General features: G+C 44.8%; 2 protein-coding genes and 2 long non-coding RNA genes across 5 annotated transcripts; 1 reads left to right on the top strand and 3 right to left on the bottom strand.

Moving 5' to 3' along the window:
• Nucleotides 1-143,138: 143,138 nt before the first annotated feature.
• GSE1 (Gse1 coiled-coil protein) lies at nt 143,139-947,884 on the top strand. Its single transcript, XM_020989231.2, is given in 19 exon segments — nt 143,139-145,489; nt 496,439-496,622; nt 843,389-843,484; nt 877,207-877,425; nt 905,643-905,842; nt 917,436-917,608; nt 918,336-918,533; nt 919,997-920,136; nt 920,139-920,187; nt 921,507-921,847; nt 922,459-922,783; nt 927,401-927,999; nt 930,559-930,671; nt 932,764-933,034; nt 934,896-935,009; nt 936,067-936,429; nt 939,688-939,969; nt 941,871-941,974; nt 943,422-947,884. Coding segments are annotated over 19 exon segments (6,006 nt in total). The 5' UTR covers nt 143,139-143,389; the 3' UTR covers nt 943,557-947,884.
• LOC110210343 (uncharacterized) lies at nt 148,218-156,022 on the bottom strand. Of its 2 annotated transcripts, none has more exons than XR_002325083.2 (4): nt 155,602-156,022; nt 155,077-155,227; nt 150,946-151,024; nt 148,218-149,013 (listed from the first exon to the last, which is right to left on the bottom strand). It is a non-coding gene; the product is annotated as an uncharacterized LOC110210343 (long non-coding RNA). The 2 variants fall into 2 exon arrangements; XR_013484303.1 differs by lacking the exon at nt 150,946-151,024 and adding an exon at nt 150,825-150,900.
• A 2,165-nt stretch (nt 947,885-950,049) lies between the features above and the next one.
• GINS2 (GINS complex subunit 2) lies at nt 950,050-956,282 on the bottom strand. Its single transcript, XM_020989233.2, has 5 exons — nt 956,089-956,282; nt 954,269-954,383; nt 952,102-952,201; nt 951,066-951,192; nt 950,050-950,665 (listed from the first exon to the last, which is right to left on the bottom strand). Exons 1-5 carry the CDS (start codon nt 956,176-956,178, stop codon nt 950,540-950,542), a joined length of 558 nt encoding a protein of 185 aa, XP_020844892.1. The 5' UTR covers nt 956,179-956,282; the 3' UTR covers nt 950,050-950,539.
• Nucleotides 956,283-1,010,973: 54,691 nt separating this feature from the next.
• Nucleotides 1,010,974-1,025,200, bottom strand: LOC144455776 (uncharacterized). The gene is made up of 3 exons (XR_013484521.1): nt 1,025,185-1,025,200; nt 1,020,073-1,020,144; nt 1,010,974-1,014,775 (listed from the first exon to the last, which is right to left on the bottom strand). It is a non-coding gene; the product is annotated as an uncharacterized LOC144455776 (long non-coding RNA).
• Between the last annotated feature and the right edge of the window lie 53,640 nt (nt 1,025,201-1,078,840).

The following is a 1,078,840-nucleotide window of genomic DNA, read 5'->3' as shown; positions in this document are numbered from 1 at the left end:
TGCAGGGTGCTGCAACCAAAGGCAACCGTTGTCTGCCCCAGGGGTGGGGGCCCTATACTGGCAAAGGGGGTTCCTTACCAAGGAAATCCCCACACTGATGAAATCACAGATCCAGACAGACACAATGCCTTTATTTACTGATCAGCAAACCGAAACAGCCTGGTGGAATGTGGGATTGTTGAGAGTGGACACTAATCTAACTTTCCTATCTGTATCCCCAACACTTCAAACTGTGCCAGGTACTAGCAGGCATTTAATAAACATTGATTGATTAAGCGATAGCCCCCTTTCTTTTCTTTTTTTCTTTTTTCTTTTTTTTTGGTGAGGCAATCAGGGTTAAGTGACCTGACCAGGGTCACACAACTAGTAAATGTCAAGTGTCTGAGGCCAGTTTTGAAGGTAGCCCCCTTTCTAAACGAGATGCTGGGCTCTACCCGTGGAAAACTTTCAGTTATGTGAACTTTCCAATTGCTTGGATTCTGAACGAATTTATTATGCAGCATGTCCCAAAAGTCTTAGTTCAATTTTAAGCTATTGAAAATTAAAACTTAAACCATTAAATAAACAAACTATCCTAATAAATTAAACTATATAAATAAATAAACCCTAAATATGAATTACTGTGTGTATGTGCATAAGCTAGAAATATAAGCAAACTATTTAGATAAATAAAACTTTAAATAAATAAACCATAAATGTAAATATACTCTTATACACAAATGACAAATGTAAATAAGCTATTTAAATAAATTAAAGAAGCCATTTAAATAAACCATAAATATACTATATATAAACTACAAATATAAACTATTGAAACAAAAAAACCATAAATATAAATACGCTGTAGATACATAAACTATAAATATAAACAAACTAAATAAAAATAAACAATTAAATAAATATAAAATAGCTTCAAATGAGCTTTTGAACCTTGAAACTGCACTAAGACTTTTGGGACACCCTGCGTATGAACATTTCCAACAATGAACTTCAGCCACTAAGTCCTTTCTATGAGCATCACAAGGTCCAGAACACTAGTTCAGGCCCTTATTATCATCCCTTGACTAGAGTATTTTAATAGCCTCTTTGGCTTCCATCTCTTCCTGTGCTGGCTCATCTTCATATGCCTGCCAAAACAATTTTTCCTAAGATGCAAGTCTGACCTTGTCATTCCCTTACTCAAAAAATCCATTTGTCCCTATTGCTTCTAGGGCAAAATAAAAATTCTTTAGTCTGGCCTTCAAGGCCCTCCCCTGTCTGGTTCCAACCTTTTTTTTTTTTTCTGGCTAATTTCCTATTCCTTCTGTTTACATACTCCGTGTTCCTGCCAGATTGGACCACAAGGAATCTCCAGTTTCATCACGTCTCTCCCCTTCTTCTCCCTTACCCAAACCCATTACCCAACCTGCACGGCATTGCCTTTTCATCTCTGCTCATTCAAAACACCCTCTTCAGTTCAGACATCTCTGTCATTCAGAGATGTCTTAAAGAGCTTGCCTTGAGGGGAGGGGGAGCAAGTCACTAAAGACCCTGAGATGGGCCAACTTTGCCCAGCCCTGGAAGAGGTGAAGCTTTCCCAGTCTCAGAGCCAGAAAGAAGAGTTTTTAGCTGCAGTGATGAGACACACAGAAAGTGGTCATTGCATTAACAACAGCAAATGAATAGAAGAGAGGACTGCCCCCAAACCTGGCAGCAGCCGGCCTCTTCTTCTTTCCTGGGTTCACCCCTTGTCTCATTAAGAGAATTCAGTTGGGAGGGACTGAACGATCATGGCCACCTTTCTATTTTCATTCCGGGGTTTTGCCTCTTGATTTATTGTCTAGTCAAACAGGCAACTTTGTTAACTATTAAGTGTCTCTCTGCTCATCTAAATTTGCTTCTTGATTGGATTTTAACGATGGTTTTCCTAGATAAAGATAATTTTCTGTGAGTCCTGGGGCAGGGTCTTTAAAGAATGTGGGAAAAGGAGAAAGTCAATGGATAGCAGACTGAATGGAATCTTATCAGTTAGAAGCCTCATTTCCACCCTGGCAACTGAAAATTGCCCCAGGGCTCAGAATTTTTACGACTTTTATTAATAATGCTATTAATAATTTGTAATTAATTATTATTAATAATTTTTCCTAGCCTTACAATTTTTGTTGTTATTGTTGTTGTTGTTTCAGACTCTTCGTGATCCCATTTGGGGTTTTCTTGGCAGAGATACTGGACTGGTTTCAGCTCATTTTACAGATGAGGAAACTGAGGCAAACAGGGATAAGTAACTTGCCCAGGGTCACATAGCTAGTAAGTGTCTGAGGCTGGATTTGACTTCAGGAAGATGAGCCTTCTTGGTTCCAAGCCCAGTGTGCCACCTAGCTGCCCCATCTCTGTCCTGAGCATGGGCGGGGGGAGAAGAAAGAAAGCTATGTGAAATTGGGACTCTTATGCTAGGTCAAAACCTCTCCATATAATCTCTGTCTCTTCAGCCTACAACTCAAGAGTAGGGAGGGAAAGCAGGGAAGGAAACCTCAAATTAAGGTCATGTCCTAAGTAGCCAATTTGGAGAACTGCATGGTTGGGGAGTATAATGATAGCCAATATTTATACAGCTCTTTAAGGTTTGCAATATGCTTTATTTATCTCATTTGTTAGCACATTTGATTCTCGCAGCAACTTTGTGTGGTAGGTATTATTATTACCTCTGATGCTAAGGGAGATTAACTGATTTTCTCAGAGTCACACAGAGCTAATAATATCTGAGGCAGGATTTTGTACTCAAATTTCCTGACTTCTAGGGGCAGCTAGGTGGTAAAGTGGATAGAGCAGTGGGCCTGAAGTTAGGAAGACCTGAGTTCAAATTTGGCCTCAGACATTGACTAGCTGTGTGACCCTGGGCAAGTCACGTAACCCTGTCTGCCTCAGTTTCCTCATCAGCAAAAATGAGCTGGAGAAGGGGATGGCAAACTGCTTCAGTAGCTTTGTCAAGAAAACCCCCAGACAAGGTCATGAAGAGGCCTAAAGAACAACAAATACCAAAAGGTACTGAATATATGGTGGTTCATCCATTGCTTGAGTGATTCTGACCCGGACATTTTAATGTCCCACCAAAAAGCAGTCATAATCCCTCTCCAAGAGTTTTCAGCTCAGTTCACTAAGGAATTTCTTTCTTCTACAGAGACAATTCATCGATTTTATGTGAATCAAAAAGCTAATAAGATTCGATTTAAAAAATTTCACTTAGTGCGCAGTTTTTTTTTTCTTCCCCTAGTTATATCTCTTTGGGAAAATAACACCCTCTCAGGACTTCAGTTTCCTCATCTGAAAAATGAAAGGATTGGACAAAAATGCCCTCTAATGTCTCTTCCAGATCTGGATCTGTGATCCTAAACCCTAAATCAAAAGAACCCCCCCTTTCCCCCTAATTTATGCATTGTAGAACTCCGCGCCTATATGGAAGGTCTTGCATTATCGCCAATGGCCACTAGAGGGAAGCAGAGACCAACACAACCACAAACTCTACCAGTCATCGGGGGAAAAATCATGTTTCCTCCCAATTCTCACCTGCCTGAATTGCATGAACACAGCCACTCTCCCCATGTTCCCTTCCTCTCGTATTCCAAGCCACCTGCCTGAATTTACCTCTGGCAGACAGCCTGGCTGGGCTCTGTCTTTTCAGAGTAAACCCGATAGACATTTATTTTTAGACACCTCTCCAAGGGCTTGCATGAAGTCTGCTGGAGAGCTGGAGGTCCCCCACCCAGATGGAACAACGATGAAGACCGTCTCTCCAGGACCTCCCTTCCTCTCCTTCTGCCGCCTCCCTGATCCAGGCCCTGCTCATGACCTTGGGCAAATCACTTCCTCACTTTAGGCTGTTCAATGAGGTGGTTGGGAATGTGCCTTCCACATCCTGTGTTCTTAAGCTCTGCTCACTTTAGCAACAACACATAGGATGGTAAAAAGTACCCTGGAATGAAAATAAGGGGACCTGGGTTCAAATCCTGACTTTGATGTTTGATAGCTATATGGCCACGGGTAAGTAATTTCTAAGAGCTACAGTTTTCTTAACTGTAGAATGGAGTGATAACACATCTTGCTTTGTGTTGAGTCATTTTAGACTCTTTGTCATCCCATTTGTGGTTTTCTTGGCAAAGATACTGGAGTGGTTTGCCATGTCCTTCTTCAGCTCATTTGACAGATGAGGAAACTGAGGCAATCAGGGTTAAGCAACATAGGCAGAGTTGCACAAGTTAGTATGTGTCTGAAGCTTGATTTGAACTCATGAAGATCAGTCTTCCTGATTCCAAGTCCAATGCTCTGTCCGTCACACCACCTAGCTGCCCCTAATACTTACATAACCTACATCAAAATAATATAATAATTACCTAAAAATAAAAAATAATTACCTAAATCAAAGTGCTGCTGTGAGAAAAGTACTTTGTCAGTCAATAAACATTTATTAAGTGACCACTGTATGACAAGGCAATGGGTTAAGTGCTGGGGATAGAAAGAAAAGTGAAAGGCAGACTCAGCTCTCAAAGAATTCCAATGGGGGAAACTATGAGCAGATATGTACAAACAGAGATGTAAAAGATAAACTGGAGATAATGAAGAGAGAGAAGGCACTAGAATTCAGAGGAGTCAGAAAGGTAGAAGGTGGGATTTTAGCTGGGACTTGAAGGAACCGGGGAAGTGAAGAGGAAATAAAGAGGGAATCATCACTGATATTATGTAAAGATAAAGCTATTTAAGGATAACCTTGAGATTTCTTCTTAACAAACTACTCTATTATCAAAGCTAGACTACTGCCTTCATACTCTGATCTCCATTCTCTTCCACCTCAGATCTCCCTCACTTTAATCTCTAAATATCCATTCAGGTTTCCACTTCCTTCCTCAAAAATTGTCAGGAGCTCCTCCTTTGCTATAGATAGCAGTGGTTACCATTTAGTTATTGACAGCCAGTGATCTATAGAATAAAGTCCAAACTCCTTAATGGAGTTGTTTCTCGCATGCAACATTCCATCTCCCACCTCTGTATCTTTGCACCAAGCTATGCCCCTTGCCTGGAATACATTCCTTCATCACTGCTCCCTTTTAGAATTCTCAGTTTCCATCAAAGCTCTGCCCAAGGACTACTTCCTACATGGGCCCTTTCCTGGTCCCTCAGAGGCAGGTGCCCTCCCAATAGACAAAATTATTTTGGTTTATTTTGCATTTTTTTGTGTGTGTACTTGGTGTTGGTAGAAGGTAAGGTCCAAAAGGGCAGACAGCCCTTCGTGTTTGTCTCTCATGTTTGTCAGTGCCTGCCCACGGAGCCTGGCACAGAACAGATGTTCAATAAACACTTCTCCATTCAAGGCCTTGCACAGCCTACCTCTTCAGTAGTCTCTGTACTATTATCTTAACTGTTCTGTGCTGGGATCATTTCTGCTCAAGATGTAACCACTGGAGAATAAGCCTATTAAATCTCAAATACTTGTCTAGGCTATTCTGGGTGATAATCACCTTCAGCCCCAGAAGAAATAGGAAACAAATTAGCTTTGCTTTGCAGTTAAGGGACTCACCAAAAGTCAATCAATTAGGAAGTACTTTTCAGACACCTACTCTATGTCAGGCCGTGCTACGGGTTGTGGGGAATTAGGCAGCAGCTGGGTGGCCCAGTGGATCGTGTTTGACTTACAGGGAGGAAGATCTGAGTTCAAACTGACACTTATTAGCTGTGTGACCCTGGGCAGGTCCTTTACTCCTTCTCAGACTTAGTTTCCTCACTTGTAAAATGGGGATAATAATAGCACCTACTTCACAGAGTTGTGGCAAGAATTAAATGAGACAGCATATTGAAATACTTTGCAAGCTTTGAAGCATTAAATAAATGTGCTGTTGTCATCATCATAATAATTACTATTAATTACTAAATTACTATTAATTAAATAATATTAATTACTTTTAATTATTATTGTCATTGTTATATCTTCCTGGGGTTTGCAGTATAGTTTGTGAGATGGAAGATACACCATTCAGAATATAAGCACCAAATGGTTGTAAGGATATGAGTTTGAATCCAGCCCCCTGTCACTTGCTAACTAGCTGTGTGACTTTTTTGACTAGGTTCCTTAACCTATCTGGCTTCGGTTTCCCCATCTGTAAAATGAAAGAAGGGGTGGTGGCTGAAGCAGATTCTTTCTAAGGATGCTTCTATTTCTAAATCTTAGGATTTGTAATCCTAAGTAGGTGATACAGACAAAAAGCATTACCAGGATTTAGAGGAAGGTAAGTTTTCCGGGAGCTGAGGCAGTCAAGAAGGGCTTTCCCAGGGGAGGTGAAACCTGAGCTCATTCAGAGGAGCAGAGCCTCAGAGGCCACTCAGATCTACTTTCCCATAATACAGATGAAGTAGCTGAGGTGTAGGGAGATAAAGTGATTAGTTCGAGGTCACACAGATATTAAGAGTCGGAGGTGGGAGGTAAAGCCAGGTCCTCTGTCTCCAGAAGCAGTGTCCTCTCCCCTCTACACACTGGTTCCAAGGACAGGTGTCATTTAGATGGGCAAAGAGAAGATGGGAGGGCATTCCATGAAGGATGAGACAGCGTATTGAAAAAAAAAGTTAATTAGGGTGTGGATCTGGCCCTTAGGGAGCAGGTCAGGCTGGCTTTAAGGAAACATCGATCCCTTCTTAGATCATTTGAACCTCACCATGATTAAAATTGGCCATATATTAAGACATAAAACTGATTGAAATGAACTAGTTTAAAGGGATTAGGAGCTCTGTTGCTGAACTAATTACAAAGAGACTCGATATGTGAAGAGAGCTGTGTATCTCCGAGCAAGGGGCCTTCTGTTGTCTTCTAAAATGGGCTGGCCATAGAATGATCCATGCCAAATCCCTCGTGAGAATATCAGGCAAGGGGAGGTCAAGACGTGGAGGGAGAACGGGGGAAGAATTTCAGGGGCCTGGAAAGTTCTGGCTCCAATCCCTTCTCCCAAGTCCTTCCTCCCAGGTTCTGTACCAGAATGCAGTGTCTTCATCTCAGGCTTTAATGTTTCCTAAGATATCAATTGAGGCACTACAAGCAGATTAGGCATTGTTGGAATAATAGCTAGCCTTTATTTATAGAGAAGGAAGGAAGTAGAAGATACTGGGCTGGAAATCAAAGCAATAAAGACAAATAGGCCTCAATTTCTAATTTGACTTTGTGGCTGTTCAGTTGTTTTTCAGTCATGTCAGACTCTTCGTGACCCCATTTGGGGTTTTCTTGGCAAAGATACTGGAGTGGTTTGCCATTTCCTTCTCCAGCTCATTTGACAGATGAAGAAACCAAGGCAAACAGGGTTAAATGGCTTACCTAGGGTCATACAGCTAGTCAGTATCTGAGGCCAGATTTGAACTCAAGATGAGTGTTCCTTACTACAGGCTTGGTGCTCTATCCACTGAGCCACCTGGCTATATGTATATAAATACAGATAAGGAATTATACAAATTTGAGTTACTGCTATTAGACTGAAATGGGTCATTGAGAGAAAGGACAGCCTTACCCATCTACTTTAAGTACCAGTTTTCTAAAGCTTGGGGAGGGACAAACTGTTCTATATGAGTAATTAACTCCAATCACTCTGAAGAGTTGACCTTCCAACCCTCAACTTCTTTGATTCTGCCGGTGGGTTAATCCTAGAAAATTGAGATTTAGCTAAAACGGTACTATATGTAAATGAAGTATTTTATGGCTTATATTTATGGTCTAAAAAGTCTCTGATTAGACTCTATAAATATCCCTAGTTGGTTAAGAGAACCTTTATGTAGAAGGAGCTGTCCAGAACTTTCAGAGTTATAAGTACAAATTTTTGTACCTGAGGAAAGAGGGAGAAAAGGCACCCTGCTCTGGGGAATGGGGAGACAGAGAGATCCTTCAGACACTAGCACTAGGGATGGAGAGAAGCTAGATCATCTGGTAGCTTCCAATCTAATCTAGCATGCATTTTTAATTAATTTATTTTGATTTATCAACAATCACTTCCATAAGCTTTTGAGTTTTAAATTTTTCTCCTCCTCCCTCCCCAAGATGGCGTGCAATCTGATATAGGCTATACGTATACATTCCTATTAAACATATTTTCACATTAGTGATGTTGTAAGGAAGAATTAGAACCAATAGGAGGAACCACCGGAAAGAGGAAACAAAACAAAACAGAAGAAAAAAAGGGCAAATAGTATGCTTCGATCTGCATTCAAACTCCATAGTTCTTTCTTTGTATCTGGATAGCATTTTCCATCATGAGATCTTTGGAGATGTCTTAGATTCTTGCATTTCTGAGAAGGGTTAAGTCTATCAATGTTAGTCATCACACAACATGGCTGTTACTGTGTACAATGTTCTCCTTTTCTGCTCACTTCACTCAGCATCACTTCATACAAGTCTTTCCAGGTTTTTCTGAAGTCTGCCTGCTCCTCATTTCTTATAGCACAATAGCATTCCATTACATTCATATATCACAACTCGTTCAGCCATTCCCCAATGGATGGGCATCCCCTCAATTTCCAGTTCTTTGCCACCTCAAAAAGAGCTGCTATGAATATTTTTGTACGTGTGGGTCCTTTCCCCATTTGTATGATCTCTTTTCTATCATGCATTTTTAAAGTTCCTAATAAGCGCAAGATGGTATTATGCTTAGCAAAGAAGATATGAAGATAAAAATGAATCTCGCCCTACTCTCAAAGAGCTTACTGGGAGGTACAACGTATAAAATAAAGTGCCTCTTTCCTCCTCTCACTTCAGGTTCCATTGAGCCAAGAGAGGATGGATGATGCTCATGGCGGTACTCCTAATGCCCCATTCTGTCCTGCCCTGATGAGGTTGGGCACTAGGGAACCACTCCTGGGGATCTTTTAGTCCAAGTGCCTCATTTGGAAGGCGGATGGGCAGTGCTAAAGGGGACCAGTATGACAAGGTCATCCATAGCTATTGCCCTCACTGGAGACCAGTGTTTGGGGGCAGGTCAACCCTATCCTTACCTTTTTGTGTTTAGGTATCCAGCTCTTCCTCAGCAAAGAGATTAGAAGATCGGGTGCTTCCTGCCGTCCTCATCCTCGTGCCCATCTCTCCCACAACCCTGGCTTAGGTTGGAGATGCTCAGGGTATCAGAATCAATGAAGTAAGAGGAAATGCCTTTCCTAGATCCTAGAGAAAGGGAGAAGCTCAGAGTACTGGTTTCTCCAGCACTCTCCAGAATATGGATGCTGAGCAATCCCCTCACACTTTCAAGGCCAATTTCATGCCCACTAAATTTGGTCACGCCTGGGACAAAGTCTCACTTTTCAAGTCCTACTCATACAGCTCTGGGAGGTCTGTTGGGGCTCCTTTCAATAGGTAGAATTAAATACTAGGAATGCAGTTAGGGAACACTTCAGAGTGCAAAAATTTAAACCTTTGAACAAATGAGAATAAATATATACCTCATGAGCCCATAATTTGTGCAAACCAGCTAGTTTTTTCTGAACAAAGGAATACTAGAAATGAATTCCCCTTACCAATATGAACCTCTATAAATCGGCTGATTCATTAAACATTTGTGTGTCCAGCCCCATGCCAGGTAGATCATAGGCTTGGCCCTTGTGCAGCTTACAATCTAGTTGAGAACACGAGATGAAAACATAGGGAACAACAGAGAACAACATAAAAAAGGTATATAACTAAGAGCTTAAGTGTGGGTTTTAAGAGAGGGGAATTAATTCTTATTGAAATACTGGGAAAACTGTTCTATTTTGCTTCTGCTTGTGATTAATCAGTCAGTCAATAAACATTTATTAAGCCCCTACTATGTTCCAGGCACTGTGCTAAGCACCAGGGATACAAAGAAAGACAAAAGACAGCCCCTGCCCTCAAGGAACTTACAGTCTAATGGGGGAGACAATATACAGACAACTATGTACAAATGAGGTATTTACAGGATAAACTGATGATTCTCAACAGAGGGAAGGCATCAGAATTAAGGGGGATCAGGAAAGACTTCCTACAGAAGGTGGGATTTTTCCTGGGCCTTGGAGGAAACTAGGGAAGCCAGAGAGGTAGGATGAGGAGGGAGGATGTTCCAGGCATCAGGGACAGCCAGAGAAAATGCTGGGAGCTGAGAGATGGAATGTCTTGTTCATTGAATGGCCAGGAGGCTGGTGTCACTGGATGGAAGAGTCCTTGGGAATAGGGGAGGTATAAGGTGTAAGAAGACTGGAAAGGTGAAGGGAGAAGCAGGTTATGCAAGGCTCTGATCTGCTTCCAGCATAGATGATAAATGGTTTTGAATTAATCAGGCATAGCTGGATCTCATACAAAGCTTTATGTAGAACTGTTTTCTTCTCCACTATGTTTGCTGTTTTGTAAAGTGATATTGTTCATAATCTTCTGGCATATTCTTCTGCTAAGCTGTAATTAGGAATTCTTACTCTTGGAACAAATTCAATTAAATGGGGATGAAGAAAGAGGAAATATGGAGAGGCTGTCTCTGTAGTATGGTCTCCTGCATCATGGCCAGTGGTTACCAACACCCTGGATGAGGCCCAGGGCCATGGAGGTGGTGGGGAGGATGGATCCTGGAAAGGAAGATCACAGACATAAGACCCTGGGGGTGGCAGTCCAGCACAACCCGAAGGGATGGGGAATTTGTACTGTGTGTCCTGGGCAGGCTGGTATTGTACCAAGAGGTATGGGGTAGAAGCATATCCTCCCCTGGATGACAGAGCTCCGGTTACAGTTCCGCTCATCTCTAATGTTTTTCAAATCATAGGGCAATTTGACTGGAACATAGAGTACAGGGTGGGGTGTTCTGTGAAATCAGCTTGGGGAGACAGGTTTAAATCACCTTGTGAAGGGCTTTACATGCTGAACCGTTGAGTCTATTTTATACTAGAAGTCTAGGGAGTCATGGAAGTTTCTTGACCAAGAGAGTAACATGGCCAGAACTGCATGTTGGGAATGTTACTTTTGCAATTGTATAGAGTAGGGGGTCAGCAGACTATGGCTGTATAAAAGCAGTCAGTGGGTCAGATTTGGCCCATGGCCTGTAGTTTGCTAGTTCCTGGTATACAGAAAATATGTGAGAGGGAAGAGAGTTGAGACAGGGAGTCCAATGGGAAGATTACTGCAATAGTTCGGGTCCACATGTAGTTGGACAGAAGTGGATAAGCATAAGAGATGTTAGGGAGGTACAATGGATCAGGCTGACAGCTGATAGGATAGGGAAGTAGTAGTGGCGTTGATGAGTTGAAGATGACTTGGAGATCGCAAACCTGAGTGACCAGAAGGGTGGTGGTGTCCCTGACATAAATAGGGAATTAGGATGAGTTTTGTTTGGACTTGGTGAGGCTGAGAAGCCAATGGGACATCTAAGTGGAAATATCTAGCAGGAAGTTGGTTATGAGAAGACTGTAATTCAGAAGACAGATGAAGCCTGGATCTGCAGATTTGTGAATCATCTGCCTTGTTGTTCAGTCCTGTCAGTCTTATTCTTCATGACCCCATTTGAGATTTTCTTTCATTTCAAAATGGTTCACCATTTCCTTCTCCAGCTCATTTTACAGATGAGGAAACTGAGGCAAAGAGGGTTAAGTGACTTGTCCAGGGTCACACAGCTAGTAAGTGTCAGAGGACAGATTTAAACTCAGAAAGATGAGTCTTCCTTGACTGTAGGCCTGCAGCTCTCTATCCACTTCTCCACCTAGTTGTCCCTCATCTGCTTAGAGAAGATAATTGAATCCATCAAAGTTAATGAGCTCACAAGAAAGCATAAAGACAGAAAAGAAAAGGGGAGGGATACAAAGGTGCTAGGGCATGGACAATGACTCCACCAAGGAGGCTGAGAAGGAATCATCACTTAGGAAGAAAACTCAGTGCCACCAAAACCAGGGAGAATCGAGTGTCCAAGACAAGAAAATGGTCAATAGTGTCCAACACACTAGTGCCTCCAGAAGGACATGGGCTGGGCAAAGGCCATGGTATGTACAGGTAGGATGCTGGTAACCTCAGAGGGAATCGCTTCTGTTGAGTGATGGCGGTTGAAGCCAGACTCCAAGGCTTCCAGAAGTGACTGGTCAGTGATGAAGCAGGAGTGTAGACGCTTATTTCTAGGCATTTGGCTGAGAGAAGGAGGAGAGATAAAGGACAATGATTTGAGGCAAATGCAGGGTCAAGGAAGGTTTTTAAGGATGGAGGAGATCTGGGCATGTTTGTAGGTAGTACTGAAGGAGTCAATGGATAGATTGATTTAAGGTAATAATGAGAGAGGGGAGGAGGAAAGGGATTAGAGGAGACAGGAGGGAGTGGAGCCAGGGATTGGTAAAAGGAAGTGGCCTTGGTGAGGTGAGGTTCTATCTCTTCCTCTGAGTCTGAAGCAAAGTGGATGAGAGAGAAATCTGAGGTGAGGAAGTAGAAAGAAGAGGCATACCCCCAATGTATGACCTCAGTTTTCTTGATAAATGGTGAATCACTTAACTTCTGAGTATGCCAAGCAATTCTCTAAGGTTCTAAGCTGCACATAAATTGGCAATCTGTATCAGTGGAGAAATGTTCCACACCAGGAGTTCCCTATAATAATGAAATGCAAGGCCTGGACCAGCAGCTGGTATCGTAATGGATAAAGTGCTAGGTCTGGAGTCAGGAAGTTGTTGTCATTCCATCATCTTCAAGATCCTGTTCGGGGTTTTCTTGGCAAAGATGCTGGAGTGGTTTGCCATTTCCGTCTCCAGCTCATTTAATCCTGCGTCAGACACTTAGTAACATGACCCCAAATGAGGTCATGAAGAGTCAGACAGGACTGAAATGACCAGTCAGCAACTCAGTTGCTATGGGATCCCATTTTGGGTTTTCTTGGCAGAGATACTGCAGTGGCTTGCCATTTCCTCTTCCAGCTCATTTTACAGATGAGGAAACTGAGGCAAACAGGGTGAAGTGACTTGCCCAGGGTCACACAGCTAGTCAGTGTCTGAGGCCAAATTTGCTCTCAGAAAGATGAGTCTTCCTGACTCCAAGCCCAGTGCTCCATCCACGATGCCACCCAGCTGTCATCTACTGATAGGTGTGCGTATTACTTCTCCTGAGATCCTGTAAGCATCTGGAGGGCAGTGATTGCTTTTTGGTTTTATCTTTGTCTCTCTAATATTTAGTCCACCACATAGTAAGTAGATTAAATTTAAAATCTCTTGTTTGGCATCAACCTTTCACAACCTGGCCTCTGCCTGCTTTCCCTACCTTCTTAAGACATATTCTCCTCCACCCATTCTACTTTGGTCCAATGACACTGGCCTTGCTGTTCCTCCCATATGACGTTCCACTTCTAAACAGGTTAAGGTTCATTCCCAGGGTCACTCAGATGGGCAACTGCAGAGCCAAGATTCCAAGGTCCCTTCCAGCCCTGACATTCTGTGTTTCAAGGCCCCTTCCAGTGCTGATGGTGTAAAGAATGACTAACCCTCCCAAATATCTCTAGGCCTCTCTTGCCTCCCGCCCAGAGCCTCTTTGCATTCCTGTTGGCTGTTGGACGCTGTCCTATGCCCGGAATTTGGAAAATCTGGTTTACTTCTTAGTCTGTTTCTTCTATCACCCTTTCCCTGATCTCAGGACCCCAAGTTAGCCCCTTGGTGTCCACATGTCCCACACCATCTGTTCTTCCCATTAGCCTTTCCAGCGATAACCTCGTACTAGCCATGAGACCAGTGCAGCAAGTTTGGAAGGTTTTCTGCAGGAGGCCTTTTCTTTTAGGAACAGAGAGCTAAGAAAGCCTTCAACGCTGCATCTGCACAGCAGGGAGTGACTCTCTAGAGGCAGACATTCTAGGTGATAAAAGCCCAGACCCACAGTTGAAGAATGCAGTGTGTAATTGAAACCATGGAGAGCTTTTCGAAATGGCCTTCAATGCAAAGAGTTATTGACATTATGGGGATATGAGCGAATCTCAATAAACCGCCCTTTGAGGTCCTTCCCACTCTGAGAGCATGTGATAATGAAAGGATTGCCCTAAGTCAGAGGACCTTGGGTTCAAATGTATGTGTGGCCTCCAGCAAATCACTTAATTTCTCTGTGCCTCAGTGTCTTCATCTGTAAAACTAGGAGGTTGGGGTAGATGATCTCTAAGGTCCTTTCTAATGTAAAATTCTGTGATCCTCTGATCCCACCTTTCAAAGCATATCCTCCTTACTATGATACTTTGATAGATCTGTGTCTGTCCCTTCCAATGGTACATTCTTACTTTCTCATACTGTTTAATTCATCAATTACTTCCCTATATCGTCACCATCATCAAAATAATGCATTCCTATAACACTTTAAGAATCCCTCCCAATGAAGTAGGTACTACAAGTATATTCATTTTATAGATGAGTAAATAGGTTCAGAGGAGGGGAAATGACTTAACCATAGTCATATAGCTAGCATCAATATGGAGTCAGGCGGTAGGGTCTTCTGACTCCGAGACTGTTCTTTGTAATCATTATATCATGCTTTCTCTTCTCTATGAATCCTATGCCCCACCCTTGCTCTGGCCAAATCCAGCCATTTGCTTTTCCCTGAATGTGCCTCAGAAATCCCCTCTCCACACCTTTGCTCATGCCAGTTTCCTTGCCTGAAACATCATCTCTCCCCGTCTTCCCTTACACAAATTCTGTCTATCCTTTAAGTCTCAGATCAAATGCCACCTTCTTCACGAAACCTTCCCTGTTGTCTGTTCCGACGGATGTACTCCCTCCCTGCTCTGACCTCTCTGGTACTCTAGGGCACCAATTTCATTCTACATCGAATTGCAGTGATTAGTGAATGTGCCTTATCTCCTGGGTTAGCAAGCTCTAGGAAGCCAGGGACTGTGTCCTATTCTGCATCCCTTGGAGTGCCTAGCAGGTAGACAATCAGTGTATTTTGAATAATAACTCACATTTCATGTCATGTTGAGATTTAAGAAACATTTCCCTCCCAAGAACCTCATATGGCAGATATCAATTACTCTATTCATTTACCAGAGGAGGAGACTGAGAACCAGAGTGAGGAAGTGATGTCAGTTATTCACACACATACAGTGTCAGAGCTAGGATTTTTATTTGGGTCTCTCATGACTTTACTCTTTCCATTTTACTATACTTCATCTTTGAATGAATGAATGAATGAATGAAGTCCATCCATTTCATCAAGGGGAATGGACTGTCTTCATTTACTGAATTGTGACAATTTTTTTTTCTTTTTGGTGAGGTAATCGAGGGTTAAGTGACTTGCCCAGGGTCACACAGCTAGTGAGACTGGATTTGAACTCAGGTCCTCCTGACTCCAAGGCCAGAGCTCTATCCACTGTGCCACCTCACTGCCCCTGAATTGGGATAATTTAAGAGACATAACACTGTATGACCCTGGGCAAGTCACTTAACCCTATTTGCCTCACTTTCCTCATTTGTAAAATGAGCTGGAGAAGGAAATGACAAACCACTCCAGTGTCTTTGCCGAGAAAATCCCAGATGGGGTCATAAAGAGTAAGACATGACTGAAACAATTGAATAACAACAACAAAAAGTCACTGACTAAAGTATAAATAGAACAGTCAGAGATCCATTACTAGATTCCTTCAAATAAAAGGGGCAGAAAGGGGGCAGATAGAAGGACAGGAACCAAAGTTTTTACACACACAAACATATGTATGTATGTGTATACTTTAACTTAAAGTCAACTTTGTGTGTGTGTGTGTGTGTGTGTGTGTGTGTGTATTCCTTCCGAAATTCTCAATAGTGATTTAAAAATTTTACTGCCAGAGTAAGTTGAAAGGCAATGGGATAGCTATAAATTTGAGGACTTGCTGGCAAAAAGGAAAAGTCACAAGAGATCCCCTGAGCCCTTATAGACTGAAAAATAAATGGACTTCATTGAATCACAAAGTGGGAAGGAACTTTAGAGAAACTTTAGTCCCATTGAACTAGATTGAACCTCTCCTTCAATCCCCTCATTTTGTATGGGAGGAGAATGAGGCCCAGAGGGGGGGAAATTATTTGCCTAAGGTCACATAACTAAATAGTGACAGTGGGAGGATTAGAACACAGGTCTCCTGTCTCTTACACCAGGTTTCTTTCCACTATACCATGCCAACCATTCTACAATCTGGGGGATCTTTGTAGAATATGTATGACCCTGGAGAGAAACAAAGGCAGCATCTGTTAGGGGCTATGCTCGTGGTTCTGTCTCACTCCCCATTGCCTTTTATTCATTCCCCATGGAGATCAGCCCCTTCAGAGTAAGTCATTCCCAATAACTAGCTTTCATTCATCTGATAAATATTCATTTGAGCACTTATTATGTGAAAGATTCTTTGCTGGGGAGGGGGGGAGAGGGAGATACAAAGCCATACAGTTGTGCTGCCCTCAAGGAGTTTATAGTCTAATTAGAGAAATGAGACATACATGCTGGAAACTTAAGTAGTAGTGTAAGTCAGCCTGTGGAGGAGGAAAATGGAGTGTAATGGAAAGGAGTCAGAAGGCTTGACTTCAGATCCCTGCAATGACACTAACTAGGTATAAGACCATGAGCAAATCACTTCTTTCTGGGCCTCAGTTTCTTCCTTTGTAAAATGCAGGAGTTGGACTTGGTTTTCTAAGAAATAGAACAGCAACAATAACTGACCTGGAAAATGGGTCAAGAAAAGGCAATCTAAGAATTATTGAAAACTCTGATCAGAAAAAGTCTAGATTTATAACTTCAGAAAATTATGAATGAAAAAATTTACATGAAATTATAAATGAAATTGTATGGAATGATGCATGAAAACTTCCCAGAACTTGTAGAACTGAGGGATAAAGTGAAAATAGAAAGAATTCACTAGTCATCTCTGGAAAGAAGCCTCAAATGGAAACTCCCAGGAACAGCATAGCTAAAACCCAGGGCTTCCAGGTCAAAGAAAAAATACTAAAAGCTGCAAAAAAGGATTATACAAGGCTTCAAAGCTGCCATTTTAGGAGAGGAAAGCCTGGAATATGATATTCCAAAAGGCAATAGGTAAAGGTTTACAACCAAGGATAACCAACCCATCACAGTTAAGTATAATCCTACAGGGGGAAAAAAATGCATCTTTAGTGGAATGTAAGATTTTCAGACATTCCTGATGAAAAGGCTAGAAATGAATAGACACTTGGAAGTGGAAATTCAGGCACCAGGAGAAACAGAAAAATATGCAAATTGTTTAATTGAAAGGAAATATGTGGGGATGAATAGTTTATATGTAAATAAGAAGAGAAGGAAAAACTGTCTTCTCAGAACTCAAATATATTTAAGGACCATAGAGAAAGGTTAAAATGATAAAGGTTCCATTGGTGTTTTTCTTCTGTTTTATGGTCTTAGAGAGACAAAAAGGGGAAGGACAAGGGACCATACTGAGAAAGAAAGGAGGAAGGGGAGGAAAATCACTATTGCATAGTAGAAGTGAGCATATGGTCATGAAGAAAGGGGTAAGAGGAACAGTAATCCATGAATCTCACTTTCACCTGAATTGGATGAAGGAAGATTGCACACAATTATATGCGCATACAGATTTCGGTACAGAAAGACATCAAACCCAAAAATGATATAGGAAGGAATATAGATAAAGAAGGAGTACAGAGGGGTCAAGAGAGAGAGTAGGATAGGTAAGAGAAAAGTCATTAGCATAGTAAACTTATGTTAAAGGGAAGAACATAGAATTAAAAGGAAAGGAAGAAAGAGTGAAAATCTGGGGTGGAGGTGGGGTAAGAAAAAAAGAGCTACAACACAGAGAAAAGCTAAAACAGGGAACAGAGAGGCATTTCACTTATAAAGTTAAAATGTTAGGCAAACTCTCTCATCTATTACCTGCCTCTTACTTATAAAGGAGACAGGAACAAAGAGAGGAAAAAGTACAAGAAGATAGGATGGAAGGAAATACACAATCAACAGTTATAACTATGAATGTCAAAGGTTTAAACTCACCCATAAAGTGGAAGAGAATATCAGAATGGGTTAAAAAGCAGAATCATACATGTGTTGATTAGAAGAAACACACTCTGAAACACAAAAATTGACGTAGGTTAAAATGAGAAACTGGAGTAAAATTTGTTATGTTTCATTTGAAAAAAAACAAGCAGAAGTAGCAATAATAATTTCAGTTAAAGTTACAATAAGTGTTGGTAAGCTAAAAGGAGATAAATAGGGACATTACATTATGTCTGAAAGGACCATAGACAACAGACAAACATTAATACTTCACACACACACACACACACACACACACACACACACACACACACACCCCTAAAAATATAGCATCTTTTTACCTAAAGGAAAAGTGAATCAAATTGGAAGGAAAAGTAGATAATTCAATGGTAATAGTGGCAGGCCTTAATGTACTCCTTTCAGACCTAGCCAAATATAACCAAACAATAAATAATAGCAAAGTTAAGGACCTCAATAGAACCTAACAATTATGCTCTTAGACCAGTAATATGCCAGCCTCATGTCTCCTTCTCCTGCTCCTCTCAAAGCAGGAATCTCAATCTTCCTCAGAGAGGTGCCAGTAAGATTACAGAGCTATCTATTCATGCCTTTCTAATAGTGACATGTTGATGGCCCGTATGAACATATTTACTTATGTGGGTAGCAAACACCTTACATGAGCATTTAATTAGTGCTTTTCTATTTCATTCCATTCCATTCTCTCCTCCATCTCTTAAAATATTACTTTATTTCAAGGGTCATTTCAAATGTCCCCTCCTATGAGAAGCCTTCCTTGGTTCTTCTTGTTGTTAGCACTCTTCCCCCACCCCAGAAATTACTTTGTATTTATTTTGCATGTATTTTGTACTTTGTTTCCTGTTGTCCCCCACCCCAGGAGAATGGAAGCTTTTTGAGGAGAGGGCTTTAATTTTTGTCTTTCTATCCCTGGGATGTAGCAGAGATCCAAGCATGTAAGAGGTGCTTAATAAAAACTTGTTGATCCTATAAAGGCCAAATTAGTGATAGATTATTAATGCTATCAGAATTCAGAGAAGGGAGAGATCATCATGGTTTGGGGTGATTGGAAAACCTTCTTGGAAGACATGAGACTTGAGGTGGGCTTTGATCTCTGGTTAGTTGTAATATCTAAAAGTTTAGGATTAGCTGAATTATTTTACAGACCAAATTTGAAGAAAATGTCAGGCCTTCTGGGCTGGAAGAGACCTTAGAACACAGAATGTCAGAATTTGAAAGAAACTTGGAACATGAGATGTTCAAGATGGAAGGGACCTTAATACCTAGAATGTCAGAGCTGATAGGAACCTTAGGATGATTTCCTCCAGTTCCATTCAGCAGCATGTGCAGAGGAGGCAAGATGGTGAGAGTGATCCGGACTTGGGGTTTGGCGAAGTGGGGTTGGCAATAGGACAAAGAAGCAGGGAATATGAGAATGGGCAATAGAAGTAAAATAATACAAACTCAGTGCTACAAAATCATAACCAAAATTGGGCCTAAAGAAGAGGCATGAGATAGAAGACACCCCTTCCAACTTCTTTGAAGTGGTGGGGAGCTATGAGTGTGGACTGCCAAATATAATGTCAGCCCTTGTGGATATCTTGGCTAATTTTGGCAAACTTCTCCCCCCCACCCACTTTTAAAAATTCTTTGTTGTGAATGACGGCTCTCAGCGAGGGGATGGGGGAAAGATACAGATAGAAACATGGATGGTGTAAAAAGCAGATGAATTATTTTAAGACCCATTGCTGAGCCTGGGGCTGGGGGCTCTGTGCCCATTTCCTTTTTTCACTACAGGGATCCTTCTGCTCTAGTCTCACCTGGGTTAAATTCTATAGCATTCTGGCTTCTAAGAAGAGGGGTTAATCTTTCTTTCCTCATACTAATTCCATGCAAGCATTCTGGAAAAATTATTTAAAGCTTAGATGTTGATTCATGTCCAGGTTTTTCCTAAAAGGCAAGAGTAAAAAGGTTCTCAGCATAAAAGACGAATCAAGTATGGGACAGCCAGTTATTTCTGACACACACAAGAAATACTAAAAGACACAAAACTCACTGTCACACGTTGACAGAATGACATTAAAGAAGACTCAGCAATTTAACTTGTTATAACTTCTGTTGCGGTCTCTCAGGAAGCTAATACTTAAACCTCATCAGAACACAAACCAGGAAGTCCACTGAATGGGTATAGCATCTTTTATCTTGGCTCTGCACTGTCCAACCAGTTCCCATTCCCTGTCTTTTACCAGAGGTCAAGATGCCCTTCACCATGAGTCAGTTTTACCTAATGGACCGATCTCTAGGCCTTTAAACTCATAAGGTTACTTTCAAACTTGGGCACATCCTTCTTAAGGCTGAAGTTTAGTCACCAACTCAATAAAGAAAACAAAAAGTGGAAAAGGTAGCCAGAGGCCCAGGTACAAATTCATCTGTTCCAGTTTTTTTCCTCCAGCTGCCTCTGATAGGAGCCATCAGAGCCCTGCTCAACCTCCCACCTACCTTACAGGAAGTCTAGTATAAACAAAAGGCTAATTGCCACTGCAGGAAGGTTGAAGAAAAAGCCTGGAGCTGTCTTTCTTTTGTACCTAATACTACCCCATGTCCTTCCCTGCTGCTATCACAGGTTAAGGGGAGAGCCAAGAGACCACCTATTGCTTGCCTCAGCATACCAAAGCTCCCTGTCTTTTCCAGGCTGAGTCAAAGACAGCTGCCAGGAAGGGGCCAAGAAGTTCCTTACCCTCAAAAGCGACCCAGTTAACACTGAGTCAGACACGTGTTGGTTGGCTGGAGTCAGGAAGGTCAATTTTGCCTATGCCTTATCCAACCCCTATTAATTACACTTAGAACATAGAATGCTAGAGTTGGGGTGGGGGAAGGGCTTTAGTTATCCTCTCCTCTAATTCCCATATTTTATAAAGAAACTGAAGCCCAGGCAAGGGAAGTGATTCCCCTGTGCAGAACCCTGATCTCCCGGCTTTCAGCCCAGGATGGATTTCTTGGGTTGTTTTTATTTTCAGTGTTTAGAGGATTCTGAAAAGACTGGCCTGGACAAAACAGAAGATGGGAGCATTCTTTAAAACATGAGTTCTTCACCATTTTTGTATCCTGAACCCCTTTGTCAGCCTGGTGGAGCCTATGGACCCCTTCTCAGAATCACATTCTCAAATGCATAAACTAAAATACATGCGATTGCAAAGGAAATGCATTCTATTAAATACAATTATAATTTTTTTCTCAAAAACCAAAATACATATGATTCTGAAGGAAATACATTATATTAAAAAAACAGTTATCAATTTTTTTTTCTTAAGAACCACACACGCAAGTTCATGGACCCCAGGTTAGGAATCCCTGGCTGCAATCTGGCCACAGTTTCATCCTCCCAATTTGTTCTGGAAGGTCCCAGATTAAAGTCCTGCATTGAAACTCACAGCTGCAGGAAACCCAGGCAAATAAAACTTCCCCTTTTTTCCACCCCCTTTTCGCTATCCGACTCCTGTTGGCATCAGCTTTTTCTGCTCAGCGTGAGAGTTTGGGTTTCCTCCTAAGCAGAGAGCAAGCTGGTTAATAGCGATTAGCAGCCTCACCTAAAGGGGTGGGGGTGGGGGTGGAGGAGCATGGCAGGTTCAATTGACTTGTAATGCCTTAATAATCATGTCTGGCTGACTAGCTTCTCCCTGGAGCCAAGTTCTGGAATCCTCTCTGCTGTTCTTACCATGACCAGCTGAGAGAACCTGTCCAGAGGGGGATTCATTTGGAGAAGGAAATGTTCCTTCCCCACCTAGCTCAGCAGATTGGGACAGGTCCATCAAGGTGCTTGGAGAGCATCTCCAGGGCCTAAAGCTGTGTCAGGGCATTCACTTGCCAGCATGAGGTCAAGATGGATGAGGTTGGGATGCTGTACCATATGGCCAGCCCCTGACATCACCATGCAGGAGACCTCTGTCATGATTCTCGGGGAAATAGATGCAGCCAGGGCCAGAGGAAGGATGAGGCCTTTGTGTGCCCTGGGCAAGGTTTGAAAATTGTACCTCCTGTGGGCTGTTCCGGGGCCCTGGAAGCTTGAAATTTTCTTTCATCCTAACACATGAGATTTCTACATATCCTGTAATAAATCCCTACATGTGATTGGAGAATGGAATTTCCTGACCTTGACAAGTGGGTATTTATAGGATCAGAGGAGCATGATTAGATCTGTAAGGGGCATCAGAGGCCACCTATTCTAACCTCCTTATATCAGAGAAGAGGAAACTGCAGATCAGAGAGAGAGAGGAATCTGCCCAGGGTCCCATGGATAGTCAGCCAGTCTTTGAATCCACATTCTCCGACTCCTGAGCTGATGCTCATTTATAAGAAGGGTATTGAAGAATCTCAGTGTGTGTGTGTGTGTGTGTGTGTGTCTCTCTCTCTCTCTCTCTCTCTCTCTCTCTCTCTCTCTTTCTCTTTCTCTCTCTCTCCTCCCTCTTTCTCTTTCCTTCTCTCTATCTCTGTCTCTCTGTGTCTGTGTGTGTCTCTGTCTCTGTCTCTCTCTCTATCTCTCTCTCCCTTCCTCCCTTCATCTTTCCCTCTGCCCCCCCCCCATTAGGCCACCAGCCCTCCTAGGAATTACACCTTAGTTCTGGACACAGTGTGTCCTCAGAGAGCTCACAGTCTAGCTGAGGTACATTGCAAAGAACTTTGAAAAAAACAGTCATCAGATCTAGATGAATGCTGACATTACCCAGATGTGTGACCTCAGTTTCTCCATCTATAAATGGATTAGACCTCCCCAAGTCTAACAGTTTATGTCCTAAGAAGAGCAGGAATTAGGAATTCTGGTGTGTGGGGCAAATTCTTAGAGCAGGGGATTCTGTTGGATGCTAAACACAATCTCACCCGGGCTGGTACAATTTCTCCAGCAATTCTAGGTGGCATAGTGGATACAACATCAGACTTGGAGTCAGGAAAATCCTAATTTGAGTCCTGACTCAAACACTTCATGGTGTTCTGCCCTGGGCAAGTTACCTAATTTCTCTGGGCCTCAGTTTCCTCATCTGTAAAATGAAAGGGGTGGATTCGATGGTGCCCAGGTCCCTTCTGGCTCTGTCTGTGATCCTATAAGTCCTGAAGAAGGAGAAGGTAATAAGAACTAGCATTTATATGGTACCAGCTATGTGCCAGGCACTGTGCTAAGCACCTTACAAATATTTTATTTGGGCCTCACAACAACCCTGGGAGGTAGGAATCCCATTTTACAGATGAGGAAATGGAGGTAGGGAGAGGTTAAGTGACTTACCCAAGGTCATATAGCTAGTCAGTGTCTGAAGCTGGATTTGAATTCCGGTCTTCCTGACTCCAGACCTAGCTCCAGACCCAGCTGCCTCTGTTGGATGTAATGGTTTTCGGTTTGGTTCTGAGTCTTATAAGTCGTGAAGATGGGGAAAGCATGCAAGGCAAGAACACAGGCCAGAAAGTTGCTGAGGGAATGAAGTGCCCTGGGCTAAAGTCCTGATCCAATAAGGGTTATTCCAGCATCCCCTCAAACTTCTCAAGATCCATTAAACCTTACTTTTCTACATGACTGTCACTTGGGGTCAACTCTCTGACCCTGCCTGCACCAGTAACCCGGAGGTCCAAAATCTGTTTGGAGGAAGGTGTACCATAGGTATTTAATAAATGCTTAAAGGGCAAGGGGGCAGGGGAATGCTAGAAACTGAGCCAAAGGATCATGGTACTTAGAATCATCCAGTTCAACCCTCCTCCTCTATTTTCTACCCCACATATTTTACAGAGAACACAGAGATTGGCTAGTAACAACCAAGATTTCAACCTCTTTCCTCTGACTCCAAACTCAGTGCTCTTCACTGCCAGATGCCTTGGTCCCTCAACTGAGACCTAAGTCCTATCTAAATCCCACTCATCTGTGATAGGACAAATATCTACCAGTGTTTCCCAACTTCATAGGTTAGGCCCACTCCACCCTCCTTCCCGCCTGAACAAAGTAGCCCAGATTGACCCATTTTCCTGATGCATCTTCTTTTCCCTCACCCAGTAGGCTCAGGCCCCTCCATCTTCCTCTAAGCCACAAGGATTAACCTTCCCTAAAAGCAGACAAAGTTCTCCCTGGGAACTGATTGGCCCTACCTTCCCTTCCCTGATGCAACTTCCTGGTCACCTAAAGACATAAAAAGTCCTGGAGTCTGACTTGGTAGATTTCTGATGACCACAAAGTCATCGTGGCTATCTGGAAATTGTATCTTGTTAAGATCCCCATACCCACCCCACCAGTTAAATATGGTAAGTATGTAAGTAGCCAGTGTAAGGTAATAATACATCGGAAATAGGAATTGAGTGTAGGGAAACACAGGAGTCACATACCTAAACTGACTCCTAAGTTAATTATGTGCTGAGGTAATTGTGGGAATTGAATGAACCACACTGACTCCATTGTGTGACTCAACTCTGGATCTAGCTCAATTCCCTTTCTATTCAATTATGGGACTAGTCCAATTTCTATCTTGTGAGAAAACTTTATTCAATTATGGGAATTGTAAGAAAACTTTATTGCATTGTTTGAGCCTAGCTCTGCATGGCTGGGAAGCTCTACTTGTTGCTTAGAGATCCTTAACTAAGGACCTAGGTTATGCTGACCACAAAGCCAGGTAGATCTGAAGATTGATGCAAGGGGTCTTCTCACAATTATACATCTTAAGCAACCCCCATCTGTCTTATTTGAACACTGTCCCAATACTGGTTAATCAATTATTGTTTCCATGTCCCTTTGATTGAATACAGACACTGGGGGTAGTGGGATGTCTCTTTTTCTGATTTCAGGAAATTGCACCTGTTCACTCTCCCCTTCCCAACTCTGAAAGCCTCTAATCTTTCCTCCTATTAGAAATCAGATTACCTAATGTTGTATCCTGATTGATATCCTATTAATTGTTTTCTTTTAATTAATTGATCTTATTTGATTGTTTTTAATGAAGAAAAATCTGTTTCCCCCTGTATTCAGAGTTCAGTGCCAAAGCTGAGGAGGCCCGGTCCTAATTCATTATGCAATTAGCATGTATTGTTTAATAAATCGATATGCTTGGAAGTTTGAACCTTTGTTTCCTCAGTCATTTCAGATCCCATTCATCACAGTGCTGAATTAAGAGAAACCAGCTAGGTCCCAATAAATGTCCCCCAGCCTACAGCTGCAGATAAGCACCAAACATGTGTAGTGAAACAAAAAATCATGCTAATAAGTTGACCCTAAGGTGTCTCTAAAACCCCTCAGATGTCACCAATACACTAATGAGGCAGCCCTAAGGGGGTATAGATAAAACTTGGGTTGTTTCCCTCACTAGAACCCTATAAAAATGGGGCCTCTAAACCTTGCATCTTGAGGACCCTTCCATACTGCCCAAATGTTCCCTACTCCAGTCTGCAGTTCCATAATTGATTCTATGTTCCTTCCCTGCCCATTTCCTGTACTGTGCACCTCCCTTTCCCATTCTATTTCCTGTGCTGTCTGCTTCTCTACTCCCTGTGCCCTATTAAAGTGTGATTAATGCATTATCCCTCACTTGCTGCCAGCGTGATCTTTCCCAGCAAAGAACTAGACTTGTTCACCCCTACCCAACTGAGATCCCCTAATGATATCCATCTCCCAGGCATAAACCAGATGCTTGAACTAGGTCATCAGTAGCCGCACTTATGGGGGGGTGGGGAGCAAGGCACCAAGAATCCACTAGTGGAAAGGGCTGATGACTCTGAAGCCTGTGCCTTTCCACGTAGGGACCACGCCTCATAGTTGGGCTTAGCGAACAATGGACTTCACCATATCTCGCCCTGGTTTCCACTGAGACTTGAGGAGGGATGTATCCACAGAAGCTAAAAGTCATAGTATCCTTGTTGCATGTTGTCGATATGTTAGGACAAAACAAATCTTCTTTTGTTAACTTTTCAAAGATTTTCAAGCGCCTCATTTAGTCCCAACATTGAACCTAAACTAAGCAGGCATTTAGATCTAGCTCCAATGTTTGGAGAAGTGGGCAGGACATGGTGAAGGATGCACTGATTCTGGTCTTTAGAAATCTACCAAGTGGGAGGGGCTCATCCTCCCCATGGCTTGGACTCTTTAAGTCCTCAGGTGATGAGGAAGCTGTGTCAGAGAAGCCAGGGGCAAAGTAAACCTCCTTTTGTTAATTGTTCAATGAATGCTGAGCACCTCTTTTCATCCTAACATCAAACTTGAACTAAGAAAGCAATGGTGTTAGTCCAGCCTCTAGCATCATGGCTCAAGGCCACCTCTGCCAGAACTTCTTCTCTGACTAGTCCACAGTGATTCTGTTCAACTCAATTAATTTCAATACAATTTAATTTAAGAAGCATTTATTAAGTACCTGCTCTTCAAGAGGTATAGTGCTAGATGCTATGACATGACAATGACAAACAAAAACAGTCTCTTTTTAAAAAATTATTATAGCTTAAGGATCTTTAATAATAATAATAATGATAATGATAGCACATTTATATGGTGGCTGTAGTATACCCATCCCCAAGTCACTCTACTCTTCCTCCTGTTTCAAGGAGTTCACACCTGGCTCACCATCTTCCTCTTCTCTCTAATTCCTGCCCTTTTTATTCTAGGGGTCTTTAATGTCCTTGTAGATGTACCCTCAAACTCTCTAACCTTCCAAATCCTCAGACTTCTTACGTCCCATGACCTACTCCTCCATTCCACCTTAGCTACACATAGGGATGGTCACACACTGGACCTCATCATGACCCATAAGTGACCACTTCCCCTAATGAAAAACTGTTGGCATGAACTCTTCCAACCATAGCCTCTTATCATTCCATTTCACTCTATGCCTTCTATAACTGTATTCCTTGCACTCATTAACACCTCCAATCTCTCAAGTACTTAGTACTTTCTTATATAATTACTCTAACATCATTTTTGCCCCTTCTCCATCCCTTGCCCTCTTGTCCTATTGAAACTCATTTCTTGCCAAACATCAGCCCTGGATTTCTTCCACCATCCACCTCCTCTACTCTTACTCACCAGCTGCTGAAGTCTGTTAAGGAAGATTCACGACTGAGCTGACTGGGTAGATTGCAAATTTGTATGATCCAACTTCAACTGCAGCAAGGCAGTCCTTTTAATTCTTCCGCCATTGATTCCATATATTACTATCCAAAGAATCTGTTCCAAAGCTCTTTGCTTCTCAAGCTCCCCACATCTCCCTCTCTTCTCTCCCCTCTTTCTCCACTGAGGGCTCTGCCTCTTTACTTTATTGAGTAAAACTGAGGCCATTCAAGGTAAGCTGCCTTGTTTTCTTCATCTCCAGACTCCTTGACACCATTTCCCATTGTCTCCTCCTTTCTCCCAGTCTATGACAAAAAGGTGGTCCTCTTCCTTGCTAAGGCCAACTTCTCCACATGTACACTTGATCCCCTCCCCTCCCATCTTTTCCAGCAGATTGCATCCTCAATCATCCCCCTCTCTCAGATCTTCAACCTCTCCTTGTTCATTGATTTCTTCTCTATTGCATTCGAACATATCCATTCTCTTTCCACATTTAAAAACATCAACCATCTCCTCAAGCTATTGTCATATATCTTCTTTTCTCAGCCAAACAACTTGAGAAAACTGTCTACACCTGCTGTCTCTGCTTCCTCTCCAGTCACTCACTGGGCACTCTCCTAAATACTTTGCAATCTGGTTTATGACCTCACCACTCAACTGAAACTCCCCTCTCCAAAGTTACCAGTGCTTTCTTCCTTTCTGAATCTAATCACCTTTTCTTAGTTGGCACCCTTCTTGACCTATATATCTGTTGACCTTCTCCTCTCAGGCTTTTTGTGATACTAGCCTCTTCTTGATCTCGTCCTACCTGTCTGGCCATTCCTTTTCTGTCTCCTTTGCTCACTCTGCCCTCTAACCTTGGGTATTCCCTAAGATTCTATTGTAAGTCCTCTTCTCCTACTGCATTCTCTCTCATCAGCTCCCGTGGATTTAACTATGATTTCTAAGCCAGTGACTCACTCAATATATTCAGCCTTATTTTCTCTCCTGAGCTTCAGCCTTGCATTGCTAGTTGCTGATTAGACATTTCAAACCAGATGCCCCAGAGACGCCTCGAACACAACATGTGCAAACCTGAACTTGTTATCTTTTCCTCCAAACGCTTTTCTTTTCCAGACTTCCCCAATTCTTCCTTTGAAGAATTCCAGTCTTCTAGGTCCATAGCCCCAGCATCATCTTCAGCTCCTCATTCTCCTTTCCATATATTCAATTCCTTGCTAGATATTGCAGCTTCTACCTTCACCATATCCCTAAGATATGAACTCTTCTCTCCCCTCACACAGCTGCTGCCATAGTTTAGGTCCTCATTACTTCTCTTCTAGACTATTACAATGGCTTTCCTAATAAATCTTCCTACCTCAAGTTGCTTCCCACTCCAGTCTATCCTATACGTGGCTGCTGAAGGAATTTTCCTTAACCCAGGAACTGCCCATGTAACTCCCCTACTCAGTCAACTCTGTTGCTTCTAAGATAAGTATTAATACCTTGTCGTAGCTTTCAAAGACTCACAAATTTGGCCCCACCCCATCTTTCCAGGCTTATTGGGCATCGTTCCCTATCTAGTCGAACTCATCTTCTATTCTATACATAGCATGACATCTCCTGTCTCTGTGCCTTTGCAATGGAGATGTGCCACGTGCCTGTCATGCATCTCCTCATCCCTGGCTTATAAGCTTGTAGCTTATAGAGCCCCTTTCTTCCTCTAGAACACAGCTCAAGGGCTGTCTTTCACATGAAGCCTTTCCTGCTTCTCCCAGCTGCTAGTGCCTCCTCTCCCAACCCTACTGTATGTACTCGTACTTAGTCACTTCATATTTACGTAGCACACGCTTATACACGTCCTTGTTGTCTCCCCCATCAGAGCGTGAGCAAGTAGGGAATCATTTCGTTCTTTGGACTTGTATCTCCAGTGTCTTTCACAGTACCTGGAATACAGTAGGCACTTGATAAATGTTTTATGATTGATCATTTGGTATACTGCTTTGATGTTTGCAGAGTACGCTCTCCCTCTTCTGGATGTCTACTATATCTGAAGTCGGAATAGAGAAATGTGGATAAGGGTGACACTTGACATACGCCACCTGGTTAGGTTAGAATTTTCCTGCGTATGTTTGGTTTTCTTCTACACTCTTTGAGGAGAGGGATTATTTCTAAAGCTTTTCCTGTCTCTCACATAGAGTCTGACACAGGGATATGAACACAGTTTCCCGTCCTTCAATACTTCAAGGATTTGTGGTTTTATCCGTGGGAAGGCGGTTACTTCTTCAGCCACAAAATACACTCTTCCAACACCCTGATAGAAGGTCTTTGAAAGTTATCGTGGCTGAAAGATACAACATTCTATGGCCAACCTAATGATGAGCTTCTCTGTCCCTAACTAGATTGGTCCTCAGAAATAAACACACAGACCATTTTATATAATGTACGTCTTGTATCCCCCTTGCCTTTTCTCTGATAGGTATTTAATGAAAACTTGAAATCAGTCGGGTTTGTTTTTAAAGTCTTTCAAAGGTTGCGCTCTGCTGGCATAACCTTCAAGAACCCAAAGTCACCTACATACACACCGTAATGAGGCTGTAGGGAGGCCACAATACATTTATTAAGTAGGCATTTAATAAATGTTTATTGAGTGATATATAATGTTTAATTGATTATCCTGGTGTTTTTTTCACATTGCCATCACTTCCCAAGGACTCCTCTCCCTGTTCCACCAAAGTCCACCTTTATAACAAGGAAGTACAATTTCACGAAACAAATCAACACATCAGTCACATCTGATAATGTATGCTTTATTTAGTACCTATAACCTAGGACTGCTTCTCTGCCAAAAGGCCTAAGACATGCTTGACAACCGGTCATTTGAAGTCACGATTGGTCACTGCATCAATCAGTATTTATAGAACGCTTACCTCTGTCTTTGGCCTCACTGGGTCAAAGAGTTTGTCCAGTTTAGTGCCTTTTCTAGCATGATTTCAAATTGTTCCCCAGAATGATTAAAACAATTCACAGGTCCACCAATGACACATTAGAGTGCCTGTTTTCTCACAGCCCATCCAGGGTATCCCATCTCCTTATTTTGACACCATTGCTATATTCATTTTAATTTCAATTTCTCTTATTACTGATTTGGAGTATTCTTTCACAGGGTTATTGATAATCTGTATTTCTTTTTAAAACCACTTGTTCACTCATTTATTGGGGAAAAGTATCAAAAGAGGACCCTAATGAAAGCACATAGTAGGCACCTTAAGATTTTTATCAACTACCTGACATGATGAATGAATGGATAGATGGATTGGTAGATAGGTGGACCAAGGGATGTATGGGTGGATGGATGGATATTGGCCAAGTAGTCCTTGCATTGCAGAGTCAGAGGTCTGTTTATTTTGTAATCCAATGAAAGTATTTGCAATCCATTGAAGGTAAGGGAAGCCTTTGTAGATTTTTCCCCCTGGAGACTCAAGCTTTCTAGCTATACCAGTGAAGAAGGAACATGTCTGGCTGAGGTGAGGATATATGTCGTCTATCTGTCTTCTTTCTATACATGTACATTCCCCCCATCTTTCTGTCTCTAGGAGACAGAGCACAAGTGTGGGACTGTGTATGTCTCACTTTTTGGGGGCCAGTGGGTATGTGTTTGTTTCTGTTTCTAAGAGCCTGTACAATATGGGTAAAGGGAGGGGAAGGTGGAGATTATAGACTATGGTTCTTTCTGTTCAGAAAGGGGGGGGGATGGGAATTCTCTACTCTCTGGAGTGGACCCTGACTGATTTACCAGCAGATTATGTGATTTGCACACTGGAGGGGTGAGGAGGGCCAGGGATGTGTTCCCATGTGCTTTTCTATTCTCAGTCAGGGTCAAACTACCCCCCTCGCAGCAGGGAGGGAACATTTTCAGGATACCAAGCCTCTGAGTGAGCAGGATTTCTGTCTGAATCTAGAGGCCTCAGGCAAGGGGGAAATAAGAAACCGAGGAGGCAACTAGAGGTCATCTCCTCCATCTACCACTGCCCCAGCTGGTTTTACAGATGAGGACACTAAGACCCAGAAAAGCTAAGGGATTTGACCAGAATCCTACAGGTAGGTAGTTCGCCAGCTAGAGGCAAGGCTCGGCCTCTGGGCTCCTGGTCCAGTGTCCACTACTGCCTATGGGGCGGGGTTTTATGCTATCTACAAAAGACCTAGTATGTGCATGGAATTTTGCTAGGTGTAGTGTGGGGAATAGAAAAAAGAATCAAAACATAGCTCTTGGCCTCAAGGAGCTTATGGTCCCATGGCGAAGATGTGATAGCCACACCTAGAAAGATTACTAATGATGTAAGGCACTAATTGAGAGGCAGCGTGGGAGAGGTTCAGTCGGATCCAGGGGGGTTCAGGGCAGGGAAGGATCACTGCAGCACAAGGGAGCCAGGGAAGGTTTCTGGGAGTCTGCTTCGACAAAACCAAAAACAAGGAATTCAAGCAAGGAATGACAGAGTCTGGTGGACAAAACAAAAACAGAAGCATGCTGCCTCTCAAGTGCAGGACCTGGGTTTGAATCCTACCTTTGTTACTTCCTATGTTACCCCAGGCGAGTTGCCTGACTACATGCTTCAGTTTCCCATCTATATACTTGGGGGACTCAATAACATGATGACCTCTAAGGTCCCCAAGATTTTCTACAACTGTATCGTGACTTTTTTTTTCTTTTTTTTCCTGCTAGGCAATGGGGCTAAGTGACTTGCCCAGGGTTCACACAGCTAGTGAGTGTTATGTGTCTAAGGCCGGATTTGAACTCAGGTCCTCCTGACTCCAGGGCTGGTGCTGTATCCACTGAGCCACCTAACTGCCCCAGTATCATGACTTCTGGGGAGGACAGAGTTTGGGGCTATCCATCTACAGACTCTGAGTGTTTTTATTGGCTGTCTTCCATGCCTGGAACTCTCCACCTCTTCCTTTCTGTGTCCTGGCTTCCTTCAAAGTTTCACCCTCTGAAAGAAACCCTCCTTGATCTCAGCACCTTCCCTCTGAGGCTACCCTCAATTTACCCTGTATATATTTTATTTGTGCATAGGGTTTGCAGGTTGTTTCCCCCATGAGACTGTGAGCTCCTTGAGGGCAAGACAAGTTTTGCCTTTCTTTGTCTTTCCAGTGCTTAGTAGAGCGTCTAGCACACAGAAGGTGCTTAATAAGCACTTGTTGGCTGACTGAGATTTCTACAGTATTTAAGAGTTACAAAACACTTCTTTTACCTGTGAGGTAGGCCACACAAACTTCTTTCCCCCCATTTTATGGATGAAGAAACTGAGGCTCAAGAAAGTTAAGAGACTCGCCCCAGGCCCTCATCTAGTCAAGGCTGATGGTTTCCTGACTCCATGTACAGTATTCTTTCCCTAGTACTTTCCAGTACTTTTCCTGAGGGTCCATCTATCCTGACTGAGTTCACCAGGTCTGACCACTACCTTGCCTTTGGAGGATACATACCATTCCTGGCCTTTGTTTCCCAGGGTTACCTCTCTTCTCTGTAGGACCTCACAGTCTTCACATCTCAGGCATCCCTGCCCTACTTCTGATTTCTTCCCTGAGGCTGTGGGGCCAAAGCCTAAGCGTAGTGTAAATACACCCCTCCACATCTTGCAGGGAGAAGTTTCACCACAGGCAGTGAGAGGAAACCCCTGGCTTTTGTGGCCGCTGGCCAGGGACAGGGCTGTTCCCCTCACAGCAGAACTCCCAGGGAACAGCTGGCCTAGGAGGACAGGGCCTTGCTTGTTAGAAGTGAGAAGGGAGGCTGGTGTAATGGAAACCGGGCTGCATTTGGTGCCAGGAGACCTGGGCTTGGAATTGGCTTGGCCACTGACTAGCTGTGTGACAACAGGCAGGTCACGTCCCCCTTCTTTGGGTCTCGATTTCCCTCACTGGAGAAATAGAGGTAATAGGATTTGCCCTTCTCCCTCCCACGGCTGTTGGAAGGAAGATACTTTGTAATCCTTACAATGCTTTAGAAACAATCTGGATTCTTTATGAAGAGCATTTCGTAGACAGGACCTGGAGCTTGAAGGTGAGCAGAGGCCCTCTCCCATGCCAGCATTAGTCTCAGACTCATGGAACACTGAAGCTCAAAGGGGCCTGCGAGGTCAGCTAGCCTAGCAGTTCCCAGACTTTTAGGTCTCAGGACCACTTTATACTCTTTTTTTTTTTCTTCAGGCAATTGGGGTTAAGTGACTTGCCCAGGGTCACACAGCTAGTAAGTGTCAAGTATTTAATCTGAGGCCAGATTTGCACTTTATACGCTTAAAAATTATTAAAGACACCCTGCCCAAGAGCTTTTGTTTACATGGGTTGTATCATTCCTGTTGTTCAGTCATTGCAGTTGTATCTGACACTTCATGACCCCATTTGGGGTTTTCTTGGCAAAGATACTGGAGTGGTTTGCCATTTTCTTCTCCAGCTCGTTTTACAGATGAGGAACCGAGGCAAACAGGCTTAAGTGACTTGCCCAGGGTCACACTGCTTGTAAGTGTCTGAGGCCACATTTGAACTCATGAAGATGACTCTGACTCCAGGCCAAGTGCTCTGTGCACTATGGCGCCACCTAGCCGCCCTAGATGGGTTATACTTTTCAATATTTACCATATTAGGAATTAAAACGTCATAGTATTATTATGTAAGTAATTTTGATGCCAAGGATCCCCTGAAAAGGGCTCAGGGACCTCCAGGACTCCCCCAACCACATTTTGAGAATTTCTGGTCTAGTCCGACCCCTCCATTTTATAAATGAGGAAAGTGAGACTCAGATGGTATACGTTGGCTTCCAGAAGGTCACACAGCTTCGAAGCATCATCAGAGTCAGGATTTGAACCCAGTTCTCCTGACCCTAGGTCTAGCTTTCTTTCAACAACACCATGCTGGCGCAGGTCCAACGTCAGGACACATTCCTGAGACAAAGAGCCAGTAGGAGAATGGTCTGTTATCTCCAGCCTCCCAGTGCACGCCCTGTTCCTCCCCAACCACCCCGGTCTAATCCTGCTTCATCTGCACATGCCATTTCACACATGGGAAGCCTCTCTCCGCCGTCATGGTACAAGAGTCATGGAATCACGGAAAGTTACCGAGCGTGTAGTCCAACCTTCTCATTTTACAGAGCAGGAAACTGAATCCAACAGCGAGAAGGTGACTGAGGTTGGTGGAAAAGCGGGGACTGGAAGCCTGGGTCCAAACAAGAGCTGCCTCATCTGTGAAGCCTTCCCTGAATGCCTACTCCGAGACTTTTTTCCTCCTCTGAATACCTGTGTCAGGCATCTGGCATTTCATCATCCTCGTCATCGTCATCACCATCATTCTCTAAGACTCAATTTCTTCATCTGTAAAATGGGCAAAATAATTGAAGTGGTTGTCTTCAAAATTGTCAAAAATGTTTTAAAAAATAACTATTAAAAGCATTTTTTTCTCACAATAATCCTGTAAGGCTGACGATGCACGCGTTATTTGGCGAGGCAAGGTAACAGGCATTTATTTGTTAAGCCCTTACTGTGTGCCAGGTACGGTGTTAAGTGCTGAGGATATAAATACAAACACAAAGATGGACAGCCCCTGCCCTCTAGGAGCTTAGAATCTAATGGGGAAGTTAGCTCACGGAAGACAGCTGGAAAGGGGTGGGGTGAAGGTACCAGGTGAGGGGGTGTGGTCCCACCAACCTGGGCTCCTCCCCAGAATGGAGACCCCAGGAGGAACTCACCAGTGAGAAAGGGGAGGGATTGCCAGGATGAGAAGGTCTCAGGAGCTGATGGGTGCTGCAGGGGAAGACTGCAATGAGCCATAATACTGAAGGCTGGAAAGTTCTGCCCGTTTAACAGATGAGAAAATGGACTCTTAGTGGCGCTTTGGAGTGGGGTCAGGATTAATACCCGCACCCTCTGACTCCAAAGCCAGCGGTCTGCCCACTAGACCGCCCTGTCAGCAGTGACTCACCCAGAGTTAGCCAGCGTCAAAGCTGAGTACTGAGCTCAGGTCTCCCAACGTCAGGACCGGAGCCTTTCTCCCTATAGCAGGCACCTCTTGTGCTGTGAATTATTTTTTCATGTAGATGTCTGGCCTCCCCTGCTGGACTGTGAGCTCCTTGAGAGAAGGGATGGGGTCTTTTAATAATGGTGAAAATAATAACAGCTGATGTTGATGGAATGCTTTTCAATTTACAAAGTGCCTCACACTCAATGCTTAGCACAGTGGCCGGCACACAGTAAACGCTTCATAAAATGCCTGTTGACTGACTGATGACTATCTTATTTGTTCCCTACAACAACCCTGTGAGGAGGTACTATTATTACCCCATTTTGCAGATGAGCAGACCGAGGCTGAGACAGATTAAGTGACTCCCGGGGAGATCATACAGCTAGTAACTGTCGGAGGCACCATTTGAACTCAAATCTTCCTGACTTCTAGGCTAGGTAGTTGATAGCACAGAGAATAGAGCACTGAACCTGGAGTGAAGAAGACCTGAGTTCAGATTTGGCCTTTAGATACTTATTAACTGTGTTGACTTCAGGCAAATTGCCTAACCTCTGTCTGCCTCAGTTTCCTCATTCAAAAGATGGAGATAAGGGGCAGCTAGGTGGTGCAGTAGATAGAGCATCAGCCCTGGAGTCAGGAGAACCTGAGTTCAAATCCAGCCTCAGACACATGATACTTACTAGCTGTGTGACCCTGGGCAAAGTCACTTAATCCCATTGCCTAGCCAAACCCCCCCCCCAAAAAAAAATTGGAGATAATAATAACATCTGTGTTCCAGGGTTATTGTGAAGATATAATGAGATAGTATGTGAAAAGCACTTTGCAAACCTTGAAGTGTTATAGAAATATTAGCAGCCACTACTATTACCACTACTTTATCCACTACAGCTGTAATTATTTGTTTGTGTATTGTAGCCCCCCTCACAAAATAGGGCTGTAAGTTCTCTGAGCCTCCATTTTCTCATCTGTAAAATGGGGGTGATCACAGCACCTCCCTCACAAGGTCGCTATGATTTTCTCATTTTGCCCCTCCAACTTCAGGGCCTTGGCCATAGTAGATGTCTGATAAATGCTTGTTGGGCTGGTTTGGATTCCCACTGCTTCTTTGTATCCCCTCCCTCCATGCCACTCAGTAAATGAGTATTAATTGATTAATCAGGGAGGAATTCTGTCCCTGACAAAGCAGGGATTTTGAGGACAGTTCCTGAGGTTCTCTGCTTCCCTTCTCCCACCCCCACCCCAAAGAGAGTGCACTCTACGAGACAGCCCACAGAGGACAGGGCAAATGCTTGGTTTTCCTCTGGGGTGGTCCTGCTCTGCTGTTGATGCAGTCCTGTGTGGACAGAACAAAGGCTCAGAGAAGGAGGGAAGGGGTGCAGCCCAGCCCTGGCCTGCGATGGAGGATAAAGCCAGAGGTTTAATTAGGTCTATTCCATCTCTAATTTCAGTAGTTCTCTGGAACCGATGACCTTTTCCCACCTGGCCACATCAATCATCCATGCTGGGGCCATTGGCCACTGTGGATGTGGGGAGGGGGGCTGGGGCACCCTGCTTGAGTTGGCCACGTCGCTCCTTTTGCAGAGAGAAAGGCACATTCTTCATCTGGTTTGGTCTTTCCAGGATTTTCTTTCCCAGATATCAAGTTACATTCCATTCACAAAAAAACATTCCAGATCATAAAATGTGTAAGTGCGTTACAAAGCAGAGAATGAGGTCGAACGCCATGGTCACAAAGCTTTCTGCAACTGGGGTACAGGAAGTCTCAGTCCCCCACCCCCCAAATCCCTTTTCCCATCCCAGATCAAGTAAAGGAGAGTTTCCATCATAAATACCCTTTATGCTGCTTATGCAGAGACAGCGCAGCCTTCAGGGTTCTGCAGGCAAAGGCGTCTGGCTGGCCTCATCACCGTTCTACAGATGAGAAGGCTGAAGCAGAAAGGGGACAGAGGAACTCAGAGGTGGTGACACCAATGAATATTTCCTAACCCCCAGCTCTCCTCCAAAATTCATAGAATCATTTTTGTAAGTTTTTTAAAAATGTTAAACTTAAATACAAAGTGAGAAAAGGAAAAATAAAACATTTCCATGTACACAGCAGACCATGAGAAAGGATTTGATATAAAACAATGGATTTCCATGTCAAGAAAACCTATATAATAAATAATACACATTGTTTTCAATGCAGCTCAGTTTTTCTTTGCTTTCCTGTTGGTTTTCATTTGTTCTCTGCTGTGCACTTTTTGCTTTTTTTTCCTTTCCCTCCCCCTGTCATCCTAAAGAAGGCTACAGTTAAGCATGGAGATATATAGATATAGATATAGATATAGATATAGATATAGATATAGATATAGATATAGATATAGATATAGATATAGATATAGATATAGATATAGATATAGATATAGATATAGACAGATAGATAGATAGATAGATAGATAGATAGATACACACACACACATACACACACATATATATATACACACACATATATATATGTGTGTATATATACATACATACACACAGATATCTATAAACATATATCCAGATATATTCTCATACACTCATACATATATGTGAAACAATGCTATGCTTACTTCCTCCTATCATCTGTTTCTCTGAAGGTGGAGAGCACCTTCCTTCACAAGTCTGAGTCTTTCCGTGTTTTTCTACATCAACCAGCTCATCATTTCACACACCACAGCAATGTTCCAACCCAACTACATTCTGAGAGACTGTCTATGAAAGGTTTTTTCCCCCCAATTTTCTCATTTCTTTTGTTCTCAGCTTCATAGATTTTATGTATACAAGAAAATTTTAGTTTATTACTATTATCCTTTTATCCTTATATTTATCCTTATTACAAATTATCCTTTTCATACTTCAGCAACGCTCTCACCTAATAATATAGCTTAAGGTCTGATACTACTGAATTAACTTCCTTTACATCATTTCCCCCTGGTTTGTTTGAAGTTCCTGACCTTTTGTTCTTCCAAATGAACTTTGTTATTATTTTTTCTAATTCAGTAAAATATTTTTTTTAGTAATTTAGTTGGGATGATATTGAATAAATAGATTGGTTAGGTAAAATTGTCAATTTAAAAAATTATATTGGCTACCCATGAACAATAAATATTACTTCAATTATTTAGATTTAAGTTTATTTGTATAAAAAGTATTTTATATTTATGTTCACATGGCTCCTGTGTCTGTTTTGGCAGGTATATGCTCAGGCATTTTATACTGTTTAAGTATTTAAACGGTCTAACACAATATTGAATAATATTTCTGACACATAGGGTAGTTTCTCAAAATTCATAAAATTTTATCACAAAATTCATAGAATTCATATTCAAAGAATATGAATAGATGTTCCTAGAATATCATAGAGATAGAAGGGACCTTGAAGATAATTTAGTCGAATCTCTCTATTTTACCAGGGGAAAAAAAATTGAACCTCGAAGAAGAAACTGCTTGTCCAAGAAGCAGAGCTGAGATCTGAACCCGTTTCCTCGAACTCCAAATCCAGGGCTCTTTCAGCAATATCTTACTTTTACAAATGGCAAACAGGTACAGAATGGTAGAGGAGATAAGAACCTTAGAGACCATTTACGGCAATCTCCTTATTTTACAGATAAGTAAAGTGAGGCCGATAGACACAGTGAGATAATAATAATAGTTCACATTTCTTTTTAAAATATGTTTTATTGATGTCTTTTGTTTTTTTACATTGCCACATTTTCCCCAATTATCCCTCCCTCTCTCAGGGAGCCATCCCATATAACAAATAATATTGTTTCAAGACAAAAAAAAAGAAAAAGAAAAGAAAAGATGAATATAACTAATCAATATATTTAAAAAGTCTGAAAAATGTGCAATACTTATGGACCTCCCATTTCTGCAAAGGGATGGAGTGTCCTCTCATATCTCTTTATTAGAGTCCTGATTGCTCTTCATAATTTTACAGCATTCAGTTGTGCTTGGTGGGGAAGGAAAGGGTTTATTATTTCCATTTACATTGTGGTAGCTATTTTGCAAGTCCCTTTTTTTGGAGGCAATTAGAGTTAAGTGACTTGCCCAGGGTCACACAGCTAGTAAGTATCTGAGGCCAGATTTAAACTCAGGTCTTCCTGTTTCCAGGTCCACTGAGCCACCTAGCTACCTTCAAAATAACTGCAACAGAGGCAGTCCCTGGAATCAGGAGGACCTGAAGTCAAATCCAGCCTCAGACACTTACTAGCTGTGTGACCCTGGGCAAGTCACTTAATCTGTGTTTGCTTCTCCACTAGAGAAGAGAACAGCAAACCACTCCAGTATCTTTGCCAAGAAAACCCCATGGAAAGCATTGGTGTGCTGTGGTCCATAGGGTCACAAAGAGTGAGTAAGACATAACGAAAGCACAAGTTACTTTGTATAGGGTTTTCTTGTCTCTGCTTCCTTCACTCTGCACCAGTTCACATAGATCTTTCCATGTTTCTCTGTGTTTGCCATATAAGTCATTTCTCACACCACAGTGATAGTCTATTACAATCATGTGCCACAATTTTAGCCATTCCACAGTCAAGGGCATCTACTCTGTGTCTGATTCTTTGCTACTGCACAGTGCTGCTGTAAATATTTTGGTGTATATAGGGACTTTTTTCCTATCAAGGGCCTTTTTCAGGTGTATGTAGTAGTAGTATACAGCATGCAGTAGTAGAATCTCTGGATCACATGTATGCACGTGTTAGTCACTTTATTTGCATAATTCTAAACCTTTTCCAAAATAGTTGTACACCTGATTCACAGATACACTAACAATGCACCAGTGTGCCTCTCATCCCACAATCCCTCTGACCCTGACTATTGTCATCTTTTGTCATCCTTGTCAACTCAATAGCTCACATTTCTAAAGTTCTTTAGGGTTACAGATCCTTTTCCTCATGACAAGCCTGTGAGGTATATAGCATAAATGCTAGTATCCTTATTTTACATACAGGGAAACTGAGGCCAAGAAAGGTTAAATGACTTGTTGGCTGGTCACAACCACTACACTTGGATTTTAAAATTCCAAGTCTGGCATTCTTTCTGCTATGTGATAGGTGATGACCTATGCCTCTAGCATTTCTAAGCATTAGAACCAGTGTGCTCAATTTAAATTTAAATTTTTTTTCTACTTTTAGGCAACTGGGAATAAGTGACTTGCCCAGAGTCACACAGCTAGCAGTGTGCTCAATTTAGAGTATGCTAAAAGCACCTCTTCTTTCCCAAGATGACCACATATCCAGGCTTGGCCTTGTTTTCCATCATGCCCACCACAGGACCCTCAGTGACTGCTGTGCTGGGTCTCCATTAAAGGGAGAGCCAACAGGAAGGAACTTACACACAGTTTCAGTCCCTCAGTGTGAGGGCTTGATGAGGTCCCAAGATATCAGGGCATAGTGATCTTGGCAGATTACTCATCACCATTCCAACACTCTTTCCAAGCCCTATCCACGTCTATGAGTACACAGGACCAAAGACCTTCCTGTCTCCCTCTCCACAGCAACTCCAGTCACGGGGTGACCAAGGTCTGGGACCCTCTGCCAAAGAAATATTAATAATGATGATGGTTATCATTTATTTGGTATCTTAGGGTTTATAAAGTGCTTTATTTATATTATCTGATTCAAGCCTTTTTGTTATTGTTGTTATTCAGTCATATTTGACTCTCCATAACCCTGTTTGGAGTTTTATTGGCAAAGATACTGGAGTGGTTCTCCATTTCCTTCTTCAGCTCATTTTACAGATGAGGAAACTGAGGCAAACAGGGTTAAGTGACTTACCCAGGTACCCAAGTGATTTACACAGCTAGTAAATGTCTGAGGTCAGATTTGAACTCAGTTCTTCCTGACTCCAGACTGTACTACCTAGCTGCCTTATCCCTGGGAGATAGGTTTTATTATTATCCCTATTTTATAGAGGAGAAAATTGATGTTGAAAGAAGCTAAGTGATTTGCCCAGGGTCACACAACAAGTTGGTAGCTGAGTCAGTATTTGAACTCAGGTCTTCCTTTTTCTAAGTCCCATACTCTAACCACCGTGCCACCTCACTGGCAAAGAAGTACAAATATAGTGGGATTGGGTGCCATGCTGGGCTGAGTGTATGCTTTTCTCTAATGACACTCATGTTACACACACACACACACACACACACACACACACACACACACACACACGATCCAGCAGTCATGAAAAGGAGATAGAATCGCCACATGCCCCTCAAAATCTTACCCCCAACTTGTCCATTGGAAGGGACAGTAGAATTGGAGGAGGGCTGGTGGCCTTAATCCCCTCCCTCTTCTTAAAAAGTGGGTTTGATGCAAATTTAGTTTCAGTTGACCTCACAGTAGCTGCTGTTACCTGACCTGATCGAAAGAGAGAGGGTGTGAAGTCCCTGCCCCCTCCCCCAACCCCCTTCGGGCACTGTGGTCAGGACTAAGGCAGCAGCAGCCCTGTGATTCTATATAAAGGTCACGCAGGCGGAGAAGTGGGTGGGGGTTCCCAAAATAACCCTGGCATCAGTGATTACCAAGGGCGCCAGAAATCCCTGTAACCTGACGCAGGCCTGGGGATTTCCAGACAGGTGTTGGCCTCCCTATCTTAAGAACCCATCTGGACCAGCCTCAGTGGACTGAGCCAAAGCCTCTACCACTGGAGGGGAGCCCTACTCCTGGGCAGACACCAAGACTGCTGGGGGACAAATGTACAGAGGCAGCTACGATTGTTTCCACCCGCTGGTGCCTCAGGTGCCCAGGACCCAGCCGCAAGGTCAGCTGGTTCCTCCTCTGAAGGCCTGGATCCTCTATGTCACTTTGAGTAGGTCACTTCTCTCTGGGCCTCAGTTTCCTTTTCTGTAAAATGAAGGGGTGTAATTAAGCAGCCTCTAAGATCTATTGTGGTTCTAAGTTACTGTGGGTCTATTTTTTTTAATTCTGTATTCTGAGGCACCGTTAAATGTGAACTGTGAATTGAGAATCCCATTTTGCTTTGGGGGAAACCTGAAGCTTCTGACCTAGCTGTACAGGAAAGAGAAAGGCCGAGCATTGTAAGCCTACCCTTTAAGTTCATGATCAGGTCTGTCCATATGAGGAGGTAAGTAGTTCTCTAGGAAGGCATCATGCCTAGATATGTGTACCACTTCACTGGGAAAGGGCTCCCGGTTTGGAGTCAGAGCCCTGGGATTTCAGATACCACCTCTAATGCTTGCCACCTGTATAACCTTGGTCATGTAACCTCCCAAGGCCTCAGTGTCTCATTTATAAAATGAGTTGAACCAGATGATATTTGAGATCTCATCTAGCTTAGATCTATCATCGTTCAACCTACAAAATGAAGATAACACCCTCAAAGGTGTAAGGAAACTCAAATACTCATCTCTTCTGTAACATTCCCAAGTGACCCAGGTGGTCCTCCCACTGCCTCTAGAAAAAGTTCCAGTGATCGGGAATCATTCCCCAACGTTGCTTAAAGTAACAAGAGACTCCATATCTTAGGTAGTATCAGTGGGATTACTGAATCTCTTGAATCAGTCAATCAAAGTCATATCTGTGTGACTACCTTGTCAAGCATCTCATTCCACGTAAGAGAAATTAATTATTTCATTGTTATATTAATAACCAATTATTAAATTGGGATCCAGGCTTTTCCCCTCAATTTCCTCATTAAGGCCCAGCTCTTGTTAAAAAGTCAGTCTCTGAAGGACAAGACTGATTGATAGGATTGTCCTTGCCCTTTAAGAAACATGCTCTTCAGTCTTGGGGGGGATCCCACCCAACTATTGTAAACAGAATCCAGTCTGAGTGAGTTCTTACTGGGGAAAAGAGCCCCTGCCCTTGGACCCCTTCATTAGAGTTCAGGTTGACCCAGCTCATGAAGGAGAAAACCAACCAGAATGGATTTCCCTATCTAGATCGCTGGAGGCAGCTGGGTCTCATGATCAAGCCACATCCTCATCAGTAGGCACTGAAGACTTCTAGCCCACCTCATCATTTAATGTCCACCCATCAGGGTTGATTTTCACTTGTCAGAGGCATTCCCTTTCAAAAAATATTTAGGGCTTTCAGCCTTTCCATGGGTCATCTTTGGGCACCAAGAGAAACTACTGGCCATCAATTTATTGATTGCCAGTCAATTAATAAATTGACTAATAATTACTCAGAAATTCTGTTTCTTGGGGTTTTTCATCCATCACACACTTTTTATGTGAGTCTAATTATTAGGAAGTTTCTCCTTATAATAATTTATAATAATAATTTATTATTTATAAATAATTTATAATTATAATAATAAAATTTGCCTCTTCCCAAATTCCTCTCATTCTCCAGTTCCTCTCATTTGGCTCTCTGGGACCCAGCTGAACAGGTGTAACCCCTGCTTGACATCACCATCACCAAAAGACGGTTATCAAGTTCCATATCCCTCCCTTCTCTTACAAGTCTCCTCTCCTCCAGGCATTTCAATTAATACTCATGTGGCATATCCTTCAGTCCCCTCATCATCTTCTAGACCTTTTCCAATTTGTCCACTATCCTAGGCAGCTAGTGGATGGAGCATTTGGCCTGGAGTCAGGAAGAATCTGAGTGTGGCTCCAGGATCAACTCCCACTAGCTATGCAAACTTGGGCAAGTCATTTCATGCCTCCATTTTCCCAGTGGTAAAATGGGGATAATAACAGCACCTACCTCCCAGAGTTGTATTTGTAATAAATAAATAATATTTGTAAAGCACTTAGCATAGTGCCCGGCACATAGCGGGCACTACATAAATGCTTGCTCCCAACCCCCTTTCTACAGTGTGGTGCCCACAAGTGGACACAGAACTCCACGTGTGGCCTGACCTGGGCAGAACTGATTCTGGATACTATGCCTCTCAATGAGGCCTAGGCCTCATATTGAGCTTATAGTCCAGTACATTAAATTTATACATATCTCCCCTGCCAGGGGCAGATAGGTAACACAGTGGATAGAACACCGGGCTTAGAATCAGGAAGACTCATGTTCATCAGTTCAAATCCGGTCTCAGACACTTCCTGGCTGTGTTACTCTGGGCAAGTCACTTAATCCTGTTTGCTTCAGTTTCCTCATCTGCAAAAATGAACTGGAGGAGGAAATGGCAAATCACTCCAGTATTTTTTTCAAGAAAACCCCAAATGGGATCACAAAGAATTGGACACAACTGAAATGATTTAACGATAACAACTCTCATGACAGAATGTAAGCTGGTTGTAAGTAGACTGTAAGACTTGTAAGTAAAAACTGCATCATTTTTTTTTATCCCTGTGAATTGTAGGCTCTGGACATACTCTTCAAGAATGTGGCATACCCAACTTATAGGTCTGGTAGGTCAGATCCCCAGTGCTTGGTTAACCATTTTTTTCCCCATTGTATTCTAAGGTTCACCCTGAGGGATCAGGGGTGGATTGTCATGTACATTGGTCATGAGCCCCCACCAGTGTGCTCCTCATTGATTATAAGTTGATATCAATTATCCTAAAATTTGAAGTCTTTACACTTGTCAAATACAAGTTCATCCTATTCACATTCAAAGTTACAGTTACTGTTTGTGAATTTCCCTCCATCTTGTTTTTGCTCACTATTTTTAACTTTTAGCAGCAAGTATTCACTAAGACAATATAGTTAAAACAATTGGTACAAAACACCTCCCCAAACCAAGGGGATTCTCTCCCACAAATACATGCAATGTCAAGGGGAAGTGGGCTCAAGAGTCAAAGATGGTAAAGGAGGTGATTCGTAGCTCTTAGCTGTTCAGCGTCCTTTTTGCAGGGTCCTCATGCAGTTCCCCTTAGGTATAATGTGGCTTTCTGGGTGGCTCCTTGTAAAGTCCTGAAGTCTCCATTCCTCAGTTTGTTTAACTTTTTTTCTCAGGCCACTGTTACTTTTGAGACATAGCTACCAATACAGCTGAGAAGTCCAGCTCTTCAGGCTTTTTGAAGTTCAGAGGGTCATCCCCTGCTAAATGGAAGGGGAATAAGGAGGAGAGAAGACAGAGGCTCTCTACTCCCCCCTCTCAGGAACTTGGCTGAAGTTATTCCACTACTACTAGGCTGGCCCCCCAATGGAATGCTCAGTTCCAAACTAAGCTTGCTGTTTTTAATCTAAAACCCACATGGTGTAACTAGCTCTTCAACCAATGCCAATACACTTTCAGTGTAACATTATCTCATTTCATCCAATGGCTGGGGGAATTTTGCTCCTTCCAAATGAATTAAGGGCTTTTCACACCTAATTTTATGACTTTGATTGACTGATTCAAGAGATCCAACGTTCCCACTGATACTACACAAGATATAAAGTATCTTGTTAGCTACTTTAAGCAAGGTTAGGAAATGATTCATTCATTCATTCATCCATTCAATCAAGAAGTCTGTACTTTCTGTGTTCAATTGGAGTGGAACACATTCCAATCCTTACACTTGTATTCCCAGCATCTCCCTATGTATAGTACGATTTAGAAGTAGAGCAGACTTTAGAGATCCTATCATTTATTTTTCATTGCTGTTTAATCATGTGCTGATTCTTCTTGACTCCATTTGGGATTTTCTTGGCAGATACTGGAGCATTTCCTTCTTCAGCTCATTTTACAGATGAAGAAACACTTAACAGGGTTAAGTGACTTGTCCAAGGTCACCCAGCTACTAAATGTTTGAGGTCAGATTTGAACTCAGGAAGATGAGTCTTTCTGACTCCAGGCTCAGCACCACCTAATTATCTTCAACTGTTCTACTCTACTCATTTAATAGAAAAGGAAACTGAGGCCTTGTGAAGGAAAGTGAATTATCCAAAGTAATACAGGAGGTAATCAAGAAGACTGGAATTTGAACCCAGATTCCCTGACTCAGAATCCAGTTCTCTTTCCACTGTACAAGGCTGACCCTAAAATTTGGGCAGATTCTGTGCAAGAATCGGGGAAAGGGGGAAGAGTCTGGGCTGAATGAAATGAGTCTTCTCCCCTCACTCTTGCTTTTCCACAAGGAATTTCTGAAGAATCCCCTAGCTGGATGAGAGTAATAGGGAATACACAGGGGATGTTGCCCTGAAGGCCCGGTTTGGGTCAGTGGTTGGGTGGAGTTTGCTAATAACACACTATAATGGGGAACCACCGAAAGGCTCATAGTGTTCATGGGTTGAATGGAGAATGTTTCATGTGAGCTGTCAGGAAGGTCTGTCCATCTTTAGGGTTGGCCACTGAAGAGAGAACCCAGGAGAGAGAAAGAGAGGAGAAAGAGAGACAGAGAGAGATAAAGACAAAGAAGAGAGAGAACGTAGGGAGACAGAGACAGAAAGAGACACAGAGAGACATAAGAGAGGGGAGAGATAGAGACACAGACACAGAAATGCAGAGACAGAGATTTTCTTTCATTGGACCCAGAGAAGACCTGCAATGCTTTGCAAAGACAGCCTCCACAAAATGTCGCAGCTAAGCCTGCTTTGGTGAGCTGTGCGAGCTTGCTGCACACTCATCCTCTTCTCTCTGCTTCCAAGACCACCACCCTAGTTCAAAGCCTCATCACTTCTCCCTTGGGTTTCTGCAATAGCCCAATTTGTTTCCCTAATTAGCCTCAAGGACCTCCTCTCCAATCCTTTCTCTACACATCTGCTAAACTGATTTTCCTAATGTGTAGGTCTGATCTTGTCATTCCCCTACTCAGTAGAGGCCACTGGCTCTCTACCATCTTTAATCAACATTAGGTCTTCTGTTTAGTTGTTAAAGCCCTTTACGAACTGGCCTCAACCTACCCTTCCAGTCTCATGCACTATTCACCTTCCCACCCCCTAGAATACAAAAAGGATGGCCTTCTTGGTATGCCTTTCATATAACACTTTGGCTCCCCATCTATACACTTTTAGCTGGCGTGTCCCTTATGCCTACAATGTCCAGCCTCCTCATCTCTACCTCTTTGAGTTACTTGTTTCTTTCAGTGACACCTTCTACATAAAGCCTTTCCTGATACCCCCATTATACTAATGCCCTTTACTCCAAAAAATTTTTTTCCCATTTGTTTTGTATATATTCTGAATCTACTTATTAATGTATCCATTGCAACCCAGGGATGGGTTTTTTTGTGTTTGTATACCCAGTGCCTAAAACCTAGTAGGAGTTTAATAAATGCTTGTTGATCTGAGGGAGAGTCTCCGTGATGTCACTAGAGAACGTTGTTTTTCCCAAAATCCTGAGATTTTCAGCAAGTTACCACTATAAATGAGGTGGGGGTAGATTGGATAACCTCTAAGATCTCTAGGGGCAGCTATGTGGTGCAGTGGATAGAGTGATGGGCCTGGAGTCAGGAAAACTCATCTTCTAGCTGTGTGACCCTGGGCAAGTCACTTAACCCTATTTGCCTCAGCTAGAGAAGGAAATGGCAAACTACTCTAGTATCTATGCCAAGAAAACCCCCAAAAGGGGTCATGAAGAGTTGCACAGGACTTAACTAAACAACAAGGTCCCTATTAGCTCTAGATTTATGCTCCTATGATCTATGTGGGGCAGCTATGTGGTGCAATGAATAGAGCAGTGGGCTACAGTCAGGAAGACTTGAGTTCAAATGCGGACTCAGACACTTACTAGCTATATGACCCTGGGCAGATCACTTAACCTCTATTTGTCTCAGTTTCCTCATCTGTGAAATGGAGGTAACAATAGTGCCTACCTCCCAGGATTGTTGTGAGGATCCAGTGCCTGGCACATAGTAAGTACTCTATAAATGCTAGCTATTGTTATTATTATCACTATTATTATTTACTTTCAAATACTCTAATGAGTCTGCCACCTCTTCGATGTAGGTATTTCATCTCCAATTATGCAGATTGCAAATCCACCCATGCCTGCCCATCCTGTACTCTCCTTGTCTGTGCCCTTCCAAGGATTCATCACAAGGGATCCACCCCATATATTCCCTTAACACTGTGAGGAGAGCAATGGGGCATTAAGGATGTCCATCAATTGTCTCTCACTCTTCCCACATGACCAACCCATATCTTTTTCACTTATGCATTTCTTAAATGGCATCCCTTATCATATTCGTCCTTTCTACGCTATTGCAATTTGTAATGAGCTACCATGTGCTCATGTCCACGATTACCTCTTAGGGATCATCAATTTCACTTCTTCCAAGATGGTAGCCTATGACTCAAAAACTTCCAAAACCACTGAAAAGTGTTGGTATTAGAGAGACGGACCTTTGTACGAGAGGAAAGCTTTTAGTGTCATGAAAGGAACTATACAATTTCTGAAAGCCTGTCCTTGAAGCCATCAAGGAGGGAGAGCTCACTACCTCTCTAGGAAACCCATTTTGATAGCTCAAATGAAATTTGAGGGCTAATTGGTCTCATTATGGTAATTGATTGGTATAGGCTAAACTTCCCATGTGAAATTTTTCTAAGAAGTGTCAATATCCTTTCCTCTCCATTGTCCACTTTTGGGTGTCAATAGCTTTTTAAATAAATCATGTAGGAGTTAATTTAGTTGCACTTCACATTTAATTTAATCCATCTTTTTCTTTTTATTCTTTCTTCCACCTTCGTACTAATTTTGATCTTTGCTCTAACAAGTCAGTGGTCTGACAGCTGCTTCAGAAATGATTCACATATCAGTAATGAATCATCTGTCTGTTAAAATATTATAAATTTCATTTTTTGTGATGTTATTTGAGGCTCACCATGTCCAGTACCTTCTGATTCTTTTGTTGAGGAAAGTGTTCATGTTGAATATGCTTGAGCCTTTCTGTAGTCTATAGATGTTTGGCCTCCCTCCTTCCTTATTCCTGAGCCATGTTATATAATATAGTCTTCAATGACTTTGCCAAGGCCCATCCTTAAATTAAAGTAACTGAGTACCCTAGTATGTTAATTTAATTTGGAGGATCTCATTGAATTCTTTGTTGGATTTCTTTACCTCTTCACATCCTGCAATAGATATTAACACACGTCACCATTATTTTCACATTTTTTGGTAAATTATTTATTATGAGCACTGCTACATGTAATAACCAAAAGTCATGAATTTGTATTTCTTTTTGACTCTGGATACATGATTAAAACCAACTCTACCAACTTCTTTCTTTAATTTCCTCTCCAAAAAGAACCTGAAAGCTGTCTTTCCATTTAGCTGAGACTTCTTTCTGTCTTCTGATTTCAAGATGGCTACAATTTGGTTTGGAGTCCCAACTGCTACATTCATGTTCATAGACAGCCTAAAAGCTATGTCATCCTTAGCGCCCTTTGCTCTTTAATTCACCACTTTGCTAATATCACCAAAGAAGTAGAAGAGGCCTACGTCAGGACTGAGGGCCATTTGATTGAGATGTGTGTGTGTATGGGTATATATATATATATATATATATATATATATATATATATATATATATAGAGAGAGAGAGAGAGAGAGAGAGAGAGAGAGAGAGAGAGAGAGAGAGAGAGAGAGAGAGAGAGAGATTTTTTTTGCTTGTTTGTTTTATGGGTTTCCATAGCCAAAGAATTCATCTCTAAGTGGCAGCCTGCCTTTACTTAAGGAAGCTGATTGGAGGAAAATAATTCTCCGCTGCCTAACAAAGCTAGTTGGAAAAGGAGATGCTTGTCTGTCTTACCCTTTACTACCCCAAAGGGCTTAAGAAGAGGGAAACTCCTAAGGGGTGTGTCTGTTTTTCCATTTACTCCCACCTATAGCTTGAGAAGGAGAAATCTTTCAGAGCTTAGCTAAGAGAGCTGACCTAAATAATTCTATAGATTCCAGGCCTAGGGAAACTGTTTTTGCTATTGTGAAACCATAATAATACCTTAAACCCCCACTGAAAGAGTGGTACTAGTAGAAGGGGTCTGTCCAGCAGGTCAGTTCTGGTATAGAGTATTCCTTAAGAAGACGAAGGTCATCAAGGCTGCAGCTCAGAATCATAAATTGCCCTGGGCATATGGTTTTCCCTACTCATACACTTCTTTCCTATAAACTAATCTAAGGTGGAGTAAGAGTTGGCGTGTGACTTTTTGTTCACAGATGATTGTGCACTCAATGCCGCCTCTGAGGCTGAGATGCGACAGAGTATATAGACCAGTCCTCTGCCATTTGTACTAATTTTGGCCTGACAGTTAACACCAAGAAAACAAAGGTTCTCCTCCAGCCAGCAGCACACCATCCATATGTGCAACCATCAGCTACAGCAAATGGAGAAATTTTGAATGCTGTGGAAAAGTTTAGTTTCCTTGGCAATATTCTTTCCAAGGATGTTTACATAGAAGATGAGTTTGACACACACTTTGCCAGAGCTAGTTCAGTGTTTGCGAGGCTTCAAAGGATAGTGTGGAAGAGAAGAGATATTAGACAGACTACCAAACTGAAAGTCTACAGAGGTGTTATGCTCTCCTCATTGCTGTATGCCTGTGAAACTTGGACAGTATGCCAGTGCCATGCCAGGAAACTGAATTGTCATAGGAAGATTCTGAAGATCACCTGGCAGATAAGGTACTGGACACTGAGATAATTTCTTGAACCGAACTGTCAAGCATTCAAACTGTACTGTAGAGGGCTTAGTTCTGATGGGTTGACCGCATTGTTCAAATGCCGAGTGTACATTTGCCTAAAAGATTATTTTTGAAGAACTCACCCAAGGTAAGTGCTCCCATGGAGGTCAGAAGAAGAGATACAAAGACACGTTCAGGATCTTTCTGAAGAACTTTGGAATCGATAGTGAGACATGGGAGAAACTGGCGCAGGACTGCCCAGCATGGCATGCCCATGTTACAGAAGGAGCTATGCTCCACGAGCAAAGCAGAATTGCAATAGCTCAAAAGAGACATGAAATGTGCAAATTTAGAGCCATTTCCACTCAAATGTTCATATGGACTATTTGTACCTAACCTGTGGTAGAGCCTCCTGGGATCATATTGGTTTGATCAGCCATAGTTGGACACACTGTACCTTGACCCTGACATAGTGATGTCATTTTCATTGTCTTTGAGCACAGACAACTTCTCTTTTAGATTGCTATAAGGTTGTGCCTTCTTTTACCCACAAACACTGTGTGCTTTTATAGGAGAGTATGACCCATATTTCTGGGTACACTGTCATGTTATAATCATTCTTGTTTGTTTCTGTTTAGTAAATGCGTCATGATTAAAAAGTTAATGGTGCCATCTTGGTCAATCTATTTAAATGGGAAGTATACTAGTGGGGGCTCAGGAGCTATAGTTGTACCTAGTACACACATAGCTCCCTAATACCAGAGTTACCCCTAAGGCCCTAAGGATAAGGTGTAGCCAAATGGTCACCCCTCTGGGAAAACCCAACTTTTCAGCATGAGTGCATGTTGAGTGAGTGAGCTAACCTAGAAACAAGAGAGACGAGTTTGGAGTCTCTACATGCCATGTTCCATGCATTGCCCATTCTAAACTCTAGTGGGCTTAGCAATCAATGAGTAAAATAAAGATGTTATTCTGCATTACCCCTGACATCCTTTCCAACAATAAATTTAAGATTCTGTGATCAGTTGTCTGTTAGGAGAGAACATGGTGAAGTCAAAGTGTTTGGATAAGAATCTGAGGTTCCACTCTTCTAGACACTGGGTGGTAGCATAAAGTCAATAAAAATTTGGCTTTGATATTGAAGGAGTAGGGTTCAAATCTTGGCTTTCCAAAATAACTACCTATGTGACTTTGGTCAAGTTATTATAGCTCTCAAAATCCTCTAAAACGATGGACTTAGAATAGGTAAGCTCTAAGATTCCTTCTGATTCCATCATCCTGTGATCAATCTACCTATTTTTCCAGTTTCTGAATGTGTTTTTGCATGATATATTCATTTCATCTCAAATCCAATGAGATAATATTTGTAAAACACTTAGCACAGTGCCTGACACATAGTAGGCACTATAGAAATGTTAGCCATTATTTATTATTATTATTATTTTGTGGTTTACAGAAATGTATTCTTTGGATTGACAGAGCACACGTCCTCTAGTTCTATTCGTTATAGGAAATTAATTCAGTATGACAAATTTATAAGGATAAAAAAGATATGTTTTGGCCCACTGGAATTGTGACAAGAGCATTTAATTTGGAGTCAGAAGATCTGGGTTCGAATCTAGATTTTTTCACTTCTTACCTTTGTGGCCTGTTACTTGCTTTTCTGAGCCTCAGATTCCTCTGTTAGAGCAGGAGTTTGGATTAGATTATCTCGAAGTATAATTCTAAATCCTAGGATTTTATAACAACAGCAAATTCTGGCTCAGGGCCACGGTAAGGCTGGATGCTCTCAGATCTTGCCATTCCCTGTGGAAGAAGCTTTGCATCTGATCCCGCTGCTTCCAAGCCACACACAGTGACATCCCTCTACACGGCGCCAAGTAATTCCAGCTCAGCCAGGCTTCCTCCGTGGGTTCTGCAAAGCAGTCATCACTCTGTGCCTGGGTCACTGCCCAACGCTTCCCTCGAATGCTACACTCCTAGTTCCCCCTGGGGCACGTAAACATGCCTCGTGCAGAGGTGTCTCTCTATGGGGCTGCCCGCAGTTGGGTCCAGCAGAGAGGGCTCCCCGTGCCCAGCCTGGCTGGCTGAGGTTGTGCCCAGGCAGCAGGACCCCTGCCAAGCAGTCCCCACTCCACCAAGGCTGCCTGAAAAGAAAGTGTGTCACTACTGAGGTTTCAAGATTTAGGTCAAACCCGGGGGGGACTATATAGTAAACAAGGAACTAGGGAAGGACTTCTTCACTCCAGGGTCCCCAAGATTTTAGGGTGTCTGTGAATTCAGATGGGAAAAGGCACATCTTTATTTGAATACAATTGTTTTTCTTTGTAATCCTACGTATTTTATGTAGTCACACACACAAACACAGCATATGCACACATGTGTATATACATGTATATGCATGTATACATACATATATTTCTATATATAAACATGTATACATATCTCTATATAGATACAGACCTCCATAAATATATCTATATATAGCTATAGATACATACATGTGGTATACATACACAAATACATCTAAATCTATAGATATCTCTAAAAATCTATAGAGATATCCACGTATAGATTTTTTATATGTATATATATGTGTATACATTTATACATACATATATACATATGTGCCATATGTATGTGTGTAGCTATATATCTATGGGCAGCTAGGTGGCATAGTGGATAGAGCACTGAGCCTGGAGTTAAAAAGACCCGAGTTCAAATCCACCCTCATATACTTTCTAGTTGTGTGACCCTAGGCAAATCACTTAACCCTGTTTGCCTCAGTTTCCTCATCTGTCAAATGAGCTGGAGAAGGAAATGGCAAACCATTCCTGACCCAAATGGGGAAACAAAGAGTCAGATGTGACTGAAAAATGACTGAGTAATAATAACTGGAACCAAGGGAGAAAGTGTCTTCTACCAAAGTAGAAGATGGGACTTAATCTGGGGGCAGAAATGAGAAGGGGGTGGAGGTGATAGGGAAGAGAGAAGGTATAATTTGATCTCACTGGACCTGGGATCAAATCCTGACTCGGGTACTTCTTTCCTCTCCAGATGGCCTTGTGCAAGCCTCCTCATTTCTCTGGCTTGAGTTTCCTCATCCACAAAACCAGGAGGCTTGATTTGATGGTCCCTAAAGTTCCTTTCTAGCTCAAAAATTATGATGCCATGATAAAGTTTGATTGTCAGGTTAATTAGCTTTCTGAAAGAGTTATGTGAGAAAATTAAACACAAGAAGATAACTTTGACAAAAGTAGAATATTCCTTTATTTGAACATTAGAGATCAATTTTTTTTTCTTGTGTATGTAGGAATGCTATTTTCTCTCTCTCTCTTTTTTTTAAGGGTGGGGAGAGTATTAGTTTTGAAGTCAGAGGATATAGGCTTGAATGCCAGCGCTATGATCACCTGTGTGACCTTGGGTAAATCACTTCCCAACTTGGGGCCTACGTATCCTCCCCTGTAAAATTAGTAGATTGGATTGGATCAAGTATTCCTAACCTGGGGTCCATAAGCCCCCCCTTTTTGGGATATTTTGATAACTCTATTTTGATAAACTTGGTTTTCTTTGTAATCCTATGTATTTTATGTTATGCATTTAAAAACATTCTTCTGAGACATGGAAAGGCTTCCTCAAACTGCCAAAGGGATGTGTGATATGTCGAAGGTTAAGATGGCCCATCTTGGTTAGATGGTCCATGAAACCTTTTCAGCTTTGACAGCCTGTGTCCTAAGGCCCCCTCCCACCTCTGCAATCCTTTGGTCAAAGGTCCCTCTGAGCTCTGACATTCTATGTTCCAAGATCCCTCCTAGTTATTCTATGTTCTAAGATTCTTTTCTGTCTTAATATTCTGTGATTAAATAGTTTTTTTTTCCTGACATTATACTGAAGTATACCTAGCAATGCTCAATGCAATTCAAAGTGTTCTACAAACCATAATCTTGTTTGATTCTCAAAATAGCCCTGGAGTAGGTATTCTTTTACTCAATATCCTTCTGTGGATCCCTATTGCCTACCAAAGTTTTCATTCCTTTGACTGGCATTTAAGGTCTTCTACATTCAGGAGTCACCTCACCTATTCAGCCCAAGTATTTTTCTTTAATCAAAGATCTGACTGTGTAATTCTTCTACTTGGATCAACTCTAACTTACTTCCTGTTGTCTCTAAAATAAGGTATCCACCCTTCTGCTTAGTATTTAAAGCCATTCACAACCCGATCCCCACCTATCTTTCCAGACTCATGGGACATTAATCCTTGACATGCTGCAACCTATTCAGTCATTCAGTAAGCATATATTAAGTGCCTACTGTATGCCAGGCAGTGTACTAAGTGCTGGGGATGCAGAGAAAGGCGAAAGATAGTCCCTGCCTTCAAAGAGCTCACAGTCTAATGGAGTAGACAACGTGCAAACAACCACGTACGAACCAAATATATCCATGATAAATTGGAGATAATCCACAGAGGGAAGGCACTAGCCTCAGAGGGTGATCAATAAAGGCTTCACGAAGAAGATGGGATTTTAGTTGAGACTTGGAGGAAGCCAAGGAGGCCAGAAGGCAGAGATGAGGAAGGAGAGTATTCCAGGCATAGGGAAAAGCAGTAAAGATGCCCAGAGTGGGGGCAGCTAGGTGGCGCAGTGGATAGAGCACTGGCCCTGAAATCAGGAGGACCTGAGTTCAAATCCAACCTCAGACCAAACTCTTGACACTAGCTGTGTGACCCTGGGCAAGTCATTTAACCCCAACTGCCTAAAAAAAAAATGGTGCCCAGAGTATGGACACAAAGTCTGAGGAACTGCAAGGCAGCCAGTGTTACTGGATCACAAGGTAAGTGGAAGAGAACAAGGCGTGAGGACACTGGCAAGGTGGGAAAGGGCTTCGAATGCCAAAGAAAGGATTTTCTATTAGATCCCACAGTTGATAGGGAATCGCTGAAATTTGCTGAATGGTGGGTGAGGTGAGATGACATGGCCAGATTGGGAAGATTTTGGGAAGATTAATTTGATCGATGAGTAGAGGATGGACCAGAGTGGGAAGATACTTGAGGCAGGGAGACCAACCAGCAGGTCACTGCCATAGTCCTTGGCCTTCTCTCTGTTCTTCATACAGGACACTCCATCTTCTTCATTCAACAGGCATTGCATAAATGCTCCCACTAAAAATGTACAGGGGAAAAAATGAAATATTTCTTGTCCTCGGGGAGTTTACACTCTAGAGGGGAGAAAGAATAAGGGTACAGAGACAGAAATACAAACTATGTGAAAAAAGTAAATGATGGGAGGTGGGGGTGGGGCAGCAAGGAAGACAACAGCTACTGGAGGATGAGGAAAAGACATGGCAGCGCTTGGACTGAACCCTGAAGGGAGTAAAGCATTCCCAGGGATGGAGATGAGGAGGAAAATGCATTCCAGGCATGGTGCACAGCCCATGCAGAGACACTAAGGAAATCATATGCCCTTGAAACATGGACTTATTATGTTATAATTATGCATATGTGTGTCTTATCTTCCTAAGAGACTGTAAACTCCTTGAGGCAAGGACCAGGTCTTATTTAAATAGTGCATCTCTCCAGGCACACAGTAGCTACTTAGTAAGCATCCAGTAGGGACCTTGAAGAGCACTTAAGCCAGGGGCTCTTAACTTGTTTGTGTGTCATGGGCCACTTAGGCAGTCTGGGAAGCCAATGGAGGCCTTCTCAGAATTAATGCTTCTAAACGTGCAAAATAAAATATATAGGGTTACAAAGGAAACCAATAATATTGAAATAAAGATCTAAGTTTTTTCCCCTCCAAGTTCACGGATCTGCTGAAATCCATCCATAGAATTATTGGGGCTCCGTGGACCCCAGATTAAGAACTCTGTATCTCGTCCAATCTTCTCATTTTCAGATGAGGGAACTGAGGCTCATAAGATGAAGTGATTTATCTGAGGCCAGACAGGAAGTCAAAGAGCTGGGCTTTGGACCCAGGTACCCTAACTCTCAATCCAGTGCTATTCATGGTATTGTATTATTAGATTACAAACTCCACATTGGGATGTAAGCCTCTCAAGGGCAAGGACTGTCTTTTGCCTCTTTTTGTATACCCAGCCCTTAGCACAGTACCTGGAACATAGTGGGCATTTAATAAATGTTGATTGATTGATTGTTTTATGATCCCCATTTTACTGAGGAAGAAACTGAAATTCAGAGAAGGTAGACAAGTCAGACCAAGGCACACGTTTTACAAATGGCAGAGCCAGGAGTGAGGAGTCTATCAGAAAAAGAAGGTTAAACCAGGGAAGGAACAAATTTGATGGAACTGGCCTCTCGGAAATTACTATCATCTGCTCCATAGTCATCTGACTACTTAAATAAAAAAAGGGTCTGGTTACTGAAAAAAAAAAGAAAAGAAAAAGGAAAAGAAAGAAAACAAATTACTTAATTCCCGTCCAAGTGGCTCTGTGAGAGTTATTTGTATATGGGTACATTTTCTTTCTGTATCTGTCAGTGTCATAAACGCTTGCAAGGGGCAGGAAAAAAAAAATCCTCCCAGACTTGACGTCAACAGAAACAGCCCTAATTGGCCTTGGAGCCTCATAATTCTAGGATTGTCTTGCCCGTGTGTATCTAGGAAGTTTGCAGAAGCGAGGGTAAAAGGTGTTTTCATTCATAATTTGAAGTGGAGGCTTTGTTTCCAACCCAGAGTTGGCTCAATTTCGTTGCCTTTGGGCATTTAAAAAAAAATGTGTGTGTGTAGAAATCTGACTTATCACTTTCTTAAGGAAAGGAGAAAACACATGAATATTTAATTATGCGGCTGCCAAGAAGGGAAGGTAGGCAGCAAAATGAATACAGAATTGCATTTTTCTTTTCTAAGGGCTGGACAGGGCCTGATTGAACCTTGGACTCACCACCCTTCAGCAGTTTAGTGTGTACAGCTATTGTATCGCTGTGACTGTCTCATCTTATTTTTAGAAATTGTTACATTTCTGGTGCCTAGCCTGTGGTCTTCAGCCTGGAGAGCAGCTAATTTCAGGTCAATACCCAGCAGCAGACAATGATATTGAATCCAAATCCTTTTGTTTCTCATGTGTTTTGTCAAGAATGTAGAAACTTGTTCTAGGCTCTGATCAAGCCTTCGCTGTAGCATGGAGGTGACCTTGTGTTAGTTAATGCTTGTGCCAACGGAGCACAAGTTTTGGCAGGTCCTGGGGAGCTGAAAAGACTTTGGACGTGGGCTTGGGGCCAGAATGTATGTATGACCTCCAAGGACCACCCTAGCTAAGTGCAGCGAGGTTCGTAACTAGAAGATGAGCCATGGGATCTAAGTTCGAACATTGCCTCTATTACTTACTAGCTGTGGGACCTTAAGCAAGTCACTTCCAATCTTAGTTAACATCTTGATCTCCACTTTAAATGAGAATTACTTCCTTTCAATTCTGGAGACTACACAAGGTGTTGGAATTTTTTTTTCTCTCTCTCTCAATAATCTCAACCAAGGCAAAGAGGAGTTGAGATCTGCATTAGTAGACAGTATGCATGCCAATGAAGTCCCAAGTCCCAAGAAGACAGTATGCACACCCACGAAGTCCCTCAAGTCCTTGAGGCATTGAAGAAGTTCATAGACTCTTAACATACCTTTCGCCATGATGTTTCCAGGGTAAGGAAGAGATGATCCTTAGTTTGTGAGGATAGGGCATGATGCAACATGGAAGTCAAGCAATCCTGAAAGCCATATTGGGTAGTTTCCAACCTGTAACATGAGAGGAAGAGGATATCCTTTGTGGGTTGATGCTGATGATTCTGGGGAAGACTATCATTAGTGACCTCCCCTTAGGCTGGGGCAGTGAGCAGGAAGAATAACTGGGGGGAGGAAATAAGGCCAAGACCAAGGTCAACACCAAATATGGAGAAACTCATGGCCCCAGCCACACGTGTCATAACAAAAATACAAGTAAATGCTCTAAAGTGAGGGTCTTCTTATCGGTACCAAGAGTTATTCATAATTATTGGATCTCATTCCAGTGATCACAGATTTAGATCTGGAAAGGACCTTAGAAATTATCCAGTCCAAACTCTATCATTTTACAGATGATGAAACAGAGGTCAGAGGTCCACAGAGAAGTGAATTGTCTCAAATCACATAGGCAATAATACAGTCAAGATTTGAACCCACGTCCTTTGATACCATGGTGCCCAAGTTTTGAATCATATGCAAGGATCTTACCTGAGAGTTGGTGTGGTAAATAAAACTGGACTTAGAGTCAGAAGTTGTGAGTTCAAGTACAGGGGCTGATACTTAAGGACTATGTAACCATAGGACAATCACATCTTTCTTTGCCTCAGTTTCTCCCTCTGGAAAATGATGGGGAAGATACTTTTCCTGCCCACTTCACAGAATGATTATGAAAGGAGTGTTTTCCAAACTATAAAGTGTAGTGAAAATGTGAACTCCTATTATTATTAATATGATTTGAAGCTGTACATTCATCACCTCTCATAGGGTGCTTAGGAAGGACAGTTGCTACTTTTCCCAAAGATAAATTAAGAAGTTACCTAGAAAGCAACTTATCTGCTGGAGCCATCTCCAACCTACTTGTCCAAGCTGATTGTTAAATCTGCACTGTTCGCATTCACAGCTCAGAAATCAGCAAACACTACAGATCAGGGCTTGGTTTATGGTTTATTGATTGTATAGACTTAGGAAAGTGATGGAGAAAACATTAATGACGTAAATTAAACTTAAAAATGTGTCCTTTATACATTCCTTATCTCACTCCCCAAAGCCAACTGTTAAACTCTTACCAGCAAGAAAGTCTCAAATCATATTGAAGTTAACTGCTAAAACTCTTCATGAGATCCAGATGGTCAATGCTCTGGAAGCTTGATTGGGTACTTTCAAGGTCCAGGATTTCTTCAACCTGACAGCTCACTCCACCAGTATAAATCAAGACCCCTCAGTAAGTGTGCTTTCCATCCTCGCTTCTATTTCTGGCATCCCTAGCTGTCTTCAGTGTCCAAATCAGGTATCAGCTCTTGACCCACCCACAGAAATGAATTTTATATTTACTTATTTATGTATATGCTGTTTCTCCCAATAAGATGTGAGCTCCTGGAGGGTCAGGACTGTTTAGTATCCCTGGTGCCTAGCACAGTGTCTGGTACATAGAGATATAAGGTAGCTTAGAGGCATCAAAATTCCAACTCCCTCATTTTACAGATGAGGAAACTAAGACACAGAGAGGTTCAGTGAGTTGCCCAGGGTCATTCAGCTAGTAATCTTCCAAGCTGTGATTTGAACCCAGGTGCAATTGAATGAGTAGGTAGTCTTCTCCAGCTGAAATTCATCACCCAGTGGACAGCTTTCTGGTGAGGGACCTCTCTGCATTTAGCTAGACAGGTTCTCAAACTCAGTCTATTGGAAGACCCAGACTTGAAGTCTTTCCAGACTGGTAGGACAACTAGTTCTCGAATTTCATTGGCATAATAACCTCAAGTATTAAATAATAACTTATGTAAAGATCCTATAAAGCACATATAGGGGCAACTGATTTATGTTGGCACCAAGAGTGAGTAATTACTTAGAGTAAAATATCTGTGTAAGCCAACTGGTGGCACTCCAAACTTGAGTTACTCCAGCTCATTCTTACTGCGCATGTGCCAATGGGACCTAGCATCCTGTCTCCATCTGGGCAAGTCACCAGACGGCACTTCATGCCCTGAGCTACCAGCTCCATTAACTGGGCAGGCATCATTGGATCTTCCTGGTCTTTATATTTCCCTAGCTTTTTCCCTTTCGGTCCCTTCCCAGATTGCTATATAATCTGTTTTCATTGTTGTTCGGTCGTTTTAGTCATGTCTGACTTGTCATGACCCCATTTGGGGTTTCCTTGGCAAAGATGCAGGTTACCATTTCCTTCTCCAGCTCATTTTCCAGATGACGAACCGAGGCAAACAGGGTTAAGTGACTTGCCCAACGGTCACACATCTAGTGAGGCCAGATTTGAAGTCAGGAAGATGAGTCTTCCTGATTCCAGGTCTGGCACTCTATCTACTGCACCACCAAACTGTCCATCCTATATAATCTAGGGATATTAATATTCCCAACAATGATTATAATAAATCAAACGACTCTAGCCTCCATTCCCACAGGTTTTTAATTTCTTTTCCAGCTGCAGGTGGTCCCCAAAGGATTACTCACTCACAAACTGATTAAATGGAATCTTTAGTACATTGAGAACAAAATAATTAACGTTGGCTTTAAACCTCTAATAAGGTTTGAAATCTCAACTTTCCCCACTTGGTCTTCTGAATCTGGTTTTCCACTGCTGTACCCAAAGATCTTTGTAAGGAAGTGCTTCAAGGATTCCTTCAAACTCCTGCCCAGATCAACATGGTAGAAAGAGAAATCATCACATCACCCTTGGCTCTCATAGTAATTGCTCTTAACTCCCAAGTTATGTGGTAGGCAAGTTTGTCACTAGATACCAGCCCTGGAGACCAGAGCTAACATCAGTCTCTGAATTTCTTTTTTTTTTCCTTAAGTTTTGTTGTGTTTTGTTTTTAAATCGTATACATTTATAGATTACCCCTAGTCCCTGAGAGGTCTCTTGCAACAAAATAAAACAGCCAAGCAAAATTAAAACGAAAATGATCTCATCTGAAAGCACATGTAACATTTCACATCTGCAGTACCTCCTACCCAACCGCTCTAGTTTTAATTGCTTTTTGAAATAATTAACAAAAATCTATTTTCCCTTACTCCTATCCCTTATCCCATTAGAAAAAAAAAAGAGAAAAGAAAAATAAATTGCTTGTAGCAAACACGCATAGTCAAGCAAAACAAATTCCCTAACTGGCCATATTCAAAAATATGTATGTCTCATTCGGCACTCTGAATCCATCATGTCTCTTTCAGAAGGTGGATAGTATATTTCATCATCAGCCCTCAGTTACATGCATAGTCATTGAATTGATCATAGTTCTTAGAGCTTTCAAAGTTGTTTGTCTTTACAATGTTATTGTTATTGTATAAATTATTCTTCTGATTCTTCTCATTTCACTCATCAGTTTCAAAATTGTTCATTTTCATAACATTGATATTACAGTAGAAAGTTGTGTTCCTAGTTTTGCTTATTTCCCTCTGCATCAGTTCGTATGTCTTCTCATGCCTCTGTGAAACCATCTCCTTCCTCATTCTTAGAGCACAATAGTCCTCCATCATATTCATATGCCTCAGCTTATTCAACCATTCCTCAATTATTGGACATCCTCTTGGTTTCCAGTTTTATTTTTCTACAATAAAAACAGCTGCTATAAATGTTTTTTATACATATAAAACATTTTCTTACTTCTTTGACCTTTATAGGGTATAGGCTTAGCAGTGGTATAGCTGGGTCAAAGGGCATGCATTGGTTAATAACTTCCCGTACGCAATTCCAAATTGCTTTCCAGAATGGTTGTACCCATTCATCAACAATGCATCAATGTGCCTATTTTCCCACAGCCCTTCCAACATGCATGACTTGCCTTTTTTGTTATCTTTGCCAGTCTGATGGGTGTGAGGTAGGATTTCAGAATTAATTTATTGCATTTCTCTAATTAGTAGTGATTTAGAGAATTTTTTTCATATAGCTGTAGATAACCTGAGTTTCTTCCCTTGAGAACTGCCTGTTAATATCCTTAGACCATTTATCCACTGGGAAATATCTCTTCTTCTTATAAATTTGAATCATTTCCTCATACATCTTGGAAACTTATCAAAGAAACTTTCTATGAAGATTTTTCCCCAATAAATTGTTTCTCTTTTCTCTTAGCTTTATTGCATTTGTTTGTGCAAAAGCCTTTAAATTTGATGCAATCGAAATGATCCATGTTGTCTTCTATGATCCCCTCTCTCCTTTGCTTGATTGTGAACTTTTCTCCTATCCTTAATCTTATAAGTTTTCCATGTTTCCTTAATTTGTTTATTATGTGACAACTAAGTGGCTCAGTTGGGCCTAAAGTCAGGAAGACTTGAATTCAAAGCCTGTCTCAGATGCTTATTAACTTCATGATGCTGGGCAAGTCATTTAAACTCTATATGCCTCAGTTTTCTCAACTGTAAAATGGGGACAATAATAGCACCTTCCTCCCCAGGTTGCCATGAGTATCAAATGAGATAATATTTGTAAAGTGCTTAGTACAATGTCTGGCACATAGTAAGCACTCATAAGTCCTTCTTTCCTTCCTCCTTTCCTCCCTCCCTCTCTCCTTCTTTCCTTCCTTCCTCCTTCCTCCCTTCCTTCCTTCCCTCCTTCTTTCCTCTTTTCCTCTCTTTCTTCTTCCCTCCCTTTCTCCTTCCTTCCTTCCTCCTTCTCTTCCTCCCTCTCTTAAATGATATGGTCACCTAGCCAGCAAGTGGCAGGCGGGATTGGGGAACAGTAGTAAGGTGTAGTAACCTTTCCTAGCAACCCTAGCTGCTGTCAACCTAAAAGTCAATCAGTCAACAAGAGTTTATTAAGTGCCTACTGTGCTCCAGGCACTGGGGAATACCAGTACAAAGGATGAAACAATCCTTAAATTACAATCTAATGGAGGAAATGACAAGTAAATATATAAATATATTTTCTTATTCAGTCATTCAATTGTGTCTAACTCTATGTGACCCCATTTGGGGTTTTCTTGGGAAAGACACTGGAGTGGTTTGCCATTTCCTTCTAGGGAGTGTCTGAGGTGAGATTTGAACTCAGGTCTTCCCAAATCCAGGCCCAGCACTCTATTCACTGAACTACTTAGCTGCTTCATAAATACATAAAATAGAAATATAAAAGTAAAATAAATAGACAAATAAATATAAAATATAAAGTGAATAGCTGCAAATATGTATTAAGAACATAGTTAAATGCAAGGTAGTTTGAGAGGGAAAGTCTTAGTATTTGGGGGGATCAGGAAAGGCTTCTTGCAGAAAGTGATAATCAAGCTGTATCTTAATGGGAAGGGGGGGGGGGCTCTGTGAGGTGGAGACGAGAGAGTATATTCCAGGCATGGAGGAGGGAGGAGTAGAGCAAAGCCTCAGAGATGGGAGATGAGGTGTCTTAGATGAGGAACAGAGACAAGGCTATTTTGGATAGAATGCAGAGTGTGGGAAAAGAAGAAATATTAAATGAGATTAGAATGCTAAGTTGGGGCCTGGTTATGAAAGCCTTTAATAACTAAACAGAGGAGTACATATTTTTATCTTAGAAGCAAAAGGAAGTCAGTAGAATTGATTGAAGGTTTACATGATCAGATCTTTGATCAAAGACTTTGGCAGAAGTATAAGAGATAGGCTGGTGAGGTTAGCATATTGAGGCGCGACACCAGTTAAGAGACTTTTGCAGTCATCTATTCAGGAGGCGATGAGGGCCTGAAGTGAGGGGGTAGCTGGGGCAGTGGAGAGAAGGGTTTGGACCTTAGAGATGCTGCGAACTTGGTAACCGATTGGATTTGTGGGGTGAGCATGAGTGAGGAATGAAGGATAATGCCAAGGTTAGGAACCTAGGAGTCTCGATGTAAGGTTATATAAATGTCAGCTGTTATTATTTTCACATTCAAAGGGTGCACAGTCCTTTCCCAAACACTGAAATCATGATGGCCCTTTCATGTTCTTATCCTCAATAGAATGTTACCTTTCACCCGGAGATGGCTTGGGCTCTTCATCTAGACTACTCCCTTGGGCAAACTCTTAACTGAACTCATGAGATCGGGAATCATAGACAATCAGAGATACAAAGAATCTTGAAGCTTGTATTTTTGCTGTTCAATTGTTTCCAACTCGTTGTGACCCCATTTGAGTTTTGTTTTGTTTTGTTTTTGGCGTGATTGGCCATTTCCTTCTCCAGCTCATTTTATAGATGAGGAACTGAGGTAAACAAGGTTAAGTGATTTGCCCGGCCAGTAAATGTCTGAGGCTGGATTTGGACTCAGGATGATGAGTCTTCCTGACTCCAGGCCCAGCACTCTATCCCCTGCACCGCCTAGTAGAACATAAATTCCTTGAAGGTTAGGAGTGTCTTCTCTGTGCGTCCCCCCTTACCTATCACTGTGCCTGGGACAAAGCAGGCACTTGAAAACGTGGAATTGAACCCCCTCTCCCTCCCTCTTGTGCCACCCCTCCCCCCATTTTACAGATGAAGATGCAGAAGAAAAGGGAACTTACTCAAGGTAAATTGGTGATGTAGCTGGGACTAGAGAACCAGGCCCTTTGATGCCTGATCGAGTCCTGTTTCTACTGCACCATGATCACCTCCACTGGCATGCTTTTAGGTGGACATGTTCGTGTATCACTTTTCTTTCCTTTAAATTTGTATTGTTGTTTTTTTTTTGCTTTGACATCACTGTTTTTCCAAAATCTCCTCCAGCGCTAGTGAGCTATCCTTTGCAATAAACAATAAAAAGAGAAAGGGGGAGGGAAACAGTTTAACAAAACTAACGAACACATCAACCAAATCTGACAGTATAGGGAACAAACTCTACACTAGGGGTGGGGGAACCTGCAGCCTCGAGGCCACATGTGGTCCTCTAGGTCCTCAAGTGTGGCTCTTTGACTGAATCCAAACTTCACAGAACAAATCCTTTTATGAAGGAGAAGGAGGAAGAGGAAGAGGAGGAGGAAGAGGAGGAGGAGGAGGAAGAGAAGGAAGAGAAGGAGAAAGAGGAAGAGAAGAAGGAGGAGGAGGAGAAGGACGAGGAGAAGGACGAGGAGGAGAAGGAGAAAGAGGAAGAGGAGAAGAAGAAGGAGGAGGAGGAGAAGGAGGAGGAAGAGGAGGAGGAGGAGGAGAAGGAGGAGGAGGAGAAAGAGGAGGAGAAGGAAGAAGAAAAGGAGGAGGAGGAGAAACAGGAGGAGAAGAAGGAAGAGGAGAAGGATGAGGAAGAGAAGGAGAAAGAGGAAGAGCAGAAGAAGAAGGAGGAGGAAAAGGAGAAGGAGGAGGAGGAGGAGAAGGAGGAGGAGGAGAAAGAGGAGGAGGAGGAGGAAGAGAAGGAGAAAGAGGAAGAGAAGAAGGACGAGGAGAAGGACGAGGAAGAGGAGAAAGAGGAAGAGTAGAAGAAGGAGGAGGAGGAGAAAGAGAAGGACAAGGAAGAGGAGAAGAAGGAGAAAGAGAAGGAGGAAGAGGAAGGGGAGGAGGAAGGGGAGGAGGAGAAGGAGGAGGAGGAGGCGGCGGAAAAAACAAAACTTTAGTAACAAACACGCCTAGGCAAAGAAAACAAATTCCACATGGCTATGTGCAGCGTGCCTCATTTTGCAGCTTGAGTCCATCACCCCTCTGTCAGAGATGGGCAACACGTTTCACCGCTGGTCCTCTGAAATCCTGGTTGATCACTGTGGTGATCAGAGTTCTTAAATGTCGCAGAGCTGAGCTGTTTGTCTTCTCAACGTGGGTGTGATTGCACAAACTGTTCTCCTGGACTGTGTTGCTAGCTTTATGACCCTGCCCATCTGTATTAGCCTAGGGAGTATCCCCACACAGACAAAATCACCTTCCTCCTTCCCCTCCTTAGAATCATGTTAATGCCTCACACTTTACAGCTTACAAAACACTTTGCATCCATTTTCTCTTTGAGTCCTAACAACCCTGTGAACTAACCCTTTTTTTGTTGGTGTAGAAATAGACACACAGAGGTTTTAGTCATGTAGCTAGTGAGGGTCAAAGACCAGGCCCAAGTCTTCTGACTCGAAGCCTAGGGCTCTTACTGAAAGGTCATGTGGAAGGTTTTTGGTTCACTCTTTCTTTCATAGATTTATTCTTTTATAAGGGAAGGGGTGGAGGCTTCAGCAAAGCTAAAAGTCTGGAAAGATTGAAAACAAGACTTCAAGCGGTAAAAGGGAAAGTCTTCAGATACAAAATAGATGTATCTACCCTAGAAAGAGTGGGAGGTTTGAACCTTTTAATTGTATGTGAAGAGGGTCAGAAGGGCTTTGAATGGGCCTCCTAAGAGCAAACTGAATTCACCTCTTTGTCACTAACCATTCATTTATATAAGATTCCCAAAGGGAGTATGGTAAGTAAAAAAAAATGACTGAATTGAAACAAATCACCCTAAGGTAACATGAAGTGGCTTGTGGAGGGAGGAGGCTTTTAAGTAAGGAAGAACTGATTGAAAGGAGAAGCATGCCTTCTTCCCTTTCCTGTCTGGAGTCAATGAGAGCCTGATTATAGATGAAGCTTCTGATGATCCTAAGCTAAGGGTTGTTGCCTTAGGTGAAAGAGCTTTGCGGCATGATATCTAAAAGAGCAATAATGCTTCAGCTGGAAGCAGCACTCCAGCCAGCAGCAGATCGATGTGTCCATCCAGTTGAGAATTGGAACCCTGGAAGAACCCAACCCAGCTGATGCAGAGATACCTGGGAAGAGCCAGCCTAGCTAAATATGGGAGTGACCCATAATAAACTTCAAAAGGACCCCTGGGATAAGGACTTCCAGGCTTGTGAATTGTTTTCACTTCAAGTATCTTCTATACATGTCTTGAACTTTCAATTCATTCTCACTCTTCTCCCCCTTCAGCACTCTGGGTGTCGTGGTGGGAGAGTGTAACTCTTGGTGTTAGGAAAAATGCTTTATAACTATTCTTGCTACGGAATTTCAATAAATGCCCTTGCAACAGAGCTGAGTCTAACTAACTGATTGTTAAGGGGAAGTGCACTAGTGGGGGCTCCTGAGTTGGTATTTAGCAGTGAATGGAATGTCCCAGTGAAGACTCCTCAGTGTAATTAAGGTTTGGGATAAGGCTGAGTGGGATGAGGGATCCTGTGAAGACTTCTCAGAAGAATAAATAGAAATTGTATTAGACTCAAGACAGGCATAGCAACCTGACAGGCCTAAGTTTGGGTTTATTAGAAATCACCTGAGTTACAGGAGTCCAGCCCCAAGTACCCCCGCCCCTCTTATGCCATTGTTATATCAGTAGTTAAAGTGTGCCGGCCTGAAACTCCTGAAGGCCCCCAGTATCTTCTTGTACCTGTTGCTATATTCTGGTCATGGTGACCTGACTATACAGTACAATGTATCTCAGTAGTTAAAGTTTGAAAACCCCTCTTTGTATCATGTCGTTACACCTGTTGCTATATTTCTTGCTACAACAGCACAGTGTCTAGCTTGACTGCACATTTTTTAATTGTTTCTTTGGCAACACTTCAGTAAACTAAAGGGCTAAATACAGATATGTATATAGTTTCTATGTTATGTTTTCTATTTCTATAGATTGTGAGCCAAACATTGGCCAGTTGGTGGGAGGGGGGCTTTACCCGTTAGGGCTATTTAATCTGGTTCTTAGCTCCTGTGCTCTGTCTCCCTTCATCAGAGCATCCTGGTGGAGGGACACCCTATTCTCAGGAATAGCAAATTAACTTTCTGTTTCTCCTTGAAAAACCTCTAAGCATGTTTTTAAATTTGAGTGGCATCCCACACAGCAGGATAGCCACCCCCAGGAGTACCCCTAGAATCCTAGGTGTAACATCCACCCTTCTGGGGACCCACCTGGCTAGCAGCAGTAGGAGTTGGGTGAATGAGTCCAGATGGGATGTTACATTTTATAATATTGATTGTCTTACTTTATTAAATTTTGAGTCCCATAATAACTGCATTGTTATATATGACTAGAGGTAACATGGTGTAGTATAGAGGTGTTAAACTCACTGGCCACACCAGGGAAAACTCCTGAGTGCAGTCCAAACCAGATCAAAATGTAATTGGGAAGGGGCATCTAGGTGGCGCAGTGGATAGAGCACCGGCCTTGGAGTTGGGAGGACCTGAGTTCAAATCTGGTCTCAGACCAAACACTTGATACTTATTAGCTGTGTGACCCTGGGCAAGTCACTTAACCCCAATTGCCTAAAAAAAAAAATGTAATTGGGAAACACTTAACAAAATAAATGAAAATACAATACAACATAGATACTGTTAATTTGTGATTTTTGAAGTCAATATGCAACCTCCTGGGATCCTCCATTTGAGTTTGACACCATTTGTGCAGTGGGAAGAAAGCTGAGTCTGTTATCAGAAAGACCTTGGTTTAAGTCTGTGTTGTGCGGCTCTGGGCAAGTCACACAACATTTTGGTGCTCTCAGGCAGAATGGTAATTTCCAGAGAAGTTGTCCATAGGTAGTAATAGGAAGAGTTTCTTGGTAATGAAATCACAGTTCTGGTGTATATATATATATATGTATATATGTATACTATATATGTGCATATGTGTATGTATACATGTATGTGTATATGTATACATGCATATATCTATGTATTGTGTGTGCTTATATTTATGTATACATGTATGTATACATGGGTAGGTATATGTGTATATATGTGTGTATACATGTGTGTATGTGTGTATATGTATATATTTATATATTTTTAAAAAATGCTTCTTCTATGAATTTCTTCTTTGAACAAACAAAAACACTGACTCATAAAATATGTATACTGTGGAATTTTTTGGTGAATCCTTCAGCCAAGAACAGCTTGCTATAGTGAATAGAGAAACAACCTCAGACTAAGGACAACCTGGTTTCCACTCCTTCCTCTGGCACACACTGGGCAGTGAGATTCTAGTTTTTGTTCAATCCTTTTCACTTATGTCTAATGCTTTGTGACCCCTTTTGGGGTTTTCTCAGCAAAGATACTGGAGTGGTGTGCCATGTCCTTCTCCAGTTCATTTTATAGATGAGGAAACTGAGGCAAACAGGGTTAAGTGACTTGCCCAGGGTCACACAGCTAGTAAGTGTTTGAGGGGGATTTGAATTTGGGTCTTCCTGACTGGGCCTAGAGTTCTATCCATGAACTAGCTGCCCGTGTGACTTTAGGCTATTCACTTAACTTCTCAATTGTCCCAACAACTCTCAAATAGAGAACAGCTGTTAATATGCCTTAGCAGAAGGAGTTCCCTGTCTAGGGAGCCGGTGCCCAGTTATATCACGAGAGGCAGCCTGGTGAGTTGCAGGGATTCTTAACCTCATTTGTGTCCTGGACCCCTCTGAAGACAGTCTGGGGAGCCTTAGGAGCCAGTCTAGGGACCCCTTCCCAGAATCAGGCTCTTCAATGTAAATAATAAAATACATAGGATAATAAAAGGAGCCAATTATATTGAAATACACGGATTAAAACATCTTAAAATACAAGTTCAGTTGCCCCAGCAGACAGTCCTAGTCTTGGAGCCGGGAGGACCTGAGACTTAGATGCTTTGTGGCTCTGTGAACACTGTTCTGAGCCTCAGGCACCTCCCTGAGGCTCGCCCATGAAAGCATGAGTTTTCACTTCTTCAGCGCAGAGGCACTTCTTGCAGTGATGAAGTCAAACATCCTTGATGTATTACAGTTAAAAAATTAATTCTGGTCAAATTAATAAAGTATACTGGCAGAACTAAATGATAAATGTTATTTTACAACAGGGACACTTATTTTGAATCATTTCTCCACTGAAAAATATTTTGCATTATGATTTTTTTTTCCTCAAAAGATGGCTGTCCTTTGCAGAGACTAGTTGGTGCAGTGGTAAGACCTTTGGATTTGGAGTCAGGAAGCCAAGAGTCTAGTCCCATTTCTGCCACTATGGAGCCGTGTGACTTGGGTGAGTTGATTCTCTTTTCTGGCTCTCAGTTTCCTCCTATTTAAAGGGAGAGAGTTTCACTAGACAGTCTATAAGGTTTCTTAATGCTCTGATCTGTGTCCTAAGGGCCCTTCAAGCTCTGACCTTCTGTGTTCTAAGAGCCCTCCCAACTCTGACATGTGTTCTAAGGGCCCTCCCAGATCTGACCTTCTGTGTTCTAAGAGCCCTCCCAGCTCTGATATTCTGTGCTTTAAAGTCAGTCCTAGTTTTTACATTTTATGTTCTAAAGTTCCCTTCAGTTCTGACATTCTATGTCCTGTGGTCCTCCCCTACTCTGGGTTTCTGTGGTCTAAGATCCCTTCCATCTCTGATATTCTATGTTCTCTAGCCCTTCCCAGCCCTTACCTTCCATGTTCTAAAGTCCATCCCAGCTCTGACATTCTGCACTCTAAGGTCCCTCCTAGTTCTTAAATTCTATGTTCTAAGGGTTTCCCTCAGCTCTGAATTTCTGTGTTCTAAGGCCCTTTCTAGCTCTGATAGTCTGTTCTATGATACTTCCCAGCTCTGACATTCAATGTTTCAATGTCCCTTCACACAGGACCTATGCTTTAACATCCCTTCAGGCTCTCACATTCTATGATCCTAGAAATAAATGCTGGATTAGGGGATTAACTAGTTAAACACAACTATTAGATTTTCTCACATTTTCCCTGACTCCTACAATGCCTCAGCTTTCTCCCCATGCTCATTCCTAAGCCCTCGACTCCCAGAACACACCCAGCTGAGCTTCTTGGATTCCTTCCATTGTGAGACATCTTCCACTGAAGGACCCTCTGGCAAACAGCCCTCATGCTGTCAGCCAGCAGAAGAACTGGGCTTGTTTTGGAGACAACAGTCTCCCCTAGACAACAGGCCTTACTGGGAGGCCAGGCCTGTTCGCTGTCCCCTTCTTCCTAAAGCTTGCCTGGGAGAGCTCCCTATTTTGCCTACGGATGCTTGGTGGCCAGAGATCTCTGGGATGTCCGGGGCAGGCTTCTCTGGACTTAAGAGAGAGGAGGGGCACGTAACTACAAACAAACTAGTAAGTTTGTGGGTCACTTTGTGTACAACAGTATCTAAGATGAGTGGTCACATGATGTTGTCCACAAAGTAACGCACAACACTTTGAAGTTTATTTAAATCCTGAAGTGGGGCCCATTTTCCAGTACCTTGTGAAGAATGGATGGAGAGCACATGCATATGTGAAGGCTTGGAGAGATAGGTTCCTGCCTTGTCAGGGGACTAAAGCCTGATGAGTGACTGGTTCCTATCATTTCCGTACTGGTCCCTTGACCTTACTCCTTGGCCCCTTTCCCTGCCTCAATATGTCTAGGCAAAAATGAAATCACTTTACTTTTTCACACTCCATGATTGCTCCCACAGTCTTCAACAGCTTTCATGAGGCTGAAATCTCTCCTTTAGCATTTCTCATAGATATCAACCTGCTTCCTAAAGCAAAAATCATACCCATCCTAGGATGGTCTCCAGTGGGTGAAGAGATGTGTCTTGACTTCTGGGAGCATCAGTTGGACTAAGAGAGTCTGGAGCTAGAAGTTTGGGGAGGTAGAAGGGCAGCTTAGCAGGCAGTTATCTCGTCCAAAATCCTCTTTTTTTAAATGGGGAAACAGACCTAGGGAGAGGAAGTGATTTGCCCAAAGTCCCACATCTGATTAAGAGTAAGAATTACGATTAGATCTCAGGTCTCCTAAATTCCTGTCCAGTGTGCTTTGGACAGGGCATTGCATATTGGGAAAGTCTGGCTGCCATAGGATCTGGGGGAGGAGGGAAAGCCTTGTGTAACCCACTCCCACCCCTATGGGCAATGGGGCACAGTAGCAAGAGCCCTGAAGAGTACTTGATCAGTAACAACAGTACTGTACAAGACAAAACAACTCTGAATGATCTGAGCACTGACCAATGAAATGACCCAACCAGGTTTCCAGGCAACCAATGATGATGCATGCATGCTACCCATTTCCTGGCAGAGATATGGCAGACTCAAGGTGCAGAATAAGACAAGACCAAGGGAGGAATTTGTTTTCTTTGACTATGCATGTTTGTTATAAAGGTGCTGTTTTAGCTTTTTTTTTTTAATGGAGAGGAAGGAGAGAGAGAAAATAAATGAAAATTTAATTGAAAAAATAAAAATAATTTTAAAAATAAGGGGGAAAAGGATGGAACCCTGCATTTATAAACAAAAGACTTGAGTTCTTATTCTGACTTACCTGTGAGACCATGGACAAGTCATTTCCATTTTCACCGTCTCTTCCTCCTCTCTCCCTCCCAGTTCTTCTTTTCTTCTCTTCTTCCCTCCACTCCATCTTTGTCTCTCTACCTATGCCTCTGTTTCCCCATCTTCGGACCATCTAGAGATTGCTTGGGTCCCTTTTAACTAAATCCTGTGAGCTTTTCTGTCTCTCTTTCCTAATGATGGCTTTGCCATCTGTACCCTACTGTTTAAAGGTGTCATTGTTCATAGGATAATAGCTTCTGCTATTTTTCCTGCTTTGGTAAGACCAGTCCTTAAATTTGGCCTTCCCAGGACCTGCAAGTAGGAGCTGAGAAGTGGGCATTCTTGGCCACAGATACTCCTATGGGTAAGAAATAAGGACAAAGCATGATTTCCTCTCTGTGTTTGGTCTTTTCTGTGAAGTCAACCCTCTGCCCAGCTGGGTCACTCCAGGTATTTTGGGCCTTGCCCACATACATGGACTCTCTGCCTTCTTTTCTTGAGGCCATTCTCCCCTCTGGGCTAGCTTTCCTGCTCTAAGCCACTGCTTTTGCTTGCTGGGACATCGTAAACATCTGCCACAGGCCTGCTGGTGGAGGCTGCCCTCCTGGAGGTTTCTGCTGCTGACAGGAACCAGTTATATTTTTTATTAACCACACGCCACATCTGGGAATACTCTTTAATCAGTTGGGTTGAGCCAGTTGGTTGGAGAGCCTGAGTCAGAGCCAGGCTAATGGAAGCAGGGAGAAGACAGTGGGGGGTGTGGGGGGAGAAGGGAGAGAGATGAGGGTGTGGTGGTGATGGACTGTTCCTTCCCCCTGCAAAGAGCTGTCCTCCCAAGGTGAGCCTTTCCTTGTGACCAAACCCAAGTTTCACTGCTGAATAGCACATCTGGATACTATCCACAGGGCAGATTGTGTAATTTGGCCTTGGACAAGAGGTGTGGGGGGAGAAGAAAAGGGAGGGCTAAGAACAGAGTGGAGGAGGCAGTGGGGCATCCCACAGAGGCCTGTATTAGGCCCCAGTGATTCCCCAGTGGGCTCTGCTTTGGCAAGCTTGGGGATTACCAGGGGGAGTTCACGGGATATTGGACCCGGGTAATGGTATCTTTAATTGGCTCTGGTGGGAAAGGCAGTGTTTTTATTTAAAGTAAGTTTTATGAGTGTTAGTGAATTCTTTCTTTCCTCCTCCCTCCCCATCACTATCAGTCTCTCTATTTCAGCCCCCTCTACGTCCTTCTTTCTCCCTCCCACTCTTTCCTCTTTTTCTTTCTTTCTCCCTCCACTCTATCTTTGACTCTCTTTTCTCTGCTCTCCTCTCCTTTCCTCCTCTCCCCTCCCATCCTCTCTCCTTTCTTCTCTCCTCTCCTCATCTTTTTTCCCCATCTCTTTCACCCCCTCCTCTTTCCCCCCTTTCTCCCTCTTCATTCTCATTCTTTTTCCCTTTCCCTTCCTCACTCACTGTATCTCCCCATCTCTCTCTCCCATACTCTTTCTATTTCTTTCCCTATTTCTCTCTCCGTGTTTTATTTTTCTCTTGTCCCACATTTGCTATCTCTTGCTTGAAAAGATGACCATGAGAAGTCTAGTGGGGTCTTTTCCCTATTCTGAGGCAGGACTATTCCTTTCTAGATTCCCCCACCCCCTATACTTTATTTTTTAAATTAAATTTTTTTCTTTTTACATTTACATTTAAAAGGAGACAGGCTATTGTCTTCTCACCTTCCATTTATATTGTATATATCTTGAATGTGCATAGCAATTTACATGTTATCTCCCCAATCAGAACATAAGCTTCTTCACGCTATCCACCTCCAAAGAAAGAACTGATATTGTTTGAATACAGACTGAAGAATGCTATTTTTCATTTTCTTTTTTTCTCTTATTCTTTTTTTATTTAAGTCTTCTTGTACAAAATGACTAATATGGAAATGTTTCACATGATTGCACATGTATGATCTATATCGGATTGCTTACTGTCTCAGGGAAGGGGGAGGGAGGGAGGGATAAAATTTGGAACTGAAAACTATTTTTAAAAAAGTTTGAAAATTGTTTTAACATGTAATTAGGGAAAAATAAAGTATTATATAGTAATTTTAAAGAGTGCCTGGGGGGGCGTCTAGGTGGCGCAGTGGATAGAGTACCAGCCCTGAAGTCAGGAGGACTTGAGTTCAAATGTGGCCTCAAACCAGACACTTGACACTTATTAGCTGTGTGGCCCTGGACAAGTCACTTAACCTCAACTGCCAAAAAAAAAAAAAAGAGTGCCTGGAACATAGTAGGCATGTAATAAATGTTTTCACTGGTAAAGGAAAAAAAAAGAATGTGAATTTCTTGAAGGCAAGGGCTATATTTTTGATGCTTAATATCTGGCATACAGTAAACACTTAATAAGTGCTTGTTTATAATGATGATGATGGCTTAGAAAAGAGAAGGAAATGGGGGGGGCAGGGAAATAGGCAAAAAGCATTTCAAGACAGTCTGATTCTTTCTTCTTTAAGAAGACAACATAAAAAGCAAGTTTGACATGAGATGTGGTCTCAATACCCCTGTCCCTTCCATCCTCCCCCACCTCATTCTGCTTCTCCCAACCCTTTTGCCTTTTAAAACTTTTTAAAAAAACCCACCAAACAAAAAAAAATCCCTCCTGACATTGACATATTGCAGATGTTTTCTTACGGGTTGGAGGCTGGAACAGAAAAGGCTTCATATACATCGGAAGTGTAATAAATCATGTCGATGTGTTTCTCAGAAGGCTTTCCAAGCTAAGTCATAAACACATCATCCTGGCCAGGCTGGGATCTCTACCCTCTCTTGCCTGTCTGTCTGTCTACCTGTCCATCTGTCTTATCCTCCATCTAGGATGATTTAGAGCACTGTGACCTTCTGAAGTCCACCAGATACTCATTACTTTATGACCTGTTTATTTTTTTCAAACATTGACTTTTCTGAAAATGAAAAACCTCAGAGCAGAAGCCTATAAATGGAGTAGAGAGCCAGGGGTGAAATGTTAGTTAATAGTTTCCCTCAGACCTCAGACTCTGTATGATCTCTGTAACCCAAATGTTCATTAGGCCCTAGTCTCTGACACCACCAGCTTGGGTACAGTTCTGATGCTGGTGGTGGTGAGGGCTTCACTCATAAAATCTCTCTGGCTCAGGCCCGTCACCCAGGAATCCCCTGGGAATAACAGAACTTGGTTCGTGTCTCTCCCTAAAGGGAAACCTCAGCTCCCTTACAAGTGTTCAGGCTAACAAGGCATCAGTTAAAGGTGAGCTTTTATTTAATCCAACCAAAAGAGATAAAACAGGCTTGTATCAGAGTCCCTTAACAGTCAGAAAAATACTCCCCTTTTTCCAGAAGGCATCAAGCCACTCTTCCCTCTGGACCTATAAAGTACTCCTGACAGTGAAGGGACAGATTCAGAGGTCCTCCTCAGTGTTTGTAGCTCCCCTTCAGGGCTGCATGGCTGGTACTACATGGCACTGATGGTCCAAATATACTGGGTCCCTGCTTCTCTTCTGCTTTTCTCTGGCCAAGGTTCGAATCTCTGCTTGAAGGCTGGGATTATTTCCTTTTTGTTTGTATCCTTAGCACCTGGCACATTTCCTGAAACACAGTAAGAACTTCATAAATCCTTGTCTAGTTGAATTGCACTGAATTGTCAAGTCCCCATCCTCTTTCCGTTGCCAGCCTTCACGTAAATGGTGGATGCATAGACTTCCCTCCACGTTCACGTGAAGCTCAGTGTCTCTGGGTCTGTATCCCTCTCTGATTCTGAAGGTATGGATTTTTCTACTGGTGGATCCCTGTTGCCTTTGAAAAGTCCAAGCCTAAAGGCCAGTGAAGATGTGTGAACTTGATCATTCCCAGGGTTCTACACAGTATATTCCTCACAATTGCTATAACTTTGAAACCGTGTGCTTGAGTTGCTGCTGTAACAAAGGCTTTTGTTGGTGAGGCACTGAGCTCAGGACAAGGTGGGTGGCAGGAGAAGGGAACTTTATAAATCATAAATTTTGTAATTTTAATAAATCGTGTTTCTAAATTATAAATCTTATGGTTTTAACAGATAATAAATTTTATAATTTTTGTAAACCATAATTTCAATAAACCATAATTTTAATAAATTACAAACCTTGTAATTCTTATAAGTTATAATTTCATAAATTATAAAATATGTGATTTTTGTAAATTATAACTTTTATAATTTTTATAAATGATACATTCTATGCTTTTTATAAATTATAACTTGTATGAGTAATTTTAAATATAGATTATAATTTTATAAATTATTTTTATAAAAGATAAATTCTATAATTTTATGAATAATAAAGCCTATACTTTTATAAATTATAAATTCTGTAGATTACACATTTTGTAAATTATTGTTTTTATCATTTTGTGAGTTACCGATTTTATCATTTTTATAAATTTAAACTTAGTTATGTAGCATCTACTATGGGCCAGGCACTGTGCTAAGTGCTTTTTACAAATATTATTTCATTTGATCCTCGCAACAATCCTGAAAGGTAGATGCTATTGTTTACTCCATTTTACACCTGAGGATTCTCAGGTAGAGGTTAAGTGATGTGCCCAGGGTCATACAATTAGAAAGCGTCTGAGGCTGGATTTGAATTCAGGTCTTCCTGACTCTAGGCCCTCCCGTTGCCTCTGAGGTTATAATTGTCTGCCAAGGACAAATCACACGCATCACCTCCAGTAGATAGTAGTAGTAGAGGTACTTAGCTCTTGGTGTGAGGAACCTGGTCTGGTTCCAAGAGAGTTTGTTTGCTGAATTCTCAAGAATATGTTGAGGTTTAGAGGGGAATTTGTTTTCCGTTAGTTTATAAAAGACAGAGCTTCTCCAGTACGTAATTCCAGCCATACCTTGTTAGTCATTCAATAGGTGCTGATCTTTTTTGCACTGATGTGTGTGTGTGTGTGTGTGTGTGTGTGTGTGTGTGTGTGTGTGTGTATCTTGGCCCCTTAAAAGTATCCCATCCATAATTCTGGGTGGCAATGACCCAATTCTGAATTGCTATTATAAACCCCTTCATTTCATCAAACAAATCTTCTCTGTTGACACATTTTTGGTGGAATCCATAGAGCTGTCACCCACAGAGGTCTTTTAATTCCATTCTTGGACCTTAGCCATTTCATAGGCTCCATTTGGAGGTGAACCCCTCCTGGCTCTGTTTGATAAGTTGAGTGCAGCATACCTCTTGTCTTCCTTTACTGTTGCTCAGGGAAGTGATGTCTGTCTCCTCCAAAAGTCTGTCTCTAAATTTTCAATCATTTCTCATGTGTTCTATCAATCTTCCTCCTTCTTCTTGATGAGGAAGTGTTAATCTTTCCACAACTGCCTCAGGGGGATAGGCCCTGAGTTTCACTAATATTGTAGGTACCTGCATCCAGTGGCATAGTAGCACTGTCCTTAAATCAGGAAGATTCTAGTTCAAATTCTGGCTCAGCACTTAACTCTCTGTATGACCCTGGGAAAGTCAATTAGTTTCTTTCTACCTCAATTTCCTCATCTGTGAAATGGGAGAATAGCAGCATCTACCTCCCAGGATTCTTGTGAGGATCAAATGAGATTATATTTTCAAAGTGCTTAGCAAGCCTTAAAGTGATATATAAGTGCTAGCTGTATTATTGTTATTATTATTATTATTATTATTATTTTATTAGTATTAATATAATACACATTTTTGTTAGGATATTTTCCTAATAATTCATTTTGTAGTTCCAAAACTATGTTTTGTTATGTATGTTAAGACAGGTATTATGTAGGTATTCATTACCTTAATGTGCTGAGGATGAGGATGATGATACCTCATGAATGAGAACAGGGTCAACTAGCCCAGGGAGCTTTTGCTGGTCTCTATGGGTAGATAATAGATATCTCAAACCCATGTCTCCTATTTCTAAATACAGGGCTCTTTCAATCATACCATTCTTTCTCCATGTAGGTTAAGACTCCTATGCTCTGTAAGTTCATAATTCTGACCTCTCTAGACTGGTTCTCATTTGTCCTTTTTATCTTACAAGTCAGTGAAGCCCCTTTAAAAATCCAAACTCCCATCTTAGGTTCCTTAAGTCGATCGAAGAGAGGCAGCTACAGCAATGACGGGCAGTGACCAGTGGCATTGCCAAGGACTATAAATGGCGCCAGTGGTGCTGCCTGGGAAACTGAGATTAGGGAAGATGGTAGGGAAGAGAAGCAAAGGCCCAGGTGGGACTGGATCTCTCTGGCTTTCTTTCCTTCCTGGCATGGCACCTCTTCACTCCTAGAAAAATGCTAGCTAGGCACTTTCCTTCTCCTGGAGGAGAAAAGTGCCTACTACCCAATGCCCACTCTCATATTCTCCATCAGGGCTTAACTAGGGAAAAATTACCCATCAATCGCAGAATCACATAAGCTGAGGGTTGGAAGAGTAGCCATCCAGTTCCACCCAAATGCCCAAGAAATTCCCATTATAAAATAGAGTGCTGGGCCTAGAGTCAGAAAGATTTGAATTCAAGTCTGGCCTCTGATACTTACTAGCTCTGTAACCCTGGGCACATACGTTAACCTCTGTTTGCCTCAGTTTCCTCATCTGTAAAATGGGAATAAATAACACCTACTTCCCAGGGTTGTCGTGAGGATAAAATGAGTCATTCTTTGTTAAAGGCTTTGCAAGTCAGGATATTCTCACATGAGTGAGAATATCTTAATATACAACACTAACACCTCCTTTTCCCTATCTATTTCTTTTGAATAAATATACCCATCCAGATAGAGGCAGCTAGATGGCTCAGTGGATGGAGCCCTGGACCTGGAGTCAGGAAGACCTGGGTTCCAATCTAGTCCAATCTGGCCAAACTCACTAGCTATTTGACCCTGGGCAAATCACTTAACCTCTGTTTGCCTTAATCCACTGCAGAAGGAAATGGCGAGCCACTCAAGTATCTTCACCCAGAAAACCCCACGTGGGGCCATGAAGAGTCAGACATGACATAACAACTGAAAAAAAAACCCATCTGGAACCATATTCCAATCTCTCTCCCTCTCTTTCTCCATCTTTGTCTCTCTCTCTGTCTCTGTCTCTCTCTTTCTACCTCTGTCTCTGCCTCCCTGTCTCTCTCCTCTCCTCTCCTCTCCTCTCCTCTCCTCTCCTCTCCTCTCCTCTCTCCCCTCCCCTCCCCTCCCCTCCCCTCCCCTCCCCTCCCCTCCCTCCCCTCCCCTCCCCTCCTCTCCCTCCCCCTCTCCCTCCTCCCTCCTCTCCTCTCCTCTCCCCTCCTCTCCTCCTCTCCCTCCCTCCCCTCCCCTCCCCTCCCCTCCTCCCCTCCTCTCCTCTCCTCTCCTCTCTCCTCCCCTCCTCCCCTCCCCTCCCCTCCCCTCCCCTCCCCTCCTCTCCTCTCCTCTCCTCTCCTCTCCTCTCCTCTCCTCTCCTTTCCTCTTCTCTCTCTCTGTCTCTTTCTCTCTCTGGAATTGGCAAACTATATCCTGAGGGTCAGATCTGGCCTGACTTAGTTTGTGGGCCCTACAAAAACAGGTGGTGGGCCAGATTTGGCCCTTGAGTCAGTTTGCCAAACTCTGGATTAGACTGAACTCACACATAGCACCAACTCCATGGCTTCATCCTTGCCTAGCAGAGTGACTGCCACAAATAGTCTTTCAATCAATACTTGTTGAATAGAGTCGAATAGAAGATGGTGGGGGCTGAGGCACTCAGGAGATATCAGACATGAAGGACATGTACTTGACTCAGTGGCAGGCCTGGTGTCTGAAGCCCTGGTCCTGTCATCACTACGCCTGGAATCTGAGTCTTTTTGGCCCTGGGCCTGGTGTCTGTGGCCCTAGGCCTTTCAGCACTAGGCATGATGGCTGAGCATCTATCTTTTCAACTCTTTGCTTTATATCTTAGTGGATGTTCTTTGAGACTTACCATAGCTGACAAATTCATCACCCTGGGGCCAAGTCATTGATGAGCCTTGCTAAATTGAACTAGACTGGTCCTCTGAGAGGATAACTCGAGTTCATCACTGGGCCTGTCCTCATGGCAACATGTGCCCGAGCAGGAATTCCATTGGCTTAGGCCCCAGGAACCCAGGGTCATCTCCAAGCCACGAGGAGGCCTCAGAGTAGGACTTTAGTAGAGGAAGATGAGTAATACCAAGACTAATAACACAAGCATATTTATTTCAAACCATTTCAAAAAGTGGCAACAGAAAGAGTCTCATAGCACACCAGCAGTCAGAAGAAAAGGCTTCTGCCCTCATGTCCTCATTAGCTAGCTGGACAACCCTGACTAAGTCCCATGTCTTCTCTGGGCCTCAGTTTCCTCCCCTGTAGAATTGTGTACATACTCATACATGTAGAATTGTGCTGCAGAATTATACGCACAATCACATATGTAGAATTATATTACAGGGCAATATATACTCATATACATAGAATTATATTATAGAATTATGTACACACACATGTAGAATTATTTTATAAGGTAACATATATACTCACACATATAGAATTATATTACAAGATTATGTATTCACTCATATATGTAGAAATATACAATTATGTATGCACATATGTAGAAGTATATTGTGAGGTAATGTATACATTCACATAGGTAGAATTATATCATAGAATTATATTAACACTCACATATGTAGAATTATAGATTATCTACACACTCAAATGTGTGCAATTTTTATTGTAGAATATACATATACTAACATATGTAGGACTTTATTGTAGACTTATATATACTCACATATATAGGATTTTATTATAGATTATGTACATGTGTAGAATTATGTGCTTACTCATATATGTAGAATTATATTGTAGGGTAATTTATACCCTCATATATGTAGAATTATAAGATTCTACGAAAACTCACATATGTAGAATTACAGATTATGTACACATTTACATGTGTAGGATTTTATTGTAGAATTACATATGCTCACAAATATAGAATTTTATTGTAGGACTATGTACACATATGTAGAATTATATTGTGGAATTACATATATAGTCTTGCATCTAGAATTACATGCACACTTATATATGTACATACATGCTGCCTCCTCTGATAGAACATAAGCTTTTGGAGGGCACAGGCTAAATGTTAAAGCTTTGTTTTTGTGTTCCCCACACCTTAGATCATGCCTGGCATGTGGTGCTTGATAGATACTTTCTGATTAATTGAGAGGATTGCCCTAGGTAGCAGAAAGGCAACATAGGTGGGGGGAAGGGTTGGGGGAAGCATTGAACCTGGATTCAGGACAGCTGGGTTTTAATCCTATGATTTTGACCCTGAGCAAATCACTCCCCCTCTCTAGGCCTCATTTTCTTCATGTGTCAACTGTGGATAATAATACCAACCTTAGAGTATTGCTGAGAGGAAAGTATTTTTTTCCCAATTAACAGGCATTTATTTTTTTTCTCTGTCTTACAGCTCTATGCCCTTCCCATCTCCATTAAGAAAAAAATTAAGAAAGAAAGAAAGAAAGAAAGAAAGAAAGAAAGAAAGAAAGAAAGAAAGAAAGAAAGAAAGAAAGAAAGAAAGGAGGGAGGGAAGCAGAGAGAGAGAGAGAGAAAGAAGGAAGGAAGGAAAGAAGGAAAGAAAGCAAGAAAGCAAGAAGGAAGGAAGGAAGGAAGGAAGGAAGGAAGGAAGGAAGGAAGGAAGGAAGGAAGGAAGGAAGGGAGGAAAACCAACCATTGCAACAAATCTACATAGTCAAGAAAAACCAGTTCCTGCGCTGACCATGTCCAAAAACGTGTGTCCCATTCTACATGTTGTTGCTTCTCCTTTCTTTCCAACAGGGGTAATATTCTTCATCATTGTTCCTTTGGAATCAGGATTGGTCCTTGCTTTGATCAGAGTTCTGAAGTCTTTCCAAGTTTCTTGTTTTTACAGTGCTGTTGCTATCCTAGAAATTGTTCTCCTGATTCTGTTCCCTTCACTCTGCATCAGTTCATAAAATCTGCGTACTAGGAAGCTCTACTCGTTCATAGGTTACTAGCCCTCTTACTGTCCTTGGAAATCTAGTCACACTGCCTCATTTTTAATAGATGAGGAAACTGGATCCCAGAGAGATAAACCCACATGCTCAAAGTCACTCACAGATAGGTGCTGAAAGATCAGAGACTGGAATCCTGATGCTAAGTCAGAGATAATAATAATAAGCATTTATATGGTGATTTAAGGTTTATCTAATTTAATTATCAAAACAATTCAGTGATGAAGGTGTTATTATTACTCCCATTTTATAGATAAGGAAACTGAGTCTGAAAGAAGTTAAATGGCTTTCCCAGAGTCACAGAGATAATAAGGGTCTGAGGCAGGATTCAGACTCAGGTCTTCCTGACTCTTAAGTCCTATCCACAGTCCATCACTATGCCATCTAGCTGTGATTTATTATTTTTATTATCTCAAAAGCTTATTTCCAGCTCAAACATGATGGTTCAAAATTTGAACCCCATCTATTGAATATGCAGCTGCCTTAGTCCCCCATTTCCTCCCCGTGAAAGACTCTTTCAAAGCCTTTTAATCTTTGACGTAGAACAACCTCTCTGGAGGTTCAAGGGAACCCCAAATGTCTTTTCAATTTTCTGTTTCTGAATGGAAGCTTAATGTCCTAGCACAGCTTTGGAATTGTGGGATTTGATCCACTGCAGACTTCAGTGGTCTTAGGGAATGAACCACTGACAGCCCCTGTCAGTGAAATGAGACCATTTCTTCCATCCGATTCAAGGCTTTGACTTTCCATTTCAGCTGTAGATATTTAACCCTCCAGAAAGAGGTAATACTTGAGTTAGGAATTATCACAGGATCTGAAGGTTTGGGACCGGATGGAACCATAGAATTCAGGATGGTTGGGGACTGAGAGATGTCTAATGTATGGTCTAATGGATTGTGTGTAGGATCTGGAATCAAGACGACCTGTCTTCAGATCCTGCTTCATCTCCCGACTCAGGGTATTTTGACTGGCTATCCATCCAAGCCTGGAATGCTCTCCCCCTTCATATCACCTCCTGGCTTCCCTGGCTTCCTTTGGGCCCCAGCTAAAATCCCACCTTCTGCAAGAAACACCTCCTGGTCCCCATTAATGTTAGTGCCTTCCCCCTGAGATGCTACCCCCAATTTATCCTGTATCTGTCTTGTTTGTATATATATGTTTATAATATATATAATTTATTTATCTGTTTATGTTTGTATATGTTAATATATATACATGTGTGTGATTGTATACACACACACACACACACACACACACACACACATATATATATAGTTTATCTATGTCTTCCCCATTATGCTGTGAGCTCCTTGCCAGGAGGGACTATTTTTACCTTTCTTTGTATCCTTATCTCTTAGCATAGTGCCTGGCATATAGTGAGTATTTAATAGGCTCTTGTTGTCTGACTGAAAAGGCTTAAATGCCAGGCTAAGCAGTTTAGACTTTATCGTCTGTGGCTCGGGGAGCCATTGATGGCTGTTGAGAAGGGGAACAGCATTATGTAATCAGGGAGAATGTCTGTTTGTAGGTCACTGTCACAAATATCCATACCGAAGGCTGTAAACTGTTCTGTGGTGAGCTCCCCATCTTTCTCATCCAGGGATCAGCCATCCTCCTATTTCCTGGCCACTGGAATTCCCTGCAGCTGGATCCCTGACTTGTATCAGTCCCTTCTGGGGAGTTTACCTGGACCATCTCCCCCTTTGGAAACCACCAGGACCAACCAGCATCTCTTTCCTGTGCTTGGGGGTCCCTTGCTGGCAGGAAATAATGCATTGTAATGCTGGTTTCCAGGATTTCCTGCAACAGCCCTCTGGGCCGGACAAGGCTCTGTAAGATTCCTCCCCAGAGACCCCTAGCAGGGGCTGTGGCCAGACGAAGGAAGGGCATCAGGAGAGGCTTGCTTACCCAAACCCTTTTGAGGCAGCATAGATGGAATCAGGGGAAGCAGAAGTTCCCTGCTTAACCCCAGTGAGCCAGGGCCCTAGGAAGGTGGGCGGGAGGGCAGGGGGCAAGGGGCAGTCACTGTGAACTTCCTCCCAACAAGGGCTCCGAGCTGGCGTTGTCAGTAACTCAGGCCCTACTCGCTGGAGTTCTGTGCTAGGGCCTGGCTGACCAGTTGAGAAGAACAGTTATCCCCATATAAGGGCTTTCCCTTCCCTGCTCAGTTGTGCTAGGAAAAAAGTCCATGGGCTTGGGCAGCCTGCATTTGTCCCTCCTGGAATGGAGTCAGACAAAGGGCAGAACAATTTAAATTTCCCATGAGGCAAACACACTGAAACCTTTGGAGGCAGGACCCCCTTAGTGTCTGTGTGATAGACTCTAGGGTGCCAGAGCTGGTACCAGAGGAGGCCAGATTTAGAGTTAGCAAGAACCTTGGAAATCATCAGATCCAATTCCCTCTTATTACAGAGTTGAAGAAACTGAAAATTAGATAGGTGAAAGGGTTTTCCCCTGGTCCTTGTGGTTGTTTGTCCTTCTTTCTCAGAGAGGACCATGACATCAGGGAGGTGATGCCATGACATGTAAGTGAATTGGATTTAAGTGACGCAGGGCTGTGCAAAGTCACCAGCCTCACTTTCTCCTCTGGAGCCATCTGGGTCCAGTGGCCAGACCACTGGAGATGGTCCTGGATGCAATGGAAGACCTTGGCCTTTTTAAGCTAAGATCTTTCAGAGTTCTCACTTTGAGGCAATGCCCATTCAATGATTAAAGGTAGTTAAGAAATGAGCCAAGGAAAGGCCCCATTTACCTAATTTAATTTTTTAAAAAATCATCAGTCTGGGAGGGTAAGATTCTCAGGGTTTCTGGACAAAATAGAAACAATTATTATTTACATTCTGAGTATTGGGGCCCAAAGTGGTGTTGGGCTGGGACCTATTGTTGGCCAATCAATGAGAGCCAGAGTGGGTTTAAGGCATGGTCTTTAAGAAAGAAATCTAGCCAGTAAACCCCATGATATCCAGATAGGTTTCAGCCATCAAAATTTACCTTCCTTTGGGCAGAGCACCCTTAGGTAAGGGTATGATGGGGACAGAGGGAGAGGAAGGAGGGAAGGGAAGAAGGAAGGGAAGAAGGAAGGGAAGGAAGGAAGGAAGGAAGGAAGGAAGGAAGGAAGGAAGGAAGGAAGGAAGGAAGGAAGGAAGGAAGGAAGGAAGAAAGGAAGGAAGGAAGGAAGAAAGGAAGGAAGGGAGGGAGGAAGGGAGTGGCATTGCCCAACTGGAACTGGCCAGTTGGGGCCCCAGGGGGGCAGCTCAGACTACTCACAGGTTGTTTTTTGTCCTTTGTTCTCAAAAGAGGATGTGACATCAGGAAGAAGATGCCATGACTTGTGAGTGAATTAGATGTAAATAAGAAAGGGCTGAGCAGGTCACCAGCCTTACTTTCTCCTCTGGAGCCATCTGAGTCCAGTGGCCAGATATAGATCAGGACAATTGGAGGTGGCTCCCTTTCCCCTGGTCATACAGCTAAGTAAATATCTGAACTGGATTTGAACTCTCTGCTCTGTGCTATGGGTAGTGAGGCAGTGCAGGGGATAGATCACTGGGTTAGAGTCTGAAAAGACTCATCTTCCTGTGTTCAAATCTGGCCTCCAGAATTTACTGGCTATGTAACCCTGGGCAACTCACTTAACGCTGTTTGCCTCAGTTTCCTCATCTGTAAAATGAGCTGGAGAAGGAAGTGGCAAACCACTTCAGTACCTCTGCCAAGAAAACTCCAAATGGGGTCACAAAGAGTCAGACATGACTGAAACAACTAAACAACAAATTTCAGTGCTCTAACCATTACCCCATCTTGTCTCCTAAAGCCTGTATGTGAGAAGCTAAATCAGAGGTTCTTACCCTTCTTTTGTATCCTAGACCACTTTGACAGCCTGGTGAAGCCTACAGACCCCTTCTCAGAATTATGTCTTTAAATGCATAAAACAAAATGTTTAGGATAAAAAGAAAACCAGTCATGGGTAAAGAAAGGTGTTAAAATATATTTTAAAAAATAATAAGGTCCTGGAGTTACAGCTGCCTGTCTCAGGCAGCTAGAGGTTCCCCATCTCCTCACCAGCTGCCTTGCCATCTCCCTGGGAATCTTTCCCCTTTCCCCACCTTGGGTGTTGATTAAATGTAAGCTCCTTAATGCCAGGGATGGCTTTTGTCTTTCTCGGTATCCCAATGCTCAGCACAGTGCCTAACACATAGTAGGTGCTTCATAAATGTTTTTTGACTTCTTGTTGACTCTGTCAATGTTTGAGTTGATATTCATGATCGTGATTATTATTACTATTATTAGGTGTCTGAAGGGGAAAGAGGGAGCATTAAGACAGGGAAAGTGGGTACAGGAAGAGGAGGCTGGAGCCCATGCAGATAAACTTAAACTCCTTCGTGATTTGTTCAAGATCAGGCCCTGCGGGGAGAGAAGGAGTAAAGAGGCTTGAGTATCACTGAGTGCCCAGCAGTAACCATACGTCTTACTTAAAAAAAAAAAAAAGAGTAACTGATTAATGACCTAGAAACCAACTGTAAAATTGCTCGGGTCCCTCCCAGGGTCTGCTGGGGGAGGTGGGGCGACAGTTAGACATTCAGATAAACAGCGACTTTGAAGGTCCCCTCCCACCTATCCCCCACACCGGCTGACTGAGGAGGCGCGCCTACGTGGGGCCCCTGCCCCGCCAGGGAGCCAGACACGCTGGATCCAATGAGCCAAATGTGAGGAATGAATTGGCGGCAGCTCCCCTCGGACTCGCCACAGCATTTATAGGGCACTTAGACCATGAATCATGAGGATACAGATGAATAACGGAGAGGCTGGCAGGTAATCGATCCGGCATGAGACGGATAAGCCTCCGCGTCCGTGGTTGGTGAGGGCTCGCGAAAGGGGTTTTTTTCTCTCAAAGCCTCTTCTCTCTCACAGCCACCTTGGTCGCACTCTGCGTGGCTCTGCAGCCCACCGGGGGGAATCACAGGCCAACATCAGAGCTGGAAAGTCTCCTAGAGATCAATTAGTCCAACCCTCTTATTTTAGCGGGGAGGAACCCAAGAAGCTCTCTATCTCTCAGACATGCTCTTTTCTAAATTCTTTGAGTCGAAGAATTTCCCTGTTTTTCTTTTTTCTTTCAGTCAACTTCTCCATATTGTGCCCCTGTTCTGTGTTGGGTGCCATGCTAGACATAATGAAGGTTGAAGATAAAGATAGCAAATAGGACCTGCTCCAGAGGGGCTTATAATCTTCCTAAAACACAAAAGAGAGGACAGTACAGGTGGAATCTAATTAAGTCCATGAAAGTGTGTGTGTGTGTGTGTGTGTGTGTGTGTGTGTGTGTGTGTGTGTTCGTGCATAGTACAGGCAACAAATGTTATGGGAAGTCACCAAGGAGCCAATAGCATTTATTAAGCACCTTCTGTGTGCCGGGCACTGTGCTAAGCTCTGAGAATACAAAGAGACAGTATCTACTCTCATGAAGCTTACTGTCAGATGGGAAAGAAAACAGGAGAACAACTATGTATAACATAAACAAGATTTGTTCTTGTTCAGTTGTATGCTACTTTTCATAACCCCGTTTGAGGTTTTCTTGGCAAAAAAACAAAAAACTGGAGTGGTTTGCCATTTTTCTCTCCAGCTCGTTTGACAGATGAGGAAACAGAGGCAAACAGTCTAAGTGACTTGCCCAGAGTCACACAGCTAGTAAGTGTCTGAGGCTGGATTTGAACCTAGGTCTTCCATACTCCAGGCCCAGTGGTCTGCCCACAGCATCACCTAGATACATAAGGATCAATTAGAGCTGATCAGCAGAAGGAAGGGAAAACAGATCATTTGGCCAGAATGATCACAGAAGGCTTTGTGAAAGAAGGGAGAGTAGAGTTAGTCTTTGAAGGATGGATAGGATTTGGATGAACATTGAAAAGATGGCAATGGTAATGATAAAGGATGAGGGAGAATGAATTTGGAATCAAAGAACCTGGGATTGAATCCTTGCTCTGCTAATTGCCTAGCACAGTACCTGGCACATAGTAAAAACTTAATAAATGCCTGTTGACTGATGACCTGGGTGACTTTGGGCAAGTCACATTTCCTCCCTCTGGGACTCAATTTTCTTGGCTTTAAAATTAATATTAGACCAGACAACCTATAACTAAGTTCCCTTTCAGTGCCACCACTATTAAAGTGCATTGTCTTGACTGGAGACTTTACATGGGACAAACCATTAATTCAGGGATACCTCTTGGTCTCCTTCATAGTATATTTCCATGATATACTCAGTATTGACCCCTCCACCATTAGATTGTTGCTATGAGCATCTTTCAACTAGGGCTTACCCCTTAGATTAAGTTATCCAGGGAACTACTGCTTAATGTAACATAGGTTTGATTTGCTCCCATGTATCAAGATGTGGAACTGTCTTCTCTCCCTAGAAGGGCTCTTTTCTATAGTACATATTAATTCCTTGCTCACAATGGTCTTATCTCTCCAGCGGAGGCACAAAGATCCAAAATCAGGGATGAGATTGGCTTCATCACTCTCTACTGAAAAAACAAAGAGTACATGTTGGTAGGTAAGTAGGTAGGCAGGCAGGTAGGCAGGCAGGTAGGCAGGTAAGTAGGTAGGTTGGTTGGTTGGTTACTGTCTTTTGTGCTCCAAGAGGACCAAAATGACATCACTATGTTGAGGTCAAGGTACAGTGTGTCTGACTGTGGCTGATCAGACCAATACGAGCTCCAGAAGCTCTACCCCAGGTTGGGCACAGATAGTCTACATGAACATTTGGAATAGAGATGGCTTTAAATGTGTGCATCTCATGTTTCTTTTGAGCTCCTGCAATTCTGCTTCACTCTTAGAGCACAGCACCTTCTTTGATGCAGGCATGCCATGCTGGGCAGTCTTTTGCCAGCATCTCCCATGCCATGCAACTGATTTCAAAGTTCTTCAAAGAGACCTTGAGAGTGTCCCTGTATTGCTTCTTCTGACCACTATGTGAGCATTTGCCTTGTGTGAGTTCTCCATAAAATAGTCTTTTAGGCAAATGTGCATTTGGCATTTGAACAATGTGGCCAGCCCATTGGAGTTGTGCTCTCTGAAGCGTTTCATTTGGGAAAGGACCTCAGTGTCTGGTACTTTATCCTGCCAGGTGATCTTCAGAATCTTCCTAAGACAGTTCAAATGAAAGCGATTCAGTTTCCTAGCATGGCGCTGGTACAATGTCCAGGTTTCACAGGCATACAACAATGAGGTCAGCACAACAACTCTGTGGATCTTCATTCTGGGAGGCAGTCTAATACCTCTTCTCTCCCCCACACCTTCCTTCACAGCCTCCCAAACACTGAGAGCTAGCTCTGGCAATACACGTGTAATGTGCCAACAAGGACAGAGAAGCTCTGCACTTACTCTTCAAGATAGAGACTGCATGTCTCCTTTGGTGTACAAAGGATACTCCCTCAAGGAGTTGGGGAGGTTTTTCTCCAATACTATTGGCTTAAGCTCACATTCCAGTGTGTTCTTCCCAATGTTGACCACCACTGATTAGTCCCCTAGTTTCTTTAAACCAATTAACATCAATTAGCTTTCTACAAAGGGATATTTATTGTAAGGATAAGTGCAAAACATTCCTCTCCTCCCAACACCTGAGGACATATAGTCCTCTCTACCCACTCAGTCCCTGGAAGGAGTGGGTTCAAACCTAAAGGACTTTCTACAAATCATGTACTGACCTAATTCACGTCAGAATGTGGCACGGCTGACAGATAAGTAGCCTTCTTTTCTGATACCAGGCTGGATTAATCAGGTATCTTGGCTACCTCCTCACCCATGGTCAGACTCTACTATGGATCTTAGCTCTTGGACTTCTGATGCATGTTACTGTGACCACTTGAAATTCAAAACATTGTACCCCTTCCCATAAAAACAACAAGAAGAGATATAGTGGAGACATGTCATCGAGACTTTCTGGAAGCCAGCTCCCCAGCCTCTTCCACATGGGCTGACAACAGGCAGACGCTGCTGAGCCTGCCCTGGGGATGGAATTCCATTGGCCAGGCTCCCATTAACATGAGAAATAGGAGATAACATTGTGAAGTTTAATGGAGGTCATAATGGGGCCATTTCCACATGCTATTCAATCCAATTTAATCCAACAACATTTGTATTTATTAAGTGCCTACTATGTAAGCTTATATTCTGCTGAAAAGTAATTTAGAGATAGGAGATACTTTGAAAATCAGATGGACCAAGGCCTCATTTCACAGATGAGGAAACAGTCCCAGCTATTTTGAATGCCAGGATATATTCAACGAATTTCAACCTGTAGGCAACGGGGAAGCCATTGTAGATTCTTACACCGAGGAGTGACATGATGAAAGTCATGTTTCAGGAGGATGAATGTTCCTGAAAGTCACTCTGTGGTGGCATTCAGGGTGGATTGAATCAGGTAGACACTTGAGACAGGAAAAATTATTCAGCATGAGGTAATAACGAAAGGGGATGATGTCAGTGGAACCACAGAGCAAGAGGGAAGAATGCAAGAGATATTTCAACTAAAGAATCAATAACACTTGATGACTGAAAGACGCCTTCCCCTTTTCCATTTTTCCCTTTTCCTCCAGGTCCAGGACCTTGACTTGTACTCACCAGTTCTGCCAGGGACAGGAGCCCTGCTCTGTATTCCATTTTCTAGGGTTGCATCCTCCATACTAGACCCCTCTGACAGGCCACAGATTTGATGCCATGTCACCATGTTCTGCCTACCTGCAGGGACCCTCCCACCCCTCCACCCCTTACATTCCCACTGGAAGACTTTCCTGCCTAGATCTCTGTATAATACTTGTTCCCCTGGCAAAATAAACATCTATTCAAATGGCAGCATGAGTGATGGAAAGACTCAGGACCTGAGTTCAAAGACTAGCTTTACTGCTTACTAACTTTATTACAATTCCTTCTTGTCTGCCTCAGTTTCCCCACCTGTATAGTGATAGTTTCACCTCACATCCTTTTGGATCTAAGTCTTATGATTCCATTGTCCTCTCAGTCACAGAATCACAATCTTGTTGGTGTCCAGTCGTTTCTGCTTCTTCATGACTCCATTTTTTCTTGGCAGAGATACTGGACTGGTTTGCCATTTCCGTCTCCAGCTCATCTGACAAATGAGAAAACCGAGGCAGAAGGGGTTAAGTGACTTGCCCAGGTCTAGCTGTACCAGATCTAAAACTGTATTATAAAGTGGCAATCATCAAAACTATCTGGTACTGGCTAAGAAATAGGGTTGTGGATCAGTGGAATAGGTTAGGTATACAAGACACAGTAGTCAGTGACTATAGTAATCTACTGTTTGATAAACCCAAAGACCCCAGCTTCTGGGATAAGAACTCACCGTTGGACAAAAACTGCTGGGAAAACTGGGGAATAGAATGGCAGGAACTAGGGATAGACCAACATCTTACACTGTATACCAAGATAAGGTCAAAATGGGTACATGATTTAGACATAAAGGGTGATACCATAAGCAAATTAGGAGAGCAAGGAATAGTTTACCTGTCAGATCTATGGAGAAGGGAAAAATTTGCAACCAAACAAGGCATAGAGAACATTAAAAAATGCAAAATGGATCATTTTGATTACATTAAATTAAAAATGTTTTACACAAACAAAGCCAATGCAACCAAGATTAGAAGGGAAGCAGAAAGCTAGGAAACAATTTTTACAACCAGTGTCTCTGATAAGGGCCTCATTTAGAAAATATATAGTGAACTGAGTAAAATTTATAAGAATACAAGTCATTCCCTAATTGATACATGGTCAAAAGATAGGAACAGGCAGTTTTCAGATGAAGAAATTAAAGCCATCTATAGTCATATGAAAAAATGCTCTAAATCACTCTTGATTAGAGAGATACAAATTAAAACAACTCTGAGATACCACCTCACACCTATCAGATGGGCTAATATGACAAAAAAAGGAAAGTGATAAATGTTGGAGAAGATATGGGAAAATAAGAATACTAATGCATTGTTGGTGGAGTTGTGAACTGATCCAACTATTCTGGAGAGCAATTTAGAACTATGCCCAAAGGGCTATAAAACTGTGCATACCCTTTGACCCCGAAATACCACTACTAGGTCTGTAGCCCAAAGAGATCACAAAAAAGGGAAAAGGACCCACATGTACAAAAATATTTATAGCAGCTTTTTTTGTGGTGGTAAAGAATTGGAAATTGAGAGGATGCCCATCAATTGGGGAATTGTGGTATGTGAATGTAATGGAATACTATTGTTCTATAAGAAATGAACAGGCTGACTTCAGAAAAACCTGGAAAGACATGTATGGTCTGATGCTGAGTGAAGTGAACAGAACCAAGAGAACATTGTACACAGTAATAGCCACGTTGTTCGATGACTAACTTTGATAGACTTAGCTCTTCTCAGCAATGCAAGGATCTAAGACGTCTCCAAAGGTCTCATGATGGAAGATGCTATCCACATCCAGAGAAAGAACTATGGAGTCTGAATGCAGATTGAAACATGCTATTTTTACTTGGTTTTTTGTTTTTTCTTTCTCATGATTTTTTTCCTTCTTTCACAACATGACTAAAGTGGAAATATGTTTAATATGATTGTACATGTTTAGCCTATATCAGATTGCATGTCATCTTGGGGAGGAAGAGGGGAAGGAGGGAGAAAAAAAATTTGGAACTCAAAATCTCCTAAAAGTGAATGTTGAAAACTACTTTTGCATGTAATTGGAAAAAATAAAATACTACTAAGTGGGGTAGGGGAATTTGCCCAGGATCATACAGCTAGTACGTATTTGAGGTCAAATTTGAATTCAGGTCTTTCTGACTCCAGGCCTGCCACTCTATCCACTGTGCCACCTAGCTGCCTCTAGTGGGAGGGCACTTCAGAGCCCATCTAATTCAAACTCTTTATTTTACAAACAAGGATAAAGTGAGATCCTAAAAATTAAGTCAACTGCCCAAGGTTACAGCTAATGGCAGGCCTGGGACTGACCTCACATCACAGGATCAAAGGTCAGATACAGTGCTTTCTAATTCTAAGCCCAGTGTTCTTTCTGTTATACCACACTGACCTTCTGAGACACACGAATTAACACCAAAGGGAGATAAACACACAGAGAGAAGCAAAATCTTTGCAGTCTCATAGAATACAAGGAAGAAAATGTCAAGGAGGGACCGGCCAACCACACCCTAATAATGTCTTAGAGATAGAGAAGGTTCAGCATTCCTGGCTTTGACCATTCAATTCCATTCAAGACATTTGCTAAGCACCTACTATGTGCTAGAGATACAAAGGCTCCCTCCTGAACTCCAGCCCTATATTACCAACTGCCTATTGGATATCTCCAATTGAAGCATCAGCTGAAGCCTCTGACCGAGGCACAGTGGAGAGACCACAATGGAGAATCAAGAAGACCTGAATTCAAATCCTGCCGTAGACACTTTGTGCTTTGTGACCCTGGGAAAGTCACTTAACCTCTACTGCCTCAGTTCCCTCATGTGTAAAATGGGGATAATAATAGCATCTGACTCCCAGAGATGTTTCAAGGATCAATTGAGATAATATAGGTAAACCTTAGATATTACATAGATATTACATTTATATATTAGATATTAAATTACATTAGATACCAAATGAGATAATATAGGTAAATCTTAGATATTATATAGCTATTAAATTTAGGCGTTACTATATATTAAATTATGTTACATACTAGATGAGACAATATAGGTAAACCTTAAATATTTGTAAACCTTAGAGTGTTATATAAATGCTAGCTATCCATATTTAATCTATTTGTTATCTGTATTTAGACATATTTATTAAGTGCGTCCTTACTATGTACCAGGCACTGTGCTTGGTGAAACACATAGAAAGACTCCCTCCTGAACTCCAGTCCCATGTCACCAGCTACCTATTGGATGTCAATTGGAGGAACAAAGGAATAAATAAATAAATGAATGAATGTTTAAAAAAATTATCAAGTACTATATGCCCAGTACTGTGTTGAGTTCTGGAAATGCAAATGTAAGCAAGAAAGTCAGCCCCTGCCCTCAAGTAGCTTATATTCTAACATGGAAAGACAACAAATAAAGGGGTGATGGGTGACATGACCTTTCCAGGAATGGTAGTGTTGATTTGATTAATTTTCTCAGAGTTAGAGTTGGAAAGATTAGGGGGGGCTGGACAGGGAGACACACACATGGACTAGTATGGCCGAGAGAGGACTGGGGTGTGGTGGGCCTGAGACCAGGCAAGATAGGATGAATGCTCACCAATCAGATGTCCTGTGGGCATCTCAAACCCCACCTGTCGAAAACAGAACTCATTATTTTTCTGTAAAACCTTCCCCTCTTTCTAACCTCTCTGTTTCCTCAGAGGGTACCATCATCCTTACACTCAGGCAGTTTTGCAACCTTGGCATCATCTTCACCGCTTCTCTCTCCCTAATCCCTCACATCCTATCATTTGCCAACTCTCTCTGATTCTCCTTCCACATTTTGTCTCCCCTCTTCCCGTTAACATAGCAACCCCTCCCCCACCCCTAGGTCCAGGCCCTTGTCACGATTGTCTGCATTATTGCATTAGACTCCTAATTAGTCTCCTTCCTCCAATCTGTCTGCCACATAGCTGCCAAATTGATATTCCTAAAGCACAGGTCTGACCATGTCTCTCTCCTGCTTAAGGAAATCTAACAGCTGCTTTTTACATATCAGATAATATATTTGCCTCTTAGATTTCATATGTATATGTATACATATACATGTATGTATGCGTGTGTATATATGTATGTGTGTGTATGTACGTATATGTAAACATATACATGCATGAATAATGTTCCCATGTTTGGCTTTAAGTCCATCCTACTAGAGTGGTCTTATTCTCTCAGAGACAGCCTGGTTATACCTCCCCCTAAGAGTCTTGGGGGCACCCTTGAGGCATTGGGGTATCTCTTCTCTAAGAATACTGGCTTAAGCCCCTGTTCCAGGTATATTCCCCTCCTGTTAGCCACCAGAGACTGGCACCCCAGTTCCATTGAATGAATTAATTCACTTTTATCATCTATCCACTTTTATCAAAGAGTATTTACTTAGAAGTTACAGCAAAAACAGAAGTGTAAATATTTCCCCCTAGCATTTCAGAGGCACACTCTCTACCATACAATCAGTCTCTGGGGAGAGTGGACTTGTATTTAATGCAGTTTCTACTTACCTCGGTGCCACTAAATTCACCTCTTTTTTTTTTTTTTGGCAAGGCAATTGGGGTTAAGTGACTTGCCCAGGGTCACACACAGCTAGTAAGTGTCAAGTGTTTGGTCTGAGGTCGGATTTGAACTGAGGTCCTCCTCACTTCAGGGCTGGTGCTTTACCCACTGCACCACCTAGCTGTCCCCTAAGTTCACTTCTAAAGGTGGTATTGCTGCCAGGTGAGTCCTTGTCTCAAAGACCATGGGCTATGGCCCAAGGGTTATTCCATGATCCCATCGATGGTGGGCTCAGTGTGGATTCAGCTCCTAGAAGATTGGACTCCTAGACCTTGAGTGGTTCATTCTCTTGATCTTTTGAAACTCACAAGATTATAGTCTCCAGCTTCCTTTGTGTAAAACAAAAGAACAAATGTTGAGGCGAAAAATCAAGGCCCATATGCATTGAGCCACATAGAGACCATCATCCAGGAAGAAGTCTCACAAAGAGAAAAGGTCAAATCAAGAGAGGTCAGTTAAAAAGAACTGTCAACACTATGGTTGGCAGCTTGGTGGCACAATGGATAGGCCTGGAGTCAGGAAGACCTGAGTTCAAATCTGGCCTCAGACACTTACTAGCTGTGTGACCCTGGGTGAGTCACTTAACCCTGTTGGCCTCACTTTCCTCATCTGTAAAATGAGCTTGAGAATGGCAAACTACTCCAGTATCTTTGCCAAGAAAACCCTAAATGAGGTCATGAAGAGTTGGACACACTGAACAACAACATGGTAGCTAGCCCCTTTTGAACTCGATCCCCCATGCTGGTCCCACAACTGCAGCCGATCTAAGACTCTGCTATTCAGTAGACGATTAGCAAACTGGAACCAGTCACAGAATGTCTATGCACGCTACAAATTTTTTTTCAAAGCCCTTCTCTTATGCACCTTTACAGCTCTCCCAGAAGCAGGCTCCCTGCTCTTTTTGCTTGGGGGGATTGCATCAGCAGAACTCAGCACACGTTCAGCCACCAATCCTCTGCTCTTTTTGAGTCTGGCTGTCCCGTTTCACCCCAACCTGGACGTACAGCACCACTCACAGGCCTGACCTCTCTGCCGATTGACACAGAAGCCTTGACCTTTCTAGCCTGGGCTAGTTTGCCCCTCCCTAGGGAGTCTCCTCCTCCTGGGGGTTCACCATATTGGTACAGGCCTCAGTGCAGACACCTCATTGGCTTTAGCTCTGCTGAAGCTCAGAACTGTGGAATTCAAGTGATCTACATTCCCTTCCCATTCCCCTTACATAATATTCTGTCTCTCATCTCTGCTTCTTTGGGCAGGCTACATATCCTGTCCCTGGCATGCACCCCTCTTCACCTCAGCCTCTTAGGAACCCTACCACCTTTCAAAGTTCAGCTCAGTACAGGATGCCTGTCTTGACCACCCAGTTGCCAGTGCCCCTATCCCAGAAATTATTTTGTGTATAATTTGCATTTAATTTTTGATTTACCTATTGTCTCCCTTTCTCTCTCTACCCCATGGAATAGGAGGAGGCTACCTTGGCCTCCTCAAGAGACCAGGGAGCTGCTTCACCTTTGCCACAGGCAAAAGCCACATAGCTCTTGCCCTCAAGGGGCTTACAGGCTACTAGGAGTACAAATGAGTGTAATACAGAGTATCGAGTAAAATCTGTCAAAACAGTCCAGGAATATTTTGTGAATGGAGACGCTGATAGCTGTGGGGTTTGGGAAGCTTGTCCTGAGAAGCTGAGCTGGGAGCGATTCCAGAGAAAGTTGCTGATGCAGCTGCTGGAGGCCGGGGGGTAAGGAGTTAAGGGGCCGCAGCTTTCTTCGCCCAGCTCCCTCCCTGTCAGTATTTTTCTTGCTTGCTGACTTCTTCCTTCTGGCCAAGCCAAACTCCCAGCCACTGGAAAATCCCTGCCCTGCTTCTCTCCCCTGGCCCTCCTAGCTGCTCAGCAGGTCACAGGTCAGCCCACATCCTGCTCCCACATTTCACAGTTCCTGTCCAGCCTCCCCTAGCTGGCTGCTGTGGCTCCCAAGTTCAGACTCACATTCTGGCAGCCTCCCACAAGGTCTCAATGGGCTTGCCTCTTACCCAAACGAAATCTATTTTAAATCCAGCCAAGGAGAGGGAGACAAGTCTCCTGTTGGAGAGGGCCAAGGGCAGTTTTCTTGGTTAATCTCTGCTCTCATGCAATGTGACATTCAGCCCTTTGCTTTGGGGTAGAAGACTGCTGTGTAGCCGAGGGGAGGGGCTTTTGGCTGTCAGGAGAGCATCAAGAAATGGTGCATTGCTGGCAAAAGCATCCCTGGGGGATTTGGAGGCCTGACCTGATCATTCTCATTCACGTTTCTACAGCATTTTGTTGTTTACAAAGCACTTGCCTTACCACAATCTGTTGAGATACTGCAAGAATGATCCCATTTTACAGATAAGAAACTGAGGCTCAAAGAGATTAATAATAATAATTAAGAGTAGCAGATAGAATTTATAGAGTGCAACGAGGTTTACAAAGCACTTTACACATAATACAATTTTACAATAATCCTGTGACGTACTATTGTTGTTGTTCAGTCGTTTTTTAAGTCACGTCTGACTGTCTCTGACCCCTTTTAGGGTTTTCTTGGTAGAGATACTGGAGTGATATATCTTTCCCTTCTCTAGCTCATTTGACAGATGAGGAAACCGAGGCAAACAGTCTAAGTGACTTGTCCAGGGTCATACAGCTAGTAAGTGCCTGAAGCCACATTCAAATTCATGAAGATGAGTCTTCCTGACTCCAGATCTAGCACTCTATCCACCCAGTTGTTCACGTGCTCTTCATATCTCCATTTCATAGATGAGGAAACTGAGGCTGAGTAAGATGAAAGGAGTTACCCAGGTTCACCTTGATAATCAGTATTTGAAGCAAGATTTGAATTCAGATCTTCCTGACTCCAACACTCTTTCCACTATACCACCTGGGGTGGCTGGGCAAGTGATAGAGTTAGTAAGAGTCAAGACCACTTAGAGAGTGATGGTGATGTTGGGCAATAACTTCACCCCTCTAGGACTCAGTTTCCTCATATATTAAGTGAGGGAGTGGGCCTGGGTGACCTCTAAGGTCTCTCCTAATTCTGTAGCCATATGACCAGTGAACACTGGAGGTTGGGGAGATGACTTTTGGGGTGGGGTTGGGAAGTGAAAAGAGAGAGATCAGAGGAGGCTTCCTGAAGAAGGTGGCCCCTGAGTGGGGCCCTGATGGAAGGGAGGGACTTCTCTGGTAGGAAATGGAGCTTTGGGGCAAAGTCTGTGCAGAGACTAAGGGGTGAAGTGGGCTGGAGTGCAGGGGGCAGAGAGCTTCAATCCTGGGTACTTGAAGGAGCAGCAAGGTAAGACTGGAAAGGTAGACTGGAGCTAGAAAGAGGAGGACCTCTCCCTCCCCCAGCCCCCATGGCCCTTTCGAGGCTCAAAGAGCTCAGTGCTTAATTACTCCTGACACGCTGAGTTGGTCTTCCCAGCTGGACTAAGCTTCCTGAGATCAGAAATGATTTCTTATTCTGTACTCCAAATAGAGCCTGGCAAAAGGCTAGGGGTATACAGAAGGTGCTCAGTAAGTGCTCATTAGGTGATACATATGTGTGCATACGTGTATGACATCCATGGCATTTTAGAGTCAGTGAGTAGATGATGGGTCTGTGAGTAGATACAAGTATTGGGTTGAGATTTTTTTAGAGATAGAACAGACCTTAGAAACTACCTAGTCCAACCCCAAAGAGGTAACGTGACTTGCTCAAGGTCACATAATAAGTTAGTGGTAGAATTAGAATGTAGGTTTTCTAAGGGCAGCTAAGTGGCATAGTGGAGTTAGGGGCACCTGAGTTCAAATCTGACCTCGGACACTTACTAGCTATGTGACCTTGGGCAAGTCACTTTCTATTACCTCAAAAAGAAAAAAAAAAGAATGTAGGTTTTTTAACTTCCGTTATTAAAGGATTTAAACCTTGGAGATCATCTAGGCCACTGGTGTCAACCTCTAATAGAAATCAGATGATGAAGCAGTCCATAAGGATCTCTGTGGGCTGCATATTGACTTAGAAAGACCACATATTAATGTTATCTGTATTCTATTATATTTTTATTTATTTTGTTAAATATTTCTCAATTAGATTTTAATCTGGTTTGGGCCTAGTCCAATGTTTTTTGTTTGTTTTTAAGCAGATAAGGAGAGAGTTAAAGTGTCTGGCCTACCATCCTCCAGGAAGTAAAGAGCAGAGCCAGGATTTGAACCCAGCTCTTTTGACTCCAAATCTCGTGCTTTTTCCTCTACACTCTATTTTTGTTACTAGTGTGGATAAATCAGGACAGCTAGGACAGTGGATAGAGTTCCCTGGACCTGAGTCAGGGAGACCTAACTTCCTGCGGTCAAGTCTAGCCTCAGATACTATGTGATCCTAGGCAAGTCACTTAACCTTGTATGCCTCAGTTTTTCATCTGTCAAATGAGAAAATGGCAAACCACTCTAGTATCTCTGCCAAGAAAACCTCAGATGGGGTCATGAAGAGTAGAACATGAAAACGACTGAACACACACACACACACACACATATGAATCAGTTCATGTAGCTCTATTTAGGTAGCTCTATCTAGGTAGCTCTATTTACATATATGTAAAAATATCAGTAGGCATCAGTGATAACATCAACTTACTAATGTTCATCTTGACACCATCCTGAGACTTTTAGATCAAACTGTAGTATGTTTATGTGGCTTTAAAAAAAAAAGTCAGAATCTGTTGTTCTGAGGCCAGATAGCCTTAGACAGAATCTCCCTTTGCAGGGAGTCAGTGGTGAATACACTAATTCTCTGTGCATTGCCTCAAGGACTAAGAGGATGGACTGGAGAAAGTCTGTTTCATTCATTCCCCCAAGAACTGGTGGATGCAATATGATTTATGCAGATGTTCCAGCCAATGAGCAGCGCGCTGGGGTGGGGAAGCGGGGTGGAAAGCAGTGGATAGAGAGGGGGCAAACTCTGAATCTCTTCTGTTTTCTTTTCTCCCCTGGTTAGCCTATTGGCAGCTTGTCTAGCTGGGGATGGGGATGGAGGTGGGGATGTGGGGGTGGGGGAAGGACTTCATTGGGCAGTGATTTTTTTTTTTTAACCATCAACATAGTTTCCCTCATTTTCTCCCCCTCCTTCTCCTGCTCCCCCCCCCAACCTCCTGACCTTGAAGGATGTTGGAAGGTGTCATGTCAAGAGTGTTTCCCGAGCCAGCTTTGGAGGGAGGTGGGAGGGGGGTGGGGAGAGCCTTCTCCTTCCTGAAGGCCGCCTGCCAAAAATAACAGCCGACTCCAGCAGGTCGGCACAGGAAGAGAAAAGACTGGAGCCTGATTTGTAGTCAGACACTCTGAGAGCCAGAATGCATTTTTATTGAAGAGGCCTCCAGAGAGGCATAAACCTTTCATGGAAAAAAAAAAATTGTGCTCAAGGCATCTTTTTTTTATTTTCAGATAAACTCCCTCTTAAGTTGCTCCCTCCCCTAGTCTCCACCCTTGACCTCTGTGGAGGGAAGCCCCCTTTCACGTTCAGTCTGTTGAGGCTTAGCTGTTACTGCTTTCTGTTTCATCAGGAGCCTGGGTGAGGGAAGCTGTTTTTTTAAAATGGGGAGTCCAGGAGGACAGGCCAAGGGAGAGGTTGGCAAGAGTATTGGGTCTCGAGCCAGGGGACCCAAGGTCAAATCCCAGTTCTTCTGTTTACTGCCTGTAGGATGTGGGACAAGTCACCTCCCCTCACAGTGCCTCACTGCCCTCATCTGTAAAACTACCTGACCTCCCAAGGAAGGTCCCTTTCTAGCTCTGAGACTTAGCATCCTGCTGCGATTTCCCAAAATGGCAGCAGTGACATCAGGTCTTGGGCACCCAGGCTTTCTCATTCCTCTTCCCTGCCCCCAACCTCCATGTCCTCGTACGCCCCCAGCCCTTCCCACCGCTGCAAGCTCCAGCCAAGAATAAGTCGCAATCCACATTTGCGGTGAGCAGCACCCTTCTGCTGAGCCACCTTGACGTTCTCAGGCTCTCTTGCCAACTCCCTTTTGAGGTGAGAAGCTTATGATCCCAGATGTGGGGGTAGGGAGGCGGTGGATCCTCAAGAAGTCACCAAGTCCAGTCCTCTGCCTCTACATCCCTCTGCCTGGGACTTTGCTCCAAGTATCCCGAGGCAGATGGAGCTCGGGGCTATTTTTAGAGATTTACAGCGAAGCAGATTCCACACGTTCCCCCAGGCACCTATCCTCACATCTACCATTAGCTCCTCTCTTATAGATAGGAGTACTTAGACACAATCCAAACAAGAAACTTGGCCAAGGGGAGTCCTTAGAATGAGGACAAGAGCCTCACATTCTGGCCCGGCCTCTCCGTCCTGTGTTGCGTCAGGCTGCAATTTCAGGACCTCTTTTTTCTCATCCTTTGCTTGGCTCCTGTCACCCTCATTCCCCCTCCCCTCCTCCACCTTCAATACATACCTTCCTTTACTTTACCTTCAATTATGTCTGCGGAGCCCCCTCCATCATAAAGAACAGATTAGGAGACTCAATTGGACTCTTTTTTCTTCTAAAATAAAAATGATACCAAAGTACATTGCTTTTTTTATACTTGCAACATCATGGAGACCCAGGACCATCATTATTATGTCCAGCACAGAATAGCAAAAGAGGTTCCCAGTTCAGAGGCAGAAGACCTGCATCTGAATCCCAAGTGGAGTCTGTTACTTATCATCTGGGTGACTTTGGACAAGCCAATCAACTTTTTCTGGGCCTCAGTTTTCTCATCTGTAAAATGGAGAGTTTACAGATCCTTTCCCACTCAAAATCCAATGATCTAATGATCCATTTGACAGTTGGGGAAACTGAGGTCCAGAGAGATCATATGATCCTCCCAATTTCATATGGCATTACTAATTTCTGGAACCCAGGCTTCCTGACTCTTAGCCCAAGGATCATTCATATTCATTCATTTTTGCACTCAGAACATTTAATAGAATATTAAGTATCTACTATGTGTTTGGCCTTATGCCAACCACTGCAAGATGATAGGAATAATAATTCCTATTTTTAATAGGAATCCAACATTAATCATAATAAACAAGAATTATTATTTTTATTTGTATCCTGCTCCCTTGCTCTCCCAGAATTCAATATCTTTTCACTACAATACAAATACAACCTAGGTGGTTCTTTCCAAGGACAAACTTCCTTAAGTCACTCATCAACCCTTCATGCTAGCATCCTAAAATTTCCAGTAGCTTTCCACAGAATGTTTATATTGAAATACTGCAAAAACATGTAATTTCCTTGAGGCGGGTCCTCCATCCACTGAAGCAGATCACAGTCCCTCCATGACTTAGTAGATGATCTTTATTTTTTTTTCTGGAGGCAGTCAAGGTTAAGTGACTTGCCCAGGGTCACAACAGCTAGTAAGTATCTGAGGCTAGATTTGAACTCCAGTCCTCTTGATTCCAGAGCTGGTGCTCTATCCACTGTACCACCTAGATGCCCCAGTAGATGGTCTTCAAAGAGTTGTAGTGAGTAAAAAATTCATCATCTAAAGGCTAACCCAGGAATAAGCCTCACAAAACTTAGTCTAAGCAATTCAATTATTTAAGTCCTGACTATGTGCAAGGGTTTGGACATATAGAGAAAAGAATGAAGATAGTCTCTGACTTCAAGGAGCTTTCATACTATGAGAAATGTCCCATGAGTACAGATGACTAAATGTAAGATAATGGCATTGGGGAGGGAGGGAGGATCTAGAAAGGCTTCCTGGAGAAGGTCACATCTAAGCTGATCTTTGAGGGAAGATAAGGATTCTAAAGAGGTGAGGAGGGTATGGGGACAGTTGTCATTGTTGTTATCATTGTTGTTGTTTGTCCTTCATGGACCATGACACCAGGGGATCGATGCCATGACTTGCAAGTGAATTGAATTTAAGTGAGAAACAGTCAAACAAAGACACAGAAGTGAAAGATGAAATCAATGAATCAATAAGATTTAGTAAGCACCTAGGGTGTGCCAGGCACTGTGCTAAGTTCTGGGATGGATGTCAATCCATCAAACAACAAACATGTCATTTAAAAATACTTCTATATCAGGCAACCTATACAAACACAAGTGTATATAAAATATATGGAGAAATGAATACGAGGTAATTTTGGTGGGGATGTACTAGCACCTAGGGGGAGGATAGATTGGGGAGGGGAGAGACTTTCAAATGACCACGGGTGGGGAACCTGAGGCCTCTAGGCCACTTGTGGCCCTCTAGGTCCTCAAGTACAGCCATTGGACTGAATCCAAACTTCACAGAACTCAGTCCAAGGGCCACACTTGAGGACCTAGAGGGCCACATGTGGCCTCAAGGCTGCAGGTCCCCCCCCCCCACTTTAGATAGGAAGACCAATTGGAAGGCCACTGTAACAGTTCAGGTGATGTGGGCCTGAACTAAGGTGGTGGGCAGGGAATAGGTATGAGAAATTTTGTAGAGATAGACTCAACAGGACATGGTAGCTGATCAGATATGCCAGCTACTCTCCCTCCCTAAATGATCTTCTCTGTATACATGGTGTATCTTCCAGTAGAATATGAGGAGTCAAGGATGGGTGTAAGGTTATTGAAATAATAGAGAGTATGGAGGAGAGACTGGGAAACTGTCAAAAGCTATAGAACAGTCCAAGAGAAGGAAGACTGAGAAAAAGGCCTTTGGTTTTAGCAATTAATAGACCACTAGTAACTTCTGAGAGAGATTTTCGCTGAAATGATGGAGTTGAAACCCAGATTTGCAAGAGCCTGGGGAGTGAATAGATGGTAAGGAAGCACAGACAATCCTTTCTAGGGAGGGGGTATAACAATGAAATAACAATGAAAGGGAGAGAAGATGTGGAACTATGGCTAGAAAGGAGTGGGGAGTGTGATGAAGGTGTTCTAAGGATAAGGTAATACTGAGCAAATTTGTAGGAAGTATGGAAGGAGCCAGTGATGAGGGAGAGACTGAAGATGAAAGAGAATTGGTTCTAGAAGCAACCCATTCAAAGGCACAAATAGAGAACTCATCTTTGGAAAGAAGGGCCCCTCTAAGAGTAGAGCAAAGGAGGAGAAAGGGGTAAAAGTGTAGACAGTATGGAGGTGTGTTGGAGGGGAGAAAAGGACTCTGGTGGCAAATGCTCTCTGCTTTCTCAGGGAGAAAGGTGGAATGGGATTGTCCAGGGGGTTTGAAGAGAAAGAAGTTTTAGAATAGCCACTTGTAGAGATTTTGGTAGAAAATCAATCAGAGGTGGGAAAAGAAAATAAGGACTCTGGGTAGGGAAGGGGAGAGAGAGGAGGGAAGAGGAGAGATAGAGAGAAAGAGAGAAAGGAGGCAGAGGGAGAGAAAGAAAGGAAGGGGAAAGAGAGGGGGAGAGAGAAGGGAAAAGAGAGAGAGAGACTCTTTGAGGGCAGGAACTATTTTTGGTTGGTATCTCTGATGCATATATAACACAGTGGCTGACACATAGTAGGCATTCAATAAATGCCGTTTGATAGACTGAACTAATTAACGTTAAGGTCCACATTGAGAAATTAATAAAGTGAGAGTAGAACAAGGGTTGAATTTGGAGAACAGGAAAATATGGAAGGGCTAGATGTCACAGTGAAGATAAAACATAGGTTTACAGCAGGCGATTCTTTATGTGGGATCCATGGATTTCCAAGATTTCAAGTGATCTGTGAAGTTGGATAGGAAAAAAATAGCCTTTTTATTTTCACTAACTGTAATTCTTTGAAAGCACAATTCAATTAGAGTCCCTAGACTTCACCAGACTGATAAAGAGGCCCCTGACACAAAACCAGTTAAGAACCCCTGTTTTAAGAGGAATGAGGTAAAGGGAGAGAAGGATAAGAGAGATTTGATTAGAGATGAGAAGGTGGAACAATTTTAATTGATGTTAAGGTCTAAAGTGTGACCACCTCTGTGGGTTGCTAAGGTAGCGTGCAAATGGGAGATGATAAGGTGGATGGACCACAAGGCCAGGATGGTCAAAGGGGTGTCTGAATGGATATCGATGTCACCAAGGGCAAGGGCAGGGATTGAGTGGGAAAAAAAGATTTTGAGCTTCAGAAAGGGTGGAGGCTTTATCAAGCAATTTATTGGCATATGGTCTTTCAATTTTAGAAGTGGCATATATTGAACATAACCTAGAAGATGACCTGGACATTCTAGCTCTCTTTAGGGGACTTTTCCTGTCCCAACATGGCACTCACAGACTCTTAGACAAGTAGTATGTTAGAGCTTGGACCTTGGAACAGAGAATGTCAGAGATGGGAAGAATCTTAGAAAATGGAATGTCAGAGCTGAGGGTATAGGGGTGTATTAGAACAGAGGCAGAGGAAGAAGGTCCCTCAGAACAAAGAATGTCAGAGCTGGAAGGGAATGTAGAACACAGCATGTTAGGGCTGCAAAGGACCTTAGAATATCAGAGCTGGACGGCGTTGGAGTGAAAGGGACTTCACAAAATATTATGGTAGAACCCAAGATGTTTGCGCTAGAAGACAGGTCACACAGCATTACCTAAAGAGGATTAGCTAAGTATTGACTAAGAAGGTCTTGGATCAAATCCCAGCTCTGGCACTTTAGGCATATCTCATCTAACTTTCTGTGAGCCTCTGTTTACCCATCTGTAAAATGAGGATAGAAACTCCGGAACTATTAACTTCCCAGAGGAAGTTTTCCTTTGAAAAACTGTAAAAACAAACACCCCCCCCCACACAAAAAAACCCCAAATCCCAACCCTTTGTAACTTGGAAATACGAGCAATTAGAACATAGAATATTGGAGCTGGAAGGGACCTTAGAGGAAATTCATCCCAATCCTTTTATTTTACAGATGTGGCAATTCAGACCCAGAGCAATTAAGTCGTGAGTCAATTAAGAGCAATTAAATGCCGAGTGAGTTAGGGACCAGAACCCAAGGGGGGAGAGGGGCAGAGAAGAACAATTGACTTGGCATCTGAGGAAAGGGGTTGGATTCCCTAACTCTGTAAAACTCTATTTATGGTTTAGAGATCAAATATTTCCACTCCCTCTCATTTTCAGATGAAGAAATTGAGGCGCAGAGAAGTTAAATAATTTGCCCTAAGCCTGAATAAATCATTTATAACGTCTCAAAATCTGTGATCCTCCTCACTGCATATCCAGAGTTTCTCCTGACCCAGCCTCTACAGGGCAGAGGTTCTGAGTTATTTTCCAATAGATGCAGCTGATGTCCATGCTCTCCCAGGGTCCCCTGGGGATGGAGGCCATGGGGTTGTTTGGGGTCAGGGATGCCATCTGTGGTTCTGACGAGCAGAAGCTTGCCAACCTACACAAGGATCACCTGTAACCTTTCTGTCCTTAGTGCCAGTTCTAATTCGCCAAACAATGATTCCCTCACCTTTTGCGGGGCTATTATTGTTATATATGGACACATCCTTTGAAGAGTAGAGCTCCTCAACACACCAGTCAACTCTTCTTTGCTCCCATTTAGACCTTCTAGCTTGTTCCTGCCCCCCAGCTTTGTTCATGCTGTCACCTCCTCCAACCAGGCTGTATACCAGGGACTCCCTTTGGCACTTAATCCTGTATTGACTTGGGACATTTCTTGAATTGTTTATTTCATCCTGCATATGCAGCTCGTGCTCCCAACAAAATCCCAAGTTCTGCTCCATCACAATTTGTGTCTCTGCTTCTCGGAGAGGCAGTTTGGTGTAATGGGAAAGATCCCAAATGTGGAGGTAAGAGACTTGACTTGAATTTTCTCTCTTCTACTTATGTGCCTTGTGACCTCAGCTAAGTTACTTCTTTCCTTCAAACCTCAGTCTTCTCATCGGTATAATGGGGATAATACACACTACCTGGTCTAGTGCCTGGCATACAGTAAGGGCTTAAGAAATGCTTGTTGATTGATCATCAGACTCGGTGGGTTGTTTAGAAAGTACTCTCCTGGTCCCGCATTGCCCCCTCATTGCTAATGCCTTCCCTCTGAGATTACCTTCTATCCCCTTGTATATATCTTGTACATGCATAGTTCATTTGAATGTTTTCTCCTCCATTAGAAGATGAGCTCTCTGAGAGCAGGGAGTTGTGTTTACCTTTCTGTGTATCCCCAGTGCTTAGCATAGTACCTGGCCCAAAGTAAGGGCTCAGTAAATGCTTGTTTACTGGCTTTATAGGAGATGACTTGGACAAGTCACTTACCCTTTCTAAGTTTCATTTTCCTTATTTGTGAGAAGCTTGGACTTGGTGCTTTCTGAGGTCCCTTAAGGTTTGAAATCCTATGAATGAATTATTTCTCGTTCAATCAAGAAAAATAGAAGTCTACAGCTGAGCTGGGGTTAGAATAATTCCCCAATACCAAGGTGCTTTTTAGCACTGAAACAGCCCTCATGAGACCCCTATCTGCACTGTCTCTCCAACCTCTGTTATTTCTTTGGGAGCCTCTGTTTCTCCTGGCTGCCGTCAAAGTTAAACATCTGAGCTGCACACGTGGCCAGGACAGAAGGAAAGAACAGATGGCAGGTTCACCTGTTGAATGAGTGGCTCTAGAGCAGAAAAACCAAGCTTCCCCCCACCCCCAGCCCCAGCCCCAGCCCCAGGCCACTCCTGAGTCTTCATTGCTCCGGTCTCTCCCTGCCCCCAGAATCCCAGCAGTGAACCAATTCCAGCTTCCTCCCGACCCAGTGACAGTGACAAAAGACCCACCAAATGTCTTTCTGTCCATTACTGGGCTTTTGGCCCCATGCAGCCCAGGAAGCGCCATTTCCAGTGAGTCTTTAGTGCCTGGGGCAGGTGTTAGCAAAGCTTTCTTCAGAAGCCTGCAGAGTTGGTGGGGGTGGGGGTGGGGGTGTCCATCCAAAGTTGAGAAAGAAAAGGTGGGGCACTTGGATGACCCGTTTTGAATTAGAGCGAGACAACCTGTCTTCCAGGATCACCCATCGATCAGGCTGGGCCTCCTCATTTGTGTCCTGCAGGGAGCCAGACAGCGGGTGGGCACTGACTCAGGCTGGAGAAAGCAACGTCTCATATTTACACACTTTGTGCTTTCCTCCTAGCAGTGCTAGGACATGAGTAGAACAAACATTATTATCCTTGTTTTTAGGAAACTGAGTCTCTTGCTCTTCATTTATTTATTTATTTATTTATTGAGGCAGTCGGGGTTAAGTGACTTACCCAGGGTCACACAACTACCCTGGGCTAGTAATACACAGCTAGTAAGTGTCTGAGTCTAGATTTGAACTCAGGTCCCACCGGTTCAAGGGCCGATTCTCTATCCACTGTGTCACCTCAATGCCCTGAAACTCAGTCTCAAAGACAAGTACTAACTCACTCAAGGTCACATTGGTAGTTCATGTGATAGATTGCTAGGACCCATGCTCTCTCTACTGATGTAGACTACTTGGTAAAATAACAACAACAGCTCAGGTGTATATGGCTTAAAGGTTTACATCCCTCACAAAGATCCTGTGAATTAAAATGCAAGCCCCTTGAGGACAAGGAATGCTTTACTTTTTGCCATTACACAGCTGGCACTTTTCATATAGGAAACACTTAACCACAGGCAGCTAGGTGATGCAGTAGACAGAGAGTGCTAGGCCTGGCCTCAGGAAGACCTGAGTTGTGTTGCAGCCTCAGACTCATACTAGCTGTGTGACCCTGGGCAAGTCACTTAACCTCTGTTTGTCTCAGTTTATTCATCTATAACATGGAGATAATAATACCTTCCAGGACTGATGTGAGGAATTAACAAGGTATTATTTGTTAAAGCATTTATCACAGTGTCTGTAAATGCTTATTTCTTTCCTTCTTAACTAGCTATGGGGCCCCAGTCAAGTGTTCCCCTGTTCTGGGCCTCAGTTTCTTCCTTTGTTCAATAAGGGAGGTGATTAGATAAGTCTCTAAAGGGTCTTTTGCACCTCTGATGATCTACATTCTACCATTCCTTCCTGCTTTAACATTCTAGGTTCTTAGTGGCTTGCAAGGTCCATGGTTTCCCTGAGGTGGAGCATGGCCTAATGAAAAAAAAAATGCTGGTCCTCATTTGGGGGAGCTAGGCTGTCACACAGTTAAGAGTTGGGAGAGAACTCAGATGTCATCAAGTCCAGTGCTGTCATTCACAGATAAGGAAATTAAGATCTAAATCTGGTAATTGACTTTATTTATTTATTTATTTTGCTAGGCAATGGGGTTAAGTGACTTGCCGAGGATCACACAGCTAGTAAGTGTCAAGTGTCTGAGGCCAGATTTGAACTCAGGTCCTCCTGACTCCAGGTCATTGACTTTTCCGTGGCCCCATAGGCAGCAGAGTCAGGATGCAGATAGTTGTGTTCCTATTCCCAAACCAATCACCTTCCCTCCCTGTCACCAGCGCTGCCCCTTCCCCATCCCTGCCTCAGCTCTGCCACTGACTCGTTTCATGACATTTGAAGGTCACTTTTCATAGAAGCATGGATTTTTAGAGGACATCATGTCCAATCCCCTCTTCTTCCAGTTGAGGAAACTGAGGCCTGGAGAGGTTCAATGACTCAGCCTTAATTCAGTTTAGTTTTAAACAAACTCTTACCGGTGTGCTATATGCTGAGCACCTTGACAGATGCTGGAAGAGATAGGAACTTACAAGGTCTCAACCTTCAGGGAGCTTACAGTCCGGTAAGACTTAGTAGTATTCAAACATTCAGCTGGGTGTCAGAGCTCATCCACATGGGTAGGCCCTCCATCGAGGCAGGGTGCAACCCTTCCTTTCCTACTCATCCTATTCTACTTTTGTCCAAGTCCTCCAGAAGTTTATCGCTGTGGCTCCATCCAACTTGTGGCAGAGAGAGGACTTTCTTTATTTCTCTTGAGATCACTGTGATAGCAGGGGAACACACAAAGCATACATCAGTTATCCTTTGCCCTTGCCTGTGACTCACATTAGCTCATACATCTATATGGTGACATCCTTTGCTATCCCTCTCCACCGCTCCCTGCCCACGGCTCTTTAGGGGATGCTCATTGTTAATTCTTTGGAGAAATGATAGGCTGCCATGACTCATAGTCATACAACACTACCGTGAGAATAATGATGTTAAAGAGATGGGCCTTTGTTTCAAGGAGGAGATGGGGTCATTAGAAGAACACCACCATTTCCCAAAGGCAATGTAGACTACACTCTTCTTTTTATTCTGCTCAGAACCTACCTAACTCATTGTGATTTGCAGGGAAGGTCAGTCCAACATATATGTGTGTGTGCATGTATATGGATACATGCATGTACATATATATGTGTATATATATGCATATAATATATGTGTATATAATAATTTGTGCGTGTGTATTTGCATGTGTATATGTATATCTTGTGTGTGTATATAATATCTGTATGTATGTATAATATCTTATGTATATAACACTTGTATTGTATGTACAATACCTTATGTATGTATATAATATTTGTATATGTGTGTATATTTTATGTGTGTATAATATTTGTGTGTGCATGTATAATATCTTATGTGTATATATAACATGTGTATTGTATACATAATATCTTATGTGTATATATTTATGTAGCTATAATATTTTATGTGTATAGAATAACTTATGCACTTATATATTTGCAAGTGTATATGTATATGTTGTGTGTATATAATATCTATATGTGTGTATGTATAATATCTTATTGTATATATAACATTTGTATTGTATGTACAATATTTTATTGTGTATATAATATTTGTATGTATGTATATCTTATGTGTGTATAATATTTGTATGTGTATGTATAATATCTTATTGTGTATATAACATTTGTATGTACAATATCTTATGTGTGTATATATTTGTATATCTGTGTATATCTGTGTGTGTATAATATGTGTATGTGTATATGTGCAATATCTTATGTGTGTATATAATATTTGTACATGTGTGTAATATCTTATGTGCATATGACATTTGTGCTATATGTATATCTCATGTGTATATATATGTGCATATATAATAGTTTGCATGTGTATATGATGTATGATGTGTATATATAATCTCTTGTTGTGTATATGTAATATTTGTGTGAACATTGCCTGGCACATGATAAGCCCTTGATAAATAACCTTTTTATTTCTATGTACATCTATTCACATAAATAAAATATCTTCACATATGTATATAATGTGTCATACATGTTTATGCTAAATATATGTGATTATCCACCCATATATATGAGAAGCAGTGTGATGTAATGGAAAGCATCAGCCTTGAAGCCAGGAAGGCTGGCATTCCGGTCCCTCCTCCAATACATCCTGGGAGGTAGGTGCTGTTATTATCCCCATTTTACAGATGAGGAAATGGAGGTAAACAGAGGTTAAGTGACTTGCCCAGGGCCATACAGGTAATAAGTGTCTGAGGCCAGATTTGAACACAGGTCTCCCTGATTTCAGGTTGGTTACTCTATTCTCTTGTGCCCACCTAGCTGACCCTATGACTAAAAGTGAAGAGAAAGTGCTAACCTACACTGATTGGTAGAGGCAGTTTCCTCATCTGGGAGGTTCCCTATACCAGTGAAATCACAGGTGTAGTCCCTTTGCTATCTATACCCTATACCTATGTCTATGTCCATGTCCGTGTCCATGTCTATGTCTTTGTCTATGTCTATGTCCGTGTCTAAGCTTATGTCTATGTCTATATCTGTAGGTGTATATGTTACTATATATGCATGTATGAATGGACAGTTACGAATGAATATTTTTTAAGCACTTGCTATTTGCCCAGCACTGTGCTAGTATATGCTTATATGTGTGTATGTATACATATATATTTTTATATATACGTAACTACTAAAAGAGTTATTTTGATCTAGCCATCCACACAGGAACAACCAAGTGCATGAAGAATATCTATTGTCCACAATGCTATGCAGTTCAATGGGCATCCCATATAGCTTGTCCACCAGTGTGTGTATCTGTGTGTGTGCATGCATCTATACATGTGTATATTTGATACAGAAAGAATAATGTAAATAGGTGCATCTGGAAGGCTTCATCCTCAATTCTTCAACTTCGATTCTATTCTGAGCCACCTCTATGGCACCGGTGAACACCTTTGGCAAACATGTCCCTTTAGGGTGGGGTTGTGCTGTACCAAATCACTTTTTTTAAAAAAAAAATAGATGACAATAAGTATGATGAGATTTTCTGTTTTCCTTCTTTCAGTCAGCCCTGGACTGGTAAAGATGGGGTCCACTGGCCATATCATTTGGGAAAGCCTACCTTGTTTCCTATTCTAATATTCTCCTTAAGAATGCCCTCCAGGCCTGGGTGGATTTCATTAAAAAATTTATAAAGATGGAAAAGTAAACAGTTGGTAGTTATTGATGTTAATTTGGTATTAATACCATACCTTCTGTATCTTTCCCTCCTTCAGACAACTTGAAGATCCCCCCTCCAATGCCCTCTCATTTGGGTCACCTCAACACCTTCTTAATGGTATCACCTCAGCACAGATCCCAACCCTGCATCCCCCCAGGTAGGCTTGGTCTACTTCAGTACTTTTCTCATTATTGCCCTCTGTTCTCATCAATGCCACTTCTGTCTTCTAAAAGTATATCTGGAGAACAGACAGGGATAATTATAATATACAATGATAATGCATTCATCTCTCTGCCACACCCCTACTCCAAGTACTAGATTAACTCTAAGGGCAGCTTTAAACATTAACCCAATAACCAAGCATCTCTGACATCTTCAAAGGGAGAAATTTCCCAAGAGACTATATAGACAAGGCGATGCGCTATGCAGTTCAACTGATATCACTCTGTCCAAAGCCACCCTCACTAATGACCAAAATCATTAATTTTGTCGGAAGCAAGGCAATGCAGCTCAGCACAAAACCTCTCTCTGAAGCCTCTGGAGCCACTCCCTCACTGCTGACCTCTCAGCTGATCTCTCTGACAAGGTAGAGAATTCCATGTGTAAACAGCCATTGCTCCTTCCCTCACCACTGGATTCCTGGCTTACCTTTTCCTGCATTCCCAAAGCCTAGTCTGGTGTCCTCTCAAAGCCTGACCCTTTCATCAGGAAACACCAACACCTGTCTGGAATTTGGAGCTCTATTCTGCAACGGCATGCATCTCAGCATTCTCTTTGCTCTCCTGTTTTGATCCCCTCTTCCCATCCCCCTTTCTCCTCCTTCCCTGCCACCATCTTCGTTCCCATTTTCCTCCTCTGACAGAATCATGGAATCCTTAGAGCTGCATGGATGACCAGTTTCTGCCTGAAGCACAAACCTCATCTCTGAGAGTGTTGATAAGCCTTTCCCCACCTCCTACCATCTCTCCCACCTCCTTACCCCCCAACTCCCCTTCTTCCCTTCATCTCACATTTGTCCTGCCAGTTATCAGTTCTGGGTCACCTGTCCTCCTCCTCCTCCTTTATCTCCTCCTCTTCTACCTCCCCTTCCTCCTCCTTCTTATACCTCCTCTTCTTCTCTACCTTGTCCTCCTCTTCCTCCTCCTCCTCCTCCTTTATCCCTACTGCTATGCTGCTAAACAGCACTGCTTATACAGCCCTGCCGAACAGGACTGCTCCACATTCGTGCTGACTAATCTCTGCTGGGCCCTGGGAGCTACACAGAAAACCTTTTCTTTGCCCTTCTAATTCCCTTTCTTTTTCCCTGGCAGACACTACCATATTTACCCACAGTGACTACTTCCAACGTCCTTTCTCCTCACTCCCCCAACAATCCCCTCCACCCCTCTTCCTTTCAATAGATGACCTTGTCTCCTTCCAAAAAAGCTCAAGGCCACCTTCCCAAGCTTCCTCCACATCTTCAGCCATCCCATCCTCTGCTTCAGTGTGTGAGCAAGAGTTAGACTTCCTCTTTGTTAAGGCCAAACCCACTACTTAGACCCTTGATCCCATCACCTCTTTTCCCTTCTAGGGGCTCACCGCATTCATCATTCATTGGAGGATTATAGATCTAGCGGTAGAAGAGATGTTAGATGTCACTTTATTTAACCTCCTCATTTTACAGATGAGAAAACGGACCCAGAGGGTTGACTGACTTGCTAGAGGCCACATGAGTAGTGAGTCACAGGTTCAGAATGCAAACTCAGGTGCTTCGACTCCGTATTAAGCCTCTTCTCACTGAACAGCACTGCCTCCTTCTCTCTTATCTTCACTCTCTTCCTTTATAATGGCTCCTTTACTGATTATAGGGAATCTAGGTGGTGCCATAGTGCACAGAGCACCAAGCCTGGCATCAGGAAAACCCATCTCCCTGTGATTAAATCTGGCCTCAGACACTTACTAGCTGTGTGACCCTGGGCAAGTTACTTAACCCTGTTTGTATCAGTTTCCTTATCTGCAAAATGGAGCTGGAGAAGGAAATGGCAAACCACTCCAGTATCTTTGCCAAGAACACCCCAAATGGGACCACGGAGAGTCAGACATGACTGAACAACAAAGTTACTGTCTATAAAAAAACCCTCATTCTTCCTATCCTTAAAAATAACACCCACTTCACCCTGCCATCCTCTCAAGTCTCCACCCTATTTTTTCCCTCTCACTTTTAAACACCTATAAAAAGTTATCTGTTCTCATCGCCTCCATTTATTTATCTCCCACTTGTCCATCGCTTGTAGTCTGAGTATCCAACCTGGCAGTCTGCTGAAATTGTTCTGTCAAAGGTAACAGTGAATTTTTAAAAAATCTTTTTTTAATTATTTACTTAGAAGTCATTAACAAATATACACAGTTCAAAATATGAAGAGCAAAAAAGAAGATTGTATATTGACCATTGAACTTGTATAATTTTTAAAAATATATTTTAAATTTAACTAGCTAGTGTTCAGTCCTGGAAGGTCTTTTTTTTTCTTTTGTTTAGTTTTTTAAATATTTCACTGATGTTCTTTTCTTTCTTTCTATTGCTTCTCTATCAATACTCACTAACTCAGCTCCCCCCATTCCCTTTCCTTGAAACAAATAAACATGTTCAAGCAAAATAAATCAACACATTTGATCAGTGATCTCTTAACTGCTAAGTTCCATGGTGTTTTGTCAGTCCTCAGAATATTTTGAACTCCCTTCCTCCTCAAAACTCACTCTTTCTTTGGGAAGAGGAGTTCCCGGACCATGTGGGATCTGGAGCTAAGTATTAGCTAAGAGGAGAGCTATAAAATGCTAGAAAAATCCAGATCCTGCCCTCCGCCAGTACTGTGAATTTTGTGGACTGTGAAGTTTCAGGTGAAGCTATATCAACTTTCTATTGACCTGAAAGCTTTTCACCGGATCTGTGTGTGTGTGTGTGTGTGTGTGTGTGTGTGTGTGTGTGTGTGTGTAGGTGTGGGCATATGAGGGGAGGGGTACCTAGGGCAGTACTGTAAGCCTGGAAGACCCAATGGACCCCTGAGGGAAGGTGAAGTTCACCAGGGGAACAACTCTAAGCTCTTTTGCCTTGCCAGGGGAGGCAAGGACTCAGCACTGAGCCATTATATGTAAAGAACAAGTGACCACTGTGGTCATCCAGTTGTGAAAATTAAAGCCTCATGAAGAGGGGAGTGCCTCTGACTGTGAAGAATGCACCATTAAAAGAACTTTGTGGATATTTATTAACTCCAGGGGAGTATAAATTGATGGGGAAGGTATTCAAGAGCAAGGACAATGCTGTTTCTGCATTGGGCAAGCTGTCTGATGATATGGAGCCTCTCCTAGGTCCCCACAGAAGTCCCCAGAAAGGGGCTATAGGCCAATGCTCCGAAAGGCACCCTGGGGGTGATTTGCAGGGACTTCTAACTTTTTAACTGGGGGAGAATGCAGAAGTTGTACCCATACATTGTCCCAAGTCTTCGTTGTCAATGAGTTGCCTCATTGACAGAGTCTTTTGCTCTGGCATTGATAATATGTTCCTAATAAAAGATGTAAAGTCACCATTGTCCTCACTAAAGACTTCATTTGGGCCTTGGTAATGTCTCCTTGTCAATGTATGAGTTCCTTCTCTCTTCCTGGGAAATTGTGGCCCCATAGATACCAAATTGGTAATGCCTGGTAGATACCTCATGGCTAGTTCATATACCTAGGACACAGCCTTGGCATTTGACTTTTAAAGAAAGGATGGAAAGGTGGAGACATACAAGGACAGAGACTCAGAATCAGTTTCCTAGAGAGAAACTTACACATCCATGAAACCCAGAAAGCCACATAGCCCCACAGATGGCAATAGATAGAAGCAGTAGTGGAAAGGTAGAGGAATTCTTGGGCTAAGTGGAAGAGTCTCTGGGACAAGCAGAAGAGATTCTGGACCCAGCAGAGGAGATCCTGGGCCAAGCTGGAGCTGGGGGCAAGGAGTAGCAAAGGAAGGAGCTACAGTGCAGAAGAGCAAACTCAACCTTATCCTTCAGTGTTACTGCTAATTATAGAGACTATTCGGGTTCAAGCTGGTGTGGCGGGGGGTATAGTGAAGGTGTCACTCCTTTATTGACCTTGTTGTTTTCCTTTAATAGACAGTTCCCATCTGGGGTAGTACTGTAAGTCTGGAAGACTATATAGGTCCCTGGGAAGAGGAAGCTTATCTGAAAGGTGGGTTGCTTGATTCTCTGGAAATACCAAGTACTTCCTCCATGTTGCAGGTGTTGGGGCAGTGTCTACCCATAGTTGTACTCTAAGTTGGATGGATTATAAAGGTCCTTGGGCAAACTGGGCTCACAAGAGAATGAAAGAGAATTTTCCTGACTGTTTATGGGCCCAGGTATAAGTTATTTGTGTAAGAGTAAAGAAGGCCTTTTCTATAAATAATGTTTTGTTAGCCTAAGTACTTGCACGGGAACTAAAGGCCCTTCTTTTGCTGTGAAGACCTAGACATGAGAAAATCATGGTGTTCCCAGGGGAGACCATGGTTAGGTGTACTAGCTAAAGGATATGGTTACTGAGAAGACGCCCCCAAATTGAACCAAGTTCATGTAAACTTGGAGCTTTGGTTCTGAATCATGAGTTAACATGGGTTCTCCTTCCACCTACCTGAGAGCTCCTTTCCAGAGTATTTTGCTGGTTCGCCCTCCATTTCTCATCCCACCCCTACCAAGTCTCCATCATAGGCCATATTTTCTTCTCTGCTTTATACATTTTCTTCTCTGCTTTATACATTTTCTTCCTGGCTGAACTTACAAATATGGGTTCAAGTAACACCTCTATGCAGCTGACTACCCAACCCATTTATCCAACTGGCTCCTAAATCTATACACCTAGCCAGAGACGTGCTGTAGCCAGCACATACTAGCACAGGAGAGCCAATTGTTAAAATTTCAGTGTGAGCTTTTACAATTTAGAAATCTGCAAATGCTATAGATTAGGAATTGATTTATTATATCGTTGCCTATCTAGGCTTAAGAAAGAAATGGAAAAATGTTAATACTGCAATAATAAATTTTAAAGGATGTGTGCATCTGTTTTTTTCCTCCTGGAGAGCTGATTGTTAAACATTTACCAGTACACCCCTGCATTCAACAGTGTGGGCAAATCTCAGCTGAGAAAACTTCCTGGATCAATTCAGATTGGCCCCTTCCTTGCAAGTATCTAGTTTCAGAGGGTTGCCTAGATCCTTCAGAAGTTAAATGATTTCTCTAAGGTCACACAGTCAGTATGGAATGACTGAAACCCAAGTCTTCCTAGCTCCAAGGTTTCAGCATTTGCACCAAAAAGCTCCTCCCTGTTGTACAAAGGTAGGTGTTTAATTAATTATTTGAATTGAAACAGTCAATCCAGGCTTCTAGGAAATAGGTGGTGGCATGGATCTCATTACTTTCTGAGGAATTCCCTTCTCCTTTGGCTAGCTCTAATTATGAGGAAGCTTTTCCTTGCATGGAACCCCAAATCTGCCTCTCTGTGACCTCTCCCCCATGCTCCTAGTTCTGCTCTTTGGTACTAAGCATATTGGCTTAATCCCTCCATTCCTGAACACAGATATCCTTTGTCCTATAAGTCTTCTCTTCTCCAGGCTAAACATGCCCCCATTCTTTCAACTCTTCTCCCATTGGTATGGCTTTCAGTCTTCTGTCCTTCTCAGAGGTCATAGGGCTGAAAGGGACTTCAGGGGCTGCCAAGTTCAATTCTTTTATTTTTACAGATAAGGAAAGTAAGGCACAGAGGGACTTGCCTAGGGTGTCTAAATGTCTGAGGTGGTCTATGTCTCCATGTCTTTCTGACTCCAGTCCAGTGTCCTAACCACTCTACCCAGTGGCCTCTCTCCTCCAGCTCTTCACGGTCATCCTTCTTCAGACGTACTCCAGGTTATCCCTGAATCATAATTTACAGTGGATAATTGGAAGAGCCCTCAGAGGTCAGTTGGTCTAGCCCATGGCCCAGTTTTCTCTAGAATAGACAAGTAGTCTCTGTGCCGCTTCTGCCCTTCTTATTCCCCAACCTCAGCAAACCCTTTAAAGCACTCAGCAAGGGATTGGAAGGCCTGGATTCCAGTGCAGACTAGCCATTGTGACCTCTGGTCTTAGTTCCATCACTTGTAATAATAATAATACTTGCAGTAATTATGTACAGGGTTGTTTGAGAGCAAAAACGGGATGAATTCTGCAAAGTGTTACCCACTGCCCCTCTCCTTCTTTTCTCCTTCTCTTTCCACTCCTGCTACGCCCTGCCCCCAGAGTCACCACCTGGGGCCCCAATCCTCTTTCTCTTTCTATTCTCCCCCAGCTCTCCCTGCTTCACCAATTCTTCCTTTCCCATCTCTTTCTCCACTTTCCTTCCTTCTTTCCAGCTCTTCCTCACCCCCTCCAACCTCTCTTCTCCACCATCCCCTCTTTCCTCTCCCAGAGTTTGCCCCCTGCCTTGTGTCCAGCTGTCTCCCTTTCCTGAATCCCTGTTTCTTGTTTCTGGTCCTTGGGGCAGCCAAGGCCTATGTCTGTCTCTCAGAATTTTCCTGCCACACAGCATGAGCACTGAAAGCTACAACATAACCAGCAGGCAGAAGAGAGCTCTAGCTAGGTGTCATGGCCACACTGGAAGTCAGAAAGCCTGGGTCCTTAGTCTCTGCTCTGTCTTTAGCTGAGTGCCCTGGGCAAGTCACTTTCCATTCTCAGGGCCTTAGTTTCCCTAAAATAAAGCAGTGGGATTGGGTCTTTCTAAAAATACCTTTCAGGTGGTACAGTGGATAGAGCACCAGCCCTGGATTCAGGAGGACCTGAGTTCCAATCCAGCCTCAGACCAAACATTTGACACTAGGCAAGTCACTTAACCCCAACTGCCTAAAAATTAAAAAAAAAAAGTTAAAAATCCCTTTCAGCTCCAACATTCTATGCTGTAAGATAATAATAATAGTTAATAATAATAATAATAACAGTAAATAGCACTTTAAGGTTTGCAAACTGCTTTACAAAATTATATCATTTGTTCCTCACAACAAGCCTGAGAGATAGAAGCTATTATTATTATTCCCATTTTACAGATCAAGAAACTGAGGCAGACCAAGGTTTAGAGACCTGCCCTGAGTCACCCAGTTAGTAAGTGTCTGAGGTTGAATTTAAACATAGGTTTTCCTCACTCTGGGTCCACGGTTCTGTCTTCTGAGCTGTGTTCTCAGATCTCTTCCAGCCCTAACATCCTGTGTTCTAGTCCTTCCAGTTCTGAGATTCCATCTTCTAGCATTAACTTTCTATGTTCTAAGATCCCCACCCCCATCTCAGTTTTGAGATTCTGTATTCTAAAGTCACTTCTATGATTCTCTAGGCTAATTAGGAAGTAATTTTCTAATAGGTGTCTCCACATCCCAACCCCCCAGCCTGAAGGGGCTGGGGCTAGGATGAAGGAATGTATTTTACTGACAATTTCAGCATCTTTCTTTTCTTTTTATCTGATTGGCAGCTCCTTCCCTCTCTTGCCTCCTCCCTCTAACCCAGCTCCTTTATCTTCCCCTCCCTCCTTTCAGCTGCTCTCCTGGCCTCTGGTGCCAGCAGGTAACAGGGCCTGTTTACTGCACTCCCTCCACCTCTCCAGCAGTTCAGCTTTCCATCCTAATCAATATTAATGGGTGACCTCAGGTTGCTGGTTTGCCCAAATGAAAGCTCTTCTTTCTCAAATGCCTGCTACTAGGGAGGAAGTCACTAGGTCTGAGTGGCCGAAATCGGACACCCTGCCTGCCCTTGGAATCAGCTTCCCGGGAATCAGCCCCTCTTTCTCTCCTTACTGAGTTCTCTATCCCTTCCTGTTTCCCAGCCCCCACTGCCACAGTGGGGCCAAGTCTTGGGGTGTCCCAGAAGGCCACCTGGGAAATCACAAGGATGGACTGGAAGGTCATCAGATGGTGATGCAGACACTTACCAGAGATATCTGCATGTTCGATATTCTCTTTATAAGTAAGAACAGCTGGCATTTATACAGTCATTTAACCATAATCATTTATATACCATTTATATGGCACTTTAAAGTTATAAATAATAATAATTGCTACCATTTATATAGCACCTACTACGTGCTAGGCACTGGTGCAAATATAATCTCATTTGCTCCTCACAACAACCCTGGGAGGCAGGTACTATTACCATCCCCATTTTATGGTTGAGTGAATGAGGCAAACAGAAGTTAAGTGAGTTGCCTAGGGTCACACAGCTAGTATGTATCAGTAGCTGTATTTAAACTCAGATCTTCCTGACTGCAGATCTGGCATTTTACCCACTGAATTGTTATATAACTTTTCTCACTGGATCCTTATAACAATGCTCTGAGATAAGTAATAGAGATATTATGTTTACCATTTTATAGATAGAGACTCAGAGAGAGTAAGTAATTTGCTCAGGATTACGAAATTAATTACTATCTGAGGCAGAATTCTAACCTAGGCCCCCTCCTGATTATGTCAGGTACTCTTTCCACCAGGGCAGCTAGGTGGCACAGTGAGCCAGGTCTGGGTCCTTGAGTTCAAATCTGGCCTCAGACACCTCCTAGCTGTGTGACCCTGGGCAAGTCACTTCACCTCTGTCTCCCTCAGTTTCCTCATTTGTAAAATGAGCTGGAAAAGGAGACGGCAAACCACTCCAGTATCTCTGCCAAGAAAATCCCAAATGGGGTCACAAAGACTCGGACAGGATTGAACAACGACCATCACTTCTAGGCAGCCAGGTGGTGGAGTGAACGGAGTGTCAGTGTTGGAGTCCTTGAGTTTGAATCCTGCCTCGGACACCAGCTGGATGACCCTGGGCAAGTCACTTCACATCTCTTGGACTCAGTTTCCTCATCTGTAAAATGAGAGGTAAGTGCTATGATTATAGCCCCTATCACACATGGTTGGTGTGAGTATTAAATGAGATAATATGTGTAAAATGCCTTGTAAATATTAAGGGACAACATAAATGTTACTTATTATCATTACCACCATCATCATTATTTTTATTAATTATTATCACTACACCATGCTTTCTCTGACTTTAGTTAACTCTCTGACCTTCGGCAAGTCACCCTTATAAATCCAGCAGATAATAAGAGGATAATAGTTATGAAGGGAAAAAACTCTCATATGGTTTGTAAAGGGCATGTCATCGGTTCAGCTGATTAACAATAACACATTTCGTTTCAGCCAAAGTGCTTCTATGGCCATTTTCCCATTTGACCCTGACAACAATCCTTGGAGGTCAATGCAAATATTATTAGGCTCATTTTATAGACAAGACAAGCGGAGCTCAGATTGGTGAACCAACTTACCCCAAGGTAAGGTAGAGAGCCAGGCCTTGAGCGGTAATCTTATAAATGGAAGTCCCAGGCTCTTGCCATTATAAAAAGCACTACTGACCATGTCACCATCGTCCAAATCCGTTTTCTTCTTCAGTTTTCCAAATGTTTCCAAAAAGTGGTTTTAATGGTAAGGACCCCCCCCCCATTGGAAGACTCTAATTTAGCTCCCCTTCTGCTTCAACCTTGTCCTGTGACCTTGGAAAAGTTCCTTCGTTTCTCTCATTAAAGTCACTTTCTTTGTCTACAACATGAAGGAGATTGGCTGCTCTCCAAGGTTTTCCCCAAATTTAAGAGTTAGTGTGGTGTAATGGATAGAGCACTGAGCCTGGAGTCAGGAAGACCTGGGTTTAAGCTCCCATTCAGATACTTACTAGCTAGGCAAGTCACGCCACTGCTGTTTGCCTCAGTTTTCTCATCTGTAGAATGGGGATAATAATAACATCTATCTCCCAGAGTTGTTGGGAGGATCAAATGAAATAATGTTTGTAAAAAGCACTTACCATTGGGCCTGGCATACAGTAGGCACCATATATATGTTAGCTATTAATATCAACATTATTATCATTTTTATTGTTGTTGCTACTTAATTGCTGCCTGCCTCAGTTTCCTCAATGGGAAAATGGGGATAACAATAGCACCTACTTCCCAGGGTTGTTCTGAGGATTGATAAGATAATAATTGTAAAGTGCTTAGCACAGAGTCTGGCACATAGCACTACATAAATGTTAGCTATTATTATTATATTACTTTCCCAAGTTCACACAGTGAGCAAGTTATCAAAATCAGGATTTAGGCTCAGGTTTTTTGAATCCTGGCCTCCAACTCTTTGAATTATACTGTAACATCTCAATGAGGAATGAAAGAATTGGGATATCTGCAATAAGCCAAATGACCTGATAACCCTTGGAAGGGAAGCCACATCTCCTAGTGGCCATTGAGAGCTTATTACAATTAGAATATTAAAGATCATTCTAAGATTCTAGGTATGATTTTTGGATTTCCTTTAGAGCCTGAGGAGCTCGCTTTTTGAAACCTCCTCCTTGAATCCTCTTGGAATGTTGATGGTATGCTCTCTGGTCACCACCTCACTGATGACAGAATGTCCCTTCTTTTTCTCTCCCCCATTCCACCACGCCCAGGACCAGGTCAGAAAGGCTATTTTTGTAATTTAAAACATCAGCTTAATAGAGCTAATTTGAAGAAAGCTGCCCAATTATAGGCCTAGTGCCTGAAAGGGATCAATTCTGATCAAGGCATTATTAACACTAAACTTTACAGGCAACATGGTGGAATAGAAGTAACATGAGGTCTAGAATTAGAAGAGTTGGGCTAAATGCCAGCTCTGCCACTCACTGGTTGTGTGACCTTAGCCCTCTGAAGAAGAAGAAGAAGAAGAAGAAGAAGAAGAAGAAGAAGAAGAAGAAGAAGAAGGAGGAGGAAGGAGGAGGAGGAGGAGGAGGAGGAGGAGGAGGAGGAGGAAGAGAGAAGAAGAAGAAGAAGAAGAAGAGAGGAGGAGGAGGAGGAGGAGGAGGAGGAGGAGGAGGAAGAGAAGAAGAAGAAGAAGAAGAAGAAGAAGAAGAAGAAGAAGAAGAAGAGAAGAAGAAGAAGAAAGATGAGAAGGAGCTCTAAGGTTATTTCAGTGCCAAATCCCAACACCACCACCCCATTACCTTATATCTGCTTTTGTATGTGTTTTGAGGGCAGGAGGGTGGATCAACAAACTCCTCCCCTCAAAGCCTTCTTTTATAGAGGGCTCAGAACTTTGCAAGTAACTCAAACTCACTTCCCTGAACCTACCCAGGTTCCTTTCGTGTTCTGTCTTTCCCCTTTAGAATGTAAGCTCCTTGAGGGCAGGGGCTGTCTTTTTCTTTTTGTATCCCCCCAATTTAGCACAGTACCTGGTTCATTAAACAAACTTAATAAATGTTTATTGAATTGAATGCCATGATGTCTCCTCCATTAGAATGTAAGCTCCTTGAGGACAGAAATTGTTTCATTTTTGCCTTTGTATCCTCAGCACCTACAGCTACTATCTGGCACATACAGTAGGTGCTTAATAAATATTTGTTAATTTACTGATTGATCTTGTGATATACTGAACTCTTCTGGAGGACTGAAAGGTGCATTCTCTTAAGTCCCATCTCAATTCTGACTTCAAGCTTCCATCATGAATGGTGGTTCTCAGTTTGGCTTTCAACAGATTTGTGAATAAGTAAGTACTTTCACAGAGGCTGGTTGACCTGAAGGTTGGCTGAGTAGCCAGAAACTTCAAGTGGTTTAGACTGATTGAACTACTGGTTAGATTGTGTTGGATTTTTAAAGCAAAACCAAACCAAACCCAACCCCCCAAACTCAGCTGGGACACATTTGTCTGCATACCAGAACCTGAGACCCAAGATAGATCCATAGGTCAGTAATTCTGGCTCATGAAGAGGGCTGGGGCTGAGACTATTCATGCAACATACAGCCAAGGAGAACATGGATATCAACCTTCTTTCACCCCAGAACCCTGTGATTTTAAGCACAGCTGTATATTAAATTTCAGTCTGATCTGATGAGTTCTGCAGGAAGACATCTGATCAAATTTGGCTTGTGCAGTGTGTCCAGGGGAGGGCCGTGAGGGAAGGGAGTCAGGGCACAATGGCAGCATTTAAAAATGATGAATGTTTGGGAGCCAAGGATGTTATCTCAAATGGCATCATGGGAAATAAATGATGCCTCCCCCACCTGGTCTGTTTCCTTACCTGAACTATGAGGCAGGTGGCAGGTATTTGAAAGGATAGAAGATTTTTTTAGTCTAGAGTCATGATTCCACTGGGATAGGGAACACCTGATGTGTGAATTCCCTCCGCCATTGCAGACTGGCCACTTATCTATACCTTAATAGTCCTAAACAGTCGCCTGGAGTGTTTAGAGGAGAAGTGATTTTCCCATGTTCATTTAGTTAGTGAGGTTTGTGATATATCATGTATGGCCACATGGTTTGCCTAAATTTGGCTCACATGGAGGTGTGAATAGATATCTCTGGAATTTTGCCCACCTATCACCAAGGGGGGCTTTAATTCCTGCCAGGAGAGGAGCAGGAGATTAGGGTAACAAGGTTGGTTCACACAGCTGTCTTCAGAGAGTGGACACTAAACTGACTAGAATTATATTGATCTGCTCCCTTAAATACTGCTAGCCTAGGGGAAATTATTTTTAAATTCAAGCAGTTTCCCTGCTCACTATCCCTTAAAGAGGAAAGGGCACAACATATATCTGGGGCTTGATTCCCTTCCTACCAAACACCAAATATATAAAGGATCATTATAAATAGGGGATAAAGCCATTTATCCAAGCAGATAGTATATAAAAATCAGAGAAGTTATACAGGTTAGAATATTCCAAACAATATAAAGAGAGAATGCACTCTCCCACCCAGAACAAGATTTCTCAGCTCAGCCTAAAGTCCCTAATCTCTCCCAAGGGGAAATTCCTCCAGATGCCTGGGAAGGCAAGCTGGAAATCAGGGACACATGGGGAGCTGTTTTCCCTTACAATATCTGCCCTTCCGAAGTCTTTCCTCTCTCTTTTTGGCCTGAAAAAAGCCTGGAATCATGGGCATCCCCTCTTAAAAGAAAGAAGAAAAAGGGTTCTTTCCTCCCAAACTCTCCTGCCAACTCTTCCCCCCATGAAAAGTATGTAGCATCAAGTAATCATTCTCTCCACCAATGAGGAAGGTCTCACATAAGCAGCAGATTCCCAAAACTATAGATATGTATATATGTGTGTGTGTGTGTGTGTGTGCGTGAGTGCGTGTATTTACAAAAGACATTACACAACACGTGTGTGCACATGTATGCGCACATGTGCATCTCTGTGTGCATGTGTATGTATACATGTATATGCATATATACAAATATATCTATACACATACGCACATATACACATGCACACATACACAGAGACATACATAAATATGTGCATGTATGTCTGTGTATACATGTGTTTATACTCGTGTACATGTATATGTGTACATGCATATATACACATATCAATCTATCTCAAATTACCGCCTAATGTTCATATGACCATCATATTACAAGCTCCTTGAGGCAAAGACTCTTTTGCCTTTTTTTGTGTTAGTGCTTAGCACAGTGCCTGGCACGTAATAGATGCTTAATAAATATTTATTAAATTGAATGAATTTAGAACTGAAATGGACTTTAGTGTTTTGCAGATAAAGAAACTGAGGCCCAGAAAAGGAAAGTGACTTGGCCAAGGTCAAACAATTAGTAAGCAGAGGAGTAAAAATTCAAACCCAGACCTTCTATTCTATGGTTATTACCTCTTTCCTTTGCTAGACAAGAAGATCCATGAGGGCAGGGAATGGATCTTCTTCATTTTCACATTTCCATCCCAACTCCCACCTATTACCTTAGGTCTTTGTCGATATAGGCTTTTAATAAATGGTTGTTGAAGGACTGACCTAGTTTCAAGACTCAGCTCTGTTGTAGGGCTACCTAACAGGCAGCATCATGTTGTGCAAAGAGCATTGGCTTTGAAGTGAGAGACCAGCTTTTAAATCCCAATTCTGCTATGCTGAGCGCGTGTGAGGCTGAGCAGGTCATTTCACCTTGGAGGCTCAGGTGTCTTTTCTCTCTCTCTCTCTGTCTCTGTCTCTCTGTGTCTCTCTTTCTCTCTCTCCTCCCTCCCTTTCTCCCTCCCTTCCTTTCTCACTATCTCTCTCTGTCTCTCCTCCCTCCCGCCCTCTCTCTCTTTCTCTCTTCCCCCGTCTCTCCTCCCTCCCTCTCTGTCTCTCTCCTCCCTCCTTCTCTCTCTCTCTCTCTCTCTCTCTCTCTCTCTCTCTCTCTCTCTCTCTCTCTCTCTCTCTCTCTCTCTCTCTCTCTCTCTCTCTCTCTCTCTCTCTCTCTGTCTCTCTGTAAAATGAAGGGATTGAATAAGGTCTCATCTAGCTCTAAATCTTATGATTTCCCTATGACCTTGGGGAAGTTCTTTAAAGTGTTTAACAAAACCTGGCACCAGGACCTACAGCCTTGACCTTGAAATATGTGACTGTAGGGAATCATGGGATTTAGAGATAAAAGGGGCCTTGTAGATCACCTGGTATAACACCGTTATTTTATAGAGATGGGAAATGGGGCTCTAGCAGCTGAGGTGACTTGCTCAAGGTCACATAGCTCCTTCTTGCTTTCTTAGTAGTGAATCTTGGTAAATCCAGACTTTTTGCTCAAGTCTGGACGTCATGGTTTAAGAAGAACATTGGGAAGCTGGATTACTTGCAGACGGTAACCAGGGTAGTACCCAGGCCATCCTGGCTACCTTCCTCCACAATGGATACAGCTCTTCTTTATACTCATTACACAAACATAATTACAGTGCAGTATGATTTAATAGAATCAGAAATAGTGTGGAGTAAGGAGACTTGGGGGCAGCCAAGTAGTGCAGTGGATAGAGTGCTGGGCCTGGAGTCAGGAAGATTCATCTTTCCACATTCAAATCTGGCCTCAGACTTACTAGCTGTGTGACCCTGGGCAAGTTACTTCACCCTATTTGCCTCAGTTTCCTCATTCATAAAATGAGCCAGAGAAAGAAATGGCAAACCAATCCAGTATCTTTGCCAAGGAAACCCCAAATGGGGTCACGAAGAGTCAAACATGATTGAAAAATGACCTCCATTTTGAGGAAGGGCCCAGACCAACCGTTCTTTTCTTTCTGGACTTTGCCACCATGCCTCTTCTTCCCTGTGGCCCCTTCCCACGGTGAGTTCTTTCAGGAACCTCTATTCTGAGGAAGGGTAACCATCCTTCATTCTCTGTTTCTATTTGTTTCCCCCGCCCCTTACTTAGTACAGTGCCTGGAATACAGCAAGTACTTAATAAAGGCTTGTTGATGGCACGTGGGAGCCTCAGTTCCTCATCTGTACAATGATGTTGATATTATCAATCCTCCTGGCCTCACATGGTTGTCATTAGTCTCTAATGAGAGAATGGAAATGAAAGTACTTTAAAATACATAAAAGCTGAAGAATATTAGATCTAGGAAAGTTCTAGCCTTAGAGATCACCTAGTTCAACTTCCCCCTTTCCCCATTTTACAGATGAGAAAACTGAGACCCAGAAAGAGCCTATTAGTGGGCAGAGCACAGACTAGAGTTTGGGTCTCTAGGCTCCCTTTCTAGCGCTTCTTGCTCTATAACAAACTGAATTTAGAATTCCACGTGGGAGCGTAAAGGGTTATTATCTTTATTATGTCTCTGAGAGTTAAGTTTTTGCCCCAGGCCCACCTTTATTCTTTCTGACTGCTAGCCAAGAAATGCTGTTTTCTTTGGGTGGAAACAACATCGGGCTCCCTTGATCCAAGCCACCAGGGGTCAGATACACACGCTGGACATGGGAGGCACTGGTACGGATGTCAGTTGCTTAAATAAAAGAAACCTCTTCAGAGGAGGAATGGAGGAGCCAAGCTACAAATAATTTTTCAATTCAAGTCAATTTGATAAGGGATTATTAAGCATCTACTATGTGCCAGGGCATTTCTCTAGGCAACAGGGATATGAAGGCAAAGATAGAACAGTCCCTGCCCTCAGGGAGCTTACATTCTGCTACAGTACAACATGTATGCTGATAAGTAAATACAAAATGTATAGAAAATAAGTAAAGGGCAGGAGAGAGGGAAAGGGAGGGAGAAAGCATTTGTTAAAGTACCTACTATGTGCCAGGCACTGTGCTAGGCAGTAGTGATAAATAGAAAGAATTTACATTCTACCAGGGTACATGTGCACTGATAAATAAATATAAAATGCACAAAATAAATAAAAGGGAGGGGAACAATCATTTATGAAGCACCTACTATGTGACAGGCACTGTACTATGTGCCTTGTGAATCTAAGGGTCAGGGGAATCAGGAGTGAGCATCTGTAGGAGATGGCTCTTGAGTTGAATTCTGAAGGGAACAGAGGATTTCAGAAGGTCACTAAGAAAAGCGAATCAGCTCCCATGCTTATGTCTACTTAAGTTTTCAGAAGCACATTTCCCATGACGTTTCACTTTGTGGCAGACAATGAGAGTATGATTGTGCCCATTTTACAGATGAGGAGGCCGGGGTAGTGGGGTGGTTGGCCAGGTAAGCAGTGGGAATCGATGCTCTCATGTTGCAGCCCCATGGACCACAACACCACACATCAAACCTGAAGTAAACTGAGGTAAATTCAGGTGATGAGTCAAAGGACGTATGGGAATGAAATTAGGCATTTCTGGACTTGAGACTATGTCCAAATGCTCTCAGCTTTACTGCACACATTCCTCATAGCAACTCTAAAAGTAGGCCGTGCTGGCATTACTATCCCTATTTTATAGTGATTGATTCTAAGAGAGCTAATGACCCACCTACAGTCACTGTAGTGACCGCGAGCATCCTCAGCCAGATTGGGACAGGTCTTCCTGAGTAGCCTTTGGATTGCTTCACTGCCTCAATAATGTGCCGATAAATCAAAGTGAATAGAGGCAATTGGAAAAGCGAGGGGGAGTGAGGCCAGGAATGATGTCCCAGAGAAGATGGTGGGTATCCAAGCTGAGCCTTGAAGGAAGCTAAGGATCCCAGGGAGAAAAGCTGGGAATGCAACATCTTCTAGGCATGGGAGGACGACCTGAGCAAAGGAACAAGGTCAGGAGGTGGAATCCTGTTCTCACTCTGCATTCAGAGAATCTAAGGCCTCTTTAGCTAGAATGAAGTAACTATAAGAAGGAATAATGTGAAATAAGTCAGGAAAGCTAGGCTGGAGCCAGAATTAGGTGGTTTTAAGTGCTGAAGGTAATAGGGCGCCACAGAACGTGTCTTGAATAGGGAGAATGACCTAGTCAAACCCGTGCCAACAGAAAATTATTTTTGTTAGATTTATGGAGGATGGAGGGAAAAGGGAGAGATTGCAATCAGGAATACCAAGTAGGAGCTGATTACAGTAGTCCAGGTGAGAGGTGATGAAGGCCTGAACTGAGGTAGAGGCCACATGAGTGGAGGGGATATCGCTGCTGTTCAGTAGTTTCAGTTGTGTCTGATTTTTTGTGCCCTCATTTGGGGTTTTCTTGGCAAAGATACTGGAGTGGTTTGCCATTTCCTTCCCCAGCTCATTTGACAGATGAGGAAACTGAGACCAACAGGGTCTACTGGAGAGGTCTGCCTTTCCCTTCTCCAGCTCATTTGACAGATAAGGAAACTGAAGCAAACAGGAGCAAGTGGCTTGCCCAGGGCCGCACAGCTAGTGTCTGAGGCTGAAGTTGAACTCAGGCCTTTCTGACTCCAGGCCTGGTGCTCAATCCATTGTACCACCTAGCTGCCCTAGAGGATATGGGTTTGATCCAAAGGACTTTACAGTAGTGGAATAAACAAGACCTGGCAACTTATTGGAGATGAGATGGGAGGGAAAGGAAAGAGTCCAGGTTGGACACTAAGGTTGTGATCCTGCACAGAAGGAAGATGCCGCCCTGGACAGAAATAGGGAATTTTGGAGGAGGTCAGGTTTGGAAAGCACGTGCTCTGCTTTGAGCTCGAGCTTGAGAAGACTCTGGAACCTCCAAGGGGAGATATCCTGCAGGTAATTAATGATACAGATTGGGATCTCCAGAGAGAAAGAAGGGGCATAGAGCTGGGGGACTCAGATGGATACATGGACTTGGACATCACCTGCATGGACATTATGGCTACAGAGTTGCAAGTAACCTCACAGGCCCACAAACCAACTTCCTCATTTTTCAGATGAGGAAATGAAGGCTCAAAGTTTAAATGACTTGCTCATAATCACACAGCTAGTAAGTATCAGAGGGAAGACTTGAACTCAGGTCTTCCTGACTCCAAATCCAGCATTCTACAACTGAATCCTCGGAAGCTGAGAGTCTGGGTGTCTTTCTCTTCTTCCATGAAAAAAAAAACAGAGGGTTCAAAATGGACTAAAGGAAAATGGCGGGCATCTGAACCACGGGCACTTTGTTGTCGGTGATAGAAGAATGGACTCCATTACTCACAATATGGGACCAGTGAGAGCAGACTCCCCATAAGCTCCTGGTAAAGGCCTTTTGGCTGAGGTCGCAGCAAATCAGGGATCTGCTTGGATGCACACCCAGCGGGATTCTTTGGGCTGTACTAAAGATTTATGTTGAATGTTTCTCCTACCGTCTCCAAATGTCAGGTCAGCCCTTGTGACTGTATATCACCGGGGTTTTTTAAAAGTCCCATAAGCTCATGGTAATATCCAAGGAATTAGAGACAGAGGAGACTGAGGGCATCTGGAGATGGAAGCTGGCGGGCTCTCCCCTAATCTCTCTGCTTTATAGTTAGAGGTTAACAGGGAGCAGAGAAGGATCTTAGGGCTGCTAAGGGACTGAGGCTAAGCCTGGGAATGGGATGGTTAAATGTGGAAGCTAGCTCAGGATGGGTTCCGGGTGGCCGCCTCCACATAGATTCTCAAGATTCATCCAGTCTCATTTCAATGGCCTCACACAAAGGGACTTCAACATTCCCCATTGAAAAGTATTATCAACACTGGAAGGGTACACATGTGTATTTGGAGGGGAGGGTAGCAGGCTATAAGCATTTACGTAGGACCTACTACGTGCCAGGCACTGTGCTAAGCATTTTTCTACGAATGTTATCTCATTTGATCTTTACAACAACCCTAGGGGGTAGGTGCTATTACTAACCTTCATTTTACACTTCAGGAAACTGAGGGAAACAGTGACTTGCCCAGGACCACACAGCTAGTAAGCATGTGAGGCTGGATTTGAACTTAGGTCTTCCTGATTCCAGGTCTAGTTGCCATCTGGGTTTTAGTCCTGCTTCTGGATATATCATCCCTGGGGTCTCAATGGGCCCCAGTACCCTCCTGTGACATGGAGGTAGTAACGCTTGCACTGCTTATAACCTAGGGTTGTTGGAAGGCTGGATCAAATAATGTATGTGAAGTGCATTGCAGACTGTTTGTGCTTTATAAATGCAAGCTTGGGGGGGGCAGCAGTGAGGGGAAGGGAAAAGGAGGGGGTGATTAGATCATAGACTTATAGGTTATAGAACATTTGGGCTGAAGGAGACTTTAGACATCATGTAATCCAGCTCCTTCATTTTATAGAGGCGAAAATTAAGGTACAGACAGAAGAAAGAGAGGGACTCATGATCCTGGGCTTGGAGATTTTATACTATGCTTCTAATCAATTTCAGAATAATGCGAATGAATTCTTCATGTCGTTTTTGCCCCTCTTATTAAGTGCTATGTAGTGGGAAGAATCCTAGACTATGAATCTCACATACTATGTTCCAAGGGCCCTCCCAGCTCTGACATTGTGTTCTGAGGCCCCTTTCAGCTCTAAATCTATGATGTCTAAAGTTTGTCTTAGCTTGTGATATCTAAAGTTCCTCCCAGCTCTCCTATTCTGTCACCTAAAGCCCCCCTGAGTGATATTCTCTGCTTGAAAGTCCCTTTGACTTTCCAAGTCCTCACTAGCTCTGACATTCTGTGTTCCAAGCGCCCTCCCAGCTCTGACATTCTGTGTTCTGAGGACCCTTCCAGCTCTGACATTCCATGTTCTAAGGTCAGAACCTTCTATCCCTTCTAGCTCTTACAATCTATGGTTTGTAGATATTGAAAAGCAACATCTCACCTGCTGTGCTTTCCCCTGGCATTAGAGTTCTGGAATATAACCTCCTATAACGACCTTCATCATCATCCCTGAGGAGGTCAAGAATATTTTTTTAGGAGGTAGAGCAGGGAGCAAAAGCATGAAAAGCCAGGATTTGTCAGCAGAGACTCTGGCTGGCCAATGAAATCATGTGACCACACAGTCCCACTGGAGAAAGCTCCCAGAAGTGAGCAGAGGAGCTGGTACCAGGATTTATCCCAAATAGCCTCTGCAACCCCCAGTGAGGATCCTTCTAAGAAGAACCCTCTCATTCTTCTCCTTTCCCCCAGCAGTTGAAATCAGAGACCCAGCAGAATACAAACCAGAGCCTCTTCAACAGTTACAAAGTGAGAAAAAACACCAAGTCCTAGAAAATGCCTTGTTAAAATGCTGCAAGTTATCGAGCTATTACTACCTGTAGCTGACTTTAAAACTACAGAAATAAAAGCAGATCCAGACCCTGCCTTATAGGCTGGAGGGGCAAAGTAGGAGGTAAAGATGAAGGCTATATCACAGAATTAAAATCAGAGAATTTTGGACCTAGAAAAATACTTTAGAAATCATCTAGTCTCTTTCAATTTACAGCTGAAAATGGAGAGATTCATAAAGGGGGAAAGAGTAAACCAAGATCTCAGGAGGGACAAGATCTCAGGTTTTTGAAATGATAATATTAGGGATGGAGCCTAGCAGATCTGTCACTTCGTTGTTGTAAGGCTCAGAAACTCTCTCCCAATGCAGGCTGGTATCTTCTTTACAATCTATAGTCTTAGTTGATTACAGCAATTAACCAAAATAGATTTTCCCTCTCTTCTAACCCCACACTACTATTGAGAAAAAAAAATAAATAAAAAGAAAACAATTATAAAAATAGGCACAGTCAAACAAAACAAAAACCGAAACAAACCACTAACATTAAAAAGCAAAAAACAAAATTACCACATTGGTCATGTCCAAAAATGTATCTCATTCTTCCACCCGAATCTATCACTTGTCTGTTAGGAAGTGAGTAGCTGGCTTCGCCCTCAGCCCTCTTCAGTCATGGTTGGTCATCGCATTGACCAAAGTTCTTAAGTCTTTCGAAGCTGTTTGTTTCTATAGTGTCTGTTGTATAAACTGTTGACCTTATAAAGTTCCCTTCATTTGGCATCAGCTCATCCAGGTCTCCTTAGGTTTCACTGAAACCATCTTTTTCGTCATCTCTTATGGCATATTAGCATCCATTACATTCATATACATAATTCTTTCAGTTATTCTCCAATTGATGGGTATCCCCTTAGTTTCCAGTTCTTTGCTACCACAAAAAGAGCTACTATAAATATCTGTGTACATATAGACCCTTCTCCTGTTTGATCTCATTGGGCTCTAGGCCCAGTAAGGGTATCTCTGGGTCAAAGGGTATGCATAGTTTGGCAACTCTGCTTTCTAGAATGGTTCTACCAATTTACACTTCTACAAACAGCACATTAATGTGCCCTGATTTCCCACAGTCCCTCCAGCACTCATAATTTTCCTTTTTTGGTTAACTTTGCCAATCTGATGGTCGAGATGCAGAACCTCAGGGTTACTTTAATTTGCATTTTTAAAAAATTATTCAGAACATTTTTTTCCCTATGGCTATTTAGAACTTGGATTTCTTTCTCTGAAAACTCTATTTTTTCCATTGACCATTTATCAATTGGGACATGATTTATTCTTATAAATTTGACTAAGTTATTAAAATCTTGGAAATGACACTCGTATCAGATGAACTTGTTTCAAAGATTTTTTTCGCCTGCAGTTACCAGTTTCCATTCTAATTTTAGGTACATTGGCTTTGTTTGGGCAGAAACTTTTTAATTTTATGTAACCAAAATTGTCTGTTTTAGCTTCTGTGATCTTCTCTATTACTTGTGTGGCTGAGAATACCGTCCAAATTAATCTACTTATTCAGAGCTATGATAATTAAACTACCAAAGGATTACTTTATAGAGCTAGCAAAAATAATAAAATCAATTGGGAAGGAAAAAAAAAGTTCCCATATGTGTAGACTTGAAAATTTCTTCTTTGAGCCTGTAATTTGCTCACCTTTTATATTTAGGTCATGTATCTATTTGGAGCTTATCTTGGTATTGTGTGACATGTTGGTTTGTATTAATTTTTGCCAGACTGCTTTTCAGTTTTTCTGGTAGGATTTGTGGAATATGACTTCTTACTCTAGTAGTTAGGGATGGCCAGGTAGTGCAGTGGCCTGAAGTCAAGAAGACTCATCTTAGTGAGTTCAAATCTGGCCTCAGACACTTACTAGCTATGTGACCCTGGGCAAGTCACTTAACCCTATTTACCTCACTTCCTCATCTGTAAAATGGACTGGAGGAGGAAATGGCAAACCACTCTAGTATCTTTACCAAGAAAATCCTAAATGAGGTCACAAAGAGTCAGACAAGACTGAAACAACTTAACCCAACTCTGTAAGCTAGAGTCTGAGTTTATAATTAGGTTCCTGTATTCATTGGCTTCTGTATTTTATGTACTTAAATCTCTTCCACTGACCAACTTCTTTATTTCTTAACCAACACAAAATCATTTTGATGAGTATGACTTCACAGTATAGCTTGAGATCTAGAACTATGAGGCCTCCTTATTTTTTTTTTAAATCATTTCCCTTAAAATTCTTAACCTTTTTCTTCTCCAGACTAATTTTATTATTTTAACTAGCTCCATAAAGTAATCCTTTGGTAGTTTGATAATTATAGCCTTGAATAAGTAATTTGGCTAGTACTGTCATTTGTATTATACTGAATTGGTCTACCTATAAACAATGAACATTTCTTTAATTATTTAGCTCTTTCTTCATTTTTGCAAAGAGATGTAGATGTATTCACATAGTATTCACACTTTTAGGTGTATTCACATAGTTCCTTTGTATATCTTGGTAGATAGACTTCCATATGTTTTATGCATTTGATATCCATCTTAAATGGATATTTTCCTATCTCTTATTGTTGGGTTTTGTTGGTAATATACAGAAATACTGATTTGTTTGAATTTATTTTATATTCTACAACTTTGCTTAAGTTATTGTTTCAATTAATTTTTAGTTGATTCTCTAGAGTTTTCTAAGTAGACCATCACATAATCTGCAAAAAGTGATCATTTTGTTTCTTATTCATTTATGCTTATTCCCTGAATTTCTTTCTTTTGGAGAGGAGGGGCTTGTTACTGTAGCCAGCATTTCTAGTTATAGCACAGTGTCTGATATAGTAGCTTTCAATAAATGTTTACTGACTGGATGATTATGCCAAATAATAGTGGTGATCATGGACATATATACGTGTGTTTGTGTGTGTGTGTATTCCTTACCATGTTAAGGGAAGGTCCATTCCACAAACAAGTTTTGAGCTTGTCCTCTGGCCTTAATAAAATCTTCTCAAACTAATACCATCCCCCTTAATCACATAACTTCAACACTTAAGTTTGCAGTCAGTTCAGTAGATCAAACAGATTTATATACGTCATCTGGCAATTATTGTGCATGCAATGCATAAGAGGGTGCCTTGTCTTGTTAAAATTAAAATGTTATTATTCCAAATTCATAAAACTAAATAAATGTCAAAGAAATTAAATGATAAACTTTCAAATGATTTTTTTTATGTTTGCAGCATTTATACTTCTGAAGTTATTAAAGCTTAAAACAGCACTAAGACTTTTGGTATGTTCCATAGTATCTTCTTTACATTCCTGTTTTTGGATGGATTTGTGCCAATTATATCAAGTCCTGCATTTAAAATAAACAAATGTATAAGATATAAACAAACAAATGTATAAGGTGTGGTCCTTGTCTTCATGCAGTTCACAGCCTTGCAAGAGAGTAAGATAAAAACACAAAAAAATTCCACTGTACATAAGAGAAGTTGAGGGGTGAAAAAACCCCAAAATTCTATGTGAGATCAGGGAGAAAAGCCGGTAACTGTCTACAAAGTAGACTGAAGTAGCCTGGGGATTCAGAAAAGAGAGAGGTTCTTTTGGGTGGGTGCTGGATCATGGTGGGCCTCAAATGATAGACTAAGGAGGGAAACTAAGGGACTGATTGTATGTTTACATTAACACTAATGAATCCAATCTCCTCTCCTGGTCAGTTTGCACATGAAATAGCTTGTTTTGATATGTATGTCCCCTCAAAGCATCTTTGTTTGGAGAAGGCAGCAGGATATGACGGAAAGCCTACTCGATTTGTAGGGAGTTGACGGCCTTGTTCCTTCCTTGTCATGAGCCCTGTTATTGCTTTTCATTGGACCCCAGTTTCTATGTAAAATGAAGGTTTGGGGTTATAGTGGGTTTTTAACCTGGGATTGACAGATCCCCTCAAAGACAATGCATAGATTTCAGGAGGTCATGAACTCGGATGGAGAAAAAAAATTCATCTTTATTTTCATTAAACTCAGACTAAAATTTAGCATTTCCTTCCTTCAATTATTTAAAACTGTTATTCTGAGAAGGGGGTCACAGACTTTCCCAGCTTGCCAAAGGGGTCCCTGATACAAAGAAGATTAAAGAATCCTTGCCCTAGAGGATCTTGAATGTCCCTTTGCAACTATATATCCTGTAATCCTAAACCACACCATCCTTTTATTCTTTCTGTAACCCTAGAGTGCCTGGTAATGTGCTGGATTCACAAGTAGATCCCAAATCACAAGAAGGGAAGAAAGGAAAGAAGGAAAGAAAAAAGGAAGGAAGGAAGAAACAGAGGAAGGGAGGGAAGGATGAGGGAGGGAAGAAAAGAAGGGAGAGAAGGAAGGAAGGAAAGGAGGAAGGGAATGGAAGAAAGGAAAGGGGAAGGAAGGAAGGAAGGAGGGAAGAAGGGAGGGAGAAGGGAAGGAAAGATGGATGTGAAAACATTTATTTATGCCCTTCAGTCAATAAGCATTTATTACATACCAGGCATTGTGCTAAGCACTGGAATACAGAAAAAGGCAAAAAGCATGATCACTGACCTCAAGGAGCTCACATTCTAATGGAGAGACAACACTGAAACAGCTATGTACAAACAAGATATATTCAGGGCAAACGTAATCTCCATCTGAAACATCCTCTATATTATTCTGGGCCAAACTGTGTGAGGACTCTGAATGGGGGACCCATGGATGACTTCAGGAGAGTTGGATTTCTTGACATTCTGGGATGTTGGCCACTTCTTGCATCTACTTAAGTGGCAAATTAAGATAAATAATACAATTCAACACCCATTTATTAAGCTCCTGGGCCTTGGGGGATTAAGGAGATACAAAGTTTAGATAAACTGTGGGCTGCGGCTTCATTACAATAATAGCTCACATTACTTTAAGGACTGAGAAGTGATTTGGCACAGTTACGAGAGAAATGAAGATTCAGGAGACCTGAATTCAAATTCTACTCTCTGACAATAACTAATCTGACCATGGGTTGATCGGTTAATTTTTAAGCTGCAGGTCCCTCATCTGAAAAATGGGTACAAGAACATTGCCCACCTACCAACGTAATATTGAGGTCGATGGGAAACAAGTACTTCGTAAATTTTACAAGCCGAGTGGAAATACGCTCTCCCTTTCCATAATAATCCTGTGAGGTAGGCTGCAACCTCTGGGGCTCACAGTTCCAAGAGGGGATGAGCTACAATTCTTAAGTAACTATAATACGCAATAATACATAGTAACTGAGGGTAGAGAACAAAGTGCTTTGTGAGTGCAGAGTGAAGACAGCTCCCCCACGAGAGGCGACTTGAACATTTCTTCCTATTTTCAGGCACTGAAAGAGCAAAGGAAGCCCCATCCCCCTTGCTGACATTCCATTGGGAGAAAATGTTGCTGATACACTGCATTTTTGTGTGTGCGCCTAGGGGCAGAAGGACTTTTCTTTTATCCTGGGTCTTGAAGTACTGCGGTAGAGGGTGAGGATTTGCAGTCCCAATAATCTGGTTCAAATCCCATCTCTGACACCTGGCTGTGTCTTAAAACTCCTCGGGTCTCATTTTTCTCATGTTTAAAAAAATAAAAGATTTTCCACCACATGGAGTGGTTGTGAGATCAGATGAAATCGTCTAGGTAAGCCGTAACGCGAAATAGATCAGAGAATTATAGATTTAGAGTTGGGAAAGTACCCTAATGGACATTTAGCCCCACCCTCTCATTTTATAGTTGCAACTGAGGCCCGAGTTGGCTATTATTACTGTTATCACTCCCCTCTAAAGTCCTCTGCCTATGCCTCAAGGCTTCGAGGTGGCTTTGGGGTCTTTAAAGTTATGCTAGTCAGGGAGAAGAAATCTAATTTACTATTATATATAGTCCTTTACATATTCTGTCCCTACAGATATTTATAGTGGGCATACACCAAGGGGAGAAAGGAGAAGTCCCTCCTCCCATATGTAGGGGACTTTCTTAGGTGTCCAAGAGTGGAACTGCTTATGACTGAAAGGAACCACACAGATCATAGAGAGAAGACATAGAGGAAATCAGAGAAAGAGGCTTTGAACAGTCCTACTAGCAGCAGGAGGACAGAAGGGAATTAATAAGAGATGTAAAGATACTGTTGACATCAGGAATCCCAATCTCTGGAGTAATAATATAAATTGGGAGGACTGTTGGGAAGTGGGGGCAGGGCAGGGGTGCTTGACTGTCTATGGACTCATGTGCAAGCCTTTCTCATATATTTGTTGAGTAAATAAAACCTAGTCCATTCTTAAAATTCTTGTTAGCCCGAATACTTTTGGAGGGCTAAATTTCCTTCTTGAAATATTTTCAGAATTATCCAGGTTCTGAAGCTCTCAGGGTTTCCCAGAGTAGGATTGTCCCCAGGTTCTCCTATCAAGATAAATTTTCCAACAATATTACTCCTGATTCTCTCTTTGACTTGTCTGGAGCTCTCAAGATGGGACTTTGTCCCCATCACACCATGATACAGCCCTTTCAATAGAATATAAGCTCTATGAAGTCGATGATGATGTCATTTTTCATCTTTGTACCCTCAGGACCTAGGCACACAGTTGTCGCTTAATAAATGTGTTAATTTCCAGTGTTAAGTCCTCTCACATCCTACCATGTTGGAAAGCTGAGTTTGGGCCAAATGATGGAGTATAAACCAAGGACCAATCCAGCTAATGTCAGTGAGAATCTTCTCTGGGTTGACAAGGGGTGACAATCATGGTTCTTTTGCTGTAGGGGGTTCCTGGTCCATGTTGGAGAAAGGACTATGCACACGTAGGTTCTCAAAATAAGAAGTATCACCCTCGTTGATGATTTCACAGGTAGTTGCTGGATTACAGTGAGTAACCTCTTGATCTAGAATTTCTTGGAACGAGCAGAGATGTCACATCACAGAACCTCAAATACAGAAGAAACTTAGGAAGCCCGTGGTCCAACCTCTTCATTTCACAGATGAGGACAATGGGAAATGGGAAATGATGTGCCTCAGTTTCTTCTTCTGTAAAATGGAGGTAATAATAGCACCTACCTCCCAGAAGCAAATGAGATAATATTTGTCAAGCACTTTGCAAACCTTAAAATGCTATAAATTAGGTAGCTACTATTACTATTATTACTAAAATTTATATGGTACTTTAAAATATCTTATTTGATCCTCACAACAACCCTGGGAGGTAAGTGTTATTATTATTATTATTATTATTATTATTATTAGGCAGACAGTGGTAAAGTGACTTGCCCATGGTCACCAGGCTAGTAAGTGTCTGAGGCCAGATTTGAACTCAGGTCTTCCTGGGTCTAGTACTCTAGCTTGTGCCACTTAGTTGCCTCTAAATGCTAGTGATAATGATGATGATTGTTGTGGTGGTGGATATGATGACGACAGTGTGTCCAAGTTCACACAGCAGACCAGGATTAGAACCCAAGACTCCATACTACCAGCTCAGCGTTCTTCCCACTACATTAGGCTGAATACAAGCCTATCAATACTATTTTAAAATCGCTGAATCTGAGAAGAGCTGGAAGGGAACTTCAGAGTCTGTAATTTAAACTTTTAAAGGTGAACATAACCATAAAGGATATTTTCCTTCATCAAGCTAAAGAAACTCAAGTAAACTCACTTTTTAAACCATCACATTTACACAATAAACAATCACATTTGCAAGGTACTTTACATGTTATCTCTTTTGATCCCGAAACAATCCTGGCAGGTAGAAGCTATTATTATCCTCATTTTACAGATGAGGAAACTGAGGCTACTCACTTAATCAGTGTCTGAAGCTGGATTTGAACACCTGTCTTCCTGACTCCAAGCTCAGCACTCTATCCACTGAGCCCTAGCTTAACTATACTTTAAAATACAAACTTTAAAAACACTACACAAATTACTAAGAAAAAAAAATTGGAGCTATTAAGGTGTGTCTGCATTGAGCATCCAGCCTTCTGACCCTATGCAACATTCTGCAGTGTGCTGGGAAGAGGACGAGATTTGGAGTCATTGGACCTGGGTCTAAATTGCTTTTGCAGCTCACTAACTGTACGACCTTGACCAAGCAAATCACTTCTCTCTGGAACTCAGTTTCCTCATCTGTAGACTAAAGGTTGGCCTAGTTGTTCTCCTAACCCTCCCCACCTGAATCCTTAGGGCCGGCCAGAGTTTTGGTGTTCTCAGCATCTTTCCAAGGCCTTGTTCTACAATGTTTAAACAGATGTACATTAAGGAAAAAAATCCCAAAAAACAAAAAACACAACCCACCAGAAATGCTGCATTTAAACAGCATGCAGTGATTTCATCCTTAATCTTGGCCACAGTTACTTGGCAAAGAGACAGTATTGCAGGCCCCTTTGAAAAGGCTGTCCAATGTTAGTCTTAAGGGACATCTTTACCTGGTTCCTCACTGTCCTCATTGACCTTTAGTGAAAGACTATCTCTGCCCAGCAATGGATTTTTGGCTGATCCCAGGGGAAGGCCCTTCAGACAGATTTCGCTGGGCTGGATAGAAGGAGCCCCTAATTGGGCCAATGAATCATTCTGGGAAGCTTCGGGGCTAGACACAAAATAGATAAAAAAAAAAATAAGGGGGGGGTGGTGGAGAAGAGAGCCAGGATCTTGTATCGTGCGTATGGCTCCCCTCGAGTTTCTGGCTGGAGGGATTCCTTCCCTTCTCCCCTCCCCCTCCCGCCTCCCCCCCAGCGCCAGCCAACCAACTAACTGAAATGACCAAACGATTTGGCAGGCTCCGGGGCGAGCACATGCTGCCGCTGCGGCTGCGGCTCGGGCAGCTTCAGTGCGCGCAGCGCGTCCCAGGGGCCTGCCAGATCTCCGGAGCGCTCTATCTGGGCTGGCCGCCGGGAGTCTCCCGCGCGGGGAGCAGGGCGGGCTCGGGCTGCCCGGCAGGGGCCCGGAGGGGAAGAGAGGGGCGGGCGCTGACCTCGTGGAGCCGCTGCAGCCACCCCACGGTCGCCCCTGGAGGAAGCGGAGTGGTGACCCGGCGAGGATGGCGATGGCGCTGCCGCTGCCGCTGAGCCCGCAGCCAAACTTTGCGAAAGGCACACATGGACAAAGTTAGCTGCCGCGCCGGAATAAAAGAGCGGGCGGGCTCTGGGAAGGGGGGCGAGGCAGACTCTCCGGCGGCGGGGAGCGCTCGAGCCGGCGGATTAAAACCCATTAAAGATATATTTATTGCCAAAGCGTCCCAGGATCTCCGGGGCCAGAGCAGGAGAGCAATCAGCTCCTTCCCCGCAGCGCCAATCACAGCCTAACGGAGAGGGAGGAGCGGGGGGAGGGGGGAGACGTCCCTAGCGAAAACACACTGCTCACACTCACTCGCACACTCACACTCACAAGCAAGGAGACACAAACTTTTGCGAGCGGATCGTCTCTCGCTCCGGGACCCCCCCCCCTCCCGCGCGCCGGCCGGGAAAGACGCTGCGCCCCGGACACTCGGTGCATGGAGGCGGCTCCACCGAGGACGCAGAGAGCCCAAAGCCCGGGAGCAGGCGCCGGCCTCAGTGCGGAAAGCCTGGACTGCTTCCCCCGCGGACGTCCGAGCGCCCCATGGACAAGAGGAGCGAGCTGGAGAAGGAGCCCCCGATCTCCCGTAAGCAGCGGCTCATGGCAGCCATCGCGTCCGGCGGCGAGAGCCTGGGGACGGCTGCCCCGGGGGTTGGAGGCGGCGGCGGCGGCGGCGGTGGCGGTGGCGCCGAGAAGCCCCCCAGCAGCGGCGGCGGGGGCTCGGCGGCTGCTCCGCTCTCGTGTTTCATTTGCGGCGGGGGGATCGGCCGCGGCAAGGAGCTGAAGCTGCAGGTAAAGCAGCCTGCTCCGGGGCGCGGAGAGGCGGCCGGAGCCGGGGCCGGAGCGGCCGGGCCCGGGGGCAGCCTGCAAGCCCAGCCCTTCTTCCCCTTCCTGCAGCAGCAGGAGCCGGCGCCCGGCGCCCGGGAAGTGTCCCCTGCGGATGGCTGCGTGCTGGTGTGCGCCGTGTGCCGCTGCTTCCTGGGCGAGCAGTGGGCAGCGTTCGAGCGCTCGAGGACCCCCGTGGAGAAGCGCATGTACTGGCTCAAGAGGCCCTACCAGTGCGAGGCGGGCGGGGGCGCTCCGGGCCGCCGCGCAGCGGCCCCCCAGGAGTGGAACCTCTCCTACGCCCTAGAGCCGGGCGAAGAGGACGAAGACGAGGACGACGACGAAGGGGAGGGGGCTGGAGGCGACGGCGGCGCCAGGAGGGGCGCCCGCCCCCCCCAGGAGGAGGCACACGACTCTGATCTATCTTCCCTCTCGGACACAGACCACCTCTCAGAGCCAGAGCCCGCCCCAGGCCCGGCCCCCAGGGACCAGGGCAGCCCAGGCTACGGCCCGCCCCCGCCTAAGGAAGCGGGCGGGTGTCCCCAGCTGCTCAAACCTCCTTCAGCCCCTCCCCAGGGCGTCCTCCGCGGACCCGGGACAGGGGTGCTCATGGGGCGATTCAGAGAGTGGCCTCCCTCAGCAGTACCCCCCACACATACTGGCTCAGATAATCCCATCCCTGGAGAAGGGGGTGTGGAGGGGCCAACTGTGCAACCCGATCCTGGGCGCAAAATGGGCACCAGGAGGAAGAAAAAAGGAACAGCAAGGCACTGGGTCCCCGAAGACAGCCCCAGTGTCCTGCGGGGCATTCAAGGCAACTGGCGGGGACCACCTTTCCATGGCCCCCCGGGAGATGGTCCGAAGAATAACATTAGCTTCTTGGCTGCCAGCCAGGGGCGGGCATCCCAAACCCCAGGTCCCAAGCAGCTTCCCGAAAGTCACGGGGGGTATTGTACCTCTGAGGAGGGTGAGATCAATATCACCAGCGATGAGGAAGACCAGAAGAAGCAGACCTTCCCCAACCCCTGTAGTCGCTGGGAGGTTGCCCCAAAAGGTGGTGGCCTGGCCGACAAGGAGAATGGGAGCAGCAGTAATACAGTGTCCCGAGACCCCTGGGCTCCTGGCCCAGAGAACACCTGCTGCTACATCTGTGGCAACCTTCTAACCCTGGCCTCTCAGCACCAGATTCATGTTCAGAAGCAGGAGAAGACTTCCCAGGCCCCTTTCTTTCCTTTCCTGTGGCTGCATACCCCACCCCCTGGGGCCTTGCCTATCACCCCTGGGGGCAGCACCCTGGTGTGCTCCTGCTGCTTCTCCTCCCTCATGCAACAGTGGCAAAGCTTTGAACTGGCCAATGTACCGGTCCTGCAGAGGCTTTATGTGGTGCCTCTGAACCCAGGGATGCCTTCCAAAGGGAGGAGGCCTTTGAAGGAAGAGGGAGCCCCTGCTGGCCCTCAGCAGGAGGCCTGCTACCTCTGTGGGGAGGACTGTGCCCGGGATTCCCGGACAGTGCCCACCAGAATCATCAACGGTAGTGCCAAGAACACTATGCATTTCCCTTTTGTGAATCTCCTGCCTTGTCCGCCCAATGCTAAAGGACTTAACAGGCACTGGGAAGTCCACAGCTGCCCGAAGTGCTATGGGGTGCTGGAAGACATTTGGTCCATGTATAGGGCTTGCCGGAATGAGGAGCTCATAAACTCAGTGCAGAGTTTCCTGGGGAGATACCATCAGGTGTTTTCAGCCACTGATTCAGGGGGGCTAGCAGTACATCCCTCAGTGAAAGGGGGCCCATTGTCGGTGTGCTATATCTGTGGGGCTGAGCTGGGGCCTGGGAAGGAGTTTCAGCTCAATGTGAACCCTCCAAGTCGCTTTGGGGAGAAGGAACCTTTCTTCCCATTCCTTACAGTCTATCCTCCAGCCCCCCGGGCCAGGCCGGCTGATTCCACTGGGCTGGTGGCCACCTGTGTGCTCTGCTACCATGACCTGCTAGGACAGTGGCTCCAGCATGAAGGGAGAAGCTCCCACCACCCCATCAGCGCCTGGTCCCGTCAGTACAAAGTGGAGACCTTCGTCTGCTTCTTCTGCCAGCAGGAGAAGAAGCGATGCCTTGGATTAAAAGCTGTGCGGGTGGCCCGGCTGCCCATGTTCCTCTACACCCTGAGAGCCGGGCACAGTCTGCTTGTAGATGATGGCAAGCATCTGATCATCGGGGCTTGCATGGAGTGTGGCACCGTGGTGTTTGCTGGCAAAGCTCTGACCCACCCGGGAGTGCTGGTCAGGGCCTCCCCGGCTGCTACACAGAAGGTAGGCAGTTATCTCACACGTCCTCCTCACTCTTTCTTCCTGACTCTGGAAAAATGATGAGGGAGAGGGAGGGAAAGGAGGAGAAGGGAAAGGTCGTGTTCTCTGCCTCTCAAGAGAGCAGGGAAGCTTTGCTTAAGATTGGTGGAACAGAGTGCTCTGGTTGTCTCTTGTGGGGAAAAGATGACAAAACAGTTGTCCTGGTGTCACTAGGTCAGAAAAGTTTTAGAACCATCGACTTGTTGAAGCCAGGAAATAGAGGGAATCAATTCCAGGGGCTCCAGAGCAAAAAGTGGTCCCGTTAAAGAGTTTAGGTCTGACCCCAGAACAGTTGGTATTGGAATCTGAAGTCAGGTATGTGGCCATTAGAACCTGTTAAAAGGAAAGAGCATCATGTCTCTTGTGAGCATTCTAGCAACATGGTAAGAGTTGTGCAGGTCACAGCGAGGTCTCAGCATTTGCTGTCTCTGAAACATAGCCATCAGATAGAACTCTGGGGCTGGGGTGGAGGTAGGACGCAAAGTAGGGGATACAGAACGTGTTCTTATCTCAAAAGAAAGCAGCCCAGGAGGGCCACTTACATTGCTCAGTTGGGTAAATGGTGCCTGCCGTCATTGAAATTAAATTATGATAGTGCGTAGTTTTAAACAAATGTTGTTAAGTCTCTAAAGCTTGTCTTAATTCTCTTTGGCCTTGCCATCATCCATCTCTAAAGGAAAGGCCTGATCTACACTTGGAGCATTGAGCTGCGGAGTTGGTTAAGTGGAAGTTGGGTTTTTGGTTTTTTGCCTTGAAATAATTTCCCCATCCATGTGAAAGGGTTCTATGCCAATAACATGCTTCCAACAGTCTTTGATGTGCATGTCTATCTAGGTGGGGTCCTTCCTTGAATGTTACACATGTGCTGTACATCTCTGAATGGGCATGCCATAGGATGTCCCATAATGCAAATATAGTTGTTTTTTTTAACTACCCCTTCTCAATTTTGATATTTGGTGCCTTTGTTCTTACCCTAAACCTGGTTTCTAGTTGTCTTTTGGAGACTTGTGTGGTTTGCTAAAAACCATCATGTTCCCTCCAAAGCCGTGTTTGGACATTGTGTTTTCAATGAGATAGACGTTGAACTCTCCCATTGGCTACTGTGAATCGCACAATTTGTAAATTCCTGGAAGCTTTGGAACTACCAAAGTGAACTCTTGCCCTTGGTTTTTTGGAATTCGGGCCAGAACAGACTCAGAAGGGCCACCAACAGGCCCTAACTGGTCCCTCAGGCAGGACTCGGAGGAAGCTGGGGTTTGTACTCAGTTCGAGGCTCCACCCACCTCCAGCTCTCCTCCGAATCCTGGGGTGACCCAACAGTTTGTAGGTCATTTAGGGATGTGGAGGATTTCTAAGGCTTGGCTGCAGCTCCTCCCTCCTTAATCATTATGCTCTTTTATGATTCATACACAAGCAAGATGCCATGACAAACATGAATTCCCTCTTGAAGTTTTTTTATCAGTCAACAAATACTGAGCACTTGCTATAGTCCCAGCATGGTACTTTAGGGGATGGTTTGGGGCTTTGAGGGAGATGCTCAAGTCAGGTATCGTGATGCAGGAAGAAGGGAAATGAACTTGACTCGTCCCAGCCCAGCCCTGTGTTGTCTCAGGCAAGTCAGTGAGGAGACCTCAGTTTCCTCATCTATAAAAGAGGTAGTTGAATTAGATGATATCAAAGGTCCCTTTCAGCTCTAGATTTATGATATCAGCCCTTCTCTGAGAATTTGTTTCCTCATCTGTAAAATGGAAAGGATGATGCCTAAGCGCCTTACTTCCCCGGCTGTGTTTCTAAGTTATGGTCCCTACCTTGAGGGGCTTATGTTAGGGAGTTAGGGAGATGACTTTCCAACAACTGGAGGACAATTCAGTGTTAAGGGAGTTTAGGGGAGAGGGTGATTGGTGCGGTCTGGGGTTATTATGAAGCTCTGGGGAGGGCTTCCTAGATAAGACTGAACCTAAATTGGACCGTGAGGGATGTCTAGCTTTGGATAAGAAGAACTAGCATTTCTATAGAACTTTCAGATTTGCAGAGAACTTTACATGTATTAACTCATCTTGTGCAGTTTAATTCAATAAACGTTTATTAAGTGCCTGCTCTGTGCTAGGCACTATGCTAAGCCCAGAGGTACAAAAAGAAGCAAAAAAAAAATCCTGGCCCTCGAGGAGCTTACAATCTAAAGTTAACATCCATATAGCACTTACTATGTTGCAGGAAGCATTTTATAATTACTATCTCATTTGACCTTCACAGCAACTCTGGGAGACAGAAGTTCTATTACTATCCTGATTTTACAGATGAGGAAACTGAAGCAGAGAGAGGTTAAGTGATTTGCTCAATGTTACAGCTAGTAAGGATGAGATTTGAACTCAAGTCTTCCTGAAGCCAGGCCCAGCACCCTGTCCACTGTGCCACTGAGATGCTTGAAAGAAAAGGGGAAGGGTGCTTGAGGATGTGGGGGACATATGCATAGAGGAAAGACTGAGCAGGGCATGTTTTAGAGATGATAATAATAACTATAATATATGATAAATATAAATATAAAATAGTATATATTTGTTGTGGATATAAATATATACTATTATATGATATATGACAATATATCCTGTAATAGTATCTTACCCATATATTATCTTAATATAAAGATTTAATACATTTATTTAACTATAATATATAAATAAGTAGATGTACTATAACTATGATAATATCTATGTAGTATTTTAAGGTTTGCAAAATCTTTATGTACACCAGTGGTATTGAACTCAAATAGAAACAGATTCTCTTCTGGCTTTTAGAAAACCACAAACTAACATTATTTATGTTTTGTTAGATTTTTATTTTGTTAAACATTTCCCCATTTCATTTTAATTTGGTTCAGGCTGGAGCAGGTTGTGTATAAACTGACCTGGCCAGAGCAGAAGAGATGTTGGGGGAGTTCTCAGAGAGAAGGTTGGAGTAAGTAGGACAGAGCAAAGTTATAAAAAGCCTTCAATTTCAGGTAGAGGGTTTGCCTTTTACATGGTAGGCAATAGGGAGCCAGAGCCAGAATCTGAGCAAGAGGTCTTGTAATGAAAGCAAGTTTTTCCAAAGACTAATCTGGCTGGCCTGTGCATATGTAGTGGATTGAAAGAAGACACAACCAGCAGAGACCAATAGTGAGGCTGTTGAGGTAATCCTGGTGTGACATGTTGAGGGCTTGTGGAGAGGAAAATTGAATCTACAAGGTTTTTTGAAGCAAGAAAGGCAGCTGTAATAGGGGGACAAAGAAGGGGAAAGAAGCAGACGTAACTCTGAGATTCCTAGCTTCAGGACTGCTTTGAGGACCCATGATTCCCTGGCCATATGTACTCCCTCACCCAGTGTAGCTAGTGGCCCTTCCATGTCCTGGTTGGTGATCATGACGAGTTATTGCATTGAGTGAAGCTGGTTCTGGAAATGGCAATGCTCATGTGGATGCTTCTGGAAGGTCCATTTCCAGTGTTCAGGAGCTGCAAATAAAACTGTTCTGTTACTCATCCTCTCTGAAATGAATTTACAAGTGATAAAATCCTTTTGGAGAAACTGAAACATTATAACAGTCATAATCAGTAGCATTTGTAAAGAACTTGAAGGTTTGCAAAGCACCTAACATCTCATCTGATCCTCAGACCAACACTGTAAGGTATGTGCTATTATTATCCCGATTTTATTGTTGTTGTTCAGTCCTATCCTGCTTTGTGCGACCCATTTGGGGTTTTCCTTGGCAAAGATACAGGTTACCATTTCCTTCTCCAGCTCATTTTACAGATGAGGAACTGAGTAGGCCCAGTGCTCTATCCACTGTACTGCCTTGCTGTCTCATTTTACAGACAGGAAAACTGAGGCTAAGAGAGATTAAGTGAGTTGCCCAGGGTCACATAGGTAGTAGCCATCTAAGTCCTGATTCAAACTTGGGTCTTCGTGATTCCGAGTCCAACGCTCTAGCATAGGAAGGGACTTTGGAAAGAGACTATCTAGCCCAGCCCTATCTTGTACAGATAAAGAAACTGAGTTTGTAGTTGTATATGAATAAGTTCAAATCTGGCCTCAGACACTGACTAGCTGTGTGACCCTGGACAAGTCATTTAACCCCATTTGCCTTGGTTTCCTCATCTGTCAAATGAGCTGGAGAAGGAAATGACAAACCATTCCAGTATCTTTGCCAAGGAAACCCCAAATGGGTTCACAGAGTCAGACATAACTGAATAGAGTCACAGAGAAGCTAAGTGACTTTCCTAGAGTCACACAGCTAATAAGTTTCTGAGGTGGGATCTGAATCTAGCCTTCCTTCTCTCCAAGTCCAGTCCACTATCCCACAAGCCTCACTGCTCCCATTTATAATCTCCTTCACAATTTAAAAATCACCTTCCTCCCAACAACCCTCTGAGGTAAGCAGCGTAAATGTTATAAGGCCCATTTTACAGATGAGAAAGCTAAGGCTGGGAGGCATGCAGCAGAGCTAGTGCTCTGAACTTGGGGCTCCCACCCCCAGGCCCAGAGCTCTGCCCACTTAACCACACCACCTCCCTGGAGCTGTTCACCTAGACAGGACTTCATTCATTCATTCATTCATTCATTTCTTTATTTTTTCCCATGGCTGACATCACCAGGCAAAGTGCTCAATGTATTATTGCCACAGGCACCGAGAACAGGTGCTGCTGCTGTTCCCCTCTTAAAAAAAAAAAAAAAGAAAGAAGGAAGGGAAAAAAAAACCCAACCCCCCTGACACATGAGCTGTTCCAGAGTTCTCCTGTCATCACTCCGCTGTCAGGGCAGATGCACACATCTGCTTCCTGTGCTTTGTGCAACATCGGCTATCTGCAGACACAAAGCTCCACGTTTCTTGGAGGCTTCCATATTCTCTCCTCTGCACTGTTCTTTTAGGTCACTGGGGCCTGACTGTTGGCACTGGTAGGAAATCGTGGAAGGAGCCGTGGACCCCTGGTAGTGGGCATGAGGGCGGAGGGGAGAGTTGCAAAATCACCGACCACCAGATTGCTTCTTCCTCTCCACCCCGCCCACCCCCAGCCCCAAACTGGGATCACCCCAGCTGAGCGGGAGCTCCAGACTTGTTTTGGCAAAGTGGCAAGCCATCTGCTGAGAGACCAGCAACTGAACAAACTTTCCAGATGAAGGCCTGTCCCAAATCTGGAGGTGATTTGGGAGGTTTGGGAGGGAAGAAACGAAAGAAGTCAAAAGCTCCCAAAATAAACAGCACCAAGAACAGCAGGAGGGCTTGTGAGGGCTGGACACTTTCCAGAGACCCTAATGTGTACACTACCTGGTCCTTGGCTTTTTCCCCATCTTACGTTCCTCCTTCCACTTCACACAAGTGTGCTCTCTTTGGCTTTTGGTATCTGTGGAAAAGTTGTAGATTCTGGATGAGTTTAACACTTTCTCACCTTTTTTTTCCCCTTGAATATAATGGATTCACTGCAGTTGAATTCAGCAAGTAGTTCTCAAGCACTTTCTTTGTACAGGCTAGGAAGACAAAGATTTAAAAATAATAATAATAACACACGGTTCCGGCCTTATGAGACTTCTGTTCTGAAAAGAGAAAGCAGTGATTTGGGCAATGCTGTATTGGCCAAGAATTGAATCCAATCCTCACCCCACTCCTCATCCCCAGAGGAGAATTCTGCTGTTAAACCACGGATATTTAAATGATCTGATCTTTCCTTATGATGCTTCAGAGATTTAAGACTACTAGATCGTAAACTCCATTAAGGCAGGTACAGTGCCTGTACTGAATATTGTATCTTTCCTGGTACGTAACACAGAGGCCTGTATACAGAAGGTGCTTAACACATCTTTATCATTACTTCTTGTTTGTAAGGATGGAGTTGCCAGTCTTTTCTTCCTTTGGTTATATTTGGAAATATTTCCCTGTAGGAGGAGATAGTAGTGAATAACATTTTACACCCTAAGTGAATACTTTTACACTCTAAGCGAAGTCCTTTGAAATTTTTTGACTCCATCTGGGGGGTAGAATCAAAATAGAGGCTGTATGGTGTGGTGGACAGAGTCCTCAAGTGGGCATCAGACCTCGGCCATGAACTCTTTGAGTGATGTTGAAGAACTTCTGTCTTCTCTTTGTTCCTTATCTGTGAAATGAGGCTAATATTACTTGGATCATAAGATTGTTGTGAGGATCAAATGAAAATAATGGATGTGAAAGGACACTGTGATCTTAAAGCACCATATAAATGTAAGATCTTATTAGCTGTAAATGAAGATGTTGAAACTGATGTTCTCCCAGGTTCTTCTGAGCTCTAATATTCTGTAGTATAAGGGCCTTTCTAGCTCTGACATTTTATGCTCTATGGTCCCTTATGGTTTTAATATTCTCTGTTCTAAGATCTCTCCCAGCTCTAACACTCTATGTCGTTAAGTCCCCCTGGGCTCTGACGTTCCGTGTTCTAAGGCCCCTTCTGGCTCTGACATTCAGTGTTCTAAGGTCTCTCCAGGCTTTGACGTCTAGGTGCTAAGGTCTCCTTCAGTTTCCCCAGCCTACTAAGCCCTATCAAATAATCACTCAATCAGCAACCCTTTATTAAGCACCTGCTATGTACCAGGTACATTATTAGGTACTCAGGCTATAAGGACAAAAAAGAAAGCAATCCCTTCCTGAAAGTATCTCCCATTAGAATGAGGAGACTTACATGCACACACATACATGTATTCAAATGTTTCTTTTGGACTAGATGTGTTATTTTCACTGTTATGGGGAATTCCAGATGAGGAAACTCCCTTCTCCATTGAAGATTAGCACCTTTCCTGCAACTTAGAGTAGAAGAGAATTGTCAAGAGCCCTTTGAAGATAAGTAATTTGGCCAAAGTCACATAGCCAGTATCTGTCAGAAGACTGGAACTCAGGTCCTCTTGACTCTGACCACTACATCAATACTTCTCATATAAAATGTATACAAAATATATACTATAAAGACATACACATATAATATATAAGGATAGTTTGAGGGAGCACTATTAACTAGGGACAGACGTTAGGAAAAGAATGCCCAAAGTGTCTTATATCCTTAAAAAAAAACCTGACTAGAACATACTATCCTTGCTAGCTATTGTTTGGTATAGCTGTCCTCCCTTTCTTAGTCAAACTTCTAGGAAAAGCCATCTACATTCAGTGCCCCCATGTCTTCTCTTCTAGGTGCTCTACAACTGATTTCCAACCTCATCACTTAAATAAAACTCTCTCAGAAGTTACCAGTGTAATTGTAATTGTCTTGTAATTGCCCAATCTGATGACCTTTTCTCAATCCTCATTCTTCTTGACCTCTCTATAGAATTTTCCTTTATGGACTGCTCCTCAATCTTGCTTTTGATGCTGCAGCTACCTCTTTGCACTCCTCTTTCTAGTTCTGTTGTTTCAGTCGTGTCTGACTCTTTGTGACCTCATTTGAGGTTTTGTTGGCAAAGATAATGGAGTGGCTTGCCACATCCTTTTCCAGATCATTTTGTAGATGAGGAACTGAGGTCAACAAGGTAAAATGACTTGCCCAGGGTCACATGGCTAGTAAGTGTCTGAGGCTGGGTTTGAACTTATGAAGATGAGTCGTCTGGACTCTAGGTCTGGCACTCTATCTACTATGATACTACCTAGCTGCTGCACAATGTATCCTACCAGGTATCATTTATCCCCTGCTTAAATACCCTTGAGGAGAGGGAACCCACCACTTTTCTAGACAGCCTACATCTTGTGACCAAATCTTACTTACTTCTGTCTCCACGTCTCTCACATACATCCCTTTCTCTCCACTCTGATAGTCATGATTTTATCACCTCTCACCGGGATTATTATAGTAATTATCTATAAGGCTTCCGTACCTCATGCCTCTTTCCACTCTAAACCATCTTCCACATAGCTGCCAAGGTGAATTTCCTAAACTCAAGAGCTGACCATGTCGCACACACACCACCACCACAACCCTCTACTGGATGGTAGTACCCCAGGATCAAATAGAATTTTTTTGAGCAGTTAGATCTCTTTGTAGCCTGTACTCTTCCTGCCCTTCTGGTCCTCCACAAACTCTGAGATACAATTATACTGGCCAGCTTGCTGTTCTGTACACATGATACTTCATGTCCCATCTCCTTCCCTTTCCACTGGCCATCCCCCATGCCAAAAATCCACTCCACTACTCCCCTCCCCCCTTCATCGATGAGAATCGCTGGTTTCCTTGAAGACACAAACAGGTGAGTCACTTCTTCCCTTTCTATAGGAAGTCTGTTCTGATCTTGCTCAGCTACACAGTCAAGCGGCATAATGGATAGAGCTCTGAGCCTAGAGTCAGGAAGACCTCAGTTCAGATATAGCTTCAGACACTTACCAGTTGCATGACTGTAGGCAAGTCCCTCTACTTCCATTTGCCTCAATTTCCTCAACTGTAAAATGAGGATAACAGCAACATCGACCTCACAAGGTTGTTGTGAGGATCAAATTAGATAATATTTATTAAAAAGAGCATAACATGGTGCCTGGTACATAGTAGGTGCTAAATAAATGCTTATTCCCTTCCTCCCAAGCTTCCTTGTTCTCATTTTGTATGTATCATGTGTATACCTGTGCATGTTCACGTAATCACCCATTAGAATGTAAGCTCTTTGAGGGTGAGAACTGTTTTTACTTCTGTCTTTGTATTCCCATCACTTAGCACAGTAACTAACACTCAGCAGACATTTCATCAATGCTCTTTGGTTGATTCTAAGGGGCAACTATGAAGAGAGAGTGCATTTCAGGTGAGGGAGGGGAAGCCTGTACAAAGGCACAGCCGTGGACGTGGCGTGTGAGGAATAGGAATAGGGCCAGTGGCTGGACTGCAGTGTGTGGGAAGGCTGCGAATGTAGGTTGTAGCCAGACTGTGGAGGGCTCTAAATGTTATGAGTTTGTATTTAATTCAAGAGGTACCAAGCAGTCACTACAGATGATTGAGCAGGTGAGTGACGTGGTCAGACCTATAGATTACACATGGAAAAGTGAGAGAGAGACAGACAGACAGACAGACAGACAGATAGACAGAGACAGAGTCAGAGACAGAGGGAGACAGAGAGACAGACAGACAGAGATAGAGATACAGAGAGAGAAGAGAGATGAAAGAGGGGAAGAGGGTGAGAGAATGAGAAGGGAGGGGAGGGGAGAGAGAAAGAAGGAGGGGGAAAGAGAGAGAGAAACAGAGAGAGACAGAGAGGACAGAGAGGAGGGAGGGAGGGAGAGAGAGAAGGGGTAGAGTGTGAGAAGAGAGGGGAGAGAGAGAGGAGGAGGAGTAGAATAGATATTTGCATAACACTTAAAGTCTTTTATAGATACATAGATAACCTGTTTGATCCTCATAATAACCTTGTGGATTGACCACTTTGACCCCTAGAAAACCGGAAGTTGGGTTTATGCTTTTCTTCTCTAGAAAGGAGCGGTGTCATGGTAGGATAGGTGGGATGACAGACAGCATGGTTTGGTTAAAAGAGGCTTGTATCTGAACTCCTATGATGATATAAGTTCCAATCCAGGCTCTGTTACTTACCCCCTTATATGGTCATTTTACAGCTGAGAAAACTGAGGTCTAGCGTGAGGTGCCCAAGGCCAGATGATCTCAAAGGACCCTTCCAGCTCTGATGTATAAAATAACTCTATGACGCTTTGCTTCAGGGAATTCATGACATCTCTTCTGTCTCCTGGAAGTGGGAAACAAGAAGGAGAGTGGGAAGGGGACTGGAGCCAAGCTGCAGGACTTGTCTTGGGAGGGAGGGAATAAGCATTTCTATGGCCCCTCCTCGGTGCCAGTGGGGGCAGGAGGAGTGGCCCTTCCTTCCTCACTAGCCACATTTCCACCTTTCGATTGATGGGGCCTAAACGGTCACCCTTAGAGTTTGTTTCCTTGGGTCTCTTTGGAGTTCATGAGTTTGCTATTAAAATGTCCCCTGAACCAGCATGTTAAACTGTTACCAGCTCACTTCCTAGCCTCGAGTTTAGGGCTTGAGGAGAAGCCACCGGGGAGTGGGGTGCATTGTGGGGGGAAGCCGAGCTGCTGCACAGCCGAGTCACCTACCTTCCAAATCCGCCCGGGGCCGGCCCTGTTCCCAGGGCTCAGAAGGAGCCAGAGTGTCTTTCAGGGAGGAGCCACACAGTCTTGTGAGCATGCCAGAGCATTGTGAGAGCGCCTGGAAGCGAGGAGGGGACCTCCTGGGTGAGGTGGGGGAAGGATGAAGCCGTTGCTGCCTTAACCTTGGGGTAAAGCACGACTTCAGTGCTTTCCCCCGGCAGCTTCGGAGGCAGCCCTCGGTGTCACCCACTCTGTGCCCTCTGCCACTCAAACCTGCTTTTTGGGGGAAACCTCACTGGAAATCTGTTCTTAGATTGGGTTTCATCAGAAAGATGCCAGCAACCTCATTTGAATGGAATGAACAGCACCATGAGTCAGTGTGTTGGCTGAGGCAGCCATCCCTCTCTGGAGCTCCGTTCAGCCTGCAGCTGCGGCCATGCCCGCTACTGGGGTGCAGGATGGTGACGCTGTCAGCTGTCACCGGTCACCAGCCAGCTTCAGTGGAGCTAGTGTGGAAGGGGAAGAGGGCTGCCTTACAATGGGAGGAGCAAGACATCTCAGAGTTCTATTCTCTCTGCTTACTAACAGATATCATTTACTTAGCAAAGACTGGCTGGGGATGAAACCTCCTGTAAATTCTCCAATTGTGGTGGGCATCTCTTATCTCTCCTATCTCCTTGCATGGTGCTTTACCCTTAACCTTTGAGTGTGTCATGGGCACTCTTGGCAGACATTCTGGTGAACCCTTCTCAGAATCATGTTTTTAAAAATCATAAAATAAAATACTTGGGATTCAAAGGAAACCAGTTATACTGAGGTGGCACCAAACCTGAATTCAGGGAGACCTGAGTTCCAATCTGCCCTTAGACACTTACTAGATATGTGACCCTGGGCAAGTCACTTAACCTCTGTTTGCCTCAGTTTCCTGTAAAATGGGTATGATAATGGCATCTACTTCCCAGAGTTGTTGTGAGGACCATTAATAATTGTAAAAAGCTTAGCACAATGCCTGGCAAGTAGAAAGCATTATAAAAATGTTAGATACTATTATTATTATTAAATAGTAACTATAGAAATATATTAAAAACAAGTTCATGGGCTCTAGGTTAAAAACCTTTACTTATGTGAAATTTAAAAAGAATCAATAACAGTTCACTAGTTGGAACATTCAAAATGACAACTTCTTAATAAAAAAAAAGTGTATCTTTTCAAATACTCCTTAACAGCTCTGATGAGATGTCCCAAGTTATTCTGGCCACTTTTTTCCATTTATATATCTTAGAATATGCATCTTACAATATTAGCTAATAGCTGAGGTTTATAGAAAAGCTTTCCTGAATTGAGCTGGTCAGTAAGCAAACACTGATTGAGCGCTGCATATGAGGCAGTGTCCTAGGGAATCTGGGGAGGTGGGGAAGAGAAGGGGCAATGTACAGAAATAGAAGATTTTTAAGGACCTTTCAGCCTAACTGCAGAGACGAAGCCTAGCTATATACACCCATGCATGAAAAGACAATTGGCCCGCCATAAGTTTGTTCATCCACTTGGGTCCATTAGCGTCCCATGGAATGGGAGGGCGGAGCCACTGAAAATCAGCCCCAGCTATCTTTTGCTTGTCTCTTCCATTTCTGTCAAGACAACTGATACCCTGCTGAGTTTTTGTCCTCCTGGTTGGCTGCCTGTGGGCCTTTGGAATCCAGGCTATCAGCCTGATGGTCCAGCTACACGAGGGAGTTTGTAATAAGGGCCAGATGAGAGGCACACATTATGTCCCTTTACCAGCTCTGTGTGTGGGCAGGGTCACTTCCTTCCAGCCTCAGTTTCTTCCTCTGTCAAGTGAGGGAGGTTGGACCAAATGGTCTCTGAGGGCCCTTCCCCACCTGGCATTCTCTAATTTGGTGAAGCAGAAGGCATGGGAGATCAGTGAATAATAAGTGTCTGTCAGTCACCTAATGTGAGCAAGGTCCTGTGCCAGGCACTTGGAGAGGTCCTGTCCTGCCCCCTGGACTGTCACCGAAGTGGGTACATGAGGCCTTTGTCATAGCTATGTTATAGGCTGTGAAAGCTAACTACCTCATTTTACAGATGTGGATACTGAGGCCCAGGGAAGTTAGAGGACTCCCCTCAAGGTCAGAAAGCTAACTGGTGTCAGGGCTCAGATGGGAGCCCAATTCTCCTGTCTCATTTAGCTTAACCAAGGTCTGTAAACCATGAATGGCCACTATAACAGCTTTTATCTTTTTCCTTTTGGTAATTTTTTGTGTTTCGTTATACTTTGGCATGGCTCCCATGTAAAATGTGCTTAGCATTAAGTCCTTGAAAACACCCCCAGGATCATAGTCGTCTGTAGCGTAGGGCAAAAAAGCTGGGAATTGAAAGGCTCTGTTGGCTCTTGGAGTAACCAGCAGCAGCATCCCATGTGGTCCTGCTTCCCCAGAAGTAAATACAGGTCAGGTCTGCTTAATGCCATTAGCTCTTTGGAAGAAGATGGCTTGGAGGGACTTTGAGGTGCCTGCTTTGCTTTAATGTCCTGGGATTAAAAGATGCTGCCTCGGCTGAAGATGAAGGACAGGCGATAACAATTGTGTGATGGACTGGCCCATGATCTCACCATGGTGGCTGTCTCCTACCTTATCATCCTCATTTACCTCCTTGATCAGAAATCCTCTGGAGAGAAAGGAGGACTAATGATTATTATCCTTTATATGTGTGTGTTTTATATATAATATGCATACATAATATGTATAGATAGTCTTTGTAAGATTCTTTCTCAGCCTTTCTTTTATTTTATCTTCATACCTCCCTCATGAGGTCAGCAAGGCAGAGAGTACTCTCTACTCATTTCACAGATGATAATTCACATCTCTGTATCCGTAAGGTTTATCTAGCACGGTCCTCACAGCCGTGCTGTGAGGTAGGCAGTACAAATACACTCATCCTCATTTTACTCACACATTGAGTTAGTGGCAGAGCTGAGGCAGAGACTTAGGTCTCCTGACTCACATCCCAGTGTCCTTTCTGGGGTTATTCATATAAAAAAGAGATGATAGATATTGTCCTAAAGTAGAACGTAATTCCTGGGGATAAAGCAGCGTTGGCTATGGATTCAATGGTTCTAGTTGGAAGAGAAAGTGACTTTAGGGGATCACCTCTTCTAGCCTCCCCCATTTGGCAGATGGGGTGACTGAGGCCCAGAGAAGCTGAGCGGCTTGCCCAAGGTACCACAGGTAGTCAGGAGCACATCTGGTCCCTTGACTCCAAATGTACTGCCTGCTTGACCCCAGCAAGTTGCTTCTTTGGAGGCCATTGCTGAGAAGAAATTTTGGTTTAGAAATGGAAGGCTAGAACAGGAGCCAGGGGCCAAAGAGATAATTACCTAAAAAACCTTGGGCACCCATGCACTCAGTGAAAACTAGGCTAGCTTAGTTACTTCCACACTGACAAGTGGCCAGCATAGTTCAGTTCAAGCCAGCTGCTGCCCAGAGGGCTCCCCTCTGCCTCAGCCAAGGCTGGGTTAATCAGTGCCAGACCCAAAGGGTGGGTCTTCTCCATTGTCTTGTCCCACGTGGGTGGGGAAGGGCTGACTCCCGGCTGGTTTCTGTTCAGCATTGACAGCGGTGCAGATAGATAAGCTGTGGTTCCTTTATCCAGACCGAGCATCTTGGCCAGCCTGTCCGCCAAGGGGCCCAGACAGAATAATCCCGTGTCAAGCCTCAGAGGAGATGGAGGGGCGGAGGAACGGTCCCCCTGTCTCAGGGAGGCAGAGGGAAACCCCCTTGATCACCAGTACACAACAAACCTGTACCCTGGGTCGCAAACTTATTCTTGGCAAATTGACAGGAAGATTTCTTTTTAACTCCCTGGTCCTTATACCCAGTGCTTTAGTCCTGGCCCCTGAATCCAAGAAGACCAAGTCCAGTCCTTTTTTCCAAAGTCCTTCAAATAGAAAACAGATGCTACTTCACCACTGTACCCCTAGCAAATCTCGTATCCAGGCCAAACAGCCCCAGTGGTGACCTTCACACGGCATGGTCTCAGAGACTGTGGTTTGTCTCCTCTGGATATTCTTCCACCTTGTCAGTGTTCTTCCCAAATCGTGTCTCTAACAACCAAACACAACCCCCCAAATGTGGTCCAATCAGGACAGACCTGTGTTTTTACATCTGATTGAAAAAAAACAGCTTCAGAAAACTTCAAGCCGGGCTATGACCGCTGACTCAGATGCTGTTCTATGACAACTTGCCTGTAGGCCTTAGAACCCAGGGGTGGGGGTAGGCAGGTGGGTCATCTCTAAGTCCTTTTCTCTGCTCCCATTCAGGCAGTCATCACGTCCTAGCAATCCTGGGGGCAAGTCTGGAGCTGGTACCTGTCTTCTCTGATTGCCTGTATTCTCCCATTCCGGTCTCCAAATGGATAAGGCAAACTCAACTAGGTACAGGGGCTGTTAATCTGTACCAAAGGATCCCTGTAGGCCACACAGTGACTTAGTTTTAAAATACGATGTCTTCTCTGTTTTATTGTGTTTTATTTAGTTAGCTTAAACATCTATGGTTCTGACGGTGTGCGTCATGGATAGCTCTGATTTAAACATTTTAGAATTGGAAGAGGTGATAGAGAACAACTAGTCGAATCTTTACATCTTACAGATGAGGAAATGGAGGCAGGCTCAGATACTTACCTGAAGTCACATTGATATTAAGTAGCAGAGGTGAAATTCAAACCCAACTCCTCTGACTTACAGACTCCTCTTTGTTTCACCATACTAGTTTCTGGCCTCCATTCCAGTGCTCACATCATTCCCCTTTCCTAAGACTGCCTGTCTTCCTATACCCCCCAATAGAATCGAAGCTTCTTGAGAACAGGGATTGTGCGTGGCTAATGTGGAAATGTGTTTTGCATGAATTTATACATACATATAAGGTGTATAGTATATCTTGCCTTCTCAGTGTGGGGGAGAGAGTGGCAGGAGGAAGAGAATTTGGAACTGAAAATAAAAATTTAAGAAGAAAATGAGCTAGAACAGAGATTGTGTCTTTTTTCCCCCTTTTTTGGTCTTTGAGTCCCCAACATCTGGCATGGTATATCCTATCCTATTCTATTATATTATATCATATTGCATTATATGATATGTGCTTATTAAATGTTAAATAGATCGATGTCACTCCCCCTTTCCTTCAGACCTCACTTTCCTTACCTTTCAAATGAGAATTATATGTACAATTTGGATTAGGAAGGTTCTGAGGTCTCTTCCAGTTTCAGTCTTTTGTATTTCTTTTTTGGTGAGGCAGTTGGGGTTAAGTGACTTGCTCAGGGTCACACAGCTAGTGAGTGTTATGTGTCTGAGGCCAGATTTGAACTCAGGTCCTCCTGACTCCATGGCCGATCCTCTCTCCACTGCACCACCTAGCTGCCCCCTAGTCTTTTGTATTTCTAAAAGCGTTCCTTGCTCTTTCATTCTGAGTTCCAAGGACTTTTCAAATTCTAAGGTTCTGTGTTCTAAGATCTCTCATAGTTCTAACAATCTTCGATAGGAAACGCTTCTTAATTCTAGGCCCTTTCCTCCTTTAATCATTTCCTGTTCATCCTGGATGTGACTTGTTTGTACATATTTGTTTTCCTGCTGTCTCCTCCATTCAGCTGTGAGCTTCTTGAGGGTATAGACTGTCTTTGCTTTTCTTTTGCATCCCTAGCACTTAGAATGGTATCTGACATACAGTAGGTGCTTAATAAATGTTTACTGACTGTCTGTATTCGGAGGTCCCTAAAAATTCGAATCTTCTATGAATTATTCTTTATATTATCTTTTATTTGTCTTTGTTTCTCTTCCACATCCTGATCTTCTTCCTCACCCTTCACTCCCAGTTACTGCCTTATATTGCCATGTGCTGTCTTAAAATGCTAGTTACCTTTTTATGCCCATGTCTTAATTAGACTGGAAACTGCCTGAAAGAAGGGACTATGCCTTGTACCGCCTTGTATCCCCACTCAGCACCTAGGACAGCACCTTATTTACACGGTGTTGTTCAGTCATTTTAGTTATATCCAACTCTTCCTGACTCCATTTGGAGTTTTCTTGGCAAAGATACTGCCATTTCCTTCTCCAGCTCATTTTACAGATGAGAAACAGAAACAAACAGAGTTAAGTGACTTGCCCAGGGTCACACAGCTAGTAAGTGACCAAGGCCAGATTTGAACTGGTCTTCCTTACTCCAGGCTCACCCTATTCACTGTATATCACCTACCTGCCTCCCAGTCAAATGACAGTCAAGCCTTTATCTCCTTAAGCTTGAAGTCCTGATTGGTTGTCATAGGATTCCCTAAAATAAGCTCCCTCCCAACCTAAGCATGGGCTGTGGAATGAAAGCTAGATATAGATTCAAAAGACTTGGGTTCCAATCCTGCTTGACCTTGAGGAAATTCCCTGGGAACATTGTGGTGTAATAGAAAAAACACTGGTTCTGGAGTGAGCTTTGCCAATTACCAGCTGTGTAACCTTGAGCAAATCTCTTAACTTCTCTGAGCCTCAGTTTCCTCAGCTGTAAAATGAGGATAATAACTTTGATAATATCTTTCTCAAGGAGGAGTTATTTGGAAGACACCTTGTGAACCTTAAAGCATGGTAGTACTTAGCACAGTGCCTGGCACAGCAGTAGATACCTAATAATCATTTATTGATTGACTGACTGTGGAAATGTAAGTTGTTAATATTATCGTGCCTTTTAGCTAAGACTTTTAAATTTTCCTTTAAATTTCTACTTCCCCTCCCACCCCTCATTGACTATTCCCTTAAATTCTGCCAAGAGGAAGGAGGTGTGTTTTATCATCACTTCTCTGAGAGAGATGTTGGTCATTGCATTGTCATATTTCAACTACTTTAAAATGTTATTTAACCGGTACTTAATGTCCTCTGTTCATCCATTGAACACTAGCAACACAGGTGCTTTGGGGACCTAGGAAGTTTATGATAATAATAATAATAATATCAGGAGCTCATATTTTGGAAAGTGCATTCTTCACAACAATGCTGTAAAGCAGAGAGTGGAAATATCCCTGCCCCCATTTTTCAGATGAAGAAACTGAGACTAAGAAAGGTGAGACCACTTATTCAAGGATGCACATCTCATGTATGAATTCAGAGCCCCAAATCCCATCCCTGTGTTCTCTCCTCTTCACCATGTTGTTCTAGGTACTAACAAAGGGAAAGATGAGAAAAGTAATGGCACCATTGAAGAGGAAACAGCATGAATGCAAATGCTGTGCAGTAGGGTGGAATGACCCCTGAGCTAGCAGATCAAGGTCGCTAAGTTATTACGTACCTCTGGTCTTGAGTTACCACATCTGTAAAATGGGGATAGTCAAAGCCTAACTCAAAGGGTTACTTCTACGATTCAGATGGATATAGAAAGAGCTTTTTTTTAAAGGGACAAAATATTAAGTCATATATTTTTGTACATCTAGGTACTTTTCCTTTTTCTTTGATCTCTTTAGCATATAGACCCAGTAGTGGTATCATTGGGTCAGAGGGTATGTACAGTTTAATAGCTTCTTGGGCATGGTTCCAAATTGCTTTCCAAAGTGGCTGAACCAGTTCACAGCTGGAGGCCTTTTCTGTTCGGTTTTGAGCAAAAGAAGAGTAGAATTTGCAAGAGAAACTTCTCATTTTCTTATTGAAATTTCCGTGGTGCCCTGTGATTAATCATTTCAATCAGCAACCGAACCAAGATACTTTTCAGAAAGGGCAGAAACCTTAGGAAAAGCTGGAAAATGAAGGCCAGGAATAGGTTCCTTTTTCATAAGAACACCCAGACATTGAAGCAAGGCAGGTGACATCTCCTAGGATTTCTTTGGGACACCCAACTTAAATCACATGTTAAACATCTTATGTCATATGTGATATCTATGCACGTGTATGATACATATGTACACGATGTGTATTTACATGTACCTGTAAATATTTGCATATATGCATATTGTTGTTGAGTGGTTTCAATTCTGTTGGACTCTTTGTAAGCCTATATGAGGTTTTCTTGGCAAAGATGCAGGAGTGGTTTACCATTTACCTTTCTAGCCCACTTTTTAGATGAGAAAGCAGAGGCAAACAGGATTAAGTGACTTGCCCAGGGTCAAACAGCCAGTAAATGCCTAAGGCCAGATTTGAACTCAGGAAGATGAGTCTTTCTGATTCTAGGTCCAACACTCTATCCACCATACTACCTAGCTGCCCTGTATACATGTGTGTGTATGTATGTGTGAGGAGAGGGAGAGAGAGTGAGAAGGGAGAGAGAGCGAGAGAGTGAGAGACACAGAGAGACAGAGACATAGAGAAGAAGAAAGAGAAAGAGAGAGGGAAGGAGAGGGGGTAGGGGGAGAGAGAGAAGGGAGAAAGGAGAGAAAGAGAGAAGAGAGGGACAGAGACAGAGGGAGGAAGGGAGAGAGAGAGGGAGAAAGAGAAGAAAGAAGGAGAGAAGAAGAAAGAGAAGAAGGAAGGAAAGAGAGAGAGAGACAGAGAGAGACAGAGAGAGAGACAGAGAGAGAGAGAGAGAGAAGTTGATTAGTTAGTTTTCTGGGCTTCCACTATGTTTTCTCTTCCAAGGGAAAGACATCAGTAGAGGTGGGAAGTCTGAAGGTCAAAAAAAAATTTGGAGAGACCAGAGGAAAGAAAAGCACCTGGAGAAATCTTGAAATAGATTTTCCCCCTTGCTCTCAGTGTATCCATCTTGTCCAGGGCTTTTGGGCCTTGCCACATACTTCAGTTGTGAAGAGAAACATCATTCTCTGGGCCAAAGCCTGAAGTCTATAGCTGCCTAATTGGCCATGTAAATACCAGGGCTAAATTGGCCTGATGAGGGAGGGTAATTTTGTTGTAGGTTTCTCTCATTATTAGGCAACTCAATACATGGAAGGGTGCTATGAGATGAGATAGGAAGCAGAGAATGATAAATCTTGTGTGTTTATGTTAATTTTAAAAATTAAAGAAAATTATTACAAATTTAGTAACCATTAAGAAAAATAAACGTTTAAGCACACACATAAAACATGATTCTATATGAACTGTAAACTACACTGTCTGTTTTAAAGTATGTATTTTAGCAAAAACATCTTGATTGACTCTGTGTTCCCTTCTAAACTCATTCTTCTGTGTATTTTTTCTTATTTTGTTTTTTTTCCACAGTCATAGTTTTGAATCTACTTTCTTTACAATGCATCATTTCATATGTCTTCCTGCATTTCCTTACATTCTTCATCTTGGTAATTTCTTATGGCATAATAATATTGTGTTACATTTATAAACCACAGTTTGTTCAAACATTTCCCAATCATTGGGAACATGGATTGTTTTCATTTTCCCCCTACTGTTTATAATGCTGCTCACACTCTTCCCCCCCATATCCCACTCCAAGATTTCCTTATACTCTAATCTGAGTAGTGGGATCGCTGGGTCAAGAATTTTGTAGCTCTTGTGATTTATTACACGTTCCTATATTGATTTCCAAAAATATAGCATCAAGTCATAGACCTTCCAGAATTATGAACTTATTTCCCCATAGTCATGCCAACATTGAATTTTTAGTATTTTTAACTGTCTTTATTAATTTAATGGCTAAAGGTAATATCTCAAAGTTATTTTAATCCTTTTCTCTGATGATTATGCTTGAACGGATTTCAGGTGGCTGTTGATAATTGGTGTTTCTACTTTTGAGAACTACCTGCATAGGTCTTAGCTTAAATTTCCAGATGTTGAGATTTTAGATCTTCTTTCTGTCCTCTTCTTAGTGTCTGTCCTAGAAACCTTGCTCTCTCTCTTTTTTTTTTAATGGATTTTGAGTCAGGAGACTTGGGTTTGAAACCTGCTTTTGGTATTTTACTATGTGATCATTGGCACTTAACTTAAGTCTCAGTTCCTTATTTGTAAAGGAATAATGATATTGGCATAATCTATTTGATAGGTTGGGGCAGTGATTATAGCTCTGCTGGTCCTGGAGTCAAGAAGATGAGTTCAAATGTGGCCTCAGACACTTATTAGCTGCGTGACCCTGGGCAGGTCATTCGCCTTAGTTTCCTCGTCTGTAAAATGAACTGGAGAAGGAAATGGCACACCACGGCAGTATCTTTGCCAATAAAACCACAAATGGGGTCACGAAGAGTTGGACACAACTGAACAACAATAAAAACATCTGACAGGGTTGGTGTGGGCAAAATGCTTTGTGGACTTTGTTAGCTTTTTAATGCATTGGCCTGAATTTCCACATTTCTTGATAGCTCCAGGATCCTATAGGAAACCAAATGCATCCTTTACAGTCAGTCAGAAAGGGTTAAACTGCTGCCTGCTAGGTGGTCCTTGGACAACATCCAGCTACCAGTCGGTCTCCCCCACTATGACTCTCTAAAAGCAGGATCTGGGAGGGGAAGAGAAGGGAAGAGGGGCAGAAGATTTACAGAACTATAGTCCCCTTTTATAAGCCTTTCCAGACCAATAAATATGGTTTCCCTGATTTACAGAAAAGAAAGAAAGCAAACGGGAATTAAGAGTACTACGTAAGATTTTTTTTCAACAGGGAGGTCTGTAGTCCTGAAAGGAGTGGGGAAAAGAAGGGAAGAAGGTAGTAATGCCCTTTGACTTCTGAAATTGGGAAGACGTTCCCCTCCCCATCCCCATTCTTATTGCTGTTGTGATTTTACTGTGTTGTGGGACTGAAGGTCTTAGATCTTAGATCTAGAGTTTGAAAGGACCTCAGAGGCCATCCAGTTCAACTACCTCATAATACAGATGAGGAAACTGAGGCAGAGAGAGATTAGGTGACTTGCCCAAGGTCACACAGCTGGACATGTCCAGGCTAGATTTGAACTCAAATATTCCTGACTCCAGGGATCTGTTGGCCATCTTCCTTTGAGCTACAACAGAAGTGACCATCCCTGTAGGATTTTCTTAGTAATCAGTTCAATTGTCCTGACAGGGGCAGAGTGGAGCTGATTTGGAATTATACAGGGATGAGATGGAAGTAGCATGGTTAGTAATAGCTTTTCAAGTGGAACAATTAGCTCACACCCATAGAGTACTTTATAATTTAGGAATAGCCCCCATTTCTATAAGAGTTCCTGGTTTGCAAAGCCTGATCACTATTTGATAACAGCGTGAGGTAGTGTTAGTATTATCCTTGCAGTTTACAGATGAGGAAACTGAGGCTCCCCAGAGAAGCCAAGTGACTTAACCTAACTAGGGTGATATGATTAGAACTCCAGTTTTCTGACTTCTAGCTGGTTCCCTTCCCACTACACTGTGTGCTCACTCTCTCTTTCTCTCTCCATATATGCATATGTGTGTGTGTGTGTGTATGTGTATGTCTTTTATGACATAGCTTTAATTTCTTACTGAAGCAGAGGGGAAAGAGGTTAAAAACAAACCTTAATATTGTTTGGAGCCAGAACTGATGCCCAGGTCACCCTCCTCCCAAGCCATAGGGTCATTGGACAGATGAATCATTCAGGTATTTGTTGAATCACTTACTAGGTGACTAGGATTTAGAAGGTTAGAGATGGAAGAGACCTTAGAACTTAGGATAGTACATTTGGAAGATACTTTGGAACACAGAGTGACAGAACTGGAAGGGACATTTTTAGAACATGGAATAGCAAAATGTTCTTTGGCATGGCTTGGTAGACCTACTTGACAACACCTGTGGGAGACTGAATTTAAAAGCTAGAATTGTTTTTTTTTTAAGGACATTACAGAATCTAAAATAAACGAATTTTTTAGGAGTAATACCTGTTCATACGCTCAGCCCTTCAGTCATTTTTCAGTCGTGTCCAGCTCTTCGTGACCCCATTTGGGTCAATTTTTGCCATTTCTTGGTGAAGATACTGGAGTGGATAAGGAAGTGCTCAATCCTTGAGTGGATGACAAAGATTAAGTGTTATTTATCCGCCCACAAATTTAAATCTAGCTTCAGTGACAGATCTTGGAGAAAAAGGATGGAGACAGGATTGGTATGATCAGCTCTTAATAAGACCAACTTGTACCTAGGGATCTAGTGATTATCTTGTCTTCTCCTCCTCCTGCCCTGCCATTTTGCAGATGGGGAAACTGAAGCCTACTCAAGTCAATAAGTATTTGTTGAGCACCAGCTGTGTGCCAAGGTGCCATGCTAAGCAGTGGGGATACAAAAAAAGGCAAAAACCAACCCCTGCCCTCAAGGAGCTTACAGTCGAATGGGGGAGACAACATTAAAAAAAACAAAACAAAACTGTGTACCAACAAGCTATATGCAAGAAAATTGGAGATTATTAACTGAGGGAAGACCTAGACGAGTTAAATGACTTTCTCAAGATCACACAGCTAATCAGTAGCCAAATTAGGACTAGAACCTATGTGGTCTGACTCCTACTCCGGTGCTCTTTCTACTACGCCATACTCAGGATTAAAGTGGGGCCTGAGAGATGAATGAAGAGACTACATCTGGCAGCTGAACCTCCTTGCTCCCTAGTCTCAGGTTGTAAATGGTTAAGCATAGATCTGGGATACACTTGAGCACACACATACATGCTGTCACCTGTGCATATATACACATGCATATCCTTGCAGAGAGAAGAAGATACAAACCGATGTAATTTCTCAGCCTTCCTTACATGCTGTCATTATCTCTGCCTTCCCAGCACGTGTATGACTCCCAAATAGATATGGAATAGAGAAACTTGAAATCCACCTGGACCTGTATTAGCTAACTCTGTGTGTAGCATGAATTAGGAATGGGGTTTAGGGGAGGAAGCAGGGAGGCAGAACAAATCTAATTAAAGGCCTGGCATAAGTGGAATGATAGCTTTTATGATGCAGTGGAAAGACCATTGGACGAGGAGGCAGGGGATCTAGATTCTAGCTCTCTGGATGGTGTGAATGCCGGGTAAGTGGCTTCCCTTTTCAGGACCTCTTTCAAATAAAGGGGTATAGCAATACAAGGATCTAAGACATCTCCAGAGGCCTCGTGATGGAAAATGCCATCTACATTCAAAGAAAGAACTATGGAGTTTGAATGCAGATCGAAGCATACTATTTGCTATTTTTTTTTCCTTCTGTTGAGTTTTGTTTCCTCTTTCTGGTGGTTCCTCCTATTGGTTCTAATTCTTCTTTACAACTTCCCAAATGTGAAAATATATTTAATAGGAATGTATATGTATAGCCTATATCAGATTGTACGCCGTCTTGGGGAGGGTGGGGGGGAGGAAGGGGAAGAAAAATTTTAAACTCAAAAGCATATGGAAGTGATTGTTGATAAATGAAAATAAATTAGTAAGAAAAACACAAAAGAAATAAAGGGGATAAACTAAATGATCTTCATGGCCTCTAAAGTTCTGTATTCTAAGGTCCCACCTTGCAACTCTGGCTTTCCATGTTCCATGTTGTAACATTTGGTGATTGTGTTTGAAGACCAGTCCATTCTTGGAATAGAGATGGGTTTTTAGATGGAGCTGTAGCTTGCAAAGCCAGATTTCTACCTTTTGAAAGTCTGTGACAGCCAGTTGAGTAAGTGGGCAGTAGGGTGTAGGGACATGGATTTTCCCTGCCCCACTTAGCATGGCTCTCAAATTCATTCTATGCCTTTGGCCCTTATTGTCTTTGGCCCCAGCTTATTGCAACGATGGCATCATGGCCAAGTCCTAATTCACACAGGGACGTGATAAGTGATGCTTTGCCTAGAATGGCAGAGCTGGAGGGACAGAAGAACCTAGAATGGCAGAGCTGGAGGGGGCCCCCAGTTGTCCTCTCCCAGCAAGTTGTAGCACGCTCAGCCCACCCCCACTTCCCAGTCCCTAGCTCCCTCCAGACAGCTCTGGAAACAGATTCCTACTTCTAGGCTAGAAGACAGTTTAGAATTTGCCTATTTCTGGAAGCCCATGGAAGAAGGTAGAACAACCCTGGGAAAGAATAATACTTGTATCTTCCCTGGAGTTTAAGAAGTAAGTTTGCCTAATGAGCAACATAGATTGTCTAGAATAAGGTCATGGAATCATAGATTGTTAGGTCTAGAGAGGATATTGGAAAATCAAATCAGAGCTGGAGGGACAGAAGAACCTAGAATGGCAGAGCTAGAAGGGGTGGAGGAACCTAGAATGGCAGAGCTGGAGGGACAGTAGAAGGGGTGGAGGAACCTAGAATGGCAGAGCTGGAGGGACAGAAGAACCTAGAATAGCAGAGCTGAAGGGGGTAGAGGAATCTAGAATGGCAGAGCTGGAGGGACAGAAGAACCTAGAATGGCAGAGCTGGAGGGGATGGAGGAACCTAGAACGTAGCTCAGATGTGGGACTTGGTTGAGGTGCTGGTTACTTATACTGAGCTACCTTTTTCCCCTCTCTTTTATTCTTTCTTGTAAGGCAGAGTTCTCTGGGAATGTGTGTAGAAGGTAGAGATATATTGGGAAATTAAAGTAATCTAAAACCCAAAGCCATCAGTAATTTTTTTAAGGGAACATAAAACATTAGAGTACAGGATGTTCAAACACTAAGAGAGAACATCAGAGCTGAATTTGGCTCCTCCTTTTGCAGGGTAGGAAACTCAGGCCCAATGTGCCTTACATATGTCAGCATATGCTGTGTATTTTATGTGCGCCACCTTCCTGGAGACTTTATGGGCTGAACAGGCTCCCTCCTGGCCATTCATTTTCCTTTTTGATCTGCCTTTTGACAATCTGGTCTCCTGGCTGTGCAAATCCCGGGTTGAGGTGGCGTGAAGGAGTCTGAGAAGAGGGTATCCCCCCTCCTCGGAGGCCACAGGGCCCGATGAACAGCACGTGGAGAGCTCAGCTGTGCGCACTTGGAAGCCCCCTTGGAAAACTTGTCCCAAAACATCCGTGCTCTCTGGAAACCCCATGCACATGTCACCCTGTTTTGCTCATGTAACACATTCACAAATGGCAGTCTGTGGCAAATCCTTTCTCGCCGCCTGCATATAAAAATAATTACCCGGGATGTCAAGGGAAATGTTTTCGTTCGCTGGTTTTCTCATTCCTTGTAGGCCTTTCTCAGCCCTTTGCCAAATCCACATCCTGGTGAATTCATCCTCTGGGCAAAGCTCTCTGCAGCAGGGAGTGTGGCATGGGTGCCAGGGAGGCTGGTCCATACTAACTGCTCCTCTTTCTCTTCTTAAGGCTGGAAAGCCAGCCCTGGGCCTCCCTTTTAGAGAATGAGGGGCTAGGAAGGCATGGGGGAGGGAGGAAGGGAGGTTTGCATAGAAATCTAATAGCAGAGCACAACAGAGAAAAAGGGCATTCTGGTGAAGAGTTTTAAATGTCAGGGGTTGGGGGCTGCTTTAGTTCCCCTTTGCTTCATTAACTTCTATTCTGGATGGAGCAAAAGCTGAAATCTCAGTGCACACAGGGCAAGTCTGGTGGTCTTAGGACCTGGTTTTGCCCTCCAGGCTTGGCTTAGATTCCAAGTCTATGGAAGTTTGAAAGCTGAAAAGAACCTCAGAGATTATCTAGTCTGGGCCCTTCAATTTACAGAAGAGGGAACTGAGGCCCAGAGGAAGGAGATGTTACTTTATATAGTTATTTTCATAGTGTGCCTACATATACATTTCAAATAGACCTTGTTTTAGAGGTGCAGTCTATATTTGTACCAATACATTATATGTTGAGTGAGGGGGTCTAAAAAAGCTTGTCACCTTTGGTGAGGATAGAGGGTGTTAATTCCCTACCATCCCTGTTTTTCCTTGGATAGAGAGATAATCCACAGCATTCTCAGTAGCTTGCCATGTCTTTGGAGCTTTTTCTTTGTCTTGGGATCATAGCATTTTAGAGCCAGAGGGCACTTTAGCTATCATCCCTTCCAATCCCCCTCATTTTAGAGGTGCCTTGAAAATTGCAGAGCTGAAAAGGAGAGGTTTTGTTTAGGGAGATCTGCCTTCTTCCTGGCATCATCCCAGATTTCTAGATTTTCTACATGGTGAAATGCCAGGTGATAGAGGTCACAGAATCTGAGAGAATCTCCGAGGTCCATCTTGTCTAACACAACAACCTGGAACAAGACTTCCCTTTACAACTTTGCTGAGCTTCTTGCTTGGGGACCTCCAGAGGGTGAGAGAAGACCCACAGGCTCCTGAAGCAGCTCATTGCTTACTTCAAGGCTAAATCTGCCTCTCTTAACCTTAACACCTCTTCCTGTTGCTACCAAAGCCTACCCTCCTTCCATGTGATAATTCTTCAAATGCCTGAAGACTGCTATCTTCTCTCTCCCCCAAAGTCCTCTCTTCTCCAGGCTAGCCATTTCCAGTTCCTCCAGCTGATCCTTACGTAGTGGGCTTCCCATTCCTCTCCTACATGCTCTCTTCTCTACTGAGCTAGCACCATCTTGTTTCCACCCATCTTAAAATGGAGCCAGCATGACTGAACATGGATTCCTTGTTTCTTGTGAAAGCTAGATGTTGTGGAGGGGATTTCTATACTAGGAGATGACCCCTGAGGTCTCTTCCAGTGCTCAGATTTGGTCATTTCTGCTTCCTTTTTCTTAAGTCCATTAATCTTTCCTCTGTTCTCCACTACCTCTCAGAAATATCATTTACTTGAGACCTGGGGCCAAAATGAAAAATAAATCTCTTTGATGTTGAGGTATGACTCTTTTTCCCCTCCATCAAACTCAGAGGTGGCATGCCTGACAACTATGACCGCATGTCTCAGGGCTCCTAGTTGGCAAATAAAGCTAGTGACACTAGGAAATTTGGCCCTTGTTTCTCCCGTTGGTGGGGTCACTTGGTGTGTGTTTGTGGGTACTGGGTGGTGTACACATTATGATTTTAAATGATCAAGTTCTCCTGGCCTTGCAAGACACCTTCCAGGAGACCTAGGGCATTGGCTAGAGACTGGTGTTTACCAGTATAGTCAATTTAGGGTTCACTGGGGAGAAGCCACTTCTACTGAACCCTTTGCCTTTCAAGATTCCTTGACCTAGAGGTTAGAAGTGTGATGCTTTGACCTGCTGGGGCATAAAAGAGATGACCAGCCAGTGATTCAGAGGCAATTAGAACTGCTAGGGATCTACTCTTCCCCATATGTCATCATAAACTCATAAGAACTGGAAGGAAGTTGAAAGGTTATTTAGTCCAACCTATTTGTTTTTCTTTTCTTCTTCTTCTTCTTCTTCTTCTTCTTCTTCTTCTTCTTCTTCTTCTTCTTCTTCTTCTTCTTCTTCTTCTTCTTCTTCTTCTTCTTCCAGTCTGGGTTAAGTGATTTGCTCAGGGTTGCACAGCTAGTAAGTGTCAAGTGTCTGAGGCCGGATTTGAACTCAGCAACCCATTTGTTTTTCAAAGGAGAGAGCTGAGACCCAGAAGTGGGAAGCATAGGACCACAGAATTAGAGTTGGAAGGAGGCTTAGAGGCCATCAAGTCATGAGCCCCAATTTCATAGATTAATAAACTGCAGCACACAGAAATTAGGTAACTTGCCCAGGATCACATAGCTAGTAAGAGTCGGAGGTGGGATTCCTTACTCTTGAGTTTGAGGCCTTCCCTGCTGTGGTGTGTTTCCTTTCAAGGAACCATCACTTCATAGCATTTTTTTAGAGGTTAGTCCAATTCCTCTAGCTGACCCATCCTTTTGTATTAGAAAATTGAGCCATCCATCCAGTTGGCTTCCTAATCATAGCCCCAGGTGACCTCCCCAGTCGTCTCTAGCCTGACTACTTCCTATGGGAGACGATGTAACACAGTAGGCCATCATAAGTCAGGAATGGACTGCAAATTCTAATCCCAACTCTACAACTGGAATGTGATTTCCCTTATGTAGTGATAAGAACTCAAATTTCTGTGCAGTTCTATGTTTTAGAAAATAATTTCCTCTCAACTACCTTCGAAGTAGGTGATTTGAATAATATTATCCACATTTTACAGATGGGGAAGAGGAAATCACATGTCTGGATGAAAAAAAAAGGCATGGCTGGTAAGAATCAGTAGAACTATTCTTATCAATTGTGATTTTTTTTTTGTTATAGGGTTGCCTCTGGGCATTCTGAAAGCTTTCAAGGATGCCAGTCCTAGCTCTCTCTTGTAGCTACTCTACTTTCCTTGGCAGAGGGATGACTATGAGAATCTCCATACTAGTTTCAATCTATTTATCAGTTTCGAGAATGAGAGTACTGGTAATTCCACTGTATTCTTCCCTGTCATTCCACACCTGGAACTCAGCTCTGGGTGATACGTTTTAAGATAGATATTGACAGACTGCAATATGTCCAAAAGAGGGACCAAGGTTGTGAAAGGTCTTGACGTTGTATGGGGATCAAACAATCAATCAGTCAACATTTAGTAAGCACCTACTATGTGCCAAGCCCTTGGGATACAAAAAGAGGCAAAAGGCAGTCCCTGCCCTCAAGGAGCTTGTGATCAAATGGAGGAGACTATAGGTAAACAAATATATGCAAAGCAAGCTATATACAGCATGAATAGGAGATAATTAAGAGATGGAAGGCAGCAGAATTAAGAGGGAATGAGGAAGGCTTCCTGTTAGAAGTTGGGATTTTAGTTGGGACTTAAAGGAAACCAAGGAGGTCAGTAGTTGGAGTGAAGGAGAGAGAAATGGAGCATGGAGGACAGCCAGAGAGAATGCCCGGAGCTGAGAAATGGAACATTTTGTTCGTGAGATACCTTGGAGACCCGCTATTACTGGATCAGTTGAAGAAAATGGAGCAGTGTCGTCTAGTGGTTCAGGAAAGACATGATAACTGTCTTCAGATAGTCAAAAGGATGTCCTGTGGAAGAGGGCTTAGCTTTATTCAGTTTGACTCCAAAGGGCCAAATTGGTAGAAATGGAAAAACTTCCTAGTAATTAAAACTTTCTCATCATGGAATGGGCTGCCTCAGGAGGTGGTAAGGCCTCTTGGAGGCCTTCAAGCAGAGGTGGACCGATCACTTGTTGAGAATGTTAGAGAGAGGATTCTTGGTCAGGTAGGATTTGTATTAGACTTCTAGGGGTCTTGTTCACATAGCTTGGTACAGGTTATGTGACCTCTGGGGTCTTGGGTAACTCTGAAATTCTGGGATTTATTATCTTTCTCCAATTAAATCTGCTTCCCCCCCCCCAGGCAAATAGCATTCGGGAGTATTCATGTTTTATCATTGTTCTCTTAAGTTACTATTTTTTGCCACAATATAATTTTCCACAATTTTTTCTAAAAATTGCAAATGGACAGTGTTTAACTACCTGATAAGTGTGATAAGATTTTGTGGGGCCGACAGAGAAATTAGCTACCCTTGATAACATTGTTCCATAGGAAAATGTGTTTTGAGTTAAAAGAAAAAAACTGACTTAGAAATGAACTTTGGGAATGCAACTCATTGGTAGGCTAGGGGCTGTTGCATTGAGAGACTTGGGTTAGATGTACAGGGAGACTTTCCCCCATAGGAAAAAACAGCTCTGGCCCCAGCCCCAGGCATTCATCAGGCTCCTCGATGATAGGTCTCCTCTCCAGCTTTTTCCATATGATTTTTGTTTGGATAGGCTGCCCTCTTCTTGAAAATCCAGAGAAGGGGGCAGGCAGGGGGAGGAAAAGAGAACAGATGGGGGGAAGGGGGGAGAGAGAGAGAGAGAGAGAGAGAGAGAGAGAGAGAGAGAGAGAGAGAGAGAGAGAGAGAGAGAGAGGAACAGTGAAAATAAAAGGGAAGGAAGGGAGTGAAGGTGAAAATTAAGGAGCTAGAGGGAGAATGAGGAAGAAGAGAAGCATCCCTCATTTCTCTCTCCTGAACTCCATGTTTACATAGCTGACTGCCCACTGGACATTCTCCACCTAGATGTCCCATAGACCTTCTCAAACTCACTGTGTCCAAAACTGGACTCAACATCTTTCCTCCTAAACATCTCCCTCCTCCATACTTCCCTATTTGTTTTGAGGGTGTCACCCTCCCACCCAGTGACCTAGGTTCACAGTCTTAGCATAATCCTTGACTCTTTCTTCTTCCTCAAACCCGGTAATCAGTCTATGGTCCAGTCTCTTGGATTCAGTCTCCAAGGCATTTCTGGCAGGCATCCCTTTCTCTCCACTCACACAGCCCCACCCCTCATTACCTCTCACTTGGACTCTCAGAATTAGCCACCTAATTGGTCTTATTGAGTTCAGTTTCTTTCCTCTCAAATCCCTCCTTCACACAGTGGCCAAAATACTCTTCCTAAAGCACAGGCCAGGCCATTTCACTCCTCTGCTGGAAAACTGTCAATGGCTCCCTTATTTCTGGGATAAAATTAAAACTCACGTTAGCATTTCAGGTCTTTCCCGATGTCGTTCCAGCCTACCTTTTGATACTTAATTCACAATATTTCCTGCCATACTTTCAGCTTCCAACCATACTGGCCCAATAATTTTCCTTGGACTCAGCCTGTCATCTTTGCCTAGTCCTCCATGTCTAGAAGGTACTCACTCCATCCTCGCCTCCTTCTCTCAGAATCTTTGGCTTCCTCTAAGGCTACACCCCATAGGAAGCCTTGGCTGGTTCCCCCAGCTTGGGAATGCTGTCTTCTTTCAAAAATTATGTTGTATAACACTTACTAGCTGTGTGACCCTGGGCAAGTCACTTAACCCCATTGCCTAGCCAAAAAAATCCCCCAAAAACCAAAAACCAAAACCAAAAATTATGTTGTATTTACTTACCTCTGAACATGTCTGCGCCCCCCCCCCCAAATGTAAGGTCTTCGAGGGGAAAAAAGTGCATCTTTACCTATCAGTGCTTTGCACTGATAAATCACTGATGATCATTGCTTGATAAATGTTTCAGTAAACATCAGTGTCTTCCATCAGTGTCTTCCTATGAGCTCCAGGATCAAATCTAAAATCCTCTGCCTTTTAAAGCCTTTTATAACGCAGGCTCTTCCCACCTTTTCAGTCTTCTTATTCCTCCTCCAAACTGCAGTGATACTGGCCTCCAGCTGTTTCTGGACTTCCCACCTCATACTGTTTTCCCAGGCTGCCTGAGCCCACACCTGCAACGCCCTCCCTTCTCCTCCTTCTCTCTATTACCTGGCTTCCTTCAGGGCCCAGCAAAGTCCCACCTTCTACTAGAGTGCCTTTTCCAGTCCTCCTTAACCTTAGTTCCTTCCCTGTGAGACTGCCCTCAGTTTATCCCTATAGAGCTTGTTTGTACCCAGTTGTTTGCAGGTTCTCTCTTCCATTAGACTGGAAGCCGTTCGGGAGTAGGGACTGTTTTTATTGTATTCCCAGGGCTTAGCACAGTGCCTGGCGCATAAATACTTAACAGATGCTAGTTAATTGATCGATTGACTAATTGAATTGAGAAAAACTGTCAGAGAGGGAGTGAAGGACAGAGGTAAAAAAGCATAAAATTGATGAGGGAGAAGAGATAATAAAGGAGAAAAGGAAGAAGGAAAGGATAAAGAGTAAAGAATGGAAAATAAAAGAATAAAGTAGGAATAAGGGAGAGGGGGAAAAGGGAAGGATAGAGAAAGTAAAAGGAATAAGGGAGAGGGAAGAAAGGAAGAAGAAAGTATAGGAGGAATAAGAGAGAGGGGGGAAAGGGAAGGATAGAGAGAGTAAAAGGAATAAGGGAGAGGGAAGAAAGAAAGAAGAAAGTATAGGAGGAATAAGAGAGAGGGGAAAAGGAAAGGATAAAGAAAATAAAGGAGGAATAAAGGAGGGAAGGAAGAAGGGAAGGATAAAGAGAGTGAAGGAGGAATAAGGGAGAGAGAAGAAAGGAAGGGCAGAATAAAAGAGGGAAGAAGGGAAGGAGAGAGAATAAAAGGAAGAAAGGAAGGAGAAATTAGAGGAGGAATAAGAGAAAGAAGGAGGGGCTGCGGGAGGAAAGAAGGGTGAGTGGGAGAGAGAAAGCTCTAGAGGGAGGGCAGGAATGAGGAGGGGAGCCCCAGAGGGAGGGAAGGGAAAGCAGACAGACAGACAGCGCCGGCTCAGGCTTTGGCTCCTGGACGAGAGCCCTCCGCTGCGTCCTGGAGGTCCGATGATCTTTGCCTCCACACTTAGTGCCTCACTGTTTTCCCTCTTTCTAAGAGATCCAAGAGCTTTGGCATCTGTGGGTCTGCTGGGCTGTCCTCGACCTTTGATATAACCCCGGGAGTTTTCAACAGTCATTATACAAACTGGGTCAGGGTGAGGGGTTGGGAGGTGGGGGGAGGAGCAGGGGAGGGAGCTCTCTTTCTTTCTGACAAACACGCAGCCCGAGAGGCCTCAGTGCGATTGTGTTAGTGGCTGGAGGGGATTTGCAGGCAGAAAGAAAAAAAGGTAGGAAGGCAGTTTGAGAGATTAGCGGTCTCCCATGAACCTGGGCAGGGTGGCAGCCAAGATGGGGGTGCGGATTGGAGGGAAAAGGTCAAAAAGGCTCTTTAGAGGTTGCAGCAGAGCCCCGAGGTGCAGGATGGTTAGGTAATGGTCCGCTTAGTGAAATATCTGTCCTTTGGGCTGTGTGGGGCCCGGACTCCGGGCTTTGGCTGCACAGCCTCTGTCATGGGACAGCAGGAGCTTAGAGTTAAGATTAGTGGTTTGGGCAGAGTAGACACGCAGCCTTCTGTTCATCATCCTCCAGCGAGATGTTGGAAGGACCGCGGAGCTCATGGCTTTGTGCTGCACAGACTTTCGTCCAACGTGAGCGTTAAGAAAACCCCTGTGGACCTGGAGGAGCCTGGACTTAGCGGGCCTGGGAATGGGTCCAAGGGAGTAATCTTTGTACTCCTTGTGAGTGTTCCTGCGCATTGTGAGAGAGAAAGAGGCAGCGGGGCGACCTGGGCGAGGCTCAGAGTCCGGCCCCAGAGAACCCGGGTCAGCTCCCGGCTCGTTCAGCTCCCGGCTAACCAGCTGCGGATGCTCGGGCCATTCACGCCCTCTCACCAGGGCAGTGTCCTCCTCTCAAAGGAGGACGGGAAGTGAGACTGGAGGATTTCTAAGGTCTCTTTCAGCCTGAAACCTACGATCATTTGATGGGCAGCTAAACATAAAAGGATTATAATAATCTCTTATGTTGGCCTAATATTTTCAATCGTACAAAATACTTTCAAACAAATTATTGGCTTTGATTCATACCGACTAGGAGGGGATCAATAGCTCCATTTTAGAGATGAGGAATTTAAGGTCCAGGGAGAGGGAATTACTTCCCTAACTTTATACAGCTAATAAGTGGCAGAGCCAGGTACTGAATTCGGGTCTTCCATCTCCCCGGTCAGTCCCTTCTAGGCTGAAAGGACCCTTTTCTTTTTTTTTTTGTCACGGCCCCCTGTGGCAGTGTGGGAAGCCTAGGGACCCCATCTCAGAATGTTCTTTTAAAATAATTGAAATAAATGCTAGTTTTCAGTTAGAGGCTAGTGAAAATAAAGATATCATCCCCCCCTCCCCACCAAGCCGAAATCTTCTCTCCCATGTTCCCCAGGTACAGAACCAGTATTCTAGATCATCCTGTCCTACTCTAGGGCTAAGATATAAAAGTAGGCATAAAACAACTTGGCCATCTAGTGGCACAGGCCTGGAGTCAGGAATTCTGGAGTTCAAATGTGGCCTCACATATTACTGGTTGTGTGACCCTGGGCAAGCCTTTTCTGCTAAGGCTGGTTTCCTCATCTGTAAAATGGAAGTAAGAATTTTTTTTTTTGGTAAGGCAATTGGGGTTAAGTGACTTGTTCAGAGTCACACAGCTAGGTTGTCTGAGGCTGGATTTGAACTCAGTTCTCTTGACTCCAGGGCAGGTGCTCTATCTACTGCACCACCTAGCTGCCCCAAGTAAGAAGACTTTCACTACCTTTTGGGGGAGGGGCAGGTTGTGGTTAAAGGTTTTGTACTGGTAAAAGTACTGTGAAAATGCCAGTTCTTTAGTATTCCTTCACTCATCAGCTTCTTCTACTCTCAGAGAAAAGAGCTTGGCAGAGGCCCTGGCTTCAGCCTGAGTCTAGTGACCCGAGGTGAAACGCTGACAGTATAAAGCCCAAAGGGGCAGATTGCAGAATACTGTAATTGGCTGTTTATGTAATGGATGTGAGGAGGGATGACACCCCATCTGTCATTTTAGCTGGCGCATTAGGAGATAAAAGAGAAAATTCCTTAAGTCTTTCTCCTACCTTTTCCCTCCCTCTTCCATCCTCCTCCCTCCCCCAACCTCCTCTCCTCCACACACCCTGTGAACGAAGGATGGTTTTAACTGGCCCATCCATAGGCACTGGAAAGGTTTCTCAAAATGGGCTTGGGCCTAATGGGACCCAGATCGTTGGAGTCAGCGGTGCCAGGGCTGGAAGGGAGTCTTGGGAAGAAGAGAGATGTTCCCATTAGCACAGCTCAGGCCTGGAGAGGATGGGAAGCTGCCCAGTTCAGGCCCATGCTAAACTAACCCTCTGTGTAAACAGAGCCGAGATAGGGGGGAACACGGAGGAAAGTGAACATCCCCGCCCTCTGAGCTCTGGCCTCAAGCTGGGGCTGTTATCATTGGCACAAGGGCTGCTGCTACATCCCGGCCAAGGTCATCACCCTCTAGGCCATGTGGAAAGTATTAATGGTGGCATCCGAGGTCAAACGGGTCAAAAGCACCATCCTCACCCTCTCCCCGGATGTGATAGGAGGAAAGAAATATAGCTGGGAGTGGGGTTGGGTGGGGTGGGGAAACAGGAGCATCTCTATTCTGTTTTTGACAATACCCCCTTTCAACTTCCCTGTTGATGAGGAGCCAGGAGACCTTAGCGTCTGCTGTTTGGAACGGGCCAGCATTTGACATTTGCTATAGGGTAGGCAGGAGTAATTCTGAGATGGGAGTCAGCCTGGCTCTTAGTGTGATAGAAACAAACACAGCAGTTCCCCTCCCACAGTAGAGGGGGCAAAGAGACCCAATTCCTAATAACAATAGTAATAATGATAATACTCCCATTTGAATGGTATTTTAAGGCTTGCAAAAGTTCTCCTTATTGTAATCCTGGGAAGCGGATAGTGCAAATGTCGTTATTACTACTTTACAGAGAAGAGAAACTGAGTGTCAGAGGATAATGACTCAGCCCAAGTCAAACAAGGATGACAACTAGTGCTTAAACTCAAGTTCTTGGGTGCCAGGATGAGAGCAAGCTCTGACCATTTCATCCAGTGCTGCCATAAAATGACCCTGTGACCCGAGGGCAGATTTTTTCTATCTGTAAAATAGGACTAATAATCCCATCCTACCTTTATAGGGGTGTTGTGAGGACCAAGTAAAATAGTTTGTAAAATTTATTTGTCAACTTCAAAGCACTTTTGTTTACCTAGAATGAGAGGTTCTTAATTTGGGGTCTCAGACCCCAAGGGGTCTGTAGATAGATTTTAGGGGGTCCGTGAACCTTGATGGAAAAAAATAACATCTTTATTTTCACTGACCTTTGGTTTCTTTTCCATATTTGCTTTCCATAGCAATATTATATTGCTATGTGTTTTATTTTATGCATTTATAAACATGATTCTGAGAAAGGGGTCCGTAGGTCTCACTGGACTATTGCCAAAAGGAGTCCAGGTCACAAACAAGGTATTAGCTCCAGGCCTGGATCTTTGCTTTTCACATGCTTTTAAATCTATTATTCCATTTAATTTTCACACCAGCTCTTGTGAGTTATGTAGTTATCCCCATTTTACAGATGAGGACACTGAGACTAAGTGAGGTTTAATAATAGCAAATTGATACCACACAGCTGTCCACATCAGCTATCTTGCTGTCTGTCCCATATCCAACTCCTTTCTGTCTCTTACTTAGGATATAGTAATTAATGATTCACCAAGTTATTATTAAGTGCCTACTCCATTCTAAGCAATTGTATCAGAGCTACCATTATTTCTGCATGGCGATTGATTGCATTTTAGGTCGACTCATCATCCCATGACTCCCCAGACTAAAACTCTCTTCTCTTACCCTCCCCCTCTCCCAGATATGATTTCTTCTCCTATATGAGCTCCTTAAGGGCCCTGATGGGCTCATTTTTGCATTGGAATCCCCATTGCTTAGCACAATGCCTGGCACATGGTAAGTGTTTCATAAATCTGGATTATGAGCAAGAAGGAAGAGAAAATGGTAACTCTGACGTTATAGACCAAGGTCATCCGGAGAATGGCCATGTTTTGTGCAGAGACAGGAAAGTTTGGGGCAGGGGCAAAGTTAAACAGTTTGCCTAAGATGGACCAAGAGAACTTAGAAATTCACTCCAGAGTGGACAATGTCAATTACAATGTGGGAAGCAGCCAAGAACACTGGACTGTGAGTCTTGGACTCTAGTCCTAGGTCTGCTTGCCCCTACCTTAGCAAGCTGGAATTGTTTCAGCCTTCATATTTGTGCCCCCAGCACTTAGGGTAGTACCTGGCATACAGCAGGCACTTAAGAAATGCTTGTTGATTGGTTGGACTTCTGGGAGCCTCAGTTTCCTGCCTGTATAGGGAAGGGGTTGGAGTCCTTATGTTCTGTATTCTAAGGCCCCTCTCAGGTCTGACATTCTATATTCTAAGGGCCCAGCCCTGACATTCTATGCTTTAAGGGCTCTTCCAGACCTGACATTTTATGTTCTTGACATTCTATGTTCTAAGGGCCATCCAACTCTGACATTCTGTGTTCTAAGGGCCCTCCCAGCTCTGACATTCTCTGTTCTAAGGTCCCTTCCAACTCTGACATTCCAGGTCCTCATTGTCTCTCTATGACCTGACAGTCAAACCTACAGACACCTTCCCAGATTTCTAACAATTACTTAAATTAGATGAATCATTGTTTCCCAATCTGGATGGGGGAAGAAGGTTAGAGTTACTTTTCAAGAGGTCCTCAAATCCATAGGTGTATCTAAGCATTGTCATTTTGTCATGTCTTAGTCAATAAATATAATAATACAAATGTTATGGAGGAAAGGGCCTGAGAAATTTTTAGTCATTAAAAATATATCCTCATACTTGAAAATGTTAGGACCCATGAAGGTACCTGATAAGGTTATCTCAATGCAGGAGGTGATGGTTCAGGTAGGGTAGGCCTGAATGTGCATTCTCTCATTCAAAATTCAAGTGAATCTTTTCTTAACAACAGCAAAATCCATTTTAAACTGAATTTAAAGGTCACTGCCTGCTGAAGCTTTTCCCTATGTGGCTGGGGCAGAGGCTCGTTAATTGTAGGTCTACAGCTGCAAGAAAGAAACCAGCAAAGAAATCAGTCAACAAACATTCATTTAGCTCCTACTGTTTGCCAAGCTCTGTGATATGCAGGGAGGATGTAGAGAAAGGCAAAATCACAGCCCCTGCTCTCAAGCAGCAAACAGTCTGAAGGGGGAGATAATATGCAAACAGTTATGAACAAACAAGCTGTAAATGGATAAGCTTTAGGAGATCCTCAAGAGAGGGAAGGCCCTGGCATTAAGGAGGACATCAGGAAAGGCTTCTTGTAGAAGGTGGGATTTTATCGGATACTTGAAGGAAATCGGGTGACAGCCAGAGAAAATGTCCAGAGTCTGGAGATGGAGGGTGTCGACACATTCCAGAGTCAGCCAGGAGGCCAGTGTCACTGGGTTACAGAGCTGGGGACGTGTAAAGGGTAAGAAGCCTGGAAAGGTGGATGTGGGGACCCTTGTTGAAGAGCTTTGAAGGCCAAACCAGATTATCAAACTACAATAAAAGTAGAAAAATGTAACCTGGGGCAGAGGAGTCCAGTATTCCTCACATGGGGCCCACAAATGCTCCCTCATGCTCCAGAACCAGATTACATTGACGTTCTCTGTTCTAAAGGGAACTGGGAAAATATTTAACAAAAGAAATAAAAATATTTAACAAAAGAAATCAACAAAAACAACAAAAGAAATAAAAATATTTAACAAAAGAAACAAACAGAAATAACAAAAGAAATAAAAATAAAGTATAGATAGTTTTAACATGTGGCTTTCTAAGGCAGTGCGTGGGCCAGGGATCCTTCTTTACCTTCTAGTAGCCCCATTTGAGTTTGACACCACGGAGCAAGGGCATTGGCTTCACTACCTCTTCCTGAAGAGAGTTAAAGCTACCTGTGAGATTAGATGGGCCAGGTATAGAGCCAGCAGAGTATTGGGTATCATCCTTGCCAAGGTCAAGGGCATGTAGCAGTCCAAGGTATATCCTCATTAGACTGAATGAATGAATGGAAAACATTTGTTAATGGGTCCATATGCTATATCCTATACTAAGTGCTGGGGATACAGATACTAAAAATGGGATAGGCCCTGCCCTCAAGAAGCTTACATTCTAATGGGGGAGGCAACACATATAGAGTAGTGTAGAAAGAATGGGGACAGTCAGGAGACCTGGATTCTATCTACTTGCAACTCTATTCCTATCTATGTGACTTTAGACATCACTTCCTTTCCCTGGACCTCAGTTTCCCCAACTGTAAAATGGTGGTACAGTGGTCCTGGAGTCAGGAAGACCTGAGTTCAAATTTGGCTTCAGATACTTCCTAGCTGTATGACCCTGGGCAAGTCACTTAACCCTGTTTGCCTCAGTTTCCTCATGTATAAAATGAGCTGGAGTGGGAAGTAACAAACTACTCCAGTATTTGCCAAGAAAACCCTAAATGGGGTCATGAAGAGCCAGACACAACTGAAATGACTCAACGACAACAAAATGAGATCAGCTTAGACATCTTCGAGGAATATTCTGCCTAGAAGACTGAGAAGGTAAAATTTCCTGGTAAATGGGGATTAACTGGTTGGGAAACTCTAAGCCAAGGGTGAGGAACCTTTAGCCTCTAGGCCACATGTGGTCCTCTAGGTCCTCAAGTGCCCTTTGACTGAATCTAAACTTCACAGAATGAATCCCCTTAATAAAAGAATGTGTTCTGTAAACCTTGGATTCAGTCAGAAGGCCAGACCCGAGGACCTAGAAGGCCACAGTGAGTTCCCCACCCCTGCTAAGCTAAAGGGTCTTTCAAGTTCCTTCCAATGATAAAATTAGTTGATTATTTGACTCAGTTCTGTCCGGCCCTAGAACCTGCCTCAAAGCCACCCATAGTGGCTCTGTGTGATAAATGCTTCCTCTTGCCAGCACGAAATCAGCTGGCTGAGGGCGTGGGCTCCAATGGGACTCTCCAGGAGAAATGTGTGAAAACACTAGGTTGTTTTTTTTTTTAAGTCTCTAGGGAAACTTATTTATTTTGAAATATAAACATGTTCTTTGAGTGTAAAAAATAAAGTGTCTCACTGTGTTTATTTTATAAAAAGCTATTTGGCTAAGCCAAGAACAAGGTAAGCTTGCTCACACAGTTCTAATTCTTCATTTCTCTCCTGATAATTTCCCCCCCCTTCTCTGTTCTGCTAAAAGATTTTTTGGTGTTGGAATAGAATGTCCCTCAAGTTAACCTTTCCTGTCCTTTAGCTTTTCTCAATTCAGGGTTCTGCGTTCTAGCTAGTTCTAGCTTAATTCCAAGGCAGGGTTCAATTTGTACATCCGGGATGCAAACCTGTTACCTTGTGAGATCTCAGGAGGGATATAGACATTGGAAGAGCAGCTGAAGAGAAGTAGAGGCCTGGCATCAGGAAAACCAGAGTCCATATCTGTCCTCAGTCACTTCCTAACTGTGTGACCCTGGGCGAGTCACTTAACCTCTTTGCCTTATCTGTAAAATGAGCTGGAGAAGGAAATGGCAAACCACTTCAGTATCTCTGCCAAGAAAGTCCCAAATGGGGTCACAAAGGATGTGACTGAACAGTAATGAAAGGTTAAGGAGATGAGAAAACATTCTGGATTTGCTCAGAGGGCCCTGGATTGGGATCCCGGCTCTGCCACTTACTGGCAGTGTGGCTTTGGGCTAGCAACTGCTTTCTATTCACCACAACTGCCCCTAGGACCTTCATTTTCTCCCTCTCCTTTCCTTTCCCCTTTGGACATATCTCTGCACCTCTCCTCTCCTCAGAATCTGCATTGCAAGTTTCAACGCCATTTGTTCTATTTATTTGGGTGTTTTAATTTTATTTTCCCATCTAGATCACAAGCCTCCTGAGGGCCAGAAGTATGTCTTACACAGTATTTCTTTCATATTCTTGCAGTACTTAGCATTAGGATGGGCACATGGTAGGTAGGTGCTCAGGTGATATAGTTTGGGCTCCGTTACTCGGTTGATGGATCCACTGTGGAGGGCTTTGAGTTTAGACCCATCCGAAGCTGTCTGCCACATCGTATTACAGTGCCTAGTAGATAATGCCTGGGAAGTTCATGAGCTCCGAGCTCGGTGTGTCCCTGGCCCCATTCACAGCGGCCTGCACATACAATGTTTGATAAATGTTCGTTGAATGAACGAATAAGTGAGTGAGTGAATGAATGAATGAATGAATGAATGATGGCTGAACCTGGGTCCTCAGAATGTGACCCAGCAAAGCTCTTCCAGGTGGAGTGTGTGTTTGGGGCTATGGGAGTGTGGAGGGGTCCATTGTAGAACCCTTCCCCCTCTGTTCTGACATCTTTCTGGCACAGGCAATCTGTTTCAATCTAGAATCTGCTTTCGGATACAGTATCTTGTTTAGAACTTCCCATGAATCAGGCTTTCTGACTCTCTGACAGTCCTCATAACACTTACCCCCACCAGGATGTCCACAAAGAAATTCTTTGGACTTTTTTTTCCTAGAGCATTTTTCCCAAAATGGGGGGGGGATGAGGTCACCCTTAGTGATGGGGCCAGCCTGGCACAGATTTCTCAGGGCTGAAGCAACAGATGCTTGTTCCTTTGTCTTCAAAGAGGACCAATGCCATTACAAGGGTAGTGTCTTGACTTGTGTATGCAGGGGCTGCTGACAACATCTCCCCTAATCCCTGACTGCTGTTTGGAGGGGGGTCCTTTTGGGTGGCGATGGAGTGGGACACCAGAACTTGGGAACAGTGGCCAAAGAATTACCTTGTGTCCACAGCTAAAGAGCATTTTGAGCTGGAAGGAGTCTTAGAGATCATCTGGTTCTAAAAGCCCATTTTCTGGAGGAGGAAACTGAGGGTCAAAGAGAAGAATGACTTGTCTAAGGTCACACAGAGATAGCCTATAGGGCTTCTTTCTCCCAAGACAGAGCTCCATGTTCCATTGTCTGAAAACAGCTGTGGGAAGTCCAAGGGCATGGGGGTAGGAAAGGAGGGAAAGGGGAAAAGCTGCTGAGTAAAGGGGTTGGAGGGAACAGTTGGTCCCTAGGAAAATTAATCTGTGTTCAAAAACTTTCTAGAGGCTTGCAGGGGGGGGAGGCAGAAGATGTTTGTTCATCTGCTGCTCTTGAGGGAGTAACTCCAGTCATTAACCTGACTAGAAATCACACACAATTTCCCTTTTAGTTCTCCTTTCTTTCATGCCTGCTCTTCCCCTCCCCCCTGCTAAAAATCTGCAGGATTAACACAGCCCCTGGCATGAAGACCAAGTTATCCCTCAGAGATGCCTGAGATCAGAGCTGAGGTTTGGGGTGTAAGGGGAGAAGAGGAGGGGCTGAGAAAGCAGGCCCTTCTTTATTCTATGGACACTCTGCAGGCCTCCTGGTCCCAGCCAACTCCTCTGAAAGGGGGATGGAGCCAGCCCCTTCCCCTCTCTCCCTCCTCCTATCTCCAAGCCAGAACATCTGTGCATTCACCAGGGAATCTGGGCTTTCTCTGGCCCCACAGCCAGCTTCATGTCAGTACAACAGAGAAAGATGTTCTGCTTGGGAAGCAGGATCAGAACTGAGTTTAGGGGCTGGGAGTCTCCTCAGGGGGTCTTTTCTTTTAGCCTTTCGACCTCAAGGGCAGGAGCTGGGATGTGCATCATCCCTCTTTGATTTCTGCCTTGACATTTCACAGGCTGTAAAAGCTGGCAGGGTCCTGAGTGATCATTTCATTGCTGAAAGGTCGCCAAGGTCCCTTCCATCTCTCCATCCTGTGACACTGCCACCGGGGAAGTGACCTACCCAGGGTCATCTAGGTAGCAAGGGGCCAAGCCAAGACTGGCACCTGAGTCTTATGACCCCAGTCTTCCTGATCCCTAGAAATCCTTCCTGATGATGATCAGCTGAAGGAAACAGAGGTGCGTAGCCTGGAGAACAGAAGAGTTACAGAGGACATGGTATCTATCCTTATGTCTTTGAAGGACTGCCATGTAGAAGTCTGAGACTTCCTCTACTCTGCCCCAGGGGACGTTACATTGGGAATGGGTGGAAATTGCAAAGACGCCAATTTAAGCTTGATGGAAGGGAAAGCTTCCTAGCAAGGTGAGTTCTCCAAAAATGGAATGGGCTGCCTGGGCAGGTAGTGATTCCCCCATCACCGGAGGTCTTCAAGGAAAGCCTTGAATGGGCACAGGATTTCAGTTCAGATACGTATTGGTTGGGGCAGCCTCTGAGGTCCCTTTCAACCCTGAACTCCTGTGATTTCTGTGCCTAGATTAAATTCCATTTCAACAAACACTTATTAAGCAATTACTGTGTGCCAAGTACTCTTTTCACTTTTAAATCCTCCTCTGGTGGTTAGTGAATGGCATCAGGATCCAAAGATGGGATCAGAAGTTTCAGAAAGCTTCTGGCAAGCTCCTGCCCATTATCCCCAAACATGAGTGGTTTGCTTGGTGCAAAGTATGCTGGACTTAGAGTCTTGGGTTCAAACCTTGTCTCTGATACCTCGTAACTATAACTCTGAGTAAGTCATTTCACTCTCTGAGCCTCAGGTTTTCTGTCTGTAAAATGGGGGGGGGGACAATACACCATCTCCCACATGTTTGTGAGGAAAATACTTGTTTTTTTTTAACCCTACAGGTCTTTAGAAATGCTTTGAGGATCTGTGATTACATGAAAGGACACTGACTGGGATTTCAGCCTTTTCATGGTATGGTAGATTGTCTTCAAGAATCAACATAGCCAAGGGGGAAAAAATCATGACCTTGTAACAAACCCAGTGATGAGTCTCCCTAACCCTAGTGAGACTGGTCTCCTGATAAGAGAAAGAGTCCGTGGGCTGCTGGGTCCCTCCCTCCTTTCCTTCCTACCTTCCTTTCCTCCCTTTCTTCCCTTTTTTCTTTCCTTCCTTCCTGGGTCCCCACTGCTTAGCACAGTGCCCGACATATCGCAGGCATGAATAAATGCCTAACACATAGCAGGCAGTTAATAAATGCTTGTTGGCCAACTGACTTTTCTGACATAACCTTTGAGAACTCTGGGTCATCTCGAAACTAGGAGTATTGGAGGAGGGTTTTAGCAGTGGTCTTTAGAAAGGTGAAGCATCTTAGCATAGCTACCCTTCAGGCCTGAGTTCAGGTTTCTCTTCTGGCACATCCTGGCTGTCTGTCCCTTAACAACTCAGTTAACTTCAAAGCTTTCTAGGTAATTCTCTTTGGCTTCAAGGTGCATAGAAGGCCCTGGCCTCCTCATTTGGGAGCCCCTGATGAAATCATAGGTCCAGTCCCTCTGCCATTAGAAATGGGAATAATTATTCTTAATGATATGGTCCAGGAAAGACTGGTAATCATTTTAAAAGGTACCTTATCTCCTTTCTGACAAGGCTGTGAGAACCTTAAGGAAAGCAAAGAGGCAGCTTTAAAAAAAAAAAGCAACCTTTTTCCTTCAGTTTTGTTTTTTGTTTTAACCAGAGGCAGCTTGTCTCTGCTGCTGGCCATGCTGAAAGTCTCCAGGGTCTGGCCACACAGTCACATTCATTCATAATCTCCCCCTGCCTGGTTTTAAAAGGAAAAAAATAAACCCACCAGGCACAGCCCCTAGGGCTGGGATGGAGACCCTGGGCTTCTGTCCTTTCTCTTCTCAAACCAGCCCCCACCTTCCTCCCCTCCTCTCCCTCCACCTCTTTACTCTTCCCCCCCCCACTCTCCCCAAGTCTCAGGCTGCCCTTTATTTATGGCAGACAAAGTGCTAATTCCCGGCCTGAGTGAGGTGGGCCCCGACCCTGTGGCCAAGAGAGGAGAGACTGTTTACAGGCCTCCGGCGGTTCTTGGCTCCTTGGCGGCTCCCCTCACTGTGACATGTTTATTCTCCAGCCCTGCTTCTAGCCGGGGGGGTTTGGCAGAGCTGGGCCCAGGCATCCTTCTGATGGGGACAGGCTGGACTCGAAGGGCTTGTTTTCTCTCACTGAATCTCTGACTTGCTTTCCATCCCTGCCTCTCTCTATTTCTCCTTCATCCTCTCTGGCCCTCTCATAGTTCTTATTTCTCCTTCCTTCCTTCCTTCCTCCCTTCCTTCCTTCCTTCCTTCCTTTCCTTCCTTCCTTCCTTCATTCATTCCTTCATTCCTTCCTCCCTTTTTCTTTCTTTCTTTCTTTCTTTCTTTCTTTCTTTCTTTCTTTCTTTCTTTCTTTCTTTCTTTCTTTCTTTCTTTTCTTTTTTTCTTCTTTCTTTCTTCTTTCTTCTTTCTTTCTTTCTTTCTTCTTTCTTTCTTTCTTTCTTTCTTTCTTTCTTTCTTTCTTTCTTTCTTTCTTTTCTTTCTCTGTCTCTCTATTTCTGCCTTCTCTGTCTCCACCAGTTTCCCCTCTTCTTTCTCTCTATCAGTCACTCTCTTCCTCTTTCCTTTCTCTCCCTCCCTCTCTTCCTTTACTTCTCCCTTCCTTCCTTCCTTCCTTCCTTCCTTCCTTCCTTCCTTCCTTCCTTCCTTCCTTCCTTCCTTCCTTCCTTCTTTCCCTCCTTCCTTCCTACCTTCCTTCCCTCCTTCCTTCCTTTCCTCTTTCCCTCCTTTTTTCCTTCCTTCCCTCCTTCTTTCCTTCCTCCCTTTCTCCCTTTTTCTTTCCTTCCTTCCCTCCTTCCCTCCTTCCCTCCTTCCTTCCTTCTTTCCTTCCTTCCTCCTTCCCTTTCTCCCTTTTTCCTTCCTTCCTTCCTTCCTTCCTTCCTTCCTTCCTTCCTTCCTTCCTTCCTTCCTTCCTTCCTTCCTTCCAACATTTTCACATGTTAAGGGGACGGTGGAGGAAGAACAGGAAGGGTAACAGTTCCTTGCCATGGTCCTGAAGGCAGTGCCTTCCCCACTGGGTCACGGGGCCAAAGGATTCTTCATTCATATGTAGACTGGGGGTCAGTTGAGAGGACTGGGCTGGTGGTGTAGGGGCCTGCAGTGCCACTGAAGTAGAGAGACAGGAGAACAGTTGGCTCCTCGTCCTTACCCTGACTGTGATGGGATCGTATCATAGGGTTTAGGGCAGGGGTGGGGAGCCTGCAGCCTGGAGGGCACATGTGGCCCTGTAGGTCCTCAGGTGAGGCCCTTTGACTGAATCCAGTGGACCTAGGCCACGTGTGGCCTCCAGGCTCCCCACTCCTGGTTTAGTGCTAAAAGGACCATAAAATCAACTAGACTGACCCCTTCGTCATTCAGATGAGGAAATGAGACCCAGAGAAGGAAATGAACTTGTCCAAAGTCACACAGCTAATTCATAGCAGACTAGGATTTGAATCCAACTCTTCTGGCTCCAGATTCACTGCCTTTTGGGCCAGGCCACAGAGAGGGAAGGAACTTCAGAGGTCATCTAGACTGAGTTGGGACTGACCCCAAATCCCCTCCATTGTATCCCCAACAAGTGGCCAGCCAGGCTTCCAGAATCTCCAAAGAGAAAAAAGCTGTCTTCCAAGTCAAGCCGCTCCATTTTTGGATGTCTCTTTTTGTTGTTGTTGTTGTTTTGGGGGGCTTCTTTCTATCCAGCCTAACTCTGCTTCTCTGTGTGTCTTCTACTCTTTGCTCTCTTGGGGTTCTGCCCTCTGGGGCCAAGGAAAACAAATTGAATACCAAATCCCTCCTACATGGGACAGCCCTTCACACATCTGAAGAGAGTGATCATTCCACCGCTCCCCCCCCTGCACCCCAAGTCTCCTCTTCTTAAGACAAAGCACCATCATCCCTCTTCACATGACCTGATCTTCAGTTCCCTGAAGGTCCTAGTGACCCTCTTGTGCATGCTCTCCAGCTCACCCATGCCTCTCCTGAAAGGAGGGTGCCAGAACTGAGCAGAGTAGTTCAAAGGAGTCCTGAGCAGGGCAGAAGAGGGCATTGGGAATATCACCTCCTCCACTCTGGACACGATGCTTCTTTTAATGTAGCCTCAGTTTGCAGAGGCTTTTTTGCCTCTGACATCTCACTGCCAATGCATACAGATATCATCCGCCCGCCTCAAGAACTTGCCACACAAATTTGTCTTTCCTGTCTTATACTGAGCAGTTGAGTTTGGGTTTTGTTTTTTGTTTGGTTTTTTTTTTTTTGAGCCCAAATATAGGACTTTCCTTTGTCTCTTAAATTTCATCTTATTAGACTTGGCCCCTTAGTCTAAGGAAGGCAGCTAGATGGCTCAGTGGATAGCATGCATGGCCTGGAATCAGGAAGACCTGAATTTGAATGCAGCCTCAGACACTAGCTGTGTGACCCTGGGCAAACCACTTAACCTCTGTTTGTCTTAATCCACACAGAGAAAGGAGAAATAGAGAGACAGAGAAAGAAGGAAATGGCAAAGCACGCTAGTGTCTTTGCCAGGAAAGCCCTTGGACAGTATGGTCCGAGGGATCACAAAGAGTTGGACACAACTGAACAGTTGAACAGCATCAGTCTAGCAGCCTTTCCGGGTCGTTTGTGTCAAAGAAAAGAATTGAGTGCAGCAAGCAGTGACTGAGCATCTCCTCCCTGTGATCTCTTAAGTCCTTTTGAGGTCCAGTTTTATGAAGCCATTATCCTTCAGACCTCTGGATGGGCTTCAAGATTCACATGACCTCCCCAGGGTGCTGCAGACAGAGAATGACCTGGGATACCACAAACCCACACCCTGTCAGCAGGCCAAGGTAGAGCCTTGGAATTTGGCCAGCCCCCAAGCTTGAGAAAAGAAGGAAGAATTCTTCCTGCCTGACCGGACTGTGTGTGTGCACACTGCCCCCCGCCACCCCAAGGCTTTTAGTAAAACATGTTGGGAGCAACTTCCCTGTGAGTCAGTGTGGCTACTTAGCTGAGCAAGATTTGATTGAAATGACCTGCTTGCTGCTGTCTCCTTGAAATAGTGGATCATTAAATGGAGTACCAGTCTTGTTGCCTGAAGACCAAGATTTAGGGTAGTGTTCCTAGCACTCACTGTGTGATCGAATCTCTCTGGCTTAGTTTGCTTATCTGTAAAATGGAGATAATAATATTTGTATTTCCTCCTAGCATTCCAAGAAAGCCCTTTTAAAACCTTAAAGTGAAATAGAAATGTGAATTGTTTTTATTAGGGTCCTAATCCCCTTGGGTGTTTTTAAAGGTTTCCTGTCTACCTCCTAGGTGGCGCAGTGGATAGAGCTCAGGGCTTGGAGTCAAGAGGTCCTGAGTTCAAATTTGATCTCAGATGCTTACTAGCTGTGTGACCCTGGGCAAGTCACTTAATCTTGTTTGCCTCAGTTTCCTCTTCTGTCAGGAAATGGCAAACCACTCCACTACCTGTGCCAAGAAGACCCCAAATGGGGTCACAAAGAGTCAGACATGACTGAAACAACTGAACAACAACAGTAAAGCCTACCTACTTGACTGAATATTTTATCAGGTTAGGTAGGACTTCCCTAAGAACTAAAATTTCTATTCCTATTAGTTTCTCTTCCCTCTGATAAGATGTTTTGGAGAGAATTATTATTGTTTTTTAAATGTAAAGAAAACTCCTTGTAGCTATTGTTGTGGACATCTAGATTCTGTTCTTTTCAGTTTTGCTGCTCTTCGAATACGCTGTCCTGGCTTCCTAATTTGGAAAAAAAAAACCCTTCAGGAGCATTAAATGTTTTTTTTGTTTGTTTATTTGTTTCGTTTGTTTTTTTTTAAATAAGCCTGGCTCCTCGGGCCAATGGGAAAGTCAAAGGATCAGGAGAAACCTCAGAGGTGATCAAGTCCAGAGGTCTGAACCCTCTTTCTGGACATGGACCGCTTTGCTTGATCTGGTGAAGCCGATAGAACCCCTTCTCTGTCATGTTTTTAAATGCAGAAAAAAAGATCGTGAAAGAACTTCTCAGATCTCAGGTTAAGAACGTTTGCCTGGTTTGGTCCAGCCACCTCATTTTATAGACACAGCGGAGGCCCAGACGGAGGAAAGGACTCGCCCAGAGTCATAGAAATAGGAAACACCCAAGCTGGGACTTAAACACAGGCCCTCGGCCTTCCAGATCCCATGCTTTTTTCTCGGCGCCAGGCTGCCTTTCTAAATCAAGGTAATGCGGGCTTTACTGTTTGGACAGGGTTCTCAGTCAATCGGCTATCAGAACCACATGGTGTCAAGTCAGGCTTGCGGAGCTGACGCCCCGTCAGAATGCGGCATGACTCGGATTAATGGCTAGGCCCGTACCTTAGATGTGGCCGGAGCCGTTAAGGAAGCCTTCAGTGATAGTTTGCAGCTGCCCCGATGAGGCGCCACGTAATGAGAAACTGACAGGCGTGGGTGACTTTAATAAGCATTGTTGGTGAGAACCGCAAGGCCTGATGGTGAGGTTGTTGCTGGTTGTAAGGATGGTATTGAGCATTCCACCAGCACGATATTTCCCTGAGAGTGCTTGTACCGCCAGCTTATAATCACTCACAGCAGGACAAATGCAAGACCCATCTGGGTGCCAGAAACTCCCGTACCTTTTGGAGAATTGGAAGGCTCAGTAGTTCTGTGTCCTTGGGCAAGTTGGGGATGGTTGGGGACCTCAGAGAAGACAGAGCCCTAGCCTGCATTGAACAGCAAATCCCCTCTGATAAGTGAGTTTAGAGACTTCCAGTGATGGAAAACTCATGACTTTATTTTCCTCTCTGTGCCTCAATTTCCTCTTCTGTATAAAATGGGAGATTACCAGATCTGCCTTGTCTTACCTCATAGAGGTGTTGTGATAAGCAAAGGAGATGGTGTAAATGAAAACCCTTTGAAAACTATAAAGCATCGACAGATGTAAAGAATCATTATTAGTAAGGATACAAACCACACTCTAGGCCCAAGCTGATGACTCATTGTGTCAGCACAAGAAGTTGGCCAATGATCAGGCTGCAGCAGAACATGTCCCAGTGGCACTCCCCAGGATGAAGGGCTCTGTCTCCTCTGGATTCGACCCCAAACTGCCAGGAGCATCAGGCTCCCAGTGTGGCTTGCAGACCTGGACTGTACTGCAGATCCCCCAATTCTCCATGAATACAGCTGCTGCTCACAGTTCACATTTTTAGGGAATGCTTTCCTGCTTGTGATCTTTCAGTTTATGAAGTGTTTCCCCCCTGAGAGGTAGGTAGGGCTGTTATTATCTCCACTTGGTGGAGAAAGAAACTAGAGCTCAGAGAGGTTCACTCCCTCCCCCATGGTTATGTAGCTAGTAAGGGTCAGAGGAGACAATTAAGCCTATGTCTCCCCTCGGTCAAGTCCAGAAGTTTGTCATCCTCATGGCTGGAGGGCAATGGGTGGAGATTTGGGAGATGTGTTTAATCCAACTCTCTGCTACCATCTTTATTCTAACAGAGTAAGGTGAACAGATACACTTCAATTCAGTTAACACTTATTTGGTACCTACTATATACAGAGCACTGAGCAGGGCATGGGAGATAGGGGAGGAGAGAATACAAAAGTGAGCTAAAACATGGCTCACGCCATCCTGGAGTTTAGAGATTCACGGGAGGTCTTCTAACTCCCTAGTTTCCCGAGGTCTGAAAAGGGAAAGGTCTTCATTGACTGGAGGGCTAGGAAAGGTTTCCTGGAGGAGATAGCATTGGAGCTGGGCTTTCAAAAGAGTCAATAGGTTAGGTGGGAAGTAAGGGCATTTCAGGTTGGGGAAATAGCATGATCAAAGGGACAGAGAGATAAGAAAACAGCCAAGCCATCGGGGGAATGACAAGTAATTCACTTTCCCTGGAGTGTAGAGCCCACAGAAGGCAGTCAGATTAGATAAGGACGGAAAGATAAGATGGCACTAGATCCTCAATGCCAGGCAGAAGAGTTTGAATGCTACTCAATAGGGTATAGGGAGGCACTGGAGGCTTTTGAGAAGGAGAGAAGCAGGCCCGGACCTCTGCATCAGGAGGCAATGTGAGGGTCGGATTAGTGACTGTGTGTCACCACCAGCACTATTGAGAGTACTTTGCACCATCAACAGGCTTTGATCTGGTGAAACCTCCCTACGAAAGTTCTAAATGTGGTGGCCAGCACACCCCTACTGTCAGTCCTTGTTGGCATCTGGAAAGAAGAATGCCTTCCTAAGGACGTCAGAGATGTGGTGGCTATACATCTGTACAAACATAAAAGGGGCTTTCTCATGCTGTGCCAGCTGTCCATCTGCTGCTTGGTTAGTCCAGCCTCTGCTACTAACCTGCTGTCTTAACTGGGGGAAAGTCATTTCCCTTCTATGGGCCTCAGTTTCCCCTTCTGTAAAATGAGATGTTTGGACAAAATGGTTTCCAAAGTCCTTTCCAGCTCTCAAGAGTCTACCTAGTATTCCAAGTATTCTTTGGTTGTCTGTGGAATTCTATGTCCTGTGCTCAGTGGTATGGTGTTGTATACCAAAAGGAGAATCAGACGTGGTCTCTGCAATCTATTTGGGGAGATAAGACATGTACTCGTGAGAAGATGAGTAACAGCACTGAGCCCTGTGTCCCAGGGGCCAGATGGGAGTACTGACAGGGCTGTTGGAGCTTAAAGAAGGGAAGGAGCTAGGGGAGGGAAGGGGGTGGTCAGGGCAGGCTTCCTGAGAAAGGTGGGGATCAAGCTACCCCCTGAAGGGTGGTGGGGCTTAGATTAGGTGGGTGACAGGAACAGTGCATTCATACTGGGGAGACTGATGGCTCCAGAAGCATTAAGAAGACACATTTGTTTGCTTGGTTGATGAAGCGAGCAGAGTGTTAAAAACTGAGATTTGTTTAGGGAAAATCACTTTTAGACATTGTGGGAAAAATATTGGCCCCCATTTGTCCTATATAGTGTCACAGAGCAGTGGGATTGGAAAGGACAGTAGAGGTCACCTAGGCAAAGTTATTTTTATTTATTAGAGATTAAACTGAGGCCCAGAGCAGAGAAGTACCCAAGTCATATGTATGACGAGATGGTAGTGGAGCCCAGGTCTCCCGATTACTTGTCTGGGCTCTACCTGTGAGTGATTCACCTGAAAGTCAACATCACTCTTGTGCCAAAACCTATCAGTAGAAACACATTTAGAGACTTAACAGGAGAATATTCTCTAGACACTTGGGCTCCCAGCAACAGAGAGAGCATAGTCAAGATGGGGGGGAAACAGCAGGTGGTATGCAGGGGTCCATGGTCACCTTTCAGTGTCACTAGGGGGGAGCTGGTAAATGTTTAACAGCTGGCTCTCCAAAGTTCGCAGGACCCCCACTTTTAAGTTTAATCTGCATTGTGAAGATTTTCTCTATCACTTTCTTCCTTCTAGACGATAAAATAAGTCAAGTTCTGAATTGTAGGGTTTGTTAGTTTCTGGAATATAAATACTGACACTGAAAATTTAACAATCAGGGGGCAGCTAGGATAGAGCGCCAGCCCTGAAGTCAGGAGGACCTGAGTTCAAATCCGGCCTCAGACCAAACACTTGACACTTACTAGCTGTGTGACCTAGCTGTGCGGGGCAAGTCACTTAACCTCAATTGCCTAAAAAAAAAAAATAACTATCAGCTCTTTTGAAAGTGGTTGGAGCTGCCTCCAGTATATTCCAGAGTATAACCCAGTGACTCTGTCCAGCACTGTCCTTGGAAGCCTCCAACTTTAAAATGTCAGCCCGATCAGTCTTCCTTTAAGGCTTTCTTTTTGGGGGTTATTTTCTGCCCTTAAGAATCCACTTTTAGGGGCAGCTAGGTGGCGCAGTGGATAGAGCGGCAGCCTTGAAGTCAAGAGGACCTGAGTTCAAACCAGTCTCAGACACTTAGTAGCTGTGCGACCTTGGGCAAGTCACTTAACCCTGATTGCCTTGTTAAAAAAAAAACAATCAAGAAGAATCCTTTTCTAAGATGCATACCTTAAAATAGATGTGTTTGGGAGGTAGGGAATACTATTTGCAAGTTACTCAGTTAATATGCTAACAGGGATTAGAAATTGATACCCTCTTCACCTTGCTGACACAGTGTAGGTTCCTTAAAGGGCAGAGTCTGTCTCACTTTTATCTTTGTATCACTGGAACAAGGATCTTGAACTTTTATTTTTTTAAATTTTTTAAAATTTTTTTAGGCAATTGGGGTTAAGCGACTTGCCCAGGGTCACACAGGGTCACACACAAGTAGTTGGTCTGAGGCTAGATTTGAATTCAGGTCTTCCTCCAGAGCTCTACCCACTGCACCACCTAGCTGCCCCAATCTTGAACTTTTAAAAAACATCTTGATAACTATATTTCAATGTAATTGGTTTCCTTTGTAATCTGTTTTATTTTAGGTATTTAAGAACATTGTTTTAAGAAGGGGCTCATAGGCTTCCCCAGACTGCCCCAAATGGTTAAGAAACCTTGCTCTAGTGAGGTCCGTGCCTTTAAAGGGAATTCAGGGGTCACAGCTGGAAGGGACCTTTGGGATCATTTAGTCTAAACCTCATTTTACAGTTGAGGAAACTGAATCCTAGAGAGGTGAAGTGATTTCAGATCACATGAGCTCAATAAAGGGCAGAGTCAGGATTGGAATACAGGTTCCCAGTATGGAAGCTTCCTCAGCGGATGTGGACAAGCAGCTAGTCTGTGATTCACAGTCTTAGAGAGACTTTTTAGATAACCTGGCAGTGGTCACACACATTGTGAGTCAGAGGCAGTACTTGAACCCAGATCTTATGGATTCCACTGCTGAGGCTCCATTCCAGTATGACATGCTACCCCCTCAATAGCTGACGTGCCGGACTTGAAAGGCAGATGAAGCCCAGTGAACACAGGCAGAATTGGATTTCTCTGCATTGCCTGCTCTAGTCCAAGGAGGAGAAAGAATAGGGCTATTGTGATTCTTTTTAGTTTGGGAGTCAGCTACCTTTTTACTAGCTAGAGTTCCATTTTTGCTTCTAGAATTAAATACAAAGTAGTTTACTTGGTGAGGAAATTGGTGGTACAGTGGATAGAGCACCAGGAAGACCTGAGTTCAAATCCAGCCTCAGACACTTCCTAGCTGTGTGACCCTGAGCAAGTCACTTAACCTCTGATTGCCTGACCAAACAAATCCACTGGATTCACTTGGAGAAGGAAATGGAAATTCACTCCTATATCTTTGCCCATAAAACTCCAAATGGGGTCATGAAGGGTACGGTGCAACTGAACAGCAGTTTGCTTGGAGTTTAAAGTTCTTCGCGTTCTGTCTCCCACCTACCTTTGCAACCTTATTGTGTATCCCTTCCCTTCATACACTGCCACAGCTGGGCAGCCCAGTGGATCGAGCACTGAGCCTGGAGGCAGGAAGTTGTTGTTTAATGGTTTTCAGTTGTGTCTGACTCTTCCTGACCCCGTTTGGGGTGTTCTTGGCAAAGATACTGGAACGTTTGCCACTTCCTTCTCCAGCTCGTTTTACAGATGAGGAAACTGAGGCAAACAGGGTCAAGTGATTTGCTTAAGGTCACACAGCTAGTAAGTGTCCCAAGGCCACATTTGAATTCAGGAAGATGAATCTTCTTGATTCCAGAGTCAGCTTTCTATCCACTGCCTCACCTTGGTGCCCACCTAGCTAGGAGTCAGGAAGACCTGAGTTCAAATGTGACTCAGACACTTACTAGCTGTGTATCCCTGGGCAAGTCACACAACCTCTAATTGCCTCAGTTTCTTCAACTTTAAGGTGAAGAATATAATAGCACCTACCTCCCAGGGCTGTTGTGGAGGTACTGAGAGACAATGTTTGTCAAGCACTTAAGACAGTGCCTGGCACATAGTATAAAACTCTATAGAAATGTCTCTTCCCTTCCTCCTTCCTTCTGTAGTCCATCCAAACTGGACTTCTTCTTGTTCCTCATTCCTGACAACTCATTTCCCATCTTAGTGCCTTTTCCCAGGCTGGTCCCTATTCCTGGAATGCACTTTCTCATTCCCCTGTGAGAATTCCTTGTTTCCTTCAAAGCTCAGCTTAAGGGCTACTTCTTACAGGAATCCTTTTCTGATCCCCAGCTGCTAATATTTCTCCTCCAACTTTCCCAACCCCCTCCTCCCATCTTGTATTTATTTGGCATATATTTGTGTACATACATACATTATGTTTGTGTGCATATATGCTTGTTTATATATATATGTGAAAATTTGTGTGTATGTGTATATATACTATATATATACACACACATGCCTATCTACATCCACATATACATATGTGTATTGTTCCTTCTGATAAGATGTTTGCAAACAGGGCCTGTTTTATTATTGTCTTTGTAGCTCTAGCGCCTAGCGTGACGTCTGGCACACAGTAGGGGCTTAATAAATGCTTGTTGATTGATTCTGTGCTTTCCTCTCAATGTCTCGCTTGAGCAGGGATCTAGTACCTGAGTTGATTTTAAATCTTTCCAATTAGCCTAATCCATGAAATATCTGATTTGGCACACTAGAGGGAGCTTAAAAAAGTCAGTTATAGACAAGAGGTTGTAGAATTCGAGTCACAGGATGTTAAAGCTGAAAAGGATCTTGGCAGATAGAATGTTGAAATTGGAAGGGATCTTGGAGGTCAGGTAGATGGACCAAGCTCCCCATTTTACAGTAGGGGAAGCTGAGGACTAAAGAGAGGGAAAGTGACTTGGCCATGTCAAACAGGGAAATTAGAGGCAGGATGGACTGTTTCTTAAGGCCATGTGTAACAAGAAAGGAAAGTGGGTCAATTCTGTGGAAAGCATGAGAAGTAATAGATGATTCCCATAGCTGCCCTCCACTAGTGTTCCACACTTGTACATCATCTCATCAGCCTTAGGATGGGTGCTTATCTGTCAGCACTGCCTCAGGGAGACCTTGGATAGATCACTTGCCTTAGCTTCCATTTATTGTTGTTGTTATCCAGTTGTGTCCAACTCTCTGTGACCTCATTTGGGGTGTTCTTGGCAAAGATACTGGAGTGTTTTGCCATTTCCTTCTCCAGCTCATTTTATAGATGAGAAAACTGAGGCAAATAGGGTTAAGTGACTTGCCCAGGGTCACACAGCTAGTCTGAGGCCAGATTTGAACTCAGGAAGATGAGTCTTCCTGACTCCAGACCCATTACTTTGTCCACTGTGCCACCTTCCCCATCTGTAAAACTTAGGAGGTGAGACTAGATTGTCTCTGATTCTTTCTGGCTCTGACATCCTCTGAAAATTTTGGTTTTGGTGCCTACATGTCTGCTATATGTGTATCTCAAGGTTTCTGTGTGGCTCAGTCAATCCACAAGCAGGTATTGAGTGCCTGCTGGGTGCCAGGAGCTGTTCTAAGCCCTGGGAAACTGCAAAGCAAATGGTAAGCTGAGAATTTTCAGAGAAGCTTTCATCAGCCAGATGTATGCATTAGCTAGCATACTGGGGACCAGCTTAATAACTCTCTGATAGGGAATTCCAGTGTGAACTTGTAGTCAGGAAAGTTGAAGTGACCCCAGCTCTTGACCCCTTAGTGCCTGTATGGCCATGGATGGGTAAGTCACTTACCTCTCTGGGGTCTCAGTTTCTTAATCTGTAAAATGGCAATGAAAATATTTGCCTTTCTTATCTCAAAGAGCTTTGGCAAACCCTTTGGCAAAAACCAGGCTGTCTCTCCCCTGGTTGAAACTGCATACCTTCCCAGGCAGTCATCATCTGTCTCTTTTCATAAATTATGAGATCATAGATTTAGAGATGGAAGTACCTTTCAGCACATGGAGTTACTCCCCCCTCTTTTAATAAATGAAGAAACAGAGGAGCGGGAGGTAGGGAAGCAATAAGCATTTATGTAGCACCTACTTTGTGCTAAGTGCTGTACGTGTGTGATCTCATTTGAGCTTCACAATAACCCTGGGAGATAGGTGCTGTTATTATCCCCATTTTATAGATGAGGAAACTGAGACAGAAGTGAAGTGATTTGCCCAGGGTCACACAGCTAATAAGTATCGGAGACATGATTTGAACTCAGGTCTTCCTGACTCCAGGTCCAGCACTTTTATCCACTTAGCTGACTGGACAGGAGACTCAGTCAATGGGTTGGAGGCCTCTGCTTGCTTCTTTATTATCTTGGTGTTCCCATAGTGCCCTGGAACTTTCTCTCTCTCTCTTGTGTCTCATTCTTCCTACAGGAATGGCCCATCTTCCCTTCTTGTTACACATGCCCTTAAACAGTCAGTCAGTGAATCCGATTGGGCGCAGTCAGTCATTTAGTAAGCATCTACTGTGTGCGAAGTGTTGGGAATACAAAGAAAGGCAAAAGACAATCTGTGCCCTGGAAGAGCTGCCAGGCTAGTGGGAGAAGTAACATGTTAGCAGCCATGTACAAAGAAGATTGAGATGGATAAGTGGGAGACAATAGAAGGAAGACATTAACATTACAGGGGATCAGGAAAGGCTTCTGGTACAAGGTGGACCTTTATCTGGGACCTGAAAGAAGCCAGGGACTTTCTGAACTTTGCTGTCATCACCTTGGGGCAGCTAATGGTGCAGCAGAGAGCAGTGGGCCTGCAGTCAAGAAAACCTGAGCTTAAAGTCTAACCTCAGACACTTAGCAGCTGCGAGACCCTGGACAAGTCACTTAACCTTTGTCTGCCTCAGTTTCTTTATCCGCAAAGTGGGGATAATAATAGCACCTACTTCCCCAGGTTGTTATGAGGATCAAATAAGTCATAGTTGTAAAGTGTTTTGCAAACCTTAAAGTGCTATGTGAATGCTAACAATTATTATATTATGTGGTGTCTGCCACGGTCTTTCCATTGGTTTTTTGGTTTATTTGGCTACTTATCATTTAGATTCTTCCAAGATCTTGTTCTTTTGTGATTTGAAGCCTTAGAGCATCTCTGGGACAATGTTGGGGTTAAAACAAACCCCAGACTTGAGCTTCTGGGGCATTAAATATCTGGGTTCATTGAAAGTACACACAGTTTCCCAAATATACTCCTGAAGGATTTGCTCCTCCTTCCTCCGTCATTCTGGGCAGTTCATCAAGTTAGTTTACACATCTACCTACCTAGTTATATACCTATCCAACTATCTAGCATCTATCTATCTAGCACCTATATTATCTATCATCAAATGGAATAATTGTAAAGCATTATATAAATGTTAATTATTATCGATATCACATATCTATCGATCTATTTTCTCTCTATTATCTATCTACCTACATCTACCATCTAGCTGTCATCTGTATACCATTTCTCTGCCATCTATTGATCTGCCTATCATCTATTTATCTACTATTTATCTCTATTTATCTTCAAATGTAATAATAATTATAAAGCGCTTAGTACAATGACTGGCACATAATATGCACCATATGAATATTAGCTATTATTATTATTATTATTTTCATCTATGTCATATATCTATTGATCAGACTATTATCTATCTCTATCAGCTATCTAACTGTAACTACTGTCTATCTATCTCTATATCATTTACCTATCTATCTATATCTACCATCTGTCTGATCATCTCTCTCTCTATCTCTCTATCTTTACTTTCTATCTACCCACGTCTACAGTCTATCACCTATCTATCTATCTATCTGTCCAATCTTTCTTTACTTTCTATCTACTCACATCTACTGTCTATCTATCTATCTACCTATGTATCTAATCTAATATATATATATATATATATATATATATATATGTGGTAGATACTACCAGTGGACAATGAGCTGGACCAATGTCTACATCATTCATTTATTTGTACATGGAATCTTTTCTTTGCCTCTGAAGTTGCCCAAGCATTGCCCAGGCAGCTTCTGGAGGTGGCTCATAGCAGGGCTTCTCGAGTCCATCACGGTTTCCAGTTAGTCACCTTTGCCTGCCTTATGGTGACCAGCAGAGGGATTGCTTTCTCCTCATTTTGCAGATGGTGAAAGCTGTCCACTGGCCAAATGGGATGGCATATATAAAGCTTTTTGCCAACCTTGACAAGCTATGTACACACTAGAAATTATACAACCTCCTCCCCATCAGAAGCACCTGGACTCTGCCCCGGGTCCTTGGGCTCTGATGAGCGTTTGCCTGGGCTTGACATGAACCAGGATTCCATATCACTTCCCAGCCACCTCCAAACTGCTCTCCCCTCAGCTCCCTTTGTTTGCTGTCTCCCCCCTTTAGAATATGAGCTTCTTGAGGGCAGGGCCTATCTTGCTTGCTTATACTTGTATCCCCAGCAGTTAATGCATAGTGAATACATAATAAATACTTTATCATTCATTCATTCATTCACTGAGGACCTGAGTGGCTTTTATTTCTCCCCCCACTCCCACCCCAGGTCAGGACTCTCCTAGCTATTAATCACCTAATCCTATCTTCATTTTCTTTGCTCAGAAGCTAGGCTCAGACTGCACATTTCAGTGCTAAAACCCCTCCTAGACAACCTTGTTCATGGAGGTGAGGGGGTTCCCTGATATCTTAGGCAGCTTCTGGTCCCCCTCCCCAAAAGAGACAAAAACAAAACAGTGGCTGCCCTCCTCTCCACAAGGAGCAGCTGTTTGTGTTTTGTGCCTTGCAAACTCATTTCATTATGTCAGAGCATAAACTCCATGGCCCAGTAGCCAGAACCACCCCCATCCCCTTTGAAAGATCCATTTGGCAGAGTATTGAAGTCAAAAGACTACAGCTAGGCCTGTAGTAAAAACCCTCCTGACCCCAGGCAAGTCACTTCCCTAGCTCTGAACCTCAGTTTTCTCATCTATAAAGTGGGCATGATACTACCCTCTCTGACATGGTGGCAAACCATAAGGCTCTATTTATGTATTGCTACTCCTCAAGTGGCAAGGGAAAAAAAAGTTTCCTCCTTGCCCCCTTTCCCCACCCACCCTCGCCCGTGAGTAGTGACTTAGAATAACCCCTTTGCCTCCAATTTTTTTTAGGAACTTTTTTTTTCCCCCTCCTTCATTTCCAGTGGGTGGCTGTAAAAATAGCACTTGGTTTGAGTTAGGAGTTTGGGGGGTTGGGGGCGGGGGGGAGTCCGGTTTCTCCTTTTCCTGGAGGAATGACTGGGACCACATGTTGCCAGAAGTCTTTGGCTGGTAGAGGCAGGCGAAGGCTCCAAGGAGGCTAGCAGGCGTCGGCACAGATGGAAATGTGATCACCCCCGGCTCAACAGACGGTTTGATTTATTTTAAAATCAAGCAGATGGCTGCAACAGGAGTTTGTTTAAGTTCAGCTCAGAGCCGGGCCCACAGCCAGGAGCCTCAGAGCAGCTGGGCCAAAAATTGTTCAATGACTTTGCTAGGCAAACCACCTCTTCCCCTCCCTTTTGAACTGTGGGCACACCACACACATGTATGCCTCTCTCCCCCTCTCGCCGGCTGTCTCTCTGTCTCTCTATGACTGTCTCTCTCTCTTGTATCTCTGTCTCTTGCTCCCTTCTTCTGTCTCTGTCTCTCTTTCTCTCTCATCCTTTCTCTCCTGCCTGTCTCTGTCTCTCTCTCTTTTATTCCCTCCTTCTGTCTCCCTTTCTGTGTTTTTCTCTGTGTCTCTGCCTCTGTCTGTCTCTTGTTCCTGTCTGTCTCTCCCTCCTTCTGTCTCTATCTCTCTTCTCTCTCTCCTTCATTCTCTGTTTCTCTTTCTCTCCCTCCTTCTGGCTCCCTTTCTGTGTTTCTCTGTCTCTGCCTCTCTCTTTCTCTGATTTTGTCTTCTCTTGTATCTGTCTCTCTCTCCTTATTTCTTTCTGTCTCTCTCTTGTATCTGTCTTTCAGCCTCCTTCCATCTCTGTCTTTCCCTTTCTCTCTCCTCCTGTCTGTCTCTCTTTCTCTCCCTCTCTCTCTAGCTCTCTTTCTCTCCTCCTGTTTCCCTTTCTGTGTTTCTGTGTCTCTTTCTCTCTCTTTGTCTCTGTGTCTCTCTCTTTGTCTCTCTGTGTCTCTGTCTCTTCCTCCCTTCTCCCTCTCTGTATGTCTCTGTTTCTGTGTTTCTCTTCTGTCCTTTTTTCTCAATCTCTCTGCATTTCTCTCTGTTTCTCTCCTTTTCTCCCTTTCTGTCTCCCTTTCTGTGTCTCTCTCTATCTCTGTCTCTTTCCTCTCTCTGTATCTATCTCTCCCCCATCTGTTTTTCTTTTTACTGTCTTTTTTTGTTCCTTCCTCCCCAGCCACCCTTCTTCCACCTCATCCCCTTTCTCAGAAAATCTTCGTGAACAGCTCTCTTCATATCCTACAAATCCAAAAGCCAGGATATAAGTCCTGGTAGCTCTGTTCCTTACTAGCCTGGTGACCTTAGACAAGTCATTACCCCAGCCAGAGCCTCACTTTCCTCGTCTATAAAATGAGAGACTTGAACTGCATGACTCTCATGGCCTTCACATCTCCAACAGTCTGTGTTCTAAGTCTAGGTCCCTTCCAGCTCTAACATTGTGTTATCCTTGCCCCTCAAGAGAGACAGAATGGTGAAGTGAGGAGACCACAGGACTAGTGGTCCAGGGATCTGGGTTCAAATCCTGATTCCATTACTCATTACTAGTGATGGTCCCTCATAGGGAGAGAATCAGCCTCTCTTCTTCTTGGCCCTGGAGGAAATGGAAAACGAAGGCCTGGTGTGAGTTGGTTTTCAAGGCCCGTTTTGAGCCATAAACCTCTTCATTCTACTCTGTGTGCCCCGATGCAATTATAGTTAGGTCCCTCCTGGATGCCCTCACAGCTCCCTGCCCCCTCCCTGTCTTTTCTGCCCCACCCCCTCCCCACTCTGCAGTGCCAGAGGGAACAAGAGCGTCTTTGTGCAGTCACTCCAGTGCTGAGACCACCCTGGCTTGTTCCTCTCCGAGTTATTCCAGCCTGGGAAATGAGGGACCTTGGGAATATGCCTTCTGGGTTGGAAGGGACCTCAGAGGTCATACACGATTCGAGACTTTGGAGTTGGAAAAGCATCTTAGAGAACAGTTAATCAGTCTGTGAGTTAGCATTTATTAAGCACTTACTGTATGCTGGGCACTGTGCTAAGCTGTGGAGATACAAAAGATTGAAACACAGTCCCTTGCCCTCAAGGAGTCCACATTCTAATGGGGAAGCATTATGCATATGTAACTCTGTGTGTGTGTGTGTGTGTGTGTGTGTGTGTGTGTGTGTATGATATAGATTGTGTAAATGGCAGATGATCTCACAGAGAAAGGAGAAGAGTCCTTGAAAGGTCCTGTGACTGAGGTTAAACAGTTACTATAGAAAGTACCATCACTCAGATTCAGACACATTCCAGGCCAGGCCAATGCTCTTCTGCTGCTAAGTCAGACCTGCCCAACCTGCTGCTCAATGCCGGCATCATACCTACAGCAGGGCAGAGAGAGAGAATGTCAGGGAAGAATTGACAGAGAGAGAGAAAGAGTGAGAGAGAGAGAGAGAGAGAGAGAGAGAGAGAGAGAGAGAGAGAGAGGGGAGAGGGAGGGAGGGGGGAGAGAGAGAGAGAGGTGGGAGAGAAAGAGAGAGAGAGAGAGAGAGTGAGAGAGAGAGAGAAAGAGAGAGAGAGAGAGAGAGAGAGAGAGAGAGAGAGAGAGAGAGAGAGAGAGAGAGAGAGAGAGAGAGAGAATGTCAAGGAAGATAGCCGTAGAAAGTAACAGTGGCCTGCCATCTTTTCTACAGCTCCTCTGTTCTTGGGATAAGACACAGAGGACAGGGGGCAGCTGCTTTGCCCACCTCCTGAGGGGTGAGCCTACAGTCGAATTTCACTGAGAGTTCAGACCTGGACTGCTGACACTGACTCATAGCTCTCCCAGGAGATACATGCTACTTGGTTAAGGGTTATGAGTCATATCCCCCATCCCCTAAAGGGGATTAGCTGGTCCTCTCTTCAAAGAGCAGCAGTTTGGGCCGTGGGCACTGCCTCTGCTTCCTGCCCCCTCTCCTTAAGGACTCACAGCCTGGCCCCAGGACCACCCTAGGAAGGCCTCGCTGGCATCGGCCATCATTTTCACACAGCCTTCTCCCCGCCTTTGGGCCAAGCCAGGCTGAGCTTTCCCCTACCCTGAGCTAGCTTGGGCTTCTGAACAAAACAAGGAATTCTTCAAGTTTCTAAAATAGTGAGCCAATTCTTTAAATAACCCCAAATCCTTGGGAGAAGAGGGAAGACCGAATGAGATGGGGCACTCCAGCAAGCTACAAGGGCCTTACTGCTCAGTGATGCTGAGACCAGGCTCTGGGTTCCAAACTTGAAACAGACTGGACAGTATTGCTGGCTCTGGATTGCAGGGCCTACAGAGGTGGGGCCCAGGATGTGTCCTGGGTGTCAGGAAGGGGAAAGGAAATCCTGGCACTCTGAGCAGACGCCCCTGGGGCCATAGTTGTACAATTTTATTTTTTAACCCCTGGATAGAGATTCTTTTTTCCTTTAGGGTCAGTCTGTGTGGGAGCTGAGTTATTGGCCCCTACTCCCTCCCATTCCCAGGGCCTTTTTTCCTCTGGTTTTACAGCTTCACCTATGACAGCTGGGGCTGGGCTTCTGAGAATCCAGTGAGGAAATGGAGCCAAGTGGCCTGTAGGGACGAGGAATGAGTGGATGGGTGAAATGTCAGAGGCAATTAGACTAAATGGTGTGGAGAGCTTCAGACTCCCAGCACAAGCTGAGAGAGAGAGAGAGAGAGAGAGAGAGAGAGAGAGAGAGAGAGAGAGAGAGAGAGAGAGAGGGAGGAGGGGGGGAGAGGGAGGAAGGGGGAGAGAGGGAGGGAGAGAGAGAGAGAAAGAGACAGAGACCGAGACAGAGACAGAGAGACAGAGAGACAGAGAGAGAAGCAGGAGCATCCATCCCCTCATGTCTCTCTTCCTTCTGGCCTCAGTGGAGGTTGGCTGCCCAAGTGTGTTGGCTCCTGCTTCCCCCCGGTTCCTCCAATGTAATTACCTCATGCTTCTAAGTACTTTCTTACCACAGGGTGGAGGCTGAATGGGCATCTTCCCTTTCTCAGACCTGTTGCCCTGGGCCTGGGCTCCTAGGATCCTGGGAGCATATTTGTCCTGAATTTTAATTGGGGTAGGAGGGGGTGGTGTCAGGGAAAGGAATAAATGACCCTTCTCTTCTCTGGGAAGGAGGAGAAGGATTATTTCTGGAGCTGCTGGTCAGACTTGGCCAGATATTGGAGTTTATACCCTTTGAACTGATTGAAATCATCATTTCAGGTTCAGTTTAGAAGATATTTATTTGTATGGGGGGGGAGAAACATGGTGAGATGGAAAGAGCTCTGTACTTGGGGTCAGAAGACCTGGGTTTCAGTTCAGGCTCTGACATTTGTTATCTGTGTATTTTTGAGTAAGTTACTTGGGGGTTGGACAAGGTCACAGCTTTGAAACTAGAAAGGGCCTTAGATACCATCTTGCCAGCCCTATCATTTTACAGATGAGGAAACTGAGGCCCAGTGAGATTAAGTAACTTGCCCAGGGTTACACAGCTAGTATCTGAAGCAAGATTTGAGATCGGGTGTTCTAATTCCAAATCCAAGGCTCTTTTCATTGTACTATGCTTCCTTCTCTAAAGCTGCTTCCGCTGTTGACATTCCACATGAGAAGGGGCCTTCCAGCTCTGACTTTCTAAATGGTTAGGGCCCTTCCAGATCTGACATTCCATGTGTTATTTTCTGACATTTTGTGCTCGTCTATGGGCAGCTAGGTGGTGCAGTGGGCTTGGAATCAGGAAGACTCATCTTCATGAGTTCAAATCCGGCCTCAGACACTTACTAGCTGTGTGACCCTGGGCAAGTCATTTAACCCTCTTTACCTCAGCTTCCTCATCTGTACAATTCGCTGGAGGAGGAAATGGCAGAACATTCCAGTGTTTTGCCAAGAAAACCCTAGATGGGGTCACAGACAGTCAGACATAACTGAAGCTACCCAATAGCAGCGGCATGCTTTCCTAAGGGCCCTTTGGGCTCTATATCCTGTGACTGGAAGAGATTTTTCAAAATTGCTACCTGCCAGTTTGGTGGGGGGGATTTTTGTGGGGGTTTTTGAGGTCGTAAAGCTGTGATTTTTTCTTTCTTTTCCTCAGATGGCACCGATTTTTGGGATGGTGCCTTGTGATATGCCTTTCCGACTTTGTGCTAGGATCCTCTCCCATGGTTCTCTGGCATACATTCCAGGTAGATCTGCCATTGGCTATATTATACATGCTGTTCATTCATATAGGATTTTTTTTTCTACTCATGTTACTTCTTCAAGCGGGTAAGAAAATCTAACTTAGAAAGAAGACTTCAGCTAGGACATATGTGCTAAAAGTAAGTTTCAGGAAACCTTAGCTCAGATCTTCCCGCACTTGTAAAAAACAATTAGGTGTGTTTATTTATATGAAGGCAAAAATCTTCCAGCATTCACGTGGATGCCACCCATTCGTTCTGCTAGGGATTGCCTCCATCCTCCCCAGGCTGTGCTGAAACATGGCATGAGGGAATCTTGCAGAAGATCCACTCAGGCCCTCTCAGATCAGCCAAGACTGGAGTTGGGTATCAAAGACAGTTCTTGATTTGATTATGAACCACTCTGGTGTTCCCTCTTCATTTCCATCACCCAGAGAGGGGAAGCCTCCCAGAGAGCCACAGAAACACAGCATCTAGTAGCTAGAAGGAGAGAGAGGTCATGCAGTTATACCTGGGTGAACAGGTCTCCCCCTACCACATGCCCATCTCTTCCATCCTCCATGCCAAGAGCTCTGGTGAGAGGAGAACCCACTGCCTCCAAAAGCTCAAAAGTGGTAGGAAGTTTGTACTTAGGTTGAGCCAAAATCTGCTTCCCTGTGCCTTCCACCCAGTACTTCCTTCTGAGACCATGGAGACGCTTTCATTGGCCTTCCTAAAATGTGGTCCTCAGAACTTAAAAGAGTGTTCCAGATAGAGTGATACAGCAGGGACCCTTCAGTCTGGATGCTTTGCCTCTGCTAGGTGGCGCAGTGAATAAAGAATCAAGCCTGGAGTCAGGAAGCATCCGAGTTCAAATCCAGCCTCAGACACTCACTAGCTGTGCAATTCCGGGCAAGTCATTTAACCTCTCTCTGCCTCAGTTTTCTCTTCTGTAAAAGTGGGATCATAATAGTACCTCCTTCCCAGGGTTGTTGTTAGGATCAAATGAGATAATAATTGTAAAGTGCTTCGCATAGTGCCTGGCACATAGTGAGCTCTATATAAATATTAGCTATTATTATTATTATTATTATTGATGTTGATATTAGAGCTTAAAATTAGGTTTGTTTTTTGGCAGCCATGCTACACTATTGATTGATATTGAGAGTACAGTTCACTAAACCCAACAGGTTTGTTTGTTTTTTAAAACACAAACTACATTTCTCCCATTTTCTACTTGTATAGCTGACTTTTAAAAAAATTATCTATTTTTAGTTTTCAACATTGACTTCCATAAGATTTTGAGTTCCAAATTTTCTCCCTCTCCTTCCCCTCCCTCTGTCCCAAGACGGCATGCAATCTGATATAGGCTTTACATATACATTCATATCAAACATATTTTCACATTAGTGATGTTGTAAAGAAGAGTTAGAACCAATGGGATGAACCATGAGAACGAAGAAACAAAAAGAAAAGAGAGCACATATTGTGTTTCCATCTGCATTCAGACTCCTCAGTTCTTTTTCTGGCTGTGGATAGCATTTTCCATCATGAGTCTTTTGGAGTTCTCCTAGATCCTTGCATTGCTAGGAAGAGGTAAGTCTATCAAAGTTAGTCATGGCACAATGTGCAACTGACTTTTCTAAACTATGGAGTTTATATTTAGCCCTTCAAGATTTTACCTTCAATTCGACTCATTTTTCTAGCTTTTCAGGACCTTTATATATCCTCACTCTGTTGTCCAGTGGGTTAGCTAACTGTTCTTTCTTGTAAGAAATTGATTAAAAAAATGTTGAATAGCACCGGATTGAGAACAAACCTTTGGGAAACAACACCAGAGAATTCTGTCCAGCTTGATGTTGATCTGTTAATCACTACTCTTTGGATTTTGGTCCATCAGTCAGTTGTAAGTACATGTCTATCCCTCCCCCCAACCCTCAATGTAGAATGAGAGACCTTATCAAATGCTTGCTGAAAGGCAAGCATGCTATGTCAATAGTATACCTTTGATTTACCAGGCTTATTAGAGAGATCCCGTCCAAAAAAAGGAAATGAGATAAGTCTTACACAGTCTGTACTTAATCAGACCTTCAACAAACAGGTGCCTAGCATTGTGCTGACTAACCTACTATAACACTTGATGAGCTCTGAATGATTACTGCTTCCATTTCTAAATGCTTACAAACCACCTCTTTAATTATAGGTCCTAGAAATTTTCAAGGAGTAGAATTCAGGACAGCAGCGGTCCTTTGACACCTGTTACATTCTTGGTTTTTCAAAGCTAGTCTGCATCAGTCCAGAAATCCTACCTGCTCATCTTTTTAGTATCCTGGCATGTAGGTCACCTTGACCTGGGGCCCTGAACTCCTGGAAGGCAGCTAAGTTCCTACTGCCAAGAACTAACTTCCCTATCTGAAGATCATTCTCCTTAGAGAAAGCAAAGGCAACATTCGAGTTGAGTAGGTCAGTCTTCTTTCCATCAGCATCTTTCACAAGCAGTGGTCCTATTCTGTCATCCTCTTGTCTCTTTTTGTGGTTTTAGTATTGCTTGCCAGTCTTAGCTCCTTCTGAGTTTTAGAGCTTCTGACCCTTTTCTTACAACACTGTGATAGCCTTTTGTATCCATCCTTGACTATCTGCCCTTTCTTCCATCTTGTGTACATCTCTTCCAAGTCTAAGTGGATGGATGAGTTCCATGAGCATTCACAATAGTCTCTTTGGACAGCTCCTCCTTTTTCTTTCTCATCAAAATCACCTGTGTTTATATCACCAGAATTTTGTTCTTGGGAGCTTTCCATACCTCATGAAACAGCTTGTCCTGTAGAATTTTAGGCCATGGGATCCTGCCTTTCCTTTCAATGATCATCTTTAGAATGTTCATCTTTTTCAATGATCCACCTTTAGAAAATGTATGATCTTGGTCAAACTGTGACTATGTTTTCCTTCTTTTGTTTATCACCAACTCTAAGATGCTGTGGTCACTAGATCCCAAGGTTGCTATCATTTCTATTTTAGTTTCTCAAAATTGGTAAGAATTGGGTCCATATTGTAACTTTTTTCATCTTTTGAAGAATAAAATTATCATTAAGGCAAGTTAAAATTTATCAGCTGCTGATTAACCAGTGTTCATTCACGCAGACTAACTATGTGACCTGGAACAAGTCATTTGTCCTTGGCTTCTTATCCAAAAAATCAGGGGTTTGAACTAGATCATGGAAATCTCAGCAGGAGCATAGATTCCCTTCTTTTAGCAGAAAGAGCCAGAAAGTGTCCCAATAATTGAAACTCCCATGACTGTATCATGCCTCAGTGCCAGATTTGTGATCTATTTTCCAAACTTATCATCTGCTTCCTTCTTTTGGTTAAGTGGTCTCCTGGGATACAGGGAGATGGTAATAATGCCCTGTGGTTCATATCTCATAGACAGAACCTGAAGGTTGGTGGCCAACTTTTAGAAGAGTCAAGAGTGGTATTGGATTTACCAATGTCATTGTAGATATGGGAGTTGTGCCAAGTCCTTGACCTCTTCTCAGCTTCCGTTCCTGAACAGAACACTAGTGATGCTCTAAGATGTCCTATCTTATCATACAGGGGCTGTTTTAATAATCACTAGTGTCAATAGACTATCACCTGTTACACACTTATTCAATATCACCTATCTTGAGGCTAACGTGGCAGGCTGTTGATTTTGCCTTGATGGCCAGTATAGAATCATAGATTGAAAGTTGAAAGGGATCTTAGAGATAATCTAATCCAAACCCCTCATTTTATAGTTGAAGGAAACTGAGGCACGGAGATGTGGGTGTACTGGAATCAGTTCATCTTGGCTTTGTGAGAGCCAATTGTTAAATCTTCAATATGAGCATTTTACATCCTGGAAATCTGCAAATGTTAAGAAATAGGGCTTGGTTTATTGTCTTGTTGGTCATATAGACTTACACTGATGAGGGAAATGTTAATAACGCATTTGTTTTCCCCGCCTGAGAGCCAGTTGCTAAACATTTCTCAGCACTCCAATACACAGACAGGTTAAGAGGTCAGACAAATAATAAATAGCAGAATTAGAACTTGTACCTTTTCTGAAACCAAATCAGGAAGTATTTACTCCTTCCTCCATATTGCCCTGTCTACATGCATGCAAAATTCTATCATTCTGATGAGACTTCAGAAAAAAGACAGAAAAAAAGTCAAATGCTTGACTGCAGCCTTTGGCATAACGTAAAGAGCCTGGGGCTTGGCTGTCAGATCTGGAGTCTTCTCTTGGTTATGCCAATGACCACGGACAAGTCCCTTCCCAGCTATGGACTACAGTTTTCAGCTCTGCAATGTAAAGAAATTGGAATGGAAAATTTCTCAGACCTCTTCAGATGCTAATACCACTTAGCATAATGCCTGGCACATAATAGGTGCTTAATAAATATTTATTGATTGGTTGTTGATTTATTGATTAGTATCCTATTGGCTCTATCTGCTATCATTGTGTATTCTTCTGGAATCACGTATGTTCCTTGTCCCAAGGCTCCTCAGCCTAGTGTGCAGGATAGAGCCAGCATTCTTGATGAAAAAAGCTAAGAGGCAAAGTGCTCCCTTTTTTATCCACCATCCTAAAGACCAGTAAAACTCTAGAACATATCAGTGGGGGCATGGTATCAGAATCAATTCCAAGTGGCAAATATCTCACCATGATAATAGAGAGGACCAGGGAGGGCATAGTCAAGATGGTGGGAGGTCTCATGAGAGTTTAGAGTTGTCTATTTTTAGATTTTGGAATTTAGAGTTCATGAGATTATAAGCTCCTTGAGGGCAGGGGCTGTCTTTTGTTTCTTTTTGAACCCCCAGAGCTTAGCACAGTGCCTGGCACATAGTAGGTGCTTAACAAATGTTTATTAACTGAGCCAGAAGCTCCCTTGGAGCTCTTTGTCTATGATTGTAGACACCATCTAGACTGTTTTACATAGAAGAAAACTGAGATCCAAAGCTGAGAAAGTGATTTTTCTCAAGGTCCCTTTAATGTAGTAGGAAGAGCATCAATGATCAGTTCTAAAGCTAGAAGGGACCTCAGTGGCGTCTGATCCAACTCCTTTTTTGTAAATATGTGGAAACTGAGATTTAGTGAGGTGAAGTGGCTTGCCGAGGTCCCGCAGGGAGTAAGGATTAGATGTGGGATTTGAACTCAGCTCCCCTGACTCCAGAGCTGGTCTTCTTTCTGCTGCTCCCACACATTCTCCACTTACCAGCCATGGGCCTTGAAGCAAGTCCTTAAATGTCTCTGGTCCTCAGGTTCCCATCAAGGCCTGACCCAAGGGCCCTGTCTACTAGGAAATTTCTTCTGATGTTCCCAGTTACCAACGCCCTCCCCTATAATTTCCTTTTATTTGCTTTCTGTAAGTTTTGTATTTATTTAGCTTAGTGTTTTGTATTTGCATTTATTTATTTAGCTGTTTTCCCCTGTGTAATCATGCCAGCTCCTTCAGACCGGTTATCTTTTCCTTTATGACTCTGTCTTCCTAGCACCTAGCAGGGGAGTCCTAGGAATACAAAAACATCTTACACATAGTAGGTACCTAATTAATATATATGGATTTGAAATGAGGATCAAGTGAGATCCTATATGTGAACACACTTTCTAAAACTGTAGAATACAGGTGTTAGGGGGTTAATTCTGCAACCATTTATTAAGCTCCTACTATGTGCAAGACTCTTTTGTTAGGCACTTGGTGATACAAAGAGCTTACAATCTAATATAGAGATTGATTATTTCAGGGTAACCAATAGGATAATAACCAATAATTATGTCATCATTGTTGAGTTTTACTAGTCTTTAGGGTGGTGGATGAAAAAAGGGAGCGCTTTGTTCCTTAGCTTTTTTCATCAAGAATGCTGGTTCTATGTTGCACGCTAGGCTGAGGAACCATGGTACAGGGAGTATATATGACTCCAGAAGAATGTACAACAATAGCAGATAGAATTAATAGGATATTGTTCGGTCAATCACCAATAATGAATTATTTCAATATTGCTGGGGAGCAAGCCAGATACAAGATGTAGAGGCATGAATGGGGAAATAGGAACAGTGAGGGTTGACTACCCTTTCCAGAAATTTCATCAGTAAAGGTGAGGCAGGGGATAGGAAGATAGCTTGAGGGGATGGCAAACCCAAGGGAAGGGTGGTGTTCGGATGACTTGAGGGGCGGGGCGTACCTGAGCATGTTTGTAGGTTGAGAAGAAGAAGCCAATAGATGGGACGTGGTCACAGAGAAGATAGGAGGAGGATGAGATTAAAAGCCCATTATTACGAGAGAAGGAAGGGCAGGAGAAGGAAGAAGGATTAGGGGACATCTTCCCAGGCAGTCAGAGGGAGAAGGAAAAGCACAGAAGAAAAAAGGCGTGAATGAAGCCCCTTCCCAGAGCTGGAGCAGGGGAGAGTGGGGTTGGTGTGATGAGCGATTCTGTCCACATGCAACCTTTAGGTACAGCTGTGGTTCTGCCAATCAAGCCTGTCCATTCTGATTTTTGACCCGCAGGCTGGTTGAGCTTAAGGCCTTTTGTGCCTTTCTTTGTATCCTCAGCCCTTAGCCAGTATCTGGCATACAGTAAGCACTTAATAAATGCTTGTTAACTGGGTGACTGTTGCTTCTTTGGTTCTCTGTTCCCTGACTGAGATGAAGGAAGAAGAGGAGCTAGTTTGCCCAGAAGACAGGATGCATGGAGTGATCTGGGAATGGTAACTGCTCTCCCCGTCATGGCTGGTGCTTTCAGAGAGACATCTGTTTCCAAATGCCTTCCATACGCAGAATGTTTCCATTTCTCCCTCCCCCTGCCCTGACCAGAAACACCGGAGCAAAGATGGACACGCGGACTCTCGAGATACCTTTCCAACCCTCTACTTCAACCCTCTACCTTGGCCCCTGGTCTGATGCTCTCTCTTGCCTTTCCTCTGGTCTGTCTTGATCGAAACACAGCAAAAAACCTTGTGTCTTGACCACCTCTGAGACAAAAGTGCCCCCTTGAATTTCCTGAGAAAGTTGGCCCTTGGACACTCCTACTCCCTGCCTACTCAGGGGGTCAGGGTAGGTGGAAGCACCATAGCCAACCTCCTGGAGCTGGTCTGTTAGGAAAGAACAAGGGAGAAGAGGCAGGATGAGAAACTCTAGGGAGATCCATCTGGCAGCAGGATTGATTAGAAGGGAAAGACACCAGCTTGAAAGCTGTGGCTGTGGTCCCGATACGTCCATGAGGGCCTGGCCCACGGTGGCGGCTGTGGACATGGAGAGGAAAGGAAAAAGAATGGGCTCAGAGATTCATCACAAAGGGAGAACCAAAAAGACATGGTAATTGGTTGCATTGCAGAGGGAGAGGAATAGAAGGTGGTGTCGGAGATGACAGGGAGATGGATGGATGGAGGCAAAGGTGACTCTAGAAAATATGGACCACATACCTCCCAGAGCAGGAGGCAGGTGCTGGAGGAGTCTGTGCAAACAGGTAAACGGGATGTCTGGCTCTGCTGGAGGGGATGCATGGTGCCAGGGGCCTCTCTAGAGAAGGTCACCGAAAGAGTTAATGTGAGGAGCCAAGCAAGCCTCCTCTGAGCCCTGCAGGGTCTGGGTGTCTGACAAGCCAAACAACTGTTTTTGACTCACTCTTGCTGGGTTGCCAAGTAGGATTGCTTCCACACTCTCATCCCTTTGGCATGAAGGATCTGATGTGTAGAGACATGGCTTTTTGGATTTAAAAGGAAAAAAAAAAGTGGGAGGTGGGCTAGACTATTGGGGAGGGGGTTATTTGGAGAGAGGATTGAGGAAAGAAAAAGGGGTGAGATCCAAGAGAGAGAGACAGAGACAGAGAGACAGAGACAGACAGAGAGACAGACAGAGAGAGAGGTGTTTTTTTTTCACCCTGACATGTTCAAGACAGCAAGACAGGAAAGGTGTTTTCTCCCACCCAGGAGGAAGCCAGGGGGCCTGAGAACAGTGAAGTAAAGAGTGCTGGGATCTAGTCGGAACACCTCAGTTCCTAATGCAGCTCTGCTGCTTGGTACCTGTGGGACCAGGACCAAGTCCTTTTGGCCTCTCTGGGCCTCAGTTTTCCTATTTGTAAAATGGGTGAGTTAGACTAGACTACTTAGAACATCCACCACTTAGTTGCCCAAGTGATTTTCCCAGAGTTCTGGTGAGACCTCGTTACCCCCATTCCCCCCCTGTTACTTCCAGGCTCAAATGTCAAATCCTCTGCTTGGCATTCAGAGCCTTCCACAAGCAGGCCTTTCCTATCTTTCCAGCCCTTACTCCTCTCTGCATGTTCTGTAAGGCAGCTCCTCCGGTCTACTTGCAGTTCCTAGCACAAAACACTCAGACCTCCAGACTCCAGGCCTTTTTCCTGTCTGGCTCTTCCTCCTCAGCTCTACCTCCTGGCTTCCCTGACCTTTTTCAAGACTCACCCAAGTCCTGCCATTCCTGAGACTACCTCCCATTTACCCTGGCTGTGGCTTATATGAACATAGTTGTTTCCCCTTTGTCTTCCCAGATAGACTGTAAGCTCCCTGAGGGCAGGAACTGTGGGGGGTTTTTTTGTTTGTTGTTTTTCTTTCTCTGAGACCTTAGCACTTAGCCCAGTGCCTGGCACATAGTAAGTGATTAACAGTACTTGTTGACTGACCAATTCTGTGAACTGGATACATCCTGAGACAACCCACCCAGGGCTGGAATCTCCTGGCCACAAGTGGGGTAACAGGGATGGGGAGGAAATGGAGGGCAGAGGCCGGAAGAGAGGATGAATGTTCCCCATTGGGGAGCGTAGAAAACCACCAGTCTGGTGTGTTACTAGGTCACCTCTTCCCTGAAGTCACAACAGCTGTTGCCGCTGAGGCTCGGCCCTCCCTAGCAGGGTGGGAGTGGGATGCCACCAGCAGCAGTGACCTGGGGATATCATAAACACAGCCCAGACCAGCATGGCCATCCCATCTCTGATGGCTCTGGTTCAACCCCCCGAGGGCCCGGCCCTTTGCCCAGCCAACCTTCACCCCCCTCTGCCCTCCCCAAGATGAGTAAGAAAGCATCTGTCAGGTAGAGCCACAAGGGACCTCTCTCTTCTCTCCCTCTCTTGGAAGTGAAACAAGGGAATGGAGTCCTTAGGGACAGCTCTGACTTTACAAGCTGTGACTTCTGGCTGTGGCATGGGTGGCTGAGTGACCTTTGTCCTTAGACCCTTTCTGGTCAGGCCTCCCTGGCAAGCCCAGGAGGAATGTCCTCAGAGAATTAGAACATAGAGCAGTGATGCTCTTACCCCTCCCTGCCAAGGGGGCGAGCCAGCTGTCAGTGGGAGTCATCTTTCCCATGGTGTAGTGGAAAGAGCCCTGAACTGGGAAACAGAAGACATGAGGGCAAAAATAATCTCTGACACTGTACAGAGCGGGGGAGCTAGGGGAAGCCACTGCACTCCTTCCTCTCTTTTACTTTCACTCTTCATGATCGTCCCTGCCAGGGTGGCTGCGGAGAACTTAATAAATACTTGTGCCCTTTCCCTTCCCACCTTGTGACTTCCCTGACCTTGGGCAGGTCACTTAACCACACTCAGCCTTAGTTTCTCCATTTGGAAAAATGAGGGGATTAGGCCGGAGGATTTCAAAGGTACCCTTCAGCCCCTAGTCCTGTGATTTCCTACTGACAGTGAAAGGTTGTTGTCATATTTATTTTTAATTTGCTTTGGGTCTTTTTTTGCCAGTGACATAAAAGAAAGCGACTGAGATTCTAGTAAGAGGATAGGCGAATATGACATCTGAGGATCCGCTGAAGGAAATGGAGGAGTTTAGCCTGGAGAAGAAAAGACTGAGTAGGGGGGGAACAGAAGAGCCATCTTGGGGTATATAAAGGTCTGGATTGCCTGGCCCCACAAGGCCCCTCAAAGTGGTGCCCTGATGTTAGTGCCTGACATTATCTCTCATTTTAGACTCACAAAAATTCTGGGGGGGGCGGGATTTAGGTGCTATTATTGTCTCCATTTTACAGATGAGGAAACTGAGGCAGGCAATGGGTAAGGGGTTTACCCAAGTTTACACAGTTGGTAAGGGTCCAAAGCTGGATTTGACCTCAGGCCTTCTGGCTTCCAGGCCACATCTAGTAGGTCAAGAACTCTTAACCTTTTTTGAGTTCTGGACCCTTTTGGCAGGCTGATGAAGCCTGTGGACCCCTTCTCAGACCATGTTTTTAAATGCATAAAATATAAAACACAGTTGTAAAGGGAACCTGAAATACAATTATCAAAAATTTTATTAAAAAAAAAACAAGCTAAGAACTTTTGCTCTAGGTAATTAAGTGCTCCACCCCAAGACAAAGGATTAATTGTTCCTTGAATTAGAGCAGCCATATAGTATTTTTAAAGTGTGTATTTCCAGCAAGACTTTTTTTGTTCCCTACAAAGCTCACACAGATCGAGTTGATGCCAGAGTAGGGACTGAAAATCACTCACACTTACAGCGTGTTAAGGTTTACAAAGCTCTTTCCTCACAACAGCTCTGGGAGGTAGGCATTATAAGCCTTCTCCTCTGCTTTTTTACAGCTAGTGTTATGTGTCTGCGACCAAATTTGAACTCGGGTTCTCCTGAATCCAGGGCCGGTGCTCTCTCCACTGCTCCACCTAGCTGCCCCGAGGGAACTGAGTTTCAAAGAGGGTAAATGACTTGACAGAAGCAAGCAGAGCCAGGATGAGTATTCAGGTCTCCTGACTCCAAGCGCAGAGTTCTTTCCGCTGGATCAAAATGTTCTTGGATTGTGGGGTAGAGGGCTAGAGAAAAATGAATGATATAGATTGGGACTTCCTCTTCCCTGCTGTTCCTCGTTCTCCACCCTCACCTGAGAGTAATTGGCTTTGAGCTCTCCCAGCAAAATGATTCCAGCATTCTCCATGTGTCTGACTCCTCTTCACCTCTGGCGTTGTGCTACTCTGCAGATCATTTATATGCTCAATAATTGTTATTGAGTTTCAGAGAGACAGACAGACAGACATAGCAAGATGGATGAGATTGAGTGCAGTGTAGTCTGGGCCTCTTGGATAGAGGGATCGCTTCAATGGGAGATATCAACACAGTATTGTTTACTTAATAATTTTCCATTGTCTTGCAGTGGAAATAGTACTTCCTTCTGAGGAAAATTAGAATCGGGACCTTGTGATATAATCTAGTCTAACCCCTTTTTGGAGTGAAGGAAAAAGCCCTTATTAGGTGCTTACTTATTCTGTGCCAGGCAGTGTCCTAACTCAGGGGATCCCAAAACTCACCAGCAAGATAACCCTGGCCTTCAAGGAGTTTATGTTCTGCCAGGGGAAGACAACAGAGAAAGGAAAGCTGGAGGTGAAAAGCAGGGTGGGGGTGATAATTAAAGGGCATAATTAAAAACAGATGGTTTGGAAATGGGGGTTGATTGAGTAGTGGGCCTGAAGGGACTGGGTGAGAGGGGTAGATGGCTTCCCTAGAGAGTCAGGCCAGGGCTCTTCAATGGGAGCCCAGTTGGGAGGGTGGGGAGTCAGAAGGCTAGGGCATAGCATTGTTTTGAGATGATGGTCTAGAAGCCCAGACTGGGCCAGGGACTGGGCTAAAGGGAAAGCTCACTAATCAGGGCCCCAGAGGCCAGTCCAGGAACCTTTGACAAGTCAGATCAAAAAGTATTAAGTGCCTACTACATGCTAAGCACTGGGGATACAGAGAATACCCAAACCCACCCCTTTAGCTTGGGAAGCAAATTAGGAGGGTTCAGTGTGGGTGGTGTGACCTGAGTTCAGATTTGGTCTCAGATACTAGCTGTAGGATCCTGGGCAAGTCACTTCATCTCTGTCTGCCTCAGTTTCCTCATCTGTAAAATGGGGATAATAATAGCATCTACCTCTTGAGGTGGTTGTGAGGATCTTATGAGATATTTGTAAAGTGCTTTGCAAACCTTGAAGTCTTATATATATGCTATTATTATTATTCATATTACAAGAGGGTAATATGAATCAAGGCATGGTTCAGGGTTTCCTAGTAGCTTTAGGCATCGATTCACATTCGTTCACTGCAAAGTCCAAGAAAAAAATCAGGAAGGTCATATATCTGACAGAAGCCCAGAGAGGAAAAGGATTTGTCCGAGGCCGTGTAGTTAGTTAGCAGACAGAGCTGTGTCTAGAACCCAGAACTGTTGGAATGGATAACACTCATTTGGGTGCATAAATCCTAGAGGTTTTTTTCCCCATGAAAAAGAGCCTCATTGCCACCTATTCACACCTCTTATCTGGCACTTCCCTCTGGGACCTGTTTCCTGCTCTCTGAAATGAGGGGGCTGGATTCCACAGTCTCTCAGGCCCCCTCTGGCTCTAAACAACCAGGATTTGGGTTCCTCTTGCCCTTCTCCCTCCACTGGCCCGGTGTGCCAGGCCTGGTGCAGAAGAGCTGGGCTGTTGTCTCTGGGATCAGCCCCCGTGGGCAGATCCAGTGAAGCCTGGTTTTCTAAAGAGATATCCAGTGTCTGGCAGCTCCCTTTGTCTTCCCCGGTCCCCAGGCTGAGTGACCTTTTCACCCTTTGCTTCTCTTTCAGCCTGATGCCTTTTAGGTCAGGCGCTCTGAAGAGGCCTGGCCCTGTCTGGGCAGCCTGAGAACCCTGCTTCGCCTAGGCCCACCTCCCCACAGCCGGGCCCCAAGCGACCACAGACTGAGGTTGTCAGATCCAAGAGGGGCACACTTGGTTTGTTTCCATGCCGGGGAGTCTGGGGGGGGTGGCTTTTGTTAACTGTTTCCCCATGAACTTTGGAACATAAAAGACTGTGAACAAGGGATGATGATGGCCCCAGCCCACCCCCTCCCCATTTCATGCCCCCCCCACTTGATGTGACTCACAGTGGGGCAAAGCAGACCTTTTAGCCATTGGGATAGAGATAAGGCTAAAATCTAGTCCTCATTAGGCTACATTGGCATATGAAAAAGAGTTCTGTATTTGGGGCCAGAGGAAGTGGGCTGGGATCTTGGCTTTGCTCTGTTAGCCATGTGACCCTGAAGAAGTTGCCCAATCCCCTTTTCTGGGCCTTGGTTTCTTATTCTGTAAAATGAGGGGCTTAGACTAGATCAGGGGTTCTTAATATTTTTTGAGACACAGATCCCTCTGGTGGTCTGGGAAAGCCAGTGGCCCCCTTCTCATAATCATGGTTTTAGAATCATAAGATAAAACACATAAGCTTACAAAGGAAACCTGTATTGAAGTATAGTTACCAAAATATTTTTAAAAACAAGTTCGAAGACCATAGGTCAGTCAGTAAGCATTTATTAAGTACCTTTTGTGTGCCAAGCCCTGTGCTGGGCGATAGGGGTGCAAAGAAGGAGCTCAAGGTCTCATGGACAGCCCTAGGTTAAGTAGCCCTGGGCTAGAAGGTCCCTGCCAATTCTAAATTCTCCCAATTAATTGGCCCTGTCATTATCATCATCTTTTCATCCTGGTCTGTTAATATGATTCACTGACTAGGGCTGGGAGTAATGCCATTTCATAGATGGGAACACTGAGGTACAGAAAAAGCAAAGAGCTATTTAAAGGGATTAAGACTAAAAGGAATAACTGTTTATATAGCACTTTAAGGTTTACAAAGTACTCTATTTTTGGTCTTTGTATATCCAGTTGGGGGGGGAAGTGTCTGATATACAGTTGTTGCTTCATAAATGCTGGTTACATTAAATTGGATTGAATTTCCTCACAGCATGTGAGGTAGGTAGTGCTAGGAGATGAATCCTGCATGAATGGAAGCCCCCAAGATCACTTTAGTTATAAACCAGTCCAGGCTTTCCTGGGAAATTCTCAGGACTTGGGATCTCAGATTCTAAATTCCTGGGCAGAATCTGCGACAAGGAACCTGGGGAGTCTCCAAGTGGGATGGGCAGAGGGATGGTCTGGACGGACTGTGCTCTTATTTGGGGGGACTCATGGAGTAAATGTGGCTCAGATGGCAACCTCCTGCAATGCTGCGTCTTCCATGCCCCCTCACTGGCATCCTAAAGCTCTGGCAAGCCCTTGTTTCAGTGGTAGGGTAGAAGGGTGGCATCGCCCATCTGCATCCCTGCCATTCACATGCTGGTATTGGAAGGAAGCCGGGCACAGGCAGGGTGCCAGGCAGGAGCACTCTATCAGAACAGACCATGCCTGGCTGTCAGCCTCTTCTCCTTTTAGTTCAGTTTTGTTCATGTCTGGCACTGCCAACTTCCAGGGTGGCATAGGGAGAGTTGAGCACTTACACTTGGCCCCCGATACCAGCCTCCATTGTGCCAACTGAAGAGGCCGGTCCAGCCAAGCTGGTCTCAGGTAGAGGGTTATAACTCTCACAGAAAGCAGGATGATTTGTGGGGCGTGGGAAGAAAGAAGACAAAAAGAGAATTCAGAAGCCTCCCTGGATTTTCAACATGGAAGGGACCTTTGAGGTCATCTCGAGGCCAGCCCCCTTAGTTGACAGCTCAGAAGAATCTGTCCTAGAGAAGAGGAATAATTTGTCAAGGGTCACATGAGTAATAAGCATCCACAAAGTGAGGATTTGAACTCAGGTCTTCAGATTTTAAACCTAGTGCTTTTTCCTTCCTGGCAGAGTTGAGAATGGGTAACAGGGAGGGGCGCATAACTCAATGTTACCCCTAGGGAAGAAAGCAGGGTGTCATGGTATTGGGGTGGAGGAGAGAGAACAATGGGCTTGGGCTCTGTTTCCAGCTCTCCCACTCCCTTGTCTCTTTATCTAATGAGAACAAAATGCCCTTCAGGGCCCCTTCCAGCTATTCTAATAATAATAATGATAATAATAACTCATGATCATTTAAGGCTTATGAAGAACTTTCCTCAAAACCTGTGAATTCTCTTGTACCAATATCAGTATAGCCATTTTAAAAGTGGAGAAACTGAGGCTTACAGGAGTGATCATAAAGTCTCACAGCTAATAAGTGTCAGGGCTGGTATCTCAGCCCTTTCTTCTTTCTACCAAACCAATAGTGATCCAACTGCTGCTGGGCATTAGGGAGGTCACAAGAAGTATGACATTTGGTTCCTGCCCTCAAGGAGCCTATAATTTAATTGACAAAGTCTTAAATGAAAATAATAATAATAGCTAACACATTTACATATGGCACTTGCTATGTGCCAGGCACTGTACTAAGCCCTTTACAATTATTATTTCATTTGATCCTCACAACAACCCTCGGAGGTCAGTGCTGTTATTATCCACATTTTACAGATGGGGAAACTGAGGCACATAGCATTGAAGTGACTTGCCTCAGTCACATAGCTAAGTCAGTGTCTGAGGCTGGACTCGAAGTCCGGGTCTTCATGACTGCAGGACCAGTGTTCTATCCACTGTGCCACCAAGCTGCCGAAAGTTAATTACTGACTTGTGTGATCAGTGCCAAATGAATACAATCAGTAAAAAGTGTGAGAGACAGCGTGAGGTTTCCCGGGAGTTGAGGTTAAAAGTCCTGCCTCTACCATTTGGTACTGTTGTGACTTAATCCCGATTTATCCTGGATATATCTCATTAGTACTTCATTTGTATGTATCCCCCCCCCCATTAGACTGTGAGTTTCTTGAGGACAGAGACTGAGTTTTGGGGGAATTTTTTTGCCTTTCTTTGTATCCCTAGAACTTAATGCTGTACCTAGCAGGTAGTAGGACCTTAACAAACGCTTGCAGATTGACTGATTGGCAGACCTTGACCAAGAATCAGACAACAATAACATATTACTCCTTTAAAATTTCCAAAACACTTTGCCAACATTGTCTCATTTTGAGCCCCATAGCAGCCTCATGAGATCAGGAATACAGTTATTCAAATTCTCATTTTACCAATGAGGAAACTGAGGCTTAGAGCAGAAGTCCCTTGTCCAGGGTCCCACAGCTAGTATCAGAGATAGAATTGGAGCCCCGTGGTTTTTTTTGCTAGCATTTTCCTTCTTAACTTCTGTGGGTTCCTCATCTGGAAAATGAGGGGGGCTCAGACTAGCTGAGGGTCCTTTCAGCTATAATACTCAATGATTCTATGATACTCTATTCTTTGGACCGGGCTGCACAACATTTTATGGGGCTGTGTGACCTTGGATCTTCCTTGATCCTCAGGTCTCTCCTGTAAAATGAGGGTCCTTTGAGGCACTGTGGCCCTCTAAGAGCAGGGAGGAAGGAGAGATCCTTGTAGTGAGACAGATCGGGAAAGATGCAGGAACGTTTCTTCAGGGAATGCAGGTCCATTTAAGCCACTTTGACTTTGCTCCTAGTAGTTCTCAGTGTGGACAGGCAGAGCTAAGGGTCCAGAAACCCAGACTACCTCCAGGCCAGGGCCATTCACTTGTGCCTGGCCCCTAAGCTGGACATAAGCAGCCAAAGACAGGTTATGATCCACTTTCTAGAGACAAGGACAGATGGGGAATCTCCACACACATATGAACTGGAGGCTGCAGCCAGCCTTGTTCCAAGGGAACGGCGGCGGCGGCGGCAGCAGCAGCAGCAGCAGCGGCAGCGGCAGGGGCCGGCCAGGGATGGCTCTGGCTGTAACGGGTTTGCAAATCCACCCCAGCTGGGGGGATTAAGCCAGCATCTGGCTTGTTTTACAATATTAAAACAAAGAAGGTTGCAGGCGCCATTATCAGAGGGAGGGAGGCCATGGGGGGAAAGGCAGAGGGCGGTCAGAAAGCCTAGTGGTCTTCTCTCGCCCTAGGTGTGTTGGCAAAATCCGTGCCACTGACAACTGCCTCCCTAATTACCACTTTCACAGCGATTAAAGAAATCGAATGTTGGAGACAACACATTTCATCCTGACAGGGGGTGACATTCTGAACGTGTCTTGATTGCGAATGAATCCCTCCCTTTGGGGTGGGGGGTGAGGTGGAGAGGTGTCAGCAATGCTTGGGGGGGGAGAGTGGGGTTGAGAAGTAGAGAGTGATGTTGGGGAAGTAGACAGCCCTGGAATTGAGAAACTGCTTCCTGGCCCGAGATTGCTTTTTCCAAGCTTTAGTGTTGGGTCACAGAGGCTGGCTGCAGGTGGGAGGTGGGGGGGGGGCGCGGGTGGTTGGTGGTTGGTGGTGTAACCCAGCATTCCCCCGGGGCCAGGCTCCAGGCTCCAGGCTCCAACCTCCAACCCAGAGGGGTCCTCCCTCCCCTCTCCCCCCTTCCTTTCTAATGAGGTACAGCCGTCAGCAGGGCTAGCCATGCAACTAAAATTAGCACCAGGTTCTCATTTCTCATTTGCTAAAGGGGAAACATCTAATAATAAAAAAAAAAAGAAAGAAAGAAAATCATAAAAAAGCTCAAAATTCCAAGGAGAAGACAGAAGGGATTTTGCCTCTTCCCCTTCCCTTTTCCTCCCTCCCCTTTCCCCTCCCTCCCTCTTTCTCTTCCCCTCCCTCCCCTTTCCCCTTCCTTCTCCTTTCCCTTCCCTTCCTCCCTCCTTTCCTCCCCCTTCCTTCTCCTTTAATCTTCCTCTCCCTCCCTTCCTTTCTTCCACCTCCGCCTCCCCTTCCCCCTTCCTCTCCTTCCCCCTCTCCCTTCCTCTCCCTCCCCTCCGCTCCCTTCTCCTCCCCTTCCATCCCCCACCTCCTATCCCCTCCTCTCCCCTGTCCTGTCCTCCCCTCTTCTCTCTTCCCCAACCCCTGTTGTGTCGCTCTGAGCCTGGGGAGGCTGCAGGAAGCCAGGGAGCAGAAGTGCCAAGTAGGAAACTGTCAGGCAGCCAAGACCCTACTTGTTTGTTCGTCTTGCTGGAGCCAGGGACTGACCTTATTAGCTCGGAGGGCAGCTGCCTTATTAATGCACATCTGGCAGAGGAGAGGCTCCCTAACCCTTAGATTGTCTTCCTGCCGACCACTAGCCTTGCATTACCTTCGCAGGAATGCGGACAGGGACTTCACGCATCTGCAGGGAATTTCTGCTGGGGCTCCCTCCCTGCAGCCCCAGCCTGCTGGGTAGTCCGCGGAATTGGGGGGAGGGGAGGGTAGGAGGGTGGGGAGGGGATGAGAGGAGAGGGGAGGGGTGGGTGGGGCTCTTCTCCCCTCCCTGATTTCTGTGGGCTTTCCTACTGGCAGCCCGTCCCCATATGGAGGAATGTACTGTGATGAGTGCCAGGGAGAAACTATTCCTCTGGGCCCCCAGCTCTGCTACGGCCGAGGAGAAGGGTAAAGAGTGACAATAAGCTATTAACAGAGGGTGTGGGGTGTGAAGAGAGGATGTCAAAGGTCTCAGTGTATCTAATATCAGAACTGGAAGGGACCTTACAATGGAAAATATTAAAGCAGGAAGGGCCCTTAGGACATGAACACAGACCTTTAGAACGTGGACGTCTAGCCTACCACCCGTGGTATTACATACAAATGAAGCAACTCAGGCTTCAGAGAAAGAAAGTGACTTGTCTCAGGTCACACAGCTGATCGGTGGCAGAAATGGGAGTAGAGCCGGGTTTCCAACTGCTCGGTCTGACATACTTTCCCATCCCAACATGCTGCTTCCCAATACAAACGGGGAGTAGAATCCAGTCAAGTCAGAGCATTTATTAAGCCCTGACTATGTATGAAGCACAGTTCTGAGTGCAGAAGATGCAAATATAAATTAAAATAAAGTCAGCGCCTGCCCCCAAAGGGCTTACATTCCAAGGAGGGAAGACAACATCTAAAAGGAAGCTGAAAAGTGGGGGTTGGGAGGATGGTGACCAGGTCTGGTGAGGCCAGGGTAAGATGCTGGCCTACTGTGTCTTAGAAGATCATAGAATCCTTAGGGATCATTGGAAGGTAATGTGGTACCGTGGTAAGATGAATGAATGAATGAGCATTTATGAAATACTATGTGCAAAACACTGGAGATACAAATTGAAAAATAAAACAATCTGCTCTCAGAGAGTTCACGTGCTAATAGGAGGCAGCTAGCTGGTGTAGTAAATAGAGCACTGCTCCTGGAGTCACAAGACCTGAGTTCAAATTCTGCCTTGGTTTAACCTCTATCTTCCTCAGTTTTCTCAAGTGTAAAATAGGGATAATAATAGCACCTACTTTCCAAGGTTGGTGTGAGGATAAAATGAAATAATTTTTGTATAGTACCTAGCACACAGTAGTTGCTTAACAAATGCTTGTCTCTCACCCTTCCCCCCAGTAGGGGAGATATTGCATGTAGGAGGTGTCCCACTGGAAAGACCCTTGGTCCTTGCAGTTAAGGACCTTAGGGCCCTTAGGCAACACAGAGAGTAATATTTTTTCAAGTTTTCTCCACTTTTAAAGCCATTCCCATTCCTGATGCTGAACCAGTTGATAGTACCGAGGACTTTAGTATGGAGAACTTTCTTTCCTAAGTCTTCTGTGGTTGAGGCTGCCAAGGAAGTAGGGTCTGTGGTAGCTGCTGACACCATCGACAAGTGGAATCTCCATAGGGATTGATTCCTTTGATGATACCTTCCAGGACTGGGCTGAAAAGAGGGCTGGTGATCTGGGTTCAAATTCTGCTCTGTCACTGATGACTTTGTGCTACTCTGCCTCACTTAAATCCAATTCACACATGAGTCATTGTGCAACTATTGGTCTTCTTCGAAAACAAAGGATGAATAACAATAAGGATGTTGTTTTATAATGGCAATAACCAAGATTTATATAGCGCTTACTGTGTGCCAAACACTTTACAATTATTATCTCATTTGATTCTCACAACAGCCCTGGGAGGTAGGTCCGTTATTATACCCATTTTATAGATAAGGACACTGAGGCAGACAGGGATTAAGTGACTTGCCCAGGATCATATAGCTAGTCATTGTCCAAATTTGGACGTAACTCCAGTTTTCTACATCAATCCACTGTACCACCTGACTGCCCCTCTCCAAGGCTCCATTTCTTCATCTGGGGTTGGACTCTCTGCCCTGTGAGGTCCCTGCCTTCCTGCTCTGATTCAGTCTCCATCTCCTTAGAACCTTTCTACTGTTTGCATTCCAACTGTACCCTGCATTATGTTAATCCATACACTGTAGTGGAATTTTAAATTTATAAATTTGTAAACAGGGACTAGACTTGGTTTACATTGTCTGGAAGTTCTGACTTTAAGAAATTGGAATCTTTAGACAATGAGTCCTTTCCCTGACAATAATGGAAAGAGGATGGGGGTGGGGAAATAGTTTGATCTTTTCCTTGGCCAGAGTGGAAGTTCTCTCTCTTTCTCTCTCTCTCTGTCTCCCCCCCTTCCCTTCCTTCCTTCCTTCCCTTCCCTCCTTCCCTTTCTACCTCTCTCTGTCTCTGTCTCACTGTCTCTTCCTCCCTGTCCCTGTCCTCTCTCTGTCTCGCTCTGTGTATCTCTCTCTCTCGCTGAGACAAGAGTTTTCCAGTGCTCTAGTGACTAATGACTTCTGGCTTCTCTCTCGGGGTGCCCCTGGGCTTCCCCACACCACAGGCCCCTGCTTGGGCAGCATGTTTACTTTGGCCCCAGACAATCCTGACATACTGGAGGCTGGAGCTCCTCTGGCCCTCGTGTGCCATATCCCCTTCTGGGAGTGTCAACGGTTCTGTTGGTAAGGCCACGGAGTCATAGAAAGGCAGAGCCAGTAGAGATTTTAGAGTACATTTGGACTCAGAGACTATTAGAGCTGAAAACATTATATCCTTTTAGTTTATGGTCATTTTCAGGTGCTACCTCTTTTTATTTTTATAATTTTTAAGTTCTGAACTCAAAAAAAAATCCCCATCTGTAAAAATGAGCCGGAGAAGGAAATGGCAAACTACTCCAGTATCTGCCAAGAAAACCCCAGATGGGGTCACAAAGAGTGGGGCATGACTGAATAACGGCAATTTTTAAAAAAATGCTTCAATGACCCTTTTTTTGGGCTACCTTAGCCCTAGTCCTCTTCCTCCTCCTCCTCTACCCCAAAATTTAAAAAAGAAAATGAAGGAATTGGAATACAGAGAAGAGAAGTGACTGGTCCATTGTGAGTAGCTGGGCTTGAGGATAGAAAGAGTTCTTCCCACTTCTATCCACTCTTTAATCACTGAGATGAGGCAGGAGGACCAAATATGGCTAGACAGAGTGGACCAAAAAATGTCTGCTTGCTCCCTACTTTCAGAGGAGGAAACTCAAGCCAAGAGGGAGGTGACTTGCCCAGAGTTTCATAGTAAGTTAATAGATTTTGGGGAGAAGCGGGGTGAATGTACCCGTTTCAAGAAAGTGGCATCTTTTCCAGCTGCAAGAATCACCAAGTTTGGAAAGAGAATTCCAATCAGTAACTCTCCCAGAGGTGCAACGGGCTGACCGGGCGTCATGGGTTTCTCCTCAATGGATTTTTTCTAAGACAGGCTGGAGGACCACTCCTCAGGGTCAGTAACGCTATCGTAGCAATTGCCCATCCAGATTGGGATTGGATTAAATAATTTCTGAGGCCCCTTATGACTCTTGAGATGCTGTGATTCTGAGATCCAAGGTTCTGTTTTCATTTTTTATTTGATATCTTATGAAAATAGTATGATGCTGTTATGTTGTTGTATGATGCTGTCCCTAGTTCCTTCATACTCCAATGGACAGAAATAACAGCAGCAGTCACAGCAATCAGCTGTTACTTCGATGAGCAACTTATTACTTAAACAGCCAGAATCAAGGATTTGAGATCTGGAAGGGGCCCAAGGAGATCGTTTGCTGCACTGTTCTGTTTTCATACAGACCCCCCTTCATTTTACAGCCTGGGAAACTGAGACTTGGGCTTGTCCAAAATCATTTCATAGGCTTTCATGGTAGGAGGTACTCCCTCCTTTTACAGAGGAGGAAACTGAGGTTCAGAGAAGGAAGGTAGCTTCACTCAGTGTCAAGTGGTATTCAAACCCAGGTCCCCTAATACCACATCTAGTCCTCTCATCATGAAGCCTTTCTTCCTGTAGAACCCAAGCCAGCTGCCTCCTGGTAGAACACTCTTGGTAACCCTTAAAGTACCACATTAATGTGAGTTAGCTGATGTTATTATGATGCTCATTTTTATTTTCAACAATTGCTATTATTCTGCTTCCTAGCCCTTTCAAAGCTGCTCAACCAAAAGAAAAGCTTTTTTCCTTTGAAAATCTTCATTGTTTTTCTTTCTGTGCTGATACTTCTAGGTTGTGACATAATATAGGGTGACTTTTACATGTAATTGGAAAAAAAATAAAATACCATTAAATATGAAAAAATATATAGGGTGATTGATTTTATGCTGGTAATAAATACTCTGAAATGCCACTAGAAGGAAGAGTTTACTGTCAGCCTCCTCTTACAATTCAATTCAGCATAACTACATTTATTAAGTGCCTGCTGTAAACAAGGTCCTAGGCTTGATGTTGCAGATACAAAGATAGATCCATGTAGACCTGCCCTCAAGGAATTTAGGGAGAATTTCTCAATTTGATAAATAAATGCCATACAAGGAAGTATTGAGGGTCAAGGGTCAAGGAAGAAATCCAGACAAAGTGCTATAAGAGAAGTGAGGAGGAAGAGCTCTTTTTTCCCCCATGGACCAGGCTCAGGAGAGGCTTCATGGAGAAGCTGCCATCTCATTTGTATTTTGAAGGAAGGCAGGGACTTCATTAGGCAGCATTGGGATTAAGAAGGAGTCCATTCTAGTCCAGATATGGTGATGGGTAATCAAAGCCCAGAGATAGGAACAGGCAGAACGAAATCAGAGGATGGTGACTGCAGCTCTGACTGGAACACAGTGTATCTTAAGGGAAGCGGTGTAAGGGAAGATGAACAGGTAGCTTCTAGTCACCTTGTGGAGAACCTTGAATGCCCAAGTTTGAGTTTATACCAATAGGAAACCACTAAAGTTTCTGAGGAGACTGGGAGAATTGGCTATTCATAGGGTACAGGGATGGGATGGACCTTGTGGATGTTAGCCTCCCTGTCCCCCTACTTTGTAGATGAAGGAAGTAAGGCCCAAATAAAGTAGCAATGCCTGTTCATAAGGCAAGAAAGTCTAGACCCCTAGCCAAGGATCATAGGTATAGGTAGGAAGTAGCAGTACATTCATTATACCATAGCAGCTGGGTTGAAGCGGTTTGGAGAAAGGGGATAGAATAGAATGCACGATTATCAGGCTGTTGCAGTAGTTCAGGCCCAGGGTGATGAGGGTTCTGTACAAGGGGTGAAGTCCTGGTCAGTACCAGTCCTTGGCAATGCTATAAAGTCACCGAGAGCTGTCTTTGGTATACTCAGGACCCCTATCACTTGGCCTCCTATCCTTTCCCCATCAGGTCCTTGGAGTTTCCTGGTGCTGCCCTTCCTGCCTAAGGAAAGGATTTGGCCTTAATCTTTGTTGTTTTTTGTCCTTTGCTTTCAAAGAGGACCAAGGAATCTCTTGACTTGCTGATGAATTGTATTTAAGTGATACAGAGCTAGGCAAAGTTCTCAGCCTTCCTTTATCCTCCAGAGTCACTGAAGTCCAGGGGCAGGACAAACGTCAAAGACCGTTCATTCTGTCACTGCTATTCTGGAATTATTTACTCAGTCATTTACCCCTGAGCATGGATGGGCCCGAGATCTGGGATCACTGTCCCAGGAGCGGTTGCAGCGAAGGCCTGAGCATTCTCTCTACCCTAACATGTTGACTTCACATTGATACCCCAGGTTCCCACTCTCCCCACTTGTATGAATCCCCCAGTTTGTTCTTCCTTAGTGAATGCATCCTGGGCTACCTTGGGAGGGAGGCTAGTAGAAGAACCAGGACCTAGAACCAGGGAATTGATACCACCCAGGGAATTGATACCACCCAGTCAATCAACAAATATTCATCGAGCCCATGGCTGAGGCTGCCAGAAAGATGTCTGTGTCTTTACATTGCCTGTCCTCAAAAGATTGCAACTTCAGTTGAGCAGACAAAACCAACATATGAAAAATTAATGAGCATTACAAAGTACTAAAGAAAGGCCAAATGAGCAGTACAGAAAATTTAGAGAAAGCTCTGTGGAGATTGGGAGGTAGGGAAGATGGGGTCAGGGAGCCATATGGCTTAATGGAAAGAACACTAGATTCACAGTAAGGTTATCTCCATTTCAAAAACCCACTCTACTGTTTCTTACCTATGTGACCTTGGGCAGATCACTTAATCTCTGTGGACCACGGCTTCCTGTAAAAACAGGGAGTAGGACTAAGTGACTTCTACTCATCCTTCCAGCTCTAGATTCAGTGGCTCTGTGAAGGTTCCATGGAGGAAGTAAGACCCCATCTTCACCTTGAAAGCTAGGATGAAGTCAGCTGAGTTAGACGTAGAGAAGAGGAGAGAAAGCATTCCAGGTGCAACAAAAAACAGCATGGATGTTTTTTATGTTCGGAATGTGCCAAAATGAGGGCGATATCTCTTTGTCTTGTGATGCTCAAGGTCTTTGGATGGTCAGCTGGTCCTGGTCAACAGTGGAAAGAATGCCAGGTTTAGAGTCAGAGGAAGATGATGATAATGATGATGATGATGATATGATGGGAAACTCCAGGGACCTGTGTTTTTAGCAGTGTAGGTGATCCTGTCAGGGACAGATCCCTTAGGAGGACCTCCTTGAGCTGCTGGTGCTGAAAGAATTTGGATCCTGATATCCAGCCCTCTGAAGATGAGCTCAGATTTCAAATCCCAATTCTGCCACTTCTTCCTTTTGTGGTCTTGGACAAATCACATAAGTACTCTGGCCTTGATTTCTTCATCTGTAAAATGGGGATGATAATAGCATCTACCTCAAAAGGTTGTTGTGAAGATCAAGTGGGTTTTTATACACACACATGCATACACACACACACATATATACATACACATATACGTATATGTGTATATGATTTTGTATACCTTAAAATGCTTTATGTAGGAGCTTTAAAAACTATTATTATTCCCATTTTATAGATGAGGAACCTGAATTCTGGAGAGGAAATCGAGATTCAAGTTCAGGTCTTCTGCTTTCCAATCTGCCATGCCACACGCCCTGAATGGCCTAAAGACTTTTTTGTAGTTATTCACTTGTGTTGACTCTCCATGACCCCATTGGGGATTTTCTTGGCAAAGATACTGGAATGGTTTGCCTTTTTTTTTTCTCCAGCTCATTTGACAGATGAAGAACTGAGGAAAATAGGATTAAATGCTGTCACATAGCTAATAAGTATCTGAGGCCAGATTTGAACTTAGGAAGAGAAGTCTTCCTGATGCCAGACTGCACACTCTCTCCACTGTGCCGCCTAGCTGCCCCCGACTCGTAATCCCTTTCCTACTCAATCCACTACAGTGAATGCTCGAAGCTTCCCTTTGGCAGCTTCTTTTAGACATTCTCTGTAGAATGGGGATAACAACAACACCTGCCTGGTGGAGTCATTGTGAAAACCAGATGAGACGCAAGCACTTAGCACACGCCTGGTGCATTTTAGGCAGTCTGTTAATGTTAGCTATGGCGATGATGGTGATGATAACTGGAACTGCTTTCCGGGTCAAGATGAATCTGATTGCCTCCACACCCGCTGCCTTGTTGTTACCTCGCAATAGTTTCTCCCAGAAGCCACATGGCCCACCAAAGTGCTTCTCTAGAAAGCACTGATTCTCTCTAGCATTTAGAACTGGAAGAGACCATTGCTGAAGCGCCATACTTTACAGGTGAAGTCCCAGATGTCTAAATGACTTCTTGTTGTTCAGTCATGTCTGACTCTATGTGACCTCCTAGACTTTGTCCGTGGGCTTTTCTTGGCAAAGATACTGGAATAGTTTGTTATTTTCTTCTCTAGAGTGTCCCCATTTTATAGATGAGGAACTGAGGCCAATAGGAGTTATATAGCTAGTAAGTGTCTGAGGTCATATTTGAACTCAGATCTTCCTGACCCCAGGCCCAGCGCTCTATCCACCGAGCCACCTAGCTGCCCCTTACGGGACTAGCCCAGGATCATATAGGTAGTAAATAGCAGAGCTTGGATTCCAGCCCAGGTCCTCCAATGCCCAGGCCAGGGTTCTTTCCACTGTACCGTATTGTTTTTCCTTGAGCTAGAATTGCAGAGAGGACCCAGAGCTGGAAGGGTCATCCAGTCCAACCCCTTCATTTTACGGATGAGGACATTGAGGCCCATAGGGAGGAAGAGACTTGTCCAAAGCAATCCAGAGTCAGTAGCAGAGATGAGATTCTAACCCAGTGCTACAGGTGCTTGACGGGTGCAGAGTTAGGCCGTTAGAGTCCTTGGAGCCCTACTTAGAAGGGCGCCCTTTGTCCCCATTGGCCCACCGTTGAATTCAGCAATATCTGGCTCTCCTCTCCTGTTTTTGAAATTCAAAACATTTACAAGACCAGCCCACTTTGCTCTTGCTCTGTGTTACAGAAAAGAGGGTTTGGAAGGCTTTTCTGCTTGTTTTGGCTGCCTCTCCTTCTTGTTCAGGCTTCCTTTCCTTGAGCTTGCTCCCCCTCTCTCACTCTTTCCAGCTCCTCCTCCTTGTGTAAAAGTTTAAACCGTGAGGAAGGGATTTGTGGCAGATCCACTAGGAGAGGAGATGCCAATTCTTGCCCCATGGGAATGTCACTTGCTGACTGAGAGTCTTAGGGACATCCCCAAGGCTCCACAGATACTCCACCCCCAGTACCTTTGCACAGAAGCAGGGCAACCAGGCCCTTCCAAAGAGTCAAGAAGGTCCTTTAATGTTAGAGGCTAATACCTTCCTGCCACCCATCTGCCATCAAGGCCAGGTCTCCTGATTCCAAGTTCAGTGTTCTTTGCTCTAAACTGTGCAGGCAAGAATAGACAGCCAGGCAGATGGACAGAGCTGGCTAGATAGATGGATAGAGATCGATAGATAGACATACATAGATAGATAGATAGATGATAGATAGATAGGCTGATAGAGGTAGATAGATGGACAGAAAAAGATAGATAGGTAGATAGATAGATAGATAGATAGATAGATGGATGGATGGATGGAGGGCACAGGGTGAGTTGAAGATGAAGGGGTGATATCTGGAGAATAAAATTAAGGGGTGAGAGAGGATTATACTGGGAGAAGGAGAAAGGGAGAGGTAGAATGGGGGTAAATTATCTCACATAAAACAGAAAAGAAAAGGCTTTTAGAATGGAGGGGAAGTGGGGGAAGGTGAGAAAGAATGAGTGAACCTTATTCTCATCGGATTTGGCTTAAGGAGGGAATAATATACACAATGGGGTATGGAAATCTATCTTACCTTACAGAAAATAGCAGGGCGGGAGGGGATAAGAGAACAGGGGGACGATAGAGGGGAGGGCAGATTGAAGGAGGGAGTAATCAGAAGCAAACATTTCTAAGGAGGGACAGGGTTAAAAGAGAGAATAGAATAAATGGGGAGCGGGATAGGACAAAGGGAAATACAGTTAGTTTTTCACAACATGACTACTATGGAAGTGTTTTGCACGACTACACATGTATAACCTATATCGAGTTGCTTGCCTTCTCAATGATAGTGGGTGGGGAGGGAGAAAGGAAGAAAATTTGGAACCCAGAATTTTAAAAACAAAAGTTAAAAAAAATTTGTTTTCACATGCAACTGGGAAATAAGATATACAGGCAATGGGGTATAGAAATCTATCCTGCCCTACAGGAAAATTGAAGGGGAAGGGGATAAGAGAAGGGGGGGATAGATAGAAGGGAAGGTAGATTAGGGGTATTCAAAATGCATGCCACTTTGGGGTGGGAGGAGGGACGAGATGAAGAGAAAATTTGGAACTCAAAATCTTGTGGAAGTGAATGTTGAAAACTAAAAATTAATTAATTAATTAAAAAAATTTTTTTTAAAGTCCTCTAAAAAAAGATAGATAGATGAATGGATAGATAGAGTAGACAGATGGACACAGAAAGATAGGTAGATGAGTAGAAGAGATAGACAGAGAAAGATAGATGGATGGATGGATAGAGATAGATAGATAGACAAATGGATGGAGAAAGATAGGCAAATGGAAAGATATTCTTAATAAATAGTACAACATTTGTAGTTCCTGACTTCTAGCATCTCAAATAATAGGCTTAAATAATGTAGCCTCAAAGCTACCAGCTGGGCCTCCCCTTTTGACTTAACAATAAGTTCACATGAAGATTTAATGACAGGCTAAAGTAGGGTTTAAATCCAGTTCACCAGTTGTGAAAAGCCCCCTTCCTTGGTTGAAATATTCCCAGTTCTCTTAATTTCTGGGAATCTCATTTAATTCTCAAAACAACCCTGGGAGGTAGATGTTATTATTATCCTCATTTTACAGATGAGGAGACTGAGACCTGGAGGGAGTGTGATGTGCAGTAAGGTCACAAAACTAATAAGCATCAATGGCAGTATTTGAACTGAGGTCCTCTGACTCCAAAGTCTTTTTTTTTTGTATAGTCAGTGGGATTAAATGACTTGCCCAGGGTCATACAGCTCCAAAGTCTTCTGACACTACGTCACATCATAGACATTGTTATTGTTATGTTGTGACCCATTTCTGAAGATGCGTCAAACCCAAACTCCTGTGCCCTGGGAGTGTCCATGAACCCAGGCAGTGAGTGGCATCTCTCTTTTGCCCAGCTGCAGAGGGATAGTTTGTCCTCGTTGTGGTTTTGGGGTTTGGGTTTGGTTTTTTTTTTTTTTTTTTTTTGCAGAAGGAGGTGCATTTAGCTCACGTTCTCCATCAGTGCCCTTTGCTAGAGCATTTGCTGTCTGGCCTGATGAAATCCTCGAATTACTTTGGGAAAAGCCCTTGGCTCAGGTTTCTGGTCTGGGCAGTGTACATCTGGACAGCCCAGCTGCTGGAGGCAGTCGGAGCTGGAGAAGGGAAGGGGGAGAAAGAAGACTCCAAAACACCCAACCGCAGAGACAGTCAGGGCAGCAACCCTGCAGACAGAGTGTCCCTCAGGAGAAAAAAAATCCTACTTTGGGAATTGGGAGAGGAAAGAAGTGGAAGGATTATGAACAAGGAGGAGCTGGGAGAGTCAGTGAAATATTTCTCTTCAAAACTTAGCAATTTCCAGAAAAGGGAAAAGTAGCAAAGAGGGGGAGACAGTTCATGTGGGGAAGCCAGGCTAAGAAGAGCCATAATGGGAAGATTCCCTACATCTCCAGTCTGACAAGCTGGGTTCAAACCTAATTCTGCTACTTCATCAGTGGATGATCTTAGAGAAGTCAGCTCCCTTTTCTGAGACTATATCATCTGTGTAATTAGGGGGTTAAACTTGATGATTTCTGAGGACCCTGCATCTCCAAATCCTCTTCTGATCCTGTGATCTGAAAATTCAAGTGTTTTGTTCTACTAGCCTTGTTTTTTTTTTTGAGGAAGTCACACGATCGCTCTGTGCCTCAGTTTCCTCAGTAAGCGAAAGGTGAACAGAATCCTTGCATGGGCAAAGGGGATGCTTTTTGAATATGTTCCAGCCTGCAGCCCATGGCATGCAGTTCAGAGAAAGGTCCTGAGTCAGCAGGAGCTGTGATTTCACATGCCAGGCCAAGGATCAGCTGAGAACAGAGCTGATTCTAGGGGTATTCAAGGGAGACATTTGGGTCAGGGCAAACATACAGGGAAGGGGGTGAAGGAGGGAGGGGGTGATAGAGATGGGATGTTTTGTAATATTCCTTTTGAAAAAATGCATATGTTTTTATTGCCAGAAAACTCCCCCTTCCATGGGGCCTGGAGATTTGTTTTGTAATGAGTTGTCACATATGTTTCGGTGAAGGCTCAAAACATTTGAGGGGGAAATAATAGAGAGTGGAAGAAATTTTGCAACCTTGCCCAGGGTGTGCTTTGTCCCAATTCTGGAAGGAAGGCTAAACACAGCACCCATGTACACCCTAATGAGGCCCCAAGGGGGGTGTGTCTCAATGGAGAAATTCTCTTTCCTCATATCCCAGCTCCAGTCTTACCAGTGATCATGGACAAGTCACTTTCCCAGTTTGGGCCTCAGTTTCCTTCTCTGTACAATGAGAGAGTTGGACCAGATAAGGAAACATCTTAACCTTTTTTTAAAAAAAAAATATGGACCCTTCTCAGAGTAATGATTTTTCAAGACAAAAATATAATGGGAAGAAATGCTAGATTTCAGCTAGAGGTGGGTCAAAATACATATGTAAAGTTCTTTTCCTTATTTGAGTAGCTGGACCCCTTGAAATCTATCCATATATCTTTCTGGGTAGACCCCAGGTCTACCCAAACCCCTAAGTCAAACCCCTTGACTAGATGAATCATGAGATACAGCGTTGCCATAGCTGTGTTGTACAAAAACAAAAACATTGGATTTGAAGAATGGAAGAATCTAGTTGGGAGCCTCAGTTTCTCCATCTGTAAAAATTACTTGCATTATTTACTCATGGAATTGTATCAAATGGAATAATGTAGCCAAAGCACATTTCCATATAATCATCAGCCCCTAGCATAATACCTTGAACATAGTAGATACTTAATGGTTGTTGAATTGAGCTATCATTATAATAATACTAAACTTCTGAGGAGAGAGGGATCCTGCTGCCAGAGACTTGTTCTGTGATCATTTGTTGTTTTTCAGTCATGTCAGATTCTTCATGAGCCCATTTGGGATTTTCTTGGCAAAGATATTGGAATGGTTTGCCATTTCCTTCTCCAGCTCATCTGACAGATGATGAAACTGAGGCAAACAGAATTAAGTGACTTGCCCAGGGTCACACAGCTAGTAAGTGTCTGAGGCCACATTTGAACTCAGCTTCTCTTGAATCCATGGCTGGTACTCTATCCACTATGCCACCCAGCTGTCCCTCTGCGATCATAGTAGGGATCATATCTTTGTACAATGAAAGCAAAGATGTATCACTTCTCCTACTGTCCATCCTGCTCAGAGCTCCAGATATTTCAGCATGCCCTTTCTTTTAAGTGACTCAACAAAACTTTATTCAATCTGTCAATCAGAAGTATTTATAAAGTGCCACCTATGTACCAGTCAATGTGTTTGGTGTTGGAGATGAGAGAGAGAGAGAGAGAGAGAGAGAGAGAGAGAGAGAGAGAGAGAGAGAGAGAGGGAGGAAGGAAAGAAGGAAGGAAGGAAGGAAGGAAGGAAGGAAGGAAGGAAGGAAGGAAGGAAGGAAGGAAGGAAGGAAGGAAGGAAGGAAGGAAGGAAGGGAGGGAGGGAGGAAGGGAGGGAAGGAGGGAGGAAGGGAGGGAGGAAGGAAGGAAGGAAAGAAGGAAGTGAGGGAGGAAGAGAGGGAGGAAGGAAAGAAGGAAAGGAGGGAAGGAGGAAAAAGAGAGAAAGAGAGAGAGAGAAAGAATGAAAGAAAGAAGGAGAGAAAGGAGCTTCTGCTGTCAGGGAGTTTATAGTTTAGTTAGAGTAGAAAATATACCCATTTGTAGGTAGAGGGAAAGGGACCAGCAGCTAGAAGCATGAAGAAAGGCCCTAGGTGAGGCAGCTAGAGTGCTAGACTTGGGGTCAGAAAAGCCTGAATTCCCCTCCAACCTCAGCCACTCAGCTGTATGACCCTGGACGAGTCTCACTTAACATCTCCTGTATCCCAGGGTTGTCAGGAGGACAAAATGAGATCTAGTATTTGTATTTTTTAAGGCCTTATGCAGAGCGTCGTCCTCGAGCTGAGCTTTGAAAGAAACTAGGGATTCTGAGAGACGCAGGGAAGAATGGAGCACATTCCAGGAATGGGAGACAACGTGTACAAAGACGCTCCTGTCCGTGTGTGAGGACCAGACAAGAAGGCCGATCTGCCAGACTGCAGTGTATGTGGAGAGGAATGATGTTCAGCGAGGCTGGAAAATTAGATATAGACTGACTTGTGAAGATCTTCCAAGGCCCCAAAGAGTTGATTATTGATAGTGGAGGTTAGGAGGAAGCCACGGAGGCTATTGAGCAGGGGAGTGACCTGGTCAGATTTGCCCTTTGGATGACTGTGTGAAGGGTGGATTGAATCGGGTTCGCACTTGTCGCTCCTTCTCTGGGTTAGCCCTTGCGCTAGATGCTTCCCGAGGTAATGAAGAAGTATCAGGCGCTGTTCCTTCCTTTGAGGCACTCATTGCCTAAACATAGTCTAGATTGACGCACAAGAAAAGTGAAGTAACAGTTACAGGGTACTATGTAACCTGCACCAAATGAGGGCACAATGGTGAGGTGGAAAGATTCGGGATCCCAGGACCTGAGTTCTAATCCCAGCCCTCACAGCTCACTACCTGTGTGACCGTGGGCCAGTCGCTTTCCGCTTTCTAGGCCTTATTGTTCTGCATGTGTAAAATGAGGGGTTGGGTAGGATTTCGGCTAGTTGAGCTCTGTGCTCTTTTTTTAGCTCCGAATCCTGTAAACATGAAGGGAAAGGGAAAAATGCATTGTGTCATCCTTACTGCCTGGAAAACAACTCTCCCTCCCACCCCCACGTCGCACCCCCCACCGCCCTCCACCTTCCCTTACCTTCACCCTGTTCTGGGCAGTGGGCCTGCCATTTGTTATGGCTGTTCTCTCTGGGAGAGAGCTGGGACCCAGTGGAATGCCGGTAATCTCTCCAAGGAGCTGACTGATCGCTGTCAGCACTCGCATTCACTCACATTCACTCACATTCCCTCTGGCTCCAATTTCAACCAAATTCCATTCTTCCCCATCAGCTTCCCTCCCAGCCCCTGTCCTGCCCTGTCCTGCCCTCTCCCTCCCTAGCCTCCACCCCTTACCCCTGCCCTGTCCTGCCCTGCTTTGAGCCCCCACCCTTTTCTGCCTCATTACCCCCCCCCAAAAAAAACACCCCAGCTCTCTCCTGCCGTCTGGGGACCAGCCATTCTTCTGAACTCCAATTGTAGAAAGTCCTGAAGTGATTTATCTGAAAGATTATTGGTGTCACAGGTCAGGCAAAGAATAACACACAAGGCGTCTCTCCCTCCCATCTTGCCACTTCTCCTTGTTGTCCAGAGTGCCTCCACTGGGGGGTTGGGGAGAGGCCAATGGAGTTGGCCTTTCCTTTACATGGCCACTGATGTGGATTTCTTTCTTTCTTTCTTTCTTTCTTTCTTTCTTTCTTTCTTTCTTTCTTTCTTTCTTTCTTTCTTTCTTTCTTTCTTCTTCCTTCCTCCTTCTTTTCTCTTTCTTCTTTCTTTTTTCTTTCTCTTTCTTTCTTTCTTTTTCTTCTTCTTTCTTTCTTTCTTTCTCTCTCTCTGTCTCTCTCTCTCTCTCTCTCTCTCTCTCTCTCTCTCTCTTCCCTTCCCTTCCTTCCTTCCTTCCTTCCTTCCTTCCTTCCTTCCTTCCTTCCTTCCTCCTTCCTTCCTTCCTTTCTTTCTTTCTGTTAGGCAATTGGGGTTAAGTGACTTGCCCAGGATCACACAGCTAGGAAGTGTTATGTGTCTGAGGCCACATTTGAACTCAGGTCCTCCTGAATGCAGGGCCAGTGCACCACCTAGCTGCCCCCCTACTGTGGATTTCTAATGTCCTTCCTTTTCATAAATCAAGAAACCAAGATGTCCCAAGAGATGGTCCCTTAATCCTCTCTCCTCCCAGTCACCATGTTATTTTCCTGAAGACATGAATTCAAATTTTGCTATTGCCGCTTACTGGTTAAGTAGAAGCATAGACTCGTACAGTATGAAAGCTGTGAAGGTTATTTGACAGAAATTGCTAGCACTAGAAGAAATCTAGAACAGAAATAGAGCTGGGGGATCTTTAAAATATGGAAGAGAATAATGGAATATAGGACAGAGATAGAGCTGGAAGGATCTGTAGAATATGGAATAGAATAACAGAATCTAGAATAGATAGCAGAGCTAGAAGGATCTTTAGAATATAGAGTAGAATAACATAATCTAGAACAGAGATAGAGCTGAAAGGATCTTTAGAATATAGAGTAGAATAATGGAATCTAGAACAGAGATAGCAGAGCTGGAAGGATCTTTAGAATATAGAGTAGAATAACATAATCTAGGACAGAGATCACAGAGCTGGAAGGATCTTTAGAATACAGAGTAGAATGACGGAATCTAGAACAGATGTAACAAAGCTGGGATGATCTTTAGAATATGAAATAGAATAATGGAATCCAGAACAGAGATACCAGAGCTGAAAGGATCTTTAGAATATGGAATAGAATAATGGAATCCAGAACAGAGATACCAGAGCTGAAAGGATCTTTAGAATATGCAATAGAATAATGGAATCCAGAACAGAGATACCACAGCTGAAAGGATCTTTAGAATATGCAATAGAATAATGGAATCCAGAACAAGAGATACCACAGTTGAAAGGATCTTTAGAATATGCAATAGAATAATGGAATCCAGAACAGAGATACCAGAGCTGAAAGGATCTTTAGAATATGGAATGTTAGAGCTGGAAGGGACTTTGGAGAACACCTAATCCAACCACTTAATCTTACTGATAAGGGAACTGTCTGGAAGAGGGGAAGTCCCTTGCTCCAGATCACACTCTCATGAATAACAGAGCTGGGATTACAAAACTCATATCTTACAGCCCCCCAATCCAAGTTCTTTTCCCATAATTTCAAGCAGCCCCTCATGCTGACATTGGGTAAGGTCACTTTTTCTCTGAGTCTCAGTTTTTTCCCCTGTAAAATGGGGGCTTGGATGTATTGGCCTATGAGGTCATATGTAGTCCTTTTAATTTATAAATCTATGAGTCTCTCCAGAGTTCTGCCAGAAATTAGGTTCATATCTTCCAGAGGTCAGAGCAAAGCTCTGTTATCTAAGTGTGCTTGAACCAGCAGATCTACAAACAGTAAGTGACAGTCTGTGTTTTCACAGACACTGGCAGAGTATGTCTTCTCAGGGTCAGGAATGGAACAGACTGTGCTGTCTCGGTGCAGTCTGACTGGTCACTTGTCCAGACATCTGTTCCCCAGGCTTATGGTACCTTTGTGGATGGAACAGCCTCATGTTGAACGTGCTGTTCAGCCTCGGAAGCACGTGAGATTGTTAAACTGGAGTGTGGAAGGGGACCGTGGTGACTATCAAGGCTCCATTTTACAAATAAGGAAAAACCATGGTCCTAAATGGCGAAATGAAGCAGCTGGTGATCAGTAAAACCAGGATGAGAACCCAGGTCTCCTATCTTACAGTCCAGAGGTCTTTCCACTATATCGCATTAAATGTTACACCAATCCATTGTGTCACTCTGGACATATCCCAGCTTTGCTATGTAATATAGAGTAATTTGCTGTGAAATGTAGAGTAAATAAGACTTAGCCACTTCAGAGTTGCTGAGAAAAGTCATTGATAAAGAATGGAGAGAGGAAGAAAAGATGAAGGAAAAATACATAGTTAGCAGTGATAACTGTGAATGGCATGACCTCACTTATAAAACAGAAGAGGGTAGCGGAGTGAATTAGAAAGCAATTATCATCTTCAAGAAATATACTTGAACATAGTTAAAATGGGAGGTTGGGGCAGAATTTATCGTGCACTAAATGAACTGAAAAAAAAACAAGGGTAGCAATCATGATCTCACACAAGGCAACAGTAAAAATAAGGGTGGTTCGAAGAGATAAACAGGGAAACTATGTTATGCTTACAGGCACCATTGTTCAATTTTTTCAGTAGTGTCCAGCTCTTTTTGATTCTTTTAGGAGTTTTCTTTGGCAAAAATACTGGAATGGTTTTCCATTTCCTTTTCCATCTCATTTTACAGATGAAGAAACTGAGGCAAACAGGGTTAAGTGACTTGCCTACAGTCACACAGCTAATAAGTTTCTAAGGCTGGATTTGAACTCAGATCTTCCCTACTCTAGGCCCAGTACTCTATCCACAGTGCCACCTAGCTGCCCATATAGGCACCATGGACAATGAAATAATACCAATACTTAATTGATATTATGTGATGTTGATATTATAATTGATATCATGTATTAAGATGTATGCACCAAAGAGCAGAGCATCTAAATATTTAGAGGGAGAAATAGACAACCAAACCATAATCATTTGGGACTTCAAAGTATCCATATGAGCTAGAGAAATCTAACAAAAAGATAAACAAAAAAGAAATCAAGGACTTGACTAGAACTTTAGAGAAGTTAGATAGGATAGATCTCTGGCAACTACTGAAGGGAAAAAGAAAAGAACATACATATTTTTCATCCATGCAATGCACCTTTACAAATATTGACCCTGAGATAGAGTATAAAAACCTCATAAACAAAAGCAGAAAAGCAGAGATATTAAATACATATTTTACTAATGACAATGCACCTAAAAACCAAAAACCAGAAAAGCAACAAATGAAAATCTCAATCAAATAAAAGATATAAATCCTGAAAATCAAAGAAAAAATTAACCAAGTTGAAAGCAAATAAAAATATAAAAATCACAAAACATTGAATTGACAAATAAAACTAGGAGCTGTTTTTCTGAAAGAAAAAAAACCTAATAAACTAGACAAACAATTACCTGATTAACAATTAATCTGATTAAAAGCGGGAGAAAAAAGTAACCCAAATTACCAATATTATAATTGAAAGAGAATTTATAAAAAATGAAGAGGAGATAAATTATTTTAAAATCTCTTGCCAAGTTATGTTCCCCAAATTGATTAAATTAAATTAAATCATTGAATATTTACAAGAATATAAATGCCTAGATTAAAGGAATAATAATAGGGAATTTAAATAACACAGTTTCAGAAAAAATGAATTGAATAAGCTATAAATAATTCCTCAAAGAAAAAATATCTCAGGATCAGATGGATTTACAGGTTAATTCTATTGAATGTTCAAAGAACAGTTAATTCCACTACTATATAAATTATTTGCAAAAATTGAAAAAAGATGATATCCTACCAACTTCCTTCTGTTATATAATATATATATATATATGTATATATATATATATGAGATATTTAAAACAGGAAGAAACAAAGTAGAAAAAGAAACCATAGGCCATATCTCTAAGGAATATTGACACAAAAATTTGAATAAAATATTAGCAAAGTGGCTATAGAAACATATAAAAAAGATTATTTGATAAAATAGGTTGGATTTATACCAAGAGTTCAGGGTTGGTTTGATGTTATGAAAATTATTACTGTTTTAATAGATTATAACAAAACAAAAATCACATGATTATATATATGTATATGTAAATAGATACAGAAAAAAACTTTTGACAAAATATAATATTCTCTTTTTTCTTTTCAAAAAAAGCATTAAATGTTCCAAATCACTAATAATGGGAGAATACAAATTAAAACAACTTTGAAGTTCCTATCCAGCAGATTGGCAAAGATGACCAAAAAAAGAAGAAAAAAAAACCTGACAGTTTTTACTCAGGATGTGAAGAGACAAGCACACTAATACACAGTTGGTAGGCTGAAAATTGAGCTAACCATTCCAGAAATCAATTTGGAAATATACCCCCAAATTCACTAAACTGGGCATGCACTTTGACCCAGTAATACCTCTGTTAGGCATGTACCCCTCAAAGACAGGAAAAAGAGATAGAACCCCTACATACAAAAGTATTTCAAGCAGCCCTTTTATCACAGCAAAGAACTGGAAACTAAGAGGGTGCCCATTAATTGGGAAATGACTGAAGAAATTATGGTACGTGAATTAATAGAATATCATTGCATCCTAAAAGATAATGGAAGGGATGGATTCAGCCAAACATGGAAAGACTTGTATGAAGAAAAACAGAGTGGGGTGAGTAGAACCAGGAGTATAATTTATACAGTGAGTACCACATTGTAAAGAAAAATAACCTCAGAATATCTAAGGACTCTCTCACAAATGCACTGAACAACCACAATGCCAGGAGATCAACAAGGAAGCATGCCTACCCTCTTAATGGAGGTACAGAATGAGTTATGTATTTTCAGACATGGCCCCAGAGGGCACCAAGATCAGCTCCTCCCTGAAGCATCCATGTCTAGTCTAACATGTGATCATCCAGTGTCCTGTTGAACACCTCTGGTCATAAGGAGCTCACTTTCTTAACCTTACCTAATGTGGTTTCGAGCCTCTGCCCCTTCTGGTGGTCATCCTGGTCAGTGGTCCGGTTCATCGGTGTTCTGACAACAAATACCATGACCAAGAGCTTATGTCTAGTATGAACAGAACACTGTGCTCGCTCCACAGTCAATAACATAAAGATTATCCCTGTGAGGAGCTGGAAGACCTGGGTTCTAATTGGGATTGAGCAATACCATGTATTCCTACAGGAGTATGCTAGTAACTATTTAACAACCATCCCCTCGAAACAAAACACAGCTATATGTGTGATACACCTTGAAGTTTAATTTTTCTCCATCACTTTCTTAAGCCTAGACAGTCAACAAAACAATAAACCAAGCCTTAATTTGTAATGTTTGCCAATATCTAAAGTATTAGTGCTCACACTGAAACCGGTCCTCCTGAGCCCCAGCACACCCCTGCTTACCATGGACATGACCACTTTGGCTCTCTGAGTCTATTTCTTCACATGTCCAATGGGAGTGGTTGAGCACTTGCTTTACCTGGATGCTAGCCTGACGCCCCCCCTGCTTCTGACAGATGAGGAAACTGAGGCCCAAAGAGGGGAAGGGGCATGCCCATAGTTAGACAACATGTCAGTGGCAGAAGCCAGATCAAGACTATAGCTCTTCAGTCTAATTACGGATCTTGTGGTTCAGTAATTTTTCAGTTGTGTCTGACTCTTTGTGACCTCACTTGAGGTGTTCTTGGCAAAAAGTGGTTTTCCATGTCCTCCAGCTCGTTTGACAGATGAGGAAACGGAGGTGAACAGGGTTAAATGACTTGTCCAGGGTCACGCAGCTAGTAAGTGTCTGAGGCCGAATTTGAACTCAGGAAGAGGAGTCTTCTAGACTCCAGCCCCAGTACTCTATCCATTGTACCACCTACATGCCCAGTTACTGCTGTTAACAACCTCCAAATACCATCTCCCTCATGTATCCATGATTCCTTGAGGCAATAACAATCTTCTCCCCTTGGAACTCACCTGATACTTTCTTTTTACTTCTCTAATATGTAGCATTTAATGCTGTAGGTTAGAATTATCAGGGTTCTGGTCTTATTCCCCTGCTAGTTTCTAAATCTCATGAGGGAAGGGACCCCATCTTATCTAGCCCCTAAGCAGGGTTATGTTCACTTCGTTGTTGTTGTTTCTGACTCTCTGTGACTCCTTTATAGGATTTTCTTGGTAAAGATACTGGAGTGGTTTGCCATGTCATTCTTCAGTTCATTTTGCAGATGAGGAAACTGAGGCAAATAGGATTAAGTGACTTGTCCAAGGTCACACAGCTAGGCAGTGTCTGGGGCTGGATTTGAACTCAGGTCTTCCTGACTCCAGGCCCCGTGCTATAGCCACTGCGTGTCACCTAGCTGCCCATTCTGCAAACAGTAGGTGTTTAATCAATGTTTGTTGTGTTCCTAGGATTTGGACTTGGAAGAGTCTTTGGCAATCTAGTCAAACAAAGCCCCTCATTTGACTAAGAAGACTAGGGTCCACCAAGGTACTCGAGGGAGCAGAATCGGGATTTGAACTCAGGTCATCCTACAACATCCTTAGTGCTCTTTCCAGCAGACTGCCTCCTTGAATTGGCCAACTATTGAGACCCATTCAGCCTCTCCTTGCTTTACTTTCTTTGGTCTTTCCTGCTTGAATTACATGCTTCCCCATCACACCTTCATCAGGGCCAGGCAGAGAACAGCTGTTCCTTACACTATGACAGATCCTTGTTCTCCAGTTGTTTCTGTCATGTCTTAAGGGGCAGTGTGAATGTTCCTTGGACAAGGAAATCTGGATGCCTGGATTGTGGCCGGAGCTAGGCTTTGGGTCCATCACCTTTCCTCTTAGAGGTTGATTTTCCTTATCTGTCAACTGGAGTAAATAAATGCCTTCCCTGCCCACTGAGCCCCCCGGCCATCACTGTGAGGAGCATGAAAGGAGATGGACTGAACATGCTTCTCAAGGCATAAAGCCAGATACAAACAGAAAGCCTTGGTACTTCTCATATTTCCTGGCTAGTCTTTCTTCAGCTGCAGTCAGAAGCCTGACTTAGCACCATTTGGCAACTTCTGGCTAATTGCCTGAGGGGCCATGAGGTGCTTTCTCTGAGAAGGTCAAGGTTTCTCTGAGAAACTTAGCCTCTGCCTGTGGGTGGCATCCAAGCAGGGCTTGCTTTTTAGCCCACGATGGGCACCTGCAGGCTAACTCTTCTCTGAACCTAATGTTCACTGGGAGCAGCTCCCAGAACCTGGTGAACCATCAGAAGATCTGTTTAAAGAACCCTGCTTCCCTTGGGGATGGGGTAGGGCTGCAGAGCACAGCAGCCAAAGAAACAAAAGGCTGGGTCCACCCAACAAACTTTTTTTTTACATCTCATGGGTGTACTGAGCACTGTGCAAGGGGAGAGGCAGTGTGGCTTAATGGCTAGTGTGTTAGACTTGTAGTCAGAAAGATCTGGGTTCAGATCTTGCCTGATACTCATTATCTGTGTGACCCTAGGCATGTCCCTGAAACCTTTCTAAAATTCAGTTCCCTTGTCTTTTAAATGATGTTGTTGGACTCTTGGACTCCTTCCTTTTCTAACCCTTTTCTAAATTTCGGAGATGAAAGGGACTCATATTCTACTTCTGATTGTATTTGCTCAATAACTGCTAGTATTTATAGTACAAATATTCTCTCATTTTATCCTGACAACAACCATGGGAGGTAGGTACTATTATTATGATACACATTTTACGATGAGGAAATTGAGGCAGACAGTTGTTAAATGACTTGCCCAGGATCTCATAGATAAGCGTCTGAGGTTAGATTTGAAGTCAAGTCTCTACTGTGCCACTTGCCTGCTTCTCAATCCCTGAATTACTTTAGACAAGTGGTTTAATTTCTCTGAGCCCCAGTCTCCTTCTCTTTAAAAGAAGTTGTTCATGACTAATGTGGAAATATGTTTAATATGATTGTACATGTATAGCGTATATCAGATTGCATGCCGTCTTGGGGAAGGGAGAGGGTAGGGAGGAGGAGAAATTTGAAACTCAAAATCTTATAAAAGTGAATGCTGAAAACTAAAAATAAAAAAAAGAAGTTGTTCTCTATGTTATCTAAAGTTGTGCTCAGCTCTAACAGTCAGTGAATACCTTACAAGGCAGATGCAAAGTTTAGATAACACATAGTCCCTTTACTCATGAAGCTTACAGTGTAGTCAGGGATAAGCTGGACACAGATAGCTATAATACATAATCTGACATGATAAGTATATCAAAAAAAGAGCATAATGAAGCCCTCTGAAAGGTTGAAGGGGAAGGTAGCTAATAAGAAGCTTAGAGTCTAGGTTAAGAGACATCAATCAATCACCATTTATTAAGCTCCTACTATGTGCTAGATACTGTACTAAGCTTTAGAGATACAAAAAGAGGCAAAAGACAACTCCTGCCCTCAAGAAGGTTATAGTCTAATAGTCTTCAAGCAGAATGTACGATTGAATGCAATGCAGACTTAGGACTGGAAGGAACCCTTGAGTTAATGTAGTCTAACTTTGCCATTTTACCGATGAGGAAACTGAGGCCCAGAGAGGGATAGTAGTTTGCCTGGCGCTTTACAGTTAGTAAGTGGCAGCGCCAGGATTTGAAAACAGGTCTTCTGACTTCATTTTCCCACTGTACCATTCTGAGTGCCAGGAGAATGTCAATTAAAGAGCTGAGCCAAATAAGATCATAGAATCAGAGACCTTTAGCACCAGAGAGCCCTTGAAGCCAAGCCCTCAAGGAAATGATAGACTCGGATTTGTGGAGACACAGTAAGAAGATGGATGGGGAGGTCAATCGCTTGAGATCTCACAGCTCAGGAAATATCCTTCATGAATTAAAAACAATGTTTTTTCTCTTATTTGACTTGGCATCCTTTTCATCTTTTAGTTGCCAGTATACTTGCCCTCCAGCCACATTCTTTTCTTTTCTTTTTTTTTCTGGTTAGCTGATATATTATTTCGCTTTGTGAGCTCCCCATCACTGGGGTTATTCAAACAGAGTCTGGATAAGCATCTGTCAGGAATAGCGTAGCTGGGGATCTCACGTGGAATGAGAAAAGAAACCACTTGATGTAGCGGGGAAAACCCTGGCTTGGGAATCAGGACACCTGGGGCCGAATTTCAGTTCACAGTTTACAGGTGGGATCTTGGGCCAATCCTGTAAGTTTTCTGGGCCTCAGTTTCCTTGCCTTAAAAATTTTAATAGTAATAATAACTGGCATTTACAGTTATTACTAACTTTAATGTTTGCAAATTCCTGCCTTTGAGATGCCTAACAACCCTGTGACATAAGTAGCAAAGCTATTACCCCCGTTTTAAACTCAAATGGATCTTCATTGTCATTGATTCAGGAGTTTCCCTCCTGGCAACCCACCCATGCCTGAACATCCTGTGTGACTGTTGTCTGTGTCCTACCCAAAATTCACTACAAGGGGTCCATCTAACTTGCTGGAAGCCTTCCTTGCTTTTTCCAGGGTCATTGATTAGAGGATAACAGTGGGGCTGTTTGGCTGTCTGTCATCTGTCACTCGTGCCCCGTGCCCACCATCTCCAGTTTACTAATGAGATAATTGAGGCCCAGAAACCTGCTTAATATCACACAGCTAAGTTAGTGTCAGCTGGAGTCTTCCTGACTCCCCAGTCCCCTCTAGCTCTCAAGAGTTAATGTTCTAGGGTCCCTTTCTGCCCTGAAGTCCTGCATTCAAGGGACCCTTAGAGCTGGGAAATTCTGTGTTCTAAGGACCTTTCCGGTTCTCTTGGTTGGTCTTAAGGCTCCTTTGCTTAGCTCTGGTCTCACTAATTGCCACAGAAGCCGCTGTCTCCCAGGGCGGATGGATATTCTCTTCCTCTGCCTCTAATGAAGTCTGTTGCCAAGGTGCAGTGTGAGGAAAAGAGGGTGAGCAGCCAGCCAGCCCCTGAGAGAGGAGAGAAAAACACATTGAATTCATTAGTGGATCAGTGACATGAGGCTGGGAGCTGGGGCTGCTGGCGGCATTGATTTCCACCCCCCTGCTCCCCACCAGAAGAGAACAGAGACAGAGTGCTGATTTTTATGGAGCAATAATGAAAGGCCAAAGCTTCTTTTTCCCCCTCTGGGGCAGACGCTGAGGGAATCTAGTCTCCAGAAAGAAGGGAGAGGGTGGGAAGCAGGAAGGGGGGAGGTAAGAGGTGAGACAGGAGAAAGATTAGCTTAGGTTACCGCTACCACCCCTGGTGTCAGGGCTGAGGATCCAGTTTCAATAATGTATGCAAACAAGTTGGGCAGCCTACAATTAATGGATTATTAGCCATTTAGGAGGGGGATTACCTTCCCATCATGCAGGTGTGCTCTGAAAGGGGAAAATCCAGGGCAGCAAACCCAAGCTGGGGTAGTTTTCAAAATGATCCCCCTTTTACAAAAAGATCCACACACATATGTGTATATACATATGCATCCACATAGAATGCATGTGTTTATATAATATATAGTACATGCATGTATATGATATACACAAACACACATGTGTATATATATATATATAAATGCATGTATGTATATACATATGCACCCATGTAGAATGTATATGTTTATAGAATATATAGTACATACATGTATATGATATACACAAACACATGTGTATATAAATGCATATATGTGTATACATATGCACCCACATAGAATGTATATGTTTATAGAATATACAGTGCATCCAACTATATGATATACACAAACACATATGTGTACATATAAATGCATATGTATGTATACATATGCACCCACATAGAATGCACATGTTTATAGACTATACAGTGCATCCATCTATATGATATACACAAACACATATGTGTATATATAAATGCACATGTATGCATACATATGCACCCACATAGAATGTATATGTTTATAGAATATACAGTGCATCCATCTATATGATATACACAAACACACATGTGTATATATAAATGCATATGTATGCATACATATGCACCCACATAGAATGCATATGTTTATATAATATATAGTACATACATGTATATGATATATACAAACACACATGTGTATATATGAATGCATATGCATGTATACATATGCACCCATATAGAATGCATGTTTACATAATATATAGTGCATACATCTATATGATATACACAAACACACACGTGTATATATAAATGCATATGTGTGTATACATATGCACCCACATAGAAGGTATACATTTATATAATATATGGTGTAGGCATGTATATGATATACGCAAACACATGTTATGTACATATACCTACACGTAGCATATATATGTATATGTAATATGGCATGTACAGGTATATGATATATAAATGCATATGTGGTATATATGATATAGTGCATACACGTATTGATATCCACAAACATATATACTTATATACAGCCATGTATAATGTATATGTAATATATAGTGTATATGTATATGACATATAGTGTGTATATATTATATGCACAACCATACCTGTGTGTATATACATATATACCCACATGTAGTGTGTATATATAATAGTGTATGTGTGTATATGATATATGCAAAGACACAGATAGCTATATATAACCACACATTGTGTGTGTATGTGTGTGTGTGTATATACATATATATATATAGTGTATATATGTATATGATAGATAAATACAAGTATGTGTATATATAGTATAGTATGTGTGTGTATGATATACACAAACACATATATGTATATATACACCCACATGTAGTATATATATAAAACATAGTATCTACATGTATAGATATATAGCATGTATATGTATTTGATATACACAAACACATATATGTATATATACACCCACATGTAGTATATATATAAAACATAGTATCTACATGTATAGATATATAGCATGTATATGTATTTGATATACACAAACATGTATATATACCCACATGTAGTATATACTGTATATGATATACACAAAGATACACATATGTATAATATACACACACAGTATACATGCATATAATATATAGTATATTATATACGAACACACATATACACACACGTGTGTGTATATATAATATGGTGTGTACATGTATATGACAGACACATACACATATATACATTTTTGCAAAAACCTTTGATGAGACACATAGAAATCCCATCTCGACAGAGCTGTCTGACCATTTTCTCCTGTACTAGTTCAGTGGTGTAGCTAGTGGAGGCACAGGGGAGAGGGTCAGGGCAGGAGAGGAAGGTAGGCAGTTTGATTTGAAGTCAGAGAACCAGAGTTTGAATCCCGGTTCTTCCATTTACTACTTGTGTGACTTTCCCCCTCTTAGCTTCCTTATCTGTAAAACCAGGAGCTTGGACTAGGTCAGTGGTGTTAAACTCAAAAAGAAACCGAGATTTAAAATATAATGTTACCTATGTTTTGTTGTATTTTTATTTATTTTGTTAATATCCCCAACGACATTTTAATGTGGTTCAGGTCACGCTTGGGAGTGTTGGGAGCCTAGGTGACCTGTACACCACATGTTTGATACCTCTTGTTTATGTGACTTCTGGAGTCTGTTCCAGTTTAAAATCTGTGGTGCTATGAAAATACAGCCTCAGACGCTTACTAGCCGTGTGACCCTGATCAAGTCACTTAACCCTGTTTGCCTCAGTTTTCTCATCTGTAAAATGAGCTGGAGAAGGAAATGGCAAACCACTCTGGTATCTTTGCCAAGAAGACCCCAAATGGGGTTACAGAGAGTTGGAAGCAACTGAAAAAGTGAACAACAACAAAGTTTGGAAACCCTGTTCTACTGACATTGTCCTTGCCATTATTCTATGTTGTGCCATCCAAAAAAAGGTACAAAGGAGCGGAGGAAAACATTTTGTTACAAAGAGCAGAAATCAATCTGTCAATCAATCAAAAAGCATTTATTAAGCGCTCACTGTGTGCCAGGCATCACGCTTAGAGCTGGGAGAGATGGACATTTCTCTGTTTGAAAACATTTGATGCCCCTGGGACCCATGATTAGGCTCCTTCTATTTAATGTTTGCATAAGTGGTCCAGAGGGGAGAGTGCCCAGGGACATCTCCAGATTTGCAGGTGCCCCAGTTTGCCCTACCTCTAAGGTGGTTTGTCCGGTACCGGTAGTGCATCAACTTGTTCTCCCGTTGACAGGAAGAGTGGTCCTTCATTCCCATCCCTGCTCCACAGGGGCCAGGTGAACTCCTAGCTTAGGTAACATGTTTGACTCAGTAGCATTTCTTAAACTCCTGGAATTCTGGATAACATAGTTTTTAACATACGCATAACTGTTCAAATTGTGTTTACTTTGGAAGTGAGGGAATGATTCCCTGAAGGAAATTCTCCAATAGCAGGTAGAATGCACATAACTTCCAGCATATGGACCCAACATGTTCCTGGCAAGTTGGCTTTAAAATAGAATTTGGGATCAGGAGCTCTTCCTGTTTGTAACTTTTCATTTTGCCACCTTGCTCATTGTCAGACCTTAGAGATCACCCAGTCTAACCCTCTTGCTTGTCAAGGAGGAAACAGAGGCCTTATGAGATGTAGTAACTTGCTAAGGTTATAAGAGGCAGAGGTGGGATTCAATCCTATATGCTCTGAATTGAAATTCAGTACTTTTTTCTGCTACACAGTGTTAAGTCCAGATATCAAGTCCCCTCCAGGAATCTCAGTTTATAAAAGGGGTATGGGAAGGCAGAAAGGATGTACTCAAGTGGGTTTACTAGTTTTAGATTAATGATTGGTAGGTAGTTAGAGGGATCATTATGGTGTAGGAGAACACTGATGAGTGAAGGTAGCCAGAGGGATTTGCCAAGGGTAAGTTGATTTGCCGGGTGGACATCAGGATACCTGATGTCAATTGCTGAGGAGAAGGAAAGCCACTGAACTCACAGGTATCTAGAAGACTTGGGCATGACTCAGACATGGCACATGGGGAATCTGCAGACTTACCAAGCCAACACCACCTTTGAGAGGCTGGAGGAGACCTTAGGGATCTGATCCGACCCTTCATTTTATAGACAAGGAAGTTGGAAAAGGGGACGTGATTTGTCCAAGGTTTTAGCTAAAAAGTCTCAGGGTTTTGATCCAGATCTATTTTCTGACTCCAAATCCAGGGTCTTCTGACTTTCTTCTTTGAGCTGCTCTTCATGCAAGACATGACTCTAAATCCTCCCCTCAAAGAAGAAATGAAATTGTTCTTTTCCTGCCATTTGGGTCTCTGGATCAGGGAGCCTTAATAGAAAAACGTTTCCTTAGTTGGAAAGGCAGTATGGTGTGATGGAAAGGGCCGCATATCATGGTCTGAATCTCAGATCTTTCACCTATAATGAGTGACTTAGCCAGTGCCTTCCATTCCTTCTGTGGAAGAGGGCTATTCGTACTTTGCCAAATCCCAGGTTATGAGAAAAGTGCTCTGTAAGTTGCCACGTGCTGTAGGAACATGAATTGTGATTGCATGAGCTCTGCACATGGTGCAGTGGGAAAAAAAGCATAAGATATGCTATCTGGAAACCAGGGCTTGAGTCTGACTTCAGTATGACCCTGGAGAAGTCACTTTCCTCTCTAAGGAAAGGGTTCTCAACCTGGAGGTCTTTATAGACCTCCAAGGGGTCCATGGATAGATTTTTTGGGGAAAGGGGAGCCATGACCTTGGATGGGGGCAAAAATCACGTTAACATTCCCTTCAATTAAGAACACAAGCAACAAGCATTCTGAAAAGAGCTCCACAGGCTTTACTATCCTGTCCAAGGGGTCCAGGACCCCTAAAAAGCTTACGAACCTCTGTCTTGAGGTCCCTCCCAGCTCTGGATCTTGTGACCGACCTCTTGTGATACAGTTTCCTGATAAAAAAGAATGCTCCCATTTACAGCGGGCACTGCAGTTCCAGAGCACAGCCTATAGGTGGCACCAAAAGCCCAATCCGTGACTCGCTGCAAAGCTTGCAGATTGATTGGCCATTTATTTAATCAGTGCAGACTTCTCTTCCTTTCTTGTCTCCCACCCCCCTCCTCCTTTTTTGCTTGATAGTAAAATAACCCAGGAATACCAAAATAGCCTCTCTTCCGAGTGCTGAGCCTTAATTTATGGCTCCCAGGGCTGAGGGGCTTCCCCCCTCCCACTCTCTATATGTACAAGGGCCGGGACCCGGGGCTGTTTTACAGCTCACGGGAGATGCTATTAGCAGATGTACAGTTCAGGTCTGCGGTGATTTATGCTGCCTTGTTGCCTAATTATTCTGGGGTCCTGGAGGAGCAGAAATAAAACAGCTTGTAGGGTGGAAGTCCAAGAAAATGTCTTCAGGCTCAGGGTTGGCGGGGTCCTGGCTCTGCTCCCCTCCCTCCAGCTGACTCCTCTCTCTCCCACGGAAGAGGAGAGGGCAGGGGGAAGATGCCATGGCCTGGCCTGGTCTCCCCAGTGGGACTGACTTAGACCACCCCCACCCCCACGGAAGGGGGCTAGAGCAGAGGGCCTCTGGCAGGCTCTGAAGCAGACCTCCCAGAATCCTCCAGGGCTCAGGCTCCCCTAAAAAGCCGCTGGTGTGGCAGTCCAGAGCCTGGGCCAGAGTTAGAGTCCAGATCTCTCTGTGTGGCCTTAGGCAAGTTACTGGACTCATCCAAACCTTAGTTTACCTATTGGTCAAAACGAAGAGGTTGGACCCAGCAAAAGGCTCTACAAATTTAAGATTCTATAATTCATGGAAAAAAGTCAAATCAAGTCAACAAGCATTTATTAAGTGTGCACTCTATGTACCAGGCACTATGCAAGTAGGAAGACAGTCCCTGCCCTCAGGGAGCTTACATTCTAGTGGGGAAGGACAATACACTTAAAAAAAAAAAAAAGGAAATACAGCAGAGTTTGAAAGCATGGGAGAAATCATTGTAAAGAAAGTCTGGGAGGAGAGTCAGGAAGGCAGCCTGGAGAGGAATTATCCAATGAAAAGAAGGTTTAGGCTGGATTGTTTTCTGGCAAAAAGATAATTAATCATGTAAAGCTCATAATGTGTAGGGAGCTATCAAATAAATAGTAGAAAATACTATTCTAGGTACTGTTTTGTAGGAGAGTCAGATTGGTGCTTACTGCAGTTCCCCCATTTCCTAGTCCCAGCTCATCTATACGCTGAGCTCAGTGTTCTTGACCCCAGGACCAACAAGCCTGCCTTGGTGCCCAGTACTCCAAAGTACAACTCTTCTAGCTCACCCCTTTCTTCTTTTACCTGTTTCAGGGTGGCTCTCATCAGCCCTCACTGCCCCCAGTAGAGCCATTCAGTCAGTATCTGTTTACATGCTTTTTGCTTACTCCTTGGCCAGAAGGGGAGAAAATGGAGAAAAAAGCATTGGCCTGGGGAACCAGGAGATCGAGGCTCAAATTTTATTCTTCAATTTTACTGGAATATTTTAATTAGTCATGCAGCAGGCTATTTCCTGTTTCTACTATCAGCTAACTCATTTATAAAAGGAGAGGGTCTCAGAGGGTCCTTCTAAGATCTGCCATTCTTATCTTCCCTTAGCAACAGAGCTAATGAAGTGCCCTTTGTGAATCACCCAATCTGGGAGCCACAGCAGCTGATTAAGATGCTCCGTTAAATCACTGGAGACACTGGTAGAGCTAAGAACCTTGGCACTTCAGGAGACCTGGGACACCACCTAGTCTAGTCCCTTTATAGATGATGAAAATGGGACCCAGAACCTAAAGGGATTTGGCCAAAGGCACACAGGGATTTGGGGTTAGAGCTGGGACTAGATCCCACATCTCCTGACTATCCAGGGTAGAAGAGATTTACGTTCTACAGAGGGCTTTCCTCACAACTCTGAGACAGGAGAGTACAAGTGTCCCCATTTTACGCATGGAGAAACTGAGGCTTGGAGAGGTTAAATGACTTGCTTGCAGTTTGACAGCACAAGTATATCCTTTCATTGTCTCCCAAGTATGATTCCCTTCAAATCTGTAGGATATAAACTGTTTGGAAAGCATATTCTCATTACAGGGCAGAGTTTGGAGAAAAGGAGTGGAGAAGAGAGGGGAGGGGAGAGGAGGGACTGAGAGAAGGAGGGGAAGGGAGGGAAGAGGAGAGGGAAGAAAGAGGAGGGGAGGGGAGGAGAGAGGAGAGGAGAAGAGAAGTAGGGAAGGGAGGGAAGGAGAGAAAAAGAAAGGAAAAGGGAGGGGAGAAGTAAGGAAGGGAGAGGAGGAAAAGAAAGGAAACAGGGGAGGGGAGGAGAGGGAAGGAGAGGGGAGAGTCTGAAGGGAGAGACGAGGAAAGGAATGCCTGAATAGAGAAGAGAGGAAAAGAATGTCCAAACTTGAATTTGAACTCGGGTCTTCCTGACTCCAGGTTCATCATTCTGTCCTCTACATGGATGATAATTCCATCATGGAATAGCTTGTCTCCTAGGTAGGTACCCGAGTTCCATATTACTGAAGGTCTTCAAGTACAGCCTGGATGCCCCTTTGGCCAATCAAGAAACCAATCAAATATTTATTGAGTACCTACTATGTACTAAGCATTGGAAGTATAAACACAATGGCTGAAACCATTTTTATTCACTAGGAGCTTACATTCTAAAGAGGGAGACAAGTATGTCCCTAAGTATATGAAGAAAACATATAAGGAAAATAAATGCAAAGTAGGTCAATCCAAGTGAGTTGGATCAAGAGGGCACTAGTAGCTGAGGTGATGATAATCACAGCTAGCATTTCTGTAAGGCTTTTTTCAGGTTTGCTAAGCCCTTTACATATGTTTTTTCATTTGATCCTCACAACAACCTTGTGAAATAGGTACTGTTATCATTCCCATTTTACAGATGAGGTTACTGAAACACAGACTTGCTCAGGGTCATACAGCTAGTCAATAGCTGAGACAGGATTTGAACTCAGGTCTTTCTGACTCCAAGAATCACTTTCATGTAGAAGGTGGCACTTGAGAAGTATCCTGAAGAAAGAGAGGGCTCCCTTAGGCCATCGAGGTAAAGAATATGCATTCTGGGGATGGTGGGCAGCCAGGGTAAAGGCACTCAGGTAGGACCACCACCAACAGTGTTATATGTGAGGAAGAGAGAGGTCAGTTTGGTTGGATTTCAGAGTCAAGGATAATGAGGCAAAAAAAGAGCAGGGTTGTGAGTTTCTGTTTCATTCTACAGTAATAGGGAAATGCTGGAGTTGAAAAAGCAGGGGAATGATATGGTGAGGTCTGCACCAAGGAAGATTGTTTCAGTTGGGGATGTTGAGGCATCTAGTAATTCCAACTCTTGAGATTCTGAGCATTCTCTTTGACCTTTGAGTTTTCCACTGGACACTCTCAAAATTGCTTAACCTGGGGTCCATGTGCTTTTTTATTTTAATTATTATTATTTTTGAATGAATTTGCGTTTTATTAATCACAACTGTGGCTGCTTACACTTGAAAAAGTAACATGTACATGTGAGATATTATTCAGCCTCATGCACTTGTAAAAAATATTTTGATAAATGTGCTTCAAAATCATTTGTTCCCTTTGTAATCTTATTATTTGATTTTGTGTGTTTTAAAGCACTCTTCTGAAAGGGGGCCATGGGCTTCACCAGACTGCCAAAGGGATCTGTGAGACAAAAAAAAAAAAAGGTTGAATGAGTTCAGGAGAGATCGAGCATAGCGCTGTCGACCTCAGAAGCAGCCCTTGAAAGTTCTTTGGGGGAGGGGGGTCTAACAGGAGGAGGAGAATGTTTTAATTATACCATCCATTCTACTCTGAGTTTGTAATTATTATTGTAAGAATTAATGGTGATGAATTGCAATGCACTTTGGTGAGGCAAGAGAGGGGAGGGAAGATGGCTGTGTTTTGACTCTCATATTAACAGGATCACAGCTCATTCCCCATCTGGAGTGTTTTCGGAGGATTTGGAAGAAACTCTCCTGCTAACCATATCTCCCTCTGTCTTCCTCCTCCTCCTTCTTTCTTCCCTTAATGCTTTTCTATTCCTATCCCCCCCTCCACCCTCCCCAAATAGGTTCTGGCCTAAGAGGATGTGGCCCACAGGTTTGAAGGCAAAGGAGGTAGGGAAGTCTGTTTTGTCTTTCTAGATGAGAGGGAGAGCTTTGGCACCGGGGAGGAAGTTAAGCCTGCAGACCATCTGTTCAGTCAACAGGATTTGCCCTTGAGGATTGGAGAGTTTTCAGGCCATGGGGAGGGAGAGGAGGAATGAAGTGAAGGATGGATCCAAGAGAGACCAGGAAGATAGATGGATTGGATTCATAGAATGGCAGAGCTGAGAGAGCCTTGGGGCCTTAGGACAATTGTAGAATGGCAGCGCTGGAGGAGAACTCCTTCATGTTTTACCAATGGAATGTTAAGGAACTTGCCCAGGGCCACCACTTCAAGGTGAGATTGACAAGTTCAAATAGGAAGTTCTTTCCACTTGGAACTTCCTTAGTACTTCCAACTACATCGATCCTAAAATGAAGTGTCTCTGGCCACACATCCATTTTACAGATGAGGAAACTGAGGTTCAGAGATGGACCTCAAACCCAGGTTTCCCCATTCTTGGTCCAAGGCTCATCCTGCTTCTCCAGTTATCTTCCCACTTTCTCAACTTATCTGCATTGATCTGTTCATTCCCCCCACCCCTAACACACAAGATGCTGCACACTAGTGAGGTCACACATAATACACACTTACAGCCCAGTTCTGAATGTGCAAAAGTGCCGATGCTTTTGGCCTGCTTGCTCCAGAAGAAGATGGAAACCCAGGTGAGGACTAGGTCAATAGGAGTACAGGAGGAGAGTAGATGAAGGGAGGTGAGCAAGATTTATTTTTCATATCAAGAGTTCTCGCTTTTCTTTTCTTCCTTCCCTTTTTTTTCCTTTTGAGCAGCTGTTACCTAATAGGCTGTTAATGATGATACAGTAAGTGGAAGACGGAGTCCTTCGGGAGAATCCATGATTTGTGTAATTGGTCTCAAAGGAGACAAAAGTATCTAATATTTACACACCAGTATTAGTCCTCTGGGAGCCTTATCTTGGCTGGAACAGAGCAGAGAGAGGCGGCTCTTTGGTGAGTCTGTCTCCTTCCGTCTGATGCACCAGAAGATCTTTAATTAATGGGAATTGCTTGAGTCAGCCTGAGAGGGAGAAAGGCAAAGGATTCATTGAGGGCAGGGGTTTTCTTTGGGCATGGAAAGATAGAGTAAAGGATTTGGGTATATTGACTGTCTCGTTTGTTTAAGAGGAGAGGGCTGAGTTAGATTCCAAGGGACCTTCGAAGATCTTCTGGTGCAACCTTCGCATTTACAGTTGACGGGACAGATGGCTGGAGAGAAAGTGCCCAGCTCAAGGTTACCTAGCTAGTAATTCGCTGGGGCAGGGCGGCTGAGGCGTCGCACGCAGCCCTTCCCCAAGCCCTTCCCCTGTTAAGTGGCGCCGTCCCTACCGGGACAGAGCTTGGGGATTAATGCACCTCAGCTCAGGTGACAGATTGACATTGTAGCACTCTCTCAGAGCGCTTTAGCTCACGCTGCTCCACTTTGTATGGGAGCTATTATCGGTACACTAATCTTGAGAGGCAGGACCACGGTTGGGCTCTTTTATCTTTTGACTTATCTTCCCTTGTGGAAACTCACAATCCCTGGCACTCCTGGGACCAATACGCCGTTCTCAGGCCATCCTTCCCCTCTAGATGTCATCTCTCCGTTAGAATGTAAGCTCCTTGAGTGCAAAGACAGACGCGTTTATGCATTTGCGCCTAAAACAATGCCTGGCACATTATAGGAACTTGATCATTTTTTTCCCCTGTTAATTCATCTGGGTGGCACAGTAGATAAAGCACTGGACCTAGAGTCCAGAAGACCTGAGTTCAAATCCAGCTTCAGATACTCCCTAGCTATGTGACCCTGGATAAGTCACTTCAATCAGTCATTCAACATTTATTGTCTACTATGTGCCAGGCACTATGCTAAACACTTAACCTTTGTTTGCCTCAGTTTCCTTATCTGTGAAATGGAAATAATAATAATAATAACACCTAAGTACCCCCTCCTTGTCACGAGGATCAAATGAGATAATATTTATAAATCAATTTGCAAACTTTAAAGCACTACATAAATACTAGCTATGTGTGTAGCTAGATTAATCCATTCATTAATCTCCCCAGCCCAACACAAAATACTTTTTGAATTGAACTGATTATAGCTCAGTTTACAGTGTTTCAACCCAATCTTCTGTATCTAGCAACTGATGAATGGATCATTCACTTATTCCTGCAACAGACATTTATTAAGTGCTTGCTGTGTACAGATTAAATCAATTAGATTAAAATGTAATGAGGACACATTTAATAAAATAAATAAAAATACAGTGCAATGGTAATGTTGGTATGAGGTTTTCTAAGCCAATATGTGGCTGCTACTTTTTTTTTTTGGTTTGGACATTGCTGTCTTCGAACCAAATGTTAAGTGAGATCCAATATTTTCCATTGAGAAAAACATTTTTGCCACAAAGGAGGTGTTTTTTTCTTCAGGTGCCCTCAAAGGAAGTCAAAGTAGTGTCTAGACAGAGGGCTCACTCTTGAGGGAATAGATTCAGAAGAAAATGTCCTGTGTCAGGACCCCGACCTTGCACTTCTTGCAGTCCTGACCCAGAGCCACAGAGAAGGCAGGCAGCCTGTGCTGCCTTTGGGTGGGGGCAGAGATGCTGTGCAGCAGATGGCCCAGCAGTGACAAGTGTGGGCTGGGCAGCCAGTCTCCTGCCCCTCCTGGCCAACAGCAGTGGGGAACCATTTGCCAAATCCCCTGCCTGGAGGGATGAACAGTGTGGAGAAGACAAGCTGGTCTGTGTTGTCTAGGCTGGCCTTAGATCCTCAGTCTCCTCACAGACAATTCCAAAGTCTGGAGATAAGAACTCCTCAACAGGATGGGGGAATCTGTTGGAGAAATGGGTTACTACTTAAGACAAAGCAAGGATTGATTTTTTTTTTGCTTTGATAAGATCTTATGATTTTTTCAAGTTGGAAAGGGACTTTTGGTGTTATGCAATCCAACACTCTGATTTTGTAGGTAACTTGCCCAACATCAGACAGGCAGAAAGTGACTGAGGAAGGATTTGAACCCAGGACCTTGTGCTCCAAATGCAGTGTTCTTTTCACTCCATGTGGCCCTTTTGATTTGAATCTAGGTTCTTAGAAATAGTGGGGATCTGAGCATTTGGGGCATAACTTAAGAAGGGGTTGGTAGTCTTTTGAAAGTGGCGAACGCAGGTTTTGACCCCCTATACTTCAGTCACAGGCAGGGGCTAAGGGTGGGGAGTGGTTGTATCCAGACTGGGGAAAAGATGATGTTACCTTGACAATTTCTTGTGGCTCCAGGGAGAGGGGGAAGTTGAGGTGGGACATTTAGTAGTAGAGAGGATTGCCCTGCCTCCACCTCTACGGTAGTCTAGGGTCTTTGAACAACTGGACATAACTAGAGTTGTACTAGCTAATAAATTAGCCCTTTACTTCCTCATCAAGGAATACAACTGGTGAGTGGCCATTGAACTTGGAATCAGAAGACTGGGATCCTGTCCCCGATCTGGTAATTAATACCTAGTTGATCATGGGTAGGTCACTTAGCCTCACTGAGACTCAGTTTCCTTCTCTGTAAAAATGTTATACCTCGGGGCAGCTAGGTGGCGCAGTGGATAGGGCACCAGCCCTGAAGTCAGGAGGACCTGAGTTCAAATCCGGCCTCAGACCAAACACTTGACATTTACTAGCTGTGTGACCCTGGGCAAGTCACTTAACCCCAATTGCCTTAAAAAAATGTGATACCTTCCTCACAAGGTTGTTCTGGGAAAAACACTATAGAAATGTGGATTATGTAAATTAACAATCTTAGATCTGATCTGATCAGATAAGGCCTAAAAACTGCTTCTTTGGGTGATCCCTCCTCACTCCCAAAGCTGTCATGCCCACAACTTCAGCCACACACTTATGACATAATTTTCTTCTTTTTTCCCCTTTTCCAGGCTCCCTCATTCTCTTTTTCTCTTTCTATATCTCTGTCTTTGTCTGTGTATCTCCCTAAGTCTCTCTCTCTTGTGTGGTCTGTTTCTGTTCTCACATTCTCTTAGAATAGAGGTTGGCAACCCCTCGTAAGTGGGGTGCCAAGCCTCAGACTCCCTCCCAAAGTCCTTTGTTCCAAAGAGTTTCCGAAAAAGTCCTCAGTGTGACCGAAATCAAACAGCACATTCTTACTGAGAACCTACTGTGTGCTGGGCCTTGTAGGGGATACAAAGAAATGTCAGTTTTTCAGACCGTTTGAGGGCCAGAGCTGCTCAAATATGTCTTTGAACATTTCCATCAGTCACTTGGATAAAGGCATAGGTGGTATGCCTGCTTATCATATTTTTTAAAAGACAGGAAGCCGGGTGGGAGAGCTAACACACTGAATGTCAGAATCCAAAATGATTTTGACAAGCTGGAACACTGGACTGCTTCCAATAAGATAGTTTCAAACACATAGATGTAAACTCCCATACTTGGGTTCAAAAATCAATTTCACAAGTACAAAATGAGGGAGGTGTGTCTAGAAGGTATTTCATCTTTTTTTTAAAAAAAAGACCTGAAGTTTCAAGTGAACCACAAGCTAAATACATATTAGCAGGATAATTTCACAGTCAAAAGAGTAAATGTAATCTTAAGCTACATTAAGAGGAGCAGGGTGTCCAGGTAAATCTAGGGGAGGTGATTTTCCCTATGTACCCTGCCCTGGTTAAACCACACCTGGAGTACTGGGCTCAGCTCTGAGGGCCACATTTTAATAAAGACCAATTGATAAGTTGTCCCAAGCAGCACCAGACAGGATCATGAAGGACCTCAAAATCATGGCTGGAGAAGGAAATGGCAAATCACTCCAGTATCTTTGCCAAGAAAACCCCAAATGGGGTCATAAAGAGTCAGACCCAACTGAAAAGACAGCAACAAATGAATGGTTTGAAGGAACTTGGAGTGTTCATTCTGCAGAAGAGAATGTGTTTCGAGTGTTTGGAGGGCTGTCAGATGGAAGAGGGGACCAGAGAGTAGAACTAGGAGCAGTGAATAACAGTCCCAAAGAGGAAAACGGAGGCTTTGTGTAAGCAGACCCACTGACAGTGGAATGGGCAGCCTTAGGGAGTAGGGAGCTTCTTCTCCCTGGAGGACTTCCAACAAAGACTGGGTGTTGGTTAGATTGTAGAAAAATATTTTGGTTCAGGTACTGGTTGAATTAGATGGCCCCTGAGGGCCCTTCCAACTCTTAAGATTTCATGAGTGTTTGAGTCAGAAGGAAACCAAGAACATAAAATATCAGAGCCAAGACAAACCTGAGAGGTCATTAGAATCCAGCTTCCTTTTGGAGGTGAAGAAAGACCCAGAAAAGGAAGGTGACTTATCCAAGTACTGAGATCAGTATTTTCAGTATAACATGATCCCTTCCCTCGAGGAGCTCTGGTTGGGAATATCTCTCTCTTTCTCTCTCTCTCTCTCTCTTTCTCTCTCTCTCTCTCTCTCTCTCTCTCTCTCTCTCTCTCTCTCTCTCTCTCTCTCTCTCTCACACACACACACACACACACACACACACACACACAAGAATAGCAAGCTGTAACTGGTCATGGATGCCAAATGAGTTATATAAACAGTCAAGGTTATAATGGAAATAGAAATGGATTTAGAGTCAGAACACATATGTTCAAATCCATATTCTGCTGATTATACCCGCGTGCCCTGGAGCAGTTCACTGGTTTTCTCTGAGCCTCAGTGTCCTTTTCTGTAAAATGAGAGGGTTAAACTTGACAGTCTTTCAGGCGCCGTCCATCTCTAAGTCCTAAGGTCCAATGACTGCGAAGCACCTCCCCCCTTCCAAGGGCCCTCCCTGTTTTTTGAGGTTCCCGTGGTCTTTGATGAGCCCCCCACTCCCACCCATCCCTAGACCCCTAGTTCCTCTCCCTACTCCTGGCATCAGCCTGGGCTTCATCTCTAAGTAAGGCAGCTCCCAGCTTGGGTGGGGGGAGGGCGAATTCTCATTTTCTGAAGAAAGCTGCTTCTGCTTCCTTGGGTGATTAACCCCTGAGTTCCCAGATGCGCAGAGGCGGAGCTCGTCCGGGCTTCTCCACACCTGCAGCATCTCCCAGGGGCTCCTTTCGAAGCTTGTGTCAGCAATGATATCTTATTAACCTCCTGCCGCTGCCTCCCTTCGCCTCGGAAAGGCTGAAGGCCGGGCTGCTAAAGCTCTTGCAGTCGGGGTCCCCAGTGGAAGGGAAGGCAGGCAGGCTCTTCTCCCCAAAGCAGCCCCAGTTAATTAACTCGGTTGGAGAAGGAGTGGATGCTTCTGTCACCCCTGCTGAGGGATGAGGTGCTCGCTGAAGAACTGCCTTTCTCGCTCTCGGGCTGCTGTCCCCTGATAATTAGGCTTCCCCAGATGCTGCTCCCTCTTCTCCAATCAGACGCTCCAGCTCTGCCTGGCTCCCGAGATGGCATTGTGATGCTAATGAGATGTCTGTGCAGGCCTGCGGGTCCAGGGCCCAGGGTGAGGGGTTGGCATGCGGGTCACACTCAGGTCACGCTTCAAAGGATGCCAGCGGGGATGGGGCCTGCAAGATGGAGGGTGGAGGTTGGAAAATGGCCCCTGGGAAGATATGATACAGATCAGGCCATCTGAGCCAGAGGGGGCTTTGCAGAAACAGGCGCAAGTGAATATTGAAAAGTGGAGAGATTGTCCGCATTTTACAAATGAGGAATTAGGGTTAGGGTAGCTGAAACCCAGGATGGGAAGTGATTTTCCCCAAGGCCACCCAGCTGCTCAATCAGCAACAGGACTGGGACGCCAATCCCAACTCCCAGCTCCCTCCAGGGCTTCTAACTAGATGAGGGAGTCCAAGGAAAACACTTCCCCTGAATGTGCCTCAGTTTCCTCATGTATAAAATGATATGCTTTGCTGTGTCTTTTCCAACTCTGACATTATATGACACTATTCCTAAAGCTGAGGAAAACCCAAAGCCAAATCCTGCCCTAGACACTTCCTAGTTCAAAATCAACCTTTCTCTGATTTGCCTTGTGACCCTGGGCAGGTCACCTGAGCCTCAGTTTCCTCATTTGTATAATGTGTGAGGATCAATGAGATAGCATATGTAAAGTGCATTGAACATGTATAACCTATATCAGATTGCTTGCTGTCTTAGGGAAGGAGGGAGGAAAATTTGGAACTCCCGATCTTTCAAAAACGAATGTTGAAAATTGTCTTAAATCTTGTGGAAGTGAATGCTGAAAACTAAAATTAAATAAATAAATTAATTTTAAAATAATAAAAACCAGAATATTGTGTTTACATGTAATTGGAAAAAATACAATACTATTAAAAAGTACATTGAAAAAAATTAAAAGTACATTGAAAACCTTTAAGTCATATAAATGCTCATCATTGTTATTATTATTATTATTCAAAACATAGGGAAGCCACTAGGAAGGGCAGTCCTCTGGCTGCTGAGGAGTCTAGGTTATAGCTTGTAGGTTACAGTGGGGAGGTTGGATTTATCTGTTACAATTGGTTTCTCCTTTTCTCCTCCTCCCATGTTCTTCTTGGACTACGATGACCTGGTCAATATAATCCTTTATCTCTAAAGCAACATTGTTCCCCACCAGTAAAGTCATACCAACTAGCTTTTAATTAGTGCCTGCTATGCACCAGGCACTGTGCTGCATACTAAGAAAGACAAAAATAGGCCTTGTACTTCAGGAGCTCACAGTCTGATGGGGGAACCCAAACAAAATATATGTGCCATATATAGTAGAGCTCATCTCAGAGGAAAGGCCCTAGCATTGAAAGGGATCTGGAAAGACTTCTTGCAGAAGGTGAGATTTTAGCTGAGACTCGAAGGAAGTCAGGAAAGCCAGGAGGCAGAGGTGGGCATGGGGACAGCCAGCGAAAATGCCCAAAGCTGGGAGATGGAGTGTCTTGTTTGAGGAACACCCAGGAACAACAGCGTCACTGGATGGTGGCGTGTGGAGGGGAGTTATGATGGAAGAATATAGGAAATGTAGGAAAGGGCCAGATCATGAAGGGCTCTAAAAGTCAAATAAAGGGTTTTATATTTGTTCTGGAGGTCATAGGGAGCCACTGGAGTTTAATGATTGAGGTGGTAGAGAGGGGTAATATGGTTAGGGGTGATGTGTGAGTGTCAAAGGAGAGAAGGGAGTGTATACAAGAGATGCTGGGAAGGTAGAATCTACGGGAGTTGGGAACTGATTGGATGTGGAGGGGAGGTCATGATGGGGACTGAAGAGTCCAGGGTGGCACCTAGGTTGAGAGCCTGAGTGAGTGGGAATATGGTAGTAATCCTGACAGTAATAGAAAGTTAGGAATAGTGGGGTAGTGTGGGAAAAGATAATTAATTTAGTTCTGGATGTGTTGTACTTAAGGTGAATATAGGACAGCCAATTCTAAATGTACAATAGGCAATTGGAGGTTTGAAAATGGAGATCAGGAGAAAGATTAGGGCGGAAAGATCAAAGAATCATGTGCATAGAGATGATCAGTGAATCCACAGGAGCTGATGAGGTCACCAAGAAAGTATAGAACAATCACTTTTTCTTTTTAGCTTTTGAGAATGAGCATAATGTAAAAGCGGAGAAGTAGCTTACAGAATACAGATTTCTTACCTAAACTTGAGCATGTCGAAGATATAATGTGCCAAGACCATAGCAAGGCATTTGATAATTGACAAGGCATCCTTGTCAAGAAGTAGGAGAGAGAATAATACCCTTATGGCTTTGTTTCGGGGACTACAGAGGCTTCACCAAAGAATAAAATGTGTCAGGCAAGGTTGGCTTTTTAAGGAAGACCCCAAAAGCCATGGGAAGCAGGACCAAGGGAAGGGCACTAGGGTGCCCCAATGAGGCCCTCACACTGGGACCTAACACCACCTAAGAGGCCCTGGGATGAGGCAGAGAATGGACTCCACCAGGGATGTCACTAGAGAGCCTTAGGGACAGTGGCCTTCAGGAAAATGGGAGCCCAAAATGACCCAGGATTCCTGACTGGACTTTAGGGCTATATCCAGAATCAGAGCACCTGGCTCAGCTCAGCAGTCCAAGATACCTTTGGGCTTACAGGATCTTAGGTATTTGATAGGGAGAAGGTAGGTTCTGCTAGGCAAGCCTGAGTGGTTCCTTCATCCCAAGGTCATTGGCAGGAAGACAACAATTGGTAGAGAAGTTGGAAGTCTGTTGAGAAGAGAGTATTCCAGATTGGGGGTGGGGGGCTTCTAATGAAAAGTAAAGGCTAAAAGGAGGATGGTACCAGGCAAGAGGAAGAGGCATTGTGAGGGGGGAAAGCATCCAGTTGGACAATAAAAGACTAGACCAATAAAAATAGATATTTTTCCATACCCCCCAAGATTTGGCATCTAAGGAGCCCTTGTTAATGGGGAGGAGGAAGACAGTCCTATAGTAGTGTGTCCCAGGGATCTGTTCTGAGTCCTGTTTTCTCCTCAGCATCTTTATCGACTTGGATGAATATATAGATGACATGTTTAACAAATTGGCAGAGGACACAAAGCTAGGAAGACGAGCTGGCTGGTGTCAGCGGGTCAGAATCACTATTCCAAAAGACCTTGGCAGGCTAGAGTGATGGACCAAACTAAGAAAATTAAATTCAGTAGGCAGAAATGTAAGGTCCTACATTTGGATTTTTAAAAATAAACTGCATAAATAATAATAGCAAACATTTGTATAACACTTTAAGGTTTGCAAAATACTTTACAAATATCTCTTTTGATCCTCACAACACCCCTCCTGAGGTAGGGGCTATTTTTATTACAATTTTAAAGATGAGATGCTATCATTATCCCCATTTTAGAGATGAGGAAATATTCTGAAAATGATAGAATTATGCTAGGACATAGTTTGAAAAAGATCTGGGAGGTTGTTTATTAAGCACCTACTGTGTGCCAGGCACTGTGCGAAGTGCTGGGGATATAAAAGGGAAAAAAGCTAGTCCCTGCTTTCAAGGGACTCACAGTCTAATGGGGGAGTTGACATACAAACAACCTTGTACACAGAAGATATATACAGGATAATTTGAGAGTAGTTCTAGCTTAAAGAGGACCATGAGAAGATTCTTTCAGAAGGTGAGGCCTGAATAAAGCCAGGTGGTGTTCGGTTTTATCTGACTACTTATGACCCCATTTGGGGTTTTCTTGGCAGAGATACTGGAGTGGTTTGCCATTTCCTTCTCTGGCTCATTTTACAGATGAGGAAAATGAGGCAAACATGATTAAGTGATTTGCCCAGAATCACACAGCTAGTAAGTGTCTGAGGCCAGATTCGAACTCAGGAAGATGAGTCTTCCTGACTCCAGGCTTGGTACTCTAGCCACTGCACCACCTTGTTACTCTAAAGCCAGGTAATAGGAGCCTAAGGGGAGGTAATAGGGAGATGGGGATGAGGAAATAGAGAATTCCAGGCTAACTTGATTGAAGCCTGAATTAATAGAAGCATTGTATTCATAAGGAGAGAGGTGATAGTTCCGATGTACTTAGACTGTTTTGAATTAACCCATTTGGAGTGTTGTGTGCAGGTCCTGAGGCTATGTTTTAGTGAGGTCATTGATAAATTGGAGGGCATCCCCAGGAAGCCAGCTAGAATGGTGAGGAGACTGGAGATCAGGCCATGTCAGAATCAAAAACTGTGGAAAGGAACCAGGGATGTTTAGCCCGTAGAGAGGAGGCCTTAGTGGGATGGGGATGGACACAAGGACATAACCTGTCTTCCAGGGCTATCAAGGACAAAAGACCTGTTCTGCCTGGCCCTAGAGGGCGAGGGCAGTTCCTGGAAGTTGTAGGTTGGCAGATTTAGGTTGAATTTAAAGAAATCTTCCCATAAGCCCTCTGTAGAGGTCCTCCCCAGTGCCCTGGAATCCTTTCCTTAGATCTGCTGGCATTCTGTGGGTATTCATTAGCACGCCTCTCAAAAAGTCCCAGTTCCTTTTTGCATTTCTCATTTCCTGAATGAGATTTTTTAATACTTCTTCCAGTGTTAAGATGGAGCAATATAGCACATTGGAAAGAGAGCCCTGGACTCTGAATCAGGAAGACCTGAGTTCAAATTCTGCCTCAGACACTTAGTAGCTGTGTGTGACCCCTTGAGCAAATCACTTTACTTCTGCCTGCCTCAGTTTCCTTAACTGTAAAATGGGGATGATAATAATAGCACAAGGATCAAATGAGATAATATTCATAAAGCACTTTGCAAACATTAAAGCACTGTATACTTATTATTATTTTTATTATTATGTATATGTCTACCATGTTTCTCCATTTCAGTATGGGTCAATTGAAATTTTGATTCTTCATGGGCTTCATAGACTCTGATCCATAGTTATATAGCATCACTGGAAGAATATTGGTGTTTAAAAAAAAAGACAGTCTTTTCTTTCTTTTTTTTTAAGGCAGTCAGGGTTAAGTGACTTGCCCAGGGTCACACAGCTAGTAAGTGTCAAGTGTTTGGTCTGAGACCAGATTTGAACTCAAGTACTCCTGACTTCAGGGCTGGTGATCTATCCGCTGTACTACCTAGCTGCCCCCCAGTCTTTTCTATAAAGGAGCAGTTTGGAATCGCTTTGAGCACTGTGGTTTCCTAGAAGTGATATAATAATGATGATGATGATGATGATGATGATGATGATGATAGCAACAGCTAGTATTCCTATAATACTTTAATGTGTGCAAAGTTCTTTATAGATATTAACTCATTTCATCTTTAAAACAGCTCTGGAAGGTAGGTGCTATCATTATCCACATTTTGTAGATAAAGACACTGAGGCAGACTTGCCCAGGATCACATAGTCACCTATTCTATTCTGTGCCTAGCTCACTGTCTGTTTGTACTGCTTGTCCAAAATATGAAACACACACTACCCTTCCTCACTGTAACCTACCCTTTTCAGCCCTTGGAATTTTTCATTTACCATTTTCCCTGGGGAGGGGTTAGGGCCAGAACGTTGATTGTATCACCTTGCCAGGTAGAACGATAGAAAATTCACTTAATAGGCTGCCTCTCACTGGCGAAAGACATCATTCTATTATCATAAGCAGGTAGGACAGAGTCTTTCTTTCTTGGCTCTTTGGGAGGATTCACCAAATAATTTTGACCTGTTATATGTTTGCTGCAGACTTACTCTTTACTGGGGGAGGAGGTGATTATTTTAGGGGGATAGTAAATAGGTCTGTTACTGTATAATTAATGATTTACATTCTGCAATTTACAAAGCAAGATTTAAAACCAAAACAAAACCAAAAAACCGAAATAAACCAAGCTTTGCTTTATCCCTTGCCTCTACTGAATGGTATTTATTAAGCTCCTACATGCATGGAAAAGAGATCAGAGTGGACCTGCTTAGCTGGAGGAGGCAGAACGAAACACAGAAGATGGAGAGGCAGATTTCAGCTCAATTTAAGGAAAAACTTCCTACTGGAGCTGTCCAAAAAGACTGCCGCTGGACACAGAGGGTTCACAATGACTGGAGGTCTGTGTGTGACCCCTCAGCAGAGGTGTTGTAGTAGACATTTCTGTTCAGGTATGGGTCAGACTAGGTGCCCTCTGAAGTTCCCGCTAGCTCTGAGATGCTTTTCTATAGGGCATCCTATGCAAATTAGTCCAGGCTGGTAGGCAGGATGCCAGGTTACTGCTGAGATTTCTTCTTGGTCCTTTTATTCTGTTGAATTTTGAGTCTGGTTTGTAGGCAGCGTGGCCTTTCGTGCTGACTAGAAAATGGTGGTCACCAAATAAATGGGATGGTATGGGGAACTGGCATTGGTCCCTTTGTACAAAGCAACACTGATTTCACAAACATTTGCACTATCAACATGCAAAAGGCATATTCTAAGGCACTTTTTACACCAATTTCACTTCTTTGGTAAGAATTATAACTTACATTACAGAACTTAAGTTAAAAAGAAGGTTATTTGCAGTGGAGAGGAGTTCAAGGGAGCTTGTATAGTGTCTCAAGCTGAGCATTAGATGTGGGTTCTAGCCCTTGGTTCAGCTAGTATGACCTTGGACAGGTCACTACCTTTCCTTGTGCCTCAGTTTCCCCATATGTAAAATAAAGGGATGGGGCCAGATGGTCTTCTAGACTTAAAATTTGATGGTCTTAGGCTCCTTCCAGGTCTCACATTCTTGTCTACATCCTAGCTCTCTGGCTGTGGGTAAGTTATTGGTCATCCTTGGACCACAGTCTAAAATGAAGAGGTTCTTTTAAAAAATGTTTTTATTTATTTTATTAAATATTTTCCAGTTACATGTAAAAAATTTTAACACTTTAAAAAAATTTTTGAGTTCTAAATTCTCTTTTTCCCTCTTGCTCCTCTCCTTTCTTTTTTTTAAAGCATTGTTTATTTAAAGTTTTGAGTTCCAAATTCTATCCCTCCCTCCCTCCTTTCTCCCCTCCCTGAGACGGTAAGCAATCAGACATAGGTTATACATGTGCAATAATGTAAAACATTAATAAAGGGGTTCTTAACTAGGGTCTGTGTACCTTTTTTTCCCTTAAATATCCGGATAACTGTATTTCAAAATGATTCCTTTGCAATCTTGTGTATTTTATTTTATGCATTTGAAATATTATTCTGAGAAGTCCCTAGATTTCATCAGACTGACTGCCTAAGTAGTCCATGCCCCCCCAAAAAGGTTAAGGGCCCCGGTTGAGGTTTATTTGAGTAAGAGGCAGCCAGGGCATAGTAGAAAGAATTCTGGATTTGGAGTCAGTGGCCCTGAGATTGATTTCTGTCTCTGCTCCTTATGACTTATGTGACCTTGAGTAAGTCACTTCTTTTTATTGGGATTCAGTGAGATGACCCCTGAAATCCCTCCAAGTTCACAATTCTATGACTCTCCAAGGTGTTCTTCTCTCCAAGTCTAATATATAGCATTTTGCTACGTGGCCGGTGCAGATCCTGATGGGTGCCAAAGAAAAAAACCTGGTGTCTCCCTCCCTGAGGGGCAGGGAGAGAGAGAAGAGCAGGAGATACAGCAGACAGCAAGGGATGAGCAGCAAAATCAGATGTGGGAGGCTTTTGAACAAAGCCAGCTACAGGCACAGCCCCTTCCCATAAGGAATTTTTTTAACGTCAAAACAGTTGTACCATACCCCCAACCAATTGCTAAATTCCAAACTCTATCTCCCTCCATAGGCAGATTGCAGACTCCATTGAGAATTCTGTGATAGGGGAGAGCATATGCCTGGCATATGCCAGGCAGAAAGAAGTCTGCCCACAAAAAAAGAAAAAGAAAAGAAAAGAATGAGGAATTTTCTGGATGCTTTCTTGCTGTGGCTGCCACCCATATGATGCTGCTTTGGTCACTGAGTCCTCGGGGTCCAGTGTTTCTGTTCTATGTGCTGGGCCACCTCCATTAGGGAAATGAGTGGTCAACAGCTCATGGGGAGGAAGGATGAGGAAGATGGGGTTTCTCCTTTTTAAATCCACTAGATGTCGCTGTCTCCTGCAGAATGTCCCCTTCAAATGCCTGGCCATCCAACCAGGCTGGGCTGCCCTTTGAAAAGAGGGGCATGGATTTAAAATCCCTTCCAAGTTTAATGAACTGTGCAAACAGAAGGATGTTAAAGGAGATTGGAGACCTGGGAGGTAGGCCTACCTCTGCTTCCTACACACTGTGTGACCCAAAACCCGTTGGTGAGCCTGTTTCCTGCTCTGTAAAATGTGGGGATTTTTAAAATTTTTTTTTTAGAGGCTTTCTAAGGTTTTAGATCTAACAGACTGTGCTCAGTTATGGAGGTACAAAGGGAAAACCAAAGCAAACCCCTTAGTTAGGTTACATTCTGCTTGGCAGATGGACAAGGAGATAATAGTAAACCTACCAATGAATGTGGTACAAAGGAAGTAGGTCAAGTAAGGGTAGTCTAAGGAGAAACAACCTGGCAGAGAAGGCCAGCCTTGGAGTCAGGAAGACCTGTGTTTGAGTCTTGCTTCTGACATCCTACCAGCTTACTGTGAGCAAGTCATTTAACCTCAGAGTGGCCCAGGCAGCTCTCTACAATTCCAAATTACAGCTGAGTGGATGACTCAGGAGTTTCCCTCTCTGATGAAATTAAAGGGTCTGAACCAAAAAAAGGAAAGAAAAAAAAACAGAAGTGGGAAAAGAGCCCTAACCACTAGGGGAGGGGATAGGGAGAAGGTGGTCAGGGAAGCCTTCATGGAGAAAGAGGTACCTGAACTAAGTTTTGAAGGAAGACAAGTATTCTCAGAGGCAGAACTGTAGAGAAAAGTGTGTCCCAGCCCCGGAGGACAGCTTGTCTAAATGCAAGGAGGTGACAGATGGAGTATTGAGTTCAGGCAACAGCTGGCCCACCAATTTGGCTGGAATATGGAGTTTGTGAAGGGGAATATAGCATGGAATCAGTCTTCAAAGTAGGTGGGACCCAATTGTTCATGGCCTTCGATGCCAAGCCAAGGAATGGGGAGCCACTGAAAATGTTAGAACAGGGGAATTGCCTCTACCTTAGGGAGGTTGTTTTTCAGAAGAGCAGTTGAAGAGGGGAAATATTGAAAGCAAGAGGCCATTTAGGAGGCTAATATAGTAGTCCGGAAGACCTGAAGGACGGTGTGGCAATGTGAGTTCAGTGGATGGATGGGAGACATATCAGGGACATAGAATGGACAAAACTTGTTAAATGGGCTGACTTGTTACACATCAACTAGCCTACATTTATTATGTGCCTGTCTGGTGCCAGGCACTGGGCGTAAGGAAGGCAAAAATGACGCTGCTGTACCCCTCAAGTAGCTTATATTTGGGGGGATGCAACAGCCCGGACTCATGGATTTGTTCATCGAGGTCTAATCAAGGAGCAGTCCATATCCGCTCAGACTTGGGAAAGAGGGAGATTACCCTCAGCAGCTACAAAGCCGTACAGTTAGCGCCTTGTGCCAAAACAGAATTTTTCTTGGCTCCTCTGCTTGGCATCAGCCGTGCCCACGCTACCAGCTGGAAACCCATTTGGAAGTCAAAATTAGGATCCTTCTCAACCTCCTTCCTTCCTTCCTCACCCCGGGATGAACAGAGGCTGTTGAACGAAGTATTCAGGACTAGAGGGGGTGGGGTGGGCTGGGGTGGGCTGGGGTGGGGGTGGGGGAGGAGCTGGCTGTCTCATAGAAGGGACTCAGGACTTGGAATCAGAAAACCTGGCTTTGAGTCTCAGCCTTGACACTTAATCATTGTGGGCAGTGGGCAAATCACTTTCCCTATCTGAGCCTCAGTTTCCTCATGGGTAAACTTTCATTATCAGCCATACAATGTTGTTGTATGGAATATTATGTATCTCCCTTCTGCCTATGCATTCTTTTCTCTTTGTAGCCCCTGTAATGAAGTTGCCTCTCGCTCCTTTTCATCTCCATTTGAGCTCTAACTCTGCCAATAATGGGCCATATGACCTTGAGGTAATCACTTTCCCACTAAAATCCAATATTCTCTATATCTAAAAAAAAAGAAAACCCTTATCTGTTATGTACAGAATGTCAGGGGTTAAGGTCAAAGGGAGCCCAACCTTAAGAAGGCAGTCATGGCAAAGAATCTAGGGGATCAGTTTCTCCCTTTGTAAAGGGAGTGTTGGCTAGACAAGTGTGGATTTAGGTTTAGACCTAGAAGGAAATTTTAGAACATAGAATGTTAGGATGTGAGTTGACAAGGTTGGAAGGTGTCTTAGAAATCATTTAGTCTGATCAAATAATTTCATTTGATCACCACTTTTACAGATGAGGAAACTAAGGCCCAGAGAGGGTAAGGGATTTGCCCAGGGTCACTCAGCGAGGAAGTAGCAAAACCAGAATTTATGCTGAGGTCTTCTCCTTCTGAATCTGCTGCGTTGGAGGCAACATGGCGCCGTTAGAAAAATGTGGAATTTGGAGTCATGGGACCTGGGTTCCAATGTTAGACCTGTGTTCTAACATTTTGTGCCAACTATAACATTCTATGTTCTAGGGCCCCCTTCTAGCTCTAAATCTTAGGATCCCACCCGTGCTTGGCTAGTCCAACCCCCTTCTTTTACAAAGGGGGAAACTGATCTTTGCCATGACTACTTCCAGGGTTGGGTCTGTTCGACCTTAATGCCTGACACTCTGCATAATAGACAAGGGTTTTCTCTACCTCATGCTGGCTGTGTGACCTGGGACATGTCGATTCACCTTTATGCCATAAACCTCATTTTCTTTCTCTGTAAAAACGAGGGGGTCGGACTCAGTGACCTCTAAGGTCCCTCCTGCTCTAAATCTCTGCTCCTGTGATCCTCATCTTCCTCCCAGCTCTGAAGAACCTCATTCTGTTGTGGTGAAGCTGCCACTTGTACTGAACAGATGGGAAGAAGAAACATTTGAGGAATGAGACAGAAAGAGAGAGAGAGAGAGAGAGAGAGAGAGAGAGAGAGAGAGAGAGAGAGAGAGAGAGAGAGAGAGAGAGAGAGATTTGGCCTTCTGTGCTGCTGGATTCCCAAGCTGGGAACCCTCCTGGAGAGCCAGGCCAGGAAACCTGATGAGCCCAGGGTCCAAGGAGTGGGGAGGGGCCAGAACAGGAAAACAAAATGAGAAACTTCTTGGAAAATTGGTCCCAAGCATGTTCCAGACCCTGAGTCTTGGCATAGTCCCATGGGAAATGGGTATGTGGGGAGCCTCGAAGAAACTTCCCTCTTGGGGCAGCTAGGTGGCGCAGCGGATAGAGTACCGGCCCTGGATTCAGGAGAACCTGAGTTCAAATCCAGCCTCAGACACATAACACTTACTAGCTGCATGACCCTGGGTAAGTCACTTAAACCCATTGCCTAGACAAAAACAAAAAAAAAACACACACACCCCCAAAAAAGAAAGAAACTTCCCTCTCCTCAGGCAGACTCTCTGCCAGTACCACTGCGTGTACCATTGCCAAGGCAGGCAGGTAGCAGGGGCAATTAGCAACCTCCTCTAAGGATGATCTAAAGCACTGAATGTGCAGCCAGAAGACCTGGGTTTGAATCCTGGCTTCACCCCATTTATGTCAACTAAATTATAGCTGAGATCCTTTCTGCTCTCACATCCTCTGATCATTTAATAATAAGAAAGTTCCATTAGAGATATAGTTTCCATGGAAGCTTGAGAGGGGTTGTACATTTTAATAAACTTTTTTATGTCACTTAGTACCTAATGCTGTGTTCTGTATACAGTAAGTGCGTAATAAATGGCACTGGTTGATGGATGATTATTCAATTGGCAAGTATTTATTGAGGGCCTGACCTGTACCCAGTACTGTATTAGTTTCCAAGGGGATTTTCAAAGAGACCCCATGGTATAACAAATAGCCCAGGACTCAGGAAACTGGGTCTAGATCATAATATGAGCCCTTTCACTAAGTCTGTGATCTTGAGCTGTATTACAGTCTGTAAAAATGAAAGGCTTAAAGTAGCTGCTCTTTATAGTCTCTCCTAACTCTGACATTATGTCCTGAGGTTCCTCCCAGCCTGACATTCCAGCTCTTATATTCTATGTTCTAAGGTTCCTCCCAGCTCTGACATTCTGTATTGTGTGGTCCCTTCCAGCTCTGGAATTCTAGGTTCTAAGGTTCCTTCTAGCCCTGACATTCTGTGTTCTAAGATCCTTTCCAGCTCTGCCATTCTAGGTTCTAAGTTCCCTTCCAGTTCTGAAATTCCTTGTTCTGAGATCCCTTCTAGCTCTGACATTCTAAGTTCTAAAATCCTTTCCAGCTTTTCTATCCTAGGTTCTAAGGACCCTTCCACTTTGAATAGTTTGATGAGTCTTATAAGAAGCTTAAAATCTAGTTAAAGAGATAACAAGGACACAGGTTTCAGAAAGCAGTGACAAAGGAGATGGGGGATGTGTTCATGGAACTCCGTTCTCACTGCTCCCCTTCACGATCAGGGTCATTTTTTTTGCACATGTAAACTCTGATGCCCACTTAGACAGTGCTCAGTTACGAGCTGCTGAGAGTAGGTATTTTAGGACTTCGGAAGAGAAGATCAATTAGGGCTAGTGTACTCAGGGAAGTTTTCGTAGAGTTGGTTTGTGGTTTACCGGAAAAAGCGTTGAACAGTCAGAAGTTCTGGATCCACATCATTATCTTTGAAGCTTTCCTGGGTCCCATTATCATCTCTATACCAATGATCCTTAGATCTCTATTTCCAGCCTTCACCTCTCTCCTCAGTTCCAGGCTTATCTGACCAACTGCCTCTTGGCTCTCTAGACGGGATGTTGCATAGATGTCTCAAACTCAGCTTGCCCAAAACAACGCATCATCTTTCCCCCCAAACCCCCCACTCTTCCCAACTTCCCTCTTCCTGTCCAAGCCACCAGCATCTTTCTGACCTCTCAGGGTCTCAGCCTCAGTATCATCCTCAGCTCTTCATTCTCGCACTCCTAAATTGAATCAATTTCAAAGTCCTCTCAGTTCTCCCTTTGCAGAATCTCTCCCCTGACACTGTCCCTACTCTGGTGCAGGGCTTCATCACCTCACCCCTGCACTATTGCAGTAGCCTGCAGGTGAGTCTGCCTTCCTCAAGTCTCTCCCCACTCCAGTCTTCCTCTGCTTAGCTGCCATGCCCCTCCACTATTCATTCAGCTCCTATAGCCCCCCATTTCCTCCAGAATTAAAATGTGAAATGCTCTGTTGTACTTTTCAGTCAGTTCACTGCCTAGCACCTTCTGACATTTCCAGCCTGCTTGGACTTTCCTCTTTTCCTCATGCTCTAGGACCCAGCACCACCTGCCTTCCTGGTCTTCCTGATGCAACATCTGGTCTCCTTACCCTCCCTTTGCACCAGCTCTGTCCCCTTCCTGGAAAGCTCTCCCTCTTGCCTCTACCTTCAAGTTAAGACATCATTGCATGATGTCATTGGTCCTCTTTGAAAACAAGGGACGAATAACACCCTTCAAGACTCAGCTCAAATCCCACTTTCTCAGGAGTCCTTTCCCAGCTGCATCCCATCCCCCACTACATCCTCCCTGTGCCTTTCCTTCTTCCTTTTACACTACATAGATCTTGTTTGTACATAATTATGGGCATGTTGTCTCCCCCATAAAAATATGAGCTCTTTGAGAATGGGAACTGGTTTTTTATTTCTTTTCATATCAGCACTAAACAGAGTGCTGGGCATGTCATAAGCACTTAATAAATGCTTGTGAACTTACTGACTGATAGTTACTATCTTCAAGACCTTGGACAAGTCACTGGTCCTCTAAGGACCTCAGGCTCCTTCTCTGTAGAAGTGAAGGCATTGGAAGTTAGTGACATCTAGGATCTCTTCTAGCTCTAAACCCTCCAATCTTGGGATGTGCAGCTGGACTTGGACAGGAGCTTGAAGGATGAGTAAGGTTGAAGCAGAATCCCAGAACCTCAAGGTTGGAGGTCACCTTGTCCAATCCCCTGCCTGATGCACAAATCCCTTCACTGTAGTCAATAAGCAGTCATTCAGCTTGCTTCAGGGACAGGGAGCTGACTCCCCACCCAGTCTATTTTTGGACAGCTGGGGAGCCAAAATCATCATGATTGTCGTCATCATCATCATTATGATATCCTGGGCATGTGTGTTGCTTTCTCAGATGTGATCTCATCTGAGGAGTGAAAGCCTCAGGATTCAGTTTCCTCAGGAAAGATGCCCGATTTTCTCTGAGCTAGTCCTTTTTTTTTCCCTTTTCATCATTTTTGGAGATACACACACACACATACATATACATATATAGATGTAGATAAGATAGATAGATATAGATAGATATGTGTGTGTATTATGTACACTTAAAATGTATACGTATTATATATTTAAAATGTGTGTATCCATTTAAAATCTAAGGCCCTGGGCATGTGAGCATATGCTGATTTACATAGGGGCTGCTATTCGCATTTGCCCAGCAACTACCATTCTCACACTCATCTGGAAGAGCCCGCAAACCCAAATGCGTGCACACACACACACACACACACACACACACACACACACATCTCTCATGCACCCTCACACGAAGGCCAGATTGTGCCCAGGCATATGTCAGCGGCCAGAGAGCTTCAGCAGAGCTCAGGCTCACACATTTGCACTCACACGCTCACTCACACGCACGCACGTCAAGCTTCAGGCTGATTAGCCAAGCTCCTTAGGAAAAGCAAAATAAGAATAAAGTTGTCAGGTCCTGAGCCAGAGAGTAGAACACCTCATAAATATTTCAGCCAGTTCCAGGCCCAGGCTTGAGCTGGGAGGCCGATCAAGGCTCCTGTGACTTCTCTCTGCCTGTTTCAGGGGGGCTCTCTGGAGCTGACTTCTCTTTCTATGGTGATGTGAGGGACAGTGTTACTATGATTCATTCATTCATTCAGCTATCGGATGGAGGAGAATTATCTAGTCAAACACCTTCTTTTTACAGACAACACCACTGACGCTCAAAGGGCGCCCTGCTAAATGCCTATCAATCAGGGGCTCTTACCTTTGTCAACCCCTTGAGCAGTGTGAGGAAACCTGGGGACCCCTTCCCAGAATCATGTCTTTAAATTCAATAAGATAAAATAGTAGGATCACAAAGGAAGCTGATTATATTGAAATATAGTTATTAAAATAATTTTATTTAAAGTTTACAGACCCCAGCTTTAGAATGCTTGCTGTAGAGAGTAGTAACTTCAGTGTAAGAAAGATAGCATTAGACCCATTTAGAAATGCACAGGAGACAAATTCCAAGAAAAGAGTTGATAGTAAAAACCCTTGGCCCCAGATGGCTGGACACAAATGAACAAAGCAGGAGTAACAAGCAAAGTAAATGACATCCTAATACAAGGAAGTTAATTTGACCTCAGAAATATCACTTAGTCTTGATGGGATGAGATTCATCATTGGTATATGTCCCCAGAAGGGTGTGTCTTATTGATAAGAAATTGCATAGCTAAAGTGTGTGTATGTGTGTGAAAGAAGAACCGAATAGCATTTTATATTAAGAAAATACATTCTTGTGAGGAGAACCACGAGCCACAATGGGAAAGCACAGCAGAGAACATTTGGGTGAAAAATCACTGAAGGCAAAAATAGTAATGGTTTTAGTCATTGGAATATGCTATAGACCACCTGGACAGAAAGAGGAAATAGATGAGGTGTTTAGTAAATGAATCACAAGCTTGACACAAAGAAATGATATGGCACTGGGGCTCTTTAGTTATCCATATTTCTATTAGAGCTCTCTCTACCAAAAGCAGAAAAGCTAATAACTTCCTGACCAGCCTTAGTGACAATATTATCCTTCAGAAGGAGGAGCAAGCAACAGAGAAAACCAACAGCGTTCTTCTCTGGAAGAGCAGGTTACTGCAGTGAGAATGATGGGAGCCCTGGGGTGAAGTGCCCAATTAGTCAACAGGCATTTTTGAGGACCGGTTATGTTCCAGGCACTGTACTAGGTGCTAAGAAGACAAATAAAGAAGTGAGATAGTCATCGACCTCAAGGAACTTTCATTCTATATCTTTGAATTTATGACAAAGGAGAGGAAATCTGGACAGAGTCCAGCATGCATTCTAGGATAATGGAGTGTCAATAGTGTGACATCTGGCAGCCCAAGAAAGCCAAACCCATCCTCAGCTGCATTTGGAAGGGGCCTAGGGAGGTGAGAGCTCTGCTATATTCTGCCCTGATCAGTCCAGAAGATTCTCTTTAGACGTGGGCACCATATTGTAGGAAGGACATTGATGAGAGAGTTAGAAAGGGTCCAGAGAAGGCAATCAGGAAAATGAAGAGATGTAGGGATGTTTAGCAGAAGAGAAAACAGAGGGATGGGAGGGAGTGGAGTGGCACATGATACGTCCTTGAACAACTGCTCAGTAGAAGAGAGATTAGATTTGCTCTGTTTGGCTCCACAGGGGAGAATTAGGGGCAAAAGAGGGAACTTTAGTGTTGATTTAAGGAGAAACCTTCTTGACAAGTAGAGGTGTCCCAAAGAGAGCCGGCTGCCTCTGGAGAGAGTGGATTTCCTCTCACCAAAGGTCTTTAAGCAAAGGTAGGAGGACCACTTAGATAACCTCAGAGCTTCCCTCCACCTCTGAGATGCTTCAATTATGATTGTCCCAAAGTAGCACAGATAGTGAGGAAGAAGGCTAGGATTCAAATCCAAGTGCTCAGCCTCCCAATTACATGCACATTCTGCTTCCCCATTCTGCCTTTTCCAATGGATTAATTTGTTTTCTCTCCTGGGTCGTGTATCTGTACTCATAGGAACTTTACAGTAATGGTTGTATTTTAAGCCATGGGGCATGATGGGGGAGCAGGCACATGTTTTAGAACAGGTTGGTCTATAGGCATCAGTCCACACTGTAGGTGATTGTTCCCCCTACCTTATGTAAGAATATGCCAGCCCAGGGGCATCTAGGTGGTACAGTGGATAGAGCACCAGCCCTGGAGTCAGTAGGACCCGAGTTCAAATACAACCTCAGACACTTAACACTTACTAGCTGTGTAACCCTGGGCAAGTCACTTAACCCCAATTGCATCATCAAAAAAAAAAAAAGAATATGCCAGCCCCATGTAGGCACTACCAAGTTATCACAGTACAAGATCAAAGGATCATGCAGTCATAACTGGAAGATACCTTAGAAAGCATCTTGTTCATTTTACAGATGAGGAAACTGAGGCCAAGGAGGGCAAGGTCACAGGTAGTATTAGATGGTAGAGACAGGATTTGAGTCCAAATCCTCTAACTCCAAATCCAGTGTATTTATTAAGCACCTCCTATATATAACACACTTTGGTAGGTGGCATTAGGAGTGCAAGGATGGTCTCTGCCCACAAAGAACTTACAGTACAGAAATAAACATTAGATGGATTTACTGAAAATTATAATTTAGATTAGAATATGATGAGTTTGAGGAATCAATAAAAATTTATTAAGCACCTACTATATACCAGGCACAGTGCTAAGCTCTGAGGACACAAAGAAAGGCAAAAGAGAGTCCCTCGTATCTAGGAGCTCAAAGTCCAATGAGGGTAATAACATACAAACGGCTGTGTACAAACACCACTAGCCTTCCTGGGAATCAGGGAAAGGCTTCCCACCTTTGTAAATACAGAAGGGCCAGTCAGTACTTGCCTGAGATAAGATAAAGGAGATGTTGCTTTCATGGAGGAGGGGACATTGGAGCCCTGCTTACAGAACAGGGAGGGAAGGGCCTCCCGAACCAAGCAGAGGTGTGTAGCTACAGTACCTCATGGGTTTGCCTCATCTGGCATGGGGACAGTTAGAGCGGAGCAATCACACCAGAGCTTCATCAAGAGAATAGCTCCCTGCTCGTTTCCAAGCGAGCCTGTGTGTTTATTTGTGAGGGATCAGACAGCCCCTCCAGGGGCTTGGCCACCATCTCCCCTTCACAGACTCCAGAGAGGCCAATTAACCCTGCATCCCCTTCTCAGGATACCTACTTTATCTCAATTCTGGGAAACCACGAACATCTTTTTTTTTTTAATGAGATTGCATCCAAGGATCGTTCCAGGCTCACTCCATCTTTCCATTTCAGCTTGTTCTCTCACTTTTCTCCTACAAAAACTGTCAGCTCGAGCTGGACCAATATCCTCAGCATCTGTTCACCATGTCGTAGGTGTTCCTGGAAGGGCTGTGTGCTATAGTGGATGGAAGACTGACTTTGAAGTCTGGAAGACTAGGTCCAAACTCTAGCTCTAGCTTTGGGCCTAGGGCTGGTCACTGGACTTTACAAAGTCTCAGTTGACTCATCCATACAATTTCCTCATCTATGTAGACAACTGTATGAGAAAGGAAGAAACTGTATTCAAACTTGGTCAGTCATTCCCTGGGTCAATCAAAGAGTTAACTTTCCCCCTGTGGAAGTTCATGGGAATAGAATTTAGAGCAGGAGGGGACTTTTTAGCTCATCTATACATCCATACATCCACAGTGGATGGAATGCAGGCCTGGACTTCAGGAAGACCTGAGTTCACATCTGACCTCAGACACTTACTAGCTGTGTGACCCTAGGTAAGTTACTTCATCCTGTTTGCCTCAGTTTCCTCATCTGTCAAATGATCTGGAGAAGCAGACGGCAAACCACTCCAGTATCTCTGCCAAGAAAGCCCCAAATGGGGTCACCAAGAGTCAGACACAATCGAAATGACTGAACAACAATAAAGATAATAGCTGCGGCACCTATCTCATCAGGTCATTGTGAAGATGAGATAGTACATTTGAGGTACATTGTAAATATCAGGATGGTATATAAGTATCAGTTATGAGGTCTTTGCTCACATTGGCCCTCCTTCCTCTCTGCTTAGCTAAATCCCAGTGATCTTTCAAGACCTCCTTTAAGAAGCTGAGCACATCTCTTCTCCATTTGGAGCCTTAGTGCAGAGTGAGAAGAGGTGGAGTAGACAGATCTCCATGATCCTTCCTAGCATTAATAATATTCTCCATCCTAAGGGCCCTTCCAGCAGTCACATTTTATGTTCTAAAACCCCCTCTCTGATGTTTAGTGGTCCAGAGCCCCTTCTGGCTCCAATGTTCTGTGATTCTTAGGAGTTCTATCTGTGTGTTGACCTAGAAAAGCCGTGTTCATATTTCCCAGGAGAATTAAGCTGTATGAGAAAGGAAGAAACTATATTCAAACCTGGTCAGTCATTCCCTGGGTCGATCAGAGAGTTAACTTTCCCCCTGTGGAAGTTCATAGGAATAGAATTTAGAGCCAAAGGGCACCTTTGAGCTCATCCAGACCCCGGCTTCTTAATCTAGCTTGTATCCTGGACTCCTTGGACAGCCTGGTGAGGCATATAGATGCCTTCTGAAGATAAAATGTTTAAAGGCATAAAATAAAAAATATATACATATGATTATGAAGGAAGCCAAGTATTTTGAAATTCAGTCATCAAAATATTGAAATAAAAACAGTATACAGACCCCAGGTTCAGAATATCTGTTCTAGTATAATAACATCCTTATTTTAAAGATGGGGAAACTTAGAACCAGAGAAAGAGAAGTGACTGACCCAAGATCACACATAGAGGTAAGAAGTCAGGATTCAAACATAATTGTCTCACTCCAGATATGTAAGGCATTATGCTAGGTATAGGGAATATAAATACAAAAAAATTTAAACAGGTCCTGTCCTCAAGGGGCTTACATCCTAATAGTGGGAAAACATACGAACAGATATGTAAATAGAATACAAAACATATACAAAGTAAATGGTAAGCCATTTCTGGGGCAGGGGGAGCCTGTGAGAATATTGGTATGTGCATTGGTGTCAAGCCCTTGATAGTGACTTAGTTTGGGCACAGAAATAGGCAGAGAAATGGAACAAAGGCTGGACACTGACTTAGCCCAGTGGTTTGGGTTTTTAAAAAATCCCCATGGCACCCTTGACATATTCATCTCAGCAGCTACACTCGGACTTTTCCTGAAAATCCTTCCAGATCGTAGATTTTAAAGCTAGAAAATACCTCAGAGATCATCAGGCCCACCCCCTTGTTTTACAGATGAGAAAACATAGAGTGGTTAAGTGACTTGCCCAGGGTCATATCTGTTAAGTATCCAAGGCAGGATATGAACCCAGGGCTTCCACACTACTCCAAGCCTCATGTTTCATCCACTATACTACCTAGCTGTCTTGAATCCTGAGCCAAGGGGTGCTGCTCCTTAGCCTGAGATCCAAAGGAGTAAAGGTGGAGAAAACAGAACTGTGAGTTAGAGTAATAGTGAATATTTATTTACATTTTATATATTTATAATAAATGTTTATATGGACTTGAAGGCGTACAAAGCAATTCACAAATATCATTTCATTTGATCCTCACAACATCCTCGTCAGGTAAGTGCTTGTTAGTGTATCTGTTTTACAGATGGGGAAACTGAGGTAGACAGTTGTTAAGTGACTTGTGCAGAGTAACCCAGCTAGTTATAATCTGAGGCCAGATTTGAACTCAGATCTCCCTGACTCTAAACTCAGTGTTCTAATCACTGCCTTAATTAGAATCACAGTCTCCTTGAATAAGAAATATATTTTATCATCTACCCTCTTCAGGTTATAGAGTAAGAAAGCAAGATCCACAAACAGGCAGTGAGATATCTACATTGGCCACCCCTCCATACTTTGAAAGTACTCTCTTCTCCCCTGTACCTTTTAGAATCCCCGGTTCCCTTGAAGGCTTTGCTAAGATGCTGCCTCCTGCATGAGGCCTAGCTTAATCCCTCCCCTCAGTTGCCTAGTACTCCCCCATGCCAGATATGACTTTTGATCTACTTGGTCTATATTTCGTATTTACACTTCCATAAATATGTTTTCCTATTAGAGTATAACTCCGTTGTGGGCAGGCGCAGTTATATTTTTGTCCATGTCCCCTGCCCCAAACCCCATGCCTTCCTTGCACATTGTAGGCAGTTGGGAAATGGTATTGATTGATTGCCCAGTGTCAAATTGGGTAGGCAGCTACAGTAGTTCTCGACCCAGCTTGGCCAGTAAATTTGTTACTGCTTGTCTCTTTTTTTTTTGCATTTATTTTTCTCCATCTGGTGGCTTTGAGCAATTCTCAAATGTGTTCCCCATTCAGGAAATCAGGAGAAAAAAGTGGGGATAGGGACCCTTTTGTCCCAAGGGTTCAAAAATCTAGCTAGTAGGGTTGTGGACCAGATGTTTGGTACCCTGAGGAGCTGAGGTGCTGCCCTCCCAGTGAGGGGGCAGTGCTGCCCTCAGGGAGGGGAGAGCTTTGGAGACCATTGACGTGGCTGGCACTGAAATATCACTCTGGGCTCATGCTGTTCAACAAGGAGCTGGCATCTCTGTGGGCAGGCCCAGTGAGCACGGCCCCAGGCCCCTCTGGAACTCTAGTGTCATTTAAAAACCAAACCAACCCAAAGCCACAAAAAACCCATCCCTCTCATAGTCCTTCCATTTGCTCACTAGTCAAGATTCTCAGAGACAAGGTGGGGGGGTGGGGCAGGGGTATGGGGGCGGGCATGGGGAGGGAGGCTCCCACCCCCATCCCCCAGTCGCTGACCCTTGCCCCTCCTGGCCAGTTGGGAGGGCAAGCCTGTTGTTTACCCAGATTACATTTCTGCCAGCTGCCCCTGACACACGGCTGTTACCATGGCAACCTTTCAGCATGTCAACACGGGCTTGTGTGAAAGGGCCGCTGCCTCTCAGTTCCCTTTATCTCTCCACTGAGAATTGAAATGGCTTCCTGGGAGGCTTGGGGCACAAGCCTGAGAATATTCCTAAGACAAGCTTCTCCCCTGCCCCTCCCCAAGACCCCTACCCTGCCAGGGGTGGCCCCCTGACTCCTACACTTGTAACGATGGCTGTGGGTTTTTCCCCTAGGGAAGAGGAAAGAATAAGGTTTCTTAAGGGGATGGTTAGTTAGGGAAGAGGATGCTGCAGAGGGAGGTTGAGGGTATGACTCCAAAACACAGGGAGGCCCAGCAGAAGTGTGGTAAAAATCACGCTGTCTCCTTTTCCAGACCCACTCATAGGACTCTACGTCCCACAAGGCACCCATCCCCCAAAGGCTCCGGGGAGAAAGGGGACAAGGCTTAGCCATTGGGTGGACTGGACAGCTCCTGTTTGCAAGTTACTCAAAGACCCTCTCCCAGGCTGCAATCCCCCGATGGAATCCTTCCCCTGATGCTCTGTTGTGTGCAGAATGAAATCCCTCGGGAATCATCAATCCCAACTCCCAAAGTTTACAGAAGAGGAAACTGATGGACACACCCAGGGCAAGATAGATAGTAATCAGCAGAGCTGGAATTCAAACTCAGGTCCTCTTGCTCCTCTTTCTATGACATTTTAGTGTCCAAGTTCTGCAGTCTGATATTGGAGAGACCCTGTCCCCACGATCTGATCCCAACCTACCCTTCCGACCTTATCTCCTAATATTTCCCTTACCCAGAGCTTATGTGATGTCATGGACCGTAGCTGGACTTGGAGTCAGGAAGACCTGGCTTTGAATCCCACCTCAGATACTTACCAAGTGTGTAACCCCAGGCAAGTAACCAACTTCTCCCAACCTCAGTTTCCTTGTCTGTACAATGGGAATAATGAGCCCTGTAGTACAAACCTTGCAAGACTGCTGCCAAGATCAGCTGGCATCATGTGTGGTAAACGCTTTGAAAACTTGAAAGTACTACATGAATGCCAGTTATTATTATTATTCATTATTAATTATGTTAGCATAGTATAAAATTAATATATTGTGCCTTAATGCAATGAAGATAAAATGTTGCTATGATTATTATTATTAATGCAATTATTCTCCTTAATATATTCTGTGCTCCAGTCAAGACTAGTCCAGACCTTTGTTTACTTCGTTTCCTCCACCCACAATGTCCTCCTTTTCCCGTCTCCTCGCATCAGAGTCTTATAGGAAGATGGCCAACAGGTGCAATTATTGCAAGTGAGTTAGTGGGAGAATCAGAGTCAGAACCCCTGACTGTTAGAGCAAGGAGGAGCTCTAGAAATCATTTGGTCTAGCCCTCTTATTTAAAAAGAATTTAAAATTGGTAGGCATTATTTTAAAAGCAGTTGATTAGCATAAACACTGGGGAAAAAACCCATAAATGCAGAACATTTATGAGAAAAAATAGGAAAGGATTTTTGCATTTTTATGATGCACATTGTTGGTGTATGGGGACAGGGAATTTTCCATAAGCCAGCCAACATTAACTTTTTCTAAGCTCTTCCCATCCTGGCCATTTTGATGGGCATAATGTGTACGGTGATAGATGTGGAACTAGAGGAGACCTCAGAAGTTCCCTAGGCCAACCCTTTCATTTTATACATGAGGGAATCTGGAACCTCAGAAGATTGAGGTAACTTGCTGAAGGCTGCCCAGGTAGTAAGTGTCAGAGATAGGATTCTGACCGATGTCCATTGACTCCAGAGTTAATGCGCCTTCCACAGTACTCTACTAATCGTCACGGTAGGAGATGCCCATTCTGGCTTCTTTCTACCCTGACTTGGATCACTAAGCCCAGTCCCAGGGAGGGGTTGTAGATTAGAGGGAAGGGAGTGGTTTCTGAGGGAAAAAAAATGCCAAGTCTAGAACCCCACCAGTCTTTTATTTGGAAGAGGTACTGAATTTGGAATGAGAAAGAACTGGGTTCAGATCCTGGCTCTGATCCTCACTACCTGTGTGACCTTGGATGAGTCCCTTCCTACTTCTCAGCCTCTGTTTCCTCTCCTTTAAAAAGAGGAGTGAATCGGATGATTTCTAAGGTCCATGATCCAATTACCACCTCCCCCAGCCTCATCCCAGAGCATTTCTCCAGGCCCTCCAATGAAGACCTGACACAGGCGTTGAGTTGGCACCACTAAGCCCCACATGCTGAACAGATGTCTGGAAATACCCTGGATGCAAACCCCACTCTTCAAGAGTATGTTATTTTTGAGACCCGATGATGACAAATTATTTTTTGAATGCTTTTAATTTTTTCTTCTCCTGGGAAAGTGTCAGAAGCAATCTGCTTTTCTCTGTCTCCCCAAGTCCTTCCCCCCTCTCCCCCCTTCTTGTTCGCCATTCTGCTTTGAACATATTTCCTTTTTATCATGGAGCGGCACTCCATGGCAAAGGGTGATTCTCAGATAGATTGTCAGGGAGGGGATCAGGGTACAGTGTGCATCACTCCTGACAGCTAATTAGTGTTGTCTTCCTGCACGGGGGCTCATTTCATATGGTATAGATCATCATTCGACTGAAAGCGCAGGGTAGTTCTTTAAAGAGAGGCGGGCGCAGTCTTGTCAGCCGTAGACTTCGAGTTGGTGACTTTGAGCCAGAGGGGTTTCCGCTTTGATTGCCTATCCGGGAGATGCCTCCCCCGCTCCCCCTTCCCCTCCGCCCTTCACCTCCAGCTCCTCGGATGCAGATCCTTCTCATCCTCCAAGAACAAGCTCAAAGACCCCTTCCCTAAAGGCTCCTGTGGTCCCCTCAGCTGGAAGCTATCTCCCTCTGCTCTGAAATAAACCAAGGCAGCTTAGAGAGGCAGTTTGAAGTCAGATTCAGAGTCAGGAGACCTGGGTTTGTCTCTCAGCATTGATGACTCATTTGTTGTGTGATCATGGGCAAGCCACTTAAAGGCTTATCCTCTGTTTCCTCACCTGTGGAATAGGCATGATAACATTCACACTCCCTACCACAGTGTTGTTGAATGGAAACCTTAAGGGGCTATAGAAACGTGATTCATTGCCCTGAATTGTTGTAGATCGAACCCTTCAACAACCTTGAGAGGCTGTTATTATCCCCATTTTACAGATGGTGAAACTGAGGCAGACAGTGCTTAAGTGACTTGCCTAGGGTTACACAGCTAGTATGTGTCAGAGGCAGATCTCCTGACTCTAGACCCCATGTTCTTTCCACTGTATCATCTATCTGGGTATATACATTGCTGTTATGATTCTGTCTGTCCTTTTGACTTTATCTGTTGGGATGTAGGTCTGAACCTTCAAGTGAATGGGTAGAAGGATCAAGATGAACCATAAGTCTTTGGAGGGAGGAGGAAGGGAAAAATGAAGAGAGAAATAACATACCAGGTACAAATAAAAGTAACAAGTGAGAACTGCCTCCATTTTGAAATCCAAACTTAGAGAGATTAATTGGATGTTTGTAAGCATCCGACTCGGAGGACCTCTTTTAAGTTTTTTGCTCTTTCTTAGATGATTGGCCCCTGCCTATTTTTTTTTTCAAAGTCCACTTTTCATTGCCTTGGAGAAACAGACATCTAGCCTTTGCATTGAGCTCCTTTGGAATGGGGACCATTTCAGGTTGCATGAAAAACCTTTGGCCATAATTGAGGAGAGAGCCTTGGGAAGTAGAGGAAGAAATTGAAAGGGATGACCCATTTCAGACTCTGGAACCTGGCCTCAGTCTACCTCTTGACTTTTACATACCTCCTGGGTATGTCATTTCCCCCTACTAGCTTGTGATCTTCATGTGGGCAGGACTTTGTCATATCTAAACTTCATATCTCCCCCAAATGTTGTATCTTTTCCTAACATTTAACACAGGATTCTCTTCATGGGAGGTGGTTACCAGTGGGGGTGGGGGTTGGGGCAGGGGAAAGAAATATTTATTTTTGTACAGACCTGTGATTTCATTGGTATTGGGAATTCCTAGTGATAAACTCCCTCAGCTAATGTAGATCACCAGCTGCTCTGCAACTTCTGGTCTTAGAGAGTTACCTAGGGGGCACTGAATGGTTAAGGGGCTTGCCCCCCAGTGTCATAAATCAAGTATATGTCAAGGGCAGGACTTGAACCCATGTCTTCCTGTCTCTGAGACCCATTCTCAGTCCAGTACCTGCCAGGTATTAGATAAACTGCCTGAAGGCCCATGACACTCTGCAGTGCAGCCCAAACCAGATTAAAATGTAATCAGAACCTTCGTGTTGTTGTGCTGTTGTTTTTAGTTTAGCTTTTTTTTTTTTTAGGTAATTGGGGTTAAGTGACTTGCTCAGGGTCACATGGCTAGTAAGTGTCAAGTGTTTGGTCTGAGGCCACATTTGGACTCAGGTCCTCCTGACTTCAGGGCTGGTGCTCTATCCACTGCGCCACCTAGCTGCCCCTGTTTTTCAGTTTTATCTGATTTTTCATGACCTCATTTGAGGTTTCATGGCATGACTGGACGGTTTGCCATTTCCTTCTCTAGCTTATTTTACAGATGAAGAAACTGAGGCAACAGTGGTTAAGTGACTTGCCCAAGATCACACAGCTAGTAAATATCTGAGACCACATTTGAACTTGGCTCCTCCTGACTCCCAGCCCACCTAGATGCCAAGTACTTAACAAAATAAATAAAAATACAATAGAGCATAGATAATGTTAATTTGTGGTTTTCTAAGTCAACATGAGACCAGCCAGGATCCTTTTGTACAGTTTAGTGTTCCCATTTCTAATAATAATAACTAACGTTTACATGGTGCTTATGATGTGCCTGGCACTGTGCTAAGTGATTTATAATTATTATCTCATTTGTTTCTCATAATAACCTTGGGAGGTAAGTGCTATTATTTCCCCCATTTTACAGATGAGGAAACTGAGACAAAAGGAAGTTAAGTGACTTGCCCAGAGTCACATAGCTAGTGTCTAAGGCTCAATTTGAACTCAGGTCTTCCTGACTCCAGGCCCAGAGCTCAATCCACTATGGCACCACCTGGCAGTTTCTGTTTGACTGTGATACCTCTACACCACACTCCACCACACTGTGAACTGAGCACACCCATCCTGTCCTCTATTCAGTTCAGTTTTGTCACCATTCCACAACTTTCTTCCTGCTACTTTTGAGTTACCCAGTCCCTTGTCCTACTACCCATAGCTACACAGGCAGACAGGTGCCCTCAAAGCTCCCAAGTCCAAGACATATTTTGAGTTAGCATCCACTCAAAACCATTGTTCATGGCCCCCCACAATTGTATTTCCTTTATCAAGCAATCATAGAACACATTAGTTCAAAGTAAAAGACATTTAATTTAACAGTGTGTGATGGGTGAAAGATAAAATGATAAAAACACCCTCCGGAAGTGTAGTAAAATTAATAACTAGAAAGTTTTCTCCTCTGCCCTACACACACACACACACACACACACACACACACAGAAATTTTCTCCCATAGATTGCCACTATATTAGATTGTAATCTCCATGGGGACAGGAATCTTGTCGTCTAAACTTCATGGCTAATGTGATAATATTTGTAAAATGCCTATCATGGTTCTTGGCACATAATAAGTACTTAATAAATGCTTATTCCCCTCCCTTTCACATCTCTCCCAAACTTCACTGGCAAGGCAGTAAAGGTGGCCAGAGAACTCAGAGGTCCTAGGAAATAGATAGCAGTGCTTCTGTGTGCTCTACTTTAGGACTGGAGGTGTTCTCTGGTTATGACATCAGGTGAGCTGTTTTCTCCAGTGAGCTGGCATGTCAGTGAGCAGCTGCTATGCTGGGCATCTCCATTGGTATTGCCCACCACCGCCATCTGCTGCTCACTTCAGCTGTTTTTCAGCCTCTAAGGTTCTGTCAGCAATTTTAGCTCGTAGCCAAAGGGGCTATTTCAGCTCTTTGTAATGGAGACTCCAGTCAGCTGTACCCAGTTGGATAGCCAGAGAAGCCATTAGCCTGTCTCTTGAATTGACTCTGCTTCTGTCTCACTTGCCACTCCCTAACCCCTGTCTGCTTTCCCTCTTGGAGTTAGAATATTCATTTCAATTACCTTCTACTACCATCTTGTACATAAAGAACTTTGCAAAGCCCTAAAGCTCTATATAAATGTCAGTTATTATTATTATGCAAATATCACCCTCACAGCAAGACTGAAAGAGTCTAGGTGGAGCTGATGATCTGTTATATTTCCCTGTCAGTAAGATGGTTGCAGCCTTCCCTACATTTTCTTTCTTTCTTTCATTCCCCAAACTTGTTTAAGCACTTACTCCGTTCCAAGCATCATACTAAGTAAAGGGGAAAAAAAGTTTTTAAAGTTAGATAAAAATGAATTCTTACTCACTGAACTCACCTTTTGGTAAGAGAATAAGGCACATAAACAGGTAATTTTAATATTCAGTATTATGTGAGAGTAGTGGTGAGGTCTAAAATGCCACATTAGGGCTAAGGAAGAAATGAAAAGAGGGGGATACTGGATCAGCGAAGGCTTCCCATAGGATGGAGGTGCCAAATGAATGGCCTTGCCCCATACCGCTGACAACATGCCGCCTGTGTGCACAGATTAAAATGTAATCAGGAAATATTTAACAAATAACTAAAAAGATAGTGAAACATAGATAACGTTACATTTTAAAACTAAGTATGTAGCCTGCATATTTCTGTCTGGATTACTGCACCCTTTCTAATTGAGTTTAGCACCACTCTTCAGGGAGATGGCATTTAAACTTAGCTTCAATGAATGAGTAGGGATTGAGCTGAGAAAGAAGGGGGGGATAGGGCATCCAGATATAGGGAGCAGTGTGAACAAAGGCAGAAGGTCACAGCGTGTGTTCCAAGAGGCAGAGGGTAGACTGGTTTGATTGAAGCATCTCATGAAAGGCAGCACTGTAAGGATACCATCCGTGATTGTGGGTATCTGTGGAGGGGGCAGTTGACTGGAGCCCTCTCTTCCTTACCCATTTTGTCTCTGGGGATCTAATGTAATACCCTGTTACAATAATTTGCTCATTTGTAGACTGAAGGAAAAAGTGTCCCTCTGATCTACATGGTCTCTCCTCAGATACTTTGTAGGGTTTATATTTAGCAGAAAGTTGGGAGCATAATCACAATAGCTCATAGCCCCCAGTTGGAAAAATTCCCAACATTCAGCAGAGGTTTGTCTCTGTATCTTAATTTAAATTTATGTTTAGCATTAGCTAACCTCTGGCCTCCAATGATTGAAGCAAAGGGGAAGAGAGGGAAAAAGATAAGCATTTATATAGTGCCTACTGTGTGCAAGGCACTGTGCTAAGTGCTTTTTTAGAAATGTTATCTAATCTGATCCTCACAACAACCCTTGGAGGTAGGTGCTGTTATTATCCCCATTTTCCAGTTAAGGAAACTGAGGCATGCAGTGATTTAAGAGGCTTGCCAAGGGCCACACAGCTAGTGAGTATCTGAAGCCAGATTTGTCCTCAGGTCTTCCTATCTCCAGGCTTGGCACTCTTATCCACTGTACCACCTAAATGCCTGGAAAATTCAACTTACTGAAAATGTTTAAGTAAATGAGTAAAAAGAATATGAGAAAATATCTATTACTCAATAGGCATAGGGAAAGGAGTTTGAAGGAAGAGCAGATCTTTTTTCAGAACTTCATACAGATCTCGAAGAGGTGACTATATCTGGTTGCTTGGGCCCAAAGCTTCCTCTCTGAGTAGGGGCTGTGCTGCTAATATCCTTTGTTTTAGCTGAAGCCCTGGCCAGGACTGGGGAGACTGTGAAACCCCTTGCTGCTGCTCAGCTCTTAAAGGTCCCCCCTTTCCTCTTTTAAAAGTTTGCCACTTTTAAAATTCCTAAATATGTCACATAAATAGCTCTCAGTGCTGAGAGAGAATTTTTGTCCCTCTGAACTACAAATCCCAGGATGCTAGTCAGTTCTCATACTCCTCTTTAGAAAGGAAAAGTCTGGGGGCAGCTAGGTGGCACAGTGGATAGATCACCGATCCTGGAATCAGGAGGACCTGAGTTCAAATCTGGATTCAGACACTTGACACTAGCTATGTGACCCTGGGCAAGTCACTTAACCCCATTGCCTAACCCTCACCCCCCAAAAAAGAAAGAAAATAAAGGAAAAGACTTCAAAGAGGGATGGCAGCTTATCAATGAGGGCCTTGAATGCCAGGCAGATGAGATTGCATTTGGCTGGCATGGTTTCCTCAGCCTGGACCACCCCTCCCTCTGCCCCACTGCACATCCAGGTCTAAATGAGGAAAACAGATGCGTGTGTCAGGACCCTTCTGTTTCATTCTCATTGAGTCTGTTACTTGTTTCTTCCTTGGGTGTGCCTGACTTGCGGCAGGGTTTGCCCTGAAATGTGTCCATTGACAGATGTGTCAGACCCTTGTGTGACTAATTAAAGCCCCTTTATGTTCCTGGCTGCCTTCCACACGTTTGGGCTCAACCCAAGCCGAGAGTGTGGGCCGCTGCTGGTGTTTGGTGACTTATGCTATTATATATCGCCACCTAAAATGTTCCATCATCAGCTCCTTAAATATCTCACTGCTGTAAACTGAACCTCCCTGCCCTGGTCGAGCTGGCATTTGGACACACAGAGGAATAATACGTTGGCAAGGGATCTTTTCTGACATGGTTCTTGTTGGCTGTGAGGCTCCCTGGCTGCTCGGAGAAGGGTTTAAAATATTACTTACACACACATACATGTAGAAACAGAGAGACATACATTCCAGTTTATGTGTGCATATTCATGCATACCTAGCCCCGACAGACAGAATTCTGTGCATACACAGGCTCGTCTAGCTTAAGATAGCATTCAAGACCCTCTGCAATCTGGTTATCAGCCTACCTTTCCAACTTCATCTCCTACAGTATTTGATGTAGCAACCCTGGACTGCAGTCAGTCAACAAGCCTTTATGAAGCTCCTACTATGTGCCAGACACTGTGCTAAGTGCTAGGGATACAAGGAAAGACAAAAGGACAGGTCCTGCCTCAAGGAGCTCACAGTCTGATGGGAGAAACAACAGGCAAACAAGCTATATACTGAATCAATCAGAGATAATCAACAGAGGAAAACCACCAGCATTAAGGGGGTTGGAGAAAGGCTTCGTGAAGCCAGCCTTTGCTCATACTACTCCTAGGCTGGGAATGTGCTGGCTTTCTTTAGCTGGGGATTTCTTCCCCTCCTCCAATTCCTTCTCCTCCAAGAAGTCCACCTCAGTGACGCCCGTCAGAAGAAGTCTTTTCTTCAAGCTCATGTGGCTCTTTCTTCTGTACCCCTTTAACGCCATTTATCTAGTAATATTGGGATTTGAAGTTCATAGGAACAAAGTTTTAATGACCTCAGTGATCATTGCATCCAACCCCCTCATTTTATTTAAATGGGGAAACTGAGGCCCTTACAGGTTAAAGGGTTTACTCTTGGCCCCACAGTTAGGCAGGCTTCGAACTCAGGTCTTGCTGACTCCAAGCCCAGTGCCCTATACATCGCCCATAAATAACCTGTGATAGTGTCTTGTTCTCCCCCTATCTGACCCCAGTCTATAAGTTCCATGAGAGACAGGGATTATGTCTTATCTAAATTGTATTCCTCTCTTAGTACCCATGGTATCTTAGGTCTTTAATAATTGTTTGTTGACTTGGAATTTGGAAATCATTTGTCAGCATTTATTAATGGATGGAGCACCTAGCCTGGGGTCAGAAAGATTCATCTTCCTGAGTTCAAATCTGGCCTCAGACACTTAACTAGGTGTGTGACCTTGGGCAAGTCACTTAACCCTGTTTATCCCAGTTTCCTCATCTGTAAAAATGAACCGGAGAAGGAAACAGCAAATCACTCCAATGTCTCTGCCAAGAATACCCCAAATGACATCATGAAGAGTCAGACATGACTGAAAAAAAACAAACAATAAAATGTGCTAGGCATGGTGCTAAGCATGGGGATTCAAAGAGAAGCAAAAACATTCTCTGCCCTCAGGGAGCTCACATTCTAATGGGAGAGACAATATGAAAATAGATAGATACATGCAAGATATATCCAGAGAAGATGGAGAGTAATCTGAGAAGGGCTCAAGAAACAGAGTGTTGAAGGAAGCTGGGAAAAGCAAGAGGCCGAGGTGAGAGTCATTTGTGGCACAAAGATCACTAGATGGCTTCTGAGGGTCTTTTCTGAGTCCAGTTGCTATAATTCAGAGTAGGTTCCTTCCAAGCAATAGTGTCCTGGCTTCTCACTTTAGCCCATTTCTCCTTGACCCCCCTTCCCTCAAAAACGAGAAGCAAATTAGGGATGAATGAGGTTTTGATGTTTCCTATCTCCCTCCTAGTGTTGCCTTTTATCCACTACCTTTATGACCTAGCTAGGCTTGCCTTTCTAGCCTCTACACGCTAATAGAACATCTTCAGACTAAAGATTCCACCCCTCTTTGGTGCCATGACTCATGCTACATTCTTGTCTCTTGCCTAATGCAGTAAGCATGGAGGCATGTTGGGGATCATCATTGGTGGCTTCATGCCAACACTGTGTTTAACTCGAGTTCTTTTCCAGAAAACAAAACCCTTGACTATGTGTGTATGTGTGTAACTGTGTAGGTGTAGGCATGTGTGTATATGTGAGTGTGTGTGTGTGTGTGTGTGTGTGTGTGTGTGTGTATTGAGGGAATTGTGGGAATTGAGTGAACCATACTGACTCCATCTTGTGACTCAATTCTGGAGCTAGCTCAGCTCCTTTTCTATTCAATTACAGGTCTAATCCAATTTCTGTCTTGCGAGAAAACTTTATTCAATTATGGACACTCTGAGAAAACTTTATTGCATTGTTTGAACCTAACCCTGCATGGCTGGGAAGCTAGATCCCCTCTACTTGTTGCTTAGAGACCCTCAACCTAGGTTATGGTGACCAGAAACCCAGTCAGAACCAAAGATTAATGCAATGAGTTTTCTCACAGTTACACATCTCAAGCAACCCACATGACGTATCTGAAAGTTGGCCCCATACTGGACAATCAGTTATTGTTTGACCAAATGTAGACACTGGGGTGAGTGGGACATCTCTTTTTTGGATTTCAGGAAATTGCACCTGTTCGCTCCCCTCTTCCAACTTGGGAAGTCCCTAATCTTTCTTCCAATTAGAAATCAGATTACCTAATCTTATATCCTGTTAATTGTTTTCTTTTAATTACTTGGTCTTATTTGATTGCTTTTAATATGTAAAAATCTGTCTCACTCTATATTCAGGTCTTTGGACCAAACGGAAAGTCCATTGATCCATTTATTATGTCTGTTTTGCTAATAAATAATATGGTTTAGGTTGTGTTTCCTTAGTTATTATTAATTATCCACCACAGTACATAGTATATAGTATTTATGTGTATATAGATATGTGTGTGCACATGTTTATATGTGTGTATGTGTGTATATGCATTTATGTGTACAGGCATTGTATATGTTGCCTTGTGTATGTATCATGTATGTGTTTATGTGTGTCTGGGTATAGGTATGTAGGTGTGTACTGTGGAGATATGTGTATGTAGATGTGTATATGTGAGTATGTGTATAGGTGTGCATATGTGTGAATATGTGTAGATGTAGGTATGTGTGTAGATATGGATATATATGGATGTGTATATATGTGTGTGGGGGGGTGATTTCTAGTGTGTGTGTATAGGGGTGGGGGTGATTTCCTGTGGGTTTTTCTTCCCCTTGTTTCCAGTAGCAGAACTAGGGTGGTGGGCCAGGCTAGCAGCAGGGCTGGACCCCAGGCTGGAGGAAGCTCAGAATGTCCATGTTGGCCCTGCTCATCATATATCGTGGGACCCTGGACAAGTCAGTCAGTAGTGGAGATTAATCATCCTTCACATAGCATTCTCCCTGATAGTGAGGAAATCATAGAAAGACAGAGGATAATGACTTCTGCTAGAGCAGAACCCAACCCCATCTCACCCTGCACCAAGTGCAGAATCCCTGAAATCCATCCTGCTGCTAAGCTGTCCTGATGAGTAATCCCTACAAAACAGGTGACCTGTTTTACATAAATATCTTCATTCTCTCTCCTGTGCCTTTGCTATGCCTGGGATGCCTTCCTGCATCCCTTTTCCCTTTTTGGTTACATACTTCTTTCAATGCCCAGTTCAAAATCTACTTCCCTGACTACCCCACCCTTCTAGAATCCCCCATCCTCCACATCCCAGAACCACTCAAGCTACCAAAAGGACACTTGGTAATATGGCTTATATTATTTTTAATGTCTCTATCGTGTCCCCTCCAGCTGCTTGTGATTAGGGGGTCAGTAAACATTTACAAAGCACCTACTATGTGCCAGGCAGTGTGCTTAGTGCTAGGGATACAAAGAAAGGCGAAGAACAGTCCCTACTCTTATGAGCTCACAATCTAATGGGGAGATAACATTAACTGGTTAAATGGGACATAATCCACAGGGGGAAGGCATTACCATTAAGGGGTGTATGGACTTGAAGGGAGCCAGAGAAGCCAGTAGATGAAGATGAGGAGGGAGAGCTGTCCAGGCATGGGGAGCAACCAGAGAAAATGCCCTGAGCTGAGAGATGGCGGTCTTGTTTGTGGGACGAGTGAGGGAGCCAACATCACTGGATCAGAGGGGTATGAAGACTGTGACGGTAGGAGGGGGCCAGGTTATGAAGGGCTTCCATTGCCACACCAAGCATCTTGTATTTGATCCTGGAGGGGAGAGGAAGCCACTGGGGTTTATTGAGTACATGCTTTAGGAAAATCAGCTTGGTGGCTGGAGAATGGACTGGTGTGTCTTAAACATGGAGTAGATGTTGAATTTATGATTTTACTGTGGTATGATGGGAAGACTGTTGCACTTGGAATTGCGACCCAGACTCAACTCCTAACTCTGCTGCTAACCTTGGAGAAGTCATTTAACCTCTGTGCCTCAGTTTCCTGAACTGGAAAATAAGGGAGTTATACTAGATGACTTTGAAGGCCTCTTCTCTCTTTAAATCTATGGTCCTGGGGATTTCTTTCTAAAGTCCCTTCCATTCCAAGCATTGGAAGTAGTGTGAGCTAAGGCATGGAAGCGGGAGATTGTGCTCATTAGGCAGAAATTAATCAGTAGTCTACATGGACTGGTGTATAGAGTTGTTGTTTTGTTTTGTCGATCAGTTGTGTCCGACTCTTTGTGACCCCATTTGGGGTTTTCTTGGGAAAGATACTGGAGTAGTTTGCCATTTCCTTCTCTAGCTCATTTTACAGATGAGGAAACTGAGGCAAGCAGGGTTAGGTGACTTGCCCAGAGGCGCAGAGCTAAGTGTATGAAGCTGGATCTGAACTCACATCTTCCTGACTCCAGGGCTATCCACGTCACCACCACATACACCCAGTGTATAGAGTAGAGGGGCATAATATGAGAAAGGCCAGAGAGGTGAAAGTAGCCTAGGTTTGTAGAGAGCCTTGAATGCCAGGGAACTGTTTGGACTTTATTGGAAACTGGGGAATGCCTAAAGGTGTTTTTGAGCAGAGAAGTGTCATCACCAGATCTATGACTAAGGAAGATGATTCTGACAATGTTGTAAAGAATAAATTGGAGCAGAGAATGTGGAAGTGCGCAGCCCTGTGAGGACGCTATTGTACTAGTTCAGGTGAAAGTAATGAGATCCTTCAATAGAGTGACTTCAGGGTAGCAGAGAGAAGGGGATAGATTAGCAGAGTGTTGTGGAGGTAGAATTGATGGGACTTGGTGATTGATTGGGTCTGAGAAGTGGGGAGAGAGAAAAGTATAAAATAACTCACAAGATTTTGAATGTAGGGGATTGGGGAAGAGATAGTGCCACTGGCAGAGAAGGTGAAGCCAGGAACAAGGGGGATTGGGGAGAGGGTGGTTTAGGGGATAGCTAAATGCAATTGGGGGTTAGTGGGACACCCAGTTGAGGATAGCTCCCAGGCAATTGGAGATGCAGGCCTGGAGCCCAGAAGATAGTGGACGTTTATTGTTGTTCAATTGTATTCGACTCTTGGTGACCCCATTTGGGTTTTTTTGGCAGAGATGCTGGAGTGGTCTGCCATTTCCTTCTCCAGCTCATTTTACAGATGAGGAAACTGAGGCATATGGGGTTAAGTGATTGCTCAGGGTCAAACAGCTAGTAAGTATCTGAGGCCAAATTTGAACTCAGGTCTTCCTGACTCCAGGCCTGGTGCTTTATCCTTTGCACCTACAATAGCTGCCCCTACAATAGATATTACTAGAGGGAAATACTAGTGAGCTTTAGGAAGAGGCACTGGGGGAAGTGAGATCCTGTTACCAATGAGAAATATTCTTTGGTGTGCTTCCTTGTCCTTATAATTTCTTTTTAAAAAGTTGTTCATTTCTTCTTGAAAATTTTCTGAAGATTATGGTAGACCCCCTAAAAACTTGGTGCTTAAGGAGTATAAGAAGCTAGCTGAGTAAGGTGCCCCTCCTGATTCACTGGAAGATAGAGGTGAGGAGTACTCGATTTCATATGGTTTGGCAAAGACCAAATGGATTTGAAAGGACTTATGAAATAAAGGCACTGTAATTACCAACAGGAAGACCTCCAGAGTAAGTTATTGCTTAGAGGATCAATTCCCAATTAATTACCTTAGACTCATTCAAGACTTTTTTCAGTTTGACTCTAACCTTCTCTACGACCTCTCCAACATGTAGACCCATGGATTCGCAGAATATTAGAACCAGCTGGTAGCCTGGAGATCATGCCACCCAAACCCACAAGCCATGTCCTTCAGCTAAACTGCTGTGTTCATTGTCCTCCAAACACGCCTGGCATTTCCCCACCATATTCCATCCGGTGCCCTCCCTATTAGCTCCCTGTCTAAAATCTAAACAATTGTCAAAGAAATATTACATTTTCTATATTTTGTTACATGGAACCCAGACCTCATGTCTTACATTAATTTGTTTCTCTATGTCACGAGGTTATTGTGAGGATCAAATAAGAGAATATTTGTGAAGTGCTTTGCACAGTGCTTGGCACATAGTAGGTGCTATAAAAATGTTTATTCCCTTCCTTCCTACAGTCTTGCGTGTTATGGATATCCAATAAATAATTTCTTGGTTTGTTTATTAATTCTTCTGTCTGGAGAATATATGTTTGTGGAGGGAGGGGATCTATAAATACACAAATACAGGAGAGGCAGCTAGACAGAGAAGTAGTCTTGGAACGAAGAAGACTCCAATTCCAGTCCAGCCCCCAACTCACTGTGGCTGTGCCACCCTATGCAAATCACTTACCTTTCTGTGCCCCAGGCAACTTTTGAAGACTTTAAATTATGGAAGAATTGCTGATGGGTGTCTGTAGAGGGGGTTTCCATAGCCAGAGTTCCCCACACTATTTATATCACATGTCTAGGCGTATATACACATAGATGTATGTGTATGTACACATACATACACATACATGTATGTGTACATACACGTATGCATATGCTTGTCTCTGTATGTATACACGTGTGTGCATATGTGTGTAGGTATGTTTATATGTGTGTATGTGCATATGTATGTGCATATATGTGTACATGCATATATGTTATATGTATTGCATGTATATATATATAAAACACAATAATATGATAGCTAGCATTTATATAGCATTTTAAGGTTTGCAAAGCACTTCACAGTTATTATCTCATTTGATCCTCATGATAACCTGGGGGAAGGTGTTATTATTATTATTATGTCCACTTTACAGATGAAGAAACCAAGGTTGAAAAAAGCTAAGTGATTTGCTCAGAGTTACACAGCTAGTAAATGTCTGAGGCAGGGTTTGAATTGATGCCACCTGAAACTCTGCCCACTGTGCCACCAATGTAATATGTAAATATTTCTGATGTACATTTTAGGGAGGGAGAGGGAAAGGAGAGAAAAAAGGAGAAGAGACGAGAAGGGAGGGGAGGGGAAAGGAGGAGAGGAAAGGAAAGAGGAGATGGGGGAGGAGGTGGGAGAGAAGAGGGGATAGGAGAGGAGGAGAGAGAAAATGGGAGATGAGAGGGGATGAAAGGAGACAGAAGAGGGGAGGAGAGAGGAGAGGAGAAAAGAAAAAAGATATGTGAATATCAGAGAATGTTAGAGCTGGCATGATCCTTAGAACATAGGGCAGAGCTAGAAAGAATATTAAAACCTAGGATGTTAAAAAGCATAGAATATAAATGATTGGAGCTGAAAGGGCCGTTCAAGATCATCCAGGGCTGTCCTCTTCCTTCCAAGTGCAGATCACGTTTATAAAAGATGTGCCCTCTGCATAGGTCTGAGTAGATGCTACCATGGTACCCTAGCACCAAATTACTTATCAGGAAAGGCTAAAGGAGGGAGTGCCTGCTCCCCCACCTTCCCCTGACCACTTGAGTATTTGAATTAACAATAGGATTTGTTTGGTGTGAATAGCAGCCTGCTATGGGCATGATGTCAAAAAGTGGGCTTTATGGAGGAGTCAAAGCATTTTTACTCTTCTGCCCTGACATAAAAGCTGTTGCATCATAAAATAAAAGCTTTGCCCGGGTACATCAACATAAAACCCTAATGGTAGGTGGCAAGTGAATGTGCTGCTTGCCCTCCCTATCCAGAGATGCTACTTCTAAGCCATTGTCCCTGGAGCACAAGTTTGTGAGATGCTTTCTTTACTCAGTAATCAGACCCTGCAGGCCCTCTCATCCAGGGCCTTCTTAACCAACATGCATCTGCAAGATGGTGTGCAGTCTGTGGCCACCAATAAAGTGTTTCTAACTGACTGACAATGAGTAGAAAAGCACTTGAATTGGAATCATAAGACCTGCTGTGAACCACTTTGTAACCTTAGGCATGCTACTTCCCATCTCTCTGGGCCTCAGTTTCCCACTCTGTAAAATAGGGCTTGGAATGAGATGAGCTCTCAGGTTTCTCCAACACTGGAGATGCCTCCTCCATTGATTGGTGAGTCCCTGACCTGGGCCATCATTTCATGCAGGGTTCAAGCCATGCCCACTTTCCCTCCTGGCTCTTTTCTCTCCCTCATCTTCTCCTAGATATCTTTGCTTAGATCTTACAATTTATGTAAATACCTTAAGGATCTGTGACTCCCTCCTCCACTCAGATAACAACCCATATATGACTGAGAGAAGTCTTGGGGGATGGGGGTGGTCCAAGGCTCATAAAAGTGAAATAACTTGCCCCCGGTGTCCCAGATAATCTCACGGGTTGTATTTAAATCCAGAGACTTAAATCTGACTTCAGGTAGTCTATTCACTGCCCCATCCTTTCTCCTGAAATGCTTATCATGCTCCAACTTGCATTATGTTTATCTGGACCCCTGTGTTGTCATCGCTATTAGATTGTAAGCTCCTCAAGGGCAGGGACTGTGTTTCTTTGTTACTGAATCCTCTGAATTACCTGGAATAGTACTTTGAACATAGTAGGTATTTAATAAGTGTTTGTTGAGTGAATGAACAAATGAATGAATGGATCTGTTATATTTGTTATTCATATGCATATATACATACACACACATGTGGTTTGTTGTATACCAGACTACTGAAGGGGTCCATAACACAAAAAAGGCTAAAATCCCTGTTGTTGTTGTTCACTCATTTTTTAGTCATATCTCTTTGGGGTTCTTTTGGCAAAGATACTAGAGTAGTTTGCCATTTTATTCTCCAGCGCATTTTTACAGATGAGGAAACTGAAGCAAAGTTAAATGACTTGCCTAGGGTCACACAGCTTGTAGGTGTCTGAGGCCAGATTTGAACTCAGGAAGGGGAGTCTTCCTGACTCCAGGCCCAGTACTCTGTGCACTATGGCACCACCTAGCTACACAAGAACCCCTGGACTTATAGTCAAAAGACCATAGTTCAGATCCCATCTCTTCCACTTACTACCTGCCCTGAACAAATTACCTTCTGAGCTTCAAACATCCTGGTTTGTCCAATAGGGAATGAGTAGACTCACATCATCTGCCTTGCAGGATTTTTGTAATCAGAGTACTTTAAAACTTAAAGTGATGAAGAAATGTGACTTTTTGCTGTTTTGTTCAATATTTTTCTTCTTGTTGTTATTATCCCTTCCAGCTTTTACATTCTATGATCTCATACTTTATAATAAAGAGAGGTTAGTGTCTTTTGTAGCCAAGGAGTTTGGACACATCTTCTCTCTATATTTAATATTTAGTCACTGTTCTGTTACCTGGTAGTTCCACAAAGATATGACCAGCATGCCTGGAGAAGTCAAAGAAGGCTTTCAGGGAGAAGTGAGACTTGAGTTGGGCCTTGAAGAGTATGGAAGCTTTGGTTAGGTCAGATAAAAAAGAAGTCATTTCAGACCCCACAGGGTCCAAAAACAACATACCCACATTGCCAGAGATGAAACCTGGTGCACTGAAATCTTGGCCTTCTTATCTTTTGGAGCCTTCCAAAAGTTACAGTTCTGACCCTCTTAGAACCAGGGCCCTGGCCCCAATGGCCCTGATGTTGAACCCAGGTTTTCCCCCAGCTCTCCCCAGAATAGCTGGTAGTATCTTCTGCTGGGCTTCTTTAGAAAAGACAAGGAACAGCATCTTTATCTCAGCCAGTCCACACTGAGCAGCCAGCCAGAGATGCCGAGAGACAAGAAAGGGTGATTTGAGGAGGCAGCCAGTCCTGAGCAGAGGGCATGAGATTGGCCTGCCTTTAAGTGAGCTGCTCCTTGCCTAGTGAAGAGAGAGACCCAGTATCAGGGCATTTACAACCATGGCACAAGAAAGCTGGGAAATCACCTAGTACAACCCCTCATTTTACAGATCATAGATTTTGGAGTTGGCAGAAACTCTACATTTAGTGTGTGTGTGCGCGCGCGTATGCGTAGATTACCTCCCCCATTTTACAGATGAGGAAACAGAGTCCTAAAGAGGCTAAGTAGATGATAAGACTGTAACCAAAATCCTCACTCCATCCACGTGTTCTTTCCACTGGCTTCTGCTTTCTCTCTGGGGCCCAGATTGAGGAAATAATTTGGCTAAGCTCATACAGCCAGGGAGTGGCAAGCATGGGATTTGAACCAGGTCTTTCAACTGCTATACTGTGTCTTTTCCGCTATTCTAAAAATTCACATTTCTATAACATTTTGTAGTGTAGAATGTGCTTTTCTCCTAACAACCCTGTGAGGTGGTACAAGTGGGAAGAGGGGTTAGACGTGGAGTCAGAGAATCTGAGCCTGCCTATGTGGCTTTCTATGATGCCTTGGTCAAGTTGCTTAAACTCTACCACCATGCTTTAGCTGCCTTTCTCCCTCAGCCTCACAGCCCACTTCTCCCACTGGAGAGTTCCTCCTGGATCTGCCATTTTGAGGAAGGGCCCACACCAGCCATTCTTCATTCTCCGCGTACCACCTTCCTTGTCTCTCCTCCTATTTTTCAGCTCCCTTTTGTGTCCTGTCTTTTTTATTAGAATGTAAAGCCCTTGGAGACAAGAACTGGCTTTTCTGCCTGTATTTTTCTCTCCAAAAGTATCTGGCAGTAGTAAGTGCTTTGACTTGACAACCTCTCTGAGCCTTAGTTTCCTCACCTGTAAAATGAGAGGATTAGATCAGATGGCTTCTGAGGTTCCTTCTAGCTCTAAATCTATAATTTAAGTCCTGACTTTATGGCTAAATGAGCTGTGTGACCTTGGATGGGTCACTTAAGCTTTGTAGACATATCTTAATTTGTAAAATCAAGCAGTCGAACTAATGATCTCTGAGGGTCCATCTAATGCCCAATCCTATGATTTCAAGGATGTGGTGTAAACTTTATTGCCCTCATTTTATGCATGAAGGAATTAAAGTACAGAGAGGTTCAGTGACCTATCCGTGGTCACACAGCTAGAAGGCGTTGTGGACTAAGACACCTCCCCTCTGTGCTCTGCCCCCTGCCTTGCCAGGCAACCTTGAGAAAGTTAGTTAAAACTCTGAGTTTTCCTCATTAGCGAAGCGGAGGAGGTCTGGCCCAATACTTGACAAGCAGAAGACCTTGGAAACCAAATGATGAATTCAAGACTGCAGCTGCTGTTTAAGATGAGGAAAGAGAATCGCTCATGCTGTCAATCGAAGGCCATTCCAAGGTTCTTGTCCCTCCCCTCTCTGGAGAGACAAAGCCTTCCTTCCACCAGCTCAGGGCACAGGTCTGCAGAAGAAAAAAAAAGTCAAGAAAGGTTCTAGTTTTCCACGGTAACATTCAGACTTCAGGCCTCCCAGAGGACAAGCTAATGAGTTGAATCTTAGTAATAGAGACAGTGTGAAAGGCACTTGGCTACCTTTAGGAGCTCTGCAGTAATTCCACCATAGCCCTGGATCTTAGCTGGCCTATTACTGAGAAAAGGGATGCCAAGAGTTTTCACCTTTTTCCTTTTTTTTTTTCTTTTTGAAAGAGAGTTCTTGAAACTAGGTAGCAGGGAAATGTCACTGTTATCTCTGCTGAAAGATGGAGGAGCACACAGGTGTGAATTTAAATAAGCAGGCTGGGATTGATTCACCTATCCCTAGTCTGTTTTCCCAAAAAAGTAGTCACCGTGGAGGGTTATTATAGTGATTGATCATAACATTTTAAGTGACGTGGTGTCTTAGGATCATGAAATGGGAATATTCTGCAGCAAGGGTCTTAACCTTGGGGTCCACACACTTGATTTTTAAAAGCATTTCAGTAACTGTATTTCAACCAAATCGGTTTCCTTTGTAATCCCATGTATTTTATTATGGGTATTTAAAATCATGATTCTGAATAGGGGTCCATGGGCATCACTAGGTTGCTAGCTAATTAATTCAGGGCACAAAGGCAAGTTAAGGATCTCTTCTTTAGTCGAATCCTCTCATTTATAAGACTAGAAAATTTATTTATTTATCCTTCATTTACAAATGAAAGGACTGAAGCCTAGAGATGTGGCAAAACCTGGCCAAGGTCACTCAGCTGGTAAGTTAGCTGAGCCAGGATTCAAGTCTGGGTCCTCCATCTCCAAAACCAGTATTCTTTCCAGGACACCTTGATGTTTGGAAATATCCAGAAGTCATCTGGAGCCACATCTGCTGTGTGTGGTGGTTGATCAAGTTGGGTGGTAGCATTTGTAATGAGCTGTGACAGTAAATAACGAGGCTGGTTTCCCTGCACAGCTCATAAACTGTCTCTGAAGGCCCTTCTCAAAGAGAAAGGAGTCCAGGGCTGTGCTGAGCCATGGAAGGCTGGCTGGGAATGATGGCAGCCTCCCAGGGTCTCCTCTTTGAAAGGGGGGAGGTTTCCTTGGGATATAGAAGCTCTGATGGGTTTAACAAATCAATCCCATTACTCTATCCTCATACACCTCCCTTTAATCCTATGAGGGATTCTAAGTTCCCTGGGGCAGCTAGGGGGTACAGTGGCTAGAGTGCTAGGCCTGGAGTAAGAAAGACAACTTCCTAAGTTCAAAACCAGCCTCAGACACCTACTAGCTGTATGACACTGGGCAAGTCACTTATCCTTGTTTGCCTCAGTTTCCTTATCTGTCAAATGAGCTGGAGAAGGAAATGGCAAATCACCCTAGTATCTTTGCCAAGAAAACCCCAACTGGGGTCACGAAGAGTCAAACATAACTGAACAACAAGCTTTTTGAGGTTGGAGACTGACTCTTAACTACCTTGGTGGTGACTGAGACATCTGCCCTTGTGCTCAGAACCAATGCACAGCCACAGCCACCCTTCAGACAGAGGCTAGATAGGTGACCGCCAGAGATGTTGAAAAGGAGATTCCAGTTCCTGTGTAACTTGGAGTAGATGATCTTTGAGGACCCTTCCAACTCAAAGAGGCTGATTTCTCTGAATGCTTTTGACATCCTTACTACATTCCTTGAGATAACTGGAGATGCTCTGGGATGTCATAAAACTTGGGCTAGAAATCACATCTTTATGGAATAGATGTTTTTATGAAAAGTTGGCTGTGATGGAAATTTCAATAGATCTAATATTTTTCCACTGACTTCCATTAGAAAACTGTAGATGAGTTCCCAAAGACATTTTGCCTGCAGATGTAATCATGCAGCAAAACTTTCAGAAGCATATATTTAACAGGGAAAAAAATAAATTTTTTAAAAATCACACAATTGCTGAGAAAGCTTCCTTAGGGGGAGTACTTGGAGATTGGCACGTTTTGGTTAATTGAATTTCTAGTTATAAAGGTTATAAACAAAACTTTTTTGAAAAAAAATTAGTAGGTTATAGAGAATGAATTTTTAAAAAATGGTCATTGTGCAAGAATGACCTGAAAATCAGAGACTTTTTCACTATTTCTGCTGCTTGGGGTCCCCCTCCCCATCCTTTCATATCCAATTCCTATATATCCTTCAAGTTCAAACTTAAATGCCACCCCTTTCATGAAGCTCTCACTGATCTCCACCCACCCTCCCATTGATAACTGAGAAGGTATCTGTCCCTCCATTCAGCTCCTATACGCCTTTGTTTTTCCCTTTTATGAAATCTAGGATAATCTGCCCTTTAGTTATTTGCATATCTGCCTTATTTCCCTTACTAGACTATAAACTTCTTGAGAACAGGAACTACTACATCTTATTCTCTGTATCTCCCTCCTCCCTCAAGTCCCAGTGGTTGAATTGAATTGCTATGGTGTTGTCTAGTACCCAAGGCTCATAGGCCTGGATATCTTTCCATTTTATGAGATGGTAGGAGTTCATTCATTGAGCAAATATTAATTATACCCTACTGTGCTGCTAGAACAGAAACATATATAGCTTGGGTAAACACAGTACTGTCTTCAAAGAGCCTTCAATCAAGCGGAGATATTAAGACACAGACTTAGGCCACTCTAATGTACATCACCATATTGTGTTGTACTATGTTATCTTGTATACGCTAGGAGTGATATGATAAGATAAAAGAAAAATACTTTTTTTAAAAAATAAGTCCCATGCAAACGGATGTGTTTTGGGGGGTGGAGGGGAAAAGCTAGAAAGGTAGAAATGGTTTGGGGCTTTGTACAATGCAAACACTTCAAAAAGAGGCTTGTTGATTGACCAGGTATTTGATTTTGGAAAACCTTCCTTGCACCTTTGCAATGTGCTTGTTTCTAAGGCTGGGGTTGAAGATTTCAGTGTTTAAATAGAAGGGGAATGCAATAGGATGTTTTATTTGTGCCCCCAGCAAATTCTTTATACAAATAAACACTATTGGGTTCTTTTTATAAAAAATAAAAGCAATGCTTTGTAAACCTTAAAAAAAAGTAAGTCCCTTTCTTTCTTCACATGGATGCCATCCTGGTTCAGGTCCTTATCACCTTATGCTTAGCCTGTTTGGGTCTTTTTGCATCAAATTTCCCTTCTCTCCACAACTGTCTAAGTGGATTTTCTAAATCACCGGTCTGAGCATGTCACTCCCCAATAAACTTGTTATCGTTATTTAGTCACTTCTGACTCTTCAGGACCCCTTTTGGGGGTTTTCTTGGCAAAGATAATAGAGGGGTTGGCCATTTCCTTCTGCAGCTCATTTTACAGATGAGGAAACTGAGGCAAACAGGGTGAAGTGACTTGCCCAGGGTCACACAGCTAGTAAGTGTCTGAGGTCAGATTTGAACTCAGGAAGATGAGTCTTCCTGCCTCTAGGCCTGGAGCTCTATCTACTATACTAGGAGATGAATGTCCCTGCCCTCTTCCCCAGAAGCAGAGGATATTTTCACCCAGGGCAAAAACAATTTTTGTTTTGTTGTGTTTTGTTTTGTGGAGGTGATGGCACAGAGGACATTCTGACCACAGGTGTGTTTGAGCTGTGAGAGAGGGCAGCCTGAATCTGTGCTTCATGGGGATGAGGGGAAAGGCTTTGCAGCCTTGGGGCTCTTGGCTTTCAAGGATGTCAGGAGGTCAGGAAAAGACCACAAATTAAACAACGGGGGCTGTTTGGTTGCCATGGGGGAAAAGCCCCTCTCCTTCCTCCACAGTTAGTGCATACCTTTAATGTACCCCTCTTCTGGCCTGGCGTCATGACTTTTGTGACCACGCCCCTGCTTTCAGCTTGTATGCTTAAGTTTCTTAAAGTTGAATACAGAGCAACCCTAACAAAAGAAAACATCCCAATTACCCAAGGGTTCCAGCTACTTGGTTAATTAATCATTTTTCCTGTTACAGTGATACCAGCACTACTCAGTATTTGTCATAAGATGCAAGTTACATACTAGGAATTTCATTCTCTGAGAGCTATATCCACCAAAGAGTTCTGCTCAAGAGAACTGAATGACCCTTTAAATATAGGGTGGTCCTTCCCATTAAATGCCTTTAAAAGCATGACCATGTAATTATTTCGGGTTTTTTTAAGCCAGAAGCTTATAAACTAAAATCTACCAGCCAAGGACTAAGCCCCTCCAATAACTGTGACCTACTGGTTCCCCAGGGGTTGGTTTGGGTTAATCCCCTTTTTCCTTTTTTTTTTCTTGAAAAAAAAAAGTCCATAAATGTGGCCAAAATTTCCTGACTATGAGCTCCTTCCTTTAGCTTCTAGCCAAGCAATTGGAGGAGGGGAAAGAGGAACAAAAGGGTGGGGGAGGGAGGGAGAGATACAGTTCTGAGAAACTAACTAGTACACCAGCTGAGCATGAAATGTCCCATACTTATAGCTCCCACACACCTTTCTGTGTATTTTCTTTCCAGTGGATTTTCTCATCTCTTGAGAGTCGGTCACTAGTATTAAATAGTGTTCAGTGCTGTCTACTATTTCCATTGCCACTGTTGTAGTATGTCTAGTTTTCCTGGTTCAGCTAGTTTGGCTCTGCGTCAATTCCTAGAAACCTTGTCATGCTCCTCTGCTTTCTTCATATTCAACATCTTATAGCACAGTAATATTGTATCATATTATATCATATCATATCATCCATGTACCACAATCCATTTAGATATCCTCCAACTGATGGGCAGTTACATCGTTTCTAGTTTTTCACTGCTCTAAATATTTTGGTGTATATAAAACTTTTATGAACTATTTCTTAAGACCCTACTTTGTACAAAGCTCTGCTTTAGATGCTGCCTCTGCATTGTCTGAGATGATGAGATAAGAAATTTTATATATGTATATATATATATATATGTATGTGTCTACTCACATACACATGTGTATATGTATGTGTGTATGTATGTATTTTTATGTATATAATATGCTGTATTGTGTGCTACATATTTATTTATATATTTGTATATTATATAAAGTAGATTTCTATATTTATATTTAGATATATTATAGATTTATTTGTGTATATTTATAAATATATTTAGATATATTTATATGTATTTATAAATATATTTAGATAATATTGTATATATTTTCTATAAACATATATGTATGTATGTATGTAATACATAATGGTATAAGATAGCACTGATAATAGACACAGTAAACGTATGCTATAGATGTTCAGAATGTAGAAAGGCTGGCGGTAGCTGTGGTATAAGGGAAAGGACACTGCCTCTGAAGTCAGAAAATCTGGGTTCAAATCCTGTCTCTTAATACCTACTAGCTGTGTGATATTAGGCAAGTCACACAACCTCTCTAGGCCTTAGCTTCTTCATATGTAAAATAGGAATGGGCCTGTGAAGTCCTTTCTAGCCCTGTGTCTGTGATCCTTTGATAACTTCATCTCTGGAACCCAAGAAAGCTCCTTGGAGGAGGATGGGATTTGAGCTGTCAGCCTTGGTGAATAATGGGTAGGATCCTCAACAGTAACTTGGGTTTTAGAGTTATATGGAAGCTCAGAAATCATCTAATTCAGTGTAACCTGTATGGTGTCATGGACCCCTTTGGCAATCTGGTGAAGCCTACAAACGTCTTCTCAGAATATGCTTTTTAAAATTCATAATTGAAGCAAATGCTACATTTTAGTTAGAAGTTAGTGAAAATAAAGGTGCCCTTTGCCCCCCCATCCAAGCTCTTGGACCCCATGAAGTCGCCAGATTAAGAACCCCTGATGGAATCCAACTCTGTCCTTTTACAGATTTGGAGAAGTGGTATGCATTTCAGGAAAAAGAGAGAGGAGGAGGAGGAGGAGGGAAGGGGCACGGGAGGCGGAGCCAGGGACACTGGTAATGGTATAAACAAAGACGTGGCATGTTTGAGCGACCCTGACCCCAACTAGTTTTCGGGCTTTGAGCCACCCTAAGTCCAGTCACAGAGCTCGCCAGAGGTCTGTGTGCCCCCACAAAATGGCCCTAGGCAGGAGCAGCTCACTGGGCAGCCTCTCGTCTTAGGGGCTCCCCTTCAGCCACAAGCCCCACTCTGCTCCAAATGGCACAAGACCTTCCTAACATGGTTACCGGAGTAAACAGAGGAAATGTCTTCAGCCCAGCTAATTGTGTGGAAAATTGGAAAAGAATTGCATGTAACGTTGTTGGGGAATGAAATCTGCCAACCGAAAGTTATCACGGAGAACAACACGGCCTGAGCCTGCCACGAAGAAGCCACCCCTGGGCTCAGGGGGCTCAGGGGGCTCAGCGGTGTGTCATCTCCCCCTCCCCTTCCTCCAGCTCTCGGAGGTGGAGGCCTGGCTGCCAGGAAGCAGGAGGCTTGGGGGGGAGGTTAATAACCCAGGCTAGTGGCCAGTCCATCTTCAACATCCAGATACTTCCTTCCCAAAATCCATAAAAATTAGGAAATGAAATCAATTAGTTCTTTTCTCCTCCTTCCCCCTCCCCTCTTTTTTAATCCTCCTCTTTCTGCTCTCCTTACTCAGCACTCCAGGGTGCAGGGAAAAGAACATTGAGCTTGCAGTTGGAAAAGCCTGGGTTCAAATTCCATCTGGGCTACTGAAATACCCACATCACCTCAGGCAAGTCACTGACTCTCTCTAGGCCTCAGTTTCATCATCTGTAAAATAAGGGGGTTGGATTAGATGGCCCCTAAGAGCCTTTCCAACTCTATCTTATGATCCAGCAGTGACTTCAAGAGGCATTTCAGCCCATGGGGTCATATAAAATAAAGATGCCATTTTCCCCCATCTAAATTCTTGGAACCCCTGAAACCCTCAGATAAAGAACCCCTGATCTAATCCAATTCTATCCTTTTGTAGATTTGGAGGAGTAGCTTTGAGGAAAGGACATTTAAGGAAAAGAGAGGTGAGGTTGGGTTTTTTTTTCCAGCAAAGGAAAAAGCTTTTTTTCCCTTTTCTTTCTTTATATCCCCAGGGCTTAGCACAGTGCCAGGCACATAGTAGGCATGTAACAAATGCTAGTTGACTGACTGAATGACCTTGAAGGAAACTTAGAGGTCATCTGGTCCAACCCCCATCTAGTCCAGTCATTGTACAGATGAAGAAACTGAGGCACAGAGACATGTAAAGTGACGTGCTCAGGTCATGCAGCTAGCAAGAGAGGGAAGATTTGAACTCAGATGGTCCAGATTCCAAGCTTAGCACTCTATCCTGTGTGGCACCTATGAGCTATCACTTCCTGGGAGGTGTCATGCATGTGACTGAAATAGTAACGGAGAAGTGTAGGAGTAGGAGACAAATGTTGGCAGTCATGCTATGGCAGAGTATATGCTCAGAGTAGCAGGGTAAAGGAAAAAAAACAACTGAGATGGTGCAGTGACTCATTTTGTGTGTGTGTGTGCGTGTGTGTGTGTGTAAGACCATGAAATACCTGGAAACTGATGTAGATGAAGGGTGCATCCTAGCCCTAGAACTGAAAGAGATATTAGAGGTCATTAAGTCCAACTCCTTCACGTTACAGAAAAGAAAACTGAAAAAGGAAGTGATTTACCCGAGGTCACACAGATAATAAGAAGCAGAGACAGAATTGGAGCCCAGTTCCTTCTAGTATGAATCCCATGCCCCTCTTCTGCTTTCCTGTGGAGAGCTGCCTCAACTAGGAAGAGTCCGGGAGGGTCACAGAGAGAGTCCCAAGGTCACAGCAATAGCCCAAGGGTTGAAACACCATCAGGAACATGGATAGGGCTGGTCAACATCACTTCCCGGTTTTTCCATGGGGAAGGACACATGCTAAAAATAGACTGGTAACAGAATTTCACAGTGTTCTAGAAAACAAGATTTAATTGGGAGGTGGAGAATGGGAGTTGCATCTCATGGGATCTTAGCATTCTTGTACACAAAGTCCTCAGTTTACAAATGGGAGTGGTCCAGAAGTCATTCGCCATGGGGAGAAAAAAATGTCATAAATAGTGGTTAGGTTCCCAGGCCAGTCCATAAATACCTATTTAGCCAGAAATACAAGTTAAATAAATAAGAGGGGAATCCTACTGAGCTGAGTTATTCCCCTTTGCCTTCCTGAGGCCTGAAGTCACTCCCTCCCTCACCAACCTCCTCCCTCCTCCTAGTCCCAAATATGATACTAGGGGCAGCTAGGTGGCACAGTGGATGGAGCTGAGTTCAAATACAACCTCAAATACTTGACACTTACTAGCTATGTGACCCTGGGCCAGTCACGTAACCCTGATTGCCTTGCCAAAAAAGCAAAAACAAAACAAAACCAAAACCAAATATGATACTAAACCTGGATCACCCTCTTGTGAATCCTGAGGAGGAAAGGGGAGAGGAGAGGAGAGGCGTGGGCTAGAGTGTTGGCCCATGTGAAATTTCTTCAGCTGTGCCAAAGAAGGTGAGGGAGAAGGAGAGGGAGAGAGAGACAGAGATAGAGAGACAGAAACAGAGGGACAGAGAGAGAGAGAGAAAGAGACAGAGAGAAGGAGGGAAAGACAGAGACAGACAGACAGATAAAGAGTTTCATGTGGTTGTTTTTCATTAAGTTTCTGTCCAAATGGAATTTTAAAAAATAAAACCTCCATCCATGGGCTGAAAACAATCTTGACTCCACAGGCACCTAAGCCTATGATGGAGGTGGAGCTACACCTTACATGTCCATAATACTTTAAGTAAATTCTAGGATCTTGCAGACAGAGCTTGTACCCCCGAGGGAGGTCAGTGTTATACCCCAGCCTCATAGGGTCATTGCCAAGAAAAGGTTTTATAAATGTAAATTAATTATGTCAGTGTGACCTACTTTCATCTGCATTTTCACAGATGAGTATAAACTGAGGCTGAGAGGTTAAAATGGCTTCTCCATGGTTCCCAAGCTTCTGAATGTCAGTGATGAGGATTCAAACTCTTATTTCCCAGTTTCAAGCCCAGCATTCTTTGCGCTGAAGCTCAGGTCCAGAATTCTGAGTTTCTTTTAAGCTCTTGTATAAGAACACTAATAACAGCACCTACCTACCAAGATTTTTATGAGGATAAAATGAGATAATATTTGTAAAGCGCCTTGCAAATCTTAAAATATGACATTAAGGCTAGCTATCCTCTTCCTTCTCACTATTATTATCTATTATTATTATATTATCTATTATCATCTACCCCCCCCGTCTTCTTTACTTATGTCAGAGGTACATTTGTTTTTCTAAAAGAGCATTTAGCATAGTGCATGGCACATAGTAGGTGCTCTCTAAATGCTTATTCCCTTCCATTCAAGAGGAGAGTTAAAATTTGATCTCGGCAGCTGTTTCTGCACCTGCCCCCTGTGGTCCCCTCCCTGCCCCGCCATCATCTGGATAGTCAGGTTCACTAGGACACACCTCTCTGTCCACACAACTAAAGCCAAAGGTGAAAGTTTTCCCTGAGATAAGCCCAGTCTCAGCCCAGGTTTCTCTTTCTATACTGGTTCTGTGCCTGTTGCCAGCTGAACTATCAAAGTGGCTATTTCATCTGGCGGGAGTCAGAAGGGATAATAATAAAATTAGCCTTTGAACTATCATATGGCTTTCCGAATATACAACTCCCTAGTGCATGGCTGTGTGAGTCCACTTTTGTCTGAGAACTTCCCACAAGCTTTTCTGCTTGTCCAGAGGTGTCGACATTGTCCTGCAATAACTATAACACTGGCTGCCAAAAAGCCAATGAGATGGAGGAAGGAGCACTAGCTTTGAAGTCACAGGACTTGGGTTCTAATCCTGCTTTTGACCTGTGTTACCTGAGTGACCTTGGGGAAGTCACTAGCCTCTCTGTGCTGCATGTTCCTTACCTCTTGAAGGAGGAGATTCCAACATAACGTGAGCTCTTGTGGGTTGGAACAGTGGTTTGTTGTTGCTGTTTCGTTTTATTTTTGCTTTACCTTTGAATCCCCAGCACCTAGGACAGTGCTTTGCACATAGTAGGGGCTTAACAGATCCTTGTTAGATTAGAGGGGGCTGGACAGGACTATCTCTAAAGTTACTTCCAGCTCTAAATCCTCTGATCCTAATTTTGGCCTAAAGTGAGGTTGTGAAATTGACTTTTAACATATGAGCCATGACAGCTTGTCATCTCTGCCAGACCCAGGGGGGTCTGTGTGCGTGTGTGTGAGCATGTGTGTGTGTGTGTGTGTGCATGCACATTTGTGTTCATAGGTCTATGTGTATAAAATTTTCTTGCCTTAGTATTTTATGGGAATAAAATGAAATGTTTTCTAATTATAGAGAAATTATAAAATGAAATGCACATTTCTAGCTGAAGGGCAGGGACAAAAATAGACATTTTTGTGTTCATGGGAGTGCCAACAGCCTTGTTCCCTGCCCCAAATCCTTGCTGTCTCTCCTGTCTTCACCTTCTTCCTTTCCCTCTCCAAATTTACCAAGCCAAAGCACAGGAGGAAAAGTGACTCTACTGGAAGAATAACACGGTACAGTGCCCGTCAAGTGCATTTATTAGACACTTACTGTGTACAGAACACTAGGCACCATGGAAGGATGCCAGAGAGGTACATGCCACTTTCCCAAGTGATGAGGAACATAAGGAGGGAGGGATGACATTATGGATGGAGACAAGGAGACAGCATTTTATTGAGGGGAGCAGCTGAGCAGAGAACATCTCTGTACACCTTCTGCTATTGCACCTGGTATCATTTCACCCCTGACACTCAGGCAGAATGAAGAAGACAAGAGAAAAATGACAGCTGTAAAGTGACTTCCCCGTGCTTGTCTTGGCTTTCTGAGCAGACCAATGGCCTGTGAGTCCTGCTGTCTTGTCATTAATAATGGCCCCTTTCAGAGATAAGGAAAGGATTACCTAGTGGAATTTGCATTTTCTATATATCTGTGACCTTATTCATGTGGGTGGGTACTGCCTTCCCCAGGGCAAATAGAAGCCTATCCTGAAAGACTGTTAGATTGCTTGGCCTAAATGACAATGGCCTCTAAGGTCCCTAAGCCGAAGTTGATCCTTGTATACATAGCATCCTGTAATTCCTTCATGGAGGGTTCTACCCAGTGTGCCTTTCTCTGGACCTTAGACTATTTTGCAGGTATCAGTGGAGAACGTGGGCTAGCCATCTATTATCCTTCCCTGTCACTTCATGACCTGCTCATCTCCTACATGTCCTCGATAATGGATTTTCATTAATGAGAACTTGTAGAAGCCTACATTCACTGTCTGTGCATTTTTCTGTTGCCCTTTGGTCATTCGCAATGGTGCTTAATAGAAGTTTGTTGGATGGGTGGATGGATGGGTGGATGGATGGATGGATGGATGGATGGATGGATGGGTGGATGTATGTATGGATGGGTGGATGGATGAATGGATGGATGCATGGATAGATGGATGGATGGATGGATGATTAGATGGATGACTTACTAGCCACACACCTGGCCAGATGTGCAAAGTGACACCTACTTCCTGACCTCTAGTTAGCTATCAGGACAAGGACTGATAACCCTGGTGATCAGGTGCTGTCTTCCCTCCCAGCATCATTTGGGATGGTCTTTCTGATTGATATAGCTATCCAAACCTCTTCGCTTTTTCTTCTTACTAAGCTATTTATCTCTGTGACATCCAAGGTTTTGTTTCCCCTCAGCACTGAGAACTCTCTAAGGACAAAACCCCCCTTCAATAAATTAGACACAATAAATAGCACAGACAATCCTAGAGGTGGATTTGAATATTTGCATATTCCTTTCAAATATTCCCGAATATGAAAATAATTAAAGCAGCACAGTGGGGGCCCCACGTTTTTTAAATCAAAGAAATGTGAGCTATTGTATTCAGTGGTTTGTTGTAGCTGGGGCTTTGTGTGGCTTTTTAATTTGCTGTTTATGAGTTGCCTGGAAGGAAACACAAGAAAAGGAGGGGGGAAATATTGCATAACCATTAGAAGCCCAAGCAGAGTCTCATCTTGGGGCTGTTTCCTCCCTGAGGAATCCCTAGGAATTCTTGCTACACATTCTGTACGGTGTCTTTCCAAATTCAACCCCCTCATTTCACAGAAGAGGAAACTGAGGCCCAGAGATGGGAAGGGATTTTCCAGAGGTCATGGAGGCATTGAAGTATAACTCATATGGAAGGAGGACCTCCCTCTATAACATCCAGGACAAGTGTTCATCTAGCTACTGCCTGAAGACCTCCCAAGGCCGCCCAGTGCACATTCCTAGATGTTAGTGACTCTTTCCTTACCTAGAGGTGAAATCCTTCTCTCTTCAACTTGCATCCACTGCTCCTAGGTACAATATAGCATAAGTCAATCGAATCTATTAGCCAACAAGCCTTTATTCAGCCTCTCTCTGCAGAGAGCCTCAGAGGTACAAAGTGAAAAATTAAGACACCATCCTGGCCCTTGAGGAACTTGCAACCCAGAAATGTGGCCAAGCAGAACAAATGACCTCGTCAACTTTCATGTTCTTCCAGTCAGTCAATCAAGTATTGATTATGCACCTACACTGTTCCAGGTGCTACACTGGTCACTGGGGAGACTTCCAAGGAACTTATGTCCTAATGCAGAAGATAGCAAGTATACACAGAAATATATTTAGCATTAATGTGAAGTTAATACATATAAATATGTGCAAAATTGCTCAATATAAGGCAGTCTGCAGGGGAGGACATCAGAGTTGGAGGGATCAGGGAAGGTTCCATGCAGAAAATAGTACCTGACCTGCATCTGAGGCAGACGTTAAGGAAGGGATTCATTTGCGGCATGGAGGGAAGCCGATGCCAAGGTGTGGAGATGGGAGATGGGACACAGAGTGTCATGGTTGGGGAACAGAGAGAAAACCAGGCTAGCAAGATAGGTTGGGGCCAAGGACCATTGAAAGCCTCTGGAGTTGGCTAAAGAATCACATGGTGAAACATGCTCCTATGGAGCATTACTGTAGCTGCAGTGTGTAGGATGGACTGGTGTGGGGAGAGACTTAGCAGGGAGACCAATTAGGAGGCTTTTGCAACAATAGAGGAGAGAGGTGGTAAAGGCTTGATATCCCCTTAAAGCTGAAAGGAAATGGGATTTGGAGAGGTGCAGACAAGATAGGAAGTAGGCTGGAATTTCCAGAAGTATGTGTTTTTGTCTTGAGGAGGAGCTCATTGGATTGGAACAACATGGGGCAACTGAAAATGGACCTGGAAAAATGAGCTACAATAATAATAGCTAGGGTTTGTATAGCACTTTAAGGCCAGCAAAGCGATTTACAAATATTTTCTCATATTATCCTCACAACAACCCAGAGAGGCAAATATTATATATTTATTATTATTATTATTATTATTATTATTATTATTATTATTATTCCCAAAGAGGCAGCAAGGTGGTGCAGTGGATAGGATGCTAGGCCTGGAGTCAGGAAGACCTGAGTTCAAATATGACCTTGCTAGCTGTGTGATCCTGGGAGAGTTACTTTAACCTTCTGTCTGCCTCAGTTTCCTTGAGTGCAAAATAATAATAATATTGTTACTAATATTATAATTTATAATCATAATAATAACACCTACCTCCTAGGGTTATTATGAAGATCAAATGAAATAATATTTGTAAAGTGCTTGGCACATAGTAGGTACTTCATAAATGCTTATTCCATCCATTTTGCAGATGAGAAAACTGAGGCAGGAAGTGGTTAAGTGATTTACTTAGGGAGCTAGTAAGAATCTGAGGCTGGATTTGGACTAAGGTCTTCCTCACTCCAGGTCTGGTACTTTATCCACAGCTATGCCCCAAGTCTCCTAAATCCCAGTCCGAGGTTCTTCTTGCTACATCCCTCAACAAGTACACACACACACATATACATACATGCACGTGCACACACACATATACACACATACATACATGCACATACATACACGTACACACACATACATACACATACACATACACATACACACACACACACACACACACACACACACTGCCTCTGGGAGTCCTCAGTGTTTGGGCATCCCCCAGTATTATCCAAGAATCTCTTTGCTTTGGTAGAGGCAGAAGGGGACCCATCCCCCAAGCCCCATAATCCATGACTTCCTTAGTTCTTCCCTGATCCCCTGATTCCCTTGGAGGAACACTCCTATTCTCCCAACATCCCCCACCCCTTCCTCATGGATTAGAAAGGAGGCCCAAAATATTTAAGGAATCCATCCTCCACACAGCTGCCAAAGTGATTTTCCTAAAGCATCAGCCTTGACCATCTCACTCCCCTACTCAGTGGTTTCCTCTTGCATCTAAAATCTATCAACAAGCATTTATTAAGTGCCTACTACACACCAGTCAATGTACTAAGTTCAGGGGGTGCAAAGTCAATAATAAAACAATCTGGTGGGGGGGTGATACATATCAAATACACATTTCTCTAAACGATGTTTAAAACCCTCTACAGCCTGGCTCCAATCTCCTTTCCCAGATTTATTAGATATTCCTCCTCCCCACACAAAACTATGGTCCAACCAAATGGACCTTCTTGGGCTTCTCATATATAATAGTTGGAGAAGCTATTTCCCAAACCTGGAATGCCCTTCCTTCTTAGAATAAAGTCCAGTTTAAATACCATCTCCTCTAGGAGACCTGTCCTGATCCCTTCCAAATAATTCTATCTTCAGCACGAAATTAGGTAGCTATTGCATAGGTTAAGGTCTTCAGCACTGAACTAAGCCCTGGAGATACCAGCACAAGTGTCCTTGCCTTCTAGGGGCTTCCATTCTAAGGAAGGATGGCAACACATACAAGAGAGCTAGAAGGGAGCTTGGTGTCTGCCATTTCTAGTGGGGAAAGACTACACATGGATGGAGGAAGGGTACGTCCACAGCAAGGTTTAGAGCCGGTGACCCAGAGCTGGCATGGAAGACTTTGTCGTTGTTGTTCAGTTATGTTCACCTCTTCGTCACTCCGTAGACCAACTGTCCGTGGGGTTTTCATGGCAAAGGTACTGGAGTGATTTCTAGTTTTATGTAAGCAGGGATTAAATGACTTGCCCAGGGTCACACAGCTAGTAAGTGTCTGAGGTTATAGTGGAACTCTGGACTTTCTGACTCCAAGCCTGTGCTCTATATGCTGCACCACCATGGGAGAGTAGGTCAAGGGCAAAATAAGGCAAAAGTAGATCTGTGAGAATTGAGTGAGTTCCTAGGGCAGAATCCAAGTTCCTGGTGGGAAGGAGGTGGGGATAAAGGCCAGAGTGGAAGAGGTATGGTGTGGAACTGGTGGCTAGGATGTGGTTTTACTTAACATATGTTATACATATACTTCTATGTGTACATGTTATATCCCTGATAAAGTGTGAGCTCACTTAAGGCAGGGACTTCCATTTTTTTGTCTTTGTAACTCAAACACTAGCACATGGTACAAAACTGCTTATTGATAAATTTATTTGAAGACTGGAACCCAGACTGGCTTCTCCCCATACCAGCAAAGGCCTTATCTGATCACCGTATTGAGAGCCAAGGTATCAGTAGGTAAATGGACCAAATTCCATATGTTGTAAAGAAGAAAATCAGCCCAGAGAAATGAAGCACCTTGCCTAAGATTGTGAGGTGGAGGAATTCAAATCTGAGTCCTCCAACTCCAGATCTACTGTGCCTTTTGCCCCCCCCCCCAATAATACATGCTGCCTGTCCCTCTGGGACACTGACCCAGGGCCACGTTTGGCCGAGGGCTGTCCTGGGCTGAACTGAGTTTGGAGGAAGCCGCCAACTCTCATGTAGTTCTCCTTTCCCGTCATGGCCCACTTCTGCCCTCCCTTGGGTGGATTTCTTCTGTGCCCAACCCACAGAGTAGCTGTGGGCTCTTGTCTTATTCTTACTGTTTGCTTATAGGAAAAGGATTGCTTTTTGCATTGGAGCCTCAAAGAGCAGCTTGCTTCCTTTCTCCCAGTGAAGGGATTTGACTGAGTATAAAAACCCCCTGGAATTGGAGTCACAGAACCTGTGTTCAAATGCTACCTCTGCTCCTTCCCACCTGAGTGACCTGGGACAAGTTTGTCGTCCCCTTCTCTGGCTCTCGGTTCCCTCATCTAGAAAATGAGAGGATAGGATTCTTAACCTTTTTTTTTGGCTCATGGACCCCTTGGGCAATTTGGTGAAACCCCTGGACCTCTTCTCAGAATAATGTTTTTAAATGTATAAAATATGATATATAAGATTACAAAGGAAACTATAGTATCAAATTTTTTTTAAAAAGTAGAGTCTAGGTTAGGAATGCCTGAACTAAATAGTCTTTTAGCGTTATTTCAATTGTTAATTGAAAATACAGTGCTTGTTAAGAAAAGATGGGAAGGGAAGGGGAAAGGAGGGGGAGGGAAAGGGAAGGAAGGAAGGAAGGAAGGAAGGAAGGAAGGAAGGAAGGAAGGAAGGAAGGAAGGAAGGAAGGAAGGAAGGAAGGAAGGAAGGAAGGAAGGAAGGAGGGAGGGAGGGAGGGAGGAAGGAAAGGGAGGGAGGAGGGAGGGAGGGAGGAAGGAAAGAAAGGAAGAAAGGAAGGAAGAGAGAGAGGGAGGGAGAAAATGAAGAAGAAAAGAACACGTATTAAGCTATTACTATGTGTTGCTAGGTGAGGATACAAATACCAAAGCGAAAACAGTTCCTGCCCTCAAGGAGCTTATTCTAATCATGAAGGCAACCCATAAAGACGTGTGATAGCCAAGGAGGGGCACTTTTGGACCAGAAAGTTGCTGAGAAGGTGAATGGAGCCATAGGGGAGTAGATTGACACATCCCATCCAGGAACAACTGCACAGTTGATTTGATGGCGAAATGATCATGAAATGAAATACAAGCCTCTTGATTCCAAATTTATTTGATCCTGCAATCATCTAGACAGTGCTGGAGCAAAGCCATCCAGCAGTAGAGAAGCAAACTAATGTCAGAAGTCAACCACTTCAAGGTATTTGTGTGGAGCTAGGAGAATTCCTTGGATAAAAATTGACCCAGGAATAGAGGAAGGAGGAAGGGGAAAACTTTGAAGTAATGTTTGATATGATAAAAGGTGAAATAAGAGACGTTCAGAGCTTGGCCTTTTACCTAGTTGACTGATGCTGGAAGAGGTGAAAGGTGATAAAGGAAGGGGGAGGCGCAAGTAGTTTAGACTAGATATGAGGCAAGTTAGGTGAGTGAGCAAGGGTGAATTGAAAAATATTGAGGAGGATAAAAGGAGGGGGAGGAGATCAGGATCACAGAGTATACGAGTCAGAAGGGCCCTTACAGACCATCTAGTCCTACATCCTTCTTATTGGACAGATGATAAGACTAGGGTCTGGTACACGCACTCATGGCTCCTGGTCATTGTGGCCTCTACAACAGGAGTCATCAAAAGACTGCCAGGGGCCCAGCCAGCCTCTCTCTGTCTCTCCTCTTTCTCTCTCTCTGTCTCTCTGTCTCCCCCTGCCTCCCTCCCTCTCCCTCTCTCCTTCCCTCTTTCTCTTTCCCTTCTTCTCTCTGCCTGCTTGTCTCTCATTTCTTTCTCTCTCTCTCTCCTCTCTCTGAGTCTGTTTCTCTGTATGTTTCTTACCAAAATCTCTCTCTCTATCAAAGTCTCTCTTCTCTGTCTCTGTCTCTGTCTCTCTCTCCTTCCCTCTTTCTCTCTCTCTGTCTCTCTCTCTCCCCCCTCCCTCCCTCCCTCTCTCTGCTCTGTCTCTCTGTCTTTCTTGGTTTTCTGTCTCTTTGTCTGCTGTCTCTCTCTTTCTGTCTCTGTCTCCTCCCTTCTCCCTCTTTCTGTCTCTGTGTGTCTCTCTCTCTTTCTGTCTTTCTCTCTCTCCATGGACCTTTCCCAATTTAAGAGAAGGCCCCCCAAAGTCCAGAGGCCTTGCCAAATTGCACTAATGTGGCTTTTGCTCTAACTTCTGAATAGACAAGGGAGTCTTGAGCCTGGATGGCACACTTGCGGTGGGCCTGGATGCCTGCTTGGAGTTGTGAGCAGGGAGAGAGGGAGGCATCGCCTAGACATCTGCGAAGGCAGATGGAACACTGAAGGATTGCCACTAGATTTCAAAGATGTCACAGGCGTCACCATCTTCAGGCAGGAAGGCAGGGATGTAGGCTGTGGCAGTGATCATGACATCTTTCAGCTGTCCTTTGCTGGCAAGAGCCCGATTGGACTTGGCCAGGATCTGCTGAGAAGGATGGAGCCACAGCAGGGCTTCACACTGAAACAGGTTATAAGAGATCTCATCCTGGCTGCAGGCCAGATGAAGGAGAAATATTGGGAACATCGTCAAACCTCGGCATTGTTTTCTTGACCTCCAGAAAGCATTTGATTCCATTAGCAGAGAGGGGCTACAGTCGCAAAGCCAGCTAGCCAGGATCCATCATGTGGTCAGTTTGGGCAGAGCTTTGGGTATCCAGAGCCTCACCTGTTTGAGGGATCAGAGGGTCTCAGAACTATAGTAATAGGGGCAGCTAGGTGGCACAATGGATAGAGCTCCGGCCTTGGAGTCAGGATGACCTGAGTTCAAATCCAGCCTCGGACACTTGACACTTACTAGCTATGTGACCATGGGCAAGTCACTTAACCCCGACTGCCTCACCAAAAAGCAATAAAAAAAAAAAAGAATTATAATAATAATAGCAATAATCCATAGAGAGATAGAATAGTTCTCAAACTTGTTGGTCCCAGGACCCCTTCCCACTCTTAAAACTGATTGAGGTCCCCACAAAGAGCTTCTGGATTATATCTATCAATATTTACTGTATTAGAAATCAAAATATCTTAGAATTATTACTAAAAGAATTTTGACCTTGAGAATCCCCCAGGGATCCCTGGACCATACTTTGAGAACTGCTGCCTGGGATAGAGCTGGCCTTGGAGCCTGGAAGATTCTGGTTCTGATCCCGCCTCTGTTACATATGGCTGTGTGACTGCCTCAGTCTCCCTCCTTCTAAAAAATGGGGATGATAATAGCACCTACCTCCCAGGGTTGTTGTGAGGATCAAATGAGATGATAATTGTAAAGTGCTTAGCACACAGTTGGCACTCTATAAATGTTAGCTATTATTATTATTGGTTGTTTGTTGTTGTTGTTGTTATTGCTACTTGTGTGACCCTGTGCAAATCATCTCAATTCTCTCAGCCTCTACTTCCTCATCTTTAAAATGGGGATAACAACAGCAGCCACCTCACAATATTGTTGGGAGCCTCAGATGAGATCAATGTCATTCATTATAGATCTTTATGTACAGTCACCCCATGAGGTGGGGAGTAAAAGTCTCATCACTCCTTTTTACAGATGGTGCTTTCCAAGAGCTGTGGCAACTTGCTAGGACTAGTCACTACTATGAAGTGTCAGAAGCGGTAATCCAGTTCCAAAGTGAGGTGCCTGGAATCAGGAAGAGCTGAATTCAAATCCAGCCTCAAACACTACTAACAGTGTGACATTAACCTTTTTAATTAATCTTCTGATTGCCTCAGTTTCCTCAGCTGTAAAATGGGGATCATAATAGCACTTACCTCCCAAGGTTGCCATGAGGATCAAATGATATATTTTTAAAAGCTCTTAGCACAATGCCTGGCACACAGTAGGTGCTACGTAAATGCTTATTCCTTTCTTTTCCAGTTGTGTTCTTTTAATTCCAAGTCCTATCCCTTTCTCTCTATATCACACTACCTCTTGTGGAAAGGAAGTTGGAAATAGTCCAAGCTTCAGTTCAACAGATCTATATTTTCTGACCTCTTCATTTCGAAAATGGTGGACTGGGAGAGAAAGTGACTTGCCCAAGGTCACACAGTTAAGAATTAGTAGAGGTCAGACTCAAAGCAGTCTTCTTCCAAAGGCAGTGGTCTTCCTACTATATCATACTTGCCTGAGGGGTTCTTCTCCAGAATCAATGAAATTAAACAGCCGTGTGTATCCCGTTTATTCAACAGCTGCATTTGGCAGTATTAGAACATCCTTCTGGTTCTCTGGGAATTTTTCTTGCCTATAGAAAAATACCTGACTCGTCAGTCCTAGAGAAAGTAACCGTAGAGCTGGTCTTTGCTAATTACCGGCTTCTGGGAACCTACGGGCAAGGCGAATCCCCTTCACTTCACCTGGTAGGCCTGTACTTCACCAGTGGCCATCTCTTTGTTCTGCACTCAGCAAAGGAAAAGGAGTCCATTCATGAACTTTTTGCTGAAATAAAATTGTCAAGATTATTATCAGCAATACAGAGTTAAAGCTGTCAGCCAAGTCTTCTCCTTAGGCAGCAGCATACTGTCCAGTGATGGGCTGATTGACAAGGGAATGCCAGACGGAAAGAAGGAGGGCCCACATGTTCTTTCCAAGGCCGGCAGACAAAGCATAGCTTTAGTCAACCAGTCAACAAATATTTATGGAGCCTCTTGGAGGAAGTGGGAGAAGCAGTGGGGTACAGACTGGAGGTGCTGGATTTGAGAGTCAGAGGACCCAGGTTTGGATCTGATTTCTTCCGTTTAGCCCCTCCATCACCTTGGGTGGGACCCTCATTTCCTTATTTGCAAAACCAGGGGCATTAGATTAGAATCGATAGACCTTTATTTAGGTTCCCTTCCAGTTAAAAATCTGTGACCCTATGCTAGGCTCTGTAAGAAATACAAGATTAGGTAGGAATAAGCCTTACTCTGCTATTATGTAGGTTATTGGCATTCACGGCTGGAAGATGTGTGACCCTGGCCTGCAAAGAGTGATAGTTTTGTTTCCTCATTTCCTAGTTTAATTCCTTCAATCTCTTTTTCTTCTCTTATTGCTACAGTAACATTTCTAGTATAACATTAAATAATAAAGGTGATAATGGGCATCCTTGTTTCACCCCTGATCTTATTGGGAAGGCTTCTAGCTTATCTCCATTACAGATAATGCTTGTTGATGGTTTTAGATAGCTATTACTGACCATTTTAAGGAAAGCCTCCTTTATTCCTATACTCTGTAGTGTTTTTAATAGGAAGGAGTGCTCTGCCAAAATATACTTTTAAAACAACAGCAGAGTAGTAGGTGTTCCGTGTCATATGAGAGGTACAGCAAGTGAATGAATGCCCTAGATTTTAGTGGTGGGAGAGGAAGATGCCGGTGGACCAAGGAAGTCAAGGAAGGCTCCCTGGAGGAGGACAACTTGAGCTGGGCTCTGAAAGATGAGTAGGACTCAGATAAGAGAAGGAAGCCTCTGGATCAAACTGAAGGTTTCTAAAACAGTAGTAATATCCAATCTTCTATCCAGTTATGAAATGTCACATCTGGCTTCCGGAGCAGTTTCATCATTGTGACCTCCAAGGTCTACTAAACACTGGATGGCAAGACAGGGGTAATGTCTAATCTCCCATCTGGTTATGAGATGTCACATCTGGCTTCCTGAGCAGTTTCATCATTGTCACCCAGGAGCCCTACTAAATATCCGATAGCAGGATAGAGTCACTCAGGGAGACCCTGGACCATGGAGAGCAGGATGTGTGTGAAGCTTGGTTGAAAATAAGATGCTTGAAAAAAAAGAAGAAGAAGAAAAGAAGATGCCTGACTCACTATTTAGAGAATGATGAAGACCCTTTTTTAGGATGTTACAAAACTTAGTCAAAGCTCTGATTTTACAGATAAAAATACTGAGGCTCACAGTGACAAAGTGTCTTAGCCACAGAGTCACACAGGTATTAAGCAGCAGAGCCAATATTTAAAGCCAAGTGCTCTGAGTCTCAATTCAGTGCTCTTCATGACATCTGGCTGCTTCCTTACCTTCTTTATACGGGGTTTTCAGGACACACACCCCATCACCGCTGCCATGCAGAGACACTGTTCTTAGAAGGACAAATACAATGTCCCCCATCCAAAAGAGGGGTGCTTCATTTTGAGAAAGGCTTCAGGCCGACCTGGGGGGACATAGGCAGAGCTTCCAGTGAAGATGGTCCTTGTTAATAGCAGACAGGACAGAAGATAAAAGGACTCTCTTTTCACAGTTCAATGGGGAGCTATGTTTCCAGCTGTCCCTACCCACCCATGTGGAAGGCAATCTCTGTTCTTGAACATGAAGGGCATCTTCAGAAATAATACAGTTCCCTGTCACGTTACAGGATGGGGGGAGGATGCAGAAGTCAAAACAAATTAGATGGCCAGAGGTCCCAGCTGAGGCAGGAAAAATGCCAGGATGGGCCCTCACTACCTCCCCATGATCCCCTGGCTTCAAACGCACATGTTCCCTGAGGTTTGGTCCCAGGCCTATTCTCTCCACTCATGGTGATCTCATCTACCTGACTAGCTTCAGCTTTCAGCTCTGTGATGCTGACTACCAAATCCCTATCTCCAGTACTATATAGCCTTTCTATTCCTCAGGGGCTCTTAACATGATTTAACAAACATAAGGCACTTTTCAGATAATAACAATAACAACAATAATAATAATAGCTAGCAATTATATGTCACCTACTGTGTTCCAGAGACTGTGCCCTTTACAAATATTGTCTCATGTCATCCTTACAACAACCCTAGGAGGTAGGTACTATTGACATCATCCCCATCTTACAGATGAGAAAATTGAGGCAAACAGGTTAAGTGACTTTCCCAGGGTCACAGTGCTATTAAGTGTCTGAGACAGATTTTGAACTCAGGTCTTCCAGACTCCACGCCCAATGCTCTATCAATTGTACCACCCAGTTGCCTATTAAAAAAAAAAAAGCACTGTATAAGTACTATTGTTATTGTTGTTGTTATTAATGTCGTGGGTACCCTTTGGCAGTCTGGGAGAGTCAGTGCCTCCCTTCTTAGAATCATGTTTTTATATTCATAAAATATTTTTAAATGAGTGTTTAAAATGTTCCTACATGTAATTTGGAAATTAATGGAGCAAATAAAAATAATTTTAAAAATTAAAAAATTGAATAAAATAAAATACAGTAGCTTGTAAAAGAAATCAAAGGTTAATAAAACTAAAAATGTAATTTTTTCCCATCCAAGTTCATTGACCCCCAATATCTATCCTTGAACTGTGGATAGATACCAGGTTCTCCTTAGCTTCTGTTTCCTGTTACCAACAACCTGTTGGAAATGCTTTCCTGCATGTCTCACCAGGCACCTTCACTTTGACATGTCTAAATGCAAACTGAAACTCCTCATCTATCAAATAAGCCCATTCTCCTGAGCTGGGTTCAGAGCTCAGCTCTGCCATGTGCTACTAGCTAGGACACATATAATAATAATGGAAAGGTATGGGAGTTATGACTGATCACCAGTTTAGCTCTTCAGTTTTCCGAGACGTAAAAAAGAGAGAGTTATATTAAATTCTATTGAAGGCCCTACCCAGCTCTGACATTTTCTGTTCTAAGGGCCCTCCCAGTTCTGACATCCTTTGTTTTAAGGCCCGTTACAGAAAACTTTCTGTGATAATTCTTCATGAGGCAAAGAGAATTCCCAGAATACCCTTTGCCCTGGGGAGGAGAGTGGAAGGCTTTGTAAGGCCCTGTGACAGCAGCATCTTTATTGGTTTCCTGGGAGAGATCTGGAGAGGGGAAGAAAGCTATGTATTTTGTATTTTATCTTTGCATGTGTCTTTGCATTTTAAAATTCTCACTGAGTCAACTGGGGCTTCATAGAGGACCCATACTCATGGCACCATAGGATTTAGAGCTAAAAAACACCTTGGGCATCATCCCAGTGTACCCCCTCCTATCACAGCTGAGGAAACCAGAGGCTGCCAAGGTCCTGGTGTGCCATAGGCAATTTCTGCCAGCAGATGGCGACCTTGGGCTGGAAAGTATACCACCACTGCCACCCCACCACCACCACCTTTATTCTCCATCCTCCAGGGAAAAGGGGGAAAAGCTTTGTCTGAAAAGAATAAACAAATCCCCAAAATGTTGTTATCGTTATTAACCAGTGAGAAGAACTTTCCCAATATTTGCAAGGCAGGTTTTCAGGGCTCTAAGGAAACTACCCACCATAGGATTCAGAGCTGGGGTCACCACCTGAGAAATAATATGATTCAATTCTCTCATTTCAAGTAATCAACATTGATTAAGCACCTACTATGTGCCAGGCATTGTGCTCAGCATGAGGCACAGAGAGGGCAAGTAATTTACCCAAAGTCACACAGCTAGTAAGTGGCAGAACCTGGATTCCAACTCAGATGTTATGATTTCAAATCCATCGCTTCTTCCACTTCACTAGTTCTCTCCTTCATAGAATTTCTCTCAGGTGGGGCTCACAGGATCCCTGTGCAGGAAAAAAGGGGCTTGCTGTTCCCAGATTACTTCCCAGATAACTGAGCTTTCGGTAGGTCTTCCCTTGTCCCCTCCTATCATCATCATCATCATCATCATCATGACATTAGATTGTAAGCTCCTGGAGGACCAGAACTGTCTCTTGCCTCTTTTTGTATCCTCAGCACAGTGCCTGGCACATAGTAGGCTCTTAATAAATGCTTATTGATTATTATTAATCATAACAATAAAACAATAACTCATATAGAGCACTTTTTCTAGGTTTAGGGCAAATATAACCATTTTACAGATGAGAAATCTGAGGCTCAGAGAGCCAGTGCCTGTCTAGCGATTCACATCTTGTAAGTGAAAGGGTTTCTAAGTTTGAAAAAGAAAGAATGTTGAAAGCTGCCTGGGTTGTCCTGCGACTCTGACCTTATGTTTATTAATAATAATAAACTAGCATTGATATAGTGTTTTAAGGTTTGCAAAGTGCTTTACAAATATACTTACTTAATCCACCACCCCTGGGAGTTAGGTGCTATTATTATCCCCATTTTACAGATAAGGCAACTTGAGGCCGACAATGACTTGCCCGGGGTCACACAGCCAGTAAGTGTCCAAGGCCAAATCAGAACTCAGGGCTTTGGGACTCTATACACTGCACCACCCAGCTACCTCACTCAAATTTCTGTCCTTAATAAATTTTGAATCGAAATTTTTTCTCCTGTACCACATTCCCTCTAAGCAAAATACTTTCCACATAAACTCTATTGTAACAAACTTAGATCAAAAAGATACTCTAGGAATTATCTATCCAATGAGATCCTATGAAGGGTGGTGACTTGTTGAAGCAGACAGTAGGTCTAGTGAGAGAAAGCACAGTGATTTTTCCATAGTAATACATTTAATGATCCTTATGACCTCAAATGCATATCTCTCCTACATGCTGCTTCTGGTTTATGGGACTGGCTCAGATAGTCATGTGGCCATGGGCAAGTCTCTTTCCCCTCTCTTTCCTCATCTGTAAAATGGGGTTCATAATCCTTTCTTCTGACAGTTGCTGTGAGGAAAGCCCTTTATAATCTGTAAAGTACTATAGAAATGTGGTTAAGTATCATAAGATCTAAGAGCGATGACACGTATTAGCAAAATGCTAATTTTGCTATTATTATTAGTCTCCCCCCCCCCCACTTTTTATAGATGGTTAAGTAAAGGGACTTGCCAGAAATCACGCAGGTAATGAACATCCCAGGCAGGATTTGAACCTGGGTAGCGAGTGTTTTTTTGACTGGGTCATCTTCTGCTCGGATGAGACAAGGCCAGGCTGGGGTGGACATTTGACTTCCCTTTTCCCTTCTCCCTTCTTTAGAGCTGCCTCCCCAACCAGCAGAGTGTCGCAAATGGTAGCCCAGTAAGGGGGAGGGTGTGTGTGTGTGTGTGTGTGTGTGTGTGTGTGTGTGTGCACTGCTGCTATAATCCCATTAAGTTTCCACGTTCTGCTGTTCTGCTGGGGCTGGGCCCCCCACAGCAGCTGGTCAGGCAGCTCTCCCAGAGTTTCCAATTCTGTCCTGCTAACAGGTGGTTTTTATCTTGCACACCCTCCTGGCTTCATCTGCTGACCCACCCCCCAACCCAGGAAGAGCTTCTGGTGGTGAAGAGGCTGATCCAGGGTTTGGGGAGAGCAGACCAGTCCCACCTAACCCTGCGCCACCTGGCCCTGCCCCCGCCCAACCCAGCCCAACCCTGCCCTACCTAGCCCAGCCCACCTGACCCCACTCTGACCAGCCCAGGTCCTCCCTGTTCAATTCCGCCCCGCCCCGCCCTTCAACCCCACCCTGCCCAGCCCCGCCCAGCCCTATCTACCTAACCCAATCCCGCCCTGCTCAAACTCCATCCCCCAGCTCGGCTCAACCCCAGCCCTGGCCAGCCTCTCCCTGACTCGCCCCGCCCCAGCCCGCCCTGGCCAGCCCGCGCCCCGCCCTACCTCGCCCCGCCCCCGCCCTGCCCAGCCCAGCCCCACCCCTCCCTGCCTCAGCCCGACCCCGCCCCGCCCAGCCCTGTCCAGCCCCGCCCCCGCCCCAGCGGTGCTGTTTCCTGGCTCCAAATGCAGAGCGCAGATCACCCCTCCGCAGTGGTAGGGCCCAGCTCGGGCTGGAACTGCTGCCTGCCTGGGAATACTCATTAATTATCTAATCTCCCCTTTATGTTTAATTTACAGGCTTTGGCGGCTCCAGCCATATGTTTCTTTTGTTACCATTGCCTCTTTGTTGTGGTAGGCCCAGCCTGAAGCCCCTGATTTGTCCCTGACTTAGAAACATCCCTGCCATCAACAGACCTCAGGAAATCCACTTTCAGATCCCTTTCAAGAATGTGTGTGGCTGTTGCTGCTGCTGCTGCTGCTGCTGCAGTCACAGTAACTGGTTTCCCCTCCTGAAATTACAGATTTCAGGGAGACCAGGGTGTTTTTGTTAGTTACACGCCCCATCACACACATGCCACAGATAAATAGACCTCTGCACCTCAGTTTTTGCTTCTGTAAAATGAGGGGACTGGCCATGGGCTGGGGTTCTTAACCTTTTGTTATAGGTCACGTGAGCCTTTGGCAGTCTAGGGAAGCCTATGGACTCCCCACAGTGATGTTTTAAAAACATTTAGAATACATAGAATTTCAAAGGAAACCGATTATATTGAAATACAGTTATCGGAATATAAAACAACAAATAACACCAAGTTCACAGAAGCCGGGTTTAGAACCCCTGGGTTGGGTAATCTCGAAGGTTCCTTCCAGCTCTGACATTGCTGTGTGCTAGGTTGGTTTGTTTCAAGTCTGACATCCCATATTCCCAAACCATTGTGCTTGCAGTCGGGCCAGCCCCACCAGAACCGATTGAGGAGCATGCGTCTTATCATTCCTAAATCCAAGACTCCAAGATCCCTTCCTGGTCGTTTGTAGACCCAGCTGCATCCCCCCAGTCAACCTTCCCGCTCCTCACCCTCCCCATATCACTTTTGTGGTTTTGTCTTTTAGAGATAATAGGGAGTCCCCGAAGTCTTTTGAACGGGTTATTGACCCGGGGAGACCTGGGTCTATTTAATATCCCAGAATGACCTCTCTAATCCCTCCTTCATCCTTTCTCCTCTCCTTAATTTGCAAACAACAGGGGCTTCTTTCCTTCTGGACCTGGTGGCCTTACTCTCTCTCCCTCCACCCCAGCGGTCTGTTTTGGTTTGGGGGAGGGAAGAGGGGAGTGGAGGGAGGAAACCTTCTCAGGGCTGAGCTAGGGAAAAGGGTCCAGACCCTGCTCTCCATTCCCAGTGGCCTCTCGGGATTGGTCTTGCCTGTCCAGACCAGGGCTGTGGAGGAAGGAGCAGACATAGAGGCGGAGACATGAAAGAGTCAGATGTCTGGCACTTCATGTCTGATGTAGCCCTGTGGGAGCTGAACTCTTTGTTCTGGGGTGAAGGGAAAAGGGAGCGCTCACTGACTCAGCTGCTGCTGCCTTTGATAATCCTCAGTGCTTTCTTTTTTCTGCCTCAGAACTCGTTGCTGAACAAGGGTCCACTATTTCAAGGTTTTCCTTCTTTTCTCTGACTTCTCACTGGTTTTTTAAAAAAAAAAAAAGCTCCCTAACCCCCATTGCAGGCAACTCTGGGGAGAAACACCATCATATTTAGAATCTCCCCTGAGTCGATGCACTAGGGATCAGAGATTCTGACTGGGAAGGGACTGGGGGTTCCTTTAGGCTACACCTCTTTATTTTACAGATGAGGAAACTGAGGCCCAGAAAGACTAAATTACTTGTCCAGAGTCCAGCGTAGGGACTAGACCTAAGATGTCAGTGGTCTAGAGAACTCTTTAGATGAGGAAATTACTTCTTCCAGTGTAGATCAGCATCTTCTCAGCACTTAAGGTCATAGTGAATTGCCTAGAGCACAGGGGATAAGTGACTTACCCAGGGTCACACATCCCTTATATGTCAGAGGGAGAACTCAGACATAGGTCTTCCTGGCTCCGAGGCCTGCTCTCTATTATGCCATGCTGATTAAAATTGCATTGTTCTTTCCACTACATAATATTCAGAGCCCTGCAGAAGTTTGCTGTTGGTGTGCTTGGGGAAAAAAAAAGAAAGAGAGGGGATCTGTTCCCACTCACATTGGGTTTTTTGTTTTGTTTTGTTTTGTTTTGTTTGGGGGAGGGGTCCCTTTGTGAGCAACATTTCTAGCCCTGAGGGAGATGACCTAGGAGCAACAAAATTATTTAGCATTGGATTCTCTCTTTCAATGATGATCATAGTAATAGCTAACATTTACATTACACTATAAGGTTTGCAAAAAGGTTTACATGTATTATCTCATTTTATCTTATCTATACAATTACATGTTTCAAGGGCCATTCTCTTGTTAACTGGGGTCACCAAAAGTTAGTGGTATCTTGCTTTCTGTCTCAAGCCCACCCCCATCCCCCTTTGATAATAATTTATGGCTTCTTGATGGGACTTTGGTGGGGACAGAAAGCCAAAATGAGCCGTGGGTTCTTGACTCTACCAGGCAATTTTCTGGCCACTTTTCAGAGAAGAACAGAATTTAATTTAGCCTCTGAAATGTGTCAGATAGCCTGCCTCACTCGTTTGGAAAGATGCCTTTGCCTCCTGCCAACGACATCTCTCAGAGTGGAAGTCCAAGGCCCTCACCAGTCAGGGTGGACCTTCATAGTAAAAGACAGCCGTGTCTAATAGTGATTAGTGGGGTCAGCAGAAGCCAGCATCTCTTAGGCCAGGACCCCACCCTTCATTCAGGAGTGGGACTCCCACAGATGTGAAAAGGAGAAGGCATGAGGCAGACTACAGACCAAGTTTAGCAAAAGTAGTTAAGCTTTCATCCGACTCATACAGAAAGAGAGAATGACCTCTGTTTGGTGATCTTCCAGACTTCTAGTGATTTAAAAATTTGTGGCACCTTTTTGAAACTCCTCCTATCAGGATAAAACCTGTTTTAATTCAGATTTCACTGATTTGGAGGGTTTTGATCATTAGAAGAGGCCTCCTACTGAAAGTTACCCTTCTACTTCCTATGCATGAAAAGGGATTTGCTGGGCAAAATTAATAGCATAAGCACAATTATAGGGGGATAGTTAATCTTTTCAAGGAATGGCATTTTTGAGGACTTTGGCACCAGGTATTATTTGTTTACATATTATTGCTGTGCTAATTACCATTCCTATCTGTTCATTAAAGCAGACCCCAAAAGACCTTAGAGAATATCTATATAGTTCAATAAATGTGGTAGATAAGTTATATATATTTAAAATTGAATTGAATACAGGTTTAACTTTCTGCAAGTTAGTATATAGTTTGGAAAGGAGAAAGACTGCATTTAATAGTGATGATAATAATAATAATAGTTAGCACTTATGTAGTACTGACTGTGTGCCAGGCACTTTACAAATATCATCTCATTTAATCCTCAGAACAACTCTGGGAGGTAGGTGTTGTTATTACTCCCATTTTACAGATGAGGAAACTGAGGTGAACACTAGTCAAGAGACTTGCCCAAAGTTATGCAGCTGCTAAGTGCCTGAGGCTGGCTTTGAACTCAGGTCTTCTTGACTCCAGGTCCAGTGCTCTATAATAATAATTATAATAATGTTGTTGAGTCATTTCAGTAGTGTCTGACTCTTCCTGACCCCACTTGGGGTTTTCTTGGCAAAGATGCTGGAGTGATTTGGCATTTTCCTCTCCAGCTTATCTGACAGATGAGGAAACGGAGGCTAACAGGGTTAAGTGACTTGCCCACAGTCAGATAGCTAGTAAGTATCTGAATTCAAATTTGAACTCAGGTCTTCCAGACCCTAGGCCTGACGCTATATTTATCCACTGTGTCACCTAGCTGCCCCAATTATAATAATAGCTATATTTATATAGCAGTATGTCCCAGGTACTATGCTAAGCACTTTATAATTATTATCTTATTTGATCCTCACAATAACCCTGGGAGGTAGGCAATGTTATTATCGACATTTTACAGATGAGAAAACTGAGGGTCACACAGGCACCAGTTATCTGAAGCTGAATTTGAACTCAGGTCTTTCTGACTTTAGGCCCTGTGCTCTAGCCACTGTATCCCCTAGCTACCTCATTTGAGAATTCAGTTTCTGATTACTCCACATTAATAAACTCTCTCCCATCCCCGCTAAGAATTAATCAGGTTTGCTCATTATATTCTTACCTGAAAACAAGATTGCAGATCGGAACCAGACCTGTGATTTCATTCCAAAGTGAGGTGGAGGGGGGAAGGGTCTCTGTCTCCCAAGACAGATCAGAAACTTCTCTGGCACTTACTACTGTGAGAGAATTACTATGTTACTAGATCTCTGTGTTATGTAGCTCAGAGAGTTACCATGTTGCTAGATCGCTTTTATGTAAGTCAGAGAGTTACTAGGTTGCTAGATCACTACCTTAAGTGACTTGCCCAGAGTCATACAACCAGTATTATATTGCAAAGGCAGAATTTGAACCCAGAGCTTCCTGACTTCAGGCTCAACTCTCTATCCTACCACACTGCCTCTCCAGGTGACATTTTAGAGAGGAAAAAAAAATAACCCCCAAACCACGATAGTGCTCCATGTGACATCTAGGTGTTTTCATGTTGGTTTTATTCAACTAACATTTCCTTTAGAGCTCTGTGGCTAAGGTTTTGTTTAGGGTAATACATTGGTAGGAAAAGACTGGGAAGCCTGAGCTGTGGCTGCCCCAAGGATTTTTATGTTGCTGCTAAGAGGATCAAGATCATAGAACATGAATAAAAGAGTTTTTGTCTAGAAAGCATGGCCATTAAAAACATTAGCCCCAAGGGATGTCCTGAGAAGCCCTGCCAATAGGAATAGGGACAGAACTGCTGGTACTGGAACCTCAATTTTGCTTTCCTTGGCTCACAATCTTGCCCTTCTCCAGGGTTCCCCAGCCCTCTGTCCAGGCAAGAGTCATCCATAGTATTCAGGAAAGCTCTTTTCCTGGTGGAAGGAGACCCAACTCAAAGAGGGCGGATGTATTTAATTGGGTACTATCACTAACCAATTGGCAACTAGGTGGCACCATAGTGCACAGAGCTCTGGGCCTCCAGTCAGGAAGATGCATCTTCGTGAGTTCAAATGGGCCCTCAGAGACTTACTAGCTGTGTGACCCTGGGCAAGTCACTTGATCCTGTTTGCCTCAGTTTCTTCATATGTAAAATGAGCTGGAATAAGAAAAGGCAAACCACTCTAGTATCTTTGCTAAGAAAACCCGAAAAGGGGTCTTGGAGAGTTGGACACGACTGAAAAAATGACTGAACATCATTAACCATGGAATAAGCAACTCATTATGTTGAAGTGTTTCCCTCTAGGGTTCCTCAGTGGTGCTCTTTTATTCTTTGCAGCCATAGAGTTTGGGCAAAATAAGGAGGCTTCAGTAAGTCACCAGAGATTTTTCCTTATAAACCAACGGCTGATAAAGGCACGTGTTTCCTTGGCAGCATTTGCAGAGCTCGAGGGCCTGGATTGTACTTATCAGTGGGGAGAAAAAATGGAGTTACTTTGACCTTCTTGTGCACAAAGGGTGTGTATCATGGAATCTCAAGTCTCTCATGCAGCGCAGGTGGGTGGTATCTTGGGAAGAATACCAGAGGCTGCGGGGACACAAGCATACTAATGCACCATTGGGGTGTGCTTTGAAGTGCTGCAGTTACCCTGGAAGACAATTTGTAACCAAATTAAAATTGTCACTAAATTGTGCGCACCTTTTGCTCAGCACTTGTCATATGCCACAAGAAAGTCAAAGATGAAGGGAATGGCCCACTGTGAACAAAAATGATCATAGCAATGTTTTTAGCTTTTTTTTTTTGTTGTGCAAAAAATTAGAAAGAAAGTGGGTGACCATTGCTCAGGGAATGGCTAAACAAATTGTTGCCTACGAATGTAATGAAATGCTATTGTGCCATAAAAGACGACAAGTATGAAGAATTCAGAGAAATTTGGGATGATCGGTGTAGCCCTCTTTACCTGTCTGGGTATCAGCTTGAGGGTGAAAATCTTTCCTTACTCCTCTGGTTCCCACTCCTGGTGGGCTAGAGCTTAGCACAGTGTCTGTACATTGTAGGTACGTAGTAAATGTTTATTGACTGAGTGACTAACTTTTCCCACCTACTCCCTTTTTTCCTTCCACTAAGTAAGCCCCACTCCTTGGTCATTATCTTCCATTCTACCCATTCAAAGAGCTTTCTCTGAGCATGGGCAGGCAGAAAGAGTAAATGAAGAAGCGTGACCCTCACCACCCAGCCTTGTGCCAGATACCAAAATGACGTTCTGTCGAATTTTAGCTCAAGAGAAGGGGAAAAAAAGTAAACCAACCCAGCATCAGTTTAGCTCTGCATTTGGAAAATTTATTTTAAAAAGTATCAATAATCAAACCCATAGGATTCTCATTTTTAGCTCAGAGCCCCCAGCTAGGATTCTTTAAAAAACAACAACAAAAACAAAACTTGGTATATTAGACAGAGGGGTCAGACCTCAATATCAATGCCAACACTTTTTCATTCCTTTACAATCCCCCTGTATGTAATTAAGGTAAGTCCCAGAGTAGTTAAAGCTCATCTTATTTTGATCTAGAGAAAGCCAGCTTTGGCTTTAATTAAAACAGAAGGTGCAAACATGCCCTTAAAGAACAGAGAAGCTTTGGAGTAAGTGTCTGTCTTAGGTAGCAAGAAAATGGGGAAACAGCCTCTTCTGGCAGGTACTAATTCTCTCAAAAGGAAAGTCAGCCACCATTGATGGCTCAGATACCCATTCTAGCCACTGAAAATGGAGACAGGTACAATGCTCAGGGGCTTAGGGGCCAGGCAGTGACCTACACAAGCATCTGTGGTGCCTCACTGCTTAGCTTCCCCAGTGGCTAGTCTCCTACTTCAGCTACCATTATATTTCCTCTCTCCCTTGAAATTCAGACCAGTGCTGTTCTTGCTAACGCTGATGGCCTTTTTTTTCCCTTTTTTTGTTTTTTCTTTTTTTCTTTTTTTTTGGCTATAGCTTCTGCTCCTGAAAGAGTTTCCCAGTCTTTTCCTGGGTAGGAAGAAGGCAACTTCTTTGAAAGTTGTTCCTTGAAAATTACATCTCCCAGAAACCCACAGTCAGGCTGCTCAGTCCCTCTCAGACACCCTATACGTATATAAACTGATACCAAACAAAATAAAGATAATTATTTACACAATGCTCACAATAACCTAAAGGAATAGCCTGGCAAATAAACAAAATAATTTAAAGGAAAACAACATTGAAAGACTGTGGAACTCATATCCAGGCAGAAACCAATCTTGACTTACAAGGCAGCATGATGTAGTAGATGGGACTTGAAGTCAGGAAGACCTGAGTTCTAATCATTTTTAGCTCAGAGCCTGTAGCTAGGCTTAAAAACAATAAGGGGGAAGGGGAAGAACCTAGTGTATTAGAGGGGCCAGACCAGTCTTAGACACTACTAGGTGTGTAATTGCAGGCAAGCCATTTGATATCTCTCTGGGCCTCAGTTTCTCAATCTTCAGAAGGAGGTATTTGGACTGGAAGACTTCCAAAGTCCTTTCTAGCTTTAAACTTATGAATCTGTGACTTTGGAATTGATGATAAAGCATATCTTCTGCCTAAAATGAGATGATATTTGTGAAGCAGTTAGCATAGTACCGGGCACGTAGTAAGCATTTAATAAATGCTTACTGCCTTCCCTTTTCTCCCTTCCCCCTTTCCCCTTCCCCTTTCTTGGAAGAAAAGTGAGAGACTATAGATGTGCAATAAGACATACATTTTAATACGTGACCGTCATGGGGCGCAGTGGTAGAAGAGTCATTAGGAATTGAAAGTAAAGTTTAAAAAAGAGAGCAGGAATAATTTTAAAAGAAAGAGCTCTTGACTGGGAATGAGGAGATCTAAGTTCTTATCTTAGTTTTTGGCATCAAATTCCTTATCTGAAAAATGAGAAGGTTATGCTAAATTATCTTCGATGACCCTTTGAGGACTAAAATTCAGAATCAGCTTTGAGTTATTCATTGAATTCTAAAGTCTGGAGTAGTCTTCTGTGTTAAACATTCATTTCAACTTTTTTTTTTTTGTTAGCGTCTAACATCTGGAGGGTGGCTCAGTGAATATAGTCAGGAAGACTCATCTTCCTGAGTTCAAATCCAGCCTCAGACACTTACTATATAACCCTGGGCAAGTCACTTAATTCTGTTTGCCTCAGGTTCTTCATCTGTAAAATGAGCCGGGGAAGGAAATGGCAAACCGTTCCAGTATCTTTGCCAATAAAACCTCAAATAGTGTCATCAAGAGTTGGACATGACTGAAAAAGTGACTGAACAACAAAAACCACGTGGAAGGTACCATGGGAAGAGTCAGCCATAAACAATATTTTAGGCTTCTGTTTCAAAGCCTTTTCCCACTTTTTTTTTCTTGTGTGCTGACTTTGGAATCAAAGGATCAGAGTTCAAATCCCAGCTCTGCCACTTTCTACCTGCATTATCTAGCCCAGTCGCTTTTATTTATTTGGGCCTCAGTTTTCTCATCTGCAAAATGTGGGAGTCAGAATAGGTGTCCTATGAAGTTCCTTCAAGGTCTAAATCAGTAATGCTACTTCCTTTAAAATAGTGTAATTATTAGCAGCAGCAATGCTGTCTTGCTAACCTGCATTTGGTCAGCTTTTTTAAAAAAGGTTTTTCAGAGCCCTTTTAATGGATTAGCTCATTTTAAAGCTAACTCAAATCCCTTGCCTAAGTCTGCCTTCTTAGAAAATGGACTTGGGAAGAAGTGTGGAAAAAAAGTATGTGGGAGGAACTGAAGGTATTGGCTCCCAGGGCTCAAAGGTGGCCTGAATCATTAGAGTGAGCTTGCGCACCCTGTAAGACAGGCAATTCATAAAGACATATGGTCACTGCGACCGTCCATGGGCATGAGGCTTGGCTGCTGGGATCCCAGTCAGAAAACCAACTTCCCCACTGACTCCGAGCCAGGACAAGCCTTCGTTGGCTCAGCCTCCTTTTAACAAAGGTCTCTCTTCAGATAGGCCCAGAAGCCTGAATAGGCTCCCTTTTATCCCAAGTAAGCATAGCTACTTGCCATAATATAGCCAGATCTTGGTCAGGGCAGACATTTTGTTTTAAGCAGGTGAGGTAGAGCTACAAAGGGGCAGCTAGGTGGCACCATAGTGCCAGGCCTGGAGTCAAGAAGATTGGTCTTCCTGAGTTCAAGTCTGGCCTCAGACATTTACTAGCTGTGTGACCCTGGGCAAATCACTTAACTTTGCCTTAGTTTCCTTATCTGTCAAATGAGCTGGAAAAGGAAATGGCAAACAACTCCAGTATCTTTGCCAAGAAAATCCCAAATGGGGTCACTGACAGCCAGATACAACTGAAAAAATGAGTCAATAGCAAAAGAACTACACAATCCTTCCCCAATTCAATTCAACAAGCATTTATTAAATGTCACCGTATCTGAAACATAGTAGGTGCTTAATAAACATTTATTGATTGAATTAAATAGCCACAGACAAAAAGAACAGCCCCTGACCTCAAGGGGTTTCCATCCCACTCGAGTTGCCAGCACACAATGCTAGAATCCAAGAATCCCAGAATCAGACGGCCCTTCCACAGCACCTAGCCCACCCCTCTGGCTTTGTGGGTGAGAAAACAAGTCCAAAGGAGAAAAGTTACTTGCAAATTGGTAGCAGTGCAGGGGCTAGAATCCATGGCTCTCAGTTCCCAAATCAGTAACTCTCCACTAAATCAACAGCTCCCACCCCTGACGACTGATAATCATAATACTTTGTACTTCCCAAACACCTACAACAGAGAAGCTTTAAACCCCTTAGAGCCAATTAACCCTCACAGGACCTCTCTGAAGTGGATAATTATTGTTCCTATCCAGTCTATGGGTGGTTAAACTGAGGCCCATCAGGTTCAGTGAGTGTATTTCATAAAGAAACAAAGAAGGGACTCCCCATTACACCGCTACCCAACCCCGCCTTTCAATTAGCTGGGGTGCTCTGAGTCATCAAACTTTTCAATTTTGTCTCAATTAAATCAAGAACTCACTAGGTTAGAATCTGGCTTAGTTTTGTTTTGTTTGGAGTTGGGGGGAGAAAAAGGGCAGGAGGGAGAGGAAATTTAGGCAACTTTATAGAAAAATAAAAACATTAAAAAACTGAATCTTAGAAATGACATCATTCCAAATTTCATTCCTGATTCTTGTTACTTAGCTATACATACATTTTTACACAGTAGTAGTGATCATTTGATTAATTAATTTTTTCAGTGAACTTTTAATGAGTACCTACTACGTACCAGGTGCTGTGCTAAGCTTTTTAAAGATCTGTTACTCTACTCTTTGGGGATTGTATAGCCTCAGCATCAAAAACAGGAATAAATGTCTGCAGAGAAATAACAGTTCTTGATTCAGAGGTCTGGAAATGACATTGAACAAACCCCAGTTCCTTAAAGACAAAGCTGCCACCTACAGAAGGACTGGTTCCCCAGAAATCCAAGTGGATTGGGTTTCTAGAATGATTAGGAGGATCATTTACTTAGGAATGAATCTCAGCGGTCATCCAAGACTTTCACATAGCTAGTGGGTCTCATGCTATAGTGAAAAGCCCATTAGGTTCCAGCCGTGTGAATTAGGCTTAAATAATAAAGATACATTATTGGGGATGGGCAGCTAGGGGGCACAATAGTAGATAGAGCTCTGGGACTGAAGTCAGGAAGACTCATTTTCCTGAGTTCAAATCCAGCCTCAGACACTTACTAGCTGTGTGACCTTGGGCAAGTTATTTCACCTTATTTGCCTCAGTTTCCTCATCTGTGAAATGAACTGGAGAAGGAAATGGCAAAACACTCCAGTATCTTTGCCAAGAAAACCCCAAATGGTGTCAGAAAGAGTTGGAAATGACTGAACAACAAAAATAGTAATAGATAGCATTTACGTAGTTCTTTAAGGTTTATTAAAGCGTGGTCTCATTTGAGCCTCACAACAATCCTGAAATTGTTAATTGTTAACAATGTGCTATTTATTATCCCCATTTTACAAATGAAAAAACTGTGACTTGCTTAAGGTCTCCCAGCTATTCAGTTTCTGAGGTGGGATTTGAATTCCAGTCTTTCCTACCTCCAAATCCAGCATTTTTACCCATCATTCCACCTAATTGCCTAAATTTTCTTCTTCTCCTTGTTAGATTTGTAAGCTTGGGCACTTCTAAGGTCTTAGCTTCCTTACCTGTAAAAGGAGGGGGTCAGACAAAGGTGATCTTCCAGGCCTCTTCAAATTCTTCACCGTGTGACCCTAAGGGTCAATGTAGCCAACCCCCAGTGCAGGTGAAAGGAGAAATCCAGGCACTGAGCTGATGATAATTCTATGCAGTTTTACATAGGATACTTGGGTCAGCTCAATAACTTCATGAGTTTTTTCTCATTGAATCAGTTTTCCAGGACTTTGTGTAAGCTTCCAACTAACCCACTTCCCACTGGGATCTGTTGGTTTTACAGCTTTTCTATGTTTAAACATCATGAATAAATGTAGGAAATGGTTAGGGTTTTTTTTTTCTCTCTCTCTTAGAACAGTATCAGTCCAGGCTAGAGCACTGGTACCTTCTGGGACGTGAGTATTTATAGAGCTGGGTGGGGGCCGAGAATGTCAGAGAATCCTTTTAGAATCTAAATTCCAGACCCCCTAGCCTGTTTATAATTTTTTAAAGTTCTGTATAATATTTTCTTGTAGTAGGATACACCCTCTTATACTGGCCACTCTGTTTATAGCTAGTTTCTATGGCAGTGTTTCTTGGTTAGGCAATAGAGTTTACTACCTTTCCAGTCTTCCTATGCATACCTTCCTTCCCCACCACATATTCTTCTATCCAAGGGCACTGACCTTCTGTTCCTCAAACAATACACTCTATCTCCTGTTCCAGGTGTTTTTGCTGACTATCCCTCTGTTTGAGGGAAGTTCTCCTTCCTCATTTCCACTCTTGGCTTCCCTGGTTCCTTCAAGTCTCAGCTAAAATTCCACCTTCTTTAGGAAATGTTTCCTGATCTTCTTTAATTCTAATGCCATCCCTCTATGGATTATCTCCATTTTATCCCTTCTTATAGCTTCTTTGTATGTAGTTGTTTGCATATTATCTCCCTGAGCCCCTGTAAATGAGAATGTTGTTAGTTATTCATTCATTCAATTGTGTCCAATTCATGACTCCATGAACTATATAGCACCCCAGGCCCTTCTGTCCTCTACTATCTCCTGAAGTCTGTCCAAGTTCATGTTTGTCATTTCCATGACACCATCTATCCTTCTCATCCCCTTCTCCTTTTGCCTTCAATCATCAAGGTCTTTGCCAATGAGTCCTGTCTTCTCATTATGTGGCCAGAGTATTTAAGCCTCACCTTCAGTATTTGTCCTTCCAATGATAAGGCTGAATTAAATTTCTTTAAGTATTGACTGATTTACTCTCCTTCCTGTCCAAAGGACTCTCAAAAGTGTTCCTCAGCACCACCATTCTGGAGCACTCTGCTTTAACTTGAGAATAGGGACTCTCATTTGCCTTTCTTTATACCCTCAGTGCTTAGCACAGTGGCTGACACATAGTAGGCATTTAATAAATGTTTATTGGTTGATTGGTTGTGCTGTAAACCTACCAGTGCAACACCAGAGCCGTCCATCTCTCATCCCTCCCTCTTTGATGTATGATCAGCCCATCTCTTTCTTTGGCCATATCTGGACCCCCAAATACCTTTATGGCACTTAGTATATAGGAGGCATCAGTGATATGCTGCAGCCTCCTTTCCCTCACCATTTATCTTTCCACTGACCTTTAAGTCGCCTGTAATTTTGCCTCCTCAGAGGTCTTGGTGCCCCATGTTTTGTAGGTGTGTAGCATTATTAAGAGAATCCTGGTGCTTAATAGATGGATTTTTGCCTTAGCAAGTTCATTGGGATACTCAACCTCATGGTGCCATTTCCCAAATGGCATCTAGGTGGCCTCTCTTCTTCCTGTTCCCATCTGGGTCCAGCTCATTGCCTGTCTGTATAGCACCTGCCCCAAGCTGATATCCTTGTAGACCAGCCCAGTGAGTAAGCTGCCTCTTTTCCCTGAAGGTAGGACAAGGGCCATTTTACTACTTGGTTTTCAAGTACAGTCGCAGTGCTGTTCAAGGCCTCTGCCTGGCTAGTTCCCACAAAGCTCATCATCACCAGAAGCTCAGCCACTAAGAGGTAAATTCCTTAGTTGTAAAAACCCAGGAAACACATTTTTTTAAAAAATCGTAGCAACCCAACCATTCACTAAATGAGGTGTACCAGTTCAAAGTTAACCTGGCCCCTCTGGGCCTGAGTTTTCCCAGCTATGAAATGACTGAATCAGGCTAAGTTTCTTTCTACCTCTGGCATTTTATGTTCAAAGTTCTCTTCCAGCTGTACCATTCTATGTGCTAAGGCCTTTGCCAGTTCTGACATTTTTTTGTTCTAAGGGACCCCTGCATCTCTCACATTTTATGTTCTAAGATCTCTTCCAACTCTATTGAGTAGGACACAAATCTTGTTTGGTGTCTTTTTTTTAAAGATTATCAATAAAACATTTTATGAAAAGGAATAAAAATATTAGATTGGGAGTCTTGGGCCTGCTGAATCTAACTGACTTTGGGCAAGGTGCTTTCCCTCTCTGGGCCTTGGTTGTCTCCCATACAAAAGTGAAGGGGATTAGAGGCCTTTTTTCCAGCTCAGACATGATGTGAAATGCCCACTTTCTTGACAACTGGCAGCACCAATGCTCTTTCCTGTTCGGCATCCTCAATCACTGATGACAGTTCTTTACAGCATTGTAAGGGTACACGGTGTTACGAGTAGCAGGCAATGGAAGAAAGCTTCCTGTCTCAGAAGACTCTGTACCTACTTTCAAAGTGATGAGCAGGAGCTCAGCTCTGCTGTGATTCACCCAGGTGATTTCACCTCTCTCACCTTTAATGTCCTTCTGTGCTGTAAAATCATCCAAAGCTTGGACTAGATGACATTCAGAAATGACACTGATAAAGCATTCGGGTTTACAGAGTGAACATTAGCTGGTTGAGTCTTTACAATCGAAAGGGTGGGTGAGGGGAAGCAGCATGGTCTTTTTATTATCTCTGTTGGATAAACAAGGAAACATTGACTCTGAGGGCTTAAATGACTGTGCTCCTAACACTCAGCTAGTAAGGGTCAGAGACAGGATTCAAATCTAGGTCTACTCCTGACTCCCAGTGACTCACTAATTACTACTTCTCACTGCCTCCCTCTCCAGCTAGTTCTGTGACTTAGAGCACATCTCTCTCTCTCTCTCTCTCTCTCTCTCTCTCTCTCTCTCTCTCTCTCTCTCTCCTCTCTCTCTCTCTCTCTCTCTCTCTTTCTCTCTCCCCCCACCCCCAGGGCAGGAGTTCACCTTTTTTTGTGTGTCTTACAGAGGCAGAAACATGGTATAGTGGATAGCCCAATAGGCCTGCCGTCAGGAAGCCCTGAGTTCAAATCCCACCTCAGATACTTACTAGCTGTGTGACCCTAAGCAAGTCACTTAACATCTGCCTCAATTCCCTCATCTCTAAAATGGGGATAATAATAGCATCTACTTCACAGGGTTGTTGTGAGGATCAAATGAGATATTTGCAAAGCACTTAGCATAATGCCCATACTAGTTAAGTGCTGTAGAAATGTTAGCTATTGTTATTAAAACACTTAGCACATTGCCTGGCATATAGTAGGTACTGTATAAATACCTGTTCTCTTCCCCTTCTCTATTTCTGAGCCCTCTTTAATGTTAATGCCTTCCCTATGAGGTTATCTCCAATTTATTCAGTATGTATCTTATATGTAGTTGTTCAGGGCAGGTAGGTGGTACAGTGGATAGAGTGCTAAGCCTGAAGTCAGAAAGACTCATCTTCCTGAGTACAAATCTGGCCTCTGACACTTATTAGATGTGTGACCCCGGATAAGTCACTTAATTCTGTTTGCCTTAGTTTCGTCATCTATAAAATGATCTGGAGAAGGCAGTGGCAAACCACTCCAGTATCTTTGCCAAGAAAACCCCAAATGGGATCACAAAGAGTTGGATGTGACTGAAATTACTGAACAGCAGCACATAGTTCTTTACATATTGTCTCTTCCAATACACTGTGAGCTCCTTGAGAGCAGAGACTGTTTTCGCCTTTCTTTGTATCCCTAGTACTTAGCACAGAGCCCTCTTACTAAATACTTGTGAACTTGACGGTCTACCTCTGATAGTCAATAAATCTCCCATTGTTTCAGCTTTCCTATATGGAAGGAAAGGTTAGGAATTAACCATCTTGCTAACCCTCAAGCCCCAACTCCAACCCAGCTACCTCACATACTTTGCTGTAAGGCAAAAATGTTTCTCTTTCAAAAAGTCTTCCAGAAAGCTGGAGAAAAACACAGCCTTCCTCAATAGTGGGAGTGTATGTCAAAAATAGTCATGCTTAGGAGAGCCTGACTCAGGTGTTCATAATGCCTCCTTCTTACCCCCCTAGAGCTGTTGTGAAAAAAACATTTTACAAACCTTAAACTACTATAAAAATGAGTTGCTATTATCTTTTTGGGGGGAGAAGTGAGGAGACAGAAGAAACTCCTAGTGTGGAAATTCCTTTCACTGATGCAGATTGCCATTTTTTCTGCATCCTATAGCCACAAAGTGTTTCCTGGGCTAGTAAATGACTTTATCATGATGACATAATTAGTATGCATCAGGTAGGATTTAAATCCAGGTCTTCAACTCCACTATACCATGGTGCCTCTTATTGTTATTAAAAGAACTTGTTAATTTCCCAGAGGCCCATACTCTTCTTTGTTCCCTGGGCAGCTAGGTGGCACAGCGGATAGAGTGCTGGACCTGGAGTCAAGAAGACCTGAGTTCAAGATCAGCCTTAGACACTTCCTAGCTGTGTGACCCTGGGCAAGTCATTTAACCTCTATTTGCTTCAGTTTCCTTAACTGTAAAATGAGAATAATAATAATAGCACCTATCTCCCAAGATTGTTATGAGGATAAAATGAGATAATATTTGTAACGTGCCTGGCTTATAGTAGGTTCTATATGAATGCTAGCTATTATTATTACTATTATCATTTGGAGGGTCAGCCTGATATATCAGGATCTATAGGTTGTCTGTCTAACTGCATACTAGGCAAAAGAGTGATATCCACTTAGTTTTTCCTTTGTAGATAGTTGGACCAGACACTTCTGAGTGATTACATATCTCCTTTAGGAGACTCTGCAAAGTTCTGGGACTTGATGAAATCGGTACAATGTTATCCACAAATAGAAACATCTGGAGGACCTACTATCTATGGAGACTGTCTTTTTGACTTGTACTCTCCACTGGATCCCCTCCATGACAGGAGTGAATACCTTTGGTGAGCTTCTGCCTCCCTGTTTTAATGCCAGTTGATAATCAGTGGATTATCAAATAAGTTATCTCTGTTTTTCAAGGAATCATATCAAGTTTTGTCCTATGCATGGATAATACCTTCTTGGAGAAGAGGCTTCAAGGTGATATTTTATTCTGCCAAATGAAATGTTTTTTAATAGTCAAACGAAGTGGCATCTTATATTCATTATACCTTTTGATCAACCGACAAGCATTTCTTTTATGCCAGTATTCTTTTGGTGATGTTGTAAGATCAGTTTGAGTCATGGAATGCTAAAGTTTCAGAAGATTGAGGACCACCCAAAGGGCAATAGAGAGACACGTGATGGGCATGAGCAGACTGCAACACATTATAAATAAGAATACATAGTAGGGGTGTGAACACTGCCATCAAATAAATGACTAAAAATAATTACTGATTACAAAAAAATTACTAAAAATAATAAATTACTGAAAAATAAGATTGGTCAGTAAAATCAAGAGCAAGGGAAAATAACCAAAAAACAGCCCATGTGTCCTCTTTTTATCCTTGCTGTGTCAAAGAAGGCTCCAATACACTGCACCATATTCCCACCTCACGGGCCATGGCAAACTTATGGGAGGAAATGATCAAGATAAACCAAGGCATCTGGTAAGCTCTTACTATGTTCAGGCACTATGTTAAATGCTGAGGATACAAATATGAGCAAAAAGACAGCCCCTGCCCTTGAGGAGCTTACATTCTAATGGAAGATGGGGCGAACAACACATAAAAGAGAACTAAAAAGCAAAGGTAGGAGGGAAGATACCCTCATGGGGACAAAATGGCAAGGTCTGGAGTCAAAGCCAGGAAAGCAACGCCTGGGACCCTTCCTTAAAATGGAGGTTCCAGGAGGAACTGACCAATAGGAGAAAGAGGGACACAATAAGGAGGCTGCGGGCCCTAAGGGAACCCACATCAAATAGATCATGGAGCTATTGGAATAGCAGCATTATTACTCGTTACTTTAGTATAGGTAGTAGAATGACCAGTGCCTTGAAATCACAGCTCTTAGTGCTGGGATGACTGGCACACAGTACCAGTGACTGAGAGCTTGTATGCAGGAGGGGAAAGAGAACAATGGTCTCTTAGAGACCTGGGATTTCTCTAACAGGCAGAAATCCACACAGGCATGCTGCTGAGACAAAGGCTTCATCTACACCACAGTCAAGTTCAGCTGGGGGAACCGTGTGATGATCGACAGAAGCAACCTTGACAGCCCACCCTCCCCCCACCTCCACCCCCGGAGATAACTTTAGAGCACAAAGCACTGTTTTAAAATGTACGCCTAATTAAAGGATTTAGTCGGCTGACATCCCAGCGCACTTTGTACGATTGGAGCTCAGGAGCCAGCAAGGGGTTGGAGACAACCTGCTAACTGGATGTCATGCCGGAGTTTCGAGGGAGTCACAGAATAGTTTGTTGTGACGATTCAGGAGAGAATGATTGTCAGGAAATAACTGTGAGTGTAATAATAAAGGAAAACTCCGCTGATGATAGGTACGGATGATGTTTGAGAACTACTGAGACAATAGAAACCTGTAATCAAAGAGCGTGCTGTTCTGGCTGCCGTGGGTTAGCTACCCTCAGTGGTGTGCCACTGAGATGGTAGACTAGTGGTTAGCTGTAAAGGGCATCTACCTACTCTATGTCAGTGATTACTGCAAAAGGTACTGGGCTACAGCCGTAATGACCAAGCAGCAGATCTTGACTAACACAGCAGACAATCTCACATTTGATATGCTTTTAATTGTTATTGTTACTGAGTCGTTTCGGTCATGTCTGACTCTTCCTGACCTCATTTGGGGTTTTCTTGGCAGAGATACTGGAGTGGTTTGCCATCTCCTTCTCAAGCTCATTTGACAGATGAAGAAACTGAGGTAAGCAGGGTTAAGTGACTTGCCCAGGGTCACATAGCTAATAAGTGTCTGAGGTTGAATTTGAACTTGGGTATTCCTGAGTCCAGGAGTGACCATTTAGGGGCAGGGGAGGATGTTTTCTTGCAGAGTTTTCTCACAAGGGTTGCTGGTTTGACTAGATAGTCTCTTAATATTCTTTTCAACCCTGAGATTCCATGATTCTACTCCAATTCATGGAAACATCCTGAAAAACTGTGTAGTAAGGGTGGTGGTGTTGTGATAGTGATGGAAACTGTGTGGATCTAGAAGAAGTGCCCCAAAACAATAAAGTAAAAAGTAGTTTCCTGCCCTGAAACGGATTTTCCTTAAGCACAGATTTGCTTCTCTCACTTCCCCACTCCATAAACTCCAGTGGCTTCCTGTTGCTTCCAAGATCATATATAAACTCCTTGGCTTTGCATTTAAAACCCTTCACGCCTGATCTCAGCCAATCTTGCCAGCCCCATTAGATTCTGCCTCTCACATTCTGCAAATCCAGCCAAACTGACCTTTCCCCTGTGCTTCATAAGCTCCATGAGGGCCCGGACTGTCTTTTATCTCTTCTGTATCCCCAGTGCTCAGCACGGTGCCTGGCACATAGTAGGCACTTAATAAATATTAACCAATTGGTATTGATTTAGTACACACGGTCCTCCGTCTCCCATCTCTATGTCTTCGCACCGGCTGAAATGTTCTCTCCTAGCTCTGCCTCATAAATCCCTTTTCTTTCTTTGAGATACTGTTCTATTACCACCTTCTACATGAAGTCTTTCCTGATCCCAGCAACTGATAGCACTCTACCTTTATTTGTATTTATTCATATACTTATATGTACTTATTGTCCTCCCCATTAGAAAGTTAGTTCCTTGAAAGGGAGAATTGTTTCATTTATTGTTTCTGCATTGCCAATTCCTGGCCCAGAACCCATGGCACAACAACTTGTATCATTAGATTTGGAATCAGGAAGACCTAAATTCAAAACCAGACACAGACACTTGCTAATTATGTGACCCTGGTCAAGTCACTTAACTTCTGTCTGCCTCCATTTCCTTGACTATAAAATGGGATAATAATAGCAGTTACCTTCCAGAGCTGTAAGGATCAAATGAGATAATATTTGTAAAACTGCTTTGCACACCTGAAAATACTATATAAATGCTAGCTATTATTATTATTAAAAATGTTTGTTGATGGATTGATTTCCTGTACAGTGACCGATACTTTTTATAGAATGGAGAGCTTGGCTAGCTTTGGCTGTTCTCCGATGTACCAGTTGTAGCACCAGGAGATTTCTGTCCCAGCAATTGATCATTGTAATGGAGTTGGCCAGAAGACCTATACGGTTATCATAAATTAAGACCAGACTCATTTGAGCTATCATAATGATGATGATTATGTATTTTGTCTGCCAAAATTATTTGGCTCCATGGCTAACACATCTATTAGTCCAATTGTTGAATAGCTTTGGATTATTATTTTTTTCTTCCTTGGAAAGATTAAAGATTTGGAGAATATTTTAACATCTGCCCTGATGTCACTCGGGAAGTTGAAAATAGGTCTCATTGGCTCTTGCTTTTACTCACAAGTTCCCATGGTTAGCCAGAGATGAATGTTCTATTTACACACATAACAGGGACTGGAATGGAGAGTGGAGATTCTTTGTCAATTTATCTCTGCCAGAGACTTCATCAAACTTTGTTTTGTTTGAAGTACAGGCAGGAAGTGGCTCGTCCGTGATTGGCTAAGAGATGATTTTGCAACATGGACATATGACCCTTGAAAAGGTGAAAAGTTGAGACGTTATAGAGATCACTTATTGGGACGAAGGTTCCCCCCTCTGAGGGCATGATCCACCCCAACTCTGGTTGGATACTGAGGTCTTTAGTTGCCCTTCCTGTTGGACTGTGGCGTCCAAGGGGGATGATGCCAAAGTTAGCAATATCAGATGAGTGTTATGGCTCATCTATAGGATGTCACTGAGGGCATTAGCTGCTGGGAGCGAGCAGCTAGAGTTAGGCATCAGTGTCTGTTCAAGACAAGATGACTTTTTCCATAAGATTTGAATTGTCGGAAATTGTGCTAGACAGGTGACATGGAACCAGGACATTTTGGTGGCCTGAACCCTGATGGCTGATGTGGCCTGCAGAAAATGGTTGGGTATGTCAGTGAGTGACAGTGAAGAAAATAGTAACAGCTGGAATTTGTAAGGGCCTTTGCAGAGGAATTTAAGGCTACAAATTATCCCAAGAATCAGAGGAAGGCCAAGGATGACTGGACTCCCATTTTAACTAGCTCACTGGCTTTAGAGCTATGGGGGAACTTGGACACCCTCCAGCCCCACCAGTTAATTTTTCAAGAGAGGAAACAGAGTCCGGAAGGGAGGAAATGGATCGTCCAAGGTCACAGAGGTGGAAAGTAAGTAGCAGATGTGGAACTTGAGCCAGGGTTCCCTTGTTCTAAATCCAGTCCTCCTGCCATGACTCTTCCTTGCCCCATGTGTGAGAAAGCTAGGAAACTACTCACTGAACATCCCCCAAATCACCAAATCTCAGGCTTCTGACATATAGTAGATTCTTAATAAATTCTCAAACAAATCAAGTAGGTTCTTACATAAATAGACGTTGATTGATTGGGGGCCTGAATGAGGGGGTGGACATGTGAATGGAGGGAAGGGAATGACTGTAGGAGGTGGTGTGGAGGTAGAGATGGAAAGATTTGGCAAATGATTAGAAAAGGGGGTGAGGGAGAGGGAGGAGGCAAGGATACCTCAGAGGCTGTGAACCTGGATGACTGGAAACATGGTGACGCCTTTGATAGAAATAGAGAAATTTGGAGAAGATATATGTTTACAGGGAAAAGTAATGAGTCCTGTTTTTTAACATGCCAAGTTTGAGATATAGGGCAGCCAGGTGGCAAAGTGGATAGAACGCTGGGCTTAGAGTCAGAAAGACTCATCTTCCTGTGTTCAAATCCAGCCTCAGACACTTACTAGCTGGGTGACCCTGGGCAGATCACCTAACCCTGTGTGCCTCAGTTTCCTCATATATAGAACGAACTGCAGAAGGAAATGACCTACCCCTCCAATATCTTTGCAAGAAAACCCTAAATCAGATCAGGAAGAGTCAGATAGAATTGAAATGACTGAACAACAGTTAACAGCAGAAAGTCTGAGATACTGATATAGGTCACCATGCAGCTGGTGATTCAGGACTAAAATTTAACACTGACAGCAAGGTGATACAGTGGATAGGGGCCTGGACCTAGAGTCAGGAAGAACTGAGTTCACATCTAGCCTCAGACGTTTAACAGTTTTGCAACCCTGGACAAGTCACTTAAACCATAAGTTGCTTCATCTGTAGCATGGGGATAATAATGACATCTACCTCCCAAGGTTGTTGTGAGAATGAAATAAGATAATATTTGTAAAATACTTCGCAAACCTTAAAACACTATATAAATGCTGCTGGTGGTAATGATTGATGGTGATGATGATGATGATGATGATGATGATGAAATTAGGGCCAGGTTATATATTTGGAAATATAATTGAACCCAAAAGAGCAGACAAGGTTATCAAGCAATGGTAAATAAAGAGAAGAGTGTAGCACCCAGGACAGAGCCTTGGAGGGGCACATTTAAGAACCAGAACATCAATGATCTAACAAAGAATATTGAGAAGTGAACCAACATGTGGGAGGAGAGAACAACGTCATTGGAACCAAGAAAAAAAAAAGAATATGTAGCCAACAGTGTCATAAAGTGCAGGGACATCTAGAAAATGATGAGAACTAAAAAAGACCGTTGGATTTAATTGTTGAAGGACTGTTGGTAGTCTTGGAGAAAACCATTTCTGTCAAGTAGTTGGGTTAGAAGGCAGATTTCAAGGGGTTGAGAAGTGTGTGGAAGGTGAGAAAGTGGAAGCAATGAGTGTAGACAACTTTTTTTAATGAGTTTAGCTAGGAAAAGAAAATGAGAAATAATCAGATCCTAGGTTGGAGGAGTGGCAGGGTCAAGTAAAGATTGTCCAAGCTTGGGGGACTGGGACATATTTCTAGGCATCTAGTGAGGAGCCAGTCTCTAAGGAGAGATTAAAGATGAGTGAAGTACTAAAGTCCCGGAAGAGATGGGACCAAGGGCATGAGTGGGGAGTTGGCTTGGTCAAGGAGAAGTCCTGTGTGCTCATTAGAGACTGGTTGGCAAAGGAGAGAATCGGTCACCGTGCAGAGAAGTATTGAGTAGGGGAAAAGGGGAAGCTCAGGGAGGGCAATCCTCCCTGCTCAGTCTGCTCAGTAAAATAGGATACAAAGACATCTATTGAGATAGAAGGGGAATCTGGAAGAGAAAAGAAAAAGGGACTATGGGGGTTGTACCCATCAAGATTTTTCTTTTAATGGCCAAATGTTCCCAGTTCTTTTAACCAGTCCCCTTATGGCTTGCTCTCAAGGTGCTTCACCATTTTGTCAACTTATTTATTCAACAGACATTTATTAAGCACTTAGTCAACAAGCATGTTAAGCACTCATGTGCCAGGCATTGTGCTAAGTGATAGGGCTACAAATTCTGTCAATACTTAAGTCATCTATGATCAGGAAGAAATCATCAATAATAATAATAATTAATAAACCCCCCAAAATAATGATAATTAATAAACATTTAAGCAAAAAGTCAAAAGCAAGAGCCAACAGAATTTCAGGGCTCCATGGTGGCCAGGTGGGGAGATAAGGCAGCTGAGCTGCTCCTTTCACCAACCTGGAAGCTCACGTTTCTTCCTCCTCACTTGGAAGCTACCAGGGAGACAAAAAATATTGCACGTGCCAACCCCCCAGGAAAGTCAAATTTGAGCATGCTCTAAGGACGTGTTCTAACAGACTCATTGGTCAGTTCCCCATTCCAATCACATTCTACTTTGTCTTATATTTATTTGTATACATGTTTTATTCCTCTATGAGTTTAGTGGTTCCTTGGAAATGCAGAGTGTCAGTTTCTTTAGGCTTCTGATATGAAAAGTAACAAATACTCTCACCTTTGAACCCCCCAAAGTATTCATTAGAAACCTGAAAAGGTAGGGGTGTGTATGTGTGTGTGTGTGTGTGTGTGTGTGTGTGTGTGTGTGTAGGCAGGGATGTGCTGGTAAATGTTTAACAACTGGTTCTGGGGGGCATTATACATGACATACATTTAAATTTAATCTGCATTTTAACATTTTTTCCATCGCTTTAAGTCTAGGAAGTTAACAAAACAATAAATCAAGTCCTTATTTATAGCCTTTGCTGATTTCCAAAGTGTAAATGAATACACTGAAAGTTTAATAATTGGTGAGCCAGTTAGACTTGGCTCTAGTGCCCTGCTGGGGGGAGAGGTCATAGTGTGATGGGTAGATGGCCCACATGGTATGGAGCACTTGTCAATATGGTGGACAAGATCTCTAGAACACGTACTAAATTTAGAGCCAGAAGATCCAGGTTCAGGTTTTGGCTATGTCACTGGAACCTTGGACAATCTGATTATCTCCCCTAGTTTCAGTTTCATCATCAGTAAAATGAGGGGCTCCCCAGTGGAAATGGTCAAAGAGGCCTTGAAATCCTGACTCTGATACAGCCTACGGGACCTTAGGCCTCATTGAGCTCATCTGTAAAGATGCCAGTGACCAATGGAGGAAGGGTTTCACCAGGCAGTTGTGGATCTGAGTTTTCTTTCAAATTTATCTTATGGACAACTTGTTTGTACTTAGCTATTTGTTATCTCCCTCAATAAGATCTGAGCTCCTTGACAGCTGGGACTATCCTTGCCTTTCCTTGTTTCTCTAATGCTTAGCATGGTGCCTGGCACAGAGGAGATTTATGTTTCATAAATGTTCATTAACTGACTGATTGACCCAGTTAGCTGGTTCTTTCAAACACTGTGGCTTACTCATTTATGGGCAAAATTCTATCTAGGATTTTTTTAAAAATATCTTTATTAGAGAAATACTGATTGGTCAGGACTTGGGCCAACCAGGGGGTAGAGGGTAGGCAACGGAAGCAAAGGTAATGCCTGAGTGGAATCCCTCCCCATGGATCAAATATGTTATAAGCGGTTGAATATACGTCCCACCCCCCTCCTCCTTTCCTCTAGCCCAGTGCCTTGAACTTTGTATACACCCAATGTGTGTTTGTAAAATGGAATTATGGCCTCACCTGCTGCCCCTGATGACTCTATTTAATGGCCTGGTGTCAAGGGCGTGCACTGTGGATAGCATCCAATTTAACAGGACTGTTAGAAAGGGAAAAACAAGGTTCCACAGATCCCATTCTCCTCCCTGGCAAAGATTCCAGAGCAAGCCCAAGGCGTCGGTCTTCTAGAAAGGAGAGACATGACAACAAGGGACTTCACAAGACTTCTAAGAGGAGAGGGAGTTAAAAGACCAGAGCTCCTTTCATATTCAGCTAGAGTTGGGTTGGTGAGGACATGGGGTAGCTGTTTGATGAATGCGGCACTGCAGGCTGTCTGATGCCTCTGTGAAGTGACCAGCCTTAGCTGTAGCCTACTTAGGAGAGAATTTCTCATTGGGGAGGAGTGACTACTCAGCAGACCCTTCCAGCTTCACGTCGGGCTGGGGGGTGGGGGTGAAATCCAATTAGCCGGAAGGCTGGAAGAATCTACCCTTGGCCTGAATGGAGCAGAGTCCTGGAGTGAATGGAAGAGAATTCCAAGGCAGACAGCTGAGTTCTAGACCTGGCCTTCCATTTGGGCCCTTGGCTTTAGAATGGCCTGAAGCCTTCTGCTTACTTTAATTTGCAATATTAGGCAGGACTGATGTAGCTATGGCTGCCTGTACCTTCTACTCCTTAATTCTAAAGGAGTAACAATGATAGCTATCACTTATAGAGGATTGCAAGGTTTTCAAAATGCCTCATAAGTATTATCTCAGTTTATCCTCACAACCCTAGAAGGTAGGTGCTATTATTATCTCCATTTTACAGATGAGGAAACTGAAGCAGGCAGAGGTTAAGTGACTTATCCACAGTCACACAGTCAGTGTCTGAGTCTGGATTTGAACTTGAGTCTTCCTGACTCCAGGCTTAGTGTGCCTAGGTGAATGAAAGAATCACCATTGCTATCTCACTTGTTAGAATGTTAGCTCTTTGAAGACAGCAGCATACCTTATTTCTCTTTGTGGATTTCTTCCAAAGCCTAAGGAAGTTCCTTGTACTTTAATGTTTGTTTAATGTAAGAGGAAAGAGGGAAGCAAGGAAAGAAGGAAGGAGGGAGGGAGGGAGGGAGGGAAGGAAGGAGGGAGGGAGGAGGGAAGGAGGGAAGGAGGGAGGAAGGAAGGAAGGAAGGAAGGAAGGAAGGAAGGAAGGAAGGAGGGAAGGAGGGAGGGAAGGAAGGAGGGAGGGAGGAGGAAGGAGGGAAGGAAGGAAGGAAGGAAGGAAGGAAGGAAGGAAGGAAGGAAGGAGGGAGGGAAGGAGGGAGGGAAGGAAGAAAGGAGGGAGGAAAGAAGGAATGGAGGGAGGAAGAAAGGAGAAAGGGAGGAGGAAGCAAGCAAGCAAGCAAGGAAGGAAGGGAGGGAAGAAAGAAAGAGAGGAGGAAGAAAGGAATTTCTGCAACTGAGTATGACAGAGTGCTCTTAAAACAGCCATATCCTATTACTGCCAGTAAAGCTGATCCCTTGGCCTAGAAGCCATTCCAGTTATGGTATATTTGTTCTTCATGACCTTTCCTCAGGATTACTGCACCCCATCCTTACCCTTGGATCTAATCATGATTAGTTCATCCAGGAGGACTTGAGCAGTAATTCACAATCTCATCTCCCAACTAAGACTGAACCTTGTCCTAATTATGTCTTTTGGAAATTTGGGTCTGGCCACTTTAGGTAGACAGAATTAGCATTTCCCCTGGGTATTGAACAGACAAGTAAGGATTGATTCTGACCAAGGCACCTCCCCTTATCTTGACAAAAAGAAGAATAGATGAAGTCTAAGGGCTTGTCTAAGGCTGACATTCTATGAGCTGTGGTCATAGGAATGTAAGCTCATAGATTTAGAGCTAGGGACCTCAGATATCAACCAGCCCATCTGCTTTATTTTATAGACAAGAAAACTGAGGCCCACTGAGGCTAAAGGAATCACCCAAGATTATCCGGGTAGTCAGTAGCATTGGCAGGCTCAACAATCATATGTGCCTACTCTTTGAGCGTCAATCAATCAATTAACGAGTATTTATTAAATGCCCTTCACTGTGCTAGGCACAGGGGAAACAAACAGAAATCGTGAAATAATCCCTGCCCATGAGGATCTCATGTTGTAATACAATAAGTATGCGCACGCACACACAAACAGAATACACATGCATACGTACAGAACAAATAGAAAGTGAATAAATACAAGATATAACGCAAGGCAGTTAGGAAGAGTAGGACGTTTACAGCTGGGGGGGGCGATTAGGAAAGGCTTCATGTCGAAGACGGTGCTTGAGCAGAATCCTGAAGGCGGTAAACGCCTGTGTGAGCTGGAGGTGAGTAGAAGGGCCATCCGGACGCGGAGGAGCAGGGAGCAACCTCCAGTGAGGTGAAGGGATTTACTCTGGGTCACACGGCAGGACAACAGCAGAGGCGGACACGACCCAGGAGGTTCTAGTCTCCTAACTCCCGGTTCGACGTTCTCTCTAGAACATCATGCTAAAAGAGACGGCGGGATCTTGTGACGAGGTGGTGTGGTTAGTAATTACTGCACTCCCAGTACTTTCCAGCTCTGTGATTCTACAGCGTCCTGATACAGCCACGTTGTCACTGTACTAGCCAGTCGACAAGTATTTATTAAACACTTACCGTGTGCCCGGCACTGTGCTGAGCACTAAGGATAAAAAGAGGATGATTCCTTTGAACTGAAGTCATTCCAGCAAAGGCAGACTTTTACCCCTCCAGAGTGCACCAGAGTAGGTAAAACCCAGTTGGTTCTTTACTAGACAGAGGAGGGCCAGCTGGGTAGTGCAGTGGATAGAGTGCCGGGCCTGGAGTCAGGAAGATTCATCTTCCTGAGTTCGAATGTGGCCTCGGATGCTAGCTATGTGACCCTGGCCAAGTCACCTAACCCTACTTGCCTTAATTTCCTTATCTGTAAAATGGGAAGGAAATGGCAAACCACTCCGCTTTGCCAAGAAAACCCCAAATGGGGTCAGGAAGAGTTGGAAATGACTGAACAGAGACTCAGGGTCGCAGAGTTAATAAGAGGCAGGATCTGAACCCATTTCTTTCCTACTCCAAGTGCAATACTCAAGATCACACAGGTTATAAGGAGCAGTTACAGGATTTGAATGTATATCCTTGGTCTCTAAATTAGATGTTCTTTCTGCTACATAGGATTTAGAACTAGAAAGGACCTGAAGCATCATCTGGTCCAATCTCTTCACCCTCCCTTTTCATGAAGAAGGGGCCAGAGGTCCAAAGAGGAGAATTGGTTAACCCAAAATCACTTAGCTAGCAAGAAAAGGAGATGGGATTGGAAGGAGAGACCGGCTAAGCAGGCCTACCAGCCATGAATATGGTTAGATGGTTTCACAGATCCAGAGCTGGCAGAGAGCTCAGAGGCCATGTAATCCAATCCCCTCATTTTACACATGAGGAAACAGAGGCCTGTGAAGATGAAATGATTTGGCTAAGATCTGCTAGATAGCAAGAGTCATAGACTGATTTGATCCAATTCCTCTGAGTTCAGGGTCATGGTTTGTCCTATAGTGCAGCCCTGCCTCACTCATACTGCCCTGAGCACAATTAGCTTTCCAACCTACCAAAATTCCTTTCTAGGCCCTCCCCTTTGGAAAGTGCCTTGGAACATGGTTTTCCAATGATGGGAGCCATGACTGATGGTGGATTACTTTAAGAGGTTGCTATTTGGGGGGCATTCCCCCACCCCTTGCCAGATCATGGGCTTTGCAGTTTTTTCAGTCAGCATTATCATCATCTAAATCCATTTAACAAAATTCTGTCACCTTGAACTCCTTTTTTGCCCCTTAAGTGGTTGCCCACATCAGAGTTGTGGTTGCTCCCAGCTGGCATTTGCTGCACACCAGCTGGGAAGTGGGATACAGAGACAGCTGAGAGAGCAAACCTCACTGAGAGACAGAGCCTATTGGAGAGGGCTTGGAGAGATGGGCCTCTGATTGGTGGAAGCAGAGCCGTCTGTATTGGGGAGAAGGCCTGGATACTCCCCAAGTCCAGAGCTTTGGGACGGATTCAACTCACAGCCCCAGCTGCTGGAATCATTATGTAGCTAAATTCTGAAACATCCAGCCGTGGAGTAGTGCTTATTATTATTTACGGTAAAATTCCATTTTGATAGGTACCATTGTACAGAGGGTTGGATTGGGCAAAGCACTGGCACAGTCCTTGGGTGAAAGAGGTTAGCAGTGCTTACCTGATCACTGAATCAAATCAGCTTTTATGGCTGACAGGACCTTTAAGACCCTTTAGTCCAAGGACTTGGATTTCTAAAAATTCTATTAAACAGCATAGCCTCTGGGACTATTGAGTTCATAGAGGCCTGTCCCATCAATTTAAGAAAAATATTGTTTTGTCCTTACTTAAACTTTCTCCTGTTTTGTATTGGTGACTGTACCTTCTGTGTCTCGGCAGAAGGGATCATGATCAGCAGATGGGAGGGGTTGGTTAAAATTAGGTGAGGAGAGAGGAGGTTAAAAAGATGGAGGTGAGAGGGCTAAGTCACAGGTGGCCGAACCTCCTATTTTTATCCCATTATAGGTCACCTCTTTCCACTCCCAATCCTTCCCCACAGCCCTAAGATCAGGCAGAAGCATCCTCTGGACTCCCCAGTCCCCATTGTTTACTAAATCAAAGCACACTGGAGCCTTTCACTTTCTTTAAACAAAGTGAATAGCTCCCTGCTCTACACCATAACAATAGGCTTTCATTCAAACAGAATTCGAGTTTAGTGAAGTTGATAGTGACACCAGTCACTTTGGTTCAGAGGGATTCTAAATGTATCTGGCTGGGAACAGAGCTTTGGTGGGGATGGGGGGAAAGAGAGGGAATGAAAGGTGAAGCAATTAAAGCCAAGACTGAAAAATCAAGGACTCTTTGGAGGAGCCAGGGAAATGGAGTCTGACAGACACAACTGTTAAAAAAAAAAAAATTTAAAAACCAGCCCTGTTTGCGGCAGGTAAGATTTATGTGATAATAATGATAGCCAGCATTTACCTAATGTTTTAAGATGTGCCAAGTACTTTCATTCTCATTTGATCCTCACAACAACCCTGGGAGGTAGGTGCTATTATTAACCCTATTTTAAGTATCAGTCGAATGAGGCAGATAAGGTTAGGGGCTCGCCCAGGGTCTCACAGATAGTATCTGAGCTAGATTTGAACTCAGATCTCCCAAAGAGGGAAGCTAGGTGGTACAGTGGATAGGCTCATCTTCCTGAGTTCCAATGTGGTCTCAGACACTTCCTAGCTGTGTGACCCTGGCCAAGTCACTTCACCCTGTTTGCCTCAGTTTCCTCATTTATAAAATGAGCTGGAGCACGAAACGGCAAAACACTCCGGTATCTCTGCCAAGGAAATCCCAAATGGGGTCACAAAGGGTTGGACAGGACTGAAAAATGGTTGAACAACAACTTTCTGATTCAAAGTCTAGTGCTCTATCCGATTCACCACATGATGAAGTGAGGAAGCAATAGAAGTTGTATTCAGTCAATGATTCTGTGATTTTGCTGTGTGAAACACAACTGAGAAGACATGCCTTTTTTCATGTTCTATCAGGTTCTGAGTTCTAGTCTCTTTTTCTTGAAAATCTCTTCTTGTCTCTCTCAATTTTAAAATTTTATTTTTACCTTGATCTTTCATTTTTTCATTACCTTCATTTCCAAATGTATCCCTCTGCTATTCAGGAAGCCATTTCTAATAGCAAAGAATATAGAAAGAAAGAAAGAAAGAAAGAAAGAAAGAAAGAAGAAAGAAAGAAAGAAAGAAAGAAAGAAAGAAAGAAAGAAAGAAAGAAAGAAAGAAAGAAAGAAAGAAAGAAAGAAAGAAAGAAAAGCAAACAACCCAGTTCAGCAAAACTGAAACCTCAGTCAAGTCTAGCCATAGCCCCAGCCCCTCCTGCATAGAAGACTGGAAGTCCTGGTCTCTTTATTTGATGCAGATGAACATTTGATGAGGAAGAGCTTCCAACAGAAGCTGAGGATTTCCCCGGGTTTGGTTTGGTTGGTTTTAATTGTCCCCTACTTGAACTATTTCCTAGGTCTTGGGTAGAATGCAAGGGAGTTGAGAAATCAAGAACTCTGCACAGGTCTCCAGCTGTCATTTCGCCTCTCTCGGCCACATTTTCCTCATATATAAAATGAAGGGTTAAGATAGATTAGATAGTTTTTAAAATCTTTTCTAGTTCTAACATTCCCTTGTTCTGTGATTTAAAAAAAACAACGATGATACAAAAATCCCTCGATAAGGACTCTGGCTATAATGTGCTCTACTTCTAGCTTAGGTCAGCCTGTACCCCTATAACAAATTAGTCTATTTGTAGAGCCTTCTTTGGGCTCACTGTCCTCTCTCCCACCAAGCCCTGCACTTGCAAGTTGTAAGTTGGGGTCCAGGGAGAGAGGTGATGGCTGTGCTCTATGAAGCTCCACTTATAAAACTGTAGCTCATGAGCCCCCATTGGTGTAATTACCTTTAATAGTTACCCATCAGACACTATTAGTTTAAAGCAAAGGCATTTTTTAAATTAAGATGGTATAGTTAGGATAATTACACAACATTCTTACCATAAGCCTCTCCCACAATTACATACACTAATCAGTAAGAAGAGTACAAGTATAAGCTTAGAGTATCCTGGTGGTAAGGAATACCTGTGTATATGTATATATATATATATATATATATATATATATATATATATATAATATATATTATATATATATATGTGGCCAAGACAGTACCAAAAGACACCAACATCCTTCCCCTGTCTAGTGGTGTCCATATATTATTTGTCCCATGGATGCAGTGTTTCTCTTGGATAGACCACTCAGCTAAGCTCCTTAAGTCTGCTCCTCTCTGCATCTTCACTTTGTGTTGCCAAGGCTAGTTCTCCCTTAAATCAGTATCCCTCTCTCTGTACTCACATTCCTTAAGCTGCTTCATGTACTGATTACCTCTTCTTTTCTATTCTCTGCTGGGTGTGACATCTCCCACTCCCACTGGATGGGGAGCTTGGACTCCATAAATAATGGCCAATTGGCAGAGAGGAGAGAGAAGTCCACTCACTGCCCTGGCTGCTCTCTGGCAGAGGCACAGAGGTCACACTCCACAAAGCTGCTTCCTGCCTAGTCTCTGTCTGCTATTTCCAGGACTGGAAAACTTAGCTTTTTAAAAGCCACCAGAAGTGTGACCAGTCTTTGACCTGTGTTCTAATTCTATCAGGAAAACTTCTTCATGCTTTATAAAGAGAGAACACTTGTATTTGCATTTCGAACAGCATATTCATAACACCTTATCTTTTTTATCTGCCCCTTACTCTCTGTGATGACATTAACAGGGGCTAAGAGTAGGGGCAACCACTCCCCCCCCCCGTTTCTGACCACATATTAGATTATATCGTCTATGATAGTCTTCCTTCAATGTCTTATTGTGGCCCCTGGTGATAGCTTGATCTCAGATATAGACCTTGGAGACAGAGTTATATGAGGTTCCAGCATCTATCCAAATTCATCTTATTGACTTGTAGGGGCATTGATTGTCAGGGCTGAAAGGTCAGTCCTCTGAGTCATAGAACTACATGCTTAATGACTTTGGACTAGGCTCTCTCAATGGGACCACAATAAGAGGATCATCACAGACTCATACATTTAGAGCTAGAAGACACCCCTGAGATCATGTGGTCCAACCTCATTTTACCCAAGGTCACACAGGTAAAAAGTAGCAGTCAGAATTCCCACTCAGCATCTCTGACTCCAAATACAATGTTCTTTCCTGTGTACCATGTTCCCATCAACAAATACATTGGGGTAAGTGATTGAGGGGAACCTGGAGCAAGGCCACCAACTCATGTTGAATAGTCATAACAGCCGCCCGACAGAAGTTTTCAAGCCCGTCACACATGTGGGAGCTTGCTTAGATGCACCATTTGGGATGGTGTAGACATGTTGTGTCAGTCTGATGCTTCCTAGGGCTGTTTCATTAGAGTCAGATTTGGGTAGGAGAAAGAGTGTCGGATTTGGAGCTGGGAGAAAGGTTTTAAATTATAGCTGTGTTACTTGTTATCCATAAGACCTTAGGTAGGTCCCTTCCCCTCCAATACTTCTTTTCTTCAGCAGCTACTCTTTCTCTGGCATCTTTAGCCAGCATTATTAGCAGCTGGCATAAGTAGTAATGACCAAGCCCATTGAATCTCTAAGGCTTACATGCTATTTTGGGTGCATACTAAGCAAGCCTTTGTTATCCAGACCCCAGGCTAAGGCTGGCTGATCCAAACTTTGGCCAACCAAAGAAGGCAAAGACAGTAGAGAAGGGACGGAGTTCTTTCCCTGGGCCCTTGAACCAAAGTCTTCTGGGCTCCAACTCTGCCCTATCCCTATGCAAGGCTGCTAGTAGCCAAGGTACTGAGGGTGGCTTTGAGGGACAGGTTGGAATTAAACAGGCAAAGAGATGGAGGGAAGAAATTCCAGGTGGGACCTCAGTTTTCTCCACCAGAAAGTGAAGGTACTGTAAAAACCATCTCTTCAGCTCAAAATCAATCACCCTGAGAACATGGTCACAAGCTAAGGTGCTGAGGACCTATCTCCTGACCTTCTCTGTACAGACATCCTTGGCTTTGGACTCATCATTCCGAACTGAGGCCCCTTTTTCCTGCCAAGCCCTCCAGAACCCAGCCTCTAGAAGAGTTTTTGGTTTTAACCTTTGGGCTTTGTAAAGATTTTGAGGTTGATGCTTAGAATCAGTCAGTTAGCAAGGGTTTATTAAGCTGTGCACATGCGGAAGCCAGTATTAAGTCTGATACTGTGTTAGGCCCTGGGGATACATGCAACAGTGAAAATTACAGTACCTGATCTCAAGGAACTTACATTCTACTGGGGGAAACAGAAGGTACATGTATAAGTATATACAATATAAATACAAAGTAATTATGACAGGGCAGGTACCAGTACCTGGGGGAATCAGGCAAGGTCTCATGTAGGGGTCAGAGGTAAGGAGAGAGTGTATTCCAGGCAGGGGAGATATCCTGTGTAAAAACTGAGAGAGAGAGGATGAAATTTGGGGTTTGAGAAACAGTGAGAGGCCCCATTTTGCTGAACCGAAGAGTACATGAAGGACAGTAATATATTTCAGTTATTTTTCAGTTATGTCCGACCTCTTGGTGACCCCCATTTGGGATTTTCTTGGCAGAGATACTGGAGTGGTTTCCCATTTCCTTCTCCAGCTCATTTGACAGATGAAGAAACTGAGGTAAACAGGGTTAAATGACTTGCCCAGGACCACACAGCTAGTAAGTATCTGAGGCCCAATTTGAACTCTGAAGCTGAGCTTTCCTGACTCCAAGCCCGGCTGTCTATCCACTACTCCACCTAGCTGCCCTAGAGTAATATATAATGAACCTATAATGGTAGGTTGGAGCCAGGTTGTAAAGGACTTAAAATGGCAAACAGAAAAGTCTGTAGTTGACTCTCAAGGTCACAAGGAGCCATTGCAGTTTATTACACAGGGGACTGAAACAGTCAGCCCTGTGCTTTAAAAATGTCACTCTGGCAGCTTTGTGAAGGATGTATTAGAGAGACCTGAGGCAGGGCATTATGCTTGGACCACTGCCCAGCTTGTCTGGGCATCTTAGAGGCATTATAGCCTCTCTGGACCTTCATTTCCTCCTCTGTAAGAATGAGGTGGTTGGTCTAGATCAGAAGTATCAATCTCTGGACTCCCCCGAAAGTAACCCACAAAACTTCTGAGTACAGGCTGTAACTGGGACATATTTAGCAAAATAAAGGAAAATCCAATAGAACATAGATAATAGTAATGTGTGGTTTTCCAAGTCAATGTGTGGCTTCCAGGGATCCTATATGGCATAGTGCCCCCCTCCCCCCTCCCTGCTTCTATTTCAGTTTGACGCCATTCTGCCTCTCGGGAGGTGGCATTCCACTTGACTTTAAAGCACAGGTTGGACTTAATAAGTAAAGAGAGAAAGAGGGAGGGACCTGAATGAGCAAAGACAGAGGCAGCAAAGTACAAGGCGTTTTCAGGAACTTTCAAGAGTGGGACAGTTTGGCAGAACCATGTTTTCAGAGAGGAGTCATGTGAAATAAAACTGAAAAGCTGAAAAGGAAGGGTGGTCCCATTGCCAACGACCCTGAATGCCAGGCAGAGGAGTTTGAATGAGACTCTGTGTGTGTGTGTGTGTGTGTGTGTGTGTGTGTGTGTGTGTGTGTGTGTGAGAGAGAGAGAGAGAGAGAGAGAGAGAGAGAGAGAGAGAGAGAGAGAGAGAGAGAGAGAGAGACAGGGAGGGAGGGAGGGAGGAGGAGAGGGAGAGAGTGTGCTTGTAACCGGCTTCGAAGGCTCCTCAAAGAGGAGTCCCAAGGAGAAAGCATTCATTTGAATGAATAACTGTCAGGATTGGGGTTTTTGTTTGTTTGTTTGGGGGTTTTTTGGTGGTTGTTTTGAAATCAGTTTTATTACAGTCACTCCATATAGAAGGTTCTCCCTCCTATCTCTACCGTTGTTCCAGACACATCTTCCATCCTGGACAGAAATTGATAGAAAACAAGAAGGAAACCTCAGACAGTGGTACCCACCAGCCCAAGATAGCCAGAAATCTCCAGAGACCCACTGTGATCAGCACAGTGATCAGCCTGAGATTCCAGAGGGCCAGTGATAAAGCGTGCTACCCACCTCTGCACGGAGGTGATGGACTCACTCAGGGAGCAAAGCGAGACAGTTGTTTTTGGACCTGTCCAATGCAGGAATCTGTTTTCCATTGATTGTGCATATGTGTTACAAGGGTTTTGTTTTTTCCTTTTTCTTTTCCAATGCGGGAGTGGGGTGGGGGGTGGGGAGGTGGAAGAAAGTATAGTTTTGTTAATTGAAATAAAAAAAAATCAAAGTGACCCACGGCCCTTGATTGGGAGATAGTTCCCTAGAATGTTTCAGCAGCTTGCTGAATGAATCCGTCTCCTCCAGCACCCCTCACAGGACCAAACGCAGACTGACACTTTAAAATACTTTTGATGTCGCTGGATGACTGTGACACACCACACACACAGTCTCTTGTTCCTCCCCTCATGCATCCGTCCGCCTGGGTCTTGGGGCTGGGGAGGGGGGAGGGGAGCGGTGGAAGCCTCCTTTCGCCAGTCCCCCTCCCTGCTCATCCTCACCCCCAAGCCCCCCCCCGCTCCCAGTCACTACGGAGTGCTTGAAGGGCTGAGCAAGGGAGGGGCCCACAGGCCAGCTCCCCTCCCCCCACTCCTCCCCCAGCGCCAGCCCAGCCTTCTGCTGTCCAGCTGGCCCGGCAGCTGAGGAGCGTCGGGGCTGCTTGTTCGAGCGGCTGCCACCACTTGGGATGTTGATTTGCATGTGTATGAACCGGAGCCGCTCAGGTGCAGTTGGCAGGTTCCTCCTGCCCACCCCAGCCGCCCCCCTCCCCCGCCCCACTCTCCCCTCCACCACACACATTAAGCTAGAGGCTGATGGTTCCTATTTCTCAAAGGGGCACTTTGCATGAAGGGACCCGAGGAGTCCTTTCCCTGCTTCATTTCCGTTCCAAATCCTTACAGAGAAATAACAACCCGGTCTCTGAATGCAACACAATAGAGCAAAGCTTCAGCCAGCGTCGGGTTTCTTTCATGCAAACCACATCCCCTGCAAACCCTTTCAGCGTTCAGTGGTAAATAAGAGAAGAAGATGAAGAGGTGCATGCAAGGGAAGAGAGTTGTCAGCTGAGATTTGGAAAAAGAAAACAATGAGGGATTTTAGGCAGCCTCTCCAGGTGGTGAGCCCTGCAGAAAGGATTCTCGAGGCCATAGTCACCAGGCTGGGGAGGGAAGAAGAGGAAAGACAATGGAGGCCAGGAGAAGTATTAGGCGTGGGGCAGGCAGAGAGAAAGAAGGGAGAAGGGGGAGAGAGGACGATGGCACATCGTCGCCATTGGTGGTATGTTCTCCCCAACCTGGCTCCATTTCATCCTGGCAGAGAGCCAGCGTTTGGGGCCCTCTGGAGCCTTGGCCCCGGGTCTGGATGCCCAAAGGCTCAGCATGGACCTCAAATGGCATTCGAGCCTCAGAGATTCAACAGACTTGGTCATTGCTGCTCGTGCCAGGCTGCTAACGATGCCCCTGGGCAATGCCAGAGAAAAAGGAGTCAAGGAAGAAAAGCAAGAACAAACTGATTGGGAAAATGGCAGAGGTGCCCAAGAAGGAGTGAGCTAGGACTGAGGCCAGCAGAGCTGATGTCAAGCCTTCTGGAGAGTCTCAAGGTGGGAGGCTGAAGAGGAAGCCTTGGAGGCCAAAAGAGCAGGTTCAGGCAGTCCAGGGCCTGGGAACAATCAATCAACCAAGAAGTAGGGATTAGAGTCCTGGGACCATAGGTTTAGAGCTGGGTACAATTTAGAGCCTGTCTTATGTTACCGAAAAGGACCCGAGGCCCAGAGAACTTAGGTAATTTCCCCAAAGTCACCCAGGTAAATAAATGGTAGGACTAGGATTTGAAGACAAGTGACCCTGGACAAGTTATTTAACCCATGTTTGCCACAGTTCCCTTATCTGTCAATGACCTGGAGAAGGAAATGGCAAACCACTCCAGTATCTTTGTTAAGAAAACCTCAAATGGGGTCATAAAGAGTTGGACACAACTGAAAATGACTGACACCCCCCCCCACCGCTCTAAATCCAGTATTTTCTCCCCAGAGCTATGTTAACTTCTAGAGACCTGATTTTGAATTCAGGCCTCAGACACTAGCTTTGTGACCATGGGCCAGTAGCTTAAACCTCTCTAAACCTTAGTTTTCTCATCTATAAAATGGAGATAAAAGTGCTTACTGAACCAGGAAATGTGTTTAGTTCAAACTGTAAAGAAAAATATAAATCATTATTTTCCAGTAAAATACAAGCATTATGCTAAGCACTGGGGATACAAAGAAAGGTAAAAAACTGTCCCTGCCCCCATCCTTCCTTTTTCTTCCCGATTTCTCCAATGACCAAGCTGCCTCAGAAGAATACCATGAAGGGAAGAGGCTAAGGAGGGCCTGGAGGGAATGAATACCTTGGGAGAGGGGAGGATTGCACACATTACCCACCTTACAGGGTTATTGTCAGGAAAGCACTTTGTAAAGCTTAAAGAGGGCTATAGATACATTATTATAATTACTATATTTTTTAAAGAGTCCTATTCCTGTGCCTTGGGAAAAGGTGATCAGTAGGCTGCAAGGTCTGGCGATTTCTCCCAAGCTGGGAAGGCTGGGCAAGAGACCAGGTCTATCATTCAAGGATCAGCCTAGCCAAGGGTCAAGATTGGAGCCCCTCTCAGTGGTGGATCGTACAGTCATGGCAGCCCATGAAACAGTCAAAAATGATTATTTCATCACTGAATGTCTCAAATGGGCCTCTGACACCCTCTCTTGACCTTAAGGATCTCCCAATCCAGTTGGGGGAACAAGATGGGCAAAGAGGACTGGCCAGGACAGACTAAGTAACTAAGTGCTCAATTCTGTGGTGCCTTGTGCTATGGGAGATGAAGCAAGGGCGATCAGAGATAAGGAGGTGTAGTCAAGGAAGGCATCTTGGAGGAGGTGGGAACTGGTACCAAAAAAAGTGACAATAAAACTTTCTGCCCCTCCTGTCTTACAGGAGTTTGACATATTTACCTTCCTTCAGGTGCTGTCCACCTGCGGCTTGTCAGAGTTCCCCAGGGCTCCCGGGACTTGCTGGTTCCTGCTCAGCGCTGGCTGGCACCCAGTTGTCTCTTCGAGTTATTCCTGTTCTCACCACAGAACCTCAGGAGGAGGCTTTTCTCTTCTCCCCCAACCCTCCTTAGTCTCACCTTTCCATCACCTTCTCTGGGTTAAATTTGTCGAAAGCAAAATCAAAAGGAAAGAGGAAGTGAGAACAGGATCCACCATCTTTGGATTCCCAAAGCTCAGCATTTTAATAGAGCACTTAGGTGTTTAATAAAGGCTTGTTTACTGATTCTACGTTTAAATGCCCTGATGGATGCTGGCAGGAACTCAAGGGGCACTTGTTGACCAGGGCTTGCCTCTTTTATCATCTCCCAAGCATCTTTTCTCTGTTTCATCTGCCAGTTCTCTCCGTCCTGGAGCAAAACTGGACAGATCACCTCATTCGCACCAAGATTTTAGGAGCTTAATGTCATGGAAGGGAATTCAGGGTGACTGTGAAGGTCCCCTCCAACCCTACCATTCCAGAACTGTTAAAAACCAGCAGAGACTTCCTGGGATCATTTAATTCAACCCTGCCATTTTTCCAAAAGAGGGCACTGAGGCTCAGTGACTTGTCCAGGATTAGTCACTGGTCCCAGGCACCACAGCTGGGATTCTGTCCTGGTCTTCTGACTGCAGACTCAATGCTCTTCCTCCCTCGCTTCAGGCACACCTCTTGCTGTCCCATCATCATTGGCCCCATGAGTAAGGTCCCTCAGTGAGGTTGTGACAGAGCCAGCAGTGGAAACCAAGCCGGCTCATCCGCAATCCTGGGCTTCTTCCTCTACACTTTGCTGCCTTTTCAGAATATTGCCATTTTTAAAGGGCAGCGAGAAAAGGGCAATGCAAGCCAATAGGAGTAGTTAATAACAGCAGCAGTAGTAGCAAGTAGTTAGTAGTATAGTTAATAGTAGTGGTAGTAGCAGTAATAGGGACAGTAGTAGTTAGTAATAGGTAAAGTAGGTAGTAATGAAGAGTAATCGTAGTCGCTGTTATTATTGAATCCTTTCAGTCATGTCCAACTTTTCTTGACCCCATTTGGGATTGCCTTGGTAGAGATATTGGAATGGTTTGCCATTTCCTTCCAGCTCATTTTACAGTTGAGAAAACTGAGGCAAGCATGGTTAAGTGACTTGCTGTTATTATTGAATCCTTTCAGTCATGTCCAACTTTTCTTGACCCCATTTGGGATTGCCTTGGTAGAGATATTGGAATGGTTTGCCATTTCCTTCCAGCTCATTTTACAGTTGAGAAAACTGAGGCAAGCATGGTTAAGTGACTTGCCCAGGGTCACAGTGTCTGAAGCTCTAGGGCTGGAGCTTTATCCAATGTACCACCTAGCTGCCCAATAGTAAGAGTAGTAGTTGTGAGTGTTAATAGTAAGTGGTAATAATGATATTAATAGTATTAGTAGTAGTTAGTAGTAATAGAAGTAGATAGTAGTAAGTAGCAGTAACAGTAGTACTAAACAGTACTAATAGTAATACCAAAAGGATGAACCCCTAAAGGCAGAGCTTCATTAAAAATAGATGAGGATGTTTTGGGGTTGAGTCAGTCAGTCAAAACGCATTTCTCAGTTGCTTACTCTGTGCCAAGCACCATGCTAAGCACCAGGGAGAACCCTGGAGACATCTCTAAGTCCTCTTCATAAACATGTTGACCAACAACCCTGACAGAGCTCTTCCCATCTTCATCCCTCCTTGCCTCACCTGGGGAAAAGTCACTATTTAGGTAACCATCTCAAACAAAAGCTACCCCCTTTTGCCATACCCTTGAGAAAATCTGATTTTAGTTGTTAATTCTACTCCTGCCCCATTAAGGAAGGATGAAGGAGCTGAGTTTAACCTCGAAGGTCTAGAGAGGAAAGAGCAAAGATCACCTAATCCCAGCGTCTTAGATTTGGAGGGCACTTCCTCTAATCCTTTGACCTCAAAGGGCACCTTCCAGGCTTATCCATCACTCCCTGGACGTTTCTAAGGACTCATATTCCTGAGAGGAGGCTGGGTCTGAAGGAGGTTTCTCCACAAGCAGAGAGCATGTATTGAGTGTCTTTTCAAATGATGCTATGCTCTGGAGACTCTTTTAGAACAGAGGTTGGCAGCCTTTCAGGAATGGCTTGCCAAGACTTCATTTATTCATTGAAGTGGGTGGGGGCACCTGGTCCTAAGAAAGCATTAGATAGTTAAGGGCAGCCCAGGTGTGAGGAGCAAGCTCTTTCCAAGGATGTCTCTCACGGGCCCAGTCCTACTTGGTTTGGGAATGGCTGCTACAGAGGTCTCTTTTCTCCCAATTTGGTCTCAATAAAGTCACAGGGGTGGACAGCCTTTGTGAAACTTGGATTCAGGCAAAGGGCTGCACTTGAGGACCTAGAGGGCCATATGTGGCCTCGGGGCCGCAGGTTTCCCACCCCTGTCCTGGAAGGTTTAATCGGTAAATAGATTTCGTGGTATTGGCCAATCCTCTGTCCTAGGGACTGGGGAGATTGGGGGCAGGGGGAAGCAAAGATTCTATTAAGAAACATGGTTGTCACAGTGGAGAGTCAGCAATCAGCAGTGCCACTGGGTCCTGAGACCTACATAGTGTTTAGGGGAAAGCACTTCTGATTTGGAATCAGAGGAAGGACCTGGGTTTGAATGCTGGCTTCTGTGTGTAACCTGTTGAGGGCTCAATTTCCTTATCTGTAGATGAGAGATAATCATCAAACTTACCTCTCTGGGCTGCTAGGAGGATCAGAGGAGCTCTATGTAACAATAGCTGTCTATGTTTAGCAATAAAGGGATGGAGAGGGTTTAAAAAGGGGAGAAGCATCTGTAGGGGAGAGGCAGAGTGAAACCTGTAAAGGTTCCTGACTCCGGGAAAGGAGGATGGGAGTTTAATTCTACCTCTGAGGCTTACAACCTTTATGACCTTGTTCTAGCTGTGTAACCACCCAGGGCCTCAGTTTCCTTTTCTGCAAAATGGGAGCATCTGAAAAAAAATTTTTTTAAATGGGAGAATCTGACTAGCTGCCATCCAAGGTCACTTCCAGTCCCACAGCTGCATTCCCATCATCCTGGTGTAAAGGAGTGTTAAGAAAAAAGAACTGCCTAGAGAAGTGAATGTTGAAAACTAAAAACAGATAAAGAAATAAAATTTAAAAGCAAACAAACAACTGACTTTTCCCATGGATACTCTCTGGCCTTGGAAGAATGCCTGAGGTCTCACTCGGGGGTCACTTGTGTGGGCACCCCTCTACTTCATGCCTCCACCCTCCTCTTCACCTGTATGAGTGCTGTCCTTCTTCAAGGCCCACTGGGAATCCCATCTTCTCCCCAAAGTCCTCCTCATCTTCCCAGCACCGACTGGGTACCAGCCATCTAACCCTTAGTCAAGGATAACTCAAGCTGCTATTTCGATGCATATGTCTTACCTTTAGACCCAGGTTGTAAGCTGCATGAGGGTTGGTAAAAAGTCTTTGCTACTAACTGCTGAATAACCCAGGTGTGCAATCAAGGGTGAGCCACCAGTTAGTTGATTGATTTCTGAGTGGTTGAGTGTGGTTCCAGTCTTGTACCTAGACAACATCTGACCTCATTTCCCAACCTCTCCCCATCCCATCATGGCCAGCTTGGCAGATCTGCTCAGCAGCAAAACATCTGGGGCACCCAGTGTAAAGGGGGCAGTGGCAGGACCTAGCCTGCCCTTCCCCCATGTTCCCATTCAAACCAGAACAGGGACCTGGAAGACGTTCCCCTTCAGAGCAGGTGCTGCCTACCCCTGGGGCACCTAGTAGATGCAGATGGGGCCTCTTCTTGTCCCTTTGGTATGAGATCTGGGCCAGGGACCAGGAGAGGAGGTGGGTGGCATGTGGAAACACCAGGTGAGGAAGCCAAGATCAGCTGGCAGCTTTCCCTGCCACAGAAACAAGCTCAAACCCAAGGTTCACCCTTGCACAATAGAGTGATTGTATCTATTTGATCTGTAGAAACCTTTGGGTGAAGGGGGTTCTTTTTTCTTTTCCAGAAGAACCAAGAGACATTTTCTGGACTTTCTCTTTCAAGAGGTCTGCCTCCTTCCCTCCTTAGAGTAAACCGTCTTCGTGGTCTTCTTCCTAATCTCCTCATCCCCAAATACCGCTTATTCTCCAGCCTGTCTGGACTCTGAATGGGCGGATTGTTTGTCTCTGAGTACTGTCTGGATCTGGCTTGGGGTTTGGAGTAAGTGGGGAGGGAGATGGTGGATTTGGCTCAAGAGTGGACAGGCCAGCAGGACAGAGAGGACAGTGGCTTTGCACTGTGTGTGGCCTCAATCCTGTGGCTGGCTTGGCCTCCCAGGATTCCTGGTCCTCTTCCCAGTCTTTCCCACCCCTGCTGGCTCCAGCAGCTGACCAAGCAGAGGGATGCACTAAAGCATGGTGCAGTTGAGGCCCCCTAGATGCTGGGGAGAGATCAGTCTGTGGAGATGCCTCCTGAGAGGGCCCAGCAGAGGAGGAGTAGGAGGAGAGAACAGGTGGTTGGGTGATAAATGAAGCAAAGGCCAAATAGAACCGAAAGGGGGCTTAACAAGGTTATGAATGAAATGAGGCTGCTGACCTCAGCCTAATGTAATTCAGCTCTGAGCAGTTCTCTCCTATCCATTTTTCAAAACCTCTACTCAAGGCTTCCTCCAGTGGCATCCTAACCCTAGGCTCTCTGGAGCCTGAGCTCTGCCAGGATTTACCAATTCAATTCATTTAGAAAGCACCTTCTATATGAAGAGCACTAGGTTAGGTGTTGGGGATACGGAGGCAAAGATGAAACCTTTCTTGCCCTCAAGGAGCTTATGAATAAGAGCCTAAGTTGTTGGAAGGAAGGAAGGAAGGAAGGAAGGAAGGAAGGAAGGAAGGAAGGAAGGAAGGAAGGAAGGAAGGAAGGAAGAAGGAAGGAAGGAAGGAAGGAAGGAAGGAAGGAAGGAAGAAATGAAGAGGGAAGGAAAGAAGGAGGGAAGGAAAGAGGGAAAGGAAAGAAAGACAGTGCTGGGGGACTTAGCACAGTGCCTAACATTAAATGTTTTTTACAGTCCATAGAAGCAGGGCAAAAGATAAGACCTGGTGGTCCTGACCTTACTAGATCTTTCAAGCTCAGTAATTGTTCAAGACCTGCTACTAAAGTGATGATGATGGTGGTGGGGGTGGGGTGGTAACGATGATGATAATGATAGCTAGCACTCATATAGTGCTTTTAAAATTTACAGATGGTATTTCATTTTATCCTCATAGCAATAATCCTGGGAAGTAGGTACTATTGTTAGCCACACTTTACAGATGAAGAAACTGAGGCAGAAAGAAAGTCTGACTTTCCCGGGGTTACCTAGATATTGTGTATGAGGCCAAGTCTTCCTGGCTCCCGGTCTGGCACCTGGACCACCTGGCTGCCATTAGTGGAGGGAGTGCCCTTATCAACAGAATCAAAGATTCTTTGGGTGTCCTCTGGCCATCCTGGTCCGTAGCTGCCTCTTCTTTAGACACCATTATCACTTCCCATATCCCTCAGCATCCTCTCATTTATATTATCCTCATCTCCCCATCTAGACTGTAAGCTGTTGGAGGGTAAGAAATGTCTCAATTATTGTGTCCCCCTCAGTAGCGAGTATCACTGCTGAGCGCTGAGGTCCACTGAAAAGAGAAGTGACCTTGGAATTAGGAGATAGCCTTACATCTGTTCTTGATGTTTAGTCATGTCCAACTCTGTGTGACCCCATTTGGAGTTTTCTTGGCAAAGACACTTAAGTGGTTTGCCATTTCCTTCTCCAGCCCATGTTACAGATGGGGAAACTGAGGCAAACAGGGTTAAATGACTTGCCAGGGTCACACAGGTAGTGAGTGTCTGAGGTTTGATTTTAACTTGGGTCTTCCTGACTCCCGGCTCAGTGCCCTATCCACAGCACTGCCAAGCTACCCCTAGCCTGGCATAGTGGAAAGAATACTCACTAAGTGGAATGAGAAGACTTGAGTTCAAATCCACACTCTGGCATTTGACCCTTAAGCAAACCTAGTTAAGTTACTTAACCTACTTCATTTTACAAAGGAGGAAACTGAGGCCCAGAGAGAGGAAATGATTTGCCCAAGGTCATACAGCTAATAAGTAAGAACTGGACTTGAAATCCTGGTTATTTATGTCAGATTTCCTCCCCATACATCTCAGAGGCCAGCCTCACTGGTAAGTTGAATGACCTCTAGTTAGCAAAGTCAGTGCATTCAAACTAGACAGTACAAACCGCATCCTCCCTCTGCAGGAAATCTAAGTCAGAATCCAGGGATCTATACTGCATGGTATATAGCTCAGGTGCCAGCCTCACTGGTAAGTGCTAATCTATAAAATGGGAATAATAATGCTTTCACTACCAATTTTAAGGGAGTCTGTGAGAGAAGCACTTTGTAAATAATAATAGACATTCATATAATATTTTAAGAGTATCAGAAATATGAGTTAGTGTAATAAATCAATATAATATTAAAGATTTGGGGGAGCTAAACGGCATAGTGGATAGAGCAATGGGCCTGGAGTCAGGAAGAGCTGAGTTCAAATTCAGCCTCAGACACTAGCTGTGTGAACCTGGGCAAGTCACTTAACCTTGTTTGCTTCAGTTTCCTCATCTGTAAAATGAGCTAAAGAAGGAAATGGCAAACCACTCCAGTACCTTTGCCAAGAAAACCCAAATAGGGTCACAAAGAGTCAAACATGACTGAACAACAATGCCACTGTGATACCTCACAGCAGTGTTGGTATTATTCTCCCATTTTTAGAGGGGCAGACTGAGGCTTAGAGAGGCAAATGAAGTGACCTGCCCAATCTCACACAGCTAGTAAGTATCAGAGGCATTATTTGAACCCAAATCTCTTGATTTCTGAGGCCAGAATTCCTTTCCCTCCACGACAAGTAAATGAAGAAGAGGGGAGGAATCGTAAAGCACTCTAAATCTTTGAGGTCATTAGAATAAATATTATCCCCATTTTAGATGAGGGGTTTGGAAACTGAGGCTCAGTTTCTAGGCTCCCTAAAGGGTGGCTCAAAGTGAAAACAGTCTTGCATCCGCGGAGTTTCCAGTGAGTGTTGATGTGACTGGCCTGTACCCAGTCTGTAGGAAAGGCTACCTGTATTTGCATCCCGAGCGGTAGGGAGGATGCTTTACGGAAAGGCCTTCTAATCCAGCTCTTTGAAACTGAAAAGACCCTATTTAGCGTGGTGCTTTAGTGGTGAGAGGGGGCTGCTGCTGCTAATCCTCCCCCCACCCTTGCATTGACAAAAGAGGCTCGTAAGCTTTTAAAGTAATTAACCAGGTGCAGCTCTGTTTATACAACACAGCCTTAGGGGAGGTGGGCGGCAGGGGAGGAGGGAAGCGTCTGCCTCCCCAGAGACACCATTTGCTGCTGGAGTGTCACAGACGGAGCTCTCTGAAATGGCAGGAGGCTGCAGCCTAGGGTTTGGGCAGGGGAGGAGCTCTGTGTGTTTATGGGCCTGTCCTGGGGCTTTTTCTCTGCATGGGGCTTGGACCCGATCTCGGAGTCTCAGAGAGTGGGAGACCTCCCAGAGTGTGAGAGACCTCCCAACCTGCAGCAGAAGAGAAATCGCTTCTGTCACATCCCTAACCTTTGGACACTGTATGAAAGCCTACTCACCAGGGACAGCTTGATGCTGACCTATCTAGAGTCCTGGACCTGGAGTCAGTAAAACCTGGGTTCAAATCTGACCTCTGAAGCTTACTAGCTGGGTGACCCTAGGCAAGTTACTGAACCTCTGTTTGCCTCAGTTTCTTCATCTGTAAAATAGGGATACTGATAGCGCCTGGGCAGCTAGGTAGTGCAGTGCATAGAGCACTGGGCTTGGGGTCAGGAAGACTCACCTTCCTGAGTTCAAATGTAGCTTCAAACACCCAGTAGCTGTGTGACCCTGGGCAAGTCACTTAACCCTGTTTGCCTCAGTTTCCTTATATGTAAAGTGAACTGAAGAAGGAGATGGCAAACTACTCTCGTATCTTTGCTGAGAAAACCCCAAATGGGGTCATGGAAAGTCAGACATGGCTGAAAGTGATTCAGCAACAGCAAATAGCACCTGCCTTCCAGGATCATAGTGAGCATTAGATGAGATAATACTTGTAAAGTGCTTTGGGAGCCTTAAAGTGCTATACCGTTGTTGAGCTGCCTTCGACTCTTTGCGACCTGGTTTGGGGTTTTCTTGGCAGAGATACTGTAGTGGTTTGCCATTTCCTTCTCCAGTGGATTAAGGCAAACAGAGGTTAAGTGACTTAGCCAAGGTCACAGAGCTAGTGAGTTTCTGAAGGTGGATTTGAACTCAGGTCTTCCTGAGTCCAGGCCCAGCACTCTATCTACTGAGCCATCTGGCTGCCTCAGAGTGCTGGCTATTGTAACCTTTGAAGGCAGCCTGGTCCCCTGTGGGACACCTTGGACACACAGCCTCAATCTGCCTCCCTACAGTTTCTGACAGCTGGAGCTGAGCCCATTGATTCTAATCCTTCTTTCATAATGACTTGTTTAAATCACTGAAGACAGCTCTCAAGTCATCCCACTCATTTTTCAAGTGAGGAAACTGAGGCTAGCAAAGCAAAAAAAGACTTGTCCTTAGTCCAACACGTAGTAAACCAAACAGGCAGGATTTGAATCTGTCCCCTCTGACTCCAAATCTGGGCTCTTTCCCATTAGACCCTATTACTTGCTTTTCTAGGCTTAACAATTCCATTTTGTTTAACCAGCCTTTCTAGGGCATGGTTTTCAGTCCTTTCACCATCCCTCTGGCCTTACTCTGGGCACCTTCCAGTTTGTCCATGGCCTTCCCTAAATGCGGCACCCAGAACGGAATGTGAACAGACTGCAAATCTGACGAGGGCAAAGGACTCTGGGAGCATCACCTCCCTCCTTCTGGACACGGCGCCTCTGTCAAATCAACCCAAACTCAGGTTAGCTGGGAAAATTGTTCACTTCTGGCCATGCTCCCAGAGTGGCAAGTCGGCCTGACTCTTGGTCTCTGCTTCTGTTACAGCTCCAAAGAGCTAGGAGAATGCCTTTCTTTGCAAGGGGTTGCCAAGCCCAGCCCATTAAAAAACCACAAAAGCTGAGGGATTTACTTTCTCTTCATTCCTCACATATGACCCTCCATCCCCCAACTTCATGCCTTGGCACTGACCATCCCTCTCCCTTTGAGATGTGGTTCAGGTGCCATCTTCTGAATGAAGCCTTTCCTGATTCCCCAGTTGCTAGTGTCCTCCCCCTCCCAAAGTACCTCATATTTAACTATTATGTGTATATTGACTTTGTGTTTGTGCTGTATACATTTACATATGTCCTAGTTGTCTCCCTCATTCAAACGTGAGCTTTGTGTGAGCAGGCATCAGTTCATGTTTGGTAACTTGTCCATCCCTTAGCCCCGCGCCTGGCGTGTGGTCAATGCTTAATAAATACTTTTTGGCTGGTTGATTGACCACCAAGGCCACACAGGCAGTCAGTAGCAGAGCCAGTATTTGACCTCACATCTTCTGACCCCAAGTCCCATGTTCTTCTCTCTACCTCTAAAATAACCCTCAAGTAATTTGCCAAATTGGCTAGTGGCTTAGAGGGTGAGATAAGGTGACAGAAGATTCCTGGTTCTTGGGTAGGTCTAGCAGTTCCTTCCCAACCCTCCATGGCTAATGCCTTCCTTCCAAATACATTCCTCTATCTATCTATCTTTCTCTCTCTCTCCATCTCCCTATCTTGATTTATCTATCTCTATCACTATCTCTCTATCTCTATGTATCTATCTCTGTCTCTATCTCTATCACTCTATCACTATTTATATATCTATCTCTGTCTCTATCACTGTCACTATCTCTCTATCACTATCTCTATGTATCTATCCCTGTCTCTATCTATCTCTATCACTATGTCTCTATCTCTATCACTATCTATCTCTATGTATCTATCTCTGTCTCTATCTCTATCACTCTATCACTATTTATGTATCTATCTCTGTCTCTATCACTATCACTATCTCTCTGTCACTATCTATATCTATGTATCTATCCCTGTCTCTATCTCTATCACTATCTCTCTGTCACTATCTATCTCTATGTATCTATCTCTGTCTCTATCTCTATCACTCTATCACTATTTATGTATCTATCTCTGTCTCTATCACTATCACTATCTCTCTATCACTATCTATCTCTATGTATCTATCCCTGTCTCTATCTATCACTATCTCTATGCATCTCTCTATTTTATATGCTTATAGGTGCTTGTGTGTCTCTGTCTCTTCCATTAAAATGTAAGCATCATGAGGACAGGAGCCATGTTTTTGCCCCCTCCACGTCCCCAGATCTTGGCATAATGCCTGGCCTCATAAACGCTTAGTGAATGCTTCTTGACTGCCTGGCTGGAGGGCAGAAGCCAGCCATGGTTCGTCAGAGGGATGGGATCCTGGGAGTGGCGAGTGACTTAGGGAAACGGACTTCTATACAAATCCTCCAGTGAGAGTGCGTTTCTTCCGTCCTTGGCAATAAAGTCAGGCTGCGGCTGGAACAGCTTGAGCTGTGCTTGATGGGATGTAGGAAGTTACCAGAGAAAAAGGAATGTGGCACTGTCATGTCTGGGTATTCTGCCCAAGGGGCTTCATTCCACAGGCAGGGATGTGGCATCCACACCCTGCTGCCACCACCTATGGAACACATGAAATAAAACATGTGGGAGCAAGCCTCTGCCCCAAACCAGGGATCAGACCCCTGTTATGTTCTCCCTGTGCAGCCTGGCCTGGGTGTTTTCTGATGCATTAACAGGGACACAAACCTGTCTTTAGATGGAGTGGGGGTGGGAACCAGTTATGGGGTGAAGAGCAGGGAAGTTTATGCCTAGGGCCTCAGGGTACTGAGGACAGGGAGTGACAGTGGCCCCTTGGAGTCCAGTGGGCTTGGGTTTCAGACTGTGCAGTGCAGCTCTGGGGTCTCAGTGTGTGTGCAAGACGCAAGGCTAGGTGGAAGCAGCTGCTGGCTGTTTAGTGACCTCCGCTGGCTCAGTGGGCACCCCCCTTTCTCCCCCTCCTCCCACCCAGACAGAGCCAGATGGAGATGCTTCTCGAAGAAGGTCTGAAGCCTAATTAGGAGATTGAGAGCAATGGTTTGGAATCTCTCGGTGACCAGAGAGAGAGGGGAGAAGGAGGGGGGGTGGAGAGAAAGAGGAGGCAGAGAGGGGAGAGAGAAGGGGAGGGGGAAGGAGAGAAGGGGGGAGGGAGGGAGGGAAGGAGGGAGAGGCATCGAGGGGGAGGGGGAGGAAGAGAGACACATAGGGAGAGAGAAGAGGGAGGGAAAGAGAGAGAACAAGGAGGGAGGGGGGGAGAGAGAAAGATAGAGAGAGAGAGAGAGAGAGAGAGAGAGAGAGAGAGAGAGAGAGAGAGAGAGAGAGAGAGAGAGAGAGAGATTCCAATCTCGCCCATTAAGTGGAGGAAGGAACTGAGGCCCTCAGAAGGGAGTGACTGGTCCTTAGTCACACATCAGCCAGTGGCAAAGCCAGGTCCCCCAAGTTTCCATCCAGGGAAGCAGCAGTAAGAGCCACCCTTCTCCTGTCAAACACCTCCCACCTCACTCAGCACTCCCATCAATAAGCAGCGCCTCGCTGCTTATTTGGATGGAACCTCAACTAGCATCTCATCTAACTCCTGTCATTTTAGAGAGAACATCTAAACCTACGTGAGGAAGCCTCCTCCTCAAAGGGCCGGCCCCTGGACCTCCCATCCACTTGACCATTCTGGTAACCTCCCTAGACACACTCCAGGGGGTCAATATTAAAAGATTGCATTTTTATCTCTAATGCCCTTCATTACCTTCTCTAGAAATGGCAATAGTACTGTGCAAGTTCACTGGAATGATAGAAGTTAAAGTGACGGACACATAAACATTGGCACTACCTACAGGACCTTAGATACCCTCTGGACCAGGATGTCTTAACCCTGTTTGTGTCATGGATCCCTCTGGCAGTGTGTCTGGTGGCACATAAAATAAGATTCATAGGATCACAGAAGAAGCCAATTATATTGAAATGCAGTTGCCAAAATATAAAAAAAAAGACAAGTTCCCAAACCCCAAGGTTAAGAACCCCTGATCTAGGCCAACCCACTCATTTTACAGAAGAGGAAACTGAGGCTTGAGGAGAAGCCTGGATTTAGAGTCAAAAGATCTGGGGTAACATCTCAACTCTTGTAGCATAGCCTTGGGGAAAGAGCTGGCTATGGGATCTGAGACCTGGGTTCAAATGTCACCCCCAGTGGAGTTTTACCCTGAGCAAGTAGGCAATTTGTCTCTTCCAGATTGCTCCTCCATAAAATGAGCAGGCTGAACTGGCCAGAATCTGGTCTTTTATAGCTCTAGTTCTTTCATCCTCTGATCCCTCTGGACTTCAGTTTCCTCATTTGTAATAATAATGAGCAACTAGTTTATATATGTGTGTGTGTATATGTGTGTGTATATGCCATACATATGTGTACATACACACATTGTGTCCCTAGGTGTTGCCATAGTGTGTAGCGTGCTTGGCTAGGAGTCAGGAAGACTCATCTTCCTGAATTCAAATCCAACCTCTGACACTTATTAGCTATGTGACCTTGAGCAAGTCACTTGACCCTGTTTGCCTCAGTTTCCTCATCTGTAAAATGAGCTGAAGAAGGAAATGGCAAACTACTCCAGTGTCTTTGCCAAGAAAACCCCAAATGGAGTCACAAAGAGTAGGATGTAACTGAAAATGACTGAACGATTAAATATGTGTGTAAAAATAATAATAATAGCTAACATTTATATAGCATTTACCATGTGTCAGAAACTATGATATAGATAGATATATCAAGGTAGATAGATATATAATAGATATAGGTATTTATATGTATATAATCTATATATAGATTATATGACTTTAAGATTTACAAAGTCCTTTATATACAGAGTACTCCAAAAAACCTTAGTGCATTTTTAAACTATTAAATCTTTAATGGCTTAAAACTGACCTAAGATCTTTGGAACATTCTATATGTTATCTCATTTAATCCTCACAACCTTGGGAGGTGGCTGCTCTTTTTACCCCTTCCCTCATTTTACAGATAAGGAAACTGAGGCTAATAGAGGTCGATCAACTTTGCCAGGGTCATATAGCTAACAAGTGTCTGAGGCAGAATTCAAACTCACATCTCCCTGACTCTCAGTAAAGGGCTTTAGACCTCATACCAGCTAACAGTAAAATGAAGTGTTTGGAATAAATGACTTGGAAAGTCTCCTCCATGAAGTGAGCCTCTGAAGCCTCCAACTCATCAAAAATAGTGGAGTATGCCAACGGTAAAGGCAAAACTAAGATCCAGACCTTCAGACCCCCAGCCCAGGTTCTTTCCCCAGTGCCACCCACTGGGATTCACCAGGGAAATGCAATACTTGGTTCGAGGTGAAGTTCATTCTCACAGGCACCATTCCTCATCTAGCCTGTGGGGTTCCCTGCATTTTTCCTTCCCCCCTTTTTCCTCCTAGAGGTAGATTTACAAACAGACATCTCCCTGTTGCCTCCTTTCCTCCCATAGTGCAGCTGATACATCCCCTAGGTTTGGGCTCTGCCTGCAGGGAGGGGAGGGGAGACCAAAAGTTTTGCTTTTTTTGGCCTTTAAGCCAAATCAAGAAGGACTAGATGTTTGACAGCGATTTTATTTTTAAACTGACCTCTTTCCTATTGTCAGCTCCTTCTCCAGCCTCCCTGGAGAGGTCGTGGAGGATACTGGTTGTTTTACAGATGCAGGAACGAGAAGTAGGCTCATCTCTGTCGTCCAGGGCGGCAGCAGGCTCTGCTTCCTCTGCAGAAGGACAATGAGCTTCTTCTGCACCACCAGCGGACAGAGGGAGGCAGGCACCATTTAGGTGTCCAGAGGGAGTTCTGAGTCTGGAAGCATTCTGCTCTCCCAAAGAAACTGGGGAATCCAGATCAGAAACAGTTTTCATCAACAGGAAATATGCGGCCTTCCCCAGCTGCTCCTACCCCCAGCGCTTCCTTTCCGTGCTAGGTTTGGCTGGTTTTCTCTCTCTGTGGTTCGCCCTTCTCATCAGATGAGCAGCTCTAGAGAGATGTCCCAGCTTGATACCAGCACCATCTTCTCACACCATCACTCCCAGGAGTCCTAGTTTAGGAAGGGGGTTAACACCTAGACAAGAGAGTTCCAAGGATGGAGACCAGGGAAGTAAGAATTTAGAAGGAAAAAGCTTTGGACTTGGAAATGAGGAGCTGCTGGGACTTCCTGAAGGTAGCTAAAGAAGCAGGTTTGGGGGGCAGGTAGGTGGCATAGTGGATAGAGCACCAGCCCTGGATTCAGGAGGACCTGAGTTCAAATCCGGCCTCAGACACATAACACTTACTAGCTGTGTGACCCTGGGCAAGTCACTTAACCCCATTGCCTAGCCAAAAAAAAAAAAAAAAAAAGAAGCAGGTTTGGAGTTCAGAGACTGGACAGCTACTGTCTTTTGCCTGTTTGTAGTACAGTGCCTGGCATGTAGTAGGTGCTTAATAAATGTTGACTGAATTGTAGAATCCATTTTGCAAATTGGTGCCTTGGGTTACCTGGGGTAGCAGGTAGGAGGGCAAGGCTGGTTCATTTATTCATTGATGCTGTTACCAGAAAATCAAGTGCGAGTACATACCTTCCTGCTAGAAACAGAGTGGCAGGTATGGATAGGGAACCAGATTTGGCGTCAGGAGGACCTGAGTTCAAATCTTGCTTTAGATGTCTGTTAGCCCTGTTGGATAAAATGGGTCTCAACAGCCTCGAAGGTCCCATCCACCTCTAATTCTGTGATCCTGTGCTTCTGTGATAGAGCTCAGCCTTTGTAAGCATGGGACAACAGATTTTTATTCAAGTTCCAGTCCTTTGTCTTCTACCATACTGACCCTCTCTCCAGGGACTTGGTACTTGTCAGCTCTAGGTGACTGGGTGGCACTGACCCCCAACCTGGAAACTCATTTCCAGCAGCCAGAGGGTCACTGGCCCCTGCTAGCCCTCTCTGATTCTGTCCTTTCCTTTCCAGAAAGGAAAGCTGCTGGCTACTCTGTGATAACAAGTCAGCTCATAGGGCTGAACACTGGCCAAGCTCCTTGAGCTGACAAATAACACTACTCATGTGTCCTAGGGTTCATCAGTCGCCTCCGGCCAGTGGTGACTGTGTGCCTACCAGGCAGAAACAGGCAATTTGGATTTAAGGGGGCAGGAGGGGATTATCCTACATAGTCCACAGAGTCAAAGATCTTAAACCAGAGAGCCTCCTGGGCATCCCCCTGCTGAGGTACAGAGATAATGGACTCTCTGCAACTGGAGTCTGCTGGGGGCTCCAGCTCAGCTGCTCCCCACGTGCCTCGATGGAGTGAATATCAGCTAAAGGGAGGAGCTATGTGATACAGAGAAAGGAGGGAGCACGTGTGAGAGAGAGAGAGAGAGAGAGAGAGAGAGAGAGAGAGAGAGAGAGAGAGAGAGAGAGGGAGGGGAGAGAGAGAGAGAGAGAGAGAGAGAGAGAGAGAGAGAGAGAGAGAGAGAGAGAGAGAGAGAGAGAGGGAGAGAGAGAGAGAGAGAGAGAGAGAGAGAGAGAGAGAGAGAGAGAGAGAGAGAGAGAGGGATGGGGGAGAGATGGGGGAGAGGGACGGGGGAGAGAGAGAGAGGGAGGGAGGAAGAGAGAGAGAGAGAGACAAAGAGACAAAGAGACAGAGAGAGAGAGGGAGAGAAAGACAGACAGAGAGACACAGAGACACAGAGAGAGACACAGAGAGACAAAGAGACAGAGAGAGACAGAGACAGAGAGACAGACAGAGAGACAGAGAACACTCAGGCAGCCTCTATAATCCTTACACAGTGCTTGGCGTTTTCAGCTTGCAGGAGACCCAATTAATCATTATTAATTTAATCCACTATGACTCGGAGTCAGCCTGACAAGAGATCAGCCACAATTTATCCCACCTACTAAAGGGTGACCTTATCAGAATTCAATGAATTCATCATTACATTAAGAAAGGCTCCTAATGAATCCCTTGTCTGTCCAATTTGCTGAATGACCATCATCAGTAACTGAGTCACTGGCTGAGCTCCCATGCCCTCCATCCCGCTGCAGACCCATTAGGGAGCAGTTGATTGGAAGGGAGGGTGGGCGGAGGAGGGAGGGAAGGAGGGAGGCTTCTTACTTAATGCCCAAAGTGAAGGACCTCACCTTTTTCACTAGAGGTCACTGTTGTTGCAGCCCATCAGTGGAGTTTGGGGTTGGGCTCAGGTTTGAGTCTTTGACAATCTAGAAGAAACCAGCTAGGCGGTGGGTGCGGTGGGTTTAGTGTTGGGCTTGGACTCAGAAAGATCCGAGTTCAAATCTTGTCTTAGATATTAACTAGCTGGGTGAATCTGGGCAAGTCACTTAACCTGAAGCACATATCTGACCGTGTTAACCCTTCTATTCCTAAATTCCACTGGCTCCCTATTATCACCAGAATTCAACAATCCAGTGAACATCTATTAGGTTCCTACAATGTACTAGACGCTATGCGAAACACTGGGAATGTAATTAATTAAAAGAAAGTCCCTGTCCTTCAGAAGCTTATATACATATACACACACACATATATAGATATAGATATAGATATAGATATAGATATAGATATAGATATAGATATAGATATAGATATAGGTATAGATATGGATATATGTGTGTGTATGTATTTGTATGTGCATATGTATGTGTTTATGTGTATATGTATATACACATATATATGTATATATGTATATTTATACATATACACACAAACACATATACTTACATATATACACATGTGTGTATATGTATATAATATTAGATCTGATTCTGATATATTATTATTATTTGATATATTCTGATATATAGCAGAATCAGATATAAACTGCTATATATCAGAATATACAACATAGATCACTATATAGCAGGATATATTAATCCATATCAGAATATATACCAGAAATATATATATATCTGATATATCAGAATCATAACATATAACATTTCCTTCTCTAGCTCATTTTGCAGATGAGGAAACTGAGGCAATCAGAGTTAAGTGACTGCCCAGGGTCACACAGCCAATAAGTGTCTGAGGTTGGATTTGAACTCAGGAAGACGAGCTCATCTTCCTGACTCCAGGCTTAGAGCTCTACTCCCTTTGTCCCCTAGCTGCCCAAAGTATAGTAAGTACTTGATAAATTTTTGACCTCCCTCAGCCTCAGTTTTCTTATCTATAAAATGGAGTTAATTATAGCACTTACTTTTCAGGGTTGTTGGAGGATCAAAGCAGATAATCTTTGAAAAGTGCTTTGTAAATCTTTCAAAATCTCTAGAAATCTCTATTGTTATTATTATATCCTAGGAAGCAAAGTTTATCTCTGAGGTCAGAGCCCCCCAGGTTCAGAATGTCTCTGCCAAGTGAATTTATCAATTTGTGGAAGGCCAGATCGAGAATCAATCGACCAATCAATCAACCAGCATTTAGCAGACGAGCCCTCAGAAGTCCGCTAGTCCAGCTCATCTGGTTTAGAGATGAGGCAATTGAGGAAGAAGCAAATTTGGATAACCCCAAGTGAGCGTTTGTTGAGGGAGGAGGCTTCTGAAAGCGTCCGTTTGTGATGGAGGTCTTTGGTGATGTCAGCACACAAGAGATCTTGCTATGTCTCCTCACTTCCTTTAGGATAAAATCCTGAACTTGGCATTCAAGGCCCTCTTCTTTGGAAGCAGGACCCTGGTTCAAATTCCAGCTGTGTTACTACCTATATGACTTTGAGTAGGCTCTCTGGAACCTCTCCAGGTCTTGGTGTTATAAAATGACAGAGGTGGGTTGTGACCTCGGACACCCTGCTAACTCAGAATCCTCTAGTGCTACCTTTCTAAGCCAGCCTTCAAGGATTCCCCTACACCGAGCCTCTCTGCCCTCCAGGTGAGCTCACTCACGACTCGCGATTGTGAAATGAGCCATGTGCGCTTCTGGCTGGGATGCCCTTCCTCTACCCTCTCCCTGTCTGAGTCTCAGCTCAAGCCTCCCTTCCTCCATGAAGCCTTGCCAAAGCATCCTGGCCTCAGACCCTCCTGGCTCTGAAGTCCTCTGGCCTCCCAGGATACTGGGAAAAGCACTGGCCTTGGGATCAAAAGACCTGATTGAGGTCCCTTCTGACTCTAAATCCTATGAGCCGGTGGGTTCAAATCTTGACTCTGAAGCTTAACTCACTCAGTGATAAGAAATGTGGGACTTGGAGGCAAGAAGACCTGAATTCAAATCTTGCCTCAAATACTAGCTGTGTAACCCCAGGCAAGTCATTTAACCTCTGTTTGCCTCAGTTTCCTCATCTGTAAAATGGGGATAATAATAATAGCACCTACTGCCTTTCTAGCTGTGTGACCCTGAATGAGTTACTTAACTTCTGTCTGCCTCAATTTCTTCATCTGTAAAATGGGGATAATAATAGCACCTACCTCTCAGGGCTTTTCCAACGAGGTAGCATATATAAAGCACTTTGTAGACTTTAAAGCACTATATACATGCTAGCTATTGATTATATTATTATTACTCCATGATAGTTAACTCAGCATGGTGGAATGCAGCAGTTCTTGAACTTTTTGGTCCGAAGGCCCCTTTACACTCTTAAAAAGTATAAAGGGCCTCTCCCTCCCCCCTCCACACACACCCCTAGAGATTTTGTTTATATGGGTTATACCTATCATTGTTTCTATATGAAAAATTAAAATGCCTAAGTATTGTTCAGTTGTTTCTTACTCTTGGTGACCCCATTTGGGGTTTTCTTGGCAAAGATCCTGAAGTGGTTTGCCATTTCCTTCTCCAGCTCATTTTAAAGATGAGGAAACTGAGGCAAGCCAGGTTAAGTGACTTGCCTAGGGTCACACAGCTAGTAAGTGTCTGAGGCCAGATTTGAACTCAGGTCTTTCTGACTTCAGGCCCAACACTCTGTGCACTATGGCACCATTCAGCTGTGGGGGAAGGGGAGAAAAGGAGTTACACGTAGGGGGAGGGGAAATGAGGAGAGGTTTCATATAGGAGGTCGTGCTGGAAGTGAGCTTGGAAAGGTGAGACAGGAGAACATTTCAGGCATGGGGCCAAGGCAAAGATGGAAGAAATGGAATCTTAGGTATGGGGAAAAGCAGTTAGGCCAGTGTGCAGAGAACAAAGAGTATGTGAAGGAGAGCAGTGGGTGACTAGGTAATGATACTCCCAGGTGGCTCAGTGGATAGACCTTCTGGGCCTTCCATCAGGAAGACCTGAGTTCAAATCCAACCTTAGATACTCCCTTGCTGTGTGACTCTGGTCAAGTCACTTAACCACTGTTTTCCTCAGTTTTCTCAACTGTAAAATGGGGATAATAATAGTACCTGTCCCCCAGGGTTGTTGTGAGGATAAAATGAGATAATATTTGTTTTAAAAAAGGCACATAGTAGGTGGTATACAAATGCTTATTCCATTCCCCTTCTCCCTAAGAAGGATTCATTTGTACAAAAATATATATAATGGACCTTTTTGTGGTGACCAATACCTGAAAACTAAGGGAGTGCCCAACCACTGGAGAATGGCTGAGCAAATTATGGTTTATGAATGGAATGGGAGGATGGTGCTGGAAGAATATTGAAAGGGACATGTTGAGAGAAACTTGAGAAGATTTGTACTAACTGATGCAGAGTGAAATGAGCAGAACCATGTGAGTAATAATGACACTGTAAAAACCAACAGCTTTGGAAGCCTTGAGAACTCTGATCTATGGGGGGGACCAACCATGGTTCTCAAGGACCTATGGAAGCATTCTACCTACCTCCTGACAGAGAGGTGATGGACTGAGGGTGCCCAATGAGACACAGATATTTCTCAACATAGTTGTTGTGGGAATTCGTTTTGCTTCACTATGTATATTTACCCCAAGTTTAGTTTTCTTATTTTTTTATGGTGGATAATAGGGAGGGGAAGTAGCTATTTATTAATCGAAAAATAAATAAAATTAAGGGGAAAAAAGGCTTTTACAGTCATCCATTTGGAAGGTGATAAGTGTCTGAACCAAGGTCATGGCCTTTTCATGGGAGAAAAGGGGACAGATAGAAGAGATTTTATGGGAAAACTTGATAAGATTTGGCAGCTGATAAGATATGGGGGCATGAGGGAGATTGAATGTTCAAAGATGACTGAGTTTATGAATCTGGGTCATTGGAAGGATGGTGGTGTCCTCACCTCTACACAAATTTTTAAATTTTTTAAAAAGAAATTTAAAAAGAGAAAGTAGGTTGGGAAGCAAGGAAGTAAAGAAAAGAAACCAACATTTACTAAGTACATCCTATATGCCAGGTCCTCTGCTAAGCCTGGAGCATAGGAAGGGGAAAAGTTGGGAGAAAAGGTGATGAGTCCTCAAGAATCGGAATTTGTTGTTATTGATGTCAATAAGAGTTTAGCAGTACATTTTCCTTTCCTAAGATACTAAGATTCTTGAAGGCAGGGACTCCTGTGTTTGTCATATGAACTCTTCCCAAAGGGCCAATGCAATGCTGGACATTTGCTCAAGTTTAGTATTTGTTCATTCATTGATGTCACTAAACTCCAGATTAGGGGAGATGGGGATCTCTGTAACCAATCTCTTATAAATCATAGGATTTTAGGGCTGCAAAGAACCTTAGAAGTTAACTAGTTTAATCCCTTCATTTGGCAGAAGGGGAAACTGAGACAGACTGAGGAAAAGTCATTTGACCAAGGTCACACAGTAAAGAGTAGAGCTAAGATTTGAACCCAGGTCTTCTGACTCCAAATTCAGTGTTCTGTCTACTACAACACATTGGCTTTCCTGTGTGTCCAAAGACGACTGGTAATATAAGGTGATGAGACAGTGGGTTTGGAAGTAGCAAAGGAAGGATTCCCAGAGAAAGCGGGAAATGAGAAGAGGAAGTCATTGGAAAGTCCAGAGATCCTGGCCCTCTGGGCATCCTATGACAGAGGGGCTTGGCTTCCCCAGAGTCAGCGTCTGGCAAATGACCTGTGTCTTCTCTGCCCCACTAAGGCATTTTGACATACAGTTGATTGGAAGTCTAGCCAAAGACAGTCCTTTGAAAGGATATTTGCCAAGTTCTTGCAGCATTATGCAGACTGCCCATGGAAATCCTAGGGGAAAGTTGTGCCCCTTGGTATCCGGGCCCCCAGTCACACCCCCCAAATGTCAGGGGAGGTTGTGGTGGGGATGGGAGACTTTCCCTGGTCCCTTGCCTAATCTGTGGGGCTTGAGTGACTGTCTGGCCCATTTAGGAAAATTGCAGCTAAGAGAAATACATTTTATAGTTCAGGAGTACAGTCCCTGTTTCCCCCCCCCCCAAAGAAGAGGCTTCTATGAGAGGAAAAGGAGAGAGGGGGTTTCTAAATTGAAAAGTCCCTTTGGCAGGAGCCAAGGTGGGAAGTCCCCCTAACCTTGAGCCTCCTTCCTGCTGATAAAGGAACAAACGGTGACCATGGAGTTGCTGTATCAAGCAGGTCACTCCTCCAACTAAGGGGCAACTGGGCAAAGTTTCCAAGATCTGCCTCTCTCTCTCTCTCTCTCTCTCTCTTCATCCCAGGAGGGGAAAACAGTAACAACACAAATAGGCCAAAATGATTGCTGTTTTCAGAATTACCAAGCATTGACCTTCATCGATGAACCCACGGGACATTGCGTCCATGGGCCTTGGTTTCCTTATTTGTAAAATAAAAGGTTTTCAACTCGATCTCTGAAGTCCCCTCCAGCCCTGACATTGCACCGTGTCATGACTTTGATTCTCACGGTACCTTAGACAGCAACAGTGGAATCATTTTTGTTGTAGTCAATTCTCAGATTTCCAGAGTAATGGAGAAAGAAGGGGAAGCTTGAGCCAATAATTGAGCTCTTTCAATATTGACAAACTGATGCAAAATTACCAAGAAGCATGGCTCTGAAGAAGAGCTGTGGGAAGATACCCCTCCCCCACCACACACTCCTCTGTGGAGGTGGGAAGTCTATAGCTGTGGAACATTACCGATTACTTTCTGACTTTTTTCATTATTGATTGGTTTAGCTGATTTTTTTTTTGCCTTTTCTTCCTTTTTTTTAAAAATAGTATTGGTTATTTGGGATGGGTCTCTGAGAGGGAAGAAGAGGAAGGATACTGAGAAATTCTGGTGGAGTAAAAAAACAAAAGATATCAATAAAAATTTATTTTTAGAAGTATTGTTGAATTCCAACCATCTGCAGAGGAGAGCAGGATGGTGGAGGTCTGAAGGCAGTGGACTAGCTGGATGAGGAGACTTGGGTTCAAGTCTGGGTCCTGATACATAATCGTATTTAGTTTTAAGCAAGTCACTGTCTTTCCTTGGTCCTCAGTTTCTCCTCTGTGAAATGAGGGACTAGGTAGTCTCCAGGTTTTTATCCTCCTGATCTATTACTTTAGTTTTTGAAGACTTTGAGGGATAGGGGCAGCTAGATGGCACAGTGGATAGAGTACTGGCCCTGGATTCAGGAGGACCTGAGTTCAAATCCGGCTTCAGACACACAACACATACTAGCTGTGTGACCCTGGGCAAGTCACTTAACCCCACTGCCTAGCCAAAAGAAAACAAAAAAACAAAACAAACCCAAAAAAAGACTTTGAGGGATAAAGACATAAATAAGAGTGATCATAACTAATGAATGAAGTTTCAGAAGGTCTAAGATGCACTCCACACAACTTGGAAGAATTAGCAAGATAAAATTATAAAAAGTCAGGATCTGAATGAGACCATAGAATGCAAAACCCCCAAGCTGGCAGGGCCCTCTGAACAGCTGGAGGTCATCTGGTCCATCCCCTTCATTGACAGAGGCTAAAATCCTGGGTAAGAGAAGGGTCTAGTTCTTTACACAGTGAAGAGCAATATTATTAAGATATGGCTTTCCCATTTGTTATAGGATGATGATGATGATGATGATGATGATGATGGTGATGATGATAAACATTTATATGGTGCTTATTATGTGCCAGGCACTGTAGTAGATACTTAAATGGATCCAGACAAGTTTTGGTTAAATGTAGGAATAAAAGACCTATGATGAACATCTTATTTTTTTAGTTTGATGTCTCATAGTGACAATATCAGAAAGAACACTGGAAACCCACTAGAGTAGCTCAATGGAAAAAATCAAATGGCTCTGCAGTCGAATGACCTGCGTTCAAATCCTGTCTTTGACACATGGTACTTGTAGGAAACCGGGCAAGTCACTAGCTTATTTCCCTGGGCTCCAGGGTTCTCATCTATAAAATAAGGAGGTTGGGGTAGATGACCCAGAGGGCCCTTCTAGAGCTGTGAACAGCAGATACCCTCTGGCGTTCAATATCCTCCTAAATGACCAAGCTCTCCATACCCTGGAGTGGTTGGAAATCAGGATGCCGCCCATTGCTGCCCAGAACCCTCATTTTCCCCCTGCGGTAGCTCCTAAGGAGCCAGATATCTGGGTCCATTGTGCTGTGGGCTGGGCAGAACCAATTTTGTAAGTACTACCTGAGGCTAAAAATTGGTCTATACATCTCCTTACATCTCCATGAACTGTAACCACCAATCCCCTCCTCCTGCCATCTGGCTATTAGACCCTCGTGGGTATAGCTACATGTGAAAAGGTAAGAGGCATAGGTCATCGGGGAGTTTCTGTAAATGATGATGTCTATGGAAGCTGGAATGAGGGTGACACCTTCCAGAGACAGGAGTCTTGACTAGGAAATTCTCTAACTGTGTGACCCTGAACCAGTCACTTACCTTCTCCAGGGTTCAGTTTCCTTGTCTATACAAATGGGGATAAAATACTTTCATCACTTGCTTAGAGAGTTGCTGTAAGGAAGGTGCTTGGCAAACCTTAAAATTCTAAGAAAACTTTATTATGATGAAATTGTTATTAGTAGTGCCTGAGCATATCTGTGATGTGTGGGGTCATCAGTGTGAGGGGAGGGCCAGAGGGAGCAATGGGGGCAGAGAGCTCCTCCCTGTTGGGCTTGGGAATGCCCTCAGTGGGTTTCTGGATGGCATCTTGGCCACCATGCGCTCCATCCTGTTAAAATACAAACAAACCGCAGAAACCCTAAGTGCTGACTTCAGGAAGCCGGCTGCCGTGGCGGTGGTGGATGGGCGATGTAAAAATAGCTCATCCCCAAAAGTCAAGGCCTAACCAACAATAATCAGCCACTGTCCAGAGAGCAGGGGGTGGATGGGGCGGCCGGCGGCTCTTCAGCCTGAAGATCCTGCTAGAAAGTTGCCGTAGCATGTCAGATCTAGAAAGGATCTCAGAGACCATTTGTGATGAGGCTCCTAATGTTACAGAGAAGGCCAATGCCCACGGTGAAGTATCAGAGCCTGCATTCCAGCCCAGGGCTTTGGGTTCCACAGTAAGAGGCTGGGACTGGAAAACCTCTCGAGTCCTTTCTGGCTGCAAAATCTCTGAACCCTGCATCTCACGGGGGAAACTGAGGCCCAGAGGAAGGAAGGGACTCGTCCAGAGTCAGCGAGCCACCTCAAGGGTTTTCCCATGGCATATGAGTAGTCCTGCCTTGAGATCATACATTGCTTCGAAACTAAGCGAGCAACCTCTCACTAATAGATGCTACAACTCAATGGCTGGCATGCCTAGAACCTCTCAAGGTTTGCACATCCTCTCAGCAACCCTGGGAGGGAGGGGCTGTCCTTATCTTCCCCATTTTAGAGATGAGGAAACTGAGGTGGAAAGAGGTGAAGTGACCTGCCCAGGGTCACACAGCAAGCGAGTATCTGAGACTGGATTTGAACTCAGGTCTTGGCTCCAGGTCCAGTGCTCTACATACACACTGCTTCACCTGGCTGCCTAATATGCTGGCAGTCAGCGTCTCTGCTACCACCAAAGCCGCTGGTCAGTGACTTACTGATGTACAGGATACACCTCTTCCTTTCCCTTTGCATGTACCTAAATCTCCATCTATCACTTTCTCCCCGCTTTTTTTCCTCATTTCTCTCTCTCTGTGCCCCTAGTTCCTTCTTTGGTGTGCTTCCCTCCCTCCCTCCCTTTCTGTTTCTCTTTGTCTCTCAGTCTGTCTCTGTCTCTTTCTGTCTCTCTCTCCCCCCTTCCTCCCTTTCTCTGTTTCTCTTTGTCTCTCTCTGTATTTCTGTCTCTCTCTCTCTCTCTCTGTCTCTGTCAAAGTCTATCTCCCTTCCCCTCTCTCTCTCTGCCCCTCACTCCATCCTCTTTTTCTCTCCCTCTCTGTTTCTCTGTGTCTTTGTGTTTCTCTCCTTCTCTGCCTGTCTGTCTCTGTTTCTCTCCCTCTCTGTTTCTGTGTCCCTGTCCTATGTCTCTCTCTGCCCCTCTATGCCTATCTCTTTCTTTCTCTCTTTGCCTCCCTGTTTCCTTCTGTCTCTCTTTCTCTGTGTCTCTCTCTGTCCTTCTCTCTCTCCTTTCCCTCTTTTCTTCTCCCTCTTCACCCTCCTCCTTTCTCTTTCTTCCCTTATCTTCCCTTTCTCTCCCCTCCCATCTTTCCATTTCCTTTCACTTTCTCCTCTCTCCCTTCCCTCTTCCCTCTCCCTTTTCTTTTTTTCTCCCTCCTCTCCTCTTTCCTTTTCTTTCACCTTTCTTCTCCTCTTCACTCTCTCCCATCCATTCCATCTCTCTTACTCTCTTGCCCTAAGTTTCTTCTCTCCCATTTTGTCTCCTCTTCATGAATGTAATAAATCAAATTCTACTCAACATCTCGGTAATATTCTAGCTGCTGACCCAGGCTTCAGAAGGAACTAAATGAGTTAATTGAAGGTTGGGGGAGCTGCCAACTCTCCATCCATCGTATATCTGGGAAGGGATCTACTGGCAGAATGCTCTGACATATTCTAAGTAGCACCAGCCCAGACCCCAGGAAACCCCTATGTATTGCCTTGCCTGTCTAAAGGTGAGAACTCCCTTGGGGCTTGGGAGTATTGGAGGGTGAGAGGTCTATGGTTGGGGTGGACATCTACAGCAGAATAGGTTATAAAACCCCATCATGACCAACTCCACAGGATTCGCTAATTACCTGCCATGGTGACCGTGCTGCTAGGAACCACCTTCCTGGTTGGCAGGAGCTGAGGCCATGTCCTTAATGGAGAAAATTAGCAAATAAGCCAAGGAAGGGCTCATACACAGGCCTCTTCCAAAGTCCGTTCCTTCTCCAATCACTGTATCCTTTAACTTTGTGTTGTGTGCTGCTTTGGTGGGTGTTTACAAAGTGTCCAAGAGTTTTCTTTAGGTAATTGAGTGGAGAAGAGTGAAGGGAAGTTGGAAGAAAAATTTCTGCTTACTCTGTGGGGAAAAAAAAAAGCCAGCTTAGCAATTCCTTTCCTGCCTGCATTGAACAAAATTGCACACCTTGGACAAGTCTCTTCTGCCCCTGGGCTCAGTTTCCTCCTCTGTAAAATTAGAGGGCTGGACCAGGTAGGGTCTTAGGGCCTTCTCCAAATCTACCTTTCAAAGTAGTGCTCTCTAAGAGTGGAATAACCTTCCTTAGGAAGTGGTGAGCTCCCCATCACCAGAGGTTTTCCAAGTGAAGGCTGGGTATCCATTGGTTCAGGATATTCTGGAGAGGATACCAAAACAAGAATCTCATGTCTCTCTATCATCTACCAACTTTTGAACTTTGAAACCAGGCTGTAAATCCCATATCTGTGCCTGGATACCTTCATGAGTCCTAATCTTACCCCAAAGAGGCAACTTGCCCTAGTTCACAAAGAAGGTACCGCTGAGCACACATGCCAGGGTCACATCCCTCCTATCTCCTCTCATCTTTTTGGGCAATTGAAAGCAGGCTTATCATGGTGTTTGTACTTGAAATATAGTTTAAAAACAATAACAATAACTTCCTTATGTCTTTTTTCCTCTTAGTCACCATGCTTTGGTCAACTACAGAGAGCAATTCCTAATTAATCTCTACTCTGATTCTTGGCTATAAGACTACCTTGAAATGTGTCCTCAGGCTCCTTGATAAGTGGGGTAATAATAATAATTATCTTAATGTCCTAAGGTTGAAGTAAATAATGCTTATGAGTATCTTATAGGAACAAAGTTACATCAATAGAAACCCTAACTATTCTTTTTTTATACTTTGCCCTATAGGGTCTCATGGTCAAAGGTCTGTCTTTGGCACTGCTACCTCAAAAATGAAGCTTTGCTTACAGTACCTTCTCCGTTTTCTTTAATATCTGGTCTTCTGGTGCTCTAGAACCCATAGATTCATAGAATGTCAAAGTTGGAATGGACCACAGAACATAGAAAGTCAGGAGCTAGAAGGGCCCTTTGAACATAGGTTGTCTGAGATGGAAAGGACCTTAGTAAACACAATGATAGAACTGGGAGGGGCTTTGCAATATGGCATGTCAGAGCTAGGAGACATCTTAGAACATAGACTGTCAGAGCTGGAAGAGATCTTAGAACAAAGAAGGTCAGAACTGAGAAGGGCCTTAGAACACAAAATATCAGAGCTGGGAAAGGGCTTAGAACATAGAAAGCCAGAGCTGGGAGGGATTTCAGAACAAAATGACTCTTTCCTGATAGTGGGTTTTAAAGCCCTCCACAATGTCAAAGGGAGGCTACCAGCATAACCTAGAAGGAAGGGGTACGGGCAAGGTTCTCCCTTCCTACTACAGTCCTTCAATATGGTGTCCCCATACCTCTCCCCACCTGTCTCTCTTGCCAGCCCCCTACCTCTTCCCTACCCTCACAGTCCCCTCTCGTCGTGCACATCTCCCATGCCCTACTTTCTATATCCCTATGCCCCAATTTTGCAGCCCATAAAAATCTGTTTGGGGTGACACAGAAAATACACCAATAATATAAGGATCTATATTTTCACCTTTTTGAGAAGTTAGTAATATACTTTCCATTAGATGGAGATCTTATATGTAACCCTGTGATAACAGTAATCCTTTCTCCAGTGTTTAGGAAATTGAATTGCATATTGTTGGAATTCATATTGTGCCATCCTATGCTGGAGAGTGGGTGCAGGTGATATTTAGTCTGTACATTCCCTCCTCCTTCTCCCTCCATCCCACATATATCCCAACTGAATTTTCCTCAGGCACAAGAATTACTAATTACAGCTCTGTGTGCTGTCCTGATGGAAAAGGGAGAAAAATGTAGGTTAGGGGACAGTACAATGAGGTTGATTCAAAATTGGTTGAATAGCTGGACCTTAAGAGTAGTAATTAATAATTCAGTGTCAACTTAGGAGGAGTTGTTCAGTGGAGACCACACAGAGTGCTGCATGTGGCGCTGTGATATTTAACATCTGATTTTCAGGGACTTGGATAAAGAAGTAGATGGCATATTTACCAAGTGTAGATGATGTAAAGTTGAGAGGAGAAGCTGAAACAGTGATAACAGTCAGGATCCAAAGAGATCTGAGAGACTGAAACATTTGGTTGGATCAAAGAAAATCATATTGAACAAAAGTAAAGTCCTACATGGGTCCAAAAAGTAAAGTCAGTAAGTACAAGATGGGAAATGGTATTTCATCTGTAAGAGGATCTGGATACTTGAGTGAACTTGAAAGCTCAGTAGTTATGAGCTGGTAGTTTTAAGTTAGACTTAGGAGTCTACTCTTTGGTCTGCTCAGGTCAAAGCACAACTTTAGTTCAGAGCACTAGAAGAATATTGGTGAGCCCGGTTCAGGCCATTATGAGGTTAGCTGAAGGAACTAGAGATGGTTACTCTAGTCTAGACAAGAGAAGATTGGTAGTGGAAAGGAAGGGTCATCTTCAAGTCCTTGAAGGTCCATCTTGTGGAAGAAAAATCAGACATTTTCTGCTTGGCCTCAGAAAGCTGAGCTAGGAGCAGTGGGTGGAAGTTGGGTAAGTGGGTAGAGGCAAATTTAGGCTGGAGATCAGAAAAAATGACAAGCAGAGCAATATAAAAAGACCACCTCGAGAGGCAGCCTTCTCACCCTGGAACATGTCTTTACCATGGCAGCCCCTTTTCTCCTATTGGTGAGTTCTTCCTGGAGCCTCCATTCTATGAATGGACTTATTGGCCTGCCTTCATTCCCCTCCTAGCCCAGTTTCTGACTTTCTCTGGGCTTTAAAATCCTATCCCTGTAATAGGTACCTTCATTCTGCCCCTTCCCCATTAGAATGTAAGCTCCTTGAGGGCAGGGACTGTCCTTCTTTTCATTTGCATTTGTGTCTCTAGCGTTTTGTGCAGTGCCTGGCACATTGTTGTTGTAACTGTTCAGACATTTCAGTCATAGTCGACTCTCGGTGACCCCATTTGGGGTTTTCTTGGCAGAGATACTGCAGTGGTTGGCCATTTCTTTCTCCAGATCATTTTACAGATGAGGAAACTGAGGCAAACAGGGTTAAGTGACTTACCCAGGGTTACATACACAGCTAATAAGTGTCTGAGGCCAGATATGAACTGGGGCCTTCCTGCCTCCAGTCCTGGCACTCTATCCATTGCCCTGGATAGCTGCCCCTGCGTGGCACATGTTAAATGCTTAATAAATGTTTGTTGTCTGCCGATAGAGGTCTTCCATCAAAGCCTGAACGAACACTTCTTTGTACTTTTGTGGAATGGATTCTTATTCAGGTACAAGCTTTATGGCCTCTGAAGTCCCTTCCACCTCACAGGTTCCACAAGTCTGTAAAATCAAAAGGTTGGGCAACATGATCTCTAAGGTCCTTCCCAGCCCAAAATCCTGTGATCTAAATCCAACCCCCTTACTTTGCAAAGAAGGATCGAGGCCCAAAAAGAAGTCATTTGCTCAAGGTCGCCTAGTGAATTAGTAGCAGACCCAGATCTTCTGATTCCCAACCTAGTGCCCTTTCCACACTACATCATTTCTAAGATAGGGTGAAGTTGACTGGCAAAGGACTTTAAAACCCATAACCAGGAGACTAATTTTTCTTCATTAGGCAATTAGCAGCTATTGGAGCCATTTGAAATAGTGGATGATACATCCCGACCTGCTCTTGCACTTAGGGAAGAAAAAAGTGTTGGGCAGCTATGCCTGGAATTGATTATATTGGCCAGAAGGCAGGGATGTAGCCATCAGCAAGATTGCAGCAATCAGGCGAGATAAGAATGTCTAGGAGGAGGCTATCACTATGGGGAGAGAGAGCGAGGCGTGGATTTGAGAAATATCAATCATGGTAATAGAAATGACAAAGTGGACAGAAGAGTGAGAGAGAGCTGCAAGCCCAGGAGCCTGGCAGGAGGATAGGACCAGGTGATGAGTAAGAGAGGCAGAGGGGAAAAGTTTGGGAGGAAGTCAAGTTTTTATCTTCCTCCTACAGTAGGTTGGATTTTTGAGCAACTTAGCCATCCAAGAGACAGAGCTTTGGTGGAAGATTTAGTCTGGAGGGCGAGGGTCCAAAAATGAAGAATTTTAGAGTGGGGAGGGACGTTACAGAGCATCTTGGCTAACCCTTCAATTGATCATTGAGGGGAGAGAGCCCTGGAGAGAAGGAACTTGGCCAAGGTCATTCCAGGGGTTAATGAAAGAATAAGGCTAGAAACCAGGTCTTTACCACTTCAAAAATATCTGAGGCTCAAATACATCAAATTCAGCCCATATTACTATCTCTTTCCTGCCATTCCCAAGACAGTGATGGCAGCACTGCCCCTGAACCTTCCCCATCTGCAGAGATATTTCTCCCACTGTCCTTTTGTTGTCTTTTTCTCTCTCTGGGTGTTTATTTTCATCATAAGAGCATAGAATCTTGTAGCTGAAAAGACCTTAGAGGTCAATTAGTCCTTCCCCTCTCCTTTCCTTCCTTCATTGCTTCTCTCTCTCTCTTTCTTTCTTTCTTCTCTCATTTCCTTTCCCTTTCCCTCTCCTTTCCACTTCCCTTCCTTTCCCTTTCCTTCCCCTTCCCTTCCCATAGTGGTGCCAGGTGGGCACCAGCTTAGTTTTAGCCCTATTGTAGCTCAGAACTCTTGAGCTCAAGCAATTGATCACACCCTGAGCCTCCCTAAGGCCAAAATTACAGGTATGCACCACCATGCTTAGGGCTCCATTTTACCAAAGGAAGAAGCTGAGGCCCAGAGAGAAGTGATCTGCCCAAGGTCCTATAGCTAAGAAGTGGCAGAAGATCCTGGTCTTCTGACCCCAAAGCCAATATACTTTCCTCCATATTATACTGCCTCTAATATATATAATTTGGCCTTTGTGGAGAAAGTGGGATTACAAACAACAAGGGTCCCATGTGATTTTCATAGAGTCCTGTTCCTCTAGGGAATGACCCGGGACTACAATATTTTTTGAGAGTCCAGAGGTACTCAGATGCTTAGGATGAGCAATTAGGAGGAACAGTTAAATCAAAGCCAGATGAGTAGCTGGAGAAACAGGGAAAAAAACTAGGAGAGGAGAGTGGCTTTCAAAAGGGAGGCCCAGGTGGATAAGAAGATGAGACTGGAGTTTGTGCTGCTCGATGTGACCAAAGATTGACGCTGGAGTGATTTTTGTCAGCAGTGCAGATGATGCAGGCCCCCCCCCAAATGAAGTAGAAACCTGTCCTGACATCTGCATCCCACTGTCCTCAGCAGGAATTTCCCAGCAAGCCCAGGCCATCCTCAAACACAGGGTTAATGTCAGTGGACAGGACAGGCTATGTTGATCAGAGCTGGAAGAGACCCTGGGGATCATTTATTCTATGGGTTGGCAAACCTTTTAATGGAGAAGAGCCATTTGGAGATGTCTTTGGAAATAGAACTTTTGAAGAGCTTTTTATATACATATACCTACATACATATATGAGGCAGCCTGACATAGAAAACTGAATGCCGAGCTTAGGGCAAGCCAATGAATCAGGCAGTCAACAAGGATGTCAATCACATGATGTGTGCTAGTCATTGTACTTTGTATCCCTGGAGATAGAAAAACAAAAATAAAAATAGTCCTTGCCTTCAAGGAGCTTACACTCTACTGTGGAAATACACCAGGTTCACAGATGACTGTATTTGGAATATGTCCAAAATAAATACAAAGTGATATGAGGAAGGCATTAACAACTGGGGACATTAGCAAGAGCCTTTTGAGATGAACCTTAAGAGAGTTCGGTAGGGGTTCCAAGAGAAAGAGTGAGGAGAAGAAGGATTCCAGGATTGTGGGAACAATTTGTATGAAAGCCTTGAGCTGGCAGATGGAATGTGTTTGGTTGAAGCCTAGAGGAAATGAAGGATGGGAATGTATAGTTAGTCTGGAAACAGTTTGGAGCCCAATTCTGAAAGGCTTTAAATACCAAATGGAAGAGCTTGTATTCTATCTTAAAGGCAAAGAGGAGCCATTGACATTTCTTAAGCAAAGGTGATAAATACCAATTTGGAAGTTGTATGGAGAATGGATTGGAGAAAAGAGAAACTGGAGGCAGAGAAACCAGCTAGAAGGGGAATGCAGTAGTCCATTTAAGAGGCATTGAAGGCCTGGAGAGGATAGATGCAGCATGACGGGAAAGTATGGGATAGATCCTTGACTTAGGAATCTTATAGTTGAAGCATGTAATGTACTACCAAAGACACAGCCCAAACATCAATGGTGGATGGTTTTCAGAAGACCTTTGTTATAATGTGTGAGAAATAAATGACTTGGGAACTGGGGGGAAAGCCCTAAGGAGCTTCTAGAGCCTTCTCCCATTAGCGCATGAGTATAAGGAGTTTTTCAAATTAGCTTTCATTTTGAAAGGCTGGAAAATATGATGGAAAAGAGTGGAGGAAGGAAGAAACAGAAAGCATGACAGCAGCATAGGCTAGGTGTGTATGGAGGGGGACATTTACCAAAAAATAAAAAGATATCCTATTGAAGTAAGAAAGAATAATACTGAATTTGGAATCAGAAGACCTGGGTTCAAATGCTACCTCTCCATTAGATTGTAAGTTGCTTGAGAGTAGCATCTGTCCTTTGCCTCTTTCTGTATCCCCACTGCTCAGCACAGTGTCTGGTTCTTAGCAGGCACTAGCTTAATAAATGTTTATTGAATTGAACTAAATATCTGTATAACGGTGCTCGAATGATTTCTCCGGCCTCAGTTTCCTCCTTTATAAAACTAGGGAGTGTGGATTGGATGACCTATATGATCCCTTCCAGCTCCAAATCTGTGATCCTAGGAGTTGGGCAGCTGCCCCAGAAGAACTCTGTGTTTTGGATGATCAGGGCAGGGATGCCTCACGGGATCTGAGTGAATAAGATAGGTCAAAACTCTGCTAGAAACCTGGTGATTCTGTTTCTTCTTCAAAGGGTTTTGAGTAGAGAGATGGAAAGTGCCCTGTTGTTATCTCCATCGCTGGGTGCGGGTCCCATCCAGCCCAGGACTTGCCCAATGTCCCCCAGCTGGTGAGCCAAGCTGACCTAGAGTTGGGCTTCCTGGTTCAGGGCTATTTCCGGGAGAGCAGGCTGCTTCTGTTGGAGCGTCCCTAAAGTGTCAAGAGCTGAAGCACTGGTAAGGAGGAAGCACTTCGTTGAGGCATATGATTTTAGGGACTCTAGACCAAGCCCTAGGCGGGGACGGGCTGTTGAGTCCAATCTCCAAGCTGGGCATGGTTTTCCAGAATCCTAACACAGGATTGACTTAGGAGGTAGAGAACCTAGGTCGAGGCCCCAACCGTGTGGGTTCTTTCACTTCCCTGGACCTCAATGTCCTCATCTTGTCAGTCAGTTAGCATAGTAGATAAAAATGCTGAACTAGGCATCAGGAAAATCTGAGTTTGAATCCTGCTTCAATTACGCCACCTATGTGACATGGATGTAACTGTAGTTAAGATGGATTGTGAAGGAAAAAAACCAAGAGGCTCCTAGAATTGATGGAAACTAATGGACAGTCTGACATGGCCTCTTACAGACTCAGTTTCCTATGAGTTGTAAAATTTGTATTTGTAAAATGGGGATAACAGTAACACCTACCTCAGGGCTATTTTGAGGATCAAAGGAGACCAACATGTGTTAGGATTTCTTAATCTGGGGTCCATGGACTTATAGGTTCATTGATAGATTTCAGGGAGTCTGTGAACTTGGATGGGAAAAGATTACAACTTTATTTTCTAATTTTAATCTGTAACTGAAATTTAGCATTCTCATCAATTTTTAAAACCATGATTCTGAGAAGGAGTTTCTAGGCTTCACCAGACTACCCAAGGAGTCATGACACAAAAAATGTTAGGAATCTCTGTCATATATAAAGTGTTTTGCAAACTTTGAATCTCTGTGTAAATGCTAGCTATTATTATTAGCCGTCAAAAGATAGAGTTGGATTAGATGATCTCAAAGGTCCTTTCTCCCTTTGCCATTTTGTGATTCTTTGGTTCTTTCCATCATTTCATTAACAAGCATTTATTAGGCTCCTAAGTGCCAGGCATTCTGCACCTTTGGGAAGTGAGTCAGAGTTGGAGGCACCATCCCCCAGCCCCCCACCCCAGGTTGGGTTTTCAGTCTTGCTCCATTGGTACCAAGTCAGGGACCTTCCTGGCGCCCACTCTGCAGGAGTCCTTCAGAACCAGTCATCCATTTAAGGAGTGAATAATAGCTGAAGTTCTCAAAGTTAGCCCCTAGGAGTATTTCAGGTGCAGTAATAGTGGGAGGAAGGTTTCCAGCTTTATCCTTTCTGAAGGTGGGAGAGAAGAGAGAGAGAGAGAGAGAGAGAGAGAGAGAGAGAGAGAGAGAGAAGAGAGAGAGTGTGTGTGTTTAGGGGTTGTGTATCATAATACTTCATCTACACAGAGAAATACTTATTGAGCCTGACCAGGCTGATTGAGTTATAGCAAACTAAGAGACAACTCATTCCAAGTTCAACCCCTCCCCTCTTCTCCTTGCCTCCTTTTCTCCCTCTCCTTTGCTTTTCTCTTCTTCCCTTCTCTTCACTCTTCTCTCCTTCCCCCTTCCCCTCCCTTCTCCCATCTTTCTCCCCTTTCCCCTCCCTTTTCCTCCCTTCCCCTTCTCCCCTCTTACTCCTTTCTCCCCCCTTCCCTCCCTCTTCTCCTCTCTCCCCCTTCTCCACTCCTCCCCAGCTTTCTCGGCTCAGGAACAAATGTCTATTCTTGCAAAAAAAAGAAGTGACAGGGGTCGGCTCAGTGCTTTCCACATGACCTGCCTGGGAACAGGGCCCGTCTTTGTTAATCCTGCAGCCTGTCAGTTCAGCCTCTTCACAAAAGGCATAAGCCACTTACTGCTGTGCACCCCCCTGACCCTGGCCCCCATTGTGTTGCACTAACGGAGGGACCCGAAGCTCCGGCCCCTACCCCCCTCCCATTTCAGCTGCTCAGAGCCCCAGCCCGCCTGCCCGGGAGAGGGGGAGGGGGGAAGCAGGCAGCCAGGGCAGGACACAACCAGCTGAGGAGAGGAAAGGACTCACAAAAGACCAGACCTGCGGCTATGGGGCGGGACCTGGACGGGACCAGGGGGCAGGGGCAGGACCAAGGACAGTGGCAGGGGCAGGGGCAGGACCAGAACCAGGGGCAAGTAGGCAGGCGCAGGAAAGGGGGGCGCAGTATTGAGCATGTTGCCTAAGGAGCGGGGATGGGCAGCAGCAGCAACCCTGCAGGACTGTCATCAACCCTGCTGCTGCCGTCTCCTCCTCTCTCTTCCTCCTCTTCTTCCTTCCCCCTCCTTCCCTCCCCCCTCCTTCCCTCGTCCTCGTCCTCCTTCCCCTCCTCTTTCTCTTTTTCCTACTCTCTTCTCTCCATCTTCCTTTTTCTTTCCTCTGGATTCCTCCTCTTTTCCCTCTCCCCATCTCCTTCCCTTTTCCTTTCTCATCCCCCTCTTTCCTCCTTGATTTCATCCCTCCTGACTCCCCCCTTTCCCTTCTATTTCTCCTTCCTCCTTTCCTTCCCTCCCCCATCCCTCCTTCCCGTCTATTCCTTCCTCTTCTCCCCTTTCCTCCCTTCACCCTTTCACTCTTCTCTCTTCTCTCCCCTTTCTTGTTTCCTCTTTATAGAACCCCAGACTCCCAGAGATGAAAGAGACTTCTGAGTCATCTAGTCCAATCTTAACCTGAAGCAGTAATCCCTTCTATGACATCCCTAACAACTGAAGTCCCTGCAGCCTCTGCTTAAACACATTCAATGAGAGAGCAACTCACTACCTAAGCTAGGCAACCCATTTCCTATTTTAGACAGAATGCAAGATTGACTCAGCACAACCCAGCCCACTTCCTGGAAGAATGGCTGCAAGTGTCTATCCTACTGATGCTCTTCAATCATTATCACAGTGATAACCTACAAGGGCATCTAACACAAACTTCTCTTCTTCCATTTTCTCCCCACTTCTCCCTCCCCTCCCCTTTCACTTCAATTAACTTCCCCTGTCCCTTTTCCCCTTTCCTTCCTTTCCCCCTCTCCTCCTTTTCTTCATCCCTCCTCCCTTCTCTCTTTGACCCATCTCTGTTCCCTCCTTCTTTTCCTCCTTCCCCCCCTTTCATATTTCCTTCCCTCTTCCCTCCCTCCTTCCCTTCTTCATTCTTCTCCTTTCCCTCCTCCCTCTTCTCTCTTCCCTCTATCTCCCCTCTCCTCTCTTCCCACCATCTCCTTTCTCCTTCCTTCCCCATTCTCCCTTCCCTTTTTCTCCTCTCCTCTCTAATCTCCTTCCTCCCTTTACTTCTCTCCTCCCTTCCCCTTCCTCTTCCTCCTCCTCTCCCCTTTTTTCTGACCTTTTGTCCTTTCCTTGTCTCCCCTCTTTTCTCTCCTCTCTTCCCATTCCCCTCTCTACCATCCCTCCCTCTTTCACTCTCCTTTTTCTTCCTTCTCTTCTCCCTTTCTTCTTTTCTACCTCCCTTCTCCTCTCTCTCCCATTTCCCTCCTCCCAGCCTAACATAAGCCAAAGCAGCTGACTCACCTAGCTTTCTGATCAGGTGATTTCAGTCTGAGGCATTCAGACCAAGTGGGTTTTATCTAAGTTTCTGAGCTTGGGAATCATAAAAGGATGGTGTAGGGAGTAGTAGCATCAGAGAATATTAAAGCTGAAAATGAGGTTGCCTGTAAGACCTGGGGGAAGTAACTAAACCTCTCTGAACCTCAGTTCCTCATCTCTAAAAAGAGGGGGTGGGACTAGATATGACTTCTAATGTCCCAATTCTAAATCTCTGATCCTAAGATCCTAGGAAAATCTTTCATTTTATAGTCCATGAACATCAAATTTTCTGTTCCTTTCTCTGAAAAGGTAGGGTCCCAGATATCAGGAAGCAAGATAGAGAATGGAGGGAGCCCCTAGTCATGATCCAGAAGTGAAAAGCTGCTTAATGCTGCCTGGGTCCTTATGGGATGTATACCGTGTGCGTTTAACAAAAGCATGGGATGGGGAGAGTGGAGAGAAAACCGGCCTTGGACCAGGGCTTATGTTCCTTCTGTGACATATACTAGCTGTGTGATTCTGGGCAAGTCACTAACCCTATCAGTGCCCTAGGCAGCTCTCCAAGATTATAAGTTGGAGAGAAGGTGGGGGGGAAGAGGGAGATGCACTGGTAGGGGGAGTTTTCTCATCAGAAAGTTCCTTATATATCAGTAAAATAACACATCCAGCCCCAATCCCTTCCCCTTTGACCAAAGCAGACCTTGAAGCTATATTTCAGAGGCAAGAACTACCCCTCCCCCAATTCCCATCCACATCCACCATTCCATCCTCATGCCTCTCAATCTTCTCCTCCAAGGCAGTATGGAATAGTGGCAAAGAGTACTGGCTACTGAGTCCTGAGAACCGGGGTTCAAACCCTGGCTCCTCGACTTAGTCCTTGTGTGACTTTGGGTCAATCATTTAGCCTTAGAGAGGCCTCAGTTTCCCCACCTGTAAAAACAGAAGGATAGGACAACATGACCTCTGATGTCCCTTCAGGTTTGAAATCTTCAATCCTTTGATTCTTGTTTGTGCTGTTAGGTGTTGAATTCCCCCCCCCCAGAACCTACGAGAGCCCCAGATCTAGTGATCACATATGTGTCTACCCTCTGTCCTTCAAAGAAACTTTCATTTCTCCCTGTTTTCTCAGAGGAGCAAATTTACAGGCCAAGTCCTAAAACTAGAGTGCCCCTTGAAGTCAGGGAAGGATAGAGGCAAATTTTAAGCCATTGTCTTGGGCTGAAGTGTTGAATCTGAAAGGTCAATATCAGCCACTCTTGAAGTTCCCCAAAACTTCTTATCTAACTAGCTCTCAAACTTTCCCTTCTCTCTCTCTCTCTCTCTCTCTCTCTCTCTCTCTCTCTCTCTCTCTCTCTCTCTCTCTCTCTCTGTTTCTCTCTCTCTCCTCTCTCCCTCCCCTTCTCCTTCTCTTTTTTCTTCTTTCTCCCTCTCCCTCTCTTTCTCTTCTCTCTTTTCCCCTCTTTATCCATCTCTTTCCCTATTCCATCTCTCTTTGTGTCTATATATCTGTCTTTCTCTGTGTCTTATACACACACACACACACACACACACACTCAGTAGGAACAATTAAAGGAAGTCACTTTGAGGCTATATATAACTCCGGTCTCAGCACAACCTCTCATTAGGCAGCTGTCACAAACGGCCGTGGGTCTGTCATGTCGGATTATGTCCTTGTTCAGTGTGTGGTAACCCCACGGTGACCTAGGGCAGCACCAACAAACAGAAGCTGTGAGGAGGGTCTGCTGTTTGATCTAAGAGTCAGTGTTCCTGAAGCCATCCAAATGCATCTGAAACCTGCTGACACAGGGAAGTTTGGTAGGGAGAAGAGCAGTGTGTCAGCAATGTGTTGGGCACACCTGCCTTGCAGATGTGGACTCAGGAAATTTCCAGACCTGTAAACATTTTCACCAGGCTATTTATTCCCAGAGATTACTTTCTTTTACTTCTAGCTCCTGCCCCATAAATACCACAGGACTGAAAAAGGCAAAGTAATCCACCTTACAGAGGTCATAGGATGATGGGTTTTCAAGATGGGAGGGATCTTAGGAGACCACCTAGTTCAATTACCTCATTTGATAGATGGAGGAAATGGAAGCCTGTGGAGGTCAAATGACTTATCCAAGGTCACACAGGTGATAAATCCCAGAGCCAGAGTTTGAACTGAGGTCATTTGACCACAAAGCTAGTGCTTCTTCTGCTATACTGCCTTGTAGTTTCTTAGGAGACCAATGAGAACATTAATGGGAAGAGGAGTTCCCCAGCTGGTGAGGGTTTGGGGAAATGGGGACCATCAAGCAGCCTGGAATACAACATTACATTCGCATTCTTTGTCTACCCCAGTTCTTCCTGGTACTAAAACTTTGCAGCCTAAATATCCAGACCTTGGCTCTCACCAGCCCCTTCTCCACTCTTGTATACCTTTGGTTCTGTTTCCACCCAAAGATCCAGCCAGATTGGCCTTCTTTTTGTTTCCTTATCTCCCACCTTCATGCCTTTGTACAGCCCATGTCCCTATTCGGGGAATGCACTCCTTTCCCACTTCCACCTCATAGAATCCCTGTTTTCCTTCAATATTCAGCTCAAGTATCATCTTCTCTGGGAAGCCTGTTCTGATCCCTTCAGCAGCTAGTGCCCTACCTCCATAACTACTTGGTTTTTAACCATTTTGGCCTTACTTGAATTTATTCTCTTTATATTTACTCCCTACATAATGATATCTAGCCTTTTCTTCTCCTTTGGTATACTGTGACTGTTTCATGTATGGTGAATCCCCCACTGCCTACCACAATGCCAGGAACATGGTAAGCACTCAATAAATGCTTGTCAATTGACTGACTGATTGATACCTCTTCTCTCCCATTCTTTCTAGCTAATTACAATACCTGGCTTCTTGTTCCTGATTACCCTTCCCTACTTCCCTTTTCTTGGGATTGTTGTCATTGAGTTGCTTTCAGCCTTATTTGACTTTTCCCAACCCCATTTAGTGTTTTCTTGGCAGAGATACTGGAGTAGTTTGCCATTTCCTTTTCCAGCTCATTTTACAGATGAAGAAACTGAGCCAAACAGGGTTAGTCACACAGCTAGTAAGTGTCTGAGTTCAGATTTGAACTCAGGAATAATAATCTTCTTGACTCTGTGCACTATGGCGCCACCTAGCTGCCCAAAACTTTCCTGGAATAGGAGACAACTCAGCCTCTTTCCCACCTAGCCACAGTCTTGCGTGGACACCTGGCTTGTACCTCTTTAACCCGGTTATTCCTGTATTACCAGGCTAAGATGAAGTTCACCTTGAGAGGCAACATTGAAAGGTGAAACTAGTTCCCATGAAAGGGAAAATTCATCATCAGTTTTAAGGTGAGCAGAACTTTGAAAGCTTTAGACATTCCAGCTTTGAACACTTTGCTTTAATGATTTGGAAAAGCATTTATCAAGTTCCTGGCACAGTTAAACAAAAACAAAACCGATCAGTGAGTTCTTGCCCAGAATCAGGGTTAGCTTCCAGTACAAGATAATGAGGAAGAAAAGAGAACTAACAATGACCACAGCTCTCCACCTGGGAGTCCACAAGTGCATTTCAGTGTAATTGGTTTCCTTTGTAATCCTCTGTATCTTATGTTATGCATTTAAACCAGTTACCCAAGAAGGGCCCATAGCTTTCCCATAAAGGGTGTCTGTGAAATGGACAGAAAAGGGTTAAGGAGCCCTGAAGAATGGTTTCTCAGAGGAGGTGATACCTGGAGATGCTCAGGATTCTAAGAGCAGAGGTTAAGATCGAGGAGAAGGTGAATTCCAGGAACTTTGGCAACCTGAGCAAAAACCTAGAGGTGGGAGACGGAGGGCCCAGGTGGAGAAACATCAAACAAGGCTGAGTACATGAAGGGAAGTAAGTGAAACCAGGATCCCTGGAAAGACAGGCTGGAGCCAGGCTGGAAAGGATGTTAGATGTCATGCTTTATCCTGGAGGAAATTGGGAGCTACCAAAGATTTCTCAGGAGGGTAGTGACACAGTCAGACCTGTATCTTAGGACTATGGCATAAGCAGCTATGAGGAATAGTCAGTCACTTGGAAATCAGGGAGGCAGCAAGCATTTCTTAAGCATTCACTGTGTTTATCAGGTCCAGTGCTGAACAATGATGATACAAAGAAAGACAAAAAAAAAATCCCTACCCTCAAGGAATGAACATTCTAGTGGGGGAGACAATATGTCAGTGACCAGGTGCATTCAAGATTTGTGGGAGGCCAGTTATGAGCTTACTGCAGTAATCTTGGTGAGAGGTGATTACGGCTGTACCTAGCCTGGTAGCTTTGTGAATAGCCAGATGGGGATGGATAATTATTTATTATCTTACATCCTGTGCCTTGTTCCAGACTGATATTCTAGGAAAACACTAAGGTGGACCCCAATAGGAAATTCAAGGTGCACAGTTGCTATTCACACATGATTGTGAAATTCAAGTCCCTTCTCTCTTAGGGACCAGCAGTAAGTGTAAGAGTGGAACAAAGGCGCCAAAGCATGCCTGCTCCTCTGTCCACACCCACATTTCCTTCTCCCTCCAGCTGCCAGTCGCTTTCTTCTGACTCCTTTCCTCCTTCAGAAATGTCCTTAAAGTTCATTTGATCCATATTTTACTGGATTAAAACCTTAGGGTTTAGCCTTGCCCAGCCCCAGTGTGTCCAGGGAGGGCTCTGGGGAGATGACCCTTCCGGGGGACCATGGCCACAATACCTTTCCCTTGCTCCCTTTCATGTCTGCTTGATGAGGTACCCAGAATAATCTTCTCCCTCTCCTCACTTCCGCTCGTCACAGTTCTGCACTGAAGTGCCAGGGTGCCCAGGATTTTTTGCCCTGGTAAATGAGAGGAGGGCTTGTCCCTGTCACTCCAGCCAAGGCAGCTAGCTCCAGGAGGGCAAGGGAGGCTGCGGCTTGGGCCTGGAATCTTTGTGGGTCCTTCTCGGGTTCGGAGGTTGCACTCTGCCCGGGAGGCCTGGTCAGTAATGACAGGCTGCCCTGCTGGGGGACTTTGCCCTTACTGTCTCCCTCAGAGCTGGTGGGGATGCCTTTGCCAGTCTCAGCCTTCCGCCAGCCAGGGCTGAGACAAGGCACAAGCTGTGTATTCATCCCTCTCCTCTGTGTATGTGTGGGGGGGGGAGCAGGACAGAGGGATTTCATGTGAAGTGGACCTGGCTGCCAGCTAGACCAGCCCTCTGTATGTGTCCATGTGTGGGAGAGATGTGGGCAGGCATGGAGAGCATTCCTCGAATCCTGGGAGCTGAGTATGGGCATTCACATCTATCTCCTTATAAATATGCTTTGGACCCCCATTCCTGAGCGAAGCTACCAAGGAGGCCAATCTGCCAGCTGGTGCTAACAAACAAACACGTGTACACTGGGAGGGTCGTATATGTATAAATGTATGTAGCTGCTAAGACAGCTGATGGATAGAGCCCAAGGAGTCAGGGAGACTTGAGTTCAAATGTGACTTCTGATACTCACAAACTGTGTGACCCTGGGCAAGTCACTTAAACTCCCTCTGCCTTGGTTGCCTCAGCTGTAAGAAGGGGATGATAATAGATAGCACCTCCCTTACAAGGGTGGACAGAATGAAATCATATTTGTAAGGCGCTCAGTACCGTGCCTGGCATATAGTAGGTACTTAATACATGTTTCCTTCCTTCCTGTCTCTCTCCCCTCTATCTCATCCTTCATTCATTCATTTCTTCCTCTTCCTTCTTTCCTTTTCTCCCTCCCTTCCCTCTTTCCTTCCCTTCCTCCCTCAATCCTTCCCTCCTCCCTCTCCCTCCTTCCCTCACTCCTCCTCTCTTCCTCTCTTTCTTTCTGCATTCCTTCCTTCTTCCCTTCCTCACTTCCTCCTTCCTACCTCCTCCCCTCCTTCCCTTCTTTCTCTCTTTCCTTCCCTCCCTCACTCCCTTCCTTCTTTCCTTCCTTCCTCTAGTCCTTCTTTCTTCCCTTCCTTTTTTCCTTCCCTCTCTCAACATCTAACAAAATGAGGTATAGAATCTAAAATATTCAGAATTAGATTCTTGATGTAATCAAGTCAACATGCATTTATTAAGTACCTGGTATGTGCCAGGCACTATGTTAAGCTCCAGGGATACAAAAAGAGGCAAAAATAGTCCCTACCCTCAAGGAGCTTACAATCTAATGGGACAGACAACATGCTATGTACAAGCAAGATATACCTGGGTTATGTTGGAGATGTCAGAGGGAAGAAGGCATAAATGAGTATGAAAGGGGATCAGGGATGGCTTTTTGCAGAAGGTAGGACTTTAGCTGAGATTTGAAGGAAGCCAGAAGGCAAGGATGAGGAGGCATGGAGAATAGCCAGTGAAAATGCTCAGAGTTGGGATATAGTGGAAGGAACCCACAACTTAAAGTCAGAGGACTTGGATTCAAATCCTTGTTTTGCTATTTACTACCTGTGTGACTTATTCTCTGGACCTCAGTTTTTTTCATCTGCAAAAGTGAGGAGATTACCTCTAAGGTCCTGTGGTCCAATCCACCCATTCATCCAGCATCACACTCTCTTCTTAGAACATCCTTAACAAGTGGGGTGAACACATTTCCAGTGGCAGAGAGCTACCACCTGAACAGCATCTCAACCCAATGCATTGTTAGACATCTCCAGCTGTTAGGAAGGCTTTCCCTATATTGAGCAAATTATGGTTCCCTGTGTATGGGAAGGTTCCCCTTACTACACACACTCCCCTAGTCACTCTTTTATAATTTCCTTTTCTTATGAAAGTACATTCATTATAACATGGTGTCACCTGGATGAAAATGTTGGGGAAGGATGTGGGACACACAGAAATATTGCATTCTGACTATACCCCCATAGGGTCAGCCCTAATAAATCAATCAATAAGCATTTATTAAACACCAGTTATGAATCATTTCCTGGGCAATGGAGATACAAAGAAAAAATAAAGACAATCCTTATTCTTAGGGAATTTACTTTCTCTTTGCGGCTGTTATAATACTGAAATCTCCCCTTCTATTACCTTCATCCCCTCTTCTTTCTCCAGGACTCCACTGCCAACCATCCCCACCAGGCTTTCCAAATACCTAAGTCCAAAAAGTAATTGTACTTTGTACCTGTTTGTTTTGGTTTTGCTCTGGATGCGGTGGGGTGGGATGGGGGCATTCCCTGGCAATCAGCCAGCAAAACCAAAATTTAGTCTTGGCAAGAGGACCCCTTTTCATGTCAGGAACCTAGGAGCCAAAGAACTTAATTTAATGAGGAAGTGAGTTCCTGATCCACTCAGATAACAAAAACTAGCTTAGGTGAAATTCAATCAAGAAGGGAATAAATGGGTGAAGTGAACTAATGAATGAATAAGTGACTTAGTGAATGAATGATTAAATGAATGGACAAAAGAACTTTATGTACTGAGTCTTGGGGATACAAAAGCAAAAAGCAAAACAATGAATAAATGAATTAATGAGTAAGTTATTGAAGTAATAAATGAACAAAAAAATGTATAAGTACTTGTTCTGTGCCAAGCACTGGGAATAAAAATACAAAAGTCAAGACAATGGATTAATTTTTTTTAAAGCATTTATTAAGCACTAAATGGTAATGTTAAGCGGAGCCATAGGGCAATTCATTGACACTACCTTTTCAGGAATGGTAAAGTTTATTTGATTACTCTCCCCAGAGGTGGAGGTGAAAGGTCAGAGGAGATGACTGTTGGCCTTGAGTGGGGCCAGGTATGCTGGACTCTGACCAGCCAAATCCACATCTCTGGTGAATGATCTCTTGCTTCAAGAAGTAATCAAAATGGGGAACGTTAGGAATTCGATTCCCAGGACGTTATTGACCCAGCAAACAAACCAATCAACCAGTATCTACCAAGAAACCATTATGTTCAAGGTACTGAGCTGGGCGTTGGGGGAAGGGCGGAGTGTGGGAAGGTGCTGGATAATATAAGGTTTGATCCACGCCCGTAGGGAGGTCAAGGTCTAGCTGGAGACAAAGGATACACATACATGAAAACTATACACATGAACTGATAATGTCAAACATGATAAGAAGGGCAGCGCGGTAATGGAAAGAGCATTGGGATCGATGTCAGAAGACGTGGGTTCAAATCCCAGCACTAACACTAGCTGGGCACCCTTTGGCAGGCCTGTTGACCACTCTGGGCCTTAGCTTCCTTATCTGTAAAAATGAGGGGAATTGGATCAGATCCTTCCCAAGGCTAACTCTGTGAATACGTGCTGTTCAGTGCAAGATGAGTGGTTCAGGTGCTAAGACCTTGAAGATTTCAGAAGTCGGCCCTTTAGACTCATTCTAGAGTTCTGTAGTTAGGGAAGGATTTGAAGAGAATGGGAGACTTGAGCCAGACCTTGCAAAATGGCTAGGATTGATGATGGGCAGGTAGGTGGCTCATCAGGTAGTCAAGAAGACTCCAAGCTCTAAATCCTGCCTAAGAGACTTTTTCAGCCTCAGTTTCCTCATCTGTAAGATGAAGATAATCATAGCACCTACCTTACTGGATTATTGTATCAAATGAAAGTATATGTAAAACATTTTGCACATTTTAAGCTGCTAGCTGCTGCTACTACTAGTACTACCACCACCACCACCACCACCACCACTACTACTACTACGGCAGCTAGGTGGCGCACTGGATAAAGCGCTGGGCTTAGAATCAAGAAGACTCATCTTGAGTTCAAATTAGCCTCAGACACTTAATAGCTGTGTGATCCTGGGCAAGTCACTTAATCCTGTTTGCCTCAGTTTCCTCATCTGTAAAATGAGTTGGAGAATGAATTGGCAAACTACTTCAGTATCTGCCAAGAAAACTCCAGATAGGGTCAGGAAGAGCTGGACGTGACTAAAAATGACTCAACATCAACAATGTTATTATTCTTATTTGAAAGGTGGACAGGAAAGGGGAAAGAGGGTCCGTTCCAAGCTGGAGAGTATTTCCCCAGGGACATACTTATGACAGTCTGAGAGGCAACATGAATCGGTGAAAGGAGCACAGGGTTGAGAGTCATAAACTCTTCATTGAAATCTCAGCTGTCACTCTACGTAAACATAGCCCAGTGTGGCCGCGGCTTGGTCACTGGCAACGTGAAGGTGTTGAACAAAAACAGTCTTCAAAGGCCCTTTCAGCTCTCAATCCTGTGCATCGTGGGAGAGGCAGGAATGCCAGTGCGCCTCCAGAAGATGGAGGGTAAATTAAAACAGGACTATGCCACCAATCAGGGCAGGTTCTAGGTGGACAAGACATGTCTGGGATCTGAGGGCAGCATAGGGATGGAAAGAGAAAAGTGTTGCTGGGAAAGTTACTCACCCATCCACCACTAACAGATAGCCCCTTGGAAGACACAACTGAGTCACGTGTTTTACCTTTTTTTTTAAAATTTAATTAATTAATTTATTTATTTTCTTTTTATTTTTTTCACATGTTTTACTTTTGAGTGATTGGGTACAAAAACTTAGTAAAGGTTACAGCTGCCCTCTCGGAGGCTGAGAAACCTCTCACTCCAAAGTTTGGGTGATTTACAAAGACTCGCAACTATTACTAGAGGGTGGGTCCACTTCCCCTGTAGGAAAATCTAACTATGAAATATGGCCAGGTCACTTGAGTGAGCAGTGGGCAAGTCACAAGAAAATGGCAGATGGGCTGTGAGTTCTAAGGCCAGCTCAGCCCTTGGCTTAATCTGTAATCTTAAACCAATCATTATATGGCCCTAGACCTCAGTTTTTCCATCTGCAAAATGGTTGTAGAGTGGATGTGTGGAATAATGGGCACAGGTAGACTTGGATTCAGAATGAGTGGGGTACTAGTCTCGTGTGACCCTGGGGACAGTCAATTAACCTCTCAATGCCCCAGGCAACACTCTAAGAATATAAATTGGAGAACAGTTGGTAATCATTGGCGGAGTTCTCTATCTAAAAGAAATCACAGGTTTGGAGAGAGAAAAAAATTTTGTTGAGGTTATTTTTCAGTGTGGATAGCAGCACTTAATAATTGACCCGACAACTTGGCCCAGTGTGAAAAAGGGCTCACAAATTGATGGTAAAGTTTTTGTAGGTAAAAAACCCGGGGCCTCAGTGTTAATGACAGTAACACTGCCGTTACCTTTGCACACTTGCCTCTTACCTTTGCACATTTGCACCAGGGGAAGTGAATGCTTTAGCAGGGAGCTGTTGCTAATTAAAATATCAACCAGGAACCGTTAGTGGTGGAGAACCCAGAAGAAAAATGTCAGAGAAGAGGGTGGATAACCCAAGGCTGTCTTAGGGTACCTGTGAGATGAATGCCAACATATTGTGTGGGAGATCTTTGCGGCAAGAGTAATTATTTAGGTATTCAAGAATGAGTAATAGTTATCACAGCTCTAGTGAAGAAGGGTCAGTGTCAACCAATATGTGTGTAGGCAATTGCACTTCTTTGCCTCTGTTCACCCCCAAGCAGCTGAGCTCCCATAATGACCTCCCAGCACGTCCAGAGTCCCCAGAGTTTCTGTGATCCATGCCCTGTGACAAAGTGCCTGTCCTTGAGGGAAGCCAGAGAGCCTTCTGCTGCAGGACAGACTCCTATCTGGGGAGATAGCCTAAGTGGGTCCCGAAAGGAAGAAATCTGTCCCACTCATATTGATGGAGTACCTTGGGTTAGACGGCTCTGGACCGAGCTAGGGAAGGGGCCAGAAGAGCAGCTGCTTGATGGAGCTGGCAGGAAGGAGCCAGGCACGGCTGTCACATCGGGTCATAGGCAGCAGATGGACAGGGGCTGGCGAGGCAGGTATGCTTAGGCAGGAGGAGCCTGGAAGGCAGGACAGGTCAGTGCAGGCAGGGTCTGGAGTCCAGGAGGTCAGAGAATTAATGAGCAAGGCCCTTGAGGCCACAGAAGTGAGGTCACGTGCTCCCCATTCTATTTTACACTGCTTACTTTTTGCTTTTGCTTTTTTGCAAATGGGTCTCCCTCACTTGCCCAGGCTAGAAGGCCCAATCCCAATCCTGATCGACATGGGAGTTTTAACCCACTCAGTTTTCTGGCCTGGGCCAGTTTGCCCCTCTTTAGGCAACCTGGCAGACCTCCTTTCTCAGGAGTTCACCATATTGGTACTCGATTTAGTTTAGATGCCCAATTGGCATTAGCCCTACTGGCACAGTAGACAGAGTCAGGAGGACCTGAGTTCAAATCCAGCCTTGGACACTTGCTAAGCTGTGTGACTGTGGGCAAGTCACTTCACCCTGTTTGCTTCAGTTTCTTCATCTGTAAAATGAGCTAGAGAAGGAAATGGCAAACCACTCCCCCAAATGGGGTCACAAAGAGCCAGACACAACTTATTGATTAAACAACAATAAAGCTTAAAACTCAGGAACTCCAGTGATACCCCAGCCTCAGCCTCCCCAGCAAAAGAGACTATAGGCCTTTGTCTCTGCACTCAGTGACATAGCCTCCTTTCTTGTGTAATCACTTCCATCACTGTAATTCAAACCTGAAGACCTATTTATAGCCATAAGGACACCAGAGATCATCTAATCTAGGGGTATCAATAGAACATAGATAATGTTAATTTGTGGTTTTCTAAGTCAATCTCTGACCCACAAGGGTCCATTTCTCTTTGAACCTGTAATACTGCTTTAGTACAAACTCCCCCCCCCATTTTGTAGAACAGAATGCTAAGGCCCAGGGAACATAAAGTAACTTGACCAAGGCCAAACATGCAGTTAAAATGCAGAACTGAGATTCAAACCTGGTCTCTTAGACTAAAAGAAGAAATCTGTATTCATGGCTGGGCACCAGCCCACAGGGATGAGTTTGCAGCCATTAGGAGAGACAGATTCTTAAGTCCTTTTTTTTTTTTTTAGAGAAAGGATCTCTTTTGGCTACTCATCTCATCTCACTCTAATAGAACACTGGCATAGAATTAGACATTATAGTTAATGATGAGACTGAGTCTCAAAGTGATTGAGGGAAAAATGGCAGAGAGAGAAGAAAATTTAAAACCCTGGAGGGGCATATCAATGTGAAATGTGTCATGGGTGGGAGAAGGGCCTAGCATTTTAGCAAAGCTATTGCATGTTGAGTTAGGCTGGGATGGTGGAGAGAGCATTGGGCCTGGAGTCAGAAAGAGTAGAGCCTCAGACACTTACTAGTTGTGTGACTCTGGGCAAGTCACTTACCCTCTGTCTGCTCCAGTTTCAACTGTAAAATGGGAATAATAATAGTACCTACCTCTCAGGGCTGTTGTGATAAAATGAGATGATTTTTGTAAAACACCTAGCATGGTGCCTGGCATATAATAGGAGCTTAATAAATGTTTGTCCCTTTCTTCTGATATTCTATGTTTCAAGGGCCCTTCCACTCCCAACATTCTTTGCTCTAAGGACTCTCTACCAACTCTTGACATTCTGTGTTCTTAGGTCCCTTTTAGCTCTGACACTATGTTCTTAGGTCCTTTCCAGCTCTGTTATTTCCTGTTCCAAGGGGCCCTTCCAACCCTAACATCTTAAGAATATATGAATTTGTATTTGTCCCCCTTTATTCCTAAAGTGTCTAGGATCTCATGGATTCATATCAAGAGCTATTCAACCTGGCTGGGGCCGAGAGCTCACAAACTTGTATTGGCAGAGAGCTCAGGAAGCCCATGTTGACCCTAAGCCTTCTGCAGTCCTTGAAGATCATGGCAATATTGGGTTGTCCCTAAGGCTCCGGGAAGGATATGTCACTATCTGGTGGAGCATCAGTACCCAAAATATAGCCCAGGACCCCAGTCCACCCATATCTCCTTGTGGATATCCTCAAAGGAAGGAGGGTCCTATTATTATTAGGAACACTGGGGCCCTAAGCTTTTTATCTGAAAAGAATTTGCTGTTAACTTTTCAAGCTCTTCCACACATGGCCTTATTGGGTGGGCTGCTGGAATTGTCATCCCTGTTTTGAAATGTCTGGCTTAGAAAGGGCTAGAGTGGGGACATGAGTGTGCATGAGTAGGGTTGGTCTTAGCAAGCTCTCCATTCCCCCTGCCCCAATCTCAATGCTCCTACCTCTTATCAATTCCAGGAGTTGAGAGATTGTAAGATGACTGTGAGGTGATGCACAGCCCTGCTTCCTCCTCTTACTACAGTCACAGAATCCCAGAACCCTGGAGGTGGAAGGGAACTTAGCATTTTGTTCCACTACCCCCAGATGAAGAAAGTGAGGCTGATAAAGAGGAAGTGACTTGACCAGGGTCACCCAAGTAGTAAGTGGCAGATCCAGAATTCCACCAGAGGGTCTTGCTGAGTCTTGTGAATAAAAGTCCAGTACTCATTCCAGACTACCATACTTCCAAACCCAACATGATGTAACATCATCAATTACTGGAGTCAGTCAACCACGGGACTGCCCAAGGGCACAGGCAACCAGAGCGTCTCCTGTTCTGCAGAGAGAAATTTAGGGCCTTCTGGGCAGCCTGTGTAAGTGGCCTGAGTGTACCTCAGCCTGCAGAGTGGCTTCATTTTCCCATACATAGGCACATCCTGGAGTATATTAGCTGGAGAAGAGACCATTGAGTGGGGAGGTGTTCAGCCATCTGAATCCTCCTTCAGAGTATGAGAGGAAGTGAGCCTACAGGGCCCTAAGCCATGGATTCCCAACCATTTGGTGACAGTGGGCTCTTTTTCATCCCCTTGAAGCCTTGACATCCCCAGAAGAGGGGTTCAGATTCTGAACAAAATGAGGAGAGAGAAAATTGTGGTCTAAGAGCTCAGTCCTCCAACTCCAGTGCAAGGTTTTGCCACCTACTCCTTTGGCAAGTTCATTACTACTACTACTGCTACTACTACTACTACTACTACTACTACTACTACTACTACTACTACTACTACTACACCACCACCACCACCACCACCACCACCACCACTACTACTACTACTACTACTACTACTACTACATCATCATCATCATCATTATAGTCATAATAATAGTTAGGATTTATAGCGTGCCTTAAGATTTGTACAGTGCCTCAACAATACAATCTCATTTGACCCTCACAACATCCTAGGGGGTAGGTGCTATTATTATCTCCATTTTACAGCTGAGGAAACTGAGGCAAAGAGCAGTTAAGTGACTTGCCTTAGGTCACATTCATGTTATCTTCCTGACTGCAACCCCTATGTTGTTTCCAAAGCACTACCTAGATGTGGTGCCTCAGTTTCCTTATCTGTAACATGAAAACAGGCCTTCTAAGGTCCCTTCCAGCTGTGAATTTAGGGTGCTCTGATCCAGCAGCAGCAGTAATCGTCTTGGAGAGCTACTGTTGGGGCCATTCCTCTGGGCTGAGTATTCAGAAGAACACATGACTGAGAGATGAAGGAAACCTTGGAGATGACCTAGTTGATCTCCATTTGCAAAAGAGGAGGTGATGATAGAGATAACTGTCATTTAGACACTTTCCGGTCTTCTTAGACCTCACTCCCCTCCCACCTCTTCCCCTCCTCCTTGTCCAGTGACGGTGGTCTCCTTGGCTGTACTGGAATACTCCATTTTCAGAGTCCGGGCATTTTCACTGGGTGCCCGCCCCTCCCTATGCCCTGTCCATGCCTGGAATGCTCTCCCTTTTCATCACCAGCTCCCAGCTTCCCTCTCATCTAAAGTCACATCTTCTGCAAGGCGAATTTCTCAATCCTCCTTAATCTTAGGGATCTCTTCCCTCTGAGATTATCCCCCATATATCCTGTTGTATAGAGTTGTTTGCATGTGATTTTCCCCATTAGACTGTGGGCTCTTTTGAAATCAGGATCTGTCTTTTGCCTTTTTTTTAATCTTTCAACAATTTTATCCTTAAACTCCTTGTTGGCTGGGAAATTGATGATGTTACATCACATTGGGTTTGGAAGTATGGTAGTACAGGAGCTTAGTAAATAGTAGGAGCTTAATAAATGCTTGTTGACTCGACATAATGTCTGGTATATAGTAGGAACTTAATGAATGCTTATTGACATGACATAACACTTTAGGTTTCACAAAGCACTTTGCCTACATTATCTCATTGGACAGCTATGCTGTAAGGTAGGTACAATTGGTATTATCATCTCCACTTCACAGATGAGAAAAATGAGGCTCAGAGAATTGAAATTATTTATCCTTGTCATACCACTAGTAAGTATTAGAGGCAGGATATGAACCCAGATTTTTTTTCCTCCCAAGTGCATCACTCTGTCCACTACAACAGGAAGCCACTTTTTCAAGGTTTCCAAAGGGTGTTGCTTGGATTATCTCATTGATTTATCAGAACAACCCTGGGAGGCAGATGCTATAGGTTGTGTGGTTTGTCCTTTGCTCTCAAAGAGGACCATGACATCAGGGAGATGATGACAGGACTTGCAATTGACTTTGATTTGAGTGAGAGAGGGCCATGCAGTCCTACCAGCCTCACTTTCTCCTCCAGAGCCATCTGGATCCAGTGGCCAGATATCGAATTAGGATGACTGGAGATGACCCAGGAGGCAGATACTATCCCATTTCATGGATGAAGTAACTGAGATACAGGAAGTGGCTTCTCCAAGCTCACATAGCTTGGCAGTACCAAGGCTGGAATCCAAATTGTTGTTTATCCTTTGTTTTCACACCTTGACTTGCTCATGAGTTGGATTTCAATGAGGCAGAGTCACACAAAGTCAGCAGCCTCACTCTCTCCTCCTGAGTCATTGGAGTCCAGTGGCAAGACAAAAGTCAGAACAACTGGCGATGGCCCGGAATGCTGTGGGTGACCTTGACGTCTTTGATGTCTAACCAAGCTCTAATCGCTCCACGGCACCTGCTTCAGGCACCTTTTCGGTGGTTGAAACAAATTGTTCTCCTCCACCCAGACTGCCAAGGAAAGGGTTCACATGCTTGGGGCAGACACCCCACTAACTCACTGACACGTTTGAGGCCTGTCAGCTACCCTCAACCTGGTTTAGCTCGTCTGCTGAGATAGTTTTACCAGGGTGTGGCCATTGTGCATGCTACAGCTTCTTGGAGTCACAGGTGAGAGTTGGGTGAAGGTGAGCACAAAAGGTGGATGAGCAGCCCTGAGAAGGACTCGGCAGCCTCACTCCAGAGTGACTCTAAATCTAATAAAAATGTGACTTGGGAAAAAGGGAAGGAAAATGTACCCTTCCCTATGGGGGAGTTCCCTTGCACAGGTTTCATTAAAGTAGTGGTTTCCATTTGGCTCCAACTGGGAAAGAGTTAATCTGACATTGCCCAAATAAAGTATTTCTCCATTTGGGTCATGTTCTTCTTCTTTTAAATTATAGGTTATCAACTGTATAATCACAGACTCCAACTCTGTGGAAAAAAAGAAAATATGTCTGGGAAACTTTAAAGATGGAAATGCAGAGAGCCAGCCTCTGCCAGAAATGTACTGGGCTGTGGCCTTTTTGATGCCATAGGCAGAGAGCTTGTGCCCAGACTGGAGGGATGCAGTTGAAGCACAACATTGGGCATCACCCCTCCCACCCTCTTCAGAGCCCTCAGTCCCACACTACCTAGGGTCACATTATCATGGGTTTAGGCACATTTCTACTGTGTAACTTATACAGGGTGTCCCCAAAGTGCATTTTTAAGCTATTCATTTTTAATTTGCAAGCTTAAAGTGAATGTCTTGTCCTCATTAGAATGGAAATTCAAAAAGGACTTCTACCCCAAATCCTAGCATCCCAGAAGAATGGAGTTGAGGGCTAGGAGACAACATTACCACAATTGATTTCCCATTGGCCTTTCTCCAAAGGTATCTTTTCCATGATGATATTGACATAGCAGAGTGTGATGATGATGATGATGATGATAATAATGATGATGGTGATGGTGATGATGATAATAGTGATGGCGGTGGTAATGATGACGATGATGACAATGATGATGATGGTGGTGGTGGTGGTGGTGGTAATGATGATGGTGGTGGTGGTAATGATGATGGTGATGATGATGAGGGTGATGATAATGATAGTAACAGCTGCCGTTTATGTAAGACTTTAAGGTTGACAGTGTTTTGAAGACATTGTCTCCTTTGAGCCTAGGAGGCAAAAACTGAAGGTATCATTATCCCCATTTTATAGATAAGGAAACTGAGGCCTCAAGAGGTCAACTGACTTGTCAAAAGTTCTATCAGTGATAATTACCACAGAAGCAAGATTCAAACTGAACTCTTTCTTGACACTGAACCCCCTGCTTTTTTCACTCATACCTAGGGACTTGCAATCATTGGTTATTTTGAGGGAGCTTTCATCACATATGCCAAATTGTATATCAATAATCCATAACACTTCAAAGTTGAAAAGGACACAGAATGTCAGAGCTGGGAGGACTCTTAGAGCACAGAATGTCAGAACTGGGAGGACTCTTAGAGCACAGAATGTCAGAGCTGGGAGGACCCTTAGAACACAGACTGTCAGAGCTGGGAGGACTCTTAGAACAGAGAATGTCAGGCCTAGATTTGCTCTCAGATAACATCTCATCACTTAAAATTGCTTCATTTTCTCAGTTTTTGTTATGTTAGAAAAGGAGGCACAGAGCTTTGCATAAAGGATATGATTTTTTAAGTGGCGGTTTAATGAATGAATCAATCAGTCAATCTAGTCCAACCTCCTCGTTTTTTAGATGAAAATTTTCAGTTAGTCCTTGGCAGAGCTGGGACTAGACTGTGAGTCTCCTGAAGTCTTGGCTTATGCTCTTTCTACCACATCATCATGCCTTGATGCCTCTACGGTCTAACCACTGGCATCAGCCTCAGGCAGAAATCCGTCGATCAACAAGCATTTATTTATTAACTGTCTGCTACATGCCAAGCACTGTGCTAAGTCTGAGAAGACAAAGAAAGGCAAAAACCCTGCCTTCATAGAGCTTGCATTTTAATAAGGAGGACAACATGTAAATAACTACATTATATATATATATATGATATAATTAGAAGAGATGGAATGAAATATGAGAGGCTGGGGTTGGGCAAGGGACTAGGAAAGGAATTCTGCAGGAAATGGGACTTGAATATGCAAGGAATATCCAAGGAAGTATGGGAAACAGAGGCAGGGGTGAGAAGGAAGAGTATTCCAGGCTTGGAGATAGAAGATAAAAGGCCAGGATTTTACATCTGGCAAATGCCATATCAGGAAGGAAGAGGCTGTGATGAGCCTAAGCACAGATCCCCAGTCCAGCTTCAGGCTTCCCCCTAATAGCAAGATCAGTTCAGCTTAAATAACATCTTCCATCCCTGGTGCTGATACAGCCACAAAGAGGTGGCTCCACATTGGTGAGATTGAGGCAATTGAAGAATGAGGAAAAGGGAGATTGGGAAAGGCAGAGGTGCCATCCAAAGTAATCAGAAGAAGGGCAAAATTTTAGGTAAACGTTATAACTGGCAGCATCGTCTTTACTTTTAAACCATCTATAAGAAAGATCTCCCAGTGATTTAAAAAAATCTTTTCCCAGTTGTAACTTTTCAACATTAAATTACCAAGATGCTCTTTTTCTTTGCTTGTTGAGACATGAAAACAGTGCTACTAGTTAGAGTTTGTTTGTTTTGGACTTGGCAAGTTGAGTGATTCCAACTGGAAAGAACCCTGCTAGGTACCTAGAGGGCCAATTTTCAGGCTTGCAACATATGCCCTGTTAACTCTGGACATTCAGAGGCTGAGGAGTCTATGGAAAGGCTCAGGGTAGAGGGGGCTTCTGGGGCGATTAGAACCATATGGGCATTGTCTGGAAAAGACTTCTAGAACAGGGTGAGTCTGGACTGGTATTTGGAAAGGGGAGAGCTAGGCTTTGGCAAAGGAGAGAGCATTCCAGGTGGGAAAAAGGACATGTGCCAAAGCAAAGTGTAGGTAGAGTGTGAGTCATGGGGCTGGGAAAGGCAAGTAAGTTCAGTTGACTGGCTGATGGCCATGTGAGGTTGGGTCCGCTGGGGGATCCCTGAGTAAGGCTTACCTGGATGCTGCAGAGCTATGTAGGTGGAGGCTGGACAGAGTTCACTGAGGCCTCTGCCCCATGACATTCATGTTGCTGTAATATGGGACTTCCAGAAGGGAGAAGGGAAAGGACTGGGAGGGAAGACATCCATGGAAGAAAGAGACTATATGAAGAAATGTTTCTGATTGGTTATAGAGTAAAAATGCTGGTCTCTGGCTAGAATGAACATCCTTCAGTTGAGGGAATGGGAAGGCCAGGAAGAACAATCCCCTTTCATCCAAACATTAGTGACGGTATAGTGCTCAAGGACTGGATAAATAAATGAAAAAGCATTTTTCTTCTTTTTTATTGCTTTATTTTGATGTATCAACAATCACTTCCATATGCTTTTGAGTTTAAATTTTTCTCCTCCTTCCTCCCCACCATCCTCCCCAAGATGGTGCACAATATGATATAAGCTATACATATACATTCCTATTAAATATATTTTCACATTAGTGATGTTGTAAGTAAGAATTAGAACCAATAGCAGGAACCACCAGAAAGAGGAAACAAAACTCAACAGAAGAAAAAAATATAGCAAATAATATGCATTCAAACTCCATAGTTCTTTCTTTGGATGAGGATAGCATTTTCTATCACGAGACCTTTGGAGATGTCTTAGATCCTTGTATTGCTGGAAAGGGTTAAGTTTATCAATATTAGCCATTGCACAGCGTGACTGTTATTGTGCACAACATTCTCTTGGTTCTGCTCACTTCACTCAGCATCAGACCATACAAGTCTTTCCAGGTTTTTCTGAAGTCTGCCTGCTCCTCATTTCTTATAGCACAATAGTATTCCATTCTTTCATATACCACAACTTGTTCAGCCATTCCCCAATTGATAGGCATCTCTTCCATTTCCAGTTCTTTGCCATCACAAAAAGAAATGCTATGAATATTTTTGTACATGTGGGTCCTTTTCCCATTTGTATGATCTCTTTGGGATATAGCCCTAGAAGTGCTATTGCTGGGTCAAAGGGTATATACATTTTTATAGCCCTTTGGGCATAGTTCCAAATTTTCCTCCAAAATGGTTTGATCATTTCACAACTCCACCAACAATGCATTAGTGTTCTAATTTTCCCACATCTTCTCCAACATTTACCATTTTCCTGTTTTGTCATCTTGGCCAATCTGATAGGTGTGATGTGGTACCTCAGAGTTGTTTTGATTTGCATTTCTTTAATCAATAGTGATTTAGAGCATTTTGGAAAAGCATTCATTAAGTACCTACTGTGGGCTAGGCACTGTGCTAGGTATTGGGGGTACAAATATAAAAGTGAGACATATACCTTGTAAACCCTTGAAAGAGCTTACGTTCTAATAAAGACAGCACATAGAGGAGAGGCATTGCCAGGGAACGGAATTTTACTCTTGGACATCATAGGGATGGTGAAGCTATAATGACTGGATGGGATCTTCCTCAGATACTAGATCTGTGACCTCGGTCAAGTCATTTAACTTCTCTGAGCCTCAGTTTCCTCATTGGTAAAATGAGGTGGTTGGACTTACCTCTACAATTCTTTCCAATTCTAAATTGATATCCTATTTCATGGGGCCTGGGAAATATACAGGGCTGAAGGATGGTTGGGATGAGGAAAGGAGATGAAAAAGGCCTTCAAGGATACTTGGTTTTATTTCTCATTTCATTGTTAATGTAGGGCGGGTCATGGGTTACCCAGTAGTGACCCCCTTCCCTGCCGGCCACTCAGGTTGGAGAGGTGCTTATGCATCAACTAATATGTAAAACACTTGCTTTGTGGCTCTGTGATTGGAGAGAAGATGATCAGCATGAGAGAGGTTGTGAAAGTATAATTAACAAGACTTAGCCATGGGTTAAATACGGGAGGTGAGTAAGAATGAAGAGTTAAGGATGGCCCCAAGGTTGTAATTTTGTGTGAGTGGAAAAATGATGGTTCCCCCAACACCAATAGAGAAATTTGGAAGAGGAATGGGGTGGAATATAATGAGTTTTACTGAGCTTGAGATACCCATGGGACATCCAGGTAGAGATTACAGATGCTCAGTAGGCAAGCGGTGATGAGAGAGTAGAGTTCAGGAGATTAGAATCAAGAAAATGATTTGATTTCAACCAAGGTCCCTTCTGACTCCAAATCTAATGGTTTTTCCAGTTTTCCACATTGTCTGAGTGAATGATTCTGATGACGGTTAAGTCTTATTACCCAGGTAATGTTCCAGAAAACAACCCTATCCTTCAATTCACCTCTCCTTCTCAAACCGAAATCATTCCTTGAAAGCTAGTCTTGTATACTAGAAAGTGCTGTGGATTCAAATTCCAAGACCTGTCTGGTCTCTGCCACGTTTCATTCCTCCCTTTGCTGTTCAGTCGTGTCTGACTCTACATGACCCAATTTGGGGTTTTCTTGGCAAAGATACTGGAGAGGTTTGCCATGTCCCTCTCCAGCGGATGGGGAAACTGAGGCAGACAGGGTTAAGTGACTTGCCCAGGGTCACAAAGCTAATAAATATCTGAGGCCAGATTTGAACTCAGGAAGATGAGTCCTGATTCCACTCCCAGTGCCACCTAGCTGCCTCTCTGGGATTAGGGAGAATTGAGTTCAAAGCCTATCTCATTCACCAGAGAACTGTGTGACCCTGGATAAGTCACTTAGGTTCCCTCTGCCTCAGTTTCCTCATCTGTAAAATGGAGATAATAATAGCACCTACCTCACAGAGTTGTTGTGAGAGTAACTTATGGAAAGTGCTTTGCAGATCTTAAATGCTACCTATTATTACCCTCTGTGCCTACCTAGCCCTGTGCCAAACACATAATAAGCCCTTAATTCATGAATTGAATGGAATATGATTGGTGGCTTCAGCCTGCAGAAAAGAACCCCTTCTTTGCTGGAATGGGAAGGAAGGCTTTGGGGAGGCCTCTCTGGGAGCACAGACAGCTCCTGCTCGTTATCCAAGGCTTTGGTGAATTCCATCCCAAATTCTCTCAGCCCTTTTCAAAAAGCCTAGCTCCAGAGGCCCCTGGGGGAGGGCCTGGAAATATCAGTGGCCTGGGGTGAGGCCCTCATTTGGGCCCATTATCCCCCGAGACTGGCCAACTTTCCCTCTGGTCTCTTTTGTAAGGCACTTCCGGGATGGATGGGAGCTGCTCTGGGCCTTGGGCTAATGAGTGACTCACGTCTCCCCACTGCCATTAATTGCAGATGGGAGAGTGACGGCTGAGCATGGATAAAGTCCCAGCAGGAACTGAAGGGTTAGGCAGTTTCTCCAACAAAAGAAAACGGGAGGAGGCCTTTTCACTGCAGCCTAAACACTCCAAAGGCCTTTCATTTTCTGTGCAGACTTGCAAGCCTATTCAAAGGAGAGAGGGAGAAAAACCACCTAGGTAATATGGAGGGGAACAAAGCCTCAGAAAATGAGTGGTAGGCGGCTCCTTGCCTTCCTGCAAGCGCCCTGGGCCTGGGTCCAGGTTTTGAAAAGGAAAAAAGAAAACCCAAAATATCCCTCTGTTCAATACAAGAAGCTGGCCAGCAGCTTGGGCCCTGCAGGGTCTGGACTGGAGGGCCAGGGGTTGGAGGGAAGGGGGAAACTTATACTGGACGCTGGTTCTCCTCAAGCAGACACATACTCCCATCCCAAGCTTAGGGCCTCCAGCAAGCTTTATTAACCCCTCAAAGAAACATGGTGGTGAGTTACATGCTGGCATCCTAGGCCTGTGAAGTCTGGATGGGTTTATGTCTTGGGGGTGGTATACTAGGGCTGGCATCAGAGGACATGAATATATGAATGAGCATTTGTCAAGTGCATACTACGCACAGAGCGCTATGCTAAGTGCTGAGGACATAGAAACATAAGCCAGTCCCTGTTCCCAAGGAGCTCACTAACGAGGGAGACAAAACATAGGGAAGATTGCAGCTGCAAGTCAGATGGAAAAGTCCTGGAGGTACATAGCCTCTTCCTTAACATCATTTTCACTGATAAAATCCCATCGGTTTCGATGTTGAACTATTTGCTGGTCCCAAGGACTTCTCTCTGGGTCTTTGGTGGCTGTGGCCCCTGTAGGTGGAGCTGCCAGGCTGCCCCACCCCAGACGCTTTCCCAGGAGGACGGCTGAGGGCTTAGTCCCAAGGCTCTTGGGTTCAGGGTCCCTGGCCACCTTCCTCAGGATCAGAGGGGAAGTGGTAGTCAAGGTGGGGCTGGGCTGACTTGTCTCTCCCATGCCGCCTCCCGGCTTTCCTGTTGGTTTGTCTGCCCTGTGTGTGACAGTTGGTTGGCAGCTGGTCAGGATGGCTTCCCCTTCTCTCCATAAGAGTTGCTTCCCTAGATAATGGCCGGGCTAGCTACCCTCCCAGGGTTCTTCTGCCTATTTGCCTATTATGGTCAGCAGTAGTGGCTGGTGGTGGTGATGAAGATGGGCCCCTTCTCCACAATGGCATGGATTTATGCCCTCCATCTATACCTACTCCCTCTTTGAACTTGGGAAAGGGATTTCCCTTCCCTGGGTCTCAGCCTCCTCTGCTTTAAAGTGAGGGTATTGGCCTCACCAGTCCAATAAGCATTTATAAAAATTAACATTTTATATAGGGTGTTCAGGTTGTAACCATTCCGTATTTGCTATCTCATTTTATCACAACATCCATGGGTAATGTTATTATCTCCATTTTACAGATGAGGAAACTGAGGCAGGCAGCAGTGAATTGACTTCCCCAGGTTCACACAGCTAGTAAGTAAGTGGCCGAGGAAGGATTTGAACTAAGGCCTTCCTGTCTCTAAGCCTAATTCTCTATCCACTAGACCACCTAGCTGCAATTATCATGACTATATGCAATTAATATATGAGTGTGTTTAAGTACTGGCAACACAAAGACAAAACTAGAAAATAATTCTGCCCTTAAGTAGCTTACTTTCTATTGGAATGACTAAGTTATCTCTCCAAGGCTTCTAGCATGTAGTTGTTCATCCTTCATTCTTTTTTTTGCCTTTTTTTCTTTTTGGTGAGGCAGTCGGGATCAAATGTCTTGCCCAGGGTCACACAGCTAGTGAGTGTCAAATGTCTGAAGCCAGATTTGAACTCAGGTCCTCCTGACTGCAAGGCTGGAGCTCTATCCACTTCGCCACATGGCTGCCCCCATCCTTCATTCTTGAAGAGGACCAGTGACATCATGAGGGTGATGTCTTGACGTTCGAGTGAATTGGGTTTAAGTAAAGCAGAGCTGTGCAAAGTCATTAGCCTCACTCTGTCCCCCCAGAGTTATCAGAGTCCATAATTAAGACAACTGAAAATAGCTATATTTTAATATCTAAAATATATATTTAAGCTATATATTTAATATCTAAAAATAGCTAACACATAAGCATTCTACCTATGTATCTATCTATAAATATATAGATACATTTGTATATCTCTAGGTAGATAATATCTACATATAATATATGGATATATATACATAGATATATAATATCTATCATCTTTCTATTTTTCTATCTATGTCTAGCTTTCCATTTATCTGTCATCTATCTTTCCACCTATCTATATGTGTATTTGTGTATACATACATATGCATGTGCATATATATACATGTATGTACAGACACACATTTTGTATGTGTGTATACACATGTATGTATGTATATGTGTGTACATATACATATATATACGTATGTGTGAGTGTGTAAGCTCATTTGGTCTTCACAACAGTTCTCTGGGGTAGTTGTGAAAAGCACTTTCCAAAATGAAATCGCTACATGAATGACAACTGATACTGTTACTTAAGAATACTACTGTAGGAGACAGGAGACCTGGGTTCTGATTCAAACCCTGTCAATGACAGTAATAACAGCCAGCATTTCTGAAGTGCTTCATACATGTTGTCTCATCTGACTCTCACAACAACCCTGAGAGGTAGGGGCTATCATTTATCCTCATTTTACAAATTAAGGAAACTGAGGCACAGTGAGGTTGACTTACTCGCTCAGGTTCACACAGCTAGGACATGTGTGATGGAAGTGACTGAGCCCAGGTTTTCCAATTCCGGGTTTGGTCAGGACCTGGGATTTCATCAGTATGGGGAGCTCCTCACAAAGAAACTCCCTTCACCAGTGCAGATGGACAGCTGTTCTTCAGGTAAGGGGTTGTGACTTCCCGAGATGCAAACAGCCACTTGGTGTCAGAAGTGGGGCTTGAACCCAGATGACACCGAGGACAGCTCTCTACCACACCTCATTACCAGTTCCTCCCTTATCTCTGTTTTATAAATGGGGAAACTGAAGCTCTGAGGTCACTTGTCCATGACCTCATCACTTGTACTTCAGTCCTTTTTCAGTCATGTCTGACTCTTTGTGACCCCATTTGGGGTTTTCTTGGCAGAGATCCTAGAATGGTGTGCTATTTCCTTCTCTAACTCATTTGACAGATGAGGAAACTGAGGCAAACAGGGTTAAGTGACTTGCCAAGGGTCACATAGCTAGTAAGTATTTAAGGTTGGATTTGAACTCAGAAAGATAAATCTTCCTGACTCCAGGCCCAGCCCTCTATCCACTGCACCTTACAGCTAATCAGTAATAGTTGTAGTTTCCAGGTCTTCCTAACTCCAACTCTGCCACTCACTACTTGAAAAATGGTGGAGGCTTTTCAATTGTGATTTCAGATTCTAGGATATTAAAAGAAAAAATTGAAGGCAGTGCCCTAGTAAGTAGTTGAGGCAAGATTTGAACTTAGACCTTCCAGCCTTCAAACCTAACATTCAATCTACTGTGCCACCTATGTTCAGTTATTATGACTATGTTTGAGTCATTGGAGGATCCTTCCCAGAGACCAGAGGTACCGTATAGATGCCTGTGGTACCTGAGGCCATTGGAGGGAGAAGAATCTGTCCTAGACAACTGGGAGTCTGAGCAATGACTCCTGTTCTTCTAGGGATGGGGAACCTTGCCTCCTGCCCTAGCCTCTATACTGTAGCATCCTTCCCCTGTCTTCTTTATCCCAGGCCCCTTTCATGACCAGATTGCCTAGATTAAAGACATCTAGGATGTTGGTGGAGAGAGTCCTACGCCCCCTGCTGGTAGTAGAAAACGAGGCATCAGATTTAGAACTGGGAAGGACCTTAAAGGTCTCCTATCTCAACCTCCTTTTTACATTAATGAATAGATGGAGGCCCAGAGAGAGGAAATTACTTGTCCCAAATTCCAAAACTACCAAGTAGAACAGCTGGGACTCCAACTCCAACATCTGCTTCTAAATCCATGGCTCTTTCCATTTCTACACCACCATGTTGCCTCAACTCAGTGGCCAAGTGGGAAAACTGTTGGGAGGAAGGGGACTAACAGGACAGGGAGGCCAGGGACAGTGGGTTACACTGGTGGTGGTGGTGGTGGTGGTAGTACTAGTTGTGGTGATGGTGATGGTGGTAGTAGCAGTAGCAATAGCAGTGGTAGTAGTAGTAGTAGCAGCAGCAGCAGCAGCAATAGTAGCAGTAGTGGTAGTAGTAATAGTAACAATACATTTCTGCAGAATATTATGGTTTACATAGCTTATGGCTCACAGACTTGTGAGATATGGAGTACAGTATTATTATTGCCCTTTTACAGATGAGTAAATTGTAAAAGGTTAAATAATTTGCCCAAGGTATACATAGTGGGGTGGGTGTGTGTGTGTGTGTGTGTGTGTGTGTGTGTGTGTGTGTGTGAGAAAGAGAGAACCAGAGAGACAGAGACAGAGAGAAACAGAGACAGAGAGACAGAGACAGAGACAGAGATAGAGAGAGACAGAGACATGGAGACAGAGAGAAATAGGGTAGAGGAAAGCCTGGCTTGCTAGAATAGCCTAGTGTCAATCAATCAATCAATCAGCAAGCATTTAATAATTACCTGCTATGTGCTAGATGATAAGGATGCATATACCAAAAAAATAAAAAAGGAAATAATTCCAGACCTCAAGGAGTTCACATTCTATTGTGGGAAGCAACATAAACATACACACACACACACACACAGAATTATTCATTATCTCTCTATCTATATATGCATATACAGATGGATAGATCGAGAGATAATGAATAACCCTGTCTGTATAAGTCTGTACAAGATTAGCACAAAATAAATACAAGTTAGTTTGAGAGAGGACACTAGCATCAGTGTAAAGATTTCAGGAAGCTCTGAGAGGATGTGCCATGAAAATAAGACACTCTACTTCTAATTATTTTGTGTGTGCTTATTGGTTCACATGTTGTCTACCTCTCTGGAATGTAAGCTCCCTGAGAGCAGGGATTGTTTGTGGGGTGGGGGAGATGAGTCCAGACTAGCACAGTTGTTGGCAGACAGGTGGTTAATGCTTATTTTTTTGATTACTAGAAAGAGACTTAGTTCAAAATTTCAGTGGCATAGCTCACTTCCTTGTTTTTGTTTTCTCTGCTTCATGATGGAGAGGGGAGTGATGCCCAGAGGATCCCTCTTCCTGCCCCTGTCCCCATCCCTTCCTCTTTGGGGATGACCTCTGCTTACACATTGGAGAGGTCTGAACAGAAAAGGCAGTGGGCTGTGTGGATTGGATCCAAAGTCCCACCTCCTCAGCCTTGAGTGGGCCTTTGAACACACTGCTTCCCTGGCTTCCTTCAAGCTAAACAAAATCCCATCGTCCGTAAGAAGCCTTTCCTGATCTCCCTTCATGCTAATGCTTTCTCTCTGTTGTTTCTCTCCAGATTATCTTGTATATGGCCTGTTCGTACCTACTTGTTTGCACGTTAAACTGTGAGCTTCTTAACTCTGCTTGGTATCCCCAGCATTAATCATAGCACTCAGCACCCAGTAGAAACTTAATAAATGTTTGTTGATTGATCAATCTGATCCCCACCTTATCTATAAAACAAGAAGATTGGGCTGGATGTCTTCTAAAAGTCCTTTCCACCTCTAAAGTCCCGACATGCTAAATTTCTTAGGAAAACCAAGAGCCCAAGGATTAAGTGAAGAAAGGAAGACACCTCCTCCCGAACCTTTCTCTTCCTCGGAAAGGATTCTGGGGAGCCTGAATGGAGTTACCCAATTGAGTTTGATGGTTGGCAAGAGAGCCCCCTTCTTTCACCCTCTAAGGAATTTCCTGAGAGCGCCAGGCGAGCCCTGGAATCACTAGCTCAGATGGGGAGCATTAGGGGCTCCACCAACTCTCCAAGCTGGAGAGGGGAGGGAGAAACCTAGGATCCGAGCCAAAGCTCATTAAGAATTCCCTTTCAGATGGGGATTAGGAGGGAGCCAGCTAGCTTGATTCCTTGGGTTCGGTTATTAAAGACACCAGGTAAGGTAAACACCAGCCTCTTCCTTTAAAAGCCACACCTGCTAATTAGAGGCCAAGTAACTCATTAAAAACAAAGGCACCAGGGAATGCCTGGGAGGGAGGAAAAGCCGTGGAGCGAGTAAGGAAAGGGGAGGGGGAGCATATGTATGTATGCCTGCCTGCCTGCCTGCTTGTATACTTGAAAAGGGATGATGAATGGGGCTGGTCTCTTTCAGCCACAGTGGTTTAGGGGATAATCAGCATTTTTCCAGTACAGAGCAGAAGCAGCCTACAATCCTAGCTTCTTAGGATTGGCTAATTTGTTCAACTTCAGAGTCATGGAAAAGAGGTCTGGCTTGGGAATCCGGAGGAGTCCTGGGTTCTGGTCCCAGCCCTGCCCTCTCAGGATCAATGGGATTTGAGGTCTTTTGTAACCGGATGGGAGATATTGAAGAATGAACATGACAGCCCTGGTAGATGAGTCAGTGTAAGAGTCACATGTCCTTTCCAGGTAATGCCTTCACTCAGCAGAGGCTGCTTCCTTCTGCCTCTCACTCTCATTTAACCATTATCTGACTCACATGGTTGTCTGCTACGGTGTGACTGGTACTGATTGTCTGGACTGGTTGTCTTCTCCTTGGGGACAAGCATTGGGTTTTATTCCCAATAAAAGGGAAAAGTATTCCCTTGGCACCCCCCGTGCACCACACCCTGTGCCAGGCTGGGCACGGATGAGAACACAAAAACCAGGACTGTCTCTGACCTCAAGGAGCTTGCTTCTGCTGTGATGGTCAGCATCAGGGCTTGCACAGAGCTGCACTTGGAGGCTGTAGTCCCCTGCCACCCCCAGCTCTGTGACTCCCTCCCTCTCCGGCCTCTACCATCACCTCCACCCCCAATCTCCAGGGTCTGGTGACCATTTACCTAGTGTACCCTCCTTCCTGGGCACTTTTGCCCTCTCCAAGGTCTCTTCCTTCTTGCCTCCTTCCAGGGCTTGAGGGGATATAGGCTGTGCTCTCCAGGGGATGAACCACTCCCTTTCCTGATTTTCTTCTTGGCTTGGGGACAAGCCTTCCAATTCCCTTTCCTGATTTTCTTCAAAGCCTGGGGACCCTTATCACATCTTTCATCTGAAGGTGGCATTGAGGCTACTGACATTCTCTCCAGCTTACTGAGAGGAAGCCTGGGTATCCCAGATCCTTGCCCCTCCTCAAATTTTGCATCCCCAGGCTTGTACCTGGGGCAGCTAGTATAGAGCACTGGCCCTGGAGTCAGGAGGATCTGAGTTCAAATGTGACCTCAGACACATAATACTCACTAGCTCTGTGACTCTGGGCAACTCACTTAACCCCAATTGCCTTACAAAAAAAGAAAAAAAGACGATCTCCAGGTCTATGCCCTATCTACCCTCCCCAACTAAATCGGCTCCAGGAGTCAATCCAGACTTATAGTTCTGCATACACAAATGCACTCACTTGTGCCTAGAGACTTTGTGGGCAACGTGTAATAGATGGTTACAACCTGAGTCTGGACTGCTTGTGGTCATCAATCACATAATAGATTCTAGTGCTACATTGGGCCTTAGAAATCATGTAGCCCCACTTTCTCATTTTCTGGAAACTGAAACCCAAAGAAAGGAAGGAAATGACTTGGACAAGGTCACACAAGCCCTCAGTAGCGGTGCTTGCTTGCCTCTTTTCCTCCCATAGCTGAGCTTTGACACAGCTCATCTCAGTGGGATTGGCTGTCTCTTCCCTAAAGACTGCTTGGTTTCTGTTTTATATGGAGCTGTCACTCTGTGTGTTTCAGGGTTGGGTAAAGGGTCACCTGTGCACATCATATCACCCAAGCCTTTTTATAAGCTTGTGAGGCCCTTTGGGGACTCCAGATGAAAGACGCTCTGGGTAGGTTACTCACTTTTTATGAAGATCATGATTATGCCTGTCATGTTTTCTGACCCCAGAATGGGAATGACTGGTTTATCATGGGAACACCAACCTTAGCTACAGGCCATCCATAAGAATGAGGAGTCACAGATTGAATTCAACAACTCATTAAGTAAACAAGTATTTATTAAGTACCTGGTACAGTATGTACCAGCAAGGGTGAGCTGGAGCCAGCTCCTGCCAGCCCTCTTGACCCTGAGCACTGAGGATACAGACAATAATAAAAACAATCCCAGCCCTCTAGGAACTGGTGGAAGGAGGGGGCAGGGAGGAAGGAGGCAATATTTGCATAAATAAGTAAATACAAAGTAAGCATGAAGTCATTCAGAGAGGAGAAGTGTAGAGTACTCACAACTGAGACAGTCAGGAAAGGCCTTGAGTAGGAGGTAGCCCTTGATCTGAGTCTTGAGTGATGTAAGAAACAGAAGGGAGGGAAGGAGGGAGGGATAACATTCCAGGTGGAGGGCACAGCCTGTGGAGACACCTGGAGATAGGAGATGGAATGTTGTCCATGAGGAAGAGTCGGAAGGCAAGGTTGGCTGCCATTTAGAGTGCATGAGGGGAAGTACCAGGAAGCCAGAGTTGAAACACAGGTTGGAGCCACACCGTGAAGGTCTTCACATGCCAAACACCGGAGATTGTATTTCGCCCAAGAGACAATTGGGGGAGCCACTGAAAAGTGGCTCATTCATGGGGGAGTCTGGAAAGTTCAGGGTCAGGGCCACCACCCTGAGTACCAGGCACACATATTTCAATATGTTATTGGGTCTCTGATCTCCTAGGCTTAGGTATTTCCTTTCCCAAGGCACTCATATCCTAAATCCCCCATATAGAATCCATCCAAAATAGTGGAAACCTTCCTCTAGCACTTTTAAAAAAAAATTTATTATCTTTTTTTTTAATTGATAAGCATTTATTTTCTCTTCCTCCCATTCCCCAGCTTAACAACAAAAAGAAAAAAGATAAACAAAGCCTTTGTAACAAATACACAGTCAAGCAAAAGAAATTTCTGTGCTGGCCATGGCCAAAAACATATGCCTCATTCTGCATTCTGAGTACATCGCCTCTCTGCCAGTCAATCAATCAATATTTATCAAGCCTACCATACGCCAGACATCAGGCTAAGTCCTAGAGATACAAACAAAGAACAAAGCCTCAAGGGGCTTCCAGTCTAACGTGAGGGAGAGAAACTAACGTGAGGGAGAGAAACATGCAGACAGCTACGGACACGGAAGATCTATACATGATAAATTAGAGATAATCTACAGAGGGAAGGCACTAGCATTAAGGCAGATTGGGGAAGGCTTTCTACAGAAGGTGGGGTGTTGGCTGGGACTTGAAGGAAGCCAGGAGGTGGAGATGAGGATGGGAAGTATACTAAATATGGGGGACAGCCATTGTTAAAGCTGTTAGGAAATGGAGTGTCCTATGTGAAGAATGGCCAGGAGGCCAGTGTCCCTGCTTTGCAGAGTACCTTGTGGAGAGGAAGGAGTAAGAAAGGTAGGAGGGAGAGGACTAGGTTGTGAAGGGCTTTGAAGGCCAAGCAGAGCATTTTGTATTTGTTCCTGGAGGCAATAGGAAACCACCAGAATTTATTGAGTAGGGAGACAAAGGGGAATATTTGGGAATATTCTGTTACTAGGATAATATGGTTCATTTTGAGTCCTTTGGAATTATGGTTGGTCATTACATTGCTTGGAGTTCCCAAGTCTTTCAATGTTGTTTCTCTTTATGATGTTGTTATCGTATAAATCGTTCTCCTGATTCTGCTCCTCTCACCCTATCACCTTGGCTCGATTCCTGCAGGTCTTCCCAGTTTTCTCTGAGTCCCCCCTCCATTTCATCGTTTCTCATGGTACCACACTACTCCCCTCAGATACTTTTAATCTTTCATGGATACCAGGATGACTCATGGATGATCCCTTGGGTTTACCTCTCACTACAGAACAGAGCCAACTCCTTTTCTGGTTACTCACCTCCTGGACAATGTCCTTTATGCTACTTCTCTTGCTCAAGACATTCTTGTTAACCGGGCAATAAATCATGATGCGCACCAGACATCCTCTTTCCATCGTCCATTGTAGAGCCCTAACTGGACAGAGATCATTATATTGCAGGATTCACAGCCATAGAGCATCAGCAAGAATACAGTAGTATGAAAAAAAAGATGGGCATTTCTGGCAATGAACAGCATGGAATTCTTGAGAGCCCTCAACAGTTTAACAAACGTGATCAAATGTGATTACCTCTCCCTACTTAGTTCTGGTCACAGCAAGCCTTGAACGTAGTAGGTCTTCAGTAAGGGTTTGAGTTAAATTGAATTGGCTGGTCACCAACCTGAAGATTTGGAGGTCTTCTGCTTTAGCTACAAACCAAAGTCCAAGTGTTGTCATTCTTGCACTCACCTGGGGAAGGGATTGGTCAAATATGGTGCACTACTAAGTGTGTTTTATACCTTCAGTTGGAAAAATGCAGCATCCTTTTGAAAGTCTTTAGGAATGATATCCTTTTCTTTTGTTTGTTTTGTTTTAGGCAATTGGGGTTAAGTGACTTGCCCAGGGTCATGAAGCTAGTAAGTATCAAGTATTTGATTTGAGGACAGATTTGAACTCAGGTCCTCCTGACTTCAGGGTCGGTGCTCTATCCACTGAGCCACCTAGCCGCCCCATAGGGATGATATCCTAAAACACACACATGCACATGTGGGCCCATGATGGAGGGCTTTTTAAATTCTATCCTAAGACGATAGTAACTTCTAGGCCAAGGCTTCTTAAACTTTTTGTGCTATGGACCCCTTGGGCAATCTGGTGACACCTATGAATCCTTTCTCAGAATCTTGTTTTTAAAAAATTCCTAATGAAAGGAAATATTAAATTTCAGTTAGAGGTTAGTAAAAAAAATGTAGTTTGTGCCCATCCAAGTTCACAGACTCCCTGAAATCTATCCATGGACTCCTTGGGGGTTTGCGAACCCCAAGGTAACTTACCCCAAGCCAGCCCAACCCTCTCATTGTACTGCTAAGGACCAGAGTTGTCAAGTGAATTACTCAGTCACGAATTGCAGCCATATTTTGGCCTTTAAGTTATGATTTCTCCCTTTTCCTCATGTTTTACCACCCATATGCCCTAACTGGACCATGATACTAAGTGCTTCTTAGCACAACGATGTAAATATTTAATAGATGATTTTCATTCATCCATAAAGATCTTAAATTTCTCTTAGAATTAGATTGATTAGTTTTGTGGTCTCTGTTCATCTTTTGAAAAGTAGAGATAATTTTATATATTTCCCTTAAAACAAAACAATAAGTTATTTATAAATGTGTGTGTGTATGTATATATATGCATACTCCTCAGATCTCATCCTATGGTCCTTTCAACATTCACAGAAAAAAAAGCCTCTCTGCCCTCTCTTTGGGGCAGCTAGGTGGCGCAGTGGATAGAGCTCTGGGCCGGGTGTCAGGAGGACTCTTTCAAGAACTCTTTTATTCAGCCACAGATACTAGCTGTGTGACCCTGGGTGAGTCACTTAACCCTCTTTGCCTCAGTTTCCTCATCTATAAAATGAGCTGGAGAAGGAAATAGCAAGCCACTCCAGTATCTTTTCCAAGAAAACCCTCTCCTTAAGGGGGTATTTGGATGATCATAAGAATTCGAGGGAAGAGGTCAGTGCCTTCATTTTATAAATTTTAAAGAAGAAGAAGAAGAAGAAGAAGAAGAAGAAGAAGAAGAAGAAGAAGAAGAAGAAGAAGAAGAAGAAGAAGAAGACTGAAGCCTAGAGAGGGGAAGTGACTTCCTTAGGGTCATATTGATACTAAGTAATAGGATCAGGATTAAAATACAGACTTTTTGACTTGAAATCCATTCCTTCTTCCATGAGTTTATATTGATGTTGTAGATTTGATAATTCTAAAAACTGGCATCAAAATGACTAGAAGTTTTTTTTTAATCTTCTCAAGGTGCCATTTTCATCATTTACTCTACTTAGAAACTGTCAATGCTTCCCTATTCTACAGGTTCAAAGTCAGACACCCCAGCCTGACATCCAAAGGCTACTGTGACCTTCCTAACCCTGCGACCTTGGGCAAAACCCCTTCCTCTCTCCGAGTCACTGTTTCTTCCAGGTAAAACGGATGAGGGATTAGGACTAGATCTCTAAATTCCCTCCCAACTCTCAATTCTACTTATGATCAGATCCCAACCTACCTTTCCAGCCCTCTCTTTTCTCACCCATTTCCCCTTCCCCCACCCCCCAGTACTATCTGCTCCAGATGAATCAATTGGCCATTTTGTTATCTGCTCCAAACCCTTGGGCCTTTCCTGCCTCTGACCCTTTCTTCCAGTGCTTTGCTTCCTCCCTCCCCACCCCCAACACCTTCACCCATACCCGCACACAGCTGGAATTCCCTCCACATTCCTCCCAGATTATCTACTAATCTTTCAGGTCTTGAGGGTGGATTTGAACTCAAGTCTTCCTGGCTCCAGGGCCACTCAGCTGCCCTGGGAAAGGGAGGAATGCTAAAGGGTGCCCAAGAGAGAAAAGCCCTGTGCATGCCTCTTTCTTCCGTGTCTGATGCAGTTTGCATATATCCATATTCTGTCTTTCACATAGTGATTTTAACCCTCTGTATGTCAAAAAAGCAAGAAAGCAAAAAGAAAGAAAGAAAGAAAGAAAGAAAGAAAGAAAGAAAGAAAGAAAGAAAGAAAGAAAGAAAGAAAGAAGGAAAGAAACATTTTTAAAAATCCCTGAAAAACATCCAAAATGAACCCCACAGAGGCTACTTCCCACTCCAGATCTTGGAGGTCCTGGAACATTGTGAATGTTAAAAGTCACGTAGGTGGCGAAGTGGATAGAGCACCGGCCCTGAGTTCAAATCTGGCCTCAGACACATAACACTTACTAGCTGTGTTACCCTGGGCAAGTCACTTAACCCCACTGCCTAGCCAAAAAAACAAAAAACAAAAGTCACCTATAAACACTGAAATAAAGACTTTGAGAAATAGTTATTCCAGTCAGTGGAACTAGAAGGCATTCTAATTATTATTGGTGGGTAAGGAAGATGTCCCCCTTTTCAACTCAGCCTCCTATCATTCTCCCCTCCCCCTCCCCCTCCCCCTCCCCCTCCCACCTACCACCAAACTGTGTCTAAAAGATCTAAGGATCAGGTCCAAGAACCCAAGGCGGCACATCCTGGTAAGCATTTGCCCCGAGCTATGACCTCAGCTGTTCTCAAGCCAGCCTAGCTCTCAGAAGCCTGGGGTGGCATCTGACAGGATTTTAAGGAGCAGAAGGAAGACTGAAGAAATAAGAGCCTGAGGAAAACTCCAGAAAGCAGGCCAGATTTCCCTACCATTTTTTTTAGTCGAATGGGTAATTTTATTTTTTTATAAATGAGGCCTTTGATCTAAGGAGTGAGTAATTAACAAGCAGCAGCAAGTTGGCAGAGGCCATTGGGAGGGGTAAGTACTCTTAGGGGAGGCATTGGGACAGAGCACTTTGAGTTGCTCTGAGAATAAATTCTGCCTCAGAAAGCAAGTTGCCCTGTAAGTCTGTTCTTAATAATTCTAAGGTGGTGGGAAGAAGCCCCGGCCTGCAAGTCAGAAGACCTCGATGTGTGACAACCAATGAGTTACTTCTCTCTCACCCACAGGTTCTGTCCCCTGGGAAATGAGGGGCTTGGGCTAGATTTGGCATCAGAGACCATGGTCACAAAACCAGCTCTGATTTGTTGTGTTTGCCCTCTGGACCTCAGTTTCCTCATCTGGAAAATGAGAGATTTACAACAGGTGATCCCTAATGTCTCTGTAAAATACTGAAAATTCCCTGATTCCCTCATTTTAAAAATTATCCCCATTTGAGGAAAGTGAAGCAAACAGAAGTTAAGTGACTTATCCAGGGTCGCACATCTATTAGGTGTTTGAGGCCAAATTTGAACTCAAGTCTTCCTGACTCAAAGCCCAGTGCTCTATCTGTGGTGCCACCCAGCTGCCCTGGAAAAGGGAAGATAGTTGTCTTAAAGAGATTTTTTTTTTGCCCAAAGTCATATAGCTCCCAAGTAATAGAGCTGAGATTTGAACCCAGATCTCCAATTCCAGGTCTTTCTACTTCAAATCTGGAGTTCTTTCCACTATACTATGGTTAGCTGGGTGGTGCAGTGAATAAAGCATTGGACTTACAATCAGCAAGACCTTAGGTCAAAATCACATAGCATCTGTGTGACCCTGATCATGTCATTTGAATTCTCTGTGCCTCAGTTACCTCATCTGTAAAACAAGAATAACAAATAATAGCAACTGCCTTACAAAGTTGTTGTGAGGGGTAAAATAAGATATTTGTAAAGCGCTTTATAAACCTTAAAGTGCTATATAAATATGGCTATTGTCATTGTTATTATGTAGTACCGAATAGTGGTGCTAGCACTGGACTTGGAATCAGGGGAGACCTGATCTCTAATTTAGGCTCTGACACATTGTATTAGTGACTGTGGGCAAGTCATCTTACCTACCTGAACCTCAGTTTTCTCATCTGTAAAATGGAGATAATATTACTTTCCCTATCCACCTTGAAGGGTTGTTGTGAGAAAGTTGCTTGTAAAATAATTTAAAATGGTAGATCACACTTCTGGATCTAAATCTTAGGACACTAGGTGATCTCTGAGATCCCTTCCAGCTGTGAATTTCTATGATGCTACAATTTGTGTGTGTGTGTGTGTGTGTGTGTGTGTGTGTGTGTGTGGTCAATAATGCATCAATCCTATGTGTTCCACCCCCCCTCCCCCAGGTTTCTGGTTATTCTTTCTTTACAAAACCAGAAATACAACTTGGTATTTTCTTGTGCAGGTAGGTGTTTCAGACATATTAATTTGCTTTCTAGGTGCCCCTTGCCACAGAAACCTACACCCATCCCCGGGGTGGTTCTGGTAGCACCATTTTTTCCCTTTTTAAGTAACTCAGAGTGTTTTACAAGCATCTTCACATGTGTGTGCGTGACAGCCTACCACGTGCAGACAAGCAGGTGGTATTAAGAGTTCACAAAACTCCATGTTTGAGTTGGGAAAATGAAGGCCCAGAGAAATCAAATGAGTACTCCATAGTCTCAAAGGAAGTCAGTGCTAGAGCTGAGAACAGAGCCTGGATTTCCTCTAGACCCTGCATCCATAAATATTTATTTGGCTCTCCTCTGTTCGCTGCAGGTGTCCTTAAGGGAAAGCGGAAGCAGCCCTCCCAGAAAGACTAGGTCAGCCGGCCAGGGGATAAGCTTAAAACGGGCTGAGGGAGGTGGGGGATGGGCTCCTTAGGAATTAGAATCTTTACTACCTGGGAGGCAGACAGTCGCCCAGGGAATCCTTTAGAGAAGCTCTGCCCCTTCCAGCCCTTCCCTCATTCATGCTCATATACTAACTCCCCAGGCTGAGACAAAACTGGGGCCGGTGGATGGATGAGAGTGGGGTTGTCCCCAAAACCTGGCACATTTGATACTCGTGTCTGGTACTGGCAGAAGACTAATCTCCCAACACTACTAGAAGAATCAGCCTTTCTAACACCACTCATCCAGGTGATTTATGGCAGAGGGATTATCTTTTTTTATAGGATTTGATGATTGTAGAGTTAGGAAGGACTTTTAAAATTACTTAGCCTGACTCCCTCATTTTACGGATGAGGACACTGGGGCCCGGTAAAGGGAATTATTTTACCCAAGGTCACACAGGAAGTGAGTGACAAAGCTAGGATCTGAATCCAAACCCAGGATTCTTTCCGCTATACCAGTTTTGTGCAGCCGCTGGCCTTTGGAAGCAATAATCTGGGCCTGGAAACACAGGAAATGGATCTGGATGGACCAAGCAGAAATACTCTCATGAGTTTTCCCTAACTCTTCTTCTGCTGTGCCTGTACACTATCAATCCTAGAGGCTGGTTAACACACTTCTTCCAGAGTACAGGAGACACAGGGTGGTAGAAACAAGTAGAAGTCGGGAGGTTTCCATTCTGACCCAACTCTCTTACTCTCTTCACCTCAGTTTCTTCATATGTGTATAAAATGAAGAAGCTACCAGAGCTGACTTCTAAGATTTCTTCCAGTTCTGATGTTCTGTGTTCTAAGATTTATTCTTCCTTGAACTGTCAGTGTTTTAAGGCTCCTTCTGGTAATCAAAGAGCTCTTCCACCTATGATTCCCTGTTTTAAGTCCCTTTCCATCGATCAAAAGCCCCTCCCAACTATGGCTTCCTGTGTTCTAAGGACGCTTCCAGTTCTCACATACTATGAAAACCCATTCAAGTTCCAAAGTGTGACGAGTGTGCCGCCCCCCCCCCATGCTTTATATGCTTCAGGGGATAAAATGAGATCACTCATTTGGTCTCTAGACTAAATGAAGCCAGTTCATTTAAATTCTCTTCATAGGATCTACTTTGCATCCAATTAAATCATCTTTGTTGCTTTTCTCTCCAGCCTTCTTATTTTCTTTTAACAGTGATCTAACTGGACACAATCCTTAAAAGATCTAATTAATGCATCTAATATCTGAAGGATATTATCATTGCTTCCTAGCCTTTAGATGCCACATGTGTATGTGTGCATGTATATGTGTATACACACACGTGTGTGTTTTTGCACTCGAGATCGCACACGTAACACACACACACCTACTAGTATCATATTGGCTTTTTCTTTTCTTTCCTACCAGATAACCTGCAACCTGCAAACACAGTCTGCTTGTGGTCAGTTATGATTGTCAGGTCTTTTTCTTCTATGTTTGTGCCTAGTTAGTCCTTCCATACACTAATTATCTTGTTAGATTTTTATCCCTCCATGATCTGTCTTGCCCTTGTCTTAATTGAATTTTATTTTCTCAATTCAAGTAATTTTAATTTTTTTCTCATCTTCCCTAACATTAAAAGATATATTGTTTAGTGTGTCCTGTAATCTGAAGAGCATATTTTATGTTCTTTCACCTGAGCTGTCAATAAAGTTGTCAATAAAGATATTGATCAGCATAACCCTAAGGACTGACCTTTCCTAGCTATCACCATGCTCATGCCTTCAGGGGGATGCTGAGCCCCCCATGACAATCCCTTGCACAGGGCATACAAGTCACCACTCATATTCTACTAGCTTACTGGTCAGATTTAATAGAGCTGTAAGAGACTCAGAGAAAAATGGTTGAAATGACAAGATAGGATGGTGTCATTGAGAGAATGATGGATTTGAGAGTTGGGGGACCTGGTTTTGAAATATTGTTCTTTCACTTAATATCTGTGTGATCTTGGCAACAGATATGCTGGTAACTGTTGAACAACTGGACCTCTGGGGGGGGGGGAAAGGGCACACTTGCAATTTAATCTGTTATTGTTAACATTTATCTATCTAAAAAAAAAAATTTATCTATCTCTTTCTTAAGTCTAGACCAGGGGTGGGAAACCTGCAGCCATGAGGCCACATGTGGCCCTCCAAGTCCTCAAGTGCAACTCTTTGACTGAATCCAAAGTTTGGTCTAGACGATGAACAGAAAATGAATCTTGCCCTGATTTCTAGCATTTGCTGATTTCTGAGATCCAAACACTTATTCTGAAATTCTAACTGAGCTGGATCTTGGGCAAGCCTCTGCACTTTGGTTTCCTTATCTGTAAATTGAAAGGACTAGCCCCACTGGGACTCTTAAGGTTGCTTCCAACTCTAAATCCATGATCCCGTAACGACAGACTTTCTTAGGAGAACAGATTGAATAAATGAGAAGGCCAGAAAGGGACAGGCTCAAAATTTGTATAAACCTGAAGGATATGAGGTAGGATAAAGACGGATCCATCTACCAAATCACAAATTATTAGAGTATAAAAGAAGATAAATAGAAATACTCCTTTATCCTACTGAGAATAACAAATGGATCTCATTATGAGAGGCAGGAGAGTATAGGAGAAATTTCACTAGACCACATTAAGAGACTTGGTTCAGATTTGACCTTCAGCACTTATTAGCTGTATGACCTTAAGCAAAACACTTAACCTCTCTTAGTATGAGTTTCCTTATCTGTAAAAAATGAGGTGTACTGATACTTATATTGCCTTCCTTGCCAGGTGGTTTTATAGAATGATGATGATGATGATGATGATGATGATGATGATAATGATAATGATATGCAGGTGTTTCAGTTATGTCTGACTCTTAGTGATCCCATTTGGGGTTTTCTTCGCAAAGATCCTGAAGTGGCTTGCCATTTCCTTCTCCATCCCATTTTACAGAGGTGGAAACTGAGGCAGACAGAGTTAAGTGACTTGCCCAGGTTCACGAAGCTGATACGTATCTGAGTCTGGATTTGAACTCAGGTCTCCTAACTCCAGGCCCTGTGCTCTATCCACTGTGCCACCTAGCTGCTCAATAATGGCAATAATAATAATAAATAACATCTGTGTAGCACTTTGAGGTTTACAGATCCTTTCCCATAAATTATCTCGTTTGACCTTCACAACATCCTGGTGAATTAGGGGCTATTATCCCTTTACAGCTCAGGATGAAAGAGGGCATCTAAATAGGGTCAAATAGTCCTAGGCAGGATTTGAACTCAGATCTAAGTCCAGTGCTCTTTCCACTCAGAGACACCTAGCTGCCTCAAGTAGGGCACTTTGTGAACTGTGAAGCTCTGTGCACATGGGAGTCACTCTTTGTCCCAAAGGGTTGGTGAAAGCTAAAACTATGAGTAGATTCAAATTAGAGTTTATGGACTGGGTCAATATTTGTTGAACTGAATTGAGGTGGAAGATTCATAAAGAGTTATTAAAGGAAGCTAGCAGGGTCTGGAGGGAGCCTGTGACCTTTGGAGGTTGGCATCATGGAGGCTTGTCAGGAGCAGGGCACTGGGGTCCATGGACTAGTGGTCTGACCCAGTGCAAGAGTCCCGGTGATCTTAACTCATCATATGGGGCAGCGTTAAAAGCCATATGAAATCAAGCTAGATTACATCTATCACTTCTGCCCTCATCCACAAGGCCTGTCACTCTGTCATAGAAGGAAATTAAATTGGTCTGGCATGATTTTCTCTTCACAAAGGCTTGAGTAGTAATTCTTGTGCTATTTTACGTGATTGCAAATTGATTTTTTTTATGACTCGTTCTAGTATCTTCCCCTCCATTGATGTTAAGCCGACTAGTCTGTTATTTTCCAAGGTTATCCCTTTTTCTTCTCTTGTAAAATGGACCTTGCAGTTGCCTTTTCCCAGTCTTTGGCAGGGGGCGGGGGATTGTACTGTCCTCCCATGACTTCTAAAAGATATTGGCTAGTGGCTTCAGAATGACATCTGCTTCTCCCTTTAGTTCCACTGGGGCAGCTAATCTTAGTTTTTTTTTAAAAAAAAACAATTTATTCCCCTGTCTCATAATTATATTCTGTCATGTGTTAGAGAGAGCACTGAAGGTAGAGTCCAAAGTCTTGGGTCAGAATCCTCACCTCTTTTCTTTACAACCTGTGTTGCAGAAATCATTTCTCTATGGGCCTCAGTTTCCTTTTCTGTATTTGCCCTAGGTAATCTGCGAGACCCTTTGAGCTATAAATTTTTGTTCCTGACTGGAGTTTGTTCCAGTCAATATTCTAATCTCATCTTTTCAGGAAAGGAAGGAGACAAAAGATGCTTTAAAAAAAATGTCTCTCTTTTTCTCATATTCTCTGTGTAAGTTTTCTCTCCTTATTTATCAGGCTAGTGAAATTATCTCTGGTTCTGTTTTTTCCCAATACAACTGAATCATTAAATACACATATACACACACACACACACATTGATGGATCAGTGGGGCAAAGCAAAACCCAACAAGGTGTTCTCATCCTTTACAATTCTTATTCATGTCTTCCCATATATGTCCATAGAGGATCTAGCCAACACACTGGAGGCCTCCTTTGGATCTGTTAGTATTCTGGGGACACCATGATCACAGTCAGCCTGTCCATCTGTCATCCCTTGTTCTCACTGCATGACCAAACCACCTCCCCAAGTGAGATAATGGAGGTAAAGCACCTTGCCAACCATAGGGCACCAGGTAAATGTCAGTTGCTGTTTGTCGTTGTTATCGTATGTCTCCTTGATGATGCTCCAGATGCCATTTCTCTGAAGTAATTCATTGTTGACAACATTCTGCAGTCTACCCAAGACCACCATATCTCCTGCTCTGGTCCATTGGCTCACCCACAATTGGGATTTCTCTGAGATTGTTATGGACTAAGCTTTGTAGCCCTGTCACAACCCCGAGAGAATCACCATGTTGAAAAGATGGGGCCTGGAAGCAGGGCTCAGATTGGGATCACTCGTCAAATGCCATCCAGCCCAATTTCCTCCTCTTTTTTTCAGGATCCTTTTTAAAACCCTTTGCTGCTTGTATCTGCCTTCTGACATTTGCCTTTTCTAATCTTGTCCCTATACAAATGTGCTTTTTCTTGATAATCTCCCTTGATGACGTGGCCTCATTTCCACCTTTTGTGGTTGCCTCATCCATCTTCCAGCAATACGTCAATGCTCTGGGTTTAGCCAATTTGGTCTGTTGTTCCCCCTTCACATCCCAAATACCTGCCACGGCCAGGATTCCTGGGGAGTTTCTTATCCAAATGCTAACAGGGACAGCTTAGCTTCTGAGGTGGCCTCAAGTAGCCTGCTCTTGATTCGATTCCATTAAATAAATATTTACTAACTTGAGAGGCGGTCATACACTTAGTGCAGTGAAAAACGAGCTGTATTGGGAGTCAGAGGATGTGAATTTGGATCCTTACCACCTGAGTGACATTGGGCAAGTGCCTTTAACATAGTAGGTGCTTAATAAATGCTTTTTTAAAAAAAATCTCATAACTTCTGTAGGCTTCTGTTTCCTAACCTATACCTGGAACATCATCATCATAATCTTCCTCCTCCTCCTCATCATCCTCATCCTCCTCATCCTCATCCTCATCATCATCAGATACCATTTTTCTAATGCTTTCCAAGATCCTCACAACAACCCTGTGAAGCATGTATGTGAAGCATATTATTGGTCCTATTTTACAGATGAGGAAACAGAGACTCAGAGAGATTAAGTGACTTGCCCAGGGTCACACTGTGTGTGGGGGGGGCATGATTTGAAATCAGGTCTTCGTGACTCCAGAAAGGCTCATCTTCCTGAGTTCAAATCCAGCCTCAGACACTTAGCAGCTTTGTGATTCTGGGCAAGTCACTTATCTTCTGTCTGCCTCAGTTTCCTCATCTATAAAAATCTGGATAATGACATTACCTTCCTGCCGTGATTGTTGTGAGGATCAAATGAGATCAGAATCGTAAAGCACTTAAGCACAAGGCCTGGCACAAGGGAAGCGCTGTAAGTGAGGGAGGGCTGTGCCGTCACCAGCCTCACTCTAAATGAAAACTATAGCTATAAAGTGCAGGACACACAGCTGGGGGAAGGGCGAAAGAACACAGTTTGGCTGGAGCATGGAGTGCATGAAAGAGAACAAGGGATAAGAATGAACAGCTACCCTCAGAGTTCTCAACCTGTTGACATCCTGGTCTTCCAAAGTCCAATTCGAATGCTCCACCTCTGCATAGCCTTTGGATAAAAAGCTAAGGAGAGGGTTGGAGGGAAGATAGAAGGGGGAGAGAGAGAGAAAAGAAGAAAGGAAGAGGGAGGGGAAAGGGAAGAGGCAGAAGGGAGAGGAAGAAGGAAGAGGGAGGGGAAAGAGAAGAGGCAGAAGGGAGGAGGAGAGGAAGAGGGAGAGGAGGAGGGAGATGGAAAGGGAAAAAAGGAAGGAGTTTCATTCCTATCTGATCTCATAACACTTTGTTCTCTCCTCATGCATTTGTCTTAAGCTAATTTGCATTTTATTTCCCTGCCTGCTTGCCATCTGCCCGGCTTGACTGTAAGCTCCTTGAGAGCAGAAACTGAAAGTCTGATCTTTGTATCTGAATGATCTATTGCCAAAGATGTTGTAGAGGGTTCCTGGTCTGGTGCTAAGTGAACTTGGGGGCCCTTCTCTGAGGTTCTGAAAACTGGAAGGTTCCACCTGCCCCCCTCCCCCACCCAAGGTCAGGACACTGGATAAATGATTGCTGATTGAATGAATGCTGCTCACTCCAATCCAGCCAGGCCCAAGAGGTTGGGGCTGCTTCTGGCTGCTGGCCAACTGTGCAAAGAATGTCATTGCTCTGCTGCACATGCTACTTGGGTGACCTTGGACAAGGCACCTGAAGCCAGGTTAAGCAATGGAAAGAGGCAAAGATTTGGAGTCAGATGACTTGGGTCTGAGTTCCAGTTCTGACATTACTATCTGTATGACCTTGGGCCAGTCACTTATCTCTTGGCCTCAGTTTCCTCCTCTATAAAATGAGAGGGTTGGGCTAGATGGCCCCTAACATCCCCTCCACCTCAAAATCTATGATTGTTATTACTAATTGAACTCTTTGAACTTCTCTTTCCTCATCTGTAAAAAGAAAGCATTGGGTTCAGTGATCTCTAAAGCCCTTTCAATCCTTGAGTCCTGTGATCTACCCAGCATAAAATTTCAGTCTCATCAGCTGTAAGAAAAAAAAATAGCACATCTGGAATGCATTTCCTCATCTCCACCTGCTAAAAATTTTCCTTGAGCCCCAGTTCAGGTGCCACCTGCTCCATAAAGCTGTCCCAAGTGCTCTTGGGTTTTCTTCCTTTGAAAAGTCTTTCTTCTCTTCCCCACACCCTCCTCCTTTCCCTGCCCCTCTCCCTCCCCTTTCATTCTCCCTTTCTCCTTTCCCCTCCCTTTTCCTTTATTATTTCCCTCTCCCTCCTCCTCTCCTTCTCCCTCCCTCTTCCTTCTTCCTCTCCCTTCTGCCTCTTCCCTTTCCCCTCCCTCTTCCTTTCTTTTTTTTTCTCTCTCTCTCTTTCTCTCCCCCTTCTCTCTTCCCTCCAAACCTCTCCTTAGCTTTTTATCCAAAGGCAATTTGTGCCTAGCACATTCAGCCTTGTACCATACTTACCTGCATATGGTCCCCTATTTGGTCTCCCCTGATTTGAATGTAAACTCTTAGAGGGAAGGTCGGCAGTTTTTTAACTTCACATTCCCAGTGCCCAGCATAAGTTGTGACACATAGTAAGGTGCTTAATAAAAGTTTGTTAAATTTAGTTTATTAGGATTCCAGCACTTACAGTTTGGAATGGCCCTTGAGATCCTCCAGTCTGTCCCCTCCATTTTGAAGAGGCATAAATGTAAGACTACAAGGTTGTGATATAAGACAAAGGAGCAGAGGTTTCAAGCTTGAGGGAACCTTACCAGCCAGCTAGCCTAGCCTCATTTTACATATGAGAACATTTTGACCCAGGGAGCTTGTGATTTGCCCAATTTCACAGCAGCCTGTGAAGAAGCCAGGCCCAGGGCAGCTTGCGAAGTATCAGATGTAGCATTTGAACCCTGGTTTTTTTGATCCCCAAGTCTGGCAGCTATCCATTATAAACCCACAACCCAAGGTCAGGGCACTGATATGGTCAGGATTTGCATGTCAATGCCTCGACCTCTACCTTGGAACAGGGCAGTGGGATGGCCTTGGGGAATGAGCTTCCCTCTGGAGAAGCCTTGGGATGGTCCCAAGATGCACCAGCCCCTTCCCTCAGGCTGCTCCCGGTCCCTGAAGGAGGGAGCTGCCTGCCTTCCTGACTTCCTGCAGAACTGCCTGGCTGATGGAGCTGATCCGGAGGCCCCTGTGAGGATGTTTGGTGTGGCTGTCATTTTGTTTCTATTATCCTGTGACAGAAACCCTGCCCCAACATTAATTTACATTCTATACAGTGCATCTCTCTATGTGTTTTTAAAGGGTATAATTTCTATCAGCTTCAATTAGAGTTATTTTTGTTTTTGTCACCCTGAAGAATTTCCCTGTGGTGAAGCTGCCATTTTTCACTGTAATACCCCTGGCAAGGACTAGGTGGGGGTGGGGGGTGGAAATTAATAGGCTAGTGATCACTCAAGTAATGCCCTGTCAGGCCTTGATAAACTGACTGCGCTGGGTGACAGCTCAATTCCTTCCACATTAATAATGGCAGGTCCACCTGCACCAGAGGAGCGTCCCGTCTGTGAAAATATTAGTGAAAAGCAGAGCTCTTACAAAGGTCAGGTCAGAAAGCTCTTCAGTCTGCTGCCTGTCCACCTCTGGAGAGCTGGCGCCGCAGTGCCTTCTGGGGGCCTCATTGGTACCAGGGAGCCTGAGATTGGAAGGGCCAAAGATTAACCTCTGGAGGCCCTAGTACAACAGCAAAGCTAGATCCCATCTTAATGGGCATTTGGCAAAGTGATTCTCTCACGGGACTTTTGTAGGGAAAGGAAGGCTACCAAGGAAGAAGGGCAGAGTGGTCAGAATGCTTCTTCTGAGTTAAAATCCCTCCACCCAGATAACACCAGTGTGACTTTGACTTAACCTCCATAGGCCAATATTTCCTCATCTACAAAATGAAGGTGTTGGACTAAATGGCCTCGGGTCCTTTCCAGCACTAGACCTAGGATCCTAAGTATTGTTATTCCCATTTTATAGTTGAGGAAAGGCAGCAAGGTGGTGCAGTGGATGGAGTTCTGGGCCTGAAGTCAGGAGGACTCATTTTTCTGAGTTTAAATCCAGCCTTAGCCACTTACTAGCTGTGTAACCCTGAGCAAGTCACTGAACTCTGTTTGCCTCAGTTTCCTCATCTGTAAAACGAGCTGGAGAAGGAAATGGCAAACCACTCCAGTATCTTTTTTATTTTTGCCAAGAAAACCCCAAATGAGGTTCGGAGAGACATGACTGAAAGACAATAGATAGGAAACTGAGGGTCAGATTGGTATAAGGGTGGGATTGATTGAGTAAATCAATTGGATCACTCCACCCCACTGAAATTAATTGGTAAGATGCCTAGATAACTTAAGGAAATAAGAACAAGCTTCCATCAACCAATCAATCAAACACTTTAGATTAAATGCAAAAAGTCCTTAGATGAGGAGGCAGCTGGATGGCTCACTGGGCCTGGAGTCAGGAAGACTCGAGTTCAAATCTGGCTTTAGACACTTATTAGCTGTGTTGTGTGATCCTGGGCAAGTCACTGAACTTCTGTTTGCCTCATTTTCCTCATCTGTAGAATGGAAATAAATACCACCTACTTCCCAGGGTTGTTGTGAGGACAAAATGAGTCATTCTTGGTTAAAAGGCTTTGCAAATCAGGATATTCTCACATGAGCATGCCATCTTAATATACAACTAACACCTCCTTCTACCTATCCTATTTCCTTTGAATAAATATAATCATCCAGAAAGAGGCAGCTAGGTGACTCAGTGGATGGAGCACTAGGCCTGGAGTCAGGAAGACCTGGGTTCCAACTGGGCCTCAGACACTCACTAGTTCTGTGTGACCTTGGGCAAGTAACTTAACCTGTTTGCCTTAACCCACTGGAGAACAACTGAACAATAGTCCTTGTATGAACTGAAGTCGATAGGAAGACTATTCAGATTAGCTGAGGAAACAGTGGTTCATCTATAAAAGAAAATCCGTTCAGAACCCAAGTTATTGGAGCATTTAGCAGAAATAAAGATTCCAGTGAGTAGCAAGTAAATTCCAGAGGAGTATTTGGGGAGAGGGAGGAGAACACTTCAACATGGCCCTGGTCTTTTCCCTGACCCTCATCACTGATCAGAAGAGAATCTCAAGGATTGCAGAGGTTCAGGACATTTCCTATCTTCCCACTGGTGTTTTAGCAGCATCTCTGGAATAGTTGATGGTCATGTTTGATCAGTAGCTAAGGGCAGTTTGGACTCTACCAAGAATCCAACAGAAAACTATACCACTTCTAAGGGGAATATCTTAAGCATTCCCTGAAGGAGAGAAAAGATTTCCAGAGAAAAGGAAATTCATTTTTCAAGAGACCATTTTGCAAAGTGATTCTTATTGTAGGGTAGGGAATGGAAGACTACCAAGGAAGAAGGGGAGAGTGGTAAGAATGAGAAAGAACATTTTCTCTTAGACCCTGTATGTACTTGTGGATGAGTGTAGCACAGACTTTTAGGGGAGTATTTTGTACAACTATTTTCACTATACTACCTTAGTAAATGTCCCTTTAAAAAAGCTACTTGAGTCCAACTGGCTAAATGATATTAAGTAATAATCATGGCAGGAAGCATACTTATGGGGGTTCATGAGCTAATAGAACTAAAAAAAGATACCCCCTAGGGTACTCCTAGAGCCCTGGGAAGGTATTGTACTCATGTTGTGGGGACTTTGCTTATCAGGTGTGAGTAAAGTTGGGACAGTCACCTAAGAGCATGCCTTACATTTTGCAGACTCATCTGGGAGAAATGTGGGTTACTTCACGTTGTGGGAGGCCACTGGAGAGATTCTCCATGTTGGACTTTCATTATTGGATACCCTAGATCAGAGATTCTGAAGCCATTTTGTCATTGATACCTTTGGCAGTCTGGTGAAGTCTATGGACTCTTTCTAAACATATTTTAAATACATAAAATGTAAAACTGAAGATTATAAGGAAAACCAATTATATCAAAATTATTACCAAAATATTTAAAAACACTAGTTCACCAACCACAAGTTAAGAAACCCTGTTCTCTAGTAAAAATGAGCAATTTCTTTTTCTCTTTTTAATTTTATATTAATTTCATAGTCAATTTTTCTAGCATGTTTTCCTTAAAAGTCAGACCTTTAAAACAACCTTTCTTTGTTTGGATGCCTCTATATCGGTAGCTGTCCTATGTCCAATATGGGTATTGCAGTGAATATGAAAAGTATGGATTTTGCATCCCTAAAATACTAGCACCCAGAAGTTCAACCAAATAATATTATCGTAGCTTATCACTGGTCATGCTTTTAAGGAGCATATTAAAAACAGTAATATATATATATATATAAATCCTAGAAAGGTACCAGTATGTGGAGAGGAATAATATCCATGGAAGTATACTAGGGATTTCTAGTCAAGGGCCAGGGGTAGCAGGCATAGTGAGCAGCTAAGGATCTGAATATAACCCAAAGGATTTGGAATGAAAAGGAACCTAAGAAATCCCCCCAACCCAAATCAGTATGAATCTTCCCTCTCAGAACTCACAGATCACTTTGTTTTTTAAGTATCTAAGCCATTTATGGTGTGTATTACAGCCATCAGTGTTGGTATCATCCCCTACTAGATTTTGAGCTCCATGAAGTCAAGGAATATGTTGAGTCTAAAGTTTGTATTATGCTCTCTCCCTTCCCCCTTAAATGTCTGGCATATTTGAACCCCCTCATTTTATAGCTGAGGAAAACGAAGCTCAGAGTGGTGTTGACTTGTCCAAGACCACACAAATCGTAAATGTCTGAGTCAGACTTCAGTCCTTATATTTTGTTTCTACAACCAGTGCTTTTGCCCCTAGGAGTAGGGGGACCAGAGAGGAGTTGGGGAACAGGATGAAGAAAGATATTGTGGCTGGCTGGAGAGAACTGAAGTGGGGAAATACCAGTGGCAAGTAATAAAGGGGTTAGGGGCATCAACTTCTGACTCCTGCTTGAAATAGTCTAAATAAGCTGAGAACCATCTGAAAAGCAAAATGAATAAAACACTTCTACAAAATAGAACATGTTAGCAGAATTGATTAGAAAGCAGAATCCAACAATATCTTATTTACAAGAAACAAATGTAAGACAAAGACTCATACAGAGTGAAAATTCGGGGTTTGGAGCAAAATCTATTATGCCTCAGATGAATTCACAAAAGTGGGGGTAGTAATCATGATTTCAGACAAGACAACAGTAAAAACAAAAGTGATTGAAAGAGATAAGTAAGGAAATTATATTATGCTTAAAGGCTCCATACACAATGATCTAATATCAATACTTGACATATGCCTCTAATGACATAATATCTAAATACTGAAAAAAAATTTAATCAATTTGAAGAGAGAAATAGATGATAAAACTATAATAGTGAGGGACCTCAATGTATCGCTTTCAGACACAGACAAATCTAATAAAAAGATCAGCAAGAAAGAAATTACAGACTTGAATAGAACCTTAGAAAAAATAAAAAGGATAGATCCCTAGCGGTTAGTGAATGGCAATAGAAAGGCGTGTACCTATTTCTCAGCTTTGTGCACCTTTACAAAAATTGATCATGTGTTAGAGCATTAAAATCTCATTAAAAAGGGGAAAAAAGCATAAATACTAAATGTATCCTTTACTGATTATAATACAATAAAACTCATATTCACTAAAGTGGCTGAAGTGTTTACCTAAATCAGAAAGATCTGGGTTTCGGTCCTACCCCTAACATATAGGGACTGTGAGCCAGGGCAAGTCACTTAAGCAACTAAGATTATAAGTTGCAGAATAGTCGCTGATCTGCTTTGGTAGAGGGAATTTCCCCAGCTCTCTGGTACAACAACAAAAACAGCTAAGATTTAAACAGGTGGATGTAAGATAAAAGAATCCCAACCTGAAATGATGCCCCTTCCAAGAAGGAAGCAAATGCAGACCATTTATTTAGAGCTTTTCTGTGCTAGAGTCAGCACAGGGCAATGAATGGTGCGCTGGGCCTGGGATCAAGAAGACTTGTCTTCACTTAGTAGCTGGATGACCTTGAGCAGATTCCTGAACATGCTGAACTATAGTTCCCTCATCTTTGAAATGAGGATAATAATATACCCATCTTACAGGGCTGTTTATGAGAATTAAATGAGATAATGTATGTAAAGATCTTTGCAAATTATAAATTTATATATATATATATATATATATTTGTATATTAAATGTGAGCTTTTGTCATTATAAGGCAGGCAGGTTAATCATTCAAAAAAGGAGTGATTAGGGGTACCTAGGTGGTGCAGCAGATAAAACACCAGCCCTAGAGTGAGGAGGACCTGAGTTCAAATGTGACGTCAGATACTTACTAACCATGTGACCCTGGGCAAGTCACTTAACCCCAATTGAAAAAAAAAACCCAACCCAAAGGAGTGATTGAGCAAGTTGAAGACAGAAAAGGGCCTCCAGATTATTTAACTTTTGGCTTTTGGAAAGCCAGAGGCTTATGGTCATTTAAGGGTCTTCAGTGTACTTCAGAGGGGTTGAAATTATCCTAGTCCTTTAACCAACTTATACATGACTAATATGGTAGTAGTACAATTTAATGGAGCAGGGGGCAGGGGAGAAACAGGGATGGGACAATTTTGATTCTGGCCCTGAGCCTTCTACTAACAAGTTATATACCTTGAATAGCTATTCCAAGGCCTCAGTTTCCTCCTCTCTAAAATGAAGAGCAGACTAATGACAGCCCCAGATTAATAATAGATCAATAAAAATGAAGAGTTGGGCTTGGTCATAAAATTCTTAACCTGGAGTCCATGGATGGATTTCAGGAGGTCTATGAACTTGAACTGGGGGAAAAAATGAATATTTAAATGTAATTGGTTTTCTCTGTAATCCTATGTATTTTATTTTATACATTTAACAATATTATTCTGAGAAAGGGCCTGGAGTCTTCATGAGACTTCCAAAGGAGGGGTCCATGACCCAAAAAAGATAAGAACCTCTGGGCTAATGCTCTTTAAGTGCCTTCCTAGCTGTAGGAAGCTCTGAGACTCCTGAAGCATCTCCTTTTCCAATGGGAAATGCTCTGTGCCCTGTTCCTTATTGTCCAGTAGCAATTCTGGGTGGCCGTTCAGCTGACCTAGTCATGCTTCAGTGAAATGATTTCTGTGTCTGGTCCATGAAACCCCTTGTGGGTCCTTTGGAGTGGGAATTTCTTGTATTTAAGGTATGCTCATTAATAAAATAATTATAGCGGTTAATCAATTTGGACCAAGTATGCTGTGCTGAGTTAGGTGAGAAAGAAAATATCTTACCACTCAGCCTCATGAGCCAGATGTCATGAGCTTCCCCAGGATGTAGCATAAACATCCCCACTTCAGTTCAGTGAGGAAAATGAGGAACTTAAAGTCAAGGCACTTGGGTTCAAATCAAGGTACATTGGGAGGAAAGAAAAGCATTGCTGTATATTCCAGAGAAGTTTAGGGTGATCAGTATATGTGTGAGACTGTGTGTGTATTGGGCAGGGAGATGGTCATGTTGGGAGAAAAGTCAGAATCAACAAGTCACCCCTGAAAGAATCCGAAAGGAAATTTAAAGCCACATGGGGTATTAAAGTATCAGTGACCATGGTAGTTTGGTCTGTCGTATTAATGCCTGTCGTATTAATGGTGACAGCTTCCTTTTCCATAGCTCTTGGAAAGCCTTCTGGGGGAAAGGAAAGAGGCTTGGATTTGGAGCCAGAGAACTTGTGTTAGGACTACAGCTCTGACACTCATGAGACGATGGGCAAGTCCAGGCCTCAGTGTCCCCTTCTAGGAGTCTAGACTACATGACCTCAAAGGTGGTCTCTACTTCTGGCTCTCTGATCCTGTCATTCACAATGCCACCCTGAAGACAGCCCCTCAGGGAAGAAGTGGAAGTGGTGGTGTTAGTACCATTCCCATTTTACAGATGCAGAAACCGCAAAGAGGTGAAGTGATCGGTCTTGGGTCACATTAACTAGTGTCTAAGCCAGGATTTGAACCCTTATCTCTTGGCACCAAGAGTTCTTCCAGTATACCACATACCACTAATGGAAAATGACCTGGTTTTTGGCCTGACCTAAAATGACTTCATGTTCATGTTCATTTTCATGTTCTTATGGCAGACCTGTTTTGTAAATAAAACTCTTCCCTCCCAGGGAGAATTCATAGGAGAAAAAAAAAATGTGTGTGTGTGTGTGTGTGTGTGTGTGTGTGTGTGTATGGGAAGAGAGAGACACACACATTATATATATGTGTGTGTATATGTATATGTATATGTATATATAACATCTGTGTATATATGTATATAAGTATGTGAAAATGTATGTATTTATATGTGTACATATATATTGTACATGTATGTATTTGTATACATGCATATATATAATATATATATTTTGTGTGTGTGTGTGTATAAAATTTCCTTTAACAAGAGCTAAAATAGAGAGTTGGGGGAGGAGACATTTTCCTGTTAACATCGTTACCATAAAGCCCAATACCACACTCATTCTCTTCCTACTTAGCTGAAGACACAATGATTGCTTTTCATTAAAGCCTAAGTAATAAGCTCTGAGTGTCAGCCCCTTCAGCTGGTCAGTGGGAAGGATGATAAGAGGATGTTGAAGGCCCCAAGTGACTCTAGACCCCCATAGTCCGTCTCTCTCCCTCTCAGCCCCACCCCCACCTCACAACATCTGGGACCTTAGGTAGCTGGTTACAAGGGAGTGACTGCTCTACCCTGCCCCCATCCCTGCTCCTACGCTCACTCATCACTTGCTTTGCCTTTAATTTACTATGAGTCTTTGAGGACACTGTCAGGGCAAAGCCCTCCCTTCAGAGAGGATGGTAAGAGCTGTTATGTGGCTGGACAGATCTCTCTTAATTGAGCTGATATTCCACACTCAAAAAACAGATGGTTCCTTGGTCTCAATTATTTCATATGTGAGTAACTGAGAATGGTTTTCTGACAGGTACTGGAGGAAATCAGACAAAGAAGCCACACGTTTCTCATCATAGAATAGTATTATACAGAAAGCTCTCTCTGGAGTCTAAGAACCCAGGTTCAAATCTCACCTCTGATACTTAAAACCTGCATGACCTTGATTAAATGAATAAATCTTCCCTGGGTTTCAGTTTCAGACTCTGAAAAATGAGTCAGCTGAATTGGATGGCTTCAGGTCTCCTCCAGCTCTGAATTGGTGGCTTTATGGATCAAGATCTCCCTTTCCCATCTGTAAAATAAGGGGGTTGAGCCAAGATGATCTTTAGGGGTTCTTCTGTCTTCTAAGATTCTTTGATGTTTTGATAACGTGCAAAGAGGTATCTATGAAGTGATGAATACTTCTCCACCACTAGTCCTCCTTCAACCTCCCAGAATCCTGCCCCCATTCAAGCCTGGGCAGATGGCAGAGGCTGCCTTTGGGGAATGGTTGCTCTAGGTGACTACCGGTTCCTGAACCATTCTGTATGTTATGGTGGAGGGCTAGGCTGGAGACCTTGGCTGGGCCGGATTCCTGGGTGGCTTTCACCCTGTTGACAGCTCCAGGCAGCATCACAGGCTGATCAATCACTTCCTGACAGGATATTCTTGTATCTGAGGAGAGTGAAGCTGAGCGAGAGTGGGATGAGAATGAAAATGAAAGAGCGAGAGATGAAGTGAGCGGAGCTCATTTATATTTATACCTTGTATAGTGATCATCTTATTCACGTCCTCATGCCTGCCACAGGGACCACTTGTTTGCTGTTCAGTCATGTCCAACTCTTCATGACGCCGTGACCATCCTCTACCCTAATCCTACATCTCTGCTTTACCTGGAGTTTACCTCACCTTTACCCCTTTAAGACACAGCAGTGGATAGAGGGCTAGGCCTGGAGTCAGAAAGACTCATCTTCCTGAGTTCAAATCTGGCCTCAGACACTTTACTAGCTGTGTGACCCTAGGCAAGTCACTTCACCCTGTTTGCCTCGGTTTCCTAATCTGAAAAATGAGCTGGAGAAAGAAATGGCAAACTGCTCTAGTTTTCTTTGCCAAATGGGATCACGAAGAATCGAACACGACTGAAATGACTCAAAAACTACACACACACACACACACACACACACACACACACACACACAGAGTCTATATTTACTTTACTTACTTGTGAATTTGTATCCCATTAGAAGAGTGTAAGCTCCTTGAGGACAGGGACTGTCTCCATTTGCCTTAGTATCCCCAGTGCCTAGCATAGAGCCTGGCACATTGATTGATGACTGGCTCACTTCCTTTTCTGGATGTACATCTCCCTGTGGTATCCTTCTCACCACTTCGGTGTAATGTGTCACTCGTGGTAGTATGGTGGTGCATCCTGTCCATGTCCATCACGTGTCTTTCGACTGCCTTAGCATGACTCTGGGTTCTCAAAGGCCACACAAGTGGTTGGCAGGTTCTTCCATGCTGGAAAGGCTTTGTGTCTGACACCAACAACAGATTATCTCCTTTCTGAGGCCAAACTAAGCCTAAACCAGTGAACAGAGTAGCTCGTCACCAGCAGAATGGCTGCTTTGTTCATGGCAGTCCATGCCCAAACCCCAAAGATCTCCTTTCTCTCCAACCCCCTTGAGAACCATTTCCCTTTTTCCTCGTCCATCCCCTCCTCACTTGGGGAAGCTGGTGGAGATTTCTCCTTATAACAGGCCCTGAGAACTCATCACCAGGAGTTGCCCTGTTCTTAACTCACAGACATTGGCCTCTCCCAACTGGGAAGAAATTTGAAGAGGAAAGACAAGGAGTTGTATGAAGAGGGCTATCTGACCTTCTCTGAGTCTTGAAGGAATGGAATGCATCCTTCTGATGGCTGCTTCTTTCTCCCCCCTCTTGTGAAACACCTCTGAGAAGGGGCTGCCTTCTCTCCACAGCACAGCAGCAAAGATCCATCTTCCAGCTGTGGGGATGGACCAGAGCAGACACTAGGAGGATGGGGATCACCCCTCCTCACCAGCTCATATGGCTCTGCCTCCCTTTCCCCTCCCCCACAACTCCTCCTCTCAGCTGCCTGAGCCCCAGGGGGCAGTAGATTTTTCAATCTGAGGAGTCAGCTGCCTATCTCTGGGTCAGCAACTGGCTGTAGCAGCCGGGAGAGCTGGAACAGGCCTATCAGGTGGGCTGGACGGCCAGGCCCTCCCATGGAGATAAGCCCTGGGGTTCACAATGCCAGGTGCACACACATCAAAACCCAGATAAGAGCAAGGCTGTTCTCTCCCTGGGAAGCACATTCTGGTCTGATTGTGCCTGACCAGAAGGGGGCTGGAGGGGAGGGGGAAACAACAGCATCTTTGGCTCTGGCAGCCGCAACACAAGAAAACAAATGTTGATACAAGCGTGAGCCAGGAGAGAGAGTCTAGACCCTGAACCCCAGCAGCCTGGCCACGTAGTGGGATCCCAGAAGTGTGGGGTGTGTGCCTCATGTGTGAGTGTGAGTGTGTGTGCTTATGCATGTGCATAGGGGCAAAGTATCATTTGAGGGCTTCTGGCCTGGGATTGTTTATATCCTGCCAGCAGAAGGAGGAAAGCAGAGCCCTCCAGGGCTTGGCAGATCTTCCCTATGGCCATAGTGATTCCAATCTGGTCCTAACCTAGCCCTTCCAGCCTTATCAAAGAGGCAGTATGGCAGAGGAGAAAGAGAGTCAGGAGAGACCTGGGTTTGAATCCTGCCTCTGGCACCTATTAGCTGTGTGACAATGAGAAGGGCACTTAATTTTCTGTGTGCCAGTGCCTTCCTTTGGCACCTCCTAAGGATGTCGAGAGAATTAAATGAGATCACGTATGGAAAGTGCTCTACACGTGCCAATTCCAACTCTTTCCTACTTTGCCCTCTCCGTATAATCTCTCCAGAGGCAGCACTACATTAATGGAGAAAGGGCTGGCCTTGAAACGAGGAAGATCTGGGTTCAGGTCCTGCCTTGGCCATAGACTGGCTCTGTGGACATGAGAAAGCCACTTGTATCAGTTCCCCTAGGGAGGGGAAGGGAAAGGGAATAAGCATTTACTAAGCTCCTGTTATGTGTCAGACACTGTGCTAAGTGCTTTACAGATATTAATTCACTTTCTCTTCTAACAACCCTGGAATGTAGGTGCTGTTAATGATGATGGTGATAATAGCTAACATTTATATAATGCTTACTAAGTATGTCCTAGGCACTATGCTAAGCATCTTGATAATTATTATCTCATTTTATCCTCACAACAATCCTGGGAGGTAGGTGCTGTTATTACGCCCATTTTACAGATGAGGAAACTGAGGGGGGAGGGGGGAGAGAGAGAGAGTTAAGTGATTTGCCCAGGGTCACATGGCTGGTCTGGGATTGGATTTGAACTCAGGTCTTCCCAATTGCAGGCCCAGGAAAATCTCAAAGATTTAAAATTACCGAGGAGGAGTTGTCAGTCTTCACTGGTGAGAGCGTTGCCTCATACAGATGAAGTCACAAGTCCAAACCTATCATCTCCTCCCTCCATATTGGCTTAGTCACTGTCCCCCAAACATGCTCCTGCCTTCCTGTCATGGAGCCTTTGCTCACAGTATTCCCCTAAGCCTGGCATGCCTCGCCCCTTTCAACTTCTACCCATTCTTTGAGGGCCCAACTCAAGTTCCACTTGTGTCAGAAGCCTTCCTTGACCAGGGCTTTTCCCTTCTCTAATCTAGGCAGACAGGCCTACTGAATCTAGGCCCCGTGACCAGAGTGCTGGGCTTGGAGTCAGGAAGACATGAGTTCAAATCTGACTTCAGATACTTCCTAGCTACGTGACCTTGGGCATGTCACTAAAACCTCTGTTTGCCTCAGTTTACTCATGGGGATAATAATATCACCTCTCTTTCAGAGCTGTTGTGGGGATTCAATGAGATAATATTTGTAAAATGCTTAGCATAGTGCTTGACACATAAGAGGTGCTTAATAAATGCTTATCTCCTTCCTTCATCTAGCACAAACTATACCGCTTATTTATAAATATTTCATATAGGCTGCTGTCCTTATCCCAGTATCTTCTCTTACATGGTTAGTCTGCTCATAAGCTCTTGGAGATCTTTGAGCTCAAAACTTTTTTTCTATATAATAACAACAATAACAGTAATAACTAGCATTTATAGAGTGCTTAAGGTTTACAAAGCACCTTATGCATGCTAACTCATCTGTGAGCTGAGAGCTATCATTGTCACCATTTTATAGATGAGGAAGCTAGACCTCAAGTGACTTGCCCAGGGTCACATGGCTAGTTAAAGTCAAGGCAGGATTCAAACTCAGGTCTTCCTGACTACAGGTCTTCTCCACTCTATCCACTGTGCCACCTAGCTGCCCACAATGCTCAGCAGAGCATGCATCTTTATATCAAAGGAGACAAAATATATATGAAGAGCTTGGTAAGCCTTAAGGCATTCTCTGAATGTCAGTCATTATCCCTGCTGATTGATTGAGTCCCTCTCCCTTAGACTGTAGGAAGGGCAGGACTCGGCCAGAATAGTACACAGGTGGAATCTATTAATAGTGTTTTTACCCTAATACCTGGGGTATATGGTCTGGTCCGTCCCTTTTTTGGAGCAGGTACATAAAGGCCATCTAGTCCAGCCCCCCCTTATTTTATAAAGAAAGAGACTAAAGCCCAGTATCATGGGTCTTGAGTTGGAAGGGACCTGAAAGTCCATCTAATTCAACCCACACACACACACCATTTTACAGATGAAGAAACTGAGGCCTGGGGAGGTTAAGGGCCTTCAAGTTCACACAGGTAGTAAATCCAAGATTTGAACCCATGTCCTCAGACTCTAAGGTAAGCTAAGTGGCTCAGTGCTTAAAGTTCTAGACCTGGAGTCAGGAAGACTCATCTTCCTGAGTTCAAATCGGGCCCCGGCCAAGTCACTTAACCTGTGTGCCTCAGTTTCCTCATCTGTAAAATGAGAAGGAAATGGCAAACCATTCCAGTATCTTTGCCAAGAAAACTCCAAATGGGGTCACAAAGAGTCAGACACAACTGAAAGAATGACTGAAACAACCTCAGAATCTAGATCTAATGTTCTTTCTGCTTACCTCTCACCACCTTCTTTTCCCAGTTTCTTTGAGAAGACTCCTTATAGAAATGAGAAAGAGTTTGACCAACAGTGTGGTGAAGGAGAGTGGGAATGGGTGGTACCCTTTGCTGGATCTATCACTGTCTTCTCATCTCGGCCTAACCAGGTTTCCTACTTGTATGAGTCTTCTCCTTGTCGGGATGCAACTAAGGAGGTTAATGCTTGTTGGAGGGGCTCATCGAAGACGAGCCTAGCTTTGTGCTGCTTTTCTCCAGATTAGCTGAGCAAGAAGATACAATTCTAAGAAGATTCTGAGCAGGAAGATAAAGGTATCAACATCACGTTTTCCCTGTATCATTGAGATCCTTGCACGCTCAGAGTCAGCTTACCACCCTGTGTCTGCTCAGGGGGTCAGTGTGGTGTATTGGCAAGAGCACTGGATTTTGAGGATAGAATCTTGAGGACAGGGACTGTTTTGTTCACCAGTACCTACTGCTGGCACACATTAGGCATGCAGTACCTACTTTTTCAATGGAGTCGAGCCAGAGGACCTGAATTCAAGTCTTGACTGTCACTTAGTGCTGTGTAACCTTGAGCAAGTAATTTATCTTGTTTGTGACTCAGTTTCCTCACATGTAAAACAGGAAGTGTAAGTTGGACTAGATGATCTCCACAGATCCTTCCAGATGTAAGTCCTGGGTTGGGAGTTGGGAGTTCTAGTCCTGGTTCTTTCACTATTCAGCTATTGACCTTGGAAGCTGAGACATCACCCTCTTGGTGTCATTGGTCCTCTTCCAGAAAGAAGGATGAACAGCAATGATGTGACCTTGGGCAAATCCCGCATTTCTAGGCTTTGGTTTCCTCATTTGTAAAATAAGGGGGTTGGATAAATTGGGGTAAGTCCTTTTCTTCCTTTGAGCCTGTTTTCTTATCTCTAAAGGAGTGGGTTGGTCCAAATGGACTCTAAGCTTCCTTCCAGCTCTATGAGGCAGCTCACCCTGAAGACCTGGTAACCCATTTGACATCTATACAGACTTCCAGACCAACTCTTGGCCCCCATTGTATGGGTATGGGTCTTCCCAGAATCCTCGGGGAGGTGCTGTCACTCTTACAAACAACATCCTCAGCATCATCCTAGCTCCTCTGCCTGGTACCAGGAGGAGGGGTTGGGGTGGGGCTTGAGGAATGCCTCTTGGGTTCTTTCCCTGCAGCTACAGGCTTTTCCTTGGGCAATCTTTTTTTTTTTCAGGGAAGCTCTTTCAGACTTGTTGGTATATCTCTGGAGTGGCACCCCATCCCCCACCTTAAATTTTACCTTCCCTTTGGAGTCCTCAATATTGAGTAATGAGACCCTGTCCAGATCAAGTATCTCTCATTAATGCTAATCAGAGACTCACTCCTAATCAGGGATGAGAACATTTTAACCACCCAACCCTACCAGTTAGACAATGCCCCTAGTGCCCAGGCAATGACTGTAAATTATCTGATGGATGGAGAACAAGGGTATTTTCTCTTGAAAGCCCTGTTTGTACCCAGTCTCCTTCCATTCCATCCTTCCTGATTCCTCCAGCTCTCTAGGGACAGGCAGCTGAGTTTTTGGTCCAAGATGCTTCATCTGAACAGGGTTAGGGATGTTTAGAGCTGACTCAGAAGATTTCCTGAGAATGGCTTAGCCTGGGGCTGGTTGGAACTTTAAGTGTCCCGGGAGAGAGATTGCTCTGGAATTGGACAGTGCAGAGGGGTTAAGGCCTGGAGACTGTCTGGCCCCAATAATTTCTTTGTTTTAAAACTCTGGGGAAAAAAGAAAGTTGTTCTATGGTTGATGAAGGGTCTGCACACTTCCTTCCTTGCCTGCGTTCTCCTCCCCTTCTCCTTCCATATCTCTTCTTTCTCCCTCTGCTCCCCTCCTCTCCCTCTCTTTCTCCTCCTCTTTATCTCTTCCCTCCCTCTCCTTTCTCCTTCTACTGCCCTTCCTTCTGCTTTCTCCCTTTCCCCTCCCCTCCCCTCTGTCTCCTCCTCCACTCGTTTCCCCCATTGCCTCCCCTTTTCCACTTTCCCTCTTCCCCTTCTTCTTTCCCCCTCCCCTCAAAGTTCTTTCCCTGTCCCCTCCTTCTGCTTCCCTCCCCTTTCCACTTTCTCCCTTCCCTCCCTCTGCCTTCCTCTCTTTCCTCTCTTCCCTCCTCCCCTTCTACTTCCTTTCTACTTTCTATTTCCCCCCTCCTTTTCAGACTTCTCTACCAGCCCCCCTTCAGTCTCTTCCACCTCTAAATCCAATAATCTATTCCCTTTACCCTCCCTTTTTCCTCCCCCAAGATCCTTCTGTCCTCCCTCCTCTTTTCTTCCCCTCCCCCTTAATCAAATAAACTGGCTGCCTCCACTCTCTCCCAGCCTGTGACCTCTGATCTCCTTCCAGACTTCATGGATGGCTCTGTCCCCTGACCTGATACCCCCTGCTCCACCGCCAGCTCTCTGACCTGCTCATTTGCTCAGTGGGTCTCAGTTGCTAGGGTTAGGCCAGGTGTTGCTGGAGTTTAGCAGCTTGGGGAGGGCTGGGCTGAGTCTGGAGCAGACTGTGGAGATTGAGAGGGTAAGAGGCCCACCAACTCCCCTTCCCACCCTGACTGGAACTTTGTCTCCATTGTCTGCTCTCATGAAATAGTCTCCAGAAATTTCTTCTCCTGAGGGGTGGTAATTGCTGCTACAGATGTGGCAAGAACCGATCTCCAACTGTACATTGTATGCTTAATTATCTCTCCCCGATTACTCACACACCCAGGACTGTGTGTATTCCATAGCTAATAACTTTCCAATTATTCCTAGCCAGGCCTGCACATTCAGTAACCCTTCTGTTGCTTATCTGGGACTGGGCAGTAGGATTTGGGCTGTACTGGATTTATCATGGTCTTGTAACAGAGGGACCTTATCCCCTTAGGGATTCTCATGTAAGTTTTGTTCAGACTCAAACACATAAGGGTCCTCCCATGCCAGTCCCGTGGCTATATAGTTAATCTAGTGGGCACATCCAAATGTGGGGTAGTTACCTGCCTATAATGAATATAGGGGAGGGTGAGCCTACCTATAATAAATATATTTTAGCTGAGCTCAGAGAGGATGGGCAGGTCAAAGTGACCTTTTTCTCAGGAAAAAATTGGTTAAGGCCCAGTGAAGTCCTTCTAGAAACAACCATATGTAAACACCAAGAAAGATTCAAAGGGGACCCTGTGTAAAGTATACACATGGAGCTCCGGACTCCTTTTCTGCCTTTTGGGGTCCTCATGAATATCCCCTTCAGTATAGCTCTCTGCTGGATTTTTAAGGTTTGGTACCTTTCTTGACTCCATAGCTGACACTTTCTCTCCACTGTGAGGAGTCACAATTCTTGAATCTGCCGCTGTCTTCAGGTGACTGTCTTTCCCCATCTACTGCCACTACTGCAGTGACCACTGCTACCAACTCCTGTTGCTGGTGGGACCTCTGGATGTCCCAAACTCACATAGTTGCCACTGAGAACTGTCTAAGATCAGGAAAGAATGAATAGGCACTATGTGTTCATGAACACATGGCAATCTGGGGGAGAGATAGGCTAACTTTTAGTAGAAGATACGCTTCAACCCAGCACCTCTATTCACTTGAAGCCACTAAAGGAAAGAGAAAGAGTTACTGAGGTCACGTCTTTGGTATGCACATCGAATTCTAGTTCAGCTACCCCTGAGTCATCCGTTTTTGTGGCTCTGAAGCCAACTAGACAACTTTTCTTCATCACATAGTGATGAGTCATCGCGACTGTAAATGGCTTCTCAATGCTCCACACATTGGAACCAAACCAGGCTGGGGATATCTGCGCATACTCTGAATAACCCACCAGGAAGGCTAAATCTGACCATACTATATCTGTTAACTGCTGGGTTGTTCACACGAGTGTTCACTTACCACTACACCTCATTCAAGTCAATTTACATGAAACCAGAGTGCTCAGATACTACTTTTTTTGTCCATTAATGTGTCACCTTATCCTTCATTCTCTTGGGCCTCAGTTTCCTCATCTGTAAAATGAGAGAGTTGGATTAGATAGTAAGAGTTGGGGAAATATGATTGCTACCTTCACATATTTAAAGGTGTATCATGGGAAAGAAGAATTAGATGTGATTTGTGTGGCTCCAGAGCATAGAACTAGGTATCAGACAAGGCAGACTTAGCACTGATAAGAGGAAAAACTTCCTAACAAATTTGGACAAAAGTATAATTCCCTGCCTCAGGAGGCAATGACTTCCCTACTGCAGGGGTTCTTTAGGCAAAAGGTGAATGACCAAAGGCTGAATATATTCCAGAGGAGGACTTCTATTTGAGAGGTTTGTACACCACTGGTTGTATGTGTGTGTGTATACACACACATGGTAGTATATAAAAAGTAAATATATGTAATCTATTAATTTTGATTCTCATAGTACTCTTGGCAGGTAGGCCCTCTAAGTATTCTTTCCCCCATTTTAAAGATGAAGCTGAGGTTCACACAAGTTGAATAAGTTGCCCACGGTCACATAGATGGTAAGTGTAGGAGGCTGGGTTCAGACTCAGGTCCTTCGTAATTGAAAGTGTAACACTTTCCATTAACCTTGTTGCCGCTTTCTTTCATGATCTCCGGGATCACCTCTAGCTCTCAGTCCTAGAAGCTAGGTCTTATGATGTAGTCTAGTGCTTGGTTCAATTTCCCCATGGTGCTATTTCCGGAACAGGAAGCCGGGGGGTGGGGATGGAAGGTAGATAACACAGGCTACAGGAATGCTACACAATGGAGGATCTCCCTTTCCTCCCAGGGCAGAGGAAGAGGGAGCCCGGATTGGATACTCCAAAGCCTTGTCCTAGAAAGTGAAGAAACATAAAGCTACAGTGACCAGAAAGAAAAACAAAGGACTCTCCAAAGAACTTGATGTGCTGCTGTTACCTTTGTGATGGCAGCACTTGGAGAGATGCCTTCATGTCATGATACAATGTATCTCACTCATTTGCTCATCTGATACCATTATACTTGCCTGTAGTGACTCACATTTGGCACAATCTAATAGTAACCAATGCTTGGTGACTTAACTTGACTAGCCAAATACTTAGTTTTCCTTAATTTACGGTCTTGATTAAATCTTTTAGAAGGATCACAACCCTCAGAATCAGACACCTGGAGAACGCAGACTAGGAAGATGAGTTAAGAGTCAGAGGATCTGAGTGTGAATTCTGCTGCAAATATGTACCACCTATGTGACCTTGGCCAAGTAACTTGTTTTCCTCCTCTGTGAATGAAAGGGTTGGACTAGATGGCCTCTGAAATCCCTTCTAGTTCTAAATCTAGAATCCTATGATAAGAAATATCTTTATTTTCTCAGGGTAGGAAGGGGCATAGGAGTCTGTGACCTTGGAGGGTTTTCATGAATGCTCACCTCAGGCTAGGGACTACCCCCACATCCTTGAAATGGGTGATGCTCAAGTAGAGACTGGACTTCTTCAAGGTCTTGCTTTATTTATTATCTGCTTGGTACCTTGTGTTTGATCAGAATTCAGAAAGGAAGAAGGGGCAGGGAAGAGCAAAAGAAAAGAAGCGCTGAGAGGCAGGGGATCTGGGTTCTGACTTGCTCTCTGCCGGCTGTGTGACTTTGGACATGTCACTTCCGCTCTTTGGGTCTCAGTCTTAGCTTGGCACAGATGGAAGATTTGGTTTAGAGTCAGGACTTGAGTGTAGACTCTGATTCCTCTACATATTAGCTGTGCTAATAATTCTTTCTTAACTAATCATAGCTTCAGTTTTCCTCATCTGTAAGATGGGTATACTAGCTCTACTGGCCTTGCAGGACTGTAATGAGGAATTGCTTTACACAACCTTTAAATGATAGAGAAATAGAATTTTTTATTGTTCTCTGGAAAGGGAAGGCACTAGATGAGGTGATCTTCAAGGTCCCTTCCACTTGTAACATTCAGTAAGTCAGTCAGCAAACACTGAAGGCTTCCAATGTGCTAAAAAATGGGGATGCAAAGAAAGGCAAAGGGGATCCTCACCCTCAAGAAGCTTCAATTCTTTTTTGTCTGTTTTTGGTTTTTGGTTTTAGGCAATTGGGGTTAAGTGACTTGCCCAGGGTCACACAGCTAGTAAGTTGTCAAGTGTTTGGTCTGAGGCTGGATTTGAACTCAGGTCCTCCTGACTTCAGGGCCGGCACTCTATCCACTGAGCCACCTAGCAGCCTCAAAAAACTTCCATTCTAATAGGGGAAGAACAACGTATAAATAACATGGTGTCGGAAGGTTCTGAACCCCCCTCCAAAGTCCCTTGGAGCTCTAAGATTTCCCAGTTTTGCGCATTTTAAATTGTCTTGAAGGGAGCAGTAGACCTGGGGGCACTGGGAAGAGGGAGTGAGCAGGGAAGCAGAGCCCTTCCTCCAGTGTGGCAAGCTGGAGTGGTCCTGTGGGCCTTGTGCTTTTGGGGGACTCCATTGCTGCCTCAAGGACTTGGAAGTTATTCAGGAGAGCAGGCAGGGAGATGAGGAGCAGGGTACAGCCTTGCCAGTTGGGATTTAAAAAGAAACAAAACCCAAACACCTCAGGTGACCTCATATAATCGACAGATAGACTGCCCTGCCCTCCTCCTCCAGTCACCAAGGTAACAGGGCTGGGGCTGGGACTGGGGCCGGCTGCCTAGCAACCAGGCCCCTTCCCCACACCCTTCTCTACATACCTCCCTCAGGCTGTGTGTTGCTGATGACATCTCATAAAATCTAGGATTTAATGATCATAATAGCGAGGATTTATCTAGTGTTGTGAGGTTTGGAAAATCCTTTACAAATGTTGTCTCAGCAGAACCTTAGAACAACCCTGAGAGGCAGGTGCTGTTATTATCTCCATTTTACAGGTGAGGAAAAGAGGACTGAGGAGTTGTGACTTGCCCCGGGTCACACAAGTAATCGATATCTGAGTTCTTCCTGTCTCCCACATTTGGCACTCTAGCCCTTATGCCATCTAACTGCTTAGTTAGAATGGACCATAGAAATCAAGGAGAATCAGTACGGGACAGTGGAAAGTGAGATGGCATTTGAGGCAAGAAGGGTTCAATTCTGCTCTCAGTCACTTATGAACTGTGTGACCTTGGCAAGACTCTTAATTCCTCCTACTCTCTCTTCATGTGTACTTAATTAAAATATGATAGACATGTAAACTATTATTATCTAGTCTACACACACACTCCTGTCCCCATTTTTCAGATGAGGAATCTGAAAACTGAGTCTTCAAGAGGGGAAGTGTATTGTCCCACATCTCCAGAGTCTTCTGATTTGGAATCCAATGTACTCTCTCCTCTTAACTGCTGCTGGCAGCTTCCTTCCTCCTGTAACACCACTCCCTGCTGAACACTCTCATTGCTGTTTACATGATTAGTTCCAGGTTTCATAAGTATAATAATGTTCTGGGGAAAGATGTGTAAGATACCATAATTGCCTTCAAAGAACTTATGGAGCCAGCCCAAAGGGCGCACACAGGAGCTATGCCCACCTTCAGACCCTACATGAGGCTGTGCTGAGATTTGGGACTGCAGCAGGAGACAAAGCCTCCTTCCTGTCCCATCCTCCTGGGCCAGGAGGATTTCGGACAAGCTGGGAGCTCCCTAGTCATTACCATCAGTCAGGGATGGGGAACCTGTGGTCTTGAGGCCACGTGTGGCCCTCTGGGTTGTCAAGTGTGGCCCTTTGAATACAAACTTCACAGAACAAACTTGGACTCAGTCAAAAGGCTGCACCCAAGGATCTAGAGGGCCCCATGTGGCATCGAGGCCACAAGTTCTCCACCCCTGGCTAGATAATCAGTCTAGGATCCTTGGATGCTCAGCAGTAAGAGACTATTAGAGATCATTAATCCAACTCCATTTTACAAGGGAGGAAATGGAAGCTCTCTTAGCCAAGATGAGCTGGCCCTCCTCTCAAGCACAGGTAATAAGGAGCAGAGCTGGAACCTAGGTCTTTTGACTTCTAATGATGTTTTGTTTTTTCCATTTCACCACATTGTCCCCTGGCTTCCTCCCTCCCCTTCCCAGCCCCTCCCAACTTTATTTTCTCCACTGCTCCCAACACTGCCTTCCCTCCCAAAAGGAGGGGTGCCTCTAAATGGGTTGGGGGTGGGGTAGAGCTCTAGGACCAGAGAGCAGCCTGCTATTAAAACGTGGGATAAGGAATGGGAGGTGGTAGGTGATCAGTATGTACGGGTGGATAAAGAGGATGGGATGAGGAGGTAAGGCAAGAGAAGAGGGGAAGTCAGCAGGAGGAGAAGTGTTTTTACCCACTTTGTCATCCCAGAAAAAGAGAACCGCTAACAAGGACTGCCCCAGAATGAAATAAACAAGGTTGAGAGAAGCCTCCTGGGCAGGTTCAGGACGCTGGGGCCTTAGCCACCCCCAACCACATAGATTTGCAGACAGCAGAGACTTCCTCACCGGAAGCAGTGACAACTGTCAGTGACTCAGACAGAGGAGCGGGTGGGTGTAGACGCTGATGCCCCTCCCCAGAGGACAGTGGGTGGGGGCTACTGCCAGCTGAGGAAGGTAGCTTCCGCCTTCAGTTTTTGCTGGAGCAATTAAGCTCAGTCTCCCAGTGACAGCCTCTCCCTGAGCCCTGCTCTCAGAGTTGCTCTCTCCTCTCTTAAGATTATACCAAGATTCCTAGCCAGGAGAAACTCTTCTGCCAGAGCAGGGCTTCATAAGTAAACACTTCTGGTCTTGACATCTGTCTTTTCCACTGTGCCTTTTTTTTTTAATAAACCTTTCGTTCCTCTGTTTCTTTCTGTTTGTAGCCTGCCAACTGCTTCCTGTGCATTGTAGCACAGGGATTGGGATAAGGCTGGGAACTGGACCTGAGATTTCATCCTCGATGTAACATTATTCCCCATTTCACAGAGGGGAAATGACTTGTCCAAAGTCACCTAGTCAATCAATGGCTGATCTGGGACCAGAATGCAGGCCTCCTGATTCAAAGATTAGTGTTCTTTTTAATGTACCAGTGGCAAAGCCAGGACCTGAACATAGACATTTTTGCCCCAACCCAGTGCTTGCTCTGCTCTCCTTCTCCTGATTATCTCCATTTTATCCAGTATATATTTGTTTCCATGTGGTCTCCCTCCATTAGACTATGAGCTCCTTGAGGGCAGGAATTATCTTTTGTCTTTCTTTGTATGCCCAGTGCTTAGCAAGGTGCCTGGCACTTAGTAAATATTTGTTGACTGACTGATTACCATGCATGAGGCTTAAACAAAGCAGAAGCTTTGATAATAACAATAGCTAGCATTTATATATTGCTTGAAAGCTTGCAAGGCACTGTACAAATATCTCATTTAATCCTCCATCAACCTTTCAAGTTGGTGTTATTATTATCCCTTACTTACATCTGAAGAAACTGAAGCAGAGGTAAAGTGACTTGCCCAGGGTCACTTGATTAGTCCTAAGTGTCTGCGGCTAGATCTGAACTCAGATCTTCTTGAGTCCCCACCCAGCACTCAATCCACTGTACCATCAGCTGCCTAGTTTTACTTTAGCCTGGCATTTTTACATATATCTACACTCTGTATTTTTATGGGTACTTGCCTTCTCTATTGGAATGGAAGGTCACTGCAAGCAGGGGCGGTTTCATTCTGTATACTTATAGTCAAAGCCTCTAGCACAGTTTCTGATACATAGTTAGCACTTCTTGCACACTTGCCGATTAATTGATTTCGGGGGGAGCCTCAGAACAAGCAGTCAGGGTGATGTTTGTTGCCAAAGCTTTGGGCCTTCACTTACTTAGCAATGTTTGCCTCTGAGGTTTGTCCCAGCTACGTGTGACTCAGAGGAAGTATTTTATTCAGGGGTCTCCACCCAAAAGGACCACAGGAAATGGTTAGGTGGTCACTGATGAAGGTCCCCTCCAACTCAAATTCTCAAGATCTCAGAGGCATAACAGCAGTGGTCTGGGGACAGACTGAGGCAACCAGAGCTCTTGGAAGAATTGTGAAATGGGAGTCCTCTCTCTCTCTCTTTCCTCTTCTGTCATCTCCTCCCACCTGGCACCTGCCCTGCCCTGCCCTGCCCTAGCCTATGCCCCATTCTGGCTAATCTGAGCTCCAGAGCTAACTGATAGCAGAGGCCGAGATTTTCCACAGATAAGGGCTGAGGGTGTGGCACCACCTGGGGTAGCTGCATTTTCATAGGAGACTCCAGAAGGCAGAAGGCATGGCTGAACAGGAAAGGTAGGGTCAATACAGGAGGATCCCAAACTGCCCCAGTGGGTCTCCTCTTTTAGAGAAACAATCCGTGCGCCACGGTTTCCACCAGATCACCACCTTGGAATGAAAGCTGCCCCAACCCTCCTCTCCCTCCCTTCCCTCTAACAAGGGAATGAATAAACAAAGAGCTGGAAGCTACTTGGAAAGGTTTGCCAGGGCCCGATTTGCAGGTTACTCAATGGGAGCCTGTCCTCAGAATTGACAACTTTCCATTGGCTGTTGGCTTGGTTTAACTCTGGATTGGAACTCAGGAGACCAACGTTCTGGGTTCTAGGTAGACTCTGAGGCTTCTTCCAGGTCTAACATTTGATGATTTCGGTTGGTTCAAAGACTGCCTTTCTTCCTTTAAGGTTGTCCAGCAGATTACAGAAGCTAGGAAAGCAAATTGATCTATCATCCTGAAGGATTAGAGGAAAGAGGAAGGGGAGGTGATAAGCACAATCTATTGACTTCTCAAGCATTTACTGAACACCTACTTTGTGCCAGGCGCTGGAGTTACAAATCTAGCAAGCAACTGTTCTAGGCACTTGGAGAGGATACTAAGGTGAATGGAAGGAAGGACCTTCCAATATCATTTCATCAGTCAATGAGCATTTATTAAGGTCTTTATGCCAGGTGTGGGGATTATAAATACAAATAACAATCCTTGCCCTCAGGGAGCGTGCACTCTGCTAGAATTCGATAAGGGAAAGAAGACATCTTCATAAACAATTAGAATCCAGGGTAGAATGGAATTAGGGATTTCCAGACAGAATAAAGAATATAGAAGGAAAATGTGAGACATGTTTGGCAGCCATGAAAAGAGAGGCCAAGTTGAAGGCAGGGGATCTGGGTTCAAGCTCCCAACTCCCGTATTTATTAGCTGCAGGACCTTGAGCAAATCCCATAGGCCCTCTGAACCTAATCTTCCTCATCTGTAAGATGGAGGCAAGGATTCTGGCAAGACCTGTCTTGCAGGGTGGTAGTGAAGAAAATATAAACATTAAAGCACCAGATGCATTTAAATTACTTATGTTACTGGGAGTAGCAAGTAGAGTACAGTTTGGCTTGAGAATAAGGAGGAAGGAAATTAGCATTTATTAAGCACCTGTTATATTCCAGGCATATAAAATCTTAAGCATTTTGCAAATGTTATCTCATTTGGTCCTTACAACTGCCCTGGGAGGGAGGTGCTGTTCTTTTCCCCATTTTACAGATGAAGAAACTGATGTTAAGTGACTTGCCCAGGGTCACACACCTGATAAATATCTGAGGCCAAATTTGAATTTAAGTCTTCCTTGCCTTCCAAGTTTCTAGTGCTCTATCCACTGGACCACCTAGAGTGAATAAAGGAAGATAGAAAAGGAGAAAGTTGGGAAAGTAGCTCTAAGCCAGATCACATAGAACCTCAAATGCTAAACAAAGAAGAATTGATTCCATTTTGTAGTCAATGCTGGGGCCGTTGAAGATTTGAGCAGGAGGGGCAGCCTAATCAGAGCTGTGCTTTAAGAAGATGATGCTAGCATGTGGGCCAGGAAGGGGGAGGAAGATAAGATGGAACTGGGGGACAGAGACTGCCAGGTTTGGGAAAGGTATTTCCTGAGAGCTGGTCCCATGACCCAGAGGTCAGTATTGTTGTATGTCAGGAAATCATTTTCTAATTAAGTCACATGGCTGAGAGTGATAAATAGGCAGTCTTCCTACTTAGCCTGGGGACAGAAGGAGCCCTCTGAGGCAGCTGTTCCCCAAATGCCCAGCACAGCCTCAAACACAAGGCACCTAGCTCTCCCTTCTCTCTGGTCACTCCCCCTGTCACCATCCGAAGGAACAGAAGGATTTCTTCTCCTGTGATCACAGCTTGAGGCCACCCTGTCTGGATGCCTTCCTCAGGCCCTGGAGAGGAAGTCATCAGCAACATCGCATGATCAGGTCAGCCCTGTGGAAAACAGCACTTACATCCCTTGGTAATGGGAGGAAGTCTTGGAATACACAGCTTAGTTACACTAGCCAGCTCAACACATGAAGGCTGTTCTTGACTTCCCCACCCCCGTAGCTTAAGCACCTGAAGCCCAGTTAAGTGACTTCTTTAATGAGCCTCTCTTTTTTACTCACTTGGTTTTGCTTGAGAGGAAAAAAAAGATATCCCAAATGTCCACTTTCTGCACTTATGACCTTTCCTTAAATAACTTCATTGTGAGCAGCTGATGTTTTTTCTTGCTGCTCATTATAACCCACCACCATCTTTCTTTATTAATTTCCTTCCCACACCTCCCCTGAATAGTTTATTTAGAAAACCAAGACCCAGAATGTCAGGTGACTTTTCCAAGGTCACACAGGGAGCAAATGACTGGCCGTGTATTGTAGAAAGAGCAGTAGCTTTGGAGTCACAAGACGTGGGTTTGAATGATTGCACAGCTGCTTATGAGTGCAACTTCCCTATGCCTCAGTTTTCTCATCCATAATATAAGAGAAATTGGACTAAACCAGGAGTGCTTAAACCTTTTGAGTGTCTCTCTACCTCTATGGCCTTCTCCCCTTGTGAAATCCCCTGCCTCTTTCTGTCATTGGTGAAGTCTTCCATTTTGAGCAAGACCTCAGGCCACCCATCCTCCTTTCTTCTTCCTACTCTGCTTATGACTCTCTGGATTTCACCACCGTGAGGGGTGGGGGAATGGGGGTAGGAAACTTCTCCCATTCTTTTCAGCTCCCTTTTATATATTGTCTTCTCCCATGTTGTTTAGTCATTCAGTCATGTCTGGCTCTTCATGAACGCATGGACCATACTGTGCATGGAGTTTTCTTGGCAAAGGTACTGAAGTAGTATGCCATTTCCTTCTCTAGTAGGTTAAGGTAAACAGTGGTTCAGTGACTTGCCCAGGGTCACACAGCTAGTAAGTATCTGAGTTCATATTTGAACTCAGGCCTTCCTGACTCCAGTGAGCCACCTAGCTGTGCCCCTTTCTTCCATACTAAACACTTAATAAATGAGTCTTAGTCAACTGCATGTTAACTGACTCATAGACCCCATTAGGCAGTCTGGTGAAACCTTTGGAAGCCCTGCTCCAAATAATTTTTTTAATGCATAAAGTAAAAACATAGGATTATAAAGGAAACCAATTATGTTGAAATATAATTATTAACATAAATTTTATATATACATCAATATATTTATATCTAGATATATATTTTTACATAAATATCAATATATATTTTTTAAACCAAGTTCTTAAACCTCAGGTTAAGAAACCTTGGACTAGATGGTCTTTAAGGACCCTTTTGATTCAAATCTAATCATCTTATCTCTCTGATGCTGCCCTCATTCCTCTGTACCCCCTTCCTTGCTTCATGAGGATGCCTGGGAAGCACAAGAAGGAAGTGCCAGAAGTAGGATTAGAACCCAAGTCTTCTGGTTCCAAAGCCAGCATCCATGCGACTGCCCCACCCTGCCTTCTCTTTCAAAGTCTATCAATACAATTCAGTTTCACAAACATTTATTAAGACCCAGGCTAGAAGTTGGAGAGAAAGAAAGGGGAAAAAAAAAAAGAACACATTCCCTGCCCCCAAGGCACTTACATCCTAGGGGATACAACATGTTTTCAGATAGTTAAATACAAGAGAATTGGAATCCAGAACAAGCACTGATGGCACAAGTTAGGAGAAAAGATGTGATGTCAAGGAGGGCTTCCCAGAGGAGGTGGATGGGAGCAGAGCCCTGAGACAGGGAGATGAAAAGAGAGCACTTGTCAGACATGGGCACCACCCATGTGAATGTGCAGAGGAGAACTGTGGAATGTCAAGTTCAAGGAAGAACTCTTTGGCTAGATAGAATATGGTGCTGGTGAAAGGATGTCATAGGAAATAGGGTTAATAGGGATCCAATAAGGACTTCTGAGCAGGAGAGTGACATAGACTTGTGCCTTGGAAAGATTATAGTGGCAGCTGTGTGGAGGATGGATTGGAGAGAGAAGAGAACAGAAGAGGGAAGGAGACCAACCAGGAGACGTCACCATAGGCCTGATCAGAGGTGATGAGACCTGAATTATGGGGGTGTTGGTTATGGAAGTGAGCAGAAAGGGATGCTGATTGAAAAAGAAGTAGTGAGGGTAGACTCTCCTTTACCTTCCACCTTTCTCAGCGAGGTGGCACCACAGTGCAGAGCCCTAAACCTGGAGTCAGAAAGACCTGAGTTCAAATGCAGCCTCAGATGTGTCCTAGCCATGTGACCCTGGGCAAGTCACACTTAAGCCTCTTTACCTCAGTTTCCTCAGTTGTAAAGTAGGGGTAATAACGGTACCTGCCTCCCAGGGCTGTTCTAATAGTCTTTGTAAAGCTCTCAACACAGTACCTGGCACAATGCTTATTATTCCCTTCCCCTTTACTCTTCTCAAGGAAGTTTGCCTAGGTTTCCACTTTGTTTGGCTGGTCCACTCAAGCCTTCCCTAAGGCTCCTCTGATTAAGGGTATGTTTTTCATTATTTAAGCACTAATCTTCTACTTTCTTCTTGTACTTTCCCTGAATGAGAATAACACCTTATGTTTTCCTAAGGCTTTAAGGTTTACAAAGGGCTCTACATATATTATCTCTCTGATCCTCACAAAACCCCTGTGAGGTTTTTTTGTTTGTTTGTTTGTTTTTTAATTTTCATGTTATAGATGAGGGAATATACCCAGAGAGGTTAATTGACATGCTCAGAGTCACACAGCTAGGTTGAGTCAGGATTTGAAACTATGTCTTTCTGGCTTCAAGTCCCAGACTCTATCCAGTACTCCACACTGCCTCCTGACCAAAAAAGTTATTTTCCTACAACCTCCCCCACGTCCAAACCCATAACTCCAGCTCAGCTACTCCTGGATCCACAAGTGACCTTATCCTTTCTTTGCACAAAATGTACATGCTTAATCTTATCTCAAACATGTTGCCCTTTGTTTATTCTGGTTCAAGGTTAAGGGTGTTTTCTGAGGTTGTGGAACATAGTGAAGTGAACTGGCCCATATGAGGATCCCGGCCTTCCTGACCTTGGCCTCGTTAGCCCAATGCTCCAGTAAACAAGAATTAGAGCCGTAAGGGTCCTTAGTCCGGCCTCCCTCATTGGATCTATGCAGAAACTTGACATCCGTAGTCAAGAGGACATGGCCTGACCAAGGTGATTCAGGCAGCAACTGGCCGAGCTCGGATCTGACCTCAGGTCCTCTGACTCCAAATTGAGATTTCTTTCTACTACATCACAGCAGCTGGAGGAAACCTTACATCGATGGGGTCAAACCCAAAAAGAAAGGGGACCCTAAACCATACATCAAGATCCTTGTGGGTTGCATATTGACTAGTAAGTGTCTGAGAGCCAGATTTGAACTCAGGTCCTTCTGACTCCAGAATCAGTGCTCTATCCACTGTGCTCCCTAGCTGACCCTACTCAAATCTTTGAAGGGCTATCCCATGGAAGAAGAATGAGCCTTGTGTTCTGCTTGGCCCCAGAGCTCAGAACCATAAGTGACAGGTAGACATTTCAAAGAGGCAGGTTTGGGCTTGATATAAAGGAAGACTTCCTAAAGATTAGAGCTATCCAGAAGTGGAATGGGCTTTCTCAAGACATAGTGGATTCCTTGCTCTCACTTATTTTTACCTTCAGTTGAGTTTTGTTTCATCTTTCTGATGGTTCCTCCTATTGGTTTTAATTTTTACTTACAACTTCACTAATGTGAAAATATGTTTAATGGGTATGTAAATGTAAAGCCTATGTCAGATTGTGCGCTGTCTTGGGGAGGGGGGGGGAGGAAAAGGGAGAAAAAATTTTCAACTCAAAAGCATATGGAAAAAAAAATTTAAAAAAAGAAAAAGAAAAAGGAAAAAAAAAGACATAGTGGATTCCTGCTCCTTGGAGATATCTTTGAGTAAAAAGTAACTGACCATCAGAAATGCTGGAGATGATCCCAAGCTTGGGAGGGTATGGGAGCTCTCGTTCAATTACAGGTTGGTTCAATTACATTTAGTAAGTATCCAAGGCTGGATTTGAACTCAGATCTTCCTGACTTCAGGCCCAGCACTCTATCCACTGTACCACCCAGCTGCCCCCAAAGAAGAACCAGAATCCCAGAGCAGCCCATCTGCTTCCAAATGCAGTGCCCAAGGTCACACATCTCCTATCCCATACAGGCACCTTACATCTTCCCTTCTAAAAGAGAAAGGCTAGATGGCGCAGTAGATACAGCACTGGCCCTGGAGTCAGGAGAACTTGAGTTCAAATCCAACCTCAGACACTTGATACTGTGTGACCCTGGGCAAGTCACTTAACCCCATTGCCTAGCAAAATCACAAAATAAAAGAGAAAGGCTTGTAGACAAGAACCCCAGATCTTCTTCCCCAGCTGAACTGCATGGCCTACCATGTACTGTTAGACTATACCCATGCCACTTCTGGCTAGGACTGTTTCCCATCAGGCATGTGGAAATCCTATGTCTACTTTCCTCCCACCCTCCAGCCTCTCTCTCCCATTTCCTGGAACAGAGATGGAAATGAATCAGGTAATGACCAGACAACATTTAGAGAAAGGCCTTGGGAAGGATAGAAGATAACTGAAAAGTGTCATTAGTCCATTCACTGGTGGGCTGTGAACACCCTCTGATTTCTAAGGTCCCTGGCAGATTTCTCCTCTCCCAGCTTTCTCTTTTTAACTGGCAAGAACCCTGAAAGTGTCAGCTGGTGGCTAAGTAGTGGGTAAATAAGATGAATAATGTCATTATCTAGCATCTTTTTTTTTTTTTAATTCTGGTCTGTCTGGCTCACTGTGGCTTTATTCTGAGCTGACACAGATTTCAGGTATCAATAAAAGGGAAGAGGACACTCTCCCATGTCTGATAAGAGTAATATCTTAAATTAAGACAGAGTGTCTGCCTTAGAATACCAAGGAAAGCTGTTCCGTGGTTCCTGGTGGGGAGAAGTTCAAGTGTGTTAGCAGCTCAGGGGGAGAGATATCTGCTATGGGTGTTTTACAGTTTCACAGGGTGGTTGTTTTGTAAGCCTTAAAATGCTAGATAAATATGAGTTGTTTATTATTATTCTTTTAAAATGTAGTCTTTTGCCCAGAACAAGCTAATGAGATCCTAGCCTGAATTATTAGAGGCATGATGTCCAGGATTAGGGAGGCCCCAGCCTTGCTGTCCTCTGCCCTGGTCAGACCACACCTAGAATACTGTGTTCAGTTCTGCTCCCTACATCTTGGGAAGGATGTTGCCAAACTGGATTGTGGCCGGAGTAGGGAGACCGAGATAGCAAAGGCACCGGAGACCAAGCCATGTGAGGAGTAGTTGAAGGAATCAGAGATTTATATTAGTGATAGTTATATTATTTATTTGGTGCTACTTACATTGTTTGTATTTATGATGATGATACTCATAATAATAGTAAGTCGTGTTTATAGAGCACTTGAAGGTTCGCAGACTGCTTCACCCGGGTAGTTTCATTTGACTTCCACAGCAACCTTGTTTGTAGGTGGGTGGTTGGTGTTTGTCCTTTGTTTTTGAAGAGGACCAGTGACGTCATGGGGTGGTCTTGACTTGTGCATGAATTGGATTTAAGGCATTGAGATGAAGGAGGACTAAAATCCCAGAGGTGGGATTTTAGCTGAGATTTGAAGGAAGCCAGGAAACAGAGAAGAGGGGGAGGGGGAGGAGGTAGAGTGTCCCGGCATGGGGAAGACTGCCAATGAAAATGCTTAGAGATAAAAGATGGAGCATCCTGGGTAGGGAACCACCAGGAGGAGATCACTGGATCACAGAGTACATGGGGACAAGTAAGTCATAGGAAGACTGGAAAGGTAGGAAGGGACCAGCTCATGAAGAGCTTTAAAAGCCAACCAGAGGATTGCATATTTGATCCTGGAGTAAATAGGGAGCCACTGAAATTTACTGAGTGAGACGGCCAAACTAGTACCTAAGGAAGATCGGTTCTAAGAAAACTTTTGTCTCCATGTTTAGGATATTACAGAAAGCCTCCCGGGGGTGTTGCATTCAGTGCTGGGCCCCACATTTTAGGAAGGGCTGTGATCCACTGAAGTATAGAGTGTCTAGAAAGGGGCCATGGAGATAACAGAGTGGGTTACCTAGGCAGGCATCGGGTCCCCTCTTCAGAATTCTCGAAGCAAAGGCTAAGGGGCCTCGTGTTAACAAGATTGTTGAACGTTCTTGTTCAGCCTCGAGGTGGGCTTCGTGGTGTCAGATGTGATTCTGTGCCTTTGTCATCATTCGGATATTAGGTGCGTTTACACAACTTTCACTGCCCAGTGGTGTGAGAGATTCTTAAAGACTGAAAGGATGCTGTGTGTGTCTGGACTGTAAGTTCCCTGAGGGTGAAGACCAATAACTGGTTTTATATAACATTGCTTCTTCACACATCTTGAGACAGGAGGCAGTGTGGAGCCAGGCAGGGCTCTAAACCCTAGGATACTGTGAATACCTCTGGGCCTCAGTTTCCCCTATATGTAAAATGAAGAGGCTGAGCTAGATAATCTCTCCTCTCTCTTCTAGCTCTGTGGCTATGGATCTTATCCTTCTGTGTCCCACAGATGGGGCCTATGGTAAGGGGGTCAGTAATTTCTCATTGACCAACTGACCCACCCCTCAGTATGGGCTATTTGCCAAGAAATTCCCAGGGAGTTCCAGGCTTCCACCTACATAGACCAGGGGAGGGGAGACTCTTCTCAGAGCCTAGCTAGACTGCATAAGCAGGAAGAGACTTCTCAATGCTCCAAGAAAATGCAGAGACATTATAGGGGGACGTGAAAGGGAGGCTTCCCCCTGCCTATCCAGAGAGACAGGTTCAAGGCCAGGCCACGACACAGTTCTCCTTCCCTCACACCCAGTTGTCTATGGAGTTTCACACATTGCTGCCTGATTTGACTCTAGGCCCTGCTATAAAAAGCCCATCAAGTTGAGTGTGGAAGGAGTGACTGTCTATTACTCACAATGGAGTTGGGGGTGGAAGGGAAAGCCCCATGCCTGGCTTTCTTTAAGGTCACCCCCTGGCAGAGCTTCACACAATGAAATTGAGCAGGCCCGAGGAGCAGCCAGTGGCCAGCACATAAGAAGCACTTAATAGATGCTTGTTGAATGACTGGCTGACAGAAAGCAGGAGGGGCCTGGCTCCAGCCAGACGTGCCCATTCTCTGGAGCCAGGTGAAATGTTTTGGCCAGAGAACTCGCAGGGTTTATGAAGGTCTCAGTCCGTGCAGTGTTTCCATATGGATTCCATAAATTAAACCTTGCCAGGAAACGAATGGTAAATTTATATGTCTGCTCACATGTGTGGTTCATTGACTCTTAAGAGCTTTCCAGCAGAATTCACGTCCCATCCATCTCACTTAGGCACTCGGGTTTTATAGGGCTAATCCCTAAAAAAATTGGATCAACATGAAGTTTCTTTTTATACAGGCACCCCAGCCCTGGAACTCATAAATCAGGAAGGAGGGAGTCCTCAATCCCCTGACCCTACTTCCCTGAGCAATTCCAATTGGTCCACTCCCAGAAACCCTGCCCAGAGCCTAGCAGTCAGTCACCTCCTGGCTCAAGAAACACTCCCCTCACAGCCTCCCATATTATATTGATTCTTGGTGCCAATTATACCTTTGAAATATCTCCAGCAAAAGACCCTTTCTTTCTGTTCCCAGGGCTGCCACTTCATTCTAAGGCTCTTATCCAGCATCTATACAATTATAAGAAAGAGGCAGCCATGATACAATAATATCCATGGTATTGAATAATATTGGACTCAAAGTCAAAAGACCTGGGTTTGAATCCTATTTCACGTATTTTATTTTATGCATTGAAGAACCTAATTCTGAGAAGGGGTCCCTAGGTTTTCCCAGCCCACCAAAGTAGTGCGATGACACAAAAAACAATGAAGAACCCCTCAGAGCAGATGATTACTAAGGGCCTTTCTCTCTCGAAGTAAGTCCTGTGGCGAATGGTTTCCTCATTTGTCTCCCTTACTTCCTTCCTGTCTTACCCTTCCCCACTTCAAATTCACCTTGCCAATAAGCACGTTGATCTCTCGACAATACCACTTTTCTCATGCCTGATGACAGCTGAGATAGTGTATAGTGAGAAAAGATGGTGGATTCCAATTCAAAGAACCTGGTTCCCATCCCAGCGCTGTTACTGACCATCTATATGACCCTGGATGAGTCACTTCTGACTTTCCTATGTGTCAGAGGAGGTGGTTGGCATCTCTATTAGATGTCTTCCAGCTCTAAATTCTATTATCTTAAGATCCCAGGGTCTTTCTGTTACTCCCCATTCACTAACACTCACTGAGGAGTCTCCACTCAGGAATGGAGTGTGCTCAAGGAATCTCTGGTCCAGTGAGAAGCAGAGATATCAATATGACATCACTGGGCAGGCAAGTAATGTCAGTATCATCCTCAGTGGAGCACAAGCATCCTATCAAGAGGGGAAGGATTTGAACATAGGCATATCAACTGCTTAAGGGGCAGCTAGGTGGTGCCATAGTGCATAGAGTGCTGGGCCTGGAGTCAGGAAGACTCATCTTCCTGAGTTCAAATCTAGCCTCAGACAATTACTACTTGTGTGACCTTGGGCAAGTCACTTAACCTTGTTGCCCTCAGTTTTCTCATCTGTCAAATGAGCTGGAGAAGGAAATGGCGAACCACTCCAGTATCCTGGCCAAGAAAACCCCAAATGGAGTCATGAAGAGTGGACATAGACTGGCTCTGTTGTCTGAGAGTTAACCTAGCTGAGTTTAGAGTGACTCATCCCCTGGTGAATTACTCTTTTGGGGTCACAGCCACTAATGAAGACTTTCTACCACAGTGTGGAGAGTTTGCTCTCTCCTTTGGTGGCAGCTTCATAGAATCATAGGCAGTAAAGCTAGAAGTGACCTTGGAGTTCACCTAGCCCAATCTCTCTCATTTTAGAGATGAGTAAACCGAAACCCAGTGGGGGAGTGACCTGCCTGGTCACTTCCTGAGGTTCTACAGGTCATAAGTAGCCCAGCTCAGACTTAGTTCTAATTCCAAATCCAGTGGTCTTTTCAGCATATTACTCTTCATTAGCAGTAATGTTAATTGCAGTCATTTATATCTAGCAATTAAGCTATTAGCACTTTAAGGTTTGCCAAGCACCTTACATATATCGAAATCTTGGATCCATTGAATTCAGCTGAACAAATACTTATTAACTGCCTACCACATGCAGAGCTCTTTTTCAGGGTTCTAGAGATACAAGAACAGATACCGCATAAACCTTGTTTTCAAAGTGCCTCAAATCTAATGGGAGGAGTGGTGGAAGGTCACCATCTGGCACATTGTAAATGCTCAGTAATACTTGTTTATTGATTAATCATGCAGCTGGATGGTTCAATGGATAGAGTGGAGGATCTGGAATCAGGAAGATCTGAGTTCAGATTCAGCCTCAGACACTTACTAGTCATGTGACCCTGGGCAAGTCACTTAACCTCTGTCTTAATCCACCAGAGAAGGAAATGGCAAACCACTCCTGCATCTTTGCCAAGAAAACTCCACAAACAGTATGGTCCATGAAGAGTTGGGTATGACTGAAAGATTGGACAATAACAAATTGACCGACTGATTGATTGTAAGACTAGTGGGAAATAATTTAGCACAGATGAAAAAAGCCTTGGCTCAGGAGCACAAGGACCTGGGTGAATTCAAATCTACCCCTGATGTTTTCCTAGCGGTATGACTTTGAGAAAGTCACTTACTTCCCTGGGCCAAAGCTTCCTTAGCTCTAAAAGGAGAGAGACTGTACTAGAATGGCCTCAGCGGCTCTGTCCAGCTCTAGGGCTCTGATCTCTGAGCACTCAAATAATTCTGATGGAAAGGGAAGCTCTTCATTCTGCTTTTCTCATGCTTCCTCATCTCCTTGTTCTGTAATAAATAAGAACGCTTTAAACATTTTCACAGATGTTGTCTGGTGTGACTCCCACAACAATGCTGTGAGGTTCACAGGGCAACTATTATTATCCCAACTTATAGATAGTAAAACTGAAGCTGAGAGGGATTGGGCTAGCTGCCTAAAGTCACACAGCAAGTAAAAGGCAAAGCTGGGACGAAAACCTCAGCTCTCCTGACTCTTGTGCCTGAGATCTTTCAACTTACACCATCGGTTTGTAGGATCAAAGATTTAAAGCCAGAAAGCACTTTAGAAGTGACTGAGGCCCACTGCCTCATATTACAGATGAGGAAACTGAGGCAGAGAGAGGATAAGTGATTGGTTCAAGGTCCTATAGCTGGTTGAGATCTCAGGTAGGATTTGAACCTAGCTCTTCTTGATTCCAAGGGCAGTGATCTGTATACTATACCACATTGCTTATCAAGTATGCATCAGTTCTGTTCAGAGATCAGAGACAACCAATCAGTGAACCAATTAGCATTTAATAAGTGCCTACTGTATTCTAGTCTGAGGCATCGAGGTGAGGCATGGAAAGAGAGCTGGGCTTTGTAGTTAGGAAGACTTGTCTTCTTGAGTTCAAATCTCAGAATGCTTACTGGCTGTGTCACCCTGGACAAGTCATTTAACTTTTTTGCCTCAGTTTCCTCATCTGTAAAATGAGCTAGAGAAGGAAATGGCAAACTGCCCCAGTATCTTTGCCAAGAAAACCCCAAATGGGGTATCAAAGAGTCAGGCATGACTGGAAATGACTAAATAACAACCAAAAAAGTTCTGGTTAGAAGTGATTTTATTATTAAATTTATTATTATTATATATTATTAAAGGCCTACCATGTTCCAGGCATTGTGCTGAGTGCTAAGGCTATAAAAGCGAAAGGCAATTCCTTTCCTCAAGAACCTGCCAGTCTAAGGGGTGGGGGAGACAACAGGCGGACAACCATGTGCAAAGAAGCTCTATGTCCAGGGTAGATTGGAGAGAACCATCAGAGAGAAGGTTCTAGAATTGCTGTTGTTACTGTTCATTCTTCGTTTTTGTCGAGAAGTGCCAAGCATTGGGTCAGCAAATGCTGAAGTAAGTGAGCTCCAACCCTCCAGGCATCCTCTCAGAGGAGGGAGGATTGGACATGTTCAAACATAAACACAGAGATAAACAAAATAATTACAAAGTGATAGGAGAGTGCACTAACAACTGGAAGGAATCGTGGAAGGCTTCTTGAAGGAGGTGACCTAATGAAGAGGGATTAGATTTTTCTTGTCTTCGTGGCATTAAAAGGCAAAACTTCAATGATAGGAGGAACTTTCAGGGAAGTAGATTTAAGCTCAAATTAGGGGAAAACTCCCTAACCATTTGAGCTGTTTTCAAAGTTGCTGTGGGCCTGGAGGTCCATGAGCTGAAGCAGGAAGGGGACATTGTCAAGATGGCTCCTGTTCGGCTGTGGATTGTACTAGTTTGACCTTCAAGCTCCCTTTTAACAAGGAGATTCTGTGATTCTGATCCCCAGCGCCCTGTTGGTGCCCAGTCCATATCTGTCAGTTCTTCCAGCCCAATACCTTGTGCCATGTATATCTGCAGTGCTGTGTAATTAATATATTGATGTCTAGAGGTCATGAAGTGATGGAGAAGGAGTCTCAGGTCTGCCAGATATTCTTGTATGAATCTGAAAGATTCATTTAACTTCACCGTCAAATGAAGGAGCTGGGCTGAGGTCTCTGAGGACATTTCGTATTCTAAGAGTCTATGATTCTTTGATGAACTGGAGTTACTACAAGATCCTCAATCATCAAAGGAAGAAAGAAAGGTCTATTTGCAATGGGGCTCCTTTCCTCCCTTACCTTCCCCTGCCCCTCTTCCCCCTGACCCCAGATGCCCAGAATCTGTCTGGGCTGTTGGACTGCTCATGCAGCTTGGATGAGGTGGAAGTCACCACCTCCATTCCTTCAGGTGAGATGGAGGACCTCCAACCTTACACTTGCCTTGCCCCTGCCTCATAAGGTCCTCTGGGCCTTATTACCTGCCCTGGCTCTGAGCCCTGTAGACCCCTGGCACTGTTATCTGACCTACGTGAAATGACCTAAGGACCCCTGGGCCTGGCCAGCAGCCCCTCTGCTTCACCCTTAGCACTTTGGGGCTATTCTGTCTGCCCTACAGCTGAACTTTAATGATATGTTGTCTCTTCCAATTAGAATGTAAGCTCCTTGAGAGCACCTACTCTCACTTTTTCTATTTGTATCCTTAGAGCTTATCATAGCACTTTGTACATAATAACCTAGTAACTTAATGGATGTTTTCTCATTCAATCATGCATTCATACACTGGACTTACCAAGACATAGTAACCTAGTAGCTTAGTAGATGCTTTCTCATTCATTCATTCAATCATTCATTCATACACTAGACTTACCAAGACCTAGTAACTTAGGAGATACTTTCTCATTCATTCATTCAATCATGCATTCATACACTAGACTTACCAAGACCTAGTAACTTAGGAGATACTTTCTCATTCATTCATTCAATCATGCATTCATACACTGGACTTTCCAAGACATAGTAACCTAGTAACTTAGTAGATGCCTTCTCATTCATTCATTCATACACTGTACTTACCAAGCCAATTTAGAAATGTTTTTACCAGCAAGGGCATGAAACTGGAAGGGTGTTCTGGGTAACTCAGTTTAGCAGAAAACCCACTTAACTGGCCCTGACTTCCAAGCTCATCCAAGCTATGTTGGATTTTCCCATTTTTTTAGAGGAGAACCTCTTTGTGTAGTTCATCTCACCAGTGAAAGCAAGTCAGGTGACCAAGTCTGAAAGTAACAGGGCTGGAAATTCCAAAGTGGAAACCCAGTGGTATCTCAAGGAAAATGTGTAATAAAAAGCTAATCAATCTTGAACTAGAAGGGACCTTAGAGAACATCTTTACAGATGAGGAAACTGAGGCTCAGAGAAGTTAAGCAGCTTGCCCCAGCTCATACAAGACCCTCAGTTGTCAAAGGAAGACTGAGGAATATTCATTATATGTGTGTAACAGAGCTGGGATTCAAATTCTGGGCCCACTGGTTCCAAATACAACTTTCTTTGCATTAAATCTGCCTCAGTAAAAAATGGAAAATGGGACTGATCTGGTGACTGCCCCGGTGTCCACCGATGGAGTCCAGGAAATTAAACTAACGGGGAAAATGATGACAGATTTCTAGTCCTTCATTTTACTAATCATTTTAGGCAGATTTAGAGTCTCGTGACTTGGAGAGTCATTCAGATAATGTTCGGCTCCATCACCCACTGATTGATTCATTTATTCTGCAGCTACTTATTAAGCGCCTACTGCATGCAAAGCACTGTGTTGGGTACTGGGGGAGATAATTGAAGACTTCACTTCTTCACTCTTGTTCCTAATTGGATACATCCCTGATACTGCCATCCTCCTTTCATAGGGCTCCCCATTTTTGTTATGTCTTTTTAGTCACATTGGGCTTTTCGTGACCCCATTTAGGGTTTTCTTGGCAAAGTTACTAGAGTGGTTTGCCATTTCCTTCTCCAGCTCATTTGACAGATGAGGAAACTGAGGCAAAAATAAGTTAAATGACTTGTGCAGGGTCACACAGCTAGTAAGTGTCCGAGACCAGATTTGAACCCAGGTCTTTCTGGCTCCAGGCCCATCACGCTATTCATTGCACCACCCAGCTGCCCCCATTGCCTGCCAAGTACAGTACAGATTCTGAAATCTGGCAGTGAGAAGCTTTCACTCTCTGTTTAAAATCTACCACTCTACCCTTATTTTATACTATTCTTTATTGTTGGTATTTTACACCAAAATGGCAGCTAGGTGGTGCAGTGGATAGAGTGCAGGACTTGGACTCAGAATGACCTGAATTCAAATCCAGACTCAGACATTTATTATATCACCTTTGACAAGTTAATAAACTGCTGTTTGCCTCAGTTTCCTCAGCTGTAAAATGGGGATAACAGTAGCACTCACCTCCCAGGGTTATTAGGAGAATCAGATGAGATAACGTGGTAAAGCCCATTAAATAATTTCTGGCACATGGTATATAAAAAATTGAGGGAAGGGTTATAATTGAAAGAGCGCTGGTTCTAGAGTTAAGGACCTGGGTTCAAATCTTGCCTCTGATCTTATCTGGATGACCTTGATCAGATCACTTAAGCTCCGTTCTGTAAAATAAGGAGGTTAGACCTCAAGACCTTGAAGGGCCCGGCCAGCTCTCAATATATGATCCTACCTGCTAACCCTCACCCTGTCTTTTATAGATGAGAAAACTGAGAAATTTCTTTCCAAAGAAAGAAAATTGTTTTCACCCAGTCATAGAACTAATATCTAAGCAGAGCCAAGATTCAAACCCATGGCCTGTGGTTTCAAACCCAGCATGCTTTTCACTCCAACATGTGCCTTTGGCTGCCCTCTGTTCTTATGGCTAATGAGTCTTCTCTGGCAAAGTAAATTAGGGCTCAAGGGCATATGGTTGAGGATCTTCAAGTGGGATTGAAGCCACCATGGGGCTGAGGATGACAATGGTGCCTGGCACAAGACGGAAAGAGAGAGTCTTAGGTGTAAAGAGGAATCCTCCAGTGGTTTACCACATCTGATCATCTCCTTTTCTTACAGGCTTCTTCCTCTTCCCTTGAGACTTCGATTACTACAAAGCCCCCTGTCAAGGATGTAGATGTACTCCCAGGGGCACCAGACAACCTGGACAGAAACAACAGGACAGCACAGGAGGCCATCTCCAGCTCCAACCAATGCCAGCTGAGTGGAATGGATACAGAGAGCGCCGACCTTGGAGGCATAAGTAGGTGCCTTTTCACAAGTGTCTTGGGTAGAGATTAGGACAGGACTGTGGTGATGGAGGAATTTGCACGGACCTCCCAGAAGTCTATAACTACAGACTTTTCTGACCATATGGGCAGACATTACCCAGACCATCTCTGGTTCTACAGGGAAGGAGCAGTGACTGGAAGCTGATTCTACCTCCCTGGACTCAGAGGTCTTAGACTGTTTATTACTAGGCCAAAGGGGAGCCTCACTCTGGGACAGCCCAGTGCACCCCTTCCCCCCAGGATCAAAAGCATTTAATTTGATTTATATTTCAGTGTTTCCAGTATAGTATGAGGGTAACCTAATCGCTGACCCCCCCCTTCCCAATTTCCTTGGGAAAATTCCAGAGTAGCTATTGAGAGGCCATAAAATGAGTCTCCATCAGTAAGGGCTTTGGAGAAGGCAGCTGGAGGTGGGGACTTATGTCTCCTTCCTGGCCAGTGGATTGGAGTTAAAAATCCCCGCCTTTGCTGCTCTGGATTCCCCCCACCAAGTGGTGTTTGTTTAGCAACAGGAGCTGGTGCCAGTGAGCAGAAGGGGAGCAGGAGGGGATCTTGAGGGTGGTCTGGGAGGCATAAGGAACACCAAAGAGGTGATGGATCATACCCTGACACTCAAAGCAGCTCTGGAATGGCCAGTTTTGAGGGCCCATTAGGTCTTAAGGCCACTCCCAGGGTCACAGCTGTGATGTGTGATAGAGTTTGGAAGTCTTTGAGAAGTAACATGCCAAAATTCTGACCTTTCTGATGAATGGAGAGGGAGAGCGCTAACCACTGGATGGGAGATAAAATTGAGGATAGAAACCATATAGATTGGTAGATGCAGGGATGAGTGTGCCAACCACCAGCTGTTCTAGGAGAATAGGAAGATGATGGAGAGAAGGTGAAATATGCTATTGGCTCTTTGCCAGCCACTGACTCTGAAGGGGCTTGTGAGTACTGGCTGAGGATTTGAGTGGGTATCAGGACCAGTTCGCAAAGCAACAGAAGAGGTAGCAGTGGGCATTAGCCAACATGCCAATGAAAGCAATTGGCTGATGTCAGAGAATTATAACATTAGCTCTTATAAGGATTTTAGGGTCAACTAGTTCAGCCTTCTTCTCTTTCTTGTTTCTCTTGTTTTTTTATTTATTTTATTTCAATTTATGGAATAAAATAAGCATTTCCATAACACAGTACAATAAAAAAAAATGATTGTACGTGAAACTGCAGACAAGGAAACTGAGCCCCTGAAAGCCCAAGAGACTTTCCTACAGCCACACAAATAACGTGGGAGCAAATAGTGGAGCGAGGATGTGAACTTGGTCATATAGTAAGGTTCTCTCTGTCTCCGCCTAGATGTCCCAAAGATGTCTTAAACTCAGCATGTCCAAAACAGAACTCATCTTCTCTTCTGTGCCTACTCTTGCTCTAAAATGCTTTAGAGGCAGCTAGGTCTTGTAGATAGGATGCTGCTTTGGCATGAGGAAGACCCGAGTTCAAATCTAGCCTCAGAATGCTTGGTTGGTGGTAGTTGTCCTTCATTCTCTAAAAGAACCAAAATGATTTCATTATGTTAGAGGCAACATACAGTGTGTTCAACTGTGGCTGATCAGACCAATACAAGCTTGGTAGGCTCTGCCTTAGGTCTGGCCCAAATAGCCCATATGAACATTTGGAGTGGAGATGTCTCTGAATTGCACGTCTCATGTTTCTTTTGAGCTACTGCAATTCTGCTTTGCTTATAGAGCACAGCACCTTCTTTGATGTGGGCACTCCATGCTGTCCAGTCCTTTGCTAGAAACTCCCATGTCATGCAGTCAATCCAGAGTTCTTCAGAGAGACCTTGAGAATGTCCTTATATTGCTTCTTCTGACCTCCATATGAGTGCCTTCCTTGTGTGAGTTATGTGACCCTGGGCAAGTCACTTAACCTCTGTCTGACCTGGTTCCTTCATCTGTGAAAGGAAGATAATGATAATACCCACCTCCCAATGTTGGCGTGAGGATCAAGTGATATAGAAAAAAGCTGTGCAAACCTTAAGCTGGTTATTAGTGTTATTGTGGCTCATCCTCCAGATTCACATCCTCAGAGTCACCCTCGACTCTCCCCTCTTCCTCCCTCGTGTCCAATCATTTTCCAAGTCTTGTTCATTCCATCTCCACAAAATCTCCCATCTGGAGCCTTCTTTCCACTCTCAGGGCTACAATCCTGGTGCAGGTTCTTTTCATCTCTCTCCTGACCTTGTACAGCAGCCCCCTAATTCATGTTTTTGCTTCCAGTGTCTCTCCCTTCTCCAATCTGTCCCCCGTACAGCTAGCAAATGACTATTGCTAAAATATGACTTCACCGTGTCACTCCCTTGCTCAAAAAATCTTGCTTCTAGAAAAGATACAAACTCCTCACATCTAGTTTCAACTTTCCTTTCCATGCTGATTTCAGACTACTCCAATCATTCTCCCTTCCAGCCAAAATGGTGTCCCGGTTGTCCCTTAAACTCAACATTCCATCTCCCATCTTGCTCTGGCATGATTTGTCTTTCTGACTGAAATGTGCTCTCTCCTCCAGTGTTTCCTGATTCCTGTCCATCCCTGCCTCCCCTCCCACATATTAGTATTTTCTCCCACCTCCTTTATCTTGTATTTATTTCTCTGTCTACATATTGTGTTCCTTGGGCTTCTAAAATGCTAGCTCTTTGAAGGCAAAAAAACGGTTTCAGTTTATAGCTCTTTGTCCTCCCAGGCTCTAGTATAATATGTTGTATTCAACAGATGTTTAATACATGTTTGTTGAATTGAATTCTTTAATGGCTAACTTCTTACATACAACTTTTCCAAGATCCTCTGGTGGCCAATGAGAGGCAAGTGATATTATAGAAAGGGCATTGGACCTGGAATCAGTAGAGGCCTGGCTGGGTGGGCACGGGCATTAATTTCTCTGCACCTCCTTTTCCTCCTCTATAAAATTACATTAGGGTCTGTAGTACCTGTACCTCATAGGATTGTTTTAAGACACATGAAATGCTTTAGACAACTTAAAAACTCCATATCAAAATTAGCTGCTGCCATAATGAACCACCCAACCTATCCAAGGCCTTTACAGTAGGGTCTTGTCTTAGCTTCTGAGAATATTCCATGAAGTTGTACTTTGATGTTCTTGAGTCTATTTACCTAATCTTATCTTCCCACTGCCTGGTCACCTGCTTAATCTGGTAGCCCCACAGCTCCATGAGGGACTCTATCTATGGCAGGAGTTTTTCACCTTTTTTTGTGTCCTAGGCCTTTTGGCTCTTGGGTGAAGCCTGTGGACCCTTTCTCAGAATCATGTTTTTAAATGATTGAAGGAAATTCTAAATTTCAGTGAGAGGCTAATAAAAATAAAGATATATATTTTTTTTCCCATTCAGATTCACAGACCCCCTGAAATCTGTCTGTCCCTGGTCTGTGACAAAAGCCACAGTTATCTGCCTTCTAAACAGCTAGCATATCTGCTCTGCCTTGTTTCATTGCTCACCACTTGACCACTTCCTGTCCACTCCCCGGAGACCAATTTCTCTCTCTTTCTTTCTCTCCCTCTCTCTTTCTGTCTGTCTCTGTCTCTCTCTGTCTGTGTCTGTCTCTCTGTCTGTCTCTCTGTCTCTCTCTCTCCCTTTCAGTCTTCACAGTCTGCTTATTTTAAAGCAAAGCCCCCAAACCACCTGGTAGGAAAACTGAAACCTGAGCCCCAGAACTCATTTGGTTCTGGCTCCTAGTCACCCTTGAACGACCATCAGCAGTCAGGAGGGACTGCATTCATCAGGAAGATGGAGAGTGGAGTTTGGAGATGGAATCTGCCCACCCTGTCATCCGTCCTCCCCAAGGGGGGTGCACTAAGGTCAGCCCATCAAAGAGGCCAAAGGTCAGGCTTTCCATAGCTCTCATCCAAAGAATTAGAGGAAGGTGCCTCTGAGCTCTTGGAGGTGATCCCTACCTGGGACATCCTCTTCTTAGATCAGTAAAGGACCTTAGGCAGTGGGGCTGATTGGTGGGCAGGGAACAGATAGAGCCTGGTTCAAAGTAAAAGCTGCTGCTTCTTTTTATCTCATGCAATTTCACATCTGTCCTCCTAGCTGTTGCCCTTGGGCAGGGTTGTAAGAGATGCTGGTCCTGCCCTAATTGTGATGAATTGTCATAGGTATGAGTAAAGTTGAATTCAATCAATATTTATTGAGTACTTACTTCAATATGGGCATCTAGGTGACTCAGTGGATGGAGTGCTGGTCCTCGAGTCAGGAAGACTCCTCTTCCTGAGTTCAAATCTGGCTTCAAACACTTACTAGCTGGACAAGTCACTTAACCCTGTTTGCCTCAGTTCCCTCATCTATAAAATGAGCTAGACAAGGAGGTGGCAAACCACTCCAGTAAATTTATCAAGAAAACTCCAAATGAGGTCATGAAGAGTCAGACATGGCTGAAATGACTGAACAAGAAAACTTATTTCCATGTACCAGGCACTGCCCTAGATACTGCAGGTGGAGGGCACCGACAAAACAGCCCCTACTCCCCTCAAGAAGCTCAAGTTCTACATACAACATATGCAGCAATAAGTCTAGTGTCCTGAAAAATTATGTTCTTCAGAAATGGTGGTATTACATGACTGCCCGTCATACAACATCACTGGGAAAATGTGCTTGTTAAAAAGGTGGACCTTTGTTATAGGCAGAAGCTTAGGGTCAGAAGGAGCATGGGATAATTTCCCACTCTTGTTCCCCTGCACAGCTCTGGTCTCAGCTCATTGTCCATGCCAAGTGTCTTCCTGAGAAATGCATGCCCATAGACAAGCTCTGTAGGTTATCAGTCCGACTATACATCACAATCTTGACAATAGGCATTCTTCATTTGCTTGGTTTTTCCTATACGGAGAGTTGGGCCAAACACTTCTGAGTGATTATGAACCTCACTGAGGAAGGTTTCCTGTGTTCTGGGTCACCCCAAGGTCTTCATCCACGTGGTAGACTGAGCAGGCTGAAACACAAGAAGTTCTGTCATTCAGGAGGTGGGGAGGGGCAGTTCAATTATGTCATCAGAGAAATGGAGGAAGGGGCTTCATAAGATATGCTAAGCACTGTGCTAGGCACTGGGGATACAAATACAAGAAAGAAATAATCCTTACCGTCAATGAGATAACCAATGGACTGTGTAACCCAGTAGAATCCATACCTTGAGAGGTATAAAGTTAAATCCTTGATACATTGGTTGGACCCCCTCTGGAAGACTTCTTGGAAGTCCGTGGTAAAGTCCCAAAGGATCGGTGGGCATGGATGAGTTGTGATCTGTCTTCCTGGAAGGAATGAGGGGAGGGGGAAGAGAGAGGAAAATCAATGAAATAAGAGGTCTATTTAAGTATCAAAATGGCAGGAAAACTGAGGAGGGAGAGAGTACTAACAATGGAAAATTGGGGAAGATCTTGAGGGAGTGGGTCCCTGAGCTGAGTCTTGAAGGAAGATAGGAATTGCAAGAAGCATTGGTGAAGAGGGATTGCATTGCCAAAAGAGTGGAAGTAGGAAGAGGGGTTAAGAGAGTAGACCAATCAAACAGTCAACAAGCATTTATTAAGCACCTACTACATGCTAGGTACCAATGCAAAGCACTGGAGATACCAAGACAAAAGTGAAAGTCTCCTCCCTCAAGGAGTTTGCATTCTAATCCAAGGGTCCTGATTGTTGCTTTTTTGACCGTGGAGTCAGCTGAGGGGAAGGGAACTAAAGGGAACTCTAGAGTCCGGGGGTTGATATCCAACAACTCTGCCATGCCACCCTGGCATCCACTGTTCTACTGTTCAAATGGAAGGATAGGTTGTTTGACAGATAGTGAGTTCCCTGTCCCTAGAGGTATTCTAGCAGTTATCCCATCTGTCAAGGATGGTAGAAGGGGATTCTTCACTGGATCACTGAATGTTAGCATAGCAAGGCATCTTTTTGATCATCTGGTTCAACTCAGTCATCTTCCAGGTAAAGAAGCTAATATCCAAAGGAGGGAGCTGGTCTAAGAGTCACAGAGTTAGGGATAAAGCCAGAAATGGAATTCAGCTCTCCTGACTCTCAAATGCAAGATAACTTACATTTGCATGGTACTTTAAGGTTTAAAAAACTCATTCCTGTGAAGTCAGTAAGCTCAGAGAGGTTGACTTGCCCAGGTCACACGACCAGTCAATGTCAGAGCTTGTATTAAAACCCAGTTTTTCTAGTCCATTGCTATTCTTGCAGCACCACTCGAAGACTATAGAGTGGGAGGCTGGATTAGCCCTCTTGGGTTCCTTCCAAGTCTAAAATCCTCTGATATAATTCCTTGGTACATCCTGTAAGCAGTAGGCTATGTACTCAACACCCTTGTAGGAGGGGCTCTCCTGCCCTGAACACTTCAGGCTCTTTTGCTACAACCGAAATCTAAAAGCAGTCACAGACAACAGAGAAGGTGGGTCAAAAAGCATATAAACCCCTAGGAGTCCCACCTTCCTACCTCCTCTTCTTTCTTCCAACCCCACAAAGCACTAGTCTAAGGCGCTGGAAGAAAGGCAGTCCTATCTGCAAGCGGGGTTAGCCAAGCACCAAGTTGAATGGCATTAAGGAGTTTAGTCCTTGGTGGAGAAGTCAAGGGGAAAGATTGAGAGGGAGGAGAAAGAGAGGAAAGGAGAAGCAAGAGAGGAGAGATCGTGAGAGAGTGGAAAGGCTGAGAGAGAGGAGAGATTGAGAGAATGGGAAGAGAGAGAGGGAGAGGGAGAGAGAGGGAGAAGGGAGGGAGAGAGGGGGAGAAGAGAAAGGAAATTGAGAGGAGAGAAAGATATGTGTGTGTATGAGAGAAAGAGAGAGAGGAAAGATGGAGAGAGACAGAGACAGAGAGACATAGAAAGGATTTATGAGGTTATAGGGAGATGTTTTTTATTCTGGATTTTCACACGGTGGGTGCCAGGCAAAACAGCTTTGACCTAGGAGTCCAGCAAGAGACCCGGCCAGTGTTATAGTGAGAACTTAATGAAGCGCTTCCCTCTATAACCTCAGAGTTCCCCAAGGTCCTCCTAAGAGGTGTCCGCTCCCATCCCCGGCCCTCTGGATAGGATGAGATGAAGACTTTATGCAGTCAATCACACCTCCACCCCCACCTCTACCACAAGGGCGGGCACACACATGCACACAATTTCCCGTTATTCTCACCCTCCCACATCACCAAGAACAGGCTGTGAATGGCTGAGAGCCCTGGAGAATCCTCCTGGAGCTAGGGCAGACATGACAGGGGTCACCTCCCACAGTGAAAAATGCATGCAGGGGTGTGCTAGGGGCAGGGGCAGCTGGGGGGCACGAGCCTCCCATCCGCCAGCTGCTCCCCCTTCAAGCTGTTGGGAGCCGCGGCATGATGGCAGGGCTGGAGCCAGGGACGTGCCAGGAGAGCCGTCCCCACGGTTAGGCCAGAGCCCCCAGGTTGCCGTCTGCTGCTCAGGAAACGTGACATTGACTAATGGTTCATTACACACCTGCCACATCTCATTGGCGCCTGAGACAGCCTTCCTGTTCCCAGCCGGGCTGCTTTCTGCCTCAGAGCCTGCAGACATACACTCTCTCTCTCTCTCTCTCTCTCTCTCTCTCTCTCTCTCTCTCTCTCTCTCTCTCTCTCTCTTCTCTCTCTCTCTCTCTGTCTCTCTCCCTCTCTCTCTCTCTCTGTCTCTCTCCCTCTCTCTCTCTCTGTCTCTCTCCCTCTCTCTCTCTGTCTTTCCTCTCTCTCTCTCTCTCTCTCTCTCTCTCTCTCTCTCTCTCTCTCTCTCTCTCTCTCTGTTCCTCTCTCCCTCTCTCTGTATCTCTCTCTCCCTCTCTCTCTATCTCTCTCTCCCTCTCTCTCTCTCCCTCCCTCTCTCTCTGTCTCTCTCCTCTCTCTCTCTCTCTCTCTCTCTCTCTCTCTCTCTCTCTCTCTCTCTCTCTCTCTCTCTCTCTCCCTCCCTCCCTCAGTTACCCAAGCACAGACTGTGTGATCTCCAGCTTGAATGACTGCTCACAGGGGCTATGAAGATGAGTAAGAGAGGGAGAAGAGCATTTCTCATTCACTCACCATGATCCCTGCCCCTTCGATTTCATACTTGAGAATGGTGTTTCACCCTTTCCTCATTCATCATGCATGCAGTACCGTCAGAGACAGTGTGGTTGCAGGCACTGAGTGAGATTCAATCCAGGAGACACTGGAGATAAGATATTTTTATCCCTTACCAAAACATACACATCTAAATGCAGGCACTACCTTTCCTCTGAAAATCTCCTCTCCTGCCCTGCATCTGGGAATGGCCAGTTGGAGACGGTCTGACTCTCTTGTTTTATAGAATAGAATAGCACAGGACAGAAGGAAGTCCTGCATTTGGATCCAAAGACCAGAATTTGAATCCCACCTGTGGCACTTATAGTAGACCTTGGCAAAGTCATTTCTCCTTTATGGATATCAGGTTTTGGTTTTTTTTCATGGAGTGGTGGTGGGACACAGTTGGGCTATATGTTCTCTCAGGTTCCTTCCAGCTCATGATCCTAAATTTCCCCTAAGATACCGCTTTCCTCTCCTCATTGTGCTTGTAGAAAATCAGTCTGTGTTAACAGCTTCAGCAGGGGGCATGGGGACAGGCGTTAAGTCCATGGGCTGCCATGTTCCCTTCTCACTACATGCTGCAGAATGAATTTTCCTGTTGAGATGGTGTTATGTATTTCAGCTACATCTCCTTGGGGGGGGGTGGGGGGAAGGAACCTGTCAAGTCACCATATTTTTGACTAGGCTGTGAGAGGATTTCAAGAGGAATGATGCGCAGATAGAAGGAGCAAGCCTATTGGGACAAGGGAAGAAAAAAACCTATAAAGTAGATGATTTAGCAATCCCTGGAATTGGCAACCAGGAGACATGGATTCAAATCCCAATTTGGCCAAAACATAGAGTGTGTAGAGGGGAGTATTTGAAATGAGACTGGAGAGGTGGGGTGGGGCCAGATTGTGAAGAGCCTTGAATTCTAGACAAAAGAATTTGGCCTTTATTTAGTAGGCAGTGAGGAGCCATTGAATATTTTTGATCAGAGGAGTGACATGATTGAGAAAGATTCCTCTGACAGTTGAGGGAGGTGGATTAGACCTGTTAGGGAGCTATTGCATTGTCAAGGTGGGTGTTGAATGGAATGCCCAAATGGAGAGATAAGACTCACCTTCCTTTCTTCCTCTTGCCCTCCCTGTGGGTAGTAAAATGACTCCGTTTACAGAACTGAATAAGAGCCAAGGGAGAACTTGACAGGAGACACTTTCCCCATCAGGAAATGGAAGCAGATGAAGGGCAAGCTTCCTCCCAAGTGTGCCTTGGCAGCTCCCTCCCTCGGCGTCCTGGGCAGCTGTCCACTCGGTGTGCAGCTCACCAGGAAGCCACCACCGAGGGAGGGCCCCAGTGATTTGGATATGGTTTGTATATAATTTGCACATCACTGTAGTTTTTGTGGTCTCTGATCAAGCTCATTCTCAAGCAGACACATTTTCACTCTTCCCTGTGGAGTCATCAATCTGACCTTTCTTTTCTTTCTTTCTATATTCCAATGAAGAATAAATATTGAAGTGTTCTCTCACACCAAAGCAACATAATACAGTGGTGAGGGCATTGGATTGGGAGTCAGAAGATTGTCATTCAGTCACAATGCTTGGTAACCCATCTAGAGTTTTCTTAGCAGAGATACTGGAGTGGTTTGCCATTTCCTTCTCCAGCTCATTTGACAGGTGAGGAAACTGAGTCAAACAAGGTTAAGTGACTTGCCCAGGATCACACAGCTGGTAAGTGTCTGAGGCTGGATTTGAACTCAGGAAGAGGAGTCTTTCTGACTCCAGGCCTGGTGCTCTATCCACTGTACCCCTAGGCTGCCCAAAGTAGTCAGAGAAACTCAGTTCAAATTCCAGCTATTCCACTTATTATATGTGTGGCTTCAGGCAAGTCACTTCATTTCTCTGAGCCTCTGTAAAATGAGGAAACTGAGCTGGTTAGGTTTTTTTGTGTCTCAGATCCCTTTGGCAACAGTGTGGGGAAGCTTCTAGACCTCTCCTCAGAATCATGTGTTTAAATACAGATAATGAAAACATAAGCTTACAAAGGAAGCCAATTATATTGAAAAACAGTTACCAAAAAATGTTTTCAGTTCGCAGACCCCAGGTTAAGAACCCCTGCTTTACACTCTCTTCCAGCTCTAGATGTTCATTTATCCAGATCAGAATTTTCTGAGCACCTACTATGGGAGATATTGTGGAGATTAGCAAGAGATCCCCGGCCTCCAGGGGGTCATAAATCTATGTTGAGAAGTCAGTACCTAATATTGGCAGAATGGGGAAGTAGAAGCAGAGGCTGGCTCAGTCACTCCCATTTATATCAGTTTTAAGATTTACAAACCCCCTTTTTTTCCCTCCACAACTTTGGAAGGTAAGTAGTGCAGATTTTTCCCAGGATCACATAGCTTGTAGATGTCACACCCTGAACTCTGACTCATGTCACTCCAGGCCTAAGGCTCTTTCCATTCCATCACGTTGCCTGTCTTGACATCCTACCAGGCCCTGATGAGAGTCCCTAGAGGCTGTGCAACCCTGGGCTGGTTACTTATACTCTCTCAGCCTCAGTTTCCTCATCGGTAAACCAGGGATAAAAATAGCATGGTACATGTTGTTGTGAGGATCAGATGAGGTAAAATATGTGAAGTGTGTTGTATCTGAAAAGGCCACATAAATTCTAATTATTATTTCCTTGGCTGGAAGATGGGGGAGTCTTAGTTGGGGCAACCTAACTCTAGATATCATGAAGGCTTTCCCAAGATTTGCTCAGACCAGAAACCACCACAAAGTGTTTAATGTTGGCCACTGGGGAAGCTGCTAGTTCCTATTGCCAGACAGTTCCGTGGGAGCTTGGAGGCGGGGAGAGGACTACTTGGGGCTGGGAAGGAGATGGCATTGGGTCAAACTTTGACCTTTTCCTCTCCTTCCTCGGAATGATTTGCAAAAAAATATGGTGTAGAAAACATTTGCAGTCATTATCCTCTCCCTACCTCCCCAGCCACTTTCCTTGTGGGCTTTCAGGCTGAATTAGGACTTGGGAGGCCTCAAGCTTTGATCTCAAACCAATTAATGGAGTTGATTTCCCTGGAACTCTTAAACAGCATTGGGAAGACTAATTTGTGCAAGGTGGCCAGGTTGTAGGAGCTAAGACCAGAAGGCTGTGTGTGTAGGAAAGTGTCTTTATTTTATTTTTTTAAATTTATTTATTTTTGCTTTTTGGTGAGGCAATTGGGATTAAGTGACTTTCCCAGGGTCACACAGCTAGTAAGTGTCATGTGTCTGAGACTGGATTTGAACTCAGGTCCTCCTGACTTCAAAGCCAGAGCTCTATCCACTGCACCACCTAGCTGCCCCCAGGAAAGTGTCTTTAGATGGGCTTCAACCTATTCTGCAAGTCAATGAAAGTTTTCGGCCCTTCCTAGGCTTATCAGAGCCCTCCAGACCTAAGATAACTCTTTTGTTCCTATCAGTTCATTATAAGATATAGAGCTAAAAGCCTAATAGAGATCATCTAATCTAACCTCCCCTCCCCACCCCACCCCCAACACTGTTTTTTTACTTAAGAAGAAACCGAGTATCAGAGAAGGCAAGTCACTCATGCAAAGTTACCCAGATAGAAAGTGCTGAGCTATGAGCTGAACCCAATGGTGGTACATCACAAAAGCAGTCCTCTTATCATACAAGTGGCTGGTAATGCAGGGGCCCTTGTTCTCCCCAGTTTGACTATGAAGCTACCTTTCCTGTGGCCAGTTTTCTTTTTACGCAAAAGCTAGAAGAAATTTTCAGATATCACACCAGCAAGGATTATTTTAGGTACTGTGTTGATTTTGTGGCTGATTTAGTAAAAGACAAAAGGCATTTTACATGGATATTTAATAAAAATACATGAATCAACCAGGCATCAACTCCAAATAGTTTTATAATGGCACAAAAGATAAAAATAGACTTTTATACCTGGTGACTTGCTGGGAGGAGCCTTTTTTGGGGGAGGCAGCTCTGAGTCTTGTAAAGAGTGCTGAGCCAGAGGTAAGAGACCTGGGTTTGAATCCCAGCTCTGACCCTTAACATCTGGGTGACCTTGGGAAAGTAACTTCCTCCTTTTTAAGCCTCAGTTTCCTCATCTGTAAAATGGGGATAGTGATCCTTGCATTCCCTGTTCTTTTATCCTGTGGAGAATGTTACTTATAGCCTTTAAAGCGTTATATATATGTGAACTATTATTTATTTTTCGAAGTATTTATTCCCCTCTCCAAAAAAACCCTTTTTAACAGAATTTATCAATAGAAAAGAAAGGGGCATGTGTTGCAAATACACCTTGGGTACCAAAAAGGCAGAGGCCAGGGAAGAAGAAGAAGAAGAAGAAGAAGAAGAAGATGATTGATGGTGATGATGATGACGACAACGACGACTAAAAATAATGTTTGGTCCCCTAGGAAAGTGTGATGTTTGACAATGGATAAAATGAAGCTTACTTTGGAATACTTAACTCATGAACAACTCAAACCCCCGGTGAGGAAACTCCCTCTCCAGTGCAGGTCAGCACCTTCTCTAAAGAAGAGAGAGCTGCCTGGGGCACTGACTTGCTTAGGGTCACTTATCAGGTATGTGTGTGAGCCAGGATTTGAACTCAGGTCTTTCTGGCCTCAGAGGCAGCTCCCCTTCCACTACAACACACTGCCTCTCTCTTTGAGGAATGAGGTGATTGTCCCCATGTACTATGCCCCGGTCAGACCATATTTGGACTATTGTCTTCAGTTCTGGGTACTACATTCTAGGAAGGATTTTGATAAGCTGGAAAGCATCCAGAGGACTGCAGTCAGCATAGTGAAGGGTCTCAAATGTATGCATTATGAGAATCAGTGAAAGGAACTGAGGCTGTTTAGCCTTGGAGAAGAGATGTCTCAGGAGGCAACATGATAACAATGTTCAAGCATTAGAAGAACAGTTACATGGAAAAGGGATAATAGTCATTTTCTTGGTACCCAGAAGACATAACTAGGAGTAAAGAGTGAAAGTTAAAAGGAGGTACACTAAGGCTTGATGTCAGGAAAAAACTTTCTAACAATTAGAGCTGTCCAAAAGTGAACTAGGCTAGGAGATGGCGGGTTCCCTGTCATTGGAGTTCCTCAAGTGGAGGATAGTCTAACAACAAGCAAGTCATAAATGCTTACTCTGTGTCAGACACCTTGCTAAGTACTGGGGTTATAAAGAAAGACAAAAACTGCCCCTGCCCTCAAGGAGCATATAGTTTAATGGGAAAGACAACATATAAATAAGTATATATGTATATATATATATATATATATATATATATATATATATATATATATATATATATATATATATATATATATATATATGACATAAACAGTGGATGATGAGGCACTAACAGCTGGGGGACTGAGAAGGACCCCTTGCAGGAGCTTTGAACTCAGTCTTGAAGGCAGCCCAGAAAAATTAAGAGATGAAGGGCATTCCAAGTATGGGAGACTACCACTACCAGGGTTATGGGAGCTAGAGCGTTGTGTGTAAGGAGCAGCTAGCAGGCTAGTGTCACCTCATTGTGGAATGCTCAAGATGGCCACTAACAGGGTGTGTTATTGTGGGGATTCCTTTCATGTATGGGATGGACTAGATGGCTGCTAACGTCCTTCCCAATTCTCGGTTCTGTGATTCTGTGTGATGGGGGCAGCGCAGGGAGTAGGCTTTACCTGAGTCACCCCACCAAAGCTAACCCTTCTGGGGAATGATGCCTTTACTGGCTCTCAGCCCCATGGAGAGAACTGCAGCCAAAGAAGGCAGACATGCCCAAGGAAGGAAAATTCAGAGGGCTGGCATTGGGAGAATGAGGTGACATCACCAAGTTAATGACCCTTGCTAGAAGTGCCCTAAATCAGCAAGATGGCACAGGCTGCCCAACCCTCCCCCCACCACACACCTCCTTATCCCCAGAAACTAAAGGCAGAGATCAGTTGGCCATACCTTCTGGCCAAGTCCCCTCAACTTTGGGTTGTAATTTAATAGAATGTGGCTAGAAGATTCCTCAGATGGTGCAAATGATTTGTGTGAGTTCCAGGATGATTGGACATGAGAAAAAGAGGGCTCGGCCTGTGATAAGTCTGAGGAAAGACTGCTGAACCCCACTGGATTGTTCATCTTATGGAAGTGGATATCTGGGATGGATTGTGTGAGCGTGTGCACATCATACAAACACGCACAATTTCTTCAGGCCAAATTTTAATGTCAGTCTGTTGGTCTGAGATGAGATGGTCAGGATAGTAAATTGACTCTTTTCCCAAGGGCACAATGGGAACAGATACCTCACACCTCGTGTTGTTTCTTAGATTGTGTTAGAACGAGAAAGTATCTGAAATCCCATCTAGTCAAGTCACCTTGGGAAGCATATTGGATAGAGCAGGACCTGGAGTCAGGAAGGTAGTAGTAGTAGTAGTAGTAGTAGTAGTAGTAGTAGTAGTAGTAGTAGTAGTAGTAGTAGTAGTAGTAACTAGAGTTTATATGATGTGTTAAAGTTTACAAAGTACTTTACAATTATTATCTCATTTTTATTCTCACAGCAGCCTTCATGGGTAGGTGCTAGTATTATCTGCATTTTACAGATGAGGAAACTGAGTCTTAGACAATTTCCTACTCAAGGTCACATAGGAAATAATGGAATCAAGATTCAAACCCTGGTCCCCCGACTCCAAATTCAGCATTGTTTTCCTGTACCACCTTCCTCACTCTTAACACTGTTTTATCCCTAACCTGGAAACCAGATTGGTACCAGAACCTCTCTCTCCACTGCGTCTTCTGTTCTGACATGTTTTCGAAGGTATAGTTGTAGCCTTGTTTGCATGTATGCATGTGCACTCATGTGCACATATGTGTTTTGTGTGTGTGTGTGTGTGTGTGTGTGTGTGTGAATGGGATGAGTATCATCCCCAGGAGAACTCTGCTGCTGACTTCAGGCCCCTCCCCAATGCATCTGGCTTCCCAGTGGCTAGAAGCCCAGGAGCCTGGTGGTGCAGCTCCAGAGTAGTTCCAAGTTTCTCTAGTAGATGGAATATCAAAGGTCTGGGTGAACCCAGCAGCCATGTGCATGAGTGGTTGGTAACCACCTCCATAGAGTCCTCCCTGGAGAGGAGAAGGCAACCAGTTGCTTACTCTCACCTAGTACCCCAGCCCCCTACTTCACCCTGTCTTATATTTGGAAAATTATTAGAGCTCTGGATTCAAATCCCAGCTTTTCTCCTTTCTAGCTGCACAACCTTGAACAAATGATTCTTCTCTGGGCCTCATATTCCTCTTAGTATGAGAAGGGGTGGCCTAGATGATTTTAAGAGTGAATTCAAGATTATGCCACTTATCAGTTACTCAGTAATAACTCCCATCTCTGTAGCACTCGAATGTTTAGAAAGCACTTCCTCTCCCTATAGCCCTGGGAAGTCCAAAGGACAAGCCTTGTTTCCCCCAGTGGACAGAGGAGGAGACTAAGGCTCGGACAGATTAGGTGAGCCATGGGCACACAGCCTACAAGTGTCAGAGCCAAGCAAGGGCATGCTGGAGCCAGCTCCTACTGGCTTTGGGGAGCTGATTATTAAATTTTCAGGGTGCATATTTATACGTGGGAAATCAGCAAACACTACAAATCAGGGCTTAATTTATCATTTTGTTGACTTCTAGACTTAAGAAGGTGATGGAGACAATGTTAATAATAATGCAGGTTAAACTTGAAATTATGTTGTGGTGTGTACACCCCCCCCCAAAGCCGGTTGTTAAACATTTACCAGCACACCCCTGGAGCCAGGTCTCCTAACTCTCCCAATCTAGTGCTTTTTTCCATCACACCTGGGTGTCTAAATATCCAGTGAATCAACAAGTGAACAAGAAGTCTATTTATTGAACACTTTAATGATCAGCAGCTGTGTCTCTTCTTAGGCCAAGGAAGGGGGGTGGAAGTGGGCAGAGAAGGAGAGATAGAGAAGTGCTTAAGACATGGCTCCATGACTGTTCCAGGTCATCTCTGCAGAACTGCCCCTCTCCCGGCCCCCATTTTATGTGATGACTTCCTTTATTAGAATGGAAACTCGACAAAGGCAGGCACCATCTTCTCACTGGTATTTGCATGGCCAATGCTTAGCATAGTACCTTGTAAGGGAGTAATGAACCTCTCTCTCTCTCTCTCATTCTCTCATTCTCCTCTCTCTCTCTTTCTCTCTCTCCTCTCCCTCCTTTCTTCCCCCATTCCACTCTTTTCCTCTCTTCTCTCCCCCCTCCTTCCCTTCTCTCTCCTCTTCCTTTCTCTTCTCTTCTCTTTTATCTATCTTTGCTTCATGACAAGGAGTAAATTACTTAAACATTCAGTAAAGAGTTGCCTATTTGTATCTTTGAAGGGAGTTCCCCACATTAATAAAATCATGGTTCAGGAACAGAGATCGACACAGAGGAGGCAGAGACAGTGAGAGATAGGGAGAAAGGGAGGGAGGAAGGAGAGAGACAGAGACACAGATAGAATATGTTTGTCTTTATGTATATACACATGACCACATGACATGGGATTATAGTTTAAAACCTGGAAAGGACCTTAGAGGCCATTCAGTCTGAACCCAGTATTTTACAGAAGAAGACATTAAGGTTTAGGGAGGCTGTGACTTGCCCAAGGTCACACTGTGACTATAGTACTCTTAGTATAAATCTTCCCCACAGAGTACTCACTACGTACAAAACTCCAAACACATTTGGAAAAATGGGATGTTGGGACAGCTTAGGTGGTGTAGTGGGTAGAGCACCAGCCCTGGAAGCAGGAGGACCTGAGTTCAAATGTGACCTCAGACATTTGATACTTACTAGCCTTGTGTCCCTGGGCAAGTCACTTAACCCTGATCGCCTCAAACAAACAAACACTTAGGAGTATTTCCTGGAACCATCTCCTTGGTTTTCCCCTGAAAATCCTGTCAGCAGTGCAGCCCACCCTTCTTCCCTGATACCTCATCCTCTGTGACAGTGACTCCTGACCGATGGACCCCAACCCTGGTGCTGGACCTGCCCTAATCCCCATTACCCCCTCCCTATCTTATATCCCAGTGTTCCCTACTCTTGATGTTTCCATCAGAAGCCTGCAACCTTCTTTCCTTCTCACCAGAGGTAATGGGATAGCAGAACAAGCACTGGCCTTTGGATATGGAGTCCTGGGTTCAAATTCTGCAGCTGACATAGTTTTGCATGACTCTGGGTGAGGCACTTACCCTCTCAGCCTCAGCTTCCTCGATAACCTTTTTCAACCTCAGTTTCCTCATCTGTAAAATGAAACATTTGTATTAGATGACCTTGACATGAGTACTGGTCTTTTAATCAAGAAATCATGGGTTCAGTCCTTCCTCAGATACATACTAGCGATATGACCTTGGACAAGTCCTTTAACCTCTCCCAGAGTCACTCTCCTTATCTGTTAAATAAGAAGCTTGGACTCACTGACTTCAAGGTCCTTTCCAGCCCTAAACCTATGACCCTATGACTCCAAGGTCCTTCCTAGATCGTAACCCTACACAATCTTGTCCTTATATCCTGCAGCTTGGTTGTATATAATATTGTCTAAATATGACATGAGCATAGATTTGGAACTGGAGTCCCCTCATTTTATAGATGAGGAAACTGAGACTGAGGAGAAATGACTTGCTCGAAGTCACACAAGTAGTAAACAGAAAAAGTAGGATTTGAACCCAGGTCCAAAACCAGTGCTGTCTTTTTTCTACTCTCAGGCAAGGATGCAGTGGAAAGAGGGTGGGAATGGGAAGCCCAAGGACCCTGGTCCCAACCCCAGCTCTGCATCTTAGTACCTGTGTGAGCTCAGGCTTCGGGGAGGAGGAGTTGTAAGGTTATTCTTAGGATAACCCAGGAGAACCTCAGCCTTGTGGGTCCCCCCGAGCATATCCCCTCTCCCTTTGTGGAATTTCTTCTGTGCCAGGGCTGTGAGTTGGGGGGAGGGAGCAAAGGAAAGTGTCAGGGTTCAAAGCAAAGAATCAATACCCCCACTGAGTCACATTCTGAGAAGCACATCTCCTGGAAACCCAGCCAGATTTTCAGGGAAAGCAGGAAGTGACCAGAGCAGGATTGCAGCCTGGGTATAGTCTAGGTTGGAGCTGTGGCAGTCTCAGGACTGGAGCCGAGGCTGGGGAGCAGGCAGGCAGGGAGCTGGCCAGGCAGGCGGCTGCTGGAGGGTTGCTGCCCTGGGAGCGGGGAGCTCTGAGTGGGGGAGGGAGCAGCAGGAGGAGGGCCTCTCATGTGTGGTTTGGCTGTGGCTTCGGCTCTCTCTCTCTCCTCTCTCTCACTCTCTTTTTTTTTTTTACTTTTTAAACTGACTTCACTCAGTTTGCTTCTGAAACAGAATCCAAAACGAGAGACAGAGAGAAAGACAGAGACAAAGAGAGAGAGAGAGAGAGAGAGAGAGAGAGAGAGAGAGAGAGAGAGAGAGAGAGAGAGAGAGAGAAGTTTTCTCTTCTCCTCTCCCCTCATCTCCTCTCCCCTCCCCCTTTCTGGAGCTAGCTGTTGGATGACTGAGGCCCCAGCAGCCCACTGTAGTGCATAACACCCCTCTGGCTGGCTGCCCACAGGCTGGACAGTCCTCATGGATGACAAGAGCCCCAGGTGGAAAGTTCGGCTGCCTGGTGAGTACGACCCCACCCCCCACCCCCAGGGTCTCAGGGTGCTGAGGGGAGGAGCCAGGATGTGGTCCATTGGTTTGGAGGAGAAAAGACCTAAGGATCTGATGGGGGGGGGGTGGCAGCAGCAGGGCTATGGCCCACAGGACAAAGGTGCCCTCTGGGAGGGGTGCCTTTTGTGGGACTGGACATCAATGTGCTTTTGTATTGGGAGAGTTGGTTTCTTTGTCATTTCTGATGTGAATAGAGCAGAGCAGTGCAATGTGAAACAGGCCAAGTTGCTGGTCACTGATGGCCCAGCTGCTCAGGGCTTCAACCTGGCGATTACTTGTTAAAAGTTCAGGAACCAAGAACCCTTTGATGCCTATGGTCACTCTCATTTCCTCTCTGCCCTTGCTTAGGAGATGTTGCAAAGGAAAGGGCTGTAGCATGTCAGAACTAGAAGGGTTCTCAGACATCATCGAACTCTCTCCTTTTACAGATAAGGAAACCGAGGTCCAGGGAGGGAAGTAAGTGATTGTCCGAGGGCACAGAGAGAGTTAGTGGCTGGGTTAGTTTCCTGACTCTACTCTGAGGATCCTTTCCATGATACTTCTCCTTAGAACAGGGGATATCATCTTGACTTTATCGAAGAGAAAAATCAGGAGGGGAGTAGGAAGGGAAGAGTTGGGGGTGAAGGGGGGGCACTCAATATCTTAGCATAGCCAAGGCTTCTTTCACTTCCAATCTGAAATGTGCGCTGGGGCTCAGTTGACTACATGGCTATCCAGGTGCTGTGAACCGTTGGAAGGGCCTGGACCTGTCTTGGTGGGAGACCTCTGAGGGGAAGCCACAGGCCGTGAGAAGGCTGGGTTGGCAGTGACCTTCATTCCATCCAGGCTCCAAACCTAATGAGCATGGACTGAACTGTGGCCAGCCCTGGAAGGCTCTGAACCGAGGCCTGAGGCAGCCAGGTGCAGCCCCTAAATCTCTGTGATCCTGGCTCTGTGCCGGCACAGGGAGGGGAGGGGAGGGCCAACGCCTGGCCCCCTCTCACTTCCTTCCTTTATCTAGCAAGGCTGGAGGCGATGTGCCACCCTGTGTTGGGAGACAGCAGATCTGAGGGCTAATGGTGGTCTCCCACCAACTACTTTCATTCCTTGAGTTAATGGGCAGAAGTTACAAGGGAGCAGATTCTGGCTTAGTATCAATAGCACAAGTAACAGGTGGAGCTGTCTGACAATGAAGCAGACTGTTTTACAAAGTAGCGAGCTCCCTGTTGTTGGAGATATGCAAGAAGAATCTTCCTGTCAGGAAAACTGCAGCAGAGATACCTGCATGGGGGTGCAGGTTGGATGCATGAACAGTTCAATCCCTTCCAACTCAAAGACATTGGGTTTCCGTTCCCCCCAGTTTCCCCTTTTAGGAGCTCATACAACAGAGCTTCTCAGCTCTGACATTCCACTATTCCAGCCCTCAAGGGAGTCTCGGGTCATCCACAGAACGTCCTCTAGAGAGGACGGAGGCTCCACGCCCACGCTGTACATGAATATGGGTCGGAGGTCCCATTCTCCATGCTTCCCAAGCCACTGGCACCAGGCTAGGGTCCCTCCTGTGGCAACCCAGGCCAGGTATCCCCAACCCAGTCCTGATGACAGAAACAACGGTAACTCAGTGATAGCGAGCGACAGCAGCCGGGAGATGTGGCCCATTTTCCATCTTCAAAGGGCTCTCTGTGGGTGCCAGTTACACAATGACACTCCCACCTGCGGGGTTTCATCCAGGTAAGAGGGCAAGAATCTCACATCTCTGCCAGCAGGGCCTGCCCGCAGAGATAGGCAAGCAGCCCAGAGGAACCCCGTGCCCCTGGCTCACTCCCCCCATCCCAGTCTTGTACACAGCCTGCCTTGGCCAACCCCTTCTTCTCCCCTTCCCCAAGGCAACAATCTGTTTTGAGTTGTGTGCGTCTGTTTCCCCATGTTCCTCTCCTCCTGGTCCATTAGCCCCCCACAGAATGGCCTTTAGCCTCACTTATCTGACGCTTCTCTTGGAAGTCCCAGACTCTGGGAGGGACCTCTCTGAGTCTGCTCTCCTTGTGGGTCCTGCCCTTCACCCACGACAGCCTGGCACCACCTGTTTGCCCACTTGGTGAAGTTCCTTCCCCTCCCTAGTCTGCCCTGAAGCAGCTTTTTCTAAACTGAATATGGAGTGGATTCTGAGCTCCCTTTAAGAAACAATGCAAGGAGATAAAAGCAAAACCAGAAAGACACAATACACTTTCACTACCACTGAGTGAGAGGAAACGTTAAGGGGGGAAAGTGGGCAAACACAGCATTCTGATAAGAATTTTGAAGGAGGAACTGGGGGGGGGGGAAGCCATGATACTTCACTTGTTGCAACAAATTTCCATATAAATAGTTACTAAGCAAGTTTAGTTGTTTGTATAAAGTTTGATATTAAGCTTTTAATAACTTATTTTTAAAAGAAAGTGATAATTCAGGTCTGGCATCCAACCCCTAACATCTGGGAGACTTGTCTGGATCTTCTTTAGAAAAGGAAAACTATAACCCTCTGGGTTGGGTCTCATGCATTCATTTGTTGAGCATTTATTAAGCACCTACTATGTCAGATATTATGCTAAGTGCAGGATCGGGGGGAGGGGAGAGATGCCTCTCAAGGTGATCCTTTGCGGGGAAGGAGAGGAGGGACAATTCAGATGAACCAAAGAGTGTAAGTCATCATACACTTTCTTCAAGGCCCAGTCCCTCCATGAAACCTACCTGAAATGGCCAAGCTCTCACTGGTCACTCTTGGATTTGAAACAACCCCTGTGGCACTTACTGCCTGAAATATTCACTAGGCACTTGGCAGATTGTTTCCTTCAATAGAAACCTATGCGATGGTAGAGTCCAACTTGGGACCTTCAATGAGAGAGTTGGACAGGGATCATCCATATCACAGATGAGGAGAGTGAGGTCTGGAGATTTGAAATGGTCCCCTCCAGGTCACTAGAACTAAGATCCCCTGCCCCTACTTCCCATGGACATAGCTGTTTTCATGTCATCTGCCTCCCCTGTTAGATGTGAGCCCTGGAGGAGAGGGATGGTTTTCGCCTTTCTTTGTATCCCTAGCACCAAGCACGGTGCCTGACATGGAGAAGATACTTAATAAGTGGGTATTCACTGCCTGACTGATCTGTCTCTTCCCCTGGCTGTCAGTGGTCTCAGGGAAGCAAGAAGAACTCAGCAGTATGTCTGAAAGGAGTGTGGGAGAGAGCCAGAATTGGGGGCAGGGTTCCCTTGGATGTGACTTTACAGCAAATCCCACCCTTGGGAGGCCAGGCCCTTCATTCCTTTGGGAATAACTGGATCCTGGTCCAGTTGGGGTGGATGCCCTGCCTGCCCTTGCCAACTTGTGGGTGGTATGGGTGGGGTGCTTGTTCAGGGGAAGCTAAGCCCTGGGTGACTGCTAAGCAGCAGCCCCAGCACGTCCCCCACACCGGATGATGGAGAAACCTGCCTAGTGAGTCTCCCACAGCTTGGTTATCAGCCACTCTCTGCATCTTTAAGAAGACACTCTGGTCCTGTTGAGACTCCCTTCCCCTCCCTTCTCAGAGCTTTTCTTGGCAGGAGTTCACAAACTGTTGCCATTTCAGACAAGTCAAGTGGGTTTCCTGATTGACTTCCCCTTCCCCCTTTATCCTCTGGGGGCAGAGGGTCTGGTTATGTGTTTGTGTATGCTTGTCTGACTGTGTGTCACTACATGAGTGTGTGTGTGTGTGTGTGTGTGTGTGTGTGTGTGTGTGTGTTCAGGCCCCAGATTGGTACTCTTGGCTCCAGGGCAGAGAATTAGACTGGAGACGGTGGCTTTGGCTGGAGTCCAGGATTCTGCCTTCTCTAGTGGGGGGCATGGGAAGGGGAGAAGAGGATGTCAGATGCATCACAGGAGCTGTTGAGGCTGATTTTATCACTTGCTGGTGTGAAGGGTGGGTGGGTGAATGAGTGGGAAGAGGACTTGAAGGTGAGGTGATGGGTCCCCCAAGTTCTCCTTCGGAGAACCCCAGAGTCACCTCTCTTCTTGGGAGGCCCTGGTCATGTGTTCCATGGTGGGATGAGCTCTGCCCAAGCCAATGTAGGGAGGGGAAGGAGCAGAGAAGAGAAACCACTGTAGTTTGGTATGGGAGGGGGAGTGGATGGACAGATGGTGAATAAGCCCTCCCTCTGAGCTAAGGCTTCAGTCTCCTGGGCTCTTTGGAGCTGAGCTGGGGTGGGGGTGGGGGGGAAGGCAGAGGGAGGCTCTGGGATCTGCAAGGAGACTTTGGGTCTCTCCTTTGGGGACACCTTGAGTGAACAGCCCCCAGGCCTCCACTCCCAGACTCCTTCCCCTGGAAGCAGAGACCCTCTCTCCAGTAGTGGAAAAGAGCATTAGATTTGGAATCTGAAGACCTGGACTGAAATCCTGATTTGAATACTCACTGCCAGCGTGACTTTGGAGAGGTCACAACTTTCTAGACTTCAGTTTCCTTTATCTATAAAATGAGGGTGTTGCACTAGAGCAGGGGTCTTCATCTGGAGTCCAGATTTCACAGGGTTCGTGAATTTGAATGGGGAAACAATTATATCTATCTTCTCACTAACCTGTAAGTGAAAATGAGCATTTCCTTCGGTTAGGAATTGAGGCAACAAACATGATTTTGAGAAGGCAGTCACTGGACTGCCAGAGGGGTCCATGACCCCAAAACGGGTGAGAACCCCTGACCTGGATGATTTTCTCAGGTCCCTTCTAGCTCTAAAATCTGACATTCCTCCACTGGGGAAAAGGAAAGCCCAAAGCCAATGGGAGGCCATGATTCAAAGATCATCTCCATCCCTCAGCTTTGTTGCTCGCTCCCCTCTGTTCTCACCAGGCTTGTTTTCCAAGGTACCTTCCTCCCCGCTCCCTCCCCCCCCTCCCAAGGGAAACTCAGTGCAGACGCTGCCAGAGGCCAAAAGCACTCTGACTGGAAGAACCCTTCCAGTTTTTGCTGACATCCAGCCGGGTCATGATGCTTTAGGGCAATGTACAAATGTGCAGAGAACAGCTGGTTGGAAGTCACAGGGAGCCCTCCTTGGCCACACCTGGCTCCCCACATCTCTAAGGGCTGAGGGCTGAGGGATTCCAGTTTAGTTCAGCAGGCTCAGATTAAGCACCCACTGTGGGCAGAAAGCACTCACTGTGCTTGGTACTGAGAGGGAACAAAGTTGACCTAGTCCTTGCCCTCAGGGAGCTTACAGTCTGTCTCTTATAGAGAGATAGGACTCATACAAAGGTAATTATCATACAAGATAACACATGACAAGGATATGAAAAAAAGTATAACGTGATATGTGGTGTCCAAAGGTGAGGAAAAGGAAGCAGTTCTGGGGGAATCAGGGAAGGCTTCATGGAATAGGTGACATTGAGCTTGGCTTTGAAGGATGGGTAGGATTTCAAAGAGGAAGAAAGAAAGCATTCCATGCAGAGGATTACAAGGGCTTAGGCCTCCAAAGCACCTTAGAGAACACCTTAATCCAACCTTTTCATTTTCAAAGCAGAGGAAACTGAGTCTCAAAGAGGGAGAGAGATTTGCCCGACATTACACAGATGCAGTCGTTAAGTAGCAGATTCAGGATTCTAACCCAGATCTTTTTTATTCCAAATCTTGTGTTGCTTTTGTTTTGTTTTGTTTTGTTTTTGGTGAGGCAGTTGAGATTAAGTAAGTGACTTCCCCAGAGTCACATAGCTAGTGAGTGTTATGTGTCTGAGGCTGGATTTGAACTCAGGTCCTCCTGACTCCAGGGCTGGAGGTCTATGCACTGCGCCACCTAGCTGCTTCTCTTGTGTTCTTTCTACCCTACTTCCAGCCACAACAAATAGCAACGTCTTTTTTTCCCGTTAGATTATCTCCCAGCCTCTTCCTCCTCCTCCCTGCCCTCTTTCTCTTTTCCCTCTCCTCCTCCCTTTATAAATCCATAGTTGATCTCCTTTCACCAGAACAGATGCTCATTGCTGTTGATAACCGTAGGGGCTCTTTCTGTTTCTTTGGGTGGGGACCTGCGGCATTTGGCCCTGATCTATGCCCTGGCAGGGCTGCCTCTGCTGCTGTGGGCTCTTCCTCGGGGATCTGTGTGCTTGGGGCTTGGGATCTCTGCTGGCCTAGGCCGGTGCCTGGGCAGCCTCCCCTCCCTAATGGGAGGTTTCAGTGCAGACAGAAAGCCTGCGGCATGGAGCAGTGTGGCTGCATGGTCCTGATCGGGCTACGCAGTGTGCGCTCTGTGGGACACGTGAACACAGCCCCAGATCTGTTCTCTGATCTGTGGGAGGCTGCCTCTCCTTTCTGTTTCTGGCTAGGAGGCTGGATGCCAGCCCAGAAGCTGAGGAGGGGCAGGAGGGAGGCTGCTGGTGGTGGCTCTAATCACTCAGTGGGGACAAGAGGTTTTCTTGAGCTACAGGTGGGGCGCTCCCCCTCCGAGAAGGTGTGAACTGGAGATCCCACTGGGCAGCATTAGGAGGGAGGGGAGGGGGAGCCTGGAAGTCGTCATGAGGGTTAGGGGCTGGGCTGTGTGGCGAGCAGGGGGGTGGCGAGTGGAATGAGGGATAAAACAGCAGGGGAAATAGGCAAAACTGAGGAGGTAGGGTCTACATCTCTACTCTATTGCAGAATGAGTTACAAGGAAGATTACTGAATCTTGGAACTGGAAGAGACCTTGGAAATCATCCATCATGGGTGATTTCATAAACAAGGAAACCGAGGCTTTCTCTGCCCTCTAGTCTAGGTCAAGATCCTTCCTAGGATCATAGATTAGAGCCAGAAGTGACTCTAGAGTCCCATCTAAGCTAACCTCCCATTTTAGAGATGGGGAAACTGAGGCCCAGAGCAGTCGAGATTTGCCCAAAATCCCACAGGTAGTTAGCGACAGAGAAAGGATTTGAATCCAGGGCTCCTGACTCCAAAGCCAGTTCTCTTTCTTCTGTCCAACCAATGTGTCCTCCATCACTTGGTTCATTTCCATGGGAGCCAGGGGAAGTGTATTGTTTCTATTGTCGAGGCCTGTATGCAGTACATGACAAGTTAGAAGGGCCAGTTATATTCTTTCTTGAGCCTACAAATGTGAATTGCATGAAAGTTTTGCTATAAACGTGTGTGCACTTTCTCTGTGCCCCATACATGTCCAGACAGAGGCAGAGAAATCATAAGATTTCTGGCTGAAAGGGACCTTAGAGTTCATCCGTCCAGTTGTTCAGTCATTTCCAACTCTTCCTGACCCCATTTTGAGCTTTCTTGGCAAAGATACTAGAGTGGTTTGCCATTTCCTTCTCCAGCTCATTTTACAGGTTAGGAAACTGAGGCAAACAGGGCAAAGTGACTTGCCCAGGGTCACATGGCTAGTAAGTGTCTGAGGCTGGATTTGAACTCAGGAAGATGAGTCTTCCAGTGCTTGTATCCACTGTGCCACCTAGCTGCCCTCAACCCTGCTCTTTTAGAGATGAAGAGACAGTCCAGAGAGAGAAGAAAAGGGATGCATTGCCTGAGGTCATGAAGGGAGGAAGCATCAGAGAGGGGTCTTCCCCCTCTGCCACTGGTAGCACAGATTCTGTGTGCAAAACTGGGTGTGTGCGTGTATGTGATTTATAGTGCCATTCTCCCATCCAGTGTGGCCAGGCTCCTTCTCTCTGCCTTTAACCAAGTTGCATCAGTTAGTGTATCTGTCCCCCTGGAATGAGCATCAGTTGTATTGTACATATCGACATCTGTGTGGGCATCCATGCCAGTGTGTGTTGTGGTATGTTTGTGGACAGAGCGAGCACAGACTTCGTGAGGTTTCTGATTTCTTCCCTCTGTTTGGTTCCCATCTCCTTCCCCTCTTCTCCTCCAGCTCTTGGCCACTGAAAAATACATTCTTGACTCTAGACGATGCACTCGTGCTTCTTTCTTCTGTAGGCCCCTAGGAAAAGAGACACTCAAATGCCCTTATGGATACTGTTATGCATCTTTAAGAATCAAAAGGAATGTTGTGGAAAAGGTAGTTTATGCTAACATTTTGGGGACCATTGAAAAATGTCTCGCTATAAGGTGCTTCTCCCTATGAAATCAGAGAGTGACTATACATAATACGTATATTATATATATACACACATATTAACCTGAACTAGCATGGCCTCTCTCCCAGCCCCTCCCCACCACATACAAGCCATCAGGCTGCCTAACCCCGGCTCAAGTGATTGGCAGCCAAGTAGGTGCCCATTCCTCAGGCAACAGCTAGACAAGGGGACCAGAGTACTCTTGTACCACAAGAAATGTCAAGTTTGGGGAATTTCTAGAAACACAGCAAGATCTGGCAGGAGGTAGAACACTTCCTCTCAATAGAGAGGTGGTGGACTACAGGCGTGAAATGTTGCAAACACTGTTGAATGTGCTGTTAATCATTTTGTTGGTCACTTTTTCTTGACTGTTTTTTTTTCTGTGAGGTTTTTCACAGTGACTGTGTACATAGATCCCTGCTAGAAACATACAGCATGTGCCATAATATTGCTTAAAAGTATGTAAAGTACTGATGCTTGACACAGCAATGCATGTCAGATACATGTTATATGCTACACATAATAAACATGTTGCAATTTCAAACAAAGCATAAATTACAAATTACGCATTTAGCATCATCTGGCTGCGTGAGTCACCTTCCTTTCCTCCTCGAGCTTCATATGTGAGTTTGGTCACTTGACTAACAAGCCTGACACATTTTTTGTGACTCTCTGACCTTATGGATATACTAAGTGGGTTCAGTGGGGATGCGAGAGGGAAGTATATCTGGAAGTGATAGGGATGGAGACAAAAGGCACTAATTAAGCTTTTGAAAGAGAGAAAGGAAGGAAGGAAGGAGAGAGAAAGGAAGAAAGAAAGAAGGAAGGAAGGAGAGAGAAAGGAAGGGAGGAGGAAGGAAGGAAGAAAAGAAAGAAAGAAGAGAGGGACGGAAAGGATGGAAAGAGAGAAGAAGGAAAGGAGGGAGGTTATACTTTTCCCAATATTGAGGACTTTCAAGGGCTGCCCACAATGGTCCTGTGGTACTAAGGTGGGTCAAGTCATAGCAGGGATCTCCATCAGTTTCTTTCCTCTTTCTGACTGTGATAAAACCAACCCTTCCAGGAGCTTTCTGACTTCTCCTGGTAGGGCCTGGCCCCTGCTGCTGGGCATGTGGACATTTCACGTGTGTCACCTGGGTTCTGGGCCACAGGGCCTATTCCTCTGGCTGCTGCATTCCCAATAGGGGCTCTCTCTTCTCTACCAGAAAACACCCCCCTCGGCTTGTGCCGGGACCTGACTGTTCCCTGCACTTTGGCACATGCTTCCTTTTCTGTCCGACCCCACTGGGCTCCTTTCCAAGGCCCTGGGGCTGAGCCCAGGAGTTGAGGGAAACAGAATGCTAGAGCCCTTCTCCCTCTCCTAGCATTCCCCTTCCCTCCCTCCCCTCCCCCCATCCTCCCTTCCTCTCTCTCTCCTTCCATTCTCCCTCCCCTTCTCTACCTTTTCCTCTCCCTCCTCTTCCTCCACCTATTCCTCCTCCCTCTCCTCCCCCTTTCTCCTCCTCCTCCCCCTCTTCTTCCTTCCCCTCCCCCTCCTCCTCTTCCACCTCTTCTTCCGCCGCCTCCTCCTCCTCCTTCTCCAAGTCCCAAGGCTTCTGATGGAAGGAGGCTTTGTCAAGCTGTCCAAACTGAACCCTTGGTCTGGGAACACGTGACCTCCCTAGAGATGATCTTTGAGAAGCCTTGCAGACTCACTAGCAAGGGAAGGTCAGGACCTCTGCCGGACTGCTTGAGGCCCTGCGATCCAGATGAAATGAAGAGCTCAAATGGAACCCTGAAGCAAGGAGGGAAGACCCACTCTGTGTCCTCCTTCCGGAACTAGAGCTGGCTGCCCTGCTTGCTGGAGCAGATTCTTGCTGAGGGCCCAGTTTGTGATAAGGGACAAGAGCTCTAAGTAGCTCTCAGGGCAAAGAGTAGCATCTCATCTCCGACATTACCGGTATGACCTTAGACTTAACCTCCCTGGACCTCAGTTTCCCCAACTGCAAAATGGGAAGGGCAGTAGATGAGTTGGCGTCTGAGTTCTTCTCTAGATGGATAAAGAACCGACATGCTGAGTAATAAGAGCTGACATTTGCCTAATGCTTTTTACATAGAAATGATCTCATTTGAGTCTCCCCAGACCCCTTTCAGGTGGGTCCTCTAGGCACTGTCATCATCCCCATTTACGCTGAGTCACCCAGAGGTGAATCAAGTGACTAGCTCAGTCACACAGCTGGTAGGTGTCCAAGGCAGAACTCCTACCCGGATCTCTCCTGCCTCTGATTCCAGCATTCTTTCCAGATTCTTTCCATTGCCTGCTTGGCATTGTAACAGATGCTAAGAGTATAACATGATCTCTACCCCATTCTCCTCCCTCTCCCCACCCAGGAGCTCCCTGTCTAGTTGGGGAGACTAGTCATATACACATAATCAACCAAACATCATTTATTAAGCACCTACTGTGTGCCAGGCACTATGGGTATACAAAGACAAAAAACTAAAATGGACCCTGTCCTCAGGAAGTTTACATTCAAGGAGGAGACATCAGTACACACATAAATATGGACAGAATATTCACAAATTGAAGTCAAAATTTTTGTTGTTCAGTCACGTCTAACTCTTCGTGACCCTGTGGACTATCGTGTCCGTGACATTTTCTTGGCAAAAAAAAAAACAAACTGGAGTGGTTTGCCATTTCCTTCTCTAGGGGATTAAGGCAAACAGAGACTAAGTCACTTGCGTAGGATCACACAGCTAATGAATGTCTGAGGTTGGATTTGAATTCAGATCTTCCTGACTCCAAGACCAGAACTGTAACTACTGGCTACCTAGCTGCTTTCTATGCAGAGAGGCTAAGTGACTTGCCCCAGGGTCACACAGACTGTCTGAAGCTGGATTTGAACTCAGGTCTTCCTGACTCCAGGCCCAGCACTCCCTCCACTGAGTCGCCTAGATGCTCCCCAAGATAGTTTAGAGGTAGGTAAATAGCAATTGGGAGGGGGTGGGAGAACTAAGGAAAGGCTTCATGTAGAAGGTGAGACTTGTAGTTGAATTTTAAAGTATGTTTGGTTATTTTGTCTGTTAAGAAACGGGACTGGAAGTCAGAGACAACACCGAATTGTGGGACGCAGACGTGGTTTAGGCTCAGGGGAGCCAGGTTCAAAAGTTCTGAGGTTGTTTTGCTGGCTTATGACCTGTAGGACGTTGGGTGATTCATCACCCGTGTTCTGGGGCCTCAGCTTTCTCCCCTCTAAAATGAGGAAATTGGCCTGAAAGGTGAGAAAAATACAATTCTTCAGTATCTAAGTGCCAGGCCTAACTTTGGGATTCCAGAAAGGGTCCCACCTTGTTCTAGGGCTTCATGAGTCAACTTAAGGAACAGTCCTTTTTCTGCTACAGGACTATAAGATTTGGGGGGGGGTTTCCTAAGACCAGGGGTCACCCTGTTGGTTTTGTGCTCTTAGGTTTGGGTTCTGGGCTGAGGACAACAAGCTGGCTGGGTGTCAGCCATCTGGGCCCCATTAGGCAGTATGCAATTATCTCTCAGAACAGTGGGATGGAGAAGACAGGGAATGCAAGCCTGGAAGGGGGTCTGGAGGCAAATCATGATAGTTTTACTACTGAATTCTAGGTATATCTGGGGTAGTATTGTTTTCATTTGTGGGAGCTACATTTTAGGCAGGACATTGATTCACTGGGGTATCCAAAGGAGGAAACCGGGATGGAGATGGGAGGGGACTTGAAACTGTTCCATGAGTGTCAGTTGGAGGAACTGAGGATGTTTAGGTTGGAAAAGAGAAGGCTTGTGGGATTTGGGGGGAGGGGCATGCTAGCTGTCTTCAAGTATTTGAAGGGCTATCATATGAAAAAGGGATTAGACTTTCTCTGTTTGGCTCTGAGAGCAGTAGTTCTTCTGAAAGGCAAAAGCATCTTAACAATCAGAACTGTACCCAAATGAAATGGGCTGCCATATAAGGTGGTGAGTTTCTCATCACTGAAGGTTTGGCTAGATCTGGAAGAGGGCTATCTGGACTCCTGTTGTTCAATCATGACAGATTCCTTGTGGCCCCAGTTGGGGTTTTCTTGGGAAAGATACTGGAGTTTGCCATTTTCTTCTCCAGCTCATTTGACAAACAGGAAGTGACTTGCCCAGGGTCATACCACTAGTAAGCATCTGAGGCCAGATTTGAACTCAGGTCTTCCTGATTCCAAGCACAGTACTCTATCCCCTTTGCCACCTAGCTGCCCTTCTCTTCATTTTACAGAGTGGGAAACTGAGGCCCATGCAGATCAAGTGAATTGCTCAAGGTCATAAAAGTAGAAAGTGATAGAAGTAGGATTAGAACCAGGTCCCCTAGTCTCTCTATGGGCTCTGGGGACTGACTTATCACCCCCTCCATCAGGGAGAAGCCAGCACTGATTTGGAAATGGAGTTCTCATCACTTTTTTTCCCATTTTGGCTTCCAAAGGTACTGGTAGATCCTACCTAATCACCATTGCTAGAGGGTTTGCGTTTCTAAGACTCACAAATTGTATCCTAGTTAATCTGTATCAATTTGAAATCTTGATGGAAATAGAGATTAATTAATTGGTTCAGTTTGGTGTGGTTCCTAAATTAATTAGTTTCAATGGGTACGGGGGGGGGGTGTCCGAAGCTCTTCATTATATTAAAACAACTTTGCTAATCACCATTGCCCGGCTCTTCCCTTCTCTCTTCTCCTTCCTCCCTGTTTCTTCCCCTTTCCTCTGCCTCAGTTTCTCACTTTGTCAAATGAGGGGTTCAGGTTGGATAATCCCAAAGATTCCTTCCAGCTCTGCCATTCCAGGGTCACTTAAGGGGAATAATGACTTATGTCAGATTGGGTGGGGAGAGTGTGCATTTTCTTGTATTTGGTTTCTCTTGTTGGGGGGTGGGGGGTGGAAATGCCCAACCGATCACTGTCCCCTGATCACCACAGAATTGTAGAATACCGGTGTCAACCAGGAGCCCTTAGATTGTCTAGTCCGACCGCACTCCCTCTGTTTTCCAGGTAAGGAAAATGAATTCCCTATTCCAGAACTATCGTCCTTTCCATAGCATAGTGTTTCATGGTAAGTCAGGAGACGTCTTCATCCCCATCAGGGGAATAGTAACAGTAGTAGTGATAGCAATGGTAACTGGCACCATCTTCCCTTCTTCACCAAGGGTGAGGGGCCATGGGTGAGGAAGACTGCATATGCCCTTGGGCTTTGTTGATGCGTGGGTTAGTTTTGTTGCAACATTTTTCTCTCTTTTTTTACTCTTGACAAAGACGATTCTGGGTGGGCGCTACTGGGGGATCAAAGTGCTGTAAAAACTGAAGATAACAATCACAATGAAGCAATAATACCGGTAGCTCACATTTAAGGAAGGGCTTTATGGTTTTTTGCTGTGGCTGTTCAGTTGTGTCCGACTCCTTGTGACCCCATTTGGGGTTTTCTTGGCAAAGAAACTGGAGTGGCTTGCCGTTTCCTACTCATTTTACATATGAGGAAACTGGGTTAAACAGGGTAATGTGACTTGTCCAGGGTCACACAACTAGTAAATGTCTGAGGCCAGGTTTAAACGCAGGTCTTCCTGATTCCAGGCCCAGCACTCTATCCTCTACATGGTGTTTTATATACATTATTTCTTTTGACCTTCTTAACAACTCTGTGCAGTAGATGTTATTACCATTCCTATTATACAGATGAGGAAGCAGGTTAAATAACTTGCCCAAGGTCACACAGCTAGAATCCTAAGGCAGCAGGATACAAATCTGGGCCTTTGTGACCCAATCCAGAATCCATATTGCCTTCGGCAAGGGTTTAGATGCCAGTTCCAATGCTTACTAGCTCTTTGTCCCTGTGTGTCACTGTCATGCGTCTCTCAGAACCTCAGTCTCCTCATCTGTATAATGGGAGAAATTAATACTTATATTACCTGCCTCCCAAGATTGTTTTAGGGAAAGTCCTTTGTGAGCCTCAAGGTGGTACAGAAACACATCATTCTCGTGACATTATTATACCACACGGTGGTTACACATTCTCTCCTTTGGTATCCCAATACCCCTGGGAAAACTCCCTTCCCCCCAAATCTCTGTCCCTGAGTTTTCCTACCTTGCCTGCCTCAGCTGTTTGATTTTCCTGCTCTGAAGCCGACCTTGCTTAAATATTCATGTCTCCTTCTAATTGCCTTGTGGATTTCTGTGTGATCAGGGAAAAGTTGCCCAGGTGGAAAGAGGGGAGAAAGCAGGAGTGAGGAAAAGGCAGTGGGGGTCAGGGATGCTGTGGGCTGGGGCTTCCAAGTGGACTCAGCCAACCAGCCAGGCTGAGCCAAAGAGGATGGTGCAGAAAGCCTGGGGAGAGGTGCCCTTACTAACACCCTGAGGGATTTCTCACCAGCTCAGGCTGCCAGCTCACGGAGTCAGCCTGGCCCTGGTCCTGTGGGACTAAAGAACCTTGAGCAGCTCTTCCTGACCCTCCTCTTGGGGTCAGTGCGGATGCCAACTCTGCCTTGGTTCTTACCATTGCATACTCTTCAGAGGAGGGGTGGGATGGGGTGGAGGTGGGAGGAGTGTCTTTCTTGGATTACTTCTCTAGGATAGGGGACAGTGGGGAGCTAGGAACCAACAGACTTCCAATCTGTCTCTAGTTCTTTAGCAGACTCAATATTTTAATGATTTGTGATCTCAAGGGTAGAAGTCCCCCTTCCACTGGTACAACTAAAGCCCTTCAGTACCCTCTTCTGCATGGGAAAAATCACTAAATCATTCTGAGCCTCAGTTTCCTCATCTATGAAATGGAAAAATGCTTGTGGCATCTACACACAGAAAGCTATTGTGAGGATTAAATTAAATAAACCCTAAATCATTCTATAAATGTCAGTTATTATGATTGTCATTATTATTAACATGCAAGTCTTGCTCATTTTTAAATACACACACATACAGACACATACACACACACACATACACACACACACACACACACACACACACATATAAGCCACCAGGTCCAGTTAACCTTTCATTTTACAGATGAGGAAACTGAGGCTCAGAGAGATTCAATAACTTGTCCACAGTCCCATGGTCAATAAGCTTCAGAGGTAGAATTCAACCTCACCTATTCCTGACTCCTAGTCCAATATTCTACCCACTCCACTTGGCTTTTTTGTGGACAGAGCTTACAAAAAAGCCGAGAACAACAGTGAGTTAATGTTGGCAAAGAGCCGTGAGCTCTTCGGATGAAAGGGTGCTACTTAGGACTGGAATGTTTTTAATACCGAACATTCTTCATCTTCAAAGCCCTTGATGGGCTTTAGCTAATTAAGCCTGGGTCCTTCTGTGAGGGATGTGAGAACTACCATAGAAGTGGTTCTGACTGAGGAAAAAAGGAGACTTGAGACCCATCCCCAAAGAAAGAGGCCCCCGGGAAGGAAGGGGGGGAGGGCCTTGGGAGGAGGGAGTGCTTAGAAAACAAGAGTTCCTGTGTCTCTCTGTTCTTTTCCATCCACCAGGGGCCCTTATGTAGAAGGAGAGGGAAAATGAGAATGAGCCCTGGCGCTCAGTAGGGAGCCAGCCACACAGTGATTTAACTTAGCCGGCTCAAAGGGCTGCCGACGTCTACAGACCCACCGCTGGCCTGGCCACTGTCATCCGACAGAGGTGGTCACCACTGGGCGGGCTGCCGGATTAAAGGGTTAGTAGGCCTTGCACCCTCCACCCTGTTCCCTTCCCCTCTGGCTACCGTGGAGTCCAATGCTTCTCTATCCACTTCCTGTAATAAAGTAAACCCTGACTGCCTGTCACCTGCCCTGGTCTTCTGTTGTCCTGCCAGTTGGTAGACAAGTCTCTTCTTGCTAATGGAGTCCTTTGTTGCTGTCTTCTCCGCGAGCAGGGAGGAGCTGGAGCCGTAGTAGCTCTGGTGCAGGGTGACCTTAGCAGGTGTTTTGGGGAGGGTGCTGCCAGCCTGTAGCTGCTTGTTCAAGGCAGGAGGAGTGGGCAGACTGAAGGGAGAAGAGAGAAGCTTGCACTGGCTGCCTGGGCTGCTGCTACATCAGCAGCCAGCAGGAAGATTGCTTCCTGGTCCCCCAGCCAGCTGGCCTCTCCATCAGATTGATCCTCCTGGGGCCCTGGGAAGTGAGGATGTGAGGCAGTTCCTTGGAGAGGTGCATGGGGATTGGAGAAGGGGGGAGAGCAGGGTCAGCAGCTCGAACACATCCAGGAAGTTGGACCCGCTCCCTCTCCAGGTCAGCACTGCCTGCTGACAGATGGTAATGAGATCCAGGGAGGCTGATCAAGTTCATACTTCACTTGTGTTTTGTGTGTTCGTGCATGTGTGTGTGTGCGCATGTGTGTATGCATGCATGTGTGTGTATGTGTGTGTCTTTATTGTCCTTCCTGTCTCTCTTGTCTCCTGCAGAGGCAGTTGGCAGTCTATCCTGAAGCCCTTTAGAGGCAGGGGTCTATGTGGAAGCAGAATGGGACAGGGGGTGGGAGCCCCATTTTGACTAAGCTCCAGGGAACTCGGCGTTAACAGACTCCCACTTCGTCCAGCCACAAAGGGCTGGCAGACATAGCTTGCCATAGCCCTGACCTTGAGGTCAGAGGCAGAAGGAGATGTGTTTGGGGTGGGTGAGATCCAAGCTCCAGCCACTGGGGAGCCCTGTGGGAGGTAAATCATGGTGGGGAACAGAAGGATGTGGAGCCTCTACTTCCAATTCCTTCTCCTCCTCATCATCATAATTAATAACTAATATATATATGTAGCTTATTGAGATTTGTAAGACACTTTACATATATTATCTCATTTGAACCCAAGACACCTACAGTAAGGTCAGAAATCTGTAGATCCTAAGATTTAGAGCCAGAAGGGAACTTAGAAATCAACTTGGACTTCATTTATCAGCATTGTAATAATAATAGTAGTAGTAGTAACTAACATTTTATAGTGCCTACCACTGTGCTAAATGCTTTATAAATATTATCTCAATTGAGCCTCAGAACAACCCTGGGGTAAAAAAAAAAAAAGAACAACTCTGAGAGGTAGGCACTATGATCATCCCCATTTTACAGAAAAGGAAACTGAGGCAAAGCTTAATTGACTTGCCCTAGGTTACACATCTAGGCTGAAGCCAGATTTGAACTCAGGTCTTTTTGACTCTAGGTTGGTGCTGTATCCACTGTGCCACCCAGCTGCCTCTTTCATTATCAAAGAATTGCTTCCTGGCCAGCACCTGAGACATAACAAGGCAAAGGCACTTAACGTCCAGCAGAGGAAAGAGGGCCATAGGACCGTAGAGCTATAGCTGGATGGCACTTAGGGGTCAGCAAGTCCAATCCCCTTATTTTTCAGATGAAGAATCTGAGTCTGTGAGATGGTGGTTGCTGTCCTACATTCTCGAAGAGGACCCAAATGACATCACTATGTTAGAGTGTGTCCAGCTGTGGCTGATCAGACCAATATGAGCTCAGAATGCTCTACCACAGGTCGGGCACAAATGGTCCATGTGAACTTTGGTATGGAGTCTCTAAATGTGTGCATCTCATATTTCTTTTGAGCTACTTCCATTCTGCTTTGCTCATAGAGCACAGTATCTTCTCTGATGAGGGCACACCGTCCTGGGTGGTCCTGTGCCAACATCTCCTATGTCACATAATCAGTTCCACAGTTCTTAAGAGAGACCTTGAGAGTATCCTTGTATCACTTTTTCTGACCACTATGTGAGCGATGAGCTGAAAGATAAATGATTATTATCCCCATTTTACAGAAGACAAAACTGAAGATGACAAGTGATTATAATCCCCATTTTACAGATGAGGAAACTGAAGCAAAGAAAGGCTACGTGACTTGCCCAAAGTCACATAGCTAATAAGTGTCTGAGGCAGGATTCAAACCACATCTTTCTAAGCCTGTGTCCAGTGCTATATCTACTACATTACCCTGCCTCTAGTCCAACCCATTCATTTAACAGATGGGGAAAGTGAGGCTCAAAGAAGGGATGTGATCATTCAAGATCACAGATTAATAATAACAGAATAAGTTAATTAGTAACAGAACTGCAATTCGAACCCAGCCCCTCTGATGCTGTATGTTGTGCTCTTTCTTCTTCACCGATCTAAATCAGTAGATGAGTCTCTACCCCAGGCTCTAAACCTGGGTAAGTCCTGGTTCCTCACTCTCTAGTCAAGTGTACCTGCTGAGATTGAATGAATGAGACAGCCTGGATGCCCAGTCTTAGGGTGGGTAGAGATGGCATCGGTTGGGGAATGAGACCCTATTTTTCCACTAGCCTTCCTCTGGAGCTGTATGAGCCTGGTCAAGTTGCCTCTTCTCTCTAGGACTCAGTTTCTCCATCCCTGAAATGACTGGATGGTGTCAGATGTCCCTTTTTAGTTCTAACATGTTGGGGTTCACTCATCCTATGGAAATACTGGTTTGGGAGGACTACAGAGGTCACCTTGCTCTCCTTCCTGCTGCCTCATCCGAACCACACCTGCTGGTGTTGAGGGGCAGAGAGCCTCAGCCATTTGGGACAATTGCCTGGGCTCCTGTGTTTGTAGCCCTGGTACTCAGAGCTGGGCAGTTAGCAGCTGGTGTTCGTCTGTGTACATAAGCCCTGGCAACAATCTGGAGCTTGTGTGAGAAAGAATAGTTCAGTGGAAAGAGCTGGAACACAGGCATAGGACCTTGGTTCAAATCCCCCCTTGGCCACTTCCTCCCTGTGTGACTTTGCAGGATGTCGTTTGCAAATGAGTGGGTTGGACCAAATGATCTTTCAGCCCACTCTATCTCTAGATCAGAAGTTCTCAGCCTTTTTGTGCATCGTGGATTCTTTTGGTGAAGCCTTGGAACCTTTCTCAGAATCATGTTTTGTTGCCTAAAGGAAATGCTAAATTTCAGCGAGAGGTTAATGAAAACAAAGATGTCATTTTCTTTTCCCGTCCAAGTTCACAGACACCCTGAAATCTACCCACAGACCCTTGGGGGTCATTGGAGCTCAGGTTAGGAGCCCTTATCTAGATGCTGTGAACCTCTGAACTTGAACAGCTTTGACTCCAAAGAGGAATCTCCTCTCCTTTCCCCCCTTCTCTCCTCCTTTCTTCCTCTCTCTCTTCCCCTACTCTCCTTTCTTCTGTCTTCCCCTTTTCTTTCCTCCCCTTCCCTTTCTCTCTCCTCTTCCCAGAGAACAACAGCCATGTCCCCTTTTCCTTTCTGTTCCTTGAGTGTTTCACTCCACCCTCCACTGTCTGCTTGATTTCATTTCCAAAGGTTGAGATATCTGAAAACTAGAATAATTCCCCTGGCTCCCCCGGTTTTTTTTTTACTTCCAAAGAACTGGATGAGCTCCCTTTGCCTCCCTTCATAACAGAAGCTGGTGATAGGGCATCACAGCTGGTTGTGATCCAGGCCCAGGCAAAACTGCTGGGAATCCTCCTGACCCCCAAGAGTGAGAAGGAAATGTAATGGGGCTGTGCCTGTTCTCTGCCTCAGCCCATGGGACTGCCAGGTTTCCTACTAAGAGCTGCTTACAGCCTTACAGACTACTCCTAATACTCTCAGGAGCACCTCTCACTTCCATCCCTTCACTGTTCTGTAGCACTCTCTCTCTCTCTCTCTCTCTCTCTCTCTCTCTCTCTCTCTCTCTCTCTCTCTCTCTCTCTCTCACACACACACACACACACACACACACACACACACACACACACACACACATACACAGAAGCAATGGTGATGACTCCTAGGTTCCATTAGGGTCAATCAGACCTTTTGAAGGTTGGTATGCTCCTGCCCAGGGCTAGGCTTATAGGGGTTATAGTGGTGGTTCAGTAGATGAAGTTCTGGGCTTAGTGTCAGAAAGATCTGAATTCAAATCTTGTCCCAAAACTTATTAGCTGTGTGACCATGGGCAAAGCATTTAATCTCTTTCCACCTCAGTTTCCTCATCTATAAAATGAAAGGTTAACTGAACCCGGTGGCCTCTATGGTCCCCTTCTAGCTATGAAGCTAGAATCTTTTCTGGTGTTCTACTGGTACCCAGCTGGGCTCCCTTGATTACTGAAGTACCTAGGATATTACAAAGAAAGCCAAACTTGCAGTCGAGATACTGGATTCAAATCCTCGATCCTAACACTTCTGGCTATGTGACCTTGGCTAGGTTATTTCATGTCTCTGAGATTGTTTCCTTATGTGTCAAATGGGAATAGCCATGCTCAAAGTACTGAACTAATGGTTTTGTTTTGAGGAAAATGTTTCATAAACCTTAAAGTGTTAGTGAAATTGTTGTTATTGCTATGGTCATCTGGGGAGGAAAGGAATGAATGGCACACCTCCCTGGTTCTATACTCCCTGGTAAACTGAGTGGAAAGGAAGGTCACTCATTCATTCAAGCATTTATGAAAAATCTTTTGAGAGGGAAAAGAGCACTGAATGTGGAGTCTGAAGAGGACTTGAATTCAAATCTCTGCTCTGCTACTTCTGAGAGAGAGAGAGGTGTGAATGGATGTGGGGTTCAGATTTGAAAAAGACAGAGAGGAGGGAAAGAGACAGGGAGGAGATGAGAGAGAAGGGAGAGAAGGGAGAGAGGGAGACAGAGACAGAGAGACAGAGGCAGAAAGAGACAGAGAGACACAGATAGAATATTAAGCACTTATTATGTGCCAAGCACTATGCTAAGCTCTGAGGTTGCAGATACACATGAGGAAGACAGTCTGCCCTCAAGGAACTCAAATTTTAATAAGAGCTAGAAGGGGATAGAGATGGGAATTCAGCAATCAGGCAGTCAGGACCCAGAGCAGATGCCTTCTACATATTCAACCTTAGACAACTTGCTTCTCCTCTTTGGTCTCAGTTTCCCCATCTGTGAAGTGAGGGGCTGAGACTAGTTTACCTCTCTGGTCCCTTCAGACTCCAGGTTCTAGGAACCCTGAGTCTTGCCAGCTGGAGTCCTTCTTGATGTCTGTCCTGACCCAGAATGCCTCATGTTCTTGGCTATAACTCGCCTTCATTCCCATCGGCCCTAGTATTTGGAATGGAGGGGGTGCCCCAGCGGTGCTAGTAGATGGTGGAAGGATCCTCTGTGGTTGCAGAGTGTGAGAGCTTTGCCCCACTCTCTTATCTCCTGTGCCCCAGGCTTCTGTGCACCTGGCACGGTTAGTAATCATTGCATCAGTATATCTTTAGTGTCCCAATCACCAACCAGGTGAGGGTAGCCAGTATGGGGGAAGGGGGGAGGCTCAAATTCATGGCCTATGAAGATCCATAGGAGGAAATGGAGGTATTTAGCCTGAAGAAGACTCAAGGGAGATGTGGCAACTGTCTTCAGTCACCTAAAGGGCTGTCACATGGAGGAGGGAGTAGCCTTGTCCTGGTTGACCTCAGAGGGCAGAAAAACTAGGAGCAATGCACAGAAGTCACAGAGGCCAATTTAGATTCCTGAAGAGGAAAAAACCTTCTAAATAGTTGGAGCTATCCAGAGGTAGAATGGCCTGCCTTCAGTCATTCCGGGCTCCTCCTCATTGGAGGTCTTTAAGTGTAAGTGAAAACTGGGGCAGCTAGGTGGCACTGCAGTGGATAGAGTGCTGGGTCTGGAAGACTCATCTTTGTAAGTTCAAATCCAGCTTCCGACCCTTTTACTAGCTATGTCACTTAACCCTGTTTGCCTCATTCCTCAGCTATGAAATGAGCTGGGGAAGTGGGGATGGAAGAGCGTGATGGGTAGAGGTGGGGGGCAGCAGGGACCCAAAACTGGGAGCTGAGAGACCCAAGTCTTTTCCCAGCTTTCCTCCTAACTTGGCCCATGAGCTTGGCGAAATCCTTCTGTGTAAAACAAAAGAGTGAGAGTAGATGGAAATAAGGGTAAGAATAATAATAAGCAACATTCATGTCACTCAATCAATCATTTATATGTTAAATCAATCAATCAATCAATAAGTATTTATTAAGCACCAAATCTGGGCCAGGCATTATGGTTTAAAGCAGGGCTTCTTTGCATTCTTTCTGTCATGGATCCTTTTAGCTGTATGGTCCTTTTATGAAGGGGATTTGTTCTGTGAAGTCTGGATTCAGTCAAAGGGCCACACTTGAGCACCTAGAGGGCCACATGTGGCCTTGAGGCTACAGGTTTCCTACCCCTGGTCAAGTGTATGGCGTCCTCAGAATATTGTTTTTCTTTTCTTTTTTTTTTATTAATTTATTTTGATTTACCAATAATCACTTCCATATGCTTTTGAGTTTAAAATTTTTCTCCCCCTTCCCTCCCCACCACCTTCTCCAAGACTGGCGCACAATCTGATATAGGCTATACATATACACAAAATGGTATTTTTAAATGCATAAAATGAAAACACCCTTTAAGATATGAGCTATTTATCACCCCTATTTTATAGGCTAAGAGAGATTAAGTGACTTGCCCATGGTCATACAGCTAGTGTCTCAGGCAAGGTTTGAACCCAGGTCTTTCTGGCAACAGGTCCCACCCTCTTTCATATTCTCTCTTCTAAGGTCCCTTGAAGTCCTGACACTGTGTCCTAAGACCCTTTCTAAAGCTAAAAATGCTAAGCAAGGACCCAGGAATGAAGAATTGGGAGGCAAATGCCCACCTTGTGTGAGGTTGGGAAACCCTGTCTCTGCTCGGGGAGGAACCAACCAAGCCCACCCCTACGGGTCTCTGGGCAGGGATGGGGAGGGGGGAGGGGCTGCTTTACCCTGTGGCCAATCTGATGGTCTTTGAGTAGGAGGGTGGGTCTGAGGCAAGGCCCCAGGGCCCCGAGAACGAGCCAGCTACTCCCTTCTCAGCCTAAATTCTAAAGCCCAGCTTGGTTTCTTGCCATATAATGCTATGACAGGTTAGGGTCAAGCTGTGGGCTCATAACTTGTTAGAAGACATTCCAAAGTAATAAAGGTGTCTGACTTTATGTCCGCTCATATTTCCTCGGTGTCTTAGTCTCTCCTGGTCACTTGCCTTAGATTTATCGCTTGGATATTTTCAATGTGCTGAGGTTTGATCGGAAGGCCTCCCCAGGCGCGGCTTCCTCCGCTGTCCCCCCCCCCCCCCCCCCCCCCGCTCCAGCCCCCAAGGCCCTGGCTCTCCCCCCGCTGCCCCCTCCTCTGCCCTCCTCCTGCTGAAATATTTACCTCCCAGCTCCTCTGACAGTGGGAGCCGTGTCACGAAGCAAACGTTATTGAACTGCGAATGTTATGACATTACATTTTTGTGTCTGCACTTTGGAGATGCGGAATGCGGGCTGAATGATAAGCAATCTGTGGGTTCGAGCTTCTGCGGGGGATTGATCTCATCCCAGCGGCTCGCTGGGCCTCTGCCTCTTGGCAAATGGCACCGCGGATCTGGGAGAGCAAGGGTGACAGCCCTCCCATCTGGGGCTTGTTAAATGGGTTGATGCCATCGACTCTCCGAGCCCCACCGCAGGTGTCAACCCAGCATGCTCCAGAGAGGCTAAGGACACACAGAGCCAGAAACTTTTCTGCTGAACTTAAAATACAAAAATCATAGAATGGGTCAGAAGGGACCTTAGAAATCACCTCCTCCAAGAAGCCTTTCCTAACTCATGCAGGTCCTTGTCTTTAATATGAAACTATTTCAAATACAGAAACACATCATCATCATAGCTAACATTTAAATAGTGCCTGGCACAGGGCTAAATATTTTACAAATAGTATCTCATTTGATTCTCACAACAACCCTAAAAGGTAGGTTCTGTTATTATCTCCATTTTACAGTTTGAGGAAACTGAGGCAAATTGCCATTAAATGACTTGCCCAGGGACACATAGCTTTTACTACCTCCATTTTACAGATAAGAACATTGAGGTTCGGAGAATGTAACCGTCTGAGGTGGAATTTGAACCCAGGCCCTCCTGACCAAGTCCTATGTCCTATCCACTCTGCCAAGCTGCCATGATGCTCCCCCCCAAAAAGCACATTTTTGTCCAGTCCTGAGGCTTTTAGGGATAGTTTTAATGGTGATTTAGGCCTATTACCTCAAATCTAACTGTTCTGATTTTATATATTTCCATCACTCTGCTAGACTGTAAATTTTTTGAAGGCAGGCAGGGAGTACAACTTAGATTATTTATGAGGCAGCTTGATATAGAAGAAAGAACATGGGAGCACAAGTCAGAAGAGCTGAGTTCAAATCCCACCCCCACAGCTTATTAGCTGTGTGACCTCATCTGTAAGATGAAGAGGTTGGATTCAGTGACCTCAAAGTCCTCCCCCCACTACTTCCAGCTCTAAATCTAGTACTTTGGGGATCTTTCCCCCAGCCACCAGAGGGTAAGATCATAGGAACATAGATTTAGAGCTGGAAGGATCCTTAGAAGCCATCAAGCCCACATCTGGGAAACTGAGGCAGAGAGTGATTTTTTTTTTAATGCCTTGACCCAGCTTGTACAGTTAATAAGTGTCTGAGATGGAATTTGAACCCACATCCAGTGCTCTATCCATCCAAGAGTTTTTTTTTAAGTTGCAGGATATAGGGCTTTTAATGAATGTTTGTTGAATGAATAACCTGGTCAGACTTTACAGCAGAGAAAATTGAGACCCAGAGGTCAGTGGCAAATGGAGAATGAGGACCTAGGCCTTTGGGTGGCCCTGAGTACTTGAGACCTGGGCCTTCCTTTCCTGTTGCCTTCATCTCCCACAGACTCCCAAGGCAGGCCGGAGCCCCTGGGGACTCTGGATGTCAGGAAGGAAATGATGATCCGGGGGTCAGGTTGCCGGGCCCTCTTTCCATGCTCCCTGTGATTGTTCCTGATTGGCCTCTTGCCCTTTAATGAACCCCCAAGAGCTCCAGGAAAAGTGGCACCAAACATAATACGCCAATCAGCATCCTCAGGCTGATTGCTCTGGTGAGGGTGATCAGTGATTGCTTCCAAGTGGGGCTGGTGGAGAAGTGCGGCAGCTGCTTCTCAGAGGCCGTTGATTCAGAAGAAGAACCTGTCTTCTTGGGGCTCCCTTCCAGACACCCAGCCCCAGCCCCTGCCTCCTTCCCTCCGAGGGAGCTTCCTCTGCTCCTCCTGCCACTGCCTCCCCATCCCTTATGGGAAGCCTTCTGTTGTAAAGCACCAGACTGGGAATTAGGAGACCTGTGTTCAAATCCATGTATCCTTGGGCAAGTCACAACCCCTTTGTGCCTCAGTTCCTTTGTCTGTAAAATGAGGAAGTTTGACTGAGTGATTAAGATTCCTTCAGATTCTGCCTCCTGTGATGCCATCTGAGCTTCAGTTTCCCTTACTGTAAAAGGGGGCTAATAATCCCTTTTCTCCTTTCTGCCTTACAAGGTTTTCTATTAAAAAAAAACACTCTGTCAACCTTTAAAGTGTTATAGAAATGTGAGCCAGGCTTACTGTTCCTTCCGTGAGTACCAAAGATGTTGATGGCTTTATTTGAACCATTGCACTTGGCCTTGAGTAGTGCTTGAGAGTGTCTTCCCAAATCATAGTGAATTTGAGAACTACTGGGAGATAAGAATAAGTGTCATGTGGTACCAAGGGGACTAGGTTTAGAGTCCAAAGTCCTGAATCACTGGCAGACTTTAGTTGGGTATGTCATTTCTTCTCTCCCAGGCCTCATTTTCCTCCTCTGAAAAATGAAGATTTTAGACTACATCAGGGGTTCTTAATGTGGTATCTAGCGGATAGATTTCAGGAGGGTCTGTGAACTTGGAAGGGAAAAAAAAATCTTCCTTTTCAGCAACCTCTAAGTGGAATTTAACATTTCCTTTCATGATGACTGTAGGCAGTGAGCCACAGTGTTATTAGGTTTGACCAGACTGTCGGAGCTCCATGACACATAAAACACGGACTAAATAATCTCTAAGCCTTCTTCCAACTATAAATCTTAGGATGTTAGGAAGAAGCCAGGAATGCTAGTCACATATTCTCATAAATGAAAGTAGGACTTTAAGGACCCAAGATTATTAGTAGGGTAGATAGAGTATCCAATCACCAGCGGAACAGTTTCCTCCACAGGAGGCAGGATGACCCTTTGTCTGGGAGGTTGTATGGCCTGGTCAGCCCTAGACCCGACAGCCTTTGACCAGCTTCTCAAGATTCTGTGTTTCTGCAGCTCTGGCCTCCTTCACAAGTGAGAGACCTGGGAAGCAGATAGACATTGAGAAGCCAACAGAGCCTCACCCAAGAGGCTTCTCTAGGATCTGTGATCAAGAGTGTTTATTGTTGGGTTTGAAAAAGGAAAACAAATGCCCCCTTTCCAAGGGGAGATGTGTGGAAGGGCCAAGAGGTTTGCCTGATTTTTTTTTCTGGCTGCTTCATTATCACAAGACAAGAAATCAGGAAACCCAGGTTCTGTTCTCTGCTCCCCTAAAACGAAGGGATGGTCAATGTATTGACTTGTTTTGCGTGACTATATCTATCTCTTATAAGGAAGGACTTTAATGGGGGAAGGGGAGAAAACTGATGGATAGTGTTGGGAAGGGAGACCGGACCTCTGATTTCATTGGTGAAGGGGATCTCCCTCTAGCAGTGGTGTCCAACACCATCTCTGAAACTCACCCTAAGAGAGAACTTCCTAGAGCACTTGGACATTAAGAGACTTTTCCAGGGATCATATAGTCAGTATGAATCAGAGGGAGGATCTGAATCCAGATCTTCCTGGTTCCAAGGGTCAGTAAATGTCTACTATGCCACACTGACTTTCAGTAGTGATAGAGATGGAGAGAGAGAGAGAGAGAGAGAGAGAGAGAGAGAGAGAGAGAGAGAAGAGAGAGAAAGGAGAAGAAAGAGAGAGAGAGAAGGAGAAGAAAGAGAGAAGAGAGAGAGAAAAGGAGAAGAAAGAGAGAAGAGAGAGAGAAAAGGAGAAGAAGAAAGAGAGAAGAAAAGGAGAGAGAGAAAGAGAGATGGAGAGAAAGAAGGAGAGAGAAAGGAAGAGAGAAAGAGAGAGAGAAGAAGAAAGAGGAAGAGAAGAGGGAGAGAAAGGAGAGGGAGAGAAATGGAGAGAGAGAAAGGGAGAGAGAGAGAGAAGAAGGAGGAAGAAGAGGAGAGAAAGAGAGAGAGAGAACATCAATGACACATTTAAAAATTTCACAAGAGAACAGAAAGAAATTCAGAAGGGGAGACAGACAAACATGGCAGTTGTGTTACTACCATGCTTAATTTAATGAACAAACTATATAATAGAGGTCCTGATTAGTGCAAATAGTGAGTCCACTGAAGTGGTTACAGGTTTTCACATTCACACCAATCTAAGTTATAATCATGTAAAAGATGGTAATTGGTTCCAGCCCAGTGGAAACAGGCTGTACAAATTCAAATAATGTGAATGTGATGGGGGAATTCATTAATCACACTAATCGGGACTTTGCTCTGTGCTCCTCCTTTCTGTTCTTTGGAAATGGAAATGTGCATGAGTGTATTTTGGAGGAAGGGGGTGCATAGCACGTCAAAGGTACCATTGCTTCTTCTTGGACTATCTTTTGGTCCCCAACCCTCCCCAAATCCTAGCCTTTTGCAATGTATTGGACATTATGGAGCCTTTCCATAAGAGTTTCTCTCCTCAATTAGTGAGGACCAGAGTTGGAAAGGACCTTAGAGATATCTTTATGGTATAGAACACAAGACTCAGTTAGGAGACCTAGATTCCCAACCCACCTCCATCCCTTGTTTACTTACTTACTATATACCTGGGTCCCATATTTGATGTTATCTGGTCTGATGTCCATCCTCTGTACTCCCCACTTACCCACCCCACCCCCAACTGCAGAACTAGTGAGGTCATCTCAACACTAGGGGGCAGCAGCATGCTTGGTCACCAGGCCTTGGAAATGCCACAATTCAATTCCATGTAACTGCTAGGATTCTCTGCTTGGGGGTGAAGGGTTCTCATTCAAAGATGTCATAAGATTAAGAGCTAGAAGTAACCACTAGCGATCCATCCTGACCAACTCGCTCATTTTGAGAGCTCTGAGAGTCAAAGGGCTATGATCAAGGAACAAGGGGTGATATCTTGGGTCCCTGGAGGAGCAGGAGTCCTGGGTAGCAGCCATTACTTCTGTGTTTTACTCTCATCGAACAGGCCCGTTGAAGGTTGGTGCTTGGTGTAGTAAACAGAGCGTGAAAATAAACTCATTTATCTCCATTCTGATGCTTGTTCTGCCATTTTGTAGGACTTTGGGCATGTGACATGTGACTCTCTGGGCCTCACTTTCTTTCTTCCTCTGAAAACTAGAAAGTTGGACTAGGTAACCCTGAAGGTTGTACATAGCTCTAGCATTCTTTGTCCTAGGGTCCCATTATGACAGTGTCCTAAGGTGCCTTCCAGCTCTGACATTCCCTGTTCCAAGGTCTATCACAACACTGAGGTTCCAAGCTAAAGGTCTCCTCCAACTGGAGCACATGTTAAAGATTCATTGTGGATGGGTCACTAATGGAGAACCCCTATGTCGGAATCAGAACTCAGTGGTTTCTAAGGCCCCGTTTCCAGCATCAGTGTCTTTGTGGTTCTCTGAAATGTCACAAAGCCACAATCCAGAGACCTACAGGAACTCAGGCTAATCTAACTTGAAGCCTAATGTAGTTTTTGAAGTAAATGAATAAAATTATCCTATGCTTTGGGCCAATCTCGCTATTATTGAAATGCTAGGATTTTGGGGGGTGGTTCTTTTACCTTTAACTCTCTGATAAAAATCAACATTTAGCTGCTAAGGGGGGGGTAGGAATGGATGTCAGGAGGCCTGGGAAGGCTCACTTGGTATTGCCTGTGACAGGGCCAGGGCTGTCCCCAGCAACACTAACACAAACCAGCTGGAGGAAGATGGAGGGAGGGAGAGGAGGGGAAGAGGAGAGGGAAGGAAAGAGGTCAGGGCCTGGGAAATTAAATGTTCATAAATGTGGGCCCCAGCGCTTAAAAAGTAGGCCAGAATCATTAAATCTCATTAAAGTTTAATACCTATCAGTGCCACTTCAGGCGGGCCTTGGACACTGCTTTAATTTGATGGGTGTTAAGGGAGAATTATCAAATAATTGTGGTAGCTGGGGACTTGCTTTTATCATGTTAACATGGAGAGCTAGGCTCAGCTTTGTACTTGACTTCAAAATGGAATTGTTCCTCAGGTTAGCTGGCTTCTAGCTACCCAGTCCCATTTGTCCTAGACAGAAACCCTCCTCTGCCAGGTATCAGCGCTTGTCCATTCAGCAAGGGCTGAGGGCTGGTCATTATCCTTTCTTCCCTGGATATTATTACCCATCCCCCTTAGGCTTGTGAGTGAGGTTACCCTATATGTGTGGGCAGTGGCTTTCCATGTCTAAAAGATCTGGAATTATGACCTCTCTAACCATGCTAGCTAGCTCCAGGCTGGGCTATACAACACAGAATGTTAGCAGTGGAAAGAGCCTTAGAATATAGAATTCTAGAGCTTAAATAGGACCTTAGAACATAGAAATGTCACAGCTGAGAGGCGCTTTATAGTACAGAATATCAGAGCTGCAAAAGATTTTACAATATAGAGTGTTGTAGCCAAGAAGGTCCTTATAACACAAATTGTCAGATCTGGAAGGTACTTTAGAATGAAGAATGTTGGAGCTGGGAGGGACCTTAGGACACCCAGAATGTCAGAGCTGGGAGGGACCTTGGAACATGAAATGTCAGAGTTGAGAGAGACTTTAGAACACAGAATGTCAGATCTGGGAGGGACCTTGGAATATAGAGTATCAGAGCTGAGAGGGACGTTTAGGACACCCAGAATGTCAGAACTGGGAGGAACCTTAGAACATAGAATGTCAAAGCTGGGAGGAACCCAGAATGTCAGAGGTGGGAGGGACCTTAGAACACAGAATGTCAGAGCTGGGAGGGACTTTAGAACACAGGATGTCAGAGCTGAGAGGTACTTTAGAACACAGAATATCAGGGGGACCTTACAATATACAGTATCAGAATGGAACTGAACCCTAGAATACAATCAAAGCTTTAAGACCATTTTATCTAACCCCTCACTTTACAGAGAGAAGTGAAGTAATTTGCCCCAAATCACACATCTAATCATTAAATTCCTCCCCCTCTAGATGGAAGGAATATTTCTCCTCATAAGCTTCACCTTTCTGCCCTACTCCACTTCCAAAATCTACTTCTCTACCTTTCCAGCAAAAACAAATTTTCACCATTTGTTTCCATCTGCCCAAAGAATGCTGGCCTTTCTCCCTGGTCCATTCATTCAGTAAGCAATATTACCAGTTGTATGTACTGCACTGTGCTAGGCCTGGGGAAAGGGGTGGGGGGAAGGATGGTTACAAAAGTAAATAAGGGAAGGTGTAACATCTAGGCATGTCATACAGAGCTCTGCACTGGGAAGGAGAACCAGTCTCAAATCCCATCTAATCAACCAACCTCTCTGGCCTCCAGTTTCCCCGTGTATAAATTGGGGAGGTTGGATTATGTGACTGTAAAATCTAGTCCTTGTCCTCTAGAAAGTCAGGACTGAGTTAGGGAGAGAGGCTGTGGAGAGACAGCTCATGACCCAGGTCCCTGCTTCTGATTGGAGAGCGTAGGGTGGGACATGAGAATGCCTCCAAGATCTTCTGTTTAAGGAGGGCGATCGTCATTTCCTCCACCTGACTGGAGGATTTCACCATGCCCCGTACTGCCGCCCCCCGCCTTTTCAGTTTCTTTTTAAGTGTTATCTTCTCCTGCCCACCATTAGATTGTAAGCCTCTTGGAGGTAGGAACTCATACCTTTCTTTGTATTTCCAGCACTTAGCACAGTGACTCGCCCATAGTAGGTGCTTATTAAATATTTATTGGCTGACTGAGAGAGAATGTAATTTAATATGCTAAGGAAGTCAGAATCTGAGGCTCACTGTTTGTGGAGGTAGCCTGGGAAGACTTCTTGGAGGTCTAACTGGGACTGGACCTTAAAGCAGGGGTCAGATTTAGATGAACAGGCAGGTTATTTAAGTACCATTTTGGAACAGATTTGGGAGGTAGTGAGCAGACCAGTCAAAGCCGGTGCATGCTGAGAAGGTAGGTTAAGGCTGTGAATGACTTGGAATGCCAGACCTCAGGATTTTATGGTTGTGGAGCTGAAGGAAGGGGTTGAGTTCTGCAGAGGAATATTGGGGGGAACAACCCCCACCCCCACCCCACACTCCCCAGGCCTGTTGGAATGACCAGACATATTGAACTATTGGTAGGTAGAAGGCACAAGGGTACCTCCTTTACCAGAAGCAGGGCCCCAAAGACCAGACAGGGCCCCTGGCTACTCAGCATTGACTCACCACTGTTATAAATCCTCCACAAATCAGCCACCTCCCATGGTCCAGCCTTTCCAGGGGACTGACTGGACAGGATGGCTCTTCAGCCACTCCCGCCCCCTCCTTTCCACACACATGGCCTTCCACCCCCAGCTGCTCTCTGAGGCCTCCACCACATTCCCAGCTTCTTGTGATCTCTGAGCAGGGGGCCAAAGCCAGGCAAACCTCTGGCTAAGGCCAACAAACACTCCCACCCTCCCTCCCAGGGAGAGGAGAGGCTGGTGGAGCCTCCGTGGGAGGGAGGCTTGTTACACAGGAAATGAGGGATCTGAGTTACTCTGGGTCTCTGGAATCCACAGCCTGGGCCCTGGAGACCCCTCTGCCTTGGGTGCCGGGTAAAGAGGAAGAGTACATGATCTAAATAGATTAGGGTCGTCTCCCTCTCCTTCGCTAATTCAGCCTTTGTCTTGGAGGCTGTTTGGTTCCTGCCCACCCACCCCCCCTTAGAATTCCTGCCCACTGGTCAACCCGCTCCTGGAGTTATTAATGAGAGCCCTCCAGCCTGGTCTCAGATTTGTGTATTTCTCAGGCCTTCACTCCCTCCTTCCTCCTTGGCCTAAAGCTTCAGATAGTAGGGGATAACTCAGCAAGTATGTTTGCTATCCACTTTGTAAAACCTGTGGGACGCTGTGGGAAGGGTGTGTCATAAATGAATCTATCATCCACCCCCTCTTCTCTCCCCTTTGTCCCTACCTCCCTGCCCCCTTCCCCTTTGAAAAGTGTGTAAGGGATGAAACAGGCCTCTCTCTGTGTCAGTCTGAGAAGTTAGATTTGGAGGGGGATTGGGGGAGGTTACAAAGACTAAATATTAGGCCACCAGCAATAATGAAAATAAGCAACAGGCTTTCAGTCCCCAGAGGGTGAGGCCTAGGCATAAACAAAACCAGGCTCGGTGAAACTTAGGATGAAAATGTAGCCCCCTGCCCCCCCCCCAAACAAGTCTTCCCCTCCACATCTTCTACCCCCAGTCCCAGAAGCCAATCCCAAGGGGTCAAAAAGTCCCTTGAAGTTCTCCCCCTGTTAGCCTGTATTTGGCCACCATGGCCCCATTGTTTAGAGCTAGGTTATCCCCCACAGGAGGGAGGTTCATTACAGCCTGGGGTGACAGCTTTGAGTACCAGGCTTAAGAAGAGAGAGTAGGTTTAAATCTGAAAGATGCCTCCCTTCAGAGTTGGAAGGGAAGTCCTCGAAGGTCTGGCTGGGTCACAAGGCCATTTTCAAGTTCCTAGCAAAGATCAGTGCCCAACCAGGAGCTGACCAAATTGAAAAGAACCTCTGGTGAGCCCCAAAGACCATTAGGTTAACTTAAAGCAGCTGCTCAGCCTCAGTCATCGTGGGAAGAGGGGCCACATCTGGAATGCTTTAGCAGACTCAAGCCAGGAGCTCAGGACCACGCTTGAGCTGCTTGCAAGGAGATCACCCATTTCCCGGCTGCCCTTTTATGAGGAGGATAAGGTTACCCTCCCCTACAGGGAAGGTCTGACCTGACAAGACCTAGACACTTCCTACATAAGAGAGCATTAGTCAGTCACTAATCTGTCAAGAGGCTAGAGGAGGCCAGGGACCGTGGCTGGGAAGGACCAAAGAGAGAAAACTTGGGAGGCGTCAGGTGGTTGGGCATGGTGGAAAACCCTAGTCTGTTGACCTAACTTGTGACCCAAACAGGCTTGTGTTTAAGGAAAGATGAACTGCACCTTGAGAACAGGAGGAGTAAGAGTGGAAACTGGGAACAGTTGAGCAGAGAAATGGAGAATAAATGAGAGTGGGTCCTCAGAGACTTGGAGACACATTTCTGAGACTAGACAATAGGTCAGAGCTATCAGAATTGAAAGGGGCCTTGGAAATTGTCTAAGGATGGGAGCTGGAAGGGACCTGAGAGGCCATATCCTCTAGCCACCACTACCCCTGCTCCTTTTAACAGACAAGAAAACTGAGCCCCAGAGTGTGGAAGGAAGGTGCAACATGGAAGAAACAAGTTGGGGTGCAAGTGAAAGCTCTCGAGCTGCTACTTAAGCCACTGACTCTGTTCCCCTTCTGTACCTTCCCAGTGGGGATGAGGCCTCTCTCTAGCTTTCAGCGAAGAAGGCGGCTTGGGAGGGAAATGGATGAAATAAGTTGTTTCTCTCCTGTGTTTGAGAAGAGTGTTTGTTTGCAGGGAGAGAAGGCTTCCTTAGCTTATGAATCTGTGGTTGGCGTTTTCTCCTTTCCGTATCTTTTCACCTGCCTCAAATCCTCTCTCCCACTGGAGGAAGAGGAAAGAGTAAAATGAAAACAAGTTTTTAAACACCAAGCAAAACTGATATGGTACGGCTAAGGCTGGGGTTAAGGGTGTCCATGCAGCATTACGAAAAGAGCAATGGTTTCAGAGTCTGGAGACCCAAGGCTGAGTCCCAGAAAATCCAATAGCCTCTCTGAACCTCAGTGTCTTCTTTGATAACATTCAGTCAATCAATAAATATTTATTAAGTACCTACTATGTGCCAGGTCCAGTGCTAGGGATACAAAGAAAGATAAAAAGACAGTCTCTGCCCTGAAGGAACTCCCAGTCTAATGGAGGGAGACAACATGATGTCTGACAGATTGTGTCTGACTCTTTGTGACCCATTTGGGGTTTGCTTGGCAGAGATACTGGATTGGTTTGCCATGTCCTTCTCCAGCTCATTTGACAGATGAGGAAACTGAGGCAAGCAGTGGTTACGTGACTTGCCCAAGGTCACACAACCTAGTAAATATCTGAGACCACATTTGAACTCAGATCTTCCTGATTTCAGGCCTGGCGCTCTATCCACTGCACCACCTAGTTGCCCCCACAAACAAATATACAGAATAAATTTACCTTCTTCACAGAACTGTAAGGAAATAATAATAATAGCTAGCACTTACAGTACTATTTAAGGTTTCTGCAAAGTGCTTTGCGAATATTATCTCATTCCATCCTCATACCAGCCCTGGGAAGCAGCCACCAGAAATGGGAGGGTTTTTCTTAAGTGAATCCCTTTCTTTTAAAAGCGAGAAAACTGAAGCCTAGGAGGTTAAATTCTTGCCAAAGAGAACCAGAGAAAAGTTTAGACTTTTCCTGGATGTCCAAAAACCCTATAATCTGGTGTCAGCTAACCTAGCATTATTTCCCATCCTCTCCAGCCCACACCCTGCTCTGTTCCAACTGGCCGGTCTGCTCACACCCCCTTGCCTATTGCGTTCTAATTTTTGTTTTAGATTTAAGAATTAAGATTCACAGGTTCCTGGGGTTTTGATCTGGAAGGGGCCTTAGCCATGCTGTCTGGGCCCAGAGTGTGATCCCAGTAGAATTTAGACTTGAGTTCAGGTCCCTTGACTCCTGGCTTGGTGTAGGTGACCCCTTGGCGGAAAAATCACAGCATTTAGTGTTGTTATTGTATAATGTGTCTTCTTGGTTCTGGTCATTCCATGCTTCATCAGTGTCTAAAATTCCTCAATATTTTTATAATATTGATATTACAGGATGAATCGTTCTGATTTTGCTGACTTCACTCTGCATCAGTTCATATAACTCTTCCCACGTCTCCTTGGGTTTTTTTTTTCCCTTAATAGTACTTTATTTTCAACATTCATTTTTGTAAAATCTTGAGTTCCTCCCTCCTCTCTCTCCTCCCCAAGACAGCAAGCAATCTGATATGTTATATATGTGCAATCATTTTAAACATAGTTCCACATTAGTCATGTTGTAAAAGAAAAATCAGAATAAAATTTCCATGCCTCTTTGAAACCCCTTCTTTCCTCATTTCTCCTGGCACAATTAGTATTCCATCGCATTCACAGAGTCACTCTGTAAGAATTTATTAAGCATCTGCTATGTGCCAGACACTGTGCTAAGCTCTGAGGATACAAAGAAAGGCAAAAGACAGTCCCTGCCTTTGAGAAGCTTACAATCTAGTGGATATATACCACAATTTATTCAGTCTTTCCTCAATTAATGGGCACCTCCTTAATTCCAGAGTTTGTTTTGCCACCACAAAAAGAATTGGTATGAACATTTGTGCGTATAAAGGAGACTTTTCCCCTCATTTAAAAAAAAATTGTGCCTTTTAGATACAGGCCTAGTAACTGAGGTTGCTAATAAAATTGGGGTAGCTAGGTGGCAATACTCACTACCTGTGTGACCCTGGGCAAGTCACTTAACCCCGATTGTCTCACTAAAAAAAAAGAAAATCAATGAAATTTAAAAGCAAAACAAAAAGAGAAATAAAGGAAGGAAAGAAACAAAGAAAGAGAGAGAAGAAAAGAAAGGAAAAGAAAGAGAACAAAAAAAGGGAAAAAGGAAAGAAAGAGAAAAGAAAAGAAGGGAAGGAAGGAAGGAAGGACCAATCTCTCTGCCTCAGAGAGCCTACGTTCAAATCCAGGCTCTGTCTCTTCCTTACTGCCAGATGACATGCAGATCACTTGTCTCTGGGCTTCAGTTTCCTGATCTGTAACACTAATAAGGATGCTAAGAGTTGATGTTTATGTAGCACTTTTAAGTTCTTTTACATGCCAGTTACATGCTAATTACGTTCTAGTTACATGCAGTCTTTGGTTTGAGTCTCACAAGAATCCTGTAAGGTAGATACTACAGTCATTTCTTTGATGAGGAAACTGAGGCCCAGAGAGGCTAAATATTATTAAATATCCTCCTAGAGGGTAAACACCATCATATAGTGTCAGAAACCAGATTTGAACTCAGATCTTCCTGATTTTAAGTACAGCCCTCTCTTCACCCACTGAGTGAATTCCATCCGCATGTGGCCCCCAACATTCCTGAGTGTGGCCCAAACCAGATTAAAGTGTAATTGGAAAATATTTAACTCAATAAATACAAAATTAATAAAATATGGATAATATTGCATTTTAAAACTAAGCCGCCATGTGCCTCACAATGTATGCGTGATTTAGTGACTCCTCCCATTTCTATTTGAGTTTGACCCCCATGGGCTAGATGATGCTGGAGGAGCCTTCTGGTTCTAGCGTCCTATGATGTGAGGCCCAGAATCCCAGGCAGGTACTCTGGCAGATGGTCACTCAGATAAACCTCCTCACTCATCCTGGCCTGGCCTGGCTTGACTACCAGGAGTTTACTTTCTGCAGTTTCAGATGGAAATTTCTCCTGTTCAATAAACCCCATCCCACACAGAAGCCTCCGAAGCAGGCTCTGAGCAAATACTGGAAGCTAACCATCAGGGACCTAATGTGACATTCCATTTCTGACTGTTAACAACCTGAGCAGTAATAACCAAGCTGAGATTTTAATAATTAATACTAATTCTTGGAAAGTCAAGGAAAAAAAATACATGGGATTATCTGGAAAAGGTTCAGTAAGACCTTATCACAGGTTTGCAAAAGCCATGGGAACTGCAAGGTGCTGGAAGATGCTTAAAACTGGGCTTTGCGAATTCATGCGAATGACTGTTTAAAGGAGGAACAGTGGACCTCTCCAGTTGATTTGAATATGCATGTTGGACAGTGTGCAAAATCTAAAGACCTTGTACACCAGAAACAGTGTGACTTAATGGAAAGAGTACTGGGGGCAACTAGGTGGCAAAGTGGATAGAGCACCGGCCTTGAAGTCAGGAAGACCTGAGTTCAAATCTAGCCTCAGACCAAACATTTGACATTTACTAGCTGTGTGACCCTGGGAAAGTCACTTAACCCCAATTGCCTGGAAAAAAAAAAAAGAAAGAAAGAATACTGGATTTGGAGTCAGGAGACCTGGCTATGTGGCTTCTTAGCTGTGTGACCTGGGGCCAATTACTTGACATTTCTGGGCATTAGTTATCTTACCTGGAAAATGAATATAATGATCGGGGGAAATAGTAGAGTGCAGGAGAAAGGACCTCAAGTTGGGAGATGTGGCTTCCAGTCCCAACTTTGCCCCCAGCTTGTATGACCTTGGGCCAAGTGTGTAGCAGGTGTAGACCTGAATGTCTTCATCTGTGAGACCAAGGGATTGTCCAAGAAGAACTCCATGAGTCCTTGATCTCATGAAACTGTATTTCCACAGCCTACTTCATAAGGTTAATCATAATGATAATGACAATAGCTGATTTTTTTTTAATAACACTTGGTATACATTGTATGCTAGAGGCAGCTAGGCAGTGGATAGAGCACCAGGCCTGGATACAGGAAAACCTGAGTTCAAATGCAGCCTCAGACTCTTACTCACTGTGTGACCCTGGACAAGTCACTTAAACTCTTTCTGCTTCAGTTTCCTCAACAATAAAATGTGGATAATAATAGCATCTACCTCCTAAGGTTGTTGTGAGGTTGTAAGAAATTAATTGTAAAGCACTTAGCACAATGCTTGGCACATAGTAGACTCTTAATAAGTGTTTCTTTCCTTCCTTCCTCCCTTCTTTTTCCTTCCTTCCTCCCCCCTTTTCTTCTATCCTTCTCTCCCTTCCCTTCTTTTCTTCCTCCCTTCCTTCTTTATTTTTCCTTCCTCCCTTCCTCCTTCCCCTTCTTCCCTCCCTCCCTTCTTTCTTTCCTTTCTTTCCTCCTTTCCTCCCTTCCTTCCTTCTCTCCTTCCCTTTCATCCTCCTTACCTCCTTCCCTTCTTTCCTCACTTCCTTCCTCCCTTTCTTCCTTCCTTTCTTCTCTTCTCTTCCTCCTTCCCTCCTTTCTTCCCTCCCTCCCTTCTTTCCTCCCTTCCTTCTTCCCTCCCTTCCTTTCTTCCTTCCTCTCTTCTTCTCTTCCTTCCCTTTCTTTTTCATCCTCCTTTCTTCCCTTACTTCTTCCCTCCCTCCCTTCCTTCTCCCATTTACTCCTATAACCACCCCCTAAGGTAAGCAGTAAATATTGTCATCCCCATCCGAACAATGTGGTAGCTCATGGAGAGGTTAAATGCCTTGCCCGGAGTCATATATGGTAGAGAGAGAACTTGAACCTAGATCTTCTGACCCCTCCCCCACACACTCCCCCTTGCACCTCTTGAGTGTAACCTTCCCTTGTTACTATTACATACCAGCATAAGCACAGGCCAAAAAAAAGTGACTCTCCAGTCTCTGTATTTTTTTTAAGTTGTAAAAAGCCTCAATTCATGAAGAATTAGGAGCAGCTTGTTAGCCTTGACTTTATTAGGTTACTGGGCAGAAGGTGCTCTCCTATAAACTGTGAGTCCAGAAAGGCCAAGGAAGAAAACACAAGCCAGGAGAAGGAGGGAGAGAGGTGGCGTTAAGCCGATGTCATGAATTATTCAGCGGCTCCTGATTTCACATTATTCTCCCTGATACTTTTACAACCTGTCAGTAAATAAAAAGATTCTACATTATTTATAGAAATGGAACCGAATTGGCTGGGAGGATTTAGTATTGCTATTATTAGGGGTACTCAGCACTACCTTAATGGGAAGAAGGGTTTGGGAGGGAAATGGATGAAATGAGCTTTTTTTCTCCTGCCCCTCTTGAAGAAAGTGGGGGTTTGGGAAGGATGGGGAGATGGGGAGACCCTGTCCTGGCTTCTTAATCCCTTGCGATTAATATTTTTTCCCTTCTGAACCTTTCCAACTGGTGCCTGATGATTAGGATTGAGACAAGATTTGGAATCAAGATGAAAATGGCCAAGGAGGTGAGACAGAATCTGGAAGCAAGGGTTGGAGGGGCCCATGGACCTCAGCGGAAAGTGGCTGCTGACTCAGCAGCCAGGAGACAAACAATGTGGGACATTTGCTTCTAAAATGTAAAGGGACCTTGCAAGTCATTTTCCTGTTGCAGTTATTTCTCTGTGCTGGGAGAGTCCTTCATTTTGTTGCGTTTGCATCATCATGTAATTCAGAATTAGTGAACACATATTTCATGGTATAGTGGAAAGAACGATGGATTTTTGAATCCAGGGTCTTGGATTTGAATCCTGCCTATGACATTTGGCCTTATGGGATCTTGGTCAAGTAACCTAGCCCTCTGTTTCCTCATTTGCATAAGGGGGTTGAATCTGGGGTGTGTGTGTGTGTGTGTGTGTGTGTGTGTAACATTATTGTAGGAGTGGAGAAGGATGGCATCATAGGAGATTAGAGCTGGGAGGGACTGTGTAGTCCAGAAGCTCTTAACCTGGGGTCCATGAACTTGGGTTGGGTTTTTTTAAATATTTTGATAATTATTTTTTTATAATGGGTTTCCTTTGTCATCCTCTGTATTTTACTTTGTACATTTAAATATGGTTTTCCAAGAATGGGTCCACAGGTCCAGACTGCCAAAGTGGTCCACAACCCAAAAAGGGTTAAGAAACCTTGGTCTGTCCAGTGGCCAGAGAGAGGAAATGATTCATTCAAAGACACTCAACTTCAAGGTGCAGAGCTTAGATCTGAGCCCCTCCTGGTTCTCTGACTCTATAAACAATGGTCTTCTGACCATCCCCCAGTGCCTCTAGGCTGAAGAGAGTAATTCGTAATCAACCCACCAGGGCCACACAGATGTGGAAGGTGAGGTCAAGGACCAGAATTCAGGGTTTTGACCCTGGAGCAGTTTGCAATGTAGTAGTAGTAGTAGTAGTAGTAGTAGTAGCAGCAGCAGCAGTGGCAGCAGCAGCAGTGGCAGCAGCAGCAGCAGTAGTAATAGTAATAAAACAACCAACAGTTATATAGACCTTACTACATGGTAAGCATTATGTTAAGTGTTTACAAATATTATTTCATTTGATCCTCACCTACCCTGGGAGGTAGGTGCTATTATTAACCCTATTTTATAGTTGAGGAAACAGAGGCAGAGAGTAGTTAAGTGATTTGCCCAGGGTCACACAGCTAGTAAGTTTCTGAGGCTGGATTTGAGTTCAGGTGTTCCTCATTCCAGACCTGGCACTCTATCTGCTTACTACCTAGCTGCCCCCAGTGTAGTTGGAGAGACAATATAAATGTGTGTTTAATTAGGTAATTGCCAAGCAGTGCCTCTACAAGTACAAAAATAGGGAGGATTTTAGCTATAGAGGGTGATTGCAATAGGTAAGGTGGGGCTAATCAGAGAATACCTTTGGAAGGAGAGCAGAATGTTGAGCCAAATCTGAAAGGAAATGATGGGCTAAGGAAAAGGGAAAGGCAGACTTTCTTGCCTCTGAGTGCAACAACTCAGAGATGGGCATCGGCCCAGGAGTGGGCAAGGTTGGATAAAGAGGAGGGTCCAAGTCTAGGCGAATCCAGATTGGTTTGGCCAAAGGAATGAATATTGGAGGCAGAAGGGGAGAGAAGCAGCAATGGAGTCATAGATTTCAGAGCCCAAAGGGACCTGAAAGGTCACCTCTTTGGCTGTGAATGTCAGACAGAGGGCTTTGGACTTGGTACCATAAGGAGGCCCAATGGCTTCCTGGGAGTTACTCTTTAGAAGACTAGGGAGTCTCTGTCAATGCTTTGGGTCACAAAGTGAAGTAATAACATTGCTCTTTAATTGTGGCTTCCACTGGGTGTGAAAGAATTGATACAATGTGGAAGGCATTTGGTTTTCTGGGCTATGTGTGTGCCCCTGGCTACGCAGCAGGCACCATAACAAAATTTGTCTTTTTTCCCCCAGTCCACGAGGCATGTATTATGCAACTACTGTGTGCAAGGTACTATCCTAAGTGCTTGGAATACAGAGACACAAGTGAAATAGACACTTCCCTCAAGGACCTTACATTCTATTTGGGGGAGAATATACTCGCAAATCTTATGCCAAGGCCTTTCTGGATCCCCTCAGCTGCTAATGGTCTCCCTACCATCTTCCCCAACTTCCTTTTTATTTACTCATATTTATATATATGATGTCCATCCAGGAGAATGGAAGGTCCTTAAAAATAGGGGCTATTCTTTTTTTTTTTTACTTTGTACTCCCCCAGTGCAAAGCTTGGTGCCTTGCCACACAGTAGGTGCTTAATAAATGAATTGGATAAATGAATTGGATGGGCAGAGGGAGGACTCTCACCTCCACCCCAATCTTTAGTTCCTTCTTCCTCCTAAGGAAGCTTCATGTTTTATGAAGAACCAGGGTTTTGGGGAGACTCAAATGTGACCCCTCTAGAAGGTGGAGGAGAAGTATGACTGCTATTAGGAGGGAGAATGGTACAGTAGAAAGAGCACCTGATGGATAACGCAGAGAGATCAGCATGGGGATCCTGCCTCCAACATCGTCTAGCTGTGGGACTGTGGTCTGATCAGCCAGCCTTTCTAGTCTCACTTTCCTTATCTATCAATAGGCATCACAAAATCCATCATTGGTATTATTGGAAGGATCAAATAAGATAAATATGTAGAAATCACTTTATAAAACCCAATCAGCCAACAAGCATTTATTAGGCACTGATACTGGGGATATAGGCACAAAGAATGAAACCACCTCTGCTTTGCAAGGGTTTTTCAAGTCTAATGAGACAGACAACAAGGACATATAAAAATATATGCCGCATAAATAGAAAGTGAATAAATAAAAGGTTGCCCAATAGGGATGATGCTAGCAGTTGGGGGGCCCAGGAAAATCTTCACGCAGAAAATGATGCTTGAGCTGTGTCTTAATGGAAGAGAAAGATCCATAAATATTGATTATTATTTTATTGAACTTCAGAATGGTTTTCCAAGTAGGGTGGTAGAGTCCCAAATAAAATCTACTAACTTCCCCCCAAACCCGCTCCTGTGTCCTATTTCTGTCCAGAATACTACTACCATCCTCCCGGTCACCCAAGTTAGGGAACCTCAAATTCCTCACTCTCCATGATCCCACGTATCTGGTCAATGGCCAAGTCTTATGGATTTACCTGCATAGCGTCCATTGAATCATACTACTCAGCCCAGTGCCTCTCGAATAGTAGGCACTAAATAAATGTTGGTTGATTGATTGGTCTTCAATGGAGAGCTCGAAGGCTACTCTGAAACCATCTAGCCCAACTCCCTCTTTTTACGGATGAGGAAACTGAGGCCCAGAAATGTTAAGCACGTTACCTAAGGACACCCAAGTAGTTCTGGACCTCATTATCCCTCCCGGGCCTTCTAATTGAGTCTCCCTGTCTTATGTCCCTCCTCTCTCCAGTTCATCCACCAGACGGCTGCCAAAGTGATATCCCCAAAACACAATTCTGACTGTGTCACTACCCTGCTCAATAAACTTCAGTGACTCTCTATTAATCTCTGCAATCAAATACACATTCCTCTGGTATTTTAAGCTCTTCCTTCCCAAATGGGCCTTCCTGCTGTTCCTCACACTTGCCATCCCTTCTCCTTTTCACAGGCTGCCCCCCCACCCATGCCCAGAACACTCTTTCTCCTCCCTCCTGCCTTTTAGACCCTCCCAGGTTCCTTCTGAACTCAGTTCCCATGCTACCTACTACAAGAGCTCTTTCCAGATCCCTACCCCCCCCAATTATCTTTTGTGTCTCTTTTACATATGGGGTATACATTGTTGCCCCCTTTAGAATTTAAGTTACTGGAGGGTGCCGGCTGCTTCCTTTCTGTCTATGTATCCACAGTTCTTAGCGTGACAACTCACACATAGCAGACATTTAAATCCTTGTCATCAGACAAGTAATTCTGGTTTTTAATTAATTTTTTAAAAATTCACAAGCATTTTTTTTCTCTTTCTCTCTCACACTTTCCCCTCCCCAATGGAAAAAAAAGAAATCCCTTGTAACAAATATGCACAAGTGAAGCAAAACAAATTCCCACATTGGCCATGTCCAAAAAAATGCACGTGTCATTTTGCATATCGGTCTATCATCTCTGTCTGACAAGAGCTGGGTCGCATTCATCAGCACCAGCTGATTGGTCATTGCATTGATGAGGGTTGAGTAGCTAGCTGTCCTTCTAACATACCCAGAATCCTCTTGGTTCACTGTAGCCTAGGACCAAGCTGGAGAGCCTCACTATTCCTATAATAAACTGACAGTTTGTTCTTTTCTGTTTCTGAGCCTATAACCCTCCCAATGGGGAGGGAGGAATGTTTTAAGTGTATAGTGTGTAAGCTATATAGAGGGCTGGTAATTTACCTCTTACGTGGCATATGACCCGATGTGTACGAGAAAGAACATTGGATTTGGCATCCGAGGACCTGGGTTCTAATCACCCCTTTGCTTCTTATGCCTTGGGTGACTTTGGGCAAATCTCTTCCTCTTCCTGGGTCTCAGTTTCTTTGTCTATAAAGTGAATGGGGTGCATTAGGCCATTTCCTATCTCTAACTCCTGTGATGGTTATGGCAGCCCCAGCCAAGAATAAAACCCAGGGACTGTGCCTGGGGACAAAAAGGAGGCATGTGTGGGTCACTGGTGGTTTGGAGCAATTACATTTCTTCAGGACGCTTTTTCTGTCCTCTGTTTTCATGGGGCTAGTAGAAGGAAAGAAGATTGGGGGAAATCACTGGAAACTGAGGAGTGAGAAAGCCAAAAGGCTAGAGACACTGGAACCAATCTCCCTCGCTATGACATTTTTCCTCTGAAAGGAATCCAGATGGCTTTTTCCCACCTCGAAAATGGAACAATAGACCAGGAGGCAGAGCCCATCCAGTCCCCAGACAAAATCAGTCACTCTGTAGCATTGCCTTTGTTAAGACACTTACTCTGTGCCCAGGATTTTGCCAAGTGCTGGAGGTGACAGAGAAATAGATGATGTGGTCTCTGCCCTTAAGAACCCAGGGAGCCCAGACTTCCCTATCATAAATGGAGGACAACCCTAGGTACCATATGGCATAGGCTTGAGTTACTTGGTGGAGTTGTTAATACAAGGGTTGACAAATCCCACAGTAGTCAGAGAAAACTGCCCACCCACCCCCAGCTGCGTCTTGGGAGGTGCCCAAGCAGGTCCTGTATTAAGGAGTCACCATCTCTAGAAAAGCAGTCTCCACCAGCCCCCCAGTCCCTCCCAAAGATAACAGCAGGATGACCCTGAAAAATCCTGGCTCGACAGCTTCCTATCTGTGTGATCTTGGGGAAGTTAATTAACTTCTCTGGGCCTCAGTTCCTTCATCTGTAAAATGAAGTGTTGGACTAAGGTGATCAGCAAGGTCCCTTCCAGCTTTCACATTCTGTGTTCCTGTAAGAAAAACCATGGAAATATCCAGCCTGTGACAGCCTGGCTTTCTTCCCAGGCAGAAGGCTCAGCTTGCCTTGGGTTTGAAGGTTGCCAGCGGGGACAGCACACAGATACACTGCTGTTGGATGATTCCAAAGTGGAGGCAAGCAGCTGCTCCCCTGAGGAGTGGGGGCAGCACAACACTGGCGTTTAAGTCAGAGGACTGGGCTTTGAATTCTGCCTGTGTCATTGGCTTACCTGGGCGACTTTGAAGAGCTTACTTCCCTGACCTCAGTTTCATCACCTGTGAAATGAGCAGGTTAGACCAGAGGATCATGGAACCTTAAGTCTATTTTTTGTGGCATGTACAGAAGGAGCCACAGCCTAGTGCCTAAGCAGCTAGGTGGTATAGTGGATAGGCCCCAGTGCTGGGCCTGGAATCAGGAAGAGCTGAATTCAAATCCGACCTCAGATACTTACTAGCTCTGTGACCCTGGGCAAGTCACTTAATCTCTTTGCCTCAGTTTCCTCAACTGTAAAATGGGGGTATAGTAGCAACTATATCCCAGGTTGTTGTGAGGACCAAATGAGATCATTGTAAAGCGCTTAGTATCATGCCTGGCATTGGTAAGCACTTAATAAATACGTGTTCTTTTCCCTTCCCTAGTCAAGTCAACTAGCTTTTATTAAATACCTACTTTGTATTAGGCACTGTGCTAAGAGTTAAAGACAAAGAAAGGCAAAAATAGTCCCTGCCCTCAAGGAGCTCCCAATAACAAGCAAGAGACATGTAAACAACTCTCTCTCTATATATGTATGTGTGTGTGTGTGTGTGTGTGTATAATATATGTGTGTGTGTGTGCTCTCGCATGTGTGTATACACATATATACATATGTTTATATATACATATTCATACTCATACACACACATATATGTATGTGTGTGTGTGTGTGTGTATGTGTGTGTGTGTGTATATATATGTATGTAATTGAAGGGAACCTTAGAGGGAAGGCACTAGCCATAAGGAGCACTAGGGAAGACCTCTTGTAGAAGGCCTGACCACTCACTGTTGCAGCCCAGCTCTGGGGCCTGCCCTGGCCTGGAGGCTCCTGAAAAGCTCTGAGGTGCAGGGAAGGGGCGGAGGGGAGAGAATTCAACATTCAACCTTGAGAAATTAGGCGACCCCTCCCCTCTTCCTGGCCCTGAATGCCATCCCTCCTTCAGATCAGCAGGCAAGGAAGTGGTTATAAGAGTGGTTCATATTTAATAACGCAATTTATATTCCACTCTCAACATAAACTATTGTAAAGGCGCACTAATGTAAAAATACATCTGGCTTGTCAATAGTTTATCTTCTGAATCTGCATCTAAATCCCTGGGCATTCTTGACTTATGGCCGCACCAGTGTCTAATGAATAAAAAGGTGCAAATTATAGGCCTGGCTTTAATGCTCATCATAAAATTAGATGATAGTTGCAAAAGCTGCATTCTCCTGCCCACAGTGCAGCAATGGCGAGCTATAAATAAAATGTATTTAATGTATCCCAGGGCTGTGCAGAACCAGGAAACAGTATGTTATCGCCCAGCCTTCAATGGATGCAACACGAGTTCAATGAAGTGATGACTGATCCATCACGGGAATTTATGTTCACTGTCTCCGCACAAAGTCTTGGCCTCAGCACTGTAAATAGCCCACAATCCTTCTAGCAGGCCCGCCTGCCAATAAAACTGTCACAGGGAGCCTTGGAGCAGGCACCTTAAGGACAGTGGAAACAAGCCGTTAGGGTCTGGGATTCGGACCTGAGCCGACTCCTCTGATGTCTGCTGGCAGCAACCCCCCAGGAGCTGCCAGGCTCAGTGGGGACCTGCAGGAGGCCTCAGCTGGAGAACAAAGCTCCCACTTGCTTAGCATGGCAGCCCTAAGAGTGGCTTGGGTTGGAACGTAGGTGCAGAAGGATGAACCTTAGAGTGCTGGTCTTAGAATGGATGGAGCTGGTCATGCTGAGGATGGAAAACCCAGTGCAATCCTGACTGCTCCTTCCCTTTGAGCTGGCCTAATCACTCCCTCCCATCTATGAAACTGGTCCTCAGTTATGGGTCACAGACTGAGATCTGAAAGAGAGTCTGGAAGCTCTCTACTCCAGCCTCCCTGTGGGTACCAAAGGACAGTGCATTTGGAATACTGGATTTGGAATCAGAAGACCTGCATTCAAATCCTACCTCTGTCACTCACTATACCTGTGGCCTTGGGCAGATGGCATGTCAAACACTCGGGCCCACTGGACACAGGCAGCCCAGTGCATCCTGAATCACATTAAGATGTACTTGGGAAATATTTAATAAAATAAATAAAAATACAACAATACAACAATATGTAATATAATATTATTAATTGTATATAATTAATATACAACAGATTATATCATATTTACTATTATATTAATTGTGTATGATTGATATACACTAGATATTACATTTTAATGTACCATTAATTGTATACTATTAATATACAATTGATAATATTACATTTTAATGTAATATTAATTGCGTGTGATTAATATATGATTGGTATTGTTACATTTTAATGTAATATTAATTGCATATAGTTAACATACGATTGATAATGTTACATTTTAATGTAATATTGTGTGTGATTAATATATGATCAATATTGTTACATTTTAAATATTAATTGTATATTGATATACAATTGATAATGTTACATTTTAATATATTAATTGTGTCTGATTAACATACAATAGATAGTGTTACATTAACATGTAGTGTTATTTATTAATTGTCTATAATCAACATACAATTGATGATATTACATTTTACAACTAAGTCACTGTGTGGCCTGCAGGCATCCTTATGTACAAACAAGTGGTTTTCCATTTCTGTTTGAGTTTGATACCACTGCCCTTCACCCATCTGGGCCTCAGTTTCCTCTTTTGTGAAATGAGGAAGTTGAATTCAGTGACCTCAGAGGTCGCTTGTTAGCTATAGAATTGTGATGCTATAAACTTCTTCATTTTAGAGATGAGGAAACTGAGTTCTAAGAAACCTTAAGTGTCTGGAGCTGCTAAATGATGTAGTGCAAAAGCCATGGAATTCCCTTATTTATTCATTCACTCAAAAAAAATCTCATTACGTTATATATATTTTATATATCACATACAAATAATATTATATATAATATATTTAAATGTATATTTCATTATAAGCTTGCCATGTTCCCAGAAAGGTGTCATAGAATAGTGAAGAATGTTGCATTGGAAAATAGGAAGACCTGGGTTCAAATCTCCATTCTGGCACTTACTAGTTTTGTGATCCTGGACAAGTCACTTAACCTCTGTGTTCCTGGGTTGACTGCCCCCTCCTCCCCAGGACTTACCTCCCAAGTCATAGATAGGTTTGCCATCTGTGTTGTTGGAAGGGGTGTCCTACTCTAAGGAAATGGCATATTATAAGATCATAGATCTGCTCCTGGAAAGAAACCTAAAAGCTGTCTAGTTTCTAATATTACAGATGAGGAAATGGAAGCTCAGGGAGGTTAAGTGATCCTGTATTCATATACTTTGTGCCCAGCACTTTGCCAGGGGAGTGCCTTCAAAGTACTTACAGTCTGGCTGGAGAGAGAAGATTCTGTGAATGTATGTGTTAGAGACAGAGACAGAGAAGGAGAGAGACAAACAAAATAGAGATCAAAGAGACAGAGACAGAGAGAAGACAGAGGAGAGAGAGATAAAGAAAAAGAGAGACAGAGACAGAGAAGGAGAGAGACAAACAAAATAGAGACAGAAAGAGACAGAGAGAAGACAGAGGAGAGAGAGATAAAGAAAAAGAGAGAGACAGAGACAGAAAGAGAGAGAGAGAGAGAGAGAAGGAGAGAGACAAACAAAATAGAGATGGAAAGAGACAGAGACAGAGAGAAGACAGATGAGAGAGACATAAAGAAAAAGAGAGACAGAGATAGAGAGACAAACAAAATAGAAAAACAGAGACAGAGACAAAGAGAAGAAAGAGGAGAGAGACATAAAGAAAAAGAGATAAAGACAGGGACAGAGAGAGGCAGAAAGAGTGAGAGAGAGACAGTCAGAGGATAGACAGAGAGACAGAAAGAGACAGAAGACAGAGGAGAGAGACAAACAAGAGACAGAGAAAGAGAAGACAGAGGAGAGAGAGACAAAGAAAAAGAGAGACAGAGACAGAAAGAGACAGAGACAAAGAAGGAGAGAGACAAAGTAGAGACAGAAAGAGACAGAGAGAAGACAGAGGAGAGAAAGCTAAAGAAAAAGAGACAGAGACAGAAAGAGAGACAGAGATAGAGAGACAAACAAAATAGAAAAACAGACAGAGACAAATAGAAGACAGAGGAGAGATAAAGAAAGAAAGAGAGATAAAGACAGGGACAGAGAGGCAGAAAGAGTGAGAGAGAGACAGTCAGAGGAGAGAGAGACAGAGAGACAGAAAGAGACAGAGAGAAGACAGAGGAGAGAGAGAGACAGAGAGAGGCAGAGACAGAGACAGAGATAGAGAAAGTAGGGTAGGGGGGAGGAGAGGGGGAACAGTGAGAAGACAGGCCTTACATAGGGACCAGGGAATTAGAGGAGTGAGAATGAGGCAGCAACATCTCCTTCAGAGACTGACCATGGCAAGCTTATAATGAATATTTTTGAGTGAATGAATAAATGCATAAGGGAATTCCATGGCTTTCCCACTGCATCACTTAGCAGCTCCAGATATTTTAGGTTTCAAAGAAGTCAGTTTCCGCATCTAGGATAGGCCATAGGGCCAGCTCTCTGGAGGGCATTCCTGATGGCAGGGAACAGCCTCTTCAGAAGGATTGTTGTGTTGAGACCTTCTGTCCTTCAGGTCCCAATGTTTCAGGCCCTTTGCCTCTTGTCCACTTGGACGAAGCCGTAAAGTATAACTCAGAACACCAGCCCACTCTACGGCTTGGCAGGGACCAGCGTAACTTCTCCCAGCCCTCACACCCAAACATCCTAACTGGATATGTGCCCACTCCCCCACCCCACTCAGGAAATAGTTCCCTAGGACCCTCAAAGGAATCCAAAAAGCAGCTGGAGGTTCCCGGGCTAAGTGAGGGGGAGGAAATGGAGAATTCATAGTGACACTATTGATTCTGCAGTGAAAGCTGAATTCCCTTAGCTTTCTGTTCCAGACCTTATGGAACATGACCAGAATGAGGCCAGTCACCTGCTCGCTATAATTCACTGCTTTTTTTGGCTTTCATTCATCATTCAGCCCTAAGGTGAATGTGGCAGGTCCCAGAGGGTCCTTCGAATGAAAGAGGCCTTGACCTTCAGGTTCTCTGCCTTAGTCATTTAGCATCATATCATTTAACAGGCATCTCATCCATCCCCCTCACCCCCAGCTCAATCTATAAATGAAGAAGCTGAGCCCCCAAGAGTGGAGATGACTTGCCTGAAGTCAGTGGCAGATTCCAACATCTGGCATTGTGGCCTTACTCAATAGTCACTCAAGTTACTAAGATAGTATTTTAGGTCTCAAATCCTTGCCTCTTTCCCTCAAATCAGCCCGCAGTCATAATCACTGGTCCATAGTAGGTACCAATGCATAGCCCAAGGAATCCCTCGGGCAGCTAGGTGGGGCAGTGGGTGGAATGCTTGGCCTGGAGTCAGGAAGACCTGAGTTCAGATACATCAATCAATAAGCATTTATTAAGCACCTGCTGTGTCCAGCACTGTGCTAAGCTCCAAAGTCAGTTAACCTCTTTCTGCCTTGGTTTCCTCAGCTGTAAAATAGATATTATAATAGCGCCTATCTCCCGGGGTGATTGCAAAGATTAAATGAGATATTTGTAAAGTGTTTAGCACATAGGATGCCCTTAATAAATGTTTCCTTCTTTCCGTGGCCTAATGGGCTTATGTGAAATAAGAAGGAGAAATAGTGAACAAGCTGTAAGACAGTAGGGAGCAAGGCTGAACAAGACAAATGGTCAGCTCCCTGACCCTCAGTGCATTCATTTCCTGCTCTAATTCAGTGCTCAAGGTGTCAATCTCTGCTCTGGCAGATGGTTCCCCACTGGTCTTGGATTTCAGCTCCCCACAGATACCCTTTCTTCCGAGTTCTCTCAGCCAAACTCCACCTCCTCTGCCCCAGGGTGGGGATTGACTTTCCCCCCACTATGAGATTTGCCTCTTCATCCACATCTAAGGCACATTACCTTTGTGAGGGTCAAAGGAACTCCAAAACACCCCACAGGTAGCATTTAATTGTTCTCTGATGATTTCTTCTGTATTAATTCTGTAGATTGTAGGCTACACCAGGCTCCTGCCATACCCAACACAGGGCTGGGTGCTCGGTAAATGTTTACGATGTGCCTGATCATTGCTCCCATTTCTAGGGTACCTTAAGGTTATAAAGCCCCGTGAGACTGGCAGTGGAAGTATTTGCCATCCTCATTTTTCAAGTGAGGTGACTGAGGCTGAGAGCTGAAGTCATTTGCCCAAGATCATACAGCTAGGAAGTCTCTAAGCCAGGAAACTGCTGGCCCAACATTCTCAGTGCTACACCTGGATTCCTCCAAGGCTAGACACACAAGATGTACACTTGGCTAATTCCTTGCCTAAGAAAAAAAATCGAGGGAAGACACCAAGCTTTTGAGGGCTTGATAGGGCCTGCCAAGAGACTCATTTCCTATGGTAACAGAGAAAAAAGTAACAACTGGAAGGTCCACAATTGCCAAGAGCTGTTGAGGCTGCCCAGGGAGAGGAGTTTATAAAAGGTAACCAACAGTATGGGGAATTGAGGCTGAGGCAAGCAGGGAGGAAAGCCAAGGACTGAGGGGGTAAGGAGGACCTGGGGGTGGGGAGAGAGGCAGAGGGAGGCACAGGCAAGGCACATTTCCAGCTGTGTCCCCAAGAGCTGGAATCCAGCCTATAGCAAGAGCCATCAACATCACTGCTCTCCTACTTCTGCCTTTGAGAAATGACCTCTGGGGAAAGGATTGATGGCGTTGTCCCAGAGCTGAATGGCAGATGTCTCCATTTTTAGTCAGTCTTTACCATTGACTTGGGTCAGGGTAAGGGCTAAATTTCATAGAGACATCTGGACTTGGAGTCAGGAAGACCTGAGTTCAAATCCTACCACTATCCTCACTAGTTCCATGGCCTTGGGCAAGCCATTCAACTTTTTTTCTGTATTAGTTCCCTCATCTGTAAAATGGGCCTAATAGTGGCACCTACTTCACAGGGCAGTTGGGAAGATCAAATGATAGGTATGTAAAGAGATTTCTAAACTTTCTTGTTGTTTTGTCATTTTTCAGATGTGTCTGACTCTTCTTGACCCCATTTGGGGTGTTCTTGGCAAAGATACTGGAATAGTTTGTCATTTCTTTTTCCAGTTCATTTTACAGATGAGGAAACTGAGGCAAACAAGAGTTAAGTGACTTACCCAGCGTCACACAGCTAATAAATGTCTAAGGCTAGATTTGAACTCAGGAAGGTGAGTTGAGGCCTGGCACCCTATTCACTATGCCACCTGGCTGTCCTCAACTTTAAAGTACTATAAAAACTTTATCGTTGTTGATAGTAAATAGACCAGATTCCAGATTCCTTTTCTTACTCAGAACTTGCTGGACTGAGGGGTAAGACATTCCTTTGGTTTCCTCATCAGCAAATGAAAGGATTTTGTTAGCTCAGCAGTTCTCAAAGTATGGTCCAGAATCTCCAGGGGTCCCCAAGACCCTTTGGGCAGGGGATCCATGAAGTCAGTACTATTTTCATAGTAATACTAAGATATTTTTTGTTTCCAATATGGTAAATATCAATAGCTATAATTCATGTAAACAAAAGCTCTTTGGGGAGAGGGCGCTCAATCATTTTTTTAAGAATGTAAAGGGGTCCTGAGACCGAAGAGCTTGAGAACCACTAAGAAAGAAAACTGTCTTTTCTAACCAACTAGATTAAAGAGAAAGACCATATTTTGTACATTTTGGTATCTTATATAGGCCCTGGCACAGTGCCTTCAGATCAGGGAGAGCTCTGCTTTGGCTTGGGGTAAAGTTGGTTTTTCCAGTGAGATATTTCATATTTTCTTCTATTTTTTCCATTCTTTTGGTTTTATCATTCCTTGATTTCTCATAAAGTCATTAGGTTCCATTTGCTCAATTCTAATTTTTAAGAAATTATTTTTTTCAGTGAGCTTTTATACCTCTTTTTCCATTTGGCCAATTCTACTTTTTAAGGACTTTTTTTCTTCAGTGAATTTTTGTGCCTGTTTTTCCATTTGGCCAATTCTGCTCTTTTAAAGCATCTTTCTCCTCATTGGCTTTTTGGACCTCTTTTACCATTTGGCCTAGTTTGTTTTTTTAAGGTGTTATCTTCTTCAGTATTTTTTGTGTCTCCTTTACCAAGCTGTTGACTCATATTTCGTGATTTTCTTGCATCGCTCTCATTTCTCTTCTCAATGTTTCCTCTACTTCTCTTACTTGATTTTAAAATCTTTTTGAGCTCTTCCATGGCCTGAGACCAATTCATACTTTTCTTGGAGGCTTTGGAGGTAGGAGCTTTGACTTTGTTGTCTTCTTCTGAGTGTGTGTTTTGATCTTCCTTGTCACCATAGTAACTTTCAATGGTCATGACTTTTTCCATTGCTTACTCATAGTCCCAGCCTATTTCTTGACTTTTACTTCTTTGCTAAAGTGGAGCTCTGTTTCCAGGGTGGAGGGCACACTGTCCTAAGCTTCAAGGGTTTTGTGCAGCTGTTTTTCGTTTGTTTGTTTTGTTTGTTTGTTTTTTGGTTGGGCAATAGGGGTTAAGTGACTTGTCCAGGGTCACACAGCTAGTAAGTGTTATGTGTCTGAGGCTGGATTTGAACTCAGGTCCTCCTGAATCCAGGGCCAGTGCTCTATCCACTGTGCCACCTAGCCACCCCCATTTGTGCAGCTGTTTTCAGAGATACTTCTAGGAACCTGTAAGTCATCAGGTCTTCCAAAGTAGTATGATCTAAGGAGAAGTGTGTTTACTATTCTCCTGGCCTGTGCTCTGGTCTGTGAGTGACCACAAGCTCTCTTTTCTGCCCTGGAAATGTAATGAGGGTTTCCCCTTCACTGTAGTCACAAGGTCTGATGTGCTAGTACTCTTCCGTGCCCTGGGACTGCCACCCAGAACTGCAACCCGGATCAGAGTACAGGCAAAGCAACAGAGTCCTGTCTTAGTGCTAGTGAAGAGACCCTGGTAATTGCCATCTGATAGTTGTTTGACCCCCTTATTGTGTGTGGGCCAAGAGCTCTGGAAGCAGCTGCTGCTGCTGCTGATTCAGAGGCTCCTAGATGTCTTCCTGAAAGAGGTGGCATCTGAGTTAGACCTCAAAAAATGAGACCATATTACTAGTGAAAGTAAGGACTGTTCTCAGCCCAGTGGACTTATCCATGGAAATCTCTTAGGGTCAGATTTGATACAACATCATGACAGAGTAAGGCCAGGAAGTCAGGACTCAAATGTCTTCTGGATGTTCATACATGTCTGCTGGGATCATTGGCTTTAGAACTGAAAAGGGCCTCAGAACAGAAGATGTTGGAACTTAAAGGAACCTTAGAACAGAGAGTACTAGATCTGCAAAGGACCTTAGAACTCAGAAGCTTTAGCTGAGAGGAACCTTAGAACATAAAATGTCAGAACTGGAAGGGACCTTATGACACCTTAGAACACACAATGTCAAAACTGGAAGGGACCTTAAACACCTTAGAACATATAATGTTTGAGCTTGAAAGAACCTTAGAACACACAGTGTCAGAGCTGGAAGGGACCTTAAACATCTTAGAACATATAATGTTTGAAATGGAAGGGACCTTAGAACACACAGTGTCAGAGCTGGAAGGGATCTTAAACACCTTAAAACATGTAATGTTTAAGCTTGAAAGAACCTTAGAACACACAGTGTCAGAGCTGGGAGGGACCTTAAACACCTCAGAACATATAATATTTGAACTGGAAGGGACCTTTGAACACAGTGTCAGAGCTGGAAGGACCTTATGGTCCAGTCCAGCCTCCTCATTGGGTAGAGGAGGAAGTGGTGGCCCAGATAAAGGCCCCGGCAGTGGCCAAGCCAAGTCTCCTGACTCCCAATTGAATGTTCTTTCCACCACCCCCAGTGATAGAGCATCTTCGCCACACTGAGTCCTGGCTGAGGCTCTGGTGCTCAGGCAGCAGTGAACACCGTCTTTCTCGTGACTTTCTAATTATAGAGAAGGAGAAGGAGAGAAAAGGAAGGCAGAGCAGCAGAGGAGCCACCGCTGACCCAGGACGGCACCTGCCAGCCCTCAGCAGCCCCAATCATGTCTTCAGGATAATGTTACATAATGATGCCACTGATTCAAGCATTACTCTCAGGCTTTCCTTTTTTTTCTTTTCTGCCTCGTGCTCAGTCACCGAGGGCAGCCGAGCAAGAGAATAATCATCGAGCAGCTGCTTATCTCTTGGGGTGTGAAAGGCAGGCAGGTTGGCTGCAACTGGCTCTTAGGCCGTGGCAGGTCACCAGGAAAATATTTCCATTCTGGCCTCCGGCCAAGCTCCCCTTCACTCAAGGCAAGAGAAAGGGGCCTTGACCTCCAAAGCTGGGAGATCGGGGCATAGGTTCTCAGCTACCATGGGGACATCATTTTAAGCTTGTTCTCCTCGGCCTCAGAGGGCAGAAACAGAAACAGCGAGGAGAGATTCAAGGGCAGTAGATTTCAGTGTATTGTAATGGGGAAGGAAAAAAAAACAACTTTCTCACAAGGTTGTTATTGTTGTTCAGTCATTTCATTTGTTTCTGACTCTTCGTGACCCCATTTGGGGTTTTCTTGGTAAAGATACTAGAGTGGTTTGCCATTTCCTTCTCCACCTCATTTGACAGATGAGGAAACTGAGGCAAACAAGGTTAAGTGACTTGCCCAGGGTCACACAGCTAGTAAGTATCTGAGGGTGGATTTGAACTCAGGTCTTGCTAACTCCAGACTCAGTGCCACCTAGCTGCCCCTTCCATAGTGGGAGCTGTCCAAAAGTGTGAGGAGTAAGCTTCCTCTGCAGGTTTCCCTCCCGTCAGTGAAGGTCCTCCAGCTCAGGTAGGACGATCCTTCACTGGAATTGTTGAGGGGCTTTCTGTTCAGGTGCAAGCTAGATGAGGAAGGGTCTCCTGAGGGTCCCTTCCAGCATTTCAGTGCTTACCCTGTGTATGTCCCTGTTTGAGCTCTTATGGGAAAAAGGATGAATAAGACGCCAACTCTTGACTCTGCATATTTGTTACAAGGCATTTGTCTTTCTTTTTACTTTTCAGCAGAGGGGAGGAGGTAAGAAGGAGAAAAATGAAAACGTGTTAATTGCCAGAAAGTAAAGTAAAATTAAAATATGATGCTGTCCCTGTCTTCAAGAAGCTCAGAATCTAGTTGGAAGGAAATAAGTATTTATTAAGCACTTACTATTGGCCTAAGCACTTTGTAAATATTATCTCATTTTATCCCCACAACAACACCGGGAGCTAGGTGCTATAATCATCCCCATTTTACAGTTGAGGAAACTGAGGCAGGCAGAGATTAAGAGACTTACCCAGGGCCACATAGCTGATAAGTGTCTGAAGTTGGATTTGAACTCAGCTCTGCATGACTCTCAAGTCAAGCACCTCTCCATTGCCCTACCCAGTAGGCTCTGCTGGAGAAATATGACTTTGCACTATTAGTACTAAAGTAAAAATATAGGATAGTTTATCTGAAGTACCAAGTGGATGACTCCAGGCCTCGGTTCTGTGGGAGTTATGGGGTATGAGAACACAGATCACTGGGCGGAGGAAGGCGGCTCTTCATTTTACACTGCACATCTTTGGCTCCCTTTTGCTGAACACACAGGGCCTTGTCCATAGTCAGGGCTCAATCAGTGTTTGTTCAATTGGCTTGGATATGCTGGAAGTTTCAGAGGACTCTAGCCTACTTCTCTCCCAGTCTCTTCCCTTGCCACTGTGGGGCTGGGAGTAAGCATCAGCTTGGAATGGGTTAAGGACCGTTGCTTCAGAGGCAATACAGTTTCCATTCATCCACATGAATAAAAGATGATTTTGTCTGGGGGTAACCATCAGTGTCTTTTCTGTGGATGAAGGCAGCTCCTGTAGCTTGACGCTAAGAAACTGCAGGCAGGCACCAATGGGGAGCCTCAAAGGAGGGAAATGAGGAAGGGAGGTGGGAACCTTAATCAGGGAAGGCTCATGAGGTTGGAAAGCCCCTTCCTCTCTCCCAGTGAGAGCTTCAGTGCTGAGGAAGCTGGCCCTGGTGACACTGCCAGTGGGTGAGGAGATTGGAGAGAGAGGATTAGAGAGACAGCAGCAGAGAAAAGAAGGAGTGATGCATCGAGAAAGATAGAAGAACTGGGAATCAGGAGACTTGGGTTCTGCTCTGAGGCCATCTCCCCTGGAAGAGCTGTCCTGTAATAGAAAGAGCTCTCTCCGGAGTCAGAGGTTCAGTCATTTTCAGTCATATCCAACTTTTTATGACCCCATTGGGCTTTTCTTGGCAGATATACTGGAGTGGTTTGCCATTTTCTTCTCCAGATAATTTTTACAGATGAGGAAACTGAGTTAAATGACTTGCCCAGAGTCACATAGCTAGGAAGTGTCTGAGACCAGGTTTGAACTCAAGAAGATGAGTCTTCCTGACTCCAAGCCAGGCACTGTATCCACTAAGCCGCCTAGCTGCCTGAAGTCAGAGGACCTGGGTTCAAGTCCCAGTCTTCATTAGCTAGCTGTGTGACCTGGGGCAAGTTAAGATCATCCATTTGGAGCTGGAAGGGACCTTAGTGGCCATCCACTCTTTGGCCATCTGGGGAAGCCCAGGAACCCTTTCTCAGAATATTTGTTTTCAAAGCTCAGAAGTGCTTAATTTCAGTTAGAGGTTAACAAAAATAAAGATGGCGACTTTTTCCTATTGAAGTTCACAAACCGTCTGAAATATATCAGCTCCTAATCTAGTCAAATGACAGATAGGAAACTGAGACCCAGACAGTTACTTCCTCTTTCTGGGATTCATCTGAAAAATTATCTCAAAGGTTCATTCCTCAGAGGGGGAAACTGAGACCCAGGGAGGGGAAAGAACTTGGCTGTCCTCACATGGATGGTATTAAGTGGCAGAGAATTAAACCCAACTCTGTTTGCCACACATCCATTATTCCTTCCACTACGTATGGAGTTCTCCTTAACCTTTGTGTGTGTCCTGGACCCCAGTCTGTTTTAGGAAGCCCATGGACCGCTTCTCAGAGTCATGCTTCTAAATGCCTAAAATGAAATAGAAGGTTACAAATGAGACCAATTATGTTGGAACACAGTTATCAATGTGTTATTTAGGTTCACAGACCCCTAGTTCAAAGGCCTTGCTCTTGTATTCCCAGGTCTGCTGAATTCCAGCTCTGTGCTCATTTCTGTTTACACACAGCATATACACAGGTCATCAAGAGAACATGTGGAGGCTGCACTTTTGAGGAAAGGGATAGGGAGGAAGGAACTTTAAAAATGGAATGGTTCTACTCTGCTAAAGATGGTTCCTATTTAAAGACACGGTGGAATCTTCCAGGCCCTTAGGATTGTGCCAACATCACTCTATCCAGACACAAACACACCTTCTTGAGAGCCTGCATCTGTCGCTAATCATCTGTGTGGCCTCAAATTAAGCAAGTCCCTTCCTCTGTCTTTGCCTCAGTTTCCTTTTCTGTAAAATGAGGATGGCACTAGATATTCTCAGGTCTTCTCCTGCTCAAACACCCTATGACTGTATCAGGGGGTCTGTTCTCTCCGCAGTTTTGAAATGTTCAGGTTAGCTGCTCATTAACCAGGTTTGACCTGCTGCTGGCAAGAAGGCAGGGCAGCCCAGCTATGCAGGACTACTTTATCTCAGAAGCCAATTGCACAAACCCCAGTACAAATATTGAACTTGCCTAGATTTGAAATAGTGGCTATAAACAGAATTGCTCCCAGGGCCAGGGTCTGCTGCTCCCAGGCCGTGCAGGGTCATTCAGGTGCTGTTTGTTTGGAAAGTTGGCAAACAGTATGGGGTGACCGGGTGCAGAGTAGGTTACAGAGAAGCAGACAGGCAATTTATTTCAGCAAACATTTATTAAGTACCTATTGTATTCAGTCATTCGTTTGGTAAGCATTTATGAAGCACATACTGTGTGCCAGACACCCGTGGTAGGTGCTTGGGATTGAAAGTGAAAAAGAACGCAGTCCTTACCCTCATGGAACTTACAGCCTACACAGGCACATATGATACAGGCTCCAAAGATCTACAGTTTTAGCAGGACGTAAACTCTCTCGCCAAAGTAGGTGCAATATGTTTATGACTTAGTAGCTCAGTCCCAGAAAATTCAGAGTCAAATATAATCAGTCAATAAACATTTATTAAGCACCTACTGTGTACCAAACACTGCGACAGGCAAGGGAGATACAAATACAAATAAAAACATGGATAGTCCCTGCCCTCAAGGAGCTTACAACCTAATGGGTGAAGTAAACACACAAAACAAAACTGAAAAGGGGCCAAGGTTTAAAACTGTAAGGGGCGTTCAGAGACCAACTAGTTCACCGTTCCCTCCCTCTCATCTTACAGATGAAAAACTGAGGCCCAGAGAGGTCAGATACCTCACCCAAGAGCACACATGTTCCACCCTCCCCACCCCCAATAGCTTCAACATCCTGATCGCCTGAGGTGGAGCTGAGCGATCATCCTGGAGATTTAGATATGGAGGCTGCAATTCAAAGTGATTCTGCCAGCAGCAACCTAGCAGAGAAAATGGGGAGCAGACGGGAAGAGCAGTTAAGTAGCACAGTGGAGAGAGCTCTGGGCTCAGAGTCAAGACCTGAGTTTGAATCCTGCCTCAGACACTTACCGGTTCTGTAACCCTTGGGTGAGTCACTTCACTGCTGCCTGCCTCAGTTTCCCCATGTGTAAGATGGGAATAATAATAGCAATTACCTCCAAAGGTTGTTGCAAGGGTCTAATGAGACAATATGTGTGAAATGCTTTACAAGCCGAAGAATGCTGTGTAAATGTTAGCTTTTAGTAAAAGTAGAGAAAAGATAAGCTGATTTCAGCAGGTTTGGGGCTATTTTGAAAAAAAAAGTGGTAATGGCAGCTTCATCAATTCAGCAAAATGAGTCTCTCTTTTCCCCTGTCTTCTCTGCTCCACCACATCTCTCCATCAGATAGGATGAGAAGGAGAGCACTGTGGGAAACCCCTGCAGCCACCTGTGACTACCAGATACCGCAAGAGGCCCTCAACCTCCTGCTTGGAGCTGCCGCTCTGGGATGCTACCCTTCCCCTTCAACTCCTGGGACCTCCTTCCTAGCTGAACCCCAGGACACTCTCAGGCCACCCTCCTGGAGTACCACAACACCAAGCATCTTGTTCGGCTCTTGTAGCCAGGACACCTGGGTTCTAGTCCTTGTTCTGACCCTTCCTAGCTAAGGGACCCAATTCCTCTTCTGTAAGATGAGCATGTTAGGTTAGATTGAAATCAAAGGGCCCAACTTGAGGCCCTAGGGGGCCACGTGTGGCCTTGAGGCCGCAGATTCCCCAACGTGCATCAGTCCTTAACCTTAATGTGAATTTTTTAAAAATATTTTGATTGTATTTCAATAAAATTATCTTCCTTTGTAATCCTATATATTTTATTTTGTGCATTTGAAAACATGATTCTTTGGGGGTCCGAGGGCTTCCCCAGACTGCTGCTCCTGAGGTCCAGGACACAAAGCCAAGAACCCCTGGAATAGAAGGTTTTATACAGACAGCATGGCATAGTGGATAGTATTGGGCTTCAGAGGCAGGAAGACCTGGGTTCAAATCCTGAGGCAGATTCTAGGATGTAACCTTGGCCGGGTCACTGAACCACACATCCCTAGCCATGCAGCCAGGTGGTGCATTATATAGAGCGCATGGCCTGGAGTCCAGAAGACTTGAGTTCAAATCCTTCCTCAGTGACCCTGGGCAAGTCACTTAGCCTCTGTTTGCCTCAGTTTCCTCATCTGTAAAATGGGGATGATAATAATAGCACCTACTTTTCAAATGGAAGATAATTGTAAAGCGCTTAGTTGAGTACCTGGTACATAATTAAGTACTATATAAATGTTGTTATCCTTTTCTGTCCTGAGTTTTCCATTGACTGGGAGGCTTGTTTGGGATTTCCCCCACCACCACCACCCCAGAGCCACTTGGTCTTTTCTGGAGGAAATGGAGAAACATATAGCTTTGTCTACCCAGCAGCAATGAACTTCTGTTATCGTTTAGCATCACTTATTCATTCATTCCTTTATTGAGCACTGGCTGGGGTGTCAGAGGACGGGGCTCTGAATACCAGGTCTGCTGTTTAGTACCTGGAAAGTCAGTCCCCCTCTCCTGGCCTCAGTTTCTTCATCTGTAAATGAGAGTACTGGGCTAGACCCTGGAGAGATTCCAAGTTTGCCCAAGATGCAATCCCTGCTGTCATAAATCTTTCAGTCTCATAGATGTGCTGCAGATAGCTTTAATACCCAGCAGGATTAAGTACATCAGAGAGGGACAGAACAAAGTGGTATTTGTCATATTAGACACATACACATACACACACACACACACACACACACACACACACACACACAAGACACTCTCATTTTACCTGTGAAAAGGGGCAGTAGGATTCATCACACCATAGGATCATATTTTTGGAAAAAGAAAGGTCACCTAGTCCACTGGTGTCAAACTCAAAAGTACGTAAAGATCCCTGTGCTGTATATTGACTTAGAAAACCACAAATGAACATTACCTACATTTTATTGTATTTTTATTTATGTTGTTAAATACTTCCCAAGTACATTTTAATGGGGGAGGGAGGAGTGTTGTTGGTGAGACCTCTGAACTAATCCAAAGTCCTTATTCTATAAATGAGGAAACTGAGGCCCACCATAAAGTAACTAGCCCAAGGTCCCACAGGCAGCAGGAAGCAGGTCTGGGCATGGAATCGAGGTTCAGGTAACCTTCTACCAGAGCTCTCCTAAACATGTGCGGCTCTTTCCAAGCGGCTTGGCCCCTGCACGCACTCACGTCCTGGGCTGCTGCCAAGAGGTCATCTTCACTTTAGCCACCCCCCCCATCCCTTCCAGGGGCCTCTTTAAATACTTGAAAACCATCTAGAAGTAATTATGAGGAGCAGGCTGCCTGTGAACACCTGCCCCACGTCTCCCTCGGAATCCCCAGTGCTCGTCTGCGCCGCACCACCAGCCTCTGCAGCTCCCCGCGCCTCCCGAGGCGCCAGATGCTCCGCCTCCGTGTCGTCTTCTCGTCTCTGCGCGTCGCGGTGGAAGAGCAGTCGGAGCCTTTGTTTCGAGTGCACTTCACATAGCTGTCACTTCTAGTGATCAGTAGAAAAATCATCACCCCACGAAGTCATACATATGGAACATCATATTTGCAGAATATTTATTTTAACATGTGTCACTGCGTCCCTGGTTGCAAGCAAAGCCATTTTCTTCCTTCCATCGGCAGGCAGCTGGAGGGAGGCTTTCATCCTCCAGGAATGGGCTGAGGACACTTTTTGCTGGGGTGGGGGAAGAGGGACGCCTGGAAGTTGACAGAGCTCGCTGGGGATGTGGCGAGGGAAGCGAGCTAGCCTGGTGAACTGGGCCAGTAGGGAAGCCCCGCTTGGCCTCGTGGGACCACAAGGTCCTCGCTTCTGCGCCCCAGCTGCTTCATATGAAGGGCTGTTGCAACAGCTGGTGAACATCTGCCTTGGGCCACTTACCTGCTTATTGTGGGGAAGCTTCTCTTCTTGATACATACCTGGGTGACACAGAGCAAGGCTTGGGATTTGGGGAGGTGCAGGCCTGGTGGCTTCCCAGCTGATATTAGAAACACTCTAAGCTCCTGAAACCACCACCACCAGGCATTTTGATAGGATTCTCCCTTTTCTCTTCCGTTCCCTACTTCTTTCCTTTTTCCTCCTTCCCTCCACACTTTCCTTATTTCATTCATCTCTCTCTCCCCTGTCCTTTTTTTCTCCTTTCCTTTCTCTCTCTCTTCTCCCTCTCCCCTCCCCCCTTTTCTCCCCCTCCCCTCCCCTTCCCTTTTTTCCCCTTCCCTCTCTCCTCTTTCCTTTCTATCCTCTCCCCTCCCCTCTTCTCTCCCCCTCCTCTCCCCTTCCCTTTTTTACCCTTCCCTTCCTCCCCTTTCCTCTCTATCCTCTCCCCTCACCTCTCCTCTCCTCCCTCCCCTCCCTTTCTCTTCACCTGTCTTCCCCTCACCTCCAAGGTCCCTTCCAATTTCCACTCTATAATCCTATGAGCCAGAGTTCAACTGAATAGCATTGCTGGGGGGAAGAGGATACACTATGTGGGTTTCTCCTGGAGGCCCCATCCCACCAAGGTCTGCCCAGGGGCCCTATACAGCATCTAAGAATAAGGGGCTTTGCTGGGCTAACCTTTTATTCAGCCTTGGAAAACATCATTGAATTTGAGCTAGCAGGAAACTTAAGAGATCACTTTACCAATGACAGGATTGCATATTTAAAGCTAAAAGAGACCTCAGAGTTTGTCTCATTTTGCAGATGAAGAAACTGAGGATCAGGGAGGTTAAATAATTCACTCAAGGCCACACAAGTAGTGAATGACAGGGTCAGGATTTGAACCCAGGCCCTCTGACCGCCAGCCCCCAGCCCTTCCCACTATTCCATGCTGTCCTATCACAGGTTCATCAGCTGTGAACCATTTAAAAATTGGCCACAGCCTTCAGACTGTTGGGGGCAAGCTCAGCTTTATAAATCCATCTGAGGCACCCTAAAATGTGTCTCAAGTCCACCTGGCTGCTGAGAAGTGAACCCGGTAAGGCCAACAGCTTGTGGCATTGCATGAGAGCCCATCAGCCTAAAAATTTGTTCATGAAAAGTAGGAGGGAAGCCAAGAAGAAGCAGCAGGAGCCAAGCCAGATTAGATCAGACCGAGAAGCCACAGTGCCACTGTCCTGCCTTTAACAAAGGCCTCTTCCTGTGAAAGCTTGAACTTTTGAGACAGGCTGTAGAATTGTTCGGGTATACAATAGGAGGAGTCCTGGGCAGAACACTAGACTCAGTTCCTAAGATTCAGAGCTGGGAGGGACCTTGGAGGCAGCCTAATTTCCTTAGGGTAAAAGATCTGGGTTCTAATTCCTCCACTCACTGGCAGTGTGACCTTGAATAAATTCATGAAACCTTGCTGAGTCTTAGTATTCTCATCTCCAGAATGGGAATAACTCTCAAACTTCTGGATGGAGTATCTCCTACCTGCCTAGAGCTCTCTTGCTGGATGCCATGGCTATTGGCTGGGGGGAAAGGGAAAGGAGAAGAGAATTCTCCCCCACCCCACCCCCATCTCATCCATGCCCTCTGGTGAAGCACAAAGGTCACACTCCACAAAGCTGCTCCTAGCTGGACTTCACCTGCATGGACTCATTCACTTATCTTTTAAGGGCCATCACAGAGTACAGCCAGTCTTTCCCCCTAGCCAATGACCAGGTTCCCCTTCCGATTAAACCAAGGGACTTGTTCGAACTTGGTATCTTTGATGTTGTTCAGTTATATCCAGCTCTTGGTGACCCCATTTGGAGTTTTCTTGGCAGAGATGCTGGAGTAGTTTGCCATTTCCTTCTCCAGCTCATTTGATGGATGAGGAAACTGTGGCAAACAGGGGGACATGACTTGCCCAGGATCCCACAGCTAGTAAGTGTCTGAGACCACATTTGAACTTGGGAAGATGAGTCTTCCTAACTTCAGGCACAGGGCTCTGTGCACTGTGGCGCCACCTAGCCATCCCTTGGTATCTTTACACTTAGTTTTGGGGCAACTAAGCGGTGCAGTGGATAGAGCACCGGCCCTGAAGTCAGGAGGACCCGAGTTCAAATGTGGCCTCAGACCAAAACACGTGACACCTACTAGCTGCGTGACCCGGGGCAAGTCACTTAACTCCAATTGCCTAAAAACAAGCAAACAAAACCACAGTTAGTTTAACAGTTTTATCTGTCCATTATTTTCTGTGATGAGAACCTGGGCTTTATGGGCTGGGGGTTAGGATTGGGGATGGGGTGAACTCATCTACAATTGCAAGTGTCGACTTCCTAGGGCTGTGAGGATTAAAAGGGGCAATGTATATCAGAGCATTTGGTAACTATAAAATACTACGTAAATTTGAGGAAGGAGGGAGAGCATTCCATATATAAGTAGAGCTAGACCAGTCAAGACAAATTCATTAGAGTTAAAGTTGAAAGGGATATTACAGACCTAATCCGACCACCTCGTTTCACAGAGGAAGAAACCAAAGCCCACAAAAATGAAGTTCTCATCAGCCACAAAGTTGTCCAAATTTACTAAAGTAGCAAAGCTCAGTGCTGGGATTTGAAGCCAGGCTGGACTTCCAATCCCAATGTAGCTCATATTGCTGCAACCTCATGGCTCTTCTGGGTCCCAGCCTCCTGAAATTGGCTGGGTAATTCCCTTCCAGAAGGTGCCATCAAATGAGATCAGCAAGCCCCTTCCCTTCTCTGGGCCTCAGTTTCCCCATCTGTAAAAAGAGGATTTTGGACCTTGCCTCTAAACCCTGTCTCTGGCTCTAAAGATTTAAGTTTCTATAATTCTATGCCTCTAACATCTAGTGTGGAAACTTTGCAAGAGGAAAGTTAGACTGACCCCACAATTCCATAAACATTATCCTTTATAGCATATTTCTAAGGAGAGTGTTGTTGTTAAGAGCCAATTTTCTTAGGTGAACATAGGCCAGTTAACAAGCATTTTTGGAGCACCAACCCTGGACCTGATGTGGTAAGCAGAAAAGCTTATAGCTGGGACATCTCTTCTTGGCAGAGAAGTGGCGGTCCTTCAGAGTCGAATGGCACCGATGCTGTCAGACATCACAGGACCCGTTGTTTTTGCTAAAGTGTTTTGTTGCTGTTGTTGTTATTACAGGAGTATATTATTCAATTCAGGGTGTATGCATTGGGGCTGAGCTGGGGGAAAGCTACATCCAGGAATCGATCAATCAACAAGATTTTATTAAGCAGCTCCTATGTGCCAGGTGGTACAGTGGATAGAGTACTGGGCCTGAAGTTAGGGAGATTCATTTTCCTGAGTTCAAATCTAGTTTCAGACACTTCCTAGCTGTGTGACCTTGGGCAAGCCACTTAACCCTGTTTGCCTCAGTTTCTTCATCCATAAAATGAGCTGGAGAAAGAAAACCCCAAATGGGGTCATAGGAACTCAAAACAGTGCACCAGACACGATGCTATGGCGCTAAGTACGAAGAATGAAATAGTAGCTACGGAATACGAAATTGGAATAACTGTGATAAAGAAGTAAAAGACACCAATAAGCTGTATTAAAAATGGGGGAGAGGAAAGCTTACAGCTGAGAATGCTAGATTAAAGGGGAGGGTGATCCCGTAAGGGCAGATCAGCTATCCATGGAAACGGCGTGGAGGTTTGGGGAGAGAAGAGTCTGAACACCAAGGAGGTGAGAATCAGAAAGTGACCTCATCAAGAGAGAGCTGTAATTCCCTATAGAATTAACCTCAGAGCCTATTAATTCAGCAGTTATCAGGAGACATGTTCTAAATGTCTCAAGACGTGGTGAGCAATTGCAGAATATTCAGCAGACTTCGAGGATGGAAACAGATTTCCTTTCCCTGGCTTTCTGGACACCAGGGTCATTTATTTTTCATCTTCTAAGGGAAAGTAGCTGATCAGAATGTGTGAGTCACAAAGACTTGAGTTCAGATACCACCTTAGGCACTTAGCAGCTGTGTGACTATGGGCTTAACCTTTCTGGGCCCATTTATTCATCTGTAAAATAGCACCTACTTTCCAGGGTCCTTTTGAGGCTCAGATTGGATGATGTATGTAAGACATCTTGCAGACCTTCAAGCCCTATATTAAATAGGAACTATTAATACTATTCATCTAATTCTCCACTTTTTTGGAGTTCTGATACAAATGGTCTTGAGACAAATTGCTATGCTACTATCATTTTTTATATTTAAAATTATATAGACTATTATTACACAGGAAAATGAAAATAACCTCTTTTATAATTTAATAAGAATTTTGAGATGTAAACTCATCTTCTGCAGACTCACTGAGATCAACTTTGGGTCAACTCTAAGAGCAGACCAAGGATGCCATGGAACTCATCTGGTTCCCACATGATTTAGATTTTTTCTGTTAGATCTCTGTATTTTGACAACTTTTCATTACACATAGCTTGGAGATTATGGGTGTTTGGTACAGTGATATCTATTTTAAAAATGACTCTTAAATTTGTGTGGATCATTGTTATATCCAAGTGATTTGAGGCCAAGAGTTCTGTCTAGGATATGGGTTTGTTGCCAATAGAGTTTATTTGTTGAATTCTCAGGGACATTTTGAGGTCTATGTTTGTGGTAAGGGGATTTGTCATCTCTTAGCTTATGAAGATTTGAGTCTCTGATGTTTTATTACAGCCACAAGTTCATGTCTTTCTAGTTATTCATTATTACTGTTATTGATTATGATGATAGTAATAATATGTAGTGCGGGCCAGGGAATATCAACAGAAGTTAAACAGTTGTGGATTTGAGCTTAGACAGGCTCACTGTTGAGACTCAGCTCCAGGCTTTTTGATTTTGTCAAAGTCTGCAGAAAGGTACTCCCATGTTGGAAGTGGGCCTCAGGCCTCCTCCCTATAGAGATCCCCACCTCAGACAAGCAGGTCTGAATTTCCTCTTGTTATCTGTTATCTCTTTCTCATGCTAAGTCAAAATGGTTGGAATCTGAGGAGTTGGCCTAGATATGGTACCTCAGTGATCAAAGCTGACCCTCTGTCTACCAAAAAGTATTGAGCATTTTTCCTAGAAAAGCATAAAGTTCCACTTACCAGTGCAGACTGCAATCCCGCCACAACTTATTGGATGGGTTTTTTTTTTCAGGTAGTGGATGGTTTTCAGGAATTGTTATAGGCCCCAAACTCATCACCCTGCAGCTAACCTGGTGATGAGCCTCTCAGAATTTAGCCAGGCATATTATAGAATCACAGACTGAGAGCCAGAAGGGGCTTTCAAGGTCATCCGACGTAGCCTTATCATTTTGCAGATGACAAAACCAAGGACCAGTAAATTTAAGTGATTTTTATTCAAGGTCACACAGGTAATGACTAGCAAAGGTAGGATTCGATCCCAGATCCTTTGACTCCAAATCCAGCATTCTTACCATTCTTCCCTCTAGCTTCCTTGTATACATCGAGTCTTCCAACCTCAGCCTTCTAGCAAAAATAGTAAAAGCTGGAGTGCAGAGCTCCCGGCCTACTGGAATAATCGTCAAGATCCCAGGGTCATCATAATCCCCCCTCCTCCCTTTAGCCAGGTGCTAGAAAAGAAGGCAAGGCAGAGAGACCATTAGAGCTGCCATAGAAAGGACTCCTATTGGGGGATGGATTGGACCAGGTACCCTTTGAAATCATTTGTAGTTCTGGAAGATAGAAGCCCTACTCCTCAGGACACTACATACTAACTGAGGAGGCGAGACACACATAAACAACTGGAAAACAGTGTAGAATAATTTATAAGTTTAAACTCTTTGCCTACTATGGAAGACTCTTATCAGTTGGTTCTTTTATGCCTTATCTTCTTACACCCAATGCACCAGCAGAACTACACTGTTTGCTGTTTCTTCAGACACGATTGTATTTTCCCTTTTCCATGCCTTTACCCACTCTATTTCCTCTCCCTAGGACCCCAGTTCCTTCAAGACTCAAATGCTATTTCTCTGGCAAAGCCTTCTCTGCATTCCCCCCACCCCTGATTTGAAAATAATTTCTCCTCTCAAAAAACTGTCATGACACCTAGTACCCCTTCCAACACTTTCATATATTACCCTATATGAATTATTTGTATATTTGTCTTATCTCCTCAAAGACTTTTACTGCTTGAGGATAAGACTTCCGCATTTATATTTTCCTTCAATACTGCTAGATAGTAGAACCCCAATAATAAATGGTCTTTCATTCATATTAATTTGTTTAATGTATATAGAATTAGTGGTAAATGTTAGAGGAGATTTAAAAAATTAGGTAAGATACAGACCCTGCCCTCATAGAACTGAAGGTGTAAAGAAAGAGTTCTTATTCTGAGATCCAAGTGAACTTGTTTTAAAATATTTTAATAACTATATTTCTATATAACTGGTTTCCTTGGTAATCATATGGATTTTATTTTGTGCATGTAAAAATATTTTTTCTGAAGAGTACATAGCTTTTACCAGTGGGCCAGAGGGGTCCAAGACACAAAAAAAGGTTAAGAACTCTCTGTCTAGAGCAGCACTTCTCAAACTTTTTGTCTTGAGGCCCCTTTTACATTCTTAAAAATTACTGAGGACCCTCTGGAAAGAGCTTTTGTTTACATGGGTTCTATCTATCAATATTTACTATATTAGAAATTGAAAAGTCTTAGTATTAAACAATAATCTGAACCATGCTTTAAGAATCACTGGTTGGGCAGCTAGGTGGTGCAGTGGATAGAACACAAGCCCTGAAGTCAGGAGGACCTGAGTTCAAATCTGACCTCAGACCAAACACTTGACACTTACTAGCTGTGTGACCCTGGACAAGTTACTTAACCCCAGTTGCCTAAAAATTTATAAAAACATTTTTAAAAAAAGAATCACTGGTTGGAAGGAAGGAAGGAAGGAAGGAAGGAAGGAAGGAAGGAAGGAAGGAAGGAAGGAAGGAAGGAAAAACTAGAATTGAATCCAAGTGCTATAGATATTCTGAGTTGGGAAAGGCCATTATGGGGTGAACAGACATACCTGTGATGAATCCATTTTAAATGGCTCCCAAGAGAGATGGGGGTGCAGTGCAAAGACCTTGACCCACATAAGTACAAACCATTTCTCAAACACAGGCAGGAGTGATTTTCTTCTTTTGGGGGAGCAGGGCCTTGTAGAGGTGAAGCCAAGGTGCAGAAGATGACTGTGGGGGGGAGCGGATCTGGAGGCCAAGTGACTGACGCCCTCCCCGCCTCCCTTATTGTCTGCCAGTTCGGTTTGCTCCTGAGCACTGCCCAGGCACAGTGCCCTGGGGACATGTGGGTTTCTGAATCAATAGAAGCCATCCAGATGTCTGAGAGATGAGAGCATTCTGTTCAGCCCTGGTAGCTGTCAGGTGAATCACTGGGCTCCGCTTGCTGGAAGGCAAACTTGGATAACCGGAATTTCCAACCTTAGAGAAGTTTGTCTTCTGCAGCTGCTCCCTGGCAATACCGACCAAGAGCATTTGAGGAATCAGGCTCCTAGATTGTTAGACCTGGAAGGGGGCTTAGCGATCACTAAGGCCAACCTCTTCCATTTTATGCATGGGGTAACTGAGGCCCAGGAAGGAGAAGTCAGCTACATAGCCAAGACGGGGCCCACTGAGACTGCCCAGGACCTGCTTCCCAAGCACCCTGATCCCACCCTAGGTCTTCCATGTGGCTTTATAAACATGTCATATCCGTGATCTCATTTAACTTTCACAATAATCCAGTGAGAGGCAGCTTGAGGTAGTGGATAAAGGGACTGGCTTTGGAAACAGAAAAACTTAGATTCAAATCTGGTCTCTGACCCATACTGGATGGGTGACCACAGGCCAATTATTTAATTTCTAAGGCTCCAGGGCAACTCTTAGAGAGACAGTAATTTACAGGAGAGTATCCTGTCTACTTCAGTGATTATCCCCCTGTAAGTATGCATGTAGGAGTTTGCATTGTCTTCCTCATTAGAATATAAGTTTCTTGAGAGCAGGACTGGGTTTTTTTGTTTGTTTGTTTGTTTTGTGTGTGGGGGGGGGTTGGTTGACCAGTCCTTAGTGTGGGTGCCTGCCACTCAAGTAGATGCTTGCTGACTTTAATGGAGTTTCAACCCTGGGAGTACCCTTACATTGGGAGGAACCCAGGGCAACCTGGGGCTAATTATGATTTCATAATCACAGCAACAGTAAGAAAATAAAACAAACCTTGTGAGGTAGGTAGGTCGGAGAAGGTATTCTTAGTCCCATTTTACAGAAAGGCAGACTGAGACCTGGAGAGATTAAGAGAACTGCTCAGAGTTGCTGACAGTTAGTGTCTGAGCTGAGGATGGAACGCAAGCATCCTGCCCCCACCGCACACCTAGTCAAATACTTGTTCCTTAAAACCATGGAGACATGGTGGGAATAGGCCAGGTCAGTGATATTAAAAATCAAGGCATAGAGTCAATCTTATCATGCTAAGGGCCAGGTCAGGAGCGTGTCGTCTCCTCCCTGCATCCCTGCAGCATTTTTCTGGTGAGAAAGGTCCTTCTAGAAGCAACATAGTAATAATAAACAGCGTGGAACTGTGAGATGTGATGTCAATGCAGTGTGATGAAAAGATTGCCAAATCTGAAGTCACAAGACCTGGGTTCTAATCCCGGCTCTATTATTTATTAGCTTGGATAAGTCATCTCCTATGAATAAAACCAGAATGATCTGTATGAGAACAACCCTGTAAAATTGAACTCTGAGGGCTTGGCTGGTTGTTGACCTTTGCTCTCGAACAAGACCCAAATGACAACATTACGTTAGAGTCAAGTCATAGTGTGTGTCCGACTGTGGCTGATCAGACCAATACGAGCTCAGAATGCTCAACCATGACTCTTTCAGTGACCAGCCACCATTCCAAGAGGCCATGCATAAACCATGCTACCCATTTCTTGACAGAGAAGTTATAGACTCAGGGTACAGGATGAGACCTACATTTATGGACATGGTCAATGTGGTGATTTCTTTTGTTTGACTGAATATTTGTTACAAGAGTTTTCTTCTTATTTCTCTCCCTAGAAGGTGGTAAGGAAAGCAAATAAATGCTTGATGATTGAAAAATATTTTTTAAACAAGTCTCTTACCTTTTGTGGAGTTCCTCTGTAAGATAAGGTTGGACTTAAATGAGCTCAAAAATTCCTTTCAGACACTTACTAGCTGTGTGACCCTGGGCAAGTTACTTAACTCTCTCTACCTCAGTTTCTTCATCATCTGTAAAAAGAGGTGGAGAAGGAAATGGCAATCCACTCTAGTATCTTTGCCAAGGAAACCCCAAAGGGGTCATGAAGAGACAGGCACGAATGAAAAATGACTGAACAACAATAGAAAAATTCCGTTCCATTGTTAATGCTATGAATGTCCCCAAGATGAGAATGGATGAGTGGGTGAGACTGTGGTTTGACTCTACCCAAAGGAATTCTTTGAGAAGAGAACCCATTTGACAGGTCAAGGCCTCTGAATTTTCCTGGGAATGTTACCAAGCCCTGATAACGTTCCTTCAGCCTTCTGGGCCCCACTCTGAGTCACCTGTCAGTACCTGAATGGGGAGTAGCCCCCGAGGGAAGAAAGGTGGAGGGATCTAGATGCAAAAAGTGATTGCTATTTAGAGTCATAAGGAAAGTTCTTTTTACTTGTAAAGGAAACAAAAACTCAAAACCCACCATTTCCATTTGGGGCAAAGAAAGCCCTGAAAAGGAGACAGTGTGTTATGATGGAAGGGGTTCACTGGTTTGGGAATCACAGGGCCTGGGTTCTAATCCAGATTCTGCTACTTACTACCTGTGTGACCTTGGGAAAATCCCTTATCCTCACTACACTTCAGTTTCTCCTCACCTATAAAATGAGGAAATTGGACTAAATGACCTGTGAGTTGCCTTCCGATTTTAAATCTATGAGCTATGAGCTATATATACTACATAGGACACTTTACCTCATGTATATAAAATACAATGCATATGATTCACATAAATTATACAAGGTATTTGTCTATAACAAGGACATGTGACATGACTTCAATGGATCTGTCATCCCAGTGATGTGGGTACCCTCTCTAATTGTACAGATTCATGTGTTTTGTGAAATGATTGTCCAATGCCTCCCCTAAATCTTGCAAGAGAGGTTCCACTCACCCACCAGGCAGGGCTCCTTTCTCTACACCTCTTAATATTACTTGGGTATCCAACTGTTTTGCCTTGTACTCTCTATATGACTGACCTCTATGGTTTTCTGGTCACTCATTCTTTGATTGTGTATTTTATGCCCTTCCTTTTGGGCAATTCACTTGCCCAATGGACAGTTATAATACAGTTATCTCTGTTCCACATCGTGACTTTTCCCGTCATGATCTCAGCATATCACGGGTAGGATAAGAAATTAAATTGGAATTTGGGGAAATTTTGTGGAAGCCATGGACAACACGCAAAGGCCAACAGATGACACAGAGCCCATGACCAAATACTTAACCCAAATTTTGCAATAAGGTACTGAAAAAATTCAGACTTCTTCTTGGGTACAAAGGGAGGGCCAAAAAATTTTATGAGGATTTTCCAGATTGTGGGGGCTCCAAGCTCCACGATATGGAAGAGATAACTGTGTATTACAACCTACTTATGTCCATTTCCCTTTGGAGGACCCACAGTTTGTTGTCTTCAGAGTGGGCAGTATCCTATGCATCACACTCATATGACATCATTGGAAGAAGTTTGGTGTTTTCAAGATAGGTTTTTGAGAAGGAAGTTTGGGGTCATTAAAAGCACTGAATAATTTCCCAGTTACAATCCAACTTGTTCTTTTTTCCTTCCCTATCTACTTTTGGACCGAGTCCGTTTTCATCTTCAGTATCTGTTCAAAGTGTGTGTGTGGTGTGTGTGTGTGTGTGTGTGTGTGTGTGTGTATGTGTGTACTAATGGACTGGAAGTAAACAGTCTATTCAGTTGAATAGCAGCATGAGTATTTTTCATCCATTTGGTTTTTCCTGTATGGATTGTCAGGCTAATCTCCATGTAATGACCATAGCTCTTATTTTTTTTGGGGGGGGGTGGCCCTCTGGTAGTGTTATGGGACAATGTTATCTGCAAAAAGGAACATTTGGAGAATCTCACTATCTAGGTAGTAGTTAGAGTGTTGGACCAAATGATATAACCCATGTAAAATGCTTTGCAAACCTTAAAGTGCTATGTCAATGCTATCTATTGTTATTTGTAGGGAACCTCTCTTCCATTTGGACTCTTCCCTGGACTTCCTCCCTGATAGTGGCAACCACCTTTGACAATATTATGTCCACCTGTTTTATTCCTCACTTAATGTCATCAGAGAAACACTGATCAAAGTTACCTCTTGTTACATCCATCAAAGATGACACACAACACATACCACATGTAAGAAATTGACTAGGGGGGTGTAGAGTACAGTCTGAGCTGGCAGTGAATTGCCAACCTTTGCCAGCCATAAATAAACCCCCTAAGGAAAAAAAAATCTGAACAGGATAACAAAAGAGCATTTCATTGTGTCCAGATGGGGCCCTTGATGGGCCTGGTATGTGGGATAGAAGGAGCATGTCCAATCTGTTTGTAACTCAGAGGCTATTAAAAAGATTTTAGAATATGTCATTCATTTATTCGACAAATATATAGGGAGTGTCTCCTGTATGCTAGGCATTTGAGGGGATAGTGAAGAGATAACAATAGGTATGTAACATAGCCCCCTCAAAAGATGTTATATTCTAGTTGGGGATACGAAGGATATGCAGTGTTAGTGACAGTCACAGAATGTCAGGGCTGAAAAAGCCTTAGAGATCATCTCTAGTCCAACGCTCTAACTCCCCCCACTGCTCAGTTTTACAGAAGAGGAAAATGAGGCCCGGAGAGAAGTGACTTTCCTCACATCACACACTAAGTCAGTGGCCAAGTACAAAAAGGTCTTCCGGCTCCAAGGTCAGTGGTCTTTCTGTTACATCCCGCTGATATAAAAGCACAGTATATGCTAAATGCCAAATAAATGGTACAGACCATAGATGGTCTGAGTAGGAATCTAATCAGGAAGAAGTCACTGTGACTGGCAATGAGGAAACCAAAACCTAGAGAAGTAAATGACTTATCCAAGGTCACACACATGGAAGGTAGTAGAGCATGATTCAAACCCAGGCCCCCTGCCTCCCAAACCAGTTCCCTTTCCCCATCCTGACCTGCTCAATAATAGATGAGGACTCAAGTATTGTTTCCCATGTTGTTTCTCCTCCTTCTTCCTCCTCTACCACTTGGATGCAAGCACAGGATTTCCCAGTCTAGCAGAGATAACTGCATTCTTCACCCCATCCCTCCAACCCCCCCCATCTGCCCCAGCGAGAAGAGTGGGGTTTGACAGATGCTATCATGGGACAGGAAAGAGGTCAGGCTGGTTCCCTGAACCAGTGGAAAGGAGAAGGTGTTTCAAGTGACTATTGGCATCAGTGGCCACCCAAGTACTCTCTTCTGACAGCTTTATCAAGCCTCCAGACTTCCAAATTCCATTGTTCCTGACATCTGTTTCGGTAAGTGATTAATTGCAATTAGTGAACAGTTTGAAAGCCCGTGGAAGAATATTCAGCAGAAAACTCATCAAGATTAATGAATGGCGGCAGTTGTCAGAAGGGCTTCTGTATTTCCTTGATGCCATGGCATAGTGGAGGTGAAGCTGACTTGGCAGCTGCTGGGAACAGAATTGGAGGGGCCCCTCCCTCTTCTTCTCCCCCTCCCCCACAGCCTCCCCAGCGTTCTCCCCTCAGCCTCTTTCCCTATGAAATAACACCGGACGATTTTTCATCAAAATGCATGAATTGTCTGCTAATGTGCTATTAATAAAGCACTTTGGAGTTTCACAAAGATTAGGCCCTAAATCACGCAGAGTGAATTGTAATGAGTCCGAAACACATTGTCATTAGACAGTCCATAGTACACCCTTCCCCCTAGATCCCCCCAAAGTCCAGTCTGGGAGGGGCAAGGCCATTGGGTGCCTTGGAGGCCTGCCCACTCTTAAGTGATGATAGGAAACGGATGGATTAGGGCTGAGATTAAAAGTCAAGCCCATTAGATTCTTTCTCTCTGGGTAGGAATGTACAATGGAATTCTCAGGTAATTTAGAGATGACTTGCCCAAGGTCATATAGACCGTCAAGGAGCAGAACCGGAATTGGACCCGAGGTTTTCCGATTCACATTCAGGATTCTTTCTGCTGGCCTAGTCCTCAAAGCACCAAGTAGTTAGGAAAGGTGAGAAACTGGTCTGGATACATGCAACCTAGATTTGTGTTCCTTTTCTTCCCTTGGACTAAGTCCCAAATCTCCAGCCCAGCTTCTGTTACTAGGCTTCAAAAATAATGCAAATTAGAATCCCTGACTTAAATTTCCCAGAAATGGAAGTTTCATCACTTTTTTTCTATTGTTTTTCTTTTTTTTTTCAATGTTTTTATTGATGTCATTTTTCCCCATTGTTTTTCATAATGTGCTTTTGCAGATAAGATCTGGATTCTAGGCAGCTGTAAAAATTTGTAAATTCCTCAAAGGGAAATGTTTAATGGAGTATCAGCTCTCAGAAGCCAGCAGGGTATAGCAAAAAAAAAAGCCACTGCGCTTGGGAGGCCAGTGATCTGAACATCAGCTTTGGTTCTACTGTTGACTTAGCTGTGTGTCTTTAACATCTTTGGGCCTCAGCTTCTCATATATAAAATAAGGATACTTACACATGCCCTACCTTATGAGAATAAAATAAAATCATCTATATGAAGCAGTTTGTAACCACAGACAGACTAGAGACCTGTGATTGCAACAGAATAGGGAAATCCTCTACCAACTCACCCTCTTATCAACACACACATTCAGCCTTAGAGATTTGCTTAGGGAACAGAAATAGTAATAATTAATGATAGATGGAATTTATATAGGTAGTACATTATGGTTTACAAATTTCATCTCATTTTATCCTTACGATAGCCCTTGAATGTAGGTGCTATGTATTATCCCTATTTTACAGATGAGGAAACTGAGGCAGACAGAGGTTAGGTGACTTTCCCAGGGTCATACAACTGGTGAGTGTCTGAGGCCAGATTTGAACTTAGGTCTTCCTGAATCCAGGTCCAGCACTCTATCCACTACACTAAGTACCTGAATAATTAGATGGGTCGTTGATCTTATTATCAATATCAATCACATAAGCATCACATCACAAGGCTTCCCAACGTAATAGGAGCCTTGGTCTGATTCTCTCCATCTTGAGTGACTGTTGGTATGACATTCAAGGCCAAGGCCATTCACCTGTTATCTCTCATTCTTGCTCAAGAAATGGCCCATTTCCTCTTCCATCCAGCATGACCTCGATAAAGTCCTTGCCTCTCTTTCTCGTGTGCGAGTCGTCACAGGGAATAGATGGCAATGTTACACCCAATAGGTATCTTCCATAATCCTTTGGGTCACCTGCAAATATTGATTCTTCTTAACATCATGGCCTTCCATGATTCCCAAGCAAGAGGATAGTATCACCAGGAGAATGCTGTAATTAAAAGGATGGTCTTGAAATACTTGAGCGCATCCTGCTTTCTTCCTCTTATAATTAATTCTGGTCCCAGCTCATTATCCGTGAGCATGGACTGAACAAGCAATAGTATTGATAGACTACAAAATCATTATTATTATTATTATTATTATTATTAGAAAATTGGAAACATGGTTTTGTGACCCCCATTGATTTTGTTAGGTAGGATAGGTGTGTGACCTCTTATGAGCTGACTCGGGTCAAAGGATGTGTTGTCAGGGTCTAGTCATTATGGGAAGTTGTGCTATCAGCTGCCATCCCAAGGACTTGTTGATGGACATACTTGAGGCTCCTTACATCAGTGCTAAAAATTTGTAGTAAGAGCAGCCCTTTCTCAGCTGTAACAGTATGGAGTCTTTTTATTCAGAACACCTCCTGGACCCGCCCCAAGGGACTGGGTTCATCTGTAGCACCTCCCAGGCCAGGTCACCAGAGGTCCATGCATGGCATACTGATAGTCACAGATCCCCTCTCCACTCACAGGTCCTCATACCCCACTGCAGCTCAGCCAGAAAGTGAAAGGGAGCCAGTGATTTCTAGCTCAGCTCGTGAAACTTACTAGCTAGGTTACCTTAGACAAGTCACTTCCTCTTTCAGGGACTCAGTTTCCTCATCTGTAAAATGAGGTTAGACTAGATGGTCTTTAAGGTTCCCTCCAGTTCTAGGTCCTAGGAATCTATGAAACCTCATGATTCACATGTCATGATAATGACAACTGTCATTTAGATAGTGTTTTGGGACATAGATGGATGGATAGATAGACGGACAGACAGACAGATAGATAGATAGATAGATAGATAGATAGATAGATAGATAGATAGATAGATAGATAGATAGACAGACAGATGGACAGATAGACAGATGGATGGATGGATGGATGGATGGATGGATGGATGGATGGATGGGTGGGAGGGTGGATGGAGTAGATAGATAGATAGATACTAGAGAGAGATATGGATAGATAGAACATTTATTAAGCAATTATTATACTATGTTAAGCTATACTAACCTTTTTTATATCATGTTAAGTGCCTGGGAATACAAATATAAACAAAAAAGACAGTTTCCACCCTCATAGAGCTTACATTCTAATGAGAAAAGACAGGGAGTGAAAGGGGGCAGGGCCCAGGGGCAAGGCTTTTGGCAAGAAGGTGGAGAAATCTGGAGAATGAGGTGTGGAGTCAGGAGTGAAATGAGAGTGGCCTGGACACCCCTGTAAGATGGTGGCCTGGACAGAGACTCACTAATCAGAAGAGAGGGTCTCAGGGTAGAGCCAAAGATTGGCAAAGTGTGTTGCATGCATTTTCTCTTTTGAGTCTCACAACACTGTGAGGTAGGTACACCATGTATTATGACTCCCATTTTGCAGATGAGGAAACTGAGGGAGTCTGTGTGGTCACACAGCTATTCAATGTCTGTGGTAGTATTTGAACTCAGGTCTTCCTGACTACAAGTCTGACACTCTCTCCAACTACCCAGGCTGCTTCTCAACATGTGAGAACCTGGCCTTCCCCTGACTTACTTTGTTTTGCCCCAGTATGTATTTTGTTATCTGTGTACATGTTCTTTTCTCCCATTGGAGTGTAAGCTCCTTGAAGGCAGGGATTTTTTAAAAATCTTTGTGTCCCTAGCTCTTAGCAGAGTACCTGGTACACAGAAGATACTCAGTGCTTGTTGATGAATTATATCGACTTACCTCTGATGGCATGTCTTAACCTTGGATCTATGAACTTGAGTTGTTTTTCTTAATGTGTATTTTGATAACTATATTTCAGTATAATTGATTTCCTTTGTTACTCTCTGTATTTTATTTTATGCATTTGAATACATGGTTCTGAGAAGGGGTCCTTAGGCTTGGCCAGGTTGCTGTCCCGGGGTCCAGGACACACAAGGCTAAGAAGCCTTGGACTCATCGGCTACCCAGATCAGCTTTCCAGTTCTCACTTTTTCCTCTGGCTTTTTTTTTTTGGGGGGGGGGCTTCTCTTCCTTCTGTAGATTGACCATCAAGGTCTGTTAGAAAGGAGAGGAGACTGAGGGGAAAGGCCCGTAGGAGAACAGGAGTGAGCTCTGGGGTTTGGTCTGCAGGCTGAGGAATGTCTAAGAAGCTAGGCGTGGAGATGATGCACTCTCTCAGTCCTGCCTGCTTTGGGGGGTGAGGGGCCAGAGTAATTCTCTCCCGGGGTGGGGGGGGCAGTTTCCAGTAATCTCATCTCCCCTGCCCCTAAGAAAAGACAACTGCGAGTCTTCGCATCACACCTTTTAAAGGACTGTGGCCCTGGGCTTTGGCAGAGATCTGGTTCCAATACAAGGAGCAGAGACAGGGTGGGGAGTTCTGGGAAGGCTGGGAAGGTTCCTCTTTGAGTTTTGGCTGCCTGTGGGAAATAACGCTGCACAGTGTTGGGGTGGTGGGGTGGTGGTAAGATTTTGTGTAGGCAATAAAATCAAGACATGAAAATGGAAGAGCAAATGCAAAAGAGGTTTAAACCACCAAAAGCACACATCTCCTTTCTCTCCTCCCTCTCCCTCACTGTGCATTGGTCATAAGATTACAGGTTTAGAGATAGAAGAAACCAATAACAATAATAATTAATAATAATAAAATAGCTAACATTTATATAATACCTACTATGTAGTAGACACTACTAAGTGCTTTCAAATTATTATCTCATTTGATTGCCCACGACAACCTGGGAGATAAGTGCTATTGTTATCTCCATTTTACAGTTAAGGAAACTGAGGCAGACAGAGGTTAAGTAACAAGGCCACACAGCTAATAAGTGTTTGAGGATTTGAATTCAGGTCTTCTGGCCTACAGAATGCCTCATCACTATGTATCACTGTCTTCTCATGAATGTCTATAAATATAACACACCAGTTTGTATGTGAACCTGGAGCTGAAATGCAAAGCTCAGTTTCAATGCCAGGTCTGCCACTTGTTAGCTCTGGGAACTCCAGTGACTGACTTTCCTTCTTTCAGTTCTGTCAGACCAAGTGCAAGGGCCCTCCCAGCCCTGGCATTCTGGAATTCTGCATGGGTGAGTCTGCACATGTGTGAGGATGTGTGTATATGTATAAGTGAGTGAGGGTAGTGTGAGATTAGACTGGTCCACCTGTAAGGAAGGCAGTGTGATGTAATGGAAAGAGCCCTGGATGTGGCCAGGCGTCCAGAACGGCTTCAGAGCCTTGGCCTTCAGGGCCCTCAGCCACTGGCAAAACAGGTCCTCACTCTAAAACTGTTACCTCCTCTGTAGGAAGGGGGAGAGAGGCCCAATACCTTCAGTACCTATCTTAGAGGGTTGTGGTGATGATCCAGTGAGTGCCACAAGGTGAAAATGCATTATAGATTGTGAACCCTAGAGAAACAGAAAGGGTTATTACTAAATTGGAGAGAGATGACTTGGGGGGACGTAGGTGTGGGGATGAGGGGCAGGAAGGCAGGAGATAGAGGAGAGGGCCTTTAGCATCAGAGGTTTGTATGCTCCTGTGTACAGAAAAGGAGGGGAGCAGATCCTTCATTTTCAGGGAATTAACTCTGCTTGGCTGCAGAGAAGTCTCATTAAGTTCTCTAAATTCCACTGGTTCAGGCTGCTGGAGGAAATTCTGAAGGGCACCCAGGAAGCCAGGGAGAGAGAGAGAGAGAGAGAGAGAGAGAGAGAGAGAGAGAGAGAGAGAGAGAGAGAGAGACAGAGAGACAGAGAGAGAGAGAGAGAGACAGAGACAGAGAGAGACAGAGAGAGAGACAGAGAGAGACAGAGAGAAGAGACAGAGACAGACAGACAGACAGGGACAGAGACAGAAAGGGAGAGAGAGACAGAGAGAGAGAGAGAGAGAGAGAGAGAGAGAGAGAGAGAGAGAGAGAGAGAGGAGAGGGGGAGAGAGAGAGAGAGGAGAGAGAGACAGAGAAGAGAGAGACAGAGAGAGACAGACAGACAGACAGAGACAGAGACAGAGACAGAGACAGAGAGGGAGAGAGAGACAGAGACAGAGACAGAGACAGACAGACAGAGACAGAGTCAGAAAGGGAGAGAGAGAGAGAGAGAGAGAGAGAGAGAGGAGAGAGAGAGAGACAGAGAGAGAGAGAGAGATAGGGGAGAGAGAGAAAGAGAGAGCACTGCTCAGCTGAGTGCCCTTTGCCTTCATAGGGAGGTTCTCTGGCTTGGAATGAATGATCCTGGCTCCAGGCCCGGATTCCTGGCCCCAAGGGGTGGAGTGTGGAGGGGAGACAGTGAGGCGAGTGGATGGGGAGAAGAGCTGGGGAACTCGGGGCTGCCAGGCCTGGGCAGAGTGGGGAATGAGGGGAGATGGGGCTTTCTTAGGAAGCTCTCCCTTCCTGTGCTGAGCTTCTTCCATCCCTCACCACTTTCAACCTAGAGCTCACTCTTTCCTCACAGTCCAGAAAGGATCTGAGTTATTGACAGAGTGTTGGAACTGGAGTTAGCAAGCCTGGATTACCACGGGCAGATTGCTTCCCTCTCTGAACCTCAGTCTTGGCATCTGTTGGAGTGGGTGGCCCAGCTCCTAGACTCCTAGCTTCAGCGATGATTCCGTGTGGGCCCATATCTTGTTTTGTCTGATGAATAAGTAGGGGTGGCCAGGAGTGCTGGAGACAGCAACTTTCCTATGATACCCTGGGGTTTTAGGTGTGGGCTGAAGAAACCAGCCCTGATTTGGGAGAAAGCATACCCCAAGACAACGATGGAGTGGGCAGGGGAGGAGGTATGATCCAAGGGAAATCTGTGGTCGTCCAGCTAGGCAGAAATGGAAGACCATCTTGTTGGTGTCTTCTAAATTTTCTATCCTGAGGCAAAGCTCCTTTGCCCTTACCCTAGGTACATCTTTGCTTCACTGTGAATGTCAGCCTGTTCCCCCTCCCAGGAGAATTTGTATTTTTAGCACCAACTTTCTAAGGAGAAAGGCTTTTGTCCCCCAGAAATGGCTTTGGGGCATCTGCAACAAGGTAGGCAGAGTATTTTGGTTGGCAGCGGTAAGGCCATCCTGAAATCACACCAAGGCTAGCTCAGGTTAAGGGGTCCCAAACTAGCCCAAGTGCCTGGGCTTTGTCCACCTTTATGACCCAAACACAAATCGTAGGCTTGGGCTTGGGAGTCAAGTGTCTGCCTGCATTTAACTTTGTGGCCTGGCCTGGGAGGGGCAAGTCAGCTCCCTTTTCTGGGTCTAGATTTCTTCCTTTAAGAAAGGAGAGGGCTGGGGCAGCTAGGTGTGACAAGGGATAGAGCACTGGCCCTGGAGTCAGGAGGAGCTCAGGTCAAATCCGGCCTCAGACACACAACACTCATTAGCTGTGTGACTCTGGGCAAGTCACTTAACCCCAATTGCCTTACCAAAAAAAGAAAGGAGAAGGCTGAAATAAATGATCGACAATGCATGCAATAGAGCATTTAGAACTGGAAAGGACCTTTGAAATTCATTTAATCAACTAATTCATTTTACAGATAAAGAAACTTAGGCACAGAGAGGTTAAATGTCTTATCCTAGATCACACAGTACTAAAACCCAACTCCTCTGACCCATTCTATTAGAATGCCTCTAAGATTTCTTTCTCCAATCAGTCTGTGCCTCAGCTTCTTTATCTGCAAAGTGGGTGTGACATTTATACCCCCTACCTCACAGGGCCTTTGTGAGGAAAGTGCTTTGCCAACTTTAAAACCAAAGCAATAGGAGCTATTATTATTAACCAGATGAGTCAAAGAGCCTGGCTAGGACACTCTCCCCAGCAAAGTTTCCCTCTGGAAATGGCTTAGAGTATCGGGATCCACAGGCTAGAGTTTTCTGTGCTCATCGGAATTTTATTTTTTAAAGCTTCAGGCTGGAGATACAGCTGGCTTCCATTCCTGACACCCAAGCCCCTTACACACACACACACACACACACACACACACACACACACACACACACTAACCTCAAAGCCTGATGAGCAGGAAGAATAGTTGAGGAAGGAAGAAAAAGGAGAGGATGGGAGGAGACCTATGTGGGTTGGGGGAGGGAGACCAGAGGCTGGGGAAAGCTGATAGAAAGCATTTTGCTTATTGAGGGGAGACATCTGCTTTTTTTTTAAGAGCTGGGGGTGTTAGTTAATGATGAGGTCACTGCAGCTGAAGCCCAGAGAAATCTGGGTGACTTTTGGCCCCATAACAGATGGCTCTGGGGCTCAGTCCAGCCAGCTGAGTTCACATATTACCACACCCATGAAAATTCCCCATTAATGAACCTTGGGGGAGGGGGGAAAGCAATCTCTCCTTCCCCCTCTCATAGCCCTCCTCAGCAGCTTACACACACACACACACACACACACACACACACACACACACACACACACACACACACACAGCCCCTCCCCCCCTCCCCAGTCACCATCTGATCATTCAGTTGAGCGTCTGCCTTACCCATCCCAGTGTTTGCCCTCTGCCAGAGCTTGATGAAGGGGTGGCTAGGGTCACGGAGGCCCCCTGATCAACCGTAGAACAATTAAAGTCTCTAGAGGAAGTGCTGAGAGGGAGGAGAGAGGAGGGGGAGAGGGTAGAGAAAAGAATCTCTTTTAATATGTAAATATCAGAGTCTCTCTCTGGGATGGAATTGGGGGGGGGTGTTAAGAAGGCCTTCTGACGCCAAGACCAAGGTCTTTTCTGCTGGCCAGCAAGCCTACCTTATGGTGACTGTGCCAGGAAAATAAAGAGATGATATAAAAAAGCCCCACTGAAAAAGCTTTAAAAGCCCCACTGATCTTCCCATCCGATTCAGCCAGATCCAGGTCTGAGTGAAGAGCTATGTGTCTGGAGCTCTGGAAGGGGCAGGGTGGGAAGCATTGGGGAGAGGCAGGGATGGTCACTGTGGTGGAGAGCAGACAAGGATGGCTGGTGTACACGAGCAAGACAGACAAGCTGGCTGGCAGCTTAGTGTACAGAAAAGGGTCAGAGGCCCCGTGTCTGCGCGTGGGTTAAAGCTCCATCCCTGGTTGGGTGACCCAACATCAATCCAGTAACTTCGGGTCAGCCGTAGATGGTCAGAGCACCAAGTACCTAATGGAAGGTGGAAAGGTCAAAATTCAAACTCAAGTCCTCTGACTCCAGGGCCAAGATTCTTTCTTTAAGTTGTTTAAGTTATGTCTGACTTTTCACAACCCTATTTGGGGTTTTCTTGGCAAAGATACTGGAGCGCTTTGCCATTTCCTTCTCAGTTCATTTGACAGATGAGGAAAGTAAGGCAAACAGGGTTAAGTGACTTGCCCAGGGTCACATAACTAGTAAGTGTCTGAGGCCAGATTTGAACTCAGGAAGATGAGTATTCCTGACTCCAAGCTCGGTGCTCTATCCATTGTACAACTGAGCCACCCGGCTTTTCTACAGACTGTGTTGTAGACCTAGCAAGGATCTTAGGTGCCATATAGTCTACTCACTCGTTTTATAAACAAAGGAAACTGAGGCCCAGAGGTAGTGCCTTGCCCAAGGTCACACTTTTGTTCATTCAGCAGCAGTGAGGATTCAAATCCGGTATTCTAAAAGCCCTTTGCCAGCTCTGATATCCCTTGATCTGAGGTCCTTCAGAACCCTGAGATTCTATGCTCTGAGGTCCCTTCCAGGGCTGACATTCTGTGTTCTCAGGGCCCTTTTTGTCTATTGTCTTACAGTTTTAGGATTCTGCATGCCTCTATCAGCATTATCAAGAGACAGTCTCCAGGGGTGGGGTTCCAATGACAAAGCAGACAACCACAAGCCAATTGACCCACATTTATTTCCCCATCGTTGCCATCACCATCTATGGCTGAAAACCTTTCCAACTGCCCTGAACCAACCCACAGACAGAATCATGTGGTTGAACAAAGCCTGAGGCCCTGATGGGGTGTCTTTATGTCCTTCTTGGAAGGGCCTAACCCTTCTAATGCTCCATCTGTGGTCTCATAAGTGGTGTCTCAGAGCACACGTACATGGAGTGCCAGTGGCCGTCACTACCACGGCCGTGGCCGGTGCCAACCAGTATTCATCCTCACTCTCAGGATCCCAAGTTTGGTGATTCTAGATCAAAAGGCCCCCAGAAGGGGCTGTAACAGTTACCAGACCTTCTCCAGAAAGAAGCCACTTTCTTGCCAAAGGTGCAAGGACAGCTCTAGATTTGAAAGACCCAGTCTCCAGAATTTCCCCAGGAAATTCTCACACTTGCTTGGGACTGGAGAGGCAAGTGTGAGAATTTCTGAGGGAATATTATTCAAATTCCTGATCCATACATGTTCTCACCTGGTCGGGCCAGAGGACCAGGCAAAGTCTATTCAGGTTGAAGCTCTGACCTTTTCCCAAACAGGTGTTCTGTTTCTTACCCTATGTCTTTTGTCCAGATGAGATAATGGGTTTTTTTGTGTTTTTTGTGTTTTTTTAGAAAGGCAGTTGGGGTTAAGTGACTTGTCCAGAGTCACACAGCCAGTAAGTGTTATGTGTCTGAGGCCAGATTTGAACTGGGGTCCTCCTGACTCCATGGCCAGTGCTGTATCCACTGAGCCACCTAGCTGCCCCCCAGATAAGATAATGGATATGGGCCACATGTCCCATGACTTTATCTGTTTTGGGAGGGAACACCCTCCACTGATGCAGATCTGTTAAGTTGTCTGTAACTTGGAGTCTTAGAGAGTTTTCTGGCACACTGAGGGCTTGTCCCTTATCTAGGGTCCCATAGCCAGTGCATGTCAGATGTTGGACTTCCTAATTGCAAGGCCAGCCTTCTATTGAATCTATCACATCCCCTCTTTCCCAGGCTAATTGTCCCTTGCGGGTATATGTGTTTCAAAGTATTTTCACATCCAATATCTCATTTGGTTTACTCCACATTCCTTTGGTACGTAGGGCAAGTATTTTTAGGCCACTGGGTGGTATAGTAGATGGAGCACCAGGTATGAAGTCAGGAAAACCTGAGTTCAAATCCCACCTCAGATCCTTACTGGCTGTGTGACCCTGGGTATCATTTAGCCTCTGTTTGTCCCAGTTTCCTCATCTATAAAATGGGGGTGATAATAATACCTACCTCACAGGTTGTTCTGAGAATCAAATGAGAAAATAATTGTGAAGGGCTTAGACACTTGTTGTTTGAGTCATTTCAGTCCAGTCTAACCCTCTGTGACCCCATTTGGGGTTTTCTGGGCAAAGATGTGGTTAGCCTTTTCCTTCTCCAGCTCATTTGACAGATGAGGAAACTGAGGCAAACAGGGTTAAGTGACTTGCTCAGGGTCACACAGCTAGTATGTGTCTGAAGCCAGATTTGAGCTCCTAAGGATGAGTGTTTCAGTGCTCTGTCCACTGCATCACCTAGTTGGCACATAGTAAGTACGTAATAAATACTCCTTGACTGACCGACTGATCTCTCAACAAACCAGATCCTTTAGGTCATAGAATTCAGGACTGGTACCTGTGAACTTTCGGGGGGGGGGGAGAGAAGACAGAGACAGAGGGAGAGAGAGGGAGAGAGTTCAATGTAATTGGTTCATTTTGTAATCCTATGTATTTTACCCTCCATTTATAAACACGATTCCCAGAAGTGGTCCATAGGTTCCACCAGACTGTTGCCAAGAGGGTCCATGACACACACACACACACATACACAAAATTATTAAGAACTCCTGATCTAGGGGCAGCTAGGTGGTGCAGTGAATAGAGCACTGCCCCTGAAGTCAGGAGGACCTAATTTCAAATCTGGTCTCAGACCAAACACTTGACACTTACTAGCTGTGTGACCCTAGGCAAGTCACTTAACCCCAACTGCCTAAAAATAAAAAAAAAATTAAAAAAAGAACTCCTGATCTAGAACTTCAAAGCAGCTTTCAAAACCAAAGGAGGAAACTGAGTCCCACCAAGTTGGAATGCCTTGCTCAACACCACACAGGTAGTAAGTATGAGAGCTTGCTGCCTCAGACTCCAAACCCAGCAGGTGCAGGCTGGGGTCCATGACTTCTGAGGTCTCTTCCAACTTGGAAACTCTGGCATTCTCTCTTGAGTTGGGCTTTTTCAACCTGGGGAGACCCTGGACTGTCCAAAGTATCTCTAAACTGAAAACAGGGAGAATCTCCAGTAGAAATTACCCACTAGGGATTCTCCACAAAGGAAACAGAAGAATTTGACCCTTAATTTCCCTTCCCTCCCCCACAAAGCCAGTCTGCTAGATACACAGAGCTGATTCATTCTCTCTCTCTCTCTCTCTCTCTCTCTCTCTCTCTCTCTCTCTCTCTCTCTCTCTCTCTCTCTCTCTCTCTCCCCCTCCCTCCCTCCCACCTTCTCTGTCTCTCTGTCTCTCTCTGTCTCTGTCTCAATCTGTCTGTCTCTGTCTGCCAGACAGATTCCTGGGTGGCTTCTCCCCTCTCCATCACTACCCCCCTCTTTTTTCAGCCTTTTCCCATCATGTGCCTTGTGATTTATTACTTCTTTGAGGTGGGGCAAGAGGGAGCTTGGGGTGAAAAGGGCCACTGGAGGTCCAGGCCCCAGGACAGAAGGGTTGCAAAGGGTCAGAGGGGTTCAAACATCATAAAAAGGCATTGTTGGTGTCCTGCACAATTACCCAGGAAAAGCCATTTGGTTTGGCTGGGTGGCTAAGTAATGTAGCCCACAGGAGGGAGGTCAGGGAGAGTTAGAGCTGGGGTGATGAGCTTGGCGGAAGGGCATTCATTCAGTCCAGCCCAATGAGCCCTTCCCTCCTGCCATCTGGCTGGCAGAGACTGGGGAGGGAGACAGGGAGGGAGGGAGGCCTTCCCAACTTCCCACTGTCTCCAATGACAGAGGCTGCCTTTTCTGGCGGGGCTCGGCCAAGCCCTGAGACAGATGGTGGTGGGTTTGCAGAGATAGAGGGTGTACTTTGTTCTGAAGAGAGCTGGGGGGTGGGGGTGGGGGTAGGGGCGAGTCTCTCACACACACACACATACACACACACACACACACACGTCACTGCTGCTTATGTACTTGGTAGATTCCAGACCTCTGCCAGGGAAGGCAGCTTAGAAAGGAGCCCCCGATGTGTCCTCCTGGCCCCAATCTCCAGGGCCATTTGTGTGTGGCCCACCCAACACCACCATACACCACTGTGCATTGAAAAGCTGTGACCCCAATGTAGGGATTTCTTTTATTGACTATGCATATTTGTTATGAAGGTCTTTTATTATTATTCAAAATAAATGCCTGTTAATTGCAAAAAATAAAATAAAATTCCCTTCCCCTCCAAAAAGAAGAAAAGCCAGAACCACTACAAAAGCCCACATTCCTCCCCACTGTATTCCCTGGACTCTCAGAATGCTTTTTAAGAGCCTGCTCTGGAGTTAATAAGAATTCGTTGTTTTTCTAAGGTTCGCAAAGTCTTTTCTTTCCCCTAACAACTTCCCCATCAAATAGGGAGTGCAACCATTATTATTCTCATTTTACAAATGAAAAAGCTGAAGCTGGTTGAGGTTAGGAGACAGTGACATCAGATCAATGCACTTGAAATCATACACTTCAGGCTGGAAGGGCCTTTAGAGATCAGCCTATCCAACCCCCTCATTTCAAAAATGAGGAAACTGAGACCTGGAGGCGTGGATCAGTTGGACCATGGTCCAGCAGATAGGGACAGGACTCAGACCCTGGCCCTCTAATTCTGTCCACACAACTTCATGACTCACAAATGGTCCCAGCTGATGCTAGGGTAGGGTGTTGGCTTACACCTCGCCTCCCAAATGCCGCCAGCATCCTGACCCATAACCAATTCCAAATCTAAGGTTGCTTTCTGCCTCTCATGCCACCCCGTCTCTCATATACTAAAGAGCCTTCCAGCTGGAACAGTCCCATGTTCTAAGGCCCCTCCACAGATGTGCTGGTAAATATTTAACAACCAGCTCTCTGAAAACACAGGGCACTGCTTTAACATTTAATCTGCATTATTAACAGTCTTGGTCACTTTCTTAAGTCTAGACAGAGAGGTGCCCGTGCAGGCAGCATCTGGCCCACAACATACCTCAGTGTACCCCAAGCAAGAGTAAAATGTAGTTCTTGTCTGATTTTAATGTGTTGATATCATAATAAGAAATATTTAAATATGTATGGTTTTCTAAGTCAATATGCAATACAAAGGAGTCCTTATGTACGGTTTAGCACCTGTCCCTGTCTGTATGACTTTGATACCTCTGGACTAACAGTCAACAGAACAATAATAAATCAATCCCTGATTGTAGTCTGTGAAGTATATATGCTCACACTGAAGATTTAACAATGGGCTCTCTCGAAGAAGTAAAAGCAGACCCTGGCTAGCCCCTGGGCCCCTTGGACATTCCACATTCTAACACTCTATGGGGGAAGGTTCTCTCCCAACCGTGACATTCTAGGATTCTGCTTTCCCTCTCTCCTTTACTGGCTGACCCCACCTGACATCCCAGTAACTCATTTCCCTTCATGAGTCCCAGTTACCTTTCAAGATGAGATACCCTGGTCATCCTTCTTCCTGCTTGTCAAGGTTTTGTAATGTCCAGTTTGCTGCACCTGAAAGAAAGTCCTGTGATTCTCTTCCTGGCCATGAACCCTATTCTCTTGTGTTTGCAAAAAGGGAGTCTGCCCCTTCTTATCATCTGTAGGTGACTTAGCAGTGTGTGAAATGAGGGCTGTTGCATTGTTATTTTTGTACTGTAGGGGGCAGCATACTGGGTGGAGAAGCGCGCGCGCGCGCGCGCGCGCGCGCACACACACACGCACACACACACACACACACACACACACACACACACACACACACACACACACACACACACACACACACACACACACACTCCAAGACGTGAGTTCAAATACAGCCTTAAACAATTACTAGCTGTGTAACCTTGGGCATGTCACTTAACCTTGGTTTGCCTCAGTTTCCTCAGCTGGAAAAGGGGGATAATAACAGGACCTACCTCCCAGGGTTGTTGTGAGGATAAAATGAGTTACTAATTTTAAAGTGCTTAGCACAGTGCCTGGCACATAATAAAAGCTATATAAATGCTCATTGCCTTGCCTGCTCATCTAGGGTAGGAAGACACCTGAGAGGACACATTCTGCTTCACCCCCAACATTTTGCAGATGAGGAAACTGAGGCACAGAAGAGTTAAGTGACTTATCCAAAGTTACACTGGTAGTAAACATTAGAGGTGAGATTTGAACCCAGGTTTTCTGACTATAGAAAGCCAATACTCTTCCCTCTGCCTTCCTTTTATCAACCCAACCTCAGTCTATTAATTTCAGAGCATCAGGAATGTGTATAATTTGATTGGTTCATCCACTTATTACATCCGGTATATTTAGAGAGATGCGCTATTTGGATAATTTACCGGCTCTGAATCTTCGTGCACGTGTGAGTCCTTCTCTCGTTCAGATCACAGCTCCCCCAGACCTTTGTTTGGGTCTGTTGACAACATTCTGTGTCATAAAGCCCCTTCCCAATCTGACATTTTGTCTTTAGTCCCTCCCAGCTCTAAAGTTTTACGATTTTTCCACGCATCTCCCACTAAGATTTTATCCAATGCTCTGGACACCTTCTTATTCTTTTAGCATTGGGTGATGTGATGTGAAAGAACCTGTGATGTGAAAGAAAGAGTTTTTCAATTTAGGAAAAAGCTAAATGATCCCTTTGGGGAGGTAGGTGGACTATGGGGGACAGGGAGGGGAAAAGAATTCTCCCCAGCTTCTTATTTTAATTGCCAAAGTGGACATCTCTAGCCATGTCTCCCTCAGGTTGCCAGGCATGAGACCCAGTTTTGCCTGTTCATCTCTCCCATCTTTTGAGTAGGTGAAAGAGGTCTATATTTGTGCCCAGAAGCCCAGAGCTAAAACCTGGAGCCAACCAGGAGAATGCAGACCGAAGTGGCCTAATGCTGCTATTCACAGGGCAGGGTTAACCTCTCCATGTTGCTTTAGGAACACAGGATTTCAGTTTAGAGCCAGATGAGAGAGTCAGAGGTCTAAAGCTGGAGAGAAATTCAGAGGCCATCACATCCAGATCCCTCTTATTTTACACATGGGGAAGCTGACTGCCAGGAAGGTGAAGGGAGGAACCTTAGAAATCATGTTGTCCAATCCTCTTATTTGAAACCCGAAGAATAAAAGGACTTGTCCAAGATCACACAGGTAGTTAAGGTGAAGAGGGCAAGTTTCAAACTACCTGAGTTTGAATGGGCCAATATTCTTTAAATAGTTGTCGTTAAGTTGTTTTTCAGACATGTCTGATTCTCCGTGACCCCATTTGAGGTTTTCTTGGCAGAGATACTGGAGTGGTTTCCCATGTCCTTCTTCTGGTCATTTTACAGATGAGGAAACTGAGGCAAACAGGGTTAAATGACTTGCTCAGGATCACATAGCTAGTAAGTGTCTGAGGCTGAATTTGAACTGAGGAAGATTAGTCTTCTTGATTCCAGTCCCAGTGCTGGAATTCCTTTCCTCAATGTCTTGGTTTCAAAAGTCCTGGGCCTCCTCAACGACATGTCAAGTAATATGACTCTGGTCAAGTAATGTGGCTCTTCCCTTCAACCAAGCCAGCTCCCAGCTGTGTGTCTCTGTCCTTCTATCTCAACATGGCAGCCTTGATTGTGAATGTAATGGGAAAGAAACATTACTGTAATAATAATAATGCTATGGTTTAAACAGCCTGGGCATGGTTGTTGGGTATGGTGGTTGGAGTGGACTGGCCATGGCCATGTTTCTCTCTGCCCAGGTCTGGCTTTTGCTTTGTGGGGGGCACCTCTGCCCATCCCCACACTGTTCAGAAGCTGCCACACTGTTCCCTGCCAACAGAACCACAAACATTTATTAAGCTTCAGCAGAATGTCCAGCCCTGTGCTTAGAGAGACAAGGTTGACAGGAGTCACGGGAGTCCCTGCTTTCATGACACTTAAAGTGTCATAACAACTCACATTTCCAGGAGGTTAATTGATCCAAGGAGTTTTCTCTCCTCTGCTCAAAATTACTTTCCCTGGCATGGAGGGTTTAGAGCTGGAAGGAACCCAAGACCCATCTACTCCAACCCTTCTGTTTTACAGAGAAGGAAACTGAGGCCCAGAGAGCTCAGAGAAGACTGCCCAAGGTCACACAGGTAGATAAGTGGCCAAATCAAGATCTGAACCCCGAAACAACATCCTTCCCATGATTCTCTGATAATACTAGAGGGTTAACCAAGCACTTTGCTCCCAACGCCCTTGGGAGAAAGGTAGCATCACTTTACAGGTGACAAAACCAAGATTCAGAAATGTTAAGTGATTTCTCCAGGGTCACCCAGTTAATAAGTGTTGAGGCCAGCACCTGAAACCACCTCTCCTCTGTTTCTGAATCCGGATATGCCACCAAAAAAAAGGATAAGAAATAATGCGAGATATTCCATGGCATAAAGAGGTACCAAGCCAAATGCGTTATGAAATTTGAGAGGATAGTGTGAAGGGATGAGCTTGAGTCCTGGGGCCTCAGTTAGCTGTCCAGCTCAGCCCCTTTCATGATCCTGAGGCACTCACTTAATGACTCCAAGCTTCAGTTTTCTCATTTTGACCAGCTGACCAGCTTTTACGTTCCTTTTGGTTCAGGAATATGATGTTAGGCCCCCTCCCCATGGGATGATAGTTTGAGAGCAGAAACACAGATTTAGAGCAAGAAGAGACCTTGGAAAACATTTGATTTCCTTGGAAGTCATCTCAGCCAACTTTCTCTTGATAGAAATGGAGAAACCAAGTTCCCCTAGGGTCAGGTGTGGCGCCCAAAGTAACTGACTGTGGGGATTAGGGAGGGCTTCCTGGAGCATGGGATGGTGGAAGGAATGGAGAATTTCCATTTGATTTCCCAATCTGACAATTCCTAAGTGGCCATGAACCTTCATCTCTTCCTGTGTAAGATGGGGTGGGGGGGACTAGCTCATAAGAGCATCACTTCTAACTCCACCCCTTCACTTGACAGGTGAGGAAACTGAGGCCTAGAACAGTGAAGGGACTTGCCCAAGATCAGAGAAGTCCCCGGACTTGAAATCTAATGTTCTTTCCATTGTACCAAGCTGCCTCCCCAAGGCTACTTCCAGCTCTGACTCTTGTGACCTAGCAGGTGCCATTGAAGCTTGACTAGAAAGAATTCACCAGGCAAAGAGAGGAAAACACAAAAAACACTTCTGCCCCTGATTCCCATCTCTCCATCCCCTCCCTCTTTCCTGTGCTCTCTCTCTCTCCTCTTCCTCCTTTTTTCTCTTCCCCCTCTCCCTTCTTCCCTCCTTTCCCATCTTTCTCCTCCCCTCTTTTTCTCCACATCTCCCTCCCTCTCTTCACTCCTCCTTCCTTTCCTCTCTTTCCCGCCCCTTCCCTCCACCTTCCTCTTCCCCTCCATTTTTCTGTTCCCCTTCCCCTTCCTCCCTTTCTCCCTTCTCCCCTTTGGCTGGGGACTTTGCTAGGTTTTTTTGTTTTGTTTTGTTTTGTTTCTTTCCTCAGAGGCACGTGGGGGTAATTACAGGCCTGACACCAGGTGTTGCCATCCGAGACCCGCTGACATAGCAGAGGGGAAGACGGGGAGGAGGAGGGAAGTGGGGAGAAGGGGGCTAGCTCCTACCTGTTTCATCATCCCTAGCTCTGTAAACCAAGAGAGGCTAAAGTGGGAAGGGAGGGGGAGAAGGGAAGGAGAGAGAGAGAGAGAGAGAGAGAGAGAGAAGAGAGAGAGAGAGAGGAGAGAGAGAGAGAGAGAGATGGGGAGAGAGAGGAGGGGGAAAGGGGGGGGGAAAGAGAGAGCGAGCCCCCATCGGCAAGCTGCCCAATCTATTCTCCGCCCACGCTCCCGCCTCCTCCCTCCCGTAGCTGCTCCCCTTGAATGGGGCGTTAGCAGGTAGCTGTCCGCGGTCCCTGCCTCCCCCTCTCCCGCCCTCCCACTCTCTCCCAATGAGATCAAGCAGCCAGCCCCGCCGGCTCCTCACAGGTGCAGGCACAGATTCTGTTGAGCTCAGCTTCTGCACGGCGGAGGCGCTGGTGCCAGGGCGCTGCTGTGCCTTCCAAAGGTAGCAGCCATCTGCACTGTGATAAAAAGCCCCGAGGATGATAAATAGACAAGTAGCACTTTTATTGGATTGCAGTTAAGGAACAGCCACTTTGGGTTTGGCACGGCGTTAACAACAGACTTCTGCTCCCCTTGCAAGCCTGGGCCCTCTGTAGAAATCTTCCCTTGCCTTTAAAAAGAAAAAAAAAGGAAAGAAAGAAAAGAACGCCGGGCCTGGTCTCTGTGCCCTCTGCCCCTTTCATTCCGCTTGTCTGGCCCCATCAGTGATTTCTGCTTGTGGGGGAGGCTGGGTGGTGCAGGCGGCTGTTGGAAGCCAGCTGGGCCTTCCTTCTGAGAGGAGTAGAAGGGGAGAGATGTCTGACTTGCTTCAGACAAGTATAGGATTTGGAGCTGGGAGGGACTTAGACATAAGCTAATATAAACCCCTGCATTTTACAAAGGAGGAAACTGAGGCCTGGAGAGAGAAAGTGCTCTGCCTAAGGTCACTCAGCCTAATAAATTTCAGACCTTAGATGTGAACCTAGATCTTTTGATCCCAAATCCAGGTCTCTTTTTATTCTATGTACTACACTGTCTCCCTAGGGTCTCTTAATTTCCCTCTCCTATTCATTAATCTTTTCTCACCATATTCTCTCTCTCTCTCCTCCCTCCCTCTTCTCTTCTCTCTCTCTATCTCTCCTTCCCTCTCTCCTCTCTCTCTCCCTCTTTCCCTTTCTTCTCTCTCTCTGTTTCTCCTCCCTCTCTTCCTCCTACCCTTTCTTCCCTTTCTTTCCCTCTCCTTTCTTCTCTTGTCTCTTTCCCTCTCTCCTCTCTTTCCCTCCTTCCCTCTCTTCTCTTTTTGTCTCTCTCCTTCTCTCCTCTCTTTCTCCCTCTCTTCTCTGTCTCTGTCTCTCTCCCTTTCTTCTCTCTCCCTCCCTCTCTTCTCTCTTTCCCTTTCTTCTCTCTCTCTCTCTCTCTCTCTCTCTCTCTCTCTCTCTCTCTCTCTCTCTCTCTCTCTCTCTCTCTCTCCCTCCCTCCCTCTCCCTCCCTCTCTCTTTCCATTCTCCCCACCCCTTCTCCAACTTTTCCTACACAATCTGTTTCCGGAATCACATTCCTTACCATTTCCTAAGACAAATGTCAAGTGCACCCAGTGTCAGAGTTCAGCTGGAGAATCTGCCCCTTGCTGTTTTCTCTTTATTTTTAGCTGGGATAGGAGACTGAGATGCAGGTCTTAGCCCCTGGGACCTGACACTCTGCAGACACCACCACACCCTGGCTTCCAGAAAGGAGCTCTGGGTCTGGGCCATTTACTGAGCTCAGCTCCCCTCTGGCTGCTGGGAATCCTATGGACTTCAGTCCCTTGAGAGGCCTGAGCTGGAAAGGGTAGGGAAGGGGCTGTTTTATCCAAAGGCAGCGTGGGGGTTCTAGGCTGACTCCACTATTCCCACTGAGCAGAGAGAAAGAACACCAATGGGGAATTCCTGGCAAGCTCGATCTTAGCCAAATCTTGAACCCCAAGGAGCCCTGCTCCCCCAATATACTAAGTGACTTGGTAACCTAGCAGCTGAGCATTTCAGAACTGAGAGAGACCTAAGAGATCACTGAGCCCAGTCCCATCATTTTACAGAGAAGAAAAATGAGGCATGGAGAAGGCAAGAGAGAGAAATTCACCCAAGGTCACAGCCAGTTCACAGAATTTGGAGCTGAAAAGGACTTTAGAGATCATTTGGCACAATCCCCTCATTTTACAGAAGAGGTAAACTGAGGCCCATACAGGTGAATGACTTACCCAAAGTAAGATGGATAAGGGGTAGTACAGCCAGGATTTGAACTCAGTGTATCTGACTCCACATCTTTACACTGACTTTATTAATGGTAGACCCAATGACAGACAAGGGTTAAACTGTTCAAGTAGCCATCACCCTCAGAGGAAGGGTTCTGTGATGTTCTGGGGCCCTCTTCTCCTCATTAGTGACTTCCTGTGACCACCATTTTAGGAAGGATGCTAACCATCCTTCACCCCACTCTTGTTTGGATTCCACCTCTTCCTCTTCACCTGCCACGCTGTACACTTCCTCTTCTCCCCTCAGGTCTCCAGCACCCCTGTATGTGCTGTCTTCCCCCACTAGAATGTCAGCTCATTGAGGGCAGGCAGTGTTTTGTGTGTTTGAATGTGTATGTCCAGCACTTAGCACAGTGTCTGGCACATAGTAAAGGCTTAATGAATGCTTTCTGGGTCTACTGCTTGCCCTGCCACTGATCAGCTCAGTAGCCTTGGACAAGGCCTTTCCCTTTGGAAAGCCTCAGGATCCTCAGAGAGAAAGTGAAAAGATTACACTGGATTGAGCACTTTGGTAATGAATCCCGGATGCCTGCATTTCTGTGACTCTGCCAAAGAAAAGGGACGGAGGACAAGTTGGGAGAAGAGAGAGTACCTGTAACTATCAATAAGGGACCTAGTTCTAATCCTGACTTTTTTTTCTGGCCTTTGTCTAGATGACTTCTGGCTAATTACTTTACCCCTCCAGCCCTCCACATCCTCCTTTATAAAAAGAAGGTAATGGGGCTGACCTGGCTCGTGGGGTGGCTGCTAGAAATAATGAAGTGGAAGACTGATAAGGCTCTTTGCAAATATCATGGGCTAAATGATAATTGTCTAACTAGATTCTCCAGCAATCCCCCATTGCCCTTTAAATAGCTGGCCGACAAATATCCGATGGTGGCATTTCAAAACCACGTGATGAGGGAAAGAGCCCTGCTCTGTCTCCTCCCTCTCATGTAGGCAAGCTCTTTCATTTTACAGCTGAGCAAACTGGGGTGAAGAGAAGAATCATGGATTTAGAGCAGATTTTATTGTTATTGTTGTTCAGTTATGTCTGACTCTCTGTGCCCATTTGGTGTTTTTGTTTGTTTCTTTCTTTAGGCAGTTGGGGTTAAGTGACTTACCCAGGGTCATACAGCTAGTAAGTATCAAGTGTTTGGTCTGAGGCCGGATTCGAACTGAGTTCCTCCTGACTTCTGGGCCGGTGCTCCATCCACTGTGCTACCTAGCTGCCCCATTTGGTGTTTTCTTAGCAAAGATAGTGGACTGCTTTGCCCTATCCTTCTCCAGATCATTTTACAAATGAGGAAACTGAGGCAAAGGGGGTGAAGTTACTCACCCAGGGTCACACAGCTAGTAAGCGTCTGTGGCTGGATTTGAACTCAGGAAGATGTCTTCCTGACTCCAGGGCCTGTACTTCACCACCTAGCTGAAGGGGACCTCAGAAGAAGGGGTCATCTGGTCTAGCCGTCCTCATTTTACAGAGGAATAAACTGGAGTCCAGGTGACTTGTCCAAGGTCATACAGGTAGTAAGTAGCAGAGTTGGGCTTTGAATGCTAGTCCTAAGACTCCAAGAGCAACTCTCTTTCCATGATACCACGTGGCCACAAGGTCACAGAGGTAGCAAGCCAGAATGTAAACTCAGGTCTTCTGACCTCAAATCCAGCCGTTACTGGGGCATAGATTCCAAGCCAGGAAGGGGCCTTGAAGGTCATCTAGGCCAACCCCCCCATTTTACGGGTAAAGCAACTGAGACCCAGAGAGCATCCCCTCAGTCGAAGCGAGGGCAGGAACTGTCTGAATTCGATACGTTGGCAGATCCTGAGGGCAGAATCCTTCTTCCCTGTTGCATGTGTATCTCCAGGGCACTGCCCAGTGCCTGGCACGCAGGAGACAGTAAATATTTATTCAGCATCTGCCCAGGGTCATACAGGTAGCCAGTGGCAAAGCTGGGATTTGAACGCAGGCTGTCTGACGGCCCTGGTGCAGCTGTCTGTCATGTCACTGCTGGACCCCATCTCTCCCTCTTCCTATTGGGCTGCCTTGCCATTTGTGTGTCATCAAAATGGCTTCTGAGGCCTTCTCCCCGCACCCCCCTCCCAGCCCTGCTCTGTGGCAGAGAGGAAGCCACAAGCCTTTTCGTGCAGAAGGCAGGAGGGCCCAGGCGGCTGCTGTTAACAGGTGATATCTTCCTGAGCCGAGTTCTCTCGAAGGGCTTCCTAGAGAAATCGGTAATGAAGTGCAGCTGGGAACTTCGGTTTGGGGTCAGGGACTATTTCTCATCTCTCCCCATAGCAACTTGAGCAGAAAATTCAGTAGCTGATTCCCACACCCGGCTTCATCTCCCTCCCCCACCCCTCTGCTGCCTTGTCCCCCTTTCACACATTAAAGAGGAGGCAGAGGGAGGAAGAAGGAGATGGCTGGCGTCAATATTGACTTTCTCATGGTGGGAGAAGGCAGAGGGCAGGTGGCTGTTGGGAGGAAGGAGGCGGGAGTCCAGAACTGGAACCCGGGCCAAGGGGGAGGGCCTACAAGTAAACTCGGGGTGGCTGATGCACAGCTGGCTGGGCTGGGCCTTGGGAAAGGGGAGGTTATTTTTCCTCTCTGTTTTAATTGGGCTTTGTACCTCTAATGACAGTATTTAATTCACCTAGTGCTAGCATTTTGGCTCTGTGTGCCCTCTGCCAACCACATCTGAAGCTGTTTCAGCACAGCCCCGCATCTGTTCTCCAACCCACTTTGGCTGGCCCGAGAACATGAGTCTGCCACAGCCCCGGGACACTGGCGTGATCTCCCTGACTCCAGTTTCTCCTGGCTGCAATCCATCCTCCGCGCACAGCTGCCAAAACAGTCTTACTCAAGTGCAGGTCGGACCAGGCGCCTCCTCTGCTCAAAGCTCATCAGTGGCTCCCTCTTACTGCTAAGGTGAAATTTAAGAAACAGCATCAACAAAAACTTCCACCTTGGCATTTAAAACTGTGTCACAGACGGCCCCTATCTTACCCTTTCAGGCATGTTTCACATTTCTCCCCTCCACAATTACTACACTTCATCCAGACTGGCCTCCTGGACTTGGCATTCCATATCTCACCTAGAAAATACTTCTTTGGCAGCTGGGTGGCACAGTGGATAGAGCACCGGCCCTGGAGTCAAGAGGACTTGATACTTCCTAGCTGTGTGACCCTGGGCAAGTCACTTAACCCCATTGCCTAGCAAAAAAACAAACAAACAAAAACACTCCTTTCTCACCTCTGCTTCTTCCTATCCTTTCTTCAGGGCTCAGCCTAAGTGCCATCTTTTGTTCTTAAATATATGGACCCTTTGAATGGCTGGTGAGACTTACAGACCCTTTCTCAGAATGACATTTTAAAATGCATAAGATAAATAGGATTACAAAGGAAACCAAAGACTGAGGAAAATAAAGATGAATTTTTTTCACAACCAAATTCCCTTCTTCCCTCCCCCGCCAAAGCTATCCACAGACCCTCCTTGGATGCAGGCTAAGAGATGCCAGTCTATGGAGGAGCCTTTCCTGACCCCCTAATTTGTTAGTACTTTCTCTCCTGAAATTTTCTTGTGCTGTATTTATCTGTTAATATATTGTATCCCCAGTAGACTCTAAACTTCCTGAGGGTGCAGACTATTGTTTTTCTTTAAACCAGCAACACTATTACCCAGTAAGCACTCAACAAATAAATGTTTATTGAATTTAACTGTTGACTTATCCTGGGGAACTGAGTCTGAGATGAACTAAATCAGAGGGAAGGCCTGAAACTGTGGCCTCTTTACCCAGGGCAAAGCCACTCAGCCTGGCAAGTTCCCGGAGGGCAGGGAGCCCCAGGTGATTTTTTTTTTTAAAATAACACTCAGCAAGCCTGTATTAAGTATTTCTACCTTGGGGTGGCTAGGTGGCACAGTGGAGTCAGGAGGCCTTGGAGTCTGGAGGACCTGAATTCAAATGTGACATCGGACACTTGATACTTACTAGCTGTGTGACCCTGGGCAAGTCACTTAACCCTGATTGCCTCACCAAAAAAAAAAAGTATTTCTACCTTATAAAGTACTTACAGCTATATGCAGCACCCTGTATCTTATGTGCTATTTAATAAGCTACTTAATTCTGTGTAACTTTAGAACCCAGGCCTGGGAGTCTAGAGGCCTGGATTCTAATCTTGGGTTGGCCACTGATTAAGTGAGCTTTAAAGTCCTACCCACTTCTGATTTTTCTGTGTTTAAAGAAGTCTCCTCCAGGTCTAATGTTCTAAGGATCTGTGACTGTAGCCCCCCCAGCCACTTCTCATGACCCCACCAGCCAGGACTTTACAGAGAGGGGGCCTCCTGCCCTTCTAACCACATGCAGCTGGAATCTTGAGAGATAGGTACCCTTGGACTTTCAGGGTATGTGAAAGACCAATTCCCATAAGCCCTGTGTTTGCACAAGAAGGTTAACTGAAATGTGACCCAGCGGGCTTACTTCTCTCTTCTTTCCTTGGGAGAAAATGGCGTGGCATGGCTTACTCCTATTTTGTTTTGTTTTGTTTTGTTTTTTCCAGCCCAGATGAGATCTGGGAGGGGGGAAGAAGAGATCTTACCAATTAACTTCAGTAACAACAATCATGGTAATCACTGTGTACGTTTATGGAGTGCATCATCTCACTTGATCTCATAATAACCCTGTGACATAGGGGCTTTTATTATCCCCATTTTACAGATGAGGAAACTGAGGCTCAGAAAGGCCAGATGCCTTGCTCAGTGTCACATAGCTAGTATATATCTAAGGCAGGATTCAAATCCAAGCCATTTCTTCCTTTGTTTACTCATTCCTTATTCGTGAAAAGAAACAACACTGAATTTTGAGGCAGAGACCTGAGTTCTAATTCTACCTGTTGCTGAGTTGATGATTAATAATTAAATAATAATGATCAATAATTAATAAATAATAGTGATTAATCATTAAGAGTGATCTTAAGCAAGTCACTTTCACTCCATGGGCCTTAGTCTCCTCATCTGTCAGGTGGGGGATAGAGTAGACGAGATGGTCTCTAAGGTACTGTCCACCTCTAAATCCTCTTAATATCATACATAATATCCAAAGGAGAAAAAAAGGGAACAAATTTTTTTTGTTTTGTTTTGTTTTTGGCCAGGCAATTGGGGTTAAGTGACTTACCCAGAGTCACATAGCTAGTGAGTATCGTGGGTCTGAGGCCAGATTTGAACTCAGGTCCTCCTGACTCCAGGGCTGGTGCTCTATCCACTGCACCACCTAGGTGCCCCTGAACAAGTATTTATTAAGCACCTGTTACGCACCAGGCTCTGTGCTAAGGACTCTGCAGAAATTAAATCATTTGACCTTCACAACAGTCCTGTGGTACAGGTACTTTAATGATTCCCCTCTATAAGTGAGGAAATTGAGACCGAGGTTAAGTGACTGGCCCAAGGTCACACAACCACTAAGTGTTTTAGATTTAGATTTGGACCTCCAAGTGCCCTGACCTTGTGCCCCGTCCACCCCAACCCTGTTCTTCCCATCTCTACTGCGTCACACGAAGCAGTACTGTTACATGCCATGCTGTCAGAGTGGGTTTTACAAACCAGTTACTCCTGCAGAAGTAGGGCATGGGGACCCTTTTATCTCCAGGGGAAAGTGCCACTCAAGACAGTTCATTTGTGGGTAGCAGTGAGAGGAGAGCTGAATTCAAACCAACAAGCATCTTTTATTGTTGTTCAGTCATGTCCAACCCCATTTGGGGTTTTCTTGGCCAAGATACTTTGCCATTTCCTTCTTCAACACATTTTTACAGATGAAGAAATTGAGGCAAGCGGGGTCAAGTGACTCACCCAGGGTCACACAGCTAGTAAATGTCTGAGGCCAAATTTGAACTCAGGAAGATGTCTTCCTGATGCCAGATCCAGCACTCTATGCACCCCCTAGCCACATCTATCTATCTATTAAGTGCCTATTACATGTATGGCATTGTGCTAGATACTGGGTATACAGAATGGAAATCGTCTCTACCCTCAAGGAGTTTCTATTCTAACGGAAGTAGCCCACTAAAGCAACAAACATGTGTTAAACACCCACTAGGTTTAAAAGTGACCCGGGTAACTTACAGTCCTGCCCAACCCACTCCTTAAACTGTCTTCTATACACATTTTCTAGAGTGTAGAGTGATAGACTGACAGCAGAAAGGAACCTTGGAACACCTGCTCAAATCTCTTCTAGCTCGCTAGGACCTGTCAGAACTTGTGTTCTCAGAGGTGTGGCCCTGGAGAACTTGTGCTCAGCTCCTTGCCAGCAAGGAGGCGTTCAGTGGAGAATTAAGTGTACGCATTCAGGATCCTGTGGTTTAGAGCCAGAAGAGACTTTTGCACTCACCTAGTCCAACCCTTCTCATTTGAGAAATGAGACTATTGAGACCTCCAGAGGTTAAGTGACCTGCCCAGGTCATAAGGTCATCACCCAGGTAATATGTGGACAGACCTAGATTTCAAATCCGGGTCCTCTGACTCCTAATTCTGTGGTTGGCTGACATCCTAAGGTTCTGAAGCAAAAAATCCCTTCCCCAAAATGCAAACAAGTATAGAGCTGAGACCGAGACCCTCAAACTACCTGGAGTTTAACTATTGTGTGTGTGTAAAAACTTTATATTTATGCTGCACATATTTTTGTATATACTCTTCTTCTTTATTAAAAAGTAAGTTCATTGCAAATCTGGATTTTTTTTTCATTCTTTTTACTAGTATCCCTAGCATAGTGCTGACATATAGTAGGTGCTTAATAAATAACTTGCTGCTGGACCTGAGTTCAAATCTGGTCTCAGACCAGAGACTTGATACTTACTAGCTGTGTGACCCCGGGCAAGTCACTTAACCCCAATTGCCTCGCCCCCCAAAAAAAATAAATAAATAACTTGCTGATTGATTGGAATCCTGTACACCATCTCAATTAGTCAATGAGCATTCATGTGCCAGGCACTATGCTTAGGTGCTGGGAATACAGAGAAAGGCCAAAAACAGTCCCTGCCCTGGAGGAGTTTACAATCTAATAGACCAGCTAGAGCAGTTTGTTTTTTCCTGTGTAATGGTTTTGTCTCTGCAACTAGCATATGGCACATAGATGGGTTTCCTGCTTTTTGGGGTGGGGGCTTAGAATTATACTTCTGTATCCACCATAGAACTGGGCATGCCTGTAGCACTTTCTAAAAACAAAAAAAATGAAATTGATTAACAGCACTTTTCTACCAAAGAACTCATCAGGATCAATCATTTCATTTTCCTTCAAAATGATCTTAGGGGATGGCGCTATCATTGTTTTAATATCTCAGCAGCTGCCTTTATATTTCCCAGACTAAGCTCCTGATTCTCCACTCTAGGCAGTGGAGTCCAAAACTGAATAGTAAGAAATTACTATTCTCTCCAAATAGCCTGGTATCTGCCATTTCAAATGCCTGTTTTAAATGTGCGCTGTCCAGCAGCCATATTCCAACTACAATTCTTCTTTCCACATCTCAGGTGTTAGGGGTACGGCATCCCCATAATTTGGAAAATTTGCATAAAATTTTTGACCCTCCCTTTGTACTAGAGAAGAAGTATGAATTATTATGGCATTAAAAGATAAAATACATTGATATTATACAGTACTATTCATATATTTTATGCATTTCCGAATTTCTAAACTTTTTCTGTGTCATCTGCTAGCCTTCACATATCAGCTGCAGCTTCCTCAAAACTCCCCAAAAATTTCCACTTAATTTCTTATGCTGACTCATGATATATTGAAACCTCAATGGGGCAAGTAGAGATGTGGAAGGGATAACTGTATTTTAAGTATTTAAACTTTATTTGTGATTTCATCTCTGTGGGTACCAATACGGATGGCAGTCCTTCTAGAACTCAGCAAACCCCCTTAGAGAGATGTTACTGATCAGTTTGTAATCCTGTGGCCAGTTTGATGACCGGCACTGGCCTCGAGGACAATGGTTCTTACCCTTATTTTGAGAGCGTCTTGGACACACTCAATCTGGTGAAACCTATGGATTCTTTTTCAGAATAATATTTTGTTGCCTATTTTCATAATTGAGGGAAATGCTAAATTTAAGTTAAATGCATAAAGATAAGCATTTAGATATAACACACAAGATATCATAAGATAAGAACATAAAGTTATCGTTTTCCCCCATCCCAGTGCCCGGAGCCCCTGAAATCTAGCCAAGGACCTCTTAGGTCTGTGGACTCCAGATGAAAAACCTTTCTTCAGGTTCTTAGCTCTGCTACTTTTTGGACAGAAGACATAGTCCCATTTTGCAGATAAAGCAACTGAGGCCCAGGTGAACTAACTTGCCCAAAATCACCCAACTAGCAGCAAGTGGTGGAGCCCAGACTCAAACCCATTCTGCGTTTAAAGCCGATGCTCTTTCTTCCCTGCCGCCCTCCCGTAACCTTTCTGTTGGCCCAGCTTGCCATCTGCCTGCCTGGCTCCTCTTTTCTTCCATTCCCCAGCCCCTCCCTCAAACTGACACTTGCCAATTTGCTGCAAGACAGATATTTCCCTGCTGGAATCCAACATGTTTCTCGAAGTCCGGTTAGGATTCAGATGAAGATACATCTTTGCTCCTGGTAAAGTGACCCATGGCAAGGGAGACTAATTGGATTTTAATAAAATGAAGGGAGTGCGGAAACCGTTTGCAGCCCTGGCCTTCGCCGAGGCTTGGCAATTAAAACGATTATGTCTTGAGAGGCAAGCTGTCTGACTCCGTGCATACATAATTTGACGATGTTTGATTGCTGCTTTATTTATTTATTACATTTGCACATGCTAAAAATGCAGAACCAAGCCCTGGGGATAATGGATCCTCCAACTCTCACAAAGAGCTGGGACTTCAGCAGAGTGGCTAGCTCCGGCCCTGACGCAGATTGAAAGCCTTCCTTGCCTCAGCTGGGGGACTTCCTGAGTGGTTAGGGCCAAACAAACCCTGCTAACCAACCCACCGGGGCGGGGCCTCTTTTCCCACTCCCATCCTACACTCGACGCCCCAGCCACACTGGCCTATCTGCTCTTCCCCATCCACAACTTCCCACCTCTGGACCTTTTCCCAAGCTGGGAAAATCCATGACATACCCCCGTACCTGGAATGCCCTTCTCACCTCTGCCTTTAGGAAAACCCGTTTCAACCGGTACCTCTGGCCTTTCCCTTCCCCCTCCACCTCAGTGCCAATTATTTGTGCCTTCTTCCTCTCAAAATTATTTTCTGTCTCTTAATTGTCACCGTTCTGTAGAACATAAACCCTTTGAGGGCAGCAAGAGTTTCATTTTTGGTTTTTCATCCCAAGACCTAGCTCAGCGTCCGGCACATTTTATTGTTGTAGCTGTTTTCAGTAGTGTCCAACTCTTCGTGACCCCATTTGGGATTTTCTTGGCAAAGATTCTAGAGTGGTTTGCCATCTCCTTCTCCAATTCATTTTTACAGATGAGGAAACTGAGGCAAACATGGTTAAGTGACTTGCCCAGGGTCATAGAGCTAGTAAGTATCTGAAGCCAGATTTGAACTTAGGAAGATGAGTCTTCCTGACTCCAGGTCTAGCACTCTCTCCACTGTGCAACCCTGCTGCCCCATTCTGGCACACAAAAGGCGTTTAATAAATGCTCCTTGGATTCACTGAGCTTCTTCTCAGACATCAGGCTCAGTGTTCCAAGGTTTTCCCCTAGGAAGGAACCATGAGAGCCCGGGCACCCTAGTTGCCACACTGAGGCTGCTCACATCAGGTGATAGCTACAGGGCTCACTTCATTTTTTCCCCTTCATTTGTGTACCTGATTCTCATGAGCCTTCTTAGAATTATGGTTCCCATTAAGCTCTGCAGTTTGTCACCAGTCTCCGGGACAGGAAGGGAGCAAGACTTACTTCAAAGACTCCTGCCCCTTCCCAGAGCAGCCTGGCCCCCCTGCTGTCCGACTTCCCCTTGACTCACCAACGTCTTCCTCCTGGGTCTTTCCCTCCTTTCCCTTCCCTTCCTCCCCGACGTCCATTCCCACAGGAATGCCAGGCTCATCTCCCTTGAAAGGGCTGCTGTCATTTTAGAGATAATGATGGTTAATGAGATCAGTCCTTGCCCCATCTCCCCCTTCCCCCAAAAGACCAGAGAGACCCTTTTAGACAGCCAGACAGGGGCAGTCTGGTGGGGAGGGGTTCTGGTATCTTGGGCAATATTATTCTTCCTTTGTGTGGGTGTGTTTGCGCTTAGGGGATATTTCTTGGTGCGTGTCAGCCACGTATGACCCAACAAGGATTGTGGGGGAGAATCCTTGGAAATATTGTAGTAGTAGTAGTAGTAGTAGTAGTAGTAGTAGTAGTAGTAGTAGTAGTAGTAGTAGTAGTAGTAACAACAATAACAACAACGTAAACCCAGCACTTACCCCAGTGCCCAGCACACAGTAGATACCTAATAAAAGCTTGTTGAATGGAGATGAATCATCTTACATTTATGATCATTTACACCAACTATATGCAATGTGCTATAGTAGGTAGGGGGAGTGGAATACCAAGATAATAATAAATGATAACTTAAAAAAATACACTTTTCACTTTTATAAAAAGCTTTCATCAAAGAGTAGTATATACCCATTTTACAGATGGAGAAACTAAGATCTGGGAGCTAAGTCACTCGTTAATGGTCACACAACTAATGTGGGTCAGAACTATAATTTGAATCCAAGACCTTCCACCACATGACACAATGCCCCAGAGATAAAGATAAGTGTCTTCCATAAATGTGAGCCAAACCGGAATGTCACAAGGGCGTTAGAGGGTACAAGAGACTGGCAGATGGGAGAAAGGAGAGATCCCTTCTATGGGGCAGCTAGGTGCCACAGTGGATAGAGCACTGGCCCTGAAGTCGGGAGTACCTGAGTTCAAATCCTGCCTCAGACCAAACACTTGACACTTATTAGCTGTGTGACCGTGGGCAAGTCACTTAACCCCAATTGACAGAGAGAGAGAGAGAGAGAGAGAGAGAGAGAGAGAGAGAGAGAGAGAGAGAGAGAGATCCCTTCTAGCCTGGGATTTCTGGATTCCCATAATTCATCTCATCCTTCTCCTGGACCCCCTAGCACTGAGCATATTGAAAGGGCCCTGGTTGCTGGGGCAGGACCGCCATTATTTCTAAAGTCACACTGTGTGACAATGTTGGTCCTTCTGTAAAATGAGACTTCATAAAATGAAAGTTCAACGCAAGGCCCTCTCTGGCCCTTTGATCTATGAAAGCTGTTTAAGTGAAGGCTTTTTCTCATCTTTTTTTTTTTCCTTTTTGGTGAAGCAATTGGGATTAAGTGACATACCCAGGGTCACACAGCTAGTAAAGGGCTTTTTCTCAAGCTGGAAGTCTCCTCCCCATCCAGGCAGAAGGAGGTCTGAGAAGGGGGGCCAAAAAGGACGAATAACAGGGTAATGGTTAGAGAGCTGGCCTTCAAACCAGGAAGACCTGAATTCAGATCCTACCTTTGACACATGCTGGTTGGGTGACCCCTGAGGCAAATCATTTAACTGTTTCCTTGACTTCCAGGCATGTCTTTAAGACTCTAAGTTACAGAGAGGGTGCCTACCTCTACTGGTAGAGGAAATTCCTCCTCATACCCTTCAAATCCTAAGTCCTGTGCCAAGAAGTATAATAATATTGGCCTATCTACAGAGGTGGTGTGGTGGGAAGGAAAGAGCCCTGGGTTGTTAGTCAAAGAACCGAGGATCAAATCATGGCACTGCTACCTGCTACTTGTATGACCTTGGATAAGTCTGTCCTACTCAGTTTCCTCTATTGTAAAATGAAGAGGTTGGACCCAAGAGGTCCCTCCAAGTTCTAAAACCTATGATCCTTGGGCAAGCTTCTGTCATCCCACCCTGGTGAAGTCAGCACTGAGCTCCCCCAGGCTTCATCTTGTGTCTAGAGTTATGTAGCAAGGTTGTAGGGGCCCAGCCCTGGGGGAGAGTGGGTGTGGGACAGAGGGCCTCTTTAATTAGAGCGGAAGTGCTGCCTGCCCGGTGAGGTCAGTGGGGACGGCCCAGGGGAGAGGAGGCTCACTTCTACTGAGCTGGCCCTGCGGACTATGGCTGGCTGGGGATTACCTAATGCTCACTAATGTATTCCTCTCCGCTGCTCCCTCCCCGTGGCCTGCATTCAGCCTCCCTGGTCCCCTTGGGGCACAGCTAGAGTGGGCTGGTAAGGAGAGATGAGAGTTCCTGACCTCACTGACTGCAGATAGAGCGAGGAAAAAGCTTACATTCCATTTCTCACAGGGTTACTAAGTGGTCGAATTGGCCTCGGAGGGAACAGCTCCAGCCTCGGTTAGCTTACAGCCAGGAGGGAGGGGGAAGGCAACTGAAGGCAATTAAGCCTTAGGGCAACAGCAGCTCAGGCTAAAGGGGGGGGGGAGGGAGAAGGAGGGAGGGAGAGAGACGGAGGGAGGGAGAAGAAGGGAGGGAAAGAGAGGGGGGAGGGAAGGAGAGAGAGAGGGGGAGGGAGGGAGGAAGAGAGAGGGAGGGAGAGAGAGGGAGGGAGAGAGAGAGACAGAAGAAGAAGGGAGAGAGAGAAGGAGAGAGGTAGGGAAAGAGAGAGAATAGAAAAGAGGAGGAAGAAAGAGATAGGGAAGGAGAAAGAAAGAAAGAAAGAAAGAAAGAAAGAAAGAAAGAAAGAAAGAAAGAAAGAAAGAAAGAAAGAAAGAAAGAAAGAAAGAAAGAAAGAAAGAAAGAAAGAAAGAAAGAAGGAAGGAAGGAAGGAAGGAAGGAAGAAAGAAAGAAAGAAAGAAAGAAAGAAAGAAAGAAAGAAAGAAAGAAAGAAAGAAAGAAAGAAAGAAAGAAAGAAAGAAGAGGGAGGTAGAAAGAGAGAGAGGGAGTAGGAGGTAGATAGAAAAGAGAGGGGAGAGAGGGAGAGAAAGAAGGAGGGAAGGAAAGAGGGAGGGAAAGAAAGAGGAGGGAGGGAGAGAGAAAAAGAGAAAAAGAGGGAGAGAGGAGAGAGGAAAAGAGGGGGCACAGAAAGAGAGCTAGCAGAAGAGAAAGGATGCTGGGCCTGGGAGTCAGGACCCTTGCGTTCTGCCCATAATTGTACCTTTCTGGTCTCTGCACACAAAAGGTGCCAGTGAATGTTTGTCAGATTAGCTGGATATGGGATCTTTGATCTTGAGCAGTCAGTCATCAACAAGAATTTATTAAGCACCTGCTATGTGTCAGGCACTGTGCTAAGCACTAGGGGTACAAAGAAAGGCAAAAAACCAGTCCCTACCCCCAAAGAGCTCATAATCTAATGGGAGAGGAGTGGGGAAGAAAAGAGAGCAGATCACTGCTCTTCTTTGGACCTCTGTTTCCCCCTTTGCAAAATCAGAAGGTTGGACAAGATGATCACTAAAGGCCAGTCCAGCTTCCAGGGCTCCAAATTTTATTTAGAAAAAGATAAAATATATAGGTTATCTTTCCAGACCTGAAGAAGGGTCTCCTCAGTTAATTAAGTCTGTGAGAAGGAATCTGCTCCTGAGGTAGCATTCCCAGATCATGGCACCTAAGGTTGGAAGAGAAGTTAGAGTTTTAGTCCAATACCCTCCCATTCCACACTTAAGAGAAGTGAGTCCTAGAGAAGGGAAATGATTTTCCTAAAGTCACACACACACACACACACACACACTAACTCAGGTAGTACTAAGCAGCTAAACCAGTCATTGAACCCACGTCTTTTGACTAAGAATCCAGTGGTCTCTCAGCCACAATTATAACTGATACTTACATAGCGCTTTAAAGTTTGCAAAACACTTTGTGTACCTGATCTCACTTGAGTCCCACTGCAGTCCAAGAGGTAGATGTTCCACTTTACAGATGGAGAAACTGAGGCTCAGAGACTTTAAATGACTTGTCCATGATCATCTAGCTTTGGAGTCACCAACCACACTGTGGTGCCTAATATACCACAGTTGTCTGAGGGAGGGAATTGGCCTAGGAAGGGTATCCTCAGTATTTCCATAGAAAAACACCAAGTCCCAGTGGAAGGCTCCTTAGACATCCTCTCAGCTGATCCCATCATGTTAGAGGGGAGCATCATGAAAGCCAGAGAGGGAATGTGACTTGCCCAGGGCCACATAGCAAGTTGGTACAAAGACTAAGACAAGAACCCAGGTCTCTTGACTACCATGTATTATTTCCCCTTCATTTTGGCTTCCCCTGGTTTTGTCTTGTATCTCTGATGCCATTTGCTACTCAGAGTGTCCCCTTAGCACCCCTCAAATTCCCCCTTTGTACCAAGAGGCCTATTTTATCATGCACTGTGGGAAGCTATGATATTATTCTTCCCCTGTCTCCTGGTCCTCTCTGCCCCATAAGAAGGGATTCTTGTGCACATCTCTACCACAATCACTGGAGGAACTGAGGTGATATGTTAGCAGCTGCTCAGCTTTGAACTTCTGTTCTGAGCACACAAGGGAGAGGCTGAGTGCCCCCTCCCAGGGGGGCTTTGACATCTCAGCAGGGCTCAGATCAGAGCTTAAGAGGGAAGAGAAGGCTACAGAGGACAGTGGGAAAGAGGAAGGAGTTATATGGGACAGTGACATAAACAGGGATTGGGTCACCTATGGCTCAGTGTGTGCCTTCAGTGTCCTTCTCTGGAGAGAGAGAGAGAGAGAGGATTCCATTAGATCAGAGCTGCTTAACCTTGGATCTCTCTGGTGAAGCCTCAGGGACCCCTTCTCAGAATCATGTTTTTAAATGCATAAAAGGTAAAATGCCAAGATTACGAGGGAAGCCAATTCGATTAAACACTGTTATCAAAGAGCTGTGTGACCCTGAACAAGCCGTGTGACTGAGCCTGAAGCAGAAGTGATTCCAATAAAGATCGTCTCTCTCATTACTCAATTTCGCCTTCCCTTCCTCCTCCTTCTTGGGTGTGGTGGAAGGACCCAGGGGAGCCCAGCAGTAGAGCCTGAGTAAGCTCCTGCCTCCTCTGGGTTGTCATGGAATGGGGCTGGGAAATGGGAAGGGTGGAGCCCATATGTCTAGGAAGAGAGAGGGAACCCCAGTAGAGGAGGGAGGTGGCTAAGGAAGAGTGTAGTGACCAGCTAAGTTGTTGCCAGTAATGAGCAGGCGCATGTAGAGGGAGTAACCTCAAAGCGTGGGATTGTGGCAGTTGTGATGTGGCCGTGGGAGAAACACCCCGACAACCCACCCCTAATCCCTAGTTTGAGTTGCCTCGTCCAGGCTCAGACACTTAGTAGCTGTGAGTGAATAGACACACAGGCCTGCCTCGCTTTCCTCATCTAAAAAGTGGGCATAATAATAGCCCCTACCTCCTGGGGTTGTTGTTATGATCAGATGAGATAGTATTTGTAAAGCATCATATAAATGCTAGCTGCTATTACGCTGTCTCCCTTGTGTGATTTGCCCTTCATTCTCAAAAAGGACCATGGCATCAGGAAGATGATGCCATGACTTGCAAGTGAGTTGAATTTGAGGGAGGGCTGGCCTCCCTTATAAGGAGGTAGAAGAAGAAAGAATATCATATACCTTATGACCTATACCAATGGGAACACAATGTGGCTTAGCACAAAGAGTAGAACATTGGGAGTCTGAAACCTGTGTGAGCCTCTCTGGGTCTCAGTTTCCTCGTCTGTAGAATGGGAATAATAATACTTGTGCACGGGAGGGTTATGGAACCAAAACCAGATACTATAGGTTTAAAAAAGACTTTACAAACTTTATAAATGTCAACTATTATTAGTGAGTTTGGGTCTTCATGAAGCCAAAAAAAATCAGCAAACCCCAACAACCCACATAAAGCCAGCAGAGGTGATTAGAGCCTCTCTGCTGCATTCGTGGGTGAATTCCGAAGCAAGGGTGTCTGTCTCTCCTGCAGTCAGTAGCTTGTCAGTGAAATCCTTAATGGAATTGTGTCTCTCCTTTCTCAGGTGTCAGGGCCATTATGAATTGATGGCTGATCAGAGATTAACCAGTTTCTGCCTCCCTTGGCTGAGCCCGGCTGGCATCAGCAGAGTCCCAACCTGGAGCAGGTTGGCTTTACTGGAGACAATTTCAGGTGGCAAGTGGAAAAGACAGTGATACAGTATGGGGGTTTCTCTTTCATTTTCTGACAAGCGTCAGTGGAAGAAAGATGAGCCGCTCACTTGGAGGCTGCCAGGTTTTTGGTGTGAAGGTTACACTCTTGTTTTTATCAGATCACTCTCTCAAGAAGAAACTCTCAGGAAAGAGATGAATCCAAGCTGCAGGCAGAGGGGAGCCTGCCTGACAGCTCCCTCCCACTTCACTTGCTGACATGCATCTCTCACCAAGGGCAGATGAGCAGGCATCCTCCGTAAGGAAGAGGCCTCGGTGGCTCATTGGAAGAGACAGGAATCTGATTGGAAGGTGAGGGGTTGACTATGGCCCTGAGAACATTTCTTGGTGAGTCTTTGCCTTGGGACCAAAAGACATTTGTGTGTTATTCAGAAAATCAGCAGGCTGTAATGGAAAGAGTCCTCTTGAGCTGGGTTTCAATTCAGGCTCTATTGAGTACTGCCCGAGTGACCCTGGGCAAGTCATTTCCCTTCCTCCAGGCTTCTATTTCCTCACCTGTAAAATGAGATAGTTAGACTTGATCTCTAAAACTGTGCCCTACCCTAAAGGTAGGACTCCATGATCAAGGAGTGGAGGTACCCAGCTTCAAATCTCAGCTGCCTGAGTTTGGACGAGGCACTTCCACATTGTCTGAGCCTTGGTTTCCTTTTCTGTAAAATGAGAGATGTCTTAGTTTCCTTCAGGTTCTAAATCCTAGAACTTTTCTGGAGTTATAGGAAATATGTATTTGGCTGAAAATCAAGCTACCAGGGCATAACTGCTCAAATCTAGTGGGAGTTTAGATTTGATTAGGTAGGACATGGGAGCCACTGAGGGCTTCTAACCAGGGGGAGCTTCTGATGATATTGACATTCAAGGAAGACTGTGTACATTTGAGGAGAGCTCGGGGCCTAGGGAACCTTTAGGAGGTAATAAAGGCTCGGGCTTAGTTTCTGTTTTTTCACTTTGTGAAATGGGAAAGTGCCTATGAAAACCACTTTGTATTTAGAAAGAAGATTGTTTTGTAGTATGCCTATTTGGGTACATGTTTTATCCCACGATTTGATTGTAAGCTCCTTGAGGGCAGAGACTGTATCTTCATCTTTGTATCTCAGCAGCTAGGACAGGGTTCTATAGATTGTTGTTTTCCAGTCCTTTGAACTGTGTCCGACTCTTTATAACCCGTATTTGGGGTTTTCTTGGCAAAGATACTGGGGTGGTTCGCCATTTCCTTCTCTAGTTCAGTTGATGGATAAGGAAACTGAGGCAAACAGGGTCAAGTGACTTGCCCAGGGTCACACAACTAGCAAATGTCTGAGGCTGGATTTGAACTCGGGAAGATGAGTCTTCCTGACTCCAGGCCTAGCACTCTATCCACTGAGCCACCTAGCTGCTTCCAATGAGTAGAGGTAAATTTTTTTAAAATATAATTAACTTATTTATTTTTAGTTCTCAACATTCACTTCCATAAGATTTTGAGTTTTAAATTTTCTCCCTTTCCCTCTCCTCCCCCCTCCCCAAGCAATCTGATATAAGCTGTACTTATACATTCATGTTAAACATATTTTCACGTTAATCATGATATAAATAAAAAATAGAACTAATGGGAGGAGCCACAAGAAAGAAGAAACAAAACAACCAAAGAAAAGAAGAGCAAATGTTATGCTTCCATCTGCAATTAATTAATTTCTTTAAGTAGTGACTAACCTGATTGCCTTGCTGTCCAAGGGACTCCCAAAAGTCTTCCCCAGCAGGCACTGCTCCCCCACTGTAAGTCCTGAAGGTTAAAGTTGGAACGTCTCTGGACTGGTCTGCCTCCTCTCCTGGTATGTTGCACCTGCAGTCAAACTCTCATCTCTGACAGCACCCCTCCCCCCTACAAACACTCTCACACTGGCTTTTCAGCCCCCTTCGAACTGTCTTCTGAATCACTGATGGAAGGAACCATAGAGACCAGCTTGTTCAAATGGAAACATTTTACAGATAAAGGAACCGTGTCCTATAGAGGGCAAGTGATGTGCCCAAAGTCAGACAAATAATAAATATGAGAGTCAGACTCTGAACCCAGATCTTCTGACGCCAAAGAAGATTAGGGACTGAGGAAAGGTGAATAGGTGAGGGAGAGAGGAAGGAAGGAAGGAAGGAAGAAGGGAGGGAGGGAGGGAGGAAGGAAGGAAGGAAAGGAAAGGAAGGAGGGAGGGAGGGAGGGAAGGAAGATAAAAGACAGATACTTAAGGCAAGCCAGTCATGTTTGGGGGGAAAGGTCAGCTGTGCCCTGTGGTAGCACCTGCATGTCTGGGCAAGCCCAGTGGGTAATGGGCTCCCTCCTTTGACCTCTGACCTGGGAGCATGACACAAGTCATCCGTCTTGTTTCTCTTTTGACCAGTTAGAGGATCAGGACAGCCATTTCAGCCTGCCGCTCAGTCATAGAATGTGTGGTTGACCCAGACCCCAATGGCTCTGTCATGCTTTTTTGCGGGGGAGAGGGGTGGAAGAAAGGAACTGAGAGGATGAGTAGAAAGAAGGGAGGAAGGAGAAGAAGAGGAGAGCGAAACATTTTTCCTTGGAGGAAGTCTGAGACATTTGTCATTGAATCCACAAGAAAGGAACTTGGAGATCATCAGTTTGACTTCCTCAGTTTACAGGGAGGGATTTGGTGTAGAGAGAGGAAGTTGCCCAAGGCTGAACAACTCATGGGAAACGATTTGGAATTCGAACCAAATAACCAATGTTTATCAATCTTTTCAAATAAGATAGTATATGTAAAGCAAAACTTAGCAAACCTTAAAGCACTCTGTGAATTCTAGCTACTATTAGCTATTATTTTTTCTCTTATAAGGGCCCCTGGATAAGAGTTAAAATTTTCAAGGATGTCCCCCCATAATAGTAGCTGTACTGTTAGCCCTCTTTAAGAAAATGTATGACAAAAGCTACTCTGAATTCAATAATGCATTAAAATGAATTTGTATTTTATTAATCACAACGGCCTCTACCTAAATCTGACTAATAATAATAAGTCTAAGACATATTTCACTAAATAAAAGTGACAAGGCTTTCTGTGTATATTGATTCAAGGAGCTCTGACAATAACTCTAGGCCTCCAAGGCTCCACTCCCCAAATGGGCAGTCACAGCTCTATAGCATATGGTCAGGCCTTTCCCTCCTTTCATCCCTCCCTCTGTAACTGGACCTTTGGTCTGGGAACTGAAGAGAAGAGAGGCAGCAATGAAAATAGATGTCCGAGGGGTTGACCTCCCTGCCCATTCTCCCTGTAACCTCACCATCATCACACCACTGACCTCGCTAGTCCCAGACAGACAGATTGGGTTCCCACTTCTCTGTATTGCTCAGGAAGGAAAAGATGGAAGGGGCTGGGCCAGAGAATTGAGGTTAGGAAGGGGAAGCGCTGTGCTCAAAGCAGAGGGGAGCAGCTGTGGGTACCATGTGCCTGTGGACCAGGGAAGCCCAGTCTTCTCTGAGCCCAGGACTTGGAAGCTGGGTTTGCAGTCTGAGTCTCCTCCTTTTGGGTGAAAGCCAGAGGGCATCTAGTCAAATGCCCCTCATTTTACAAAGATGGAAACACAGTGCAGGGGACTACAGTGAAAACCTCTCCCCTGCTTGCTAGCTGTGTGTCCTTCTGCTCCCTGGACCTCCATTTCCCCATCCATAAAATGAGAGGCTTTGACCAGATCATCTCTGAGGCCTGTTCCAGATGTAGCCCCAGCGATCCCATCCTTAAAGGAAATCTGCAAAATCCTTCTCCTGGCTGACCCTGCTCCCATGCAAAGCTGGCTCTTCCCTGAGCAGGGGTTGGCATCGCCCGGTCCATAGCTACAGGAAGGAACGACCACTCTGTCCTGGGCATTTTTCATCCTTAGCCCTTTCACCAGGAAGACCCTCATTTACCTGGTCTGCCTGAGAAATACTGACTTCTGAGCTCCAGTCTTCCTAGATATGAGGAGGGTATCAGCTTTCTCCAGAGCTTCCTGTGTGCTTATCATCTTAGCTTCCTGGCATCCTTCTCAGGCATGGATTGAGGGCACATAAAGGTCTTCTTTTATTCCAGTAGAAGGTGGGAAGCCCACTAAAGGATTCAGGGCTACAAGGGTCCTTGCTTTCCCCTTCCACCCATTTATATTTCAGGCCTTCCCTTAGGGCATAATTCTCAAATACAGACCCACTTTGACATGACAGAAAGGCAGCCGGGGTGTTCTGGATCTCGCACTAGATTCAGAGACAGAAGACTCTGCTCGCTTTCTTGGGCAAGCCAAACAACTTCCTCGAGCCTCAGTTTTCTCCTCTTTAAAATGGGAATGATAATGGTGCGCTACCTTCACCGAAGAAGGGTGGTTGTGATCTAGTAAGATGAAGGATGTGAAGTGTGCACTCTGTCCCCTCCTTTATTCCCACCTGACCTTGTCCCAGGATAGAGGAGGGGAATCACTGTCTCTATAAAACAAATACAGATGACCTATATTCTATGGACAGCAAAGCACTCTATGTAGATCAGAAAACAGGGAGGGGCAGAGTGGTGCATTGTAGTCAGGAGACCTGGGTTTGTTCTCAGTTTTGCTATTTGCTAGCTATGGCACCAGTTTGTTTCCTTTCTCTGAGGCTCAGTTTCCTAATCTGTCAAATGGGTATAATATCATTTTTCCCCTCCCTATCACATAGTCCTATTATAGGTGAAGCACTTTGTAAAATGTGGTGTCACAAATATAAATGATTATTTTTATTGTTGTTATTGTGTTCTTCTCATCCTAGTTCCAAGGAGTTTAGATAGAAATGGTCCTGGGGAAGGGTCAGCTAGGTGGTGCAGTGGATAGAGCACTGGCCCTGGAGTCAGGAAGACCCAAGTTCAAATCTGGCCTTAGACACTTACTGGTTGTGTGACCCTGGACTAGTCACTCGACCTCTTGGACCTCAGGCAATTCCCTAGGACATATCTCCTGACTCACAGAAGGGCTAAATTTATGTAGCTAGACAGAAGGTATGTAATCCCAGATTTTTCAAATAATCACTGATTATATGTGATGTCTCGCCAGCTCGTCCCTTTATTCTGGGACTCATCAAGTCACCTGTATTTGTTCTATAGAGACAGTGACGCCCTTCTTCTACTTTGGGCCAGGATCAGCTGTAAATAAAGGGGGCCAAGTTTTTCTCTGATGCCTTCAGCCTCTACTTTCTGGGCCTTTTCTGCTCCTCCTCCCTTTCCTCTCATTGGTGTCCCCCTTCCTGCTAACTGCTTGTCTAAGGAAGGTTCAGGCCTAACCAGTGATGCTTCCCAGTGAGGGTATCACTGGGTTCCCACTCCCAGAGGGATTTGCCTTATAAGCTTTATCTCTGCTGGTAGAAAGAAAACCATCCCCACCCCTTAACCAGCATTGGCCAGCTGGCAAGAGATGCCTTCCTGGAATACCTGGCTTGCCAGGAGGGCCCTGCTCCAGGATCCCCAGTCCCTGGTGTGTGTTCTGTGCTTTGCACAGGTCAGGTCTGATAGTCAAAGAAAGTCAGTGTATTGTATAGGACAGAGCCTGGGCTCAGGGTCAGGAACCTAGACTCTAGTTCTAATACTGCCACTGTGTAAACCGGCAAGTCATTTCCTTTCTCCACGGCCTCGGTTTCTGGAAGGGATAAAACAAACATGATTATGCTAGAATTGAAGACTGTGTATTTTGAAGTCAACACAACATTTACTGCTACTGATACCTAATATCAATGTAACACTTTCAGGTTAAAGCACTTTCCAAATATTACTTCATTTGACAAAGTGGACATACATAGTGCCTGGCTTGGAGTCAGGAAGACATGAATTCAAATCTGGCCTCAGACATGTCCTATTTGTATGACCTTAGCCAAGTCACTTTACCTTGTTTGCCTCAGTTTCCTCATCTGTCAAATAAGCTGGAGAAGGAAATGGCAAACCACTCTAGTATCTCTGCCAGGAAAAACCCAAATAGAGTCGCAGAGACAGACACAACTGAACTGAGTCAATGACAACATGATATTCTTGTGGATATGATGAAGACATGTAGGCTAGACTATAGTATGGTTATTTTGATTTATAATTAGATAAGTTCCAAAGAATTTCATGGGTCAGTGTCAGTCCATAGAAAAGTCTCTAGTGCTGGACCAAAGGGCTTATGCTTAACTCTATCTCGTTCAACATGGTAGTCACTTAAATGCATGAAGACATAGAAGACATGCCAGAACCTTAGCTGAAATTTTTTCACCTGAAGCAAAAACAATTGATGAGTAGCTAAGGAAGTAGACTTGCCAAGAGAGGGATGGTCTGGCTGTCATCCCCAGCAGTAGCTGGGGAGGAGAGATGGCAGGCCAAGGAAAAGGTGGACAGGATGTGGCCCACAAAGCAGCAGAAGTTGAGATACAGAGATGACAGTCACCACAGGGAGAAAATGCTTAGGGTTCCCAAGGTCGTGCCCTGAGGCAAAGGCCCATTCACTCAGGGTTAGCTATTGTTCTAGGCATGCTGATCAAATATTCGAATGACACATATTCCAGAGTGGAGGCTGGATGTTAGAATCAAGGTTTAGAGCTGGAATAATGGGGATAAACAGGTTACAGGTGTAATTTGGATAAATGGAAATATTTATACTCAGGTTCAAAAAATCAACAGCCCAAGTACAAGGTGAGTGAAACTCAGTTTGAGAGCAGTTCCTGTGTAAAAGTAGTAAGTGGTGACTTCTATATTTACAGGGATAGGATCTTATGATTCCATTGATTTAGGTACTCCCTGCAACATTGCAGGTCACAACCCATATATGCCTTCTCATCGGGTGCAAATATTGTCCCTGTCTTTCCATAAATATTACACAGAAAGTTCCCCTGGGTTCCAAAAGCCTTCTTCTCATTCTCCTGACATTTCCACTATTCTTTGCTCCTCCCACATTACCAATCCACCTTCTTTTCCAGTGGGCCTAGGGGTTTAGTAGACTATAAATTCAGTATGGTTAATATGATTCAATATGGTTAATGGCTAAGTACATAAATGGTGGCATCCACTCAAGGGGTTGCTGTTTTGTATTCTGGACTGTCAGATCAGTTGAAAAAGTTGGGACTATTTAGGCTGGAGAAAAGAAGTCTTAGGGAAGGCAAAGGAGGCAGCGGAAAAACATTGATTCTGGAGTTTGAAGACTTGGGTTCAAATCTTACCCCTGTTGCTTCCAGTGTGACTTTGAGCAAATTAAATTACCTCCTTAGGCCTCAGTTTCTTCATCTGTGAAAGGGGGAAGGGTAACTAAGTTCTCTTCCAGGTCTAAATCTATGATAGCTAACTTTGAGTATTTCAAAGAAGAGATTCTTACTCCCATTTCTTCAGAAAGCAGACTGAAGACCAAGGAATAGAAGCCAAGGGAAGGTCAATATACAGTGAGCAAGACTTTGTTGTTGTTGTTCGGTCATGTCTGACCCTTCCTGACCCCATTGGGGGTTTTCTTGACAAAGATGGGAGTGGTTTGCCATGTCCTTCTCCAGCTCATTTTTACAGATGAAGAAACTGAGGCAAAAAGGGTTAAGTGACTTGCCCAGGGTCCCACAGCTAGTAAGTGTCTGAGGCTAGATTCAAACTCAAGAAAGATGAGTCTTCCTGCCTGTAGGCCTGGTGCTCTATCCACTGTACCACCTGGCTGCTAAGAAAGACTTTCCTAAGCAGTAGAGCCATCAGTAGATGGAATGGCCTGCCTTGTTAGGTAGTGAGTCCCCCATCACTGACTGTATTTGAGCAAAGATTGGATGATCACCTGTCAGGCATGCTTGCAGAGAGAATTCTTCCTTGGGTGGGAGATAGAACTAGATCATCCGTAAAGCCCCTTCTAACTGTAAGATTATTGGATTTCTCTAAACCTTTTTCAGTTTTGTGCTTTTCACTCTTCTCCTTGCCCCTTCATCATGCTGTGTTTTCTCACCACCCCCATCCAGCCTGTCTCTCTCTTCCTGTCCCTCGTCTTCTGTCTCTGTGGTGTGATTCCATATTCTGCTAATCCAACACCCCCCCCCAAAAAAAACAACAACTCAGCCACAAGCAGTTTGGCTCACTGAAAAGAGCACTGGGTTTGGGCTTAGAGAATTGGGGCTCCAATCCCCTGCTTAGCTACCTTGGTGTGACCTTGAACAAGTCACTTTCCCTGGATCACACTTCCCTTATGTGAAATGAACAAGTTGGATTAGAAACCGTATCAGGAGTTCTTAGCCATTTTTGTGTCATGGACCCTTCTGGTAATTTGATGAAACCTCTGGACCCCTTCTCAGAATAATGTTTTGGTTTTGCTTTTTTTAATCATAATCGAAAGAATTGCTAAGTTTCCCTTAGGGGTCAGTGAAAATAGAGATGTAATTTTTTTCCTATCCAAGTTCAAGGGCTTCCCTGAAATCTATTCAATGACCTCAAGTTAAAAGCTAGACTGGAGGACTGCTTAACGACCCAACTCCCAATGCCAGGATCGCCCCTCCCCCTCCTGGCTCTCTGATTTCCGTTAGGCAAGCTAGGAGAAGTTTCCTCCTCCCTCCCCCCCCTGCTTCTCATCTCCCTCAGTGAGGGCTCTCGGCTGGCCTGCATTGATTTGGTGGGCGGTTGAACAGAGAGCTATTAGAATAAACAGAGCCTCTGTGTGATAGCGGGCACTTGTTTGCAAAGGGGCTGGTCAGCGGGGATGTGCCGGCCTAGAGCTAAGCGGGGCTCCAGCCTGCCATCCCCCAGCCGCACTCGTTTTCTGCCCTACGGCCCTGGGGGCTCTAGGGGAGATGGCCGCACGGACCCCTCGTGTCCCACCCTAGCCCCCAGCTGCATTGCCTGCCTGCTTTCCAGGGGCTAGCATCCACAGCGCATGCCAAGGGGACAGTACAAGCCGGAGGCTGGCTCTGGGGCAGGCCTGGTGTTTGCTTTTGACCTGTGTCCACACATATGTTTTCAGCAATAAGTCAGAAAGCAGCAGGGACTAGTCTGTCAGTAATCGACGGGGGTCAAGCAGTGTGGGACCAAGCCTCTTTGCAGGCGCCCTGTTGCAATTGCAGATTTAGGGAGGGAGAGGAGACTGGCTCTTCTTCTCTTCCCATCCCCACCCCCTTCCCGCTTTCCCCCCTGCCTTTTGGCTGTTTGCTCTCCCTACCTCCTTTGGTGCCCCCCTTCCTCCTCACCCCGCTCTTCCCTGATGATAAATACAAAAGAAAAATGTGCTGGTGCCCAGGTCTGAAAAGCCCGAGCACAGGCAGGCGACTAAGGAATGAAAAGCGGCTCCAATTAGATGCTTTGGTTCTGCAAACTTGATGCCAGGCACTTGAACTGTCACTATGGAACCTTAATTAGCAGCTGTGGGTGAGAGGTCAGGCACAGCTCGGCAGTCTTGACAAGTCTGCTATCAAGTGCAGGCGAGTGGGGGGGGGCTGCCTGGATAGCGGAGGAAGAGGAGGGGGGAGGGGCAAGGAGAGAGGAAAAGGGAGGAGGGGGACAGAGAGAAGAGGGGGGAAAGGAGGAGGAGGTACAGAGGAAGGGGGAGGGAGAAGGACAGGAGAAGAAAATGAGAGGGGGAGAACGGGAGAGGAAGAGGGAGCAGTCCCTAGCAGGGCTGGCAAGGAATAAAATGGTTGCTCTCAGTCTGGGCTGGCTCTGTGTAGATGGCTGGTGGTGCATGCAGCCTCCGGCAAAGGAGAGCAGGCTCTGCGTGTTCCAGCAGACCGCGTGAGCTGTTGCTGTTGCTGCTGCTGCCGCCACCGCTGCCTCTGCAGCACATCTGGCTCTCTCAGGCACAGAGAGGAGCCGCCAGCCTCTAGAAGTTGGTCCCTGACATCAGGACAGCTGCCAGGGAGGAGGGGAGGGGGAGGAGAAGGGGGGCGGTGGCGAAGATGGGGCGGTGAAGGATTTCCTGGCTCAGGGAGATCCTACTGCTGGCTAGGACAGGTTGCGCTGGCCATGCTGGGAATTGCTTCTTAGCCCTCACAGTCCCCTTGCTGCCGCGGGCTGGGGCATAATGTTGGAGATGAAGACCTGGTCATCTTTGCTACAGAGCCTGAGTAAGTGAAAATCTTTACCGTCCTGGTTAAAATGATTGGAAATGTCTGCAAATGAACTTTCACCTGGCACTCTCACATCCTTCCCCCCGCTCCCCTTCCCGGTGCCCACGTGTTTGTCTGCTTGTCCCTGGATTCACCCTCCCGCAGGGCAGGGCTATCTTTCTGCTCAGATTCCTCCCAGACACCCCAGTCCCCACACTCACGAGCTCTCCCAGGGCTTGTCTATCAGCCTTCTCTGGATGCCCAGGCAGGACCAGGCTCACTCTCACAATAACACAGCCAGCCTGTCTCACACTCATCCTGGTGACTCCAAAAAGAAGAAATTAGATTTTTTTTTAAAGTGGAAAGGACCCCTCTCTTTCATGCCTGGCTTGTCTGAGCCTGTGGCTTGTGGAGACTTTGCTGATGAAATGCTGTTGGAGTCCCATGCTGTTGGCTTAGCTTCCAAGCTCCCTTCTTGTCAGTAAAAAATAAAATAATTTTTTTCTTTTGGGGGGGAATCAAAACAGTAACAGTTTAGCTTCCCAAAAGCTCTTTATTTTTCTTTCTTTCTTTTGGAAGTCAGAGGGGTCCAGACCTATGTTTTTATCCATGTATGGTATGCAGGTGGATATGACAACTCTAACTTAGGACCTTAGAGAGTTACTTAGACCATTGAGATGTTAAGTGATTTGCCCAGAGTCACACAGCTAACATTTTCAGAAGAAGGACTTGAACCCAGGTCTTCCTGACTCCAAGGCTTGGCCCTCTGCCTCCCTTCTTAGTGCCTTATAATCATAATTCTTTAGCAAAGTAGGGGAAATACAGCTCTGCTCTAGGCCTTAGCCATTTTTGTTGTGAGCTATGATATCTGGGATTAGCACAGTAAAGAGAAAAGGAGGGGAAGGGGGAAGTGGACATCCCTACTCTGTAGAAAAGGCCTTTCTTTCTCCCTTAATGATGGAGGAGACAAATGTGTTAAACTCTTCCCAACCCTGCCTCTCCCACAAACAGTTTCAACATCTCCTCTGCTCCCCCTCCCCAGCAACCTTCTTTCTAGAAAGAAGATAAATAATGTCCTCTGATTTAGTATTATCTGACTTCCCTTTCCAGCTCAGTTACAGTTAAACTTCAATAGGGTCAGTCAGCAAAAGAACTGTCATTGAGCTCATGTAGTATCTTTTTGGAGATAAATTAAACAATTCTGGACCTCTGGAGTCTGCTTTCTTGATAGAGGTCTGCGGGTGAAAAGCTGGATGGATGTTTAGTAGGGGGGAAAGAGTGTAAGATTCTAATGAATTTTAGGGAGTCCAGAGGTCTAGGTTTGAGTACAGATGCTCCTCTTAACTTGCTCTGTGACCTTGTTCAAGTCATTTTTACCTCTCCGAGCCTCAGTTTCTTCATCTATAAAAGGAGGGTATTGGACCAGGAGGTGGTCTATTGCAGTTCTAACATTCCATCTTGAAAGGGCCCTTCCAGCCCTGACATTTCAATCTAAGGGCCCTCCCCCTCCTCCTCCTCCTCCTCCTCTGACTTTCTGTGTTCTAAGGTCTTTACCAGATCTGGCATTCTATGCCTCTTTGGCATCAAAAGGCCTAAAAAGGAGGCCAATAGAGAAAATCCACTATTGAATGGTAATTAAATGTTACTAACTTCCCCTGAAGAGCTGTCCTATTGAATCCTCCAATGGAGGCCAGAGGGAGAAAAGAGGAGGTTACGGTCAGACTGCCTGCCAGATCTCCCTCCCCCCAAAGCCTACACTTCACACCATTTCCTGCTCTGCCTGACAAATTCATGAAAGGAAAGCCCCTTGCCAGGTTTGACTTTCTAACCCCCAGCAAGCCTCACTTCTGCTCCTGTTTCTCACAGCTGGTCTTGAAAGAGATTTGAATGCAAAGAAATCTGATGGCTGGGCCGGTTCTCCCCTGTCTACTGTATTTAGGGGAGCTGGAAATCGTTTTCTGTTTGGGGGACAGTGGGTCTGGAAGCAGGAAGAGGTCAGGGTGTTCCATCAGCCTCTAGGGTGGCCTTGCCCACTCTTTCTCCAGCCCCCTCTCCTGTGAGATGAAGAGGGGAGCAGTGTTCCAGGGCCTCCTGGGGCTTTTCACCACTCCCCTCCACACCTTCCCCAGCCTTCCTTCCCTTTCTAGGCCTCTCAGCTCTCTGCATGGGTCTTCTCTGCTTTGAACCACCTCTTTAATGCTTTGAGACTTCTGAAAACTCAGGAGAAAAAAAGGGATTTTGTAGAGAGGTCATGAAAAGTTGATGGTGATAGTCCAGTGGGTAAAGGAGACTTTAAACAAATTGAGGTCCATCAGCTGTCCCACTGGGCTCTTTCCAAATGTGCTGTTACTGATGAGGGAGGAGGGGGCTTACAGAATAGGGGCTGTTTGGGGGGGCAAGATGAACCTGAAAACATTTTCTTCCAATTTACTATTAGACCATCTCTCTCTCCATTTCCGTTTCTGTCTGTCTCTCCTTCTGTGTCCGTTTCTGCCCATCCTTCTGTTTCTCTCTTTCTTTCTCTCTATTTCTGACCCTCTGTCTCTTTGTGTCTCTCTTGTTTGTTCTGTCTCATTCCATCTTTCTCAGTCTCTGTTTCTGTCTGTTTGCCTCTTTGTCTCTGTCTCTGTCTTTCTTTCCATATCAAGTAGCTAGGTAGCACAATGGATGGTCTCGGCTTTGGAGTTAGGAAGATGTGAATTCTAATCCTGCCTCACATACTTACTGGTCATGTGACACTGGACCAGTCACTTAACCTCCCTCGGCCTCAATTTTCTTATGTGTAAAATGGGGATAAAGATACCATCTCCCTCACAGTTCTGTTGTGAAGTTCCAATGATACCACATATTAAAGTGCTTTGTGAACCTTCCAGCACTATGTAAATAGGAGCTATTATTTTTTTGTCTGAGTCTTTCTAATTATCTCTGCCTCTTTGTAGCTCTATCTGTATGTCTCTGTCAGGAGTCAATGTGGTATAATAGAAAGCAGTCTCGATTTTTGAGCCCGAGAACTGTTGTGTTCAAATCCCAGCTCTACTATTACTCTCTGTGTGATGTTGGCCAAGTCTATCACCACTCTGTGCCTCAGTTTCCTCCCTCTGCAATATGAAGGGGTAGGTACACTAGGCTCCATAACTCTGCTGTCTAACTGTCTGTGTCTCTACTTGTCCCTCAGTTACTCATATCCCTTTGTGAGTGCTGGAAACACTTTGTAGATAGAGGTAAAACATAACCTCGATGAGTAAACCAGCTATCTCATTTCTTATATCCCCCTTAGAGTTCAAAGATATTCCTCACCTACATTTTTAAGCCCAATAATCAGGCAGAGAATTCTACTTTGGTTTTATGTCCCCTATGAGCTAAAGGAAGAATTTTAGCTAAAATGTCTACATCCAAGAAATAAAACTGGGTGGGGTAGGAAGAATATAATTGCTGTCTCTAAAGGCTGGCTGAACAAAAGAGGTAGTAGAGGGGCAGCTAGGTGGTGCAGTGGATAGAGCACCAGCCCTGAAGTCAGGAGGACCTGAGTTCAATTCCGATCTCAGACCAAACACATGACACTTACTAGCTGTGTGACCCTGGGCAAGTCACTTAACACCAACTGCCTAAAAAAAACAAAACAAAACAAAAGAGGTAGTAGGTTTATACTGGGTGGCTCTAGGGGACATAATGAATTAGCAAGTAGATGGTATAGGGAAGCAGATTTCAGCTCACTATGAAGAAGGAGGGTCTAAAGTGGAATGCTTTGCCTTGTTAAGTAATGAGCTTGCTATCACTGGAAGTGTTCAAGTATCAGCTGGATGACCACCTACTCGAGATTTGGAATGGATTTCTGAATTTAGAGGGAATTTGGAGATGACTTTGAAGGCCCATTTTAGCTGTGAATGAGGTGTTTGTCCAATGATAATGGCTTTGGTTGAAAAGTCAAGAAAGACTAAGGTTATTTATAATACGACTGCTTCTTATCACCTTGTAAAACCAGAGAATGTATTTGGGTTTTATGAAAAGATTTGGGTGACAAGATGGGAATTACCAAGTCCTGTTAGGCTGGGTCAAGATGTTGATATTGAGTGGTCCACCCAGGAGTAAAGGGTTTGTGATGAGTGGTGATTGATGAGTGAAGTTGTTGTTGTTATTGTGGGTCATTTCGTTCTTGAAGAGGACCAATGACATCATGACGTGAGGTCTTCACTTTAGAGTGAATTAGATTTAAGTGAGACAGAGCTTCACAAACTCATCAGCCTTACTCTCTCCTCCAGAGTCATCAAAGTTTGAGGAGAAAGAAGAAGAAGGGAGGGAGGTCACAGTCACAGGAGGTGATGGCCTTGGGCCACAGAAGAAAGTGGGGAGCCCCAGACAAGTGTTCTTCGTGCCCTTGGACACTCATGGCAAATCATCTCCCTTTCTTGGCTTAAGTGAGAGAGTTAGACCATGGATTCCCTAAGGTCCCTCCCAGCTCTGAGATTGTGTTCCAAGGACTTCCCAGCTCTTACGTTCCCTGTTCTTAGGTCCCTTCTAGTTCTGTGTGTAATTTTGTCCTGAGTGTCGCCACACCACCCTCCAGCACTGGTGTAGTAGCAAAAACATTGGCATTAGAATCAGAAAACTAGGGTCTGAGCCTTGGCTCTGACCTTACTGAAGCTCACCTAACAGCTTCCTTACTTGTAACATGGGAATAAAGAATAATACTTTTTCCATCTGCCTCATAGGCTTGTGGGAGAAAATTGTGAAATGGAAGGTATCATGAAGTGAGCTAGTAGTAGTAGTAGTAGTAGTAGTAGTAGTAGTAGCAGTAGTAGTGGTAGTGGTGGTGGTGGAAGTAGTAATACTAGTAGTAGTAATAGTAGTAGTAGTAGCAGCAGCAGCAGCAGCAGTAGCAGTGGTAGTAGCAGTAGTAGTAGTAGTAGTAGTAGTAGTAGTAGTAGTAGTAGTAGTAGTAGTAGTAGTAGTAGTATAGAAGGAGGGGAAAGAGGAGAGGATTTGAGAGGAGGCAGAGGTGATTAGGAAAAGCTCTGTGAGGAGCTGGGAGTTGACCCGGGGAATGATAGATGAGTAGGAATTGAGTTATGTATTTATTATACGTCCTTCTGAATGAATCTTGTGAGTTACTTTAAACTCTAATAGCTTTAAACTTCACTAAGACTTTGGGGACATCCTCTACGTATCTTAGGACACCTGTGATCTCATCACTTTGGACTCTCCCTTCAATGGTGATGAATTCATCCTCTCTTATCCTGAGCATTTCTTTGTATGGTGTGGTAGGTTATAACCTACTATAGATCCTCCAGAGAGGAGCTACCCAATAGGCCAAGGGGAGACGCCTTCCTCCAGTTTTCTTGGGTATCACTTTAGGCACTGTCCTTGTATTATATTTCACTCCAGCTCCATAACCAATCCACTTCTTTTTCCAGGCCCTATTAGTCCTTGAGGATGAATAGTTTTCATGCCACTTCCCTCTCATAAATCCTTGTTGAGAATAAGCATTAACCTCCCTACACCAACTCTACACATAGTAAGTGATTAATAAATGCTTGTTATTGTATAGCCGTGAGCTAGTAGTAGTAATAATAGTAATAGAATTTGAGTTTGGTGCTCTGCTCCCCAGTTCTAAGCCCCTGCAGCCATAGTTTTCTGCATGTTCCTAAGTGGTAAAAAAAAATGAGTTTTTCATTAGCAGATGTCAAAAGCCCTTGGTTGGGGTGTGAGCCAAATTGGATTCTTGGCACTTATTAAAAACTCACTTCTGTTTACACAAATCGATGCAGAGTGAAGAAAACAGAACCAGAAAAACAATAGCATGCTGACTATAAATTGTATAGAAATTAGTAAAATGTCATTAGAATGTAAGCTCTTTGAGGGCAAGAATTATTTCTGTTTCTATTCCGTCTTCGCACCTTGCACAACAAAGGCACCAAAGTGGCACTTAATCAATGCTTGTGGTTTTATTGACATCATCATCATCATTATCACAGCTAATAAAGCTATCATGATTCAGCGGGAAGAATACTGGCTCTGGAGTCAGAAAAACTGGGTTCAAATCCTGTCCTTGACACTGACTGAATGACCTTGGACAAATCATTTAACCTCCTTGGCCTCAATTTCCTCATTTATAAAGTAAGAAGGTTGGACTAAGTGGCTTTCTGGCTCTATCAGGAGTCCCTAATCTAGGGTCTATGAACTTAAAAAAAAATTTATAACAGTACTTCACTATAATTGTCTTCCTTCATAATCTGTGTGCTTAACTTTATTTAAAAAATATTGTTCTTTCAAGGAGTCCATAGGCTTCACCAGATTGCCAGAGGGGTCCATGGCATAGAAAGTGTTAACCATGCTTCTATAAGAAAGACAGCTGGTTATGTTATAGGAAAGAGAGTCATGAAGACCTGCCTTCAAAGTGTACCCGTCAATGCTAGGTGTGCTAGTTACCCTGAGCAAGTTAACCTTCACATGCCTCCATGCCAAACTCTCTAGGAGTTACACACCCTATCAAAGATGTAACTGGGATCTTCAATCTGAAATGGTAGAGAGAATTTTCATGCTGGGAGTTCTCACCCTCTGACCAAAATCACAGATCCTTTGTGTATTTATATAATAACAGCCAAAAAGGAAGGAAGGAAGGAAGGAAGGAAGGAAGGAAGGAAGGAAGGAAGGAAGGAAGGAAGGAAGGAAGGAAGAAAGAAAGAAAGAAATGGTAGAAGGCAAAGGGGAGGGAAGATACACAAAAAAGAGAGGCAGAAAAGAAGCAAATTATTATTGTTATGATTTTGTTAAAGTCATAATCATTTTTAACAAATTGTAAATAACTCAGAGCGTACGGCTTTACATATGACCCTGTTTAGTGTGTTTTATTTATTTGAATGTTTGTTTCTGATGATGGTTACTAATTCAGGATAAAACATGTTTTTAAACCTGCATAAAAAAACCCTTTCCTCCCAGCCCCTTGGATGGATAAAGCTGTTATTGGCCCTGGTGTAGACCCAGCCTTCAGTGTGCTGTGTGCTTGGTGACAGATTAGCCTGCTGGGGCCAGGAGAGCTGGAGAAAAGATAGAAGCCTTAATGGGGCTGACAGCTGCCAGCAAGCCTCTATTAGTGCAGGCAGTAAGAACATGGACATTTTGCTGGGAAACAGGTGGTCACTAGTTGACTGCACCACCAGGAAAGGACACAGGGTAGCTCTGTCTGGCCCTGATCAAGAGCGAGCCCGGCTGCCCCTGCCTACCAGCCGTGCCCTCGCCCTCCCTTGTCTTTTTTCTGCACCCGGAACAGAGTGAAAAAGAAAGAAAGGAGAAATATGGACTTTTTGTGCTGAGTGAAAGGCCATCCAGCAGCATCTGGGTATGCAGTTGCCTCCTTGTCAGATTACACAGGAATGGAGAGCAGCGTTAGAGAATCAAATGAGAAAGAGGTGGCAGGATTCAGCCCTGTAAATAGAAAACAGATTAGCAGCGTGGCGACTGTGATGAGCATAGGTTGGCTCCTTGTGGCGGCTGCCATCCGTTAATAGACAGGGGGTGAGGAGGGTGAGGCTGGTGGGTGAGAGGCCCTGCCCTCTAATGTATGGTGGGCCAAAAGGCCTTGATTAAGCACTGTCTGGCATCTGAGTTCTCTCCACTGGAGAGGATTAGCAGACACAGGAGATGAGGACGGCTGTTTGTGTAAGCCTTTCAGATAGTGAATAGTTGTAACAGGCTCTGCTTGTAATCAGGACAAGTTGGGAGGGGGAGGGGAGGGGGAGGCAGAATTCAGGGTTGGGGCTGGGGACCGTGAATGCTTTGATAGTCATGGGATCACAGTCCAATAAATACACCCGGCTAACAAGCTGTTAGGGGACCAGAACACACCTGTTTTCAGCTTTGTGAATAGCTCTTGTTTGTTTTTTTAAATCTAGGGACTTCTGGGAAGGCAAATCAGGCAGTGGAACTGCCTGCCGGTCTAATTGTCAGGGGTCCAGGGGATTCATATCATAGAGTCAAAGACTGGCAGGACTGGAAAGGACTTCAGAGCTAAACTGATCCAAGTACCTGATTTTACAGATGAGGAAACTGAGACCAAGAGAGAGGAAATGATTGACCCAAGGTCACTCTAGGCAGTAAGTAGCAGAACCAGGATGCAAACTACTGTCTTCTGACTCTTTCCCATGAACCACAATTGACCACAGGTGACTCAGGCCATCTCGGTCTTTCCTGAGCTTTTTTCCATTCCTCCTGTCCCCTCTGTAGCAACAAAATGAGCATCACATTCTTCTTTTCCTAGAAATCCCCAGAGGTGATGAAGAAGTCATGGCCCTTGTAACAGAGGGACCTTGTTCAGATTTACCTTTCCCGGTGGGTTATACAGACCATGGTCAGCCATAGCCTACCAGGTTCTAATTCAACATGGGGAATTTTTGAGTATTCTGAACCAGCAGTTCCCAAGTGACCTGCCTCATTTAGGAGGTGCAGAAGTCCTATTAGAGGACCTGCTGAGGACCAGAGATGGTATCAGTGACCGCAGGAATGGTGGTGTCCACAACAGAGGGAGTGAAGATTGAGGTGAAAAGAGAGTCGCCTGAGGATAGTGACAACCTCAAGGGGGAAGACCCTTGAGACAGAGAGGAAAAGCCTTAGTTTGCCCCAGTTTCCTAAACTGTAAAATGGGGATAATAATAGCACCCACCTCCCAGAATAGTTGTGACCAAATGAGATAATATTTGTAAAATGCTCAGCATAGTCTCTGGCACATAGCAGGCTCTCTATAAATGCTAGTTATGATGACGATGTGCCTGCTATGTGCCAGGCACTACACTATGTGCTCCAGATACAAAGAAAAGCACTATGGACTCCATGGAGACCCCAACACTTGGAAGACAGCCCAGAGCGACACATGAAGGAAACTTCATGAGAACTTTACAAAGGGAGGATAGTACTTCTAGTAGCCAGGGGATATAAGGCACTTTCTGCATTATTGCAAGTGTGCCTCATTCCTATTAATGTTTATAGTGTTTAAGCTTGACTCCATTCTCCCTAGGGATCTTGTGTACATACACTAGGGAGAAGAGAGGTAACTTCCCGTTTTGGTAAAATGTTGTTTAGTCATTTCAGTTGTGTCCAACTCTTCATGAACCCATTTGGGCCTTTTTTTTTTAGCAAAGATACTGAAGTGGTTTGCCATTTCCTTCTCCAGGTCATTTTACACATGAGGAAACTGAGGCAAACAGGGTTAAGTGACTTGACCAGGGTCCTTTGCTAAAAAGCCAATAAAGTAATACTTGATTGATAATAGGGAATACACTAGTAGGGGCTCAGAGAATACAGTATTAAAAGCCATAATCCCTCAGGGTTATCCCTAGAACCTTGAGTAGAAGTAGGCAGCTGCTCTGCACTCAGCCTACCAATGTGAGTACAAATAGAAGAAGTAGCCCTGGAGGTCTTTCAACACCCTTCTATAGGCACAACCATTCCAGTGATTATTGATACTAGCCCTGGTCATCAGCAGGATCTCTAATGGGACCTCTGGATCTTCCAAAATCACTGAGTCACTTAGGTAACTCCCATCTTGGAGATTTAGGCAAATATTCTTCCAAAATCACTGAGTCACTTAGGTGACTCCCAACTTGGGTATCAGAGAATAAACAAAAAAGAAAGAAAGGCACCATGTATTCTTGGCCACGTGGCAGCTGAACAGGAGATAAGACAGCTGTCCTTCCTCCCATCTGGAAGCTCAGAACAGCCTTCCTCACTCAAAGAACTGGAAGGTTGGATTGGTCACCCCCTTTGGTATGCACATTCATTTCCAACCTAGCTCCTTCAGAGCCCTTGGTTCTTCCAGGTCAATTAGGTGACTTCTTGTCATCATTTAGTACCAGCCCCTCAGTCACACGTGGCTAGAAACAGGTTTCCAGACTCATATGTTCACCTGTAACTTCAAAGGGATTTTCCATGCATGCTCTGTATAACCCATTAGGAAGGACAGATCCAATAAGCATGCTCCCTTCCTCCATTGCATACTCAAGCCACATTGGAAAGAGTGCCTACCTGGATGAAGAAACAGCAACAGATCCTAAGATCTAATCATAATCATGGAGAATCATATAATATTTTAAGGTTTGCTAATCACTATATATATATCATCTCATTGGGTCCTGATGACAAACCCCATGAGATCATTATCCCTAGATGATTTTTTTCACTTGACAGAAGATAAAATTAAAGGGAGGGAGATGAAGTGATTTATCTGGGGTTACATATCTAGTAAAGGTCCAAAATAGAATTTGAACCTATGCTGCCTCTTAGAACCCAGCTCCACATTAGTGCCTCTAGGGGTACAAAACTATTGGGATTTAGAACATGGGTGGGTGAAAAGTTCCATGGTTAGTTAGTCCCCCCTGACTGGCCACTGATTGGCTCTGGGTATTACTTGTGTTATGTCTCCAGGTCCTCTTTTCCTTCCCTCACCAGAGCTGCTGATGCAAATCTGGAACCCACTCTGGCAAGATCTGCCTTGCATTGTGGGGGTCCAAATGCTTGGGGCAGCCAAGGTGCTGGAGTCAGAGAATCTCAGTGATCTGAAACAGAACCTTAAGGCTGCTACAAACTCGTACAGGGAGAGAGTGATTGATGATGATGATGATGATGATAACTAACATTCATGTAGCACCTCCTATGTGCCAGGCACTGTTCTAAGCACTTTGCAATTATTATCTCATTTGATCCTCACAACAACCCTGGGAGGTAGGGCAAGCACTAGACCTGAAGACAGGACGGCCCAAGTTCAAATCTAGCCTCAGATATTTACTAGCTCTTTGACCTTGGGCAAATCACTTTAGCCTCAGTTTGCCCCAGTTTCCTAAACTGTAAAATGGGGATAATAATAGCACCCACCTCCCAGGGTAGTTATGATCAAATGAGATGATATTTGTGAAATGCTTAGCATAGGCTCTGGCACATAGCAGGCTCTCTATAAATGCTAGTTATGATGACGATGATGATGTACCTACTATGCGACGTGCTCCAGATACAAAGAAAAGCAAAAGACCATCCCTGCCCTTATGGGTAACTGGTTCAGCATTATGGCACAGAGCATGGAGAGGGGAATTTGAGATTCAGAAGACCTAGGCTCAAATCCTGTCTCAGGCAATCACTAGCTATGTGACCCTGGGCACAACCCCTAGCTTTTCTGAGCCCTAATTTCCTCCTCTGTAAAATGAGGTTCACACAGGTGATCTGTAAGATCTCTTCCAGCTCTAAATCTGTAGTCTTCTGATCTGATCCAGATTAAAAGGAGGATGATAATAGCATCTGTTTCATGCAAAGCACTTGCCCATGGCAGAACGCAAAGCCCGCTCTTTGGGGTTCCAAGGCCAACTCTCTGGCCTCCACCCAAAAGAGCATCTCCTCCTGATTCCCACTGCCCAGGTCGGTAATGACCTTTGCCCTAGGCCTTCATGTAGACTCTTGTTTGGTAACGTTCTGTTGTACTCATGTAATGTTGCCAGCTGCCTTAGCTGTTAGAGTGTAAGCTACCTGAGGGGCAGTGATCTATGTCTTTTCAAGCAGCTAGATGGTGCTGTAGATACGGCTTTGGACTTAGAGTCAGGAACTCCTGAGTTAAGTCCAAACTCAGATGCTGACTAGCTGTGTGACCCTAGGCAAGTCACTTAACCTCTATCTGCCTCAGTTTCCTCATATGTAAAAAATAGAGATAATAATAGCACCTCTTTCCAAGGGTTATGGCAAGGATCTAATAAGACAATATTTATAAAGCACTTTGCAAACCTTGAAGGGATATAGAAATACATCGTCATCATCATCATCATTTTCCAAAGTCACTCATCAATCATTTATTAAGCACTTACTATGTGCCAAGAACTATGTAAAGGGGTAATGGTTTATATAAAGTTTGTCTCCCCCCTCCCCCATGGGCAAACAGCAGGCACTCGAAAAATGTTTGCCAAATTGTATTCAGGGAGCCTGTTGCCATAATTCTTTATACCTGAAAGTCACAGAAAAATAGCCCTCAAACCTGTAGGAGATTGGATGTACATGAAGAAAAGCGTGATCAGAAAGGTGAAGTGAACATTTCCCACCTTCATTAATATTATTCAGCTGATATTCCCTAAGCACCTGCTAGCTGCCTGGTACTGTTAAGAAGCCCAAGAGACAGCATGGCAAAAGTCCTTGATGTGAAGTTAGGAGACCCAGCTTTAAAAAAAAGAACCTACCTGCAGGTACTTATTAATTATACATATTTCCATAGGCATTTAATTTCTCAGAGCCTCAGTTTCTTCATCTGCAAAATTGGGACAATCAATCAATGCACACTTATTAGGCTCTTCCTATACACCAGGCACAGTGCTAAGTACTAGAGATACAAAAATAGGCAAAAGATAGTCCCTGCCTTCAAGGAGCTTATAATCTAATGGGGAGGTGACATGAAAACAAGCTATATACCGGATAAATAGGAAATAATTAAGAGAGGGAAAGAACCAGAATTAAGAGGGGTTGGGAAAGGCTTCCTATAGAAGGTGGGATTTGAGTTGAGACTTAAAGTCAGAGAAGCCAGAGGGCAGAGAGGAGGAGGGAGAGTGCTCCAGGCATGGAGGACAGCCAGAGAAAATACCCGGAGGTGAGAGATGGAACGTCTTATTCTTGGAACAGCCAGGAGGCCGGGGTCACTGGATCAAAGAGGAAGTAGTGGGGAGTGAGGTGTAAGAAGAACGGAAAGGTAGGAGGAGGAGCAACTTATGAAGGGCTTTGAAAGCCAAACATAATATTTTGTATTTGATCCTGGAGGCAATGGGGAGCCTCTGTGTTCTTGACCCTCCTGGGATGTTGTGAAGAAAATGTTTGTCAACCATGAATGGCTGTGGAAATGTTATTTGTGAGATACGGAAGTATAGGGCAGGGTCCCTGACCTCAAAGAATTCTGTGTCTATTTGGGGAAATTAAGGCATACCAAACAAAAAGAGGAACAGAGGGCTTAGAAATCACACAGTCCAACCCCCTCATGTTCAAGCTGAAGAAACTAAAATCCAGATAAGGGCTGGGGTAATAAGCTCTTCTAGGGCTGTTAAGCACCTACTGTGTGCAGAGCACCATGCTCCGAAATACAAAGATGAAAGAAGGGCACAGTTTCTGCTCTCATTGAGTTTTCCTAGGATCACAGATCTAGAACTGAAAGACCTCAAGGATCTTTTAGGCCAGTCAGTCTAAAATAAGCATGTATTAAGCACCTATGGTATACCACATGCTATGCCACTGTGATACCAAGAAAGGCAAAAAACAGTCCCTGCAATCAAGGACCTCACAATCTCCTCTTTTTATAATCCAGGACACTGAGGCAACAGATAGTAAAGGTCAGAAGCAGTATTTAAACTTGGGTTCTTGGACTCCCAAACCATTGCCTCCCACTCCCTTACAATCTAATGGGGATTTAGTGCTTTCCCCACCTCCCCCACAGATTATTGTGTATGTAATCACCTATGTACCTGTTATTCTCTCTCCCCAGGAGAATGTAAGCTCCTTGTGGGAAGGGACTGTTTGCCCTGTGTTCCCCAGGACCTAGGCCAGTGCTTAGTACATTGCAGGAGTTTCATAAATGTTTTTTGGATTGGATTACAAGCTTCCTTTAAGTTTCAATTAAAATCCCACCTTCTATAGGAAGCCTTTGCTTTGTTGTCGTTGAACCGTTTTTCAGTTGTGTCCAACTTATTGTGACCACATATAGGGTTTTCTTGACAAAGATACTAGAATGGTTTGTTATTTGCTATTTCTTTCTCCAGTTCATTTTACAGATGAGGAAACTGAGGCAAACAGGGTTCAGTGACTTGCCTAGGTCACACAGCTAGTCAGTGTCTGAGGCCAGATTTGAACTCTGGATAATGAGTCTTCCTGGCTTCAGGATTGGCATTCTATCCACTGTGCCCCCTGGCTGTTCCAAGCCTTTCCTAGCCCCTTTTAATTCCAGTGCTTTCTTTCTTTTAATTATTTCCTAGTTATCCTGTACATAGCTTCTTTTGTTCCTATTTGTTTGCATGTTGTCTCCCCATTTAGATTGTGAGCTCCTTGAGGGAAGGGACCGTCTTTTGCCTCTTTTTATTCCCCCTGTGCTTACTGGCACATAGTCAGTGCTTAATAAATGCTTACTGAATGAGTGAATAAAAATGCCCTTTCTACTACATCACATTACGATCCAAGGCTGGTGCTGATAAGTGAGTGTATAGGAATTCAGAGGAAGAAGAGATCAATGTAGGCATGGGAGCATATGGTAGGGAGGTTACCCTGACTTGCCTGGTTTTTGTTTTGTTCTGGGTTTTTTTCCCTCCCCCCTCCCCTGTGGTCCTCAGGGCTTATAGACCACTAATTCTCAACTATTACAGCAGAACAGCCTGGAAACTAATATGCAAATGAATGCCCTGTCAGGCCTGGTTTCCTGATTCCACTGGTCTCCAGAGGAGTTCCTCTGCATGACTCCCTCCAGTTCAGCAAGAGTATCTCCTGGGGTCGTGGAGTTTTCGAAGAATTCTGGAAACAGCGGATTCATGGGTCAGTAGAGTTGTCCTAAGTTCAAGGTTCTGCCCTTTGTTTATAGATACTGAATGTGAGCTCAGGCAAAGGATGTGTGTTGTGTTTCTTGTAATATAGTAGGCCTGGACTCAGGAAACCTGGGTTCAAATCCTAGCTCTCTTCCTAACCTATCTGAACTTGGACAAATCCCTCATCCTCTCTGAGTATCTGTTTCCTTTTAAAAATTAAATGTCATATTAAAAACTTAATATTGAACATCAATCTACCCTAGTAAGTGCTTACTTTTAAAAAGGTTCATTTCAATGCATAATCATCTTAATTGTTTAGTCACTTCCTCTGAGTTTTCATTAGGTGAATATGTTCATGTGTGTATATACATACATATATATACATATATGTGTGTGTGTGCATGTAAATATTTGTGTGTATTTATGTATGTGTATATATATGTATGTTTGTATATATGTGTATGTCTATATATACATATATAGACACACAAAAAAAACTATGTATGCCTTCGTTCTCATTCACTTTTCCTTTTATATAGCAGTAGTTAGTGTATGGTTTATTTTACTGGTTCTGCTTTGTTTCCATTTTGTATCATTTCATAAAGAACTTTTGCTTGTATTCCCCATATGAGCCTCAGTTTTTATCTTTAAAGCAGGATAATGGGGCAGCTAGATAGAGCTGGATAGAGCCCTGGCCCTGAAGTCAGGAGGACCTGAGTTCAAATCCAGCCTCAGACCAAACACTTGGCACTTACTAGCTGTGTGACCCTGGGCAAGTTACTTAACCCCAATTGCCTAAAAATAGATAGATAGATAGATAGATAGATAGATAGATAGATAGATAGATAGATGAATAAATAAATGAACAAATAAATAAATAAATAAATGGATGGATGAATGGATGAATGAATGAATGAATGAATGAATGAATGAATGAACAAATAAATAAATAAATAAAGTAGGATGAAAATACTTCTAACTGCTGCCTCCAAGGACTGGTCATAAGAAAGTACTTGGGAACCCAAAGAGCTTTAAGGCTTAGGAAGGGGGGAAAAATCACACTTTTGTGAAATATTTTTTAAATTAAAAATAAATCTTTTTGTCTGGAATGATTGTTAGTATTGGCCTTCACATTGGAGCCAGAATTGAACAGGAATAAGAAAATAGGCCTGAGGAAATTGCCAAGTCTATATAAAGACATAGCTTCTCCATAAAACAAAGACCCCACCCTTTTAAAACAATATTCTTCTATTGTTTGAATATGAGACATAGAATAGAATCTTGTGACCCTGGGCAAGTCCTTAACACCATTGCCTAGCAAAAAAAAAAAAAAGAATAGAATCTTCAAAAAATTGAAAATGAGTAACAAAATATTTGTAGCCACACATTTTATGATGGCAAAGAACTAGAAACATTAATTGGGGAATGGCTTAACATATGTGGTAGGTGAATTAATGGAATGTTACTCTGTTTTTAAGGAAAGACAAACAATGAATTCATCATTGAACTGATACAAAGTGAACTAAACAGAACCAGGAAAACCGCACAGTGACCACAACAATGTAAATGGAAAGAATGACAAAACAATTGAAAACAGATGTTGCTAAATTATAAAGAACAATTATGGTCCCAAAGAGAAAGTATAAAAAAAAAAGAAAAACATTTCCCCCTGCTCCTTTATAGAGGTAAGGGTCCATAGAAAATTGCATAGAACATTAGGGGTTTTTTACCCCCTTTGTTGATTGATTTTTTTCTCTTTAAGGAAATTCTTTATAATAAGAGATGGCTTTCTTGGAGGGAAGAGAGGGAAGGATGAAGGGAAAAGATAGGCAATGTAAAAACAAAACACATCAATGAAATCTGTTTAAAAAAAGGAAATGGGTATCACACAGGGGCAATGGAAAGGCACATAGTAGTAGGAGTGAGTAGAGTGGAACTAGGAGGAGAAGCAGTATAAAGATTGTCATTGAAGAAATGTACAAACAAATAAAAAGGGGTTGATTATGTAGCAAGAAAAATGAATAACTGGTGGGCAGCCCATGTACTTCTCCAAGATGTAAGGAAATCAAAAAAGACTCCCAGTATGTTGAATAGACTCCCTTTGGCAGATATTCAGGATGTGAACAACAGCCACATGGCATGGGCAGATAGGAAATCAGAACTGTTGGACCCCTACATCAGTTAGACCACAGATCCATTTGAACATATAAGTATCTGACCTGGAGGGCCAATTCTAGTTTTGTCACTCAATGACAGTAGGATTTGGGGCAAGTCATATTACCTCACTGGGCCTCAGTTTCTTCATGTGTAAAATGGATCTATAGAAGTTTCCTTCTAGCCTTAAAGCTTATAATCCTGTGACCATGGATACTCTTGGTACCCAGAGCCCCCAGATAGCTCAGGCTGACATGACTTGAGTTAGCTTGGACCAAATTCACCAGCACAAAGGTAGAACTGGAAAAAGAGGGAATGTCTGACCTTAGGTGACTCTGATGTTGTGGAACGAGCCCTTTTTTGGGAGTCAGACCTGAGTTATAATCTGCCTCCCCTACTGATTAGCTTTTTATGACTTTGGACAAATCACTTCCGCCTGTAGGCCTAAGTTTCTGCCCTTTAAAAAATAAGAAAAAGCATGGATTAGAGATAAAGTTCCTTTCGAGAAAAAGTCTATTTGAGAGAAGTTAATCACAGGATCTTAGAAGACTAAAGGAAAAATGAAGGTATTTTCAAAGAGTCCTTTCCCCATGTTCAAGTCTGAAATTCACAAAAGCAAAGAGGGCATGGGGAGAAAGTCATAGACAGAGAAGAGAGAAGGATAAGAAACTGCAAACATCTTTGCCAATTCAATTTTATTTTTTCAATGAACAAAATTGATTTTTCCTCCCTTCCTCCCCACCCCCATTAGGGGGAGGGGAGAAGAAAGAAAATATCATAATCAAGCAAAATACATCTTTTCCATTCTCAAAGGGAAGGCATGTAATGGGGGGCAGGGCAGCTTCTATCATAGTTCCACCTTCTCTCAGTAGGGCACTCTGGATGTGGAATTCAGTATAGGATATCAGGCATGGTAATGTGATAACTATGTGGGGTGACTTGGCTCAAATATTGGGGGCTTTTTCTGCAACAGAGTTCAATGGTGGAGGAATAGATAAAGGGGAAAGATATGATATAAAAACAAACAGCAACAGTAAAACAGAAACAGCAACAAAAATGAGGTAAAGAGCCCTGGATTGGGCGGCAAAAAATCTAGGTTCAAATCCTCATTTTCCCACTTATTATTCATGTAAATTATTTATCCTCTTTGACTCACTTTCCTCATCTGTAAAATCCAGGAGCTGAACTAGTTCCATTCAGCTCCAAATCCTGTTCTCTAAGTCATAAAGAGGGTAGTGCCCATAAGGTGGGGAGTGGGGGTAGGGTTAAAGCTATCTGTCAGGCAAGATTGAGCACCAGGCAGGCTCACTAAAATCATGCAGTTTTAAAACCTCTTGGGACCACCTGGGTATTTTTTTTGGTCATTTATAACAAAATATCCATGGGTGGTGTTACTTTTCTTCATTACAGATACAAGATGCTGTAATTTCCTTTTCTCCCTCCACTCTGGCTCTGAATCCCCCCGGAACCCAATAACAATGCAGAGCATTGTTTCCCAGAGAGATGCTCCCAGGATGTCAGAGCTGGAATGTGGCAGGGAGGGCAATGCAGAGGGGTGGGTGGAAAGGGCCCTTAGGAAACTCAGCTGAGTGAGACTCCAGTGAGCCTGGGTGTCAGTCACCACCCCTTCCAACTCTCCCTATTGAATCGAATTTCTTCCCACTCAATCTGTGTTCACGAGGGTAGGAAGGGAGCTGATAGAGCTGACCTTTGAGAAAACAGTTGGTCCTTCTGGGGCCATGCTTGTCCGGTTCTTCTTTTCTCACTTGGCTGTGTCATCCTTCTCAAGAATTAAATTACTGCTTTTGAGTTTGCCTTTAAGGATTATAAATATGAATTGTCCTGCATTTTCTCTCGTTCTTCTTAATGGGCTACATTTGTTGTCCTGTAGGGTAAGATAGGAGAAAATCTATAGATTGGATTCATTGGTCTGGGACCTATCAAAAATGGATAAAGTGTACTTCTACATTATTCATTCATTTAATTTATTCAGCAAAAGAAAAAGAAAAAGCAAAAATTAAGCAAGAAGGACCAGGATTTTGAAACACCTCAAAGAACCAAAAAATTTTTTCATCAGTTGACACACCTAGTGATTATTAAATTCCTACAAAGTCCAAAGTACAGGAGATACACAGATTTTTTTTTAACAGTCCCAGTTCCTACCCTCAGGGCACTTCCATTCTACCAGGCAGCAGAAGGAGCCCTACAGGTACAGCCGAAGTCCTGAGGTCTGGGTTTCAATCTTGGCTCTGCTACTTACTGTGTTTAGGCACAAATTTGGGCAAATCACATGACCTCAATAGGCCTAAATTTCTTCACCTATAAAGGGGTGGGAGGTGGGGGAGGGGTGGATTGTATGCTTTCTAAGGCCCCCTCTAGCTTTGACATTCTGTCTTTCTATAATTAGCCTTTGCAAAGTTGAGAAGCTGACTCAGACATGTGTGGAAGTCTGATTGCCAGAGATCTCTGAGTAGATAGATGTTCAACTAGTTCTATTAAGGAGCAAAACATAGGCAACAGAATGTCACAGCTGGAAGGAGCCTTAGAATGTCAGTGTCAGAACTTGAAACCTTAGAACACAATGCCAGACCTGGGAGGGACTCTAGAATATAGAATGTCAGAGCTGAAAGGAGACTTAGAATATAGAATGTCACAGCTGAGAGGGTCCTCAGAACACAGAATGTCAGAGTCAGAAGGAAGGGACTTTAGAACAGAGCTAGGAGGGTCCTTAGAACAGAAGTTGTTAGAGCTGGGAGAGATCCTAGAACAGAGAATGTCAGAGCTGGGAGGACCCTTAGAACACAGAGTGTCAGAGCTGGGAGAGAGGGACCTTAGAATACAGATGAAAGGGAGCCCAGAACAGAGATTGTTAGAGCTGGGAGAGATCCTAGAACAGAGAATGTCAGAGATGGGAGAGAGGGCCCTTAGAACACAGCTGGGATGGACTCTAGACCAGAGAATGTCAGAGTTGAGAGGACCTTAAAATACAGAATGTCAAAGCTGAGAGGGACCTTATTATAAAACAGAGACTATTAGAGTTGAAAGGAACCATAGAGACCCTGAAGACCAGAGATTCTTCTAAGCCTCCTGCATAGTTGAGGACCTTCACTGGTTCTCTGTTCCTTGGATTCTGTGCCTACGTTTCTTGTTGGGCTGTTAGGCTCATTACACCGGTGACCTGAGTCTGACACAGAGCAGCAGCGCTTCTGAGAAGCAAAGCAGTTATCCGGAATCACTAGGGATCAATGGTGATCTGTGCAGAGATGGATGGAAGCTCTCTGGGGAACTGCTAGGGAATGGAGGGGATGTGTCTGGTTCAGGGGATGACAGGCACCAGAGACACTATTTCAGGGCTGGCTCAGCGGCCAGCCTGGGGTGGGCGGGGACTCCTTCTCAGGGGCTAGCTGAGTAGGCAGGGCCAGCCAGCCTTCAGGCCACCCCTGTGCCACTCCTTTTTAGCATCTCCAAGGGTGAAGAAGGCCTTCTGACCCAGGCAGTGTTTCTCCTAATTAGGGCCAATTAAAATCATGTAGTTTGGTGGGTTCTTTAAGAAGTAGGCAAATGCCTGCTGAAACCTTTAAAAAATTTTTTTAAAATTAAACTCAGTGAATTTTTAATAGCTATTCTCTTCTGACACACAGTGAGGAGCCATCTGGCAAACACACAAGCCCAGGGAAGCTTTAGTGCTTAGAGGGGGAGGGGAAGGAGTTGCCATGGCCTCCCCACTGTCAACAGCACAGGAGAAGGGACCCCATAAAGCCCTTCCTTCTTGGACCCAGGAAAAGGGAGGGTGTACTGTAGAATAACAATAATAATAAGAAAAACTAGCATCTATATATCTCTTTAAGGATTGAAGTGCTTTACACATGTTACCTCATATCATCTTCCTTGCAACCCCAGGAGGTAGATATTATTATTATTATTATTATTATTATTATTATTACTGTTATCATTTATTATTATTGTTGCCATTTTCCAGTTGTGAAAACTAAGACTCAGAGGGATTAATTAGTTTGTCCAGGGTCACACAGCCAAGTTAAATGTCTGAGGCAGGATTTGAACTCAGGTCTTCCCATTCCAAGTCCAGCACTCTATCCTGTAATAGCTAGGTGGCTCAGTAGATAGAGTCCTGGACATGAAGTCAGAAGGACCTAAATTCAAATCCTACCTTCAACATTTATTAACCCAGTGACCCCCTGGGCAAGTTTCAAACTCTGTCTGCCTCAGTTTCCTCATCTATAAAATGGGAATACCAAAAGCACCTGCCTCTCAGGGTCAGTGTGAGGACCAGCTGGGAAATCATGTAATGTTCTCGCAAATCTGATTCTATAAATGCAGATTCTCATTCATAACTCCTCCTCCTATCATGCTTTAAAGATTGTGAAGCACATTTCACTTCACAGCCACCCTGGGAAGCACAGAGTTGCAAGTCTAATTAGTCTTATTTTACAGAAAGGGAAACTGAGGCAAGAAAGGCGAAGTAACTTGGCTAGGGTCACCATAGCTGTTGTTGAGTCTTTTTTAGTTTTGAAAGAAGTGAGGAACTCTGGGACTTGGAGGTGGGAATAGAATGCCTTCCAGGCATGGCAGGACCACCTGTGAAAAGGGAGAGAGAAGGAAGACAGACACTAGAGAATGGGGTTGGGGGGCCTCTGAGGCGGGGTGTCCCAAAAGTCTTAGTTCTGTGCTATCAGAACCTTGAATGGCACTAAGACTTTTGGAACACTTTGTATAATAAGCTGAGAAAGGTAGGTTGGAGATGGGGCTTTAAATGCCAGACAAAAGGGGTTTGTACTAGATTCTAGAGGTAATAGGAAGCCCCTGGGATTTATTATTTATTTACTGTACCAACAAAAAAGAAGAGGAGAATCATAAAATGTCACATGTGGAAGAGAAAAAAAAGATCATGGTTGGCGGGATAGCACTGTCATTGGAAAAACTACGTGGAAATTTCAAAGAGATTCGTTGACTATGGGAGTTGTTTTTCAGTCATGTCTGACTCTTTGTGACCCCATTTGGGGTTTTCTTGGCTAGGATACTGGAGTGGTTTGCCATTTCCTTCTCCGCTCATTTGACAGATGAGGAAACTGAGGCAAACAGGGTGAAGTGACTTGCCCAGGGTCACATAACTAGTAAATGTCTGAGGAGGGATTTGAACTCAAGAAGAGTCTTCCTGATTTCAGGCCTGTCACTCTATTCATTGCACTTTGACTGTGGGAGTAATTTCACTTCGACTCAGGAGGCCTGAGTCTGAATCTTCTAACTCAGTAGCTGTGTGACCAAGTTCAGTCAACTTTACCTTTCTAAGCCTCAGTTTCCTCTTCTGTGAAATGGAGTGGAGGTATAATATGTGTCAAACCTACCCTGAGGGATTGCTGTTAGGAGAGTGTTTTGTAAACTTCGAAGTAGCCTATGGAATAAAGTGATCATAATTATTGTGGTGAGGTACTGTGCTAGACTTCAGGAATGAACACAAGGTGACAGGTTGGGTTAATCAAAATAAATGCTTATTGGTGGCTGAAGTGGAGAAAAGTGCTTAAGGAAATGGAGATTTTAAAAAGCCAATGGACCATGGAGGGGTCTTCCATCCACTTTCCTCAGTTTTCTTCATCCTCCTTTACCAGTTGTCATAGACATGTTGACTGGTCCGTTTGCTCGGAGGGGTTTTCAGGCAGAGAGAGAGAACTGGGGTTGGGGGGAGAAAGTGAGAGGGGGAAAGGAGAGAAAGAGACATGAAGGGGGAGACAGAGAAAGAAAATAAACAGAAGGAGAGGGGAGAGAGAGAGTGAAAGAGAGAAGAGAAATGGGGTAGGAGTGGGGAGGGAGAGAGAGAGAGAGAGAGAGAGAGAGAGAGAGAGAGAGAGAGAGAGAGAGAGAGAGAGAGAAGGAGTCAGAGAATGGGAAACAGAATGAGAGGAGAGAGAGAGAAAGGAAAGGAGGGGAAAAGAGAGGGAGATAGAAAGGAGAGAGAGGAGAAGCAAAGGGTAAAGAGAGAGAGTTTGAGAGAGAGAGAAAAAGAAAAAGGAAGAGAGCTAATGGGAGGGAGAAATAGGCAAGAGGGAGATAGGAAGAGAGATGATGGGAGGGCAGAGAAACAGAGTGGTAAAAAGAACTGAAGAGAGAGGAAGAGAGCAGGAAAGAGAAGGAGGTGGAAAGAGAGGGTAAGAGAAAATGGGAGGAGGGAGAGGGAGAAAGGAAGGGAAGAGAGGGAAGAGAGAGTTAGGAAGAGATTGAAATGATCAGTCATCACAGAAATAGGAATAGGCATTTGAGCAAGTAGGCCGCTTCACTATCCTTGTGGCTTGGTGATTAATTCAGACTAAAAAAAAATTCAGACTCACACATCAAGGGGGCTCCCCGCCCCAAGTTTCCAGTCTGTTCCTGGACCATCCTGTTTCAGAGTACATTTAAAATGACCCTTTCATAGGCTCCTAGACTCAGAGCTAGGGGAATCTTAGAAGTCACAGGCCTTTCCCCGCCCTGCCAATTTTACAGGTCTACAGAGTTAAGGGGCTCGCTAGGGTCACACAGCTAGCAGGACTGGGGTTCAAATCTAGGTATTTGGAGACAAGATTTAGTGGTCTTTCCTCTAGACCTGGAGTTCTTAATCCTTTTTGGGGCCACGGATTCCTTTGGCAACAGTCTAGGAAAACCTATGGGATCCCTTCGCAGAATCGTGTTTTAAGTAATCGAAGGAAATGCTCCATTTCAGTTAGAAGTTAGTGAAAGTAAAGATGTCATTTTTTCCCATCCAAGTTCATGAACCCCTGAAGTCCTTCCATGGGTCCCTTGGGAGTCTGTGGCTATCAGGTTAAGAACTGCTCTGGACCATTTCTGGATTCAAGTGCATGCCATGTTGGATGGCAATCCTCTTTGAGATGTGTTTTGTGGCTTTTCCAGGAGGGGGATGGTACAGAGCAGAAGAGCCCCCAGAAATGAGCACTGAGGTCTATGTCTGCCATGCCCCCTTCTCAGTCCCTGATCTAACACCACAGAAACCCCCGAAACTCCCCCATCCCCCACCCTCAGGCCAGGATTCCGAGGCTGCTTCTCTCCGACCCCACTTTTCGGGACCCTGATCATTAGCTCCCACATCACAGCTTCCTTCCCAGCCACCTCTGTGCCATGGCCCCCATCCCCAAACCCCCTCATTCCCACCATATCTGGCAGCTGTTGTTCAAGGGAGCTCCCGATGAGAACAGCTGGAGCTATTGCAAATGGAGCTCCGGCTCCATCCGGAGGGGAGGGGGGATCCCAGGATGGGGATCGCCGGAGGGGGTTGCAAGGCTTGCATTAGGGAGTCACATTTCATTTCTCTCTCTGCAGCATTTCCCACAATTAAACGTAAGTGCTTTCTGCTAACGGCTTAACCCAGCCATGGGGAAAACTTGGGTGAGCAGGCAGGCAGCCGGCCTCCTCTGGGCCTCCCTCCCTTCCTCTTTTCGTCCTTTCCTCCTTTCCTCCTTCCCTCCTTCCCTCCCTCCTGCTGCTCGGGAGCTGCCTGGAAAAGTATTGGGTTAAGTGCCTGGGGAGGGGAGAAGCTTCGAGGTCCTGGTGCCAGTTCAGAAATGAATGTTACCTTTAATACACCATCCTTCAATCCTTATCTCGCCTAATTTATTGGACATAACTGGTGGTACTGATGGATTCGTGGCTCAGACCTTGGCGGCTAAATTTCAGTATAATCTTTCCCTTCATTCTGCTCTCCAGATGCCTCTAATTTATCTGCTTATTCAGTAGGGGGGCAACCTAAGTCCTCTTTGCCAGTGCTAATGTGGCCCGGTGACAATAAATTTTGACTTGTAATAACACTTCCAGCTGAATTCATTGACCTCTCCCTGCCTGCCATTCCTGACCTCCTTTCTTTTAGGCAGTTTCCAGAACAGACCCCAATAAATAGAATAGGGGCCGCCCCCTCCACCCCCTTCCTTGGCCTACCCTCTCCCTTCCCCCACTCCCTTCATTTTGTGAAAGAGCAGACAGGGAAAATTTGTAGGGAAGTGCCAAGTGTAGACAAGGGTATTGCTTAATCTTTAATCAGCTTTGGAGAGCCGGACAAGAACTGTCTTCCCTTGGGAGGAACCAGTCATCAGTAAAGCATTAACAGGCCTAAGAGGTTGCTTCTCTCTGGCCTCTTCTTTTCTTTGGAGAGACAAAATTTGGCGGCTCTGTCCCTGTCCAAATAACTGCAGCCCTGCTCTGCTCGGGGCACAGAGAGAGACTCAGAATATTAGCACCAAAAGGGCTCTTAGAACTAGAAAGGGCCTCAGAGAACCTGTAGTCCTGGGGGTTTTGAGCATTTTTTTTTTTTGCATCCTGAAGCCCTCCGTCATTCTGGTAAAGTCCAATATTACCTGTGTTCCTAATGGAAGGAAAGGCTTCAGTTAGACCTTGGTGAAAATCAAGATGTTGCTTTCACTGTCTTCCGTGTTCATGATCTCCCTGAAATCTAGCCATGGGCCCCTGGGGCTTAAGAAGCTCTGGTCAAGTCTGAGAACAGAGAAAAGAAATGATTTGCTTAAGTCTCTGGAGCAGGTTTGTGGCAAAGCTGGAAGCAGTTCTGGGAGGGGGGTTGGACAGCCTGAAGGCTGACCTGCTTTCTGACCTTGGGTAAGTCCATTAACTTACCTTCTAGGCCTTCTTTTCCTCCCCTGTCAGGTGAGGATGATAATGCCTTACAAAATTGTGAGAATTACTATTCTCTATACAAACCTTTGCCAACCATATTATCTGAGCAGGCATTATTTTTATTATTATTCTATTGCTGGCTCCATCATTAACTTGTTGGTGTAACCTGGGGCAAATCACATCCTTTTCTCCCAGCCTCACTTTTCTCATCTGTAAAATGTGGGGATTGGTTCAGTAGGCAAAAGGGTGGAGTGGAAAAAGCCAGAAGACCCGGCCTTGAGTCTGGGCCATGTCACTGACTCCTTCTGGGACTTCAGGAAAGTTCTGGCACCACCCTAAGCTTTATGTTGCTTATCTGCAAAATATGAGGGTTGGACCAAATCCATTCTGAGGCTTCTTCCAACTCTCACACCTAAGATTCCAGAAAGAGATGCTTCTTAAGGTCCTTCCCAGCTCTGACATTCCATGTTTAAGGGCCCTCCCAGCTCTATGTTCTAAGGGCTGTTCCAGCTCTCATTCTATGTTCCAAGGTCCCTCCCAGCTCTGACATTCTAAGGTCCCAGCTCTGACATTCTGTGTTATAAGGGCTGTTCCAGCTCTGACATTCTGTGTTCCAAGGTCCCAGCTCTGACATTCCATGCTTTAAGGTCCCTCCCAGCCCTAACATTCCATATTCTAAGGGCCTTTCCAGCTTGGACATCCTCATCAGTCTCTTACGGCCCTGACTTCTCTTTCCTCACACCTCACAGATCCATGTTGGGTGTGGATGGGTGGTGGGGCAGTGGGAGTGTAGGGGGTTGGGGGGAGAAATCCTATGCATGTTTCCCAGCTCAGAAAGGATGGCATAGCTTAAGGCAAAGCAGAGGAAAAGGGGAGGGGGCCAGGCTCCTGGCTGCCATGGTTAGTTGGCCGTGGTAGGAGAGGACAGCCTCCCGTCTGTGATCCTGTAATTATTGCCAGGGAATGATTATTTATAATAATAATGGCCAAACGCCCCAGCCCTAAAAAGCGTGTTTTATTTGCAGTGTGCTCCAGACCCACTTGTAATGGCCAGGCAATTCAGGGCCTTATAAATCTAGCTGTCCAGGCAAGGAGAAGGGCTCATCTGTCTGCAGCGACAGAGAACTGCTGTGCTGCAGTCCTATAATTTCCCGGGAAGGCGAGCACGCTCCGGGAGGAAATGTAGCTTCTCCCCTCTTCTGGGAAGAGAGAAGAGATGCAGGAGCAGGAGGAGGGGGTATATTTCTTCCAGGGAACAGACAGAGGCATCCTCAAGTCTGCAAACTCTCCCTATTGGGGATTGTAAAGGGGGCCTTAAAGGACTGGGATGTCAATAGGCTCCGATGGATGGGATTAATCAGACATCCGGAGCTGTTTCCCACCTCGGGGAGATGGGGTGAGGAGTTTTTGGCAGGGGACCCGGTGATCCGCAGATGCAAATAAGAGGCTGGGTAAGGGACACGGTAATTACCATCCCTGCTCCCCCTCCCAGGCGCAATCCAAATGCAGGCTTTGTGTGCATAGAATATAGATGGATTCCTAAGAGGGAACGACATGTGTGCCTCAGAAAAGGCCAGTTTTCTAGAGGCCTTTTTTATTAGCTAAGACTGCACGGGGAGAAATCCCAGCTCCTCGGGGCTCCCGACCCACCCGCGTCTGGGGGGGACCCCTCGGCCCATCTCCTGTGCAGGGCCAAACAATGTTCCATTTCATTCTCATCAGCCACCCAGAAGCAGCCAGGCTGAAAGATGCTGGCGGCCTCCACGTTACCCCGGACATCTTTGATCGCTATGCTTTGGAAAATAAGCTTTGATTCCTTGAAACCATTCTGCAGGGCCCTCCGATATCTCTGAGTCCTGGCAAAAGTCAACAGGCAGAGGAGGAGACAGCTTTTGCGCTTATGATAAATGCCTTGACCCACTCTCCATCCATTAATAGGCATTCTATAATAATAATAATAATAGCAACTCACACTGATGGAGCGGCATAAGGTTCACAATGCATTTTCCTCCCAATGAGAACCCTGCACTTGGACCCAGAATCCTGGCTCTGCTATCCACAACCTGTGTGGGGATTGTTCATTTTTTGTACTCACATTCACAGCACCTAGCATGGCCTAGCTTTAGCTAAGTAAGACTGTCGCTAATAGAGAGACAGCTGGGGGCTGTAGGAAATAGGGTACTGAATTTGGAGGAAAGAAGACCTGAGTTCAAATCCTGCCTCAGATACTCACTAGCAATTTGACTCTAGGAGAATCACTTAAGTGTCTTCATCTGTAAAATGGGGCTGATAATATAGTAACCAACTCACAGGGATGTTGGGAGGACCAAAGGAGATAGCACATGTTAGCTGCTTTCTAAACCTTAAAGTATTTTACAGACCCTAGATATTATTGTTATTTATTATTAGTTATTGATTAGTCATCTAACCTTCCATGGGCCTCATTTTTCTTACCCGTAGAATGGGGGCATTTGACTCAGTCATCCCTGAGATCCCTATGAAAGCTGTGAAGTTGGCAAGGCAGACATTTTTATTTTGATATTACAGATGAGGAAACTGAGGCCCACAGTGGTTAAATGACTGACCTAGGGTAATGCCACTAGCATCTGGGGACTCGGGCTAGATAATGAGCTGGCAATATAGGACTATATTACTAAGTCTGAATCTAATTGTGTGAATTTACTTGTAGGTGAGGTATGACCAGGTACAATGGAAACCCACTCTACTAGTAATCGGTAGAATAGCAGTCCCCTGAGGGTAAGGACTGATTCATTATTTTGTCTTTGTATGCTCTGAGCCTGGCACATACTAGTCAGTAGAGCAGAGAAGAAGCATCAACAACCATGGGAATGAGGAAAGGCCTCCCCAGGGAACTGACATTTGAACTGAGCCCTAAAGGGAGCTAGGGGTTCCCAGGGGCAGCAGAACCGAGGAGGGGGAGAGTGTCTTTGACAGTCGTGTGGCAGGGGCAAGTCACATGGCCTCAGTGTTTTTCCCCTCCTAACTCTGCCCCCCCAACTTTTGAAAACTGGGACATACTTCAGAATTGCCGATTTGCATCCATGGAGGGTGTTTGCACATGAGGAGTTCCATAAACTGATGAAATCACAAGTCTGGCCAAAAGAAAAAAAAAATCATATGCATGAAGAGGGAATCAGAAGTTTCCACCCAAATCTGTTATTTTTGCAAAGGTAGGAGGTGACTTTTGTGAGGAATTGGAACAGGGGGTGTTGTCTCGGGCTGCAGTGATGGTCCCCTGAAAAGGGGTCGAAGATATTTTCCATGAAAGAGACAAGGTGACCCAGCCGACAGAGCACTGAGCTTGGATTCAGGAAGACTTGAGTTCAAATCTAGTCTCAGACTAATTGTGTGACCCTTGGACAAGTCAGTCATATAATGTTTCCTTATCTGTAAAATGGGGATCCTAACAACACCTCCGTCCCAGGGCTGTTGTGAGGGTCAAATGAGATAATAATTGTAAAGTGCTTAGCACAGATAGTAGGAGCTATATTGTTGTTGTCCTTCAATGATGTCTTACCCTTTGTGACCCAATTTGGGGTTTTCTTGGCAAAGATGTTGGAATGGTTTACCACTTCCTTCTCCAGCTCATTTTACAAATGAGGAAACTGAGGCCAACAGGGTTAAGTGACTTGCCCAGGGTCACACAGCTAGAAAATGTCTGAGGCCAGTTTTGAATTCAGGAAGAGGAGTCTTCCTGACTCCAAGCCTGGTGCTCTATCCACCGAGCCACCATATACACATTAGCTGTTGTTATTATTATTAGTATTATTAATAAGAGCAGGGGGCGGAACCTTAGCTCCCTAGAAGTAAAATGTCTTGTCCTGTCTAGGCAGGCAGAATTGAGACCTTTCTGAGTGACCTAGCCCAGTGCCACAATATCATCTTGGAATTAAAACTGAAAATTAACTGAAGAGATGTTCTTCAGGGGTTCTTGACCTTGGGTCCAGATTTTTTTTTTATATTGTGATAACTGTATTTCAACATAGTCTGTAGTCTGACATATTTTATATTATGCACCTAAAAACATGATTCTAAGAAGGGGCTTTACTAAACTTACCCAAAGAATCATTGATACACACGAAGGGTTAAATGCTGAACCCCTCCCCCCATCCTGCCTATCCCCCCACCCCCCAATTCGCTCCAGCTATTTTGTAGTCCAGGAAATTTTGGCCTGGAAAAAGGAAAAGATTGGTCTAAGGTCATGTAAGGAGTAAGCAGAAAAGCCAGGATTCAAACAAGGGACCTCTGATGCCTCCAGATCTGGTGTTTTCCACTCTCCCCCACTGTCTGTCTCCCTCCTACCCACTGAATCTCTGTGCTTCTTGACTGCCCCCCCCACAAACAAACACACTCCCCTCCCTTAACCCAGTCCTGTTTCCACATTTCAATGTAGAGCCCTCCTCCTCCCCCCCTCCACCCCCACAGCCTGAATATAATAATAGCTTTGAGCAGCTGTGTTCTGTACAAGGCTGTAATTCCCCCGAGGGAGCATTGCTGATACCAGAAACCACAGGGCTTCACCACTTTGTCACCAGGACTCCCTGGATGGAATTTTCATCCTTTGCCCATGTTTCAGTTTTATTTTTCAACCTGCTGATGCCTCCCTGGGCATTGCTGCCTGCTGCCCTGACCTTCCCCTTCTGTATTCTGCCTCCTCCTACCCTGGCCCCCAGGCCTATTATTCTACCAAGACAACCCACCCTCTCCCCCTCCACCTCCTTTCTTTAAACAGGCCAAACCTGGCCTCTCCTGTCTTATCATCCTGACAGAAGGCTGGCTATCTCTGGAGCCTGGGCATTGACCGGGTGGGGAGGGTTCCCCCAGTAAGTACAGGGGGTGGCTCATCAATTAGCAGCTGACAGATAATAACCCAGCCTCTTCTGACTCCAACCGGATGGACGCTTTGAAAAAGCACACATGTGCACAAGGGAAGGGGTGGGTATTTGTTTAAAGAGCTTGGGAATGATGCTCTGCCCCCTCCCACCACACCCCTCCATACCCATACAAGACCAGCCTCTCCCTCCACCCCTACCGCCTTGAAACAATCAGTTTATCAGCTGCTGTGTTTATGGAGATTCTGGTAGGGTCTCCTGATGCTTCCTTCCAGCATGGAAGTGACCCTCAGTTTGGGCAGGCTGGGCTCTTGGAGTTCAGAGGCTAGAAAAGACTGTGGACCTAGTAAGACAGAGATCTCATCACCAGGGCATCTCTTAAAGACCATCTTCTCTCTGGCTGTTGTTCAGTGATGTCTGCCCCTAGTGACCCCCTGGACCATAACACACCAGGCCCTTCTGTCCTCTGCTATCTCCCAAAGTCTGCCCAAGCTCATGTCCATTGCTTCCATGATACGATCTATCTATCTCAACTTCTGCCATCCCCTTCTCCTTTTGCCTTCAGTCTTTCCAAGCATCCGAGTTTTGTTTTGGTTTTTTTCCAATGACTTCCTGTCTTGTCATTATGTGTCCAAAGTATTTCAGCTTCAGTATTTGTTCTTCCAATGAACAGTCAGAATTCTCACTGGTATAGAGGTTCTGATCCATATCCAGTGGAGAGATGTCCCTTGAGGGTGAAATCACAGATCTCTGAAGTATTCAAGTTAGGATGAGCTCAGCAGTGCAGAAGGGGATGCTGCTTCTGTGGGTAATAAAAAGATCTGGGCTCTGATCCCAGCTCAGCCATGAACTAGCTGGGTGACCTTGGGAAAGCCAATCACTTTGCCTAGCTGGGCTTCAGTTCCAATAACAACAATTACAGCAATAATAATTTGCATCAATATAGTGCTTTGAGCTTTTCAGAGTACTTTACATGTACTATTTTGTGTACAATGACTCCAAGATATAAGGGCTATTATTATCCCCATTTTGCAGATGAATAAACTGAGGCATGGACATTTTAACTAACTTGTCCAGGTTATACAGGTAGTATCTGAGTTAGGATTTGAACTGTAGTCTTCCTTACTCTAAGGCCTGTTCTTTGCCCAGCTACCAGAGCTCTAAGAGGGCAAGAACCATGTCATATATAAACATCATTCTTCCCCAGTACTTAACACAGTGCCCTGTATACTATAAGTGCTTCATGGAGGAAAGAAGACCTGAGTTCAAATCCTGCCTCTAACAATTAGTACTTGAATATAATATTTGGCCCTTCTCTGCCCCAAGGATTCCTCAGCTGTAAAATGAGTGGCTTCTGGGATCCACCAGGCTGCAGATCAGTAATCCAATGGTTGAATGACATGAGAGGCTTAGACAAAAGTCCTTATAGTTCTAATAATCTCCGTTCTAATGCCACTACCAGCTTATACCTTCCAATTTCTAGACAAAGTTGTTGACCATAGAATACTGTAGCATAGCCTAAAGCTTTAGGGTCTAATATTAAGAAACTTTCCGGGCCACAAAGGCTGAGGTCCTTTGCCATCCTCTTCTCCACTAATGGATCCTCTTTGCTCTGAAGCCAAACAGGTGATTGAGTTCAATTTTAGAGACAGTGAGGGGAGACTGCCTTTTTTCTTCATACTCAGGCTTATTAAGCCCCCACCCCAGGGTCCATGGGACAGATTTATTTTTAGCTTAGGCTATGGTTTATATTTAGGCTTTCTCCAAAAAGCAGGAAGAAAAAAAAAGATGTACAAGATGAATAAAGCACGGGATGGGTAATTTATTCCTAAACAGAAAAGAAGTGCTTAACATAAACTGCAGAGCCAGCAATAATGAAGTGAAGCTTAAAATAAGATTCAGTTACTTATAACTACTGTGACATTCTGCTGTGAGGTTGATACTTAAACTTAATCAGAATAAAACTAGGCTTTATGTATTTCACCTCAGCTTTGTACTGTCCAAACAACTCTTGGCACACGCAGTCTGGGATAACCACCGGACTTCAGCCATAATTCTTGTTGTCTTCTCCATGGGTGTCAGGGGACTCCTTCTCTCCAGACACTCTTCGGCTCCAATTTGGTGGGACTGAGATTCTTCATACCTCTTAAAATCAGAAGTCTATCTCAGGTTAAATACAATAGATATTCATTTACCTAAGAACAAACACAAAAGGGGAAAAGGCAGCCTGGGAGCAGTTGTAATCATATTTGGTCACTCTGTGAGTGAGGCTGGCATTATGCTGGAGTGGAGAGAAAAGATGGTGGCACAGTGGACAGAAAGCTGGGTCTGGAGTCAAGAAGACCTGAGTTCAAATCCAGCCTTAGACACTTACTAGCTGTGTGACCCTGGGCAAGTCACTTAACCCCTTGTTTACCTCAGTCACCTCTACCAGAAAATGGGATAATAATAAAACTTACCTCCCAGGAGGAGGAGGAGGATCAAAAGAGACGTGTATTTTTTAAAGTGCTTAGCATAGTGCTTGACACATGGTAGGTACTATATGAAAGCTTATTCTCTTCCCCTCCTCCTCACTGGAGTCATAGGATGCCACCTCAGATGTTGAAGGAAGCTCTCTTCTTATAACTGAGGCAGTATCTGCCTTGCAGGAGACTGTTGAGGACTGAAAGAGTCAGGTTAGGTCTGAAGGGGGCCTTGAGAAGACCCTGGATAAATGAGAAGGATTTGATTAGCAGAAAAGTAGGGGAAGGGGATTCCCAGTGAGTGGAGCAACGTTGGCCTGCCAATTGCTATGGATAATAATAGCTCACGTTGGCTTACAAAGTACCTTAGGTCCATTATGGCATGGTAGGTGCTATCATCCTCATTTTACAGTTGGGGAAACTGAGGCTTAGAATATTTACGTGAATTACCCCGGGTCACGTAACTAGTAAGTGCCTGAGACAGAACTTGAACCCAGGTCTTCCTGATACCAGGTCCAGGAATTTATCCTGTGTAACTGTTCTACACAGCCTTCGATAATGGTCAGACCTAAGATACAGGCAAAGAAAGGGGAAAGAGGGAGAAAAAAAATGTTTATATTTATCTAATGCTCCATAGCTTATGAAGCTCTTTCACATATATTATCTCACTGGAACCCCATAAAGTAGTCAGGGCTGAGGTAAATATTCCCATTTTTCCAGGTGAGGAAATGGTCTCCAGAGATTAAGAGATTTTACCCAAGGTTAGCCAGCAAGTATTTGAGGGTATCAGTAGTAGTGTGGGGGCCTCAGGTCTCAGTTTATCCACCACCTTGTAGAGTGGGTGTGTTTAAGAATTCCAAGTTTACAAAGTGCTATATAAATACAAGTAATTATTGCCATTGTGATTTCCGTCCATTGGCCAAGCTACTAACAACGACTACAACCGTCCATGTCTGACGTCACTTCTGGCATTAAATCCTTCAATTCCAGGGCTCCACTTCGTTCTTTCTAAGGATCCTAATAACTCTAACATCTTGCGTGCTAACGCACTGGTTCATGGGCCCTCATGTCAGAGTAGTTGTTGATGGAGAAAATACATGATGACAAAAAGCTATTATGATCTCAGTCAAGCTTTTAAATGAATTTGTACTGTATTAATCATAACAGCATCTACCTACATTTGAAAATTAGTCATACATTATATTGTGGAACATACTACTTACTCAGTTCGCAGGAGGAATGTTTGATTATTTATTATTCTGATTTATGGAATGAGCTGAGCCCCTTGGAAAAGCCTCAGCGCCCCACAGGTTGGGAACTAAGGTCTAAGGCTCCTTTCAGTCCTGATAGTTAGTGTTCTAATGGCCCTAGCTGACTTGCCGTCCTCCCATCTAAGGGCCCTCCCAGCTCTGACCTTCTCTGTTCTAAGGTTCCTCCCAGCTCTGACCTTCTGTGTTCTAAGGTTCCTCCCAGCTCTGACTTTCTCTGTTCTAAGGTACCTCCCTGCTCTGACCTTCTCTGTTCTAAGGTTCCTCCCAGCTCTGACAGTCTGTGTTCTAAGGGCCCTCCCAGCTCTGACATCCTCTGTTCTAAGGTTCCTCCCAGCTCTGACCTTCTGTGTTCTAAGGTTCCTCCCAGCTCTGACAGTCTGTGTTCTAAGGGCCCTCCCAGCTCTGACATCCTCTGTTCTAAGGCCCCTCCTAGCTCTGACTTTCTCTGTTCTAAGGTTCCTCCCAGCTCTGACCTTCTCTGTTCTAAGGTTCCTCCCAGCTCTGACTTTCTCTGTTCTAAGGTACCTCCTGCTCTGACACTCTCTGTTCTAAGGCCCCTCCCAGCTCTGACCTTCTCTGTTCTAAGGTACCTCCCTGCTCTGACACTCTCTGTTCTAAGGGCCCTCCCAGTCTGACCTTGTATTTTCTAAGGTCCCTCCCAGCTCTGATATTCTCTGTTCTAAGATCCCTCCCTGCTCTGCCTCTCCGTGAAGCTGCCAATGCTGCCCCAGGTAAATTCCCCCCTGCCCTGCTCCCATCCAGCCCCCAAGCAGCCGGCTCAGCCAGCCCCAGCCCCACTCCTCCCCCTAGGACCGCAAGTCAGAGGCCTCCTGACCCTCAGGAGGGGCTGCTTCCCCCTTTGGCAGGTGGGGGCGGGGGTGTCCGTGGGATTAAATGTCACTGAGGCAATGGGAAGAGACCAGGCTGGCCTCTCCAGTTGCACACCTGAGAACCTGCTGATGAATGTGTTTACTTAATTAATTGACTCTGTGAGAAAGGAGCTTGTTCCTGTGTAAATCTACCAGCCTACCGGGGTGCTTGGCAGCCTGGTATGCAGTGAATGCAAGACTAGACTTTAAATAAGGGTGCAATTATTGTTTGAATAATTGAAGAACAATGGCTAGTCACCAGCCCTCAGCCTTATGGACTTTGATCAACTGCCAGGGTGGCTTCTAATCCTTGGCCCAGTGGCAAAGACTCCCACTTGTCTTATGTGGATCCCCCTGGCTTGGAGGGGCTGTTTGGCGAGAATTCGACCTCCTCAGGTAGTCTTCCAGAGAGTGAGAGAGAGACCACCTCCTTCTCTCTTCCCCCAGGAAGTTTGCTGGGCTCACAAGCCAGGGCCTGCTCCTCCAGGAGCCCTGCCTAGCCAATCTGGGAGATTATTTAGGATCATGGAATTTAGAGCTGGAAAATACTTCAGAAATCCCCTGGTCTGACCTTCTTGCCCATTTTACAGATTAGTGACCTGAAACTCTAAGAGAGAAAAGTGACTTGCCCAAGATCCCGCCATTTAGCAGAGCCAAGATTCACACCTGGGCTTTCTGTCTCTAAATCTAGGGCTCTTTCCCCTATGCTGCACTAACCACCCCACTTCCCCAGCTTTCTTTCTTTTTTTTAATTTTTTTTTTTAGGCAATTGGGGTTTAGTGACTTGCCCAGGGTCACAGAGCTAGTAAGTGTCAAGTGTTTTTGGTCTGAGGCTGGATTTGAACTCAGGTCCTCCTGACTCCAGGGCTGGTGCTCTATCCACTGCACCACCTAGATGCCCCAGTTTTCCATTCTTTTTTTGTCAAACTTTTATTCTTCCTAGGATAGAATCTAAGAACTTGGGGTGGGTAGGGGGGAAGCTAGTCTGTCTCCGACAAAGTGGAGATAATCATCACCTGTCCTATCACCTATCCTACCTGACTCACAGGGCGGTTGTTCCGAGCAAATGTAATGATGTCGGGTGTCCCAGAAGTCCTCATGTAGTTTTATGCTATTAAAATACCTACTATTTCTAAGTGCTTTACAAATATTATCTCATCTGATCCTCACAACAACCCTGGGAGGTGAGTGCTGTTATTATTGTCAGTTTACAGATGAGGAAACTGAAGCAGACAGAGGTTAAGGGACTTGCCCAGGGTCACACAACTAGGATGTCACTTCTTTTATAGGTGAGCTGCTTTGAAGACTTTAAAGTGCTACCTAAATGCCAGTTGTTTATAATTTTTCTGCCTCGGCTACAACAGTTGTGTTTTCTCTGCATCTGTTTCCCTGCGTTGTTGTATTTCAGTAGTTTCAATTGTGTCTGACTCTTTGTGACCCCATTTGGGGTTTTCTTGGCAAAGGTATTGGAGTGGTTTGCCATTTCCTTCTCCAGCTCATTTGACAAATGAGGAAACTGAGGCAAACAAGGTTAAGTGACTTGCCCAGAGTCACATAGCTAGTAAGTATCTGAGGACGGATTTGAATTCAGGTCTTCCTGACTCCAGACCCAGCTCAATCCACTGCATCACCTAGCTGCCCTTATGTACGAGTGAATTATTAACCCTTCTTCTTCATGGGATCATAAGATGCAGGGCTGGAGAAGACCTTACAGATCATCTAATCCAATTTGGATTGGATTAGATTTGGAGCTTCTCAAGGGCAGGGATCATCTTTTGCCTTTCTTTGTATCTCTAGTGATGCCTCACTTAAATCCAATGCCCAAGTCAAGACGTCATGCTCCTGATGTCATTCTCTTTGAGAATGAAGGACAAAACCGTCCGTATCTCTAGTGCTTAGAGCAGGCCCTAGCACATAGTAGGTACTTTATAAATGCTTGTTGACTTTTTTAAGGCTTGACTTGGTTCTCAACCTTTTTCTCCATGAGGATCCCTTTTAAACGCCAATAAATCTCTTAGACTCCCACATTAAAGTAGTTGTACCTTTGTTTGATGACAGTGCTTGGAGATCATATAAGCCCCATAGATTGTTTGTATGAATGCTGTGGCTGCCTGGAGGTGCCTTATTTTATAAATGAAGGATCTAAGGTCCACAGAAGCAAAGGAGTTTTCCCAGGGTCACACAATTCATTTTATTTTTCAAGTAATAAATAAAAGAGACAACCTGCTATTGAGGCCTGAGAGGTGGCCTCTAGTTAAGCAGGCCTGGGTTCATTCCCTACCTCTGACACATTTAACTTCTCAGTGCCCTAAGCAATTCTTTAGTTGCAGAGCAGTTATTAATTAATGGTAATTAAGTTCCCTACACCCAGCAGATCACAGGTGCTTTAAAAAAAAAAAAGTAGCCATGCTGAGATTCAAAGCCCATCATATTTTCCATCATGTTCTCTCTTCTTTTTCCTCAACACCACTGCCCTTGGCCAAGTTTTCCTTTCTACATAATGGCTCTTATTTTTAGGGTCACCTTCATCTCCTTGCTTAAGCTTCCTCTGGAAATCCAGTCATATTTCCTTTTGCCTCTAATGGTTGTGGACATTCAGCCAAAAGGAGTTGAGGCCAGGGATCCGCACCTAGGACCAGAACCAAAAGGGATGGTAATTCTCTAACATCTGACCCTCTCTAGGGCCTGGTATCTGGGCCCTTCTGGCCCACTTCCCATCTAAAAGTGACATTGGGTGTCACACTAAGCCCATCTTGCCCACGGGGCTTCTACCAGTTTTTCAGGCAGAAATAACACATTTGCAGTACTAACCCATCTGAAACAACTTTACCTCCAAAGAGGATCACTCCAGATAGTTTATGGATTTTCCAAATCGGATTCCTCTTTTTCTCATTTCCTTCTGACTTTTGTCATTACCATGAAGAAATGCCTCCGTTTTGTGGATTTATTTTGCATTCTTCTTCTTTACTGAAACTATTTCAGTTTATTTCTTTGCTAATTCTTTGTGGTTCTCTAAGTAAAGCACAGTGCCATATGAAAAGAGACAATTTCATTTCTTCTTTGCTGATGTTTATACTTTCAATTTCCTTCACTTGTCTTATTATCATCAATAGTATTTCTAGGACTTAGTCAAATAATACTGCAGAGGAGGGACATCCTTGTTTTATCTCAGGGACACTTTTGGTTGGGAAAGAAAGAGATACCTACTTTTTTTTTCCTTTGGAAAGACATTAGGAAAGACCTTTTTTTATAAGAAAGTGGAGGAAAGTAGAATTTTCAACAATTGGAGTCCTTGGGAATGACCTAAGGAGAAAAATGGAACCCTAGGTGTGTATAATCCTGACTTCAACCTACAACCTATAAGAGGAAAATATAGAATTATTCCCAGAGTCAAACAATCTAGTTTCATAGGAGAAAGATGCCATGGTAGTCCAGAGGGTGCACATCCAGAAGTTTCTTCCTTCAGATTGGTGCTGGGCACCAATGATGGAGATAGTATATGGTCTTTGCTCACAGCCCTCATTCTTAGCTAACAAAACCACGTAGAGAATTATATAATCTTAGGGCATTACAGCAGGGAGGGACCTTAGAACAGAAAATGTCCGACTTGGGAGAAGGCTTGAAACAAAGAATGTCAGACCTGGGAGGGACCTTTGAACAGAGAATGTCAGAGCTAGGAAGGGTCTTAAAACAGAATGTCAGAGCTGGGAGACACCTTAGAACACAGACTGTCAGAGCTGAGAGGAGCCTTAGAGCATTGAATGTCATATCTGGGAGGGCCCTTAGAACATAGAGCTTTAGTGCTAGAAGGAACCTAAGCATTTAGAATTTTAAGACAGAGTTGAGAGGAAACTTAGGCCTTCTGGCCCAGACCCTCATGTCATAGAGAAGGAAACTGAGCCCTACAGAGGGAAAGTGAGTGGCCCAAGGTCACATAAGAGTCAGTGATAGAGCAGAACCAAAGGACCCCCTCCCAAGGGCTTTACTTTCCTGTCTCAGCATCCCAAACAATAATAGTCGAAGTAAATTAGCCATTTCGCTCTTCTTTCCTCTCCCTTTTTGCCTCTTCCTTTCCCTCCTCTGGTCACCGCCTTCCTTATTTTTTTTTTTTAAGAAAGAAAGAAAAGAAGGCAGTGAGCTCCTAAATGTGATTTGCATGGTGCTGGAGCAGCAGGCGGCTGCTGTTCCTCAGGAGGGCATCCTTCATCTCGATCAGACTCAGTGCTCTGCACATTAAGGACAGATGGATTACATTTAATGAGCCTGCTTGCACCATTAACACTTGAAAGACTTCCCTGGATTAAAGATGAAGCCACAGCCGTGGATGGGCTGCTTTGTCACTCTTAAGTTGGGAAGTGGAAAGTCGGCTGGCTGTGCGTCAGGGTGGCAGTAATCAGGCCTGTAATTGTGCCATCTCTCTCCTGGGGTCCCCCCCCCACCTCAGCGCCACCCCCTTCCCAGAGGAAGCCGAGGGAAGGATGAGGCCCTTAAGGACTGAAGAGGGCTGGCCTTCCAGGCCCTCCTCCCTCCATTTCCAGGAATCCTTTCCTCAGGCTTGCTCTGGTCCCCACTCCTCCTCTCATCCTTCAAACCCGCCCCCCCCGCTTTCCACTCCTGTATCTCTTGACCTCTATTCCCATGCCATCCTTCATTCCCTCATCTTCATTCCACTCTTAGCCTTTTTCCCCCACCCCTTTCATCTTCTTCTCCCCTTATCTATCCATCCACACACATACTCACACTCACACATTCACACTCACACGTACTTATACTCACATACACACTTAGGCACAGTCACACTCTCACACACTCGCTCAAACTCACATACACATTGTGTGTGTGTGTGTGTGTCTCTCTCTCACACCCACACACACACACACACACACACACACACAGAGTGATCTCTTTAATTGCCTGGCTCAGCCTAATGTGTATATACCCTCCATCAAAGATACTAGTTCCCTTTTCTTGTTGTGGCATTTTCCTGGAGAAGGAGACCTCCCTGTCCACCCAGGGGACTTCTAGCCTCTGTTTATTCTAACTCAAATTATCAAACAATCCTAGCTTCCTAGGATCTTAGGATTTAGCATGGGAAAGCACCTGGGAGATGGTATAGTGCAATCTTGTCATTTTATAGTTGAAGAAACTGAGGCAGAGGTGAAGTGACTTGTCCAGGGTCACACAGTTAGGTAGGATTTAAACTCAGATCTTCCTGACTCCAAACCTGGTGCTATATCCACTGAGTCACCAGCAGCCAAGCAAGACACGATACTAACATATGCACAGTATGTACAATGTGAGATATTTACTCAGAGCAAACTTGTGCGGCAGAAGGTGTAAGGAGGGTGGTCTGTGAGTCAGGGCTGGAGTGTCCAGGAAAGGCTTTATCAAGAAGGTACAATGTAAGCAGAGCCTGAAAGGATGGCTTCACTCTGCATAGGTGGAGAGAAGGACATTTCAGTATGTGTGTGTGTGTGTGTGTGTGTGTGTGTGTGTGTTTGTGTGTTGGGAGGTGGGGTAGGGGATGGAGGATGAAATGGAACTAGCATAATAACAGAAGAATAGAGGTAGACGAGGGGGAAGGAGTAAGCCACCTCAGAAGGAAAGGTTCCTGGTGGCAAATAATGGGAAATAAGTCTGGGTGGGCTGGGGGCACTGGAGAAGGAAATGGCAAAGCACTTCAGTATCTCTGCCAAGAAATCCCCATGGACAGCGTTGGTGGGCTTTGGTCCGTGGGGTTGTGAAGAGTCAGACACAACTGAGCAACCAAACAACAACAAGGCTAGATATGTGTGCATTTGTGTGTGTTGTATGTATGTGTGTATATGTGTGTGTATGTATGCATTGTGGGTATGTGTATATAAGTATACATGTATATATGTGTATATAGATATGTGTGCATTTGTGTCTGTTGTATGTATGTGCATATATGCGTATATGTATGTGTGGGTATGTGTGTATATATGTAAGTATATATGTGCATATAGATATGTGTGCATTTGTGTATGTTGTATGTATGTGCATGTATGTGTATATGCATGTGTGCATGTGTTGGTATGTATATATATGAGTACATGTGTGCACATAGATATGTGTGCATTTGTGTGTGTTGTATGTATGTTTGTGTACCTGTGTAGGTATGTATATGTGTATATATAAGTATATATGTGTATATAGATATGCATGCATTTGTGTGTGTTGTATGTATGTGTGTATGTGTGTGTGTGTGCATTGTGGGTATGTGTATATATGTTATATGTGTATATAGATATGTATGCATTTGTGTGTGTTGTGTGTGTATGCATGTGTCTATGTGTCTATATAAGTTATATGTGTATATAGATATGTATGCATTTGTGTGTAGTGGGGGGGGTGGGGGGATGTGTGTGTGGGGGGGGGTTACCTGAGGCAAGATACCTCACCTCTCTGGCCTCCATATCCTCATCTGCAAAATAGATTAGAGGCCCTCTGAGGCCCCTTCCAGCTCCAGAGCAAAGATGCCATGATCTACGATCTTAGGGTTCCATTAACCTAGCCCTTCTGCCTGCACTTCCAGGCTTTCCCAAGGAGGCCACGCTTCAGAAGCTGACCTCACCAGGTAATTGCTAAGGCTCTTTCCACTTGGCTGTAACATCCTGGGATTCTCATATGGTACAAATGCCTTTTGAATGCACCTCAAGAGTTATCATGGAAAAAGAGCCAGAAAGAGAAAAAAGGAATGAGCCTCCAGCGGGTGACATTGGCCGTGGAGGAGACGCCATGGGGCCGTTCAGGCCCAGGATAGCTGCCTCAGCCTGTCCCCCACCCCAGACTCGACTGCAGAAGCCAGGCCCAGCCTGGGACCTGTCGTTTGTGAAGAGCATCATGAAAAAAAGAAAACAAGTCATTAGGCAATGCAGCCCACTTTCTGGCCTTTGATTAGGGGACTGGGGAGATAGGTTTCTGACATAGTGGTTCTCTCTCAGAGCACCTGATTCATCAATATGAGAGGAGGCTCTGTGCAGTAATAACATGGGGCCTGCCCGGCAACTGATTTAAATCATTTTATAGAGAACCTATGTAAAATAAAAAGCCTTTAATCACATTTGTATCCATTTCCAGCCCCGGTAAATCAATTTGAATTGAGCTGGGTGCCACGGTTACAGCTGATTAGTGTGTGTATATATGGTCAAATTAATGCCAGCCAGGTTCACTTAATGGGGTCACAGTCATTAGCTAGTGTGTAAGCCTCATCAGCTGTAATGTCAGGGAGAGAGCAGCCCACAGAGGGCCAGAGTGCTGAGATCCGCCACTCTGGGGAAGAGCCAGCCTTGCTGCCCCTCTTTGTACCCATCTCTACCCTGCCCCACCATGAGCACACTGCTCACACTTGGCCTGAGTCCACTGTGCCCCCCCCATCTCCTTTCCAGCTCCCCTAGTCCAAGTTAAAGGCTTCAGAATCATAGCCACAAATGATGAGTCCATGCGGCCATGAGGGGGACAGGGAGGGAAAGGCAGAGATGTGAGAGAGAGAGAGAGAGAGAGAGAGAGAGAGAGAGAGAGAGAGAGAGAGAGAGAGAGAGAGAGAGAGAGAGAGAGAGAGAGACAGAGAGACAGAGGAGACAGAGAGAGAAGAGAGGAGAGAGAGAGAGAAGAGAGAGAGAGGAGCAGAGAAAGAGGAGACAGAGAGAGGAAACAGAGAGAAAGAAGAGAGGAGAGAGAAAAGAGAGAGAGAAAGAGAGAGAGAGAGAGAGAGAGAGAGAGAGAGAGAGAGAGAGAGAGAGAGAAGAGAGAGAGAGAGGAGACAGAGAGAGCGAGAGAGAGAGAAAGAGAGAGACAGAGAGAGAGAGGAGACAGAGAGAGAGAGAGTCTGGCCTGTGGCCCATGTGCAGTGCTGTTGATGAAGGCCAGAGAAATCTTTGGAGATGCACTAGGGTTGATTCTTTGCGGCTAGAAATGTTTTTCAGCTGTTCCTGCTGCGGGTCCCTCCTCCTATTTCTCCTTTTATCTTAGCCTGGTGCTGTGGTTAAGGGAAGAGCAGACTCTTAGGATTATCAAGGGATGAAGTGTGAAGTAATCAGAAGCCCCAGGATCGAGGCTGTTTGGAGTAGGAGAGGGCCCTGAGTCTGGGATTAGGAATCCTATTTCTGTGCCCTTGGGCAAATCTCTCTCCTTCCCAGGGACTCAGTTTTCTTATCTGTGTAATTAAGGGATTGGAGTAGATGATATCTAAAGTTAATTTAAAATCTAAATCCTTTAGTCTCCAATAAATTTTTTTTGGGGGAAACAGCCCAGTATAATGGAAAGAGTACTGGATTAGGAGTTTGAAGACCTGGATTTGAATCTCAAATTAGAATATTTAGTCACTGAGTGTGTATTGAGCCCTTCCTAAATACAAGGTATCATGGAGATTGATGAATGAGACTCACCCTGCCTTCATGGGTCTTACAGTCTAGAAGGGTGATTAGACCTATGCATACCCAACTGTAATACCATGGAGGAATTTTAAAAGGCAGGAAGAAGCTGTCTTGTGTTGTGAGGGTTCAGGAATGGGATGAGAGTCATTCTTATCTGGACAGCATCATTGTGGAAATGGCCTTCTGAACTTTGAAGGAAAAGGAGGCATTGGATTTGTGAGACTGGAAAGAAGGGCATGCAAGGTGGAGGGAACAGTGAGAAACCAAAGGCATGAAGGGAGGAAATCCAGAGTGTCTGGAAAGCCATATAGCTCAGTTTGGTTGGTGTGTGCTGTTTGTAAAGGGTGTTCACGGGCGATGAAGCTGGAAAGGCAAACTGTGGCCAGATGGTGAAGGACCTTTAGTGCCAGCATGAGCAAGAAGTTTGGACTTTATTCAAGGAGCAATGGGGAGCCATAGAAAAATGGCAAAGAAACCCAAGTAGTTCAAATGGGTAGAACTTCCTCCTAATGAGAAATATATACATGCATATGATAGTGTTAAATTGAACATGTATAATACAGAATGCTATATATGTATGTAAATGTGTATATGTATGTGTGTATGGACACACACCCGCATGGGATGAGAGGTTGGATTCAGTATGTATCTGCAGAATCCTTTTCTAATTCCCCCTCTGTCCATCTTCAAATTATTTCTTGTATTGTGTTGTCTGTCTACATATTGTATCTCCAGGAGGAATGTAAGCTCCCTGAGAACAGGGACCGTTTTTAATTTTTGTGTGCCCCCATTGCCTAACACAACTTCTTGCACATAGTGAACACTTAATAAGTATTTGTAGAATTGAATTGAATGCCCCTGGAACACCCCTGGGTGAATGCTTCTTCCTCCTTACCCTGAGCAATTTCAACATCTCACTGTGGGACTGGAAGAGCTGAAGGATCAGCGATGAAGCCTGACAGTCCGTTCTGCCTCCCAGAGAGATCTGGGCTCCTTGAGTAGTGCATGTGGCCAGGAGATGCCATTCACAATGGGCCGCTACCAGAGACATCTCATGGCTTTGTACTTTGTGGGACTCATGCCTAGGGGAGCTAGCCTCCTAAGGAGCAATAGCAGCCCCTGGGTGACTGTGGGCAAATCCCTTCTTCTCTTTGGGACTCAGTTCCCTCCTGTGAAAAATGCTAGGGGTGGCAGCTTTCATGTCCCTTTTGGTACTAAATCCTATTTATGAGTCTACCACCTATGGAACTGATTATCATTTTGGCTCAAGAAGGGCCTGGATTTTTCCTGTTTTTCAGAAGTGACTTTACACCTTGGATCAATCATTTCCAGATAGAATTTGGGTCTGATGTATAAATATACTAGATAGATGGATGGATGGACAGATAGGTGGATAGATAGATACCTAAAAGTTAGATGATGGATAGATAGATGATAGGTGGGTAGATTGATTATAGATGGATGGACAGATGGGTAGGTGGATAGATAGATTAATAGATACATAGAGAGATAGATGATGGATGGATGGTTAGATAGGTAGGTAGGTAGATGGATGAACTGATGGGTAGATAAATAGATAATAGAAAGAGAGAGAATTGATAGATGGACAGAGAGGTGAATAGGTAGGTAGGTAAGTAGATAGATGGATGGACTGATGAGTAGATAAATAGATAATAGAAAGAGATAGATAGATAGATAGATAGATAGATAGATAGATAGATAGATAGATAGATAGATAGATAGATAGATGGATGGATGGATGGATAGATAGAACATTTGTTAAATATTTCCTATGTGCTAGGTGCAGTCTTAGTGCTGAGCATTGTATAACTTTACTGTTTAATGTAATCAAGTCACCCATACATTTGGGCTTTGCCCAAATTCCCAAGCTCTTCAATCATGGAAGACTTTTCTTTCCCACCCCTTCCCTCTGTTCCCATTTAAACCCCACCCCTCCTTGAGTTCCAGCTGATGTCCTGCCCCGTTTTTGGCTGAGCCAACCCTACAGTGATTTTTTTTCCTGGCAGAATTCCTCTGGCACTTAAAAGCCTGAGCAGCCTGACCTTGCACTGGATAATCTATAATCCTCTATTGTTCTCTATTTGTTTCTCCTGTGTTCAGTGTCTCTCAGGCCAGTCTGTCAGGTCTAAGATGAACCATAGCACTGGCCCAGCTTTCCCTCTCCTTAGTTCCGGGAACATAACTGAGTATGCAGTAGGACTTTAATAAACGCATTTTGACTTAGACTTATAGAACGTCCAAGCTGAAAGGAACCTTAGAAAATAGTAGGAAGTAATACTAGGCAAACTATTAGGAAATAGTACATGGAAGGTGAGAGCTTCAGGGAATGTCACGATTGAAAGGGCCTTCATTCATAAGAGTCGAGCAGGTAGGGTCCTAAGGGGCCAGCTAGTTCCATCCCTTCAGTTTATAAATGAGGAAACTGAGGACCTGGTGGTTTGCCCAAAGGCAGCACTGTGGCACAGTGGATAGAGTCTGAGAGACTTGAGCTGGAATTCTGCTACAGACACTGGGAAAATCACTTACCCTCTACAGACCTCCATTTCCTCATCTGTAAAATACGTATAATATCTGCACCAATCTGCCAGGGTTGTTGTAAAGATCAAATGACATAATCCGGAGAGGGCTTTGCAAACTTTAAAGCGCTGTAGAAAAGCTACCGTCATCATCATTATCCAAATAGTGAGATTTGAACCCAGACCTTTGCTCTCATTCCACAGGAAGGGTTCTCTCCTCTCTCCTACACTCTCTCCCATCTTCCACTCCAACTCCAACTGGCTAATTTTACGCTTAAAGAAACCAAGGCCCCAAAGCAGGCATGACTTGTTCATGGTCACACAGGTAATTCACAGCAAAACCCAGACTAGGGCCCGTGTCTCCTGAACTCTGGCCCAGCAACCAGCACTGCTGGTATACACACACACACAATTGTCATGTAAACACATACACAAAACTGGTGTACATACATACACACAAACTAGCATACACACACACAATTATCCTGTAAACACATACACAAAACTGGTATACATGCACACAAACTAGCATGTATATATACACACACGAAATTGTCATATAAACACATATGTAAAACTGGTATACATACATACACACAAACTAGCACACACACATAATTTTCATGTAAATACACATTCAAACCTGGTAGACATCCATACACACATAGGACTGGCATTCACTGTTACATGGTTTGGTTTGCCCCCCTCTTCCCAACCTTGGCCTGGCTGGGGGAGCCGCCCTCCAGGAGAAGGGTCCTGGCCAGCCTGAGGCCTCCCTCCCAGGTTTTGTAGGTCAGGTCAGTAATGGCTGTGCTTTCCATGAGCTGAGCCAGACGCCCATGCTGGTTTCCTTTCAGGCACTAAATTATTTATCACAAGAACTCAGACGCTGCAGTGTTCCATGTCCTAACCCATTAACAAGAGAGAAGGCAAGAGGGGGAAAAAGCCTCGGCTAGCGGTCCTGCTGTCTGCACAAACCTCTTTCCCTGCGTGCTCCTGATGGAAGCCATGGGAAGGGGGGGACAGCTGCCACCACACTGACTCACTGCCCCTTTCTGAGAGCCCCATCCTCTCTAGCCACCCTGATGCTGCTTCTGGTGGGAAGAGCCTTGCGACTGGCATCCTCTTGGCAGGGCGATGTGGGCTGGCTATAGGTGAGGAATGAGGCCTGTGCTGTTAGACAGGTCAGCGCAATGGACTGAGGGCCCCTCGGGGTGTCAGGAAGACCCAGATCAAATCTGACCTCAGATGCTGGTTAGCTGTGGGTCCCTGGACAAGTCATTTAACTTCTGTTTGCCTCCACTAGAAAATGGGGATAACAATAGCACTTACTTTACAGAGTTGTAGAGAGGATCAAATAAGAATGATAATGATAATGACAGCTAACATTTAAATAGAGCCAAGCGCTATGCTAAGCACTGTACAATTTTTATCTCATTTGGTCTTTACAACAAGGCTGGGAGGTAGGTTCTATTATTGTCCCCATTTTACAAATGAGGAAACCAAGGCATGGGTGTTAAGTGACTTGCCCAAGCAGTGTCTGATGCTGGATTTGAACTCAGTTCTTTCTGACTCCAGCCCAGTGCTCAATCTACTGTGTCACTTTGCTACCCCTAATATTTATGAAAAGCATTTAGCACATAGTAGGTACTTAACGCATGCTTGTTCTTTCCCTCCCCCTCCCTTTAAGCCTCACTACACTTCATAGTTACAAGGGGAGGATCCATTTTCTGGAGTGGGGAACAGTCATTGGAAAGTGAAAGTATTTTTTTTCAAACATCCATAAAGGACATCTTTATTTTTCTCTTATAAAGAAAGAGCCCCAGTCTCGGAGTCAGGAAGCCTGAATAAGTCCAGTCAGGTTTTGCCGCTGTGTGGCTTTTGGCAAGCCCCTCCCCCATGACTGAAATAACTCAGGCCCAGGTGAGGTGACCATTTGTCATGGATGCCATGCGGGGCATTTATGCTTCAGCCAAGAATGTTCCGACCTTGCATGACTCCAAAGCTAATTAGATTCTGTGCTTCTGCTCTCTCTCTGGGGGCTCAGCTTCCTTATTGTTAAATTGGGGGGGGGGGTCAGCTATGTCAATGACTCTTCTTGAGTACGATAAGACTTGCAGAACTATTGTCTACCATATGAAGCAGGTAAAGCAAATATCTGTATCCCCATTATGCAGAGGAGGAAACTGAGGCCCAGTGAATGGCAAAGCCAGGTTTTGAACCTAGATCTTCTGAATCCAGGTCCGGTGGTCTCTCTAATACTCCCTTCTTGGATGTTAGGCAATTGGTGTGAAGGCCAGAGGTTGTACAAACATGAAATGGTCTCCAGTGCCTACAGGCCCAGAATTGAGGTCTCTAGACTTGTCTCCCAAAGGGAATCAGCCATCAGATGACAGCGACTTGACCCCCACCTCCCCCCACCCTCCATCCTGACCCAGAGGTGAAAGGTTTCCATTCTGCAGGCAGCTATCATCCCCTAGCCATCTATCTCCCCGCCCCCCTTTGCCTCCGAGTGCCATCTCGGCCAGATGAGTGATTGGCCTGGGAGACAGCCTCGCCTGGGACAGGGAATTGTTACAACAGGTTTATGCCCAATGAGTGATTGTGTTTCTAGCACCGGTGCCCAGGGCTGGCAGGAACCTGGATCTGCCTAGGATGAACAACACTTCACAGATAACAGCACAATAAATACCTCCCAGATGCTGAAGGAGAGGGAACTATTAACTCCACTGGAGAGACTGATAAAAGGAGGCTTTGAGCAGGGGATTGAAATCAGAGCCAGGAAGGCCCAGATCTGAGTGTTACCAGGAGGTAGCAATGAGGCATGCCCGATAGCTGAAGGTCAATGAGGCAGTCACAAACAGATAAGGGTCTGGAGGTGTTGCAGGTTCAATGCAGACAGAGAATCCGGGGAAATACACCTATTTGGGAAATAGCACTGTGGTCGATGGCTGATGGTGATCAGAAAGATGGAGAGAATTGGGATGAAAGTCAGTGCCTCTGATGTAGGCAGGTGGTAGATCCATCGGGAGGTATAAGGGAGGGAGGGAGGGAAGGAGGGGCTTCCAGTGTTAGAGAAGGATTGACGTTTTTTGCAAAAGGAATAGAAGATCATAGGGTCATAAATTTGGAGGTCTTTTGTTGTTCAATCTTGTCCGACTCTTTATGACCCCATTTGGGATTTTCTTGGCAAAGATACTGGAGTTGGTTTGCCATTTCCTTCTCCAGCTCATTTTACAGATGAGGAAACTGAGGCAAACAGGGTGAAGTGACTTGCCCAGGGTCATTCAGCAAGTAAGTATCTGAGGACAGATTTGAACTTAGGTCTTCCTGACTTCTAGGCCAAAGCTCTATGCACCAGGCCACCTAGCTCGGGGTCTCACAGCTAATAAGTGGTAGAGCATGGGTTCAAATCTATTTCTCCTAGGACTCCATTTTACATCTAAGCTTCTTTCTAATAGAGTTAGTTATATGCCCAGAGTGAAAGGTGGGGTGTGTGCAGTAAGGCACAGAAGTGGGGGGCTGGGGGGGGAAGAGGACCCAGTTATGCTGGTTATAAACTTGCATTGGCCATTCGAGAAGGGCACATGTTTAGAAAGATGCTCCTAAGTCCTTCAAGAGTGCTAGAGTTCTAGGCATGGCCTTACACACAGTCTTCAAGGTAAGTTCACACAAGGCTTTGCTGGGCTGGAGCAGAGGCTCATGGGTATGAGAGGCAGAGGGCAGGGTTATAACCAGCAGTCTTGGAACCCCAACGAGCATCATCAAAGACACCTTCAAATTCATTTGGGAAGGGGGAATATGCAAAGACAGGTCCCTTTCCTTGTTGGGGTGGAGGAATGGAGCTGACCTGAGGTGTTTAATTGATTAGCACAGGCCCTCTGGGATATCCAGGTATACCCTGGGGTGAGCATTGCCCCCCAAAAGGCCAGTGGTTATGCTCATCCTTAGAGTGTGCTGGAATATACAGCAGGCCTATGCATGCTTGTGCTAATTATTCTAGGTGCTAAACTCAGTTGTTTCTCCCCAAAAGGGAGCACCTGTGTGCTGCCCTGCCCTAGTTTCACTTTCTCCTAAGCTTTGTTCCTATCACCACTAAAGTGGTGAAGTTCTCCTAAGACACCTGGATTTGAATCCCAGTTCCAGTACCTACTAACTGTGACCTTGGGCAGTCATGGGAAACCATGGTGCGGAAAGGAGTTGGTAAAGCTGCAGAAATTAAAGAAATGTGTGTTGTTGTGGTGGTTATCAGGGAAATAGCAGGTGGACCGAGAGAATTAATCAAGCATTTATTAAGCACCTACTATGTTCCAGGCACTGTGCTAAGTGTTGGGGATGGAAAGAAAAGCAAAAACAGCCCCTCCTTCTCTCAAGGACCTCACAGTCTAGTGAAGGAGATAACATGTAAATAGCTGTGTGTATGAGATATATGGAAGCTAGGTGGCATAGTAGATAGAGTGGATAGAAGATGCATCTTCCTGAATTCAAATCTAACTTCAGACATTTACAAGCTGTGTGACCCTGGGCACATCACTTAGCCTTGTTTGCCTCAGTTTCTTCATCTGTAAAATGAGCTAGAGAAGGAAATGGCAAACCACTCCAGTCTTTCCCAAGAAAACCCGGAATGAGGTCATGAAGAGTCAGATACAATTGAACAAAATGACTAACCAGTAACAAATGAAATATATAGTGGGGAGAGAAGGTATCTCAGAGGGAGGGTGGGGAGAGGGATTGGTAAAGACATTCTATAAAGGTAGGCTTTGATCTGAGTCTTGAAGGAAGCCAGGGAAGCTGTGAGGGGGGAAGGGAGGAGGGGAGGGCATTCCAGACATGGGGGATGGACAGTTGTGTGCTAGGAACAGCAAGAAGTCTGGTGTGGTTGGAGCCCAGTGTGAAATTGGAAAAGGTACGAAGGGACCAGCATGTAAAGGACTTTGAGAGGACTGTTTGATCCCAGAGGTGCTGAGTCACTGGAGCTCACTGAGTCAGGGTGGGCTTATGTGGTCAGCCTTGCACTTGAGGAAGGTCACTTTGGCAGCCCAGTGGAGGACCATCTCTGGAGTGGGGAGAGACTTGAGGCAGGCAGAGCAGTTAGAAGGCTAGTGCATAGTCTAAAGGAAAGGTGATGAAGGCCTGCAACAGAGGGATGGCTGTGTGTGTGAGTGGAGATCAGATTCAAGAGATTGGTGGGAAAATATTGCTAGTTGAATACAGGGAGAAAGGAATCCGAGTCTGAAAGAGCTGAAGGCATCCAGGGTCTGATAAGGTCTGGAAAGAGCTCTGGATTTTGAGTCACAGCATCTGGATTCAAATTCTGCTCTTTACTGCTTCCATCTGTGAAATTGGTCAAATCACTCCCTGGGCCTCAGTTTCCTTTTCTGTAAAGGGGAGGGACAGGTGGCATAGGGGAGTAGGTGATCTCTAAAGTCTATTCCAAAAAAAATTTTTTAAGTCTCTTCCAAGTTCTAAATTCTATGACCAAAAGAGGATGTCTTCCCCCAAGAAATCATCCAGGAAGGGGAGCGATGGGAGCCCTAGCCCCCCAGTAGCCCAGGTCAGCTGCAGGTCCATGTGAGCAGCCCCTCACGTTACCCTGCCTGGCCCGGCACTGCTCTTGCTGACAGGCAAACTCACTATTATAAAAGACCCAGCAGGTACTGAGGGGAGGTGATAGCAGCCAGAACCTCAGCAGCAGCAGAGCCTAGAGCTGATTAGGTTGGAAACAAAGCGTGAGAGGAAAGCAATGAGAAGGCGACATGTGATATTGCTGCTATTGCTGGGGCACAGCTCTCAGAGGAAAGAGCAGAGAACAGCAGTTATCCCTGCTGAGAGCCCATGCCCATAATCTGAAGCTGGGGAAGGGTCCAGAGATCATGGAGGTGAGGGGTCAGGAAGTGACAGGCATTGCTGATCACAGCTTGAGAAATTGATGTCAGAGTTGGGGCACCTTGGCAGGGTCCTGAGGACCCAACTCAGTCTTATTCCTTTGAGATTGGGGGATTTGAACAGTCAAGGCCTCCTCCCCTATTGCTCCTCCTGAGCCTCAGTCACACCATTGTAAAATGCATCAATAAATACTCAAACTCATAGAAGTCATCAAGCCTTTTATTATGTACCTACTATGTGCATACACTGTGCTAAACTCTAGGATACAAAGAAAGGCAAAAAATTGCTAACAGTCTATTCAGAGAAAACTTTAGAGGCCCCTTAGAAATCATCCAGTCCTCATTTGACACATGAGCAAAGAAATCCAGAGGTGTAAAGGGACCTGGTCAATGAGAGGCAGAGTCCAGATTGGAACTCCGTGGCCTGTGACTACTTCTCCCACCTCTTTTAACTGCACTGTGTTGCCAGCTCACATTTCAATATGGCTCGAATCAGTTTCTCACAGCAGTCTAGGGAAGAAGGTAGTCCAAGTACCATTAAACCCATTTTACAGATGAGGAAAATGGGGTTCAGGTTAAATGACTTGCCCAAGGTCACACAACTAGCAGCTCCGCTTTTTGATCTTTGGAAATGGATGGAGAGGGAAAAGTGGCGGTGGTGTTGATTGAGTTTAGAGAAATCGGAGGCAGGATGGGGAGAGTTCAAGGAGAGGGCTCAAGCTGGGGTCTTGGATCTGCTGTGTGAGTAGATGGGTAGAGGGGCCTGAGTTAGGTAGCTAGTTCAGCCTGGGAAAGGTTCGTTCTTTTGCCTCCTTCCTTCTGGGGAAATGGTGGAAAAAACTCAAATGTGTTTTGTAGTTCACATGGATTCCCTGCAAACCTCCGGAGAAGTGATAAACAGATCTTTGCATCCTGGTGCTGGTTAATTTGTTTTCAATAGGTTTCAATCAATTAAGTGTGGTCTTCAGGAAGGGAAAAGTGCAGCAGTAATTGGCTAAAATAAATCACTAGGCACTTCAAAAGCAGCCCTCCGCTGAGACCCGCCGGGCGCCGCCGGATCATTCGATTCTTCACCAACGCGTGAGGTGGATTTTTCCCCCCGTTGGCGTCTGGGCAGCTCCATGGGAACCGCGCTGTGGGCCGGATGGGAGGGGGGCTGGAGCCGGACCCGGGCCGGAACGGAGCCTTCCCACCACTGCTGGGAGCCCCAAGGGAGGCCCTTGCCCCGCCCTTTCCCCGTCGGCCAATTCTGCCCTGCTCTCCCTCCTCCTCATCCGCCTCCCCAGGCCCTTCTGCCCTTCCTCCTCCCTCTTCTCTCCTCCCTCCTCCTCCCCTTCTTCTCCCTCCTCTTCCCCTCTCCCTTTCTTCCTCTTCAGTGCCCCCTCCTCCTCCTATTCTTCCTACCTCTTTCCTCCTTCTTCCCTCCTCCTCCTCTTTCTTTTCTTCCCTTCTCTTCTTTCTCCCTTCTTCCTCCTCCCTCTCTACTCCTCCTCCCTTCTTTTCCTCCCTCTCCTCCTTCCTCCTCTTCCTCCCTCTTTCTCCTCCTCCTCCCCCTCCTCCTCCCTCCTTCTCTTCTTTCTCTCCCTCCTTCTCACCTTCTTCCTCTCCTTCTCCCCTTCCTCTCCCTTCTCCTCCCCTTCCCCTTCCTTCCTCCTCAGCTTCCCCTTCTCCTCCTATTCTCCTACCTCTTCTTCCTCCTTCTTCCCTCCTACCTCCTCCTCCTCTTTCTTTTCCTCCCTCCTCCTTCCTTCTCTTCCGCCTTTTCTTTCTCCCTCCTCCCTCCTCCTCCTTTTCTCCCTCCCCCTCCTCCCTTCTTTTTCTCACTCTCCTTCTTCTTCCTTCTCTTCCTCCCTCTTCCTCCTCCTCCTCTGTCCTCCTCCTTCTTTCATCCCCCTCCTCCTTCTTCCTCCTCCTCTTCTTCCTCTCTCTTCTCCCCTTCCTCTCCCTCCTCTTCCCCTCCCCCTTTCTTCCTCCTCAGCTCCTGTCCTCCTCCTATTCCTCCTTCCTCTTTCCTCTTCCTTCTTCCCTCTTCCTCTTTTTTCCTCCCTCCTCCTTCCTTCTCCTTTTTCCTCCTCTTTCTTCCTTCTCCTTCCTCCTCCCTCCTCCCTCCTTCTCCTTCTTCTTCTCCTCTCCCTGCCCCCTCCCTTCTTCTTTTCCTGCCTCTCCTCCTTCCTCCTTCTCTTCTTCCCTCTTTCTCCTCCTCCTTCCTCCTTCTTTTCTGCCCCTTCCTCCTTCTCTTTTTCCTTCCACTCCTTTCTGAGCTGATGAGCAGAGATGGGAGAGGGAAAGCAGGCCCAGAAGACCTAGACCATCAGCCATTTAAATTTGGTCCTGAGGGTTTATACCTGGAAGGGAAATCATCACTGGGGCTTTAAGAAATAGAGAAAGCTAGGAAGCCTGGACCGGAACTGCTTCCTTATTCTCTTCCTTTCTCTCCTTACTCCTTAATCAGTCCCTTTTCTTTCCTTCCTTCCTCCCCACCTTTCTCATCCTTTCCCTCCCTTCTCCTTTATCAATCCCTTCTTCCTTCCTTTGTTCATCGTCTCCCTTCTCCCTTATCTATCCCATCTCTTCCCTTCCTTACTACTCTTATTTCTCCATCCTTTTCCACCCTCCTCCTTTATCTTTCTTCTTTCCTTTCTCTCTCCTTTGTCCCCCTCCTCTTCCTTGTTTCCTTCCATTCTCTGTCCTCTTCATCTCTCTCCTTTCTTTTTAAAAAATTTTAACATTCATTTATTTTGCCATTTACTTTTCCCATTTCTCCTTCCCTGCTGAGAAAAGAAAAATGAAAAAGAAACCCTTGGTAACAAAAATTCAGTCAAGCAAAACAAATTCTCATGTTGACCAGTTCCAAAAATGTCTATTCTGGTCCACAAAATGTAAACAAGTCCATCCTCTCTGCCAGCAGGTGTTGTAATTGGTCCTTGCATTGGTCAGAGTTCTCAAGTCTTTCAAAACTGTCTTTACATGGGTTTTTTGGTTTGTTTTGGTAATAATTATTCCCTTGGTTCTGCTTACTTTAGCGTACATCAGTTAATGCAAGTCTTCCCAGGTTTTTCGGAAACTATCCATTTCATCATTTCTTAAGATACAATAGGATTCTATCATGTTCATGCGCCATAATGGGTTCAATCTTTTCCCAGTGGGCCCCCCCTCAGTTTCTGAGTCTTTGCTACCATGAAAAAAAGCTGGTCTAAATATTTTCATACATATTTTTGAACACATTTTTGTACATTCTTTGATGTCTTTAGAGTATTCTCTCCCTTCTATCCTCTTTCCTCCTCCCTCTTCCTTCCTTTCCTATCTCTCCCTGCTCTGTTTCTCCCCCTTCGTCTCACTTCCTCTTTCCCCACAGATTTATGGGGTTTCCCCTTAGGTACAATTTATTTCAACTTAAAAACATCTTTCACAGGACAGAAGAGGGATTATATTCATAGTGAAAAGTATGGCAGATTGGGATTAGAATCCCACCTCTAACATTTGTTTGCTGGGTGACCACAGGAAAGTCCCTTAGCATCTCCAAATGTCAGTTTCCTTATTTGTAAAATGGGAATAATGCTTTGTGTACTTACCCTATAGGATTGTTGTAAGGCACAAAATAGGCAATGAATGTCAAGTTCTTTGTAAACTTTAAAGCCTGGGACAAATAATGGCTCTTGGAACAGTACTACCAAGATCCTAACTTCATTTTCTCCACTAATACAAGGGACAGTCTTCCTGTATTCACCATTTAACAGCCAAACCTCTCTGACCTTAATTCAGTCAAGTCAACAACTTGAAATCTTTCCATCTCTGTAGGATCTGCTGGATCTTGTGCTCTCTTGTGTATCTTTAAGAGCCTGGAATCATTTCTATGTCCCTTCAAGATACCAGGGACGTGAGTCATGATGGTAATAGGGAGCTGATTAGATAGTACAGCAGATGGAACACTGGACTTGAGAATTAGGAAAAATTGGGTTCAAGTCCTGCCTCAGGAGCTTACTAGCTGTGTGACTTAATCGCTACCAGCCTCAGTTTCCTCATCTGTAAAATGGGTAATAATAAACAATTAAAAATAATAATAATAGTAGCTCCTTCACAGCATTGTTGTCAGGGTGGGATGAGATAATATATGCGGCGTTAAATGGCTATATAAATGCTAGCGATGGTTGAAAGCTGACTAAGAGAGAGGCAATGATGGGTAGGGAAAAATGTGTGGTTCCCTGAGGCTTTGTATTCCCCAAGGAATAGGTCCTGGAACCAATCATGTTTAACATTTATAAAAATGATCTGGAAGAGGGAGTACACAGTTGTCAGAGGATGCCAAGCTCTTTGGGGGTAGTGAAATGCCGAGCCAACAGGGATAAGCCAGAGGAAGATCTTGGGAGGCTGTAGGAGTGGGCAGAGAAGGGACAGATGAGCTTCGGTGTGGGAAAGCAGAAGGAGAAAACAGTCCAAGCTATACTTAGAAGATGACAGCCTTTGAGAAAAGGGCTCAGGGAATCCTTATAAACTCTTTCCTGAAGACATTAGCCTCTTGTGACACCCAGTTAGAAAGGTCAGGAGGATACTGAGCGGTACAGGGGAGGGGGATTGGAGAGAAAACAGAAAACCTCATCCTGCCCCGTGGCCCAGACTGGTATGTCCTTGGGAATATTTCAAAGGGATTCAAGGGGTAGCACCTCAAGAAAGATGTGGTGGAGCCTGCTGCAGTTCAGCAAACAGTAAATCTATCTACAGAGTACTTTGCTCACTATGAGAGATACAAAGTTTAAATGAGACGTGTTCCCTGCCCTCATGAATCTTGCCCTCTAGAAGAGAGATGAGACAATGCTGATAAACAGACAGGATTTCAGGATAAGTGCACTAAAGAGAATTGGGTTTTTTTTGCTTTTTAAGTGCTGTATCAGTTCTTTTAAACATGTGGGTAAAGTTCCCTAGAAGAGATGGTCTTTGATTTGGGCTTTAAAGATTAGGTAGGAATTCAGCTGTTGAAGGCATTCTAGGCCTGGGAAAGAGTGTGAACACAGAGGTTGGAAGGGATTGGGGGTAGGCCAATTTTGTTGGGAATTGCTGTTGTTCAGTTGTGTCCAACTCTTCATGACCCCATTTGGGGTTTTCTTGACAGAGATACTGGAGTGGCTTGCCATTTCCTTCTCCAGCTCATTTAACAGATGAGGACCCTGACGCAAACAGGGTGAAGTGACTTGCCCAGGGTCACACAGCTAATAAGTATCTGAAGCTGTATTTGAACCAGGTCTTCCTGACTCCAGACCTGGCACTCTATCCACTGAGCTACCTAGCTGCTCCGTGGTTGGAAATTAGAAAAGAACAATTTAAATGATGACTGTAAAGGGCTTGTCACATGCGCCAGTGAAACAATGAATCCTCATTCTGGAAAGACAAAAGCTAAGGAGTCATTTGAATAAAGTGTATAAAGTCACAGGTGGAAGAGCCTGATATATATGTAGACAGAACTATGGACCTGAAGCCAGGAGCCTGGGTGGTGACCTGGGGCAAATCAGTCCCTTTTTTGGGCCTTACTTTCTTCCTCTGTTTAAAGAAAAGAAAAGAAAAGAAAAGTTTGATTAAGATGAGCCATTTCACTAGCATGAAATAGTCTGTGTGCTTCTGGGTTCCTTAAATTGGGGATTTTCAAAAATTGGGGATTAACTCAGTATGGGGAGGGCAGGGAGAGGGCAGTCTTTCCCTTCTGTGAGGTCCATTTCAGTCAGTGATACCTCTGGCCGTCCCAGGGTCTGCCCAAGTGGTCTGTCCTGGTCTAAGAGGAAGGCCCAGAGCTGGTAAGGACTGAAAGCACTTTGCCATCTCTGAAAGCCACTCCTGGGCGGTCTTCCATTTCCCCTGCAGCTCCCCCTGGGGTTTGCAGGTCTTTGGGATTGGGCCCTTGGTGCCATGGGCCATTCAATTACAGATGCCTAATGAAGTACACTGTATCTTAAAAGAATGACCTAGACCCTTGATCTGAGCATGAAATCTGAGCTGGAAGACTTGGGGGGGGGAGGCGGAGAGAGAAAGGGGGGGAGAGTTCCTGAGCACTTCTACCAGCCCTGCCTGTAATTACCGCACACAGTGCTTTGATTGCTCCATTCCAATTAATTAAACACGGCAGTGACCCAAATTATGATCCCTAGCCTTGTACTGTGCAGTATTTTTAACCTTAACTGTCTGGGCTGTGTTTCGATTTCAAATCTGGGCAGAAGTATCACCCGCAGGAGAATGAGTGGTGTTGAACCGAACCTTGCGGATGACAAACCCTGTAATTAGAAACTGTAGTGTCCCAGAGACTGGTCTTTAAAGCTGTCAGAAGCCAAGCGCCAGTCATTTGATACAAGACTATCATTACTGCACTGAACCTGTTAGCTGCAGGTAAATAACATATTATACTGGGGACAGAAAGTAGGCAGGTTGGGGAATTCTCCGGCTCTTAATTAGGACCAGTGGCACAAAAGATGGATGATTTACCCTTCCCATTTCCTTCATTAGAAGGAAGTTTCAGAGCTTGGTGCCTGATTGCAGAAGGTACAAGGCTGCTGAACTGGCAGAATCCAATTGCCTCCCGGATCTTACGGGCTCAGCAGTATAGTTGCCACCTCGGCTCCAGCGTTTTCTCTTCCTTTGTCCCCGTTTTGAACCCTCCTTCTGACAGCATGGTGTGTCCCCAGCAGGAGGCTAAGGGCGCTATTGGCGACATCCAGCAGGAGCAGATGAGAGAAAGGGACTGGGGTTGAAAGGAAAGAAGGATAAAATGCCCTGGGGTGGGGAGGCCTCTCTGAGTTCCAGCATCCATCCCATCCGTCCCAGGAGAGAGATCTTTCTAAGGTTGAAGCGATCAAGCTTTGTATACTGAATGCCAGGTTGGACCTACACCAAGGTCTTTGATGTGATAGGGATTCCAGCTCTCCAGTATAATTTCATTTCCTTTTAACAGAGCTAGAAGGGACCTTAGGGGGTCACCCTTTCTAACTCTCTCATTTTCTAGAGGAGCAAACTGAAGTGGAGTGGGGAGAAGGCAAACAGGGGGAGATTTGGTCCTTTGTTTTTGAACAGGACCAAAATGGCATCACTATGTTGGACTCAAGGTCCAGTGTGTCCCACCGTGGCCAATCAGACCAATACGAGCTCAGAAGGCTCCACCACAAATAGTCCACATGAACACATTAAGAGGGGGAGAAGTGAGCTGCTCAAGGTCACACAACTCCAGTTAATAGGACAGCCGGGACTGGCACCCTGAATCTTGATTCCCAGACCAGGGCTTTTATCCCATGGAGCCTCCCTCCTTACCTGTAACTCGTCACTAACCTCCTAATCTCCTGTGCTAACCTCCTTGTAGTCAGGGGATGAGCCGCCCTCACCAAAATCTCTCTGTAGGGTTTTCCACATGAAGTATTGGATGATGAAGATGTGGGGGAGCTATGACCCCCACCTCCCTTGAGCTGCAGTATGGGGGATCCCCTTTTAGTGATGGGGAACTTGCAGTGGCCATCCAACCTAAGCATCCCAGCAGTGAGCTGGAGAATTGAGTTCAGTATAACTTCTCCACCTTGCACAAATTTTCTCCTCCAACCTCTCAGTGCCCCCAAACCCTACTGGATCTAGTCTCTCTGTACACCCCCCACCTCCATGTTTGTCTTCCTCCAAGACTCTTCCATTTCCACTCAATCCTGACCCACCCAATCTTAGGATGTAGAGGTATTTAAGGGACCTCATTTTAAACAACAAGTAGGCAGGAGGGGGAAAGGAACAAGCATTTATTAAGTGCCAACTGTATGCCAGGCACTGTGCTAAGTACTTTCCAAATATTATCTCATTTGAGGTAACTGAACCTCAGAAAGGGGGAAATGACTTGTCTTGGGTCACACTGTGACTAAATCACAGAGCTGGCAGCTGAGCCTAGCTAGGTCCTCTGATAACAGAGGACTTTTTTTCACACCATCACATAGCATAACTCTCCTGTCTGTACCTACCCCCAGCCAACTTCTGCCTACTCAGGTCTCTTTTGCCAGATGATTCCAGTGCTCTGCCAGGTTGGGTGTTGATTATATAACTTCTCCCAACACACACACACACACACACACACACACACACACACACACACACACAGCACCAGAGATTAAGGTAGAAATTGTTGGTTTCATTTGAAATTTATATCCAGGCTCCAGATCAGTTGGGATGTGATATTAATGGAATGGAATTAGTCTGAGCGGCTCAGGAGAGACACTGGTCAGGATGGGCAATAATCCTCTTACCCAGGGTCCCTTGAGGCAGCATGATGTCCTGGAAAGAACACAGGAATAGGACTTAGAGGCCTTGGGAGGTTCTGAGCTTCCTGCCTCCTCTTTATCTTCTTTCCCTGTGAAATAAGTGAACTTGCAGGACCCTTCAAGCTCCTGCAGCCTCTGTTTTATCATCTAAAATTTTATGTTTCCTCCCATCTCTAATCGCCAATGTTTGAGGGGCCTTTCTGGTCTTAACTTTCTCTATTCTAATGGACCGTCCTGCTCCTACGGTTCTATGGGTTTATGGGCCAAGGAAGGGAGGCCTTCAAACAAATTGCCTGTCTGATTCCTAAAGGCCCCTTCAGGGCAGCAGGCCTTTCAAAAGCTAAGCGCCACAGGGTTGAAAGTCGCCATTTTCCTGGAGTTTAAGGGCCTAGATGATCAGGGATTAGGAGGGTTGTGGGGGAAGTTGCGAGGAGAAGAAGGCTGGTAACTGTGCATTTGCACCACAAAGACCCAGATGCAGGAAGCAATTTCTCTCCCAGTCAAAGGAGTAGACATCAAGGAATTAGAAAGGCTGGAGGCCTTGCTTCTCTACCTTTTCTCACTTAGGTTAGGCTAGCTTTCACTAACCCCTGGGTGGGTGGTAGACTCCTATAGCAGTATAGAAATGTGAATTATTATTATTATTATTAATTATCCTTACTGGACTGTAAGCTTTTTGAAGGGCGGGGCTCCCCTCTGTGGGTCTCAGTTTCCCCACCTGTAATTCAACGAAACAAATATTCAAATATTTATTGTTAAATTGTAATCATACTATAAAACAAGAGCGTTGACCTAGTTGGTCTTCTAAGTCTCAGTCCAGCTCTGATCTGTGTCCTGAATGGGGTGTGTGTGTGTGTGTGTGTGTGTGTGTGTGTGTGTGTGTGTGTGTGTTCATTGCCTTGGGACTTAGAACCAGGATCATGTTTGTGAATGAGCCCAAGTGCTAGCAGTCTTACAACCTGATTCCTTGGGTTCTGAGAATATTAAAGCTGAAGGGACCTCGACAAGCATCTTGTCTACCCCCACCCCTCCATTTTACTGTGGGGAAACTGAAAAAAGTGACTTACCCAAAGGGTAAGGGAACAAGCATTTATTAAATGCCGGCTGTGTGCCAGCAATGATGCAAAGTGCTTTACAAATATTATGTCATTTGATTGTCACAATAACCCTGGGACATAGGTGGTATTATTATCACCATTTTACATTTGAGGAAACTGAGGCGGACAGGGGTTAAATGACTTGCCCAAGGTCGCACAGCTAGTAAGCACATATGAGGTTACATTTGAACTCAGATCTTCCAAGGTTACATGGTGAATTAATAGAAAAGCTTAGAATTGGCCAGGAGGAAGACAGGCCTTCTTCCCCCTAGATTCATTTCCCTTTTCCTCAGCTCTAGTCAACAAGCATCTGTTAAGTGCCCATGTGCCAGGCACATGGTAGGTATAGGAAGGAAAAAAACAAATTTAGATAGTCTCTGTCCTCAAGAAGGTCATATTTCCTTGGGGGGAGGGGGTACAAACCACATATGCACAGAGAAGCCATTTTGAAAAGAGACAAAGTGATTTTGAATTGAGGGTACTAACACCTAGGAGACAGAAGAAGGGCCAGAACCTTCTTGAGCTGGTTCTTGAACGAGCAAGGATAGCACCCCGAACATCAGTGACTGACTGCAAAAGTTCGGAGGCTGGAGATGAGAATCCTGTAGGGGGACCAGAAGGGCAGTCAGTTTGGCTAAAGGTGAAGTGAGTCGTGAAAGGTCATTTGGAGCCAGCTCAGGAAGGACTCTGAGTGCCAGAGGGAGTGGCATCGAAGAGGAAACGAGGAGCCCCCAGAGCAGTTAGAGCTAGAAAGCAAGGACACAGTTACCCAGGGCGAACTAAGCGAGCCCTTGCTCTTCATCTTCAGTTTTTTACCTGCCCAAAATCAGGCTGAAAAAACCAGTGAAGTGATCTGAGAGGTCTCAGATACATGGCCCAGACCATATCCAGCCCTCTGAGCAACCAGTTGGTCAGGTATGATGCCTGCCTTCCAGGAGCATACAGTCCAGTTCCATCCATGAGCACTGACCCAGAGCACTCAGCACTTTTCAGTCTACCGTATACATTTGGGTCCATTGAGGTGACACCTCCAAACAGAGTCTCCTACGTGCTTTTATGCAACTTGGGAATGTCCTACTGCTTTCTGCCTTCCATCCTTCTTGCCCCGAGAGACGCCCCCACCCCCAACCCTTCCACCTCCAACAAGAACATACATACAGAGAATTCTGCAAAAACAGGAAAGCAATTTGGTATAGTGATTGTGTTGGGGCAGCTGGGTGGCAAGAGGACTTGAATTCAAATCTGGCCTCAGACTCTAGCTGTAGGACCTTGGACAAGTCACTTAACTCTGCTTGCCTCAATTTCCTCATGTGTAAAATGAACTATAGAAGGAAACGGCAAATCACTCTAGCATCGTTGCCAAGAAAACCCCAAATAGGGTCACAAAGAGTCAGACTGCAACTGAAAAAACAACTGAACAACCAAAATAGTAGTCATGAACTCTGAGGACCTGAGTTCAAATCGCTGCTCTGCTACTCTGCTACTTTAGGTGACCCAGGGCAAATCCAGAAGGCAGACATGTCAAGAAGGGCAGAAACACTATCTTGCTTCCGTTCTAATGAGGGAAACGCTATCTGTGTATATTTAAGATAGAGAGAGAGCAAAGGGAAGGCAATCTCAAGGAGGGGTGGAGAAGAGGCTGGTTAGGTGTTCTACAGAAGGTGGAATTTGAGCAGAATCCTAAAGAATGTCTAGGAAGCTAGGAGGCAGGAGGTAAGGAAGGACAGCACGAGAGACAGCCAAGGAAAAGGCACAGAGTTGGGAGATGTTTGAGCAATATCCAGAAGGCAAGTGTCTCTAGATTGTAGAGGAGGTGGCCAAGAATAAAATATGAGCAGACTGGAAGGGGCCAGATAATGATGGGCTTTACATGCCAAAGAGAGGATTTTATATGTGATTCCAGAAGTAATGGGGAACCGCTAGAGTCTACTGAGTAGGGGTGGGGTGGGGTGACGTGATCAGACCTGCTTTTTAGGAAGACCTCTTTGGAAGCTCAGTGGAGGGTGGTTTGGACTGGGGAGAGATCTGAGGCAGGGGGACAAACCAGAAGGCTGTTGGAGAAGTCCAGAGGAAAGTCTATACCAGTGTGGTGACTTTGTGAATGGAGATCAAGCATACACACACACACACACACACACACACACACACACACACACACACACACACGATGCTGGAAGGTAGACATGACAAGACTTGGCCACAGATTGTATATGTAAAATGTTTCCCCAACTTTAAAATGAAAGAGATGCGCTTAAGTGATCTTCTAAGGCTCTTTCCAAATATGAAATACACTAGGGGAAGGAGAGAGAGAATTTGGAACCCATTTTTTTTAAAACAAAGATTAAAAATAAATAGGAAAAAAAAATTAAGGAAAATAAATAAATAAATGGCAGTAGATGTGAAGCCAAGAGACCCAAGTTCAGATTTCAAATCAAATACTTGCTAGCTGTGTTAACTATTTAACCCTTCACAGCCTCAGTTTCATCTGTCAAATGAGGATAATAATATTACCATGACCTCTCTGACAAGGTTGTTGTAAGGAAAACACTCACGAATGTCAATGTGGATGAAGATGATGAAGCTATGAATTGCTCAAGCCATTTTTTTTGGTCCATACACACATTTCCCCCAAACCCTCAAATCTGACATCATCAAAGCCCAGCTTGTCCAGCCCATTTCTCTCCATAGTCTCTGTCCACCCTACCTGCACCGCCCCCACTCTTGGTTTGGTGTCTGTAGAATGATTGATGGTCCCGAGAGTTAGAACGGTATAAATCCAGGTCTGCCACTGTTTTTAAAGTACTTGTCTTGGTGACATATTTCGTTGGTTTGGATGCTTGGATAGGAAATCAATCACCTGGCGTCCAGGACACACACCACCCCCTGAACTACGTTTTAATTTGCCAGTCTGTGGGTTCCGTACACAAGTATTCATCTATATTTGTGTCAGGTGGGATTGCTTTTGTCTTCCTGTGCCTACTAATAAATCCCTCTGTATATATCTCTCTATTCAGCATTCTGTTTTCTGGATATCTGCTTTGAAAATTAAATTGGGATTGCAGTGAGATTTTTTTAAATACGTAAAGTCAAGGTCTACCTGCTTGTCCTCCTACCAATGCTCAGAGACAGTTGGGCTGGCTCCATTTGCCTCTGGCACCCACTAGTTAGCAGGACAACTTAGATTCCATTTTTGGGATCAGGGTTTGATTTTAGGGGTAGGTTCCATGGGCCGACATTTCCGTGGTTCCCAGTTTGGAATAAAAGAGGTGTAGACAAAGGAATACTGAATTTGGAAGCTGAACGTCTGGATTCTAGTCCACCCTTTGTCGTTTATGAACTATGTGACATTAGGTAAATCACTTCCTAACTCAAAGACTCAACTACTCTCTCTTTCTCTCTCTCTCTCTCTCTCTCTGTAAAATGAAGTGGTTTGCCTGGATGTGTTCTTAAACTTGTAGTCTGATGAACCCTATGGATGCTTCTTTTAAATGCATTCAGCAAAATTACAAAGGAAACCAATTGTATTGAAATGTAGTCATCAAAATACTTTAAAAAAAAAAAACAGTTCACAGACCCCTGGCTAAGAATTCCTGACCAAAATGATCTCCAAGGTCCCTCCCAACTGTAACATTCAGTGTCTCTATGACTTTGGGTTTTCCAAAATTCCATTCTGGAGTTCAGGTCCTTTTTCTCTCTCCTCCACACTCCCACCCCAAGTGATAGTAGGTGATCTGATTATATTTTTATGTTACAGATACTTCTATGACCCATCTCCATACCATCCTTCCATCTGACTCAGAACCACTAGAATTGAGTTTGAGATGCCAGTAGATGAATAGAAGAATTTCAATGAGAAATAAATCAGAAACCATGACTTAGGAGGCTCTGGGTGACTTAGGAGGCTCTGGGTAACTTAGGAGACTAGCTGCTTAACAGAAAGTGAGGGTGTCATCTCACAAGTGTTGATGACACTTTGTTTTGGAATCATAGCAAGAATGCTGGATGTGGAGTCCAGAGAGACCAGAGCCATAGACTCCCCTGACTCTTAGTCTCTCTATGACCATTGCTGTTCAGTCATTTTTCAGTTGTATCCTACTCGTTGTGAACCCATTTGGGTTTTTCTTGGCAAAAATACTGGAGTGACTTGCCATTTCTTTCTCCAGGTCATTTAACAGATGAGGAAACTAAGGCCAACAAGGTTAAGTAACTTGCCCAGGGTCACATAGCTAGTAAGAGTCTGAGGCTGGATTTGAACTCAGGAAGGTGAGTCTTATGTGCCATGTAGCTGCCTTTCTATGACCACAGGTAAATCATTTGATCTCTCTGAGCCTGTTTCCTTAACTGACTACAACTGTAGTCAAGATGACTTATAAAATATAAGCCAAGAGGCTGCTAGATCTAATTCTTGAAAAACACGGTCCACAATCAAAGCACACTTGAATGGGCATAATAATATTTATTTCATCAATTCTACAAGATAATGCACAGAAAGCCCTTTATGAACCTTAAGCATTATTAAAATGGCAGATACTGTTGCTATCATCATCATCATCATTTCTTTTGCTGTATGAGTGGGTCTTGTGGGCACTCTCTTCATTGATGCAGATTGCCACTCACAGTTGCCTTTTCATCCTGTGGGCTCTTGTCTTTATCTTCCCATAAATCCCTGTGTTTGCTGTGAGCGTTCCTTGATAGGATGTCCATTGGTCATTTCTTGCTGCTCTCCTTACATGACTAGCCTACCTCCTTTCCTGGGGGGACATTTCTCTGGTGATTTCTATTATGCCTCTTTTCTTATGGCATTCCTCATTGGCAAGCTGCCACTGTTCCAGCCTGCTCCCACCCGCCACCTACCTCTTTGGTGCCCTTTGGATGGTCTACGGTTTGAATTCTTTCAGACCATACTCTGCCATTGGCAGCCACAAGAGAAATGCTTGCTGTTACAGTTGTCCCATGTAGTATATGTAGGGGTCAGGCAGTCAATGAGCATTTATTAAGCACCTTCTATGTACTGCACACTGGGGATACAAAGGAAGGTGTTGGGGTGGGGGAGTCCCTTCTGTCAAGGAGCTTACAGTCTATGGGGGCAGAAAACCTGCAAACCACTGTGTGCAAACAAGGTGTATATAGGATAAATTGGAGATGGCCAGTAGAAGGAAAGCACCAAGGTTAGGAAGGCCTGGGAAAGGCTTTTTTGGAAGGTGGGCCTTGAGCTGAGTCTTGAAGGAAGCCAGGAAAGCCAGTAATGGCATCTGCCATTCAAATGCCCTCATCCCCCCTCAAATGAGACATTCAGGCAGCATTTAACATTCATATGGCCCTGGAGCCCCGAAACATAGGACCGAGAAAAAGCAATCATCCCACGTAACACTGATGTCCCTGGAGGAATTTTCCAACTACACACTCAAATGAGTCAGTAGGGAACTGGCTTCCAACACCCCTTTTAGAGCTAAATCTGGGATCTTCCGATCCCACATCCAATCCCACATTTAGCCTCATTTTCTCTGTTCCGATGCAGCATTTTGGGGGCTGGGATTTGCATGGTCAGAAGCTCCCATACAGTCAGCCATTCCACAAGTATTGTCCTCATCACCTCCTGTGCCAGGTCCTGTGGGGGAGGGGAAAGACAAGACGTGGCTCCTGCCTTCAAGAAGATTACAATCCAGTTGGAGAAATAAGACAAGAGCCATGCCTATGAGGTGGCCGGTGCCTGGTAGTCTCTAAATTACAATGAGTATGGCCCATGTCAGTCATTCTGTAAGCATTTACTCTGTGCTAGGCACTGTGCCAAGCACTGAGAATAGAACTACAAGAGAATGATGACTTCTAAAAGACAGTTCTTGCCTCCAAGGAGCTCATATTAGGAAGGAGGAAGCTGAAGCAGAAGGGTTTGGAGTAGAGATCAGTAGATTAGTGGGGTCAAGGAAAAGGGAGTGCTTGAGCCTGGGCCTTGAAGGTTGGGTAGGGTTTCAAAGGCATTGAGGAAAACACAAGATATTCAAAGCAAAGGGAATTCAGTGCCTTGCATTCAGTAGGTGCTTACTAAATGTTTATTGACCAGAACCACGTGAACAGAGGCAGGTAATTTCGGGAACACTTGATGAACATTCATTGTATTCAAGACCTTCTTTAGGCACATCTAGGAGAAGTCCAGAGGATATAGAGACACAGCAGATGAGGACATTAGGAAGCAGTGGCAGGGCTAATGATATTGCCTGGTGGTAAAGCCTTCCATCTCACTGGAATGATTAGAGTGGGTGACTTTCATCTCATCCAAGTTGCGTGAGCACTCAGACAGCCTGGATGGGTTTTGGGTTGCCCAGGGATAGAGGAGGGGAGGAAGAGAAGGCCTGCTCTTTACAAGGCCCTGTGCTTAGGCATTGGGTGGGGTTCCTAGCCTCATGGAAATTATACTCTAATAGGGGAAATTCTGCAAATACACAAATAACCATAATGCATGGCAGGATGAGATAAGTGTCATAACAGAGGAACAAAGTGGTTTCCATCCTCACTACCCCTTCTCCCCTCAAACACACATGTATACATTGATAGTAGCGTGGACCTCACATAGTACCCTTTACCCTTCCCTACTGCATTTATCATGGTTTATCATGTATTGTTGTCTATTCTAGCAATTTGTAAGGGATCTCATCCCCTTTATAGACTGGAAGAGGGTAGGAACATTGTTTTTTTCTATACTTTCTATCTCCAGTGCCTCACTCTGTGGGTAAACAGAGTAAGTGGGGGAAATAAATATTTATAGAGTGCCTACTATGTGACAGGCACTGTGCTAAGCATTTCTGTACAAATATTATCTCATTTGATCCTCACAGCAACCCTTTGAGGTAAGTGCTATTACTACTCCTGCTATTACTACTACTACTACTACTGCTATCCCTTTGTTACAGATGAGGAAACTGAGGCACTCAACTAAGTGACCTGCCCGGGGTCACCTACATAGTGTCTGAGGCTCGATATGAACTCCGATCTTCCTGACTCTAGGCTTAGCATGCTATCCACTGTACCACACAGCTGCATCTAGATTTGGGACCTAGTGTGAATTTAGCCAGATCACCTTTTCTCCTTGGGCCTTATGAGCGAGTTAGGCTGAATGACCTCTAGCACAGCTTCGAGAGTCTCTGGCTCTCAGAGATATAGGTCTCTATCCTCACCTGCCATCCTATGTGCAAGGGAATGTCAACTTTAAGCTGTTGAGGTTTGAGGACACAAAAATGTCTCAGGAGAGCATTAGTGAGTAACATTAGTGAGTAATGTTTCCGGAAATCCCGTGCTAAAAGGCTCATACCCCTGTGGCCAGTTCCCAAGAGGCCTTTGCTACTAGTACCAGCTCTTGGGGGTGGGGCGGTTGGGAGGCTGGTGTTCCTGGCCTTCAGGGGCATTCTCAGAAGCTGATGTCCTTTCTGCTCCATTCTGTCTCTCCTTGGGTCCATTAAGGATGGGAGTGATGAGATTGCTCAGTCTAACAGGATAGAGTTTGTGAGTGTGTGTGTGTGTGTGTGTGTGTGTGTGTGTGTGTGTGTGTGAGAGAGAGAGAGAGAGTAGTGTTGGGATTGTATGTGGCCCATGATTAAGCATAGCAAGTCAGCTGCCTCTTGCTGCGGTCCCTGAGGTGGGGGGTGCAGTAGAGGTAAATTCGGCTCACAGCCGAGACCCCTCTTCCCCCAGTCCCCATCCTGTCCATGTCCGAATCCCAGTATATCTACGCCTGTAAGCCATCCTCAAACCCCTATAATTGGGCAGCCTGGAACAAGGCATTCCGTTTCACCATAGTCTTGTCTGCTGGCTCTTTCAGCCAGCCCCCTCCCCAACATTTCCCTTCTCCCCTCCTGGTCTCTCCTTCTCCCCTTCCTGAGCTCTCCCTCCCCCACTCCTGATCTCCCTCCCTTCCTCCCCTGCAGACGGTTTTCCTGACAGAGGCTGACAAGAGCCATTTCCAAGATGGATTGATTCAATTTAGCACAAATTTTTGCTGGATTTGGTGACGTATGGCTCCCCTGTTGGAACTGCACTGAATGTGACTCCCAAGTGCCGTGGGTTTATTAGACCCTGCATACCATATACCAGTTCAAGCAGGCCGCTGCTAAGCAGGTTGGACTGGCTGTGTACCGACTGGAGAAACCTTTAACTCATCGCACCTGGCTTGCCATTCTCTGATTTTTCTCTGCCTTCACTAGGGCTCTGCACTTCTCAGGCTCCCTCCTCCCCTCCTCCCTCCCCCACTTCTCTTTTGTAAAGGCAGCTGAGGAAGAATATTCGAGCAGCCCCTGCAAGGAAAGAACCTGATGAGCCAATTTTATATTATACTCTAGGGGCTGAATTTCAATTTTATTCCCAGCAGCAAAGTTTTGCCACTGCCCGGATGCCACTCCGGGAAAACCTGAGCTAAAGACTTCTCCCCTCTGGGCTGATAAATTCTTAATGTGGGGAGCAATTCCAGGCAGGCGATGTTGGAACAGACCCTCTCCTACCCCCTTGCCTCCAAGGGCCTTGCCCCCTGGTGTGGAATTGAGAATCAGCAGCCTCGGCCAGGATGGGGCTGTATGTACCTCCCTCACGCACATCTGTACCCAGTACACACAGCCGGTCACCTCCCTCCATCCCTGCCGCTGTGCACGCAGGAGTGTAACTTGGGTTCTGTAAACCTGGCTTGTGGAAGGGGTCGCAGGCAAAAGCAGAGAGGGTGGAGGAAAGGTCGAGGGGCAACCTTATTAGGAAGGCAGCCTCACGGCTTGGCCTTAGTAAGCAGAGGTAAATGTTCACAGTTGTTTGTTTTTTTCCTCTTCCATTCTCTTCTCTTGGATACTATCTTTCCCTGGTTTCTGCGCTCCCCACCCAAGTGAGTGCAGCATGGGAGAGATTTTTCCTTTATGGATCTCACAGGGTAGGTAGGGCCAGAATAGTTGAGATGGGAGTGGGTAGAGGGGATTTGGGGAGGAGAAGAAAATCCCTACAAAGTTCATGTAGTAGGAAGAGGCCTGGGTTGGGAATCAGGACACTGGGTTTTCTTCCTGGCTAGTAGCATACTCTAGGCCAGTCATTTTACCTGTTGGGGCTGTAATGATCTCCTTTATAAAAATGAAAGGGTCAATTGATAACCTGGCATCTGTGAACTTGTTTTTAATTTTAATTTAATTTTTAAAAATTTTTTGTTTTGTGGGAACTTGTTTTTAAAATATCTTGATGACTGGTATTTCAATATAATTGGTTTCCTTTGTAGTCATATATATTTTATTGTATGCATTTTAAAAAGCTGTTCTGAGAAGGGTCTATAGGCTTCCAAAGGAATCCAGGACACACAAAAAAGGTTAAGGACCCTTGGACTAGATGGTCTGTTAGGCCTTTTCTGGTTCGATTAGTTTATAATCCAAGGTTCCTTCTAGTTCCAGCATTTTGTATTTTATGTTCTAGCAATTTATGTTCTAAGATCCCTTCTGTGTTCCTCTTTGACATTTTGTTCTAGGGACCCACCCAGCTCCTAGATCTGACACTGTGTTCTGAGGGCCCTCCCAGCTCTGACACTGTGTTCTAAGGGCCCTCCAAGCTCTGACATTGCTATGATCTCTGTAAGGTTGCTTGGCCTTGAAGCAATGAGAATGGTAGGATTCAAGACTGCAGAGAGAGGGATCTCACAGAATTAGGGAAGAGATAATGTGAGAGGGACCGACAGTGAGGGCAGAGGTTATGAAGATAAACTCTGCCTGTGGGTTGGGGAAGAAGAGGAAGCCAGTGGAGAAAGATAGAGAGGGAGCTGGTGAAATGGCATCCTGTGCTAAGAGGCTCCAGGACTTAGCCAGGGCCCCCTCCATGGCTGCTTCCTGATTACAGTAATTGCAGAGTTATGGATTCAGTGCTAGCTAGCATTAGCCTTCATTAAAGGATGTCTGTCCCTTTCTCATCCTCGTTGGTCAAAGACTGGGGTGTCATGGGGAATACTCTGTACTTGGGAGTTAAGAGACTTGGGATTCAGTCCCCGCTCCATTGTAGGACCTTAGGCACATTATTATAGCCTGGTACAATGAAAAGTTGACCCCAACATAGTGATGTCATTTTGGTCCCCTTGGAGAATGAAGGACAACAACTAATTAACCAATCACCTTGTATAATGAAAATGCACTTGATTTGAGTAGAGAGGTGCAGGGTTTGAATCTTGGCCACGGGCTTCCCCAATCTTCCAGAAGGGTCCAGGACACTGGTTAAGAAGCCTTTGACTAGATCATATATAACAGCACACCACAGCACTGTTATGATCTCAGGATCTCTTGAGGTCCTTTCCAGATCAAGGATAAGTAAGAAACAGCAGTGGAGGGTTCAAACCCTGCCTCAGACATTCACAAGCTTTGTGATACTAGGCAAGTAATTTAACCACTCTCCTTGCCTCAGTCTCTTCATCTGCAAACTGAATGGGTTGGACTCCAAGGTCCTTTCAAGCTCTAAGAGATCTTATTATTTACTCATCATTTTATTATCTTCTTATTTTAGGAGGGCCAGCCCGGCATCTCAGAGCAAGATCAGGGAGCACCCAAGTAGCCACCTTGTTTGGAAGGCGATTAAGCAGAGACACAGAACAGAGCTGGGAGTCAGAGGATGTCTGGGGAAGAAAGGGTGGGCAGAGACACCAGCGGCCTCAGTCTATGGATTGGAAGGAGCCGGGAGTGGCCCAGGCTGGAAGGGATGTGCCTGCCTGGGGAAGATTGTCAGGGCCTAGAAATGGGAGTCCAGGCTTCCCATCAATATCAGGAGACCTTTCTGACTTGAGTCCTTCTGGCTGCAAATTGCCTACTTGGGCGCTTTCTTCTTCCTTTGCCTTTCCCAATCAGCAGTCTGTCTGTGTGGCTGAAACTCGTAGCTTCAAAGTGTCGATGTGCTCATCTAACACCCTCCCTGTTATTTTTTCGGGGATGTTTTTGATATCTGTGGTGTTTTCTTCCTTCTCTTTTGAGGCAAATGGTGGATTGATTGCTTTTCATCTCTCACTTTGAATAGCTGTAAGAGCTACTTTATATAAACATCAATTACAGGCACGTAATAAATTAAGGGTCCCTTCCACCAAACCCATTAGAGTCCACTCTGATATCAAAGCATTCCCATCACACCAGGGTTGGGGGGAGGGGGGAAATGTCTTATTAGCCTGGAGATTGTTAGCAGAGACACAACACTGATTTCATTGCATATCTGTTGCAAGGGCTTGGGGTGGGGTGCTAGGAGATTACAGAGGGTCCAGCAGTCCCCCTTCCAGAAAATAGAAAGGCCACATCATGGGACCATAAGATCAGTCATAGGACTTAGAGCCAGAAAGGACCTTACAGATGATCTAGTCTCAAGAAACTGAGATCTAGAAAAGGGAAGGGATATGCCCTAGGTCAGGCAGGTAGCCAGTAATGGCGGCCATGTTTGCGTAAGCCAGTTGGCTTTGGCTAAAGGAGCCTGTGACATGGAATCGTGGTGCTAATTCCATTCCTCTTCCTTTTCCTCCTCAAAGCTACTCCAGCCTTTAATGTCAGCCTTCAGAGTCTGTGAATCTTTTTTTCCTTGACCCATCCATGCTAGAGTGAGATATGACCCCAAATCAGGAGACCTAGGTTTCCATCTCAAATTACACTTACTTAGCCTTGTGATCCTTGGAGAAGTCATTTCCTAAATCTGGGCCTCAGTCCCTTCATGTGTAAAATAAGAGAGTTGGGCTAGGATTATAGATTTAGAGGTGGAAGGGAGCAAGAATTGAGCCAGGGAAACCAGGCTTTTGTAAGAGGCCAAGCTAGGAGATTCCTTAAGAGGCTGTTGCAATAGTCCAAGCAAGAGATGATGAAGGCCTGACTAGGTTAGTGGCCATGGGGTTAAGGACAGTGGGATAGATGCAAGAGAAACTAAAAGATTTGGCAACTTATCGAAGATGTGGGGTATGTGAGATTGAGGAATTGGCTGTGACAATGAGGTTGCAGACCTTGGTAACTAGAAGGATGGTAGTGCTCTCAACAATGATCTGGAAAGTAGAAGAGGGGTGAGTTTAGGGGGAAAGATGGCAACTTCTGGTTTGGACTTAGTGAATTTGAGGTGCTTATGGGACATTGAGTTTGAAATGTCCAGCAGGAAGGTCCTGTGAGGTTAAAACTCAGAAGGGAGACTAGGACTGGAAATATAGATCTGGAAGTTATTAGGATAGTGATTATAATTAAATGCATGGGAGCTTATAAAGTCACCAAATTAGAGAGTGTAGAGAGAGAGGAGAGACAGCTAGGTGGGTGGCACAGTGGGTAGAGCACTGAGCCTGGAGTCAGGAAGAAATCTGGTCTTAGACACTTACTAGCTGGGTAACCCTGGTCAAGTCACTTACCACTGTTTTCCTCAGTCTCCTCATCTGTTAAATGAGCTGGAGAAGGGAATAGCAAATAGATCCAGTGTCTTTGCCAAGAAAACCCCAAATGGAGTTGAGGCACATCCCCTGTTAAGGGGCATGATTAGGGTGAAGAATCAGAGAAGGAAGCTGAGGAGTGATCAGACAGGCAGAAGGAAAATCAAGAGAAGATGTCAGTGTGGTGAAAACCCAAAGGAAGGGTGCTGTAGGAGCATGGCCTCTTATAGTGGGGCTGTTCTGATTCTTTATGATGGGGGTTAGCAGAGTGTAGAAGGCATGCTTACTGATGGTGGCATGAGAAATCATCAAGTTTTAGAGCTGGTAGGGACCTTGGAGGTCATCTGGGTCATAGATTTAGAGCCAGTCCACAAGAAAACTTCCCTCCCACCCACTAGACTTAAATGATTTGCCCAGGGTCACACAGGTGGTGAATTGGAGAGTTGAGATTCAAGCCCAAGGTGTCCACACCCCCAAATGTGGTGTTTGGAACAAAATGGCTGACCCAGGAAACAGCATCTTAGGCACCTCCTCTCCACCCTTCACCCCACCTTCTTGAGAGGAGAGGGAATGAATAAATGATTTGGCACACTTCCTTAAAGAGGCTGCCAAACTATGTTACACACACACACACACACACACCATGTATATGCAGGATTTATGTATTCCGTTGTTCATTTAAAAAAAAAAAGACAAAGATACTGTTGCCAGAATCTATTATAAAGATTTCTAGAGTCCAGAAGACTCCCCAAGGGCCATGAATTCATCTGTCCCCACTCCCACCCTTAGCTGCTATATTTTATTTTTGCTTCCCTCCCCTCCACCCCAAGTAATTTAGTTCAGGCTGGAGAGATTGGGGAGGTTCTTTCCAGCCCAGCCTGTGGTCTCCAAGGTTTAACAGCTCTCCTTTCTTCCCTTTCCATTCTTCTCTCTTCCCAAGGTTAAGACTCTTTCCAGTTCCAAGTTACTCAATGTCCTTTCTCCTGGTCCAGCCACCCTCCTTGAACTGACCCTTGTTATGAGCAGGAGAGGAAGAGGGATGTAGGCTGAAGGCTCTGGCCCTAGTAAGATTTGAGTGATCCTTGGCCCAGGGCCTAAGCCAAGACTTCCTGTCTGAACCTGCAGGGAAGGGAGCCTGTGAAGGAGCAGAACCCTCACTCTCTGCTGGCTGAGCGGAGCTTAGGCCCTGGAGCTGCAGCTCCTTGTACGTAGTTGTTTGCTGGTTGTCTACCTCATTAGGCTATGAACTCATGATAGGGGACTCCCCCCCCCCCATTCTTTGTATCCCCATCCCTTAGCACATAGTGTAGGCATAGTAAGTGCTCGCTGGCAAATAGACATTCCAGCTTTTTCGAATGATTTTTTTTTCTTCTTGAAATGGGTTTCTTTTCCCTGTCTCTGTCTTCCTCCATGCTATCCTCATCTCCTCTTCCCGGACTTCTCCAGATCTGAGTGGAGAGGCTGCTGTAGATGAACCCACAACCCTAGGCACACAGCTGATACAAGACAGTCTCATTTAGCTGTGATTTCAGGATCTCTGTAAGGTCTCACAAAGCAGGCAGCAGTTTAAAACAAAACACACACACACACACACACACACACACACACACACACACACACACACACACACACACACACACACACACACACACACACACACCCCAACTGTTGCTTTTAGCCTCTGAACTTCCGGATTGTCCTGAGACTCTTCAGATCATTTTTTTGAAAGTGGCCAAGTAGGAATGGCAGGGGGAGGGGGAAGCAGGTGAAGTGAGGCCTAGCAGCCACAGAAGGGTTTGAAGTGGATTTTTATTTTATTTCGATTTATTAAATTTGACCTTTTGCTTTTTGTAGGGCTGGGGGTTGAAGTAAGAATAAGACAGTTTTGTGGCCTGCCAAGAGATAGCTTGGGGGAGGAGGGAGAGAAAGAGAGTCAGCCTCCCGCCCGAGGGCCTTCTGGGAGCTGTGTGGCCTAGCCAGACAGATTGAGGACTAGGAACTTTGGTGGGGGGGTAAGGGTGGGAGGGATACAGGGGGACAATTAGGGAAGGAGGTAGCAGACTGCTCTAGGGAGGGAGAGGGCTGCTGGTGGAGAACAGCAAGGCTTCAGATGCCCTAGGGAAAGCAGGAGGGATGTTTTCTCAATGACAGCTTTTTCTCTGATGGTTTCCAGGGAAATGGGGAGGCTTGGAAGACCAGCAATGACTTCCCCGAACCACTCTCCCCCTGCCCTGCCCCACCACCAGCATAGCCTTCCTGTCATTTTCTCAGCGCACTCTATGGGGGTGGGGACCCTCACCAGCCACCTCTTCCAAGTTCCACAGCCCGTGATGCCTTTCCTTAAAGAGGCAACAGGGAGCAGTTGCAAAAAGCTTTGGAGTCGGAAGTCCTGAGCAGATGTAGCTTTAAGCTTTGTTACCTTTGGGTAAGCCCCCAAACTTTCTTGTGCCTCAGTTTCTCCATCTGTAAAAGGGGTGTATTCATCCTTGTACCATCTACTTTACACAGTTGCGTAAGGAAATTACTTGGTAAAGTTTAAAGCAGTATCGTCTAATGATTATTAGTGGTGATATCAGAGTTGGGCTTTGAAGGACAGGAAATAAGAGTCCTCTTCATCATAGCTAACATTTATTTATACAGTGCTTTAAGGGTGGCAAAAGTGCTTTGCAAATATTATCTCAATTGATCCTTACAACACCCCCCCCAGTTTGGTGCTATTATTATCCCCCATTTTACAGATGAGGAAACTGAGTCTCAAAAAAGTCCCAGGATGTGCCTGGGGTCTTTCAGCTAGGAAGTGTCTGAAGCAGTATTTGGACCCAAGGCCGGTGCTCTATCCACTGTGCCAACCTTGATGTCCAGAATTGTCCCTGGGATGGGGGATGGGGGGAGCTGGCAGAAATTCTGGCCCAGGGAAAATCATCAACATAGGTAAGGTGGTAGAAGAGCATGGGGGGCATTTCTGGAGAACATGAGGCAAGTGAGCATTGATTAATAAGCACCCACATTCCAGGTGTCCCTCCTCCGGACCTGGTGGCCTTCTTCAACTGGGGCTCCTGTGAGCCCAATGCTCCAGCTGTGATCTGACCAGGTCATGGGACAAGAGGAGGATCGGCTACCTCCTTCCAGACCCCTTGCTTCTCACAATGAAGCCTAACGTGGAAGTAGCTTTTGAGGGCTACCCTTTCACACTGCTGACTCATTGAGCTTGCAGTCCACTAGGACCCCCCAGATCTCTTTTAAGATGAACCCACTGTAGTTATACCTGTACCAGCACCCATGGGCCATCTCTCCTTCTGTAATACTATGCTATTATAAAGGGGAAGGGGGCAGAAAGGGCAAGGGAAGCATCAGCCAGCCTGCCATTTCTCCCCACCCCAACCAGCAATCCATCGCTGACCCCGTTAGGTCCTCCTTGTCATTTTCTCTCCTGAGTATTCTTTCTCTCTTTCTTTTTTTTTTCCTTCCCTGGGAAGGTTTTTATCTTCCCAGCAAAGAATCTTCCAGTCGGGCATTTCATTTCTGGTCTTGGGAGAGAGTGACATTTACATATTAATATTTTCTAAGGGAACCGAGTACATTGCGGTACAAGTGTCTGCATTGTGGCCGCACATAATGTAAGTGAGATAAAGTGCTGGCCTCCGCTATGAATAACTGCAAATGGAAACCCATGTGGCCGTAAAAGCCTTCACATTTGCCCTGTCAGCATGTGGTACATCGGCTAAACAACGGCTCGTGCTTCCTTCTTCTTCCCCCCTCCTCCTCCCAAGGTTTATCTCCTCTGCCAGAGGACATGCTCTTTGTGAGCCGGCTGTCGCTCTCTGCTGTTCCCTTGTCCCTGCCTGCTGGCCTCCCCCTCTTCAGGCCCCAGGAATGATGCTCAGGGCCCCAGATGCCCTGACAGACGCTATTAGTGTGGAGTGGAACACATCTCCCGGATGCCGGCTAGATTTATCTCCCTTTTGCAGAGACCACTGGTTATCAGGCTGCCCGCCCATGCTGCTCACCTCACCCCTGGCCATTGGCTTCCACTGATCCTTCTGATTTGGCATAGAGTGCCCCTGGCACTCAGGATTTAGAGTCAGAGGAACCTGGGTTGGAATCTCAGCTGGCTTACTACCTGCATGACCAAAAGCAAATCCCTCCCCTCCTCTGGGTCTTAGCTTCTCTTGCTTTGTAAAAGGAGGTACTGGGGGAAGCTAGGTGGTGCAGTAGATAGAGCACCAGCCCTGAAGTCAGGAGGACCTGAGTTCAAATCCAGTCTCAGACCAAACACTTGACACTTACTAGCTATGTGATCCTGGGCAAGTCACTTAACCCCAATTGCCTTAAAAAAAAAATCTAAAAGGAGGTACTGGGAACTAGGTCACAGGATCACAGATTTAGAACTGGAAAGAACCTTAGAGTCTAGCAGTAGAGGAAACAGGCACAAAGCGCTTAAATTATTTCTCCAGATTTCTCACACTACTAGTCTCAGGTGGGATTTGAACCCAGGTCTTTCTGACTCCAAGTCTAGCATTATCTCTATGCTGAGGTCCCTTCCAGCTGTAAATTTTGTATTCCTGTGGAGGAGGGAAGAGAAGTCAGCCTGAGAAGACTGAGTCTGGATCAGAAGGGTCATTGAAGGCTGATCAGGGGGAGGGTTGAACTGTGAGAGATTCCAGTTCAGATGGAGCAGAAAACATTGGGAAGTGGAAATAGTACCTCTTCCAGTTTGATGGGCCAAGCTTTCAAGACTGAGCCTGGAGACAAATTAGGTCTCATAGACGAACTCTGTTTTCTCTGGAGCAGCGGAATGGTAGCCCCAAAGAAGAGATCTCAGGAGGGTGAAGTAGACCCTAGCCAGTCTTGCCAGTCTTTCCATCATGACATCTTCATGACCCAAGGGTCCATGTTTTCATGGTGGTCCTTTCATTGAGCCAAGTTCTAGCTCTGTCGTAATGATCTCTATGAGATGTGGAGGCTGAAAAAGTCTGTTCCCCCAGCGGCCAACGTTCTAGTAATGAGAATCTGTGTGCTTAATTAGGCTGGTCTTTGGATGACAGGCCTACCAGTCCATTGACCAGCAAGTTTTCAAAGGCTTTCTATCTTGAAAGGCTGTGCCAAAGCTTCAAGGACCCTGTGGTTACAACTGTGTAAACTTGGAATAGGCTGATTTGACAGGTAGTGAGGTTTCCATCCCTGGAGGTGTTCATACAGGAGGCTGGATGCTCATCTGTCAGGGCTGTTGTAGAGAAGGTGAGATGGCTGGGTGGCACAGTGAACAGAGTGCTGGGCTGGGCATCAGGAGGACCTGAATTCAAATCCAGCTTCAGACATTACCTGTGTGACCTTGGTCAAGTCACTTAACGGTGCTTGCCTCCAAATATGTATATATATATATATATATATATATATATATATATATATATATATATATATATATATATATATATATACAATAGACTAAGCTAGATGACCTTTAAGATTCTTTTTTTAGCCAATAAGATTCTGTGTTTCCAGGATGGGATTGAGAGCTGGGAGCAAAACCTAAGACCATAGAGGAAGAAACTGAGCCCCTAAGTGATTTCCCAAGGTCATCTAAGTAGTTAAGGAGCAGAGCTGGGATTCGAACCCAAATCCTTTGCTTCCAGATTCATCATTCTTCCCACTCTCCCCACCCACACTGCCTTCAGCCCCTAATCCCTCCTGGTGTAGGTTTAGGACCTTTTTTCCCAGACCATGCAGGTTATAGGGATTGGAAAATCAGCATCACTCAGGGAATTATTGGGGGGTAGTTCGGGGGGGGGGGCTTCCTGTCCCTGTCAGAGACTTCTGCCCTAGGCTGGGGCATTAAATGTGGATCTTGGAGGGCAGAGTTGGGTGTGTGGGAGAGGCGGATCTTTCTCTTCCTTGCTCTGAATTATTGGACCCTGGCCCAGAACAGGAAGCTTGTAAGGACCCCACATGGAATATCTACAACATGAAGGCTCCTGTTTCAGATTTCGTTATCCAAGGCTAACAGTTGGTAAGGGCCCCTGAAAAGAGGAAGGTGAGACTTCCCCCCCTCTCAGTCTGGGACTCCTGAGCCTTGGGCTAAAGGGATCTATATCAAGGCTTCCGGCTCTGACTTGCCGTGAAGCTGTGACTTATATGATCCCTCATGGACTGCCAGCCCCACTGTTCTCTAAGTTGCTGCTATATGTTTTTTTTTTTAACCCAAGGGAAAGGCATGTCTTTAGCCTCCAGAAGAAATCTTCCTCCTGTGGGGGACACCTCCTTCTCTCCATCTCCCCCTCTCACTCCCCTTTTCTGCTGGTTTCCAGGCCTGTAATGAGGCCACACCCTCTTAGTCCCTCTCATTTCTTGCCAAGGAACATGGGTGTGTGGGACTTGCAGAGAAGATGTTTCTCCAGGGAGAATGCTTGGGGAGGAGGGGCAGTGGCCTCGCTGGAGGACCAGAGGACAGAAGGAGGCCTGTCTTCACAGGCCTCTGTAACTGGTGCCCCAGCACCTTTGCTGCAACTTGGCAAACAGACTGGTCTGACAGGTCTTTGGATGCCTCCACTGGGGAGGCCCTGGATTGGCCTGTTCTAGGAAGGAAGGCTTCTTTGGAGACAGGTCTGGATAGCATTGTTAGCATCTGTCAGGAGGCTCTTGTAGGGGTGAGTGGAACCAGTAAGGCAGGGCAGTGACTCAGGAGGGACCTTTTCCCTAGCAGTCGCCAGGGACAGAGAGCCTCCTCCCAGGGCAAAGTGGCCACGGCCCCTTTCTACGAAGGGGCTTCATAACCCTTCTCTCCTCATGGTGGCTCAGCCAGGACAGGAAGGTCAGCAGGCCGGGTGCCTGAGATCACCAGGCACCTAATCCAGGACAGGTCAGGAAAAACAGGAAGCTATAAAAGCAAGGGTGAGCCCAAGCAAATGGATTCCTTAGAGGGACTGTGCTGATGCCAGGAAGGAGGAGAGGATCAGGGCCCTAGAGCTGGGAAGAACCTGAGGTCAACTCCCTGATTTTGCAGATGAGGAAACCGAGGCCTCAGAGAGATGAAGTAACTTATACAAACTGAGTCACTAAGATAGTAAGTGGCAGAGCGGGGATTTGAATCCAGGATCCGTGCCAAAGTTCAGCACTCCCAAGTTCATTGTTCTTTTTGCTGCTACCAAGATCATAGGATTTTGGATTTTGGGATGGGAGGGGAGGACCTCAGAGATTATCCAATCCAGGAATTTATAACAAGGGGCCCAGAATAGAATAAATCTGGGGGGAGAGGAGGAGTCCATGAACTTGAATTTAGGTTACTGTGTACTCTTCCAGAAGAATTGGTGTTTTAAGTTTCTCTGTCTCTGTCTCTCTCTTTCTCTCCCTCTTTCTCTCCTGTCTTTCTCTCTTCCTCATCTCTCTCTTCCCTCTCTCTGTTTCTCTCTCTGTCTCTCTGTCTCTCTCTCTCTCTCTCTTACTGGGGACTGAACTTTCCAGGACTGAGAGGAGCTTCTATTAAAGAGATCTCAAAAGCAGGCAGGGGAAGTCCATCCCTATGTAAGGACCTTTGCCAGGGCCATTGACAGCGTAGTGCAGTGGGCAGAGTGGAAGATTCCAGTGTCCAGAAGACATGGAGTTTGAATCCTGCCAAAGATATTTTTTGGCTGTATAGCTTTGGGTGAATCATTTAACCTCTTTCAGCCTCAGTTGTCTCATCTGTAAAATGGGGCTACCTCACCGGGCTGTCATAAGGATCCAAGAAGATACTCTCTGTAAAGTGCTTTGTAAACTTTAAAGTGCCATGTGAATGCTAGTTATTATTATTGTTGTTGTTTCCATAATGCTTTGAAGTTAAAGACCATAGCTTTAGAGCTGAATGACTCTTAGAGTTCATCTAACCTGACTCCCTGGAAGAATCTGAGCCCAAAAGAAGCGTGCCCATAGCCACATAGCTCATAACAATCAAGAGGAAGGATTCCAACCCTGGTCTTTCAGGACTTCGACCCTTCCGAATCTCCTGACGTCATGTACAGCGGTCTATCCACACAGTCACCTAAATTCACACTAAAGTAAAAGTGTCTAAAAGCAGATCCTCCCCAGAGAGTAGGTTTTGCTGCTGAAGCGGGAAAGAATAAGTTAACAGGCACCAAAACACAAGAAGAGAAACCAGATGAGGGTAAAGTATACAAGGAATGGGGTGGGCCTGCTTCCACAACAACCCCATGAATTCAATAACACAAGTACTAGCAGGCCCATTTTAGAGAAGAGAACACTGAGGCTGAGAAGGGTGCATGGACTTGCTCATGGCTATACAGCCTGTCAGTACTGGAGGCCAGGTTGTAACTGGGCCTGCTTATACCCAGTCTGGCATTTTTTTTCTATCACACGCCTAACTGGCAGCTGCTGTTTATGCCAAAGCCAGAACTTTGGAAGGGCAGAGACCTGCAGGGCAGTGGTTCCCCTTCCTAGCGTTCCCATCACCTTGTTTCTGGAGCATCAGCCTGGCCCCATATTGCCTCAGTTTCCTCTGCCTGTAAACATACCATTATTCTGGCCCCTCTGCTCCAGCGGCCCAGAAGAGCTTTATGATCCTGGTGCGCTGAATTCTTCAGTAGCACGAAGCAGTCAGATAATTACTTGTGCCACCTGGGAACTGGGCATTGCTAACAAGCCTGAGTGACGCCACTGGCGAGCAGATTCAGGAATGGAAGCCGTGGGAAGAATGGTTCTCCCCTTCGGAAAAAATATATCTGGGAGGTAGCATTTGAAGGAGCCCCATTGCAAAGAAATTCGTTGGAATTAGGAAAATTTCCCTGGAGCAAGCCTTTATTAACACTTGCTTCTCCTTTCTGCCTGCTTTCCCAGATCTTCCATTTAATTTTGAGGATCAGCATCAGAGAGAGGAGAGACCTGCCTCTTGTGTCCCGATGCAGACATGGAGATCTAACAATCTGTGGCTTAACTGTGGGAGCAGGGAGGGGTGCCTAGACTACTGTGCTTGGAGTCAAGAGAGCTGGGTTTGAATTCTGACCCTGATACCTTGAGTAAGGCACTTTAACCAACTTTGGGTCTCACTTTTATTATCCATTCAGTGGGGATAATAATATGTGTCCAACCTACATCACAGAATTATTGTGAGGAAAGTGCTTCATGAATGAAGCCTCTATAGCAGTGGGGGTTATTAAAGGATGACCAAGGTGGTCAACATTGGGGCAGGGGTTCTTAACCTTGGTCGTGTCCAAGGCTGGGGAAGCCTATGGATCCCTTCTTGAAATCAGCTTTTCAAATGCATGAAAGAAAATACAGAGGATAATTTAAAAAACCCAATTATATTGAAATTCAGTGAAGAAAATGTGTGTGTGTGTGTACGTGTATGTTTTAAACACAAGTTCATAGGCTCCAGGGTAAGAATCTCTGGTTTCCAGTTTCCAGTGCAGCCCACCCCTTTTGAAGAATCTCACCACTATCCCTAAGATGGAGAGAGAGCCCGGTGAGAGGGGGAGCCTTTGAAGGCCAATCCAAACCAGCGTTCCACCATAACTCCTACTTCTCTTGGCAAACCCTCCTCTCCAGCTAGACTGGTCTCTGCCTTGTCCCCTGACGTGACTTAGATGTTCTCTGTTGCCCCCATCTCTTTGCCCTCATCCTTCAATGCCCAGCTCAAATTCCTGCTTCCTCACCCCCAGCCCCGAGGGATCTCTCCCACCTCCCATCATTATCTTCATCTGCACCACATACCCAGCTACTTCCCCTCACACTGCCTTGGCTTGTGGTCATCTGTATACACACCTTACCCACTTGAGGGAAGGGATGGAGTGAGTCATCTATCTTTGTATCTACCTCAAGACCCTGGGTATTGAGAGGAAGTGGGTTGTCCAGGAAAGAGTCCTTGGAGTGGGGAGGCCTGACTCACTTCTCTGGGCTCCTGCAGCATCTACTGTCTGCACCACTTCATCTGAGAGGCGTTGTGGTCCAGTCCCACTTCAGATCCATATTGGCTGTCCTGGACAGCTCCCTTGAGCTCTCTCTGCCTCCAGAAATTCTCTAAAACTGTAAATCTCTAAGAAGGTGCCACCCTGCACTGGTAGGAGACTTCTCCGCTGTGCTGAGAGTTCTTTGTCCCAATGAAATCACAAGCCCTACTAAGTAACTCTACTATTTAGTTTGGCCCTAACGACAGGATTTCAAGGACCTTAGATGGGATTTAGATCTAAAAAGGCTCTTACTATAATGAAGAAAAGAAGACAGACAGACATTAAGTGCCTACTATGTATCAAGCACTTTACAAATATTATCTTATGTGATCCTCACAACAACCTTGGGTAATAATGCTGTCATTATCCCCATTTTACAGTTGAGGAAACTGAGGCAGGGGTTAAGTGACTTATCCAGAGTCACATAGCAAGTAAGTATCCGAGGCTGGATTTGAACTCAAGTCTTCCTAACTCAGGGCCCAGTGCTCCATCAGCTGAGCCACCTAGTTGCCACCTAAGCGATCATCTAGTACAATATAAAATGAGGAAACTTTTAGTCAAAGAAAGCGATTACCCAGGGTAACACAAGTTATAAGAAGGCATGGTGCCAGGATTCAAACCCATGCCTTAATGCTCTTCCCAGAACACCACACTTTGACTCCCCAGTGTCATCGGATATGCCTCTCATGTTTCTGATCCTTGTCTCTTATGCGCCTGGTACACAGTGAGTGCTTAATAAATGCAGCTGGCCTGGGGAGGGGTGATGTCTTAAAGTGCTCTGTTTTCCCCACATAGTAGGGTCTCAAGTGGATTAATTGTTGGTTGAAGCAGTGGGTTTCAGAAGGTTTCAGAGCTATTGGTTTCAGGTCACTTGAGACCGATTAACAAGCCAGGGGGGCAGTAAGAGAGAAGGAAAAAGAGAAGTACCCCACCATTGGCTTCCCCCTCCCCCTGGCTCCCTGGCCTCCAAGCTTCGAGGTGATGCAATTCCAAGGAGAGGAAATAGTGCAAGAAATGCAGGTTGTTGCCATGTTTGGTGCATGGAAAAGGGGAATGGGGACCCCCACCTCTGGCTTGGCAAAGAACCAAGAGCTAACATCTGCCTCTCGGCATTCCCTGAAGTCTTTGATCTAGGCACGACTCTGGAGTAACTGGAGCATCCAATTCACTTGTCTTGCCACTGCTGCCGAATGTGCTGGGGGACGGCCCGGCCGCGCCTGGGAGATACTTATCTCTCCCCACAACTTCTCTAAGTAGTTCAGAGAGGAAAATACCAGCAGAGTTAACTGCCAGGCAGGTCTGGGTGTGCAGAGATGCTGTCAGCATCAGGGGCTGGCGAGGGGGAGCAGCAAGGGAGGGCTGGCCCTTGGGGTGGCAGACACAACTGAGCTACTGTTAGCTCTGGGGTCAGGTCTGGGTGAAGGGGTTCTGGGCATAGATGCTTTGCCTCTTGGGGAGAACACTGGGTTTCTGGGAAACCTGAGTCCTCCTCCCTCCTGCCCCTTCACCCCCATTCCCTGTATTTCCTACAGACATTTCTTGTAGCCTACACCTAGGCTTCCAGCCAGCATTCTCCACCTGTTCAGCTTCAGGGATTGCTTGCTCTAGGCTAAGTGCTTCCCTTCATTCTAGTACCTTGGGACAAGTCTTCCCCATGCTTTAATATGCTTTAATAAAAGGCTGCCTACTTCCTGGGGGTATCATCCTCAGGCAATGGGAAGTTCCCTGGATTGGGAGGCAGGAGACCTGAGCAGGACATCTTACCTTTGCCTCTCATTTGCTTTGTGACCTTGAATAAATCACTTTGCCTCTGTGGGCCTCAGTTTCCCTATCTGTAAAATGAGTGGAATTGAAATAGATGATTACAAAAGGCCCTTCTTTAAGTTGTAAAACCTATTACTTTGGCCAAGTCACTTTCCCTTTGTGGACATCAATTTCCTCCTTGGTAAAATAAATTGGATTAGAGTCCCAGGGGTGGGGAACCTTTGGGCCTTGAGGCCCTCAGATTCCCCTTTAAGTCCTCAAGTGCGGCTCTTTGACTGAATCCAAATTTGTTCTGTGAAGTTTGGATCTAGTCAAAGGGCAGTACTTGGGGACCTGGAGGCCTATGGCCTTCTATCTCAAACATTCTAAGTTCAGAGGTCCCTTTCACTTCCAAAGCTTCATCTATAAAATGAGGGCATTACAGTAGTCCTGGGGTTTATAACCTCTTTGTATGTCCTGGACCTCTTTGGCTGTCTAGGGAAATCTATGGGCCCCTTCTCAGAATCATGTTTTTAAGTATATAAAATAAAATACATAGGATTGCAAAGGAAACCATTGGTAGTTACTTAAATACATAATTTCTTCCCATCCAAGTTCCTAGGCCCCCAGAAATACCCCAGTTTAAGAACTCCCGGATGAGATGATCTTTCAGGTCACTTTGAACTTTAACCTTTCAGATCACTTTAAACTTGAACCTTCTACAATTCAGAGGTCCTTTCTGTCTCCAAACTCTGTGTCACCATGGCCATCTCACTGACCTTCTCTGATAAAATGAGAGTTGGACTAGATCAACAATTCTCAAACTTTCCGGTCTCAAGATCCCTTTGAAACTTACCAAAATTATTGAGGAACCCCCACAAAAAAAGATTTTATTTATATCTATTATCTATATCTATTAATATTTACCATATTAGACATTAAAACATCTTAGTATTATTATGAAAATAGTTGTGACCTTGTGGACCCACTGAAAGGGACCCCTGGACCACACTTTGAGAACCACAAGCCTGGATGTTGTCCAAGGCCTCTTCTGGCTCTAAGCATTCACACGTGCTCCTTTGGTGTCCACCCTTAGAAACTCCAGCTCTCCTCCCATCTTCAGGATGACTCTCTTTTATTGTAATGGTTGGCTAACTTGGGTTGGCCAACCCAGCTTACTGTTTCCATTGAAGCCAGTAGAGTCACTCTCCTGTGCTGTAGTGTCAAGGAGGGGACAGAGGAGGCCTCCCTCACCTCAGGCCTCTCAGGATTGCTGTAGGCTGAATGTCAGGTATACTTGGAGCATGGTGGACTTGGAGCTGGTTGGAAGGACCTTAGATGGCCCCACAACCACAGCCCTCAGGATGCTCAGCCCAGTGACTTTGAAACAAAGGCCCTGAGGGTGATTTGGTGAAAAAGAACATTGGACCTCAAGACTCTGGCACTCTGTAACCTCAACAAATCATGCCATTTCTCCAGGCTTCCATTTCCTCAGATAGAACATTAGAGTTTTGACCTAGATAATGATAACTGAGACTTGTACAACACTTTAATGTTCTTAAATAGCCTTTTCCTTAGGACAAGTAGTCGAATCTCCATTTTACAGATGAGGAAACAGGGACTCAGAAGTTAAGTGACTTACCCAAGGTCACGGGACCAGTAAATGTCAGAGCTGGGATTCTTATCTGGGTCTTTCTTGACCAACTCCAAGTCTGATGCTGTATTCACCACGCTTTTCCCCAAGGTTCTACCTAGCTCTGATCTTCTCAGTGTAAGAGCATTATCCAGAGGTAGAAATTTTAATAGCTATAGATCACTCTTGGCCATCCTGACTAGCATTTAGCACAGTACCTGGCATGTAGTAATTTCTTTCTTTTTTTTTTGTCTAGGCAATGGGGTTAAGTGACTTTCCCAGGGTCACACAGGTAGTAAGTGTTATGTGTCTGAGGACAGATTTGAACTCAGGTCCTCCTGATTCCAGGGCCAGTGCTCTATTCACTGCGCTACCTAGCTGCCCCATGTAGTAGGTTCTTAATAAATGTTGATTGATTGATTGATTGATGAAGAACTACTACTTCAGATATGAACTGGGCAGGCAGAGAAAAGCACGAAGAGAAATCGTCTAAACTAGGGGATTTTGCCTACTTTTGTGTCCTGGGCTCCCCTGGTATCTGTCTGGTGAAAACTGTGGAGCCCTTCTCAGAATGATGCGTTTAAATGTGTCAAATATATATATATGGTTACAAATTAAATACAAATCTATACATATATATGTATACATATATACATGTACATATATGGTTACAAATTAAATACAAATCTATACATACATATATGTATACATATATACATGTACATATATGGTTACAAATTAAATACACATATGATTACATATATTTCATATATTATATTATTACATAAATTACATGTGCATATGAATTTGTATGTACATATATATATGTATATGTATGCATGTATATATAATATATATTTTATATACCTAGAGAGAGAGAGCGATGACAAAGGAAACCAATTATATTGAAATATATGAGGCTTTCATTGGCTGTCCCCCATTCCTAGAATCATCTCCTTTCTTATAAACACCTTTCGGCTTCTCTGGCTTCCTCTGAGCCTCAGCTGAAGTCCCACCTTCTGCAAGATGTCTTTTCCTCTGAGGCTACCTACCGCCAGTTTATCCTGCCTGTGTCATGTTTGTTCATAGCTGTTTATATATTGTTTCCCCTTGAGGGCATGGACAGCACTTTTGCCTTTCTTTGTATTCCCAGCACTTAGCACAATGTCTGACACATAGTAGGTACTTAATGAGTCCTGGTTGATTGATACAGTTATCAAAATATTAAAAACAAAAACAAGTCAAGTTCATAGACTCCAAGTTAAGAACGCTTGATCTAGACCAATCCCTTTATTTATGAGTGTTAGAGCTTTGTTCAGAGGTAATAATAATATAAACAGTAATATTAATAGTTCAGAGAATTGCTATAACATTTACATAGCAGAGTACTGAAATTTGCTTCCTACTTGGCATGCCCATAGGCTAACACAGGGGAGTGGCATTTATGCCCGTTTCACCAAAAGAGAAACTGAGACACGTGTAGCAATCTAAATTTTGTTGCAGGTCATAGAGCATGTCAGAGGTAGAATTAATCATAGGATTTAGAATGTAGCATTGTTTTCATCTAACCCCCTCATGATCCAGAAGAAGAGACTGAGGACCAGGGAGGGAGACTCAAGTGCAATCTTTCCACTAGAATATGCCGCCTCTCCCCATCTCTGGACTTCCCACAGACTAGGTTAGGTGACTTCACCTCCCTAGGGCGTGGGGATGCATTCTTTACAGAGCCATAACTGGGATTTCGAGCTAATGAGCGCCTTCTTCTTTTCCCACCTCCCCCTTCCCTGTTCTGTGGAAGCCTCCTGACACATCCTCCTTTCCTTCCTGAGCAAACAAGCAGCTGTCTCCTGGGTGTTCCAAGGCTCATCAGCCACATTCCCTGCAACCAGCCTGGCCAGTTGCATCACCAAGAGGCCCCATTGGCCCGTGGATATTTCACAAGAGTTTGCTGTCTCAACCTGAATCCTGAGGCTTTCCCGTTGAGATCCAGCCCCAACTCACTTATGTGGACCCAGCCCCAGGGAACCAAGGCTCATTCATTCAGGCTCTTTTCTGGGTCAAACCGTACTCCCTTCTCTACTTGGAAGCTGAATGCCAACATATGCTGACTCCTGGAAGAGTGCCTTGCACTACCCCCAACCCCCCCGGCTTCAGTCACGACCTTTCCTACCTGTGGGCCTACGAGCAGAGTAGAACCACTCTTGGACTAAGAGGCTGAGAGTCTAATCCCACCTCTGACCTTTTTAGTAGCAATGTGACCTTTGGGCAAGACATTTAACCTCCTGTTTCCTCATCCATAAAATAGGATGAGGAATGCCAGAGAAGGTACTTTGTCAACATTAAAGCACAAAATAGGTGTGACCTGTTATTACTACCTGAGTGAAATATGAGGAGGTCTTCTCCAGCCCCAAGTATCTCCTCTACCAACCTGAAATTCGCATCGGTGGAGTCTCTCTGGAGAGTCTTTTTGTGTGTCATGGCACCCTTTGGCAGTCTGCTGGAGTCTAAAGTCCCTTCCTTAGAATGTTGGTTGTTTGTTTGTTTGTTTTTAAAAATTTATAATTGAAGGGAAAGGATAACTTTCAGTTAGGGGCTAGTGAAAATAAAGATGTAAAAATGTTCCCATCCAAGTTCAGGGACCCCAGATTAAGACCCCTTGCCCAAGAAGGTGAGAGAACAAAAGATGGGCCTTAACTCACGCACTGTTGAGGGGAAAAGGACCTCAGCAATGATCAATTCTAGCCCTTTACTTTTATAGAGAAGGGAAATGAGACCGGGAGAAAGGGACTGACTTGGGCAGTATCACACAAAGTCAGTGTTATAGATGACTAACATTTAGTTCCTAAAACCCCATATTGTCACAGTTTGCCTTCTTAAACTCATTTAGTTTTTCCTCTGGAACCAGAGGAAAAACTGGATAATAAAGTGGCCCATGGATGCAGCTTGTAGGAAAGATGCTCTGGTTTCTTCTGTGTCTGCCATTACCATCTTCTATAATTAGTGGCAAAAATAGCTCGGGGGTTCAGGAAATGTGGGCTTCCTTCCCAGCTCTGGCCCTGTTAGCTGTGTGACTTTGGGCAAGTCTGTGCTTCCTCTGGCCTCAGCTTGTCGTTCTATACAATGGTATAACAATCTACAGCCTGCCCCTCATGAAGGATCAGATTAGATAATGGATGTAAAGTGCTGTAGAGAGATAAGGGATTATTACCTGTTAAACAAGTGAAACCTCCTTTTCCAAAAACCAGTCAGCCAATCAGCAAACAATTCTAGCTGTGTACTTGATAATCTTCATGAACTTTGAGGGTTAAAGAAGTACATGGTCCCTGCTCTTGAGGAATTTGTAGTTCATTCAGAAAGACAAGTCATGTGTAAGGAATAATAGGTAGCAGTTACAATTTGGCACTGTTATATTTGTTGTTCAGTTGTTTTTCAATCATGTCTGACTCATTGTGACCTCATCTAGGGTTTTCTTGGCAAAGCTATTAGAGTGATTTGCCATTTCCTTGTCCACCTCATTTGACAGATGAAGAAACTGAGGCAGACAAGGTGAAGTGACACGTCCAGGGTCACACAGCTAGTAAGTGTCTGAGGCTGGATTTGAACTCAGGAAGATGAGTCTTCCCAGTGCTGGGCCTGGAGCTCTATCTACTCCACCACCTAGCTGCCCCCACTAAATTACATGGGGCAGCCAAAATATTTGGAGCAGCTCTCCTTGTGTCCACGATGAAGCAGAAGCAAAGTAGGCGCCTATTAGTTGGAAAATGGCTATTATAGTGCAGTAAGGAATGATAGAATTCAGAGAACCATGGGAAGATTTATATGAATTGATGCAGAGTAAAAAATAAGCAGAACTAGGAGAATGAGGTATAATAACAAAAATGAAACCAAACTCTGTGTGACTGAAAAACCTGAGAGCCTGAACCTATCCCTCAGATGCTTGCTTACTTCTGGAGTCTGCCAGATCAAGAGAATGGTCGCTAAAATTGAGATTTCTGAGGCACCTGGGGAAGGGCTGGGGGGGGGGCGGGCATCATCTTCTTAGGTCTTCTGCACTGGTCTAAGAGCACCTGAATGTCTCTCTCTCTCTCTTTTCTAATAAAGTAATGGTCCAGGAACACCTGTAACATATCATACCTCCCTTCCTCCTCTCAGCTGAGAGGTAGGGAACTCCTGGGACAAAATGTCATATACATTGATTCTCAGGTGTTTTTGCTTAACTATATTTCTTCATTACAAGGAGTGGGTACTTCCAGAAATGACTGTGATATGAAAACAAAAGGCAACAATAGGACTTAAAAAACAAAACAAAACAAAACAAAAAACCCATCACGTGTCCTGGACTTTAAGAGTTCAGAGGAAAGAGGTCACCATCCAATGACATAATCATGGAATGGTACATGGACAGCACGACCAGAGCTAGGCCTTGAAGGTAGGATGTACATGGATAGGCAGAGGGAACATCCCAAGTGTGTGTACAGTGGCAGAGGGAAGAACAAGAGTAAACTCATCAAGACAGTAAATATGATATATTGACAGGATAGTGAGAAGCCTCATGAAACCAGAAACCTGCTACTCTGGGTGAACTTGGACAAGTTATGTCCGTTGCCTGACCTATGGTTTCTTCCTGTGTTCTAAAGTTCTCATCTGTAAAATTACAGGGACAGGGGGAGGGAGTTAGATTGGATGGCCACTAACATTTAGTGTCTTAGTTATAGTAGATGTTTAATAAGCATTTATTGAAAGGGCAGCTAGGTGGCAAAGTGGATAGAGCCCCGTCCCTGGAGTCAGGAGGCCCTGAGTTCAAATTCAGCCTCAGATCCTTACTAGCTGTGTGACCCTGGGCAAGTCACTTAACCCTTATTGCCTCAAATAATAATAATAATGATAATAATAATTAATAAGTGTTTATTGAGTCTCATTGAATAGAAATCCAGCTTTGACACCTACTTCTGTGTTCTAAGGTTCTTTCTAGCTCCCCCATTCTACGTCCTGAGGTCTCTTCTAACCTTCCCATTCTAAGTGCTCAGGCCCCTTTTCTTTTTCTCTGATATCCTGTGTTCTAAGGGCCCTCCTGTGTTTGGCATTCCACGATTCTGCCCCCTCCGTGTGTCGAGTTCTATGAACGCATGCACTCTAGGTGTGGTGCAGGAGGAGGGTTCCATCCAAGGGGCAGAGGTGGGCAGGCGGACAATGGCCAGATGGGATCGGAGGGCCGAGGTAACTGGTGAGCTGGCAGCATTGCCTAGGAAGTAGCGAACAACCCAGCAACCTCTACTGTTTCATCAGGAAGCAGGCCTCACCTAGTGATAAATAAAGTTAATACACGGGACCAGGGCTGATAATTAGCCTCTAACCTGAACTCTCAGTTGACTCCAAAAGGCTTCCATTTGTTCCAGCGAGTTAGTGGTTGATAAAGCCCCAAACATAGCCAGTTTTGTTATGGATGAAATAAGACTCGAAAATATAAAATGAGTTCATTTATTTAATTAAGTAGCAGCAGTATGGATGTTAAATTAAGTTCACAGCAGACGTGCCAAAACAGGGTTATAAAAATAATGTCTTCTTTGAAAGATTTGGAGGCTCTGTCTAGGACCTCCCCGTCACCCCTTCTCAGTTTGACCAGTGTCCCGGGGTCCTTGCATCTGGCTGGTTGGCCTAAGCCCTGGCAGACGCCCTGGGGAGCTCTAAGCCTTGACCCTCACTGTCTCCCTCCCCTCCTTCAGAGTTTATATTGTTACTTGTTAAACATGTTGGATTATTAAAGCTGATGTTCGTAGCCGGGAGGATCCTCCATGGACACGCAGGGGCCCCTATACACCCTGAGAGGCTCCCGTCTGCCTATGGGCATGCATGTGTGTGGCCTCCCTTCCACATCCCCCCAGCTGAGGCTGGGGGCAGCTGGGAAAGTAGTTCTTAGCACAGTCAACCAAGTGGCAGTGTGATTTATGGGGATCGGGGTTGCCACTGCAAAGGGGGAAGGGGGACAGAAGAGAAAGTGAGTATGAAAACTCAGAAAGCTGCGGAAAGGTTGGTGGAATTATCCTACAGGCTGGAGAGAATTGGGATAGAGCCAGGGGCCATGGCAGCATGGGAAAGACAGCTGGATAGACTAAGGGTCTGACGACCTAGGCTCCAGTTCCATCAGCTGTCGGAGTTCAAAGCACCCTGAACTTGGGCCCAGGATGGTCTGGATCCTAACTGTGTGACCATGGGCAAAATACCACCCTGTGCTTGGCTTCAGTGTTTTTATGTTAAATGATCCTACTGAGCTAATCCAGGAGTTCTTGACCTTGTCTGTGACCTGGATCTCTGGGGCAGCCGACTGGGGAGGCCGATAGGCCCCCTTCTCAGAATCATGCTTTTAAAAGCATAAAATGAGATGTGTAGGATTACACAAGAAACCAATTATATTGAAGTACAATTACCAAAATCTTTAAAAAAAAAGAAAACCAGTTCACGCACCCTAGGTGCAGAACCTCGGGGATCTAGATGGTCTTCTTGACCACAAACTCAATCTTAGCAGCTAGAACCCAAGATACTACCTCTTGCCCAAAGGTCACACAGCTGGGGGAGCCAGGACCAGGACTCAAGCCTCCTGGTTCCTAGCACATTGCCCGTTCTTGACACACACAAAGACAAATTTGTATCTGGCTAGGACCTGAAGGGCGAAGCCTGCCAAGTGGCTGTGATTTGTTGCCTGCCCGGGGTATAAGGGAGAGTAGGCTCTTTGTATTGAGGGAGAAGTTCAGACTGTTGAAATGTTCTGGGCACTTGAACTCTGGGGTGGAGGCTTCACCCCAGGAGTATATGCAGGAAATGTCTACCCGTGCAGGCCCCACACGTAATTATAGGGTGTATGAAAATGTAACTGAACCTATATGAAAACTGGAATTCACCGGGGTGGAAGGGAAGGCTCTCACTTTTCCCTCCCTCTGATTAATATCATTGGAGAGGGAAATTGTCCATCAACTGGCACTGGTTTTTGGTTGGTTGCTGGGCCATCACTGGCCAGGACAGATGCTCAGTCAGCCAGTGACAAGTAGCCTCAGCAGAACTCCAAACATCCTTCCTCTTCTTTTCCCTTGTGTTGATTCATCACAAGGAAAAGGTCCCAAGGATCATTCTGAAAGAGCCAAGTGTCTGGTGCTTCCCTAGGAGTGCCAGACACTATGGAATCCTCAGACAGCTGCTTATCGCCACCTCGCAAATAGCTGGCTGGCATTAGGGGAAGGTAGAATTTCCAGCTGGAGCCCGGGTGTCCCTTTATCACTACCTGGTCACGACTTTTTTTTAAACACTCCCCCAAGTAGGTCAGGCTCAGGACAAGCTACCCATCTTGCCTCCAACCCTGGCCATCACCTTGACAGGAGGAAGGCTTTGGAGGGGGAGGAGATAGATCAGCCTGCCCCAGTCAGGACATCTTTCAGCTCATGACTTTCTACCCTCCTGGAAGAACTAGCTGGAGAGCAACCTAATTCCATATGGAATGGAGAGGCTATGATTAAGACTCCAGAACCATCTCCCAGCACCACTTGGTACCAGAATTGGCTAGTCAGGAAGTAGAGTTAGAGTGAGACGGGTCTGGGTTCTTGCTTAGCTATTATTGACTATGTAACCATAGGCAAATAATTTTTTTCCCTGGAGATCTCAGGATCCTCATCTATCAAATGAGAAGATTGAAATAAATGGTCTGTAAGCTTCCTTCCAGCTCTGATGTTCATATTCTAAAATCTACTTCCGTGTTCTAATATCCTTCTTAGCCATGACATTCTGCACCTGTTAATTCCATGACCCATTTTGTGAACGTCCGAGCTGTGAAGTCCCCTTAACTTGAAGGTGGGGTTTTTCAAAGAAACTTTTCCTGATGAGTGAGACCCTAGATGAACAGAGCAGTAAGAGAAGCCAATGCTTGGGTTTCCTGGCCGTTGCTGAACTCTGGTTCCCTGCTGTCCTGGGAGGTAGTGGTGGTGTCAGAAATCCCCTAGGAAATAGCATTTCTGAAAACACTTAGACAGTACACATGGAATGATTTTACCTCCTGCTCCAGAGCCGTGATCTAGGAGATACCTCCTGTTCCCAGAGCATGGTGAGAAATTCTAGAGGGAAGTCCCTTCCCCCTCGATCCTCATTTTCCATCCTGTTGTCTGCCTGTGATCAGGGACTAGAGATAGTTGATGAGTATGGTCAGACTGATATCGATCAGTCACTATAAATAGGTATTAACAGGTTGCCTAGAAGCCAAACCAGATGCCCTGGGTAAGACTGTAGAAGAATTATATTCAAAGAAAAGGAGAGGATGCAATGAGAGACAAGAGAGAAAAAGAGAGTGCATCTCATCCCAGCAATACAGTCTTATCAGGTCTGAACTTTACTCTCCATCTTGGGCTGCAGCATACTTTGGGGATGTCGGAAAGAAATAATAATCTTATGATTTGTAGCCTTCCGGCCTCTGGAGCCAATCGGAATGAGGGGGGATGTCTGGTGCTATTACCATTTTTTGTTTGAGTTATTCCCTGAAGAAATCAAACCCTTGTAAAAATCCCTCCTGAGTCGGAGCCTTTGGTCGCAGGCTGACCTGCCCGCCTATGATTATCACTGCTCATCTCAGGCAGAGACAGGAACATTCATTAAAATTTGAAACACAAATGGAAAATTGCTACCTGAAGCCTCACCAAAGAGCCAGCCAGCTGATTCAGAGTCCTCATTAATGGATAGTATATGGAAGAAACAATTATGGCATCCAAAGTGATTCTGTTATGAGATAATCGGGTCTAATAAGAAGAAGATAAAAATCCTTCTGTGTGGTAAGGGTAGTTTTGTGCCATATAAATGAAGGTGCTTTTTTTTGGGGGGGGCAGTATTAGTGTGTTTGTTTTTTCCAGCTGGTTTAGAAGGATTCTTTTCATTTTCCTGTCCCAAGAACCCTTGTCGGAATACCCAGCATGCTCTCTCCAGCAGGGGGTTTCGGATCAATTATCCTTAGAATCTTTCCAAAGCTCTTCTTGAAACCTCTGAGCTTTCTGCTTCCTTCAGGCGGTCAATGATCAAGTTTTTCAGGGTTCCCAGTGCCTGTCCAGTCCTGTGCTAGATACCTTCTGAGTTGTGGAAGGAGCTGAAGGCAGCAGCCTGCCCTCAAGCAGAATATAGTTGAATTTCGGGTCCCTTACTTCAACCTCGAGTGAATTCAAGCTCTAGCTTCTGTTGTGTGAGTGGTTGTGTGACTTGAAGCAAGTCACTTTTCCAAGCGGGTCCTCAGGTTCCCCATCTGTAAAATGGGCATAATAAAATACAGGCACTATTTACGTCACAGAGTCACTGTGAAGATCAATGAGATAATGTCTGTAAAACCTTTTATAAACCAAAAAAGGGCTATAGAAACGTCAACTATTATTATTTTATCTCACTTTTATTTAGCTCATTTTGTGTTTTTGCAAAACCCTTTCTGACAACCTGCAAGACTGGTTTATTATCACAGATGAGGAAACGAAATATCAGAGAGTGGGCATGACTCAATGATAACTGACACTTTCAGTGTTTTAAGGTTTGCAAAATACTTTTCGCACAGAGGGACTGGGAAAGGAAGGGAAGAAACATTAAGTACCTATTATTATGGGCAAGGCACAGTGCTAAGGGCTTTATAGAGATCTCATTTTGTCCTCCCAAGAACCCTGTGATATAGGTGCTATTACTATCCCCATTTACAGTTGAGGAAATTGAGGCTGTGAGTGGTTAAAAGACTTACCCAGGGTCACACAGTTAATAGCTGAGGCCGAATTTGAACACAGGTCTTCCCGTATCCCGGCCCCAGCACTCTATCCACTGTAACATCTAGCCATCTGGGTCATTTGATATTCTTTGAGGTAGGTCCTGCAGGAATTATTATTTCCATTTTGCAGATAGGGAAAGTGAGGCATATAGCAATTAAGTGACATGTTCATGATCTCACAGCTAGTAAACTGCAGAAGTAGCATTTGAGCCTTCCTGACTCCTAGATCAGCACCCATATGCACTGATTCCCTTCCTTTCAGTAAGATTTGCCTTTAGTTAGACAGCTAGGTACTATCAGAGCCAAGACTAGAATTCAGATCCCCCTGACTCTCTAGGCCAAGGTTTTGTGCACTCTACAAAAACTGGTAGGTCGGCTTATCAGTACCACTCATCCCCAACTTGATTATAAACTCCTTGCCCTGTTCATTAGAAGGTGGTTAATATTTGCTGAATTGAATTGAATTGAGTTGCAGGTCCAAGGGCCTGGTATGTGGTAAATACTTGCTATAGGCCATTACATTTTAATTCAATGTATTGTTGTCTACAAACTTTGGACCCCTCCCCTCCTCCCTTCCCCTGTGCAGATGGAGTGGTAGAGAGGGAAATCTCAAAGTACTTCTTGTTTTCTTCTTAAACCCAGGAGTCACCTAATTTTAGGACTGGGAAGTTTCTCAGAGGCCACCTAGCTCATGCTGACCTGAAGCATGAATCTTCTTTACAACCTTCCTGACAAATGGTCACTCGGCTTCGTCTTCTTAGATACCTTTAGTGATGGGGAGTTCCCCAGTTACTGAGTTTGGGGCAGCTCTAAGCGCTAGGTGATTCCTCCTTGTGAAACCCACCTCCAGGTAAATTGCCCTCTCTGTTTTGCCCTCTGGGGCCCTGTAAGAATAAACCTAATTCTTGGATGCTTCAGACAGAGAGAAGGCTGCCTGCCATATACACACCTAGCCCTATGAAATAGGATGTTTCTGAACAGCTTAGCGTAAATCAAATTCTATTTTTAATAAAATGTGGAAACAAAACCTTTTCTTTCCAGATGAATGGCTTCCTTTGGTTTTTGTACTAAATGAAGCTTGATGAGCCAGGTAAAGCCCTCGGCCTGGAGCCAGGAAGACCTGAGTTCAAATCCAGCCTCTAGCACCAACTAACTTCTTTGTATGCCCTAGTCCGGTGCCTGTATATTCATTCATTCATTTGTTCATTCATTCATTCATCATTTATCTCCCGAGTGCAGAGCACTGTGCTAAAGGAGATATAGAAAGCTCAGAAGCAGTCCCTGTCCTCACGGAGCTTACAATCTAAATTTACACAGAGCCAGAGCTCATTTAATACTGTTTAATGACAATGACATCAAACCACCAGATTCGATTAAATTCCGCAAACATATGCCTACTTTGCATAGAGTAGTACATATATTGGCTACTCAGTGCAGAGGCAAATTAAACACAGACCTGCTCTCAAGGAGCTTATCTAATAGGGGAGAACTCAGATTAAGAATAAGATGAGGACAAAGGAGATCAGAGGATTTAGAGCTGGGAGCAAATTCAGGTTCCTCCTTTTACAGATAAGTAAACTGAGGCCCAGGCAGCTAGGTGGCACAGTGCATAGAGTGCCTAGCCTGGACTCATATCTTCATGAGTTCAAATCTGTCCTCAGATACTTACTTGCTGGGCAAGTCACTTCACCTTGTTTGCCTCAGTTTCCTCATCTGTAAAATGAGCTGGAGAAAGAACTGGCAAATACACTCCAGTGTCTTTACCAAGAAAACCCCAAGTAGGGTCACAATGAATCAGACATGACTGAAAAATGACTGAACAACAAACTGAGTCCCTGGGAGAAGAGCTTTGTCCAGAGTCACTCAGGCAATAAAGAATATAGTCTTCTAACTCATGATCTAGTGCATTTTCTAACCCTACCTCCTCTGAGGTCCAGGCAGAGTACTAAAAGAAAGATCACTTTCACCCAAGGAGACATCTATCTGGGCAGGCTTCCTGGAGGTGGTGACATCTGGACAGGCTTTTGGGCTAGGGGTAGTCATGGCACCCCTTCCATGATGTCATGGTCGTCTTCGAGAACAAAGGACAAATAACAACAGGGGGTTGTTAGGTGAAGAGGAAGAGAGATGAGTTAACCAGTAGTCATCACTGAGTACCCACTAGCCACTGTAGGCAAGATGCGGAATATCAAATATACTGCAGGCTCTGTTGACGGTGCCATTCTACCACAGTCAGGGAAGCCCTGACGGCATGGGTGGTTGATCTAAGCCCTACACCCCCAACTTTTTTTCTCCCTAGTTTATTGGAAGAGTCACAAATATTCACTTACCACAGGAGTCAAAAGCCAGCCTGATTTTATTAATAATGCTGTAAACATTAGGAGCAGACTTCGGCCCCTAAGGAAACAATCAGCTCATTTCAAACAATATTTATTAAACTCCAATTATGTGTCAGGCACTGTGCTAAGCACTGGAGATTCAAAGAAAGGCAAAAGATAGTCACTGCTGCTTATAAGGAGCTTGAACTCTAATGGGAAGGACAGTCCAAACAATACATACAACTATGTACAAACCAGATGTAATTAGGATAAATGGGACTTGCTATCAGAAGGAAGGCACTAAGATTAAGGAGGACCTAGGGAGCTATTGAAGCTTCTTGCATAGGGGAGTGGTGTGGTCCGAATTGCACTTTAGGAAAGTCATTTTGGCAGCTGTGTGGAAGACAGATTAGAGAAGGCAGGTATTGAGAAGCAAGGAGACCTATTAAAAGGCACTTGCTGTAGTTCGAGTGAGAGGTGATGTGAAGATGGAATGGCAAGTGGGTACCAATGGAACTGGTGAGTGCTGACTCTTCCATTCATTGGCAGAGATGTGAGATCTGTGAGGTGGCTATTAGAGCCTGTTACTATCTTCCCCTCCTTGTCTTTGCCTGAGTTATTATTTGCTTATGCCTCGTATGGGATACAGGAGCAGTTTTTAATAGGCAGCTAACTAATTGTGACTTACCAGAAGATAGCTTTGTGCCTCCCTGAAGATGAGCAGGCTGGCTTTGGGTCTAGAAAACCGTAAGAACAAAGAGGAAACAGGTGTCTGGCAACAGAGAAAATAAGGAGATCCGTTAAAAAAGGAGAAGGAAAAGGAGAAAATAATGTGGATTTGGAAGAAAAGAAACAGATAACTCCAGAGCTAGAGAAGGGACCTTAGATTATGAACCAATCTACAGGAAGAACCAGAAACAGATTGGGGAAGGGATTTGCTCAAGGTCATATAGCTGGTTAACAGCAGAGGTGGGGCCAGGCTGAGGCTGGGGGGACCACTTGAGTTGAGTTCTGAGCTGCAGTAGGCTAAGCTGATTGGGTGTCCACTTGGAGTCTGACACCATTATAGTGAGCTCCTGGGAGTGGGGTGTCACCAAGCTATTTAAGGAGAGTGGTAGACTGGTCCAGGAAAAGAAATGGTGGTCAGAGCATCCTAATCATTCAGGAGTGGAATTGGGTTCCTGAGCAGTCACTGAATTCCAGCCTGGCCAAGATAGGAAGATGCAGTTTTTAAAAATAAAATTTAAAAAATGTATATATTATATACATATATATATATATATACATACACATTTCTGTATACAAAGGCACAAGTAATGTATATATTTATACATAGTCATAAGTATGTATATGTGTGTGAATCTATATATACATATACATATATGCACATCTACATAATACATGTATATAAACAGAGTTAGCATTAGACCCTGGACCTCATAACCCTGTGCCCATAATGCCCTCTTCTAGATACCTTAAGCAGACTGATTGAGTATGCTAGATTGTTTTTAGATGGTTCAGTCATAACTTTTCATGAGAGTCAGACATGTATAGAGTTTTCTTGGCAAAGATAATGGAGTGTTTTGCCATTTTCTTCTCCAGTGAATTAAGGCAAACAGAGGTTAAGTGACTTGCCCAGGGTCACACAGCTAGTAAATGTCTTAGGCTAGATTTGAATTTAGGTCTTCCTGACACCAGGCCCACCATTCTATCCCCTGAGCCACCTAGCTGCCCTCTTGGACCTCAGTCAAACCTGCATGGACTGGAACCTCAGGGAGGAATCAGAAAGGGACCCTGAATTGAAAATGAACTGGATTTGATCAGCCTGGAGATTGAGCATTCCAACCAAATGAAGATATAAAACAGAATTCTTTTCCTATTCTTTGCATCTGTGATGGTCTAACTTAAAAGTCATCAGTAATTAACCTTTTTGTATCCTGGTAAAGTCTATGGGACCCCTTCTCAAAATAATGTTTTTCAATAATTGAAGGAAATACTAACTTTAATTAGAGGTTAAAAAAATAAATATGTAATATTTTTCCCTTTCCAAGTTCACCAACCCCCTGAGACCTATCATCCCATGGACCCCAAATTAAGAACGCCTGGTGCACTTCAGCTTCCTCATTGTACAGCTGAGGAAACTGAGGCCTAAAGAATTAGAAATGGCTTGCCCAGTGTCCTATAGATAATGAGTAGATGGGTAGGGATATGAACTCTAAATCTAGTGCTCAGATCACCATGCCTCATTGGCTTTTCTTCTGACTAAAGTAACTTCCCTTTCCTCCTAACTTCTTCCTGATTGCTTATTTGATGCTAATCATAAATTACCTGGTAATGTGAGTTTCTTTTTTTAGATAAGACTATCAGGTCTTGAGGTCAGGAGGATGTGTTTGGATGCCTCATAGGACCTAGGATCGAGAAGGTGCTGAGCACATGCTGTTTTAGACTTTGGAACAGGAAAGACCCTTAGAGAAAATTCTAATCCAGTGCCCTAGGGGCTTAGCAAAGATTGCCCAGGGATATTAAGAGTAGACCAGTGATGTGAACCCAGATCCTCAAATTCCAGATTTGGTGTTTGAGTGACATTCTAGGGTTTGGTCAGTGTGAATTCTAAGGCAAAGATCCCTTCCTTGGTGAGAATCCAAGCCCCTGAGAAAAACCATTTTTTGGTTTTACATTCTCAGGGCCAACAGGAAACTGATGTACTGAGGGATGAGGAGCTAATTTGCTACTCCAAAATCTTTGAAACTTCCAGGAAGTACCCAGCATCCCACAGACCAGGAGGAACAGATAGAATAAGCCAGACCCCCTCACACTGCCCCATTCCCTGAAGGGGAAGTGTTACTGAGTAAAGGTCACTGTCTTTATCTGGCTAAGAGAAGAAAGAAAAAAACTATAGCCACCACCCCTGCTGGGTGTGGCTGGAGGTGATAAGAGAAGGTCCCTTCCCTTGGAGTCTTGGTAACCTCGAGGGAAGAAGAGAAGTTGTCGAAGCTTTGGGTCAAGTGTCACTGATCTGAAGCTGCATTGGGTTAAACTTTGGGATTAAGCCTCACCCTGGAGAATCCAGACAGAAGGGAACATTACTCTTTTATTTTCTATTTCTGGTAGAGCGAAAAAGAAAGACAGTCACAATGGGAGGTACCTTCTCTTTTAAAAAAAAAAGTTAGATTTCTATAGTGCCTGGTGAGGTCGATGTTGCAGCTATTATCTCTATTATACAAATAAGGAAACTGAGGCCCTGGGGTGAAGTCACTTGCTCAGAGTTACATAGTGTGAGTTAACTAGTGGAACCATTATAGAACCCAGGTTTCCTGAATCCTATTACAGCGTTATTTCCATCGTGGCATGCTCCCTTTGGAATGCCCCCACCCCCTCTGCCAATATAGAGCCTCCTTGGGCAGAGCTGCTATGCCTACAACCTTGCATTTCGAGAATCAGAACAAACCAAGGTCTGAAGTTGCTTCATACCCAAAACTCGTCCAGGTTTTGGTGAAAATTAGGAGTCAGTAAAAGGCATAGAGTTAGGTCCAAAGATATTAGAAATGGAAAATACCTGTTAAGGCATTTTGACCAGAGATGAAGATTGGTGTACATATATTTTAGGATATACCTATAGATATATTCCTATGTGCTTATCTTAGATACAGGGATATAGATATATCTATCTACCTATTTATCTATATTATATATAATGTGTGTATCATAAAGTAAATGTAATGTGTATCATAGATATGCTGTGTGCATCATATATCATATATAATGTGTGCATGATATAGAAGCATTATTATATGTTATATATATCAACATATTCCTAAATCTAAGATAGATATATAGGAATATACTTGTCTTATCTACTCTGTCTTAGCTATACTTTCCTAATATTTATAATATATATGCATGAATATAACTATAGGTATATTCCTACATACCTCTCTAAGTCTCTGATTTTGACGTAATCTCTATCAAGACATATTCCTATAGTGTTGTTGTTGTTCAGTCTTTTTCAGTTGTGTTCAACTCTTCATGACCACATTTGGGGTTCTCTTGGCAGAGATACTGGAGTGGTTTGCCATTTCCTTCTCCAACTCATTTGATAGATGAGGAAACTGAGGCAAACAGGGTGAAGTGACTTGCCCAGGATCACACGGCTAGCTAAGTGTCTGAGGGCACATTTGAACTCAGGTCTTCCTGACTCTAGGCCTGGTGCTCTATGCACCATATAGGTATTCCTATATAAGTAGATATGATGATACCTACTAAGGAATTTTGACCAACTCAGAGACAAGGGGTTGTTTATGGGACAATCCCACTATCCTATTAATAATCATAGCTAACATTTAGGTGGCACCTTAAGGTTTGTAAAGCATTTTAGATAAATTATCTTACTTGAGTCTCATGACAACACTATGAGGTAGGTGTATCTTTATTCCCATTTTGCAGATGAAAAAACTGAGCCTCATTTTAAGTGATTTGCCCAGAGCCACACAGCTAGGAAGGGTCTGAGGTAGAATTCAAACCCAGGTCTTCCTGACTCAAAGTCGAGCATTCTATCCCTACTGCCACTATCCTGTTGGTACTATATTACAACGATGGTATCAAATAATAGTATAGTACATGTAAAGCACTTTGTATATACTATGTAATGTTAGTTCTTACTGTTACCTTATGTACTATAGTTAAGCAACAGAATTCTTCCTCTAAAGAAAGATTCAATTTTTAGAATTATAGATGAGAGTTACTTGGGGGGGGGAGTATGGAACAAAACCCCTACATCCTTGTTATAAAACAGAGCAAGATGAAAGGGAGTGGAAGCCTCTAACCCACTGTGTGACCTTGGGAAAGTCACTTCTCAGGGCTTCAGTTTCCTTCTCTGCTAAATGCTCTCTGAGCCCCTTCAGCATTATTATTCTATGTTCTAAGGTCCCTTCTTGTCCTTTCCAATTTAAATTGTAGGATTCACTGCAGTTCAACAAAAATGTTCATTAAATGTCTTTGTCAGGTGCTATACTAAGGCACCACAGATGGAAAAAACAAAAATAAAAATTCTTGTCCTCTAGAAGCTTACATTCTACTGGCAGAAAACACCATGTGAGTGGATAAGTTTGTGAAAATATAGGGCATGCATGGTACATTCCTGTGACTTCTTTCTGCTGGCCTAACCATGTACTCTGCTCAGTAACACCTCCATTAGGGAATGGGGAAGGGAAAGAGATAAAGGGAACAAAAAGTCAAACCAGTTCCTTTTGCCAGGTGCTGGTTACACTGGTCACATGTTTGATCAGGAAGGCAGAGGTTATCAGCGAGTTACTGTTATCCCTGCTCTTCCTGTCCCCATGACAACAGATAACCCAGAATGAGCTGTGGAGGAGAGGAACCTCTCTGGATCTGGCTTTTAACTGGTGTACCAGAAGAGGACAAGATCAGGCAGAAGGTCAGCCAGAGGAGTGAGGAGGCTCTCTGGGCCCCAGGGAGCTCTGGGATTGTTGGCTGAGAGTCAGGCTTTCCAGACACAGCCCAGTGCTTCGGCTGCATTGGAGTAGACCAGCAATCAGGTTATCCTGGTCTGCTATGACCCTGGCAGCCGGCAGACACAGGAAGGTTGGGGAATTCCTCTAGCTTTTCAGCTTATCCAACAGCCGGTTCTTTGTCTTCATCCAAGGTTGACCCTTTAGTTTACAGGGACCGCCTCTTCCCCATTCTCCTGGACATACTGCCTGATGGACAAGGGAAAGGGCACCCCCCTTGGTGTTACCCCATCATAAAAACAGCTCACATCAGTGCAAAAGGGAAGTCTCTTCCAGCCATTGAGGACAATGTTAGAAAAGGCAGAAGTCTTAAGAACAGGATAACAGAAGGAAGGAATAAGTATTTAATATAGTTATATTATATACATAATATATTATATATATATATGTATATATATATATATTATGAAGTCACACCCTGTGAGTTTGGGGAGTACAAATATTATTGGTCCCATTTTATAGATGAGGAACCTGAACCTTATGGTCATGCAGCTCATTGGTATCTTGAATTTAGGTACTTTCATTATCCAATTATCTTTCTAATATGTCCAATTATATATCAATATATAACTTTTCAATACATAATCAATATATAATCTTTCCAGTATATCCAATAATTATACCATAGGAACCCCCTGTGCCCCCATCCTCACCCCTACCCTGTTCTCAAGACATTTCATCATTATCAGCTGGGTTTTGTGGAAAAGTAAAGAAAGGAGAATTATTAAGCAGATGTTGTGGGTAAGGCTCCATACTATAGGTGCTCAGAGACATAGTCTCTGCCCTCTAAAGGGCTTACAGTCTAATTGGAGACCCAGGGCTCAGAGGTGACTAACAATTCAAGAGAACATCTTTAAGTGAGTTAAGTGAATGGTAGGGTGGAGTAGTGGGAAGAACCCAGGTTTGGAAATCCAGAAAACTTAGTTTCAATCCCAGCTTCATCACTTAGTCCATTCATCCATTCATTAAAGTCAATAAACATTTATTAAGCACCTACTGTGTATTATGCCAGGCACTGACAAAAAAGAAACCAATCTTGCTTTCAAGGAGGTAATGGGATTGGTAGGGAGGCAATCTCTACACAGATAAGCTTAAACAAAATTTATAAGATTTCAGAGGGGAGGGGACTAATCCTGGGAGATCAGAAAAGGCCACCTGTCAGAGGTGGAATTTGAGCTGAACATTGAATGGAACTAGGGATTCTAAAGGTGAGGAAGGAGTAAATCCCAAGAATGGAAGAATAGTGGGAAGACACAAGGGTGGGAGATGCTGTAGGCTAGTGTGGGTGGAATGTTGAATGCATCAGGGAGTAATGGGAAATCCACCTCGAAAGATAGGTTGAGTCCAGATTGTGAAAGGCCCTAAATGCCAGATAGGATTTTGGATGTTATTCCAAACGGAGCAGGGGAATGTGTGCTTTAGGAATATCAGTTTCACAGCTGCCTGTTTGTAGATGGATTAGAAAACAGAAAGGCAGCATTTGAAGGCACTGAGACCTATGAGGAGGCTATCTGGAAGTCCAGGTGAGAGGCAAGGGGAAGGGGAAGGGAACAAACATTTATTAAAGGTGCCAGGCACAGTGCTGAGTGTTTACAGATATGACAAAGGCCAGAACTTCTGTGGTGGTCATGTGAGGAGAAGGATGGAGAGAAATGTAAAAAGCATCGTGAAGGGGAATTCCCTTGTATGTCATGGCTTTACCTCCATGATGTCACGGTCCTCTTCGAGAGCAAAGGACAAACAACAACATTGTGAAGGTAGTGTCTGCAAGACTTGGCAACTGAAAGGGATGTGTGGGGTGAGAAAGAGTAAAGAGTCAAGGATGACCTCAAGGCTGCAGACTTAGGTGGCTGTAAGTACAGGGGTACTCTTGACAGAAATAAAGATCTTGGAAAGAAGGGTGGGGTTAGGAGAAAATATAATAAATCCTCTTTTGGATATGCTAAGTTTAAGATAGGTGCCAGTGTGACATCCACTAGGAGATGTCCATTTGACAGTGGGTGCTGCAGAATTGAAGCCCAGGAGAAAAACTAAGGCTGCTTACTAGCTGTGTGACCCTGGGCAAGTCACTTAACCCTAATTGCCTTAAAAAAAAAGAGAGAGAGAAAAACTAGAGCTGAATATATAGACCTGGGAGCCCTCTGCATAGGGATGATCATTGAACTCATTGGAGCTGAAAAGATTAGCAAGGAAGAGGTAGAGAGAAAAGAGCCTTGGGGGACACTCATGTTTTATGATTGGGACATAGACAATTGACCATCCAAAGAGCCTGAAATGAAAGGTGTATCCAAAGGCAGGAGGCATGTTCAACTATGCCAAATGACACAGAGAAGTCAAGAAACACAAGAAATAAGGCCAATGCATGTAGCAATTGAATGGTCATTGGTAACCTTGGAAAGAGTAGTCTCAGTTGATAAAGTTGGTGACAGTTTGAGGGATGAAGTTGGAAGCCAGATTGGAATGGATTGAGAAGCAAGGGAAAAAAGGAAGCATATAGTGATGGAATTTTGTAGACTTTGGTTGTGAATATAACAGAGATACAGAATATAACTCAAGGGGATAGCAGAGACAAGTGAAGGAGTGAAGGTTTTATGGATAGGGGGAGACCTGAGCATGTTGGTAAGGCCACCTGAAAGGAGTCAATAAAGGAGTAATTAAAGGTTAAAGAAAAGAGAATAAAGAGGTGGTGGGAAGGGGTGGGTTAAAGGACACAAGAAGGATTAGCCTTGATGATTGAAATAAGGTTGTTAAAAAGAGATTGATCAGGGGCAGCTAAGTGCAGTTGATAGAGCACCAACCCTGAAGTCAGGAGGTTCTGAGTTCAAATCCAACCTCAGACCAAACACCTGACACCAGCTGTGTGACTCTGGGCAAGTCACTTAATCCCAATTGCCTTAAAAAAAAAGAATAAAAATGAGGTCAATTACTCTTGCATTACCTAGCCAACCTCACAAGGCTGTCATGGGGGGAAATATTTGAAAACCTTTAACTGGTATGGAAGTTTGAGCTTTTATTATCATAGTCTTTGCAAACGCAAAGAAAGTCTACACTGGATTGGGTGCCAAATGAAGGTGTATCCTGAAGGTGGCCAGTCTGTGGGAATCTTTCAGCCTCTTGGAGCTGGAGAAATGGGTCATAGGGAAAACTTTTTGGCTATCTCCCAAGTACCAGGAGGGACTGGTTCTAAACCAAAGCTCTAAATCCATTCCTGGAATAGCAACTGTAATCATCCCCAAAGTTAAATGTATTACGAAAGCACCTTGTTAGGGACTCTTTAACTGAATTAAGTTTGACACATTTTCTGGGTTAAGTACTGCGCAACTCTGTTAAAACTGGATCTACTATAGGTCAGATCACATACCTTGAAACATAGGAGTTGGACCAAATGACCACTGTGGGGTCTTCCACTCTAATAGTTTATGACTTTTCATCAAGTGTCTATAAAAACCTGATGTGAAACTGCCTTTAATATGGGGGTTAGTATTTGCCTTCCCCCACCCTTCTCCTGACATTAGCAGTATTTTGTATCTAATACTGGTTCACACTGACATTCCGTGTTCTAAGGGCCCTCCCAGCTCTGACATTCTACAGAAACATGGTATGATGGAATGAATTTCTGGATTTGATGTCAGATTTGAAACCTGGCTCATCTACCTCTGTGTCCTTGGGCTGTTTGTTTAACCTCTCTAGTCCTGGGTTCATCTTCTGTAAAATCGAAGATTAGACTAGCTTATTTCTAAATTCTCTGTCAGTTTTTAATCTGTAATCCCGAGATCGCTGGGACAAGTTCAGACCTCCCATCATCACCTGGCAAGGCTACAAAGTCAAGAAACCTGCCTGAGGCTGTTCTGGATCTGAGTAAATTATTCAGGTCTCGGGCCCACCTTTCAGTCTTCCCATGCTAGACCTGGACTTAAAATCCCATTGATCTTCATGGCTGGTCATTACTTCACTCTTTTCCCATAAGCATTATCATGTTCTGACTTCAGTCTTATCTGGGGGAAAGAATTTCTTGATGGTCAGGGGACATTACCCTGCTTAGAAGCACTTTCATCCCTGCTGTCACAGCCCCAGATCCTGCCTCTTTTCTCCTCGCTCATGGTGGACACTTCATAAATATTTGTTTATTTGATTGATTTGGGTTATGATGTATGGATTAGATTTTTCAATCAGAAGAGAAGGGAAGAGTGGAGAACAGGGAAGATAAAACATAAATGTGCCCTGGGGATATCAGGCTTAGTTAAGGGTGGAGAGGAGGGGAACATCTGAGCCCCCTGAGGGCCCGTGGGCTGGCAAAGAAAAGTGATGGGTTTTTAATTGTCTAAATATCTCCAGTGCCCTCCACATCCTGTTGTGACTGCTGAGCTGTGCAGAAGCCAGAATGTGCTTAGAGCAGCTCTGTTCCAAGGCCATGGAAGTTTCTCCCTTCGATCCCTTGAGGGCTGCAGCCCGTTCTTGACCCCATTTAGAAATGGCAGTTTAAAACACCTAGGATGTTGCAGGGCTGGGAAACCAGCAGTGGGTTTGGCCAGTGCCGAGTACAGTCAGATGCAGAGCCAGCCCCACAAGCAAGGAGTGAGATGTGTATGTTGCAAGAGTCTCAGAGATCAGAATACAGATCTTGGGAAGAGCAGAAAATCTGGACATGATGTGCCCTCCCTTCTCAGCCTTTTGGGGGAAGCCCCAGGTTTCAGAGACCCTCGTATCTCCCTAAATTCCCTGTCCCTATAGATGGGGAAGATTAGAAATGTCTTTGCCTTTTCCCCCTAGCAGCTGCTGGTAGGGCTCCTTGGAATCATCCTCAGATCTTGCCACTCTCTTTCACTTAGTAGGCAAGGGAACTCGGAGGTCTGGATTCAGGAGACCTCTGTCTCTTGTTACATGTGTGACTTTGGCAACTCACTTAAGCTCCCTAAACAGTTTCCTCATCTGTAAAAAGGGGATAATTATATTTCTACTATAATTCTTTAAGGAGAACAAATCACTTTACATATATTATCTCATTTGGCCCTCACAACAACCCTGTGAAGTAGGTACTTTTACAATCTCTATTTGGCAGATGAAGAAACCGAAGTGGGGAGAGGTTAAGTGACTTACTCGAGGTCACAGAGCTTGCAAATGGCTGAGATATGATTTAAACTCAGTTCTTCCTGACCAGAAGTCCAGGGCTCCATCCACTAAGCCACTGGGGTTGTTGGGAAGAAAGTAATTTATAAATTCTATAGGGTAGTAGAAATGTCAGCTATTATTGCTTCAGTACTTCAAAGATTCTGTGATTTTATGGGAATGAGTCCTCCCATTACTTGTGCATATCACAACCCATCCTTGCCTTTTTTCCCTCTGCAGTTCTTGCCTAGATCTTTCTCGATATCTCTGGTAGTGGCCTTCCTTTGGTTCCCTTACCATTTATTTCCTGGATACCAGTACAGCAGTCAGGAGCCCCATCTGTTATACTCTGCTAGAGCATAGCTAGATAGATGGTTGGCCCATCTCCCTTTTCGGGTCCGATATGCTCTTGACGATGCCCCTTAGGTCCCTTCTCATGCACCAGCCATTGTTGGTAACATGCTGGAACCGATTTACATCTACCATGTGGCTCCCCATGAGCTGCTGTCATTATTATCATTATTCCCTTGCTACCAGTAACGTCCAGGTGCTGATCTCTGGCAGGGACACATTTCCTGCTTGGATCCTCTGACTTGGCCCATGTGCAATCTGCAGTTGACAGTCTTGTCTGGCTGTGTGACCTTAGATATGCATAAGCTGGGAGTGGGACAGTAGGGGTAGGGGTGGGGTGAATATCATCTTCTTTCCCCCTTCCCCTTTCTTTCATAGCCTTTCCCCACTCCTATAAATGGCTTAATGAAGGAGCAGCTCGTCTTTATTTATGTATAGGCCCTAGCGTAATTGGCATGTTTGTCTTTAATCATTATTCCCAGCTGGACGGAGCAGTTTTACAAACAAATGCAGAGGGCCAGATTTCTCCATCCCCAGTTTCTATTTCTGAAACCGCTTTTGGTCTCCCTGCTATTAGCCATGCGCACATGTTTGCAGGCTCCATCCTCATGGCCTTAAGCACTTAATTGTGGGTGCAGTTAGTCAAGGCAGGCAGCTCTCCCTGGATTTCGGGGGTGAGGGAACCTAATTATACCTGCAATTGAGCACTTTAGCAGGCACAAAAGATGCCTGTTCAGCTAATTGCAGGCCCCCAAATTACCCCCACAGAAAGGATCCCTGGTAGAGGGCCTTTGAAAGCCAAGGCCCCCACATCGTAATAAAGAATGGATAACTCCAAATTATAGCTGTGGGGGGTGCTGGCTTTGGCCTAAAGGATTCAGCTTTGTGCAATAGTCCTTACACCTCTGGGTTTTTTGTTGTTGTTATTGTTTTTCTGCAGTGCTGGCTGCTTGGTGGAAGGGTTTGTTTCTGAGACTTAGCACGGCCTGTTATTATAAAGAAGCCAAACAAGACAGAAATGTAATGTAAATCACCTCTGCTCACCTACCCGTACACCAGCCTGAATAGAAAGAATATTGGCCTTGGAGTTGGGGGTTCTGGATTTGATCTCACCTATCATACATCCCACCATAATTTGCCTGGGTTTCAGGTTCCACATTTTTAAAATGAGGTTGGACCAGATGACTGATGCCTCTTGTATCTGGGCTCTATGAGCTTATGATCCCTGTCACACTGAAAGGGAGCTGGGCATCCTCTAAGCATCACACTCAGTTGACCCTGGAGGGTCAGTATGGTCATTTTATGTGGACAGGAGAGGGTCTGACAGGTGCTATGGCTGAGGTAGACCAGAGGTCAAGTTTAGGGAGTTCTGAAAAGGTAGGGAGGAATGGGAAGGCAGTATCAATCCAGGCAGACAAAGGATCAAAAAAACCAGATTTAAGCTGTTCTGGACATTTCCTTACAGGAAATGAGGGAGGAGCAGAGGGGATGGGAGGGATTTGGATTCCAAGGACATGGGTTCAAATCCTGTCTCTGCTTCTTACTACCAGTGTGACCTGAGGCAAATCATTTCCCCGCTCTGTTCCTCAGTTTCCTCATCTGAAAATTAAGGGAGTTGAACTTGACTAAATGACATCTCAAGTCCTTTCTAGCTCAAAAGCTATGATCCCATAACTATCCTTGGTGTAAGGTGAGAAATAGGAGAGTCAACAAGAGTGAATCGTCTCAGGGTGGTGGGAAAAGCAGACAGAAGGAGAAGGAAATTCTAAGCAGGGACATCTGTAGAAAAGGGATGTTCCTGCGTCTACCAGCTGTAGTTGGGGGTGGTTGTTTATATATAAGGGACATTTTCAGTTGGGCAGACTTCCTGTACAAATGCAGGATGTTTATTATTATCATTATTAAGTAATAATAATAATGATGAGAGAAAGGAAAAGAGAATGACAATAGCAGTTCTAGCCCAGGAGGGCATTGTAGTTAGCACAGAAGAAAGGTCCGAGATTTGGAGTCAGAAATTCACCTTCCGCAGCTTTCTTGAGTCTCAGTTTCTTCATTTGTAAAAATGATAATAGCACCTACCCTGAATGAGTCCATGTTATGTCCTTCAGGGGTGGGGAAGCTGCAGCCTCCAGGCCACATGTGGCCCTCTAGGTCCTCAAGTGCAGCCCCTTGACTGAATCTAAACTGCACAGAACAAGTCCCCTTAATAAAAGGATTTGTTCTGTAAAACTTGGACTTAGTCAAAAGGCCGAACCAGAGGACTTAGAAGGCCACAGGATCCCCACTCCTCCTCTGCAAGGCTTTCATTTAGTAGAATTTGTGTTCAGAGCAAGAAAAACAACAATCCCAGTATCCTCTGCCCAGATCAGATCCACTCTAGAGTTCTGTGTTCTGTTCTAAGGCACTCCTAGAGCAGGAGATTGACAAGTTGGAGCATCCAATGGTGAGAAATCAGGATTGTAAGGGTACTCAAACATTGGTTGGAGGAATTGGGGATGTTTCCTCTGAAGAAGCAAAGACTTGGAAGGGCATGATAGCTGTTTTTAGTTATTTTTCAAGGCTGTGGTCATTTGGAAGACTTGTCCCCAGAAAGCAGAACTAGGCTTATAGGATCTAAAACTCAAAGGGACCTTGGAAGTTATCTCTTCTGACTCCCATCATTTTACAGATGAGAAAATTGAAGCCCATGGAAACTAAGTGATATGTGCTAATTGTAGGGACATTTTGGCTCCATATAACTTTCTACCAACCAGAGCCCATCCAAGAATAGGGTGGATGGCTAGATAGGTATTAGGCAGGGAGGTCTTCAAGGAAGGTGGATGGGCCCTTATTTAGGGGGAGTGGGTCATAGAAGGAAATCCTGCTTTGGTACAAATTTAACTGGAGTTCTGAGTTCCTGAAATCTGGGAGATTCTATCATCTCCTTACTTCACAGGAGTGCTATAATGACCAAATGAGATAAAATCTGAAGTGCTCTGTAATTAGGAGATGCTTTATAAATACAAGGTTCTATTGGTAGGAGTAAGGTTAACACCCTCTGGGCAGCCCAAGGCAGCATGAAGGCTCCAGGCCAGGAAGATGGCTGCCTGCAGGGCAGCAGAATGGTCCAAAGGGGTGGAAGAAAGCTTAGGAAAGGGTGCCCAGAAGGAAGAGGTGTGGAAGATATGCTCTGACTCTTTCTCACAGTTTTTTGCCTGGGGCCTACCTTGTCTCTCCAAACCAGTTCTCCAATTGTTAATCTCCTGGGGGAGGAGAGGCAAGTAAATCAGTAACTCTCTTTCTAATTTTTAGAGTGTGGAGGATTAGGGGATAGGATGGGAGGGTGGGGAGGGGGTAGCAAGGAGAACCCCTCTTCAGAGTAGTTGGATAATGGAAAGAAAATCATAACATTGGATTTCCTCTTCTGAAAAGCTGTCTGTGGTGTTTCTTAAATGTCAGAACAAACAGATGGCTTGTCTGAATTTTTTCATTTCTTCTGAGATTATTATCTACTCTATGTATCTTGTATGTGCCTAGCTCCTTAGGTACTGTGTTCCCCATCAGAATGTAAGCTCCATGAGGGCAGGGATGATGTTTTTACCCTTCCTCACATCTCTAGGTCTTAGCACAGTACCTACACTGTGTACTTTAATACTATAGTACTACACACACACACACATATAGTATTATATTTAGATAAATATATATATTTAGTACTATAGTAAGTATTTTAAAGAATATTGAGTCCAACCTTCTTATGGTTCAAAGAAGGAAACCAATACTTACAGTAGATGGAGGGGTTGACTTGTCCGAGTTCATACACCTCGCTAGTGGCTGAGCAAAGCCTGGAACCCTGCTCCCCTAAATCTCCTATCCATGGTTCCTTCCACTGCTCCAGTCTGTTTCTCCAAATGGGTTTGGGCTATTCTGCACATGTGAATAAATATCTCTTTCCTTCCTGGGTAGCAGCCTTTGACTGTGCCTCATTCATGAAAGAGGCAGTATCAGGAGTCATGTGCCTGGGTCCTATCCAGGATGCTAATAGCCACCCTTGGTGATGGGGTAATATATACTCCTTACCCTGAGCTGGCATGTAATCCTGGGGAAACTCAAACCTTATTCTGAGAAGGCTCCCATCCTCCCAAACAAAACACACCATGAAGCGCTTGTCTTTGCCTACCCACCCCAATCCCCTGTTGTCTCTCAAACCAGTGTTATTTCATCAGCATCTCTTCATCTCCCCTTCTAGACAAAACCAGCCTCTCCTGCTGCATGTTCCCCATCCCCCCCATCTGAAGAGCTCCTCTTACCCCACTTTTCCATAGCCTCTCAGGCTTGGAATAGATGACTCCTGAAGTCTCTTTCAGATATAACATTTTGTGTTTCAGATAAAATGTTCTGTGTTGGAACATTCTGTGTCCTGAGGCCCCTTCCAGCTTTGACATTCTGTGTCTTCCGGCTCCTTCCAGCTCATCTTTAGCAGAAGACAGGGTCCTTCATTCTCTTTCCCTAACAAAAAAAGCTAAGAATGCTGCCGCCCCAGGAGAGTGACTTGAACTCCCACTGAGGAATAAGATGATATCAGATCCTGTCTTCAGAGCAGCATTTAATAACAGGAGAAAGCAGGGAAGGAGGGAACCAGGGAGCCTGGAGTCAGCTCCTTCACAGTTTTGCCCAGAACCAGGAGCAAACAACTTACAAGCAAAGTAGGAGGCGTGTTACCCTACCGGGGAGTTATGTTTTTATTTATTAAGAGCATTTAAAGCCCACTTCCTCCCCCTAAAAAAAAAAGAAGAAGAAGAAGAAGAAGAAGCAGCAGCAGCAGCAAAGAGAATCAGGGGGGAAATCTGCAGGGTTTTGTTTGTATTCTGTGGAAAGAGATTATAATATCATAGATTCCAGTCTGGAAGTTTCCTTAGAAATTGTTGAATGAATGAATGAATGAAAATGCACTTATTGTTTACTCTGTGCCAAGGACTGTGCTAATAATAGGGGCACAAATAGAAAGCAAAACAATTCCCATCCTCTAGAAACTTACATTCTAATGGAGGAGACTACACACATTGGGTAATGGTGGCTAGGGTGTTTAATTTGGGATGTCTGGTGATTGGACCCTTAGGAAAGTTGATGGACATATCCTTATCAGTAGCAAGGGCAGTATTGATTTGATTAAATACAACAAGTCAAGAAGCATTTATTAAGTGTCTGCTGTATGCCAGATCCATATCTGATTACAATTCCAGAGTTGGAAGGGGTGGAAGGGGGGGGAGTGGGGAGGAAGGCAGAAATGGAGGGGGAGGATGGCTCTAGACTGGAGCTGCAGGGCAGATGGCAAGAAGATAGGGGAGAAGAGTAAGAGCTAGCATTTCTGTAATAGGCAGCATTTTTATAGTGCTTAAGGTTTGCAAAGCACTTTAAGAAGAAGACTCAGCCATTGACAAGATCTCCAGAAAGCTAGCATATAGTCACAGGATGTCCTTGTGGGAGTAAAGTCTCTACCATGCCCATTATTGTCAGGAGACAGGTCTTTGTCATTTTTTTTCTCATCATTCTGGGTTCACAAGATTCAAAACTACAAGGGACCTTAGAGATTATCCAGTAATTTTACTAGCAATAGCTAACATTTCCATAGGCACTTTATGGTTTGCAGAGTCCTGAATGTGTGATTTCTTTTGCTTCTCAAAAGAACCTGTTAGGTAGCCAATGTTATTATCCCCATTTTACAGATGAAAAAAACCAGGTCTGGAAAAGTGTCCAAGGTCCCTTAGGTGGTTGTGTCAATGATGAATAGCAGATGTGGAACATAGCTAGTAAGTGAGTGTCTAAGGCAGGATTCCAAGTTATCCATTCTCTCAAGTCCAACACTCTACTTGGCCATGCATCAGATGAGAATCTGAGGATCAGAATGGTTCTCTCCTGATTCATTCATTTCCTTCATTCTACAAATATTTACTATGTACTTTTTATATACTGAGGAGTATGCATAGTAGTATGGGGGGTACAGATGAGTAAACTGAGACCCAGAGAGGTTGTTACTCCATTCATTCATACATGCATCAGGCATGGGGCATGGGGCTCCAGGGAATAGAGAATGTCTGGAGGGAACAGGATCTGTGCCACAGGAAGAAGATCTGGGTTCGAGTCCCTTAGGGTCAGCAATGACCTTGAGAAAATCACTTCCTTCTTTCCACCTAATTTTCTTCTTAAAATTCCAATAATTACTCTCACCCTCTGGGCCTCTTGGGGCTGTTGCAAAGGGGAAATGAAGTAATCTGTGGAAAGTTCTTTGTAAATAATAGAGCCCTAGAAAGATGTCAGCTGTCATTATACAGAAGCCTAACTCAGAGGGCTCCCTGACCAGGGAGCTTCTGACCTGGATTGCTTCAAATGTAGACTTTATCTTGAACCGTCACTCGGAGGATAGACCTGGTGAGGATTTAGTGGGGGCATAATCATCCCAACCACCTATCACTGGATCTTACTCACACATATTCCATGGCCTGGTCACCTTCCCCATCTTATCCTTAGGTGACTGAGTCCGGAGACCTGATCCTGCCACCCATTAGTTCTGGGACCCTTAGAATCCTTATGTGGCTGAGTCCATAGAGCACTGGGCCCGGAGGCAAGAAGACTTGAATTCAAATCCAGATTCAGACATTTACTAGCTTTGTGACCCAGGTCACTTAAATTCTCCCAGCCTTGTTTTCCTCCTCTGTAAATGGAATAAAAATAGCACCTATCTCACTAGGTTGTTGTGAAGATCCACTGAGATCATATTTGTAAATCAGGGTGCCTGGCACATAGTAAATGCGCTCTTCCTAGCACCTGCTCCCTCTCTGTAAAGTAAAGAGGATTTCACTGACCTCTAAGCTACTTTCCAAATGTAATGACCTCAATATTCTGCACAAACTGATATTTCACAGCAGGCATTCCAGTGCTCTTAAACCCGATTTTCCTTTTCAGATGGGCCCATCCCACCTCTAGTCTAGTATTTGCTGTGGGGGGGAATCTAAAGATGAGTAAGGTCCAATTCTTGTTTTCCTCCCCTGGAAAAACACACACTTCATGTCTTAAGAACCTGGTGCGTTCTTGTGGAACGCTAAGTTCCATAAGGCTAGGGGTTCTATTTTACCTAATTTTTAAATTTTACCTCCCCCTCCCCTCAGTGCTTAGCTCACAGGAACTTAATAATTTTTTTCTGAATTAAATTTGATGCTTTAAAGTGGAAAGAGCTTTGGCCTTAGAGTCAGGAAAATGGAGGTTCAAATTCCACTTGTGACATGTGCTGGCTGTCGCCATGGGCAAATCACTTAACATCTCATCCCTCAGTTTCCCAGTCTGTAAAATGAGAATAGTGATACCTTTAGTATCTACTTTGAGCCTGTTGTGAAGCTGAAATGAAAAGCAATAAGAGGGTATAAATGTGAACCACTCATGGGTGGTCAGTTAGTGAAGTCATCTCTACGTAGAAAAAACATCCTTAAAAACACACCCCTTACTTTCCTTCAGTTTCACCATGATTTCATCATAATTAGAGGCTTCCTTAAATCAGGGGAGAATAGATTATATTGACTGCCAGCAGGCAGTGCCCAGTGCCCAGGACAGGGCATCCACCCTATAGAAAGCCTGGGTCATAAGCTACTTATCTATGGCCCAACAAACCGCTCTCTGTGGAGGCACAGTTTCATTTATAAAATGTGAGGACTGAATTAGCCGGCACATAGTAGGTGCTTAAGCTACGTAAATGTTTATTGATTTGGTGCAGTAGACCGAGCACCAGCACCAGGCAGGAGGACTTGGCTTCACATCCAGTCTCAGAGCCTTACTAGCTGTTACCCTGGGCAAATTGCTTAACTGCAATTGCCTCCACCAAAAAAAAAGTGTATTGGTTGACTGACAGACTAGAGAGAAACCCTAAGTGCTCTTCCAACTCTAATAATAGTTAACATTTATATAAAACTTACTACGTGCCAGGTACTATGCTAAGCGCTTTACAGTTCCCATCTTATTTGATCCTCACAGCTCTGGGAGGGAGGTGCTGTTATCATTCCCATTTTGTTGTTCCTGTTGAATAGTTCAGTTGTATCTGAGTTCTTGGCGAAGATATTGGAGTAGTTTGCCATGTCTTTCTCCACTGTGTACCCATTTTATAGATAAGGAAACTGAAGCAGAAAGCAGTCAAGCCACTCACCCAGGGTCACACAGCTAGTACGTGTCAGAGGCCAAATTTGAAATCAGGTCTTAATGACACCAGGCCTAGTGCTCTATCAGGATGAAGCACCTACCAGTTCTACAAGCAAAGGATACTTGAATCCCTAGGGCAGTAGCTGACTGAGAAGAGCCAGAGGACCATAGACCGGGGGTGGGGGTGGGGGTGGGGTGGGGGGGGTGGGGGGGGGTGAGAATCTTTAACCAAGACCTACAAATACCCACTCATCAAACAACCCAGGTTGTCCTTCATTCAATGAAAGACAATGGAAAAAAGACAGTGAATTGGGAAAAGAGAAATTCTGATTCTGTTCTCTATTTTTAAAATTTAAAACAAAGCTGCGCACCCATTAGGTGCTTTTCAGGTGGGGTAGCTGGCAAATCCAGCCCCTTTATCATGCCTTTATGAGAGGTGATTATATCTCAACACCCCAAAGGAAACTTGAAATGTCTGAAGGCACAGTGTAAACAGAGTTAACCTTGTAAATGCAAAATATTCCATGAAGATAATGAATAATCCTTGAACCAAATCACTTACCCTCTCAGACTCCTGTGTAAAATGGAGATAATGTGTTACCTGCCCAGAGGCTGGGGGCTAGCCCAGATGACCTCTTCAGGTGCCTTCCCAGCTCTGAGAGCTATGATTCCCAGCAAGCATCAAGTGGAAGGTCCATTCAGTTTGTTTTATAAAAGCCATATGACTTTGGGCAAGACACTTGACTTCTGTGGGCCCTAGTTTCCTCATGTGTAAAATGAGGGGGTCAGATCTTTAGGTCCCTTCAAGTTCAAAATCTTATGATTCTCAAAATCTTAGAGCTGGAAGAGGCCAACAGATGATCTGTGTAATTCTTTGCTTATTTTGAATTTGGGAAAGCAGTACGGTAGAATGGATTTGGAGTCACTTGAATTCAAGTCCTGTCTCTGCTCCTTACTGCCTGGGTGACGTTGTACAAGTCATTCCCCTTCTTTGCAGCTAAATTCACTCATTCGTTCAATAAGGGGGTTAGGCTAGATAATCTCCAAGGTCCTTTCCAGCCACAAATCCCATGCAGTATATATACATGGACACTCTGGCATCCCATGAATAGAAGGAAATTTGAATTTAGAGTTTGGCTTTATCTCGTGAGAATCCTGTTCAATAGTTTACCTCTCCTAGGTATCTCAAATAAACTATAGTTTATTTGACTATAATAAGCTATAATAAACTGAACCCTCTATTCATAGATAGAAAAACTGAGGTCAGATAGTCAATCAAAAAACTTTTAAGCATTTATTATGTGCCAGAACCTGTGCTAAGTACAAACAAAAGCAAGAAAACTCCCTGCCTCCCACAAGCTCAGAGTATAATGGGGGAAATGCCATAAGTAAATAGGTATTAATACATGGAAAGTGATCTGAGTGGGGAAGGGACTTGTAGCTGATGGGACCAAGAAAGACTTCTTGCAGAAGGTAGCATTTGAGCTAAGTTTGGAAAGAAGCCAGGGATTTTCAGTAGCATAATATAAGGAGGGGGAGCTTTCCAGACATGGGAGATAGTACAAAGCCACAGACATGGGAAATGAGGTGTCAAACCCAAGGAACAAGCATGTAGACCAGTGTTTGTAACTGGATGGTACAATATTTGGAGGTAAAGTTTAAGAAGATTCATGATATGTTCACAATACAAGAGCCAGAAGGAATTGTAGAGCTCATCTACGCCAGCTTTATGTTGTTTTTACAGATTAGGAAACTGAGGCACAGAGAGAGAAAATTACATATCTAAGGCCACACAGTTAGTGGCCTAATTGGGACTAGAACCCCGCTCTCTTGTTCTTCTCATGACGTAGGGACTTGCTCTCAATCCCTTGTCTTCCTCCCCTGGCCCTCTCCTCATCCTCCTATTTCTTCACTTAATGGGATGAGCAGCAGAGGTCACTGAGTGGACTAGCGGGTCATTCTTCTGGGCCTGCTACTGAAGGGCACCGCTGGGATGTCACCTCATTGTTGTTAATGGTGTTGGAAGGCAAGGGAAGAAAGGGGAGGGAGGCAGCCTGCGGCAGCGAGGAGCCCAGGCATACAGCTTGGCCATCATTCCTGACCTCTGTGTCTGCAGCCTCAATTTTCCCAGCACGTGCAGGAGAGGCTATTTTTATTATGTTCAGATGACTTTTCTGGCCATGCTTGGCTCCCCTTCTGATATGGTGGCTTGTTCCACTAGAGGGCGTGTGGGGACCCTCCATTTTGAACAAGCAATGGTGTGGGTATAGCATAAAATAATGGGATAGACTTAGGATGTGAGGCCTGGATGGGACTTTAGGACATAGAATATCAGAACTGGTTGGGATCTTAGAACATAGCATTTCAGAGTTAGAGAGACCTTAGGACATAGAATGTCAGAGCCGGAAGAGACCTTAGATAGAACACAGAATTTTAGAGATAGGAGAGTCAGCTGCCTTACAACACACTGTCAGAGCTGAAAGTGACCCTCGATCACCTAGTCCAATCTGCTCATTTTGACCAAGGAGAAACAGGCTGACAGAAAAGGGACTTGCCCAAGGTCACACAGCTAATTATTGAGGAAAAAAGAAAAAAAACTGGGACTAGCATTCAATCCAGGGTTCTATTATAGGAGTCTATAATTAGTTAACTATATAACTCTGAGAAGTAACCCAACCCAGCCTTTTCTCCCATTGAGAAATGAAATGATTGTTCTTTCAGCTTCCAAAGCTGCTAGGCTCCATGGCTAAGGGGGCTGTGCATACTTACTTGCTTATGGGTCACAGCACAATGAATGATTTCAATAATAGATTTTGTCACAATAGGAGGTGCATGAAGAATGTCATTTTACATGTAAATTTTCTAGGCTCTCATGTAAGTTTGGGAAGGGAGGGGGATCTACTTCTGGTCCTGGTTGTGATTAGGAGGGAAAATGGTGACTAAGTGCTTTCAACACAATAGGTATTTATAGTAAGTGACATCTGGAAGAGTCCCAGATTTGTAGACAGAGCATCAGGGTTTGAATTTTGTCTCTTGTCAATTTAGGCCCTTGGAGCAACTAGATGCCTGTAGTTAGGAAAACCTGAATTCAAATCTGGCCTCAGACACTTAGTAGCTATGTGACCCTGGATAAGTCACTTAACCCCTATTTGCCTCAGTTCCTCATCTGTAAAATGGAGACACACTGGAGAAGGAAATGGCAACCTCTCCAGCATCTTTGCCAAGGAAACCCTGAGGACAAGTCCATGGAGTCATGAAGAGTCAGATACTACTGAACAACAAGTGGCAAATCCTTCAACCTCTCTAGGCCTCAGTTTCTCCATCTGTAAAAGAAGAGAATTAGAGTAGATTTCAAAGTTCTTTCCATTTCTAAATTTCAGGATTCTATTATATAATGGTAGTGCTTTTAGACTTATTCACTTCCTGGAGAGGTAATTAGGGCCAGTCTTATCCTCACTCATAGATGAGTCAGTGGAGATGTAGAAAAATTAAGTGACTTGCCTATGGTCCCCTAGCTTGTATTGGAGCTGGGGGTCAAGCCCAAGTGGAAATCCAAGAGTTCTTTCTGATATATCCTACTTCGGAGAACTCAGGAGAGTCACTTAACATTGTGAGGTCTGCATCCCTCAACTGTGAAATGAGGTGTTGGGGTCCTATGATCTCTGATATCCCTTCCCATTCTAGAGCTAAAATCCTATAATTATTGAATTGTTCGCTTTCTGGTTACTGTCCCTTCTGCCTAATTGTCAAAATAGCCAGCTCCTTCTTGGAGGAGAGAAAGCATTCGTAGGATTTGTGTGAGGAAAGCAGCATGTATACTTAAAGGGGCAGGGGGAAAAGAAGGAAACAAAAACTCTTTTTGGAACCTTTCCATCTCAAGTCCCAGGTGAATTCCTCTCCTTCAGGGTAGAATGAGGGGTTGGGGAGATTCTTATGGAAGCCTATCTAGATCTGTCATGAATTCAAATTGGGCCTTAGACACTTAGTAGCTTTGTGACCCTGGGCAAGTCACTTAAACCTGTTTGCCTCAGTTTCCTCATTTGTAAAACCAGCTGGAGAAGGAAATGGCAAACCACTCCAGTATCTTTGCCAAGAAAGACCCAAATGGGATCACAACGAGTTGGACACGGATGACTGAATAATAACAATCCAGATATGGGAAGGGATGGTCCTTCATCCCCACCCTCCCTCCAAACAGTTTCTCCAACTGGCTTCAGAAGGAACTGGACGGACATGATGGTTGATACCTGGGAATAAATAGTTTTATACTTGCCAACATAACCTGAGAATGAAAAAAGCAGTCTGTTCACTGTTTCATCTGTCAGTGGAAAGTAAATCGATTACATTGTTCATCCTCATGGTAATTGGTTCTTTTTTCACCAATTTCTTTGGAATTATAGGATTTAGGGCTGAATGGTATCTTATAGGTCATCTGGTTCAACCCCTTCATTTCACAGAGGAAGAAACTGAGGCACAGAGAGGGAAAAATAATTAACCCAAGGCCACACAGGCAGGACCTGGATTTGAAGGTCTCAGTTTCCTTGCTACTAAATGTGTCCCTGTCTCCAGGTAAGGTTAATAACCTACATTAAGACCTCTAAACCAAAGGCTGAACACTAGATGCCATTACTACGTTTATAAATTTAGCTGACTCGCCTCACCAGGGTGTGGTGGAAAGTAATTAGGGCTTGCACCAGCCTCTTAAAATAATTTGATGTAGGGAGAAAATAATTATTAGGGTTAGATCATGGAATCACAGAATGTTGAGCTTGGAACATGGATGTCAGAGCTGAAAGAGCCCTTAGTGTCAGGCCATCTAGGTGACCCCCACCAAAATATAATGGTTGGAAATAGAAGGCCACTGAGGCCCAGAGAATGTGATTAGCCTAAGGCCATACATAATCTGTAGGCCTGAAATCTGTTTCCAACCCTTTTGTAGCTCTGGTTTCTGGAAGCAAATCCCCAAAAGTACCTAGACTTTCAGTCCTTTACAGAGCAGGCTTTACATTTTCCTACTCCTTAGGAGAGGGAGTCTTAGCCACAAGTGGACTCCATCTTAAACAGGGTAAAACAAGCTATATTCTGGTAGCACTTTACAAGGAAAGGGGGAGGGGAAACCCCAACAGATTGGCAAAGTACCCCTCCCTCTGTACCCTATCTATGATTGGCCTATAATTACAGGTTTATTGCCTGTACAGCTATTGTGTAATGACATGTTTGCAAATTAATTTTTATGGCTCATGCCATTAGCATATACAGTAGAGGAAGGTTTACTATTAATTACCACTGTTGTTAGTGTAATCCCAGCGAATTAAAAGCCGATAAAAGAATGACAACGGCAGTGGTCGGTTTGGGCTCTCTTTTGAAAAACAAAAAACCACATGTATTTTCTGGACAGCAAGATCCTCCAGGTAGCTGTTATGGTCAGGATTCCCAGACCCCGGGTTGGCGGGGTGGCCTCACACGGTGAAAGGGTTGGCATTTCCTGGAGATGTGAAGTAAGACTGCAGATCTGTATGCCATGAGGGGAGACCTATGATGGGGTCAGTTTTTCTAGTTTGGGGGGAGATGGGGATGGAAGCCTGGACGGAAGGCGGAGGGAAAGAGGTGCTAGCACCCATTCTTGCTAAGAGCCAACATCCACAGCTGGGGAAAATGGGGGAGTAAATCCGAATCCCGGGGACAAAGATCCGCCTTCACTGAGTGGGGTGACCCCAGCGCGACCTCTGGGGTCACCGGGGAAAAGGAGAGGGCCGCAAGCTTAGGACCTCGCCCAAGCGCAGGCTTCAAAAGGAGGCAGCCACCAGGTTAGACGCGACTCGTCGGCTTGGCTGCCCTAGAGCCCTCCTGGGGACACGCACGGCGGGAGGAGGAGGGGGGGGTGCGCCCGGCTGAGCGCTGCTAAGGGAAGATTAAACGATGCTTATCGCTCTCCCGCGGCTGCTGGGGCAGATAGAAAGCTTGTGCTGTTCAGCCAGAGAACAGTTTGGGACCCAGCCGGCGTGCTGGGGGGTTGGGAATGAGCGGGGGCCAGGGGAGGCTTCTAGGAGTACTGTCCTCCATATATTAGGATGCCGTAGAAACCGGGATTTCCAGGACACCCCCGTAACAGAACTCCAGTGCATTTATTTTTAAATACACCCTTACCCAAACACATCACCAACCCAAACACCCCCTTCCTAGAGCTGGAGGAACCGACCTACTGGTTACTTGACTCAGTGCCCCCGCAGGCGCTGTCATTCATCAGTCGATTTTCAGGAAGTCCTGGTTGAGGCGTGAGACTAGGGTTGGCTCATTATACATTCATAAGATCTTTGGATTTTCAGCTCATTTTACAGATGAGATTAAGCAAGGCATGTTAGATGTGTGTACAGGTCTTTCCTTAAAGTGAGGTGATTGTATCTTGGGGTCAGTAGGTGACTTCGTTGTCACCGACTCACACACTATGGTTTTTCAAAGGATGAAATTGTCATTTGAAGAAAAGACAAGCCATTTAGCAGCCTAGGCAGTGTCGAGCAGTGTGTGCACAGGTCTGATGCCCTGGTCCTCTGATTTAGGCAGCCTAGCAGAAAAGCTGCAAACAATCACATCATAGAATGTCAGAACTCGAAGGGATGTCAGAGATCTAGTCCATCTTCACCGTCCCTCCTCATTTTACAGATGAGATTGGAGAGACGATTTTGTCTATGTATCTTCCTTGTGCCTTTTCCTAAATTAAGGCGATTTTATCTTGGGTCAAAAGGTGACTTTTTGAGTGTCAAGTTGACTATAGTTCCATTTTGTGGGGAGAGCAGTTTTTTAAAAAAGCACCTTTTAAAAGATTGATGGGGTGGGGGAAGAGAATGGACTATGTCTCTTTAAAACTGTTTGGGCTGGACAATTAACACACAGGATGTGGTTTGCTGGTAGGCTTTCCCCCCCTCGGTGCGGGGGAATTATCACATGGTGCCTTCTTGAACTGCTGTGAAGAGCCGAAGCAGCAGCTCAGGGAGGAGGGCTTGCCGGCTTGTACCCAGACACACATAGACTGTGCAGTTGATCGTTTACTTAAACCAAATTAGCTGGGGCTCTTGTTACTATGGTACAGTCTGAGCCTGCAATATCTCAGTAATAACATTTATTAGGTCTATTTGCCTGGAAGCATGTCTTCCCGGATCTGATAATGCATCGGTGGAGAGAGAATGTGTGAGATTGTATCAGGCACTTGATTACTGTTGCAACAGGGATATTTAAGAAAAAAAAAGAAAGAAACCGCTTGTGTTTGTAGCTGATTTGGGCTTCAGATTTGTGTGTGTGTGTGTGTGTGAGTGTGTGTGAGAGAGAGTGAGAGAGAGAGAGAGAGAGAGAGAGAGAGAGAGAGAGAGAGAGAGAGAGAGAGAGAGAGAGAGAGACTGAGGGACTGTTGCAACCAGTGTCAATTTCACAAAGGACTCGCTGAAGTCTCTGGGGGCAGGTAGTATTTTGGGCTCTTCAGTCTAGAGAGTTAACTCCCAGACTCGCCTGCTCCTATCTCTCTTTTGTGTCCTAAGGCACCCGGATTGGAGAGGAGCCGGGGGCTGGGGCCAGCGGGCAGTTAGTTCTGTGGCTGGCGGACAGGGAAGGGGGTGGGGAGAGTTGTGGGTTTGGTTTTTTTTTCTCTTGGTGGGAGAACCGAGGTAGCGTCTGCAGCTTGCAACTATCACCAAACAAACCTCAGCCTGCAAGCAAGAAAAAGAGGCCCCTCACCCGGATCGACTAGGGAGCCTGAGATTCTCCCTCCCCAGACTCCGGCACTGGGAGAGGGAAGCCATTGGTTTAGGGGGCTCTGGCAGTTCGTTTCCCTATGGATTTGATGATTGGGTTCGCTGGCTCTGCTCCTATTCGAGAAGATCGCAGGTGAAACTATTATCGTCTTGCAAAGCATGGGGAATTCAGAAGATGCAGTTTAAAGACGGAAGAAGCAACAACAGATTAAGCACAGGAGACTCTGCTTTCACGAACAGATGCCTGATGGTTGCCTACCCTTTCTCTTTCATTAGGGGAGACAAATCTGCTGTCAGCCAGCCAGATTTCCAATTTACCGATAATGATTCTTGCATGAAAATTGATCGAGGGGGCTTTCTAATGCTGGGCGCTCTCTCCTTCCCTCCTCTCCCAGCTCTTCTCCTTCTGGCTGGGTTATTGTAGCCTGCGGGAGTTTCTCCCTCCTTCCCACCGTCTCCCTCCTTCCTGAGTCAGTGGTGGGACGCGGAGGAAAAGAGATAAGGACCAGGGGGGAGAAAGGGGAAGAGGGGAGAAAGACAGGGGAGCGGGGCGTGGAGAAAGGGAACCAGTTTTTTCAGTCTTTCTCCCTACCGAGACTTGTGTTTGCAATATCGGTTCCTTTATTTCCGAAAAGAAATATCCCCACTGTACTTCTTGGCTGTTTGAGTATTAATTTTCTTCTCTTCTCTCTTCTCCCCCCTCCTCCTTTCCCCCCTCCTCCCCAATTCCCCCCCCCCTCCCCTGCTCAACCAGTAGCTAAGGGGAAGCGAAAACAAAGCCGATTTCTCCTTGGCAACAAGAGATACCCCCCCCCACTGCCCCCCCTTCCTTTTTCCTTCTGATTCTGAACATGAAGCCCTGTTGGAAACAAATCCATTGACCCTCGCCCTTGACATTCAAATGACTGAATGGAGAAAAGATTGCTACTCGCACGTCTTGGGGGCTGTTTTTCTCCCCTCTTTTTTTTTTCTTTTCTCAAATGAGTAATCCCTAAAGCAGATCTCAAACCCGGGAATCCTCCTCTCTCGTTTTCTCTCCCTCCCTCTCCCTTTCTTTCTCTCCACCATCACTCTCTCCCCGCACCCCCCCCTTTTTATTTGCATCTCAAGTCCAAAAGGCAAAAAATACACACCCAGGGAAGACATCGAGGCATCTGTTTAAAGCCTCCAAGTGCTGTCGTTTTGGGTCAGTTACCTCACCCGTGGATCTCCGAGCGTCAAGGCGGCCAAAATTGGCGAGACATTTTTTTTTAAAAACAAACTTAAAATTTCTTGGATTGCGATTTGGATCGCTGTCTCCCCATTTTTTTTAAGATTACAGAGGATTATTCTGTGGTTTTTTTCTTCCTCGTCACCCCGTTTTCTGATCACTATGGAACTCTAATTTAAACCATGTTTGGATTGAAGCCACCTCTCTATTACTTACCAGGTAAGGAAGCGCTCTGCTGCTGCCGCTCGATCGGTGTGGTGCGGTGGCTGGTGGTAGGGGGTCCCTTCTCGTGTGTGTGATTCTGTGTGTGTGTGTGTGTGTGTGTGTCCGTATCTTCAGCTTAATTCTCACTCCCTCTCTCCCCCCTTGGGCCTCTGATAATAACAGATCCGCGTCTCCTCAGCTTCCTTGCTTACCTTCTCCCTAGCCCTTTTGCAAGCTCTCCGTGTGCAACGTGAGCCCCGGAGCCCTCTCCCTCCGCCCCCCCATCCCCAAGCTGGCTGCCTTCGGGTGTAACACGCAGCTCTCTCCTTTTGTCTGCCTGGAGCCGGAGACGGCTCCTGGGTGGCTGGCGGGGCTGTGTTTAGTTGTGCGGTGACAAGCATTTATGTAACCTAGGGTGCATTAAGGAGCCGGGTGTGAAGTTACTTTCTACTGGCTGTGCCCAGTTCTTTCATGGCTCAGCGAGCCCCCATCGGTTGCGCACAGCCCCAAAGTGGAAGGGGTTTTCTGAATGTGTTCACCACCTACTCCCTCCACCCAGACATTCCATCCCCTTGGCCCTCAGCTAAACCCCCTACCCCTATACCCTGGAGCCGCCTGCGGCGGCTGAAGTAAATGCGCAACGACCGTGACATGTGCGTGCACCCCCAGCCAGGGGCTTGCCTTGTCTTTGGGCCCAGCAGAGGAGTTGACCCAGAGGAGGAGGAGGAGGAGGGAAGACCGAGGAAGAGGGCGGGGGAATCTTGCTAGCTCGGGATGTTTGGCGTGATTTCCTGTTTCCTTAACCCTCCTCGGCGGAGCTGACAGCCGAGGCCACAACTTTCTGTTTCAGGTCAGCTCTTGCTTAGCCAAAGGGGAAGAGGTGACAGCGGAGGGACTGTGGCCGGGATTAAGTCGACGAGTGGCCCAGAATGATCTTTGTTCAGAGAGTCAAGCCATTCCCCTCTGCTGGGTTAATTCCTCCCCTTCCCCCCCCCCACCCCGCCCCAGCCATAATCGGTACTCTCTCTACCCCTCTCCCCTTCCACAACTGTAGGCTAAGTGAACCTGCTCACTTTATGCAGCGCTTTACAGTTTACAAAGTGAGGTATAAGTTTGTAATGATGCTGGTCTTCTCCCCTTTTCCACAGCCACAAAACTTTCGGGGTGTGGGGCCTGTTGTTAGGGTGACTTCTAATAGGTGAGGCCCTGGGGGGTCAGGAAGCTAGCTGCTTTTGCATGTGGCTTCTAGTGCGACCTATTGACTATAGTTTCCCCACCCCCCACCTCCGATCCCTTCAAAAGTTCAAGTTTCCTGTGCTTTGAGAAACAATCCACAGAGGAGTTGGGCTTCTGTCGCTTCTGGCTTTTGTTTAGAATAAGATCCTGCCATAGGAGAGAGTGGTAATCCCTTGGGAGCCCCAGAGTGGGGCTGTGTATATGTGCTCATGCTTGCATCCAGTTGTTATTCTCCGTGGGAAAGATTTATTCAAGGTTTTATTGGTGCACTTGTAAGTGCTGGGCTCTGGGAGAGAGGGGCGCACTTTTCAGGACTCCGAATACGTTTTGGCCTCCCATTCACTGATCTGTTAACAGGGAAAGCCTAGAACCCTGCTTCAGATCCCTGGAGGATTCTTGAATTTGCAGTGAACCCTCCCCTCACTTGGTAGAGCTGGGTGGCATTAACCTCATTCTGGAGAGTTGGTTTTAAGTGAACGTGGTTGGAGTATGTCCTGGGAAGCCGGAGAGAGGATCAGCTTTGAGTTGTCTTTGGGGGACACAGTGAGAATTCGGTCTGTACTCTGACTCCTCTACTCATTACCAAAAATAAATTTCAGATTTTTATGAAAAACCCCTTTGTTTGGGGACAATACACCCCTCCTCCACTCACACATCTAAGTCTCTTCTTGCTAAATTGAATTCTCTGGATCCCAGAAATGCAAATCAGAAGCATTCCAGCTTTTCCTGTTGTTTTTGTTTGGGTTGGGGGGGGAGGGTGGCATTGGAGGTGGTCGACTTCTCCATAAGCCCCCCACGAGGTCTAGTGCTTGTCTACCTCTGAATCAAGAAATGGGAGTCCCCAGTTTTCAATCGGTGCTGTATTCTACTATAAGATGGTTTTATTCAGAACTCGGAATAGGCTTTTTCCACAGACAGCAAGCAGCCTGGCTCACAGTGGAAAGAACACTGGATTTGGAGTAAGAAGACATTGGCTCTACTTCTAACCTTCTTACTCATTGCCAAATCATTTGTCTGGCCCTCTGTTTCTTCATCTATGAAATAAAGGGGTAGGTTAGATGATCCCTAAAGACTTTCCCAGCTCTAAATCTCCCAATCTAGTGTCGTGAATGGTGGTTAAGGTCCCAATCTAGCTTCAGAAATACAGATCATAGGCCCCCGAGCCTTAGGAGATGGGCATCATGAGTTGCTGTGGCAGGAAAAACACATCATTACCTGGTGAGCATCCTTCTGGTGATGAGCCTCTCAGCTCTAGAAGTGACATCTCTTGAAATAGTGCTGGTTCTACCCGTTGGTAGGGATGTTGGCAAATCAGATTATTGTAAATTAGGGTATTGCTTACTTATAGAAACTTTTCTTCCAACCTACTGTCCATTCTTTTTACATTTCTTTAGGTAACTAATTTTTGACATTTATCGACAGTCTGTTAAATTTGTTAAGTGCCTACTATTTGCAGAATACTGTACTAAATCTGGGGCAGCCAGGTGGTGAAGTAGATAGAATGCCAGGCGTGGAGTCAGGAAGACCTGAGTTCAAATCCAGCCTGAGCCACTTAGTGTGTGTGACTGTGGGCAAGTCATTTAACCTTGTTTACCCCAGTTCTTCATCTGTCAAATGAGCTAGAGAAGGAAATGGCAAAACCACTCTGGTATCTTTGCCAAGAAAACCCCAAATGGTGTCACAAAGAATAGGACCTGACTGAAATGACTCAACGATAACAACAAAAAAAGTACTAAGCCTCTGGGAGACACAAAAAATCATAAATAAAAGATAGTACCTACCCTCATGAAGCTTGCAATCTAGGTGGAAAGGTGTTTTTTTTAAGGGGCAGGTAAATAGTAGCCAGCAGAATCAGAATTTGAACCCACAGCCTCTGACACCAGAGCTCTTTTCACCTGACCAAGTTGCCCCCCTATGATACAAAATAGAATATGATTTAAAAAAAAAGTTTGTAAGGGATGAGCAGAAGTGCTGATGTAGCTCAAGGAAGGTAAGATTTCTGATTTGGGGATTAGGGAAGTCTTCATAGAAGGACTGGCATTTGAGCAGGGTATTGGGGTATTGTAGGACAGATGCTGACTAAGGGTTTTCCTTCTAAAGACCAGGGTATTAAGATATTCTAATGATCATATTATCTTAGGATTTAGAACTGCCAGGGAGTTTAGGGATAGATTACCTAGAACAAGGGTGCTTAACCTTTCTGTTTCCTGTCCTGGACTCCTTTGGCAGACAGGTGAAGTCTATGGACCTCTTCTTAGAATTATGGTTTTTGCCTATACGTATAATTGAAGGAAATACTAAATTTCAGTTCTAGGTTAGGAAAAAAAAGTGTAATTTTCCCATTCAAATTTGTAGACCTCTGAAATCTATCCATAGACTCTTTTGGGATCCATAGACCCCTAGGTTTGTTTTTTCAGTCATATCTGACTCTTTATGACCTCATTTGGGGTTTTCTGGGCAAAGATACTAGAGTGGTTTTCCATTTCCTTCTCCAGATCATTTTACAGATGAGGAAACTGAGGCAAACAGGGTTAAGTGACTTGCCCAGGATCACACAACCCAGGAAGAGGAGTCCTCTTGACTCCAGGTCAAGTATTCTATCCACTTCACCACCTAGCTACCCTAACAGCCCCCAGTTTAAGAACACCTGATCTAGAACAGCCTCATTTTACAGATGGGAAAACTGAGGTCCAGAGAGGAAGGTAGAAGTAAACTCTGAGGGTAGGGGAATTGTATCTTTAGGACTGGAACTGTTATTTCACTGGTATAATCCATGCACTCTCAAATTTTTTGGTCTCAAGACCCCTTTACACACTTAAAAATTATTGAGGAATCCAGCCAGTGTGTGTCAAAAGCTAGACTTGGAAGACCAAGTCTTTCTGGTTCCCAAAGCCAGTTTATCTATCCACTAGCTGGAGTTACTTCCTACTGTATACTGTAAGCACTTCAAAGTTTTTTTCTCCAATTGAACTGAATTGAAATACCCGAGGTCACTCACTTAGTGAGCCAAGAGCTGAGATTTGAATCTGATTCCCTTAAGAACCCAAGCTCCCTGGAGGGTAGGGAGTAGTTTGGCCTTCTTTGTACCCTCTGGGCTTCACAGGAGAAGCCCTTTAGAAATGCTTGTAGACTGACTGCTGACTAATTCTAGATCCCAAGCTTTCTGGCCCCTAAGGCTTGGTTTTAGGGATATTCCTGTTGAAATCTGTGCCTTTCCCCACCCACCTTTCCACTCCCGAAAAATTCATCAGGAAGTCTCTTTTTTCATCCAAAAGTAACAGCCCACTAGGTGCTAGCCTGGGAGATGAGAAGCAATTAAAGACAATTATTTGTGGCCATTGATGGTGCTGTTACAGGGAGCCTGTGGTCAGTGCTGGCTCCCAAAGGGAGTAGGAAATTTTTTTAGCCCAGGTGGGTCAGCGAAGCTGCCTAGTTCAACCTTGTGAGTCATCCGCCCTTCCCATTCCCCAAAAAGTTTAATGTTAGGGCCACGTATTCACTCCTCTCTTAGCACAGTTAAGTGTGTGGTTGGGGATGCCCTCCCTGGGCATTGCTAATTGTTGGGGCGAACCTTTGCCAAGTTCATTTCCTCATCTATAAAATGAGGGAGTTCAGTTTAACAGCCTCTAAAGTTCTTTTCAGCTCCGAGGGACTATATTAAATGAGGGGCAGTTGTCCTAACTGTTGAGGGACAGGCATCTGGTGATCTGGTGTTAGACAAAGCTGTTTTCTTGGGAGTCTCTCCATGAAGTGCTGTTTCTGAGGCTTATGGAAAGGAGTTCCATCTCTGTAGTCTGTTCTAGGCTCTGTCATTGTGGTACGTGGAATTGTCTCTCCAACCTGACTGGAAGCCCTTTGAGGGCAGGGATGTTATCTGAAAAGCTCTGGCAGCTACACTCAGAGGATAGGGCTCTGGGCCTGGGGTCAGGAAGAGTAGAGTTCAAATGCATCTTCCAGACATTAACTGTATGACCCTGGACCAGTCACTTAACCTTTGTCTTGCTTCAGTTTCCTCAGCTGTTAAATGAAGATAATAATAGCATCTACCTCCAAGGGCTATTGTGAAGATAAAAGGAGGTGATATTGGTAAAGCATTTAGCACAGTGTGTGACAGATGTTCAGTCATTTCATTCATGTCTGACTTATCGTGACCCCACTTGGAGTTGTCTTAGCAAGGAGACTGGAGTAGTTTGTCATTTCCTTCTCCAGTTCATTTGACAGATGAGGAAACCGAGGCAAACAGGGTAAAGTGACTTGTCCAGGATCATGTAGCTAGTAAGTGTCTGAAGCTGGATTTGAACTCTGGTCTTCCTGACTCCAGCTTTTGGGGTTTTCTTGGCAGAGATGCTGGAGTGGTCTGCCATTTCCTTCTCCACTGTGCCATCTAGCTGCCCTAATAAAGGGTTAGCTATTATTATTAACTGGTGGATGAAAAAAAGACTTCATAAAACTTATTTTAAAAAATCAAACTTTTATTCTACTCAGGCATTAATGTTCCCCGTAGAGAGAATCTTACCACCCTCTTCTTGAATGGCAGGAATCCAAGACCAAGGGAGGTATGAAGGTACTTGGACAAGGTCACACAGCAGAAGCTATTCTAGAACTCTGATCTTCTGGCTCTTCCCACTACATACAGGACCTGGCCACCTCTAGAGCTGCCTAGTTAGTCATTAATAGAACAGGAATTTCATCTGCTGGGTACTTCTTCCTTTTGAAAGGTTTGGGAGGTGCTGGGGCATAATGGAATTAGAGATCTGTTTGGGTATTCTGGGCGCGTTCTGTACCCTGCAGGTTCTTAATAAAGGTTGGCCGTATTTGTATTTTTATTTTTGTTAAACCCCCCCCCCAGCAGTGCCTTAAATAGGTAGTGGGCAAGAGCTTGCTGAAACAGTTAGTTGGATGTAGGCAGCTGCGGGGAGATTTTACTGGCTCTGATCCACTAACATTCCTTCCTCGTGATACAGGGGATAAACGGCTGGATTAGTAGTCAAGCTTTGGGTTCAAATCCTGTCTTACTCCCGTTCTAGGTCATGTGACCTCTCTCAGGCTCAATTTCTTCATCTGTAAAATGGGGATATTGGCACTTTGCTTGCCCAGGTAGTTGTAAGGAACAAAAGATAATTTGTGTAAAGGGATTTGAAAACTTTAGCAATATAAATGCTATTACCGATAAGGAAGCTGTTAGTTAATCCAATCCCCTAGCAATTCTTATGCCCTTCCTATTTGCTTTGCACTGAGGACACAGAGCAAAAGGCAGATAGTCTCTGCCCTTAAGGAATTCACATTTCTAGGGAAGGTCACTTAGATAGTTGCAAAATTGGAATTTGAATTTAAGTGTTCTGACTCCAAATCCAATAGTCTTTCTACTCTACCTGCTTCCTGGGCCCTAAAAAATTTACAGCTTTCGATTGCCCAGGGTGCCTGGGCTATCATATCAAACACTCTGGAGGTTTGTACTTGAGGAAGAGCTGGGGTGACTTTGGGTAAGTCATTTATCTCTGGGCCTTGGAGTAATCAGATTTCTCCCAGATAGATTTAAGAGTCAGTGATGTCATGAGCCAAAGCCTTGTGCTCTCTGGGGCATATTAGGACCGCAAGCATCCAAGTGAGATAAAAGGAAAACATTCCTATTTGAGCAGTGGTTGAGAGCGGGCCTTATTTACAGCTCACAGACTCAGCATGCACAATCCTACCAACTTCTCTAGAGTCCTTGTCAAATAGTCCCTAATTAATCTTCCTGATCCCCCTGAGAAATGGGCAGATCGCAGTATATTCCCCTTAACCATCTGGGAAACACAGGGGACCTCTCCTTAAGGCTCTGTCCCAGCTAGAAATCAGGAACGCTAGGTCCCCAGGGCTCTCTGCCTGGCTGGGCTGCAGCTGAATGGGAAAGGGTGGGGAGGTGGAAAAGAGAAGAGTCCTTTTTGTTATTGTTTAGTCATTTTTAGTTGTGTCCAACTCTTCGGGATTGCTTTTGGGGTTTTCCTGGCAGAGATGCTGGAGTGGCCTGCCATTTCCTTCTCCAGCTCATTTGACAGATGAGGAAACTGAACTCTGGTCTTCCTGACTCCTGGCCTGGGGCTGTATCTATTACATCACCTACCTTTATGAAAATGTGTTGGCCTATCTGATTGATTAAGTCTTAAAAATCATAGTCAAGACATGTCAAAAAGCATGTAGGATCCAGGAGACACCTAAGAGACAGATTTTATTTTTACAAAGGAAGAAACTGAGGCCCAGAGCAGTGATTTGTCCAAGGTCCCCTGGGTAATAAATAGCAAAGCTGGGCCTCTGCTTTCAAATCCTATGCTGTTTCTACTACATCCTTGCTGCAAATAAGAGAGGTAAAATGGTAAGATTTAGAGCCTCTGTACCAATATGGTTCATTTTACAGATGAGGAAACTGAGGTCTAGAGAGGGGAATTGTGTAATTCTATGATTGCCTCGTAGTGGAAATGGACATTCAAGCCTTCTGCCATACCAACAGATAATGTACGTGAAAGTCCAATTGCGGAGCTGAGAATGATAACAGTCGCCATGATGATGAGTATAAATGGATAGGGCCTTTGAGATGTGTGTCATGCCCCTCTTTTGGTCTGTTCCTCCTGGTGTAGCTGACTCCGGAGAGAGCTGTGATTTATAGTATGTGCTCAGGACAAATCTATCCATATGTCTATGTTTGTGAGCAGATTGTGGGATTCTTCTAATGGGGAATTCTAAAAGCTTGGCGCTGCAAGAGAGCTCAAAAATTGTCCAGTTCAACCCCCTCATTTTACAGAGGCCTAGAGAGCTGGAGGAATTTGGCCAAGGCAGGAGTAGGGAACCTGCGGCCTCAAGGCCACATGTAGTCGAAGCTGCACTTGAGGACCTAGAGGGCCACGTGTGGCCTCATAGGTCACATAGGTACTGAGTGACAGGGACAGGCTATCAGCCTCATTTTCCTGACCACACCTAGGATGAGGATGTTTCTATTCCATTAAGCCATCCTTGCCCATCTCATCCCTTTCAGTAATTTTCCATGGGTTTTGCTGGTAGATAGAAAGCCACTTCAGACACTCTCTGCTCATGCAGGGTTTACATTATTTTATATTTTCTAAAATTGTTCAGGTTCCTCTTAGCAATAAAGGACCCTCATCTTCTGTATGACAGCCCAAGTTCCAGTTAGAGGAAGTTGCTGGAAATTTTGAAGAGAGGAGATGGGCTGGGGAATTGGGGTTTGCAGTCAGCGAAGCATTGGTGGGGGGAGGCAGGGAAGGGAAATTTGGGGGGAAATATCAATAGTTTTCTTATTTTTTTGGTGAACTTTACAGGGCACAAACCATTTTGTTTAGTTTGGGATCTTAAAAATATATCATCTCTCATTTGGTTGGCTCATAAAATGATCGTATTTGGTATATTTGGATACATGAATTGGAAAGAGAGAATGGGTATGAAGGAAATTAGTTTTTTTGGGAGGGGGCAATGTTGTTTCCAAGGCCTTATGATAATCATGATAATTGTTCCTTGTTAATGCAGCAAAGGTTTTCCTAACCACAGCCCCTGTTTTAAAGATGAGAGAACTGAGTCTTGTACAATTGAAAGTCACGTGTATGAGCTAGGACTGAAACATAGGCCTCTTAAATCCAGGTTCAGTTCTCTATTATACTGTGCTGAGTATTTTTTCCCCTTGGAAAATTTACAGATTTTTTTCCCCAGTACTTTCATATCTCATCAAAGTCAAGCTACTCAGGCATTTCATATGCTTCTTGAAAACACACTTGGACAGCAGTAACCAGTGGATTAGGAGGGACTCAGGGACCACCATCAAAAATGGGACTTCCTGCTGCAGAGTAGCTGGAACATGGTAAAAAGCTGCAGCCAGAAATTTGAGGCCTTGTCCTATAGAAGATTTTTCTCAGGTCTCCGTGGTATAAAAGGAAGGACCCACCTGACCTGAGGCTAGGCTTTCTATCCAAGTTAGTGTTTAGAGTGACTCTAACTTTAGACACTTGCATGGGTGGCCTATGAGATTAGCAGGTTCCCCACCCCTGGATTAGAGCATCATAGAATCTCAGTTTAGAAAAACGATCCCCTCTGTCCTATCCTTGAGGGGCCATTGGCCAGCCTTCAATAATGGGGGCTTCCTGAGATAGCTCTTTTCCATGGCCAGACAGCTTTGATGTTGGGTTATGGGGATCTCGTTACCAGTAACTTCTGCCCCCAATACAACATCCTTATTTTGTCCTCTGGAGCAGGACAGATAGGCAGATGAAATCTACTTTCTCTTCTCTAGCAGACCCTCATATATATTTGAGGACACTTTTCTTTCTTCCTTTAGGATAGCTTTCATTTCTCCAGTCCAGATGGAAAACGTATGTAATGGTGCCAAATAGGGAAGGTCATTAACTTCACTTTTTTTTAAGGGGGGGGACCAGACCTATGATTTCATTAGTATAAAGAATGCCCAATGAGGAAAGTCCCTCTATCAATGCAGATTGTCAATTTATGGGGCAGCCAGGTGGCACAGTAGATAGAGTGCCAGCCCTGGAGTCAGGAAGACCTGGGTTCAAATCTGGCCTCAGACACTTAATTAGCTGTGTGACCCTGGGCAAGTCACTTCACCCTGTTTGCCTCACTTTCCTCATGTATAAAATGAGCTAGAGAAGGAAATGGCAAACCACTCCAGCCTCCTTGCCAAGAAAACCCCAAATGGGGTCATGAAGAATTGGACTGAAAAAAACGACTGACTGATGAACAGCCACAGTTTATGGTATTGCTTGGGATGGTGGTAGTTGGGGAGACTAAAGTTAAATGTCTTGTCTAGGGTCATGTAATTTAAGATGTGTCAGAGCAGGGATTTGAACTCAGGTCTTCCAACTACAGCTGAGCTTCATTTCATTTCCTCTATAGATAGTATTTACATAGAAATTTGAGTGTGTAAAGCACTTTATGTACATTATTGTATTCAGTCTTCACAACAACCCTGGGAGGTAAGTGCTGTTATTATCCCCATTTTACAGATGAGGAAACAGAGGCAGACTGAAATGAAGTGACGTGCCAGAGTCAACCCAGGTAGCAAGTGTCTAAGGCAGGATGAACTCAGCCCTTCCTGACTCAAGTTCAGCTCTCCCCCTATCCTGCCACTTAGTTGCCTTTATAATATAATTAGCACAAATAATAATAGCTCATGTTTATATAGGCCTTCAAACACGCAAAGTACTTTATTTACATCATACATTTGATTCTCACAGTAGCTGTGGAAGCCCCTTGAGAGCAGGGACTTTTGCTTTTTTCTTAAATGTTGATTGATTGATTGAGGAATGTGCTTTCCATTTTACAGATGAGGTTACTGAGGCTTGGAGTGTATGTGTGAATGACTTTGTCTCTCTACTGGTGGGGTGAAATGTCACCAAATGCTGGAATCCCTGTTCAACCAGCTGGATGAGTAGAAACTTGGTGTCCTGGCCTGTTTGAAAGGGTTCAGTGAGGGGTGCACTAATTATCAGATCCTCACAGGCTGGGGGATGGAGAAGAGAATGCCCTGTTGAGTTTTGGCAGGTTCTGTCCCCAAACTCGTGGCCATTCCTATCATGCTGGAGTCCATGTCTGTCTTCTGAGGACCATCTTTGGAGAGAGGCACATCACCTGATGCTCAGCTTGGTGGAGGGATGAAATTCTTTGACCGCAGTCGGTCCAAAATGCCACCTGCTAATAGATGAAGGGTGTTGAATCAGCCTTGATGGACAGCAGCAACGTTGACAAAATCTCCAGGTCTTCTGAAATATTGCTAGTGATGTACTTGAAAGATCTAATCTTACTGTAAATCTGTTTTTTATCATAACCATCCCAGGGAACATGAAGCCCAATGGAGAGTTCACATCTTTCCAACTAAGCAAGGGGAAAATAAAATAGCCAGAAAACCCTTTTATTGAGAAGTAAATCCTTGAGAAGAAAGGAGTATCAATGGGACATTTTTAAATCTGTAGAAGAGAGTTGAAGGAAGTTCAGAAGGGTACAAAGACAAGTCAACCAGTCAAGTTAGCAAATATTTATTAAACACATACTCTATGCCAGGCACTGGACCAAGGGTGGGGAACCTGCAGCCTTGAGGTGACTAGGGCCCCACTTGAGGACCTAGAGGGCCACATGTGGCCTTGAGGCCACAGGCTCCCCACCCCTGCAAGTACTGGGCATACAAAGAAAGGTGAAACATCAGTCCCTGCTCTCAAGAAGCTCACAGTCTAATGGGGGAGACATTGTGTAAACATCTATGTACAAACAAAATATTGACATGGTACATAGCCATGGTACAAGGGAAGGCACTGGCACTGAAGAGAATAGGAAAGGCTTCTTGTAGAAGGTGGGATTTTAGCTGGGACCTGATGAAAGTCAGATGGGGAAGATGAAGAGGGAAAGAGCATTCCAGACATGGGCAACAGCCAGTGAAAAGAAATGCCCCCGGTGGGGGAGAAGGCATGTGTTGTGTGAGCAGCTTGAGCTAGGAGGCTCGGAGGAGGACATTGGGAGAGGGGTGGAAAGGAGGAGGAAATATGAAAAGAAGTTAAGTGCTTTACCAGCAAGTTCAGATGTTAGAGTGTTAATGAGGGGAAGGTGAGAGAGCAGAACACAGAGCAGTTGGGAATTATGAGGAAGGAGAATTTGCCTTGCATGGAGTAGTGTTCAGGAAATAGTTGCTGTTGGTGATGAATGGTGTGGTGAGTGAGATTTGATGCTGCTGGGCAGTGTTCTCCCCTAAGGGTTCTAGAATAATGCTGCTGGGCAGTATTCTCCCTTCAGGGTTCCAGAATCTGATGGAAGGAGAAGGTTCTGTCTGAGTGGTTCTTTCAGAAGCAAAGTTTGTTGAGCGTGGGCTCTGAGGAACTGTTCTTCTGCCACCAGGGAGAGGTTGGTACATTCCTGATTAGGCTCTTAGAGCCACTTTGCAGAGTGTAGCTGTCAGTGGGCCAAGTAGGAGAGGGCAGAAATGGGCACAGAGCAGCATTTTCTGTATCAATAAGAATGTAATTAAGCTTGGCCCAACATCTGAGCTTGGAGGACCATTCACTCTCTATCCTTTCCTTTCCTCCCACCCCACATGCTTCAGGAGCGGAACTGGGTAACCCCAGTGCTTGAGCCTGGTTCATAGGAAGCTGTGACGGACAAGATGCTTAGAGAGAAAATTGTTTTATGCCCCAGAGTCCACATCCCCAGACTCTTTATTTCAGTGCCAAGAATGAATCAAACTTTCTTGCCAGGAGAGCGGGCAAAGAAAGTTGATTGGTAGGCAGTGAGGGGAAGGATTAGCAACCTGAGAAGGCCAAGTCTGGCATCACCTTGTCCCAGGGCCACTGACCTGGGGCCCTTTGAACTTTAGCCTTCATGGCCACATATGAAGAAGTTTTCTATAGTAGTCTCTCCCCTCTTTTGTTGCCTCAGAATTAACTTTCAGACCTCTTCACCAGTCCTAAATCCTGTTGTCTTGGTAACTATGTCAAACATTTGCTAGTTTCTCTGTGATTATTTGAGGAAGGAGAAAAAAGAGAATGGGAAAGTCTGGGAATGAACATAAGAAGGAGTGGGAGTGTGTATACTAATGCCTTAGGCCTTCCGTGGGCCAGTGGGGATGAGGGGCGTGCTGGAGAACTACCCCGAGGCTTTCTAAAGGAAGCATTGTTGCTGAAGGAGGAGTTGTACAACCCAGGTATCAGGGACTGGCAGATCCATCCCAGGGTATCAAGCAGCAGAGCAGAGCCCAGGGAATAGGAGATGGAGCTTGGTATAGGGAAGCACTAAATGTGGAATAAGTACCCGGGTTCAGAGCCCTCTCCTGCCTCTGACTAGCTATCCGAACCTAGATATCACTTTCTTCTCTCTGCACCTCAGTTTCTTCATTTGTCAGAGGGCTGCTCTAGAATCTATGATCTGGTGACTTGGAGCTTTCTTGGGTTCTTTGGTGAGGGTAGGGAGACTCTGGATTTCATTAGTATGCTGGCTCTAAGCACCCAAGGTGCCAAGCTTCTTCTTTTTTTTTTTTTGTTGTTGTTTTAGTGAGGCAATGGAGTTAAGTGACTTGCCCAGGGTCACACAGCTAGTGAGTATCATGTGTCTGAGGCTGGATTTGAACTCAGGTCCTCCTGATTCCAGGGCTGGTGCTAAAGGTGCCAAGCTTCTTAAGGAATTCATTAGCTCACTGCTTTGGAGTCCGATCCTTCTGGGAGCTCCCATTGAAGAAAAGACTTTGCCTCGGTTTACCAGGGGGAAGTTCCTCACCCTGGTTTGCAGTGGGGAAATGCTAAGAGTTCCTCGGGCTTCAGTCCCTAACCATATTACCACCAACAAGGAGCTAATGTACGACAATGTGTGTGACAGACAGTGTTTGAAGGACCAGACAGATATAAGGTATTTTTATTGTTATTGGTGGGTGGAGAGAAGGAAAGTCTATTGGGGGCATCCAAACTCCCAGAACAGATGGAGAAAGAATGTATGTATGTGTGTGTGTGTGTGTGTGTGTGTGTGTGTGCGCATGCGTGTGTGTGCACGCACATGTGTGCTTGCACTTGTGCTTATTTCATTCAGTACTTTAAAAAAAAATCTGTGATTTTGTCAGTTTGGGTTCTTTCCCTAGATATAGAGCAAGTCTCCCTCCTCTCTTCCTTCCCTCCCACTCTCACCCTCAATTCTGGGCATAGCTTGTTTTGTGGGTCACTGTGACGACCAAAAACTCCATCACCTGGTGGTCAGTGATCCTAGGATCACAGATCTAAATAAAGCTGGAAGGACCCTTAGGGGCCATCCAGATGAGGAAGCAAAGAAGCCCGCAAAGGTTACGTTAGTGACCCAGGATCACACAGCTAGTGAGTTACAGAGCCAAGATTTGAACCCAGCTCACTAAGGTTCCATTGAGTGCTTTTTTTCCACTTTGTAATAACAGCTGGGGGGATCTGGAAAGGTCTCTTACAGGAAGTACTACTTGATTTGAGCCTTGAAGGAAACTCGGAAGCTACCAAACAGGGGGAAGATATTTCAGGCACGAGCAAGGAGGAGGAAGGCAAGGAGGTAGGAGATTGAGCCTAATTTGGATGAAACGTAGCTTTAATGAAGGCAGATTACTCCCTGGTAATAATGCAAAATCCGTTTTTTTCTTTTCTTTTTTTTGATTGGGCTGTGGGGGTTAAGTGACTTACTTGCCCAGGGTCACACAGGCTGGATTTGAACTCAAGTCTTCCTGACTCTAGGCCCAGCACTCTATCCACTGGGCCACCTAGCTACCCTGATAGCCAGATTGTAAAAGGTTTTCAATGCCAAACAAAGGAGTTTTTGTTTTGTCCTAAAGTCAGCTGGAGCACCCTGGTCAGTATCAATAACTAACTAAAGAAACTAACGAGATCACTTTGGTCCTATGTTTCCTCCAGAGGAGCAGATGACCAGCTTATTTGGTGAAAGCAGAGGGCATGTGACCTAAGGAGGACGTACAGGCTTGGAGGTAGCCCAGAAGATGTAGATAGTTGCATGGGGGCAAGAGGAGGAGAAAGTGGGGTCCTACCTGGAAAGAGGAGCTCTTCTCAGCCATTCAGCACCATCCGGATTGGCTTTTCAGAGATGACCCAGCTATTGGCGTCCTCATGCCCTGCCACCAACACCTCCTTCTGCCTCTGTCATCTTCTCACCTGGAGGGACAAGGACGAATTGTATTTCAGTCCCCATGACTGTGCTGCTCCCCTCCGTAACCTCCGAGTGTGCCCTGCTGGTGTCTGCAGTGTTGTGGGAAAGCATTCCGAGGCTAGCACCTCCCCATTCATCTCCTCACTCTTAGGATCCCCTATGACCTTGAGCATTTCAACATTGGTAGGGTACTGGTCCAGGGCTGGCAATACCGTCCCCACCCTGGCTGTGTGAGATCTTTCCATCCCCTGTTTGGTCAAACAGCTGGAGGCCTCCTAGAACCCTGCTCTCCAATCCCCTGAGAAGTCACACATCTTGGCCAGTGCAGCTTGGTCCTGGCCACTGTTGCTGCTATAATGGCTCTGTTGTTTTTTTTTTTAATTGGGGTTAAGTGACTTGCTCAGAATCATACTTTGTGTACCACCTCAGTGATTCTTTTTTTTTTTAAGGCAATTGAGGTGAGGTGACTCACCCAGGGTCACACAGCTAGTAAGTGTCAAGTGTTTGGTCTGAGGCCAGATTTGAACTCGGATCCTCCTGACTTCAGGACCAGTGCTGTAATCTACTGTACCACCTAGCTGCCCCCTCAGTGATTCTTATGAGCAGAGGAGAAATCTTAGTGGTTCAGGCAGGTGGAGAGTTCTGCCATGTCGCTAGTTCCTTGAAATACTATGTGAAATGATGCTCCTGGGGGCAGGGACTGTGGTCACATTGATTCATGGAAGAATTTACACCCAGAATTGGGGATGGGGGGGTGAAGGAGAAGGAGGAGAGTAGAGGGACTTGACCCATAGCAATAGGGAAAGAATCCAAACTGTTGAGATCATACATTTTTTTCAAAGTTGCTTCCCAAGGAGCAGCAATTGAGCTGACTATCCTCCTATTCAAGGATATGGATGGGGGGCAGCTAGGTGGGGCAGTGGATGGAGCATTGGCCCTGAAGTCAGGAGAACCCGAGTTCAAATCCGGCCTCAGACCAAACACTTGACACTTACTAGCTGTGTGACCCTGGGCGAGTCACTTAACCCCAGTTGCCTAACCAAAAATAAATAAATAAAAATCAAGGAGATGTGGGCTATACCTGTTCTTTGGACACACCTGAAACTCTGGATACTTTGGCAGTATTCCAGAAGATCACATTTGGAACAGCTCCCATTTTGCAGATGGGAAAGTGAGAGCGCAGCAAGGTTAAGGACTTGTCCACACTTAGGAAGTTGAACAAGTGGGAATGAAGCCCAGGTTTGGGTGTCCGACTCCAAATCCAGTCTTTATTTCTCTTTTCTATTCCGACTTTCCTGGTTGAAAGTCACAGTGCAGTTCCTGGGCTGGGCCACTGGTTCAGGACACATTTGCCATGGTGTCCTTGGAAGTACAGAATACAGACAGGTTTGACCCATCTTATCTGAACAGATGACAGTCCAAAAAGCCTGGGCCTGCTTGGAGGAGAAAAGGGCTCTGGGCTGGGCCATGGGTTCCTCCTGCCTGTTTGACAGAGCCTGATGGTAGCCCTGAACAATTTCTGTGTTTTGCAGACCAATTGCAGAGAGCCAGAATGGGAGCGTGGACCCCAGACGGTTAGAGCTAAGGAGCATTATTGGTTAGCTTGTCAAATCTGCTCATTTTTTTTCCTTAGACAAAGTTTCATTAGTGCCTTTCCCTGTTATTTCTGGATCTCTCACTCCCCCATCCCACCTTCACACTGAACCTTACCTTATAATAAAGAAAAAAAGCAGTTAAAGAGTGACCAGGTCTTAAAAGGCTATCCCTTTACCTCTCCATTGAAGGGGAGGGGTACATTTCTTCATCTCCTTCCCTGGGCCAGGGTTGGTCATTATAATTACGCAGCATCTGGCTTTATTTTATTGTTCTTTCCAGTTGTGTGGCTGTCGCTACTGTTCTGTCATGTCCGGCTCTACTTGACCCCATGGACTTTGTCCATGAGTTTTTCTTGGCGAAGATACTGGAGTGGTTTGCCATTTCCTTCCCCAGTGTGTCCCCATTTTACAGATGAGGAACTGAGGCAAATAGGGGTTAAATGACTTATCCAGAGTCACACAGCCAGTAGGTATCTGAGGCTGGATTTGAACTCAGATTTACCTGACTCCAGGCTCTATCCACTGTACCACCTAGCTGCTCCTTACAGCTCTATAGTCAAGTTCCAGTGAGAGGAGGGGCACACAGTATAGTGGTTAGAGAGCTGACGTGGGAGCCAGGAAGACCTGAGTTCAAGGAACAGAGGTAGGATACTCTACAGATTTATCTCATTCGATCCTCAAAACAACCCTGGGAGCTGCAGGCTCTCATTATCCCCATTTTACAGTTGAGGAAACTGAGGCAGACATTAAGTGACTGGCTTGGGGTCATACGTGGTAAATGTCTTGAGGCTAAATTTGAACTCAGGTCTTCCTGACCCCAGATCCAGTACACTATCTACTTCCCCACCCAAGTTCCCTCTATCATTCCTCCTCTGGTATGGTTTCTAATAGCTTTCCCATCCAGGTCACCTTCCCTCTCTATTCCAGTGCAATGGGTGTGTTTGGTGGCTGTCTTCCTTCTTCCTTCTAGATGTCACCCCTTTGCAGAGAGATCCCTAACCATCCTATTTACCTCCCTCCTCCAGCCTTCCCCTACGACACAGCATGTGTTGAGGTCGGCCGAAGGCTATATTTTGTTTAGACCTGATCGTGGCCTCCCTTTCTGTATCTGCATGAGGGGTAGACTGAGATTGTAAATGGGCTAGAGAGGTAGACTGAGGCTGTGAATGGGCCAGGGGGGTAGACTGAGGCTGTGAATGGGCCAAGGCGGCTGCTGTTGGAGTCGGGGTTTTACTTGTGGTCCCTACGTTACACAGACAGAACCCAGGTAAATACCTACAGACTGCTTGCCAAATTCTCTCAGCTTCCCTAGGTCATGGGATCTGAGACCCCAGAGGCCATCCAGCTCAGTCCCTCCTTTTATAGATGAGGGGAGTTAAGGTCCTTTCCCAAGGTCACCTGGGTAATAAAGGTCAGAGGTGGGATGTGAATTCATCTCCTCTGACTTCAGAGTTTGCACTCTCTGCCCCCAGCAAAGTGGCAACCAGGAAGGCTGTAATCATTATCCCCATTTTTCGTACAGAAGGTCACAGGTGGAGGACTGCCAGGGACATTGCTGGTCAAGTCCAGCCCCTTCATTCTACATGCAGGATGTGGGGAGCTGAGACCCAGAGAAATCAAGTGACTCACCTAAGGTAGCATAGTTAGGGAATGATAGCCACAGAATTCGCACCCAGATCCTCTGGCTTCCAGGCTAGTGCTGTTTCTGCCTTAGCATGCAGAGCATTGGACTGTGGGTGAGTGAAGGAATCACAGAACACGCCAATATGACAATGCCTGTGTAACCTTGGAGAAATTATCTCAACTCCCTAAGCTTTAGTTTAACTCATTTGTCAAACTGGCTTAAGTGATCCCTGCCCTGCTTACCCCACCTGGTTCCTGGGAAGATCCTGAGATAATAACAGATCACTTTTAAGGTTTGCAAAGTGATTTGTTGTTGTTCAGTCACGTCCAACCCTTCGGGACCCCCTTTGGGGTTTTCTTGGCAGAGATAGTGGAGTGGTTTGCCATTTCCTTCTCCAGCTCATTTGACAGATGAGGAAACTGAGGCAGACAAGGTGAAATGACTTGCCCAGGGTCACCTAGCTAGCTAGTAAGTGTCTGAGGCCAGATTTGAACTCAGGAAGATGAATCCTCCTCTATTCACCGTGCCACCTGGCTGCCCTACAAAATGCTTTATGGATGTACAAAGAGGTACGGAGAGGCTAAGTCATTTGCCCACAGTCACGCAGCTGAGTGCCCCAGAACTGTGGCTTGAACTCAGGTCTGAGGATCTTTCTATAGTCCTGTGTGATAGCAGTTTGGATTTCAGGATAATCTGGTTTTTATTCTGGAAGGGGACCTTAGAAAGTTCATCTGGTCCAACCCTCCCAGTTTACAGATCGGGAGACTGAGGCTGAGATTAAATGCATTGTCCCCACATCACCCAGATAATGAGTAGCAAGCAGGGGCAGGCCTCAAGCCCAGGCCTTCTGAAGTCAAATCCAGCATTCCTTCCATCAGATCAGGCTGCCTCCCTAAAGGATTATTCTGTGTTCTGTGAAGTCCCCTGGTTCGGTCTGTTTTAGAGAGGCAGAAAAGAAGACTTAAGTATGGAGTCAGTGGGTTTGAGTTAAAAGTCTTTAGGTCTATTCATTCCTGCCCCGTGTTGACCTTGGGCAAGTCACTTAATCTCTCTGGGACTCAGTTTCCTCATGTGTAAAATGTGGGCATTGGATTAAATGACCTCTGTCTGAGGTCCCTTCCAGCTCCAAAGCCAAGATTCTGTAACATGAGGAGGAGGTGTCTGTCTTCTTCGTTTCTCCCCCTCCCCCTCCTAGCTTGCATTTCTCACCCTCCCCTCCCCCACCCCACCTCAGCTTCATTTCCTCCAGTCCTTTGCTGAAAGAGTTAACCAGATGCCTGCCTGGAGCTTCTGCTCTCTCTCCTGGGCTCCCCACCTTTTTACACTCCAGTTGATTAAATGTGGCTGCCTATTGTCAGAAGACAAAGTTTGATATTTATTACACCTTGGCGCTACAAAATGTCAAAGGCACACATGCTTTCAAGAAATACTGGCAGGAAATAAAAAGCAGAGCATATGTCTGCTGAGTTCAGGGCAAGGCTGGGTGGCAGACTGAGGCCACCCCCCAGTAGCCTGGGGCACTTCAGATTTGGCGCCTGCCAATGACAGCCGATTTGACCATTTTGGTTTACAGGGGAACTCAGCCTGAGTCACAGGGAGACTGTGCTACCCTCTCCTAAATAAACATTCCCAGCTCTTGGATTATTTTACTGGAGAAGGATTCAAGATGAAGTGAAACGTGGCCAAATTATTACCATAGAGTATGGAGAGGCATGGGAGCAGAGGGAGGCCTGGGTTTGAAGCCCAGTCCTGGTGGTGTGACCTTGGGAGAGTGATCCCACCTCACTTGACCTGAGTTTCCTCATCTGTAAAAGGATTCACTGGGACTTAACTAGGTCATTGCTGAGGTTCCTTCCACCTTTGAATCCTACGAATTCCATTCATAGGGAAAGAAAGATGGGAGGCATTGGGTTTTGGTAGAACTGGTCGTGGGCCAGGACTCCAACATGCCACGAGACCTTATCAAAGTCACCCCCCCCCCCACCCCCGCCTAAGTTTCCACCTTTGTAAACTGAATAAGGTCCCTTGCAGCTGTAAGATGAGAGAGTGGGACAAGGTCCCAGGTTCTTAACGTGGTGCCCATAAATTTGTTTTTAAAAATATTTTGATAACTAAGTTCCAATAAATAATTAGTTTCCTATATAATCTATGTGTTTTATCTTACATGTTTAAAATCATGATTGTGCAGAGAATTCTCTAGGCTTCACTAGACCCCCCCCCCCCCCCCCCCCCCCCCCCCCCCCCCCCCCCCCCCCCCCCCCCCCCCCCCCCCCCCGCCCCAGAGGATTTCTCAGGTCCTTTTCAGCTCAAAGAATCTGTGACATGTTGTTTCTCCCCCACCTCCTTCCCTGCCTCCCCTTCCCACCCCCATCCCCAATCTATTTTCCTTTGGGCTTTTAAATTTTATTTCTATTTTTCCCACTTAGGCACCATAAAAGCACATGGTTAAATGTGATATTTTTACCCGGAGGGAGGGGGGAGAAATATGGATCTGTAAGTTTTATAGTTTTTTTTCCCCCTTAATAATAATGTGTTAAAGATGTTTGACATCTGTAACAAACAGCTGGTATCCTGTTATGGAAGAATGTCCTTTTATTTCAGAGCAGGTTGAACTGTCATTAATAGTATAATTAGGTGATTATCACCATACAGCCGAAAACTGCTTCATTGCATAGATAGCTTTTCTAGGATTCCAGTCTTTTTATGGTTATATTTGTTTTAGCAGTTCGAATTTTCATTATACTTTGTCATTTGCTACATTGCGTTGTGGGCTTTTTTTTTTCTTTTTAATGTGTTTGACAGCTGTATGTGGGTAGCATTTGGTACTGGTGCACTGACTGGTATTAATGCTGGAATGAGGAAGCCACCTGGAAGAGCATTTCTGTCCCTCCAGGCCCTGTTTTAACCCACTTTGTGCCAGGCCAGAGGCAGGAGCAGGGGCAGGGAGTCCCAGGTGCCCTTTGATTTACCTGATCTCCGTGTGGATAATGGTATGAAATTAGACATTTAACCCCAGAGCTAAGGTTGTCAGTAAAAGGGCCACTTTTACAATGCAATTTATTTTTATGGCCCATCCTTAATACACAATCTTAGCAAATGCTCTAGAGAAAAAGGGTATTTAAAAGGAGATTGCCAACTCCTTGTAGGGTCCCAGATTTTAAGTTGAATTTTAAAATAGACTGGTTTATTTTTATTTGTCTGTTTGCTTGTTTTCCTTTGTATTAAATTTAACAGGAAATGTCTTCGAATCCCAGCTGGAAGGTAGTATTTAGAGTTTTAAAGGAACCTTCCAACTCATCTAGCCCAACCCATCATTTTACAGAGAAGGAAACTGACTCCCACAGTGGTGGGTGAACTTGCTTAACACCACAAAGTTAGGTTTTTTCCCTCTCTCCTATTCTCTCTGCCTCTCTCCCACCTTTCTCTTGTTTTTTCTCTCTCACACCCTTCTTCATTCTCTCCTTTTGCTTCTTTCTTTTTCTTTCTCCTTTCCTCTTTTTCTTTTCTTCCTTTCCCTTTCTTTCTTCCTTTTTCTCCCTTGCTTCCCTTTCCTTTCTCTTTGTTTCTTTCCCTTTTCTCTATCACCCTCCCCCCTCTCTCCTTTTCTTTTTCTTTCCTTCCTTTCACTTCCATTCTTCCTTCCTTTTCTCCCTTGCTTTCCCTTGCTTTCCCTTCCTTTCTCTTTCATTCTTTCTTTCCTTTTTCTCTCTCACCCTCCCTCTCTCCCCTTTTCTTTTTCTTTCCTTCCTTTCACTTCCATTCTTCCTTCCTTTTCTCCTTTTCTTTCCCTTCCTTTCTCTTTCATTCTTTCTTTCCTTTTTCTCTCTCACCCTCCCTCTCTCCCCTTTTCTTTTTCTTTCCTTCCTTTCACTTCCATTCTTCCTTCCTTTTCTCCCTTGCTTTCCCTTCCTTTCTCTTTCATTCTTTCTTTCCCTTTTCTCTTTCTCACCCTCCCTCTCCTTTTCTTTTTCTTTCCATCCTTTCACTTCCTTTCTTCCTTCCTTTTTCTCCCTTTCTTCCTTTCTCTCATTCTTTCCCCCTTTTCTCTCTTTTCTCTCTCTCTCTTTCACCCTTCCTTTCTTCCATTGTAAATTCTAGGAAGCTTTTAAAAAACCCCTTCCAGCTGTCCAAAAGTGGCCTGGGATGCTGTGGAAGCTGATAAATTGTCATTTCCGTGACTGCTGCACTTTAAGGTTTACAAAACTACCCTGTGAGGTCTGTAGTTGAGGAGTATTATAAACATTTGACACTTGAAGAAACTGAAGCCTAGGTAGGTCAGGTGCCTTGTTTTGAGTCCTCTGGAAGATGTGGGAGGTGGGGGCGTAATCCTGGTCTCTCAGCCGGTGTCTCTTGGACAGAGCCGTACTGCCATACCATGCCTCTGAGGCCTACTGTCGGAGGCCCATAGGCAGTGGAGAGATTGATGAGTTGTTGGGTTTGTCATGGAGGGAGGAGATTCCTGGAGGGGATTCCCGTTTGGGTGTGCCTTCCCTCTGCTGATTACTTCCTAGTAGTTTTTATGTGGCTTGGGTTTTGTACGTGGTTATTTGTTGTTTTCTCCCTCAAGATTATGAGCTCCTCCAGGGCAGGGACTATCTATTTTGCCTTTCTTAGTATTCTTAACACCATGTTGTTGAGTCATTCAGTGATGTCTGACTCTTCCTGACCTTCTGGACTATATTGTCCTTGGGGTTTTCTTGGTGAAGATACCAGAGTGGTTTACCATTTCCTCCTCCAGGGGATTAAGGCAAACAGAAGTTAAGTGACTTGTCCTGGGTCACATAGCTCGTAAGTGTCTGAGGCTGAATTTGAATTCTGGTCTTCCTGACTCCAGATCTAGCACTCTATCCGCTGAACCACAGTAGATTCTTAACAAATGCTCATTTACTGACTGATTGACCAGATGGCTTCTGAGACTCTATCCAGCTTTGGCATCCACAATCCTAATCATTGCCCTTTATCCAGACAGTCTTTTTTTTTTTCCATGAGAACAGGAGATTGAAGTGGTTGAGAATTTCATTGTGTAATGAAACACACTGAGCTTTTCAGTCTGTGGGTCTGGGGTGACAGCCCATGGCAGGGTGCCACACCCTGGCTACAGAGTGCTTGGGAGAGTTTTTTATAGGTTATCTCTCAAGTGTGCGGCCGCCACCCTCTGCTGTCCCCAAACTGGGCCAGAGCTAGCCCGGTAAAACTCCTTATCAAGATTCATAGGCCTCTCAAACAGACTCTCCACCTTCCTACCCTCTCTCTTCCCCTCTCTTGCTTCCAGCTCAGTAGTGACCCTTCCTTCCAGCTCACTGAGAAAACCCAGCCAGTACCCCATTCCTTCCCTTTCCCCCTTCCTCCTTTTTTTCTTTCCCTTCCCCAGAAGAAAGAACACTGGAAAGGCTGCTTGGTGTAGTGGAAGATGATTGGACTGGCCCTTGGAAAACTTAGGGTCTTGTCCCCATTCCTTCTGCTTTACTCCAGGGGGGAAAGCCCCTCTCTGGACCTCAGTTCTTTTTGCCTATAACAGAAGGGGATTAGACTACATGATGTGTAAATGTCCCCATTCAGTCCTACTTATCTACGGACCATTAACATAGCACTTTTGAGAGACTGCTGGCCTCCAGTCTGTGAGGGGCTGAGACGTTACCAAAGCTTGGCAGAGAGATGGGAGCAGAGCATTACTGTCTGTATCCAACCTTGAGGAAGTATAACCTGAGTGCTATGCTTGGCATTAGGTGGCTTGGGTCCCCATCTTGTTTAACAAAGATGTTGCAGTACTGGGTGTTGAGGCAGCTAAAGGTCTGGAAGACCTGAGTTCAAATGGGGCCTTAGACACTTATTAGCTTTGTCAGGTAGTTAACTTATCTGCCTCAGTTTCCTCAACTGTAAAATGGACATCATCTTGGCACTCCCCTTGCAGGGCTGATGTAAAATCAAATGAGATAATATTTATAAAATTGTTCTCTTTCTTTCAAAAATGGCAAATTGCTATGTATGGATTATACCTAGGCTTGAGGTAGCCAAGTATTGGTATATAGATGGCAAGAGTGCTAGACTCAGTCAGAGGAGGCAGTATACTTCAGTGTAGTACAAGAGCCCTGTACTCTGGCACCAGAGGTCTTGGGTTCAAATCTCAGCACTAATTCTAACTACCTGTGTGACTGTGGGTAAGTCATCTATGCCCCCTGGGCCTCAGTTTCTCCATCCAAATGAGGGATTTGGGGCATCTGGCCTTCGAGGGCTCTTCCAGCTCTGGACCTTGGAGCGTTGCTTGAATTTTGTCTATGCTGCTTACCAATTGTGCAACCTCAGCCGCGTGATTTCCCCTTCCCTGTGAAGTGAGGATCATTCTTACATTACCTGTGAAACTGAGTGGTTGTAACCCCCCGGGCACCATATTTGCACATAGGCAGGCAGGTTGTTTTTATCTAGGCCCAGAAGGCGTCTGCCTGACATACTGGGGACTTGTACATATGCATTAATAAAAGTAAGAAGAGGGCTGTGAATGGAGGAATATCCCAGGGTGGGGAGAATGAATGAGAAGGAAATGTCAGGAGCCTCCCAGCAGAAAAACACAAGACTAAATTTGGGTTACACAGATTGGGCAAGAGTTAGACAAGGAGTCCTGGCTTTGACACCAGCTACCTCACTGTTTGATCTTGGCTAAGTCACTTCTGAAGTGCTGGGTCTCATTTGTACCATCTGTAAAATGGGGGAGAACAAGACGAGGGCTGTCTAAGATTCCCTCCCTTGATGGACGTTAGAGATGGCTGCTGGTGGCTATTGTTCAGACAGTGTGTTTGTTGCTAGGGGCCCACGATATGGAAGGCAAAACACAAAAAGGAAGTGACTCAGTATCTCAGAGGGGCAAAGAGGGAAGAGAGCTGTGGTTTCATAGAAGAAAATTTCAGCCTCATTCCTTTCTTCCAGGCTGGAGTGGACAGTGAGGCTTTAGGTTCGGGTAGAGTCCAGGGACAATGGAAAACTGCAAGATGAGAGGGGCCCATAGCAGCAGTCTGAACACGTTGAGCCTTGAGGCCCTGAGCTTTTCATCCAGGCAGCGTGGAAGAGTGGTCAGAGAGCCCTCCCTAGACTTGGAGTCAGAAGGTGGGATACAGGTCTCCGTTCTGATGATCCCTGGCTGTGTGACTGTGAGCAAGTCATGAGCCTCCCAGAAACCTTGTGGAACCCCTCAGGGTCACTGTGTAGGAGGGATGAGGTAGCAGCAGGCAGACAGGCCCTGGAAGTAGTTGCATGAGAGAGTTAGAGGGCCTGAGGAAAAAGAATGAAGCTCTTTCATAGTCTCTCCTGAGAATCTCAGAGCTGTGGAGAGGTCAGCTAGTTTAAGGAACATTGTTCAGTCGTGTCTGACTCTTTGTGACCCCATTTGGGATTTTCTTGGCAAAGGTACGGAGTGGTTTGCCACTTGTTTCTCCAGGTTTAAGCAGTATTCCTCAACAGTGCCCCTGACAAAATAGTCTCCAGCTTCTGGTTGGATACACCTTCAGTCATAGGGGAGGGAGCTCTCTAGCTTTCAAGACAGCCTACTTCACTTTTAGACAGGAAAGTTCACCCGTACATGTACTCCAGATTTGTCTCTCTGTAACTCGTACCCGTTCAAACCATTATACCTCCTTCTGGGACCAATAACAACAACAAGAAGAATATAATAAAATATTTTAATTAATGTAATAATAATCCCAATAATCCTTCTTCTCTGGGTTAGTCCTTTAATTACTACAGGATCTGAGAATATGCCCTAGTTCCCCCCCTCTTTGTGTTCTCTTCCGTGGTTCCCTTAGCCTTCCAGTTTGTCCTGGTGACCCCCTGGTCACATTTACCTTCATTCAGAGCAGGCAGAGCAACTCGATAGCTTCAATGGATCCCAAGGTCCAGATTTGGAAGGAACCTGGGAGATATTGAGTCACTTCTTCATTTTACAGATGAGGAAAATGAGTCTCAGAGAAGTTTTAACTCGCCCTAGAATACACAGGGAGTAGTGACAGAGTTTAGATGTGACCCCAAGGTCTTCTGACTTCAAGGCCAGCCAATTTACTTTCCATTAGACCAAGCTGTCTCTGGATAAAAAGACTACGTTGGTTGACTGCCAAATCAGCATTTATTAAGCGCCTACGATGTGCCAGGCACTGGGGATACAAACAAAGGCAAAGAACCCTTATTCTCAACTAAAATTTCAAGTGACGAAGTTCGGGGTGTCCAGGATAAAAGGAAGGCCCGGCTTCCTGCTTTACCTGAATCATACATAGAGAGGCAGCCTGGTATAGGGAAGGAGCATTGGTCCAAGTCAGAAAACCTCAGTCCCACACCCTGCTCAGTTACTGTTGGAGCTCCCACCTTGGACCTTAAGTTCCTGGCCTGCAAAAATGAGAAGGGTGTCTTAGAAGGTATCTTCCAGTTCCAGGACCATTCAGATTTCAAAATCAGTGGTGGTGCTTCTCATGCAAAGTGCCCGGTGATGACTGTAGTCCAGAGGCAGTCAGGTCTGGGATCTGGCAGGGAGGGTTAGAGTGGAGCCAGGAGCCCTATCTTCCTGTGGTGGGAGATCATTTCCTGGGGCTCACTAAAGGGGAAGCTTGTGTGGGGACTGAGGAGGCTGAAGGGATGTGGGGAGGAGGTTTGTTAGGGAATTCCCATTGTAGTCTGACAGCTGGGTTTATCACCAGAGCCAGGCAGTCATCAGATCAGCCCTTTGGCCTTGAAAGAGGCTTTCTTTCTTTCTTTCTTTCTTTCTTTCTTTCTTTCTTTCTTTCTTTCTTTCTTTCTTTCTTTCTTTCTTTCTCTCTCTGTCTTCTTTCTCTCTATTGTTCTTTCCTGTTTCCTTCTTCCTTCCTTTTTATCTTTCCTTTTTTTCATTTTTCTTCTCTTCTTCCCCCTCTTTCCTTCCTTCCTATCTTTCCTTCTTTCTATTTTTATTTCACTCACCCTCCTTTCTTTCTTCCTTCCTTCCTTCCTGTATGACCTTGGTCATTGGTGTGTTCTTTGCCCAAGATTTTTTGCCAGCCACTTATTGGAGTCCTAAGTATGGCCACTGTGGCCTTGAAAATAGCAGTAGGGTCAAGGTGTGGGAGAAAATCCTTTCTCTCTGGGTCCCAATATCCTCAGTTATAAGATGATAGGCTTGCACCATATTGACAATGTCCAGAGAGTCTTTTCCTTTGTTCTGGGTTCTAAATTCCCTTTCAGCCCTAACGTTCTGTATTCTAAGCCCAGTGTTTGAGAACAGCTTAGGTGTTAAGAAATAAGGTCATAGGATCATAGGATTTAGAGCCAGAAGGTGCCTGCAGATTTAGTCTGAGCCCTTTTTCCAAAGGAGGATAGTGAATGATTTCCTCCTATTTTCCTATGGCTTGGGGATCTGTGATCCCCTGGTCCTTTGGTCTGTCTAGCTGGACCATAAAGGTATTATGTAAATGTGAGGTTTGATTGTTGCACCCTTGTGTTTATATTTGCTTAGCCACCATTCCAGTTGCTTGGGTCATGGGAGAGACCTTGGCACTCCCTTCCCTGAGAAAAGCTGAGAGTGAATACACAGGGTCACATGTGCTAGCGGGCAGAAGGCCCACTAATGCTGCTTTTCTCCCTTGAAATCCTAAAATGGGTGGTGGAGCTTTCATGGAAAGTGCCCAGTCCTCCCCCCACCCTCCCAAGGCATAATGTAGGAGGCCATTTGTTTGTTCTCTGCCCAGGATTTTTACCAGCCACTTATGGAGTCCTAAGTATGGCAGCTGTGGCCTTGAAAGTAGCAGTAGGGTCAAGGTATGGGAGAAAGACATGACATGGTTCAGCTCCTCCTAACTGATGCTGCAGAAACTGGTACTTGTGGCCTAGCTCTTGAAGTGGCCTGGGTCAGGAAAGGCTGAAATGATTAGGGAGCTTGCAGTTCTGTAACTGGGAAGCACGTTGATTCGTTGGTCAGTACTTCGTATGAACGCCTCCTTTCGGCTTTGAAAACTCTTCCTAATCTGGCCCCTTGCCCCCTTTTCTGTTTCATTGCATCTTATTCTACTCGGCCATCTAGTGACCCCGGCCTCTGCCATATTCCTTGAACTAGATACTCTGAGCATTTCCCTGGCTGTCCCCCATGCATGGAATGCTCTCCTTCCTCATCTTCACCTTTGACATTTCCCTCCATTCCTCTAAGGCTCAGCTCAAGCCTCGCCTTCTGCCAAAATCCTTTCCCAGCCCTCCATCTCTTCTTAGGGTCTTCCCTTTGAGACCACCCCCAATTTATCCTTTCTGCATTTTGTGTGTAGTTGTTTGTATGTTGACTCCCCCTTAGAGGGATCTCCTTGAGTACAGGGACTGGTTTTACCTCTCTTTGTATCCGTAGAACAATGCCTGGCACATAGTAGGTGCTTAATAAATACCAGATGACTATGACTAACAGTAGTCGTACTTCACTGACACCAGCTGTGAGGTAGGGAGGCCACATGTACTAATCCCCATTTTTACAGATGCAGAAACAAAGGGGGATGTGACTGGGCCAAGGCCACACAACAAGGACGTGTTAAGGCCAGGATTTGAAACCTAGTTCTCCTGACTCAGGGCCCTTTCTGTTCCCCTAGTAGATAGGGAGCCAGGCTGGAACAGTGCCAGACATTGTTTGAGTCAGGGAGCGCTGGGTACGAGTCTCATGTGTGGCTCTTCATAGCCGTGTGACAGGAGGCAAGTGTGTATCGGGGTGACCGGAATGCCCTTGGCACATAGGGTGGTTGTGGGGACCCATTGAGATATGTACACGTGTCAGCTCTCATCAAGACCGTGCTCTTGACACCTCCCCTTTCTGCCTAGGAGAGGCACTGAAGGTCCTTAGAAGGAAAACTTTTGTATTTAAGGTAGATGGGCCAGGGTCTCTAGAGGCAGGAAGATCTGAGTTCAAGTCATTTCTCTAAAATAGCCACTCTCAAACTTTTTGGTTTTAGGATCCTTTCATATTTTTAAAAAATTATTGAGAAACTCACCCCAAAGAGCTTTTGTTTATATGGGTTCTATCAGCCTTCACTGTGTTAAAAAATTAAAATGGCTCAGTCTGTTATGAGGTAGCTAGGTGCCTCAGTGGATAGAACGATGAGTCTGGATTCAGGAAAACCTGAGTTTAAATCCAGCCGCAGATACTTACTATCTGTGTGACCCTGGGTGAGTCACTCTAGCTCTATTTGCCTAGGAAGTAGCTAGGTGGCTCAGTAGATAGATCAATGAGTCTGGAGTCAGGAAGACCTGAATTCAAATCATACTTATTACTGTTGTGACCCTGGGCAAGTCACTTAACCTCTGTTTGCCTTAATCCACCAGAGAAAGAAATGACCAACCACTCCAGCCTCTTTGCCAAGAAAACTCCCTAGAAAGTATTGGCATGCTGTGGTCCACAGGATCAGGAAGAGTCAGCTATGACTGAACAACAGTGTAATTATGAAAATGGCTTTGACTTTGAGGACCCCCTGAAATCCTTTGGGATCTGCAGGGGTTCTCCACACTTGGAGAACCACTGCTCGAGGAGTAGTTGTGAGGCTCAGATGAGGTAAATATTTGTGAAGTGCTTTGCTTATGTAAGTATTCACTCTGGTGACAATGATGATGGTGATGAAAATGATGATAATGGTCTGAAAACTAAAAGGATTTTGTGTGATCTTGGACTAGGCAAGGAAGACTGTCCCTGCATCTGTAAAATGGGGATAATAAAACTTTTATCTCCTACTTCATTGGACTATTAGGAGGACACCCATTTGTAATTCTTAAACGACTTTAACCCTTTCATCTCCAGAGTTTCACCCTGGGGCCTGGCTGTTCTGCATTTGGGGCCTCTAGCTGACCTTCACTCCCTATTTCCTGCCATCCTCTCCCTAGCTGCCTGGAACAGAGATACGATCTTTTCTGCTATTGTTCTAGGAAGAGGCGGGTCAACTTACTCCCCACTCACCATCGCCACTTTCACTCTGTCCCAGTCTCTGGTCACCACTCCACAGTCTGGGTTGGATGGCATGCCCCTGGAGATCCGGGACTGGCTTTGCTTTTGTATTTGTAAAATCCCTGGCTCTTCACACTGTGCTGGACATAAAGAACTAGGGGTGGGGACTGGACCTGTGATTTAATTGGTAGGACCTCCCTCTGTCAATGCTCATCATTAATTTATAGTCTTAGAGAATGTCTAGAGCACCAAAGGTGAAAAGTCACTGGGACTACAGTCAGAGGAAAGACCTGAATATCTAGGTCTTCCTGGCTTTTGAGGCTGCTCTTAATACAGTTTTTCATTCAAATAATATCATAGACCTTTTTTTTCTTTTTTTCCTCTTGAGGTGGTCAAGGTTAAGGGTCTTGCCCAGAGTCACACAGCTAGTGTCTGAGGTCACATTTGAACTCAGGTCCTTCTGACTCCAGGGCTGGTGCTCTATCCACTGCACCACTTAGCTGCCCGGGTCGTAGGGGCATAGGGACCTTACTATCATCGCACAGGGGAAGAAAAAGAGCCCCCAAGTGGGCATGTGACTTGTCCAGTGTCCTAGGCAAGTTGGTGGCCAGGCTAGAATTAGAAATCAGGTCTCTAAGACTCCTGCTTTTCTCCCCCCCCCCCATCGAAGGCCATCTCTAACCTGGGTTAAAGGAGCCCCTTTCCCAGCTCCTCCCCCCCTTTCCATTTTCCCTGGAACAGGTGGACTCCTCTCCTTGCTTGCATAAGAAGCCTTGTTATTCTTTAGATAATTTGTGGGCTCCTCCCTTCCCTCCCCCACCTCCGGCTGGCGCCCTGATAAGGCTGTAAAGGTGATTGGCAGGGGTTTCCTAACAACTGCCAGGAGGGGAGGTCCTCCCGGACTGTTTGTTTGACACCTGGGAGGCTGGAGGGAGCCCGGGAACAGCTGCTCCCCGCACTTGTGTCCCCGGGTTTTATGGCCCCAGGCTGGGCTGGAGGGATAAATAACCCTCTAATCAGGTTTTTCACCTTAATGCTGTGGATAAATGTCTGCAGGCTTATGCCTCTGGACTGTGAGTGCCAGAGCCAGAGGGAGGGAAGGAGGGAGAGAGAGAGAGGGAGAGAAGGGAGGGAGAGAAGGGAGGGAGGCAGGTTGGCTGGCTGGCGCCAGAGCCCAGGCTAACAGGGGGCCTTGCTCACAGCTGAGAAGCCCCTGCTTGCCTGGCCATCCCTGGGGAATGAAAGGGAACAGGCAGGCATTCCATCCTGGCCTCGGGTGCCTGCACATTATGTACCCTTTCACCCCTGGACTTTGGGGGAAGGAGTCATGGGGAGGCAGAGAGAGCCCAGCAAGCCTGGCCAGCCAGGTTTCCAGTGCAGTCCTACCTTCTGCAACTCAGTGTTACCTTCCCCTCTTACAATGTACTACAGAGTACTACAAAGGGATTGTAACAGGGGATATAAAATGCACTAAGTGGAGCTGGCCAGTATGTTGATCAAGAAGACCCTGAATCTTGCCTCTGATCCTTTGTAGCTATATGCCTTGGCAAGTCACTTAGCCCCTCTTGAGCATCAGTCTCCTCATCTATAAAATGGGAATAATAGCAGTACCTACCACATTGTATTGTTGTGAGGTTCTGATGTGGATGTGCTTTTCATGCCCTAAAATACATATAAATGCTCATTGTTATCATTATCATTATTATTACAGAATGAAAAAAGCCTGTGCTATCTAGGAGCTTACATTTTAGATATTATTAATGTTTCTGTGTCGTTCGGTTGTGTTCAACTCCCTCAGACCCCATGGACTTTGTCCATAGGGTTCTTTCAGCAAAGATACTGGAATGGTTTTCCATTTCCTCCTCCAGTGTGTCCCCATTTTACAGATGAGGAACTGAGGCAAATGGAAGTTAAGTGACTTGCCCTGGGTCAGCACAGGGCACTAGAAAGTGTCTGAGGCTGGATTTGAACTCACATCTTCCTAACTCCAGGCCCACTGCTCTATCCACTGAGCCACCTAGCTGTCGCATTATAACTATTATTATTACGAAAGCTATTATTATTTTTACTCAACCTCCTGGAGTTTGTGTTCTGTCTGGGACAAGTCTCTTCCTCTGGGAAATTTCATTCTCTTCAAAATGACTAGACAATCTCCAAGGCCCTTTCTGGCTTCATATTCTACAATTTGAGGCCTCAGTTTCTCCTTAGGTAGCAAAATGGCATCATTTTGGATTCTGGCAGTCTTGGCCTTGTGCTTGGTTTTAGAAGCTGTAAGTGACTTTTGATGTTCTTCGAAGCTTTTTTTTAAAAACAGACGGGTTGGATAGAGATGTGTTAGTATCACACATTTCCGTTGAGGCATTGTGATTTAATTTATGATAATCCCAGTTGAACTGAAGGGAAAGGCCAGGCTCAGTCAAGTTTGGGGGGAAGGGGGGATGTTTTTGCAGGCGTCCCAGGGTTGAGGCCAAATCCCCTCTCCGCTGCTTAGTAGCTGTCTGACCTTTGTAAAGTGACGGGGTTTTGTTGATTTCCAAGGCCTCTTCCAGCTCTGACATTTTCTGTCTGACAGTCCTGTCCAGCTCTGAGGCTGTGATCCTTTGAAGGGGCTGCTCTTACTCCTACCCCCATACATGGAAACAAGGGAATAAGAACCACCCACCCTTTTCGGTAACAGGCAGGATATGAGAGAAGTCAGCTTCATCCTCAGTTGTGGGGGAGGGGAAAGGACAGGCCTAACCCTGGGATTGGAACTAGCCAGGTTGAACCCAGTCCACTGGGTTATTCCAAGTGGATTCTTCTGGGGACTCTTCTGGTTGAAAGGAAAAACGTAGACATCGTTTCCCTTTTTCTTTCCCCTATCCAAGCAAATCCTAGAATTGTAGGTCTTGGGAGTTGCAAAGGACTTAGAAGAGACTGGTTTATCCAATAACAATTTATTGAGTACTTGATATGTTCAGAGCCCTGTACTATAAGCCTGGGGGTGGAAGGGAAGGGAAATCTGTCAGTCATTCAGTCATTAAACATTTATTAAATGCCTACTATGTGCCAGGCACTAAAGAAATGAGGTATAATCCTATCCCTCACAGGATTTATAGTCTATTAGGGCGGATATGACAGGCAGTAGCTACAGTGCAGAACAGATGACTTTAGCAGGAGTTAGAAAAAGAAAAGATCTTGTAGTGGCCCAGCCTCCTTTTAGGGAATTAAGGAATTTATACCCTCTATATGTATGTGTGTAGATGTATATATCTGTAATAATACCTAAGGTTTGCCATGCCCTTAACCTATATTTTATTTCATTTGATATTCAAAATATCTCTGTGAGGTAGCTGCTATTATTATCCTAATTTTACAGATGAAAAAAACTAAGGCAGGGAGAGATTAAGTGGTGGTTCCTGGTCTCATAGCCAGTAAGTATCTGACAGAGGATTTGAACTCAGGTCTTCCTAACTCCTACTCTAATGCTTTATGTAGTACACTCCCACCTTCACACATGTATATAATTTCATAATAATATATTATTTTGAAAAGTTCATAAGGCCTATGTTTTATAGCTAGAAAGTACCTTAATCAGGGTCTAATCAGTGTCCAAATGAGTCCATCTAGCTGTAGAAAATTTCATAATTATGTATATATATGTATATATATATACACACATGCATTTACATATGTATATATGCACACATACACATACATGTATATTTAGAAAGGTCATAAGATCATAGCTTTAGACCTAGGAGGACCTTGAAGGCCATTGAGGCCAACCACTTCAATTTACAGATGAGGAAATTGAGGTAAAGAGAGATTAAGTAACTTCATTAGGGCCTCTTTCTCTCTCTTTCTCTTTCTCTCTCTCTGACATTCACACACACACACACACACACACACACACACACACACACACACACACACGGTTTGAATTTAGGTCCTGACTCCAAGGTCAGTGCCCTAACACCAAGTTAGGAGACTTGGCCCATGACACATATAGCTCACTGCATTATGGAGAAAGACTTCCGTGTGGATGAAAGGGCAGAAAGAGAAACTGGGCAACTTTCTTCTTGATTTCAGAAACCAGGCCATTGGGTTCGGCACAAACTCAGGTTTTTGTTAACTCTGCACATTACCAAGGGCCTGGAGTTGGGACGACTCTGGTGGATACTTTGGCACTGGGCCCGAGGCCCAGCTCTGGCATGGGGCCTGTGACTGCAAATGGTTTTAATAAGGATTTGGAAAAACAGTCTCTTTGGGGAGGGGGTGGCTGGATTGGGGGGCGAAAGGAAGATGCTCATTCATCTTCCACCCCCTGCGCCGCTCTCTCATCTCCACTTCCAGCTCTTCTCATCTCATTAGAGCCCAGAGAGTGGTGGTGTGGTGATTGAGAAGGCTGATAAGTGTGCTCCCTACAAGGAAAGCTCATTGCTTTACTCTCTAAGCCTTATTACCCAAGAAGATGGAACCTTTTTTGCTCCTTCCCTCTGGGCTGGAAAATTAGGCAGGCTGGCAGTTTTGAGGGGGAGGGGTCAGAGCCAGAGGAACTGGAAGGAGGAAAAGATTCTTGTTTCTCAGCAGGCCATATGTTGGCCTCAGTTACTTTAATGTATCCAGGAAAAGGACCCCCTCCTCCCCTCAAAGGATGATAGTTAGGCTTCACAGCAAGCAGAAAGCATGGAAATCTGGCAGACCTGTGCCTTGGGAAAGGCAGTTTGGTGGAGCTGGAAGAGCCTCACCCGGGGTTCTAAAGACTATTATCTAATAATAATAATAATAATAATGACAATAACAACAACAATAATAATAGCCAGCCTTAAAATATAACTTTAAGGTTTGCAAAGGACTTTAGAAAGATGAACTCCTTTGACCCTTAGAACAAACCCTGTGAAGTTTTGCCCCCTTCTTACAGATGAGGAAACTGAGGCCTAGAAAGGCTACGTGTCTTGCCCCTTGTCACAGAGCTAGTAGCTGGGATTTAGAACCAGGTCTTCCTGAGTCCAGGTCTACCCCCCTGTTCAATACCTCTCATCTGAGTTCTATTTATTAGAGGACTTTGGACAAGCTACTCACCCATTCTGGTGCCCAGCCTCCTTATTTGTAAAATAAGGGGGTTTGGATTCATCATTCTTAACATGAGGTCCATGAAATTTTATATATGTATTATTATATATTATATTTAAATATAGATTTATAACTTTTTTGTATAATTGGTTTCTTTTGTAATCCTGTGTATTTCATTTCCTGCCATTTAAAACTTGATTCTGAGGAGTCCATAGGTTTCACCATACTGCCAAAGGAAGCTTGTAACACATTTAAAAAGTTAAGAACTCTTGGACTAGATAATCTTAAAGGTCCCTTTAGCTCTTAAGTATTCCATGATTCTTTTAGTCCACCTGGAGCTCAGGGCCAAGAGAAGTTACCCTGTGGGATCAGCTCACTCTAGGAGGGCCAAGGGCCAGTGACCTCTGCCTGTGAAGGACATAAAGGCTTATGGCCAATTAGAGGTGAGAATAAAGCCAGATGGGACCCAGCTCAGAAAGCCACTTCTTAGAATTAGGATGCTTGACAGCACACCCTTTCTCACTTAACTCATGAAAGTTTTTAACTTGTTGGGAGGGGAGAGTTAAAAGACCCTAAGATTAAGTCTCCCCCTGTAATCTTTGGTGTTTCATGCATGGACCTAAGATCTTAGAAAGAGGCAAAATGGGTAGGAGAAAGGTCATGGCCTCATGGAAGTAGTAGACCAGGGGTCTAATGTTTTGCCCCCTCTCCCACCCCTCACTTGTTGGAAGCATTTTTAGTGGGGTGACCTTGGATGAATGACTTCACATCGCTAGGTTTTCAGTTGCCATATGTGTTGAATGGGGGAATGGGCACGATCCTTTACCTTTTATCTGCTTGTAGGTAGAATAGAGCCAGATTTCTTGAAGTTCCTCAGGGCTGTAGGTTAGATGGTTTTGTGAATTAAATACACAGTGTCTAAAAGGTGTCTGCCTTGAAGCGGGCTCTTCAGCTTTAGTCTGAATTTGAGTGCTTGAATCAGTGTGAATTAGTACTTAATTCACTCATTCACTCAACAAGCACTTATTAAGGGTTTTTTGCATTACTTCAGGGAATCACAGAATTCCAGAGGTGGAAGGGACTTCTGGCCAACTAGGCCATCCAAGAATCTCTTCCCCTCCCCACCCCCTCACATACCCATACCATGATCACTCAAATCCAGCCTTTGTTTGAGATCCTCCAATGAGGAGAACTTTCAGAGGCCGCCCATTTCACTTTTGGACAGCTAATTGTCAGGAAGTTTTTCCGTCCCTGTTAGCTCGTCTAAATCTTACACTATGTAACTCCCATTCATTACTCCTCATTCTTACCCACACAAGGTGTCCTATCCCTAGTGAGCCTTTTCCTCTCAAGGCTAAATCGTTTCTAGTTCCCTCCAGGGACTCTGATTCTCATCCTTTTCCTCCTCTGTGGGCTAATGTTCACCAGCTTATAACAGTGGCAGGATCCAGAGAGACTATCACCCCCTTATTCTTGAAAGCTTTACCTCTCTTATTGCATCCTAAGGTCCCGATTAGCTTTTTTGGGCTTCCTCTTCATACTGTTTACTCCTTGAGTTTGCAAGGCACTAACTAACCCCTCTTTCCTCCCCATTTTAAAAAATATAAACTGTTGTCTAACCATGTCTCCTTCTCATAACTTTTACTTGTGACATTGATTTTTTGAACCCAAGGGCTAAGACTTTACATTGATTCCTTTTAATTCCTTCTTAGATTCTACCCAATATTTTAGCTTCTTAACATCTTTTTTCAAAATTCTGACTCTCATCCAATGTTAGCTAACCCCTCCCAGCTTTGTGTCATTCCAATGTTTAATAGTATACTAATAGTATAATAGAGATGGTACAGGGCCAAGCCCAGATCTCTGAGTCATCTCATTGGAAAACTTCCATACTGAGAACTGACTATTAATGATAACCCTTTTGAATTCAGCCATTCACCTGTTTCAGAATCTATTTCATTGTACTATCATCTGCTGCATACCAATCCATCTTTTCCAAAAGAATAGCAGGGAAGTCAGACTCTGTTAAAAACTAGATGAACTCTTGGGGCATCTAGGAGGATAGAGTGCTGGGCAAGGAATCAGGAAGACTCATCTTCCTGAGTTCAAATTCAATCTCAGACACATACTAGCTGTGTGACCTTGGGCAAGTCACTTTACTCTGTATGCCTCAGTTTCCTCATCTGTCAGATGAGCTGGAAAAGGAAATGGCAAACCACTTCAGTATCTCTGCCAAGAAAATCCCAAATGGGGTCATGAAGAGTCAGACAACCAGACAACAACAGCAAAGATGAGCTCTTATTTAGAGCGTTTCCCTAATCTACCACTTTAGTAAACCTATTGTAAAAGGAAATGAAGTTAGACTGGTATGATCTGTTCTCACTGAAGCTATGCGGTAACCATTTTCTTGTCTAGATGTTCCCCAACATCTCTTTAATAATACATCTTAGAATTTTACCAGAGACTGAAGTCAAGCCCTCCGGCCTTTAGTTTTCAGACTCTTTTCTCTTCCCTTTTTTGAAAATTGGAACATTTGCCCTTCTCCAGCCCTGCCTCCCTTTCCTGTTCTCCCTGATCTTTCAAATGTCACTGACTGGCTCAGCAATCATATCTGCCAGGTTTTTTCACTATCCAAGAATGTAGTTCATTGGAGCTGGGTGACTTGCATCTATCAAAAGCAGATAGGTGCTCTCCTGCTATCTCCTTTCTTATCTGGGTATCAACTCCCCAGTAGACATTTCTGTCCTCTCCTTTCCAGTCCAAAGGTCACTCTTCAAGGCAGAGCAAACAGAATTGAAATAAGAAGTTAGAAGCTTGGCCTTCTCTTTTGTCATGTTCTCATCCACCTGAAGCAGATGTCCTATGCCTTCTTTAATCCTCTGCTTTTCTCCAGCCTAGCTGAAAAAGCCCTTTTTGGTGTTCCTCTCCAAACTGAGATCATTCCAGTTTTAGCATTCCTGACCCTATTTTTTTTTTCTTTTTTTCTTTTTGGTTAGGCAACGGGGTTAAGTGACTTGCTCAGGGTCACACAGCTAGTATGTGTCTGAGGCTGGATTTGAACTCAGGTCCTCCTGAATTCAGGGCCAGTGCTTTATCCACTGCACCACCTAGCTGCCCCATTCTGACCCTATTCTTACAGTATCCTGCCATGTTTTTCTGTTTATCTACTCTTGCCTGCCTTTGCTTCCATCTTCTATATGTTCCTAAAAATCCAAGTTTGGGAGTTTCCTGTGCGTCCACATTAATCTTTCCAGACAACTCCTGTTTTTCCTCCTTATTGAAATTCCACTGTACCATATTGTACTTGGTCCGTTGAGTTTCCAGAGGGAATAGAGGACAGAAGCCTGCCCTCCAGGAGTTTACAGGAAGGTGGGGAGCCACATCCCACAGCCGTATTTAGGACTGGATCTCAAATGTGACCAACATGTTATTAGAAGAGCAGCAATTGATAGGTTCCTACGCTGGAGACAATGTTTAGGGTACTGTACAGGTAGGGTCAGGGAGGCTAAGGAAATAAGAGACAGTTGACACCTACTTGGCTTGGAGCGTTTTGTCTCACTTAAAAATCAGAGCATGGCAAATTCCAGGCAGTGTTGTTAGCAGCACAAATGGAATGCTGAAAACATTTCGCCTTGTGGGTTCACAAGTGTCATTGACTCCTTGGATTAATGTGCCCTAGTGTTAATTTTTCTATGTCTTTTTAGGGTGATCCTTTGATTAACAAATCCTGGGGGAACAAAGGTTGTTTGTTTGTTTGTTTGTTTGTTTTAAAGAAATTGTCCCTGTTGCAAGGTACCTGGGGAGAGAATTCTGGAATGGGGGAGTTGGAGGCTGTAGAAGAGAAGGAAGCAGTAGTATTCACAAGTATCCTCCGGTATAGGCCTCGCAGGGTGGTCCAGCATCTGGTCCTGGCTAAAGAGAGCAATTCATCCTGGGTTCCCCTGGGGTGTGGGAGATTCTCTGTGAGCCCTGACAAACAGGACCTCTTTGGGCGTCAGTGGGAAGAATCTGGGTACTGGAGAACTCTGGAGGGAGGGCAGAAGGGAGTAGCCTTCAGCCGCCATCCAGGTGGAATCCTTATTTCTCCACCACTTAGATCATTTCTGGCTCTCGTGATGAAGTGTCTGATAATAGTGTTGGACTAGAATTCATCCCTTTCCTGAATGGAGGTGTTCTGCAAACCTCTAAAAGCAGGGACCGAAGACCCAGCCCAGGGCCAGTAACAGGTGGGGAAAGGAACCTTTGAAACTGGCAGGGGCCGCCCCCCTCCCTTCATGCTTTGCTCTGTAGCTCCCCTTGGCTGTGGATGTAGTCCCCGGCTCATTATCCTGGCAGTGCCTGAGGATTCTGATTAGCTTCAGTCCTAAGCCCCGAATTTCACCGAGGGTGGGAGCTGAGAGGGAAGGAGTGTTCCAGAGCCCTCCAGCCTTTTCTGAGTGTGCTTTACCCCAAGACCCGTCTGCAGAGCCTGTGGTTGGCACGCTGCTTTGTCATTTAGCTGTTCTGAGGCAGCAATCGGGAGGCACCGCAAACAGTGACATTTGCCGAGCGTAAAAATTCAATTAATTCCAGAAGGCAGATTAAATATAAGTGAATTTTAATAATTTGCTGTAAAGTCTGAGGATTACTGGAGGCACAGGGAAAGGGTGGCATGAACGGGCTGGCACAGCTATGAAGGACGCCGACCGGGGAGAATTCCTTGTTAATTCCTTGATTTGGGGAACACCCATGGGGTACTCTTGGTGGATGCTACGTTGGCTGGGGAGAGAAAGGCAAGGTTGGGGATTTCCTGTTGTTTCCAGAAGCCAAGTAGGCTGCCTCAAACCCCTCTGACCCTTCCCTGCTGTGTCACTGGCAACAGGCGACAGAGAAATGCCACAGGTTTTCAGGAAACTGGGCCTCAGTGGGGATTTCCAGGTGGAATCCAGAATTGAGATAGGGGTCAGATTGTTCTCCAACATAGTTCAGGTCTTGCAGTGGGTAATAGGGCGCTGTATGTTTGTGTCACTGTGTGGGGGTGTGGTATAAAGAATGGAGGACTTTGGAGTCACAGGAGCTGGGTTCAAATCCTGACTGCCTCTTCTTAGCTATGTGGCCTTAGACAAATCACATAATCTTCAGGAGCCATATTTATCTTTGTTAATATGATGGTATTGATCTAGATGATGGCTTTTTAACTCTGGATTTGTGCCAGCATTTCAGGGGGGCCATGAACTTGGATGGGAAAAAAATCACATCTTTAGTTTCATTGACCTTTAAACTCAAATTCAGCTTTTCCTTCAGTTATTTAAAAACCTGATTCTGAGGAGGCTGTAGGTTTTACCAGGCTGGCTAAGGGGTCCAGGTCACAAAGATGTTTAAGAATCTCGGCCTAGGTGATATCTAGCTTGTCTTCCACCTCTAATGCCCTGTGATTCCATAACCAGATGGCTAGGTGTTTTCAGCCCCAGGTTTTGTGTACACAGGGCAAAGCCCACTGCTGTCTTCCTCTTCCTCTTCCTCCTTGTCATTACAATAATAGTAACATTTACCCAGTGTTTTAAGGTTTGCAAAGCCATTTGACAGATGAGGATACTGAGGCAGGCAGAGGTTAAATGTCTTGGCCTCAGTCATGCAGCTAGTATCTAGGATCAGTCCTGCAGTCTAGCCACCTGTGGCCCTTAGCTGTCCCAATTCTTCCGCAGGATTTCATGCCCGACTAGAAGTGCTTTAGAAATCTGACTCAACCCCTGTGCCTTCCCACAGACTCCTTTTTAAAGAGGAGGAAACCTAAAGCCCAGAGTGTTTAAGTGAATTGCTTATAGTTACCGAGACAGGAAAGTTCGATTCTAATCCAACTCCAGTGGTTTCCGTGGGGGAAGGGGGGGGCAAGAAATGTTTTTCTTTTCATAAACAAATCTTAAATTTTGGAGATTGAAAAAAATAATCAAATGGTATCACTCACATTCAGATTCTGTCTGCCAATCAGCTGGATCCTTGTACTATCCTCTCTCTCTCTCTCTTTTTTTTTCTTCCCCTCTCTCTTCCTCTCTTCTCAATCTCCCCTCCTGTCTCCTTTTTTTCTCCTCCTCTCTCCTTTAGTTTCTTTCTTTCTCCTTCCCTCCCTGTCTTTCTCAATCTCTCCCCTTTTCCCTCTGTCTCTCCTTCCCTCCCCCCCCTTTTCCCCTTTTCTTTTCCCTTTCTCAATCTCTCCTCCTCTCTCCCCGCCCCCCCCATTTCCTGCCTTGAGAGATAGCTCAGTGCTTTTCCATTTGGTCCCTTTCCATTGCCCCCCCCCAAACAAAAAAGATGAAGGAAGACCTAAAGCCCTTGCCTCTTGGTCACTGAGAATCAGCCCTGACCTAGAAAAGCAAATTGGTGGGTGAGGCCATGCAGAGCCTGCTGAGAGAGAGCAGGCCCTCTCTGGTCCCTGTATGATCAGAGGGGAGGAGGGAGGGAGAAAGGAGAGAGGCTTTTATGTAAAGATAGTGATGGTCCACTGACTAGAAAATGCTATTTCAAAGCCAGTGTTCATCACCTACTACTTCCCACTGTGATCTCCGTAGATTTCACTGTCTCTTTCAATTGTCCCTAATTATGGCAGTGCAGTCTGACTGATCAGTTTCATTCTTGTCATGAAATCCTTGGGGTCCGCATGAAAGGGTCTGCAGCAGAGAGCCGGGGACCCAGCCTAACCATCTGCATGGCCCGCAGACCAGCTTCGTGTGTGTGTGTGTGTGTGTGTGTGTGTGTGTGTGTGTGTGGGGACACGGGTGTGTTTGGCTCCCGGGTCCCTTCCAGGTTTGGAAGGCCGGGCTGTTGGTTTTTCCCCGCCCCGCCCTCCTCCTCCTCCCCTCTCCTTTTTTGGGCAGGAAGGAGTTCCCCGGTAGGCCTCCCAGCTGAGAACTGGCGAGCCGAGATGTGCATATGGTAAGCAGGCTGGGGAGCTGGCTGCCACAGAGCCGAGCACCTGCAAGATGAAAGCGAACCCCGAGCCGTGCATACCCTGCTCTCCCTCCACGCTTCCTCTAATGCCCTAATTATTCCGTGTTTGTTTCCGTAATTTACACTCTCCGGGTACTGATCCATCAATAATGAATGTATTACCTGTCTCTGCGCAAGGTTGGGGAGATCTAGGGGACTGCTTTGAAAATGTCTGCAAAGCAGTGGGATTCCGAACAGCACGCAAGTTCCCGCCGGCAGCCTTCTCGGCTCTGAAAGCTGCCTTCTCTCCAGCGCCAGTGTATTTGGCAAAAGCCATCAGAGGCCCAGCTTTCGGTGCTGTTGTTCCGTTCCCCCCTCAGTTTTATGCCTTTTTAATATTTAAAACCGTCATCGGGCTGAGCGATAAAATTCTTTTCAAATCAAATTTTATCCTTCTGTATTGTATTGTGACTTCCTTCTGCTCGAAAGAGCCGAGGTAGCCAGATTGGAGGTTGGGGGTAGAAATCGCACATCTTATGGGAACGGAGGGAGGAAGAAGCCAAGGGAAGACCTTCTCTCTTACCCGTTGCCCTTACCTCTTTCTTCTTTCCCCTCGTGCACAGAACCCGATTTAGAGATGGGAAGGTACCTTGGAGATGATGTAGTCTGACCCCTTGTTTTACAGACAAAGAAACTGGGGTGTCTAGATTTTGACCAGGAGGGGTCCTCAGAGGCCATCTCATTCAACACCCTGATTTTACCAATGAGGAAACTGAGGCCCAGGAAAGGAAAGTCACTTACCCAAGGTCACTCAAGCAGTGAATGTTGTAGATTCGAACTCGCGTTTTCCAGCTCTGGTACCCCTGTTCTTTCCATGATGATCCAGAGGAGGGGAAGGAAGTTGGCCCAAGTATCCCCATAGAAGGCAGTTCAGCTGTTTAGTGTATAGGACACTGAACCTGGAGTCAGGATAAGTTGAATTCAAATCCAGCCTCAGACACGTACTAGCTTTGTGACCCTGGGCAAGTCACTTAACCTCAGTTTCCTTATCTGTAAAATGGGGATCATAATAGCACATGCTTCCAAGGGTGGCTGTGAGGAGCAAATGAGATAATATATGTAAAGCATTCTGCAGACCTTTACTACATAACATGCTAGCTAGCTGTTGTCGGTAAATCCCCCACTATTACCACCTCCTGCCCAGAAAGAACTAGATGGATCATTGCTGTTCAATGAGCCAGCCCATGGGGGCTTTTGGCTTGAAGTTTCAGAGCCCCAGACTCCAGGCCTGAATCTAATTCTATGGGACTTGATTTGTTCTTTTGCTGATGGGAAGGAAAGTCATCATGACATTTTTTAAAAATGCAGAAAATCATGATTAAATGCTGAGTGGCTTGTTGTGGGAACCTGCACCAGCTTCCACCTGCTGTTGTCTCGGGGAGCTGGAAAGAGCTGACAATAAAATGCACCATCCAGCTCTGGAGCTCTCGCCTGCCAGCTCGCTTGTAGCTGACATCCCGGTTTCCAAAGGGTGTCTTTGCCAGAGGTTTTGTGTCGATTGGCCCTCTGAGTACCATAGGGATCAAAAACCTGTCTGTCAGAACTCAGCTCCTGCTCGGTGTTCAGCCAGGCCATGCTGCTCTGATTACAGAAAGTGCTGAAGTTGGCTTTTGATTCTCCCTGCCTCCTCCCCTTTCTCTTTCCAAGTCCTTTTCTTTCCCACTCCAGGGTGGCCGTTGGAAGGGGGTACTGCGGACTGCCATACTTAGCATGGTCTGGAGTAGGCATCAAGGCATGCTCTAGGGAAGGAGAAAAATCCCCAGCTCAGCTGCTGACCCCACTCTGCTTTTTATCTCCTGGGTGACCTTGGGCGAGGGAGTCTCTGCCTTTCCTCATCTGTAAAAGGAGAGGGTCAGATGGCATGATCTCTAAGCGTCCCTTCTGGCTCGAGCATCCTAGGTTTCCGTTTCTGAGATTCTAAGGCCAAGGACACAACCTCTTAGCATCCCTGTGAACCTTCTTATCCACCCTGCTCGGTCTCCTGTCCGCTTTTATATTACTGATCTTCACTTGGCATAGGTGTCAGATAGATGGACTAATTTTATTGCCATTATCACTCAGTGATTGTATGTTGTTTGTTCTGGGGCCCCTGAATGAATTCCTTCCCTCTTGGGTGCCAGGCCATACCAGCTGTCTCTCTGCCAGGTCCTCTGGCCAAGAGTCACAGCTGCTGCTTAAAGGTGTTCACTGGTTTTGAAATTAGCCTCCTTTTATGTTCCTTCTCTTCCCCTCCCCTCTTTGGAACATTTGACCCTCTCTGGAGATTCTTTCCCTTTGACTGTCAGCTTCTAAGGATGCTTCCCTCTCTCATTTTGATATTGCATGTAGAGACTTGGGACATTCTTGTACATCCACATTGTATCATGGCTTTGAGGAGACCAGGACAGAGGCTTCCAGCCTTCCAACCCGGCCTTCCAACGCTTTACTCAGATTTTTCCCACTCAGTGTAAGGCAGTGTTATAGGTTCATTGAGTGAAAGCTGGCAGGGACCTTAGGTCCATTCTTATCTTTTTAATACGGATAAGAAAATTGAGATCCCAAAAAGTTGAGGTGAGATCATAATTGTAAAGTGCTTAGCACAGCGTCTGGCACGTAGGACACTCTATGTAAGTGTTAGTTACTATTGTCATTTTCACGTCACACAGTAAGTGTCAGAACTAGATTTCAACAGTGGATAGTGCGCTGGGCCTGGAGTCAGAAGCACTCATCTTTGTGAGTTCAAATCCGGCCTCATACACTTACTAGCTGTGTGACGCTGGGTAAGTCACGTCACCCTGTCTACCTCAGTTTCCTCATCTGTCAAATGAGCTGGAGAAGGAAATGGCAAACCACTCCAGGATCTCTGCCAAGAAAACCCCAGGCAGAGTTCACGGAGAGTCAGATGACTGAAAAACAGCTGGACAACAACAAATCTCTGACTCTAACTAAATCCAGGCTGTACTTTCTTCCTTGAGAAAAATGGAAGCTTAGACCATTCACATGGCTCAGTCTCCGGCATCATCCTTTGAGGCCCACCTCAATCTGGCAGGGCCACCAAAAAGGGAAGAGGAAGGGAATAAATATTTATTAAATACTACTATGTGCTAAGCGCTTGACAAATATTATCCCATTTGAGCTTCACAACAACCCTGGGAGGTAGGTGCTGTTATTATCCCTGTTTTACAGTTGAGGAAACTGAGGCAGACAGAGGTTAAGTGACATGCCCAGGGTCACACAGCTTGGTAAGAGTCTGAGGCAGGATTTGAGCTCAGGTCTTTCAACACTCTGTCCTCTGCACTGACTCTTTATTTCTTTGCTTCCCAACATTTCCCCCCTCTTTCCAAATAAAAGGAAAACCATTAGGCCTGAAAGGCAGGGTAGGTGCAACACAGGCACTGGTGAGCAGTGAATTCCCCAAATCTTTGGTGTTGTCTCCTTTTGAGATGGAAGGTTGCTGATTGGTTCTGTGGGACTTCCTCCTTGGCTCTGCTTCTCCCACTCTGAGGCTTTTGGTTCAATACTAGGGACCCCTGGGAAGGTTCAGCCTCTTCAGATGGGGAGGGCAAGAGAAAGGGCCAGCACCCCCAGGCAGGCTGCAAGACAGAGGGTTGCTGGCGTTGGAGTCCACCCAGGCAGGGCTCCTGCTTTGATGACCTCGCCCCTGAGCCCACCAAACCTTCCCATGACATTAGCAGAGCTGTGTGAAATTAAAAAAAAAAGAAATAAGTAAATTAAAAAAAAAACCCAAGAAGGAAGAAATAAAGGGGAAAAATAGTGATGTGGGACACCAATTGCTAGCAGATGGTGCTGGTATTAAGAAAATGAAAATACATGCAGTAAATTTGCTATTTGCCAGTGTTAATTTCTTATCCCAAGGTAAAACCTTCCCGCCGGCCCCAGCCATACCAGCTGCATGTTCATAAAATACATTACAGCGGAATTGATGGAGTGTCTATGTGCATGTGGGGCCTTGTACAGCAGGAATCCAAGAAGGGGCGGGCGGGCAGAGAATGGGGCGTATTGCAGTGGGAGGGGGGAATGTATACACCTGCCCAGGCCTTGGATCCAACCCATGCACACGTGTGTGTACACAGGTGCACACTCTGCTTATCATGGGTGGGATCTCACCGCATCTCAGGGCTCACATCTTTGGGGCATGTTTTTGACCACAGTTCACAGGGGCTGGTGTGCATGGGCTGTGCCCCCTCCCCCCCATAAGCAGCAGTAACCCAAGGTAGTGGATCCGCTTGGTGGAAACTTGTGAGCTTTCTGTATATTTATTCTTCACTGGGCCCTGTGGAAGGTCACTTCCTCTGCAAAATGAGAGGATTGAATTAGGTGGTCTCTGGGGACACTTTTCAACTCCAGATCTATGGTCATATGATCCTATGACCTCTAGGAAACAGGCAGATATAATGAGAATAATTAGTCACATTCATGTAGTGGTTTATGGTTTAAAGCACATTCCATCCATTGAAGCCCTCCCTTACTCCCCCTTCCCCTGCCTTCCTGTGCCATGACCTGGCTCTCCTTAGGACTCACAGGTCATGATTTTGTACTTGTGTGACGCTCTTATCATGTTAGCAGTATTACCGTTGTGTGTTTATTTCCCTAATAGTCTATACGCTTCTGAGGATAAGGACCGTATCTTATCTAAACTTGTTCACAGAAGGTGTTTAATAAATACCAGAAAAGAATGAAGTCTCTTGGGACCCTCATCACCATTCTATAAGGTGGGTCATACAAGTATTATTCCCATTATACAGTTATGAACATTAAGGGCCAGAGAGGTGAAGAGTGACTTTCCTAGCTAAGGTCATTCTACTGTTAAGTAAAGGAACTAGGGCCTGAAACATTGCAATATTCCTTTTGGAGAAAAGAAAAGTCTTTTGTATATGGCTCAGGTCATGTGCATATAGTCTCACTTTGCCCTCTGAGAGGAGCTCCCTCCTCATGTACCTAAATTCACCATTGAGTTACTGGAGCTTCTGTGTACAGGGAATGGATCCAGTTGGCCTCATGGGCAGGTGAAACCATGGCTTGGGCCAGTTGGCCAAAATTCCGAACCCTTGACTTCCTTCTTTCCTTCTACCCTACCCCTGACCCCACACTCCTCAAGAACTCCTCCCCCTCCTTCCCCCCATCCCACCCTCTCTCTGCCAGTGCCCATCTTTGTCGGCTAATTACCAAAGTGGGAACTGTTTTATGATCCCCCGGGGTCCTGAAATAGCCCCCACATCTGGTCAATTAATGCAGAATCTGTAATTCAGATGACATACAACCTCAGCTGGCTCACCCAATGAGGTGATTAAAAGGCGGTTCTCTCCCTCCGCTGAAGAGGAAGCAAAACCCAGCACATTCTTTATATTTGGCTGGATTGATTGAGATTGTCTGTGACCTTTGCTAGGACAAGAAGTATTATCAGGAATGCGTCTGTATTTCCTAGGTCCGTGTGACATATAAATCTCACATCAGCCCAGGCAGGTAAAGTAATCTGCCAGGCAATGTTATTTAATACACACCACCCTCTCTGTTGGAGTTCTTTGTTATGCACTCCACCAGAGCCTAATATTGCAAGGGATTCCCAAGACACACAAGACAGGCATCTTGGTCTCCATCCGCCGCAGAATGACCTACATTCCTAGGTTACCAACTTTGTTCCATTTCTTATGGTAGGGGAAGGGAAGAAAATAAGTATTTATATAATGCCTACTGTGTGCCAGGCACTGTACTAAGCACTTTGCAAATATGACCTCATTTGATATTCACAACAATGCTGGGAGGTAGATGCTATTATTCTTATTTTACACTTGAGGAAACTGAGGCAGAGGTTAAGTGACTTGCTCAGGGTCACCTAGCTAGGAAGTGTCTGAGACAGGATTCCAACTCTACTCTGATGATTCTAGGCCCCGTGGCTCTGTCCATTGTGCCACCTGGCTAGCTGTCTTAACATAGCCCCTCTCTTTGGAGAATAAGAACAATGCTTGACATCTCTAATAAGATGTGCTGAGTTCAGGTGGCTGAGTGGCTCAGTGGATAGAGTGGCAGGCCTGGAGTCAGGAGGACCCAAGTTCAAATCTGGCTTCAGACACTTATTAGCTTTGTGACCCTGGGTAAGTCACTTAACCCCGTTTGCCTCCCCTGTCTCCAAAAGAGAGCTTTCCTTGCAGAGATCCTTGGAAGCAGGCAGGTACAAGTCATAGTTTACAGATGGGGAATTCTAAGTTCTTGAGGCTAAGTGTCTTGCCCATGGCCACACAGATTGAATTTAGGTTCACAAAGCGCTTAGATCTCAGTAACCATTTGGGAGCTTTCTGAGCCTCAGTTTCTTTCTCTGTAAAATGAGAGTATTAGGCTTGGAACCAAGTAACAAGCATTCAGTAGGTGCCTAAATGGACCAGCTGCTGTGCTGGGAGCACAGAGACAAAAATGAAAACCCCTGCCCTCAAGAAGCTTCCATTCTACCAAGAGAGGCAACAGGTATATGTGTCGGCATGGATGAAGAGGTTCAGCCCTAGACATTGGGTGGAAGCAGATGGAGAACTCGCAGCATTATCCCAATTTTACAGAGAAAGCTGTGGAAGCTCAGAAAGGTGGTGACTTCTTCGGGTCAGAAGGGGCCTGTTAGAACTACCCCACCCCTCCAGTCTTCTTTCCAGGCTGAGACCCTTTCCTCTTTTAGGGGGCTGGGGTGTAAGTTCTACTTTGCTTTTGTATACAAGATTTGGTAGAAGAAAGCACCCAGATGATGGCTGTGAACTGCAGGGCAGGTGTGGGAGCAGAGCCAGAGGTGGCTACCTTTTCCGTGTCTTCCTCTGCCTCCTGCCTCTCTTTGCCCAGCTTCCATGTAGTGTGCCTCTCCTGCCAGGCATTTCCCTAGACCACAGGTTCCTTTCCCCTCCCCCCCACCTTCCTTCCTCTCCTCCCCTTCCCTCCTCTCCTCTCATCTCTACTCCCCTCCCTTTCCCTTCTCTCCTCTCATCTCTTCTCCCCTCCTCTTCCTTTCCCCTCTCCCCTTTCCTCTTTTCTCCTCTCTTCTCCTCCTCTCTCCTTCCCTTCCTCCCTTATCCTCTTCCCTTCCTTTCCCTCCTCTCCTCTCTTCTCCTTCCTTCCTCTTTCTCTCTCCTCTCCCTCTCATCCTCTCCTATCCTCACTCCTTCCCTCCTCTTTCCCTCCCCTCCCTTCTCTTCCCTTCCTTCTCTCCCCTCCTCTCTGTTCATCTCTTCTCCCCTCTTTTTCCCTTTCTCTCTCCCCTCTCCTCTTCTCACCTCTCCTCACCTCCCCTCCTCTATCCCTTTCCTCCTTTCCTCCTCTTTCCTTCCCCCCTCCTTTTTGTCCTCTCCTATCCTCTCCCTTCCCTTATCCCCTTTCCTCTCTTTCTCTCCCTCTTCCCCTTTATCCTCTCCTATCTTCTCCCCTCCTCTCTTCCCTCCTTTCCCTTCCCCTCTCTCCTCTCATCTCCTCTCCCCCTCCCTACTCTTTCCCCTCTCCTGTCTCTTCTTTTTCTTCTTCCATCCTTACTTTCCCAGCTGAAGGGAGAGGAGGATCCCTGGCCATTTGTCACCCTTTAGATCCTGCCCACCCAGAGGTCAGAGGGCTCCTATCATCAGCTCATTTTGCCCACCAGCTTTCTGTCACAGGGCTTAGAAAGTGCTGGGGTGGCATGATACCAGAAGGTCTGGTTTGGCTCCGAGGCAGGTAGACACTGCTGTCAGCCCCTGCAGAATCATGCCATTTGCTTCCTGCTGGCTTGTGGTCCTTTTTGTTTTAAGGTCATTTGGGGTCCCTGTGATGCTTGGTAAGCTAGGGTTGCTTCTTAGCTGAAGGATATTCTTTCAGGGGCAGGTGTGTGCTGCAGTGTGGTTTAGGGAAAAGAAGGATGGATGGATGTAGAGGAAGAGGGTTCAGATCCCACTTACTGTGTGTGTGACTTGGGACAAATTACTAACCCAGTTTGGTCCTCACTTTTCCCATTCAAAAGACACAGTTGCAGGAGAAAAATACATACAACAGTGCCACCTTAGAAGCCAGCAGAATTCTGAGCAATTATCATGAGCAACTTTGGTCCTGAGTGCAAATAGCAAATCACATCACTCGCTGGTAGTGAAGTGGGGGACTATGGGTAAGGAATGTTGCCTACACTGTCAGATTTCAGTTGCTGTACTTTGCATTCTTGTAAGGGAGGGTTATTTGGAAAGGGATTAAATGAGGCAATAAAAGCTAAAAACTAAAAATGAGGGGGTTGGGCTGAATGATCTCTCTTTCTAAGGTTTCTTCTTCCAGCTCTATGGTGGGAGGCCACTCCTAACTCCTCTCCTACCCATGCCCTAAAATAAATCCTGTCTTCAGAGTGGTGGTTGGATGGAGAAGTAGGCAGCCTGCTGTTTGTTGAATGCGAAGGGGGAGTGTGTCTAGGCCCCATGAAGCCCTGAGGAATTATACACTGGGGCCAGGAACTGCAGTAATCAAGTGAGGGGTGTCAGTACCTCACGGAGCCCTGTCCACGTAGCACAGCTTGCCAAAGTTAGCTTCTCTGTCTGGATTTTCCTAACGTCCTCAGGTCCTTGTTGGCGATAGGAGCCCTTATACCACAGGAGGAGTCAGTGGATCAAGGAATGGGCTTCTCTTGGGCCTAATGTGCATTAGGTCTCCTGAGCAAGGCACCATCCCTGCCCTCAGGAAGTGAACAGTTCTAGTTGGAGAGACAGGATCAACACGTACAGGAGGCCTTGTAGAGTAATAGGAATGTTGCAAGAGTTGGAGTCAAAAGATCATAGACTGAGAACTACCAGGGATCTTAAAGGTCACTTAACTCGGGTTAGATGATCTGCCTAAGATTATACAAGTAGTAGGGAAGTGTCAGAGGTAGGATTTGAACTGTCCACCACTTAGGACCTATGTGACCATGGCTCAAACAATGTCATCTCTTTTGGCCTCAGTTTCCCTGTCTGTTTAAAAAAAGGTGGGGGTGGGGATGGGATGGGGCAGATGGTGCCAGAGTCATTTCTGGCTCTGTATCTGTGTCTGTATCTGTGTCTGTATTCCTGCCGTCCCTACTAGATTTGGCCTTAGGAGACCAGGGTTCTAGTTGTGGCTTTGCAGTTGTGGGGCTTTGGGCAATTCCCTTCTCCTCCCTGGGCCTCAGTTTCCTCCCCTGTAAAATGAGAAGGCTGGATTAAATGCTTTCCAGGGTCTCTTCCTGCTCTATCACTTTATGATTCCTTAAGTTTCTCCTGCACCAGGCAGTTGGAGTGACCCTATTGTTCTCTCCCAGGCCTAATACTGGGGCCTCTGTGGGTCGGAGAGATGTGACTATGTTTAGCCACATCATCTTCTTTCCCCCCTCCTTGGGGGCCAGGCAGAGGGCCCCTCTGACACATTTGCATCAGATTACATCAGGGGGGAGCTGGGGGTTTCACACAGTTCAGGGGGAGGGGCAGATCCCAAGGGCAATTTGGTCTCCTAGAACTGAGGCTTGGGGCCCTTTGCTTTTCTCCCCCTCCCCCCAGGCTCTGTTCTCACAGCCCTGGAAGGGATTCCTGCCAGGAACCCAGATGATCCCCGAGGGGGCTTTCCTTCCTCCAGTGAAAGCTGGGTTTCTCTGTGTGTGTATGGTAGTAACTTACCTCCAAGCTGGCTGTTGGCTCAATAGAAGAAGTGATGTGGTTGGATTTGGAAGCCAGAGGCCGTGGGTTGCTGGTTCTGAAACTAAACGTGCTGTGGGAGTCTCGTCTCTCCATCTTAATTTCCTTGCTTTTAAAATGGGAGCGTTAGAGAAGAGGGTCTTTCTAAAATACCACTTGGACCTTCTGCTCTCACTCACAAGATGAGGAAAAGCCCCCTTGAAACTTAATTCTTATGAAGGATGGGTGATCCCCAGTTGGGACATAAGCAAATTCTTTGATGGATTATAATCTCCTTGTGGAAAGGCCCTCTAAATACCTGTTGTAGGCAGCTGGGTGGCACAGTAGAGGCTGGGCTTGGAGTCGGGAAGATCTGCTTCAAATCCTGCCTCACACACTTAACAGTTGTGTGACCCTGGGCCAGTCACTTAATGTCTCCCTGTCTGAGTTTCCTCATCCCTAAATTGAAGTTAATAATAGCACCTACCTCCCAGGGTTGTTATGTGAATGAAATGAGATAATATTTGTAAAGAGCATTGCAAACCTTAAAGCTCTATATAAATGCTAATTGTTATTATGCTTGTCAAATTGAATTATTCATCTGTTCCGGAAGTTGAACTATCATGTTGTTTTCAATGCTGATCATATAAGAAAATTCTTGGGTGGGTCCCAACCCTCAGCTGCTGGTCAAGAGGCTGCTACATATAGTGGGGAAAGACCACTTGACCATGTAGAGTCCCAAACAAGCATTTATTAAGGATATGCTAGGCACTGTACTTGGTGCTGAGAATACCAAGACCAAATGGAAACAATTCTTGCCCTCAAGGAGTTCACATTCTATTTCATATCCGAGGACATGTCTTGAATCCTTGCTCTGACCCTGAACCCTGTAGCCCCGGGCAAATCACTTTACTGCCGAGCCTCAGTTTTCTCATCTGTAGGATGGAGAAAATAATACTCCCTCCCTCCCAGGTGAATTGTAAGGGAAGAGCTCTGTCAACTTTAAAGTGTCTGGAGAAATGAGAATTATTATTATTTTAAACAGTGCTGCCCAGTTCTCCTTTCCTCCCTTCCTTAGTCCCTGGAGGATGGGATTGGGGGGCATTGACTTTTTCAAGGGGAGAAGAGTCAGCACTTTATGGTGTGGGTTAAATACAGAGTAGCAGTTAGATTCGGAAGGGGATTTAAACATAGACTTCCATTTCCCACTTCTCTGTCCTGGCTTAATTTCTCCCTGTCATTTTTCCCTCTCCTGTACTCCCCTGCCCTTGGTAACCCCATGTCCACCGTATCTGAAGCCTGCCCTGTGGTACTACATGACTCTTTTGTAAGATCATTTTTGTGTTTAAAGCCATCTTCATCTCCCAGTGAGCCTCTCCCTCCTCACTAGTAGCCCCTCGCCTCTGCCAAGAAGGGAGGACCCTATATAATTTTCTGCAGCTGGAGGAGTAAGCAGCAGTCTGTCTAGTGCTCCTGTTCTGAAAATTAATGACACTTAACACTTACAAGACCAACACTGGTCCCCACCTGAGGCCTGGTGGCTTTTCTCCTTTGGAGATGGAGGGACCAGAAACCCTCCCTCATGTTCGCTAGCCATCAGTAGGCTGTCTCCATTGTCTGAACAGCACTGTCTGGTCTTGGTGTCCAGGCATCACCCCACAGGATAAGGAGCTGGAAGGGCCCTGGGTTTGTCTACTCACCCTCTGCCCTACTCTTTTCCCAGGTCAGGGGCGTTAGAGCTTGGGTTCTCTTGTTGGCCTCTAGGTGACTGGCTTTCTCCTCCCCTGGGCACTGGTATAAACAGAATCTCAGAATTGGGAGGGATCTGGAAAATGGAAGTGGTTTCATACTTGTACTGCTATCCCCAGCACCTAGGACAGTGCCAAGCACTTAATACCCCTACACTGATTAGTTGACTTCACGACATCCAGTCCAACCTGTGTTCTAGGTGGGGAAATCCCCTCAGTTGGGGGGGGGGAAATCCTTTTTCTGAGTTTGCCTGGGGTTCAGCTTTGGGGCAGCAGCTTTTGTGGTCCAGCCCCTAACATGCTGCTGCTTAAAATTTCATTAAAATCTCTTTTATCTATTCTAGCAGACACCCTTCCCCACCTCCTTCCCTTCCCCAACAGAGTTATAGCATCCAGAGCAGGAAAGAACCTTAGGATCATCCAACCTAACCCCTTCATTTTACAACCAAGGAAACTGAGGCCCAGAGAGGGAAGGTGATTGCCAAGCAGAGGCAAAATTTGAACCCAGGACTGGGATTTCTGCACTTTCACTGATCCTCCTTCCCCTTCTCTGCTTTTGCCCCACCTGGCCCCCTGTCCTTCCTTTCCATTCCTCCTTTTCCCCCTTCCCAGTTCTTTTCCTCTTTCCCCCTCTCCCTCCTCTTTCCTCCAACCCGAGTCCCCCTTACACTTCCTATCCTTCTCCCCTCCTCTTCCCCATGCTTTCTCTGTTCCCTCTTTCTTGCTCCTTAGCCCCCCCATAACCCTCCCTCTCCCCAGCACCCTTAGGCTCCCCCCTCCCCCAGGCCCCTCTGCCCCCTCCCCCATGGTCTGCCCTGTGCCAGCTTCAGCCTGTGTGAATGTCTAATCTCCAATTTTATTCGCTGTGCTCCAGCCTATTTGCATAATCCACATAATCACCCTGGTTTTAATTGCCCACAACTCTGCAGAAAGATCATGTGGTTAAGTGGTAAATCATAATTAGATAAATAATTGGTTTGGCCACAGCAAGCTGCTTTGTTATACCTGCCATCTGCTGGGCCAGTTTTTCCTTTTGCTGAGAACAATGGCGCTGTGATGACCGAGCTTGCGGCTGCTCTTCTTATCTGTGGGGAGGGAGTTGGGGGAGGGGGCCATGGAGGGGTCGGAAGCAGAGGCTGGAAGCCTGCCCGGGAGCTGGGGTTTGGGCCGGGCCTGCATTTTTCTCTCCCCTAACGGGCACGCCATACATTAGCCATCCATTACCCAGCTTGCTTAATGCATCAGAATGGCAAATTTGACTTCTTAACATAAAAAGGGAGGGGGCAAAAAAACATGGGGAGGGAGGGGAGCATTAAGGGGCCCAGGTTTCCTTTCGCCTACAAGCCAGAGCATGGAGGTGGCAGCTTGGGGGCAGGGGGGACGAGGAGCCATGGTGGTGGCGGCAGAGGGAGGGGTCATCAGAGGAGCCAGGCTTCCCTCCAGTGGGGGTTCAGGGTTTCAGAAGGGGGGCGGTGGGTAGTCCTCAGTCTCAGAGGCCCCAGTTAGCTTTTCCATCTGCTCTTACTGCTGAGGGTGATTTATTTCCTATCTCAGCAAGCCCCAGGTGTGACTGCAGGGGAGAAGGTGGGGGGTGGGAGCCAGGGGAAGAGAAACAGTCCTGGAAGGAGGGAGGGAAGGCCCTGGTTAGCTGGGGGGGCGGAGTGGGGAGGGGAGGCTGCCTTCCTACTCCCAGCAACCACTCTCTTTCTGGCAACCTACTAATATGTTCACACAGAGCTTCTGTGGGGCTCAGACAATGGGGAACAATTTCAAACGAAATTAATCCCACAGTGAGCCCACAGAAGAACACAGGGGGTGAATGACATGGGAAGCCCTTATCTGCTACCTCCTTAAACCAGACTGGGATTCCAGCAACCTAGTCCTGCTGCAAACCAGCACCAGCCACCCTAAGGTCAGGGAAGCTCCTGGGGCCCCAGGCTCCTCATCTGGCAGATAAGGGTGTTGGATTGGCTTTGCTCTGAAGCCCTTTCTAAAGCTCAAATCCAGTGATGTGCTAGGATTATTTAGGGAGCTCCTTGGGGTGGGACTGGCTTTGAACCCCAGCTTTGCCATTAATAGCTGTGTGGGCTTAAGTCTTTTCTGTTCCATGAGTCTCGGTTTAACATTTATAAAACAGTCCAAATGATCTCTACAGGGCTGAACTGCTTGGGTAGGCCATAGAAATTTCTACCAGTGTGGTGTGGTAGAGAAAAAATGTTAGTCTTCTGGAGCTGTCTTGACCATGCTGTCTACTAGCTATGGGATTTTGGGGCAAGCCAATTTAGCTTTGTGGGGCATATGCCTCAGTTTCCTTACCTTTAAAATGAGGAGGGTTGAATTAGATAAGGGGATTCTTACCTTGAAGTCTATAGACCCCACATTTCAGAGGGTCCATAAACTGTGATGATTTGGGGGGGGAGACATCTTTATTTCAATATAATTGATTTAATTTGTTATCTGTATTTTATTTTGCGCATTTAAAAAGGTTATTCTGAGAGAGAATCCAAAGGCTTCGCCACACTGCCCAAGGGAGCCGTAATCCAGAAGGGTTACAAACCCCAGGACCAGAACAACTTACAAATATGTCACTTCTCTCCTGAGTCTCACTCTCCTTATCTTTTTTTTTTAAAGGCAATTGAGGTTAAATGACTTGCCCAGGGTCACGCAGATAATAAGTGTCAAGTGTTTGGTCTGAGGTCGGATTTGAACTCAGGTCCTCCTGACTGCAGGACTGGTGTTCTATCCACTGCACCACCTTGCTGCCCCTGTCTCCTTATCTCTAAAATGAAGTTGATCATACCTGAATGATCTACCTTACAGGGTTATGGCAAGGGGAAAGTGCTTTGTAAACCTTTCAAAGTCTGTTGTTATTATTATTATTCTGTACACAATTTCTTTCCTGTTTTTTTTTTTTATTGAAACCTACCTCTACCCTCCACAAGAGATTTCTGGTTTGTTCTGTTTTTCTAGAGTCTTCTAGTGTTTGCATCTTAAGAAACTCAGATGGAGTTCTTTTTCAGGCTGTTATTCCCCATTCAGACCTATGAAAGACACAGCTGAGAGTTCATGTTGGAACCCAAGAACCCAAGCCTCCTAGAACTATGCAAAGTGCCAGAGAGATGGAGGGTAGATCAAGGAGGCTGGGAAATACTGAGGTCCCCAGATTTACCAGGTGTGGGAATGTCCTTGGTTCCCAAAACCCAAAAACGCTTCTATCTGCCTTAAGAGAGGCCTTTGATACATTTCTTTGGCTTTCAGTTTAAGGAAAACCTTTTGAAAAGTATTGCCTGGCTCTGGGACTTCATGTGTTGTCTATATTTCTCATCCCCTGGCTACTGCTTGTTTATTTGCTCTACTCTGTGTGGGTGGGTGGCACCAAAAAAATAGGAGACCTTTGGTCTCTGGCTGCTGCCTTGAAGGCTATAAGGAAGGCAGTCCCGAAGACACTGTAGCACCCTCAGCTGCTGCAAAACTCTGAAGTGAGCTTGGGCTGAGGCACCTGCTCTGTGCAGACACCTGTGAAGGAGAGACCCCATCTTTGGGCAGGTGTTTGTCTGAAATAGCAAAATGGGCCCCGAACTAGGCATTCCTGGGCAAGAAATTTTTTCAATTCAGGGGTTGTTTTCTGTTCTCTATGTTGGTTCTCTCTCAGTGGACTGTGGCACATGTCAAGGACCTTAGGGACACTGGGTATCAGACAAAGCTCAGGAGTTAGTAGGATTTAGAACAATAAGGTATCTTTAGAGATCAGTCTCCCTCATTTTACAGATGAGAAAATTAAGACTTTACTGGGGGGGGTGACTTCCTCAAGGCCCAAGGGCCTTACCAGTCAGCTGGGGGGGGGGAATACCTTTGTACATGTATGTGCTGGTAAATGTTTAACAACCAGCTCAGGGAAAAATAACATGCACACACATTTTTAACTTTAATCTATACTATTAGCATTTTTTCTGTCATTTTCTTATGTCTAGACAATTAAAAAACAATTCAAGCCCTGATTTGTAGCATTTGTGATTAGTAAGATATAAATGCACACACTGAAAATATGGTGGTATCAGCCACCTCTAGGCCACCACTGTCTGGCTGAATAGTGCTAAATATTGAAGTCAAGATTGGAATCCAGGTCTTGATTCCTAACCCAGTACTTTTTGTACCCTTTCACCATGATGTCTTCTGGTTTTTGGTTAGGTAGCTAGGTGGTTCGGTAAATAGAGCACTGGGCCAAGAGTCAGGAAGACGTGAGTTCAAATCCAGCCCCAAACAATGAATAGCTGTGTGACCCTGGGAAAGTCACTTGACTTTTGTCTCCTCATCTGCAAAGTGGGGATAGCACCTACCTCCCAGGGTGGTTAAGAGCATAACAAGAGATAATATTTATAAGGTGCCTGGTGCATGGTAGGCTCTATATAAATGCTAGCTATGATAATTATTCCTGCTTTGTGCGCACTAGCCCTAAATAAATATTCTGTTGAATTTCCAGAAGTGAGTCTTCCCTTGATGCGCTTCTGCTGTAGGAATCCAGAGCTCCAGGTGGGAGTTTTTTCTCTGTGCCTCCTATGGACTGCATCCTGTGATAGGAATGTGCCCTAAGGGTATGTGAGGCACTCTCAGTTCCTGAGGGCAGATGGGACAGGGACTGGGAGAGGTGGAAACTTGTCTACACAGCCTCCTGGAGTCTCCCATCCAAGGGAATCAGTTTTCATTTGGGTTGTTCCAAGCTGTTCGGCCTCCCGCTCCTTTGTGGTCAGCCTACAAGGGGTCTAGATTAAAAGCCCAACTTTGATCTTCTGGAAATTGCCAGGTGTAATTTACAATGTGCTTAAGAAAACACCAGGATTCAAAACTGCCGAACAGGTATACTTAATCCTCTTCACTAAAATGCAAACTCCCTCTGATTTGTAAGGCGTCTGATCCAGCATTATAAATTCCAACAAATACTTTTTAGGAATCCAAGCTCAGTGGCACACAGTCCAGGGTAGGAGGACAGAGAAGGGGGTTATGGGGAGGGGGGTGGGGAGTGCTTTGGGGAAATCAACTAGCTAATCAGTTATCAGTTACTAAACTCGTTAGATGAGCTTACTAGGTGCCAGACGTCATGCCAGGCAATAAGTATGCGTGTATTTTTAAAAATAACAAAAAGTAGGATTTGAACCCAGGACTTCCTAGCTCTGACTCCAGATGCAAACTAGATACAACGCGCTCCTGGGACAGCATTGTGGAGAATGGGGGAAGACTCAGTGGAAGGGAGGGGAGGTCAGGAAAGATCTCATTTAGAAGATAGTCCTTGAGCTGAGCTTGGAAGGAAGCTAGATTTTAAAGCAGCCCTAGGGATTGCCACTCTTTGGATTCCCCCGGGCTAGGCAGGTCTGTCTAAGCACACTGGGGATGTGCTGACTCTGATAGCTTCTGTGGTTCTGGCTCCCCGGGGTGGGTATTTTGATTTCCAGAACCTGAGCTGTTGGAGAGCTGAGGAAAGGAATGCAGGTGAATGCTTAGGGGATGCACCAGGATCTGAACAGTGCACGCTCAGGATTGGCATACGGTGCCAGCCCTTCTCTTGGGCTCCCTGCAATCTCAGAATGAGCTGGTGAGGCCGTTTGTTGTCGTTTGCCAGATCAGTGATCCGTGGCCCTGTGATCGATGAAGGTGCCTATGAGAACTGAACAGTCTAATGGGGCAGTCGTGGCTGGCTTGGAGAGCTCTGTGAGCTGTTCCTAACTAAGAGCCTGGCAGCTCTCTGGCTTCCACCGCTGCCTTCAGTGAGATAGACTGGCTGGGCCCCCACCCCCCACCCCAGCCTTTTTCCCTTTATCCTAACTACCACCCCTTTAATTAGTTTGTTGTTGTTTTTTCCCCCTTGGGTACTGTGAATTAGATCATCTCATAATCACAAGTGACACTTTTGGAGGAGGCACACTGATCACACCTCTGCTATCCAGGAAAGAAAATTTAAGTTAAATGAAGCTCATGGGGAATGAGATTTTTTCATTTTTTCACTTGTCTCTCCAGGCCTAGCAGTGTGCCTGGTACACAGTAGGTGTTTAATAAATACTTGTTGAGTAATTGATAAGGTGCACACTCTGGGAACTCTTTTTCCACATCCATAGGAGAGCAGATTCTCTGAATTTAATTTCTAGTTGTATCACCTGGAGCTTTCTGGCAAAATAGAGTAAAACAGGAAGATATTTTTTATGTCATGGGTGAGCCCTCATGAGAGATAATGTTTTAAAATATTAAGAGACTTAAAGAGGGAGTCAGAAGGCATGGGTGCTATACAAGGCTGTAACTGGGCAAGACCGTTTTGCTTAATGGACCTCAGTTTCCTCATCTGTAAAATGAGGGGTTTGGACAGATGGATCTCTCCCAGTTTTGACATTCTGTGTTCTGAGATTCTTTGAGATTTTATGTGGCACTGTGGATAGACTGCAGGTACTAGAGTAAGCAAGACCCGAGTTCAAATCCAGCCCTAGACACTTTATAGCTGTGTGAGCCAGGGCAAGTCACTTGACCTCTGTTCCCCTCAGTTTCCTCATCTTTAAAATGGAGATAATAATAGTGCCTGCTCCCCAGGGTTGTTGTGAGGATCAAATGAGATGATAAATTGTAAAGTTCCCGGCACATAGTAGGTGCCATATAAATGTTAGCCATCTCTGAATGGGAGAGGCACACTAACCTAGTGCACAGGCCCATTGGCTGAATAGCCAAGAATATGACCAGGAAAAAAGAGACCAGGGCTGTGATTCCTTCCTCCGCCTTGAGTTGTGTGACCCTACACAAGATGTCTAATCTCCCTGGGCCTTTGTGGGCTCATTGGTAAAGTAACAGCTCCCTGAAAGCAGGAGGTTAGAGCAGATGAACCTGTGAGGTCCCTTTTGACTGAGACCTGCGGTTGTCTGAGATAGATTTTGCTTTGTAGGGCATCTCCTTTTGGAAAGTCCCGAAATGTCTCACAAGCATCTAGTTCCCACAGCACTTATTACAACAAGGTAGAGAGATGCCCACCCTCTCTGTAGGACCTCTCCCTAGTCCGCCACTCCAAATCATGTGATATTTGATGGGGCCAAGTCTTAAATATATCAATTTGTGTTACTAACAATATTGTCACCATTGGGGGAATTGAGCAGCGTGGGGACTTTCCCAGGGTCATTCAATAATTTAGTGGTTGAGCCAAGAATAGACCTCATGAGTTGGAATGTCCCTTGCTCTAAACCATAAACCGATACGTCACAACATCTTCCAGCCTCAGTTTCTTCCTTTGTAAAATGAAGGTGAAATAAAATGATGTCTTTCTTAGGTCCTTTCCAGGGTTCAATCTTAGGATCCTAGGGATAACAGAGTAAAGGGGTAGGAGAGAAAGGGTGTGAGGTTTTTTTGTCTTTTGGCTAGGCAGTGGGGTTAAGTGACTTGCCCAGGGTCACACAGCTAGTAAGTGTTATGTGTCTGAGATTAGATTTGAACTCAGGTCCTCCTGAATCCAGGGCTGGTGCTCTATCCACTGCGCCATTTAGCTGCTGAAAGGGTGTGAGTTTTTAGCTTCTGATTTCTAGTCCAAATAGGAGCATGTCAAGCTCATTCTGAAAGAAAAGGGAAAGAGTTCTAAGAACTGGTCATAGCTTCTTTCTAGATGGTGCAGTGGATAGAGTGTTGCAGCTCAAAGCTTGCCTTCCACGCTAGCTGTGAGATTCTGGGTCAGTCACTATAACATCTCAGCCTCAGTTTCCCTTCTGTGTAGAAGGAGAGGGCTGGATTTGATGGCCTCTAAGGTTCCTTAACAGCCCTAAATCTATAATCCTTTGTGGCTCTGACCCTAGCATACCATGCTGAGATCTCTAGTTGCTATCAAAGGAAGAATTCTTGAGAATCTCAAGCTACGTGGCCTTTAGGTAAGTTGGCCTAAGTTATACATTATCTTGTAGTTCCCATGCTGGTAGAATGAGGCACATTTTTGTTTTTAGATGATCTCAGAGGGATGTCAGCTATATTTAAAAACAAAGAGCACCAAAACAAACCAGCCCACAGATTGTTTTATTTTGCTTTTATCAGTGACTCGGCTCAAAATACTCCAGTTACCTCTTTTTTAAAAAAATGCCTTAAGCTCTAGAAAAAACAAATGGAGGTGGTGCAGGAGATATGTGAGACTTCCTGAAGGTAAGCATTTTGGGGAGTCACTGGTGACCTACGAGGAAGCCTAGAGCTGGGAGGGACATCCTTCTCATATCTAGTTTACCCTGTTATACACAGGAGGAAACAGATCCTCTAAGGCCACTTGGCTCCAATGGGACACTCCATCACCCATCCCCTGGGCTTGTGTACCGACAGTCTCCCCTGCCTAGAACTTTCTGCCTTCCTCACCTCCAGCCCTTGGCTTCCTTTTAGACTCAGATCAAGTTTCACCTTCTGCATGGGGCATTTTCTCATCCCTTCCCCTTTCAGAGTGTTCTCTCCATTCTGTCTGTGCCTTGTAAGTATCTACTTATTTGCATGTTTTTGCCCACTTTTGAATGGAAGCTCCTTGGGGCAGCTAGGTAGCGCAGTGGATGGAGCTCCGGCCTTGGAGTCAGGAGGATCTAAGTTCAAATCCAGCCTCAGACATATGACACTTGCTAGCTGTGTGACCCTGAGCAAGTCACTTAACCCCAATTGCCTCACCCAGAAAAAAGGGAAAAGAAAGAATGGAAGCTCCTTGAGGACGGGGCCTTCCTTTGTCTTTCTTTGAATCTCTGTTGTTTAGCCCAGTGTCTGGGATGGAGTCATGTAATAATTGCTTTATTGAGGCAGGAAGCCAGGGAAACCAGAAGGTGAAGGTAAAGGGGGCAGATCAGGCTTGTTTACTGATTGCCTGACCCATGGCCTCAAACAGGTAACATGTGTATATGTGTGTATACTCACATTCATGTACACATAGCTAGGTGGCACAGTGGATAGAGTGCCAGGCCTGGGGTCAGGAAGAAGTCCTGAGTTCAAATGTGACCCCAGACACTTACTAGCTGTGTGACCTTAGAAAGTCACTTAAGCATATTTGCCTCAGTTTCCTCATTTGTCAGATGAGTTGGAGAAGGAAATGGCAAACCATTCTAGTATCTTTTCCAAGAAAACCCCAAAATAAAGTCAGGGAGTCAGACAGGACTAAAACAATTAATAAAATACATACATACATATATATGTATGTATGTATACACACACACATGTATCTCATATATATGTACGAATATGTACATCTCCAGTTTGTCTATCTAATCTGTCTTTCTATAGATCTCTCAATCTGTCTGATCTGTCTAGATCAGAAGAAGTATTTGAGCTCGGGTCTTCCACACTAGTGGTACCAAACTCAGATAGAAATGGGGCCACTGAACCATTTGCATAACGACTTAGAAAACCACCTATTAACGTTATTTGTGTTTTATTGTATTTTTATTTCTTTTGTTAAATATTTCCCCATTACATTTTCATCTGGTTCAACTGCCCTTGGGAGTATTGTGGGCAATGTGCCTGGGTGTGTATGTCTAATAGCTCTGCTCTTCACCACTTTATTAAGCTAATTTGAAGCTGTTCAGTGCATTACTATTATTTCTGAACCCGGGTCTCCCTGTCCTGTGCAGACTGGACGTGCAGGGGTCACCTCGGGCTCAGTCCCACTGTGGAGCATCACAGAAATTCTTTGGACTGTTCTGTTTTGGACCTGAGCTACTTTGATGGGCCTCGGCTCCCAGGGACTAACTTCATTAGTGCAAGGCCTAGTGCCCATACCTGATTGGCTTATTTCTGCCAGCCTCAGCCTCTTGGTGGCAGGGATTACAGGTGTGTGTGCCACTATGGCTGGTGGTACACATGTGTATTCCAGAATTGTTTGTTCTTAGCATGGAAAAAAGAAAATACACTTGGTGGTAGGATTCATGTCCTCACGATACCTTTTAACTTTCTGTTGCCAGACATGGTCATGGGTGAAACTTGATAGCTGCTAAGGATGCTGGTAAAAATGAAGTCTTGTGTTTTTGTTTTTGGGGTTTTTTTGGCTAGGCAATGGAGTTAAGTGACTTGCCCAGGGTCACACAGCTTGTAAGTGTCAAGCATCTGAGGTTGGATTTGAACTCAGGTCTTCCTGATTCCAGGGCTGGTACTCTATCCACTGCACCACCTAGTTGCCCCTGAAGTCTCTGCATTTCACTTATTTTTGTGGTTTCTGAACATTATAGCCTTCTTTTCCAGCTTTTGTTGGTCAGAAACAAAAGCCACGCCCTTTATGCCCTTCTCCTGGGCAGTGTGGCACTACCAGCCCTGGGTGACTCTTCGAAGCATGTTAGAAGTGGTTGACTGGTTCAAAGTCAGAATTTGGCTTTTTCCCTCCCAGAGGCAGTTGTGCTCAGAGGATCTGGGTCCTGGTCCCGTCTGGGTGACGTATTTTGACTTATATGACTTTGGAGAAGTCCCTACCCCACTGCCCCTCTCATTGTCTTTATTTATAATAAAGAGGCATTTGGACTAGATTCTCTCTTCCAGTTTGTGTTTGTGAGCCCCAGTTGAGTTTGGCTGGTACATGTACCAGGTACACGTACATGTGTCTGTTTCACTTACCAGGGTTTTCCTTCTCTTTACACCTTTTACATAAAGGCAGCCTGTGATTTTGCTAGGACACTGGACCCAGTGAGAGTCAGCAAATGTGAGTGTGTTTCTACTAGTTCAAGAGGCCATGAGGTGTCCAAGACACACTGTTATACATACCCCTCACCCCGACTTCCTCTGCAAGGAGCTCAGAACCTAAACAGAGGCTGACCAGATACAGATAACCAACACCTCCAGAGAGAGAGAACCGATGAAGAATGGAGAAAAAACTTGTACATTTGGATCAAAGAGACCAGCACTTAAATTCCAGCTCTGGCCTTTGCTTCAGGGATGACCCTTTCTCTGGACCTTAGTTTACTCATGTGCAAAATGCGGACTAGGTGGCTTCTCAGATCCCCTCTAACTCTAAATCTGTGGTCCCACTCTTCACATGTGCAGGACAGTAAAGTCTCTAGGATTTAGAGGGAGAGTTCCCTGTGTGTTGGGGTGGTCAGTGGAGACTTGTCAGAGAATCACGGCTCATGATGAGTATCACAATGCTTGGTTTACGTGTGTGTGTGTGTGTGTGTGTGTGTGTGTGTGTGTATGCCTTTGGTCAGGCTGTGAGCTGGCCATCACCTGAATTCCTCCTCTCAGTTCTTTAAAGCTCATTTCAAACACCGCTGTCTCTGATCCTCCTCCCAAGCAGAATTCACATTCCCTTGGACATCACATAGAATATTCTTGCTAATGCAATAATAATTTATTTACTATCATCGTTTTTTCTGTGAGAGATATTCCTGCTTAGATTACCAGCTCAGAGAGGACACACCTTCCATAAGCTTTGTCTCTTTCCCAGCTCTCAGCACAGTGCTCTGCACACAGTGGGTGTTTAATAAATGCTTGTTAGATTGAAGTGAAGGGATTTTCCTAGTTATTCAGCTGTTCAGTGGCTGAGCCAAGAGCAGGCCTCTTGAGTTTGGAATGCAGGGTGTTCTAATCCCTTGTTCAACTGGTAAACAGACAAATGACTAGGTCGTGGTGGATGTGGTTAGGCCCCTTCCAGCTAGAACATAATAAAATGATAATAACTATCATTTATATAGTGCTTTTAAGGTTTGCAAAGCACTTTTACGAATATTATCTCATTTATCGTTACAACTCTGAGAGGTAGAGATGTCTTCCCCTTTTAACAGAAGAGGAAATCGAGGCTCAAAATGGTTAATTGATTTGTCCAGGGTCACGTGGTAAGTGTCTGAGTCTGGCTGTGAATTCAGTTTTCCTGATTGGATCCAGCACTCTGTCCACTGCACCACCCAGCTACCTCCTGGAGTTATCCTGCAATCATTCCAAGATCCTATGAACTGAATAATGAAAAAATGTATAATAAATACTCTTAAGAACTTTCAGGGCATTATAAAGAGGTAAATAGTGGTGAACGACAGTCAGATACAGAAAGGAAAGATTGCCTGATGCTTTCAGGAGTTTAAGCTTGAGCCCCAGACAACCTGGTTAATGGACATCCTGTCTCTAGTAATTAACCCTACCTCTTGCAGGTTTGGTGCTTTCTTCTCAATAAGGTCATTTGCCCTTGATGGCAGTTCTACAAAATGTGTCTCTGGACACAGCTTCTGATAGCAGAGGTCTGAAGCTGGAGCTGTAGGTAGTCTGGGTATGGTTATCCATGAGGCTTATAGCTCTCTAAGGCCTTTTCTGAATTGTGTAGCCACTGAATTAGACACTGGTCTGGAAGGGGCATGTTGAAATACCCAGTGGACCAGAAGAGTGACCACATCAGAAAGCAGTCCCATTTTACTTCTGGAGTATTGGCTCATCTTTCTAAATGGGATTTCTTGACTGAGAGTCAATTAGAGCCTTCTAGATTCTGTAATTGAAATGGCTTTCAGACACAGAAAGTCCGAGTTTGCCTGGGTGTCTTGAATATCATAATGGAAGCGTCCAATCTTCTTCCTTCACACTTGGCCTCTGCACCCTAGGACCCTGATGTAGGACAATGATCCAGTTGTCTCTGACCCACATTGCCAAGGGAAACCCCCACTTTGGGTCAGACCAGGCATCATTTGGGAATCTAGACTTCTAGCGTCACTCAGCGCCTGACTGCTTGGCAGCTCCAGCAGCTCTGGAGAAGTGTGAGCATCTGGCGTCCTTCCAGCCCAGCACCGGGGCACACAGCCTTCCCTCTGCTCCGGGGACAGGTGTGTGCATTTCAGGTGCTGTGACCTCAAGCTGTTCAGCACTCAGCCTCTCTCAAAGCCCACTCTAGCAGAAGCTGGAAGACTGTTTTAATGATGGCCCCTCCGCAGAAGGCACTTGGCCGCCTTTGTAAGGAGCTGTGGGTCACATGTGGAGAGCCAACTCTGCTGACTTTAGGAAGTGGAGGAAAATAACTAATAATTCTCATAACTCCTTCATTCCAGGTAGCTGATAGACCCATTGCCTTTTGCTGTAGTCAGACCTTGTCTGGGATACAGCATTCAATTCTATTTGACCCATTTGAGGAAAGGCATTGGCAAAGAAAGCTCAGAGGGCATAGAGGGTAGTGGATTGGCCTTGGAGGCAGGACTATCTGAATCATGACCTGCCTCTGCTATCTACTACAGGACTTGTAGTAAGCAAGTCAATGAACTGTCCCTGTTCCTGGCAACTCTCTGACCATAAATTGTAGAGGATTGGGCCAATCTGCATCCGTGGAGGGAGTTTCCACAGTGGGAATGCTCCAAACCAAAATCATAGGTCTAGACTAATTTCCCCAAAGGGGAAAAATTTAAGAAGGTACAGATCAAGAAGCCACAGTGATTTGGTAGATAGAGCCCTGGATTTTTTAAGTCAAGAGATTGTTGTTGTTATTTGGTCGTTTCTGATCGTTTTCAACTCTTTATAATCCCATTTGGGGTTTTCTTGGCAAAGATCCTGGAGTGGTTTGTCATTTCCTTCTCCAGTTCATTTGACAGATGAGGAAACTGAGGCAAGCAGGGGTAAATGACTTTCCCAGGGTCACACAGCTAGTAAATGTCTGAGGCCAGATTTGAGCTCAGGAAGATGTCATCCTGACTCCAGGCCTGGCACTTACCCGCTGTGCCACCTAGTTGCTCAATAGCGTTAGGCAGTAGTAAGAAAGGCAGAATTTGAACTCAGGGCCTTGAACTGCAAGATCAAGGCTCATTTCAACAAGTTAGATTGCCCTACAGTTTTGGAGACTTTTTTCAAGACAAGAACATTTTGGAGTATAAGCCTTCTTGCCACTCCGCCCCCTACCCACTCCACCAAATGACAAGCTTCCTAACCTCATGCTGACTGAATGAATTCTTTATTGTTCAATTAGTCTTACATATGTACCTCGATATTAGGAATGAACACTGTTCAAAGCATATCTTAATTGGTATTTCAGATGGATTTCTTAGGGAATAAGTAAAAAGATGTCAGTAGAAGTCAGGCCCAGGACGGTGAGAGGCTTAGGGTTCCAATTCAAGATGTCTTCTGGGGATAGAACCCAAGAATCACAGAAAGAGAAGGAACTTTGGAGGTTATCTGTGCTCACCACCTCATTTTCCATAGTATAATTTAAAGAGCATTTGGAGACCTATGTTCCAACATAGTGTGAACTTGGAAAAGTCACTGCCCATCTGAGCCTCTGTTTCCCCGTTTGTAAGATGGGAGTATAGCAAACCTAATGGGACTCCCTTGGTTGGAATTCAACAAATTGCTATGGAAATATGAGCTACTATGATAAGGAAACCTGAGACTGAGGGAGACAGTTTTGCTAAGATTACACAGTACAGCTAGTTAGCAGAGCTAAGACTGTGGCCAGGTCTCTGGACTCTGATTTGGGGGGCCCTGTCACTGCATAGTGAATGGTCAAGTTACTCCTTTCTAACAACTTTTTCAGTAGTGGGAGGAGAGTTTTGTTTTGTGCCCAAGTGACAAAATGATGGTGATGAATGGTACCTTTGGGGAGGCTAATCGCTCATCTACTCATTCTCTTTTTCAGATCTTCTCTTGGCATTTATTGTAGGGCTCTGCAAACTCTAAACATCAGTTACTAATTGGTAGTCTAGCACAAGGGTTCTTAACCTTTCCATGGACCCTTTGGGCAGTCTGACGGAGCTTATGCGTAGACCCCTTCTCAGGAGAATGGTTTTAAATGCATAAAATAAAATACACAGGATCACAAAGGAAAACAGAGGTTAGTGGAATATGAATGTGAATTCTTTTTGTCCTACCTAAGTTTACCGATCTCCTGAAATCTGTCCATGGGTTCTTTGTTCCATGTATCCGCATTTAAGAACCTCTCATCTAGAGGGTAATTCATTAACCTGGTGATAGGGCAGCTTTGCCCCTTTACTCTGGGTAATACGCAAACCCTCATATTCCCTTTCTAGAGAAACAATCAAGGCGATTTCTTTAATCGTAGCGGGGAAATTCTCATTCTTCTTTGAAAAATAGTTGAAAGCTGGAGTTATTATGGACAGGTCCCTTGTGTCTGAGCTACTACATCTGCCCTGGGAAGACATGAGAGGGTTTCTAAAGCCCTTGGTCCCACTTCCTGCATCCCAGATGGGGCCACTGAGGTATAGCGAGGAAAGTGGTTCAATTGGATCATATCAGGCATCAAGGGAGTTGAGAATAAAAATAGGAGGGTTCCCAACTGCCTCACAGAGTTGTTTCGAGGATCAAATAAAATAACGTGTAAAAGCATTCTTCAACCCTTAAAGTGATACATCTATGTAAATACTGCTATTTTAAGATTGTAAGATTTAGAAATGGGATGTACCTAACATGGTCCAGCCCCTACATTTTACAGTGAAGAAGTAGTGGCAACCCACCTCTATAGAATGTTTTAAAGTTTACAAAGCACTAACCTCACAGTTGTCATTCAGTCTCTTTTTAGTTGTGTCTGACTCTTTGTGACCCCATTTGGGGTTTTCTTGGCAGAGATATTAGAGGGGTTTGCCATTTCCATCTTCAACTCATTTGACAGATGAGGAAACTGAGGTAAGCCGGGTTAAGTGACTTGTCCAGGGTTACTCAGCTAGTAAGTGTCTGAGGCCAGATTTGAACTCAGGAAGATGTCATCCTGACTCCAGATCCAGCACTCAGTGCACTATACCATGTAGTCAAGTAAGTGTTACAAGAATTATTCCCATTTTCCAGATGAGGGATTAATTCAACAGTCGATACATCTCCGATTTGAAGCCCAGGCTCCAGGAGAAGTTGCCAGGGACTGTATGCTGGCATGACAATAGACGGTTAAAACTTAGGCCCTTGCCTTTAGAGCCAAAATCTTCTTTCTCTTCCTCCTACCCACCCAACCCCCTCAGCCCCAAGTTGCTAGCTTCATTTTCTCTTCTGGAAATCTGTAGGACTTTAGTTAACTGCCCTGGAGCGGATTGTGAAATCTCCTGGGAAGGGTGAGTCTCATCTCCCTGGGGGCTGCCTCTCCTCTGGTCAGTAACATGGTACAGCTGGGGCTTCTTGCTCAAGAATACTGCCCCTACACTTTCACTGGCCTTCGCACAGTAGGGTCGGCAGTCCCTCTGGCCAGCTAGGAAGGGATATTCTGTGGCTACATAGTACCATTGTAGCCCCAAGCAGAAAGTGTCAGACTCAAAGATCAATGACGCCAATCCCACCTCACATTCCAGATCAGAGTGTATGAACAAGAGTATCACGACCCTTCTGGACCTCAGTTTTCCTCTTCTGCTGCCAAGCAAGGCCTCTTTGACCCTTGAGCAAGTCACTCAGTTATCTGCTCTGCAGCCTCATTTTCCTTATCTTAAAATGAAGCAGCTAGATGAGAAGACCTTTAAGGGCTTTCTTAACCCCGAATGCTGTGATCCTGTCCTCAGTACCACTATATGTCCTATTTCCCCCAGCTATCACCATCTTGGTTTATAACCTTGGGCCTCCACGTCTTCGTTTGTAAAATGAAAGGACCCCCCTGAGCTCCCTTCTAGCCCTGACTTTCAAGGATTCAACCTTGTTAACATAAGACCATTCATGAATAGAGGCCCATTTGGCATTGTGGTCCAAAAGCAGGATGGTCATTTGGCCAGATGTCTCCAAAATGGACAAATTTTGGCATAGCCATGTGGGAGGATGAAAAGTTGGCACGTTTCCTTTATCAATCTCTTCCCCAACACCCATAACTTTCAGGCAGCTTCTCTGAGGAATGGGGAAACATGTTTTAGAGGCCAGGGCCCCCCAAAAGAGGAACCTCTACAGTTAAGGAGGGTTTAGTTAAAAACTCTTTATTTCTACTGACCTCAGGGACCCCATAAGGGGAAGGAAGAAGTCAGAGAAGCAGGGAAAGGAAGGACAGAAACAGCCAAGCATGTTGGAATAATAGAGAAAGCTCTCTGGACTTCAGATTTAAGAGGGTTTGTGTTCAGGCCTCAACCCTTCCCGGCCTCACTTGTGTGACTTTGGACAAGGTCTTTTTGGCTTTCTATGACATGTGATGATCAGTTTTGAGCTGGAAGGACCACAGGGACCATTTAGAATTAATTTTCCAACCCCTTGACTTTTATGGGTGTGGAAACAGACCCAGGAGGAGTTAGGTGACTTGCCCAGAGTCTGGACTTAAAATGACTTGATACAGATGTAGTGATATAGGCAGATTTGAATCCAGACCCTCTTTTCACTAGGCCATGCATCCTAAGATATTTTTAAGCCTCATGGGTATGCATGGGCTCTGTGTGTGTGTGTGTGTGTGTGTGTGTGTGTGTATGTGTGTGTGTGTTTTACTCAACAGGCACACTGCCTGGGGACAGTCTGTATCCTGGCATCCAGAAGGGGTATTGTTTCAGGATAATTGTCAGCCCAGAGAACAGGCATGGCTGTAGCCCAGTTCCAAAGACCACAGGCCCCAGCACTGGTTAATATCACTCCTTCTTTATGAAATTGTTTTGATACAGGTTTTTTTTTAACAGATTGTAGCATTTTACAGTTAGAAGAGACCATAGAGATTGTCTAGGCCAAACAGAGAAGGAAACTGAGGTTCACAGAGACTGAGACATGCCCTGGTTTCCACAGCTAGGAAGCAGCAGGCTTTGGAAGGGTCAGGCTTTGAAATCCAGCATCTCTACCATGTTGTGTTTAGGGTTTAGAGTTGGGAGGGCCCTGGGAGAAAGAGAGCCATCATCCAGTTCAACCCCATCACTTTACAGATGAGCAAAGTGAGGCCTCCAGTGATTTGCTTATCAAGGTCACACAGGTAGGAAACAGCTAGACCCAGGATTTGAGCCCAGGTCGTTCCAAATGCTTCAAAACAGCCCTCCCCCAAAGAGACCAGGCCTCCCCCACCTCCTGCTTTTTTTTTCCTCCTAGCCCAGCTAGAAGCATATAGAGTTTAAAGTTTTAAAATGCAAATATTTCTCTTTTATGAATACCAGCTGTCTCCCCAGAGCATACTACCACGGTACTGTACTTTATTGTCCAATTAGCTTCCTGTATCTGGATACTAGAGAGTCGAGGGAGAGACATTAGAGGGGGAGATGGAGGAAGAGAAGGAGATGGCCTGAGGAGAGAGAGAGAGAGAGAGGCAGCCTTCTGTGAGAAGTTTTGTGCTCGCTAGTGGCCTTACAGCAACACCTTTACCAGCATTCACAGCAGATGAGCATGGTTCGGAGGAGCCAGGCTTTTTTCCTTTCTCCTCCCAGATGGGGGAGACAGGCAGGTCACCTCTCCTTAAGGTGATGGAAACTCCACCAGCTTTCACAGCCTTGATTGGAGAAACAGCCCCTTTTAAAGGAGACAGACAGGGGGTGGGGGGAGGGCTGAAGGGAGAGGGGAGGTGGGCAGGGGCATTCTTTTCTTCTAAAAAAACCGTATCCAGCCCCACTTGCATTGGCTTCCTTATGCATTCACCTCGCATGCTTTTCACCAGAGCTGGCTTCCCCATTCACCAGGACTCTGCTGCTCTTACAATGCGAGGCAATTAGAATTGAAAATCTATGCAAAACAGCTGTTAACTGATTGTAAAGGAGTGCAGCTGTATGCTGGGTACAGATTGAAAACAGAGGCCCTGAAAGGAGAGGAAGTGTTGGAGCAGCCTAGGGTTAAGAGGCAAACTGATGTAACCTCGTCAAAGGGAATTTTATAGGGCTTAACCCTTTCAGGGGGGAGAGGGGGGTGTCTGGGTATATGACAGTGACCTTGGCTTCTAGAAAGCAGCCTAATGAGCCTTGGGTGGGGGGAAGCCCTCCTCCAGAGGGGACTTGGGGGTAGTGATGGGGTTTGAGGGTCAGGATCCAAGCCTGCCCTGAAAGCAGCCTTCCTCAGCTCCCTGGATACCAGAACAAACTTCCTTCTTTCTGAGAAGAGGGCACAGGGAGAGATGAGTTGTTCCTCTACCAAAGCCCCTTTATGTATTTCTCTTCATTCATTCGTTCATTCATTTATAGAATCTCAGAGTTGTATAGGACCTCAGAGATCATCCCAGTTCTTCCCCGCTCCCCCCCCCATGCCCTCTGTTTTACATGCCAGACATTTCTCTTCATCCTTCTCCCCCACCCCAATCATCACCATTGAACTCTCTCTGATAACAAGGGAAAAACAGGTCATCCAAACCCTTACAGCCCCAGTTTGAAAGCTTATACAGCCGGAACCTACCTCTACCTCTCTCTTGAGTAGACAGGTGGGTGTCTCTGTTCTTGGGAAGCAAGATATCTCGTTTTGCCTACTTTGAGGTTTTGTTTTCCTTCACATTATTATAGTCATTTATATAGAACTCTCCTAGTTCTGTTAGTTTTCTTCTGTATCAGTTCATACCAGCCTTTCTGTAGTTCTAGGACGTTTTCACTCCTCTTTTCTTAGGGTGTAATATCATTACCCTCATAGACAACATTTTGTCCCACATTCCATAATCGAGGGATGTCTGCGTCTTTTTTCTTTTTTTTTTTTGCGACCATCAAAAGTGCTGCCAGGAATATTTTGTAGGACCTCGATTTCTGTGGCTGACCCCCTTGGGATCTCTGGGTCACATATTAGGGCCTTTTTGCATAATTCCAGGGAAACCTGGAAGACCAGTTCATTAGTATATTAGTATGCCTGTCTTCTACCCTGTCTACTACTGCATTGACTATTTGTACCTTTCACCATTTTTGCCAATTTGCTACAACCCCGATTATTTATTATTATTTTTTCCAACAAGGAAGTCGAATCCTGGAGAGAGGGAAGGGGGGGAGGAGGGAGGTATGTGAGGTGGGAAGGAATGTTTCTTTCCCAAATTAACACTTGACTGGTAAAACCAGCAGTAGAATCTAGTTTACTGTGGTGCTCTTTCCACTAGGCCATATTGAATTTAGCAACTGTTTTTAGGCACCTACTGTATGCTTAGCACTCTTCTAGGCACTGTGAGCTGGCTATACTCATATTTGTTAAAAAATTATTTAAGCATTACCACACATTTTGCCCACGATAACTCTGCTGGGTAGGGAGTTGCAAGCATTATGAAATCTCATCATGCAGAAAAGAAAACTGAGGTTCAGAGTTTTAAAGTGTAAGCAAGTCACTTAATAGCCCTGGGCCTCAGTTTCCTCATCTGTAAAATGCAGTGGTGAGAGTAAATGAGTTATGAGGTCCCTTCCCACTCTAAATGTGTGATCAAGCAATGTTAGGGGAGGTCTGGTTGGGGAAATAAAGTTCTAAATGAGAGGAAAAAAGATTAGGTTAAATGACCTATCCAAGTGACACAGCCAGTAAGTGTCATATTTAGTATCTAAGAATATGAGGTATGGTGTGTGACCTCCAGGAGTATACAGTGTCCTTGAGAAGATAAATCAGTCAATGAATGATAGATAATACAAGGCAGTCCATGCTACCTGTACATATGAGAGGTGTAAATGGGAAGTGCCATAGGGAAACAGTTTGGAGACATTATTTTGAGATGATGAGATTGGAGAAGGCTGTATGAAGTTGGTTGCATTTTTTTTACCTGATCCTGAAGGGTCTACAGGCAGAGATGAGGGAGGGGGATTATCTGGGCAAATGTGGAAGTAGGGACTTCCCTCCACTCAATCTGGCATCAGAGGAGCTGGTTTCAGTCATCTAACAGTCAGCTTGTTGTCTTTGAACCAGTCATGTCTGACTGTCCCTGACCCAGTGGACCACACTGTCTATTGGGGTTTTCTTGGCAAAAATACTGAAGAGGTTTGCCATTTCCTTCTTCAGTGGATTAAAGGTGTTGAAAGGAAAATTCTTTTGTTTGGGCTTTTACCCTGATTAATGAGGCAAAACTTTGGACAAAGAGAATTAAAAGGAGTTTATTAGAGTAAGTACATCAAGGTAGCCACCTGTAGAGGGGCTATTTACTGGAAATCAAAGATGGCTCCAAGGTAGGGCCAACTTGTATTGGTAACTTTTAGAGAAAAATAATTTTGATAGGTCAGTGTCAGCAAAGGTGATTGAGCCCTTGCATCTGAGTTCCTTCCCAAGGTAGCAAGTACATGACAATTTCCAGGTACATACAGGTAGGGGGTGACTTGGCTAGGTGACAAATAATTGAGGACTGGGGGACATTGATTGACAAGATGGTCTGAGAACAATGGGTCACTGAGTCAGCTTTCAATAAAGGCAAATAGAGGTTAAGTGACTTGCCCAGGCTCACACAGCTAAGTAAGTATCTGAGGTCAGATTTGAACTCAGACTTCCTGACTCTCTCCACTGAACCACCTAGCTGCCTCCTAACAGTCAACTAACATTTATTAATTGCCTACTAATGTGTGCTGAACGTTGAGGTTACAAAGACAAAAACCAGTCCCTGCCCTCAAGGGGTTTACAGACTAACCAGGAAGACTACAGAGCAAACCACCTGTCCAAACAATACACACAGAATAATTTGAGGGTAGCTCCTGAAGGAAAGCATCTAGATTCAGGAAGATTGGGAAAAGATTCTTGCTGTAGGTGGGATTTAGCCAAGCTTTGAAGGAGTGGAGATGAGTATTCAGATCTCAGCTTTGATAATCTACTTTCTGGCAGAACCTTGGGCAAATTCCTCACCCCCCCTTGAGCCTCACCTTCTGACTCCTGGAAAAAGAAAGAGTTAATCTAGGATTTTGAAATCCTATCCGGGCTCGCAATCTGTGCTCCTGAATGAATATTGTTTGTATTGTATTGATTTGAATTGAAGAGCTGAGGTTTGGCTTAGACCGATCCTTTCACCTCATTACCCCTGGGGCTACTTTCCCAGACCTGGAAAGAGGTCTTCCCAAGGCTGATGATAAGGTTTACGCCATTATTCTCCGAGGTCAGACCTACTGGAGAATTTGACAAGTATTGTAATTCCTTTGGGGTGTGTCGGGGAGTTTGGGTGGGAAATTGATGGCTTCCTTGTCTCTTAGGAAACTGCCTTATGCCCTCAGGCTAGGAGGTCACTTTTGAGGGCCTTTTGCAAGTTTTATTATCCCAGATTTATTCATCACCCACTTAATTTAGTCTTCCTTCTTTGATTCTGCAAGCAGTTCTTGAATTCCTACTGCATACCTGTCCCTCTGCTTTAGCCTGTGCTTACCACTGGAAAACAACCCTTGTTCACTAGGAAATTGTGGGTTCCACACTGATACACAGGGAAGTAAATATAAGATTTGTATAAACCAGAGGTGGAGAACCTGTGGCCTTCTAGGTCCTTGGGTGTGGCCTTTTGACTGAGTCCAAGTTTTACAGAACAAATCCTTTTATGAAGGGTCAAAGTCAAAGGGCTGCACTTGGGGACCTAGAGGGCCTCGTGTGGCCTCGAGGTCGAAGGTTCCCCACCACTAGACTATAAACAAATGCAAAGTAATTTGGGGAGAGGAAGGCACCAGCAATTGATGAGATCCTGAAAGGCCTCTCTTAATAAAGTGCTGGTGGAATTGAAATCTCCATGAGATCTATGTAGATAGGTGAGTGGTCTTTATCGTCTTGTAGAAGCCTTGAAAAACGTCAGGGCTTAGCTGGGGAAATGAGAATTCTGAAACTCGGCAGGCCCTTTTGGGTGGCTGTTAACCTCCAGAGACTGATTCTTCCTCTTCTCTCCTGCCCCTTCACCAGGCCTGGTTTAGAGGAAGGAAGATAAGAGATGAAGAGGAGGATAGCCCCATTTTCATAGGTAAAACCAAGCACAAGGAAGAATTGTGAGAAATGAAAGAGTTAAGTTTCCACATAAGTAGATAAGAAATCAGCACAGATGGGCTAACTTCTTCGTCCAGGGGTAGGGAGTGACAATACAATTCTAGGCACATTGTGTATGTGGGGGGGGGCATATAAGGAAGATTGTAACCCCAGAAGGATTAGGACCAATCCTGATCCAGAAAGGAGGAGTTAGGCAGTTACTAACTATAAAGCTTGCTCTGGCTTCTTTACTTTCGAATTTCTCCTCTTCCAAGGAGGTGTGCCAGCTTCTCATAAGAATCAAAAGGAAGCACTTCAACCCTCTTTAATGAAAAGTCTTTGAGATACCCAGAACTGAGTCTGGGGTCATCTTTATAACAGGTTGCATCTTGCCCTGGGTTAGCACACACCTAAGTAGAAAGCAGGAGGCAGAATTTGATCTCAGGTTTTTCTAATTCCAAGCCCAAGACTTTATTCTTCATAGAGATATATACAATCTGCCATCGTTCGTAGTTTTTCAGTCTTGTCTGACTCTTCACGATTCCATTTGGGGTTTTCTCTCTCTCTTTTTTAAAGGCAATTGGGGTTAAGTGACTTGCCCAAGGTCACACAGCTAGTAAGTCAAGTATTTGGTCTGAGGCTGGATTTGCACTCAGGTACTCCTGACTTCAGGGTCCGTGCTTTATTTACTGAGTCACCTAGCTGCCCCCCATTTGGAGTTTTCTTAAAGAAGGTATTAGTGGTTTGCCATTTCCTTTTCTAGCTTATTTGACGGATGACGAAAGTCAGGTAAACAGGGTGAACTGACTTGCCCAGGATCACACAGTGAGTCACATTTGAACACAGATCTTCCTAACTCGAGGGCCAGCCTGCTTTCCTCTCCACTGTGCCACTTAGCTGTCCCCCTCTCCCCCTAAATCCTGGCAGGTGGCTGCTATTTTTATCCCAGTTTTACAGATGAGGAAGCAGAGTCAGATAGAAGCTAAATGACTTGCCCAGGATCACATAGTATCTGAAGCTAGATTTGGACACAGGGTAGGTCTTCCTGGCTCCAGGTCGAGCACACTTATCTATATGCATTTTGCCAACTAGCTAGCCTTAATTTTCCTTATTGGCCCAGTCCCAACAATTCCCTGTGCAGCAACTACTCATCTCGATTCTGGTTGTCTCCGTCCTGGCATATCCCTTCCTTTTCCTCACCTCTTACATAGCTGCCCTCCTCTGCCTCTATCCCTAGCCCCCGAACAAGTTAAGGACAGGCTCTTTAGTAGCCCCTCGTTTTTTTCCCTCTATCACTGCTCCTGGTCATTTTATTGGCAGTGTATGGAGGCATAAATGCCATATGATTTCAGAGCCAGATGGCACCTGTGTAACCTGGGGCAAATCATTTCACTTTCTTGGGCCTGTTTCCTTATCTATAGACCAAGGGGATGGAGGTGGACTTAGATGGCTTCTCCTGTTCCTCTCTGTAGAAAATCTGTGATCCTGGAGGAAACATCATAGCTGGAGGGGACCTTAGAACATAGGATGTCAAGGCTTGGAAGGGATGTTAGAGCTGAGAACATCAGATCTTGTAGTATTAAGCTCCTTATTTTATAGATGAGGAAATGAAGAGCAGAAACCCAGAAATTATTTGCTCAGGGTAATAATAGCAGCAGGGCCAGGGCTAAAATTCGGGCCTCTTAACTCCCCAGTGTTCTTTCCACTAGGCCACTAGCCTCATGAAAAGCTTCTAAAGAGAGAGATGGGGGGTGGTTTTTGGTGAGGCTGGATTAGGTCTTTTTTCTTTTAATGGGCCTGGGGAGATTAGAGCCAGAATGGAATTTAGGATTTAGAACTGGTAGGGCTTTAGGCATCATCTAATCCACCTCTGAGGAAACTTAGGCCCACAGAGAGGAAAGGAATTGTATTCTGGGTGTAGAAAATAAACAATACACATTGAAAGCTTGCAAGGTTACATTGAGGTTACCCTTTTGCAAGGTTATGCTGGTTCATTCTGCTGGTATTATTTCTGGGAGAGAGATCCTGGTATCATGTGAATACATTTCAAGACAAGCTTCCCTTAACCCACAGCTTTTCGGAAATACCTCCATACAGGCTCACAGCAGCATGCAAACATGACGACATACCTCAGTGCCTGTGTCTCATTTTCCCATTAACCCATTCCCCCCCCACCTCTCTTTTTCCCTTGCCAGTTTTCCTTGCAAAAAACAGAAGGTGACACGTTGGGAAGGAAATGGGTGGTTATGGGAAGTAGCAGGGAGGAAATGAGAAAAAGAAACCTTCTTGGCCGTGCCTGACAGCTGGTCGGGGGCACCTGAGGAGGAGAAGAGGGAAGGGAGGCAGGCCATGGCTGGAGAGAAACAGGGATAGGCTTGAGCCATGCAAGATGCAGAGGTTGGAGTCTACAGAGCAGGCAGGAAATTAGGAGTCAAGTACAGAACCTCGTTAGCAAGCACACAGGCTGCAGGAGAGCAATTCCCACTGTTAAACTTGGAGGCCGTGCTCCCAGATTACTAATTTCCTTGGGTGTTATAAAGCGCTCCTTGGACCGAGTATAGTGACAGCGAGTATCATCAATCTCAGGCTTGCCAGCTGGGTGGTTAGTTAGAATCTCTGGGAGGCATAGGTGAAAACCAGCTCTTTGCTGCCCTCTAGTGGTCCTGGTCGTGACTGCATTTACTTTGCAAACTGTTCTCCACCACTGACCCTTGAGGGCATTGCTTCCCCCAAGGCCCACTTGACCCAAGCCTAAGTGCTCCCTGCTTGCCTGAATTCTGGACTGCAAGGTGGTACATGCCCCACACAGAGGGGGAACCTGAGGGAGCCCTGCCATGGATCCTGTCTCAAACCTCAGAGTTCCTTTTTCCAGTCTCTGCCTACAGAACCCTTTTACTTAAATGCTTCAAGGATGTGGGTTCTCTCTCCATTGGTACAGAGCCCAGGACCCCTGTACCTACATAAGATAGTTTGAGTTGTGGCTGAAAAGGGGGGGGGGAATGGAGTGGCAGTCAGGAGGACCTGAGTGCAAATTCAGCCTCAGACACTTACTAGCTGTGTGGCCCTGGGCAAGGCACTTATTTTCTCCATGACTGTTTCCTCCTCCTTAAAATGAATGGGGAGGACCTGATAGTCCTTTCCAGCTCAAAAATCTATGACCCTATAATGTGACTTAGCAAATTTAATTAGACTGGTCTTCCAGTAATAAGACACTAGCTCTTCCAGGACAGACTATGGCTGATAGACCCATGTTGGAAATCTTTCCTGGGGTTGATAAGACCTGTCAGAGATGGCACACCACTGCCACAGATTTTGAGGATCCAGGGTGACCTCCAAGAGGTGAGGCATGGGGAAAAGGCTTCAGCTGAAGCCCCTTTTCTCATTGCCCTCAGAAATACCCATTCTTCTCACTTCCACAGCAGCTCCGGTGGTCACTTCACATTGTGCTGGAGATCTTTCTGCTTCTGGCGCCCAAGGAGGTCAGTCCCAGGGTTGGCCTAGCTGGTACAGAGAGGGTAAGAATCTCATGTTTTATTTTGCTTTGTGTTGTGATGGAAGGGCTTTAGTAATTGGCTACATTGAATACTAACTGGGTCGGCTTGTGCCCTGCCTGAATAATGGACATAAGGGAGGCAGTTAATACTAGTTACATTCTGGAACTCTATTTTCCCCAGTGTTTGACGATGAAAAGACGAACAACTGTCCTCAAAACTCTGTAACCCAGGTCCCTAGAGATGTAGAGAGCAGGAATCCAGGAGAGATTCCCCAGGACTTTGGCCAGCCCAGAGGCCAGTTGTTAAATTCCTTGCTTCCCCCATCCCACACCATCAGCTTTTTGGTTCTGGTGACTTCCTGTCTCTAGCTGTCAAAAGCTTTAGTAGCAGGCTGCCGGACCACCCCTCCCCCAGCGCCCCCCCCCAGAGTGAATCCACTGGGCTGTGGGTGGTATAAATTACAGGAGTCCTCGGTGTGAAGACACCGGGTGGTGAGTAAATTAGAGCATCTGGTCGCAGAGGCTAATAACAGAGGAAGAGACAAACATTAAGGAGGCGCCGGCCAGGGATCGCAAGTCGTAAATGGGAAGGGGCCCCTCCTGCCTGGTGCCTGGGTTGGCTCCCTGGCGCCTGCAGGTAGGAGCCAGTAACGGCCTCCCCCCTGGCCTCGCTGCCTGGCTTCCCCTTTGGTTTGTGGTCTGAGGGGGAAGCCTTGTGTAAGGCATCAGATCTTGCCCCTACACTCGCTCTCTCGGCATGGCTGCACTCCAGAGGCAAGGTCAGTGGGTCCCCTGAGCAGGGAGAGCCTGGTACCTTCCCCAAGGGTTCGTCCCCTCTGTGTATTCCTCCACCGGTTCCCCCTCCCCTTCTCTTTACAAACCCTACTGGGGGCAGACAGACTGGTTCTGCGCTCACCGCTGGCGCGGGCTCGGAGTGCCAGAAACCCGCCAGCGTCATCAGGAACAGATGGATGGGAGATGGCAGGCGCCCAGCGTTCCCTCCCTTCCCTTCGCAATCCGGGACTGGAGGTGGGAGGTGGGAGGGAGGGCGGGAGGGAGGAAGGGAAGGAGGGCGGTTGGGAGGCCCTTGGGGATCGTAGTTTGCACACTTGCCAAACGAGTCCAGGGCATCTCCCAGGGCAGGTTTGGGGGCTGGCAGGAGCACAGTGTTGGCACGGTGGGCTGAAAGCTAAAACCAGAACGAGGCTACCGTGGGCTCCCCAGCCATAAACGGCGTCTTCTTTCCTCGAGGTTTAAAACCATGCTTTCATGTTAGCCCTCACACACACACACACACACACACACACACACACTCCATGACAGCAGGAGAATGAGGACTGAACCATAGGCCTCTTGGTAACCTTGGGATGACCACCCTGAACACAGATTTTTTTTTCTTTTGGCCTCAGTTTCTATATCTGTAAAATGAGGGGGTTGGCTTAGATCGACGCCAAAGGCAAGGCCCTTTGCTGTTCGGTCCTCTGAATGCGGGAGGCTGTATGCTGAGTTCAAACTGCTGTGGCCAGACTGACCCAGCCCGGAATCCCTCCAGGCGAAGCAAGCCCTATTAACCTCCCGGCTTGCTGGGATGCTTGGCCCAGCTGAGGTTGGACCTGACTGGCTCAGGGGCCCTGCGGCATGGGTGTGAGGGGGAGGCTGAGCCCTTGGGGTAGGAGTGGGAGAACCTGTAGCCCTGTCCCTTCCAAGCGGGCTGTGGGTGCCCAAGAATTTCCAGACTCTCACTGAGTCATACCTGTGTGTCAAGTGCTTGGGTGAGGTGGGGTGGAATAATGAGCTGGGGCCTATCCCCGACTCGGGAAGAAAGGAATGGACCAACTCAGGGGGAGACTGCAATGCCAGTTTCTGAAGGAAGGAGGCCTTCCTGGTGACTGGAAACTCCCCGTCAATTTAATGAACTCCTCCTCCCCTTCCGGCTTCTGTAGTCGGCTTCATTTGTACCTGGAGTAGGTGACCCTCCTTTTCTTTAGACGAATGTCCGCACCCCGTCGGAATGGACTGTTACTCTAATTCCCCAAAATGTTATCACATCAATAGGGCAGAGACTTCTTCCAGTTTTCCTTCTCCTCTACATTCATAGGGACATCGATTTATACAGCTGGAAAAAGACCTCCAAGGTCCTCTCATTTTACAGCTGGGGAAACTGAGGCATCAAGCGATTGAGTGATTATTAGTGTCTGAAGCAGTTGAAGGCAGGTCTGCCCAACTCCAGATCTACTGCGCCACCTAGCTGCATATTGCATCCCATGGCCCCTTAAAGACAAGCCCAAAGTTTTAAAAGGTGAGAAGGGACTCTAACCGGATTTGGAGTCAGGAAGACCTGAGTTCAAATTCTACTTCAGACAAAGGCAGATAGCTGAGTGATCCTAGTCAAATCTCTTTGCTACTCTGAGCCCACGTTAATGAATCATAAAATAGGGATAATAAAATCACATCTATTTCGGAGGGTTGTTGTGAAGATCATATGAAATCATGTATTTAGAATGCTTTGCAAACCTTAAATCTCTCTAGAAATGTTAGCCTTTTTAGTTTGTAAAGGAGAAAGGTCAGTAACCTTCCCCTAGAGAAGCAAATCCAGTGTCATTTTGATGGGGGTGAAGGAGACAAATTGCTGTCTATACATAGGAGTCTTGGTTGAAATGGTTATGTCCATATCAAGGGCTTGACTTTTAATGTTGTTGATAAATTTAATATTCACATGTCCAGTCTAGGGTGTGGGCTGTGGTAGAATGATTTCCCCCCCCATAGCTCCTCCCCTTTACCTGTGAGTGTCCTGGGCTCACCTGTGTTAATGCTGGGCCAGGCCTGCTTGTGTGGGCTGTGTTGGGTAGGGTGGGGGCGAGAATGTGTGCTTTGAGGGAATACACTAGGGTGTCCATGGTGGGTGTGTGTGTGTGTGTGTGTGTGTGTGTGTGTGTGTGTGTGTGTGTGTGTTTGCGTTTGCGGGAGAAACCCGACACCTCTTGTTGGCTTAGGTCAGGAGCAGGGAAATGAGCCAGTGGCATGGGGCGCGGGCGGGGGAGGGCGTTGGGATTGGGTGTGGCCTCGGCGGTGGCGGCGGCGGCAGCAGGTGTTTCTTGGCCGGGGCCCCGGAAGCTCCACCTCCCCAGTGGGCCAGCTCCCGAGGAGCCGCGCCGGAGCAGCCCCGGGTGAGCCAAGCAGTTCAGACAAACAGTGGGGTGATGATGGCTACACAATGTGTCAGCTTGCTCTGAGGCGGAGCTGTGGGGCCCTGGCATGAAAGGTGAGCTGGGGACGGGAGGGATTGTGTGCGAGAGTGTGTGTGGCGGGGGTAGGGAGTGCTGGGCAATCCGGGCGGGGTGCCCCCCCCTTTGCCAAGAGCCCGCAGGGGGTCTTTGGGCCTTTCCAGCAACAAGTTCTCGGGTTTCGCGGGGTCTGGATGGCTGGGGAGAGGCAGGGGGGCGGGAGGGAGGCTGGGAGGGGGCGGGCGGGCAGCCAGCCGCAAACGGCTTTCGGCAACTTCCCCCAGAGTGTTGCGGGCGATAAGAGCTGGGCGGGCAGGGAACGAGACCAAAGGGCAGATCCGTCCCCCGTGCGCCCCTCCCCGGCCCCGAAAGCGCCTCCCTGGCGCGCGCGGGGGTGGAGGGAACAGCGGCCCCGGGGGCTTCGGGAGGTGCTGGTGTGGGCTCGCTGCGCTGCTCTGCTCTCCTCTGCCTTACCCTACCCCGCTCTGCTGTGCTCTCCCCGAGCCGGGGGTCGGGATCTCCGGGGCCTCGAGCCCCGCCCCGCATCCGCCCCTCGCCCAACCACCCCGCACAGAGCAGGCGAGGCTCGGACGGGACTGAGAAGGGGCACGCTTCTCCCCGGCTCCTGGGTGAGCACTCCGAGGCGGGCGGCCCTGCTCCTGCCCCTATTCGGCGGGCATTGGGACTCGGATCTGGAGCCTGCTCGTGGAAGGCTCCGCGGTCCGGAGGAGAGGGAGCCGCTGTCTGTGTACGTGTGGGGGAGTGCGTGCGGGTGGAGGGGACGCGGGAGAACCGGGGGTGGGGGGTGGGGATGGCTGGAGGGTTAGTCCCGAGGCGGAGGAGTCTCGCTTGCTCCCCGGCCTCCCTTCCCTTTGGGCTGGGAGCGGAGTCGAGAAGGAGGAGGAGGAGGCGGCGGCGGCAGGGGCAGGCAGACTCCTTCCTTAGCTGCCGAAATAAAAGTTTGCTCAGCCGGCAGGAGGGCACGGGCGGCGGCTGCGTGCCCCAATGGCAGGTGTTGGGTGCCCGGCTGGGCTCCCTGGGGCGTGGAGGCTTCGCGGTAATGTTTCGTGGCTTTTTGTGTTGGGGATTGGGGGGGGTCGTCTCTTCCTTTGATTAGAGGGACGGGGCTGATCTGGAGAGGCGGGGGCGGCTGGGAGCGGAGCTACGACTTAGAGAGGCTGAGGATCTAGCCGTGGCTGCTGAACCGGTGCCAGGGCGCCCCAGCTGCCTCCCGCCTCCTCCTCTCACAGGACGTGGTTCCCCAAAGCTCTCTGGAGCTTGGATATGGGGCAGACTTCCCTCTTTATTCTCAACTGCCCTTAATAAAGAGATCCCCCTGCAGCTTTTGTGCGCCCCCCCCTTCGGCTGTCTCTACCTATGGCAGCGGGACTGGCATTCTCTACCCTCCCCCCTTTGAATTCTGTCTTCCTGGCTGCTCCTTCCCTCCGCCCGCCCCCACCTCTAAGATGGCCCGGGCTGACTCCCTGATAGGCGGTGAGTAGCCAGCCTAAGTGGAGCCAATTCAATTAGATTGCAGCAACAGAGACACCTCCTTTCCAGCCCTGCGCTCTGGCAGGCTAATTAAATTCCCTTCATGGAGGCGGACCACGGGTTCAGCTCACCCCTTCCCAGCCACCTCCTGGCCTCCGCTCCCTCCCCCAACCCCAAGGTTAGCGGCCCCCCTTGGAAGTGGGAGTGACCCGACCCCCCCCCCGGTCCCAGCGAGGAGATGCTGCTCTGGAGTAGAGGATGATGGAGAGATGGTTGTTTTGTTTTTCTGGGACAGTTCAGGTATATTGGGGAGAGGAAGGGTCCTGCTCTCCTCCTAAATTACTGGGAAGGAGGAAATGTGGGGCCAGGGGAATATTTGTTTGGTTTTAAATTCACAAAGGCCAGCGGTCAGCACCTGCTTTGACTCCTGGAAGGCTGATTGATACGAATGGAACTGACTGGATGGATTGGTCTCTGTCGGGCAAACCAGCCTTTGTCAGCAGAGTGGGTTTAAAATAAATTAAACCCTAGTTAACCCCAAGATGCCTTATCTGGGGAACAAAAAAAAGGAGGCTTTCACACTGAGGTTAGGAAAGTTTTGAAAGGCAGAGACAGCTCTCTCCTCCTCTAAAAAAAAGATTGCTTTTGTTTCAGCGGCACTCGTAGCCCCTACGATTGCTGAGCTGTTTGTCCTAAGTGATTAAGCTGATTTCCAAGACTTGGGGACAAAGTCTCAGGGTATTCTGTGGTCACCCACCTGGTACTCTATGATTTCCCATGTAACTTTTTCATTCCCTTTTTTTTTTCCTTCAGAAACTCCATCCCTTCCAAACTGGGGTTGTACAAATCCTAGGTTCTTCCTTGTAAGTTCGAGTTTTAATAATAACCAGCCTTGAATACTACTGCTAATTTTTTAAAAATGGTGTAATAAGTGCTGTTTCCAGGATGAGTTGTTGTTCTCTTAGAGGAAAGAAACTGGGGCAGGGGGACAGTGGGTAGTGTTATGTGTGAAATTATTTGACCAAGGTCATCCCCCCACCCCACCCCAAACTAGCTTGACCTATTTCTCCAACTAAAGAGCTTTGGGACCTTAGACAAGTCACGTCTTTTTTCAGCTTTCTTTTCCTCACCTAGGCAATGGGAGTTTGGACTACGTTATCTCTAAGGTTGTTTACAGGGTTAACATAATTAATTTGGCCCCTAGTGGTAGTAAATCTGAAACCTCCTGTAGCTGGTGTTCCTAGAAGCATGTTTGAATCCATTGGTTCTGCCCCCTGGCCACTGTTGGTTTTGATGGACAAAATACAGCTAGCAGTAATTCCTAACCACTTGAGTAGAAATCCCATCTTTTTACTGAAAATACCATGTGGTATGTATTTCAGTATATTTCTCACCATTTCTGCAGCAGATCTCTGATTTCAGAGAGAGAGAGAAAGTGTGTACCTTTTCTGTATACTTGAATGGGCAGGGTAGAGGATGATAGTAAAGGGGTAGAGGGTGGGGGATTTCTTTTGGAAGAGGGGTGGAAGGTAGAACTTTTAGAGCCTGGAAAAGTAACTAGATTGGGGAAGAAGTGTTTTAATAAATAAAGCTCTCTGAGGGCATTCCAAGATACTATTTCCAAAGGAGGGGCAGGCTGGGAGACAGAAATATCAATTCTGGAAGGCACATCTGTTTAGGGGAATACTGGCATTCTTGAGAATCCCTTGTTGTGCGCAGTAATCTGAAGAGTATGGGGGTGAGGAAACAGCTCTGGAGGTCTGGGAGCTCTACATGGGGAGTTATAGACATAATTTCCCTATCACCGAGGGAAGTTCCATGGGATGCAAATTGTGTTTTCCGTGGTTTCAGAACCTGTGGGCTCAGAGGGCAGCAGTTTGTGAGCCCAAAGCCTTCTCCCCCATCCAGGTGCGATTAGCTAAGATATAGACCATGTGGGCCCCCTTTGCCTTAAGCAGGTCGGCCAGGAGAGTTTCCATGGCGCCACTCAGTGGCCAAACCAGGACCTGAATCTGCCAGTCAATCCCTGAATTGAACCCATCAAACCACGCTGTGTCAGAACTAGACCTTACTGATTGGCATGTCCCTCCCCCTGGGTTTACCAGAGAAAAGGCTGAGACCTGGTCCTGGGGAGCCACTTTCCAGAGCTAACAAGTGACCAAGGCCCAGGTCCACTCGGCATCAACATGTCTTTCCTTAACTCTATTCCGATAACTCTCCCTTTTCCCCTCTAGGACCAAGGTGTACGCTGAGGAGGATGGGACCCCTTAGGTTGTGGCAGGCATGGGTGATGGTCAGTCCCCTGCCTTGACAGAAAAGGGGAGGAAAAAAAGAAGGGCCTAACTGGCTTCCCCTTTCCTTCCCCCCTTGGGACTTGCAGGGGCTTGCTTGTGCCATCAGCCAGCAGGGCCGGTTTTCCCTCCTCCTGGCCCTCCCAACCTAACCAGAACTCCTTGTTCATTCCCAAGCAGAGATTATTACTAGAAATCCAAAAGCCCTGGCAAGGCTTGTAAGGTCATTTTTAATGGCCTTTGTTATAGCAACCAGAGCATCATCAAAGCCACAAGGCTATGTGAGTTACACCGTCCCTTCTCCAGGCCCCTCCCTTCCCCGAAGATTTGGTGGAAACCCTTTTTCGCCTGCACTACACTTGCTGCTGCTGACTTAGCATTTGGTGATCAAGGGGAAATATGGACTGGTTTTGCTTTTACTATTTTATTTTTCTGGCTTTGTTTTTTAATGGATTTTCATAGTTCTTTGAGTCTTCTGGGTTAATAGGAATAGACTAACATTTACGTGAGGCTTTAAAATTTGCAGTGTGCTTTAAAAATCTCATTTAATCCTTACAACCACCCCTGGGAGGTTGGTGTTATTACTTACCCTCATTTTACAGATGAAGAAACTGAGAAACAGGTATTTCAGTGTAGGTGAGGATAGGGACTTTTTGCCTTTTTGCTGTTGAAGAGCCGAGGCGTGACTAACCCAGGGCCACACAGCTAGTAGGCCAAATTCAAACTTGGGACTTCCTGACTCCAGGCCCAGTGTGCAGTCTGCTGGGGCATCTGGCATGTTTCTTCGCGTGTTTAGGTGGCACTAGAGACTACCCTTGAATTTTCCTGGGATGAGGAATACTGCCATAGGTAGAGTTGCCAGGAGGCATAGAAATATTGTGCTGAAGGAGCTTGGATAACAAGACATTTATTTAGTTCATAGATGAGGTTGGAGGGTTTAAAACCAGGCCTGAGGGGGCAGCTAGGTGGCGCAGTGGATAGAGCTCCAGCCTTGGATTCAGGAGGACCTGAGTTCAAATGTGGCTTCAGACACTTGACACTTACTAGCTGTGTGACCCTGGGCAAGTCACTTAGCCCCGATTGCCTTACCAAGAAAAAAAGAAAAAACCAGACCTGAGGACTAAGAGAAGTGACCTTCCCAAGCCTCTACAGCTAGATGGTAGCCTTGCCAAGATTAGACCTGGGCTTTCTGACTTCTAGATAATAATAGCATACGTGACAATTTAAGTTTATAACACACTTTATATTGTGTCATTTATATTGCTTCTTCTCATTTGATCATCCTAGGAAGTAGTCTGTTATCGTCGTTTTGTAGATGAGGAAACTGAGGCTGAGAAAAATTGTGTCATACAGTTAATTGAAGTGTCAGAGGCAGTTTTTTAATCTTGAGTCTTCCCTGATTCTCAAATCCAGCCTCTTTTTTTTTTTTTAATTACCCAACGGAGGCTGATGGAAAAACCGTCCTTAGGTATTGGTTTTCTCATCAGTTTTGGCTGTTATTTATTTTCTAACTGCTGTGTGCTCAGCACTGCATCAGGTAGTCGGTGGGTGTATGCTGAGAGGATGAGACAAGGACCTTCTTAATTCATTCAGGAAAACCTCAGGGAGATATGTGACAAGTAGAGGATGGTAGTGACTGTATAAATGCAGTCTGTGAGACTAAAATGTATTTCTGAGGAGCAGCAGCCCAGTGAGGGCAGGGAGATCTTCATAGCAAATCAATCCTCCCTCCCCTGTTTTTCTCCAGTCCCCTGAGGTTAGAAGTGGTCTTTAAGGCCTGCGCATGATGACAAATACAGGGCCTCTGGGTTTGGTTGCAGAGGATTTTTCAGGCCTCTGGGGAAAGGCTTGGGCTGTTTGGCTCTCAAGATGTTTACTATAGCCAGATAAAGCTTTAGGTAAAAGAATTCCTTCTCTTTAGGTAGCTCAGTACTCTGTGAAGCAAGCAGTCTTGGTAATCTTTTATCTCTTCCTGAAGCTCAAAGAAGGTGGTGCTATAGAGATGTAAGTAATGGGTGGGGTGGGCTTTCCCTCTTGTGACCCTGGTTTAGAGCTAAGACTAGACCTACTGTTTATCTCTGTGATCCCTGTGGCTCTCACCGCCTCTCCCTTACACTCTGGGACAATTTGAGACAATCCTCTGATCTGATAAGATGTAGAGAAAGAGGTTGCCTGGGCTCATAACATGAACTGGCTTGTTGATTCCTCCTCCCTCCCCAGAGCCAGCCTTATGAACTGGGGAAACTCATTGGGTGGCTTAGGGTGCTCTGGACTCTTGAGTCCCCAAGGATTTTCCACCATCCCAATTCTTGGACTTTAGCATCCCTCCTAATTTCAGCTAAGCCTTTAAATTCTGGACCTGCCTCAATTTCTCCAAAAGTTTGATGACTTTTGAGGCTCACGTGATAATGTGGTTGCCTAGTTTATCTGGCCTTCTCTTCCTGGGCCTCAGTTTCCCTGCCTATAAAGTGAGGATGTTGGATTTGATTTCCACCGTCTTTCATTGTAAATCTCTTTATCAGTTGACAGGCACTTTCTTCATGTGCTGTAATTCTCCATGGAAATGCTAGCCTTTCTTGAAATTCATGGGACTCTTTTGTGGTCACTGATTTCTCTCCTTCTCTTGAGTTGTTAAGCATTCTTTAACAATAATTTATATAACATGTGTATATACATGTATACACATGTACACACATGCAAACGTGTGTCTTTAAAAGATTTGGAAAGTTGCTTTCTATCAGTTTCCTCACTGGGGCTACACTGGTATTCTTCAGGCTAAATGGATTACCTGTGGTTAAATAGCTGTGAGATTTGAACCCAGATCTGACTGACCTCAAGCCCACTCTACTGCCACACCATGCTGCCAAGAAAACCAGCAATGGAGGCAGAATGTGAGAATATGTTATTGACTTAACAGGATCACAGGATTGATTTTAAGCTGGGAGACTCCAACCCCTTTATTTTGCAGGCTCCAAAGAGAACAAATTTGCCCAAAGGTCTTGATGGGGACTTAAACTCTGGCCCCCTCAATTCCCAAACCAGTGTTCTTCCCATTAATAGCATACTGCCTCTTCTTGGTAGGGATTGGATTCCTTAGGATCCCATCAGGCTCTCAAATTCTGTGGCTCTTGATGCTAGCTTGCTGCAGATCTCCATCTCTGAGCCTTCTTTCCTCCTTTTTTTTTTAAATGGGTGTAATCACCACTTTGCTGCCCACCTCACTGGGTTTCTGTAAGAAACAGTGGAGCTAACCTCTGTGGAAATCATGCCATAGAAATGTGAGATGTTCCTTACCAACAATAATCATAGCTGTGAGTAGGTACCGGGAAGTGACCTGTCTTTCCCTCCTGCTGATTCTTTGAGCCAGCCTGCCGTTGTTTCTCCTTTTATAACTGTTTCTGGTTTTGGTGCACTCTTCCAAAGGCTTAAACATCACCCCCTTAAACAACAACTCCCCTTAGGGCTGTTTCAGCCACAGAATGTGACTTTATTGAACTGCAGCCCACACGGGTCGTAATTGTCATTCATTAAAACACATACAAAACCTTAAGTTTTTCAACCACCAGATTTCTCCCAATTAAATTACTCTGTTTCCATGAATGCTGCCGATTCCTTCCTGGGTACTAGCACTCCAGGAAGTGGAGAATTTTTGTAGCTTATTAGAGATCTTGGGTTTTAGAGCTGGAAGAGATTTTTAACTCTCTACGTCTGTTTTCACTGATAGGCCAAAAGTTCCTTGAGTGCGCCAGCTCTGTCTTGTTTGAGTTGATTGATTATAGAAGAAGAGTCTTGAGGCCCAAGTGACTTGCCCAAGGTCACTGCAACTGAAGTAGGAGCCGTCATTTGACACCAGGTCTCTTGACTCAAAGGTCAGTGATGGTGCAGTTCTGCCTGGCTGCCTTTTTGGGGAAGAAGGATTCAGCCAAATGACTCTAATCCATAGGTGCTTCTCCTTCAGCCTTGCACTTCTTCCAGAAGAATTGCCATTACCTTTGGGCAGCAATAAAAGGTATTGATCCAAGAGCCGCCTGTCTTGTATTGATGTTGGATAGGTTAAGCGGTTCTTAAAGGGGGGAAGCATTTATCAAACTGAGACTCAGCCTGAGTTTGCAGGAAGGGGCCAGTGACTGACTGTGGAATAGATCCTGAAACTGGGAGGCATCTGGAGGGGAGCTTCTGAATCTTCCTCACCGTGGAAGGGAAGAATTTATTGGAAAACCGCAGCCTGTTTTTCTTTTTCATTTATTCCCCCCACGAGGAATTGTGTGTGTATATCAATTGCTGTCCCTTAGGACTTTATCAAGCTTGGGGCAGAGGGAACTGGAAGAAAACATCGAGGGCTTTGTGGTGTGGAGGGGTGTAGGAGCCTTGGCTCTGAAGCCAGAGGAGCTGGGTTCAAATCCTCCCTCCGATGCTTAGGATCTGCTTGACTGGGTAAATCACCTCATCATCCTGGGCCTCAGTTTCCTCTGTAAAATCAGGCCATTGAACCACATGGCCCCTGACATCCCTTTTAGCTCCAAATCTGTGCACCTATGTGGAGCTTTCTGGAGGATTAGATTTGTTATATATTAGGAGTATTGAAATCCATGTGAAAAACCCCAACCCTGGAATTAGAATGAGGCCCAGGGTTTGAATTCCAGCTCAGTTCTTTAATAACTGTGTGACCATGAGTAAGTCACTGTAACTTCCCTAGGTATTCCTCTCCTCCCCCCCCCCCGGTAAAATGTGGAAGTTAGACTCTACCACCAGAGGCCTTTAAGGAAAAACTTGGTGTGATAGAACCTACAGGGATTCTTGTTTTGAACAGTGTGGGACTCTGTCCCTTCCCACTGTCCAGAAAGCCTTTCCTATCATAGGCCTCTTAATTCTAGTGCCTTTTCTCTGTTGCTTGGGTTTTTGGGGTTTTTTTGGTGTTTTTTTTTCTTTTAGGCAGTTGGGGTTAAGTGACTTGCCCAAGGTCACACAGCTAGTAAAAGTGTGTCAAGTGTTTGGTCTGAGGCCAGATTTGAACTCAGGTACTCCTGACTTCAGGGCCGGTGCTCTATCCACTGCGCCACCTAGCTGCCCCTCTCTGTTGCTTGTTTGCACGTGGCTATTTGCATATGTGAAACTGAGAATTCCTCCAGATCGGGCCCATCTTTGGCCTCTCTTGCTATCCCTAGTACTTAACACAATGCTTGGCACATAGTAAATGTTTTTTTTTAAGGCAACTGGGGTTAAGTGACTTGCCCAGGGTCACACCGCTAGTACATGTCAAGTGTTTGGTCTGAGGCCAGATTTGAACTCAAGTCCTCCTCAGGGCTGGTGCTCTATCCACTGCACCACCTAGTTGCCTCATATATGCTTAATTAATGTTTATTGACTGACATTTTGGGGATCAGATGTTCCCCTGAGTTCCCCTTGGAGGACTGGATGGTCTATGTGCCTGATTCTAAGCCATTATGATTGGGCTCTACCACTAGAATATTCTATCAGTTTATCTTTTAATTAGCAGCTGTATTAAGTTCCTAAGAGTTGCTAGGTTCAGTCACCAATGCTGGAGATAGAAGAAAGAAAAAGGACCCCAGTCCCGACCTTCCATTCGATTTACTGTGAAGGAGGGGTCTGATATGCCGTGGTTTGTAGATAAGAGAGCTGAAGGGGAGAGCCCTACAAAGTGTTCTGGGTGACAAAAGCCCCAGCTACTTATGGTACAGGTTGTCCTTGATGGAAGAAGTGGGTCGATTGGCTGTCTGGAGGAAAAGGAGGAAGACAGTAGGGAAGGAAGAAAGGAGAAAGAGAGAGAGAGAGACAGAGACAGAGACAGAACAGGAACACCGTGCTAGTCGTCTGGCCACTGGGCTAGCAGCTTCTGCCTCCTGGCCCCAGTGGCCTGGATTTCCACTACATCTGAGCTTGTCTACTGCTCACCCAGAATTTCGGTTAAGCTGGGGTGTGTTGTCTTTTCCAAGGGGGCTGCTTCCAGTTTTCGGTGTCTCTCCTCTCTCTTCCTGGCACATCTGCTGAAGAGTTCCAGATGGGCTGGGAGGGGTCGGGTGGGAATGGCTGGAGGGACAGGGGGATATCCTAACTTTCCACTCCAACCTTTTCAGTCCAGTTTAAAACCAGGGCTCTGGGACCTGAGGGGAGTATTCTAACTAACAACAACATGCGCTTTCTGTCTTTTCTTGTAGTATTTGGCTGCATCCTGTGTGGTTTAACTTTTCATGTGTATGTGTGTCTCTTCAGGATTCGATCATGACCTCCTGCTCCGTTGTTGAACGTTGCTCTGAATCCTTCCTGGTTGAGGCAGATTGTGAGGTTTATTATTTATTCTCAGGCTTCGTGGTCAGTTTCCCACTTAATTTACATGCAGCTAGCACACTCACCTCCCCACCCCCCATCTTTGCTAGCTAAGTGCTTGGACACCCGAAGCTTTTCAGCTCCTGAGGAAGGAGGGCTGCAAATGGGGATATTTCCGTTTTCCATGTGAGGAGACTGGGGTCCAGAAGGGTGATGTCACTGAGGAGCATAGACAGCCACAACCAGGAAGAATCTCAGTCCAAACCGCTCAGGTCTAGAGAAGGAAAAAAACCTGTGGAAGGTCCCAGGAGTTAAACGCAGACTTCTCTGATTCTAGATTCCTTCTTCTAGACTCTATCTATTGCCTCTTTCATCTCAGAAGATCAGTTTGCTCTAGAGGGGCCGCCACCACTTTACAGCCTTCCTCTGCTTTCCAGAAAGACTTTAGGTCTAGGGCTCAAATGTGCCACCACGAGTGACAGATATCCTGGTCTGCGTTCCAGTGTTGTTGAAGCCTCACCTGGTTTGCTGCATGAGGCAGAGAATTTGCATTTCTTGGTCATGTAGAGGGGATGGAATCACACTTAGCCAACAGTTGGGTGCCTTGAAGGCCTCTCTTACCACCCCCTCCTTGGTTCCTGGAGTGCAGCTCCCTGAAGTGTGAGGGATGTTAGACATTGCTTTGAAGTGTAATTAATACATAGGGTTTTGAGGCTCAGGAGGCTCTTCTAGGGAGGAGGAAGAGAAAAGGCAAACGGGTCTGTAAACCGCACTTGTGAATGCAGTGGCATCTGTTGACCTTTAAACACCACTTAGCCCTGTGATATGGGCTGCCTTAGGAAGGCCTGGGTTCCTTCTCCCTGAAGGTCCCCAAGCGGTCATCTGATCTCTGCCAGATGTCAGAGAGGGAATTCTTATTCAATTATCGATGGGGGTAGACAGCTTGAGGCCTCTTCGATTCTGTGGGGCTTTCAGGCAGTCAGGTAACCGCTTTCTTCCTCAGTTTCCTCATCTGTAAATTGGAAAATAATATTTGTTGTACTCTAGTTGTTTCTTGGAAAATACTTGGTTTGCTGTAGAAAAGTGAGCATGAGGGCTTGTTGTGAAGAAAACATTTAATCATTAGAAAACCCCAGACTTCATGTCAGAGTGCAATGTTCACCCCTATGGCCTTTTTTCCATAAGTATTTCAGAGGATCTGCCCAATTTTCCCGTGCAGCATTTGCCTTCCTTTCTCTTCCCCGATCCCCTTAATTTACAGGTAAGGAAACTGAGCCCAGAGAGGAGATGTAGGCAAGGTAAGACAAGTGACAGAACTCGGAATCTGTACTTGGCCCGGATTCCAAAGCCAGGACCTTGACACTGTAACATGATGTCTTCAGTGCTGATGGCTTTACACCATGCAACTATTTAGATTACTTGAAATCATTAATTTATTAAGTAGAAAATTAGTAGTTTAGTAAGTAGAAAAATTAGCTTATAACTAGAAATAATCTAGTTAACTTTCTAGCCAAAGAATGCCTGTCTTGTAATATGAATTTCATTACTCCCTAATTTCATTCCTGTAAATTCACATTTTGATATAAATACATTGTATGGTATTTGTTAAAAGCAAGGTACAGGAAGGAGAGGAGGGAGGGACAGAAAATATAGAACTCAAAAGCTTATGGAAGTAAATATTGAAAACTAGAAATAAATTTAAAAAAAAAAAGCAAGGTACAACTGTATTTTTCTGACCATAAATCATGCTGGGGGCACTCTGTAAATTGAGTTAGACTTAAAAGTATGAGGTTGCGCAGTAGCCAGACCTGTAGGCAAGAAGACTTGAATTCATATTCTGCCTTGAACATATTAGCTGTGTCACACTGGGCAAATCACTTCATCCATAAAATGGAGTTAACGGTAGCACCTATCTCCCAGGGTTTTGGTGAGAATAAAATGCACTATTTGTAAGCTCTTTTTTAAACTTAAAGTGTTATCTATATAAATGCCAGTTAGTATTATTAACCCTGGGGCAGCTAGGTGATACAGTGGATAGAACACTGGCCCTGGAGTCAGGAGGACCAGAGTTCAAATGTGGCCTCAGACACATGTGAGGTATGTGACCCTGGACAGGTCACTTAACCCTGCTTGCCTCAGTTTTCTCATCTGTCAAATGAGCTGGAGAAGGAAATAACAAACCACTTCAGTATCTGTGCCAAGAAAACCCCAGATGGGGTCACAAAGAGTTGGACGTGACTGACAAAAAACGACTCAACGATGTTAGGAAATCTAGTTTCAGGGACGCCTCTTCCCTTTCCTTTGCTGTGAGTCTTCTGAGTGGCACCTCCCACAGTCCTTCAGACTCACCGTTCCCTTTCTACCCAAGGAGCTGCGTCTTCCTTGCATAGCCAACTAGCTAATGTCGCCAGTTCACGTGGAGCCAAAGTGGTTTAACTGAGTAGTTGGTTCCCAAGACTGGCCTGTTGTGTTCAATGCCAATAGAATATTCAGCTCTCCCTCCCTCTCCCCCATATGTTTTTACAATCCAAGCTATCACTCCAATCATATTTCATTGAAAGCGCTGGTTTCTCCTTTTCAAAATTCCTGATCCTGGTGGTCAAGAGCTTTCACGGGCCAGCTCCATTATCCCTTCTTTCTCTTCCACCCTTTCTTCCTATCTATCCCTCTCTGATCATAGCTTTTGCTCATGCCACCTCTCCATTCCAAGAATAGTCCATCCCTCTTTCCCTCCCCCAGTCCCTTTTGGCTAAAGTTCCTCCCTCTTTTCTTTCTTCCTCTTTTTTTTTAAGGCAATTGGGGTTAAGTGACTTGCCCAGGCTCACACAGCTAGTGTCAAGTATTTGGTCTGAGGCCAGATTTGAACTCGGGTCTTCCTGACTTCAGGGCCAGTGCTCTATCCACTGCGCCACCTAGCTGCCTCCTCCTCCCTCTTTTCAAGGCCCAGCCCAGGTGCCACTTCCTTAGTGTTTTCTCCACCCCAGCCCAAAGTGATCTCTCCCTCCTCAAATTCCTGTAGCCCTTTGCCGGACCTCTGTCTCACTCTCTTATGTCATGTTCCCTCGCCTCCTACTTATTTGGTGTACACATCTTTCAGTCCTGTTAGATTTCAAGCTCTTTGAGGGGGGCAGAGTCTGTGTTATGTCTTGATATCACACGGGGATTTCCCCTGTGATGGCCACAATAAAAATTCCTTAAATTGGTTTTTATCCTTCCTTCCGTTAGAGCTAAACCTGTGATCCAGATTAGATCTCTCTCTTCCTCCTTCCAAAAACACCCTCCTCTCTCATTGTGGCATCAGAAGTTAGAAGACCTGCCTCGGTTTCCTCATCTGTGAGGTGAGGATAACAGCATCTGCTCACAGGGTTGTTGCGAAGGTCAAAAATCAAATGAGATATTTGTAAAGCAAATCTTGGTGTTGTCCTTCTCCCCTTTAAATGTGCTCAGGTCTAAACTGTGGAGGGGAGGGGTGAACTTGACCTTTCCATGCTTCTGGTTATAGATGAATTTTTTCCCTTTTTTCCCTTCCCACCCCAAACTTCCCATAGAGAGTAGGACAAACCCCGACCATGTTTCTAAGCATCCTGGCTTTGGGTCCTCGAGTCCCATGGAAACTTAGGAGGAGTGACTTTCTGTTTGCCAAGGTCAGCCCTCCTCCTCCTCCTCCTCCTCCTCCTCCTCCTCCTCCTGCCTTCGTCCGCATTGAAGCCCACCCTCTTCTTTCCTCCCTTGGCTTCCCCAACTCTGCCCTCTCAAAGGACTTTACCAGCATCTAACAGAAGTCCTTTGTGAGGGAAGCACTTAAGATAGGCTGCTTAGGTCAGGTTGTTAGAGGAGAAGGGAGGGGATAAAACGAGGCCAAGGTCATGGATTGGCTCCTGGATGGGCCTGTTGTCGGGGCTCTGTTCCATAGCTGAGACTTCCGCCCTAGCCAGACATCTTGCAAAAGCCTGTTCTTGATCATGAGGGAAAACTTTGCTAACCACTGGCTGAATTAGCCCCAAGCCTGACTGGCAGCGAAGCCGTTTCTCTAGCGATTGGGTTCCGCTGCCCCTCTCAGACACTAGGTCTGGAGCTGTTCTTGATTCAAAGCCACCCCAGCCGTAGGTGGACTCTTGGGCTATTCTAGGTTTACCATGACAGTGACTGCCAAGTATTTACACTTGGCAGCAGCCAGCACCAGACCTTCTGCCCAAGTCACTTCCTCCTCCATCAATGCATGTGGAAGCTGGGATCCAGCCCTATCTCCTCTCAAGGGCTGGGATTTGAGGTGGCCTCACAAGTAGATGGAGGAAATAACTCCTTGTGGTATGATGGGAAGGATCGGGATCTGAAATCCAATCCCATCGCTGGTGCTTATTCCTGCCCTAACCTTGGCCCCCTTCCCTCGTACCATGACGGGGCTGGGTTTGACAGTGTCAGGGTTCCCCTTTGGTGCTATACATTAATGATGTCATGACCCTTCTTCTGTGCCTTCGAATTACCAATGATCCTGGAACTGGATTTGGAGTTCTTTTCTCCCTCCATATGTGGAGCCGCTGACTTGGACTGAGAGAAGCCTTGGGCTTCCTTTAACCACCATGAGCCCAGAGGCCTGACCAAACCTCCCTGTTGGCTGAGAGTTGGAGCCTCTGAGCCAAGTATCAAAATCTTTGAGAAAGGAAGAAGAACGACCTGGAGGGTAAGGAGGCTTCTTGGCCTCCTCTGCTGCCAGCCCAGGTCTCCCTCCACCTTATTAAAAGAAACCTTCTGCTTGAAGTGCCTCTGATTGTGGCTCAAGATATCTTCTTCTATCTATCTAGTTTTACTTTTACAGACAAACTGATTTTTAAAAAGTAGTCCTTCTCCTACAGGAAAAAGTGCTACCCTGCCTCATTTCCCTCCCAGGCACTCTTTTAAGTCACTCCCTTGCAATCTGGCTTCTGATCCTTTAACTAAATTGATCTTTCCAATGATCACTTGACATCCAGTTCTGTTGACCTAGTCTCAATTCTTCAGCCTGTTTAATAGCTCCTCACCCGCAGCTTTTAATGACGTTAACCCTCCCCCAGTGCCCCACGAATCCTTTTTCTTTCCTTGTGTTTTGTGACGCTGACGTCCCCCGATTCTCCTCTGCTATGATCATTCTTTCTCAGCAGTCTCTTCTGAATTATCCATCTGCCCACTAGTGTGAAAGTCCCTAGGGGCTGCTTCCTGGCCCACCTTCTCTTCTTTTCCTTCAAGAGCCTCATCAGCTTTGATAGGTTCACTTCTCTCTAGGGCGACGACTCTCGTCTATGTATCCAGCCTTAGACTCCACTCACAAGCCTTCCATCCATCTCCACCTCTTGTCCCATGAGACTCGGCGTGTCCAAGTCATTGTCTTCCTAAGCATCAATACCCTTCCAGTCACCACAACGAAGGACCTTGGAGCCATGTTTGATTCTTGCCTCTTCAGCCAGATCTTGTCAAGCCTTCCTCCACAACAGCTCTTGCATCTCCCCACCCCTTCTTACAACAAATATGGTCCCCACCTTGGTTCAGTTTCTATGTCTTTGAGGCAGCCAGGTGGCCCAGAGCACTGGGCCTGGAGTCAGGAAGACCCAAGTTCAAATCCAGCCTCAGTAGCAATTCACTTAACTGCAGTCTGCCTCAGTTTCCTCATCTGTAAAATGGGATAATAATAGCACCTACGTGTCAGAGTGGATCAAATGAGATATTTGTAAAATGCTTTGCAAGACTTAAGGTACTACATGAATGGTAACTGTTATTATTGATTTATCCTTTCCTCCAATTTTCATTCTCCCTCTCCTCCTTTCTTCACACTGTTGTCAAATTCACATCTCTAAAGTCTGACTCCTTCTTAAAGAGCCTGGGCTGGTTCCCCATTGCCTCTACTCCTGTGATTGGCATTAAAAGTCTGGCTCTTACTTTGCAGATGCATCTTGGTGTTACTTTGCTTCCCGTGCTCTCCATTCCAAGCATGTTGGTTGAATTTGACATTTTATCTTCTGGCCTTCCCAGCCTTTGCACTGGCTGTCCCCCACCCCATGCCTGGAATGCAGACCCTTCTCACCCCTGCTTCTTGGAATCCTTCAAGGCTTCTCTAAGTGCTTCTTCCTAATCCCTAGTCATTCAGGCTTTCTCTCCCTCAAACTATCCTGTTATGACAGTCATTGCAAGAGAGGCAATATACTGTAGGGAAAAGAATGTTGGACTTGGAGAGATTTAGTTTTGAATCTCATCCTGGACCCTTAGGAGCTATGGACCCTCTGTTTCCCCACTTGTAAAATGAGAGTGATAATAGGGACTAATTTTTATCTCACCGGTGGAGAGTATCAAATGTGATAACATATATAACAGTCTTAATTGGCGGCCCCACCCCCAATAGAGTTTTGGTTTTTGTGTCCACATCCCCTGTACCTTACACATGTTAGCTTAATTTTAAAAACTAAATCACATGAGGTACTTGAAAACCGTTCTTTGAGAGTAGTCCCATGAGGCCACGTGCTAGCTAGCCTTTTCTTAGCCAGTGACCTCAAATCATGTCATCCAGCCTCTTTGAGGATTTGTATCCTCATCTCTGAAATGGGAATGATGACTATTGCTGCCCTCCCAGCATCATGAAAAGATCAAACAAACAATTGTGCAGAATGAGCTCTTGTAAGTGAATGTACTATTATCAGTAGCCGGGGCCTGAAGAAGGCACACGGGGCCCACCATCGGTGACTTGAATGGTCCTGGAAAGGATGGGTCATGGTATTGCTTAGTTAGTGAAAAGCTTCCAGCCTTCCCATCCTCACTCGCTGTGCTTGTAGACATGAGACTCATTCCAGTCTCAGATTATTTTAAAAAAGAGCTCGTCTCTGCCTGGTTTTATTGTTTCCCCATAATTATCGATTCTTACTGTAATCAATATAAACGAACTGCAGGTTTCCAGCCTTAGGGAATAACGGTGCTCTCCTCTCTTACTCTCTGCCCTAACATAGACTCTTAAGTTTGGAAGAGATTCAGATCATTTAGTCTAGGGTTGGGGGAACCTGCAGCCTCAAGGCCACGTGTAGCACTGGAGGTCCTCAAGTGCGGCCATTTGACTGAATCCAAACTTCCGTCAAAGTGCCACACTTGAGGGCCTTGAGACCACAGGTTCCCCATCCCTGATTTAGTTGGCAGTGGCAGAAATTTGCTCCCAGACCTGCCAGGCTAGTAACCTTCAAAGCTCTGGAGAAAGTGTGTAAAACTGGCAGCTCCATGTGGCCACCATCACCACCATCATGCAAGGATTCTGTCACCTCCCTCTGAACTTAAGAAGCCTTTTAGCTTGCCATCCCTGCCTTCTGTCTGCCTGCTTGCCTCCCCCCCCCCCCATGTAGGCTCCACAGCTGCTTAAAATAATCTTTTTCAAATACTTTTTCCATCTGTTCTCTTATTCCTCTTCATTCACTTATCTATTTAAAAACTTACTGTGACTGTTGCCTGTGGTATTGGAAGCCGAAGTTCTATTGGTCCCCAGCCTCATCTCCCTCCACCTTACTCTACATATGCTCTGCCCCGGGCAACATTAGCTAGCTGTCCCCCGAAAGGAATCTGTTCTTTCCTACCCTTCCAGAAATGATTTTTCTTCCTTGCTGATAAACCTGCCTGTAACTCCAGATGAGCGAAATAAAACCCAAGGCTGGAAATCAGCAGAGAGGTAGATTTCAGCTCTGGAGAAGGAAGACATTCTTATCGAGAAGGGAGTAGGGGGAGAAAGAAGTAGGGAATTCTCAGACCAGAGAGGCTGGCTGACCATCTGTTGGGAGTGTTGGGAGAGGGGTGTCGTCCTTTGGTAAGGGGTTGGAATGGTATTGAGTGCTAAATTTGGAGGTAAGAAGACAGGAGTGGAGTTCCACCTATGAACTGAGTGGCCATGGGCAAGTCACTTTCCCTCTGGGTTCCTTGTAAAACAAGGAAGTTGGACTTCAGTTATTTTCTTGGGGTGGGGAGGAGGTTGAGACAGTCAGGATTAAGTGACTTGCCCAGGATCATATAAACTGCTAAGTGTTTGAGGCTGGATTTGAACTCAGGTCCTCCTGACTCCAGGACCCAGTGCTCCATCCGCTGTACCCACCTAGTTGCCTTCTTTTCTAAGGTTCTTCCCAACTCTAGAATCATGTGAGCAGATCTTGGCCAGAATGAAGGCCAGAGACTAACAGAATTAACCTCATTTGATCTTTGACTCTCCCATTTAAGACCATTTCAGTACTTACATGAACAGTTTCTTTAGATCAATTTACATTGAGGTTATAAAAGTGTTCTGTTTCCGAGTATCAGCTTCCTTCTCCATTAACCAGAATGCTTGTGGAATCAGATGCTCTGCTTAATTTAATTTTCAGATTCAGCCAGTTAATCAGCAAACATTTATTAAGCCCTTGCCATGTGCCCGGCAGCTAGGTGGCAAAGTGGATAGAGCGGTGGGCCTGGAGTCGGTAAGGCTCATCTTTTTCCTGAGTTCAGAATCAGGCATGACAGCTGTGTGATCCTAGTGGGGCGAGTCACTTCACTCTGCTTGCCTCAGTTTCCTCATCTGTGAAATGAGCTGGAGAAGGAAGTAACAAACCACTCCAGTATCTCTGCCAAGAAAACCCCAAATGGGGTCAGGAAGAGTTGGACATGACCATAACCACTGAACAACAAAATGTACCAGGCACTTTTGCTGAGTGCTGAAGAGACAAAGAAAAAAAGCAAAAGCAGTGCCTGCCCTCAAGAAGCTTATGTTCTAATACAAGAATAAAGGAGTTAAGGGTCTTTTCTTTTGACCAGCATGGCCCTCCCCCTCCGAATGCTACCTCTTGTTAATCTAACATTTTTAATTGTCTAGTTTTGCTAAGTTGTGGTTGTTTAAGCAGAAAATGCTTTGTTTCAACTCTGGAGATCTTTTCCAAGACAGCCCCATCTTGATAAAAGTGTAGAGAATACAGCTGAAGATTTCCTTGACTTGATATCTTACCAGCAGAGCCACCATTGAGAATGATAGCAGTTACCAACAGGAAGTGCCAGGGTCCACAAGATCCTTGAGGTAGACAGCTGTGTCTGTCCCCTCTTCATTTGTTGATAAGGAAACTGCAGTCCAGATGGGCAAATCAATGGGAGAGCCAAGGCTTAGACCCCGGGCCTCCAACTCTGAATTCAGCGTGTTGTGTTGGTTTTTTTGTTTTGTTTTGTTTTTGATGAGGAAATTAGGGTTAAGTGACTTACCTAGGGTCACACAGCTAGTAAGTATCATGTCTGAGTCAGGATTTGAACTCAGGTATTCAGCATGTTTGTTACTGATGTCTTTCAGGTGGCATTGGACCACATTGTAGGAACAGGTTTGAAGCAGAACGGAACTTCCATTAAGGAAGAGGCGGTCCATCTAGTTCAGCTTGTTCCTTATACAGATGAAGAAACTGTGGCCTACAGATGTTAAGTGATTTGTTTAAGCTCACAGAGGTAGTGACTGTCAGAGTCAGGATTTGAACCCACGTCTGACTCTTACTCCAAAATTCAAGACATTTTATATTGCACTGCACCGTCTCAGTTCCAAATGCAGTCTTAATATTTGTTTTAAACTAAGTCCTGTTGGTTTGAGCTTTTTTCCCCCTAAGTATAGACCTTTTTCTTATTTTTATTTTTGTGAGGCAGTTGGAGTTAAGTGACTTGCCCAGAGTCACACAGCTAGTGAGTGTTATGTGTCTGAGGCCAGATTTGAACTCAGGTCCTCCTGACTTCAGGGACAATGCTCTATCCACAGCACCACCTAGCTGCCTCTAGACCTTTTTCTTAAAAGAATACAGCAAAAAAAATCCAAAATACCCAAAACCAGATAAGTGGGGTTTCTCCATCTTCAGTGTGAGACCATGATACCTTCTATTCAGTCCAGTTCTGTCCAGTTAGACAGTAGGTTTTGTTGACTGACAGTTAGGAATTTGTTAATGTCCCAACCTGCAGCAGCTATTTAGAAAGGCCACCTTTTTATAGATAGTGGGGCAGTCTTATTAAGGCCTCCAGACCCCTTCCATTCTTCTCTTCCTCTCCTCCCTTCCTTGGAGTGTTTCTGAGGTCTTGGTGAAGCCTTCAGGCCTATGGATCTGAGGCCTTATCTGATACCTTACTTTACCTCAACAATTAGAATGGTAATAATTGACCCTGTTGGCCAATTATTGCAGTAACACGGTAATTGTATGAACCTGAGTCAACTCCAACTTGGGATTGTGGGTGAGAAAAAAATGTTGCTATGTCCGTCATCTTGAATTGAATTGTATGTGTGTGTGTCACACACACACACACACACACACACACACACACACACACCCGTCTCCTCCCATCAGAGAACTTCTGCAATATTGCAGTGTTCTTAATGAGAGAGGCACAGGAGGTGGGGGACCTTTTCACACATCTTCTCCCCCTCCCCACCCCCACCACACACACAAACTGTTGTATGCAGGTGAGCTCTGAACGTGCCATAGGCAAATGTATTTATGAATTTATTATGAAGTGTCTGTTACAGAACCTGGAGATGGGGAGGGAGAGGGTTAGCATCATCTGCTGCTATGTGTTGTGTGGGGTGACCCCAGACTTGTTACTTTGCTGAAGCATCGCCCCTTTGGGGGAGTGGGGGATTATGGGGGAAGGAGGCACCATGTAGAAAGCTGGGGGACGCCCTGTATTTGTTCACAAACATTTCTTTCTGTGGTAATGAAAAATTACCAAGAGGGGTGATTAGGAAATTCAGGCCGAGAATGCAGGCCTGTGACTAAATGTGAGGGCCTGCTGTGCTGAACCTCACAGGGTGTAATTACCCTAGGGGGGGTTGTCAAGGGGGAAGGGGCGGATTGTGCTTGAACTGGGACCCAGCAGAAAATTCATCTAAGCTATTAGCTTGTAATTACAGAGCATAGAGGTAGCAGGCCTGAGGTCTGGTGTCGGAGAAGAGCCAGGGATGAAAAGAAGGAGTAATTATGGAATCTGCAGGAGGCAGGCAGACTGCTGATTAGTCATGCTCCCTGAACCATTTATGGAGGGGAGGGAGAGAGGGAGAGAGATACCATATTTAATATAGTAGAAGAGGCTTTTTATTTTTTCCTTTAAAACAAAAATCTGTTGTGGGTGGGGGAGGGTGGAGCAAGGTGGGAATTTATGTTTGCTCCATTGTGGGTAATATATAGTATTGTGGATAATACAGTGGAAAAAGAACACGGTCTAGATCTGGGAATTAGAAGACCTAAGTTTTTGGTCCCTGCTCTGCTGATAACTGTGTGTGTGACCTTGGGCAAGCCACCTTTCTCCTGGACCACCTGTGAAAATGAGGAGGGTTCAAGATGAGTGAATTCAATGAATTCCTAAGGTGCCTCTTGAATGTACTAAAAGTTTGTGCTCTGAGGGCCCTTCTAGCTCCTGGGCTTCTTTAGTGCTGGGGTTCCATGCCATCCTTAAGTGCTTGATGGCATTGGGGATCTTTACTCTGATACATCTGCCTGGATGGGAAGGAAGGGGTGGGGGTAAGGAAAATCAGAACTATTGATTGAAGATCTTGGCAGTGGATAACAGGACGTGACTTCAGTCCAGGCTGCGTGTGTGTCTTTTTCCATTTTTGGTTCAAAGTAACAGATTTTTTCCTTGCTTGGCCCATTAACAAGATTTCCTAATCTCCCCATGGTAATAAAGGTATGGGACTAGCAGATTGGGGGGAGGGGGAGGGGAGGGGTCACGGTCCTTGGCCCTGCCCTCCAGTAAGAATTCGGGGAATCAGGCCCGGTACCCCAGCTCTCCTTGCCTAGGGCACAGGCATCCCTTGGCTTACAGTTCTGATCCCTAGAAACTGAATCACACTCGGAGCAATATGGCTACAAAGGGAGGCTTAGGGGAGCTAGCTCCCCGGGGGCTCAGCCAGCAGCTTGTTTGGACGCCTGCCAGCTAGCCTTTGCATGGGTCGCAAGCAATGGCTAAGGATGGCTTGGGTTACAATGTATCAGGGGTGGTTATTTTGAAACCGCCTTGGTCAGTGTTACTGGAACACGCTTGTAAACTTGGGTTTGAGCGGGGGTGGATAGGAGGAGGTGATAAGGATAGATACACGGTCTGGGAAAAGGAGAGGAAGGGAGGAAGAGGGAGGGAAACTGCGTTTCATTCCATCAAAACCCCTGGGTTTTTTTTTTCTCCTGTGCACCTCTTTCTGAGGCTCTAAAGCCCTCAGGCTTGAAGTGATTGTGCTGTAAGAAGAGAGAGACCCCTAGCTCTTCACCCCTGCTGCTGCCCACCCAACCCCTCCCCCCTCAATATCCCTGCCCCCCAAACCCTCATCCATCACAGCCTTCCTGCTGAGGATTTTATTCCCAGCTGTTAAGTATAATGAATTTACATGAGCTGATAATGTAGACAAGAATTCAGTCAATGGCTGAGAGCGCCGAAGTTAATAAATGCCTGTATAATGAGGGCAGGGGGAGCGAGATCCCAGTACTCATTCAAGGCCTCGGGAGGGCGCAGGGGCCAAAGTTTAATAAATGCGGACTGACGCCCATGCCGGGTCCTCCCTCCCTCCCGGCGGGGGGAGGGGGGGGGAAGCTCCCGGGGCCTCACAGCGACACCTGCTGGTGTCTGCCCGAGGCGTCAGCTGGAGAACACCTGCTCTGTTTTCTTTGTTTGGGTTCTTGGGACTCAGCATCGAGCCCCGCAAGGGACCTTCGGGATCACCTAAACCAATTCCCCCTGTCTATTTACAGAAGAAGACACTAAGGCTCTGAAAGGCAGGGCTTTATGAGTAGCAAAGTCATAATTTGAACCCAGGACCTCTGATTGAAAATCAAAAGGCCATTATTGCTTCTTAATTTTTAGAATTACTCATTTTAAATTAAATTTAAAATTAATTTAAATTTAAGTTAATTTTTTTAATTAACAAAATTCTTTTCTCTCCCCATCCTATCTTTCATCGGAAAGGCAAAGCAACAAACATTTACTAAGTGCTTACTATATACCAGGCCAAAAAAAAATAGAAATAAAACAGTCCTTTTCACTGCAAATATGTTAGGCAGTATTGTCATCCTGATTTTACACATGAGGAAACTGAGGCGAAGAGAGGTCGTGACTTGCCCCTGTTCACAGTGTGGAAGCCTAGATGCAAACCCAGGTTTTCTTTTGCCTTTTAGATCATTATTCTTTTCCATAGTTCAGAAAGGGAGGACAGCTCTTAGAAAACTGTTATTTTATGGGGAGGGACACCAGTCTGTCTTAAATGGGGCTAATAGTGGCCCATGTTTAAACAGTGGTTAACAAAATGCCTTAGACCTAGCTTCCAGTCCATCCTAGGGTTCTGTAGCTATGTTATCATCTTAGAGATGAAGAAAATTGTAGTTCAGAGAGGTTGCTAAGATTTGCCCGAGGTCACATAGCCAGTAAGTGCCTAAGGCAGAATTTAAGCCCAAGTCTTTCTGGCCTGCTGTATACAGTTCCAGGTCTTTCACCATGCTGCTAGGCATAAACAGGTAATCTCTTCTGGAGCCTACTTCCCTATGTAAAGGCCCAAGGATAAAAAAGACATTGAATTTAACCCCCCCATGCCAGTATCTTCACTGTTGCTGAGAGCTCTGGGATGCTCTTGGGCTCTGGGACTTTCCCCTTCTATGTCCCCAAACCAGGAACCATTGGCCATGTGATGTGGCTTTCCCTCTCACCCTCCTTCCCATCACCTCCTCTACATCACCTCCACCCTGCCTATCCTATCCCCTCCTGGTGCATACATGCTGAGGAGAAATGCTAATTTTAGACTCCTGTTAATGAAGCTGCTCATTTGAAATTCTATTTTAAGTGACCTGACATCAGCAGGGCAGCTTTTCAAGGGCTTATAGCTCCAGAGCCTTGAGTTCTGACATCAATGTGGGGATATTAGCCCTTCTGGGGGGAGGTGTGGGATGACAGACAGGATAGCCAAGGTGTGCTGGATTGGCAGAACAGCTCCCAATCCTGGACTTAACCTTGTTAAGACCCACTCCCTAAAAGCCCAAGAATTCAGTTTCAGGACTTTGTCCAGTGGACCTGGAAAGCCTGCGGATGTTCAGTTGAGGGGATTATTATCCAAGGCAGTAGTAACTGCCCCAGGCAATCCCTCTTGTCCAATCCCTGCTGTTTTCGTGATACTGAGGGCCTAGCAGCCAGAAGGGACAGGGGTCAGTGCCAAAGTGTGATGTTCCCATATTACTTAAGGCCCTGAGCTTACCCTGCATCTGGTGCCCACAGATTCCTTAAAAAGATGAGAGCTGGCCTGGGGTAAAATACTGCTGTATAGACAGTCTTGGTCAGCTTGTTTGAGCTCTAAATGATCTCTGAAGTGCCTTGTAGCTCTGACATTGTGATAGGGTGCTCCTTAAGGGAAGGAAGCCCTGAATGAAATCATAGCCTCCTCTCTGAACTGGCTTTCCCTTGTCCTTTGATGCTTCTGGCCAATTATATCCTGGATATTATCAGAGAGGAAGGGGTGGTAAAAATCTTTACCCAGACAGGTCCCATTCTTGAACCCAGCCTTTATCCTAATCTCTACTTAAGCCCCCAAATATTGGCCCTTGCTCTGTCTAGGGAGCTGGGAATTGTTTTAAGGCTCTCAAATGACATAAGCATTGCTGAATGCTTGAAAAGAATGGTGGATTTGGGGTTCGGAACCTTAATAGGACCGTGGGCAGGTCATTTCTCAGTTCTGGACTTTAGTTTTCTCATCTGTAAAATAATTTCTAAAATTCCACCTTGGGTGACATACATAGCCAATATTAGAGATGGGATTCAAACTAATGCCTCTCTTGCCTCTGGATCCAGTGATTTTGTACCATACTGGTATCCGTAGATTCCTCTGATGAAGAAGAAACTTGTCTTAGGGCAGAGCCTGTGGGACAGCCTCTAGCGTCCTAACTGAAGAAGCAAACAGGCGGGTAACCTTGGCTGTATCCAGAGCTTCCACAATGGAAGCTGATTGTCCCATGCTGTAGGACTACAAACTGGAGTCTTGTCTGACTCAGAGAGGTGACTGGCTGGAAACATTCCTTCTCCCGCGGCAGGGAATTGAGGGATTTTCTAACGCCAGACCCTTTGGAATAGTACAGGGAATAGGCCCATGACCCCTGTCTGGGTGAAGGCTAGTATATCTGTTTTGGGGCAGATGCTTGTGTGTTAGGCTACTACCGATGGGGGCAGGGGGAGAAAGATGGAGTGGGTGGGTGGCATTGATGAATGGTGGACAGCTGGTGACAGTTGGGTGGACATGTGAAGGGCCTTTTCCCCTTTTTTTCTTTGACCCCATCTTTTGGGCACTGTTAAATGTTTCAGGTCAGGACTTGTAGGCTGGGCTAAGAATATCTTGGGTGAGTTCATTGTATTCAGAGGTCTCCAGCTTGGTGGTGCCTCCCAATCTGAGCCCATACTGAAGTTGTCTGGAGAATGAATGAGCAATAAATGGGTGGCCTCTAAGATTCTGTGAAACTTTCAGTGTGACTTGTGGTTACAGATGTCAGGTGCTCACTAATGCACATTCCCCTGCTGTCTCTGGGGATGGGAGAGTTGGGCATCTATTCCTCGTAGACAGGGAGGTCTGTGCTATCCAGGCACATGTGTGAACTTGAGATTTGTTTTAGATCTGAAAGGGACCTTAAAGAATCATTGGACAGAAGAATTGCAGCCTTCTCAGGAAGGAAAGACTGGCCTTGAGTTCGAACCTCGCAGGTCTCAATTCTTAAAGCCAGTGTTCTTATCACTGATTTGTCTTAAAGCTCAATTTTGGAGACTCCGCTGCTTCATGGAACCCCTAGACCTTGATGGTTTCTATCCCTGTCTTAGAAATGGAGGCTTTAAAGCTGATAGACTTAAGACACAGAAGTAGGGGATGGCGTAGTGGATAGAATGTATCTGGGAGTCAGGAAAACCTGAGTTCAAATCCAATCCAGACTTTGGGCTAGTCACTTGACCGCTCTCTGCCTCAGTTTCCTCATCTGTAAAATGGGCGTGATAATAATAGGACCTACCTCCCTCTGTTGTTGTGGGGGGGAAATGAGATATTTGTCAAACACCTTGCAAACTTTAAAGTGCTGTCATTATTATTATTATTATTACTGTCTGAGATCACTCAGGCCACTTTTGCAGATTGAGGAATTAGTGACTCAGAGGTTAAGTGATTTGCCTAAGGTCATATGACAAGTAAGTGTTGGGGGGAGGGTGGTTGCAGGTGCAGTATTTTCCTTTTACGTGGGAATTCTCACCTTACTCTTGAAGCTGCCGTTCCTGGTCATAGGGATGTTTTGGCTTCCCTACCCAGCCTCTGGGGAGTAAGAGCTTTACTCTTGCTTATCATAGGCCCTCAGGAAGTGTTTGACATTGACTTTCCTGTGAAGAAATTTGATGGGGGGGGGTGTCTTTGGAAGGGACCCACCTGAAGCCAGCCCTAGCATTCCAGGTAGATCCCTAGTTGATAACACTCTGGCCTTTTGTTTGGGAAGGGGACAGGTTGCTTAAATTCTTACTGGATCAGAGTGGAAGGAGAAAGGGAACATCCCAGTCTCCATTGCCCCCCAGCATCTGCAAAGCCCTCGGCTTTTTCTTTGCAGCGACAAGATTCTCAGTCTTTGCCTGGGATCTGTTCGACCAGCTATAAACTATAACAACAACATATATCTCAAATGTTTGGATATTTAGATATGTGTGTTTATCTAACATATAGCACCTACTATGTGCATGTGCTAAGTACTTTACAAATATTATTTTATTTGATCCTCACAACAGCCCTGGGAGATAGGTGCTGTTATTGATCCCCATTTTTACAGATGAGGAAATTGAGGCCAGTTGATGTTACAGTGACTTGTCCAGGGTCACTCAGCCAGTAAGTAAGGCTGGATTTGAACTCAGGTCTTCCTAACTCCAGGCCCAGCACTTAGCCAAGGAAGAGCCCTCCTGTTTCTAGCACTGTGTGTAGAGTCAAGTGATGAAAGGGAGAGGCCAGGGCAGGTAGGCAAGATGGGGAAGAGAGGGGGAAAAAATTCAAGGTGAGCCACCTGATACATATGCCTAAGTCACTTGCCCGAATTGGACCTGTTTCCTCACCCATTAAATGATGTCAGGTTAGATAAATGATCTCCAAGGTGCTTTTTATCAATCAGCTGAGCAGAAATCCAGGGGAGTATCGCTGGGTGGCGGTTGGTGGAAGGTTAGGGGTGACAGATTCTTCCAGCCAAGCAAATCTTGTCTATGAGCCAAGGAATTGTGGTTTGGAGATGGGGGTGGGGTAGGAGCAAGGGCTCCTTCAGGTGCAGTGGAGTCAGGACTTTGGTTTACATTCCTGTGTGACTCTGGTCATGTGTGACTTTATTTCCCTGAGCCTTTGTAGGACCGAGACTGATAATTGATCTCTGAGGTTTCAGGTCACAGTTCAGATGCTCTGAGGCTAATATTTGCTGCTGGGAGAGCAAGCCTTGTAGTAGAACGGTAGATTCACGTCTCTTTCTGACTCCCTTCTCCTCCAGTCTGCTGGTGGGGGCCCACTGCCTGCTCTGCCCCCCAGCCCTTCTCTCCAGCCCGCCCCCCTCCTGCTTTCAGCACTGGAGAGAACGGAGGACACAGAGGGGTCAAATGCTTGGATCAATGCTGCCTCAGACATATTCAATAGGGCCTGCTGCTCAGGCCTGCTGACAAACCGCCACTGTTATCTCCCCGAAGCCCTGGATGTTATAGATTGGCCGGGGTCATGTGATGCCTCAGCAGCTGTTCGGCCAGCTTGCTTGCAGTGGGCAGCCTGCCTCTGTGGCTGGCGGGGGCGCCCTCTCTCTTCACCCCATTGAACTCTGCGGCAATTTTCCAGACCTTCTTGATTAAATTAAAAAAAAAAACCTCCCTCCTCCACCCTCCCCCCCCAAGATTCCTGCTTCCCTAATCAGTCCTGCTGCCAGAATGAAGAGGGCTGGGGCAGGCACACAGCCCCTGCCCTGTCTCATGCCTGAGGAAGGGGTCCAATTTGGAACCTATTTTTTTTTTAAGGGAATATGGAAAAAAGGTGGTCAGAGAACTCTTAACAGTAAACAGTGTGTGTGTGTGTGTGTGTGTGTGTGTGTGTGTGTGTGTGTGTGTGTGTATGTGTGTGTGTTGGGGGACGGGGTTCTCATAGTCATCTCTTCCTGACCTGCCTTTGGGAAATGTGCCTCTTAGGGGACAGAGAAACCCTGAGGGATGGGGGGGGGCGGGGAACAGCTCCCACCAGTCAGTCAATTAAGCACTTATTACATGCCTGGCACCAAAGTGCTGGGGACACAAAGAAAGGCCAAAACTCATCCCTTGCCTCTGAGAAGCTCACCCACTAAGTGGAGAGTGGGGTTGGGGAAGAGAAACCACATTCAAACAAGATGCATACAGGATAAATAGAAGGGCATCTCCTAGGAAAGGCAGCACTGAGGGGTGGAGAAAACCTTGGAGAGAAGGTGAGACCCAGGTTCAAATGCTGCCTTTTCCTTCTGGCTTCCTGTGTGACCTTGGGCAAGTGACTGTCCCTTCTGGTCCTCATCTGTAAGATGGAGGCAGGCTTTGACTTCCGATCCCAGATCCTGCACGGTAGTTGTGTTCCGTGGGTGAAAGCTGGCAGTCTTTCTTTTTCTTTTTCTTTTTTTTTTCCCCATCCAACAGAGGGGTGGAGGATTGGCAGCAGGGCAGGCACTTGGTTCTTGAACACACTCGGCCTGGTTTGGTGCCTGTGTCTGAGCCTGCTCATCTGCAGGGATGCAAGGGGAAGGGGGGTGGGGGGCATGTTCCAATTAGACTTGTTTTGAATAGACTTGTGCGTCAGGGGAATCCCCTGAGAAAGAGGCTCTCCTTCGAAGATGGAGAGTGGTTTTGAACTGACCTGGGGCGGGCTTGGCTGTCTCTGAAGCATACCTGCTCAGGGAGGGGCTGTTTGTAAGCCAAGGGGGGGCCCTCCCTGTTGTGTCCCCCCCCCAACTTTCCTTATCTTGTTGGAGTGCTCATTTTCCCTCTTACTCATTCGCGTATATTTTTGAGATGCTTGCAGTTCATAACTTCTCCTCTCCCCTGTTTTAAACCATTGTCATTCCTGCAGCTTCTGGCTCTGTTTGAGGGAAGCTAATTTATTCTCGGTGTAGGCAGCCTGACCAGAGAGTGCCAACTGTCCTGGCCATTGGGCGTATGTCTGAGAGTGTGGTCTCCGTTAGGCCTTTGATTTACTCCTGTTTAATGTACCCACCTTGAGGGAGAGGGGGACGGTGGACAGTGTCAGGGCTGCCCTTTCTGCCTCGGGAATGGGGCAGGTGGCTGAAAATGTTAATGGAAAACTTATTTATGGCCTGGTCCTCCTCCTTGTGCTGAGACAGAGCTGGGTTGAACTCGAGCCAAGGTTTTATTGATTGTACGAGAAGAACACAGCTTTTTCATTGACACTTAAAAGGGAAATTGAAAGCTCTGAACTCCTCATGGGGAAGAGAAAATAGGGAACTCGTGCCCCTTGTGGGGGGGGTGTTCCTCGGGGCCCCAGCCCATGACAGGCCTTTGCTGCAGGTGGGAACGGGAGCGTCAGCTGGTGTAGAAGTTTTCAGAGCCTGAACTTGGCTCGAGAGTGGGGAAATGAGGTTTCTGTGGGGCCCAGTTTTTATTTTTAATGTGCTTTATTTTTAGTGGGCATGCAGTAAGGGCCCCATTAGAGGACCACAAACAGCTTTCGAAGGTCTAGGTTAACTTCCTTTTTTTTTTTTTTCTTTCTTACCCCAGCCTCTTCTCTCTACCCTTTATCAAAACCTATTGAAGTCACCTTTCTTGTAAGAGAGTTATCAGGCCTGTATTTCTGGTGGTAGGATCTCCAGGGTGGCATTCTAGGCCTAGATCAGCCTTGTTTTGTTGCCTGACCAAGGCCTGGCAGAAGGGACTCTGCTGGCATTGGTGGGAGGGGGAGTCCTTGTCTAGTGTGAATGTGTCCTTCAGAGTCAGCCAGAACCTTCCTCTTCTTACCCTAGTTATGGACTCCCTGCCCCAGGCGTGGAACAGAGGGCAGAGGGAGGTAGCATCAGGGATGGGGTTTTCTAGATCTTTGAGCAACTTTAAGAGTTGATGCTTTGGGAGAACTTCCCCAAACAGGCTTCCCACAGGTATCTACCCCCAGTATAAGCTGGGGTTGTGTCGTAGTGATGGCCCCTTTTCAAAGACCATCCACCACAGGCCACCATGGAAATTGAGTCTAACCAGCTTTAGAAGGATTACTGGCTAGATTGCCTATCCATGTGTTGCTATCTCTGGGGGAGGGGTTGAAAAGAACATTACACGCCCGGGGGGGGGGAGCCCCTTCCCCTGCCCAGGTCTTTTCTGAGATGCCTGTCTTGCCTCCTCCTTCCAGCTCCGCCCTCGCCTGCTCCAGGCCTCTGGGGTTATCCCAGTGACTGGTCCCTCCTTTCCCTCCCCTCCTTGGTGATCATTTCTTCTTTTCATCGTTTCAGGCATGAGCCATGAGCCAAAGTCCCCTTCACTAGGAATGCTCTCAACAGCGACTCGGACCACAGCTACCGTCAGCCCCCTGACCCCTTCTCCTCTCAATGGCTCCCTCGTACCCAATGGCAGCCCGGCAGCCACCAGCAACCTGTCGGTCCAAGCAGCGCCCTCTTCCAGCTTCGCCGCCGCCCTGCGCAAACTCGCAAAGCAGGCAGAGGAACCAAGAGGTAAGGCAGGAGGAGAGGGTGTCATCCAGGCACCAAGTCTAATGGATGGGACAGGGAGGTTGGGGACTTGAGCTTCGTGCGCTCATCCCCTCCCTTCCCTGGAGAGTGAGCCCCAATCCCTTGAAATAGTGTGTGCTGTGGGCCAGCAGGAAAACTCGTGAAGGGAGCGTGTGTGTGTGTGTGTGTGTGTGTGTGTGTGTGTGTGTGTGTGTGATCAAGAGAGACAATGTAGTGTAGCAGAGAAAGCATCAGATTACAGTCAGAGGACCTGGGTTCGAATCTCAGCTTTGCTAATTTACCATCTTGTGACTGAATCCTTAGTTTTTCTAAACCTTGATTCCTTCTGCTATAAAATGAGAAAACCGGTCTAGAGTCTAGACTCTACACCTTTTGTGTGTGTAACCATGGACCCTCATGAGGTCTGGTAAAGTTCCTTCTCAGAATCGTATTTTTATACCTCTAAAGATAAAAATACATAGGATGATAAAGGAAACCAGTTATAATGAAATTGAATTATCAAAATATGTTTTTAAAACTGACACCAGGTAAAGAACCCCTGCTCTGCATTCTGCCCTCCCATTCTGACCCCCCTCTGTCCTCACCTCATTCTCCCAGGTATACTTCCAGAGTCAAAGCATGACAAGAAGCTGGGCCAGCCCCTTCCTTGAGTCCCAGAGAGGGGAATTGACTAGTCTCAGGCTGTACAGCGAGAGCGTGGCCTAGAATTGGGGGCACTTCCTGGATCTTCTCCCCTCGAGCCTGTTTAGTGGAACACTGCACAGGTTTCCTCTTGTTAGGTCTTTCCTGAAGCAGAGACAGGTCCCTGTTTTCTACCCGTGGTATGTGAAAGGTCCTCAGAGGGACAGAGCTTCACATCATTGAGAGAAATGAAGCAGTTGGCTCCACCTGAGAATCCCCATCCATTCAAGCATGGCAGTTGTCTATCCCTAGTGCTGTTATCCTAACCTGCTTTTCCTGCTGAGGGTCTCTCTGCTTCTATTTGTCCTGTCCCCCTGCTCCACGTTCCCAAACCCTCGCTCCACAGAAAGGGGATGGTTTCAAGGTGCAGTGGAGGAGTCAGGGCAGGAAATCTCTTTCCTTCCTTTCCCTTCCCTCCCTCCTTCCTTCCTTCCTGACACACCAGGGCTGGGACAAGACTGGCTGTGGCTATCTTGGCACCTACTGACTGCCCAGCTTACCAAACTCTGCCCTCTAGGAGGGGGGGAAGAGCCATGACTTCTGTATTCATTCCCTTAGCCCTGGCATGAGGCCTTCCAGGCTGTAAATGATCAATGAGCATTTACCGAATGAAGATGGAAGGACATTGCTATAGTTTAATGGAGAGAGTACCAAAATTTGGGGGCAGTAGGACCCAGATTGGATCCCCAGCTCTTGAGATGGTCTTTGTGAACTTGGATAATGCACATGACCTCCAAGCTTTGATTTTCCAACTTTCCCATCTGTAAAATGAGGGGAGAGGTTGATTGGACAAGATGATTCTAAGGTCCCTATAAATCCAATCACAAGCATCATAGACCATCAGAGCTGGAAGGGGCCTCACAAATCATCTCTTCCAATCCCTTTAGGTTTACGGATGAAGAAACCAAAAACAAAATCTTGTAAGTAGCAGAGCTGGGATGGGATTCTTGGTCCTGTCACCCTTAGTCCAGTGGTCACTTGTATTTCCCATGCCTAGAGGCAGCTTGAGGAGTTGGGATTCAGCCTCAGCCACTTACTAACTGTGTTACCCTGGGCAAGTCACTTAACTTCCTCTGTTTCCCCATCTGCAAAATGAGGGTAGTAATAGCAGTTTTCTTCCTACGGTGGTGGTTGTGAGGATCAAATATATGTGGCATCTATCTGTGGAAGTTCTGTATGAATACTAGCTATTATTATTGAATATTAAAAAGCGACTCATGATAGATGTCGAATTAGGCAATTTTTTTTTTATCACATCAGGCAGAGAGATACATCCAGGTTTCTCACCTTCCAGGCAAAAGACCAAAAAATGGACTAAGCTATACCAGGTCTACTCCCAATATGAAAATGACCAGTGGCTTCTACTTGCTTAGGATTCCCACGTGTGGTCCTCAGAGACTTCTCTGTCCAGTTTGTCATTCAGGCCTAGGGCTGGTTGCTTCTTGATCTGTTTTATTTTCTGCTTTTCCCCAGCCCTGATATGTTAATAGCCTCAGACTCTGATTCTTGACCCTTCCCTCTGGGAGGGCATGGACCATGGCTTCTACAGCCCTCCTCCACAGCCTCAAAGAGTGCTCAGCAAATGTGTGAAAGAATGAAGGTGGAGGAGTTTCTGTGGGAGGGAAATGGATCCTTGCCAGAGATGGCTGGGGGGAGGGGGCGCAAAGGGAGGCCTCCTCCTGCCCATTCATGCCGGTCTCTTTCTTTGAGGGGGAGGGCCTTGAGTGGAGCCAAAGCTGTTCCATACAGGGTCCATTCTCATCTCGGCCCCTGGCAGATATGCATAGAAGAGTTTTGGGGGTGGGAATATATTTCTGCACAAGTGAGCGTTTATCTATCATCTTATTGCCTCTTCATTTATCATCCTCACCTACAGTGGACTAATCTCAGAGGCCTGGGGAGGAGATGAGATGCTAAGGCTGGTGCTAGTGACCTCTTGGCCCTAGCTAGCAAACCCTTCCCCACCACGCATGGGCGGTGCGTCTCCCACATGGACGTTTGTGCGTGTGCCACAAACTGCCACTGGGCTTTGCCTTTCTGGGCTCCGGCTTGCGAGTCAGACGAGCAGCAGATGGCTCATCTGAGGTCCGTGTGTTCCCCCATCACCCTCTGCCTGCCAGCCTCTTCTGAGGCAGTTTCCCCAGACCAGGGATCACCTGGGGGTTTTAGCCAACTCCAACATAAGGAAAAACCCTGAGGGAGGGGAAGGAGGAATCCTCCTGGGAGCCCCACAGCAGGGAATGGGAGCTAGGCCCAGGGACCTCAGGGCTTCTCTGAAGACGATGAAGTGCCTCGTAGGAAGAGCTAGGAAGAAGGAAGGCCTGGGTGGTCCCTCTGGAGCTTGATTTTCAGCATCTCTAGTACTTTATCTTCCCTCCCCTCAAGTCTCAGAAGACCAGATAGGCAGGGGAAAGCGTAAGATTCTGGAGCCAGGATTACCGCCTCAGCAGAAAACTGGCTTCTCTTGGGTAAAAATAGCCCTTGTGATATACTACAGCTAAGCATAGGCAGAAGTCCCACGCAGGTAGCCTAGGCCTAGATGCTGCGGTTCCATACAAGATTCTCAGTCCAGTGGGCCCAGGGTCTTTGCTAAGGTTGTTGCAAACCCTTCCACCAGTGAGAAGAAAACCCTTCCTCATCCTAGAGGCTAAGGGCACATGCAGTGTGAAGCTGGGGAAGGAAACTGGAGGAAGCCTTTTTTCATTCCGGCTCCTCTCAGAAGATTGCAGCCTTGCAAACAGTATCTTCAGTTTGTCTTTTGTTTTTTCTCAGCTCTTACTGGCATCTCCCCAGGTCTGGAAAGCTAGGCATCCAGCAGCCAGGGCTCCGTGCCAGGGAGTGTGTGGCCTGGCCCATCAGGGAACAAAGTGTACTTTCCTAACAGTTGTGATGGCAGAAGCCCATGAGGACTTGCCCATTGGTACCTGGCTGGCCCTGGGGTAGATCAGGCCTGTGCTGTCCTTGAAATGGTTCCCCTGCCAGAAATTTGATATTCATATTTAAGGGTTTGAATCCCAGAATCCTTAATAATAATCTAAAGTTAGGCACTTGCCTCCCAACAGCTCAGTAGGGCAGTATGTTATACAATGTACAGATGAGTAAACTGAGGAACAGAGAGATTGTGACTTTACATGGGTCACATCTGAGCCAGCTCAAGTCAGAGCTCTTTACATTTAACTAGAAGCAGTCAAGTGGTACAGTGGATAGGATGCTGACCCTGGAGTCAGGAAAACCTGAGTTCAAATCCACCCTCTGACACTTAGTAGTTGGGTTACCCTGGGCAAGTCAATCAAACTTCTGTCTGCCTCAGTTTCCTCAACTATAAAGTGGTGATCATAAAGGCACCCACCTCACAGGGTTGTTGTTAGATAATATAAAGTTCTTAGCACAGTGCCTGACACATAATAGGCACTCAGTAAATCCTTCGTTCCTTGACCGCAAGTCCTTGGTTAATATATGATTTGGAGAGGGAAGCAAAAGTGTCTTTTCTGGCCTATCATGTGTGTGTGTGTGTGTGTGTGTGTGTGTGTGTGTGTGTGTGTGTGTGAGAGAGAGAGAGAGAGAGAGAGAGACAGAGAGAGAGCGCGAGCGCGAGAGCAAGAGCACGTATGCACGTTTAAAAGAATGCTCAGTATTTGCAACTGATAAAAAAAAAATGGAGCTCAGTTTTGGGATCCCCCCTTTAGCTAACATGACTTATTAAATCTTCTCTTGAGCTTTGTGGTCCTATTTCCTCTCACTTTGAGCTGGACCCACTTTCCAAATGGAATTGTTGAAAGGTAGAGGTTAATTTGGGTGTACTGGTCTTTAAATGGAAAGCACCCATCTTCTCCCCACCCCTGTATTTGCCAACTGGTCCATTCTTCATTGGAAAGGGGGATTGATTGGAGCAGAGAAAGCTTTTGCTTAGCCGGGGTGGGTTACAACAGTTACTAAGGAGAACAGAGGGAATTTGCCCCCTTCCCCTTCTCTCCCCAAGACTCAAACCAGACTTTTAGGCAACTCCAGAGTGCCTGGGCTAGGAATGAGGGGAAAGAAAAGAAGGAGAGCAGGTCTGAACCAGGGGAGGTCTTCCCATCTTGTCTTTATTTTCATTACCTGGACAGTAGCCAGGCCGCGCACACTCAGACCAGAGTTCTCTTTGTTCTTGGTGGGGTGGGGGTGGAGGTCACTGCTTGGAAAATTGAGCAACCAAAGAGTGGTATGGTGGACCTGGTGTTGTTTGTCATGGCTAGAAAGGCCATCAGTTGATGTCTGCCAGGGTGAAAAGAAAAGATGGCAATCTTTCCTACCTGCTAGGGCATCCCCTTCCTATGGGTCAGTCAGTTAATAAGCATTTGTTAAATGCTTTTTGTGTGCTGGGGATACAAAGAAGAACAAAAATAAGGCCCTTGTTCTTGGAGGAGGCAGTGTGCAAACACAGATGTGTGGAGGGAAGGTACTAGTAGCCTCTTGCCAGAAGGTGGGATTTGAGCGGAGGGAAGCCAGGGAAGCTTAAGGAGGGAGGGAATTCTAGGCATGGAAGACGGTTGGCCAAACGTATGGAGGCAGGAGATAATAAATGTCTCATCTGAGTTGCTACAAGTAATCTAGTGTCACTGGATTGTTGCTTGTGTAGAGGGAAGTAAAATATAGAAACTGTGAGACCTGATTATGCCAACCAGAGCCAATTGGTTTTATATTTGATCCTAGAAGTAGTATGGAGCCGCTGGAGTTTATTACTTATGAGCCACTGATGACCAGACTGCCCTCGTATCACGGCATCCATTGAGACTCTCGAATTTGGAAGCAAAAGTAGGGATGGTGTCCTTTCCTTCGCCATGGGCATTGACATCTAAGCTCTTGGCCCCATTTTGTTAAGACACCTCCTGGGCAGAGGAAGAGTCATTCTCTTGAGAGAATCTGTCATTTGCCTTCTTCCACCATGGGCAAGACACTTCCCTTCCCTGGGGTTTATTTTCCTCCTGAAAAGTGAGAAGGTTGGCACTATAACATCATCCCTAAGGGCCCTTCTAGCCTGAAATGTGTTTAGAATTGGAGAAAGAGAGAGAGAGAGAGAGTGTGTGTGTGTGTGAGTGTGTGAGTGATTATAAGAACAAGAGTGACGTATGATTAGAGGAAAGGATGGTCAGAGCGAAGGGCCTAGGAGGCAGCTCTCAGATCTGAGCAGAGAGGAAATAAATAGCAAGACTGAATTTAGGGGCAGCTTAAGTCTAACCTTACTTTCAGCCTCTCAGAGAGGTGCAATTATAGCTAATCAACTATTCACTCCTGCCAAAGGGTCCCATGCCCTCCAGGAAGGCTTTTTTTATTTATTTTTTATCACCACGCCTTTTGTCAGTTGCAAAAAAGCTCCCTGATGTGTGCATTTTTCATTCTTTTTGCTATTGGCTTATCTCCATAGCACACCTTTTAACCTTCCTTAGCTTCCCTCCTCCCCTTCCTCCCCTTCAAGTTGCTTCTTATTTTTAGCCATAGGACTGAATTCTTTCCACCCTTTCATGGGCTAATGTCTTTCCTCAGCATCGTGTCTCGAGGGTGCAGTTTAAAAATTCAATTCAGACAAAGTAATCCAAAAGCCATATCATTTGCTGTACCCCGAGAGAAAGGATGAAGAGGAAAGAGGAATCTGTCCCCCTCAATAGGTTTCCGTGCTGATATGCTTCATTGAAATTTTATTTTTCCTAAAGGCTCCTAAATGTGTTCTCAGAGCAGCCAAACTGCCCCTGCTAAATTACAGCGTCAGCGACTGCTGGGTGCCTGGATGCAGAAACGCACATCTGAATGTTTGTCTCACTAATGGGCTGTAGAACTGGATGGAGCCCAGCAAAAGGACAAGGCCCCACCATCAGCAGGATTTGGGTGGAGGGACAGTGAGCTGGATCCTGGGCCCTGAGAAGGAAAAGGAGAAAGAGGAGGGGGAGTATGGACTTAACTAGTGAAGGAAGGGCCAGAGGGGTTCTGAGCTCATGGGGCACTTTGGGCTTTAGGACCTGAAGGGACTTAAAAGATCTTCTGGGTCAGCCCTTTGTTTTACAGAAAAAGGGTACTGAGGCCCAGAGAAAGGAAGTGACCCTTTCCAAGTCACATGGGTAGTCACTGGCAGATTCAGGTTTTGAACCTTCCAAATCCACTGTTCTTCTTGCTTACCCTAGGAAGTACTTTATTGTCGGTTCTGAAGAGAAGGGATTAAGATTTGAGATGAGCCTTGTGATGTAGTGACCAGCAAATTCCAAGGCTTTGTTCATCTGGATTTCTTCAGATAGTCCTGGCCTGAATCTCCAAGCCAGAAGAAGATAGTCATTATGAATAATCCCAGTGGTATTTGACCGCCATTGTCATGAACCTGCATAAGAGACTAAAACACACTGGAAACGTTGCCCCTGTGCATGCTGACTTGGAAGGAGATGGTAGAGCAGTTAGTGTACCAAGTTTGGAGACCCAAGATCAGGGCCAGATCCCCACTTCAGCTTTGTCATCTTGACCTGACCTCTGGGTCTCTGTCTTCTTCCTCTGTGAAATAAGGAGGTTGGACTCTGGTTTCGAAGGGGGACCTTACATCTCTAGATCCCTCTGGATCTAGCAGCTCTGTGACCCACTACTTCTTTCCCCCTTCTGGGATCATTTTCTTCCTTTGTACAACAGTGGTGGTGCTTGGGGGTGGGGGCACAGTTGGGTTAGATGGTTTTTAAGATCCTGCCAACTCTGCCATTTGTTGGTGGTATCCCATCAGCAGTAGGATGGTTTTTCTGCAGCCACGCTATGTTGAATTGAGTGAGTACCACTGTTGTGTGAGAAGTTAAGTTTCTCTTCCTTAGAGAGGACCATGTATCTTGGATATGTTAAAGGGGTTTTGCGCCTTAGATGGAGGATGGAACTGGATAACATGACCTTCTGACCTTGAAATTCTACAACCCTTTAATTTTTGCCTGGGATCCCCATTGGGAGGGATTGCATGCACTCAGGGAGTCTTACCTGAGTTGAAAAAGGTGTAGGGTAGGCTGTGATTGTGGAACACGCTTTTATTCTCTGTGGTCCTAGCACCAGGCCTCTGTTGACACTGACTGGACAGCCCTTGGCTAGAAGAGATCCGACCCAGCCAAGCTGAGATGTTTGAGCTGCCTGGAAAGGGGCAGCTGTCTTTGTGAACCTACCACATGCTGATGTTGCCTGGTGTCCCCGAAGAAGCTTGGTTCAAGGCTTTTGAGACAGGTCTCCTGGGACAGTTGACTTTGCGTCAGAATGGTGCTTTGCTTAGGTAGGGGGAATACGTTGTTTCTTAAGCTCAGGCTGTCATGAAGCCTCAAGTGTTACCAGGCTGAGAGAGAGAGAGAGAGAGAGAGAGAGAGAGAGAGAGAGAGAGAGAGAGAGAGAGAGAGAGAGAGAGAGAGAGAGATGTGTGTGTGTACACAGATCTATGCCACCATGGGCCTCCATATTTGGGTTTGGGTTTTCTGGGGAAAGGGCCCACCCTTGCTCAGTCCAGTTTTATGATTGGGACTTTTACCTGATTAAATAGAGACATCGAACCAGCCTTGGGTTAGTGCCTAGAGAGCTGGCTTCCCCTTAGCCAAGTTGCCAAGGGGCACCTAGATGGCGCTATATTGGATAAAGTACTGGGCTTGGAGTCAGGAAGACTCCTCTTCCTGAGTTCAAATCCAGCCTCTGGCACTTACTACCTGTGTGATCCTGGGCAAGTCACTTAACTCTTTTTGCTTCAGTTTCCTTATCTGTAAAATGAGCTGGAGGAGGAATGGCAAGTCACTCCAGTAACCTCATCAAGAAGACCCCAAATGGGGTCCCAAAGAGTCAGACACCCCTGAGCAGTAACAAGCTGCTTAATCTCCCAGGCAGGTCCAAGACTGTGAGTGAGTTGCAGAACAATTGGTGATCTTCATTGGCAGAGAGTTTACATTTTGGCAGTTTTCTACTCCAGTGAGATTATGGGTCCATCCCCCAGCCCTTGCCAAGAAGAGAAGGGGATGGTAGGTAATAGGATTCTCTCTCTCTTTTTTTTTTTGGGCTATTCAGTGAGCTTAAGTGACTTACCTAGGGTCACACAGCTAGTAAGTGTTATGTGTCTGAGGCCAGATTTGAACTTGGGTCCTGTTGAATCCACTGCGCCACCTAGCAGCCCTGTAATAGGATTCTCAAAGACATTTCTGAGTAGTCCTCTAAAGCTAAGATGGAAACCCAAGGCTTCTGACTGTCGAGCCCATCACTCCATACCTGCCTGGGACTCAGTCACCTCATCTGTAAAATGATGAAGTTGGGAGAAATCATCTCTCGGATCCCCTCCATTCTGAAAATCCTGTGATCCTACAAATGCATCTTCCAGCAAGTCAGTCTTGTGGCCCTGTTAGAGTTTGAAGCCTCCTGAGGGGAGGGACTGAGTGTTTTCACAGGTACTTAGTTAATACTTGTGGACCAGCTGGTGGTGCCTAGCAGCGTTTCCATTGACCAGTTAAAAAATGCATGGATGGGGGACTGACTCTGGGAAAAAAATAAAACATTGCTTTTATTTTATTTGATGTTATTATTGTTATTTTTTAAAATTGCCTTAGCTGTGTGAGCCAGATTGCAGCTGGGGCCCCTGGCTCCCAGGAGGCTGACGACACCTCCATTAGCTCTGACCTCTCCTGGATGATTTGACCCTGCCCCTGTCCTCTCCTCTCCCTGCTTCCACCTCTCGCCCCCGCAGAGCGCCAATCCTCAGCCCTGGCCCTCTGAAGCATGACACAGCAGCAACCACTGCTGAGCTGCAGGTTAGGAGTCTGTGCTGGGAGCTGGAGCGCAGGCAAGCTGTGTGACCATCTGCCTGTCCTGCCCCCGCCAGAGCGGGCTCTGCCTTCCAGGGGAGCACAGCTACAGCCTGCTTGTTTGAGAGGGTGTTGGAAAGGGGGGCGGGGTGGAGAGCAGGGTGTGTGTGTGTGTGTGTGTGTGTTGTGTGTGTGTGTGTGTGACTGGGGGTAAACGAGTGGGAGCAGTGCCTGTGTGTGTGTGTCACTTGGGGGAAAGGGGTGGGGAGCAGTGTGTGAGACTGGGGGGAAAGGGTGAGGAGCAGTACCTCTGTGTGTGTGTGTGTGTGTGTGTGTGTGTGTGTGTGTGTGTGTGAATCACTGGGGGGAAAGGAGTGAGGAACAGTGCCTGTGTGTGTGTGAATCACTGGGGGGAAACGGGTGGGGAGCAGTGTGTGTGTGTCACTGGGGGGAAAGGAGTGGGAGAGGGAGAGAGCCAGCCTTTCTCATCACATCCATGTAGAGACAGCCAAATCACAAAGCTAGATACAGAAGGATAGATCTAACCCAGAACCTATAAACACACTCCCACTTTAGTGGTTAGAATCTGCAACAGAAAAAGAAATTCACTGGTGGCTCTCTCAAGGAACCAAGGTAGCCAGGTTCCTTTCCTCTTTGCCAGCTGTAAAAAGTGATTTTTCTCCCTTCCTGGTAATAAGTAGACACAGGCCCTGGTCCCCAGGAGGGGAGAGGAAGTTCATTTGCCCCTTGTGTTTGTGTGGACATCTGTGACTTCTTCTTGTTCCTAGCCCTTGAAGCATGAATCCGAAGCAAGGGGCAGGGCCCAGCCAGCTCCACTCCCCAGTGCTGAATTCACTTCATTCCCTGGGCTGCCCAGGCCCTCCTTCATGTGGCTTCCCTCTGGCCCTGGCTTAGGTGACATTCCTAAAGAATGATTCCACCCAGCATTCCCTTCTCCTTGACACTGGCCAGTTCTGCTCTGCCATCCTTCCTGCCCAAAGCAAGCCTATACATTGACCAAGACTTCAAGGGGCATAGCTGCCTTCCTTGGAAGCCAGAGGACTTCCGTACTGGCCTAAGGAGTCCTAGGACCTTAGCATGGCAGCTGCTTGTACCAGTTTCCTCCCCTTTTTTCTCCAGTGGCTCATATGCAATGACATTATCCTGGCCTTCCCAAAATGTCATAGTTCTGACTTTCCATGATTCAGTGATTCTGGCAAGGGACCTTAAGTAAGAATCTTCTGATCCTTTCTGTGTCCTGGATCCCTCTAGAAGGCTGGGGAGGCTTTTGGGACCCCTTCTCACAGGCATGTTCTTAAATGAACAAAATACAATATGTAGGATTATGAAGGAAACCCAATCATATTAAAATATAATTATCAATATAGTAGATTTTTTATAAAGTTAATGAATTCTTGGGTTAAGAAGCCCTGATTCTAGTCTAGTCCCTTCATTTTACAGATGAGGAAACCTGAGAGGGGAAATAAGTTGGTTGGCAATCCCCCAGGTTGGTAAAAACAGCAGAGTTGGATGCCAGGGTCTTTCCACTGAGTCCTTAAGGGCTGCCGCTTGCCCCCATAAGCAGCAGAGCTGCCGCCTCCCACCTGACCCATCTCGGTGGGTGGTGGAAGAGCTCAGATGATTTGGATCTCTGACATGAAGCAGGGCCAGGGCTTCCCAATGGACTTTAGAATTGGAATTCCAGGCTTGTTTTAGAGCAGGAAAACCACTGAGCAGGAATGGCATTCAGAAGGCCCTCAGCCAGAGAGGGTGACCCTGTGACCTCTGGGATTTCTGAGCCTGATGTTCCTAGGGCAAAGGGTGGTTCAGTTCGATGGATCCGGGCTTTCAGTATCACCATTAGAAATCTGTGTTTGATAATCTGTGCACTGGAACATCCTCTCTGGAGACTGTCTCTTTAAAAAACCAAAACAACAACAGAGAGGGAGGTGGGGGAAGGAAAAACCCGGCTGGCATCACGAACAATCCATTTGGAAGTTCATGTACATGTGTCAATCATGACACTAGCATGGTTTGGCAAAGCAGTCACCCCCCCATCCCTGTCCCCCTCCTCTATCTGGAGTCCCATCTGTTTAACTCTCTGCCTGGTGAGGGAGGGCCAGGGCTTCTCATTCTCATTCTCTCTGTAATTGGGGGGATGGAGGCAGAAATCAAGACAAGCTGAGGCTTGTTTCTCAGATAGAGTTGGTGTTTGGGGAGAGAAGGAAGGGAAAGCAGGCTCTCTGGCCCAGGGCTTACCCCTGCCAGGGACCCTGAGGGCCCTCGAGGGGTGGGTGGGTACTGACAACTGCCTGAGGGCTGAGCAGTCTACCAGGAGCGGGCTCAGCTGCTCTAATGGTAGTGTTGCTGTCTCCTCCTGCCCTTGCTCCACCATCCCCTCCTAGACACACACACCTTTCTCTCTCTCTCTCTCTCTCTCTCTCTCTCTCTCTCTCTCCTCTCTCTCTCTCTCTCTCTCTCTCCCTCTCCCTCTCCCTCTCTCCCTCTCTCCCTCTCCCTCTCTCCCTCTCTCCCTCTCCCTCTCCCCCTCTCCCTCTCCTCTCTCCCTCTCTCCCCTTCTCTCTCTCTGTCCCTTTCCTTCTTTCTCTCTCTCCCTCCTTCCCTCCCTCTCTATTTCTTCATTCACTCATTCTCTCCCTCTGTCCCTTCCTCTCTCCCCCTCCTTCTCCCTCTACTTCCCTCCCTCTCTCTCTCTCATTCACTCATTCTCTCTCTCTCTCCCTCTCCCCTTCCTTCTCCCTCTCTATCTCTCATTCACTCATTCTTTCCCTCCCTCTGTCTCTCATTCACTCATTCTCTCTCTCTCTCCCCCCCTTCCTTCCCTCTCCCTCTCTATCTCTCATTGACTCATTCTCTCTCTCCCTCTCTATCTCTGACTCACTCACACACTCTCTTTCTCCCTCTCTCTGCTGGACCTCAGTTTTCTTATCTCTAAAATGAGGTCAGAATGTGATCTTCCTTCTTCCAGCTCCCTCCTCTGAGTTGAGATCCAGGGTCTTTTCTTAGCTCAGAGTAGGGAGATAGTTAATGAAAGGGTATTGATTAGATGCTTTCCTATTATCCATTATTTTCTGTTCTTTAGTCCCCCTTTTCTCTCTTCTATTGCTTCTTTTTTTTTGCCTCCCAGCCTTTCTCGCTCTCCTTCCCTGTCTTTTTCACCAGCTCCCTCCCAGCCTTTCTGAGCAGCCCCTACTCTTCTGCAGACATCCAGCTGCTTTAGCCCATCACCCACATTAGTGAGTTCTAGCCTGGATTTTTCTGATGCGTCAATTTCCCCAGCCTCAGGTCTCTTCATAGAGGCTGTCATTTTTCTTAGCACATATTCACAAATATCTGCCCCAGTAAATTCATTTCATAATGAAAATCTGCACATCCCCTGTGTTGACTTAGACTTAACTACTGTGTAATGTGATTGTGAAATCCTGCCTCAGCCCAAGCCCACCGTCTGGCTGGGTGCGATGAGATGGATCAGTTCACGTTTCAGCTAGACTGCAATTTTCCCGTTCTGAGGCCTTACGTTAGAATGAGGATACAGTAGAGTGGGAGCCTCCTGAGAGCTGGGAGGAGGGGTGGAAGAGAGAGAGAGAAGCAGGCAGGCATGTCCCTTGCCTCGAAGGACTGAAAGTTGCCTTGAGATGGGGACTTGGAGGGATGTGGCCATCACTCACATTTCTGGAGCGTATCGAGGTCGGCAAAACCCTTTTCTGCACAATAGCCCCATCTGGTCAGACTGTGTAAACAGTGTCAACAGTTTTACCAGAGAAAAAGGTGAGGCTCTGAGAGGTTGAGGGATTGGCCCATGGGCATAACAGCTAGTAATCGGCCTCTGCCACTTAAACCTAGTCCAGCCTTAGGGAGAGTGTCAGGAGATAGAGGGTTAGGCCAGTGAGGCATTAACATGACATCTACCTTCCTGCTACTGAGAGCTTGAGCGTGGTGGATGCCAGTCTCTGTAATCCAATGGGTCAGAAACTTTTCTGCCGCCCTCCCTCCCTGCATTTTGTACTGGGAATGGTGTGGCTGGGTTTTGTTGTTCAGTCCTTGTGTCTTGACTCTTCATGACCCAAGTTGGGGTTTGTTGGGCAAAGATCCTGGAGTGGTTTGCCATTTCCTTCTCCAGCTCATTTGACAGAAGAGGAAACTGAGGCAAAGATGATGAAGTGACTTGCCCAGGGTCACACAATTAGTCAGTGTCTGAGGCTAGAATTTGAACTCAGGAAGAGGAGTCTTCTGACTCTAGACCCAGTATCCTATCCACTGTGTCACCTAGCTGGGGCAAGAACCTTGAATTCAGAGAGAAAAGAGTAACCCAAGAGCACTTTATTCAGCAGGGCCCAAACATCTGCTAGTCCTTCCTTGTCCTTATTTCCAAAGGCCCTTCCCATATACCAAAGATTTGCATTTTTGGAATAAACCTGAGTAATATATAATATACTTTTTTGTTCCTGAACTCCTGGGGGGCATCAGAAGACTCTGTGTGTGTGTGTGTGTGTGTGTGTGTGTGTGTGTGTGTGTTTAAGTTATCTGTATGTATTTTAAAAGACTGCCTCATTCACATTTTCCCCATGACTTTCATTTTTTAAAAATGCTGAAAGGTTTTCCATGCCGTCGAAGTTTCCAGAGGTTTTTATACCTTGAGTGGCCCCAAATGGGTATTAATTGAGGTCAGAGAAGGGTTTGAAATGCATGGTCAGGTTTATGCCAAGTGCTGGCAGGGAGCCAAGCTCAGACAAGGGCCCTCCCTCTACTGCAGTGGGAAACGCTGGTGGGGAGCAAGCTGTGAGGCGGGTGTTCATGGCTAAATATAGGAGACTGAGGGTCCTGACCTTTCCTTCTTTCCTGATTTCAGTCCACTCTGACAGTTCTTTGTGGGCAGCTGGTTCCTGTCCCTAGAGCAATAGAGACCAGAAGTTCATCTGCTCAAGAAGTCAGGTTGTTAAAGGTATAGAGAGCCCCCTGGCCCAGGAGGAGGTTAGGTTCTGGTCTTCTCGGATAAGTTTAGAATGTGGAGTGTCGGAATTAGGAAGGGAGAATGTCTCTAATCTCTACAACTGTGATACAGCAGAAAGAACACTTGCTCTTGCATTTGCTATGGAGTCAAAGGACCTGAGTTCAAACCCCACCTTTGGTACTAGCAGTGTGACCCTGGGCAAGTCCCTTAGCCTCCCTCGGCTAGCATTTAATAAGAGCTGGCATGTAGAGAGCATTTTGACTGAGGTTTGCAAATTGCTTTACAAAGTGATTTTATGCCCCTATTTTTTTTTTAATTCTGTGGGCCCATTCTGTGCCCTAAACAATCTTGGGAGGGAGGTGCTGTTATTGTGCCCTTTTTACGGAAACTGAGATTGAGAGAAGTGACTTGCCCAGGGTTGCATGGCTGGCTAGCAAGTAATTGTTAGTGGATTTGAACTCAGGTCCTCCTGATTCCAGGTTCATTGCTTTATCTTTTGTGCCACCTGAGTTTTCTCAAATATAAAAAGAGGGGAATCAGCATTTTGTGCCAGGCCCTGTGCTAAGATGTGCTTCTCTTACCTTAAATCATTCTATAACCTTTCATTTCCTCCACTTTAAAATGAAGGGATTCTAATAGGTGATGGGAGAGGTCATTCAGGATTTGAAAGGGTATCGTGGTTCTGTCGGGTCCTGGGCCAGGTGGGACCGTTGCATGTATGGCTGGGCTTGTGGAGACAGGCGGGGATGGGCATTTCCCAAGGACCCATTGGCAAGTGACAGGAGAGCCTGGCCTAATTGGTCTCCATTCCCTTGACCTGAACAGACTATCCAGAATTTGGGGCAGGGCCAGGGGCCTGGGCTGCATTAGGCCTGGGTGAGAGCCCGAGAAAACACCTTTCTTGGAATCTGTCCCTTTGTCGTTTGCTTGAATCTTCCCCCCCCCCGCCCCAATTCCTCCTGCTCTCCCTCTCCTCATCCCCCCTCCCCCAACACTCATAAAGCTGTGGGGTTTGTTTTTCATTTCTGAGACCCAGCACTTTCCTTAGTGTCTCTCATTTCCAACTAGGTGGCAGCTATAAGAGGTGGAAAATGCAAGTCCAAGCAAGACCGGTATTATGGGGAGGTTTTTCTTGGCTGGGATCGCCTTCAGTTGGGCCCAGGCTTTGCCAGAGATTTTTCTGCCCTTTTACACACACACACAGACAAAATGTTATTGGTTTTTGTTTCCTTTTCTTGGGAGGGGGGATGTTTCCCTCTCCTTCCTAGAACATGTAAGTTCTCATGATGTTACGATGATGGTCATGTGTGTCTCAGGGCCAGTCACCAACTGTCTCTTGGGCTTGGGAAGGAAGGAAGGAAGCCGTCCTTTATTAAGTGCCTACCATGTGCCAGGCATTGGGCTGGGTTACCCAGCCAGTAAATGTCCAGGGCTAGATTTGAACTCTGAGTTCTGCTGACTCCAGGCCCAGCGCTCTATCCACGGTGCCTTAGATTCCCTGTTTGTCAAATGTGTAAGGAGATTAGATTAATTTTCTCTTAAGAGTCCTTTTCATTTTAACGTTCTAGGTCTTAGGGTCCTTTTCAACTCCATCATTCCACAAGGCCATGACTTTGCTATTGACCCACTTTGATTAACCAGACCACAGTTGACTGTGCATTGATTTTAGAATCACAGCAGGTTTCCTATACTGTTTTGATCTTGTCACACTTCCCCCATATCCTATCTTATCCTATCCTATCCTTTCTCTCTCTCCCCCTCTCCCCCTCTTCCCCCCCCTTTCCGCCCATACACTTTTTTCTCAATCTGTTGTGCCTTTCAGGGTGCCCAGCTCAAAGTCCTGCACATCTACTCCAGAAACCTCTCTTTGCTTTCCTTTCAGCCCTCAAGAGTCTCTGCAGCTGCTCAGACGTTCCCTCCTAGAACTGTCTTGTATCCAAATTTGTGTCTCTTTGTATATGTGCCCATTGCCTCCCCATCAGAGTGTAAGCTCTTTGTGGGCAGAGACAGTTTCTTAAGCCCCTTGAAGTCAGGGCCCCCATCTTAATCTCTGTGCCTCTGCTACCATGCTTGGCTTCCTTACTCATAAGCTCCCGAGACACAGGCATTGGCCAACTGATGTATCTCATCTCTAGCCAGACTGGCCCAGGAGTGCCACCTCACTACTTTCTCATTAGCTGATGGGCATCGTTGGGTTTCTTAGCTCCTCCCTGCTCTTTTCTCTAGCTTCTTTGGGGTCTCAGCTGTTCATTCCATCTGTCTGTCTGCCTCCCCCACTAATCTGCTCTCCTGGAGCCTGGCTCAGGAGGTCAGACAACAAAGGTGACATGGTCATACCGGGTCTCTTGTCATCTCCCATCCAGATTAGTTTCATTGACTAACTCCTTGCTGAATACCACCAGTTAATTATAATGATCACAAACCTTCCTGTTTAAAGCCACATAGTGAGAATTAAGGTTCTGAAGTAAGACTTTAGCTTCATTAATTGCCGGGCTCATTGTGATGGTATTGATTGTTAACGCTATCGGGGTGAGTAATGGTTTCCTAACACAGAGGGGATTAGGCTGCTAATTGCTGTTGGCCTTGCCTTGACAAGATACACTTCAGTGGGTGTCAAATCCCTAGCCTTCAGTTCCTTTGTCAGAAACAGCCTTTTCCTCTCTCTCTCTCTCTCTCTCTCTCTCTCTCTCTCTCTCTCTCTCTCTCTCTCTTCTCTCCCTCCCCCCCCATCTGCTCTTATAAACGAAACTAATTCAGAGAGACTCGGGAATAATTAATAAGGCACTGTAACTAATAGCTCTGGCCTCCACCCTGGCTGGGGGAGGGGGATGGGCAGGGGGAAGGCACCCTCCCCGTGTAGTCTTTCCACTGAGTTCTTCTCAGATCTGATGGCTCTAGGCTCTCATCAGCCCTGTTAGGGCCTGGGATCTAGACCTTTGAAGTCTAGTCTACCCTAGTCATTTGAGCATGCTGCCCTAGAAACCTCCATCTCTTGACTTGGAAGGGATATTGTCCTTCAGCTCTATGGCTTCTGTTTCCTGAGGGCAGTAGCTGTCCTAGGTAGAAGGCCACCCCCCCTCCCCCATTTTGTGTAATGGTCGCTGTCACTGCCTGGTACTCTTTGTCTGCTCAGGGTAAACCCAGGACCTCGAGCCAGAAAGGGGCCTTAGAAGTCATGCAGTCCAACCTTTTGTGGTTTTGGTATTCTTAATTTTTATTTTTTTCAAATAACAAGCATTTTGTTTTCATCCCACCTCCCCTCTGAGGAGGAACAAGAAAACCCATCCCAGCACATGTGTAGTCAAGCAAAACCCCTTCCCACATTTTCGCTGTCCAAAAATGCATCTCATTATGCATATTTAGTCCATCAGCCGACTGTGAGTACCAACCTTTGTTTTACAGAAGGGGACACTGAGGCCCAAGACAAGTTAAGGAGCAGAGGGAGGCTTTCTGGCTTCAAACCTAGATGTCTTTAAGCCATCTCACGTTGCCGGGCATACGATCCTAGACTGGCAGAGCAGAAAGGGACCTTAGACATGAGCTCCTCCTCAACCCCTTCATTTCACTGGGGAAGAAACTTGGAAGAGAAGTGGGGAGGAAGGGGAAGGAGGGGGAGGAATTTCCCTGAGATCATAAAGCTTGTTAATGGGACCCAGGCCTCTGAACTCCTAACATTCTTCAGACTTCACTTCCAGGCCTCTGCTAATTTATTTGGGATTTTGGTGTGGAAAATCTGTACCCATAAGCTTAGCTTTCTCCCCTTCTCCCTCACCAGAATTGCTGAGGCAGCTCGGTATGTTGGAAATGGCACTGGTCCTAGAGTCACAAGACCTGGTCACCTGTGTGACCTTGGGCAGGATGGCCTACCTTTCTCCTCTCTAAAAAGCGAGAGCTGAATTTGGCCGCCTGTGTTCCCTTCCATCTCCATAACCAAAATCTCACCCTGATTTGGGGTTTGGTGGTTGAAGATCTGAGTTCAAATCCCAGGTCTGCCGCTTACCATGTGACTGTAGGCCAGTGAATTAAACTGCCCTGGACTTGCCTGTTCAGCTAGGGCATTTTTAAAAACATACTGTGTTTGCTGAAAGGTGGACCAGACAGTTGTCCTTAGAGCTGGGAAGACCTGGGTTCAGGTGCTGCCACTGACTTAACTGAGCACTTAACTGAGGCCTTGGAAAAGTCTCCTAACTTCAATCGTCTTAAGATTAGATGTTACCAAAAAAAGAAAAAAAGAAAAGAAAGCTGTTACCAACAAGTGAATGACCTGTATTAGTGAAAGGAGTTTCCATACTGTAAGTTCCCTAGGAGGACTCCCCAGGCCTCATTGGGTCTGCCCCTAAAGAATAAATATTGGAGTTTATATAGCTACTACCTTCTCCCCTTGCTTTTTTTTTCCCCAAACATTGGGATTCACAGCATAATACATCCACGTCCCCCATTCCTCAGTTGAAATGGGGATTGGCCAATCTTCTGGGAAGTCATATAGTTAGTAATTATCTTTCCTGGGTCTGTTTCACAGATTTGTCAGTGATTCAGCCAGGCTTTTCCACCTTTAACCCCTTCATCCTGCTGTGTCCTCAGCTCACATTTGTGCTGCCAAAAATGCCTTCTCAATAGTTCTGGGAAATGGAGAGTATCAGTATTATCCTATTTTTAAGATTGGGGAAAGCAAGGCTCAGCATATTTATGAACGGAATAGCTAACCTAGTAGAGAAGTTGGGTCTGGAATCCCAGTCTTCCTGGGCATGTATTTAACCTCCAGGGCCTCAAGGTTAAGTTTAGCTACATTAATGTGGCCGGGCCTAACTTTTGGGTGCAGGATTCTGTCCACTTCCCCTAGGCTGGGTCTCTTGAGCCCCGTGCCTTTCACCCAGGCATCTTAGGGTCAAAGGCTTTACTCATTTTTCTTGAGAAATGAATCAGCCATAGTTCTGGGTCATCTTATCCTTGAGCCAGGGATAGGGTGACTCATCCCCCACCCTGTACTGTTCTTGGCCAGATCCTGGCGTCTGGGAGTTTGGAAGCCCCTGAGACAGAGAAAGTGTGAACATCCAGAAACATGAAGCCCTAGCCAGAGCTGGGAGTGGATTTAAAGGCACCCGAGCAGAAATACTCATTTTTGTGCCTGAAGCAAGGCAGCTAAACTTTGTCCTTTTCTTAAATCTGATTGAGATTTCTGTCTTACCTCTCTGCTGGGCTGTGTTTCTCCCTCCCTCTCCTTACTCTAGGGAACAAGACTCTGGGAATCATGGAATGTTAGCTCTAGGAGGGCCCTCAGAAACTGGAACACAAAAGGTCAGTCAATAAATAGTGATCTAGTTCCTGCTATGTGCTAGGTACTGTCCTAAGGATACAAATGCAAACAAGACAGTCCCTGTCCTTAAGGATCTTACAGTCTAATGAAGGAAGATAACACGCAAAAAGGAATTTTTAAAAAAAGTATGGTGGGGGTGGCCAGAGAAGGTACCACAGTGGTGCATAGTAGAGAAGTCAGAGAACTGATTCTGGGATCAGCACCTTCATAAGTCATAGGTGTTAAAATACGGAGAATCCTTGAGATCCTGAGAGGGTTGGGCAAGGTAATTTCAAAAATCCCTTCCCAGCTCTGTAATCTGACCCTCCCATTTTACAGATGAGGATATTGAGTCCCAGAGAAGTAAAGAGACTTTTGTATCATCATTCAGATAGGAAGTTAGGACTGAAACCCAGATATCTCTGATATCTCTACCAGACTACATCTCTCCCAGCTTTTCAACCCTATTCAGAATTTGATTTCTTCTGCAAAGCCTATTCTGATTTCCCCCTTCTTCTAGTTGTTCCATTCACCCTTGAAGCCTTTGGGCATTTAAGAGGGTAATTTAAAAAGCCCAGACAAGACCTCCTCCCCTAGCCCCATTTTTATCAGATAATTTCTTTTAGATGTTTTTTAGTTTTTTTATTGCCACATTTTGTTTTTACCTCCTTTTCACTTCCCATTTTGGTAGCCATTTGAGATGATAAATAAACTGAGAGTATGAGGATAAGAGCAGACAAACAAGTATAATATTCATCAGAGCTTAGGGGTCCTCAGCCAATAGATTATAATGTGGCTTTTAGTTGAAAACTAAAGAAACATATTTCAAAACCCAGTTAACCTGAAGACAGTCCTTTCCTGTGCGTGGATCAGGTGCTGTTCTTCCCCTACCTACCCCCCCCAAAAAAAAAATCTGAGAAGGCAGGTGTCTACTCTAAGCAATAAAGATGTTGAGAATGGAGGAGAGGGCCTATATGAAGCCTTACTTCACTTTCCACTCATATAACTGCTGCTGTTATCATTATTATTATATCATTATTGTTGTTATTTTGTCATTTTCACATTTAGCATTAAGTGTTGCCCCCTTCAGTTCACCTGGTTAATCTGTCCTGTGGAATCATAGAATGTTTAGACAGTTCCTTAGAGAGTTTCTGGTCGAATGCCTCAAAATCCCAGATTAAGGCCCAGACAAGGGAAATTAGGTTTCAAAGAAGGCCCATCATTATATAAATGGCCAAGCTGAGACTAGAACCCGAGGAGTTCCAGGCAACCAGAAACAAACATGAAACAGCCCTTGACCTCAGGGAGGCTTCTGTTGGGGGGTGGGGGTGGGGTGATGATGTATACAGTCCTTTAGCACTATAAGAGATCTTAGAGGTGACCTTGGGAGGACTCATCCATTTTACAGATAAAGAAACTGATGCCCATATTCACCCAGCGAGTAAAATAGCAAGTCCTTTCTGCCATCTTGGGACTCTGAGCATCTTCCCCTATTCAAGTCATTAGCATGGATGTTACTGGTAAAACCCACGACAGATCCTATGAGATAGAAGCCCCAGTTTCCTGGTCCTGCCACCGTCCCTGCAGCATTGGACTTCCTTTTACGATTTGACTAATAACAGGGGAGTCCTGTGTGTTCTGTGCACACTGTTCTCTGTAGCTTTTTTGTTTCTTGCTTTAAGACATTTTGTCCTTGTGTGTGTCTTGTCTTTTTCCAATTATATTGTCTTTCCTTTCAGGCAAGGTCAGTGTGTCCCGATTCTTTCCTCCGTCCCCAAGGCGCCTTGTGTGTTTTTCTGCACGTGGCGGAGCCTCTGGGTTCAAACTACCTGACCATGGGTCTCTGGCAGATTGTTGCTTCCTTGAGGCCCATCCCTGTTTGGTTTTGCATTTAGCTAAACCATGGGAGGAAATGAACTGTGGGTTTAAGGGAGAGTAATGGGTGCTTGGCTGAGACAGCCAACTTTGGGGGGGGGGTGAGGGGAGTAAATTGGTGCCACAAGGCATAATTGTTGTGGTTCTTGGGCTGAATAGATGAGGTGTGAGGAATTCAGCCTTGCTGGGGCCTAAGCCTAGGGCCTTTAAACACCAGAATTCCCCCATGGGCTAAGGGACTGGGAAATGTTGCAGTTGGCAGTGGCTCCCACATCCTGTTTCCAGGCCTCAGGGCCTTGAAGGGCAAGATCATTAGAGCCAAATTCAAAGAGAATGAGGTGAGACCCCACCTTGTTACCACAAGAGGAATTAGAGGAGGGAGAGGCATGGATTGCTAATGCATCTTTTGGCTTTTTATTCCATTGGAGCACTTTTTGAGCTGCTGCCACTTCAGGCCCTGGAGATAGACACAAGAAAAAGAAACTGCCCCTTCCCTCAAGGAGCTTATAGTCTACTGAGGGGACGCTGTGTACACAGACCAGGATAGAGGACCTAAAGGAAATACAAAGTAATTCTTTGGAAGAGGCTGCTCTAGGATAGAATTATTAGCAGCTAAGATCATACAAGGTTATTGTAGCAGGAAACCAAGAGGGTGGGAGGACTTGGAAACCACAGCGGGCAACAGTAGCCATCTTCTCCCCTTTCCCCCAGTTGGAAGTTACCCCTCCCCTTCACACCAGGTTTTCTTCCCTCAAACTACTCTTCTCAGGCTGGCAGGTGACCTGCTTTGGTTTGCTTTTCTTCATGGTTACAATGCTGTTGTGCTTCTCCCCTACCTTCCTCCCCCAGATCTCTTAGATCTTCCCTCTCTTTGAACAGTCAGCTAGTCAAGCCAAGCCACCACTGGCCATGTCTGAAAATCATGAAGCTTTCTTTGAAGGAAGCACAGGGCCCATGGGTCTTCTGAAGTTATGCTTGGTCCCAGCTTTGAAGTCTTTCCCATTGTTTTCCTTCATGGTACTGTGGTCTTTGCATAAATTGTTCTCGGGGTTCTGTTTGTTTCATTCTGCATCTGTTCATAAGAATCTCTCCCAGTTTTCTTCATATTCATCATTTTTGGAGGGTAAAATTTAAAATTTATTTTAAATTTAAGTACAAAATGAGAAAAGAAAAAAATTTCCATGTACACAGCATTCAATATAAAACAATAAATTTCCATTTCAAGGAAACCTATATAAGAAATACTACACATCATTTTCAAAGCTGCTTAGCCTTTCTTTGCTTCCTTGTTGGTTTTCTTTTGTTTTTTTGCTGTGTACTTTTTACTTTATTTTTCCCTCTTTCCTTCCCCCTTCCCCTAAAGAAGGCTACAATTAAGCATGGACATGTGTGTGTGTGTGTGTGTGTGTGTATAGATAAGTACAGATATAGATAGGTATACACATATAGATATCTATAAACATACACATATATACACATACATATATGACTGTACTATGCTTATTTCTACTCATCATCTGTTTCTCTATATTCATCATTTCTTGATGATATAGTGACCCTCCATTACAGTTCATAGAGCATCATTTGTTCAGATGTTCCCCAGTTGATAGGAACCCACTTTCCCTTCTACTTCTTTGCTCTACAAAAAGGGATGCTGGAAATACTTATTGTTGTTAATATTAGCTTTTTTTTTGAAAGGTTTGTGAAGTGTTTTGCAAGTATTATCTCATTTTGACCTCCCAACAACCCTGGGGGGTAGATGTTATTATTGCCCCCATTTTATAAATGAGGAAACTGAGGCTGAGGTGAACTGACTCCCCAGGGTCATACAATCAGCAAGTGTGTGAGGCTAGATTCAAACTCCAGTCTGTTCTGACTTCAGGTCTGGCATGTTATATACTGGACCACCCAGCAACCTCTATAAAATTAGCGCCATACAGGTACAGATTTAGAGGTATAAGGGACCTATGAAGCCATGCAGTTACGTATACTGAGGCTGAGGGAAATTAAGTAAGTCAGTCCCAGCTAGTAAATAGATGAGGCTAGATTTGAATTTGTGTCTTCTTGACTCCAGGTCCGAAACTGTATCCACCAGAGCCACTCAGCTACCTCCTTTTTTTTTTTTTTAAATAAATTGTTGCCTTCTTGCCACATGTACTCTGAAGTGGTATTTCTGGTTTAAAAGTTAACATACAATTTAGTGGCTCTGGATATTGTTCCAAATTGTTTCCAAAACAATCAGACCAATTCACATCTTTTCATCAAGTGTCTTCTGAAGGTTCCTCCAAAGTGTAGCATCTTTGTCTTTTGCCGTCCTTGCTGATGGGTGTGGGGGTAAAACCTCTAAAGTTGTTTTAATTTGCATTTTTCTTCCTAATGGCTTGTAGCATTCTTTCATGTGGTTGTTGCTAATTTGCGTGTCCTCTTTTAAAACCTGCCTGACCACTCATCTCTTGGGGAATGGCTCTTGTGATCCCTTCTGTGCTTCACCCATGATTCTTCAACGCTATCATGTCAGTTTCCAAGTAGAAATCTTGCTCTGTTCGTTCCAGGTGGCCTTCCAGGCCACCTCTCTTAGCCTTAGCTTTGGTCCTGAATCCAGTCATTCCTTCCTGTTGAATCACCATCTCTTCCCAGCTTCCTTCTTCTTGTATTCAGGAATCCTGGAAATAGAGCTTGATTGGAGACCATCCTGATTAAAATGTAGAGAGTAAACTCACTGCTACTGGAAATACTGGAGCAGGTAATGACCCTCTTGATCGGGATGTTGCTGGAGAAATTCCTGCTGAGGTATTGATTGGACGAGGTACCCTCTATTTGGCTGGTAGACAGGTGCCCTTTTCTAGCTCTCAAATCCTGTGATCCGAAGGACTCCCTATAAGAATGACTCACCTTGAGCAAGGGTTTCCTACTGAAGTATGGCTTGAAGCTTGGAGCTTGAGGGCCTTAACAAGTCTGAAATTTTGTGATGGCTTCAGTAGAGAAGATTTTCCCATAATGCCCTTTACAAGATGATTGTGCGTCACTGACTAATTGCTGTACAATGCTACCCATGCTGAACATTGTCTCTCCTGGATTCTTGGAGGTGGGAGAAGAGAGTGGTGCAAATGTTTAGGCTTTGAATAATTCTTAATATTCCTTAAGCCCCTATCTCAGTCTTGAAATAGACGTTCGACCCCATCAAATGCATATATCTCTAGGTTGGCGGCAGCCACCCAATCCTATCATTCACCTCACCCCTAAACTTTTATTAAGCACCTACTGTGTGCAGAGCACTATATTAAATGCAGGAGTGTTGAGAAAGAGAAAACAATAATGAAGGTGTTATGTGCAGTGGAAGGGGTGCAGCTTTGGAGATAGGATGGTCTGGTATCATTCTGACACTTCCCTCAGGGCAAGGGGAAGTGCTCAATTGGGGGAGGTGCCAGAAGCCACAGATAAAAAAGATGCTGCCCCCACCTCCCAGTACCTCCCACAAAGGATTTTCCATCACCCACTTCCTGTGTGACCAAGCTACCTGAGCTGACCAGGGGCGTATTGAATAATAAACAAATTACTAATAGTTTTTGGAGGCTTTGAAACCCTGTTTCAAAGTAGGCCCCAAGTGCCATGGCCAATGGGCCCTATCCCCCTCTCTCCCCAAATTCCAGTTCAGTATAACTAACTGCCTGCTGCCTCAAATGCCCTGTCACTTCAAACTCAACAGTATCTAAAGTGAAACTCCTCATCATTCCTCTCCTTCCTGACTTCCAGTTTCTCTCTGCCGTGCCACCAAGTCAGCTCAAGTCTCAGAATCTTTGAATTATCTTTGGCTTATCTCCATCCTCTCTCCCTCAAACTCACACAGCTTTATTCAGTCACCAGGGTTCGAGTTCTTTTGAAAATCTCTGGCATCTTCCCTTATCTTTACCTGCATGGCTATAAGTTTCCTTTCTCAGCACTTCCCCCCCCCCCCTTCCCCCTACTTGTTCTCAATCCTGCACAAAACTGGATTAAAAGACCATTTTGATCATTTGTCTTTTCTTCCCTGCCCATCTTTGCCTTCCCATTTTTTAGAGCCCAGTTCAAGCCTCACCTTCTCCAATGGAGCCTTCCCAAACCATGCATGTTCACAATGCTCTCCATACTTTTATTTGGTGCCTAGACCAGGTAATCAATGACTACTCATTGGCCGAAAGGCCAATATAGATTATCTTGACAGTTTCCTATATTGCTTAGCTTTCTGTTTATTTCCTATGGCATCAAGGATCGTATCTTATTCATCTTTGGAGCCCCCAAAGCACCTGAGACAGCAAAATGCACACAGTAGGCCTTTGGTTTAGGCTTATTTAGATGGAGGAACCTCTGGGATCCATCACAGACTTTCTAGCTGGATGAGATCTTGGGTTGTCTCTTTTATTTTTTAAATTTTTAAATTAAATTTAATTTTTTTGCTTTTTGGTGAGACAATCAGGGTTAAGTGACTTGCCCAAGGTCATACAGCTAGTAAGTGTCAAGTGTCTGAGGCCAGATTTGAACTCAGGTCTTCCTGACTCCAAGGCCAGAGCTCTATCCACTAAGCCACCTAGCTGCCCTGCTTTTTTTTAATTTTGGGGGGTTGTCTCTTTTACAAAGCCAGAATTCTACTATGGGTCCTCCTGCTACTCTTTTCATGATACATCACTGCAGTTTTGTCCCAACCCTCCCTACCCTGTCACAGGAACTGGGTTTGATGGGGTTTGGCGTCTATAGGAAGCTTAGCGTCTCCTGAGCCTTTGTCCTAATTTTGACTCATACACTCAACTCTGATTCTCGATGGGAAAGGGTAAGCATGGCCAAAAGATTGAGCTCTGCAGACATTTTGTTAAACACCTTCTATGTGTGGAACATTGTATTAGGCATGAGGATTACAGGTTCAGAAATAAAGGAGACCGCTGGTGATCTGGTCCAACCCCATTATTTGACAGATGAGGAAACTGAGGCCCATTTGATGTGAAGCTCAAAGCTTAACAGTCAGAATTAGAACTCATGATCTGTGACTCCAGTTCTGTGTAGCTACGAAGTTTAGGTAAGACAGGTTAGCTGCTTTCACAGTCTGGTCAGGTGATAAGACTCATAGATAAATATATTTAAGTGCATTAGAGAGAGGGGCAAAAGACATGGGCATTGTGAGGTTATTGGGGAAAGGGGAGCAAAACCTCTTGGAGACCATTCAACTGGAGATGTGCCTGGAAAACTAGCATATTGATTTGATTTTGTTGTTTAATCATCTCAGTCATGTCTGACTCTGTGACCCCATTTGGGGTTTTCTTGCAGAGAGACTGGAGTGGTTTGCCATTTCCTTTTCCGGCTCATTTGACAGATGAGGAAACTGAGGGCAACAAGGTTAAGTGACTTGGCCAGGGTCACACAGCTAGTAAATGTCTGAGGCCAGATTTGAACTCAGGAAGATGAGTCTTCCCGACTCCAGGCCTGGCACTCTGTGCACTATGACGCCACCTAGCTGCCCACTGATTTGCCTGGCAGATGCTAAATAAGTGTCTGGGTGCCCCCTTTTCCTGCTTGAGGATCATTGGAAGAGCACTGGCCCAGAATTAGAGATTGAGTCCCGGAAGGGCTCTCCAAAGCCATCAGATCCAATCCTCTTGTTTTACAAATGAGGAAACTGAGGCTCAGAGCAGTCCGGTGACTTGCCCTATTAGGACACAGAAGGAGTTGTTAGTAGAGCTGGGACTAGAAACTACATTCGCCTCCCAAGTCCAGAGCTCTTCTTACAGTGTCTGTGGGTTTTTTTCGTTCACTTTGCAGTGAATAGCTACAAACAGATGCCTAAATGCACTAGGAGAAGCTCTGAGCCCTGCTCTGAGTTGAACCGTCTTGTAATAAGAGTAACAATAAGATTTATAATAGCTAATGAGTCATAGAAAGTTTTAAAGCTCGAAACAGATACTGTTTCTTGTGAAGACTGAGGCTTCCAGAGGTTAAGTGACTTGCCCAGGGTCATACAACTAGGAGCGTCAAGTGTCTGAGGCCAGATTTGAATTCAGGTCCTCCTGACTCCAAGGCCGGAGCTCTATCCGCTTCGCCACCTAGCTGCCCCTCTAGCAAGAGTCTTGAGGCCAGATCTGAACTTAAGACTTCCCTGATTCCAGGCCCGATGCTCTAGCTGCCTGTATGGAAGTACCTGAAGAGCACACGTTTAGAGCCAAAAGGCATTTCAGGAACCACATAGACAGTCCTTAGAAGAGTTGAGAGAAAGGAAAGGCCACTTCAGGAGGTCCGGCAGAAGAACTTCAGGGCTGGAAGGGGATTGCGGAAACAATCTACTCCTCTCCTCTCATTTTACAGAAGGAAAGTGAAGTCACCTGACCCAGGCTTACGTGCCCAATCTTGGTCCCAGGTGGTCCAGCCTCGGCCCAGTACATCTCCCTCCCTCCCTCCGTCCCTCTCTCCTGTTCATCTCAGGCAGGAAAGAGGAGGACCTCTGTGGGAGGCTCTGCAATCTTGAATCAGTCTGGTTGATGGGGTGGACATGGTGCCTGCCATCGCCTTGGGGTCTTGACACACCCATCCTAAATGCAGTGCTGCCGTGTTGTCCTTTTTTCTTCCCCCGTGCTTCACACTCTTTGTTCTCTTGCAGGGTCTTCAATAAGCAGTGAGTCTTCCCCAGTCTCTTCTCCAGCAACCAACCACAGCTCTCCTGCTAGCACGCCCAAGCGAGTGCCCATGGGCCCCATCATTGTCCCTCCGGGGGGCCACAGCGTCCCCAGCACGCCCCCGGTGGTCACCATCGCGCCAACAAAAACTGTCAATGGTGTCTGGAGAAGTGAGAGCCGACAGGTAAAGTGGACGTGTTTCTAGTCTGTGGCTAGGACTCGGGGGGTGTGTGTTTGTGTGCGCGCGCATGCTCAAGAGCTGGACTTTGTTTGACAAAGGATTAAGCCACTCCACAGCCTATCTTGGTTGTACACTACATACTAGATACTTGGGAAGATGGCTGCCTGCCTTTTCTCGAGGTCAGATCAAATCCATTTCTTGCAAAGGGGGGAAAGCTATCTAATTTTTCAAGACCTGATTAAAAGAAAGAGGAGCTGACAGACGCCCGTAATACTAATTCCATTTATTGAGATGCACAAAGTGAACCCATGAGGTAGGGAAAGTAAGAAATCATTATTCCCATTTTACAGATGATAAAATTGAGGCACAGAGGACTGGCTCCTAGCCTTGCCACATATTTACTGTGTGATTTTGGATAAGTCCCTTCTACACTCCGGGTCTCGGTCTCTCCCTCTGTCAAATGAATAGGTCTTGTTGAACTAGATGGCCTTTAGATGCCCTCTCGGTCTAAACAGAAAACCCTCCTAGAGTCGCTCATCACATTCCAGTCACCTTGGCTCCCAGCTGTGCAAAAAGCCCATGAATAAAGCTTCCGGGTGTAAGAAACTGAAGAGAGCAGAAACAACAGAAAATTGGGAATTGGCCTTCAAATGACAGTAGTGATAAAAGGCACTGGCTGGGTTATCCTTTTCAGCGCACCCCACCCAGGGCCAGGCTTCATCCAACCATCCCCACAAGCCCTGCCATCTCTGTGCAGCTGCCTGAGTCTTTGGGTCTTGGCCTCACATGCACGCACACCACACACACACACACACACACACACACACACACACACACACACGTGCGCGCGCGCACACGCACGCACGCTGCAGTCTAGAGTGAAGCACTTCCTAATTAAGAACCATTGTTAGCAGTGATTCTCTCCTGGATTTTTATGACTGTTCCCGGAGGGATTACACCACTTGGAAATACTAATTAAACCGCAAAGAAAAATGGGAAGGGGTTTGAGGAGGGAAGAAAATCTGCTGCTTCAAGTGATGCACAAAATTCCTACCTAGAACTCTCTACAGACATCTCCTGCCCTGCACAATTGGGAGCAGTTACATTGTGGGGACTCTTCAGCCTGTCCACGATTAAAGCATCTGGTGGCTGGGATGGACTTCATCCCAAATACCTGCTGGTGATGACAATTTTAAGTCTCAAGAAGTGCTGCCTTTTGGGAGTGAAACTGGCCCTCCCTGAATCTGGAGGAAGGCCCAGAAATCCTAAATTCTCCAGCTGGCTGGGAGTTAACTCATTTGCTTTTTTTCCTTCTGCCTAGGCCCATTACCCCTTTGACCCAGCTCCCAAGGAGCCAATGTTCACCATCTCCTGACCCCCCAGCTCCCAAGGAGCCAATGTTCACCATCTCATTACTGTCTTCCAAGAATGTCAGCACTCTTTGCCCTCTCCCCCTATCTCTCTAAGATAGTTCTCACGCAGACCCCTGAACTTGGGGTCTCTCCTTACCTGGAAAACAAAAAATGGATAAAACCTGTGAGGACCAAGTGAGAATGTATGTCAAAGTCAGTGAGCAATGAAAAAGCACCTGGGGCAGCAGCTAAGTGGTGCAGTGGATAGAGCACTGGCCCTGAAGTCAGGAGGACCTGAGTTCGAATCTGGCCTCAGACACATAACACTCACTAGCTGTGTGACCCTGGGCAAGTCACTTAACCCCATTGCCTAGCAAAAAAACCAAAAAAACCCCAAAAACAATGGCATTTGGAGGCAAAGGGTCTTTATGAAGTCACAATGCAGAAATGGAAAGCCTGAGGATGGGGCAAGGTGGTGGGAGATTCCCCCTAATTTCAGGAGACTTGGCACCTGCCAAAAGTCCTAAGTATCTTTCAGATGCCTCCTTAGTGTCATGTCTGCCCCTTACCTGAGGTTTTAAAAGGGTTGGGGATGGGATGTCTCCATAATGGCTTCAAGTGCTTTTTCTTTCTCACTTTCTCACTGTCTATTAGCTTTGGCAAGTCACTTAAACTTGTGTCTGCCTCAGTTTCTTCAACTGTAAAATGAAGATGGTGGTGATATCTCTTACCCCCAGGGTTGTTAGGAGGACATAATATAAAATGCTTGCTATAAAAAAATGATGATGATGTAACTTTTAAAACCAGTGTCATCGTAAATAGTTTGGCTCTTATACAACAGTATCTTGAATGAAATTAATTTGCTCTATTGCAAGTGACACCTCAAAGGAGGGATTTTCATTACTAAGTTATATCTTCAGGGCTTTGAATTGTCAGGGGGAAAAAAACCAAGCAAACAACTTCCCTAAGGTTTTTAACTTCATTGTCAAGAGGTCAGAGAAAAATGTGCTTTGTTTCAAAGTTTCATAAAGACCAGAGTCACATGGTGAGAATTGGATGGAGGATGAGAAAGGCAATTTGGTAAAGGTATTTTTAGGGGCAGCTAGGTGGTGCAGTGGATAGAACACTGGCCCTGGAGTCGGGAGGACCTGAGTTCAAATCCAGCCTCAGACACATGAGACTCACTAGCTGTGCGACCCTGGGCAAGTCAGTGAACCCAGTTGCCTGGCTACAAAAACAAACCCCCCCAAAATGTAGTCTTAGTCATAGCTTTCCTCCCCTTCCAAAAAAAATTATCTGGAAATTGTTATTTTTTCCCGGTGTAGAGTACAAGATGAGTTCACAGTTGTAAAGCACTTTGCATAGTGCCTGGCATATAGTAGGTGCTTAATAAATGCCTGTTTCCTTCTTTGCTGCTGGGACCTGGTGAGTGGCATGGGGGAGGTTTGCAGCTTCTGTGGGGTTGTTCTTTTTTCCTCCCCCTTTTCTCCAGTAGTTTCTATTTGCAGTCCCCTGGGCCTTGTCTTTTTACCATATGCAGAGAAGATAGAAGGCTGCAATTTCATTGCCCTCCTTCTGGGGCTTGGCCCTGGCTCTTGCCTCGCACTGCGGGAGATTGAGCACCCCCTGTCCCTGCTCAGTTCTTCCGCCAACGTGGGAGCCCCTTTGCAGACACAGAGGATGGAGGACATCTGTCTCCCTTCTTTCCCTCCCTGCTCCCCAATTCAGCAGATGCCCGGGCCCGCTGTCTTCAGTAACACGGGTGCAGGAGCGCTCATAAATATTCCCCTCATGGAGCCTGAAGTGCCTTGCTGGGTGACTCATACGCACTGCACGCCATCGCTCTCCTCAGAGGGTCCTTACTGCCTCAGAAATATTTAGTAACCCCAGAGAAAGGGCCGTGATATATCTGCTTCCAGCAATTTACCACCACAGCGGTTAATGAAACACTGAGGCCACCAGGGAAAGCTGGAAGGATTCAGGAATTGGATTAATATATGATGTATGGCCCATCAACTCGAGCACAAAGACGCAATTGAGAATTTAATCCTTTTGGGGGGAGGGGGGAAAGGAAAGACGGGGGAGGGGAGAGAATGGGAGGAGGGGAGAGAATGGGAGGAGGGGGACAGTTAAAGAAGAGACAGGCACGGAGCAAAGAAGGATAACTTCATAAAGTTATTGGGAATGAGTCATTAAAGGGGTCCGGATGTTGGATGCTGAAATAAGCGGGGAATTGGTGAAGTCAATCCATCACCGGGCCCCTTCGTGGGGGTTACCAATATTTCCAAGGTAATAGGGAGGCTGTGAAGGGACAGATTAAATGAAGACTAGTCTATTTTAAACCTAATAGGGCATGTCCTTCGTTCTGACTGGGGGAAATTATTCACTAATCACCAGGGAATGACTGATTTTCTCTCCCTCGAATGGGGTGCCCCTCCCCTTCTTTCATCATTGCAGCTGCACTTCCAGCCGCCGCTCGAAAATAAATAAATAAATAAATAGCAGCCCCCACAGATGCTGCCTTTTTAGAAAGGGCCCAAGCAGTGTTTTCCACCCTCCAGTTAAAACACTGAGCCTTTTGAAACCCGCCCGTCCTATGGGGATGGGGGGTGGGATGGTGCCATAACTTCCTGGGCGACCGGCCCTGATCCTTGGCTATGTGGTGCCATTGATCTCTGGTGGGGGGGTCACAGGACTGTCACCTCCCCCCACATTTTCCCCCTATGCAGGCCCTTTCCATCCTGCTAAGCTTTGTGACCCAGTTCCCTGTTGGCCCTCTATGAAGTTGGCTGGTCTCCAGATGGGAGATGAGAGGACAGAATTATCCTTTCGTGGCAGGTGTGTGTGTGTGTGTGTGTGTGTGTGTGTGTGTGTGTGTGTGTGTGTGTGTGTGTGTGTGGTGTTGTTGATGTTTGCTTCCCCCAACCCCCACCCTGTTTTCCACCCCCACCCACTTTAGCTTTTTCTATTTGAAACTCTGAGACCCGGATGGTGCCATCTGCCCCCCACATCCTTCAGGGCCACAGCTCTGAAAACTAGCCAACCACAGGATGCTTTTTTTCCTCAGGATTTATGCACACGCTCTGTGGGCTCCTCAGAATCTTGTTCCTGTCTCTCTTCCCCAGCAAAGCCCTCCACCATCCCCCACCCCTGTGAGTGGAGGTACCAAGGTCATCCCTGGGTCTGTTCTATCCAGCTTGGCCTGCTTATTAATTAATCAAGCCATTATTTGTTGCAAATCAGAGCCGACAGAGGAGATAATGGGATTCCTCCTATTGGTTCAGCCAGAGAGTTTAGAACACATGGCCCCTGTAGCTGGAGGAGAGCCCCCTCCTTCAGGGGGTCTGGCATCTTTAATCAGAGATAACTGGGAAGGCTCTGGCTTGCCCTTATCTTGCCCCCAGCTGCAGTCCTGGAGCCAAGTAGATCTGGGGTTACCTGCTGCAGCAAGCCATGGATTCTGAGCCCCTCCCATCTCCCTTCAGACCCCAGCCCAGAAGGAAAGGAAGCCTTGCTCCCAGCCTGCAGCTCAAAAGACAAACCCAGTGAATTCTTTTTTTCCTTTTTTCTAAATGCCTCCTGAGTACTGGGGGCAGGCAGGAGGGCCCAGGACAGTGGCCAGGATGTATTTCCACAGGGTCTTCTTCCCTGTTTGCCTTGGATGTGATACCTGAGTAACCTGTTTGGTTTATGGCATTTCTCAAAAGACTTTATCCTTGCCATCCTGCTTAGCTCCTCAGGCATCTGCATCGTCTGAAAACAGAGCCACTTATAAATGGAAAGGCAGGCAGGTAATAAATGAACCTATCACCCACCACTCCCATCTTTCTCCTTCTGCTCCTTCACTCCAGGCCTGTTGGAAAACAGCCCACCCACCAGGGTATTCTGAACAGAAACCCCTTCTCCCTTTCCCAGTTCCATGTGTTTTCCAATAAGAATAATGCCAGCCTTGCAGGGTTATCTCAAGCTGCCCCAGCATCTCCCTTTTCTTTGGACCAAGCTAGGGGCAAGCTACTGGACTGGAGAGTGATAGGAACACTGGCTCTGCCTTTACTTCCCTTTGACCTTTGTCGAAGTTGGCATCCCTTCCCCCCAGCCCCACTAAAATGAGAATGGGGTTGGATTTGGAATTGGAACCTTGGGTTCAAATTTAGACTCTTGTTACTGCATGTGCCACTGTGGGCAGATCTCATCCCCTCTCTGAGTTGGAGACCCCAAGATTGATTATTTTTAATTAATTTCACCCCACTTAATTGAAATAGATTTTCTTTTCCTTCCAACAAAATCTTCCAACAAATACACAGTCAAGCAAAAACAAATTCTGTATTGGCCATGTCCAAAAAGTCTGTGTCTGATTTCTGTACCCAAGTCTACCACTTCCCCTCTAAGAAGTGGGTAGTGTACTTCATTATCAGCCCCCTAGGGCTGAAGACCCTAAGAATTTGAGTTAGAAGGAACCTTAATAGAACATTTTGCAGACAAAACAACCATCACCTGGTGGAGACCTAAGTGACATGTCTAAGGTGACACAGCTAATAATTACATACCTAATCCAGGATTGGAACTCAGATCTTTGGAGTCCAAATCTAGGTCTTTCCATTCTACCATGTTGGGCCCCTTTGATTTTAAAGCACTTTTTCTTCTACATTTTTATTTTTAGCTCCAAATTCTCTCCTTCCCTTTACCCTCTCTCCCACACATTGAGAAGACAAAAAATGGCAGACCCATTATACAAGTGAAGTCAAAAAAGCGGTTTGGACTACATGACCTTTTTCATCCATTCTAGCCCTAAAATATTCTACAAGTCAGTGGTTGCCCTCCTTTCAGGGATGGCCTAGCCTTCTGGAAGGGAAAGTCAAGGGCGTCTCCTCTTTTTTCCAGCCCACATCATATTCTTTGCTGCTATCCCATTTGGTCTTTCTTGACCTTTTCTGGGCCTTGAGATCATTATCCCATGAGCAAACCTTATGGAGGAGGTCAGAGGGCACACACAGGGTATGAGAGCAAGGGGGTCTGGGGCGTTGCAGGGGTGGCCCAGTGCTGTTCACAGAGAGGGAACAGATGTTCCTCATTAAAAATTCCAATCACTGGGTCCCATCTCTTTCAATTAATTATAGCCGATGTATCTTCTGGAGAGATTATGAAGTCTTGAGGAGCTATCAGCCGCTTGCTGAATGTTTGTTGTGGCCGTGTTTAGTAAATACACTTGACTGATGAAGGCGATTCTCCCAATGGCACAGCACCGCCTGGCACTGAGCTGCTTAAATCTTATCTGCTCCGTGTTCCAAGATGTCACTGTCTGGTGATATGAAGATGGATGGTCTGCCTGAAGAAGGGCGGCCTGTGCAGTAATGATGTGCTCCTTCCCTCTGCCAGCCAGCCCCCCCTCCTCCCTTCACTACCCAAGCATGTGTGAGCTCGCTCACACTCACTCACTCTCTCTCTCTCTCTCTCTCCCCCCTCTCTCTCCCCCCTCTCCTTCTCCCCCCTTCCCTCCCTCCCCCCTTCCTCTCTCTTACATCCCTCTCGTCTCCCCTCTTTTTTTCTCTCCCTCTATCTCTCCCCTCTCCTTCTCTTTCTTTCCTTCTCTCCCACACACCCCTGGAAATTTAAAATTGAGTCATCAAGAGGGGTCCCTGTATTCCAGGGAAGGCTGCCTTTTCCCTCTGAGAGCATGCCATTCATCTTCTGTGGAGTCCAGCGCAGCAGCCAGTGCCCATCTTCCCCTAGCTAGCTAGCTCTTCATCACCTAGACCTAGAAGAGCCTTGGGTGCATCTTCCTCTTTCTCCTCTCCTTGCCTGCCCATGGCACGCCCCCCCCCCACTGAGTTCCTTGGGACTCTTTAATGTCTATTTCAGACCTGGGTCCAGTAAACATCTAGCACTGTCAGAGCTGAAGGAAGTAGGTAGGTTAAATAGGACATGTTTTGTGGGCACTCGAGTTTTCCATGAGGCTGTTACTTTAAAAAAAAAAAGATAACACCTGGTTATGTTGCCCTATCCCAGTACCACCCTTACCCCAAGCTACCCGCCTCATAGACTACATACTGGAGCTGGAAGGAAAGTCCCTTAATGACCACCTAGTCCACACTCTAGTTTACTAATGCATCCTATCCTATGCACTGGCTAGGGTGGAATGCAAAAGAAGTATAAGCCATAGTCTCAGCCCATGTGGACTTCACAGACTAGCTGAGGAGATAGGATACCTAGGTGCATGCTTACATACATATAAAAAGTTAATTTGCAAAGTAATGATAACTAACATAGCATTAAAAGGTTTGCGATTTTTTGTTTTAAACAAAGAGCATCCCATTGATCCTCAAAACAACCCCCTGTGGAAGGTGCTTTTGTTATTCCCATATCACAGATGAGGAAACTGAGGCTGAGAGGTTAAATGATTTTGCCCAGGTCACCCAGTAAGCACCAGGCAGGATAAAACCCAAGGCTTCCTGACTCCAAGTCCAGAGTTCTCTCCACTGCTCCACCTAGCTGCCACAAGTTGGAAGGGATCCCTTCAGTCCATCATGGGAAACAAAACAAGCTCGTTATCTTCTCCTCCCTCCTTGGCCCTGCTCTTAGCTTCCCATAGCTTGTTGGCCAGGATGAGATCAGAGCTTCCATTTGGCTCAGGTCTCAAGACTCTTCTTCTGTTCAGTCTATCTAGAATTTCACAAACCTGTCTTTCCTTTCCTCTCCCTGAGTGGGTGACGGCAGAGGACCAGCCCTGCCCCTGAAGCCAGCCTTCCGCTGTTCCTGAGTGGCCTTCAGGCTCCAGAGAATCCAGATCTCTGGGTCCAGGTATCTACCTGGAGTCTTGACTGGGCAGCAGAAGCCTCAGCCACCAGTCAGCGACAAACTACCCAGTGAGCTGCCCCTAGCTTTGTCCCAGCGCCCAGAATCCCATCATGGTTTCCTCTCTCTCCTAACACTGTTAGTTGTAGTAGTAAAAACAGCTACTCACATGCCTGAAGTGCTTTGCAAACGTTACGTTGTTCGATCCAGCATCCCTGAGAGACAGGGCCAAGAGTATCACTGAGGTGCTGAAGTGAAGCGGGTTACCCTGTAGCACAGGAGTGAAATTCCAGAGCACCTGGAACCTGGTTCTCATGATCTCCAGATCCCAGGCTTTTCCCACTACACCGTTGTCTCTACAAGAGTTAAAAGTTGGGGCCCTAGAGTGAGGGGAAGGAAGAAAAGTGGAATTCAGCTACCTCTAGGTAGCCGAAAAAGTCCTGGGCCCAGATTAAAATCAGCTGAGACTCCAGGAGCTTGAGCACCTGCCCATCCAGGTACCAAGTATTTCTGTTTACCCATAGTGAGTGTTGGCAATGGGATGGGATGGTAGCGGTACTTTTCAGGCAAGAAAGGGATTGAATTTCATAGTGCAGCAGAATATTCACATGAACCTTCCCCAACGGTGTCTAGCTGCTGTTAGGAAGAAGGTTGAACACCTGTTTAGGTTACAGCCTAATAAATATTTTTCTAGAGTAGACCACTTAGAACAACTCTAGAACCCTACTACCAGGTAACCCCTTCCTTGATCCTAGGTGGAGGAGTTCTGCTTTCTTAGCCTTAGGGTGAATCTTTTTAGAGAAGAACAGCCAGTGAGAAGGGACTAAGGAAGAATCTTTTATTGTGCATTTCCTAAAATCCTTCTAATAATTAAGTCAACAGGTATGGTGCCTAGCACAAAACAGGTGTCCGTGCTCATTGACTTGACAGATATGTGAGTGAAGGCTTGAGAAGCAAACCAAACAGATGAGGACAGGGCATAGAAGGCCGATGGAAGGAAGGGCTTAAGTTTGGGTGTTTCTAGCTTTTCCCTTTTTGGGGGGGGGGGAGCTCGGCAGCGGGATTAAATGACTTGCCCAGGATCACACAGCTAGTGTTATGTGTCTGAGGCCAGATTTGAACTCAAGTCCTCCTGAATCCAGGACCAGAACTCTATCCACTGTGCCACCTAGCTGCCCTGAATTTGGGTGTTTCTGAAATGAGCCTCACACATTTTAGAAGGGACGTTGCCAAGCCAGAAAGCATCTAGGGAACACTGATGAAAATGGTTTGGAGATACAAAACTATTTCATATGACAGCCCATTCATAAAAGGTGTACTTTTACTGGGGGGTTATGATTCAGCTGTGTCCATGTTGGTTTGCCTGTAAGAGTCTGTCCCATCCCTATCAGGCAATCCTTAGTGTAGGAGGAAACAAATATCTCTAACTTCTAAAGCTTCTTCCTTCCAACAGCCCTATAAGATAGGTATTGCATCCTCATTTTGTGGAGGTGGCAACTAAAGGTCACTCAATGCCAGAGGATAGATCTAACACTCTTTCCACTGAAACATCCCCTATAGATATTGCTTTAAGTTAATATCAGATCTGGGTTGTGAAGATACTGAATCCTGCGAGTCATAGGAGCTGAATTCAAATTGTGGCTTATCATGGGTGAGGCAGGTAGTGAGTCCAAGGGTTCTTAAGCTAGGCTCTGGGAACCTCCTTGGAAAGATTTCTGGGAGTTGGAGAACTTGGCTGGGGAAAAAAAATGACATCATTGTCTTCACTAATCTCTTAACTGAAGTGGAGCCTGTCCGTCACTTATTGAGAAACCATACTGTGTTAAAAAGGGTCCGTGACACAAAAAACCAGATGTAGCCCAGCCCCCTTATTTTACAGGCCTCCGAGACCATCTGGTCCGACCCCTTATTTTACAAGAGAAGGAAACTGAGGCCAAAAAGAAGGCATAGATTTAGAATTGGAAGGGACCTTAAGAGGTCGTTTAGTACAACCCCAAATGAGGAAACAGACCTGGAAAAGAGAAAGGAGGTCAGCGGGTAGTAAACAGCAGAGACAGAATTTCAGTGCAAGGCAGACAGCGGATCCATCCTCTTAACAGGACACCAGGACGGTTCTAAAGAATCAGTCTAGACTGTACAACCCCTGTGTGTGCCAGCCCCACCTGCCCCCTACCCGTGTATGTAGAAACCCTGCCATCAGGTATTTATATGACTATTAAATACACTTCAGTAGGTGTCTTGGTTCCAGGTTCTCAGTCTCATAGCAGTTTTCTCTTTCTTAATATACTTTGGGTTGAATGGACCCAGGTCCCTAGGTCTCTGGTACCGTGAGTTCATAGCTTGTCTTCAACCTGGTGCTACTCAGTGAACCACACTGTCTCTTTTCCTCAGGGCCCCTGAGCCCCTGCATTTAATCTAGATGGTGACTCCCGGAAGTGGTGGAGGCCTTTGGTCCTTAAATCCCCGCCTGTTCTTCACCATTCTGAGTCCTTTGAAGTTGGTTTCTCTCTTTCCTGTTTCAGTCCAACCCTCTGCAGAATCTGCTGTTTCTGGCTGAGGCCTCTCTGGCAGCCAGGAGTGGAGGGGCTGGCTGCAGGGACCATGGGGTCCAGCCCTCCTCTCCCTCCTCTGTGTGTGTCTGTGTGTTAGAGTTACCAAATGAGCTGGATCAGCCAAGGCAGAGCAGCTGCTTTTGCAGCTGATACCAGGGCCACCCCAGGGACTGGCTGGTTGCAGACCGGCCTGTTCGACCCCAGTAGCAGTGCCAGCTTCCTGATGCCCCCTGTCTCTCTCTGTGTGGGCATCGGGACTGCCAGGATATCTGTAATGGCAACCAAGCAGCTGCTGTCACAGCTGATGCCTTGTGTCACTTTAGGGGCTGGCTGGGTTTGTATTGTGGAGGGCTCTTAAAGGCTTTTGGAGCAGGATATACGCCATGTTTCCTGACGTCGAGTTGAAAAGTTCATTTCCAGGAGCTGTGGGTACCCAGGGAGGCTTCAACCCTCTGGGTCTTGTTTCCGAAGTATATCCCTTTCCGTAATGCTTGTAGGACAGAGAGCATTACAATCCCAGCATGGAAATGACTGCTTTGGAAAGTTGCTTGATTGGGATGTGATTGTGTATATATGTGTGTGTGTGTGTGTGTGTGTGTGTGTGTGTGTGTGTGTGTGTGTGTGTGTGTGAGCGCTATAGTGTGATCACTTGTATTTGCTATTCATGCCCTGAATGGACATTATCACAAGAAAAGCCATTTTTGGACTGTGAGGTGCATTTGGGTTCTTAGGTTTCCTGAGGTTTGGATGTAAGGCTTCTCCAGAGAGGAGGCCTGGCAGTACACCCCTTGACCAGAGGATGCTGCTGAATGGCCTTCTCACCAGACCCATCTGGCTTCATTGTTTGTTCCAGGCCCCTTCCCCCTCTTCTGACTTGGCCCTGTTGTTTCTGTTTCGCAGCAAGAAGCAGGCTCTAGAAGTGGCAGCAGCAGAGACCGGCTGATCGTGGAGCCGCCCCTGGCTCAGGAGAAGGCAGCAGGGCCGGCCATCCCTTCCCACCTCCTGAGTTCTCCCTACCCCTTCAGCATCCCCCCCAGCTCTGTCGTTCAGGACTCCCGCTTCCCACCACTGAAGTGAGTGAACTGGCAGGTGATAGGGAAGAGATGGGGGCAGATCTCACTGGGACTGATTTTCCCTGGAAAATCTTTGGAACAGCCCCAGATGCTAAGGGCTTGGGACCAAGGCACTGTCCATTCTCTGTTCACTACACTCCCTGCCAGGGGTGAATGTGTCTGGAGTAGATTAAGGCGAGAGCCCTGGCAGATGGTCCCAAGCTTCCACCCCAGGAGGGGGCCCTGTTTGATCACAATCTGTGGTTGCTTTTCATTCACTTCCTTTTAAGAATCGCTCCCTTGCTGATTGACTTTGTCAGAGAACCTCCCATTCAGATGTTTGCAGCCAGAATTCCCCGGGTATCTGAGGTCCTTTGGTCTCAGCTCAGAAGTGGTAAGGACAGCCACATGTCAGTCACTTTACCCCGTGGCTCTCCTGGGGTACCCAGGGAGGCTGGTCTGGTCACCAAGGCCAAGGACAGGAGGGATAGCCCGAGGGGTGGCCCGCAGGACAGCTGTGACTCTGCCTTTACAGCAGCTGGTTCAGCTCCCAGCCCCAGGCCTCCTCCCTAAAGAGCAGTATCTCATTAGAGCTTCTTCCCTCCCGGCGATGAAAGAGCAGCAGCAGCCAGCCCTCCTGAGTGAACCAGAAGAGAGGAGAGCAGATAGGTTAATGAATTTCCTAGACTAGAAAAACAACTTTCTGCTAACCTCTGCTGCCCCTCTTGTCTCATCATCTCCCCAGCAGCCTCCAGCGCCCTGTACATCATGTGGTCCCCCCCAGCACCGTCACTGAGGACTATCTGCGGAGCTTCCGACCTTATCACACGACGGAAGATCTCCGCATGTCCTCACTGCCGCCCATTAGCCTCGATCCAGCCACTGCTGCTGCCTATTACCACCCCAGCTACCTGGCCCCTCATCCCTTCCCACACCCCGCCTTCAGGTAAGAAGATGGCAGCCAGGGAAGGTAGAGGAGAAGCCTCCTTTCCTGCTCCTCTTCACTCACTCATGGGCCAACCACGAATCTTTGTTGAGCGTTACTGATGTCGAAATCACCATGAGGCTGCCCAAAAATCTGGCTGGATTCTCCCCTTTATCCTGGTTCTCCAGGTGTTTTTGGTTTTGTTCTGTTTTCATGATGAGAGGACTTTTCCAGGATGGTCATAACCCAAAGCAGGATTTAAAACTAATCCTGTTTTAGCCATTGCTAGTGTCCCGGGGTAAATCTGGTATAGAAGCCTTACGTTTTAGGGACCTCTCAAGGTATCAGCAATAAGTAATAGGTAAGATTCCAATTTACTTACATCATTAGAAGGTAAGTTCCTGAAGGTCAGGGATTCTTGCTTACATGTTTATCCTAAGCACTTAGCACGGGACCTAGCATGCAGTAGATGTTTAATAAATACTTTCAGATCATAGGCAGTGAATTCGTTGAGAATCTCATCTCCATTCTAACCTGATGCCTATGTAAATTATACTATACTCTATACTATAAAGTATTGTGTAATTAGGATACTATACTATATACCATAAAGTAATAGGATTGCATCTTTGACCCCAGAGCTAAGGTGACTGTTAATCTGGGCCTTCTGTTTGGATCATTGTGCTTTGACGAAGATCACACACATATTGATTTGACTTTCTGTTTTCTGTAATGCATGGCTATTCAGTCAGAGGTCAGCTGTGTCCACCCTTTGAGCAGGAAGGTGGGAATGGTCAGTATAGTTGAAGGTACTCTCGGTTGCCCTTGACAGACCAGCTTTCCCAAATCTCAGGTCTGTAACTCAGACCTGTGGCTGGCCAAGGGTCTTATTTCTGTACTGGGTCGCTTCCACTGGAATCTGTGGCCCATATCTCAGTAGCCCAGAGGCAGTGTCCTCTGTCCTCAAGAGAATGAGCCCTCACCTCTTCCTGGGAGTTGACCCACCCAGCTTAGGTGGTACTTTTCTCATTTACTCTTTGACCTTAATAATATTAATGCCCTTTCCATATCATAACTTTTCCCTGGACACAGGAAACTTCTTTCCTAAACTGCCTTAAGAGTCCCTGAAACAGAAGCTCTTAACCTGGGGTGCATGGACCAGTTTTAGGTGGTCTTCCATGAACTTGAATAGAGGGGGGAAAGTTTACATATTTTCATTCACCTTTGGTGTCCCTTGTCATATTATAATTTATTTTCTGCATTATTCTAAGACTGGGTCCATAATCTTCCCCAGACTGCCAGAGGAGTCCATGATACAAATATAGATAAGAACCTTTGCTATAAACAAAAATCACTCTGGATATAAAATATATTTGTCTTCTCTGAAGTTCCCTGGTTATGGCTGCCCAAGATTGAGTCAAGGTCTCACCCCTGAGTGGTACCATCCATTGTGTGATGCTGACTCTGTTCTTTCCCCTCCCCAGGGTGGATGATTCCTACTGCCTTTCAGCGCTGCGGTCCCCCTTCTACCCGATCCCAACCCCCGGCTCGTTGCCTCCTTTACACCCGTCAGCTATGCACCTCCACCTGTCAGGGGTTAGGTACCCTGCGGAGCTCTCTCACTCATCCTCTCAGCACTGCAGACAGAGCGGATGTCAAGCCTCACTGCAGAGAGGTAAAGTCTGTTCTATTGTGGGAACGTCATTTTTGTGGGAAGAAGAGCATCACACGTAGAGCTGTGTCTGTATCTATCTCAGGACATCTTATACCAGGGCTTCTTAACCTGGGCTCCATTGATTTGATGTTTCTTTTTTTTTCTTTTCCTTTTTTTTTTTTTAGAAAATATTTGGCTAGGTGGATTTCTTTCTTTTTTTTAGATACTATTTCCCCCAAATTATATGTAAAGACAATTTTTAACATTCATTTTTAAATAGTTTTGAGTTCCAAGTTTTCTCCCTCCCTACCTCACATCCCCCTCCCGGAGATAAGCAATTTGATATGGGTTATACATGTATAATCATGTAAAACATATTTCCATATTAGTCCTGTTGTAGAAGAAAGCACAGACCAAAAGAAAAATGCGCGTGCGAAAGTGAAAAAAGTATGCTTAGATCTGCATTCAGACTCCTATCAGTTTTTTCTCTGGATGTGTATAGCATTTTTCATCATGAGTCCTTTGGAATTCTTAGATCATTATATTGTTAAGAATAGCTAAGTCATTCACAGTTGATCATTGTACAGTGTTGCTGTTACTATATACAGTGTTCTACTGGTTCTGCTCAGTTCATTTTGCATCAGTTTTCCAGGTCTTTCTGCAATCATTTCTTACAGCACAATATGCTAGGTGTATTTCAATATAGCTTGTTTCCTTTGTAAACCTATGGTTTTAAATTTTATTTTATGCTTTTAAAAACATTAGCCTGAGGACAGTTCCATAGCATTCACTAGACTGTTGAAGGGGACCGTGTTTTATATAGAAAGATCTTCGATCCATCATCATTGCGTGGGTCCTCATTCTGCCATGGTCAGTCCTACCCTCCCCAGGTCTCACCAATCCTAGGCAGGTCTTGTCCATGTTTTTCCATAAATCTTCCATTGAGAATTTGCTCAATGGCCCAGAGACCTTTTTCCAATTCTTTCACTGTCGTGTGAACGCTGTCTTTGGGTCAGGAATCACCTGAGTGTCTTTCCCATTCATCCATGATGTCCTTTGATACCAATTTAAATTTCTATATCATTTTCATAGAAATCCCAGTTTTACCAAATAGAAATTATTGATTCCAAAAGAGTGCTTGAATTATATATACGTACATGTCATACATACACATATACAGATATATACGTCTATTGCAAATTCACATACAGAGCTTCTTTTCATTAAGTTCTTGGGATAACTTGCCAATTTCTAGGTGGTGGTTTTTTTTCTGGAATACTCTGTTTTTATGGATGACCTTTGTGTCCACTTATTTTTTTTTCATCATTCCTCCTTTTCAGGTTACAGATGGATGAAGAGCTGAGACGGGAGAGGGAACGGGAGAGAGAACGAGAGAGGGAACGGGAAAAGGAGAGAGAACGAGAAGCTGATCGGGAGAGAGAGAAGGAGCGGGAAAGGGAGAGAGAACGGGAAAAAGAACTGGAAAGAGAGCGGGAGAAGGAGAGGGAGCGGGAAAGAGAAAAGGAACTGGAGAGACAACGTGAGCGAGCCCGAGAGAAGGAGCTGATGGTCAAGACCATGGAGAATCAGTTCCTGCCAGTGTCCGAGCTGCATGGGCTACGGGTCCTTCCAGGAGAGGATCGGGTGAAACCTCCAGAGCAACTCACACCAAACAGACCAGGTGACTATGGCCCCAAAGCCTTGGCCTGGCCTCCAGGTCGGCTCTGGGAGGTAGATGCATGGGCCATTGTGAAGGTAAATGGACTGTTTAGATGCCGCAGAATGGACTTGATTAGCTCTTGGCTGTGGAGGAATTTTAGAGATGACCCAAAGGCTCTTTTGGAGTCTGTGGTAGAATGCCTTTAGTCTAACCTTGTTGAGGTATAAACTCCTAGTGTAGAAATTCCTTCTATCGATACAGCGTAGCTACTGGTCTTGAGAGCTGCCTGGGGCCACTGAGAAGATCATCAGTTTGGTGTGGTTGGTTGTCCAAGGCAGGACTTTCCACCCCAGGTTTCCTTGTTTCCCAAGACTGCCTTTCCAGTCCCTATACCATACTGTCTCAATAAGGGTGGAATATACTACTTGTAAAATTCGCATGGCTAAAATTATTCCACTCGTATTCTCTTGTTTCTAGTCAACAGAATAGGCCCCTGGCAAAGGAAATCAAGTAAAATAACATCTTTGGTTAGTTAAAGGTGAAGTAGGGGGGAATGAGGAAGAGGAAGACTGAGCAAACTCAGGTGTCAGATCCTTAATACATTCCTGTGATGATTCTTCCTCCCCCTGCAGAGAAACTCAAGGAGCCTGCCCTGCAGACCCCCAAGGCTGTCCAGCACCCCTTACACCCGCCTCCTGCCTCCCATCACCCAGTGCCCAGCCTCATCTCCAACCATAGCATCTTCCCCCTGCCCGGGAGCAGTGCAGCCACGGCCCTGCTGATCCAGCGCACGAATGAGGAAGAGAAGTGGCTGGCTCGCCAAAGGAGACTTCGGCAAGAGAAGGAAGACCGGCAGTCCCAAGTGTCAGAGTTCCGACAGCAGGTCTTGGAGCAGCATCTTGACATCAGCCGCCCCCCAGCTCCAGCAGAGCCCGAACATAGGCCTGAGAACCCCAGGTACCACCTGCGGGCAGTGTTGGGAATGCCCAAGGCCAACATTCAGGCCCAGAGAATCTGGGGCAGGGGTGGGGGTGGGGGCTCCAAGCAAGGCTTTGTAACCTCTGACAGCTGCTCTGTTCATGTGGTCAAACTCTGGCCCTGCTTTTGAGGGATTCTCTAGATTGGACTTCTTAATCTGGGCTCCATGAACTTTTTTTTTTAAATAACTGTTTCAATATAATTGTATTCCCTCCTACCTATCCTTATGAGTTTAAAAACATGATTTTGAGAAAAACACGATTTCCACCAGACATCCGCAGAGGTTCATGAGACCAGAAAATTGAGAAGCCTTGCTCAGGAGGACACTGGGTATCCAACCATTTCCATCAGGGAGTATGATGGAACTGCCTGTCTACCACATAATTCACCACAGAGCCACCTGCCTGGTGCTGATTCCCGTCCTTCGGGGAGGGGGGGATTGATATTAATGTTGTACAGTTGTGTCTGACTTTTCATGACTCCTTTTGGAGTTTTCTTGACAAAAGTGCTGGAGTGGTTTGTCATTTCCTTCACCAGCTTATTTTACAAATGAGGAAACTGAGGCAAACGAGGTTAAGTGACTTGCCCGGGGTCACACAGCTAGTAAGTGTCTGAGGCCAGATTTGAACTCAGGGACATGGGTCTTCCTGACTCCATGCCTGGCACTCTATCCACTGTACCACCTGGCTACCCTTGATATTACTAGTTAGCATTTAAGTAGTACTTTACAAATGTTTTATTTAGCCCTTATAACAACCCTGTGAGGGAGGTGCTGTTATCTTACCACTTCACAGATGGGGGAAACTGAGGCTGAGAGTGACTTGTCTTGGGTCTTACAGCTAATCCTGTCTAAGGCAGGATTCGAACTCAGATCTTTGACTCCAACACCAGCACTGTATCCTAGTTAGTATTTTAGCCCTAAAGAGGAAGAGTACCTAAACTGTTGTCACCTGTTCCTAGGACTCTCCAGCTAGGTCTGGTATGGGGAAGGTGGAAACTTGAGTTGGGGGGGGTCCCTGATCTCAGTCAGCCTGAGCTACCATCCTCTCCCCTTCTACTGCTCTTAGGGAGTTCCTGGCAATTGATAATGAAGGCTCTCCACTCTGACTACTTTTAATAGGCTTCGTAATTCTCTGGCTTTAAGGAAGGTTCATAAAGTTTTCTGCCCAAAACAGCCCTGTGAGGGAGGCTAATGCTGTGATTATTAGCTTCTTTCTACTGAAAAGGAAACGGCCTCAAAGATATTAAGGGGGTCCCACGGGTCATAGGTGTCAGAGCTAGAGCACAATCCCCAGGTCAGGGGTCGGACTTCAGGTCTCTCAGATCTCCCTCGCCCCAGCACCAAACTGACTCTGTGATTCAGACTGCCACTTTCCAGTCCTCGACTTTTACCGAGAGCTAAATTTACAGCTTCCGTAGATGAGTGGGAACGCTGACCTTCCCTTTGGAAGCCTGGAGGTATAAAAGCTAGCGTCACATACACAGTAAAATGGCTGTGGAAGGGGAACACACTTGGCCATTAGGAGCCCCAGGCTCTGAGGTTTGCCTCTGCTCCCTCGCTGTATGTCACCTTGCATAAATCACTTCTTTCTAAGCCTCAGTTTCTTCATCTCAGAAAACGAGGGGGTGGAATGAGCTAATCTTTAAAGATTGATTCCATCTTGAAAATATTCTAAATCCAGCTGAAGGGGCCTCTGTATCTTTAAATCCAACCTGATTTTGTTATCTTCTCTCTCCACACCCCTCCTCCCCCCAGTCCCCCTTTTCTTCTTCCTTCAGCGTTTTGGCTCATTGACAGAGCCCTCTTTGCTCCGCTGCTGAGTGCTTAAACAGGGCTGTGCATCGAGGCAGCTCTGCCCTTGGATTCTATTGTTATTTTGGGGCAGCAAGGGGATTAGTTAAAGTAATCAGGTATAATAGGAAACGGATTTCAGGCCTACCCAACAATAGCAGATCCTCCCTCCAGCCTTCCACTCTTGTGGAATTATTTCATTCTCTCCCTCTGACGGCCCCTGAAAAGCTCAAAGGTCGAGGTCACCTCTGCTCTATGCACTGGAGAGATGAGGGCCTGGGCAGAGGTGGGGAGGGGAGACTGGTGCCTAGCCTGGACCCTCTAGTTAGTTCCATGTTTCTTTCATCCCGCATCCCCTCCCAGAGATGGAAGCTTACGTAAGACTCTCCCATATAGAAACCTGTAACTCATCTGTTTATGAAGGAGCCCTTTGGCCTTTGGAGATGACTCATACTTGGAGGATTGAGATATCAGCCTCGTTAATATCCATCCTTTTGGAGGAAACCTGTAGGCTGTCTTTGTCTCTCAACTGGGCTTTCCTTCTCCTCACCCCCTCCACCCCTCCTTAAAAGATCCATTAAAGCTTCTCAGCCAGCCACCTATTCTGTTAATGGAAGCCCATTGATAGGGCATTGCCGGTCTAAGATACGAAGGCCTCTCCAGCTGGACCAGTGCGTGAGGAAAGGGTGGTCCATGGGAGGGGGGAAGGAGGAGGAAAAAGGGGTGCCACTCCTAAACCTTGTGTGGTTCCCTTGGCATCTTGGATTCCGAGGTCAGCAGTGATCTGAACTCGATGTTCTGACATGTGGAGGGCTTGTTCTCTGAGCCGGAAAACTGTTAAATGCTTGGCGCTGGTGCATGAAATATTTATTCTGCTAACGGGTTTTTATTCCTTGGCCGTTTACTGAAGAACAAACAGTTTCACGGTATCGTTCCCTTTTGTACTTGGGTGATCTAGGAGCTAGGTTTTATGTTTGTCTTTTTAACCCCAAGTCAGCCCAGTATTAAGGGCAGGAGGTGGCTTTTGTGTTTGCCTCAAGGGCAGTCCCCCATCTTTGCCAAACGTCTGGGCATTGGCTGCCATACTGGTCTTTCCAGAACCTGCAGGGGAGGGAGATGAGGGTTACCCCCTTTCCTGCCTGTCTAATGATGTCCTGGGCACAGATTGCCCTCACAACATGGAGATGAGGATCCAGACATACCTTACTTCATACAACAGCCTTGCCCCTAGAGGAGGGGAGTAAAACTCCAAAGTCTGTGAATTAAGTCATTTCCAAATGACTTAATTAGGGGGGAGCTGGCTATTGAAAGGATTCCTGTGGCAGATCATCTTGTAAATTGCAGAATCTTTTATTGATGAAAGAGCTTCCTCCCTTCCTGATTTCTCTTTTGTGTGTGTTGTAATTCTCCTACTTTGCCTTTGCTTAACACTGAAAACAAACCTGTGGTAAGTAGATACTCCACCTGACCTCGGGTCAAGCTATCCTAACCTAGTAACCTATAGTCCAAAGAACAGGCCAAGTAACCAAGGGCCTTTGAAGGACATTTGAGGCAGCCTGGTACAGAAGTCCTCAGCTGGGGTGGGTCCTGGCTTGGGCACACGGCGGGTTGTTTGTTAGAATGGGATGAGATAATGTATGTAAAACATTTCTAAGGGATCTGCATAAAAACATTCCCCTGTGACCAGTGGCTTTGTGAGGCTAATGCTGTTTTCCCAGCACCCACTGGGTGTCAGCGTAGCTAAAGACATATCCCATCCTAGGTACCTTTAACCCAGTAGACCCTGGGGTTCTGAATGGTAGTTGAATCCTCATCTCCTTCTCAAATGCTCTCTTCAGACCAACAGTTTATAAGTGGGACATTCAGCTGCCAATAGGAGAAGACAAAAATGAGTAATTATTGTTGTTTCCTCATAAGACCATAGAATTAAAGATAGAAGGATCCTAGAGGTCATGTCATCCAGCTCTATAATTTTATAGATGAGGAAATTGAGACCCACAGAGGTTAAGTGACCCAGGGCCTCATTAGGTAATAAAGGGTCCAGGCAAGATTTGAACCCAGGTCCTGTGACTTTTCTTTTCTCTGTACTACATGACCCTGTTATGATGAGATGCCACCTGTCTTCGACAGCCCTCAGAGGACTTCACAAACGTTTCTCAGAACAAGTGAGGAAATAGATGGTTTTACATTTTTATTTTGAGAAAGAAGAGGCCTCACTGGGGAGATTGCCTGTCCACAGATCAAAGGCCTACAAATTTGCACTCAGAAAGCATCCTAACAATCCTTTGAAGTGCAGGTATTATCCCCAGTGTAGATAGGAAAGCCAAGGCTGTAAATGGAGAAGTGACTTCTCCAAGGTTTCACTGTCAGGACTGAAGCCCACATCCTCTGATACCAGGTTCTGGGCTCTCTCAACAAGGCCCCGCTTCCTTTCTTGAGATATAGTTGGGAATGGAATCATGTTGAGAAACTGGTGTGGGTTAATGGAAAGAGCTCAGTCCATACTGGGAATTGGGAATCACTGGCCTCAGCTACATGATCTTAGCTAAGTCACTTCTTTCTTCTGGACTTCTTCTCTCCTGTGTGAAAATAGGAAACTGGAGTTAGGTGATCTTCAAAGTTTCCGTCAACTCCAAAACTCTGGATATTGGCTCAAATTGTCAGGTGTTTTAGCAAACATCCGCCTGAGCTCCCATGAACAGCCCAGGGAGGTAGGGTAGGCATGTAGGTGACGGTCAGGGTGTGTTTGATTTCTGCTCACACGGTACTTATATTTCTTACGGGTCACTCTGTTCTCTCCCCAGACCGGGACCAAATCGACATGAGCCAAGCAACCGAGACCAGCCACAGCACTTTGGAGGGCCCCCGCCCCTCATCTCCCCCAAACCTCAGCACCATCCCATGCCAACCTCACTCTGGAATCCAGTAACCTTGATGGAAAACACCCTAGAACCACGAAGGGTACAAGAAAACCATTCTCTCCATACCCACTCAGCTCCGTTTGAGCCCAGCCGACAAGCCATCCCCTTGGTTAAGGTAGAACGAGTTTTCTGCCCTGAGAAGCTTGAAGAGGGGACTAGGAAGAGGGAGGCAAGCCTGGACAAATACCACCCACTCAGGGAGGCTGGGCCCTTGGAACACAGTGGGTATGCTCACGGGCCCTTCTTGGCTGAACTGGAGAAGTCCACTCAGACCATCCTCAGCCAGCAGAGAGCAGCTCTCCCCCAGCCTGGACAGTTCCCTGACGTGAGCCTGCCCCCAAAGCCCAGCTCTCCATATCGGCCCCAGCTCCCCAGAGGTCCTGACCCCATGTATGTTTACGATGAGTTCTTACAGCAGCATCGGAAGCTGGTCAGCAAACTGGACCTGGAGGAGCGCAGGCGGCGGGAAGCCCAGGAGAAAGGTCAGTTCCCTTTGTAGCCCCTTTCACCTCTGATTCTGGATCCAGAGCCGGAAATAGGGGCTCTTGTTGCCCCAGATCAGCCTGTTGAAAGACAGATAATTGGACAAGGGGGTGGGGGATGGAGGGGAAACCACGTAGGGTTTTAATAAGCCCCAAGTAGGGAGTTCACGTGGCTTCTCTGTAGCTGATTGACACCTCTGAATAGACAGACCCATGGAACCTTTCTGGCCCATCCTCTATGCAGATTGTGTTGAAAGCCAAATCAAAGCCTATCTGTAAATCCTGTTCTGCAGACATGCACAATTAATAAATGATGAACTGAGGCTAATAAGATGGTTTTAAATATTAATAGTCCTACATAATAGGAGGATACAACCACCAGGGGGAGGGCCCTTCGAGCAGTGGGGGCTCTGGGCCACCATGACAAACGGCAGAAGCCCTGCAGTGGCGATATCCTTCATTCCTAAAGCCCACCTGGCTCCCCCTCCCATCCGACTGTCGCCACAGGGCTCATTCCCTATGTTGCCTTCAGCTCCTTCTGTAGGGTTGGGGCCGTCTTGGCTGCTGTCTCTGTTCCCCCCAAAGAGCCAAGAGGAACAGTGAGCGGGAAGGAGCCAAGGGCTGGAGCCTCGGGGCCTTCAGGATACGCTCTGCTGGGAGCTGGCTGGGTGCACCTGCACAGCTGGTCTGACCAGAAGGAAGCAGGCCCCAGAATTCTGCTGTCTCAGCCAGCTTGTCGCTGTCATCATCACAGGGAGCTTGGTGTTCACTGCTCTCAAATGAGGAGAGCGCCAGGGGAGGGAGTGTTAGCACTAGAGTGGGAGTCACTGGACCTTGTTTGAATCCAAGTTGTGAGACTTGTTAACCTCAGAGATGTTAAGCAGATCTAGTCAAGTCAGCTAGCTTTTATTAAACACATACAACACACCAGGCATTGTGCTGAGTGCTAGGAACGATCCCTGTCTTCTAGAAGTTTACAGCTAAAAAGAAAATGAAAAGAGGGTGGTGTGGGGTGAGGGAGACTACAAAAGGTGTTCGTGGTGGGGGCATGGTAAAGGAAGTCCAGGGGAAAGCCCTCAAAGGACAGGAAGTGGCCCACCTGCTCCTTTCCCTCTTCAAGTAGAGGTTCTGGGAGGAGTCATCCAATCACAAGTCGAGCCACAGGGGTGGAGGGTTCTGAGCTTCCAGGAGAAAGAGGTTTCTGAAGAAGTCAGGAATAGAGTAGGCATTGGGTCACAGATTTAGAGCTGGGGACCTCAGGTTACCTAGTTGAACTCAGTTTATAGACCTCCGAGAAGGAGACACTGAAGGCAGTGTCTTCCTTGCAATGATCTGAAGGGTCACTTCCTGTTGTAAATCATGGGATCCTTTAGTAGACCTTTGTTTTGTTTCTAAACCACTGAGTTATTCTTTTAGACTACTTTAAAGAAGTAGAGGAGGTTCTGAGTTTGGAAGAAAGCTGTTTGGGCTGGGCTGGGTTAAGGGATGTTAGGGAGCAAGAGGAAAGAGAAATAGATGACAAGAGCTTGAAAGGACCGGGCAGTCCTCTGGTTGGCTTTGAATGCCAGGGTGAGGGATTTGGACATGGTGCTTGGAGGGGCCCCAGAGCTCCCCAGGTATTAATCTTCTTACCCTTTTTTGTGCCATAGACACTGTTGTCAGTCTGGTAGAATAGCCTGTGGCCCCCTGTAAATCATGGCTTTAAATGCATGGAAGACAGTCATTGAAATGTAGTTATCAAGTTTCTGGTTTTGTGTTTTTAACAAAACAAGTTCCCAGACCCCAGGTTAAGCACCCCTACTCTTCATGAAATATGTGACATGCCTAGAAAATATAGTATACATTATTCAAGTACCAACTAAGACATCTCAATGAGATGGCCATGAGGACTGAATTCTGCCCCTGCTACTGAGCTGAATGGCCTTGGGCAAGTCACTGTCTTTAATGGGTTCAGTTTCCTCCTGTAAAATGAGGGGATTGAATAGTCACTTATGGTCCCTTCCAGTTCTGACCTTTTGCAGTTCCATAGTTAGAGAATATAATTCCCGGTACACTGGGCACTCTGGATGTGAATCTTACAGTCATAACCTAGAGACCAGAAAAGTGCCTGCCCAATAACTGTGAGTCAATTAGTGCGTCTGATTTCTCAATTCAGAGGCAACAAGAGTTCCTAACACACACACACACACACACACACACACACACACACACACACACACACACACACACACACACACACACACACGTACGTGTGTTTGTTCCTGATGTCCTCCCAGACTCCTATGTGACTAAAGAGTGGAAAAACAGGCTGGATCTGAAATCAGAGGACTTGGGTTCGGCAGATTCCTACCATTGTGGCCTTAGGCCAGTCACTTAACCTCTGTGGGCCTCATTTTACCCATATGAAAAATCAAGGGCTTTCACTAGATGAATTTCAAGGTTCTTTTCCTGTTTTAAACGTATGACTCTACACTTATGTGCCTCATTTATTTCAGTCCTAGCAAGCTGCCAGACACATAGTAGACACTTGGTAAATCTTCACTCCTTGATTGATTTCAGGCTACTACTATGACCTTGATGACTCTTACGATGAGAGTGATGAAGAAGAAGTCCGGGCCCACCTTCGATGTGTTGCTGAGCAGCCGCCCCTCAAGCTGGACACGTCCTCTGAGGTATTTTGGCTCCACTGTTCTCATGTGAATGTCCCAAAGGCTTTGAATAAGGTCGTTAGCCGGATGCTGGTATTTTGCTAAGTTTTCTTTCAACCCTTATCTACCGGTGAGCTTGGGTCTGCTCTGTAACACTCTTCCACCTGAAATCCATCTGTTGGTCTGAACGCTGGAAACCCCCGCCGCCATTTTAATGGCAGCACAGTGAAGTGAACCCTGGACTTGGAATCCAAAGACATGGGTCAGGGTCCTTCCTAGATAAGGGATCTTGGTCCTCTTGCCTTTTCGGGGGCTTCCTCTGCTGAATGAAGGACGTGATGAGCAGCTTCTGCAGTCATTTCCTTGTGTGCTTGTGCCCCTGTGAGTCTATGCCCCAGTCTTCTGGCCTCTTCCACCATTGTTACTTCATCCTTTATCCAGAAGGAAAATGCCATCAGAAGGACAGTGAGGAAACCCAGGGACATTTCCCATTTACCAGAGAGAGAGGTTTTTGTGACCCACTGAGGTTGGGAAATACTAACACTTGTGCAGTGAAAAGGCCTTCGAGGTGGGAGTAAATTTGTTATTGAATAAAAACAAGCTCCATCAAACCTCAGATCTGTTACTGGGTCTTTCCTCCCTCTTATCTAACCTCTGGCAGTGTTCTAGCTTTCAGAACTCAACAGAAGAGGGAAACAGGTGAAGGGTTTGTGCCAAGCAGAGGAGGCCCCCCCCAGATTAGGAATTGTACAGTCTCACATCCCACGGATGTGTGATTTTGAGGGAGAGGATGGGAGACGTGAAACCAGTCAATTCCTCTTGGTGCAGAAGAACACAACCATGGGGGGTTGGACCAACATAGTGGATGTGACTTAGCATAGAAGCCCAGGCTCGCCCATAGAGTCTCGTTCTGACACTGACCATGCCCTTGGGGTAAGCAGATTGAGATCTGTGCAAGGCATCCAAATCCCAACACAGTTCTCTTTTTTTGTTGTTTTTTGGTTTTTGCTAGGCAGTGGGGTTAAGTGACTTGCCCAAGGTCACACAGCTAGTAAGTGTCAAGTTGTCTGAGGCCGGATTTGAACTCAGGTTCTCCTGACTCCAGGATCGGTGCTCTATCCACTATGCCACCTAACTGCCCCTCCAGCACAGTTCTAGAGTGGATTTCCTGCTGCCTAGCCCACAAGAGCAGCCCTTTGGATCTCTAGCTTTCTCTCCCAGTGGTGGTATTTGTAGTGGTTCTCAGAAGGCCAGGGCTCTGAGCAGACAACCCAGTCTGATCCAGCAGGCTTTCTGGAAGGGCTCATAATGTGCAAGGTGTTCTTCTAGCCAGTGCCATGCAAAGACAAAATGAAACAGTCTCTGCCCTCAGGTAGCTTCTGTACTCGGGGGTCAAGGTGAAAATCAGGACTGCTTTCCCGGAAGAGGTGGCATGTGAGCTGATTGTAGAAGAGAGCTAAGGCTTCCGAGCCCCCCCACATCCCACCTCCCCTAGGAGGTGGTAACCTCTCCCCTGTCTGTTACCTGATGTATAGTGGAGTTGGCCTGGGCTTCTCCCATAGGCTATAATCCAATTTTCTTGAGGAAACAATTTTTCCCTTCCTCACTCTCTGTCAATTACAGAGGCAGCCATCAATGATTCAGGCTTTGAATTGTAATCTGATGCTTACTGGCTTTTGTACCCATGGGCAGGTCACTTAAGAAAACTCTGAGCCTCAGTTTCCTTATTTGTAAAGTAAAGATGAGACCTGTTGCGGGGCAATTGTGAAGAAAGGCCTTTGTCATTCCCCAGGCATTATGGAAATGTGAGCAATTATCATTTCCTCATCCTTCGCCTGGAGGGCAAATGGCATTTTTCACAAATTGTTCGCATGTGCCTTTTTTTTTCCCCCTTCTGTCGGTTGTGTTCTCCTGGGGCCTTTCACATGATTGATCACCACATTTGTGGTTCACTGATGCCTTTTGGAGCTAGCTCGCCCTCCGTAGAGTATTTGTGAGGTACAGCAGGATTCAGGGTGCTAGGAGTCAGACAAGACCAGATGATGGTGGAGATGGAAAGTCCTGGGTTGGTTTTTAACTGACTTTGTTTCCCTGTCTGGTCACCTCTCTCATTTAGAAGCTAGAATTCCTGCAGCTCTTTGGCCTGACCACCCGACAGCAGAAGGAGGAGTTACTGACTCAGAAGAGGAGGAAGAGGCGCCGGATGCTGAGGGAGCGGAGTCCATCACCCCCAGCCGTTCAGAATAAGCGACAGACCCCTTCCCCTAGGCTTGCACTCTCCACTCGATACAGTCCCGATGAGATGAACAACAGCCCCAACTTTGAGGAGAAGAAGAGGTTCTTGACCATATTCCACCTGACTCACATCAGTGCCGAGAAGAGAAAAGGTATAGCCCGGAAGTCTTCCCTCTCTGTGATGTCTGTCTAGGTCATGGGGTTTGGTGATTCCTTCTTTTGTACAGTGGGATGAGATGAGATGAAACTGACCAAAACGAATAGCTTATCTTGAGTCAGTGGTCAAGAGCATTCCTGACTCACAAGTTCTGCGTTTTATTCTAGCTGCTAGGTGGGCATATGTTCCTATGTCACCTGGGACGTACCTCTGTCTATCTTGTTCTTTAAAGCTCTCCAGGAGGGTAATCCTGTCCAACTTTCAGCTTGACCCCCATCCTAAATCTTGACTTCTTTTCTCTTTTTCCTCCTCGGTGGAGGCGGAGGGTAGCTGATCATCTTGAGAGATGGCTGTTGTCCCAGCCACCCACATTGGTCCCTAGAGGTAAACTTGGTAGCAGAGAATTCTGCTCTGCTTAGGAGAATGAACGAATGTCTCTTCAAACCAGCTGGTTGGTACCGGCTCTGTCCATTCATCTTGCTCAGTGGATACCATCAAGTTTCTTTTTCCTGCTAGGCTCCATCAGTTTTCCTTCTTGGTACATCCTCTTGGCTTGTCTCAATGGCTTTTGTTTTCTGAGGGGCAAGATAAGGAGATAATTATCAGTTGCTGGCAAAGTTTACGGAGACCCAGCTATTACTGTGCAGAGACAGAATCCTTGAATTTCTGGGATTGTGCCAGGGGAGGGAAACGCCACCAGCTTGACCCTCCACCTCTCCCACTATAACCAGAGAGTCAGAGAAAGCAAGTCTCCTACTTGACCCATGATGGGTTTTGACACATCAGGTTAGCGGCTAAGGAATGTGGCCAAACAGTTGTTACTGCAAGTACAGTGAAACAGTCCACATTAGACACATACATGGGCGACCAGCCAGGCTCTCTCTGTGTTTATTCATTTAGCCCTATTTTTGGTTCATTTCAGTATTCAGCTTGCTTAGCGTTAGTCCAATAATATCTCTGAAAGAAATCACAGAAGAAGGAGGAAAAAAACCCCTTCAAAAATCCCTGCGGATCAATCCAGAATTCATTTTTAGAACTGTGTTCTTGATTCTTTTTTTAATCAGCAGGCAGGATTTCCCTTCTGTCCTTGAAGGAATGGCAATTCATCTGTTGAATCATCAACTCTTAAAGTTAGCGGGGACCTCAGGGATCTGCTGTCAGCGTCCCTCAGTAATAGCTCTCACTGCCTTTAGTTTTGTCAAGAGAAGGCAATATCTCTTTTAGCTATGTAGTCCTGCTGGCTTCCAGGAGCAGGGCCACTGCCAGTAGGGCTGTATAAATTTCATGGTGTCAGAATTCCCAATAAGATGGTGCAGAGAGTTGATCTGATTCAGTCTGCTCTTAGGTGAACCCTCAGAGGGCATGTGAGTGGAACTTCATTTTGGGTGGTTGTGTAGGAAAATACAGTGTACACAGACACAAATTGAGCTCTGACAGGGTTAGGGAGTGTGCTCGAGTGAAGGTTGGGCTTCTAGCTGTGATTTTTATAGGTTGGGGCCAGAGTCTTTCCAAGAGAAAGGTGTCTTCAGTATCTTGCTAAGTCATTGCACAGATTTATTGGAAGGCATCTGATGTACAAGTCCAGGTTACAGAAGTAGAGACGAGAAAGACTAGTTAGTTAATGAGTCAAGAATTCGATTTTTATTACCTTCGCTGCTATGGGCTCCTCTCTGTTGGGAGTTTCTGTGCATTAAACACAAACCTAACACATGATGTTTGGTTTGGTTTTTCTTTTTTTCTTGGCTTCCTGTTCTTGGAAGGCTGATCATGGCCTGCGGCTACGATTCCCACTTTTCCTCTCTCTCTCTCCTGTATGATGCAACAATCTTGTTAATCCCAGGCTGCTTTTCTCACAGACAAAGAGAAACTTGTTGAAATGCTCCATGCCATGAAACAGAAGACAATGTCAGCAGCAGTGACAGACTCAGTGAAAAACGCTACGAGGGACAGTCCCATTATCTCCCTGAGCGGTAAGGGGCAGGGCCGGGGAAGGGCAGCTAAAGCTGCTCCTAGGATGTGTGGATTGGCACACTGCCCTGGGCCCCTTTTTCACCTTGAGTCCTACCTCCATCAGGATGGAAGAGCATTCTGTCGTACAAAAGTCCTGTGTTCTAAAAGAGTGGGGAAGATTCTTCCCTGCTTCTGTAAGTGATTAAAAACACTGAAGGTCAAGGACATTTGACTGGGTGGGTGTTGAGAGAAATGAGGGGCTTCTGGGAGCTTAAGAAGTGAGGACTCTGTCCTAGGATGAGGGGCCCACAGCCCTTTTTGATCTGGACCAAACGTGTAATGCACAAAGGTCTACCTTTTGCTGGATCAGTTGAGTTGCAGTAATTACCCATCTCTCAAACTGGTGAACCTTTAGGCTGGCCTAATTCTGTGTTAGTGGATGCCTATGTAGTTGTTTTTCTCAGTTTAATTTTTTCAACCATAAAAAGGGAACTCTCTGGATCAGTCTCTTCTTTGCCTGCTCTGCACCTGCCCTCTTCTACGTGGATGCTTTGACTCTCTCCTCTTCTAGTCTAGATCTCTGGGTGTCTCCGGCACTTGGTTTCTAATCTCTTCTCTTCCCTTTACTGCCTTACTCACCTTTCAGCTCTGCCAATCGGAGCAGGTCACTTCACCGTCTGCCTTCATCCTGATGCCTCTATTTCTCTCCCTGATGTAGTCTTTGTTGGCCAGTTTGAATAAACAGACTCCCACTTTCCAGGCCATAAAGTACCCCCATCCCTCCTTCAGACTCCTTTCTTACTAGAAGACTGGCCTACGGCATAGATTGATACCTCCCAAAATGGGACTCGGTGTGGCTCAACAGATGGTCACTGTCTTCAGCTGAGCTTTTGATCCTTCACGTTCCACTTCCTTTCCATCTCCAAGCGTTTGCTCTGAGTAGCCCCCTGGGAAGCTGTTCTCTTTAGAACGTGTAACTCCTTGGGACTGAGCACTAGCCAATATGCTTGGGGCTTCTTACAGCACGTTGCATCGTGTAGGTGCTTCATGATTTTTCTAAATTTTTGTTTCTAAAAGAGCCGCTGATGCAGCAAGCCGCTGCAGATGCAGATAAACCCATCAGTACCGCAGCCTCCTTATCTGATGCCCCGAAGGCCGCAGAGCCTGGAAGACTTGAACAGCTCAGACCCCAGGAGCTCCAGAGAGTTGGGGATCCAGCCTCAGAGAAGGCCAGAATGAGTGAAGCCCATGGCGGGAAGAAGAGCTTAAGCATGCTTCATTATGTCCGGGGCTCCTTGTCCAAGGACATCCCCATCCCACTGTCTCACAGCGTGAATGGGAAAAACAAGCCCTGGGAGGCCTTCATGGCAGAAGAATTTGCGCACCAGTTTCACGAGTCCGTGCTTCAGTCCACCCAGAAGGCCTTGCAGAAGCATAAAGGTAATGAGGATTGATACCACTTGGCAAGAGTGGGCTTGCCCTGCTCTGCTTTGGGGCCATAGCAGCTAGTGTTTACACAGCAAGGAGCCACTTGATTGTAGGTTCTAGAAAACTATGGCAGACTATATCACCTGAGCCCTTGAATACTTCCATGTATTGACTCACCAGTCTTCACAGTGAGGTCCTTAGCTGGCAAATACTCTTCCCACTTAGCAGAGGGGGACTTAGAGACAGATAAAAGTTGACTTTTACCAGGACTGTGTAGACCTAGGCATTGGAGCCAACCCTTAGTCCAGATTTCTGTCCACTAGCCTAGGGACATGGGGATCTAATTATTCAGTGGCCACAGAAGCAGAAAAAAATTATAATCTAGCAGATGACCTGGCTATCCCGTGCCATGGAGAGCCTTGAAAATTTTGGTGTTAGAACACTTGAAGAGCTGACAATTGTGTCAGCCTTTGTTTCTGATCAGTTTTTCCTACTCTTTAATGATTTTTCTAAATTTTTGTTTCTAAAACAGCTGCCAATGCAGCAAGCCACTGTAAGAGTGCATTGGTAATATAGTAATTAGTAATGTGCATTGAGTGGTAATTTTTTTGAAAGCTTAATTTGATGTGAGAAAAAAACCTTGATGGTCTAGTTCCAGAAAGAAATAAACTTCGGCAAACTCCAGGAGCAAAAAACTCCAGTCTCTAGAACAAAGGTATGAACGTTTAGGAAAGAAACAACCAAGAAAGCAAAGGAAAGCAGGCTGACTGTAGGATCATTGGATTACATATAGACCAAAGCCGGGAGGGAACTTGGAGATCATTTGGTCCACTTCTTCATTTTTCAGATGAGGAAACTGAGGCCCAGTAACTTACGTAAATGACAGAGCCTGGATTCAACCACCAAATTCAATGGTCTTTACACTGCACCAAAATGGTTTTGGTTTGGTTTTGTTTTTTTCGACACTGAATGAATGAATGTTGGGGGAAGAGGGGTGAAATTTTTCCAATGGTTAGCATGGAGATGCTTGAGAAAATCATTTTTCTTGTGGTTTGGTCTCAATTAAGTGGTGACACTTTGTGTCCATCCCTTGATCACAACCTTGCTTAGCAAGAAAAATGAATTTCCCACCTTGGAAGCACTTGTATTCCAACCAATCCCTGCCTTGCTCTGTTGACCAAACCATACACAAAGCCCTCCATTTAGGTAAAATTTATCAGAGCTTGTTGGGCTTATCTTGGGCTATTCCTTCACAAACCGTAGGTTTCCCTCCATGTTATGCTGGGCCATCAAAAGAAGGACTTTAATGGGCAGGATCTATGTGTATCTTTCACTCCTAGAGGTTTTCTCATCTGAAAAGTGAGGTTGGACTAGATGTTCCTTAGATATCTCTTTTGGTTTCAAAATCCTTTACTTCTCTGATCCTTTCCCCCATCCCTCCTGCCCGAAGCACAGACTCCCCACTCCAGGATCTTCCTTGTCTTTTCCACTCCAGCACTTTGTTCTGTCTTACGCCTGGGGCCAGGCTTCCCTACTCATCCAAGATGACTAATGTGGTAATTCCCTTTGTTTATATGCTAAGAGAAGACTAGGAGAGCTCCTTGGAACCCTCTGGTTCCTAGCCTGCATAACTACAAGGGCCATCTATGTACCTTGCTTAATGCTTGGTGAACCTGTTGGGTTCTGTTGCCTTGTCCATAGACAGAAATAACGAGACTTGGAATCCAGAGAAACCCGAGTTTGAATTCCACCTATTAATATTCATAAGTTGTATAACTACAGATTAATTAACTAACTACTCTTGGTCTCGATTTCCTCATCTATAAAGTGGGGGCAATACCCATAGTTCTTATCTCATTGTTATGAGAATCCAATGCGATAATAAATTTAAATTGCTTTGTGAGTCTTAAAGTGCTAGATAAATGCCAGCTATCGTTACTGTAAATTAAAGACAATTTTATTAGTGGACGAACCAGCGCAGATATAAAAATCTCTGGCATCAATTTTTTAAAAAAATTAATATATAGAAAGTACATTTCTACAAAAATTTGTCTCAAAAATATTATCCTCAAATGGTTCTTCTCCTTTAAAAGGTTACTAACCATTGGTCTCGTTGAAAAGGATGGGGGAAGTTCACCCACTATTCCTTACCCCTCCACCTTCAATCTATGTCATGGTCACATGAGTTTTTTTTTTTAACCACTTTGAAGACTTTGAAACCACAGTGATTTTTCTCATTTCTGGAGAGCCTTTCTCCCATTATTCTGTGATAGGTTGAATATGGCTTTTCTACCTCACTGGTGTGCCGAATAATTTTCATTATCATGACTTTTTTGGTTAGGACTTTAGCTGTGTTTTTCCCTCTTCCCCATGATAGTCTGAGGTGTGTTTTTCAGGGCTGTGTAAATCTGTTTAGTCAGTGGAAAGCCCACAAGTTTCTGGCCTTCTTTCCCAGAGGCCATTCGGTAGGAAGACAAGTAGAACTGAACTGGGGAAACCACCACCTTTCTGGCCGGCTGGGGCTCTCTTACCTCCCGAATGTGAGCCTTTGGCAGTGCCAGCCCCAGGCCTCCAAATTTAGGAGCTTAGGTAGAACGTCGTACTAGCAAGGATGAAAACAAGCTCTCATACCTGGACGTACCATGAGTCCTGATGAACCTAAACCTTAGCTTTCGATTTGGGACTTAGAAGGCAAATGAAGGCATCAAACGTGCCCTCCCCCAGTGCTGCCAACACAGTCCCATAATGGTAAGCACCACTAACAAATCCTTGGCCCTCTGAGGTTTACATGTCCTATCTCATTTGAGCCTCTCAGCAACTCTGGGGGAGGGTAGGTATGGTATATATTGATAAGTACAATAGATATTATTCCCAGCTTTAGATATGTGTTAGCTCTGAAGATCTTTAGTGACTGAGGAATGGTCACCCAGAATTGAACTCAGGACTCTCCAAGTACAGCGTCCTTCTTACCACTATACGACGGTGCCTCTTCACAGGTGAAAGTGATAGGACAGACACTGTCAGAAGGATGTACCCTTTCAGTCGTGATGCATTTCTGCCCGCCTCCCTTTCAATCCCCCTTCTTCCCCCCATGCCCAATAGTGTAGGTAGTGGGGGAGGAGCCAGCTGCTGTATGTTTGGGATGCCTTGTCTTTGGCCTTATCATCCAGCAAAACTAATTGACCCCGGCCCCATTAGCACCCTGAGCGCTGAGCAGAGAACCACTGTAATCAACAGGTGCTCAGCTTGTGGCTTGTCTCTCTGTTCCAGGAAGTACAGCCTTGCTTTCTGCCGAGCAGAACCATAAAGTTGACACCTCCGTCCACTACAACATTCCTGAGTTGCAGTCCTCCAGCCGGATAGCGATGCCTCAACACAATGGGCAGCAGGAGCCCTCATCTGTGCGGAAGGGCCCCATTTCCCAGGAGCTGGACAGAGACTCAGAGGAGGAAGACAAAGATGAAGATGAAGAAGAAGAAGAGGAAGAAGCCCCCAGACCCAAATGGCAAGGGATTGAGGCAATTTTTGAAGCTTACCAGGAACATATAGAAGGTCAGTATATAGGGTAACTTAAAATTTGGCAGACCATTTGAGGATTCCATTGTATATTTGGGCACACTAATAAATGACAATATTGGTGGTAATAATACCTAACAATTATACAATGCTTCATAGCTATAAACATGTGTGTGTGTGTGTGTGTGTGTGTGTGTGTGTGTGTGTGTGTGTGTGATCAATCATATTTAGCGGTAATGACGCAGAGAGGTCAGGTAATGCAAACATTTTATAGGTGAGGAAGCCAAAGCCCAGAGAGAGCACATAACTTGCCTGTGATCATGTAACTCATAGTGGGTGCAGCTGGCATTGAACCCCAGCTCTTTTGACTTTTCATTCTCATGCTTCTTCCTAGTGGATGGATTTGGGGGGGGGGATGGGGCAATCAGGATTAAGTGACTTGCCTAGAGTCACATAGCTTCTGAGTGTCAAGTGTCTGAGGCCAGATTTGAATTCAGGTCCTCCTGACTGCAAGGCTGGAGCTCTATCTGCTGTGCCACCTAGCTTCCTCTGGATGGATTTCTAATGACAAAACTGCACCCAAACACCGGCATTCTTCTACGTTACCACCATCTTTTATTTCTAGGGGGCAACAAGTGATTCCTGACTGATCTCTGTCCAGAAGTTATTCTGTGGGTTTATTCATAGTTAATGTCATACCCTATTTAAGAGGAAGTAATGGAGGAGCCCGAATGAAGGTGAATCCTGCTCCCGGCGGGATCTGACAATGCCAAATGACCTGCAGAGAGGGCTGCTAAATATAGTCCTAATCATGTGCCACTTGTGTTTTGGAAAGTGACCTAGTTTCACTTCAGCCCCAGAGAATCCCGAATGCTCAATGACCATCCATGCTTCATACCTAAGGGGGCCAGGGGCTGTTTCCTTTCAGGGCTGGCATCCTTTTCAAGTGTTCCGACGAACACGTACCTATACTTAGATGATCTCAAACATCCCTTCTAGCCAGAAAATCTTGTGGGACACACTCCTCCTTCTGCCAAGCAGATCACGTGATAATAACCACTGAAATACACTTGGTGTTGACCAACCCCCAAGTCCAAGAGAGGGCAAGCTGAGACTGGCTTATCAAAGATGAGCTGAAAAACCAGAAAGCACTTAGACCATCCATCTACATTTTACAAAGAAGGAAACTGAAGGTTACATGCCCAAGTTCACAGAGTTATTATCTAATGACAGGACTGAGATTAGAACCCAAGGTTTCTGATGTCCAGACTTTTCCTTTTATGACTACAACTTGTCATTTTGAATCAGGCCTATAGAGTCTGGTATGGATGGAGTTTTATCATACATTTTTTTAAGGGCATCATGACTGGTGGGTTGGTATAACCCATTCTTTCTTCCTAAATGATTATCAACAGACAAACCAGACCAGAACAAGACAGTTCGTCTTTCTTTTTTGTTTTTTCCTTTTTTCTTTTTCCAGGTGTAGGGCAGTTATTTACTTCTTCCACTCAGAATAAATGCCTAAGAAACAAAAGTCTCCTAAGCGCATGTTGATAGACTTTAAAGCATGATTCAGTAACCCATACTCTCCAAAGAGGTTGATACTTAAAACAGGGAATACTTGGTGAGACTCTTGAATAGGTATTGTGCCTTCACCTCAGCTCTGTACTGTCCGAATGATTCCCTCAGGGTCTGTGTCTTCTGGCCATCCAGGTCTCTGATCTTTGTGGTCATCTTCTCTTAGAAGGCTACACTTGTAGAAACTTCCTTCTTGACAGTTCCTCTTTCTAATTAAAGCTGAGCACTTTGCCTTCTTTCCCAGGGAGGTGAGCAAGGCTGCTATTTGGCCAAGCAGAACATGAAAAGAAGCTACTCATTACAGAAACTTGCTTTTGATTGCTTGATGGCAATAGTGAAAGTCTTTTGTCTTATTGCAGAACAAAACCTGGAACGGCACGTTTTGCAGACCCAGTGCAGACGGCTGGAAGCCCAGCACTATACCCTCAGTCTGACAGCAGAGCAGCTCTCACACAGCATGGCGGTGAGTGAGTGCCCGGGCCTGGTGGGCATGAGGATTCTCCTAGCTCCCACTTACTTCTGTCACACTTCTGTGGTGACGAAGCATCAGAATCTTGAAAGGATCATAGGATATAGAACCAGAAGGGTCTTTAAATCAGCCACTCAATCAGCAAGCATCTATTAAATGCCTGCGAGGTGCTAGGCACTGGTGAAAACAGATACCAAAGTGAGACTTCCCGTGTTCTCAAGGGATTTATGTTATGCCAAGGAATACGCAAAATGTTCACAGATAAGTAAATACAGGAATTTTACAAAATACATACTCAGTGCTAGAGGTGGGATGATGGCTGAGACGGTGAGGAAAGATATGATCTAATCCAAGCCCCTTATTTTGGAGATAGAACTAGGACTAGAGAGGGAAAGTGATTGTGCTAGGTCACACAGGTATTTTTGAGATTCAAACTCGGCTCTTTGGACCACAAATGCAGTACTTTCCTTCCTGAAACCTGTTGTCCCTCTCACTTGTTCCTCACAAATACCCTGTTGTATGAGGTAGGTAGCGCAGATGTCCATGTCCCTAACAGTAAAGGGCCTGCTAAGATGCCTTTCTTTTGCTCAGGTTATTTAAAAACAGGAAGAGGATATAAAAATCTAACTGCTTTGGATTCCTACAGGAACATCCTTTCAAACTGATTGCATTTGGAGCTATGTACACTTTCACCTCTGAAAATTTTATTCCCAGTTCATATTAATAACCCAACAGTTCAAAAGATATATCTATGCCTTCTAGGTGAACAGTGCTGTATTCAGTGTTGAGAATAATACAAAAATGAAAATGAAACCAGTCTTGCCCTCAGAAGGCTTGCCTTCTACTAGAGGTATACAGTATGCACACAAATAAAGTAATTCCAGGAGGCAAAGAGCACTAAGAACTGAGGGATCAAGAAAGGCATTGCATTTCTTTTTTCAGTCAAGAAACATTTAGTTTCTCTTCTTCCCATCTTCCTCCATCCCCCCCCACCCTCTCCCAAAAAGGAAACCTAGACCCTTGTAACAAATATACGTGCTCAAGCAAAACAAATTCTTGCACTGGTTGTGTCCCAGACTGTGTCTCATTCTGCATCTTGTGGTTTTCATTCACTCATCTCTTCCATAAATATGTAGTTGACAACTTGAGGACAAAGAAAGTATATGGTGTTCAGACTGAGTGACTCAGTAATAGAACGGGGACGGGTAAAAGAATAGTGGCCATTTTGACTGGAGATGGTAGTGGTGGTAAGGACAGTTAAGTTATAAGGAAGGTTTGGTTCTTTTGATTGTTTTTGTATTTGGAAAAATGTAGAGCTTTTGTTACCTTGACATATGCTTTGAATATTGAATTGGCATTGGCACTGTTGAGAGAGGAGCTGCAGTTTCCCTTACAATGTAGACATTGTCTTGACAGCAAATTTCTTTTCTGTCTCCAACAGGAATTAAGGAATCAGAAACAGAAGATTGTTTCAGAAAGGGAGCGACTTCAGGCAGAACTGGATCACTTACGAAAGTGCCTTGCGTTGCCTGCAATGCAGTGGTCTAGAGGTTACTTCAAGGGATATCCCAGGTGACGTTCCCTTGCACTAGGCCGAACATATAGTATAGAAATATTATCTATTTTATTACCTTGAATATTTAATATTTTTCACTGGGAGGTTTGAAGCTTAAAAAAAAAAAGAAAAAAGAAAAAGAATTTGAGAATGTGCCATGCATGAAGCAAAGGATTCTGGGATCCAGGAAAAAAACTTAATCTTGACTGCAATGCAATCGAATCACCTTTGTAATTCTGCAAGCAGCCCAATTAGGAAGCCCATAGCTTTTATTTTCTTTTCAAGTTGGTTTTGTTCTTTATTGCCCCCTTTATTGTTTTGGCTTTTATATATACACATATATATATATATATATATATATATATATATATATATAAGATGAAGATGAAGGTTTCATTACCAACACTAAGACCCATTCAGTGTTCCAGGAGTGCCTATCTGCACTTGACTGGATCAAACCAATTCTGTATTCTTTCTGTTGCCATATTAGTACTAAAAGAACTGAATTTCTGCTCAGTAAGGATGGAGTTGGCCTCCGTCTACCCCACAAGTATATGGCTTTCTTCAGTTGGAGAGGAGATTGGGTGCATTGTAAGTGACAGGATTGTTCATTTCAATTACTCAAGTAATTATCTTCAGAGCATCATGTCCTGGGAGCAAACCAAGCCACAGTACTTGAGACTTTCCCTAAGGCTTTCCCACTGGAAATGCACTTATCAAAAAATAAAATGAATAAACAAATGGAGGGTACCTTTTTATTATGGGGAGGGGCAGGGGGGGTGTTATTGTACAGAACTATACAGATACACACACACACACACACACACACAGACCCACAATGTTGTGTTACTTCAGTGGGTTATGTTTTCATACAAACACAAATTTTGAGAGAAAAAAAAAGTCAAAAAGGTGCTTCGGCCTTGTACTGTGTATATATATTAAAAAAAAAAAACAAAGTTTTGTATGTTTTTATTACTTTAATTATTGTTATAAAAAGCCTGCCATTTTTAATATGTGGTTTTGGGGGAGGGTTGGTTTGGGGGTTGGTTTCCTGTTTTGGGTTTGTTTTTTTTTTTTGGTTCTATTTTTGTTTTCGTTTTTTGTTTTTGGCAAAAAAAAAAATCTTGCTTTTAGTGTTTGTACCGCTGCTGGTCAGAACATTAAAATATTGAAGCATTTTAAAGAATTTTTTAAGAGGCAAAGTAAAAGCTTTCCACTGGCGCATATGCTGTCAATTCATTTTCAACTTGTGTTGTACCAGAGAATTCTTTCAAAAGCCATGCATCACTTCTAACCTCCCTCCTTCCCTTCCTCTGTTCTTTCTGTTGTTGTTATTTTTTTTCCAGCACTTGGAAAGTAAATTGCAAATATGACCAGCTGCTATTGAGTGAGGAGGGGATAGTCTGTGTTGGGAACAAGATTAAAAATTACTTTTGTGTGTTTTGTGCGACCGCGTGCGTGTGTGTGTGTGTGTGTGTGTGTGTGTGTGTGTGTGTGTTTTCAGAGACCTTTTCAGGAAGTAAATGTTCTGTGATCTAAATCTATGATGTCTTACAGCAATCTGAGCAGGTGCAAAGTAGAAAACTTTAGCAGCTTCACTTAGATGCAAAGTTTTAAAAGCTTTTAAAGAGCCTAAACATAGAGGTAACATAATGTCTGATCTGAACTCCTCTTCCTTTTTAATGGATATGGCAAGCGCAGGAGAGGCTAGAAACATGAAGGAAGAACTGTAACTGTACAGAACAGGAGAGGGGATTCTTTTATCTTGCCTTAGCCTTCATCCATCTCTGCATTGTTTGGGCAGATTCACTGTGGATGGGGAAATTGGGTTGGAAAGAGGGATCCCATTCCCAGAGAACAGAATGTTTTGGGGATGTATAGCAGAAGACAGAGTGGTCTTGTCGATTTGTGATGTTTGAACTTTCCCAGTTAGCTAGTGAGCAGTTGAGTTGCTTGGAATGCTGCTCTTCAATTGGTAAAGGGTGTCCCGATCTTTTCTCAGTATAGATACAGCTTTCTAGCAGATGGCATTAACATGGTTTTATCTGTTCCTACACAGTTTGTTTTGTATGTTTGCCAGGAATCTTCCAGTTATTAGCAAACTCAGACAAAAAGGGCCGCCAGTATTATCAGCAGTCAACAAGAACCTTCCTTTCCAGAGACATTACTTGAAGAGAGATGAAAGGCTGTACTTGTATACCTCCTTCCCTCAAAAGACATTGTGAAATTTGCCATGTACTCTGTAGGTGGAGCTTGGAGGTAAAGGAGCTAATTTGCCAAAGACGAGGGCAAAAAGTATCAATGTACTTCCCAGAACAAAATCTGCTTGCTGTTATCTAGTCTGGAATTTCTGAGGGAGGGGCCTTTTCCGCTGCTGGCTCTGCTCCAGAGCCCTTTTCCACAGTCCATGGAAAAACTCGTCCTTTTTTTTTTGTTGTTAACTTGTGGGCTAGCCATAGCCTTGGCTGAAGGAAACTGGGCAGGGGAAGGTTTATCAGCTCGTAGGCCTGTGACATCATGGAAGAGGGAAAGGACAGCAAAGGACTTCAAGGAATGGGGCTAGCCTAGAACACACTTCATTTTAGTTTATCTGGCCACCAGTTCCAGGCTTTGAGGAATATTTTGTTAGCTCTTACCTTGAATGAACTCTCACTTTCACCATCCTGGTATAACAGCAGGCAAGAGATGGTATGGTTTCCAAAGGTACCTGTTGATTAATAGATGGGGTTGAGACTACTCTACTATCAAGAGAGCTTTGACTTCCCTTGTTTCTGATTGGCATTTGAGTCTCAGCTTGATGTCTGAGCTTTCGGTGCCCATTTCCTTATGTAGGTCTCTGAATACTCTTCTTCCTCAAAAAGAAAATCGAAACCCATAGAACAGCAATGACCATTAGGATGAGGAACTATTGAAATAAAAAACACATTACTGAAATGTGTAAATACCCTGATGGGTTTTCCCCCTGGTCATGTTTAGAACAGCACTGACACAGAAATGATTTACAATTATTTTCATACATTTCTATTCTGAAAAATGTGAGAATATGGCAGTCCATAGTATGTTTTTAATTTGGCTGTGAGAAAAACTGACAAAATACAAAATTGGGAAGCTTTTTAATTTCTCCTTGAGATGGATTGAAAAGCAGAAGAAAAAAACTTTAGAATACAAAATAGTAAAAGTTCAGATATTTATCGTGATTGGCTCTAGATTTAATGATGCTCCCTTTTTCACGATTTATATAGAGACTGGTCTTTAGCAACTAGAAATGGCACGTCATTTTTGCAGAAATAAGACTGCAACCCAAACTCCTTAAGGGTACAGTGATGAAAACAACTGCATCATAAGGTCCAGCAGCTAGATAGATATTTGCACTTCACCCCCAAATTGAAACAAAACAGAATACTCCTGAGGCTTCTTCATTCCTTGGACTTACATCCCAATGATGTGATTTTCCTATTGCAAACAGACATTCTGGAAGCAACACATGGCTGGCTCTGCTATAGAAGTAAGACACTTATGGTAGTTCAATTTCCAAAGGAACAGCTGATGTCTATCAGTTGTCTCAGAAAAGATGAGAGTAACCCAAGATGTCACCTTCAGTCACTTTCGTATGTTAGAAGAGGTGACATTAATTTGGAATAATCTCAATCAGGGGCTTCAGTTGGAGAAATCAGTAAGTTGCCCTTTTAAGGAAATTAATTTCATTACTCTAGAAATACATGAAGCTGTGATTCAAATTCACTTATGAACGGCATTTTAAAAACATTGTACTGCCCCACAGTTGCCATATTTATGAAGAGCTGAATTTCAAAGAGGACCCATTTAAAAAAAAATCTTGTTATAAATGTATCCACTCCAAGTTATCTCTTAAGTTGCAGGAAGATTTCAAGGAGCTGCCACTAGATGGAGATGGTCAACACGCGCCAATTCTAGCACTCTTGACTGTATATTAGCCACTTGCAGCAATTCCTATACTCTTTAAAGTAACAAACGCTGTTGATTCTTTTTTTTTCTTAATCCTTTGGTAGCCTTTCCCCAACTTTTGGACCCTGTGCTTTACTCTAAGAATTCTTCATTCTGCCTTGACCCAAAGCCCATGCTGATTGGTTGTGATTTGTATGTACCCTGTGCATAATTCCTAGAGCAGTAAATCAGTACATGGGAAGAGGAAGGGCACCTCAGTCAACAGGGGGGCAGTTTAGATGCTGTGAAATTAAACCTGTTCTAAGTGTACTTGTTTGAATTAATTGTATTGTAATATATTATTTGTTGAATGTAGTAATTAGGTATTTATGAATATATTGCTGTAATTTCTGACAACATCCAAAAAATAAAATCTTCATAAATCAGTGTTGAGGATTATTTTCTGATTAAAGCGTTACGAAGGACCAGCTTGGGCCTTCACCAACCATTCAACGGCTCCACTATGACTCAGACTTGGTTTCCTATTTTAGAAACTGGTAAAAAAGACAAAAATCGGAAAACAGGGATATTCTGACATGCCAGTTCTTGAATATGCTTCCCTCCACTCCAAAAAGCCAGTATAACAAAGGATGTAATCCTAAAATATGGGAATGAGAGTGAGCTGGGATAAAGGCCAGGAACTTCTTTTGCTCATGATTTATTCCAAAAGGTGACGTGTGAGATGACACATAAACCAGTCAACATACTTATTAGTAAATGTCCACATGACAGCTGCCAGCCCAATAAAATTAGTCACAAAACACTTGACTCCATACAACTAGAAAGATGGCAAGTCTTACATTCATATGTTTATGTCCTGTACAATGTATTACACCTGGTTCAATAAAGATTTGATGAATCTTAGCCCAAGGTCAAAGGAATAATGAAAATCAGACATGAAACCATAGTTTTAGAGCAAAGAAAAATGGAACTGGGGTGTGATTCCTATAGTGCCTACAAGTAGTATTTGACTTTGAATTCATAAAGTAGAAATATTTTGGGAATTAACAAGCTTGCGTAGTAGATGATGTACAAGGATGTACTCGTCAGCCATCCTCGGTACTTAAGTCACTGGCCACTAGGTGGCAGTGTACAGCCCTTTCAGAAGCCTCCATACCCTCATCTCAAGTCTGTTTTGCAAGCTGCTAAATTACTGATCATGCATCATCAGTTATTCAACTAAATACTCACGATAGTTTATTTGGGGGTTTTGTTTAGGAACTGGCAGCCTCACCTCCAGAATTTGTGAAATAATGCTGCTTCTGACCACAGGCTTGGGAACTGACTATGGAGCAATTGCTTAGCTACCAATTTTCCTCCAGCTGATGGGAGCAGCATACCGATTTTTCTTCCTAATCCCAAACTGCTTTTGACAAACCAACATGCACCAGAGAGGGTAGGTAAGTGGAGAGAATGCTTCTTCATGAATTCCTTTTAAAGTGTAACAGCTGACTTGGAAGTTTACAAAGTTAGTCATGCAGGTTAAAGAAGGACCCTGGCCTGTGACCTTGGCCCTACCCGCCTAGTCACAGGTGCCTTCGTGACTTTTCTAACGTGGAAACCTTTGGAGAACTAGGAGTGTTACAGTCAGTCAGCACGTATTAAATAAGCACCTTCTGTGTGCCACGCAGCTGCTAGATGCTTTCAGCCACCAGCGGTAAGCATTCTGCAGCGCACTGTACTGTGATCTAGGAAAGCGTCATGCAAAGATGACAATCTCTGTCCCTGAGGAACTTGTTTTCATTTCCTGAGATTCAGAACCACCTGTCAAACATGGTCTCCAGACATTTCCCACATCTGCATTTTAACACTAGTGATTTTGACTGGTAATTTTTGGTTAGACGCTCATCACTATTATTTGAAACTGGAACATTCTTTAAAAATAAGGGCTAGCATATAGCACTTCAGTGTTTTTTGCAAAGTGCTTTAAAACTATCTCATTTGATCCCCACAACCACCCTGGGAGCAAGGTGCTATTATTATCCCCATTTGACCAAGGAAATAGGCTGTGAGAGGTTAGCCGTCTGAACCTTGACCACCTGCAGCCAAAAGCCATTCTCTCGATTCCCTATCAGAAGTGGGGATAGATTTACTAAGGCCCCAATTCTGTGCTGTGCTTGTTACAGAATTAATAGTCTACTAGCTGATTCAGCAAGGGCAAAGGGAAAAGCCCATTCAAGTCCAAACAGACAGAAGACTTTACAAGTTTACTGGCAAACAACCAAGTGTTGTTTTGCGTGCAATCCAATTTAGACTTTAAAATGACCTAATAATGAAATGGTTGGTCTGGCTCTTTGAACCATCTTGACACAACAGCCAAGTGACTACATTACTGTCATACTGGGCAAACCCCCCAAACCATTCTGCCATTTCTGAGGCTGATTCAGTCTACACGTTTCACCAGAAGGAGCCTAAGCAAAACCGCAACACATGAGCATCAGTAACAATCCAATAAGATGGTCCCAATGTGCCATCTTTCTAAGTCTAACTTAACAATGAAATTGTTAAGATGATGTTAGGCCAGTAGAAAATGAAACAAAATAGACAGAAGGAAATTCTAAATCGCACCTTCATTATTGTGCCACTGGCATCTTATAAAAATGAGAAATAACATCCTGCTGGTAAGGAAAGGGTGAAGTCAAAAACCTTGAGACAACAGTATCTAAATTCTCTACCACCACTCATCTCAGCAGGATAGAGCGAGGGGTGGGAGGTGGGGGTGAACGGGATCTGCCAGGGAGAAGAAATTGTTTTGCAACAGGGCTACGCAAAATAAACGTGGACCCAAAGATACCCTCTGAAAGTGAGAGGAGGCCCGATGATTAATGTCCAGTCTCACACCTGTTGCTTCTCTTACTGAAAAGGAAAGGGTGACACTCTGCCCTTTGTCATCTACATGTGCTCTTGACATTCTGAGAACTTCCCAACTACAGGAAGTTCATTCCTGAAAAGTGGGCAAGGTACCAAACTAGCTTCCTTTCCGCTGCCTACCCTCAATCTTACAAAACTTAAGGAGGTCTCTCTTGCTACAATGTTTTCCTCTAAAAGTCCTGAGACTGAGCACTCTGTGCAGGATGGAGGTTTGTACGGAGTTTGTACATATGATTTAGGGCTTCTGTGAGGAATGCTCCAGTCGTGTTGATCTCCATCAAAGTTAGGTTATCGAGCTAAAGGGCAAGAAAAAAAGACAATGAGTAATATGTTTACTATAAATCTGAGGGATAAAGGTAAAAGTAAGAAACTTATCATTGCAAAAACCAAGCCAAAAGTACAAAAGGCACATTCTGTCTGCAAAAGTCATACCCAAATGCCATGCTACAACATGTAAAACTAATATCGTTCAACAGAATCAAGGTATTCATGAAAAAAAACCTGATGTTTGGTTTCATTCAAACCTTGGCTACTATGAAAGTGACCAAATTATACCCCTATTCAGTATGGAACTACACAAAGTCTAGGTACTCATAGACACAAGAATCTCAGCCTTTTCCCCCCCCAAACAGCTGATGTAGTCCCAGAATAAAATGAATCCATGAAAAATGTCTTACTATATGTATGTATATATACCTTGGCATGTGCTTCCTGCTGTTTGACAAAACTGTCTGCAGACACCCGGAGTTTAGCTATTCGAGTATCCCACATATCCTTAATCAGGGTCCGGATCTCATCTGCTTTGGGGATGTTATCCGAAGCACTACAGGAGGCAAAAATGCATCAGAACAGGTACAAAGTCCTAGGCCAAGGGTGGGGAACCTTTAGGCCATGTGGCGTCTCAAGGCTGAAGGTTCCCTGCCCTTGTCTAAGCAATATTACCAAGACTTCAGAGAAAGATGCTAACTATCTTTGACCCACTTAGTATTGAATTGTGTACTTTTAAAATGTAAGGATCTAACAAGCTTAGTGCCAAGTGGCCAGGTCCAATTTAGACCAATCATCAGTGGAGTTCCTTTTTTGTTAAAGCAACTGCCCAGGACAAGAACATCTCCTTACCTGTCCCACACTTCACATTCTAATACACTTGAGATTTAAAGTAAAGCTTCTCTAGCTGTCAAGCTCAGCTTTAGTAATTTCAGTGTGTCAAGAGTCTGTACTGAGAACATTATGCGTTTCAAAGGCTGGCTCAAGGAGGGGATGGTAGTTGTTAACTAGCCATTATTAATGGCCACCCTCTAAGGACGTGGCACTCAGTGCCAGAGGTGTGAAGGGGAATAGAACAAACAGAAAATGTGATCCCTGCCCTCAAAGAAACCAAACACAAAACAATGTTAACAAATGCAAAAGAATAAAGTAAAAATTAGCATCATAGCATCCCTTTGCTATGTAAAAAGAAGAGTAAAGAAAATCATATAAAGTAGAAGCCTTTCAGGTTAGGGTGAATCTAAGCTGAATTTTCAAAGTGAGAAGGGTGAAGGAAATAAATGGAAGCTGGGGTTAGAGGAAAAGATGGCCAAAGTCAGGTAAGAAGGAGCAAGCGAAATGATTCACATTTGGAACCAAGAACTAATGTCATAACTCTTTATCCCTCTTCTCCCCTCCCCACCCTGCCCTGAACACTGCAATTAGTAAATGCTTAATGGATTGAAATCGCAAAGACAGTACTTACTGATTTAACAGCAATTTGGTAAGCTCCATGTAGTAAGGACTAGGCATTGGGGTAAATGTTTCCTCCTTTCTCTCTTGATCTCGCATCTCCTCCAATTTTTCTGAAATATAGAGTGTAAAATGTTTCATATTCACAATATTTCTTTTTTTAAAAAAAATCATAAAATTGCATCTGTTTCCTCAGCCTATTTCAGGCCATTTTCCTTAAACAGAAAGGCTGATTAAAAAAAATACTAGTAGACTCATACAGGACAGATTGCCCAGATTATGCCAAATTTAAGAATTTGACTGTTAGAGGAAAAGCAGAAAACAATTGCAATTCCAAAATCAGAGGTGTCAGACAAACTACAGTAGCTGGTGGCTACTTCCCTGGGATGGGAAAAAACAGTGATAAGAACTTTTTCCTCAGTAAAATATTTATGTGTTATGGCTATCTCTTCCTTCAACAAGTCAATGAGACTTGGCCCAGATATGCTAGTACATCACCCAGGTCCAATCTCTGCCAAAGCCTCCTATACATAGGATAATCACATGCTGAAAGGATACAGTGAAACTACGTTTTTGTTCTAGTCAAACAAGTCTTTATGGCTTCTAAATATAAGATAGACATAATTTATTTAAAAATTCCTAACTACCTCTGCACCTAATTCTCCAAGCTACTGAATCCTTACTGAACTAGGCTATAGGAGGAACCTCTGCCCTTTGGCATCAGGGACACAAGTAGGAATTTCCCAATTCCTTTCCAAATCTCCCAAAGCCTCTTTCATAGGAAGGGACCACAAGTGAATTCAGTCCTTCTCCAGGAGAGCACTGGTATTGGGATATGGAGCCAAGGTGACCTCGGAGGTCATCTACTCCAACCCCCTCATTTTAGATGAAGAAATGGCAGTTAAGGGTCCTGTCAGCTCTCACAGCTATTGATATCAGAACTGGGCTTAGAATGAAAATCTTCCAACTCCCAACCAGTGCCACGCCATGTGGCTCCATAGCCCTAGCCTGGGGTGGAATCTTCATGGGAAGCAATACCTCAATGGCCCTCAATGATGCTTTTAAAAAAAGGCCCCTTGAGGCAGCTAGGTGGAGCAGTGGATAGAGCACTGGCCCTGAAGTCAGGAGGACCTGAGTTCACTGAGTTCAAGTAAGGCCTCAGACCAAATACTTGACACTTACTAGCTGTGTGACCTTAGGCAAGTCACAACCCCAATTGCCTAAAAAAACCCAACAAAAATATGGGAAAGGAGACATGCCTTCCACTTCTGTGCTAAGAAGCACAGACATTTAGCCTTGCCCCAACTGGTTTGGGACTGCTTCAGCTAGACACTTCTCTAGGAAGCAGGAGGGAAGAAGCATTCATAAAGCACCTACTAAGTGCCAGGCACTGTGCTATCCTTCACAAATGTGATCTCGTTTGATCCTTGCACCAACCCTCTGAGGTAGGTGCTACCGTGATCCTCATTTCACAGTTCAGGAAACCCCAGGATCCCCAGCTAGTCAGTAGCTGAGGTCAAATTTGAACCCAGGTCATCCTGACTCCACGCCCAGCACTCAGGGCAACAACAGCAGTAGACTCCTTTTATCCTGGTTCCATTTCTCCTGGCGAACAAAACCTCCAAGGTTTAAAACCTAAATTATACACGACGAGGGCCATCCTTAGATCAAATGGCTGGAAATGAGTGAGCAGTAATGAATCCCTCTTTGACAAATGATTGACCTGCACCCGTCAGGAAAGACAGCTCTGATCCTAACGGCAGTGCTGTAAACATTCTCCTCCTCCACGGGAGGCAACAGAGTTTGTACATGAAGTCAGCAGACCCAGTTTTGACTCCTCTGTCCTTGTCATTTTTCATGCTGGGGGATCTTGGGAAAGTTCCTCCAGCTCTCTGAGCCTCAGTGTACACCTAAAGCACGCATGTAGACATGTCAGTATATATAAAGGAATAATATTACTTACACTATAAAATCGAGACAGAAACTGTGACTTCCTCAAGGATACAGAAATTAAACAAGAATGCAAGGGTTACTTAAGTGCTGAAGTTCAGTAGATAGTAATGAGATAAGCACCTGCCCAACCAAGGGCAGAGACCCCACCACTTAAGACATAATCCAATCAGTTCTCTCCATCCTCAGCTTCTAACTAGACTTCAGGCACCTTTAGCCACCATCCTTACCAACATCCATCCACTCAGGAGGAATCACTCGACACTTCTGTCTCTGTTTCAGGTTCATCGCCAGCCAAAGAGGTACTTCCACAGGTAAACCAGGATTAAAAGGTCCCAGATCTCCCTGCCAGAGATGGAAAACAAGGCACCATGAGAAAACAGAGACCAAAACAGTAAGGTGAACCTCAGCCAAATGAAGAGAAATCATGGCATTAGTAAGAAAAAAAAGTTATAAAATCCTCCAAAAGGGCCCCGCCATCCAGCAGGCTTGGACACTTCTCCTGAGGGTCCAAATATAGCTACAGCTTAGGCTACAACAACAACTTATTGTTATTCCCAGGAAGTCTCCCTCAAACCTACAATTTCTATTAGGGGTAGAGAAAAAAGAGAAGAGGAGAAAGGAGGGGAGAGGAAAGGGGGGGAGGAAGGGAGGGAGGGGGGAGAGAGAGAGAGGGAGAGGGGAGAGAGAGAGAGAGAAGGAGACAGAGACAGAGAGAGAAGGAGAGAGAGAGTGAAAGAGAAAAAGGAGAGAGAGATAAAGAGAGAGAAAGAGAGAGAAGGAGACAGAGATAGAGAGAGAGAGATAAGGAGACAGAGAAAGAGAGAGGAGAGAGACAGAGAAAGAGAGAGAGAGAAGTAGAGAGACAGACAGTGAAAGAGAAAGAGAGAGGAGAGACAGAGAAAGAGAGAGAGGAGACAGAAAGAGAGAAAAGGAGAGAGACAGTGAAAGAGAGAAAGAAAGAGGAGAGAGAGACAGAGAAAGAGAGAGAGAGAGAGAGAGAGAGAGAGAGAGAGACAGAGACAGAGAGAGAGACAGAGACAGAGAGAGAGAGGAGAGAGACAGAGACAGTGAAAGAGAGAGAGGAGAGACAGAGAAAGAGAGAGAGAGGGAGAGAGAAGACAGAGACAGAGAGGAGGAGAGAGACAGAGACAGTGAAAGAGAGAGGAGAGAGAGACAGAGAAAGAGAGAGGAGACAAAGACAGAGAGAGAGGGGAGACAAAGAGAGAGAGAGAAGGAGACAGAGAAAGAGAGAGGAGAGAGAGACAGAAAGAGAGATAGAGAAAGAGAGAGGAGAGAGAGGCAGAGAGATAGAGAAAGAGAGAGAGGAGAGAGACAGAGACAGTGAGAGAGGAGAGAGAGAGACAGAAAGAGAGAGAAGAGATAAAGACAGAGAGAGAGAGAGGAGACAGAGAGAGAGAGAAGGAGACAGAGACAGTGAAAGAGAGAAAGAAAGAGGAGACAAAGAGAGAAAGAGAGAGGAGAGAGAGAGAGAGAAAGAGGAGAGAGACAGAGACAGTGAAAGAGAGAAAGAGAGAGGAGAGAGAGACAGAGAAAGAGAGAGAAGGAGAGACAGAGAAAGAAAAGGAGGGAGGGAGAGAGATAGAGGGGGAGGGGAAAATGAGGGGGAAGGGGGACGGGACAGGAGGGGGAGGGGAGGGAACAGAGAAAGAGATAGAGACAGGAGGAGGGGGAGAAGGGGGAAGGGGGAAGGGAAGAAAGGGGCAGGGGAGGGGTGGTATCTGGGCCAGAGGAGGAGTTCCAAGGTAGGAGGGAGGGCTCCAGGGAGGAGACGCCCGAGTCCGGGGAGGGGGTCCTAAGGGAGGAGACCCCCGACCCTGAGACCCGGGGATTGGGGGTGAGAACGGATACTCGGGAGGGAGGAGGAGGAGGGGCGCAAAGGCAGAGAAGAGACCGAAGTCCCGGGAGGCTGCGGGGCTGGAGAGGTCTGAGGGACTAGGAGGGGAGAAGGGAAACTGAGGCACGGGAGGGGGAGGGGAGCGGGGGAACACTGAGGCACGCGGGGGGGGTAGGCCCGGCATCCGATTACCCCGATGAGGTAGATCTTGTCCAGGCTGAAATTGGGGATGATGGTGACCATCTCCTTCTCGGCCAGGAACTCCACCTCAGCCGAGTCCATGGGTCCGGTCCCGGGTCCTCTGGATCAGAACCCCGGAGTCAGAGGCTGAGGGCGGAGCCGCCAACTTCCCGCCACTCCGACCGTCCCGCCCCCTGACGCGAGGAGCCTCAGGAGGACCTATCAGGAGGAGAGACGACGCAGGCCTCGGGGCGGGGAGGTGACGTCACCGTCTCGGGGATTGGACGAGCGCGCGCCCCGCCTCCTTCGTCGGCCCGGCTTTTCCGGGTTTGCGTCTCGCGCTTGCGGGGCGCCGGCGCTGTCTCCTCCGGGTGTCGAGTGCGGGGGCTTCCCCGCAGAGCTGCGAGTGCCGGCCCGAGGTCCCGATTCGTTCTTGTTCCGCACACTCTGCAGCAGTGACAGAGAGCGCAGAGGGGAAGAACGCTGCAGCGAGGGGCGCAGAGGGCCTGCGCTGGGGAGCCTGGGAGTCAGGAAGACCTGAGTTCGGGTTTTGCCTCCGACCTTTCCAGTCCACTGCTCTTTCCACTCTCCCACGCTGACTTCTCTCCAAGGGCCCCCAAAATATTACTGAACCCCAAGTCAGAAGAAAGATTGAGGTTTTCAGCCCTTGGCCTCTGCATTTGTTCCAACCCCTTTGGGCAAGTGTCTAGCCCAGCACTAATGCCCCGAGGAGTGAGGAGTGACCTTTGGGACCCAACCCAGCCTCCCTTAGACCAGGAGCGGTCCTGCAGCGACATTGCCTTTGGGCATGAAGTTCGTGGGAGCCGTGCTCTGTTGGAGACAGCAAGACCTGGGTTCAAATCCAGCCTCATGACCCCGACTAGCTGTGTGAGCTTGGGGCAAACCACCTCCTGCCTCTAAGCTTCAGTTCCCTCCTCAGTGAAATGAAGATACAAATAAGATTGAATCCAGTGCACAGTTAACAAGTGACTCCTTGCTATGTTTGGTAATAAAGGAGATTGCCAGAGGTAAACTGCACCGTCAGCGCAAAGTGAGTCAAGAAAGACAGAGGGGAGGAGTGCGTGCATCCCAAATATCTAGATTGATAGATATTTACTAAGCGTTGTTCATCCTTCATTTTCGAAGAGGACCAGGATTAAAAGGTCCCAGATCTCCCTGCCAGAGAGAGAAAACAAGTCACCATGAGAAAACAGACCAGAACAGTAAGGTGAACCTCAGGCAAAGAAGAGAAATCGTGGCATTAGTAAGAAAAAAAAAGATATAAAATCATGGGTGATACCTCGAAAATTAGATTTAAGTGAGGCAGGCAGAGATGCACAAAGTCATCAGCCTCCCTCTCTGTTCCAAAGTCATCGAAGTCCCGTGGCAGGACAGAAGTCAGGACTACTGGTGATGGCCCGAGGTGCAGTGGCTGACCTTGGCGTCTTTGATGTCTGACCAGCTCTAAGCGCTCTACAGCGCCTGCTTCATTCCCCCTTCATGGCCATCGGAATAAATTGTTTTCATCCTCCCACTCAGGCAGGGGGAAGTCTTTATAGGTTTGGAGTAGACACTCCCCCGACACACTGTGAGGTTTGAGAGCTGGTGGTTATCCTCAACCTGGGTTAGCCCGTCTGCTGAGAAGCTTTCACTCGGGTGTGGCCACGGTGCATGCTACAGCTTCTTGGAGCCACAGGCCAGAGTTGGGTGACAGGTGGATGAGCAGCTCTTACACCAGGGGTGCTCGTCCTCCCTGAGTGCCCCATACACCCCAGATAGATAGCAGGGTTTGCTATGTGTCAGGCAATATGCTAAGTGCTGGGAATTGAGATAAAAGCTAGCAAAGCAATCCCTGCCCTCCTGGGGCTTACCTCCTCCTGGGGGAAAGTCACACATCAAGGGCATCTGGAAAGGCTTTCATGAAGGCAAAAAATCTCAGCTGTCAGAGCCAGAGGGTGAGTCTGAGTTTCTCCTGGGATGAGGCTTGTTCCAGGGGAGAGCCATGTGAGGAGGGCCAGAATGGAGCCTGGACACATAAAGGACAGAAGCAGATTGTGGTTGGGGGTGGTTAGGAAACATGGCAGTGTGACTAACACCCAGAGGGCATCTTCTCCCTCTACACTACTTCACTTGGTGATCTCATCAACAAAGATTTAATTACCATCCCTTTGCTGATGATTCTTAAGTCTGCCTGCCCTGTCCCAAACTCTTTTCTGACCTCCAGTCTGGCCTCTCCAACTGCCTTTCAGACATCTCTGAGTGGATATCCAGTACTATTCTCTTTTTTTCCTTTTTTTTCTCTCCTTTTTTTTTAGGCAATTGGAGTTAAGTGACTTGCCCCGGGTCACACAGCTTGTGTCAAGTGTTTTGGTCTGAGGCCAGATTTGAACTCAGGTCCTCCTGACTTCAGGGCCGGTACTCTATCCACTGCACCACTTAGTTGCCCTTGGATGTCCAGTAGACATCTTAAACTCAATGAACTCATTATCTTTCCCCCCCTAAACCTTCCTCTTCTCCTTTCTTATTACTTAAAGGGCAACACCATCCTCCCAGTGTCTCAGGCGCACAACCTAGGAGTCATGCTGGACTCTTCACCCTCCCTCCCTTCCTCCCCTCCCCCAATATCTAAGCTGTTGCCGGGGCCTGCTGGTTTCAACTCTGGGACATCTCTTGAGCTCACCCCCTTCTCCCCTCTGACACTGCAGATCCTCATGCCTTGATTACTGCTATAGCCTGTTGGTGGGTTCTTCCTGCCTCATCTCTCCCCACTACAATCCATCCACCATTCAGCCAGTAAAGTGAAATCCTAAAGGGCAGGTCTGATCATGTCACACACACACACACACACACACACACTCAATAAACTCCAGTGGCTCCCTATTGCCTCCAGGATCAAATATAAAATGCTCTGTTTGGTATTCAAAGCCCTTCATAACCTAATGCCCTCCTACCTTTCCAGTCTCCTTACACACCCCCCCCCAGGTACTTTTTGATCTAGTTATAATCTAAATAAACAAATCAGAGAAAGAGGGTGCTAGAGGCCCACCTAGGCCTGAGAAGGCATTATGTTTTCTTTTTACTTTTTTTTTGCATGTTTTTTTTTCATTCTAAACTTAAGAAGTAAAACAAGCATTTCCATAACAAAGTAGATTAGAAAAAAAAGATTGCCCTGAAACTGCAGATCCATTATGTACAACCTGCTGTTCCTTTCAAATATATAACAGTTATCCTGTAACTTTCTTTTTTTCCCCCCTCACTCTCCTGCCCCCCACCAGAGATGACTACTCTTCAACATAAATATGTGTGTGTGTATAATCAGTTCCTTCTCTGGATGCAAACATCATCTTCCTTCATAGGATCTTTGCAGTTAATTTGGTTATTTAGAATAGTCATCATTATACTGTCTCGAGAAAAGATCTCTCACCCTTCTCCCAAATTCAAATCCTATCTTCTCAGTGATGCCAAAATTCTTTTAATATGGGGGAAAGTCTTTTATTCTACTATGTAAATCTGGACTCTAAACCTTAAACCCTAGGGGCTCCAGTAACAAGACATTTCATCTCTCAGCTCTAGGCATTCTCTCTGGTTAAATGGCCTCCTCCACTCCCACTCTGACTACTGACCTCCCAGGCTTCCTTTAAGTCCCAACTAAAATCTCACTTTCTACAGGAAGCTTTTCCCAGCCCCTCTTAATTCCAGTGCCTTACTTCTGTTAATTATTTCCTATTTACTCTGTATAAAACTTGCTTCGTATTTGTTTGTTTGCATGCTGTCTCCCACAGGCACAATGCCTAGCACACAGTAAGTTCTTAAGAAATGTAACTTGATTGATTGATAGGGGAAAGGTCATAGCCACTGACACCAGGGAGTTAAAGAGTTGATCACCCAGCCTTATGCAAGGAGAGAGAGAGAGAGAGAGAGAGAGAGAGAGAGAGAGAGAGAGAGAGGAGAGAGAGAGAGAGAGAGAGAGAGAGAGAGAGAGAGAGAGAGGAGGAGAGAGAGGGAGAGAGAGAGAGAAGAGAGAGGAGAGAGAGAGAGAGAGAAGAGAGAGAGAGAGAGAGAGAGAGAGAGGAGGAATAGGACAGCTTGAACAAATAGCCGGACTTTGGGTTGTTGAGATGGTGTAGGAAGAATCAACTCAAAGATGGGGAAACAATGCCCGAAGGGAAGACTGGAGGTCTGAAGACAAACTCCACAAGATTGCATAGGCTTCTCACTCCTACCCCCTTCCCAATTTAGAAACTCCTCCAGGCATCTGATGGCAGCTTCTGCCAAATTGCCCAGATTTTTGATTGATGGATGGGTGGGTGTCTCCTTGATTGACAAAGATTTGTGTTCCAAAGTAGAATTAAGAAAAGAGAAGAGCACTTTGTGATTCTACTTCATGGACCCAGTTTTAATATGTTGAGGTAAAGAAACCTCAGAAATCATCCAGAACAAGAAACAAGTCCAGATAAGAGAACCAACTTGCCCAAGGTCAAACATATCACTAGTTATTAATAGATTTTCAAAGTGCTTATACCTGTTACCTTATCCTCAAAACAATGCTGGAAAGAAGGGGCTATTATTATTATCTTCATTTTACAGATGAGGAAACTGAGGCAAGCAGCGGTTAAATGACTCGCCCAGGGTCACACAGCTAAGAAGTATCAAGCAAAATTTAAATACCTAAATCCATCTTCCCAACTCCTGGTCTGACACTCTATGCACTGCATTACCTACTTGCCACAAAGAATAAGAATGGTAACTTAGAGCAGGGCTTGAAACCCAGGTCCTCTGATGAACAATGGAGAGTCCTTATGCTACCCCAGGTTACCTCTCATTTGAAACAAACACTCAGTAGGGTTTTATGAGCCCATAAAAGGCTGACCACAAGAAATCCTCCAGATCTCAGAGGATTTTACTAATCCTCGAGGCCAAGAAGAAAAGAACCCTGGGTTTCAATCTCACTTCTGCTTACTTCCATGAACTTGGGGAAATTACTTCCTCTCTGGGCCTCATTTTCCCCACTTGTAAAATGAGAGGGTTAGGCTAGATGAGGCCAAAGCTCCCTTGAAGCCTGATCTCCTATAAAACATCCTATTGCAAGAAAAATGAGGATCTGGGGTCCCTCCCTGCTTAAGTGTTACTCAGCGCCTTCCTAGCCTTATCAGAGCTCCAAGGTGATTTGTAAGACCTGAGGTCCACCAGGAGTTTAAAAGTGCAGGAGTGCTGTGTATCACTTCCCTTCCAAGCAGAAGTAGTTGTATGAAACCAGTACTCTGGGGCAGAAAAGAGATTAAAGTGATTTACTTGCTCTGACCCAGCTAGGAGGAAAGGCTGAGGACTTCTGTTGAAGGAAAGACTAGAGGTGAGGTCAGTTGAGAAGATCTTGAGGGACTCTTTTTTTTTATTCAATATAAATTTATTTCTTTTTAGTTTTCAACATTTACTTCCACAAGATTTTGCATTCCAAATTTTCACCCCATCTTGCCCCTCTCCCACCCCCAGATGGCATGCATTCTGAATACCCCTTTCCCTAGTCTGCCCTCTCTTCTATCTCTGCCCCCCTTCTCTTATCCCCTTCCCCTTCTATTTTCCTGTAGGGCAGGAGAGACTTCTGTACCCCATTTCCTGTATTTCTTATTTCCCAGTAGCATGTGAAAACATTTTTTTTAAACGTATGTTTTTAAAACTTTGGGTTCCAAATTTTCTCCCTTCCTCCCTCCCCACCCACCCTCATTGAAAAGGCAAGCAACTCAATATAGGTTATACATGTGCAGTTATGCAAAACATGTCCATAGTAGACATGTTGTGAAAAAATAACTCTATTTCCCTTAATCCTATCCTGCCCTCCCATTTATTCTATTCTTTCTTTTGACCCTGTCCCTCCTCAGAAGTATTTGCTTCTGATTACCCCCTTTCCCAATCTGCCCTCCTCTCTATCATTCCCCTGCTCTCTTGTCCCCTTCTCCCCCTGTTTTCCTGTAGGGTAAGACACATTTCCATACCCAATTGAATGTGTATGTTATTCCCTCCTTAAGCCAAATCCTATGAGAATAAGATTCACTCATTCCCTCTCACCTTCCCCTGTTTCCCCTCCACTGTAAGAGCCTTTTCTGTTTGTTTGGGGGGGTTTTTTTGTGAGATAATTTACCCCATTCTACCTCTCCCTTTCTTCTTCTAGTGTAATCCTTGAGGGACTCTTTTATGAGTCAGGTATGTGCTGAAGCCTGAATAACAAGACTGAAAATGAGATACGTTCTTCCTTCTTCATCCTTTCTGAGGCAGCTAGATGGCACAGTGTCTGGAGCCCTGGACTTGGAGTCAGGAAAAAGATCTGAGTTGAAATTTGACCTCAAACTCTCTACTTGGCTATGTGACGCTGGCCAAAGCCTTTAACTGCTGTTAGCCCCAGTTTCCTCATTTGTAAAAAGGGGATAATAGTAGTGTCTACCTCCCAGAGTTGTTTCAGGGATCAAATGAATTCATCTTTTTTTTTTTGCAATTGGGGTTAAGTGACTTGCCCAGGGTCACACAGCTAGTAAGTGTCAAGTGTTTGATCTGAGGCCAGATTTGTACTCAGGTCCTCCTGACTTCAGGGCCAGTGCTCTATCCACTGCGCCACCTAGCTGCCCCTTGAATTCATCTTTGTAAAGCATTTAGCATGGTGCCTGGAACATATTAGGTGCTTAATAAATGCTTGTTATCTATCAAGCAATAAACATTTAAGTCCCTACTATGTGACAGGCACTATGCAGAACAGTGGGGATACAAAAAGAGACAAAAGACAGCCCCTGCCCTCAAGGAGCTCACAGTCTAACGGAGGAGACATCCATCTATCGAACTTCGAATTGGGTTTGGGCACTTTCACAAAGATGGGACAACACTCCCCTTCCTTCTCTTTCGCCTTCCCCCTGAGGAAGAAGAAAGAATTCATGAAAACTGTACATAATTCAATCAGATAGCAGGTGCAGTTCTTTAGAAAGGAAGGAGAAGTCATGGAGTTGCTTCGGAGATTGGAGTGGAACAATGGTGGCCAGTGGCTGCTTGGCCAGGGGTTCTGGGCACAGTGAAACTCTTCTTCCCCTCAGAGCATGAGTTTTGTGGTCAGTGTTCCTTTCTCTGACTGCCACTTCCCAGTTCCACTGACAATCCCATGCCCCTCTTTGAGTACTCTCCCCCAACCCTTTCAGCTCCCCTTTACGTGTTGACTTCCCCCTTTAGAATGTAAGCTTCTTGGTTTTTTTTTCTAAATTATTTTTTAATATAAATTTATTTATTTTTAGTTTTCAACATTCACTTCCACAAGTTTTTGAGTTCCAAATTTTCGCCCCATCTCACCCCTCCCTCCACCCCAAGATGGCATGCATTCTGAATATCCCTTCCCCTAGTCTGTCCTCTCTTCTATCTCTTCCCCCCTCCTTTTCTTAATCCCTTCCCCTTCTATTTTCCTGTAGGTAGAATGTAAGCTTCTTGAGGACAAAGGACCGTCTCATTTTCTTGTATTTCTGTCCTCGGCACTTAGCACAATGCCTAACATGTAGTAAGCACTTAATAAATGCCTTATCTTGGGGCAAGACATTACAGAGATTGAATGCAGATGGACAAATAAGGATTCTTTTTATCTCTCATCTACCTGTCTACCTATATATATCTGTATCTTAAACCTCCAATGACTTCCTGAAGCAGATCATTACACTTTGGGGTCAGCTGTGACTAGGAATTTTTTTTCCTTACATGAAGCCAAAATGTGTCTCTCTCTAACTTTTACTCACTGCTTCTGGTTCTGCCCCCCAGAGGCTGAGTAGAACAGACTCGCTTTGACACAGCAACCCTTCAGATACCCAAAAAGAGCCATCATGTCGTCAAGCACAGCTGACATCTTTGTTTCCTCTTCTCCAGAGTAAATATCTCCAGTTCCTTCAACTGACCATCACCACCACCACCACCACCACCACCACCACCACGGCATGATGTCTGGCTCCCACCCAATACTAGTCACACTCCTACTCAAATGATTTTGTGGTAATGGAATTTTTCAATTGGTCCTAGGATAAGAGCTCACGGGATCATAGTGGAAGAGATCTTAGAGATCATTTAATCCGATCTCATCATTTTAGAGATGAGGAAAGTGAGGCTATGAGAGATTAGGACTGACCAGAGGTCTTAGAGGTAATAGATGGCAGCGCTAGGCTTAGAACCTAGAGCTTCTGAATCCAGTTCCAGCACTCCATCTGCTGGATGACATTTCCTGAAATAATTCACTCTAGTAAAGGTCATCAGGTTTCATAACCTTTCCCTTTCCTACCTTTCTACTTTTCTTATGCCTTCCTCTCCTCCACACACTCTGCCTCCAGTGACACTGGCCTCTTAGCTGTTCATCACACAAGATTCACTGTCTCCTGACTCCAGGCATTTCCTTTAGCTGTGCCCCAGGACTAAAATGCTCTCCCTCCTCATCTCCACCTCTGGCTTCCCTGGCTTCTTTCAAGTCCCACCTTCTACAAAAGTTCTTTGCCAGTTCTTCTTAATCTTAATGCCTTCCTTCTGACATTAACCCCAACTTATCCTGTGTGTATCTTATCTGTACATAATAGTATTTTGCTTCTCCTGTTAGACTGTGAGCTCCTTGAGAGCAGGGACTGACTTTTGTCTTCCTTTGCATGCCCAGGCCTTAGCACACTGCCTGGCACATACTAGGTGCTTATAAATGATAGCTGGCTCACTGACTGGTCTCTGTCATCCATCCTATAATGTATTACTGTGAAAGAGATCAGCTTCAATCAAGCTTAGTTGGTAAATCAAAGATCATAACCAGATTCTGTCACTATGGTTGTAGGTGTTCAGTCATGTCTGACTCTTCGTGACCACATTTGGGGTTTTCTTGGCAAAAATACTGCAATGGTTTGCCATTTCCTTCTCCAGCTCCTTTGGCAGATGAGGAAACTGAGGCAAACAGGGCTAATTGACTTGCCCAGGGTAACACAGCTAGGAAGTGCCTGAGGACAGATTTGAGCTCAGGAAAATGAGTCTTCCTGACTCCAGGCCCAGCGCTCTACCCATTCTACCACCCTAGTACACAGTTGGTCCTTAATAAATGTTTATCGAATGAAGAAACAGCAGGTAATGTGTCTTTCCTTCTATCCTCCCCCCCCCCCCGCCCCTCCTACACATAGGAACATTCAACTGCTTGTGGAATTGGGTCGATGACCCAATTAAATGGAGGGGTGGTTGTTCCTTGGGGGAAGGAAGGCATTAGGAAGAAATGACTGGCAAGGAAGAACACAGGATGGAAAAGATCTGCTCACAGCCTAATTCTTCCGTCCCTGGGCCCAAGCTGCGAGAGAGGCAGGGATTACCGAGCAGAGTCAGTAATTGGGCAGCTGGCATCTACCAAGCCGCCACAGGTATTTCCCCACCTACCTGTGGCTCAGCCTGGCACTGAATCCAAGTTCCTCCCAGGAGTGCCAGCTTTTCTATTTTTTGAAGTTCACCCAGAGAGAAGATCACAATTCTCGGGCTCCAGATACTGCTCTTCTCTTCCATTTCACAGGGGAGTGATAACACAAACCCTATTGATATGCATTACAGCGGTGCCAGCCGTTCATTCTATAAATGGCTCTGACATGGTGTGAATACACTTTTGTGTCTTTTGCCATCTGCTGCTGTCATTAAAAAATTAAATTTCCATCTGTTTTCACATTTTTATCCCCCCCCCACTCCCCCCCCAGGATTACTGATGAGTTCTCCTTCCTGGTACCAAAGCCCTACCTCTCTCTTCTTGGAACCTGGGAGTCTTCCTGTGTCATGTCAGGGTCAAGGTTAAGAGGCTCAGTGTGTGATTAGTGTTGTACATTTTCCATTTATTTCTTCTTCACACACCATTGGCTAAGTCTTTTTTTTTAATCTCTCCTGAAAAAGCTTTAAAAAAAATTGTTGTTCTTAATTAGTACACTTTGCTTTTATATTAAAAATCAATGAAAACTAAGGGAGCCATAAACATAGTCCATGAAAAGGAGAACAAAATTGAAAAGGTAGACATTGGGAACAGTATCTTTGGATTAGGAAATGGAAAGAAATCCTAGAGCTGAAAGTGACCTTCAAGGCCATCACCTAGGTCCCTCTCACCCCATTTTATAAATGGAGAAACTAAGGCCCAGAGAGGGAACGTGATTTCTCTTATACCATGTGGTTAAGTAAGTAGCAGAGCCAGGATTTCTTTTCCAGATCTGATCAAAATGCCTCCACCCTCTTGGCCTCAAAAAACATGTTCCTATAAATTCAGCTTAGGGAGAGGTGTGGTGGTACAATCAGAAGCCATTAATCTGTCCCTCAGAGAGTCTTTCCCTTGGGGGCAGGGACTGGCATTGGAAGGGAACACAGTCCTAGGAGAGGAATGCCTTGATCACAAGACCCTGGTGGGGAGCAGACCGGGACATCTGCAGCCACATGCCCCTGGAAGATCACAGAGACAGCAGGGAAATCACCCTGTCAGGGAGGAAGCTCATCGCCTGGCACGTCAGCATCCTGAGGTGAAACCCTATTTGGACCATGTTCATTTGGTTCTGGCACCGAATCATCCGCAATCCCATATGGGTCTATTATAACTCAAAGCTTGAAGGCTGAGGCCACTGCAGAGATCTGGCTTGCCAGAAAGAAGGGGGGGGAGATTACAAGACACAAATGGAGCAGAAAGTCACAATCTTTATTGTAAGGAGAGAAGCAGCCATCAGCCGAAATGTGCCTCTTTATCTCTAATAATCAGACACACTCCTGATGCCGACTAGACCAATAGGCCCCCATTACGGTTTTCAAATGCCTAGCTTTTTAAGCTTGCCGAATTTACAAGGTAAGAAGATCTAGCCCGGCAAGGTGGGAGAGAGACAGCCCTGTGTTAGCATCTGAATGAGGCCCTGCAGGAACAGCTGAGATCAGGCCTTCTGCCAGCAAGGCGAGAGTTACTCCCCGCCTCACCCCCTACTTTTCTCTGGAAGAAGCAGGAATCCTTGTGTCAATAACCCAGCCTCTGGTGCAGGCCTCATGGGGGTGGAACACTGGGCTCACACAGGCACACTCACCTCCTTCCCTCTCCTCTCTGTTCCTGTTGCCATGGGCACTAAAAGCCTAGAATAAAGAGCAGAGGATTACAAACAAATGGAGACCAGGGGCCAGTGAGAGTAAAGAGAAGTGGAGCAAGGAGCAGGGCGGCCACTGGGACTCTGGGCAGGGGTCCTCCGGAAATCCAGGCTGTAACCACAGCAGCCCCAGAGCACAAGGGCTGTTTGATGGGCTCCTCAGCTTCCCCCATTCAAAGCCTTTCCCAGAATCCCCCTTCCTTCCTTCCCCAACCTATGGAGCCAGGCAGGGATAATTTTTTCCAAGATTAGCCATTCGACCATCACATCCCCCAAACCCTTTTAAGCCCTTGGGATGTAATTTGTTGTTCCAGGTGATTTAAACTCATTTAGAACAGCTAGGTGCTTCCTTACCATCCTGTCTTAGGTTTCAGTTCCCAAGGAATCATTTTTTTTTCCTTCCTATTTTAGTTATTCCAAACTTAGTCTCCTTGATAGAAAGAACAGAAGGAAAACAGTTGAGGAATCTCCTTTTAACACTGAACTGTTTGTCTTAAAACAGGTATTCTTCTCTCAGTCCACCCTCCCAGGCCCTTATCCTTTCCTTGGTCTTATATTCCCCCAAACATAAGCTTTAAAAAACCCCTTTTTGTTGTCCAGATTTTACAATTAATTCTGGGCCTTAGTCTTTCTGCCATTCTTACAGACACATTCCCCTCTTTTTTCTTTAACGCCATCTTCATTATGGTCTCTCTTGTCTTTCATATTCATGCTTTTAATATCTGAGCTCTTGGTACCACAGTGATCTGTTTCTGTGTCTCTCCTTTTGCTTCTTCAATGGGGTTATTCTCAATTGTGTTCTTAGACCGTTCTTAGCAGTTTCCCCTTCTCTCTAGAGCTGCCTTGCTCTCCAGAGACCAAGGTCACCTAAGATCACTTTATTAAGGAAAAGTCAGGGGGAAAAAAAGGCAAGAGAAAGCTTGACAGGCTGACATGATGAGACGTTATGAAAGGCTAACATCAAGAAGCATGGTGGTATCACACTTTATGTACTGGATTGGTGACCCCAGCTTCTACCAGAGTTTGACACACTGGCATAGTTGATAGAAAAGCAATCCTTGATGTAGGAAGATCTGTTTTTTCAAGTTCTGCCCCTAACACACACTGGTTGTATGAACCTAGATGGGCAAGTGCCCCTAGGTAGCTCTCAAAGACTATATGGAGCAGAGGGGTTCTAACAGCATTAGTTAGAAGGGAATTTATATCGTGGGAGTTCCCTATGCCAATGAAATAATGAATTTGGTAAATTAAAAAAAAACTGGGAGATGGGGGCCCCTAAGGTGGGAGAGGAACTGCTGCTGGTGGTGATATAGATTTGGGGGCTACTTTTAGTTAGAAGAGCCCTGGGTCTTTCATTGTACCATCAGCTGCTGAGCCAACCCTTTTCACCAGGCTGCCATCTTTCTTGAGTCCCAGTTTTGTTCTCATTGTGGGACAGTAGGGAGTATACATCTTTGGGGTGGTTAATCAACCCTATTCCTAGTACCCTAAGAAAAGGTCTTCTTATGGTTGATTCAGATCAAAGTACAAACTCAACCCGTGATGCTAATTTCTTTCCTGAATCCTGGTAGGCAGAATGTGAAATTAAGACCTCTTTTATGGATCTCCCACCTCCCTGCAACTCACAGGCCAGAAATACTTAAGAATCAAAGAATTAACTGGGAGACTCAATCGATAATCTAGTCTAATGGTTCCTGTTCTGGGTTCCACGAGCCCCTAAGGGTCTGTGGACATATTTCAGGAAGACTTCCCTCAACTTGACTGGGAAAACAAGTACATCTTTATTTTCACTAACCTCTATCTGAAATTTAGTATTTTCTTCAATTACGAATGTGGGCAACCCTGAGGAGGGGTTTATAAGTTTCCTCTGACTGCCAAAGGGGTCCATGACACAAAGAAGAGTCCCTCATCTAGTTGATAGCCACCAGACAAGAGTGAATGTCTCCTACCTCCTAGATTGGTGCTCGGGGTGCCTGATTATCTTGTTCACAAGGATGCTTACCCAACCTAATTTCCTTGGATTCTTCTGATGGAGGTACAAAATTGGGAGCAGAGAATTTTTTTTTTGTCATTGTATCTTTATCCTAGCAGAGTCAGCCAAGAAACCAGGAAGACACATTCAAGTCCTGACTTTGACATACCCAGGGCAAGTCCCCTAATCTTGAAGTACTCTAAGCAACTTTCCAAGACTCCAAATTGCTGAAGTGTTGACCTGCATCTGTAGAGAGATTTTTGTCGATTGGGAGCTCCCTACACCAATAGTAAGGAAACCACAGGTCCAGATTCCATCCTTAGTACTGCTTGGCAAACAGTGTCCTTCTAAGTAGGCCAGGATTGCACTGTCTCCCTCACCTTCTGCAATGGTGTTCTGAGGTCTGGTCCAGTGTCCAGGGGTTGACACGACCAGGTTCGTAGGCTGAAGGAAGGCTTTGGCAGCACAAAAGCCAACATATTGGTGGTGTTCTTTCATCTCAGGAATCTCTATCAATATATGTTGGGAAAGATTTAAATTGAATTCTAGGAGGTAAGAGGCATCCCGATTCCCTAAATTCCTCAGTAAGAGATAGGCTTGAAATATAAATAGTCCTGGGTATCTAAGTATTGATTTTTTAAGTAATTCATACTGAGATATAAATGACTGATAGCAGAGGCTTTCCTAAAGGCAAAAGGAGGTGAGAAAGCAGTAGTCCTGCTCCAGGAGAGGAGAAGGAGAAGAAGGAGGTTAGAAAAGGGCCACAGAAATGGGATGCTGGAGGAGCAAACCTCATTGACCCTCCCAATTATGCCTGTAGAAAGTTACAGCAAGAAGGGGTTTAATAACATAGAAAATGTTGGAGCTGGAAAGGACATTTTAATACAAAACATCCAAGCTGGAAGCATAGGTATGAATATGCATCTCCAGAAAAATTTTAGCATTTTTGGTATTGTTTTTAATTAAGACAAATTCTATTTTTTATAGCAAAGTTTTGTTGTTTATTTTAAAGTAATTTAAATAACTTTAATAATCATTAGTTCATTTGATGAATAAAAAAAATAATATCCTTTATGATTAAGTAGTCAGTGTTCTCCTTAAAAAAATAATATTCCCAGGGGCACACCCAATGGAATATACTATGCCTGTAAAGGATTGGAAAGGATCTTAGCAGGAGGTCAGGGCCAGTAAGGGCCTTAGAGGTTATTTTGTCTAATCACCTGTTACAGAAGAGGAAACTGAAGATCAGAGAAGAAAGTGCTGTGCACAGAATTAGTGCCAAAGCCAGGCCTGGAATAATGACAGCAGCAATAATAACAACTACCATTTACACAGTCATTTAAGGTTTTCAAAGTGCCTTACAAATGTTATCTCATTTCATCCTCATAACAATTTTGTGAGGTAGGTGCTATTATCATCTCCATTTTACGAATGAGGAAACTGAGACAGACAGACATTTGTAATTTGACCAGGGTCATATAGCTAGTGTCTGGAATGCAACCCTAATAAGCAAAGCTGATAGTTTCCAAGAAAAGGTAATTTTAAAAATAGAAGAACGTGGCTTAATCTAATGTACCAACTTTTCCAGCCCCATCTATCAGCTCTCTTAGTGAGAGAAGTAGAGTGAGGCTGACTTACCCTGAGCCAGGTGATGAAATGCTTTCCTCCTTCCGAGTCCTTGGGATCAGCTCTGTTATGGATGGCAGCGCCTACTCTGGGCTTTGTCCAGCTTCTGGGTCCTGGTGCAGCTGTCCATTTGGCCACGTAGGAGTTCAGTTCCCACAAACAAGCACATCCTTTTAAGTCCCTCTCCATACGGCTCATAGCACTGTGGTCTTGCTAAGTTCAGGACTATAAGGATCTGTGACCAGGGTAAGGGGCTCCTTCTGCCAAGGCAGTTTGTGGCCTCTCCAAGCTTAGTTGCTCATTTCACAAATTGCTGCGTCCGAAAACATCACCATCTGAGGGCCGGCTTTCTGATGATGAGCCTCTGTCCCAACTTTCCTGGGCTGATCCTCAGAAGACAGACTCACAGTCTGTTGCTAAGCTCATATTGTTGTCTTAGCTAATGTTTATAATCACACCTATGATCCCTTGTGCCTCCCTTTGGCAAACACCCAACCCAATTAAACCACTGTTAGGTAAGTGATGATAAAACTAGAAAAGAATGCAGAGATCATTTCTTCCAACCACCTCATTTTATAGATGAGGAGAATGAGACCCAGAGTTGAGAAAACAACTGAGCTAGTTAATGGAAATTCAGGACTTGAACTCACATCTCTTGACACCGAAGCCAGGGCTGTTCTCATGATATACTATGCTGTTCCTTTATAGAATACTGACAGGAAATTTCTAAGCAAGAGAGGGGCCGTGGATTGGATTTCTAGGTGGATTCAATTAGAAAGGCCTTAGAAATGGGCCCACATAAAAATGCAAAACTAAAAATACTCCAAGTCTTCATAGGACAGGACTAGCTGAAAAGTTTTTCCCCCTTATAACTCTATGGAAGGGAAATGAGTTAGGAAAAATGTCAGGTTTGAGGACTAGGTGGACAAATGGAAGATCCATAAATATGAAAGTATGTCAAGTAAAGAAAACAACATAGAACATTCTCTGTATATGTTGATTATATATACAACGGTATGAACAAATACTGGAAAGAAATTGGGGAGACAAGTGATTTAACGTTATAGGAATCATAGGATTTTAGAGCTGGCAAGGATCTTAGGATTCATCTAGTATAACCTCTTTATTTTATAGAAGGAGAAAGTGAGTCCCATGTTGGGCAAATGATTTATTTGCCCAAGGTTACACAGTTTATAGGTAGAAGAGCCAGAATTTGAACTAATGCCATCTGATCATAAACCTAGTGTTCTTACCATCATACCACCCGTTCATTGGATTCTTTGTATGTATTAGGGGGTGTAAGTGGAAGCTGCATAAAAGAAACCATGTCTAGCTGCTTAATAGAGAATCAGCGAGGGCATCTTATAGGGGCCTGGAGACTCTTCCAATGTCAGATTGATTGACTGTTACTTAAGACTAATAGAATATCAAAGTCAGAAAAGACTTTGGAACACTGCCTGGTAGAGTTGGGAGGGACATTGGGAAATAACCCATTTCTGAGGAAGATGAAGCCCAGACGGAGAACCATGGTCACATAACGGCAGAGTCAGGACTTGGCCTTTGATATTTACATTCCCTCTCATCTTCTTAAGACCTGCCTTCTTTCCACATACCCGCCCAGGAAGTGACATTCATGGTGTGTTTCAGACGATCTTTATTTGTAATGAAAAAATCCCCAAACCTAAAACCCCACCACATCCAGATCTTCAATTTATAAACCATATTTAACCTTTCTTAATACTTGTAAAACATTTTTAAAAAAGAAACCATTTGTCTTGTAGGGTCTTATTCATAGCCACATTGCATACTTTTTGTGGCATATCACACCTAGATGGGCCCCATGGCATGGGGTACAGATGTGTAGTTTTCCAGTGGAGAAAAATCCCATCAGATTATGGGAAACACCACCATTGTCCATTAGATTTTCCCCCTTTCTTTCTCCAGACTGGAGCTTGTAGGGAATTGCAAGGTTTAGTGAGCCTGACTCCCTTCATCCAGGCTCCCGTGGCCATTGACCATTGTTTGACTTGGTCAAGGAAGGTGCCTTGCTCTTTTCCCACTTTTCTGTCTCCTTCCTTCAGCACTGAATGGCTCCATTGTTCCAACAAACTTAATGGATTTTACCCAGTGGGGCACGTCACTGTTAGGGCATCTGTAGATAGGAAAAAGCTAAAGTACGAGGCCATAGTGTGAGAGGAAGAACAGTCTTCTTCCCTCGGAGAGAAACATCAGAGAAGGTGCCAAGGACATGACATCTTTGGTTTATCTTCTCAGGGTTCGATATCTATTTCTCCATCATCAGAGTAAGACACAGTCTCATCTGGCCACACTGGGGGAGAAATGGACAAGCAACATCTGTATCTGTCAATAACGACCCAGACCTCAAAACTCTAAGGTTGTTATCATTGAGACTGTCTGGTCTCATCCCCTCTTTGTGGTTTTCCCTGGTATGTCTGGGCAGTGGTATTGCAATGTGTTTCACAAATGCCGCTATTATAAGGATCCCTCGTAACTTAGGGAGATAGCCTGGGTAATGGGTCTTCCATGTTTTCCTTAAGCCTGGCTCTTCATTCCAAAGGCTCCCCTCAAGCCATCTGTTTATTCCATACTGCTACAGAGACATAAGCCCACCTCACTTTAATATGACCCTATTAGAAATTACTCATGGACATTAACCAAAATACACAAACCCCAAGCCAAGCCACTGCCCACAGCTGGCTGCTTTATTCCAGGCTCCATGGTGCTGTAGATTCCTAGAATTAGAAGAAACTTTAAGGATTATCTAGTCAAATCCCCTCATTTTACAGGTGGGGGAAATGGAGGCACAGTCATATGGCATTTTGACAGCAAAGATGAGGCTAGAACTTGGATCTTTATAGCCTTTGAGGCTGGGGCTTTTTTTGAGCAGCCAGGAGAGATCCTGCCTGGATGCTCTGGCCCCACCTGCTCTGCTTAGGGGGACATAGAGCACCTGCCTGTGGGGTGACTTTGGGGGCTTTTGTGTCTGGCTCTACCAAAGGGCCTCCCAGGGGCTTGGTACAATGCTATCTCTCCTATACGGACTAGAGCATTATGGCTTTCTGAAGCTTTCTATCCATGATCTGCTTTTATCTGCATGATGCTCCTGGCACGCTCACAGATCCACATAGCATTATCTCTGGAGGGTCATGTTGTGTGGAGGAGGAAGCCAAAGTCCACAGGGAGAAATGATTTGTCTGTGGTCACTCAGCTTCTAAATTTTTTTTTTTTTGGTGAGGCAATCAGGGTGAAGTGACTTTCCCAGGGTCACATAGCTAGTAAGTGTCAAGTGTCTGAGGCAGGATTTGAACTCAGGTTCTCCTGACTCCAAGGCCAGAGCTCTATCCACTGTACCACCTAGCTGCCCCTTAGCTTCTAAATTTTAAAGCCAGGACTCAAACCCAGGCCTCCAAATCGTTTTCCCAGAGTGTCTCCTAATTACTTAGGTCGGAGAGATGAAATGAATAACACCAGTATGTAGTAGAACCAGGTTTCCTGGCTCCCAGACCAGAGGGCCTCCTACATCTGCCTCGATAATTTGCCCCATCAGCCACTGTGGTAATAAATAGTTCATATTTATAAAGCAATTGAGGCCATTGGTCTTAGCTTAGAAGGGACTTTAAATGATACTGGGCTCAATCCCCTTATTTTACTGATGGAGAAACCAGGCCCTGGAGAAGTTAAGTGACTTGCTCAGGTCACATAGACAGTAAGTGTCCAAGGTAGGACCAAAACCCAGTTCTTCCCAACTCCAAATCTCAATACAAATATTCCTTACAAGGTTTGCAATTATTATCTCATATCATATCATATTATATTAGATATTATCTTATTTGAGCTTTATGATCTTGTGAGGTAGGTGCTATTATTATTACCATTTTATAGACAAACTAACTGAGGATAAGAGATGTTGCCCAAGGTGACACAGCTAAGAAGTGAGTGAGGTAGGATTTAGACCCAGGTCTTCCTGAGTCTGTCTAATACTTTATTCACTATATCATATGGCTGCTGTTAGTTATCTCACTATGGATAGCCTTCTACTAAAGGGCCTTCCAGGGCAGCTACCATTCTATTCCATTCCTTGGTCCCCCGGTGGCCTGACACAGCTCTTTCTTTATATCCAGTACCTACCAGATAAATGAGGCTGTGTATGATAGTGGAATGGCCTCTGCTTGAAGAAGAAATGGGCTTGGATTCTGACTCTGCCACACGCTGGGTATGTGACCTTGGACAAGTTATTTGGCTCCTCTGAAGTGACCTCACAGGAGGGAGAGAGCAGCTCAGGACCACTACGTCCCCTTCTCTCTGCTCTGTGCCCTCATCCACCTTGCCCAGCCTCCCCTCCTTCCTCTGGGCTAACTTTGGAGGGCAAAGCCATCAGTCCCTGGGTACCCGAGGGGCAGAAGTTTCTGAAACAAGATGGATCGGGGACACGGTGACTTTAGCAGCAAGGGGGATGCCATGTTCTAGCCATGGTGTGCCATCTAGGGCCATATTTTCAGGCGGAGGAGGAAACAGCAGCACTAATGCAGGGGGCAGAGATGAAAACACAACTAAAAATTCCATGGGCATCCCAGGGCCGTGGTCCCTCTCCTCCATCCCAGGCCCAGGCCCATTCATCAATCCTCTCCTCACTGCCGAGAGGAGCTGCCTGGTTAATTACTTAACATGCCACATCGTGCTGAGGCTAGTAATCGTGGGAAGGGCCCAGCAGTGAAGGTATATGCAGATTCATTAATAAATCTTTAATAACCCCGGTTAAGGGATAGGAGACGAAGAAAGAAATTGCACAGATGGGGCCCTCTGCAAGCTGTTCACAGTGCCTGAGAAACCGTTTGGCATCTCTAATGCGCTCCCCAGCCTCTGCGGCAATCCTTCCCTCGGCCTCCCTCCTCCTCCTCTTCTCACAGCATCTGGCTGAGCAGTTGTTGCACGGGGCGCTCCTCACCTGACTGACTCGAGTCTCTTGGCCCCATCGTGGAACTCGTGGGGGGTGGGGGGGGTGACGATAATGTCCGGGACGTCCAGTTGTTTTGCATTCAAGACGGGGGCCTCTTCGTTACTGCTGTTGCTGCTGACACACATTTTGAAGCCTGAGAGCGCAAGCCGTGAAAAACACACACACATGTACACACGCACAACAGAAAAACAACCATCAGTACCATCTGGGGGAGCCGTAGTGGGCTGGCTGCTTCTCTGTTGAGCAGTTTCAAGGGGCTGAACCTTAAATCAGCCCACAATAGGGGCTGGGGAGCCGGGGGTGTGCTCCTCTAAGAGGAAATTCACAATACTTAAACCTTTGCACAGGACAAAGAGGAAAGGCTAAACAGCCTTAGGTGGTTCTACCTAATCCCGAAGGGGGTAAAGGCGGGATTGAGGCTTCCCTCCCAACCCAGCCCCAAGATCAACCTTGCAGTATCTTCTCACTGGGCACTTAGACTAGCTCTTCATATGGCTGGTTACCCCTTTTATGGATTTCTTTCAACTGAAAGCCTTTTTAGGGCAAGTTACATTATATTCTAGCCCTCTGTGCCCTCATGACCTAGCATAGTCCTTTACAAACAGGACCCACCAAGCGAATGAGGCAGTGGACTTTAGAGCTCAGTTTACCTGATAGTTGAATCTTATTTGTACGATGTAGGGAGTGGATGAGATGTTCTCTGAGGTTCCTACTAGCTCTGACATTCTATGTTCAAAGGTCCCTTCTAGTTCTGATATTAAGGCAGTCTGTGAAATATGGGGGGGGGGCGGGACGGGGCGGGAAGGTCTAACACCTCCTCGAAGACTAGGCACAGTCCCTGTCCCTGGAAGTTTTGATCTGTCTCTGATGAATTTCTCTGAAATTAAGCCAGGCTGGTGAGGATGTGGCCCAGGATTGCTAGGTCAGCTGAACAAAGTAAGCCCTAGTATATAGGAGGAATGATGGCAGCAGAGGATTGGGTGGGGCAAGGAGGGGATGCAAAGCTAGGCCCCTGTCAGTCTGTGGCCACAAGGTAAGGATTGGAGCTGCTTGAGCAGGAGAGAGATAAGGAAATGGGTTGAGAATGACCAAGGGGACAGGAGACAGTCCCTTGTCCTCATGTGAGTGATATCTATATCTGAATCTCCATGAGGAATTTCGTTAGTTCAGTGGGACACTGGAGGGCAAGGTGACTCTGTGTGTGCATGCATGCATATATATATGTGTGCATGTGTGTATGTATGTGTTTATGCATGCGTGTGTGTTCATAAAATGGCCATGTCTTTCCCAGACTGTATAAGTGGTTGGCACTCAGAGAAACCAGTATTCACCAAAGGGATTCTGCCCGTTATGAAAAAAGCAAACCTGTCTAGATTCGGAGTCTGTCATATGTGCAAATTCATCCTGGCTGAGCCATCCCCCTTCCCCCACAGCAGCAGCTGGAGGAGAAGACCCCAGCCCCCATCGCAGACTTTTCATTACTCCACAGGAGTCCAACTAACTTGCATTGAATGGGAATTTAAATTAGCCTCCTCTCGATTATCTATGGTAATGGGAGGCAGGGAGAGCGAGTATAAATTACATTCATAGACGTTTTAAAAATTAAACCTTCTTAGCCATTATTTTCAAGCTCCTTCACTACCCAACCTTTTCCCAGAGCTATTAACTACATCTGATTTGAATCTCCCCCAAAGCTCGCTGCAGCCTCCCTCCCTGCTGAGGCGCTAACAAGCAGCGAAGAGGCCTCAGGGGATAGAAAAAGGAGTGCATAGCCTGGGCGATAATCCCCTGGGGAACAGACAGTTGGCTGGGCTGACCTAGGAGAAAAGCAAACTGGGAGGGTCCCCCAGTGTCACAGGCTTCCCCCAGGGGCTCCTTGGATACACAGCCAGCACTCTGCCCAGCTCCAGGCCAGAGGGGAGCACTGGACTTGGTGTGAGAGGTCTGAGTGGGAATCCTTATCCTGCCGCAGGCCATGGGTGGGGCCACTGGGCAGATGCCTTAGCCTCTCTGGGCTTCAGCTTCCTGAGCTGTTAGAAAATCACAGGGTTGGATTTGTAGCTGTGGTTTAGTTGTTTCAGACTCTTCGTGACCCCATTTGGGGTCTTCTTGGCAGAGATACTGGAGTGGTTTTGCCATTTCCTCCTCCAACTCATTTTACAGATGAGGAAACTGAGGCAAACAGGGTGAAGTGACTCACCTTGGGTCACACGGTTAGTAAGTGTCTGAGGCCAGATTTGAATTTAGGAAGATGAGTCTTCCTGTATGCAGGCCTGGTGCTCTGTGCACTATGGTGCCAACTAGCTGCCCTAGAGGTTGGACTAGGTGAACTCGAAGTTCTCTCTTCTAGCCCTAAACCCTGTAATCTGGATCCCCAAACAAGGAATGTTTGCCCTTCCCATTTTGGCCTGTTGTAATTCTACCCCCTTCAAAGCCTGTGTTTTCCATGTAGCCTTCCATGACCCTCTTCCCCCACCAAATGACATCTCCCTATTTAGGCCAGCATGGCAATTGTGATTTGGTTATTTGACTTTATGGCATATCTCTCCTCATAGACTCCATGACATCAGGGACTGCGGTTCCTTCAGTATGCAGCACAGGGCCTTAGACACAGCAGACGCTCAATAAGTGTGAATGAATGAATGAATGCATGAATGCGTGACCTACTCCATGAATCCTTCCCAAGGCACTCAGGGCCACAAGGGACCTCACCTACCCCTAAATTCACTACATTCCTTCTTCTCGGTGCTCCTGCAGACTTTAGCATATACATGTATTGCTGGCATAACTCGTTTTATATTTCAAATGATCTCACACATTGCTCTTCAGTTGTTAAGACAGGACTAGAGTCCTCCTGTGACCTGGGTGATGTGGAGGTGACCTGGGTCCTGGAAAGCCATCCCCTCAGAACTCCAGCTCTGGCTAGATCCTGCCAACTTGCAAATGCTTCAAGTTCAGCCCTCGTTGTGGATAGGCCTGTTGCCCCTGGCCCAGGCCAGCCAAGTACAGAGACAATCAACCATCCATAGGCTGGTCACCAGGAGATGGAATTTCTTAGCCAGGGCAATTCCTGGAGACCATTTCCTAAGCTCTACAGGGGCTGTGCTCTGTTCCAGCGGAGGGAGGGAACCCACTTCAGTTCTGAGATTCCGGCATTCACATCCAGAACCTTCAGTCAGAGCATCTGATTAATTTCCTGGCCTGCCAAGAGCTGGGCTCAGCTATCATGCTCAAGCTTAATGTTTCTGAGTTCAAATGGAGTAGGGATCATGCCAGATTAATGGCAGAGCTCACCCCAGCTGGGACCCTTAAGCCTCAGGGCACTGCTGGACCTTCCTAATACTATTAAAGAGAGTGAAATCCCATCAAACTCCGGTCCATGGAACAGCATGACCTTTCATCGGGGGACTATAAGTCTCTTTCACAGCTGACCAGAGGCAAAATATCATTATCCCCATTTTAAAGATGGAAATGCCAAAGCACGGAATAGGTAAGTGGCTTTTGTAAGTAGGTTTAGCTCTAAATGGAGAGGCAAAGGAAAGGGCTGAGGTCCCTTGGTAATACCCATTACAGCACAATGCCTCCTGTCTTGCACATGCCAGATGCTCAATTAATTCTGTACGTAAGGAGAGCCAGATAGTTCTTCTATAGAGTGAATGAATCCAAGTTGGCCCAAATGATCATGGACAAGTTGCCCTCCAACCTCTGGGTATCAGTTCCCGAGCCTTTACAAAATGAGGGGGTCAACATCTCTAGTGACTGTCAGTATCAGTTACAGAAGGTAACACGGAGAGCAAAGAGCTCTGGGAGCAGGGTCTGGGCTGAGCCACTTCATGCATTTGAGTGAGATGGAAGCAGCCTTGTCCAGGTCAAACTCATCCCTGAGCAGGTATCGCTGAGACAATAAACGGAAGAAGGTTGTTCAAGAGTGTGGCTAGCTTGCTGATAGCACCTTCCCTGCCAGCAATTCCTTCCTGTCTCCCCCCTCAATTTTAAAAGAGTTTTATTAAGCTGTGTTAGGCCCTTGGAAAACCAGACCAAAACAAACCATTTAAAAGCAAAGCTGCTACAATTACCTCATAGCACCGAAGTATCTGCCCTTCCTCCTCCCCCTGCACTGTCCCCTGGGTCGCCTGCTGCTGCCTCCTTATCAATGCTGCGCTCTGCCAGCATCAGCCAGCCTGGCCTAGCTGACCAGGGACAAGTCATTCCCTGCTCTGGGGATCAGTTTTCTCCTTTGTAAACTGAGGTCTCATTTCCACATTAAAAACTCTTTCTTCATTCACTATTTATTCATAACTAGTGAAGAAAGGTCCTATGGGAAGAGGGGAGTCCTTCCACCTGTCTGAAGGGCTCACTTAGCTAATTGGGTTTTTGTAATGATAGTAGTTAACATTCACATCACATTTTATATCCTGCCAGGAATTCTGAGAACACACCTATGGAATAAGGTCCTAAGTGGCATGGAGTCAGGAAGACCCGAGTTCAAATGCAGACTCAGACACTCACCAACTGTGGGACTCTGGGCAAATCACTCATCCTCTGTTTCCCTCAGTTTCTTCAACTATAATATATATGTTATATATATGATATAATATGTACATAATATATGTATTTATGTATATACATAAAATAATGATAGCACCTACCTCCCAGGGTTGTTATGAGGATCAAATAAGACCATATTTGTAATAATAATAAAATGAGATAATATTTGTAAAGTGCTTAGCACAGTGTCTGGTACACCGTAGGCATAATATAAATGCTAGCTATTATTATTAAGACCAAGACATGGTCTCTGATCTGGAGTTTAAGGTCTAGTTGGAGAAATAAAACACCACTTTCTCCATCTGAATTCCAATTTCCTCTTCTATAAAATAAGCGATCTCAGCCAATGGGTAATCTCCCATGTGTTTCCCTCTACTTACTAAGATTCAGGGATAATCAACATTTTTGTAGAAATTGAAGGTACACCTTAGTTGCTATCTGGTTTATAGTCCTAAAGTTTTGGGCCCCTGTCTATTAAAAAATAAGACCCAAAGCATTTTTCTGCCTCGTCCACATAATACTGTCAGGAGGCAGCTAAACCACAGAGTATGATGGTAAATGTTTAACACCCAGCTCTCTGAAAAAAAAAAAGTCTGGCAGCATACACTTTTAAGTTTAATCAACATCATTAATATTTTCTCCATCACTTTAAGTCTGGATAATCAACAAAACAATATATCTAGGCTTGATTTGTAGCAACTGGCAATTTCTGAGGGGTAGCTACTCACAATGAAAATTTAACAATCAGTTCCTTGAGCCAGAATGAGCTAAGTCCAGGACGCCACTGGCTAGAACCCTTGCCCATCACCTGGGGTCTGCTGCGTCCAGTAATCCAGGAGACATGGGTTCACATTCCAATAAAGAGGGAAAGGTCACACCGAGGCATTCTCACTCCAAGGTTGGTCCTCCATGGGGGACAATGGCCCTCATTTATGATATCTTATATGTACATCTTGTCCAAGGATAGAACCCATAAAAAGGTTGACAGGGTAACTAGACCAGTAGAGGAGGGTAATGCCACAGACAGAGCATGGAGTACCCAGATTTCAGCAAAACATTTGATAGAATATTTAATGGGTGAGATGGAAAGATAAAAGCCTTATGCTCACACAGCTGGGTGGAGTTAGAACTAGCTGAATGACCAGGCCCAAAGTATAGTCATTACCAAGTAGATACCAGCTGGGAGGAAGGTCTCTGGTAGATGCTGCCTGGGACTGCTTAATAGTTTTATTAATGATTTGGCTGAAGGTGCGCTTACCAAAAATGTGTAGATGACAAAAAACTCTGAGGACTGGTGGGGGATAGAATCGAGATTAAAAAAAAAATCTCAAGAGCCAGGGGCTTAATCTAGTGAGATTAAATTTAATAGAGAAAAAGGTAAAATCCTCTTTTGGTTAAGGAAACAAACCTCACAAGGGCAGGAAAGGGGACCTAGGAAGAAGATCCAGGGCTGTTAATGGATGGTACAGTTTTATAAGTCAAAGGTGTGACAGAGCATTGATGAATACAATACATCTAATAAGTGACTGCTCTATGCCAAGCACTGTGCTAAATGCTGTGTATAGGAGTATAAAAGTGAGACAACCCCCGACCTCAAGGAGATTACATTCTAATGGAGGGAGACAAAGTATATAGGGGAGTGGTGGCCAGAGAAGGGAATTATGTCTGGGAAAGTCCCAAAGAAGGAGAGTAGGTCTTCTTTGGAAGTCTTCCTCCTTCAGGGCCTCACACTCAGGCATGGGTAGGATGGAGAGAGCCATGGGGCACACCACCCAGAGTGCCATGTTGGCCCTAGGTGGAGGCAGGCCATGCTTCTCTGGGATTGGGGCCCCTTTCAGGGTTTTACCCTCAGCTGGGCACAGATAAACTGGGGGAAACCCTGGCAACTCTCTACAGTGCAGTAGGGAGAGCCAGGGGGCACACCTTGGCCCTCAGACCACTGAGGAACAAGGTGTTATGTTCAGTTTTGGTTAGTTTTATTTTCAGAAGGTCATAAACACAGAAGAAGGATTCCAGAGGAGAACAAGCTGGCTAGTGAGGAGAGTGGACGCAGTGGTGATGTTAGGGACGTTGAGCATTGGGGGTGGGTATGGGGTGGTTATAATACCCCAGCTTTTGTCTGACCCAAGAGGGCAGACGCAGGTGAAAGCTGCAGAGAGCCCATTCCAGGCTTGATGTAAAGAAACAAACATGGGCCAGGTTACTGCCAGAGTTTCTGGGCACTCCCTTCACTAGCTCTGCATGAGGAGGTGGGGTCCATGATAGGGATGTTGTAGAGAGGCCCCCAGGTAGGGCAGGGGCTGGACTGCATGGCCTACACTGTCCCTTTTAACCCAGACCCTCTGTGATTCATGCACAGTATGGTGGGCTTGAAGAAAGCCTTGAAGCAAAGCAGCCTGGCATGGAGGATAGAGAGGATAGAGAGCTGGCCTCCAGATCAGGAAGTTCTGCCTCCGACTCGTGCTGGTGCTGTGTGACCCTGAGTAAAACACTTAACTTCTTGGGTTCCACTAAGATCACAAGTTCTGGAGAAGGTACAAATCCGCATAAGGCAGCTAGGTGGCGCCACAGTGCAGATAGCACCCAGCCTGGAGTCAGGAAGATTCAAGACACTTACTAGTTGTGTGACCCTGGGCAAGTCACTTCACCCTCTCTGCCTCAGTTTCCTCATCTGTCAAATGAGCTGGAGAAGGAAATGGCAAACCACTCCAGCAGCTTTGCCAAGAACATCCCAAATGGGGTCGCAAAGTTGTTGTCAGTTATTATTTGTCCTTTGTTATCGAAGAGAACCATGATATCAGGGAGATGATGCCCTGACATGCAAGTGAATTGGATTTAAGCGAGTGCGGGCTGTGCAAACTCCCAAATGGAAAGGAGGAGAAAGACTTTGAGAAAGCCACATAGAATTTGAGCTGTCTCATTTGCATAATAAGGGTGTTAGACTAATTGCTTTTTAAATTCCCTCCCATTTTGAACATTTTGCAGCTAGGAGGTACAGTGGATACAGCACTGGACCTGGAGTCAGGAAGAAAAGACCTGAGTTCAAATCCAGTCTCAGATACTTACTAGCCATCAGTTATAGTCTGTCTCAATTTCCCCAACTGTAAAATAGGGATAAGAGTAGGGCTTACCTCACAGAGTTGTGAGGAACAAATGAGATAATTGTAAAAAAAAAATCGTAAAATGTTTAAAAACCTTAAATAAGAGCACAGAGCCTGGCACGTAGGAGGCACTTACTAAATACCCCTTCCTTTCCCTTACCTCTCTATGGGAGTCTGTGAGTCCGTGACCATGTAGGGCCTCATGGACCGTGGTCCCTCCTCGCTGGCACTTACTCAGATCTAGGTGGGCCAGAAAGGCCGGCTTTGTGATTCTAGGTTGGCACTCAGATTTCCCATCTGGGCCCCACCATGCCCAATCAGACCTCCTCCCACACTGATCACCGCTTGGGGTGCTCAGGCCCTGGGACATCTGGATCCAGCATGTTCGATTTAACCACAGTTCATTTTCCATCAGCCCAGAGAGCTGGTTCTTACAATACTGCTGGGCTGAAAATGTCTGGCTCCAGCTGAAGCCCTTTCACCCAGCCTAGATTGACAGGTAATACAAGTCAGGGGGCCAATACCACAGTCAAACACGGCCATTACTCAGTGACATTTGGTAATGGGGCTGGAAGATCTGAGATTGGGAACTCCGCCAGGACAGAAAAAAAGCCCAAAACACAAAAAAATCACTTGCAGCCAATGATGTCTCAAGAGTGCCCTCTCCTGCCTAAAAGAGACATAGCAGGGCTCAGGAACCATTAGCCCCGACTAGATACCGGGTCTTGCTTCAAAAACTCACTGCTGCTTGACACGCGAAGCATTTCGCACAGGGACACGACGTTCTTCAATGTAGCTTCCAGGCCGCTAGGTTGCTTTGGCCCATGGGACAGCTCAGCTCTCTTGCTAGGTGTGCTTTCTTCCCCTCCCTTCTTCCTTGTGATCATACTCTTCCCTCCCTAGAGTATTCTCTTCTGTCTCAAGAAATTTCTCCCTTCCTCAGCTGTGACCTCCTCCTTGTGCATCACGGTGGCTTAGCACGCTGTAATTTCCTGAGCGGTACTTAACAAGAAGAAACTAATGATAGCAATAGTAATGGTGGGCAGCTAGGTGGAGCAGTGGATAGAATGCCAGACTCATCTTCCTGAGTTCAAATCCAGCCTCAGACACTTACTAGCTGTGTGACCCTGGGCAAGTCACTTCACTCTGTTTGCCTCAGTTTCCTCATTTGTCAAATGAGCTGGAGAAGGAATGGCAAACCACTCCAGCATCTTTGCCAAGAAAACCCCAAATGGGGTCATGAAGAGTCAGACACGACTGAAACGACTGAACGACACCCTTATTAGCTGTGTGACCCTGGGCAAGTCACTTCACTCTGCCTCAATTTCCTCATCTGTCAAATGAGCTGGAGAAGGAAATGACAACTCTCTCCAGTACTGTTGCCAAAAAAACCCTAAATGGAGTCACCAAGAATCAGACATGACTGAAACAACTAAACAATAACAATAATAGTAATAATGATGGCTAGTCATTTCTACAGAGCTTTAAGGTTTGCAAAGTGCTTTACAAATATGACCTCATTTGATCCTCACAACAGCCCTGGGAGGTAGGTGCTATTATTACCCCCATTTTAGAGACGAGAAAACTTAAGAGACTCTAATGAAACTATTACCCTTGTATTCATCTCTTTAGCCTCTGTTAGGGGCTTTGTGCAAATCTCACCCCAGCCACTAACTTGACCTATGTGGCCTTGGGCGGTCACTTCACTTTTTCGAAGCCTAGGTTTATCTGTAAAATGAACAAGTTGGAGCTAATGACCTCTGACCTCCCTTCCAAAACTAAATCAATGATCCTGTGAAACTCTTTCCCCTGCTTCCCCCTACTACTACTACCAACACCCCCACCTGTACTCCCTGTACTTGAGGAAGATGTATTGGAAAGAATGCTGGGTTTGGAGTCGAAAGATCCGGGTTTGGATCTCCAAGGCTCTGCCATTTAATACCAGCATGACTCTGGACACATCACATCTTCTGTTTAGGCAGCTGGGTGATTCAGAGGACACGACACCCAGCCTGGGGTCAGGAAGACCTGAGTCCAAATCAGCCTTAGACACTTACTTGCTGTGTGATCCTGGGCAAGTCACTTAACCCCATTGCCTAGCAAAAAAACCAAACCAAAACAAAACAAAAACCAACTCTGGAATGAAGAAATACCCTCTGCTAATGCCGGTCAGCATCTTCTCCACAACTTCTAGTGCTAGAGAGTTGTCTGGACCACTGAGAGGTTATGTGATGCGCCCAGGGTCACACAGTCAGCATGTGTTGAAGGAGGAACTTGAACCCAGATCTTTCTGAGTCCCAGGTCAGCTCTCTGTTGGCTGCACTACAATGCCTCTCAATTCAAAGTAAACTCATTTATGTCAATGCCTCAGCTGCCCTTATTGAGATCTCCTTTGAGAAGCTAAAATGTTTTTCCGTCTTTGTATCTTCAGTGCCTAGCAAAGGTCCAGGCCAAAGGCCGATGTTGCGTAAGTATTAAATTTCATTATTTGAAAGTTTAATTGAACTGAACTGATCTAGAACCTAGCTACCTGGTCTGATAGGATCTTCATGGGAAAACATGTTGTTCGTTATAGGAACACATGTCTCTGCCACACAGTCCTGGCACCATGAGTGGCAACTTCCCTACTCTCCCTCCTAGACTGGGCAAGACAGCTTCTGTAGGGAGGAAGGTGGGAGGGTCCCAGGCGTGCCCAGAAGATAGTTCCAACAGCTGTGACCCAGGAGTAAGCTCTTTACTGAGGCACCCATTGGTGCATAGGAGATATTCATAATCTGGGCACCTGGAAGTCAGTAAACTGTGATGATCTTTTTTCTTCCATAACAGAAATGTATTAAGGATTGTGAAATGTGAGTTTCCTAGACTGACAAAGAGAACCATCACACCTGTTTAACTTGTCAATTACACTTAGCAGACAATCACACAGATCCGCATATGGAAATAGTAAATAAAAAGAAGCCAAAAGCTAAATGATGTCAAATGAAAATTAAAGTGAGTAAATAAATATGAGCTGGGTTCCGGGAACAAGCATGTTTTTGAAATATTGATATTTATAGGGGTGTGTGTGTGTGTGTGTGTGTGTGTGTGTGTGTGTGTGTGTGTGTTAGTTATAGAGGTTGTATGTGTGATGCACAAGAAAGGAGGTCATGGACCAAGACTGTGGTCAAGAAGAATCTCTGTCGGGACAGCTAGGTGGCACGGTGGATAGAGCAACGGCCCTGAAGTCAGGAGGACCTGAGTTCAAATCCAGCCTCAGACCCAACACTTGACACTTATTAGCTGTGTGACCTTGGGCAAGTCACTTAACCCCAATTGCCTAAAAGCCAAAAAAAAAAAAGACTCTCTTTCTTAACAAAGGGGTTTAGGATTTTTTTCAGGAAGGACCAAACTTTCAGGATGCATTCATTAAAGGAATCTGAAATCTGGAGAAGGATTTGGCTTGTCCTGCTCAGTCCCAGAAAGCAGAACTGGAAGTGCCAGGAAGAAGGTGCAAAGAGGAAGACTAAGGCTCAAAGAAAAGAAAACTCCCTAACTGTTAGAGTCAACCCAAAGTAAAATGGATTACCTGAGGAGAAAATGAGCTCCCCATTACTCTAGGCCTTCAAGAAGATCAATTACTCAGTCAACCAATAAACATTTATCAAATGCTTACTAGAAACCAGAAACAGTGCTAGGTACCAGGGAGAGAAAGACCATGAAACAACTGTCATTTCAATCTCTGTAGCATCGTTTGTATGAGTCACTTTCTTTCCTCTGACACTGACTACTGCAACAGCCTGCTGGTTGGTATCTCTGCGTCAAGTCTCTCCCTACTCCAGTCCATCCTAGACTTATCTGTTAAACTGATTTTCTTAAAGCACAAGTCTGGCTGCATCCTCTCCCTATTCAATCAATTCCTGTTGTCTTCAGGATCAAACATAAAATCCTCTGTTTGACTTGTAAAGCTCTCCATAACCTGGCCCCTTCCTCCATTTTCAGTCTCCTTATACCTTACTCCACCCATGCACTCCACTACCCAGTGGCGCTGATCTCTTTGCCTTCCTCTTCTACAGACTCTGATCTCTTTGCTGTCCTTCTAATGAGACACCCCATCTACAGACTCTGGACATCTTCTCCAGCTGTCCCCCAGGCCAGGAATGGTCTCCCTCCTCATCTCTGTCTTCTCTCTTCCTTGGAGTCTCAGCTAAAGTCCCGCCTTCTCCAAGAAGCCCTTCCCAAGTCCACTTTAATTTTCATGCCTCCCCTCTGAGGCTCCCTCCAATTTATCTTGTATATCCCTTGTTTGCACAGTTGTTTTCATGTTGTCTCTTTCATTAGATTGTGCATTCATTGAGAGCAGGGGATTTTTTTTTTTTATTCCCAGTGCTTATGTCTGGCACATAGTAAGAACTTAACAAACGCTTGTTAACTTGGCTAGATATTCTACTGAGGGAGACAACGCACATAATGTAAGTATATACAAAACATATCAAAGGTAATTTGGGGAAGGAGAGGCACTAGAAGTGAGGTGAGTGGGAGGATCAGGAAAGATCTCATATGAAAAATAGCTATTGAGTTGAGCTTTGGGAAACCAGGGATTCTAAGAAGGCAAGAGATAAGGAGGGAGCTCCTTCCAGGCAGATGGATAGGAGATGGGATATCTTGGTAAGGTACATTAAGAAGGCCAATTTGTATGAAACATAGAAGGCTTGAAGGGTGGTAAGGCTGAAGCCAGACTGTGAGTTTCAATGCCCAACAGAAGAGTTTGCGTCTGATCCTAGAAGGAATAGGGAACCAATTAGAAAGGTTATCATTATTGTCCATTTGAGAGATGTGGCTGTGTGAGCGGAAAGAAAGAGAATAATGGAAGAGATAGTGTAGGGAAAGAATTGACAAGAGTCAGCAACTGGTTAGATACATGGGGTGAGGGTGAGTGGGAATTGAGGACAACTCTGAGGTTGTGAACCCTGTAACGAGAAGAATGATGGTACCTTCTACAGTCAGAAGGACATAAGGAAGAATGGACGGTTTGAGGATAAAGATCATGAGTTTAGTTTTGGACATGTTGCATTTGTGGTGTCTTTGAGATGTTTGGTTCAAGATGGCCAATAGGCAATTGGTAACATGGGATTGGAGCTCAGGAGACAGATTTGAGCCGGATATATAGATTTCAAAAGTAGCTAGGTGGCATAGTGGATAGAGCGCTGGGCCTGTAGTCAGGAAGATTCATCCTTTTGAGTTCAAATCTGGCCTCAGACACTGAATAGCTGTGTGACTCACTTCACCCTGTTTGCCTTAGTTTCCTCACCTGTCAAATGAGGTGGAGAAGGAAAGGGCAAACACTTCAGTACCTTTGCCAAGAAAACCCCAAATGGGGTCACAGAAAGAGAAATAACAACATATGTATCTCAACATAATCTTCATGGAGATGATAATTAGAACTATATGAACTGATAAGATCACCAAGAGAGAAAGAAAGAGGGCCCAAGGCAGAATGTGTATGATGAGCCAATTAAAAAAATCCAGAGAAGGGTGGAGCAGTCATACAGACAGGAAGAACACCACGCGAAAATTGGTCATGAAAACCATGAGAGGAGAGGCCATCCAAGAGAGGATGGGGGTCAGCAGTGATGAATGTTTGGAAGGGTCATGAAGGATGAGGATTAAGAAAGGATTTGGCAATTAAAAGATCAGTGGCAGGGCAGCTAGGTGGTGTAGTGGATAGAGCACTGGCCCTAGAGTCAGGAGGACCTGAGTTCAAATCCAGCCTTAGACATTTGATACTTACTAGCTGTGTGACCCTGGGCAAGTCACTTAACCTAAATACCTAGCCAAAAAAAAAAAAAAAACCAAAACCCACTTTTTATACTAACTTTGGAGAGAGCAAGAGTGATGAGCTCTGAAACAGAAATGCAAGGAGCTGATGAAGGAGAGGACAGGAAGGAGAGGCCACCAACATAGACACCTTTTTTCTTTTTTTAAATTTTCTTTTAAAGGAGTTTGGCCTTTGGGCATGAGGCATAGCTTGAGGGGAAGGCGGAGCCAAGTGAGGGTCTTATAGGAATGAAGGAGACCTGGGCATGTTTGTAGGCAGCAGGGAATGAGCCATTTGAAAAGGTGTGAGAGAAGATCAGAGAGAGGAGGATGGTGGAAGCTCGCTGACCAAAGGATGCGGGAAGAGGTGGGATCGGGCCATATGACGGATGCTGTCAGGGATACTGTTGAGTATATTCTTGCTCAGGTATAGATCGGAATAGACTTTGTGACCTCAGAGGATGCTATGATTCTGAGGGAGGGGCTTAGCTTTGCCCTGTGCACTCTGCATTGCTCCTTTTCTCCAGAGCTCCTGCCTGCTCCAGCCCAGGACGCCCTCCCTCCCCTCAGGCTGAGCACCAAGCCATGGGGGAGAAGGCAGTCCTGGATGTCTATGAAAGTCTGCGGTGCTGGGAACACTGGGCCTGCCGGCTGAGAACCTGTGTTTAAATCCCAACTCTCCTATTTACTACCCACCTGACTTTGGACAAGTCACCTTTCTGGGCTTCCCGGTGGTTCATTTGTAAAATGGCAGTAGTTGGGGAGCTGGGGGTGGGGGTGGGACGGTGTCACACATACAACTAGGTGATCTCTAAGGCCCTTTCCTGCTAGCTCCAAATCTTAATCTGATAATTCTAGGATGAGCATCTCTAGCTACTTCTACAAGTACCTGGGAGCACCCTGAACCACACACTTGCCCTGTGCGTGGGCAGACCCTCACTCAGTCACTCAAATAACAGGTGAAGTGCAAAATGTGCGAGAAAAAAAACAACCACAAAACATGTGTTTGAGTCACACTGTTTTTCTAGGTGGGGACTGCTAGGGAGTCTTCCCACTCTCCTGCCCTCCTAGGGCGGCCTTCTTCATCTTCAAGACAAGGAGCTGTACCCACCCTCCAAAATTTCAGCCAAACTAAACACTTCAAGGATCTGTGATTTTCTCAGCATTGCTACTCCCACCGTCATTGCAGACTACAATGCCTCTTAAGATTCTATAAGCAGCTAGGAGGGGTAATGGGTAGAATGCTGATTCTCGGTTAGGAAGACCTGTGTTCTAATCCACTTATTAGCTATGCGATACTGGGCAAGTGACTTAACTTCTGTTTGCCTCAGTTTCCTCATCTGTAAAATAGGGATAATAACAGCACCTCCCTCTCGGGGTCGTTGTGAGGCTCAATGAGATGATAATTGTAAAGTGCTTAGCACAGTGCCTGGCACACAGTAGGTGCTATCTAAATGTTACCATGCTTTAGCCCAGGCTTGAAAGAAACAAGGGACTCTAAGAGGGGATGTCGAATGGGGACCCCCTAGGGATGGGGGACAGCCAGCGTAAAGGCACTGAGATGGAATGGAGGGAAGTGCATGAGGAACAGTAAGAAGGCCAGTTTGTCTGAACTGTAGCATGTGGCCAGGGGTAATGTTTAGTAACAAGGCTGGAAAGGCAGGCTTGAAAGCCCAGCTCTTAAAGGGCCTTACAATGCTAAACAGAAGAGTTTACATTCGATCCCAGAGGTGGGAGGGAGCCAGTGGAGTTTACTAAGAGGAGTGATATGGTCAAAGAGGCCCAATGACATCAGGAGGGTGAACTAGATGTAAGTGGAGGCAGAGCTGTGCAAAGTCATCAGCCTCACTCTCTCCTCCAGAGTCATGGAAATCTAGTGGCGAAACATGGGTCAAAGATGGTGGCCCTGAACTGTTCTTTAGGAGAAATGTGGAGGATTAAGAGACTGGGCAGCTATTGGAATGAATCAGAGGAGAGGAGATTGGGGCCTCCACTAGGGTGGTGGCTCTGTGAGTGGAGAGGAGAGGATACACCGCAGAAAAAAACAGTGGAGGCAGAAACAATGGGCTTTGGCAGACTAAATGGGAGGGGGGAGCTGAGGATGATATGGGGCATCCAATCTGAAATTTCCATTAGGTTTTTAGTCATTGCTAAAGTGGAGAGGAATCGATCCTCAAATGATGATGATGGCCACCAAAGAAGCAGAATCAAATTTAGAAAGAAAATAGCAGGAATACAAGGTACTGAGAGACGTGACCAATGCCCTGGGTGCCCTACTTTACTGCACACACACACACACACACACGCGCACACACACACACACACACACACACCCTGCTACATAGTAGGTGTTTAATAACTGTTAGTTGACTTGATTTGATTTCTAGCACTCCCAATGTTCCTCAATAACATTCCTCTTTCCAGTGATAGGTGGGAAACCATAGTAGATCAAATCCAACCCCAGCCCAAAATTTTCTCTGAAATGCAAGTTTTAAAAATGAATAACTACTTAGATATGTTCGAGACAAGGAATAGAGGTGCTACAAATATCACAGCATTTCCCTTTTTCATAAATTCACTCACATAACAGTTTTTCCCGCCCTTCCCCCCCATGACTGCCCCCAGAATGTGGTCAGGAGACCACATACTCAGTTCCAATGAACACCTTGGTGGTGCAGTAGATACAGTATTGGGTCTGAAGTCAGGAAAAGACCTGAGTTCAAATCTGTTCTCAGGCACTTACTAACTATGTGACTCTGGGCAAGTTACTTCCCCTCTTTCTGCCTCAGTTTCCTGATCTGTAAAGTGGGGATAATAATAACACCTACCTCCTAGAGTTGTTGTGAGGATCAAATAAGATTATAATTGGTGAGTGCTTGGCATAGTGCCTGGCACAAAGTAAGCACTATGTAATTGTTACCTATTCCACCCTGGACAAGTCACTTGGCTTCTGTTTGCCTCAGTTTCCTCACCTTCAAAATGGGAACAAGAAGAGCTTCTACATCCCAGGGTTGTTGTGAGGATCAAATGAGATATTTGTAAAGTGCTTAGCGTAGGGCCAGGCACATAGTAGGTGCCTTATAAATTCTTCCTCCCTCCCTCCCTCCTTTCCTTTCCTTCCTTCCTTTCTTCTTTCCTCCCTTCCTTTCTTCCCCCTCCTTCCCTTCCCCTTCTCTCCCCGCTCCCTCCCCCTTTTCTCCTTTTCCCTCTCTCTTTCTCTCCCTCCCTCTCTTCCTTCCTTCCTCCTTTGAACCTGACCTAGGTGGCTTGGGGTGCCCTGTACTTCCATAACTTAGGGATCCATGATACCACCAATGTGGGCCCTCCTCCCACCAAGACAGATGGAAACTACTTCCGGGCCTTAGGAGATGATCTTTGTAAGTTCCAGTGGATGAAAATATCTCACCCTGTGGCCAACCTGGTGAAAAGACTCTGTGAAATAAGATAAAGGTTGACCCTCAAGTGATAAACATGTGGTCCACTCCCAAGTTAGCACATCCTCCCCAGCTTGGTAAAGCAGGCTTCCTTCCATGCCCTAATTAGGTATTAGAGGAGGACTTTGGTGGAGATGTGCTCTACAACTATTATTACTATTCCGAGGCATATCTCTTACTGAGAAAGCCTACGAAGGCTTTACAAACACAAATCCCTTACGTTGTGGTGCCGCCATTTTGGAAGAAACTTGAGTCCTAGGGAGAGCAGACTCTTGGACTGGTTGGAAGTGAAGCCAGGAATCCATGTGTGGGTGTTGCCTTCCCCCATAGAATGAAAGCTTCTTAAGGGCAGGGACTGCTTCACTTTTGCCAATACACCTCCGGTGTTTGCCTGATGCCTGGCACACAGTAGGTGATTAATACATGTTTGTTGATTGATTATTCACCTGTTATAAAATGTCTGGAAGGGTAGCGTCCTCATGTACAAGCCCGAGTTTCCTCTATAAAACAAGAAGGCTGAAGCTTGGGCATCCAGTTTGACTCTCTAGACTGTGCTATGTTATTTTCCTTCCCTTTTTAAGTCCCGAGAGCTGTGAGATGGAAAACTTCCCTAAAGAACCTGATAATTAATTGTCTACTGGTGGAGCGTGAAGGTGAATTCTGTTTCGCTCACTCTCTCACATTCGGTGCTTCCACAGACTGTGAACAAAGCCTCCTCTGGGGATGCTGAGTTTTGGGAGGATTGCAGGCTCCTGTGTTTCTGGAAGGGGTGTGGTGCTTAGCTTTGCTCTGATGGGATCCCGGAACCACTAGGCAATGGCGCTGTCTTTGCAGTTGCCATTTTTTTTCTGCCTGGGAGTCCTACTGAGATGAGATGTGGAGGCAGCGTTCACGGCTCCAGCACACCTTGACTTTCTGGTTTGGGTGCCCCCATTGACCACTTGGGATTAGAGCGGGAAGGACCCCAAGAGGTCATCTAGTCTAGCCTCTCTATTTTACAGGGAAGGAGAGGGAGGTCCATAGATGGAAATCAACCTGCCCAACTCTGGAGCAGGCCCAGGACTTGAACTCGGGTCATCATTCTCCATTACACCTCTCATAAAAGGCAAGTGGAAATAGGAAAGGGTGGTATGGGTGAGGTGAGAGTGTGTGTGTGTGTGTGTGTGTGTGTGTGTGTGTGTGTGTGTGTGTGTGTGTGTGTGTGCGCGCGCGCGTGTGTGTGTAGTTGGGGGAAGGAGAGAAGCTATGCTGTTCACCTACCCGTGAAGATTGTTTCCTGGCATCTGCTGAGAGTCTCGGAAGGAACCCTGCCCCTCCCTCCCCAAAAAAGCATAAGATCTACTTTGCCCATGTGATGTATAGTTCCATATCACCCTCTGGGGAAAAGAGAAGGGAACAAGAGAAGATAAGAGGCACTTATGAAGCCCCTACTATGTGCCAGGCACTGTGCTAAGTGCTTTATGAATATTATCTCACTGGATTCTTACAGCAGCTGGGAGAGGTAGGTGCTGTTATTATCCTCAGGTACCTGAGAAAGACCCTCTTATTGGGGGCCCAAAGCCCTGCTACCACACCAAGTCTTTCTGAGATGGCCATCCCTCTCCAAAGCCTCCACGACGACCTGGGAAGTTGAAGAGTCTGGTCTCTTGGGGAAATAGACCTGAAAGTCTCCTTCAAAGGACCATACACTTAAAACTAGAAGGGCCCTTGAGATCTGCTAGTTCAACCTCATTATTTTGCAGACCAGGAAAGTGAAGCCAAGAGGCAAGATGATTTGCCTGAGGTCACAAAGGCAGTTAGGGGGTACAGCAGATGCAGTGCTGGGCCTGAGTTCAAATCCAGCCTCAGACACAGGCTTCGGTAAGAAAGTCACTTAACCCCTCTGTGCCTCAGTTTCCCCATTTGTAAAATGAGGATAATAATAGCACTACCTCCCAGAGTTGTTGTGAGGCTCAGATGGGATAACACCAGCTCTATTCAATGCTGGCGTCATCACTGGCAAGCAGCAGAACAGAGATTCAAACCCAAGCTCTCACAGTCTCCTTCCAAGGCCCTACGAGGCCCCCAGGTGAGATCACCCCCACTTGTACAGCATTTTACAGTTTATGGAGGGCTTTCCTTATGACAGCCTTGTAAGGTATTGGGGAGGATAGAAGGGGTAGGAGTGCAAGCATCACCACATCCGTTTTACAAATGAGAAAAAAGATATTGCGAAGTCAAATGACTTGTCCTGTGTCACACGGCTAGGGAAAAAAATGGAGCCAGGGTGGAAGCTTGGGCCTTTTGGCTTTAAGTCCAATCTTTTTTCCATTAAGCCAAGAAACCCTGCCCCTGTAAGGTGTCTGAGATTGCTCCTAGCAAAGTGTCCCTTGGTGCAGTGTTATGGTCCCCACCCTCCTGCTCTGCAGGGTCAGCTCGGGCTCTCTGGGAAGGCCCTGCAAGGTCTAAAACTTGGGACTTGATGGAATCAAGATCATAGCACTTCTGAGCTGGAAGGGACTTCTGTCTTCTAATCCAGTGCCTGAGCAGGAACACTTCTTTACCTGAGCCAAGGGCTCATCTAGCTTCTGCTTGATACCCTCCAGGGATGGGGAGCTCACTATCTCCAAAGACTCCCCATTCTCCTTGTGGACTTCCCTCTTTCATCCCTGGCTTCTCTTTCCTACAAGCCATTAGCCAACTCTAATCCCAAGGGGTCAATGCGGGCACCCAAACCAGAGAGCCAAGGGGAAGGTGTCCTGGAGCTGCGAATGCCGTTCAGCTGAGGCAGGGATTCAGGAGCAAAGTGCTTTGAACCCGAATGTGTAGTCCACTGTTGTTCAGGCTCATGATATACCTTCCCTTCATTTGGCTCTTTTTCACCCAGCAGGAGCCAGGCAACTTTGTAGACACAGACCTAACAATGCTTCTAAACAGAGAAGGTTGCCTGATGCATGGCAGATGGGAACCTCTCTCATTTGGCTGACTGGGTCCCCCTGAACTCTGCTTCAAGGGTCATGGAGGCAGGCCCCAAGGCTGCGCTGGCATACATGAAATGTCAAAGGCTCACAGGAAGGACTCTAGAATGATGGGCAGACTATCCATGGAGGATTGCAGAAAGACAGGGAGGAGAAGAATCACATTAGATGAGATAGATGATGGATAGATGGACAGACAGGCAGGCAGGCAGGTAGACAGATAATGGATGGATAGACAGGTAGGTGGATAGATAGCTAGACAGATAGCTAGCTAGCTAGATGGATGGAGAGAAAGGTAGATAGATGGAGACAGATTGATACATAGATGGATGGATGGATGGATGGATGGGTAGATAGGTAGGTAGACAGATATAAAGATAGATGGGCAGATTGATAGGTGAATGGATGGATGGATAGATAGGTAAATAGATAAATGAATAGACACGTAGGTAGATAGAGAGAAAGATAGCTAGATGTAGAGATTGATAGGTAAATGGATGGAAAGATAGACTTGTAGATAGATACAGGGTATAAATAGATTGATAAGTGAACAGACAGGTAGGTAGATAGAGAAAAAGATAGATGGACAGATTGATAGGCAAATGTATGGATGGATAGATATAGGTAATAGATAGTTAGATGGCTGGATACAGATAGATAAATGGAGAGATAGAGCATTTATGAAACATTTAGTCTGTGTCAGGCATTGCATGAAGTGCTGAACATATAAATGCAAGTATACAGGACACTCAGACAATTCTTACCCTCTAGGAGCTTACACTCTAATTACATTTTACCTACGAGGAACCTGAGGTCTGGGACGGGGTGGGGAGTGAATTGTCAGAACCATCAGTATGGCAGAGCTAGTTGGAATCTCACTGCCAGCCAGAATCCTGGGACACCCTCACACACGTGACCTTTTTTCATGAACTCAGTTGTGAGGTTGGAGGGAGGCTACGTGGTTCTTCTTGGTATATCCCCTGTGGTGCCTAGCCCTGGGTCTAGCATGGACTAGATCCTCAATAAATGTTTTCTTTCATCATAATCCTCATTTAAAATATGGGCTGGACCAGGCACATTCTGGGTCTCAGTGGAAGCCTCAGGGGCAGCATTAATTCTCAAGAGATAAAAGGATTTTTTTAAAAATTGAGTTATGTCCTAAAAAAAACCCCAGAAAACTAAAAATGCCTCTGAGATTTTTAGATGCATTTAATCTCCCCCTGCCTCCCCAATTAAGGGAAAAGCCCTACTTTATAAAAGGGGAGAGAGGCAAGACAAACAGATTTGGACTTTTCAAAACCGGGAAATGCTCAATGGAGACAGCCACTGTGGTCCCCCCCCTCCGATATTTTAAATCTCTTTTTAATTAAGGAAAAAGCTCCATCTTACATAAGGGACAGATTTCCAAATAGAAAGCTCATGTAAGGCAGAGCCGGTCAGAGGAAGAGCCAAATTGGGGAATGTTCTCATTAACTGACCTCACTAGCTGTTCCCCTGGAGGGAAAAATGCTGGTGTGGCGAAAAGGGGCCTGAATTTGGAGTCAAAAGAGCTCAGATTTGCTATTTATTAGCTATATACCCAGAGCTAAGTGACATCCTCTGTGGCTCATTTTCCTAATCAATGAAATGAACGGGTTGGAGTAGACCATTTTTAAAGACTTTTCCACCTCTGGATTCTTTGACCCCTCTGCTTGAGTCATACTGGTCCCACATCCTTGCCTTCCCCCATGCCATTTCTCCTACCCAGAATGTCCTTCTGGCTTTCCTCAGTTTACCAACATCTGATCTCGGCAGCAAGGCTCCGGTCAAGTTCTACTTGATCCATGAAACCTTCGCCCCAACCTACAGCAATCTCTATTTCTCTCTGTGGTTCTGTCTCTGTGTCTCTGTCTCTTTCTGTCTCTCCCCTGAATTTCCGACTGGCCCGTTCCTTCATAGGGCAGCTATGCTACTACCCATCTTCTCACTGATTCTTTGATTCTAAACTGGATCAGAAACTCTCTAAAGGAAGAGTCATTGCTTTGTGTTTTTAGAGGCTTCTTACTGCCTTATACTACTTTGCACATTCATTTAAAAAATGTTTGCTGAGGGAAAACAAAAACAAAAACAAAAATGTTTGCTGAGGGGTAACTAGGTGGTACCATGGATAGATCACCGGCCCTGGAGTCAGGAGGACCTGAGTTCAAATCCAACCTCAAACCAAACACTTGACACTTACTAATTGTGTGACCCTGGGCAAGTCACTTAACCCCACTTGTGAAATTCAACCAATATTGATTAAGTCCAAGGGGGGTAAAGAACAAAGATGCTACTGTCAGAGGCACTGCATGTACAGATGACTGTGATACAGGGGAGAGGGAGATATGGGGGATAGGGCTAAGCTCAGGACCATAACTGACCTCACCAGCTGTCCCCCGGAGGGAAAAATGCTGGTGTTGTGAAAAGGGGCCTGAATTTGGAGTCAAAAGAGCCCAGATTTGCTATTTATTAGCTATATCCCATAGCTAAGTCACTTATCCTCTGTGGCTCATTTTCCTAATCAGTGAAATGAAGGGGTTGGATTAGACCATTTTAGAAGACTTTTCCATCTCTGGATTCTTTGACCCCTCTGTATGGGGTCATACAGACCCCATATGTAAGGATTCCTAGAGTATCATGGGGATTCAGAGGAGGGAGAAATCCCCACTGATGGTCTCAGGAGAGGCTGCATTGAGGAGATGGCATTTCAGCTGTGTCCTAAAGGATGTGGGTGAGTGGGGCTGAGGGGAAGAACATTCTGGGCAAAGTGCAAAGGTTCAGAGATGGGAAATTATGGAGCATGTTTGAGGATCAGCACACAGGCAGCTGATAGAATACTGGACCCAGAGTCAGGAAGACCCGAGTTCAAATCTGGCCTTGGATACTGCCTGGCTGTGTGACCCTGGGCAAATTTAACCTCTGCCTGCCTCAGTTTCCTCAGCTGTAAAATGAGGATAATAATAACAGCAAGGCACTTTGCAAACCTTACAATGCTACCCAAAGGATAGCTATTAACATTATGTACAGTCATTGCTATGTGCTGAGGGTACATACAGGTATACTTGAACATTCCAAGGAACCACCACATCAGGGCAGGGGCTTCCCTACCCTTCAGTAAAAAGTTTTCATCGTTAAAAAAAAAATTCCATCATTTCATCCCCTGCCCACTAGTTTTGGTTGATGGCCTTTGATAGTTTTGGCCTTTCCAAGGTTCTCCAACAGACATAGCTCTTCCCAAGAAGCCTCTCCTGCTCGGTAGGACCCCAGCGCAGTCTTGTTTTAGCAGCAGCTGGTTATGGTGGGAAGGGCTTAGAAGCCAGTCGACCTGGGCCTGAATCCCAGCTTTGCTATTTCCTAGCTGTGTCACCTTGGGCCAGTCATTTTCCTGCTTTGTACCTCACTTTCCTCATCTATAAAATAAGGGATTTGAATGAGATGACCTCTAACGTCTTTTTCAGCTCTAAATCTTCCAATCCTATGAAAACACAGTCAGAACTGGAAAGCTCATGATTAGGAGTTTCGGTGACCTAAGTGGGTGTTCTTTACTACTAGGGGGAAGCCAATATTTAATTTAAACAGTCTTCAACCTTGGTATTCAGCCAAGCGGGAAGAGGAGGTACTAACTTGGCCATGGGTGGTGATCTGAGGCTCCATGGATACTGCCTTCTAGCATGGATGTTTGTCTAGCACCTTTCCTGCACCCCTAGCCCCATCACATGAGAAGGTCTTGGCTCAGTCCTACCCTGCACGAAGGCGTTCAAATGCATGTCATCCATAATAAACTAACAGAGGCTGCAGTGATTCCCCTAGCACCCCGAGACATAGAATCTCGATCCCTCAAGCTGCAATAGCCTGGGATAGACTGACTGAGCTGCTGGAGGGGTCCCTGGGACAGATCTCCAGAGGGACTGAAGGCTATGGGTGCGGTTCAAAAGATATATTGCATTATTTGGGAATTGGTACGACATATATTTTTCATTAATTGCTTTATATGAAGTTGTAAAGTTTATTGATAGAAATACCCTGCATCGTAGGTATGTTTGCTTTGTTCATATATACCCTCACCAGTTCTTGGAAAATCCTGGAAAATGATAGTAGTCAGAAGTCATGGGCTTGAAGCCTGACTGTTGCTTCCCAGGTGGTGACCTTGGATAAGTCACTGAGCTCTGGGTCTGTTTCTTCTTCCATAAAACGAGGGGGTCAGACTAGAATAACTCTGAGGTTCCTTGCCATCCAAAAATCAATAGTTCTAGGATGCCACAGCCTTCTCTGCAACTTAACCAGCTCTTTCTTTTTTTAAGCAGTTTCTTCTCTCTCTCTTTTTTTTTGGGGGGTGAGTGGGGGCTAGGAAATGGGGTTAAGTGACTTGCCCAGGGTCACACAGCTAGTAAGTGTTATGTGTCTGAGGCCAGATTTGAACTCGGGTCCTCCTGAATCCAGGGCCGGTGTGCTATCTACTGCACCACCTAGTTGCCCCCTACCCAGCTCTTTCTTCACAACAGCTCTCTACCCTAAGCAATAATAGTAACTCACATTTCTGCTAAGCGTTTCAAGATTCACAAAGCATTTTCCTCACCACAGCCACACAAAGGTTGATCCTCCCATTTTACAGATGAGGAATTGAGGGCTCAAAGAGGAGACTTGTCCAAGGTCTCCCAGTCAACAGGACAGCCACCTCGTCTGATGCAGTCAAGCAATCCACATTCATTAAAGCACCTACTGGAGGTATTTAAGGAATGTGCTGGTTCCTGGGTCTATGCCAGGTTCCAGCTTCAAACTCCAGTATATTTTTTTTTATGGAATATGCAGATACTGACATTTTCTAGATGAGCAAAGGTGTCCAGGTATGGATGTATTTCTTCAGGTGGGCTGGGTGAGCTCTGAGGGCCCTTCCAACTTGAAGATCCTGGGAAAGAAATGACTTGCCTACAATGTCAGAGATTTGAACTCAGGTAGCCTGACTCCTAGTTCAATGATATTTTCTTACCACAGGCTGCCTACCTTTCTTGAAAACCAGTGTCGCATTTACTTGTCCACAACTGGTTTTATAAGTGTCTCTAATACATTCTTGATCCCATGTTATATCTCTCCAAGTAAACAACAGACTCTTGAGATCAGGAGTCCTGACCTGGTTATACGCTGCCCACAGCTCTTATGCATGTCCGGCACATGGGAACTCAATAAACACCGACTTACTGGCTGCCATTATGAACTGGCCCAGAGCAATAAAAATGTCTCTTGTGAGACACACACGTACACATACATATATGTAGATGTGTTATACTTATCCATATATCTTCATTTTGGATATGTGTATATTTCTATATATTTAGACGTATACATATTTATATACAAATATACTCATACACATATATGCATACAAATATGCACACATGTATACTCTTCCACATGTATCTTTATTTTTAGATGTGTATATTATATATCTTTAGATATATGTATATACATGTGCACAGATATACAACCCACACATGCGTGCATATATATGCACACATGTATATTCTTCCACGTATTTTTATTTTTCGATGTGTATATGTATATATTTAGCTATATATACACACATGTACATACATATATGCATACGCACTCTTCTTTTATCTTTATTTTAGATGTGTATACAAGACGTATGTGTATATGCATATACATATATACATATAGAAACACATACACACATCTAAAGATATCTATATCCATCTGTATATCCATTTTTCTATCTATGGAAGAGTTGAGAATTGAGGTGGACTTTGAAGGACAGGTAGTCTTCAAAGAAGTGAAGCAGAGGAAAGTCTTTCCAACTAAGCCTGAATAAAGGTCAGAGGCCAAAGTGTATAGGGTATGTCAGGACATGGACATTGTGGAGACCAGTCAAGCTAGAGTGGACAGCTCGGGGGGGCAGTCGTGTGGAACAAGATTGGAACAGTTGGTTGGGCATATCTGAAAGCAACCAGGAAGGGGAGATCTAGAATGTCCCCTGAATTGGGAAGTTCACAGATTGTGTGGATAGGGTATGGCTCATGGACCTGGGCTCTAGTTAGTAGGTGGGCCAACATCACCAGCTATGCCTCTCTGTTGGGACAGGTGCTTGAGGCAGCTGATATACCCAAGAGCTAGGGTGAGAAGCGAGCATGGCATCTGCTGGTCTTGCCCAAAGCCTTCCATAGCCATCCTCTCCCCAGCCCTACTGGGAAACCCAGCAAAAGGGAAAGCTGGAATGAGTCGGGAATGAGGTCAGAAGGCAGATCCATAGCCTGGAAATAAATTCAAGCCGAGGGGAATTAAGTTGGTCCTTTCGCCATTAGAAGTCTAACAGGTTCTTGGAAATCTTGCCCCACGGGATCCAGAGTAATGAATTCCACTAGACAGGGCTAAAGGTCAACTCTAAGCAGCCCCAAGCCTGGGATTTAGTTTGATAATTGCTGGTCAACGCCAGCAGTAGCCTCTCTGGGCTGTTTTCCGGGCTTCCCTCTCTGTTTCCATTCCATCCTTCTGCAGGGCGGGGGGATGCAGCCGGGAAGGCTGGGGAGTGCATCACTCACCGCTGTGCTGGGGTTGCCAAGGTTGGGTTCGCCTTGCTCTGTCTACCCAGACAGGCCTCCTGCCCTTCCTTCCTTGCTCCTCCCATGAGGCTTCTGTGTTTTCTCAAGGGTTTGCTGTTTGTGGCTCATTGGAGTGACAAGGACCAGTGCATTCCCTTTCTACTCACTGCTCTCACATGGGCATAGCATGCATTCCCCAGTGGTAATTAGCTCTGTCTGCAGCAGGACCAGCTGCACTCATTAAGCAAGATGGGGGAATATCTTGCCGCCAGGATGCTTTGTTTGAACAGGAGTAGTGTTTAGGGGGCTGTGGAAGGAGCCCAGAAACAGCATCGCTGTCCGAGTTAACGAGTGCCTCTCTCTGTAACTCACAAACCCTTAACAGGTGGCTGGGGTGGGCCCCCTGAGCTTGCACAGGGAGGGGCAGATACCTCCGTCCAGCCATACTGAGTCCCATTCTTTCTCATTCCCAACTAACAACATTAGTGGTTCATTTTATTTGATCAGTGGCAACTAGAGAAACAAAGCTCAACTCTTACGATGTGCCAAAAAGTTGACATGGTCTGTTTCTTGTGGGGCCAGGTGGGGTTCCAGGTTCAAATTGAACACCATCTGCTTCAGACTTGACGGCGGTCCAAAGGAGGGTTTCTGTTTATACTCCTTTGCAGGGGGCTAATTTGTAGGAATGGCCAACTGGGCAGAGTTTACAGCAGAAGGTTCAGAAGGCAAACTCTATTTATTACAGTGTAGAGGGAAAGGCAGCTAGGTGACTCAGAGAATAGTGTACCAGGCCTGGAGTCAGGAAGACCTGAGTTGAAATCTGGCTTCAGATACTTATTAGCTGTGTGACCCTGGGCAAGTCATTTAACCCTTTTTGCCTCAGTTTCCTCATTTGTAAAATGATCTGGAGAAGGACATGGCAAACTACTCCAGTATCTTTGCCAAGAAAACCCCACGGACAGTATTGACACGCCATGGTCCATAGGGTCAGACATAAATGAATAACAACAGAGGAAGGAGCATTGGACCAGGCATCCTAGAGTCGTTTAGAGCTGCATGAGAATTCAGAGACCATTTATTTTAATCTAAATGAGGAAACTGAGGCCTAGGATGAGGAAATGATTTGCCCAAGGGCATACAAGTAATAGGGAGTCAATACAAGTCCTTTTTTCCATCAGGACTTGCTGTGTGGTTTTCTGGTTCTGGCCCCTTTGCTAATTGTCTGTGTGGGCAAGTTTACTTGACATCTCTGGGCTTCAGCTTCCTTCTCTTTAGAATGAGAGAGTTTCCTTCTGGCTCTCACACTCTATGAAATACACACTGCCCCTCCTGCCATTGGAGAGGCAATGTGGCGCAGTGGAAAGAGGACTGAGTTTAGGGACCTGGCTTTGGGCTCTGACACTAGCCCTGAGACCTTAGGAGAATCATTTTACTCTTTCTGAGGCCAGTTTCTCTCCTCGCCGGCCTCCCCCCCCCAAAAAAATGGGTGTAATAAAAGTTGTCCTACTCACCTCACAAGGTTATTGTGGGGAAAGTCCTTGGTAAGTCTTAGAGTGCTATAGAAAGCTGAGAAGTTTAGCTGACCAGCCCACAACGGGGATGTGGTTGATACAGTTTACTCAGATTTTAGCAAAGCTTTTGGTGAAATATCTTGTTTCTATTCTTTTGGAGAAGATGGAGATGAGAGTTTGGATGATAATACAATCTCCTAGATGGGGTCTGCTCAGATGGTGAGACTCAAGAACGGTTGTAAATGGGTGTCAACATATGGAGGGAGGTCTCCAATGGAAACTCCAGGGGTCTGGGTCTGGGTCTATGTTGTTTCACTTCACTATCAAGGACTGGATAAAGGCAGGGATAATATGCTCATCAAATATACAGATGACTCAAAGCTGGGATGAGTAGGGGATACAGGGGATGACAGCATCAGGATCTAAATGGACAAGCCAGAGCACTGGGATGAATCTATAAAGATGGAGTTCAATAGAGAGAAAAGTAAATTCTTATACTTGGGTGCAAAAAATCCGTTCCACAAATATAAGAGACAAGGAGAGGTTGTTCTGAAAAGAATCTGGGGGGTAATAATAGACTGCAAGCTCCAAGCTCATATGAGCCAGCAGTACATTGGGGCAGCCAAAAACACGCACGTGATCTTGAACTGCATTAGGAGGGGAATAGCTTCCAGAATGAGAGAGGTGATAGCTCTTAGTACAGTTTCCGGCATAGAGTAGGTGCCTAATAAATGCTAGTTGACTAACAGTCCCAAAGAGTAATGGGCTACCTCAAGAAGTGGTGGGTTCCCTGTTCTTGGACGTCTTCAATCAGAGGCCGGACAACCACTTGTCAGATATATTTTAGCAGGGATTCCTTTGTAGTGGGAAAACCTCAAATGTTTACTCTCCTCACCTCTACCTCCCGGTTTCTCTGGCTTCCTTCAAACCTCTGCTAAAGTCCTACCTTCTGCAAGAAGCTTTTCCTGATCTCCCTCAATTCTAATGCCTTCTTTCTCTCCTCTCCAATTTACTCAGCCTAAGACTTGTTTACACAGATGGTTACATCTTGTCTCCCCCCCATTGGACTGGGAGCTCCTTGAGGGCAGGGATTGCATTTGCATCTCCACCCTTTGTATCTCCACCACTTAGCACAGTGCCTGAAGCATACAGGGTGCTTAATAAATGCTAGTTGTCTGACCGACAGCCTGGTAGACGATCACTGAGCTGGTTTTCAATTCACCAGTTTGGCAGCTCCAGATTCTGGTCTCCTTCTGCCGTGATACAGGAGATACTAATTTTAATCTTGATGCTCCAAGACTTGTATTCTTCCTGTGAATCCCTTGGCTACTCTGCACCTCCACTGTCCCCATCCTTTAAAGAAGGATCAGAATCACAGAAGCCCTGGTAGAGTCCTTAAAGATTGTCTGGTAAAGTTCAATCCTCTTATTTCACAAAGGAGGAAACCCATAGCATACAGCCTCTCGCATGCCTCCCAGAGAGGATAAAGACAATAGCTCATATTTTTATTACAAAGAGACTTCATCACCATAACCCTGTGAAATAGGCAAGGGGAGTATCATTAGCTCCATTTTACAGATGGAGAAACTGAGGCTCAGAAAACAGACATGACTTGTTCATGATCACTGCCCAAGTTGTAGAGCCTGACCTGGAGTATGGGTCTTAGGATTCTTTGCTCAGGCCTTTGTTCATTGCACCAAGGAAGAACTTTAAGGCACCAAAAAATGTGAGAGAGGAACAGGACAGAATTCTTGGGAAGGACTGGAGCTGTGTCTTCCCTCATTTACCACCTCCGGGCCTTTTGGCTAAGAGACTCATGACCAGGGCCCTTATCAGGCAAAGAGAACATATAAAACAACCTCCTAATCCCAAAGGACAAAGGCACTTCTTTCCAGGCATTAGCTAGAAACTTAGTCCAAAGGGTGGAACTTGGCTCCTTAAGGAAATGTCCAACTGCACCAGCAGCACAGTGTAACACTGTGGGACATGGAGAGAAAGAACGCCTCCTGGCCTCATTCCAGAGACATCAGGGTCATTCTTGGAGTGTTCAGAGTGAGCAGCCCAGACCCAGTCCAGTTCCCTAGGGACCAGGGATGGGTGTTCATCAGACTCTAAGTTGGCAGTCTCAGGAGAGACCCAGACAAGGATGGTCACCAGAGACTTGGCCTTTGAGACTGCTCTCCTGGCATCAGAGCTGGGCCATGCTGGCAGTGAAATGAAGGTTGGGGAAGTGAGGGTGCCGTCTTTGCTGAAGGCCTCAGCCGGCCAATCAGTAGGGGTCACCTGAGACATCATCTAAGCCAAGAGTTCTTCACCCATTTTCGTGGATCGTGGACCCCGAGGGGCGGCAGAGGGAAACCAATCTAGCGCTTCTCGGGATGTTTTACAATGCAGAAAATAAAATACAGGAGATCGCAAAGGAAATAATTATATATATTATATATATCTTATATATATATATATTATATATATATATATAATATATATATTTTGGTGTTTCTGTACTGTAATTTTTGCAGTTATACTGAATGTACATTTATCGAAGTATTTAAAAAACCCGACCATCACAGGTTAAGGATCCCCGACTCTGTCCAACACCTTCGTTTTAGAGCTGAGGACAGTTAACGGCATTGCTTGAGGTCACGCAAACAGCAAATAGCAGATCTGAGATTCAAGCCCACATTCTCTGGCTCAAATCCAAGACTCCTTCCACTACAACTCTCAGCATAGTCAATAATTTAGATAGACTCACAGAGATTAAATTTAATAAATTCCTTTTCCAGGAGGCCTTTAAACTGGACCTCCTCTCCTTTTCCTCCCAACACCCATTTATAAATCACTTTGTTTTACATCTCACTAATGCACTTGCCAAGAATTATGGAATAATATAGTTATCTACGTATGGGTCTATGCCAATAATTATTATTATTCATATTTGCTAGAGTTTTAAGAGTTGCAAAGATTTTTATTTGTCTAGTTATTTGAGTTTTGAGGCTTGGGTTTGAAGATTTCCAAAATATTTTTTAATACTATTATGTGGGAAAAAAAATAAAGTTCAATTCGTGCAAGCAAAAAAATGTTTTTTATTTTTATTTCATTTTTATTTTATCTTATTTTTTTTAGGCAGTTGGGGTTAAGTGACTTGCCCAGGGTCACACAGCAAAAAAAAAAAAGTTTTTTAAAAAATATCTTTATCCAGGACCTCCCTTCCTCCCTCCTTGTCTTCCCAGGCACAGCGTAACTTGGACACTCTGTAGATTAAAAAGTATGGGAGAGGGGGTAGCTAGGTGGCGCAGTGGATAGAGCACCGGCCCTGGATTCAGGACGACCTGAGTTCAAATCCGGTGTCTCTCTCTCTCCTTCAATACAGTTTCTACCTTCTTTCAGGGTTCAAAGATTTTCTGTGTTTACCCAAGTCCTTTCCTTATCAAAATGTGTACTCAGGTGGGAAGGGATTTCAATACACAGTATTCACTTTCTCAGGGGGATTAGCACATTAAGCTATTCCCAGAGGAATCAAAGATTCTGTCACCTGGTTAAAGAGGATTTAAGCGGGAAGAAGGTATTTATAACAGAATGTTTTTCCCTGGAGCAAGAACCCTCAGCTAGGTTCTATTTCTCCCATTTTAACCCAATACCACTTAAGGCATTGATGAGTAGTAGCAGTGGGACTTTGGATAAATCACCTTCTGCTCGCTAGACCTTAAACCGTGAAATGAGGAAGCTAGGCTAGATTTAACTCTAACTCTTGCCTTAGCTTTTTTTTTTTGGCTTACTCATCACTCTGTTGGGGTGTCTAGGTGGTGCAGTGGATAGAATGTCAGGCCTCAAGTTGGGAAGACTTGTCTTCCTGAGTTCAAATCTGGCCTCAGACACTTACTAGCTGTGTGACCCTGAGCAAGTCACTTAACCCTGTTTGCCTCAGTTTCCTCATCTGTAAAATGAGCTACAAAAGCCAATGACAAACTACTCCAGTATCTTTGCCAAGAAAACCCCAAATGGGGTCAGGAAAAGTTGGACGCTACTAAACAATAGCAAATCACTCTGTTGACCCATATCTTTCTTAGACAGACTGCTAACTGTTCCCCTACCCCTCTCCCCACCCCAATCACAATGCTTGTGAACTTGATTTTCTGAACCCAAGAGGAAGACTTTATATTTACCCCTACTCAATTTCATCTTATTAGGTTCAGCCAGTAGTTCTAGCCAATCAAAAAATCTTTTGACAAGCTTGATTAGGTGGTCTCGGAAGCCTGTGGAACCTGTATGCGGAGTCTGCTTGGGACATGCTGGCCAGTGTGAGGAACAGCCTAGCAATGTTGTGGAGCGGGTTCTGGAGCTCATCATTAACGGGAATTTTCCACTGGCTGCTGAGTTGGTGTTCTGGGCTAGGCCTGGCACCAGTGAAGGCCATTGGCCACAGTGTCCATCCTAGGAACAGGGCAGATGCTTAGGATATTGTGTTCCCTTGTTTATTTGAATTCAGAAAGGTAAACAAAGCTGCTACATCTCACCTCTCCTCTGTCCTGAGTTTAGGATGGGAAACAGCTACTTCATTAAAGGAGGTATCAGAGGTATACAGAACACAAGTGCTGATTAGGAGGTGGGAAATCTGAGTTCCCATCCTGACTCGGTGGGTCCCTCAGTTTCCTCACCTGTAAAATGGGGATGAAAAGATGTGTCCAGGGCAGGTAGGTGGCACAGTGAGTAGAACTCAGGCCTTGGAGTCAGGAGGATCTGAGTTCAAATCCAGCCTCAGACACTTGACACTTACTAGCTCTGTGGCCCTGGGCAAGTCATTTAACCCTGATAGCCTCACCAAAAAAAAAAAAAAGCAAAAGAAAAAAGATGTGTCCTGTGTACCTTGAAGCAGTGGGTATTGGTACAGCGGACAGAGGACAGGTTAGAGAGTCAGAAGACCGAAGTTTTACTTCCAGTGTTTTTTGATATGGTAAACGTGGGGGGATATAGGCAAGGCAAGAAGATCAGCAGATTTGGAAGTGGGTCCAGAGAGTAGTCATGAATGGACTGGTGTCAAGTTAGAAGGAAGCTTTGAATGGAATGCCACAGCTAGTTAGGCAGTACAGTGTAGAGTGTGCTGGACTTGGGGTCAGTAAGACCTGAGTTCAAATCCTTCTTCAGACACTTATTTGCTGTGTGACCCTGGGCAAGTCACTTAACCTCTGTCTGTCTCTGCGTCCTCATCTGTAAAATCGGGATCACAAAAGCACCTACCTTCTAGGGTTGTTGTGAGGGTAAAATGAGAGAATATTTGTAAAGTGCTTTGTGTTCAAATCCTGCCTTGGATGGACATCGATGAACTAGGTAAGTCTCTCACCCTCTCTGTGCTTCAGTTTCCCCACATGAAGGTTGGGCTTAATGATCTTATAAAGGTCCTTTCCAGCTCTAAATCTGTTTCAGTGTCAGAAGATAACATTTCATAGGGATAAATGGAAAGTTTAATCCTTGGCCGTAAAAAAAGAAAAGGACTTCATAGGTAGAGGATGTGGGAACCATGGCTAGACAAAATTTTTCTGGAAAAGATGTGAGGGTAAGAAGGTCAAAGACATAAGAAAGGTCCCAAACACGCCACTTTATTTACAGTAGCACCTCTTGCATTGGCAGAGAACCAAACACAGAATAGATGCCCGCCCTTTAGGGGGCGAGTGCATAGATTGTAGTAGGCAGGTGAGAGCCAAGTCCACAAGCATTTACTGAGTGTTTCTTAAGGAAGAAGGACGATGATGAGTCATGAGCGCAAGAAAACTGATGTGAACTGACGCATTGTGAAGTAAGCAGAACCAGGAAAATCACATCCACAATAATGACAACAAGCCAATAGCATAAAAACACAAAACTAAATGCTGTGTAATTGTAACTGGGTAGGGAAAAGACGGCAGGATGTAAGCAAGACGGACTCTGAAGAAGACACGAAAAAGGTTTTTTTTCTTTTCTTTTTTGCAGAGGCAAGGGACTAGAACATCACGTACACTATGCAACTCAGCTGATATCTTGGTTAGTTTACTGAACTACTCCCCTCTCCCCCTTCTTTATTATTCTTTGATATAGAGGATAGGTTGCTGGATAGGGGAAAGAAAGATGTGTGTGTATACATATACTCACATACACTTTATGTATATATACATAAACAGATAAATTAAAACTAAAAAGGCAAAAAAGGTTTTACATGTAATTGGGGGAAAAATAAATTATTAATTTTTTTTTCAGGCAGTTGGGGTTAAGTGACTCGCCCAGAGTCACACAGCTAGTGAGCGTTATGTGTCTGAGGCTGGATTTGAACTCAGGTCCTCCTGACTCCAAGGCTGGAGCTCTATCTACTGTGCCTCCTAGCTGCCCCCTTAATTTTTTTTAAAAAAAGGCAAAAAAGATTGGAGGGTCTTAGTGGGTTATGCAGTACAAAATGAGATGAAACTGTAATATGGTAACCCAAAAAGTTAATGAATGGTATCTTGGTCTACACCAAGAGCCATCATGTCCAGAGGAAACTGACGGCTCTATTGTCCCCTGCCCTGATTAGAACATACCTAGAGAGTATGTTCAGTTCTGGATGCAGCACTTTAGGAAGGTTACCAATGCAGAGGAGAGCATCCAGAGAAGGGCAACCTGATGAATTGCACCATGACATAAGCTGATTGGACCAAAGAACTGGAGATGCTTAGCATAAAGAGAAGATTCAGGGAAGATAAGAGAGCTGTCTTCAAGAACCCAAGAGCTCGAAGGCAGAGTGATGCAACAAGGAAGAATGGGTGGGAAATGCAGGGAGGCAGTTTGTTTCATTCAGCTCTGACAAAGTAGGAATCACTCCGTCTTTGAGTCCCAGTTTCCTCATCTGTAAAATGGGTATAATGCTTAACATTCCCTACCTCTTTGGGCGATTATGTGGAGGCATTTTGTTAACAGAAATGGGAGTTATTCCCATCATTACTGACTCATGTTGAAAGCTGTAAAGTCTGATGCTGATTGCTATTGGAATTGTCAGAGGCCTTCCTCACAAAGCTTCAGTATTTACACCATCTAGGTCTTAACCTTTTTTTCCTGTCCTGGACCCCTTGGGCAGTCTGGTGAAATCTATGGATCCCTTCTCAGAATAAGGTTTTCCACTGGATAAAATAAAATACATCAGATTACAAAGGAAACTGGTTAGATAGAAATAGTCTGTCAACAAGCATTTATGATTATATTATACTGCTATACTATAATACCACATATTATAGTATATTATATACTATATTATTAAATATTAGTATATTATGTTATATTATGATTATATTGTGTTATATACTATATTATAGCATTGCATACTATAATACTATATATATATCATAGCGCTATGCTTGAAGCACCGGGCTAAGAGCTAGGGAAACACAGTAAAGCAAAGACAGTCTTGGCTTCAAGGAGCCCACATTAGGGCTGGGGAGACATTTCCCCATTGGGGGACAGAAGGCACTAGCAGTGGGGAAAAACAAATAAGCATGTGATCCCCAGGTTAAGAACTCTTGAGTTATTCCCCAGATCCATCCAGTATCTGCTCTCATGTTTTCTAGGGAAGCTCCTGGGGAAAGGGAGGAAGCCCCTCCTCTGATCTCAGCAGCAGTCCTGGTTCCCCTGTGTCTTCGAGGCCAAACACAAACACCTAGCAACTCAACAACATTGAGGGGGAAACGAAGCCCACACTCTCTACACTTCAGTTTCACTCTGACTGGTTTGGGTGTATATTTACATAACTCACTGGTCCTACAGGTCTGGTCCAAAGACACTCCTCCTCCCAGCCCAGGGAGAATGTCCACACTTAGCTGGCACCATCAGTCTCACTCCCAGTTGGAAGCAGATGCCTTTAGACTGCCCAACAGTTGTGTGCCCATCTCTCTCGCTTTCACACTGTTATCCTCTCACCCACTTTTTTTTCCCCCCCAGGTCCTTTCTGATCATTTTTATTGAGACAGATAAACCCTGACTTCCTGTTTTTAGAAGCTGGGGAAGGAGAGGTTAAGTCAGAGGTAAAGTGAGGGGGATTAAGAAAAAAAGGCTAAATATGGAGTCAGATGACCGAGCGGGCTTCATATCCTGACTCTGACATCTCTTAGCTGTGGGCAAACTATGTGACTTTTCTAAATCTCAGTTTCTTTTTCTGTAAAACAAGGATAATAATACTCACACAACCTACCTTACATGGTTGTGAAAAAAGAGCTTGTTTGTCCATGAGGGTAAAGACTTTGCAAGACTTTGAACCTCTCCTTAGTACAGACTACATTATTCTGTGTACAGTGGACTTTAACAAACGTTTGTTGAAGAAATGATGCATCCTCCACCTCCACCCCCAACACTACATAAATGCAAATTGCTGCTGGCAAGCAGCTGAATCCAATTTAGAACCTCCTGGTTCTGGGTTTTTAAGCCCGCTGAACCATGCTCAACCTCTGAGTTCACATGCCACTCATGGATGGCTTCCAGGGCCGGTCACAAGATCTACATCACCTGGCATCACACACACAACCAAGACCAAGAGGAAACTGAAGCCTTAGGGCAAAAACTCATTCCTTCGCAGAGCAGAGCTTACACTGATGTGTCAGAAGAAAGACCGTGGAGGCTGAGTTACAAGAAACACTTGCCTTGAGGGGCTGCTGGTAGCTAAGATAGGGCTGGGGACCTGGCAAGCAGAAGCAGCAATAGCACCATATCAAGGATTGTTAAACTGCTTAAGCTCCTCTCAGGCCCTCAGGTTCCTCGTTGATCAAAAAAGGGCATTGGGACAATTCACGTGGGAAGGGAAAGGTGCTCAGGGAGCCTCCAGCGGGCCCTCCAGGGTGGCAGGGTGTCTTGGAACCAACATATTTGAGGCAGCACTTTCGTGGCAGCACAAAATTGGAAGCACCAATTGTTGTACATGAATGTGATAGACTATTCCTGCATAGGAAGAAGCAATGAGTCCTCTGGTTTGAGGTCCTTGCCCCCTTATTCTATTGCTCATTGCGCCCTGCTGAGTTCCAGCCTTGGATTATACCAACCATCAGCTGTCTTCGATGCTGTTCACTCACTGCTGAATAGGGCTGGAGGACATCAATGGAACCATGCCGATGAGGTCCCCAAGAATTTATGTCACGGAATCTCAACAGGCATCCCCACCAGCAAGGCAATCCTTGTACAAGTCTCCAAGCAATTCACTACCCCACTCACCACAAAGACTATTCCAAGCCTTGTTATTCCTTCCTGAGTCTCTCATGCCACCCCTCCCCACCTTCTCAGCTGAGAACTTGGCTTCATATTTCCCTGAAAAATTTGAGGACATTCAACAACAGCTCCTTCTTCTACCCTCCTCCTCATCTAATCTCACTCAGAAGTCTTCCCCAACCATTACCTTCACTTCTGTCTCTTGAGGACTCTCTACATTCACCCTTCATCCCATGCCAAGGCAGATTTTTCCTAGCAGATTTTTTGCTTCTATCATCCCCACTCTCCGGCTAACGTTCAATCTCTCCCTGTCTCCCGACTGCTTACCTGTTGCCTACAAATATGTTTGCATCTTTCCCGTCTTTAAGAAACTCTCATTTGATCCATACATTACTGCTATCATCCTATATCTTTCCCCTATTGCATGCTCACTGCCTTGAGGCATCTGATATACCTTGATATCATTTGATACCTCTGCATCTCCCTGTCTTCTAAACCTCTGCAGTCCAGCTTCTGATCTTATTATCCAACAGAAACAGCTCTCCCAAAGTTACCTTAATCTCTTAATGGCCAAGTCCAATGACCTTTTCCCAATCCTCATCCTTCTTGACCTCTCTCTAGCATGGTGTGTGTGTTTGGCCTAGATGCTATGGAATCTGTACAAGATGGTGGCAGGGAACACAGGCACAGTGCCTTCTTTAAGGCTAGTTCCCTATGGCATGGCTCCTTTGGCACATCTGCTTCATACCTCACCATTGCTATCTCTTGCATGGGCGCACAAGTGCCATTGGGCCTGAGTATCCCATGGACGGAGATGACAGCAGTGGGTTTCTAGCTCTGTCAACTACTGTTTGTGGGACCTAAGTCACTTAACCTCACTGGGGCCCCTGTTTGCTTATATCTGAAATGAGGAGTGTGGACTCAGTGGTCTCCAAGGGTCCCATGGTCCTGTAAGCTGAGGTCTCTCCTCACTCTGACACTTTATGCTCCTTAGACTCAGCAGCAGCACCTACCTGGCCTCAGTTCTGCTCAGATATTTCCTACCTTTGCTAATATGGGCCAATCACTTAATTTCTCTATGCCTCAGTTTTCTCATTTATAAAATGGGGATAATAACGTCTCTCTCACTGGACTGTTGAGAGAATTAAATGAGATAATGTAAGTAAAAGTCCTTCTCTAACTTTAATTTCTTTTCACGTGTCTGCATAGCAATTAAAGAGATCTATTGTAACAGCCTTGAAACCGACTCTCCTAAGAATATGTTTAAAAGGTGGGAGACTTTTCCTGGCTGGGAGATATGCTTCCGATATTATTAGTGTTCTACATTATTGGCAAAGAGGGCTGACGTGTCTGGCTGTGCTGTAGATGATTGTCTTGAGGCATAATGAACCAGCCCAAGGGTATACAGTCTTAGGCCAGGACATCTCTGGCTTTCTGGGCCTAGCCTTTCTCTCCACAGACTGACTGTGCTCTAAACATGCACCTTTCTTCTGCTTGGCATCCCCATCACTTTCTGGAACCTTCTTTGCTAAGAAACTTTTCCCATATGATAACTTTGCTAATCGGCTCTTCTAAGCCTGTGACATCGTAGGAGAGAAACTGAACAGATGAACTTAAGTAAGCCCTGTTCCCTGACTAGAGGACCCCTGGCTCGCTTCACCATCCTTGAGTTATCTGGATGCTTGGAAGGTTGATAATCCAGGGACTCCATCCATCAAACATGGGAGGAATGATGGGGGCTTGGTATGCTCCAGATGCAGGAGGCAGAATCTCACAGAACTGACGTGGCCTCCTTCCTCCTGCCACAGCCTTGAAAGGTCATCTCTCCTGTAGCTCTGCTGATGCCTCTGCTTGTGCCTCTTCTTTGCCTCACTTCTGCTTCGGAGGTGATGGCTGCTGCCCTGTTGAGAGGCAGTGCTTACTCTCCTGTCTTCCTTCCCTTATTGTCAGCCTCCTCCCTGCCTCCTCATGAGGAGACATCCATCCTTGGACTTCTTAAGTCAAGCGACATAGCCTTCCTTGTGCATATTAAAATGCATCCAATAAAGGTCAATGTTTAATCCGCATTAAACAGCTGTTCTACCTCTTTTATGAGGTCCCCTGGAAGTCTCAGAGATGGCACAATGGATTGGAATGGTAAGGCAGCAGATCGGGTAATGGGTTAATGGGGAAAGCATGAGGAAAGGGCCCAGAGACATAAAAGACCAGCTTGTGTAATTTGTGATTTGTTGCTGCTACTACCAAACTCTCTTGTTTTGTCCTATTTTGTCCTTAAGGGACCTACTTTAAAGACCAGAAAAGAATGGTTTATGATTAGTGTACCAAGGTCAGTGGTATTAGAGAAATGCTCAAAAAAGCCATCTTATTCCATTAATTTCCTTAGCAAATCTTTTCCCTAGATGATACAAAGATACTAGGAATTTAGTGCTGGAAAATTCTTTACAGATGATCTAATCCAATCCTCTCATTTTACAAGGGGAGAAACTCTGGCCCAAGGTCAGTGGTGGAGGAGATTATAAAACTCAAGTTATCTGACTTGACTCCTCCTCCAGGGCTATTTGTAGTATAAGAAGTTACCTTCTTCTAGAAACCAGAGCCCATTCTCTGAGTTAGAATAATGCAGAGTTGGGGTCTTTCTGGGGGGGGGAGGGGTCCAATTTATTGAGGATTTCCTCTATTTCCAAATTTATTTTCTCAACTGATTCTCACCGGAACCTGGAAGAATCAATCTAGAATGCTGGGCATCATTCAATAGGGCAGCCCCCAAAGAGAGGACCCAACCGGCTCAAAGCGAAGAGGGACCACACCAAGTCAGGCTTGCTGCAGGAGAAACACAGAGGCCTTGCTGGTCTCAGGAAGTTAGTTGTTAGTTTTCCACATTGTGTTCCTCCCTGTGTGCACCCTGTAGGCCATGGAAGAGGCCCAAGGGGCTGGGCTCAGCTTGGCTTTGTGCTGCTTCAACTAGGGCTATGGAAGCAAAACAAGACTTCTCTATTCCCCACCTCTCCCACACACACACACAAAATCTACCCTGGACTCCTTACTTGAAAATCTCTCTAAGTATGAACTTTGAGACAAATAGAAGATATTCATTGCCAGAATTATTAATTCTCTATGAAAAAAAACCCAATCCTGCTTGACCTCATGTTATTGTGCACCATATACCCTACACTCCTTTTTGTCTCTAAACATATCCTGTGCTTTCCCACCTTCCTGACTTTGCCCATGCTGTTTCTTCTGAATAACCTTCCTTCCTTCCCCTCCCCTTTCCCCATCTGTCCTTTAAAGTCCAACTCAAATGCCCTCTCACTTGCTCCTCCATGGAGCCTCCCCTGAATTCCCTGCTGGGTTAGCATCCCCTTTGAACTTCCCACATTATTTTAATGCACTTTGCACACAATGTATTTTGTAATGATGTTTTTTTTCTTATCCCACTGCTAGACTGCAAGCTTTATGAAGGGAGGAGCTATGTCTGGTATAAGCTTTGTGTCTCTTCCAGCATCTAGCACCAGCCTCTTTGTAGAAGGACAAGGTCTGTGATCTCATTGGAACAGGAGGAACTCCTGGGTGAGGACAGTCCCTCTCCTGGTGCAGGCTGGCACCTTCTCTGCAACATCATCCTAGAGAGTTGCCTAAACACTTACCCAGGGCCGCCCAATGCTCACATGTCAGAGGTAGGGCCCTGCTCTTCCTGGCTTCTAGCTTGGCTGTCTCTCCACTGTGCCATGCTGCAAAAGTCTCCCTTTGCACACAGTAGGGCTTAATAAATGTTGGCAGAATGGAAATGATGCTTCTCTTTACTCTTACGTATAATAATAATAGCTTATATTTTTGTAACACCTGAGTTTTATAAGATGTTTTCTGCACGACAGTACTGTGAGACAGGAAGTATGAGAGTTTTGTTCTGTTTTTTAGATCAGCACAGTAACTTCGATGGCACAAGGAACTTCCAAATGAGCAAACACCCTGTACAAATGCATAGCATCTGCTTTGAGATTTAGTCTTAGGTGCCTGAAGCACTAAGGTTAAGTGACTTGCCCAAGGTCATACAGCTACTATGTGTCAAAGGCTAGACTTCAACCTAGGACTCTCTGACTATAAACATTACGCTATGGCTGCTTCTTGGTACAAATATTTATCACCCCCATTTTACAGATGAGTAAACTGAAGTTCATGGAAGTTTTCACTTATCTAAGGTCACACATGCAGCTGGGTGACATAATAGATGGAGTGTTGGACTTGGAGTCAGGCTGACCTGAGTTCAAATCCTGCCTCGGACACTCATTAGCTATGTGATCCCGGGCAAGTCATTTCACTGCTCCCTACCTCAGTTTCCTCATCTTTAAATGGGGATGATAATGTTACCTCAAAGGTTGTGAGGATCAGATGAGATAATATATGTAAAGTGCAAACCTTAGAGGACTTTATACAGGTGTCCCAAAAGCTTTAATAGATTAAAACAGCGCTAAGATTTTTTGGGTACCCTGTATAGGTCTTTTTGCATAAAAAGAGGTGGGTTGTATTAGAAATTGTTACAGCATCCTGTGGAGACTCAAGAGACCTGGAATCGTGAATTACCAAAAGAAACCTAGTCTGGGTTCTTGCCTTCTCCCTGATCCCAGGTCCTTCCGTCCCCTCTATCCCTGGCCCCCAGAGCCAATGGATAATAGGAGCCATGGCTCTCAAGCATCTGAGGGAAGGATCTAAGTGAGGATGTCTGGGGGATGGTAAGCAATAAAAAATGCATGTGGAAAGCTTGTCTGCTCTTCCTGCCTTCAGCCTGTGGTGGGACTCATTCCCCTACTCCTGCGCCACTCCCAGCACTTAGCCCTCAGCCCAGGGGCTGGAGGGCTCCAAAGAAATCCTGGCAAAACATTTGAAAAGCTCCTCTTCCCTCCCCCACTCCATGCAGGCCTTCCACACTTAACCATGGCCACAGCTATAGGGGTCACACCTCCTCTCAGTTCTTACATTTGTGTGGAGGTCAGGAAGTCTGGGTAGGTGACACACAGCCTCTTTTTCATAATAACGAAAGCGATGGCTCATGCAAAAAATTGTACTTTAGGGTTTACAAAGCACTTTACATCCCATCATCTCCTTTGATCCTCCCAACAATGAGCAACCCTGGTGAGGGAGGAAGTGCAGGTCTCAGCTCCCCTCACTAAGCACAGAGAAGCAGCTCCGAGTGACACAGCTGGGAGATGGTACAGGTATGACTCCAACCCAGATCTTCTGACAGACACTAAGCCTTATTGCTGGTCATTATTCCCAAATATCTCCCACTTCTATTCTAGTTTGCTCCTTTTCTGAAGAGCTGAAAGTCACATCACCTGAGCCTCAGTCTTCCTATCTAGGAAATGGAGACAATAGCATCTCCAGATTCTTATATTGTTGAACTACTCGACAGTAGCATCCTTCCTCACACGACTGCTGTGAAGATCCAGGGGGAGAAGAGATGTAAGGCTCTTTGTAACCAGAGAAGATATAAACGTCGTCTGCCCTTGCTTGGAGCTGAGAGTATAGCTGATGGAATGTTTCCCATCCCTACTCAGATAGATCTGGGAAGCTGACCATGGCACTCCCCTGCTCAATAACCTGCAGGCGCTCCCAATTACTTTGATTACCTTTAGGATTAAACATAAACTCTCCAGTTTGGCATTGAAAGCCCTTCACAGCCTGGTCCCAACCTACCTTTCAAGCCTTGTGACATATAACTTGCCTTTCTTTTGAATCTATCTCCAACCAGTCTTTGTACTGGGTAACACCCCCCTCCCCTGCCCCATGTCTAGAATGAATTCCTTGCTCATCTCCACTTCTTATGGAGCCCCTTGTTCCCTTTATGATTCTGCTTAAGAGCCACCTTCCACACGAAGCTGGAGTCTGGATCCACCCAGCTGACAGAGTACCCCCTCTCTAAATTACCTTGTGAATTTTGCAGTGGATGGAGCACTGGGCCTGGAGTCAGGGAGACTTCTCTTCCTGAGTTCAGACACTTACTAGCTGTGTGACCCTGGGCAAGTCACTTAACCCCATTTACCTCAGTTTCCTTATCTGTAAAATGAGCTGGAGAAGGAAATGGCAAACCAGTATCTTTGCCAAGAAAACCCCAAATGGGGTCATGAAGAGTCAGACACTACAGAAACAATCACCACCACCATTTTGTACCATCCCATATAGGGACATGTTGCCTCCCTAGAGAGACTGTAACCTCCTTGAGGGGACAGATCACTTGCACTTTCGTCTTTTAACTCCAGTACCCAGCATTGCACCTAAGAGCAATTTCTAAAAGCTTTAAGGTTTGCAAAATGCTCATCTTATCCACACAGCAGCCCTGGGAGGTAAGTGCTATTCTTATCTCCATTTTGCGTGTGAGAAATTGAGGCAGACAGAGGAAAGGATTTGCCCAGGATCACAGTGTTAGGAAAGTCTGAGACTGGATTTGAATTCATGTCTTCCCGACTCCAGGTCCATGCTCTACCCGTAGAGTCACCTAATTACTTTAAGACTAGACACTTAAAAAGGGCTTATTGGTTGTCTGTTTAGTTATGAAAAAAAATCTTTGTCAACCTTAAAGTGCAGCAGAAATCAGAATTATTATCATCCCCATTTCCTACCATATACTCTGATGCATCCATTTCTTAGGATAATTTTGTAACAGCTGATTCTTCCTTCTCTCGCTAGACATGGGGTCTCCAGTCAGCCTTGGCTGGACCTCTATATCTGCCTGCCACCTCCACGAGGGAAGTCAGAGTGTCACATGTACGCAGATCACTTCGAGGTTAAGAGAGACGCCCACAGAATCACAAATACCATCTCAGGTTTATAACCCACCTCTTCCCAAAGGGCCCATGGTCTCCATCCTTGTGACTTTGGTTAATAAGGAAAAAGTATTCTTCACTGTTATCAGTGAACAAAGGAGAACACCGCTTTGTCACACAACACGGCCCATCTCCTGCAAGAAGTTACTGAGGGATGGCCCTAAGCGTGAAGGGGCGGAGAACAGGGGGCCGTGCCAAGTATAGAGTCTGCACCAGGGACAGGAAATTTACACTCGGGATCACTGGAAACAGCCTCAAAACATTTAGTCATAGCTCAGGCTCTCAGCCGAGCCAGCTGCATCTCTGGGCCCCAGTCCTTCATCTAAATGGCCTCCGTGGACGTCTGTCACCAAGAAACAAGAGGTATATCCCGGCCTTACCTTTCAGACAGGATAACTTAAGTCCCATATTTTTATTCTTTTAGCCTGGGGTAGGCCTCTGCTCTACTGCTCCTGTAAGGAGAGAAGCAGTTGGAAAAGCTCAGAGAGGGGTACAATTTATGCTAAGCTACCATAGTTTTGTTTTAGAAAGAACATGAGTTTCTTGCTCCCCCTCGGTACAGATCCAAATTAGTACACAACAGGAAATTGTGGTCTGAAAGCGCCACCCCAAGAAGCCACTGAGTGATGTCACAGCGCCTGTGACTGCATCTGCTTCAGTTTCCTTAAAGAGAAGAGTGTGAGTGTGCGTGTGTGTGAGTGTGTGTATGTGAGTGTGTGTGTCTGTGTGTGTGTGAGTGTGAGTGTGTGTGAGTGTGTGTGTCTGTGTGTGTGTGTGTGTGTGTGTGTGTGTGAGCACCCACACAGAAACTTCCAAGGCTATCAAAGCCAAATAGACTGTCACACACTGTTCACGAGTGTGGGCTATACTTGGCTGCCTACAGTGTGAGTGAAGACCCTCCCTGGGTAGAGGAACGAACTCTCCCTGGTGCTCCAGATCCCAGTCTTTTCGAGTCTGAGGGTCCTTTTTCTAACGTCAAAAAATTACTCAGATGCCCAGTTATTCTACTGGCATGTGTTGACTGAGGAACCACATTATGGTGAAAATCAACTCTGAATCAAGTAATGCTTTTAAATGAACATTCACTTTACTATTATTAATAACAATAACAATAATAATATCATCATCTGTGCACTTATAAGAACGTTCTTGCCACCAAAGTTCTTGGAACTGTGAAATGGTTCACCATTAGGAACTGATGGAATTTCATCAATTTAAATCATATTAAAGAGAGGAAGCATTACCAACTATTTGGCTGCCACCCCCTAAGGACCATGGGAGTTTTCCATGGGACTTGTAGCTGAGACTTTTCATGTGTTGTTTTCCCTATTAGAATGTGAGCTCCTTGAGAGCAGGGACTGGCTTCCTTTTTGTTTATATGCCCAATACTTAGTAAAATGCTTTGCGTATTACTTAATAAATGTTTCATTCATTCATTCATTCATTCATTCATCTTGCTGGTGACATCCTTAGTTTAAGCCCAAAGGCTGGTGTAGCAGAGATAGTAATGGTTTTGGTGTCAGAGGACCTTGAGTTTGAAACCCCTCATTGTCCTTTACTAGCTGTGTGACCCTGGACAAATCACTTAACCTCAGTTTCCTAATACATACAATGGGGGAATTATAGATGATTTCTAATATCTCTTCCAGCTCTGCATTTAAGATTCTATTGTCTTGAGAAATTCATGGTTGGCAAATATAGAAGCCTGCTCATCCCCATCATATGCCCCTCCACTGTTCTCTGAGTGATCCTCAAGCTTTATGGATGAGACATATTATCTAGACAGGGAGGGAAAAGGAACAAGCATTAATTGAGCACCTACTGTGTTCCAGGCACAGTGCTAAGGCGTTACAAATATGATCTCATTTGATATCTCACAAACACCCTGTGAGGTTGGTACTATTAGTATCCCCATTTTACGGCTGAAGAAACTGAGGCAGACATAGGTTAAGTGACTTGCCCAGAGTCACATACCTAGAAAAGGAATAAGGCCTGGTTTCAGCCTGAGCTGGAGATTGGGAATAAGTTGGAAGAAGTAGGCATCTGAGATCAGATTTGAACTCATGTCTTCCTGAGTTCAGGCTCAGTGCTCTATCCATTTGGCCACCTAGCTAGGCTCGTTTACTTATTACGTCACACTGAATTTTTTGGAACTAGACAAAGATCAAAATGACAATGCTTGATAGATGCTTGGATTTTTGGACCCCTTACAATAAATCCCCTACTGGTCCAACACCCACAGGATAGTAATCAATAGTCTAAAGGATTTTTCATTTGAGGGGATCAGTGCTTCTCTACTCAGGGGAGCACAGAGGAAGTCACCGGCCCAGGGCTGGTCTGAAAGGAAGATCACAGGACCTGGAAAAGGAGGGGATCCTCCAGGGGAACCCATTGCTCTGGGTCCATGAAGTACAGGGGAAGGAATGATGGAGAGGACTCGAGTGTCAAAGGAATGTAATTCTCGATTGGGCTCTGATGTTCATTGGTTGTGTGACTGTGGATTAGATAAAGTAGTTTTCTTATCTTGGCCTCTTCTTCCTCATCTGGAATATGGAGATTAGACTTGTACCACTTCCCTTGCAGTTGAGAAGCAAATAACTATATATATATATATAAATATATATGCATATACATATAATCATATGTATGTAAATATATGTGAATGTGTACATATGCATGTGTGTATGTATATGTGCGTGTATATATATGTATATTATATATATATGTATATTATATATATATATATATATATATATATGTATATGTATATATATTGGGCATGATAGCACATGCTTGTAATCCCTGCTCCTGGAAAGGTTAAAACTAGTGGATCACCTGAGCTTGGGAATTCTGAGCTGCAGTGGGCTCACCCCAAGAAGAGTTCACACTACATCTGGCAACACTATGGCGGGCCCTGAGAGCAGGGGCCACTAGGCTGCCTAAAGAAGGTTGAACTGGATAGGTCAGAAACAGAATAGGTCAAATCCTCTCGCCTATCAGAAAGGGGAGCAAACTCAAGAATGGCTGCTATGCGTCTAGCTGGGTGATGCAGGGAGGCTGAGGCTCAAAAGAAATAAATACATAAGGGGAAAAAAACCAAAGAAACGAAGTAAGGAATAAATGAATAAACAAATGAATAAATGAATGAATAAATAAATTGTAAAATAGAAAAATATATGAAGAAGAAAGGAAAGGATGTATTTAAATAGCACCTATTCTGTGCCAGGTACTATGCTACATCCTTTTTATAAATATTATCTCATTTGATAAAGTATACTGTAATGCAAAAGACTGCTCTATAAATGTGTGTTGTTGAGTAGTGCAGGACTGGGGAGTGCTAGACTGGGGAGTCCAGAACAGATCTGGGTTCAGATTCTAGCTTTGACGCTTACTGGCTGTGTAACAGTAACCTTGCCCCCTCTAAATCATTGCTGTCTCCGCTGGGAAGTGAGAATTGTAATAAATGCAAGCTCTCACTTCCCAGGGTTCTTGGGAGGAAAATGCTTACCAAGCTTTAGAAGTGCAGTGAAAAGTGAGATATGATTAAGCTCTATTAGTCATTTGCACCTCAGGGGAGTGGATTTATCAGTACTTTTTTCTGCGAGTAAACAGATTTTGATAAGAAGGAAGGCGGATGGAGAAAAACTGTAGGGATGTTTGGCGGAGGTCGCTCAAGTTTTATTTGAGCCTCCAGACAAAGCCTGGAAGATATGACTGAGAGGGAAATCTAGAAATCCTGATGCCACAATTTAATGTTCTGACTGCTTTCCCTATTCTCCACCCCAACTCTTAAGGCTCAAGGTTAAGGGGAATAAGGTCCTGGCCAGATCCCTCTCCATTTCCCTTGAATGAGAAACACTGATCCCTCTTTAAAAAAAAAAAGTCTCTTGGACCAATGGTTCCCAAGTTGTGGGTGTTAGGCTACTGGGAAAATCATTGCAAGGGGTCTGTCTATCATACGTCTATCAAGCATTGTCATTTCAATCTTCATCTAGCCCCCTCTCCCAAAATGTAATGTGACATTAAAATAAGTAGGCAAACATTCCTTTATCCTGAAAGGGATAGAACCTTTTGGATAAATCAGAGATAAAGGTCTTGGAACCAACTTTCAAAACTCAAGGTTCTGTAGGGCTGAAGAAAAGGAGGTCATCACCCCATCAAATTGCCCTCCCTTCTCCACAAGTCTGGGAGGCAATTCCTCTCAAAGTCCCCTAGAATAGCCCCTTCTGTCTTTTGTCACTTAGTGGTTCCCTTAGGCATATTTAAATTTTCCAGGGGGCTAAGTGACAAAGTGGAGGAGCCATGTCTTTGGAAAGCTCAGGAAATGGGCGGAAAGAAAAGAGGGGCAATGGGTGCCCTCTGGAGGAGCCATAGTTGGATGCCATATTTCATCTATACTAGGGATAAGCCCCAGAAGAGATTCTGATTAGGGATGGCCAACAGGGCCATGAATCAATTTAGAGGCTGGAGACAGATTAGGGTGTTGGGTCCAGAGTCGCCCTAACAGCTGTCTACACAGGATGGGGACAGATGTTGGAGCTTTGAAAGGAAGTTCATTTTTGGTCCAAAGCACACCAGTCAGGGTGCTCTCTGTGTCACCCAAGTGCAAACCACCAGTTAAGAGATATCAGAGAGCTGATATGTCCAAGAATGGGAACCATCCCTTCCTGCTGGCTAACTAATCTTCGCCTTCCACCATTGCATCATCTCCAGACCTGAACCCTGACAGGAATTATGTCATATTCTGTCCCTAACTCTATCCTTGTTGTTTTCCTAGACACCCCTGGTCCCACTCTTGTATTCTTGAGCTCTTACCTCTACCCCAAATTTGGTGAAAGGGCATTATTACATCAATTATTCTCTGAAGGCATTATGGGAGAAGCCTACAGTTCATTTGTTGTTAATCATCCTTCAAGCACTGGGCCAAAGAGAGGGCAAGGGAAGCATCAGGGGAGAAGTTAGCTATGTTCTGGAAGAGGCTTATGGAAAAAGGCTTCCAGATACTCAGCTTACATCATAGGAGGTGGTCCTAGGTCCCATTAGGGCAGCCACTTCCACCTTGACAAAAAGCCAAGCTGTCTAACACACTGTAGAGGTCTCATAAATATTTGAAGAATCCTAACGTGAAAGGGCTACAGTCTTCCTTGAAAAGTTGTTAGCAAAGTGAAAGTTCACAGACTGAATCTTATACCCTCCATTGACTTCTATCTTATTCTGCCATTGACTTGGAAACTGAAGGTACATTTCCATGGGATTATCAGTTGAAAACTCTTAGGTAAGTGTAGAGTTTAAATGAAATTCCCCATCATACTGTACTGGATACCCTAGCAGTCTAGATGCATTCCAGATGCTTTATGCTCTTTGAGGGGTAAATGATCACTTTGGTAGTCTCAAGAAAGCAGTATAGTAGCTTTAATATAGATTTGTATGTAAAAACAATCCTCTAAGTCAGGCAAACAAGCAGAAAATGGAAGAAGTGAGACTAAAATCACCTCTCAGGCTGCTATTTATAGCGTGTCCAGGTTGGAGAAGCCAGTTCTATGCTGCTATTCAAGTGACTTTGTTAACCGGACTTCTGGTGGTGGTGATCAGGGAAGCCAAATCATCACCGACAAGGCTGGAAACAGGAAAGCGTATAACATTAAGAGGTCAGGTAAATGCTGAACACGTACATTTTTGGTTTATACATTTCTGAATTGTGAGTTTCGACATACTGACTTGATTACTCATAGAAACAATGACTAACATTTAATGTTTGCAAAGCACTTTATGTATGTTAACCCATCACAACAACCCCGTAAGGTATGGGCTGTTATTACCCTCCTTTTACAGATGAGGAAACTCGGAAATGAAAGATGGTAAATGACTTGTCTAGGGCCATACAGCTGGTTAGTACTGGAGACACATTCAAACTCAGGTCTTTCAGACTCCAGGCATAGAATGCATTATGATAATAATTTCTCACATTTCTAGAATGTGTTCAGGTTTCCAAGACCCTAATATTGTTAGATAAGTTTTAAGGATGAGGAAATGGCGCCTGGCAGAGGCTTCAGGTCCTGGATTGTATTAGAGTCTCTGAGTTCCCTTCCTTCTTTTGTGATTCTGTGAACTCTCTAGTACCACCCAACTGCTGAATGCCAGAACTAAGAATCCAACTTGAAATCTCTGATGCATCCCAAGCTTCTTCCACAATACAGAATAATAACTTACATTCCCAGATTGCTTTCAGGTTTGTAAAATGCTTTTTTTGGTTTTGTTTTATTATAATAACCACAGAATATTTAGACTGGAAGGGACCTTAGTTGGAACACTAAATATTGCTTGTATGTTTGGTGAGCAGAAGGAAATGTTATAACATGTTTGTTTGTTTTTTTTGATGTGTTACATTCGTAGCTTTTTGCATGCTGGGTGGTGAGGGGGAGCCCTGGGTTCTAGGCCTAGCAGACCTTGGATGAGTCCTAAAATCAAAGCATGGGAGAGCTAAAAGGGGCTCTCTAAAATGGGGGGGGTCAAACAAATGGAAAAGGATCCCATTGGGCCCCATATTGACTTGGAAGACCACAAATTAACATTATCTATGCTGTATCGTATTTGTATTTATTTTGTCAAAACATTTCCCAACTATATTTTAATTGAGCATGCACTTGGAAGTTTTGAGGGCTACATTGCTCCTGCAGGCTTCAAGATCACCCAGTCCAACCCCCTGATTTGGTAAAGACAGAAATTGAGGCACACAGAAAAAAGTGACTTGCTTAAGACCACTCAGCTGGATTAATGACAGAATGAGGAATTGAAATCTGGGTTCTTTCTTCTCTACTACCTGGCTTTTACAGGCCATGCCACTTCCACTTTGCTTCTGGGTTCTCAGCTGCTTCATCTGTCAAATGAGGGGATTGTACCAGATGGTCTGGAAGGCCCATTCCAGCTCTGTGCTCAATGGTTCCTATAAGTTCTGCTGTCCTATGGTTCTCTGAGTTGGTGTTCCAGTGGTTAGGATGCATGTTTACCCAGCATCTGTGGCTGCTACCAGGCTGAGGGTGGAGCTGGTCTGATGATGGCTGGCCTCAGGGTTAGGCCTTCAGACTGCAAGCCAGCTGGCCCATGCAGGACCTGAATGCATCCCCCATGCAGTCCAACTAACAAGGCTAATGAATGAGGGCTTGTTCCTAAGTGACGGCTTTGGAAGGTAGCTTGGCATCATGGGATGAATGCTACACCTGGCTTGGAATCTCGCCTCTGCCCTGTACAGCTATGTAACATGAAGTCAAGTCTTATCCCCTGGAGGATGCTCAGTCTCCTATTTTGTAAAATGAAGGGGTTGGGCAGGTTGTTAACTTTTTGTGTGTCCTGGACCCTTTGGCAACCTGGGAAAGCCTATGGACCCCTTCCGAGAATAATATTTTCGAGATTCACAAAATAAAATACATAGGATCACAAAGAAAACCAACCATATTGAAATAGTTTTTTAAAAAAAGTCTTGGATTCCAGGTAAAGAACCTTGTGTTCTTAGGTGGTGCAATGGGTGGAAAAACTGGAGTTTGAATCCTGCCTCAGACACATCTTAGAAAGGCTAATTGCTAGTTACTTTACATCAGCCTCATACATCAGAATCACAGAGCCACCAGCCCAGGACAATAGAGATAACGAGGCTTCCCAGGCCACATTCCAGTACACACACACACACACACACACACACACACACACACACACACACACACACAGAAAATAAGTATTAGGCAGATTGAGAAAACAAACAAAATAAGACCCAATCTTGGCAATCCCAAGCAGGCAGCCATCTCCACTATCCGTTGGCATACAGATGCTGTTTTCACAGATATTTTAGATTCAGTTCCATGGTGAAACTCACATTTAAAGGCATCAATGAATGTCAGAACTGGGAGGGGGTCTTAGTATATGGAATGTCATAATAAGGAGGGATTTTGGAACAAAAATGTTAGCATTGGAAGAGAATTCAGAGGTCATTGCATGGAAAGATTCCATTTTCAAAAAGGAAATTGAAGCCCAGAGAGGGGACCAAATAAAGGGCAGAGACAAAACTAGAACCCACACCTTCTGACTTCTCTTTCCTGCCATTGCAACTAAACACTTCCCGTATTAGAAAGAACTTAGATGGTGCCTCTGACTTTACCTCCTCCTTCCCTTTTGAAAAGGGTTTCCTCAAGGAGTGATGAAAGCATAGAGAGAGAAAGTCATGGCTGACAACCAGCATGGGCCCTTTGGAAAATGTACAACTTCCTCTTGTAAGAAAGTCGGAAGTCCTGCCCCGCTATTTAGAGTCTGGCTCTTCATATGCCTATCGGCTGTAGCGTCAACTTTCATTATCTCCCTCATACAAGGGGGCATCTTTCAGCCTCGAGTTCTTGCAAAACTTCCGGAGGGGACAGGAAAGTGGTCCACGCCAATGATCACCAAGCCATGGTGTTCTCTTAGCAGATTTTTCAGGGTGGTAAGGTAACTCAGAAACCAACCGTGCAACAGGAAACCAAAGAATATGTTCCTTGTCACTTCCAGCCCTATGGGAGACTTCCGTCACTTCTTGTCTATATGGTGAAACCAGATGATGGCTTTCTAAATTTAATCCTGTAGTATGGGGGCAAGTAAGAATCAGGAGACCTGGGTTCAAGTATTGGCTCTGCCATCAAACTGCCTGTGGGACTTTGGGTATACCTTTCTCTCTGGGAATGAAAGGGAATGGCCAGGATTGATTTTTAGGATCCCTTCCTATGATTCTGATTCCTTTCTTTCCAATATCCATGAGAGAAAAGTTCTCACTTAAACCCCCTGGATACAATGTAAACCCACTCTTCCATCTCAGAACACTTGTCCTCATGGATAGAACGAAGTTTCATATAACATGCTTAATATGCTAGCAGGCATGTGGGAATACACTTGCTAAGAGATCAGATTAGACTGGATGGACTTTCAACTTCCTTGGAGCCAGCGGGAAGGATTAAGGCTTTCCAAAAATACATAGCTTCTTTTCCTATCTCTTCCTCAGAACAAGTACATGGGGTTTAGGGATGCTGCCAGACTTTTACGTGGTATTACGCTGTGAAAGTGCCTAGTTTTCCATGAGAAGTAAATTTAACTTTTTGAGCTGTGAGTGAGGTCAAAGACTAAGCTGAAGGCAACTACTACCACGCAGGGGGAAAAAAATTCTGGACTGGGATTCGAGAGACCTACTCAAGTCATCTAAATTTGCTGAGCCTCAGTTTATTCATCTATAAAATGGGGCAGCTAGGTGGTACAATGGATAGAGTGCCATGCCTGAAGTCAGGAAGATGAGTCTTCCTGTGTTCAAATCTGGCCTCAGACACTTACTAGCTGTGTGAACTTAGAAAGTCACTTAACCATATTTGCCTCAGTTTCCTCATCTGTCAAATGAGGAGAAGGAAATGGCAAACCACTCTGCCAAGAAAATCCTCAGTGGGGTCATGAAGAGTTGGACACAACTGAATTGAAAATGGGGATCAGAATAACTGTGATACCTACCTCACAGGGATGTGAGGGAAGAATTCTGTAGATCTTAAATCACTATCCAAATGAGAATTGCAGTGAATTAGAATCCTGACTTCGATAATTAACTAGGTATGCTGCTTTGAGCAAGACACTTCCTCACCTAGGCATCTCAATTTCAAATCCAGTCTCAGCCACTTACTAGCTGTGTGACACTGGCTAAGTCATTTAACCTCTGTCTGCCTCAGTTTCCTCAACTGTAAAAAAAGGCATAAAGTGAGATAAGATAGATAAAGTGATTGGCACGTGGTGTGACATATAGTGGGTGCTTTATAGATGTTTATTTGCTTCTCTTCCTCTTTTCAATTTCCCAATCTATCAGATGAGGGAATGGGGCTAGATGATTTTTAAGGTCCCTTCTAGCCTGTAATATTCTACTGTGGGTCCCACTTATTCATCCCCACCTCCACGTTTCAAAGCCTTCTCAGAAATATGATTTTTTAAAATTATGTTTTTGATTCCTTTTTTTTTTTCCAGAACATAAGACAACTGGAATTTGGAGGAAAAGCTGTGATATAAGACATAGGGGCCTGGGGGCAAAACGCTAGCTAGAGAATCAGGTCTGGATTAGAATCCTGGCTTCCCTCACTCCACCCCACCTCTTGGTTGGAAAAGTCCTTTACTCTCCCAGCTTCTCAGTTTACCCATTTGTAAAATAAGGAAGTTGGACTAGGTGAGCTATGTCTCTTCCAGCTGTAATGTCTATGATTCTAACGCTAAGCAGAAAACACTCTTTCACCTTCTCCAATTAAGGCAAATAGAAAATTACAACTTGTAAAACTGCAAGGGACATCAGAACCTAGAACGTTACAGCTGGAAAGGGTCCCCAAGACATAACATGTTAGAGCTGGAAGGCCCCTTATAATTCAATTCAACAAGCATTCATTAGGCACCCACTGCATGCAAGGTGTAGGTGCCATCAATCCAGACAAAAATGAAAAAAAACCCAGCTACTTTTTTTTTTAAATAGCTGCTTTCAAGGAGTTTACAATCATAGAAAAGAGAATATTGGAGCAGGAGGAGCTTTAGAACTTAAGAGACAAAAGGTTAGCGCTAGAAGAGGCCTTGCAGGGTAGTCCTTTAGAGATTCAGAGATCCCTTCTTTCCCTAAACACCTTTCGAGTTCAAACAGCCAGAAATACTTGAGCGAGTTCAGAGTAAGTTCCCCCCTTAGACTACAAATACATCTCGGATGCAAGAGGAGAGCACAAAGCCACAAATGAACGGCATCCTAAATTTGAAAAGCCCATCTTAGGGAAAAGTAGCGCCTCGCAAGGGTTCTCTCCCCATCCCACCCCCATCTCTTCTTATTTCAACGCACAGAAAATACGTTTTCACTGCCAGTGAGCTCCTGCCCAGAAATCGGCCGATGCTTACTCTTCATCCAAACTGATCTGCAGTAGATAGAGGCGGCCGCGGGGTGAGCAAACATACCCGCCCACAATGTCCGAAGGACTTTGGGCCGAGGGGGGGCAGGCTAACTTAAATAAAGTCCTGCCAGGGGACGGAAGTCGGAACTTGTGGGAAGTTGTAGGTTTCTCCAGCCCCGGCTCTGCAATGAGCCATGAGTGGGCTCCTCGCTCGGAACCTCGCAGCTTCCCCCACTCCCTCCTTAGGTCACTCCCTTAAGCGTGAGGGTTTGGGACGGAATCCCAGAGCCGCGGGACAGCAAGGAGGGCTCTTGGAGATCTAAGAGCTTGGGGAAGAAGGAAGGGAAATGCACCGCCCACCCCTCGGCCCGCCGCGGACTCATGCGCGCTAATTTAGGGGAGCCAGAATGATGCTGATTCTAGAATACAGCGCGCTCGTGTGTGTATGTGAGTGTGTGTGTGTGTGTGTGTGTGTGTGTGTGTGTGTGCGCGCGCGTGAGCGCGCGAGTGCCTTGAGGCTGGGGGGGGGCGTCCGGGGGCCGAGGGGAGGGGGCGGACGCCCTTGGGGGGCACTAGCTTGGCTGGGAGACACAGTTTTCCCCAAGGTTGGCCGCCCTCCCGGGGGATGCTGGGGAGAGAAACTCACCGCCTCCGGGGTGCGCCCGCCTCCGGGGTTGCCCGCTCCGGGCCCCGCTGCCCCCAGCTGCAGCCCCGCTCCAGCCGCCCCGAGCACTTCGCTACCGACGAAATCAGCTCGGCTCATTGCTCCAGGTCCAAAGGGGGTCGGGAGCGGGCGGCAGCGGCGCAGCTCCGTGGCTCCCCAGCCCGGCTCGGCGCAGCCCAGCCTAGCTCAGCCCTGCCCTGCACGGCCCGGCCCGGCCCGGCTCAGCAGCGGCAGCGGCCGCGGGGCCACGAAGGGAAAGCAGTGGCGGCGGCTGCAGCGCGGAGCCCCACCGCCTGGGCGAGCCCGGGGGGTGTGGACCCGAGTGATTTGCATGTTTCCCTCTGGTCCCACCTTCCTGATTCACCTATAAATCACTGCTGACATCAAGCCCGGGACGTCTGGAGGCTCTCGGGCGCCGCCAGCCCAACCCAGTCCAGCCCAGCCCAGCCCTGCCGGACCGACCCCTGCCCCAGCCTGCCAGCGCCTTGCTTCGGGGGATTGCTCCTCGGACTGGGGACCAGAAAGGTCATGCTTGCGGGCTCAGGAGAGAGTCTGCTCTCCCTTCTCAGCTCACCTCTTCCTCCACCTCTCTTTTCTTCGCAAATCCTGCTCTCTTGGAGGAAGGCGCGAGTCCCCCAGATTTCAAGCCCTGTTCAAGCTGAACCCTTTTACTGAGGGTTGGGCATTGGACTTGGGAACTCCACGTGTGGGGAGCAAACGGTTTTCGAGAACACTGCGGCTAGGGTGGTATAGAGCTTGGGAGACAACGGATGGATACAGGGGTCACAGGATTTTGACCAAGAAGGGACCTTAAGAGAATCGTCCTACGGAGTCATTACACAGAAGAGGAAAGGAAGGGCCAGAGAAATTGTTATTTGCCCCGACTCACAGGGATACGGAGCAGTTATACAAGGAAATAAGACTTAGGAGTCTATGAAACCTAAGTTCAAATCCCAACCTCAACACTGGGAATGTTGAGGTTCCGAAAGAACCTCGGGTTCGTTTTTGAAAATCCTGTAGAGAGAACTGGAAGGGGCGTCAGAGGCCAAGTGGCCCAATTTACAATTGTGGAAACTGAGGCCCAGAGAAATCAAATGACTTACCTAAGAGCACACAGCTAATAAAGTGCCTGAGACAGGATTCACACCCAGGTCTTCCTAACTCCAGCTGCAGCACTCTATCTGCCTTACCAAGCTGCCTCTCATAAAACTGCCTCAGAAGTCTTAAGTGATTTATTTGCCCAAGGTCACAAGGGTGGTGGGTAGTAAGCGGCCAAGTCAGGATTTTGGGCATACATCCTATGCCTTTAGATTCAGCCCTCTTTGGGTTGATGTCAAGAAAATACTTGTAAAAACCTTTAAAAAGTGCTATGGAAACATAAGTTGTTGCTATCTTAGTAATTAGATAGCCAGAGCTGGTCTATGAATCCTGTCCTTTGGAGGCCCAATCCAAGTGCTTTGTGGGTGGCTATTTTCCAGGAAGCCTGTCCCAGAAGCACAACCCCCTTCCTCCTGGATCACATTGAGGTTCATTGGTTGGGGAGCTGGGATGGGGTGAAAGCTTTGAGGCTTCCCAGGAGTTTTAATAAGGATAGTATTGATTCACATTAGAGAGGCAGCAGGCTGTTTGCATCGTAGTGGATACTTGAGTTAGAAGATGTGCATTCTATGACTCCCAAGCTGCCTTTGTTATTGTTGTTCCGGCATTTTCAGTCAGGTCCTACTTTTTGTGACCTCATGTGAGGGTCACAACGATACTGGAGTGGTTTGCCATTTCCTTCTCTAGCTCATTTGTCAGATGAGGAAACTGAGGCAAACAGGGTAAAGCAACTTGCCCACGGTCAGACAGCTAGGAAGTAATTGAGGTCACAAGTCTTTCTGACTCCAGGCCCACAGCTGTATGACTATGGACAAATTGTTTAACTTCTCTGTTAACTCGTAGGATCATAGATGTAGATAGAACAGGAAAGGACTTCAGAGGTCATCTAGCCCAACCCATTCATTTTACATATGTGGAAACTGAGGCCTGGAGAGGGAAAGTGATTTACCCACACTCACACAGGTGGCAAGTTGTATGGTAAGATTTGAACTGGGACTCTTCTGATTCCAAATCTTCTTTCCACTACACTCCTCTGCCTCATCTGTAAAATGAGAGTAATAATACCTATAGTAGCTACATCACAGAACTGTGAGGCTCAGTTGAAATAATCTATGCATATCTAACATATGAGACAACATACAAATGTCAGCTCTGCTTATTTGTACAGTTTCATGGATATAGTTTAGGTGAGGTCCAAGGAGATGAGAAAAATGAAGAGATTTAGTCATGGCCAGGGAGATTCTGGCCACTTATACTCCCTTTTTTCAGGGCTTGGCTACACAGGTGAAGAATACGGTCAGAAGGAGGATTGGAAGGGAGGATGGAGGGATGAATGCCTTTTGCCCACTCCCTGTAGCATTGATGTTGGGGGAGTGACCAGGTCAAAGGGGCATTTCTATTTCACATTTGTGCAACCTGACAGTTCTGCTTGGAAAAGTCTCTGGGGAAATGTAAGCAATATTTCTTTTCCACTTGCTTCATCACTTACAGGTTTCAAGGAACACGATCAATGAATGCATCTTCTGGGGACTTCCTTTCTGGGTTGTTTTGTTTTGTTTTGTTTTTTTGCAATGCCTTGCACATAGTAGGTTCTTAGATTTCGATTAAGTAGAATTAAACTGGACAGCTAGGTGGTGCAGTGGATAGAGCACTGCATCTTACTGAGTTCAAATCTGACCTCAGACACTTTTTAGCTGTGTGACCCTAGACAAGTCACTTACTTCTGTTTGCCTGAGTTTCCTTATCTGTAAGATGAGCTGGAGAAGGAAATGGCAAACCACTCCATTATTTTTGCCAAAAAAACCCTGAAAAGAGGCCGTGAAGAGACTGAAACAACAACAACAAAGAACCGAACTAAATTTCAGTCTTTACTAAAATCTTTTCAGGGTCTATTCCTGGAGCTTCCCTTGGATATGGTCTTATGTGTTTATAGAAAACCTAAGACCTGTCAACTTGGAAAATACTGTTGATTTCAAATTATGGATGACTCCTAGACCTGCACTTGGGTCATAAAATAATCCCTCAGCACCCCATTGTTTGCTAAGCATTTTCTTTAAAGAAAAAACCAAACAAACCAAAAACGACTTTATAGATGGTAAAGTAGGAGGCAGTGTGGTGTTCAAACCTACCTGTGTGACCTTGGATAAGTCACTTAACTTTTCTGTGCCTTAGTTTCCTCATCTGTTAGACGAGGTGTATGAACTGGTGATCCTTCAGGTCCTTCCCAGCTTTAAATCTATGAATCTATAAACAGGGAAGAAAATTTGCACTCTGTGGGAGAAGTCTGAAGGTTTCCTGCAAAATGTCTGTAACATCTTTCTCCTAAGTACTTAAATGAGTTCCTCCTCTCTTCACTCATGATTCTCTACCCAATCAACCTCTGGGCTAAAAGACAGGAAGGAAAATGCTCCTGGCTTCATCATGCCAATGGGAAACTGAGTCACTGGATAGGAAAATGGCATGGGGATGAATCAGGGGAAGTACTACTTGGAGCTAGAACGGGTGTGGCCAGATACCACTTTCAAAGCTTTGGCCACATTTTGAGTCACTCCTCAAGATGATTTTGTAATCGGTTGGTTCCCTTGACCTTAATTAAGTCCAGAGGTGAAAGAGAGCCTGTGTTTAGCTGGGAGATGGAAATGTTTTAGATGATGGTGACGATGAATCAGACAGAATCATGTACTAACTTATAGAGAAGAGGGAGAATGGGGCCAGTGGATGTGGGGGCAGGGCAAGACTGATTTCACTTTGCTCCTCCCTCTTTCTCTCTCTCTCCTCCCTCCATGTGGGGATTGGAGTTAAAATTCCATTTTATGGAATGGCTTGAGCAGACACTCATTCAGGCTGGATGGGCCAAAGCAATCCTTATCGCCATCCCAACCACTAAAAAGGTGATGCCAATGGCCTCCCTCCTTCGATGGCAACCCCCCATCTGGCTGCCCCCACAAATGGCCCCCCTCAAAGGCAGGAACCTGGTGGGAAATGTTGTGAAGTCAGCCCTGAAGAGTGTGTATGTGTTTGTGTGTGTGTGTGTGTGCGTGTGCGTGTGCGCCCTCGCACTTGTGAGTGTGTGTGGAGTTGAGAGAGGATCCTTAGCAGTATCTGATCTGCTGGTGCAGAACTGGACAGGAGTTTAAAAATCATCTTGTCCTAACTCTATTTTTTAGGTGGGAAAACTAGATCAAGAGAAAGTACTTGCCTTACCCATCCTCATCTGGCTAGGACCATTAGGCTCTGACATTCTGAAACAATGAGAGCTGCATGTGCGTGTTCATGTGTGTTTTATATGTTTATACACACACACGTATATGTACATATATGGCACATACATATATCATATATGTAAATATATCTACACACATTCACATATATATTTATATTTGGTAGCTTCTTAATTGCAAACATGTTGCATCCCCTCTATAGTATGTAAACTCCTGGAGGGCAGGGGCTTTTTTTTAATATCCCCAGCACCTTGCCCAAAGTTAAGTGCACTGAATAAATGTGTATTAAACTGAGTGGGCATTCTCACTATACCTCTTATAGATGTGAGTCCTGGGGACCAGAAGCAGGCCACCCCCTCCCATTTCACTACTTTACCTGCCCCTATCTTGTCCCACAGAATTGCAGACTATTGGGGATCTTAGAAATCTCCTTGTCTAACCCTTTCATTTGCTAAATGAGGAAACTGAGGTCTAGAGAGAGGACATGCCAGAGCCAGTGACCATAAGGTTTGCTCTAAATTTGAATTATTGTTAGGATTAATGGCAGATCCAGGATGTAAACCTGGGTTCTTTGACTCCCAGCCCAGACCTCCTTCTAGTACAACTATACTCTATGCTCCTTAAAGGCAAGAGCCCTGTCTTCTTACCCTTTGTATCCCCAGCAGTTATGAGCCCCCCAGTATGTGCTCATAGAAGTTATTTCATCATCATAGCTAACATTTATATATGGCTTACCATGTGCCAAGCACTGTACTAAATTCTTTACAACTAAAACCTTATCTGATCCTCATAACAACCTTGGGTGCTTTTATTATCCCCATTTTACAGATGAGGAAACTGAGGCAGACAGAGCCAGGGTTACATTAGCTAGTAAGTGTCTGAATCTGAATTTGAATTCAGGTCTTCCTGTCTCCAAGCCTTACACTCTATCAACTTCACCACCTCTTGCTGCCTGAATTAAAAACCTACAACAAATAAATCAAATAAAACCCACGGCCAGTGGAGGAAGTCAGTCTGATTCAATACCCAAGAGCCCCTTGCATTTATGTTCTGCATTTCCCCAAGGAACTCAAAACATTTTAGGGCTGTTGACTGAGCCAGATTCTTACTCCCTCTTGTGTAAGGCAGCCCTGTTGGTGAATTAGGTGCTCCAGAATGTGGATTACCTCTTTCAGACCTCTTGGGGACCATTTATTTATGCTAGAGCAGAAGAGGCCATTAACTAGTTCATCCTCAAGAGAATTTTTAAAAAATGCTCCCAGGTTGTCTGGCATAATAAAGAGGAGGATGGCCACATCTTCCCCTTAGTAGTAAAAGGGAACCAGTTAGTGCCATCTTGTTTTGGGGCTGAAGCTGAAAGTTCTTCAGAATTTTCCCTTACCCTAGCCTTAGTTTCTTTGGCCTGGAGGATTCTGGAAACCCTGCAGCCCTAATTCTGGGAAAAGAGTGGGTCTTTAAGGCCAGTCCCACCATGTCTCCCCTGCTCTCAGAGGAAATTAGGTTAAAGATTGAAACCCAGGCAGTCTGAGATGTATGCTCCTAGGTATTTAGGGACATTCTCAGCTCTGATCTGGTGTCGGGCTGGAGAGGGCTGGTTAATGGACTGATTATGAGCCAGAGGTATGCAGTTAACATTAATTTATTACTGTGTACAAAACACTGCAGTGGGGACTAGAGATCACAGCGCCACAGATAGAAAGCTAGACGGGACTCAGAGGTCATGTAGTCTAACCCTCTCTTTTTTACACTGGAGGAAACTGAGGCACAGATAGATAGATAGGTCCAGGTCACAAAGCAGTAAGTAACAGTGCTGGGATCTGGGTCCAGGTCCTCTTCCTCCAAATCCAACTCACTGTACATGGCAGCAAGACTAAGTTTAGATAAGACAGCCCCTGCCCTTGAGGAACTTACAGTCTAGCAAGGAGATAAGACATCATGAAAAAGATACAATAGGACTTTAGAGAGGGTCAAAATTATGGGAATGGAATCAGAGAAGAGATCAATGAAGACTTCATCGAGGAGGCCTTCCTGAGGAGAGTCCTAAGATCACTTGAGTTGAGCATTAGGGTAGTTCAGTGGAAAGAGCATTGACTATGGAATCTTGACTCTACTATTTAGGACTTGTATGGCAGGGAATAAGGGAAGAGAATAAGCATTTATGTAATGCCTACTATGTGCCAGGCACTGTGCTAAGGGTTTTACAGTTATTATCTCATTTGATCCTCTCAACAACGCTGAAAGGTAGGTGCTATTGTTATCCCCATTTTACAGATGAGGAAACTGAGGCAGGCAGCAGTTAAGTGACTTTCCCCAGGTCACACAGCTACCAAGTGTCTAAAGTCAAATTTGAACTCAGATCCTTCTGACTCTAGACCTACTGTTATGCATGTTTATCATAAGCATCTCTAAATATCTAAGCAAATTTGTTACCTAGAGATCACACATGCCAGAGAGCAACTGAAAGGGGGTAAGCTCCAAAAGAATAGAATCTTAATTCAGGAAGGTTTGATGCCCATCTTAGGGCTTTGAAGAGGAATTAAATGTTGTTTGGGTCTTCCTAGACCCAGAGGACAGACTCAGACTCACTGAATGCCTGAACTTGGAAGTGACCTCAAGGGCCATCTGGTGAATAGGAGTCCTCACTACACTATCCCCAACAGGCTTCCCCATGAAGATTTGGGGGGCCCTTACTGGTTCTCAGGGAAACCTGTTTTGCTTTTGTACAGCTTGACTTTTTGTACAGCTCCAGTATCTATCTGAATTAAGCCTCTGTGTAGCTCTTCCCCATTGCCCCAGGTTCCATCTTTCTTTTGTGGCCAAGCAAGACAAGTCTAATCTCTCTTCCATGTGACACTCGTTCAGGGGCTATCTCAGGGGGATGATAAATAACCTTTGCCCAGTCATGACCAACCACATTGCTCAAGATGAATAATGAAGACTCTCTTCAGAATTAGGGGACCCAGGTGTTTAGGGCCAGTACCATAAGGCACAACCCCCTGTACTCCAGTGGCTTACAGGTTAGTTGGGGAGTTAATCTGCTGAGCGCTAGAACAGGTGAGAAATATTCAGAGGAGCTCAGAGGACGCAAAAAATAACTTCCCATTGGGTAGGTCAGTAGGAGCCTCATGGAAGATGTGAGAAATGAGTTGGACTTTTAAGGATGACAAAGATTCTGATAGGTGGAAAGGAAGCAAGATTGACATTCCTAGCAGGGAAAATGGGAGGTGGAATCTGGGTCAGTGAGAACAGTCTGATTTGGGCCAAGGGAGCATGTAAAGAAGTAGTGAGAGAGAAGGCTAGAGCTAGCTCAGAAGCATGGAATTGATGGCAACGCAACGCAACGCAACGCTGCTGAAGATCTTGGAGAAGTAAGGTGACTCTGGCCGTCACGCCACGGTGGATCCAGCTCCTTGGGTGACCCTTCCCCAATCTCCCTTTTTCAGGACAGAAAATCATCCCAGAAGCTACTTCTCTGTCATGGGGCTATTAGGAATGTAGCGTCTGTACAGTCAAATGATTTAGGTCAGTGGTGTTGAGGTCAAATAGAAATGGGGTTTCTAAATCATCCATCAAAATCCCCAAAGGCTTCTTATTGACTTAGAAAACCACGCATTAGCATTATCTATGTTCTATTGGGTTTTTATTAATTTTGTTAAATATTTAGATTTTACACTTCAATCTGTTACATTTACATAATCAATTACGTTTTAATCTGCTTTGAGTCTCACTCAGAAATGTTGCTAGCTTGCTCCTGTTTAGATGATCAGGCTTATACTGCTGCCTTGAAGAATCTGGAAGGGAGGGAGGCTTTTCACCTAACCTAACCTAAGAAGGAATATTTTAGAAAGAATCCGCATAGTTGTAAGAAGTCATGAAATCTTATTTCTAATCCAAATCTCTGTCTTAACTTTGTGTCCCTGGACAAGGCATGTGAGCCCCACAGGCTGTACCTCCCTTATATGTAAAATAAAGATAATAACACATTACCTAACGTTGTGGTGGAGAGGAAAGTGCTTTGAATCCTCAAAATACTACAGGAATGTGAGCTGTGTCCTAGAAGTATGCTAAAGGGTTATTAGCTAGAGGAGTATCTGTCAAAGACCAGGGTGACTTCAGGAAACTCAATCAATTACAAATCACTTATTCTAATAAGCTCTTAATTAGAAGTGTCAGGACCTGTGTGAACTGGTAGGGTTAAAAAGGAAGGTAAAAATAGTCTGTGTCCTCAGGGAGCTCACAGTCTGATGGGGGGACAACCCTGGGCTTTAGCTTCCTCACTTGTGAAGTGAGGTATTTGGATGAGATGGTTTCTGCAGCCCCTACGGTCCTAAAGAGGCGACTGGTCTTCCCCCATAGAATGCATTCCTGGGCCTGCCCTGCCCAGAGGGTGGTATGATTTGGGGCAGGAGCAGAGTGACTGGCACGGCACTGAGTCTGGCTGGGTGCTCTCCAAGGCAGATTCTTCGTGCCAACTCTGAAGTGTCTTGAGGATGCTGCTTTGCTGGAAGCTGCCAGGTTGGGGGAATGTGATCCCAGCTTGGGAGGAGGGTTTGCTGCTCTCCTTGGTATCTGGCCCTCTCCGATTCACTCAGAGAACAGAATTGGGCTTCATAATAACTCCTTGTACTTATATGGTGGAGAACTTTCACCATGAAATGTGGAAGACTTTGTAGCAGAGCATTAAGTCACCCTCTTGTTAGAGCTGGGGGAGCCAAGGTTCAACTCGTGGTGAGTTCCAAGCTCTCTCCCAGTTTCTTCACAGCCTCGTGGTATGGTGGATAGACCTCTGGGCCCAGAGTCAGGAAGACCTCAGTTCAAATCTAGCCTCAGACATTTAGTAGCTGTGTGACCCTGGGCAAGTCACCGTAACCTCTCACTGCTCAGCTTTCACAACTGTAAAATGGGGATCATAATAGCACTTACCTCCCAGGGTTGTTCTGAGGATCAAATGAGATCATATTTGCAAGTACTTAGCAGAGTGCCTGGCACATAGTAAGCACTATGTAAATGCACTTATGCAAAAATATTCATTGGGCACATTAACATTTCATGTGGAGTGGGGAGACCATGCCATGTCACCAGCTGGCCGGGCTGTTCATCTGTGTCAGGCTAGCCAGTGGTAGTTGTAATTGTTAGGCCATCAGTTGGATGGCCTGATGTTGGCTGGCAGATCATACATTCAGTGGCAGGAGAATGCAAGAGAAGTCACCCTTCCCTCTGCCTTTCCAAGAAGCAGGAAGGGGGCACCAGTCTGAAGTTTAAGAGTAACTACTGTGGCTTCAGATCAGCTGACGCTCTGGAACCCTCAGACTGCTCCAAAGAGATTAGACTTATGGTCTACTTGGCCCTGGAGGGTAGCATTAAGGTCAAGTGGGGAGAATGTTGCAGAGATGGATTTAAACTCAATGCAAGGGAAATCTCTTCACAGCCTGAGCTGTCAAAAAGTGAAGCAGGACTTCAGAAAAGCCTGGAAAGACTTATATAGTCTGATGCTGAGTGAAGTGAGCAGAACCAAGAGACTTTATACACAATAACAGCTATGTTATACAATGACTAATATTGTTAAACTGAACCCTTCTCAGCATTACAAGGATCTAAGACACTTCCAGAGGCCTCGGGATGGAAAATGCTGTCCACATCCAAAGAAAGAACTATGGAAGTCGAATCGTTATCACTTATTTTTACCTTCTGTTGAGTTTTGTTTCATCTTCCTGATGGTTCCTTCTATTGGTTTTAATTTTTACTTACAACTTCACTAAAGTGAAAATATGTTTAATGGGTATGTAAATGTAAAGCCTGTATCAGATTGTGCGCTGTCTTGGGGAGGGGGGGGAGGAAGGGGGAGAAAAGTTTTCAACTCAAAAGCATATGGAAGGGATTGTTAATAAATCAAAACAAAAATAAAATTTAAAAAAAAAAGTTAAGTGGGCTGCCTGCCCTGTTCAGAGTGAATTCCACACTGGAGATTTTGAAAGATGACCACTTCACTTCTCAGGGATGTTAGAGAGGGGATTTCTATTAAGCTATGGCTTGGACTACCTGCCATCTGAGGTCGAGGCATGACCAAATGCACCAGAGAGGTCACAGACTTGCCTGGTAACAAGACCGAAGAGAAAGCACTGGGAGAAGCAGCAGCAGCAGCATCAGAGAGTGAGAGCAAAAAGGAAAAAAAGAAGAGATGAAGGGAAGAAAGGATGGGGGAGCATGGCAAGAGCTTTGGCAGGCAGTAGCAGCAGCCTTGAGGACCATCTGGGGCCAGGCATGGAGGCAGTGGCAGGCATGTGGACGAAGGGAGGCCAAGCATGGGAGTGAATATCATTAGCAAGAGATGGTGGCAGGGCAGCTTGTCTGGGACTGAAGGTAAACAGAAGAACAGAAGCCCTGCTTGGAGAAAAGAGTGTTTAGTCCACTTGAAACAGTAGCGACTCCAGCTGCAAATGGGAGCTTTTACAAAGCCGGTAAGCATTTCCCTCTCAGCTACAATTCTGACTCCTGGGACAGATGGTTCACCACCATGCCTCCCCTGCCTTCTCACCGTGGATCTTCCCTCGTGGCCTGGGTTTTCTTATCCTGCAATATCCTTAGGCTGGGCTGGCCCCCTTCTCCTGTTAGTGAGTTCCTTTCAGGGTCTTCATTTTGGGGCTGAGTGTAGGTCAGGTTCATTCCCCTTGGGTTATGTTTCTGATTGTGCCCCTATGCCCCCAGAATGGGCACCTTCTCCCCACTCCCTCAGATTTTCAGCTCCCTTTTATGCGTTGGCTTCCCCCATTAGAGTGTAAGCTCCTTGGGGGTAGAGACTGCCTTTCCTTCTATTTGTAGCCCAGTGCCTGTGCTAAGTAAGAGCTCAATAGTGAGAGCTTGTCCCCTCGCCTTATTGCCAGCAGGGCGGGGAAGGCAGGCACAATAAAAGCAGAAGTACTAGGGTGTTGAATTTAATCAGGCTCCCCCAAAGTTTGCCCAACAAGTTTTACTTGCTGAACTTGCTCGTGTGAGGAAGGTCAGGATCACAGGGCAGTCATGATCTTTTCTGTCCAACACATTCTTTTTTGGGCAGTCCCAGACTGAGTGGGACAAGGTATGTTGTTCACGAGTTCATCGATAAACATGCATTAAATGCCTATTAGATGCCACACCTTTCTGTTCATGGTGTTTTAGATCACACTTGTTTACACCTCAAGATTTACAAAGAACTTTTCACAAAATAACGTTGTTAGGTAGGTGGTACAAGTATTATTATCTCCATACGTCAGAAGGGGAAAATGAATCTCAGGGAAGATTCATTGATGTGTCCATGATCACACATCTCCGTTAAGGACTACTTGCTTTGGGGGGGCCCATGATATATGGAGCCTGGTGTGGTGGAGGGAGCATTGGCTCAGGAGTCAGAGGACCTGAGCTTGTATTACTGCCTCTGGGACTTTGGACAGGTTACTGAGCTTTTCTGAACCTCAGTTTCCTTATCTGTAAAATAGGGATAACACATCAACTACCCATCACTTGGGGCTGTGAGAACCAGAGAACATATATTTGAAGTGCGATGTAAAGTAATGTAAGCTCTTATTCTGTGGGTAGATAGCAGTGATGTGGTAGAAGCAGCACTAGATTTTAAGTCAGAAGCCCTGGGTTCAAATCTCAGCTCCCTCATCTACCAGCTGTGTGACCTTCTGTAAAATGAAGGGATTGGATGATCTCCAAGGTGCCTTCTAGCTCAAACAAGCTATGAATTTATGATGATAGTACTGTGTGTAGCACAGATTCTCATCTAAGTAGAGATAGTGTTTTTTAAAGTTGATTCAATTAATTAAAAACTTATGAGGGCCTCCTAGGTGAAAGGGCTACACTTGGCACTGGGGACACAGAGGGATATCACAGACGCCTTACCTTAATGGAGCTTAGAGTCTAGCAGAAGGGAGAAGACAGGGACCCAAGCCATTACTGCCCAGGCCAGTCCCAGGCTGCCTAACTCCTGAGGCCCATCATAGAAACAGCAGAACACAACTCTGGAGATGGTCCAGGCCCTCAAGAGCACCCAGAAGGAATGGCACTATCCCCATACCAACCACATACAGCAGGAGCAGCCACAGTCATATCACCAAGGAGATGAAAGCACAGCAGGGAAAGCCACCGAATGCCGACTCACACCGAGATTCTGAACCACAGCATCCGTAACAAAAATGACCATTGACAGAATAACCAGAAAGATTCTGTTGTTTCTCTAAGATGACATGAGGTTAAGCTGAAGAAAATGGGGGTGCCTCGCCTGAAGAAAAGAGGATGGGGAAGGGGCAGCTAACAGGATGGTTTTCTTTCAAGTATTTGGCACTGTGCTTCAAAAGCTACTGAATTGGGCAATATTATTACTAGGTTTAATCCCAAAAGACCAAAGAAAGAGGAAAAGGACACGTGTGCAAAAATATGTATGGTAGCAAAGAATTGGCAACTGAAGTGATACCCATCACTTAGAAAGAAGCTGAACAAGCTATGGTAAGTACTGTAAGAAATGATAACAGAGATGATTTCAGAAAAAACCTGGGAAGACTTGTATGAACTCATGCAAAATGAAATGAGCAGAAACAGGGAACAATTTATTCAATATCAACAATATTGTAATGATAATCAACTTTGAAAGACTTAGGAACTATAATCAACACAATGGCCAACCATGATTCCCAAGGATTCATGATGAAAAATGATGGGCACCTCCAGACAGAGAGCTGAGGGACTTAGAGTTCAGATCGAAACATCTTTTCCCTTCCTTCCTTCCTTCCTTCCTTCCTTCCTTCCTTCCTTCCTTCCTTCCTTCCTTCCTTCCTTCCTTCCTTCCTTCCTTTCTTCCTTCCTTTTTATTTCTTTTGATATGACTAATGCTGGAATTTGTTTTGCATGATTATACATATTTGTAATGGGTTTTGTTTTTCTTGCCTTCTCAGTGGGTGGAAGAAGGAAGGAGGAAAGGAGATAATTCAGAGCTGAAAATAAAATAAACCTGAATTTAAAAAAAAAGAACGTTGGAGCTGTAGAGAACTTTATAAAGCTGAATGTCATCCCTGGAAGGCCCCTTAGAACACACAATGTCAAAGATGGAAAGGATAACCTAAGCCTTCATTTTACAGAAGACAAAATTTAGGTGCAGAGAGGTTTAACTTTGTAAAATTAAATTTTGAATGGTCACAAGGCAAGGCAATGGCAGACTCAGGACTTGAAAGCACGTCTCCAGATTCCCAGACCAATACTAGTGCACATGGCCTTCTAGTGAAACTAGCAAAGAGAGAAGCTGGAGAACAGATACAGGAAAAAAGAAGAGAAAACAAGGAAGGTCCTTACTATAGTGGAGAGAAAGCTCATGGAGAGGAAAAGAAGAAGTGTTGAAGAATGGGCCTGGGGAAAGTGGTATTGGCTTCGGCATTTAGTTTAGGAGGGCAGAACACTGAGTAGTTAACAAAAGGAGATCACTGGACTGTGACTGATGTTTCCTGAAAATGCAAAGGGCTCAGGAAGGGATTTGATCAGAGAGTGAGGAAGAGGAGGAGAACACCGGACTGGAGACGTGCCATTTGGAGAGTAGTATTATCTGGGTGAGGAGAGAATAGAAAGATGATCAAGAGCTTATTGAATTAGAGGCAAATCTAGGGTGTTAGTAACATAACTAACTAGGTAGAGATTATCCAATAGAGGTAGAGATTATTCAGTTCAATTGCCTCATTTTCTAGATGAGGAAACTGAGACCCAGAGAGAGGGAAATATTTCCCATGAAAAATATATGTGAGTTTTAATGTACCAAAAGCTCGATATGAATGAAAAGTGTGACCTGGCAGCTCCCAAAGGGAATTCTATCTTTGGCTCTAGGAGAGAGGCATCATGTCCACAAGGAAGGAGAGAAAAAGTCAGGAGGTCACGTCTGAAGTACTGTGGTCAGTTTGGGGCACCACATTTGAAGGCCATAGATGTGCTTGAATCTGTCCAGAAGGTGGTAACTAGGTTATCGAGGGCACTAGAGAGAATATAACCCTACAACAGTTGGCTGAAGGAAGGGCGAATGTTTAATCTGAAGAAGAAAAGGCTCTGAGGGAATAGGCTGAGTGTCTGAAAGGCTGCCCTGGAAGAGAACCAAGACGGACTCGTTCTGCTTAATCCTAGAGGCTAGAACAAGGAGCCAGGGGTAGAAGCTGGAGAGCGGCACCACTTGTCCAGCCTCTCTCTGTAAGACGTACTCTGTAATAATGAGATCTATCCACAAGTGGTATGGGCTAATTGGCAGCTGCTGGATTCTCTCGCAGTGAAGTACTTCAAACTTTAGAACCATCCTTGTTACACTGAGCTTATTAGATTCAGCTCAACCTTCTAAGTCTGTCAAGATCTTTTTGGATTCTGACATAACCAGCGTGCTAGCTTTGCCTCCCAACTTAGTGTCACTGGCAAGTTTAATAATCATGCACTCTATGCCATTTTCCAATCATGAATACAAACAGCACAGATCCTTGGGGCACTCTAATAAAGAACTTTAAAGCTAGCATAGAGATGTTAAAAACAATACTTTTGGGGCAGCTAGGTGGTGCAGTGAATAGATCACTGGTCCTAGAACCAGGAGGACTTGAATTCAAATCTGACCTCAGACACTTAATCGATGTGTAACCCTGGGCAAGTCACTTAACCCCAATTGCCACAAAAATAAATGAAAAAATTCTTTAGGTTTGTCCACTCAGATAGTACTAAATCCACCAAATGGTGGTATCATGGATCCCAAATCTCTCTCTCTTCTTCCCCCTACAAGAATCATATTTGTAAGCTTGTCTGCTAAAGTCTGGGAGAACAGTAATTACAGTATTCTCATGACCGATCCACCTAGTTATTCTGTCATAAAAGGAAATAAAAGCGTGATTTGGCCTGCTCCTGATGCAGCTATGTCCTGATATTGGATGTTGACCATTTCTGACCAGTGCTCCCCTTTCTAGAAATTTGTCAATCATCCTTCTAATGAGACATTCTAGAATTTTGCCAGGACTCAGTCCAGCAAATTATCCAAAAGCTCTTATTAAGCTCTAGTGTGGCACCAGGCACTAGGCTAGGCAAATTCAAATCCAACTCACTGGCATAAAGTTTGCAGGTTCCATTCTCTTCCCTTTGTGGAAGCTGGGACAACTTTGGCATTTCTCCAACTCTTTAGTGCCCTCTCATTTCCCATGATCTGGCAACAATCACTGGTGATGGTCCAGCAATCACACCCACCACTTCTCAGAGTATGGTGGGACGCAGTTCTTCTGGGTCTGGCGATGTGAATTCATCAGGGATAGCTAGGTGTTCTCTTACTAGCTCTCTACCAACACAGGTGTCAGTGCCTGACTAGTCGTGTTTGTTCTCTTTCTAATCCAAAGCTCTTCAGAAATGAAAACAGAAGAAAGTAAGAGTTGAACTGCTCTGTCTTCTTTTTTGGATCAGTAGTAATTGTTCTGTCCCCTCAGAGCTATCTTCCGATCCTTTCTCTGAGCCTTCTCTGTCTCCACAAATAACAAAAACCAATCTCCTCCTTTTGGTTGTACTTGGTCCTCCTCATTTTGACCTTCGGCATGCTTGATACTATTCTGACAGGACTGCCCTACTCTATGTTTTTATCCTCTGTTATGTGACCTTGTTTCTATCTTCTGTACCGTGTAAGTCAGTCGGCAAGTTTTCCATGGACCCGTATTAGTCTCTGTAGACAAACCCTCCATTTTCTTCTTATCAGAATTTTTTCTCTTTGTGTTCTCAGAATTGAGAGCCTCTAGTCCCACCTGGGATAACTTTTCTTACAGAATTTTAGTTCACGGGATCTCATTTATCCTTTCTTGGAACCCTTTGAAGTCTGCTCTGTAAAATCTGATGAGTGTGTCAGACTATGCTTGGCTTTCTTTTTCTTTTCTCATTACTCCCCAAGGTTCCCATTATATCCACCTCACACTACATAACACTTCGTCATAAATATACAACACTTTCCCATCTGTAAACTCATTGCAATTTCCTTTACAAAACCCAGTAGAACACTTTCCTATCTTTCCTGTCCTTTCTCCTGCCCCAGGGGTTTCCAAGTGCAGACAGAGAGCAGAGGTGGGAGCGGACACACATATTGGAAACACACGGAGAATTCCAACATTGCTCATGCAAGTTCTGGCGAGCCCAGGCCAGGGAGGCTTCCAGTTGTGAGGAAAGTACATGCCAAAAGGAAACCTGGAGTAGCTGATGATTGGTTCAGTTTCCTAACCAAGTTTAGAAAGCACCTTGTGCTTTCTTGGACACAGTGTCCAACACACCCATTAGGCTTTGTTCCATCACTTCAGGCCAAGTTCAGGTGAATATGGAACCTTCATCGTCATTGTTGTCATCGCCATCCACAACAGAGTTACATTATGATGCAACCGATAGGGAATCCTATTTCTCTGCTACTTCATCCTCAGCTGAAGTCCACTCCCCAAAACTCGTTGTGGTTTAGAGGGGACTCTGTTCTTGAGCACTGTGCCAATGAGTTGCCAACTCTGTCACTCTAGAAAGGATTGGAGTACAGGCCATTGACAAGGAAGACAATAAGGATTCATTAAATGCTTATTATGAGCTGGGCACCTGGTTGAGTGCTTTAGAAATATTATCTTGGGCTGCACATTGAACAAGCAACCAGCTCGGCCAAATGCATGGCGCTTTTCTATCCTGTTGGCCACCAGGGCACGAGTTTTTCTGGTTATGGCAATTTTCAGAGACCATTTACTATGTGGGAGGTGGAGTGAGAGGGGAATCGTATCCATCTACAGTGGCAGGAAAGGGATCCACATAAATCAGAGATGGGGAACCTGTGGCCACATAGATCAAAGCCCAGATTCTTAATGTAGTTAAAGAAGTATTCGTTGTTTCATAAGTGCCATGAGGCTTTCCCCATCCAGGGTCATCTAGCAAACTATCAATCGTCCAGGATACCAATAAAAATCACAAAGTCAAGCTAGGTGGTACAGTGGAAAGAGCACTGGGCTTGGAATCGGGAAGACTCATCTGCATGAGTTCAAATCCAGCCTCAGACGCTTCCTAACTATGTGAGCCCGGGCAAGTCACTTCACCCTGTTTGCCTCAGTTTCTTCATCTGTAAAATAAGCTGGAGAAGGAAAGGGCATGCTAATGCAGTATCTTTGTCAAGAAAACCCCAAACGGAGGGTCATGGACATGACTGAATCAAAAGAGTTAAACTTTTTTTTTGAAAAACACATAATTATTATGTGCCAATTATACAGGAGGGAATAGAAATACAAGTGGAAAGGAATACCATCCCTGGACTCAAAAAGCTCACATTCTAATGGAGAAAGAAACCACACAAAAGGAAGGCGGAGGAGCAGGAGAGCAAGAGGTTTCCATGGAAAGTCAGGAGAGTCAGGAGAGGAGCCTGGAAAGGAAAGAAGATGTGGCTGGCCTGGGTGTTTTCTTTAAAATGGAGGTTCTGGAAGGAACCGGCCAGTCAGAGGAAAGGGCCACAGGTGCATATGTGCTTCAGGTGTAAGAAGGTCAGGGGTGGCTTGAATTTCTAGGGTGAGGAAGCTTCTCTGGCCTGGTAGGGAAAGGCCAGAGAGTTCAGGGTGAAGCCTAGAGAGAACTGAAGGAAGCTGTAAGGGTCTTAAGGCAGCCAAAATCCATGTCACAAAAATCCATATCCTGAAGCTTTAACGTCTTATCCAAAACTCACTTTATACAAACTTTAACTAGCTTGGTTATCTGGTCTCCAAGCTGATTAGGAAGAATAAATTAGAAGAGTGTGATGGCATTGGAGGAAGGCACAAGGATAGCAAACAAGAAACAGATGATGAGGTAGGTAATGCAGTGGATAGAGTGCTGGGCCTGGAGTCAGGAAGGCCTGAGTTCAAATCTGGCCTCAGACACTTACTAGCTGTGTGACCCTAGCCAAGTCACTTCACCTCTTTCTGCCTCAGTCTTAACCTCTGTCAGCCTCAGTGTCTTCATGTGTAAAATGGAACTAATAATAGCACCTATTTCCCAGGGCTGTTTTGTTTTTTGCTAGACAATGGGGTTAAGTGACTTGCCCAGGGTCACACAGTTAGTAAGTGTCAAGTGTCTGAGGGCAGATTTGAACTCAGGTCCTCCTGACTCCAGGGCTGGTGCTGTATCCACTGCACCACCTAGTTGACTCCCAAGGTTGTTTTGAAGATAAAATGGGATAATATTTGTAAAGCACTGTATAAATAGTAGATATTATATTATTGTTAGTGTCATTATTATTAAGCTGATTGAGGAAGAAGGCAGAAAATCTATAAAAAATTGCATGCAAACATATAAAGCACAGCAATCTGGGGACTTTTAGTACAGGACAAATAATCCCATACAGCTCAGTAGCCCTGAAGGCATCATCATATTACACCATAGAATTATAGTTGTTCATAATGATGACCCTGAGTTAAAAGGAAAAGGCTAAATTTGGTCATGACCTTTTTAAGATGTAGAGAAGTCCCTAAGTCCATCTTCCTTGTTGGAAGGTTTCTAACCCTACAAAGCTACAAAAGGGGGAGACAATGCATTCTCTTTGCTCTTTTCATTACCTTTCTGGCTAAGCTATTGTCACCTCCATTTTGTAGATGGGAAAATTGAGTCACTGAGTAATTAAGGGACTCATCCAAGATATTAAAGAATTAGAGAATATTAGAATGGAGAAGGACCCTACGGATCAGCGGGCTGGAGAGTTAGTAGGTCAATACTTTCAATTTACATCTGAAGAAAGATGGGCTGAGTTCACATAGTAGGCGTCAGAGCTGGGATTAAAACGTAAAGTCCAGCCTTCACAGCCATCATCTGGGGAGGTAGTTCCTGTGGAGAAGGGCTCAGCTATTCCTGCTAACTACCAACTAACTTCAACCTGCAGGGCAGGCTAGCCCACCTAGCTAAAGCAACAAGGCCCCCTGAAGGAGACATAGGAGATAAGGACGCACCAGGTAAGTCAAATCATCATCACCACCCGGGCCATCATCTCCCCTCAGACCTGAGATGGCCAGGGACCCTGAACCCAAGAGACTTGGGCCTAAGCAGAGTCCCCCAAACCACAGACCTGCTTCAGCCCAGCCCCCAGAGTCATCACTGAGGGGAGAGAGAATTGTGGAGAAAAGGCCTGACTTCCTCATTGCCACCAGCAGTGACTGCAGACCAACTGCTATTGATCGGCAGATAAGGACAACAGCCCTGGGAGCCACTGGTCCTGCTTCCAGCCCAGCTTTCAGGCCATTTATGGGGAGGCAGCCCCTGTGGAGAAGAGCTCAGCCACCCCCTCCAACTCTCAATCAATCGCCATCCACAAGGCAGACAATGCAGCTGAGCCGAAGCAGCAAACAGGGGACCCCAAGGGAGAGACAGGAGACAGAATGGGCCAGAAAGTCAGACACTCCCAGCACCACCTTGACCACCATCTCCCTTCAGATCCTCATGGAGACAGCCCAGGAGCCTGCACCCAAGAACTTTGGGAACAGCGATGCTTCCAGCTCAGTGCCCTCAGCTGTCATCCTTGTGCAGATGCAGCCTCAGCCCCAGACTCAGCCTGGTGACTGCTCCAGTATGTGTGGAAGCCACAGAGACCCAGAGAAGACCCAGAAAATAAAGTTCTTGCCAGCAAAGCCCTTGGTGCTGCCAAATGGTTCAATGTCAGAAACTGACACCATTTTACCAGTGAAAATGACAGTAAAGAAGAGGTATTACCATTTGCTTTGTACCTTGAGGACCATGGGATCTTTCCACCTGACTTGAAGCTGAAACCTTCTAGATGTATTGTTTTGAAGATTAGAATATGAGGTTCTTGAGAACGGGGGTGTTTTACTTTTCTATTTGTATATACCAAACACTTAATAAAAATCCATCCTTCCCTCCCTCCTTCCTTCCTTCCTTCCTTCCTTCCTTCCTTCCTTCCTTCCTTCCTTCCTTCCTTCCTTCTTTTTTCTACTACAAATCTAGTTAGTGCCTTTCTCACTATAGCAGTAATTCTTAAACTTTATACAGTGTGGAAACATATAAATCTCCTTTTGTAGTAAAATGAAAATAATGGGAAATAATATTTTCTCCCAAGCCCATTTCAGACTCCTAGGAAAGCCCCTTGGAAAGGTGGGTGATAGGATGAAGACAAAATGGTGAAGGGGCTAACCAAACTTAACCATTCCATCATTGCCCTCCCCACCCCCAAAGTTATTGAGCTGCAACCCACCTTTCTCATTGAGAGAGGATTAATATATTGATCAAAGTGAGGGAAAGTTCCTTTTGTTTACTTCTAGATCGAGAAAGGTAGTTCAGGAAGGAATGGGATGGTGATTTTGTTACTCAAGTATTCTGGAATATTAACCCCCAAACTGTATTTTACATATGGTGATCTTTTCCTTTTTCAAGACTACTACAAACATCACATGAAATCATGTTGGGGTAGAGTCATGGATGTATGTTTGTGTGTGTGTGTGTGTGTGTGTGTGTGTGTGTAAAGCCCTTGGACACAAATAAGATGCTACAAGCAGTAGTAAAATTGAGTTTATTCTGATAAACCAGAGAATTTTTTATTTATCTATTTTTTTTTGACTGGGCTTGTGATATTATCTGTATAGGAAAAAAATTTCCCCCACTGATACAGATCTGCAATGTAGAGAGTCTTGAAGACCTGGATGGTCCATAGACATTTCCAACTCAAAGTGTTAAAAAAAGAACATTCTCCCCTCACTCCCCCCACCATGAAGAACACATGACCTTTCCTCTTTTGCTAACTTCCATTTCTGTCAAAATCTCTGCCATCCTTTAGTCACTCGGATTCCCAGCCTAAGGGTCACTTCTCTGCTCTTCCTCCGTCTCCTCATACATCTAATATGTTAGCTATTTTACCTTCACAACATCTCGTTTCCCCCTCTTCTGTCTATTCATACACCAGCCACGGCACCAGACTAGGCCCTATCACCTCTTGCCTGGACAACTTGAGTAACCTCTTAACTGGACTCCCTGCCTCATCCTTCTCTCCAACCTAACCTTTGCACACCCACCAAAGAGATCGGCCTAAAGCATCTACCCAACCATATCACTCCCCTGCTCAATAAACTCTAGGAGCTCCCTAAAAACACCCCCTTTTGACATTTAAAGTCCTTCACAACCTGGCTCCAACCTGCCTTTCTAGTAGCATTATTCCTTGTTCCACTTCATTCAGATAGGTCGCTGGACCTGGAGTCAGGAAGATCTGAATTCAAATCTGGCCTCAGACACTTCCTAGCTGTGTGACACTGGGCAAGTCACTTCACCTGTTTGCCTCAGTTCCTCCTATATTAAATGAGCTGGAGAAGGAAATGGCAAACCACTCCAGTATCATTGCCAAGAGAACCCCGAATGGGGTCACAGAGAGCTGGACACGACCGAATAACAACAAAGTAAGCACAGACAGGACTTGAACCCAGGTCTTCCAGATTCTGAGGTCAGCTGTCTATCCATTACGTCATGCTCCCCTTCTTCATTTATCTCTTGCCAAAAATGTAATGATATTTTCAGCTTCCAATGCTTATCTCAGAGTACTATCAGTTTTTGTTGTTGTTCAGTTGTGTCCAGCTCTTGGTGATGCCATGGACAGCACACAAGGCCCTTCTGTCTTCCACTGTCTCTCAAAGTCTGTCCCAGTTTATGTTCATTGTTTCCATGACACTATCTGTCCATCTCAACAGACAAGTCTATTAATCGCTTTTGTTCAGATGGAGAAAGACTAGACATAGCATATCTCCCCACACCAATCTATCCTCCTACAAAAATGATCTTCCTTTTAAAAACACATAGATCAGATCATGTCCTTCCTTTCCCCTCCCTTCTCCCCAACTCAGTAAACTCTAGTGCTCCCTGTTAGCTGCAGGGTCAAATATAAAATCCTCTGCTTGCCTTCACAACAAAGCCTCTGACTTCCTTTACTTACATTTTCTTCTCTTCCACATATCCTATGGTCCATCTCCCCTACCCTTGCTATTCTTTATTACACAACACTTTTCTTCCAACTCCATGCCTGGTTATAGTCTGTTCCCCACGCTCGGCAATGCTTTCCCTTCTTACTTCTGCCTCCTGGCTTCCCTGGCTTCCTTCAAGACTCAGCTCAAATTCCACCTTTTACAGCAGGTCTTGTCTGGTTCCTTCCCCTCTCCCTCCTCATCTCTTCTACCTCCCCCTCCCCCCTTTATCCCTTCCTCTTCCTCACTCCCTGCTGCCTCCCTCTCCCATTTCTAGTCCTTCCCTTACCCTGTTGATATTTTGTACTTACATATTTTTGCTTGTTCTCTCCCTATTAGACTATGAACTCTCTGAGGGCAGAGCCTTTGTTTTCTCCTTTCTTGGCATTTAACAGAGTGCCTGGCACAGTCCTGAAGTGCTTAATAAATGCATGCTGATTGACTGATTTGTGAGTGGCAAATGCATTCCTTATTCATTCGTATTGATAAATTTTCAAGTCTTTAAAATGAAATGAGAATGCTTCTGTGGAAAGTCAAGTAATTAACAACGGGTCTTTCTTCTTCTACTTTATTTGCAAGGCAGGGATTTTTAAATTAAGAAACACATAAACAATGTTATCTATAGCTCTAACTTTTTCACAAATGAGGTTATTGTGGTTTTTTTTCTGGATTAGAATTTGAATTTCAGGATCTTCTTTGCATTGATTTCTTTTTTTTTTAATATTTAAATTTGTTTTTTGCATTGATTTCTTTAGAATATTCAAGTTTTCAGAAACATCCACCAAACATGCACATTTCTGGAGGAAATGTTTTGTCATAAAATAAATTTGCTTCATCTTTAATATTACCTCTAAGAAAAATGACAATGTCTTCTTTTAAGCCAAACACCCTTCAAGTTACTTTGGCCTGAAAAAGCCTGAATGTCTCATGATCACACAGAAGTACCCTGTGCTCTGTCTTTGCATTGTCACATAACTTTGCAAAGTTTTGCAATGGACTGGTTTTTATAAAGTTGATCACTTATAATAACTCCAAAAAATCCCCCAGTGTGTAGCTCCTTACTCATAATTTCTCAATTCGGGTGAAAGTTGATCACTTATAATAACTCCAAAAAATCCCCCAGTGTGTAGCTCCTTACTCATAATTTCTCAATTCGGGTGATTATCTGTGACACATGAATTGCATCTAAATTGAATGAGAGGGGCCACATTTTTGATTAGTGCTTGTGGGACAGACCTGTACTTCATCCTGACATGACTGAGCTCTCTGCCTGTAAAAAGTCCAGTACAATTCTCCCACATCTTATCATTGAGCTTTCTAAAAATCTGTCAATTAAATAGAAAATTTTTCTTTTTTTTAAATATAAATTTATTTTAGTTTTCAATATTTACTTCCACAAGATTTTGAGTTCCAAAATTTCACCCCATCTCACCCCTCCCCCCACACCAAGATGGCATGCATTCTGAATATCCCTTCCCCTAATCTGTCCTCTCTTCTATCTCTCCCCCCTTCTCTTATCCCCTTCCCCTTCTATTTTCCTGTAGGGCAGGAGAGACTTCTGTACCCCATTTCCTGTATCTCTTATTTCCCAGTAGCATGTGAAAACATTTTTTTAAAAACATATGTTTTTAAAACTTTAGGTTTCAAATTTTCTCCCTTCCTCCCTCCCCACCCACCCTCATTGAAAAGGCAAGCAACTCAATATAGGTTATACATGTGCAGTTATGCAAAACACTTCCATAGTAGACATGCTGTGAAAAACTAACTCTATTTCCCTTAATCCTATCCTGCCCTCCCATTTATTCTGTTCTTTCTTTTGACCCTGTCCCTCCTTAGAAGTATTTACTTTTGATTACCTCCTTTCCCAATTTGCCCTCCTCTCTATCATTCCCCTGCTCTCTTGTCCCCTTCTCTCCCTATTTTCCTGTAGGATAAGACAGATTTCCATACCCAATTGAATGTGTATATTATTCCCCCCTTAAGCCAAATCCTATGAGAATAAGATTCACTCATTCCCTCTCACCTTTCCCCGTTTCCCCTCCCCTGTAAGAGACTTTTCTTTTCTTTTTTTTTGTGAGATAATTTACCCCATTCTACCTCTCCCTTTCTTCTCCTCTGAGTATAATCCTCTCTCATCCCTTAATTTTATTCTCCAGATATGACCCCTTAATCTTCAGCTCACCCTCTGCCTTCTATCTACCTACCTATCTATCTACTATCTATCTACATACATATAATTTTTTCCTCCAGCTACCTTAATACTGACAAAGGTCTCATGAGTTATAGATATCATCTTTCCATGCAGGAAAGTAAACAGTTCAACCTTAGTAAGTCTCTTGTGATTTCTCTTTCCTGTTTACCTCTTCATGTTCCACTTGAGTCCTGTATTTGAAAGTCAAATTTTCTATTCAGCTCTGGTCTTTTCATCAAGAATGCTTGAAAGTCCTCTATTTCACTGAATGACCATTTTTTCCCCTGAAGGATTATACTCAGTTTTGCTGGGTAGGTGATTCTTGGTTGTAATCCTATCTCCTTTGACCTCCGGAATATTATATTCCATGCCCTGCGGTCCTTTAATGTAGAAGCTGCTAAATCTTGTGTTATCCTGATTGTGTTTCCACAGTACTTGAATTGTTTCCTTCTGGCAGCTTGTAATATTTTCTCCTTGACCTGGGAACTCTGGAATTTGGCTATAATATTCCTAGGAGTTTTCCTTTGGGGATCTCTTTCAGGAGGAGATCTGTGGATTCTTTCAATTTCTATTTTGCCCTCTGGTTCTAGAATATCAGGGCAGTTTTCCTTGATAATTTCTTGAAAGATGATGTCTAGGCTCTTTTTTTGATCATGGCTTTCAGATAGTCCAATAATTTTTAAATTCTCTCTCCTGGATCTATTTTCCAGGTCAGTTGTTTTTCCAATGAGATATTTCACATTGTTTTCTAATTTTTCATTCTTTTGGATTTGTTTTACAGTGTCTTGATTTCTCATAAAGTCACTATCTTCCAATTGCTCTATTCTAATTTTTAAGGAAGTATTTTCTTCAGTAATCTTTTGGACTTCCTTTTCCATTTGGCCAATTTTTCTTTTTAGGGCATTTTTCTCCTCATTGGCTTTTTGGACCTCTTTTGCCATTTGGGTTAGGCTGTTTTTTAAGGTGTTATTTTCTTCAGTATTTTTTTGGGTCTCCTTTAGCAAGCTGTTGACTTGTTTTTCATGATTTTCTTGCATCACTCTCATTTCTCTTCCCAGTTTTTCCTCTACTTCCCTTACTTGCTTCTCAAAATCCCTTTTGAGCTCTTCCAAGGCCTGGGACTGATTCATATTTTTCTTGGAGGCTTTGGATGTAGGAGCTTTGACTTTGTTGTCTTCTTCTGGTTGTATATTTTGATCTTCTTTTTCACCAAAGTAAGATAATATAGTCTGACTCTTTTTGTGCTGCTTGCTTATGATCCCGGCCAATTACTTGAGTTTTAAACTCCTTGTTAAGGTAAGAGTCTGCTTCCAATGTGGAGAATGTACTGTCCCAAGCTTCAGGGGTTTGTGTAGGTGTTTTCAGAGATACTTGTAGGGACCTGTAAATTTTCAGTTCTTCCAAGGTGGTATGATAAGGGGCGAGGTGTTTACTCCTTTCCTGGCCTGTGACCACAAGTATTCCTTTCTGTCCCATAACTGTGAGGAGGGGTTCCTCTCCACAGCCACTGCAAGCTCCACCATGCCAGCACTCCTCCTCACCCCAGCACTGCCACCCAGAACCGTGACCCAGATCCAAAAACAGCAAAGCAAGAGATTCCTGCCTCAGTGCTGGCAAAGTGATCCCTGCAATCCCTCTCTGATCAGCCACTGGACTCCCCTTCAGTCTATGGGCTGGAAGCTCAGGAGGCAGCTGCACCCCCAGGGCCATGCTCTTGGGGAATGGAGCTGAGTCCCCTTGTTCCTCTGTCAGCACCACAGAAACAGACTTTTGCCACTGACCTTCTAAGTTGTCTTTGGCATTCGTGGATTGAGGAGTCTGGAAACCGCAGCAGCTGCCTGTGATTCAGTCCTCTGAGGCCTGCTCCAGGTTCACTGTAGCCTGGGTGCCCATGCTGTGCTGTGCTCCGCTCCCAGCCCAGCGCAATACACCTTTCTGATCAATCACCCAGGTTGTCTTGGGCTGGAAATTTGTTTCACTCTGTCTTTTTTTGGGTTCTGCTGCTTTAGAATTTGTTTAGAGCCATTTTTTATGAATATTTGGAGGGGTTTGGGGGAGAGCTCAAGCAAGTCACTGCTTTCACTCCGCCATCTTGGCTCCGTCCCTGTAAAAAATTTCTCTTGAAGTGGCATCGCCATCAATAGGTTTGCAATGTAACAAATCTCACCTTACACCAGTTTTAACAATATTTTGTATACTTTAGATCAAATTAATATCTTCAACTACATCTGTTTCTTCATCCACCTGCAATCCAAAAGAGGAAGATTTTAATTTCTCAATTATTGGTTGCAAAGGTCTTCAGCTATCTGGGTAATTCTTTCCACTGTGTTACTTTCAAGTGTAATCAATTGAAGAGGCTTCATTTTGACCATTACAATAACTGTGGACAACACCAATGCTTCTTCTATCAAATAAGATTTTTTATCCTTAGCATTTTTTTAAATGGTTTTATATGATGCAAACAATCTTTTCTGGTGTCACACACATCATTTTTGTTGATTAAAAACATCTAGTTTTCTCTGGAAAACATCTTTTGTCTTGCTATCATATTTTACATGCATATTTTCCAGATTTGTTTTAAATTTACTAGGTTTCATGCTATATACAGCTAAAATATTCAAAGTGTGATGTATGAAAAGTCTGACAGACATAATTTCTGGGTAATTAATAATTTTATTAATTATGGCTAGTGAATAATTAACAAAAGGATGGTTATTTAGCTTTCTCTTGTAAACCAAAGACAATCACGGAGGTTGCTCATGCTTGTAAAAGGTAGCGCAGACAGGCAGAAATCAACTCTGATTGGTTAACAATTAATGACAGAATGAATATTATAATGAGATGGACTTATTCTAATGAGTGGCTGGGGGACATCACTCCTCTCTAGCCAGACCACCTCCAGCCTTGGGCCATCTACACAAAGGGATCTACCCCCAACCCAAGCCTGTCTGAGTAGAACACAGGGGTCCAGAAGGGTTCACTTACATTAGATTCTCTTTGTAAGGTTTTCTAGTTGGGATTGGTAAAAATTCCACCTCGATGAGTCGATCTAGACGGGGTAAATTTTTGGGCAAAGTCAGAAATCTCCTTGAGAGACTGGACTCTGAATGAGGAAATATTAATTGCTCATTAATGTGAGAGAAATGATCATTTTTCTCCAAAGCAAAAATAGTAGTCTTTTCTCTACTAACAACAACAGTGCTTTTGAATTCCAATGATAAGCCTATTGGCTAAATATAAAATTGTACATGAAATATTTATACTTGATACATCTAAAATTTTCTGTATTGAGGCTAAATTTGTGTTTCTAGATTTTTGTTATAGAAATTGTCACCATTGTCTTTGCACCAGTTTTAGCTGTCCCAGTATATTTTGTCTTCAAGCCAGTTGTATATCTTTCATGAAGGTTCATGTTTTCACTTTTTAATAAATTGAGACAAAAGATTTAGACACAAATTATTTAACTGTTGAAAATTTCAAACACATATCTGTAACTGTTGTTGAGTTGTTTCAGTTTTGGAAAAGTTGCATTTTTTTGGAAGCCGTCTTATTAGATTATACTTACCAAAGTTAATGATACTGAGAAATCTAGTAGATATGATGGTACTTTAGTTTTTGTTGTTTAGTTCTTTTTCAGCAGTGAGGGGTGTTCTCTGGTAAAGATACTGTGGTTTGCCATTTCCTTCTCCAGTTCATTTTACAGATGAGGGAACTGAGGCAGATAGGGTTAAGTGACTTGGCCAGGGTCACACAGCTAGTAAGTGTCTGAGGCTCAATTTGAACTCTAATCTTCCTAATTCTGGATCTCGTACTCTATCCACTGAGCCACCTGCTGGTACTTCTAATTCCATTCAAAGAATGTTTAACTTCAGACACAACTCATCTGTGCCATGAGCTTGTATCTTCGTTGAGATTCCTCACGGACTAACTTCAATTTGACCTCATTTGAGGAGAAAGTAGCAAACAATCAAAGTTGCATTCGTGTTGGTTGGAGTGGATTTGCCATGTTGGTCTCACTTACGACGACTGCTTTGAACTTTATTTTTCTTTGGGAAAGTGGATGTATTTATGCAGGAGTTGCTTTTAAAAATTTCCCCTAATTTTGTTTATTGCTTTGCCCCATTCTGTGGGAAGCGGGGAGGGCTTCGTGGGGGGTGAGCACCTGCTTCACAGCATGGGAAACTCTGTACAGTTTCTCCTTTCTATTTGAATTCTCAGTGTGTGGCACGGTGCTTGGCACACTATAAGCAGCTGGCTGTAATGGACAGGCTATGGACTTGGAATCAAGAAGGCTTGGGTTCAAATTCTTCTTTTGCCTCCATTCACTGTTCTCTAAAATGGAGGTGGTTGGACTCAGAGACCCCTAAGGATCTTCCAGCCCTAAAGCTGTGATCCTAAGCATTTAATAAAAGCTTTTTCATTCATTCAGGAAGCCCAGGATTTTCCCTACACATGGCTATCAAAGCAATAGGCTTACCCTCCCCTCTCCTGGTTCTGTCCTATCTTCCAACCTTCCTTGTCTTACAGAGGAAGAAACTGATGACCAGAGGATGATTTGGCCAAGATTGCGTAGCTAGTAGGCGACAGGATTTAGGATCATAGATTTAATCCTGGAGGGTGCTTTAGTGATCATTTTGCTAAACTCCTTCATTTTGCAGATGAGGAAATGCAAGTCTAGGGAGAGGAGGTGATTTATCCAAGGTCACACAGGGAGTTGTTGGACAGGCTGGTACTAGAACCAGCTACCTCCTGACTTCTAGCCCAGTGCTTGTTCCACAGTACCATTCTGAGAGCTGGTCTACACTGGAACTCCAACAGTTATTTCAGATTTTTTCTTTTTGGCCCTGCCTGCTTTGGTCTACGGGAGCCCCGAGCTTCCAAGAGAGCCTTTCATGAGGAGTCAAAGCAGTTTCAGTTGTCCTTCTGGGCACTCTGCCAGTGCTATGGATCTGGACTATGCCAAATCTACAGTAAGGGACATGGGCATAGTTGGCCGGTAGGCAGCACACTCCTAAATTATCAGCACTGGCCTGGGCTCTTTTGATTTTTGGTGAACTACTAGGGTTTTCTCATGAATCCATAGTAACAACCCAATATATCTGTTCTGAGAACATTAGCAATTATGGATGCCTGAGTACAAGGCCTGGACAAATTCTATTGGCTAAGCCAGCAAATGGCAGAAAGTGCCTTGGGACTGGAGTCTGAGAACTTGAGTTTGAACCTCAGGATTTTCCTTAATAGCGATTATCCCAAACAATTCACTTACTTAGCCCGTCAAAGCTTGTTTCCCTATCTCTAAAATGAAAGGATTGAAACAGGTACTCTCAAAGCTCCTTTTCAGATCTAAAACCCATGAGCCAATGGAATACTGGCTTTGCTACTTATGAGCCTATAACTGTGCATAAATCATTTCCCCTCTCTGGGCCCCAGTTTCCTCTGAGCTGTTGGATAGGGGTGGGCAGTGAGGGGAAGACTTAGTCAGTTGTTCTCAGCTTCTTCAAGTATATAGGTTGCTTTTTCATATCACACAATTTAATGGACCCTTTCCATGATACTAGTTATCCTATTAGTATTTGTTCATTGAAAAAAAGAAGTGATATGAGAAAGCTACTTTGTATTCAAATGAATTTATATTTTATTGACCACATGAGAACATAGCAAAGATCTGTGATTTGGTTTGGTGCAGGGGGAATCTGAAATCCATTAACGACTTAGTAGCTAAGCTCATGGTCACAAGGCTAGTGTCAAATATGAAATTCAAACTCAGGTCTTCCTGAATCCAAACCTAGCATTCTCCCTCTGTGCCATGCTGCCTCTTCATAGGTCACAAGATCCCCTAGGTGCATTTGGAAAATACCAATATGTGTATTTTGGAAACATAAGCTTCACTCTTTACAAAGTAAATAAGTCAAATAAGGATTGAAAATCACAATGTTTGGTGTATATATGACTTCAGAAACCCCCTGGAAGGTCTCAGCACTCCCCCCTCCACTAGTCCTCGGCCCACAGCTTTTGGAGACCACTGGAGTAGATAATCTCTAAAGTTCCTTCCCCTTTTAAATAATAGCTATGATTAATGAAGCCTTTGATTCCCCAGGTGGAAACTGCCTTCCTTGCTGGAGCTCACATAGCACTCTGATCTTCTCTGCTGCATTTTTGGGCCAATTTTCTGTATTATGGTTATCTCTGTTTCTGTCTTCTCCCTAGGCAGGGGTCAAATGAGTCTTAGGTTGTCAAGTTTGGCCCTTTAACTAAATCCAAACTTCACAGAACAAATCCCCTTAATAAAAGGATTTGTTCTGTAAAACTTGGACTCAGTCAAAAGGCTGCACCCAAGGACCTAGAAGGCCACATGTGGCCTTGAGGACGAAGGTTCCTCACCCCTGGACTAGACTGTAAACTGCCAGACTGAAGAGACCTTGTCATATAAACTTTGTAGCTCTCTTAGCATCTTGCCTAGAAGTCTACACACAGTGGGCGCTCAATCAATGTTTGTTGAATGATTAAATAATCCTATGATTCCTTGGTAAATTCCTTCCTCTTTCTGGGCCTCAGTTTCCCCACCTCTAAAAGGCAATAATTGCCCTAAGTGATCCCTAACGTCCTTTAAGCCCTTAATCCTGTGAACTCTATTACTTAGGAAGACTCACGGCTGGGTGGGGCATTCTCCCTTCCGGGTACTAACTTTTCACTGGAGAGCTCAGCTCTTCTTGGACTTTTGGGCACATCTGAAGGTGTAGGTGAGCAGTGCTGAATGAACTAGGAGTCAGCAAGGATTTGGTGGAGGAAAGAGAATGGGCAAGGGTCGCCCATCCTTTCTCCTCCAACCTTTCCAACCATTCTAGGCAATCTGGCTTGGTTACTGTGGGGTCAATTGTCCCTTCAGTGGCATAGGAAAAGGAAAGGAGTGTGGAGTTCACAGAGAAGGGATCACCTTCCCAATTACCCATTAGGAGATAGTAAAAAGAGCTCTGGCCATAGAACTGAAAGACCTGGGTTCAAGTCTTGGCCTCATCACTCATTAGGTGTGTGACCTTGGGCAAATCACAGAATCTCTTTGTTCCAGTTTCCTCCTCTGTAAAATGAGGATAATAATAGCATCCACCTCACAGAGCTGTGAGAATCAGATGACATGGTACATGTGAAGCTCTTTCTAACCTTAAAGTGATATACAAATTGTTGTTGTTGTCATCGTTGGGTAGCTAGGTGGTGTAGTGGATAGAGCCAGCCCTGGAATCAGGAAGACTCATCTTCCTGAGTTCAAATCTGACCTCAGACACTCCCTAGCTGTGTGACTCTGGGCAAGTCACTTGACCCTGTTTGCCTTAGTTTCCTCATCTGTAAAATGAGCTGGAGAAGGAAATGGCAAACTACTCCAGTATCTTTGCTAAGAAAACCCTAAATGGGGTCACTAAGAGTTTGAAATGACTGAACAACAATTGTCATTGTTGTCAAGAGTTGGAAGAGCCCTTAGAAATACTCTGGTCCATTGTTTTACACAAGGGAAAACTAAGGTCAAAAAAGCTCAAGTTATTTGTCCAAGGTCAAGTAGCTAGTTAGTGTAAGAGGCAGGACTTGACCCAGGGGTCCTGATCTTCACTCATTCTTCTTTACACATAACCCCTGTCTATCCCACAGGACGGCTTCAAGGATCAGGGGACATGCTTTATGTACAGTGCCATGTAAGCACCAGAGATTCTGGGCATGACGATCACTACTCCCAGTGCAGAAAGCCAGATCAGAGGGAAATTCACAAGGATCTGATCTGCGATCCAGCTTCAAGGATCTCCAATAACTGGAAATCACTGAATGAACCAATGAGCAGCCGAGCGTCCCGCTGTTCTTAGCGACCATGCTGCAAACCCTTCAGAGGAACGTGTGAGCTGGTTTTCAGTATTATTGCTGGGGAATAGTTATTATTGCTGTGTGCATTCACTCCCATGGCTCTTGGATACCTTAGTAAATGTTTACTGAATTATCATTTTTCAAAAATTTAGGGATGGCACTAAAACCAGAGATTCATAGAAAAATTGAGCTGAAGGGATCACAGGATTTAGAGAGCTTATATGCCTGTGTGCATGTGTGTTGGGGAAGGGAGGGGTGTGTGTGTGTGTGTGATTGTATGTGAGAGGCAGAGACAGAGACAGGAGGGTAGAGAGAGGGATAAAGAGAGACAGAGAGATAGAGAAAGAGAGGGAGACAGAGACAGAGAGAAAGAGTGAGAGAGAGAGAGAGAGAGAGAGAGAGAGAGAGAGAGAGAGAGAGGAAACTAGTGATAACCTAATCTAAGGCCTTTGTTTTACAAATGAGGATACTAAAGTTCAGAGGAGGGAAATGTGCAACACTGAATTAGGAGTCAGCAACTGATTGTGATGCCCTAAGTCGCAAGACTCCTGATGGAGTTAGGACTTAAACCTCTATCTTCTGGTTGCAAATCTAGTGCTCTTTTCAAACTCCATCACCATCACTGCTGTCTCCAACCCCACAAACCTTTATCGAGCCACGTGCGAAGCCCCATGACAGGCAGGCCCTCAAGACCAAGGTCACCACACTGTTGCCACCCTCCAAGCCTTTCCATTCTACCTAAACTGCGGTACCAGACGTAGGAGCAATGCGTCCAAATGTGATGATCCGAGGAGAGAGAGAGAGAAATGAAGACTAAGAGAATCAGAAGCTTCCTGTCGGAGGTGGCCCACAGGTTAAACCTTGAATGAAGCAAAGGTCTCCTCTCGAAACACCAGTCTGAGTTTATGTAACATTCTCAGGACACTGTCTCCCTGGATCCTCACAACCCTGTGAAGTGGAAAGTTTAAGTATGACTGCCTCCAGTCTGCGGCTGAGGAAGCTGAAGCTCAGAGAGGACATGTGACTCGGCATGGAGATAATCCTGGTCTTCCAAAGGCAATGCCAAGGGAGCTGAAGCCTGAAAAACTCGGAGAGCCAGCAGGCTCCCTAATGTGCCACATACTGGGCCTCCGAGGCCCTCCAAGATCACTGAGGTGTGTGGAGGCATAGCACCAACCCTGGAGGGAGAGGTTGACACATGCTCATGGTCCGATGGTCCAGCAAAGGAGACTGAGGAGTGGTAAGGCAGCTGGAAGAAACAGGTGGAGCTGTGTCATGAAAGCTGATGGAGGAGAGAATATTCAGAGGATGAGGGGGTCAACAGTGCTCAGTGCTGCAGAGAGATGGAGAAGGCTGAGGAGTCAGCATAGCACGGACAGGTGGAATGAAGACCTGATGGGGAGTCAGAGTCTCACTCCGAGGCCTAGGACTCTCAGGCAAACCACTTAACCAGCTTGCCAACAAGCCATTTACTAATCGCACATGACAGAGGTGAAATAGCCCCTTCCCTTAAGGAGCTTACGTTCCATTGGGGGCAGACAACATATACATAGAAAAAGTACTGCACACACACGATACATACAAAGCAGACTCAAGATGACCCTTGAAGAGCTGAGGGAACCAGAAAAGGCTTGCAGAATACAGCACCCGAGAGGAATTTAGAGAAAGCCAGGCACTCTAAGAGGTGGACTGGAAGAGGAGAGCATTTGGAGCATGGGGGACAGCCGGTACAAAGGGGCAGAGACAACATCACCCGCTGCCTGTTGGACGCTTCTAGGCATCTGTCCATAGGCGTCTGTCCATAGACATCTCAAAATGACCATGTCCAAAATGAAGCTTATTTCTTCCCCTCCAAACTTCTTTACTTCTTTTGAGGGTATCAGCAAACTTCTTGTCATCCAGGTTCACAACTTCAGCAGCATCATCCTTCCCTCTTCCTTCTTCCTCACCACCCTCATGCAACCCCCTGCCAAGTGCTGTTGATTCTATCACCACAACGTTTCCCATTGTCCCCTCCCCAGAGCAGCTGCCTAGAGAATCTTCTGTAAGCACAAGTCAGGTCATACAACATCCGTGCCCAGGACCTTCCGTGGCTCCCCATTGTCCACAGGCTGAAACATGAACCTTGCTGCTTGTCACTGGACGCTCACTATGAGCTGGCACTATTTACCTTTCTAGGACTTCACATTCTGTCCTTCCACACACTTTATGTTCTGGCCAAATCCAGCACTTTGCCTCCAGCCTCTGTTCCTCTGGATAAGTTGCTCTCCGTGCCTGGAATGCGCTCCTTCCTCATCGCGGTGGCTTCTCAAGATCCTCCAAAGCCTCCAAGGCTCAGTTCACGCGCCAGTTCCCATGGAAAGAAGCCTTTTCCAATCTCCATCATCATTAATGCTTTCTCCCATTTCCAATTATTCTTGACATGCTTATTTGTTATGTTTTGTACCCTCTTGATAAAATGCAAGTTCTTAGACAGGAGCTAGGTGCAGTGAATATACTGCTGGGGTCTGGAGTCAGGAAAACTTGAGTTCAAATCTGACCTCAGGCACTTAGTAGCTGTGTGACCCTGGACAAGTCACTTAACCCTGTTTCCCTCAGTTTCCTCATCTGTAAAATGGAGAAAGAAATGGCAAACCACTCCAGTGTCTTTACCAAGAAAACCACAAATGGGGTCATGAAGAGCCAGACACAACTGAAAACAACTGAACAACAATAACAACTTAGAGAGCAAGGGCTGTTGTCCATTTTGGATTTGTGTCCCCGGCGTCAGGTACCTATTGAGTGCATGCTGAATCATACTGCAAGCTGTCATGTGATTTGTAGGGGTAAAACCCTCCCTTCCCCATCGCACACCAATGTCCCAGGTTCTCCGTCTCCCTAACCCAGAAACTGAAGGTGCCTTTCCTGACTTCTCTCAGGTGCAAACACTTCTAGTGGTGGCTCTGATTAAAAGCTCCTTCTATGAACTGCAGATCTAATTTGGCTTGGATTCCATACTCAACCGAATCAAATTCTTAATCATCTTTCAAGATTTCAGACTAATAGCACAGTGCCAGTCAATTAGCATTTATTAACTGTTTACTATGTGCCAAGCACTGTGCTAAGCATTGGAAATACAAATACTGAGAGAAAGAAAGACAGTTCCTGCCCTCAAGAAGCTTACATTTTAGTGGTGGAGGACAGTACATGAAAGGAAGCTGACAAGAAGGGGAGGGGGAAGACAAGAATACCCTGGGAAAGGAGGCAAGAAATCTTGAGGATATAACCTGGAGAGTCTCTGAGCAACAGAATTAGACAAAATACACTAACACCTCCAGAAAGTAATTCTTTCTGTATTACTGTGCAAGCCTGGAAGTCAGAAAACTGAGCTCCCCCCCACCCCAGCTCTTCCACTAACACTGTAGAGCCTGGGGCAAGTTTCTTCAAGTTTCTGCGCTCCAGGATCCTCTTCTGTAAAACAAGAGGGTTGTAGGCAGTAATCTCTCAAGTTCCCTTCCAGTTCTTAAGAAAGAAGTGATTTTATGGAATTTTCCCCCTTGTGATGAGTTAACCCAGCGCCGAAGTCATGAATGTTATCCCTGGTGGCCAGCTCATAGTGAGGCCAGTGACAGGTGGAGGGTCGTTACCACATTGTTCTGTTAAGTTGCTACAAACGTAGTACAAAGACCAATAGCATCTTTGCTCTCTTTTCAAGAAGCTTCCTTCTTAGTAGTTAAGATGTATGGTTTAAGTATAATGTGAGGATGCAATAAGAAAGTTATATTAAATTCAACAAGCATTTACTGAATGGCTACTGTGCGCTGTTTTTGTCATCTTCTCTCCCCCACCAACCCTGCCCAAGTCCTTTCTCATGGCCTTTTCCCATTCTGTTAAGACCACCATGTCCCATTCTATCTGCATTTCCCTTTTCCTGGATTCCTTTGGCTTTGTTTTCTATGGTAGTTTTCCTTTTCACCCTTCTCCTTCAGGAAATCTTTGGGGTCACCAGTGTCCCTCTCTTTCACGTCTAAGTTTCCAGTCTCTCCTTGGACTTTCTTATTCTCATCAATGTTCTTTTCTGGCCTTCGGGGAGTTCTCAGTGTGATCTCCCTTATCCTTTTTCTCTTGATTTTCTTCTGGAGTTCTTTCCTTTAAAGGTTTCACATTTCTATTGGTGATTCTTGGCTCCTCCTCAGCGGTTCCAATGAGGAATGTTCACATACTTCTTCCTTTCCTGTTTTCTCTCAGCAAGGTCTTTATGTAAGTGTCCTCTCACCTTGCTGAATATTTCCCATCTTCGTTAACCACTTGATTCCCCCAAAGGGCAACTCCATCCCGGTCTCGTGTTTTCTTATGCTCTTATAATTTTGCTGACTTTCTTCTTTGGCACTTTCTCATAATTTTCCGTTTTCCTCATCTTATGGACTTGATTTTGCTGACTTTCTTCTTTGGCACTTTCTCATAATTTTCCGTTTTCCTCATCTTATGGACTTGCTGTCTTCTGGCAATGGCATTTGCTTGCATTTGCCTCTCTCTGGATGCTAGTATCTTCCTACGAGCATTGATTCCTAGTCATTTTCTTCTTCCACTAAAGTCTTCCCCTCATGTCTCACTAAGGCATGGAGGTGACCTGAAGTTGTTGGAGAAAGCTCTCCCAGGAGAGCATAAGGCTGGTAGGTCCTAACCAGCTAGAGATGGAGTGCATGTCTCTGGACAAAGGCCCCACCTGGCTAAGTCTGGAGAGGCTCATCACCAGGTTGGCCACAGAATGGTTAAGTGTTTGGACCCACCATCTCTTGAAGGCCATCTACTAAGTGATGAGAGTATAGTGATTGACTCTTGAAGGAAGTGGGACAAAAACCTTTACCAGCTTCACCCAGTCCAGCTCAGCCTTACTTCCAAGGTGATTTGCAAGAACATAGAGACTGAAGCAGGGTATTTGTGGTAAATGTTTAACACTTGGTTTTCCAGAAGAAAAAAAAAGAACTCATGATGCACTTTAAAGTTTAATCTGCATTATTTTATCCATCACTTTCTTAAATCTAGAAGTCAATCAAACAATAAATCAAACTCTAATTTATAGCTTTTGTTAATTTCTGATGTGTAAATGCTCTTGTGGGCTGGGACAAGATGGTTCCAGGACTGGAAGGAATTCCATGACCATAGCTCTGTCCAGCCCCTTTGCAATTTGTGCAGTATCCCCAGCACAGAGCTTGTCTGTCTTTGTATCTCCAGCTCCCTATTACTTCCAAGATCAAATATAAAACACGATTTAATATATAATAATAAAATAAATAATAATAAAACCTTTTACAGCTTGGTTCTTCTTCTCTTTCCAGTTTTCTTACACCTTACTCCTCAATCTGGTGACACTGATCTCTCTGCTGTTTCTTCAACAAAACCTCCTTCTCTTGACTTCAGACATTTTTGAAGACTTGGAATACTCTCCCTCCCTCCTTTGCCTTCCGGAAGATGTCCTTGAGCCTCCTTAATGCTAGTGCATCCCCTCTGAGATTACTCTCAATTTATTCTGTATATATCTTGTTTGTACAAAATTGTTTGCGTGTTATTTTCCCTATTAGACAGTAAGCTTCTTGAGAACTTTAAAAAATGATATTTTATTTTTTCCCAATTATATGTAAAACAGTTTAACTTTTTCTAAGTTTTGAGTTCCAAATTCTATCCCTCCTTCCCTCTCCACCTCCTTTTTTTTTTTTTGTCTTTCTTTGTATCCCAGAAGCTTGGCACAGTGCCTGCTTCATAGCACCTTCTAAAAAAATGCTTGTTGATTTGACTTGACAATTCCATAGCATCCTTCTTTAGTGTACCAGGACCATCTTTAGGAGCCATTGTAAGACTCTCATTGGGAGAGGGTGATCACAAACGCGGGCCAAGCCAAACTGCCTGCCTTCATCGATTTGAGCATGGTTCTCAGCCTGCAATTTAACTTTGCGGCCTGTTGCAATTAAAATGCAAACAAAACCTCAGGTCCCTGGGGAGCCTGTAGTATTCCTATTAGTAGAATGAGCAAGGGCAGATTTTAGAAGCTGAACTTTGTCATTTGAGGCAGACAAAACAGAAGGCCTGGAATGGCTGTTGTCAGTTCCCCACTCTGCTTCCTGTTAGGGGGCCCTCGGAAAACCCATTTCTTGTTGGAACCCAGTTTTCTCCTTTGTAAAACAAGAGGGTTGGCTTAGATAACCTCAAAGGCTCTAGATCTGTAAGCTCTCACCCTGGAGTCAAGATGTCTGAATTTGACTGTGTATGGCCTGGATCGGACTCTGCCCTAAGAAACATCATTCATGACCTTGGCTGGAAAGAAAGGAAGTTTCAACTTTATTTATAAACACAGCAAATACATTTATGTAATTCAGCCTCTCATCCTATCTTACCCCTTTATTTTCTTTGATGAGGACACCTATTCCCATTAATCTGACATGGACCTTCCCGTGGCCAGACAGATTCCAGGTCAGACAGCCATGAAAGAGACCCCAGAGCAAATGCCACCTCCTCCAGGAAGTACTCCCTGATGTGTCTCCTCTCCATGTCAGAAATAATCTTTCTCTCATGTCTTACTAGTACTTCAGTATTCCAATGTATTTATTATGCAATGCTGTGTATTAAAGTTATCTGTACTGGTGTTTTATCACCCAATTCAACTGTAAGCGCCCTGAGGGCAGGACCTGTATCATACCTATCCTCTATGTCTTTTGGGTTGCCCACCCCACTGTTCTGACTTGAGTAAGCACTTAATAGAGGTTTAGTCTAGCGGGACAAAAGAGAAAAACCATCCTTAATTATATACACCTTGGGATAAATGTATTAGGATGATGCATACAAACGTAGAACAAGGTGCTTTTTGAGCTTGGAGAAGGGGATGTTGTCATTGCCATGGGGATTAGGGAAGGGCTTCCCGGAGGAGGTGCCATTTGAGTTGGGCTTTGAAGGACATGTAATTCATCCTTCCAATACAACACAATAGAAAAAAACCACAAATACAGACCCTTTTACTACAAAGACTGTTAACAGTAGGATAGCCAGAGTAAGCTTGTGGATCTCATTATTTTCTTGCTTATCTTTTTCCTTAAATTCATCCCTGGTATAGTGATCTAGCAGAAAAACAAAACTATAGAGTCTCTCTGTGTGTATGTGTATTTTTGACTCTTCCAGGGTTAGGTATCAGCAACATCTTTCTATCATAAAAAGAATTTGGTAAGACTCCTTTGCCTATTTGCCCAAATAGTCTATATAGTATTGGAATTACTTGTTCTTTAAATGTTGGATAGAATTCACATGTAAATCCATCTGGCCTGGAGATTTTTTCCTAGGGAGTTCATCAATGGCTTGTTTAATTTCCTTTTCTGAGATGGGGTTATTTAAGTATTTTACTTCCTCTTCTGTTAATCTGGGCAATTTATATTTTTGTAAATATTCACCCATTTCACTAAGATTGTCAAATTTATTGGGATACAATTGGGCAAAATAGTTCCTAATTATTGTTTTGATTTCCTGTATATGTATTTTTAAAAGTTAAGTACAGAAAAATACAAACAATCACAATCACCTGAGGAGAAACACCAAAGAGTGCCATGGATTCATAAGAATAGTGTGGGTACTGCTAAACCTCAGAACAAGATGATCCTGGTGAAAAATGTGAAGGACAAGAAAACAAACTCAAAGTTTAGGGAAAAAATTCCCAAGGGCGCTGCTATTCCAGGTGGGGAAGGTGGGGGAGGGAAAGCTTCTAAAATCTACTTTGGGGATCAAAAGAAGTCAAAGAAGGGAAAGAACAACTACATTTAGGGTGAAAGATATGATGATAAAAAACCACAGAGGGAAGGCAAAATGCATCTCTTTTCTCCACAAAGGAAAAAATCTTCAGATTAGAAAGTAGAGAACAAAAATGAATGACTGGGAATTAAAACCTAAGATGACTTAAGAGATGGCAAGAGAACACCTAGCATCCTCTGCTAATTCACGTTGCCAGGCTCTGACGAACAACACCCCAAAGTATAAAAGTAACCTGCGTATGTGAAAGCTGAACCACAGTTTGTGATCTTATGTAAGAGAGGTTATAGGATTGTAGACAGGTAAATGTCCTATTTAAAAAGAAATAGACGTAGGTTCTTCAAAAAAAATCACAAATGAAACTACATGGGACAGAGTTAATTGTCTCGGTTTTTTTAAAATGACAGAATAAAAAAAAAGTTTAGAATAAATAAATAAATAAAAATAAGACTGAGTGATCCAAGTCATGTCTCCCAGCCCCTCATTAGTCCATCTCTCATCATAATATTCATTCTTCTCATTAATTGTTAGCCAACCAGAGTGGATTGCCACCCTTCAGAGCACCTACTCTTTGGAGGGCATTTGAACATTGAGTGGGTTCCATTGTGGGCCTTCAGCATTTGCAAGTACCTGTGAGCAGACATCCTTAAGAGTCAGTTTTGTTTATGGCTGATTTAGCTAATTTCCTTTTTGAATAGTTATTACATCCTGGTAGATTGAGGGAATGCCACAGAAAGTATCTTTGTGAAACAGCAAGAGATCTGATAAGGTCTTTCACAATAGCCTTGCGGAAAGAACAGAAAATTATAGGGTAGGTGGTAGGTGAGGTGTATATGAATAAATGAATGAATGAATGAATGAAGCACTTACTAAATGCTTACTATATGCAAAAGCACTGTGTTAAATGCTGGAGATACAAAGAGAGAGTTAGACATTCTCTGCTCTTAAGGAGCTCACGTTCTGAAGGGGATGACAACATGCATGGAAGGGTTCAGCTGCAGGCCAGATGGAAAGTCCCCTGGTCCTCGGGGTGCAGATGCAAAGCAGATGTTAATGCCTCTCCTTCAATGTAGCTTCCACTAATAAAATCTTATCTGTTTCTGATTTTGAGCCACTTGACAGTGCCGAGGACGCGGTGGTGAGAACCTTCCTTTCTGCGTCTTCAGTAGCTGTGGCTGTCATGGCTGTCATTCCTGTCGGAGCAGCTGCCAGGTGCTGTCTCCCCAGGGGTGGCTTCCCAGGATGAGGGCTGAGAGCTCAGGGCTGGAAGCCCTGCTCTTCCCAAGGCCTTTGGCTTCTGAGTCCTGGGATGTCTCCATCAGAGATTCAGAGTCAAGGTGGTAGGGGTGTTTTGACGTACTTGGCACAACTTATCTCTTGTCTCTCACTCAGAGTATCTTCAGCCCTGTGGTTGGCAATTGGTGGGAAGGCCTAGCCCCTTCTCTACAGGACTCATCTCTCTTGACGATAACTGTAAGGAGCTGGGCTAACAGCAAAACTGGTAGCTGGGCTGGGTGTGGGGTTCTGCCACTGCGTGACTCTTATCTTTATCCTGCTGGTGACATGTAGTGTGCAGTTGATGCTGGTGGTGATGAGGAAGGTTGGCCTTTTTTCCACAATGATTTCTCAGTTAATTTACAGCTGTGGGGGCTGGGCTAGAAGCAGGGCTGGTGATTTGAAGGGCACTACTATTTCCAAGGCTCTTGGGCTCAGGGTCCTGGGTTGTCTGCATCAGGGTCTGAGGGCAGATGGTGGTCAAGGACCTGGTCGGGGTGGTTCGACTTGTCTGGCCCATGTTGTCTCCTGCCTTCCCTTCTGGGGGCCATGTTGCTTCATTGTGGGAATGACTGAATCCAAAGAGCAAAGATTAGTGGATTTATAAAAACCTGGAAGAAGGTCTTTAGTGGAACGCCAATATTTTTATCATTAACTGTAACAGAGGTATGGATGGCAAGTTCATCATATTTGAAGAGGACATGAAGCTGAGAAGGGGGATGACAAAAGGATCCCAAAAGACCCTGACATTCGGCAGTCATAGGCTGATTCTAATAAGAGGAAATCTTAATAGAATCTTAGATGAAAGGTTTAATAGGATTAAGAGAGATGTGTGTATTAGGGCTAAAAAAATAAACAACTATAAATTGGGGAAGTTACCTTGTATTGGCTTTGTACATACATACCTTTATATGTATACATTGCACGTATGTATTTACGTATATATGTCTTTCCCCATTAGAATGTAAGCTCTTTGAGGGAAGAGACTGACAGTTTTGCCTCCGTCATAGTATCCTGTGTATTTAGCACAAGCCTGGCACACAGAAGGGACTTTATAAATGCTTGTTGATTGATTGATGAGAAAGACATAATCAGATGATAGCTTGTGTGGAAAATACCTTGGGGCTTCACTTCAAGCCTAATATGAGGCACTAGGCATGTGTTCTGCACACACTGGACACTTAATAAATGTTTATTGTATTATATTATTTGTTATATGAGTAAATGGTATGATGTGGCTGCTTAAGGAGCTAATAACAATCTTATTGTAGTCTTGAACTACTCACGAACAATTAATAGTTCTTAAATTACTTAGATGTCTTTATTTGTATAAGGAGTGCTTTGCATTCAGATAGTTCTGGTGTGTGTTTCACAGCAGGTAGCCTCCATGTATCTTATATTTTCTATAGTTATTTTAAATGGAATTTCTTTTTCCATCTTTCCCTGGTGACTTTTGTTGGTAATACACAGAAATGCTGATAATTTGTGTGGGTCTATTCTATAGTCTGAAACTTCACTGAAGTTATTAATTGTTTCAATTAATTTTTAGTTGCCTCTCTAGGATTTTCTAAGTAAACCACATCATCTGCATCAAAATGAGAATTTTGTTTCCTTTCTGATTGTGCTTATTCCCTCATTTTCTTTTCTTGTCTTATTGCTACAGCCAGAAATTTGAACACTTTATCAAATAGCTGGTGGTGCAGTGGATAGAATGCCTGGCCACGAACTCATCTTCCTGAATTCAAGTCTGGCCTCAGATACTTATTAGCTGTGTGACCCTGGGCAAGTCATGTAACCCTCTTTGCCTCAGTTTCCTCCTCTGTAAAATGAGCTGGAGAAGGAAATGGCAAATCACCCTAGTATTTTGCCATGAAAACCCCAAATGGGGTCTCAAGAGTTGGATAGGACTGAAAAACAACATATCAAACAGTGATGGTGAAAACGGACATCTTTGCTTTGCTTAGGTCTTGGTTTAAGATAGATACTAATTATGATCTCCACAAAGGATGTATTTATTCCTAAGATTTCTAGTGTTTTTTTTTTAAAAACAGGAATAGGTGCTTTATCTTCTCAGAAGTTTTTTTCTGCATCTATTGATTTAATAATATGATTTTTGTTCTTATATATAGTCAACTATACTTCAGAGATTTCTTAATATTGTACTAACCCCTATATTTCTGGTATAAATTCAACCTGGTCATCATGTATAATCTTTGTGATGTGTTGTAATCTCCTTGCTAATATTTTATTTAAACATTTTGCATCAATATTCATTAGAGATATTGACATATAGTTTTCTCTGTTTTGACTCTCCCTTGTTAGGCATTAAGACCACATTTGTATCATAGAAGGAACTTGGTAGGATCCTTCTTTTCCTACTTTAAAAAAAAACCCCTATATAATAGTAGAATTACTTGTCCTTTAAATATTTGATAGAATTTGCATATAAATTCAACTTGTTTCATAGTTTTTTCTTTGGGAACTTATTTGTGGCTTGTTCAATTTCTTTTTCCTGAAATTGGGTAACCTGGGCATTTTATAATAAGCCACTTAACTTCTGTTTGCCTCAGTTTCCTCAATGTAAAATTGGAATAATAATAGTATTTACCTGTCAGAGCTTTTGTGAGGATCAAATGAGATAATTATTATAAAGTACTTAGCATAGCATCTGGCACATATTAATTACTATATACGTGTTAGCCATTATTACTGTTAAATATTTATCCTCTTCATGTAGATGGTCGATTTTATTTAAAATAATTGGGCAAAATAGTTTCTAATAATTTCCTTTATTTCTTATTTGTTGTAAATTCACCCTTTTAATTTTTAATCCTGGTAATTGGTTTTCCTCTTCTTTTTTAAAAAATCAAATTAGCTAATGGTTTATATAGTTTCTGGTTTTATTTTCTAATTACATTTTTTTGCTTTAAATTTTGTTAATTTTTTCAGGATTTCCATTTTAATATTTAATAGTTTTCTGAAATTTGTTGATTTCTAGTTTTTTTTTTAAAAAAGTTCCATACCCAATTCATTGACTTCTTCTTTCTCTCTCTTTTATTGATTAAAGTGTTTAGTGATAAAATTTTCTTCTAAGGATTGCTTTGGTTACATCACAAAAATTTTGTGATGTTGTCTCATTGTCATCATTATCTTTAAATGCAATTGCTTATTGTTTCTATGATTTGTTCTTTGCCTAGCCATTCTTTAGGGTTAAGCTATTCCATCTTCAATTGACTTTAATGATTTGTTCAACAGCCTTTTGTTGAATATGTGTGTGTGTGTGTGGGGGGGGTGTGTATGGATCACAATGCAATATATATATTGTGATCCATAAAAGATAGGTTTAATAATTCTGCTTTTTTTTTGCATTTGTTTATGAAGTTTTTATGCTCTAATTCATAGTTAATTTTATAAAGGTACCCCATAAGCTGAGAAACATATATATAATTTATACTATGTATAGTATATATTTACATTCATAATATGCATGTATGTGTATATATGCATATTATATATATACATATATTAGAAACACACATAGTATAGTATAGTACACACATACACTTTATATTGTCACCTAATATTTGCCAGAGGTCTGTCATATCTAACTTTTCTAAAATTCTATTCAGGTCCTTAACTTTTCTTTTCTTTTCTTTTTTGGTTATAACTTTTCTCTTACTTTATTTTTTGGTTAGATTTGTCAATGTATGAAATGGATACTTTGAGGTCTCCCACTATCATAGTTTTACTGTCCATTTCTCCCTGTACTCACTTAACTTTTCACTTAAATATTTAGGTGCTATGCCAATGAGTGCATGTATATATATATATAGTTTTGACCTTAGTTTGTTGTCTGGTACCTTTTAGCAGAATGTGATTTCCCAGTGATCTCTTGAATTCTCTTTTTTGCTGCTTCCTTTTTCTGAGATCATGACTGCCATCCTTGGGGAAAACAATCTTCAACTGTATTAACAAAAAACGTACTTGCAGTACTTAGCTTACAAAACAACAACAAAAACCTCAGAAGTCATATTTGAGGAGGGAGATGTTGGCCTGCCACTCTGCCCTAATCAGAACACATCTGGAGTATTGTATTAAATTCTGGGTGTTGTATTTTAAGAAGAACATTGACTAGCTAGAGTGCCTCCAAGTTGTTGTTCATTAGTTTCCAACTCTTCGTGACCCCATGTGGGGTTTTCTTGGCACAGATACTGGACTGGTTGCCATTTCCTTCTCCAGCTCATTTGACAGATGAGGAACTGAGGCAAACAGGGTGAAGTGACTTGCCCAGGGTCACACAGCTAATAAGTGTTTTGAGACCAGATCTGAACTCAGGAGGAATCTTCCTGACTCCAGGCCAGGTGCTTTATGCACTATGGCGCCATCTAGCTGCCCCAAGGGCAAGTTGGTGAAGTTATGTGAAGATGACTTGAAGGGACTAGGGAATTTCAACCTGTGGAAGGGAAAATTTAGGGACGACATGATAGCTGGTTTTAAGCACTTGAAGGGCTATCATATGGAAGACAGACTATGCTTCTCTGGCGTGGACCCAAGAGGCTCAACCAGGAGCAATGGAAGGAAGTCTGCTCCAGGGAATGAAAAACTTTCTAACAATTAGGGCTGCTTAAAAATGCAATGGACCACCTCTCGTAGTAATGAGCTCCCTCTCACTGAATGACTTCAGGGAGAAGCTGGAGATATCACATAGAGGCTTCCTATTCAGATAGATGCTGAACTTCGATGACTTCTAAGGTCTCTTCCAACTCTGACACCCTCTGATTCTGTCTTTGAAGGTCCCTTTCAGGGCTAATATCTAATTTTCTTTTTTTTATTAATTTAAAAAATTTTTGTCATTCATTAAAATTTTTTTGAGTTCCAAATTCTCTCTTCTTCCAGTACCTCCCCAAACCATTGAGAAAACAAGCAATATGATCCCCATCATACATGTGAAGTCATGCACAACATATTTAATTTTCTAATGTCTTTTCTAGTTTTGAGTTTCCATGTTTTAATGCCCCTGCCAGCTTGAACATTAACTTAATGTATCCTCATCTATAAAATGAGGGGGTTGGACTCAATCACCTCTAGGGTCCTTTTTAAGCTAAGTCTGTCATTTTATAATTCTACTATCATTGTTGTGATTAAATCAACACTACACTTATATTCACTGGGTGACTGAGAAAGCTCTTTTTCTCTAGAACTTGATAATGGTTATTACTAAAAGCCGCTCACGTCATTACAAGTATTCTTGAATCTTTTGACTTAGATTAATGCCAGACTAGGTAGGATGGCTAAGTCAAGCCCTGTTTAATAATTTTGCAGGGACTGTGTTTGTAGTAGATTTCTTATATGCTATATTTAGATACTACTACCATATATACTTAGCAAGTTAACCAGACCAGACTTCTCTATTCCAGTGACTTTCCCCTACCTGATCCAAGCTACCAGTCCAAAAATGAAGATGGACTGGATGTCAGAGGCCCCTGATCAATTCAAGCTATATTCTGGAGCTCACAAACTGTGATTTTGCTCAAATCGTTTGGTCTTTCTGCCCTTCTGTGTCTTTGGCTATAAAATGGGGATATCGATGGGCATACAAAAAGAGGCAAAAGATAGTCCCTGACTTCAAGGAGCTTACAGTCTGATGGAGAAGATAACACACAAACAAATGTAGACGTATGCAATAAAATAGTTAAACTCTTGAAATGGGCCACTCAATATAACATTATCCTGTGGGAAGGGGTAGGCTTGAACTGAAATCCCCTTGTTGCCCCTGGTAACCATGTACTTGGCAAGAACTGCTCCTACTCAATTAGGTACCTTCTTGGCCTACTGCCCCACCACCTGGGGATTTTACATTATTTAATAGCTTATACTTGAAAATGTTGTAGACTCATTTCCTTTCTCCACAATATTCCTGAGGGGAGTCAATACTTTCATCCCCATTTTATAGCCAAAGAAACAGAAGGGCAGAAGGATCAAATGATCTGTCCAAAGATCTGTCCAAAATCATACAGTTTGTGAGCTCCAGGATATAGCCTGAATTGATCAGAGACCTCTAACATCCACTCTCTCGTTTTTGGACTGGTAGCTTGAATCAGGAGGGGAAAGTCACTAGGATAGAGAAGTCTGGTCTGTAACTAAATCAGACTTCTTTAAATTGTCAAGTACTATGTGAGAGGTTTAGAGTCAGAAGTATTGAGTGTGAATCCTGGGTCTACATTCA

The sequence above is a fragment of the Phascolarctos cinereus genome, unplaced genomic scaffold, assembly GCF_003287225.1.
Source record: "Phascolarctos cinereus isolate Bilbo 61053 unplaced genomic scaffold, phaCin_HiC Scaffold_2;HRSCAF=192, whole genome shotgun sequence".
Classification (NCBI taxonomy): Eukaryota; Metazoa; Chordata; class Mammalia; order Diprotodontia; family Phascolarctidae; genus Phascolarctos; species Phascolarctos cinereus.
The sequence above is the reverse complement of the archived record's forward strand: the minus strand, read 5'-3'. Positions and strand labels throughout refer to the sequence as shown.

Coding starts and splice junctions, on each gene's coding strand:
- GINS2 (XM_020989233.2), bottom strand. CDS start 956,178: ATGGACTCGGCTGAGGTGGAGTTCCTGGCCGAGAAGGAGATGGTCACC. Junction 952,202..954,268: donor TCCTGAGTGGATGGATGTTG/GTAAGGATGGTG, acceptor TCTATATTTCAG/AAAAATTGGAGGAGATGCGA. Junction 950,666..951,065: donor AGCAGGAAGCACATGCCAAG/GTATATATACAT, acceptor CTTGCCCTTTAG/CTCGATAACCTAACTTTGAT.